Source organism: Lissotriton vulgaris, chromosome 5 (assembly GCF_964263255.1).
Source record: "Lissotriton vulgaris chromosome 5, aLisVul1.2, whole genome shotgun sequence".
Taxonomy (NCBI): domain Eukaryota; kingdom Metazoa; phylum Chordata; class Amphibia; order Caudata; family Salamandridae; genus Lissotriton; species Lissotriton vulgaris.
In genome coordinates this window covers 752,825,260-753,878,008 of record NC_141693.1, presented here as the reverse complement: position 1 = coordinate 753,878,008, position 1,052,749 = coordinate 752,825,260, and the positions used below count along the sequence as shown (strand labels likewise).

The 1,052,749-nt window shown below is 43.6% G+C and overlaps 1 protein-coding gene across 1 annotated transcript; it reads right to left on the bottom strand.

Moving 5' to 3' along the window:
• Window positions 1-363,853: 363,853 nt before the first annotated feature.
• On the bottom strand, window positions 363,854-954,817 carry LOC147711504 (phospholipase A2, membrane associated-like). Its single transcript, XM_086920199.1, has 4 exons — window positions 954,706-954,817; window positions 856,353-856,497; window positions 852,966-853,072; window positions 363,854-363,885 (listed from the first exon to the last, which is right to left on the bottom strand). Exons 1-4 carry the CDS (start codon window positions 954,743-954,745, stop codon window positions 363,860-363,862), a joined length of 318 nt encoding a protein of 105 aa, XP_086776325.1. The 5' UTR covers window positions 954,746-954,817; the 3' UTR covers window positions 363,854-363,859.
• Window positions 954,818-1,052,749: the final 97,932 nt, after the last annotated feature.

Below are 1,052,749 nucleotides of genomic sequence, written 5' to 3'. Positions count from 1 at the left end.
GTGGTAACCTTTTGATACACATTTCACTGTGGCTGACATTCAGGTGTGAACCTCTAGTTACTCCCATTGCCTGTGCTGGAAGGGTATTAGACCAAGAGTACTCCTGCTGGCACAGAATGCTTTTGGAGGAAGGGCAGTGGAGAAGGAACTTCAAAAGAAATCAGAACCCCAACACAAACTTCAAAGACTAAGGCCCAGATGTAGGTATCCAAATACCGGTCGGGAACGGACGAAAATACCGATTTTCGGCTGTTAGCGACCGGTATTTGGATACTGAGATGTAGGGCATCTTAAAATACAGATTTGGTAATTTTACCGAATCGGTATTTTGAGATGTAGGTGGCACTGTAAACAGTGCCATAGGACTTTAAGGATTCGTTATTTACCACCAACTATTAGTTGGTGGTAAATAACTAATACCTGTGTATATGCAAATCTGTGCATGTACACCTGTGCCATGTGTCACACATACATGCCCTTAGGGCATGTATGTGTGCCACATGGCACACAAGCCCTAATCAGGGGTGCAACAGTGTGTCAAAGTGACACCCTGCCACCCTTGAATTATTCTGTATTTACCGATTCAGTAATTGACATTCATTCTTATGGGCCTCCAGGCCCATAGGAATGAATGGCAATTACCGATTCGGTAATTACCGAATCTTACCGATTCGGTAAAAAATACTGAATATTTACCTACATCAGATTTACCGATTCTAAAATACCGAATCGGTAAAATTCTGTATTTTAGAATCTGTCAAAATGATTTACCTACCTCTAGCCCTAGGACCCTAAATCAAATTTGGTGTCTCGAAATGGACTTTAAAAAGGGGAGCTTTAGTCCCCCAAAATTGTCAATTGTGAAGCAGCCAGATAGGCTGTGCGGGGAGGGGAATCTCTGCAAGACTTTTGCCTGTGACCAGGGCCGGAGGCTAAGGCCTGCCTGTCTCCCAGATGGGTGAGGGGCATCACTCAAGGGAGAGAGAGGTCCAATGGGGAATTATTTGTGTCATTAATACATGTATTCATTTTCATCAAGAAACTTTGTAGAAAATCTTCTGTTTACTACACTGCAAGGAGATTGTAATAAGTATGAAACTAAAGAGCTCAAGTTGAGTTTGCCTACCTTCTAACTACTGTAGTACTATTAAAATCTAGTCTATTTGTAAAGTGCACATTCAAACTTTGGGGAATATTGGCACCGAATAAGTGATGTTTGTTGGGATTCAATGATAATCGTTATCTGGACCTGCAAATGATGAGTGGACCCACCAAATTTTGAACCCAAGAGCAGGAGGGCAAACATATTACTGAAGTGGATGCACTAGTTCACTGAGACACCTGCCCAAGCTTTTGACAGATTCATAGAATATTCTCTGGAAGGTGTGAACTCTAACCTCCCTGGCAAATTTCCCTTCTATCACCGGTGACTGATGCGCAAAGCCAAGTGACACTTCGAAAGCAAGTAGCCCCGCAACAAAAAACTTCAAAGACTCAGACCCTAAATCACAATTGGTGTCTGGAAATGAACTACAATAAGGGGAGCTTGAAGTCCTCTCAATTGATGATGTACCGGGCCCTTTTTGCACGGTTATTCCCAAACCTCTTGCCTTCCTCCTGTATTTTTTCTGACCTGTTTTTGTTGGCTTTAGGACTCTGAGCACTTTACCACTGCTATTCAATAATGAAATGACTGTTCTCTCTCCTTTAAACATGGTATGATTGATGTACACTTTTTTGCATATTTAATGTACTTGTAAGTCCCTTGTTCAGTGGTATCCCATTTACCCAGGGCCTGTAAATTAAATGCTACTAGTGGGCCTGCAGCGCTGCTTGTGCCACCCTCAGGAGTAGCCTTTCAAACCTGTGTCAGGCCTGCCACTGCAGGGCCTGCATGTGCAATTTACTGCCACAGTGACTTGGCATTTAAAGTTATTTGCTGAACCTGAAACTCCTCTTTTACTACATATAGGTCACTTCTAATGCAGGCCCTAGGTAGCCCTATTGACAAGGTGCTGTGTAGGTAAAAGGTAGGACATGGGACTTCATTGTGTGGCCTGTCCAGGTAATGACAAACAGCCTATGTGGTTTCTCCCTGCTGTGAGTACTGGTCCTCTTATAGGTTTGCATTGGGAATTCCCTGATATTTGTTTCTGTGGTAATTTCTGATCTGAAAGGAGTGGTGCTGCCATGTTGGTATGTATGGAATAGTTGTGCTAAATCCTGTGTATTGGTGTAGGTGGGGTTTTCATTACTATTGTAGGAATTCCACTTTTAGAAAGTGGGTATTCCTATGTGCTTATGACTCTTTGTGCTTTGCAGCCTGACTCCAATCCATGTCTGGGGCAGAGTGACAACTGGGCTTTGCACATACTTTCCAGACAGCCATAACACATGAAGGGGTGGGTGTAACAGGGTTGCATCTGCAATCATCTGCATACTGCATGGTATTCCTGGGCTGGGAGAGAGGGAGGTGGGCACAATTACATTTGAATAGACTGGGACTGTGCCCTCACTCAAACCACTCATTTATCGCCTACTGATGTCTGGAGCCAGGGCTGGGATTGAAGGGGGGGTGTTGTGCACTTCTAAGAAACTTTTGAAGTAACCTCCACATCAAAGGCATTTTGAGTATAAGTACAGGGGCCCCTGCATGGGACTTGCAACCAGATGCTGCCGGCTCTACATATTGCACATTGCCAAGGGACTGCTGTGCTGCCAGGAAGAACCACCATGAGGACTACTTGCTTTTTTGTGCTGGTCTGCTGACTACTGATTGCTGGGCTGCAGAAGGTGCTGCCACTTTGCATCTGCCCTGAAAGTGCTGGCCTGTCTACATTCTTTCCTGGTCCTTTGTGCCCCCAAGTGCTCTCCCAGGAGCTCTGCACGTGGTGAGCGCTGTAGCTGCTCCTGGCCTTTGGCTTGTGACTGATCTTTTGCCCCCAGAGGACAGTGTGTGGTGAGTGCTCCTATGTTTCATCAGTGTGGTGGGCACTGTGTGGTGGGCACTGTGTCAGGCTCCTGGTTTCTCACATTAGCGCAGGATGAGCGCCTCATTGTTAATTCCCCTTCAATGTGCCTCTGTTTGGAATAAATGTATTGGACGAAGCTTTTACTACTTAGTGCCCTCGGGGCATAAGTCGGCATCCACTTTAGCACTCCTGTTTCTGTTTCCCAGGAGACAGCACACAGCTACATGGCCCGGTAGCTGAGGACGCAGACAACCCCCAAACAGAATCTAGTCTGGTGCTAGTAAATAAGTCCACCCTCCACAAATGCGGGCCCTGTTTCACAGGCCCGCCTGCTTGCATTCTCCTTTGGTGTGTTCCTCCTGGATTCAGATTTCTGAGGCCTCTCCCCACTTGGTGAGCAGCGTGTGATTCAGGCCCTGCAGAGTTTGGTAGCCATCCCGCGCTCCCTCCCTGGTGGCTCTGCAGTTATCAAGAAAGGTGAGTGGGCCCGTGGAAATACGGAGGATTGCCCCCTCTCCACATCCCAGACTCCCGGTACTGAGCAATTACTTTGGTAATAGCTACAATGTCCATTCAGAGGTAGCTACATTTGATTAATTCAAATATGTGGAACTCAGCAAGGTCTCCCCACTGATCCTGCAGTGTGCATGGGGTCCCTGCCCTGTTAGGCTGTACTTGGGGGCACCTATTACTTGTTGGTTACATTACTTGGTGAGTTCTTGACGGAGGCCCCTGATAATAAACTTGCCACATATTAGGAAAACTGCTTAAATTACCGTATCCCATGTAGTAGGCATGCACTGCTCCTGCGACTTACGTGTTACATCAGCAGGCCATCTGTTTTTTTACAACCAGGCTCACAAGGATTACCGCTGTAACCCTGCTAAGAGGAGCACAGGGGTTCTGGCCTGTATGATGTTATCGTTGCTGATGTGTTTGTGGTGTTAACTAGAACTGATGGTGATACCATGTGATTCATGTGTTTTCTCCTAGGAACCTAACTGCTGCATATGTTGATTGATATTAAGATGTGTCGTTTGTACCTTGCAGTGTCTGTATATCGAGTATTATTTCAGGATTTGCATTTGTATGAGCAGTGAGGGTGTTTTCATGACGTGTGCAACATAAAAGTATTTATCTTGTTGCACTGACTGTGATGTTATGACAATTGCCTAGTTGGCAAAGAAATTATTGGTTCATGTTGTTTTGGTCTATGTTTATATGTAATACTGAAATGTATTTTTATATAATACTGTGTGGAGTCTCTTTTGTGATGTATTTATTGTGCTACTGGTGTGTGTGTGTGTTGCACAAATGCTTTACACATTGTCTTTGGCATAAGCCTGACTGCTCTCCCAAACTACCAAAGGGGTGAGCAAAGGTTATTTTAGCTGTGTAATCCCCTTACTCTAACTAGAATAAAGGTCCCTACTTGGACAGGGTGCGACCCACTGCCAACTAGAGTCCCCCTTTTCTAACAAATGTAAACTGTCAAGCAGACAGATGGGCTCTGCAAATAGGAGAACCTTTGCAAGACTTCTGCTTCTGACTAGGACTGGGGTCAAGACCTGCTAGTGTCCCAGCTGAGTGAGGTGAACCCACAAGCAGGAGGGCAAACAAATTCATGGAGCGGATGCATTAGTTCACTGAGACACCTCCCCCAGCTTCTGACAGATTCATAGAAGAATCTGTGGAAGGTGTGAACTCTACCCTCCTTGGCACATTTCTCTTCTATCACTGGTAACTGGTGCACCAAGAAAACTGACTCAAAACGAAAAGTGGAAGCAGAAAAACTAGTCTCAGCTATGACATAGAGACAGAACTTGACATACCAAAGTAACTTTCTGTAGATTCTTCTCATTTGGAAACTGGTCTTGGAATTCTAGGGTTGACTGAGCCCTGCAAAAGTACATGCCTTCATTCTTATCACAGCCCTGCTTTTGCAGACCTAATTTGACATCAGGTCAGAACCAAAGGTTGCAACTGATAGAGTTCATAAGTGAAAGATTGTAAGGTAATTGTCAAAAGTTACAAATATGTCCTTTTATAGGACTGGGAAGTAGAATATGACATCTTAATACGCAGGAACACCACTGGCACATATAAATACATAAATCAATTCCAGGCATTTTCTACATGGATTATTGGTTTATTTTACTCCTAATGGATGTTTAACACAGATATTTCATATAATATGCCAACTTGTGTTTGGTCCAAAAACCAATGGGCTTTTAAAGGTTGCATAGACATATTCATAAGTTAAGACTTTGGGCCTCATTCATAAACCCCTTTTGCAACTGCAAAGCCATCAAATGTGTCAATGCTTTGTGACCGCAATTGTCGGTGGTATCCCATCTGAGAGGGGCAGTTGTGGAAAAGGCTCAGCTTCCTCTTTGGGCAACATGCCGGACAACTAGGGACCAGTGACTTCACCGTTTGATGTGTTTCCAAGTGGGAACCTTATTTCTAAAAGAAGCAACTATTCCCTTAATGGACATGGGTGTTCTTAAAAAGATTTCCCATTTGGTAAAGTAAATGCAAGAATAGTGGTCCCCTGTCCTTTGCAGGCCACAATCCCAGCTTTGGCAGGCATTCACAGGTGGTCGTAAATTGCACCCTAAATATTATTCATTAAGCAAGTCATTTTGTGGCCCCCTGCAAACCTGCAATTTAAAAAGTGGCCTATTAATACATAAGTCATTGTACAAATTGCATACCTAATCACAAACCACTTGGGCCCTTATGTATCAACACATTTCCCCATAGATACAGAGTGGGTATGATTGCACATTCTTGTTTGCAAATGGCTTTATACAGCTAACTTTCTGTTCACAGCCCATATTGTCTTCATGCATTAACAAGTGTCTTGACTAAACAGCTATAACAAACTAGATGATAGCTGATAAACCAGGCACTAAAACAAGCAAAGTATTTCAAGGTGAGTATATGGGAGCCCTTTTAATCCCTGCAGTGAGTATAATTAGCAAGCATCATGGTAGACTGTCTCAGTTAATTAAAAAGTCATGCGGGAACATGATGATTAAATGGTTGTACCTATATTATAAATATAATTAGAGGACATTAACATAGCCTGAAGTGAGAGTAGCATATTTATCGCATGTGACACTCGGCCTGCAATAATTTCTCCTCTCCAGATAACAAGGTATCCGGTGAGCTCCGCCACATCAACAACATCTGTGAAGAGGAGAAACTTTAGGGCCAGCTGGGCAATACTCCGCACAAACCAACATTTCCGAGTTGTGTGATGGGTCCCAATAACAAAATACACTTTGGATCTGATAGTAGTTGGTGATGTAGTAAAGATCCATGGCTTGCGCCCAATGTTTTTCCCTGTGCTGCCGATGTCAAAGGCAACAACAGGGTCCACGGACTCTGCCAGTGGCATAGTCTGGTGAGTCATGGGCTCTAGTGCAAGCAAAGAAACGACCCCCAAGCTGGTATTAAAATAAGCCTATAAATGATGTGCAGCACACCCATCACACCCTTGGATCCTGTGTCACTGCACCTGCTACACTAATGTAATTAACGGGGTCACCAAGTTCCTCATTCTACTTGTCTTTCTTTCCTGCCTCCTTATCCCCACCTCGTTCTCCTCTCAAGTCCTTCATCCATTAAATGCTCTCCTCTCTATCCTGTTCCTCACCCTCTCTCTGCTCGCTCTTCTGTCTCTCACTCATCCTCATTGCCTCCCTCAATTCTCACCTTATTTATGGTTCCTTTCTGGTTTCTTTCCCTTACACTCTTTGCTCATCCTTATCTTGTTTCTCTTTCTTTCTCAACCTTATTTCCTTCTCCCGTTCTGTCACCATTTCCGGCTCTCCTCCATGTTCTATCACCCTCTGCTTTTCTTTCATTATTTTCACTGCTCTTCTTTATTGTTCAACTCTCCTCTGTTCCCTCTGTACCCCCCCACCCAAAAAGTAAACACAGTCACGCCCCCTGAAATGCACTTTGTCTAAAGATAAAAATGAGACCAGACAGCCTTAGAAATAACATCAGTTGGTGCAGGACAGATGGCCTTGAGACCCTCACGGGTAAGTAACGCACTCTACAATTACTCTGATTGATTGATTGATTGATTGATTGACTTCCTTCCCCCAGGCCCCGGTTCATTGCAGAGGATGAACAATTGGTTGGTTCGCTTCTGTTCCCTGCATCCACAAGAGGCACTGTTACAAGTGCTGTCTTAGCCTGGTATCATGATGCAGTCAATGTAGGAGCACCACAGTGCCCTCAGTGGTCACACAGTTTTTTGCATACAAAAAACAAATGCAAGGGCAAACACCAAAGCCTTTTTGAGTCGCACGTGTCTCCACTCCAATATTATTATAGGTCCTAACTCGGAACTGTCTTTAATAACATCCAAAAAACAACAGGGGAAAGAGATTAGGGCTACCCAAGATAATAGTCTCCATATTGTAAGTAGCAAAAACATATGATTACCTCTGGTGTCTAACATGTGACACAGAGGTTCTCTAGGACAATTAAATTGGTATAAGGACCATCAGAAAAAATTGTATAAGCCTGGTTAGTCATGACAAATTTAGAATAACCTACACACCAAACTAGGTGTCCTGCTTCATCACCTGACAGTTTTGTAGGGGGGGCATGGGTTTGGTCCACCTAATTGTCATTTTGTGTCTCACCTGTTGGTGAGGTCAGTATATACATAAAAACCCCTGAAATTATACCCGTTAATATGAATTTTATTCTGGCATCAAAAGCTGTGGGATATTAAAAATAATAATTTGCAATCTAAGGGATTATTATTGTTTCCACATACACCCAAGTCAACATGTTTCAGACATCTCAATGGGCCTTCTTTGTTACGCAGCCTTACTCAAGACTATGGGCCCCATTAGGATGTCGGGTGGATGGCGGTGGGGATCCGTCCGACATCCGTCCCCGCCTGCCACCCATTTCCCCCCGCCATAGTGAAGACCACTGCAGACGGAAAGACCTTCCGCCGCTTTTCCGCCCGGTCGACAAGTTGACCAAGCAGAAAAGAGTTTCATATGGTGGCAGTGTCTGCCAGACACCGCCAACCATACTATGATGGGGCAGACACATGCATTTCCGTGGCGGCATTGCTGCCACAGAAAGGCATGTGGGAATCTCTTGCGGGGGCCCTGTTACGTGCCCCCAGGGAGTCTGGGGCTGGGGGTGCACATGGGGGGAATGTACAATGTGGCAGGCACCACGTGGTGCCTGTCACATTGTGCATTGAAATGCATGACTTGCAAAAATGCGAGATGTGCCTGCCAGTGTGGTGGGCGCATCCTATTGGCCCCCACGGGACTGCCCATCATATATAGAGATCACTGCTTACCTGACATGGATCTCTAAATTCATCAAAGCAATGCAAATGAGGCAGTGGTTATGAAGGCAGAAGTGTTTGTAGGAGGTGCAATTGTAACTGTGACTGACAGCCCCGTGGCCAGTTTATGATGGCCGGCTTATGATGGTGGAGCCAGATAAGGCTCAACTGGGCTAAACCCAATGCTTTCATAGTTCTATAGAGAGCAGGAGAACCATACGTTTGGTTGGGAGTCTCGCTGATTTATGGCAGGGTGGGAGCCCCAACAATTTTATTGTCTCCTGGTCCAACAAACTGTAAATGATGCCCTATTTAGCAATGGCAATGAATATCATATTACAATCTGCGCATCTGCATACCTCAAAACAGATAGACTCACCAAGGGGCAAAGATATATTTCCACAACACCATTATGGCTTCTGCCTTCCACAGGTAGGTTTCAAGATATTTTGCTCAGAGGCTACACAACTGACACTGCTGGATTCTCAAAAAAGCATCATGAGTGATGATTCCATTTGGAATGTGGAATCAATGCAGTCCTGAGATCTCTGGAGATATGCAGTAATCAGGTGATGTTGTCAGCCATGCTCAGTCCATATAGATGCAATGATTCTAATCAGGACATCCAGATGTTTTGTCTGTGGTCCAGTTCTTATATATATATATCTATATATCTATATATCTATATCGATATCTATATATATATTCACTGAAAAACCCATAGGTTTCACACCAGTTATAGTTAGGAATTAGCATTTAAAAAACCTATTAAATTCACTGACAAAACCATAGATTTCACACCATTTATAGTTAGCTGGAAATTTTACTGACATAAAACCATTGAAATTCCCACGTTATAGTTAGTTGGACTCACTATAACTTGCGCGCCTGTAATGCACTGCTGATGACGTCACATATTACATCACTCATGACATGGTCAGTGACATCACTCATGACATCACTGATGACACCATCCAGTGAATGTGTGTCTTTCTGAAAAATAAATTTGTTTTATATATGTATTTGTAAAGGTCGATGGAAGAATAAATGTTTAAATAAGTGTGTAAATGGATGTTTTTATTAAAAAAAATTGGTTGGGTAACTGGCTTATTACGTGTATCTTAGTGAATACATATATTAGCGAGTATTGTTTAAATATTTAAATGTTTGTATCAGTGTTTCTCTTTGTGTATAAGTGGCTGCAGGGGTTGGTGACTGACTCACTGTTTGTATGTGTTTTGAAGACAGCATATGTGCAGGACTGTATGGGTGGATGAGTGTGTATATGTGTGTGTTAGTGAGTGAATGACTGTCTCACTAGTGTCTTCATTAGTAACGACATATGTTTTAATCTAGTATATGTGAGTATTGATGTATATAAGTGAGTATAGTATATATAGTGAGAGATTGTAGGAGTTCCTGTTTAAATAAGTATGTGTTTCTATAAGTGATTGTTTAAGAGAGTAAGTATGGGTAAGTTTCCTTAGAAGTAAGGTGGTAGTGTGTGTATAAATGTATATGCAAATAAATGGATGTTCAATAGTTTATTTGCATGTGTGAGTATGTGTGTGAGTAACTTTTGGATGACTGCTGATGTGTAACAGGATGTATAGGTGTATCACTACATATGATGAGTGAGTATATATATGAGTGACTTTATAGAACTGTTGGTGAATGAGTGGATGTGTATATAGATGGTGGAATTACTGAATTGGTTGTTGTTACTGGTTTGGGTATCTCCATTTTTTTGAAAATGTTTGTTTCTATTTTTGAATATGTGTTTCAAGCGTTACATTACACTGAAATTAGGTCTGTCACTCTGTCACAAGGATGGTGTCATCAGTGATGTCATGAGTGATGTAATATGTGACGTCATCAGCAGTGCATTACAGGCGCGCAAGTTATAGTGAGTCCAACTAACTATAACGTGGGAATTTCAATGGTTTTATGTCAGTAAAATTTCCAGCTAACTATAAATGGTGTGAAATCTATGGTTTTGTCAGTGAATTTAATAGGTTTTTTAAATGCTAATTCCTAACTATAACTGGTGTGAAACCTATGGTTTTTTCAGTGAATTTCAAAGGTTTTTTAAATGCTAATTCCTAACTATAACTGGTGTGAAACCTATGGTTTTTTCAGTGAATTTCAAAGGTTTTTTTAATGCTAATTCCTAACTATATAAGACCTGAAAGCCCACCAGGAATCTCCAGTATGCGCCAGGGGACTGCATTGCAGAGAGGTGTAATGAAGCCACAACCCTTTTTACACCTCTCTGCAACGCAGCCCCCGTGCATGTTTGAAGAGGGGGAACTAATTCCCCTTGCATACTGGGGGCACCTGGGGGCCAATTAGCCCACCTGGAACCTCCAGTATGCGCCAGGGGCTGCATTGCAGAGGTGTAATGAGACTATGCCCCTTGTTACACCTCTCTGCAACGCAGCCCACTGCCGCATTTGCAGAGGGGGAACTAATTCCCCTTGCATACTGGGGGTCCCTGGGGTCAACTGGTCCACCAGGAGCCTCCAGTATGCGCGAGGGAGCTGCATTGCAGAGAAGTGTAATGAGGCCACACCCTTGTTACACCTCTCTGCAATGCAGGCCACTGGCGCGTTTGTAGAGGGGGGACTAATTCCCCTTGCATACTGGGGGTCCCTGGATCATATCTGCCCAAACACCGATATTCCGAACGATTGTAAATTACTTTTACTACTCTCTACTACTCACTCTACTATTCACTCTACTACTCTCTACTACTCACTCTCTGCTACTCTCTCTACTGCTCTCTACTACTCTCTACTACTCACTCTCTACTCTCTATTACTCACTCTCTACTCTCTACCTCTCTACCTCTCTACCTCTCTCTTCTTCTCTCTCTACTAATCTCTACCTCTCTACCGCTACCTCTCTACCTCTCTACCTCTACACCTCTACCTCTCTACCTCTCTCTACACGCACACATATACACATATATGCATATATATATGCATATGCATTTATATATATGTATGTGTATGTATAAAAAAACAACAAAACATTTTTTTTTTTAAACAGCTACTTTTAAAACTGTCATTCTTTTTCCCCATGGTACGCTCCCCGGTACGCTTACCGGTGCGCGTACCGGTGCGCGTACCGGGCGCTCACCCCGCGAAAATCAAAATATGTTTTTATTTTTTTTTTGCTCCGCGAGGCCATTTTATGGCCCCCACATCAAACCTAGGGGGTCAAGGGGGGTCTACTCTGCCCCCTTATGGTCATTTCCCTCTTTGTTTTGGCCACCTCTCGTGTCTCGATCCTACCGAGACACAAGATGGCGGCCGCTCCGGACTGTTTAGAATGTTTACAGACACCCCAGAGCCAATCAGCTTTCTGCGCGCAAGTCGCGTGGCGCGCCCGGTGCGCGTACCGGTGCGCGTACCGGAGCGCGGCTATAGATATATATATTTTTTTGAACCTTAATTACTCAAAATCCACTGGAGCACATACCTTGAGACATAGCAAAGGCACATCGGGCTACCAGTCCCTACAATTTTGCCAAGTTTGGTGGAAATCCATTCAGCCGTTCGGGCTAAAAGTGAAATCGACCGCCCTATGGAAATTAACATGGGGAAAACGCGTTTTGGGACCCCCCTTTTATCTCGGCCCCCGCTTGACGAATCCCCCCCAAACTTTCAGGGAAGGACCGGAACGCCGCTAGGCCATTTTGAGGATATATTGAGGCAGATTCGTCAACCGGCGCCAAAGTTATTCCAAATAGAATTTTGAGATTTAACATTGAAAAAAATCCTAACTATAACTACCTACTGGCGACCGCCAGTAGGTAATATATATATATATATATATATATATATATATATATATATATATATATATATATATATATATATATATATATATATATATATATATATATATATATATATCTATTCACAGAAAAAACCATAGGTTATAGTGGATATATAGTTAGGAATTTGCACTTACAAAACCTTGAAAATTCAATGAAAAAACCATTGGTTTTAGGCCATATATAGTTAGGGATTTGCATTTACAAAACCTTATTTTACTCGCATAAAACCATTGAAATTCCATATATAGTTATAAGCGCTAACTATATATCGCGCACCCGCAATCCACTGCTGATGATGTCACATATTACATCATTCATGACATGGTTAGTGACATCACTGATGACATCACTGATGACATCTCAAATGACATCACTGATGACATCACTGATGACAACATCCAGTGACTGTATGTTTCTGTAAAGTTAAAATATGTCTTACATATTGAAGAATGAGTGGATGTATAAGTGTCTGGATGAAGGATTTAGTAGGTGCATGACTGACTGTATGAGTGAGTGATTAAATGTGTCTCACTGAGTGCATGGGTTAGTGACTAAACTGTTTTAATTTGTGCATCATTATGTCTGTTGTTCTGTAAACTGCTGCATGTGTTGATCAGTAGCTATATGAGTAACTGTATGGGTTATTCATTGGTTGTCCAAGTATTTGTATGGGAAACTGAGTGTGTGTGTATGGGTGGCTGGGAGGTGTGTGACTGTACATAGATGTGTGAGTAGTTGATTCACTATATGTATGGATTCAAAAGTGTATGTGGAAACAGCTGTATGGGCGGTTGACTGTGCATGAGTGTATTAGTGAGTGAATGGATATCTCAGTGCTACATGTCAAATTAAGTACATATGTAAAACACAGTACATGTGAGAGTTGACATCTATAAATAACTGTGCATAAGAGCCAGTGAATGTGTGAGTGGCTGTATGGATCATTGAGAACATGTATCAGAGATTGTATAAGAGAGTAAAGTAAATATGTGTTAGTATATGTTTGAATAAGTAAGGTGTGTATAACTGTATAGTTGAGAAAATGGAGGTGTGATTGATTTTTGGCATAACTGACTAGGTGTGTGAGTAACTCCATGGATGAGTGACAGTCTGTGACTGTCTGTTTACACTGATTGTATCTAAGGTTATATTAGAGTCTGAAGAGGTTCATGGTATTATCACATGAATGATATCATCAGTGATGTTATCAGTCATGTCAAATGAGATGTTTTCAGTGATGTCATCAGTGATGTCATTTGAGATGTCATCAGTGATGTCATCAGTGATGTCACTAACCATGTCATGAATGATGTAATATGTGACATCATCAGCAGTGGATTGCGGGTGCGCGATATATAGTTAGCGCTTATAACTATATATGGAATTTCAATGGTTTTATGCGAGTAAAATAAGGTTTTGTAAATGCAAATCCCTAACTATATATGGCCTAAAACCAATGTTTTTTTCATTGAATTTTCAAGGTTTTGTAAGTGCAAATTCCTAACTATATATCCACTATAACCTATGGTTTTTTCTGTGAATTTCATTGGTTTTTTAATAGCAAATATGAAAAGCTTTAAAATGTCAAGTACGTGATAGATAAAAACATTTTCGTATTTATGCACGCTGATGTGCTTTGAACGCTGCCCCCCCCTCCCCTCTTTTCTCTTAGTAGTACTCTCTCTTTGCAGATACTGAACAGTAGTTAACGCAGGCCTTTGCCCCCGTTGTAATCCGTCGTGCCTGCTTGTCTCTCCATTTGATTGATTGTTATCCAAGCATTTACTGTTTTACAATTGATTCTCTTTAGTTCATTCTCTATTTACAAACAAGCACAAACTCGCAATACTCTGTTTAGTCTTTGCAGATAGTGAAAAATCGTGTAAAAAAATAAAAGTAATCGAGCAAAATCAGTAGGCCACTAATTGGATCTCTTTTTGACCTCGCTAAAATAGAAATATTAGGAACAACCCTTCATGAGAAATACGAAAATAGTGAGATGAACTGAGCTCCACACCATGAGGGCTGCAAGACAGCTCGGCTCCATCACCCATCCCGCTCAAAATAACGACAAACCCTATGCAAATATTAAAAATATAGACAACACACCAGCAAAGAAACAGGGTAAAACATTTTATTAAATAACTATTTACATAACGTTGGTTTATAAGATGATGTCAGTAGTGGACCGATGTGTGAATAGGTCGGAAGTAGCACAAGGCGCCAAGATCCGGATGGAAAGTCCTGGATGTTGGGTGCCATAGTTCAGAGTTCTGAGTTTGAGCCTTTTTCAATGCCTGTGCTTTGTTGTTTCCCCTCCATCAAAAACAAAAAAATATATAAAACTGTGCAAAAATACAAAAAAATCAAAAAATGTTTACAAAAGCAGTGCTTGTAAGACTGTCTGAAGCTTATTTCCACCTACTGCAGCTTCACTATTCTCAAAGTAAGTGAGGGTCGTTTGTGGACCTGACTGCATTTGAAAACAATGTTATATGGTACCTCCCTAAACCGCTTGACGGAGGCCCCCGAGGGGCGGTGTGATGGCACGGACTCGGAGAAGACGCTTGGCTCCGACCCCCTCCCCAAGTCTTATAGCACTGGTGTAGCCTGAGATCGCCCCCGACATAGGCGGCCGGCTCCCGGGGTCCGGCGGAACTTTTTGCCTTTTGATGACTCTTCTATTCTGGACTTTGTCCCACAATCCGTTTGACCTGAAGACACGCTGTAGTGGGGCGCCCCTTTACCGTTTTAGTTGCCATTCCGCCCGCTTTTGCTACACTGTGCCTCTTCCGCCATTCAGCTGTTTACCGCCCGCTCTTGCGACTACAGCGTCTCGCTCACCATGTAGTTAAGTTGCTCCCGCTCTTGCGGTGCAGCGATAGGCGGCTGCCACAGGACTCTCAAAATGGCGGCCGGCTCTTCGGTTTTAGGCCTGGTCCACTAAAATGGCCCTGGGACACCTTGGAACTCGGACGCTTCCCTGATAGGGCTTGGGTCCCATTCTCGAAAGTGTCCCCTCAGCCTTGAAGATTCTACAAAAGTCTTGGGGGCCCCCGACTCCCGCAGGCTTCTGGTGGGGAGTGGCTGCCATGTCTGCTCGTGAAATGGCCACGACGGAGCTACGAGATGGTAGTGCTCTCATGCTGACGCCAGCTTTAGTCTGAAACATCCAGAAACACTGTAGTCTACCAATTCGATCAGTTCCGGTAGCGCCCCAACATGACCCGGAAGAGAAGAACTTGCCCTCCCCTCTTTGACTGATGGTTCTTGTTGCCTGTCCCCTCTGTTGTCATTTAACAGAACTTTTTGGACTGCTGAAAGGGGTTGTGTTCCGAACGCTGGTTGGTGGAGACATTTTGACTATATTCTTGACCTACGTTGTCGCGTAATGCGTTATATGACACGCCGCGTTAGCGCACCCGGAAGTGATCCGGGGCGCGGCGCGCAGCGCGTAACGTAAGCATAACAGGTCATGTAACTTGTTAATAAAACTTTTTATTGGTTCATTTTACTTTTGTTATTTTAATAATGAAAAGCTTGGTCATATGACCTAAAAAATACTCTTTTTATTGATTTCAAACTTTTTTTTTTAAACATATATGTTATAATATTCCAGGCTAATGTACTTTCCCGGAAAATTTACAACTGTCCTGCAAGTAAAATATATTCCTTTTTCGAGAAAAAGGGCGTTTCTTCGTTCCATGACGGAGCCGTTGAGTAAAAGAGACTCGGCCTGCTGTCTTAGTCGCCGATACGTCTGATTATCAGATTCTTATCGATCACTTTATGTTGCAGGAGTGGAAAACACAACTGCCCTTGACCATTTATCTTTACTGCGTTCCTACGTATTATACCTTTTATCCGTCATGTAATTGGACTGCTTTATTTCACTTGCCTTTTACTGATTTGAAAACAGTGACTAAAAGTAAAAACTTTACCAATCTAAATACTACTACCGTGTTTTGTTTTAAAAACCTTTATTGTGAAAATGTCAGTATACAAATACGGGCCTATAACCACGTGGGCCGGCCACGGAGCAAACTGAAATCGTATATGATGAGGAGACATTTACACTGTAGAGGAACGTAACGAGCGGGCCATTAGGTTACAAGAACTAAGGTGTCTAACAGTTGCGGAATCGGTGGACGTACATTTTGTAATTAAAATAACACAGGGCCACTTACAATAACATTTTCTAGATATACATTTGCGGGCAAGGAGTTACGAGTCCCATTTATACCGGCGCCATTTTGGGCGAGGCCGGGCAGGTCCAAGATAGTCAAAATGTCTCCACCAACAATCGGCCAGACCAGAACCCCTTTCGGCCCTTTATGCTACAAGATGGTGTCTTCCATTCAGAAAATATTGTTGGCAGCATTTTGAAAGGAAAGATAAACAGCCGTTCTCCTAGTGAGTCTCACATTGTTACATTTAGGAAGAATGTTGAAGAGTAATATGTGGAAAATCTGAAGCCATTTTTCTACAAACTCTCAATCAGCCTTGGATGGAAAAAAAAATCCTGAAGAATGTACAAACTGAAAACCAATTTTTGTCTGTATAGCATCAACAGCAACGCTTGAGTCAGCTTTGTGTCAAGTCGCCATTTTCATTCAATCAATAGCGTCCCCCTGCACACATTCAGGAACCTGGTCGTGTCTTCAGGTGAAACGGATTGTGGGACAAGCAGAAAGGAAAAGGAAAAAAGTTCCGCCGGACCTCGGGAGCCGGCCACCTATGTCATGGGCGATCTTTGGCCACACCAGGGCAATAGTGAAGCTGCAGCAGGTGCAAAAGAGCTTCAGACAGTCTTACAAGCACTGCTTTTCTAAACATTTCTTTGTATTTTTGCACAGTTTTATATTTTTTTGTTTGTTTTTGATGGAGGGGAAACAACAAAAAACAGGCATTGAAAAAAGCTCAACAGTGCAGGGCGCCTTGTGCTGGTTCCGACCTATTCACACATCGGTCCACTACTGACATCACCTCATAAGCCAACGGGGCACCCCACACTGACTTTCGGCGCAGCATTGTAGGATGGCCACACCAGTGCGGCAACTTGCTGGACAGGACCTCGGTGCCATCCGGATCTCGGCGCGTTCGAATCACTGTACCGCAAGAGTGACCGGAACTCAGCTGGTCACGCCGTCTTTCGGCGCAGCATTGTAGGATGGCCATACCAGTGCGGGAACTTGCTGGACACCACCTCGGTGCCATCCGGATCTCGGCACGTTCGAGTCACTGTACCGCAAGAGTGACCGGAATTCAGCTGAACACGCCGTCTTTCGGCGCAGCATTGTAGGATGGCCACACCAGTGCAGCAATTTGCTGGACACCACCTTGGGCAATAGTGAAGCTGCAAAAGGTGCAAATAAGCTTCAGACAGTCTTCAACTTAGTCTGATTCTTATAATAAACTTCAGATAGTCTTACAAGCACTGCTTAGAACTCTCAACTATGGCACTCAACATCCAGAACTTGCCATTCGGATCTTGGCGCCTTGTGCTGGTTCCGACCTATTTACACATCGGTCCACTACTGACATCACCTCATAAGCCAACGGGGCACCCCACGCCGACTTTTGGCGCAGCATTGTAGGATGGCCACACCAGTGCGGCAATTTGCTGGACACCACCTCGGTGCCATCCGGATCTCGGCGCGTTCGAGTCACTGTACCGCAAGAGTGACCGCAACTCAGCTGGACACGCCGTCTTTCGGCGCAGCATTGTAGGATGGCCACACCAGTGCGGCAATTTGCTGGACACCACCTCGGTGCCATCCGGATCTCGGCGCGTTCGATTCACTGTACCGCAAGAGTGACCGCAACTCAGCTGGACACGCCGTCTTTCGGCGCAGCATTGTAGGATGGCCACACCAGTGCGGCAATTTGCTGGACACCACCTCGGTGCCATCCGGATCTCGACGCGTTGTGCTGCCTTCGGCCTATTCGCACATCGGTCCGCTACTGACGCCGCCTCACGTGCCAACGGATTTTCTACGCTTTTTGTAGCCCTATGCCGCATAACAGGTCATGTGACTTGTTTATAAAACTTTTCATTGGTTCATTTTACTTTTGGTTTCCTAAAGATGGAAGGCTTGGTCATATGACCTAAAATAACACTTTTCATTGGTTTAGAATTTTTTTTTTTCCCAAACGATGAAAGCCCCACCTTGTTTCTGGATCATTCAGACTGAAGCTGGCGTCAGCATGAGAGCACCACCATCTCGTGGCTCCGTCGTGGTCATTCCGCGAGCAATCATGGCAGCCGCTCCCCACCGGAAGCCTGCGGGAGTCGAGGGCCCCCAAGACTTTTGTAGAATCTTCACGGCTGAGGGGACGCTTTTCGAGAATGGAGCCCAAGCCCTAGCAGGCAAGCGTCCGAGTTCCAAGGTGTCCCAGGGCCATTTCAGTGGACCAGGCCCAAAACCGAAGAGCCGGCCGCCATTTTAAGAGTCATGTGGCAGCCGCCTATCGCTGCACTGCAAGAGTGGGAGCAACTCAACAACATGGTGAGCGAGACGCTGTAGCCGCAAGAGCGGGCACGACTCAGCTGGATGGCCGCCACCTGGGGAGGCCCGTTCACGCCGCCTCCCCCACGCCCCCCCCGGGCCGCCCCACGCCAATTTTCGGAGCAGCATTGTAGGATACCAAAACCAGTACGGCAGTTTACTGGACATCACCTGGGTGCCATCAACATCTCAGCGCGTTCTGCTGCCTTGGGACTATTCGCACAACAGACCGCTACTGACGAGGCCTCCCCCCGCACCACCCGGGACGCCCCACACCAATTTTCGGAGCAGCATTGTAGGATCCCAAAACCAGTGCGGCACCCAGGCGACATCACCTGGGTGCCGTCCAGAACTCTGCACGTTGTGCTGCCTTGGGACTATTCGCACAAAAGACAGCTACTGACCATTGTTGCTTTTTTGGGTGAAAAATGTTTAAATGTTTTTACAGTTTTTGTTCCGTTCATTATATTTAAAAGTTAATAAAGTTTTATAATGTTACTTTGTTGGAGTGTTATACATTTTTTTAAAAACGGGTGAATGGGGCCTTGAATCGGGTTATTGTCATGTGTGGGCTTTGCAAGTGTACTGCTACAGGATCGGACATTTCAAACTCAAATGCACGTTCTTTTTCTTACCTTTCCGAAGCATGGAGCGCAATAGCAGGCAGAGAAAGGGTGATGCACGTGTTGAACACTACCTGACCTGGCAAGTTGCTGCCAGTGCCCCCCCGCCCGCTCCTGAAAGAGGGCACACACACACCGCCGCCCGAGTACTTCACAAATCTTTAAAAGACCATGCGCTTGTTCATGAGGCTTAAATGGTTTATCACCTCTTCTAGAACACCTGCATCGACCCTCTGACGTTTCCTGGAAAAATTACCACGTAACACAATACCAAGCCCTATCAGCTGAAACCCCCGAGGAATCGTGGGGCATATTATCAAGGGGGTTTATCTCCGCTTTTTTGGCTTTAAAAGCCATGAAAGCGGAGATAAAATGATCTCCCTATTACCAAGCTGTCGCTAACACCAGTTAGTGACAGCTAAAAGGAGATAGCGACCATCTTGGGCCCCGCTTTGCATGTCAGTGATACTTATCCCTAATGACATGCAAAGTGGGCGTGCCAAGATGTTAGCGACTGGAAACAGTCCCTAACATCGCTATCTCCTATTACCAACTTTTGGAGATATTCGCGCTAAACGCGAATATCTCCAAAAGCTAACACCTGCCCTGAGCAGTTCTTAGCCATGTTATCCAATGGGAGGTGGATAACATGGCTAAGAGCATTTGCTCGATAATACATGAATATCGCTGACTTTTCTGCGATAATAGCAAGGTTTATCTGCGATAAAAATCGCCGATGTGCGGCGAAAATTTTTGTCTCTAAACAAGTTAGAGACAAAAATTATCGCTAGTTGTTCGTAATATGCCCCCGGGTTTTTGCTTGCAGAAATCGGGAGGCGGGAGACTAGCACTGAAATCAGTAGTCTCACGCCTGAATCGGGAGGGTTGGCATGTCTGGATTCTCTTTAGCTGGGGCCATAAACTACATCCGCAGGGGTAGGTGATAGCCTGGGACCAGCCTGGCATCTAAAATGGCTGCCGTGCACGACAAAATTGTGGCATTGGAAAAAAGGCAAGATGGCGCAGACAATGTTTATCAATAAGGATTCATTTATAACAAAATATTTTATCGCAGTGACAAATTGGCGGTCAACACTTCCTGATTTCCATCGAATCGAACGTTAACAGACGTCACGCAGCAAAAAAAAAAAAAAGCTCACGCACAGCCGCTGGAAAAGATGTATCAACATATATGAGCCTCCTCAGCCACCCTCATGAAACATAGGGGATTAGGATACGTCTCCCGCACCCCCTTATACCTAGTAATTTAATTAAAACGAAGCACAAAATGGCGAATTCTCGTTTCGCTACCAGTTTGCGGCCCAGTTCGCGGCCCGTGAAGCGCTTCTACCGTGAAAAATCATTTTTTTTTATTTTCCCCACGGGACCCTTTAATAACCCCAACAACATTCCTAGGAGGTCAAGAGGGGTATACCTTGCCCCCTTTCATTAAATTCCCCCTTCGTTTTTCACCTCTTCTTCTCTCTCGATCCTACCGAGAGATAAGATGGCGGCCGCTCCGGACTGTCACGCAGCAAAAAAAATAAAAAGCTCACGCACAGCCGCTGGAAGAGATGTATCAACATATATGAGCCTCCTCAGCCACCCTCATGAAACATAGGGGATTAGGATACGTCTCCCGCACCCCCTTATACCTAGTAATTTAATTAACGAAGCACAAAATGGCGAATTCCCGTTTCGCTACCAACCAGTTTGCGGCCCAGTTCGCGGCCCGTGAAGCGCTTCTACCGTGAAAAATCATTTTTTTTTTATTTTCCCCACGGGACCCTTTAATAACCCCAACAACATTCCTAGGGGGTCAAGAGGGGTATACCTTGCCCCCTTTCATTAAATTCCCCCTTCGTTTTTCACCTCTTCTTCTCTCTCGATCCTACCGAGAGATAAGATGGCGGCCGCTCCGGACTGTTTAGAATGTTGACAGACACCGGAGAGCCAATCAGCTTTCTGCGCTCAAAGTTCCGTTTCGCGAAAAGTAAGCGAACCGGAGCGCAGCCTGGAGCGCTGTTACAGATATATATCTTGATTTAAACGTTAATTTCTCAAAAACTACTGGAGCACATATATTGAGACCTAGCAAAGGCACATCGGGCTAACAGTCCCTACAATTTTGCCAAGTTTCGTGCAAATCCATTCAGCCGTTCGAGCTAAAAGTGAGTCCAACCGCCCTATGGAAATTAACATGGGAAAAACGTGTTTTGGGACCCCCCTTTTTTCTCGGCCCCCTCTTGACAAAACCCCCCCAAATTTTCAAGGGCTGCTCAGAAACAAAATGTGCCATTTTCCTGAAAATTTCAGCCGATTCCGTCCACAAACGCCAAAGTTATTAGACATAGAATTTTCAAAAATGTCATAGGGAAAAAATCCTAACTATATATACCTACTGGCGATAGCCAGTAGGTAATATATATATATATATATATATATATATATATATATATATATATATATATATATATATTACCTACTGGCGGTCTCGCCAGTAGGTATATATAGTTAGGATTTTTTCTCTATGGGACTTTTGAAAATTCTATGTCTAATAACTTTGGCGTTTGTGGACGGAATCGGCTGCAATTTTCAGGAAAATGGCACATTTTTTGTTTCTGAGCACCCCTGAAAATTTGGGGGGGTTTCGTCAAGGGGGGGGCCGAGAAAAAAGGGGGGTCCCAAAACGCGTTTTTCCCATTCATTTTTCCATAGGGCGTTTGGCCTCACTTTTAGCTCGAACGGCTGAATGGATTTGCACAAAACTTGGCAAAATTGTAGGGACTGTTAGCCCGATGTGCCTTTGCTGGGTCTCAATATATGTGCTCCAGTGGATTTTGAGAAATTAACGTTTTAAAAAACAGATATATCTGTGACAGCGTCCCGGGTAGCGCTCCGGTTCGCGTACTTTTCGCGTTACGGAACTTTGCGAAGCGAAGCTGATTGGCTCTCCGGTGTCTGTCAACATTCTAAACAGTCCGGAATGGCCGCCATCTTGTCTCTCGGTAGGATCGAGAGACAAGAGGAGGAGAAAAACGAAGGGGGAATTTAATGAAAGGGGGCGAGGTAGACCCCTCTTGACCCCCTAGGAATGATGTTGGGGTTATTAAAGGGTCCCGTGGGGCAAATAAAAAAAAATTGATTTTTCGCGGTAGAAGCGCTTCCCGGTTCGCGAACCGGTAGCGAAACGGGAATTCGCCATTTTGTGTTTTGTTTTAATTAAATTACAAGATGGAGGAAAAACAATGTGGGAAATGGGTATAAGGGGGTACGGGAGACGTATCCTGACCCCCTATGTTTTCTGAGGGTGGCTGAGGATGCTCATATATGTTGATACATGTCTTCCAGCGGCTGCACGTGAGCAAAATTTTTTTTTTGCTGCGTGACGTCTGTTAACGTTCGATTGGAAGGAAATCAGGAAGTGTTGACCACCATTTTGTCACTGCGAGTAAATATATTGTTCATTTCAAAGCATTGGAACATGGAAAAGGGAGAAGGTAGAGATTGTCTTGCTGCGTAGTTTTTCTCAGGGTGTGCAGTAAGGCTGTATTAAATGAATCCACACTGGAACATGTATAGTAGTAGATATGCATATACAACAAAGGCCCCGGTTGTGCTTATACTCACGGTGGGGTCTTTGAACACTTTAGCAAATGATGATCCAAGCTGAGGCAAAGGAGGGTGTCAGTCGGAGGGGGGGGGGCAATGGTGCAGTTTTAACTTTCATGTCTAAGTGTTAAAATCTGGTTTGCGATGTCAACATAATCGGCGCCACGTTGTCCCCATTCAGGCATGTACGCTCTAGCAAGCAGCAGCCATTTAGAAAGCGCTATGGCCCCTCTACCCCTCGCCGGTCCCCAGCGCGTCTCCCTGGTGCTACGAACACCCGAACTCTCTGACCTCCCCCGTTCTCTCTGTGGAAAATTAATCCGTATTGATAAACATTGTCTGCGCCATCTTGCCTTTTTTCCAATGCCACACTTTTGTCGTGCACGGCAGCCATTTTAGATTGCTTGACCAGACCCACTCTCTGCACGCCGCCGATCCTCAGCATGGCTCCCCACGCTTGCAAACATCTCCCCCACGCACTGGTCACCCACGCTCTCTCTCTCATGCATGGGCCATAAACCTCCTCCCATCTGCGCTGCTCTTCCCTGAGAATCACACCCTGTGCCTGCCCAACACATCCCTTTCACCCTATTCACTACCGCACCCTCTGACACTCCTCTTCCTCTGTGTCTGATTGTCCAGGCCGGTCCCAGGCTATCACCTAGCCCTGCAGATGTAGTTTATGGCCCCAACTGTAAAGAATCACCCCTCTTCAAAGGAGTTACAGTAGATCAAGGCCCCCACCCCATGAGATCTGTCACACCACACGCGTTCCTACTATCTGATAACGATCCTGTATTGTGATTGGGGTGGGGATTCTCACTGTAAGGGTGTGTGGGACCGAGCCTGAAGCGCAAGATTTCAGGGATGCCTTTTTGTACATCAAAGTCTTCACAATTATGTGTCACATTAAAAATATATAGCACTCCAACAAAGTAGTAGGATTATAACACTTTAATAACTTATAAATATATACAACGCTCCAACAAAGTAAACACGTTAAAAAAAAACATTTTAAACAACTATTTACATGGCAGCCTGCTGCAACATCCATCTCAAAGCAACAATGGGCTGCTTTGGTCTGTCTTTTAGTCGGTAAAATCCGTCGGCCTGTGAGGTGGCGTCAGTAGCGGACCGTTGTGCGAATAGGCCGAAGAAAGCACAACGCGCCGAGATCAGGACGGCACCGATGTGGTGTCCAGCAAGTTGCTGCACTGGTCTGGCCATCCTACAATGCTGCGCCGAAAAATGGCATGGGGCGCCCCGGGGGGGGGGAGACGGCGCGAACGGGCCTCCCCCGCCTCCCCAGATGGAGGCTCCTCAGCTGCAGTGGGGCGCCCCTTGGCATCCAACTGAGTTGCGCCCGCTCTTCCGGAACAGTGCCTCCCTCGGCCAGCTGAATTGCGCCGGCTCCACACCTTGTCCCACAATCCGTTTGACCTGAAGACACGTCCTGCGGTGCCCTGGTCCGGCCATCACATATACCTGCGCCAGGAGACGGCGTGGGGTACACTAGAAGGGAGAGGCGGCGCAAACGAGCCTCCCCCACCTCCCCAGGCGGAGCTTTCTCAGCTACACCCCACCGCTTCACTCGACCAGCTGACTTGCGCCCGCTCTTGCGACACAGTGCCTCGCTCGGCCAGCTGAATTGCGCCTGCTCTTGCTATTACAGCGCCCGCCATCCAGCTGAGTTGCGCCCACTCTTGCGGTGCAGCGATAGGCGGTTGCCACAGGACTCTCAAAATGGCGGCCGGCTCTTCGGATTTGGGCCTGGTCCACTAAAATGGCCCTGGGACACATTTGAACTCGGACGTTTGCCTGCTAGGGCATGGGCCCCATTCCCGAAAGCGTCCCCTCAGCCTTGAAGATTCTACAAAAGTCATCGGGGCCCCTGAATCCCGCAGGCTTCCGGTGGGGAGCGGCTGCCATGATTGCTTGCGGTATGGCCATGACGGAGCCACGAGATGGTGGTGCTCTCATGCTGACGCCAGCTTCAGTCTGAAACATCCAGAAACACTGTAGACTACCAATTTGATGACTTCCGGTGGAGCCCCAACGTGACCCGGTAGGGAAGAACTTGCCATCCCCTCTTTTGACTGATGGTTCTTGTTGCCTGTCCCCTCTGTTGTCATCTAACGGAACCTTTTTGGACTGACGAGTGAGAAAAAAAAGGTGGGGCTTTCATCATTTGGGAAAAAAAAATGTTCTAAACCAATGAAAAGTTTTATTTTTAGGTTATATGACCAAGCCTTCCATCATTAGGAAACCAAAAGTAAAATGAACCAATGAAAAGTTTTATAAACAAGTCACATGACCTGTTATGCGGCTTTGGGCTATAAAAAGCCTACAAACTCCGTTGGCCAGTGAGGTGGCGTCAGTAGCGGACCGATGTGCGAATAGGCCGAAGGCAGCACAACGCGCGGGGATCCGGATGGCACAGAGGTGGTGTCCAGCAAGTTGCCGCACTGGTGTGGCCATCCTACAATGCTGCGCCGAAAGACGGCGTGGGGTGCCCCGGGGGGGAGAGGCGGCGCGAACGGGCCTCTCCCGCCTCCCCAGGTGGAGGCTCCTCAGCTGCAGTGGGGCGCCCCTTGGTATTTCACTCGCTATCCAGCTGACTTGCGTCTGCACTTGCGGCTTCAGTAGGCCGAAGGCAGCACAACGCGCCGAGATCCGGATGGCACCGAGGTGGTGTCCAGCAAGTTGCCACACTGGTGTGGCCATCCTACAATGCTGCGCTGAAAGACGGTGTGGGGTGCCCCGGGAGGGGGGAGAGGCGGCACGAACGGGCCTCTCCCGCCTCCCCAGGTGGAGGCTCCTCAGCTGCAGTGGGGCGCCCCTTGGCGTTTCACCCGCCATCCAGCTGAGTTCCGCCCGCTCTTGCGGCACAGTGCCTCACCCGCCATCCAGCTGAGTTCCGCCCGCTCTTGCGGCACAGTGCCTCACCCGCCATCCAGCTGAGTTTCGCCCACTCTTGCGGCACAGTGCCTCACCCACCATCCAGCTGAATTGCGCCCGCTCTTGCGGCACAGTGCCTCACCCGCCATCCAGCTGAGTTGGGCCCGCTCTTGCGGCTACAGCGTCTCGCCCACCATCCAGCTAAATTGCGGCCACTCTTGCGGTGCAGTGATAGGCGGCTGCAAAAGGACTCTCAAAATGGCGGCCGGCTCTTTGGATTTGGGCCTGGTCAACTAAAATGGCCCTGGGACACCTTGGAACTCGGACGCTTGCCTGCTAGGGCATGGGCCCCATTCCCGAAAGCGTCCCCTCTTTTGACTGATGTTTCTTGTTGCCTATCTCTTCTGTTGTCATTTAACAGAACCTTTTTTGACTGCAGAAAGGGGTTCTGGTCCGACCGCTGGTTGGTGGAGACATTTTGACTATATCCTGGACCTGCCCGGCTTCGCCCAAAATGGCGCCGGTATAAATGGGACTCGTAACTACTTGTTGTGTACTGGTTGCCCAGCCTTGATATCACGAGATACGTATGCAGTTTTGAAGCACATGGCGGGAGGGGACGAGTACTGATTGAACATTTGGACATTCCTATTGATATTAAGTTCTGATGTGTTATTGATTACTGTACTATTGAAATTTTGAATTAACGTCATCCATGGTACTTGCCCGCAAATGTATATCTAGATAATTTTATTGTAACTGGCCCTGTCGTACTTTAATTATAAAATGTACGTCCACCGGTTACCGCAACTGTTAGACACCTTAGTTCTTGCAACGTAATGGCCCGCCCGTTACGTTCTTCTACAGTGTAAATGTCCCCTCATCATATACGATTACAGTTTGCTCCCTGGCCAGCCCACGTGGTTATAGGCCCGTATTTGTATACTGACATTTTCACAATAAAGGTTTTTAAAACAAAACATGGTAGTAGTACCTAGATTGGTAAAGTTTTGAATAATAGCCACTGTTTTCGAATCAGTAAAAGGCAAGTGAAATAATGCAGCCCATTTACATGACAGTTAAAAGGTATAATGCGCAGGAAAGCAGTAAAGATAAATGGTCAAGGGCTGTTGTGTTTTTCACTCCTGCCACATAAAGTGATCGATAAGAATACGATATTCATACCTATCAGCGACTAAGACAGCAGGTCGAGCCTCTTTTGTTCAACTGCTCCCTCATGGGACGAAGAAACGCCCTTTTTCTCGAAATAGGAATATTTTACTTGTAGGACAGTTGTAAATTTCCCGGGAAAATACATTAGCCTGGAACATTGTTAGTGATAAACTGTAAATGCATCTGGGTCCTTTGCTTTACAAGTCAGAGTGAGAAAAATAAAGGTGGGGCTTTCATCATTTGGGAAAATAAAATGTTCTAAACCAATGAAAAGTGTTATTTTTAGGTCATATGACCAAGCCTTCCATCATAGGAAAAACAAAAGTAAAATGAACCAAAGAAAAGTTTTATTAACAAGTCACCTGACCTGTTATGCTTACATTACGCGCTGCGCGCCGCGCCCCGGATCGCTTCCGGGAAGCTGCGCCTCGCGCACCGGAGCACTTCCGGGTGCGCTAAGGCGGCGCGTCATGTGACGCATTACGCGACAACGCAGGTCCAGAATATAGTCAAAATGTCTCCACCAACCAGCGGTCGGAACAGAACCCCTTTCAGCAGTCAAAAAAGTTCTGTTAAATGACAACAGAAGGGACAGGCAACAAGAACCTTCAGTCAAAGAGGGTAGGGCAAGTTCTTCTCTACCGGGTCACGTTGGGGCTCCACCGGAACTGATCGAATTGGTAGTCTACAGTGTTTCTGGATGTTTCAGATTGAAGCTGGCGTCAGCATGAGAGCACCCCGAAGCTACGTCGTGGCCATTCCGCGAGCAATCATGGCAGTCGCTCCCCACCGGAAGTCTGCGGGAGTCGGGGGTCCCGGTGACTGTTGTAGAATCTTCAAGGCTGAGGGGACGTTTCTGGGAATGGGGCCCATGCCCTAGCAGGCAAACGTCCGAGTTCAAATGTGTCCCAGGGCCATCATGGTGTCGAGCTCAGTTCATCTCACTAGTTTGGTATTTCTCATGAGGGGTTGTTCCTAATGTTTCTATTTTAGCGAGGTCAAAACGAGATCCCATTAGTGGCCTACTGATTTTGTTTGATTCCTTTTGTTTTTTTAACGATTTTTCACTAGCTGCAAAGACTAAACAGAGTATTGCGACTCTTTGCTTGTTTGTAAATAGAGAATGATATCCTGACCCCCTATGTTTTCTGAGGGTGGCTGAGGAGGCTCATATATGTTGATACATGTCTTCCAGCGGCTGCGTGTCAGCGTTTTTTTTTTTTTTGCTGCGTGACGTCTGTTAACGTTCGATTCGATGGAAATCAGGAACTGTTGACCGCCATTTTGTCACTGCGAGTTAATATTTTGTTAAAAATAATTGTTATAAATTATTCCTTATTGATAAACATTGTTTGCGCCATCTTGCCTTTTTTGCAATGCCACACTTTTGTTGAGCACGGCAGCCATTTTAGATGCCTTGACCAGACCTACTCTCTGCACGCCGCCGATCCTCAGCATGGCTCCCCACCCTCGCAAGCATCTCCCCCACGCACTGGTCACCCCCGCTCTCTCTCTCATGCATGGGCCAGAAATCTCCTCCCATCTGCGCTGTTCGTGAGCGTTTTTTTTTTTTTGCTGCATGCACCTCCGCTCTCTCTCTCATGCATGGGCCAGAAACCTCCTCCCATCTGCGCTGTTCGTGAGCGTTTTTTTTTTTGCTGTGTGACGTCTGTTAACGTTCGATTCGATGGAAATCAGGAACTGTTGACCGCTACTTTGTCACTGCGATTAAATATTTTGTTAAAAATAATTGTTATAAATTAATCCTTATTGATAAACATTGTCTGCGCCATCTTGCCTTTTTTGCAATGCCACACTTTTGTTGAGCACGGCAGCCATTTTAGATGCCTTGACCAGACCCACTCTCTGCACGCCGCTGATCCTCAGCATGGCTTCCCTCCCTCGCAAGCATCTCCCCCACGCACTGGTCACCCCCGCTCTCTCTCTCATGCATGGCCCAGAAACCTCCTCCCATCTGCGTTGTTCTTCTCTGAGAATCACACCCTGTGCCCGCCCGACACCTCCCTTTCACCCTATTCACTACCGCACCCTCTGACACTCCTCTTCCTCTGTGTCCAATTGTCCAGGCCGGTCCCAGGCTATCACCTAGTCCTGCAGGTGTAGTTTATGGCCCCAGCTGTAGAGAATCACCCCTCTTCAAATGAGTTACAGTAGATCAAGGCCCCCACCTCATGAGATCCGTCACACCACATGTGTTCCTACTATCTGATAACCATCCTGTATTGTGATTGGGGAGGGGATTCTCACTGTAAGGGTGTGTGGGTCCGAGCCTGAAGCGGAAGATTCCAGGGATGCCTTTTTGTACATCAAAGTCTTCACAATTATGTGTCACATTAAAAATATATAGCACTCCAACAAAGTTGTAGGATTATATCACTTTAATAACTTATAAATATATACAACGCAACAAAAACAGTAAATACATTTAAACATTTCTTTTTAAAAAGAAGCAACAATGGTCAGTAGCTGTGTTTTGTGCGAATAGTCCCAAGGCAGCACAACGTGCTGAGTTCTGGACGGCACCCAGGTGATGTTACCTGGGTGCCGCACTGGTTTTTGGTATCCTGCAATGCAGCTCCGAAAAACGGCGTGGGGCGTCCCGGGTGGTGCGGGGGGAGGCCTCGTCAGTAGCGGTCTGTTGTGCGAATAGTCCCAAGGTAGCAGAACGCGCTGAGATGTGGATGGCAACCAGGTGAGGTCCAGTAAGTTGCCGCACTGGTTTTGGCATCCTACAATGCTGCTCGGAAAAACGGCGTGGGGCGTCCCGGGGGGGGGGGGGGGGCGGTGGCGGTGTGAATGGGCCTCCCCAGGTGGAGGCTCGTCTGCTGTACTGGGGTGCCCCTTTACCGTTTCAGTTGCCATTCCGCCAGCTTTTGCTACACTGTGCCTCATCCTCCATTCAGCTGGGTATCGCCCGCTCTTGCGGCTACAGCGTCTCGCTCACCATGTAGTTGAGTTGCGCCCACTCTTGCGGTGCAGCGATAGGCGGCTGCTACAGGACTCTTAAAATGGCGGACAGCTCTTCGGATTTGGGCCTGGCCCACTAAAATGGCCCTGGGACACCTTGGAACTCGGATGTCCCCTGAGCCTTGAAGATTTTACAAAAGTCTTGAGGGCCCCCGACTCCTGCAGGCTTCTGGTGGGGAGCGGCTGCCATGATTGCTCGCGGAATGACCACGACGGAGCCACGAGATGGTGGTGCTCTCATGCTGACGCCAGCTTCAGTCTGAAACATCCAGAAACAAGGTGGGGCTTTCATCGTTTGGGAAAAAAAAATGTTTTAATCCAATGAAAAGTGTTATTTTTAGGTCATATGATCAAGCCTTCTATCATTAGGAAACCAAAAGTAAAATGAACCAATGAAAAGTTTTATAAACAAGTCACATGACCTGTTATGCTTACGCGCTGGTATAAAAAGCGTTGAAAATCCGTTGGCACGTGAGGCGGCGTCAGTAGCGGACTGATGTGCGAATAGTCCGAAGGCAGCACAACGCGCCAAGATCTGGATCCTGACCCCCTATGTTTTCTGAGGGTGGCTGAGGAGGCTCATATATGTTGATACATGTCTTCCAGCGGCTGCGTGTGAGCGTTTTTTTTTTTTTTGCTGCGTGACGTCTGTTTACGTTTGATTCGATGGAAATCAGGAACTGTTGACCGCCATTTTGTCACTGCGAGTTAATATTTTGTTAAAAATAATTGTTATAAATTATTCCTTATTGATAAACATTGTTTGCGCCATCTTGCCTTTTTTGCAATGCCACACTTTTGTTGAGCACGGCAGCCATTTTAGATGCCTTGACCAGACCTACTCTCTGCACGCCACCGATCCTCAGCATGGCTCCCCACCCTCGCAAGCATCTCCCCCACGCACTGGTCACCCCCGCTCTCTCTCATGCATGGGCCAGAAATCTCCTCCCATCTGCGCTGTTCGTGAGCGTTTTTTATTTTTTTGCTGCATGCACCTCCGCTCTCTCTCTCATGCATGGGCCAGAAACCTCCTCCCATCTGCGCTGTTCGTGAGCGTTTTTTTTTTTTTGCTGTGTGACGTCTGTTAACGTTCGATTCGATGGAAATCAGGAACTGTTGACCGCTACTTTGTCACTGCGATTAAATATTTTGTTAAAAATAATTGTTATAAATTAATCCTTATTGATAAACATTGTCTGCGCCATCTTGCCTTTTTTGCAATGCCACACTTTTGTTGAGCACGGCAGCCATTTTAGATGCCTTGACCAGACCCACTCTCTGCACGCCGCTGATCCTCAGCATGGCTTCCCTCCCTCGCAAGCATCTCCCCCACGCACTGGTCACCCCCGCTCTCTCTCTCATGCATGGCCCAGAAACCTCCTCCCATCTGCGTTGTTCTTCTCTGAGAATCACACCCTGTGCCCGCCCGACACCTCCCTTTCACCCTATTCACTACCGCACCCTCTGACACTCCTCTTCCTCTGTGTCCGATTGTCCAGGCCGGTCCCAGGCTATCACCTAGTCCTGCAGGTGTAGTTTATGGCCCCAGCTGTAGAGAATCACCCCTCTTCAAATGAGTTACAGTAGATCAAGGCCCCCACCTCATGAGATCCGTCACACCACATGTGTTCCTACTATCTGATAACCATCCTGTATTGTGATTGGGGAGGGGATTCTCACTGTAAGGGTGTGTGGGTCCGAGCCTGAAGCGGAAGATTCCAGGGATGCCTTTTTGTACATCAAAGTCTTCACAATTATGTGTCACATTAAAAATATATAGCACTCCAACAAAGTTGTAGGATTATAACACTTTAATAACTTAAAAATATATACAACGCAACAAAAACAGTAAACACATTTAAACATTTCTTTTTAAAAAGAAGCAACAATGGTCAGTAGCTGTGTTTTGTGCGAATAGTCCCAAGGCAGCACAACGTGCTGAGTTCTGGACGGCACCCAGGTGATGTTACCTGGGTGCCGCACTGGTTTTTGGTATCCTACAATGCATCTCCGAAAAACGGCGTGGGGCGTCCCGGGTGGTGCGGGGGGAGGCCTCGTCAGTATCGGTCTGTTGTGCGAATAGTCCCAAGGTAGCAGAACGCGCTGAGATGTGGATGGCAACCAGGTGAGGTCCAGTAAGTTGCCGCACTGGTTTTGGCATCCTACAATGCTGCTCGGAAAAACGGCGTGGGGCGTCCCGGGGGGGGGGCGGTGGCGGCGTGAATGGGCCTCCCCAGGTGGAGGCTCGTCTGCTGTACTGGGGCGCCCCTTTACCGTTTCAGTTGCCATTCCGCCCGCTTTTGCTACACTGTGCCTCATCCTCCATTCAGCTGGGAATCGCCTGCTCTTGCGGCTACAGCGTCTCGCTCACCATGTAGTTGAGTTGCGCCCACTCTTGCGGTGCAGCGATAGGCGGCTGCTACAGGACTCTTAAAATGGCGGACAGCTCTCCGGATTTGGGCCTGGTCCACTAAAATGGCCCTGGGACACCTTGGAACTCGGATGTCCCCTGAGCCTTGAAGATTTTACAAAAGTCTTGAGGGCCCCCGACTCCTGCAGGCTTCTGGTGGGGAGCGGCTGCCATGATTGCTCGCGGAATGACCACAACGGAGCCACGAGATGGTGGTGCTCTCATGCTGACGCCAGCTTCAGTCTGAAACATCCAGAAACAAGGTGGGGCTTTCATCGTTTGGGAAAAAAAAAATGTTTTAATCCAATGAAAAGTGTTATTTTTAGGTCATATGATCAAGCCTTCTATCATTAGGAAACCAAAAGTAAAATGAACCAATGAAAAGTTTTATAAACAAGTCACATGACCTTTTATGCTTACGCGCTGGTATAAAAAGCGTCGAAAATCCGTTGGCACGTGAGGCGTTGTCAGTAGCGGACCGATGTGCGAATAGGCCGAAGGCAGCACAACGCGCCAAGATCCGGATGGCACCGAGGTGGTGTTCAGCAAGTTGCCGCACTGGTGTGGCCATCCTACAATGCTGCGCCGAAAGCCGGCGTGGGGCGCCCCGTTGGCCTGTGAGGTCGCGTCAGTCAGTGGGGGCTGTTTGAGAAAGCAATGTGATGCTGTGCGTCGCCCCCAAGATGAAGGCTCCTTGGCTGCAGTGGGGCGCCCCTTGGTGTTTCACTCGCTATCCAGCTGAGTTGCGTCCACACTTGCGACTACAGTAGACCGAAGGCAGCACAACGTGCCGAGATCTGGATGGCACCGAGGTGGTGTCTAGCAAGTTGCCGCACTGGTGTGGCCATCCTACAATGCTGCGCCGAAAGTCGGCGTGGGGTGCCCCGTTGGCTTATGAGGTGGTGTCAGTAGCGGACCGATGTGTGAATAGGTCGGAACCAGCACAAGGCGCCAAGATCCGGATGGCAAGTCCTGGATGTTGGGTGCCATAGTTGAGAGCCAAGATCCGGATGGCAAGTCCTGGATGTTGGGTGTCATAGTTGAGAGTTCTGAGCAGTGCTTGTAACACTGTCTGAAGCTTATTTGCACCTGCTGCAGCTTTACTATTGCCCTGGTGTGGCCAAAGATCGCCCATGACATAGCCAGCCGGCTCCCATGGTCCGGCGGAACTTTTTTCCTTTTCCTTTCTGCATCTTGTCCCACAATCCGTTTGACCTTTAGACACGACCAGGTCCCTGAATGTGTGCAGGGGGATGCTATTGATTGAATCACAATGGCGGCTTCACACAAAGCTGACTCAAGCGTTGCTGGTGATGCTATACAGACAAAAAATGGTTTTCAGTTTGTACATTCTTCAGGATTTTTCCATCCAAGTCTGCTTGAGAGTTTGTAGAATAATGGCTTTAGATCTTGCCCTCCCCTCTTTTGACTGTTGGTTCTTGTTGCCTATCTCTTCTGTTGTCATTTAACTGAACCTTTTTTGACTGCCGAAAGGGGTTCTGGTCTGACCGCTGGTTGGTGGAGACATTTCGACTATATCCTGGACCTGCCTGGCCTCGCCCAAAATGGCTCCGGTATAAATGGGACTCGTAACTCCTTGTTGTGTACTGGTTGAACAACCTTGATATCACGAGATACGTATGCAGTTTTGAAGCACATGGCTGGCGGGGACGAGTACTGATTGAACATTTGGACATCCTTATTGATATTAAGTTCTGATGTGTTATTGATTACTGTACTATTGTAAGTTCGAATTAACGTCACCCATAGTACTTGCCCGCAAATGTATATCTAGAAAATTTTATTGTAAGTGGCCCTGTCGTATTTTAATTACAAAATGTACGTCCACCGATTCCGCAACTGTTAGACACCTTAGTTCTTGCAACCTAATGGCCCGCTCGTTACGTTCCTCTACAGTGTAAATGTTTCCTCATCATATACGATTCCAGTTTGCTCCGTGGCCGGCCCACGTGGTTATAGGCCCGTATTTGTATACTGACATTTTCACAATAAAGGTTTTTAAAACAAAACATGGTAGTAGTATTTACATTGGTAAAGTTTTTAATTTTAGTCACTGTTTTTGAATTAGTAAAAGGCAAGTGAAATAAAGCAGTTCAATTATATGACGGATAAAAGGTATAATACGCAGGAACGCAGTTAAGATAAATGGTCAAGGGCTGGTGTGTTTTTTACTCCTGCAACATAAAGTGATCGATAAGAATCTGATATTCAGGCGTATCGGTGACTAAGACAGCAGGACGAGCATCTTTTGCTCAACGGCTCCGTCATGGGACGAAGAAACGCCCTTTTGCTAAAAAAGGAATATATTTTACTTGCAGGACAGTTGTAAATTTTCCGGGAAAGTACATTAGCCTGGAACATTATAACATATATGTTTAAGAAAAAATAATGTTCGAAAGCAATGAAAAGCGTAATTTTTAGGTCATATGACCAAGCCTTTCATCATTAGAATAACAAAAGTAAAATGAACCAATGAAAAGTTTTATAAACAAGTCACATGGCCTGTTATGCTTACGTTACGCGCCACGCCCCGGATCGCTTCCGGGAAGCTGCACTTCGCGCACCGGAGCACTTCCGGGTGCTCTAACGCGGCGTGTCATATAACGCATTACGCGACAACGTAGGTCCAGAATATAGTCAAAATGTCTCCACCAACCAGCAGTCGGAACACAACCCCTTTCAGTAGTCTAAAAAGTTCTGTTAAATGACAACAGAAGGGACAGGCAACAAGAACCATCAGTCAAAGAGGGGAGGGCAAGTTCTTCCCTACCGGGTCACGTTGGGGCACTACCGGAACTGATTGAATTGGTAGTCTACAGTGTTTCTGGATGTTTCAGACTGAAGCTGGCGTCAGCATGAGAGCACCACCATCTCGTAGCTCAGTCGTGGCCATTCCACGAGCAATCATGGCAGCCGCTCCCCACCAGAAGCCTGCGGGAGTCGGGGGCCCCCAAGACTTTTGTAGAATCTTCAAGGCTCAGGGGACGCTTTCGAGAATGGGGCCCAAGCCCTAGCAGACAAGCGTCCGAGTTCCAAGGTGTCCCAGGGCCATTTTAGTCGATCACGCCCAAATCTGAAGAGCCGGCCGCCATTTTGAGAGTCTTGTGGCAGCCGCCTATCGCTGCATCGCAAGAGCGAGAGCAACTCAACTACATGGTGAGCGAGACGCTGTAGTCGCAAGAGCGGGCGGTAAACAGCTGAATGGCGGAAGAGGCACAGTGTAGCAAAAGTGGGCGGAATGGCAACTGAAACGGTAAAGGGGCGCCCCACTACAGCGTGTCTTCAGGTCAAACGGATTGTGGGACAAGGTCCAGAATGGAAGAGTTATCAAAAGGCAAAAAGTTCCGCCGGACCCCGGGAGCCGGCCGCCTATGTCGGGGGCGATCTTAGGCCACACCAGGGCAACACGACTTGGGGAGGGGGCAGGAGCCAAGCGCCCCCTCCCAGTCCGCGCCACCACACCGTATGTTGAAAATCTGAAGCTATTGTTCTACAAACTCTCAACCAGCCTTGGATGGAAAAATCTTGATGAATGTACAAACTGAAAACCAGTTTTTGTCTGCATAGCATCAGCAGCAACGCTTGCTATCAGAGTTTATGAGTTTCATACTCGATCGATTGAGCTAGCCGGATCAGGCAACAAAAAGTATAAAATAGTTATGTAAATAGTTATTTAATAAAATGTTTTACCCTGTTACTTTGCTGGTGTGTTGTATATATTTATAATATTTGCATAGGGTTTGTCGTTGTTTTGGGTGGGGTGGGTGGCGGAGCCGAGCTGTCTTGCAGCCATCATCGTGTGGAGCTCAGTTCATCTCACTATTTTCGTATTTCTCAAGAAGGGTTGTTCCTAATGTTTCTATTTTAGCTAGGTCAAAAATAGATCCCATTAGTGGCCTACTGATTTTGCTCGATTCCTTTTGTTTTTTTACACAATTTTTCACTATCTGCAAAGACTAAACAGAGTATTGCGACTCTGTGCTTGTTTGTAAATAGAGAATGAACCAAAGAGAACCAATTCTCAAACAGTAAATGCTTGGATAACAATCAATCAAATGGAGATAGAAGCAGACACGATGGATTAGAACGGGGGCAAAGGCCTGCGTTAACTACCCTTCACTAACTGCAAAGAGAGAGTACTACTAAGAGAAAAGAGGGGAGGGGGGGCAGCTTTTAAAGCACATCAGCGTGCATAAACACGAAAAAGTTTTGACCTATCACATACTTGACATTTGACAGTTTTTGATATTTGCTATTAAAAAACCATTGAAATTCACAGAAAAAACCATAGGTTTTAGGCCATATATAGTTAGGGATTAGCATTTACAAAACCTTAATTTACTCGCACAAAACCATTGAAATTCGCATATATAGTTAGATGCAATAACTATATATCGCGCACCCGCAACCCACTGCTGATGATGTCACATATTACATCATTCATGACATGGTCAGTGACATCACTGATGACATCTCAAATGACATCATTCATGGCATGGTCAGTGACATCACTGATGACATCACTGATAATATTTCAAATGACATCACTTGTAAAATCACTGATAACATTTCATTTGTCATTATTGATCACATCACTGATGATATCATTCCTGTGATAATACGATCAACCTCTTCAGACTCTTATATAACCTTAGATACAATCAGTGTAAACAGACTCTCACAGACTGTCACTCATCCATGGAGTTACTCACACACCTAGTCAGTCATGCAAAGAATCAATCGCACCTCCATTTCCTCAACTATACAGTTATACACACCTTACTTAATCAAACATATACTAACACATATTTACTCTCTTATACAATCCCTGATACAAGTTCACAATGATCCATACAGCCACTCACACATTCACTGGCTCTTATGCACATTTATTTATATATGTCAACTCTTACATGTACTGTGTTTTACATATGTAGTTACTTTGTCATGTAGCACTGAGATATCCATTCACTCACCAATACACTCATGCACACAGTCAACCGCCCATACAGCTGTTTTCACATGCACTTTTGAACCCATACATCTACTGAATCAACTGCTCACACATCTATGCACAGAGTCACACACCTCCCAGCCACCCCCACTCACACACTCACTCTCCCATACAAATATTTGGGCAACCAATCAATAACCCATATAGTTACTCATATAGCTACTGATCAACACATGCAGCAGTTTACAGAACTACAGTAATAATGATGCACAAATTGAGACAGTTTAGTCACTAACCCATGCACTCAGTGAGACACATTTAATCACTCACTCATACAGTCAGTCATGCACCTACTAAATCCTTCATCCAAACACTTATACAGCCACTCATTCTTCAATATCTAAGACATATTTTAACTTTACAGAAACATACAGTCACTGGATGTTGTCATTTGAGATGTCATCAGTGATGTCATCAGTGATGTCACTGACCATGTCATGAATGATGTAATATGTGACATCATCAGCAGTGGGTTGCGGGTGCACGATATATAGTTATTTCATCTAACTATATATGCGAATTTCAATGGTTTTGTGCGAGTAAATTAAGGTTTTGTAAATGCTAATCCCTAACTATATATGGCCTAAAACCTATGGTTTTTTCTGTGAATATATATAGGTATAAAGATAGAATATCGACGGGAAAATATCGACTAGCATTAATATCGTGGTAAGAATATCGAAAGTAAAAAATATCGCCTTAGTAAATATCGTTGAAAAAAATATCGTTTTGTTAGAATGACTTAAATATCGTCAAACAAAAATATCGATGAATAGAATATCGTTGACTAAAAAGTCGTTGTATATAATATCGACAAAAAAATATAATGTGTTAAAAAAAAATAATAATATAAGTATTATGTTTTTTAAAAACTTAGAAAAATACAATTAGTAATAATAAGTTAAAAAAAAGGTTTTTTACAAAAGATTTGTTAAAATTCTAGTAGCGGGTTATTGGTATTATAGGGGATAAGGGTGGGTAGTAATTTAAAATTTATTATAAAAAAAATGTATAAAATATGAACAAATTAGAAATTTAATCAGAATTCGAAATTTAAAATTTCAAAATAGAATTTTTCACGAAATTTAATTTGTAATCATTAATTAAAATGTCATATTTAAATTTTAGTAGCGGGTAATTGGTATTTTAGGGGATAAGGGTGGGTAGTAATTTGAATTTTTTTTTAAAAAAAAAAATGTAAAATAATAACAAATTCGAAAATAATTCAGAAATAGAAATTTAACATTAAAATTTAGAAATTTTAACGAAATTTAATTTGTAATCATAATATAAAATTTCATATTAATATTTTAGTAGCGGGTTATTGGTATAATAGGGGATAAGGGTGGGTAGTAAATTAACAATTATTTATTAAAAAAATTGTAAAATAAGAACACATTAGAAATTTAATCAGAATTCGAAATTTAAAATTTCAATTTTGAAATTTTTACGAAATTTAATTTGTAATACGTATATGGTTTACTATTCTGCACATTCCCTGACTTATGTTGGATTGGAGTTAGAATAGTAATTTTTTAAAGTTTACTATCCAGCACTTTCCCTGACTTATGTTGGATTGGAGTTAGAATAGTAAATTATTATGGTTTACTATCCAGCACTTTCCCTGAGTTATGTTATGTTTGGAGTTAGAATAGTAATTTATGATGGTTTACTATCCAGCACTTTCCCTGAGTCATGTTATGTTTTGAGTTAGAATAGTAATTTATTATGGTTTACTATCCAGCACTTTCCCTGAGTTATGTTATGTTTGGAGTTAGAATAGTAATTTATGATGGTTTACTATCCAGCACTTTCCCTGACTTATGTTGGATTGGAGTTAGAATAGTAATTTATTATGGTTTACTATCCAGCACATTCCCTGAGTTAAGTTATGTTTGGAATTAGAATAGTAATTTATTATGGTTTACTATCCAGCACTTTCCCTGACTTATGTTGGATTGGAGTTAGAATAGTAATTTATTATGGTTTACTATCCAGCACATTCCCTGATTTAAGTTATGTTTGGAGTTAGAATAGTAATTTATTATGGTTTACTATCCAGCACTTTCCCTGACTTATGTTGGATTGGAGTTAGAATAGTAATTTATTATGGTTTACTATCCAGCACATTCCCTGAGTTAAGTTATGTTTGGAGTTAGAATAGTAATTTATGATGGTTTACTATCCAGCACTTTCCCTGACTTATGTTGGATTGGAGTTAGAATAGTAATTTATTATGGTTTACTATCCAGCACTTTCCCTGACTTATGTTGGATTGGAGTTAGAATAGTAATTTATTATGGTTTACTATCCAGCACATTCCCTGAGTTAAGTTATGTTTGGAGTTAGAATAGTAATTTATTATGGTTTACTATCCAGCACTTTCCCTGACTTATGTTGGATTGGAGTTAGAATAGTAATTTATTATGGTTTACTATCCAGCACATTCCCTGAGTTAAGTTATGTTTGGAGTTAGAATAGTAATTTAATATGGTTTACTATCCAGCACTTTCCCTGACTTATGTTGGATTGGAGTTAGAATAGTAATTTATTATGGTTTATTATCCAGCACTTTCCCTGAGTTAATTATTATTATTTATTATCCAGCAGTATCTATTTACTATTTTTAATAAGAATCATATATGTTATGTAGTAATATTCATTTCATAAATATACATTAAAAACATTTTTATAACATTTTTACATTCATATGACAAGTCTAAATTAAGAAACAATATTTTTTACAATTTTTTTTATTGAGAGTTTAATTTGGTACTGCAAAGATTTTACACTTTTTTATAAAACATTTTACATAATTTTTGGTAACAAATTATATAGCATTTTTTTACATAAATACAGTTTGTATTATACATAAATTATTATATTAAATTTTAATAATTTTTATTAAAATTTAATATATTACATATTTATTATGTCATTGTTTTTATCAAGATATGTACATAACATAAATTTACATTTTGTAACATCTGAGAAAAATATTTAACAATGAAATACATTTTTTTAATAATAAACAATTAATACATAATTCTTTTAAACATATTAATGTATCTTTTACAATATTCATATGTTTTTTAACAATAAAAAGTCATTTATTAATACATATTGAATATATTATGCTATTTAATACAATTTATTTTTGATTTAAAGGCTATTTTGTCCTATTTTAGTTTTTATTATGCAGCCATTTTGTTTTTGGAACTTCACTTTTTACTCTATCAGCATCGTTGTTTGGGTCATTTTAGAAAACGGAATCTCGCGGTTGGGAGCTGTTTCTTGTTGGTGAAGGTAAGTTTGTTTCACATTACTTTTAAAGATATTTAAGTTAAGTTTAGTGATAGTTGTAGTGTGTACGTGTCGACATGTGTAGTACTTTACATATTATGTGCGAATTACGTGTTATTTAGCGTCGTTATGGAGAACGTACTTTGTGAGGTAGTTCGAACACAAGTAACGTTTGCTGTTGTATTAATGGATGAATTCAGATTGTTTTTATGTTTTATATGCTATGTGTAGGCTATGCGTATTTCCTATGTTTTGAGGTTGTTTTTTATTTCGATAATTATGGACTGTGACGTTTTTTTTTTAAGCAGGTACATACTTTTTAAAATGTCCTGCATTTTCGGGGTCTCTACTTTTTTTACTCGTGAAGATTTATCACCTTTTTTATGGTTTCAATTTCGAGAGGATTGCAACAGGAGTATTATCAAACAGTTGTATTTTTAGCATTTTGTTGGGATTTTTCGACATTGGATATGGATAGCTTTTGGTATTATTCCTGTGGAAATCATCACCATGGAACATATTCTACAGCAGCAGAACCGTAAGTAAAAGTGATATTTACTTTTGGGTTGCATTGTGGTATAGTGTACTATTTAGTTAAATGTAATGTTATTATGTCTTGTAAAAATATATTATTGATAATTTTACATGACATAATATTACTAAATTTAACTACATAGTATCTTTTATTATGCTTTGCTCACTTTTTGGGAATTTATATTTAAAGGATTGATTTAGCTATTAGATCTAAGTATGCTAGACCTTCTATACTTGGGTACATTCTAGTTTTTTGCTGGAGATATTCGTACATGTTTAATGTTTGTTTACTTAGTTTAGGGCCAATTTTTGAAAGCGATTGTTCTATTCTGAGTTCTTGGTAGCTTTGCTCTTTTTTAATGCTTTGGATCAGTTTGTGAAGTGTTGGTTGACTTCTTCCTAAAGTGGCTTGGAAGGCATTATGCCATCCTTCAACTGCGTTATTAGTTTTAGCTTTCTGTGCTATTGTACTAGCATACACATTCCACCATGGAATTTGAAATTTAGGTTGTCTACGGTGGCCTGAACGATGTAATCTTCCAACCCAGGTATCTTCAAAGTAGTCTAAGAAGAGAGTTAGTTTTTTTTCATTGGTGCGGTAGAAAGGGCTGTCAATTAATAAATTGTAGTAGTTAGCTACTTCTGTTGTTGGTACATATGCTAATGCAATCAACTTTTTTATTTGATAAGCAAAGTTACTGTTTGTAGAATATTCAATGCTTAAAGTAGATTTTTGTAAGTGCCTCCATATGCTTTGGTTGTAGTGATAATAACAACCTTGTATGGAGGTATGGGGATATATTTTAAGGATAGCTTGAATCATGGCCATTTCAAAGTCAATTATAATTCTTTGAGGATAGTAATTATCAGTTAATTCTTTGATCGTTGTTAAAATTTCAACGTAGGTAGTATTTGTTTTGTTTGGCAGCAGAGTATAAATTAGAGGGATATTTGTAACTTGGTATTCCCCATGAATGGTGTAAAGTTGATAGAAAGGTTTGGGACAAACTTTAAAAGTCCCGTCCATCATCCATGTTTCACATGATTTAAGCTTTTGCAAATTACTATTAGTAGCAAAAAGTAAAATTCGTTTGTCATGACTGTTGTTGTCATACATTAAGAATTTATCCTCATTATGTGTAATGGTATATTCTGGATATATTTTTATATCCTGAAAACTTTCTGGTGTTGGTGGAGTTGGATCAGAAGCACGTTTAGTTTTTGCAATTAATCTCTTTAAGTTGGGAATAGAAGGTAGCTGTCCTGTCACATGTTCAGGCACTTTGCTTAAAACATTTTTCAAAATGCTAGTGCTTGTTTCTTGTGATCCTGTACTAGCATCTTTCAATGTTTCTAGTGCTTCTCTCACTTCCACTTCAGTTACATTTGGTGGGTGGTTATGCTCACGTACATTTACCACATTGTTATCAACAGTTGTTGCTCTACCATAGCATGCATTTGAGTAATATTTACTACATTTCCAATGGGTCTTATTCGCTTTCACTCTTTCTTGGGTGTAGGTGTAACCCATGTAGCTCAGCATTAGTTTCCCTTTTTGCGAAGTAATGAAAGTAGCTCCAGTTGCCATGTCTAAGGTAGATCTGTGGAAATATATATATGTATTTTTAAGAACATTGAACACCATTTATAGAGGTGTGTATAAGACTAGGCAAAAGCGTGAACATATACTTACTATGTGGCTTCACTGGTAAACCTTTTATTCTTATTTCTTTTTCAGAATTGTCTCCTTTTTAAGTTCTGTAGTAGTGTTAAAGAATAATAGAAAGAAATACTTTAGTGTAATAGGTGTTTCATTTTACTTTCTGAATTGTTATACATACAGTGACTATACTTACTTGATGTAGTAGAAGATGTTGGTAGTGTAGTTGTAGATAGGCAAATAATTTTGTAGAGTCTGTGGAAAAAATGATCATTGTGTTACTTGTAGTATTTGGATGATAGTAGTTGGATACATATGATTTACATTGTACATTTACTTAGCAAGTTTAAATAATTTTTATCAGCTATCTAAGTAGACATGGATAAGGTAGTTTATAAATGTTTTTACATCTAACTGTCTTGTCGTTGTTGATAAGTTCAACATGTTTAGTTTTCACTCTAAAGAACAACAGTTTTAAAATTAGGGAGTTTATCTACTTATAGTAACTTCGAATGAAAAATGGTATTTAACTTACTTGAAGTGTAGTGTGATGTATTGTAGTTGTAGTCGTTGGTTTGTATTCTCTTCTCTCAGCAAGGTAACCGTTTTTCTCCAAGTTTGGGCCAAAAATGGTAAATTACGTTAAGTGTGTAATTGTATTTATATTAGTGAGTTAATTAATGGTACTTTTTGATTGGTTCAATTAGTGAAAATTCAAATTCATTGGTTGAGAACGTTATTTGGCATGGGAAAACCGTTATTTTCGTAAGACTATGTTGCTTCACTATTTGTTTGTAAAAGTATATAGTAAAATGTTTTATAAGTTACATTTTTGTGTAATATTTAAATAGTTTATATTTCGAAAATAATGAAATGTTTTTCACATTTAGGCCATCGGAATGTAATATAGTATCAGTAAAAGTAAAAAATGTTTACCCATATAAATATTTTATGTTACAAATAAGTAATAGGAAAACCAAAAAATAATATGTGTTAATAGTTTTGTAAATAAAATAGTAAAAAAAAGTGAGTAAATTCAAAGAATAGTGCATTTCGAATTGTTGATAAAAAGACAATATTTTTTGTATTTTTTTAGAGCACATAGGTCGTCGATGTTAGTGTAGTCGATATATATGTCAAAGGTAATGTTATTTAAAATAAAGTCGATAATGTAGTAGTCGATATTTAAGTAGTCGATATTAGTGTGAACGATATTAGGGTTGTCGATAAAAAAATATCGATATTTGTGTGAATTCTAGTTTAAGTATAGGATGACGATATTTATGTAAGCGATGTTTTAGTGACGATATTTTTATCAGACGATATTTATGTTAACGATATTTCATCATGGAACCTATATATATATATATATATATATATATATATATATATATATATATATATATGTATATATATATATTTGCATATATATTTACACTGAAAAAACTGTAGGTTTTAGGGGTGTTATAGTTAGCTGGACATTTCACTAGCACAAAACCATTGAAATTCCTCTGATATAGTTAGTTGTACTAACTATATCTCGCGCGCCCGCAATCCACTGCTGATGATGTCACATATTACATCAATCATGACATGGTCAGTGACTGACATCACTGATGACATCTCAAATGACATCACTAATGACATCACTGATGACATCATCCAGTGAATGTGGTTTGCTTCGTTATTTAAATATGTATTATATATATATAGCAATTTGCATTGAAGAATTAGTGGATATATAAATATATATCTGGATGGAGGATTTAGTAGCAGTGTGATTGTTTACTTGACTAATTTAAAGTGTCTCATTAAATATATTGGATAGTGACTAAACCGTGTTAACATCTGTATCACTTTGTCAATTGTTGTAAAAACTTCTTCTCCAGTTGGTTACTAGCTAGTTGAAAGTCTATATTAGTTATTGATTAGTTAACTGAGTATTTGTATGGGAGAGTGAATGTGTATATGGTTCGGTGGGAGGTGTGTGACTGCCCAAAGATGTGTGAATAGTTGATTTAGTAGGTATATGACGTTAAGACTACATGTTATAACAGTTGTTTGGGTGAGTGAATATCTTTATGGGTGTGGTGATGAGCAGATATCTCTCTTAATGGTACATGTCCAACAAAGTAGAAAAATAAAAGGCAATGTATGTGTCAGTTGTTGTTTATAAATAAGTATACATAAGACTCAGTGATTGTATGCATGACTGTATGGATAACTGTATACTTATAATAGTGATTTTATAACACACTACGTATAATTTACTATCTATATGAATAGATAAAGTGGTGTTTGTATAAGTGTATAGCTAAGTAAATGTGAGCATGATCCATTGTTTGCATAAGTGAATAGGATGACCTTTATAAGTGAACAGGATGTGTGCTGGTGTATAATGTCGATATAGGTGTATGAGTATATTTGATAGTATGCTATTGATCATTGATAGCATGTATGAGTGAATCTGTAGCTAAGTGATTAGATGTGTGTATAGATCTAGGAATCACTGAGTGGGTTTTTAGAAACTTGTATTGGTGTGTCAATGGATTCAAATGTGGCACTCAGTATTTTACAGTGAGTGATGAAAGGTTATACTAGTGTATGATGAGGTGTATCGTCACGTGGATGATGTCATCAGTGATGTCACTGACCATGTCATGCAATATGTAACATCATCAGCAGTGAATTGCGGGCACGCAGGATATATCGGAGGAATTTCAATGGTTTTAAATGTAAATGTGAATGTTGTATTACTTGTATAGCGCCCGAATCACCCCACATTGAGTCTCTCCGGCTCTTGTACGAATACCGCTGTGGAACCCTTCCTGGCTTTTTCCCTGTGAGGCGCCAACTCCTGGCCACCCCCAAGGTGCAGCCAGGCATCCTAGCACTGTTGGGGCAGTTGTGGAGATTAAGCCAGCTATTGCCCAGATTTGCAGAGTGGGGCCCGTGATTAGAATAGGCACTGAGGCGAGAATTATCAGGTCCAAGGAAATTGAGCCCACACCCGACAAGGCGGGAATTGAACCCTTGTCCCAGGCCAGACCTCTGCATCAGGGTCTGCCGCTCTAACCATTGACCACACTTCTCCACGAGTTTTGAACAAGTGAAATGTCCACCTAACTATAACACCCCTAAAACCTACAGTTTTTTAAGTGAATTTGTAAGGTTTTTTAAATGCTAATTCCTAACTATATCAGGCCTGAAACCTATGGTTTTTTTCAGTGAATTTCAAAGGTTTTTTAAATGCTAATTCCTAACTATATCAGGCCTGAAACATTTGTTTTTTTCTGTGAATGTCGAAGGTTTTGTAAATGACAATTTTTAAATGTATTAATTGTTATATTTTTTTTATAATGATTTACTACTTTTTTAAACTACTTATTTTTAGATATTTTATTTTTTAAATTACATTGTAATTACATTAGACATTACATTACAAAATATACTTTCTCGGAATGATTTACTTTAGTTCAAATACTTTGCAAATAGGCAATAGACTTTTAAGTATAGTAGTTACAGTTGTTGCAATGGGCAACACAATTTCAAACACAAAGCAACATTGGTCTCAACGTGTTTTTGTAGTTAAATCCAATTAGTTACTTTATGGATTACTTTTCTAACCACAGGATTGGATCCTAGATTCAGTCCTTGGACCTCTCCTGTAAATGGTTGAGTAAAAGTGTTTTAGTTTCAGTAGTGATTTTTAAGGAATATTATTGTATTTTAAAAGTTGACAGAATTTCTTTCACATAGAATCACCAATGTTATCCTATGTGAGGAAATTCACTTCGCAGGTAAGTAGTGTTATCATTACTTTTTCTTACTCAGTGGTGGATCCTGGTTCCAGCACTGGTGCATCTCCTGTAAACAGTTGAAAGAATGTGTTTAAGTCATACAGGCGATTTTTTTAGGAATATTTTTAGTTTGTGAAAATGGACACAGAAACTTTACTGGTGAAAACCAGACAATGGATTCCTATAGAAAGAAATTCAATTTACTGGTAAGCATGGTTAGAATTACTTTTCAGGATCAGTACTGGGCTCAAAGATGCAGCACTGATGTCTCTCCTGATAACAGGTCAGTAAATCGGAATTCTTAGTTCGGCTGATTTTAGAGGAATTTTTTAAAGTTCTGAAAATCTCCACAATTTCCAAGTGAAACCAGTCAATGTTAGCTTATGGAAGGAAATTCAAGTTACTTCAAGTATGGTTAGAATTACTTTTCAGGATCAGTAGTGGGCTGAAAGATGCAGCACTGAGGTCTCTCCTGATAACAGGTGAGTAAATCGGAATCCTAGTTCGGCATATTTTTGAGTAATTCTTTAAAGTTCCAAAACTCCACACTTAGAAGAATTTCCAAGTGAAACAAGTCAATGTTAGCCTATGGAAGGAAATTCAAGTTACTGTAAGTATGGTTAGAATTACTTTTCAGGATCAGTAGTGGGCTGAAAGATGCAGCACTGAGGTCTCTCCTGATAACAGGTGAGTAAATCGGAATTCGTAGTTTGGCTGATTTTAGAGGAATAGTTGTACGTTTCAAAAATAGACACTTAGAAACTTTTCTGGTGAAAACCACACAATAGATTCCTATGGAAGGAAATACAAGTTACTGGTAAGTACGTTTAGATTTACTTTTCAGGGTCCGTACTGCGCTCAAAGATGCAGCACTGACGTCTCCCGTGATAACAGGTGAGTAAATCGGAATTCATAGTTCCGCTGATTTTATAGGAATATTGTGCTCAAAAGTGGAAGGAAGGAAGGGGGCGGGGCCTGAGGTGACATGTGTGCAAACACGCCCTGTGGTGTGTTTTAGATTGGGGAATTAATTCCTCTTCAATCCTGAGGTCCCCTGCGAGCCAACTAGCCCACCAGGTACCTCCAGTATGCGATAGGGAGCTGTGTTGCAGAGAGGTGTTCAGAAGGCATGCTGTAGGAAGGTGGACACCTGACTATGGTTAACCCAGATTTTTTGCCTTGTGTTTAGCTGGTTTTCGACTTAGTTGGCCTGCTTCCCTGCTAATCAGGGCCCCAGGCTATCTGCTCTCTCTGTAAAATGGACTCCATGCACCCTAGGTGCATAACCAATCTGGTACTGGACACCTTATCAGCCCCTGTACAGTGCAGTATAGGTGCCCAGGGCATAGGTGCATCCAAGTCCTACCATGGGCTGCAGCATATCTTTTGCCACCCCTGGCTGGTCCTTAAATTGACACAACTGGCTGATCACTCAGCTGGGGCAAGGTGGTGTAATCACCCCTTGCTTAGTTATAGTATACCTAAATCTAAACCTATATCTGGACACATAAATATCTATAAGTCACTCCTATGTCAGGCCTTATCAATCCTGGAGGAAGAGTGCTTGGTTTTATGTGAGATGGTGCTCTAGCATGAGCTGAGCCTGTCTGCAGCGGTCGGGATCAACTCCCTTAGCTGTTCCGGGATATTGCCATACCATATACTCTTAAGTGCATTATAATCCATCACGGTTATGTGCTAACTTTGGTTTGGCTTTATCAAAGCATGTCTTGTAAGGTGTCATACGATTTGGAATACTACCCCCTCGCCAGTCCTGGTGACGGGGGTAGCATTCCACCCCTCTAGAGGGAGACGACATGTTACTTTGCTAAAACGCGGTTAATTCTAACCAGAGCCTCAGCATCACAAAATGGATGCTGCTGCCACCAACACAAGTCTGACCTCCTGCTGCTGACCAAAACTTGGCAGAGGGGGCCTGGACAAAGGGTTTCCTGTCACAGGGAGGTGCTACACCTCCCCAGACAGGATATAGTGTATTGGGGCAGGGTGGGTTGAATGAAACCAGACACTGCCTGGGGAGCACAAGGCTTCCCCTTGCATAATCCGGTCAAACCGGTTCTGGGGCACTCCAGCCCCAGTCCCAGCACGACCCTGGACAAAGGGAAAGGGGTGTAACCACCCCTTCCTGGGTCCCACCCATAGGAGGGACCTAGCAGGTAATCCATCCCACTAGTTTGGTATAAGAGTGGGAGCAGTGCCAACGCACATCAGATTATCCTGACGGAAACTTATGAAATGAAACTCTGGACCCTTTGACATCCTTCTTAATGTAGAAGACTGAAGAATCTCCCTTGTGGTCAAGGAGTGACCACCCTGTGCAAACAGGCACCATCCTGGACATTTGCTTTGTTGCAGTTCCCGCTGGAACTCGGGCAACAGAGATTGACAAGACCCAGTGTGCCTGCCTTCAAACAGCCCGATCCACAGTCCCTGCAGAGCTGAGACCCGTGGAGGCGACCTGAAGCGTGGGGCCCGCCATCTTGGAAAGACCACGAGGCGCTGACCGTGCAGCTCCCGAGGCTCCCTTGAAGCTGTGCACTGGAGTTTGAGAAGCCCCAGCCCTGAGCCTCTCTTGCACGGAAGCTCACCCCTCTACACTCACCGAGTGCTGCGTGGGGCCCTTCTGCATCTTTTGGCTCAACACGTTGGTCCAGTCGCTTGCCCGTTGGCTAGCGACCCCAGTACAGACAAACCTTTAAATCTGACTTGTGAGTCTGGTTGCTCCAGACTTGCCCTCGCTCCCCTGAAAAGGAGCACCCGCTCTGACCCTCCTGGTCCGAGTAAGAAGCGATCTTCGAATCCTGCGTGGGTTGCGCTTGCCAAGGTTTGTTTGCTCCAATCCGGAAGCTGACACCGCCGACAGTGAGAGCCTTCGTGGGACAGCTCGTGATCGGATCCACTCCTGGACATCCTCGGTTCCCCAGAGTCTACGTGGCAGCGGAGACAAGCTTCATGACATCGACCTGATTGCGCCCGACATATCCTGGTTCCTTCCTGGTTCCACCCTGGTAACTGCTGAGTGACCCAGACTCTGTCCCCTCTGCTTTCAGGTAATCTACATCTTCAATCCACCCTTGGACCGCACCGGACACTTCTCTTCTGGCCGCCTGCAGCATCTTCATCTCCAGGCTCCATAGATCTACACGACGAAAGCAGACACTACTTTGCACCTGTGCACCCGCGTCCTGCGGGTGAGGTAACTCATGAACGCCAGTGCTCCTGTACTGGTATACACCTCTAGTGTCTAAGTCTAAAGTTTTGTCCTTCTAGGTCAGTCAGAAGACTCTTAAAACAGTAACTTTGTAACTTTACGCACCATTGACTTTGCATTGGTGCATGTGTGTGCTTTAAGCGCTGCACCCGATTCCCGTGGGCTTTTCCCGACTTCAGCATTGCTAGTCCCAATTGGCCCCAGCAATTCCCCAGGCCCTAGGCCTGACCACTGTTCGATTAGTGATACTTATATCACTATTTTAGTATATGGTTTGTGTGGCCCCTGGGCCTCATCCATAATTGTGCAACTTTTGTATGTTTAACTGTGCTTTTGTTTAAACGCTTGTGCTTCTAGACTCATAAAGAGTATAGAGGATTATTCTAGTAATAAATACATATATGTTTATAATATATAACTTGTGTGGTGTCCTTTCATTTGATATTACAGGATTGTGATTGGTAAAACAGCTTGCTTAACACGACCTCTTGAGTTAAGCTTTAAGGCTGCTTAGTCCATGCTACCCTTAGGATAGCTTGTCTATAAGGTTGACTTACAACCAGACACCATAAGGGATTGTTTGGACTGATACAAGGTGCCCCCAGAATTGGAGACATCATATATCAGGCTAGCTTCTCACATTGGTGCGCAGCGGTGGGGATTTGAGCTTGCTGTTGTTTTACCATTGCAATCTTTTTATCAAATTGAAAGATCACATCAAGTACCTTAGGTAAATATAAACAAAGCTTAGCATATTTATGTTCTACTGAACTTAGTAGTTGTAGATCAAAGGGCTTAGCACACCCTGCCTACAACTCACTAGCAAGGTACAGTAGGAAAACACTTAGTGTAGGTAAGTGCACCACTTGCACCTCACTAGCAGTCATGGCTGGCACAGAGGGAGCTTCAGGTTCTCAGCCTGTGATGGTTGACCTGACAAAGGCACCTTCCAGCTATGACAACCTCAGCCACAGAGACTTGAGTGCCTTGTGCACTTCAAGGGGGCTGGAAAAGGGTCACAACCCTACCATTCCCATCCTGACAGCCATCCTGGAAAAGGATGATCTTGAGAAGGCTAGTACAGCTCCCTTAGGATCAGGAGATGGAGTGAACCCCCCAGAGACTTAGAATAGCCCCCCAGATGTAGAGGAGGAACCTGAATCAGATACAAATGAAGATTCAGATCAGGATCAAGGGAACAACCAGGTACTAGTTGGGAGGCTTAACCAAACCAACTTGGACCTACATAGGAATGGAGAGGGCGAGCACCTCCCCAGGCCCTATAACATAATTCTCTCAGGTAATAGAAGATTGAGATCTCCCTCAAGGGATTCTCACATTTCTAGTGCCTCAAGGGAATCTCAAAGGGGAATGACTTCCCCCCAGAGAAAAGAGCATAGGGCCAGAATGAGGGCTGTCCAACTCCAGATAGAGAGGGAAGAGGTAGCCTTGGCCCAAGCTAAACTTGCTTTAGCAAGGGAGCAAAAATTGTGTGGATTAGATTGCACTGGTGGCAGCAACATAATTCCTAGAGAGAAAGACAGGTCCTATGATAGCAGAAAACTGAGCAAAATTGTGCCCCCCTACAGAGATGGGGATTACATCCACAAGTGGATAACTGCTCTTGAGAGAGCCTGCATGGTACAGCAGGTTCCTCAGGATCAGTGGGCTGTAATTTTATGGCTCTCCTTTTCTGAGAAAGGGAGAGATAAGCTCCTCACTGTCATACACGAGGATGCTAAAAACTACAATGTCCTGAAGAGTGCTCTAATAGATGGGGTTGGCTTAACCACTAAACAATACAGGTTAAGGTTCAGAGATACCCAGAAGACACAGACACAGGACTGGACTGATTTTGTAGATTGTGCTACTAAGGCTCTGGAAGGTTGGCTATATGGCAGCAAAGTACATGACTATACAGGATTGCATAATTTGATTATGAGGGAGCAGATCCTAAGTAATTGTCAGAACCAGCTTTTACACAAGCACCTGGTGGACTCAGATTTGACCTCTCCCCAAGAATTGGGAAAGAGGGCAGATAAATGGGTCAGAACCAGGATTAGGCCTAGAAATCAGGGCAATGACCAGAAGAAGGAGTCTACCAAGCCTCAAGAAAAGGGTGGGGATAAATCAAAAGAGAAGACTTCCCCAGGGCCCCAAAACTCCAAGGATGGGGGTGGGTCCCAAGACACTTCCTCTACAGTGAAAAAGCCATACTGCCATGCCTGTAAACAGAATGGCCATTGGAAATCAGACAGCTGTTGTCCAAAGAATGGCAATAAAGAAAATATTCCTCCAAAAACAGCTCCAACACCTCCTGTTACTGTTAACAGTAATCCCCCAGTAAGTGGGAGCACCCCCAGGAATCTGGGTGGGTTTACTTTTGGAGCGCAGGTGAACTCTGGCCTACCCAGGTCCCCAACCACTCTTGTCTGTGAAAATGGTATGGGGTTTGCCAACTTCACTGATTGCCCAAACACTTTGAGCAAGTATAGACATGAGTCCCTCATCAATGGTTTAAAAGTTGAGGCCTTTAGAGACACAGGGGCTAGCATCACCATGGTGGCTGAGGGTCTGGTCCCCTCAAGGCAACTTTTACCTGGTTGTAACAAGATGGGTAGCTAAACTGTTCCTGAAAGTGAGCTATGTGTATTTGGCGTGACCGGGGGTATACATGTGGCACCCTAGGGCATCCATTTTGTTGGATGTATTTGCCTCACACACCCGAATGGGTGTCATGCCTCATCATCGGCGTTGCTCCTCGTCGGGGAGGCGGTGCAATCCCCGACGGGCTCACCTCTAAGAGGGGCTCTTTATCGGAGATCTTTTAATCCAACTGCCTTATGGTGAAGTGTGGGTATGTGGGAGGATGGAATCAATAGCCTGTAAAGTGATTAAAATGTAGTAGGGAGTACCAAAAAGTACTACTTTATTCTGTGGGTCTCCCGCTACGGTTAAAAACGTGAATCCAACTCACTAGGTACCACCTGGTTAGGTATGATGGTACTAGATGAGGATGGATGAAGAACTGGTCAACATGTTTCTCGCCTAGGGAAATTATCCGCGATTCATCAGGACCTTTAAAGTGTAAAAAGTGTGCAATATGCAGTCATTTAATCTCATGCTAGTGTCATGTGTTAAATGCAAGCAAGATAGGTTATTAAATTACCTCAGTAGTCATATCCTATGCCTGAATAGGGGAATAAGAATGGTATAATGGTATATACAAGGTTATTCACATTGGATCATGGCATAAACACTGGTATCATCACGCCAAAATTACACACATTGTGTCATGCTAGTGGATATCTACTAGCTCTGGTGAACTGTGGCTGCATCTATGCAGCGTGCAGTGAGCACAACACACCAACCTACTGTGTTAGGAGAAGTGCTAATGATAGAACAAAAGGTAAAATACACATTAAGATACGAATAAAAGATAAAAACAGCAGTATAGTGAGGGACACCAACTCCTTGGTGCACATTTACTTTATAGAGTGCTCACTCAAACATTTATGGTGAACTATCTGAGTTACTTCTGTCTCACCTAAGGGTCAGGGGTTATGTACTCCATGAGTACTCGGTGGTAAGTAAACGTCAGGGGAGAGCCTTGGGATGTCGCTGTGGGAGGAGGAAGCATATGTTTTTGCAAATAACAAACACACGAAATATGGAGGTAAAGTGCGGTTCCTGTACCCACTTAAAGGTTAAGGATCGATGATTTTGCACTGGGGTTCAAACCACCCATGAGTCTGCCGGGGTCCGTCTTACCTCTAACTGCCTGCGTTCCTTTCAGGAGACCTACCCATCGCCGCCGAGCTCGGATAGATAGTGGAGCTCGGCGGCGCCTGCCACATCAAGTGGTGAGCATCACGGAACGGTGTAACACTTCGCCCCTCCGTGACTGTCACGTGATGCATGTGTCCGTGGCGGCCGTCATCTTTGAATGGGAATAAGGCCGTTTTCATAGTGTGTGGCCCGATAGTACCCAATACAGCAATGTTGTGCTCAGACTCGGACTGTGCAGTCATCGTCTTGGCAGACCGTAGCATAGATCATAATAAATGTGAACAAAGTGTATACCAACGGTGCCAGATGTCTCGATGTATTTTAGGCAGAAATTACGCTAGGTGAGTGGTCATAACAGCGTGGGGTATGTGAAACGGCAGTATCAATATGTTGCTCAAAAAATGGCAGGATTGTCTTGCACAGCTATGCAAACATAATAGTTAGCCAGGGAAGTAGTGATAGGCGTAATGGCTGTCGGAGTGTCCATGTGGTGTGGCTTAACAGGAAGACCTGTGGATCTAACCTAGAAGATAACCAAGGGTATGATTAGGGATCTAAACAGACCCATCCTGTATCGAAAGCTAGATTAGTGTTAGGTATAGCGGGAATCCAGGTCAGCAGATAGTAGCAAATTCACTCATGTACACAGTATCAGTCTCTAGTGTTGATGTGAATTGTGTAACGACAGATAGTACTGGAGAGTTTATCAGGAGTTGTCCTAAGTCGGGCATCAAATCCAAGAAAAGGGTTAGTGTAAAGGGTCATGGTCAATGCAGAGGGGCATGGTCAGTGCAGTGTTAGTATATTAGGTCAGAGCGCATGCCAAGGGATGTCCTCGTTCAGGCCTCTACAATCAGATGCTAAACGATGCACCCATTGTTGTTCTTTGCGAAACAAGGCTTGTTTGGGGCAATTGGGGCTGGATTCTAACACCATCCATTTGAGTGAGTCTGCAGTGTGATTTGATTCAACATAATGTTTGCACATTTTGGTGTTGGTCTGTTTGCAGCGAAAATTGCTGCGGTGTTCAATGATACGTGTTTTAATTGGGCGGGTCGTCATCCCAATGTATTGTAAGCCACATGGGCATGTCGGCATATAAATACAATGGGAGGTAAGGTATTGCAGTTAGTGTGACCCCTAATCTCCCAGACAAAGGTATCACTAAGTTGGATTGTCTTGTGTACGGTTGTTAACGCACAGACTCCACAGGAACCGCAGGGATAGTGACCTTTAACCGGAGGTAAGTTCCACAAAGTCTGTTGGGTCCCTTTCTTTTGTACTTTAGGTCTCGTGCTTATCAGGATGTCTTTGACATTCTGGGACCTTTTAAACGCAAACCTCGGTGTTTCGAGGCTGAGGTTGCCTGTGTTTAGAATGTCCCAGTGCCGCTTGATCACACTTTTGATTTTGTTGGAAACAGGGGTGAAAGTCATAACGCAGGTGATAGGTTGATTCTCAATTAGTACAGCCTCAAGTGGTTCAAGCAGGGCCTCACGATTGTTATTTCTTGCTCGTTTTTGGGCCCTGGTGACCTCTTTTTTTGGGTAGCCTCTGTCTAATAAATTCCTAGACAGGATTGCAGATTCCTGCTTATAATCCATGAGTTCACTGCAATTACGCCGGACCCTGAGAAATTGTCAAAGGGAAGATTAGTCCATAAAGCTTTAGGGTGGTGGCTAGAGTAGTGTAGCAGGCTGTTTCGGTCAGTGGATTTTCTATACATGGTACTACTGAGTATGCTATCCCTCAGTTTTATCGTGAGATCAAGAAAGGCAATTTCCGTGGTTGAGGCAGACATATTGAAGTGGAGGTAAGGGTTGAGAGTGTTCACCCAGTTGAAAAAGGCCTCATGTGAGGTCGGCGGTCCTGTCCATCGGATGAGGATGTCATCTATGAACCGTTTCCACAGCCTGATGTTATCAAGGAAGGGATTGGACTCATTGTGTATATGTCTCTTTTCAAATTCCGCCATGTAGAGACAGGCCACCGAAGGAGCAAAAGTACTGCCCATGGATATCCCTTGGGTTTGGTGGTAAAACTGGCCCTTAAATTTGAACTAATTTTCCATCAGTGCTAGAGTGGCACACTCCATTATGAATGTCTGTGGAGTGGTTGAACTCCAGCTTTCAAGTCCAAGTCTCTCCTCTATTACCTTGAGTGTGGCCCTCTGAGGAATGTTCGTATATAGGGCCTCAACGTTGAGGGTGATCAAGAGATTAATCTGCCCGTGTCTTGGACAGTGTCCACTATGCGCAGGACATCAGAAGTGTCCTGGATATATGAAGGGATGTGTCTCACTAGGGGTTGTAAAAAGTGGTCACAAAATCGTGAAAGTGGTTCCAAAATGGAATCAATCCCTGAGACGATGGGTCGCCCAGGCACCGGTCTTGACTCTTTGTGGATTTTGGGTAGAGTGTAGAAGTACGGGACCCTGGGGTCTTTTTTTATCAGAAAGTCAGCTTCTTTCTTGCTAATCCACTGTTCACATTCTGCATTCTCAATCAATCCTGAGATTATGGTGTGTAAACGTGGTGTCGGGTCACAGGGGATCGGTGTATAGTACCGTCTATCATTGAGTTGCCTGGTGCACTCACGGTCATAATCCACAGTGTTCATTAGTACTGTTGCACCACCCTTGTCCGCCTGCTTGATAGTAATCAGGGGGTCCTCAGCAAGTGATTTGAGGATATCCATCTCTTTCCGGGAGATATTGCAATGTTTTCTTTGCTGGTCTACAGTTTTCAGGTCTTTAAGTACAGCTTGTTCATAGGTGTGGACTTCATTAGGAACCATCCCATTATGGGGTGTGAAGGTTGAAGGGTTATGGAGGCCAGAATCTTCTGTCAGGTCACTGGACCTCTCATTAAAGAAGGCTTTTAATCTGATCTTGCGGAACAAAGATTGAATTTCCCGGGTTTGTTGAAAAAGGTCAGTTTTTCGGGTCGGTACAAAGCCCAGTCCCTTTTGTAAAACTTGCTCCTCTTCATCTGTCAAGGGATGGTCTGATAAGTTTACCACCAAACTCATCTCTGTCCTGACCGGTTCGTGTTCCGCGTGTCCATCCCCTCTGGGCGTTTGTCTTCCCACTGTACTGTTTTCTCTGGCGCGTTTCCTCGCTTTCGCCCTCGCCCTCTGCCCCAGCCTCTGCCTAAAAAAGGGGGCGTGTGTTGCCTTGAGGGGCATAGTAGGGTGGAAATTGCGGTGCAAAAGGTGGTTGGAAGTGAGGGAATTGTGGATATTGCCACATTTGTGCACCCAAGGGGGGTCCCTGTGGTGGGAAGTTTTGGAAAAAATGTTGTCCACGTCCCCTGCCTCGCTTCCCTCTTGGTTGCATCTGTGGGGGTCCGTAATCCCCACTGGTATCGGATCCACTACTGGAGCCCCTTCTAATTGTTGCCAGAGGGGACATAGCCTTCTTTTAGTTAAGGATAGACTTTTTCTTTTGAAAACCTCTTGATATCCTTTTGTAACTTTGTTACTTTTTGGTTCATGAGGTATTCTTTGTGTTCAGCCATTTCCTTATTGAGTTTAGCAAGTTTAGTTTTAAAGCCCGGATTAGGAGCTGCTGTTTTCAATGCAGCCTCAGCTGCTTGAATTCGGGTCAGTAATTCGTCTGCTAATCGTTTAGCGGTGTTAACGATCAAAATGAGGAGGTCATGGGTACACTTCCATGAGATCTGTGACCACTCTATTTTAAATTGTCCATCCTCCCAGAAAATTCTGGGGAAGTTCTTTACATTTAGACCATTTGGTGCTATTTTGGCTTTAAAATATTCAGCCATCATTGTCCCATGTATGGTGATCCTGATCCATTCTCGTTTGAGGTCTGATAAAGTTTGCCATTCTACCGTGTTACTCCCTGTGGCTGGTTCTATGTCTATGCCAAAAAGTGATGGGGTCCTCATTATAGCTGCTTCGTCTTCCTCCCCGAAACTTAACCCCTGGCCTTCCATCTTGTGGGGTCAGAGGGCTACTGTTCCTGAAAGAGGGGAAGAGAGAGTCCTCTATTGTAGGACTGCACTAGGAAAAAATAAGAAGAACACTGCCCAGTGAGGGGAGTGGGACGTGACTACCCTAATAGGGATTAAGGTATCACAGGGATAGAACCAGTCTTTACCCACCAAAAAGGATTACTCCCACGGGGGAAAGTACGAAAGTGCGAAAGTAGTTATCAACAGAGGGGAGGGTGATCAGTCGATCAGTGGGGCATTCTTTACCACTTAGCCAAGTGGAAGGTCCAGTATCAGCCAATGCCCCCAAGTCGTGGATGTAACAAGATGGGTAGCAAAACTGTTCCTGAAAGTGAGTTATGTGTATTTGGCGTGACCAGGGGTGTACATGTGGCACCCTAGGGCATCCATTTTGTTGGATGTATTTGCCTCACACACCCGAATGGGTGTCATGCTTCATCATCGGCGTTGCTCCTCGTCGGGGAGGCGGTGCAATCCCCGACGGGCTCACCTCTAAGAGGGGCTCTTTATCGGAGATCTTTCAATCCAACTGCCTTATGGTGAAGTGTGGGTATGTGGGAGGATGGAATCAATAGCCTGTAAAGTGATTAAAATGTAGTAGGGAGTACCAAAAAGTACTACTTTATTCTGTGGGTCTCCCGCTACGGTTAAAAACGTGAATCCAACTCACTAGGTACCACCTGGTTAGGTATGATGGTACTAGATGAGGATGGATGAAGAACTGGTGCCACATACCAGGTGACAAACATTGATGGAATACAAACCAATCATCCTATGGCCGTAGAAAGTCTCAGCTGGGGAGGTGTCACTGGCCCAAAGAGAGTGGCAGTGTCAGCAAACTTGCCTGTACATTGTCTACTTGGAAATGATTTGGAAATCTCAGCCTGGGCTGAATTTGAACAGGAAATCCATTCTAGAATGGTAAATGTCCATGGAAAGGTTAGTGGGGCTGTGTTGGCCACAGACCCAATCCAAGATGTCCTTCCTGAAAAGGTTGGTAGGGCTGTGCAAAACTCAGCCCCATCTTTAGCAGAAGCCCTTCCTGAACAAGTTAGCAGAGCTGTTATGATAACAGCCCATACCCAAACTGAGTCTCCTCCTGAAAAGGTTGGTGGGCTGTGATGGCCACAGCCCAAACTCAAACTGATTCATGCGTTGTGAAGCCTGAAATGATGGATCACTCCACACAAACAGAGAGCATTGAGGAGGAAGAGAAATCTCCCTCCCACCAGACATTAGGACAGGATCAGCCTCCTCAGGGAACTGATCTTACCCCTGATGAAGGAACTGTCCCAGAGGTTGTTAGGCCTAGCCTGACAGAGCCCCTGGTGGCAGTGGACCCTTCTCAGGTGGGACCCAGTCTGGAGCAGATAACCTGCCCCTCTCTACCTTGCCTTAGCCAGCCCAGGGCTGCAGAGGACAAGAAGTACAGTGAGCCCCAAAGTGCCCCCTGTCAAATAAAGCACCCCATCAGCAGATTAGGGCACCAAAGCTAGCAGCCCTAGCCAGGTGAAATCTTTAAAAACTCCTGAGGGATCCCCCTTAAAATTAGTTAGGGACCTCCCACAGATGGATTCTGTTGGGCACAGTCAAACCTGGGACCCAAAGGGCCCAAACCTGAACTGTCCATCCAGTAAGCCATCAAAAGGGACCCAGCCTCCAGCTTTAGGTAGCCAGAGGTTGACCCTGAGAGCACAGTGCAACTCAGTTGATGAAAGAAAGGCACACATGATGGAAGATAATTGGAGGAAGCTGAGCCCTAAATTAGTGGAGCCTCACTTCAGTACTCCATATCAACACCAGCCTTTTACTTTGCAAAAACACACCCAAGGTAGTGATTCCCTATGGTGGAGACCCTCTAATACCCCAAGGGTGAGGGATTGCTTATAAGTCACTCCTATGGCAGGCCTTATCAATCCTGGAGGCAGAGTGCTTAGTTTTATGTGCGATGGTGCTCTAGCATGAGCTGAGCCTGTCTGCAGCGGTCGCGACCAACTCCCTTAGCTGTTCCGGGATATTGCCATACCATGTACTCTTAAGTGCATTATAATCCATCGCGGTTAAGTGCTAACGTTGGTTTGGCTTTCTCAAAACATGTTGTGTAAGGTGTCATACGATTTGGAATACTACCCCCTCGCCAGTCCTGGCGACGGGGACAGCATTCCACCCCTCTAGAGGGAGACAACATGTTACTTTGCTAAAACGCGGTTAATTCTAACCAGAGCCTCAGCATCACAAAAATGGATGCTGCTGCCACGACACAAGTCTGACCTCCTGCTGCTGACCGAAACTTGACAGAGGAGGCCTGGACAAAGAGTTTCCTGTCGCAGGGAGGTGCTACACCTCCCTAGACAGGAGATAGTGTATTGGGGCAGGGTGGGTTGAATGAAACCAGACACTGCCTGGGGAGCACAAGGCTTCCCCTTGCATAATCCGGTCAAACCGGTTCTGGGGCACTCCAGCCCCAGTCCCAGCGCGACCCTGGACAAAGGGAAAGGGGTGTAACCACCCCCTTCCTGGGTCCCACCCATAGGAAGGACCTAGCAGGTAATCCAGCCCACTAGTTTGGTATAAGAGTGGGAGCAGTGCCAACGCACATCAGATTATCCTGACTGAAACGTATGAAATGAAACTCTGGACCCTTCGACATCCTACTCGACGTAGAAGACTGAATAATCTCCCTTGTGGTCAAGGAGTGACCACCCTGTGCAAACAGGCACCATCCAGCACCTCGACATTTGCTTTGTTGCAGTTCCCGCCGGAACTTGAGCAACAGAGATCGACAAGGGCCCAGCGTGCCTGCCTTCTAACAGCCCGATCCACAGTCCCTGCAGAGCTGAGACCCGTGGAGGTGACCTGAAGCGTGGGGCCTGCCATCTTGGAAAGACCACAAGGTGCTGACCATGCAGCTCCCGAGGCTTCCTTCGAAGCTGTGCATTGGGGTTTGAGAAGCCCCAGCCCTGAGCCTCTCTTGCACCGAAGCTCACCCCTCTACACTCACCGAGTGATGCATGGGGCCCTTCTGCATCTTTTGGCTCAATGCGTTGGTCCAGTCGCTTGCCCGTTGGCTAGCGGCCCCATTACCGACGAACCTTTAAATATGACTTATGAGTCTGGTTGCTCCAGACTTGCCCTCGCTCCCCTGAAAAGGAGCACCCGCTCTGACCCTCCTGGTCCGAGTAAGAAGCGATCTTTGAATCCTGCGTGGGTTGCGCTTACCAAGGTTTGTTTGCTCCAATCCGGAAGCCAACAGCAAGAGCCTTCGTGAGACAGTTTGTGATCCACTCCTGGACATCCTCGGTGCCCCAGAGTCCAAGTGGCAGTGGAGACAAGCTTCACGACATCGACCTGATTGCGCCCGACATTGCCTGGTTCCTTCCTGGTTCCATCCTGGTCACTGCTGAGTGACCCAGACTCTGTCCCCTCTGCTTTCAGGTCATCTACATCTTCGATCCACCCTTGGATCACACGGACACTTCTCTTCTGGCCGCCTGCAGCATTTTCATCTCCAGGCTCAATAGATCTACACAACGAAAGCCGACACTACTTTGCACCTGTGCACCCGCTTCCTGTGGGTGAGGTAACTCATGAATGCCAGTGCTCCTGCACTGGTATACACCTCTAGTGTCTAAGTCTAAAGTTTTGTCCTTCTAGGTCAGTCGGAAGACTCTTAAAACAGTAACTTTGTAACCTTTACGCACCATTGACTTTGCATTGGTGCATGTGTGCGCTTTAAGCGCTGCACCTGATTCCCGCGGGCTTTTACCGACTTCAGCATTGCTAGTCCCGATTGGCCCCAGCGATTCCCCAGGCCCTAGGCCTGACCACTGTTCAATTAGTGATACTTATACCACTATTTTAGTATATGGTTTGCGTGGCCCCTGGGCCTCATTCATAATTGTGCAACTTTTGTATGTTTAACTGTGCTTTTGTTTAAACGCTTGTGCTTCTAGACTCATAAAGAGTATAGAGGATTATTCTAGTAATAAATACATATATTTTTATAATATATAACTTGTGTGGTGTCCTTTCATTTGATATTACAGGATTGTGATTGGTAAAACAGCTTGCTTAACACGACCTCTTGAGTTAAGCCTTTAAGGCTGCTTAGTCCATGCTACCCTTAGGATAGCTTGTCTATAAGGTTGACTTACAACCAGACACCATAAGGGATTGTTTGGACTGATACAAGGTGCCCCCAGAATTGGAGACATCATATATCAGGCCAAGTTCTCACACTTGCCCACTTTTTACAACACTCTGCAACGCTTATTGGGCGTTTAATAGAGGTACCTGTTGGACTAGTTCGCCCCTAGGGGACCTCTGGATTGAAGAGGAATTAATTCCCCAACTTAAAACGCGCCACAGGGCATGTTTGCACACATATCACCTCAAGTCCTGCCCCCCACCTTCACCACTGTGCAAACATGCCCTGTAGTGTGTTCTAAGTTGGGGGATTAAGTCCGAATTGCATTCTGGGGGTCACTGGAGGCCAACTAGCCCACCAGGCACCTCCTGTATGCGCCAGGGGTCTGCGTTGCAGAGAGGTGTAAATAGGGGCATGGCCTCATTACACCTCTCTGCAACGCAGCCCCCTGGCATGTTTGTAGAGGGGTAACCAATTCTCCTTGCATACTGGGGGTCCCTTTGGGCCAACTAGCCCACCACGAACCTCCAGAATGCACCTGGGGGCTGCATTGAAGAGAGGTGTAATGAGGGCACGCCCCTTTTTACACCTCTCTGCCACACAGACCCCTGGTGCGTTTGCAGAGGGGGAACTAATTCCCCTTGCATACTGGGGGTCCCTGGGGGCCAACTAGCCCACCAGGAACCTCCAATATGTGCCAGGGAGTTGTGTTGCAGAGAGGTGTAATGAACTCTGCCCCTTTTTACAACTCTCTGCCACACAGCCCCTGGCGCGTTTGCAGAAGGGGAACTAATTCCCCTTACATATTGGTGGTGCCTGGGGGCCAACTAGCCCACCAGGAACCTCCAGTATGCACCAGGGGGCTGCGTTTTGGAGAGGTGTATTGAGTCCTGCCCCTTTTTACACCTCTTTGAAAGGCAGCCCCCTGGCAGGTTTGCAGAGGAGGAACTAATTCCCCTTGCATACTGGTGGTCCCTGGAGGTTAACTAGCCCAGCAGGAACCTCCAGTATGTGCCAGGGGCTGCGTTGCAGAGAGTTTACTGAGGCCACGCCATGCAGAGAGGTGTAAAAAGGTGTATGGCCTCTTTACACATCTCTGCAAAGCAGCCCCCTGGCATATACTGGAGGTTCCTGGTGGGCTAATTGGCCCCCAGGGACCCCCAGTATTCAAGGGGAAGTATTTTCCCCTCCGCAAATGCTCCAGGGGGCGCATTTGCAGAGTGGTGCCTTAATTTTTTGTGGGGGATCGGCAGGGTAAGCGTACCCTGCGCGTATCCCGTGATTTCTTCCCAAAAACAGGCCTAGGGGGTCAGGGTGTTTCTACCCTGCTCCCTTTGCATGTTTTGCACGTTTAGTTCACTGTTTTCGTGTGCCTCGGTTCTACCGAGGCACAAGATGGCTGCCAACACTTACTGGTTTGGAGTGTTGACAGACAGTTGACATCCAATCAGCATGCAGCTCATGCTTGGGAAGGTACAGAGTACAGTACAGAGTTCAGTACAGAGTACAGTACTTCGTCTCTAGATATCACTATGATTTTACTTTTGATTTTCTCAGGAACTACTCAACAGACTTACACCATTTAACAAAAAGCACATTCTGCGAACCGAACGCTACCTTTTTGCCAAATTTGGTGTAATTCTGTTCAGCCGTTTGGGCTGTAGCCCTGGCAAAAGGTCCTATGAAAAATTGCATGGGGAAAACAGGTTTTGGGACCCCCCTTTTTTCTCTGACCCCAATTGACGATTCACCCCCAAACTTTCAGGGATGGAGCGGAGCAGGCCATTTTCTTGGAGAATTTTGCGTGTATTCGTCCACTGGCGCCAAAGTTATTCCAAATAGAATGTTGCAGATTTCCTATGGAAACTAGGTCCTAACTACATCTACCTACTGGCGACCGCCAGAAGGTAGTATATACCCTTTGCTTGTTTTGCATATTTGTTTCACTGCTTTCTTGTACCTCGGTTCTACCAAGGAGCAAGATGACTGCCAACACTTCCTGGTTCAACAGACAGTTGACATCCAATCAGCATGCAGCTCGTGCTCGGGAAGGTACAGAATACAGTACAGAGTATGGTACTTTGTCTCTAGATATCACTATGATTTTACTTTTTGATTTTCTCAGGAACTACTGAACAAATTTATAATATTTATCAAAAAGCACAATCTGCAAACCGAACTCTACCTTTTTGCCATATTTGGTGTAATTCAATTCAGCCGTTCGGGCTGTAGCCCTGGCTAAAGGTCCTAAGGAAAATTGCATGGGGAAAACACGTTTTAGGACCCCCCTTTTTTCTCGGCCCCCACTTGACAAATCACCCCCAAACTTTCAGAGAAGGAACATAGCAGGCCATTTTATTGGAGAATTTAGAGTGTATTTGTCCACCGGCGCCAAAGTTATTCCAAATAGAATGTTGCGGAATTCCTATGGAAACTAGGTCCTAACTATATCTACCTACTGGCGACCACCAGTAGCTAATATATACCCTTTGCGTGTTTCACACGTGTGTTTCACTGCTTACCGAGGCACAAGATGGCTGATATCACTTCCTGGTTTGGAGTGTTGACAGACAGTTGACATCCAATCAGCATGCAGCTCATGCTCGGGAAGGTACAGAGTACAGTACAGAGTATGGTACTAGATATCACTATGATTTTACTTTTGATTTTCTCAGGAACTACTCAACAGATTTACACCATTTAAGAAAAAGCACAATCTGTGAACCGAACGCTACCTTTTTGCCAAATTTGGTGTAATCCTGTTCAGCCGTTCGGGCTGTAGCCCTGGCTAAAGGTCCTAAGTAAAATTGCATAGGGAAAACATGTTTTGGGACCCCCCTTTTTTCCCGGCCCCCACTTGACTCATCACCCCCAAACTTTCAGGAAAGGAGCGTAGCAGGCCATTTTATTGGAGAATGTAGCGTGTATTCGTCCACCGGCGCCAAAGTTATTCCAAATAGAATGTTGGGGAATTCCTATGGAAACTAGGTCCTAACTATATCTACCTACTGGCGACCACCAGTAGGTAATATATACCCTTTGCGTGTTTCGCAGGTGTGTTTCACTGCTTACCGAGGCACAAGATGGCTGCCAACACTTCCTGGTTTGGAGTGTTGACAGACAGTTGACTTCCAATCAGCATGCAGCTCGTGCTCGGGAAGGTACATAATACAGTACAGAGTATGGTACTTTGTCTCTAGATATCACTATGATTTTACTTTTTGATTTTCTGAAGAACTCCTGAACAAATTTACAATATTTAACAAAAAGCACAATCTGCAAACCGAACTCTACCTTTTTGCCATATTTGGTGTAATTCCGTTCAGCGGTTCGGGCTGTAGCCCTAGCTAAAGGTCCTAAGGAAATTTGCATGGGGAAAACAAGTTTTGGGACCCCCCTTTTTTCTCAGCCCCCACTTGACAAATCACCCCCAAACTTTCAGTGAAGGAATGTAGCAGGCCATTTTATTGGAGAATTTTACGTGTATTTGTCCACCGGCGCCAAAGTTGTTCCAAATAGAATGTTGCGGAATTCCTATGGAAACTAGGTCCTAACTATATCTACCTACTGGCAACCATCAGTAGGTAATATATACCCTTTGCGTGTTTCACACGTGTGTTTTACTGCTTACCGAGGCACAAGATGGCTGATATCACTTCCTGGTTTGGAATGTTTACAGACAGTTGACATCCAATCAGCATGCAGCTCATGCTCGGGAAGGTACAGAGTATAGTACAGAGTACAGTACAGAGTACTGTGCTAGATATCACTTTGATTTTACTTTTGATTTTCTCAGGAACTACTCAACAGATTTACACTATTTAACAAAAAGCACAATCTGCGAACCGAACGCTAGCTTTTTGCCAAATTTGGTGTAATTCTGTTCAGTCGTTCAGCTGGAGCCCTGGCTAAAGGTCCTATGGAAAATTGCATGGGGAAAACAGGTTTTGGGACCCCCTTTTTTTCTCGGCCCCCAATTGACAAATCACCCCCAAACTTTCAGGGGAGGAGCGGAGCAGGCCATTTTCTTGGAGAATTTTGCATGTATTCGTCCACCGGCTTCAAAGTTATTCCAAATAGAATGTTGCGGATTTCCTATGGAAACTAGGTACTAACTACATCTACCTACTGACAAACGCCAGTAGGTAGTATATACCCTTTCCATGTTTTGAACATTGGTTTCACTGCTTTCTTGTACCTCGGTTCTACCAAGGCGCAAGATGGCTGCCAACACTTCCTGGTTTGAAGTGTTGACAGACAGTTGACATCCAATCAGCAGGCAGCTCCTGCTCGGGAAGGTACAGAGTACAGTGCAGAGTACAGTACAGAGTATGGTACTTTGTCTCTAGACATCACTATGATTTTACTTTTAATTTTCTCAGGAACTACTGAACGGATTTACACCATTTAACCCCTTCCACCAGCTCGTCATGGTGTAGCCTCCTCGTACACTGATGACGAGCCCAGCTCGTCATAAAACAAGTAAAATAGCAATTCCCAGCACAGGAGGGAAATTGCGTTAGCAGCCATGGAGTTAAGAAAAAACACAATCTGCGAACCAAACTCTACTTTTTTTCCGAATCTATACTAATATAATAAAGAGAGAGCCCAAACCTTTGAGGTGGGTAATCTCAGGAACCACAGCACCAATCACAACACCCAATACAGCGTTGGAAAGGGCAATTGCAGCAGAAGGACATAGGGTATGCAGACGCCCACCATATACATTTAAAAGGTAAAAGAACCGTGCCAGCAAAGTAGTCCCTTGTGGGTGTGTCTGCGTTGTGCTGTGGGCGTGTGCTGAGGACGTGACAAACGCCCTTCATGCCATGTCTCATATTGTGTGCTGTGGGCGTGTGCTGGGGGCTTGGGCATGTGCAGGGCGCGGGATTATGGAAATAAAAACGAGCGTTGTGCCCAAAATTTCATTGTTTTTTCTTCCCAGGTTCTGTACATTCCAGCTCCGGGTGTCCACCCTGCTCCCTTTAAATACCCCTGCACCCCATAATCATAACCCACCCATACTCCTTAAAATACCCCAACACCCTTAAACACTAACCCATCTTAACCCTATAAATATACCCTGTACCCTAAAACCCAAACCTATCCCTAAACCCTAAAAATACCCCTGTACCCCAAACCCAAACCTAGCCCTGAACCCTATGAATACCCCTGTACCTCAAAACCCAAACCTACCCCTGAACCCTAAAAATACCCCTGTACCCCAAAACCCAAACCTAGCCCTGAACCCTAAAAATACCCCTGTACCCCAAAACCCAAACCAACCCCTGAACCCTAAAATACCCCTGTACCCCAAAACCCAAACCTAGCCCTGAACCCTTAAAGTACCCCTGTACCCCAAAACTCAAACCTACCCCTGAACCCTCAAAATACCCCTGTACCCCAAAACCCAAACCTAGCCCTGAACCATAAAAATAACCCTGTTCCCCAAAATCCAAACCTACCCCTGAACCCTAAAATACCCCTGTACCCCAAACCCCAAACCTAGCCCTGAACCCTAAAAATACCCCTGTACCCCAAAACCCAAACCTAGCCCTGAACCCTTAAACTACCCCTGTACCCCAAAACCCAAACCTACCCCTGAACCCTAAAAATACCCCTATACCCCAAAACCCAAACCTAGCCCTGAAGCCTAAAAATACCCCTGTACCCCAAAACCCATACCTATCCCTAAACCCTGAAACTACCCCTGTACCCCATAACCCAAGACTATATCTGAACCCTTAAAATACCCAAACACCCCAAAACAAATACCTCAGTACCCCAAAACATATACCCCTATACCCATACTTACCTTATCCAAACATAAAAAAAATCATGCTTTTACCATTCATGCATTTACAACGAATTTCGTTGTAAATGTATGCGTGGTAAAAGCATATAAAATGTAATGCCATGTGTTATAATGGCACTGCGGAGTCATGGTACTTTTGTAATGAAAGTATGCGGAGTGATGGTATGCGGAAAGAAAGTTGCGGAATAATGGGTGTTTATCCTCCCCCGGTAAATAGATTGGTGGCACGGTGACCCACATCTCCAGCAACATACTCATATTTTTTTGACCACCGATTTGAAAAATGCACAGGTCTCTCTCATTGATGGCCAGCACCGACATACACTTTTAGACACACCTCCCGCCACAAGTTCTAGAATTGCGAACTTTAGAGCTGGGGAGCTACGTTCGAATCTCTGCATCAGCTCAACATCCTGTGATTCCAAGCAAATCACTTTGTCTCCCCATTCCTACCACGAATGAATGTGTTCTTCTGTAATGTAAATTGTGCTCATGTCATGTTGTCGAGTTCGCGCTATATAATATTGCAAGGAAAAATAAAGTAGGAAAACTCGAGTTCACACACTACTGAACACGCACTCTTAAGTGCATCAGCAGTGCACTGTGAATCGGAGCGTTTCACAGGCCTGCCACAGATAAGAAATGCTATCAAAACGAAATCCTACAAAACAATATACTACTGGCCGGCAGCAATTCATACCCGGACAACGTCGGGACGGGCAGCTAGTTTGGTATAATTCCGTTCCGCCATTCGGGCTGTAGCCCTGGCTAAAGGTCCTACGAAAAATTACATGGGGAAAACATGTTTTGAGACCCCCCTTTTTTCTGGGCCCCCACATGACAAATCACCCCCAAACTTTCAGGGAAGGAGCGGAGCAGGCCATTTTCTTGGAGAATGTAGCATGTATTTGTCCACCGGTGCCAAAGTTATTCCAAATAGAATGTAGCGGGTTTCCTATGGAAACTAGGTCCTAACTATATCTACCTACTGGCGACCGCCAGGAGGTAATATATACCCTTTGCATGTTTTGAACGTTTGTTTCACTGCTTTCTTGAGCCTCTGTTGTGCAGAGGCACAAGAGGGCTGCCAACACTTCCTATTTGGAGTTTTGACAGACAGTTGACATCCAATCAGCATGCAGCTCGTGCTCAGGAAGGTACAGAGTACAGTACAGAGTACAGTACAGAGTACGGTAATTTGTCTCTAGATATCACTATGATTTTACTTTTGATTTTCTCAGGAACTACTGAATGGACTTACATCATTTAACAAAAAGCACAATCTGCGAACACTACTCTACCTTTTTGCCAAATTTGGTGTAATTCCATTCAGCTGTTCTGGCTAAAGGTCCTATTGAATATTGCATGGGAAAAACGCTTTCTGGGACCCCCCTTTTTTCTCGGCCCCCATTAGACAAATCACGACCAAACCTTCAGGGAAGGAGAGGAGCGGCCATTTTCTTAGAGAATTTAATTTGTATTCCTCCACCGGCGCCAAAGTTATCCCAAATAGAATGTTGCGGATATCCTATTGAAGCTAGGTCCTTACTATATCTACCTACTGGCGACTGCCAGTAGGCAATATATACCCTTTGCGTGTTTTGCACGTGTGTTTCACAGCATTCTTGTGCCTTGGTTCTACTGAGGCACAGGATGGCTGCCAGCACTTCCTGGTCTGGAGTGTTGACAGACAGTTGACATCCAATCAGCATGCAGCTCATGCTCGGGAATGTACAGAGTACAGTACAGAGTACGGTACTTCGTCTCTAGATATCACTATGATTTTACTTTTGATTTTCTCAGGAACTACACAACAGATTTACACCATTTAATGAAAAGCACACTTTGCGAACCGAACGCTACCTTTTTGCCAAATTTGGTGTAATTCTGTTCAGCCATTCGGGCTGTAGCCCTGGCTAAAGGTCCTATGGAAAATTGCATGGGGAAAACAGGTTTTGGGACCCCACTTTTTTCTCGGACCCCAATTGACGAATCACCCCCAAACTTTCAGGAAAGGAGCGGAGCAGGCCATTTTCTTGGAGAATTTCGCTTGTATTCGTCCACCGGCGCCAAAGTTATTCCAAATAGAATGTTGCGGATTTCCTATGGAAACTAGGTCCTAACTACATCTACCTGTAGTATATACCCTTTGCGTGTTTTGCACGTTTGTTTCACTGCTTTCTTGTACCTCGGTTCCACCAAGGCGCAAGATGGCTGCCAACACTTCCTAGTTTGGAGTGTTGACAGACAGTTGACTTCCAATCAGCATGTAGCTCGTGGTCGGGAAGGTACAGAGTACAGTACAGAGTACAGTACAGAGTATGGTACTTTGTCTCTAGACATCACTATGATTTCTCAGGAACTACTGAATGGACTTACATCATTTAACAAAAAGCACAATCTGCGGACCAAACTCTACCTTGTTGCCAAATTTGGTGTAATTCCATTTAGCTGTTTTGGCTAAAGGTCCTATTGAAAATTGCAGAATGTTGCGGATATCCTACAGACCCCCGGGACCACGCACACAATTCAGCGAAGCCATCACAGACTTCATCAGCCCGCACGCCCTCGCCTCCTCTGACTACATCCTCCTAGGGGACCTCAACTTCCACCTGGAGAACAACAACTACAGCAACACCACTACCCTGCTGGACAACCTCGCCAAGCTCGGACTCAAGCAACTGGTGAACACCCCCACCCACTACGCAGGCCACACGCTTGACCCTGTCTTCTTCTCCAGCTAGCACATCGCCTTCAGCCACTCCACCGGACTTCACTGGACCGATCACAGCTGCGTCCACTTCAGCTTCAAGAGAACCACGACCCACCACCACCCGCAACAAGTTCCCCGCAGGAGCTGGAGCAAGATCACCGCCGAGCAGTTCACCACCTCTCTCAGCCAGAACCCTCCCACAAACATGACGGACCCCAACGAAGCAGCCCGCATCTTCACACAGTGGCTCATCAACTGCGCCGACGACCTCGCACCACTGAAGAACCCTCCCAGCAGATACGGCAGCAAAAAAGCCTTGTGGTTCACCAACGAACTCAAAACATCCAAGAAAAACTGCTGCACCCTCGAAAAAGCCTGGCGCCACGACCAGACCACAGAAAACATGACCGCCCTCAAGAACACCACCCACACACACCACCAGCTGATCCGCACCACCAAAAGGACATCATTCAAAGAACGCCTGGACAACAACAGCCACAACAGCAAGGAACTCTTCAGCATCATCAAAGAGCTCTCCAACCCCAGCGCCGGAAACAACAACATCACACCCTCACAAGACCTCTGCGACACACTCGCCTCCTTCTTCCACCGCAAGATCGTCGACATACACAACAGCTTCTGAGGAAATAGAAATTTTTAGGTAATCAATGTGTCCCCCACTCGCACCCTATCCATGCACCCATGTTCCATGTATGTCGTGTAACTTCTTTTCCGTGCATGCCACAAAGACGCATATGCATTTGCGTCCAACCTTAACATGTCAGCTATCCAGTCCTACATGAAAATCACGTTAATTTGGCTTCTAGGCCTATGGTGCCAACGTCTTTACATGGTGCACTTTTAATGAAAAGCCTACGTTTTCCACGTTTTTCTGGCTCGGTCGAACTAGGCCCTTAATTGAGGCTCCGAGTCTCTTCCGTCTCTGAAAACTGTAGTTTAGGTATGCATCCCTGACCTCTGTCTTACTTCCTGCCCAGCGAAGCGGTGCCCGGCTCGGCCTGTCTGCCAAAACAGTATTTTGCCTACAGTTATCTGCTCAGCCTCCTCGAAAACACATTCCAGTCTAGTGAAATAGGTAAACATATTCCCGGCTGCAGAGCAAAGGGCCCGGCTTTCCTGTCCTCCTTGCAAGTGATTTACTGAACCCGTTACCATGGTAGGCCCATGGCCCCCGCATTGCACCAAGACACGTATGCACGCACTAGCATTCAGTATTGAACGGCCTCTGCCTGAAATACCTTTTACTTCAGACAATACATCCTACAAACATAATATACCAGATATGCTATAGGTACAGGTCGTTCTGACATCCCAGACACCAGACTCTTCTACTAGAACTAAAGTCAAGCTCCCCAGCTTTCCCCAGTTACACGTCATGTTCAGTTGCGCGTGCACCTAAGCCAAAGGTTTTTGCTGACTCTACAGAATTTCTATATGCATTCACCCACTTATGACATTTCTGTGACGTTTCCAGTACACACCTCCGTGTACGCCCATGTACACGCCTTCTTTTACGCCCATGTGTTCTTATCTCTCTCTTGTTCCACTTGTTACGCCTACTGTATTCATTTAAATTATACTGTTTTACTATATATAATGTGTGATGTTAATAAAATGTTGAATGTCCCTTCCTGAACTTTAGTGGTGATGGAACTCGACGTCCTGGCTCTCGAGAACCATAATTAAAGCCCGTATGACTCAGATACCACAGACTCTGCCTCTCATTTATTGAGCTATCCTTTAATGTCATCTAATGTATAGAAAAATAGTCCGGTAATTTTATTTACCACATAATCTGGCGCCCGAATAGGAACCCCTCCCCTTCATCACGCGCCGGCGATGTACGCAGGCCCCTGACCCTTCTACGGCTGCGACGGAATCCTGTGCACACCTGCGGGTTTTCCTGCTATCTCCCTCGGGCCCACGGAGGAGACGGAGACTTAGGTCCGGCATCCAGACGAGGCGGTGAGGAATGCGGAGAGTCCCGAGCAGAGCCCAAGCCGAGAGAGCAAGGTCCGAGGTATCCGGAGGCCCACCTGTTCCGAAGCGCATGCGTAACAGTAGTAGCAGCCAGATGCCGTAGCAGTCCAGTCCAGTCCAGTCCAGTTTCCGAGGCCTTCAGTTTTGCTTCCCAGTGAGTACCATTGTTGGGAACGCATCTAGACGGGTTCATTAATTTGTGCCCGGTCAAGACGGGTCTGGGTACACAGACCTGGTCCAGACGTGTTCACTTAGGTGAATGCGGTCAGACGTGTCTCTTTATGAGACCGGTATTGTCTGTACTGTTTTAGCAGTGCATCTAGTAATCCAGTATTCTAGTATTGTATCTCGAGATTTTCAGGATTTGTGTTTTTTGTACCAGGTAATATCAGTCTGAAATGTTACATGTGTTTAATGTCGTGGTATGAATGATTGTTTGCTATTCATTACTGTGTTTACTGTGTTCATGTTCGAATCAATCCAAAAAACCCCTGTTTTCGAAATTACGTCAGATAGGAACTAGGAAAGGGATACTCGAAGAAGCAGTTTCAGTCCCGCCTAGGGATACTCCAGGATATTTTATGTACCACAAACATGGCTTAGATGCCATACTGTACTTAGACTTGTGGGTTGATTACACTAGGGATCTGGAAGAGAAGTATAGATGGCCTGTCTCAGGGACATGGGATGCTGAATGCATCATGAGAGTAGAAGAAGCACTATGGAAAAAGAAAGCCAGACAATCCCAGAAAGATGCCATAGAATTGTGGCGTAAAGAAGCGCATAGAAGAACAGAGAAAGCAATAAGAAAAGCAGAGAAAAGTAGAGAAGAATCAGAAAAAGCCAAAGAAAGAGAGTTACTAGAAGAAGGTGAACGAGTTAGAGTAGAACAATTAGACAGACAAAGAAATGCTCTTGTTACAGGCATGTATCCTGTTCTTGCCGAGGGCCTGCCCAGGGCGACCCCGGAAGTATCCCGTAACCTACCGCCACCATTGGTCCCGACTAAATTACGTCATAAACTGACCGCCGCGGAAATTTTCCTTTCCTCTTATTTAGATGACACTGTCCTTGAATATGCGAACAGAAATCCCCCTCCACATGTTCAACCTCCCAATCCAGTTCAAATTCCCGCTGATGACACGACCCCTTCTCCCACTGTTACACCTGCCACTGTTCCAGTCACTGGTCCTACTAATCCTTTTAATGCGCCTGCAACTCAGGGCCCATCTGTATTACCTGCGCCTATATTACAGCCTACACCGCCACTAGTGACAGTACCGCCAGTATTAATTGATCATCTCGCCTCAGGAGGAGCAGTAGGAGGTATTCCTGTCACCCCGCCTCCACTACAACGACTTGCACTCAGAGAAGCAGCATTACAACGCACACCGAAAGCAGCTACATTTGCAACCCTTAGACAATGCCTTACAGATTGTAGATATGATCCAGTACCAGGCGAAGGAGAGATGATATTATATTCATTACGTCTGCGACGTGTTGCAAATTATTTGACTATTTTACCAGAAATGACTAAACACTTAGACAACATATATCACTTTATTAGAACGGGGGAGAAACCAGAAAGTATTCACGAGAGCATGGCACACCAAAAGGTGGAGACTCAGAGTATGATCTTACAGTTCCTGATAAATTGCTTGATTAGGGAACAAGACCGGCCAGGTAAAGACAAAGAAGAAATGAAACTTCTGATTAAATGGAGTGACAACATAGCTAATGGAAAACATGATAAACAAAGTTGTATAGAAGCCATGTACAGAAAGATACGTAAAGAAATTCTAGACATACACGAAAGGGACAAAGCAGCGAGAGAAGATGAGAAAGCAGATGATGACGTCTCAGAGGACGATGATATAGACACAGGAACTCAAGGCAGAATAGCGTACGTAGGAAGAGCGAGACTTCCAAAACAGAATCCTTTTGACAGACCCTTTGACAAACCCATACGTCTAGAAAACAGGCAACGTTTTCTCTCTCCCATACCAGAACAATGTTCTCTTGAACATTTATTCCAAGCCACCGATAAAGTACTGCAAGAACGAATAGGTTATAGTGAACTTCGTACCATGCCTGAACAAGAACTAGCCAGGTCAGCAGTCCAATGGGCTGGAAATACTAATATATATAAAGATGACATAGTAGCGCAAACGTTTTTGAGCCTTTCCCCAGACGAACAGCGACTAGCTGGTATGTACATGATCCAACACCTCATTACACTGTATGAAAGTCAGCATTCTGATCCAGGTCCCCTATATAATATATTGGAAGAATTACTACTAAAAAGATGGAGAGGCCTAGGTACCGATTTAATTAATATCATTCTAGAACAACGACACAAATACAGAACTTTCCTGACTCCTCATTTCGTTCCGGTTCCACCCCCAGTAAGACAACCTTTTTACATAGACAGACAGAATTCCTTACGAGAAGTTCATCCCGTCCGGAAGGAAGATGGTGAGCTAGAACGAGTATTCGTGTACACTCCGTTGACTAAAATGGAATTATTGGAAATGAAAAAATTAGTGCCATGTCATGATAAAGATCCAGCAGGGTTCCACCGTGAATTAAAGGACATGCTACTCATGGGGGATTATACGTATCCCGATATTATTAAAATGTTAAAAGTATTGTTGCCAGCAGGCATTTACGAAAAACTTAAAGAAAAAGAATGGGAGGTGGGAGATAAAAAGATTATTTGGGCAGAATTAGAAACTGAAGAAACTGGAAGAGTCCCAGGTACAGGTCTTGGGGACAAAGCTAAAGCATTACCAGGATTATTAGTACAGGTCTTGCCGAGGTTATTGACAGTTAAAAAGGAAGACTGGGATGCGATCTCAGCCTGCAAACAGAAACAAGACGAAGACACTAGTGATTTTTATTCCAGATTCGAGAAATGTTTCATTATTAATAGCGGCCTGAAAACAAGTAGTGAATCATATCCACATCTCTTTGTGACCAAACTAGTCGAGAATTCCCTACCACAGGTTAAAAACAGAGTATTGAAAGTTGAAAGTACCTGGCAAGCGAATACCCCTTCCCAAATGTTACAAATGTTACAGTACCATCAGAACCGAATCAGAGAGGAACATGAACATGAACAGAGACGTATGAAAGACACGAAAATGAAAGTGCTAGTTGCCCAGTCCGTTCCAGCAGATGGTCAGAAGAGGGGTACAACACAGATTAGTAACTCTGCAGCTCCTGTTAAAGGGAATTGCAACTACTGTAAACAGCCAGGACACTACATAAACGAATGTGCCGTTCTAAGACACAACATAGCCACAGGCAAAACGAAAGAAAGACCGCGTCCACCTAAACCAGAACATGTTCCACAGAATACTCCACAGAACACGCAACCTCCACAGAATGCACAACAGACAGTAGCAGTACCCCAGCCCCAACCCATTGCAGCCACGCAACATGTTACACAGCAAATGTATCAGTATGCACAGTCAGATTACCCCGATTATCAGCAGTATTCATGAAACAGCCTAGAGAGGGAGGTTAGCTTGCCTCTTATCGAGGTTCCTGTAGATCAAGAGGGTCCCTATGTACATAGTCAGGTATTAGGGAAAGACAGAAAATTTTTGATTGACACAGGGGCGAGCAGAACTACCATCAGTCATGACGAGGTTCCAGGGGCACCCCTCTCAGGCTCACAGAATGTTTCCCTTGGATTTTCAGGAAAGCCTATTGTTAACGTAGTGTCAAAGCCAGTTTCCTTAGGAGTTGGTCCATTGTCTCGTACTACAGACTTGTTACTTACGAAATCATGTCCTGAAAACTTGCTTGGTATAAAAACTTTGAAAGCATTAGGAGCAGTGATATGTTGTTCTCCGGAAGGAGTGAGATTGTTTTTACGTGATTTTAAAGGACATTATGTGTTGAGAGATTTTGATCCAAGATTGCAGAATGTACCACAGCATTTATGGGCACAAGGTCCAACTGATGTAGGTTGTATGCACATTACACCATATCGTGTCACTCTCAAACAAGGTGTTGTACTGCCCCGAATCCGCCAATACAAATTACCACCCGAGGCTGTAGCAGCCTTACTGAAAATGATTGACGAGCTCATTGCACAAGGAGTAGTTGTAGAAACTGACTCCAATGTATGTAATTCTCCAATCATTCCGATTCTTAAACGAACTGACCCGAATGCACCACCAGTCTACAGATTGGTGATCGACCTTCGAGAACTGAATAAATGCATAATACCGCAGTACCCAGTGGTCCCAGATATTTCCTCTCTATTGACTGCCATTGATTCCGAAGCTGCGTTCTTTACTGTAATAGATCTTAAGAACGCCTTCTTTAGTGTCCCCATTCATCCGTAAAGCCAGTACCTTTTCGGATTCTGTTTAGATGGCCGAAGCTTCAAATTTGCACGTGCACCTCAAGGGTTCACAGAGAGTCCTAGTATTTACAGCCAAGCATTAAAACGACAATTAGACTGTATTCACATGCCTACTGACACTGCCCTACTTCAATACGTTGATGATCTGTTAATCACAGCACGGACCGTGCGTGATTGCGAACGCGCATCACTGACAGTCTTGTATTTATCTGGCCGAAAAGGGGCATAAAGTGTCCCCTTCGAAGCTACAGTTCTGTGCCCAGCAAGTGGTATACCTTGGACACTTGCTGTCCAAGAGGGGTAGACAGTTGACACCTGACCGCATTCAGTTAATTGCACATCTGCCACAGCCCAAGACACAAAAGGAAGTACGGGCCTTCATTGGCCTCACTTCTTACTGCAGACAATGGATTCCCCAGTATGCATACCTAGCCAAGCCACTCATACAGTTGACAACACAGGAGGCAGCGACTTCGACTGTCCTCCCTTGGACTCAGGAACATACACAGGCTTTTGATGAATTGAAGAAAGCTCTATGTCAAGCACCTGTTTTAGCAACACCATGTTACAGCAAACCTTTTACACTTTTTGTTACTGAACGCGATGGCACAGCATTATCTGTTCTCACACAAGATCAAGCAGGAAAACACAAGCCTTGTGCTTATTTTTCTAGTACATTGGATCCAGTAGCCCAGGCTTTGCCTGCGTGCCTAAAATCAGTTGCAGCAACAGCTCTAGCTATCAGACAAAGCGACTCTATAGTGTTAGGTCATCCTCTGACAGTACAAGTTCCACACTCAGTGGAAGTCCTCCTAAACCGAACCCAGACTCAGCACTTGACCATAGCACGACTGACAGGTTATGAACTGACATTGTTCCAACCACACATAGAAATCAGACGTTGCAATATACTCAACCCTGCCACACTGTTACCCTCGATTACAGCAGACCCTACACCTCATGACTGTGTGGAAGTTATCACTACAGTGACAAAGCCCAGACAAGACTTGACAGACATTGCATTGCCCGACCCAGACCTGACACTTTATGTAGATGGTTCATGTATGAGAACAAGTACAGGAGAGTTAGTGGCCGCTTATGCCGTGACCACTGAAACTGAAGTCCTAGAAACACATTGTATTGACACACTGTCTGCTCAAGCAGCAGAGCTCATCGCTCTGACCCAAGCCTGCATACTAGCTAAGAACAAGAAAGTAAACATATATACAGACTCACAGTACGCATTCGGAGTCGTTCGCGACTTCGGCGTTCTCTGGCAAGAAAGAGGTTTTTTAACTTCTCACGGTGCCAAGATACAACACGGTCCCCTCATTCAAGCCCTGTTAGAAGCAATACATTTGCCTACAGCCATAACCATCATGAAGTGCAAGGCACATACTAAAGTCACCAACACCATTTCCCAGGGTAACGACCTGGCAGATCGAACAGCCAAACTTACAGCTCAGACTCAAACAGACATTCCGACTGATATGACAAAGACTGAAGTAACTACACCGACACATTGCATGACAGTTAAGGATCCCACACTAGATGTACTCGATATACAGACACATGCAACCCCAGATGAAATCAAGAAATGGACTGAACAAGGAGGGATCCAGACAGATCAGGGATGGATGACGAAGGGAAGAGCCACATGGTTCCTCCCTGACTCTATGGTTCAAGTTATCATCACTACAGCACATAGTCCAGCACACTTAGGAGAGAAAGCCATGTTAGACAGCATTCAGAACATCTGGTTCAATAAACATTTACGTGCAGCAGCAAAACAGAAAGTGCGTACCTGCATGATCTGTTGTCAGTTCAATCCAGGCAAAGGCATTCCCGTGGAACAAGGTGGATTTCATCCTCCTGACCATCCTTTTGAAGTCCTCCAGATGGATTATATCCAGATGGACAGATGCCGAGGATTTAAGTATGTCCTCGTAGTCGTATGTGCCCTTTCCCGATGGACAGAAGCATATCCAGTCCCAGATTACACTGCTGTAACCACGGCCACTTAGCTGGTCCGTGAATTTTAACCGCGATACGGCTTGCCCCGTGTCGTATACTCTGATAATGGTCAGCCATTCTCGTCCGAGCTCATGAAACAGGTATCACTCCTGTTAGGATACCAGTGGAAATTCCACTGCATACGACACCCCGAAGCCGCTGGTCTCGTCGAGAGACATAATCAAACCCTGAAAACACGGTTAGCGAAGGTCTGTGCAGAAAAAGGAGTAGATTGGATGGTAGCTTTGCCGGTTGCCCTCTTTTACATGCGAATGGTAGCCCATTCCAGGACCGGATTGTCCCCGTATGAAGTCATGTTTGGACGTCCCCCGAATATGTGGGGTATGCCTATGCCCCGAAAGATAACTGATGTTGAAAGTACTATGCTGACAGATTACTTGGCTTCCTTGATGTCTGCACTACTATCTTGTCGTTCACAGTTCGCGGCTGCCTTCCCGGACAATACCCAGGTGAAACCGCATGAAATCGTTCCAGGAGACCTGGTATTGGTCCGCAACTTTGACAGATCGAGCCCTCTCGAGCCCAGGTGGAAGGAGCCCAAATTGGTGTTGTTGACGACGAGGACCGCAGTGAAGATAGAAGGCCGGAAGGGGTGGTTGCACTCCAGTCACGTTAAACGCTTTCATGGACTGTGTCCAAAAACTATCCCCAAGGACTGCCCCGCTACAGACTCTAAACTCCCCCTGTTAGAGAGAACTCCCCAGCAGGAGTATTGTGCAAAATTGAGGTCTAGTAAGTCAGACAGCGTTTAATTGTTTAAGTCCCCCTCAGGTGAAGCGGTTAGACAGGTTTCTGACATGTATAAGATAGACCCAAGTAGTCAGAGAGATAGGCGAATCGAAAAAAGAGAAAAATATTGCAAGAATCTGCATAGCCGATGTGTCATTACCTTAATTTTTATGTTTCTTCTGAGTCTTACGGTTATATGCATAAGTTTAATGCTACATGTTTTCTTTCCTCTTGGTTCACATGTACATGCTTCCTCTAACAACACTGTAGAGCACACTTTCAGTGACCTGCCCCCTCACGAGCTGTCCTATCGATTAGCAATGCGTAATAATACTTTATCCGTATGTTACACCATTCTCACCAGACCAGCAATGCCACCAATTGTTGGGTATGTGGCCGACTCCCTCCCTATCAGAAATACAAGGGAGCTCTGCCCCTCTTTCCTTATCCGTTCACACATAATGGTTCGTGTGGTGCATGGTTTACTTTAATGTCCTCCCTAGACAGTAGGTCCACGGTTTCCCAAGGCAATTGGATATGGGGGAACCTTAATACAGTTATGGATAAAATATGTTTCCCAGACAAGGAAGGTCTTCCCCAAAGGACAGGGACCGATCTAGAAAATGAAGTGTACGGATTAGGTAATTTTACACTTAACCTCATGATTCTGAACGTTCAATCCGAGACTAATTCGGACTTGCCGTTTATTACCGTTTTACCAGTAAAAGGCGAATTATGCGTCAGAAAGAATGGTTCAGTACATCTAGGACACAGTGATTGTAATACTGTGGTCGAATTCAGTGATAAAGGCAAGTCTACTTTCAAAGCCTCCCGCCATTCTTATTTTATATGTGGTCAGACAGCTTATATACGTCTGCCATTAGATTGGGATGGAACGTGTTATATTGCGTTCCTATTGCCACCAGTTTTCCTAGCCCCACCTGATTATCATCGAAATTCACACCTTGTGCATAAAAGACATAAAAGAGATCTTCCTCCAGTTATCGATTATTCTGAGTCAGCATGGGACCAGTATAAGGATTATATCAAAGGATACTTCTGGTTCATAGGTCCCGTCCAAAATAGTAAGATAATACGAAGATTGACCAGAACTTTGGAAGCAGTAGTGAACGAAACTACTTTTGCTTTAGGTAACCTGACCGAAGAGCAGTCTGCTATGAGACTTGTTGTTCTTCAAAATCGCCTTGTCCTTGACATCATCCTGGCCGATAGGGGCGGGGCTTGTAGAGTCATCGGATCCAGTTGTTGCATTTTTATTCCTAATAATGCGCCATCAGTGTACAAAGCAATAACAAGGCTTCATAATATAGCTCACCAGATGCACCAGAATCCTTACACCTGGACTTGGTCCGGTTGGCTTTGGAGTGTGATATCAGCCTGGGGATGGAAATTACTGTTGTTTCTAGGAATAATACTGCTCATAGTATTCAGTTGTTGTCTCTGTCTGCAATGTGGGCCAGCGATTTGCGGCTTGTGCGCCACAGCTTGTATTCCCCGGCCAAGTCCACGTTCCCGTTCCCGAATGAAAAAAGATGAACAAATGATGCTATACGAACATATAGATAGTCTCATGAAGATAGACATATCCTAAAGGGTGTAGTAGGGGCCAAGGAGGGAATGAGGAAATAGAAATTTTTAGGTAATCAATGTGTCCCCCACTCGCACCCTATCCATGCACCCATGTTCCATGTATGTCGTGTAACTTCTTTTCCGTGCATGCCACAAAGACGCATATGCATTTGCGTCCAACCTTAACATGTCAGCTATCCAGTCCTACATGAAAATCACGTTAATTTGGCTTCTAGGCCTATGGTGCCAACGTCTTTACATGGTGCACTTTTAATGAAAAGCCCACGTTTTCCACGTTTTTCTGGCTTGGTCGAACTAGGCCCTTAATTGAGGGTCCGAGTCTCTTCCGTCTCTGAAAACTGTAGTTTAGGTATGCATCCCTGACCTCTGTCTTACTTCCTGCCCAGCGAAGCGGTGCCCGGATCGGCCTGGACTGTCTGCCAAAACAGTATTTTGCCTACAGTTATCTGCTCAGCCTCCTCGAAAACACATTCCAGTCTAGTGAAATAGGTAAACATATTCCCGGCTGCAGAGCAAAGGGCCCGGCTTTCCTGTCCTCCTTGCAAGTGATTTACTGAACCCGTTACCATGGTAGGCCCCCGCATTGCACCAAGACACGTATGCACGCACTAGCATTTAGTATTGAACGGCCTCTGCCCGAAAGACCTTTTACTTCAGACAATACATCCTCCAAACATAAGATACCAGATATGCTATAGGTACAGGCCGTTCTGACATCCCAGACACCAGACTCTTCTACTAGAACTAAAGTCAAGCCCCCCAGCTTTCCCCAGTTACACGTCATGTTCAGTTGCGCGCGCACCTAAGCCAAAGGTTTTTGCTGACTCTACAGAATTTCTATATGCATCCACCCACTTATGACATTTCTGTGATGTTTCCAGTACACACCTCCGTGTACGCCCATGTACACGCCTTCTTTTATGCCCATGTGTTCTTATGTCTCTCTTGTTCCACTTGTTACGCCTACTGTGTTCATTTCAATTATACTGTTTTACTATATATAATGTGTGATGTTAATAAAATGTTGAATGTCCCTTCCTGAACTTTAGTGGTGATGGAACTCGACATCCTGGCTCTCGAGAACCATAATTAAAGCCTGTATGACTCAGATACCACGGGCTCTGCCTCTCATTTATTGAGCTATCCTTTAATGTCATCTAATGTATAGAAAAATAGTCCGGTAATTTTATTTACCACACTTCGACGCACCAAGCACGCACCGAAACAACGCCCACACCAGCACCCTCTGCAACTGGACCCCAGACAGCACCGAAGACACCACCTGCACGATGAACACCATCCACTCCGGATCCCCTACCGACCCCTGCCCCCACCACATCTTCAACAAGGCCAGCTCCATAATCCCACCCCAACTCCGGAACATCATCAACATCTCCTTCAACACCGACACTTTCCCCGAGAGCTGGAAGCATGCTGAGCTCAGCGCCCTCCTGAAGAAACCGACAGCGGACCCCACCGACCTCAAGAACTTCCGCCCCATCTCGCTCCTCCCTTTTCCTGCTAAAGTCATCGAGAAGACGGTCAACATACAGCTCATCACCATCCTCAAGACAAATGGATCCCTCGACTCCTCACAGTCCAGTTTCCGAGCCAACCACAGCACCGAGACTGCCCTAATCGCAGCCACAGACGACATCAGATCCCTGCTCGACAATGAGGAAACAGCTGCCCTCATCCTCCTGGACCTCTCTGCAGCAATCAACACAGTCTATCCACCTCACCCTAATACAGCACCTCAGCAACATCGGAATCCAAGGGAAAGCAGTGGAGTGGATCACCTCGTTCCTCGCCGGAAGAACCCATAGAGTCCGCCTCCCCTGGTCCGATCAGTGGCCACCGAAGTCATCTGCGGCATACCTCAAGGATCCTCGCTCAGCCCCACCCTCTTCAATGTCTACATGAGCCCCCACGCAGCCATCACACTCCAACACAACCTTAACCTCATCTCATACGCTGACGACACCCAGTTGATCCTCTCTATCACCAACGACCCGGCCAACGCCAGAGCCAGCCTACACGAGGGAATGAAGGACGTCGCCGAATGGATGAAGAACAGCCACCTGAAGCTGAACTCAGACAAGATGGAGTCCTCATTCTGGGATCATCCTCCTCCACCTGGGACAACTCCTGATGGCCCCCTGCCCTGGGCACCACCCCCAAACAAACGGACCACGCACGAAACCTGGGCTTCATCCTGGACTCCGCCCTCGCAATTACCAGACAAGTCAACGCCGTATCGTCATCCTGCTTCAAAACCCTGCGCATGCTCCGTAAGATCTTCCGATGGATCCCCACCGAAACCAGGAAGACGGTTACCCAGGCACTCGTCACAACCGAATGGACTACGGGAACACCCACTACGCGGGAACCACTGCCAAACTATAGAAAAGACTTCAACGCATACAGAACGCCTCCGCATGACTCGTCCTAGACATCCCCCGCCACAACCACATGTCTGCCAACCTGAAAGACCTGCACTGGCTCCCCGTCAGCAAGAGGATCACGTTCAGACTCCTCACCCACGCACATAAAGCTTTCCACGACCTGGGCCCCAAATACCTCAACAACCATCTCACTTTCTACACGCCCACCCGCCAGCTGCGATCGACCAGCCTCACCCTCGCCACCGTACCACGCATCCGCAGAGCCACCGCCAGAGGAAGATCCTTCTCCTACCTGACGGCCAAGACATGGAACTCCCTCCCCATCCACCTACGGCTGACCCAGGACCATCTCTCCTTCAGAATGCAACTCAAGACCTGGCTTTTCGAGCAGTGACGGACCCCCCTCCCAGCCCCTTGAGACCCTTCCTTGTGAGTAGCGCGCTTTACAAATTGTTCTGATTGATTGATTGATTGAAGCTAGGTCCTAACTATATCTACCTACTGGCGACTTCCAGTAGGTAATATATACCCTTTGCGTGTTTTGCATGTGTGTTTCACTGCATTCTTGTGCCTCGGTTCTACTGAGGCACAGGATGGCTGCCAACACGTCCTGGTTTGGAGTGTTGACAGACAGTTGACATCCAATCAGCATGCAGCTCGTGTTTGGGAAGGTACAGAATACAGTACAGAGTACGGTACTTTGTCTCTAGATATCACTATGATTTTACTTTTGTTTTTCTCAGGAACTACTGAACTGATTTACACCATTTAACAAAAGGCACAATCTGCGAACCAAACTCTACCTGTTTGCCAAATTTGGTGTAATTCCGTTCTGCCGTTCGGGCTGTTGCCCTGGCTAAAGGTCCTAAGGAAAATTGCATGGGGAAAACACGTTTTGGGACCCCCCTTTTTTCTCTGCCCCCACTTGACGAATCACCCTCAAACTTTCAGGGAAGGAGCCTAGCAGGCCATTTTATTGGAGAATTTAGCATGTATTTGTCCACCGGCGCCAAAGTTATTCCAAATAGAATGTTGCGGAATTCCTATGGAAACTAGGTCCTAACTAATCTACCTACTGGCGACCACCAGTAGGAAATATGTACCCTTTGCATGTTTTGCACATGTGTTTCACTGCTTACCGAGGCACAAGATGGCTGCCAACACTTCCTGGTTTGGAGTGTTGACAGACAGTTGACATCCAATCAGCATGCAGCTCGTGTTCGGGAAGGTACAGAATACAGTACAGAGTACGGTACTTTGTCTCTAGATATCACTATGATTTTACTTTTGATTTTCTCAGGAACTACTGAACTGATTTACACCATTTAACAAAAGGCACAATCTGCAAACCAAACTCTACCTGTTTGCCAATATTGGTGTAATTCTGTTCTGCCGTTCGGGCTGTAGGCTCCCCTTTTTTCTCGGCCCCCAAATGACGAATCACCCCCAAACTTTCAGGGAAGGAACGGAGCAAGCCATTTTCTTGGAGAATTTTGCATGTATTCGTCCACCGGCGCCAAAGTTATTCCAAATAGAATGTTGCAGATTTCCTATGGAAACTAGGTCCTAACTATATCTACCTACTGGTGACCACCAGATATATATACCCTTTGCATGTTTTGCACATTTGTTTCACTGCTTTCTTGTGCCTCGGTTATACCGAGGCACAGGATGGCTGCCAACACTTCCTGGCTTGGAGTGATGACAGACAGTTGACATCCAATCAGCATGCAGCTCGTGTTCGGGAAGGTACAGAGTACAGTACAGAGTACGGTACTTTGTCTCGAGATATCACTATGAGTTGACTTTTGATTTTCTCAGGAACTACTGAACAGATTTACACCATTTAAAAAAAAGCCCAATCAGCGAACCAAACTCTAACTTTTTGCCAAATATGGTATAATTACGTTCAGCCGTTCGGGCTGCATTCCTGGCTAAAGGTCCTATGGAAAATTGCAAGGGGAAAACACGTTTTGGGATCCCCCTTTTTTCTCGGCCCCCACTTCACGAATCACCTCCAAACTTTCAGGGACGGAGCGGAGCAGGCCATTTTATTGGAGAATTTAGTGTGTATTCGTCCACCAGCGCCAAAGTTATTCCAAATAGAATGTTGCGGAATTACTATTGAAACTAGGTCCTAACTATATCTACCTATTGGGGACCACCAGTAGGTAATATATACCCTTTCTGTGTTTTGCACATGTGTTTCACTGCTTACTGAGGCACAAGATGGCTGCCAACACTTCCTGGTTGGGAGTGTTGACAGACAGTGCCATCCAATCAGCATGCAGCTCGTGCTCGGGAAGGTACAGAGTACAGAACAGAGTACGGTACTTCATCTATAGATATTACTTTGATTTTACTTTTGATTTTCATAGGAACTATTCAACAGATTTACACAATTTAACAAAAAGTTCAATCTGAGAACCGAACTCTACCTTTTTGCCATATTTGGTGTAATTCCGTTCAGCTGTTCGGGCTGTAGCTCTGGCTAAAAGTCCTATGGAAAATTACAAGGGGAAAACACGTTTTGGGACGCCCCTTTTTTCTCGGCCCCCGCATGACAAATCACCCCCAAACTTTCAGGGAAGGAGCAGAGTGGAACAGGCCATTTTCTTGGAGAATGTGGCATGCATTCGCCCACTGGCACCAAAGTTATTCCAAATAGAATGTAGCGGGTTTCCTCTGGAAACTAGGTCCTAACTATATCTACCTACTGGCGACCGCCAGTAGGTAATATCTACCCTTTGCATTTTTTGCACAATTGTTTCACTGCTTTCTTGAGCCTTGGTTGTGCCAAGGCACAAGATGGCTGCCAACACTTCCTGGTTTGGAGGTTTGACAGGCAGTTGACATCCAATCAGTATGCACCTCGTGCCCGGGAAGGTACAGAGTAAAGTACAGATTACAGTACAGAGTACAGTACTTTGTCTCTAGATATCACTATGATTTTACTTTTGATTTTCTCATAAACTACTGAACGTATTTATACCATTTAACAAAAAGCAGAATCTGTGAACCAAACTCTAACTTTTTGCCAAATTTGGTGTAATTCCGTTTATCCGTTCGGGCTGTAGGCCTGGCTAAAGGTCCTATGGAAAACTGCATGGGGAAAACACGTTTTGGGACCCCCCTTTTATCTCGACCCCCACTTGACGAATCACCTCCAAACTTTCAGGAAAGGAGCAGAGCAGAGCAGGCTATTTCCTTTAAGAATTCTGCGTGTATACATCCAGCGGCGCCAAAGTTATTCCAAATAGAATTTTGTGGATTTCTTATTGTGAATGTATCAGGGACCCTAATTAGATATTCTGATTCATGCCCTTATGTGGTTATAATAAATCATATCCTTATAAAGGCATAAGAATATTATCCATATTAAGTCATAGCCAATGCAGTCCAAATACGGCAAGGCTACTCCCATAGACTCCTAGAAAGTACAACGCGTACTTAAACAAACCAAGCCTCCAGCAGCCCGAGAATTTCCCCTGCTTCTGTTTTGATTTGTCCTACAACTCCTGAGAGTCCTGAAAGAACTGCCAGTTCTTAGCGACATCTTATGTCCAACCTTACGTCAAACTTGGCACCTTCCAGGTATAAATATACCAACATCTGCCTTAAGCAACACACGGTGGTTTGGAGCAGATCGGCTATCTACTTGCCCGACGCCCTGCTGATGCGAGTGCCGAAGGAAGCCGACCCTCCCCGCTGACGCACTGAGAGAGACGCTGTCTTTTCTCTTGCCGAGAAATCCAGCTCCAGTGTTTTCCGGTCACCCTCGCGGGTTGCTAGGAGATCGAGTCCTGAGAGAGAGATACAAGACCTCCTTCATTCTATACACAAGGTACGGAGCTGATTAGACCCACAGAGAATTCTTGATTCAGATTCTTGGCAACTCATCTACTCCTTCCCACGTACTAGGCTTCGGTTAGGTATACTGGGGTAGGTGTATCTTAGAAACATCACTTGAGTAAGGCTTTTACAGTATTATTTCATAATACTTCTTTTACTGTACGCACTTTACTTTATGACAAGTATTGCAATTGTGGCAATTCATTTCTCTTGTATGAGAAAAAAGACTGCTCAATAAAAAACGCCCATCTCTCTATTTCTCTGCATTTCTGGTGAAACAAAGCACGCACGATTGACTGAGTAAAATAGCTATCTATTGTTTCCGCGACTCTAGAGATATATTCCTTATTGCAGGGGCTAAAAAGTTGTCATGTGATATGGTTGTCAGAAGCTAATTCTTCCTTGTCTATTCAGGAAAGCTAAACACCTTCTTGTTTACTCGAGAAAGTTTCTAGTGACCTCTGAGCTAGCTGGCACACACAATTAAGTCTAACATATTCAATAGAGACCTAGTCGACCTCAGTCCTACGTCTAAGCTATTGTTTATGTTATTCCAATGCGCAGAGCCTATTGGGAATATAGGAACTACACTACATGGCGCCCAACGTTTGGTAAGGCGATAATTTAACGCTAGATACTAGAGTGCTTTTCACACAGACCCCTTTTCCCGTAAAAACTCCAATAGACGTCGGGAGTGGGTAAAAGGCTAATATCCGCAAAAACTTAGTAGGAAGAGATTCCTATGTATTAGTTTTTGATTTATTCAACGTTGAAGGATACAGTGTTCCAAAATATTGTGCACCTAATCTTTGTTTCCTTGAAACTTGTTCTGCAAACTTTCTGTCAGCAAAATGTCAGAGAGTGACGACGAAAGGGAGAGAGATAGACTAGCAGCTCAACTTTTGACGGAAGACACAAGTGTACAACAAGATCAACCGGATGCAATACTCATCATAGAAAATGGTGTATCATCAAGAGGTGGTGCAGTCATATTTGTTGTCGAGGCACATGAAAATTGACAGATAGAGGTATTCTATTCATGGATAACTTTTCCAGCAGCAAATGCTGTAACACACGAGTTCCACTACTACAAAGAAGGGGAACCTCCAGCGGAATACACTCCTTTCGAGGAAGTTGAAATTCCACTAACTTACCAAGAGCATGAGGTCTGGTTCAATGGCGCCCTAAAACATCAAAATCACATTACCAGGCTCGGTCCACTAGGTAGACCAGGAGCCACATGGCCGGTTCTAGCCAGCTATAAATCACATCCTGACATTGAAGAATTGTCAGACAGAGAACTTTTAGTTCAACTCAAACAATTAATTAAAATTCATAGACAATTGGTACAATATGTCATGCAGACCTTAACAGTCCGACCTTCTGTAAAAATTCCACAGCACACTCCTCACCAGGGGAACACTAATAAAATTACACCACAGACCATACAATCAGTCATTGGTAAATTACCCGCAAAACAGGAACAAATTCCGTTGTGGGTAGCTCAAAAAATTACTCAAATAGAGGCAGTATTTCCTGATACTACCCCTCACGAAAAACACAGAATTCTGACCATCTGCCTACCAATGGGAATTGCACCACATGTGGAGGACTGTGACACTTGGGGAACAGTCTTTGCTTCAATCTACACAAAAACACACAGTGTTCCGTCTATGGCGGTTATACCAGATGTACTAAGACAGATTCAAAATGAATACGGTCTAGAGCCTGTTTTAAATCTAGGTATGAAATTACTGAAAGACTTTAAGCAAGTCTCGGCTATACTACTAGCCAACATAAAGGGAGAAGCAGCATCCGTGGCAATCCGCCAGAAATTAAAAGAAACAGATATAGCAGACCAACCTTTTGAACTTGCCAGAATAATTGAAAAATCCTATAAAGAATTAGGTAGAGACAGTTTGGGTGGGAAACCACTAAAACCACAACTAACTGAAAATCCCGAAAAGACTTTCATTAAAAATAACTTAATAAATCCTAAAAAGAAGTGGGAGGGTAGTAAGCAAACCACTCCCAGGGAAAAACAGTCCCAGACCAGTGGAAGATCTCCCCAATGGAGAGATAGATCTCCAGAAAGGGGGGAAAGTCTCCCCAACGGGAGCCCTCTGAAAAAAGAAGAGGACGGTCAGAACATAAAGAAGAGCGCGTCAAGTCCAAAGACAAAGAACCTGCTCATCAAAGTAAAAAATAAAAATTTCCCAAAAATAAAGTACCCGTTATTAAAGTAAAACATGCAGAGAATCCTGAGGACACAACTCAAGAACGGAGAGTGGGCCCAAACAATGCTAAACAGCGCAGGAGAAGTGACAATAGCACACAAGATCCTGATGAATCTTCTGGAGACAGTGGACACGAATGAATACATTCAGGTGGAAACTGCAGACACCAGAGTTAGCGTGCCCCATAAACTATATGAAATAACATTACGTATAGAGGGGGACAAAACTAGGAAAATAAGAGGTCTCTTCTGGGAAAACTAAGGCTATGATATCCTTCTAGCAGAAAAAGACTGGCCACCAGAGTTTGTTAGGGAGTGCCCACATGGCGAAGAAATGATTATGCCTGCCTTCTCAAATCACATTCCAATTCATAAAAAATACACATATGCTACAAAATGGGCAGTGGCCCAAGCTCCTGCATTATATAAAAATCATGTAGGATGGGATGAGGTTTCTACTCACCATAAAATCCAGTTAAAAAATCAACATACTGCACAAGGGCAGTATCCTGTCAAGCAAGAAGCTAAAAAACAAGTCAGGGAGATCTTAGATCAACTTAAGTACCAGGGGGTGATTGAAACATGCACCTCACAAATAAACAATCCTTTGTTTCCTGTCTCCAAGCCAGACGATTCATATCATCTAGTTTTGTTGTAAAACATTTGCAGTACAAAACTCACACAGTGCAGCACTAATGAATAATATCGTGCACAAAAAATATAAAACAACATTAGATATTTCAAATGGTTTTTTCTGTCAAAACATTGCACCAGAAAGCAGGTATTTGACCGCTTTCTCCAGCATGGGGCCCATTAGAAATTTTGTCGTCTCCCACAGGGATTCAAGAATAGCCCAGGATTATTTTCAGCCAGGGTAACAGAGTTACTACAAATATATGATGATGAGGCATTATCCTATGTTGATGACATCTATCTTACAGACAATGACCTGGAGACACACTTGAAAAGAGTGAACACCATCATACTTGGGTTCGCATCTGAAGGGTACAAATTTAACTTTAAAAAATCATGAATTGCCCATCTCACAGTCCTATTTTTAGGATATGAGTTATCAAGTGAAGGCACACGACTAGCAGACAACTACTTAGAGAAGTGTGCAGTACTCCAAGCTCCAAAAACGCTGAAAAACTTACAATCAATTCTAGATTTCCTGAACTTCGGAAGAACTTACATTCTAAATTATGCAGAGAGGGTTAAACCACTTTACAAATTAATAAAACCTGATTTCAAACCAACTAATTGGACTCAGAAACACACAGAAATGTTACAATCATTACAAACAGACATGTTAACTAAAACAAAACTGCAAACATGCGCAAACGAACGCAACCTTGTAATCCGAGTCATCCCAGGAAGATGCGGATTTACATACCTGACCTCTAATGAGGGAGAAACAGCACCAATAGCTTACGAATCACACTTGTACACACCAGCTGAAATGAAATTCAGTTCTACTGAAAAAATTCTAACTGCGGTACAAACTGCTGTGGCAAAAGAAAGAGCCCTCGCACAAGGTAAACGTATAATAATCGTTACACCAGTACCTGCTTTTAGAAGCATTAACAAGAGTAAGCATTCCAAATGCTAAAGCATTACATCCGAGATGGGTACAATGGGTTAATTCTCTTGCTGCACCAGACGTAGTATACAAATTTGATCCTAACCTAAAAACACAAGAATTTCTAGAATATGAACAAGAATGTACTCTGTCAATCGAAATTCTGCCTATGGAACAGTACACCTGTGTAATATACGCAGATAGATTTGCACAACACTACGTTGTGTATAAAAAGGTTTACAATTCAGCGTGTGCGATTGTTAAAGGTTGCTGGTGCTTAGGTAAATTCAGACCGATGGTCACTAAAACTGAATCAATCAGAAAATGTACAGCTTAGCGAGCTGAACTACGAACTTTGAAGACGGCGCTTGAAAATGCAGATTTCGAATTCCCCACACTAATAGTGTGTGATTCGCATTACTGCGTCGAATCTTACAATATTTCCATGCAAACCTGGATTAAAAACGGTTACAAAGATGAGACAGGTGGCACAATAAAAAATAAAAAACTAAAAACTATGGGAACAGGTAGATCTTTTGCAGAAAGAACTACAAAAGACTCACGTGATACATACATTGAGTCATCAGCCTGATGGCGTTCACGTTGCAGGGAATTCATTGGCTGATGAAGCCACGAAGGCAGCTGTGCAAACGGCTTCTGTAGCTGCAATCACCCGGTCAAAAACAAAAATAGACAGCGATATATTGCTAGCTGTCAGTGCTTCAGTAAAAGACAGTTGTAAGACACTCCCGAAAGGCTTTCCAGTAAAGTACTCATACAAAACTGATACAAACAATGTTCCTTTTACTGTAATCCCTGGAGTGGGGGATAGGGCAATTCCAAACATGGAACACAGGTTAGGACTAATCTTAGCGGCACACAAAGGGTTCGCCTCTGCACATGCAGGTGTTTAACCCACAGTATCGTTATTAAAACAGAGATACTGGTGGCCATGCATGAGAAAACAGACTAGAAACTATATTTTAGAATGTGAAATATGCCAAAAAATGAAGGTATCAACAGTGAAATGACCTGCGCAGACACCCCTTCTAATCTCAGACAAACCATTAGCATGTGTTTACCTGGACCACTGTGGTCCCTTACAAAGGGATGGAAACTATAAATATATCATGGTCGCAGTGGATTCCTGCACGAGATTCATTTGGATGTGGCCCCAGTGCTCGGCTGAGGCCAGAACTGTTATAAAAGATTTGCGAGTCTTTATCGGCTCATACGCAATTGGCATGCTACATTCTGACCAGGGTCCTGTGTTTAGCTCTCGAGCTTACAAGGAGGCCATGGCCAGCATGGGCATTGCATTGCGGTACTCTAGTCCATTCCATCCTGGGGGAAATGCGGTAGTGGAGAGAAAACACGTGACATAAAGCAATCTATAACAGCGAGGGTATTAGGTTTGGGTGATGGGTGGGTCAAACATCTAATAAGTGTCCAACGTAGTCTTAACAATCTGCCAATAAATTCTCTGGGTGGAATCACTCTGTATGAACTTTTTTTGGTACAAGAATGATAATAGAAGATCTCGATTGTCAGACTTCAGTGGTGAAACTAAAAGCTTTTGATATCAAAGATCGTTTGGCTGTTTTACAGGACTTGAATGAAACAAGAAGAAGTCTAAGTAACACAAAGCTAAAGCCAATGGCCACTGAAGAGAAACCACCTGTCCCAGCAAGACCTGTCTGGATTCCAAAGATTGGGGATCTGGTCAGAGAAAAGATCGCGCTGAAGAAGGAATTTGGGCCTTCTTACAGAAAAGCAGTACCTGTCTTAGCTATCAGCGGAACAAGATCAGTAGTACTACCGCCCCTTGCTGGTAAAATGGAGAACCGAGTTGTATCAATCGACCTGGTAAAACCACAACCATGTGGCCAATAATAAGTAGTAGGCCCAGTGGACTCCCAAGAAGTAGCAGAAGACCAAACCTTGCTACAATCCAAGAGGTTCAAACTGAGAGACTAATCACATTTGATAAACCTGCAGTGAATAAAAAAGGACTATGCAACAAAGCCATGGAACTTGTGCCTCTTGAAACCCAAATTGCAACAGTTCGTCAAGAAATACCTGTCTACAATGATGTAGCCTCTGACTATTCTAATATGAAAAAGGAAGAAGCAACTGCAAAGATTAATAACAATCCTAATGCCATCCAAACAATTGACAGAACTGCATCTGGCTACTTTATCAATTTCGATGACTTTTCCGATGATCCAAGTGAACATGGAGACAAGCCAGCAAAGAAAACTTTCAAAGACAACATTACAGAACTCTTTCATCAACTTGGAGAAACATATCGGATTTCACTGTAGATTGAACTGTGGATTGTGTTAGGTGTACTTTTCCTCCTGGTCTGGCTCATCTTAGTTTTAAGCTTGGGAAGAATGATTGATGGAAAATACAGTACAATGGACACAGCAAGTCAGAACATCAACTTGGTTCTAAAACCTCACAGATCCTCTCACTTTGAAAAAAAAAACTATCATTAGTGAACATCACATCCATTCCGATACCTGGTGGTGAAGCATGGGACAATACTGATTACGAAATCTATGGCCCGGTTGAACTCTTGAAATATCCACACCAGTTCAAGATTTCTTTAAGTGACTTTGTATCACCTAGTACTTTCTCTGATGATTGGGACTTTGAAAATATAAATAATGTGATGTCAGATTTAGAAATGACAGCAAAATTTACAGAACATGATTATTTACAGGGTTCATCGAATTAAGAAGAAATGTATTGCTTCAATCATTTTGGGCATCAGTATTTGCATAAATCTGCTAATCCTAGAAATGTGTTCAGTTATAATCAATGGGAACATTGTCCAACTCAACCAAAAGGTAGTTTGAAAACATTTTATGAGAAGTTCCAATACTTCTCAAGGTTTAATATCACTGATCCAGAAATGTTTTATTTTAAAATTATGAATAAGACAGGAATGAAAAACATGTTGACAAACACTAAACTGATATATTTTGAAAAATGTTATGAAAAAATGTCTACATTTGGTTTTGAATTTTGGAAAAACAACATTGAGACAAAAACTGTCTGGGGTACAAAAGAATGGCATGTACAAGGTTTAGAATCATTATTCAGAGCCTGCATGATACCAGAACAAATAATGTTCCTGAATTACACCATTCAACAAACAACCTGTCTTGGTCTAGCCTAGATAAAAGATTTAAACAACCCGTCTATACCAAAGCCTATGCCTGATAGAAATACCACTACAGATGAGGGGTTAGACATGTCCTATATTTTAAAACAGAACAGAACAAATCCTAATTGGAACAAATGGTTGATCTGGCCCACTGTCAAGATAGATTCCTGAACGAAATACAGGGGTTCAAACAGAATAGTCCAGACCCAAGATATTCCTAGAGACAACATCCAGGGTTAATGACAACCCATAGTGTAGGAAACCTATGCCTCGAATGGCTACAGAAATCCACACTACCCGAAATTAAGCAACACTTAACTTTACCTAAAGAAGGTGCTGACTTGCGAGATTTCTTACAGGGACCTCGCAAACAGCGTCAAAAACGTTTCATATACGCCGGTATATACGCAGCTTACAATGAAGCTTGGAAAATCACACAAATTGAAACTGCAGAAAAAATAACAGAAATTGATCGTATTCATTTGGAAAAATCACTTTCTGTAGAGGACAATGGGTTAAGGACTCTGTCTTCCATAATTTATTCACTGGACAGCATTGTATCTTCTGCTATTGATATAATAGAACAGGATATGCTAATGTTACAACATGGCCAGTCCCAATTATGTTCTATTGTAGATAGATAGATAGAAAAAAGCTTTATTTGACTTTAAAATACATAAAATCATAAAAGCAACAAATTCATTACAGTAACAATATAATTTAAAATACATACATTTTAGCACAAAGATAAGCTTTTCCTTTTCTTTAAAATGCTTTTTAAAAAACCCAGCATAACAGCTACACATGTCACGTCATTTAAGGATAACAAGAATAGTAAGGCTGGGCGGCATTGCCTCCAGGTAACATGTTTTGTTAAGAATGGTTTGATCCATCTAGACCTTTCCATTGTGTAAAACTTACAAAAACATATTGCATGCAACGTAGATTGGGTAGACAGATTGTCACATGGGCATTTGCTCAGGTTTCTACCCCAGTCATTTACTTTAGGGAATGTAATTAAACGAAAGAAAACATCGAACCTGAATCTTGTTAACAGATAGCGGTGAAAAGCCTCTAGACACCAAATTAAGTAGGGCTGAATGGTATATGTGACTAGGGTGAGTTGGTGCTGTGTAACAAGCTTTTTATTCATTTCCACGCCTAGTGTCAGGGATTCGACATGGTACCAGCACAACTGCTTCAAGTCCTTTCTTGAGATCTTAAGCAGTGAGTCTGGTTGATGGTAGTACTCTGGTCTTCCTAGATCTCTGGTAAATTTAAGAATATAGCCAAGGTATCTTACTGGCCTTATTCAAGCTCATGCAGTCCTTAATAATGCTTCTGTTTAGCAAAAGGTCAGAAGTAGGTTGCAAACTAATCAGGTCAATAATGTATCGAATCCCCAACTCAGCATGACAATTGAATACAGGGGAGCTTACAGGGATAGCCAGGATAAACCTTAAAAACACATTCTCAACCTTTTGTATTTCATTACACTTTTTGATACCCCAGATACCTGCTCCATATATGGCAGTGCTAATGCACTTGGCCTGGTAAATTTTAAGCAAAATTTCTGGAGGTCTCTTCCCCATCTTTTTTGAAAATGACATAAGTGCCGCAGTAGCTCTCTTGAACATCAGAGTCCGATTTCTGATGGCAGACCCCCAGGACCCTGTTTCTTCAAGAACGATGCCCAAGTAAGAAAAAGATTTGGTGGTAGCAATTTTTTCCTTCGCGGCAAACTGACGACAATCTTTATTCCCAGATCTTCCGCACGTCATTACAAATGTTTTAGATACATTAAGTTTTAGGCCCCTACTATTCATAAAATTTAAGTAAGTGTCCAAGGCCGCTTGTAATCCTATTTGGGTCCGTGACATAATCACGGCGTCGTCCGCGTATAGGAGGGACACAATTTGTTGGTGGTAAACCTGGGGGAGTCGCGAACTTTAGCCACTAGTTCTTTTTCTAGGTCATTGGTGTACAGGTAAAAAAGAAATGGGGCGAGTGCGCACCCTTGCCTCACTCCCCTCTTTACTAGGAAGGGCTTGGTACATTCTCATTTTGTGCCGAACTTCACTTTAGCCCTGGCCCCGGCGTATAGTTGTGTTAGAAAGGAAATTATCACTTCTTCCACCTTCAGGTCCCTCAGGATCTCCCATAAGCGGTCATGGATGACACAATCAAACGCAGCGCTTAGATCGACAAACAATGCGTAAAGTTTGCCCTCCTTAGCCTGGTATGTTTTCCTAGGAGCATAGATACATTTAATAACTGTTCTACAGTGCCCCGACCCTCCCTAAACCCATACTGGACAGGGGATAACATGTTGGCGTCATCAGCCCATTGTTGTAAACGATTTAAAACTACCCTCCCAGTGACTTTCATAAAAGAATCCAGGAGGGATATAGGGAGGTAGCAAGCAGGATTTTCCCGGTCCCCTTTTTTAAATATTGGAACAAATATAGATTCCACCCAGGTATCAATAAATCCCAATTCACAGCTAGCATCAAGGACTCGCTTAAGTAACGGGGACCATAACTCAGTCTGATGTTTAAATAGGTCGATGGGGATACCGTCAGCTCCCGGTGCTTTATTACCCCTGCTCTGGGCAATGGCATCTTGGATTTCAGTTACGGATACCTCTAGGTCAATTGGGACAAAGTCGACCTCACCAAGCCCAAATGATTTTCTCCCCATAACGGCCAATTTATGCACTCCACCCGGGTCATAAACCTCCGCAAAAAAGTCTATCCAGGAATCTTCTGATATTGCCACTTCCAATCTAGCATTGTCTCCTGGATTAAAAAATGGGGCCTTGACTGCTGCCCAAAAGGCACAACCATCCCTTTTCAAAGAAGCCTCATGTAGATTTACCCAGGCTTCGTTCTTCGTTTCCGGGCTTTTCTTGCCAGATTATATTCGCGCCTACACTGGGTTATTTCTGCCTGGTTTCTTGGGTTTTTACTCAATGCCCTCTTGAGTTGTGCGTGAGTGTTCGTGCATGTTGAGTCAAACCACCCATTTTTGGCCAGTTTCCTGTCTCTGGCTGGGCGCTGAAGATTCATTTTGATAATCCTTGTAATATCAGAAAAGGAATCCAAAACCTCTGTGGGTAAGACCTCATCCTGAAGACAATTGGTGATAGGCACAAGTGCTTGTTTAATTATGTTACTATTTGTAACCTCTGGATTAGTCGAGGACCACCTAAGGGCATACCCGTTCTGTCTGTTTAAGATGCAATTATTTGTCCAGGTCAATCTTTCGATCATGGAACAGTCTTTGTTTACAGGGAGCTGTAATCCAAAGCAGAGAGGAAGATGGTCGCTCAAGCCTATAGTGTATGTATGGAAGTCAGTTAGACAATTTGAGTGGGAATTGGTGATGGTCACAAAATCTATCAGTGTACTGTGCCCTCTCCCCACATATGTGGGGCTAAATTCTACCGGAGGGATACATAGCAAATTTACAAAACCCAGATCAAATGAAGCCATCATATCATTAAAAGCATCTCCCCCATTATTGTGCTCAAAATGGGGTTGATTCTCCAACTTATACATTTCTTGATCCCCACATCCGCTCTGTTACTGCTTACAGAGATGGTGGTTAAAGTTGTCTCCCCATATCAGGATGGAATCCCTCACTGTATTGTCCATCAACATTCTAATTTCCTTGTTAAGGGTGTTTATCATGTTGTTTACCAGCCCCTTTTCGGTATTATTATACATGTTGATGATTATTACCTCTACCTTGTGGGTCACCTGTAATACAATAATTTGATACTCACTAGATGAGCCCGCTGATTTCAAAGAGGATACCTTCAACAAATTTGAAACATAGACAATCAATCCACCTTTACACCTCCCATGTCTAGAAGGGCTTGCTGGTACATAGAATGTTTTAAAGCCATTGATGTGTATTGCTTCGCGAGACCAAGTCTCCTGAAGGCAGAGAATGTCTATGTCCTTGATAAAATCAGACCAGTTTGGATTGGTTATCTTCGAGCGGAGTCCTGCAATATTCCAGAAGGCAACCCTAGTTCCTTTCTGTGGGAATGCTCCCGGTGGATCTTCAGACAGGTTTCCTGATGTGCAGTCGCCCTCAATATTTACCGCTAATGTACTGTCCTAATATGAAGAGGAACCTCCGAATTCTCCATTGAGGGTTTTTCCCTGTGTGGTTCGCTCTCACTCTGTACCTCATCTCGTTCTACCACTGTTTCTAGACCCAATCTTAAAACCTCCCTGTCTTCATCGGTTCATCGTCAGTCGACTCCCTCTAGTCCCCTCAAAGCTGAGTAGCGATTAAACCCTTCAAAGCTAGGGGGTTGCCCATCTACTCCTCTACGTTGTTGATTTGAATAGAATTTAGGATATTCCCAACCATGTCTAATTCGTTTTTGCGTATTCCTATTATAACTATGGTTATTTCCTCTGTTTGGGTTGGATCTGTTCAGCTCCCTATAAAAATACTCTATTGGGAGAATCTCGATCCCCTCCTTTGTAACTTTGCATTGAACAACACCTCACTCATGATACGTCTGACAGGGTCAGGTCAATACAGTCCCCTGCTTTGTTCTTTTTCGTTCTTCCTATCCAGGAAACTCTACGAACCATAATGATATCCTGCCAGATATTATTGCCCTCTGATGTGTTGTTTGTGATCCAGTGAACTGCCTTGTGTTCTAGTTGGCCAAAGTTCTCCCTCGTGCCCTCATTCAAAACAGGGACGTTCACTAGCACTAGAGCCAAGGGTGCTGATTCTGGCGGAAGATTAATTACTGGCAAGGAAGCCAGAACTCTTGTATTAGGTTTAGTTGTTCCCCCCCCCCTGTCCTTATTCTTGTCTGTATCAGATGGTTGTGTGGAGGGTGGACTACGTTCTGGAGGTTTACTTGCTGGTGGGAGCAGACTTTGGGCAATGTTTCTTTTACGGCCTGTATGGGCCTTGTTTGTGGAACTTGATGAGGGAACTTTGGAAACTAAGTTAGTACTTGACGTGGTTCCCCTATCAGGGGCAGACTTAGATAGTGTTAGTGTGTCAAGCCTGCGTGAGTTGTCATTAGCTAGTTCACTCAGGGCATCAATCTTCCTATCAAAAATTTTCAACCTTTTGATCAGGGGAAGAGTAAATTAACGCAACAAGTGCGTCAAGTTGTTAAAGGATAACACTAACTCTTCCTCCTCCTTGAAGGTTATGACTGTATTTTCCGTCTGTTTAGTATTGGCACTAGGAACTAGGGGGACATTAGTGGACTTTTTACATTTTTTGAATCTGTTACTAGGTTTCTTTAAAGAAATTATATTCGGACAGCTGGAAATCCTTGAAACCTTGGGTTTTCTACCCACATGGCATCCCCCTCTCTTCTTCCTTTTCCCATTTAGCTTTGAACACTGTGAGACATTTTCTGAGGCCGATGGTGTATCTAAAGGCTGAAGGCTTTTCCTTGGTTCAATCGGATAAAACCCCTCTGAGAAACATTACTACTAGAAGAAACGTTCAGAGGTGGAGCACCTTCCCCCCTGAGAGATAGTCAAATTGTAAATCAAGTTTATTCAAGTCAATGGGGCTACACGAGAGTAGGGTAGTAGGTGCGATGTTGGCCGGTGAGACAGCATTTATCAAACCACCTAGGGAAGAGCATTTGGCACGCAAAAGGTCCATAGACAAAAGCTTTTCTGTCAGAGCAATTTCTCTACCCACAACTCCGGCTGCTCTGGTGAAAAAGTCATCGAGGGTCCCAGTTGGTCTGCCCCCTGCAGGAGCAGGTGTAAGGCAACGCCGACCCACCATGGCCACAGAATGTATCAAGAACAATCAGGGACAGAATAGGTAGATCGTAGAAGGGCTTACCCGAGAGTGTAGAGTTTAGAGAGCTGGCCCAGCCCAGCTTGACCGGCCCTGGATGGCCGTAGACAGCCTGCCCTTTGCCCTGGCTTCGCCCGGTGTCCCGCGAGACGGGGCTGTCCCTGTATTTATGTGCCTCCTAGCGCGGTGATGAACATGCGCAGCAGCAAGCCACCTGGGATTCTGGGTATTGCAGTCCCGCACGCCATACAGCGGCCACACCGAAAGATCTTAGCGGTGCGGCGTCGGGCGGTGGGAACACAGTGGCCGTTCTGCGTGCAGCTCCTCTTAAGTTCAGGCACAATCGGCAGTTGGCAGTTTCCACCGGTAAGGTTCCCCACTCAACAGGGGCTGTCCCTGTATTTATGCACCTTCTAGCTAGGTGATGAACATGCGCAGCCTCAAGCCGCCTGGGATTCTGGGTATTGCAGTCCCGCACGCCACACAGCGGCCACACCGAAAGATCTTAGCGGTGTGGCGGCGGGTGGCAGGAACACAGCGGCCGTTCTGCGAGCAGCTCCTCTTAAGTTCAGGCACAATCGTCAGTTGGCAGTTTCCACCGGTAACGTTCTATTGTACAGTTAGGCTGGTCATTACAAAATTTGCGTTCAGGCAACGTGCCATAGCGTCTAATCAACACAACGATTTACAAAAAGGGGGTGGTGATGAACAGAGTGTCTGAGTTAAACAGACCACTCTTACCCAGTCCAAAGATCAGGGCTTGATCCATCACCGTTATTTATCTCACTGCCCCATCCCAGTTCAGAACCTGGCTATATGCAAATCAGTCTGTCCCTGGCCCAGTGCATCATGGGAACAGGGCAGACTAAACTACCAAGCCAATTCTTCACCAGAAAGGAGACAAGCTACCGGGGACCGGTTTCTGGCATTTCAGCCTTCTTCGGCCCGGCTTGCTTGAATCCTGATGGAGCAGTGAGAAAGGGACTCATGTCTGAGTATACCCTGCCACACCTATAGTGGCCAAAAACGATTTACAAAAAGGGGGTGGTGATGAACAGAGTGTCTGAGTTAAACAGACCACTCTTACCCAGTCCAAAGATCAGGGCTTGATCCATCACCGTTATTTATCTCACTGCCCCATCCCAGTTCAGAACCTGGCTATATGCAAATCAGTCTGTCCCTGGCCCAGTGCATCATGGGAACAGGGCAGACTAAACTACCAAGCCAATTCTTCACCAGAAAGGAGACAAGCTACCGGGGACCGGTTTCTGGCATTTCAGCCTTCTTCGGCCCGGCTTGCTTGAATCCTGATGGAGCAGTGAGAAAGGGACTCATGTCTGAGTATACCCTGCCACACCTATAGTGGCCAAAAACGATTTACAAAAAGGGGGTGGTGATGAACAGAGTGTCTGAGTTAAACAGACCACTCTTACCCAGTCCAAAGATCAGGGCTTGATCCATCACCGTTATTTATCTCACTGCCCCATCCCAGTTCAGAACCTGGCTATATGCAAATCAGTCTGTCCCTGGCCCAGTGCATCATGGGAACAGGGCAGACTAAACTACCAAGCCAATTCTTCACCAGAAAGGAGACAAGCTACCGGGGACCGGTTTCTGGCATTTCAGCCTTCTTCGGCCCGGCTTGCTTGAATCCTGATGGAGCAGTGAGAAAGGGACTCATGTCTGAGTATACCCTGCCACACCTATAGTGGCCAAAAACGATTTACAAAAAGGGGGTGGTGATGAACAGAGTGTCTGAGTTAAACAGACCACTCTTACCCAGTCCAAAGATCAGGGCTTGATCCATCACCGTTATTTATCTCACTGCCCCATCCCAGTTCAGAACCTGGCTATATGCAAATCAGTCTGTCCCTGGCCCAGTGCATCATGGGAACAGGGCAGACTAAACTACCAAGCCAATTCTTCACCAGAAAGGAGACAAGCTACCGGGGACCGGTTTCTGGCATTTCAGCCTTCTTCGGCCCGGCTTGCTTGAATCCTGATGGAGCAGTGAGAAAGGGACTCATGTCTGAGTATACCCTGCCACACCTATAGTGGCCAAAAACGATTTACAAAAAGGGGGTGGTGATGAACAGAGTGTCTGAGTTAAACAGACCACTCTTACCCAGTCCAAAGATCAGGGCTTGATCCATCACCGTTATTTATCTCACTGCCCCATCCCAGTTCAGAACCTGGCTATATGCAAATCAGTCTGTCCCTGGCCCAGTGCATCATGGGAACAGGGCAGACTAAACTACCAAGCCAATTCTTCACCAGAAAGGAGACAAGCTACCGGGGACCGGTTTCTGGCATTTCAGCCTTCTTCGGCCCGGCTTGCTTGAATCCTGATGGAGCAGTGAGAAAGGGACTCATGTCTGAGTATACCCTGCCACACCTATAGTGGCCAAAAACGATTTACAAAAAGGGGGTGGTGATGAACAGAGTGTCTGAGTTAAACCGGGAGCTTGTTTCCTTCCCAGTGTAAGAATTGGCTTTTGTAGTTTGGTTTGCCCTGTTCCCATCATGCACTGGGACAGGAACAGACTAATTTGCATACAGCCAGGTTCTGAAACTGGGATGGTGCAGTGAGCTAAAAAACGGTGTTGGATCTAGCCCTGATCTCTTGACTGGGTGAGAGCTTTCTGCTTAATTCAGAGACTCTGTCCCTCACCACCCCTTGTTGTAAATAATCAACACAACGTCATTATTTTCTATCTATAACCTTACTGATAGACAAACCTCTTTGGCAAAGAGAGGGGCAGACTATACGGTGCTGAGCATTGAAAAACTAGAAAAATTACCATTGACAATGTCAGAATGACCGGTCTTTGTATGGATAATACATGGAACCATTACAATCCTGATAACAACTTTTCAGTTTCAATACTGCCAAAAGTATATACCAGCAGGCCTGTATGAAAGGTTGGGTAAAGGATACATCAAGTCAACCTGGAATCTACCTTATACACATAGATGTTGGAGTGGGGGAAAGAAAGAAGTATGTCTTAGTGGTAACAACTGTAAAAAATGACTAAGCGGTACACTTCTGTGTCAAGGAATTAACTTGCATGGAGCCTGCGAAGGTTCTTCAAATAACCTTTCATGTCACCTGCACGGCACCCCTGCTACACAAATAGAGCCTTTTTTCAGACAGCTTTCCAACGGCAGCCACGTTCTAATAAGTGACCACAGCTGTTGTGGCATGGTGCCAGGAAAAGCATATCTCGTGAGCGTTACTTCCATGGTCACTTGTTGTATGCAAGTATTGTATCCAAACAGCAAGCCAGACATGGAGGCGGCATTATGGCCTTCTTTGAATATCTCTTCTATTCAAATTGATACTTTAAGCAGAAGGAAGTCTATTCTTTTACAAAAAAACTGTGCCTTTAACCTCGTCTAGAGAAAAGTATGATCTGCAAGTTGCAAGGACAGCAGCAGAGATACATGCATTATTATCAGGAAATTGCCCCGTACATTTCGTAGAAATGTTAAGTCAAATCTTAAACATGTCAGATACCAGTGGCATCGCACATGTATTTAAGACAATTTTTTCGGGACTGCTAACACCCTTCGCAGCAGTTCTTGGCATCTTCCCGAATTTTGTGCATTCTGTGTTCAACGGCCTGCCTCTCATCTTGGGACTCGTAGAAGGAATCTTATTTTTGTTCCTTCTGCTCCGATATGGCAAGTCAAGTCACAGACAAAACTCAGGCTACAATGAAAGACACGATCCTAGCAGTACAATACCGAGAGCGGATCACTAAAGTCCTCGGCTTGGCTCGGCTAAGAGATCTGAATACAACCTGGTTTCTTTCATTCAGACCAATCTGGCAAGATTGCATCCTACCTGTTCTACGATGCTTGCTTTGCGGGGAAGAATGTGCGTTAGACGTCTGTCTCACACTCCGATCAGCAGTACCTATGGATGTTGATACTTTGCTTGGTTCGGTAACGGCTCATGCAACGTGTTGTCCCCAGCGGCTACCCATTCTGATGACGGCATTCATTGAGACCTCACCATTACGATGAGGTGGCGGTGAGGTACAAGGTGAAAGCGGCACACAGGTACAACCTTCCGTGAACATTGGTGATCTAAACACCGATGATGGCAATGCATCGCACATATGCACTATTTCCACTTTTTCGGATTTAGCCTAACTTTCACCTACTGTTGTAGACAAATTTTTTACCAGCCTATCTGAGTTAATGTTCTCTCCTAACAACTAGAATAATTTTTGAAATAGCGAGCACACGGCGTTCCCTGTACTTTGAATTCGGCCATCAGTTTTGATAAACAGAACTTCTGAAAACATTGGAACTATTTTTTTTCCCGAAAATGAAATTATTTTTCTCCAGTTCCCAAAATATTTACATTTTGTGGCACATGATACTCTGCTTAAAGTAGAACTATTCTTAGAGAACAAGATTTCTATTTTTAAAATATCTAGAGACAATATTTTGACTTAGCCTCTAGCACATGTACAGTCTTGTATAAATATGTGATGAAATGGTCTCGACCTTCTCTTCTGTATAAAGAGCCATTTCATAAATGTAAATTTTGTGATTTATTCAGTCAACATTCTAAATGTACACTATATGCATTATCTGAATGATACCACTGCTTGAAAACGTACAGTATTATACTCATTTTTCGTGTATACACCATTTCAAATGCAAACTTTGTATTTTGGGGTGGGCTACAAAACACATGCATCGTTATATGTTTAGTATTGCTTAGTATTTAGTAATGATGGACATTATACGTGGAGTGGGTGTTGTGAATGTATCTAATTAGATATTCCCGATTTACGCCTTTATGTGGTTATAATAAATCATATCCTTATAAAGGCATACGAATCATGTGCATATTAAGTCATAGCCAATGCAGTCCAAATATGGCAATGCTACTCCCATTGACTCCTAGAAAGTACAACCCGTTCTTAAACAAACCAAGCCTCCAGCAGCCTGGGAATTTCCCCTGCTTCTGTTTTGATTTGTCCTAGAACTCCTGAGAGTCCTGAAAGAACTGCCAGTTCTTAGTGACGTCTTATGTCCAACCTTACGTCAAACTCGGCACCTTCTAGGTATAAATATACCAGCATCTGCCTTAAGCAACACACGGTGGTTTGGAGCAGATCGGCTATCTACTTGCCGACGCTCTGCTGCTGCGAGTGCCGACAAAAGCCGACCCTCCCTGCTGACACACTGAGAGAGACGCTGTCTTTTATCGTGCCGAGAAATCCAGCTCCAGTGATTTCCGGTCACCCTCGCGGGTTGCTCGGAGATTGAGTCCTGAGAGAGAGATACAAGACCTCCTTCATTCTATACCCAAGGTAGGGAGCTGATTAGACCCACAAAGAATTCTTGATTCATATTCTTGGCAAAAACTATAACTTATCTACTCCTTCCCACGTACTAGGCTTAGGTTAGGTACACTGGGGTAGGTGTATGTAACGACCGGATTCTCGAACCAGATGGGATCAGCTCCTCAGAGCACCTCCAACCCAGTCGGAACGTAATCACCTGCCTCCTTAGGACGTATTTACAATAGGTATATAGATATATATATATATATCTGGTTCTTAAGGATGGGGAAATAGCAATATACACGCATAGGTTTTCTACAATATCCCACTCATACCAGTTAGTCTCACGGCAACTTAGGCCCAGACTAGTCTACCCTAGGGCAGTTCTGATTATTTACCATTACACACTGACCACAGTCAGTGCTCGCTCGGCACCTATGCAATCCTGCGTGCCTACGCACCGGTCTGCAGCCCTAGTGCTCTCTTCTTCACAGCCCGGCCCACACTCCGGCAGACCTAAGCACTGGTGTCCCCCCAGTGTTCTCTAACTCACAGCCCAATCCGCAATCCGGCGGACCTAAGCACTGGTGCCCCCCCAGTGTTCTCATTAACGCCGCTTACCAACGACGATCACTCTCCTATGAATACCTTTCGAAGGAATCTCTCATCGGCTACTCGGGATATGATACTACAATAACAGGAATTATCATAACTTGCCAAATTGAAGCATGTATCCGGTATTCTATGCATTAAGGGGTCCCTCACTCCCTCATTACTCAGTCGCCTCTTACCTGACCGGGAATTACCTCCGTTCATGAAAACAATGCCTGACTAGAAGAACAGGTTACCCTGATTGAACAAGAATACGAGGCACATGTTGGTTCACTAAGAACTGGGGTATTTTATTACAATAATCATAAAAACACAATACTATACTATGACATATATATCCTGCAAACAAAAGTGAAAGGTTAGAATGTGCACACTATGAATCATGGGCGGACGTCACCTTATGGACACGAAGTCGGGGTTCGGCAGTCATCTAGGTTCCCTTCTCGTTTGTGCCTTGGCTCGTCTTAGAATCACACCTCAGCAGTCATGAGTACACGTCTGCACCGCTATGATCTATCTTCTCTGCTTTCCTCCAAGTCACTGGAACCTTCGTTTTATTGGCTGCAGTCTCTCTCTTTCTCTCTGGCCGGTCTGCACTATTTCTCTCCCCTCTTCAATCTTTCTAAGAGAGTATCAGCTTCATGATCTTTCTCGGACTTCAAAATGGCGACTGTCTGCCTGGAAATAATTAATGGCATTGATGCTAACGGCTAGCTGCCGCCTACAGACTGACTGACTCGCTGCCTCATACTTTCGCTAATATGGAAGCTTGTCCTTTCATGGAAAGTTACGGTCAGTAACCTGCCGCCCACCAAATTCTTGTACCTCCCCGTACCAAGGACACGTTCCCAGCCGGCCTGCCTGATGTTGTGTCTTCGGAATGGAGAAAAATACAGTCTTTCGATAAGGGCCAGCCTGAGCCGGTTCTCTCCAAGCGAACAACACTTCGAAACTAAAACATTACACTTGACCTAGAAGCCTCTCAAGCTGCCGGGGCAGAAAGCAAGATGGTTCTCTCCCGTTTGAGGCCTACAAGGCCCGAAATAAGCATAACTCCATAGAAGGGGTACTAGCACTCTTGCAAAAGGACGGATTATCACTAATACTAATGAATCTATCCCCTAACGTAAGTTTATAAGCCCTGATCTAAGGAAAAGGGTACGAAAGTGCATTACTGTGCCTGATGAATAGGCCCTGTCTGTGGTTGTAATCCCTGCACTAGAATGATAATAGACTAGAGTCATATCCAATCATCCTCCCTCAAAGGAGGGCCGAAAAAGTCGGTCAGAACAGTGTATCTTAGAAACACCAGTTGAGTAGTTTAGTCATTATTTTATCATTGTATGTATTTTATCCATTTTAAGTATCATATGGCTTAGAAACCATATAAATGCTTTTACAGTATTATTTCATAATACTCCTTTTACTGTACGCACTTTACTTTATGACAAGTATTGCAATTGTGGCAATTCATTTCTCTTGCATGAGAAAGAAGACTGCTGAATAAATAACCCTTTTATTGAAAACGCCCGTCTCTATTTCTCTGCATTTCTGGTGAAACAATGCATGCACGATTGACTGAGTAACATAGCTATCTATTGTTTCCGCGACTCCAGAGATATATTCCTTATTGCAGGGGGAACAAAGTTGTCATGTGGTATGGTTGTCAGAAGCTAATTCTTCCTTGTCTATTCAGGAAAGCTAAACACCTGCTTGTTTACTCGAGAAAGTTTCTAGTGACCTCTGAGCTAGCTGGCACACACAATTAGGTCTAACATATTCAATAGAGACCTAGTCGACCTCAGTCCTACGTCTAAGCTATTGTTTATGGTATTCCAATGTGCAGAGCCTATTGGGAATATAGGAACTACACTACATTCTTGTGGAAACTAGGTCCTAACTATATCTACCTACTGGCGGTCGCCAGTAGGTAATATATACCCTTTGCGTGTTTTGCACGTGTGTTTTACTGCTTACCGAGGCACAAGATGGCTGCCAACACTTCCTGGTTTGGAGTGTTGACAGACAGTTGCCGTCCAATCAGCATGCAGCTCGTGCTCGGGAAGGTACAGAGTACGGTACTTCATCTCTAGATATCACTATGATTTTATTTTTGATTTTCTAAGGAACTATTCAACAGATTTACACCATATAACAAAAAGCACACTCTGCAAACCGAACTCTACCTTTTTGCCAAATTTGGTGTAATTCCGTTCAGCCTTTCGGGCTGTAGCCCTGGCTAAAGGTCCTATAGAAAATTACAAGGGGAAACCATGTTTTGGGACACCCTTTTTTTCTCTGCCCCCACATGACAAATCACCCCCAAACTTTCAGGGAAGAAGCGCCAAAGTTATTCCAAATAGAATGCAGCGGGTTTCCTATGGAAACTAGGTCCTAACTTTATCTACCTACTGGCGACCGCCAGTAGGTAATATCTACCCTTTGCATGTTTTGCACATTTGTTTCACTGCTTTCTTGAGCCTCGGTTGTGCCGAGGCACAAGGTGGCTGCCAACACTTCCTGGTTTGGAGTTTTGACAGACAGTTGACATCCAATCAGCCTGCAGCTCGTGCCCGGGAAGGTACAGAGTAAAGTACAGAGTACAGTACAGAGTACAGTACTTTGTCTCTAGATATCACTATGATTTTACTTTTGATTTTTTCATAAACTACTAAACGGATTCAAACGGATTCACACCATTTAAAAACGCAAAATCTGCAAACCAAACTCTAACTTTTTGCCAAATTTGGTGTGAATCCGTTCATCCGTTCGGGCTGTAGCCCTGGCTAAAGGTTCAATGGAAAATTGCATGGGGAAAACACGTTTGGGACCCCCCTTTAATCTCGGCCCCCACTTGACGAATCAACTCCAAACTTTCGGGCGTGTATACATCCACCGGTGCCAAAGTTATTCCAAATAGAATGTTGTGGATTTCTTATGGAAACTAGGACCTAACTATATCTACTTACTGGCGGTCGCCAGTAAGTAATATATATACCCTTTGCATGTTTTGACATGTGTTTCACTGCTTACTGAGGCACAAGTTGGCTGCCAACACTTCCTGGTTTGGAGTGTTGACAGGCAGTTGACATCCAATCAGCATGCAGCTCATGCTCAGGAAGGTACAGAGTACAGTACAGAGTGAGTACAGTACTTTGTCTCTAGATATCACTATGAGTTTACTTTTGATTTTCTCAGGAACTACTGAACAGATTTACACCATTTAACAAAAAGTACAATATGCGAGCCGAACTCTACCTTTTTGCTAAATTTGGTATAATTCCGTTCAGCCATTCGGGCTGTAGCCCTGGCTAAAGGTCCTATGGAAAATTGCATGGGGAAAACACATTTTGGGATCCCACATTTTTCTCGGCCCCAACTTCACGAATCACCTCCAAACTTTCAGGGAAGGAGCGGAGCGAAGCAGGCCATTTTCTTGGAGAATTTTGCATGTATTTGTCCCCCGGCACCAAAGTTAATACAAATAGAATGTTACCGATTCCCTATGGAAACTAGGTCCTAACTATATCTACCTACTGGTGACCGCCAGTAATATATACCCTTTGCGTGTTTTGCACATTTGTTTCACTGCTTTCTTGTGCCTCGGTTATACCAAGGCACATGATGGCTACCAACACTTCCTGTTTGGAGTGTTGACAGACAGTTGACATCCAATCAGCATGCAGCTCGGGCTCGGGAAGGTACAGAGTACAGTACAGAGTACAGTACTTTGTTTCTAGATATCACTAAGATTTTACTTTTGATTTTCTCAGTAACTACTGAACAGATTTACACACTTCAACAAAAAGCACACTCTGCGAACTGAACGCTACCTTTTTGCTAAATTTGGTGTCATTCTGTTCAGCATTTCGGGCTGTAGCCCTGGCTAAAGGTCCTATGGAAAATTGCATTGGGAAAACACGTTTTGGAACCCCCCTTTTTTCTTGGACCCCAATTGACAAATCACCCCCAAACTTTCAGGGAAGGAGTGGAGCAGGCCATTTTCTTGAAGAATTTGGGGTGTATTCGTCCACCAGCGCCAAAGTTATTCCAAATAGAATGTTGCGGATTTCCTATGGAAACTAGGTCCTAACTATATCTACCTACAGGCGACCGCCAGTAGGTAATATATACCCTTTGCGTGATTTGCATGTTTGTTTCACCGCTTTCTTGTGCCTCAGTTCTACCGACGCACAAGATGGCTGCCAACACTTCCTGGTTTGGAGTGTTGACAGACAGTTGACATCCAATCAGCATGCAGCTCCTGCTCGGGGAGGTACAGAGTACATCACAGAGTACAGTACAGAGTACAGTACTTTGTCTGTAGATATCACTATGAGTTTACTTTTTATTTTCTCAGTTACTACTGAACAGATTTACACCATTTAACAAAAAGCACAATATGCGAACGGAACGCTACCTTTTTGCCAAATTTGGTATAATTCCGTTTAACCGTTCAGGCTGTAGCCCTGGCTAAAGGTCCTATGGAAAATTGCATGGGGAAAACACGTTTTGGGATCTCCCTTTTTTCTCCGCCCCACTTCATAAATCACCTCCAAACTTCCAGGAACAGAGCGGAGCGAAGCAGGCCATTTTCTTGTAGAATTTCGCGTGTATTCGTCCGCCGGTGCCAAAGTTATTCCAAATAGAATGTTGCTGATTTCCTATGGAAACTAGGTCCTAACTATATTTACCTACTGGCGACTGCCAGTAGGTAATATATACCCTTTGCGTGTTTTGCAAGTTTGTTTCACTGCTTTCTTGTGCCTCGGTTATACCGAGGCACAAGATGGCTGCCAACACTTCCTGGTTTGGATTGTTGACAGACAGTTGACATCCAATCAGCATGCAGCTCATTCTCGGGAAGGTACAGAGTACAGTACAGAGTACGGTACTTTATTTCTAGATATCACTATGATTTTACTTTTGATTTTCTCAGGAACTACTGAACAGATTTACACACTTTAACAAAAAACTCATTCTGCGACCCGAACGCTACCTTTTTGCCAAATTTGGTGTAATTCTGTTCAGCCGTTCAGGTTGTAGCCCTGGCTAAAGGTCCTATTGAAAATTGCATTGGAAAAACACTAATGGGACCCCCTTTTTTCTGGGCCCCCAATTGACAAATCACCCCAAACTTTCAGGGAAGGAGCGAAGCAGGCCCTTTTCTTGGAGAATTTTGCGTGTATTCCTCCACCGGCGCCAAAGTTTTTCCAAATAGAATGTTGCGGATTTCCTATGGAAACTAGGTCCTAACTATATCTACCTACTGGCGACCACCAGTAGGTAATATCTACCATTTGCGTGTTTTGAACTTTGCTTTCACTGCTTTCATTTGCCTCGGTTCTACCGAGGCACAAGATGGCTGCCAACACTTCCTGGTGTAAAGTGTTGACAGACAGTTGACATCCAATCAGCATGCAGCTCGTGCTCGTGAAGGTACAGAATACAGTACAGAGTACAGTACAGAGTACAGTACTTTGTCTCTAGATATCACTATGAGTTTAGTTTTGATTTTCTCAGGAACCACTGAACAGATTTACACCACTTAACAAAAAGCACAATCTGCGAACCAAACTCTACCTTTTTGCCAAATTTGGTATAATTCCATTCAGCCGTTCTGGCTGTAGCCCTGGCTAAAGGTCCTATGGAAAATTGCATTGGGAAAACACGTTTTGGGAGCCCCCTTTTTTCTCTGCCCCACTTCACGAATCACCTCCAAACTTTCAGGGAAGGAGCGGAGCAGGACATTTTCTTGGAGAATTTCGCGTTTATTCATCCACCGGTGCCAAAGTTATCTCAAATAGAATGTTGCGGATTTCCCATGGAAACTAGGTCCTAACTATATCTACCTACTGGCGACCGCCAGTAGGTAATATATACCCATTGCGTGATTTGCACATTTGTTTCACTGCTTTCTTATGCCTCGTTTCTACCGAGGCACAAGATGGCTGCCAACACTTCCTGGTTTGGAGTGTTGATAGACAGTTGACATCCAATCAGCATGCTGCTCGTGCTCGGGAAGGTACAGAGTACAGCACAGAGTACAGTACAGAGTACGGTACTTTGTCTCTAGATATCACTATGATTTTACTTTTGATTTTCTCATGAACTACTGAACAGATTTATACCATTTACCAAAAAGCACACTATGCAAACCGAACGCTACCTTTTTGCCAAACTTGGTGTAATTCTGTCCAGCCGTTCGGGCTGAAGCCCTTGCTAAAGGTCCAATGGAAAATTGCATGGGGAAAACACGTTTTGGGACCCCCTTTTTTCTTGGCCCCAATTGTCGAATCACCCTCAAACTTTCATGGAAGGAGCGGAGCAGGCCATTTTCTTGGAGAGTTTGCTTGTATTCGTCCACCGACGCCAAAGCTATTCCAAATAGAATGTTGCGTATTTCCTACGGAAACTAGGTCCTAACTACATCTACCTACTGGCGACCACCAGTAGGTAGTATATACCCTTTGCGTGTTTTGCACGTTTGCTTCATTGCTTTCTTGTACCTCGGTTCTACCAAGGCGCAAGATGGCTGCCAACAGTTTCTGGTTTGGAGTGTTGACACACAGTTGACATCCAATCAGCATGCAGCTCGTGCTCAGGAAGGTACAGAGTACAGTACAGAGTACAGTACAGAGTATGGTACTTTGTCTCTAGACATCACTATGATTTCACTTTTGATTTTCACAGGAACTACTGAACGGATTTACACCATTTATCAAAAAGCACAATCTGCGAACCGAACTCTACCTTTTTGCCAAATTTGGTGTAATTCCGTTCAGCTGTTTGGGCTGTAGCCCTGGCTAAAGGTCCTATGGAAAATTACAATGGGAAAACATGTTTTGGGACCCCCTTTTTTTCTCGGCCCCCACATGACTAATCACCTCCAATCTTTTAGGGAAGGAGCGGAACGGAGCAGGCCATTTTCTTGGAGAATTTGGCATGTATTCGTCTACCGGTGTCAAAGTTATTCCGAATAGAAAGGAGCGGAGCAGAGCAGGCTATTTTCTTTGAGAATTTCACTTGTACACGTCCACCAGCGCCAAAGTTATTCCAAATAGAATGTTGTGGATTTCCTATGGCAACTAGGTCCAAACTATATCTACCTACTGGCGGTCGCCAGTAGGTAATATATACCCTTTGCGTGTTTTGCACGTGTGTTTCACTGCTTACCGAGGCACAAGATGGCTGCCAACACTTTCTGGTTTGGAGTGTTGACAGACAGTTGACACCCAATCAGCATGCAGCTCGTGCTCGGGAAGGTACAGAGTACAGTACAGAGTACAATACTTTGTCTCTAGATATCACTATGAGTTGACTTTTGATTTTCTCAGGAACTACTGAACAGATTTACACCATTTAACAAAAAGCACAACCTAGAACCAAACTCTAACTTTTTGCCAAATGTGGTATAATTTTGTTCAGCCGTTCAGGCTGTAGCCCTGGCTAAAGGTCCTATGGAAAATTGCATGAGAAAAACACGTTTTGGGAGCCCCCTTTTTTCTCGGTCCCCACTTCACGAATCACCTCCAAACTTTCAGGAAGGAGCGGAGCAGGCCATTTTCTTGGAGAATTTCGCATGTATTCGTCCACCGGCGCCAAAATTATTCCAAATAGAATGTTGCCGATTTCCTGTGTAAACTAGGTCCTAACTATATCTACCTACTGGCGACTGCCAGTTAGTAATATATACCCTTTGCGTGATTTGCACATTTGTTTTGCTGCTTTCTTGTGCCTCGGTTCTACCGAGGCACAAGATGGCTGCCAACACTTCCTGGTTTGGAGTGTTGACAGACAGTTGACATCCAATCAGCATGCAGCTCATGCTCGGGAAGGTACAGAGTACAGCACAGAGTACAGTACAGAGTACAGTAGTTTGTCTCTAGATATCACTATGAATTTACTTTTGATTTTCTCAGGAACTACTGAACAGATTTACACCATTTAACAAAAAGCACACTACACGAACCGAACGCTACCTTTTTGTCAAATTTGGTGTTATTCTGTTCAGCCGTTCAGGCTGTAGCCCTGGCTAAAGGTCCTATGGAAAATTGCATGGGGAAAACACATTTTGGGACCCCCCTTTTTTCTTGGCCCCTAATTGATGAATCACCCCCAAACATTTACGGAAGGAGCGGAGCAGGCCATTTTCTTGGAGAATTTTGTGTGTATTCGTCCACTGGCGCCAAAGTTATTTCAAATAGATTTCCTATGGAAACTAGGTCCTAACTATATCTACCTACTGGCGACCGCCAGTAGCTGATATATATAGTGCCTATTGGCGGTCGCCAGTGGGTAGTTATAGTTAGGAACTAGTTACCATAGGAAAATCGCAACATTCTATTCCCAATAACTTTAGCGCCGTTGACGAATCTTCGCAAAATTTTCCAAACTCATAAGGCGCTCCGGTCCTCTCCTATTTTTGAAAGTTTCTGGGAGATTCCGTAAGCTGGGGCCGAGAAAAAAGTGGGGTCCCAACACGCGTTTTCCCCATGCAATTTTCCATAGGAAACTTTAGACACGGCTACAGCCCAAACTGTTGAACGGAATTACACCAAAAAGGTAGCCCTTGGTTCAGAAAGAACTCTTTTTGTTAAATGGTGTAAATCTGTTCAGTAGTTGCTGAAAAAATAAAAAAATAAAAATATCAATATATAGAGGCGCGCAGGATCCGCGCAACCTCCCAATCACAAGCTTCATGCTAATTGGCTGTCAACTCTCCAAACCAGGAAGTGTTGGCAGCATCTTGTGCCTCGGTAGAACTGAGGCACAAGAAATCAGTAAAAGAAACGCAAACAAAAGAAAAGGGGGCAAGGTAAAAACACCCTGAACCCCTAGGACTGCTTAGGGGGGTCTCACAAGGACCCCCAGGGCCAAAAAAAAAATATATTTTTTAAATCATGAGATGCGCCGAGGATCCATGGATCCAGCTGTGAAAAGAAAAAACAAAGCGCAGCCTCCTGCGTTTCCTTATTAATTAGCCCCTGGGTGGGCCAAGTCCAGGGCGCAATGTTTATATTATAATGGGGACCGCCACCCCAGGGCTTTTCAAAACTATTTGCGGGGGCTCATGGCCCCAACAACCCCAGAGACCGCCACCCCAGGGGCTTGTATAATAAATTGGTGGGGAGGCTCAGAGGCCTCCCAAGCCCCAGGGACCACCACCCCACAGGGCTTGTTTGATAACTAAATTAACTACATTTGTGGGGGGCTCGAACCCCACACACACCCCAGAAACCACCACCTCCCATCTACCTCTAGTAAGCGCCACAGAGCTACTTGGTGCATACTGGAGGTACCTGGTGGGCTAGTTGGCCCCCAGGGACCCTCAGGAATGAAGAGGAATTAATTCCCCAACTTAAAACGCGCCACAGGGCATGTTTGCAGACATGTCACCTCAGGCCCTGCCCCTTCCTTCACCATTGTGCAAACGCACCCCCTGGAGAATAATACATTTGGGAATGAATTCCCCTTCAATGCTGAGGGTCCCTGAGGGCCAACAGGCCCAACAGGTACCTCCAGTATGCGCCAGGGAGCTGCGTTGCAGAGAGGTGTTCAGAGACCATGCCCCTTTTTACACCTCTCTGCAGCGCAGCTCTGTGGGGCTTACTGGAGGTACCTAGTGGGCTAGTTGGACCCTAGGGACCCTCAGGGTTTAAGGGAACTTAATCTACCAACTTAAAACAGCCACAGGGCGTGTTTACACAGTGGTGAAGGGAGGGGATGGGGCCTGAGGTGACGTGTGCAAACACACCCTGTGGTGCTTTTTAAGTTGGGGAAATAATTCCTCTTCAATCCTTAGGGTCCCTCGGGGCCAACTAGCCCACCACTTGCTTCCAGTAAGGGCCACTGTGCTGCTTTGCAGAGAGGTTGTCCAGGCCATGCCCCTTTCTACACCTCTCTGCAACTTTGCCTACTGAAGGTATCTAGTGGGCTAGTTGGACCCTAGGGACCCTCAGGATTCAAGGGGAATTAATCCCCCAAATTAAAACGGCCACAGGGTATTTTTACACAGTGGGGAAGGGAGGGGACGGGGCCTGGGGTGACATGTGCAAACACGCCCTGTGGCGCATTTTAAGTTGGGGAAATAATTCCCCTTCAACCCTGAGGGTTATAAACATTAAAAATTATAAAATTAAAAATCACAGCGTAAATAGATAAGATGATTGTGACAAGAAAAGCACATTAGCATGAATATTTCAAAACATCATAGGAACTTGTTATCCTATAAGTTGGCCAGCTTTTTGGCCTATTTTTAATGATAAAAATGGTATCATTTTCTGTGAACCAATCTAATAAAATCCAGCACATTTTTTTTAACATTGCATTTATATTTTGACTTTCTGGCAACTGAAATACTGACCCTGTGTGTCTTGAGTGGGGCCTGTGCTGTGACTGTATGATTTGAATGCTAAGAGAATACCCCAAAGGGAGTTTTTTCTAGACCTTAACGTCTTTTGTGTGACCTGTACCTTTGGTGTGTTGGACCCCTCTCTATTTGTAAGAGAATCACAGGGGGACCCCAATGCATAGTTTCCCCCTAGTGTATGTAGGTGTTTTCACTGTATTCTCAGTGTCTTTTAACATAGCAGTGGCTCTAGGACTGGTTAGTCAGACTCAGTTACCACCAGTATCAGTTTGAAAAAGTTGAGGGGACAGGATGATTTTGCAACAAGGCTTCTTTCTGCTCCTCTGTTTGTTCTTTCTGCATGTTTTCCTTCTTACTGCACTTTTCTTCGTCTTGGAGGGTTTCTGTTGCTTCTTTCTGCATTTCATTTTTTTCTTTCTGTCCGTTTTTTCTTCTTTCTTCACATGTCCTACCTCTGTAGGCATAGTTAGAAACTAGCATTTAAAAAACCTTTGAGGGGGAGGAGCTACGCGCGGATCCAAGATGGACGCGTGAGCACAGGGCTCCCGAGACCCTTTCCACCTCCCGCATCTATCCTGCCACATATCCTGATTTTGACAACGGGTTTTATTAGCTGACGCCCTGCTGACATAATATCTCTTTTCAGAAATTGATTTGGACGCTGGGAACCGGACTCTCTGCATCTTGGAACTTTGTGGCCTACACCGACGAATCTCCGCGGCCTCGAGTCTCTGAAGTACCCAGGTGGCAATTGAATAACAACGGCCACTGAAATCCATCTGTTGCCCCTGAGGTACTTTCAGTTTCGTTTTTGGTCATCATCTACTGTGACTCGCTGTCTGTTGCGACTGTTGGCCTCGCTCTGCTGCTGGCCCTGCACCTCTTCTTTTCTCGCCCTCATCCCTGCCTTTACTGGTCGGTGCTGCAGGGAGCCATTCTCACCAGATCTTGAACGGCCCGACTGGGCTCGCTACCCAACATGGCGGGCAGGTCGGATAGTGAGAAGAGAGCCACCAGGGGTGCATTACGAGGGGGTGTCCCCCAATCCAATACTATTGATCGCTTCGCCCGCCCAAAGGGATCCCCTGGTGGAGTGGGTAAAGTCTCAGATGAGACTGGAGATGGCTCTCCTGTGGTGGAAGACTTGACATTGCGGGATGTCATGGGCGCCATTGCCGATGTGAAGACCTCGATGGGCCAGCAGTATTAGACCCTGGCTTCAAAGATAGACACGGTTGCAATTGAAGTCAACCTTATCAGAACGGACCTCTCAAAGACCAATGAGCGGGTCAAGTCGCTGGACATTAGGACTGCAAGCCTCACAACAGATGTCTCTGATCTACAGGCAGAGGTTCGTACTCTTCGATCATCAAATGACTTGTTTGCCCGTCGGCTGGACGACTTCGAAAGCCGGGCCAGGCGCAACAACGTCCGTATTATCGGCATTCCGGAAAGTTCCTCGGAGCTCCCCATGGATCTTTTGGTGGAGGATCTTGTGCTGCATCATCTCGGGCCTAAGGGACTCAGCAACTTTTTTACAGTGGAGCGTGCCCACAGAGTCCCAGGTGGTAGGCCTAAACCTGGCGCCGCACCAAGACCTATTATTGCCAGGATTTTAAATTTTCGAGATAGAGACGCTATCCTGCAAGCATCATGCACCAATGGACCCACTAAATTTGACAATGCGTCGGTCAGCTTTTATCCGTACTTTACGCGAGCGGTGCAAAAACAACGCATGAGCTTCACCAGTGTGAAAAGGCGCCTCAGAGACATGGGACTAAAGTACGCCATGCTGTTCCCGGCTTGCTTGAGGATCGAATACGAGGAGCGTGTGCTCTTCTTTGATCGCCCGGAGGTTGCCAGTGACTGGCTCGATACTTTGCCGGCACACCGTGATCGACAGGACAAATCGATGGGAGCTGAAGGTGGCCTGGAGGAACGGGTGGAGTGAGTCCCTACCGGCGTGCCACCTATACGGACTTGCAGCGGGGGTTTGACTATTACTATGTGCATGACCTGTTGATTGCCCGGGGGTGGGAGGGCTCGGGATTCTTCCTCCTCTAAGGGGTCTTTCTCTCTCTTTTCGTAGATTAGTTTAATGGGGCGACATGGACACTGCAAGTTGGGGCGGCTTTCGGGTCTAACGCAGGGGTGCAGGGTGGGGGTGTGTGTTCTACAGGTTTTCCGGGGGGTGGGGGGGGGGGCTTTTTGTTTCTTTGTTTATCCCGAGGTTCTATTTCGCTGCACACTTTGACCACTGTGTCTGTTTCTCTATGGGAGGAGTACAGTTCATGTTCTTGGAATGGGGGGTAGGGGGCTGCGGGTGCTGAGCTGGAATGTTAACGGTCTGGGTGATAGGATCAAACGGGGAATTGTTTTACAGTATCTGAAACATATTTCACCTGATATAGTGTTACTGCAGGAGACACATCTGATAGGAAATGCTTGCCAGGCACTGAACAGAAGGGGATACCGTTTGGTGTCACATTCAGGATTCACTACTGGGTCGAGGGGGCGGGTGTCCTGGTCAGGAGTTCCCTCCCCTTGGAGATAGATGACACTGTGTTAGATGATAGAGGCCGGTACGCCGCCATTACTGGTCGCTGGGAGGGAAAGACGATCTCTGTTCTTTCTGTGTATGTCCCACCGGGTTTACAGTCCGTCACATTTTCTGATCTGGGTAGAGTGGTGCTGAACTTCCCTCTGGGCATGTTGGTGGTTGGTGGGGATTTTAACTCAGTTGTTTGTGGTAGCGAGGATCGCCATCCACCCGGACTCTTTTGAGGTCACAGTTATGGATGAGCAACTTCCTGAATGCGCTGGGTTTAGTGGATTGCTGGAGGCACCTACACCCTGGGCAGGCGCAATATACCTTCTATTCGGGAGCGCATGGGAGTCTCTCGAGGCTCGACTATATCTTGGTGCCAGCGGTGCAAAATTCAACATCTTGCTCGGGGGATTTCGGATCACTCTCCTCTCTGGCTTACGATTGACATAAAACTGAAAGCCGGGGGCCGGGTTGCCCCAATTAACCCCTGGCACATACGCAATCCAAAAACCAGGGCTGAGGTGGTTAAATGTATAGACCATTATTTTGTGGAGAATGTTGGGTCTGTGCCCTCTTCGGTTTCCCTGTGGGAGGCATTTAAGACAGTTGTTCGGGGTCAACCCCTTTCCCTGATCGCTAGCGCGAGGAAAAGCAAGAATGAGGAAGTGGTTAGATTGGAGACAGAAATCACGTCTCTGGAAGAAGAGTTGGAATCTGGGGTCACACCCAAGAGTTTGCATGTTTTGGCCCTTAAGCAGGCCAATTACAGAGCGCTGGTTACGGATGCGGCGAGGATGGTGAGTCGTGAGCAGCAGGGGCGTTTGTATGATGCTGGTGATAAGGCCGGGAAGTTGATTGCGTGGCTGGATAAGAGAGAAAGGTTGAATCGTGTGGTGCCTGTTGTGGTAAGAAAGGACGTTGAGCGGGTTGTGGACCTGGATGGGATAGTTGCGGTGTTTGCTCAGCACTTTCAGAAGGTCTACGCGCCGGTCTTGGACAGGCCGGAGGAGGATTCACATTTGCTACTTAGGGATATCGCGCTGCCTAGCCTTTCGGAGTCAGATAGGGAGCTTATGGAGGTGGATTTTTGTACTGATGAAATAGCGCTTGCTATCCGCTCCCTTCACTCAGGGAAGGCCTCCAGCCCGAATGGTCTCCCGATAGAGCTGTACAAATTGTGTCCAGACTAGATGGTACCACACCTTCGCCAAATGTTTTTGGAATCGCGAGACCTCGGGGTTCTTCCCCGGGATCAGAGATTGGCGTCCATTGTAGCCATTCACAAAGATGGGAAGCCTTGTGATCAATGCTCTTCATATAGGCCGATCTTGCTTTTGAACGTCGAGCTCAAAATTTTGGTGAAACTTTTGGAGAACCGTTTGATCACGGTTATCGGTGATTTGATACACCCTGATCAGTCCGGGTTCATTCCTCATCGGAATACGGCTCTAAATTTACGCCGCCTTCATGGTGTACTGGCAAGGGCAGGGTCACTTCGTGAGTCGGCCATTTTGGTCTCATTGGATGCCTCGATGGCCTTCGACATGATTGAATGGGCGTATTTGTGGGCGGCTCGCAAAATTCGGTTTTGGTCCTCATTTTATCGGCTGGGTCAGACTCCTTTATGAACAACCAATGGCCCAAGTTGTTGTCAACGGTAGGGCCTCCGAGCCTTTTGTCCTAGGAAGAGGCACGCGACAGGGCTGTCCGTTCTCACCGCTCCTTTTCGCGCTTGCTCTTGAGCCCCTTGCCGCGTGGCTTAGGTGGGAGCCGTCGCTTAAGGGCATTAGTTGGTCCTCTGACTTCGATGACCGTATATCGTTGTACGCCAATGATATTCTGTTATACCTTAATTCCCCTTGTAAGTCACTAGGAGTGTTGTTTGACGTGTTACGTTCCTTTGGAAGGAACTCGGGTTTGGCCATCAATTGGTCTAAGTCCTGCATTTACCCGCTCACTGCAGACATGCCACTGTTGCCCCGTGTCTGTCCGATACCGGTATCGCGTGACGGCTTTAAATACTTAGGGATTTATATTTCCTTGGACACAGCCATACGGTATGAGAGGAATCTGCTTCCGCCGCTCCGTCGGCTTCGGTCCGACATCACAGCATGGTGCGGTTTGCCGCTGTCCCCGGTCGGGAGAGCGGCCTTGTTTAAGATGATGTCCCTCCCTCGATTTCTGTATGCCCTCCAAAACACGCTTGACTTGGTGCCTGCTAGTTATTTTCGGGAGATCGAGGGCCTCCAGAGAAAGCTGGTGTGGGGCGGGCGACCTTGCATTGCGCTGGCAAAATTGACTTTGCCCTGGTACGACGGTGGTATAGCATTGCCCGATATAAAACGGTACTATTGAGCATCACAATTGAGTGCTATCAATCACGCAATGTATGGTCCGGTCCCAAATCCGGCTTTCGAGATGGATAAATGGCAGCTGCCAGGAGGAAATCGTTATGGTGGTGTTGAGTTACCACCCAATCGCGCACTGTTCACGTGGCGCTGTAGCGCCTTGTATAGTCTTATAGATACAAACTGTATTTTAACCACTCTAGTGTTTTATTTCATTCTTTTATTTCATGTATATCTTCTCTAGCTCATATTATTTGCATATAAGTTTTGATTGCATTGTTTTACATACACATTACTTTTCATCACTGACATTTTTCACAGAACATTTTCATTTCATGTTTGTCAGCATATATCTGGCACATATTATATAATGCATTCAATCAACATTTTTGTGAATGAGCCCAATGCATTTCGGCACTCGTGTGTGCCTTCATCAGGGGCAGTATCTACAAAAGGAAATTGAAAAAACATGGTGTAAGTATCTGTTTGTGGTGGGGGGTTCTGTCAATGTATAACTGTGATGCGTGCATACCTGTTGGTTCTGGTGGTAAATGAACTGAATCCTGTCTCTCTGTCTCTGTACAAAAAATAAGTACAAGCCACTCTGTGATAAATACGTCTGCTCATATGTTGTAACTCACAACTTGCCATTAGTTGTCCTACATACCTGGTGTTACTATGTCTCGGATGTCTGGGAAAAAATAATAAGCGACCAAGTTTTAGCTATTTATATATGTGCACTCAAAAACATCTTCCTGCATTTCCAGTTCTCAACATACCTGATTAGAGTGTGCCTCAGGATTCTGAAAAATAGGAATCAGATCTACATCTTAGTTGCTATTAACGGTCAATGAACTGCTGAAAAACGGCTCGCGGTAGCTTGCCGTATTTACCTTGTCTTGATCTTTATCTTCCCAATCTAAAAAGCCGAGATACAACAAAGTAAGCACCCTCGCGGTAATGTCGAAGAATCTACCACTGCTCTAATGTAATCTCTGAGGCCATACCTGTATTCACAGTCACTGCCGCTCTGAACGATACCCGCGATCTGCTTCAAATGCCGATGGTACCGATGCCTGCTTGTTACTAACTCCGTTGTGCTCCGCGTCAGTTTCGCGGAGTTAACAACTGACGACGGACTCATCTACATGATCCAAGGGATTCCAGGTCTTCGTAGCGGCCATCTTAGGCTGGTTGCTTAAATGTGTGAGTTTAAAGCAATGGCTCACTAGTAGCTATTCTTAATGTTGCTATTTAGTGGAATCCTATACTCTAGGTGAACCCTATCTGGATTCATGGTCTATACTAATATTGTCAACATCATAACGAAATGAATGTTGTTGCTGTGTGGTTGTCCTGCAGTTGCAAACACGTGGTGTGAATAGGATACTATGTTTTGCTGGGTCTAGTGCGAGTAGTATTATGTGTTGGTTGAACAACTGGCTCATGATATGTGCACTTTAAATCTAGGGTGAATTGTTTATGTCACAGACTTTTGTGGAGCGTGCTTGTTCTGTCAGGTGAGATATCATTTAAAGACTATGTTGGAATTTTGTGTTTTGAGTGTCATATCATCATTATATACAATATATGGAGACTTAATATAAGTAACACTCCCCAATTACTGATAGGTTTCATTAAAATAGTATCACATTTGTGTCATAAAACAACCAGTTGCATCTCCCTGATATTCAAAACGTTATTTTTCTCTGTAAACGTGGAAGCCTCACTGGTGGATTATAATGAATATCTCTTTTTAAACATGAGATCTTATTAATACTAATGCCTACAGGAAACATGCTAAATCGTACTTGTCATTGAGACCAGTAGGTGTCATGGTGTTTAGATATTTTATCCAAAAGAGTTCGCGTTGTAATAGTTTCTGGTGATTGTTTATACCTTGTTTCAATGGTACTTGTTCTAGGATTTGAAATCTCAATTGGGATATGCTGTGTTTCTCTGCAATCCAATGTTGTACCAGTGGTGAGGTCAGGGTGTTGTTCCGAATTCGACTTTTATGTTCAGATATTCGTACTTTTATTTTTCTCTCGGTCTTCCCTATGTACATCCTTCCACATGGACATTTGATTCCATACACCACATTTTGCGTGTTGCAATCGCTTGTATGCCTTAAACGTATCTGTTTGCCTGTTGTAGGGTGAATACATGTATCCCCTATTATTGCATTGTTGCAGTTAATGCAATTGTGACATCGAATGGTTCCTCTTTTGGTGGAAATGTCTTCTGGTTCATATTTGAGTTTTAATTTTTCCTTAAGATTCAATCCTCGAGTGTACGCATGTAGTGGCAATTATTTGAACAAGCCTTTGAAATCAGGTTCCAGGGACAGTAATTCCCATCTCTTATTAATGATGTTTTTGATTTTGTGTGATTGGGTGGTGTATTTTGTGACAAATACCATCCTGTCCTGTTGTTTTTTTGGTCGCGATTGCAATAATGTCATTCTGTCCATTGTGGATACTTTTACTATCTGTTCTTGCAGTATATCGTTTGGATATCCTCTTTCCTCATATTTCCGTACTTGTCTTTCCAAGGTCTTGTCGCATGTCTGCATGTTTGAGCATATACGCTTGATTCGGATGAATTGGGATAGTGGTAAATTTTTAATCAAGCTTCTGGGATGAAAGCTCGTGTAATTGAGGGCACTGTTCCGATCCGTAGGTTTTGTATATAATTCAGTGTCAAATCCATTCGCACTTTTGGTGATTCTGACGTCCAGGAAGTCAATTGTCTCATTGCTTCTTTTATGAGTGAATTGTATTCTTGTTTCCACCTGGTTGAGTGCTCTTATTACTTCTTCTAGTCTTGCCTGTGTGTCGTCCCAGATTAGAAATATGTCGTCTATGAAGCGACAGTAGAACTTCACATGTGACCATTCCCTCCAACTCATCATGGTTTGTGACTCAAATTGAGCCATAAAAGTGTTAGCATATGCTGGGGCCCCAGCAAAGCCCATGGAAGTTCCAGTAAGTTGGGCAAAAAATGTATCTTTCCAAACAAAATAACTGTTATGTAGGCAAAATTTCAGTAGTTGCATCAACAGGATCTTTTTGTCGGTTGGTATGTCATCCAGTTTAAGTAATGCCCACTCTACTGCTTCAAGACCTGCTGCGTGTGGTATTGATGTATAGAGTGCAACCACATCTATTGTGCACAGTATCCAATGTTCCTGGTATCCTTCCTGTATCCAGGCTAGTTTATTCAAAAAGTCTGTTGTGTCTCTGATGTATGAACCCCATTGTTGGACAAATTCCTGTAAATGATGATCAATGTATTGTCCAATGGGATCAAATATAGATCCGCACCCTGATACTATTGGTCTAAAGGGTGGGTTAGTCGGATGTTTGTGAATCTTAGGGATCCTATATATCCGTGGTCTTCTCGGATTGTTGACTGTTAGAAATGCTGCTGTATTTTCATCCACTATGTCGTTAGTTCTGGCTGTTTGCAGTATGCCTTGTAACATCCTTTGGAGTCCTGGTGTTGGGTCTGAAGTCAACTGTAGATATGTGTCCTGGTTTAAAACATGTTCATTAACTATATATTCATAATACTGGGTATCCATTAGTACCAATGCTCCGCCCTTGTCAGCCGGTTGTATGGTTAATTTTACATCATTGGCCAAGTTGTTGATGATATGTTCTTCAACTTTTGTCAAATTGGTATGTCTTTTTCGCCTGTAGTCCAGTGTTTTTAAATCATTTTTCACCATAATCTCAAAGGTGTCAAGCATTTTGTGTGATATTGGTGCTTGAAATGTACTTTTTGGCTTGAATTGTTTTTCCGTATGTTCAATCTGGGCATCACTTGATTCAACAACGTTCCCAAAATAATGTTTTAATTTCAAAGATCTCATGAACCTGTAAAAAGCTCCTTCTGTTTCCAATTCATTTGCTGGGGTCGTAGGCACAAATGTTAGACCTTTGTTGAGTGTCATTATTTGTTGTTTTGACAGCGCTGTGGATGAGATATTTATAATTAGACCACTGTCCGTCCACTTCGTAGAGCTTTGCCTGCCACTTCCTCGCCTTGTCTTACGCTTGTTGTTGAGGATGTGGTTTGCATCGTTGGTGGTTGCCCTTGGTCCTGGTCCTGTAACAAAAAAGCCGTTTGTCTGCTTGTTGTGGCATGTTGGCTACTTTCCGCTGATAGTATAACCCCTTCTTGTGTTGCTCGGACTGGTCCTCTTTGTATAGATGTCTCCTTGTCAGTAACTAAACTCTCCTCAGAAGAATGTTGGGCCTGAGGTGTTCTTTTTGGAGGGACAAACTTACGACGGGCATAGATGTCTGCCCATGTATAAACCTCATTCAGTTTATAGTCTATGGTGTCGCGTTTAAACTTGCGTAGTTTCCCCTCTTGTAGTTCCTTTTCATATGAGTCTAATTTAAGATTAATTCCTTCTAGGCTTATTTTCCATGTGTCCGCTTCCATTCTGTTCTCCAGTTCTGTTTTTAAGGTGTATATTTCATCTTCTAACTCCCGTATGGTTTTGGCCAATTCCTCTATGATAAGTAGTATCAAGTCCAGTGAGCATTTGTCCGTCTTCCCGACCGGTACCGCTATCCCAGAGTCCTCTCCCTTGGAAGACAGGGTGCTTGACGGGTATGTCCCGGATAGTGCCATCTCCCTCATTTATAAAAAGCTAATCAATGAATGCTCGGATCTTCTTGTACAGCTTCGTGGGGCCTGGACTGGTGACGGGTTGGAGCTTGATGACGAAGATTGGCAGGCCGCGATATCATCCCCTAAGGAAGTCGTAATTCCGGCGCGTCTCCAGGTGGTGCAATTGAAGATTTTACACCGTATGTATGTCACGGGTCCACGCCTGATGAGAATGGGTTACTCTATGGATGGGTTCTGTAGGCGCAGCTGTGGTATGCTTGCTACTTTTCTTCATATTTTGTGGGAATGTCCGGACGTGTTCATGTATTGGAGACGAGTGCATGAGGTTATGGAAGAGGTTACGGGGGTTTCGTTATTGCCTGAGGCCAGAAGGTGCCTGTTGAATGTGTGGGAGCCGAATGATTATAGCATAGCGCAGACTCAATGGGCCACCCTCGGCAACATGATTGCGAACAGAGATATAGCCCAGCTGTGGGGGTCTCAACGGGCACCCCTGGTTTCCACCTGGGAGGAAAACATGGATTGGTGCATGTTCAGAGAAAAAACAGTGTACATCGCCCGTGGAAGACCTAAGAAATGGGGGAGGATAAGGGGTCAATGGAACTCATATCGTGGAGAGATTTGTACCCCCCCTTTGTAGAAACCAATGATATTCCTCTGTCCCCATGACCAGGCATCCCATGCGTCTATATCCTATTGTACTTTACTTGCTTGTCGGCTCCTGACCCCTTCATTCCCTCCTCGTGTTTCCATATCCTTTTTTACATCTGCCTTTAACTGGGTCACTCCCCCTGCTATCTGAGATAGTCACATACATTCTAAATGTCACCTCGGAATTATGTTGTTATGTTTGTTTTAAAAAAATATAAAATGTGAAACCTTTCATTAATCCTCCTATCATCACAAGAACATCATATGGGCATATTATATCGCTGCCGAACCCCCGGGTTGTCTGCTGATGAGCTGTGTACTATCTTTTGATTTCGATATCCACTGCTACTGGCCGGCCCCTGTGGTTGTAGGTCTGTATTTGTATTACTTTGTCGAATAAAGGTTTTTAAAAAAAAAACCTTTGAAATTCACTTAAAAACTATAGGTTTCAGTCATGTTAAAGTTAGAAATGATCATTTAAAAAACTTTTGAAATTCATTGAAACAACCATAGGTTTCAAGCACCTTATAGTTGGAAATTGGCATTTGAAAAACCTTAGAAATGCAATGAAAAAAACATCGGTTTTAGGGGGGTTATAGTTAGCTGGACATTTCACTCGTACAAAACCATTGAAATTCTTCTGTTATAGTTAGTTTAGCTAACTATAACTCAAGCGCCCGCAATGCTCTGCTGATGACGTCACATATTACATCACTGATGACATCACTGATGAAATCATACTTGTGATAAAGTGGCAGACCTCCTCTCACCCTAATATAACCTTTGATACACAAATACAAAAATAGAAACAATGGACATACCAATACCAGTAAAAACAACCTATTCAGTAATTCTAAGATCTACACACACATCTACTCATTCACCAACAGTCCTATATAGTCACTCATACATGTACTCACTCATCATATGTACTCCTACACCTATGCATCCTGTTACACACCGCCACTCATCCAAGAGTTAATCACACACATAGTCACTCATGCTAAGAAAGACTCAAACATCCATTTACTTGCATATACAGTTATACACACACCGCCACACTTACTTCTACAGAAACTTACACATGCGTACTCTTTTGAACAATCACTTATAGAAACACATACTTATTCATACAGGAACTCTTCCAATCTCTCATTCTCCCATATACTCACTTATATACACCAATACTCACATATACTAGTTTAAAATATATGTAGTTACTTATAAAGACACTATTGAGACACTCATTCACTCACTAACACACCCATACACACACTCATCCACCCATAAAGTCATGCACACATACTGTCTTCAACACATAAAAGCAGTGACTCACTCATTCATGCATGAATGCACTAAATAATACCCCGGCCGAACCATACAGATACTCAGAGACTCATACTGATACTCGAAAAACCAAGTAATAACGCATATGGACACTCATGTAGCTATTCACCAACCCATGCATGCACTTACACACAAAGTGAGAGACTAATACAGATATTTACATATTTAAACATTACTCACTTACTAACCCACGCACTAGTCACTAGCCGACTAGATTATGGAAACACCCTCTACGCCGGAACCACAGCCAAACTACAGAAAAAACTCCAACGCATCCAAAATGCCTCAGCCAGACTCATACTAGACATCCCCCGTCAAGCTCACATTTCCGGTCATCTGAAAATTCTCCACTGGCTTCCCGTCAACAAAAGAATAACGTTCCGTCTCCTCACCCACGCACACAAGGCCCTCTACAATTAGGACCCGAATGCCTCAACAAACGACTATCCTTCTACACACCCACCCGCCAACTTCGTTCATCCAATCAAGCCCTCGCCACAATCCCGCGCATCAATAGATCCACCATGGGAGGAAGATCTTTCTCCTACTTAGCGGCCAAAACCTGGAGCTCTCTCCCCACTCAAATCCGCCTCACACAGAACCACCTCTCCTTCAGAAAGCAACTAAAAACCTGGCTATTCGATAAATGATGCACCCACCCTCACCCAAGCTCCTTGAGACCCTCTGGGTGAGTAGTGCGCTATATAAATTACTGAACTTGAACTTGAACTTGAACTCATAAAGGGCTCTGCTGAGCTGAATGTTCTGAACATTTTTGTGCAAGTTGAAAGTTTAGGGGCCTCGGGATACACACTGAGGATTGCAGGGAAGGGCGCAGGGGATAAGGCATTAGCAAAGTATTGTGGCCCCCTCAAGATAAAAGATAAATGCCTACAGGACTCTAATCTAAAAAAATTGCAAAAAAAAGGAATTGCTCTAAACAGTCTAGTAAAGTAGGGAAGCACAATATCTTGGAACGTAAACTTAAGACAACTCCTTCTCTTAATTCTTTTTTTAAAACAATACCTAAGACTCTAATATTAAAACCTAACCCCGTTCAGTCTTCCAGGAGAATAAATTCTGAGGACGAGGGCAGAGGGTTGGCCCCGGGGGTAGAAGGCTTACTCGACTGGTCCTGCCATTTAAGTCCGAACCGCTACCAGGAACTAATGTCAGATATGGAAGGGCAAGGACAGGCCGAGTCCGAGAATGTGACAATGGGATTGGCAAACCAGCTGACAGTCAACATGGATCAACCTCAGGAAAGGTAACAAGCGGCTCAGAGGATGTTAATATCTGTGGTCCTGAGCAAACATTTTTAGAGGACAATGTAGTAGAGCTGGGAAATCCAGATATGCCAGTAATAGCACTACTAAAAAAACTAGATATGGACATGCACAAGGGGTTCGAGATTTCAAAAATGAACCAAGAAAGCATTTGAGCCTCCTGTAGCATACTAGATGCCAAATGTAATGCATTAAGCTCTAGTACATAAGAGCTAGAAGCTGAGGCAAACAAGCTCCTTGAGTCTGTTGCAGAAAACTGCAGGGAAATTGAAGACATTAAGTTTAGAGAAAGGGCGCAGAAAGATAGAGTGGAGAGGCTTGAGACATGCAAAGACGCAATAACCTAAAAATGTTAAAACTACCTGAAGGGAAAGAGGGCTTAGATATTAAGAAGTTTGTGGTACAACTACTTAAAAGTGAATTGGAATTGGAATGGGATGAAGAGGTGATACTAGCAGAAATCCAGAGGGCCCATCGAGACCCCTTCAGGTTGAATCCGAACCGTACTAAGCCAAGAAAGATTTTAGTGAATTTTCTGACATATAACTTAAAAGATTAAAGGGCATATTATCAAGGGGGTTTATCTCTGCTTCTTTGGCTTTAAAAGCCAAGAAAGCGGAGATAACTTTATCTCCCTATTACCTAGCTGTCGCTAACACCAGTTAGCAACAGCTAGTAGGAGAAAGCGACCATCTTGGGCCCCACTTTGCATTTCAGTGATATTTATCACTAATGACATGCAAAGTGGGCGTGCCAAGATGTTAGTGACTGAAAACAGTTGCTAACATCGCTATCTCCTATTACCAACTTTTGGAGATATTCAAGCTAAGCGCGAATATCTCCAAAAGCTAACACCTGTCCTGAGCAGTTCTTAGCCATGTTATCCAATGGGAGGTGGATAACATGGCTAAGAGCATTAGCTCGGTAATGCATGAATATCGCTGACTTTTCAGCGATATTCATGCATTGCGGCGATTTTTATCGCATTTGCGTTAAACCTTGGTAATACCGAGGTTTATTTGCGGTAAAAATCGCCGCAGCTTAGCGGTAAATTTTTGTCTCTAACTAAGCAATAGCGATAATTATCGCTATTGCTTGGTAATATGCCCCTAAATTCTATCAGCCGCCCTAAAGAGGAAAAGTATTTTAGTTGACGGGGTGAAAATTGAAGTAAGGTCTGACCTGTCACCCGTCACGACTAACAGACAGTGGGAGTTAGGTAAGCGGATTGAGCCACTCAGGAGCATGGGCGCCACGGTCCAACTTAAGTTTCCTGCGTTTTTTAAAGTAATGTGGCGAAATAAGATGCATACATTTCGAGAGATCGAAGATGTAGACATATTTATTTATTTATTTATTTATTTATTTATTGGACATAAGATTTATTGATCATAAGAAATAATACATGGCTGTGAGCCTACAACCCTGAGGCCGGCTGCGAATAATAAGACAATAATTGATGTAAAATAGTACACAGCCCTTCAGCCGACAACCATGGGTCTGGCGGCGTAGCTTAGGATGAGTTCTGAGTGTATCATTTCCATTCTAGTAGAATAAACTGACATCTTACTTTTGTTATCTTTTTTCAACAACCATAACAACAACTAAAAGACTCAATTGCATAGACTGTCGTCGAATCGTGTCTGTGGCAGTTTTGACTATGATCGACAAAGGTATCCAGTATATATACACACAAAGGTCACCTGGCGCAGACCCATCACACACACCAACCCTTATCACATTAGTGTTGGTAATCTAATATTGCTGTGTTAAAATCTCGTACATCAGTCTGGTTACGATACTTATCCCTCGTCTCCCTCATCGTCTGAGCTATCCTCACTCTCTTCCATCAGTGGGGCACATAAATCTCTGCGTTATCGGTTCCATGGAGACCACACTTTTTTCCATTTTTGAGGGTTCGCCCTTAGTTTGTACACTGCCCTTTCAGTCACCACAAGTGTATCCATGTTCTTACACCATTGCTCCAGCGCAGGTGAGTTTACTGCCCCCCATTTTTTAGCAATGTCTCTTTTCGCCACCATTATACCTGCAACGGCCCATAGTTGACCCTGACGTGTGAGATCATTGTGTTCCGTCTCGTCAATGTCTCCCAGTTCGCCCACCCATTTCTCTTGTAGTTTGGTCAAAGGGTCAGGTAGGTTATTTATGCGTGTACGATATGTAAGGGAAGTGGCACTGGATTGCATGAAGTCGGTAAGTAAGCGATCCTCCAATGGAGAGCCCTCTGGGACTTCGGTGTTTTCTGGTATGGCTGCCAATAGCGCATGTCTAGTTTGGATAAACCTATATGTTTCATTAGGGTTTAAGTCGAATTGCCGTTGAAGTTGGGAGAATGGAACCACCCTCCCGCCCTTCCACATATCGCCCACCGTGGAGATACCAATGTTGTCCCACTGCGTGAACCTTCTGCGGAGTCGCAGGTGACCCAGCGCCTTAGTGTCCCATAGAGGGGTGAGTTTTGTGATGACACCATTCCACTTTGGTTTCGCCTGTGCTCTATAGCACAACGCTACAGTGTGTTTCGTTGGTCCCAGTAGTTTCGCTGCCCACCCCCTGTTGTACAGTGAAGCCAGCAAGCTATGTGTGCCCAGCTGTATTCTATCTGCCTGGTAAGCTGGATCGTCTTGGGGAACATGTAGCCAATGATTTATAACTTTAAGCTGCGCTGCCCAATAGTATAGCTGGATGTTTGGTAAAGCTATCCCTCCCTCGTACCAACTCCTGTTGAGCTTCATGTGTGCTATTCGTGCTGGGTGGTCTCCCCACAGCAAACCAGTTATCCTAGCTGTTATTTGTTGGAAATAGTGCGGTGGCACTAGATATGGGGTACTTTCCAATACATACAAGAAGCGCGGCAACGTCATCATTTTGAATAATGCCGCTATTCCCAGCAGCGTAAGGGGCAGGGCCTTCCAGTGGAGTACATCGCTCCGTAGGCGAACAAGGGGAGGCTTCAAATCCAGCTCATAGAAGTCAGCGGCGTTCCGCGTGACCCGTAGACCTAGATATTTAAAAGCAGTGTCCGCTATCTCCAGTGGACAGCTGGGGGGGGAAGAGTGGTGCCGTGCCCTTAAGTACATAAATCACCGATTTCATCCAATTAATCGTATAGCCAGACACTTTGCCATGAGTATCACAGAGCGCCAGCAGTTCTGGAATTCCCGCCTCCGGGTCTTCCAAATAGACTAGTAGACATATTTATTGAACAGTGCCAAGAGATGGCTCAGCAGGCAGGCCTGTAAGAATACGGCGTGGAGATGTAAATTAGATGGTTAAAACTTAGTTTTTAGGCTGTAGCTTGCACACTTTTTTGTATAAAGATGTGATTAAGTTATTTGCACCACCATGGTATGCACCCTAAGGGCCGAGGCCAATGGGGAGGTCGGTTGGGTTTTCCAGGGGAGGGCGGTGAGGGGGAGAGTGCAGTAGGGGGGCAGGAGAGGTTTGGGGGGGAGGGGGGGTAGGGCATGGGAGAAAACAGCAAAAAAATCCTCAGAAGTTTTTTTGCCGCCAGGATCTATGGAGTTTTTTGTTTTGAAATCTGATGAGTGGGGCTAATATAATGGAATTGAAATTTTTGTCGTGGAATGTTAATGGGTTACGTGTAAAATCCAGGAGACGGGTAATATTAAAATACTTAGAGGATTCGCAGGCCCATATCATTATCCTACAAGAGACACATTTAACTGCCACTGAGTATAAGGAAGTTTGGTTGGCCCATAGGTGGGTTGTTCATTTGTTTTATACGCCCCAGAATATAGTTACAAAAGGGGTGGCAGTATTGGTTAGGCAAGGAGTACATTTTTGTGTAGAACATACAGTGGCAGATTCAAAAGGAAGATGGTTGATTTAGAATGCCAAGGTGGCTGGGAAGCATTAATTATAATTGGCTATTATGGTCCAAATGCGGATGATGATGGACCCCTGGACACTTTAGCTAGGGAGGTATTAGGATTAACGGGTAAAATAATTATGGTAGGGGATTTCAATACAGTATTGGATTATAAATTAGATCGGTCAGTAAAATCACGAGGGTTGATCAATCCTAGAATGTCTAATGGAGTTAGGTTGTTGATGACCCAGTTAGGGTTGTGTGCAAATTGGAGGCTAAAGCACGGTCAACAGCTAGGATATACGTTTTTTAATAAAAAATATAAGCATAGATCCCGAATTGACTACTTTTTGTTGGACTCTAGATTAAAGCATTTCCTGACAGCGGTGGGACATGTAGGCGCTCATTTTTCAGACCATTTGGCAATTACTCTGAGTATGAAGTTAAAAGCGAGTGGATCGGATTCAATTTGGAGGCTAGATCCAACAGTCCTCTTAGATCAAGTAAGCCTAAAAATAGTCAGTGAAGAGTTAGAGGTCTTTCCAGAAAAAAATATTGGTACGGCAAAGATTGAAACGGTGTGGGAGACCTGCAAGGCATTTTTAATAGGTAGATTGGGAGCCCTGGGAGCGAAAAAGCACAGATCTTACTATAGTAATGTTTCTGAGTTGGAGGGAAAGATTTGCCTGTGTGAAGATAGGATTATTAATACCGGGGACTCTGGAATTGAGGAGCAGGTCTTACATGACTTGGAAGAGCTGAAATTGGATCTAATGGCAGTGTTTACTCATAGAATTAAGGAAAAATGGGAGATGAGTCAATTGGCTCACTTTAGCTACGGTGAGGGTTGTGGTAAATTAGTAGCATGGAAGGCGAAGAAAGATCAGGTTCGTAATTTCATTAAAGAAGTAAAGCGGGCAGAGATGAAAACCACTATCACACATAGTAAAGGGATAGCAGATGCCTTTTTTGATTATTTTTCGAAAGTCTATAAGGTAGCCTTAAAGCCGGAGCGTCCAGCAATAAGGGGATGGTTACAGCTGGTGGATCCACTTCCGACTGAGTTCAAGCAGGGTTTGAATGGCGAAATATCTATTATTGAAGTGGAAAATGCTATTAAGTCGGGAAAGAGAGGCAAAGCTCCGGGGCCAGATGGTCTACCGGTCGAGGTGTATAAAGTTCTTAGTGGGACTATTGCTCCTATAATTTGCCAATTATTTAATAGTATTTTTTAGGGAAAGGCGGCACTGCCGGACTCATGGAATGAGGCGACCATCGTCCTAATCCCAAAACCAGGGAAATCACCTGAATATTTAGACTCTTACAGACCTATCTCGCTATTAAATTGCGATTATAAATATGCAAAAATATTGGCAGATAGGTTAAGCTTGGTCATTCCAAAACTGGTACATGAGGACCAAAAAGTGTTTATTAATGGTAGATTCCTAAAGGAGCTCACTTTCTCTCTGATAGGCGTAATAGATATGGCGATGTCCCACAAACTTCCCTTGGCGGTAATAGCACTTGATGCCGCCAAGGCTTTTGATCGAGTTAATTGGTCCTTTTTAAAAGCTCTTTTGGGGCATCTTGAATTAGGGACATGTTTCACCAATTCACTGTTAGCTCTACACATCTTTCCCACCTCCAAGGTATTGATTAATGGGATTTTAACTCAGTCCATTAAGGTGATGCGTGGTACACGATAGGGATGTCCACTGTTCCCTTTATTGTTTAACTTGTATATAGAGCCCCTTGCCTGTAGTATCAGGAATGCTGAAAATATTTCTCGTTTTGTGGTAGAAGGGTGGTCCAAGAAAATAGGATTATATGCAGACGACATAATTTTTTATACCTCTAATTTGCAACAATCACCGCAAGGCCTATTAGAATTAACCAAAGAGTTTGGCTGTGTCTCAGGTTATGAGATTATTGTAGACAAGACCGAGATTATGTCGTGGATCTGGATACAGTAGGGGTAAATTATAAAGCTGAGATGAGATATCTTGGGGTGAGGATCACACATAGTATTAGAGATCTAACAAAAGCAAATTTTGTAAAGATAAAATGAGAAATAGGTGCCATGATGCGCGGGTGGGGACACTTAACACTTAATCTGTATGGCCGAACGAACTTGGTTAAAATGGTGATGCTGCCCAAACTGACTTTTTTATTTGAAACTATTCCCCTAGCATTTAAAAAGGTTTGGTTCAAGAACTTGCAAAGTGAGATCTGTTCATTTATATGGGCCTCGAAAGGGTCTTGTTTATCCTGGATGAAGATAAGACGAAGGATGGTTAAAGGGGATTTGGCGGCCCCTGATCTTCAGTTATATTTTGGGGCTTTTCAGTTAAAAAAACTTTAGAATGCTGTTGAACACCCGACAGTTTCAGCGATTGGATTAATGTTTGCTGTAATGCTAAGGATTTGTAAATACAACGAGTATGGCTTTATGTGCAAATTTTCTGATCCAAGGTTTTTCAAGAAAGTAAGGCTCAAGACGCTGCAAGATGCGGCAGAACTTTGGTATAGGATAAGGAGAGCACTTGAGATTCCTTATTATGGATGTATGGCCCCAGTATGGGATCGCCCAGGGTCACCGCTTTGGTCTAGAGATGCACTCGCAGTTCCTTTGAGAGCGTCGGGTCTAGAGCGATGGGGCAACCTATTTCCAGATGGAAAGCTGATTGAATGGGGTCAATGTCAGGCTAGGTGGGGCCGGGGCTTCTCAAAATTTAAGTATTTGCAAATCAACAGCTGGGCAAGTGAAGCAGAAAATATTGTCGGACTCCAGAATGAGCTAGAAGAAAAACTGTTTTCAACCCAATTCTGCAAAACGAAAGTGGTCCTGTGGTATTGGTCGGTACTGGAGACGGAGGACGGCGCTTTTTTCACTTCCTGGTGTTCTATGGGGTGACTGCTTGCCGGGCTTCGCAACGGAAACACAATGGCAAGTAACTATGGCTATGCTGTATAAAATAGTCAAACCTGCAAACTTAAAGTGAAACCATTTGTGTACAATCCACAGGGCATACTGGTCTCCTCGTAGACTTTCAAAATTTAAAGCTGGCGGACTGGTGAAATGCCCTAAATGGAGGAGCCCCAACGAGGATGATCTGCATATGTTTGTGGACTGCCCAAACATCAGGGAGTTTTGGGAGGCCGTAAGTAACTGTCTATCACAAACTGCAGATCAGAAGATTGAGGTAAGGCCCGAACTAATTATAACAGGAAGACACACATTGCAGAGTAAGGATATGGATGATAAAGTGAAACTGGTCTTCTATGGGATTCTGTTGGCTCGGAGGGAGGTTTGTAAATTATGGGTGTCTCCCCTATCACCCACGATTTTGGATTGGCTACGAGCTATGAGATATACTGCTAAATTAGACACCTTGCATCAGACAAAGAAAAAGCGTAAATTTTGGCTACCATTTTTAAAACATTATGGGTGAGGGAGGGTAATTGTGGTTTGGAGTAGGCAACTTAAATAATGACAATCCGATGATTAAGGTCTTGGTCTATCTCGCTGGTGGCTTCTTTTTCCTCACTGTTAGGAAACTGAACTTGACAAGGTAGCAGTGTTTTAAGAGATGATTACTTAAAACTTGGGCCGGTTAGCAAAAGAGCTTCCATACTCGAAGTAGCATTGCAGGAACCCTTGTCTGTAAAGCTGGTATATGAGATAAAAAGCCCAGGGATGGGAACGTTTGTCTAGAAATGGGTGGCAAAAAGGTTAATGAGGATTAAGAAGAAAAAAAAAATCATGCACAATTCTCCCTTTTTGGAGGCTTCAACATTGAAGGCGTTTTTTCCTGATTGCTGTAGTTTACTCTTTGGTTACTCTTTTGTTAATTCTAATAGACCTTGCAGTGATTGTTGCAAATTAGAGGCATAAATAATTATGTGGTCCGCATATAATCCTATTTTCTTGGACCACCCTCCTACCACAAAAGGAGAAATATTTTCAGCATTCCTGATACTACAGGCAAGGGGCTCTATATACAAGTTTTTTAAGATCTCCTTTCCTTTCCCAATAAAATGCTCTGCACTTGTCTTACCTTCTACTCTTTCTTCATTTAATTTTATTCTTTCATTCAACTCATCTACAAATATAATTTATTCTTGGTTACCTTTGCAGGTCACATCATGCAAGCTATGATTAGGAGTGCTCATGTTAGTCACAGGAGTAAAGAATTTCATCACAAACTCACGCTGATCCCTTGATTTTGAGCCTTTGTGAGGGTGAGAAATGTGTTTAGTACTCCATAGTTATATTTTCTCCACTGACAATAGGTATATTCTTTAAAGAATCATCAAAAACAGAATAAAGCAGTTGAATTGTATATTAGTTGTAAAATAAATTTAGGAAGACAGAACCAGAGAAAGAGTAGGACAAAGGTAGATGAAAGTAATCTGCTGAAGCTGGAAGATAAGACCAAATGCAAACAATCCTCAACCTCCATGACCTTTACATACTTAGACAACATCAGATAGTACAAATTATAGCTGTATAGACTCTCATACTGTAGGAGGTGTGAAACCTTATTCTTGGGCAAAGGAGGCCTGGTTATAGGAGCAAGAGTGAAATTATTTGGACCATGAAAGTTATCCCCTCCCAGCAAGTGAACATTCAACAGCCATTCAAACATAGAAACTGAAACAGCAACTGCCAAACTTTCAATTATGAATTTTCAGTATGACTGCACCATATTCAACTTACACCAAATCAAGTAATCTTCAATAAAGATTTAGTCCTCTAGTTGCTATCCTATTGTCTCTAACCTATCTCGAAATCTACCAGGATTTGTATTCTAGTTGTTACCCTATCTCCCTATTTGTCCTTTTAATGTTTTGTCAGTTGTTGGCATACAGCATCTTTGTCATCCCAAGTCTTTTGATCTCAAGGAGGCTTGTCTGAATCTGTCAGGCAGTCATCTGAGTTTCTGTGAGGTACGTCGAGTCTGGACTTTAGTACTTTCGATTCACATTTCTTTCCCACTTAGGTTGCTTAGCATCAGTCAGCTCCAAGTCAAGATCGTGAATGTCAATCTGGTCCAATTGTTTATGATCTTCTAATTCACTATCTTCCATATTTGTCTCAGGACTCATCTTAGGTGTCAACAGTTGTTTTCTAGGAGAAGTTGCTCTTGGCCAACCTTCCTTCGTAGTGCTTGATTTTTTTTGGCTCGGATGGGGCTGATTCACTCCCTGAGGTGGAGTCTCCTAGTTCAGCTTCAGCTTCCTCTTTTTGGGAATATTGTTGCGGTAAGTTAGTCTCAGCCTTCTATGAATTCTTGGTGTATACGTAGTCTCAGTCCACTTGTCGGTTTCAAAGTGTTTGCTGGACTGACAGCATCCCCATCATTCTCTGGTTCTGCAGGCTGTTCATTTGATGGAGATGACGAATCTCCAGGCTGAGCTTCCTCATCCTCCTCCGAAGCTTCGGACACATAAAACCGGGGACGACTCAAGGAATTGTCAGATGTTGGCTCTGCTTCTTCCCTTTCATACCTTGCTCTCTTGATGTGGGAGACGTGTATCCAATTCTGCAGATCAGCACACTTGACAGCAGTGTCAGTGACCAGGATCACCTGATAGAGCCCAGCCAGAGCTCTTTCAAGCAAGGCTTGTGGATGTTTTTCTTGATGTGGATCCAGTCACCAGGGTTCAAGTCATACCCTGGGGATTCTTGGACTGCTGGAGTAGTGATGTTGACCTGATGGGAGATAGAACGCACCATGTCAGACAAGCCCTTACAGTACTCAAGGACTATGTCATCTGGTATATTCACAAGGGAAGCTGCCTGGACATAGGGTTTGTGCATACCTCCCCCCATTAACACTTCATCTGGTGATAATCCAGTTCTTTTACATGGGATACTGAGGATACTCATGAGCACTAAAAGAAGAGCATGAGGCCATTTAAGCGATGAAGAGGCACAAGCTTTAGTCAATTTAGATTTGATTTTTCTGTTCATTCTTTCTAAAATTCCTGATGCTTCTGGTCTGTAGCTACAGTGAAGTCTTTGGTCAATTGCTAGAGCTGTACATATCAACTGCATCACTTTGCTCTTGAAGTGTGTCTCTTGATCTGATTCAAGACTAACTGGCATCCCGAAATGTTGTACTAATTCCTGTAACAATAGTTTAGCAACTGTTAGACTGTCATATCTCTGAATAGGATAATTCTCGACCCATAGTAAAAACAAGCACACAAGGATGAGGATATACCTCAGCTGATTGCATCGTAGTATATCCACTAGGGGTGGGTGGAACTCATGGAGTTTTACTCAGTGTAATTCCACGGAGTTACATATAAACTCTGCGAGATTACGTGGACTCTTGCCCAAATCTTTTTACTTAAATCCTGTTGCTACCCTGCTCTTTCTCTTCTTTTAAAGACAGCACCATCTGGCTGTGATATCAGTATAATTTCCTCGGGCGCCAACTGTGATATCACAAGGTTGAGGTACCATTTCAAAAGGGTTCAGTCTCAGCAGGACATGGGTTTATAGCAACACTACCTTTTCACGCAAATGATTTCTCTTCATAATGCTTTAACGAGGAGAGGGTAAACAACACACACCTCCTTGATCAGATGTGGTAACTCTGTGCCAGCAGCACGAAGACAAATCGGTCCACATTTGATGGTGCCAGTTGGAGTTGTTTGAAACCCGTTTAGCTAGTCTCTGTGGGAGGCAGGCGCCGCTGATTCCATCTTGAAGTCAGTCGAATGCCCTGCGAGCGGCATGAACCGGTTTAAAGATGCTTTCATGCCAGGCATGCTTGGCAGAATACAGCTTTCGCTCACAATATAGCATGTTTTCCAGCTTCTTCCTTCATCCATCACGTGAGGCTTTTGGAAATTACTGTTCCGGATTGCTGTAGTTTACACAACCCAAAGATTAAAACCATCCAGTACACTGCTGCTATAATTGCTCACCTCTATTGCGACTTCTGTGGATGCCAAGGTTCTTTACAACGGGCCACTTATAGTTAAATTGCAAAAACCAAGGGGCCCTCTGTTTTAATCAACCTTGATCGGACTAGCAGTGGAAGGCAACTAGTGAAAAAGAACCTGCACTTATGAAGTTGTATGTCACGTCTGTGTGCTTGTGTGTGCATACCAGGCCCCAATCGGTAATGTGTAAAATATTCTACTCAGCTTTGAATCCTACACAAATGAAAAAAGAACAACATCAAAATTCGAAAGCAATATACCTTTCCGTGAAAATGATTAAACTACAAAAAAGATAAAAATCTTTAGTTCACGTAATTTAAAGCATGTGAAAACTACAAGTAAGAATATACATTTAATGGCCATTGTTCATTTTAAGAATAAAGACATTTTGTAGTTTGATATGGTGCACTGAGGAATAAATAGAAACTTTTGATAATACCAGGTAACAACAGAAAGGGAATAGAAATGCCATATTCATAGTCAGTCAGAATATCTTTATTCGACTTAATCAAAGTCATACAAAGAGAAAAAAGGCAATAAAAACATCACATAAAAGTATGCATTACAATCATAACGATTTCAAAAAAAAGGAAAAACATCAAAACTCGGTACGCATCATAAATACTATTTACACAGTTTAAAAGATAAATTTATATATAAGACAATGCCTAAGGTGTAATTTCATTACGTTTAGTAGTTCCTTAGGGCGGGGGTTGGCCAGCGGCTTTCGCCCTAGCTGCCGCGACTAAGAAATTTGCGAGGCTAAATGCTGTGCATGGATTGGTCATAAGCTGTAGATAGAGCAGTGCAGGGCGCACCTGTGTGAACCCCGCATTTTTCAGTAAGGGGAGCAAGTATTTTTTCCTCTGCTCTTGAAATAAACTACAAAACATGACGAAGTGCATTGTGTCCTGCACAGAAAAGTGGTCGCAGCTGCAAGGGGCGGCTAATTCTGGCTTCTGCCAACCCTTAAAAGAACCTAGGTAAAAATGAATAAGATTGAACCTTAATTTAGTTAATAAAAACCTGTGGTAAGGGATTGTTACGAAACGAAGGTAAGGAGCCAAATGAAGATCGCTGACTAGTAGAAGGTGAGCCCTTACTGCAGGTTTCTGCAGCTCGACTGCCTCGCGACTTGCTTCCTTCCTTTCTCTGAAGGCCTTTTTTGTTTGAGCTATGTCACGAGCCGTGACTTTCTCTGGGCAGCGGAAAAGTTCTGGGCGACCCAACTCTGAAAAAGATTTACTTAAGTAGGCCAGCCAAGGGATTTTACTCTGATTATCCAGTGATAGGACATCCCTCAGAATTTTATGATTCAGAGGTAGGTCAGCATTTAGCCATATTTTCAGCCATAAGATCAAGGGTGCAACGCTTAGTAGGTCCGACAAATATGGCAACCCAACTTCCTTGTGGATGGAATAGGTTGGGGTTGATTGGGGGACAGAGAGAAGGGATCTTATGAATCTATTTTCTGCTCTCTGAATGGGGTCGAGGTTTACATAACCCCACAGAGGAGATCCATATGATGCGATGGCGACAGGCTTACTGTTGTATATCTTCAGCATCGCTTCCATAGGCCTGGCTCCCAACTTGCCTGCAAAACCCAGAAGTGCGGTGGCAGATCTAGTTACTGCCAACCTTTTAGCATTTATTTGTGGGCCCCAGGTACATTTTTGGTCGAACAACACTCCCAAATAGGGAAATGTGGTTACCTCGGACACTGGAGTCCCGCTGCAGAAGAATGATTTATGTCTTCTCTTTGCACCCTCTAGGCCCATAACCATGGTGTGGGATTTGGATGCATTGACCTTTAAATCCAGATTATCCATGAAGGAACCAAAGGCATCAAGGAGAACCTGCAGACCAACACCCGTGCGGGCAATCAACACGGCATCGTCCGCATACAGGAGTGCCGGGATATGGGTATCTCCTGCGCGCGGGACGTCCGTGCCCATGCCCCTCAGGTGCGCCCCCAAGCCGTTAATATAGATGGTGAAAAGCGTAGGGGCCAGAATGCATCCTTGGCGCACCCCCTTAAGGGATTTAAATGGGGAGGTGCACCTACCGTTGTTGGACACTCGGACGGCTGCAAAGAGCTCCTGGTGCAACGAGGCCATATACATAACCAGGGCTTCATCGATCCCCAAGTCCAACAAAATCAGCCATAATTTGGACCTATTAACAAGGTCGAAGGCCGACGAGAGGTCCATAAAGGCCAGATAAACTGAGCCCTCTTTAGCCATTGTGTACTTAGAGATGAGTAGATACAAATTAGTGCATTGCTCGATCGTACCTTTCCTCTCTCTAAAGCCATATTGTAAATCACACAATCCGCCGCATCCCTCGACATTCTCCCTCAGCCTTAGTAAAAGAACTCTCCCCAGAATTTTTACGGTTGAGTCCAGCAGGGATATAGGCCTATAAAATGCTGGGTCATCCCGCTGACCTTTGTTTTTATAAATGGGGACGATAATGGAATTAGCCCACGAGGTAGGTGCTGCGTTGAAATTAACTGCATTGAACACATTGGACAACACTCTCGACCACATTTTAGGAGAATACATAAAGAAATCGGCCGGAACACCGTCCGGGCCAGGTGCCTTATGCTTGGTGGTTTCCATGAGCGCCTTTTCTACTTCTTGGGGATTGAAGAAAATAGGATTTGCAGACCCGCTAGGAGGTAAGCGACTATTAATGTCCTCATCAACTGCATTGCCCCATACACATTTTTAAAAAAGGACAACCATTTTTCCTCCGTGATCACACAGTCCATTGATAAATTTTTTTCTTCCGAGAAAAGCGGCTGCTTAATAATTTCCCAGAATCTTCTGCTGTCCTTCAGCACCGCCGCTGAGAGAAGATCCTCCCATGTTTCACGCTTAATAGAATCTTTGCGGCTCTTGACAGCGGACTTGTAAATTTTCCTTAGCCTCGCGATTTCCTCTTTTACTCTAGGGACAATTTTTAGAGCCACCAACAGATCTCTGTGGGCCTTCGAACAAGCAGAGTCAAACCAACGCTTGTGACCTTGAGTTCCCTGAAGAGGTTTGGCTATAAAATCTTTGGAGACCTGTGCACATATTTCCTCGTAGGCAGATACCATTAAACTCCCTTGAGTATCAGAGTTCTGACATAGCTCAGTCTGGGTTTTGATCTTAGGGAAGCATTTTGTGTAAAAGTTTTCTGGAATCACCTTCGCCCATTTTACTCTTCTGTCTTGATCTGTGGTTTTCAAAGAGAGTGCTCGGTTTGTTCTTGATGGAGCTGAGCCCATCTGGCTGCCCCAAGCCACTTCAAGTAACACTGGGTTATGGTCGCTGAAGTGGGTTACTACCGAGCTATATGCCATAGTAAGAGATAGAATGCCAAGAGATACAAACATGTAGTCTATCACAGACCCGTGCTGGCCGCCGGTGAAGGTTGGTATTCTTGGGCCAAAATTGGGTTCGTAAAGATTAAAATTAGCCAGTAGATCCTCAAGCTCCTGGCCCTCCGCGGAATGTTCAAAGTGGGGCGCGACTAAGGCAGCGTCATCATCGTCGCATAGAACTCTTCCCTTACAGGCTAAATTACATGTATGTATATTAAAATCACCTAGTAAAATTGACTCGGATGCAAATGAGATATTCTGTAGGACTGAGTTTAAAATGCTATCTAAATTAGCAATATTGCGACCATCGTAGGCACAGTTACCTGAATTATAGAAGTTAACATATAAGGTCCTGCTGGCTTTATTGATAGTCCTTTCAACAATCAATATATTGTCAGAATCGGACCTAATCTGATTATAACTTCCTTTTAGATCCACGGAGAATAAGAGCGCCAGACCACCTTTAGCTCTTCCCATTCTGCTAGGGACAGCGGGACTTATAAAGCTGGTATACCCGTCCCACCAGATATTATTAGAGGTGTCCCACGTTTCTTGCAACGCGATGATGTGGTACTTTGAGATAAAGCTGCACCATACTGGGTCCTGGCGTTTAGTATTTAGGCCTGCCACATTCCAACTTATGATCCTACATGACTCCCTACTGGTCGTAGACTCGCTGCCACTCTCAGAGTCACATTCCACTGATACTTGTGCTAATGGGGCCCAGGTGGAATTCGCGTGACAGCACTGCTCTGTCGTCACTCTAGTCGTTCGCGTGTTAGGACCAGCGTCTGTTCCGAATGAGAGAGATTGCTGACCTCGAATAATGGGTATTTGAGGCTCTGTGACTACATTAGACCTGTAAAAACTTTGGAGGCCATTGGAGTTATGACCCTCTTTACGTGAATTCAAGTCAATTGGTCCAAAAATGTTTGGGTCTGTACTTGATGCAAGTCAATCACACGTGTTGAGGTCCGATAGAGGGCCAAACCTGTTGCCTGTGGTGAAGCCCCAAGCAGATGGGGTGGCTAAATGGGTCTGACCGGTATGAGCTAGATTCCACTGGGGATGTGGGGTGATTGGGTGGGCCAGAGCCGGATCCATTCTCTGCCACCATGATGGCCTAGTACCCCGTGCACTATGATCATACCCTGGTACGCCATTCCCCCACCCGTTTGATCCCAGGACCTGCGGGTAAGCCGGGGGAATGTTCCGCTCATACGAGTAGATAGGTCTTCCTGACGCATGCTGCGGTACAGGCAAAAACCGATCGTTTGCATATCGGGAGCCCGTGGCCCCTCCCCAGCTGCTATTATACCTGTGCTTGGAATGCCTATAAGTGTTTGTTAAGGTACCAGATTGAGACTCATTGTTGAAAAATCTAAGAGTTAGCGGTACTATGGAGCCATTACGCCTCTGCGGTGGAAAGACATTATTCAGGATTTCAGGAAGGACCTCTGCTTTAGTAAAATTTATGATGACGCAATCGCCTTGGAACTTTTTCGGCTTACTGCCAATCCAGGGTACCCTTCTGGTCGAAACTATATCACCTGCCAGTTTATCGAACCCTTCTTGCGCCAAATGAATATTGTTTGAAAGCCAATGTAAGGCTTTGTCCTTGAGATCCTGATTTGACTCTGATTTATCTTGGGGCAGAACAGGAACATTGGCCAATACCAAGACTAGCGGTGAGGCTTCCTCTATAAATTGAACCGGGCTAGCCTCTTGATTACGTGCCACTGTTACATCAGTGGTGATGGCGTGAGTTACAGCATTCTGATTCAGGGCTGTTGATGTTGAGGATAGGGGTAAATGTGGCAAACCTGGTTGGGTGGACTGCACGTTACTGTCAGTAGAAGGAGCGTCCTCATCCGTGGATATTAAATCTGCAACGAGGGAAGATAGGTTCTCTAGCTCCTTGGCCAGGTTACTGTGAACCCCTCCCAGCTTCCTAACTTCGGCAGTTAATTTATCCACTTTCCCGATCAGGGGCTTTATGATTGTTTTGATTTTAATGTCCATCATGTCTTGAATCCTGTTGAAAAGCTCATCATCGGATATGCGTTTAGACTCGAGATCTACCTCATAGTCTGTGGATTTGCCCTGCCTTCTTGGGGGGGGGGGGTGGCAGGCTTCTTCCTCCCTGGTTGTTTCCCCCCTCGCTTTGCTGCTGTTTTCCTGCATGCTCTCACAACACGGTTGGGTGGAGACTGGAGCTGGGGGACCTCATCTATGTCATCTAACTGAATGCTTGTCTCAGTAGAGGCATCATCAGCTAAGTCAATGAGATCAGCTCTGTCCTTGGCTGGGGCAGATTCTTCGGTGTTTTCCATATGGTTGATTGAGGAGTTAGGGCCGGAATCTACAGGGATAGACTGTGCATTTCCTGTCAGGGAGTCCGACAAAGCTGTACTTGCATTGCTTGTAGACGGGCTATCTGCAAGCAATACCGGTGATTGGCTTAGACCCAAAGATTGTCTTCTCTTACTGTTAATGCTAGTTACCACTTGAACTAGGTATGAGTCGAGAGTATTCACTGGCTCGGTAGATGGGGGAGCCCGTTTTTTCACCATATTTTGAGATTAACGTTTGATTCGGTCACGGGACCCACACTATCGACTAGGCTTGAGCCGGGTAGCTAACTGATAGTGCCGAGTGGTGCTGTAGATGGTGGCCGGCTCGGATGTATTAGTTATTAACTATTTAATGGCCGATGTTAACTCTCTTAATGAGTAATCTAGCAAGCGTACCTCAGTCCCACGCAGTCGTCTTCAGGGGGGTGGCCTAGCCTGGCCTTTTCGTGCCTCTGAGGGCCACAGAGGGCCCGCCCTTTGCCCGGGCTTCGCCCGGCGCTCCCGCGCACTCCCGCGACGCGGGTGTAGAGCCTGTTTTGAATGCGCCGCCTGGCGCGCTGCTGAGGGCTCCGACTTCCGGTTTGTCCCAAGGGCTGCTGGGCAAGGTAGTTTTCCCACCTCTCGCTCTCCCCTTCTCGGCGGCTGTTGATGGCGTGCAGCGGCGAGGGGAGAGCGGAACACCAGCACCTGTCCTCCCTCGGCGAGATGCAAGCCAGCTGGCAGAAAATGGAGCGTCGGCAGGTCCTCTGGTAAGTGACGGCAGAGAAATGTGTCCCCCGCTCCGTCGGTGTAGAGCCTGTTTTGAATGCGCCGCCTGGCGCGCTGCTGAGGGCTCCGACTTCCGGTTTGTCCCAAGGGCTGCTGGGCAAGGTAGTTTTCCTACCTCTCGCTCTCCCCTTCTCGGCGGCTGTTGATGGCGTGCAGCGGCGAGGGGAGAGCGGAACACCAGCACCTGTCCTCCCTCGGCGAGATGCAAGCCAGCTGGCAGAAAATGGAGCGTCGGCAGGTCCTCTGGTAAGTGACGGCAGAGAAATGTATTCATAGTCATACCCACTGGGGCGTTTATGCCGATGGCTAAGATGGGAAAAGGTTTACCTAGGTCGGCATGCAGTCAGAAATGGGCAATGAGTCCCATGTTATTATGGCCACCTGAAAGCAATGTGTTCATGCGCATAGAATGGGTTGAGCACACGTAGTGCGAGTTCACACCAATATAGTGTAACAGCTTGAAATCAAAAACAAATATCACAGAATATCTTCATCAGAGTTCAAGAAATGTGTTCACGGGTTGAGGCGGCTGAGAGGCTCTCTTTCACCTCCATTAATCCATCCATTAGTATATAAACAAACTCTGCTCACGTTAGGTGAAATAGATAGCAGCACTCACCCTTTTTATCCTGAATTGCGCCCTGACTTCATATTCAGCATGGGGTTTCTGCTGGTAGTTGTAGTGTCCTGCAGGACACAGTATAGTTGTTCTACTGATGTAATCTACACTTTGCACCCAACCACCACTGGTGTCACGAGTCAGGTGACCCAGTCAATAAAGGAGGCGGAGCGCACGTGCTCTTGGCCCATTAACCAGCCCACTATCCTGGTGTCCGTCTCTCCCTGCTTTGCATAATGCGGGCCTAGGGCCCAACTTTACACTGGCGACGAGGTGGCTGTACCCCGCGTGCACCAGCTAAAGAAGAAAGGGGAGAGAATGATGCCCGCCTAAAGGCACCCACCCCTGCAATGATCGACGACGGTCGCCGAGAAGCCTGCGGAGGGAGTGCCTAGCCCCGAGCCTGCACGTCCATGAGAAGGTGACCGGGAGCCCACCCCGAACTCTCCAGCCCTGCCGAGTGCTGCCGTGCCTAGGAAGGGGCACAGGGACACAGTGGACCGACCGGAGCCCACCCGCGTTGGCCGCAATTTAGACCCCACCACGTGGAGACCGACTTGGTGCCCACCCACGTGGCAGAAAAGGCCCATAGGCCGGAGGTGAGCACGGGCACTGAGAATGCCCTCGGGGGTCGCGTAAGCCTGAAGCGACCCCCCCTCAAGACTGTGACGCTAAGCAGAGCCCACCCGCTGTGAAGCGACAAACGAGGCCCCACCAGCGCAACACAGACACCGCAGCCGGCCAACACTTGGCCCGAGGTGAAGCATAGCCAGCGGAGCCCACCCGCGGCCTGCCTGCAGCGTCCCCTGTCCCCGCCGCGTAGCTCGTGTGGTGTGAGGCTGCAGTGGCGGGGTGAATGTACTGAAGAGGAAAAGGAAGCATCCGCGGCGCGTGGAGAGCTGCCGGGAGGAATGACACTGCAAGCGGAGCCCACCCGCTGTGGCAAGAATTGAGCTCATGGCGGCCGCCAGCATGCGCCCCAAAGAACTCCCAGGCCAGCGAGAGCCCACCTCGCTGCACCCGGTCTGAGCCCGCACTGATCTCCCCCGCCCCACAGCGGGGCAGCTGTGAAACTGCGGCGGTGGGGTGAAAGTGGCAATGGCGGAAGGGCGCAGAGCCCAGGTACAATATAACAAGTGGTGCCCACCCCGCATGGGTACACACAGACTCAGCACCCCTGCCCGCGCGAGGACTGCCCCGTCTGAAACGGGAACAGCAATGCCAGGCAGCAGCAAGTAAGGCTGCGGGGCTGATACGGAGGGAATTGCCTCCCCCCTCCTCTTTCCCGTCAAAGCCCCGACACAACAATAGAGGAACTACCAGGCAGCCTCGAGGCCTGTCCCAGCACACCAGTGCAGCCAGAGTGGCTACAGCACCTCCTGCATCCAAGCAGCACCGACAGCTCTGTCCGGGGAACTGAAGAGAAGCACAGAATGACAAAACCACGGAGCTGTATCCAAGCAAGGCAGGGTTGTTATGAACAAAGTAACACTGCCATCTAGTGGGCATTCCCAAGTATTGCAACAGATCCAGAAAACAAGCCTATGACAATACAAGGAATACTACAGCAAAGCAAGGCAGCCACCCAGCACAGGACGACAGGCAGCGGAGCGTATTTTAAACAAGTCCTCTACACGACAGCACAGAGGCAGTGCAGGCAGCTGCTAGCCCCTTGAAAGCACAAGGCTGCATGCCATACCGGTGGTACCAAGACACCACAGAACATTGAAGGCATATAGAGACACTGATGAAGGAGGGCGCTGGAACTCGCCAGGAGTGCAAGAACTCCATGCACTGAGACGTGTAAACGAAAGTGCGATGCCAGGTCACTACGCAACCAGAAGAGGCGAAGAAACCATGCACGTTTAACGCCCCAAGAAGCACAAAAGCCTCACCGTCAGCTCGCAAGAGAGCGTGCCCAGCGAAGAGAAGGTCCAAGGAGCGGTGACGTAACCCCCCTGAGACAGCGAAGTACATGAAGAGCGCAGACAAAAGTGCGCCAACACAAAAGCACTGAAAATGGCAGAATGACCCACCTGGTACTGGGACTGTCACTACTGAACCAGAATGGTGGCAGAGGCCATCCTGAAACCCAAAGGACCCCTGCGCCCACAATCCTGCTACACCATTGTTCCTCTGACAAGATTTTCACTTGCACAGGACCGCCGCAGCGTGGACACGAGGTGCCTCCACTGTCCTTACACTACAGCGGCAGTTCCACCTATGACTGGTAACCTGCACAGACAGGAAAGGAACTCTCAGGCACGGTCCTATCACGCCACCGCAAGTGTCTCCACACCCAAGCAGTCACGCATGACCTGTGTGGCCCACCCTGGAACAAAGGAGCCTGCAATGCTCAGCATAACAAGATACTCACGCAGGAGCAGTCTCAGCACTTCGACGCCTCAGGACCCTGGCAGTAATAGAAGAGGCACTGCCTGACACCCCTTGCAAAACACAGGGAGAGACCGGCCAGACGGCAACGTCTCGAGGTAGCTATCCCCATCTAAAACACAAGAAAGATTGGTGCGGAGCGCGCACCACAAGTGGCTGCCCAACACCACAGCCAGAAGGGCACCACTTGCTCCTCGAGTATACAGCCATACAACATACCAGAGGAAGCATCCAATAAGAAAACCGAGCACGCAAAGCCGGGAGTGCGCAGAAAGCAGCGCCAGTGAACCTGACTGCACAGTCAGCACCCAGGAAACCTCTCCACACAGAAGCCCTGCTGAACACAGGTCAGAGAGCACACACATCTCCACCGCCACAGCGAAGCACTGCAGTAGGTCAAAAACCTCCCACAGTGTCCTCCCTCACCCTGCCTCCAGATAGAGTCAGCCGCGAGCCAGATCGGCGAGAAAGGAGTCATACACCCCACGTGGCAGGCCGCCTCAGCACCATGCGCTCCAACAGACAGTGTCACAAGGCCGGACGTCACGTCGCCCAGCAAGCAAGGAGCGCCTCACCAAGTGACTAGTCCAGACAAGCATGCCAGAGCAAAGGCAGAAGCCGGCACCATGACTGCACCGCCTCGAGGTCTAAACGCAACATCCTCGAGGTAAAGAAGAAGCGTGACAGCCCTGTCACCCCGAAGACCGGATGAGCACAGGTGGGCTGAACAAAGGGAGAAAACCGAGGACTCACAGCCAGCTAAGAAGCACACCCTGACACACCAGACAGCTACCAAAGCGGACCAATGTCCCTGGATACAGCCTCAAAGATGAACCCAACGTAAGCCGCAGCAAGCACCAACCGCGTCTCTTCCTAACGCTTCCCCAAGCGACCGCCCGTCTCTGATTGTCGGCAGTCTAAATCAAGTGCATCCCTGCTCCTGTCTGCAGATGCCACAGGTGAAGATCAACACTGAGTGCCCACCCTCACACCGCCTCAAGATGGAGCCGGCAGTGGCCCCACAACAGGCCAGAGATGATCCCCACACTCTACGTTTCAAGCCGCCACAGACACTTCACCTCAGCAAAGGCGACGCACATGGCTGCCAATTCTCTCCGGACATCCAACACTCCCAGCAATCACCGACACCTGTCATCCTGAGTCACTACATGGCTGGCAACCACCAACACCCCAGCCATCAGCACCTGCACCAAACAACACCACTGCCAGAGATCGGTGGAGTGGACTGGCAAGAGGTCCGAGAAGTTCAAATAAGACGTGGTCCGCGAACAGGAACCGACAAACTTTCAACATCATCAAAAACCAGAAGTTAAACCATCAACAGGAGAAGGTCGCGGCGACCTGTCCAGTCACAGAGTGAAAAAGAAGACAGTGTCCTGGAGCCAGGACAAGACCAGACGGAAACGGGTGGAGTGCACGCCGCTCGGAGAAACCTAGTCAGGAGGACAAGAGCAGCAAGATGACCGGACCGCGTCGCAAAGAAGAAAAGAAGATGGAGAACGAGTGTCACGACGCCACAAAGGAAAGAAAGGAGAAAAGAAATTGAAGGGCATGGTGCCACCAGAAACAACAATGTCCAGGAAAATGTGAAGAGGTGTGGCAAGCCAACACACACCAGAAGAGAAGGTGACACGTGCCACAACTTCGAGCACATTGACAGACAGGTCCAGCAGAACATCGGTGGCAAGAGGAGAAGAACAGGCATCTACTAACAAGTCCTCCGACAACCTGTCGACTGCAGGAATGAACAGGCTGGACCATTGGCAACACCCACCTTTGGGATTGAGCGGAAGTCTGGATGGGAGTGCGCTCAGACGTCCGGCAGAAGGAGAACTGACCACTTCACACCAGCCCGTGGACATCCAAGGGGCAAAGGCCTCAGGGACACTGGTGGCAGAGGGTCCCAACAAGAGAGATGGATCCACCGGCGTCCATCCTGAACGTCGCAGGTAGAAGAGGAACTTGTGCGCAAAGGCAAGAATCAACAGCCACACTCCAGGCGGAGCTACAGACTGCGAGGTAGTAATCTCATCGCCTCCTCCATTCACACCCAGAGTGTGGAGTTGGAACAACACTGCAGAGAACACCAAGCCCAGCGGAAACCTGAAGAAGAGGGCTTCCCGGGCATCTCGTGGCAGGAGAACACCCGCAAGAGGGGCGTCCCAGTGAGAGGGATGTCCTTCAACCACTCCCTCCTTTGCAATGTGAAGCCAAGCTGCCTACACTAAGGAAACCAGGACTGATTGGTAGAAAACAATATCCATCCAATCTACCATCTCTTCATCTGTTTGTCGCCACCACAAGAGCGAGGCTGCAAGCCCCGAAGAGCATGCCCACCGAGAATCAGGACGTCGAGCCAAAGAAAACTAAAATTTCAGCGTTAAGTTCCACCGGCGTCATCTAGCAAGCAGCTGAAGAGACTCCTTCTAAAGTTATGAGATTGCATATTTTGTGTTTTCCTCCCACAGGTTCGGACTTTGTTTTGTCTCAACTTTTATTAAAGTTTGGGAGGAATGTAGTGTCCTGCAGGACACGGTCTAGTTGCTCTACTGATGTAATCTACACTTTGCACCCACCCACCACTGGTGTCACGAGTCAGGTGACCCAGTCAATAAAGGAGGCGGAGCGCACGTGCTCTTGGCCCATTAACCAGACCACTATCCCGGTGTCCGTGTCTCCCTGCTTTGCATAATGCGGGCCTGGGGCCCAACTTTACAGTAGTCTCCTTGTTGTGATAGAAGTCTTTCTACTACACAAGCCAATCCCACAACTGAAAACTCCACAGAGCACCTGAAAAGTAAGAAAAACCCAGAGACGCACAGCTTATGTCTCTGAAAAAATGCAGCACACCAAACTGGAAACAAGCATTTGCAATGCAATCGGTCTCCCCTTTGGGACCTTATTTGTTTTTAGCTATGCAGCACATTAGCCTGGGTGCTGAAAAATCTACTGTTCTTTAACATGGAGGGAGAGTAAAAACCAAACTGCGTGACACGCCAGGTAACATAACATAACAGGTGTATTTGTAAAGCGCACGTTCACCCCAGCGACGGGGCATCTTGGCACTGAAATAACAGATGTATATTGTTACCCAGCTCAATGGTACTCACATGGTAACATATGGAGAGAAATATTGCCTTTCAGCATGAAATGGTACAGTTCAAAGCTCTGGTTTTAATGTAATATCAGGGACTTCCGTGGTCATGTCACTGAAAATTCAAGATTTGAAAAAAATATTGTCTACGGGTGCTCGTGGAAGACAACTTCTATGGACTGGAATCTAGAGAATGGTAAGGGGATTCTGGTATTTTACTGACCTCCGCAAGTCGTTTTCTACTATGAAAGTTAAATAGAGGCAGTTGCCATAAAAATTAAAAAAAGAAAGTCCCACAGCAGAAAGTAATTCTGGTATTTTACTGACTTCTACTGGTCTTTTTCTATTAAGATAGTTAAATACAGGCAGTTGAACAGCAAAAAGTCCCTAAGCAGAAGCAGACAAGTCCTAGGGCTGATCTCCAGAGCCACAAAGTGTATACACATATGAGTATATACTAAAGTATATACAAGAGGTATTGAATGCTCGACCTAAAAAACACTGGGGCCAGACAAAGATTAACGGTTTTCTTTTCAGTTGTTGATTGCTGGGTTCATGTGTTTTTTTGGCAGTAATGAGTCCATTTTTGCTTACACAGTAATGCTAGATATTAAAATGCCAAAATCGGAGGGTTGGGTGAAGCCTGTCAAGCTATTGGGTATATTCCCGTTCAGCTCCAGCATCTGGGATGATGCCACCAATGGTTTTCCTTATCACAAAACTGAAAGCCTGAGGGGTTCTTCACAATTGCTTAAAAAAAGACGCACTGACGAAGCCCTCAGCCACTGAATACACTTTTCAAGATAGTACCGCTCTTCAGTGGCACCCTTGCCATTCACCTCACCTGGACTTTACTGTCGAGTCTGGTGTGTAGGTGTTCACAGTGTCTAATTGTTTTTTTATATATATGTAAGTCATATTGCAAATGGTTTTAAGTAACTGTGCAACAAAAATAACATTCATTCATTCAGTGCCTGAGGTCCAACAGCTGTTCAGGGACGAATTCCAGAAAGCTGGTGGGAACTCTTTTGGGGGTTATGCCGTCCAAAGAGAAGGATTCCAGGAACAAAGGCGGGGAGTATATTCTTCAAACCTAGATGTGCTTCCATCTGCAGATGAGGAGAACAGCAACGGCAGTGGAGGTTTTCAGCTCTGCTGGTTTGACTCAGGTAGGACCCCTACTTAGGGAAATGTTAAAAAATAAAAAAAGAGGCTACGTGTATCTACAAAAAACAATACCCTACATGAAGAAGACTTGAAAGGAAGGGTGGAACCGAGTGAGGCCACAGCTCGAGGACTAGAGCAATGATGTCAGAGGCCGAAGGGTGTGATCACAACAAAGTTCTGTGGCATCAAATCAAATGTAAGACTTGTTTAATAGCGCTAGAACAGGCAATGAAGCAGCTGTATAATGCATTCAGAGCAGCAAAACCGAGGGCCCTCGGAATAACATTCATCATACAAAGATTCATAGGATGCCATGACCTTGGCGCAACAATCCATACAGAATGCGGTGTTGGGACTAGAGATGTAGGCTTTGCTATAGGTTCTAAAAGTACACTGGTGGCCGAAAGAGGAACCTGCAGCAGTAATATGGAAACGGGAACCCTCTGAAGTAGACCTTGGTTCTTCTTGACAGTGAGACGCAGTCCCTCCTGCAGCCTCTAAGATGAGAGAACTGACTTTTGGTGATGATAGAGCGAGATGTTGAATGAAATTTTGTTCAAACTCGCAAAGTTAAACTTCCATAATTAGTATAACAGTACTAATAGCATGTGTTGAAATAATTAACCATCTTAGTTTAAAAATTGCAGACATTACATGTGGGACTAACGTGCTTCTATGTTGCATTTGCAAGTGTGTGGAAAAATAATAAACTAACCTTGTCTATTGTCTTTGTCAGTATTGAATGCGGCTGTTTAATTAATGGCATGTGCTATATTATTTGTGTGCAATATGTTTTGTCGTGTCTTTTCTGTGGTAAAAGCTCGTGGAGGATCCTTGTGGCCTAAAAGAAGAAGGTTAATATAAATGCTGCTATTTGTGCTTTGGCTAGGTAACATATTTAACTCGGTTAATAATTAGAAGAGGGGGTGGGTAACAGAATGGGACTCAATTCTCTAATTAATTATTGTCTTGTGTTTGTCTAAATACTAGTTTCCATGAGAGGCCTTTTGGGCCTGCAAAAAGATGGCGTTTTTGAAACCTGTCCAGAGAAGAGCCTTGCACACACGAGAAGTGAAAAGTTTTACCACGTCGACAATTTTGTCAGAAATTACTGCTAAATAAGTTGTGCATAATGTGCTCATGGAGTTTGATTCAAGGACAGGAAGCGGCAGGATTGCCAAGGCAAGGAAGTCATGAACTGTAGCTCAAGAGAAATGATACATTTTCGAGGAAACAAAATGACACGAACAATAGGGCTAAAGAAGAGCCCGTTCTTGGTTTGAAAATGGTGATGACATGAGATGGTCTGACATAAGTAAGCCAATGGGAACTCTGGATGGCAAAAAATATGAACATTTTTTAGAAGATTAGCTAGTTAGAAAGGTATAAAATCTGGCCCTACAGGCAGGAGGGGGCTCTTGCTTCCCGATTCCAGATTGACGTGCTGATGGACTTTTGGCGCACGTAAGGACAGCAGTCTTTATTAAATATTATTTTAGGTGAAGAGAGTTTTAGACAGGGAAATAGAATTTGGGGAATGGAAACTTATATTTTGCTTTAAATTCATGCTAAATGATTTCCCTTTGAAATGTCAGATTAATAAGCCTTTTCTCGAATGATGCTTTCAATTTGCTAATAAAATAATGATTTTTGAATAAAAATGCTCTTTCTTTGGATAAAATAAAGTTAATAAAATTAGATTTTTGAAATGACAAGCTGGTCTTGTTTATTCCTGGTCTAGTTATCATTATTAGATCCATTCGCCTTAGTGACTTAATTAAATGTTGTATGATCAAAACCATGGCAAGAAATTATAAACTGCAGATGTATATATTTTTGTAAATAGCTTATGAAACGAGTATTTAATTAGGTCACATGATTCAGTCGCTCAAAATTGTCTCTTTAGTTTATGGGCCTTAGTAGTGATTCATGATTAATGGTGAGTATTGTGGAGATGAGTAGTGTTTTTGAGACAGTTTTTCATTAGGAGCGCTGGATCAATTATTTGGTAGCAGAGTTACAGTTACTATGGTAACTGACATGCTACATGGTAGATACATAGGATACATGTCTAAAACATGTTAAGTTTGTTCAGTTGTTATATGTAGTCGAAAGGTTTTTTCCAGCAGTGTGAAAATTCCTGGTTTGCCGGCAAAAAGTTAAGTGTGACAGGTGAAGTTACACAATGCATTTGTTCTGTTTCAAAGTAATGGTATTGTCATATATCACTAGTGTTGTGGACGTACAGCACAAGTCTAGGGATTTTAGGTGTGATAGGTTGAATGTATAGTGAGGATTGTCTATGAAATTGTAGCTTTTGAGTATAGGGATACCTGTCCTGTTTTAAAACTCACTGTGAAAAGAGTAGTAGAACGTATCCAAGCTTGAGTGAAGGGTAAGGAAGCGTCGTCTATTCTTACTGGCAAGTGAGGATTTTTATTGGCGGGTTAAAGTCCTACCAAAATTTCATGTATGAATGGTTAGGGATTCTTTCCGTATTATTGTGTGTGCTAGAAGGGTAGAACAAGACTACTTGTTTTTAACAACAAATTTAAATATTCTGTGAAAATAGCCTTGTCTATTTCACGCAAAAGGATACTTGAATGATTGAAAAAGCTATCTCTTTATTTTAGCGAAACAGACAAATGGTTTGTTTATGTGAAGTTACTAACTGAATTCAATTGAAAGATTTGTAAAAATATGGCGCTGTGAAAATATTTTGTAAGGGAGGGGTCAGTTCAGGGAGTGGAACGGAGATGGTGAAGTTGCAGCGGCAGCATACATCACTAGGTTCGCGCTGTGATTGGCTAGCATACGTCACAGTGTTTGCGCACTGATTGGCTCATGTGACTTGGCAGGCTTATTTTTATTTATTTATTTTGAAAGTTTTATATAGCGCGAACAGGATCTTTGCAGATATCAGAGCGCTTTACACGGCTGGGAATACCAGCAAGAGAGTGGGGTTACACATAGGTAGTACAGCAAATCAATAATACAAGTATAACAGTTAAATGTGTGCATAGATAGTCAGTAGCATCAATAATACAGGTAAGATACATATTCATAGAGTTCGAGCAGCGAGTTAAATGTGTGCGTAGATAGTTAGTAGCGACAATAATTCAGGTGAGATACATAGTCGCGGTGTTACTCCAACTCAAAATGGCTCAAGGTGAAATACATAGTCATAGAATTCGAACAAAGTAATACAGGTCAGAGTAGGGTCTTTACAAATCCAAGCTAATAGGTCAAGTGTATTTGGCCATAAAAATAGCTTTTACTTCTTTCTTAAAAAGTGTGAAGGAGGAGATGAGCCTGGTTTCAGGAGGGAGTGAGTTCCAGATCCTGGGTGCCATTCCTGAGAAAGAGCGTTTATAGGTTTTTACCTTCCGGAATCTTCGCGGTTTTAGCAGAAGATTGTCTGTGCCTCTAGTGTTTCTAGAGCCGCCAGAGATTGACAGCTTCTGAGTGAGGTATCTGGGAGAGCTCAGATGTAGAGCCTTGTGTGTCATGCATGCGATTTTCAAATGTATTCTGGATTCAAAAGGCAGCCAGTCCAGCGTTTTCAGATCAGGTGTGATGTGCGAGTGTTTTTTTGATCCAGTGATGAGTCTGGCTGCAGCGTTTAGAGAGGCTCTTAGGGGTGCAGTGCTGGTTAACGGGAGACCGCAGAGGGCGGTGCTGCCGTATTCAATTCGCGGGATTACTAAAGCTTGTACTGCAGTTTGGAAGTCTTTGGCTGGTAGGAAGGGTTTAAGTTTCCTCAGTGTATTGATTTGGAAGTTCGCTCCCTTAGTAGCCTTGCTGATATGCTGCTGCATGTTAAGGTTGGAGTCGAGGGTTATGCCTAAAGATTTCGCTGAGTCCACTATGATGGGTTGGACATTGAGTGCCGTTAACTGTTTAAGCCAGGTTTGCGTGATGGGGATCTTCGCGGGAGGTGCGATCAGCAGGAATTCTGTTTTCAGAGCATTGAGTTTGAGATGATTATCAGCAAGCCAGGATTGGGTGCTTCTAATCGTAGAGTTCAGTAGTAAAATGTTGTTGGGGGATTGTAATTTGAGATATAGTTGGGTGTCATCTGCGTACATGTGAAAAAGTACATTGGATGCTTGAAGCAAGGTGGTGAGAGGTTCCATAACTAGGTTGAACAGGGTTGGTGATAGGGAAGAACCTTGGGGGACGCCTAACGACACAGGTATTGGAGAGGACATCAGGTTGTTACTCTTGAATTTCTGCGACCTGTTGTGTAAAAAGGAGGTGAACCACTTGAGAACAGTCCCAGAAAGACCCATTCTTGTGCTCAGGAGATCGAGTAACTTCTCATGTTTGACAGTGTCGAATGCCGAAGAGAGATCAAGCAGGATGAGGAGGCAGGTATCACCTTGATCTAGGATTTGAAGGGCGTCGTCAATTATGTGAGTCATAGCAGTTTCAGTGCTGTGTCCTGCCCGGAAGCCTGATTGATGCGGGTTGAGGAGATCAAACAGGTCGATATGTTTAGTCAGTTGTAGTTGAACGCATTTTTCCAATAATTTGGCGAGAGTGGGAATATTGGTAATGGGACGGTAGTTGTTTAGGTCGGAAGGGTCGGCAGTAGGTTTCTTTAGCAAAGGTGTGACTTGTCCAACTTTGAGGGAGTCAGGGATGGTTCCTTCTTGGAGCGAGCTGTTGATGATTTTAGTCCAGAGAGGAAGGAGCAGTGGGATGAAATCTTTGACAGCGTTAGCAGGGAGGGGATCCGTGAGGTGATTGGAAGGTTTCAAGGTGTTGAGCAGTTTGCCTATTTCTTCATCGGAGTAGGTTTCAAAGGTTGACCATGTTGCATTGTTTTTAGGTTCGGTGGGTGTTGTGCAATTGAGTGTGTTGTGGAGTCTTGCGTCAGCGCGGAGATCATTCTTTATGTTGTCAGTTTTTTGGGTAAAGAAAGTGGCGAAGTCTTCACAGGAGGGTGCTTCGTGCAAGGTACTGAGAGGTTGGGGTTGTTCCTTGGCTTGTGTTCTGATTAACTCAAAGAGTTTTCTAGGGCGATTTTTTGCTTGGTCGAGCTGGAGGCTGAAGAAGTTTGCTTTTGAGCGCTTTATTTTCCTGAAGTAGGCGTTTCTCTTTTTCTTCAGGGTTTTCAGGTGTAGTGCAGAGGGATCTGTCCTCCAGGTGCGCTCTGCCAATCTCATGACTCGTCTATCTTCATTGAGACTCCCGTCGTACCATGGGTTGGAGATTTTAGCGGAGACTCTTTTTAGCTGCATGGGAGCAGCCTCATTAATTATTGAGGTCACGGCGCTAAGATAGTGGTCAGTCAGGGATTGGACATCTGTAACGCCAGTAGGGGGGAGTAGGAGGTCGCGACTGTTCGGGGGTAAGGATGATGGGTTGAGTTTTTTCAGGTCTCTTTTCCAGACTTTAGTTCTGGTGGGTTGAACCGAGTTGAGTTTGACTTTTTCATTGATGTGAAATGTAACAATATGGTGGTCTGACCAGTCACAGGGTTGAATAGTCTCAAGTTGAGTAGCGCCCTCTTTGGCGATGATAAGGTCGAGGATAGAGCCTTTCTCGTGGGTCGGGCTGTTACATAATTGTGTGAGGTCCAGTGCGCTAAGGAAGCTTTTAAGACTATTTACCACCGCATCGTTAAGATCGTTCCAATGGAGGTTGAAGTCGCCCAGGTATATTTGGGTGAGCTGTCGTCCTGCGTTGGTTGAAATCAGGTCCATCATTTGCTGGGCGAAGATGAGGTGGTCTCTGGGAGGGTGGTAAATGCTATGGAGAGAGCATATCGGTTTGCCATCACTGATGATATCGAGGCAGATGTATTCGTAGGAAGTTGGGGAGGGTAGGGACGGCACGGAAACTGTCAATACAGAAAGGCTGTTCCTGTATATGCATGCGATTCCGCCACCTATCTTGCCAGACCTGTCAAGCCTAATGATGTGGTAGTTAGGGGGAACCAGAATGTCCATTATAGGTGTAGAGGATTCGGTTAACCAGGTTTCAGTCAGGATGATAAGGTCAAGGTCCAATCTTAGGATGAGATCAGCGATGGCGGAGGAGTGTTTAGAAGCCGATCTGCAGTTTAGGAGAGTGCATTTGAGATGGGGTGTGTCTGTAGAGGATGAGGGTACTAGAGAGAGGGGAACTTTTCTAAGGTTATTTGGGACAGATGTTCTGTTGTTGAGAGTGGAGGATCTACGGGGATTTGAGTGTATTGTGGGGATGGGGAAGTGCGAGGCAGATGTGAGGTTTAGGGGAGCTTGGTCGTAGGAGCGGAGGAGGGAGAGGGTGTCGAGGTCCGAGAGAGGGTTGCATGTACGACGGGGGCGGTTGTTGCGATTGTGGGCGGGGATCGCGGTCCAGTGAGTGCGGCGGTTGTGCTTGTTGCGATTGTGGGCATGGATCGCGGTCCGGTGTGAGGGACGTGGCTTAGGAGCGTCGTCGGGACGGGAGGGTAGCAGGTCAAGAGGGGGGGTGGTGGTGCGTGCGGCGAGTCTAGGGGGTGTGGTGAGCAACTCTTTGATGGTGTGCATGTCTTCCTTGATGGTGTGAATTTCTTCTTTGAGTTGTAGGAGGAAGGACATAATCTTGTCTAGCGTGGGATGAGTATTAGTGCTGAGGGTGGAAGTCATGGTTGGGTGGATGACCTGGGACTTAGCGTGCGGGTGAGGGGGAGGGTTAGTGTTCATGCAGGGCTCCGTGTTGTCGTCGTGCGGGTTGGTGTTAGGGGGAGGGTTAGTGTTCATGCAGGGCTCCGCGTTGTCATCGTGCGGGTTGGTGTTAGGGAGAGAGGGTACGGGGTCGATGGGAGTGGATGAAGTATGGAGGAGGTTGGAGGCGTGGAGGCGAGGATTCATGGCAGGCGGAGAGAGCGGGGTGGAAGTGGAGTGTATGATGATGGTGAAAGGGGAGCCTGAAGGGAAGTGAGGGCTGAGAGTGGGGGGGGAGTTGAGGTTGGAGATGGTCCTGTTGTGGGGCGGGGGAGTTAAGATGGTAGATGTGGTGTGCTCTGCATGATTAGTTAGCGTGTGGAAGTGGGGGCTGAGAGAGGGGGGGGACAGGGTGTGGGATTTGTCGCTATGTGTGGCGATCTGGTGCTGAAGTAGGTTAGAGGGGTTGTGGGCGGGGTCTATGGTGTCAGGGGGGAGAGGATGGGTGTGAGTATTATGAGAGGGGGTCACCGGGGTAGGAGTGTGGGGTCGGCTAGTGTATGATGGGAGGTTATTTATGTCTGTGATTGCGGGGTGTGGGGTGGTTGCAGCAGGTGGGTGAGTGACTGGTGTGTTGGGGAGGAGGTGAGGTGCATGTCGTTCTGGTGCTGAGCTAAGTAACAAGAGTTGTCGGTGGGGGCTGTGAGGTCTGGGGTGATAATACTGGAGGGGATGTGAGTGGAGGTCCGATGGTTGGAGAGGTTCTCTTTGAAAGTGGGGAACAGGTTGTCTAGTAGTTCCAGGTTCCTGTCTGTGGATTGAATTAGGACAATCCCGTTATTGTAGATAGTAATAGTGGTTCTGCCTAGGAAGAGTTGAGAGGGTGTGATGGAGAGAGTTAAGCAGTGTGCGGATTTCCTGGTGGTGGAGACAGTGAGTAGGGTGAGGAACGTTTCTCTCCATTGAGCTCTGCGTGAGGTGTGGAAGATGATATCGATGTTAAGGGATCCATTGACTGGTGAGAAGTATGTGTCAACAAAGGGGATTTCAGGGTGAGACCTCAGGAAGTTGTGTTTAAAGCGTTTAGCGGCTTTTTTGGTGAGTGCGGATGGGTAGTTGATTTTATATGTGTGCTTGCCGATGGGCTCCATGCTGGGATGGCGGTATATGTGTAGGTGAGGGTGGCGGCAAAGGTGGGTGTGGGAGGGTAGATGATAGGGTGACACGTGCGCAAAGAACAGTGCAGACAGTAGGTTACATGGTACACAAGTGACCTTAGTGAGTAACAAAAATAGCCAACATATAGGGGTAACAATCTGAGTAAAGCCCTATGCCGACAGTAAATTGCGTGGTACACGAATGCCACTAGTGAGTAACAAGATAGTCAAAATAATCAAGATAAAGATAAAGAGGTAGCAATCTGTGCCAACCAAAAATAAACAGTGTGAATGGGTGTAGCTTACACAGTGTACACTAATGAATGAAGAAATGTGAGGTAGCATACGGTACAGCTTACACAATGTAACAAAATATACAAAAATATAAAAGTATAAATGGTGTCAAACGGTGCAAATAAACAGTGTGAATGGGTGTAGCTTACACAGTGTACACTAATGAATGAAGAAATGTGAGGTAGCAGACGGTACAGCTTACACAATGTAACGAAATATACAAAAATATAAAAGTATAAATGGTGTCAAACGGTGCAAATCGAGCAATATTAATACTAGTTATTCACCAGAACAGTTTGAGGTAGCGCTCGGTACATATAAAAAATATAAAAATATAAATGGTGTCAAACGGTGCATATCGAGCAATATTAATACTAGTTGTTCGCCAGGACAATTTGAGGTAGCGCTCGGTACATTGACAGTGAAGAAAAGTGAGAAATGTGCAAGTTTACAAAAACGAAAATGTACACAATACAGATAGAGGTATAATGTTGCACTAAATGCAGGCACTTAGTCACACGAGTGTTTAAATGCACAAGCTGATTGTAAGTAGCAAAGTACACAAGCTGATTGTAAGTAGCAAAGTACAAGATACAAGTTGAGGTAGAAGACTGCAAAAATAGGCAGGCCCTTATGAGATTAGCAGTCCGTAAATTACATGAGAGAAAAGTGATAAGTGGGTGTAGGTTGCAGCATTGTGCAAAGTAGTGCAGAGTATACTTGGAGGAGTAGTTTTGATAAAATATCGACCTACACTATATGGGGTAGCAGTCGGTGAATTACAGGAGATAAGAGTGAGAAATGGGTGCAGGTTGCAGAATTGTGTAGAGTAGTGCAGAGTACAATTAATGTAAAGTAATGTAATGTAAACATATAATATAAAATAAAATAACATAGTATAGTAACATATAATACCACTGTAGAAAGGCAGACACTCAGTCCTGAGGAATGACTAGTCCATGATGGTCGTAAATAAAATACCACTGTAAGCATATAATATCATAACAAATAGTATAGTAACATATAATACCACTGTAGAAAGGCAGACACTCAGTCCTGAGGAATGACTAGTCCATGGAGGTCGCCCAGGATAGACAGTCTACACTTCATCACACGAGTGTTTAAATACTCAATGTAAGTAAAAATGTACAGTATACAGGTAGAGGCATAGTACTGCAAAATTAGGCAGGCATTTAATCACACTTCGGATTGAAAACAGAGCTATGTAAAGTGCGCTGTCTAGAAAGGCCAGGTCTTAGGGAATGACCAGATAGTGAGAATGACTAGTCCATGATGGCCGCCACAGAGAGAGAGGAACCAGTCTAAAATGGCCGTCCAATAGGGAAGATGGAGACGGTAGTCCTCTGTCTGTTGTGGTGGTTTGAGAACAGGGAAGTACAGATCAGTTTCAATTTGAGTCGGCCCTGTTCCTGGGAGGGAGTCTTATCTCTGTACTGGAGGACTTGTGTGGGGGAGTTAGGTTGAGGAGCCTCGTGAGCACCCGAGGTAAAGGAGGGGATTTATTACTACAGTTTTATGACCCCGGCCATTTTGAACAAAGGAGGATTTTCAAGTATGTGGGGTGGGGTGAATAAATACCTTCCTTGTGTGCTCTGCTCATCAAGTGCACCGATGTTGATAGCGAGGTTATTCAAGCCAGTGAACACAGCTGCCTTGTGCATCTATAGGTTGCTGGACAATGTTTGTGTATGTGAATGGTTCGAGCATCAGCACTCCCCATCTCCTCAATGAATGCTGCAGTGTGCTATCCGATGACTGTCTTCCCCATCTTGCCATTCCCCTGTGCATCTCCTTCCACCCCAGAGCTCATCCAGGTATCCCCCCCCCGAGCGACGTCACCTCAGCTCCCGGCGTGGCAAGGGTCGGCTCCAGCCGACCTCCGACCCATTGATCCAGCCTGCCTCAGGGCTCCTTTCCGCTAGTACGGCGGACCTCCGACCCACTGCCTCAGGGCTCCTCTCCGCTAGCTCCTCGGGCGGCGGCGCCACTCCTCAGATCGCCTCCAGCACTCAGCCTCTCCCGGCCGTCCGATGACGCCGTGACTCCCTGCTGCGGGTCCGGCGGCTCTGCTCCTCTGATCACAGCAACCAGTGTACCCGCCCGAGTCCTGCCGTGGAACGGGCGGTGGGGGGGGGGCTCTCTCAGCCCCCGATGCCGCCGCAGATATTGTATTGATATTGTACCTGAAAATTGAAACGCGAGGTGAAAAATTACTTCATATGTACAAAACACCTGCACCCTATATGGAAGGTGAATATGGTTATCATACTTGCCTTTGGATGGAAAATTGGATGGAATATACCGAAAAAGATGGTGTATTGGCATGGTCAGAAGATGGGTCATTTAACATTAAGGTGTTGAAAAACTTGAGATAAAAAATGATGACTCTTGTACCAAAACTCAGACCTACACAATTTGAGGCTTTAGCTGAATGGGAGGTTGAGATGTTTGAATTAGAACGAGAAAACAGAGGTGTAACAAGAGGCACTAGATTAGACATTAATCGAGAAACCCATGAAGATAGAATGCATCGTTGGAGATGAGCAAATATGTGTGATGGTTTGTACCCAGCAAGATTTGGTGAAGAAATAGGTCAAAAGAGTTCTGCAAAGAAAAATAATATTGGTGAAGATAGTGAATTAGAAGATCCAGTTTAAGAAGAGATTTACATTACAAAATCAAAACAATCGCCACCTTATCAACCAGTTTGTTCATGGTCTACCCCGAGAATTCCTCAAGGAACTTCTCCAAGTGCTCCTCATAGAGAAATTAATGATGAGTTTCCACTTAGATTAAATCAGAATAATGCAAAAATTCCTGAATGAGTTGAGACAAGAACTAATTCTAGTACATCTGGAGAAAGTATAAATGATGCTGAAACTCCAGTTCAAAGAAATGAAATCCCAAGAAATGTAAAGAGAACAGGAAGACTTGAGGCTATTCCAGATATTTCAGAATACCTTCGATAAAATGAAGAGTTAATACAGCAGTTAACTAAAGGCATGGAAGCAGCAACGGTACCAGTAACAATTGGACCTGTTGTTCCAGTTTTTGATCAAAAAGAAATCAGACATTCAGCTCTGACTGTCCCTTTAAATGCAGAAATTCAGAAAGTGGCTGAAAAATTTTATTCAGATTTATCAGAAATTCACAGAGAGAAAAAGATGCCAGACTTAACTTTTAATCAACGTTTTTCAAATGATCAATCTCCAACTGTTGCAGGATCTGATTCTGGAACTCCAGAAAAGAGCATAAATAAAATAGATTTAACACAGACTCCACAGCCCCCAGAATTTAAATTAATTGATGTTGCAAAATTGAAGGCAGATTTAGAGAAATTGATTATTGGCACAATTGGACCTGACAGTTTAAAGCTATATCAGGATGATGAATTGTTGTTCATTTGCAAAAGCATACAATGGAAAACAAAAACCAAATATGATCAGTTAGAAGAAATGGCTGCTGAATTAGAAATAGATTTGAGTAGACAGAAACATTTGCAAAAACATTACAGAGTAGATTTCTCTGAAAAAGATATTGAAAACATGAACACCACAGGAAGGATAATTCATATAAAAGAATTAATAGTGTTTCTAAAAAGATTAGGTGAATTAAGCAAATGGAGAGTGAAATGGACAAAGAAAAGAGAGGAAGACAAAAGAGAAAGAGGGGAAATTGCAACTGAGTTTCCCATGACAGAAATAGCTGGTGGAGGGTATGTTCATGTTCCATGGACAAGACAGGACATTTTGCTGTTTACAAATGATTTTCCCAGACTGAGAGAAAAACCTGTGGAATGGTATCGCCAGGTAGAGAGATTTGTTAAGGTCTCAAAAGTTCTGTGGATTGATCTTGATGGATTCTTTGACATTGTTGTTCCTTCAGATCTTGGGACAGAATGTAAAATTTCTATAGATTGGCCCAAAGAAGAACCTGCCCGAGATAAAGAAACATGTGCACCTTCACCTGATGTTATAAATCTACATGATAAAGTGATTGTGTGGTTGAAAAACAAGATTCCCCCAAAAGAAGTAGATTGGGTTAAAATTGACAGGACAAATCAAGAGCCAAAAGAGTCAGTACATTCCTTCTATGAAAGACTACTGCTGGTATTTAAACAATACAGTGGTTATGAGAAGCTGAGTGAGAAGGATATGAGCCATTTTATATACAGATTTGTATATGGCTTGAAACCTGCAATTGGTGAGATGATCAGATCAGGAATAGTTGGTTGGCAATCACTCACAGTTGATGACATCCTGAGAAAAGCAAAATACTGCAGTGATGAGATAGATGCTAAACAAAAGAAGCTGAAAGAAAAAGCAATGTGGGCACAGGTGAAAGTAGCTGAACAACAAATTGCAACTTTAGAAAACAAAAATGTTCACCAGAATCAAGGGAAATTTAAGGGTAATATTAATAAGCCAAAATTAACAGGTAATATTGAAGAACTAAAGCAGAAACTACCATGTTTTAATTGCGGCGAAATTGGACACTGGAAGCGTGAGTGTAAGAATCCGCCCAGAAATTTCAAAAATACATAATTAAATCCACAGATGCAGAATGAAATAAATCAGCAGCAACACCTACAGCGACAGTTAAACAAAATAAATCAGCAGCACCAGCTAGAGCGACAGTTAGTGAATCAACAGAGCCAGATTCCACAACCGCCACTTCCAAATTGTTTTAATGTGCAGAGATACAATTCAGAAACAGGATTCTGCGGAGGTGAACAGGTAAACAGATCACCAAGAGTGAATGTGTTGAATGTTTCTCAACAATATTGGTTGAAAGAGAATGATGGAAGTGAGTCTGAGGATTACTTATGATGGTGCCTGAGAGAGGAGGAAGAGTGTGTGCTTGGAGCCACTCTTGAGGTAGATCAGCCTGGTCCATTTGTTAATGGTAAAGTGAATGATGTAGAAATCACTTTTCTAGTGGACACAGGTGCTACCCATTCTACTGTTAGATCAGTGGAAATAGAAAACCTGCCTCTCTCTGGTGACACCATCCAAGTAGTTGACGTAGCTAATCAACAAATTAAAACAGATCTAACAGAACCAATTAAAGTTGAAATTGGCAAATTTAAAGACAAATATAGATTTGTAGTCTGTGATAGCAGTCCTGTAAACTTGTTAGGAAGGGACATCCTTTGTAAAATGAACTGCAAAATATATTGCTCACCTGATGGTATTCAGCTTCAAACTCCAGAAGAAGAGGATGGCCTTTATAAATTAACAATGTTAATGGTTGAAGCAGAAGAAAGTAAATTATTTCCTGCTTTTGACAACAATGATTTACCTGAAGAATTAAAAGAGACAGTCAATACTAAAATTTGGGATTTATCTGGAGACGAAATAGGTTTAATGAAACATGTAGACCCAGTAAAAATAAGAGACAAGGAGCAAATTATCCAAACATTCCCCACTATAAAATGAAAGCAGAAGTTATTGAAGGTGTCATACCTGTAATTGAAAAATTCATAAAGCAAGGTGTTCTAAAAGAAATTGAAACAGTCCATGTAATTCACCAATTATGGGAATCAAAAAGCCAAACTGAACTTTCAGAATTGTTCAGGACCTGAGAAAGGTTAATCAAATAGTTGTCCCATGTTGCCCAGTTGTACCAAATCCAGCGGTAATTCTTTATCAGATTCCGCATGATGCAGAATGGTATACAGTTATAGATCTTTGCAATGCATTCTTTACTGTTCCTTTGCATCCAGAAAGCCAACAAATTTTTGGGTTCAGATTTCAAGGGCGTATCTTAGCATGGTGTCGTATCCCTCAAGGGTATACAGAGAGTCCATCTATTTTTAATCAGTTGCTAAAGAAATCTTTGGAAAATCTAGATTTGCCCGGTAAATCGACATTAGTGCAATACATTGGCGATCTCCTTGTAGCTGCAAAAACACGAGTCAACTGTGTGACAGATACCATTACCCTTTTGAATCATTTGACATATGAAGGACATGAAGTGTCTCCTGCAAAATTACAGTTTTGTAAACAGGAAATAAAATATCTTGGTCACAGGATTGCAAAAGGAATTAGACAAGTGACAATTGAAAGAATAAAAATGATCCAAGCAATGCAACCTCCAAAAACACAGAGACAAGTCAGAAAGTTTCTAGGAATGGTAGGTTATTGTCGTCAATGGATTAGTGGATTTTCGGTAATTGTGAAACCATTACAGAGACTGACAAAAGCAGACATAAAAGACCTGATTACCTTAACAGAAACTGATTTAGAGGCTTTTGAGCAGGTAAAAAGAAGTTTGTGCGAAGCACCAGCATTGGGAATGCCGGACTATGAAAAGGAATTTGAGCTGTATTGCAGTGAAAGGGAAGGATGTGCATTATCAGTTTTGATTCAGAGACATGGGAAACTGAGAAAGCCAATTGCTTACTTTAATTTGTGCATGTGAAAAAGCAACCGGATTGAAAATTACCATAGTGACTGATAGTAAGTATGGATATGGCGTAGTCCATGACTATGGCCAGCTCTGGTATCAAAGAGGTTATTTAACTTCTGCGGGAACACCTATCAGAAATGCAAAATAATTAAAAGGCTGATTGATGGCATCCAGTTGCCAGAAAAAATTGCTGTAGTGAAATGTACAGCTCACCGAAAGGGAAATGATTATATGACCAAGGGAAATGCATATGCTGATGAAATCGCCAAGATCTGCGCAAAAAACAATATGTCCATTAATCGGGAAAAAACAATGAACATGTTTTGAACTCACTTATGCCAACATCTTTAGTTGAGACACAGCAAGGAGTAAAAGATTTACAAGATGAGGTAGATGATGAGGAAAAAGACACATGGTTAAAAGCAGGTTGCAGACAGCGAGAAGAAGATGACATTTGGGTTTACAAAGATGACAGACCAGTTCTGCCAAACTGCATGATTGCTGACATGGCCCGAATGTATCATGGTCCAGGACATTTAGGCAGAGATTCAATGATTAGGGGCCAGATGTAGGTAATTCTATTTTACCAATTCATAAATACCGAATTTTACCGATTCGGTGTTTATGAATCGGTAAAATAGAAGGGGGGAGAATTAGGTAGAATCGGTAATTGAATTACCGAATCTGTAAGAATCGGTATTTACCGAATCGGTAAATACCGATTCGGTAATGCCCATTGATTCCCTTGGGCATTGAAGCCCATAGGAATCAATGGACATTACCGAATCGGTATTTACCGATTCTGTAAATACCGAATGTTGCAAGGGTGCAGGGGGTGTCACTTTGACACCCTCTAGCACCCCGAATTCAGGCACCTGTGACATGTGGCACACAGACATGCCCTAAGGGCATGTCTGTCTGTCCCATGGCATAGGAGTGCATGCACACATGTGCATGCACACCTGGATTCGGTATTTCACCACCCAATTGGATTGGGTGGTAAAATACCGATTCTGTAAGGCCTGTGGGACTCAGAAGAGTCCCACCTACATCTGCAAGTTACTGAATCGGTAAAAATACCGATTCAGTATTTTACCGATTCGGTAAATTTTCATTTTCGGTAAATTTACCGAATCGGTAAAATAGGGCCCCTACATGCCAAATACTAAATACTGGTCGGTAACGGCCGAAATCGGCCGTTACCGACCGGTATTTCGGCTCCTACATCTGGCCCTAGGTTGTTTAGGGAAACATGGTATAATCCAAAATTCAGGATTATTGCAGAGTCCTTTTGCCAGAGATGCTTGATCTGCCAGCAGATTATTCCAAACAGAAAAACAGTTGTAAGCTTAGGACCCATAGGACGGGAGGGTGGTCCTTTCACCAGGTTACAGATGGATTTCATTGATATGCCTCCACATAACAGATTAAGATATGTCTTGGTGATTATCTGTCTGTTTTCAAGATGGGTGGAAGCGTTTCCAACTCGCCATAATGATCCAGTTACTGTGGCAAAATTGCTTTTGAGAGAGATCATATCTAGGTATGGATCTCCAGTGACGGTCGAAACTGATCGCGGCACACATTTTGAAAACAGATTGTTACAGATGATTTGTGAAGCACTTGGTATAAAACAAAAGCTATGTTGTGCTTACAGACCAGAAGCATCAGGTGTTGATCAGCAATTCAATGTTACAATCAAGAATAGGCTTGCAAAAATGTGCTTGGCTACAGGAATGAAGTGGACTGATGCACTTCCACTTGTCTTGATGTCTTTGAGAAGTACTCCAGATAGAAAAACTGGTCTAAGCCCTCATGAGATATTGATGGGCAGAGTAATGAGACAGGCATTTGTTCCAGTAGAAAAAGTTCTAAGTATTAATGATAGTGCAATTATGGACTATTGTAAAAATTTGTCTGACGTAGTGACTTCTGTGTTCCATCAGGTAGGAACTGAAGTGCTTACAAGAGAAAAAGAACAGGCTCATGATCTTTTGCCAGGAGACTGGGTGAGGACAAAAGTTCATCGAAGGAGAAATTGTCTGGTACCCAGATGGCAGAGAGCAAGCCAGGTGATTCTTGTCACAACAAATACAGTAAAGTGTAGAGGTCTAAAAAGGTGGATTCATGCAAGTCATACCATTCGAGTACCACCACCTGAGAATCCTGATGAAGAAGGTGATACAACAACTGATTCAGATTCTGAAGAAGAACCTGAAAGAAATCCAGATCCTGAAGATCGACAAGAAAGTCGACATCTGGAAGATTCAAATGCGAATGAGGCATTGAATGAAAAAGATCTAGAAATCGTTGTAGTAGACTCTGAAAATGAAGAGGATCTGCTAGAGAAAGAAGCAGAAAAAAAGTCTGATCAAGAAGTAAATCAAGATCAGGAGAGTATTGAAAAGCGGATTGGAACCTCTGGAAGAAGGAACGAAAATTCTGAAACTGGTGGATTGGAAGTAATTCAAGAAGAAGAAGAAGACGAATTACCAAGTACCAGCTATAAGGATGATGTTCATAACAGAGTGAAGCTGCTGAGTAAAGAAGTGCCTGAATCTAAAGCTGATATCACTGAGAGTGAATCAGATGAAAGTGATGATGAATCCAATGTGAGAAGATCAAGAAAAAGAGCCTGGAGAGTTGAGTGCAATCAAACTGAGCCAAAGAAGAAACTTTCAAGAAAAGGAGATAATTGGCCAAATGAAAATGAAGGCCTGAAATTCAAATAAGTGAATAAATCAAAAGAACAGGTTGATTAAATTTCAAGTCAGAAAAGTGATTTAGACAAGAAAAATCAAGCAGGAGAGAAAATAGAAGTGATTAGCAGTAGGGCAAAGAGAGTGTTAAAGCCTAATCAGAAGTATAAGTCTCCTGAGTGGACGTACATTATTATTCCACCAGTAGTAGCCAAGAAGAGATAGATGACACAAGTGACATTGATTGAGTTTGTTTCTATATTAGGTTAAAGTTGTAGGTGACATAAGGTCGAAGAAAATGTGTTAGGTGACGCAAGGTCGAAGAAATTGTGTTAGCTGGAAAAAGCACATTAATGTAAGACGTAAGGTCGAAGAAAAGCTGTTAGAGGATTCTTTGTTTAAAAAAAAAAGTAAATAAGGGGGGTATATTTAGTGAGTTTTGATTTTTGTTTTTTTCTGTAAGGCTCTTGTCTCTAGTAAAAGATGCCTAATTCTAACAATAAATCGAGCTGCTCTATTTTAAGAATATGTTGCAAAATTTCTATTTGTGTGATTCTAATAATTTTGGTTTGGCTAATTTTAGCAATCATTTTTGCATTTGGAATTGACAAAGAAATGTACAAAGCTAATATGACTAGTAAAGTTGAGGCTAAACAAGTTATTCATGATGTAGTGAGTAAGACTAATAGAGTCATGGAGCATAAACCAGAGATCCAGCAAGATAGATCTGTTGGTGATTTTTCTAGTAATACATTTTCTAGACTTTTATCTGAATATGTTAAGGTAATGAATGTGAAAGACTGCTACATCTGTGTGAAACTTCCTGCTTCTGTTTCGGAAGGGGTGACGTATAATATGCTTCCCCTCACTTATGGAATTACTTGTAGTGTAATAGCTAGTTTATTTTATAAAACTGGACATTTGGAGTATTATTACTCTGATTATGATGAGATTTTTGCAAATTTAAAGATTGACAATAGCTTAAATAAACTATAACATGCTAAACAGGTGAGGGAATTTTTCATAGTGACTAATGAACTCACATACAAATACGTTTTTAGAAACAATTTAACATGTAAATTGAGAACGGAAGAAAAGTCTCTTTTAAACATGGTTGAGGAGAGAAGAGCGATTTATAAAAGAAACGAGATGCTGAAACAAACCAAATCTAAGTTTTGGCAGAGTGAGGATGAAAAGCTTAATGGTAGAAATGAAAATGTAGCAATACACATAGATAAACCTGTTAGTGGAAAATTGCGCATAAGGAGAGATAACACTCAATTCGATAACTATTTCGTGGGCGCTAGTCAATGTGAGGATACTTATCGTATCTTAGGAGGGTGGGGATTTAAAGGAGGAAAAGACCCAATTTTTCCTGGAATTTATTTTATTTGTGGGAATAAAGCTTACTTCAGTCTTCCCGACCACTGGTATGGGACATGTTACATTGGTTTTTCCAAAGATTTTTCACATAGATAGAAATTCAGAAAGTTCATTTGAAATTGGCAAACACCTGAATAGGTACAAGAAGGAAAGTTTTTCAGAAATCCTGGGAGATATATTTAGTGCAATTATACCTATAGTGGGAATAACCCTGAATGCAAATAAAATCAGAAAAGTGTCTACAATTGTGGACAGATTGTCAACAGATACTGCAAGTGGTTTTCAATTAGTAGATTATTGCCATGCGCTAAACGGTTATGCAGAACCGTCTTGCTCTAGACATTCTGCTTGCAAAAGAGGGAGGAGTTTGTGGAATTTTGCATGTCCAGCATTGCTGCACATATATTCCAGATAAGAGCCAGAAAATAGAGATGTTTATCAGAAATATTACAGAATTACACTCAGAGATAGAACCCTTGGAAGAAGATAATTTTTCAGAGTGCCTGAGCAAAAGATTTGCAGCAATCAGAAACTGGTTTCGTGAGATTGGTAGTTCAATCATTGGTAAAATACTTTATCCTGTAATAGTTATAGTTATAGTGACACTTTTGCTAAAAATCAGTTGCATGATACATAACAGAAAGAAATATGTGAAGGAAAAGAAAAGAATTTATAAGCTCAGAGAAGAACGAGAGAAGGAAATAGAACTGGAAGAGTTACGTAGAGCCCAACATGAGAGTTACAGACAAATTGCTGAATCAAAGGATTAGAAATACTAATACAGTGAATGTTCAAAACATGGTCAATATAGATACATTTTTGCTGAAAAGTTTTGGGTGTGGTTTGGTGATTATGAAATCACCAGATGAGGGAGTTGATGGAGCGAGATGTTGAATGAAATTTCGTTCAAACTTGCAAAGTTAAACTTCCATAATAAGTATAACAGTACTAATGGAAAGGGGCGACCACTCGGTCCCCCCGAACGTATGGCAGAGTACCTCGATCCCCCCGGGAAGCCATTTTGGGCGGGAGGCGCGTCTCGGCTGGTATGCCCGAAGCGGCGTAGCCGGGGCGCGCTCTTTCCCGCCCTAGAGTGGGCTGGCCTAGACACTGACGCGGCTGGCCACGCCCTCGGGGCAGGCACGGGCGGGTTTACGCCCGCCCTGAAGACGGATAAAAAGGGACGCAGGACCAGAAGGCATCCTCTTGTTCCTGTGCTCTGAAGCTGCACCTCCTCGCTGCACGTGAGCTCGAGACGGAACGAAGAGCCAATTTTTGAGCGTTGTAATTTTTCTTTTGTCTTACAGATACTCTGTCGGTGAAATGCCCAAGAAAGGCGGGAAGAGAATGACGACTGAACAGATGGTTCGGGTCCTCATGAAGGAGATGACTGAGCTGAAGAAGCGGGTGGCGGAGAGAGACGGGGAAGGGGGGCCGGAGCGTCCGTCGGCTGGAGCAGCTCCAGGAGGAAGAGCCAAGAGGCCAAGGAGGGGACCAGCTGGGGGAGACGCCCCGGTTCCCTGTACCCCGCTCGAAGCGCCAACCCCAGTACCGGCAGAGGGGAATCCGATTCCTGTGGTGGTCACCCCGGTGTCCAATGAGGATATGCCGCCCGAGCTGGCAGCACAACTTGCAGCGTGGTTGGGCGACAGTAGTGAGGGCGTGTTAAGGGTCAGAAAGATCTTATGCATCCGAGTGTTTGGCGCGCAAAAATGGCCGCCTTTAAAGTAAATGAGACTATCGCCAATTGGGGCAATGCATGGGGAATTTTTACGTCGATTTTGGGGGAACGTAGGCCCGAGTTGCTTGCCGAGTTGCCGACCTATCAGTCACGAATCATGGGGTACTCGACATCACACCAGGGTAACCATTGGTTCTGCTACGATAATCTTTTTAGAAAGGCTAAAGAGCATAATAAAAGCTTAACCTGGGATTGTTATGATTCTTTGACATGGGATAAAATGAAGGAGACAGGTATGTTGAAAATGCCATTGGTAGGAAGTAATGTTGGCGAATCCTCCCGCCAATATGGGGGGACGCCCTTTCGGTCAGGTACGAGTACCGACGATTACTCGAGACCTGCCGGCAATACAGGAAAAAGGGGGTTCTGCTTCAATTTCAACAGAGGTAAATGTACCAGGCCCCAGGGATCGTGTAAATTTAAACATGAATGTAGTGGGTGCGGGTCGTCCCATCCTGAGTCCACGTGCAGAGCCAAAACAGGTGATAACGGGGGGAGAGGAGGCGCCAAACAGGTCTAACGTAGTCCGAGGGGCGCCTTTACCTACCCCGATTGATACCTTGGCGATGATTCCCTGGCTCAGTGAATACCCGGATCGTACTTCTGCTGGGGTGCTGCGGAACGGATTTTCGTATGGTTTCCGCATCCCGGTAGGGGACTTTTAGGGTGTGGAGAAGTGTAAAAATCAACTTTCCGTCCTGCAGCATACGACCGTGGTGCAGGATAAGATCCGGAAAGAGGTTACTCGAGGTCGGGTCGCCGGCCCATTTAGTGTACCCCCGGTACAGAATTTTGTTTGTTCTCCTTTGGGGGTGGTCCCCAAGAAGGACCCAGGTGAGTTCCGACTGATTCATAATTTGTCAGCTCCACGTGGTCTTTCTGTAAACGATGCAATAGATCCAGAAGTGTGTTCGGTGCGGTACGCATCCTTCGATGAGGCCGTAGCCATTTTGAATCGCCTGGGGCCCGGGGCGCTGATGGCGAAGTCAGATATCGAGTCAGCGTTCCGGTTGCTCCCGGTACACCCAGACGACCAGCGTCTCCTGGGTTTCATGTTTCAGGGTTATTATTACATGGATAGGTGTATGCCGATGGGGTGCTCTATATCTTGTGCCTATTTCGAGAAATTTAGTAGTTTTCTACAATGGGTCTTCACAAAGAAGACGGGTTTCCAACATGTAATGCATTACCTTGATGATTTTCTGTTCCTTGGGGCAGCCGGGGATAGCGAATGTGGCCGGGCCTTGGCCGAATTTTGTGTATTAATGAAGCAGTTTGGTGTGCCATTGGCACCAGGTAAGACGGTGGGTCCTGCGACTTGCCTCGAGTTTCTGGGGATCGAGTTAGACTCCAGAGAGGGTTGTTTTCGTTTGCCAACTGACAAAGTGTGGAAGTTCAGGGCAGCCCTGCAAGTGTGTCTAAATGGATCTAAAGTTACGCTGCATCAATTACAGCAGTTGGTGGGACAGTTGAATTTTGCCCTGAGAGTTATACCGATGGCCCGCCCCTTTTCCCGTTCAGTTGCCCAAGCTATGGTCGGCCTAAAGGAGGGCCATCATCGCACGAGACTATCGGCTGAGGTCCGCCAGGACGTGCGTATTTGGTTAGCATTTCTGGCGGACTTTAATGGTCGAGTCATCTGGAACAAACCAGCCGTGTCCTCTGAGGAGCTGGGGCTATGGACAGATTCAGCAGGTAGCATAGGTTTTGGTGCCATCTTCGGCACAAAATGGTCGGCACAAAGGTGGCCGACATGGTGGCATGACAATGGTCTGACAAGTAATATTGCTTTCCTGGAACTTTTCCCCATTTTGGTGGCCCTAAGAACCTGGCCAGAAGGGTTCAAAGATCACTCTGTGATATTTTGGTCTGACAATATGACCGTGGTCGAGTGCATCAATAGTCAGGCAGCACGATGTAAACTGATTTTAAGACTGCTCAAAGAAATTGTTTTACTGTGTATGCAACTGAATGTGCTATTCAGAGCAAAACATGTCCCAGGGGTAATGAATCAGGCGGCTGATGCACTGTCTCGTTTTCATATGCAGGCTTTCTCGGGTTTCCTTCCCTCAGCGGACTCAGAGCCGGCACCCTTTCCCGAAGCTCTCTGGTCTCTCGGTGCCCCGAACTTCGTCACCTCGTGGGAGAGAGTCTAGCACCAAGGACGAAGAAGGCATATGAAGGGGCGTTTCGGTCCTATTTAGCCTTTTTGGGGACTGATAGAGAGAGGCTTTGGGGCCACGAGGAATGGGTAGTGAATTTTCTGATGTCCCTACGTAGGGCTGGGAAATCGGTGGCTACGGCCCAGAGGCATCGTGCTGCTATTTCCTTTGTTGCCAGGGCTCATAGTATCCAGGACCCGACAGCGTCTTTCGTTGTACAGAAAGCGCTGCGTGGGTGGCAACGCCTTGAGGGTCGCAGAGTAGATGAGAGGCGCCCGATAGGTTTGGATACGTTGGCCCAGTTGTTGGCTACACTCCCTGCCACATGTTCATCTCAGTTTGAGGCGGTGTTGTTCCGAGCCGCTTTTACGCTAGCATTTCACGGGGCGATGCGGGTAAGCGAACTGGTGGCAAGGAACAAACAAGATGTGGCAGGGGGTTTGTGCCAAGAGCACGTTCAGATCAGAGGAGAGGCAATGACTGTCTCCTTTGTCAGGTCCGAGACCGATCAAGACGGGATGGGTGACTGCATAATCATACGCAGGATTCCCGGGTCCTCCATGTGTCCGGTAAAGTGTTTAGAAGATTACCTAGCACGAAGGGTGGCATTATGGGGGGGGGACCTTGTTGAGACACGCGGACGCCACCCCACTGACGAAATTTCAGTTTCAGCGGGTGCTTGCGATGTCAATTGCTGCTGCGGGCTTGAACCCGGGCGAGTTTGGGACACATTCCTTTCGGATAGGGGCTGCTACGGAAGCTACAGCCAGGGGTCTTAATGTTGAACAAGTGAAACGAGTGGGGCGTTGGTCCTCCAATTGTTATAAGAGGTATGTGCGGTTGCACATGTTGTAAAGCTGTAATGATGTACTCACGCCTCTTGTTTTTGTTTGGTTTTCAGTTGCGCAAGCCTACGAGGCGGGGCGGACTATGCAGTCGACCCAACACCGGGCCAGCGGTCAGACATCACCGGCTTTGAAAAAGGAGGTGTGGGTCGTGGGCCACTCATACGTGAGGCGTGCCGCGGACGTATTCAAAGCAGGTGACATGATTCACGTAGCTGGGGAATACGGGTACAGGGTGTCCTTCTACGGAAGAGGCGGTCTCTGTATTGACCAGTTTCAAGCATTTTTTGAGGATTTGTTAGGGCGGACGAGGTCACCGCCGTATATAGTCATAGTACATTTAGGGGGCAATGATTTGGTCACCACCGGTAGACGACTTCTCCTGGAGGCAATGCTTTCCACTGTAAGTTGGTTGGCGAGGAGAGTTCCGGGGTGCACAATTGCGTGGTCCCATATGATCCCACGAAAGGTGTGGCGGGGGGCTATTTCTATTCCTGCTTTGAATCAGTCTGTTAGAAAGCTTAATAACAAAGTGAGTAGGTTGTTCCGTTCCGGGACATTGCATTCTATTCCGCATGGCTGTATTAATGATGACAGTATGTATTCGGGGGATGGTGTGCATTTGTCTCGGGTGGGGAATGAGTTACTCATAGGAGATTTCTTAGCATGGTTAAAAACGTTAGAGCATGACCTTTAGGTAGGAGCTTTTGGGGGGTCCGGATAGCCGGTCAACTATCCGGCCTGTGGCGGTAAGGTCATGATCGGTGAGCAGTAATTGGAAGATCCCTATGAGTGGGCGTCACCCAACACGGATGGGAGCGCTCGGGAGAGGTGGCCTTTGGCCCCTCAACGGGGAGGCGGTCCCTTCTAAGGATGGGTCGCCGAAAGAAAAGGAAAGGCGGTCAAGGCCCCTTCCTGTGTAGGAGGGGTTACAGCACCCTCCTGGGGAATTTCCCGGGGCCAGTGACGTCTGCGACGGCAGATGTGGTAAGTTGTGTGGGGTTTGGGGGGAGGTCTACGCTACCTTCTAGATAACTCACACGAGTCCTCGAACGACCTCTAAGTGGCGTCGAGTTTATTGGGGCCCCCGTCAAGTCAAGGGAAATTGGTAGTTGCACTTGAGGTACGCCTCAGTGCTGTCGCCCCTCCCAAGTGGGGGGGGGGTATTTCTGGTTAGGGATCTTGACACCGGTTACGACCTTGCCGTTGGCCCTTAAACGTTAGGATGTACAATTTCAAAATTTCAAGAAAATGTTTTGTAGGTTGTTAGTTCGGCTAGGAGAACCTCTGTATTAGAGAATCTGTTAAGGTTAGCCAAACATCGCAATGTGGTAATGAAATTGTACATTAATATGAAACTGTTTAATGTTTAATTTTTTGTTTTAATAAATACGGCCGGGGAGGGTCACTCCCTCCCTCTTCCAAAAACTTCAAGAACTGTTTCCGGTTTCCCTCCTTTGGGGATTGTGTTGAGAGGGGGTGGCGGGTATCTCAGCCATATGGAAAGGGGCGACCACTCGGTCCCCCCGAACGTATGGCAGAGTACCTCGATCCCCCCGGGAAGCCATTTTGGGCGGGAGGCGCGTCTCGGCTGGTATGCCCGAAGCGGCGTAGCCGGGGCGCGCTCTTTCCCGCCCTAGAGTGGGCTGGCCTAGACACTGACGCGGCTGGCCACGCCCTCGGGGCAGGCAGGGGCGGGTTTACGCCCGCCCTGAAGACGGATAAAAAGGGACGCAGGACCAGAAGGCATCCTCTTGTTCCTGTGCTCTGAAGCTGCACCTCCTCGCTGCACGTGAGCTCGAGACGGAACGAAGAGCCAATTTTTGACCCACCCACCAGCCCCTGAAGACAGCCAGTTGTTTGTAATAAAATGGATCGATAATTCTATTTCGTTTACAGGTTGTGGTATTATCGTGATGAGTGTGTAATAAAGTTGGTCGATTTTATGTATGTTTGTGATTAAAGAAATTCGGTTTTTAGTGTCCATTTATAAGCATGCTTATTCTGGTCATAGTGGCCAATGTATTGTTGGTTTAGTTAGCATTGTCGTATTTATTTTGGTCGGGCGGTAAGGTCATGATCGGTGAGCAGTAATTGGAAGATCCCTATGAGTGGGCGTCACCCAACATGGATGGGAGCGCTCGGGAGAGGTGGCCTTTGGCCCCTCAACGGGGAGGCGGTCCCTTCTAAGGATGGGTCGCCGAAAGAAAAGGAAAGGCGGTCAAGGCCCCTTCCTGTGTAGGAGGGGTTACAGCACCCTCCTGGGGAATTTCCCGGGGCCAGTGACGTCTGCGACGGCAGATGTGGTAAGTTGTGTGGGGTTTGGGGGGAGGTCTACGCTACCTTCTAGATAACTCACACGAGTCCTCGAACGACCTCTAAGTGGCGTCGAGTTTATTGGGGCCCCCGTCAAGTCAAGGGAAATTGGTAGTTGCACTTGAGGTACGCCTCAGTGCTGTCGCCCCTCCCAAGTGGGGGGGGGGTATTTCTGGTTAGGGATCTTGACACCGGTTACGACCTTGCCGTTGGCCCTTAAACGTTAGGATGTACAATTTCAAAATTTCAAGAAAATGTTTTGTAGGTTGTTAGTTCGGCTAGGAGAACCTCTGTATTAGAGAATCTGTTAAGGTTAGCCAAACATCGCAATGTGGTAATGAAATTGTACATTAATATGAAACTGTTTAATGTTTAATTTTTTGTTTTAATAAATACGGCCGGGGAGGGTCACTCCCTCCCTCTTCCAAAAACTTCAAGAACTGTTTCCGGTTTCCCTCCTTTGGGGATTGTGTTGAGAGGGGGTGGCGGGTATCTCAGCCATATAGCATGTGTTGAAATAATTAACCAACTTAGTTTAAAAATTGCAGACATTACATGTGGGACTAACGTTCTTCTATGTTGCATTTGCAAGTGCGTGGAAAAATAATAAACTAATCTTGTCTATTGTCTTTGTCAGTATTAAATGCGGCTGTTTAATTAATGGCATGTGCTATATTATTTGTGTGCAATATGTTTTGTCGTGTCTTTTCTGTGGCAAAAGCTCGTGGAGGATCCTTATGGCCTAAAAGAAGAAGGGTAATATAAATGCTGCTATTTGTGCTTTGGTTAGGTAACACATTTAACCCGGTTAATAATAAGAAGAGGGGGTGGGTAACAGAATGGGTCTCAATTCTCTAATTAATTACTGTCTTGTGTTTGTTTAAATACTAGTTTCCAAGAGAGGCCTTTTGGGCCTGCAAAAAGATGGTATTTTTGAAACCTGTCCAGAGAAGAGCCTTGCACACATGAGAAGTGGAAAGTTTTACCACATCGACAATTTTGTCTGAAATTACTGTTGAATAAGTTGTGCACAATGTGCTCATGGAGTTTGATTCAAGGACAGGAAGCGGCAGGATTGCCAAGGCAAGGAAGTCATGAACTGTAGCTCGAGAGAAATGATACATTTTCGAGGAAACGAGATGACACGAACAATAGGGCTAAAGAAGAGCCCGTTCTTGGTTTAAAAATGGTGATGACATGAGAATGGTCTGACATAAGTCAGCCAATGGGAACTCTGGATGGCAAAAAATATGAACATTTTTGAGAAGATTAGCTAGTTAGAAAGGTATAAAATCTGGCCCTACAGGCAGGAGGGGGCTCTTGCTTCCCGATTCCAGATTGACGTGCTGATGGACTTTTGGCGCACGTAAGGACAGCAGTCTTTATTAAATATTCTTTTAGGTGAAGAGAGTTTTAGACAGTGCAATAGAATTTAGGGAATGGAAACTTATATTTTGCTTTAAATTCATGCTAAATGATTTACCTTTGAAATGTCAGACTAATAAGCCTTTCCTTGAATTATGCTTTCAGTTGCTAATAAAATAATGATTTTTGAATAAAAATGCTCTTTCTTTGGATAAAATAAAGTTAATAAAATTAGATTTTTGAAATGACAAGCTGGTCTTGTTTATTCATGGTCTAGTTATCATTATTAGATCCATTCGCCTTAGTGACTTAAGTAAATGTTGTATGATCAAAACCATGGTAAGAAATGATAAACTGCAGATGTATATATTTTTGTAAATAGCTTTTGAATAGAGTGTTTAATTAGGTCACATGATTCAGTCGCTCAAAATTGTCTCTTTAGTTTATGGGCCTTAGTAGTGATGGTGAGTATTGTGGAGATGAGTTGTGTTTTTGAGACAGTTTTTCATTAGGAGCGCTGGATCAGTGACAACAAATTTCTGCCATTGCTAGACCCAACTACGTCCATCCAAACCAGGAGACAAGAAGGCCAACTTACTAAAATAAATAAATAAGAGACCCACGTATAAGGACACGCAATGGCTCTCATTCAGCTCCTATAAATGTCTATGAAGGACACAGATACAAGCGAAAGAATGAGTCTCAAGATGCTGTCACAGTAGACAGAGAATGGGACCTTCAACTGTAAATTATTTTTACCTATTAGAGCTAAAAATATATTCAGGGTGTTAAAGTTCACCTCTAGAACTAATGAGAGATTCCCTCAACACCTCCCATTCTGGAACAGATCTTGAGGTGGTGATGCAATGATGGTCAGATCTTGACACAAATTCAGAAAGGGCTTAGCAAGAGTGCACCAGGGCCCTACCCGATGTGGGCACTTTCCAGTTGCAAGCTGGGGTACTCTTCTTTCTCATTCCCTCCATTCAGCCGCTTCATTTCGGGCAGAGGGTTCTAACACATACAGCTGGATCAATCCCTGAATAAAGCCTGAGATAGGTAGGGCGCCACAGGACAAGAGATGGGACAGGGCACCTGCAGATTCCACACAGTATCACACAACACCAGATTTGAATGTATTCAGTCCATTGTGCTCCACAGGGCCAACCTCATCGCATATCGAATCAATTCAATGTTACCGGGCGTGAGTGCTGTCTGCCCCCACTGCCACTCTCCTGCAGCAGATATGCAACAAATGATGTGGAGCTCTGCCCATACAGCAAACCACTGGCACATAGTCACTACTACCCTTACTACCGCCACAGGCTGGAAGTCTGTGCTTTGGGTGTCTTTTAGCACATGAACAAGAACAAATTGGTGGCCCACCTCCAGGACCGAGCCCTACTGCAGGCCAACCATGTCATAACCTTGAAATGAAGGTGATTGCAGCCCCCCGACCCACATCCCATTGTAGCTTGGCAGTATGCCACTATGAAGTGGGCCAAAGCTGAGAGCGAAGACCTACAAAAGGAAGAGGCCGAAGGCTTCACGTAGGGATCCATTGCTAATGGATGAGATCATATAGTCCTCAACTTTAAAGGCACAGTGAAGGATAATGCATTTCCGATGTAGCATTCAGTGAAGCTGCTGATAGCATTCTTTATGACGACATGCCCGATTAGCCTTCTCCTCCAATGAATACTCCTTAAAGGGCTTCTAACATCATACGCCACTCATCAAGTAACCCCACCCAACCCACTTACATCTTACCCCTCAGTTGGGACACATGAAACAAGTGAAACGTTCCGCTGCCGCACCCAGGGGGTTTGGTCAACATTCGCACCATTAACATAAATTATATGCACACTTGTCCATTTGTCTATAAAAAACTTTTATGTAACCCCCATCACATATATATCCTAAAAACTTTTTCCACTCTGTCCATCTTTCTTTCTGGTGTGAATGTTGATTTGCTCACCACGTCAGACATTATCTAACACCATGGATCTATGTGCTAGACATTGTAAGGCTTTTGTTACACAAATAGGCACTTACGTGGAGAGCTGATTGGTTCACATATATAGATCTAGAGCTCGCACAGGTGGGACCACTTGTACATCACATATTAAGAATGGATCAATTGTGCCCATGTGTATAGGCTTACACTTTGTTTTTTATATATGTTTTCCAGCCCTGAGGAAGTCGCTGGTCCCTTGTCCCCATCGACGAAACACGTGTTGGTTGGAGCTCCAATGAGAAAACATTAAATCTACCTATATATGCCATGCTTGCTTCCTTGTTATAAGTTATTAACTTACAACACTGTCTGTATGCGTGCCAGGGCTTGATATAAATTGTTGTACAGATCCTTGGATCTGAATCGTGGGGTGTTGGGTGATTTCCCCCTCGCTGGGCACTATATACCAAAGAATAGTAGCAATATATATACCGTAAGAGTTACCGCCACTCCCACCCAGGACACAATCATCCCAATCAGTACTCTACAAATGACGACATGGCTGTCATAAGGAGGGGCTTACAACCTATAAACCAATCGGAATTTAGAACCTATAAACCAATCGGAATTTAGAAAAGACAACGACATAAGCCAATGAAAAAGATGGGCGGGGGAGTGGACAGAGCCTCCACTCCATACTCCATCACCTATAGCCTATAGCAGCAGCGCATGCGTGCTGCTGCTATAGGCTCAACCTAAAAAGAGCCCAGGTGAACAAAACTTTCAGCTTCAGTACAAGCAGTGATCAGAGAATGCGCACAGATATACAACTGTTACTTTATAATAATACAGATGGAGCCCCTCTTCAAACTGCCGGTCTAACCTATTGTGTTTTTTGTTATTTTTACTATTGTACAAAGTAGTGCTTAATGATTATTTCCACAGAGGGAGCAGAGTGGCTAGCTCATTAGTAATTCCATGTTACAAGAATAATGTGAATAACTAATTTCCTCCAAATACACCGGTGGAATTTAAAATTACGGCCACCCCTAATTTGCATGAAGCCAATCAGAAGGGGATTAAATAGACCATCAAATTTTTCCATGTGACCCATACTCACCACAACTCTCTTACCCACATTTTGCTTTTGACAGGTTATACATTTTAGGCAAAAATCTTACACCATAGCTCTGAACTATAGATTAAACCTGTGAGAATGAAAATCGGCACATTCCATGTATTTTCACATGATTTGGACCATGCATGTGTCTCATCATTGCTTGTAGTAGAGCATCTGGAAGAACTTGCTATCCTTGATTTGGCACCCTGGTGTTACTGGCATCCTTTGCGCATCCCACCATCTCCCACTAAACCTTTTCCATCTCAGAGGCAGCATTTTGTAATTCCATCAACCCATTGAATGTGTGTACAGTATTTAATAGCATACTGGTCACAGTCTTTTCCTCTGTTTTACACGGTTCGTCTAGGTTTAATGTACTAGATTCAAGAGCGCAGTATTGGGTGCCTTCATCAGCATAGCGGTTACCCCTGCTGACAAAATCATTGCCGCTCTTGTGTGCGGCACACTTCACAATGGCAACCTCTTTTGGCAATTGGAGGGCATTCAACAGAGTTGAAACATATGACCCATTGCGGTTTGGGATACGGGTTGAAGTCAAACATCCCTGCTGCAACCATAACTGACCAAAATCAAGCACAAGTGCAAACCCATATTGGCTGTCAGTGTAAATGATAACTCACGAGCCTTCAGAGGTACAGAATACTCTGTTAAGTGCTATCAATTCTGCAATTTCCGCCGAAGCTACGTAGCAAAAGTAAGATGCTTCCAGTGCCCCACTGAAAGTACATACAGCATAATCAGCCCTTAAGATATCACGTTGGTCTCTCAGACATGACACATCATCAGAAAGAGTATGATCAGGTTCAGTAAGGAGGACATCCAGTATATCAGGCCTTGTTTTTGTGTACAACTCAGTTACTCGGATGCAGTTATGGTCGAAGACATTCGCATCATCTTGATCTGGGGTTGGTAACAAGGAAGCTGGATTTAGTGTGTTATATCACTTAATGGAAACATTCTCGGCTGCCCAAATGATTCTCATAGTGGGTTAGTCGGCTATTCGTCAAATACTGAGCTCTGGTAAGAGTCATGAGGATGACAGTGAAGTGTGGCATCATCATAATTAAGCCTGGGCAAATTTTCCGAATCTGGCGTTCGCAAATTTGCGTATTTGCGAACTTGCAATCCGCAAAATCCGTGAATTCTCGCGAATTTGCGGATTTTTTGGTTTTTTTTGTGTTCGCAAGGGTTTCTGCCAGTTCGCGAGGGTTTTGTACCAGTTCGCAATTGCGAACCTACTTGTTGGCACGCAACGGTCACGACTATGTTGTTTCTACGTCTGGTTCATCATCACAGGTTCACAGCACCCTCTGTTTCAACGCTGCCACCCTCTGTTTCTCACATGCCACCCTCTGGTACATCAATGCCACCCTCTGGTTCATCATCATCACTGTAGATTATGGGGGGGAAAAGCAAGCACACCTGCCCCGCTTCAACTGACATGAATTAATTTGGGGTTGATTTATTAATGTGTCACTGTTTTAACCCCTTCGGGGCTGATGACGAGCTGGGCTCGTCATGGAGTAGGGCGCTCGCACGCTGAATGAGCCCCACCCTCGGGGAAGCACCAGCGCTCTCCCCGAGTCTGCCTGATTTCGTTCGTTTCTGCGGGGATGGCAGGGGAAGACCTTCCCCTGCCTCCCCCCGCCCTCCCCACCCGCGTCATCAATGACGTCAGCGCGCGAGGTGCGCTGACGTCACTGGGGGTTCCTTTTGTTTACCGACGCGCAGGGAAGCCATTTGCTTCCTGCGCGTCTTCGGTAAAAGAGGTTCGTTTCGTGGCTGGGGCGGGGGGGATTGATTTCAAACTTGCATCGAGGGAAAGGAAAGGCTTTTCCTTTCCCTAGATGCAACTTTAGAGCATTCCTGCTGCACGATCGTGCGATCGTGCAGCTGGAATGCTAGGGATTTATTTATTTTTTGCCAATTTCGTTGTTCGTGGAGCGGCCCCTTGGGGAAGGGTCGCTCTGCTTTTTATGTAAAGAGTAGAAAAGTGTTTTTGGGCATATTATGTGTGTTACTGGCCCATTTTATTAACAAAAAATGCTGATGGGGGTCATTTTCAAATCCTCATTACAGTGCTCAATTTTATTCAAGGATGCAAGTGCCTCTGTCCTTCTTTACTTTCAGTTTTTGTGTACCTGAAGTGGCTAATTATACACACCTGTCCTGCCTAGGCAAAGCTCACAAGTGTTTTTGGGCTGATGAATGTTTTTTTGTGTTTATGCTGCAATTTGAGCACATGCTTTGTCTGTAGTGACCATGTGTGTGTTACTATGCCATCGCAGCGATGTGCGCAGGGGTCCCTTGAGTGAGCTGTCCATCATAGTGGGAAGCTCACAAATATTTTTTGGCTGATGTTTGTTTTCTTGAATTTGTGCGGCAACTCGAGCGCCATCTTTGTCTCCAGTGACCATGTGTGCGTTATTATGCAATTGCACAGATGTGCGCAGTGGTCCCTTGTGTGAGCTGTCCATCGTAGTGGAAAGGTGACAAATGTTTTTGGGCTGATGAATGTGTTACTGAATTTGTGCTGCTACTTGAGCGCCATCTTTGTCTCCAGTGACCATGTGTGCGTAACTATGCAATCGCACAGATGTGCGCAGGGGTCCCTTGTGTGAGCTGACCATCATAGTGGGAAGCTCACAAATGTTTTTGGGATGATGATTTTGTTCCTGAGTTTGTGCTGCTACTCGAGCGCCATCTTTGTCTCCAGTGACCATGTGTGCGTAACTATGCACCGGTTCTGCGAAGGAGGCACAACAGGTCCAAGGCAGGCTCTGGCCAGAAATCCTGACCAACCCCTTGCCACTTCAATAACCTTGAGGAGAAAACTTTCTAAAACTAGCGTGGTCTTGAGAAGGGAATCCCCACTCTCACACATAGATACACTTTAGGGCATGTAGACACATAGTCTGTACCACACACCCACTAGTTTTAATTGCATACACTATTTTAATCTTGTCCTGAAGAAAGCCAGCATACTCATAAGGCACTGGCTGAAACATGTTGACTCACTAAAGGACGTGGGAGGTCGTAACTCACCTCTAACGTCCCTCTGCCTTATTTTTAACTGCTGACGGAGGCCCAGGTATTAAAGTTTCTTTACCCTCTGGGTACTGGGACCACCGCCAAGCCGTTTTAAATTCACTATCTATTCACCCTTCACCGCACACACAGTGACATACCTGCTCCGCTGTAACCAGGCGTCGTAGCACACCCGGGACACGCTAGGTGTCACTGGGTGGGCCCGATGATGAAGCATGCCACCAACTAGGTTGGTGGGTGAGGGCTTTATAAGGACACCCATCAGGTGCCACAACCCCTTGACAAAACAAGATTGAGTCACTAAGATTGCAAAACTGATCTTGTCAAACCCCCCATAAACATAGCTAGTCCCTTTTTGATTAAACTAACTATGCAATCGCACAGATGTGCGCAGGGGTCCCTTGAGTGAGCTGTCCATCATAGTGGGAAGCTCACAAATGTTTTTGGGCTGATGATTTTGTTCCTGAATTTGTGCTGCTACTCGAGCGCCATCTTTGTCTCCAGTGACCATGTGTGCGAAACTATGCAATCGCACAGATGTGCGCAGGGGTCCCTTGTGTGAGCTGACCATCATAGTGGAAAGGTCGCAAATGTTTTTGGGCGGAAGAATGTTTTCCTGAATTTGTGCTGCAACTCGAGTGCTTGCTTTGTCTCCAGTGACCGTGTGTGTTACTATGCCATCGCACCGATGGGTGCACAGGTCCCTTGAGTGATCTGTCCATCGTAGGGGGTAAATTTAGGAAAGATGTTGCACTCCGCTAGTTGGTGGGCGGGGCCAAACAGGGGTCTTCTGTGCGAGTTCACATGCCTCTTATGGTCACAGATTGATGAGAGCAGCAGATGGGGAGAAAGAAGCTCCTGGTGATAGGAACTGTTTTTGGATTTCACTTGTGAAAGTCAAGGATGCAAGTGCCTCTGTCCAGCATCACAGTTAACCACATTAATTCTGCTGCCCCCATCCCCATGAGAATCCCTGAGGACGTCAGTGTGCACAGCACGCGTCAACATCTTCAGGGATTCCCAGGCGGTCGGGAAGCCATTTGCTTCCTGCGCCTGGAGGTGTTAAGTTGTTTTTGAGAGTGTTGGGGGGGTGTGGGGCCGCAAAGAGGCATCAGGGGAGAGGCAAGTGATTTTCCTCTCTTCTGATGTTTTTTTCTGCCTCACGGTTGCGCACAGTATTGCGATTGTGCGGTGGAAATGCTCCCACTAGCACCAGGGATTTTATTTTAGATTGTAGGAAGTGACCCCTTTTGCAAGGGTCGCATCCTGGTGGGTTGGACTTTTAACGTAGATTTTCTGGCCCCTCGGTGGGCAAATAAACCTGTACTTTTGTCCGTTTTGCCCTTTTTGATGGCCCATCTGTGTGGATCTGATTTTGAGGGTACATTTGTGTGTTGTTTGTTCATTTGTTATGTTGTTTGTGTAATGTAGTATTAATTTTTTTACTTCGTCTTTGTTTTTGATCCAGGCTTTTGCTGTTTGTATTGGTGTAGGTTGTGGTTCAGTTACTGCTGGTTTTGCAGCTTGTGTAGTTGCATGTGCTTGGTAAGTAAATGTTTTTTGTACTACTTTCCTTAGATGAATGTGTTTTTAAGAAAAGTCTAGTCATTGCTGTTTGTGTGGCTTTGTGGTTCTTGTTTGTTTAGTTTTTTTTGTATTGCTGCTTGATGTGTACTTTGTCTAATCTATACTTTTTTTCTTTCTAGTGGGATTTCGTTTCTTTTTGCTGTGTTTCAGCAGAGTAGGTGCTGGTGAGTGTTCTTATATTTGGTTAGATTTGAATTGTCTTTAAAGTGTATTGATCTTTGTGTGAAGACTCTACCTTGTTTACTTCTTACTTTGCACAGTGTAGCTTGTTGTTCACTTGTGTGTGTAGCTTGCTTTGTAAGGATAATGGCTGCTCGCAGGATGACTGCTCAGCACGTTGTTAGTTTGCTTTTTGAGTCTTCCTCTGAGCATGGTCCAGACACTGACTCCGATTCGGAGCATGAGGAAGCTGTAGAAGATTCAGGCAGTGAGTTTTCTCTTCGCATGGTATCTTCATCATCGGATGATGATTCTTCTAGTGCTGATGAAGTGCCTGTGGTAGAGAGGGACATTGATGTGCCGGTAGAGAGGCAAGAGCCATCAGAGCGGCAGCCTAGGTCCTCAAGGTTTCCCTTTTTTTCTCGTCGGGAAGAGGCAAGTGTGGTAAAGGGTGTGCCCAAAAGGCTTCACATTGCTGTGGTTCGCCAAGGGTTATCTGGTGCTGCTAGTGTTCCTGTTGTAGAGCAGCATGAGGCATCTGGTGCTGCTAGTCTTTCTGTTGTTGTTGAGCAGCAAGTGGCATCTGGGGAGGTGAGTTCTTCTGTTGATGTTGAGATGCATGAGGCAGCTGGGGATGCAAGTGTTCCCGTTGATGTAGTGCAGCAAGAGGCATCTGGGCTGCAGGCTAGGGTGGCTACTTCTTCCGATGTTAGTGATGACGTCTGGGTTGCCCCTGGCATGGTACAGCCGGAATTGCCAGACTTCACTGGTGTTCCAGGGTGTAGAGTGAATACTGACAATTTTCTGCCAATTCAATTTTTTCAGTTGTTTTTTGACGATGAGTTTTTGCAAGAGATTGTGGAGCAAACTAATTTGTATGCAGAGCAGTATTTGAGGGACCACAGTGCCAGCCTTAAGCCCCATTCTAGAGCTACCCATTGGTCTCCCACATATGTTGAAGAGATGAAGAAGTTTTTGGGATTAATTTTTTTGACGGGCTTGCTAAGGAAGCCATCAATGTCTTCTTATTGGTCCACTAGTCCCTTGATGGCAACATCTATATTTCCAGCAGTTATGACTCGTGATCGGTATATGCTTCTTCTTCGCATGTTGCATTTTGTTGATAATGATTTAGCGTTGCCACGCGATCACCCTGATTGTGACCGTCTTTTTAAGATTCGGCCTGTCCTTGATCACTTTGTTGATTGTTTTGCTGAGATCTTTGCTCCTGGAAAAGAAATAGCTGTGGATGAGTCTTAGGTATTGTTCAAGGGCCGCTTGGTATTTAGGCAGTATATTCCTAGTAAGAGGGCACGCTATGGAATCAAACTGTATATGCTTTGTGACAGTGAGACTGGATATGTTTATAATTTCAGGGTGTACACCGGTAAGGATTCCAGCATTAACACTTCTGCTTGTCCGTCCACTTTTGGAGTGACTGAGAAAATTGTGTGGGAACTAGGTAGACGATTGTTTAACAGAGGCCACCATTTATATGTAGATAACTTCTACACTAGTGTGCGTTTGTTCAAGGAATTGGCCAAAGTGGGCACTGTTGCTTGTGGCACAATGCGCAGTAACCGGAAAGGTTTTCCAATTGAACTTGTTTGCAAAAGGCTTGTGCGGGGACAGTCTACTGCATTGCGATGTGGGAATCTTCTAGCTGTGAAGTTTTCAGACAGGAGAGATGTGTAAATGCTGACTACAATCCATGATGAAAGCACTGAAGCTCTGCCTGTTCGGGGTGAGCGTGCTGAAGTGCGTAAACCTGTGTGCATTTTACAGTACAATAAGTACATGGGTGGTGTTGACAGAGTAGATCAGAGGTTGGAACCTTATGCTGCTCTTCGAAAGTCTTACATTTGGTACAAGAAGTTGGCTATTCATCTTTTCCTCTTGGCATCCTTTAATGCTTTCGTTGTGTTTCAGAAATCTTGTCCTGAGGTAAAGATGCCTTTTGTTAAGTTTCAGGAGACTATAATAGGCAGCCTTGTACTAGTGGAACAGGCAAGTGTCCCAAGATTTGGAGTGGTGGAGGAAGTGGCTAGACTGAAAGATCGCCACTTTCCAGAATACATTCCTCCCACAACTGCAAAAGACAATCCCACTAAAAGATGTAGAGTCTGTTGGCGAAGAGAAGTGCGGAGGGAGTCTCGTTTGTACTGCCCTGACTGTCCTTCAAAACCTGGATTGTGTGTGCCAGCTTGTTTTAAATCGTACCACACACAAAAGAAGTTTTGGGAATTTCATTGAGCTTGTAAGTGTACTGTCTGGTCTGTATTCTGTAATATTTTTTAGTCTGCTTCAAGGTGTGCATTAGTGCACAGCATTTAGTTTTTGAATTTGTGTTAGCAGATTTGTAGGTTTCATCATTTGATTTCTGGTATATCTTAAAAAAAAGTCTAAATTTCAATGGTGGTGTGTGCAGCATTGTGCTTGGATTGTCGGTGTGCGTGGACTGGCGTTTGGCTGGTGGTGTGCGTAGTCTGGTGCTTGGCTGGCATAGTGCATGGATTGGAGTTGTGCTTGGGGGGGAGTGAATTCTTGCTTGGCTGGCAGAGTGCATGGTTAGGTGCTTGGCTGGTGGTGTGAGTGGATGGCGTTTGGCTGGTGGTGTGCGTGTTCTGGTGCTTGGCTGGCATAGTGCATGGATTGGAGTTGTGCTTGGGGGGTGTGTGGATTTTTGCTTGGCTGGCGGAGTGCATGGTTAAGTGCTTGTCTGGCGGTGTGAGTGGATGGCGCTTGGCTGGTGGTGTGCGTGAACTGGTGCTTGGCTGGCATAGTGCATGGATTGGAGTTGTGCTTTGGGGGTGCGTGGATTTTTGCTTGGCTGGCGGAGTGCATGGTTAGGTGCTTGTCTGGCGGTGTGAGTGGATGGCGCTTGGCTGGTGGTGTGCGTGTTCTGGTGCTTGGCTGGCATAGTGCATGGATTGGAGTTGTGCTTGGGGGGTGCGTGGATTTTTGCTTGGCTGGCGGAGTGCATGGTTAGGTGCTTGTCTGGCGGTGTGAGTGGATGGTGTTTTGCTGGTTGTGTGCAAGGATTGGTGCTCGGCTGGCGGTGTGAAAGGATGGTGCTTTGGTGTTTGTGTGCAAGGGTAGGTGCTTGGCTGGCGCTGTGTGTGGACAGGTGCTTGGTTGGTGGTGTTGGTGGACTTGCGCTTGGCTGGCGGTGTGTGAGTATTTACTTTCTGATGGTCACTACACACAGTGCTAGCTGAGTGCCACTCCACCCAGTCCATCAATTTGTGTATTTGTGGAGGAGTGTGGCTCAATGGTTAGAGCGGCAGACCTTGATGCAGAGTTCTGGCCAGGGACCAGGGTTCGATTCCCGCCTCGGCGGGTCTCTGGCTCATAAATTCCGCTGACTGGATATTCTCGCCTCAGTGCCTATTCTAATCATGGGTCCCACGCTGCAACTCTGGGCAATAGCTTGCCTAGCCTCCACAACGGCCCCCTACAGCGCTGGGGATGCCTGGTTGCACCCCGGGGATGCCCAGGAGTGGACATTTCACGGGGAAAAGCCAGGACGGGTTCCCTAGCGGTATGAGTACAGCGCCAGGACACACTGCTTGCCGGGGTATCAGTGCGCTTTACAAATACGTCTACATTTACATATTTGCTGTGTCTGGAATGTGGGCGTGTGAATGTGATGGGCCCTTGAATGGCGCTGTCTGTTGGTGTGAGTGTTTTGATGTGAAGGGCCTGCGGCTGGCGGTGTGAATGTTTTGTTTGTGTCAGATGTATGAAAGGTGTGTGAATGGCCTGTAAAGAGGTTGGTGCCTTGTCGTGGCTTTACAGCTCACGAGCTGTGAGTCAATGGTTCAGTTTCTCGTTCTCTCAATTATTAGCAGTGCATTTCATTATTTGTGAATTTGCTTGCTAATAGAACTGTATATGTTGAACCTTCACTCACCCTCATGCTAAATCCAACCAGTGTGTGTGTTTGAGGACTTGTTTGCTGTGTTTTTTTTTTTATATTTTTCAGGTAGGGTGCTCTGTGTTTTTTTGGGTAAATCTTGTGATGTGTTCCTTTTGTGCCTGGTGGTGTTATTGTTTTTCTTTGTTTCAGGTATGAATGGAGTGTGAATGGCCTGTAAAGCGGTTGGTGCCTTGACGCTGGCTTTACAGCTCACGAGCTGCAACCCCTCTAGCAAAAGCCGGTGGTACCACCGGCTTTTGCAAGAGGGGTTACCTGGGTTTTTGGCCCCGTGCTAGACGGCCATCTAGGGAAACCTACCAAACCCACACATTTCTGAAAAGTAGACACCCGGGGGCTTCCAAGGAGGTATGGCTTGCGTGGATCCTTCAACGTTCCTTTACCCAGAATCCCTTGCAAACCTCAATTTATGTTGAAAAAATCAGTTTTGTAACACTTTTTTTGTGTGGGAAAGCGTGGCGTCACTGGGCTCACACAAATTTCCGCCCACCCAGCGTTCCCCAAAGTCTCCCGATAAAAATGGTACCTCACTTGCATGGGTAGGCATAGTGGCTGCAACAGGAAACGGTTCAAATCGTACGGTGGTGCATTTACAATAGCAAATTGCAAAACAACCTTGATTTTGGGGGGGGGCACCTGAGTTTTTGGCCCGGGGCTCGGTGGTATTCTTTGGAAAGTACCAAACCCAAACAGTTCTGAAAACTAGACACCCGGGGGAGTCCAGGGAGGTATGGCATGCATAGGTCCCCCAATGTTTTCCTACCCAGAACTCCTTGCAAACCTTAAAATTAGGTAAAAATATCACTTTTCCAAACTTTTTTGCATGGGATCTCCGTGTCGGCAAAAATGTCCTACCAGCCAGCGTTCACCTTGTTCTCCCGAGTAAAAGGATACCTCACTTGTGTGGGTGCCCCAAAGCAGAACAGTCCGAAAATGACTTTTGAAAAAGTATTATTTATGTTTTACAAATTAAGCCCGACTGCCTTAGACACAGGCCTTGGGCCCACCCACACAAGTGAGGTATCATTTTACTCGAGAGAACAAGGGGAACGCTGGGTGGTAGGACATTTGTGTCGACACGGAGATCCCACGCAAAAATGTTTGGAAAACTGTTTTTTTTACCAAAATTTATGGTTTGCAGGGATTTCTGGGTAGGAAAACATTGGGGGACCCACGCATGCCATACCTCCCTGGACTCCCCCGGGTGTCTAGTTTTTAGAACTTTTTGGGTTTGGTACTTTCCAAAGATGCCCGCAGAGCCCCCGTCCAAAAACTCAGTCCCCCCCCTCAAAAAAAGGTAATGTTGCTATTGGTTATTGTAAATTCACCACCGTACGATTTGAACCGTTTCCTGTTGCAGCCACTATGCCTACCCACGCAAGTGAGGTACCATTTTTCCCGGGAGACATGGGGGAACGCTGGGTGGGTGGAAATTTGTTGATCCACGCAGATTCCAGAACTTTCCACCACAGAAATGTCAGGAAAATGTGTATTTTTTGTCAAAATCTTAGCTTTGCAGGGATTCTGGGTAACAAAACCTGGGGGTAGGCAGAGGAGTCACCCCATCTTAAATTTCCCTGGGTGTCTACTTTTCAAAAATGTATAGGTTTGCTAGGTTTCCCTAGGTGCTGGCAGAGCCAGGGCGCAAAAACTAAAGGTAGTCTTTTTGTCCAAGAAGCTCAAAATTTCACTGGAAAACTGAGGTGCGACCATGTTGCGTTTTGCGCTGTTTCCGGTCGCAGCCACTATGCCCACCCACGCAAGTGAGGTACCATTTTTCCTGGGAGACACGGGGGAACGCTGGGTGGGTGGAAATGTGTTGATCCACGCAGATTCCAGAACTTTCCACCACTGAAATTTCAGGAAAATGTGTTTTTTTTTCAAAATCTTAGCTTTGCAAGGGATTCTGGGTAACAAAACCTGGGGGTAGGCAGAGGAGTCACCCCATCCTGAATTCCCCTGGGTGTCTAGTTTTAAAAAATGTATAGGTTTGCTAGGTTTCCTTAGGTGCTGGCAGAGCCAGGGCGCAAAAACTAAAGGTAGTCTTTTTGTCCAAGAAGCTTAAAATTTCACTGGAAAATTGAGGTGCGACCATGTTGCGTTTTGCGCTGTTTCCGGTCGCAGCCACTATGCCTACCCATGCAAGTGAGGTACCATTTTTCCCGGGAGACATGGGGGAACGCGGGGTGGGTGGAAATTTGTTGATCCACGCAGATTCCAGAACTTTCCACCACTGAAATTTCAGGAAAATGTGTTTTTTTGTCAAAATCTTAGCTTTGCAAGGGATTCTGGGTAACAAAACCTGGGGGTAGGCAGAGGACTCACCCCATCCTGAATTTCCCTGGGTGTCTACTTTTTAAAAATGTATAGGTTTGCTAGGTTTCCCTAGGTGCTGGCAGAGCCAGGGCGCAAAAACTAAAGGTAGTCTTTTTGTCCAAAAAGCTCAAAATTTCACTGGAAAATTGAGGTGCGACCATGTTGCGTTTTGCTCTGTTTCCTGTCGCAGCCACTATGCCTACCCACGCAAGTGAGGTACCATTTTTCCCGGGAGACATGGGGGAACGCTGGGTGGGTGGAAATTTATTGATCCACGCAGATTCCAGAACTTTCCACCACAGAAATGTCAGGAAAATGTGTTTTTTTTTGTCAAAATCTTAGATTTGCAAGGGATTCTGGGTAACAAAACCTGGGGGTAGGCAGAGGAGTCACCCAATCCTGAATTCCACTGGGTGTCTAGTTTTCAAAAATGTATAGGTTTGCTAGGTTTCCTTAGGTGCTGGCAGAGCCAGGGCGCAAAAACTAAAGGTAGTCTTTTTGTCCAAGAAGCTCAAAATTTCACTGGAAAATTGAGGTGCGACCATGTTGCGTTTTGCGCTGTTTCCGGTCGCAGCCACTATGCCTACCCACGCAAGTGAGGTACCATTTTTCCCGGGAGACATGGGGGAATGCGGGGGGTGGAAATTTGTTGATTCACGCAGATTCCAGAACATTCCACCACTGAAATGTCAGGAAAATGTGTTTTTTTTGTCAAAATCTTAGATTTGCAATGGATTCTGGGTAACAAAACCTGGGGGTAGGCAGAGGAGTCACCCCATCCTGAATTCCCCTGGGTGTCTACTTTTCAAAAATGTATAGGTTTGCTAGGTTTCCCTAGGTGCTGGCAGAGCCAGGGCGCAAAAACTAAAGGTAGTCTTTTTGTCCAAAAAGCTCAAAATTTCACTGGAAAATTGAGGTGCGACCATTTTGCGTTTTGCTCTGTTTCCTGTCGCAGCCACTATGCCTACCCACGCAAGTGAGGTACCATTTTTCCCGGGAGACATGGGGGAATGCTGGGTGCATGGAAATTTGTTGATCCACGCAGATTCCAGAACTTTCCACCACAGAAATGTCAGGAAAATGTTTTTTTTTTGTCAAAATCTTAGTTTTGTAAGGGATTCTGGATAACAAAACCTGGGGGTAGGCAGAGGAGTCACCCCATCCTAAATTCCCCAGGGTGTCTAGTTTCCAAAAATGTATAGGTTTGCTAGGTTTCCTTAGGTGCTGGCAGAGCCAGGGCGCAAAAACTAAAGGTAGTCTTTTTGTCCAAGAAGCTCAAAATTTCACTGGAAAATTGAGGTGCGACCATGTTGCGTTTTGCGCTGTTTCCGGTCGCAGCCACTATGCCTACCCACGCAAGTGAGGTACCATTTTTCCCGGGAGATATGGGGAAACGCGGGGTGGGTGGAAATTTGTTGATCCATGCAGATTCCAGAACTTTCCACCACTGAAATGTCAGGAAAATGTGTTTTTTTTGTCAAAATCTTAGCTTTGCAAGGGATTCTGGGTAACAAAACCTGGGGGTAGGCAGAGGAGTCACCCCATCTTGAATTCCCCTGGGTGTCTAGTTTTCAAAAATGTTAAGGTTTGCTAGGTTTCCTTAGGTGCTGGCAGAGCCAGGGCGCAAAAACTAAAGGTAGTCTTTTTGTCCAAGAAGCTCAAAATTTCACTGGAAAATTGAGGTGAGACCATGTTGCGTTTTGCGCTGGTCCGGTCGCAGCCACTATGCCTACCCACGCAAGTGAGGTACCAGTTTTCCCGGGAGATATGGGGAAACGCGGGGTGGGTGGAAATTTGTTGATCCATGCAGATTCCAGAACTTTCCACCACTGAAATGTCAGGAAAATGTGTTTTTTTTGTCAAAATCTTAGCTTTGCAAGGGATTCTGGGTAACAAAACCTGGGGGTAGGCAGAGGAGTCACCCCATCCTGAATTCCCCTGGGTGTCTAGTATTTAAAAATGTATAGGTTTGCTAGGTTTCCCTAGGTGCTGGCAGAGCCAGGGCGCAAAACTAAAGGTAGTTTTTTTGTCCAAAAAGCTCAAAATTTCAATGGAAAATTGAGGTGCGACCATGTTGCGTTTTGCTCTGTTTCCTGTCGCAGCCAGTATGCCTACCCATGCAAGTGAGGTACCATTTTTCCAGGGAGACATGGGGGAACGCTGGGTGGGTGGAAATGTGTTGATCCACGTACATTCCAGAACTTTCCACCACAGAAATGTCAGGAAAATGTGTTTTTTTGGACAAAATCTTAGCTTTGCAAAGGATTCTGGGTAACAAAACCTGGGGGTAGGCAGAGGAGTCACCCCATCCTAAATTTCCCTGGGTGTCTACTTTTCAAAAATGTATAGGTTTGCAAGGTTTCCCTAGGTACAGGCAGAGCCAGGGTGCAAAAACTAAAGGTAGTTTTTTTGTCCAAAAAGCTCAAAATTTCACAGGAAAATTGAGGTGCGACCATGTTGCGTTTTGCTCTGTTTCCTGTCGCAGCCACTATGCCTACCCACGCAAGTGAGGTACCATTTTTCCCGGGAGACATGGGGGAATGCTGGGTGGGTAGAAATTTGTTGATCCACGCAGATTCCAGAACTTTCCACCACAGAAATGTCAGGAGAATGTGTGTTTTTTGTCAAAATCTTAGCTTTGCCAGGGATTCTGGGTAACAAAACCTGGGGGTAGGCAGAGGAGTCACCCCATCCTGAATTCCCCTGGGTGTCTACTTTTCAAAAATGTATAGGTTTGCTAGGTTTCCCTAGGTGCTGGTAGAGCCAGGGCGCAAAAACTAAAGGTAGTCTTTTTGTCCAAAGAGCTCAAAATTTCACAGGAAAATTGAGGTGCGACCATGTTGCATTTTGCGCTGTTTCCTGTTGCAGCCACTATGCCTACCCACGCAAGTGAGGTACTATTTTTCCCGGGAGACATGGGGGAACGCTGGGTGGGTGGAAATGTGTTGATCCACGCAGATTCCAGAACTTTTCACCACAGAAATGTCAGGAAAAAGTGTTTTTATTGTCAAAATCTTAGCTTTGCAAGGGATTCTGGGTAACAAAACCTGGGGGTAGGCAGAGGAGTCACCCCATCCTGAATTCCCCTGGGTGTCTACTTTTGAAAAATGTATAGGTTTGCTAGGTTTCCCTAGGTGCTGGCAGAGCCAGGGCGCAAAAACTAAAGGTAGTCTTTTTGTCCAAGAAGCTCAAAATTTCACTGGAAAATTGAGGTGCGATCATGTTGCGTTTTGCGCTATTTCCTGTCGCAGCCACTATGCCTACCCACGCAAGTGAGGTACCATTTTTTCCGGGAGACATGGGGAAACGCTGGGTGGGTGGAAATTTGTTGATCCACGCAGATTCCAGAACTTTCCTCCACAGAAATGTCAGGAAAATGTGTTTTTTTTGCCAAATTCTTAGCTTTGCAAGGGATTCTGGGTAACAAAACCTGCGGGTAGGCAGTCGAGTCACCCCATCCTGAATTTCCCTGGGTGTCTACTTTTCAAAAATGTATAGGTTTGCAAGGTTTCCCTAGGTGCCGGCAGAGCTAGGGTGCCAAAACTACAGGTACGCACTTTGCCAAAAAAGGGTCAATTTGTAACTGCAAAATTTAGTTGTGAGCACATTGCATTTTGCGCGTTTCCTGTCGCAGGCACAAGGCCAACCCACACAAGTGAGGTACCGTTTTTATCGGGAGAATTGGGGTAATTCAAATTTGTAAATTAACTGTTATTACCCATTGAGCTTTCATGCATTTCTCCCTTTCAATGAAACACATTGTGTTTAAAAAAACATATTTTTGAAAAATGACCAATAATTCTCATGCTAGTATGAGTATTCCCAATTTTGAAAATTAGCAATTATACACTGTTTCTGAACTCTATAATTTGTACCCAATTCAGAAATACATAGGTGACTTTCATGCAGATTTTTCCATGTATACATTTTCCAAAACAAAATGCTCTATACCCGGTAAATGAAAAAATACCATTGCAAGTTGCTGCTCAGTTTTTGGATCTGGGTTCGTCGGGTTCTTGGTGACACTACAAGTCCTATATATCCCCACAGCCAGGAAGGTCTAACGGACGTAACGGTATATTGCTTTCCAAGAGCTCTCAAAATTAGAAAAAGTTATAGGTGAAAATGTTGAGACAACAGGCTGTTTTTTTTAACAAATTTTCAATTTTTTCGAAATTTAACTGTTAGTTTCTATAAAGAAACCTTCATGGATTTAGACAAATGACCCCTTTCAGAATTCAGAATTATGTGTCCTTTTCGAAAATGTACAGCATTCCAGGATCTATTATTGCTTTCAAACTCTTTTCTACCATTAACTGGAAGGAGGTAGAAAGCTCTAAAAATAGCAAAAATAGGCTATGTCACAGAAAAATGCCAATACTGTGTGAAAAATGTCGGTTCTCTGACAAAAGACTGTCATTCCCTAAAAGCTATGAAAATGGAGATTTCAGCCTCACAAACCCTTTTTTGATAACTTTTTTAGGGAAAAACCCAGAGGCTTTCATTTGCAGCCCGTTTTTCCAATTTTTCTAAAAAAAACAAAAAAATCACTATATTTTGGTTACTTTCTGGGACCCCTCCAAGAGAATCCAGAAACCCTGGGCACCTTTGGATTCCACATGATGTTGGAAGAAAAGGACGCAAATTTGGCGTGGATACCTTATGTGGTCAAAAAGTTACAGGGGCCTAAGCGCGCACTACTCCAAATTGCCAAAAAAGGGCTCAGCACAGGAGGGGAAAAGGCCTAGCAGCGAAGGAGTTAAAATTCCAGTCTGGCACCTGCTTCCTTATCTGTAATTTGCTTTCTGTTGCAGTGCAATTTTTTTTCCAGGACCTTTGTGGCCTACTTGTGGCTATTCTATGAGCCTGCTGTGAGGGTCAGAGCAGGGTCATACAATTGTTGCAACTAGCAACTGAACTCTGGAGGGGCCCCAGTCAGGAAGCACTACAGGGAATGGTTACTAATGATGAGTTTGAACTTTTGCTCCTGCTGAGTGCTTTCAGTTTTGCAAAACTCGTTTTTATGCAATTTAGCGGGATTCACGGGGCGCAAAAGTGCGTGAGATCGAATTCGGAAGCCGCAAATTTGCGATTTGTTTTTTTGCGGGGTGTTAGTTCGCAAGGTTTTGTGCGTTTTAGCGAGCCACTTGTAGCGCAACGGCACGAAGTTACCCTCACGGTCGTTCACGGGCGCGGCCATCTTGTTTGCATGACGTATTTCCATTTCCGGGCGCGATGTGTAATCTCGCAAAGTGTGCGGCTCGCTAGTACAATTTCGCGTGTGTTCGCGAGGAAAATCTCGCGCGAACTTACCCACGCGGTCAAGAACGGGCGCGGCCATCTTGTTTCTCATTCATTGCTATGGTAATGGGCATGCTTTTTCTATCCTCACTGAATCTCTGCCATCCTTTGCTTGTTTGAAGTTTTTTTTAATCTATTTTACTTATTATCAATTACTCTATTTTTCTAGCTCTATATTTTAGAGTTTTCTGCTACTTTTGGTTAATTTTAAACTACTTTTTAAACTCTTTTCTTTTCTTCTTCCCTATTCTATTTTCTTTATTATTTAGCTTCCTTTCTGCCCAGACCATGGTAAAGGGAGCCGGGAAGCATCCTGAGAAGGGGAAGGGTCCCGCACCCCGTGCCCGGCTCCCGTGCGGGTGTTTGAGGGGGGAGCAGGTCGCACCCCGGGAGATCTTCAGCCCGGAGGAGGTGGCCGCACTAATTTTTTATGTTCAGCGCCACCTCCTCAGGTCCATCATGGCAGGCGGCAAAATCGCTCGCGGGTACGGGATCCAGGAGCACCGGAAGAGGTGGGAGAAGGTGTGCCGGGCCATGTACCAACACTCTCGGGTCCGGCGCACCTACAACCAGGCCACCCACCGTTGGACGGATCTCCTGGACCGGGAACGGGATCGGCTCGACCTGCTCGGCCTTGAAATCCCCGGGCTTGGTGAGTAGTAGTAGCTATTTCTTTACTACTCTGTTTTCTCCTGCTCTGTGTGTTATTATATTGCAAATTTTTCTTTTTTACCAAGAGCATTTTTGCTGCTGATTACATTGCAGGTAAATTATATTTCAAAATGTTCTGTGCATTTCAGGTGCACTGCTCTCCTTCTCAGTAGCGTTGCTACTATGCCTATTTGTTTTCGATTTTGTGTTCATTTCATTGGCCTGTGAAATTATGTATGAGTGTAGTTTAAAGAACTGCGTAATGCTAGACACTAAGGGTCAGATTTTTAATTACCGGCGCATCCCTGCAAAGTAGCAGGGATGCGCCAGTAATTGTGCGCCACACCACCACCACCCATGGTGCGCCGTATTTACAATGCGGTGCACCATGGGCCCAAAACATCACCAAAGCGTTACACATCTGTGACATAAAGGCGGCGCATTGCTGGAGTTGCGTCGCAACGATGGGGCAGCTCCACCAATGCTCTGGTGTGCCCTATCTCCCCAATGCTGCGTCAAGCTGTACGTCTGCTTCAAGCAGGCGCAGGGTTTGAGTCACGCATCATTGTCCTCAAAGTGACTGATTGAAATCTTGTAGATTTCTCTCAGCCACTTTTCGGATGCGTTCCTGCACAGGAACGCCCTCCCTTGCGCCGGAACACCCCCTGATGGCGCAGGGCTTTACAACGTGATGCATCTCCCATGTGCGTCACGTTGTTAATATACGCCGCACCATGGCGCCTCTTTTGTTCTGCCGCTGGGTCACAAAAGTCACGCAACAATGGAGCAAAAGAGCCGCAAGGAGCTTCTAAATCAGCCCCTACAGACTCAAGTCCAGTCTATCCTTTGTACACATGGCGATAAGAAGAATTAGTGGTGGTGGATTGATAGTTTGAGTATTTTAATGACTGGGTAATGTAGTATGAAACGTTTTAGTGTTGTCGCTGATCTGCAATCACGATGGACTTTGTCTGTCACTTTGCGTGCAAATCAAGCAATACTAATAACGTAGTAGACCACATGAGATCGGTCAATATATCCCGTGGAATAGTTGTCTATTTGCTATTTCGCCAAAATATTTTGTTATTGTTCTTTTGAAATGTTTGATTTGGATGACAAATATCATCCATGTTTTCTGGTCTTTCTTTCTTTCATGTTGCACATCAGCTCCCCCCAGGGGCAAGAGGACACAGGAGGAGGAGGAGGCTGCTGTTCAACAGGATGCAGGCCAGGATCGGGCAGGCGAGGGCTCCTTTGCTCCTCCCGGTAAGTTTTAATTTTAATATAGAGTACCTATTTTTTCCTAGCGTTCCTCAAACAATTTTTTCTGAATCGTCTTTGATCTTCTTGTAGACTGTATCTAAATTCTTATCCTGCCTCGACTATGACTCCCTGTGGTATTACTAGATTATTCTTATTAGTCTGTCTGTGTAGCTAACTAAGATTGCACATTTGGCAATTCCATTGGACTCCCATTCTAGTCAGCAACAGCTCTATGCACTGAGTGCAGTCCTCTGGGATTGTCCATAATATCTTTTCAAGTCTTCTAAATGTTTATGCTTTGACAATTGCCAACAATAAAAATGTGAATGACCACCAAGAAAGAATAGGATACTACTTTACTTTTGGTTTGGATAGGAGGACAATCCATTCTACTACTGTTGCAGGGACAAATCTGCACAAACAGAACTATGGACACTAAATAATGCATTGCTTAGCTTATCAATTATAATAGGCGCTGTTAGACTTTCCACATACCTCAGTGATAACAGACTTTGTAGTTGAACCCCCAATCTCCTTACTGACTAGATAGTGTGGCAGAGTCATTTAGCTCCCAAAGTCACCGATGATTGATCCCCAATGATGATTATCCAACGCAGGACAAGAGTACGGAGTCAGAGTCAAGAAGTGTCAGAGGCACGGACTCATGCTTGCAAAAATTGCAAAACCTTTAGCTCAGCCACTCTAGTCTGGAGGACCAAAAACCACAGAGTCTATTTAAGTTTAAAAGCTTTATTAAAAGTAAACACATTTATTAAAATCAAGTTTGTCATAAAACTAAACGTTTAACTGAAAATGGAAAAGTGCTTAGTGCTGACGATTAATTGAACATATTTCTTGTGGTTGAGCCGAGCTCTCACCTGGTTTGAACTTGATCTTGCTCGTGTTCTTAGAAGTCAAGCTTCTGTCTGTTAGGAGAAAAAGTGGTGCGTGTTAAAAATAAAAAGCAAGCATATATCAGTTGTGCCAAAAAGTGCAGCAAGACAACAGCCTTCCCTGGAAAAAGGGACATTTTTACTTTAGAGTAGACAGTCACAAATTATTACATTGTTTTCTCTTTTTTTCACATTTCTTTATTCCTAGACCAAATATTATATAGTAGTGAGTGAGTGGTGTGTTCTAACATTCTTAAATGTACTTTGTAGGTGGAACTTCTGGTGGCGGGGCCAGCGCGGAGGTGGTGGTGCTGGATGAGGAGAACACTTCTAGGGAGGAGGCGGTGAAAGTGCCGGACGACACCAATGTGCCTGTGAGGGTTCACACGGTGGTGGCGGGCAGAGGTAAGCTATATATTCCTTACTTTTTGAGATTGAAGGCTGCAGAGTGTGCTTTCTGCATGGGTGTATTATAAATCAACCAGGTAGTAGCCTCCTCTAAATGTACTTCGACTTAGCTGTGAAGTTTTTGGCGAGAAGAATCCCAATCAGATCTGAGATTAACTTGATGGATGGGATGAACGAAAAGCGAAAGAAGGGTGTAAGTAAGTGTGGAAGGACGAGAAATTTAATGATGACTGTCAAAGAAGAATGATATGTGTTTGCTTGGTCCCCGAGGTGGCTGGGAAGGAAAGAATATGGTATGGTGCATGGCTGGGTGAATGATGAAGCAAGGATGGGTGGAAGGAGAACAGCCTGGGTGGGTGAAACAGAAACTGTATGTGTGCATATACTTTGAATGGATGGATGCCTGGATCATGGTACTATCTGACTCTTAGATAGCCTATGTGTATCTAGAGAGAGTAGATGGTCACTGGCTGAACTAAGTGTTACTTTGAAAAGCATGTAACACTGCACCCGCACGTCCGTTCCAGTGTAGGAAAGGCAAGCAAAAGAAGTTGTAATTTTGTCCAAATACTACCATGAATAGTAGCAGTAGTTTGTATTGCAACTGCAAGCACAGCATATATCCGGTTATTACGGTGGACACTCCCTACCTCTCTTAATAAGTTTCGTTTAGTAGTAGTACGTCATTGATGTGTGGGTGTATCACTGTTCACTCAATAAAAAGCAAAGCACCTAAAGTCATCCCATATGTAATCAAATACATCCCATGTGAAGTGATAGATAATCAGATTATTTAGCTTCTTAATTTTCCTTTTCTAGTACTCATTTGCACTGTAGGGTGAAAGTTAAATCAATTAAGCAGTAGCCCTTTCAACAGAGTATTCTCAGTGCCACCCGTAATAGAAAAGTAAGAGCTTCACCACCTGCATGTACTGGACCGGTACAGTAACGCAAGTCTGTCTCACTCATCATGGTGTGCGTCTGTTTTTCTCTGGTGCAAGTTCACTGCGCTGGCATTATGCCGGCTTGCATAAGATAACGTACCAATTTTCCTAAACAAGAGAGAAGAAGAAGAATAAGACTGGTGTACTGTCATAGTCGACTGTAATGGAAGTCCATAGTGCTCGTAGAAATTGTTTCTTAAACTCCCACTAATGTTAGAGCAAGGATGAAGAAGTGGGAGGTTAGATAGATACTGGCCTCAATAGTTATGTACTGTGCTTTCAAGTTGCTAGTTGTACTGTGACACAACTTTCTGCTCAATCATTTTGTGTTAATCTTAAGGAGCATTGGTTATAGACTATGTCTTTCTTTCTTCATATAGTTGCTCCTTCCAAATCAACAAAACCAACAAGGAAGGAGCGGGCTCGAATGGCCCGGCAACGGAGGCTGGATGCCACTGTCGCCGAATATCGGCGGCTGGTGGCCCTGGAGGAGGAGGAAACACAGTCTACTGGTACAACACCCACTGGGACAGCTGCATCCTCCTCCGTGCCCCCACGGGCTGACAGCCAGCGCAGTGCTCCAGCGGTACGGAGCCGGGCTACCAAAGCCAACCGCCACTGCCGAGCAGCAAAGACAGCAGCTGCCCCCCACAGAAGTTGCAAGGCACGCCGGCACCGCTTATGCCTCAGAGTGTCCTACCTGGAGCAGGAGGTCCTAACATATCAGACTTTGGTGGAGGGCCTCCGCTCTGACCATGCCACCCTCTGCAAGGAGTATGATGCCCTGGCCGCTAAAGTGAACAGCATCCTGCCGCAGTGTCCCTTGCCCCTTTTTTAGAGACTTTTGGGGGTGGGAATTGGGAGTTGGGTTGTTTTTGGGACTTTTGAAGGACAATCGGGGTTAGGGAGGGTCTTGCGGGAGATTATTTTGTTAGGGCTACACAAATATACTTTTTGAAACTTTATCCGAGCATACCTGTTTTTTACTGCTTTTGAGTCTGGTGGGTGGGGGTTTAACAGTAAGTTTGTTTTCCTGAAACTTAAGTCTCTGTCACTCATTTTCTTCCTTTAAGTGTAAATGGCTAAATGTTTTCAACACTAAGTGCCTCTCACAGAGTAAGTGAATTCAAGAGTCCTAGGACTTTAGTAGTACTACCGTCAATCTCTCGTCTCTCCTAATACTCCATTATACTACCTCCCACCAAACGCTTATCTTACCTGTAATTTGTGTTTGAAAGTAGGGCTAGGCCCAGGGCTGGCTCCACGGGAAATGGCGATTAAGGTTGGCAATCCTGGGTGGATGAAATGTCCTCATTGCGGTGGTACTAGTGGTGTGACACAGTGACAGTTGCATGCCTATGGAAAAAAAGAAAATGAAACCTGGTTTGTCCTTACTGGAGCATTACAACGGTACGATAGAGAATATAGCAGGTGACAGTACACTAGAACAGTGTCACAATGTAGCCTAACAAATGGTTAAGTATTGAAAGTATAACTAGTACTTGCGTTGAATTTCTTTGACATTGGCTACTACTACAAGAAATAGTACTGAAGCTGAGTAAGTCTAGAATATATCCTCGGATTCCTTCACCAGCCTGTTGCTATGACCTTATCCTCCCCAGCAAGTGGGTGGAATTATTCCTGTCATTTAGTCACACATCAATCAAAACCACACAGCCCGGGGGAAGAGGGTTAGGGTTTGGAAAATGGATGGGAATGGGGGTTTCTTTTTGGGTAGGTTTTGTTGAGAGAAGAAATAAAAAGCACAGCATGGACAAACAATAATTGAAGATAAAAAAATCTTTGGGTACAAAGCTAACCATAAATATTTTAAGTGTCATAAAGGAAGTGCATGCACTACTGCATGCATTGTTACTGAAAAGTAAGTAGTACTTTCAACAACCGTGAATGACAGAATGCGACAGTACAGGGCTGCAGCGTTTTCACTTGCCTATCTCTGCACTCAGAGAAACACTTCTTACATTAAATTAGGTTTAAAAAATACCCAAGTAAAACCTATGGAATGGCTGTAGGGATCAATTTAGAAGCAGAGAGAGATCCAAGAAATGCAGTCACACTCATAGAAGAAAACAATGGATACTGTATCTGTATGTTGTTGTAGTTGTCCTGTTGAATTTGGTAAGTAAGTTGCACGCATCAAACTATTCCTCTTATTAGCGGCACTCCTCCATTCCAGCTGACGCTTCATCCATCAATGTTGGTGACCAGAAGACACCCTGTCCACTGCCTGCCTGGCGGATGCTGAATTGCGGCTCGCTAATGTGAAGCCTGACTTCATCCTTTTTTTCCCATTGCACAGACTGAAACCCGGCCTGTAATTATTGATGGAAAAACAGGAAGTGATTTTAGAACACCACTGACAAATAAATTTAAGGTATGTACGCTGTGTGGTGCAAAAAGTCACACATTGAGTTTCCTAATAGACAGTACAATATTTTTGAAAGTGCGTACTCTGTCTGAGTCTCCTTTTGAAGGATAAATAAGTATGGGCAAATTAATTTAGCAGATCTTTCCCCTCAAGCTAGGTGTACTGTAAACTGTGTTTTAGAACAAAATTAGACCTTCCCAGCAGTGCTCCCACCCAGACCCTTACTAAAGCCAGTCTCAAAAATGTAGAAGACCCCCAATGAGATCTCAAAAAACGAGGCCTAGTAGAAAACTGGTGACAAAACGTCCTTTGAAAGTAAAAGTAGGCCCAAATACCCCCTTACCCACTGTGGATTGTATTCAAACCACTTGCAAGCAAGCAAAAGTATTCATACCCAGCATCGCTCCAAGACTCGCAAACCCCCCCTCAAACAGCCCCCCACCCAAACACATGCAATACAAATACTGCTAACCCAAGAGCCCTAAGTTAAGAATAGTGGCAAACGCTTTCTTTAACTATGCCAAATCCCCCCTTTCCCATCATGGATTTTCTTCAAATCACTTGCAACCAAAATTACACATTCCCACGAGTGCTCTAAGACCCCAGAACTCAGTTGCAAAAATCTAGAACACCCCGAAACACATGCAATCCTGCTGCTAGGGCTAACCCTAATGAACCCTAAGTTACAAAATGTGTTAAAAGGCTTTTCCTTATGGATTTTATCCAAACCACTTCTATCCGGTATTAGACCTTCCCAGCAATGCCCCAAGACCCGCCAACCCACCCGCAAAAAAGCATAACACCCCCAAACAGCCAAAAAGGAAAATCTCATACTTACAATATTTATCGGCCTTCGGTCCAAACGCGCTGTGCAGCTAGGTCATAACTCCCGTTTTCCACCACGGATTTCCTGAAAAGGCAATGCAATCAAAATTAAACGGTCCCAGCAGTGCTCCCAGACCCCAAAACCCACCCACAAATACCCAGAACCCCCCAAGAGCAACTCAAAGGCAAGCAAGTCAGCAAAAACGGCAAAAAAATTTGCCTCCGATTTGGTCCAAGCCACTATTATCCAGTGTTAGAGCTTCCCAGCAATGCCCCAAGACCCGCCAACTCACCTGCAAAGAAGTAGAACACCCCCACAAGTGCAGAGTCTTTCTTCATTGGGCGTAATCCAGCCCTCTGCTTTGAGGTAAATAGGAGTCTGGAGGAGGAGGATAGAGGAGCATGTTCTTGTGAACTTGTGAACCTGAGGAATGCAGACTGTGGCACCTTCAAATCAATAAGCAAGCAAGTGAAGACAGTTCTGCTGATGGGCTTGTTTTTGTGATTAGGTGATTAAAGTTTTAATTATATTAACTGTTCAAAACAAAGAAAGACAGACACACAGGAATAAAAGTGAATAAGGACGAAAAATACATTTATTGATTCATTGTCTCATTTTCAGGGCTCGGTGTCAGGGAATAAGAATAAGAGTTCGTCCTCATAATCTGCGAATTCAGGCGGGAGTAGGTCAGTGTCACCTAACAGAGAAGAAATTCCCTCATCTACGTTGCTGTCCTCTTCGTCTTCATCTGGAGTGGGTTCTCGTACTTTGTAATCTGGTGGTATGAGGTGCAGATTCATCTTGATCATTGTTAACCTCTCCACATTTTTGGGCGAGAGGCGGCTCCATTTGGAAGTTACAATGCCACCAGCAGCCCTGAAAACACGTTCAGAAGACACGCTTGCGGGTGGGCAAGACAAGTAGTTTATAGCCAGGTTGCAAAGCTGTGCCCACAATTCTTTTTTTCCATGCCAATACGCCAATGGGTCAGCATTAACATAGCCCTCTGTTGAGTCATTCAGATAGTCCTGCATCATCGACTCAAGGTTCTCCAAGGTTCCTTCACTTTGCTTACTTTTTGCTGGGACCTTTTGAGAACCAAACCCAAGCCAAGTTAGCCAATCCTCTTCTTCACCCAATGTTACTGTTGTGTCTGGTGCAGATGATCCAGTTGCCGGTGTCTTTAACGGCTGAGAGGTCACTTGTGCCACAGCCATAGGTGCAAAAGTGGATTCTTTTGAATGGGGATGGCCTGCTGATGCTGATGTACTGCCTTTTCCTTCAATTTGCTGCCGTTCTCTTTCAAACCTCATGGCTGGGAAGGCTAGCCAACGTTTGTACTTTGTAACATCTTCATCATCAAAAGGAAAGAATGCTCGGCCTGCCAGCGCCTTTTTGTAGCGTGGATCCAGAATAGTAGCACAAATGTAATGCTGTTCTGAGTGAATCATTTTAAGACGTTCATCGCCAAGTAGGCGCTCTAATAATTTCTCCGCCTAAACAAAAGCGTCTTTCTTTTCGTCATCTTTTTGAAACATAGAAGACACCGCCTTCAGTCGGTGCTCCAGCATGCGCAACAATGGGATAGCTTTTCCCAAATTACAGTCCTCCATGCTGATTGCACGCGTGAAGACCTCAAAAGGACGAAGCATGTCTGTCAGGCTTTTAATTAGCTTCCATTGCGCCACATCTAGCCTCAGGTCCTTCTGAGCTGTACCCAGTGTTAAGAAATAGTGATCAAGTACCGTATACTGCTCATACAGACGCTCAAGCATGTAGAAGGTTGAGTTCCAACGTGTTGGCACCTCCTGGATGAGTGCTTTCACTGGCATTCGACGTTCATGAAACAGGCTCCTCAGATGCTTCCGGGCCTTAAAAGAATGGCTGAAATGGTTGCACATTCTTCAGCAGGTGGCCACTAACTCGCACTCTGGACTGTCTTCACTCAAGAATTTTTAAACAACCAGGTTTATACGGTGCACCAAACACGGCACTCTGAAATAGTGACCCAGATCTATGGCCTTAACTACATTGGCGCCATTATCCGTGGAAACATAACCAATCTGGTGTTTTTTTGGGGACAGCCAGTGAAAGACCTTTGTGTTAAACTCATTCAAAATGTTTTCTGCTGTATGACGTTTCTCCAAGCCAAACATGGCTAGTGTTGCATGTTTCCGAGCAGCTTTAAAAACTTGGTCCGGGTCAACACCTGCGTTTAGCTTTGCTTTAACCCCTGAAAAAGAGACCCAGTGTGCCGTGATGCACATGTAATCAGCACCTGCGCCACTGGCCCACATGTCTGTTGTCAGATGTATAGTGTGAACAGCACTCTTCTGCAAAGCTGCCCCAATCACCTCCAGCACATCTTCATGTAGTGCTGGAACCGCAACTCTGGCAAAATAGAACCGGCTAGGAACCTTCCATTTAGGGCAGAGCGCTGCCACTAATTCTAGAAAACCAACCCCTTCTACAAAAGAAAAAGGGAGAAGGTCCAGAGCTAGCATTTTATCCAGCTTAGTGTTATACAGACGCGTCAGTGGGTGGTTGCGATCATATGGCGCCTCTGAAAACAACATGGTTCGAATGTTGGCCTGGACCATGCTTTTACGGGATGATGATGATGCTGACTTCTTCGACCCAGTTACGCTCTCTGATGAACTTTTTCGCATTGGTGTCTCACTCTCTCCCACACTCTTAGTGAGGCTCACGGGGGGTGTGCTGCTGACAGGGGTACTGGGTGTAAGTGAAGTGTTTGACACTTCTTCCTCCTCGTCATCATCAGATGAAACATCAACGTTTTCTTGACTTGCAATTCAGGCTTCCTTGATCTCCTTTAGGTGCGCAAACCATTGGACAACGTGCTGTCTCTTAAGATGACCTCTCTGGCCTCCAGTACCATAGTTGGTACCAAACTTACCACGACTAACTGCATGCTTTCAAATGCTACAAATGGCGAACTTTTCCTTTTTTGGGGAAACACTAAAGAAGTCCCAAACGGCGGACTTGAAATGTCTGTAGGGGCCGGAGGAGGCGGCGATACTGGTGGTGGTGGTCATGCTGCTAATGCCACATGAAGTGGAGGATGTGGATTGCCGAACTTTACTACGTTGTGCACTTTCACCACCACTAATTGAGGTCGAGGTGGATGGAGGTCCCTTCTGGCGAGGAAGAAATATGGAAGCGGTACGTGTTGGTGTACTAGTTAACTCCAATGATTGTGGTGTTTCCATTGCCTCCTCGTCGACAACATCATCATCACGCTCAGCAGCTTCTCGGGCTAGGGTCAAAATGTCTGTTTGCTGCATGCCCGCTGAGGCTGGAGTGAAGCCTGTGATGACTGCGTCGTCGTCGTGAGAGTCTTCATCAGAAGGAGTATCCGCCACTTCTTGTTGAGCCTCATCACACTCCATAACTATGAGACTTTGGACGACCTTCCTTTTACGCTTAACTGCCTTTGTCAGATCATGGTGTGCCTCACTCTCAGACGGCAGTGTTGGTTCCCAAGTTTGATCCATATCATCAGAAGGAGGTGTGCTTGAAGAAGATGTAGACACCACCCTTGATCTTTTCCTTGCTGGGGATCTGGAAAACAATGAATCATCAGGAGGAGTGGCTTCCTCAAATGATACCTTGGCTTGATTGTCGATTTTCTGATGTGCCCGTACTTCGGGAGGAACAACAATTGTGGGCACTTGTGACCCTCCATGCACCTCTGCTTGCGCATCTCCTTGCGCTGCCTCTCCTTCCACAAGTACTTGGGCTTGTACTTGCACATGTGGTTGTTGTTGCGGCTGTGGTTGTTCGACACTCGTCAGATGAGTTACAACAACCTGTGTTGATTGAGGGACATTGCTGCTACTTTCTTGCGATGAGCCAACATCACTGGTCGATGGTGTTTGAACAACTAGACTAAGTGCCTCTGCAGCACTCAAGGGCTTGGACTTAAGTTGGCGTGGTAGTGGTGGCACTGAGCCCAATGGTGCGGGGGTGCTGCTCCCAGCTTGGTCCCCAGCAGATCCCGCTGCTGCTGCAGGCGTACTTCAAAAAATGTGGCGGGCGGCACACTAGTCTCCTTGGTAACTTGCTTCTTCTGCTCCTTACTGGCAACTTTCTTGATAGAGGAGCTACGGGGAACTTTTGTTGGGGCCATCTTCTTCAGAGGTCAGAACAGCAGGCCGCAGTTGAACGAGTTGCAGAGTTGTCTGTGGCCAGATGTGACGTCGCGTGACGTTATGCTGCACACACACACCACTGCAGGACTTCTTCCTGGCACTGGTGGTTCTCTTGAGTCTTGTGCACCTAAAAGCAATGGAAGACAGAGGAACATCAGTTCAGTTATACACCCCAAAAACTCGAAAACCACATAGTAAGTAAGTAAGTAAGTAAGTAAAAATCAACACAATCCCATGCCATCCATGCCCTCCATGATGTTTAAATTCAAGACACCCAACAGAAAGACTATGCCCATGCACCACTCACTACCCCTGGTCAAAAGGCCCCAACAACAGCCCAAAAATCTAAAAACACAGAAAAATCAGCACAATCCCATGCCATCCATGCCCTCCATGATGTTTAAATTCAAGACACCCCACAGAAAGACTAGGCCCCTGCACCACTCACTACCCCGGGTCAAAAGGCCACAACAACAGCCCAAAAAATCGAAAAACACAGAAAAATCAGCACAATCCCATGCCATCCATACCCTCCATGATGTTTAAATTCAAGACACCCCACAGAAAAAGTAGGCCCATGCACCACTCACTACCCCTGGTCAAAAGGCCCCAACAATAGTCCAAAAATCGAAAAACACAGAAAAATCAGCACAATCCCATGCCATCCATGCCCTCCATGATGTTTAAATTCAAGACACCCCACAGAAAGACTAGGCCCATGCACCACTCACTACCCCTGGTCAAAAGGCCACAACAACAGCCCAAAAAACGAAAAACGCAGAAAAATCAGCACAATCCCATGCCATCCATGCCCTCCATGATGTTTAATTTCAAGACACCCCACAGAAAGACTAGGCCCATGCACCACTCACTACCCCTGGGCATAATGGTTGTAAGCTAGGCAACATGGTTGCAGGCCTAAGAACACTGCCTGCATTCAAAATGGCCCCCTGCCTCCCAGCACATGGCCAGGGCCTGCCTCTACCAGCACTCAAAATGGCCCCCACCCACATGACCTGTCCCCATGAACACCCCAAAAAATAAAAAAACACAGAAAAATCGGCACAATCCCATGCCATCCATGCCCTCCATGATGATTAAATTCAAGACACCCCACAGAAAGACTAGGCCCACGCACCACTCACTACCCCTGGTCAAAAGGACCCAACAACAGCCCAAAAATCTAAAACACTGAAAAATCAGCACAATCCCATGCCATCCATGCCCTCCATGATGTTTAAATTCAAGACACCCCACAGAAAGACTAGGCCCATGCACCACTCACTACCCCTGGTCAAAAGGCCACAACAACAGCCCAAAAAATCGAAAAACACAGAAAAATCAGCACAATCCCAGGCCATCCATGCCCTCCATGATGTTTAAATTCAAGGCACCCCACAGAAAGACTAGGCCCATGCACCACTCACTACCCCTGGGCATAATGGTTGAAAGCTAGGCAAAATGGTTGCAGACCTAAGAACACTGCCTGCATTCAAAATGGCCCCCTGCCTCCCAGCACATGGCCAGGGCCTACCTGTACCAGCACTCAAAATTGCCCCCACCCACATGGCCTGTCCCCATGAACACCCCAAAAAATAAAAAAAACAGAAAAATCAACACAATCCCATGCCATCCATGCCCTCCATGATGTTTAAATTCAAGCCACCCCACAGAAAGACTAGGCCCATACACCACTCACTGCCCCTGGTCAAAAGGCCCCAACAACAGCCCAAAAATCAAAAAACACAGAAAAATCAGCACAATCCCATGCCATCCATGCCCTCCATGATGTTTAAATTCAAGACACCCCACAGAAAGACTAGGCCCATGCACCACTCACTACCCCTGGCCATAATGGTTGAAAGCTAGGCAAAATGGTTGCAGACCTAAGAGCACTGCCTGCATTCAAAATGGCCCCCTGCCTCCCAGCACATGGCCAGGGCCTGCCTGTACCAGCACTCAAAATGGACCCAGTCCACATGGCCTGTCCCCATGAACACCCCAAAAAATCGAAAAACACAGAAAAATCAGCACAATCCCATGCCATCCATGCCCTCCATGATGTTTAAATTCAAGACACCCCACAGAAACACTAGGCCCATGCACCACTCACTACCCCTGGGCATAATGGTTGAAAGCTAGGCAAAATGGTTGCAGACCTAAGAACACTGCCTGCATTCAAAATGGCCCCCTGCCTCCCAGCACATGGCCAGGGCCTGCCTGTACCAGCACTCAAAATGGCCCCCACCCATATGGCCTGTCCCCATGAACACCCCAAAAAATCGAAAAACACAGAAAAATCAGCACAATCCCATGCCATCCATGCCCTCCATGATGTTTAAATTCAAGACACCCCACAGAAAGACTAGGCCCATGCACCACTCACTACCCCTGGTCAAAAGGCCCCAACAACAGCCCAAAAATCGAAAAACACAGAAAAATCAGCACAATCCCATGCCATCCATGCCCTCCATGATGTTTAAATTCAAGACACCCCACAGAAAGACTAGGCCCATGCACCACTCACTACCCCTGGTCAAAAGGCCACAACAACAGCCCAAAAAATCGAAAAACACAGACAAATCAGCACAATCCCATGCCATCCATGCCCTCCATGATGTTTAACTTCAAGACACCCCACAGAAAGACTAGGCCCATGCACCACTCACTACCCCTGGTCAAAAGGCTACAACAGCCCAAAAAATCGAAAAACACAGACAAATCAGCACAATTCCATGCCATCTATGCCCTCCATGATGTTTAAATTCAAGACACCCCACAGAAAGACTAGGCCCATGCACCACTCACTATCCCTGGTCAAAAGGCCACAACAACAGCCCAAAAAATTGAAAAACACAGAAAAATCAGCACAATCCCATGCCATCCATGCCCTCCATGATGTTTAAATTCAAGACACCCCACAGAAAGACTAGGCTCATGCACCACTCACTACCCCTGGTCAAAAGGCCCTAACAACAGCCCAAAAATCAAAAATTCCAAAATTGTAGTTGCAGCAACTGTAATGCCCCAAACAAACTTACTTGTGAAATTTCTAATCCAAAAGTGATCCAAAGAAAGTCAAAAAGGCCTCAAATCCAAAAATCCAGCAGCATCCACAAAAAGTAATCCTTCCAGGTCAAGAATCCGAATGAAAGTGACCAGCACATGAAGAAAGCACTGGGAGGAGCCTGCTGGACAGGAACAGGAAGTTGGAGACTGTGGGGCACTTTCTTCCTCCCACCCCCCCCCCCAAAATGGGCTCCTTGCAAAAAAAGTGCAGGCAAATGTCAACCTGAGGAGTTATTCTGATAAAAATCATCATTTTCAGAAGGTTTATGCTGCTTGCTGGTGGATTTCTTGTGCAGAATTTCAAATTTTGTAATTTCGCACGTGCGAGATTGTTGCTGCTCGCCGCATCGACGTGTTCGCAATTGTGAGCTCTCGCGATGTGTGCTGTGCAAGGTGGCAAGCCGCGATTACGAAATCGCGGTCGCCAAACTCCCGCGGGATCCCGCAGCAAGATCCAAAATGGCGCAGCACTCGCAAAATATCGAGAAAAACAACTCGGCAAACGCTGAATGACGGTAAGTGAACACCACACGCCGCAAAATTGTATCACCAAGAAAAAAAAATCCGCTGCGTGCGAATTTGCGGATTTTCTGTAAATTCGCGAGCGTTTGCGGATTGTGAATTTACCGAAAATCCGCAAAATCCGTGAGCGGAACGGATTTTCCGCCCATGCTTAATCATAATCAAAGGATAGCAGATCAGATACCCCTCAGCTAGCTGAATACTAAGGCAAACCACTGGAACCACATTGAAACAACCAGGCAATGCTGCAGCCCCCGGATCAAGAGTTACTGAAAAATAGCAGATGGGGCACTAGGTGACTCCACAGGCTTGTGGTAGTACGGACAGTGCACACCCATCTCTTTCGTGAGAAAAGAGCACACAATCTTTCTATAGTCTGGCATTCCAAGAGCAGGTGCTCAGCAAAGTATATTTTTAAACTTCTGGAACGTTACCATGCTTTTGTCATCCTTTGGTACTGGTTCATTGACATCAGCGTGCATCAGCCTTATCAAAGGCTTTGTCACCAAAGACAAGTTTGGGATCCATTGTCAGCAGTAGCCAACCATGCCCAAAAATATATTCACTTCTCTTAGAATAGTTGGGAACTTAACTTTAAGATCTGTCTTTATACCTTCATGAGACACTCGCCTCACTCCCTTTGTTATTTGGTGTCCTGGATACATGACTTCCCTTTGACAGTATTGCAGCTTTTCAGGCAAGACCTCATGTCCTTTCTCAGTTAAAGGATTTAGTAAAGAAATGGTGCCCTGTTTGCAAGCTTCTTTAGTCATTGAGGCGATCAGGAGATTATCTATGTATTGGATTAGTGTTGAGCTGCATGGCAACTGCAAGGAGTCTGAGTTCTTTTTAAGAGGTACAAGGAGGCGTATATGTACATATCTTATGGTCTCAATCAAATCTTTTCCATTTTATCAATTCCCTTCCAAAGTTTAGAGAAAATCCTGATAAGTGATACAACCAGATGGAGCAGATTATGACCATTTCTAACGTATTATGGGAAGATTTGGATGTGCTGTTTAAGGTAGCAGTCCCAAATGATCTAGGGCGGAATGTAAGACAGCTGCTGAATGGCTCACATAGGAACCTCCACGGATGCCAGGGACTATTGCTCCCTCATCAATCATGAGGACCAAATATGAGGAAGTTATAGGACACCTAAAAACGAAAATTCCCCAAAGAGAGATTATTTGGCCTAAGATTTAGCAAACTTCTCAGGAGCCCAAGGAATGTGGGAATACATATTTTGAGAGATGTATGCAGGTGCATAGAGAACACAGTGGGATGAATGATCCCTTAGGCAAAAACATAGGAGGGTTTTTTGATTCTTTTGTTAATGGATTAAGGCAAAAAATCAGCAACCAAATTATTCAAGGCATCCTTGGTTGACATAGTAAATCAGTTGACAAGATCCTACAGTATGCACAGTATTGCAGTGAGACTTTAGAGGCATACCAAAATGGACTGCAGGAGAACTTTATGATTGCTCTAACCCAGATGGCACAGAACGTAGGAACTTTAGTGCCTGTCCCAAGGGTTCGAATTAGATCCTATTTCAGGATATTAATGCAAGGAGTTTCCCTGGATTAGAGCATGAATGTTACTGGAAAGGGGAGAGGTCGACACGGACTAACACAAATGCCCCAAAGAATGTAATACAGTGCCATATATAACAGAGTAGGGCACGGGAAGACAAACTGTAGAAGCAATCCAGATCGAATTGCAACAGAATCTCAGGGGGTGACTTTGATAGGCTAGGGAGGGTATCCCCCAGTACCTAAACCCCATATAGTTGTTCAGAAGGTCCGAATAACGGCCCAATAACCTTAACCCAATGCCAATGTACGGAGGTGTCCCACTCCTGCAGCCAAAACCCACGGTCCCCCAATATCCAATAATGCTGCACAGAAACCCTGTCCCCAGGTTGTTTGAAACTTTCATAGATCAGGGTCAATTACATTGCCTGAGGGAGGAGGAGGGGAGCCTACTTGGTGCAGTGCAGGAAGTGGATCAAAGTTGATCATATGTGGACGGAGAGGTAAATGGACATCCCACATCTTTCCTAATAGACACAGGAGCCACTCATTCAATGGTTAGACCAGTTGAGGTCCCTAAGCTACCCCTCTCTGGAAAAGAAGTCCAAGTTGTAGGCTTGATACATCAACAACTTACTAACCAAGTTACTGCCCCGGTATCAGTGAAAATAGGAAATATTAGTGAGAAGCACCAATTTGTAATCCTGTAAAAATTTTGGACAGAGACCTTCTCTGCAAGCTTAACTGCTTCATATATTGTATGTAGGATGGAGTACGAATTGTGACCCAATCGGCTGATGCTGATTTTAAATTACTGTCATCAGAACCCTTTGTTAGGTTTCACTTAGTCCTCACTACTGAGGACTTGTCAATAGATTTAAGGGAGACAGTCAAAGAAAAGGTTTGGGATTTTACTGGAAAAGAAAGTAGGCTAACCAAGGATGCCAAGCCCCTAAAGATTCCCTTGCAGCCTAATGCCATTTTTCCTCAGACTCGCCCACGCAAGGTGACCCCTAGGCCATTGAAGGGATTACCCCCTGTCATTGAGAACATGATAGAGTAAGGGATATTGAAGGAGATTATTGGAAGCCTTTACAACTCCCCAATTATCACCTTACAGAAGTCAAATAAAAAGTGGAGGTTTGTTCAAGACCTCCGAAAGATTAACCAAAGTGCTGTGCATAGCTATCCAAAGGTACCAAACCCTGCTGTGCTCCTATTCTGAATCCCCCCAGAAGTGGAGTGGTTCATGGTTATTGATCTTTGTCAGGCATTCTTCTTGGTCTCATTACATTAAGAGACCCAGTTGCTCCTTTGTGTTCTGATTCCAAAAGAAGATCCTTGTGTGGTGTTGCGCCTCACAAGGGTACACAGAGAGCCCATTCTAATTCAACCAGGCTCATTAGGGAAACTCCATTACATCTTCTCCAACTACCCTGCCTTCTACCTCTTTCCCCCTTTGCTTAACTTTAACCCTTTCCTTCTCTGACCACAATTCTCTGAGCTTCTTGGTGTCACTCCACTCTCAAAGGCTTTCAAAGAATTCTTTTACATGTGTTCTTAAACCTCTCAGTTTCAACATCTGCAATTTCTTTGCACTCATTTCCATCCTAGCATTCCTTCACAACATCTTTTGCTGTGATATATATAATGAAATGAAATTAAATGAAATGAAAAGGGGTTTTGTTGAGCGCGACTGCTGCCCTTAGGCGTCCAAGCGCTAAGAAAGAAGGATAGTGCCTCAAGAAGCAACAGCTTGGAGAAGAGTTCAGTTTGGGAAGAGGAAGGTTTTAAGCTGTTTGCGGAAGAATAGCAGATTGGAATTTGATCTTAGATGTACAGGGAGTGAATTCCACAATTTAGCAGGGTTGAACGTAAAGGATCAAGTCAAGTCAAGTCAATACAAGTTTTATTCGATTCGTTAAAATCATAAAAGCAGTTACATCACATATAAAATCAACAGTTCATGTATTAAAAAACATTTCTTATAAAAACAATTCATGTATTTACATTAAAATAGAGCATTTCGTAGTTAGACTAACAAGTGGAAAAAATTAACACATTTCAGGGACTGTTTGATTTCAATTTCCTAGACTTAACACGCATAGCAGCAACCAGAAAACTAGCGACCCCAAATATTACTCTGATGCTACACAGGAGTTGTAAATAGCGGAGAGGGGGACGAACTTGTGTAAACCCTGCTTCTCTCAAGATAGGTATTAAAAACAATCTCCTACGTTCATCATAATGGCCGCAAAACATAATAAAGTGCATCAGTGTCTGTTCAGAGAAATTATCACAGCTACAGGGGATAAATGTATCAGATTTTCCCCATACTGGGTAATTCCCCAAGGATTACTGGATGATGTTAAGTCTGAATCTCACAAGGAGATTACGATGGTAAGGTCGAGTTACAATGTTCAAATAGGGTTTCACTTTAGGGGTGGTGTGGAGTATGTAGTTAGCCCTAACCCCCGATTTTTGGACCTCAATTCCTCCCGTTCCATCATCACACGTTCTAGAAAATTATTCTTGATTCACAGTACATCACCCTTCTTGATGGTGCTTGGGGCAAGATATAGTTCTGGCCTCCCCAGTTTAAAAAAGGTGTTTTTAATGTAGGCCAACTATGGAATTTTATTGACTTTATCCAACGCCATACAGTCTTTTAAGGATAGAATGATTTAGACTGATGTCTGGATTCAACCAGGTCTTGGCCCAGCAGGTCAAAGGTGCCAGCTGTAGTTGGTCACTGATGTAGCCAAGACCTACCTCGGTATGGACTGATAAAACTGGGGTTGATTTGGGGACCACTAAGAGAGATCTAAGAAACTTATTTTCTGCCACCTGGACTTTATCTTGTGGTAGATATCCCCATATGGAGGCACCATACCTAGCTATTGATAGGCTTTTTGATTTATAAACTGCCAGCAGTGCTTCTATTGGACGTGAACCCAAACGTAAAGGATCTTCCTCCTGCTCTTGACTTTTGATCCGGGGGACTACAGCCAAAAAAGTGTGAGTAGAACGGAGTTGCTTGCTGTGGCAGTAAAGGGAGAGAAGGGAATGGTTGATCTTGGGACCGGTTCTCTAAAAGGCTTGGTGGGACACGCCCAGGGCTTTAAATGTTATTCTCTTCTCACAGGGAGCCAATGTAGGGTTCTCAGCGCAGATTCTATTGATGCTCTGTGTGGAATCTGAAGCAGCGGGCGTGCGGCACAGTTCTGGACCCGCTGGAGTTTTTGCAACACATATTCCGGTGCCCCCAAGTACAGGGCGTTGCTGAAGTCGAGTCGGGATTTTATTAGGCCCTGTACCACAATCTGCTTGGCTTCAAAAGGCAAGAGTGGAAGGATTTTTTGAGCATCCTGATGAGCCCAAAGCAGATTGCAGATGTTTTGGTTGCTTGGATGTTGAGAATTAGAGATTTGTCCAGCCAGACCCCTAGACTTTTTATATTGTCTTTCGGGGTAGGCGGTGTGCCCAAGCTGGTGGGCCATAGGTGATCGATAGTCAGTAACACTGGGGGACCGAGTAGCATAAGCTCGGTTTTGTCCCCGTTGAGCTTAAGAGAGGATGTCGTCATCCATTTCCTGACCTCCTCCATGCATGCTGCCAGATTGGTCTGTGTTGGCTCTGTTCTTCTGTGCAAGGGATACCACTAACTGAGTATCGTCCGCGTATGTGATGATCTTAATATCATATGGGCGGATGATCTCAGCGAGCGGTCCCATGTACACATTGAACAGCGTGGGGCTCAGCGACGAGCCCTGTGGTACCCCACAGTCCAGAGGCTTGCTAGTGTAGGTAGAGTCTCCCTCAAAGACTTGGAAAGTCCTTCCACTCAGAGAGGATCCCAGCCAGGCCAGAGCATCCCCGGACACTCATAAGTTGGAAAAATCCCATTCATCCGCGACCTTCTCCATTTTGGCATGGGCCTCTTTAGCCACTCTTGCTGCTTCCTTGCACAAATAAAGCAACTGATTTTCTCCATAGTACCCTAGGTAATCCCTTCCTAAATTTCCCTTAAGGCAGCTCCTTAAATTCTGTCTTTAACAGTGATGGGTTTATCCTCAGGTTGGTTTGACCTGCACCGGGTGAACTAACTGACAAGTCTGTGGTGGTCATCTGACCCAAAATGTCCCTGTCAATCACACTTCCCCCTGATAAGGAACTATAGTGATGTTTCCTGTGCTTGGTGTTTAATCTTGTGGTAAACTGGGCACAGGTTGTCTCTGTGATAAGCTAGAGGAGGTCTCAAATAGGTGCGCAGGAATCGTGCTCGTCAAGGGTACGGTACTCATTGCGATTGATACAAGGTCTTAGTAGAGGACGAAACAGATGTCCCTGTATAACTCAGGGGTGCATGGGACTCCAATGAGGATCCATGGGTTACTGCAAACTCAGGCAGCATTGGTGCAGCAGCACTTCCCAAGCCTACGGCTATGGCACGGCTATGGCACTGTATGGGGCCGGTCTAACACTGAGAAGCTCATCTACGAGCCTCGTCTTCTATATCTGATTCTTTGTCAGGTTTTTCCTTTTCTAAAGAAGGATATGCTTTTACAGTTTCAATGACCTTCTCCCTCCATCTTATCTGCCTTTTCTCATCCTCATTTCTCATCCACTGTATTCCTTAGTCTGTATGCTTACTACAACTCCCAGCATACTGTGCCTCTTACTTCATTCCCTCATTTAACATGCAGTCCCTATTGATACTCGTGCCACTGTTCTTCAGCCAGCCACCTCGCCTTTCTGGAACAAGGATCAGATTTGTTTATTTAATCTAAAGAGAACGATCCGGGCCATGAAGGTACTGTATCCGGTTCTACAGCCAATTAATTTCAAGTTAGAGGTTGGCTCCAAGCCAAACCAACACTTTTGCTACCAGATCTGTTGGCGTGGAAATCTATATCACTTTCTAACCTATAGGACGTGTCAACATCGAGGAATGGGAGTGGTGTAGTCCTGATTTAGACTTTGGTGCTCCCCGACTGGACCTGTATTTTTAGTTAGGAAAACATTCTCATAAGAATGACAGAACAAAATTCTCTTTTTAATACTTTATGTAAGAATGAATTGGCAAAATGCAGAAAAGGTGCATCAGCACGTTTAGCAGCAACGCATAAATCATGAGTACAACAAACTCTGTACAGTTCTAAAGAAAAATTGGCATAGGTTTGTGTAGTGGGCTCGTCTGCCTCGCGCGCCCTGTGCACGATGCCTGAAGTGTGTGTCTCGTGCTTCCCGTTAGGACTCGAGAGACAGTGACAGTTGTTGGCGCCACGGCCATTTTATGTGCATCTGGCCACTGATAAGACGTGCTTGTGGGAACTGTTAATAAAGCATTATCTTTTAAAATACTATGTTCCTGCGAGTTATTACACTTGAATATGGCGACGAGGACAGTTCCCATGAAGAACCCACAAATGAAGGAAAAGTTTACCTTGTAAACGAAGAGGTGAGGTATCAGGCTCCAATTCGGAACGGAGTGGAAGATCGGTTCAAGAATCACTCCGGAGTGCGAACTGAAAAGTGGCCAGCGACGAAATTGAAGAGGTGTGAACCGATCGGTGGCAACACGCAAGTGTGACTACGTGCCTGTCGGTTTGCTGCTGTTTCAGGAGGAAAGCTGAGGTGAGGAGACTTGGGACGTGCTTTGGTGGGTGTGTAGAAGACGTGATTTGTCCCGCCTTCCTCGTTGATCCTCTTAGGGCTTGCTCGTTCACAACATCACGCCCAGCCCTTAAAGGAGAAGCTACGAGCTTAAAGACATTTTAGTGTGCTGATTTAATTCATTATAACAAAGACTGTGGGTGAAAGGTTAGTTGGACAATGACATCTCTTGGGCACAAATTAAACCGCAAGTTGGCCGAAAGAAACAAAGCATGTCAGGAACAATATAAAAAATATATATATATAAATATATATTTCACTTTGTGTCTTCTCCGGATGCAGTGTGTGGAAAAAATATAAACCTTTCTAGCCTAGATTGGTGAATTAAAGTACTTGGAAAAAGTAAAAGAGTTACCTATCATTTTAATAGAAAATACAGGGAATTCACATTTATACCTATTTACAGTTGGTTGAAGGAAAAAAAAAGGAAAAAGGAGAACCATATATTGTCAGTCTCACTCATAGTATTACTCAAACCCGCAAAAACCATGATGCAGTCTATTCATCCTCCACCTCCTTTTCTGGATACACCAGGTGAACCACCAGTACCATGGAGGAAATGGTTTGATGCGTTTGAAAATTATTTGTGAGCAATTGGAGCACATAGGTTTAGAGCAGAAAGGAAAAGGTTCTTACTACTTCACTCACTGGGGTTTGAAGGAAGGGAAACTCTCAAACATTTACCTGATGTGGTAGGCGAAGTAGGTGAAGAAACGGATGAATACCAAGACACTGTGAGAAAATTGAAAGTGAGATATGACAAGCAACCCAGTGTTGTTGTATCAAGACATACATTCTTTAAAAGAGCGCAGAAGACAGAGGAAGATGTGGACATGTATATTACTGCCTTGAGGAAGATGGTGGCAGAGTGTGAGTTTGAAAACTTCAGTGAACAATTGATACGTGACCAGTTCATAAGCAAATGCCTTGATAAAACCAAAAGACAAAAGTTGTCCTTGGAAAATCCATCTCTAGATGAATCCATCCGTGTAGCTAAGAGCATTGAAACTTCACAATCCTCTATCAAAGAGTTAGAGAGTAAAAATGCAGAAGTGGTTACCCCTGTCGCATAAAAAATATTGTAAAAAGGAAAGATTACCAACAGAACAATTTTTTCTAAAGAACTGACATCTGCTTCAGGTGTGGATATCCTTCTCATGAAAAAAGGAGAAGACCATGTCCTGTGAGGAATGCTACATGTCGGAAATGTGGGAAAATAGGGCATTTTGACAAAATATGCCAAACTCATAAAAAAAAATACAAACCAAGTCGCATGTGTAAAGGACTCTAGTGATAGTGACTGTGATGACACTCTCAGTGAACTTAAAGACATAGTTTTAGTGGTCAATGAAGAAAACATAAAAAGTGGTGATCCTAATGACTGTGTAGATCCCTACGCAATCATTGGTGTAGGTAAAAAAAATCTGAGACTTTTGGTAGACTCTGGAGCTAGGATCACAATGATCAATGAATCATTATTCAGGGAAAAATGGGGAAATAGACCACTGCAACCACCAGATCGAGAGCCTGTATCCTATGAAGGGAGGAGTATAGACCTTCTAGGGTATTTTGAAGACGTCCTGATTTTCAAAAACAGACACATATATGGGAAAATATATTTGGCTGTGCATGGTGTAGGCATATTAGGATGGATCCATCAAGGTTTGTTCAGTATGTTTCTATGCCCGGGATCAAAAGAACAAATATTGGTTGTTCGTGACCAATCACATGTGGAAGAATTACTCTATAAATACCCGAGAGTATTTTCTGGAGAATTGGGAAAGATCAAAGGATTCAATCACAAAATAAAGATAAGGAGAGATGCCGTGCCTGTTAAACACAAAATAAGAAGTATTCCCTTCAGCATAAGAGACGATTTGGAAAAAGAACTCTTGTCCATGCAGAGAAGAGGAGTTATTGAACCCATTGAGTCGTCGGATTGGTCTTCGGCTTTGGTGGTAGCTTGGAAGAAAAACAATGAACTCAGAATCTGCATTGATCTGCGCAGCCTAAACAAGGTGATTTGGGTGGGTTCGCACCCTCTACCAAATATTTCGGAAATGTTGGGGGTAGTTGCAGGAGCCAAGGTTTTCACCAAACTGGATTTTGCCTCAGCATATCACCAAATCGAACTTGACAAGGATTCACGCCACTTCACTGCGTTCAACTCTCCGTCAGGATTATTCCAATTCTGTTGTATGCCTTTTGGCCTGGCTTTGGCAGCCTCTGTCTTTCAGAGAGTAATGGTCAATCTGATAAAGGGAATCAAAAACGTGGCCATATTCCAAGATGACGTCCTGTTATTTGCTAAGGATCAACAGGAACACAACATGGTGCTGAGCAAAATGTTGTCTATTTTCCAAGAACATGGTGTGGTACTGAAAAGGGACAAGTGTGTGTTCTCAAAAGACAGTGTAGAATATCTGGGTCACACCATCTCAAGCGAAGGAGTCACACCTAAGCCGAGCTTGGTTCAAGCCATTGTTGATGCCTCTGCTCCCAAAGACAAAGCTGGAGTAAAATCTCTGTTCTGCGCCCGCTTTATCCAGGGCTATGCTACAAAGATACGCCCCATATCGAGATTGCTGCAGGACAACAGTGAATTTGTGTGGGATGATGAATGCAAGCTTGCGTTCAATTGGATCAAAGAACAATTGAGTACTGTCAAAGCATTGAAACCATTTTTACAGGATGTCACTTGCACTCTGACTGTGGATGCTAGTAGCTATGGCTTAGGGGCTGTCCTGACACAGGTGGTTGGTCAAAATGAACACACTGTAGGATTTGCATCCAGGGTACTCAGAGAGGCAGAAACACATTACTCAGTTATCGAAAAAGAACTTCTAGCATGCTGGTGGGGCATTGAGAAATTCAAAAATTACCTGTGGGGGCGTAAGTTTACACTTCAAATGGACCACAAACCGTTGGTTGCAATTTTAGGTAACACCAACAGCCGCAGTGCTACACCCCGCATTGCACGTCTAGCATCAAAACTTCTACAATTCAATTTTGAGGTAGTACACATTGCTGGGGGTAAAAATGTGAGGGCTGACACACTGTCACGTTTGCCCGCAACTACCAGTCAGGCCTTGCAATGTATTGATGACTGTGGTTATGACGAAAAAGAGGATTATATCATCGCAAGTGTGGAATTGAATGTATGTACAGTAGGACTGGAAGGTTGGAGGGAGGCACTAGCAAGTGATGAGGTTTTAAAAGAGGTGATGAAGTATATTACCCAAGGGTGGCCTAGAGAAAAGAATGCGTAGGTGGTTTTTGCAACCCTATGTGAAAGTGGGTGAAGAGCTGTCTATTGAAGAAGGTCTGGTATTCAGGCTAGATAAACTTGTTCCACCAGAGAACATCAGATCCACTCTTCTAGCCAAAACTCATGAGGGGCACCTGGGAACCACACTTACCAAGCGTAGAGTAAGAGAGTACTTTTGGTGGCCACAGATGGACAGAGACATTGATGCCATGGTGCAGGAGTGCACTGTTTGTTCTTCCAGTGACAAATGTCTTCGCACAGCTTGTTCCCCTCTCACGCCCATTCCTCTTCCTGGTACTCCGTGGGAAAAACTCTGCATTGATTTATTAGGACCCTTCCATAGTCTACCTCAACAATGCAAATTTGCTATTGTGATGGTGGATTACTACACCAAGTGGCCAGAAGACAAGTTTGTATCAAAGGTTGACTCCAAAGAAATTGTTGACTTCATGAAAGAAATATTCATGAGAGAAGGGTTTCCCCAATCCATTATTTCCGACAATGGGGTGCAATTTGTGTCGGCTGCGGTGGAAGAGTTTCTTAAAGAATCAGTCATCGCTCATTACAGAAGCTCTCTCTACCACCCACAAACCAATGGTTTGGTGGAGAGACTCAATAGAGTTATAGGTGACTGTGTCAAATGGGCTATAGAACACAACAAGGTTGTCCCCCAATGTGTCAGGACGATGTTATGGTTCTATAGGACCACCCCCCATTCTTCCACGGGAGTGTCTCCTTTTGAACTTTTGAGAGGCAGGAAACTATGTACAGAATTTAGGCCCGCTTGTATGTCTAAGTGGTTTAAATCTAATTCCCCACCCCAAGAAATTGATGAAAAAGTAAGGAACATGAATGCAAAAGTCCAGTCCAAACAAAAAGAATACTTTGATGAAAGGAAGAGGGTTAAAAACAGAGAGTTTACGGTGGGTGATTGCGTCAGTATAAAGAAACAAGGTTTTGTAAAAAAAGGTGACTCCAAGTTTGGGGAAACCGTTGTGGTTGATAAAGTGTGTGGAAGTGCTGTTCGGGTCAAAGGACAAAATTGGTGGAATGTTAACAAGGTGGTGAAAGTCAATGATTTTCAAAATGATACTAAGAGTTCTATTGATGTAAAGGATGTTTCACATGTCATTCCTCAAAGTGATCTCAGTGTTCAGGGTTCCTCTCCTCTACCCTCTAATGTCAGGAGGAGCACCTGAACAATCAGAATTCCGGTTAGATACCGACGTTAGGTCCTTTTTCCCTACTGTTTACTTTTCTTGTTCTCTTCCTTTCCTTTTCTCTCGCTCTCTCTCTCTCACTCTCTCTCTCTCTCTCTCTCTCTCTCGTTCCCTCTCTCTCTCTCTCTCTCTCTCTCTCGCTTCCTCTTCTCCTTGTTTTAGGGAAAGGAGATATGTAGTGGGCTCGTCTGCCTCGCGCGCCCTGCATGCGATGCCTGAAGCGTGTGTCTCGTGCTGCCCGTTAGTACTCGAGAGACAGTGACAGTTGGTGGCACCACGTCCATTTTATGTGCATCTGGCCACTGATAAGACGTGCTTGTGGGAACTGTTAATAAAGCATTATCTTTTAAAATACTACTGTTCCTGCAAGTTATTACAGTTAGCCTTCTTAGATGGGGAATAGGGGGTCACTCTTGCAAGCAAACTCCACACTCTTATACAGTGCTTCAGAGAAAGAAGTTCAAACATTCTGTGGGAATACATGATTCTCCTTGTATTGGACCAATAGGATATGAGTTGTCAGGTTTCATTACGGGAAACAAAGGATTGTTCATTGGAGAGGTACAAGTCTCAATCACACCTTGGTATTTAAGTTAGTTTAAGATTTCTTTGACCTGTCTTTTTGCATCGTTTTAAATAGGGTACTGTCTTTGTGGATTTGGAGTAGATTTTAATTAGATTTCTTGGTGAGTAAATTCCACTTCCCACCCTAAATGGTTACGGTATAATGCCGGAGCTAGCGCTAGCACCCACTTCTGTGCATATGAATGTTTTAGAGAATCTGTAACAAGGTTAGCGAAAGCAGGCAAAATTACTCTTTCCCATTTTGGGCAATCCATCACAGTATCTGGTGGGCAATCTTTTTCTGCTAAAAGGATGTCATAGCCAACTGCCTCGTTCTCCCAAAAGAGACCTTCAACTTTTCTTGAGATGTCCCCCTCCATTTGAAGTGTAATTTCGTACAGTCCATGTAGGACACTATCTCTTGTATCAGGTTTTCCACAGTGAAATGTTCATTCAATACTGCTGTCACCAGAAAATCATTCAGCTTCTGGCGAGCTATTGTTACTTCTGCCGCGCTGTCTAGCATTGTCAGAGCTGATTCCCTGTTCAGAAGCTGAGTCCTCACTAACCTGGGCATGTCTAAATTTAAAACCAGGTACTTTCCTCTTTTTGAATTGAGGCTTTGCTTTAGGATGTTCTTCCTGCTTGATAATGTAATCTCAATTACGATGTGTTTCCCTTTTTTTCTTTGGTCGATCTTCTGTCTTTTATTCTGCTCGCCTGTCCCTCTCTAAGGTTTTTGATGAACCCTGAATGGAATGAAAGGAACATGTATCAATTTACTGATACCTGTCAGCTTTCCCAATGTTATCACAATTCCTAAGGTTATATCTCTTTTCAGAGGACTCCCGTTGGGGAGACCCACCTCTTGATTGTGAATTCTTTTCTGTATTGTTATTTTTGGATTGTTTGTTATCCCATTTCATTTTAGAAGAAGGGGTGCTGGCTTCGAGTTGTCCTTGTCGGGACTACCTTCCATTTATGGTTTCCCTGATTTGGCTCCCAAACTATCTTTACCTAATGCTGCATAGGTTTCTGCGATCATTTTTGGTAACTCTCGCTCCTTATTTAGAGGAGCTATTACCCTTAGGCAGTGCTGTTTAGCCACTGCTGCTGCCGCCCCTTTTATGTTGCTCAGCAGGATTGCAGAGAACTGGGCAAAATTACCCATCAGTTTCATCCCCAAGTCCAGTGCAGGTCCTGCCCCGTACTCATTCTGTATCTGTTTCAATACTTTTGGAATGACTGTTATGGAAGAGGTAACGTGTATTCTTATGTATTTGGCAGCAACGATTGTCCCCCAAGTGGTACAATCCACAATTGAGGGAACAATCTCCATTGGTAAGCAAATAGTTAGCATTCTATGTTTTTCCTGCAGACCCGTGTGGTGAAATATAGCTTCCAGCTGTGCATTTTTTTGTGCTATCCAGAACAGAATATGCTCCCGTTTGGAGGAGATTGTCCCTATTACTGATTTTAATGTCTGTGGGCTAATTGTAGGTGTGGTATGATGTGGACTGATTGGAGCATTTCTCGCAGGTTGGACTGTTAATGATTGGACGATGAACTAAACAGTGTGTCTGTATAGTCAGACTATTTCTTTGTATATTGTACAGACTTCATCTACTGGTAGTGTATCTATCTCAGCATGTGGAGTGTATGTCGCTAAGACCGGCCAAAACGCTTGTTCTTTGCCTTTAAACCAGTTTCTGTATTGCTGGTAAGTTAACAGGACTTCAATGTCTTCGTATGGAATGTATTCTGATGGTGGTTCGACTACAATGTATGTGTGTAACAATTTAGTCTGTGGATCTTCAGGCAAGACTTAACCCAAGATTGGAATACCTCTGATTGGAACACCTCGTGTGCCTGAATCACAAAGGTAAAAACCACAGTTGATGGACAGAATGCAGAACAATGTCATACATTCACCCCAGTACAGAGATCTGGGCCTAAATCCATCGTTTTTTTGCACTCCACACCACACCACCCCAGTTCAGACATGGCCATATGCAAATCAGTCTTACCCTGTGCCTCATGGGAACAGTTCAGCCCGAACTACCAAGCCATGCCTTCCCTGGACCGGAAACAAGCTTCCGAGGACCGGTTTCTGGCATTCCAGCTGTCTTCAGCCTGGCTTGCTTGAATCCAGTGGTGTGGAGAGCATGGGACTCACGTCTGAGCATACCCATCCCACTCGGGGTGACAAATGCAAAAAACACAGTTGATGGACAGAATGCAGAACAATGTCATACATTCACCCCAGTACAGAGATCTGGGCCTAAATCCATCGTTTTGTTGCACTCCACACCACCCCAGTTCAGACATGGCCATAACCAAATCAGTCTGACCCTGTGCCTCATGGGAACAGTCCAGCCCAAACTACTAAACCATGCCTTCCCTGGACCGGAAACAAGCTTCCGAGGACCAGTTTCTGGCATTCCAGCCATCTTCATCTTGCTTGAATCCAGGGGTGTGGAGAGCATGGGACTCACATCTGTGCATACCCATCCCACCGGGGTGAAAAATGCAAAAACCACAGTTGAAGGACAGAATGCAGAACAATGTCATACATTCACCCCAGTACAGAGATCTGGGCCTAAATCCATCGTTTTTTTTGCACTCCACACCACCCCAGTTCAGACATGGCCATATGCAAATCAGTCTGACCCTGTGCCTCATGGGAACGTCCAGCCTGAACTACCAAGACATGCCTTCCCTGGACCGGAAACAAGCTTCCATGGACCGGTTTCTGGCATTCCAGCCGTCTTCAGCCCAGCTTGCTTGAATCCAGTGGTGTGGAGAGCATGGGACTCACATTTGAGCATACCCATCCCACTCGGGGTGACAAATGCAAAAACCACAGTTGATGGACAGAATACAGAACAATGTCCTACATTCACCCCAGTACAGAGATCTGGGCCTAAATCCATCATTTTTTTGCACTCCACACCACCCCAGTTCAGACATGGCCATATGCAAATCAGTCTGACCCTGTGCCTCATGGGAACAGTCCAGCCCGAACTACCAAGCCATGCCTTCCCTGGACCGGCAACAAGCTTCCGAGGACCGGTTTCTGGCATTCCAGCTGTCTTCAGCCCGGCTTGCTTGAATCCAGTGGTGTGGAGAGCATGGGACTCACATCTGAGCATACCCATCCCACTCGGGGTGACAAATGCAAACAACACAGTTGATGGACAGAATGCAGAACAATGTCATACATTCACCCCAGTACAGAGATCTGGACCTAAATCCATCGTTTTGTTGCACTCCACACCACCCCAGTTCAGACATGGCCATAACCAAATCAGTCTGACCCTGAGCCTCATGGGAACAGTCAGCCCGAACTACTAAACCATGCCTTCCCTGGACCGGAAACAAGCTTCCGAGGACCGGTTTCTGGCATTCCAGCCATCTTCAGCCCGGCTTGCTTGAATCCAGGGGTGTGGAGAGCATGGGACTCACATCTGTGCATACCCATCCCACCCGGGGTGAAAAATGCAAAAACCACAGTTGATGGACAGAATGCAGAACAATGTCATACATTCACCCCAGTACAGAGATCTGGGCCTAAATCCATCATTTTTTTTGCACTCCACACCACCCCAGTTCAGACATGGCCATATGCAAATCAGTCTGACCCTGTGCCTCATGGGAACAGTCAAGCCCGAACTACCAAGACATGCCTTCTGTGGACCGGAAACAAGCTTCCGAGGACCGGTTTCTGGCATTCCAGCCGTCTTCAGCCCGGCTTGCTTGAATCCAGTGGTGTGGCGAGCATGGGACTCACGTCTGAGCATACCCATCTCACTCGGGGTGACAAATGCAAAAACCACAGTTGATGGACAGAATGCAGAACAATGTCATACATTCCCCCCAGTACAGAGATCTGGGCCTAAATCCATCGTTTTTTTGCACTCCACACCACCCCAGTTCAGACATGGCCATATGCAAATCAGTTTGACCCTGTGCCTCATGGGAACAGTCCAGCCCGAACTACCGTAGCATAGCCACCGTCTGCGGGTACGCCGTGTTCTAACAATTTTATAGTTACTGCATGTCTTCAGTTTTCTGTAATGTTGAGACAGTTTGAAAATGTGTCTTCCCCTGAACCCAAACCACTCACGTTGTCAGGCATTCTCAAAAGGAGAAGCATAAAAGTTTTAGTAATTAGGGGTTTTGCACAATGTGAGAACCTTTTATCCTTACAAGCTTGTTTAAAACTTCAGCCAATACACAGGGTATATCTGCTCAGCTGAGGCGGATCTTCCTTCCCACTTCAGACATCTCTGAAAAGTGTGAGCAGGGCTTTCTGAAAAAGCACGACTGAAATAATAAGATTGTAACTGTTAATATAAGAACCAAACCAATGTTGGGCACAATGTCGTGTAGGTCATAGTAATCCCCAGGACCTGCACATTTTGGATGGTCTAAACTGAGGACTTGGTATCCAAACCAGTTCCTGACACCCCCACAGGAAACGTCAGCCGTCAGACCAGCTAGCTCTACAGTGCCACTACCTCCCCCTGTATCTTACAATGGTGTAGGTAGTTTCTGGCAACCACTGGACATGAAAACCTTGATTCCTCAGGGATCGTGGAAAACAGTAGAGTACGTTTCGCTCAGTGACTCATGCTTACTCATTCTCAGAAAATTCACAGGATGGCGGTTAGGATGTTTCAATAAGTATTTATTGGTCCAGCACCAGTCTTGTGTAAAACATATTTGTTGCGACAATCAGGAGACAGAGCATACGAAAGAAATCGCAAGTACCAATATGGTAAAGTGTAGATACATTTCTACCATAGTGCTAAGAAGATGAATGAATATAGTTGAGAAAAGACAGTAGCACTTGCATACTCCTGCAATGCATACCCCTAAATGTACCTAGCCTAAATATGTAGGTGTAGCATGTTTATATGTATAGATATATATGTATATAGTCAAGGATCCCCTAGGGAAGAATCAACCCCCTCACCAGATTGTAGAGAATGAAGGACCCCATCTGTGCTCCAAGGATGACACCCGGCAAGGGATGTCAGACCGCTGTGTGTCGGAGATTCAGCATGCAGGAACCCGTGTCAGTGTGGAAGGAATTCTCTTCTAATTTGCAGGGGGGAAAAGGGGTATCATATACTAGAGTGGTCGCCACAGGGTTTCTTCTAGAATCGATATGTTTAGAAAACACAGAGAAATGCTTTGAAAACATTCATAATTGTTTTTCCAAACAATGTAATCATGCACAACAGGCCTGTTAGCCAAGGATTAAAAAAGGGGTGACCCATATACAGAAAAATTATACAGTGCATGACGACATGTTTATGTACGTCAGCCACAGGGATTATGATAAACTACTAAGAGCCTGGTGTCGAAGAGATTGGGGTAAACTACTAGGTAAAAGGTCACCCATTCCGAACCGTTATTATCATGTGGATGGGACAATGTATGTAGAAGGGGGCATACATGACAAGACTAGCCTAAAGGACATGACAATACAATGACAGAAACTGCCAAATACATTGTTTCACACCTAGGAAAGCAGTTACTAAATCACATAGGCCATACTATAGACAGGAAAGAGCATCATATCGCAAAAGGTGGGCTTGCACACCGCTCACTCATCAGCGGGATCGCCCCAAAGGATCATGGTAATTGTAGTTACCTTTGTTCAGAACGTTGTATCTTCTATTAAATTTAAATATCATCATTTTCGCCATCCCTGGACACGTGTTTCGTGGTATTTGCCACTCGTCAGCAGGGAGCAGGTCAGTTTCTGGGGTTGCCGATGGCTGCCGCATATCACCAGGTATAGTACCAATACAGAGGCGCGCAGGTGCAGAGTCCCATGCTCGTCAGCCAAGAACAGGATATCGCAAAAGGTGGGCTCGCACACAGCTCACTCATCAGCGGAATCGCTCCAAAGGATCATGGTAATTGTAGTTACCTCTGTTCAGAACGTCGTATCTTCTATTAAATTTAAATATCATCATCTTAGCCATCCCTGGACACGTGTTTCGTGGTATTTGCCGCTCGTCAGCAGGGAGCAGGTCAGTTTCTGGGGTTGCCGATGGCTGCCGCATATCACCAGGTATAGTACCAATACAGAGGCGCGCAGGAGCATCATCACTAAATATAAACTGGAAATATACTAAATATTAGTCTAATGCTTGTTAAGGAAATGCAACTACAATAGATTATGTTGTAATTCATGTAAGGGAGCACAACCACTCCTCAACTGTGACAAAAATGTAAGTAAGGGAGTTATTGCAGGAAATAAGAGAGGTAATCACTAGCTCCCGGGAGCCCCCAACCAAAGTCTTCAAAGATATATTACATAAAGTCCCTCAAAACATAACAGGGCAATTCCACCTATCCCCACTTTATTGTGGTGAATTGTATGAACTAAAAAAGCCAACAGTGATAACACACCTTAACCTAGAAGATACTGATGTCTACACATACCTGGAGATTCAACAATTACACATAATGAGGAGCTGTTCCTTTTACATGTCAATCTAAATAATGAGTGACGAATCCTAATATTTTCCACAGCAGATAACTTAGTAAGACTTAGCCAATGTCAAGCATGAATGATAGATGGAACCTACAAAATGTGTATACATCAAACATGTGAATATCAAAACACAAACATTCCTTTTATATATGCCCTACTACCAAATAATCAAAACAGAACTTTCTATGACCTCTTAAATCATCTAAAACATAAAACAAATCACTACTACCCCCAAAAACATAATTATAGGCTTTGAGCAAACCATGATTCAAACCATTCTAAAAAGATACCCCCATACAGCAATACAAGGCTTTTATTATCATTTAAAAAAAGGAGTATGGAAACACATCCAAAAATCTACACTTAAGGGCATCGCCGTGGCAGCTGTCGGAAGAAGATCACCACAGCAGTGATCTCCCACATACTGTATTAAGAGGTTTCCGATGGGCTGGCAATGGTCTTGCTGACGGCGGTGAATTTTTTTTTAATATTTGTTAATGCCCGTGTGTAGAGTTTGACTGCACATGTTACAAATATACACATATGCATGACACATGTTAAAAAACACCTATAACTTTTGCTGGAGTCTGGACCATATGCAGCCAGTCAATGATTATATGGTACTAAACTGAATTAACTGGATTTCAGCACCACCATGTCGTTTTCTTTGGGGTCAAGGTGCTGCTGTGAAAGGGGGACCTGCTGAAAGGGATTCACGTTGGAGTCTGAAGGGAAGAAAAATAAATGGGTGCGTATGCACCTCTAATCCTTTGATTCCGCTAACTCGAACCAGGCAGTCCCACCGCCAAGGTCGTTTTGTCCAACAACAACTCATAATACTGATGAAGGGGAACTTCTCTGTACTGCCCTATGGCAGTTGCTTTTCCCCGCACGCCACTGCAGTGATCTGGAAATGACTGGCGGTGTCAGCGGTCCTCTGGAGGTCTTTTCGACAGCAACCCAACATCCTAGTAATACAGCGGGCGGACCGCTGGGGAGGCGGCTTTCAGACCATCACCACAGATACGGCGGTCTTTAGATCGGCAAACTCATAATCAGGCCAAAGTGTTGACTATTCCACAAACAGCAAATCTGCCTTTGAAAGTAAAAATATTATATCATTAGCCTATGTTCCTGTCACAGAGGTAACCAACCACGACAATTTACTAATAGAAAGCCCTTTCTACCAACAAAATGAAGATAAACTTAGTCCTCTAATGGACTATTTTGAAGACACAAGTTGGCAGACTACATCGCTTTGGAAATAGATGCCTACCCAAATTTCAAATACCATGGTGAAATGTCTATGATAGCATCTTGGCACAGGATGCCAGAACAATGCAGTGGAAGGGTGGCACAATGCCTTCCAATCCACTCTATGCAGAACCCAACATACATTCTACAAATTTATAGAGGTATTACAAAAATAAAAGCTACCAAGAACTACGTATGGAAAAATCTGTCAGCCAAATTGGCCCTAAACTTAGAAAAAAAAACAACAAAAAAGAATGTATGAGATGTTGCAATGTAAAGTCAAACTCTTCAAAAATAGCAAAGTAGTAGATTACTTAGAAATCATATCTAAGTGCATAGTATAAAATAAATAGCAACCTTAAATCAAAGTCTTCAAAAACTATGACAAATTAAAAAATGACAAAGTTAATGAAGACTGATATAATACAATTATATAGAAATTTGTTTTTATAAAATGTAAAAGTCGACCAACCAACAAAGATAAAAACAAACTCAATCCATCACATAAAATAATTACAACAGATAAAACAAATAATTTCACATAACAATCACATCATGTTTACACAAACAATATAATATCAAATCTCCCACCCAAAGGAAAATAAATAAATAAAACACAATGGTTTGTAGCTGCAGATCTTTGTCTGTATCCATGTATACAAAAATAGAAATACAACTAAATTGGGGAAACATTGCCCAAAAGGGGCCCAAACAAATGCTAAAACAAAATGTATCCAGTAAAAATACCTCAAAGCAATCCAAAGTATCTCCGAACCATAAAAAAAAAGTGTTTGAAAAAAAGAAATGTTCCAGGAACCCCAAAAAAGGAAATCAAAGTAAAAAGCAGTGGTTTATTAAAAACCAAAAAGGATTTCCTTAAAAAGCAGTCAACTCCCAATTCCCATAGGACAAACTTGTATAAAAAAACCTGTATAGTAAATGAAAAAAGTGAAAACATATTGCAGTCACAGAAATACATATACATAACAGTTAATGATAAAAATATAACTAAAATAACACAATTTAACATAACAAAGCGGTATATTATTAAAATAGTGTGCGAAAAGTCAAAACGATAAACTAGTTAAAAAGAGTAACACTAATACATATAAAAATGCAAAAAAACAACACTATAACTAACTTGTAGACCTCCCCGCCAGACCCTTCCTACCCTCAAAACCTTTAAAAAGGGGGCATGGCCAAGATGGCTACCGAGTAGGATGTGCCTTCTCATCGCTCCATCCCATCGGCAGGACTCGTAGTTTCAGCCTTGCATAGCTGGCCCAGTGGAGTTCCTCGAGCTCTTGCTCCCTCCACAAATGTTCTGGGAGCCAACGGAGCTGATGCGAAGCAGAGACGCCCACCTGCAGAGCGAACTCAGCAACCGCCCATTCCACGTGGCGCAGCTCGGAGCAGCGCGGTCGCCTAATCCAGCCTACCGGTGCACTGCTGGACTTGAGTGAGGCCTGTTCCAGGCTCGGGCGGACCAGGCGCCCTCGGGGTCGCTCCAACCTGAGACCCCTTCCAGGCACTGGGAGATCTCAGCTAGAGGATCAGAGTGCTGGACTGGACCTGCAGCCGCCAGCGCTAGGGTCCAGAGAGGGAAAGGCCCAGAGACCAAGGAGGAGTGGGCCTGGCTCCCCCCAGCAGAGTCTTCCCGGAGTAAGGTCAATGGCACTGCTGTCGGGGGATGAGGGGGAGCTGGTGGAGCCTGTACCTAGCTGCATAAAGCAGAGCAGCCCCTGTGGGGGCGGCTGGAGGACTGAGTGATCCCCGAGGCAGGGGGCTGGAGGACCAGGCCCCAGGTGATGACAAGCGGAGCAAGAAGGAGGCGTGCCTTCTCATCACTCCGTCCCGCCGGCAGGACCCCGCAGTTTCAGCCTTGCATAGCTGGCCCGGTGTAGTTCCTGGGGATGTATGTCGTTACAACGCATACTTTTACAACGCATACCTTTACAACGCATTTTTACACCGCAACATCCCTTACAACGCATTCCATTACAACGCATGCCATTACAACAAATTCTTTGAAACTACCTTTACAATGCATTCCACTACAACGCATACTACATTTACAACGCATACCATTACAACGCATACCATTACATTGCATGTATGGAAAGTATTGGATAGTGTAGGGGTAAAAATTACTATTCTAACTCCAGGGGGTGCAGCAGTAGGGTAAGTATTGGATAGTGTAGGGGTAAAAATTACTATTCTAACTCCAGGAGGTGCAACAGTAGGGTAAGTGTTGGATAGTGTAGGAATGCGTTGTAATGGTATGCGTTGTAATGACTGCGTTGTAATGACATGCGTTGTAGTGGTATGCGTTGTAGTGACATGCGTTGTAATGGTTGCGTTGTAATGGTATGCGTTGTAATGGATGTTGTGTTGTAAAAGTTTTGTTGTAAAGGTAGTGCGTTGTAAAAGTTGCGTTGTAAGTGTTGTTTACCAGTTCCTGGAGCTCCTGCTCACTCCACAAATGTCTTGGGGAGCCAACAGAGCCGAGGCAAAGCAGAGACGCCCACCTGCAGAACAAATTCTGTAACCGCCATTCCACGATGCACAGCTCAGAGCAGCGCAGTCACCCATTCCAGCCCACCAGTGCACTGTTTGACTTGAGTGAGGCCTGTTCCGGGCTCGGGCGATTCAGGCGCAGTCGGGGTCGCTTGGAACTGAGACCCCTTCCAGGCACTGGGAGATCGCAGCTTGATGATCAGAGTGCTGGACTGGACCTGCGGCCACCGCTGCTAGGGTCCAGAGAGGGAAAGTCCCGGAGGCCAAGGAAGAGTGGGCCTGGATCCCCCCAGCAGAGTCTTCTTGGAGTAAGGTCAGTGGCACTGCCGCCGGGGGATGAGGGGGAGCTGGTGGAGCCTGTACCTAGCTACACGAAGCAGAGCGGCCTCTGTGAGGGCGGCTGAAGGACTGAGCAATCCCAGAGGCAGGGGGCTGGAGGACCAGGGCCCAGGTGACGGCAAGCAGAGCAAGAGGGAGGCAGGAGGAGGTGCCCCCAGGGGCCGTAAGGTGCAGGACTCGCCCCAAAGGATTGTCTGGAGCCAATGTGATTCTGTTCTTGATACGGAGCTGAGACTGCTACCACTAAAGGCAGCTCAACGTAGAGAGGGACCCCTAACATGACCGTGATGGCCACGGGCCACCAAGAGAGGTTTCCACAAGGACCCTGTATGCCAGAAAGCACTGGAGGGGCCATGTGGGTGCTCCTTTTCCCCTTCCGTGGTAGGAGACGTGGATGCCAGCTCAGGCATCATTTGCCGAGGCTGGAAGGTAAACTCCACACCCGGACAAAGCACATCTCTGAGGGGCCGGTGGAAGGAGAGAAGAAGCCTTTTGAATACTAACTCAGTGTAAAAGGGGCAAACGCCCCAGCCCAGAGAGCCTTTCACAGTAGGACGGCGGGCTACTGTTGTATTTGGGGGCCCAACCCGGAGGGGCACCTCGTGCCTAGAGCAGGGCATCAACTAAGGGGAAGAAGGAGCACTCAGTCAAATATCTCCTTATCAAGCTACCAACCCCCAGTGTGGATGCGCCACCCTCCTTGCCAGGAGGCCGAGCGGCACAGAGACACTGAAGCCTCCTTTACTCATTCCCTCTCACAGCCCATGTTTGCCTCACTAAAGGATGATTTACACAGTATGAAAAAGGAACTGGCTCAAGAAATCAGGGAGGTACGGAGGGACCTGGATTCGATGGGAAATATAGTGGACACATTAGAAACACAGGCCTCCACCAGTGACGAAGAGATAGACCAACTCCGCCTAAGGGATCAACATCTTTATCTCCAGGCGCAACTAAATTCGAATCCGAGGTGTCCCGCAGGGGGCTGAAGGACCAGACATTGCATTGCATGTAGAGGAGCTCCTTCGCTCCATCTTGGGTACCCGGTCATAGCAGGGTATCAAGTTAGACTGGACACACGGAGTGGGCCTGAGGAGACCACCACTGCCCTATCCAGCTGATATCCTTACCTGTGTAAATGACTTCCAGCTCAAATAAAGAATTTTCTGGCAGGCGAGATACAAGCATCCAATCGAATTTTGAGGCCACCTGCCCATTCTATATCAAGATCTAGCAGCCTCTACACTGCAAAAGAATAGGGAGTTTAGGCCAATCACGGCCTACCTGCGGTCCATTGAGGTCCCATAATCTTGGGGTCACCTCTTCCGGCTGATATTTTGATAGGATAGCAAGATACACCATCTCTGCTCACTGGGAGAGCCTAAACAATTGCTGAACTTAACAGAGGTCCCCCAGGGGGACCCCACCCAGGCTGAGATCAACGATAGACCCTCAAGAGGGTATAGCTGGCAGAAAGTGGGTCATTCAACGCAACGTCTTTGCCCTGACCCAGAGACAATCGCTAGAGAGATGCAGGCGTCATCGCCTCTCTTGTAGAAGATACTAACTCCCCAAAATGAGAGTTTCCATGCTGCAGCATGCCGTAACGGGGGAAGCCCTAGGACCCAAGGGTTTGATTTCTGATTTCCCAGTCCTCTTGGCTGGGAGGGGCACAGGCTTGGTGGGGGATAGAATGGGTCCTGCTGACATGTAACGCCCCTTCTCATGGGTTATATTACCCAAGACTATATGCAATGTTCCTCACTTTTTGTTAATTGTTTGTTGTAATGTTATGGGGTTATTCAGTCCTCCTCCTAGTCCAGACACGCTAGACACAGACTGTAGGGATTCTCATCATCCCCAAGCACTCACAGGGCACGACACAGATAGGCCCGTGGTTTTTATGACACAGTTTAGCCCCTCTCTACCACTCAGGAGTCAGACCAGATGACCCCATATCTTAAGATAATGAAAGGCCTCAACAACCTGGTCAAAAGACGGGCTATACGTTCATATCTTGAAAACACCAATGCACATATATGTCTCCTTCAAGAGACACATCTCTTGGCTGGGGACACACACAGATTGTGGTCTAAGGCATTTCCACAGCAGTTCTTTTCGTCCCATTCCACCAAGACAGCAGGAGAAGCTATTTTGGTCTCCTCCACGTGTACAGGCAGAGTGGGCCCTAAACAAGCAGAACTCAGGGGTAGGCTACTGGCCCATACATTTCTACTAGGACCCAACACCCTCACCATTGGCACAGTATACGCTCCGAATGAGGGGCAGGAAGGATTTTTACACAAGGTAGTATTAGAGATATTCAAATCAACTGACTGGTCATTGATATTGGGTGGAGACCTTAATCAAGCCTTTGACACCAAAGTGGACACGTCGGCGCAGCGACACGGACAGTCCGGAGCCCTCACGGAAGAAGGGAAGCAGTTGTTGGCAGAGACAGGACTAGTGGATGTATGAAGGGCCTACCACCCGACAGACATAGAGTATAACTTTTACTCTCACTCCCACAAGACCTATGCCAGGGTCAATTACTACCTGGCCACCAAAGCAGTTGTCCTTCAAGTTAAGCAGGTAGGCATACTTCCTCACTTGCTGTCCAATCACTCGGCAGTGTGCTTGGCTCTGGCCTTACGGGTTCTGGTCTCGCACACCGTATCTGGTGCCTAAACGAAACAATGCTTCAGCATCCTGAGGTAGTGCAACAAATCACAAAAGTGATAACTAATTACCTAGCGATGAATGACTCTCCCAAAACCCCCATTGCACTTCTCTTGGACACCATGAAGGCAGTAATTAGGGGAGAGCTTATCGCCATTGCCGCGTTCAACATTAAAACTCGGAGAGACAAGCAAGACCAACTCGCACAGTAAGTACAGGAGTTAGAACGGGAGCCCTCAGTGTTTGGAGGCAGATGGAATCCTCATGCACTCAATTAGCAGGCCTAGACTTAGATAGGGCAGAGTATGCAGTGCTGCGCCTTCGACACTATCCAATACTTACTCCATACTGGAGGGGACAGAAGTGGGAGATTGCTCCCCAACAGACTCAGAGTGCAAAGGCAGAACTCGAACATCTCCATGGTGGTCAATGCGACAGGTCAAGAGCTGGCCCCAGACCAAGCTATCGCTGAAACATTCCGCCACTATTATGCGGAAATATATGGAGCACAACACCTATCCCTGGGTGACCCTGTTCAGTATCTACACGATGTGAGCACTGCCAAACACCCGACCAGGCCGAACAGCTTGGATCTTTGATTACATTTGAGGCGGTGATTTCTGCCATCTCCAAGCAGAAATTGCTTAAATCCCCAGGCCCGGATGGCTTTTCCTCTCTTTTTTACAAAACCTTTAGCCCCATACTAGCTCCGAAACTCACAAGAGTTTACACTTCCATCGGAATCTATCCCCTAATTCCGTCAACGATGCTAGAGGCATTGGTCACAATAATTCCTAAGCCCGGTAAGGATAAGCGACAATGTGCATTCTGCCAGCCTTTCTCCTTCCTTAACGTGGATCTTAAATTATATACAGGAATTCTGGCGCAACGCCACCTCCATAATAACAAAAGAATTACGCTGTTCCCGGGGGAGTTAGATGAGGGCGTAACCAAGCCCAACAGAGAAAGGGCGGGAAAGGGGGACCCCCTTTCGGCACTAAAACCCTCACACACCCAGCAATATAGGTGTCATGCTTCATCATTTGGGTTCTGCTCCTCGGCAGACTGGTGCTGCAATGTCTGACAGGCTCCTATAAGTGGGCTCTTTACCGGAGATCTTCTGTTCCTGCTAGTTGGTGCTTGTGGGTATGAGGGTTTTAGGAAAAGTGTAGATGTATGTGAAAGTGGGAATTAAAAAAAGTTAGTAAATCCACAGCGGTTTTTAATGGTGTGGTTCACTACTTTACTAAAAACAGTGAGTAGATTGAACAAGCTATTGTTAGGATCCGGCAGTGTCTAATCTACCTGAAGGTCGACATGTTTCATGCTCAGAAGAGCAATTCGTCAGGACCTAAAAATTAAAAGTGGGTGCTACACAACAAGGGAAGGGGCGAATACTACCTTCCGCTCGGTTAAATGAAGGCAGGCCGGGTGGTCCTACTATATCTTAGTGGGACCTAAGAGAGGAAAACATAATAGGCACATGTTAATGCCCGCAGTACATATTTTCTTCAAAAATGGTCATCACCGATAGGTTACTTTCTCATTAATAAAAGGGGGGGGAGAAAGGAAGCAACGCCACTTCCCATTTTTACCTGGTTTGTTCGACCCAGACCAACTGGGCTTTGTGCCTGGCCGCCAATGCCGTGATAACACCATGTGCCTCTTACATCTCATTGACAATGCAGAGCGCTTTGGTACAGAGCACATGATTCTCTATCTACGCAGAAAAAACATTTGATAGGGTGCATTGGCCCTATTTAGAGGCGTCCACGCGGCACTTTGGTATACCGGAGAGATTCATGGCCTTGGTCTTAAGCAGCTACACTAAACCCACAGCTTCGGTCCAAAAGAATGGCTTCACCTCTACCTCATTTCCATTCAACAAGTAACAAGACAGGGATGCCCGCTCTCCCCACTCCTATTCACACTTTACATTGGAGCCCATGGCCTAAAGAGAACGTATTAAACCTCTGATATCCAGGGTGATCTTTGGAGGGGAGAAGCACAAGATGAATTTATATGCAGATGACGTAGTAACCACCCCGGAGAACCCCAAAGTCTCATTGTCTGCTCTTATGGCTGAATTGGAGCAGTTTGCGCAAGCGGCAGGCTTTAAAGTCAATGTCCACAAATCACAAGCCCTCAACCTATCTCTCACTCCACCCACAGCGAGAAACTGAAGCACGCTTACTAAATACAATGGGCCCAGGAAGGAATACCCTACTTAGGCATTCAACTTACAGCAAGCTTGCAACGCACCACTTCACTAAATTACACAGCGCTACTCCAGCACATTTGAAAATGCTTACGGAGATGGAGACCGCACATGCTGTCCTGGTTAGGGCGTATAGCAGCGATAAAAATGACAATCCTGCCGAAGATACTATTTCTTTTCCAGACCCTTCTATTAACCCCACCCTCAGGAGTGATACGCTCCATACAGCGTGATCTGGAGCACTTTATATGGCGAGATTGAAGACCCATATTGCGCAGAGAATTATGCTATAGACTTCCATAGAGGGGCCCTGGTAATCCCAAATCTGCAGGAGTACTACTTAGCAGTGCAGTTGAGAGCCCTGGTGGAGTGGTCATGCCCAGAATCTGAGAAACACTAGCATTTTATGGACAGAGCCCTAGCTAATCAACCCCTGTGGGGAATCTTCTTTTGTGCCAGAGAGGAGCGCAACCTCTATCTCTTGAAGATCAGAAAAGCCCCTCTGAGAGTATGAGACAAGGCAGCCACAACCTGCGCACTTACAGAATTACCCTCACCATTAACCCCCATAGTACACAATGCTGCAGTCACACCAGAACTCGAACCAGGGGCATATTCTCAATGGACCCGAGAAGGACGCAGGTCTATTGCATGCTTCTTCGATGTTGATGCCCCCCTGTCATTTGATGACTTACGTACACAACAGACTCCCCCAGATGGAGAGCGCTTCTGCTATCCCCAACTCAGACACTGGGACTGCAAACAGGAGTTTGGGATGGGGCACAGAGGCACCTCACCCCATTTGAGAAATGACTGGTGATGAAGCACTCAGACTCTCGCTTGATAACAGAACTTTATGGTTTGCTCAGGCACACCCCCAGGGCTGGTAAATCCCCAGGCCAGCTGAGGTGGGAGAGGAAGTTGTGGAGGATGCTGTCAGGAAAGGAGTTGCCAGGCATCTATTATAGAGACTGCTACTGTATTGTAGTTCCTATATATTCCCAATAGGCTCTGCACATTGGAATATTATATACTATAGGTTTGACATAGGACTTATGTCGACTAGGTCTTTATCGAATATATTAGACTTAATTGTGAGTGCCAGCTAGCTCAGAGATCACTAGAAACTTTCTTGAATACACAAGAAGGGATTCGTTTCTGACAACCGCATACACATGACAACTTTATTTCCCCAATAATAAAACTGATCTTCAGAGTCGTGGAAACAATAGTTAGATATTTTACTCAGTCAATCGTGCATGCTTTGTTTAATCAGAGGTGTGGAGAAATAGAGAGACAGGTGTTTTCAATAAAAGGGTTTTATTGAACAGTCTTCTTTTTCATGCAAGTAAAGTGAACTGCTACAATCGTAATACTGGTTGCAAAGTATAATGCGTACAGTAATAAGAGTATTATGAAATAACACTGTAAAAGCATTGTATGGTTTCTAGACCATAGATAAATATATACATAAATAACAAAGGCTAAAAACTACTCAACTGGTGCTTCTAAAATACGTCTACCCCAATGTACTTAACCTAAGTCTAGTACGTGGGAAGAAGTAGGTGAGGTGTAGCATAGGTTTAGTTTTTCTTTTCCAAAAATCTAAACAAGGTTTCTCTTAGGGTCTAATCAGCTCCGTACCTTGGTTTTAGAATGAAGGAGGTCTGGTATCTCTGTCTCAGACTCGATTTCCCAACACCCTGCGAGTGGAGCTTGGAAACACTGGAGCTTGATTCTCAGCGAGAGAAAGGACAGCTTCTCGATCAGTGCATCAGCTGGAGGGTCGGCTTCCTTCGGCACTTGCTGTAGCGAGCTGCGTCGGGCAAGTAGATAATCGAGCTGCTCCGAACCACTGTGTGTTTGCTAGGGCAAGTGTAGGCATATTTATACCTTGAAGGTGCCTAGTTTGACATAAAGTCGGACATAATAAGGTCATCAAAGAACCCCAAGGGAATGGTAGTTCTTTGAAAACTCCATGAATTCTTGGACAAATCAATATTCAAGCAAGGGGATGTCTCTGACTGCTGAAGCCGAGTTTTTCAAGAAATCGTTGTGGCGTTTTGGAACAGGTGGAAGTAGCCATGCCTGTATTTAGACTGGATGGGTTATGTCTAAACATGTTTATGATTTCTATGCCTATATAAGGGCAATGTGAATTGTACCTATATAAGGGCATGAATCAGTAAATTAAGCTTGAATCCTAAAATGCTACACAACACCCACTCCACTTTATTATGTTCGATATTACTAAATTCTAAGCATTTTAAACATATCTTAAGCATGATGTGTAAAAATCTCTACCAAAATACATAAAATACATTTGAAATGGTTGTACACGAAAGGTGAGCCTTGGTGCTCTACACATTTTTAAAAAGCAATATTTTCATTCAAAGCATGTAGTGTGAAATTGGAAAAATGCTTATCAGAATGAGTCATGAAATAACATTTATGAAATGTCTCTTAAATACAGAAGAAAGGTTGAGACCATTTCATGATAGAATATATAAACTGTTTAGGTTGTGTATAAGGTCAAATATTGTTTCTTGGAAGTGTTTCAAAGAATTCTTGTTCTCTAAGAATAGTTCTACTTTAAGCAGATTACTTTGGGCCAAAAAAAAAATGAGCCACGCCCAGAATCTGTATCAAAGTCAAGTCAAAAAGTTTTTATTTGCTTTGGTACTCAACTGAGGACCACAAATTTAAAAACAACAATTACAGAACATAAGCATAATCAATATAATTTAAAAAAGGATTTTAAAAATTTATGGAAATTGTATCAAACCCATTCGTCAGTCGGTTGTTTACATAATGCTAGTAAATTGTTTACTGTAGTAATATTGCATTTCTGGTATATCGGCTTAAGATATCTAGCTCGTGCTTTAACTACACTTTCGTGTGGACAAACAAATAAAATATGCACAATATCTTGATCACCACCAAAACAGAGTTTACAGATAGGGGAGTCTCCTGGTGACCATTTAGATGTAACAGTGGAGACTGGGAGAATGCCTAAGCGCAACATAATTATGGACCTTCTTGCTCCATGTGTAAGGCAAAGCCCCAAGTATGGACGTAATTGCTTATATTCCAACGACTCTATGTAAGTTTTATATGTAGATAACTTACTACAATGCATAAGGTCGAGATCATAACTTAGTCTTGGAGTAAAGCATTTCAGAAAAAGTTTTAACTGGGGTTTTGTCCGTGATAACAGAATATCTTCAGTCAGGTTCGCTGTTTTAAACGCTTCAAACATGTTTTTTGAGAAGTTGAGTTGTCGAGAATCTGTTTTAAATATCTCAGTCTTCAACAGGAATCTCAACGTTTCTTCCTTTGCGTGCAGAATGTTGTACGCCCATCGAATAACAATTGCTATTGCTGTCGCATATGAACTTGTCAGAGCGAGTTCCAATCTGAGGGCATGTACAGATGTTGATGTGGAAACCTTTAGTAATCTTTTCAAGATCTTTCCTTCGGTCATGTCCATGAAAGACCATTGTTTTGTAGGTAGGTGTTCAGTTGCATAGGACAAGACCGAGGGTATTTTTACTTTATACACCTTGAGTAATGAGGAAAAATGCCTACTTCCTGTGGCAGTATACATTCTAGAGAGTGCCCCGGCATGGATTTCAGATTTTTTCTTTAGATTATTTATATGTTTAAGATTTTGTAAGTTCTTGGTAAAGATCCTGCCGAGGTAAGTATATTCATCTACTTCCTCTACTCTTATCCCATCAAGGTTCCAGTGATATTTAGCGCTTTTCTTCCGACCAGAAAACGCCACTACTTTTGTTTTAGTTAGATTAGGGATTAGAAAATGTTCCTTCGAATAAACATTTAAAGAATCCAGTAAATTTTGGAGACCAAAAGGGGTGAGGTCTAACATAACTATATCGTCTGCGTAAAGTAGCGCGTGTATGCTCTGAAGAGCAATCTTTGGTGGCAGGCTCGAGCATTTTTGTAAGTAAGATGGTAGATCGCTCAGATATAGTGAAAAAAGAATTGGTGCAAGAAGACATCCTTGTTTAAGACCATTTGAAGTATTAATTGATTTCGTCAGACCTTTTTCACTTCCCATTTGTACCTGGGACCAGGTGTTCGTATGTAATGTGATTATAATCTGCAATAGATTTTCAGAAATCCCCAGTCTTCTCAGTTTTTTCCATAACGTTGGTCTATCTACGCGGTCAAACGCAGTGGAATAATCTATGAAGGCAGCATACACTGGTTGTGATTTCCTCCCAATGTATTTATCGAGAATAGTCTGAAGTGTTGAGATATTATCTGTTACTGAATGATTGGGGCGAAAGCCAGCTTGAAACTTAGGTATTATTCCATTCGAGAAGCACCAGGCTTTTAATCTGTCCAGTACCTCCGCTGCGAATATTTTACCAGTAGCGTCCATTAATGCAATTTGGCGGTAATTACTAGCAACATTTCGATTCCCTTTTTTATAAATAGGGATTATTGTACTTCCTTGCCATGATTTAGGTATTCTCCTGGTACAGAAGATAAGATTAAAAAGTGATGTTAACATCAGACTCCATTCCTTAGGATTTGACTGCAGAACTTTAATCGGTATCAGGTCAGGACCTGACGCTGAAGTGTTCCTGGCATTTCTTATGTGATTTTCAATAGAATGTGCTGTAATTTTTTCTGTTGGTGTTAGGTTGCTTTCCAGACTAATTTCAGAGGCATTATTGCCAGTCTCAGTTGGGTTCGCTTTATATAGGTCAGTTAAATAGGCTTCCCATTCCTGGGGTGGTACTGGTATAGCATATAACTTCTTTTTTGTTCCAGTTATTTTGGCTATCAGAGACCAATATTTTCTTTGATTGTATTGTTTCGCTGCCTCTTGAATGTCCACCCAGTTTTTGTCTTGTTGCATTCTTTTTTTGCTCGTCTTCTCCCTTCTAAGCTGATTTTTTAACTTATTTATCTCTTGCTGTATAACAGGTGAGTAATCTAAAAATTGTCCTCGTATAAGTTTATTTAATTTCCTCCTATGTATATTTTCATTAGCGTTCTTGTAGACTTTGTTTTTGCGTGGTTTCTCCCCGTTAAGAAGAAATCTTTTAAGAATTGTCATTATACATTCGAAGTTAATTATTTGGTCTTCCGAGTGTATTGTGGTTAAAATGTTGTTTTGTAGAATTTTTCCATTTATATAGTCTAGTGTCCCTGAATTCCAGAAGATTCGTCTCTGCTTTTTATCAATTTCAATATTCCCCTTATGGTACATAATCGGAATAGAAGAAGCAGTTTTTATCGACCAACCAGTGTGTAGGCATAAAAGCGCATGGTCGCTTTCTTCTGTAAAAATTACTTTCAAGTGATGGAATGTGTCCGAAATCTCTATACTACATATTAAGTAATCGATGATAGAAGAGGATCCATTTCCATGCCTTGTGTAGGATGCCGGTCTATCACCTTCTACGTTACCATTCAAGATTAGTCCGTTTATATTTGGTAGTGATGCTAGTAGCATTTTCCCTCTTTTTTCGGCTACTTTTCCTTTTGGGAATATTGGAATAGGTAGATCTATTGACTCATCTTCGTATATTTTTGCCCATTTGCCAATTTCATTATTAGAAAGTTTCCCGTTCACATCACCCACAATTAAATACGGCGTATTGACTCGTTCTTCAATTATCTTGGATATTAAATCTATGGTTTCTATAAAAGATGCATCCTGTGTTGTGCCTGGAGGATTGTACATGTTGAAAAACAAGAGGGCTTTTTTTTGGTCGGAAATATTTGTTTTTAGTATGATCTTGATACATTGAAAGTTGTCAGATTTCGAGTCAATTATTTCTTGTGACCATTGATGCTCCTCGCTTAAAAGAATAGCCAAACCTCCCTTGGCATGACCTCTGCTAGTTGTTGTAGCTGGGATAGCATAAACATAGTAACCTTTCTGTTTGAATGAATTTATTGCCCATGTTTCCTGTATAGCTAGAATATCAGGGTTATCTCTTAGTGCTGTAGTCATTTTGTTGGATAGTTTTCCGGCCATATTCCACGAGATAATCTTTAAGCAACTGTTAAACAGTGCATTGTGATCGATGTACTTGTTTGTTGCTGTTTAAGGCCTCTGATATCCAGGCCCAAGATTCTGTTGTTTTTCTGGCCTCTTTTTCCTCATGATATTGAGTCCATACATTCCTTTGACCATTATTGACCTGAATTTTTAGAATATCCTTCCTAGAGGTAGTTCGCCCCAGTTCAACATGATCAGAGATATTTGTGGTCCAATTGTTTGAGTAAGTATTGGTAATAAAGTTTTGGGGACAAGTCAATTTGGTTACAAAGTTCTTTGGTGGAAATATTTCAATAACATCATATCCATATTTATGCAATATTTCTTTTTCCCTTACAATGATCCCAGGAACAACAGTTGACCAAAAAGCTACTTTCGCGATTTTTTGATTTTCTTTTATAGGAAATGTGACTAAATCTATTTCTTTACTAGTGATGGATTGTAGCGTATAGATTTGTTGCAACAAATTGATTATCCTTTCTCGATTTAACGATAGATCATCAGTAGGAAAAAGTTCTTCAAATTGTAAGTATTTGGTTGAGGGTTGATCACCACCTTGGGGTTGCAACTTATTAGTTCTGCTTTCTCTATTTGTTTGATCTATACTGTTTCTAAGGGGAACATATTCAGGTGCTTTATGATTCAGATGTTTTGTGGGCAATATATTTGTGGTTTCATTTTGTTCCTCTACCATAGTTTGATTAGTTGTTACCTTTTCCAATCCTTCCTCAATATTTTGATCAATATTTTCGTTTTCAAATCTGATCTTTCTAGTTTTCTTTTTGTTAATTCTTCTTAGCGACCTCCTATTGCTCATTTTTCTTTTTGCCCTTCTGTTACATTTCTTTTGATAGGGTTTTCCATTTCCAGCCTCATCTAATACAGGTACTAGAGTAGTTAGTTCATTTCCTTCAACTGTATCTTTTATCATTTTGGTATTTTTAATCGAGAAGATCGGATATTCTTTGGCTATTGATGAAGGTTCCTCTCTGAACAATTTCTTTAGAGAGTATATTCAGTCCCCGTTAGGATTTTTCTGGGTCGTAGTGTTAGCTAAACATACTGATTTTTGATCGGTAGTTTGAGTACTGTTATCACATTTATTTTGAGATTTAGGAGTTGGAATTTTTGTTGAAAGGAACGATTCAGAGAGATCTTTTCTTTCCTCTTGAGTCTGTATATTTTTTGTTAATTGAATATGCTCTTTTTTCCTCTTTTCTTCTACCAAGAATTTCAGAATGCCAATTTGTACATCCAGAGTTTGATCTGAATTTTCTAAGATGTTACCTAAAAAAGAGAGGACCGATTCTAGTATTTCCTGTAAAGTATGTAGAGATTTTGAGATAGGTGTCGCCATGTTAGTAGAGTTCATATTATTTGGCAGAAATGTATCTATTGATGTATCCAAGTCTATTTTATGATCAAATATTTGATTGTGAGATTCAGTTTGTGGGTCAACTGAGTTAGGTGATATCTCAGAGATATTTTCTATCGGCTTTGTACCGTTTAAGTAGGGATCCTCGATGTCAGAAAGGTGATTTATTTGTTTTACCGGTGTGTTGGGGATTATTTTAGGAGAGTCAGGTATCAATGTTTCAGATTCCTGTGTTGAACAAAATATCTGAGGTTTTGATTGGGACCCTTGATCACTTGAGATTGAGATAGTCTGTGCATCCGTAGTAGGCAACTCAGAAGCCTCTTTAGCTGGGTTATTTTCCATTGTTATAGGCAATTCACGATCAGGTAGACAAGATTGATTTTTTGGAGTAGGAGCTAAGAAATAATTACTGATAGCTGGTGTACCAATTAACCGACCCTGTTTCACTGCTTTTACGGAGCTTTGCCTTACTGCTTCCTCTGTACCCATTCTCTTCATAAAAATGGTATGCGATCTTAGTTTTTTATATGCCATAAATAATTATCACGGTCAGATAAAGTATATTGTAAGTAGTTACCGTGATGTTATCAGATGTGTTGTTTATCAGCGTCGGGAGTCGGCGACAAGTACTTTTGGGTGAAGAAGCTTTTCCACGGTTCCGCAGATTTCTCTTGGTGGCAGGGACTATATGTCTATCAAACTTTTAAATCCAAGTATTAGTATCACAGCGAATAATCAGGAGATGAAAAAAAAGGGGGGTGGCCCGTCCCGTCCTTGGACGGCCTAAGACGGCCCGCCCTTTGTCCGGGCTTCGTCCCGCGCTTGGTCCCGCGCGCGTCCCGCGTCGCGGGAGGCAACTCGTTTTTCAATGTTTCGTCAGGGGCGTGTCCGTGGGCGTGTCGCCTGGGGGAAGAGGAACCAGCTGACCCCAGCTGGGAGTTCTGGTCCTCGCAGTCCCCCAGGTTAGGCGCTCTGTGTTTTTTTCCCTTGCCTCAACCCTTCAGACTCCAGCTGGGAGGCAACTCGTTTTTCAACGTTTCGTCAGGGGCGTGTCCGTGGGCGTGTCGCCTGGGGGAAGAGGAACCAGCTGACCACAGCTGGGAGCTCTGGTCCCCGCAGTCCCTCAGGTTAGGCGCTCTGTGTTTTTTTCCCTTGCCTCAACCCTTCAGACTCCAGCTGGGAGGCAACTCGTTTTTCAACGTTTCGTCAGGGGCGTGTCCGTGGGCGTGTCGCCTGGGGGAAGAGGAACCAGCTGACCCCAGCTGGGAGTTCTGGTCCTCGCAGTCCCCCAGGTTAGGCGCTCTGTGTTTTTTTCCCTTGCCTCAACCCTTCAGACTCCAGCTGGGAGGCAACTCGTTTTTCAACGTTTCGTCAGGGGCGTGTCCGTGGGCGTGTCGCCTGGGGGAAGAGGAACCAGCTGACCCCAGCTGGGAGTTCTGGTCCTCGCAGTCCCCCAGGTTAGGCGCTCTGTGTTTTTTCCCTTGCCTCAACCCTTCAGACTCCAGCTGGGAGCGGTGGACAGAGCATGCGGATTGCAGCTCACGCTCACACCAGCGAGTCGAGGGGAGGCACACCACGGAGAGATGATAAATAGAGCGTCAGCTCTGGCACAGCAAAAAACGGGATACAGTCAGCAACTTGGGATTAAGATCCCTCGCCAGGCACAGGTGAGCAACAGTTTTCAAATCCAGATAGCGGTGAGTGGATTGACACCTTTGCAGCTCCTGCCGCATCCAGGAAACACTTGTGGCTTTTACAGTGCACTAGACCTCACTCGCGGCTCCTGACGCATTTAGGAAACCCTCGCGGCTTCGGCCGCACACCAGGCTCCACAGTGTTCAGAAGCAAACTCTCGCCCGGAATGCACCAACGAACTCTCAGCTCAGCTTGTGTGTGCAGGACACTTCGAGCTGCTTCATGGGGCTTCTGCCTGCCACACTCACAGAGCAGCAACCATCAATGTGAAACAGGCAAAGAAAAATCAAATGTCTTTAAAGCTGCCAAAACCAGTCTGTGGTCAATCACTCAGCAGTCTTTTACTCCGGGCGGGTGGCGGGCAATACATAAACGCCGGCGGAACCAATCCTCAGGCCCCTGCTCATTACATCAAAGCAGAGAGGTGTCAGCAGCGGGGGGGCATGCAGATGTTGTTGGACAGTGAGACCTGTCGGGGCTTTCTCCCTTAAACCACCTCTCACCTCTTTTTACTGCTTAACAAGGTGGTCAGGACAACCGCCGCCGTCACCACAGGTTTAATTGAACAGCAGCGACCGCTGCTCGTAAGTCTCTGTCCCCGTCTCCCTCGCTGCAACCGCAACTCGATGCAGGTCCTTTCACCCGGCTGTGTTTTATCGGCAGGCCGGGGGTCCACGGTGGTTGCGAGGGCAGAAAAGCGGGAGCAGCTCTCTCCAAACGTCCTCCTCAAAACTCCGCCAGCAGAATCGCCAGCAAGAACCAGCGGGAGCCAAAACCAGGACCGGATTCAGGTACACTTCATTGGCAGGAGAGTGTTCTCTATGGCAATCTGGGTGTCGCTGCTGACCGGACTTGCCATATCGGAGCAGAAGGAACTAGAATAGTATTCCTGCTACGAGTCCCAAAATGAGAGGCAGCCCGCCGAACACAGAGTGGACGAAGTTTGGAAAAATGCAGAGGACTGCTTCAAATGGTGCTAACAGTCCTGAAAAAACAATACATGTATAATACCACTGGTATCAGACATGTTTAAGATATGACCTACCATTTCTAAGAAATGTATGGGGCAGTTTGTTGATAAAAGGGCATGTATCTCTGCAGAGGACTTTGCAACTTGTAGTTCATACGCTTCTTTGGACGAGTTCAGTGGCACAGTTTTTTGTAAAATAATGGCTTTCATTCTGTTTAAAGTATCAATTCGAATAGAAGAGATGTTCAGTGAAAGCCATAACGGTGACTCCCCGTCTGTCTTAGCTTTAGTAACAATACTTGCATGCAACAAGTGACCCTGGCTGACACAGTTTCGAGATAGGCTATTCCTGGCAACATTCCACAGCAGCTGTGATCATTCAACATAATATAGCTTCTGTTAGAAAGCTGCCTAAAACTTGGATCTATCACTGCAACTGGAGAACCTTGCAGGTGTCAGGATAAGTTGGTGGAAAAACCGTCACAGGCTCCCTGTAAATTAATACCCTGACATAAGAGTGTAGCGCTTAGTGCACTTTTACAATGTATACCACTAAGAAATATTTATTTACCCCCACTCCAACATCTGTGTGTGTATGGTAATTCCCAGGTTGACTTTGTGTATTCCATACCCAACCTTTCATACACAACAACTGGTGTATGTTTCAAACAGTATTGAAAATTGTGACAGGCAGAGTGATTATCCCGTGTATCAGCCATTCCGTTGCAAGGTTTTCTGAAACAATTAATGGTAATCTCTCCAGTTTTTCAATGCTCAGCACGGTATAGTCTGCTCCTCTTTGTGCCAGAGTGATTTGTTTATCTGTAAGGTTAAATACAGAAAACAATGACGTGGTGTTCATTAGACGCCATGGCAAATATCCAGAACGAAGATTTTGTAACGTCCAGCCTAAAAGCATTATAGAACGTAATTGCGACTGTCCATGCTGTAGCATGAGCATGTCCTGTTCCATTATGTCTATGGCAGATGATACTATGCTGTTCAAAGAATAAATTCTGGATGACAGAGTCGTTAACCCATTGTCAACTACAGAGAGAGCTTTCTCTAAATTAATACGATCAATTTCTCATATTCTTTCTGCAGTCTCTGCCTGTGTCGCTTTCCAAGCTTCATTATAAATGGCGTATATACCTGCGTATATGAAACGTTTATGATGCCATTTTGCAGGACCTTGTAAGAAGTCCATCAAATCAACGCCATCTTTCGGTAAAGATAAGTGTTGTTTAACCTCTGTAAGTGTGGATTTTTGTAGCCACTCAAGGCACAGTTTTCCTATACTGTATGTTGTTACTATCTCTGGATGTTGTCTCTGGATATATCTCGGATCTCGCCTAGTGAGTGTAAGCCCTTGTGTCTTATTCAGGAATCTATCTTGACAGTTGTTTGTGTCTGTGGGCCAGATTAACCATTTCTTCCAATCAGGATCAGTTCTGTTTTTAAGTAAAATAGTTTTTACCTCAACCCCCCCTCTGAAGTGTTTTCACTATCAGGTGTAGGTGTAGGTATGGACGGTTTGTTCAAATCTTTTATCTTGGCCAGGCCAGGGTAGGATGTCTGTTGAACAGTGTTGTTTAAAAACATTATTTGTTCAGGGATAATGCAGGCTCAAAATAAAGCTTCTATTCCCTGAAACTGCCAGTCTTTTGTGCCCCAGACAGTTTTTGTTTCAATGTTGTCACTCTAAAAGCCAAAACCTAATGAGGACAGCTGGGCATAAAAGGCTGCAGAATAAATTTGCTTAGTATTAGTCAACCTTCTTTTCATTCCTGTCTTATTAACATTTCTAAAGTAAAACATTTCCGGATTTGTGGTATTGAAACCTGAGAAGTATGGACTTTTTTCATAGAATGTTTTTGAGCTACCTTTTGGTGGCGTTGGACAATGTTCTCATTGATTAAAAGTATAAATATTCCTGGGGTTTGCAGATTTGTGCAAGTAATGATGACCATAGTGATTATAACAATACATTTGTGCATAATCTGATGAACCTTCTACGTTTTCATGTTTTGTCAATTTTGCAGACATCTCTAAGTCTGACATCATATTATTAACAGTCTCAAAGTCCCAATCATCAGAAAATGTGCTGGGTGAAAAAAGTCACTCAAGGAAACCTTGAATAGATGTGGAATCTTCAGCAGCTCTGCAGGACCAAAGATGTCATAATCAGTTCTGTCCCATGCTATAACACCAGGTATAGGAACGGCTGTGATGTTCACTCATGTCAAGTCTCTTTGTTTATGATGAGATGATTTGTGTGGCTTCAGGAGCAAGTTGATGTTCTTACTTACTGTGTCCATTTCACTATATCTTCCATTTATCAGCATTCCCAAACATAGTACAAGAATTAGCCAAATTAGGAGAAAAAATACGCCTAGCACAATCTAAAATTCAACCTATGGTGAAACCAGATAAGTTTTTTAAGTTGCAGAAAAATTTCTGTTACTTGTTCTTTAAAAGTTCTTTTTTCCGGCATCAATTCAGGCTCACTGGAATCCTTGGGATCCTCGGAAAACGTATTGAAGTTAATGAAATAGCCAGAAGCAGTTCTGTCAATTGTAGGTATTGCATCAGGATTACTTGAAATCACTGGGGCTACCGGATCCATTGTCAGATTAGTATAGTCAGATGCTACATCATTGTAGACAGGAGTGTCTTGATAAACTGTTATTTGGGTCTCAAGAGGCACAAGTTCCATAGCTTTATTGCTTAGACCTTGGTTTTGTGCTGCAGAATCTTCAAATGTTAACAGTCTCTCAGTCTGAACCTCTTGGGTAGTAGCAAGATTTGGTCTTCTGCTACATCTTTGGAGTACACTGGGCCTACTACTTATTATTATTATGGCCACATGATGTGGTTTTACCAGTTCGATAGATACGAACCTGTTCTCCTTTCTTCCAGCAAGGCGCGGCAGTAACACACTGTTCTCGATCCATGGATTGCTTTCACAGGTACTGGTTTTCTGTAAGAAGGCCCAAATTCCTTCTTATCCGTGATCTTTTCTCTGACTAGATCCCCAATCTTTGGAATTAAGACAGGCCGTGCTGGGACGGGTGGTTCTCCTTCAGTGGTCGTTGGCTTCTGTATTGTGTTGGTTTGACATCTCCTTGTTTCATTTAAGTCCTGCAAAATACCCAAACGGTCTTTGATATCAAAGGGTTTTTGTTCCACCACTGAAGTGTGTTGATCAAGATCCTGGACTAGCATTCTAGTACCAAAAAGGATTTCATATGGAGTGATTCCACCCAGAGAATTTCTTGGCAGATTCTTTAGACTACGTTGGACACTTATTAGATGTTTGACCCACCCATCCCCCGATCCTAATACCCTAGCTGGTATAGATTGCTTTATGTCCACTACAGAGTTTCCCACAGGATGGAATGTACTCGAATACCGCAATGCACTGCCCTGATTGGCCATGGCCTCCTTGCAAGCTTTGGAGCTAAATGCAGGACCCTGGTCAGAATGTAGCATGCCGACTGCGTATGTGCCAATAAAGACTCGCACATCTTTTATAACAGTTCGGGCGCCAGCCGAGCGCTGAGGCCACATCCAAATGAATCTTGAGCATGAATCCACTGCTACCATGATATATTTATATTTACCATCCCTCTGTAAGGGACCGCAGTGGTCCAGGTAAACGCATGCTAATGGTTTACCTGAAATTAAAAGGGGCATCTGCGCCGGGCGTTTCACTGTTGAAACTTTCATTTCCAGGCAGATTTCACATTCCAAAACATAGTTTCTGGTCTGTTTCCTCATGCACGGCCACCATTATCTTTGCTTTAATAATGATACTGTAGCAGAAACACCTGCATGTGCAGAGGCAAGCCCTTCATGTGCTGCTAAAATTAGTCCTAATCTATATTCCATGTTTGGAATTACTATATCCCCCACTCCAGGGATTTGAGCTAAAGAAACATTATTTACATCAGTAATAGCTGCAACAGCCTGCATTATTTTGCTGTCTATTTTCGTTTTTGAATGAGTGATTGCAACTACGGAAGCCGTTTGCACAGCTGCCTTCGCGGCTTCATCAGCCAATGAATTCCCTGCACTGTGAACGCCATCACACTGATGACTCAGTGTATGGATCACGTGAGTCTTTTGTAGTTTTTTCTGTAATTGGACTACTTGGTCCCAAAGCAAATTATGCTTGATTGTGCCACCTTTTGCATCTTTGAAACTGTTTTGAAGCCAGTTCTGCAAGTATTCGTTGTAAGATTGCACACTGTAATGCGAATCACACACGATGAGTGTGGGGAAATTGCGATCAGTATTCTCAAACACCATCTTGAAAGCCTGTAGTTCAGCTTGCTGACCTGTACAGTCTCCGAGAGATTGTGTTTTTATGACAATAGGTCAGAATTTACCATTGCTCCAGAAACCTTTAACAATTGCGCACACAGCACTATAAGCTTGTTTACTCCCAATTGCGGGCTGTGCTGATCCGTCTGTATAAATTATACATTCATACTGTTCTAGAGGCAAAATTTCAGTGGAGGACATTCTTGTTCGTATTGTAGAAATGTTTGTGTTTTCAAATAGGGGTCATAAACATATTCAACATCTGTTGCAGCAAGAGAGTTAACCCATTGTATCCATCTTGGATGTAAAGCCTTTGCATTCGGAATGCTTGCATTTGTCACTGCCTCTAAGGCAGGAACAGGAGTAACAACCATAATGCGTTTACCCTGTACAAGAGCTCTCTCTTTTGCTACTGCAGTTTGAACCGCTGTAAGAATTTTTTCTGTTGAACTGAATTTCATTTCAGCTTGTGTTTACAAGTGTGATTTGTAAGCAAGTGGTACTTTTTCACCTTCATTAAAAGTTAAGTACGTGATTAATTAACAAACCTCCGAAAATAATTTCAGACCACAACGCACTTGTTCTCTTGATCACATTTGGCACCTCATTTACACAACGCCGGCCCTGGTCGTTTGATCGGAAGGTTCTGTTCAATAACGAGTACATTACTTTTATTAAAAAATGAACGGAAGAATTTTTTAATATCAACCGTTTTAGTGCCTCAAGAAATATTGTGTGGGATTGCTTTAAATCCGCATTTAGGGGGGAAACCATTAGTTTTCAAAAAAAGGCCAGAAAGCAACTAAGAAATGAATATGAGGTAAAGGTTTCAGCCCTGGCTAAAGCCGAAGAAGAGCACACCCTAATGATCTCGCAGGGACACGATGCTAATCGCTTGATGTATCAAGTAGCAGTATTGAAGTCTGAATTAAATTCCAATCTCAGCCAAAAAGCCACCCAAACGAATAGAGCCCACAGGAAAAAAGTTTATGAGAGTGGTGAAAGGGTTGGCACTGCAGGCAGCTTGCACTCAGACCTGTCAGAAAAATGTAATAAACAACGTCCCCTCAATAACAGACAGCGGGCAGACTTATACCCAAGCGGCAGACATTATCTATCGGTTCCAACAATTCTACCAAAAATTGTATTCGGAGGAAATGATTGCAACTGAGAATGACATAGAAGGATATCTTGATAATCTTCTCAATAATCCCGAAGCTGTGAGGCTGTTAGATGACATCACCAGGGAAGAGCTAGAAAGTGAAATTACACTGGCTGAGGTGATAGCTGCATTATCTTCACTATCGCCCGCCAAAGCGGCGGGCCCAGATAAACTGCCAATTGACCTCTATAAAATTTTAGGTCATCAATTATGTCCCCTTCTTCATGATTTATTTCTAGGGGTACAGTGGAATGGGGTTTCCCCAGAGTCTTGGGATGAGGCTAATATAATTGTTTTTCTGAAGAAAGGGAAACCCCCCGAGCAACTAACCTTGTACCGCCCTATCTCTTTAATCAATTTGAACTCCAAATTGTATGCCAAGGTGATGGCTGTCAGGCTCAGTGGGGTCATTGAACACCTTGTCTCTCTGTGGCAGCATGGTTTCGTCCCGGGTAAAAGGACTACTGACAATATACACCGGGCTATAGCCCTGTTCGATGTCATGTCTGTCGCGGGGAGTCGGATGTCTATGATCCTACTGGACGCTGACAAAGCCTTCGATCACGTCTCATGGAACTTCCTGTGGACAACCATGTCTCGTAACAATATCGGCCCCAAATTCATGAAATAAATCAAGTCTATGTATTTACGCCCCAAAGCTAAACTCCAAATGTGAGGATTAGAATCTGGATACATCAACATTGCAAAAGGCACCAGGCAAGGGTGTCCATGTTCACCCCTGCTCTTTGCTTTGTATATTAATCCGTTAATTCTGAAATTTTTGGGGAGTAACATTATTACACCAGTGCTTAGTGGTCAATTTGAGACAAAAGTATTGGCTTATGCCGATGATATTGCGGTCATTACACCTGACCCGATTGAGGCTATCCGTGAAATCGAGAAGTTGACAATAGAATACGGTAATTGCTCGGGATACTCCCTTAATTGAGAAAAGACAGTTATTTTGTGTACCGACAACATTGTATGTTCGGATCAAAGGAGAGCCGAGAAGGCTACCTATCTTGGTGTAACCATTTGCTCTAACACTAAACAATTAGTGAAGCTTAATTTTGATCCTCTTCTTGTTAAGATAAAGAGGGAACTGGACAGGGTAAATAGTCTTCACTTTCGATTATAGGCAGAGCCAATTTCTTAAAAAGGAATGTGTTACCCAGATGTCTATATTTATTTCGAGCAATTCCTCTAGTTGTAGAGCATAAAATGTTAATACTGATCAATTCTCTCATGTCCAAATTTGTCTGGCAGCATGGCAAGATCTGGAGATCCCATAGCCTCATGTCGCTTCCACTCCATAGAGGTGGGCTTACAATACCCAATATCATTTTGTATCATTGGGCAGCATTTCTTAAACAACTCACCCCTTTAATTAACTTCCCAACCGAAGAAAGTATGATGGACATTGATTTAATACCTTCAATCTATGAGCTCCCTCTTGGCTGAGAAGCTAAAGGTTTATTTCTAAAACAAACTGAGGCAAAGTATTACAAGAAATGTAAGGGAGAAATCATAATTAGGGCCTGGAAAATTTGGGATAAAGTTACCCAGTACATGCACATTGGGAAAATTAATCAGTATACACCTCTGTGGCACTAAAGCTTAACACATGGTCTTGAGTTTGATCTTAATGCGAGGAAGTGGGAAAGGCTGGGTATTAGAACTGTTAATCATTTTTTATTAAATGACTTTGATACAACCTTTTCTGATTTGAAACTCAAATATGACCTGTCTAACTGAGATTTTCTCAAATTTGCGCAAGTATTTGCTAAACTTAAAGCTAAAGAGTCTATAATTTGTTTGTCAAGAATTGAACTTATTGATGTTATGTTTAGAGTAAATACCAGAATAGGAACATTTTACAATATTCTTTTGACTAAAACTCACGATGACCTTGAAAAAACCGAAACAAAATGGGCGGCTAAATTAAATATTCCTAATGTCGACGTAGATAGAGTTTTGGAGTTGAGCCGCAATCTTTTTATGGCAAGCAATCTGAAAGCACAGCTTTTTAAAACCTTAATTGACCTCTATTGTAATCCGGACAAATTGTTCGCCTGGGGCAAAAGAGAGAATGACCTGTGTCCCAGATGTTCACAAGGACACGTGACTCTTATCCACATGTTTAGCAATTGCTCTGAGCTGGTTTCAATTAAAAGTATGATCTCAGCCTATTGGGAAGAGCTATTTGGCCATAAATTACCCGAGTCAGAAACCCTTTTCTTATTGGGACATGATAACTCTTTAACCACATCTGCGCTAGTGGAATTCTCCTTCTATGCTGGGATTTTAAAAATCCCATGCTTCATGACGAGCTGGGCTCGTCATCAGTGTGCGAGGAGGCTACACCATGACGAGCCCAGCTCGTCATGAGCCTGGAAGGGGTTAAAACTATCGAAAACCGAAGAAAGACTGCTATTTATTGGCAAAGCTGTATTAGGGTCAATTCTATCAGCTCGCTGGAAAGAGCCCGACCCCCCGACCCCCCCAGCTTCCAGATGTGGCTAGCCCGCTTTTTAGTGGTTTACAGTTATGAAGTGGCCATCTATGATACTAGAGGATATAAATCAAAGAAACGGGGGGATGCAATTTGGCTGCAGTTCACTAACTGGAAAGCAGGCTTAACCCTTGCTTCTGGGAGTATTTGATTTGGCTGATCCCAATTAATATTGTTAATAATTCTGCTGGATGTTTTTGTTTTTGTCTCCTTTCATCTAGTTAAGTATTTCTCAAGTGTTTACGCTGTACTCATAATTATTGCTCCATGGTTTTTTTTGTGTGTTGCTATTCTGCGTTTCTTTTTTTTCTCTCATAAGGTCTCTTGCTGTTTCCTGATTCAAAATAAAAGTACAAAAAAAAAAAAGTTAAGTACGTGAATCTGCATCTTCCTGGGATTATTCTGATTACAAGATTGCGTATGTTTACGCGTGTCTGTAAATGTGATGTTGCTAACATGTCTGGTTGCACTGAACGCAAAATTTCTGTGTGTTTTTGAGTCCAATTTGTTGTTTTAAAATCAGGTTTGATTAATTTGTAGAGAGGTTTAACCCTTTCTGCGTAGTTTAGAATGTATGTTTTTCAGAAATTTAGGAAACCTAGAATTGACTGTAAATTTTTCAGCAAGTGCCTGGCCAAGTCATCGTCTGTTAGATAGATGTCATCAACATAAGATAATGCCTCATCATCATACGTTTGTAGTAACTCTGTTACTCTGGCTGAAAATAACCCTGAATTATTCTTGAATCCCTGGGGGAGATGACAGAAGTGACGCTGCGTCCCCCTGATTGAGAAAGTGGTCAAGTTCCTGCTTTCAGGTGCAATGTTTTGACAGAAGAAACTGTTAGAAATATCTAATGTTGTTTTATATTTTTTGCGCACGATGGTATTCATCAGTGCTGCACTGTGTGCATTTTGTACGGCAAACGTTTTGCAACAAGAGTTTAAATGTCTGTAGTCCAAAACTAGACTGTATGTATTGTCTGGTTTGGAGACAGGAAACAAAGGATTCTTCATTGACGAGGTGCATGTTTCAGCCACCCCTTGGTATTCAAGTTGATCTAAAATCTCCCTGACTTGCTTTTAAGCTTATAGTTTAACTGGATACTGCCTCTGTGCAGTTGGTTGAGTTTTTAGCTGGATTTTATGGTGAGGGGAATCCTCAGCCCTTCCTACATGATTTTTATATGATGCTGGAGCCTGGGCTACAGCCCATTTTCTCGCATAGGTATATTTTAAATGAATTGGAATATGATTAGAGAAGGCTGGCATAATGATGTCTTCGCCATGTGGGCACTTCTTGACGGATTTTGGTGGCCAGTTTTTTTTCAGCTAGAAGAATGTCATAACCCTTAGAGAGCTTTTCCCAAAAGAGTGCTCTTATTATTCTAGTTATATCCCCCTCCATCCGGAGCATTACTTCATATAACTTATGGGGTACACTAACCCTGGTATCAGCTGTTTCAACTTGAATGTACTCATTAAAGTCCACTGTCTTCAGATGATCCTTCAAGATCTTGCGAGCTATGGTGACTTCTGCTGCACTTCCAGCATTGTCTGGGCTCACTCCCCATTTTTGAGTTGTGTCCTCAAGATCCTTGGCATGTCTGATCTTTAACCGCATCGCTGCTGCAGTGATTTTTGTGCTGTGCTGCATTTTTCTAATTACCGCGATACATGACGAGCTCAGCTCGTCATCAGCACACGCCACCCGTGGCTGATGACGAGCTGAGCTCGTCATCAGCATCGAAGGGGTTAAACCTGCTACCTTCTTTTTGGTGTATTGGGTTTTCTTATTTTTTGGAACGTGTTGATTGTCTTTGGACTTCACACGTTCTTCCTTGTGTTCTGACCGTCCTCTTCTTTCTGATTTCTGTGAGGAAGTCTGAAAGGTACGAGAGGAACGTGTATCAGTATCTTGATATCTATCATGTTTTCTTAAATTATCCCTGTTTCTGAGGTTATACCTCTTTTCAGAGGGCTCCTTTTGAGGAGACCTTCCTCTGGACTGAGAACGCTTCTCATTAGAAGTTTGTTTAGTATTTTCCCACTTCTTTTTAGGAGTAGTGTTTTTAATGAAGACCTTTTCAGTTTTTTCTGTTAGTTGGGGCTTTACTGGTTTCCCACCCAAACTATCTCTACCTAGTTCTTCATAGGATCTTTCAATTATTCTGGCCAGTTCATTTGGTTAATCAGTTATATCAATTTCTATTATCTTTTGGTGAATCCCCACTGATGCTGCTTCATCTTTAATATTAGCTAACATTATAGCTGAGACCTGTTTGAAATCTTTCAGTAATTTCATGCCCAGATTTAAAGCAGGCTCTGCCCCGTATTCATTTTGAATCTGTTTCAGGATGTCTGGTATCCCAGCCATAGACAGAACACCATGTGTTTTTGTGTAGATTGCAGCAAAGACTGTACCCCAAGTGTTGCAGTACTCCAGGTGTGGTGCGATCCCCATTGGTAAACAGATTGTTAAAATTCTGTGTTTCTCACGAGGTGTTCTGTTACGAAATACTGCCTCGATTTGAGTACTTTTTTGAGCTATCCAGAATGGAATTTATTCCCTTTTCATGGGCAATTTACCAATGACTGATTGTATAGTCTATAATGTGATTTTATTTGTGTTCCCCTGGTGAGGGATTTATTGTGGAAGCCTTATAGGAGGTTGGACCACATGACATATTGAACCAATTGTCTATGCATTTTCATTAGTTGTTTTAGTTGAACTAATAGTTCTTCACTTGACATTTCTTCAATGTCAGGATGTGGTGTATAGCTGGTTAGTACTGGCCATGTTGCTCCTGGTCTACCTAGTGGACCGAGCCTGGTAATGTGATTTTGGTGTTATAGGGCGCCTTTAAACCAGAGCTGATGCTCTTGGTAAGTTAGTGGAATTTCAATGACCTCGAAAGTAACATATTCCATTGGATTATCCCTTACTTTGTAGAAGTGAAACACATGCGATACTGCATTTGCATCAGGGAAGACTATCCATAAATAGAATACCTCTGTCTGCCGATATTCATGTGCCGCAATGACAAAAATGACCCTACCACCACTTGATGATAGGCCATTTGTTATTAGCTTTATTGTGATGGTTTTCCTTAAGTTTTCCCGGATGATTATCCTATCCGGGTCGTTTTGTTGGAAACCTGTAACGTTTAAACCAGGTGGGGCTGTAGATGCTGCAGTTCCACTGGCCCCGGGATTATCCTCGTCAGCCATTTTGTTGACTGAAAGTTTGAACAGCAAGTTTCAAGGAAACAAAGATAAGGTGCACAATATTCTGGAACACTGTATCCTTCAACGTTGAACAAACCAAAAACGAATACATAGGATTTTCGTCCTACTCAGTTATGGCTGATATTTTATCCCTTTACCCACTCCAGACATCTATTGGAGTATTTTAAGGGAAAATGGGGGTCTCTGTGAAAAGCAAAACTGAGTTACTCTAGTATCTAGCGTTAGATTAATGCCTTACCAAACGTTGGGCGCCATGTAGTGTAGATCCTATATTCCCAATAGGCTCTGCGCATTGGAATAATATATCTTATAGATTTGACGTAGGATTTATGTCAACTAGGTCTCTGTTGAATATGTTAGACTTAATTGTGACTGCCAGCTAGCTCAGAGGTCACTAGAAACTTTCTCGAATACACAAGAAGGCATTAGTTTCTGAAACGGCATAAACATGACAACTTTGTTTCCCCAAGAATAAAACTGATCTTCAGAGTCATGAAAACAATAGATAGATATTCTACTCAGTCAATCGTGCATGCTTCGTTTCCTCAGAGGTGCGGAGAAATAGAAAGACAGGCGTTTTCAATAAAAGGGTTTTATTGAACAGTCTTCTTTCTCATGCAAGTAAAGTGAACTGCTACAATCGTAATACTGGTTGTAAAGTATAATGCGTACAGTAAGAAGAGAATTATGAAATAATACTGTAAAAGCATTTTATGGTGTCTAGACCATGAATAAATATATACATACATTATAAAGGCTAAAAAGTACTCAACTGGTGCTTCTAAAATACATCTACCCCAATGTACCTAACCTAAGTCTAGTACGTGGGAAGAAGTAAGTGAGGTGTAGCATAGGTTTGTTTTTCTTTTCCAAGAATTTAACCAAGATTTCTCTTAGTGTCTAATCAGCTCCGTACCTTGGATTTAGAATGAAGGAGGTCTGGTATCTCTGTCTCGGACTCGATTTCCCAACACCCCGCGAGTGGAGTTGGAAACACCGGAGCTGGATTCTCAGTGAGAGAAAGGACAGCTTCTCGATCAGTGCATCAGCAGGAGGGTCGGCTTCCTTCGGCACTTGCTGTAGCAAGCTGCGTCGGGCAAGTAGATAATCGAGCTGCTCTGAACCACTGTGCGTTTGCTAGGGGAAGTGTAGGCATATTTATACCTTGAAGGTGCCTAGTTTGACGTAAAGTTGGACATAATAACGTCATCAAAGAACCCCAAGAGAATGGTAGTTCTTTGAAAACTCCATGAATTCTTGGGCAAATCAATATTCAAGCAAGGGGATGTTTCTGACTGCTGAAGCCGAGTTTTCCAAGAAATTGTTGTGGCTTTTTGGAACAAGTGGAAATAGCCATGCCTGTATTTGGACTGAATGGGTTATGTCTAAATATGGTCATGATTTCTATGCCTATATAAGGGCAATGTGAATTATACCTATATAAGGGCATTAATCAGTAAATTACGCTTGGATCCTAAAATGCTACACAACAGTACAAAAGTTGTCACCTACTGGTACCTCACCCCTCAGAGACTCCACAAAGGCAACCCAGCCCAAGACCCTCTATGCTGGAGAGCACACGGTTTTTGGAGTTGAGCCGCAATCTTTTTATGGCAAGCAATCTGAAAGCACAGCTTTTTAAAACCTTAATTGACCTCTATTGTACTCCGGACAAATTGTTCGCCTGGGGCAAAAGAGAGAATGACCTGTGTCCCAGATGTTCACAAGGACCCGTGACTCTTATCCACATGTTTAGCAATTGCTCTGAGCTGGTTTCAATTAAAAGTATGATCTCAGCCTATTGGGAAGAGCTATTTGGCCATAAATTACCCGAGTCAGAAACCCTTTTCTTATTGGGACATGATAACTCTTTAAAACTATCGAAAACCGAAGAAAGACTGCTATTTATTGGCACAGCTGTATTAGGGTCAATTCTATCAGCTCGCTGGAAAGAGCCCGACCCCCCGACCCCCCCAGCTTCCAGATGTGGCTAGCCCGCTTTTTAGTCGTTTACAGTTATGAAGTGGCCATCTATGATACTAGAGGATATAAATCAAAGAAACGGGGGGATGCAATTTGGCTGCCGGTCACTAACTGGAAAGCAGGCTTAACCCCTGCTTCTGGGAGTATTTGATTTGGCTGATCCCAATTAATATTGTTAATAATTCTGCTGGATGTTTTTGTTTTTGTCTCCTTTCATCTAGTTAAGTATTTCTCAAGTTTTTACGCTGTACTCATAATCATTGCTCCATGGTTTTTTTGTGTGTTACTATTCTGTGTTTCTTTCTTTTTTTCTCTCATAAGGTCTCTTGCTGTTTCCTGATTCAAAATAAAAGTAAAAAAAAAAAAAGTTAAGTACGTGAATCTGCATCTTCCTGGGATTATTCTGATTACAAGATTGCGTATGTTTACGCGTGTCTGTAAATGTGATGTTGCTAGCATGTCTGTTTGCACTGAACGCAAAATTTCTGTGTGTTTTTGAGTCCAATTTGTTGTTTTAAAATCAGGGTTGATTAATTTGTAGAGAGGTTTAACCCTTTCTGCGTAGTTTAGAATGTATGTTTTTCAGAAATTTAGGAAACCTAGAATTGACTGTAAGTTTTTCAGCAAGTGCCTGGCCAAGTCATCGTCTGTTAGATAGATGTCATCGACATAAGGTAATGCCTCATCATCATACGTTTGTAGTAACTCTGTTACTCTGGCTGAAAATAACCCTGAACTATTCTTGAATCCCTGGGGGAGATGACAGAAGTGACGCTGCGTCCCCCTGATTGAGAAAGTGGTCAAGTTCCTGCTTTCAGGTGCAATGTTTTGACAGAAGAAACTGTTAGAAATATCTAATGTTGTTTTATATTTTTTGCACACGATGTTTTCATCAGTGCTGCACTGTGTGCATTTTGTACGGCAAACGTTTTGCAACAAGAGTTTAAATGTCTGTAGTCCAAAACTAGACAGTATGTATTGTCTGGTTTGGAGACAGGAAACAAAGGATTCTTCATTGACGAGGTGCATGTTTCAGCCACCCCTTGGTATTCAAGTTGATCTAATATCTCCCTGACTTGCTTTTAAGCTTATAGTTTAACTGGATACTGCCTCTGTGCAGTTGGTTGAGTTTTTAGCTGGATTTTATGGTGAGGGGAATCCTCAGCCCTTCCTACATGATTTTCATATGATGCTGGAGCCTGGGCTACAGCCCATTTTATCGCATAGGTATATTTTAAATGAATTGGAATATGATTAGAGAAGGCTGGCATAATGATGTCTTCGCCATGTGGGCACTTCTTGACGGATTTTGGTGGCCAGCTTTTTTCAGCTAGAAGAATGTCATAACCCTTAGAGAGCTTTTCCCAAAAGAGTGCTCTTATTATTCTAGTTATATCCCCCTCCATCCGGAGCATTACTTCATATAACTTATGGGGTACACTAACCCTGGTATCAGCTGTTTCAACTTGAATGTACTCATTAAAGTCCACTGTCTCCAGATGATCCTTCAAGATCTTGCAAGCTATGGTGACTTCTGCTGCACTTCCAGCATTGTCTGGGCTCACTCCCCGTTTTTGAGTTGTGTCCTCAAGAACCTTGGCATGTCTGATCTTCAACCGCATCGGTGCTGCAGTGATTTTTGTGCTGTGCTGCATTTTTCTAATTATCGCGATACATGACGAGCTCAGTTCGTCATCAGCACACGCCACCCGTGGCTGATGACGAGCTGAGCTCGTCATCAGCATCGAAGGGGTTAAACCTGCTACCTTCTTTTTGGTGTATTGGGTTTTCTTATTTTTTGGAACGTGTTGATTGTCTTTGGACTTCACACGTTCTTCCTTGTGTTCTGACCGTCCTCTTCTTTCTGATTTCTGTGAGGAAGTCTGAAAGGTACGAGAGGAACGTGTATCAGTATCTTGATATCTATCAGGTTTTCTCAAATTATCCCTGTTTCTGAGGTTATACCTCTTTTCAGAGGGCTTCTTTTGAGGAGACCTTCCTCTGGACTGAGAACGCTTCTCATTAGAAGTTTGTTTAGTATTTTCCCACTTCTTTTTAGGAGTAGTGTTTTTAATGAAGACCTTTTCAGTTTTTTCTGTTAGTTGGGGCTTTACTGGTTTCCCACCCAAACTATCTCTACCTAGTTCTTCATAGGATCTTTCAATTATTCTGGCCAGTTCATTTGGTTAATCAGTTATATCAATTTCTATTATCTTTTGGTGAATCCCCACTGATGCTGCTTCATCTTTAATATTAGCTAACATTATAGCTGAGACCTGTTTGAAATCTTTCAGTAATTTCATGCCCAGATTTAAAGCAGGCTCTGCCCCGTATTCATTTTGAATCTGTTTCAGGATGTCTGGTATCCCAGCCATAGACGGAACACCATGTGTTTTTGTGTAGATTGCAGCAAAGACTGTACCCCAAGTGTCGCAGTACTCCAGGTGTGGTGCGATCCCCATTGGTAAACAGATTGTTAAAATTCTGTGTTTCTCACGAGGTGTTCTGTTACGAAATACTGCCTCGATTTGAGTAATTTTTTGAGCTATCCAGAATGGAATTTATTCCCTTTTCATGGGCAATTTACCAATGACTGATTGTATAGTCTATAATGTGATTTTATTTGTGTTCCCCTGGTGAGGGATTTATTGTGGAATCCTTATAGGAGGTTGGACCACATGACATATTGAACCAATTGTCTATGTATTTTCATTAGTTGTTTTAGTTGAACTAATAGTTCTTCACTTGACATTTCTTCAATGTCAGGATGTGGTGTATAGCTGGTTAGTACCGGACATGTTGCTCCTGGTCTACCTAGTGGACCGAGCCTGGTAATGTGATTTTGGTGTTATAGGGTGCCTTTAAACCAGAGCTGATGCTCTTGGTAAGTTAGTGGAATTTCAATGACCTTGAAAGTAACATATTCCATTGGATTATCCTTTACTTTGTAGAAGTGAAACACATGCGATACTGCATTTGCATCAGGGAAGACTATCCATAAATAGAATACCTCTCTCTGCCGATATTCATGTGCCGCTATGACAAAAATGACCCTACCACCACTTGATGATAGGCCATTTGTTGTTAGCTTTATAGTGATGGTTTTCCTTAAGTTTTCCCGGATGATTATCCTATCCGGGTCGTTTTGTTGGAAACCTGTAACGTTTAAACCAGGTGGGGCTGTAGATGCTGCAGTTCCACTGGCCCCGGGATTATCCTCGTCAGCCATTTTGTTGACTGAAAGTTTGCACAGCAAGTTTCAAGGAAACAAAGATAAGGTGCACAATATTCTGGAACACTGTATCCTTCAACGTTGAACAAACCAAAAACGAATACATAGGATTTTCGTCCTACTCAGTTATGGCTGATATTTTATCCCTTTACCCACTCCAGACATCTATTGGAGTATTTTAAGGGAAAATGGGGGTCTCTGTGAAAAGCAAAACTGAGTTACTCTAGTATCTAGCGTTAGATTAATGCCTTACCAAACGTTGGGCGCCATGTAGTGTAGATCCTATATTCCCAATAGGCTCTGCGCATTGGAATAATATATCTTATAGATTTGACGTAGGATTTATGTCAACTAGGTCTCTGTTGAATATGTTAGACTTAATTGTGACTGCCAGCTAGCTCTGAGGTCACTAGAAACTTTCTCGAATACACAAGAAGGCATTAGTTTCTGAAACCGCATAAACATGACAACTTTGTTTCCCCAAGAATAAAACTGATCTTCAGAGTCATGAAAACAATAGATAGATATTCTACTCAGTCAATCGTGCATGCTTCGTTTCCTCAGAGGTGCGGAGAAATAGAAAGACAGGCGTTTTCAATAAAAGGGTTTTATTGAACAGTCTTCTTTCTCATGCAAGTAAAGTGAACTGCTACAATCGTAATACTGGTTGCAAAGTATAATGCGTACAGTAAGAAGAGAATTATGAAATAATACTGTAAAAGCATTTTATGGTGTCTAGACCATAGATAAATATATACATAAATTATAAAGGCTAAAAAGTACTCAACTGGTGCTTCTAAAATACATCTACCCCAATGTACCTAACCTAAGTCTAGTACGTGGGAAGAAGTAAGTGAGGTGTAGCATAGGTTTGTTTTTCTTTTCCAAGAATTTAACCAAGATTTCTCTTAGTGTCTAATCAGCTCCGTACCTTGGATTTAGAACGAAGGAGGTCTGGTATCTCTGTCTCGGACTCGATTTCCCAACACCCCGGGAGTGGAGCTTGGAAACACCGGAGCTGGATTCTCAGTGAGAGAAAGGACAGCTTCTCGATCAGTGCATCAGCAGGAGGGTCGGCTTCCTTCGGCACTTGCTGTAGCAAGCTGCGTCGGGCAAGTAGATAATTGAGCTGCTCTGAACCACTGTGCGTTTGCTAGGGGAAGTGTAGGCATATTTATACCTTGAAGGTGCCTAGTTTGACGTAAAGTTTGACATAATAACGTCATCAAAGAACCCCAAGAGAATGGTAGTTCTTTGAAAACTCCATGAATTCTTGGGCAAATCAATATTCAAGCAAGGGGATGTTTCTGACTGCTGAAGCCGAGTTTTCCAAGAAATTGTTGTGGCTTTTTGGAACAAGTGGAAATAGCCATGCCTGTATTTGGACTGGATGGGTTATGTCTAAATATGGTCATGATTTCTATGCCTATATAAGGGCAATGTGAATTATACCTATATAAGGGCATTAATCGGTAAATTACGCTTGGATCCTAAAATGCTACACAACAGTACAAAAGTTGTCACCTACTGGTACCTCACCCCTCAGAGACTCCACAAAGGCAACCCAGCCCAAGACCCTCTATGCTGGAGAGCACACGGTTTATTGGGTACACTGACTCACCTACTATGGGAGTGCCCCAGACTCCTGGGATATTGGACTCAAGTACTGGATGATAGTGATGGTCACTTCAACACACAGCTCCCCAGTTTCCTTGCATAAACCCTACTAGGCCGTCCCAATCCCCTTATCTTTCCGCCTAAATCACAGAGAGGCCGACAGATAGCACTGGCGCTTGGTGCCGCCCTCCAAAATATTTTAACGCCCTGGGGAACGGTTGCCACTCCTACTCATCTAGTATGACTCCATTGGTTGTTGTATATGCTCGGGATGGAGAGGATCTCTCACACTCTCTCCAATCAAGTAGCCTCATTCCAGGACCTCTGGACCCCTTTTTTACCACTTTTAACCTCAGAATTCAAAGAGCTCACATGCCCCAGATGCATGCAACCACTACGCCTAATGGAACTCCCACAGACAGCACTACGTGGAGAAGCTGAACCCCAGCAGGCACATAATCTATGTAGGGGGCACCATACTGGGAGCAGGATGGTGGAGGACCCCTTTGTGTTATTTCTTTTCTCTTGTTTTATGGGGAGGGGGTAGTTGGGGAGGTGTTGTTATGTGTACCTACAAGCCATCCCACGTCAGTGGGATCTCAGAGGCCCTTAAATGCACTGAAAGTATTGTTATGATATTTGATAACCATGCTGAAATCAATAAAGAAACGTAAACATAAAACCCTTAAAAGTCCTCAACAAAGGACTTACCTGTTCGAATGAACAGCAACTCCTTAACCCAACCTGGTTCTGGGAAATTGAGTAAAAATAACACAAATATTTTACAAAATAGAAAGCAGTGTTAATAAAAATGGGTACTAAATAAAACTCAAAAAAGACTATATTCCCATAGAAATGAATAGAAAATATTGCAAAATTGTGGAATAAATGTCTAATGTAAAAATATTATTAGTCATGGAAAACTTGTCAACAAATATTATGACAAAATGTAATAAATAGTGAACTATAAATTAAACAATAGCATAAAATATACATAATTATTTATTATATACTGAAAAAGTTGTGTGTTAAAATAGTGTTGAAAAAATGCATATAAAAAGGTTAAAAAATTAGGAAAATCTGCTAAACAATGGAAAATAAATAAGAAATTAGACAATAAAGAGGTCACTTGCGAAGGTAGCAAAGATGACTGCGATATAAGGATGGACATTTGGTACTCCTCTTAAATGGGCTCTTACCGTATTCTGTTTCGCCCCCGTGTAATGAAGGTCTAAGATGAAGTTGTGGATCTAATTTGCTTACTCCTTGCCAGCTGAGTCACCACCGGCTTTGAAAGTCCTGGCTTCGCTGGAGAAACCTACCAGAATATTGATTTCCTGAGTGGTCTGCTGGACGTTTCTCAAGGCAGGACGCCGGTGTGTGCACTGGGCTGTGGAGATGCCTAACAAGACAGTGAGAGGATCAAAAGCTCGCTGCCGTGGTCAACATACATTTAGAGAGCAGACAGGGTTCTGCCGTTTGGACCATACGGTTACAAGGAAATTCAATAATAACCAGAGTCCTGAAGCATTGGCGGCTGCAGGAGGCTTGAAATTGGTGACACTGGCAGGCTTTGTGGTGACGATCTTTGAAAAAACGCTCTTGCCCTTGGATACAGGTGTGGGATTGTCCAGCAATTCCCTGGATTCAGCTCTGAGTTTTGGAGCTTTGTTTACAAACACTGCAGCCTCTGAAACCCCTTGCGTGGAGAAGGATGTGAATACTAAGCACTTCCCGGAAGCAGAGAGAATCATAACAATGTCTGAGGGGGAACTGGCTGACTGTATCATGGACTCAGGTTTGGGTCTGGTGCTCCTGCCCCTCAGGTGTGTACAATGGTAGCACATAACTACAATAGCTTGGTGGGGGGTATGGCAGAGAAAGCTCCTGAAATTGAAGTTACGTCCCAGACTCCAATAGGGGAAACTGTCTTATATAAGAACCTTGCTGGGGATATACTACAGCTAAAATGAATGCCAGCTGGGCAGCACCTTGAGGCTTGTGCAGATGTGGATTTGGGGGATAATTTCTTTTCACTCTCTGACCATTAAAACTGGTCTGACGAGGAAGACTCAGATTCAACCGGACAACGTCCCAGGGTAAATTCACTGGGCACTGCGCTATGTTGAAGTAAATACTTTATTTCAGCCATAGGCCATTAAAGTAGCCTAAACCAATTTTAAAAGTATACAATGCATTGTTTTTGGGCAATACAATGAGCATACGTCAATTAGCATGTATGCGCCTCTAAGTCCAATTGCATAAAAGTGGCACAAATACACTTTTAAAGACAAAAGGCTAGGACAGTCCACCATGCCTGAAGGTGAGATTCATACATAAATGTTTAACTAAAATAAAATTAAATATGTGCATCAATTTACCGGTTATAACTGTATTATTTTAATTTAGCTAGCGGGGAGCAGCAATAGCTCATCTCTCATAATAAATTAGCATATCCATACCCAACAAAGTCCCATGAAAGACAGATGAATAAAGTGCACTGCACTGCACTAAGCGATGTGAGCAGCTTGGGGGTGAAACAAGCCCCCACTCAATTTCAAAATGTTCGGCTCTAACTGGCACAGTAATAAAAAAGGGGGCATCACAACCAGAGGGGGCTAAGTCAAGGGCAAAAGAACTGCTTTGGGATTGCTCTGTTCTCCCATGTCTTGAGGGTGGCCCCCCGGAAGAGGTGAGATCATTCAAAGAATCCCAGATATGATCTCATTGGAAACGATCTACCAAAGCATTATGGCACACCAGGATGAGACACCTACATAGTCGCAGAACACAATCAGCCTGTTACAAGATGCAGGGAGCCATCTGCCGAGTTGCCAAGATATGCTCTGAATTTTCTGAAAGGATGGAAGAAGCAGAAAACAGAATCTTAACATTGGGAAACGACTCAACAACTCAGAAGACAGCGACTGGAATGTTGGAGGCTCAAATGATCGACACCCAGTGGAAGCCGGAGGATTTTGAAAATAGACACAGGCAGAATAACCTTAGGGTCAAGAATATCCCCGAGGGGGCGAAAGGGTGGATGCCCTCAGATATATTGTTGAACTCTTCAAGGAAACTTTTCTGGAACTCTCCAACTGTAACTGGGATGTGGAAGTGCAGGGTGCTCATTCATTTCCCTTCAAACAAAACTCCCGGTTCGTGCAAGAGGGGTCAAAGCTCAAGGCAATTTTGATTTTCCTCCCAAAAAATTTGTTACAACAGGCCCTTCATGATCTGGCATGTTTGGATTTGAGGCGATTTGCTAAGGGGCGTGAGTTTTTTATTAGACAGGACTATTGCCACATAACAGTTGAAAGGAGATCGTGCCTCCAACAATTGATACCAACATTCCAGAATAAGGGAGCCCAAGATTTCTTAATGAACCCAGCAACTTAAAGATATTTTCCTGAATAAATCTCACTTCTTTACTTCGGCAGTCAAGGTAAAGGAGTTTTTAAAAAGCTTGACCCTTGGGTAAATTAACTCAGCCAGTCAAGTTTGCATAAATTTATTGATATAAGATAAGGATAAGCATTTATAATTATGTATGAATTTGTATATTTGCACTATAATGATTTTTCTTCTCCATTTTCTTCTCGGGGGGGGGTTCTTGGTAAGAGAGCATCTTTGAAAGAGTAAAATAGGGTTAAATGGAGCCCGGGTTTAGAGGGGGCACACCATCTTCAATAGACCCGTTCAGTCCAACCGCTTCTAGGGAGTAGTGGGGGGAGGTCACACGCCAGGGTGGAGAGCAGGTTTCAAGAGGGTTGGGGTCTGCACAGAAGGGGTGTGGGCAAGGGGGTGTTTGGGTGGCTGATGAGGCACACAGCTGGATATCCCATCAGCTATGACCAAGGCAGGAGAAAAATAGGGACCTCTTAAAAAAAGACAACTTTAAAGGCTTTTAAAAGAGAAAGACAGGTGTTGCCAACAACAAAAACAGGTTAAGCTGGGCTACCTCATCTTTAGGGCTTTTTTCTTCATATGAGCAGAGGTGGGTCATAGCATCATGTGGTTACATGAGATTTTTGAATTGTAACAAGATCATGCCAGGGAAGATGGGATTTTGAAGAATACAGAATGGCAGGACAAAAATTTCAAATTTGTACTATCAATATCGCTGGTCATAATGACAGGAAAAAAGAAGGTGGGCCCCTTTGTGATCAGGAGTTATGAAACCAGATTTACTTTGTATTCAAGAAACTCACATTCCTTTGGCTAAGCAGGCACTCCTAAATGACCAAGGCCTTAGAAATGTCAGAGAAAAGGTATCCTCTTTGTCTTTCCTAGTGGGGTAGGTTAAATACAGTAAAGCTGATGATGCTCCCCATCATTCATTTTTATCTAACCATGCTGCCAGCTAAAATCCCTTTGAAATGTTTCAAGTATCTTAATAGTTCCATTGGTAAATTTGTATGGAACAGAAGGAAAGCAAATAGTTCCCTATCCTTTTTGTGCAAACCTAAAGATAATGGTAGAGTCAATTTTCCTGACTTTCAACAGTATTATTCCTCCTTTTCAATTAAACAAGTTTTACCTCACATTCATTCAGCTACCGAGACACCTTTAAGGGTCTGGCGTCAGTTGGATGAGTCTTCAATTTTTCCTTTCCTTTTTAGTCTTTGGCTTATTTCCCCAATGTTTTTTTGTATCACCTACCATTATGCATCCTATATTCACCTTATTTCTGTTCCTTACCAGATCTTTCACATCTTCGCATGTTTTCCTAGAATGCTTAATAGGGCACAATAAATCTATTGAGATATGAAATCTCACAATGTTTTAGAAAGATTGTGTTGCTAAGCGAATAATTCAGGACAAACATCTATTTCAAGGGAAACTTTTCCTATCTTCATCTGAGGGTCAAACCAAAGTTACCTCTACGCTGCCTTCTCTCTCAAGTACGATTCACAAAATAAACCCATCACACATTTCTCTTTACTTTCGCAGGCTCCTCCCTCTACTCCCAATCCTTTCCCGGTGCAATCAACACTTTCCCCACCCTATAAGGCCTCGTACTTATGTAAATATCTCCACTAGAGTACACCTAATCATTCCAGATACAAAATAGTACTTTCATGGGAAGCTGAATTACAACTCTTTTTCCATACAAACCTGGAATTCCATTTGGGCAAACGTTCATCAGACCTTGTGCAATGCTAGCACTACACAAACCTTATATTACTTTTATCAAATAATGTTATCAACTGCAACATCTATTTGTAAGTGTATTTCAAGCTTGTCAAACTCATGTTAAACCTGTACAAATTTACCAGGAACATACTGACACTCATTTTTTATTGCCCTTACCTTGTCTCTTTTTGTAAGAGGATTTGCGGACCTATTTCAGTTATGCGTTCTATTACCTTTCCTTTTGAGATTAAGACTATTTTTTGGGGGCAGTTCCTCCTCTGCATGGATTGGTGCTTGTAAAATGGGCAAGTTTGTGGATTTGCTTATTGCTATTGCTTTTTAAATCATTAGGGAAAGGGGGCGTGGCCAACCAGCCAAACATGGCGGACGCAAGTTGTTAGAGCTCCATCCGTATACCTTCATTTATCCTTTCAATTGCTAGTATCCACCGCCATCTGAGCGCCCATAACCCGCACAGTTGTGCCTGAAGTATGTCGGATTGTGCACAGGGTCGGAGTAGATTGGGCGAGCTGCAGGGAACCTGCTGACAAGCTGCAAGTGAACGGTGAGGCACCGGGGCCAACGTGTGTGGCCCACGAGGCACTAGCCCATGCTGTCAGGCCGCCAGAAGACATCAAGCCCCTGGTGCAGACATAGCAGTTGCAAGGCGCGCAGGTTAACGGTCTTGACGAATAAAAGTGGCTACGTTAGTGGGAAACTGCGGGGGCACGCCCTGAAAATTTGCACTTTTGCCACTGAGGCTGCAGAAATCACATTGGGAGGCCACCGGCCCGGCGCCTCTCTGGGTCGTAGGGCAACATTACAACACAAGTGGTGAAGCGCTGCATTGCCAGCTGGAAACCCGGTCAAAGAGACGAGGTGAGCGACTTTTTCCCTGTTTCCACCCCTCACTCGCTCTTCATTGTGCCTGACACAGGAGGGGGTGCTGCACTGGACACGAGTGCCAGAGTGAGGCCACCCACACGCCCGGAATACTACTAGTACCACTGAGGTGCGTGGGGTGGCAACAGGGGGGTGAAGATCCGCCTCACCCAGGGTCCGGAAGCCAGCTCGGACCTTAACCTGAGGCATGCAAGGGCTTACGCAAACCGTCTGGGAAGTGCGGGCTCAAACTGCTAAAGGCCCCTAAAGCACCATGAGGCCCTGACATACACTCTGTGGGGTGCTGTGGGGGCCCCCCTGATCCCAAGAGTGTGGACCCCTGTTGAGGGGGAAAGGACATACACCCGTCACCAGTACATGCCCTGAGTACAAATATACCACTGAGAAGGCCGCAAAGTTTTGGATGAAGTGCCCTCCCTGCACCTTCATCCCAACCCGGCTGGTAACCCCACTGAGGAGACAAAGGGAGTGACTCTTCCCCTGCCCCCTCCCTCCCTCTTCATTGGACCAGACATGGGAGGGGAGCTGCGAGGAACACGAGAGTCATCCACCCTCCTGGAGTACAACTGGCACCGCCGCGATGCGTGGGGAGGCGGCAGGGAGGCGAAGAACTGCCCCATGCCAGGCCAGGAGGCAGGTTCGGGCCTAGACCAGAGGCTTGCAAGGGCTTATACAAACAGCCCAGGATGCACGAATACGTGCTGCCAAAGCCCCCTAAAAGTACCACAAGGCCCTGAGACACGTTGTAACGCACCGCAGGGGGCCCTCCCATCCCAAGAGTGTGCGTCAACCTCTAACGAGGGGGGGAAAGGTGTACACCCATCGCCAGTGCATGCACCGTACACTGGTTTGCCAGAGCTGGCAGAGATTGCGATGAAGCGCCCTGTCTATACTTTCAACCCAATACACCATAGCAACCGGGAGCCCACATGAACTCACAGTAAGTGTTAAACCACCTAGCCCTAGCCTTTGATCGCCATGTGAACAATGTCACCGCTGGGAGCACGGAGTCAGGGGAGGCCGCACACACATACTCTGACTGAAGATCTACACAGAGCCTGGCCCGGAGACTGAATTGGGCCCAGATCGACAATGTACAAAGGGGCGGGGTCAAGCGGAGGCCCTCTGGCAGACACACTGTAAATAACATCACCCTCTTGTTATTGGCCCCAGACAATACTATAAACCTATGCTGAAGCGCGACATTGTGCACAAGATGGTGCTGATCAGTGCATACAACAGAGCCAACTCTACACATCCGAGAAACCAGACTCACCAGACAGGAGCCCGCAACACCTGGTCACACGCAGACACATCCGTAATTGAGCCAAGTGATATACGGAGCCAGACACAACGAGCGCAAAAAGGAGTGCGCATCGACTCAGGGGTCTAGTTGCCTGCAACTTATGACCCCATAGAGAACCAACAAGAATGGGCTTACTGAGCCAGTGAAATCACGGTCAAAGCACCTGGCCCAGTCCACACAGCCTAACATCGACTGTGGACAGCACAGCAATTAGCAATGGGCCGCCTACGCACAAACACCCAGCAAGCCAGCACTCGCAGTGGCATCTCAGAACTGTCAACAACAGAAGCCACCAAACTGGACTCAGTACCGGCTGCGGTAGAAAAGATCAGGTCTACGTTAGACCAGACTCGCACATCGCTGGACTGCAAAATTGACAAAGTCATCTCTAACTTTACCTTACTACAGGCCGATCATCACAAACTTGGAGAAAAGGTGGGCTCACAAGAACAAGCGCACGGGGAGCTGAAGCCAGTCACGCAAAGCTGCGCGGCAGCCCTGCAAGATCTAATGGACTGCGTACATGATCTGGAAGACAAAAAGTGGAAGACACAGAAGGGTGCTCACGCCACAACAACATCCGCGCGGTGGGCGCACCGGAGGGCAAAGAAGGGCAACACCCATAAGAATATGCCAAACACTGGATCAAAGAACTACTCCTAGAAGGTGCCCTGTCCCCCCACTTCGTAATCGAGAGAGCGCATTGAGTCCCCGTGCAGAACCCACCACCAGGCGCCCGGCCACGACCATTCCTGTTCAAAGTCCTCACCTACAGGCACAGAGACACGATCCTTAGAGAAACCCGCAAGCTTGCAAACATAAAGTTGAGCAACATTCAAATAATGCTCTTCCCAGACTTTACAGCGCAAGTGCAGCACTGCAGAAGTTCAGAAGCAACTGCGCAATCTCAACCTCAACTACTCACTACTATTGCCTGCCAAGCTACGTGTGGTCACAAATGGGGCGACGTGCTTCTTTGATTCACCCGCAGAAACCTGGGACTGGTTGGAGGAATCCGGTACATGGACTGGTTCAAGACCACCTGCAGAAAATAAGTGAAGGCCATTTACCAGAAGAAGACGCCGCAGCGGTGGACAAAGTAGACCTCGGACAAAAGCTATCGCAACCTCCACTGTCCCCATCCTGGATCAGAGGCAAGCTTAGAGACAAGAGGCATTACACGTGGCTCCGGCTCTTTGAGCGCTGCGCACAATCCAGATCACCATCTTTGCCCGTTCAGGTCCTTGGACACTAGTGACTCCACGCCCTCTGTACCTGACAACTCCGAGGAGTGCCAAATGCCGGAAGTTACTCCACAAACTGCGGACGGCATTATATGACTTTCTATGAATTCCAGTGCCCTGTGCAAAGCAGCAAATGCAAGTACCTGCTGCGCTGGCAAAATATTACACAATGATTAACATTTTGATTAAACTTCCTGCCCTGCATGGACAGAAGCGCCACCTTACACACTGCAGCGAACAGCTCCCATCAAATGCCGTGTAGTAGGGCACACACAATGAACATGCTCCTCCCTGCCCTGCAGACTGACATGGGGGATCCACGTCCACAGCACAGCACTGAAGGGCGATGCAACTCTTGCCATATACATGCCACTCACACCCACACTACACGTCACTTGAAGGCACTTTTAACCTACAGTTGGGCAACAGAGTTTGGACGAACACCATTTCAGAATTCGACTTAATAGTTATGTACAGTTCAGTACACACTTACACCCTGTTGTTAATGTTACCGGGTTGGAATATGCTGGCATGTAAAAAGCATCATAGTGCCCTGCTCTCCCTACACCGACTTGACCTATGTAACGAGAAGAGATGGCACAGGTTAATGTAGCCACATGGAACGTGCACAGTATACATACACCAACACACAGATATTCCATCTATGCCAACCAGCGGCGAAGGGCTGACAACATCGCACTGCTTCAGGAGACACACTTGTTTCATACTGAGCTAGGACTCCTGCGCAGCAGATGGAGGAGACAAATACACGGCATGGGCTAATCGGCCCATGCACCAGGTGTTCTTTTCTGGGTAAGGGCCAGGGTCCCATTTACAAGTGAAGAAACACTAATTGACCCGGATGGTAGATAGGCATTTGTTAGCGGGCGAGTTAAGGGTCAACCGATTCTCCTCGGTTCCATTTACCCCCCTAATGTCAGCCAGCCCACCTTTTTAGATAGTCTAACAAAGAAGTTGGCAAGATGGAGTGGAGTCCCCTGGATCATTTCAGGGGACTTTAACTCTGTGCTTGACGTGGACTTGGACAGTTCATTCCTGCCACTGTCGAGGACCACAGCTGCGTCCAATGCAGAGGCCCTTATGGACTGGCTGGCACATTGGGAACTGTTAGATATATGGCGCATCACAAATCCTGATACCTGGATTTACTCATACTATTCGGTGTCACACAAACTACACGTGCGCCTAGACAGAATACTGGGATCCCCGCGCTGCTACCTCTGGTCTACCATGCAGACTATTTAGTCCGGACGCACTCTGATCACAACCCCCAGCTATTACAACTTACCTGGGAGCCTGAGTGCCCCTCTGCTCCTACCTGGAGACTACAAACTGCAGCCCAAGATGACCCAGCCTTTCACTCATCCTTGGGCACAGCAATCCTTGAATATTTTTAGATCAACGAGGACACAGCAGGGGACACACTGGTGGAGTGGGAGGCCTTTAAGGTCACAATAAGGGGGCACTGCATGGGCATGACCTGGAACATAGGTAAGACTCTACAATTCAATCTAAGTAGAATAGAAACACAACTGTTACAATATGAGGTGCAAGGTGAGGGAGAGGGAAGGGCCTAAAAACACTGCGTACAAAATATGCTGAACTGCTAGAGCGCCTCTGCTGCCACAACTACACAGCACACACAGCCCGTACTCATACCACTGCTGACCATGCGGGTCGGCTCTTGGCCTAGCTGATACGCCAAGAGTATACTCGGGCACCAAGAAGCGCGCTACGGGCTGACTCAAGACAACTAGTACACACACACACAACGTGATATTCATACAGCTTTGTCACAGCATTGTAAGCGCCTGTACCAATCCCACGTACACCACAAACCATATGCCCTTTCCGCCTTCCTAGACAGGATACAGCTCCCTGAGAGGACGCTGGCACATAACGAAACATTAGATGCACAGATATCGCAAGAGGAAATCAGAGGGGCAATATTATCCTTGGTCACACGCAAGACCCCCGGACCCGAAGGCCTCCTGGCAGAATACTATAAAGCATATCAGGTGTCATTAGTGCCCCGCCTGCATACTGTTTTTGCAGCAGCTGAGGAAGCGGAACGACTCCCCCCTTCACTATGCGAGACGCACCTGATATTGCTACCCAAACCAGATAGGAACCAAACAGACATGGGCTCGTACATGCCTCTCACCATGCTCAACTCTGACTATAAAGTGCTGGCCAAAGTCCTGGCATACAGCCTGGCACAGGAGGTCCCCGCTTTGGTAAATACGGACCAAAATGACTTTGTACCATCCCGTAACACCTCGCGCAACCTATGTAGTTTTTTTTTTAGATGCAACATACTCCACATGCGGATGGCCGCGAGCAGGCTGCCTTGTACTTGACCTTGAAAAGGCTTTTGATTCTCTTGAATGGAATTACATGTTTGTGACTCTTGAAAAATACGAGCTAGACCCCACCTTCTTGAAGTTGACCCGACTACTTTGCACAAACCCGGTGGTAAGAGTAAAAGTGGGTCCATATTTTTCAGATGTCATCCCAGTGCGGCGAGGAACAAGGCAGGGCTGTCTGCTGTCCCCTCTCCTCTTCGCGCTAGCGATGGAACCGTTGGCAGAATCACTAAGAACACAACTGCACGACGGCATCCCACTAGGTGATGATGTTCATGCACAAAGTATCATTATACACTGATGACCTGTTAAATTATCTCAAGGATATCAACCATGTACCAGACCATCTGGCCCACATCCTAAGCGAGTTCGCAGCCATATCGGGTTGAAAGTTAACTTTGCTAAATCCAAACTATACGCCTTTGGGGAGGGAAACAGTGACCCAGGCCTTTTGCTTAATGGAGTAAGAGTGCAGTGGAGCGCAGACACGTTCTGTTATTTTGGAATACGTATCTACCGTCAGCCATTGGACCTCTTCGACAGTAACTTAGGCAGATCACTAACGGCCATTCGATCCCAGGTGCAGTTCTAGAGCCCGCTCCCTCTGGCATTCATGGGTAGAGTGGCGTTGGTGAAAATGGTGGCCCTACCAAGGCTTCTGTATTTTTTTGCCAACCTATCTAACTTTGTCCCTGCATCTTTTTTGCTATGCAGGAATGGATGACCAGGGATTTCATATAGGGCCCCAGCCATCATAGGGTGGCGGTTAGGAAGATATACTTGCCCATGGACCAGGGTTGTCAGGTAGCACCTTGCTTTGAATGTTACTACCTGGCAGCCCAGCTCTAATGGATTGTCAGATGATTGGCAGATCGTCAATGCAGCGATACGGCGTCCACACGCCCACCGTATTCATTGCCCCAGATCCTTGCACTCTTCCACCCTGGCATGCAAACACATCCTCCAGAGTCCTTACTTGTGAATGTGGCATACAGATGCTTCCGGAGGAGCCTCTACATAACCCAGAGCACAGTACCCTATGCCCCTGCGCTTCCCTTGGAAGGCTCCCCCAGAGGTCAGACGTTATGCACGTCTGCCATGCTACAGCACTGGCATGAAGCTGGGATAGAGACCATGGGCGATCTCTATCATGAAGGCTCACTTGTCCCCTAAGCAACACATTCAGAAGACGAGGGTCTCCCCGCACTGCAATTCCTCCTACACCGTTTGATGGTAGCCACACTCTCAGAGAAATGGGGGGACCTTGCTACTGAACCGCAGACGCACCTCACTATGCAGTATTTACATGTCATAGGGCAGGGCAGGCACTTGATGCAGTGGTTTGCAGCTTCACTGCAACAGCACGCAGCGATTGGCTTAGACCCCCTTAGACACAAGTGGGAACACGACTTGGGCCTACAATTTTCAGACAATGAATGGGAACAGGCACTAGCTAACCCGGTTCGTATCCTTAGAAATATGAGATTTAGGCAAATACAATATTTCAACACACAAAGAGCATACTTAACGCCAGCTAGCATTAACAGATACTTTTCTCAAGCAGACTCCACCTGCCCTAGATATGCCGTCTTGGACGCAGAACTAGTACACGTGCTCTGGGGTTGTACCAGAATTAATATATATTGGAGCAGTGTGGCAGATGCTCTCCATGCTTGCACAGAGAGAGAGATTCCCTTTGATTGGTAGACATATCTACTGCACATCTTCTGCAGGACACGTAGCACTAAAGTCACCTCCAGGTTCCTGGATCTGGGCATAATCACGGCCAAGAGGTTAATCGCAAACAGGTGAAAGTCACCTGACCCCCTACACATAAAAGCCTGGAGGCACTCTACTCTTGCGTTGGCCAGGGCAGAAGGCATAGCGATCAATCGGAAAGAAATCACGGTTCTCAGAAAAGTACCCATATCCAATAGCTGGGAAGCAATCCTGGCAGCGCTACAACAAATTGCGGATCCGCCAGTCCAGTCCTCACAGACACCTGACTAGATTGACTAACACCGTGCACACAACTTGTACCCTTAAGATATATATAAACACCTGAACAGTTGTAAATGACTACGTGCCATTCACCCTAAACGTGAATTCTGGAAAACAACAGCCAAGGCAACAGGTGTAGGAGCATTAGACAGTACCCACATGAGAAAAGAAAATAAATAAAAGAAGGAGTCAAACCCATGTTTGACTCCCTATACCCACAGTTAATATTACATATACAGCCCACCACACCTATCTAAGTTGAACTGGCCTTTAAAAGCCATATATCCTGAGTAGAATATACAAGAAACCCAACTGTACTATATGACCGCTCAAGCACAACAAATGTAAATTGCCAGACAAATGTACTTACTGAATTAGCGGCTGTAATATAATAACTGCCATTTTAGGTGACGAATAACAACTCCTGTATGCACGAAAACATGACCTGAACTGGCCCCCGCACACAGCGGTGGTGGTGGAGGCATGCTGGAGGGTGGCAAATCGGGCATTGTGGTGGCAGAACAAACTAACAAGCAGGACACCTCAGTGGTCAGGCGATGGGTTAAAAGAGGTTGTTGCATTGCAAGGATTTGCAGGCTGGAAGAATATAGGACTAGTGCGGCTGGGAGATGTGTGGAGGTGAGGGGCTCCATTGCCGTTTGAAGATCTACAACAAGAGTTTGACCTGGCTGAAACCCAGAGGTTTCATTACTTGAGGCTTACGCATGCACTACAGACACACTTGCAATGCGGCACATCCCTTCCGGACCATTCTCCGTTAGAGGACAGATTACTGATTGACCCCATCCATGAGAAAGCAATCTCAACAATTTACCGGAAGCTTATGAATAACCTGCCAGATCGGTTGACAACTCTGAGGGCTGCTTGGACCAACAACCTGGGTAATTTAGAGGATGAGGAGTGGCTGGAGGTGCTCTAGGGCCCAAGAGAGATAGTGATAAGGGTACGGTTGTGACTGGTCCAGCTTAGGATATTACATCGCTCCTTCTGGAAGATTATCATCACCACAGTGCATTAGGGGTTGCAAGGGAGAGGGCACCTTCCTTCACATTCTGTGGGAATGTCCAAGGATTGCACAGTTTTGGTGCAGTGTAATGGCAATAATGGCCAAAGTAGTGGGAACTGAGGTGCCGCTAGATGCGAAATGGCTTCTGATTATAATTAAGGGTGAGGTAGACTGGCCCAGTTACACCAACATCTGGCTCACACTAGCAGCGGGAGTCACAAAGCAAAACATTGTTAAGGGATGGGGGGGCGCCACTCCCTCCTTCAGTCACGGAGTGAGAGAAGGACTTAGACTGGTATCAGAGGGCGGAGGAAACGGTCAATAAAAGCAGAGGGTGTGCCAAGAAATGGGTGAAACTGTGAACACAGTGGCATGCTTATAGGGGGATACTGGAGGGCCATGAAGAGGCTGAAGGGACTCTGGATGACCATTGTGAAGTGATCCCATAATTGTAATCCTTTTCCACAGGTGCTGGCCATTACCAGGAATGAGGCTAGGTACCCCTTTGTAAACAGCATCTCACACATTAGCAGATCCCCTGTTCTTCTAAACTACAATGTGTGAAAGTCATCATGACTCAGATATGCATGCCTTTGTAAAGATGAATGTATTGTCTATGGAGCTTGTTTAATAAAAAAGATTTTTAAAAAAGAATATCTGTAGGGAGATTTGAAAGAGTTAGAAGCAACATGGGATTGGGAAGCAATTCAAAAGGCATTTGCTGCAGTTGACAAATAGTTTGGGAACTTGGAGTGTAGAATATTGGGTTTCATTTTCGCAGGCGATATCACCATGGTATGGCCTGGAGATAAAAAAACTGAAAGTTATATGTAGGAAAGCTGAACGTGCATGGAGAACAGAGTATAGTAGAGATCATAAGACATCTGACAATATATCGCTACAACAAAATAAAGAAGCTATCATACAGCTAAAACTACTTATTACACCGTAAAAATAGAGGAGGCCAGCAACTCCGCATAGGAGCTTTTTAAAAATATCCAAGTGTTATCAAAATCACATCAGAACACGCAATTCAGCCCAGACTCTGCCTTCTGTAATAAAATGACAATTTATTTTCAGACTAAGATCCAAACAATTTATGATGACCTTCGGAATAACAGGCAGGTAAATGATAATGGTATAATTACCACAATGGAGGATAAGACGCTTCACTGTCATTTTAACATGTTCAGTACACTTTCTCCTATAGAAGTAAATAAAATCCTGCTATCCATCAAGTCAGGATCTCCAAAGGATCTGTGTCCACTGACTGTTATGCATGTGGTTTCCGGGTCTATTTCAAATCAAGTAATAGAATCGGGGAGTTATCCGTCAGTCTGGAAAAAACCCTGCATCAGACCAATCTTGAAAAAGCCAGCGCTTGATCCATTGGAGGTCAAGCACTATCGACCTATCTTGTGTCTGCCATTTGCAGCCAAAATTCTTGAAAGGTCGATAAACCAGGAGCTGACGACTTATTTAGGTGTTAACAACCTGTTGGATTCAAGTCAGCATGGCTTTCCGTCGTGTCACTCGACAGAGACTGCGCTTTTCATGGCAACAGAGGAGATTTGGAGACAGGTGAATGGAGGGAGAGCGATCCTCATCCTCCTGGTCCTATCAGAAGCATTTGACACCTTGAATTAAAAGGTGTTAGTGCGGGGACTGAAGGCGGTGGGGATTGGGGAGGCGGCTCTGTCCCTCCTCTCTTCATATTTAGAGGATAGGGAACAGACCATACATTGGGAAAATTTACAATCTAATCATTCCTTCTTCCATGTGGAGTTCCATAGGGATCAGCACTGTCACCGACTCTGTTTAACATATATGTCACCCCACTTGCCAGTTTCATCAGACAGCAGGGTTTCTCGTTTGTGTCTTACTCAGACGATTCAAAGATTATCATCTCTGTATCAAAACAGTCTGAGCCTGTTTCCATGTGTGTCTAACTCACATCATGAGCTGAATGAGCAACAACTATCTTAAAATCAATACAGATAAGACTGAGGTGATGGAGTTTGGTAACGGTCCGCCCCGGTGGATCTACACTTGGTGGCCGACAGAGGCTGGTGCATGTCCAGCAGCATCCTCTAAAGTTAAGAACTTGGGGATCATTTTTGATGACCAACTAGGCTTTTCAGCCCAGATTAACCATGTAACCTCCACTTGTTTTTACATACTGAAGCTTCTTAGGAAGGTGATTCCTTTTATTCTGCAGGAGCTAAGAAAAACAGGGGTAGTGCCCTTAGTCTTATCACGCCTAGATTATTGTAATGCACTATTCATAGGCATTGACAAGGTGCAGAAGACCAAATTGCAGTCTATACAAAATGCTGCTGCGCGAATGTTATTGAATATCCCAAAAGGCAACCCTACCTCTGCTGTCATTAAATTGTTGCATAGGCTTCCAATACAGTAGCGTCTTGAATTCAAGGCTTTATGCCTGGTTCATAAGACACTATATGGTGGAGGGGCCGCTGATCTTTGAAACAATTGTAATTGGTATATTCCCACCAGAAGTCTCAAATCAGCTAACTCTGGGACCATCTGTGCCACTAAGGTCTGTAGAGCCAGATTGGGTGGAAAGAGTCTATTGCTCTGTGCAGTTAGGCTAGGGAATCAACTGCCTATCACAGTGAGACTCCAACCAAGTAGGATAGTGTTCAGGAAGCAAATAAAAACATGGCTGTTCCCCAGGGCATAAATTGGCCGGCACTGCTGCTGTTTTACCTCTTTTCTTCTCACTTTAGCACCAAGACGCCCCGGCATTCAAGCTCTCTATACATTTTAATCCTATACTATCATTTTTAAGCCCCTTCTGATAATAACTCTTTGGGCAATATTTCTGGTTGTGCTCTTTAAGTGGTATAAGAATATGCAAGCAAGGAAGGGAGTGGAAATGAAGAAAGCGGATGTAGCATTAGAGGAGAGTCAGTATAGATACTGTAATGACATTAAAGGTTTGGAAGATTCCAGATGAAAATATAACAAACCCATGAGATTTTTATTGGTCGAAGGGATGAAATCTATATCCTGGTTATGACGCCTAGAATCGCTATCAGAGGGGTGATTGGAGCAGCCCAAGTTAGGCTTCACCCGTACACGTCACAGAATCTTTAGCACTATATACTCTGTGTGCCTCAACTTTATTTACGTGGAGTGAAACATTCAAAGATACTTCTGAATTGTATTCACTGTAGAAACTAGAGTCTTACAAACATGTGCATATTAATGTTTAGTTTATTAGGAAAACCTATAGTTCTGACCTATAGTTACGCTCATGTTTCAAATTGTATTACCTCTTTTTGAAAGTGCATTGAATATATAACCATGAACTCATTTATTTATGTTCGCACCTATTTTTGTTGCATTTATTTTGAAGTTAGAAAGACCCTTCTAACCATGTATTCGAAGTGCACATTTCGAGTGTGCAAGTTAAAGATAACATGACTAGGCCTTAATTTAGAAATGCTTGTTGTTGCTTTACGTGTTCTCTCCAATGTAGGCGCATTCTCACGGTTTCATAGTTAAAGAAAGGAGTGCCACTATATTAGTGATAGAGAGGCCTGAGAAGAGAAATTTTGTCAAGAACAGGATGATATAATGAGTGGAAAAAGCCTCCAATTCATTACGAATCAGGAATTTCAAGGTTGCCAAGGCTATCCAAGTTCTGTGGGATGGGAAAGTGTGGCGATGTTGCAACTGTACCTGTGGAGTTACACACCATTGATTCTTAAAGATGTGGCGCAAGATATGGCATATGAAGAGGTTTTTATGCGTTTTACTTAGTGTTCACACTGTTAGACTTTAAGAGAGATCCCTTGGACTTTGAGAGGTATAGAACTCTCAGCATCCCTTTATTCTTGGATGAGTGATGTGGCTTTATGCCAACACTTATTTTCCTGTTTAGAAGACGTATTCTGAAATTTTCACTATGTTGACACTTTCCTGCATTTAGATTTTCCCTGAGTCTTTTTATACTAAACTGTCCTCATCTGAGAATTAGAATTAGGTTACATGACTTTAGAATCTATTAATGTTTAGGAAAGAGAAGCAGAGTTTCAACAGGGCCGGGTTTTTAAGGACAAGGAGGCCCTTGGAGGAGCAGTGGTACTGATGTGCTGGGGAGACTGGCCCTCTGCCTGAAGTGAAAGGGTGCACAAGAAGTGTGGCAATGACCGCCGGGGGATCCTGGTGCTGTGACCCCTGAAGGAACCGGGACGCACTGTGTTGGCGGTCTGCAGGGGAAATGTGAGTCAACCCTGCAAAGAGCGTGATGGTTGGTGTAACTCCCTGACTCCTTATTGAAGCTGGGACGGCGGAGCTGCAAGACTGCCCCAGCGTTCGACAAGCTCCGGAATGACTAGAGAATCCTGGACTCAGACAAGACTGTTCTGCAAGGGTTTGTTGGGGCCTCTGTCATCTGTGTTGCCTTGGTGGTGCCTCCGTAAGGCCCCACTGGGGCTGCTCTCTGGACATTCCGGCCACTGGTGTAAACCCTCTGAGGCCTGCGTGGGTAAGTATGCAATGACTGAGGCAGTGGTATACTTCTGAGTGAACCTCCGCTACAGGGTGTGATCCCAACAAAGAAGATAGTGGTGAATATCCACCTAAAATACCCCGAAGTGTCTCTGATTTGTTTCTTCTGGTAGCCTGTTGCCTGATGGTTGGCTAGGATGGTGAAGGAGAAAGGAAACCGGGCAGCCCAGGCTAACACGATTCCTAATTATGTGCATCCACTGCCCCCGGGCCCCGAAGCCCAGGAGATGAACTCAGAAAAATGAGTTTCTGGACTGCCACTGGAGTGGGGAAGGCTCCCTTACTCGCAGCAGATGTTCTGGCTGCAATCCAGACTACATGGGATGAAATGGTTCATAAAATAGACTCTGTCACCATTGAGGTGAACTTGCTTCGTTGTGATCTGCACAAATTATTGGACTGTGTAACTACTAGTGAGCATAATGTAAGCCCCCTGCAGACGGAGGTTCGTATGCTCCATGACAAGCGGTGCACCTGGATGAATGGGTGGACTCTGAAGGGATGTCACGTAGAAACAATCTGTGTTTTTTATTTTTGTATTTATTTATTTGAAAGTTTTATATAGCGTGAACCAGACCATTGCGGGTATCAGAGAGCTTTACAGGGTAAGTGTCTTAGTTACAGAGTACGAGGTAAATAACATTTCAATGCAAGTCAATGATAGTATACACATTGTCTCATAGATACATAGGTATATGGTACATAACAAAACGTTCCCTGTATATCAAGCATAATGTAGATACACTATCTAGGATATCTGACTGGGCAGTAGACATTATAAAGTGCGATGTCGAGATACGTTGGAATGCATGATATCAGTAGTCCATGCTCAAGTGAATTTAGCCATGCGAAGCGATTTCACTTCTTTTTTGAAAGATGCAATAGAGGGATTAAGTCTAGTTTCTGGGGGTAGAGCATTCCAGATGCTGGGGGCCATCCCATAAAAGGTTCGGTTATATGTTTTCTTGTTGTTGAATCTTTGCAGTTTCAGTAGCAGGTTTTTTGCACTTCTTAAAGATCTGAACCCACATGAGGGCACCAGTTTCTGTGCAAGATAGTTGGGTGTGTTGTGATGAATGGCTTTATGAGTCATACATGCTATTTTCAAATGAATTCTGGCTTCGAAAAGGTAGCCAATTAAGGGATTTTAGGTCAGGTGATATGTGGGAGCTTCTTTTCGAGCCAGTGATAAATCTTGCTGCGGTGTTGATTGAGGCTCTTAGAGGGGCAGTTGCAACTCTGGGCAAGCCGCAGAGAGAGACACTCCCATAATCCACTTTTGGGATGACTAGAGCTTGTACTTCCAGTTTGAAGTCCTTTTCCGTCAGGAAAGGTTTCAGCTTTCTCAAATCATTTATCTGAAAGTTTGCTCCTTTTGTTGCGTTGCTGATGTGTTGTTGCATATTGAGGTTTTTGTCCACTGTAATTCCCAGCGATTTCGCTGAATCCACGATGAGAGGTTGGCAGTTAAGTGCAGTAAGGTGTTTGATCCAGCCTTGAATTATGGGCACTTGGGTGGGAGGAGCAACTAGGAGGAATTCGGTTTTGAGGGCATTCAGTTTCGGATGTTTTCTGCCAGCCAAGTCTGAGTTTTTCCGAGAGTTGTGTAGAGCGCGTTTATGTCTTCTAGGGTATGGATCTTAAGGTAAAGTTGTGTGTCATCAGCGTACATGTGATATTGTATGTTAGGCGAGTAGAGAACTTTGGTGAGTGGTTCCATGAATAATTTGAACAGTGTTGGAGATAGTGAAGACCCTTGCGGGACTTCTAAAGTGACTGGGACGGGTTTGGACAGGGAGTGGTTGACCTTGAATCGTTGTGATCTGTTTTGGAGGAAAGAAGTAAACCAATTTAAAACCGATCCCGATGATCCCATTCTGTGTTTCAGACGGTCTATCAGGTTATTGTGTTTGACGGTATCAAAGGCAGAGGAAAAGTCTAGCAAGATTAGTAAGCAGGCTCCGTTCTGATCTAGGATTTGTAGAGCATCGTCAATTGTATGGGTCATGGTTGATTCAGTACTGCAACCTGCACGGAAACCTGATTGGTATTTGTTGAGTAGGTTAAAATGTTCAATATGACTTATCAGCTGGATGTGTACACATTTTTCTAAGAGTTTGGCCAAAGTAGAGATGTTGGTTATAGGGCGGTAATTGTTTAAATCCGCCGGGTCAGCCGTAGGTTTCTTCAGAATGGGGGATACCTGCCCTGATTTCAGGGTGTCAGGGATGCAGCTTTTGCGTAAAGAGTTATTTATGATTTTGATCCAGAGAGGTAGCAGCAGCGGGGTGAAGTCTTTTACGAGGCTTGATGGGAGAGGGTCAGTGAAGTGATTGGCAGGGTTCAAGGCAGTAAACATTTTGAGAATAGAATCTTCATTGTAGGTATTAAAGGATGACCAAGATTTATTCTTTTTTAGGTCGAACTTTGATGAGATTCGGTGTGGTGCATTTAGAAGGGATGGTGAGGGCGTATGTGAGACAGAGTGTGTGAGTAGATCGTTGAGAAGGTCCTTCTTTATGCTATTGGTCTTCTGAGTGAAGAAGGAAGCAAATTCTTCGCAGTTGGGTCGTGGGCCTAATTTATCCTGGGGGCGGTGAGGTGCATCCTTAGATTGAGTTTTGATTAACTTAAAAAGTTTTTGGGGACGATTGTTTGCCTGGTCTAGTTGGTGGCAGAAGAAGCCTGCTTTGGTGTGCTTTGTGGGATTCCCGGAAACAGCAGAGGGACAATCAGCTGAATTATTTCTGGATGAACGGATCACAACTGTCCTGGTCTCCAAGAGGCTCTCTAAATTCTTCCCTATTGAAAGAGCACACAGGGCCCTTGTCCCTCCGTGTAAACCTGGTGCGCCACCGAGAGCTATTATAGCTCGGGTTTTTCAATATTAGAGACAGAGATGCAATCCAATTGACCATCTGCACCGAGAGCCCTTTCTGTTTGAGGTACATTCTATCTCAATCTATCCTAATTACACGTAAAGAGTACACGATCAATGGAAAACGTTTCTTGCTGTAAAAAGACGCCTATGGGACCTTAACCTTACATATAGCCTTGTCTTGCCCGCCAAACTGCGAGTTGAAAGCCAAGGGAATGTCTTCAATTTTTTCACAGCTGCAGAGGCAAAGGAATGGCTGGATTCCCAGGGAAACTGGGGTGCTTGTCCGTAATCAACCCGATCGTCAAAATTGGGCAGTTCTGCCCGAGATTATAGGTACCACAATCAATGAAGGTCCAGTGATAAGACTGGGTGTCCACAAAGAATTTGAGTTTGCTCTGATGGGACGCTGCAGGTCACAGATGTTATCCCTGATTCATATGTGGCCTCACAGGACCAGCCAGTAGACCAAGACCCGAATGAGTCCACTTCCATTTGAGATGGTGGATTGCCCAAGTGAAGACCTGACTTAAGTGACTAGGCCTGCTGAACAGAGTGACACATACATGTGGTGATGTAAGGGGGATTTGGTTTTCATATGTGGGGAAATGTCTCCCTGGAGTACTGATGATATTTGAGTGGTGTCGGTGGGAGGCTTACTCCCCAGAAGTGGGCACCCGTGTGGGTTGCTGGAGGACTTCTGCCTCGTACCCCACCGGCTGATCAACCTCTAGTGTAGCAAAAGTTTATGTGAAAGAGGGAAAAGATAATGGGGAATTTTGTCTTATGTGTATTTATTCTTCTTTGTTCTTGTTCCAATTGGGGTGTGGGGCAGCATTTGCAGATCCCTATCTTGTCTGATTTTGGACAGGGTGGGATGGTGGTACTGCCCAAGGGGAGGAGGGAGTTTTTGATCACGGTATGAATTGCTTGTTGTAGTGTGGTTGGGGTTGTTCACCCTGCTTCCGTGTCTGAGATCTATGTTTGGTATGCCAAGTGGGTTTCTTTGTGTTAGGTATTTGTGCAGTTATGGTACGCTGATGAAAGGAGATGGAAGATTACCATGCGTCCCATGGCCGCCTCCATGACTAAATGAATTACCTGGAATATCCATGGTATAGCTGCTTTTGAGAAGTGTAAACATGTGTTTGCATATTTGAAACATTATGGGGTGGCAGTGGCGTGCCTACAGGAGACGCATATTTGGAGTGACTCCCTCACCTGCTTGAGGAAACGATGGATAGGACAACTTTATGCCACCTCTTATTCAGGCTTCAAATGGGGAACCCTTATTTAGGTGGCTCGAGGGACACCCTTTAAATATCTGCACCATGTAGAGGACCTGAGGGGAGGTATGTTATTTTGCATGGGAAGTTGGAGGGAAGCAAGATATGTATTATTAATATTATGCCCCTTCATCTTGATTGTCCTGATTTCTTCCCTGCCACGATGACAGCAGCGAATCCCTACTTGGATGCCGCGATAATATTAGCAGGGTATTTTCGGAGTGTCCTTGATAGGACGCTGGATCACGAGCCTCCTCATGGCCACACTAAACCTCATTTAATAGGGGCACTTAGAGACATCTTAGCCGGCATGCAGCTGTGTGAAAATTGGATGGAGCATCACCGTACGAAGAGATTTTTCTATTACCACTCTACGGTATCTGGAACCGTCTCAGATGCTTGGATTATTGCTTTCTCTCAGTTGAATTCACACTCATGGTTGCGGAGATCACCTACTTACCTAAATACCTCTCTGATCATTCACTTGTCCTGTTGAGTCTTGGGGAAATTCATGATGGCCTGGCAATACCTTTGTGACACCTTCGAGAGGAAGCATTGATGGATCCCCCTTCATGGCAATGGTCACTGATGAACGGATTGGGGTCTACATTCAGCCGAGCACCTGACTGGGAGGCCACGAAGGTCGATCTTTGGGGATTGTGTCAGTCAGTCAAATTCTTTATTTGGTTTATAGAACCATAAAATTAAACACAAATCACATTAAAGTTACTAAAAATTAAAATGAAATTCTAGTTTGTAATCTAAAAGTACAATGTTAAGACCATCCTCACATTTGTATAGATCTCAATTAATATATCTAAATTAATGTATACAAATCCTAATTCATATAAATTACATTTTAAACTGCGTAAAATAGTCAGTGCAATATGAGAAGAAAAAATCCAAATATGCGAGGAGAATCACTTTACATTTTAAAAAGGTAAAATTAAAATGTGGATATGCAACCTAAAAGAACAATCTTAATAACCTCCTCAGAGAATTTCATCTTGCCAAATATATCTTACATCTAAACAATTTTAGAAGGCATTTTCGTAAGGGTCATTATCACAAGATGCAATGCAGTGTAATAATTTCCCTACTATATTCCGTATTCACACTGCAGTGCAAAAAAATGTGTATATCATTTAACATATATGTTCAGTTTTAAGAATCAGGAGATAATAAAGTGCCGGCCTGCATTTATTAATATTCAAAACCCTTAAATATGGAATAATAAATTACTACTATGCTTTAGAATATAACTGGAAAAAAGAGAAAATGCTGCATATTTTGGGGTGATTTAGAATCATATGGACAAGTATCAAGGTGGTAGTTGGAATATACTTTCTCGAGGTAGGAGACTAAGTAATGGGCAATGCTAATCCTAAATCTATAGAGATAAAACATATTGGAATGACAACAAGGAAGCAAGAGGTAGGGCTCTGCGCGTTCAGTGGTGACGAGGGGTCAATATTCAACCCCTCTCTTCTTGTTCAGCTCCATACGTTCCCTATGTTCCTGTAACACAGTCCTGCTGAGTTTTCAAGACAGTTGCAATAAGTTACAGGTTAAAAATAACAGTCAGCTCTCCCCATAAGGTCAAGCTGCTTTCTGACATGGTTAAGCCATGGTATTTTATGCATGTGGGTTTTGAATGAGAGTGTGTAGTTCCTTAGACGAAAATATAATCTGTAAGGTCAGTGGAATGCGCTCCAATAGGAGTAAGTGCCCTCTAACACCCCAAGAGGTGTCGTGCTTCATCATCTGGGCTTAGGCCTCTTCGGGCTAGGGCCTGCCTGACTTTGGCCGCTCCTCTTGGCCTGACTTCCTGTTTCCGTAGAACAGGCTAGGTAGGCGTAGTCAGCTCCGGCTTCAGCTTCGGCACTTCCAGGTTTGTGACAGCTGTATATATGACTTTGTCGGGCATTTTTTGATCCATGTATCAAAGAAAATAGGCAAAGGAAAATGATCACTAAATTCTTTTTTTAAATAGAAAAGCCCACTGCATTTGGTTTATAGTACTCTGAAAGAGCAATAAAATCAATGAGACTACCTTGACCTCTGCCTATATATGCAACCTGGTTCTGTGCCGATTGCATAATAAGATCCATTGTCAAGAAAAGGGAAAATTTTGATAAAATAGAATTAATTAAAATGTCATTGATCCTCAGTATTCTCTTCCATCAAGTTACAGGCTGACGTTTTGGATAGCAGACGTAATTTATAGTTGAAGTCCCCACCCAATAAGACAATATAGTCTGTATTAAGATCCATTGAGTGTTTTCTAAGGGAGTATTCTAGCCTCTCGGCTATATCATTGTTAGAAGAGACAAGATTTTTATGACAGGAATTAACGATGACCAGTGTAACATTGGGCTCATATATGATCGTAATAAATTAAAAATGTGTAGAGTCAAGATATACACTGCATATCTTGTCACCCAGAGTGGTTGGTATTAAAGTAAGCAAACCACCTCTATGATGCCCACCGAATGAGTTACCAGCTGGAGCATGGATTGATTCAAACCCATAAATATTTACAATTTCCGTACCAAGGTTTCTTGTATGCAAACAATATTTATAGCCCTTTATAAGGTCAAGCCAATCATCATTCTTCACATTTAAAAGACCTACCACATTCCAGAATAAACAACCAAATACATTATGCTCATTTTTAGAAGTCAGAGCATATATATCCGGAACACCATTATTTCCACAAACAACATCAAAATTAGAGATTAAATTTACATAAACGTCTGCCTCTGTTTCTTCCCCAAGTTCCATTGTAACATCAGTTTCCACATCATCATATACAGGGGCTAGAATTGCATTTTCCCAAGTATCTGTTCCCATATCCTTGCACAATATTTCTGAGGCAACAAATGATCTCTGAGGTTGCTGTCAATCAATTTGTTCAAGGGGGGAGAAGTGATTATAAGTCGGAACAGTGGATGAATGAGGTAGACAGTGATTGACGGGGAGAAACATAGGGGATTCTTGAACTCCTGGTTTATAAAAATAGCCCAAAGGTACCACCCAGAATACTATCTCTTGGAGGACTAAGCCTAAAGGGCCTTTCCATTAGCGAGCCCACCACTTGCTATTTCTAAAATTAAAAACAACACAGTCTCCAGAGTCATCCTTTGGTTGCGAGCCGACCCATGATACTCTCTGGACATTATTTATACTCCTAAATAGGACCTCACAACTATGCCAATTTTTCGCTCTTACTAGCCAGTGTACAACTTTGCTTTTTAGTTGCTGAATGTCATCTTCCCTCCCATGATATAGGACGAACATTCTTCAATACTATTACCAGCGGGGTTGCTTCTGTTTGGACCTGGAGGACTCTTTTAGAACTAGGTCTCTCTGCATGGTGCTCAATGCTACTAATGTTATCATTTCCTGAAGTATTAAGCCCACGTTTGTTCCTGGAGTGCCCTTTCTTTGATCTGTACTCAAATCCCTGGTGGCTCTATTTTAAAAAATCAAAATAGGAGGGTTGGCTTCAAGTTTTTATCCAATGGCTACTCTCTTGCAAGGAGTGTAATTTTTCCTGATTTTGAATGATAGATTGTTTTTGCGACTCTAAATTCGGCTTTGTAGATGTTATATACCGCTAATTAGACTTGACCCAATTAGAGCCTTTAATGAGATATCAATACTATTAAGAGTGCCCAGGAGTGGATCAAAATATGATTTTAGAGGTAATGGGTGGCATCAAAACATTCTCCAGAGCAGGAGTAACTTTTTGCTAGCTGGTGGCAACCACCGTCATATAGTAGGTTTATTGTAGCCTTTGGCCCTTTTTAAGGGCAGTGAACAAGAAATATCAGTATGGAAACCTTGAACCTTCCAGAGGGTTCTTATCATTTACTGCTGGGCAAGATGATTGTGAAACTTTAAGTCCTCAGCTAGAAGGGCTAACTTGCAGAGCTTTCTTCGTAACCCCTAAAATTTCCTCGACGCACTCAATTTTACTGTTAATTACCCCCCTGGCTGTAGTAAGAAAACTAGTAATTGTAGCAGTTAGAGGGCACTCATTAGAGGCAGACATTGCAGACCTCTTATTCTCCATTTTCTTACCTTAATCAAGTTTGAGGATAAATTATTACACAACAGTAATATCCCAAGCTGCGATCATCTAGCCAAGAGAGACGCAGAGCCCAGCCTCGTTCGGCTGTGGACGGGTGCAGAAGGGCCCGCTCTTTGCCCGGGTACACGCCCAGGCCCATTCCGCGGCACAGGGTACCAGGCAGCACTTTCTAGCATGATGTTAGAGGCCTACCCCTACCAGCAGATTGCGAGATGATGCAGTGAGTCCTGGGACAGGTAGTCCCACCAGGGCAAAACAAGCGAAGTGTCCGCGCCGCAGGATATGAGGCAGCCCTTTCTAGCATGATGTCAGATGCTTCCCCAAGCAGCAGCTTTGCGCAATAAGCACTCCACGCTGTTAGCTAGCATAAAAGGCCATTTATTAGGACAGGGTTGAACAACCAAACTTAAACATAACACCAATAACAATTAACAATCCCCAACCTCATGCCTTTCATCCATCATCACTCCCACACTCCAGTTACTCACACCCAAGTCACCCCACAACCTCTTCACTTATACCATTTGCTTCCTCACTTCTCTTTCAACCTCTTCCAGCATCTCCCGCCATCGGACTTCTGCCTGCCGCACCCCATCCTGCATCTGTATCCCCCTCCCCGGAAGGGTGAGTATGTCCGTCATGGACTCCCCCTCCCAAGTACTGCTAGCACCCGCTTCAACCCGTCCTAAACTGGTATGCTATTCAAAGCCAATACCCTTTCCCACTCCTAAAACAAGTAGGGTGGAAGGGTGGTCAAAACTTTTCCCTAACCTTCACCCTGAGGCGCTGGGGACAGGGAGAGGAAGTACTTCCGCTCCTGCCCCCTTTTAACCCTTTGCCTAAAACCCCACCCCTACACTGCCTAAACACCCTGTCCTATGTCTCGCGTGAATACCCCAGGAGAAGACTGGTCTTCCGACCTCACTTCCCCTGGGGGCCACACCGCGCAATAATCCACCACGCTGTTAGCTAGCGTAAAAGACCACTTATTAGGACAGGGTTGAACAACCAAGCTTAAACATAACACCAATAACAATTAACTATCCCCAACTTCATGTCTTTCATCAATCATTACTCCCACACTCCAGTTACTCACTCCCAATTCACCCAGAGACCTCTTTACTTATACCATTTGCTTCCTCACTTCTCTTTCAACCTATTCCAGCATCTCCCGCCATCGCACTCCTGCCTGCTGCACCCCCATCCTGCACCTGTATCCCCCTCCCCTGAAGGGTGAGTATGCCTGCCATGGACTCCCCCCAATCCCAAGTACTGCCAAAACTCCCGAAGGGTGGTTACCTGCCCTACCCAGAACAAGTGCACCTTTCGCCCTCAACTCCGTCGTTACCAGATAGACTCATTCCACAACTTACTGATGACATCCCTCATCTCCATCATATATTAGGCGTTACCCATGTGCGAAAGGTGCACGCCATCATCTCAAAAGAGTAGAGGCTCCTCGAGATGCAGCCCCACCTGGGCAATTACTTTGATACCGTTGTTACCACAAAAGACTCTAATAGCCCGATTCAACTTTCGCCTTGCCTTTTCCACAGCTGCAGGCTTTAGTTCCCCCGCCAAATTCATTGTGTTACAAATTCAGTCCAAACAATACAGGCACCAGCCATATTGCTCCTCATGGCCTCCAAAACCTGTTGCATCAGATGTAGTAGGGACACTCCAGATTTCCCGATCAAATCATTTACCCCCAAGTGGATAACAATCATGTCCGGGCAGCCCCTCCTGGCCACCTTCTTTGTCAGCCAGGGCAACAAGGCTCCCCAGCGCATACCGCTCTTACCCCATCAATGTACCTAGTGGTGGCTGCTTCTCAGGCCCAGGCCACGGCCGTACACCTGCCTGTGCGCATATTTTGATGCCCAGTGAACAAAAGAGTTTCCGACAGTCCAGGTAACTGTCTTGGCTCCCGGACCCCCAATGCAACCTACGAATGAAAAAGCGATTAGCACAGTCCAAACAAAACCACCACAGCTGAAGTCGCTCTAATGCCTACCCAACCAGCCACGCCCGCCTTCATCTGCACATATAGCGTTCACAACATCGAGACCTCCAACGCCCAATCTGCCTGATCTTGTCCCAGGACCCCCCCAGCCTGGCCGCCTCCATCGCTGAGCCAATCCGAAATGAGTGCGTCCCATACCTAGCAAGATCCTTATCCGCATGCCTCAGCGCCATCCGCACCTCCGCCAGCAGCTGAAAAGCCGACAACCGCTTCTGAGAGGCATGACAGAAAATTCCCCCCACTGACTTTTTTGACTTGAGACTAAACTCTCTCCAATCCAGCACCGGGCAAGCCCCCGCACAACTACTCTCACACAGCCACACCCACTTGCCCCTCCCCAACTGGTCCGTTTTGAACACCCCAACCAATTTCCTAAATGCGTCCCATCCAGCCGCACATCCTCAAACATTCTGCTGGCTTTGCCCCTCATCCCCACCAACTCTGAGACCCGGAAAGCCCCAAAAAACATCCAAATCATGCACAAATGGAATAAAGCCACCTTGTGTCATCGTAGCAACATTGGGGCAACTCTGCCAACAAGTTTAGCAACAAGTCAAAAGTGATCGCTTCCCGAAGCACCTCCTCCCTCCCTTAACCCCTCTCCCGACCCCAACCTCTCAACATTCTGCTCAGTAACTCGTTTCTGGCTGGATCAAAACTTAAATACAACAAACTATAAAAAGAGATCCCCGCCAGCTTCCCTGCAATTGTCGTCTGCGACAATCCTCTATCAATGCAGTCCAAGACATATTGAATAATTCCCTGCTCACAGCCTTGTCTGGACATTCGCCATGTCTCACTGGTCCAACGAAGAAAAGCGCCAAATTCAGACAACCCCAACCTGTAAGAGCTCCTCGTAGAGTCAGCTATGGACTTTTCCATCAGCCCCACTACACTCACTACCCCCAGGCCCAGATACCCTTCGGCACCTTGGTCTTGCAAGCTTCCGCTCCCAGCGCCAGCCTTCTGAAACGCTGCCACTGCGAATGAGACAATGCATCTGCAATGTCATTGCTTGCACCTGGAACATGTTGCGCGTGAAACAGCACATTAAAACGCAAACATAGCAGCACAAAACTTCGCAATTAGCGCCCACACCACCCTCCCATACCGGAGCAGGGATCATCAAAAAGATGAGAAAGTAGAAAAAACGGTATAAAGGGATAAATTTCACATTTAATGTTAGAAACCAAGAAAAGTTAAATTATCTTGTTCTTTACAACTTAATATAAACAAATCTCATTAAACAAAATTTATATGGACATATAAACGTATCACAAGAACAAGTGGCACACAGAATTGATCCAAGGAAAAACAGATCACAAAGTATACATATATACAACAATTATATACAACATATACAATATATCAATAAAATATAAACAACAGCATACCCTAAGAGAGGTAATTGAAACTTTCTCAAAATATATACACTCCCACTTATGAGTGATATAGATCTAAAAGGAAATCCTAATGGCGCCTGAGAAAAGAATTCTCTCACAAAACTAACTAAATACAAGGCGCAAGGAGTTGAAACAAATACAAATAATAATAGGGGGACTCCTTCAACACAGAAGTGTCGACGCAGTCGCGGTCGCGTTTCCGCCAGTAGACTCTTTATGGCTTGATCAGGACAGGGGTACTAAAACAATATTGTAAAGACAGTAATTATGTCACAAACAATGTACAAGTGCAAAACCCATCTCACCCTTTAGTGTTAAGGCAGCGTCCGCCGTGCTCAAAAAGCTAAAAACAGTCATATAAAAACACCGACAAAAGTGAAAATCCACCATCCCAGACTAAACCACAGTGTGTAAAGAACATATACCAACTTTGAAGTAGAATGAAACAATGATGAAATTATAAGGATAGATAAAAGTACAAAGGTCCACCAAAAAACCTTAAAACAAAAGTCGACTCCCACTCCTCCTTAGAATCCTCCTTGGCCTGTATCTCCCTGTGTAACAGTTTGAACGCATCAACGTATTCATGTTTCCATATTCTAGACCTCATCTTCTCAGATAAATGGGACCCCAATGGCATTGCCAAACCCATGCATGGCAATTTTTTGCGATGTTTGTCCCCTGTCTCGTCCTTCCCACCTTGTACCTCAGTCTTGTCAGTCTGAATGCTTGCCCCCACCAATTGATTTTCCCCCTCCGTGATCACCCCGTCACTTTGGCCGTCGCCCCTGCGTCCCTCACTGACCCATCCCCAACACCCACCGACCGGCAGGCCTTTTTACGCCCTCCTTTGGGGCCCTCATCCCAAGCATCCCACCAGACACCCTCACCTGATAGTTTCATGGGCACCTCCCGGTCCTTTCCTCTGGCGTCCACCATCTTCTGACTCGCCTTTCTGGTCCCACTGGTGCTGGCCTGTGGTGCCTGTAAAACACCAAGCCTCCCTGTTGCCGCCTTATCCCACACACCATCCACCTCATCATGCACCTCACCTTCTTCCAACTCCTCACTGTCAGCATCATAGTCCAACTGTTCCTCATCCACCACTTCCACAGGAGCCCTCTGCACTTCACTCACCACCCGTTTCGCTCCTTTCCCTTTCATACCAGGCAAAAACTCGCAATCCGGCGCCGTTGATGCTCACTCCTTTGGTGGAGGGCAGGCCGCCACGGACCTCCCTGCTGCTTCGCCCTGGCGTTTGGAGGCTGTCTTTTGCCCCGCCGGCCCACCCTTGCCTCTGCCAGCTTCCAACGCTGGCTTGCACCCCCCCAGACCGACTAAGCCTGAGGGGGCCCGAGCGCCACCAGGTCTCTGCAATGTCAAGGCAGTCCCTACCTCCGTCTCCCAGACCCACTTGCCTCGTGACCCTGAGGTCGCTGTAGAAGGTCCACACCCAGGCCCCACATCTAGATAGTGTGCTGGGTGCCCACTCCCCCCAGGTGTGTCCCCCCAACATACCTTCCTCACCATGCACAGTACATGCCATCTCATCTCTGTTTCCTCAATAATGTGACGCTTGTCGCGTATCCTTTCCTCATGGGACATGCCGTCCCATCTGTCCGACCACTTCCCTCTGCCTGGGTCATGCTCCCCTTCCCACGAGGTGCCCGGGGCACTGTCCCCTGTGACCACAGAAGAACCCTGTGGCCTGACCACTTTTAAAGGGCCTTTTCCTTTGCCCCCATGCGTCATGCCCCCCTTTCCCCTACTGGACAGATCCATAGGCTGCTCCCTCCCAGCCCCCCTCCTCCCCCAGCTGACTCACTCCCAGACAATTCCAGGATGAAATTCCCAGCTTCAGGATTCTCAGGTGCACTCTCCCCCTCCCCCCAACTGTTCTCACCAAAATGACCCTTCATGCCCTCTGCCCCACTGTTACCGTGGGCTGCAAACCCCCTGGTGCTAACCCCCCAGCCTCTGCTCCCAATGCCTCAAAATCGCTGCTATCAGCCCCACCCCAGCCGACCGCTGCAGGGCAGGTGCGCCAGATTGTAGGCACACGGGCAGGCTCTGCTGCCTGCCCCGTGGTTACTCCCCTCAGCTTGTTTCTTGCCCCGCCCCGCCCGACCTGCCGTACCTCTTCTGGGTGGTGGTGGCTCTTCTTATTTTTATTTTTAAAGTTTTATATAGCGCGGACTAGATCTTTGCAGATATTAGAGCGCTTTACAGAAACAGTAGGTAGGATACACAAACTGTTGAAAACAGTATAAAATTTGGTAGTGAGTGAGTTGCAAAATAGGGTAGCAATCGCACAAGAGTATGCACACTAATAACAATCAAGAAACAATAATATAGAAGCCGTCCAGTGTCGACTCGAGTGAGATTATAGCACCCCAGAGGGTGAGTAGCCACACTGTTGAAAACAGAATAGTAGGCAGTAGTGAGTGGATTGCAAGTTAGTAAAGCACTCAAGTCATAGTGTACAGCTCTAATAAACAATCTGGAAACCAATAATATAAATCAACACGGCGCGAACAGCCGCTGCACCTGGTTTGCTCATCTTGCGACGTCCGGTGTACCGCCACCAAGGACCGCACTCTTGCCGCGGAGGCCCCTTTGCCACAGGCAACACCGCCCTACTTTACAAAGCCCAAAGGGACACCAGTGGAAATGCTCCCGGCCCAGTCGGCAAACTGGGCAGACCCACTAACAAAACCTTGCACTAAAATTAACTACTCCCCTCAAAACTTTTCCTAACCTTCACCCTGAGGTGCTGGGGACAGGAAGAGTAAGAAATTCCTCCCCTGCCCTCTTTTAACCCTTTGCCTAAAACCCCACCCCTAAGCCTACACCTACACTGCCTAAACACCCTGTCCTATGTCTCGCTTGAATTCCCCAGGGGGAAGACTGTTCTGCCGACCTTACTTCCCCTGGGGGCCGCACTGTAAATGATGCAGTGAGCCCTGGGACAGGTTGCCCCACCAGGGCAAAACAAGCAAATCGGGGAGTGTGTATTAAAACATCTTACAGGGTTCAGCGTCAGTTAGACAAGATATTAAAACCCAGGAATCAAAACTGAGCGAATTGAAGGCAGCACTTCCCTCGGCCCCTCATACCATGTCAGAGTGGTGCGACTTGCGGGTGGCCTTGCTGTAGGATTGGTGCAGGTTGGAGAAGCACACACAGAGCATTTCGGCAGCGGCTACACATGGAGGGAGATGGAACAGGAGCTTTGCTGGACCGACTGGTTAATTATGAGACATCTGTAACACCTGTACTACAGCTCTGCGGCAATAACGGAGATCTGGTATATACGCATCACGCAATCAAGGAAGTATTTGCTGCACATCTTGGGGAAGTGTATGGGAAGCAAGTGTTTCCCCCCAGGAAGAAATACAGGACTTTCTCGCCTCTGTTGGGCGCCCAAGTCTAGATCCAGAGGTGGCCGAGACGGTAAATGCTTCGATTACCACAGAGGAAATTCACCTGGCAGACAGACATCTCAAACCTGCCAAAAGCTCCGTCAGTGATGGGCTGGCAATGGAATGTTATCATAGGTTTGCTCTACTTGATGATTTATCGGGAGGAATTCTGCCCGTACAGGCGAAGTGGGACAAGCTGGTTGGGGACCCCCTAACAGAGAGGGAACGGTTGTAGTCCATGAGGATGTTCACAATGTGAGTGTTCACAATGTGAGTTCTAATTCAAGTTTTAAACTCCTTCAATACAATTTTGTGCACCAGACTTACCTTACCCCACAAACACTGCATGTGATATACCCTGACCACCCAGGAACATGCCCATGATGCAGGTCATTGGAAGCTGATTTTATCAATATGACATGGGGTTGTGCATCCCTTACCGCCTACTGGGAAGACAGCTTGCTTGCCTGGGGGGATCCTCGGGATTGGTGGTTCCTATGGAGATCCAACAGGTTTTGCTTGGGCTACTTCCCTCCCCAAAAAACAAGAAACTAAGTAGGAAATTTGCTCTCTTGGGATCGGTACTGGTGAAAAAACGCATTGGTATTACTTGGATTTGGCCTACGCTCCATCCTTTCAGGCATGTTTGCGAGACGTGCAAATGGGCAACTGTGGAAGAGATGATAAGCTTGCAGACGACCTTCAAGCATGGTCATATATGCTGTATGAGTTGCAGGAGCCACGGACACTGACGATGTCTGGGGATGATAGCGGGGGGATATCGCTGACCCCCTTGGGGTGATCCTTTGATAGATGATGGATGAGAATGATTGATGGGAAAATAAGATGCCTAGGGTGCACTTATACCCGTCATTCTTTTCGTTGACACGCTTTTCCGACATGGAGGTAGGTTGGGAGGGGTAGGGGGGTAAACTTGTTATATGTTGGCATAGAGTTCCCCGGATAGTGTGGATTGGTTCTCTTGCTCCGAGCAATGAAACTGCAGTGGAACCTAGCTACCTGCCTTATTGTTCATAGCTGAGTGTTGGGCAGTTATCGATGTGAAAGTACTGCCACTTTACCCTCCCTCTCTCTCCTTCATGGATATCCCGGAAATTATTGCTAATACAACATGTTGTTGATCTTCATTTTTGTGGGGATGGTGAGAGAGGGTGGATGGATATTTCAAGATGGACTCCTATTGGAATGTGCTGTCTAAGTGATTCGCTAAATGCCAATAAAGTTATTTTTTTTAACTCCCTTTTCCTTCCTAGTCATCCAGAAAGATCTATCAGGTGAGAAATGTTAACCACTACCTGTGTGCTCCCAATTGTTTTTATTTTTTTTATTTTAAAAGTTTTTTATAGCGCTGGCAAGACCAAAAGGTATCAGAGCGCTTTACATGAGATTGCATAAGAACATTTTTACATAGTTACATCTGTTATAGCTCCAGTTAACAGTAAATGCTAGGGAGAAAAATGAGAGCTTAACAGAATAATAAGATATTAGAGCTTAGCATAACCAAGACAAGCGTCATAGGAGTGGTGGAGGGTAGAGTGGAAAAGGTAAGCAGGAGAGAGGCAAGCGGAGAGGGTCAGGTAGATCAGATGAGAGAAGGTGCTCCGGGGGAACTAGGCAGTAGAAGTATTTGAAGAGAAGAGACAGATAGAGCCGTGAAGAGCCATGAAAAGCAATGTCCGATGGCCGGCTGGGTAGGTGACGGCCAATGGGGTGAACCATAGCCTGACTCCGCTTTAGCTGCATATGACAGCTCCACCGGGCAGTGGCCAAGGGTACTCAGTCTTTGCGGTAAGTACACACAAATATAGTTACAGCCCGTGGGACATCATCGTCATAGTTCCATAGAGAGGAATGAGTCCCAGTGTAATTGGAGGCACAAACTGCCTTGTCCTCCATCTCACTCCCGTATCGCCGGATGTAGAGATCTGGGATCACCGAGTAGCCCTGGCTTAAGTGCCATTTTAGGTCAGGTACTGATTCCAGACCTCAGCCCAGATTAGGATTACTGCATCACAAAGTCCCGGGGTAGCCACATTGAAAAAGGGGGGCTCTAGGAAGCCAAGCATGAGATTCAGTTCCAGCCCTCTATCACTCTTTGGACAGTTCCTTCCTTGCTTATCCGATCCACATTTGGACACAGTGTCTCTGATTCGAGCTGACCCTACTCAGGCAGCCATTTTAGGGTCAGGCGCCTGCTTCCATGAGCTCACCGGGATCCTCCCCAGTTCCAAGGGGGGAAAGGGGACTAAGATACCACAGTTACTCAAGCTACGTAAGGGGTCAGATAGATACCAGCTCAGTGTGGAAGCACTTAGAAAGCAAAGAGCAGATATAGCGAGCAACTTCTCACCGGTGTGGGCGGAGCACTCACCTTTGCTCCCAGAGGCCTTTCATAATCGGCTCCCAGTCCGTCAAGATGATAATCCTCAGAGAGATTGGCCCTCAAAACGCGATGTAGTTAAAGTGTTAGGGGAGTTAATTTCTGGGTGCGAACGGCGGCCGGAGGTCTCACGGTGCACTTCTTTCAGCACCAGGTGCGTCCTCTCAGCTCTTCAGATGCCATCTTAATTTGTTCCAAGTCGGGAACGTTTTGGCTCATTTCTCCGCTATGCTATATCGGAGAGGGGGGAAAATGAGCTTCTGGTAACCAGCCTGTATTCCGGTGTGGGAATTGATGTTTTGGGCGGGAGAACAAGACATGGGAAAACCACTCAAGGAGTTGGAAAGAGGGTTCAGCACGGAGCATCAGCTCTGAGTGGCCCTGATGGGCTGACTCCTCCCACTGTTGGCATGTATGTTTTCCTGCTACTTTGATTTCAAGTCCCTCAAGATTTGGAAGTCCTTGGTAGACTTCAAATCTCAATGGCCACTATAAATACGTGCAATTCAGGTTTTTGATCTTTTGCATTGAGGGCCCGGAGGGGAGCGGAGGCAGAAGCAGGCCTTCCCTATTGTTGGCTCTAGTGTGCTATGGTTTCTAGGCCTAAGCATCATTTCCCAGCAATGAGCGACAGCTAAATTATACCCTTTATTCTTTCACTCTAAAGGATGGTAATCATTTCTGAAGATCAGTTATATAGCTTGTTTAATAGTGTGGCATGGATGTGCCAGATGTGCATTAGAGTGGTGATGACTCTTGGTGAACACAGTAATCCTGAAAACTAGTAACCAGTGATCACCTGGAAAGGCCAATCCAAGAGATTTAAAACTAACCCTGAGATTGTAGTGTGAAGTGAAAGCTGAACTAGCATGAAGGTATTAAGGGCCAGATGTAGGAAGCCTAATACCGGTCGGTAAAGCCGAAATTACCGAATTTCAGCCATTACCGACCGGTATTAGGCTTTTCAGATGTAGGGGCCTAATTTAAGGATTCGGTAATTTACTGAATCGGTAATTTAAGGAATCAGTATATTACCGAATTCTTAAATACAGTTTCTTTAAATTACCGAATCCTTAATGTAGGGAGCACTCAAATGAGTGCTTTCCCATTTTAGGATTCGTTATTTACCATCAACTACAAGATGGTGGTAAACATCGAAAACCCCAAAAGAAGCAATTTTTTTTAAATTATCACAGTGCCATGTGGCAGACATACTGTCGTGTTTATATCTAGGACCCTAATTCGATATTCCCGAATCATGCCCTTATGAGGTTATAATCAATAATATCCTGATAAAGGCATAAGAATCAGATCAATATTCAGTAAAAGCCTATGCAGTCCAGAGCACAGCACGGCTACTCCCATTGACTCCTAGAAAGCACAACGCGTTCTTTAAACAAACCAAGCCTCCAGCAGCCCGGGAAATCCCCCCCTGCTTTTGTTTTGATTTGAACAAGAACTACTGGAGTCCAGAAAGAACTGTTAGTTCTTAGTGACGTCTTATGTCCAACCTTACGTCAAACCCGGCACCTTTCAGGTATAAATACACTAACAGTTGCCTTAAGCAAACACAGGGAGGTTTGGAGCAGAGCGGCCATCTACTTGCCCGAGAGCCCAGCTGATGCGAGAGCCCACGGAAGCCGCCCCTCCCGTTTGACGCACTGAGAGACACGCTGTCTTTTTCTCCAGCCGAGAAAATCCAGCTCCGGTGTTTCCAGCCTACTCTTGCGGGTGGCTGGGATATCAAGTCCTGAGGAAAGAGATACCAGACCTCCCACATTCTATTACCAAGGTACGGAGCTGACTAAACCCTTGAGAGAATTCTTGATGCAGATTCTTGGCAAAATAATCTTAATCAACTTAACTTAAACTGCTACTTACTCATCCCCTCCCAAGTATTAGGCTTAGGTCAGGTACACCGGGGTAGGCTTAGTTAGAAGCAAAAGTTGAGTACGTTAGTCAATGTATTTATGTATGTATATATTTTATCCATTTTAAAGTGTCATATGGCTACAAAACCATATCAATGCTTTTACAGTATTATTTCATAATACTACTTTTACTGTACGCACTTTACTTTATGATAAGTATTGCAATTGTGGCAATTCACTTCTCTTGCAGGAGAAAGAAGACTGCTCAATAAATAACACCTTTTTATTGAAAACGCCCATCTCTCTATTTCTCTGCACTCTGGTGAAACTAAGTATGCACGGTTGACTGAGTGAAATAGCTGCCTATTGTTTTCACACGACTCTAGAGATACACTCTTATTCTGAGGGAGCAAAGTTGTCATGTTTATGCGGTTGTCAGAAACTGAATCCCTTCTTGTCTGAGTCAGGGAAGTTCACCCCTCCCTATTCATTCGAGAAAGTTTCTAGTGACCTCTGAGCTAGCTGGCCCAAACCTAAGTTAAGTTTAACATAGTCAGTAGAGACCTAGATGACCTCAGTCCTACGTCTACACTGCTGTTTATGTTATTCCAATGCGCAGAGCCTATTGGGAAAATGGGAACTACACTACAATACATGCCCTTAGGGCATGTATGTGTGCCACATGTGCACCCATACACAATTCAGGTGTGCAACAGGGTGTCAAAGTGACACCCTGCCATCCTTTAATGTGTTCCCCCTTTTACCGAATCAGTATTTACCGATTCGCTAATTCCCATTCATTCCTATGGGCCTCCAGGCCCATAGGAATGAATAGGAATTACCGAATCGGTAAATACCGATTCGGTACATACCAAATCTTACCAATTCAGTAATACTTACCGAATGAATACCTACATCCCATTTACCGATTCTAAAATACCGAATCGGTAAAATTCTGTACTTTAGAATCATTAAATTAGGATTACCTACATCTGGCCCTAAATTACGATAAAAACCTTATGAATTTGAGAGATGTAAAAGCAAAATATTGAGAATGATGGACTATTTTAGGGTAATTCTGAAAGGGCATGTCATTTTAAAGCTTTGTGTAAAGTAATGTAAAGTATTGTTGTAATATTTCTCTTCAACATGGAAGCCTTTGACGTGAAAAAACATCCGGGAAGAGTAAAGTCAGGAAATGCAAACAGCAAAGAGAATGAGAAATATGTTCATGGAAGTCACTTGCCATCTCCTTGGACGAATAGACATTCTCAGGGGGGAAAGGCTAAGAGAGTTATCAAAGGTAAGCCAAGTGATAATCTCTGGATATTGTTGTTTAAACAGGAGGTGATGTGGCAGAAATCCAAAGACTACAGGATGAAAGCTAGTACTCGGTCCTAGAATAACCCATTCCTAGGTAAGGAAAGAGTTAGCACAAGTAAATGAACAATAAACAATGACCCTCACTTTACCTATTCTTCTTCCACAGGGAGACGTGCAAAGTGTTTCCATTTTATTTTAATTTCCTATTTTAGTGTAATCTTTAGTCCTGACCCCATTCCCCTTGTGCTTATTCACTGTGTGTCTATGGTTCTGGAAAGGGTTGTATTGGCACACGGGATTGAGTGGTCTATGATGCTTCAGCAATCTTGGAGAACATAATGTATCTCCTGACGTGATCCTGACACCATCACACATAAATATATTTACAACTGTGTGATGTCCTGCATTGACTTAAATAATGTATTGTTTATACTTGTCTCAGGTCTTCATATATTTGATAACATATTCTAATTGGTCTGAGAGGTAGGAGTATTGGTCTGATAGGTAGGAGATTCCCTGGCTCGTCTGTCTTATATTGCCTTAACTTTCCCCCTCCCCTGCCTCTCCCCATTCCCATACCCCACCTCTTTGATATCCCCTCCCTCTCTCTCTAGCCTATTCTCTCCTGATTATTTCTAACCCTTTTTAGTAATTTGTTTGTTTTATTGTGTATTAGTTTTAAACTGCCTTCTACCGTGCTGTATTGGTTTCTGAATACTGCCTCTTTGTAAATGTTCTATACTGCTATGAAAACTCATGTAAAGCGCTCTGATGCCCCCGGGTCCAGCCAGCGCTGTATAAAACATGTTAAATAAATAAATAACACAACAGCAATACAGAAAACACACCCAATTCTTCTCAATAGGGTCGAACCAGCTAGTAAAAGTTGATTATGCACTACTTGTAAAATAGTGAGTGGGATTTTGGAGTGGGAAACATACCATTGATGACAAACTGCTACTGTGAGATCTGGGGGGAAGTGACTGGCACTTCATTATTCTCATGCAAGGAGGTTTGAGAGGACCATTACAATTTTGTTTTGTGCTAGTATATTCTCTAGTCCGTTATTTCATCGTTTCCTGACAATATGAGTCTGTTGGTGGAGTGAGGGAAGGAATATTCAATTTTTTATTGAAAAAGCTTTCTTGGGAGATATTGACGGTGGGTATATCCTTGTGTTTTATCAGCTGTTCGATTTTCTCATGTGATATTCTAGCTTATCCTTTTGTGGTTCATAATTGTCAGTGGGAATGCACCAGCCTGTGTTAACTTGGCCAGGATAGGAATTACACATTCAGATGCGGTTAGGAGTCACTAGGGAATGGCGAGGTGTGAGAGTGGGATGGATGCTCATATGGGTATAGAGACTTGTTTGAAGAAGTCTGGGATCCTCTATGAGAGGTGTAGGCTGACAGAAAGATGTTACAAGAGGTGTGGTAAAGGTAACATTCGATGTACTACTCAAGGCTTATATCCACTTTCTACTGCCTTGTGACCCACATCATACAGGAGGAAACATGCATACCTCTGACAAAGACTTAGAGAATAAAAAATCTGGTGGAGCTCTATGGTTGAATTCTTTTTATTTAGGTCCTAGGATTACTGTTGATTATCCTTGTTCATTACAATGTTGATTATTCAGAAAACTGGGAATTCAGCACCCAGGCCTGATCCCTCCGCATTCAGAATTTGGCTTGAATGTGTATTTCCAGTTATAGCTGTCCAAGTTTGCCTTGAAGCAAAGCGCTGCTGCCTGGTCACATTCACAAGCTAGTCGTCCACAATAAGTCGAGGAGCCTTCTGCAGCAAAGCAAAACAACATGAAGTTATTCCAGGACCTTGCAGTGAAGGTTCATGTCATTGCAAACATCAGCAAATAGGGCACTTTCCAGCTCCTAAGGAGACCTTTATACATGAGTTAAAACATACTCATAAAAGCAAGGGAAAAAGTGAGTGCTAGAATATATTTGCCACTTTCTTTGGGGGCATATTGGTGAAGTTGATGAAGACAGCTACACAAAGTATGGATAGTAGTTATACTGGCTTTAGATAGAAATACACTTTGAGAAGTAAAGAAGGTTTACTTAGAATTTGTCGGTTTAAAAAAACATAGATTTCTTATAACAATCCGAGTTCCTGGCAAAAGTTTTATCAGTTAAACTAGTTAGAATTATCTATAGAATGAAAAGCCAGGATGCGAAAGTGCTTCGGGACATATGTACTAAGGTTCGATTTGCACATAGCTGTCACATTTTGCGCACTGGCTTTTTGCAGATCGAATTACATTTTGCAAACCATATATGTACTAGTAGATCGGTTTAGATAATAAGAAATCACAGTAGGTTGCAGAATGACCTACACAACTAGTATTCTTGAGGCAATTTGCAATTTGCCAGCCCCTGTGACTGACTGCAATAACAAGGACAATGGGTTCTAAGAGACAATAGACTACCATCACTGTGATTACATTCCAAAACAGAAAACTTTAAAAGTAGCCATTGCTGCTTAAAGTCACTGGGGCTGTTTTAAAATAAAAAGATTTCCATTTTGGAAAATTTCAGGGGGAGCTGTCAGTGGTCCCCAGGACTACTGCCTACTGACACCCAGCTACCACCCGATCCACAAACGAGACGAGGTAAAACAAGGACCCCTTCCCCTTTTCGAATCAGTTACCACCCCAACTTTGGAATTTGTCCTTGATCAATAATTTGAGATTGGAACTGTGGTCGCAAACTATTGAGTAATACCATACCACGTCACAATTTGGAAGGAACGTCAATGTCATGCCCCCGTAGGTAGGAAAAACTTTCCATATGGCAAAATAGAGCAAATACTTAAGAAAAGCTGATTTTATGGTTGCAAGCCCTGTGAAATCCCATAGTAGAGATGTCTCTTTCTAATTAAGAGCTCACTAAGCTAAAATGTTATAATGAGGAATAGATGCAACACATGAATGGTGCAGAGTTGGCTTTATATATTTCAGACCCATTTAGCAGAAGTGGAATTGAGCTTCAGCTGCGCTTACATTTTTAATTGAGTCTGGACATGTTTTTCGATCAATGTACTTATTTTCATTTTGACTAGGATTTGTCTGTGTTAATGCTGTGTGTGCTTTCAATCGGGGAGCCTTCTAGTGTCAGCCAGAGTTGCAGAGAATATATAATGTCTTCAAGGAATGATGGGATGATTTAACTGAAAGGTGTGCATGCTCCACTGTTAGAGGTCAGTCAGAAGGAGAGTAATTTGAAGGAGCTGTTCCATCAGGTCTCATGAAGAGCCAACTATCATATAGTCCTGAGGTTGTTTTTATTTAAAAAACCTCCCAGAGAACCTTCTCATGAGAGGGATCATAAAGCCCAGGATTGTTTACTCAATTCGGTAGTACCTATGCGTATGCTCAAATGTGGCTGTGCGAAGAAAGCTGGACCCTTTAATCAAATTACTATAGAGTGAACCCACAGGATCATAAATTAGCCAGCATGAACAAAGGTTAACACCAGATGAAGACAGGTGATGCAGTAGGTAGGACGCAGTGAATGAGGGCATGTAATGCGAAGTGACTGTTTGCTCACTTAGAAAGTCAGAGTTACTTACAACATATTATAGTGACGCAAAGAGTATGATGCAGTGTCAGTAATACCCCTATAAATGGAAGATAATGGCCCTGATTTAGAGTTTGGCAGACAGGTTACTCCATTACAAACATGACAGATACCCCATCTTCTTATTACAAGTACCATAGGATATAATGTACTTAATAAGCTGGGCAGGAGATACGTCACATTTGTGACACAGTAATCTGTCCTTCAAAATCTTTATGATGCCTTATATGTTGGAGAGGTGTGGGCTGCGTTCAGTGCAGTGTTCTATCTAGAAAGAGAGAGTTTTCCTCAGACATACAGAAAAAGATGTATGTTATTTAAAATTTGCATTTATAATCAGTCAGATGGATACAGCGCATGGGTTATAGACGATGGCATGAGCAGCTGCGTTGGGGAGCTCCTGGAACTGAGCCACCATCATCCTACATCACAATTCCCCCACCTGCCCCCTCTCTTTGTAGAGAGGTACCATTTGGGTCTGATTTATGGGTACCGCATGTCGCTGAGAGTGAGTTACTTAGGCTGGACTTTGCCTATCAAAAGCGCCCGATCAAGACGGCGGGTCCTGCGGTGACCCCAGAAGCACTCAAAAGACTACCCGCTGCTATAGGGCTCCCTCTGACTCTGCGGTACCTAAGGGGGTGTCTCCCTTGGTTGACAATCCCTAGAGCTGCCTGTAGCTGGGGGTCTCCTCACACGCCGGTTCGCAGCTGACTGCTGTGAGGGTGACCTTGCTTGGAACCAGGCTGCTTGAAGGAGAGAGGAAGTGGCATTCTTGATGTTTACAGTGGAGTGAGCAGCAGTTGTGGGGAGGAGGCACGAGGAGGAGCAGTGTATGTCGAGATCCCCTTAGAGTGAACTGACGCGGGGAGTGGGTACACCACATTTGGAATGATTGGCCTGATGACTGAGCCTTGGGGGGGGCTCCTGGGCTGGATCTTCTTCTTGCCCCCCTGGGGGCTGCAGCAAGTGGCCCCTGGAGGGCATACTGGGGAGGTGCAGAAAGTAATGGCACACATTGCTTCCCTCACAGCAGATGACGTACATGCTCTAGGAGCTTAGTGTAGGAGCATTGCAAAAGTGCCAGCCTTGGGAGGACTGCTGTGCTGGACTGACCAGACAATGGGCACACCTGTACTGTTTTTGGCCCAGTAGAAGCTTGGAAATTCCTGGCTCAAGTGTTTGCTGAATGCAGTGACTGATGTATTGTCCCATGGCTATGGGCAAAAATACTAGACCGAGGGCGTGGAGGGGGGCAATCACCTACACTCTTGCCTGCTAACACTGCTCGGGAGTCCCCTACCACACTTGTTTGCATAATAACAATTAACCTCTTAAGTGCTGCGTCGGGGCGTTGGCCGACGGCAGCACTACCTCCCCAGTGCTGCGCACGACCATTGGACGTCCATTCAGCACTAGTTCCAATGGACAGCGCAGCACTGGGGAGGGATATTTGCGCCGCATCTAAGGTGTTAAAGACACCAGGGTCGCTCTAGAGCACAAGATAGACACTGTGGTGGCTGACCTGGATGACCGGCTTAAAATGGTGGTCCCCATTACAAGTTCTGGGCACAACATCACCGACATGCAGTCCAAAGTGGGCGGGGGCCTCACATGTCAAATGGTGGATGTCATAGAGAGACTGCATACCCTAGAATATAGTGCAGAGGATACAAAGGGTAGAGCAGGCAGGAATAATATCACTTAGTGGGCTTCCTGGAAAGTATTGAGAGGCAGTATTTGATCTCTTTCTTGGAGACCTAGATCAAGGGGGAAATAGCTCCTCATGATCTCTTCCCCTTCTCTTCATTGAAATGTGCCCATAGGGTGTCGGTGTGGCCTCCCTCTACAGGTGCCCTGCCGTGCCCGGTGGTGGCCCGACTGCTTCACTTCTGTGACAGGGACTATATCCTCCACAAAGCCTGTGGTAAGGGGGACATAGTACTGGAAAATTACAAAGTGATGCTGTGTCCGGATTTTTCGTTGGCATTTCAAAAACAACACTCCTACTTCCTGGCTGCCAAGGCGTGACTAAAGTAACCAGGGATCAAGCACACCATGCTGTTTCCAGCTAATCTGAGCCTCGCTACGGAATCTGTCACCAGATTCTTCACAGTCCCACTGGAGGTGTGGCACTGGATAGAGGCACATCTGAGAGACAAGACCTCCCCTTCAGATGCACCCTGACTCGGAACCGAACCTGCAACACCCAGCTTTCCCGCAAAGTAGCAGACTCAGAGAGACCGGCTGAGTGTGATTGCAGTGACGAAAAGCATTGGGGTTTCTGGAGTGAACACCTGGCCTGATGAAAGGTTTGAGCCATCCATTGTGATTGATTTGGAACTAGAATTTTCCTCTAACATGAACACTGCCTCTGATACTGAGCTGCTGCGGATCACACCAAAGACAGCTGATAAACTTGAGTGACAATCATCTTTGGCCTCTAAGTGATATGGTGGCGGTAACTGCATGGGGCTGATGGAATGTACTGTCTGTTTAACTTTGGCTGTAGGGCCCAGGTGGCGTGCCATGGTCCCAAGGCTTATGCCCGTCAGAGATGTTCTTCACCCCATAGTGGTTCTCTGTGTGAATTGAACATGGTTTCATAGTTTTTGTTTGTCATTGTTTGGATGGGGGTACTCTTGCTTTTCTGTCCTGGGGGATTTGATGCTTTGGTCTGAAGAAATTTCTGCATGCACTGACGGGAGGGTGCCTTTGAGGGGAGGCAGATACTTGAGGGCCCTATGTCATGGGGCTTTTCGCACTGATGCGTTTACACAACGACTGGTCAATAGTATAGATATAAGGTAATTTCCTGGAATATCAAGGGCCTTAACAGTGTGTCCAAACGCTTCAGGATTCTGGCATAGAGGAAGAAAAGGGGGATCAATGTAGACCTCTTACAGGGAATACATTTTACGGCGACGGTGGGGGGGGGTATTGATAATGCACAAGTGGCCACTTAACCTACACCACATATTTCATCTTTGCCAGAGGTGTTCTCATATGGGTCAGGCCGGGGACGTCATTTCAAATTTTAGAGGAAAAGGTTGATAAGGAAGAGTGGTCTGTGATGCTTAGTGGTAGACACCCGGAGAGCATGGCATCCTACTGAGCGAGACTACTCTTTTCATCCCCCCTTACATGACTCAATTGTGAGACTCAGTACATTTCTTTGCACCCCGTCAGTCCATACACAGTTAGTGTTTGGCTTGAAGATTGTCAGATCTTAACCCGATCCTCTCTACACTTTTTTGGGCATCAACTCAAACCTGCATTCCCAGTTCGAGGCTCAAGATTGAAAACCTGGAGGATCAAGCATTTCGAGATACAATAGGGGAGGAAATACAACATTATTTTGCTACAAGCATGGGGTCCACTGTGTTCTTTGTGATAGAATGAGAGGCTGTTAATACAGTAGTTAGAGGGCACTATATTGCACATTTGGGAGGAGTTCTGCACATACAGCCTATCTGCCATGCCTCTTTTCTTAAACCCCTTACCCCTGCTGACTCGCTTGCATTGGGCACAGACATATTGTTGGATGAGGTAACAGCAGCAATCAAGGACATGGCCAGAGGTAAGATGCATTGCTCGGACAGGCTCCCGGTGAAGTTTTGTGCCACCTATGCTAATCAACTTGCACCTTACCTGCTTGATGTCTACTGGACAATGCACACTGAGCATGTCCTACCCCTACCATGAAAGACATTTATAATCTCCTTCCTTAAATCAGACTGCCCCACTGGAGATGGCGTCATACCATCCACTGTCAATGTTAAACATCGAATATAAGATCGGGAGCAGGTTACTAGACACACTATTCCAGCCACATATGCTTCATCTCATGCATGCAGAACAAACTGATTTTATATCTGAGTGGAGCATGGCTGTGGGAAAGGGCCTCTTTTTGACATGGTCACCCAACTTATTGCCTGGTATATGAGACAATGTTGACAGAAGTGCACTGGCTTCCTGCTGTCTAGGTCCCCAGGGCCAGATCTCTTTTCATAAAAATATTCAATTGTTCTCCCAATTGGCAATAAGCAAAACACGGAAAATGAAAATGCAAAATCTGGTTTACTGAGTTGCTGCTCCCATGCCAGCTTGGCGCCGCAGCCTCTCAGGAAGAGGACCCTGTTCTCCTGAAGGTCAGATTTGTTCCCGCAGCAACTGAATACCAGGCCAACAGGATCCCCACAGGACCAAAACCCGGGCAACAGGACCCCTAGCAGCAAACAAAGTCCATGAGAGTCCAGCCTGGACTCCAATGACACCGAAACCGAGCAGCCATCGAGTGACATCAGCACCACAGAGACCACTTCCAGCTGTCCTGATTTTGCACCTTCAACTAGTGAGCCAGACAACTGCAAGACCCTAGGACATCCAAGTGCCCCATCCTTTGTGTCAATGAACCAGCTGTGCTTTCTTGTTATGGGACCCTTTTGAACTGAGGCCCCCCATTAGGAACTCATGGACTTGTCCCCAAGTCCCCCTTTGCAACCTGTTTCTAGGTCGCTCCCCTTCTTTCTGCTGGCGTAGCATGCACAGTTACCAACCCGACTAGTCCTGTTGCAGCCGAACACCCCAGGGCAGGTAACGAGTAAATGCTAGTGGTATTTTAGACCTTTACATGGTACAACTTAAGTCCCGAAGGAGAGCCCCAGAAACCGATTGCAAATACCTGTATGCAACAAACACCTTTTGTCCCATAGGGAAGCATTGCTGCATAAAGACGCATTTAAGTAAACAGTTTACTTACCTGTGAAAATTAATATAAACAAATTACTTACTTGTTAATAAAGTTCTTGATATCAAAATGTCTATAAAAACACAAGTTATTTTTGTAAATTTGTCTTGGATTTATTCTTGAGAGTGTGTCTCATTTACTGTGTCTGTGGGTAGAACAAATTCTTATAGCTACCCTCTGATAAGCCTAACTGCTCGCCCACACAACCACACAAGAGAACATTGAGTGTTATCATTTTATCTCTGTAAACCAGTTGGGGTTTGCCTGGACTCTTTACAAAATGCACCTCATTTTAGTCCACTATATAAAGAGTCAGCTTCCTTCAAAGGCAATGAATATTAGACAGGTGACGGCGATGTTGGTCAATGCGTAGTCGATAAATGAGTAAGCAGTGGTGATGTCCGCTGATATTAAAAAGGCCTTTGATAGACCTATCAAGGAGTATCTGCATGCAGTAATGCACACAATGGGCCTCAGTAGAGGATGTATTACCTGGACCAGGCTCCTGTATGCAGAACCCATTGTGAGAGTTAAAATAGGGGGGTTTTAACTCTCCTGGGTAGAGCCTACTGGGTAGAGTAAGGCATGCGGCAGAGATGGCCTTTGTCCCGTTGCTGTCTGTTATCACTTTGGAGCCTCTAGTGTGTAACGCAAACAAGGCAAAACACTTCTTATGAGGGTATCATACATATTCTATTTCCTAACTATAACCTATGACTCTTTTATTGAATTTCAAAGTTTTTTAAATTGTGTTTTCTATCTATAATGGCTCTATAATGTGTATTTTTATAATATTGTATTTTCTTCAGTGGATTAATAAGTGTTGTTTTTTTCTTTACATTTTTTATACTCGCGGTGACAAAGCAATACCCTATATTTAAACATAAATATAGACAGATTTGACTTAATAGAAGACACTAGGGGGTTGATTCCGATTTGGGAAAAACCACTACGAATAGCCGTTCGGAGCGTTTTTCCCGTACGAATCGTACGATGCAACGTCCCCCGTACATACGACGAAGTACGATTTGTACCAGGAGCTGGACTCCGTATGAATCGTAGAGAGACCGTACAAATCAAATCCCCATAGGAATCTCCCTCGGAACCCGCTGTACGCAACATCTGTACGGTTCGCGGCTGCTTTTTCTGACCCGGCAACTACGATTTGTGTCAGGTATGCACCGTATGACCCTTTTTCTACGAGAGCTGAAAACAGCCGTAAAAGCAGAGTTCGCCCCAAAACAGGTACGGAACGGCCCCCCGGGTACGCTGCGTATACCCCATGATTGCAGGGGTATTGTGCGTACCCCTGCGATCACGGGGTTTACGCACCATACCCCGCGATCTTGGGGTGTACGCACCATATGGAAAGGGGCGACCACTCGGTCCCCCCGAACGTATGGTGGAGTACCTCGATCCCCCCGGGAAGCCATTTTGGGGCGGGAGGCGCGTCTCGGCTGGTATGCCCGAAGCGGCGTAGCCGGGGCGCGCTTTTTCCCGCCCTAGAGTGGGCTGGCCTAGACACTGACGCGGCTGGCCACGCCCTCGGGGCAGGCAGGGGCGGGTTTACGCCCGCCCTGAAGACGGATAAAAAGGGACGCAAGACCAGAAGGCATCCTCTTGTTCCTGTGCTCTGAAGCTGCACCTCCTCGCTGCACGTGAGCTCGAGACGGAACAAAGAGCCAATTTTGAGCGTTGTAATCTTTCTTTTGTCTTACAGATACTTTGTCGGAGGAATGCCCAAGAAAGGCGGGAAAAGAATGACGACTGAACAGATGGTTCGGGTCCTCATGAAGGAGATGACTGAGCTGAAGAAGCGGGTGGCGGAGAGAGACGGGGAAGGGGGGCCGGAGCGTCCGTCGGCTGGAGCAGCTCCAGGAGGAAGAGCCAAGAGGCCAAGGAGGGGACCAGCTGGGGGAGACGTCCCGGTTCCCTGTACCCCGCTCGAAGCGCCAGCCCCAGTACCGGCGGAGGGGAATCTGATTCCTGTGGTGGTCACCCCGGTGTCCAATGAGGATATGCCGCCCGAGCTGGCAGCACAACTTGCAGCGTGGTTGGGCGACAGTAGTGAGGGCGCCACGGCTGCCGAGGCCCAGGCGCTGATGAAGCAATTGCGAGGGAAACGGGATGCAGCCAAGGTGCCGGCTGCAGTAGTTGACAAGTCACAAGGGACGATGGCGACCGCAGATGCAGCGTCCGGTGCAGGTAAGCGGCCATTGCCGATTGCGAGGCATGAGTCAGCACCCTCTCGTAGAGAAAGGTTGGGACAACATGTGCCTTTGGCAATTAAGGAGAAGATTTGGGCGGGGGAATATGTGAACATCTTCTCGTTGCTTGTTGATCATTACGAGGTGGAGCATGTTAAGGGTCAGAAAGATCTTATGCATCCGAGTGTTTGGCGCGCAAAAATGGCCGCCTTTAAAGTGAATGAGAATATTGGCAATTGGGGCAATGCATGGGGAATTTTTACGTCGATCTTGGGGGAACGTAGGCCCGAGTTGCTTTCCGAGTTGCCGACCTATCAGTCACGAATCATGGGGTACTCGACATCATACCAGGGTAACCATTGGTTTTGCTACGATAATCTTTTTAGAAAGGCTAAAGAGCATAATAAAAGCTTAACCTGGGATTGTTATGATTCTTTGACATGGGATAAAATGAAGGAGACAGGTATGTTAAAAATGCCGTTGGTAGGAAGTAATGTTGGCGAATCCTCCCGCCATTATGGGGGGACGCCCTTTCGTTCAGGTACGAGTACCGACGATTACTCGAGACCTGCCGGCAATACGGGTAAAAGGGGTTTCTGCTTCAATTTCAACAGAGGTAAATGTACCAGGCCCCAGGGATCGTGTAAATTTAAACATGAATGTAGTGGGTGCGGGTCGTCCCATCCTGAGTCCACGTGCAGAGCCAAAACGGGTGATAACGGGGGGAGGGGAGGCGCCAAACAGGTCTAACGTAGTCCGAGGGGCGCCTTTACCTACCCCGATTGATACCTTGGCGATGATTCCCTGGCTCAGTGAATACCCGGATCGTACTTCTGCTGGGGTGCTGCGGAACGGATTTTCGTATGGTTTCCGCATCCCGGTAGGGGACTTTCAGGGTGTGGAGATGTGTAAAAATCAACTTTCCGTCCTGCAACATACGACCGTGGTTCAGTATAAGATCCGGAAAGAGGTTACGCGAGGTCGGGTCGCCGGCCCGTTTAGTGTACCCCCAGTACGGAATTTTGTTTGTTCTCCTTTAGGGGTGGTCCCCAAGAAGGACCCAGGTGAGTTCCGACTGATCCATAATTTGTCAGCCCCACGTGGTCTTTCTGTAAACGATGCAATAGATCCAGAAGTGTGTTCGGTGCGGTACGCATCCTTCGATGAGGCCGTAGCCATCTTGAATCGCCTGGGGCCCGGGGCGCTGATGGCAAAGTCAGATATCGAGTCAGCATTCCGGTTGCTCCCGGTACACCCAGACGACCAGGGTCTCCTGGGTTTCATGTTTCAGGGTTATTATTACATGGATAGGTGTATGCCGATGGGGTGCTCGATATCTTGTGCCTATTTCGAGAAATTCAGTAGTTTTCTACAATGGGTCTTCACAAAGAAGACGGGTTTCCAACATGTAATGCATTACCTTGATGATTTTCTGTTCCTGGGGGCAGCCGGGGATCTCGAATGTGGCCAGGCCTTGGCCGAGTTTTGTGTATTAATGAAGCATTTTGGTGTGCCATTGGCACCAGGTAAGACGGTGGGTCCTACGACTTGCCTCGAGTTTCTGGGGATCGAGTTAGACTCCAGAGAGGGTTGTTTTCGTTTGCCAACTGACAAGGTGTGGAAGTTCAGGGCAGCCCTGCAAGTGTGTCTAAATGGATCTAAAGTTACGCTGCATCAATTACAGCAGTTGGTGGGACAGTTGAATTTTGCACTGAGAGTTATACCGATGGCCCGCCCCTTTTCCCGTTCAATTGCCCAAGCTATGGTCGGCCTAAAAGAGGGCCATCATCGCACAAGACTATCGGCTGAGGTCCGCCAGGACGTGCGTATTTGGTTAGCATTTCTGGCGGACTTTAATGGTCGGGTCATCTGGAACAAACCAGCCGTGTCCTCTGAAGAGCTGGGGCTATGGACAGATTCAGCAGGTAGCATAGGTTTTGGTGCCATCTTCGGCACAAAATGGTCGGCACAAAGGTGGCCGACATGGTGGCATGACAATGGTCTGACAAGTAATATTGCTTTCCTGGAACTCTTCCCCATTTTGGTGGCCCTGAGAACCTGGCCAGAAGGGTTCAAAGATCACTCTGTAATATTTTGGTCTGACAATATGACCGTGGTCGAGTGCATCAATAGTCAGGCAGCATGATGAAAACTGATTTTAAGACTGCTCAAAGAAATTGTTTTACTGTGTATGCAACTGAATGTGCTATTCAGAGCAAAACATGTCCCAGGGGTAATGAATCAGGCGGCTGATGCACTGTCTCGTTTTCATATGCAGGCTTTCTCGGGTTTCCTTCCCTCAGCGGACCCAGAGCCGGCGCCCTTTCCCGAAGCTCTCTGGTCTCTCGGTGCCCCGAACTTCGTCACCTCGTGGGAGAGAGTCTAGCACCAAGGACGAGGAAGGCATACGAAGGGGCGTTTCGGTCCTATTTAGCCTTTTTGGGGACTGATAGAGAGAGGCTTTGGGGCCACGAGGAATGGGTAGTGAATTTTCTGATGTCCTTACGTAGGGCTGGGAAATCGGTGGCTACGGCCCAGAGGCATCGTGCGGCTATTTCCTTTGTTGCCAGGGCTCATAGTATCCAGGACCCGACAGCGTCTTTCGTTGTACAGAAAGCGCTGCGTGGGTGGCAACGCCTTGAGGGTCGCAGAGTAGATGAGAGGCGCCCGATAGGTTTGGATAGGTTGGCCCAGTTGTTGGCTACACTCCCTGCCACATGTTCATCCCGGTTTGAGGCGGTGTTGTTCCGAGCCGCTTTTACGCTAGCATTTCACGGGGCGATGCGGGTAAGCGAACTGGTGGCAAGGAACAAACAGGATGTGGCGGGGGGTTTGTGCCAAGAACACGTTCAGATCAGAGGAGAGGCAATGACTGTCTCCTTTGTCAGGTCCAAGACCGATCAAGACGGGATGGGTGACTGCATAATCATACGCAGGATTCCCGGGTCTTCCATGTGTCCGGTAAAGTGTTTAGAAGATTACCTAGCACAAAGGGTGGCATTATGGGGGGGGACCTTGTTGAGACACGCGGACGCCACCCCACTGACAAAATTTCAGTTTCAGCGGGTGCTTGCGATGTCAATTGCCGCTGCGGGCTTGAACCCGGGCGAGTTTGGGACCCATTCCTTTCGGATAGGGGCTGCTACGGAAGCTACAGCCAGGGGTCTTAATGTTGAACAAGTGAAACGAGTGGGGGGTTGGTCCTCCAACTGTTATAAGAGGTATGTGCGGTTGCACATGTTGTGAAGCTGTAATGATGTACTCACGCCTCTTGTTTTTGTTTGGTTTTCAGTTGCGCAAGCCTACGAGGCGGGGCGGACTATGCAGTCGACCCAACACCGGGCCAGCGGTCAGACATCACCGGCTGTGAAAGAGGAGGTGTGGGTCGTGGGCCACTCATACGTGAGGCGTGCCGCGGACGTATTCAAAGCAGGTGACATGATTCACGTAGCTGGGGAATACGGGTACAGGGTGTCCTTCTACGGAAGAGGCGGTCTCTGTATTGACCAGTTTCAAACATTTTTCGAGGGTTTGTTAGGGCGGATGAGGTCACCGCCGTCTATAGTCATAGTACATTTAGGGGGCAATGATTTGGTCACCACCGGTAGACGACTTCTCCTGGAGGCTATGCTTTCCACCGTAAGTTGGTTGGTGAGGAGAGTTCCGGGGTGCACAATTGCGTGGTCCCATATGATCCCACGAAAGGTGTGGCGGGGGGCTATTTCTATTCCTGCTTTGAATCATTCTGTTAGAAAGCTTAATAACAAAGTGAGTAGGTTGTTCCGTTCCAGGACATTGCATTCTATTTCGCATGGCTGTATTAATGATGACAGTATGTATTTGGGGGATGGTGTGCATTTGTCTCATATGGGGAATGAGTTACTCATAGCAGACTTCTTAGCATGGTTAAAAACGTTAAAACATGACCTTTAGGTAGGAGCTTTGTGGGGGGTCCGGATAGCCGGTCAACTATCCGGCCTGTGGCGGTAAGGTCATGATCGGTGAGCACTAATTGGAAGATCCCTATGAGTGGGCGTCACCCAACACGGATGGGAGCGCTCGGGAGAGGTGGCCTTTGGCCCCTCAACGGGGAGGCGGTCCCTTCTAAGGATGGGTCGCCGAAAGAAAAGGAATGGCGGTCAAGGCCCCTTCCTGTGTAGGAGGGGTTACAGCCCCCTCCTGGGGAATTTCCCGGGGCCAGTGACGTCTGCGACGGCAGATGTGGTAAGTTGTGTGGGGTTTGGGGGGAGGTCTACGCTACCTTCTAGATACCTCACACGAGTCCTCGAACGACCTTTAAGTGGCGTCGAGTTTAGGGGTGCCCCCGTCAAGTCAAGGGAAATTGGTAGTTGCACTCGAGGTACGCCTCAGTGCTGTCGCCCCTCCCAAGTGGGGGGGGGGTATGTCTGGTTAGGGATCTTGACACCGGTTACGACCTTGCCGTTGGCCCTTAAACGTTAGGATGTACAATTTCAGAATTTCAAGAAAATGTTTTGTAGGTTGTTAGTTCGGCTAGGAGAACCTCTGTATTAGAGAATCTGTTAAGGTTAGCCAAACGTCGCAATGTGGTAATGAAATTGCACATTAATATAAAAATGTTTAATTTTTAATTTTGTTTTAATAAATACGGCCGGGGAGGGTCACTCCCTCCCTCATCCAAAAACTTCAAGAACTGTTTCCGGTTTCCCTCCTTTGGGGATTGTGTTGAGAGGGGGTGGCGGGTATCTCAGCCATATGGAAAGGGGCGACCACTCGGTCCCCCCGAACGTATGGTGGAGTACCTCGATCCCCCCGGGAAGCCATTTTGGGGCGGGAGGCGCGTCTCGGCTGGTATGCCCGAAGCGGCGTAGCCGGGGCGCGCTTTTTCCCGCCCTAGAGTGGGCTGGCCTAGACACTGACGCAGCTGGCCACGCCCTCGGGGCAGGCAGGGGCGGGTTTACGCCCGCCCTGAAGACGGATAAAAAGGGACGCAAGACCAGAAGGCATCCTCTTGTTCCTGTGCTCTGAAGCTGCACCTCCTCGCTGCACGTGAGCTCGAGACGGAACAAAGAGCCAATTTTGACCCACCCACCAGCCCCTGAAGACAGCTAGTTGTTTGTAATAAAAGTGATCGATGATCCTATTTCGTTTACAGGTTGTGGTATTATCGTGTTGATATTGAGTGAGTAATAAAGTTGGTCTACTTTATGTCTGACTGGTGATTAAAGAAATTCGGATTTAGGGTACATTTATAAGTATGCTTTTCGGTCATAGTGGCCAATGTATTGTTAGTTTTGTTAACATTGTCGTATTTATTTTGGTCGGGCGGTAAGGTCATGATCGGTGAGCACTAATTGGAAGATCCCTATGAGTGGGCGTCACCCAACACGGATGGGAGCGCTCGGGAGAGGTGGCCTTTGGCCCCTCAACGGGGAGGCGGTCCCTTCTAAGGATGGGTCGCCGAAAGAAAAGGAATGGCGGTCAAGGCCCCTTCCTGTGTAGGAGGGGTTACAGCCCCCTCCTGGGGAATTTCCCGGGGCCAGTGACGTCTGCGACGGCAGATGTGGTAAGTTGTGTGGGGTTTGGGGGGAGGTCTACGCTACCTTCTAGATACCTCACACGAGTCCTCGAACGACCTTTAAGTGGCGTCGAGTTTAGGGGTGCCCCCGTCAAGTCAAGGGAAATTGGTAGTTGCACTCGAGGTACGCCTCAGTGCTGTCGCCCCTCCCAAGTGGGGGGGGGGTATGTCTGGTTAGGGATCTTGACACCGGTTACGACCTTGCCGTTGGCCCTTAAACGTTAGGATGTACAATTTCAGAATTTCAAGAAAATGTTTTGTAGGTTGTTAGTTCGGCTAGGAGAACCTCTGTATTAGAGAATCTGTTAAGGTTAGCCAAACATCGCAATGTGGTAATGAAATTGTACATTAATATAAAAATGTTTAATTTTTAATTTTGTTTTAATAAATACGGCCGGGGAGGGTCACTCCCTCCCTCATCCAAAAACTTCAAGAACTGTTTCCGGTTTCCCTCCTTTGGGGATTGTGTTGAGAGGGGGTGGCGGGTATCTCAGCCATACACCATGTTCGCAGGGTGTACGGTGTGTACACCCTGCGATCGTTGGGTACGGTGCATACACCCCAAGATAGCAGGGGTATGCACCGTACCCCTGCGATCATGGGGTGTACCCACTGTGCGGTGTGTAAGTGATTGTGTGCTTTTCCATACAAATCGACCTTATCTGACGTGGACCATACGAATCACGTCCTCATACCCCGGTCCGGATCATACTTGTCCGGTCATACAGCATGTGTACGAGTCATACGGTTCACTGTTTCAGCCTTGCAATACGTACGGATTGTGACGATTCGGACGGATTGACGGAATACGGATCGTACTATGCGACTCGGACAGACGGGTGCGAATCGCACAGTGATGGCTCCGGATGAAAATCGTACGGACGTTTTTTTTCCATGATCGGAATCGGCCCCTAGTTGTTTAATAATGGAGAGTTTATATTTGAGTTTGTGTGATGGTTTTATGAGAAAAAACACTTCAATATGGTATATATATATGTTTACAGTGAATCTGTAGACTGCGGCGCCATCGGTAGTCGCATAGTGCCTGTTTTTTTAAAACTCCAGAACACATACTTACACATATTTTAATTAGTAAGTTGTTTAATTATATACTCTTCAAACCTAACTTTTGTAAGAATTTTTCAATTAAAAGCCATTTACTTTGTGTTCACGTTGATGATGGAAGTCGCAATTACATTGGTAAACGCGAACAACGTGTATTTGTGGTGAAGTGTTTAGTGTAAATAGAAGGACCCCCTGCTACTTATTACAGTTCCCAGGGCAGGGATAATACAATAATGAAGAAACAAATCCCTAGGCAACAGTAGGAATAAACATTATATAAGACCTTATTATAAAACAACATGATATTTAAGGACACACAGCTAGATTCATGAAGCATTTTTGCGGGCGCAAACGGTGCGAATCACAGAATTCAGCCGTTTGCGCCCGCAAAAATGGCATTTGGAATTCATCCATGGGTCATGAACTCGCAATTTAAAAAATCGCAAAAAATTGTGATTTTTCAAATTGCAATCGCATTTAAGGAATCTCAATTTGAGATTCCTTAAATGCTATTCATGAACCATTAATAAATTGCGATTTTGCTATGTTTTGCCGCTATTTACCGCGAAGTCTGACTTTGTGGTAAATAGCAAAAACTGAGAAAAATGCACTTTTGTGCATTTTTCTCAGTTGTATGTTACACACACACATGTCCTTTGGACATGTGTGTGCGCAACATAAGTCTAAATTTACATTTCAGGGGTGCTACAGGGTATCCTTTGGACACCCCTAGCACCCTTGAAATCGCATCCTTATTTGCGATTAGCAAATTGCTAATCGCAAATAAGGATTAACTCCCCATTCATTCCTATGGACCTTAAGGCCCATAGGAATGAATGGGGAGTTATTCCTTATTTGCGATTAGCAATTTGCTAATCGCAAATAAGGAATGTGTAGGAATCGCAATTTATTGAGCGATTCCTACATGAATCCCGTTTTGCAAGTCTTTAATAGCGATTCCTTAATAATCGCTATTAAGGACTCGCAAAACGGGACTTTGATGAATCTAGGGGACAGTGTACACTCATTATCGATACAAAAATATTTTCATTCATACAATATTTTTTTTTTAAGGACCATTATAGGTTCTGTGAGAATTCTTAAAGGGACAATAATGAAACTATGACATCACAATAATTAATTAATTAATTAATTAATGTTGGATTTATAGAGCGCGTGGTTACCCGGAAGCGTCCCAGCGCTGTACCACTGGGGAACCACTCCTGGCTTTCCCTGTGATATGGTCCCTTTACTGGGCATCCCCAAGGTGCAGCCAGGCATCCCCTGTGGTGATGGGGCCGGAGTGGAGATTAAGCAAGCTATTGCCCAGAGTTGCAGCGTGGGACCCCATGGTTAGAGTGGCACCAAGGCGAGATTTATAGGGCCCACTGACATTGGTCCTGCACCCGGCCGCGTCCGGAATTGAATCCTGGTCCTGGGCCGACCTCTGCCTCTGGTTCTGCCGCCTCTAACCGTTGAGCCACACTTCTCCACAATATAATCATAAATGCTGACAATAACAAAAATATACAATAAAAACACAAATATGAATCTGATATATGTAATATATAGGATATCATTTTTTTTTCTATACCATGGTCTTGACTATTATTATTTTTATCCTTGTCAGTTCTATCAGCTGATGGTCAAGATTTCCATCATCATATATTTGTGAGAAAACTTTTTGTGGACCACCATTATCTGTGGTCTTGGAAAATTACTTTGTTGCCCATCATTACTTATTTTATCCATCAAGGTATGAGAAGCATGTTTCAGGGGTTCGTTTACCTTTATCTTTATCTTCATATTTTTCCATGGGCTCCACCATTTCTTGGGAAAATAAGTCACTAAGCATGTCTATGACACATTCGGTTCGGCGATGGGCCTCTGGTGATCACACATTTTCCCTTTTTACCTTTCTTTTTTGCACAGCAGGAGGGTCTTTAACCATTGATTTGATGTCAGTTTTATTCTAAAACTCAGTGTGCAATGTTTGTGTATTTGTGTTTATTGTTGTTGCAATCTGTATTCACATATTTTAGGTTTAAGATTTATCGTGGCTTTCCTGATGAAGGCACCCGGTTCGCTGAAATGCACGTCGAAGATCTATCATCATATTTAAAGCCACCCTTTGTATTTTCTGTGTTTGTTGTATATTTTGTTTTTTACATGTTTTATTAATAGTTCATTAATTTCAGTCTATTCATTCATAATTTTTTATTGATTACATATATCAGATTCATATTTGTGTTTTTTGTATATTTTTGATATTGTCAACATTTATGATTATATTGTGGTGTCATGGTTTGATTATTGCCCCTTTAAAAATCACCACAGAACATACAACAGTCATTGTATAGATAATGAGTGTACACTGAGTCTTTAAATATGTTGTTTTATAATAAGGTCTTACATAATGTTTATACCTACTGTTGCCTAGGGATTTGTTTCTTCATTATTTTGGTGAAGTGTATAACACACATTTATTAATATTACATTGTATGATGCACATTTGGGTTTTAATATGAGTCGAATAACACTTATGTTTGAGTAGTTATTTTCGAATAAAATATTATTCTGATCAATTTCCTGTCTTTGTGAGGACATCGATCGTCTTGAAGATTATGTGACCGGGAAAGAAAGGAATATGAATAGATGGTACACTTTTCAACTATAAGAATAGGAAGAACATGCTCATTATTCTATTCTTTATGAGGAGTTCATTCTGAGCACATCACTAGCATTTATTAGAGTGGTTTTCTTTTGTATACTATTCCAAAATGGCAACTCAGCCACAAGAGGGAGATCAGGTGGAACTGCAGGTGGACCAGAAAGTCAAAGGGGTGGATTCTGGTGACTGGTGACTGGTGAGATGAGGGGCTCCACAGAAGAAAGCAAGCCTTGCCAGGGATTTCTTCAGGATTCCTTCAGGAGATTCGAAAACAGTTACCAAATTTGTACAATGCAAAATATGTGACAAGACATTGTCAAACGGTACAAATAAAAAATATTCTTGCAGTACTACGTCTATGCTTTACCATCTAAAACCATACCACAGCAATTGCCTAAAAGCAGAAAGAAGGCAACGTGAGGCTGAAGGACCCTAAACTTCAATAGCAGCCACAATATCACTGGGGCAGAGAGTTCCTTCAGAGGTCCAATCTCAAATTCAAGATTTGTCTCCAGAGTTGTATTGAGTGCTGGAAAAAAAGCCCATAACAGCCCTGCACAATGCTGCATAGAATCATAAATGTTGATTGTTTTTGGTCCTTCATAGTTTTTCCACATTTTTGAGTGCTTGTTGAAGTTTTTGCAATCCCAGCTGCCATTTTTGTTTCCGGCAAAAAAACAAAAAACACTTTAAAAATCTGAAAAAACTCCCCAAAACCCATCTTTTCAGTTAAAAAATGCAAGCTGAATGAATCAGTTTATGAGCATGTATATGTTGATATATATGGTGATTGAATGCATGCCTGAGTAGTGCATTGATGATTGAATGAGTGTATGAGTGGTGCATAATTTATTGGATGATTGTATGTGTAGTGCCTGGGTGACTGATGAGTGCATGGGTAGTACCTAGGTGATTGGATGAATGTATGGGTAGTGGCTGGGTGATTGGAGGAGTGCATGCGTAGTGCCTGGGTGAGTGGATGAGTGCATGGGCACTGTGTGAGTGATTGTATAAGTGCAAGTGCAGTGCCTGGATGATTGCATGAGTGTAAGTGCTGTGCTTGGATCATTGGATGAGTTTAAATGCAGTGCCTGGGTGAATAGATAAGTGCAAGTGTAGTGCCTGGGCAAATGGATTAGTGCAAGTGTAGTGCCTGAGTGACTGCATGAGTGCAAGTCAAGTTCCTGGGTGATTCATGACTACATGGGTAGTGCCAGGGTGAATGGATGAGTGCAGGTGCAGTGCCTTGGTGAATTAATGAGTTCAAGTTCACTGCTTGGGTGATTGCATGACTGCATGTGTAGTACCTAAGTGAATGTATACTTCCATGGGTATAATCTGGGTGATTAGATGACTGCAAGCATTGTGATTGGGTGAATGGATGAGTGCAAGGGCAGTGCCTGGATAAATAAAAGAGTGCAAGTGTAGTGCCTGTGTGATTCCATAACTGCATCACTAGTGCCTGAGTGAAGGCATGACTCTATGGGTACTGCCTGGGTGTTTTGATGCGTGCCTGAGTAGTGTCTGGGAGAGTGAATGAATGCAAGTGCAGTACCTGAGGGAATTGATGACTGCCTAGGTAGTGGCTGGGCGATTGAATGAGTGGAACTGTGGTGCCTGGGAGATGGGATGAATATATGAGTAATGACTCAATGAATTAATCACTAGATTAGTTATTTGACACAAGTAATATATCCCTATCTACAACCACTGTGAAAAAATATAAACAGAGACAAATGTATTAAGATTTCATTTTGAACATTAGGCAACCAAAACACCACACAATACTTTTTCTTCAAAGCTTTAATTCAACATAGTCAAATGTTTTACTGTTTTTTACTGTTTTCAGCTTTCAAACTTCTTCACTTTCAACAGTGATCTGTATGAAGCTTCATAATCAAACAGTGGGGAAAAATAATCAATGGATTGTAAAAAAAAAAACAAATGTGCATGTATATCATTACAAATATGTCCTACTGTGCAATCCACTCATTACAAGTTTGTTAATACTGGCTTGCTGGAAGGTTACTACCTTAATGAAAGCAACTATATGTTAGAACTGTTTCTGAAATGTTTATGTCTGGTACAAAATGTCCAACAATTATGAAGTAGTCTTAATTTTTGTATATCCTTTTGCAAACATGATCCCCATTAGGCCAAATGATTTCGAAAATGTTGTTGGTCCATGTACAAAGAACATAACACACAGCACTACAAAGAAGTTGCTGTAGCAGAAACAGAAGGGGCACTTTTTTAGTGGTGAAGATACTTCTTTGGGGCAGTTTAAGGCTGCTGGTATTATAGTACCTTCATCTAGCTTTTCTCTGTAGTAACATAATGCACTCCTCTAATGTGTTATAAATTCCTTTCCCACAGTTAAAAAGAGTCTTTCATTTCTAACTGCTTGCTGTAGACAATAACATAATAGGCCAAATAATGGCTCAGAAACACATAATCCATCTACATTTCAACACAATACCACATTTTGTTATCCTAAATTGTCCTTAGAACTTTGGTTCTAGAAATAGTAGATATGAGTTTGTTAACATTTTAGGTAGTCTTGATTTGAATGTCATGTGTATGTCATTGCACTCTGTCAATCCAGTTTGACAACTTAAATATATTGTGTAGTGTTCAGAGGTTATATCAACTCCTTCATGAAATATAATTGCTATAGTTGTGAAAGAACTTTTTGAAATGGAACTTTTTCCAGCTACAAAGTTTGTAATTTCAGTTCATAATTCGTTACCATCCATCTGCATTGTTGTAGCATGACTATGACACATTTTCCATCCCTTTGTAGTAAGAACGTAGACCTAAGTTCTGATCTATAGTTTCAACAGGTCATATCTTGATGGGTGTTTTTAGTTTTATTTTCAAAGGGGCTCAGCTTTACAATCTGGTAATGCCAAGTAGAGGAATCGTTCTGAATTGATTTCAATGCTAGATGTGAACTCACAATTGTTACAGTTATGGTTCCATGTATAAGTTAAAATAAATAGTTAATTGATATTCACATCTTCTTCCTCTAATAGTCCTAGCATTACCATTAAAAAGTTTTGAGCATCCTGCTGAAGATTTTCAGAAAACACTTCTTATCCAGTACAGGCATTTGTAAGTTTTCTTATTCCAGTAGCAGAATGTATAATACTTCTTCTTAATTCTTCAAGTAAACTACACTGTTGTGAAGACATTCTTTTATCTACTTTTTCTTTAATTAAACTTGTAAAATTAGGCAAATGGTACAGTCCATTTAACACTACATTTGCATAACAGTTCATTCCAGATTTATTATCAAAGTGATAGCCTTCCATTTCTTCATTGAGCTGTAGTTTTCTTTTCTTAGGTCCTTGTCATTTTTCTTTTTGTTCATCTTCCTGTTCAGCTCTGATAGTCTGCTGTGATATTTTTCACTTTGGAGACATTATCAGTTTTCAAACACAGGATACTGGCCTAGATGATGACCATGTTGACCTCTTAACCGATTATAATTCTGTACACAGTTCAGATCAGCACTCATTTTCTTCTCACCAAAGTGAATCAGAAATAAGCCAGATAATGTTCTAATTCGCAACAAAGCAACATATGATGTTCCTTCTTTGAATACACTACTATGAATATTAACAAGAACAGAGTATACATGCTCATGACGGCTACACGCCATCATGAGTCATGGGCGGCGTGTGCTCATGATGGCGCGGAGCCGCCATGCAACTGCTGCTCCACCCATGCGGCACTAATTCCCCGCCTGTGCGGGTGAATTAGTAAGAGGGCGGGCTCATGACGGCTGCACGCTGTCATGAGCAAACGCCGCCTGTGACTCATGACGGTGTGGAGTCGTCCTAAGTACGAGAGCACCAATCCCACCCCCTAGCCCCGCCCGCGCCGTTGCGGAATTCGCGCTGCGGCAAAAAGATTAAACCTTTGCGTTTTGTGTACAGTTTCTGCAGATGCTAAAGACACTGGGAACTGCTTTAGCTGTATATACAGGTCTTTCACGAGTAAGAAAAGTACAACTCATCTACAAATCTGCTTAACTTCACCAACATCATCAAACTTTATGGCTAAGTATTCCATGTAATTTCTATTTGGATAATTAATAAATGTCATAACTTCTATGACATAAGATTGCACTGCAACTTTACAGAAATGTAACTGTTTTTCTAATCCTGCAGTTTTCGACACAGACTTTTCTAAACTATCCAACTTTGATTGCAGTTTTTTTGTTACTAGCACTGTAACTCCTTGATGTTCCTTTTTATCATTTGCTCTAATTTCAATGATCTTTATTTCTCCAGTTGCAATATTTGTTCGTGGAATTTATTACACTCCTTAAGAGATGGCATCAAACAAACAATAGACTTCTCATCTTTAACAAAATTATACATTACTTCTTCAGTTGAAATATTACTTGGAAAAAAACTTTTGATGAAACAGGTTTCTAATACTCTCTTTCCTTCTTTTGTGAGGACTCCCATTTTTATGTCCTTTAGTAAATCTCGATAATGCATATCTGATGCTTGGCGCATATTTTTTTTTTTTTTTTTTTTTTTTTTTTAAAACCTTTATTTACAAATGCACAATACACAGCGTCTGCCTACAACCCCGCAGGGCCGGCCGCTATGACAAAAACAGGCTGAGCGAAAAGTGCAATACGAGGCAGTACGTTGCTGGAGCAATCTATCACATCGACATTATCGGCAAGAGCGTAATATCATACAATTAGGATAAGAAAGGTTTAATTTTATGTTTTTGTCGAAGAGAACACCAACAACAAACACATGGTATCATATTGGCAAGGGTTGCTGGAGGTGGGAGGGGGGGAACGGATGCTGGAGAAACAACGAGGGCATGGGGGGGTGGCGCGCACAAGAGAGCAAAGAATGTGGTGAGTAGAGGAAAGGAACGTAAATCACGGAGAGGAGGGGAGAGGGACTTCGTAGTCAAGTGGAGGGGAACAAATGTCTCCACGGTAAGTATTCCAGGGGGCCCAAACTCTGGACCACTTCCCCGGACGCCCCCGGGCCTCATATACCGTCTTCTCTCGGAACATGGACCAGTCCATGTTCTCTTTCCAGTCACTTAACACCGGCGGTCTAGGGGAGCCCCAGAGCTGCGCAATATCCCTCTTCGCAATCATATTGCCTAGGGTGACCCAAAGTGTCTGAGCAGCAGTGCAGTCAGTCGGTTCCCACACATTCAACAGACAACGACGAGCCTCAGGAAGCAATGGGACCCCCATGACACGACTCATAACGTCATGCACCCTAGACCAGTACGCTGCAATCATTGGACATTCCCACAGAACATGAAGAAAGGTACCATCCATCCCACACCCACGCTTGCAGCGTCCGTCAGTAACCAGACCCATTCGCACCAGACGCATTCCAGTGAGATACACGCGATGGAGAATTTTCAGTTGAACAAAGCGAAATCGTGCTGGGATAGCCACCTCCTTAGGGGAGGACACAGCGGACTGCCAGTCCTCGTCGTCCAATTCGAGTCCGTCAGCAGTCCAGGCAGCCCGGAGCTTCTCGAGCTGGTCAGCTCTGTTGTTGATAAGCTTCTTATAAATCAGGGAGATGGTACTATCTGGGACGTGGCCATCTAGAACTCGATCCTCCAAGGGGGAGGACTGCGGAACGTCCGTACCGGAGGGGAAGACAGAAGACAAGGCATGTCTCACTTGGATATATCGGAAGTGCTCCCTATCATCGAGCCGGAATTCCAGCTTCAATGATTCAAAGGACTTAACCGCGCCACGCGTCCAAAGGTCCCCCACAGTACTTATCCCAATCATGTCCCATTTCTCAAACCCTTTTGTCTTCCACAGGTTGCCCAGGCGTTCCGAGTCGTACAGTGGCGTCATCCGGGTCAGTCTACCACCCCAGCCTGTGGCCACCGTAGCGTCTCGCCACGCCCGCACTGCACATTTCGTCGGGCCCGTAAGGAGTCGGAAGGGGGCCTTAGAGTATAGCGCCCTATTAAAGTTACCACCGGGCAACAGCAGTTTGTCTAAAGCAAAGGCAGGGGCGGGCTCCGGCGAGTATGCCGCATGGTTGATGGCGCTCAGGTGCGAGGCCCAGTAGTATCGTCTAATATCCGGCAGCGCAATACCTCCGTCGTACCAGGAGAGAGTGAGCTTAGATAAGGCAATGCGGGCACGGCCATCCCAGATAAGTTGCCGCTGCAAACTCTCAACTTCATGGAAATAGCGGGCTGGAACGGGGTCGAAGAAATTCTGCAGGGCATAGAGGAAGCGGGGAAGCGACATCATTTTGAAAAGCGCCGCCCGGCCCAATGGAGATAAGGGCAGATCGCGCCATCGCCGAACATCCTGCTTCAGTCTGCGGAGCGGGGCATACAAGTTCCGCTCATAGCGGACCGAAGAGATCATGGATACATGGACCCCTAGATATTTAAAACCGTCAGTCGCTACCAAGATGGGAAATCTGCGCGGGAGAGGCGGTAGAGTACCAGCTATGGCATAGACACAGGACTTGGTCCAATTAATGACCAATCCCGAATTTTTACCGAAGGACGTGAGGACGTCGAATAGAACATTGAGTGACTTCTGAGGGGAAGTAAGATAAAGGAGGATGTCATCCGCATACAAGGAGACACGGTCCTCGAGGTCAGGGGACCATCGGATCCCTTTGATCGAGGGTTCCCACCGGAGCCACGCGGCAAGAGGTTCGAGTGCCAAAGCGAACAAAAGCGGAGAAAGGGGACATCCTTGACGCGTGCCGCGGCCCAAGGGGAAGGGGTCCGAGCACCTTCCATTCACCGCGACCTGAGCTAGCTGCTGTTCATAAAGAAGCTTGACCCATGCGATGAAGTTAGGGCCAAAGCCAAATTTGGCGAGGGCTGCCCATAGGTAGGGCCATTCAATGGTGTCAAATGCCATAGTGGCGTCAAGGGAGGCGATCACCGCTGGCTCGGCGAGAACCGAAGCTCTCGCGAGAACACTGTGGAGCCTACGCAAATTAAGAGCAGTGTTCCTGTGAGGGATGAAACCGGATTGATCCGGGTGGATCAGGTCACAAATCACAGCAAGCATCCGATTGGCCAACACCTTAGCGAGGATTTTGGGTTCCGCATTAAGGAGGGAGATGGGGCGGTACGAGGCACAGTGGTCACGAGGTTTGCCATCCTTATGAATGACCACTATGGTAGCGAGGCGCTGCTCAAGGGGGAGGCATCCAGCCTCAACCGCCTCGAGAAACATGTGACGCAGGTGGGCGGCCATCTTGTCGGGACAAAGTTTGTAAAGTTCAATGGGGAGTCCGTTAGGGCCCATTGCCTTACCCGAGCGAAGGGAACGAATTGCGAGGGCAATCTCGTCGACAGTAAAGGGGGCCTCTAGAGCGAGGCAATCCGCTTCAGACACAGTAGGCAAGGCTATGTCACGCAGGAGTAGCCTGGAGTCGGCCTCATCGCGATCACTAACAGGCGTATAAACCGTACGGAAGTGGTCAACAAAACACTCAACAACCTCACCCGGATCAGAGACATTCACACCAGAATCACGAACAATGGAGGGGACAACACGACTCGCACGCTCAGTCTTATCCAGCCACGCAAGAAGCTTACTAGCCTTGTCACCCACATCATACAGTCGACCAAGTTGATTGGACCGCATCAATTTAGCAGCGTCCGTGACACAGGCCTTATAGTCCGCTTGTTTCAATTCCAATTCGTGCAACAGTGCAGGCGTGTCATTCCCACCCAACTCACTTTCAAGCGCAGTGATTTCGGTTTCAAGAGCCACAACAGCCTCCCTCTTGACCCTACGCTCAGCAGCAATGAGTGACAAGGCGGAGCCCCGAATAACCGTCTTGAAGGCCTCCCAGAGAACAGTGGGGGAGGTGACTGAGCCCAGATTATCAGAAAAATAGCAATCTATTGCCTTAACCACATCGGAGCGGAGCCGGGGGTTTTTAAAATGCCAGGGCGGGATCGGGGGAACTCTATTGCCAGGCAGTCTACCCACAGAAATCATAATCAGCAGGGGAGAGTGGTCCGAGATACCCCGGGGAAGATGCCGAATCTCACGAACAGTGGACAAAGTGGAGGCTAACATAAGAAAATAATCGATACGGGAGAGGCTGCCGTGCGCTCCAGAGTGAAAGGTGTATTGTTGGAGAGCGGGATGCAGTGAGCGCCAGACATCGACTAGACCAAAAGTGTCAGCCATTTCACTGAGCCACATCTGGGACTGTGGCAATACTCTGGGGGGTAGTCGGTCGCAGTCGCCGGACATGACAGAATTAAAGTCCCCGCCCAGGACCAACAAGCCATCTGGCAGCCCAAGGAGAGTCCTGCCTAAATCAGCATAAGTGGTAGCCTGCAGTCCCGGGGGGATATAGACAACAACAAGCACTACCTGTTTACCCTCCCACCTCCCAGAGACAGCAGCATACCTCCCACGCCCATCAAGGACAACATCATCAATAGCAAGAGCAAGGGAAGACTTCACCATAATACCCACACCCCGGGAACCCGAGGTGAAACCCGCATGCGCAACCAGTCGATAACCCCGGCGGTCTAAGGCCTTGCAGGCATTGCCAATCAAGTGGGTCTCCTGAAGGAACACAACATTAGGGGCGTGGCGCCTCAAGAATTGCAGTACAATGCCCCGCTTAATCCTGTCGCCCAGACCATTTACGTTCCAAGAAAGAATCCGCATTTCACCCCCCCCATTACGACAAAAACATTCCACACCCACCCCCCAGCAGCACCCATTATGTACAGTAATTGCAAGACATGAAATACCATGAAACAGAGAACAGAACAAAAGAAACGAAACACAACCCAGTCCCCAAACACCAACCCCAGAACCCAAACCCGTTACAACACCCCCCTCCCTGCACCCCTGCTGACTAAAAAGCCACCCCCAACTGCAGTGTGCCTGTCGCCCCATACTTCTACACAAAGAACCCCCTGAGGAGGAAGGGAGAAATCACCCGTTACCGCACCGCCACGGGCAGAGTCATTCGAGAATAAGTCAATATGTACAATACGTTGCACAGTCTCAATCGAAACCTCCAGGGCATCTGTTACTCCTGGGCCGCTGCACCACCTTCCGCACCACCAGGGCCTCCGCTCCCAAAGTCCTCTGTCGGCAACGAGTCCAACCAGTCGGCTGCGCGTTCAGGTTGATCAAAGAAATAGGCACGTTCCCGATATTCGATCCGGAGCCGAGCTGGAAACAGCATGGCATATTTCAGACCCCGGTCCCTTAGGCGACGCTTCACTCCGAGGAAACCTGATCTTTGCCGCTGCACTTGAGGAGTGAAGTCAGGATATATTGAGACAGAGGCATTGTCATACTTTAGGGGACCATGTTTACGGGCGGCCTGGAGGATAGCATCTCTGTCTCGGTAGTGAAAGAGCCTGGCAATGATAGGTCTCGGCGAGTTCCCCGGCTTCACTTGGCCTCCGGGGAAACGATAGGCACGCTCTACGGCAAAGAACTTACTGAGTCCTGCCGGAGCCAGTTGGGCGACTATCAGTTCCTCGACCAAAAGGTCAGTCGCTACCGCACCATCGCCTTCCGGCACTCCGACAAGGCGTATGTTGTTTCGCCTGGCCCTGTTGTCATAGTCCTCCATCCGCCTGAGCAGTAGGTCGTGCGATGCACGCAGATTGCCAATTTCAGATTGCGCCTCAGCCATATCGTTCACCAGGCTCGACGTTTTAAGATCCAGTGCCTTCACCCGCTCATTCGTTTTGGCCAGGTCGGCCCGAATCAGAGTCACATCCACCGCCACCGTATCTATTTTGGTCACTACGGCTTCGAACTGTTGGCCCATGTCAGCCTTGAGTCCAGTAATGGCAGCCATAAGGTCTTGGAGCGACACTTCCGACATAGACGATGTGTCCGTTTGAAGTCCTTCAGCACCCAAGCATACGGTCCCGGGGGAGCCTCTCGGCTGGGTGTAGCGTTCAATCATGTTCGTCTGGATTGTTCCCCCCCGGGACGCAGCCTTCCGACGCCTTTCGGCCTCCGCTTTCGTCGCCATCTCGCAATCAGAGACTGCCGGTTAGCAAAGGAAATGGCTGGCAGGTAGAAAAGTCTCGAAACTCCGATGCGCCACTGAGACAGAGGTGTCGCGGCCTTTTTACCAGTCCAGCGGAGGAGCGTGCAGACTGAGAGGGCAGCAGGCAAGGCAGAATAGGAGGAGACAAGAACAAAGGGAAGGAAACCGAAAGTGAAAGCAATACACCTCCGGCGGGCCAGATGCCAGGCAGCCGTTGTTGTTCAACTACAGGTCGGCCACAGTGGGCAGCCGAGTCCCCGGTCGCGCCCGTGGGCAGGCCAGAAAGTTGCAAGTTGCAGAAAAGTGGTCCCCAAGGTCCGATTTCGACCCGAAAAGGATCAGTAGCATCAGCAAAGATAGCGCTGCAAAACCCGTCGATATGACCAGGATAGGTGAAGGATAGATAAAGGAGGACGGCGCGGGTCTCGGGAGCTCTCTGCTCACGCGACCATCTTGGATGCCCGCGTAGCTCCTCCCCTTGGCGCATATTTTTGATTAACTCTTTGTAATGAAAGTTTTCCAAAATGTTTACATTCCCAATACTTCCTAGTGAATTCCTTGTTTCATTATTTAGTAGTGTCTTGAATACAAGTTGTACTTTTACTGGGGTTTGTTGTAGCAGGTCTCAAAAGACGATGTGTTTTACTCCAAAAAGCAAGTTGTAGCCAGTTTTCAATATTTGCTGCATTCTTTAGTGTATGGAAGCTTGCATTTGGCTAGACACCATACTCACTTCATCAATAATTAATTTCCTTAATATTCTTGCGACCTCATGACAAGCATCACCAGGTAATTTGTGTATTCTAATTTGTTGTCATGTTCCACAGGCAGCATTAATAATCGATGAAGGGTAACTGGCTTAATATTATGTGCAGCTAAGCCTGTTGGTGAAGTAACTACACATGACACATTGGAATCTGTTGTCTTCTGTAAATGATTTGTCAGTACTTTAATCAAGAAACTTTTCCAGTTCCAGATTGACCACTTTTGTAAAATAGAACTGGTTTATATGTAGAACATGCACACTCTTTTTTCTCATGCAGAAATTGATGTTCTAGTTTACCCTTTACGACTTCAAAAATGTCTTTCTGATCAGTATTCAATTGCTGTATTACTTGTTCTAGAGCCACAGTTTCTTGTCTTTATTGTTGCATTGCATTCTCCACCTCATTCATGGCTATTGCAGCTTCATTTTGAATGATTGGCTGTCCAAGAGAATCTTAACTTCCAGGTGCTGAAGTTTGACTGCTCTGAGAACTCTCCCTTGCTATCTCAGCAGTAATTGTTCAATCTCATCTCTTAACATTTGAAGATACACTGGAAATACAGAGCACTCAATTCTATCTTCAGGAAAGTCTTCATGACAGTCAAATTCTACAATTTGCTCGCTTTCAGTTTGCCATGGCTTGAACAAATGTAACAAGGTTACATAGAAAAATGTCTTTTGTCTGGAGTTTGGCAACCTAGCTTTCAATGGTTGATTACATTTCCCTTGTTATGTCTGACCAGGCAGCCGTTACATCCAACTACAGCAAATTTTCCTTCTTCTATGTTTTCACTGACTTTATTTCTAAATGTATAATGTTGAAGTATTTCATAGAGACACATCCTTTCCAGATGAGGACTTCTTCTTGGATAGTACGTATCTAGCATATTACTCTTCAGAATATCTGTACTTTGTGGCTCAAATTCTGCAAGATATTGGATTTCAGGAAAATACTTCAGTACTCTGTTATGAGTATTAGCAAGCCATAAACTCACCCTTAAAACTCCTCTAGATTTAGAAAACAAACTAGCTGAGCTTAACCGATTATTGCAGGGATCTTGCACATACACAGAACTATGCACAGGATAACGGGCCCTCGGTGTATAGGGGATAAGCCTTCCTACGACCTCAGTACCCAAAATCCCAGGACCGACAAATTATAGTGTCTCACTCACTCTCCTACATAATACAAAGATGCAAATGATTAGACACCCCAGAACACAACACTCCCGACTCTCACAGAAATCACAGTAGCAAGATGTACCCTTTTGCTCACACACTTGTACCTGTCTACAACAAGAATGGTCAGAGTCACTGTTATAGTTCAAAATGTTTATTTTAACTATAGTGCTCTATAATGCAGTCTACGAGTAACTACCAGCAGCAGAACGCATAAACCTAAAACAGATAGCACTGTAGCAAGTCCATAGATTATGTAGGGGCATGTCATTGTATACAGACAGTGGATAAAGGACTATACGGCCTAACCATCCTCAACTTGGCCAGAAGAAGTTTTGTTATATAAAAGAAGATCTCTGGGCTTTGCCAGCAGACACCATACCTTAGTGCATAGATGTATTTTAACATCATAGGTACAGCATAGCTCTTCTACCTGAAGATGTCCTTCTTCAAGTGTGTGTTAAACCATTATACATCCCTATAATATCAAAGCACGAGTTTCCAGAAGCAGCAATTTTGTTAGCATGTTTGGCCTAGGTGCTAGGGACTGACCAGAACTGAATAACAAGGGGCATTGTTTATTGACCTTGCACATCGTGTTCAGACTAAACTCCAGGAACAGGCAGAGAACACAGAAAGGAGATGGTTTTGATGTGAAAGACACAAACAGAGTAGTACAGAATAAAATCATGTAGTAACGTGCACAAAAGCAGCATCATGGCAGCAGAGCTCATGCTAACCTAGCAATGTCGACAATGACCCTAATGGCCTTTTGATACCCTCCCCTTGGCCAGGTTGTAGCATATAGATAAAAGACCCAAATAGAGTTCAAAGGTAAACAGAGTCCAGAAGTGCCCAAAAAAAGCAAATTGGAAAAAAAAATGTTTGTCATTTAAAATGTTGTTGTCCATTGTGAACGTGATTAATGTTAAACTGGAAAATCCATCAAAGTATGTAAACTTAAGAATGCAAAATGTTCCAAAAGCTTATCCTTCTTGTTTGTAGCAAAAAGGGATGCCATCCAGTCTAGCATCATAATCTGATGCCTCCACAAGTATATTCGGGAAGCTTACGTGGTATTCGATGAAACTCAGTTGCAAGAGGTTCTGTGCAGCCGCACAGATATCCCACTCACCCAACACTCCAAGTGCAGCCATACACGTCATGCGGTTATAACGAGAACAGGCCTGGTCATAGGCCACTAAGGAACCCATTAACAGATCATAATCCGGAGCTGCAAATGACATATTGGAGAGGCATAAATCCAAGGCCCAACAGAAAGGGCACTGCTAGCAGTAGAACACAGGTTGCACACAAGTAAAGTAAGCAAAGGAAAAACATAGTTCATAACTCATGCTAAGCGTCGCTAACGGTAAGCATCCAAAATGTTGCATTCAGTCACGGTACAGTTGCAATTGGCTGACTCCAAAAATCATTTGAAAAGAAGTCACAAAGCCGGATCCCACAAGTTTAAAAACATGAGCAAGGCCTTCTGTGTCAGACACATTAAATATTTGATATATCATAGCCACTTTTTGTTGAAACAATAGCGGTTCGAGTCTGCTTACTTTATTGAAATCTGTTTTCAAAGTCAGAATTGAACGCCAACTGGAACTATCTACATTCCCACGTGGGGGGGGGGGGAGAAAGCACATTGCTGCAACAAATAACACATTCTGAAACTGTTACTATATACGGGATGCCTGCTCGTAAGCCACAGCAGTCGTGGTTATTCAAAATAAGATAACTGCCGTTAGAGAGCAACACGCATCATGAGAGTGGAAAGTATTGCCGGGACAGGCGTCCCTTTAAAACAACAAGCCAAATTAGATGCGGACACATTACTAGTGCCATGAAACTTAACCTGTTTGCAAACTAAGGAGTGTCCTACCGTGGAATCGCAGGCCTCCCCTGTTAGGAACACTTCCTTACCCTCCTGTCGACATCTGTGGGTGCAGGGTAGGTACCATAATTCATGGAGAAAGGCCCTGCCCAAGGACTCAAAGAGGCCAATTGGGAAATGTTTCATGTAAGATTTAAATTGAAACAGAGAAAATGGCAGAGAGATAATGCCATTGGTCTCCACTATCGAAAATGGCAAGTGTTCAAATTGTTTAATGTGTAACAGCGTGGATGTAGCGTATTTCATGGACATGAATTTCAGTTTATCCGATAGATTAAATATTAAAAGTAATCCAATGGTGCATTTCCCATTTTGAGAGTCTGTAACAGCCATGCAAAGTGCATCACGGTTCATAATTGATTTTGACCATGATATAACACATATACATCACTTTGAACAGTATTAAGAACAGATGAAACAATATTATCTAAAGTATAAGTGTGGGACGACGTGTATTTATGCTGTTGTTGACTACTGCAAGAACTTTCTCCAAATTTGCTTTGTCAATTTGGTGCAGACGGAATGCTGCCTTCATCTGCGATAGTTTCCATAATTCATTGTAAGCCACATAAATGAATCTCTTTGATCTGGGTGTTTTAGGACCCAAGATAAAATCAGCCAAATTAATTTCACTCGATAAGAGAGACAAGTGTTGTTTCACCAATGATAGAGTGGAGTGTTCCAACCATTGTTGACACAATTTTCCCACTGAATATGTAGTGACTGAATGCGAATGTGGGTAATGGGGATCAGGTCTAGTGTATGTGAAACGGGTCGTTTCATTATATAAATACAGTTGACAAGCATTAGAATTAGTTTGCCTTAACAACCATCCTGCGTGGTCAACATCAGAGATATTTAAAGTTTCCTTTCGAAATAGTGCTTTGAGTATATCGATTGTATGATTGGTGTGTTTACGCCAATTATCATATTCAGCCAATGAAGGAATGGATGGAATGTTCAGATTTTAGGCAGTAGCCAAGTCAAAACAAGTAGTTTGTTGAATCACGTTGTTTAAAAATAATATTTGAGCTGGAATTAGACATGCGCAGTGCAAACTTTGGTCCCCTGGACCTTCCAAGCTTCAGTGCCCCAAATCGATTTCAAATCAATGGTATCTTTCCATCGATCATAACCCTGGAAGGGAAATTCAGTTCTAAATTAATTTGAATGGGTCCGTTGATTCCTGATCTGCATGCTGCACGCTGCATTTTTAAAATTGAGATTGGGGAGACCGTGCTTTTAAGTGTCCCTGCCCCTGTATCCAGCACTACTGCACTTTAACATTCCACGTAGGGAAACAGCGGGACTACAGCGCCCACAGCGCCTTTCTGCAGGAGCCGCCCATGCCTGAGAACTCGTGTCAGGTGGTGCATATAGCGGGGCTGAACACCCACATCGCGGGATGCGCCAGGCAAAGCCCGGGCCAATCGCGGGCCCGTCTGAGCCAGTCAGACACTGAAAGAGGCTAGACCACATCTCTTAGTTACGCTGTACGGGGTATGAGAAAGAACTGAAACTTTTCTGTAAGCAACTTTATTAGATACTTGCTCTACATTCCGGATATTTATGATAGAGGGTTTATACTCTGTATTTAATCGATTTTTGCCGTAGTATGTATGTGTGGAAGAAGAGGGGAGTGATTATAGTAGATAGTGACACATTTTATTTACTGTGTTATAAGGGCTTGTGTATTCCGCAGATTTTATTTGCTGAGATATTTTGGATATGGGTAAGAGGAAGCTACGTAGTATGAATTCTGAGGAAACAGGGCAAACAGGTAATAAACCAGAAGATGCTAATATGACTGCTGAAATATCTTAAGGGCGGTTGAAGCCCTCGAAAAACAGATATGTACCGTAGAGACTTCCTTAACTAAGGATTCACACGGTTCCTTAATAAATAGCAAAGCTAAATATCCACAGTATAATGAGAGTACGGATGCTGGTATTTTAATTAATGTGGAGGAGGAAACTTTGAATGGCTGCATCCAGGTCAACAGAGATGAAATATCACTTAGCGACCCAGAGAGTTACTCCCACCGTCAAAAAGATCTTGTAACTCTAAAGCGAAGGAACCACCAGGAAATCTGTTGCCACTTATACACCAGGTACCCTCTGTGCCTGTTACAAACAAACCCACAGCCAACAAACAGCAGGGGAAAGGCATCCTGTTAGACCCTAAAGGTAAAGGTAAAGATTTGGCTTTACAAAATAAAAGCAAGGGTAATGCCCCCCCTACTAATGAAATATGGTTAGCAAGTTTGATAACTGATCTTACTCAGTATATTAGACAATCGATTAGTACTCTAGAGGCAAGATTAGACAAAATAGAAGCAGGGCTGGAAACTATAATAGAGAAACAACATCTGAATTGTGCAAAGGAAGTGTATATTAAACAGAAAGCTGACGATAGAGATTGTAGTGCTCTAAAGTCATCTAACCAGATCCCACCAGTTAGCTCTATGAGTTCCGGTATCCAGATTGTTGAGAGGACCAGAAAGTATAGTGCCTCAAGACCAAAGAGCTAAAATGAAACTCTGAGTGGTAGAACGCTGTCTAAAGAGGTGAATCCTAGAGACGCAGAAAAAGCAAGATCAGAAGAACAACAGGGTGGACCATTGTTGAGAGAGTTATGCCCTAGCTCAGGGCCTTCCAGTTCAAACATGTATCAATATTCATCTAAATTGAGATATTTAAAGCTGCCCCCTGCTGCCACTCCCTATACAGTCGTTCTGGCTAATGTTCCTTCACCGTCAGAGGGGGATAAAGAAACATGCATCACCCTTAGGAATAGTGCAATTCATTGCTTGGGACAAAGAGTAGGTTTAACAAGAGAGATGTGTTATGCCTTTAAGATGGTAAGATGTATCCCTTGGCAGGAAAGCAGGAAAGTTAACCAAGGGGACTCCTTTATTGGTTTAAGAAATTATTCGTAGAACCAACGATATTAATAACATGGTGGCAGGTATACAACTTCTCCCCTTGGGCTATATTTATCAGCCTAATACAACTAATAGGCATTTAAGCCTGCACCTTCGTACACAGTCCACCAACCACTCAACTTACAACTTAGAGGTGTCAAATAAATTTGGGCCCCTTCAATCTCTAGATTTAAATGATTGACTCCTTGATATTAATGATCAATGTACTGGCGAAGAAATATTGATACACCAAATTACCAGGGAGGAAACTCCAACATTTTATTCCGGGGAACTCAATATCAACCAGAGAGAGATAATGAGCAGCAGGGGACGCCCTTTCTTTTTACTTACACTGCTGCCTCATTGTTACAGCTGTCGTTTGTGGGTCTTGACACCGCAGCATTCCTCCCACTGCTGCCTCATTGTTTCTGCTGCAGCCAAGGGGGACCGGGGACAGGACACCGCAGCACCCCTTTCCTGCTCTTCAAAGCGGACTGCGCACTGCCCGGACTGCAACACCCAGAGGGCAGCGCAGTCTCGCGAGAGGAGTAGCCCCGGCTGCCACCGGGACTTTAAAGTTTGTCTGGGGCTCCCGCGGCACGGGACATGCGCGAGCTTGCCCAGGCCAAAGGCGGGCCCGTCCTGCGCCCATCAGCGACAGGAAGAGGCAGGGCCCTTTCCTTTGTGACTTGAATTGAGGAGTGGAAGTGATTCAGTTGAACTGGGTACTAAAGTAATTGTCACTCGGCTGCTCCATCACAAGCGGAACTATTTAAGACTTACTGGGCGTGTTTTTATCTTTCTTTTTTTACTACTGACTTTTGTGTAGCCAAACAAATATTGCTTTATAGTCTAACTCATTGCCGTTTTTTACCTTGATTATGGGTAAAAGGAAACACCCTAGTGGGGCTGCTAAATCTCAGAATAATGCACGTCTTCCTTCTTCAATCCTGAATTACATCACAGGAGCTATGGGGGTGTTGGAAAAACACATTTTAAGCTTAGAGGAGTCCTTATCTTGCTGTTCTAGAAATGTTTCAGGTTCAAACCCTTCTGGTACAGCCTCAGTTACTGGTGAGCGTCCGGCCATTAGCTCCAGTGCCGATGGTGTTGATAGTTTAGAAGCGACTGGGCAGAAGGAAGGAAGGAGGGACGATGAAAAATTGCCCAGTACAGTTCCCCAAGATATTCAGTCCACCAACCAACCCCCAAGCAAACGGTTCAAAACCCGGTCCATTGTACCATTAGCACCTCTATCCCAACCTAGTGAAAGATTGGGAAAAGTTGCTGGAAGTAGTCAGTGCACCAGGAATACTCACAAGCAACCCCTGGAAAAAAGCACAAGAAAACTGGAGGAGCACAGCAGAATGTAGATTATGCTGCTTTGGTTGCCTCAATTCGTTATTTAACAGAATCAGTAAGGGCTGCTTTTAGTTCAATCACGGAGTAATTAAAGAGGATAGAGAAGAACATCCACTCCAAATTAGACTTGCGGCCAATTAACCAGAATATGGTTAATTGGCCGCAATTTAATTAATTGACCAGAATATGCCGGCTAATTACCAGAACCCCCCACAGAGTAATGGTAATAGTGTCAGTGTGCAACCTTTTGCTTGTATTAACACTCAACTTATTATACAACGGTATCAAACAGTGGATGGTGGTTTGAGGGATCTGACAAAGATAGATCTAAGTACTAATGTGACCCAGGGTGGCCCCCCTTCGTCCCTTCAACACTCGTCTTCTCAACCTGGGTTGAATAGCGGTCCTCTTACTTCATTTGTTCCTCCACATATTTTTACTCACACTGATTTAATTACTGTGGCTGATAGGCGCAATTATCCGGTAACAAAATTAATCTGTTTAGAGCTTCCACCTGCTGTCACCCCTTACGTAGTAATTCTTGCATATGTCCCAGTTCTCACTAACTCTGCACATGAGTCATGGGAATCCCTCAGAAAGAAATGTCTAAACTGGCTTAATGCAAGGGTAGGCCTTGGGGGGGGGGGGGGCACTTTTTATGCCGATCAAATCAAATCAAAATATGCTTTATTCGGCTATACAAAGATAACCATAAAAGATGCATACTAACAATACACAAGAAAGATCGGGCATAAATAAAAGTACATAAAATACAATAAAAAAGCTGAGGGCCATTATCAGTATCATTTAAAAAGAACAAGACCAGGTTGTACAGTTCACTAGGAGTTCATAGCTCATCCCATCATAAAAATTACAAGATTTCCAAAAAAGTCATGGGGTCCCGCATCAATTGTCCATGCATAGTCTTGATTTCAATATTGACTTTAGGTACCCCACCACAAATGGTATACAATCATCCTTTAATAATTGCAGATATAAAAGTGCAGGTCGCACTTGCCTAAAGGTTATCTTTCTTAAAATTGGGACCAGAAAGTGTTTTCGTGGGACTGAGTACAATATTACAAAAGAACATAAAATGAGATATATCCTGCGGAGACAGGCCGTCGCAGCAGTAGGGTACTAGCTTGTGACTAGTATAGCTGCCCTTAGGTCTTGCTAACAAAAAATGTAAGGTGTGAGTCATAAATCGGGTTAAAAGAAACTTTTCATGGGTGGACATTGACCCTAAGAGATATGGGTCTGCAAATGGGGTTGTTTTGAGCATTATGTGTCTACGAACACTCTCTTTTTAAAATTCCTGCTCATCCCTATCTGATTTTTTTAATGCCAGATAAGAAAATTTGACAAGCTCCGCATCCATCCTAGTAATATTTTCAGGCTTATGGAATAATTCTGCACCCCTATCCCTTCAAGGCTATGTCTAATGTATCTGAGCCATGAAATACTGGAAGCCTTATCTCCAGGGACATACATTCACATATTACATTATGTGTAAGAGATAGCTCCAGGTTCATCCAGCGTTTTAACCACAATAGTTTGGAGCGCAATGCTAAGGTGTCACTCAGATACTGAACAGCCAGTTCCTCATGAGCCACCATATTAGAGAGTCTTTGAGGGGCCAAAAACAGACGCTTTAGAAATGTATTCTCTGCTATCTGTAAAGCGTTAACCTTGTTGTGGTCCAGACTTCACTCCCATAACTTGCAGTTGCCACACTTTTAGCATGATACAGCTTCAGCATTGCGCCTATTGGTCTTCTCCTTATCTTGGAGGAAAAGTTAAAAATTGCAGCATTGGCCCTCTCCATGGCTCCCCTATTTTTTCTAATTTGAGGTCCCCAATTTAACTTATCATCCAAAAGGATTCCTAAATATGAAAAAGCACTAGTGTGAGGAATAAGGGCAGATCCTACCCTAAACTGGAAAACCTTCTTTGGTATTGGGCCCACCTGCATGACAAAGGATTTATTATGATTAATGGCCAAATCCCGATCCGACATAAAACTGGAAAAAGCATCCAGAAGGGTCTGTAGGCCGAGTGCCGTTATTGCCAATAAGACGGCATCAGTCGTGTAGAGTAGCACGGGGAGACCAGGCCGCCCTACATAGGGAAAATCTACCTCCATGCTACTCAAAGCCTTATCCACATTGTTTATATAGAAGTTAAATAAAAAGAGGGCCATAATGCACCCCGGTCTTACCCCCTCTTAATATCCAAATCCCTGGTAACCCTAAGATCCTGGGAGAACCGTATATTAGCCCTAGATCACAGGTGTGGGTCTATTAAGAAGGTCATAAGGCCTTCGTACACCCCCCTTGCCCTTATGGACTGCCACAGCTTGGCTCTGTTGACACAGTCAAAAGCTGAAGACAAGTCCATGAAGGCAAGGTAAACAGTGCCCGAACAGGCAACAGTATATTTACTTAATATTAAGGAGAAATTGAGGCACTGCGACACAGTTGAGCTACCAGGTCGAAAACCATACTGGACGTCGAAGAAGATTTTATACTCCTCCGCCCAGCTTGACAGTCTATCCAGAATTATGTGCCCCACAACCTTAACCACTGACTCAAGAAGGGAGATCGGCCTGTAGCACTTGGTGCTACTCCGATTCACCTTCTTGAAAACAGGGACAATGGTCTAGGTCGCCCAGGACTCAGGACAACCGTGCCTAGCGGCTTCGTTAAACACAGCGACCAAGATGGTGGCCCAAAAAGAGGGGTCTGATTTAAAAAGATCCGGGGGAACACCGTCCGGGCCCGGCGCTTTATTACTTGTTAGGCCTAGAATACCTTCCATTACCTCACCAGTTTCAAACATCACCATAGGAGAATTGCTGATATGTCTAGCATTAAGGGGGGGCTCCATAGGGCATCCAAACATGGAGGTGAAGTGGAGTACCCGTTCCTCTTCTGTTATGTGGGAGTCGAGAGCTCTTGTCGTAATTTTATCAAAGAGTGGACCATTAACAATGCGCCAGAACTTTGAGCGACTCTTTAACATACAGGAGTCTATCAGTGCCTTCCAAGCCTCATCCTTGAGTTCTCCTTTCCTCTTTGTCAGGCAATCCCTATAGTCCTTTCTACAGGCTCGCACTAGGAAGATATTTAGGGGAATTACAGATAAAAACTCTCTAAGCTTTTTAGCGGCCTTGGAACAGGCAGCATCAAACCATCTTGGCTCATATGACCCTGATCTGCCTCCAGCGGTGCTTAAAAGTTTTCCAACTTTGTTTACGATGGAAGCATATGCCTTGATTACCTCACTAGGTAGGGAGCTAGCATCCAGACATAGTCCCACCTCAATGTTACACACTACTCTAGCTTTCTGATAGAAGGTATTTGGAGAAATCTGGGACCATTTTAGCTGGCGTCTATTATCACTAGCCCTTATTAATCCTAAAGGCTTCTCGCCTCCAACCCATACTGCCAGGGGGCCCTGCAGTTGCACATGTATGGGATTATGATCACTGTATGCACTATCTGCAATATGGAAGTTGCCAACAGACAACTGCACGGACGAGGAAATCAGAATGAAATCAATAAATTAACCCTTCCCTCTCCCTTTAAAGGTAGTTACAGAAACGTTGCGACTAGGATCAGAGCTGGACATGGTGCACAACAAGTCCAAGTCATTTGATAAGCTGTTCAGATCCTCTCCCATCCTTAAATGTTCAAAATGAAACCCATTACAACAGGGACACCCCATCTCCGAGACTTTGATAGACGTAAGATTAAAGATTACCACATAAATGACTATTAAAATCACCAGCATTCACAAGATTGTGGAAGATGGAACTATAGGAGTGATGAATAAAACTGCCCAGGGTAGCAATGTTGTTAGAATTCGAAGCGGATGACACTGCATTATAAAAATCAATTAAACCCCATCTTTTGTCTCCCTGCTTCAGTATCATAGGCAGTATGCATGGGCTAGATGATGGAATAACCTGACTCTGGCAGTCCACTGTGAAAGAGATATAATTTACTAGTCCCCCCATGGGTCTGCCCCGAGTTGATGGTGTGGCTGGTACAAAAAAGGCACTCCAAAAAAAGATCGCAGTCTGTCGACCAAGTTTCCTGCGGGTTGATAATAAGAAATTGTCTCACAAATTGAATCCATACCGGGTCTTTAAATTTGTTCGCCAAACCTGATATATTCCATGATATAAAGTTCTTGTTAAGAGTGCTATCAACCTCCTTTGTGTCAATCGCTAGAGTTTGGGATTGTGGGGGATGTGAACCAACTAAGCTGTCCTCACCTATATCATTACACGCATCTACACCTGAATTTCTCGTGGATTCAATCACCAACTTATGTGACTGCAGTGTGGTGGAAACAGCAACAGAACCCTCTCTTACTTCAGTGCTCTTGGGAGCCCCCAGTTAATCGCACCTCTCAATTCCTGATGACGGGGCAAATCTATTATGTAAGTTTAACCTGGGGCCATAATGGCCAATGGGTAGGACTAGGGGAGGGGCCTCACGTGAAGGCTGATGTATGTGCCTATGGGATGATTCATGATAAGTCCCACGTGGGTCAGTGGATTTTTGATCAGAACCTGGACGTGTTCCTGCATGGTCGGGTCTGTAAAAATGACCTAAAGGTAGAGCCCTAATCTTTGAGGCTAGTGTGCTCAGATCCCTGTGGGTATCTCCGAACAGGATCCTGCCTGCTAACTGTGGATCATCAAAATTGATGATTATACCATCACCCGTTCCTCTTTTGATACCTTTACCTATCCAGCTAACCATGCGGACCATGTTTGACGCATGATGATGTTTCTAGCACTCTAGCCCCCAATACTGTATTTAGTGAAATCCAATAAAGGGTTTTATTTTTAAGTAACCCTGGGCGAAGTTGGCGGAGTGGGGCTTCGCGGAGCTACGCGAACTGGGCGAGAAACTACGCCCACCTCCGCACTCCGCGTAGCCCCACTCCGCAAACACCACTGGCCGCCAGCCCCGCCACCTGCCTTTTTTCTCGTGAAAATGCGCATGCGCGGCCGCCCGCGCATGCGCATTAGTGAAGAAGACGGAAGACGGAAGATAGTGAGCCCCGGGGACGCGGCGGGCAGCGGCGGCAAGGTAAGTGCTTTATAAATTATTTGATTCCTTTATTTGAAAGTATTTAGGGAGGGCGGGAGGGAGGCGGGTGGCGGCCAGCTACGCTCCGTCTGCGGAGCGTGCGTAGTGCCGCCTGGCTACACCAGCTCCGCAAAATGCGGAGTAGGCGGCACTACGCACACTCCGTGCACGGAGCGTAGCTGGCCGCCCACCGTTATTTTTAAGTTGCTGATTATCTTCCCTGCCCCCCTGTGAGACAGATGGAATGTTCCTCAGCACCACCACATAGCGAGTAGATTCGAAGTGGGGGGGGGGGATCTATTACTGGTAGTGCGTCTTCCCATATTGGCTTAAGTTCATGGCTTCTAGACTTAGATTGAAGATAATTAAAGGAGGCACTATCAAACCCTCTCACACTGTTACAGTCAGGGGGAGGTCCTCTAGCATCTAATGTAGCAGTCCCCCCCTCCAACCTCGTTGAGGCTCCAGAGTGTAAGGGGGTGGGATGTGAGTGAAGTACTTTGGGGGGTATCTGGCTTATTTCTTTGGTTAATCGGTGCACTGTTGCACCAGTAATAGATTGACCAGGAGTCAAAACAGAATCTGATACAACAGAGGTTGGTAGCTTGCAAGTAGATGCAAATAAAAACTCCTCAATACTGGTCAGTCTCATGAAGATAGGGGCGAATTTCACATCTAATGTTAGCTAGGGAAGACTCTAGTGTAGCTAGTGCCTCATTAAGAGCCAAGTTGGGGTCCACGGCAGGGGGAGCTGCCGATAAACTTAGGGGAATCTCTCTTTTGGAAGTCCACCCGGGGTTAAGTTTTTCCTTTTAGTCCCGCCCCTCTTTGGTGGTAACTCGCTGTTGATCTGGGATGCAGTGGGTAGCACTTCGGTTGGGCGAGAGGTAATATTATTGTGTTCTAGAGGTTTCCTTCCCACCTCCAGGTTTTTTCTAACTATAATTGTGGGAGATAGAGTGACCACAGGGAGGGCTATGATAGCAGTGGCAGTGCTTGAATGAGAAATTCCAGCATCGCTAATATCCTTCAATGTAATAGTACTTTGCTGGGAGCAAGGATCTTGTTTGACGGGGTCAACAGAAACAACAGGTGGCTCAGAGGCAGGTTTCAGAGGGGAATGCGAAAGGCGCCTATGCATCTGCTAAATTTCTTTATCTAATGCAGAGGCAGCCTTTACCAAAAATGAATCCATCGTGGACACTGAAAGAGACATGCCCTGCTTCCCCTTTGCTAAACTAGCTGGGGCAGGCACACCCTTGCGTCTGCCCATAGCAACAGGTGGTATAATCTGCTGCACGTATAGCCCCCTGTATAAGAGGTAAATAAATGGGAAAGGGTAAAGAAGGAACACAAATGGTCACCTCATTTAAGAAATAAGGAATTGCAATGTTATTATGAATATGGCTCTCCAAACACTAAAATGAAGTCAGTTATTTGAGCCGCCAATAGTACCTTGTTTCTGGAGCTTTGAACTTGTTTTAATCCACAGTTCTAATATTCAGACCACTGTTCTTGGCTCCACAGCTAACCCGGTCAAGTCCATTACAAACACAGATATGCCAAATATATGGGACCTGGCCCAGCCCGCCCTCCTCCCGGCTCTGACGGGCGCAGACGCCCGGCACGCCCGCGCACGTCCCACGCTGCAGGAGTGCCGGAGATCTTTAAATGCGGTACCGGGAGGGTGACATCACCTCCCGCGCCGAGTGTACTCCGGGCCTGCTGGGGGACCGAGTCCCACCCCAGCATCACGAGACAGGCACTCCGGTCCTTCCTCCTGCCGCCACTGCTGAACACTGAGCCCTGGTGGGGCGAAAATAGGTAATTGTACTTGAAGGGCAGACCAGACCTAGAGTTGCTTCCCGCGCCGCAGGAGTGCCGGAGATCTTTATATGCGGCGCTGGGAGGGTGACGTCACCTCCCACGCCGAGTGTACTCCTCCTGGCCTGCTGGGGGACCGAGTCGCACCCCAGCGTCACGAGACAGGCACCCGGGTCCTTGCTCCTGCTGCCGCTGCTGAACACTGAGCCCCAGTGGGGCGAAAACAGGTAATTGTACTTGAAGCGCACACCAGCCCTAGAGTTGCTTCCCGCGCTGCGGGAGTGCCGAAGATCTTTAAATGCAGCGCCGGGATGGTGACGTCAACTCCTGCGCCGAGTGTACTCCGGGCCAGCTGGGGGACTGAGTCCCCCCCCCAGTGTCATGAGACAGGCACTCCGGTCCTTCCTCCTGCCGCCGCTGCTGAACACTGAGACCCGGTGGGGCGAAAACAGGTAATTGTACTTGAAGCGCACACCAGCCCTAGAGTTGCTTTTTGCCGATCTAAAAATGATTAGGAGAGTAAGTTGGGTGGGTACAGGAAGTAAAATGTTAGAGGGTGATTGTGTGGTGCTTTCCTTTACTTCCCCTATCTTGGTGAGTCTTATCATTGAGAAGGCTAGTCTCCCCTCTCTAGCACTGAAGCAGATATTGGTCATGCCCCTTGGTTTTTTCTATCACCCCCGGCTCATGTAGAACGGCTGCCATATGCAGCTGAACCATCTTATAAGGGGTTCCGGCCAAATAATTTGCATCCAGTTGAAACCCGTAACAGATTTGATTGTCTCTCCACTCTAAATGGGGTGGATTGACTAATGAAACCTGTGGAATCCAAGGGGAAGAATCAGTCTGGCACTGGGATCGTTACTTCGGATAAGAGGGGGTTATTGGTAGATCTAGACGAGGACTTGGTCCATTCTGTCAACTTGGAGGGTGGCTCTGTGGGACATCCACTGCCTCTGTTGTTAACAGAACTTAGGCCTGGTACCTTCGCCACATTCCTCAAAGTTCTTTATTGGAATGTGGCCGGTCTACGTCACAAACACACAATGGGTTGAATTCATTTCTAAATTTAATATTCTTTGTCTTCAGGAGACCTGGGCTGTTGAGCCCATCCACATAAATGGTTTTAAAACTTTCCACAGCCCAGCTATAGAGTCCAATCTTAGATGTGTTTTTATGTCTCTAATATGCTTGCCCCCTTGAGCTCTGAAGTGATTCTTACTGGAACTTTTTCATCAAATTCTCTCTTTGGAGACTTCTGCCATCTTACTTTAATTATTGTTAATTTCTATAATAATGCATGCTTATCAGAAATCACAACAGTCCTTCAATCACTAGATCAAGACTTAGAGAAGGTTCTTGACAGTAATTTTCGTGATCCCAATATTTTATGGGGCGGTGACTTTAATATACGCACATGTACTGTGACCACAAATAAGGCATGTGGTATGACATCCCCTGATTTTTGCGACACAACCCATTTCATTCATTCACTGTATGGGGATTTTTTGAATGAGTTAATTTTCAAATACAACTTAGGTTTTTGTAATGAATTAGCTGTTTTGCCAACCACAGTGAGGTGTACATACAGGGGCAGGGGGGACAATAGTGTGATAATTTCTTATAGTTTCCCCAGCGTCATTCAACATTGGTCCTGGAGTTTATTATCCATGATATTGCACTTAGTGATCATTATCCACAAAGAGCAACGTTGAAGCTTGATTTTACCGGGCAAGTATGTGGTAAATCTAAAGCCCTTGTACAAGACGAAACTGTGATCTCCCGCCGTTATGGGTGCGCGTTAAAGTGGTCCCTTGTGGATCCTTCAAACTTCCTTGAAAAATTGGTACAAAAGGAGAGGGAGGCTTTTAAAGTGTGCCTAGATGAAACCTCAGAGGCGCATAACTTTATCCTGGCATTTAACCAAATAAAAAAAGGGGGTTGCTGAGGGCCTTTTAGCAAAACAGAAAATAAAAAATGGGGGAGTGTGTGGGTGGTTTGACTCAACATGTACCAAAGACCACAAAAACTTGAAATTGGCCTTAGCTGAATAAACTAGATCTGTAGGGAAAGTCCTGGAATGCAGAGTGGCTTATAAAGCGGCCATTAACCACCGGAAAAGAGCTTTGGAAGAGGATTCCTGAAACAAGTTACTGGAGGCCAGCTTATCTAAAGATAATACCTCCTTTTGGCGTATTATTAATTCACATTCCCATTACGCTGTAGATTCTCCACGCGCAGAGATTGCAATCTCTGAGGATGTTTGGATAGCTCATTTTTCTCAATTATATTCCCCTAAGGAAGATCTGGTTGTCCCTATCGCTAGTGCCTTGTCACATAATGAAGTTTTATCTTTTGCTAACACTTGCAAAAATATTGGCCCTTTAATTTAAGTATGGGCTGAAAATCTGTTCCGTTCGTGGAATTTTCAGATTTTTGGCAAATTCGCAGTCCGCGAATCGGGCAAATTTGCCCAAAAATACTTAATCCTCAAGCTTGCGGATGTTTTTTGCTGGTCGTTCTTCAAAAATACAATATCGAGTGTGTGGCGTTGACTTACCGTGATTCTGAGTTCCCCGAGTTGTTTTACCTCCCAATTTGCGTGTGCTGCACCATTTTGGATCTTCCTGCATGATCACGCAAGAGTTTTTCAACCGCGAGTACGTCATTGCGGCCCGCCTTCTTGCACAGCGAGAGTTTGACAACGCGAGTACGTCATAAGGGCCCGCAACCACGTATTGCGGGAGTAAACAATTGCAAACACGTAGCTGCGGCGCGCAGCTGACTTCCGGCGTGAGATTTGAACAGCTCGCTTTCCCGAACTTGCAAAAATTGCAATTCTGCATAAGAAATCCACCGCAGGCAGCATAAACCTTCTGAAAATGATGATTTTGATCAGAATAACTCCTCAGATTGACATTTGGCTGCACTTTTTGGTGCAAGGAAACCATTTTTTTGGGGGGGGAGGAAGGAAGTTCCCCAGAGTCTCCAACTTCCTGTTCCTGTTCAGCAGGCTCTTCCCAGTGCTTTGTCCATGTCCTGGTCACTTTTCATTTGGATCTGGAGCTGGAAGGATTACTCTTTGTGGCTGCTGCTGGATATTTGTATTTGAGGACGTTTTGGACTTTGGATCACTTTCGGATTTGAGATTTTACAAGTAAGTTGGTGTTGTTTGTTTGCGGCATTGCAGTTGATGCAACTACAATTTTAAAACTTTTTCACAACATAAAAAAAATATATATTGTGGGTAGCCACAGTATCCAGTAGGCCCAGAGTTAGTCATGGGTGCATGATACAACTGTTTCTGTGAGTTTTGTTGAACTTAAATCTCATTTATCTCATTGAATTTTAGCTCACTATATGGAATTTTTTATTTATATTTTGGGGCTCCTGTAAAGCCACACTAGCCAGTTGGCCCAGGGGTAGTGAGTGGTGCATGGACCAAGTCTTTCTGTGGGGTGTCTTGAATTTAAACATCATTGAGGGCATGGATGGCATTGGATTGTGGCGATTTTTGTGTGTTTTTCGACTTCTTGTGGTGTTGTTGGGGCCTGGCCATGTGGGTGGGGGCCATTTTGAGGCCCTGGTCCAGGCAGGGCCTGGCCATGTGGCTGTGGGTCAATGGGCAATTTTGAAGCCATGCAGCGTGCTCAGGCCTGCACCCACTTTGACTTGTTTTCATCCATTAGGACCAGGGGTAGTGAGTGGTGCATGGACCAAGTCTTTCTGTGGGGTGTCTTGAATTCAAATATCATTGAGGTCATGGATGGCATTGGATTGTGGTGATTTTTGTGTGTTTTTCGACTTTTGGGGGTGGTGTTGGGGCCTGGCCATGTGGGTGGGGGTCATTTTGAGGCCTGGTCCAGGCAGGGCCTGGCCATATGGCTGGTGGTCAAGGGGCCATGTCAAAACCAGACAGTGTGCTCAGGCATGCACCCAGTTTGACTTGCTTTCATCCATTAGGCCCAGCGGTACTCAGTGGTGCATGGACCAAGTCTTTCTGTGGGTTGTCTTGAATTTAAACATCATTGAGGGCATGGATGGCATTGGATTGTGGTGATTCTTGTGTGTTTTTTTACTTTTTGGGGTGGTGTTGGGGCCTGGCCATGTGGGTGTGGGCTATTTTGAGGCATGGTCAAGTCAGGGCCCGGCCATGTGGCTGGGGGTCAAAGGGCCATTTTGAAGCCAGGCAGTGTGCTTATGTCTGCACCCAGTTTGACTTGCTTTCATCCATTGAGCCCAGGGGTACTCAGTGGTGCATGGACCAAGTCTTGCTGTGGGGTGTCTTGAATTTAAACATCATTGAGGGCATGGATGGCGTTGGATTGTGGTGATTTTTGTGTGTTTTTCGACTTTTTGGGGTGGTGTTGGGGCCTGGCCATGTGGGTGGGGGCCATTTTGAGGCCTGGTCATGTGGCTGGGGGTCAAGGGGCCAGTTTGAAGCCAGGCAGTGTGCTCAGTACTGCACCCAGTTTGCCTTGCTTTCATCCATTATGCCCAGGGGTACTCAGTGGTGCATGAAACAACTCTCTCTGTGTGGTCTCTCTTCTATTATTGTAAACATCCATTTTTGATTAGATTTGCAATTTTTATTTTGGGTCTTTGGGTGTGTTGTAATAAATGCCTAGTTACATATATAAATTGAAGCACGACATATGCAACATTTATTTAACTGATGATTTTTCTCTGGCTTCATTTGCTTTTAGGTGCACAAGAGAACCACAACAGTCATCGTTCATCATTCATTAGTGCCAGGAAGAAGTCCTGCAGAGGTGTGTGCAGCACAACGTCACGTGACGTCACATGTGGCCACAGACATCTCTGCAACTCGTGCTATTGCGGCCTGCTGTTCTGACATCTGAAGAAGATGGGCCCAAAGAAAGGTGGCCGTAGCTCCTCTACCAAGAAATTGCCAGTGCCACTGCCAGTAAGAAGAAGCATGTGGCACCACTTATCAAGGAGACTGGTGTGCCCACAGACACTTTTTTCAGGGAAAAAAAACTACGCCTGCAGCAGCAAGGTCCACCGGGGACCAAGCTGGGAGCAGCACCTCCGCTTCATTGGGCTCAGTGCCACCACGCCAAGTTAGGTCCAAGACCATGAGTGCTCCAGAGGCAGCCACTTTAATTGCTCAATCACCATCGACCAGTGATGTTGGCTCATCGCAAGAAAGTAGCATCCAATCAACGCAGGGTGTAACTCATCCTGACGAGTGTTCAACAACCACAGAGTGCAATGACAACCACAGGTGCAACTAGTACAAGCGCAAGTACATGCGCAAGGAGAGGCGCAAGGAGAGGTGCAAGGAGAGGTGACAGGGGAGGCGCAAGGAGAGGCGCATGGAGAGGCGCATGGAGAGGCGCAACTAAAGGCGCAACTAGAGGCTCATGGAGTGGCACAACTGCCCACGATGCTTGTTTCTCCAGAAGTAGGGGCACATCGGGAAATCGAGATTGAAGCGGAGGTATCATCCGAGGAAGCCACTCCTCCTGATGATGATCTATTGTCTTCTAGATCCCCAGCAAGAAAAAGGTCACGGAGGGCTACTACAAGTTCTTCTTCAAGCCCTCTTCCTTCTGATGATCTTGATGTTGATTGGAACCCACCAATGCAGTCTTAGAGTGAGGCACGCCATGAGCCGACAAAGGTAGCTAAGCCTGAAAGGAAGGTTCCCGCAAGGCTTCCACTTATGGGTGATGACGACAAACAAGAAGTGGTATATTCTGCTGCTGATGAACAGTCTGACGACGACCCAGTCATCACAGTCGTCACTCCAGTCCTAGTAGGCATGCAGCTGACAGACATTTTTACCCTATCCCGATTTGCTGCTGAGCGGGATGTGGGCGGCATGGCACTGGTACCACCACCAACGCAGTTAACTACTACACCAACAACACGAGCTACAGCTTCCATATTTTCTCGTCAGAAGGGACGGCAGGGACCTCCATCCATCTCCACCTCCATTACCTCAAGTAGTGGTGCTGTGAGTGCACAACAGAGTCAAATTCAGCCACGCCCATCCTCCACTTCATCTGGCATTGAAACTGAAAGTAGCATCTCCACTATCTCCAGACATCTCCAGTCCCCAGTTTGGGACTTCTTTATTGTTAGCAAAAAGGCGGAAAACATGGTCGTTTGTTCGATTTGTAAAAGTGTAGTTAGTAGGGGTAAACTTGGTACCAACTATGGTACCGGAGGCCAGAGAGGTCATCTCCAAAAACACCACACTATCATTTTGGAGGCGCACCTAAGGAAGATCCGGGAATACATAAGTACAACAAATCCAAATGTACCCATTCATATTGCATCTGATGATGACGAGGGGTGATCGTGCAGGGGGGAAGTGAAGAAGTGACAGACATTTTTTCTGGTACACCCAGTACCCCTGGCAGCAGCCCTGCAGTGGTAGCGCCCACACCCTCTACCCCAGCAACATGTATGAGCCACACTAAGAGTCTGGGAGAGACTCCAATGCGAAAAAGTACATCAATGATCCTAACTGGGTTGAAGAAGTCTGCATCATCATCATCATCACGTAAAACTGTCCAGACCACCATTAAAAGCATGTTATGGTCGGAGGCACCAACTGAATGCAACCACCCAACATCACATCTATATAACGCAAAGCTGGCTAAAATGCTAGCGCTGGACCTTCTCCCTTTTTCTTTAGTGGAAGGGGTGGGTTTTCTAGAATTTGTGGCAACAGTCTGCCCTAAATGGAAGGTTCCAAGCCGGTCCTATTTTGCCAGAGTTGAGGTTCCAGCACTACATGAAGATGTGCTGGAAGTGATTGGGTCAGCTTTGCAGAAGAGTACTGTTTACACTATCCACCTGACAACAGACATGTGGACCAGTTGCCAAGCTGTGGATTACATGTGCATCACTGCACACTGGGTCTCTTTTGCAGGGGTTATAGATAGGATATCTGCAGGTGTTGACAGTGGCACAATTTTTCAAGCTACTGGGAAACATGCAACAGTAGCCATGTTTGCCATGGAGAAATCTCATACTGCAGTACACATTTTGGATGAGTTTAAGAGTAAGATCTCTAAATGGCTGGTGCCAAGAAGTCGCATGATTGGTTATGTTTCCACGGATAATAGCAGTAATATAGTTACGCACTTTGGAAAAAAGGGGACCCCTATATACTAATAGTAAAACACTTGCTATACATAGGGAAACTAATCAGATTAAGAAAGGTCTATAGTCAAGTGAAAGTACAAAAATTGTAAACCACTGTGTGTGGTAACCACCATTAATAACTAATAAGTAAACTCACCACCCAAAAGAACAATTATATTAAATTATTCACTTTATTTAATCAAGAAAAAATCTTTTTTTGTTTTTTAGAGGTCTTTCATCTTTGTATACATATATATCTTTTTTTCATTTTATGTATTCATTCATAATGTGACTGATTTGCAGTTCATAAGATTATAAATTTAAAACCATTTACAAACAAACATTAGACATAGGACAAGACAAATGATATATGCAATACGGCAAGGTAATTCACAACGCGCGTTTCGACCAGTTAGCCTTTCTCTGGTGGCCGTGTATTGTACTAGAAACATTAAAAACAATGTGAGTGAGAGTTAGACAGTGATAAATACTATATCCATAAAACACATTTAATTATATACAATAACAAACAACACTTTGTGTGAGATATTAAAAAAAAAATCATTATCTTCAGTCAATAGATATAATACATTTAGTTATGGTAGACATATGCGAGACAATTTCCTATGTACAGCATAATGTAACATTATATCCAGTTATATATTGATACATTTTTTCAGATCCTCAAATACTGTACTTATACAACATATTTCAAGTTAAGTCCATATACTAAAAGAGATCTGTATCGCATGTAAACATTTTAGTCTGCACATTACGGGTGATCTTAAACCTAGTTGGCCCCATTACATACATGCATATATAGCAATAGTATAGGCTCAACAGTAGATGATTGTATAAGTAAGCCATTTTCGTTCACATTTCAAAAAGAATAAACAATAATATAGGTTCAACAGTGGATGATTATATAAGTTAGCCATTTTCATTCACATTTCAAAAGAATAGGGTCTCTCTATGCTTTAAGACTAACAAATTGTTCGAATATGTACCGGGATATATACTTACGGGGACAAAAATATCCAACCTATATGCTAACAGAGAAAGTTGCTAGATGTCACCATTCATTGCTTGAAGATAAAACTAACAGAAGAAAAAGAAAAGAAAATAGAAACGAAGAAAAAGATATAAATGGCTAACAGAAAGGCTTATACTTAGTCATTTTATCCAGACTCTATTTTTAGAAAAATTACATGTGAATCATGTGCCACAACCAGTTATTTTCAGCAGGTTGAGTGTTGCCAGATAAAAGATGTTGGCGGTCAAAGAATCGTGCCCGCTTGTATGCCTCTCGAATAACTCGATGAGGATATCCTCGATTTTTAAATTTGATTTTCATGTCTTCACTTCGGCGGTCATAATCAGTAATTTTGGTACAATTACGACGTAATCGTAGAAATTGACCAAATGGAATGGCATTTTTCTGTTTCAATGGATGGAAGCTACTGTGATGTAGGATTGTTTTACGAGCTGTAGGCTTAATATATAGATCAACATAGAGTGCACTATTTTCATGCTTCAAAATGATGTCTAAGAATTCAATTTCTTTGTTGCTATAGTGTGAAGTAAATAGCAAATTATCAGTGGCTTAATCTATGTGATTGTACCAAAATTACTGAGCGGGCACGATTCTTTGACCGCCAACATCTTTTATCTGGCAACACTCAACCTGCTGAAAATAACTTGTTTTTTGTCACAAGACATTCTGTTCTTAATGAACAAATTCGGCAAATCATCAGTTCCCACTGGTATTTGTTAAATATAAATAAGACACAATCAGATCAATTGCAAACGCCAATGTTGGCTTACAGAAAAAATAAAAACATTAAGGACCTAGTGGTGCGATCTAGGGTGCCCCTCCCAAAACCAGCACTACAAAGTAGTATAATTGACTCCCGCCCTATCCACGGAAACTTTAAATGTGGTGGTTGCAAGTCATGTACTCAATGCATTGAAGGCAATTCAATATCTTGCATGGCATAACTGTGGAAAGTAAGGGTATCAGTAACTGTAAAACAAAAAATCTGATATACCTTCTGCTGTGCCCTTGTAAAAAGGCATATGTCTGAGAATCTTCTAGATCTACGAACACCCATTTAACAGAACATAGATCTGCAATACGCACTCAAAAGCTTACAGCACCATTGGTATCTCACTTTGTGGAAAACCATCATTCCCCTGATGATGTTCGGTGGTTCATATTAGAAAAAATCATACCCACAGCAGGGCTCTGCTGTGAAAAAGTAAGGAAAAAGCGTGAGGTTTACCATATGTTTATGTTTAATACTGTCAATAATGGTCTCAACTCAGAAATCTTATGGGACCACGCTATCATGTAATTAGCCTCCTTGCTGGATATTGAAAGAACCCTATGTTGGAATTTTTGTAAATACTATATGTATGTTGAAAGAATCTTATATTGGAATGTTTTGTAAATATTGAGCTAATATATATGTACATTATCTGTTATTGTAAATAACTAGGTAATCATGAATACATCTTAAATATATATATTGATATTGCCATAGATGTTCATTCGCACTTACAATAATAGGCATATCCATCCATTGCGGTTTCTGCTCTATCTATTGTATTGTTTCTTCTTCATAGATTCTCTTCTATCTATGCTTTTAGAGTCACCACAGCTGTACAACCGATTTATTAAATTCAGGAGTGGGAATAAATACATACTCCCCCCCTTAATTTATCCGTTTAGTAAGAACTTGAAAACAGCCTGTATCACCTCAGAGCGGTTGCATTATTAATATGAGTATGCACGTCTGACGTGTGATATACACAGTTATTTGGTCACAATAAGGTATTGATACCAACTATGAACATATAATGTTGGATTCCCTGAATTTTATTTCATAATAAATCCCTCTTTTTGAATCCGCTGTCCTATGTCTATATCTGATCTTTTAATACTCCATCTATGGTCCTTTCTTTATGGCTGAAAATGATTGCCATTGATGTACATAGTCACCAGGACACAAAAAGGTTTTTTACATCCGCCTTGAAAAATTCCTAGACTTGATACATATAATAATTCTCTGATTGGCCGGTTTGCAGTTAATGACAGATTCAATGGGCAGTAAATCATAATAAGATCCCTTTTGTAAAATCGTTGTCCTGTTTCTATGCTTGGTGCTCCAGCGCTACAATTGTAGTCCTCTTTTTATGGCTAACACATAATGTTTGAAAATCCGTTTTTGCCCGGTGTTTTAACGCTCCAATTGTAGTCCTCTCTTTATGGCAAATACGTTTTGCGCTCTGAATTTGCCTACATATAAATGGCGAAAGAGAACTGATATCTGTTTACACCCGACCTGTCATTATCTGGGGATCCGTCGTAATGCTCTATTGATATCGAGAGTCATAGCTGGCTAACATCGTCCAGTGTTATGGTAAGCGCATCGTCGTGACGCCCTGTTGATTCATTATGGGGGTAGGGCATATAATACAAAAGACTTCATCCACGTTTTTATTGTATATTTTTTAGAATAAGGAGATGTAATAAAACCCTGGAACCCTGACTCTCGGCGGCCTGATCATTGCACACTTAGGTAAAATTAGTAGCTGTATTTTGTTTTATAATTTTAGTCTTTAAATACCTATTAGTGACAACGTTTTTTCTTCTTTTACTTGTATGTTACAGGACTATATTTAAATAATTGTCGCATATCAGTTTTCTGAACCCGTTCCAAACCTGTCGTAAACCAAATCTTCAACATATCCGGAAGTCAATTGTATCCATACGGGATAAGCATCAAGCCCGTATGTTAGGTAAATTATGGCTTATCCGATTGTCTCATCTAGTATATGTTGGCATCTTTATATATTTCCTTACTTATAGCTATTTTCCGTTATGTTTCAGCTTACACGTAAAAGATCCTTAAGCGAGTCACCGAGACCACTACTGAGAATGTTATCACGCTTCACTAGAATTCATCTTTTATGGTATATATTATCTGCTGTGTATATCTCTCCTTTTTTCCATATAGTAGCAGTATGCGAGAACTAATTTATACTACCTTATTATTTCACTGTCTAACTAGATATCACAATTAAAAAACCGTCAAAGGATGGCTCTGATCATCACGTCTTTTTCCAGCTCAAACTAGGTAAGCGGTTTCACCACCCCGTATGGTCTGTCGGAATCATGACAGTATAGGTGTGTATCAAAATATATTTAGTCTTACCACTTATACTGCCCCTTTTAGGATACTATACTGTGGCACATGATTCACATGTAATTTTTCTAAAAATAGCATCTGGATAAAATGACTAAGTATAAGCCTTTCTGTTAACCATTTATATCTTTTTCTTCGTTTCTATTTTCTTTTCTTTTTCTTCTGTTAGTTTTATCCTCAAGCAATGAATGGTGACATCTAGCAACTTTCTAGGTTAGCATATGGGTTGGATATTTTTGTCCCCGTAAGTATATATCCTGGTACATATTCGAACAATTTGTTAGTCTTAAAGCATAGAGAGACCCTATTCTTTTGAAATGTGAATGAAAATGGCTAACTTATATAATCATCCACTGTTGAACCTATATTATTGTTTATTCTTTTTGAAATGTGAACGAGAATGGCTTACTTATACAATCATCTACTGTTGAGCCTATAATATTGCTATATGTATGCATGTATGTAATGGGGCCAACTAGGTTTAAGATCTCCCGTAATGTGTAGACTAAAATGTTTACATGCGATGCAGATCTCTTTTAGTATATGGACTTATCTTGAAATATGTTGTACAAGAACAGTATTTGAGGATCTGAAAATATTTATCAATATATAACTGGATATGATGTTACATTATGCTGTACATAGGAAATTGTCTCGCATATGTTTACCATAACTACATGTATTATATCTATTGACTGTAGATAATGAATTGTTTTTAATATCTCACACAAAGTGTTGTTTGTTATTGTATATAATTAAATGTGTTATATGGATATAGTATTTATGACTGTCTAACTCTCACTCACATTGTTTTTAATATTTCTAGTGCAATACACGGCCACCTGAGGAAGGCTAACTGGCCGAAACGCGCGTTGTGAATTACCTTGCCGTATTGCATATATCACTTGTCTTGTCCTATGTCTAATGTTTGTTTGTAAATGGTTTTAAATTTATAATCTTATGAACTGCAAATCAGTCACATTATGGATAAATATATAAAATGAAAAACAGATATATATGTATACAAAGATGAAACACCTCTAAAAAACAAACAAACATTTTTTTCTTGATTAAATAAAGTGAACAATTTAATATAATTGTTCTTTTGGGTGGTGAGTTTACTTATTAGTTATTAATGGTGGTTACCACACACAGTGGTTTACAATTTTTGTACTTTCACTTGACTATAGACCTTTCTTAAACTGAGTAATATAGTTAAGGCCATGAATGATGGTGGCTACTTCAGAGTGCTGTGTTTGGTGCACAAAGAAAAACCAAAGGGGATGATGGACGGAGCATTGACAATACAAACACTCACCCCCAGTCAACTGATCTGGGTTTAATCCATCACCGTTCTTTAGCTCACTCCGCCACCCCAGTTCAGACATGGCCATATGCAAATCAGTCTGACCCTGTGCCTCATGGGAACAGTCCAGCCCGAACTGCCAAGCCATGTCTTCCCTGGACTGGAATCAAGCTTCCCAGGACCGGTTTTTGGCATTACAGCCGTCTTCAGCCGGGCTTGCTTGAATCCAGTGGCAAAGTGAGCAAGGGACTCACGTCTGAGCATACCCAGCCAACGTAGGGCGAACAAAGAAAAACCAAAGGGGATGATGGACGGAGCGTTGACAATACAAACACTCACCCCCAGTCAACTGATCCGGGTTTAATCCATCACCGTTCTTTAGTTCACTCCGCCACCACAGTTCAGACATGGCCATATGCAAATCAGTCTGACCCTGTGCCTCATGGGAACAGTCCAGCCTGAACTGCCAAACCATGTCTTCCCTGGACCGGAATCAAGCTTCCCAGGACCGGTTTTTGGCATTACAGCCATCTTCAGCCGGGCTTGCTTGAATCCAGTGGCAAAGTGAGCAAGGGACTCACGTCTGAGCATACCCTGCCAACGTAGGGCGAACAAAGAAAAACCAAAGGGGATGATGGACGGAGCGTTGACAATACAAACACTCACCCCCAGTCAACTGATCCAGGAATAATCCATCACCGTTCTTTAATTCACTCCGCCACCACAGTTCAGACATGGCCATATGCAAGTCAGTCTGACCCTGTGCCTCATGGGAACAGTCCAGCCCGAACTGCCAAGCCATGTCTTCCCTGGACCGTAATCAAGCTTCCCAGGACCGGTTTCTGGCATTACAGCCATCTTCAGCCGGGCTTGCTTGAATCCAGTGGCAAAGTGAGCAAGGGACTCACGTCTGAGCATACCCTGCCAATTTAGGGCGAGCAAAGAAAAACCAAAGGGGATGATGGACGGAGCATTGACAATACAAACACTCACCCCCAGTCAACTTATCTGGGTTTAATCCATCACTGTATCACCGTTCTTTAGCTGACTCCGCCACCACAGTTCAGACATGGCCATATGCAAATCAGTCTGACCCTGTGCCTCATGGGAACATTCCAGCCCGAACTTCCAAGCCATGTTTTCCCTGGACCGGAATCAAGCTTCCCAGGACCGGTTTCTGGCATTACAGCCGTCTTCAGCCGGGCTTGCTTGAATCCAGTGGCAAAGTGAGCAAGGGACTCACGTCTGAGCTTACCCTGCCAACTTAGGGAGGGCGAACAAAGAAAAATCAAAGGTGATGATGGACGGAGCATTGACAATACAAACATTCCCCCCAGTCAACTGATCTGGGTTTAATCCATCACCGTTCTTTAGCTCACTCCGCCACCCCAGTTCAGACATGGCCATATGCAAATCAGTCTGACCCAGTGCCTCATGGGACCAGTCCAGCCCGAACTGCCAAGCCATGTCTTCCCTGGACCGGAATCAAGCTTCCCAGGACCAGTTTCTGGCATTACAGCCATCTTCAGCCGGGCTTGCTTGAATCCAGTGGCAAAGTGAGCAAGGGACTTACGTCTGAGCATACCCTGCCAACTTAGGGTGCACTACATTAACATTATTGTTCAAGATTTCTTGAAAAGAGAAAACACAGTCAACAAGTTACTGACCACCTGCCGAAGAATCTGCACACATTTCAGCCATTCTTTTAAGGCCCTGAAGAAGATGAGGATCATTAAACGTAGCTGTGGAGTGCCTGGTAGCTGTGGAGTGCCTGTCAAAGGACTCATCCAGGAGTTGGCAACACGTTGGAACTCAACCTTCTACATGCTTGAACGTCTGTTTGAGCAGTACTTGGTAATCAATGAGTATGTCAATAGCATTAACATACGGTCTGCTGCTATGAAAGACATGAGGCTTGAGCCATAGGAATGGGACCTAGTTAAAAGCCTGACAGACATGCTTCGTCCTTTTGAGGTCTTCACCCATGAAGTCAGCAGGGAGGACTGTAGTTTGGGCAAAGCTATCCCATTGTTGTTCATGCTAGAGCAACAACTGAAGGCGGTGTCTTCAACGTTCCGAGCTGATGTTCACAAACAAGACGCATATCGGTTGGCGGAGACCTTATTAAGCTGCCTACTTGTCAATGAAATGTTACAGTAGAAGGGTATACCCATGACAGTCACTGGGACCTAGGTGCTATATGGTACAGAAAAAGGGGGTCCCAGTAGCTAGTGTTTATGAAACATGCAAAATATTTATGTATAAAGCACTCGTGACCAATTAAGTAAAAGAGAAATTTGTAATAAACACACTGTTATTTAATCACACTGTGTTTCATTATACATATTGCTTTTCAGATACAGTTCAAATGATGCCCCAAGGGAGTGAGAGAGTGAAGTATAAAATATGTACAGTATTGTTGCATTGTAAACAAGGAGAATGTTCATTAACATCACAACTATAATTGCTTTCTTGACATCAAAAGGAGCCAAATGATATGAGAACCAACAATGTTCAACAAACTTTAAGCTTAAACCATGCTACATGCGCCACAAGCAATGTTCAATATTTGGAAGGCGTAAGCTGGTTAAGTAGAAGACAGTTTTCGACTTTTCCACCACTAGATCATGTGGCAGGTATCAATGCAACCTTAAAGCGGGGTCTTCATCAGGACAGTGATCGTGTGGGGAAGTGGAGGGGCATGAGAGACCTAAAACAATAGAGACGGCGATAGTGATTAATTAAAAACAACCACAAAAGGAATTACATTCTATTCAGGGTTACAACAGGGTAAATACTGTGTTAGTGATGTTTGGGCCATCCGGCTTCTAGTTAGGTGGAAGAGAGCAACGTCTGTAATAAATTACAAAAAGGCGGGCCATTTAGGCTCAAGAACATACAAAACTAGGTAGAGTTACCAAAAAAGGGCCTCGAAAGCTCGAATGACTTACAATGTGGGGATCAAGGCGGTCCTATCAATGTGACTCTGCCTTCCGAACTGCCTTGTGGGTCAGAAGGATTCTAAAAAACATTTAAAAAGAGAGGAGGAGGCAGCATTATTATCCGTGTTACGGATAGCTGCACACCGTATGTGAATCTGCTAATACCATCTATACTTACATGTAGTTGGGCTGCTGACCTTGTGGTCATGGACGGGATCGGGGCAGCAATTGATACCGCAGCCGCAGTATGGAATGCCTGAAATGACATGAGGGTACGCGGTGATGAAAGACTAGTACGTATGAGGACAGGAGTACCCCACCGCACCAATCTATTCTATTGTTACCTTGGGGAGAGAGCCGCCTTCAGTCATTGGAGGGGTCCGGCTGGAATGCTGAGTGAATCTGCAAACGCATCACTCAGGGCCCGCCATGTTAATACCGAAGAGCCGCGTGCACGTAACCCAACGCGTGATGCGTTGGAGTTACCATAGTGGAACGACTTGGTAGGTGCATATGCTCCATGGGTATGGTAAGTGTTGAAAGACTATTGCCAGTTGCTGAACCTTCAAAACATGTACTTATATTAAGCTAATATTAACAATGGAGGAGCCATTTGTCAAAATGTTGTTGTTAGCTCATGGTTTAACGGGAGCGCATCATTTATATGACATATAACCAAAGCAGTACTATTCAGACATCGCCTTCAATATTACGGTTGTACAAGGCGTGCACCTCTCAAATATGAGGGTGAGACTACCAAAATCTGTTGTTATCTTTAAATACATGCACGCACCTCTCAAACATGAGGGTGAAGTGGAACAGATTATGGTACACAATGCTGGTAATCACTGATTAATTCAAAGACAGTTACCTCTCTGACATGAGGGTACAACTGTCTGGCATCCTATGTATACAGGTATAGGTCACATGATAGGGAGGTTTAGAGAAAGTGTGTATGATCTATGTAGTTATCTGAACAGGGGCGCTAATTGGGCATGACTACTGTCTAGCTCGTTCAGGCCGTTATTGATGGAGTCGAAGAAAGACATCCATTTCGACTCCCGGATGTTCAAGATCATGCTTATGTCCCCACCTCTGGGTCCCAATGATACTTTCTCCAGGACAGTCCATCTGAGGGTGTCAGGGGTATGTCCAAATTTCTTACAATGGTCTACCATCGGGGCTCCTATGACTTTGCAGTGGATCCGGCTCCCATGTTGTAGGATTCTTGCCTTAACTTTTTACTGAGTCTGGCCAATATATACCAATTGGCATGGGCACTGGATCACATATATTATGCTTGTGCTATTGCAATTGGTATAGGATTTCAGAACAATTTTGCATTGATTGTGTTCAAAAGTCTTGCATTGTATCGTTGATGCACAGGCTTAACATTTTTTTTTTTATTTTTTTTTATTGTTGCATCATAACACCTGGGTGCATAGTGGATCAACTGCCGGCGTGGCTTCAACATTCAGCCACGGTCAGCCGTGTGCGCAACATTTCTGTGTACAAACTTGTGGAATTTGATATTTCTTCCATTAAACAGTACCGATCAATCAGATATGTTCTCAGGCTGGGATCCTATAATCGTGCTCCGTAAGGGAGAAAGGAGGATACTAATGGGTACATGAATTCCCGCCTTGGTGGCATAGGATCGGGGTCTGTACAGTTCTTATAACTGTATTACCAGTAAATTGGGGGACATAACTGTGGCGGGGAGCAATAAGGCGTTGGCAAGAGCACGGTAGAAGAAAAGCAGTTGTCGGATGTCGGGAGACAAGGGGTTCCCTCAGAGTGCACTCATATCAGGGTAGAGCAGTCAGAGAGTGGGGGCATTCCATGTTAGTGCGTAGTGGGACGGTCAGTGTGGGGACAGGGTCTTGACCAGGACCTATGTGCTCACTCAAGTGGGGGGGGAGGGGGGCGTAGGTGGGTCTTCTGTGCGCAGGGACTGCCGGAAGCTATGTAGGAGCATGGCCCATTCCATTGAAATGGGATGCTTACGCGCACCCCTGGCTTCTTCTTCCCTAAGGGCATCCTCCTCCGCCGCCGCCCACTTACAAACCGCTCCCGTCCAAGCTGCTATGGGGGGACCTTCCGAGGATCGCCAATGCATAGCTATGCATCTGTTTGCCAGCAGTAGCGCCAAGGACACAAACCGCCTGTGTACTGGTTCTTGTTTAGGGACATGAAAGATGCCTAGTGCACTGGATGCACAGGCTTTACATGATCCACATCTGTGGTGTCCAAGTATGGGCGGAAGGTTCCATTTGTAAAGTATATTCACTGGTTCTGGTGGGTCCAGAAAAGAGTGAACTACCTGGTCTCTGATGTTCTTTGCTCTTCTATATGAATGTAGGGGAAGAGCGTTCTGCTTGATTTCATCTGAGACGAGACCCCAATATTTATTCACAATCTTTTTGATGGCATTACTCTTGGTAGAGAAGGTAGTAACACAGATCATCCTTTCGCACGTAGGGTCGCTTCTTTCCTTTGGTTGTAATAGATCTTCCCTGGGGCTATACCATGCCAGTTTGAGTGCCTGCTTGATCAATCTTGCTGGGTAGCCCTGTGTTAAAAGGCGGTCGGCCAGCTCCTCCGATTCCATCATGTAGTGCGATTTCAAGGAACAATTCCTGCGAACCCGCAGGAACTGTCCCACTGGGAGGTAATCCCTCAGCCCTCTGGGGTGGTGGCTGTCGTATTGTAGAAGAGAGTTCCTTTCTGCGGGTTTCCTGAAAAGAGTTGTTTGTAGTACATCATTTTCATTGAAGATAGTTATGTCCAGGAAATCGATACTTTGGGTGTTCGACTGTAAATTGAATGTCAGATTCCTGATTGTTCAGCCAAGTGTGGAAACTACTTAGGTTTGATGTGGTTCCAGTCCAAATCAGAAGGACATCATCAATATAACAGACCCATAGGTCCACATTAGCGCATATGGGTTCTGGTCACTGAATATATGCCTCTTCTCATAGTCATCCATATATATGATCACCAGATCCGGGGCGAATGAGGCCCCCATGGCGACTCCCTTGGTCTGTAGGAAGAAATCATTTTGAAAAATAAAGAAACTCTTCATCATGGCAATTTGGAGGAGATTGATAATGAAATCAGTCGGGACTGGTACAGGTGCCGTATTTTGATTGAGTACCCTCTCAGCCACTTCCAAGGCTCGCAGTTGGAGAATGCTTGTATATAAGGACACAATGTCCATAGTTACTAGGAGTTGATTAGAAGGGTCAAAATGGCATCCATCCACTATATTTATCATTTGCATAGTGTCCCGTAAATATACCCTGGTGTTTTCGGCAATAGGTTTCAAGAAATGATTTACACAGAGGTTCGAACATGGACCCACATCCGGATATAATCGGCCGACCTGGTGGGTTGGTCATGCTTTTGTGGATCTTGGGTAAAGTGTACATCATGGGAAGTCTGGGGTGTCGTTGATTAAGAAATTGGAATTCCTGCTCTGTAATGAAACCTTGATCCCTCCCTCTTTGGGTGACTTGTAAAATCTGCATTGTCATGGTTTTTGAAGGATCCAAAGGTAATTTTTTGTAACTGACTCCGTCCGTAAGTTGTCTGTAGATTTTTTTCTTACATGATTTTTCATCCAGCACGACAATAGCTCCGCCCATATCAGCCGGCTTAATCACCAAATCCTTGTTGTCTTTGAGTGATGATAGTGCCGTCTTTTTGGCTTTGCTGATGTTAAATCTTGTGTACTTGTCAATGAAAGGCTGAAAAAAATACATTCAGAACAACATTACATTTGTGCCACTATTCTGGATCCATGGTACAAAAAGGCACTGACCAGCAAAGTATTCATTCCTTTTGATGAAGAAGATGTTTCAAAGTACAAACATTGGCTAGCTGTGTCAGCCACTCGATTCGAAAAAGAATGGCAGGAAATTGAAGGAAACACCACAAGTACCACTGAAGCAGCAGGCCATCCTGCGTCAAGGTCCACTTCTGTGGCCAAAGGCAGTCACTTTCCCTCACAGCCGTTACCAACAGCAGCAACAGTATCCTCGTCATCATCACCTGCACCAGGCCCAGCCATAATATTGTCGGAAGAGGATTGGATAACTCAGCAAGGGTTTGCTTGCTCTAGTGTTGATGCCAAGGCAACACATGGTACGCAAAGTGGAGCACCACCCAGGGAGGCCCTTGGGTGGATGTTGCAGGCCTATCTGGATGACCCAACAGAAGTCTGCATTGATCGTGACCCATTGGTGTATTGGTATTGGAAAAGGCCTCACTGGCACTGCTCAGCAGGCTGGCTATAAATTATTTATCTTGCCCACTCGCAAGCGTGTCTTCAGAACGTGTTTTCAGTGCTGCTGGTGCCATTGTCACTTCAAAAAGGTCCCGCCTCTCGCACATAAATGTGGAGAGGTTAACAAGGATCAAGATGAATCAGCACTTCATACCACCAGATTACAAAATATGTGAATCCACACAGGAAGAAGAGGACACCGACTTAGATGACTGAAGCTCTTCTCTGTTAGCTGACCTACTCCATGTTCAATTCACAGAGTTTGAGGACGAGCTCTAATTCCCTAACAACTTGGCTTGAAAATTTACTTTTTGTTTTATTCCGTCCTTTTTGACTTTTATTTCTGTGTGTCTTTCTTTGATTTGCATCTTTTAGCACAACACAACTTTAATCACAACAAATCCATCAGCAGCACTGTCTTCATCTTATTTTCCATATTGAAGGTGCCGCTGTCTGCATTCCTAAAGTTCACAACTCAGTCATGCTCCTCGATCCTCCTCCTCCAGACTCCCCCTATCCATTTCCCTCAAGGCAGATGGCCGGATTATGCAGAATCTAGAAACTGGCGCTTCAGTCCGTACACGAGTCCCTTCAAAAGAAGTGGGACTGGAATGACTCACTATGCTGACTGCACCTTCTGAAATTGACACGAGAGGCTGCCCTGTGGCCCTTCACTTAAGAATAAGATGATGACAAGTGGAACAGGTAATGAATGATGAGATGGCATGCAGTGGTGGACCACACTGGCTGTCTGGCTCTGATGAAAGCAATTACTGTTTGTTTGTTGTGCATGAAGTGAATTGTATCTATGTGTTCTGTTATTATTATTTCATCTTTTACACACCAAATGTAACTCAAGTGTACTCTGTTACCTTGTTTAATACAAATTGTACTTCTACTGCAGGGGCCAGCCACTATATTGCATTTTTCAATATGGAAAATGTCCTTGGACTCAGAGTGTTGACAACATTGAGTTTGCCAATAACATACCATGATGATGATTAAAGTTACATATTATCTTTATTCTTTACAGAGTCACTCACTGAGATGGATGGATCATCATCATTGTCGGTTTACGGAAGAAATATGGCCGTTTCGTGAGTGGTGGCAAACAACAGGTAAACAAGTCAACAACAACCACAGCAGACCTACATGTCTGTCTAGTCTTGGTATGGGAGTGGTCGAGACAGTGTAGTGTATGCCCGAGACCAGACAGCAGTTCATGTAAAATTGTGGCTATGTGGCTTGCTGCATAACATTAGATATGCTTTGTCTGTCTGTCTCAAAGAGGTATGCTACATCATCACGTTGGTTCCCTCAGTGGTGCCTGCCTTGACCGTCTGCATGGCCCTGGCCTCCTGTGTGCAATTACTATCCTTGAAAAGGAGACTCAGAGTACGCACTTTAGAAATGATGCCTGTATGTTATACTGTCACCTCTGAAACTGTTATTTTTGCACTACACACCACACCTTATATTTTTTTTTCAGTGCTGTTTTAATATCACTTCCTGTTTTTCCATCAACAATTGCAGGACAGCTTTTACCTTGTGCCATGGGAACAACATCAATCCGCAATTCTGCATCTGCCAGGCAGGCAGTGGACAGTGTGTCTGGTCATCAAGATTGATCGACGGAGCATCAGGTGGAATCAATGGAGGAGTACCGCGAATAAGAGGAATGGCTGGATGCATGCAACTTCCCAAATGGAACAGGACAACAACAAAATACAGTTACAGTATCCTCTTTACTTCTCCTTATCTTTTAAATAACTTATTGTTGTGAACTTCTACGAGTGCGACTCTCTGCTTCAAATTCATCCCTACAGCTATTTCATAACTTTCTTTGCTATTTTTAAAAACTAATGTAATGTACTACTAAGTCATTCTCTCTCTGAGTGAAATTGCGTAATTACAGCAGCCCTGTACTGTCTAATAGTTTAGTACTACTTAGTAAATTGTAGTTAGTACTACTTTTCAGTAACCGAACCATCCATTTAGCAAACAACTTCATGGATACACTTCCTTTATGTCCCTTAAAAGATTTATGAATATCTTTGTATCCAAATATTTGTTTTTCTTCATTTGTTGTTTGTCCATGCTGTGTTTTTTTGTCCTCTCTCCACAAAACGTTCCCAAAAACCCCGATTCCCATCCAATTTTCAAACCCTAACCCTCTTCCCCGGGTTGTGTGGTTTTCATTGAGGTGTGACTAAATGACAGCAATAATTTCACACACTTGCTGGGGAGGATAAGGTGCAAGCAACCTCCTCAAATCAATTTTAAGGCAGCTAGATGAATCCTAAGATATTGTAATTCTGCTTAAAAAAAACAATTAGTTTTTTCAAATGAATTCTGAATTTCATGCCCACCATCGATTGGATCCATTGTCAACATCCTCCTCCTACATGTCAAGACTTGTTACGCTGCTGTGTCACTGTTCTTGTTGTAGCCATAATCATACATGCAAAAAAAAATTTCCCATACTTATCTTCAGCATTGCTTAGGCTACAAATATACTGTTCCTTCTAATACTCCTCTCAGGCCACTCAATGATTCTTTTTTCCCCTTTGTTTTTCATATGCTCCTACTGCTAGTGTGGTACCACTCCTACTACCACCACAACAATGGAATTTCTGTCCTGGATGGATTTCATGGGCAACCGTAATCACCATTTGCCATGCTGCCAGCGCTGTACCTAGCTCTATTCTCAAACACGAATCACAGGTAAGATAAGCATTTTGGGGAGGTAGAATAATGGGCTAGGACTCAGAGGAGAGGAGAGACTGACAGTAGTACTAGTAAAGTACTAGTAGGCCAATTGAATTCACTAATTCATGCTGGCAAGTTTGAGGAAACCAAATGTGCAGTAACCCCCGCTCACCACCCCACAAAGTAATATGAACGCTTACACTATGTTGAAGTATGTAAAGTATGTAAAATAAATAATTACATATTTACCCTAACAAAAATAAACTAGTCCAAAGATCCAAACCACCCCCCTCCCTAACCCCAACAAATGTCCATTTCAATGTCCCCCAAAAAGTCCCTCAGAATCCCGAACTCCCTTCCCCCCACCAGTCTTTAAAAAAAGGGGCAAGGGACACATTCACTTCCGGCAGTGTCCTGTGGACAGGTGGTCCCGCGGCTCTCTGCGGAGGTCCTGGAGCTGGTATTTCTGCTTCTCCACTGTGCGCTCCAGGTAGTCCACTCAGCGGCGTAGCCAGCGCAGGCATGCCATCCAGGCTCTGGGGGGAGGCATCTGCTAGTTTTGTTGCAGCTCAGCAGCGGGAGGCTGTTGGACCACGGCGCTGTAATGGAGGCTGCTGGCTGGTGGACCCGGGGGCACTGGAGGAGGATGCAGCTGTTGCCGCCTCCTCCTCCTGTTCCTGAGACCACAGCCGGCGATATTCCGCACAAATGGCCTTCAGCTTCCAGGCCCTGGCCCGGACAGCCATCTCCTTTCTGGTGAGCTTTTGTGGAGAATCTATATGAAGAAATAAAGAAAAATACAGCAGCACTATGGACTCACTACATAGTCAGAGAGTACACCAGTCTTCTTATTTTTTTCTCTAGTTTTGCGAAAGAAATTACTTGTACGTGAACTTGTGGTAGTCGGCATAATGCCAGCTCAGTCAGCTTGCACCCAAGAAAAACAGACACAAGCCATGATGACGCAGACTCGCATTACTTTAAGCAGTATATGCAGGTGGGGATAGGGAAGCTCTTACTTTTCTATAGGGGTGGCACTGGCCATACTTGGTTACATCAAGGGATACTGCTCAATGTTATTTATATTTCGCACTGCCCCCCCCGGGCCTTCAGTACTACAAAGGAACATGAAGATTATTCATTTCTGATCATGTATCCAGCCGATCACATGATCTTTGCTTGTATGATGGATGACTTTAGGTGCTTTGATGTGGTAGATTGAGTGAACAACAGCGATAGTCCACCCATGATTGACACAGCTGAAAGAAAATTTATAACATAGGGAGTGAGTGTGGCACCCATAATTGCCGGAGGAAGGGACTACTTGACTTGATATAATATCAACTATACAAATCATGCACAATATATGCTGTGCTTGCAAAGTAAACTACTGTACTGTTAGTCAAGGGAGAATTTCTGAACAATCACAACTTCTAGTATTTGGATATCCTCTGCTTCACTACTCTGGCACGGACATGCTGTTTAAACAAAGTAACACTCTTCATCCACTGAGCGTTTGCTCTACATACACCTCTGCTATCTATGAGGAAGAAGATACCATCCATGCTTCCAAAGTAAACGTCTATCATTCTTCTTAATGTCTCAACTGTACCAACTTTACTTTTTCGCAATAACCAACTAACACCCTTTTCATTTTATTTGGTAAACCACCGTCTTGATTTGCATTTCAGTTTCACCCAAATGATATATTGCAATGCACACCACACATGCATTTTCTGATTCACCCACACAGGCAGACATCTTCTTTTTCTCCTCCAACCATCCTTGCTTCAAGCAGCCATGCATCTGATTTCTTCTTATCAGCCACCTCTGCATGCATTCAAAAACATGTATCATTCTTTACAGTCATACATATTACGACTCGCTCGTTCTTCCTTACGCCCTTCTTTCCCTTTTAGTTCATCACATCCCTCACGTTCATCTGATCTGACTTGGCTTCACGATAAAAGTTTCACAGCTCAGTTGAAGTCAAATAGAGGGGGCTATTGCTTACTCGAGAACTACCGCCGCTAATGCTATGGCTAAGTCAAGGGTGACTGTCTTCTCCGTGATTGGTAAAAATGTAGTTCTAAATTAGTAACTGTTCATAACAGTACAGTAAACTTCTACTAGTGTACTGTCTACTGTACAGTACATCATACACCCCTTTGCGAGCCTACTCTAAAATGTCAATAAGTAAGGATTATAATAACTTACTACCGTCCGCCTTTGCTGAGCCATCCCCTGCAGCAGCTCCTCCTGGGGGCACTTGTGGCGCGGCCGCATCCGCCCCTGGAGTGGACCCCTCTGCGCTGCTGGCCCTGGCACTGGTGGTGGGAAGTGCTGCATCCGATGTTGTGATGATGCCTAGAAAAAACATCACAGTACAAAAGGGGGTGGTGATGGACGGAGCATCTGAATCAATCAAACACTCACACCCAGTCAAAAGATCTGGGTTTAATCCATCAACGTTCTTTAGCCCACTCTGCCACCCCAGTTCAGACATGGCTATATGCAAATTAGTCTGACCCTGTGCCTCATGGGAACAGTCCAACCCGAACTGCCAAGCCATGTCTTCCCTGGACCAGAAACAAGCTTCCGAGGACCGGTTTCTGGCATTCCAGCCGTCTTCAGCCCGGCTTGCTTGAATCCAGTGGCAAAGGGAGCAAGGGACTCATGACTGAGTATACCCTGCCACACTTATGGCGGCCAAAAGCGGTACAAAAGGGGGTGATGATGGACAGAGCATCTGAATTAATCAAACACTCACACCCAGTCAAAAGATCTGGGTTTAATCCACGACCCCCTTATGTACCACCTAGAAAAAACATGTCATATTTTTAGATGCCATACACCATCCCCTATTTCGTCTCGTAATGGAAGAGAAAATGTTAAACAATTTTTAATTATTCGGACTGAAAAAAAGTCACGGTTTTGGAGACGGTGTCAACTTATATGCTTAGCCATAACATGCAACTCTTTTTGGTACAACTGATGAATGCTTGCTTTTTAACGTGCAACATGTTTCTAATTACAGACAGAACCACCTACTCCTCATCACCACCAGGAGGACTTGAAGTTCCAACAAGGTGAGGGCTCCCGAGTCCCGCACAGTTACTATTAATAATTAGATGTGTTGAAGTATATACTAGGGAAGGGTGTTTAAACTTTGACGTCATCTATCACCACTGCTCGCTGGGAATACTGCGCTATTAAAACTAAAGAAATAGTTTTTTTATTTCTTGTTTGAAAATAAAACTTTAAAACTAAAAAACACTGTGGTTTTTGTTCACGAGTGAGTGAGCAGAAGGGTAGTTGCACTACTGCACTTTGCAAGCATGCTTCCGTGACTCTGATAGGTCGGGACTCGGTAGTCTTCTTCTGTTCTTCAGGGTCGTATAATCATTGGTCAGACACACTAGATAGTCGATCAAGGGATTGGGGGTTCAACTTCTGTTCTGACTGAGGTATGTGGAAAGTGGAACTGCACCTATCATCAACAATGTCCTATGTCTCTTGTCTATACTTCTGTATGTGCAGAATAGTCCCTGAAACACTAGCGGTATGGTATGTGCTACTATCAAATCAAAAAGCCAACTACTAGCTTATTCTTGGTGGACATTGACATTTTGCTGTTGGAAATTGTCAGAGCACTAACAGAATAGACAGCAAGGGCAACCCAGAGGACTGCACTCAGTGCCTCTAGAGCTATTGCTGGATCAGAGTTTTGTTTAACACCGTTTGGGCAAGCTTAGCTACCTACACAGACCGACTCATAATAATAGTAAATAGTATTAGCACAGAGAGTGATGGTAGAGGCAGGATAAGAATGTAGAAACAGTCTACAGAAGATCAAAGACTATTTTGTAAAAAATAAAATTAGGAAACAGTTTGGAATGAATAGGAGCTGTAAAAGTTAGGGAAGTATAAATACTAATATTGACAACAGAACAACTTACTGGGGCCAGCAGAAGATCCTGCCCACCTTGTTCCGCCGGAGTCTCAGTTATGGTCTTCTTGCCCCTGGGAGGTTCTAATGATCATGAAATAAACACAAACATGGATGATTGTTTTTTTTTAAATATTTTATTTCTTTGACCACAATCTAAAATTATCTCAGGAAAAAAAATTACCAACAATTGCACTACATGTATTGACTTATCTGATCTGGTCAACTAGGAGGATAGTACAGTATTGCTAGATTCGCAGATCGTCTACTTGGAAAGTTATGTAAATCACTAACTAAACCAACAACAAAAAGGTTCTACTACAACTGCCAGCACTCAGCAGACACAGTCAGTCATCATGATTGCAGACCACTAAAAATGTCCTACTACTAAATCACAAGTCATAATATACTCAACCTATCAATTCACCACTATCTCTTCTTAGTGGCAGCAGGAGTACAAAGGGAGGACTAGACTTGAGTCTCTAGTCTCTCTAGCATTACGCAGTTCTGCTCAAATGCGCACAAAGTTGCAAACAAGTAAGCAAAGTAGCAACGCCACTGAGGGGGCGAGCAGTAGCACCTGCAATCACAGAAGCTATTTAAACATTAATTTACCTGCAATGTAATCGAATCGGCAGCATTCTTGCTCTTCGGGAAAAACATATATTAGCAATATAACACAGAGAAGAAGAAAACAAAGTAGTTATTAAATAGCTACTCACCATGGCCAGGGATCCCTATGCCTAGCAGGTGGAGCAGGTCCTGCTCCCGGTCAAGGAGGCCAGCCCACCAGTGCGTCACCTGATGGTAGGTGCGCCAGTCCCCCGACTCCCTACGCATGGCCTGGCACACCTTATCCCAGAGCTGGCGACGCTCCTGGAGGCCATACCCTGCACCGGGCCTGCTCCCTGCTGCCACGGTCTTCGGGAGGTGGCGCTGAACATAAAAGATAAGTGCAGCCACCTCCACCGCGCTGAAAATCTCCCGGCCCACTACATCCTCCCCCCTTAATTACCCGCAAAGGAGCCTTCCCCTTGGTGTTTCTCCCGGCTCCCTTTGCTATGGTCCTGGACAGGAAAGTTAAATAAAAAATAGGAAAGAATAGGGAAAAAGTAAATAAAATAAAAGAGTTAAAAAAAGTAGTTTTTAAAGTAACGAAAAGTTGAAAAAACACAAAATATAGATTAGAAAAATAGAGGGATAGATAATGAGTAAAAAAGATCAAAAAAAGTTCAAAGAAACAAAGGTTTGCAAAGATTAGGGCAGGATTGAAAAAGCATGCCCAGAACCATAGCAATGAATGAAAAAAAAGATGGCAGCGCCCATTGAGGACCGCATGGGTACGTTTGTGCGATATTTCCCCCGCGAGCACACAAAAACGCACGCGACCACGTAATCGCGCCCCACGCACAACGAGAGAATGCAACTGGCGGCCGGAAACGGAAATACGCAACGCAAACAAGATGGCCGCGCCCATGTACAAACGCATGGGTAACTTCGCGGTCGGCGCGCTGAAAGTGGCCTGCGAACATGCAAAGCACCCCGCGAACACGGAAAAAAAAAATCCGCAAGTTCGCACAAATTTGCAGATTATGCGGTTGGCAAATTCGCTTTGGCACGAATTTGTGTACCGCGAATTCCCAAATTTCACCCATGCATATTTTAAATGAGTGTAACTATCCAGACTTCACCCTGGACGAAGTTAGATTAGCGCTGAAAGAGAGCAAGGGGGGGAAGGTCCCGAGGCCCGACAGGATCTGGGGTCCTATCCTCACTTTGCTCTTTAAAGTCTCCCAAAGTCAGGGTTATTTTACCCACCTGGCCTGAGTCACCTATCGTCCCTATTTTCAAGAAGGGCGACCGTAACAACCCAGCACAATACAGGCCAATTTCCCTTTTGGATTTCCTGGTAAAGGTTGCTGGTCGCATGCTTTTGGGACGCTTACAGGAGAGGGCAGAATTCAATAACATCCTCTCAGACCTAGAGTATTGATTCAGGGCAAGGATGGGTACTGTAAAGCAGGCTGTTAACCTAGACTTGTTAATTGGCAAGTATGTACACATGAAAGGAGGAAATCTTTTTTTAGTTTTTATTGATTTGTCTTCAGCTTTTGATTTGGTAGCTCACGATAAGTTATGGGCAATAATGACCGATATGGGTGTGGAAGTTAAAATTGTGAACTTCCTAAGAGACTTGTACGCCCAAGGGAGAGGCAGAGTAAGGCACGATCTTAAAGGCACCTGTACCGAGTCATTTAATATAGGAAGAGGATTGCGGCAGGGATGCGTGATGGCCCCCTTCCTATTTAACCTCTATATAAACAGCATAGAAACATACTGGCAAGAAAATGCGTAGATCTACCGCAGTTGGGACGAAGGCCTCTTCCAGCATTTTTTTATGCTGAGGATGCGGTGCTAATGGCCCGCACTCCCATTGCTCTGCAGCGCCTGGTGGACGAATTTGCTCAGTATATGTCGAATTTGGGGGTAAAAATTAACATAAGTGAAACCTTCGCTATGAAGATTGCGAAGAAGGCTACCCGTTGTCGCTACATTATTATTGAGGGTTCACCCATCCAGTTTACAGATTATTTTTCGTATTTGGGCATTGTTTTTACTTAATCATGGCATTGGCAAGGGGCTATTAAATCAAGGCGACAACATTTCATGAGAACAAAAATGGCCCTATTGAGCTTTGCAAGTCAGTGTGGCTTTAATCACCCAAAGGAGATGATGACTATTTATAATGCAAAGTCCACATCGTCAGCCATGTATGGGGCTGAACCTTGGGGTCATGGAAAAATAGATATATTGCAGCTTGAAGATTTTTTTTTTCAGGTCTCTCCTTGCACTCCCGAAAAGGAACTCAACGTTTGTATGCCACTCTGAATTGGGTGCCCCCCACTTAGCAGACTTAATTAGGATCCAACCTGTGCTATTATGGCACAAAATATGGTCATCTGAACACACTGTTTTAAATCGAGCGATAATCGCCAACTGTCAAAAAACACCTAAGGTTTTTAAAATCCCAGAATTTTTGGGTAAACCTTGGTCATTATGAATATTTTACTCTCCCAGAGTGTTTGGAGACCGTTCAGAGGAAAACTTTGAAGCTCAAATGCATCTCTTTTTTAGGAGAAATTAGATTAGCATCTGAAATATGTAAACCCACGGTGTTGAGGAACCAACTGATTTTGACTAGTGTTTACATGCAAGCATACTTAGTCAATATTTATAATTCTCGTCATCGGTTTGTGCTCACATGTTTTCGGCTGGATATTTTTCATCATTTAATCAGTTTTCCCATTGCTAATAATTGGTCAGCCGATATTTCACCTCAGAATACAATGCACACCGTATTCTTTTGTAAACACTTCTCATGTCTGAGACAGAAATTTATAAAAACCCTTGTTATTAAAGCCGGGCTTCAGATACGGTCGTCCGGGGTATATATACTTGCAAATGTTACCAGACATTTTTACGTGCTTTGTAATGTCGCGTTTTTTGTTGACTGTCATAAGCCATATGAAACAGTTGTAAATCGTAATTATATCATTGTGATGCCATGTCAGATCTTTTAATAATTTAAGCTTTCATTTTTAAATAAGGATGCATTTTGTATAAATCTTTTTAACTTGCATTTTTGGTACTTCTTAAACCATTGTAGTGATGCATTTTTGTAGCTTTTATGACTCACTTTGTGATCTTGAATAAAGCTTATTTTGATGATGAGTAGCAGGGGGAACTGGATGGATCGCTGTTCAGTGGAACTAGCGATGAAAGTATGATCAGTGATCCAAGGAGGACGGAGGTTATGGGTCAGGTTTTGAAATGTCTGGTCAACACTATTTGTTGGACTTGGACCTTTCGGCAGGTTCACCACGAAACTTTGTGCGTTCTCCTAGCCTTTTTCTGTAACCTGGTGTTGGTGATTTTAGACCTCTGCGAACTTTAGCACTGTTGCCCAATGTAAAGTGTGTGCGCTCTCTGTGTATGTGTGGTGAGAGGGGCCTGTCCTTCCATAGGAATGCATGGGGGATATGTGTGTCCATGGTAATTCCTGATATGAGAGGCGTGCAGGGGCAAGTTGGGTATGTGCGAACTCGTGAGAATAAATGCTGTGCAATGGTGTGCGCAGATTTATTGTGACTAGTGTAAACTGCCACTTTTAGAAGTTGGCATTTCTGTGTGCAGTGTGTCTGCCTGCCTGATGTGAATTGCATGTCTGGCTTGTGATTGACAGGTGCTGGATGATGTGGGAGGCTCCAGGAGCCAGAATGGGTCTGCCCGGTGGTGAATAGGGAGATCTACATGTAGATAGGAGGGAGGAGTTGCACCTGGGACCTGAATAGGGCTGTGCCTTCCCTCAACACTCCTGGCTCCACCCCCTGTGGTGTGTCTGATGTCCCTGGCCTGTCCTGTTAAAGGGAGAAAGGAGCTGAGCAAAACAAAGTGCTCAACAGCTCCCTTGAACCAGTTGTATCTGGTTTTCCCATTGCCTACACTTTAAAAACAAAGGATTTGCTGGTATAAATATAGGGGCTGTGACCACATGAAAGGGAAGAGTTCTGATGTGCTGATCCTTCTGGGGGCGTGCTGCTTCTGGGTCCAGGGGGGCTGTCAGGAGGGCTTGCCTCCCTGGGCCCTGCATTGCCCCTTGATCCCTAGAGAACATTTGCTGGACTTCTTGTTACTGCAGGACTGTTTGTGAGCATAGCGCCTCCTGAGCGCTAGATTCTGATTTTGCCAAGGATGGAAGGAACTAGTGTCGGCAGAAGCGAGGGAGGGAATTCCCTGGTGTGGGGATTTCTTCTAGTTGCAGCGAGTAGTAGGTGCCCCCCTGCATTTATGCTGGATTTGCGGGTGCCCACCCCACTCTTGGCACAGATGAATAGCGGGTGCCCACCCTGCCCTATGATGGTGATTGCAGGTGCCCACCCCGCTTGTTGATAATTAGGATAGTGGGTGCCCACCCCGCAATGGTCTGTGTTTTCTGCAGGTGCCCATCCTACTTAGGTGGAATTTTGCGACGTGCCTACCCCTTGTCTCCGCTGTGTGAGGTATGCGGGTGCCCACCCTTCCTTGATTATTTGAATGACGAGCAGGTGCCCACCCCTCATCGCCGCCAAGCCCTAAATAATGATCACCGATGTAGCCCAGGGAAAAGAGGAAGTCAGGCCAAGTTGCCTGGTATTGGGCGGGACACGCACAGGAAGTCCCGGCCGCCACCAGAAAAGCCGCCTGGAGCCTCGCTGGCTCCACAGAAAAGTCCCGGGTCCCAGGAGGGGGCTCGGGTGAGTAAGTGAGGCCGGTATGCAGGGCTCTCTTGATGGAGAGAGAGCCCCGCGTTGTGAGGGCACAAGAGGAGCCCGAGAGAAGAGCCCAACTGGAGCATCGAGAGCTCCCCAGGCCGAGTTCCCCCAGCGTGAAGAGAGGAGGCTGTGGGCGCCGAGGCGAGGCTCCCATGAGCTTAGGAGAGCCCGCAGTGCCAACCAGAGGAGATGGAGTCACTGCCTGGAATAAGACACCCCACCGAGAGCCAGTAAGAAGGGGCTTGAGGGTGTCTCCTTTTGTTTGCTTACTGAGCGGACCCGCTGTTGCGGGCCGCTGCAACGAGGGGGGCAGTTTTTTTTGTCAGCCCCCGAGGGCCAAGTGACTTGGGGGTGATACCGAGGTACATTATCGGTGCCTAGGCGGTCCCGCCAGAGAGTGGGCTGCCCCAACGATGGGGACGTGTGTTTCAGTGCCACTTGGAGGCCCGGAGGGCACAGAGGTGCCGAACCCCCTCTATGAAGAGTGTCCTTAGAGCCCAGGTGGCTCCAACGGTGGCACATGAAATCAGAGGGCCTCTTTGGTTATTCCCCAGCTGCGCCGCCATAGCGGGCAACTGCAACGTTTGGGCCAATTGTTCAGAGGGCACAATGGGTGCCTGGCCTCATTTTTGAGAGACACAGCTTCCCAGCAAGTAGTGGGCAGCTGCACCGTTTAGGTGCACGGTTCTTTGGGGGTATGCCTGAGTTAGGAGTGAGTTGCACTCCTTTGCCCCTGACATTCACAGCTGCACAGCACTTAGTGCCAGCTGCACCGTTTAGCTTTGCGCAGTGGCGCAATTGGATTCCGCTGCTAGGCAGCGTGCCATGACTTTGGGGACACAGGGCATTTGAGCACCTTTTCTGTGATGGCCAGTTGGCCAGGGGGACTGGGAGGTAAATAGGGCGCCAGGCCCTACTGTGATTTTGGTGCTAGAAAATGTAGTATTTTTACGCACCCTGTGTTATACCTCTAAATGTGCTATTTTATGATTATGAGGTTGGCTTGCATATTATGGTTTATACTACTGAGATTATGTCCTCTGTGATTTATGCCCTAATGTGAATTATGCTTAGGAGGTTAGGGTCTAATTCATTTAGACTTGTGAGAGGATTGCATAATGTGTTTATGCTGGTGAGGTTGGCTCAGAATGTAATTCGCGCCTGATGTGATTCTGTGCATAATGTAGTTTCTGTTGCAGGCTGATGCTAAGAACAGTGATTACCAGTGTTTACTGGTTGCACATTTATGATCTGCTTTAGTTTTTACTAAGTTCGCTTTGTGATGGTTCTCACAGTGGTCAATGTGGCCCTGTTTTATGTATCTAATCCCTTATAAATATTGTACAGTGCCAGTTGGCACAGTGTATATTGTGTGATTACTATTCTAACTGTGTCGTGAGAATACAAAGGCTATTTTTGATATAACCTTGTGTGGAGTTCCTTTTGTAGTGTGCCTGGGATGTTGTTGCTGTGTGCGTGCGCAAATGCTTTACACATGGCCTCCAGGATATGCCTGACTGCTCGTGCCAAGCTACCAAGGGGGTGAGCAGGGGTTATCTTTGACGTGTAACTCCCTCGCCCTGAATAGAGTGGTGGTTTCTGCCTGGCTTTGGCGCAAGCCTTAGCCAACCAGAAATCCCATTTTTAACACTATTTCTAATGTGTGTTCATCTCCGGGTATTAATGTGCTCTTTTGGAACATTATTGGCTTGCAATCTAAGGTGAATAACTCCATCTGGATAGAATGTATCCGCATTTTTGATATTCTATGTTTACAGAAGACCTGGCTGCTGGATTAAGTAAATATTGATGGGTATAAGACCTATCATATGCCAGCAATACTGTCAACCCATGGGAGACACAAAGGAGGGATATGTGTCTATATCTCAAATCTGCTGGGGGTTTTAATAATTGAAATGATTAAATCAAAAATATTTTATCAAATTGTTACTATTTACCTGAACTGTAATATAGCTGTGTCTGTAGACAATTTTTATAATAACATGGAGAAGAGACAATTGGGTGATATTTTAAAGTCACTCAGTGAGGAAATGGACTACATAGGGGTTTAAAAAGGTTTTGATATGATCACGATTTGGGGAGGTGATTTTAATGTAAACAGTTGCTCTCAGGCTGGATCTGGGCAGTGTGGTGTAGTAAATGAAGAGAATTAACCTATGACTCATTTTTTTCATACTGATAGGGGAGAGAAGCTTAATGATTTAATTGCCTCACATGATTTGGGTTTTGCGAATTTGCTGTGCTCTCCGCCGGTGGATTTTGATTATACATTTATTGGCAGAGTTTGTGAATCTATAATTTATTTTATAATTGTTCCAAATTGCTATGCTACTTGGTTTGATAAATTTAAAACTCATCCCAATGTGCTTAGCGACCATTTGCCCATAAGTATAAATATAATTCTCCTCAAGCGGGGCGTTTATTCTAATAACAATAGTTTGGCATGGACCCAAAATATTGCATTAGTCTGCCAAAATGGTTACTCCCTGTGATGGGGTAGGAAAGACCCAGAGGTGCTCAATAAACAGATTATTACTAAAGCATGCGATTATATAGAAGTGTGTTTACAAGAAAATACTGCTTTTGATGACATTCTGAGGGCATTTGCTCAAATCACTACTGTGGTCCAAAATTTGCTTACAGCTCAGATAAAGGGAGCTCATATTAAGGAAAAAGGTTGGTTTGATTCTAATTGCACCAAGGCTTATGCTAGTTTGAAAAATGCACTACATAGAACTGTGATAGATCAGGGGGAAATTAGAGAAAGTAGGAGGGCATATAATCTTGCCAGAAAAGTACGAAAGAAAGAACTTAAAGATCAAGCTTGGGACATTCTTTGTAAAGCACCCCTACGTAAGGACTGCACCTCTTTCTGGCAGGCAGCAAGTGCCCCGTTTTTTTCTAATAATGATGGACCAAAGATTGAGGTTGCAATAGACGAAAAATCATGGATTGACTTATTTTCAAATGTATACAGCAGTTAGGGGAAGGAGGAAAATTACTTAGATCCTGAACTTCACCATTGGGAAGGTTCTGTTGGTTTTTTGCCTGTTGAGTTGCAAATAACACATAAGGAGGTGATAGCGGCTATCAATGCAAGTAAAGGAGGTAAGGCATAGGTACCCGATAGTGTCCCAATGTTTTTTTTAAATCCATCCCATCATTATGGTCCCCTTTGTTAACTTGGGTTTTAGAAGCTTGCTGTGCAAGGGGTTTTATTAGGTCTTGGTCAGAATGGGTGATCATTCGGATTTGTAAAAAAGGGGATCGGGACAATCCAGCCTGCTATCGACCAATATCTCTTTTAGATGCTTTGGTGAAGGTAGCAGGCAAGATTATTTTGAATAGACTACAAATATGGGCTGAGGATAATAATATTCTGAGTGCGGTCCAATATGGTTTTTAAAAGGGGCTGGGGACTAACAAGCAGGTTTTAAATATCAGTATTTTAATGGGGAAGTATATACAAGCTAAGGCGGGCAATCTCTATGTAGCCTTTGTAGACCTCACAGCCGCATTTGACTGTGTTATTCACAATAGACTGTGGAAAATCATGATGGATCTAAAGGTCGATCCAGCCCTGGTGCAACTTTTAAGACAACCATATTCAGGGGCCAGTGCAAAGGTGAGGTATGGGGTAAAGGAAGAATGTACTGCGTAATTCCGTGTGGAGAAGGGGGTGAGACAAGGCTGCGTCCTGGCCTGTTCCTCCTCACTTTATACACTAATGCTTTAGAGGAGGAACTGGTGACTGGGGCGAGAGACCCCCCAATGGGTCAACAATATGCCAATAGTTTCTCTTCTCTACGCGGATGACGCGGTGCTTATGGCCAGAGCTCAGTTGGGTCTACAGAGAGCCCTCGCCACATACATTAACTTTATGGATAGCAGAGGTTTAAAACTTAATGTAAAAAAAATTGTAATAACATGTGGGAAGGGGAGAAGCAAATGTAGAAGTTTATCAGTCAGGAAAGACAAGATAGACTTAACAAGTACATTTTCTTACCTGGGTGTTTTGTTTGACCGCACCGGTTCTTGGGGAGCGGCGATTAAGAGCAGGAGTCTCCTGTTTAGGAGATCAATAGCGGCAGTGATTAATTTAGCAAATAAAATAGGCAAAAGGCCCCCAGAGATTCTCCTCAAAATCTATCAAGCTTGGGGCAGGAATTTGGGGTTTTCATGACGTCTCCCCAATTCAATTAGTTGAAAATACTTTTTTAAGATTCATTTTAGCGGTCCCACAGAGTTCCCCAGTTTTTAATTGTCATAGTGAATTGGGGATTCCCTATATTTCAGATATGTTCAGAATGCAACCTCTAATATTATGGCATCGAGTTTGGACATCTACTAGAACAGGATTGAATAGAGATATTATTAAGGATACAATGAATTTGGATTATACATGTAGGATTAACTGGTTGAATTAAATAAGAACATCTTTACTGGATATTTATCGTTATCATTTTTATGATTCTCCAGAAACCATGTGTTCTATTTCAAGGAAAGATTTTAAACTACTTTGCATGACGCATTTAGAGTCTCTAAAAGCTGCACAGGAGATGAATAAACCCATGGTGATTCAGCATCAATTTACTTTGGTAACCTATCGTACACAACCCTAATTGGTTTGGTGCATTGGAGGGTACGACAGATATGTCCTTACAAGGTTTAGGTTTGATTGTTTTCACCGTTTGGTCAGTTTTCCCTTCGCCAATGATTGGTCCAGAAATGTATTTCACTGCCCTTGTGATAATATCTCAACTCAATCAACTATTCACGTGATTCTTTTCTGTAAAACATATTCAAATGAAAGAGCTAGATGGATTCAGTCATTTTTATAACATAGGGATTGGAGGCAATGTTGTCCTGCCTTTTTATATTTGCAATTATTGGAAAATGTTTATTCTGTGACAATCATGATTGGCTTCATGAAAAGTATAATGAGATGAAGAAAGAGTATGACTAGGTAATGGTTTTTTCTTTATAAATGTATAAAGCGTATTCATGGTCCGAAATGCTTAGGTTGACTGATATAATAATTGATGGAAATTTTCTTAGAGTGAAGCTGTTTAGACAATTTTGTACAATGTATCCTCAATTTTTATGAATGTTTTAATTGTGGCTTTTATGATTTTAGTATGTCTTGAAATCAAAGTAGGTATATTCTGATTCTGAATATATTAATTTTGTGTGTGCCAAAATTTATTTAGATTGAGACATCAATTTCAATTTAAAAAATAGGATTCTGGGATGGGCATGTTGCACTCAGTAAAATAGGTTAACTTATTTTTAAGAGTTTGTGAACGTCCATGTAATGGAGTTGGACAATGTTCGCACTGCATGTAATTAAAAACAGGTCTTAATATATTTGTTTCGTGCAAGAAATGATGGCCAAAATGCTGATAACAGAATAAATCAGCATAATAGCAGCATTTACATACAAATCCTCAGCATCAAATGCAGCATAATACTTCAAATAAGAAAACAATGAATGTACTGCTTGTGCATCCCGATCATCAGAATGTATGTCCTGTGTTACCACATCTCCTAAGGAAATGCAAAACAGGTATGGTATCTTGCAGACTTACGTCCGACCATGGATTTTGAATGCAACTTTATCCTAAAGGATGCCATCAGCAACAGGGAAAACCATTGACGAGCAAGAAGAAGGCTGTCATAAACCCAATCGACATGAAACGGAAAATCAGTATACACACCAACCAGATGTAGGTCCAGGGTGGGACCAGGTAAGTCTTTTTGAACCAAGAGAAGAAAATACTCGTTTTTGTCGGTGGAGGGGCTGCAGTGGAGAACAAACAGGAAGAGTCATGAGAGAAGGTTGTATGGTCCCCAAAATGACCGCTTGCTCCCACGTTCATTAACGGAGGCAGTGCAGTATCAGTACTTCAGTGTGGGACTCATCTCCAGGATAAGCATGCTCAACATTTGTGTTGGAGGAAGAAGAAGGCAACGCAGGCAAAAGGTCAATGGTAGTCTCCATATCACCCTCAATTACACAGGCATCAGTCAAAGAGGCTGAAGGCATCGTATTCAGGGAAATAGTGGTACTTGAAACATTGGGAGTTACACTATTCAGAATCGGCCAGATGGTGTAGTTTGACATTGTCCAGCAAAATATATCTGTTTTCTTTGCGACCGGGTGAAGTTGGTAGTATCACTGTATGAATACCCTTCAATCCAAGAACTGGAACGGTGCACGATAAGAGGGACCTACGTCAAATTTTGCAGCTGCCGCCACAACGTCTAGACCATCAAGGTCTGCACAAACATTCTAATGCCAAAGAGCATTTCATATGGGATCCGCCCACCCAGAGATCTTCTTGGGAGATTCTTAAGTGCACGTTGAACTCCATACAAATGAGACAGCCAGTTCCTACAAGTACCTAAGACTCTAGCTGTCAAATATTGCTTTAAGTCATGGTTCATTCGCTCAACTAATGAATTGCCCTTAGGCCTGTGTGGAGACGGGAACTGCACCAACACCCCCAAAGACTTCATCACATCCTTTTACGCCTTAGAGGCGAAAACTGGACCCTGGTCAGAATGGAAGGTGCCACAGGCAAACGTCCCGACAAAGACATGCAAATCTCTAATGACATTTTGGGCATCAGCGCTGCGTTGTGGCCAAACCCTTAGGAATCTAGTGCAAGAATCAACTGCAACAAAAATATACTTATGTGCAATATCAGAAGTCAATGTACCACATTGATTAAGATGTATACAGCCAACGGCTAATTTTATATACATAGCTGTGTTTGTGGTGGTCGTGTAACCATAGACGGTATGATTTGTTGACAAATGTCACAAGAAACCACATATTTATGGGTTTGTTTATAATTAATAATGTTGCTGTAAAATAGAGACGGTTGCAGACACTCCGGCATGTGCAGAAACCATGCCTTCATGTGCGGCTATGATCAACGGAAGTCAGCGGTCCATGTTGGGAATTAGCCAATCCCCAACTGACAGGATTTTAGCGTAAGGAACTTTTTCAGGAGATAAATTATAAGAATACTTTGAAGGGAAGCCCTGCGGGTAAGCAGTTTAATCCTTCGAAGCAGCAATAGCTGCCAGAATGTAATTATCCATCTTAGTCATGGATCTTGTAACTGCTACAATGGAGCAAGTGGCTACTGCAGATTTGGCTGCCTCGTCAGCCAAAGAGTTACCAAAAGCATGTACTCCAACACACTGATGCCAAGAGTATGAATAACATGTGTGAGTGGCAGATGTTCTCTACGCTCCACCACTCGAACCTAAAGCATTTTATGCGTTATTGCGCGGCCCTTAGAATCTCGATAATCATTCTGAGATCAAAAGAACAAGTTGTCATTAAAAGACTGGACACAGTAGTAAAAATCACACACAATAAGAGTATTCACATTAGGATCTGCAAACTCGATAGCTAGAGTGAGAGCAAGCAGCTCATCCAATTGCGCAATACAGTCCCCAAGTGGCTGTGTATGAACAGTGGAGTACTTAAATTCACCATTTACAATTGAACCAGCCACAATAGCGCAAGCTGCTTAATAAGCATGTTTAGACCAGATGGCCGGTTGAGCGGAGCTGTCAGTATAAATGATACATTTGTATTGATCCAAAGGAAGCAGCGACAACGGAGGAGGATGAACATGTTCATACTTCAAAAACTCATGTGCCTGAAGAGCAGGATCAAAGATCAACGTGACATCAGCCAATGTCAAAGAGGATGTAAAGCTTTAGAGTTTGGTACACTTGCCTTAGTCACTGCTTCCAAAGCAGGTATAGGTGAAACCATAAAATGTGTTTCCCCAGCACCAATGAGCATTCTTTCAGAATCGCCATTTGGACCGCAGTCAAAATCTTTTTATTGTTCGAAAATCGCATTTCTGTTGCTGTGTACAAATGTGATTTGTATGCAATAGGTACTGTTTCCCCTATGTTGAACGTTAAGTAAGTGAAACCCACCATCCCCGGTACATTACGTATGGCCAGGTTCATAGAATTATCACGTCTCAACAAGAAGTCAGTTGATAGCAGATCTGACTGCAAAGATTGAAGAATAGAGGCATGTTCCAAAAGCCGGCTGGCAGAAGAATATGTAGATTGTATCAACGTATAGAGCGCCTTGATACGCTGGGCATAATCGTGGATGTATGTTCTCCCAAAGTTAAAAAATCCCAGCAAAGACCGAAGTTTCTTCAGTGTAGAGGGAGGTTGCAACTGTCCAGATTTCTCGAGAGAGTGGGGGCTAGTCCCCTACCTTCATTATTGAGCTTGTAGGCCAAAAAGAGAACCACAAAACAAGAGATGTGTAATTTTGCAAAGTTAAATTTATATCATTAGTCGGCAAATGATAAAATAATACGGTCGACTTGGACAAGATGCGGTATCAGTTCATCATCCATCAGATAAATATAATCTACTTATGAGAACGCATCAGGGTCTATGCTGTGTAACAAAGACACAACAAGTGCAGCAAAAGCCCTGGGGCTTTTCTCATACCCCATAGGGAAAAGCATATATTTTTTCTGATTTCCGATGGCAGGAAATGCAGTCAAGTCACGGCTCTCAGGAGCCAAGTTGTGACTGTAGAAACCATTGGATAGATCCAGTGTTGTCTTATATTTTTTACGAACAATGCTGTTCACTAGCGCAGAGCGGTGAGTGTTCTCTACCGCAAACCTACACCAATGAATATTCAAATTTTGTTAATCTAATACAATGCGATATGAACAGTCCGGCTTCGATAACAAAAAAAGAGGATTGTTCATCGATGATACACAGGATTCAATTACACCTTGATATTCTCGTCTGATTGGATATTGCATTTGTGGCTGTGGCATAGACCGTAATGGTATCTCATGCACTGGTGGATCCCTATCCCAGCACACTTGATTAAGGTACACCGCTGGGGCAAGGGCGAATGCCTATTCAGAAGCGTAAGTCTGTTTAGCTTCCAAAGGGATGTAAGGTAAAAAAACTAGGAAGTATCACGTCCTACCCTCTAGAAGCAGCCAAAATAAATGGTGGAGGCCAATCTGCCTCTGCCAACAAAATGTCATACGAGGAGGTGAGATTTTCCCAGAAAACAGCAGTAATTGTATGCTGTATATCACCCTCAATTTGGAAGACAATGTCATAGAGGCTCTCCAGGAGTGCAACTTGAGTGCCTGCTTTTTCTACTATAATAACTGAATAAGTTGCTCTCGCCTCCAGACAGGGACGCAGTGCCTCCCACACTATGGTAACCTCCGCTGCACTGTCGAGCAGAGCCACGGCCCATGTCCAAAGTGGCAACTTTCTTCTTTTGATATGGGGGTCGAAAGCAAGGCAGTCCCTCTTATGTGGCCTTTTTCGTAAAACTGCAGAGGTTGATCCCGTCCCTGTTGAATGGTGGCACCTTTGCCACAATCCTAGCACTCCCCACCACCGACTTGAGAGTCCAATGTGTCCTGCAAAGAACGATGAGAGCGCTGATCAGGGACTTGGATTCTATCAAGAGTCTTATTTTTTGTGTGATCGCGCAAATCATGAATAAGCTCAGAAGAATCAGGTGTAGGTGAACCAGCACGCAAACCTTGCGTCTGTTGTTGCTGCACCTGTTTTTTATTTCTCCAGTTTCTTTTAGGAAAGAATGGGCGCCCATCCTTATCAGTTTAGGCTTGTTGTTGAGCTTGAGCTTAAGCAAAAGGCTTAATTCCCAGACTAGTGCGCCCTAAGGTTTTGTAAGCTTTAGCAATAATCTTCGGCAATTCACGCTATTTGTCTGTGTCAGCAACAGCCTCTAAGCGTTGTGCCACTTGTAAGCTAACAGCTTCACCCTTCACATTAGGTAGGATCATATCATAACAATGTCGAACACTCCCACCAGTCTTATTCCCAACTCCAGGGCCTCCTCGGCCCAATGTTCATCCTGAGCATGTTTTATCATGGGGATGCCAAAACAGATTGAATATACCGCTGCAAACACTCCCCTCAAGTGTTACAATCAGTTAACTTGGGAACAAGGCCTTTAGGTAAGCTCATTGTCAGAATCCTGTGTTTCTCCACAGGTGTGGTATTTGGAAAAACAGATTTGAGTTGCCCTCATTTTTCAGCAAGCCAATAAGTAAGCTTGTCCCTATTTGGCGGACGATTGCCCATAACCAAATTAATCATGACAGGAGTAATATCTACACCACCGGGTCCCGGTGGCAGTGCAGCAACTCCAGGTGGTCCCACCTGTATGTTGCACGACATGAACTGTATAACAGCTCTATGTACACGTATTAACGAAGTATGCAATATGCATAGCTCTGCGACTGGAACATTAAGATAATTCGGGTGGGGGGACACCCAGCCAAAACAGGCCATGTGTCCCCATCAATCAATAAAGGGCCTAAACGGACCGCTATCAGAGGGTGTTGAAAGGCACCATTAAACCATGTGGTGTGTTGCCAAGCTGTTAACGGAACTTCCATAGATCAATAAGTCGATAATCCCGCTGAAGTCCAGTGGCAGTATATTCAGGAAAGAAATTATCATTTCCATTCACTTCCAGAAAGGTGACCCAAGAATAAAATACTTCGAAGCGGTGAGATGCATTTGCCTCAACAACAAAATTATAAGATCAGCACCAGCATTAAGGACTCCATGTTTATTCAAGTAAGCGGTAACCAGTGCACGTTTAGGACCCACAATGGACACTGCCATAATCAAAACAAGAGGACAACAACCTACGAGTGGCAGCGTAACAATGGGTAAAAGAAAGAAAAAGACATTTTAAAATTCAAGCTTGAAAAACCTATAATATCTCAATATAGAAGGCTACACGATCACAACTGTCTCAGGAAACATAAGTGAGGGGATTGTGGACGAGCACAAGCACTACTCAGGAGTTTCACAGATAAGAACCAGACCAAACGTTGGCAGCGTCATGTTGCAGGGATTCTGCAAATACACAGAACTATGCACAGGAGTACGGGACCTTGGTGTATAGGGGCTAAGCCTTCCTACCAACTCAGTACCAAAAATCTCAGGACAGACTCACTGTCCTACATAATCACGAAGATGCAAATGATTAGACACCCCGGAACACAAAACTCCTGACTCTCTTAGGAATCGCGGGAGCAGGATGTACCCTTTCACTCACTCGCTCGTACCTGTCCACAAGAAGAATTGACAGAGTCACTGTTATGGTTCAAAATGTTTATTTTAACTATAGTGCTCTATACTGCAGTACACAAGCTACTACTAGCAGCAAAACGCATAAACCTAAAACAGTTAACATTGTAGCAAGTCTATGGATTAGGAAGGGGGATGTCTTCGTATACTGACAATGGATAAAGGACTATAAGGCTTAATTACCCTCCCCTTGGCCAGAAGAAGTTTAATTATATAAAAGAAGATCTCTGGACTTTGTCAGCAGACCCCATACCTTAGTGCCTATATGGATTGTTACATCATAGGAACAGCATAGCTCTTTTCCCTGGAAAGGCCCCTCTCCAAGTGTGTGTTAAACCAACATACATCTCAATAATATCAAAGCATGAGTTTCCAGCAGCCGCAGCTGTATTAGCACATTTTGTCTAGGTGCTAGGGACTGACCCGAACAGAATAACAAGGGGCATTGTTTGTCGACCTTGAACCTTGTGTTCAAACTAAACTCCAGGAACAGGCAGAGAATGCAGAATGCAGACGGTTCTCGTGTGACAGGCACAGAGTCGTGCAAAATAAAGTCATGTAGTAGCGTGCACAAAAGAAGCATCATGGCAGCAGAGCTCATGCTAACTTAGCAATGTCGACAATGAACCTAACGGCCATATGACACAGTCTACCTATTCATAACAGCCTATCTCTCTGTGAGAAAGCATTTTTAAACTGAAACTGTACAATTTCTTTACAAGGCTAATTTCTGCTGAAATCTCCTTCCACATCTCTTTCATCTCAGTTTTCTCTGACTTTTTAATATGAGACGTAATTTACAGAGCAACAGCAATTGAGTTGTCTGCAACAAACTGTACATCCATGTTTGCATTCCACATCTTCAGAATCACTGGGTTGTATTCATTAATGTATTTGGTGGCCTCTGTTATTCTTAGGTTGTATGTATTTTATGGTAATTTCCATGTAAGAGTATGTCTGACTACAGACAAGAAACTGTCAACTCTTCCTTATGAGATGTGAGATCGTGGGAATCCAAAATGACATCTTGTATAAAATTTCCCCTTTCTTCTGTATTTTCGCGGACAGTATTTTCCGCATCTATGATTCTGGAATCACGCAGAACTTGTTATACTAATATGTTGTCACCACTCTCCTTTGGATAGGGCAAGTTACATACTGTTCAATAAAAGACAAAGACTCATCACTCTCTGTTCCAAACTTTAAGGCATCTTTTATCCACAACAGCATGTGAATATGGGGAGCACCGCTGTCTTGGTACTCTTTGAGACAAAAGAAATCAGCCACATCACCATGAGGAGTTTTTTTTGGTCAAGATGAAAGCCATCATTGCTTGAAATCTGCGATTAAAATATCTGCAAACTTTTTCAGGGTCTAGTGAGCACTGTTCTACAGGCGTCTTCAGATGAATGTCTTTTATATTTTTGAATTTTACTCCTGCAAGAATTCTAGCAGGTCATCCCATGTATACTCAGCACAACTGAGAGTCAGAAACTAAATAGGTGCTCCAAGGTTCCTCAACATATAATAGTAAATTCTTTGGCCTGTGATAAAGGATTATTAAAACCTTGGTTAGCTTATGTTAAAAAGAACTGGAGGGAATCGATATTGGGCATGTCATTTCAGATCCCTCTCTATGTCTAGACCAGGACAATATATGGGTACGTTAAGTATACTGGCAAAGCGTGAGAAGGCCACGATTAAGGTTGAATCCTTAAAACCAATAGTTGCAACCTATTCAAGGCTAAGGGATGAATCAGGGGCTGTGACATCCTATATTTGGGAGCCCAGAAGCAATAGGGACCGCTTTATGTCTGATACATTGAAATATTTATTATGCTTCCCAGTTGGTTATCAAAACAATCTTGAGTCAAGTATATGCCCTTGGAATGGCACCTCAAAACAAACATGGATTTTTTATTCTTTTGCAGCTTATATCATCTTTTTACTAAAACGTTTTTAGTTGCTCTATCGAAGGCAAGCGATTTTAGATACTGTGGCAGAACCTATAACTTCCTAAGACAACTTATGGTTGAAGTCTCTCGCCTGTGCATGGGGCATTTGCTTCACGCAGCTGTCCCCACAAAGGAGTCAATGCTCTGTAAAGAAATTAGATTTTATAATGAGGTATGTGGTTACATTAGTCCTTTTGTTCCTTTCGTATTTTAATCATGCCAGACAAATGTTAGTGTATTTCATAATATTTTTTTGCATTTTTCTGATAGATTTTGCTGTTTTTGTGCTTTATAGTTTTTTACAGTTGAAAAAAGAAAGAAAGAAAGAATGCCTTTTATATTTCAATTTGCCTCCTGCAGGAATTATAGCAGGTAATCCCATGCATACTTAGCAAAACTGAGCATCAGAAACAAAGTAGGTGCTCCAGGGTTCCTCAACATGCACTTGAGTTCTCCATGACGCCTAAAACAATATTCATTATTCCCATGTTGACATGCCATTAGATTTATGAAATTGTTTTCCAAGTGATTATCTTTTTCATGAACCTTCTCCAGAAATTAATTGTCTTGCTGATATATTCTGCAAATTAATTCCTCTTTTTAAAATGTGATTCACAGCATGTGAAAGGCCAGACAAGTCACACTCAAAAAGTCGGTGAAATATATACGGAATGCACTGATGAAATCTAGGGTCATCTGAATAAATTCTAGTAGATCTATATTCAGCTGCAGGTATTTGCAGAGGCGGGTTGTCATACGTGTCACCTACTCCAGCAGGAAAAAGATATAGGAAACACCGAGCTTCTAAACTTGTCTCCCACACACTTAGTGGAGCTCTTTTTGTCTAATTCCTTTGAAACAGATCAATGGCATCACCAATAACCTCAGTAGAATGCAAAGGTAGATACTATAATGTTCATACATTTCTTCTGTTCTAATCTGATTCACCTTCTAAATCGGACCTGCTTATGGAAATGTCTGATGTTCCATATGTGGGATATCTTGCAGGATTTCTACATTTCTATGGTAAACATTATTTTGTACCAGATATAAAGTTGCTTTTTTAACCTTGGCAACATCTACTCCTGCCATATCTTTTTGTTCTTAGTAGGTACACCATTTACAAGAATTACAAGTCCTTCTTCTAAAGCTCTATCTACCCCTACAGTTTCAATATTTTTCATGACATCTAATGGCAAATACACAACTTCACCTTTTAGACCTTTCTGCAGCTCTGTTGGTGGTAACTTGACTGTCTTTGGTTCCATACGGACTATTGCTTGAAATAGCTGTATACTTTGGATGAGAATAGACTCATAAATATTTAAACCTCAAATGGCTTCTGGAATAGAAACCAGTTCTAACTAGTTATGCATAGCTTTAGCAGGCATTTTATTAACTTCTAATTTATTGTAACAATACTTACATATAGCTTGCCGTATGGACAAGTCTAAGCATTCCACTACAAGTAAGTACACAGCTAACTTTTGCCAGTTATCATTATTTTCTTTTTCACTTTATAAATATAAGTCAACAGTCGTTTTTTGAATTTTGTAGTAAGTTGACAACATATACAAACATACTCTGGTTTATCTGAGCACACTGTGTTAAAATGTTTAATTCCTTCTTCAAAACTATAAACTGTAATACCTGTGTACTGTTCTACAACTCCTCCTGTTAACTCTTCATTCTTCCTAGGGTTCGGCTCAGGACCAAAGAAACAAAACAGCACAAACCTTTTCTGCGTCTGCCACAGTACCAGTACAATACAAAACAAAACCAGTACAATACAAAAGTGCTCTATTAATTTCTTCTAAACATAAACCAGAAGCTTCCACATAGTACAGTCTCCTAACTATAGTTTGCATTGTTAAGTGGTGTACAGCTAACATCTTGAAATGATGAAAGGTGCATTGCCACACTTTCTTTGATAAACAAGCTAGTGAGTGTCCCTGCAAATGTGCTTTCTAACCTTGCAAGGATCCAATTCTTTTAAATTACTTATTTTGTGTTTTAAACTTCACCTTGGAAAGATACATAGTAATTTCCTTAATATATCAAAGGATTGCTGTTGAATACTACAAACAATACTTCAAATCCATTTGTATACAGGTGCCTGACTATGCCTTCCTTGAGCCTCTTCTGCAATAACTTGTTCTTCTTTCTAGGTGTCATCACCTCTTTCGCTATAAGATTGCCATTCTTTATTTATTTTTTGTAACTTTATTTTTATATTTTAGTACCACGAAAGGAGTGCTATTCTCATTTCATAACACCGACCTCTTTTATCAATAGCATGAACTAACCTATAATCCTTGAGATAGCTTTCTTCATTCAAGAAAGGCTCAATACTAGAAGTATGTATCCATTCTCCACTAAAAACTGTGAAAAAGTTACTTCTATTCACTAATTGCTTTCTGGTTTTGTCTCCTCATGCACAACACACTTTTTTCAAGAGTCTTCATTCTATTTATAATCAAAATAGAAAGCTTCCTCTTCAAAGCAGAGGCCTTATGAACTACTCTCTCAACTTTCTGTTTCAGTGCCTCTCTCCTTCTTCTATACTTCCTAATAGTTCTCTGTAAATTCATATCTACTCCTTGTAATAAAAAAAAAAGTTTATTGGCATTTCGAAAGATCACATGCACATTCACATGTACAAGTGCTGTGAGATATGTCAATATGATCCCGGGGTGAAGTAGGTCACAAGTATAGGGGGAGACTATGAATATGATACAGATTAACTGCCGCTCCTTAAGGAAGCATAGGTTGGAAATCTATGATCTCCTTACAGACCACCAACCAGAGGTACTCTTTATTACTGAGACCTGGTTAGATGAGGAGTCGGCACCCGATATTCTGGAGGCACTCCCCAATGAATATGGAATGATTAGTCTGGACCGCAGTAAGCAACGGGGTGGTGGGATTGCGATGGTGCACAAATTAGAGCTCAAGTGCACCCTAGAAGCAGCCAGTATTAAAGACAGTGAAGCAGGCACATTCTCATTTAAATGGGGACCGAAGCTGACTATAAATGGCTACCTGATATACCGCCCACCAGGGGTACCCTCGAGATTTGCGGAGAGCCTGATTGAGGCGATCACGCAGCCGGCGTTACAATATAGCAGGTTCCTCCTTTTAGGTAATCTCAACCTTCATTTAGAGGAAGTAGATAATAGGGAAGCCCTAGGAGTAATCACCTCCTTATAACTACTCAAGCTAAAATTACAATCATGGCTGTCAACCCATCAGGCGGGCCATCTTCTAGACCCTATTTTTGCAAACTGGGAGGGAATAGAGGTTCGACCCCCTTGCCAGGTAACCTGGTCAGACGACTATCTGGTCCAGTTCACGATAACAGGTCTGGCTAAAAAGCGCCCACTCAATAAGCCTACAACATATAAGCGTAGGCAATGGGGGAAACTTAAGCAAGCTGATCTAGAACTTGCCTTAAGGACAAGCAGTCCACCTATGAGGGACAATCTGGACAAGGCTTGGGAGGACTATGAAAGCTGGCTGACAGGAGCTCTAGACTTAACAGCACCTTGGACAACTAAGGCCCTGCTTAGGGGCGCTAAGTCGGCAGAGTAGTTTAACGCTGAGTTAAAAGTTGCCAAATCTGTGTGTAAAGGCTTAGAACGCTCCTGGTGGAAAAATTATGAGGATACTGCTAAAATGGAATACAAGAACGGCTTAAAAGAATATCATTGCTTGCTTAGGAAAACCAAGAGGGAATTTCTGAATAATAGAATTACGGCAGCAGAGTGCTCGACTAAGGAGCTCTTTGGTATTTACAAGGAATTAACCTCTCTGGGGAGGACCCTTGCCCCAGAAATCCATTCGAGAGAGACCTGTGAGGCGATTGCAGACTTTTTGGTCCAAAAGGTTGAAACTATATACAATTCCTTCACTACAAGAGCAACAGGATTTTCCACAGAACATACTAGGGAAGAGAGATGGGCAGGGAATCCGGGCCTCTGCCAGTTCACAGTACTGAGCAACCCTGAGCTGTTGAAAATAGTCCAGAGTATTAAGTCTGGCTCTCCTAAAGATGCGGCTCAACCAAAGATTTTTAGGAATCAGGCTGAACTTCTCATAAACCATATTAGTCATATGGCAGAGCTGTCTTTTAAGGCCTGCTATGTGCCACAAGATTGGAAAACAGCACAGGTCATCCCCATTAGAAAAAAAGCTAATCTTGGCATAGCCCACTTGGACAATTTCCGCCCCATTTCTCTCCTCCCCTTCGGTTCGAAATTAGTGGAGAAAATCGTAAACGCACAATTGGTGAAACACATGGAAGAGTGCCAACTCCTGCACCCCTCTCAATCGGGCTTCAGAGCCAACCACTCAACTGAATCAGCTTTGCTTTACTCGACCGAAATGTTGCGCGGGAGAGTGAATGAGGGGCGTACGGCCGCGCTGCTGCTATTAGATCTTAATTAAACAACAGGGGGTGGTGATGGACAGAGTTTCTGAATTAAGCAGAATACTCTCACCCAGTCAAGAGATCAGGGCTTAATCCAACACCGTTTTTTAGCTCACTGCACCATCCCAGCTCAGAACATGGCTATATGCAAATTAGTCTGTCCCTGGCCCAGTGTGTCATGGGAACAGGGCAAACCAAACTACCAAGCCAATTCTTTCACTGGGAAGGAAACAAGCTACCGGGGACCGGTTTCTGGCATTTCAGCCGTCTTAGGCCCGGCTTGCTTGAATCCTGATGGTGCAATGAGCTAGGGACTCACGTCTGAGTATACCCTTCCACGCTTATGGTGGACAAAATAATTAAACAACAGGGGGTGGTGATGGACAGAGTTTCTGAATTAAGCAGAATACTCTCACCCAGTCAAGAGATCAGGGCTTAATCCAACACCGTTTTTTAGCTCACTGCACCATCCCAGCTCAGAACCTGGCTATATGCAAATTAGTCTGTCCCTGGCCCAGTGTATCATGGGAACAGGGCAAACCAAACTACCAAGCCAATTCTTTCACTGGGAAGGAAACAAGCTACCGGGGACCGGTTTCTTGCATTTCAGCCGTCTTCGGCCCGGCTTGCTTGAATCCTGATGGTGCAATGAGCTAGAGACTCACGTCTGAGTGTACCCTTCCACGCTTATGGTGGACAAAATAATTAAACAACAGGGGGTGGTGATGGACAGAGTTTCTGAATTAAGCTATTAGATCTTAGCGCGGCATTAGACACCGTCTCGCACCCGATGCTGCTAGCCCGACTCAGGGAGGCAGGGATTGAGGGTTTGGCCTATGAATGGGTGAAGGCGTTCCTCACTGACAGAAAATTTCAGGTCTGGTGCCCTCCCTATAAATCGGAGGTACGGGCACTAAGACAAGGGGTTCCTCAGGGCTCTATTTTGAGCCCTACCCTATTCAATTTGTACATGGAACCCTTGGCAAAGCTAGTGGAAGCCTTTGGGGTGGAGATAGTGTCCTACGCTGACGACACCCAACTAGTGGTGACACTGTCACAGCCCCCCGAAGAGGCGGACACTAATTTTTCGATGTGTTTGGGAAGATTAGTGGAATGGATGAACAACAATTGCTTGCGCTTGAACGCAAGTAAAACGGAGCTCCTCGTGGTAGGGAAAGCTCCCTCCATTTGGTCCTCTGCATGGTGGCCTCCCGAATTAGGGCCTTCCCCTTGCCCCTTGGAACAGGTGAAGAACCTGGGGTTCAGATTAGATACTAATCTGTCCTTCGAACATCACACCAGAGGGGTAGCAGGCAAATGCTACGGCATTTTAAAATGCATGCACAAGACTCTGGATCTACTCCCCGCAACCAGTAGGAGAATCCTGATTCACACTCTGGTCACGCCTCACCTTGACTATGGCAACTCATTGTATGTGGGCCTAAGTCAAAAAGGAGTTCACCGACTGCAATGTGTGCAGAATGTGGCTGCCAGGCTGGCATTCAATCTCTCTAGAAAGTCTTCAGGTAGCCGCGCGCTGACCATACTGCACTGGCTTCCGGTCCGTGAGCGCATTAAGTTCAAGATATTGTGTCTGGCCTACTGCATTGCTCAGGGTAAGGGTCCAGTCTATCTTCAAAGCTTACTAACCGTGTACCGGCCCAATGGACAGTTAAGATCCCTGGGAAGTATGCTTTTCCACGTTCCCCGTATCCATCGAGCTAAGATGGGTGGCCGTTCTTTCAGGTACCTGGCCAGTAAGCACTGGAATGCGCTTCCATTAGAACTCCGGTGGGAACTGTTGGAGTTGAGATTCAGGCTGAAACTAAAAACGCATCTTTTTCCGACTTAGGCGGGAGTTCCCCGCGACTTTTGGCGCTACCGGAACAGTCTGGGGCCGCGCCTGACCCTCTAGTCTACACAGCGCGGGGGGACACTGTTTCTAGTGTAACCAGGCGCTTTACAAACTTGGTATTATTATTATAATTAAGTAGTAAAAAAGCATGCAACACAATACCAATAATAAACATAACCCATAAGAACAGATAAAGCAAAAAAATAAGAAAAAAACAAAAGGATAAAAACAGTCAGGAAATAGAGCAGCATCATCCAGTCAGATTACAGTCAGTTGGGCATCTCGCTTTATCATTCGACCAATTGAGTGCGACTACGGTCAATAAATATATACATATTCTAACCTCAGTGCTAACCTGACATTGACTCACCCCTGACTAGTCATGACCAACACACCCTGCTTGAAAATCCTGTCCCTTAATGTGAAGTGGCTTAACTCACCTAATAAACAGCAGCAGATATGGCGCTATCTCCTGCACCTGAACCCTGATGTAATCTTCCTTCAGGAGACTCATCTGGTCAAGGCAGATGTAGCCTGCATGGCTCACCCTTTATACCCGCTCCAAATCTAGGCGTCGGCCACATCCAAAGTCACTGGAGTGGCAATACTCTGTAGGGCTGGCATTCAACAGGGAGACTCCAAAGTAATTTGCAGCCGTGATGGCAGACCTCTTAAAGTGGTGGTCAGAATTGGTCACAGGACCATCACTCTTTGTAACATTTACGCTTCCATTCAGGCACAGAACCTTTACCTACCGGAGACTTTATGAGAACAAGTGTCGTGCACAGAATCCTCTCTCATCATAGGGGGTGATTTTAACTTGGTGTGGGACGCTAGCATGGACCGTAGTGACAGCTCAATTCATGGGGTGGTGGCCATGTCCTCCACTTTGAAAAAACAATTGATGGACTTAGGCTTAATAGATGCTTGGCGCTAACACTCAGCCAACTTACGCGATTATTCATATTACTCACATGTCCATCGTTCTTTCGCACGCATCGACTATTTTTTTATCTCACACTCCCTAATATGTGGAACACTCTCAGCCCCTATGTCGGACATCTCGGTCTCTGACCATGCACATGTAGAACTTCTTTTGCAAGACCTGTCCACTCATGCAAGCTGCCCGCCGTGCTGGTGGCTCCCTCCTCATGTCCTCCGAGACCCAATAGATGTTGCAGAACTTCGAGCCGCCATTGCCTTTTACTTTGATACGAATTACTTACCTGAGACCCCTTTCCCGTTGTATGGGACGTCTTTGAAGCCACCATTCATGGGCATATTACGTCCATAGCAATTGCTCGGGCGCGAGAGTCACGTCTTCTCGAAAACACTTTCTCCTGAGATATAAAGGCGCTTGAGAAGCTCGATCAGGAACATCCACAGGATATTCACAAACGGCGTGTGGCAATGCTTAGAGGTCAGTTTCTTGCACACCGTACCAACAAGGCCAAGCGAGCTCTTCTGGCCCTAAAGTAGAGTTATTATGAAGGAGGGGGCAAAGTGGGCACTGTTCTCACCTGGCGATTACGGACGCGAGCCGCCAAAGCTCAGATAGCCAATGTTTAATGCACTGATGATACTTGAGCCACTAATGAGGCAGCCAAAATTAAAGCTTTCCATGCATACTACTCACTTCTCTACGCCAAGGAGACGTCCCTATCGGATCAGATCCAGGCAGTCCTAGATAATTGCACCTGGTCCCCGATAGCCCAGTATCATGTGCAGCTGCTCGAAGAACCTCTCTCCCAGGACGAGCTTACGGGTGCTCTGAAAGATCTTCCTCTTCGAAAGTCTCCCGGATTGGTTGCCACTTTCTTTCTACTGCATCTTTCTCCTGCAGCTACAGTCCTATCTTCTCCGACTTTTTAATTCCTTCACGGACACCGTAGGCCCATCCTCCTCCATGGGTTTGGCCAAAATAGCTCTAATTCCTAAACCGGGCAAAGACCCCACACTCTGCTCCTCCTTCCGCCTTATTGCACTTTTCAACACAGATCTTAAAATCCTCACTTAAATTCTAGCCAAGTGCCTTTACCCACACCTTCCAGGCCTTATAGACCCCGAGCAGGTCAGCTTTATTTGTCATCGACAGGGAGCAGACAATGTGAGACGAATTGCACACCTTGTTGGGAAGGCCCATCATTGGAACATACCTGCTTGCTTACTGTCACTTGACGCGGAGAAGGCGTTCAAGAGGGTGGATTGGACCTTTCCCCGGGCAGTCTAATGCAAAATAGGGCTAGACCCCCTGCTGATAACCCGCATCATGGCCCCCTACCTTTCCCCAACGACTCAGGTCCGGGTCAATGGCCAACTTACAAGCTCCATCTCGATATACAGATGCACACAACAGGGATGTCCCCTCTCTCCCCTCTTGTTTGCCCTTGTAGTGAAACCCCTCGCCATTATGATTCATCAAGCGCCCAACATCCATGTCATTCCCCTTGGAGGCCAAGAACATAAAGTAACCCTGTTTGCAGACAACCTCCTGCTCACGTTAACTCACCCGCACACGTCCCTGCTCGCCCTCTTTCATCTTTTACAAATTACTCATTTTTGTAAGCTAGAACATGCTTGTCTTCAATCCCTGAAACTCCGGGCCTTATGCCTTCTTGACGACGTCACATGCCCTCCTGACTCCGACACATCCCCCTGGCATCAACATCAACACTCTGTACATTGCCATTTGCTTACCCAATTGAATGGAACTACCATTCCACAGTCCTCACCCTCCTCCCCTAGCCTTCCTAGCCACGCTCTTTGAAGTAATCGTATACCGTACTCTACCCTCCCTTTCTCTTCTCAACCTCTTACTCGCTCCTCCTTCTTGACTATCAAATCTCTACCCTTTCTTCTTCTAAGAATATTGGGGGCTCTTCCCCCATATTTCTTCTCTTTTCTCTTGTTCATCTTTCCACGTTTGAGTTCACTTGATCTATACTGACCTTATCATTTGAAGGAGTTCTAAACTTGCACCTACTACGTATGATTACCACGCTATGCGGCCAGCCCTGTCTGGGTTGTAGGCGACTTGCTGTGTAACCTAATGTATTTACATTGTTTCATAATGTTACACTCTTGCATTCCGATTCTTAGTTCAATCACACGGCCGGCCCGCCAAAGGGTTGTAGGCAACTTGCTGAGTACATGATGAGTCTTCTTCTCTTCTTTAATAAAAAAAATTTCAACCTAAGTTCCGAGGGCATTCTGAGATTTCTCTGGCTCTGCAGCCAATCACATCACAGCATGTCTTCAACCATGTGAGAAGATTGTTAACTGTTGGTTGACCTTGGACCTTTTTCCTACTTTCCACCATATGATCTTGGAAGACTCTCATTGGATAATAAAATACCTTGTGGCAGGCCCAGTAAATTTCCATGCAGGTCTTGCATTATGTTTGCAGAATCATAAAACACGTAATGGCAGGCTCAGCAATTTTCCATGCGGGTCTAGTGAGAAGCTCGCAGGATCGAACTAACCTCATGCAGCAAGCTTCACTCCCCGAAGCTTGCCTCCTACTCTCACAAGACTCTCTCTGGATCGCAACCGTATTGTAGGGAAATAGTGGTATTTAGATGGGATTAGCCTCTCTACTGAAAACCCTCTCTTGTATAACTTCTATCTCGGATTAAAAGAATGCATTATAGGGTATGTGGAGGGACTGGCCTCTCTTCTGAGATGCCTCTCTTGCATGATAGGTATACACAGTAGGGTGTGGAGAGGGATTACTCTCTCCTGTCAGGCCTCTTTGTTGATGTTTGTGCATATTAGAGGGTATGGATGGACTGGCCTCTGCTTTCAGACGTCTCTCTCAAATGACATATGTATATAGTAGAGTATGTGAATTACTGGCATCTCCTTTGAGACCTCTCTTTCAGATAATAGGTGTGCATAGTAGGTTCAATAGGGAGGGACTAGTTTCTCCTTTTAGGCATTTCTCTTAGATGACAAGTGTGTGTAGTAGAGTATGGGGAAGGCATGGTCTCTCCTTTCAGATCCTTCTCTCAGATGATCTGTTTCTGTAGTAGGGTGTGTGGTCGGACTGGCATCCCTAGTCAGCCCTCTTTCTCAGATGATGGGTGTGCATAGCAGAGTGTGTAGATGGACTGGGCTCTTCTTTCAGCCTTCTCTATCAGAAGGTAGGTGTGTGTAGTTGTGTGTGGAGAGGGACTGACCACTCCTGTCAAACCTTTTTCTCAGATGATGGGTGTGCCTAGTAGGGTGTATAGATGGACAGGTCTCTCCTGTCAGACCTCTCTCTCAAGTGATGGATTAGCGTAGTAGGGTGTGGGGAATGACAAGCCTCTCCTTCCAGCAATTTCTCTCTGATGACAGGTGTACAAAGTAGGCTGTGTGGATGGAATGGCTTCTCCTGTCAGACCTTCCTCTCTCAGATGATGGGTGTGTATAGTAGGGTGTGTGGATATACTGGCCTTTACTTTCAGACCTCTCTCCTAGGTGACAGGTGTGCCTAGTAGTATCTGACATATCCTTTCAGAACTCTCTCTCGGATGAAAGGTCTGCGTAGTATAGGGTGTAGATGGACAGGTTTCTCCTTTCATACCTCTCTCTCAGTTAACAGGTGTGCGTAACAGGATGTGTGGCTGGACTGCCCCCTCCTGTCAGTCCTCTTTCTCAAATGATGGGTGTGCATAGTAGGGTATGTGGATAGACTGGTCTCTCCTGTCAGACCTCTTTCTCTCTCTCAAGTAAATGGTTTGCGTAGTAGAGTTTGGGGAGTGACAGGCCTCTCCTTCCAGACCTCTTTCTTAGATGACGTGTGTGCATAGTACGTTTTTTAGATGGACTGGTCTCTCCTTTCAGACCTCTTTCTCAGATGACAGGTGTGCATTGTAGAGTTTGTGGATGGACTGGTCTCTCCTGCTAGACCTCTCTGTCAGATGATGGGTGTGCATAGTAGGGTCTGTGAATTGCCATGTCTGGCCTCTCCTGTCAGACCTCTCTCTCCTTCCTTTCAGATTTCTCTATCAGATGATGGATGTGTGTTGTAGTGTGTGGGGAGGGACTGTGCTCTTCTTTCAGATGTCTCTCTCAGATGACAGGTGTGCATAGTAGGGTTTGGGAAATGACAGACCTCTCCTTCCCGCCATTTGTCTCAGATTACAGGATTGCATAGTAGGCTTTGTGGATGGACTAGCCTCTCCTGTCAGAACTCTTTCTCTCTCTCAGATGATTGGTGTTTGTAGTAGGGAGTATGGATGGACTGGCCTTTACTTTCAGACCTCTCTCTCAGATGACAGGTGTGCGTAGTAGGGCTTAGAGAAGGACTGGCATCTCCTTTCAGACCACTGTCTCAGATGTAAGGTTCCCACAGTAGAGGGTGTATATGGACAGGCTACTCCTTTCAGACCTCTCTCTCAGTTAACAGGTGTGCATAGTAGGGTGTGTGGATGGACTGGCCTCTCCTGTCAGACCTCTCTCTCTCAAATAACGGGTTTGCATTGTAGGGTGTGGGAAGTGACAGACCTCTCCTTCCAGACCTCTTTTTTAGATGACCGGTGTGCATAATACGGTTTGTAGATGGACTGGCCTATCCTTTCATACCTCTCTCTCAGATGGCAGGTGTGCATAGTAGAGTGTGTAGATGGACTAGTCTCTCCTTCCAGACCTCTCTGTCAGATGATCAGTGTGCATAGAAGGGTACGTGGCTGGCCTGGCGTCTCCTTTCAGACCTCTCTATCAGATGAAAGATGTGCATTGTAGTGTGTAGGGAGGGACTGCCCTTTTCTGTTAGATGTCTCTCTCAGATGACGGGTGTACATAGTAGGGTGTGTGGATGGACTGTCTCTCCTCTTAGACCTCTTCTCAGATAACGGGTGTCCATAGTAGGGTGTAGAAAGAGCCTTAACTCTATTCACAACTCTTCCAAAGCCAATAGATGTAAATAGTAGACTCTGATAAACACCATCTCCAGTAAGACTCCTTCCCACAGTAACTAGTGTGTGTACCAGACTGTATTGAAAGATCACCTACACCTTCCTACTTTTAAGATCCCATGAGAGTCTTGCAAGATCATTTTTAAAAAAACTAACCTTATACTCATCACAGTACTAATCTTTTACACAGTTCGTATCAAAAACAAGGACCACAATATGCATTCCTACTAGTACAGTGTATTGAGAACTCATCTACTCTTTTATACTATTCACAGTCCCGCAAGAATCCTGCAAGAGTCCCGCAAGATCGTAAAAATTTGTTAAAAACAATATACATTTCTTTCTTTCTCAGCTGTTATTCTTTAGACACCTTCCTCTATAAATCTAGGGGATAGCACGTCTTGTTGCTGCACCTTTATATAGCTTTTTTACCTCAATCCCAACAGCACCTCCAATTTTTACCATTAAATAGTTATGGCACCAATTTAATTTCTAAAATTCCAAAATCAATCAAATCAGAGTGCTTGTGGGACTCACAGGAGCCTCTCGCCTCGGAGCGTGAAGGCTTTCAGGAAAAACTGGTCTCTCAACTGATCACAGGGCTCCATTTTTGTTACTCACTCTCGCGTTAGGCTTGCGAGACTCTCGCAAGCCCAACTCCAAAATATACAATTCTTTTTTACCCTTAATTTTTCAAAAACGACTGAACAAAAAGCACAATCTGTGGACAAAGATCTAGCTTTCTGCCACATTTTCAGTAATTCTGTTCTGACATTTTTGCTGTAACCTGTCTGAAAGAAGTCTTTGGAAAATGCACGGAGATTTTTCTTTTTGGGACCCGTCCTTTTTTCTTGGGCCTCGCTTGATGGAGCATACTGAAACTTTCCAGGTAGGAGCTGAGGTGGATTAACTCTTATTTTCTATAAGTTTTGACTGCTGCTGCACTGGTGGTTGCTAGTAGTTAGTTATAGTTAGGACCTAGTTTCAATAGGAAAAGCATTTTTTGAATTGCCTATAATTTTGACTAATCTGTATTACGTTTTCCCAAAAAAGTGTTGAGGTAGGTTCTGTGTATCATGAAAAATTGGGGGTGATGTGTGCAGTGGGGACCGAGAAATAGGGGTGCAAAATAAGGGTGCATTTGTAATGTTAATTTCCATAGGAACCTATAGACACACCTACAGCTCGATCCACTGAACAGACTTACACTAAATTTGGCAAGGAGGTAGATGTTGCTTTAAGGAAGTGCCTTTTGGTTATTTGGTGTAAATCTGTTCAGTAGTTTTCAAGAAATTTAAGTTGAAAATGATAGTGATACCTTTGGTCGTGGATATTTTGCGACGATTTTGCGATTAATCGCAACTGCACGCACCAACAGGATTGCTGTGATTGGCTGGACGCTACCAGAACAGAAAGTTGCGGCTGCCATTGAATCTATCGGGAACGATTACCGGGTCTAAGGTTTCCAGCGAAAGGGTAGAAGTAATCTGACCCCATGTTCCCAAAAATGTGGGTGTTAGTGACACAACTTATGAGTCCAAAATGGATTTTTTTAATCATGCGCGATATTCGTGACTACGACGCAATTGCTAGTGCAGCCCCCTCATGTTACATTGTGGGGATGTCATGACTATTGTGCCAACATCCTTTATATTGGTGGAAATAAAATATATATATCAGTGAATCATTAATACACACTGTTATAGAGATATTGAGATTCTGATAAAAAATTTTATAGAGTGATTTAGACAGTGATTTATCGAATGTGATGGTTAGAATTAATTATGAAGTTATCATTTTTGGATTTTCACTTATACCACGTATCTGTGGGGATCGCGATTATCGGCGTCATCGTGATTCCCGGCCTCACAACAAAAACAGAAAATAGGTTTTAGAGATGGTTGTTCCCGAAAACACACTAGAAAAGCATGAGTTTGAAATGTACAGTAATAAACCCCTAGTGTGTAAAATACTGTAATATGTGCGCATATATGTGTTTTTCATTTTATGGGAAAGGCACGATCATTGCGATTAATGGCGTCATTGAAACTTCCCAAATAACCAAACTGAAAACAGGTCTTAAAGATGGATTTTAAATAAACTTAGTACAAAATAGGAGTTTAAACATGTTTTTAATGAAGCATTTGTATAGTAATATGTGTAGCAAAATGTTTATAATGGACTTTTTTGTTAATATTTTTGGGTGTGCTGATGGCAGTTGAATGTCTGCTTTTGTTTTGCAATTTTGTGATGTATTTGTGACTATTGCGACATCATCTCGAATATTAAATAAAAAAGCATCTTTATAAAGAAAATTATCATGATTTCGGGAACTAGGGTAGCCCTGGCAAGAGACTTTGGGCCAGATGAACGATGCTTGGATTTTGCGACACGCAAATTACATCGCTTTGCGACTTGAAATTTGCGAGTTGCATAATGCAATGTACAAAAGTGTCACAGACACTGTTAGTGATTCTCAATGGGGTCGCAAATTGCATGCCTCAGCAATAGTCATGAGGCAATCGTAATTTGCGACCCCATTGGGAATGGCTAACACTCCCAGGGATGGTGGTCTGCCGGGGCCAGCAGACCCCCATGTCTGGGATTGCTTTTTAAATAAAGCAGTTTTTTTTTAATGCAGCCCATTTTCCTTAAAGGAAAACAGGATGCATTTAAAAAAGAAAAATTAAACTTTTCAGTCTCATTTTTTAAGGGCAGGTAGTGGTCCCTGGGGACTCCTTCCCATTTGAGAGGGTTTTACCACCTACTTGAAGTAGGTAGTAAACTGCAAGTGTTTTGCGGCCGCAAATGCGGTCGCAAAACAATAGTACATGACAGTTAGTCTCGCTATTATGAAGGGACGCCCCTTACTAATAGCGAGAGTTACAAACTCTATTTTGCAAGTCAGTGACTCACAAAATAGCATTTGTTAATGCAATTACCCTTTTTTGTGGTTGCAAATGGGTTGATCTTCAATTTGAGAGGGCAAAAAAGGGTCATGTATCTGGCCCCTTGTGTTAATTGTGTGTATATGATAGCTATGCATAAGATCGAATACAGAGTTTCAGGTTACTTAGAAACTCTGTGTTGCCATCGTCTGCAAAGTGCACTCCATAATTTCTATAAATTCCTTGCATGTCAAAGCGAAAATTGTTGTTATAGATACATCCCATGCAATGGTGTCTGAGGAATGCAGAAACCTTTTTATTAACATGTTTCCTGGCTTTGTCAATCTGTTGACAGAATTGATTTGACCACTTGCATTTCTGTCTTTGGCATACATTAGAGTACACCAAGACACTGTTAGTGAAAAGCAAAATTAGTTATGCAAAGGTATCTTTCATTAGGATTTCCAGCTCTACCCAAGTCAATGTGCCTAGGTCATTGCCACCATAGTGCACAATCATGAGGTGAGGAGCTAGGCAATTCCACAAAGGATTTGAACAAAGCCAGCAACTGATTAAACTGTAATCCTGTCTGGCCAAAACAAGTAATCTCAACATTTGCCAAACGCAAGTCACTATCAATACCGCTCTTCTTTACAGACTTTTTAGCCCAACAATCCACACTCAAATGATTTAGCAGTTAGGAGAAGACTGGAGCTAAATGAGGGAGTTTTCCAAATGAAAAGCAGTTCAAATTGAGTTTTTTCTTAAAGATATATTTCTTAGGATACTGTCAATATGTAAGTGAATAAAATTAGGTAGTACGTTGGATGCATGAGTAAGAAGTCCTATTATTGGCTGTTGCTTAAAGAAATAAATGTAATACAGACATGGATATGCTATGCTGCATCTCATTTGGAAGTAGCATAGTTCTTCTAGAATTTCCTTTGAACCTATGACCTACTGATTCCAGTAGGTTGCTACATACAGCCAGCTATGAGTGTACTGGGGATAAGGGTGTTAAAAAGGTAGAACATTTTTTTTAAAGTACAGGAGTTATGATAACATTTAACTAAGGTTACATTTTAATTTCAAAATCAGGACTATGTAGTTAACTGTTCTGTAGTATTTACATTTAAAAAAACTAAAGGTACATATAGGTTTGGACTCCCATTTCTTTCGCCATTCCTCCGTGATGATTGATAATACATCACTATCATACATAGACAATAATCTCTTTTTGAAAGATAGGGAAAGGGTTAACACATACTAACTATTCACATGTGGAGATAGAGTACTCGAAAATGAAAGACATGATTTCATTTGCTCCCTTTTGCATGATTACAGATTGGAAAGTTGAAGAGGTTGCCATTTTATGGTTGTTTTATGTGAGAGTTGTGTACTATTCCTGTGCTTAGTTTTTTCAAATCCTGTGTCAAAACTATTAAAAAAGAGCTAAAACAACAATATATTCCACCAATTCAATTCATTAGTATGTACATAACCTTTTAGTTATTTAAAATAAATTAAATTAGAAATGAAGATGTATAGGGGAGTTTGATAAAAAAAAGAGAATCACAATGACATGAAAAAAATATATGAGATGATCTGTATCTATCAGAGGGTATGTGTTTACGATGCTAGTACGAAATGTTTTGAGAAGTAGGAGAAAAATGAATTAGTGCCCCTTTATTCCATTGTGTAGTTTATAGAAAAATAACAGTATAGTATTATTCAAAGTTGCAATGAGGAATGTAATTAAAAGTAAGAGTGTTTTGAATGTCTAAGCATCATTTGCACATTAGATACATCAATGGTATTTGCATTCTGGGAGTTGTAGTACTTTAAGTCAAATTATTAAAAAAGGAGTAGTGTAGTCACACGTAAAAGATAAGAAAATGTTCTGCGCCTGTATATATATTATAAAGTAGTAATATTTGTTAGGCATGAATTAGGAAGTGTTTGTCAATGTGGTTTTTTACTTACATGACCGAATCGCTCATGCTTAGATGGTGAGATATTTGTTGTGTGGTTTCAGATGGTTATATGTACGGTGGTTTATTAAAAGTTTATTTAAAGATACAGAGAACTATATATTTTTGGAAATATGGCTTGAAGAAGTATATCTATTATGGAATAACATGTTTACATGGTGATCAATGTTCGTTAAGTCTAACGAAAATTTAATGTATAAGTTGAGTATGGTGTATTTCTTTAAAAATGCTCTTTTTATTATTGAGGAGAGTTTATAATGCAGAATGTCTGTTGAGAGTTCGTGTTCCACCTTCATTTGTCTTGTAACTTTTATTTGGGAAATGCTAAATATATGTTTTAAACACACAAGAAAAATTTGAGAAATTATGTAGGTATGCCATTAAGAAAAGCTTTTGTGCTTTGAAAAAGTGAGATTTGTTGTCTTCAGTTTTAGAAACTTACTGATGCGTGTGTATGCTGAGTAATAGAGCAATGTATGCTCGTAGAGAGGCATGTATCCAATTATAAATGAATAGTGAGATCTAGGCTTTCTGACACATAGCTCATTAGAAAAGGATAGATACACTAAAATGGATAGTTTGATACTGACAGAAGGAGTTAAATAATGAGTTACAGATACAGTCACAACTGTTATGTACCTACCAGCAATGGAGATACTTTACTGTCACCCAGGCACTAGTCAGGCAGTTATCAAATCACTCATACCCAATTTACAGACTTATTCCATCATCCAGGTACTACACATACACTCTTCCAATCACGCAGGCACTAATTATGTTCTAATTGAACTATGCAGGCAACCCCATACATTCATCCAATCACCCAGGCACTAACCATTCACATATACAGTCACCAAAGCTGTGCAGTTAATGAACACCCTGCACAACCCATGCACTCATCCAAACACCCACTTATAACTCATGCACTCATCTAAATACTAAGGCACAACCCATGCACTCATCCGAACACTCAGGCTCTAGTCATGCACTCATCCAATTATGCAAGAAGTACTATTGCAGTGAACCTATCACCAATCCAGTATCCATACTCTCATCCAAATACTGAGGCAATACTCTTGCAATAATATAATCACCACAGCAGTACAGTACACTTGCTTTCTTCCAATCATTCAAGCTTTAACAATGGATTTATACAATTACTCAGAATTTAGTCATGCACTCATCTAATTAAACAGGCACTACTGATGCACTCATTCAGTTATACAGGCAATACCTATGTAGTTATGTAATCTCCCAGGCACTACCTGTTCAATTGACCAAAAACACATAGGCAGCAGTCATGTACTCATTCAATCACTGAAACACTAGTCAGTCACTCATACAATATGCCAGGTGCTATGTATGCACTTAAACAATCACGTCTGCACCATTGATGCACTCAATAAATCATTTATATACTACACACGTAGTCCTGTTATCACCCAGGAATTAAAGTAGCACTCATGTAATCATCCAACCACTATCTATGCATGTATTGAATTATTGAGGCATTAGTTATGCACTTATCGAACCATTCAGGCACTACCCGTACACTCTTCCAAAAGCCCCGATAGTAGCAATATAGTCATGCAAACACACAGGCAGTAACTATGCAGATATGGAACCACTGATGTAGTTCCTACATACTAATGGAATCATCCAGGCACTACCTATATTCTCAGGGAATCACCTAGGCACTACCTATGCACTCATCCAATCATCCAGGAAGAACTGTTGTACTCAACCATACACACATGTATTACAAGTTTTAGTCAGAAATATGTACTCTTTTAAAATCATCTAGTGAATTATATATGTACCTAGAGGTCAAAGCAGATCTGTCACTCAACTGTGGATACAAACCCCAACACCATACAAATAACACAGTGGGAACAAACAGTGCAACCTAAGTGTGATAATTAATGAGTTAAGACTCAAGGGCATAGGGAAAAATTCCCATCAGAAGCCACACTGTACCGCCCTCTTTTACATCATTTGGGTACTCCTTGCCCAGGAGGCATAACAAAACAAACCGGCTGGCCAGATGTTACCATGACCGTTTGTAAATGTGAATGAAATGTGTCAATAGAGGGAGGTTATTAGAAATTTTCAATGTTGATGTGGCTACTGAAAAAGCAGTGTGAAAACAAGTGAGGAGTGAGTGGAGAAAAACTTAAAATTGGATAGGCAGGGTAGATGTTCGTGATTTATTGTTATCTCCCAGTCTCCCAAGTTTAAAAGCCAAGTGCAAACACAGATTTAACATAATATCTGTGATCAGTAGTGGTCAACATGTTTCAGCATATCAATGAAATATTTTCATGCCTTCTTCAGGACCCGTTGTGAATTAATTACTTCTTTTGTAAGTGAAAAAATAAAAAGATATCACATGCAATGTTCAGGTTGTATGTTCAACCACATACTATTACCGCATCATGTTGGAGACACGACATCCACAGGAGCAACATGTAGAACAAACAACAAATGACAACAATATGTCACATTCTAAAAAGGTGTTCCACATGTCATAATAGAGATGACAATTGTGGCTTCTTATTTGTGTCAGAAAGTTTGCGCCGGGAAACTGTGTTGTTATATCCAGTTTCCATGCGCACCTCTATAAACCAAATCCGTGCTCTTAAAAGTACAGATTATAGTTATAATGTCCTTGTGTTTATATTCTCAAAGGACAGTATTCTTTGAGAATATAAACACAAGGACTTTTTTGATTTAGAGCGGTGCTCCTCTAAACCTGAGCTGCAGCCAGGTGGGGTGAAGCGCAACAACCACAACTAATGGGTGAGTGGTTTTAAATAAATATAAACCCACGAATCATGTGATCTAGACACATTGGGAAATGAAAGGATGTAATACATCAATATGGAACACCTTTTTTGAATGTGACATAATGTTGTCATTTGTTGTTTGTTCTACATGTTGCTCCTGTGGATGTCGTGTATCCAACATGATGTGGTAATAGTATGTGGTTCAACATACAACCTGAACATTGCAGGTGATATCTTTTTATTTTTTCACTTACAAAAGCAGTAGTTAATTCACAACGGGTCCTGAAAAAGGCATGAAAATATTTCATTGATATGCTGAAACATGTTGACCACTACTGATCACAGATATTATGTTAAATCTGTGTTTGCACTTGGTTTTTAAACTTGGGAGACTGGGAGATAACAATAAATCACTAACATCTACCCAGCCTATCCAATTTTAAGTTTTTCTCCACTCACTCCTCACTTATTTTCACACTGCTTTTTCAGTAGCTACATAAACATTGAAAATTTCTAATAACCTCCCTCTATTGACACATTTCATTCACATTTACAAACGGTCATGGTAACATCTGACGGGCCGGTTTGTTTTGTTATGCCTCCTGGGCAAGGAGTACCCAAATGATGTAAAAGATGGCGGTACAGTGTGGCTTCTAATGGGAATGTTTCCCTATGCCCTTGAGTCTTAACTCATTAATTATAACACTCAGTTTGCACTGTTTGTTCCCACTGTGTTATTTGTATGGTGTTGGGGTTTGTATCCACAGTTGAGTGACAGATCTGATTTGACCTCTAGGTACTCTTTGCGTGATGAGTTATATGGTTTTGGGGCATGTACCTAGTGTGGGTCATTAAACTCGCCCTTGGACCCTCCGATTAATTGGTTTGGTTTTTGAAATATATCTGTAACCTGTCACACACTGTTTGCATGTACTTGGAAGAATTAGTGAGCTATATACTGTGAGACAGAATAATGTGCAGATTTCTATATAAAGAGTTTCCGAAAATTTGAGTCAGACGCATCTTAGTAAAAAAGTACTGAAACACAAAATCTACCAGTGACACAGTAGTAGAAAGGCACAGAAATAGCTCTTATGTTTAACTCATGGCGGAAGCAACGTGTACTTTTTTTCATAAACGTGTATATTAACCCAAGCACACGTGCAAAAAAGCACACCTGTCACGTCTAACCGAAATTAATGAGTGACCTAGCCGCGGAACATCCCAATTCAGATTGTATTGTCACTGGGGATTTTAACACCAACCTATTCCAAGGAAAACTAGCAGAAACTGAAGGGCCTTTCCTATTTTTCATCGCTGAGGCTGTGACACAAACCAAACCTGCCAACCAACCTCACTGCAGACTGGGTGAACTCTGCGTGATCCGATTTTACAGTGCAGGCTACCTGTATGTATAGGCATTTATATAGCGCACTACTTACCCGGAGGGTCCCAAGGCGCTTCAACCGCTGCCAAACCCTTCCTGGCTTCCCTGAGAGATGGTCCCTTAATGGGTATCTCCAGGGTGAGACCAGGCATCCCCGGCGGTCTGGTGGGGCCGTTAGTGAAGATGAGGCAAGCTAATGCCCAGAGTTGCCGAGTGTGATCGCTGATCAGAGTGGGCACCGAGGCGAGAGAATTATCGAGTCCGCTGACCCTGGTCCAGAAACCTGCCGCGCCGGGAATCGAACACTGGTCCCAGGCCGTCCTCTGCTCTCGGGTCTGCCGCCTCTAACCAGTGAGCCACACTACTTCACCTGGTAGTGAATGGAAGGTCTGTGGGTGATACTCCTCCCAACTGGTCCTGGTCAAATGGCAATAAAAATCCTATTTGGATTACACCATCTGCAATTCAGCTTTGCTCCACTGTCTGGCCAGCTTTTGCATCCATCCACATACGGAAAGCGACCACAGGCCCCAAGTTATATCTTTCAACACAAATCCAGTGAACCATAAATCTGCACCCCCAACCTGCAGGGGAATTTACACTGAAAACCTAAAGCGCCTTAGATGGAGTGAAAACATCACCCCGAATATTCTACATGTAAACATGGACCTTATAAGAGGTGGAATCGATCAAGATGCCTCTCCTACTGCGACATGGACGACGCTTTGCTCTCACCTGACCAACCTCTTTCCAGCAAAACAGCAGGCCCAAAGGACATTCCAGCTTCGCAAGTTTACGCTTTCAATACAGACAAAGTCACTTAAGAAAGCCAGAAACAACGCTTTGCGGCTACTTGCAAAATCTCCGGGGAATAGTGAATGCTTAAAACTCTACCAAGCAGCCCAAAAGTCATTCAGGCTGGCGACCATCAAAGATAAACTGATGCACGAAAATCAATTCTGGTGCAAACTGGTGTGGGAAAGCAAGAGCAGAAACTCAAGAAAATTTTGGGCCCTAATCAACCACTCCAACCGGACTACATCGAGCTTCGGATCGGAAAATATTCAAGAATCAGACTGGGCAACATTCCTTATCAATCACTTTAGGTCCCCAGAACATCTAGGAGCCACAGAATGCTGCCCCCCAAGAGAGACTGACACAGACCTCAGCAATAGGCGGAGTACACTCCCTGAGTGCACACACTCCGTCAGCGATGATTTTCAGGTGCCACAAGAAAGGGTTGCTACAGCAGTGTCAAAAGCGAGATCAGACGGAGCACCGGGCCCAAATGGCCTGCCACAGAGCCTGTTTAAATCTGACATAGCTTTCTGGTCAGGAACGCTAACAAATCTTTTATTTTATGCTCTGAGAACTGCAACAAACCCAGACTCGTGGCGGGGTGCAATAATCCACTCAATTTATAAATCAGTACTTGCACCTCCCCAGTTATTATAGACTCATTGCTCTTTAAGACATTGAGGCTAAGCATTATGCAGGTCTCCTCCTGGAGGAGCTGAGTCTATGGGCAAAGGAACACAAGCTGATTCCGATGAACCAAACAGAGTTTGTTGCTAACTCTGGGACTATGACCAATCTATTAGCAGTGTCAACTATTGTCGACAAAGCACTCTCAACATCCAGGTCAGTCCTCTGCTGCTTTGTCGACTTCAAAGCTGTGTTTGACAGTGTCCCAAGGGCGGCTTTATGGGAAAAACTAAGGAAATGGGGTATTCCTGACAAATTACTGGAGGCAATCATTCAACTTCATTCATGTACTTGGGTCCGGGTGAAGTTGGGGTCCGGCACGCATCTCTCGCGGAAAATTATGATAACTAGAGGTGTGAAACAGGGATGCGTGCTGGCCCCGCTTTTGTTTAATTTGTTCATAGCCGATCTGTCGATGACTCTGGATGAAACAAATAGTCATTCCCCAAAGGTGGGAGGCACGGCATTAGGTAACCTTCTATATGCCGATGACCTGGTTCTTTTTAGCCTCACTAGGGTCGGGCTGCAATGGGTCCATGACAAACTGCTTAGTTACACGACTACGAACCAACTGGAGGTTAACTTAAAAAAAACTAAAGTTGTCCCCTTTGGAAGGAAACGCTACGGCGGCGGTGGGTGGTTATACAACAACACAAGCTTTGCTATAGGTCACTCGAACAAATATCTAGGTGTCCACCTGGACTCCAGGGGTAATCTCATTAAACAGCGCAACGAGATCGCAGTTAAAGCTACGACCCTCGTGTTGTCGCTTGCCAAGTCTCGAAAAATCTCTCAGGTCCAACTCTCTCGCATCTTCTGGAAGTCCTAAGAGCGAAAATTGGCCCTATCCAATCTTATGGCATAGAGATATTCAGGGGCAAAATGAACTCTGCTTTAAACCAACACACGACTAAAATCTACAAAAAGGTCCTTCAGCTGCCAAATTTAGCATCGGCAGCACAGATAAGGTTAGAGCTGGGGCTATTAAATTATGAGGCTTCCAACATCGGCGCATACCTAAACCTCTGTCACAAATTGAGACAAGCAGATTTAGGCACACTAGAATCCATAGTCTGGCTAGAAATCACACAGAAAAATCCAGGAGGTGACTTTGGTTGCCTTTTCAAGGACCCCATTCAACAAATGTCGGCGAGTGACCTATGGCCCCTAAACCCCAGTCAAACAGATTTTAAAACCGGCATTAAAAAATGTGTGAGAATGCGCTCACTCATCATAGACAAAGCACTCTTTTCGAAACGTAGTCATGCCTGGGCTCTCGTAAATTCTTATAGACGGTTAGCCCCGTCACTTACCTGTCTTGCACATATTCACTGTATTTAAAACGCAGCCTTATAGCTATTAGAATGGGTGACTGGCGATTCCTGCAAGATCTGCCCCCCTGGCGATGCACGGCAGAAAACCTTACTTGCAGAGGGTGCGGCTAATCACCTGAAACCCTGTTGCATGTGGTCTGCCTCTGCCCAGCCCTCAACTCTCAACGCAGGCGTAAACTTAAAGTTGAGTGGAACAGGCTGGGTGTTCGGACCTGCAGGCAAGCCATTATTGTGGCTCTGAACCCTGAAAACACAGGCTTAAACATAGGACTAATACATTTTATTCAGGAAGCATACTGTAATTTTAAGCAAAAGAGGTCCTGGTAATGCTTCACCTCTTTCTCTTTTAACCACCTAATATACTTTACCCCACACCCCAAAACTCTAAGGAGGATGATATGAAAAGAACATGAGTCGTAGCCCTAAGAATACTGGTCTATCTACTATATGTATGATGCCGCTCACTGCGAGAGTAACAAAAAACGGGGTGACCATTTTTGAATATCACGTTTTAAATTTCTTTTAACAGTTTGTACACAATGTGAATATTGTAATCTGCTTTTAAAGATATCTGTGTCATATCTAAATAAAGAATTTGATTTGATTTGAGCTCTTATGTTGTGTTTTAGGATTTATACTATTGAGACACTGCATGTACCTTTACACTTTGGTTGATGTTTATTTAAAACATTACTACAAAAGGGATAAAGTGGTATTTTGCCATGTATAAGTGGGAACTGGGATATGGTGCAGCTGTGTTGTAGGAGAAGGTGCTATAATGTTAAAAGGTAACCAACAAATCACGTTTTGTGTTTTGTTTTGGGGTTGGTACATTGAAGCAAGGGCCTGTAGTTATGTAGCTGGGTTGATCTGTAGATTTAAAACTGTAACATAACATACAAAACTGTTTTTGTATTATGTGTAAGCCAGTACTAATGTAGTTGGTACATTGGCTAGAATAAAAATTGAAATGTACTTATTTATTTAAAGAACAATATCTACATAACTACAGACAGTTACAATGCCTACAAAAGCTTGGAGTAAGAAGCAACAGAAGCAACTACAGTACCTATGCAGAACTGAGACAGAAAAGGGGCAAATGCAGAAAAAGTATTGAAAGAAAAAGTGCTACTGGTAAGAGGACAAAGTATTTCTAAAAATATGTGTGGGCATGTGCAAAGATTACAAAATAATGAAAATAAAATTAAAACTATGAGAAAGAATTAGAGTGTACAAAATCTATATAGAGAACCAGGAAAGAATGTAAAGAAGATGGACATACCTTAACCAGGAGACAGAAGCAATTTAAGGAAATCAGAGCCAGGATGTTTTGTATTAGAGTAGTTATAAATGTGGGGGCGTGGTCTCGCCGAGCAGCAAGATGGCCGCTCGTTGAGAGGGCTCTGCCGGTCTAGGCGAAATCTGATATTAATCCTGTCTGTGAAATTGCAGGCAAATCTACTCTGCATCGTATGACCTACTTTCTGAACCTGACAAGCGCCAAATCTGTTCACGGAGTGCAGGCGAGGCTGGGCCTAGCCATAGGCCATTGACCGACACTATGCGGCCCTGGTGCTTGGGGGGGTCACCGGAGGCCCTAAAGACTAACATTGCTGATGTGGCTGGTGGTGGGGGTGGCACCTGAGACGCCCGGTGGGTGAGCAGCAGAGATATTGTGACCAAGACATAGCTGTGGGAGGCGATGTGGCCCCCTCCCTACTGGAACTTGCTAGGCACTCCAGGCAGAGCCGCCCATGTGGGGTCCGACTTCTGCTAAAGTTTGGACCCGTCTGGGGTGCCGGATGCCATTGTGGAATCACTCTATCCGGCATTGGAGAGGAGAGCATCACGACCCTCCTGTTCCTGTTGAATCTGGCTGTGACTGCCTCAGGACCTTGGAATGGCTGAGTGGATGGCTGGGAGAGGCTGCCGTGGGTCCCACTGGACACCACCTGGGCCTAGTGTATCCTGTATCACTGAAAGGAGCTACAGATTGAAGACAGTGCTGTGGTGCTCTGGAGCAAGGTGAGAGCTGCCCCCCGAACGTGCAAAGGGCATACTCGGGTAGGGCCTTGGAGGATCAGTGCTGTGTGTACGACAAGGGAGGCCGGGCTGGCTTGAGTTGCAGGAACAGCTATTGCCAATTTGCGGATTTGAAGATATCCCAGGGAGGGGCATTGTAGATTGTGTGGGCTAACAAAAGCGGCAGGCGAGGAATTCGCACCCTCTCTCATGGAGTTCCAGCGGCATTTGCTGCAGCTCTTGAGCTGAGGAGACTGTTGTGCGTGATTGAGGCCTGACCAAAGTGCTGGTAGCAGTGGGGCCTTCTGCCATCATAGTCAAGGGAGTTCCTGCTCACCCTGGTCTCTGGCAGCAAGCGTATGTGTCTGCATTGAGCCCCGGACTGAGTCTGCCGCTAAAAATATACGGAAGCAGACACAAGTCTGGCAGTGCCTGGAGGGGTGGACATCATTCTGCTGACTTGGGGTACTTAGGTGTGCAAGTTCCAGCCCGACTAGACACATTGGTGGATTCTTTGATCCGGGGGCTTGTTCTGTGGGTCCGGGTCGAGCCTTGTGCATCTGTGACCTGCGTGGGCCTGGTGTGGAGCCACACACAGCAAAAGCGATGTAAGCAGCAACTGGGGTCTATTGAGCTGTACGTGCTGGTAGGTGTCCCAGCAAGATTGTAGGCACCCCCACACTGTGTAGAACTAAACCCTGGTCATTGAGCATAAATATAAGAGAAGTGGAGAAACTACCAAACAACATCATTCAAGGAGTGCTGATTCCCTGTGGCTGACGCTGCATGGGTCGGTTTGGCGGTATGTTTGCACTAGCTATTCTAACTAAGTGGGCCGAGCAGCCAATCTAGCAGCCAGTATGAGGAAGCCTGACGCCAAACAATCCAAGCTACCCTTTGATACTAAAAGGCTCATGCACAAGGTCGACACCGAGGCCGACACCGAGGCCAAAGCGTACATTGATCATGGAGCGAGAAAAGAACCAGATGGGCCAAACGAGGATCTATGGTCCCTTATGCTAGAAATAAAGTCCAGCCTCAAAACAATTGACAGCTAATTGGACATACTTACTTCTCAGTTAGACCAAGTTAAGAAGCAAGTGGACACTCATGAAACCCATCTAGATCAGTTGGAAAACCACGCCACTGAGGCTCATGAATTCCAAGTAGAATCTAAAGAACATCTGCTGCAGATGGAGAAAGTGGTGATTGTAATAAAAGCTAAAAATGAGGACCTTGATAGCCGGTCCCAAAGAAACAATCTTTGAATCATGGGCATCCCGGAAACATTGCAATATCCAAAATGGAAATATTCATCAAGGATGTGTTTTTACACAGATCTATACAAGGTGTTTATCGTTAAGCATGCCCATTGCGCTCTGGGCCCAAAGCCACTGGTGGGAGCTGAATCTAGACCAATCCTGGCTAGATCACTTAACTACCGTGATCGCAACATGATCCTACATGTAGCCATGGAAAGAGGTACCATCAACCATAAAGAGAACAATAGCTCAGTTTATCCAGATTTCACTCAGGCGGTGCAGGCAGCCAGACATGAATTTGCACCGGTAATACACATTTTGCAACAGTCTGAGGTCACTTACGCACTAATATACACTGCTAAGCTAAAAGTCACATATGACGGCACTGCTCATTACTTCACCGATGCCAAAGTGACCTTAAGGTTTGCCAAGCTTGCTGGAGGCCAAAAACGTTCCACTAAAACTACCGGGCACAGGATCGTCGCGCAAGCCTCAGCGACAATGACTGGTCTTCACCACAGGCCCACGCTCAGATGCTGGCCTATATCTGATAATCAGAGGACATGATCTCCAGGTTCACCTCACTGCAGAGGTCGCCCATAGTGTTAAATCAATTCCAGGATGTTGTCTGCAAAACGGATATTGGGAACTGCTTGACTTTCCTCCCCTGTCTCTTCATATATACCTCAGCAACTCCACTGCATGGCAGGATTGTATGCCAGAGGCGCCATGCCCCGGGTAGTTCTCCCTTATTCAATCTAGTTCCTTGTTGTTGGGGCGTTAAGTGGGGTAGTTGTGAGGGGGAGGGGATATACGCTCAACCTAATTGGGAGGTTGGTGTGGGTGGTGGGTGGGATGGGGAAGTTGGAGAAGTTGTTCAGGACAGAGCATTACTGGAGCATCAATCACAAATCCTTGACCAGGCTTGTGGGCGGTATGTTACATTGCCGTTCATAACATGCCCACTTTTCCCTACGCTTATGCTAAACATTGAGTGCAATATGGCAAATAGACAATCACAGAGGCTAGACATTCATCTTATTATACACTTCTACACACTAAACATACATGCAACATATAATTAACTCACTTGGAAAATACAAGGGCTAAATGACTGCAGAAAAATTCGACTCATTCAGTCCTACCTGTCTAGGCATAATATCAATGTCTGTTTCAGGAGGCACCCCAGAACAGCACTTCTTCTACCAAATTATGCCGCAAACGCTGGTGTGATATTTACTCGTCTATATATTTCAATTACGCAAGAGGGGTAACCATATTGATACGCAGGGGACTGGAGTGGACTTTGACTCATTCACAAACTGACCCAAAGGGTAGATATGTAATTCTGAGGGGTACACTGGAGAATATCAAGACCCTCTTGGTGGCTCTCTTATGGCCCAAACACAGATGAGCGGAGTTCTTCAAAAGTGTTTGGGCAGAAATCACACTGCCAGGGTGTGATGCAGCCATATGGGGGGGGTGAATTTAACACTATATTAGACAATGCCATTGATAGGATGGGTGCCCCTGGCAGGCTACACCACCCAAAGCCCCCGAGTCTCTGAATGCGATCATGAGCGACAGGGGGCTGGTAGACATATGGAAACAATGGCATCCTGGGAAAGAGGAAGACACATGCATAAGAATACAACATAATGCCTGGTCCAGAATATACTTTTGGCTGGTGTCCAGGGATGTGGCAACATGGACAACAAATGTTAGACATCTGCCCAGAACCCTGTATGACCATGGCCCCTGCCTGCTACAATTGACAATCCCATTGACACCGCCACGGGCATTCAATAGGCATCTCCCACCTCATGCCTTGTTAGACTCAGCTTTTAGGGAAGAAATCTGGGGTGATGTAACAGAGCATTTCTCGGTCAATTTCAAAAGACAATATTACAGTACAAATTACCCGAACTACTTAATACGGCTTCAAGAACACATTTCCGAATTTGAGGCAGAGGCGCAATGTGAGGTAAAATTCCAGGGCAAATACACCTCAGCTAGAAGATATGGGGAGGGTATCAGACCAGGCAAATCCCTTGCTACCATTCTCAGAACACCTCACAGAACCTCATATATTACAGAGCAGTTAGATGATAACCAGGAACCAGTTAGAGGCTCCCAAGATATAATAGAACACTTAACACAGTTCTACTCTACGCTATAGCGCTCTGTGTCCCACAACATCTCTGAGGATTTACAAATGCATTTAGACTCCTTAGAATTGATTTGTTTGGGGAGGGTGCACAGATCATACCTGGATGAGCCCTTCACAATGAATGATATCCTGCAGGTTATAAATGGCTTGTCAAATGATAAAGATCCCGGGTTGGATGGCCTCACCACCTCTTTCTATGAAAGCTCCTCATCAATACTAACTCCCCATCTTTTGGCGGAATAGCAGGAGTCACAAACTTCAGTAATCCCCCCACTAACCATGCGAGAAGCAGTCATTAACATTTCTGAAATCAGGCAAGGCCACCAATCACCGGGATTCCTATCGCCCGCTGATAAATATAGACACTTAAATGTATGCCAAATTGCTAGCAAACAGGCTACAACCACTTCTCTCCATTACGGCAAGACCTGACCAATCAGGCTTTATACCTGACAGGTCAACTGCACACAACCTCCGCACATTCTTTGCAGTGCTGCATTATCTGGCCCCTTAAACGTCCGCATTAGCCGACTTTTTAGATGCTACTAAAGTCTTCGACTTTTGGAATTGCCATACCTCTTCACCATATTGGCAAGACTAGGTATTAGCTCACTTTTTCTAAATCAGATCAAGTTGCTTTACTCTACACCCATAGCCCGGTTGTGCATGAATGGTCTGATTTCTAATGCCTTCCTCATTACCTGTGGAACGAGACAGGGATGCTCCCTGTCCCCCCTTTTATTCACCATTGCTATGGAGCCATTGGCGGCTCACATCAGACAAAACCATGAATCCAGGGAGTTGGGCTTCTCATCCAGGGGCTTACTCATTTCGCTGTATGCAGACAACATCACTTTGTATGTAAACACCCAGAAGGAAAATATCCATCCTGTTCTCTGAGAACTCACTAAATTTGGTGGACTGTGCGGAATCCATATTGGTCTAAATCAACATTATTTCCCCTAACTGATACTACAAAACCTTTTCAACTAGACTATACCATTAAATGGGCAGTGGGGCATTTCAAGTATCTAGGGATCTGGCTGAGTTGTGATAACCAAGAGCTATGGGTATGAACTATGGACGTGTTGTCAATTGGCTAGAAGGAAAAGTGAGCACTTGATCCAAACTGCTGTTGTCTCTGGTGGGAAGAATAGTGACAGTCAAGAGGGTCATTCTTCCCAAGCTATTGTACAGTTTTGTAAATCTCCTTCTTCCACTAACCCATTCATTTTTTCAGACACTATGCTCCATACTTCTCTCCTTGGTCTGGGTGGGTAAACAGGCTAGGGTGTCTTGGGAGCTACTCACACTCCAACTTGCTGGGTGCACCAGACATACCTTTGTATGTCCATTGCCCACATTCCCAATTCCTTCATTACAGGCTGTGTCCTACCCCATTTCAACCTCACATGGGAATGGAGACAGATAGGGTGGCACAGGGCTAACATTGAGATACTCTATGCTCCATCGATCCCCTTACCCACAGCCCACAAAGGCCCCTCTAACTGACAAGGGTAATGCTTCACGGGCACTTCAATGGGGGATGGACATGTATGAGGACTTATACCCCGGCAACACATTTACTGACCCTCCATCTGCACGTGGGGAGTCTCCACACAATTTTTCTGACCTGCACTATACTACTGCATCCATGCGATTTGCCATCAGCTACATAATACTTTTCCGAGCCCCCCCTTCCACTCTGCTAGATCTGGAACATATGTTAACTGATCCTTCACCAGGCAAGCTTATCACAAGGCTTTATAAAACCATACAGCGCACCACCCAAGTTACTAAGCCGCAAACGCTAGATGGCTGGAATGCTGAGCTACACCCGCCCGTAACTCAAGAGCAATGGCATTTTTGCTGTAGCCAATTAGAATCATTGTCCCCTAAGTACAAACTAAGGCTCATCCACTTTTACTTCATCCACCGCTTTTACAGGACACCCATACAACTTCACCGAATGGGTATCCAGGATGCCAGCTGTTGGAGATGCCATGCCACACAAGCTTCATTTCTGCACTTAGCCTGGAGCTGCCCCTCTATTTCAAAATTCTGGTCAGATGTGTTCTGTAGAATTGATGAAATATTAGAGATACAAGCTGAACCTACACCACTACTGGGGCTGTTGGGGTATATGAAAGACGCCCAGCCAACATTCGTTGACTACCAGCTATACTTTTATTATTAGAGAAACGCAGAGTGGCCATGCAATGGGGCAAATCACATGCATGATCAGTGAAAGCCTGGATACTGGATAGCATCTTCTGCCAGGAGCAACTAACCACCTTTTGGGGACTGCTGCCTGCTGCTTTGAGGCCCAGAGAAATGTGGGGCCCTTTCCTATCATGGCAACGCACTTTGAATTCAGAGAACCCTAGAACACCTACCCTGACTGAGTGTTCACCAAATTATATGTCTAGGCCCGAGAATATGGCATCCGCTCAAACACAATCATAACATTCCTTGGGCTTTTGATGTCCACGTTTTGTAAACCTAGGTCTAAGTCAATGGGTCTCTGTTCTGCATGCCTTTTGCACCAGAAAACATTGCTATGTCCTACGATCCACACTAGATTTTCAAGGTATGCCTGGGAGGTGTGGATAGATGTCTGTAGCTCATGTGGTCCGGTTGTAGAATAAGACATATATTTAAAGATGGGGAACTTCTTTTTTTCCCCATACAAAATGATAACTGATTGGTTTTGTGGAAAAGCTTTTATTATTATGTGTTTTAAATGTATGTTTGTGCTTTTATGAGTATATTCCTTGAATAAAGCCTTGAAATCGTAATCGGAAAAGCATCTTTATGATTGGTTAGGAAATAGAAGTTTAAACATCGAGTAAATATCATAGGATAAAATTTGCTCAACTCAACCATATTTATACTTGTATTTGGACGGCACTGTTCGAACTTAAAACAATCGTGAACTTCTAACCTGCGCGTGCTGTTAAATGTTCGAGAAAATGTTGCAAAACAATATTGTTAGGCTTAAAAAAATTGATGAACTATTAATCTGCACGTGTTGTAGAATGTTCTAGAAAGTGTGTTGATAGAATACGTTGCACTTCTGACTTCTACGTGTCCTTGAATATTAAAAAAAGTGTTTATATGGAAAATGTAAAAAAAACCAATAGAGAGAGGTTTTGCAATCTAAAAGAATCAAGGAACTATTCTAATTTATTTTTTACATGTATTTCTGTGTGAAGGAACAAAATTACAGACACAACAGCACCAGGAAGAGGAACCAGCAGGGAGTGGGGGGACGAGGGGGGATGGGCACAGTGGCACACATGCACAATTAAGTACAGCACAACTACTGACAAACCATGGCCAAAATGAAACACACCAACAAGGAGCACAAGTCACGCAACCCGCCAACAGCACACCACTGAACAAGGATAGAAGTGTGAATCACACTGCCTGAAAGGGAGAAGGATGAACAAAACTTCACATGAAGGGACATCTTGCACACAATGCAGCACACACACATAGGATGCAGAGTACACCAACATCTAACACAATGTTGTCCAAACACAAACATTTGCACAATCGAACACAGGACACAAATGCTCGCAAGATAGCTCAGACAAAGAACCTTTCATCCCTACAGTAACTTCTCTAATTGCATTCTTACAGGATGTGTACAAAGGCCGGTCCTGGGTGATGTGGGATGTCTGCGACCCTGATCATCATGGATGAGATGCCCGCATGCGGCACATGGGTGGGTTCACTGTGTGTTACATTGCCGAACAGCTGCTTCTCCTTCCCACGAGCCACCACACTTTTGTGCGGTACACTGTTGTAACCGGGTCACTCCAACGGCACACCATTGTAATGCCTATTTATTTGCGCATGTCCTGCGGCATTCCAACCACACTATGACACTGCCGTTTGGAGGTGGTGCATGCCACTTTACAACATCGACTGCTACGGCCCTTGTGGTGGCCACACCAAAACACAGAAAAACACTTATTGCACTTCCTGCACACGGACATATCCGAGACACCCCACTCCCCTTGCTGGATAGGCTTACCCCTGCGCTGACCTGTTTATGCCGGACCAGCACCTTCCGCTTATGCATGCAGGAGGATGTGTGCGTATATACATGTCCAGGCTCGCTGCCAACGCTGAGGTGACGTGGTAACGTCTTCTGAAGACAACACACTGTGATGTTGCAGGGCCCGTGCCCATCTTACTAACACAATGACCACATGGACACACTTGCTCAAATGCGGGTTCGGGGGACATTGGCAGTCCTGGGGTTGCTGCTATTAGCATTGTTGCCCTCATGGGTATCCGTGTATCATGCTCATTTACTCTATGGCACCTGTGGGTGTTCCAGTGTGGCTCTTGGCTGTGTTCCCTTTCATGTTGGAGGTAGTCGTCCTGCTTAACACCAGCAGAAAGCAGGTGTAAAATCCCTTGTGCTAACGCGGCTTATCGCCGGAATTTATTTTGCATCACAGTTTTTGCCTTTTGTTGTAAACATTGTGATGTGGTTTTTTTGTGTACAGAAAAATAAACAAACTGGGCAGTGTATCCCATCAAGATCCAGCACCTGAGTCACTATTCCTAATCAATATAAATACAATGAGATTTCTTCATTGATTTTGTGTGTACACTGTAAATGCACCCACTACCACAGTGCAATTCAATACAAATTTTTAGTATTTAGAATAAATCGTAAAGGTGTTTTTGCATGGGAACGCCTAGTCTGCATCTCATTATCAGCACTTTAATGCAACTAACGTTGAGATAAATCTAACACACTATTCAGAAGCTGGTGCAATCTGGAGACCTCACCAGTATTCCCACGTTAACTGCCCCAAAATTTAACACCATGGTGGACACCATGAAATAACAGTAATAAGAACGAGAAAGAGTCACACAGCACTTAAGTAACAACCAAAACCTTCATTGAATTTATTTTTCTTCTTTTTTCAAACTTTATTTTTCTGTAAACTTATATATAATGGGTAAACTAAATTTAACAAACTGAACACAAAACAACAGGGTGAAAAACTCCTGCCGGGAGCATGAATGTCGACAACACAGCCTGGAAAATAAAGTATAAAATAAGTAGGGGTGGGCGGAATTTGCGTAATCGCGTTACGCAAATCTCTGCGAAAAGGTAAAAATCTCCGCGAACACGCAGAAATTCTGCGAACACGGGAAATTGCTTGTTTGAGATGCTTTTTTACTGTTCGCAATCGCTGTTTTGGTGCTCGGGGGGGGGGGAATATCTTGCGAACACGCATTTGAGAACGCGAACAAGCAAAACATTTTGCAAAGTCGCGGAACAAAGGATTTTGGGCAATTTTGCGTTCTCCGCGGAATGTGAAATTACCCAAATTCCGCGAACGGAACGGAATTTACCACCCAGGCCTAAAAATAAGGACGTGTGTAATGCACATATCAAAGGAGTGAGACACAGAGAAAGAGAGAAGGAAAAAAAATCCAGAGAGAAACAGAGAGGGAAGGAAAGAAAGAGAGTGAGAAAGGGAGAAGGCAGATAGAGTGAGAGTGAAGTGAGGGAAGTGAGAGAAAGAGAGAGAGAGAGAGACACTGCCGCCCCTGCGCATTCATGACCAAATAATTACCTGCTGCCACCGGAGTTTCTATCAGTGGGCACTCCACATGCCCATCAATGCTCCGCGGCCCGGCAGATCTCTCAGATGTCACTGAGTCCTGAGTCATGAATGGCGGAGACCACATCAGCTTCTCAGCAGCCCGGCAGATCTCACACATGTCGCTGAGTCCTGAGTCATCAATGGCTGAGACCACATCAGCTTTTGGTGCCGCTAACTCTGTGCAACGCAAGTGAGCGCCACATGGTGGTAGGCCGCTGATGGCAATACAACTTAGGGTGCAACTAACCCTGTGAAACTCAAGTCCATGCCACATGGTGGTAGGCCCCTGACGGCCACATCAGCTTCGGGTGGCACTAACCTGTGCAATTTTTTATTGTGCAACTCAACTCTGCGCTTGTAGGCCCCTGAGGGCTACATCATCCTTGGGTGACACTAACCCTGTGCAACTTGAGTCCGCGGCACATGGTGGTAGGCCCCTGACGGCCACATCAGCTTCGGATGGCACTAACTGTGTGCAACTCAAGTCCGTGCCACATGGTAGTAGGCCCCTGACGGCCATACAGCTTAGGGTGCGACTAACCCTCTGCACAACTTTTCATGGACTCTTTATGATTCAGACCCATGGAGTGTCCACCATCCAGTCACCACCTGCAATAAAGGATGTGACATTGTCGATCCATTATATTTGCGTGGTCACATGGCCTGTGATGTATGTGCCGGATGGGTGTGGTGTGTGTGCAAACCTGCCCTCAGGGAATGGCAGTGACATGTTGACAACTAGACCACTGACCTGCACACCAACATCGAGTATGCCTGCAACATGTAGAGCTATGTGTGGCTAATGTCGGAACGTAATCGGAGTGGCATGGTGTGGTGTACGACGGAACAGGGCAGGTATAGCCCCAATGACGCGGAGGGCTCATAGTATTGCATCTGTGAGTCGAGCGGACTGGCATTAGTTGTCCGTCTGTGAGCCTGAGTGTGAACTGTTCATAAGTCACACTACATAAGTATTAAAAAGCCATTTTGTGAGTCTGTCAGCTGGCATCTGTCCGAGGCATTTCTGAAAACATACAGGAGTTCTTTTTGTGAGAGATACCCTTTCACGCTGCATCTCCCCACATCAGCAGGTAACGCACCCTCTTCCCACATTACCAACATACTCCCAACAACATTTTTGGGCCCGGAAGTGTCCCTGTGCAGTGGACAAACAAGTATCTTAGTCATGTATAGATTTACATATAAAACATTTTATTTAAAAAAACAACAACAAATAAAACTGAAGGGAGTCTGGTGCTGTGGTCCCTGCCACGAATTTGGGGTCGCTGCCATTCGGGACTCAGGACACAGTTCCACATGTGGGATCAGCTTGTGTTGTACAGAGTTAGTGGCACCACGTGTCCCCGGTCTTGCATATGGAAATATGCCTCACTGAGCGTTGGAAGTCTGGTGCTGTGGTTGCTGCCACGGACTTGGGGTCACTTCCATTCAGGACTCAGGACACAGTTACACATGGAGGATTGGCTTGTGTTGTACAGGGTTAGTGGCACCTACTGTGGCCGGCCTTCCATATGAATATATGCCTCACTGATCGAAGGGAGTCTGGTGCTGTGGTCGCTGCCACGGATTTGGGGTCACTACCATTCAGGACTCAGGACACAGTTCCACATGTGCGATCGGCTTGAGTTGTACAGGGTTAGTGGCACCACGTGTCGCCGGCCTTACAAATGGAAATATGCCTCACTGAGCATAGGGAGTCTGGTGCTGTGGTTGCTTCCACGAACTTGGGGTCACTTCCATTCAGGACTCAGGACTCAGGACACAGTTGCACATGTAGGATCTACCTTGCCGATGATGTGTCACCCGGGCAGGCCGTACTGGTAACAATGTGTTTTGCCTACAGGACTGCGCCATCTGCAATCGTGACACGATCTGAATTTTGAGCCCTACTCACCGCAGTGGAGACAGGAGGCAGCGGTGAGGAAGAGCCCACAGGCACGTGGTGTTGACTTGAGCAATGTCTGTTGCTTACTGGACTGTGTAATTTTCAATTGTGACTCGATCTGTATTGTGAGCCCTACTCACTGCAGTGTAGGCTGGAGGCAGCGGTCAGGAAGAGCACACAGGCACATCATATTGACTTAAGCATTGTCTGTTGCCTACTGGACTGCGTCATCTGTAATCTAGACTCGATGTGAATTGTGAGCCCTACTCACCGCAGTGTAGGCCGGAGGCAGCGGTGAGGAAGGGCCCACAGCCACGTGTTGTTGACTTGAGCAATGTCTGTTGCCTACTGGACTTCGTCATCTGCAATCACGACTCAATGTGAATTGTGAGCCCTACTCACTGCAGTGTAGGCCAGAGGCAGCGGTGAGGAAGGGCCCACAGCCACGTGTTGTTGACTTGAGCAATGTCTGTAGCCTACTGGACTGTGTCATCTACAATCGCGACTAAATGTGAATTGTGAGCCTTGGTGTTCGCAGTGTATATCAAAGGCAGAAGTTTGTACAGACATAAGTCCGCGGTGCTGTGCCGCTCGGGGCCTGTGTGGCGGAAGCCAGCGATCTGCTGAGAAGGCTGGTGGTCACGACAGCGGCCTTGTGGCAGGGTGAGGGGAGCTGCCCTGGCAGGCGCTTTGGCTTTCCGACAAGTGAACCACGCCCAGAGATCTAACCTATTTATTCACACTCCTACGCTGAAGTGGTGTACGTCAGACCAGCCCACTCTGGTTACGCTTATGCTTACAGGGGGGACGACCAAGCTACATGACTGAGATCTTCCCTAATGTTTGACGTAACATGGTTGGGTCCACTGTCCACAACACAACAAGCACCAGTAGTATTGCTGCACATGGAGAGATGTATGTTGTGCATGCTGAGATTTGTCCAGCACATCAACGCTACACTTTGCATTGTGTGCAATGTTATTCATGGGTGAATTGCTTCCTTCACATATAGTTTGTTCACATCTGTCCCAATATTCAGCTATTGTGTGGCTGAGGGGCCATGTTGTTTTCAGAACGTTTGCTGTCTTGTTCTGCCCTGCCTCAGTGGTAGAGGGGGTCCCGGGGGTAGTGGCGGGTGTTGTGGCGTTCTTGGGTGTTTGAGCTGCTTGATCAGTAGGTCTATGACATGTGTTGGTCTTCAGATGTGGCTCTGGGCAGGGCTCCCTTTCATACTGTATGTAGTTGTTTAATATTTTAAAAACAAGACATCATATAGTTTAAATAATAAAAAAAGTTACAAAAACTATTTTTAGGATATTAAAGTTACAAAATATGTATATATTTTTTCAAAATTACTGAGAAAAGCATAGGTTTTTAAAACTTTATAATTAGAAGTTAGTATTTAAATAACCTTTGAAATTCACAAAAACTAGGTCTCAGGAACATTAAAGTTAGAAATTAGAAATTTTTAAAAAATTCAAATTTACTGAAAAAATTATTGCCACATTTCCCAAAATTGAGCTATTGAATGGGTGAAGTACCATGCCATTTTTAGAGGGTTTGCTGTCCTGTTCTGCATTGCCTTGGTGGTAGTAGGGAGAGGGGTTGTACGGGGGGAGGTCCTGGGGGTTGTGGCAGTGGGTGTTATGTCCTTCTTGGGTGTCGGAAAGAACTATAGGTTAAATGAACATTATAATTAGAAGTTAGCGTTAAAAAAACATTGAAATTCACTGAAAAAAACATAGGTTTGATGCATGTTGTAGTTAGAAATTAACATTTAAAAACCTTAGAAATTCACAGAAAATAACATAGTTTTCAGACATGTTATAGTTAGTTGGACATTTTACTCATACAAAACCATAGACATTCCCCTGTTATAGTTAGTTTAGCAAACTACAACTTGCACCCCCGCAATGCACTGCTGATGATGTCACATATTACATCATTCATGACACGGTCAGTAACATCACTGGTGACATCATTAAATGCTAATTTTTAACTATAACTGGCTGAAACCTATGTTTTTTTCAGTATATTTATATATATATATATATATATATATATATATATATATATATATATATATATATATATATATATATATATATATATATTCACTGAAAAAACCCATAGGTTTCACACCGGTTATAGTTAGGAATTAGCATTTAAAAACCTATTAAATTCACTGAAAAAACCATAGGTTTCACACCAGTTATAGTTAGCTGGAAATTTTACTGATATAAAACCATTGAAATTCCCACGTTATAGTTAGTCGGACTCACTATAGCTTGCGCGTACAATGCACTGCTGATGACGTCACATATTACATCACTCATGACATGGTCAGTGACATCACTCATGACATCACTGATGACACCATCCAGTGAATGTGTGTTTCTGAAAAATAAATTTGTTTTATATATGTATTTGTAAAGGTCGATGAAAGAATACATGTTTAAATAAGTGTGTAAATGGATGTTTTAAAAAAAAGAAATTGGTTGGTTAACTGGCTTATTAAGTGTATCCTAGTGAATACATATATTAGCGAGTATTGTTTAAATATTTAAATGTTTGTATCAGTGTTTCTCTTTGTGTATAAGTGGCTGCAGGGGTTGGTGACTGACTCACTGTTTGTATGTGTTTTGAAGACAGCATATGTGCAGGACTGTATGGGTGGATGAGTGTGTATATGTGTGTGTTAGTGAGTGAATGACTGTCTCACTAGTGTCTTCATTAGTAACAACATATCTTTTAATCTAGTATATGTGAGTATTGATGTATATAAGTGAGTATAGTATATATAGTGAGAGATTGTAGGAGTTCCTGTTTAAATAAGTATGTGTTTCTATAAGTGATTGTTTAAGAGAGTAAGTATGTGTAAGTTTCCTTAGAAGTAAGGTGGTAGTGTGTGTATAAATGTATATGCAAATAAATGGATGTTCAATAGTTTATTTGCATGTGTGAGTATGTGTGTGAGTAACTTTTGGATGACTGCTGATGTGTACCAGGATGTATAGGTGTATCACTACATATGATGAGTGAGTATATATATGAGTGACTATATAGAACTGTGGGTGAATGAGTGGATGTGTATATAGATGGTGGAATTACTGAATTGGTTGTTGTTACTGGTTTGGGTATCTCCATTTTTTTGAAAATGTTTGTTTCTATTTTTGAATATGTGTTTCAAGGGTTACATTACACTGAAAGGAGTTCTGTCACTCTGTCACAAGGATGGTGTCATCAGTGATGTCATGAGTGATGTCACTGACCATGTCATGAGTGATGTAATATGTGACGTCATCAGCAGTGCATTGTACGCGCAAGTTATAGTGAGTCCGACTAACTATAACGTGGGAATTTCAATGGTTTTATATCAGTAAAATTTCCAGCTAACTATAACTGGTGTGAAACCTATGGTTTTTTCAGTGAATTTAATAGGTTTTTTAAATGCTAATTCCTAACTATAACCGGTGTGAAACCTATGGTTTTTTCAGTGAATTTCATAGGTTTTTTTAATACTAATTCCTAACTTTTTATACAGACTCATACCTATGTGTTTTTTAGTGAATTGCTAAAGTATGTTTTTCTAAAAATGAACACTATAATGTATATTGAGATAATATTTTTAATTTAAAATAGTTTTTTTTTATATTTCACCCTGGTGCGCTTTCGGTACGCGCACCGGTGCGCGTACCGTCAGCGCACTAACAAAAAAAAAGAAAAAAAAATAATGAAGGAGTAACCATAAGGAATGGTAACAGAAAGAGTGGTGTTAAGAGAAAGAGAGCTAAAGGGAGGAACACAGAGAGACTGAGTAATAGATAGTAAGACAGAGAAAAAATGTAAGAGGAAGTAACTGAGAAAAAGAAAAATGAATAAGGGAGCAAAAGAAAGAAGAAATAGGAAGAAGACTAAAGCAGAGGTTAAGGGAGAATGTAAATGGATGTTGAAAGTAAAAAGAAGGACAGTTAAGTATGGGAATGACAGGTAGTGACGGAATCAGAGGAAAAGAATAGCAGTGATGGAGGGAAAGTAAATAGCAGTGAATATAAGTAAAGAGGGGTGAAAGAGGGTACATGTAAGTGAATAAGGGTAACACATGGGGAGTAATAGAGAGAAAGAAGAGAGAGAGTAAAAGAAGGACTGTCACAAAGGGACTAAGTGAACCAGTAAAAAAGGTAAGTGAAGGAGTGTGCATAGGCAGAAGTACTGAAAGAAATTGAATGTGGTAGGAAGTAAACATGGAAGAAAAGAATAAGTGAGGGAAGCAAAGTAAGGAAATAGGTGTGCGGTAGGGTGACAGAAAAATAGTGAAAATAAAACAAAAGGTGATAACAAAAAACATTTTACAAACACACTTACCATATAATCTATGCAAATTTGTATCTGTGAAAGATAAAGGAAAAAACATGTTATAATTACATAAAAATGTATAATAAAATAGAAGAAACAGTTCATGAGGTTTAAAAATCTACAAAAGTTTACTAAGAAATGAAGCAATAGTGAAGGATACAAAAACAGAAAGAAAGTAATGTAGAAAGAAAAAAAAAAGGAAAAAGAAATAGTTAGAGAACAAATTCCTAAAGGTAAATAAGATACTAAAAGAATGTAAAATATCAAAACAAAATGAGTAAAGATAAGAAAGTAAAAGAAAAATGAGTGAAAAGGAGAGAAGTCAGATTGATAAACTATAAATAAAATACAGGAATAGAAGATGATTGAGAGTGAGTGAAGTGAAGTCACAGAGTGAAGGGATGAAAGAAATGAAGTTATTATAGAACGATGGATAAAACAGGAGTGAGAGAGTAAGTACAAAGAAAGACAAAATGAAGAACTAACTGAACTACAGTACAATGAGTGTGAAAGAAAAAAAAATGGAGAAAGAGAAAGAGGGTTAGGAAACTAAAGCAGTGGTACTAAGAGAATATGAAAAAGATACAAAGTGGTGGAAGGAACAGAGGAAATGCAGATAGTTCCTATTAGATTAAGAAGTTGTGAATGAAGTGCAGTAAAGAAACAGCAATGAAAAAAGAGTGTAAATTAGTAAAGAGAGGTAAATAAGGGTGAAAAAGAAAATGAGTGTATAACAATGTGAACACAATATAAATTACACAATGCAAACTACACAATAACTTCTACAATATGTTACATTATTTATTTTTGCTGTTCTCAGAATATATTGAATTCCACTTAAATTAGTGAGTTCAAAGTCTTCATCATATAACAGCGGGAAAAAAAAAACACAATCTAAAAGATTGTGTTTAAAAAAACCCATTCAAACATACATCTCATATATGTACACTAATCTTTGATTCACTTACTTTTCCATGAGGCCAAATAGAAGATAGTGAAGGTCCTTTTCGTGGAAAAAAGTCTGCTGTGCCTTATAAGTTCCATTTCATCAACTTCCTATGAAAAAAGATCTAAAAACATCATACCATACACAATCCTCACGGCCAATTTGTGTCTGATATATCAGTATTTTTTACTTTGAGATCCACTTAAAGTATCTACATGAGATAAATAATTTAAAATATTAGATTAACTAACTAACTAACTAACTTTTATTAACTATTCCCGTCTTCAAAGGCCAATTCCCTTTACTAAAACTTTGGTTTTAAAAACACTAGATAAGAATTTGTAGAGTCATAAGGCAAACGTTGTTTATAAGTTAAATGAGAATCATTGCAGTAACTCCATCCATTTTCAGATTTTAAGTAGCATGTATAATGTCCTGAGGTGGTCGAAGATCCATCATGATAAATAATAGCTTCAGTAGTAAAGGTCCTTCCAGAAATTGATAACTGAGAAGCCACAAAATTTTTGATAGAAGTTGTCAATTTAGTTCCATCAGGTCTACATCGTTGGAAAACTAAAATGATATACTGCCCATACCTTTGTATAAATAATGTGGACAGCATTGTACAGTTACATTGGGTACACACCATATTATGATCTGCTGCTTTAACTAGATTTTTAAAAGACACTGATTTACAGTCTGGTAAAGTCAAATATATAAATCTTTCAGTGTCTATTCTAGTAGTACTTGATAAACTACAATTGTGGCAGTCATGCTGCCATTGATAAGAAAGACTGAAAAGATTATCTACATCTACACCTTCATCTTCCAAAACACCAAACATATACATTAAAAATTCCTGACAATCCTGCTGAATGTTCTGTGAAAATTTATCTTGACCAGAACACAAATCTAAAATATTTCGAATTTCTGTTACACTTTCTATTTGTGCTGTACCACTGCTACATTTCTGAAACACAGAATTCAATAAACCACACAATCTTTGATCCCGATTTTCAACAATCTGTTCTTGTAAACTTTTAAGAAAAAAAACAACATTAACCACTACATTAGCATAGCAGTTGGCACCAGAACTATTTTCAAACTGAAATCCAACAACATTTTCTCCACAATTCTTTTTCTTCCTGTTTTCAATTACAGTTTTCTCTACTTTTTGTCTTTTTGGAACTACCTCACTACAATTATCCTCATTTCTTCTTTTTCGGCCTACCACACGTTTTTCAAACAGAGGATATTGAGGCAAATGTGGAGCATACTCTCTTCTTAACCTATTGTATTCTTTAACACAATCTAGATCTGCAGAAATCTTTGTCTCATCACACGCAATCAAGTACAATCCTGATAAAGTTCTGACTCGAGATAATGCCACATATGCCATACCCTCTTTAAACACAGATCTTCCAATGTTCACCAAAGCACTATCTACACTTAAACCTTGAGATTTATGAATTGTCACCGCATACGCCAAACAAACAGGAAACTGTTTTCGGCGAACATATAAGTCTTTTACAAGTAAAAATCTAGCAGAACAACGACTTATTTGTTGTACTTGTTCAATGCCATCAAATTTTATTTTTAAAAATTCAATTCCATCTCTATTTCTGTAATTCACAAAATCAACAACATAACCCATTGCTCCATTTACCAGACCGCTTTCAACATTTAAATTCCTTCTCAAAATGATACGACAATTTAAACACACATTCAGAGTCTTTTCAAAACCAGCTGTTTTTTAAATACTTTTCTCCAATGAATCCAATTTAGTTTTCAAATTTTCTGACAAAACAATTGTTGCACCCATATGCTCTATTTTATCTATTGCTTCAAGTTTCACAATCTCTTCATTTTCTAAATCTAACATTTTTTGGTTGAAGATGGAACATTCTTGCAGAGTTGGCATCAAACATATCCCAGATTTCTTCTCAGTCATTTTTTTAAAAATATTCTCTGGAAGAATGTTTTCATTTGGATACAAATTTGAAATTAATCGACTATGCAAAGCTTTTTTCCCTTTCTCAGTCACTTTTCCAATTCTTACATCTTGTAGAATATTTTTATAATCTTCATCCTTGGCCTGTCGCATATTTTGAAGCAGTTCAGCATATTTAAAATTTAGCCATATATTAACATTTCCAATGCTTCCAAGGGACTTCCTGGTATCTTCATGCGTGAGCATTTTAAACACTGGTTGTCCTTTTACTGGAGTCAACTGCAATAGATCTCCAAAAACAATAATGTGTTTTCCTCCAAATAACACATCATAGTCTGTTTAAGAATTTCTTGCATTCTCAAATGCACAAAAGCAAGCATTAGATTTGAGACCATGCTTACTTCATCTATGATAAGAAGTTTCATTTTCTTCAAGACTCTTGAAACTTCAGAACACGCATCTCCAGATAGCTTGTTGTAATGCAATTTATTATCATGTTCAACTGGCAGCATCAATAAACGATGTAGAGTAATCCCTTTAATGTTATGTGCTGCCAGACCAGTTGGAGCAGTTACAACACAAGACAGTGGTGAATCAGTCCTTTTCTGCAGATAACTTGCAACGGCTTTAATTAGAAAACTTTTTCCTGTCCCCGCTTCTCCACTTACGTACAATCGGACAGGGTCAAATAATATACATGAGCACTCTTTTTTCTCATGTCTGAATCCATGTTCAATCTGCTCTGTGACTTCATCATATATCTTTTTCTGCTCAATGTTTAGTTGCTTTACCAAATCTTCTAAGTTAACTCCATCCTCTTGAGCCTGTTCCATAGCTCTTTCCACCTCATCCATTGCAGTGGCAGCTTCATTTTGGATAATTGGTCCTCCTAGTGGATCCTGGCTCAATGAAGTAGAACTCTGACTATCTTGAGAACTGTTTCTAGCTATCTCTTCAGCAATTGTAGTTTCTTGCTCCATTTCTTCATTCAACATTTGCAGATAATTTAGAAAAATAGGACATTCTATGGTATCCTTAGTTGCATTAAAAGAGTCTTCATAACAGAGAAAATCTCCAAGTAGTTCCTCTTCTGTACGCCATGGCTTAAAGAGTTGCAAAAGAGCTAAATAGTAAAATTCTCTTTTGTCTGGAACTTCACAACTCAATTTTCGATGATAAATCAAATGGCCTTTTTTCTGCTTCACTAGACATCCTTCATAGCCAATGAGTGCATATTTTTCATTATTGATATCTTCTGTGATGTTCCTCTTATAACTGTAGTTTTGAAGAACTTCATACAAACATGTGTTCTCAAGGTGAGTACTTCTATTTGGATAGTATGTATCCAACATATTTGTCTTCAAAATATCTGTACTGTTCGGTTCTTTTTCCGCCAAATATTCAATTTCTTGTACAGATTTCAAAACTCGATTTCGTGTTGCAGCAAGACCAAGACTCACCCAAATGATTGTTCTTGATTTGGCATAGAGACTTGCTGATGATAACCGATCAGAACATTCATATGCTCCAATTTCTCGATGCGACAACATCTTCAGACTGAAACTGTATAATTTCTTGCTTAGACTCTTTTCATGTGAAATGTCCTCCCACATTTCCTTCAATTCTGTCTTTTCTTTTTTCGTGATGTAAGATGTCACATATCGAGCCACAGCAATAGAGTTGTCAGCAACGAACTGAATATCCATGTTAGCATTCCACATGGACAAAATCACTGGGTTGTAATCATTGATGTACTTAGATTCTTCATTTCTTTTCAAATTATATGTATTTTTGGGAGATTTCCTCATCACAGTATGTCGTAGAGATGACATCAAATTATTTACTCTTCCCTTAGAAATCACTGGTCGAGGAAATGCAAAACGACATTTCGTGTAGAACTTTTCCTTGTTTTTAAATTTTCGACGACAGTACTTTCCACAACGATGAGATTGAAAACGTAAAACTTGTTGCCTTAAATTGTTTTCTTCAGTAGATTTTGGAACAGCACATGTTGAATACTCTTCAATGAAACTCATCACTGTTTCATCTGAATCTGATCCAAATTTGGGTGCATCTTTAATCCACAACAACATATGTATATGAGGAGCACCTCTCGCTTGATATTCCTTCCTCCAAAAGAAATCCAAAACCTCTCCAAGGGGAGGATTTTTTTTGTTGGTAATAAAAGACATCATAGCTTCAAATCTATGATTAAAATATCTGCAAACATTCACTGGATCTAAAGAACACAGTTCTCCTGGTGTTTTCAATTCTATATTTGGTATGTTTTCATTTGCCTCTCGTAGAAATTGAAGTAAATCGTCCCATGCATACTCAGCACAGCTAAGAGTGAGGAACCATGTAGGAGTTCCTAAGTTTCTTAGCATACATTTCAATTCTCCATGACGACGAAACCAATACTCGTTGGTTCCACGTTGACATGCCATGAGATTGATTAGCTGAGATTCCAAAATACTGTCTTGCAGATTAACTTTCTCCATAAAGTCCCTTGCACAAACATTCTGCAAATGAGGTCCACTTTTTAATATATGATTAACTGCATAAGAAAGCCCAGACAAATCACTTTCAAACAGTAGATGAAATAAATATGGAATGCATTGACGAAACCTTGGATCTTCTGCATATAATCTTAGAGTCCGGTATTCAGCTGCAGGAATTTGAACTGGTCGATCATCATATTGTCCACCACAACCTGTTGGAAATAATTGTGGAAAACAACGAGCTTCCAAACTTTCTTCCCATACACTAATGGGACTTCCTTTTGCTGCTTTCATTTGAAACAAGTCAATTGCATTTCCCATTACTTCTTTGGAATGCAAAGGATGAACAGTATAATGTTCATATATTTCTTCAGTTCTAGACACATCAACTTTTTCAATTTGACCAACTGAAGAATCACTATCTTCTTCTATAGCTGTTTCCTCTGCTCCAACACTTACATCTTTGTAGTACTCATTGTTTTTGACCAAATACAACGTTGCCTTCTTGACTTTTTTAACATCCACTAAATCTTGCCAAATTTTCTTACTCTTTGTTGGAACCCCATTAACTAGAATAACTAAAGGATCTTCTTCTACTCTTTCTACACCAATTGTATTAATATTTTTCTTTACATCTAGAGGCAAATAAACAACTCTTCCCTTTAATCCTCTCAGTAAATCTGATGGAGGCAATTTCCCTGTCTTAGGCTCCATGCGTACAATAGCCTGAAAAGGATGGACACATTGAATCAAAATAGATTCATAAGTATTTAGATCCATCAATTCAGAAGGAATATCTATCAACTGAAGATTATTATAAACTGCTCTAGCAGGCATTCTATTTTCATTTAATTTTTTCAAACAATAATTACAAATACGCTGATCCAAACTTAAATCAAAAGAATTCTCCACCAACAAATAACTTACAAAATCCTCCCATTCACTATTATTTTCCAATTCACTTTTTGCATATAAATCAACTAACCTAGTCTGAATTTTATAATGAGTCCGTCGACAACACACACAAGTTAAATTAGGCCTCTCACTTGATTTCACCTTAAACTTGATAATTTCCTGATCAAACTTTTCAATACTTGAAATTTGTCCATTATCTTCTGCATTACCATCCATTACTATATCTATTTCTACACTGTCCTCTTTGTTCCCAAAATAACAAAACTCAATTTCTTCACAAATAGTCTTCACATCCACTTCAGATCCATGCAAAAGAGCACTATTTAACTGTGTAAGCTTAAGTGCAGGACTTTTTGCATAATACAACTTTCTCACTAATTTCCTTACGTTATTATGATGCACTGCTAACATCCTAAAATGATGAAAAACACTCCGACAAACTTTTCTAGAAAGACAAGCTATTGAATGCCCTTGCAAACCTGTGCTTTCTCTCATATGGCTGAGATACCCGCCACCCCCTCTCAACACAATCCCCAAAGGAGGGAAACCGGAAACAGTTCTTGAAGTTTTTGGAAGAGGGAGGGAGTGACCCTCCCCGGCCGTATTTATTAAAACAAAAAATTTAAACGTTAAACAGTTTCATATTAATGTACAATTTCATAACCACATTGCGATGTTTGGCTAACCTTAACAGATTCTCTAATACAGAGGTTCTCCTAGCCGAACTAACAACCTACAAAACATTTTCTTGAAATAATGAAATTGTACATCCTAATGTTTAAGGGCCAACGGCAAGGTCGTAACCGGTGTCAAGATCCCTAACCAGAAATACCCCCCCCACTTGGGAGGGGCGACAGCACTGAGGCGTACCCCAAGTGCAACTACCAATTTCCCTTGACTTGACGGGGGCCCCAATAAACTCGACGCCACTTAAAGGTCGTTCGAGGACTCGTGTGAGTATCTAGAAGGTAGCGTAGACCTCCCCCAAACCCCACACAACTTACCACATCTGCCGTCGCAGACGTCACTGGCCCCGGGAAATTCCCCAGGAGGGGGCTGTAACCCCTCCTACACAGGAAGGGGCCTTGACCGCCTTTCCTTTCCTTCCGGCGGCCTCTCCTTAGACAGGACCGCCTCACCGTTGAGGGGCCAAAGGCCACCTCTCCCGAGCGCTCCCATCCGTGTTGGGTGACGCCCACTCATAGGGATCTTCCAATTACTGCTCACCGATCATGACCTTACCGCCACAGGTCCGGATAGTTGACCGGCTATCCGGACCCCCCACAAAGCTCCTACCTAAAGGTCATGCTTTAACGTTTTTAACCATGCTAAGAAGTCTCCTATGAGTAACTCATTCCCCACCCGAGACAAATGCACACCATCCCCCGAATACATACTGTCATCATTAATACAGCCATGCGAAATAGAATGCAATGTCCCGGAACGGAACAACCTACTCACTTTGTTGTTAAGCTTTCTAACAGACTGATTCAAAGCAGGAATAGAAATAGCCCCCCGCCACACCTTTCGTGGGATCATATGGGACCACGCAATTGTGCACCCCGGAACTCTCCTCGCCAACCAACTTACTGTGGAAAGCATTGCCTCGAGGAGAAGTCGTCTACCGGTGGTGACCAAATCATTGCCCCCTAAATGCACTATGACTATAGACGGCGGTGACCTCGTCCGCCCTAACAAATCCTCAAAATATGCTTGAAACTGGTCAATACAGAGACCGCCTCTTCCGTAGAAGGACACCCTGTACCCGTATTCCCCAGCTACGTGAATCATGTCACCTGCTTTGAATACGTCCGCGGCACGCCTCACGTATGAGTGGCCCACGACCCACACCTCCTTTTTCACAGCCGGTGATGTCTGACCGCTGGCCCGGTGTTGGGTCGACTGCGTAGTCCGCCCCGCCTCGTAGGCTTGCGCAACTGAAAACCAAACAAAAACAAGAGGCGTGAGTACGTCATTACAGCTTTACAACATGTGCAACCGCACATACCTCTTATAACAATTGGAGGACCAACGCCCCACACGTTTCACTTGTTCAACGTTAAGACCCCTGGCTGTAGCTTCCGTAGCAGCCCCTATCCGAAAGGAATGGGTCCCAAACTCGCCCGGGTTCAAGCCCGCAGCGGCAATTGACATCGCAAGCACCCGCTGAAACTGAAACTTCGTCAGTGGGGTGGCGTCCGCGTGTCTCAACAAGGTCCCCCCCCATAATGCCACCCTTCGTGCTAGGTAATCTTCTAAACACTTTACCGGGCATATGGAGGACCCGGGAATCCTGCGTATGATTATGCAGTCACCCATCCCGTCTTGATCGGTCTTGGACCTGACAAAGGAGACCGTCATTGCCTCTCCTCTGATCTGAACGTGTTCTTGGCACAAACCCCCCGCCACATCCTGTTTGTTCCTTGCCACCAGTTCGCTTACTCGCATCGCCCCGTGAAATGCTAGCGTAAAAGCGGCTCGGAACAACACCGCCTCAAACTGAGATGAACATGTGGCAGGGAGTGTAGCCAACAACTGGGCCAACCTATCCAAACCTATCGGGCGCCTCTCATCTACTCTGCGACCCTCAAGGCGTTGCCACCCACGCAGCGCTTTCTGTACAACGAAAGACGCTGTCGGGTCCTGGATACTATGAGCCCTGGCAACAAAGGAAATAGCAGCACGATGCCTCTGGGCCGTAGCCACAGATTTCCCAGCCCTACGTAAGGACATCAGAAAATTCACTACCCATTCCTCGTGGCCCCAAAGCCTCTCTCTATCAGTCCCCAAAAAGGCTAAATAGGACCTAAACGCCCCTTCATAGGCTTTCCTCGTCCGTGGTGCTAGACTCTCTCCCACGAGGTGACGAAGTTCGGGGCACCGAGAGACCAGAGAGCTTCGGGGAAGGGTGCCGGCTCTGGGTCCGCTGAGGGAAGGAAACCCGAGAAAGCCTGCATATGAAAACGAGACAGTGCATCAGCCGCCTGATTCAATACCCCTGGGACATGTTTTGCTCTGAACAGCACATTTAGTTGCATACACAGTAAAACAATTTCTTTGAGCAGTCTTAAAATCAGTTTACATCGTGCTGCCTGACTATTGATGCACTCGACCACGGTCATATTGTCAGACCAAAATATCACAGAGTGATCTTTGAACCCTTCTGGCCAGGTTCTCAGGGCCACCAAAATGGGAAAAAGTTCCAGGAAAGCAATATTACTTGTCAGACCATTGTCATGCCACCATGTCGGCCACCTTTGTGCCGACCATTTTGTGCCGAAGATGGCACCAAAACCTATGCTACCTGCAGAATCTGTCCATAGCCCCAGCTCTTCAGAGGATACGGCTGGTTTGTTCCAGATGACTCGACCATTAAAGTCCGCCAGAAATGCTAACCAAATACGCACGTCCTGGCGGACCTCAGCCGATAGTCTCGTGCGATGATGGCCCTCCTTTAGGCCAACCATAGCTTGGGCAATTGAACGAGAAAAGGGGCGGGCCATCGGTATAACTCTCAGGGCAAAATTCAACTGTCCCACCAACTGCTGTAACTGATGCAGCGTAACTTTAGATCCATTTAGACACACTTGCAGGGCTGCCCTGAACTTCCACACTTTGTCAGTTGGCAAACGAAAACAACCTTCTCTGGAGTCTAACTCGATCCCCAGAAACTCGAGGCAAGTCGCAGGACCCACCGTCTTACCTGGTGCCAATGGCACACCAAACTGCTTCATTAATACACAAAATTCGGCCAAGGCCCGGCCACATTCGAGATCCCCGGCTGCCCCAAGGAACAGAAAATCATCAAGGTAATGCATTACATGTTGGAAACCCGTCTTCTTTGTGAAGACCCATTGTAGAAAACTACTGAATTTCTCGAAATAAGCACAAGATATAGAGCACCCCATCGGCATGCACTTATCCATGTAATAATAACCCTGAAACATAAAACCTAGGAGACGCTGATCGTCCGGGTGTACCGGGAGCAACCGGAACGCTGACTCGATATCTGACTTCGCCAACAGCGCCCCGGGCCCCAGGCGATTCAAAATGGCTACGGCCTCATCGAAGGATGCGTACCGCACCGAACACACTTCTGGGTCTATTGCATCATTTACAGAAAGACCACGTGGAGCTGACAAATTATGAATCAGTCGAAACTCACCCGGGTCCTTCTTGGGGACCACCCCTAGAGGAGAACAAACAAAATTCTGTACCGGGGGTACACAAAATGGGCCGGCGACCCGACCTCGAGTAACCTCTTTCCGGATCTTTTCCTGAACCACGGTCGTATGTTGCAGGACGGACAGTTGATTTTTACACTTCTCCACGCCCTGAAAATCCCCTACCGGGATGCGGAAACCATTCGAAAATCCGTTCCGCAGCACCCCAGCAGAAGCACGATCCGGGTATTCACTGAGCCAGGGAATCATCGCCAAGGTATCAATCGGGGTAGGTAAAGGCGCCCCTCGGACTACGTTAGACCTGTTTGGCGCCTCTTCTCCCCCCGTTATCACCTGTTTTGGCTCTGCACGTGGACTCAGGATGGGACGACCCGCACCCACTACATTCATGTTTAAATTTACACGATCCCTGGGGCCTGGTACATTTACCTTTGTTGAAATTGAAGCAGAACCCCCTTTTTCCTGTATTGCCGGCAGGTCTCGAGTAATCGTCGGTACTCGTACCTGACCGAAAGGGCGTCCCCCCATAATGGCGGGAGGATTCGCCAACATTACTTCCTACCAATGGCATTTTCAACATACCTGTCTCCTTCATTTTATCCCATGTCAAAGAATCATAACAATCCCAGGTTAAGCTTTTATTATGCTCTTTTGCCTTTCTAAAAAGATTATCGTAACAGAACCAATGGTTACCCTGGTGCGATGTCGAGTACCCCATGATTCTTGACTGATAGGTCGGCAACTCGGAAAGCAACTCGGGCCTACGTTCCCCCAAGATTGACGTAAAAATACCCCATGCATTGCCCCAATTGCCGATAGTCTCATTTACTTTAAAGGCGGCCATTTTTGCGCGCCAAACACTCGGATGCATAAGATCTTTCTGACCCTTAACATGCTCCACCTCATAATGATCAACAAGCAACGAGAAGATGTTCACGTACTCCCCCGCCCAAATCTTCTCCTTAATTGCCAAAGGCACATGTTGACCCAACCTTTCTCTACGAGAGGGTGCTGACTCATCCCTCGCGATCGGCAATGGCCGCTTACCTGCACCGGACGCTGCATCTGCGGTCACAATCGTCCCTTGTGGCTTGTCAACTACTGCAGCCGGCGCGGACGCCTTGGCTGCATCCCGTTTCTCGCGCAATTGTTTCATCAGCGCTTGGGCCTCGGCAGCCGTGGCGCCCTCACTACTGTCGCCCAACCACGCTGCAAGTTGTGCTGCCAGCTCGGGCGGCATATCCTCTTTGGACACCGGGGTGACCACCACAGGAATCGGATTCCCCTCCACTGGTACTGGGGTTGGCGCTTCGAGCGGGGTACAGAGAACCGGGGCGTCTCCCCCAGCTGGTCCCCTCCTTGGCCTCTTGGCTCTTCCTCCCGGAGCTGCTCCAGCCGACGGACGCTCCGGCCCCCCTTCCCCGTCTCTCTCCGCCACCCGCTTCTTCAGCTCAGTCATCTCCTTCATGAGGACCCGAACCATCTGTTCGGTCGTCATTCTCTTCCCGCCTTTCTTGGGCATTTCTCCGACAGAGTATCTGTAAGACAAAAGAAAGATTACAACGCTCAAAATTGGCTCTTCGTTCCGTCTCGAGCTCACGTGCAGCGAGGAGGTGCAGCTTCAGAGCACAGGAACAAGAGGATGTCTTCCGGTCTTGCGTCCCTTTTTATCCGTCTTCAGGGCGGGCGTAAACCCGCCCCTGCCTGCCCCGAGGGCGTGGCCAGCGCGTCAGTGTCTAGGCCAGCCCACTCTAGGGCGGGAAAGAGCGCGCCCCGGCTACGCCGCTTCGGGCATACCAGCCGAGACGCGCCTCCCGCCCAAAATGGCTTCCCGGGGGGATCGTGGTACTCTGCCATACGTTCGGGGGGACCGAGTGGTCGCCCCTTTCCACTCTGCAAGGATCTAACTCTTGCAGGATCTTCATTTTTTGTTTGAGACTTTTTTTACTATATGTACGTAAGAAATTTCGAAGCAAATCGATTGATTCCTGTCGCACACTACAAATACTACTGCATTTCCATGTGTACACTGGACCCTTAGTACGTCTCCCTAAAACTTCATCAGCTAACACCTCTTCTGCATCTCTAGATACAAGTTTCTCTTTTTCCATCACACAACTATCTTTCACCTCATATGCACGACCACTGGTGTCAACTGCATGCACCAAATCATTTTCCTGAAAGTAACTCTCCTCATTGAAAAAAGGCTCAGAACTTGAACTATGCATCCATTCACCAGAAAATACTTCACAAAAATTACTCTGATTAATAATTCTTTTCCATCTACTGTTCGATTTGAAAACATCAATTGCCTTATTAAGTATCCTAATTCTATTGATTATTAAAATAAATAATTTTTTCTTAACTTCAAAAGCCTGATCAACAATCTTTTCTACACTTTTCTTTTTCTTGTAAAAAGCAGCTTTTAGTTTACTTTTCTTATCATTTTTTAGCAAATTTAAAACTACCCTATTGCGAAACATTCGCCTACGAATGTCCCTAAAAACATTTACCCTTCTATTGCTATCCATTCTCTTCTCTCCTGCTCCAATGGAAACATTTTTTGTGGGCTTCTCTTTCCTTTTTAGATTTGTTGACTTTTTCTGTATATTCACATTAGCAATATCATTTTTTTTTCTACGACATATGTTGCGAAGAAAAGACTTAATTGGCTTACCAGAAGCTTTTCTGGTGTTTTTTGAAGTACTTGTTGAAGAGGATTCCATAAACTCTGTTGTTGATGTTCTCCTTTTCCGTATGTTATTTTTGATATTTCTTTGCTTTGAAGGCATTTTTGCTTCCTTTTCAGAAGTTGATTTGAATCTGTTGTTCTGTTAAAAAAACAAATGAAAGACCACTATTAGCAAACAACAAAGTAATGTTAAAAAGCAAACAATATATACAATAAATTGCAACATATTTAAGTTTATACAATAGCAACTCATGGCTTTATTTATAAAGGCCTTGCGCCACCAGTGCGTCACTTATTACCCATGTTTAAAGTAATGCACCAGCTGCACATGGCAATCATAAATAAGGGCCAAATGCAAATACCAATCAATTGCACCCAAAAATCGATTTTTGAATAACATGTAAGAAACACTGCGCAGAACATATGTACAACCACTCAATATCATCAAACAAAGTCAGGGCCTGATTTATAAAGGCCTTGCACCACCAGTGCATCACTTATTACCCATGTTTAAAGTGATGCATCAGCTGCACATGGCAATCATAAATAAGGGCCAAATGCAAATACCAATCAATTGCACCCAAAAATCGATTTTTGAATAACATGTAAGAAACACTGCGCAGAACCTAAGTACAACCACTCAATATCATCAAACAAAGTCAGGGCCTGATTTATAAAGGCCTTGCGCCACCAGTGCGTCACTTATTACCCATGTTTAAAGTGATGCACTAGCTGCACAAGGCAATCATAAAAAAGGGCCAAATGCAAATACCAATCAATTGCACCCAAAAATCGATTTTTGAATAACATGTAAGAAACACTGCGCAGAACCTAAGTACAACCACTCAATATCATCAAACAAAGTCACTGCCTGATTTATAAAGGCCTTGCACCACCAGTGCATCACTTATTACCCATGTTTAAAGTGATGCATCAGCTGCACATGGCAATCATAAATAAGGGCCAAATGCAAATACCAATCAATTGCACCCAAAAATCGATTTTTGAATAACATGTAAGAAACACTGCGCAGAACCTAAGTACAACCACTCAATATCATCAAACAAAGTCAGGGCCTGATTTATAAAGGCCTTGCACCACCAGTGCGTCACTTATTACCCATGTTTAAAGTAATGCACTAGCTGCACAAGGCAATCATAAAAAAGGGCCAAATGCAAATACCAATCAATTGCACCCAAAAATCGATTTTTGAATAACATGTAAGAAACACTGCGCAGAACCTAAGTACAACCACTCAATATCATCAAACAAAGTCAGGGCCTGATTTATAAAGGCCTTGCGCCACCAGTGCATCACTTATTACCCATGTTTAAAGTGATGCACTAGCTGCACATGGCAATCATAAATAAGGGCCAAATGCAAATACCAATCAATTGCACCCAAAAATCGATTTTTGAATAACATGTAAGAAACACTGCGCAGAACCTAAGTACAACCACTCAATATCATCAAACAAAGTCAGGGCCTTATTTATAAAGGCCTTGCGCCACCAGTGCATCACTTATTACCCATGTTTAAAGTGATGCATCAGCTGCACATGGCAATCATAAATAAGGGCCAAATGCAAATACCAATCAATTGCACCCAAAAATCGCTTTTTGAATAACGTGTAAGAAACACTGCGCAGAACCTATGTACAACCACTCAATATCATCAAACAAAGTCAGGGCCTTATTTATAAAGGCCTTGCGCCACCAGTGCATCACTTATTACCCATGTTTAAAGTAATGCACTAGCTGCACAAGGCAATCATAAAAAAGGGCCAAATGCAAATACCAATCAATTGCACCCAAAAATCGATTTTTGAATAACATGTAAGAAACACTGCGCAGAACCTAAGTACAACCACTCAATATCATCAAACAAAGTCAGGGCCTGATTTATAAAGGCCTTGCGCCACCAGTGCATCACTTATTACCCATGTTTAAAGTGATGCACTAGCTGCACATGGCAATCATAAATAAGGGCCAAATGCAAATACCAATCAATTGCACCCAAAAATCGATTTTTGAATAACATGTAAGAAACACTGCGCAGAACCTAAGTACAACCACTCAATATCATCAAACAAAGTCAGGGCCTTATTTATAAAGGCCTTGCGCCACCAGTGCATCACTTATTACCCATGTTTAAAGTGATGCATCAGCTGCACATGGCAATCATAAATAAGGGCCAAATGCAAATACCAATCAATTGCACCCAAAAATCGCTTTTTGAATAACGTGTAAGAAACACTGCGCAGAACCTATGTACAACCACTCAATATCATCAAACAAAGTCAGGGCCTTATTTATGAAAGCCTTGCGCCACCAGTGCGTCACTTATTACCCATGTTTAAAGTCATGCATCAGCTGCACATGGCAATCATAAATAAGGGCCAAATACATATACCAATCAATTGCACCCAAAAATCGATTTTTGAATAACATGTAAGAAACACTGCGCAGAACTTATGTACAACCACTCAATATCATCAAACAAAGTCAGGGCCTGATTTATAAAGGCCTTGCGCCACCAGTGCGTCACTTATTACCCATGTTTAAAGTGATGCATCAGCTGCACATGGCAATCATAAATAAGGGCCAAATGCAAATACCAATCAATTGCACCCAAAAATCGATTTTTGAATAACATGTAAGAAACACTGCGCAGAACCTAAGTACAACCACTCAATATCATCAAACAAAGTCAGGGCCTGATTTATAAAGGCCTTGCACCACCAGTGCATCACTTATTACCCATGTTTAAAGTGATGCATCAGCTGCACATGGCAATCATAAATAAGGGCCAAATGCAAATACCAATCAATTGCACCCAAAAATCGAATTTAAAATAACATGTAAGAAACACTGCGCAGAACCTAAGTACAACCACTCAATATCATCAAACAAAGTCAGGGCCTGATTTATAAAGGCCTTGCGCCACCAGTGCGTCACTTATTACCCATGTTTAAAGTGATGCATCAGCTGCACATGGCAATCATAAATAAGGGCCAAATGCAAATACCAATCAATTGCACCCAAAAATCGATTTTTGAATAACATGTAAGAAACACTGCGCAGAACCTAAGTACAACCACTCAATATCATCAAACAAAGTCAGGGCCTGATTTATAAAGGCCTTGCACCACCAGTGCATCACTTATTACCCATGTTTAAAGTGATGCACTAGCTGCACATGGCAATCATAAATAAGGGCCAAATGCAAATACCAATCAATTGCACCCAAAAATCGATTTTTGAATAACATGTAAGAAACACTGCGCAGAACCTAAGTACAACCACTCAATATCATCAAACAAAGTCAGGGCCTCATTTATAAAGGCCTTGCGCCACCAGTGCACCACTTATTACCCATGTTTAAAGTGATGCATCAGCTGCACATGGCAATCATAAATAAGGGCCAAATGCAAATACCAATCAATTGCACCCAAAAATCGATTTTTGAATAACATGTAAGAAACACTGCGCCGAACCTAAGTACAACCACTCAATATCATCAAACAAAGTCAGGGCCTCATTTATAAAGGCCTTGCGCCACCAGTACATCACTTATTACCCATGTTTAAAGTGATGCATCAGCTGCACATGGCAATCATAAATAAGGGCCAAATGCAAATACCAATCAATTGCACCCAAAAATCGTTTTTTGAATAACATGTAAGAAACACTGCGCAGAACCTATGTACAACCACTCAATATCATCAAACAAAGTCAGGGCCTGATTTATAAAGGCCTTGCGCCACCAGTGCGTCACTTATTACCCATGTTTAAAGTGATGCATCAGCTGCACATGGCAATCATAAATAAGGGACAAATGCAAATACCAATCAATTGCACCCAAAAATCGATTTTTGAATAACATGTAAGAAACACTGCGCAGAACCTAAGTACAACCACTCAATATCATCAAACAAAGTCAGGGCCTGATTTATAAAGGCCTTGCACCACCAGTGCATCACTTATTACCCATGTTTAAAGTGATGCACTAGCTGCACATGGCAATCATAAATAAGGGCCAAATGCAAATACCAATCAATTGCACCCAAAAATCGATTTTTGAATAACATGTAAGAAACACTGCGCAGAACCTAAGTACAACCACTCAATATCATCAAACAAAGTCAGGGCCTCATTTATAAAGGCCTTGCGCCACCAGTGCATCACTTATTACCCATGTTTAAAGTGATGCATCAGCTGCACATGGCAATCATAAATAAGGGCCAAATGCAAATACCAATCAATTGCACCCAAAAATCGATTTTTGAATAACATGTAAGAAACACTGCGCAGAACCTATGTACAACCACTCAATATCATCAAACAAAGTCAGGGCCTGATTTATAAAGGCCTTGCGCCACCAGTGCATCACTTATTACCCATGTTTAAAGTGATGCATCAGCTGCACATGGCATTCATAAATAAGGGCCAAATGCAAATACCAATCAATTGCACCCAAAAATCGATTTTTGAATAACATGTAAGAAACACTGCGCAGAACCTAAGTACAACCACTCAATATCATCAAACAAAGTCAGGGCCTGATTTATAAAGGCCTTGCACCACCAGTGCATCACTTATTACCCATGTTTAAAGTGATGCACTAGCTGCACATGGCAATCATAAATAAGGGCCAAATGCAAATACCAATCAATTGCACCCAAAAATCGATTTTTGAATAACATGTAAGAAACACTGCGCAGAACCTAAGTACAACCACTCAATATCATCAAACAAAGTCAGGGCCTGATTTATAAAGGCCTTGCGCCCCAGTGCGTCACTTATTACCCATGTTTAAAGTGATGCACTAGCTACACATGGCAATCCTAAATAAGGGCCAAATGCAAATACCAATCAATTGCACCCAAAAATCGATTTTTGAATAACATGTAAGAAACACTGCGCAGAACCTATGTACAACCACTCAATATCATAAAACAAAGTCAGAGCTTTATTTATGAAAGCCTTGCGCCACCACTGCATCACTTATTACCCATGTTTAAAGTGATGCATCAGCTGCACATGGCAATCATAAAAAAAGGCAAATAAAAATACCATTCATTTACACCCAAAATCGATTTTTGAATAACATGTAAGAAACACTGCGCAGGACTTATATACTGACATACAATTTCACTTCTAAAACATAACTATCTGCTTCCAAATATTCTCCATAGAGCAAATAAGTCTCTATCTAAATTAAATAAATCATTACTTACCTTTACAAATGCTTTTGGAGATTGAGAACAGTGTCAGACACACACACCAATTTTTCTTTAGCAGAGCAAAAGGTGTGCTCTCAATACACTGAAACCAAGACTGGCATAGAAAATCTCTATCTTTGTACACATATGCCTTAATTCAACCAATCAAAAGTCTTCCCTCACTATTTTCAAACCAACACCCATCCCCCTCTCAGACCTTTCTATCTGTTACCATAGCAACTCCCTCCTAACTGACCTCTAAGGTTCAAAAGTTTATCTTACAATGTTGCAAATTAACTCAGCAAGGATGTTTGACCTCTCAATACAGCAGCCTATACAGGGTATTTTTGCTTTTGGTGACTTTTTTTAAACCATTCAAATTGCTTCTTTCACACAACATAACCATGCACCCTAACTTTCAGTTTTCAACTATCTGAATCCACCAATCACAGCTTGTGATTCAAGAGCAGAGAAACTCCACAATTATTTTTTTGTAAACTCCTACTGTTCCAACTGCCATTTCATTCCCACACTTCATCTGACTGGACCAGAACCTTCTCACATCATGTACTCTGTTTGGATTATTGGACATAGCTACATCCACTGGGCTCAAAGGTATGCAGCTAGCAGAAATTTTCATAACCTTGATTTATCAAATGTGGAAATCAAGTGGATTGGCCACAGAGGATTAAAATGTCACCAATTGATACCATTGGTGAAAACCTTTTTGCATCTGCCAGAACCTGACCTTATAATTGTGCACTGTGGTGGAAACGATCTAGGCACATTGACTGGGGTAGGTCTGGAAATGCTTTTAAAGGACACCTTTCATCAATTGATGATACTTTTTCCCCACACTGCCTTGGTATATTCCAATACATGCCAAAGACAGAAATGGAACTGGTCCAACCAATTTTGTCCACAATTTGAGAAAGCACGGAAACATGTGAATAAATCTGTTTCTGCTTACATGAGAGACTATGGAATGGGTTCAATATACAATAATAACTTGCGTTACAACATGCAAGACATCTACAGAGGAGATGGAGTGCACTTCTCAGATGAGGGGAATAGAATATTCCTCCTGAATTTAAGAATGTGTATTGGAACCTACTTGTAGGTACCTAAATCAACCACAGAACCCAAAAGCTCTTTTCAGAGCTACCCTACCTCTGATCATTCAAAGCGTTTATTTTTTTCTAACTTTTTTCACTATTTTTCACCAAAGTACGCTTTCGGGTACGCTTAAAGGTGCGCGCACCAGGCGCTTCCCCCGTGGAAAATTAAAGATTTTTTTTTTTTTTTACGTTTATGAGCCTCCTAAGCCCCCCTCAGAAAACCTAGAGGGTCAAGAAGTCTCTACCGTGCCCCCTTCTACCCATACCGAACATTGTTTACCCTCCATCTTGTGTCTCGATTGTACCGAAACACAAAATAGAGGACTCCCGTAACCCTGCCGGTGCGCGTAAAGGAGCGCGCACCAGTAAGCGCTCGATAAAAAAAGGTGGGAAAGCAATTTACAAAAAAAACACTAGAGACACTTTCATCAAATATAGAATAAGCCCTACTACATAGCAGTCCCTACCATTTACCCAAATTTGATGGAATTCCATTGAGAAAATTATGCTGTAGGCCTGACTAAATATCCTGAGGTAAATTACATGACAAAAACAAACTTGTAATGTTAGAATTTACAACCAATTAAAAAGTATCTTTCATTTTCTACGATTATTTCCTGACGTTTGATTGGTTAAGTACAAGAATATATATAAAAGAAGAGAGGGAAACACAGCCATTTTGACTACTGCTTCCAGAAGTACATTTGAAAACAAATATCACTGACAACTTCAACTGATTTCTCTAAGGTAAGTTCTAATTATGGAAGTATATTGTACACTTTAAGTTAATTTCTTAAAAAATATTCTGTTAGTTATATGCTATCCCTCTTTAATAGTTAGAGATAGAGATAGACTTCTCTGTAATAGTTATGGATTGAGTTAGGCTTCTCTGGTATACAGTACCCTAGCTCTACTAATATAGTTAATTTGTATGCAATTTTCAGAAAGAAAATGGAAGGAGAAAATCAGGCAAATGATACTTCTATCAAAGTAAAGGTGGAAAAACCAGAAGATCAAAAAAAAGAAGTTGATTTCATGGATGACTCTTTGGATGAACAGTTTATAGAATGTTTGGAACAAATGGAATCATGTACTAATAATTATGAGGAAATTCCGGACAATATTATGTTAGAAATTTTATTAAATTATGAAAAAGAATCAGAGGAATAAATTTATATTTAATAATTTCAAATTGTTTGAGACAATATTCATTTTTATATGTAATTCATAAAGTATTACCAAAAATGTTTAAAATATAAAGTGAGACTTATAGTATACTGTTCAACTATTTTTCTGTTACATAGTAAGTTTACTCATAGTTACTACCTTTCTCACACTATATTATCTCCTATGTATATTTTACACCTCTTTTTCATAAGGGAGCAGGATAGACTACTCATGATCCCCTAGAAATTCGCAGGGAGTGCTTATAAGATCTGTTTCTCCTTTCCAGACAGACTATGTTATGAATTCCATATACCACAAAAAATACAATAACAACATGCAAGATATCTACAGAGGAGATGGTGTACATTAAATTAAAGTCTCTGCATTGGTACCTACATGTAGGTACTTACAAAAAATAAAAAAAACAATTAATAAACATACAATTTTTTAAAGTGATTATTTTTCCAAAGTACCCTCCTTAGAGCGCTCCCCGGTGCGCCCCCCGGTGCGCGTACCGGGCGCTTTCCCCGCAAAAAACGCAAAAAAAAAATTTTTTGAAGGCCCCGCGGGGCCCTTTAATGGCCCCCATATCAAACCTAGGGGGTCAGGGGGGGTCTACCCTACCCCCTTATGGTCAATTCCCCCCTTTGTTTTTGCCACCTCTTATGACTAGATTTTACCGATAGACAAGATGGCGGCCGCTCCGGACTGTTTAGAATGTTTACAGACAACTGAGAGCCAATCAGCTTTCTGCGCGCAAGTCGCGTGTCGCGCCTGGAGCGCTCACTGGTGCGCGTACCGGAGCGCGGCTACAGATATATATATTTATTTGAACGTTAATTTCTCAAAATCCACTGCAGCACATATCTTGAGACATAGCAAAGGCACATCGGGCTACCAGTCCCTACAATTTTGCCAAGTTTGGTGGAAATCCATTCAGCCGTTCGGGCTAAAAGTGAAATCGACCGCCCTATGGAAATTAACATGGGGAAAACGCGTTTTGGGACCCCCCTTTTATCTCGGCCCCCGCTTAACGTATCCCCCCCAAACTTTCAGGGAAGGACCGGAACCCCGCGAGGCCATTTTCAGGAAATTTTCAGGCAGATTCGTCAACCGGCGCCAAAGTTATTCCAAATAGAATTTTGAGATTTAACATTGAAAAAAATCCTAACTATAACTACCTACTGGCGACCGCCAGTAGGTAATATATATATATATATATATATATATATATATATATATATATATATATATATGTATATATATTTATTAACGCTCAATATTCTCCCAGTCCAGGAAAGAAGTATGCAGCACTCGCGGGGTTGGTTACAGCAGTAGCGGTTTTTATTTCACAGACGCGTTTCGGTAGATTACCTTCGTCAGTGTGTTTACAGTGAAAGTGTCACAGAACGCCATTTATTCAAAAGAACATTCACTGGAAATGAAAGAAGGACTGGCGCCCCAGTGTCAGTCAAAAACACGCGCCATCTTGGAATGGTCCTAATTTTGACCATTCTAAGATGGCGTGTGTTTTTGACTGACACTGGGCTGTAACCAACCCCGCGAGTGCTGCATATTTCTTTCCTAGACTGGGAGAATATTGAGCGATAATATTTCAAACGGAGCATCACTGTAAGCGGCACCCGTCTGTTTGTGCCCCGTCTGCTGATGCAACTAGGAGCGTGATATATATATATTTATATATATATATATATATATATATCAAATCCAAAGTTACCCTCAGTGAGGAAGCCCACATGGTAACGTAGCCCATACAGAAAGGTCCCACTCTAAACGCACCACAGTTGAGAAGCCACACACGGTCGTGTATGATACCTTTTAATTGGCAGGGCAGCAGGGGAACAGGTTCACCATTGCAGCTGAAGTTAAAGCCAAAAATGTTTCGGGGCTTCCTTGTCCATTGATCGCTGGCATCGAAATGGAGAAAGCAGCTACAGGAGTTTTTCACCGCACTCGCGGCGGCTCAATTTAAAGTCCCGCCCTTGTGGGCATGTCGAACTGACTGCATTCTGTAGTTGTCATTCTAAAGTTTTAAAAACATTGTGCTTTCTTCATTTCGATAGCTTCTTTGAGATTAGATCAATAAAGGTCATTGGAAAGATACAAAAATTTATTTTCATTATGAAGTAATATTTAGAGTTAATTGTTGGTGACTTATATGTATTGCTGCTATATGAATGAATTGTGTCAGTACATTTCAAATGTAGGAGCAGGCATTAAGGTTTTAATCAATAGTGCTATTTTAACTATTTGATTGTAAATGTGGTCTCAGCTATGGAGAGTGATGGTACTTGTAACCATATAGTATTTCTTCCTTATCCATTGTGAAATGGTCATGTGACCGACACCCTCTGTTTAAATTTTTTTAATTTTGTGAGACTGCCCATTGTGAAAAAAGGCAGGTGTGCCAATACGCGTCAAGCAGAGAAAATAAACTAAGCTGAAATGGCAAAGCTCATTCCTGTGTCGGAATCTGATTTTTGAGAAGGATAGGGAGTGGTTAAAGTATCAAGCCGCTAAAAGCCGGGACAGCGGCGGAACCCAACTCAACCTCGATCCAGCGCTTCCTTGATATCTTGGTAAAATTGGTGTGTGTGTTTTGAAAACACTATGAGGAAGCCCCCCGTGCATAAGGAATAACACTGACCTGGTTGCCGAGTGACGACACTGCTGGTCGTAAGCTTCAACGGAGCGAACACCAAAAGACCTTGAATGGAAGGTGAGGGTCTGACATCCATAGGCAGCTGGTTGAGGAATCCGGGAAAGCAAAAGCCCAGTGAAGTGAGCAGGGCGAGGTTATCAGTTTATTAAGCTAAGTGTGATGTGGGAAGCAGTCGCTACTGAGAACGAAAGAGATTGAAATGGAATTGGTAATGAAGACTCGTGAAGAAGCCGCAGACTCGGTTTTTAGTGAACAAAACAAGAGAGCGGAAGACCCAAAACGTGGAATGGACTCTGCTGTAAAGGAATCTGAAAATCGCATGCAAATGTTGAAAAAGAAACTTGAAAAGCTGCGCGGCAGCGAGATCTCAAAGTGGTGGGAGGTCAAGTCCTTAAGCATATATCTCGAGGTGGGGAGAATCCCCCGAGGTCTCCGAGTGATGACAGCCCAGACATATAAAAATCCCGACCAGGAGATGTTGGGTGAATGGGTGATGAATAATGCCTCCACGTCAGAGAATATGATGAGAATACTAATTAAGTATACATCCAGAGATCGAGAAAAACTACTGGCAGAAATAAGTGTGATAGAAGCTGATTTGAACAAATGTATACGGGATAAAGCAATGAAAAATTTCCAATCGGAGTTACAGGTTCATCTGGTGAAACATGAGCAGGCAAATACTGAAAGAAGAGCCACAAAATATCTGCGGGATCGCCAGGATTATTTGCGGGGCCAAATATATACTTTCGCTTGACGCTTTGACAACATTAGAAAACAGAGGTTATCCAAAGCCAGTACCACTAGTGGGAAACATACAATCGCTACAGTGGCACAAGCAGAACGAGGAGACGGATGTATGACGTTACAACGCATACTTTCACAACGCCTACCTTTACAACGCGGTTTTTACAACGCATACCATTACAACGCATAATGCTTTTAGGCGCTGGATAGTGAATAGTTTAATTTACTATTCCAACTCCAGTCCCCGTGGATAGTAGGGAAGGTTATTGGATAGTAAATTAACCTATTCCCTATCCTAGAGCGCCCCCCAGCGCAATGCATTGTAATAGTTTGCGTTGTAAAAGTTGCGTTGTAATGGTAGGTCGTTGTAAAAGTTGCGTTGTAACGGTTGTATACCCGAGGAGACACATCAGAAGCAAGCTCAATAGAAAGCTCTGATATTGAAAATGTATCGGAAGATGGAGCCCCGGATGGAGAGAGTGATATGAATCCACCATCCATTATTGAAGAGTTCATTTTTTTATATCAGGACCGGACTCATGGGATAAGGTTGAACCCTCAAAATAAAAAAAAAGAAAATTACGGAATCGGAAAAACAGACGGGCTGGGCATTGAATTAAGGTCAGGCAAGAAAAAGGAATTCTACCAGCGCAAAGGTTGGAAGAAACAGCCAAACCAATAACTGTGATTAACTTAACAGACCTGACCCTAACACAAGATTAAGTAAGACTTTTAGCTTTGGGATTTTCTTTTTGTAAATGTACCAATTTCAATTACACGCAAACTTGTATAGATTTTTTAAAATTTATAAGGAAGTTGAAAGTTAAGAAGTTCTTCAGCAGTAAGAATACTACTTGTAAAGATGATATGATGTTGATGAGTGCAAATCCAGGAAATTTGGTAGTGGGAGAAATGGAATTGCAATTTGAGTGCAAACAGTTAATGAGAGAAGCAAAGGGGTTGGATATAATGGGGTCTATCAGTCAAGCTGATGAATTATTTTGTTTGGATGTATTTGACAGGCCAGCAACTGTATTTAGACCGAAAGCAACTTTTACACCTAATACCCCAAAGGATGAGATTGATATGATTTCAGAATTGGTAATCAAAGATTTGAAGCAGTTATCAGTAATTTCAAGTAAGGAATTTCTTTTTAAATGAAAGTATGTTTGAGAAAAAATATCAGGATGTGATTACAAAAATACAGAAGAGAGAGACATTTGTTGTGAGGAAAGCGGACAAGGGTGGGACCCTTGTCCTCTGGTCCTTGGAAGCCTATAACTGTGAAGCAGTGACACAACTTAAAGATAAGGAATGTTATCTAAAGGTTCCTCAGAGTGTTCTGTTAGAAGTAAAACATAAGTGTGTAAAAGATCTAACAAGATGGCCTGAAAAAGGCTTAATTAGCCAACCTGAATATTCTTTTCTAAAAGTGGGCAATCCAGTACTGCAAATCTTATATTTAATACCTAAGATTCACAAACAAAAACACAAGCCTCTGGGGCGTCCCATTATCTCCGCTATTGGGAGTCTGTTTGAACATACCTCTAGGTATTTAGACTCATTTTTGCAAACACATGTAAGAAAGCTACCTGCTTATATTCAGGACACAAGAGATTTTTTGAACCAGATAGCCAATGTAAAATGGGAAGATTCATATCTTCTAATTACATTAGATGTTGTAAGCCTAGACATCAGTATTGCCCATGAATATGGTATACGGGCAATCAGGTATTTTTTAAGCAAAAGACCTATCAACATACAAATATGTTGATTGAGATGTGTAGGCTGTGTATTAGCAACAACTACTTCCTATTTGGAGGAGAAACCTACAAGCAACTGCAAGGGTCGGCGATGGGCATCTGCTAGGCCCCCAGCTATGCTAATTTGCATATGGGCTGGTGGGAGGAGCAGGTGCTCAAAGCTGAATATGGCAGGGAATGGAGTGACCACATAGTCAAGTGGACCAGGTTTATCAACAATCTATTTATTGTGTGGAATAGCTCCAATGAATCAGCACAGGAATTCATTAACAATATAAACGTTAACAACCTTAATATGTAAATTCACTGACAACATTAGCAGAATAAGATTACATATTTGGATTTCGAGGTATATATTGCACAGGGAGAAATTCAGACACGCACTTATAGAAAACCAACTGCAGGCAACACAATCTTGCATGCTGCGATCTTCCATCCGTCAAGATTAAAGATGAGCATTCCCTACGCTGAGAATTTGGGAATGAAGAGGAATTGCAGCGAAAGTGGAGCTCTAGGGGAGGCTCAGATTGCTCTAAACGCGAGGTTCTTGCAGAGAGGATATACGCAGAAGACACTAAATCAAGCAAAGAAAAAAGTAGACAACATACAAAGAGAAACACTTCTGAAACCTGATGTAGATGAAATCAGAGAAAAGAAAAAACATACACAGGGTCAAATTTGTATAATTACTGGGTACAATGCCTACCAGGATAAAGTGAGAGATTGCCTGTGTAGGCATTGGTACCTGGTAAAACAAGATCCAATACTGCAAAGCAAAGTATCTAGAAGATCAATGATAACCTTTAATAAAGCAAAATTAATGAAGGAAGAATTGTTCAAAACAAATCTAGAAATTAAGAAGGGCGGGGATGGTGGAAGATCTCTCCGGGCTTTCATAAATGTTATAAATGTAAGGCCTGCAGGTATGGTACTAATGAGCAACAGGTTATATCACCTCTATTAAATAATCCACGGAAAATAAGAGCTCCACTTGGATGTAGAAGTGAATTTATTGTTTACATTTTGAGATGCTCATGTTCAAAGATGTATATTGGAAGCACTATCCATATGTTTCCTGTCCGTATCCTACAACACCTAAGAGCGATAAAAAATAATGATAAGAATTATGTGGTAGCTCGCCATATCAATGCAGAATATAATGGAAATATGAATGGTCTTGTCTATTTTGCAATAGATCAAGTTCCTAAAAACCTGAGAGGTGGTGACAGGGAGAAGAAGCTCCGTAAATTTGAATCAAAGTACATACTCTTATTCAATACCAAGAGTCCCAATGGATTGAATAGAGAGGAAGACTTACATGTACACTTAGTATAATTCAGAGTTCAGTTTCAAAGATTTTAAAGAATAAGTCATATTTTAACGAAAAAATAAACAGGGGAAGGAAGAAAACTATGTATCCAATAAGCAAGGATTGAAGTCAAGGTCAAGAATAATCTAAGAGATGTGAGGGGAGTATAGACATATGTTTATTGTAGTAAAGGAAGAAAAAGGATTAACTGTAGAAAGGATAATAAGTATTGTGTTTTAATGTATTTTTGATATGTTGCATAAAATATGAACAGTATTGTAAGCACTTGCACTTTATTAATTAGAAATTGGTGCTATTTGCACATGAGTATTTATCAAATATACTGTGAATAAGCACTAGCACTTTATTGATTCATTTGAAAATATGAACCAAAATGCATAACATATGCATGTGATTTGCAAATTTTTGCACATGGTCTTGTATGTACTGAAAGCACTTGCACTTTATTTATAATGTTTCCGTTTACAGTTCCTATAAGAATACTCCTGTTTCCATGTGTTTATACTAAAAAGGAAATTTTTAATTTATTGGCAGAAATTGAGATAAAGTTTGACTCCAATTAAGGGCACTGGCCCAACATCGTTGTTGCAAAAAGAGTACTGAGACCCAAGCACAAATAAAAAAATTAACAAGATGTGGTGATTTGGAAGAATGTCAAAGGATACTGGCAAGAAATGGCGTCCTTATTGAGCTTCTTTGAGATCAGAACGATGAAGAGCATTGGAAAAATCCAAAAATGAATTTTAATTATGAAGTAATATTTAGAGTTAATTGTTGGTGACTTATATGTGTTGCTGCTATATGAATGAATTGTGTCAGTACATTTCAAATGTAGGAGCAGGCATTAAGGTTTTAATCAATGGTGCTATTTTAACTTTTTGATTGTAAATGTGGTCTAAGCTATGGAGAGTGATGGTATTTGTAACTATATAATCTTTCTTCCTTATCCATTGTGAAATGGTCCTGTGACCGACACTCTCTGTTTAAAAACTTTCTATTTTGTGAGACTGCCTATTGCGAAAAAGGCAGGTGTGCTGAAACGCGTCAAGCAGAGAAAATAAGCTACGCTGAAATGGCAAAGCTCATTCCTGTGTCGGAGTCCAATTTTTGAGAAGGATCGGGAATGGTTAAAGAATATATATATATGTATATATATGTATGTATATATATATATATATATATATATATATATATATATATATATATATATATATATATATATATATATATATATATATATATATATATATATATATATATATTACCTACTGGCAGTCGCCAGTAGGTATATATAGTTAGGATTTTTTCCCTATGGGATTTCTGAAAATTCTATGTCTAATAACTTTGGCGTTTGTGGACGGAATCGGCTGAAATTTTCAGGAAAATGGCACATTTTGTTTCTGAGCAGCTCCTGGAAATTTGGGGGGGTTTCGTCAAGGGGGGGCTGAGAAAAAAGGGGGGTCCCAAAACGCGTTTTTAACATTGAGTTTTCCATAGGGCGGTTGGACTCACTTTTAGCTCGAACGGCTGAATGGATTTGCACGAAACTTGGCAAAATTGTAGGGACTGTTAGCCCGATGTGCCTTTGCTAGGTCTCAATATATGTGCTTCAGTGGATTTTGAGAAATTAACGTTTAAATCAAGATATATATCTGTAACAGCGCTCCGGGCAACGATCCCGTTTGCGTACTTTTCGCGTTTCGGAACTTTGCGCACGGAAAGCTGATTGGCTTTTAGGTGTGTGTCAACATTCTAAACAGTCCGGTGCGGCCGCCATCTTGTCTCTCGGTAGGATCGAGAGACAAGAGGAGGCCAAAACAAAGGGGGAAATTTCGATAAGGGGGCATAGTAGATCCTCCCTGACCCCCTAGGTTTTATGTGGAGGTTGTAAAAGGTCCCTGCAGGGCAAAAAAAAAAATATATATATATATATTTTTGCGTGGTGAGCGCCTAGTACGCGAACCGGGCAGCGTACTATAAGGATAAAAGAATGATAGACTTTTGTAATACTGTATGTTAATTATTTGTTGTTTTTGTTGTTTTTTTTGTTTTCTTTATTTTTTTTTTATTTTTTTTTATGATTGTGTTTCATACTTTATTAAACTATCTAACATTTCATTGTCAGAAATGTCAAAATTGAATATAGGGTGTAACTTTTTTTCATTTTGAAGCAGGTTGTCCACTGCTTCAACACATTGTAGAAGTTCGTGGTCTCTACTTTCATCCATAAAGTCATCAATTTTGTCTTGGCTGCTCTCCTTCAGTTCAATTGAAAATGTAACTTGTTGTTCGCCTTCCATTTTGCCTGAAATTTTGGATAAAAAAATATATATTAGTAGAGATTGGGCACTGTTGGGATTAATTTTAGATAGGCAGTTTTTATCAGTGAATTTTTCTTTTGGCAGTGTATAGTATCAGAGTGGAAATATGACTATAAAAAAGTGTATGTAATTTAACGAAGAGAAGTCTAACTCCATTCATAACTATAACAGAGAAGTCTATCTAAATCCATAACTACTACAGAGGGATAGTGTATATCTATCAGAAAAAGTCTACCATATCAAGTTATAGTGCACAATATACTTCAGTTTTAAAAATAACAACTTACCTTCAGAAACAAGTTGAAGTCTTAGGTAAGTATTGAAATGTGATGTACAACAAGAAGTAGTAGTCAAAATGGCTGTGTTTTCTTCTCTTCCTTTATATATATTCAGGTATATAACCAATCAAATATCAGGTAATAAAAGTAGAAAATGAAAGTAACATTTTCATTGGTTGTCAATTCCAACACTTCAGATGTGTTTTGTGAAGTAATTTACCTCAAGGTATTTAGAGAGGTCTACAGGCTTAATGGCTAAATGGAATTTCAATCAAATTTGTGAAAATGAAAGGGATTGTTATGTAGTATAAGCTAATCTATATTTGGTGAGAGTGTCTCCAGTCCTTTTTCTGTGAATTACTTTCCCACCTTTTTTTGGACCGCTTCCCGGGAAGCGGTTTAGTCCGCGAACTAGAAGCGTAACGGGAGTCCACCATTTTGTGTTTCGGTCGAATTAAGATATAAAATGGAGGTTAAATAATGTTCAGAAAGGGTAGAAGGGGACACGGTACAAGTATTTTGACCCCCCAGGTTTTCTGAGGGTGGCTGAGGAGGTCCATATGTGCCGAGAAAAAACATTTTTTAAATAATTTTGGGCGGTTAGCTTCCAGTTCGCGTACCGGGTAGCGCTCTTTGAGCGTAGTTTGTTGAAAATTACAGAAATAAGTTAGAGAAAAGTATTAATTGTGAGTGATCAGATGAAGGGTAGCTCTGAGAAGAGCTTTTGGGTTTATGGTACATTTAGGTACCTATAAGTAGGTACCAATGCACAGTCTTAAATTCAGAATGAAAATTCTGTTGCCCTCATCTGAGAAGTGAACTCCATCTCCTCTGTAGATATCTTGCATGTAGTAACGCAAGTTATTATTGTACAGGGAGCCCATTCCATGGTCTCTCATGAAAGCTGAAACAGATTTGTTTACATGCTTCCTCGCTTTCTCAATTTGTGGACCAAATTGGTTGGACCACCTCCATTTCGGTCTTTGGCATATATTGGAATATACCAAGGCAGTTTGAGGAAAAAGTGCCATTAATTGCTCAAAGGTGTCCTTTAAAAGCATTTCCAGACCTACTCCTGTTAAAGTGCCCAAATCATTACCTCCACAATGCACTATTAACAGGTCAGGTTTTGGCAAATGCATAAAGGTTTTCACCAATGGTATCAATTGGTGACATTTTAATCCTCTTTGGCCCAACCATTTAATTTCCACATCTTGTAAATTGAGGTTGTGTAAATTTCTGTTGTCAGCATACCTTTGAGCCCAGTGGATGTAACTATGTCCAACAATCCAGACGTTAAACATGGTGGGAGAAGGTTGGGCTGCAGTCAGTTGAAGTGTGGTAATGAAAGGGCAGTTGAAACAGTAGGAGTTTGTAAAGAAAAAAAACTGTGGATTTCCAATGCTAATGATTCATTAGCAGTGATTGGTGCATTTCCATTTCTGAAAACAGAAAGTTAGGGTGCATGGATGTGTTCTTGAAAGATGTAATTTCAATGGTCAAGGAAAAAACTTTTAATGAAAGATTGCACTGGATACGCAGGTGCACTGAGAGTTCAGAGTTCAATTGAAACATTGTTGTGTGAATTTGCAAACATGAGAGGTCTTCCAGGAGGTCGTTGCTATGGAAAAAAGGCAGAGAGGGCAGAGGGGGGAAGGGTTTTGATTTGAAAAAAGTGAGGGAAGAGTTATCATTGGCTAATATGAGAGATATGTGAAATGAACATCTGTATTTCTGTGCTTTCAATAGCTGCAGCCTCTGGAGTGCATCCTTTTTCTTCTGCTGAAGACAATTTGGTGTATTTCTGAGACTGTTTTCAAAACTCAAAAAGTATTTGCTAAGGTGAGAAAAGATTTATTTATTTTAGATAGAGAATAGTATGATTTAAGGAGAAAATGATGAAGAAAGCTGTGTTTTAAAACTGTGGCTTTGTCTGTAGTGATATAGAAATAGATTTTGTTACTTTGAGAAATTGTAATTGCATATTCGGTGTAGGATTCTGGCATGCAGTAACTCAAGTTATTGTTGTATATGAAGCGCATTCCATGGTCTCTTATGTAAGCTGAAACAGATATGTTGTTTTTAAAAAACATTTTTGAAATCAATTACATTTCTGGATATGTACTGCTAGAGCTTCATAGGTTGTTTTGGGTCATATTTATAGAGCATTTGAGTGTCTTTGATGTTATTTTTTCATTTTTAAATGGAAAGCATTCCTCATGGGGCAAGTGTCTTGTAAATACGCTCTCACCTGCGCTTGGCAAATTTAGATTTTGATTATGGGAGTTACATAGCCATGTTAATAATGTTGGAAAAATGGTGCTAGGGCATTCTAGAAAACGCTTTCATGTGTCTCAAGGACATTTTCAGTCATTTCCTCTTGAATGCAGGTATACAATTGATTTATATGCTGTGTTTAAAAACGATTCTTTTCTATGATGTTATTTTTTCTCTATTAAATGGAAAGCGTTCCTCATGGGGCCCTGAGCAGTTCTTAGTCATGTTATCCAATGGGAGGTGGATAACATGGCTAAGAGCATTTGCTGAATAATGCATGAATATCGTTGACTTTTCAGCGATATTCATGCATTGCGGCCGTTTTTTTTCGCATTTGCGAGCAGTTCTTAGCCATGTTATCCAATGGGACGTGGATAACATGGCTAAGAGCATTTGCAGGATAATGCATGAATATCGCTGACTTTTCAGCGTGATATTCATGCATTGCTGCCGCTTTTTATCGCTAAGGAGAAAATGATGAAGAAAGCTGTGTTTTTAAACTGTGGCTTTGTCTGTAGTGATATAGAAATAGATTTTGTTACTTTGCGAAATTGTAATTGCATATTCGGTGTAGCATTCTGGCATGCAGTAACACAAGTGTGCTTGGCAAATTTAAATTTTGATTATGGGAGTTACATAGCCATGTTAATAATGTCCAAACAATGGTGCTGAGCAGTTTTTAGCCATGTTATCCAACATGGGCTTCGATTGGATTTCCACAGAGCATAATATGAAGCCCATTATCGCCGCTTTATCAGCCGTTTTCGGCCGATAATGCGACGATAATTTTAGTGCACAGGTTTGATAATATTTCCCTACATTCGCAGGGCTAGGTGATAGGCTGAGACCAGCCTGGCATGTAAAATGGCTGCCGTGCACGACAAAATTGTGGCATTGTAAAAAAGGCAAGTTGGCGCAGACATTGTTTCTCAATAAGGATTCATTTATAACAATGTGGCATTTTATCAAGCCTGTGCGCTAAAATTATCGCCGCTTTATCGGCCGAAAACGGCCGATAAAGCGGCGATAATGGGCTTGATAATATGCTCTATGGATTTCCAATCGAAGCACATGCTAGATGTGAAGACATCTAAAATGGGCTTCGATTGGAATTCCACAGAGCATATTATCAAGCCCATTATCGCCGCTTTATCGGCGATAATTTTAGCGCACAGGCTTGATAATATGCCCCAAAATATTTTATCGCACTGAGAAATTGGTGGTCAACACTTCCTGATTTCCTTCGAATCGAACGTTAACAGACGTCACGCAGCAAAAAAAATAAAAAAAGCTCACGCACAGCCGCTGGAACACATGTATCAACATATATGAGACTCCTCAGCCACCCTCAGAAAATATAAGGGATTAGGATACGTCTCCCGCACCTCCTTATACCTAGTAATTTAATTAAAACGAAGCACAAAATGGCATATTCCCGTGCAGTTTGCGGCCCAGTTCGGTGTTTGGGAAGCGCTTCTATCGTGAAAAATATATTTTTTTTATTTTCCCCAGGGGACCCTTTAAAAATCCCAACAACATTCCTAGGGGGTCAACAGGGGTATACCTTGCCCCCTTTCATTAAATTTCCCCTTCGTTTTTCACCTCTTCTTCTCTCTCGATCTTACCGAGAGATAAGATGGCGGCCGCTCCGGACTGTTCAGAATGTTGACAGACACCGGGGACCCAATCAGCTTCGCATTGCAAAGTTCCGTTTCGCAGGTGGGAGCGTATTTACAAGAAACTTGCACCATGAAGAACGCTTTCCATTTAAAAAAGAAAAATAACATCATACACAGTCATATGCCTTATAAATATGACCAAAAACAACCTAAGAAGTTTTAGCAGTACATATCCAGAAATGTAATTGATTTCAAATAATGACTTACTTCATTGGTAGGCCTTCACATGTATTATTTCCTTTGTTTTCTTAAGTGAAAATCTTATCTGCAACCATGTGTTGGCCTTACCTCAAATAAACAAAACAGGCGATGGACTGAATGAGGATCAATGATACACTTTCACCCCAGTCAAAAGATCTGGGCCTAAATAAACCTGTAGATAGGCCACACTTTATCGTTATTCTGAATTAATCATTTAAAATATTAGGGAGAGATTTATGACTGTTGTATGCCTGTTTTGTAGCACTGTGTGTCATTTTTGTGATGCAGTGCTGGTGCAAAAGATTTGCTATGTTAAATAATAAGTAGGGCATTAAGTTTTTGATGACTGTTATTCATTTACTGTTTGGTAATAGTGGTTATTAACATTTTTTATTATATTTTTCAACAGATTCAACTGCAGATTCTTTCATAGTTTGGAAAATGCCTACAAAAAATAGAATTAGAAAGGCTAGAAAACGTCAAAGACAGCACGGTGATGTTTTATTGCAGCAGTCCTCTTCCCTAAATACTTATCAAAACACCAAGAAAGCTCCGGGTAAGAGCACAAAATCTTTCTTAAAAAATATTTGTAGTAAAAAAAGTATTTATCGCCAAAATGTTTCAGTTCAGAAAAAGAAGAGTAATTTAAATGGAAAGGAAAGACCCATGAAAAATGTTACTGGTAGAGGAAGAGATAACTCTGTGCATGATAGTAGAAGGAAAGAACAGTTTAGGGATATTCAAAAACGAATGTTCCGTAATAGGAAAATAGTTAATTTAATAAAAAATATTAAGAAATGCAAACAGAAAGCGGCATTTTATAAGAAGAAGAAAAATGTAGAGAAAATTATTGATCATGCTTTTGAAATTAAGCGAAAGTTGTTTATTTTGGTAATCAATAGAATTAGGAAACTAAGCAAGGTAATTTCTGATTTCAAAACAAACAGTAGATGGAAGAGAGTAGTAAATCGTAGCAACTTTTGTGAAGTTTTTTCCGGAGAATGGATGCATAGTTCAAGTTCTGAGGCATTTTTTAATGAGGAGAGTTATTTTCAGGATAATGATTTGGTGCATGCAGTTGACACCAGTGGTCGAGCTTATGAAGTGAAGGATGGTTGTCCAGTTGAAAAAGAAAAACTTGTGACAACAGAGACAGAAGAGGCGCTAAGTGATGAGGTTTTAGGAAGACGTCCTAAGGGTCCTGTGTACATTTGGAAGTGTAGTTCTATTTGCAGTGTGCGACAGGTTTCCATCAATTTGCTTTGTGATTTTATACGGACATTTAATAAGAAAAGTTTGAAGCAGAAAATGAAGTTGTTGCAAGATTTAGATCCTTGCAGAGTGAGACAAATGACAGGTTTGCGTGGTCATTCACTGGCTTGTCTTTCCAGGAGAGTATGCCAGAGTGTTTTTCATCATTTCAGGATGCTAGCAGTGCATCATAATAAAGTGAGAAAATTAGTGAGAATGTTGTATTATGCAAAGAGTCCAGCAATTATGCTTAAACAATTATGTGCTGCTCTTTTGCATGGTTCTGAAATAGATGTGAAGAATATTTGTGAAGAAATTGAGTTTTGTTACTTTAGTAGTAAAGATGAGAATGTTCAAATTGACCCTGAAGTAGAGAGTAATGTGGAAGATAATGTACAGGTTTACAGTACAGATAATTTTCAGAAAGAAATTGCCACGTTTCAGATGAAATCAAGTGAGAGGCCTAATTTCACTTGTGTTTGTTGTCGACGCACTTATTATAAGAATCAGACTAAGGTAGTGGATGTATATGCAAAAAGTGAAAGGGAAAATAATAGTGAATGGAAGGATTTTGCCACATACTTGATGGTAGAAAGTTATTTTGATTTGGGATCGGATCAACGTGTGTGTACTTATTGTTGTAATAAATTAAACCAAAACCAGATGCCTGCTAGGGCAGTTCATAATAATCTTGAATTGGTTGAGATTCCTTCTGAATTTAAGGATTTAAATACTTATGAATCTATTTTGATTCAAAGTATCCATCCCTTTCAGGCTATTGTAAGAATGGAGCCAAAGACAGGGAAGTTGCCTCCAGCAGATTTACAGAGAGGATTAAAGGGAAGAGTTGTTTATTTGCCTTTAGATTTGAATAAAAACATTAACACAATTGGAGTAGAAGAAGTGGAAGAGGAACCTCTGGTTATCTTGGTTAATGGGGTTCCGACAAAGAATAAGAAAATATGGCAAGATTTAGTGGATGTTAGGAAAGTCAAAAAGGCAACAGTGTATTTGAAGAAAAATAACAAGTATTATAAGAATGTGTATGTTGCAGAAGAGGAAGTAAGTGATGAAGAGGATAGCGATTTGTGTGCTGGCCAAATTGAGAAAGTAGAGGCCTCTAAAAGTGAAGAAATATATGAACATTATAGTGTTCATCCTTTGCATTCCAAGGAAGTCATGGGGAATGCTATTGAGTTGTTTCAAATGAAACAAGCCAAAGGGAGTCCCATTAGTGTTTGGGAGGAAAGTTTGGAAGCTCGGTGTTTCCCACAGCTATTTCCCACAGGTCGAGGAGGAAGATATGATGAGCGATCTCATCAAATTCCTGCGTCTGAATACCGGACTTTACGATTGTATGGAGAAGATCCTAGGTTTCGTCAATGCATTCCCTATTTGTTTCATCTCCTGTTTGAAAGCGATCTGTCTGGACTGTCATATGCAGTGAACCACATCTTAAAAAGTGGTATACAGATGCGAAATATCTCGGCAAGAGACTTTATGCATAAAGTCAATGTCCAAGATAGTATTTTGGATTCTCACTTAATTAATCTCATGGCGTGTCAGCGTGGTACTAATGAGTACTGGTACCGTCGTCATGGTGATTTAAAATGTATGCTGAGGAACTTAGGAACTCCGACATGGTTCCTCACTCTGAGCTGTGCCGAGTATGGCTGGGAAGACTTACTTGAATTTCTACGAGAAGCAAATGGAAATATTGAAAACATTGAATTCAAGACACCTGGAGAACTGTGTTCTTTGGATCCTGTGAATGTATGCAGGTACTTCAATCATAAATTTGAAGCTATGATGTCTTTCATCACAAATAAGAAGAATCCACCTCTTGGAGAGGTGTTGGATTTCTTCTGGAGAAAGGAGTACCAAGCAAGAGATGCTCCTCATATACATATGTTGTTGTGGATCAAGGATGCACCTAAATTTGGAACAGATCCGGATCACTTAGTGATGAATTTCATAGAACAGTATTCTACGTGTGCTGTTCCAAACGCAACGGAGAAGAAAAGCCTAAGAGAACAAGTTCTACGTTTCCAAAGCCATCGTTGTGGAAAGTACTGTCGTCGTAAATTCAGAAACAAGGACAAGTTCTACACCAAATGTCGTTTCAACTTCCCACGACCGGTGATTTCTAAAGGAAAAGTGAACAGTTTGATGTCTTCACTACGACATAATGTGACGAGGAAATCACCCAAAAATACATACAATTTGAAAAGGAACGAAGAGTCCAAGTACATCAACGACTACAACCCAGTGATTTTGTCCATGTGGAATGCTAACATGGATATACAGTTTGTGGGTGACAACTGTATGGCTGTGGCTCGGTATGTGACATCTTACATCACCAAAAAAGAAAAGACAGACCTGAAGGATATGTGGGAGGACATTTCCCATGAAAAGAGCCTCAGCAAGAAGTTGTACAGTTTCAGTCTGAAGATGTTGTCGCATCGAGAAATCGGAGCTTACGAATGTTCAGATCGATTGTCTTCAGCAAGTCTCTATGCCAAATCCAGGAGTATTGTTTGGGCGAGTCTTGGTCTTGCTGCAACGCGAAATCGGGTTCTAAAACCTGTCCGGGAAATTGAATATTTGGCAGAAAAGGAACCAAACAGTACCGACATTTTGAAGACCAACATGTTGGATACATATTATCCAAATCGAAGCAGTCACCTTGAGAATGTTTGTCTATATGAGGTTCTACAAAATTATATATTCAAGAGGAACATCAAAGAAGATATTGAGAAAGGAGTGTATGCTGTAATTGGAAGTGAGGGATGCCTGGTCAAGCAAAGAAAATGCCAATTAGTAAACCATCGAAAATTGAGTGGCGAATCTCCAGAAAAAAAGGAGTTTTTCTATTTAGCACTTTTGCAACTTTTCAAGCCTTGGCGTGCAGAAGAGGAACTGCTTGGAGATTTCCTCTGTTACGAAGACTCTTTCACTGCTGCTAAGGAGACCATAGAATGTCCTGCTTTTCACAAATATCAAGAAATGCTAACTTTGGAAATTGAGCAGGAAGCAACGATTGCAGCCGAGATTGCCAGAGACAGTTCTCAGGACAGTCAGAGTTCTGTTTCATTGAGTCAAGATCCACTGGGAGGACCTATTATCGAAAATGAAGCTGCCACTGCTATGAATGAAGTGGAAAGAGCCATGGCACATGCTCAGGAGGATTCAGTTAACTTAGAAGACTTGGAAAAACAACTCAACGTTGAGCAGAGGAAAATATATGATGAAGTTACCAAGCAAATTGAGCATGGATTAAGTCATGAGAAGAAAGAGTGCTCATGTACATCGTTGAAGCCTGTCCGACTGTATGTGAGTGGAGAAGCGGGAACTGGAAAAAGTTTCCTCATTAAAGCAATTTCATGCTATCTGCAGGAAAGGACTGAGTCATCGCTATCTTGTGTTGTCACCGCTCCTACTGGACTTGCAGCACATAACATTAAAGGTATTACTTTGCATCGTCTACTGATGCTGCCGGTGGAGCATGACAACAAATTACATTACAACAAATTATCTGGGGATGCTTGCTGTGAAGTTTCAAGAGTCTTGAGGAAAATGAAGCTACTTATCATTGACGAAGTAAGCATGGTTTCCAATGTCATGCTTGCCTTTGTGCATTTAAGAATGCAAGAAGTACTTAAAACTGAATATGATGTGTTATTTGGTGGCAAACACATCATTGTTTTCGGAGATCTGCTGCAGCTGACACCAGTAAAAGGACAACCTGTGTTCAAAATACTCACACATGAAGATACCAGGAAATGCTTAGGGAGCATTGGCAACGTCAATATATGGTTAAACTTCAATTATGCTGAACTGCATGAAAATATGCGTCAGGCAAAAGATGAAGATTACAAGAATATTCTACAAGATATTAGAATTGGAAAAGTGACCGAGCATGGAAAAGAAGCTTTAAATGCACGATTACTTTCAAATTTATATCCCGGACAAGAGATTGTGGCAGAGAATATTTTTCAGAAAATTACTGAGAAGAAATCCGGAATATGTTTGATGCCAACTCTTGCAGAATGTGCCATCTTCAACAACAAAATGTTGAATTTAGAAAAGCAAGAGATTGTGAAACTTGAAGTTATTGACAAAATAGAGCATATGGGATCAACAATTATTTTGTCAGAGAATTTGAAATCAAAATTGGATTCATTAGAGAAGACTATATCTAAAACAGCGGGTTTTGAAAAGACTCTGAATGTGTGTTTAAATTGCCGAATCATTTTGAGAAGGAATTTACATGTTGAAAGAGGTCTGGTAAATGGATCAATGGGTAATGTTGTTGATTTTGAGAAATACAAAAGTAGAGATGGAATTGAATTTTTAAAAATTAAATTTGATGGCATTGAGGAAGTACAGGTAATTGGTCGTTGCTCTGCTAGGTTTTTGCTTGTTAAAGACTTATATGTTCGCCGTAAACAGTTTCCTGTTTGCTTGGCATATGCGGTAACAATCCATAAATCGCAAGGTTTAAGTGTAGACAGTGCATTGGTGAATATTGGCAGTTCTGTTTTTAAGGAGGGTATGGCATATGTGGCATTGTCATGAGTAATAACTTTATCGGGATTGTACTTGATTGACTGTGATGTCACAAACATTTGTGCGGATCTAGATTGTGTTAAGGAATACAATAGGTTAAGAAGAGAGTATGCGCCACATTTGCCTCAATATCCTTTGTTTGAGAAACGTGTGGTAGGCCGGAAACGTAGAAATATCAGTAATAGTAGGAAGGTTGTAGCAAAAAGACCAAAAGTCGATGAACCGAAAATTGTTAGCAGAAAGAAAGTGGATTCTGTTGAAGATGTTGTCGGTTTTCAATTTGAAAACAGTTCTGGTGTCAACTGCTATGCAAATGTAGTGGTTAATGTTCTCTTTTCACTAGAGAGTTTAAAAGAACAGATTCTGTTGAATTCAGAACAAATTTTATGCTCTTTGTTGAATTCTGTTTTCGAGAAATGTAGCACTGATCGTACAAAAGTAGAAAGTGTGTCTGAAGTTCGTTATCTGTTAGATGAATGTTCAGGTCAAACAGACTTCTCTGAAAATAATCAGCAAGATTGTCAGGAGTTTTTAATGTATATGCTTGATGTATTGCAAGATGAGGGTGTAGAGGTAGATCACCTGTTTGGGCTTTCTTATCAATGGCAGCATGACTGCGAGAACTGTATGGTATCAAGTACAACTAGTGTAGACTCAGAAAGATTTATTTATTTAACTTTGCCAGACAGTAAATCAGTCTCCTTTAATAAGCTAGTAAATGCAGCGGATCACAACATGGAGTGTAGCCAATGTAAATCTGAAATGATGTCAACATTATTTATACGTAGATATGGACAGTATGTTATTTTAATGATCCAAAGATGTAGGCCTGATGGATCGAAATTGTCAACTTTAATAAAAAAATTTGTGGCTTCTCAGCTTTCAATATCAGGAAGGACTTTTGTAACTCTAGCAATTATCTATCACGATGGTCCTTCAACAACATCAGGACATTATACAGCTTATTTAAAGGCTCGAAACGGCTGGTCATTCTGCAATGATTCCGTTGTAACTTTCAAAAAAAAATTGCCGTTTGACCTTAAAAATTCTTACCTGCTGTTTTTAAAACCAAAATTTTAATGAAAGAATCTCGGAATTTCCTGTGAAGAATTGCAAAAGATTCATGAAGTAGAGGGAATGTAAGTCTGCAATGCTGTCATGATTATTGGTCCAAAAGTTTTAATTATAATGTCAATTTAAAAATCCAACTATATAAACCTGATGCAAGTAAGTCTGCTTCATAGTAAGTAGTATCAGTGTCATAGGAAAAGGAGAACATGAGTGACAAAGAAGGGTAAGATATTAGTAGTCCAGGATTGTGAAAATATTCTTAAATGTTTTCTTTTTGAAAGTTGCGAAAACAGAAAATGTCAGGATTTGATTGGAAGAATTACAAGACTTGCGAATCGCGGCAACATGATTTGGCCTAATGGAAACATGTGATAGAATGAGAGAAGTCTTTTCTTGTATGTAACATATTTTTCGAATCGATCGAGGTTTTCTTTCAGAAAGTGGCGGGCTGAAAATATTTATAGCACAACAGAGTGGAAGCTGTTCATAGGAGATCCTTCGACGTCATTGAAAGTAAGTTAATTTTAAGGAGTTTTGAATTCAGATTTTTTAGGTTGTATGGGTTTTTTAAACACAATCATTTTGATTGTGTTTTTTTTTTCCCGCTGTTACATGATGAATACCTTGAAGTCACTGATTTAAGTGAAATTTCATACATTCTGAGAACAGCAAAAATAAACCATTTAACATGTATAATTAATATTCTGCTTTTTGTACTTATGAAATACATTTAGAAATGTGAGGTAGATATGGAGAAACTGAGTCTTCTGTAAGTGTCAATTTTAATGCTTACAGGCCTGTACTTCTGTGTACTGTTTTTTTTTAAAACTGAATAGGCCTCACCTTAAAGAAACCTCTTGAAAGGACACATCTTATTTGCATTCTTAAACAATCATTTAAAATGTTAGACACAATTTTATGATAGCTTTACATCTCTTTTGTGCTGCTATTGTATCACTATTGTGAGACATCAGCAATGCAAAAGAAGCACCATGTTCCAAAATAGGCCTCATTTCTTCAGCATGAAGATATTGTTACTTTAAAATATATATCTTTAGGATTGTGTATGGGGCGTAGAGAAGCAGAGGCTTCTGTCAGTGTCAAAGTTCTTTAAAAACTGTTACTTATTGATCCTTTTCCCTTCTTTTTTCTAATTTTTAAATACATGTTCTAATATTTTTGCAAATGTTTGTTCTCTCTTTTACAGATTGAAAGTATGAAAAATTTTCTTTCACAGTTAACAAGAATTATAAGGTAAATGTTTAGTACTTTTTTAACCCGCATTCCACTGCTGATGATGTCACTGACTATGTTATGAATGATGTAGGAAGTGGGCATGTTTTACTACAATGGTAGGTCTTGACATCTATTATCTCCTCTGTATTCTTCAACAAGCATTAATTTTCATATGCAACCCTGAGTACGGTTCACTTTAAACAAACTTTTAGAGAGGACACACCTTATCGTGACTCTCAATCAATCATTTAGTCTATCACATTTCACATCTATCAGTTCTCCTGCTTTATTTCTTTAATCTTTACTTTCCTGTGTTTGCTACTTCTCTCATTCCTTTCTCTATTACTTAATTATTCTACTCCTTCCAATATTTTTTTCACTGCCTCTCTTTTCATACTTTTTCATTATTATTCACTAATTCTGTCTCTATTAATGTTACTGTTTCTGAATGATTTCCAAAAATTTTTAAAACAAGAACAGTAAGTATGAGGATAGGAAATAGACATTTATGTTACAAGAAAGACAGCTATAGGAAGTAAACAAAAGATACTGTTACTCGCAATCCACTGCTGATGATGTCACTGACTATGTCAAAAATTATGTAATATATGACATGATTAGAAGTGAATTGCGGGTAACAGTATGTTTTCTTTACTCCCTATAGCTGTCTTTTTTGTAACATAACTGTCTGTTTCCTTTCCTAATACTTACTGTTCTTTTTTTAAAAAAATGTTTTTGGTTCGCTCATAGTTCGCGTACCGGAGTGCGAACTAGGAGCGAACTAAAAGAAATAGAGCTTGGCAGAGTTCAAAGACTTCTACCAATTTTTTTTTATAATGGGAAGGTAGTTCTGAAAAGAACTTTTTTTTGGCTTTTTGTTATTTTAAATTTTTTTTATTATTTTTCTGAACATTTATTATATTTTTTTGATTTTTTCTGAACATTTTTTTTTTTTTTATTTTTTGGGGGGAGGGGGGAAACAAAAATGATTCATCGAAGAGGGCTCAACAGGAGCAACAAAAAAAAGAAGAATTTATTTTTGGGGGCGTTTTGGACATGCATGATTTTTGATTGCTCTCATTATGAGAGTTATGCTACTTTCTCGGTAGCATAATATTTGAATGCACCACACGCACATTTGTTTCACTTCCCCCATGTCCATTTGAATATTCGGGATCAACTCCCTTGCTTCTGGTCCCGAAACTTCTGGCACGACCGATCTTCTGGCTATTGCTGGGGAATTTTGTTGTTCATCCCGAAGCTGAGCAGCACTATAATTATTTGGGTGCCACCTACTCATGTGCCTGTGCATTGTAAAATTCCCAAAACTATATTTTTTGTCCGTCCCTCTCGAAAGGCGATCATCACAGATACGGCAGTAGACATATCTGGCGTTCACTTTCTTTTGTCCTGGTGGAATTTTAAAAAATTGCCAGATGAAATTTTCCTTCCTGTTGTACCTCCTGGGCTCCTCTGGCAAATATTCAGGTTCTTCCTCCTCTTCCTGATCTTCCTCTTCTGGAAAGATTGGTTGAGTAGGTGGTCCTTTTTTTCCATGAGGAGGTGGAGGTGGTGGTGGAGGAACACTACCAGAAGCAATAACTGAAGCCATTTCTCTGGAATGTAAAACGGTCTTTCTCTCACCAAGATGAAAGTCAGAGTGAGGAAAGAAGGAGGGGTTTTCATCATTTGGGAAAAGCCAAAGTTCTAAACCAATGAAAAGTGTTAATTTTAGATCACATGACCTAGTATTACATCATTAGGAAACCAAAAGTGAAATGAACTAATGAAAAGTGTTATTATCGAGTCACATGACCTGCTGTCTTTACGTTTCGCGCTTTGCGCCGCTATCCAATCCGCTTCCGGGTCCGCTAACTTGGCGCGTCGGATAACGTATTACGCGACAACGCAAAACGTCATGATAACGTAACAGTTACGCTTAAGGAACGATTACCGGCTCGCGCACCAAGTCGCGGCTTTGAATTCAGCTAACGGGAAGCTGACCGGTTCGCGGACTAGGAGCGGAACAACATTTTTTTTTTTAAAAATGTATAAAAAACATGTACAATATATTTTATGATTTAAAGAAGAATACATTTTACAGATACAAATATTAGCTTTCAAAAAACCATTGAAATTCAATGAAAAAACCATAGGTTATAGTCCATATATAGTTAGGAATTAGCATTTACAAAACCTTATTTTACTCGCATAAAACCATTGAAATTCCATATATAGTTAGATGCGCTAACTATATATCGCGCACCCGCAATCCACTGCTGATGATGTCACATATTACATCATTCATGACATGGTTAGTGACATCACTGATGACATCACTGATGACATCTCAAATGACATCACTGATGACAACATCCAGTGACTGTATGTTTCTGTAAAGTTAAAATGTGTCTTACATATTGAAGAATGAGTGGATGTATAAGTGTCTGGAAAAAGGATTTAGTAGTTGCATGACTGACTGTATGAGAGAATGATTAAATGTGTCTTAATGAGTGCATGGGTTAGTGACTAAACTATCTTAATTTGTGCATCATTATATCTGTTGTTCTACAAACTGCTGCATGTGTTGATCAGTAGCTATATGAATAACTGTATGGGTTATTGATTGGTTCTCCAAGTATTTGTATGGGACACTGAGTGTGTGTGTATGGGTAGCTGGGAGGTGTGTGACTCTGTACATAGATGTGTGAGTAATTGATTCACTATATGTATGGGTTCAAAACTGCATGTGGAAACAGCTGTATGGGCGGATGACTGTGTGCATTAGTGTATTAGTGAGTGAATGGATATCTCAGTGCTACATGTCAAAGTAAGTACATATGTAAAACACAGTACATGTGAGAGTTGACATATATAAATAAGTGTGCATAAGAGCCAGTGAATGTGTGAGTGGCTGTATGGATCATTGTGAACTTGTATCAGGGATTGTATAACAGAGTAAATATGTGTTAGTATATGTTTGAATAAATAAGGTGTGTATAACTGTATAGTTGAGGAAATGGAAGTGTGATTGATTGTTTGCATGACTGACTAGGTGTGTGAGTAACTCCAGGGATGAGTGACAGTCTGTGACTGTCTGTTTACACTGATTGTATCTAAGGTGATATTAGAGTCTGAAGAGGTTCATGGTATTGTCACATGAATGATATCATCAGTGATGTGATCAGTAATGTCAAATGAGATGTTATCAGTGATGTCATCAGTGATGTCATTTGAGATGTCATCAGTGATGTCATCAGTGATGTCACTAACCATGTCATGAATGATGTAATATGTGACATCATCAGCAGTGGATTGCGGGTGCGCGATATATAGTTAGCGCATCTAACTATATATGGAATTTCAATGGTTTTATGCGAGTAAAATAAGGTTTTGTAAATGCTAATTCCTAACTATATATGGACTATAACCTATGGTTTTTTCATTGAATATATATATATATCAAGCAGTACTCCACGAACCTCCAGCAAGCAAGCAAGCTTGCAACGTCAGCGAGAAAGGAGACGGACCACAGGATCAGGTGCAACGATGGTTTAATCACAGCAGGAACAGCTACGTGTTTCAGGCTACACGAGCCCTTGTTCACACTGCAGGTCAATAAAGTTAAGTTGCTTTTTTATATGCAAGTCAAGTCAATAGCACTTTATTTCGATTACTAAAAATCATAAAAGCGGTCACACAGTTATATTACACACAAGAATATTAAAAACATTAAAATATATACATGTAACATGTAAAAAAGACATAAAATCAGGTATTGGTAATGGGCTCATTCAAAAGTTAAAAAATCTCAAAATTCGTTTGCAGAGGGGTATAATCAGTTCATTGAGAAAGGAATATAATCAGTTCTCCAGTTGCATAAGTACCACCCTCTTATTCTTATTACGAACAGCAGCCACCAGGAAGCTGGCAACCCCGAACATCACCTTTGGGGTGCTTAACATTTGTAAAAACATCAGTGCTGGTTTGACCTGGGTGAATCCCGCTTCTCTTAGTATTGGCACTAGGTATTGCTTCCTGATATCCGAGAAATGTTGGCAAAACATAATAAAGTGCAAAAGGCTTTGGGGAGAGACACTATCACAGCTACAAGGAGGTGTAAGGTCCGGTTTCCCCCACACACATGAAATACTCAGAGTATATTGAACAATACTTAATCTGAATCTAATCAGAAGATGTCGATGCTGTGGAATAGATACAATTCTGAGGTATGGTTCTATATGTGGAGTAGTTTTTAAAACATAATTAGATCTAACAAGGGGTTTATACATCTCCACATATTCCCGCTCTTGCTCTACCATCCTCATGAAGTTCGTTTTTATCCACTTCAAATCATTTTTATGCAACAAGTGCGGAGAGTGAAAAAGCTCTGGGCATCCCAGTTTAGCAAAGACATCTCTAATGTAGCATAGCCAGGGTATTTTGTGTGCTTTATCAAGTGCCATTACATCTTTAAGGATAGCATGATTCAATGAGATCTCCTTGTTAGTCCAAGTTTTAACCCAGCACGTTATAGGGGCTAAACGAATAAGATCGGAAATATAGCTCAGTCCCAACTCAGTGTGAGTTAAGTTGCTTTTTTTATATGCATTAAGGTGCTCGCCCTCACCAGTGACATCATACATCACATGATTATGGAGGGAGACAAAATACTATACTTTGTCATCCCACATTTTGAGATACATTTATATATGAATATATTTATTTTATAAAAACATGTAACATTATCCTATGTATATGGTAAGAAGGGAAAAAAAGAGAAAACGTGTATCCTGTGCAAACATGGTCCTCACTATAACTATCCTTACCGGCTCCAATATATATACAATATACCTTGTGGAAACACAGGCCATGAGAGGTAGAATAGATTAGAAATGAAGTTTTTAGGATGAAAGGGTAGCAATGTTTTGATAAGGACTTCATGACAAACCATCAATATGAATGAATGGAGTTAATAAACACGGACACCAGTTAGAGTTATGGAAAATGTATTTATTAGGTAGTTATGTCGTGAAAAGGTTTTAGAAAGTTTAAAAACATTTTTTTTGATAAACTCTGTCTCATTAATAATGTGGTTCATATAATATTGTTTTATGGAACTTTTTAATGGAAAAATTTGACCCGTTGAAAATATTTAGGCCCCTATTAGGATGTCTGCCCGCCACCCTAGCGGAGTTGGGACTGTCTGCCAGTAGTGCGGCGATCCAGCCTTGCAAATTAGGATGCAACCGCCCCCGTGGCAGTCGCAGTCCGTATCTTTGACATTGTGGCGGGTGTTGCTGTAAGCAGCACCCGCCGCAATGCCAAAGAGGCACCTTGTGCATTGACATGCACAACGTGGCAGGCCCCATGCAGTGCCTGCACCTTGGGCATGACAATACCCCCCATGTGCAGGCCCCCACCCCTCCACGCCCCCGGGGGCCTGCAATGGGCCCGATAAAAATCTCTGTATGCCTTTCCATGGTGGCATCGCCGCCATGGAAAGGACGGTTTTGGCATGCATCCTAATATGGTAGATCGGGCCTGCTAGGCACCGCCACCATTTTAGGCCCCCTGCACCGTCCGTCAGGCAATCGGTACGATTGGTGGCGGCGGACATGTTTGCGTCCGCTGGAGATACTGTCATGTTCCCACCGCCATCATAATCTGACAGTGGGAAAATTTCGTTTGATGGTGGAAGGACGCAATGGTACAATGTCTACATTTATGTCCTGAGAAGCATACAGGTCTTTGATGCATGTGTTGAATTATGATTGCATGCGGAGACTATCAGATATGTTGATAATTGGAGGTGGTCGGACACTCATGGAAGGAAAGACTATGTGGTAGTCTTTCTGCATGATTTATCTGCACGTCTGGGAGTATTTAAATAGAGAAAAAATGGCATATTGCCATTAGTGATCAAGGCAAGTGAGTAGCCAAAACGCGTTTGATTTAGAGGCCGCAATAAAGAAAAGATAAAGATCTTGCCCATGTGTGTCGTCACCTTTCCTAGATGTGCTCAGGGAGGAAGGGGAACATGCTGGGTCTGAACAGACGACACGCCTTTTGGTCAGGAGCACAGTGTCAGACAGAAAGCTGTGCTCGGAAATTGTTTTCAAGCTGCTGAACCCCCCTACATGCTTGGCATGTGTGTGTGTGCATAAGTCCTGGGAGTGGTACGGCAAAGACTGGAGAGTTGGACAACCCTCGAGAGCCAGAATATCAGCCAAGGGAAGAGAGCACTGAAGAAGTAAAAGCAGAAGAAGGGAGATCCTCTGTGGATTGGGTCAGGCCCGGAATGAGTTTCACAGAGCCGGGTGGAGAGGGTAGGAGCATGGATAGTGCTGAATGAGGATTGAAAAATACTTACAATGGCGATCAAAGAGATGCAGTAGAGGGAGGAGACCACTCTTTGTATGTTTAATGATGAAAGCAGTAGAGGAAGGGTAATAGGTGCTGGCAACGGGACAATGTCAGTGGAAGCTGATCTCAAAATCAAATTGAAGCACTTTGAAAACTTAAAATGCACAGAGCTTTCTAAATGATGGGAGTTGTGTTCATTACAGAGGTATTTGGAGGAGTGCAGGATCCATGAGGCCTCAGGATTCAGTAGCACCCAGTTATGAAACCCCGAACCCAGAAATGTGTGTGAAAGGGCAAATAATAATGAATCGTCAAGAACGATGCTAGCTAGGCATTTTGAATAAATATGCTGATATAGACAGAGCTTAGGCTCTAGAAGAAATGGGGAGTATACATGAATCATTCACAAAGAGGGCAATCAAGAGATGATTAAAAGATTTCTGGAGGTTATGAAGGAGCGATTAGTGAAACTTGAAGGAACAATAAAAAAATAGAAAAGTGCAAAAGTCAAACATTGGGGGAAGGGAGACCCATTCCAAAGCAGGCAGAAGTGTCGCGTGGAATGGTGCAGAGACAACATTCCATGCCACACGAGGTCCCGGCTGACGGTGGCAGTACGAGGGACTAAACAGTGAGAGTGACTTATGCACATACCCATATGAGCATACAGGTATAGGTATGCCTGTCGAGTGCCTAATTACGGCACCCATATGAAATCTGGTGCAGGGTGGAGTGATAGACCCATGCCCTGAAGAAATTGCCGTAAGTTTTCTAGGGGCAACAAAACATGTCGGCTTTTTAAAGTGAGCAGACACACAGCACAGAATAAAGACTATTTGGCCACTGTGGTCTAGCTCGGTTTTATAACACAGGACTAATGCGCCATACGGATTGGCACATTATTTCCTCTTTTGGGTCCAGGCCTGCAGTACACCAGGTTTGTTGTACAGGCGGGAATTGACATCCTAGCATCACACAATTTTTTTTTTTCATTCTTTTGTGCACTATCACACTTCTTTTATTTGGAGTGGTGGATGCTGATGATGAGAACCTAGGCAGCAGGCGAGTACCATCCTGCCAGCCTCCATGGTGTTACTCTCGTGAGGCTCCACCATTCCCCTTTCACACTTTTTCTTTCCACTTTTCCTCTCCACTCACTTAAGGTAACCCTTTGAGGGACGGGAGGGTTGAGAAGAGGAGGAATCATATTGGAAAACAACGCAACCGTTTTTTATTGAATCTCTTTTGTAAAATGGTGACCCAGATCAAGTAAAGCGAGACCGCAAATTGATAGCCGCTGCTCCATCTACATATTGTTATTAGTTGGCCAGGATTAGGAGGAGTACATTCACCGCAGAAACAGGTCCCATGATCCTCATATTTACCAGATAAGCGTTGTCAGGGGGTGTGTCTCGCTCAGCCCGGTCTGCCCTCCACTCAAACAGCCTCAGCTGCGGAGGACCGGGATCGGAGCGGGAGGCGTGCGGCGCAAGTTATAGTGCAGGTAAAATACTTTCCCACCGAAAATGACAAGATCAAAAATGTTCAGCAGCAAACATACAAACACAAGGGTACAGCCCAACAAGTATGACTCACATCTGTTTCTATCGCGCGTTGAACGGCTACTGGCCTTATGTGCAGGTTTCTGGTAGGCGATGTCAGGGGGGTGTGTCTCGCTCAGCCCGGTCAGCCCTCCACTCAAACAGCCTCAGCTGCGCTGGACCGGGGTCGGAGAGGGAGGCGTGCGGCGCAAGTTATAGTGCAGGTAAAATACTTTCCAACGGAAAATGACAAGATTAAAAATGTTCAACAGCAAACATACAAACACAAGTATACAGCCCAACAAGCATGACTCACGTCTGTTTCTATTGTGCGTTGAACGGCTACTGGCCTTATGTGCAGGTTTCTGGTAGGCGATGTCCGGGGGGTGTGTCTCGCTCCGCCTGGTCCGCCCTCCACTCAAACAGCCTCAGCTGCGGTGGACTGGGGTCGGAGCGGGAGGGGTGTGGCGCAAGTTATAGTGCAGGTAAAATACTTTCCCACCGAAAGTCCATTTAAACCAAAGTCAAAGTTTATATGTGTGATGGCAATAGATTCGATTGATATTTTTAGTGACCTGATTGTCAATAAATTGAGAATTCTGTGCTGTGAAAGCAGTAAAAGATCAAACGCTGGCCAAAAAGAAAAAGAATATTACAATTTAGTGAATAAACTGCAAACAAAGACTAAGGGCCAGATGTACGACCCTTTTTTGCAGTCGCAAACGGGAGAACCTCCCATTTGCGGCCGCAAAAAAGGGTAATAGCATGTACAAATGCTATTAGGAAGGGGCATCCCTTCCTAATAGCACTAATCCCACTAGTGTTCGACAACCGCATTTGCGGCCGCAAAATACTCGCAGTTTACCACCTACTTCAATTTGGTGTAAAAAACAATACGCAAAGGGGAAGGGATTACCAGGGGACCCCTTCCCCTTTGTGAGTATGTTGGAAAATATTTGTTAATCGAAGGCAGTAGTCCCAGAGACCTCTGCCTGCCCTTAAAAAATAAAACTGAAAAGTTTCCTTTTTATTTTTTGAATGCATCCCGTTCTCCTTTAAGGGCTGCATTTTTTTTTTTAAAAAGCTGATTTATTAAAAAGCAGTCCCAGACATGGTGGTCTGCTGAGCCCAGTAAGCGACCATCCATGGGAGGACTGTCTTTCCCAATGGGCTCGCAAATTGCAAGAATCTCATTATTATTAATGAACCTCACAATTTGCGACCCAATTGGGAATTGCAAACAGCGACTCGCAAAAGAGTAACAATTTGCCATGCGCAATTTTCTTGGTTGCACCTCTGGCCCTAATTGTATCGTAATGAAATCTAACAAGGGAGGGAATATTGTGTTATGGTGTAAAAAGACGTACGTGGAAGATGCTTATGTGCAATTGAATGATGTAGAGTGTTATTGTAGGGTGTCAAGAAAGAAGATGGAGAGTTAATGGTCAAAGATACGTAACAATTTGAGACAATGGAGAGATCAGGGTCTCCTTAGTTATGGGGAGTATCAGTTCTCAAGGAAAGATCACCAAGTAACACCTGTGTTTTATTTAATTCCAAAAACCCATACAAATATGGTAAATCCCCCGGGACACCCAATCATTTCCTCGATTGGGAGCTGAATGGAAATAGTGAGTAAATATGCAGACCAGTTTTTATAGGAGCCGGTGATCAATTTACTATAGAATGTAAAAGATACAGTAGATGATTTGCCCTTGGAGAAAGATTTAATTCACCTCACAATTGATGTTACATCACTGTACAAAAGTATCAGGCACAAAAACAATATGCATGCAGTAAGTCACTTCCTGGGTTCCAGACCCCTGAATTCATGGCAGCACACAAAGATGTTTTTAGCAAAGATTGAGATGGCATTGAGAAGTATCTTCTTTCTGTTCAATGGGGAAGACTTCCAGCAGTTGTGCAGGACAATAATGGGCACCTGCTTCTCCCAGCTATGCAAATTTACATGTGAACTGGTGAAAGGAGCAGGTTTTCCAGGTAGAATATCAGGTGGAATGGGAAGAGCATGTAGTCCAATAGAGTCTCTTTTCATAGATGCTTTGTTTATTGTGTGGAAGGGTTCAGAGGAGAGTGCAAGATTACTCGCAGAGAAACTGAGGGCAAATTAATTTAATCTGAAGTTTACCAACAATATCAGTAGAGTAGAGGTAAACTTTGTTGACCTTACAGTATGGAAGAGGAGCGGCTGAAATCAAAACTATTCAGAAAACATACGGCCGGCAGCACCCTGTTGCACTCAAAAGCTTTCACCCGTAAACCTGATTGAGAATGTCCCTTATGGAGAGTGCCTAAGGATAAGGTGAAACTTTAGATCCAGCGAGAGGAAGACAAGGCCATTGGAGAGTTGAAAGAAAGATTTAGAGCTCGGGGGTACACAAAAGATTGTATTGGCAAAGCTATTGTGAAAACAAAATCAAAACCAAGAGAAAGGATCCTTTTTGAGTGGAAAAGTGAAAAAAAACAAAAGAAGTTTGATCCCTATTTCAGATTAGTTGTTACATACAGTACGCAATAAGCAGCTATAAGGACAATTTTGAACAAATATTGACACCTTATAAGAAATGACACCGTTCTCAAGGAGGTCGCACCACGAAGGCAGGGTACCACTTTCAGTAGAGCAAAATCTATGAGACAAGCCCTAGTGGTAAGTAGTCCTGAGAGTAGAAAAGAAGTGAAGAAAATCTGGTTGACAGTAAGAAAAGGATTTCAGAAGTGTGGGAAGGGTAAAGCACGTCAACATGGGAAAAATACCACTCAACTTGCATCCTCAGTGACTTCTCAATTTAAAGTAATTAAGGGTCAGTACAACTGTAAGACGGAGGTTCCTCTGTGCATGTTGAAATGCCAGTGCCAGCTACATTGGTAGTATGATCTTGCCAGTTCACAAGAGAATTTTTCAACATTTGAGAGCAATAAAACATTATGATCATAGTCACTCTGTGGCCAGGCACTTTGAAGAGGTGCATGGGAGAAGCAAGGATGATCTTACATATTGTGTGATAGACCCAGTCCCCCAAAATGCATGTGGAGGTGACAGGAAATGCAAGACAAGGCAATTGAGTCCAGATATATTATTGAATTCAACCTATTTACACATCTATGAGAGTAGTCGAAAAGAGTGATGAAGTATTTTCCCAATGTTTTAAGGAGAAGAGACAACAATTTGAATAGTGTTGACTATGTAAGAATAATAGGCTAAGGAAATGGTAAATGAGTGATGCTGTTCAGGGCACTTTTGTTTTTAGTTGGTATAAGAAGTATGGAAAAATGCCTGACCGAGGAGGTTTATCGGTATTGGCTCAGCATTCAACCATTAGACCCATGAGATGTGGGGCTGATTTGTGGAAATGCCGGCCATTAGTGGTAGAATATCTAGAAATTAAATATTTAGTCTGAAAGGGCAGCAATGTTATGATAAGAACTTCCACGAGAAACCATCTATATGAATGATTGGATTTAGTAAACCTGAACAAAAATTAGAGTTGTGGAAAATGTATTTATTAGGTGGTTATGTCGTGGAAAGGTTTTAGGAAGATTTATCAAAAGATTTTGATAAACTCTGTCTTAATAATGATGTGGTTTGAATAACATTGTTTTAAGAAACTTTTTAAAGCTAAAATTTGACCCATTGAATATATTTACTGTATTGAAAATATTGAAGAAATGTGCAATGTTTATATTTCTGGCCTGTGAAGAATACAGGTCTATGATGCATTGGTTACATTATGGTTGCATGCTGAAGAGATCAAATACAAAGTCGCAAGTATGATAAGAAGTTTAAAAAAATGGTCAATGAATCCAAAACCAATGAGAACATTGCTGGCACAGAGGAAGCAGGTATGTTGACAGGCAATGACATAGGGCCAAATGTATGTAGATAGCATTTTGCTGTTCCCTAATTGCGAATCACAGGATTCGCAATTAGGAAATCGCAAAATGCAATGCACGAAGGTGTATAGTATACCTTTTGCGATTCCTAGTGGGTCACAAATTACTTACTTCATGAATATTATTGAGGTAGGTAGCAATTTGCGACCTGCTAGGAATCACAAAAATCACGGAGATGGTGACCTGCTGAGATCAGCAGACCACTATGTCCATGATTGTTTATCAATAAAGCAATTTGTTTTTGTATAGCATCCCGGTTTCCTTAAAGCAAAACATTATGCTTTACAAAACGAAAAATGAAAAGTATTCTTTTCTTTTTTTAAGAGCAGGCAGTGGTCATTGGGACTACTGCCTGCTCTTAAAAATGGTTTTACAAACATTCACAAAGGGGTAGGGGTCCCTTGGGGACCACATCCCATTTGAAATGGGTTACCACCTACTTGAAGTAGGTGGTAAAATGTGAAGTTTTGTGCCCACTGATTGTAGTCACAAAACATTCATACATACTGATGTGATTAGGTATTAGGAAGGGACGTCCTCAACACGCCCCTTCCTAATATTGAATCGCAAACCCATTTTGTGATTCGATAACAGGTTATCGAATCATAAAATTAGGTTTGCTGCATTGGAAAAGCAATTTTTGTGTTCGCAAATGGGCAGATTTACAGAATCTGCCCTTTTGCGAATACAAAAATGCATGATACATCTGCCCCATAGACACATCAACCGGCAGTAATGCAACTGGAAGTGAAAAGAGTGTGAAATCAGTACATTATTTAGACCAATACATACTTTTGAGGAGAGGGAGGCAAATATCAAGAGACCAGGTGACTAACCCTCAGTTGAGTTCACGGAGAATGGCAAAAAAACTCTGCCATGCTATGCAGAGCTCCACAATCGGTGGAGTTCAATGGAAAAATGCCATTTGTAGTGATTGCAAAGTGCGGATGCTTGTCCGCACTGAGAAATTATCGCGAACGGCACATAGCAAAGCGCGAGTGGTCCCTTCTGTCCCTTTTCTGCCGCTTGAGTAGATTTTTACTCGAGCGGCAGCTTTCTCAATGTGAACAAGCTGTTTCTCATTGCAAGCGGTCGCAAGCATACGCGACCACTCGCAATGACAAACCTGACCACCCTGCTTTGAGAAATCTTGCCGGGATGTTCATTTTCCACACTCGCGCTCGCCAACTTAATGTTGATAATCACAAACGAGAAAAAATCTCCAGGAAGTTGATTTTCCTCACTTGCAGTCACCAAATTGACATTGACAAATGCAAGCGAGGAAAAAAACTCCGGAACTACACGAGCTCCGCGCAACGCGGAGTGCGGGAAACTCCACAAACTTCACAAGCGGAGCCGAGTTCACCGCCCAGGCTTACAGATAACCCCCAAACAGAGAGGCTGAGGGACACCAGGGAGAGACAGAGGAAGAGGTCAGGGAGGAGCTGCCAAAAGCTCAGACAAAGCAGACACAAGAATGGCTACAAGAGGGCATATGGGAAGTCATTTACAAAGCCCGACTGTCAAGCCATAATGGATGAGTCCATAGTAAATAAAACTATTGTTAATCTTTTTGGTAGAGCTTTGAATCTTAGAGAGAAACAACTACTATGCTTGGGTTTATCCTTCCCCCCGTCACAGGGGTACAACTATGTGGGCACCAGAATTGAGGTTGTCAAATACATCAGAATGCTGAAACTTAAGTGCCATCAAATAAAACCCAGAACAGTTGACATGAGTCCTGCAACTTTGCCTGAAGGTTCACCAGCAAGTAATCTCACTGTTGGTGATGCAGAAATCCTTAACTCCTTTGACGCTCATGACGAGCTCAGCTCGTCATGATGTACACCTCCATACACTCATGACGAGCTGAGCTCGTCATGAACAATGGGAACTATCAAAGATCAGCACAGGAGGAAAATAACACTAGCATCGATGGTGTTAATGTATTACAGGAACTCTCTCTGGGAGACAAGAATGAGAATAACATTTTTGATGTAACTAGCAATGAGCAGGGTGCCACTTTTCCTAGTGTTTTAAAACACTGTCCACTTTTTATCCCAACTTGCAGCACAACAACTTAGATACTTTTCATGACATGGTGATTCTCGATCTTAAGAAATTTAGAAAAAATTCCAGATGTGACCAAAGATATAACCTTACTTTACAGTATTTGCAGGTCATAGATTCACTCTCTAAGGATGGGGGTAATGAAAGTATTGTGAATGGTCCCTCAGACACAGAGGTAATATTGACCTGATGAATGGAGACAACTACATTGCTGAAGCCATAAATCAATTGAATGATAAATCGTTTTAACATAAGATTGACAAAGATGTATATGCCCAAAGTATTGTTACCACCTGGGAGAAACTCACTATGTGGCATAGGACAGGCATCATTGATTGGGATGAATAAATTTTTTTAACGAAGGAATACCACAAATTAAATACCTTATACCTATTGCCCAAAATACACAAAATCACGAGTAACCCTCCTGGGGGAACCATAGTCTCCTCCTGTAGGAGTGCGCTGGTGAATGTATCTAGGTACGTTGAATTCATACTCAGGGAGTTCATTATGACATTGCCATCACAAGTACCAGACACAAACGTTTTTCTAGGCAAAGCCATGGGGTCAGCATGGGATCCTGGCTACATGCTCATGACCCTTGATGTAAACTCCTTGTACACTTTCATTGACCATGAGCAGGGTATAGCCGCTTGTGAACATTTCAGGTGAGCTAGACCTGTGAAGTTTTTTGCACACACCCAAATGATCTTAGAAATGATACGCCATTGCCTGAAAAACAACATCTTCTTATTCAATAGCTCCCTCTATCACCAAGTCCTTGGGACTGCCATGGGGGGCTTGTTTTGCCCTCAGCCTGGCAAATCCCTTCCTGGGATGGTGGGAAGAGGAATGAGTTATGATAGCAACCTTACCAATGGGTGGGAGAAGGTCATCTTTTGGCTGAGGTACATTGATGACTTATTCCTCATATTGAACAGATCAAGGACTTCAGCCACAAACTAAACTCTTTAGGAAATCCGTGCTGGCAACTGCCTCCTCCATGCCCTGAGTGCACATCCTGAAAATCTCAAATACAGCGTTCTGTATGGAAAGCTTCGATAAGTCAGAAGGAACTGCAGTACTGATGAGGGAACATAAGATTATGTTAGAGAGATTCAAAGACAGGAGCTACTCTGGGTGGGTTCTGAGAAAAGCTATCAAGTGTGCCAACCTTCTGAAGTAAGAAGATCTTCTGTTTATAAAAAAAACATTACTGATACCACTGGGTCCACCACCCCTAGACTTCTACTCACATTCAACAATAGTTCCAAGTAGGTCAGACAGATTCTAGGGAAAAACTGGCCCATCATTAGGGGTGATGCTGTCATTGGCAAGAAAGTAGGCTTACATCCCAGCATCACCTTTCACAGGAACAAATCACTCAGGAACACACTGGTGAAGAAGGACATCACTTTTACTAGTGGCAGCATCATCAACCATCTGAAAGACTTTTACCCATGTGGGCGCTGGAAGGCATGCAGTGACAGCAGGATTGTGAACACGTACACTATACACAATGAATCCACACGTAACATCAATCAGTTCATAACATACAGTACCAACCATGTCATTTATGCTCTTGTTTGTCCATGCAATTTAAGATACATAGATAGTATGATTTCTGCTGCTAAAAGGAGAGTCCTGGAACATTGGAGGGCCATTGATCGCACAGACAGAAAATACCCTGTTGCCACACATTTCTTTGACTGACATTTTAGCGACAGAAATTTACTGATCTTCTTTTGATAGAGCAAACTAGGGTGTCCCCTCCTGGGATGGAGGTGAATGGAGAAAATTAAGATTCCTTCATCCCTCCTTTACTGCAAAAGTGTCGACATTTTTCTTCCTTTAAAGGCGTTCCCATAGAGAGGGATTCAGTTGGCATTCACCAGGACCCTTCGGGACCCAAAAAGGGAGATCCCCTCTGATCCAACCTCCGGTATCTGTGGTGAGTGCTCCTAGAAATGCAGAGATACCTTAATCAACATACAAGTTGTGTTCAAGTTTCATATATAAAGTCTCTAGAACTTGTGAGGTATTGGGGTGACCCCTTGTAGTCAAACTTACATCCAGGTGGGTACACCACGCATCGCCTACCAGGACTTCTAGTGGTATTAGCGCGGTCTACTGGTAGTAGTCACCTACCGTTTCTAACCCTACTGCGGTTCATTTTGACACTTGCTCCGCAGTAAATATTTTTTTAGGATTACCGTATGGCAAACTGATCAGGGGCAGGGCTATCCCCGGTTGTTTCATTACACATTATCTCCAGCACCGAAAAGCAATGCTCTGCAACAAAGATTGATGCGCAATCACCACCGTAGGGTGAAGCATTTTGGCCTAACAATGGGGGAGTGGGATCCCCGGTTTCATAACATTCATTCCAAACACATTCATGCCCTCCAGACCCTGTGCAAGCCACTGTAGCTGGGAGGCTAAGTAGTAATATTCAAAATTCAGTACCCCCAGCCCCCCCTCCACCATTGGGCGCTGTAATGTGCTATGGGAAACCCTTTGCCACCCCTTTTCCCAGATAGGGTCACGGAGCAAAGTATCAAGCTGCCGGAACCAAGCCGCGGGTATTCCCAATGGGAGAGTCACAAAAAAATATAAAAGGCGTGGTAACATGACCATCTTTGACAATGAGATACAGACCATAATCGGAAGACGCAGTGAGCACCAGAATGGGACACAGGCTTTAAGATATCAAGATGCCCGCCCAAGTTTTCCATCCCTCAGTTCCTCCAAAGAATGGAAGATATGGATCCCTAGGTACTTAAAGGAGGAGGCAGCCCAATTGAGGTCCAACGGTAGGTCCATAGGGCGAGGAGCAGCCAATACCACTGGGAATACATATGGTTTACATCTATTAACCCGCAAGCCAGACACATATTCAAATTGCGATAGGAATTTTAGTGCCGTCACGGCACCTATTATGGCATCATTAAGTTAAATTAGGAGATCATCAGCGTATAGGGAGATGATGTGCTCCTGACCTCCCACTGACAATCCCAGTCCTGCGCCCCCTTGGCAAAACAGTGCGCCAGTGGCTCTATCGACAGCGCAAATAGGAGCGGTGACAATGAGCACCCCTGTCATGTATCACAAAATATTTGTCATTGTGTTGAGACCATTTTGCCAGTTTTGACCCTGGCAGTAGGATTATCATAAAGCAGACACACCCACATAATCCAGTCGTCTCTCAGACCCATATGTGTCATTGTTTCGAATAAAAAGCCCACCTGACAGTATCGAAGGCTTTTTCCAGGTCTATCGACAGGAGGGCTGTGCCGGGTAGTAGTTGCACATCAGGATTATAGAGTACTGAATATAATCTGCGCAGGTTATTAGAAGTATTGTGGGACAGAACAGAACCATTTTGATCAATATTAATTAGTCCAGGCGTGAGTGGCAAAAGACGAAGTGCTAGCGCCTTACTCAGGATTTTTGAAATCCATATTAAGCATGGATAAAGGCCTAAAGTCAGATACGTGAGCCCCTCTAAGACTGTCTTCAGGAGGGGGATCACCAATGCATCCCTCACCGAGGCAGGAAGTCTCCCTTTCTATCACTAAAATTCATAAGAAAAATCAAGTTTTTTCTCATGGAAACCAGCCTCAAAACAGTGGTAATGGCCCTTATAATGTCATGTCTTGAGTATTGTAATAGTTTATATCTCAATGCCCAAAAGCAGCATATCTATCGGCTTCAACTCACCCAAAACGCAGTGGCCAGATTGCTGTTAGGGACCCCAAAATGTGTCTCAGTAAAGGAGGAACTCAGGCAACTTCATTGGCTCCCAGTCAAACAAAGAGTACGCTTCAAGGCACTCTGCACGGTCTTTAAGGCCATCAATGGTGTAGGCCCCGATTTCCTGAGTCGTAATTTTCAATGGTACATCCCGGGAAAAATGCTAAGATCAACAGGAGCTGAGAAAGTTCCAGTCCCCACATTTAAAAAAGTCAACTGGGGAGGAAGGAGCTTCATCACTTTTGCTTCTAGAACATGGAATGATCTTCCATTCCATCTCAGGAATACCTCAGATCTCATCTCCTTTAGAAAAGGGCTGAAGACATGCCTCTTTTCTCAGTAGCATTTACCTTCATGCCTCCCAGCAGACAGTGCTTAGCACCAGGACACTCTAGGGTAACCGTGTGCTCTACAAGTTCAACTAACATAACATAACATAACAACTTCACCACCATTGGGCGCAGCAGCCTCCCTGGTGCCGGTGGGCGAGCCGGAACCCTATAGGCTCGCTCCAGGGTATAGAAAGTGGAGCAAGCCTCTGGGCCCACCAAACTGTGGAGCCAGTCTTACATGAAAGCCAGCATATCAGCTCCTTACATGCCTTCCTGCAAACCCACCACTCAGATATTGTTTGGTCTATTACAGTCTTCAGCATCTTCTGCCAGTCTCTCTAGAGTATTTACACGACTGTGAGGTCTTTGACTGATTGTGCTAGTGATTGTTGTGTGGGTTGGAGCTCAGCCACCATGGCTTCCACAGTTCCAACTTTCTCCACCAGCTTGCGATGCTCTGCATGCAGCAGCCCCAGGCCCACCAAGGCAAGACTGATGTCCTGATGAAGAGTACACTTGGTGTCTGCTATGGCCTCCAGTATCTTGGCGAGCTCCTGCTACACTGGGTCAGAGCCACCAGGAATCTCCTTGTGGCGGCCCGGGTCTTCCGCCTCTCATTCCGTCAGTGCCCGGTCCCCTTTCCTCTTGTTTTTTTTTCTTACAGACTTTTAAATATCGCGAACTTGACCCGAATCAGGTATCAGAGCGCTGTACACAGCACCAGTTACATTACATGAGGAAAAACATTAATTTTTGTTAGGCACGGGGAGATTAAGTGATTTGCCCAGGATCACAGGATGTTCAGCATTTTTGCTAAGACTCAAACCCAGTTCCCCAGATTCGAGGTCGACCGCTGTGAGAAGTTGGCCTGATATATGATGTTTCCAATTCTGGAACCACCTTGTATCAGTCCAAACAATCCCTTATGGTGTCTGGTTGTAAGTCAACCTTATAGACAAGCTATCTTAATGGTAGCATAGACTAAGCAGCCTTAACGCCTAAACTCAAGAGGTCGTGTTAAGCGAGCTGTTTTACCAATCACAATCCTGTAATATCAAATGAAAGGACACCACACAAGTATATATTATAAAAATTATATGTGTTTATTTCTAAAATAATCCCCAGTACTCTTTATGAGCAAAGGGGCACAAGCGTTAAATCAAAAGCACAGTATAACATACAAAGTTGCACAATTATGGATGAGGGCGGGTGGCCACTCAAACCATATATTAAGAAAGTAGTATAAGAGATACCAATCGAACAGTGGTTAGGCCTAGGGCCTAGGGAATCGCTGTGAGCAGTCGGGACAAGCAATGCTGAGGTCGGGAAAAGCCCGCGGGATACGGGTGCAGCGCTTAAAGCACACGCATGCACCAATGCAAAGTCAATGGTGCGTAAAAGTTACACAGATAGAGTTTAAGGATACTTCCGCTGAACCTAGATGGACAAAACATTAGACACAGACCCTAGAGGTGTGTACCAGTGTTGGAACACCGGCGTTGCAAAATTACATCACCCACAGGAAGCAGGTGCATAGGGTCGAAGTGGTGTCGGGTTTCGTCACGGAGGTTGTTGGTGCTTGAAGCTGAAGATGCTGCAGGCGATGTGAAGGAGAAGTGTTCGGTGTGATCCAAGGGTGGATCAGTGTAGAAAAGTACCTGAAAGCAGAGGGGACAGAGTCTGGGTCACTCAGCATTGACCAGGGTGGAACCAGGACGGAACCAGGCAATGTCGGGCGCAATCAGGTGGTTGTCGAGGAGCTTCTCTCCGCTGCCACGGGGGCTCGGGGGCATCTGGGACGTCCAGGAGCGGGTCACGAGCTGTCCCATGCAGGCTCTCACCGTCGGTGCTGTCAGCTTCAAGATCAGAGCAAACAACACACTTGGCAAGAGCAATGCATGCAGGACTGGAAGATTGCTTTTCACTCGGACCAGGAGGGTCAGAGCGGGTGCTCCTTTTCAGAGGAGCTGGTGCAAGTCTGGAGTAACCAGAATCACAAGTTGGTTTTAGGTTTTTGTTGGCACAGGGGCCACAAGCCAGCTGGCAAGTGACCGGGCCAACGCGTCGAGCCAAAGAAAGCAGAAGGGCCCCACGCAGCACTCGTCGAGTGTAGAGGGGTGAGCTTCAGTGCAAGAGTGGCTCAGGGTCGGGGCTTTTCAAACCCCGGTGTACAGCTTCGAGGGTCACTCGTGGGCTGCACAGTCAGCGTCTCATGGTCTTTTCAAGATGGCGTGCTCCACGCTTCCGGTCACCTCCACGGGTCTCAGCTCTGCAGGGACTGTGGATCGGGCTGTAAGAAGGCAGGCAAGCTTGATCTCGTTGATCTCTGTTGCTCGAGTTCCGGCGGTAACTGCAACAAAGTAGACGTCGAGGTGCTGGATGGTGCCTGTTTGCACAGGGTGGTCACTCCTTGACCACAAGGGAGATTCTTCAGTCTTCTACGTTGAGTAGGATGTCGAAGGGTCCAGAGTTTCATTTCAAATGTTTCATCAGGATAATCTGAGTGAGTTGGCACTGCTCCCATTCTTATACCAATCTAGGGGGCTGGATTACCTGCTAAGTCCCCTCCTATGGTTGGGACCCAGGAAGGGGGTGGATACACCCCTTTCCTTTGATCCAGGCCGCTCTGGGACTGGGGCTGGTCTGCCCCAGAACCGGTTTGGCCGGATTATGCAAGGGGAAGCCTTGTGCTCCCCAGGCAGTGTCTGGTTTCTTTCAAACCTCCCTGCTACAATCCACTATCTCCTGTCTGGGGTGGTGTAACACCACCCTGCGACAGGAAAGCCTTTGTCCAGGCCTCCTCTGCTGAGTTTCGGTCATCAGCAGGAGGTCAGACTTGTTTCTGTGGCAGAAGCATCCATTTTGTGGATCTGAGGCTCTTTTAAAAATCAACCGCGTTTCAGTAAAGTAACATGTCTTCTCCCTCTAGAGGGGTGGAATGCTATCCCCATCGACAGAACTGTCGAGGGGATAGTATTCCAAATCGTATGACACCTTACACGACATGTTTTGATAAAGCCAAACCAAAGTTGCTATATAACCGCGAGGATTATAATGCACTTAATAGTATATGGTTTGGCATTATCCCGGAACAGCTTAGGGAGTTGTTCCCGACAGCTGCAGACAGGCTCAGCTCATGCCAGAGCTCCATCTCACATTAAACCACGCACTCTGCCTCCAGGATTGATGAGGCCTTCCATAGGCGTGGCTCACAGGTTTATATGTGTCCAGATATAAATTTAGATATTGGTATACTAAATCTAAGCAATTGGTGATTACACCAATTTGCCCCAGCTGAGTGATCAGCCAGTTGTGTCAATTTAAGAACCAGCCACTCTTTTCACTCTTCATCTGATTTAGCCACAAGAGGGGCTTATGGTCTGTCTGAATTAGTAAGTGAGTTCCAAACAAGCATGGCCTCAACTTCTTCAGGGCCCAAACCACAGAAAAGGCCTCCCTCTCAATAGCTGACCAACATTTCTGTTTGGAGTAGTCAGGACTCTTCAGGATAGGTGCAGAGCACATGGCCTTCTTCAGGTCATCAAATGCCTTTTGACAGCTAACTGTCCACGGAACCTTTTTGGGCATCTTCTTGGATGTCAAATTTTCTGTAATACCCAGTCAGGCCCAAGAAGGCTCTGACTTGTGTCTGGGTAGTTGGAGGAGCCCAGTCCTGAATGGTCTGGATCTTGCTCTCCAGTGGTTGAACCTGACCCCCACCTACTAGGTGGCCCAGGTACACAACCTTGCTCTGACCTATCTGGCACTTGGTAGCCTTGATAGTCAGGCGTGCCTTTTGCTCCCAGGTGGAGCTAAAGACAGCAATATCATCTAAATATGCTGCACAAAAGTCATCCAACCCAGCAAGGACTTGATTCATCAACCTTTGGAAGATGGCAGGTGCATTCTTCAAACCAAAGGGCATTACCACAAACTGATAATGTCCACTAGGGGTAGAGAATGCTGTCTTGGCTTTTGACTCTTCAGCTAGTCTGATCTGCCAGTAGCCAGCTGTCAAATCAAATGTGCTCAGAAACTTGGCAGAAGCCAATTTATCAATGAGCTCATCGGCTCTCGGAATGGGATGTGCATCTGTCCTAGTGACAACATTGAGACCTCTGTAGTCCACACAAAACCTCATTTCTCTCTTTCCATCTTTGGTATGAGGTTTTGGCACAAGGACCACTGGGCTAGCCCATGGGCTCTCTGATGGCTCAATCACTCCAAGCTCCAACATCTTTTGCACCTCAGCCTTTATACAATCCCTGACATGGTCAGGTTGCCTGTAGATCTTATTCTTCACAGGCAGACTTTCACCAGTGTCCACCTCATGGGTGCACCAGTTAGTTTGACTGGGTGTGAGTGAAAACATATGTCTGTGGGCCTGCAACACCTGTCTGCAGTCCACCTGTTGCTGCTCAGTGAGGCTGCCTGCCAAGGCTACTCCATCAACTGAACCATCATCAGGGTTCTGGTAAAGCAGGTCTGGGAGAGGGTCACTCTCTTCCTCCTGATCCCCATCTGTGGCCATGAGGAGACTCATGTCCTCCCTGTCAACAAATGCCTTCAAACGATTTACATGGAGCAACTTGTGGGGGCTCCTAGGGGTTCCAAAGTCAACCACATAGGTGACTTCTCCCTTCTTTTCAACAATTGTGTCGGGCCCAGTCCATTTGTCCTGGAGAGCTGCTGGGGCCACTGGCTCCAACACCCACACCATCTGCCCTGGTTTGTACTCCACCAGAACAGCCTTTTGGTCATGCCAAGCTTTCTGTAATTCTTGATTGGACTACAAGTTTTTGGATGCTCTTTCCATATACTCAGCCATCCTGGAGCGGAGACCAAGTACATAGTCCACAACATCTAGCTTAGGCTTTTTGAGAGGTAACTCCCATCCTTCCTTCACCAAACATAGTGGACCCCTCACAGGGTGGCCAAACAAAAGTTCAAAAGGGCTGTAGCCAACCCCCTTCTGTGGGACCTCTCTGTAAGCAAAGAGCAAGCAGGGTAAAAGGGTATCCCATTTCCGCCTAAGCTTCTCTGGTAATCCTTTGATCATTCCCTTGAGGGTCTTGTTGAATCTCTCCACAAGCCCATTGCACTGTGGGTGATAGGGTGTGGTAAACTTGTAGTTTACTCCACACTCCTTCCACATTGCCTTTAAGTATCCAGACATGAAGTTGGTACCTCTGTCTGAAAGAACCTCCTTTGGAAAACCCACTCTTGAGAAAACTGCAAGAAGGGCCTTTGCCACAACAGGTGCTGTTGTGGTCCTCAGGGGAATTGCCTCTGGATACCTGGTGGCATGATCCACTACCACCAGTATAAATCTGTACCCAGATGCTGTTTGAGGATCCATGGGAACCACAATGTCTATTGCAACTCTTTCAAAGGGTACCCCCACCACAGGTAGTGGTATCAGGGGGGCCTTTGTGGTGCCACCTGACTTACCACTGGCTTGGCAAGTGACACAGGAGCAACAAAACTCCTTGACATTTTCTGAACTATGAGGCTAGTGAAAGTGAGGGAGCCTGTCCCAAGTCTTGTTCTGGCCTAAGTGTCCTGCAATGGGAATATCATGGGACAAGGTAAGAAGGAAGCCCCTGAACTTCAAAGGTATGACCAACCTCCTGGTGGTACCAGGCTTGGGGTCTCTAGCCTCTGAGTTAAGGAGTCCATCATCCCAATATACTTTATTGGCACCTTCAGCATTCCCTGCAGCCTCAGCAGGAGCTTGCTGTCTGGGGGTTCAAGTGAAGGGCAATCTAATTGGGCCTGCCCCAGGTCTGCCCTTGAGGGTCCCCCTGTTCCCAGAAACTCAACCTGACCAGGCTCCAGTTCCTCTGAGACAGTCTCCTCTTGGACTGCAGAATCAGCTTCCTGTGAAATCTGATCCTCAACCTGGGGCAAGTGGGAAGGCACAGCCTTTGCCCTCTTGCTCCTTCTCTTGGGTTGTGGTTGGTCTAATGTTTGGGGGCAGCTAAAGAACAAGAATATACCTTGGTTGGTTCATGTTAAGACTCTCCTTTACCAAATTGGTCTTCCCCAACTCTGGGACACACCGGAGGACAGCTGTATGAGGATGCAAAGGACTGTATTGGTGGCAGCCGTAAAATCGCATAACCTCAAACTGCTACAGTGTTCTACTTCCCTGGGCAGATTGTCCACTGAGTTCCTCATAACAAAAGTTGAATACAGGATGGTGGCGTTTTTGGACATGGTGCAGCGTCCACTGGCAAGAAAACTATATATTTAATTGAGGCACGGCTCTTTACCGGTTGGGGCATTCACATCCAGATGGGCAAAAACGATGAAGGCTAACTGCCCTGCCTGTAATCACCCCAAGGAAGACATTATACACATCCTCTTTTTTTGCCCAGCATACAGTGAAATTCGGAAGTGCTGGATTATCCCATTATGTAAAAATTAGGGTTTTAGACACTGTGTACATGCTTGTAGAGCCCTAACTTACGACACTGCCCCTCTGATTGTTTTTGCTGTTTCCAGGTTTCTATTCGGCATGTGGCGGAGAAGAACTGTATTTATCCACAAGGAATAATGGACTACTGCTTTTATGCTTTACTATTCCTTTGATAACCAACATTTAAAAACTTTTTTAATTCTGAAGTATTTATGTTTTATTATTGTGCTTGTACATATTTTATTGCACTTTTATGGTCTGTGACCGAAATAAAGTTATCAAAGTGAAAAGTGAAGTTTCAAGATCCACCACTGGTTTAGGAAGGCACTTCTTAGCCTGAGACCTTGTCACTGCAAGGACATGAGCTGAAATTCCTAGCATTTCTGCATGAGTCCTGTACTCCACTTCTGACCAAACTGAGCTTTCAAGATCATTGCCTAACAGACAGTCTACTGGGAGGTCTGCACTTACCACAACTTTCTTTAGGCCATTTACCCCTTCCCAGGAGAAGTTCACAACAGCCACACTATGTGTAGTAGTGGTGTTGCTTGCATTGGTCACTAGGTAATTCTCACCTAGTACAATCTGACCAGGGTCCACAAAGTCAGGTGTCACCATAGTGACACTGGCACAAGTGTCCCTCTAGGCCTGAGCCAGTTTCTCATTGATTAAAGGCATCTGCCTATATTTGCCCAGGTTACTGGGATTCACTGTAGTGGACAAAGATAAGTCCACATCATATAGGAGAACTGCCTGAGTGGGGACTCTGACTAGGCCAGATTCCACCTCAGTACCCAGTGTTAACCCTACTATACCCTTTGGCTGTGTACTACCACTGTTAACTGTACTAGGGGGTGCAGGTGCTTTAGGAGCAGCAGTGGTGGGGACTGGATTTTTCCTGGTGTCATCACTGCCCCAGTGTGAAACTGATTTGCAGGTATTACATCAAGGTTTCTTTGGGCCATCATTCTTCTTTTTCTTGTTGCCATTTTGGGAACCACCCTCCTTATTACTAGTTTGGGAGCCTGAAGACTTCTGGTCCTTTTCTTTATCTTTCTGATTCCCACCCTTCTGGTCTGTTTTCTTCTGGTCACCACCATGGTTCTGGGGTCTCAGCTTAATTCTTGTTCTGACCCATTTGTCTGCCTTCTTTCCCAATTCTTGGGGAGAGGTCAGATCAGAGTCAATAAGGTATTTATGCAACAGCTGGTTCTGACAGTTATTAAGGATCTGCTCTCTCATTATAAGATTGTACATTCCTGTATAGTCTGAGACTTTACTTCCCTGCAGCCAACTCTCCAGAGCCGCCTTAGTGGCACAATCAACAACATCAGTCCAGTCCTGAGTCTGTGCTTTTTGGGTGTCTCTGAACAACAACCTGTATTGCTCAGTGGTTAGGCCAAACCCTTCAATAAGAGCACTCTTCAGGACAGAGTAGTTTTTGGCATCCTCAGATCTAACTGTGAGGAGCCTATCCCTCCCTTTCTCAGAAAAGGAGTACCATAAAATTGCAGCCCACAGATCCTGAGGAACCTGCTGTACCATACAGGCTCTCTCAAGAGCAGTCATCCATTTGTGGATGTCATCCCCTTCCTTGTAGGGGGGCACAATGTTTGTCAGGTTTCTATTGTCATAGCCCCTGTCTTTCTCTCTAGGATTTTTGCTGCCACCAGTGGCATCTAAGCCACACAACTTCTGTTCTCTTGCTAAAGCAAGTTTAGCTTGAGCCAAGGCTACCTCTTCCCTCTCTATTTGGAGTTGGACAGACCTCATCCTGGCCCTATGCTCTTTCCTCTGGGGGGAAGTCATTCCCCTTTGAGATTCTCTTGAGACACTAGAAATGTGAGAGACCCCTGATGGAGATCTCACCCTTCTGTTGCCTGGGAGAGTTATGTTATGGGATCTGGGGAGGTGCTGGCCCTCTCCATTCCCATGTAGGTCTAAGTTGGCCTGGTTAAGCCTGGCAACTACAACCTGGTTACCCATCTGATCCTGATCCTCAGGCTCATCTACTTCTGAGCCTTCCTCCTCCTCTTCCTCCTATTCTTCTTCCTCTTCTGGAGTTGTCTCATTCTCAGGGGTGTTCACTCCATCTCCTAAATCTAAGGGAGCTGCACTCGCCTTATCTAAGTCATCCTTTTCCAGGATGGCTATCGGGGAAGGAATGGTGGGGTTTCTGCCCCTTTTTAGCCCCCTTGCAATGCACAAGGCACCCAAGTCTTTGTGGCTAAGTTTGTAATAGCTGGAAGTTGCCTTGGTAAGGTCAACTGTCACAGGGGCAGAGCCTGAAGCTCTTCCTATGTCAGACATGACTGCTAGTGACGTGCAAGTGGTGCACTTACCTATACTAAGTGTTTTCCTACTGTACCTTGCTAGTGAGTTGTAGTCAGGGTGTGCTAATCCCTTTAATCTACAACTACTAAGTTCAGTAGAACTTAAATATGCTAAGCTTTTGATTTATATGTACCTAAGGTACTTGATGTGATCTTTCAATTTGATAAAAAGATTGCAATGGTAAAACAACAGCAAGCTCAAATCCGCACCGCTGCCACCAATGTGAGAAGTTGGCCTGATATATGATGTTTCCAATTCTGGAACCACCTTGTATCAGTCCAAACAATCCCTTATGGTGTCTGGTTGTACGTCAACCTTATAGACAAGCTATCTTAATGGTAGCATAGACTAAGCAGCCTTAAAGGCTAAACTCAAGAGGTCCTGTTAAGCGAGCTGTTTTACCAATCACAATCCTGTAATATCAAATGAAAGGACACCACACAAGTATATATTATAAAAATATATGTGTTTATTTCTAAAATAATCCCCAGTACTCTTTATGAGCAAAGGGGCACAAGCGTTAAATCAAAAGCACAATATAACATACAAAGATGCACAATTATGGATGAGGGGGGGTGGCCACTCAAACCATACATTAAGAAAGTGGTATAAGAGATACCAATCGAACAGTGGTTAGGCCTAGGGCCTAGGGGATTTCTGGGAGCAGTCGGGACAAGCAATGCTGAGGTCGGGAAAAGCCCGCGGGATTCGGGTGCAGCGCTTAAAGCACACGCATGCACCAATGCAAAGTCAATGGTGCGTAAAAGTTACACAGATAGAGTTTAAGGATACTTCCGCTGAACCTAGATGGACAAAACTTTAGACACAGACCCTAGAGGTGTGTACCAGTGTGGGAACACCGGTGTTGCAAAGTTACCTCACCCACAGGAAGCTGGTGCATAGGGTCGAAGTGGCGTCGGGTTTCGTCACGCAGGTTGTTGGTGCTTGAAGCTGAAGATGCTGCAGGCGATGTGAAGAAGAAATGTCCGGTCTGATCCAAGGGTGGATCAGTGTTTAAAAGTACCTGAAAGCAGAGGGGACAGAGTCTGGGTCACGCAGCAGTGACCAGGGTGGAACCAGGACGGAACCAGGCAATGTCGGGCGCAATCAGGTGGTTGTCGAGGAGCTTCTCTCCGCTGCCACGTGGGCTCGGGGGCATCTGCGACATCCAGGAGTAGGGTCACGAGCTGTCCAATGCAGGCTCTCACCGTCGGCGCTGTTGGCTTCAAGATCGGAGCAAACAACACTTGGCAAGAGCAATCCACGCAGGACTGGAAGATTGCTTTTCACTCGGACCAGGAGGGTCAGAGCGGGTGCTCCTTTTCAGAGGAGCTGGTGCAAGTCTGGAGCAACCAGAATCACAAGTTGGTTTTAGGTTTTCAACGGCACAGGGGCCACAAGCCAGCTGGCAAGTGACCGGGCCAACGTGTTGAGCCAAAGAAAGCAGAAGGGCCCCACGCAGCACTCGTCAAGTGTAGAGGGGTGAGCTTCGGTGCAAGAGTGGCTCAGAGTTGGGGCTTTTCAAACCCCGGTGTACAGGCTCGAGGGTCACTCGTGGGCTGCACGGCCAGCATCTTGTGGTCTTTTCAAGATGGCGTGTACCACACTTCTGGTCGCCTCCACGGGTCTCAGCTCTGCAGGGACTGTGGATCGGGCTGTAAGAAGGCAGGCAAGCTTGATCTCGTTGATCTCTGTTGCTCGAGTTCCGGCGGGAACTGCAACAAAACAGACATCGAGGTGCTGGTTGGTGCCTGTTTGCACAGGGTGGTCACTCCTTGACCACAAGGGAGATTCTTCAGTCTTCTACATTGAGTAGGATGTCGAAGGGTCCAGAGTTTCATTTCAAATGTTTCATCAGGATAATCTGAGTGCGTTGGCACTGCTCCCATTCTTATACCAATCTAGGGAGCTGGATTACCTGCTAGGTCCCCTCCTATGGGTGGGACCCAGAAGGGGGAGGATACACCCCTTTCCTTTGATCCAGGCCGCGCTGGGACTGGGGCTGGTCTACCCCAGAACTGGTTTGGCCGGATTATGCAAGGGGAAGCCTTGTGCTCCTCAGGCAGTGTCTGGTTTATTTCAAACCTCCCGGCTACAATCCACTATCTCCTGTCTGGGGTGGTGTAACACCCCCCTGCGACAGGAAAGCCTTTGTCCAGGCCTCCTCTGCTGAGTTTCGGTCAGCAGCAGGAGGTCAGACTTGTGTCTGTGGCAGAAGCATCCATTTTGTGGATCTGAGGCTCTTTTAAAAATCAACCGCGTTTCAGTAAAGTAACATGTCTTCTCCCTCTAGAGGGGTGGAATGCTATCCCTGTTGACAGAACTGTCGAGGGGATAGTATTCCAAATCGTATGACACCTTACACGACATGTTTTGATAAAGCCAAACCAAAGTTGCGATATAACCGCGAGGATTATAATGCACTTAATAGTATATGGTTTGGCATTATCCCGGAACAGCTTAGGGAGTTGTTACCGACAGCTGCAGACAGGCTCAGCTCATGCCAGAGCTCCATCTCACATTAAACCACACGCTCTGCCTCCAGGATTGATGAGGCCTTCCATAGGAGTGGCTCACAGGTTTATATGTGTCCAGATATTGGTATAGATATAGGTGTATTATATCTAAGCATGGGGTGATTACACCAACTTGCCCCAGCTGAGTGATCAGCCAGTTGTGTAAATTTAAGAACCAGCCAGGGGTGGCAAAAGCTATGCTTCAACCCCTGGTAGGCCTTGGTGGCACCTATGCCCTGAGCACCTATAGTGCATGGTACAGGGGCTGACAAGGAGCCCATTTTCCAATTGGGTTATGTACCTATAGTACATGTATGTGAATTTAGAGAGAGAACAGCAGGCAGAGGGGCTGATTAGCAGGCCCACAGCCTCAGTAAGTCGAAAATCAGTGAAGCAAAAAGCAAACATTGGGGTGACCATAGGATAGCAGACCCTACTCTCCTACAACCGCCCTAGCCATTAGTCCAACTCCTTGGTTACCCCATTATAGAAGTAAGAGTTTGTAACCGCTAAGTTGTAGGGGTAGGGTCGAGTCGCACTCATAGAAGGGGCCCTCTTGAATAGAACTCCGCACCTAAAGGTTGAGCAAACCACCACAATGGTACTGTTCCAACATCAACACAGCTTTAATGTGATAAAGGGGGGGCACACCCGCCGTGGCTACAGCGAAGTCCTTGTCGCCTTGACGAGGGTCTCTGCTTCCTGCTGAGAAACAGGGATTCTGCAATCTTAATTTTGCCACTGGACCTTAAGACGTTTATTTGGCAATCTCCCCGGATATGAAATTTCTGTGGCACATCACACAATTCAGTCTTGGCCATCAGTGGTTGTGGTAGAGCCTGGACATGGGAGAATTGTCTTGGGTGTGCCCCCACTCCTTGCAGTCCCCGCGGCTTATCAATTAAAACTTTGAGCACCCACCTCAAGGACGTACTCCAAGGCCCCAGTGCAGGCAGCTGTTAACAATGTCCACTAAGGAGGAGCCTAATGTAGCTTCCAAGCTCCCGCAGAATAACAGGGGAGGGGTCCGCCTCATGCATTTTCTCCCCGTACCTAATGTCCCAATCTGCCACTTCCACAGTATAGTTAATGCAGCCATAAAATGCACTTCTCCAACCCGGCCTGCCACAGATAGGGCTAGGTGTCCACCCCACCGGGGTATCACAGATCGCCTTCAACGCAGGCACCGCTCACCAGTCCACAGCACCTGCATGCAGCAACGCAGGGCATACACAGGAGCGACGATTCACTAACCACCCAGCAACTCATCTGTGGCCTTTCAATGCAGACTCACCGCTCGAGGCAGCCGGGTCTTCCTTATCTCTTCCACTGCTCCAGGCATACTCTAGGGCACGGCCACTCTGCTTGTCTTCACCTGCGATCACTGACCTCCTCGGTACCAGGGTTGGTTGAACTCAGGTCTGTCTCTCCTGTCGATCACTCTCAGCAGGTTCCGGTCATTCTGGGATACGGCAATCCTGATTTACCCACTGCCATCTTGCTTCCCAGCTCATTCTCGCATTGCCACTCGTCGTCGTCAGTCCTGCGGTCATCAAGATCAGGCAGGGCAGCCCAGATCTGCTCCTGTTGTTGGTAAAATAGTGCACACTGCTTTTAACTCATTACAACTCGGTATCCGGGCAGAATTTAACAGGATACATGATGGGTCAGTGCAGAGCTGCATACTCAAGAGTCCGCCATTGCTGGCTACCAAACTACGCCCCCCCCCCCCATATTTATGAGCGTTAAATATATATCCCAAGGTGTATTGGTGAATCAGTGTGTGTATGAGTGACTGTATGAATGATTCAGTGGGTGCGTGACTGACTGTATCAGTGAGTGATTAGGTGTCCCAGTGAATGTATGGGTGAGTGACTTGTTGTGTGAATGTCTGTATCTGTCTGTCAGTTGGTGTCTAAGTGGTTACATTGGTGTGTGAGTGGGTACATGAGTTTCTGTATAGGTGAGTGACTGGTTGTCTGAGTATGTGTATGGGTGTCTCAATGTTTGGGTGGGTGAGGGGGAATGTAACTGCCTTTATGGATGAGTGAGTGGGTAAGTCAGTGGCTCTTCGGGTTAGTGAGTGCTTTTTCAGTGAATTTCTAAGGGTTTTTAATTTTATTTCTTGACTATAATGTCCCTGTAACTTTATTTTTTTCAGTGAATTTCTAAGGTTTTTTAAAATTCTATGTCTTAATTGTAACTTCCATTTTTTTTAACTGAGCCTCTAAGATTTTTATATTTTCTTATTATTATTCGATATTGTATATTATATGTATATTATATACACTCTTTTTTTAATTTGGTATTTGTTTATCAGAAAGTAAATGAATTACTTGTTTCATGTTTAACAATTTTTGACACAACATTTTTGCATTTACTGTGAATAATCTGTGATCAGCATATGTATTTCACATACTGGAAACAATCTTAAAGACATTTTAAAAAAAAAGTTTAAGTGTTAATATTAAGAAAAGTATTGTTTCAACTTTTCTTTCTCTGATCAATTTAGGAGAAATACACCTTTACAAAACAAAATCATATTCACGACTACTGACGTCATCACGGTGAAGTAAGTAGCCGCAAAGTGGGTGTGTTTTATACAAAAAGTAAAACATATATATAGACATAGTCTACAGTATATTTAACAGTAGAGCTTTATTAGTGCACTTTTCAAACTCATATTTTTGTATTGAGTTTCCAGAAAAATTTTCTTTAAACACTATTTCCGTTTTCGTGAAGAGAGCGGAAGTCGCAAGGACGTCAGTCATTGCGGATAGGGCATGTTTTTCAACAACTATCTATATCTATACTACTATTATAAAGAGAGAACACAAACCTTTGAGCCAGGTAAACTACAAAAGTAATGCACCAATCACTACACCCAATACACCGTTTGAAAGGGGAGATGTGGCAGAAGGACATAGGCTATAGATATGTACACCATATACATTAAAAAAGCAAAAACGCCAAAAGTGGTAAAGTAGTCCCTTGGGGGCGTGGTCGTGGGCTTCTCAAACAACAAATGTGGGCGTTTACAGGGCCGTGCCAAGTGCAAATAACAAACATAGGCCAAGCGACTTCACAACACACTTACATATGCACATATAGAGCGGAAATGCGCTTTCACTGAATTTAGAACGCACAATATGCAGACATAGAGCGGAAATGTGCTTTCAATGAATTTCTAACAAACATTTGCAAATCCCAACACATACAGGGGAAATGCGCTTTCAATGAATTTAAATTCACACATACAGCGCGGTAGCACCAATATACAAAAACAGCAGAAGCGCGCTATAAGAAATATACACACATTTGTTGCAGTTACCCAGACAACATTGACGCCTTCGCATTAAAAACCGGGCAGGCCTTCCATCGGCGAGGAGTGTCAAATGACGCCACACAGGGTGCAGGATTAATCGCATACTACACCAATCACAACGCACTAAAGAAAACACACCAACGACATCACAGGGGGGTAAACACGAACAAAAAAAAAAGCCGACATTTCTTAATGGAGAGACGCAATCGACTGCGCATTCACAAGACTTTCCTCACATCTTCTGGACAAGATAAAATGCTTACAATTTAGACATATGAATAACGAAAATAACACAACTGCCCATAATCACTCGAGCACTGCCAGGACTTCACCACACAATTGACAAAACGAAAGGGAAACTTCTTTGGAGGGATACAAAAACGAACACACAGAAAGAGCCTTCGAAAGAAAAAAAAAACATTAAACAGGTGACACAACACTTTCCTCTCATCTTGCGGACAACATAAAACGCGGAAAACAATACATACAAATTAAAAAAATAACACAAGTGGGCCAAATCAGTTGAACAGGGCCAGGACTTGCACAGACAACTCTTCTGCGGGGCGGGCGGGGGCCCTGAAGCAGCCTTTTGCTCCCAGACAACGTCGGGACGGGCTGTTAGTGTATTTATATATAGAGATATTGTGAACAAGTTTTAGTATAGCTGTTCACTATTATAGTACTGAAAATGTTGCTTTTCTTTCCATTTTTTAAGAAAACTAATTTAAACTTGTATTTTTAATTTCTGCTTTTGTCTGCTAATCATGAATATGTCAATTACTGCAAACTGGCACATGGCTAGGAAAGCAAGGAATATCATTGGATAATATACTTTTCAGCAAAATCAATACGAAGTACACACCCTCTCCTCCTTCTCAAATCTTCTTTCATATTTCTTTATTCTAAGTAGGTGGACCTATCTTGCTGTGGAGAGTGTGTGCTCTTTTTTATCATAAAAAATGGCAACACAGGAAGGAGATGAGTGTCAGCAGCAACAACAACAGGACCAGGATGTGGAGAAGGTGGAGCCTGAAGAGTTAGAAAAAGAGGAGCCTACACTAAAACAAGCCAGTGTAGCATGGGATTTTAACAAAATCCCATCTGGGGAATCAAAACCTGCTGCAAAACTACTGCAATACACAATCTGTGACAAGACCCTCTCTATAGGGACGAACAAAAAATATTCATGTGGGACAACGTCCATGTTATATCATCTTAAAACCTATCATAGAAATCATCTCCAACTGGCGATCAAGCAGAGGAAAACTGAATGACTATCTACATCAGTGGCAGCAGCAACAATTCCCAGCCAGAAATAATCCTGTATTTGTAAAGCGCACAGCTACCCATAGGTTTTCCGGTGATGGGGGCCATTGGGAAGATTAAGCAAGCTATTGCCCAGAGTCACATGGTGCTGGGCAGACCCCTCCCGCAGGTGCCGGGGATCGAATCGTGATTCCCAGTGTCTGGTGTCAGTTTCCCTGGCCGCTGCACCACACCTTCAGAGGTACAGACTACTATAAGAGAAATGGCTCCAGATTTTTCAAGAATGGCCACGCACTGCATGGAATGTTCGGTTGCTATAAGTGCTGGTGAGCAGTGTGTTACAGCTATTTGCAAAGCTGCAAAACATCATGCATGCAAATATATATCCCCCTTTTATATTCTTTGGAAATTTTTCAGTGCCCGTTTTTTTATTCCTCCTGTCCCAATTGCTATTTTTATCATACAAAAACAAAGAAAAAAATGTAAAACTTTACAAAAGAATGAAAAAAAGAAATCAAAAACAAAAACAATGTTCCTGTCGGAAGCGCCATTTACAGTTAAAAAAAGATAAAGTATGTATATATGTTGGAATGAGTGTATGGCTGGTGTATGGATGATTGAATGATTGCATAACTGGTGCATGAATGTTGCAATAAGTGCAGCAGTGGTGCCTGACTGAATCTATGAGTGCAAAGGTAGGGATTGGCTGATTACATCTGACCATGGGTAGTGCATGGGTGAATACATGAGTGCATAGGTAATGCCTGAGAGAATGGATGAGTGCATGGGTAGTGCGTGAATAATTGGATGAGTGCCAGAGCACTGCTTGGGTGATTAGGTGAGGGCATGCATAGTGCATGGGTGATTGGATGAGTGCATAGGTAGTGCCTGCATGAATGCAAAGGTAGTGCCTGAGTGAATGGATGAGTGCATGGATAATGGCTGGGTGAATAAATGAGTGCATGGATATTGCCTGGGTGATTGGAAGAGTGACTGTGTTGTGCCTGGGTGAATAGATGAGTGCATGGGAAGTGCCTTGGTGAATGGATAAGTGCTAGAGTAATGCCTGGGTGATTGGTTGTGTGAATGGGTAGTGCCTGAGTAAATGGATGAATGCATGCATAGTGACTGAGTGAATGGATGAGTGCAAGGGTAGAGCCTTGGTGTTTGGGTGTGTGCATGGGTAGACCCTGGGTAAATGGATGAGTACATGGGTAGTGCATGAGTGAATGGATGAGTTCCAGGCTATTACCTGAATGAATGGATGAGTGTAAGGATAGTGCCTGAGTGATTGGATGAGTGCATGGGTAGTGTCTGGGTAATTGGATGAGTGCAAGGGTAGTGCCTGGTTGATATGGTGAGTGCATGAGTAGTTAGTGCCTGAGTTATTGCGTGAGTGCATCAATAGTGGCTGGGTGATTGGATGAGTGCATTGGTAGTTCCTGGGTGACTGGATGAGTGCATGGGTAGTGCCTCAGTGAATATATGAGTGCATGGGTAGTACCTGGGTGATTCAGTGAGTGTATTGATAGTGCATGGGTGATTGGATGAGTGCATGGGTAGTGACTGAGTGATTGGATGGGTGCAGGCACTGCATGGGTACTGGATACGTGCATGGGTAGGGCTTGGGTTACTGGATGAGTGCATGGGTAGTACCTGAGTGAATGGATGGGTGCATGGGTAGTGCTTGGGGGATTGGCTGAGTGCATGGGTAGTGACTGAGTGATTGGATGGGTGCAAGGGTAGTGCCTGGGTGATTAGGTGGGTGCATGGATAGTGTCTGGGCGATCAGATGAGTGCATGAGTAGTGCCCGAGTGAATGGATGAGTGCATGGGTACTGCATGGGTGATTGGATGTGTGCATGGGTAGTGCCTCCGTGAACGCATGAGTCTAAGGGTTGTTCCTGGATGATTGGATGAGTGTATGGGTGGTACCTGGATAATTGGATGAGTGCATGGGTAGTGCCTGAGTGATTGGATGAGTGCAAGGGTAGTGTTTGACTGAATGGATGAGTGCCAGGATACTGCCTGGATGATTGGATGAGTGCAAGGATAGTGTCTGAGTGACTGGATGTATCCATGGGTAGCGCGTAGGTGATTGGATAAGTGCATGGATAGTGCCTGTGTGAATGTATGAGTGCATGGGTAGTGCATGAGTAGATGAATGAGTGCAAGGGTAGTGCCTAGGTCATTCCATGAGTGCATGGTTAGTGCCTGGGTGATTAGATGAGTACATAGGTAGTGCCTGGGTAATTGGATGAGTGCATTTGTAGTACATGAGCAAATTGATGAGTGCAAGGGTAGTGCCTGGCTGATTGGATGAGTGCATGGGTAGTACCTGAGTGAATGCATGAGTGTAAGGGTAGTGCCTTAGTCATTGGATGTGTATATGGGTAGTACCTGAGTGAATGGATGACTGCACGGGTAGTGTCTGAGCGAATGGATTTATGCAAGGGTAGAACCTGGGAGATTGGATGAGTGCAAAGGAAGTGATTGGGTGATTGCATTTGTGCATGGGTATCACCTGGGAGAATACATGGGTGCATAGGCAGTGCCTGGGTGAATAAATTAGTGTATAGGTAGTGCATGAAGGAGTGGTACATGGGTAGTGTCTCAATGAATGCATGAGTGCAACAGCAGTGCCTGAGTAAATGGTTGTATGCACGGGTAGTGTGTAAGTAATTGGATGAGTGCAAGAGTACTGTCTGGATTGAGTGCATGGGTAGTGCCTGAGTGAATGCATGAGTGCAAGGGTAGAGCCTTAGTGAGAGGATAAATACATGGGTAGTACCTGAGTGAATCGATGAATGCATGAGTAGTGCCTGAGTGAATGGATGTATGCAAGGGTAGTGTCTGAGTGATTGGATGACATTACAAAGGGGGGTTTTACCCATGCAGTCGCGGGGACCTGGGCGATATATGGTACATAGGAAGGGGATCCCCGCTGAAAAGGGAGTTGTGTTAACAAACCATCAAATTATAATTTATACACTTTCATAAAGAATGATTTCAAGAGGAGGAAAGGTTCAGTCTAGGTACCGTTATTTATTAGCAATACCTGAATAGTAACATAATCAGAACGATTTTGTAAAAGGTCCCAAAATGGAAGGGGGAAGGGGAGGGGGAGTGCTTTCGGGAGTGTGAAAGAGGAATAAACACAGTTGAAAAAGCAGGTGACAGGTACAGTAATTTCCAACAATTTCAAATTAAATACAAATACATAAGCCCGGGAGTCAGGGCACACAATGATGACTAAATGACCAAAAAAACTTTCAACGGACACACAGTCAATCTGAGGCTGTAAAGGGCTTGTGCCGGAAGTTTCAAGGGATTGGATGAGCACAAAGGTGTTGATTTGCTGATAGCATGTGTGCATGAGTAGCACTTGGGTGTAAACATGAGTGCATAGGTAGTGCCTGGTTGAATAAATAAGTGCATAGGTAGTGCCTGAGTGAATGGAGGAGTGCATGGGTACTGTCTCAGTGAAAGCATGAGTGCAACAGTAGTGCCTAAGTAAATGGTTGTGTGCATGGGTAGTGTGTGAGTAATTGGATGAGTGCAGAAGTACTGCCTGGGTCATTGGTTGAGTGCATGGATAGTGCTTGGGTGATTAGTTGAGTGCATGCATAGTACCAGGGTAACAGAATGAGTACATGGATAGTGCCTGGGAGACTGGGTGAGTGAATGATTGTGCCTGGAGGATTGGATGAGTGCATGCATAGTGCCTGAGTGAATGGATGAGTGCATAGGTACTACTTGAGTGCGTGGATGAGTACAAGGGTAGTGCCTGTGTCATTGGATGAGTGGATGGGTTGTGCCTGAGTAAATAGATGGCAAAACACACAAGATAATGGACGGAATGTTGCACAATGGCAAAACATTCACCCCCAGTCACAGATCTGAGTTTAATCCATCGTTATTTTGCTCACCAAGCCACCCCAGTTCAGACATGGCCATATGCAAATCAGTCTTGACCCTGTGCCTCATGGGAACAGTCCAGACCGAACTGCCAAGCCATGTCTTCTATGGACCAGAATCAAGCCTCCTAGAACCAGTTTCTGGCTATCAGCCTTCATCAGCCAGGATAGCTTGACTCCAGTGGCCTAGTGAGCAGGGGACCCACGTCTGGGCATACCCTTCCCACATAGGGTGAACAGCAAAACACACAAGATGATGGACGGAATGTTGCAAAATGGCAAAACATTCACCCCCAGTGACAGATCTAAGTTTAATCCATCGTTATTTTGCTCACCAAGCCACCCCAGTTCAGACATGGCCATATGCAAATCAGTCTTGACCATGTGCCTCATGGAAACAGTCCAGACTGAACTGCCAAGCCATGTCTTCCCTGGACCGGAATCAAGCATCCTAGGGCCAGTTTCTGGCTATTAGCCATCATCAGCCAGGATATCTTGACTCCAGTGAAAACATGGCTTGGCAGTTCGGTCTGTTCCCATGAGGCACAGGATCACGGCTGATCTGCATAGGGCCAAGACTGAACTGGGGTGGGGTGGAGTGCAAAAAAAACAATGGATTTAGGCAAAGATCTCTGTACTGGGATGAATGTATGACATTGTTCTGCATTCTGGCCATCAACTGTTGTTTTTGCATTTGTCACCCCGAGTGGGACGGGTATGCTCAGACGTGAGTCCCGTGCTCTCCACACCACTGGAGTCAATCTATCCTGGCTGTTTTAGGTATTTTTGAATACATGTGTGAATAATTGATAGTAAAGAGTTCGCTAGTAAAACTTCAGTGTGATATCACCTAGAAAGGGTGACACTGGAGGAGTAGCAGGTTCTTCTGAGCTTGATTGACAGCAAAGGGGTTCATTGGTGAAACTTTGGCCTTACATGACCTAGATAGGGTAAGCTCGAGGGAGTAACAGATTCTCTGATGCTTGTATGAAAGGTAGATGGAAGGGATCTACTTGTAGTGTGTAAAGAGTAAACGGAAGGGAGTTACTCACAGTGAATTAAAATTCATTTTTTCCTTTTGAATTAGTTACTCAGACACAGTGGCGAATATTTTTACGCTGTTAATTAATAAAAATGAGCATTAAAGTGAATCGAAATAAACTCTCCTATTACCTTGCAAAGGAGGGAGACAGTTGCGGAGCTGCGCTGACGTCACTCAGAGCCGCGCTGGTATTGGTTGATACAGCGGGTGTGTAGCTGAGGTAATTTTGTAAAGGAGGGGTGAGTACAGGAGCGTGAAAAATCATCTCACGGGAAAGCCGCGCAACCATTGGTTGAACTTGTTTGTATTCTTTCTAATCATTGATTGGTCATTGTAAATAAGGAACATTTTTTCATTGGAAGTTTTTTGTAAACAAACTGAATATCATCACAAAGTAAAGCGGCATAATATATATGTGGCATTTAGATTCAGGATTTATAGGAAATCGACCAGATAGAAAATATCTAGGTTTTGTTAAAGAACAGATGATAAGAGGAAGACCTTATATCATGTACGGAGATAAAAGAAAAATGTCATTTGCCAAGAAAGTTAAACATTTCTTTAAAAAGGATAAGTCAATAAAAAACAGAGAAGAGATTATTTTTCCACCACCGAACACGCCCGCATCATAAATGATGGTCGAAAGGGGCTACCATACTTGTATATGGTTTGAAAACTGGATAGAATATACAAAAGATGATGGAATTTTGGCATTTCCAGAAAATGGTACCTTTAATGGTAGAGTTTTGCATAATTTACGAACACGCAAGAATGAATTAGATCCAAGACCTAGATTAACCCAATATGAGGCATTGGTTGAATGGGAAATAGAGTTTTTTGAGCGAGACAGATTCAGAAGTGATAAAAGTATTAGTAAATGTTATCCTAAATTTCCTAAAGAGACAAGAGATAAGCAGATGAAACAATGGAGACAGTCCATGTTAGTGGAAGGATTATATCCTGTCCGAGCTCTAGAAAAACAAACAGGGAGTAAAGGTACTGAGGAAACCAAAAATGTAATGGCAAGTTCTGTTCCAGAAGTTGATTACTTGGAGGATTTATTAATGAAAAATCAGCCACCTTATAATGAAGAGCAGAATCAGACAAATGCTAGTGCCCCGTTCTTAAAGCCACCTTTAGTTCAGGAGTATTACATGAGGCATCATTAGAAAAAACATTACAGGAAAAAGAACTAGAAGCAATAATTAAGCAAAGGAATGAATGAATTCAGAAAATTACACAGTTAAATGTCAGTCCTGAAGCCTTGACAATTCCAGTAACTATAGGTCCGGTTGTTACAATATCTGGAGAAAAACAGACTAGTTCCAGTCCCAGACCTCCTGTTCTAACTACACCTGTAGTACAACCAAGGAAAGAAACATTAATAGTGGATGACCAAGCAAGTGAATGTGGGTCAGAAATATATTTTATGGATTTACCTATAAGAGAACCAGTAAGCAGTTCAGTTAGGAAAACCACACCTGTAAATACTAAAGAAGTACAAATAGAAAGCTCTTAAGGTACAAGAAGTGCAACTGTAGTTGGTCAGAAGAAATTGAAAGATGGTCTCAAGAAATAGAAAAACCAAAATCACAGCCAAAGACATTGGATATTTTTAAATTAAGAGTTGAACTAGAAGAAATGATTGCTGGAAATGTGTAATTAGATCGATTAAATGTATCAAATGAACATGAATTGTTGTTTATATGTAGGAGTATCACCCAGATTCCAAAAACATTTCATGACAAATTTACGAGTTTGGCAAGTGAAATGGGAATTGACATTGGTAAATCAAAAGTGTTACAGAAACCATATTGAGCTGCATTTTCTGATAAAGATTTAGAAAATATGAATGTGTCAGGTCGTAAATTGCAAATTAAAGAATTACTAACATTGTTGCAAAAATGGGGTGACATAGACAGATGGAAAGCTAGGTGGTTAAAGAAAAAGGAAGAAGCTCAAGGAAAAAGCACTGTATCAGAATATATGATGAAGGAAACAGAAAAAGTGGAAAGATTGTGTCCAATGAGAGAAGTACCAGGATGAGTTTATGTGCATGTTCCTTGGTCCCAACAAGATATATTGTCATTTAAGAATGACTTTCCAAAACTAAGAGAGAAACCTATAGATTGTTACAGACAGGTCGAGAGATTTGTAAAGGTTTCAAAAGTGCTAATAAAGGATCTAGATGGATTATTCGACATTGTTGTTCCTGTCGCTTTATGGACAGAATGTAAAATTTCTGTAAATTGGCCAAATGAAGAATATCCTAGAGACCTAAAAACAGGAGCACTGTCAGATGAGGTGATGAGAAAGTATAATCAGGTTATACTGTATTTGAAAGGGAAAGTACCACCAAAAGCAACAGACTGGACTAGAATAGACAGAACTACCCAGAACAAAGCTGAATCTGTACATGTATATTATGAACATTTTTTCATAGGTTTTTAAACAGTATAGTGGTTTGGAGAATATTGACACCAAAGATATGACACATTTTATCGATCGGTTTGTAACTGGATTAATACCAGAAATTTCACAATGGATTAAAGATAATAAAATCTGTTGGCAGGCCAAACCTGTAGATGAAATACTAAAATATGCAAAATATTTTGATGATGAATTGGAGAATAAACAAAAGAATTTGGAAGAAAAAGTAATGTGGGCACAGGTAAAATTAGTAGAACAACAAGAACAACAATTAAAAAATATGCAGACTCAAGGAGATGGAAATGGTAATAAACCTAGAGCTTAATTTAATCAAGAAGAAGGTAAGAAAAAATGTCCTTGTCATGTGTGCGGCAAGTTGGGGCATTGGAAGAACGAGTGTAAGGCTGTGCTAAATATTAATAATAATTTGAATCCACAGATGCAGAATGAGGTTTCGAAAAAGTAGCAAAAAGAGGTAATACAAAATCAGTTACCATTAGCGCCTATGCCAAACCCTGGGAGTCAACCAGCATACAGTGTAGATACCACAAGCTGGGAAGGAAGTGGTAAAAGGGACACAGTGAAACCCCAATTTCTTTTGAATGATTTGTACTTTGATGAAGACAGTTTATGACGGTGCCTGAGGGGGGAGGACGAGGTGTGTGTACTTGGCGCATCCTTGCAGGTAGATCAGTCAGGTTCATACATTGAGGGAAAGGTTGAAGGAAATGATGTTACTTTCCTGTTGTATGCTGGCGCTACATGTTCTTTTGTGAGAACAGCAGACGTTCCAAACTTACCCCTCTCGGGAGAAGCGATCCAAGTAGTGGGCGTTTCTGATAAACAAATTAGTAACCTAGTAACGGAACTAATGGAAGTCAAAATAGGCAATTTTAAAGAAATGCATACATTTGTTATATGTGACTCTAGTCCTGTAAATCTGTTAGGTAGGGACTTGCTGTGCAAAATGAATTGCACTATATTTTGTACACTAAATGGTGTTGAAATTCAAACCCCAGATGAAGATGGAACTTATAAAATCATGTTAACGAAACAAGAAACAAATGAAAAAACAAAGTTTACCATTGAAGACTTGCCAAAAGAATTACAGAATACGGTAGATCCTGTAGTATGGGATTTCACAGGAAAAGATCTATTATTATTGGCAAACGTTGACCCAGTAAAAGTGACAGTAAAAGAAGGTGCAGTTTATCCAAATATTCGTCAGTAAAAATTTAGCCCTGAAATAAATGCAGGAGTTTTATAAGAAATAAAGTGTCTGGTTGAAGCAGGAATTCTAGAAGAAATACTGAGCAGTCCATGTAATTCACCCGTGATTGGCATCAAGAAACCAAGCGGCAAATACAGGGTAGTACAAGACCTCCGCAAAATAAATAAAATTGTTGTACCATGTTGTCCAGTAGTACCAAACCCTGCTGTGATTTTGTATCAAATACCATGGGCAGCAGGCTGGGTCACCGTAATTGACCTTTGCCATGCATTTTTCTCAATACGGCTGCACCCGGATAGTAAGTATCTTTTCTCGTTCAAATGCGATGATCATATCTATGTTTGGAATCGCATCCCTCAGGGGTACACAGAAAGTCCATCAATCTTTAATCGGTGTGTAGTAATCTGCTTCTTATGTAATGCATCTCCCTGGCCCTGGTTCTCTGCCTGATGCTCTCTGTATGATGTCATTTGGAATGTTATTGATGTTTGTACTTGAAGGTGGAGCTGTTGGAGAAGATGGACTGAGCAGCCAGGAAGCTGCTTCTGGTGGGGCTTATATTAAGACTTACATAGGAATTTACCAAGATGTAACTTGAAGAATAAACTTCAACTAAAAGAGCTGTCTACCTGACTTTATTGATTTCTACATTGGCGATGATTTAATGGGAAAGAACTTACGTGTGGAGAAAAGAAGGCTATTTGATGGCTACTGGAACTTAAGGTACTAATATTACTACAGATATTGAACTATTTAAGCTTCCTGGCACCCGCCCCACCAGTGACCCTGACAACGGTCGCCGTAAATAATTTCAGGTGCCAGATCCACCTGTGTATGAAACTGTAAAGTGTATCTGCAGTCCTGTTTTAAAACTGTGAAGCCCAATGAAGAAGTATGTGCTAAATCAACCTCAAATTGTCACTAATGCTGAATGGTATGGAGCGCTGTGTTGAAATGGACTGTGATGTAGTGATGTCGGGGGCACACATCGAGCCCCGGTAGGGGTGAAGGTCATGCCCTGGTGATGAATGCTGACAAGGCTCCGGTGTGCCCTGATGAGAAGTGGCTGCACATGGTAGGGTCCGGATCGAGGGAGAAGCTAGGTTCCACACGGGTGCCAAGCTTTGAAGGCGGTGTGCCGAGTAAGCCTCCACCCCCCTCCTGAGACCCATGGTGCACGTAGCATCATAGAAAAAGTACGGTAATCCTCCTAAACAAGGAGTCATTGTGAAAGAGCAGTTGCTCTTTCCTTTTTGCACTTTTTCACTTTAAAAAATATATATTTTTTTCACTTTCACGTCCCTAGGTCAGGGTGAGCCTTAGGGTGCTCATACCGCCAGGGTTTATCACATTATACTAGTCCTGAAGAATGCCTGGTAAACTTACACCGTTTCGTAGGCTGAAACATGTCGACTGATATTACAAATTAATCTGGAATTAACCAAACAATTAACTTTTGGCCAAAATCCCAAACACATAGCTTTTTATCCGTGTGTTAGTGTTCTACTAATAATTTTTTTTTTCTTTTGATACTCATAAGACACTCTTAATTTATTCTCACTGCACGCCTCTTTCACTAAACCAGCTCCGCAGTAGTCTGGCGTTGCAGTACACCAAAAAGGCACTCGGCCTTTTTGGTGGGGCCCGATGATGAAGCATGACACCGACAAGGTTGGTGTGTGAGGACCTTCTTACCTACCCAAGTCGGGCCAGGTAGTGTTCTTTCTTGTTTTGCTCCTTTAGTGTGGTTTCCCAAAACACCACTGACCTCTCTTTTTTTGTTGATACATTCATAACCGGGGACTAAGAGGGTGTCCCTACTCTCCCTACCTCTCTTTGTGTTAATACGTACATCGTAGAAAACAATCAGGGGCAGATTTTGATCTCATGCTTTTAACCCCTTCAATGCTCATGACGAGCTGAGATCGTCATGAGGCACGGTTGAGCTGTGCTGCTGATGAGCTGAGCTCGTCATGAACAATGGTAAATCAGGGAATGCAGCACCGGGGGGGAAAACCTCTAGCAGCCAAGGTGTTAAAGAATCATCAAGCCCCGCTGTTAAAAATGTGACAGAGAACAAATTTGGAGAAAACTGCAGTCAACAACAATTTACAGTTTCAACTGTGAGCAATGATTGCAGATTTTGATCACATGCCTTTAAAGAATCATCAAGCCCGCTGTTAAAAATGTGACAGAGAACAAATGTGGAGAAAACTTTGGATTGTAGTCTACAGGCCTTTGCACAGTCTATTGTAACTGTGCAGTGTTTGCCAACCATGACTCGTGTCTCCATGGTATTGAAATGGAATTGCAAGAAGGCCCCAGTTTGTTGTTGTGTCTCTGTACTCTGTAGCTGACCTGGATTGCCATCAGAGTTAATTTTCTGAGTCAAGTACAGGTGATAAAGATGATTTTAATGTGAGGGTTGCCATGAGCATTGCTGCCTGAAGATCGTCACAGGTACTGTCATTTACACTAATTTAAAACGACATATTACTGAGAATGTCGCTTTGGAAAACTTAGAACTAGTGCAACTTCGCCATCTTCTGGCTATGGAGCGCAATGGCACCAAGAAAAGGAATTAACTGGTTCACTCTGAGAGAAAGGAGGATTCATAACTAGAACAGTAATGAAATATTGCTGGAAGGAGTTAGAGTGTGGGTCAAAGGAAATAGGAAACCCAGAACTGTACTGTGTGAGATGATTGTTAATTATTAAGTCACTCACTTGTTTGTTGTGGTGCATGTGATGACGGCTAAGTCACTTAGTGACACTGCATTGAATTTGGTGATATATGCCAATGTAATGTACATCTACTTTTGATTTGCAACTTGTCATATTCTAAATTGATACTCGATGTGTATTTTCATTTTACAGTATTATAATAGGGGGGTGGAATCCCCCCTTTACAATTATTTGGGAGGTTACTGCAAGTGTGTGGTTTATAGGGAGGTGGATTCCCCCTTTACAATTATTTGATAGGTTACTGCGAGTGTGTGGTTTTGTGTGGTTTATAGGGAGGTGAATTCCCCCTTTACAATTATTTGGGAGGTTATTGTGTGTGGTGATGTATTGGGAGGTGGATTCCCCCTTGGGAGATTACTGTGTGTGGTGGTTTAATGGGAGGTGGATTCCCCTTTTGGTTACTGTGTATGGTAGTTTATAGGGAGGTGGATTCCCCCTTTGCAACTATTTTGGAGGTTACTGCGAGTGTGTGGTTTATAGGAAGGTGGATTCTCCCTTTACAACTATTTGGGAGGTTACTGCGAGTGTGTGGTTTATAGGGAGGTGAATTCCCCTTTACAAGTATTTGGGCGGTTACTGCGAGTGTGTAGCAATAGGGAGGTGGATTCCCCCTTGGGAGGTTACTCTGTGTGGTGGTTTATAGGGAGGTGGGTTCCCCCTTGGGTTACTGTGTGTGGTGGTTTATAGGTAGGTGGATTCCCCCTTGGGTTACTGTGTGTGGTGGTTTATAGGGAGGTGGATTCCCCCTTTACGAGAAGGTATGTGTTCTCTTATTGGGAGGCTACTGTGTATTAATGTGTGTGTGGTCCTGCAATTGTATGGAGACGGAACATTATAATATGTGCATTAGAGGATATGTAAATTTCCCCGGTCCTGCAATAGTATGCAGTAGAGGGTGTTCTTGGTAATTGGATGGTATATTATAATGTGTGCAGTAGAGGGCATATGGTATTCCCTAGTCCGGCCATTTGTTTAAGTTTACGACTTCTATTTTACCACGTTATTACTTACATTACTATTACTACATTTACTACGTAATTATTATTATCATTATTACATAGAGAAAGCTGTCTTACTGTTTAATACCTACATTATTACTATTGCATCATTATTATTATTATTACATAGGGAAGCCTATTTTATTACTTACATTACTATTGTCTCATTATTGCATTGCTTTTACATTACTATTATTATTACATAAGGAGAGTTTGGCTCATGTTATTATGGTGTTCTTTTACGTTTACTTATCTAATGTTTATCTTCTCTTCCTATGTTTATATATGTGTATACTATTTCATTTTGTTAAATATTATAAAGGGGAAGATGTGTAGTAATCTGCTTCGTATGTAATGCATCTCCCTGGTCCTGGTTCTCTGCCTGATGCTCCAGCTATATGTTGTCATTTGGAATGTTATGGATGTTTGTACTTGAAGGTGGAGCTGTTGGAGAAGATGAGCTGAGCAGCCAGGAGGCTGTTCCTGGTGGGGCTTATATATTAAGACTTACATTGGAATTTACCAAGATGTAACTTGAAGAATAAACTACGACTACAAGAGCTGTCTACCTGGCTTTATTGATTTCTACACATATCTTGAAAAAATGTCTTGAATCTTTGATATTGCCCGGACAGTCAGTTTTGGTGCAGTATATAGATGACCTACTAGTGGCATCTAAGAACCAAAAAGACTGTGTTACTGATACAACTGCTTTGCTGAATCACTTAGGTAAAGGTGGAAACAAAGTATCACCTGAGAAATTGCAGTATTGTACCACTTCAGTGATATATCTTGGGCACCAGATAGAGAGAGGTGTCAGAAGGGTTACCTCTGAAAGAATCAGAATATTTCAAAACATGAATCTACCTCAAACACAGAAGGAAATCAGAATGTTTCTTGGAGTTGTAGGTTACTGCAGGCAATGGATTGTGGGATTTGCAGTTCTAGCAAAACCATTATTACAAATGACAAGGAAAAGAACGAAAGACACAGTAGAATGGGATGATGAAAGTATGTCATCTTTTCTAAAATTACGAGATTGTTTGTGTTCAGCTCCAGCATTAGGGATGCCTGACTATACAAAAGATGTTGCATTATTTTGCGATACACAATACAAATGTGCACTTTCAGTTTTGACTCAGACTCATGGTCTGATGAGACGCCCTGTTGCATATTTTTCCTCTACTTTGGATCCAGTGGCAGCAGCATTGCCAAGATGTCTGAAAGCAGTAGCAGCAACTCGTGCGAGTCTTGAGCAAAGTGAGTCTATTATCATGGGACATCCAGTAAGGGTGTATGTTCCACATGCAGTTGTAATTTTATTGACAAGGACAAAAACTTAGTACCTAACACCTAGTTGGCTGACTAAGTATGAAAGATTATTGTAGGTGCAGAAAATGTGACAATTGCGAGGTGTAATATTCTGAACCCAGCAACCTTATTACCTGAATTGCACTTTGCAGAGGTCAAGAATTAAATTGAACATAATTGTATTGATCTTACAGAATACTGTACTAAACCACGCTCAGACATAAGAGAAGAGTCATTAATAAATTCAGAATATGAGCTATTTGTAGATGGTTCATGCATGCGACATGAAGAAGGAGGTTTGACTGCTGCTTATGCAGTTTGCACTCTATGGGGTCCAGTTGAAGCATCATATTTACCAGGAGTAAAATCTGCACAGGGAGCAGAACTAATTGCATTGACAAAAGCTTGTAAATTTGGGAAAAATCTGAAAGTGACTATTTTTACTGATAGCCAATATGGCTAATGAGTTTTGCATGATTTTGGGCAACTTTGGATGCAAAGAGAGTTTCTGACTTCATCAGGTACTCCTATCAAAAATGGAAAATTTGTGAAAGATTTTCTAAAAGCAATCCGATTACCAGAAACTGTAGCTGTGGTCAAGTGTGTTGCTCACCAATCTGGCAATGACAAAGTGACAGCAGGTAATCAATATGCTGACCAACTAGCTCAATATTGTGCCAAAAATAAAATGGCAATAAACACAAAAATTGAACCAAACAGAAACAGCTGTCAACTTATGTTGCTTGAGAGAGTGAAAACATGGGAAGAAGTGTGAGATTTGCAAAATGATGCCGAACAGGAAGAGAAGGAAGAGTGGGCATAAATAGGATGTCAGAGAAGGGCTAAAGATGGTGTCATTGTTTACTTTGATGGGAGGCCTGTGTTGCCAAACTGTATGATTGCTCCTATGGCTAGGATGTATCATGGTGATTCTCATCTAGGGTGAGATGCTATGGTAAGACTATTCAGACAAACCTGGTTCAAGGCAAAGTTCAGAAAGGTTGCAGAGAGTCTTTGCCATAGGTGTTTGGTATGTCAACAAATGAATTCTGGGAAAAGAACTGTAGTATTGTCAGGAAAGATTGGAAAGGCAGAAGGTCCTTTTATTCAACTTCAGATTGATTTAATTCAGTTAACCCCTTGCAGAGGAATGAAGTACTTTCTTGTCATTGTCTGCCTATTTTCAAAATGGGTGGAAGCTTACCCTACACGTAGGAATGATAGCATCACAGTAGAAAATTACTACTTAGAAAGCTCATACCACGTTTTGGTTTTCCAGTAACGATTGAGTCAGAACGAGGGAGACATTTCAATAATGAAATAATTGGTCTAATTTGTGAAGCATTTAAAATTGAGCAAAAGCTTTACTGTGCATACCGACCAGAGGCTTCTAGAGTGGTAGAACAACTGAATGGCACAATCAAGTCAAGACTGGGAAAGATTTATGAATCAACTCGATTAGAGTGGCCAGATGCTTTACCTCTTGTTCTGATGGGACTCAGAAGCATTCCAGATAGAAAAACAGGCTTGAGTCCCCATGAAATACTCATAGGAAGAGCAATGAGGCAGGCATGGGTGCCAGGACATAAGTTGATAAATATATCTGATGACTTAGTACTAGAGTACTGCAAAGAACTGGCTGACCAAGTGCGTTCTATCTCTCACCAGATTGGAGAAGACGTTGTCACCAGGCAAACAACTCCAGCACACGATCTGATTCCATGTGACTGGGATGTAATGAAAAAACATACATGTGAATCTTGTTTAGCTCCGAGGTGGGAAAAACCAACACAAGCGATATTGGTTACCACTACAGCAGTAAAGTGTAAAGGAGTTCCGAATTGGATCCATGCGAGCCATACAAAAATAGTTGCTGCGCCTGATGAAACTGAAGTAGAAGGTTGTGCAGCTGAGGAGTCTTGAGAAAGTGATTCCGAAGTAGTTGATGATGAACAACTGAGCACCAGTCAGGATGAATGGATTCCAGTGATTGACATTCCTGCAGATGTTGTGAGAACCAGAAGCCAGACCTACTTAGATAGACAGAGTGATAGTGAGGATGAGACAGGAAAAGAAGAACACACTCAGATTACAAAAATCAAAGCCAAATGTAATTCTGAGGAGGAACAGATAAGGAAAGATCAATATACTCAGACATTCCAAATACCTGTCACAGTTCCAGAGTCTGAGAAGGGACAGATAGGTAAAAGGGCAAAGGCTCAGGAAGAAGAAGAGCAAGAGATCGAGATACGTGAGCAGGATCAGATATATGTAGACAAATGTGTTCAGGAAGAAGAAAACAAACCAATTCAAAGTCAATTGCAGCACATACTTGAACAAGGCCAGATTAGTAACCAGGCATAAGAAACAGAAGAAAGACCTGGACCAAGTCAGATAGAGAGGGATACAGATGACGAAGATACACAAATTGTGCCACAACTGAATGAAAACAAAGGAACAATTGAAGAAAAACAAAGCATAGTGCCAGCTAAAAGACTTAGAAAATGAGATAATTGGCCTGGTTTTGTCAAGAAACTGAAATTTCGTCTCAAATCAATAAATGAAGAACCACATCAAGTAAACGAAATATCAAGTCAAACTGGGTTTTCCACAGATCAACCAAAGAGAAGAAGTCTGCGTTTGAAAAGACTGAATAATAAGTTTAGAGGTCCTGAATGGACTTATGTCATTCTTGAAAATCTTGAAAAACTAGAATCGCGTGATGAAAAAAATGATGAACGAATTGATGAACTAACAGACGAAGAAGTAAAAATAACTTGGAAACTTCACAGGTTGAAATTCTGTGAAAAAGTCTCAAAGAGGGGCTAAGTCTCACTAATTGAAAAATGGCTGATTATACTGTTAATGGTAAACCAAAAAGAAATTGCTTAAAAACATGCTGTAGAATATGCACATGTAGTGTAGTAACAATACTCATAGTTTGGTTAGGATTGACAGTAGCTGTTCCAGATCTAATGGGTAAAAGTTAGAAGAATGATAACATTCAAGAGAAGGTAGATGCACCTGAAAAATTAGGCACACATGGAAATATAGACAATGTTAGGCAGCAAAGAATAGAAGTAGAAGCATCAGATGAGGAAGGATTGAATCTATTTGCAAATGTATTAGTACATTATGTAGAGGCAATGGAAATAAGAGATTGCTATGTGTGTATGAAGCTACCATTGTCTGTAGCAGAAGGCGTCACTTATCACCATTTGCCCCTGACATATGGTATTTCATGTAGTATTTAGTTAGTTTATTTTACAAGAAAGGACACTTACTATATTATTATTATAATTTAGATGTGATTTTTTCTGAACTTCCTATTCATAGTAGCCTACATCCTGTACATAGTAAAGGTAACATAGCTCGTTATATGGGAAAATATTTTCTAACAATAGGTACAATAGATATAGCTGAGGCACCCAAGAATAATTTAACATGCATTTTACATGAAGAAGAGAAAATATTTTTGAATTTAGTTGAGAAAAGGAGAGAGGATTTCCAAAGAAAAACTACAGAAAAGAAACAAGAAATTCCTAAATGGGCAGAAAATAAAGAATACACCTTTAATGGCAAGACTCATGCTGCTATGTTACTGGACTTTGAAAAGAAAGGGAAACTCTGTCTACCCAGGAAGAAAACAAGTTATCATAACAATATATTCATTGGTTCTAGAGAATGTGAAAACAATTATAAAGTAATTGGGGGTTGAGGTTTTCAAAGATGGAACTGAACCGGTATTTCCTGGAATTTATTATATTTGTGGGAACAAAGCATATTACAAATTGCCTTATCGTTGGTATGGGAGTTGCTATTTTGGAATAGTATTCCCAAAGGTATACCATATAAATAGAATCACTTGAAGCAATGAAGATACTAATTCTATTCTATTCTATTCTATAGTTTTGGTAGAGCGCAAACAGCTGCCCCAGCAATGAGGCGTCCCGGCGCTAAGAACCAAGACCTTGGCCTGGGCGGAAGGGGAAGGGAATTACGGGAATAGGTACGTTTTTATTGCCTTCCGGAACGCCGGTAGGCTTTCTATGGAGCGAATATGTTGCGGCAAAACGTTCCAAAGTTTGGCTCCAAGAAACCTAAAGGAGCGGCCGCCCATGCGGCAAAGTTTTATGCGTGGGACGCATAGTAGGTTTTGGTTGGAAGAGCGCAGGTTACGTGGCGGCGCATAGGGGGTAAGAAGAGGTTGAAGCAGTGGAGGGGTATCGAGTTTAATGATTTTGAAGGTCATAATGAGGGTCTTAAATTTGATTCTGGAGTCGACGGGTAGCCAGTGTAGTTTTTGGATGGTCGCTCTAGCTGAACATCTGCGGGGGAGGCCCACTAGAGTTCTAGCCGCGGAATTTTGCACGCGTTGGAGTCGTGATACCTCACTTTTGTTAGCGCCAAGAAGGAGAACATTGGCGTAGTCAAGACGCGAGAGAATGGTGGCTTGAATAATAAGTTGGCGAGTTTTGGCATTGAAGAAGCCTAGTATGTGGCTAAGACTCCTCAGCAGGCCGATGCAAGTGCCAGCAACTTTTTTAGTGTGGGCCTGAAAGTTAAGTGAGGCATCCATCCAAACTCCTAGATTTTTCACTAGGGGTTTGGGAGATGGGATGGTGCCTAGGGAGGACGGCCACCAATGCTCATTCCATAGGCAGGTGTTTTTGCCAAGAAGTAGCACCTCTGTTTTACCAGCATTGAGCTGTAGACAGTTTGTTGTCATCCATTGGGCAACCGCAGATAGACCGTTTTTAAAACTGGAGGATGAAATGGAAGGACCTTCTGTAAGGGCGATGGCCAGCTGTGTATCGTCGGCGTACGATACTAATGTAAGGCCCCACTCTTTGGCCAACGCCGCCAGGGGCTGAACGTAAAGATTAAAAAGGGATGGGCTCAACGCAGAGCCCTGCGGAACTCCCTGTGCAATGGGGTGGGATTTGGATAGAAAGGGGGGGGCAGAGACCCGAAAGGATCTTTCTTTGAGAAAGGATCGGAACCAGTCCAAAGCATGGCCGGATACTCCAAATGTCTCTAAACGATTGAGAAGGATGTCGTGGGATACCGTGTCAAAGGCCGCGCTGAGGTCAAGAAGAATCAGCGCAGCACTTTGACCGGCATCTAAAATCGTTCGGAGATGCTCTGTGGTGGCCAAAAGAGCAGACTCAGTACTATGGCCTGGTCTGAACCCGTTTTGAGATGGGTCCAGGATGTTATTATTGACCATGTGCTGGGATAGAGTAGTGTTCACATGTGCTTCAGCGAGTTTGGAAAGCCATGGGAGCAAGGAGATAGGTCGATAGTTCTCCGGTTTAGATGGGTCTAGAGTGGGCTTCTTGATGATGGGTGAAACCCATGCTTGCTTCCAGGCAGATGGCACACTCGCTGAGGTAAAGGAGAGGTTCAAAATAGAGGTGAGTGAAGGAAGAAAGAAGTTGAGTGACTCTAAAAATTGTGCCGGGCGCATGGGGTCAGCCGGTGAACCAGTTTTAACTTTTTGGCATAGTATGATGAGGTTATCATGAACTAATACGCAGTAAAAGAGCTGGTATATCAGAAATTGTAGGTGACATATTTAGTGCATTGATACCTTCAGTGGGTGTGGTTTTAAATACTGAAAGAATTTGCAAATTGTCAACAGTAGTAGATCGTTTATCAACTGACACTGCTGGAGGTTTTTTGATGATCAATACTGAATTAGTTGCAGTAAGATCAATGGTTTTACAAAATCGACTTGCTCTTGATACATTGTTGGCAAAAGAGGGCAGAGTCTGCAGAATGATAAGGGTGCAACATTGTTGCACTTACATACCTGACAAAAGTGCAGAACTGAAAAGGTATGTAAGGAATATTACATATTTAGAAAAAGAAGTTAAACCTCTGGAGGTTGATAGTGCATGGAAGAGATTAACAGATGGTCTCTTCTCTATAGGTAGTTGGTTTCTAATATAGGGAGAACTTTTGTAGGTAAAATACTGATGCCAATGGTGGGAGCAACACAAAAAATAAAGACAAGGATAAGCCAGCATCGGAGCCGCATCAGATGTGGGACCCTAAATGCCCCCCTGGTAGAACACTATGCCAGTATGAACCACACAGCAGACGACCTGAAATGGACTATCTTGAAATCCGTCAAACTGCCACAGAGAGGTGGTAATCTGCAGCAACTCCTGAACCAGGAAGAACTGAAATCCATCATACAATTTAATACTATTCATACAGGTCTCAACCGGAGTGAGGATTGGACCACACTACTGTGAATGAACTATATCGCCACAGAACTGATACTCCCACCCAGGAGAGGGAGATGTCTTTTTGAACAATATTTTTTCAAATACTTTTAAGAGACGATTTCCCCAAATGAATGAAAACAGCTAAGAAGACTATTACAGCTGTATAAGTAGATAAAGATGCTGTAACCAACATATGGGGCTAATTTAATTATAATGTTAATATGTATTGTGTCACCAGTCACTTTTCACTTATTTAAGCATGCTATCACCGCCGACATATTCACGACCCCTACACCTTCCCCAAAAGTGTACGAGCAGAGTGACAGGGTGGCTGGACACTTCGTAGATACCCACTCCAAAATGGTGGCCATTGCTGCTTAACCCACCCCGGCTCTTTCTTAATCACCTTTCAAAGATGGCGCCCGGAGTTTGAACCACGTGACTTGCAAGCCTGTCTACAAACAACTCCCCCGAGCTCGCAAGAGGGAACCGGCATTGTGACCGAGGATCCCCGGCAGACGCAAGTCGTATCTCTGATTTGGTAAGCTAGCCCAACTTAGAAACCCTGCGTGTGCTTGGCCTGACTCTGAGCCGCACACTGATCCGCTTTTATTAAATAATTACAGCGCCCCAGCCCCACATCGATGGAGCGACGCATGCATGGCCATTGAAGCCCTACTGCAGCAGTCCCGTTTACTATTCACCGAATAGAGGTATTAAGGTAGGTCTCTCACCGCACTTTAACTATTACGGTAGACCAAAACCCATTTGAGCAAATTACTTAATATGGCTTCATTGTTAATCACTTTTAGTGCGCGAAGCCAGAAGCAACGGGTTACCGGTTTTTCCAATAAAGTTAAATCCCTCATTGTTCTCGGATCCCCACATGGACCACTAGGTTTTCTAACCCTGGGTATGAAGGTACTTATTTATTTTTCTACACAACTGAGTGCTTATTACATCACCGGGCCCATGACTGATGGCGTGTCTGATTATATCTTAGCTTGACCTCACGCCAGAAACGATTTCCCAGAAGGTCTGCAAAATTCAGACGTGCAACAAACCTCTCAACTGAGAGGCTCTACTGAGATTCTTTGCACGCATCAAACCTCAACAACAGAGGTAAGAACATTATCCACCCTCTTACCCTTTCCAACGCTCAGGTCCCCCGAGCAATAGAGAACTATTCACGTAAACATTACTCACCATCACGGTCACCATGAGCTTCAGTTATGGTTATTGTCTAAACCCTGTTACACCATCACGATCTAGCATGAGCCAAGTCATTCACTGTCATCACACAGTCCATATCGCGACATACCACGCATGGCACTGTGATTTCGAATGTGGTAAAAGAAGTACTTGTTGTGTTATTACGTGGCACTTTCACCCTGCACAAATCACACACTGCGATTCCGGATGGGGTACAAAGACGACAGACATGCGATAATTATTCTTGAGTTGTACTCTTTTTTAAAAGCTTTTGTTTTCTTTTGTTTCTCCTAACAGGCTTTTACTTTCAGGCATATTTATTCTAAGTCCTGATGATGATCCCATTTAATTAACTGAGCAATAGGGATCGAAACGTCGACACTCATGAGTGGGCATACATTTACGATATTAGCAATAAGATTGTGTATGTTCCACTCCAGGGGATACTGCTATCACCTGTAGAATTTCCTTACAGTGCCCTGTTTTGCTCCTTTCCTTTGCCTGGAAAAACACCCCTTTCACTCTACTCTCATTCCTTCTTTCCTTCTTGGTACGGCACAGGTTTGTGTCATGCTATTTTTGTAAATAATATAATGTGTATTTGACATTGTTTCTTTGGAATAAATTCCTTGCCCGGCTGGGCAAGGAGACCATAACGTATAGTTTTCCATTGTGTTCTATACTGTATTGAGATGACTTTGAATGAGCTAGGAACCTCTGTTCCCTATAAAATGGTGGGAATAACACTAAAGATTTTAGGAATAATAATTTGTTGTAAATGTCGTAAACATAAGAAGACATATGCAGTAAATAAAAAAGAAAAGAAAAGAGAAATCAATGAAACAGAATTAGAAGAATATAATAGATATTTATACAAAAAGGTGAAAGACCTCCATATGAAGAATGAAAGGAATAATAACAGAAAGTTTGAAGAAATTGAAATGGGTGAAGTGTAAAGTTGGCATCTGTTTCATCAATTAGTGATGATATAAAATATTATCAATGAGGGGATTGATGGAGCAAGGTTTCACAAGTCAGTTGACTTGCTCACACTCAACTTTCTCGTAATACCATTAATGTACTAATTAACATGTAATGTCTTATTAATATTGCATTACACGACATAATAGGTATCTAAGGGAAGCTTGTCAATGTGCTTTTACTAACAATAATCCACTTGCACTAAAATGGCTGCTGCTACGCAGGATTTTCTATTGCACATGTGTCTGTCATGCCCACTTGAGATGCTTGGAGGGAAAACTCGTGCTTCAGCGCAATAGAACTAAGATGGCTTTTATGTGTCCTAACGTGCAAGAAGCTTGGACCTATAGCCTTGCTAAGCTGTCTGTTTCGCATAATCTCTAACGCAATAGTATAAAATAAAATAATGGGAGTAGAGTAGAAAGAAGTGATATACAGTGTATTCATTTATTCTGTGTCTCTAAAACTGTTCTTTTCTATGTTTACATGATAAACTGAATGGTCCTAAATGCTTTTCTGAACTCTATCTTTGGAGAAACTGCGCCTGTGCGACAAATGTCCTGAAGTTACTGAAGATGTAGCCTTGAACTCAAGCCAAGACGGACATGGAAGGTGTAGAAGAATGCACTTCTTGCCTTGACAGAGGAAGCTGAATTGATAAAACTGTTTAATAAAATAAAACAATTTGATACATTTCATTACCAGGAGGAATAAAAAGAACATGGGTTGATAAAGTATGGGAGGGAATGTCATGAATACATGATTGACAAGTTGTCTCTAAAAAATATGGTGTGATGGCTACTCCTCGTTCTTGTCCAATAAAATTGTGTGATTGACACATTTGCAACATATGGGTGTGGTACACTGACCTGAAAAATAGCATAACTAGGGTAGGCTTAGCTAGTTAGATTGTCCGACTTGTCCGAATAGCTAACCTGTCACTGACCCACGCACTCAATAGGTGAACGAGAGCAGAGTTGCTGGTGGAGCACTCTGTCAGACGATTCGATAATCCAATCAGGGTTATTGGGAAGGAGATCGATGACCCAATCGGGGTTCAACTCTTATCTGCAGAGAGGGTTTTTAACTCTGGCGTTTTGAACTTTAACTCTAGTGAGAGTCTTAACCTGTGGTGGTCCTGTCCTGATCCAAATTGGTCCGTATCCTGTCCTTGTTCTGATTCTGGCTTGCACCTGTTCTTTTCTGCTGGCACCTGTATTTTAGGATCTAATTTCTTTGTCTCAGCCTATGACCAGGATTGGTCATCTCACCGGAAGAGGTAACTATTAAGTGTGGGTTTGTCATTGTACTGTTTCCCTTTTCTCTTACCCACCCTCTGTTCTAATGCTTAACGACAATTTCTCTCCAAATTATTGCAAATGTTTGTTTTTAAATCTGCATTGGTCTAAAACAAATAAGAAATTAATTTACGTTTTCATGTTTATACATTTTCATAGATTTTTACTTAGATAAAGATTTTAAACCTTTCCGAGTTTGTGGTTATTTATGAAATGCTAAATGTTATTATTGCTATCTATTTCTCTCTAACTCCCTTGATCCTTTAGGACATAGGTATCAGTGACTTGGATTGGTAAGATAAATGGTGTAAAACCCAAATGGTAAAAACCCCAATTGAGTAGAGTGTGTAGATTTACCTGTTTAATATATACATAGATATATGGGTCCAGGTGAGTATGTTGAGCAGGTGAGCCCGCTCTCTATCAGTTTGGCATTCTGTCCATCAACTGTTGTTTTTGCATTTGTCACCCCGAGTGGGACGGGTATGCTCAGATGTGAGTCCCATGCTCTCCACACCACTGGAGTCAAGCTATCCTGGCTGATGACGGCAGATAGCCAGAAGCCAGTCCTAGTATGCTTGATTCCGGTCCAGGGAAGACATGGCTTGGCAGTTGGGGCTGGATTGTTCCCATGAGGCACAGGATCAAGGCTGATTTGCATATGGCCATGTCTAAACTGGGGTGGTGTGGAGTGCAAATAAATATGGATTCAGGCCCAGATCTCTGTGCTGGGGTGAATGTATCACATTGTTCGGAATTATGTCCATCAACTGTTTTTTTGCATTTGTCACCCCGAGTGGGACGGGTATGCTCAGACGTGAGTCCCGAGCTCTCCACACCACTGGAGTCAAGCTATCCTGGTTGATGACGGCTGATAGCCAGAAACCGGTCCTAGGATGCTTGATTGCGGTCCAGGGAAGACATAACTTGGCAGTTCAGGCTGGACTGTTCCCATGAGGCACAGTGTCAAGACTGATTTGCATATGGCCATGTCTGAACTAAGGTGGTGTGGAGTGCAAAAAAAGATGGATTGAGGCCCAGATCTCTGTACTGGGGTGAATATATCACATTGTTCTGCATTATGTCCATCAACTGTTGTTTTTGCCTTTGTCACCCCGAGTGAGACGGGTAGGCTCAGACATGAGTCCCGTGCTCTCCACACCACTGGAGTCAAGCTATCCTGGCTGATGACGGCTGATAGCCTGAAACCGGTCCTAGGATGCTTGATTCCAGTCCAGGGAAGACATGGCTTGGCAGTTCGGGCTGGACTGTTCCCATGAGGCACAGGGTCATGGCTGATTTGCATATGGCCATGTCTGAACTGGGGTGGTGTGGAGTGCAAAAAAACGATGGATTTAGGCCCAGATCTGTGCACTGGGGTGAATGTATGACATTGTTCTGCATTCTGTCCATCAAATGTTGTTTTTGCATTTGTCACACTGAATGGGAAGGGTATGCTCAGACGTAAATCCCGTGCTCCACACCACTGGAGTCAAGCTATCCTAGGATGCTTGATTCCGGTCCAGGGAAGCGCATGGCTTGGCAGTTTGTGCTGGACTGTTCCCATAAGGCACAGGGTCAAGGCTGATTTGCATATGGCCATGTCTGAACTGGGGTGGTGTGGAGTGCAAAAAAACGATGGATTTAGGCAAAGATCTCTGTACTGGGGTGAATGTAGGACATTGTTCTGTATTCTGTCCATCAGCTGTTGTTTTTGCATTTGTCACCCCAAGTGGGATGGGTATGCTCAGACGTGAGTCCCGTGCTCCATATTACTGGAGTCAAGCTATCCTGGCTGATGATAGCTGATAGCCAGAAACCGATCCTAGGATGCTTGATTCCGGTCCAGGGAAGACATGGCTTGGCAGTTCGGGCTGGACGGTTCCCATGAGACACAGGGTCAAGGCTGATCTGCATATGGCCATGTCTGAACTGGGGTGGTGTGGAGTGCAAAAAACACTGGATTTAGGCCCAGATCTCTGTACTGGGGTGAATGTATGACATTGTTCTGCATTCTGTCCATCAACTGTTGTTTTTGCATTTGTCACGCCGAGTGGGATGGGTATGCTCAGACGTGAGTCCCATGCTCTCCACATCACTGGAGTCAAGCTATCCTGGCTGAAGACGGCTGATAGCCAGAAACTGATCCTAGGATGCTTGATTACGGTCCAGTAAAGACATGGCTTGGCAGTTCGGGCTGGACTGTTCCCATGAGGCACAGGGTCAAGGGTGATTTGCATATGGCCATGTCTGAACTGGGGTGGTGTGGAGTGCAAAAAAAATGATGGATTTAGGCCCAGATCTCTGTACTGGGGTGAATGTATAACATTGTTCTGCATTCTGCCAATCAACTGTTGTTTTTTGCATAATTATGTGGCCCTGGTTTAAGGCACAATAGTGAATGCGGTAACTGAGTGTGAGGTTTCACTTTGTCTACCTGTGGAATACAGGCAGAAATTAACAAAGTACAACCAACCACAAATCAAGAGAACCAGATAATGAGTAAATGAGTTAATTGGTTCTTATAAGTAAATCATGAGCACACTGTATTGTGGTACAACTTACACATGTTAGAATAAACATATTCTCATTTAAAATACATTTTGTGTAATGTTTTTGCCAATTTTCAAATGTAAAAGCTGATCTCAGTCCATATGTCAAGAATTGGACCTGTCCAAAGTGCACAAGGACAATAGTCAGCATATGCTATCACAATGTATGGGCATACTGATGGAGTAGAAGCTTTAATAATGTGAGAGTGCGCTCCGAAGACATGGCTCTAGTGTTATAGGCGCATATGATAACGTATATGCGTGCCCTCCAGCAGTATCATTAAGAGCTAAAACAGTCCACAAAGTTCTTATGAGGGTGGTCGTTCTAACTGTGCTGTTACTCTGCTAAGTGTGTAGTGTACATGGCAGGTGTGCTATTTAAAACACACAAGAAACCAGTCCTAGGATGCTTGATTCCGGTCCAGGGAAGACATGGCTTGGCAGTTCGGTCTGGACTGTTCCCATGAGGCACAGGGTCAACACTGATTTGCATATGGCCATGTCTGAACTGGGATGGCTTGGTGAGCAAAATAACAATGGATTAAACCCAGATCTGGGACTGGGGGTGAATGTTTTGCCATTGTGCAACATTCCGCCCATCATCTTGTGTGTTTTTTTAGGTGTGCTATTTAAGACAAAAGTGTGGTAACAAAACCCCTCCACTCTTCCGTAGTGTTCAGGCCTTGTAGTATTGAATTGTTTTTCTTAATCCAACGACATTCTAGTTGCTGTAGAACTTGGGTCATATCTCCACCTCTGGCAGGCACAGTAGCCTTGTGAATGACTTGCCACTTGATGTCATCTGGTGTGTGGTTATGTTCTGCATAGTGTGCCACCAAGGGTGCATTGGGTACTGATCGTCAAATGCGGCTTCTGTGTTGGCCCACTCTGGACTTGATGGGCTGCTGGGTCTGGCCGATATATGGCAGGCCACACGGACACCAGATACAGTATTCCACATTGTGTGTGTTACAATTAGAAAATAACTGTAGTGAATGTCATATAGCACATGTTCAAATACTTTGGTGTTTTTAGTCATAGGGCAAACCACACAGATTCCCATTCCTTAAGGATTTGAAGGGCATTTGTTCTGTGTTCATAACCTCTGTTATCATGTCTTCTCCAGAAGACCATTTTTACTCCTCCTACCTGGAAGTGAAGGAGGAATGGCCCCCCAACTTCTCCCTCCAGCAGTGGACCAAGCTCTCTCTCTGGCTATTTCTAGTGTGCTGGCTCCTCTCAGGGATCAGGTTGATAAGCTGGCCAAAAGCATCCCTGGGGTGTTCAGTCACCCAGATCTGGTGGTGGAGGGTCCCAGTAGCTCCCAGATGGGGATTAAAAGGTCTGATAAGCACAATTTGGGCAATTCGGAAGGATTTGATAAATTTACAGAGACATTCCTCAAGAGTACCCAAATGCTGAAACATGCACCCTGCAGGAGGAGGAGTCTGGAGAAAATTGGGACACTGTCCCCACTATTGTAAACTATTGTAAACCCCGACGGCGGGTTTCCCTTAGAGGGAGAGGGTGTATCGTAAGACGATTTCTCGTCCGATGAGGATAAGGACACGGGCGTCCCTGGCATCCAGAATCCCACTCCTCTCAGTCCCAGGTTGGGGAAGGAGTCCACTTGGACATGTTTGAGCCTACCCAAATTTACCATTCTAGGTCAGCGGAGTGGACCCCTGACACCAAAGAGTATGTGGTGGGGAAAATCCATCAACCCCTTGAAAGGGAGGTAAGGAATAGGATGACAGGAGAATGCCCCAGGCCCTCACTGAAGGGGAAGGTGGCACACACGCCTGAAATTGATGAGAAACTATGTACTTTTTTCTCCTAGTATATGAGGGATCCCAAGAAAGGAATTGATAGGTCTTGGACGTGGTAGGGCCCCTGACCCAAATTATTCAATTGGAGGAGCGTTCAAAAGAGTCAGGATCCCCTTTGTCCATGGATATTGTGGTGGTTGGGTGCACTACCCTAAACCCTAAAACACTACCCACTCCACTACCCAAACACCACTGCACTACCCTAAAACACTACCCCCAGCAAGACAACCTACACTACCCAAACATAACTGCCCTACCCTAAAACCCTAAAACACTACCTCCAGTACAACTCCCTACACTACCCAAACACCACTGCACTACCTAAAACACTACCCCAGTATGACCCCCTACACCACACAAACGCCACTGCACTACCCTAAACACTAAATCTACCCCCAGCATCACCCCCTGCATGGAAAATGACCATGCGTTCTAAAGAAATGTGTAGTAATGACTTTGCGATGTACAACGCATGCGTGGTGATGCATGCGTTGTAATGGTATCGCAAAGTAAAAAAGTCATTGTAACGCTGTTTACCAATTGAAGCTGGCCCCTGTTCTTCCGTGAGACGTTTATTTGATTAATTAGGAGGAAGGAATGTGTTTTTTTACTGAAAAGTGCATTCTCAGTTGTTGTATTGTGAAATTGTCCGTGTGGTCTGGTTTCACTTCCGGTGAGAAAGTGGAAGAGTCTGTTTGGATCTAAAGGAGTTCTGTTGTTGGACGGGGCCGGCACGACACGTCATCAGAAAACATAGCTAATGGAAAGCATCCTCCCTGAAGCGTGCAGCAGTGCCATGAGAGGTCAAGGAGCGTGCGTCCCATCGCAGTATGACCGTACCGTGTGACCCATGTTTCGCCTCCAGGGTATGGGAGCAGAAGCAGCATCGCAGGTCCTCTTGAAGACCGCTGTAGCACTAATTCTACATTTTGGTACTAGGGCATTTTAACTTTGTTGCTCCTGCCAGATACAAAGAGAAGATCCTGTGTTGTTCAGTCCCCTTGTTACCTTTTTTGTGGGTCGTGGTGCTTGTCACTTTGCTGCCCCGCTGGTGCACACGACTGGGCACCCCACTTCGTGTGCCATCTGCAGGTCCTCTGCCCTCGGATCACTGGTTTCAGTTTCTGGAGTGGCAACTTAAACAGTTGCTCCCAAAGGACTAGCCTGAACACATTAAGTGAATATCCCCTGCACCAGCATTCCACAGAAATTCTTTCCTAGCTCTCCCATGTCGACGAGGACGTCATAATAGCACGGCTCCACTCGCGACACCATATGACGTAATCGGAGCCATAAGAGGACCTTGTCGGCATGCTGACATCGGTTCCACCCATTTTTTCTGTGCCACCGAGGCAAACAGGCGGACCGAGACATTTTCACATGTATACATAGTATAATAAATATATATATATTCACTGAAAAAACCATAGGTTTCAGGCACGTTATTGTTAGAAATCAGCATTTAAAAAACCTTGGCAATTCACTGAAAAAACCATGTTTCAGTGGGGTTATAGTTAGTTGGATATTTCACTCGTACAAAGCAATAGAAATTCCCCCGTTATAGTTAGTTCAGCTAACTATAACTCGTGGGCCCGCAATGCACTGCTAATCACATCACATATTACATCACTCATGACATCACTGATGACATCTCAAATGACATCACTGATGACATTATCCAGTGAATGTGTTTTTCTGAAAATTAAATACGTTTTATATATGTATATCTCAAGGTCGATGGAAAAATAATGGGTATATAAGTGTCTAAATGGATGATTTTGTCTCAAATTGATTTTTTAACTGACTGATTAAGTGTATTTTAGTGAATACATGGGTTAGTTTTTAATGTTTAAATATGTAAATATCTATATCAGTCTCTCACTTTGTGTATAAGTGGCTGCATGGGTTGGTGTATAGTTACATGAGTGTCTATATAAGATATTAGTTGTTTTTTTAGTATCAGTATTTGTCTGTATGGTTCGGTGGGGGGTATTACTTAGTGCATAGATGCATGAATGAGTGACTCACTGTTTGTATGTGTTGAAGACAGCATGTGTGCAGTATAGGTGGATGAGTGTGTGTATGGGTGTATTAGTGAGTGAATGACTGTCTCAATAGTGTCTTTATGAGTAACTTCGTATGTTTTAAGCTAGTATATGTGAGTATTGGTGTATATAAGTGAGTATATGTGAGAGTGAGAGATTGGAAGAGTTCCTGTACAAATAAGTAGGTGTTTCTATTAGTGATTGTTTAAGAGAGTAAGTATGTGTAAGTTTATGTAGAAGTAAGTGTGGTAGTGTGTTTATAACTGTGTATGCAAGTAAATGAATGTTTGATACTTTGTTTTGCATGTGTGACTGTGTGTGAGTAACTCTATGGATGAGTGGTGGTGTGTAACAGGATGTATAGGTGTATGAGCACACATGATGAGTGAGTACATGTATGAGTGACTGTATAGGGACTGTTGGTGAATGAGTGTATGTATGTGTAGATCTTGCAATTACTGAATAGGTGTGTTGTAACTGGTATTGGTATGTCCAATGTTTTGAAAATGTTAGTTTGTATTTTTGAGTGTGTGTATCAAAGGTTATATTAGAGTGAGAGGCGGTCTGCCAATCTATCACAAGGATGATGTCATCAGTGATGTCATTTGAGATGTCATTAGTGATGCCATGAGTGATGTCACTGACCATGTCATGAGTGATGTAATATGTGACGTCATCAGCAGTGCATTGCGGGCGCGCGAGTTATAGTTAGCTGAACTAACTATAATGGGGGAATTTCTATGGTTTTGTACGAGTGAAATGTCCAACTAACTATAACGCCCCTGAAATCCATTTTTTTCAGGATATATATATATATATATATATATTGAGGCTCCAGCTTGAGTCCATAGTACTAGGAATCACTCAAACTACATCGAAGGCTCCAAGCAACAGCCTTTATTCAAAAGGTAGGGAAAACATACTTCAGCAGAATCCTTTTAGCAGTCACACGCCTGCCTGACGCGTTTCGATAATTCTCCTCAGAGGCTTCTGGCGGATGAGATGCATTGCCGCACTTCCCGTTTTTCTCCAATGTTAATGCGCACCTGTTTTGGTTGCTTTTATAAGACTGCGCTGCGGATTATGGGAATTGTAGTGCCGGTTTAAGGTGCAATGTTCTGCCGGCTTCTTTTCAAGACCCGCGATGGGCCCCCGCCTTAGATATTTTCCTCAATCCTGTGCGATGTAGCTCCAATGGGCTGGCAGGATGACAGTCCACACGGCTCCCAAGTTAACAGGGTGGTGCATTCCTTTCGGCACGGCCGCTGTTTAAACATTGAGGCTCCAGCTTGAGTCCGTAGTACTAGGAATCACTCGAACTACATTGAAGGCTCCAAGCAACAGCCTTTATTCAAAAGGTAGGGAAAACATACTTCAGCAGAATGCTTTTAGCAGTCACACGCCTGCCTGACGCGTTTCGCGGGACTGTTGGTGAATGAGTATATGTATGTGTAGATCTCGGAATTACTGAATAGGTGTGTTGTAACTGGTATTGGTATGTCCAATGTTTGAAAATGTTAGTTTGTATTTTTGAGTGTGTGTATCAAAGGTTATATTAGAGTGAGAGGAGGTCTGCCAATCTATCACAAGGATGATGTCATCAGTGATGTAATTTGAGATGTCATTAGTGATGCCATGAGTGATGTCACTGACCATGTCATGAGTGATGTAATATGTGACGTCATCAGCAGTGCATTGCGGGCGCGCGAGTTATAGTTTGCTGAACTAACTATAACGGGGGAATTTCTATGGTTTTGTACGAGTGAAATGTCCAACTAACTATAACGCCCCTGAAATCTATTTTTTCAGTATATATATATATATATATATATATATATATATATATATATATATATATATATATATATATATACATATATTCTGCAATTATCCAAGCATTAACCGCCTCCACCAGATCGAGAGTTGCGTCGTTACAATAAGACTCCTTGGATCGAGTCTCTCTCATTCCATCATGCAAACGACCACGCCATGTGAGATTTATCAAAATTTCTTTATTTCTGCCGCTGCCAAACGCGTTTCGACTACACAGTAGTCTTGGTCACTGGTTACGGTTAGGAAAGCGCGCGGCCATTTTAAAGAAAAAAAATTATAACAGTTCACAATACGTCATTAACTGCCTGTCAGCCGACAGGAAAGACAGACTTTCTTTTAACATACTGTTGCATTTTCAATCGTTTGCGCGTTGGTTTCAACATGATTTAATACACAAATGTATTAAATCATGTTGAAACCAACGCGCAAACGATTGAAAATGCAACAGAATGTTAAAAGAAAGTCTGTCTTTCCTGTCGGCTGACAGGCAGTTAATGACATATTGTGAACTGTTATAATTTTTTTTCTTTAAAATGGCCGCGCGCTTTCCTAACCGTAACCAGTGACCAAGACTACTGTGTAGTCGAAACGCGTTTGGCAGCGGCAGAAATAAAGAAATTTTGATAAATCTCACATGGCGTGGTCGTTTGCATGATATATATATTTATATATATATATATATATCTGCGCAAACTCCAAAGACAGCCACTGCTGGTTCTAGCAAACATCAGAACCCTTTAGGCAAAGAGGAGACGGACCACAAACTGGATACACAGATGAATTTATTTATCCATGGGTTGAAAAGTAGCGAGGGCAAGACACGTTTCGGGCTTACAAAGCCCTTGTTATATATTCACTGAAAAAACCATAGGTTATAGACCATATATAGTTAGGAATTAGCATTTACAAAACCTTGAAAATTCACTGAAAAAACCATGGGTTATAGACCATATATAGTTAGGAATTAGCATTTACAAAACCTTATTTTACTCACACAAAACCATTGAAATTTCATATATAGTTAGTTGCACTAACTATATATCGCGCACCCGCAATCCACTGCTGATCATGTCACATATTACATCATTCATGACATGATCAGTGACATCACTGATGACATCACTGATGACATCTCAAATGACATCACTGATGACATCACTGATGACAACATCCAGTGACTGTGTGTTTCTGTAAAGTCAAAATATGTCTTACATATTGAAGAATGAGTGGATGTATAAGTGTCTGGATGACGGATTTAGTAGGTGCATGACTGACTGTATGAGTGAGTGATTAAATGTGTCTCACTGAGTGCATGGGTTAGTGACTAAACTGTCTTAATTTGTGCATCATTATGTCTGTTGTACTGTAAACTGCTGCATGTGTTGATCAGTAGCTTTATGATTAAGTATATGGGTTATTGATTGGTTGCCCAAGTATTTGTATGGGAGACTGAGTGTGTGTGTGGGTGGCTGGGAGGTGTATGACTCTGTGCATAGATGTGTGAGCAGTTGATTCACTAGATGTATGGGTTCAAAAGTGCATGTGGAAACAGCTGTATGGGCGGTTGACTGTGTGCATGAGTGTATTGGTGAGTGAATGGATATCTCAGTGCTACATGTCAAAGTAAGTACATATGTAAAACACAGTACATGTGAGAGTTGACATATATAAATAACTGTGCATAAGAGCCAGTGAATTTGTGAGTGGCTGTATGGATCATTGTGAACTTGTATCAGGGATTGTTCAGGAGAGTAAATATGTGTTAGTATATGTTTGAATAAGTAAGGTGTGTATAACTGTATAGTTGAGGAAATGGAAGTGTGATTGATTCTTTGCATGACTGACTAGGTGTGTGAGTAACTCCATGGATGAGTGACAGTCTGTGAGTGTCTATTTACTCTGAGTGTATCTAAGATTATATTAGAGTCTGAAGAGGTTCACCGTATTATCACATTAATGATGTCATCAGTGATGTGATCAGTAATGTCAAATGAGATGTCATCAGTGATGTCATCAGTGATGTCATTTGAGATGTCATCAGTGATGTCATCAGTGATGTCATCAGTGATGTCACTGATCATGTCATGAATGATGTAATATGTGACATGATCAGCAGTGGATTGCGGGTGCGCGATATATGGTTAGTGCAACTAACTATATATGAAATTTCAATGGTTTTGTGTGAGTAAAATAAGGTTTTGTAAATGCTAATTCCTAACTATATATGGTCTATAACCCATGGTTTTTTCAGTGAATTTTCAAGGTTTTGTAAATGCTAATTCCTAACTATATATGGTCTACAACCTATGGTTTTTTCAGTGAATTTCAATGGTTTTTTAATAGCAAATATCAAAAGCTGTAAAATGTCAAGTACGTGGTAGGTAAAAACATTTTCGTGTTTATGCACGCTGATGTGCTTTGAACGCTGCCCCCCCCCTCTTTTCTTTTAGAAGTATTCTCTCTTTGCAGATAGTGAAGGGTAGGTAACACAGGCCTTTGCCCCCGTTGTAATCCGTCGTGCCTGCTTCCCGCTCCATTTGATTGATTGTTATCCTAGCATTTATTGTTTTGGAATTGGTTCTCTTTGGTTCATTCTCTATTTACAAACAAGCACTGAGTCGCAATACTCTGTTTAGTCTTTGCAGATAGTGAAAAATCGTTAAAAAAACAAAAGGAATCAAGCAAAATCAATAGGCCACTAATGGGATCTCTTTTTGACCTCGCTAAAATAGAAACATTATGAACAACCCCTCATGAGAAATACGAAACTAGTGAGAGGAACTGAGCTTGACACCATGATGGCTGCAAGACAGCTCGGCTCAGCCGCCCACCCCACCCAAAATATTGACAAACCCTATGCAAATATTATAAATATATACAACAATCCAGCAAAGTAACAGGGTAAAACGTTTTATTAAATAACTATTTACATGGCAGCCTGCTGCAACATCGATCCAAACAAGCCTTTGTATTTGGGACTCAAAATCAACAAGTAACAGGGTAAAACGTTTTATTAAATATCTATTTACATGGCAGTCTGCTGCAACATCGATCCCAACAAGCCTTTGTATTTGGAGCTCAAAATCAACCATCAATAGTAAGATTTTCATTGGTGAGTGTAGGTTCATGGTTTTCCATCCACAGACTAAAAGCCTGGAGTGGGAGTGAAAGAACAATAACTAGGTAAGAAGGAAGGCAGAGGTTGTGGTAAGGACTCTGGATATAGTATGTTGCTTGGTCCCTGAGATGCTTTGATGTCACTGCCTTGCACAAATGGCATAAGTCCTGGATGTTGGGTGCCATAGTTGAGGGTTCCGAGCAGCGCTTGTAACACTGTCTGAAGCTTATTTGCACCTGCTGCAGCTTCACTATTCTCAAAGTAAGTGGGGGCTATTTGTGGACCTGACTGCATTGGAAAACAATGTGATGCGGTGCCTCCCTGAACCGCTTGACGGAGGCCCCCGAGATAATTGCGCCTGCTCCACACCTTGTCCCACAATCCGTTTGACCTGAAGACACGTCCTGCGGTGCCCTGGTCCGACCATCACATATACCTGCGCCAGGAGACGGCGTGGGGTGCACTAGAAGGGAGAGGCAGCGCGAACGAGCCTCCCCCACCTCCCCAGGTGGAGGTTTCTCAGCTACACCCCAGCGCTTCACTTGACCAGCTGACTTGCGCCCGCTCTTGCGACACAGTGCCTCGCTCGGCCAGCTAAATTGCACCTGCTCTTGCTATTACAACATCTCACCCGCCATCCAACGGAATTGCACTCAATCTTGCGGTACAGCGACAGGCGGCTGCTACGGAGTTCACAAAATGGCGGTCGGCTCCACAGACTTGGGCCTGGCCTGCAAAGATGGCTCTGGGCAACCGTGGAAGTCGGACACTTGACTGCTAGGGCATGGGCCCCATTCCCAAAAGAGTCCCCTCAGCCTTGAAGATTCTACAACAGTCACCGGGACCCCGACTCCCGTAGACTTCCGGTGGGGAGCGACTGCCATGATTGCTCGCGGAATGGCCACGACGTAGCCACGAGATGGTGGTGCTCTCATGCTGACGCCAGCGTCAGTCTGAAACATCCAGAAACACTGTAGACTACCAATTCGATCACTTCCAGTGGAGCCCCAACGTGACCCGGTAGAGAAGAACTTGCCCTCCCCTCTTTGACTGATGGTTCTTGTTGCCTGTCCCTTCTGTTGTCATTTAACAGAACTTTTTTAACTACTGAAAGGGGTTGCGTTCCAACCGCTGGTTGGTGGAGACATTTTGACTATATTCTGGACCTGCATTGTCGCGTAATGCGTCATATGACGTGCCGCGTTAGCGCACCCGGAAGTGCTCCGGTGCACGAGGCGCAGCTTCCCAGAAGCGATCCAGAGCGCGGCGCGCGCAGCGCGTAACGTAAGCAGAACAGGTCATGTGACTTGTTAATAAAACTTTTCATTGGTTCATTTTACTTTTGTTATTCTAATGATGGAAGGCTTGGTCATATGACCTAAAAATAACACTTTTCATTGCTTTCAAAAAATTTTTTTCCCAAATGATGAAAGCCCCACCTTTTTTTTTCTCACTCTGACTTGTAAAGCAAAGGACCCAGATGCATTTACATTTTATCACTAACAATGTTCCAGGCTAATGTATTTTCCCAGGAAATTTACAACTGTCCTGCAAGTAAAATATTCCTATTTCGAGAAAAAGGGCGTTTCTTCGTCCCATAAGGGAGCCGTTGAACAAAAGAGGCTCGGCTTGCTGTCTTAGTCACTGATAGGCATGAATATCGGATTCTTATTGATCACTTTATGTTGCAGGAGTAGAAAACACAACAGCCCTTGACCATTTATCTTTACGGTGTTCCTGCGTAGTTTACCTTTTAACCGTCATGAAATCGGGCTGCTTTATTTCACTTGCCTTTTACGAAAACAGTGGCTATTATTCAGAACTTTACCAATCTAGGTACTACTACCATGTTTTGTTTTAAAAACCTTTATTGTGAAAATGTCAGTATGCAAATACGGGCCTATAACCACGTGGGCCGGCCACGGAGCAAACTGGAGAACTTTCAATAGTACAGTAATCAATAACACATCAGAACTTAATATCAATAGGGATGTCCAAATGTTCAATCAGTACTCGTCCCCGCCCACCATGTGCTTAAAAACTGCATACGTATCTCGTGATATCAAGGTTGGGCAACAAGTACACAACAAGGAGTTACGAGTCCCATTTATACCGGTGCCATTTTGGGCGAGGCCGGGCAGGTCCAGGATATAGTCAAAATGTCTCCACCAACCAGCGGTCGGACCAGACCCCCTTTCGGCAGTCCAAAAAGGTTCCGTTAAATGACAACAGAAGAGATAGGCAACAAGAACAATCAGTCAAAAGAGGGGACGCTTTCGTGAATGGGGCCCATGCCCTAGCAGGCAAGCGTCCGAGTTCCAAGGTGTCCCAGGGCCATTTTAGTGGACCAGGCCCAAATCCAAAGAGCCGGCCGCCATTTTGAGAGTCCTGTTGCAGCCAGCTATCGCTGCACCGCAAGAGTGGGCGCAATTCTGCTGGATAGTGGGCGAGACGCTGTAGCCGCAAGAGCGGGCGCAACTCAGCTGGATGGCGGGTGAGGCACTGTACCGCAAGAGCGGGCGGAACTCAGCTGGATGGGGGTGAGGCACTGTGCCGCAAGAGCGGGAGGTACTCAGCTGGAAGGCGAGTGAAACGCTAAGAGGCGCCCCACTGCAGCAGAGGACCCTCCACCTGGGGAGGCGGGGGAGGCCCGTTTGCGCTGCCTCCCCCCCCCCCCCCGGGCACCCCAAGCTGTTTTTCGGCGCAGCATTGTAGGATGCCAAGACCAGTGCGGCAACTTACTGGACATCACCTGGGTGCCGTGCGGATCTCGGCGCGTTGTGCTGCCTTCGGCCTATTCGCACAACGGACCGCTACTGATGCCACCTCACAGGCAGCAGGATTTTGCCGACTAAAAGACAGACCAATGCAGCCCATTGTTGCTTTGTTTAAAAAAAAGATTTTTAACGTGTTTACTTTGTTGGAGCGTTGTATATATTTATAAGTTATTAAAGTGTTATAATCCTACGACTTTGTTGGAGTGCTATATATTTTTAATGTGACACATAATTGTGAAGACTTTGATGTACAAAAAGGCATCCCTGGAATCTTCCGCTTCAGGCTCGGTCCCACACAGCCTCACAGTGAGAATCCCCTCCCCAATCACAATACAGGATCGTTATCAGATAGTAGGAAGGCGTGTGGTGTGACGGATCTCATGGGGTGGGGGCCTTGATCTACTGTAACTCCTTTGAAGAGGGGTGATTCTTTACAATTGGGGCCATAAACTACATCCACAGGGCTAGGTGATAGCCTGGGACGGGCCTGGACAATCAGACACAGAGTAAGAGGAGTGTCAGAGGGTGCGGTAGTGAATAGGGTGAAAGGGAGGTGTCGGGCGGGCACAGGGTGTGATTCTCAGGGAAGAGCAGCACAGATGGGGGGAGGTTTATGGCCCATGCATGAGAGAGAGAGCGGGGGTGACCAGTGCGTGGGGGAGATGCTTGCGAGGGTGGGGAGCCATGCTGAGGATCGGCGGCGTGCAGAGAGTGGGTCTGGTCAAGGCATCTAAAATGGCTGCCGTGCACGACAAAAGTGTGGCATTGGAAAAAAGGCAAGATGGCGCAGACAATGTTTATCAATACGGATTAATTTATAACAATTATTTTTAACAATATATTTACTCGCAGTGTCAAAATGGCGGTCAACACTTCCTGATTTCCTTCAAATCGAACGTTAACAGACGTCACGCAGCAAAAAAAAAAAAAAACGCTGACGCGCAGCTGCTGGAAGACATGTATCAACATATATGAGCATCCTCAGCCACCCTCAGAAAACATAGGGGGTCAGGATACGTCTCCCGTACCCCCTTATACCCATTTCCCACATTGTTTTTCCTCCATCTTGGCGAATTCCCGTTTCGCTACCGGTTCGCAACCCGGTTCACGAACCGGAAAGCGCTTCTACCGCGAAAAATCAAATTTTTTTTATTTGCCCCACGGGACCCTTTAATAACCCCAACATCATTCCTAGGGGGTCAAGAAGGGTCTACCTTGCCCCCTTTCATTAAATTCCCCCTTCGTTTTTCTCCTCCTCTTGTCTCTCGATCCTACCGAGAGACAAGATGGTGGCCATTCCGGACTGTTTAGAATGATGACAGACACCGGAGAGCCAATCAGCTTCGTTTCGCTAAGTTCCGTAACGCGAAAAGTACGCGAACCAGAGCGCTAATCGGGACGCTGTCACAGATATATCTGTTTTTTAAAACGTTAATTTCTAAAAATCCACTGGAGCACATATATTGAGACCTAGCAAAGGCACATCGGGCTAACAGTCCCTACAATTTTGCCAAGTTTCGTGCAAATCCATTCAGCCGTTCGAGCTAAAAGTGAGGCCAAACTCCCTATGGAAAAATGAATGGGAAAAACGCGTTTTGGGACCCCCCTTTTTTCTCGCCCCCCCTTGACGAAACCCCCCCAAATTTTCAGGGGCTGCTCAGAAACAAAATGTGCCATTTTCCTGAAAATTTCAGCCGATTCCGTCCACAAACGCCAATGTTATTAGACATAGAATTTTCAAAAGTTCCATAGAGAAAAAATCCTAACTATATATTACCTACTGGGGGTCGCCAGTAGGTAGTTATAGTTAGGATTATTTTCAATACAAAATCTCAACATTCTATTGTGAATAACTTTGGCGCCGGTTGAGGAATCTGCCTGAAAATGTCCTCAAATTTGCCTCGCGGCGCTTCCCTGAATGTTTAGGGGGGAATTGTCAAGCGGGGGCCGAGATAAAAGGGGGGTCCCAAAACGTGTTTTCCCCATGTTAATTTCCATAGGGCGGTCGACCTCACTTTTAGCCCGAACGGCTGAATGGATTTCCACCAAACTTGGCAAAATTGTAGGGACTGGTAGCCCGATGTGCCTTTGCTATGTCTCAAGATATGTGCTCCAGTGGTCAGTCAGTCAAATTAACTTTATTCGATTTGTTAAAATCATACAAAGTACATAAAAACAGTATTATTTACAATTAAAAAAGAATTAAACAATTTCATTTATGAGCAAGTTAATGAGACGAAAATCGGTACGTTAAAATATATAAGAAACACATTATGTACATCAAATTTCCAAATTCATGCCCCTTCTGGCTCTGGTTGCTGCCACAAGGAAGTTGGCCATGGCGAAAGTGATACAGATGTTACCCAGTGATTTTAAATATAACATGGCTGGTCTCACCTGGGAGAAGCCCGCTTCTCTTAGGACTGGTAGCAGGTATTTTTTCCTTTGGTCGGAGAAGAAATCGCAAAACATAACAAAATGTAAACTGTCCTGAACAGAAAAATTGTCACAAGTGCAGGGGGGAGCTAACTCAGGTTTCATCCAGGTATTAAAATGGCCCAAATGAAAATGAATAGTGTTAAATCTGAATTTTGTTAGCAAAAATCTATGGAACGGATTAGTGACAAAACATAAATAGGGTTCAATTGCAAGTGACTGGAGTGACAAATAATGCATTCGAACAGATGGTTTTGATAATTCGACTTCTTCTCGCAACATGTGTGCCCTAGACATAAACTGTTTTTTTATAAAACTCACATCCTGCTTTGTGATACACGAGGGGGAGGTGAATAAATCTGGACGTCCTAATTCATTAAAAGATTTGTGCAAATACGCCATCCATGGTATCTTGTGACTATACTCTAAACTCATCACATCCCTCATGATCGTGTGGTTTAACAGTAGTTCAGGGTTTAACCAGGTCTTAAGCCAATATATTAATGGGGCCAGTCTCAGTTTGTCCTGGATGTAATCCAAACCAAGTTCTGTATGAATGGAGAAAACCGGGGAAGATTGGGGGAGGGACAGGACTGCACGTAAAAAACTATTTTCGGCTACCTGGATTTCTTCTAGTCGTGCGTAACCCCATAGGGAGGCGCCATACAAAGCCACGGGAAGGGATTTGCTGTTGTAAACCTGGATGATGGCCTTCATGGGTCTATGTCCCAGCCTTTTAGCAAAACTTAAGATGGCCCTAGATGTTCTTGTAACCGCTAGGCTTTTTGCACGTATTTGTGGGCCCCAGGTACCCCTGCTGTCGAAAAGCACTCCCAAGTATGGAAACACGGGAACTCCCGACACAATCTCCCCTTTACAAAAGAAGGTTTTAATTCCTCTCTTGACACTTTTCCCTTGTGTCCCTACAACCATGGTGTGCGATTTGGCGGCATTAACCTTCAGGTCCAACCGGTCCATAAAAGTCCCAAAAGCATCTAACAATTTTTGGAGACATACCCCTGTGCGTGCAATGAGTACAGCATCGTCCGCGTATAGGAGAGCAGGGATCTTAACTTCTCCTACACGCGGTACGTCACATGCTGCCTCGAGCAAGTGCTTGCCTAGGTCATTTATATAAATAGTAAACAACAGGGGGGCCAATATGCATCCCTGCCTAACACCCCGTAGAGATCTAAAACTTGATGTGCATCTCCCCTCTTTAGTTACTCTTACAGCAGCGAATAAATCCTGATGCATAGAAGCTATAAAAGCCACCAAGTCGGCGTCGATTCCCATATTAGTTAGGATTTCCCAAAGTTTCGATCTGTTGACCAAGTCGAAGGCCGAGGAGAGGTCCATAAATGCTAAATACAAGGTCCCCTCCTTGGCCACCGTATACTTAGAAATCAGAAGGTGCAGGTTTGAGCACTGTTCTAGCGTGCCCCTTTTTTCCCTAAAGCCATACTGTATATCGGCCAGGCCGCCGCAATCCTCCAGGCTATCTCTTAATCTCACTAAAAGGACTCTGCCCAAGATCTTAATGGCAGAGTCCAGGAGAGAAATGGGCCGGTAGCACCCTGGGTCATCCCTTCTGCCCTTTTTAAATATTGGCACTATGGTGGACGTAGCCCATGTATTTGGGGGGGGCGTGGTGTTTGCGGCTATAAACACATTGGCCAGGATACCAGCCCAGAATTTGGGGGAGTGTAAATAAAAGTCAGCTGGTACCCCGTCTGGGCCGGGGGCTTTATTCTTTGTTGTGGCACAGATTGCTTTTTCCACTTCCCCGCTGTTGAATTGTATCGGTGTGGCCACCAAACTTGCACAGTTTTGTGACAGCGAACAGGCGCCAGACTCACCATAAACAGAACTGAAGTGGGCCAACCACTTCTCGTCCGGTATTACACAATCGGTATCTAGATTTGGAGAATCTGAAAAATAAGGGTGATTTACTACTGCCCAGAATTGGATTTTGAGTAATTTAGGTTAAAACAAATATATAAATAAAAACTATAAGCGCTCCCCGGTACGCGCACCGGGGCGCTAACCAGCGCTCTACGCAAGTTCGCGCGCGGAAAGCTGATTGGCTCTCGGGTGTCTGTCAACATTCCAAACAGTCCAGAGCAGCCGCCATCTTGTGTCTCGGTAGGATTGAGACACAAGAGGTGGCAAAAACAAAGGGGGAAATGACCATAAGGGGGCAGAGTAGACCCCCCTGACCCCCTAGGTTTGATGTGGGGGCTATGAAAGGGCCCCGCGGGGCAAAAAAAAATTTATAATTTATAATTTGGAGGTAGTTCTGAAAAGAACAGTTTTTTTTCTTCTTTTTGTTGTTTTATATATTTTTAATGTTTTTTGAACATTTTGTACTTTTTTTGGCTTTTATGAACTATTTTATATTTTTTTTGGTTATTTTTATGGGGAGAAACAAAAAACAGAGAATTGAAAATGGCTCAACTGGAGCAAAACAAAATCAGGAAAAACTTGGTTTTTTTGGGTCAATTGTGGTTGTCACCAGCAAGGAGGATGAGCTTTATGCTCTGCTCACCATAGGAGATGGTCTTACCACAAAAAATACATGTGATCCTGAATTCACCAAACCGTGGTTGTATGCAAGGGATCGTCTCCCTTGTCTCTGGTCCCGATGGAGTGGGTTGCTTTCTTTTGGAGGTGCTGGTTGAAGATTGGGGAGGGTTACTGGCCAGTTCTCTCACCTCTGCGGCAGCATAGTTGTTGGGTTGCTTGCGCTGCATGTGCCTAATCATGGTGTTATTACCAAATTAATATTTTTTGTTAGGGTTCCCCCTTGAAAGTTCAATGCCACAGATTTGGCAACTCACCTTTGGCGCATTGACTTTCTTCTTGCCCTCTGGGATAGAAAAAAAACTCCCATACAATGTGCTGTCTTGGCCTGTATGGGGTATTGTCTTCTGGCAGCCACCTTCTCCCCTCCTCCTCCTCCTCCTCCTCCTCTTCTTCTTGACCACCAATGTGATGTTGTGGTGGTCCTCTTGGTGGTGGTGGTGGTGGTGGTGGTGGTGCAGATGCTCCAGCTGCTGCTGCTACTGTAGCCATTTTAAAGTACAAAATATTTCTCTTATATCTCCAAACAGGTCTTCCTCAGTCAAAGGACAAAGTCAGAATAAGGAAAAAAGGTGGGGGCTTTCATCATTTGGAAAACAAAACTGTCCTGAACCAATGAAAAGTGTTATTTTCAGGTCACATGACCCGGGCTTTTATCATTTGGAAACCAAAACTGTTCTGCACCAATAAAAAGTGTTATTTTCAGGTCACATGACCCGACCCGCTTACGCGACGCGCCCCCGGGCGCGTCGCGTAAGCGCGTCATAGGCTTACGCTGCGCGATCGTATTCGCTCAAGTACTTCTGGGTGCGCTGACGCCGTGCGTATCACTCGGACGCGGCTACGCGATACGTCACAATGTTTTCGTTCGCGGCAATAGCGCTAACGGGACGCTCACCGGTGAGAGACCCGGGGTGCTCCAGAAAACTGCGCTTTCCAGTGCGCACACCGGAGCGCGCACCGGGAGCGCACCAGGGCAAAAAATAATAATATTATATAAATATACAATATAGGATTCATTATAAAAAAGTTTACATTTCATAGGTTTGAGGCCTTATATATAGTTAGGAATTAGCATTTAAAAAACCTATGAAATTGACTGAAAAAACCATAGGTTTCACACCAGTTATAGTTAGGAATTAGCATTTTAAAAACCTATTAAATTCACTGAAAAAAACATAGGTTTCACACCAGTTATAGTTAGCTGGAAATGCTACTGAGAAAAACCATAGAAATTCCAACGTTACAGTTAGTTGGACTCACTATAACAAGCGTGCCTGCAATGCACTGCTGATGACGTCACATATTACATCACTCATGACATCGTCAGTGACATCACTCATGACATCACTTATGACACCATCCTTGTGACAGAGTGACAGACCTCCTTTTAGTGTAATGTAACCCTTGAAATAGATATTCAAAAATAGAAACTAACATTTTCAAAAAAATGGAGATACCCATACCAGTTACAACAACCATTTCAGTAATTCCACCATCTATATACACATCCACTCATTTACCAACAGTTCTATATAGTCACTCATACATATACTCACTCATCATATGTAGTGATACATCTATACATCCTGTTATACACCGACAGTCATCCAAAAGTTACTCACACACATACTCACACATGCAAATAAATTATTGAACATCAATTTATTTGCATGTAAAACTATACACACACTACCTCTTTACTTCTAAGGAAACGTACACATACTTACTCTCTTAAACAATCATTTATATAAACATATACTTATTTAAACAGGAACTCCTACAATCTCTTACTCTCACATATACTCACTTATATACATCAAAACTCTGATACACTAGAATAAAATATATGTCGTTACCAAAAAACACACTAGTGAGACAGTCATTCACTCACTAACACACACATATACACACTCATCCACCCATACAGTCCTGCACATATTCTGTCTTCAAAACACATACAAACAGTGAGTCAGTCACCAAACCATGCAGCTACTTATACACAAAGTGATACACTGATACATATATTTCAATATTTAAAAGTTACTCGCTAATATATGTATTCAATAAAATACACTTAATAAAGCAGTTAACCAATCATTTAAAAAAAAAAAATCCATTTACACACTTATTTAACCATTTATTCTTCCATCAACCTTTACAAATACAAATATTAAACATATTAATTTTAAAGAAAGACACACATTCACTGGCTGGTGTCATCAGTGATGTCATGAGTGATGTCACTGACGATGTCATGAGTGATGTAATATGCGACGTCATCAGCAGTGCATTGCAGGCGCGCTTGTTATAGTGAGTCCATCTAACTATAACGTTGGAATTTTTATGGTTTTATGTCAGTAGAATTTCCAGCTAACTACAACTGGTGTGAAACCTATGGTTTTTTCAGTGAATTTAATAGGTTTTTTAAATGCTAAATCCTAACTATAACTGGTGTGAAACCTAGGTTTTTTTAGTGAATATATATATATATATATATATATTACCTACTGGCGGTCGCCAGTAGGTATATATAGTTAGGATTTTTTCTCTATGGAACTTTTGAAAATTCTATGTCTAATAACTTTGGCGTTTGTGGACGGAATCGGCTGAAATTTTCAGGAAAATGGCACATTTTGTTTCTGATCAGCCCCAGAAAATTTGGGGGGGGGTTCGTCAAGGGGGGGTGCGAGAAAAAAGGGGGGTCCCAAAACACGTTTTTCCCATTCATTTTTCCATAGGGCGTTTGGCCTCACTTTTAGCTCGAACGGCTGAATGGATTTACACGAAACTTGGCAAAATTGTAGGGACTGTTAGCCCGATGTGCCTTTGCTGGGTCTCAATATATGTGCTCCAGTGGATTTTGAGAAATTAACGTTTTAAAAAACAGATATATCTGTGACAGCGTCCCGGATAGCGCTCCAGTTCGCGTACTTTTCACGTAACGGAGCTTTGCGAAGCGAAGCTGATTGGCTCTCCGGCGTCTGTCAACATTCTAAACAGTCCGGCGCGGCCGCCATTTTGTCTCTCGGTAGGATCGAGAGACAAGAAGAGGAGAAAAACGAAGGGCGAATTTAATGAAAGGGGGCAAGGTAGACCCTTCTTGACCCCCTAGGAATGATGTTGGGGTAATTAAAGGGTCCCGTGGGGCAAATAAAATTTTTTTTATTTTTCGCGGTAGAAGCGCTTTCCGGTTCGTGAACCGGGTTGCGAACCGGTAGCGAAACGGGAATTCGCCATTTTGTGTTTCGTTTCAATTAAATTACAAGATGGAGGAAAAACAATGTGAGAAATGGGTATAAGGGGGTACGGGACACGTATCCGGACCCCCTATGTTTCTGAGGGTGGCTGAGGTTGCTCATATATGTTGATACTTGTCTTCCAGCGGCTGCGCGTGAGCGTTTTTTTTTTTTTTTTTGCTGCGTGACGTCTGTTAACGTTCGATTTGAAGGAAATCAGGAAGTGTTGACCGCAATTTTGACACTGCGAGTAAATATATTGTTAAAAATAATTGTTATAAATTAATCTGTATTGATAAACATTGTCTGCTCCATCTTGCTTTTTTTCCAATGCCACACTTTTGTCATGCACGGCAGCCATTTTAGATGCCTTGACCAGACCCACTCTCTGCACGACGCCGATCGTGACGTCTGTTAACGTTCGATTCGACGGAAATCAGGAAGTGTTGACCGCCGTTTTGACACTGCGAGTAAATATTTTGTTAAAAATAATTGTTATAAATTAATCCGTATTGATAAACATTGTCTGCGCCATCTTGCCTTTTTTCCAATGCCACACTTTTGTCGTGCACGGCAGCCATTTTAGATGCCTTGAGCAGACCCACTCTCTGCACGCCGCCGATCCTCAGCATGGCTCCCCACCCTCGCAAGCATCTCCCCCACGCACTGGTCACCCCCGCTCTCTCTCTCATGCATGGGCCATAAACCTCCCCCCATCTGCGCTGCTCTTCCCTGAGAATCACACCCTGTGCCCGCCCGACACCACCCTTTCACCCTATTCACTACCGCACCCTCTGACACTCCTCTTCCTCTGTGTCCGATTGTCCAGGCCGGTCCCAGGCTATCACCTAGCCCTGCGGATGTAGTTTATGGCCCCAACTGTAAAGAATCACCCCTCTTCAAAGGAGTTACAGTAGATCAAGGCCCCCACCCGATGAGATCCGTCACACCACACACGTTCCTACTATCTGATAACGATCCTGTATTGTGATTGGGGAGGGGATTCTCACTGTAAGGGTGTGTGGGACCGAGCCTGAAGCGTAAGATTCCAGGGATGCCATTTTGTACATCAAAGTCTTCACAATTATGTGTCACATTAAAAATATATAGCACTCCAACAAAGTAGTAGGATTATAACACTTTAATAACTAATAAATACATACATCACAACAAAAACAGTAAACACCTTAATTTTTTTTTATTAAAACAGAAGCAACAATGGTCAGTAGCGGTCTGTTGTGCGAATAGTTCCAAGGCAGCACAACGTGCTGAGTTGTGGACGGCACCCAGGTGAAGAACCATCCCTTCTTTAAACCCCATGGTGACCAACTATAGTTTATTCTCTATTTCGTTCCCTTGCCATAACAAAATAAAAGTCTTGGGTTATTTATGGAAGGGAAGACTTTTTGTTTCTTCCAATTTTTTTTTAAAAACAAAGTTTTAAGGAAAGGCAACCCTTAATGTGCATGTTTTCCACAGAAATTTGCCTTTGAAAACTAGAGGCAATAAATAAGGCCGAAATCTGTATTTTGTTTTTGGATACACATGTTATTTGTGTCTGTGTATTCATTTTTATGCATGACTTTATATGGAATGGTTAAAATAACTTATGATGAAACTTAACAGGAAAGATCACAAACATTCCAATGAGTGCTATGTCCCAGGTTTTACATAAAGTAGTGTTTACCTAGAGTGGTGCTGTGTAGGACACTCTGAATGGAAATTAACCAGAACTATAACCATCTACTTCCAATAATATAACTTTTATGCCCAAATTACGCAAAGATTTAGCTAATCTGCTAAAGGGGGGAGTCGCCATTTCTTTTGATAATTTATTCACCCATCCGTAGCCTCTCTAATCTCCATTACGATGTGTTTGTTGCTGTCGCTAGCTGATGAAAAAACTAAAGTGACAACTTCCTCATCCTTAATTTGTCTTTCTTTGTTCCTTAAGATGTCATCTGTGTCAACCTCTTCCGAGAATGCTGATGCGTTAGGGATTTCGTTGTGTTTCTTAATAGCATTGGTGTCTGCACACTTCTTTGTCAATTCTGTGAACATGGCAGCTGCTTCATAGACAGACGATATCTTTGTTAAGTCATTAGTGTTAAGTGTGTCTGAAACTACAGTGCCCTTCTGTTTTACTTTCCTCAGACACTACAGAGTTTTGTGTGTTGTTCTTCTGAGCGACAATTATTCCAGAGGTTTCAGGTTCACTTGTTTTGTCCTGCAGTGAGTTAACAGCTTCAGAGACTTCATGTTTATTTGCTATGTCCTGCTGTGCGTCAACTGCTTCAGAGACGTCAGCCTCATTTGTTATGTTTGACTATATCCTGGACCTGCCCGGCCGCGCCCAAAATGGCGCCGGGATAAATGGGACTCGTAACTCCTTGTTGTGTACTGGTTGCCCAACCTTGATATCACGAGATACGTATGCACCGTATGCGCCCCTGGGTGCCGCACTGGTTTTGGTATCCTACAATGCTGCTCCAAAAAACGGCGTGGGGCGCCCCGGGGGGCTGGGGGGGGAGGCAGCGTGAACGGGCCTCCCCAGGAGGAGGCTCGTCTGTTGTAGTGGGGCGCCCCTTTAGCGTTTCACTTGCCATTCAGCGGTTTTCCGCCCGCTTTTGCTGCACTGTGCCTCGTCAGTAGCGGTCTGTTGTGCGAATAGTCCCAAGGCAGCAGAACGCGCTGAGATCTGGACGGCACCCAGGTGATGTCGAGTAAGTTGCCGCACTGGTTTTGGTATCCTACAATGCTGCTCCGAAAAACGGCGTGGGGCGCCCCGGGGGGGGGGGGCGGCGTGAATGGGCCTCCCCAGGTGGAGGCTCGTCTGCTGTAGTGGGGCGCCCCTTTACCTTTTCAGTTGCCATTCCGCCTGCTTTTGCTACACTGTGCCTCTTCCGCCATTCAGCTGTTTACCGCCCGCTCTTGCGGCTACAGCGTCTCGCTCACCATGTAGTTGAGTTGCTCCCACTCTTGCGGTGCAGCGATAGGCGGCTGCCACAGGACTCTTAAAATGGCGGCCGGCTCTTCGGATTTGGGCCTGGTCCACTAAAATGGCCCTGGGACACCTTGGAACTCGGACGCTTGTCTGCTAGGGCTTGGGCTCCATTCTTAAAAAGCGTCCCCTCAGCCTTGAAGATTCTACAAAAGTCTTGGGGGCCCCCGACTCCCGCAGGCTTCCGGTGGGGAGTGGCTGCCATGATTGCTTGCGGAATGGCCACGACGGAGCTACAAGATGGTGGTGCTCTCATGCTGACGCCAGCTTTAGTCTGAAACATCCAGAAACACCGTAGACTATCAATTCGATGAGTTCCGGTGGAGCCCCAACGTGACCCGATAGGGAAGAACTTGCCCTCCCCTTTTTTGAGTGATGGTTCTTGTTGCCTGTCCCCTCTGTTGTCATCTAACAGAACCTTTTTTGATTGCCGAGTGAGAAAAAAAAAGGTGGGTCTTTCATCGTTTGGGAAAAAAAATGTTTTAATCCAATGAAAAGTGTTATTTTTAGGTCATATGATCAAGCCTTCCATCATTAGGAAACCAAAAGTAAAATGAACCAATGAAAAGTTTTATAAACAAGTCACATGATCTGTTATGCGGCTTTGGGTTATAAAAAGCATACAAAACCCGTTAGCCCATGAGGCGGCGTCAGTAGCGAACTTTTATGCCCAAATTACGCAAAGATTTAGCTAATCTGCTAAAGGGGGGAGTCGCCATTTCTTTTGATAATTTATTCACCCATCTGTAGCCTCTCTAATCTCCATTACAATGTGTTTGTTGCTGTCGCTAGCTGATGAAAAAACTAAAGTGACAACTTCCTCATCCTTAATTTGTCTTTCTTTGTTCCTTAAGATGTCATCTGTGTCAACCTCTTCCGAGAATGCTGATGCGTTAGGGTTTTCCTTGTGTTTCTTAATAGCATTGGTGTCTGCACACTTCTTTGTCAATTCTGTGAACATGACAGACGATATCTTTGTTAAGTCATTAGTGTTAAGTGTGTCTGAAACTACAGTGCCCTTCTGTTTTACTTTCCTCAGACACTACAGAGTTTTGTGTGTTCTTCTGAGCGACAATTATTCCAGAGGTTTCAGGTTCACTTGTTTTGTCCTGCAGTGACTTAACAGCTTCAGAGACTTCATGTTTATTTGCTATGTCCTGCTGTGCGTCAACTGCGCCTTGCGCATCGGAGCACTTCCGGGTGCGCTAACGCGGCGCTTCATATGACGCATTACGCGACAACGTAAAATGTTTTTACCTACCACGTACTTGACATTTTACAGCTTTTGATATTTGCTATTAAAAAACCATTGAAATTCACTGAAAAAACCATAGGTTATAGACCATATATAGTTAGGAATTAGCATTTACAAAACCTTATTTTACTCGCACAAAACCATAGAAATTCGCATATATAGTTAGTTGCAATACCTATATATCGCGCACCCGCAATCCACTGCTGATGATGTCACATATTACATCATTCATGACATGGTCAGTGACATCACTGATGACATCACTTATGACATCATCCAGTGTTTGTATGTTTCTGTAAAGTTAAAATATGTCTTACATATTGAAGAATGAGTGGATGTATAAGTGTCTGGATGAAGGATTTAGTAGGTGCATGACTGACTGTATGAGAGAGTGATTAAATGTGTTTCACTGAGTGCATGGGTTAGTGACTAAACTGTCTTAATTTGTGCATCATTATGTCTGTTGTTCTGTAAACTGCTGCATGTGTTAATCAGTAGCTATATGAGTAACTATATGGGTTATTGATTGGTTGCCCAAGTATTTGTATGGGAGACTGAGTATGTGTGTGGGTGGCTGGGAGGTGTATGACTCTGTGCATAGATGTGTGAGCAGTTGATTCACTAGATGTATGGGTTCAAATGTGCATGTGGAAACAGCTGTATGGGCAGTTGACTGTGTGCATGAGTGTATTGGTGAGTGAATGGATATCTCAGTGCTACATGTCAAAGTAAGTACATATGTAAAACACAGTACATGTGAGAGTTGACATATATAAATAACTGAGCATAAGAGCCAGTGAATGTGAGAGTGGCTTTATGAATCATTGTGAACTTGTATCAGAGATTGTATAAGAGAATAAATATGTGTTAGAATATGTTTGAATTAGTAAAGTGTGTATAACTGTATAGTTGAGGAAATGGAGGAGTGATTGATTCTTTTCATGACTAACTAGATGTGTGAGTAACTCCATGGATGAATGACAATCTGTGAGTGTCTGTTTACACTGATTGTATCTAAGGTTATATTAGAGTCTGAAGAGGTTCATCGTATTATCACATGAATCATATTATCAGTGATGTGATCAGTAATGTCAAATGAGATGTCACCAGTGATGCCATCAGTGATGTCATTTGAGATGTCATCTGTGATGTCATCAGTGATGTCATTTGAGATGTCATCAGTGATGTCACTGACCATGTCATGAATGATGTAATATGTGACATCATCAGCAGTGGATTGCGGGTGCGCGATATATAGTTATTGTAACTAACTATATATGCGAATTTCTATGGTTTTGTGCGAGTAAAATAAGGTTTTGTAAATGCTAATTCCTAACTATATATGGTCTATAACCTATGTTTTTTTCAGTGAATATATATATATATATATATATATATATATATATATATATATATATATATATATATATATATATATATATATATATATATATATATATATATCGCATCACACTTCCTTTGGTTAGAAAGGATATCGGGCGCACTCCTTTTGATTTTCCACAATTCGTTTTATTTTAAGTTTGTTAAGGCAATTGAAAGCATTCGATCAACGCGTTTAGATGCTCCTGGCATCTTGCTCACGATCAACTTCCTGCTATTTTTTTACAATATTTAAGGCATTCACTTGGATATTACATCATTTCCTGTGCCTGAGTGGTAAGCATTGTGGTTACCGTAGTTTTTATATAAAATCATCTTTAAGTAACACATGTTATCAAGTTATACATTGGAAAATAATGAAACCTTATTTTCAATGTCTTTAACGGAGTCCTATTCTGCCTCCTTTTAGTCTTTTTGGTATCTTTACCCAGGTTGTCATTTGTTCCTCCGAGGTTTTGCATTTTGCACCTTCATTTTGTTCCCTCCAGTGGGATTTGTTATTCAGTGCAAATCTAGTTCCAATCCCTCCAGTGGGAATCGTTATATTTTCGTTGTTTTTAGATCCTAATCATTCTCATCAGGGTTACCTCAGTTTATTACAGTGCCCATTATCCAATGTTGTTCGATATTTCTACTACATTCATTAAAAATAGTTCATCATATTGTTTTTCAGAGATGAATATATAACTCTTCTGATTGATTAAGGCCGTACGGGCTTAAGGTTCTGAAGTTTATTATATGTCGTGATTCTTTTTGTCTTAGGGTCTTTTCTCGGTCCCCTCCTCGTATGCGTTTTGGTATTGTCTCAATTCCAAAGAATTTCAATTTCAGCCAGTCTCCATTATGTGCCTGTTCCATATGTTTTGCGACTGCATTTGCTCGGTCTTTATGTGTGGTCGCTCTGGCGTGTTCCATGATGCGTTTCTTTAGCTCACCCTTCGTGCTAACCACGTACATTAGTGGGCATGGGCATTCTATGCCATAGATGGTAAACTCCGTCTTGCAGGTGATTAACTGGCGTATTTGCCATGTCTTTTTAAACCACGGGTTTTATCAAATGTCACGGATGTAAAATGTGCCAAATCGCCAAGCAAACCAAAGAAGTCAAGATGCCAAACAACAAGACATGGCGTCACATATTGCATCACTAATGACATGGTCAGTGACATAACTCATGACATCACTGATGACATCTCAAATGACATCAATCATGACATCACTGAGGACATCATTATTGTGAAAGAGTGGCAGACCTCCTCTCAGCGTAATATAACCCTTGATACAAACATTCAAAAATAGAAACTAAAATTTTCCAAAAAATGGAGATACCAATACCAGTTTGAACAACCTATTCAGTAATTCCAAAATCTACATACACATCAAGTCATTCACTAACAGTTCTATATAGGCACTCATACATGTACTCACTCATCATATGTACTCATACACCTATACATCTTATAACACACCAACATTCATCCATAGAGTTACTCACAAAATAACTGACATTTACTTGTATATACAGCTATACACCCACCACTACAATTACTACTACAGATTCATACACATACTTACACTCTTAAACAATCACTTATAGAAACACATTCTTATTTAAACAGGAACTCTTACAATCTCACGCTCTCACATATACTCACTTATATACATCACTTTTATACATCAATACTCACATATACTAGTTTAAAACATATGTAGCTACTCATAAAGATACTATTGAGACAGTGATTCATTCACTAACACACCCATACACACACCCATACAGTCCTGCACACATGCTGTCTTCAAAACACATACAAACAGTGAGTTACCTATTCATGTATCTATGCGGTAAGTAATACCCCCCAGCAAACCATACAGACACTCATACTGATACTCTAAAAACCAACTAATAACCCATATCTACACTCATGTAGCTAGTCACAACCCATGCAGCCACTTATACACAAAGTGAGACACTGATACAGATATTTACATATTTAAACATTACTCGCTAATACATGTATTCACTAAGATACACTTAATAAGTCAGTTTCAATCATTTTTACAAAAAAAGACATCCATTTAGACACTTATTTACACATTTTTTCTTCCATCGACCTTTAGATATACATATATAAAACATATTTATTTTTCAGAAAGACACAAATTCATAGGATAATGTCATCAGTGATGTCATCAGTGATGTCATTTGAGATGTCATCAGTGATGTCATGAGTGATGTAATATGTGGCATCATCAGCAATGCATTGCGGGCGCGCGAGTTACAGTTAGCTGAACTAACTATAACAGAGGAATTTCAATGGTTTTGTATGAGAGAAATGTCCAGCTAACTATAACATGAATGAAACCTATGGTTTTTTCAGTGAATTTCTAAGGTTTTTTAAATGCTAATTCCTAATTATAACGTGGCTGAAACCTATGGTGTTTTCAGTGAATATATATATGTGTGTATATATATATATGTCAGCACCCGCATCACTTGATACAAAGCATCCCCTTTGGGGAGATGCTTCGCATCAAGAGAATTTGCAGTGATGAGAGGGAGTGCACTAGAGCTAAGGATGAAAGTCGTTTGCGTTTTTTGGCACGTGGGTATTCAGCCAATACGGTCACTAGGGCCATGAAACGAGCCAATAATCTGGACAGGGCAGAGATTCTAGTGCCCAAATCCAAGAATGATACTGAGTCAGATGCAGTACCCAAAGATAGCTCTAGAGTCGTGGTCACTTACAACCAGCAGCATAGGGAAATCAGGCGGATTTTTAGCCGCAACTGGAACCTAGTGACGGGGGATCCCGTCATTGGGGGTTCAGTGGGCAGAAGGCCAGAGTTTTCCTTTAGGAAATCTACCTCCATGGCAGACAGGCTAGTGAAAAATCATTTGGAACTCCCAATATCTAAGACCTTTATGAATTTGAGGAAAGGTTTTCTGAAATGTTCCAGCTGCAAAGCCTGTAAAAACGGATGCAATACAACACGCTATCTCATTCCTTTCAAGGAAGATCCTGTTCTGATAACTAAACAGTTATCTTGAAAAACGGAGTTTGCCGTTTATGTGCTGCAGTGCCCCTGTGAACTTAGGTATGTAGGGAGTACCCGGCTGCCGGTTCACAGGAGAATACTGCAGCACTTGAGGGCAATCACCAATAATGAACAAGCCTACCCTGTGGCACGCCATTTTCAGGCGGTACACGGGAGTGATCCCAAACATCTTGTCTATTTTGTTATAGATTGTGTGCCACCCCTGAAGAGAGGGGGCAATAGGGATGGGCTGCTCAGGGTACTTGAAACCAGGTACATCTTAGAACTTAACAGTCGTGCCCCTAGAGGTCTTAACGCCAGTGAGGACCTATATACTTGTTTGTAGTTCTTTTCAGAAAATAAGGTGTACCTATACCAGAGCTGGACTTAACCATATAGTTTAGTTATTAGAGTAGACTGTTCTCAATCCATAAATTGTAAAATTTGCAGTTAATAGAATTGTTTTGCATTTTTTGCTGCCGTGTAATAACATCTGTCAGATTGATGAATATGAAATAGGGAGGGTCTCTTCCCTTTTTTTTAAAATAACTGAGATACTTGCACTCAATCACTTTCGATATATTCTTTATTTGCAATTTTTGCGATGATGGCTGCTCCTTGTTACAAGATGGGAATTGGATACTTCCAAAAATATGTGTTTACATATGGTCTTTGTTTACATATAGCACATGGCACTTTACTGGAAATTCCCACTTGGGATATATTCTTTGAACATTTTTTCGAAAAGGGTTTGTTAAACATTGTCCTCTTGTAAATCATGAAATTTAACAATGGTTTTAAATGAATTATATATATTTATATGTATATATGTATGAAGTTTTTTGTACATGCTATTTATTTGCGTATTTGCACATGTATATACTTCAGTTTATTTACCCACTATGGGTTATATTCAAGATGGAACTGGACTATATAAAATAACGGTAGTCCCTTTATTGTTTCCATGTACCCTTTTGAAAGAATGCTTGGTTTTAAATGTGGTGGTTATAATTTAGTCCACCTTTAGTGTCTATGACCATATGGATAAAATCCCATGTAACTTTGCGATCACATCATGTGATCAAGACAGTGGATACTGTCGAAACGCGTAATGGCGGGCATGCTGAGCGAGATTGAGCTGAAATAAAATCACACTTGTTTGGCACCATTCCTGGGTTCCTCTCTTCGTTTGTCCAGAGCTGTACAGGATTTTTGCAGCCTTGTGGATTTGGGACGAGTTTTTCTTGAATATATATATGTGTTTATATATATATATATATATATATATATATATATATATATATATATTCACTGAAAAAACCATAGGTTATAGACCATATATAGTTAGGAATTAGCATTTACAAAACCTTGAAAATTCGCTGAAAAAACCATAGGTTATAGACCATATATAGTTAGGGATTAGCATTTACAAAACCTTAATTTACTCGCACAAAACCATTGAAATTCGCATATATAGTTAGTTGCACTAACTATATATCGCGCACCCGCAATCCACTGCTGATCATGTCACATATTACATCATTCATGACATGGTCAGTGACATCACTGATGACATCACTGATGACATCTCAAATGACATCACTGATGACATCACTGATGACAACACCCAGTGACTGTATGTTTCTGTAAAGTTAAACTATGTCTTACATATTGAAGAATGAGTGGATGTATAAATGTCTGGATGAAGGATTTAGTAGGTGCATGACTGACTGTATGAGTGAGTGATTTAATGTGTCTCACTGAGTGCATGGGTTAGTGACTAAACTGTCTTAATTTGTGCATCATTATGTCTGTTGTTCTGTAAACTGCTGCATGTGTTGATCAGTAGCTATATGAGTAACTATATGGGTTATTGATTGGTTGCCCAAATATTTGTATGGGAGACTGAGTGTGTGTGTGGGTGGCTGGGAGGTGTGTGACTCTGTGCATAGATGTGTGAGTAGTTGATTCACTATATGTATGGGTTCAAAAGTGCATTTGGAAACAGCTGTATGGGCGGTTGACTGTCTGCATGAGTGTATTGGTGATTGAATGGATTCTCAGTGCTATATGTCAAAGTAAGTACATATGTAAAACACAGTACATGTGAGAGTTGACATATATAAATAACTGTGCATAAGAGCCAGTGAATGTGTGAGTGGCTGTATGGATCATTGAGAACTTGTATCAGGGATTGTATAAGAGAGTAAGTATGTGTTAGTATATGTTTGAATAAGTAAGGTGTGTATAACTGTATAGTTGAGGAAATGGAGTTGTGATTGATTCTTTGCATGACTGACTAGGTGTGTGAGTAACTCCATGGATGAGTGACAGTCTGTGAGTGTCTGTTTACACTGATTGTATCTAAGGTTATATTAGAGTCTGAAGAGGTTCATTGTTTTATCACATAAATGATATCATCAGTGATGTGATCAGTAATGTCAAATGAGATGTCATCAGTGATGTCATCAGTGATGTCATTTGAGATGTCATCAGTGATGTCATCAGTGATGTCACTGACCATGTCATGAATGATGTAATATGTGACATCATCAGCAGTGGATTGCAGGTGCGCGATATATAGTTATTGCAACTAACTATATATGCGAATTTCTATGGTTTTGTGTGAGTAAAATAAGGTTTTGTAAATGCTAATTCCTAACTATATATGGTCTATAACCTATTGTTTTTTCAGTGGATATATATATATATATATATATATATATATATATATATATATATATATATATATATATATATATATATATATATATATATATATATATATATATATATATATATATCGCGTCACACTTCCTTCGGTTAGAAAGGATATCTGGCGCACTCCTTTTGATTTTCCACAATTCGTTTTATTTTAAGTTTGTTAAGGCAATTGAAAGCATTCGATCAACGCGTTTAGATGCTCCTGGCATCTTGCTCACGATCAACTTCCTGCTATTTTTTTACAATATTTAAGGCATTCACTTGGATATTACATCATTTCCTGTGCCTGAGTGGTAAGCATTGTGGTTACCGTAGTTTTTATATAAAATCATCTTTAAGTAACACATGTTATCAAGTTATACATTGGAAAATAATGACACCTTATTTTCAATGTCTTTAACGGAGTCCTATTCTGCCTCCTTTTAGTCTTTTTGGTATCTTTACCCAGGTTGTCATTTGTTCCTCCGAGGTTTTGCATTTTGCACCTTCATTTTGTTCCCTCTAGTGGGATTTGTTATTCAGTGCAAATCTAGTTCCAATCCCTCCAGTGGGAATCGTTATATTTTCGTTGTTTTTAGATCCTAATCATTTTCATCAGGGTTACCTCAGTTTATTACAGTGGCCATTATCCAATGTTGTTCAATATTTCTACTACATTCATTAAAAATAGTTCATCATATTGTTTTTCAGAGATGAATATATAACTCTTCTGATTGATTAAGGCCGTACGGGCTTAAGGTTCTGAAGTTTATTATATGTCGTGATTCTTTTTGTCTTAGGGTCTTTTCTCAGTCCCCTCCTCGTATGCGTTTTGGTATTGTCTCAATTCCAAAGAATTTCAATTTCAGCCAGTCTCCATTATGTGCCTGTTCCATATGTTTTGCAACCGCATTTGCTCGGTCTTTATGTGTGGTCGCTCTGGCGTGTTCCATGATGCGTTTCTTTAGCTCACCCTTCGTGCTACCCACGTACATTAGTGGGCATGGGCATTCTATGCCATAGATGGTAAACTCCGTCTTGCAGGTGATTAACTGGCGTATTTTCCATGTCTTTTTAAACCACGGGTTTTATCAAATGTCTTGGATGTAAAATGTGCCAAATCGCCAAGCAAACCAAAGAAGTCAAGATGCCAAACAACAAGACATGGCGTCACATATTGCATCACTAATGACATGGTCAGTGACATCACTCATGACATCACTGATGACATCTCAAATGACATCAATCATGACATCACTGAGGACATCATTCTTGTGAAAGAGTGGCAGACCTCCTCTCAGCGTAATATAACCCTTGATACAAACATTCAAAAATAGAAACTAAAATTTTCCAAAAAATGGAGATACCAATACCAGTTTGAACAACCTATTCAGTAATTCCAAAATCTACATACACATCAAGTCATTCACTAACAGTTCTATATAGGCACTCATACATGTACTCACTCATCATATGTACTCATACACCTATACATCTTATAACACAACAACACTCATCTATAGAGTTACTCACACAATAACTGACATTTACTTGTATATACAGCTATACACCCACCACTACAATTACTACTACAGATTCATACACATACTTACACTCTTAAACAATCACTTATGGAAAGGGGCGACCAATCGGTCCCCCCGAACGTATGGCAGAGTACCACGATCCCTCCGGGAAGCCATCTTGGGCGGGAGGCGAGTCTCGGCTGGTATGCCCGAAGCGGCGTAGCCGGGGCGCGCCTTTTCCCGCCCTCGAGTGGGTTGGCCTAGACACTGACGCGGCTGGCCACGCCCTTGGGGCAGGCAGGGGCGGGTTTACGCCCGCCCTGAAGACGGATAAAAGGAGAAACAAGACCGGAAGGCATCCTCTTGTTCCTGTGCTCTGAAGCTGCACCTCCTCGCTGCACGTGAGCTCGAGACGGAACGAAGAGCCAATTTTGAGCGTTGTAATCGTTTTGTTTGTTTTTCAGATACTCTGTTGAAGAATGCCGAGGAAGGCGGGAAAGCGAATGACTACCGACCAGATGCTGCGTGTTCTCATGAAAGAGGTGACCGACCTAAAGAGGCGAATGGATAAAGGCGAGGAAGGGGGGCCGAAACGTCCTTTGGCGGGAGCAGCCCCGGAAGGAAAAGGCAAGAGGCCCAGGAGGGGAGCAGCTGGGGGAGACATCCCGAGTCCCAGTGTCCCGCTCGAAGCACCTACTCCCGTGCCGGAGAAAGGGAATCCGATTCCCGTTTTGGTCACCCTCGCGTCCGGGGATGATATGCCGCCCGAGCTGGCGGCACAATTAGCAGCGTGGTTGGGTAAAGGTAGCGAGGGCGCCACGGCTGTCGACGCGCAGGTGTTGATGAAGCAACTGCGTGAAACTCGGGAAGCAGCGACGGTATCCACGCCGGCTGCGGCCGCAGAAAAGCCACAGGGGACGGTTTTAGTCGCAGAGACAGCGTCCGGTGCAGGTAAGCGGTCATTGCCGATTGCGAGGGAGGAGTCGGCACCATCTCGAAGGGAGAAGTTGGGCCAGCATGTCCCTTTAGCTATTAAAGAAAAGATATGGGCGGGGGAGTATGTAAACATCTTCTCGTTGCTTACTGATCATTATGAGATGGAGCATGTTAAGGGTCAGAAGGACCTCATGCATCCGAGTGTTTGGCGCGCAAAGATGGCCGCCTTTAAGGTGAATGAGAACATTGGCAATTGGGGCAAGGCGTGGGGGGTTTTCACATCGATCTTGGGAGAGCGAAGGCCCGAATTGCTACCCGAATTGCCGATTTATCAGTCACGAATCATGGGGTATTCTGTATCACACGAGGGTAATCATTGGTTCTGCTATGATAATATTTTCAGAAAAGCAAAAGAGCATGATAAAAACTTAACTTGGGATTGTTATGATTCTGTGTCCTGGTCCAAAATGAAGGATACCGGTATGTTGAAATTGCCATTGGTAGGGAGTAACGTGGGCGAGTCCTCCCGTCAGTATGCGGGGACGCCCTTTCGCTCAGGTACGGGTACCGACAATCACTCGAGGCCTACCGGCAATGCAGGAAAAAAGGGGGTGTGTTGGAACTTTAACAGGGGCAAATGTACTAGGCCCCAGGGGTCGTGCAAATTTAGACACGAATGTAGTGGGTGTGGGCAATCATCCCATCCTGAGTCCACGTGCAGAGCCAAAACGGGTGATAACGGGGGTAGAGGAGGCGCCAAACAGGTCTAACATAGTCCGAGGGGCGCCTTTACCTACCCCGATTGATACCTTGGCAATGATTCCCTGGCTCAGCGAATACCCGGATCGTGCTTCCGCTGGGGTGGTACGGAACAGGTTTTCATATGGTTTCCGCATCCCAGTGGGGGACTTTCAGGGTGTGGAAAAATGCAAAAATCAGATATCGGTCTTGCAGCATACGACCGTGGTACAGGAAAAGATCCGGAAGGAGGTTACTCGAGGTCGAGTCGCCGGTCCGTTTAGTGTACCACCGGTTGCTAACTTTGTTTGTTCTCCTTTAGGGGTGGTTCCCAAGAAGGACCCGGGTGAGTTTCGGCTGATACATAATTTGTCAGCCCCACGTGGTCTTTCCGTAAACGAAGCGATAGACCCGGAAATGTGTTCGGTGCGGTACGCATCCTTCGATGAGGCCGTAGCCATTTTGAATCGCCTGGGGCCCGGTGCGCTGATGGCAAAATCTGATATCGAGTCAGCGTTCCGGTTGCTCCCGGTACATCCAGACGATCAGCGTCTCCTGGGATTCATGTTTCAGGGTCAATATTACATGGATAGGTGTATGCCGATGGGATGCTCTATATCTTGTGCCTATTTCGAGAAATTCAGTAGTTTCCTACAATGGGTCTTCACAAAGAAGACGGGTTTCCAACATGTGATGCATTATCTAGATGATTTTTTGTTCCTGGGGGCAGCCGGGGATCCGGAATGTGGGCAGGCTTTGGCCGCATTTTGTGTTTTAATGAATCAGTTTGGCGTGCCACTGGCACCAGGTAAGACTGTGGGTCCTTCGACCTGCCTCGAGTTTCTGGGGATCGAGTTAGACTCCGGAGAAGGTTGTTTCTGTTTACCAGGTGATAAAGTGTTAAAGGTCAGGGCCTCCCTGCAAATGTGTATGAGCGAATCTAAGGTTAAGCTGCATCAATTACAGCAGTTGGTGGGACAGTTGAATTTTGCCCTAAGAGTTATACCAATGGCCCGCCCTTTTTCCCAGTCGATCGCTCAAGCCATGGTTGGACTGAAGGAGGGCCATCATCGCACAAGGCTCTCGGCAGAGGTCCGCCAGGACATGCGCATTTGGTTGGCATTTCTGGCGGATTTCAATGGTCGAGTCGTCTGGAACAAACCGGCAGTGTCCTCTGAGGAGCTGGGACTGTGGACAGATTCGGCAGGGAGCATGGGTTTTGGTGCCATTTTCGGCACTCGATGGTCTGCACAAAAATGGCCTGCATGGTGGCATGACAGTGGACTGACAAGTAACATTGCTTTCCTGGAACTTTTCCCCATTTTGGTGGCCCTGAGAACGTGGCCCGAAGGGTTCAGAGATCACTCTGTGGTATTTTGGTCTGACAATATGACCGTGGTTGAGTGTATCAATAGCCAGGCAGCACGATGCAAATGGATTTTGAGACTGCTTAAAGAAATCGTATTACTGTGTATGCAATTGAATGTGCTATTCAAAGCAAGACATGTCCCGGGGGTAATGAACCAGGCGGCTGATGCCCTTTCTCGTTTTCGTATGCAGGCCTTCTTGGGTTTTCTTCCCACAGCGGACCCGGAGCCGGCACCCTTTCCCGAAGCTCTCTGGTCTCTCGGTGCCCCGAACTTCGTAACCTCGTTGGAGAGAGTTTAGCACCCAGGACGAGGAAGGCATATGAAGGGGCGTTCCGGTCCTATTTAGCCTTTTTGGGGACTGCTAGTGAGGAGCTTTGGGGCCAGGAGGAATGGGTAGTGAACTTTCTGATGTCTTTACATCTGGCAGGGAAATCGGTGGCCACGGCCCAGAGGCATCGGGCTGCCATTTCCTTTGTTGCTAGGGCTCATGGGATCCAGGACCCGACAGCGTCTTTCGTTGTGCAGAAAGCGCTACGTGGGTGGCAACGCCTTGAGGGTCGCAGAGTAGATGAGAGGCGCCCGATAGGTTTGGATAGGTTGGCCCAGTTATTATCCGGACTCCCTACAACATGTTCATCTCACTTTGAGACAGTGTTATTCCGAGCCGCTTTTACGCTGGCATTCCATGGGGCTATGCGGGTAAGCGAATTAGTGGCGAGGAACAAGCAGGATGTTACGGGAGGGCTGTGCGCAGAGCACGTTCAAATCAGAGGGGAGACAATGACTGTCTCGTTTGTAAAGTCCAAGACCAATCAGAGCGGGATGGGCGACTGCATAATTATTCGCAGGATTCCCGGGTCGTCCATGTGCCCAGTGAAGTGTTTAGAGGATTATTTAACACGCAGGGTGGCATCATGGGGGGGGACCTTGTTGAGACACGCGGACGCCACCCCACTGACGAGGTTTCAGTTTCAGCGGGTGCTTGCGATGTCGATTACAGCTGCGGGCTTGAACCCGGGCGAGTTTGGGACCCATTCCTTTCGGATTGGGGCTGCTACAGAGGCTACAGCCAGGGGTCTGAATGTAGAACAAGTTAAACGTGTGGGGCGTTGGTCCTCCAATTGTTATAAAAGGTATGTGCGTTTGCACATGTTGTGAAGCTGTAATGATGTACTCACGCTTCTTGTTTTGTTTGGTTTTCAGTTACGCAAGCCTACGAGGCGGGGCGGACTATACAGTCGACCCGACACCGGGCAGCGGTCAGACATCACCGGCTGTGAAAAAGGAGGTGTGGGTCGTGGGCCACTCATACGTGAGGCGTGCCGCGGACGTATTCAAAGCAGGTGACATGGTGCACGTGGCTGGGGAATACGGGTACAGTGTGTCCTTCTACGGAAAGGGCGGTCTCTGTATTGACCAGTTTCAATCATTTTTCGAGGGTTTGCTAGGGCGGACGAGGTCACCGCCGTCTGTAGTCATAGTACATCTTGGGGGCAATGATTTGGTCACCACTGGTAGACGACTTCTCCTGGAGGTGATGCTTTCCACTGTAAGTTGGTTAGCGAGGAGAGTTCCAGGGTGCACAATTGCGTGGTCCCATATGATCCCACGAAAAGTGTGGCGGGGGGCTTTTTCTGTTTCTGCTTTAAATCACTCTGTGAGAAAAATTAATAACAAAGTGAGTAGGTTGTTCCGGTCCAATGCACTGCATTCTATTTCGCATGGGTGTATTAATGATGACAGTATGTATTTGGGGGATGGTGTTCATTTGTCTCGGGTGGGGAATGAGTTACTCATAGGAGACTTCATAGCTTGGCTAAAGACGTTAAAACATGACCTTTAGGTAGGAGTGTGGTGGGGGGGTCCGGATAGCCGGTCAACTATCCGGACCTGTGGCGGTAAGGTCATGATCGGTGAGCACTAATTGGAAGATCTCTATGAGTGGGCGTTACCCATTACGGATGGGGGCGCTCGGGGGAGGTGGCCATTGGCCCCTCAACGGGGAGGCGGTCCCTTCTAAGGATGGGTCGCCGAAAGGAAAGGGAAGGCGGTCAAGGCCCCTTCATGGGTAGGAGGGGTTACAGCCCCCTCCTGGTGAATTTCCCGGGGCCAGGACGTCTGCGACGGCAGATGTGGTAAGTTGTGTGGGGTGTGGGGGGGGGTCTACGCTACCTTCTAGATACCTCACACGAGCCTCGTACGACCTTTAAGTGGCGTCGAGTTTTATTGGGGCCCCCGTCAAGTCAAGGGAAATTGGTATTTGCACTTGAGGTATGCCTCCGTGCCGCCCCTCACAAGGGAGGGGGATATGTCTGGGTTAGGGATCTTGACACCGGTTACGACCTTGCCGTTGGCCCTTAAACGTTAGGATGTACAATTTCAAAATTTCAAGTAAATGTTTTGTAGGATGTTAGTTCGGCTAGGAGAACCTTTGTATTAGAGGTTATGTTAAGGTTAGCCAAACATCGCAATGTGGTAATGAAATTGTACATAATATGAAACTGTTGATTTAATGTTTTAATTTTGTTTCATATTTTAATAAATACGGCCGGGAGGGTCACTCCCTCCCGTCTTCCAAAAACTCCAGAACGGTTTCCGGTTTCCCATCCTTGGGGATTGTGTTGAGAGGGGGTGGCGGGTATCTCAGCCATATGGAAAGGGGCGACCAATCGGTCCCCCCGAACGTATGGCAGAGTACCACGATCCCCCCGGGAAGCCATCTTGGGCGGGAGGCGAGTCTCGGCTGGTATGCCCGAAGCGGCGTAGCCGGGGCGCGCCTTTTCCCGCCCTCGAGTGGGTTGGCCTAGACACTGACGCGGCTGGCCACGCCCTTGGGGCAGGCAGGGGCGGGTTTACGCCCGCCCTGAAGACGGATAAAAGGAGAAACAAGACCGGAAGGCATCCTCTTGTTCCTGTGCTCTGAAGCTGCACCTCCTCGCTGCACGTGAGCTCGAGACGGAACGAAGAGCCAATTTTGACCCACCCACCAGCCCCTGAAGACAGCGAGTGGTTTTAATAAAATTTGATGGATAGCTCTGATTTTCGTTTACAGGTTGTGGTATTATCGTGAAGATTTTGAGTATGCAATAAAGAATGGTCGATTTGTGTTATGTTTTGCAAATAAAGTAATTTTGCTTTAGTGTTCATCAGTACGCATGCTTCGAATAAAGTTGTTGTTGTTACTGTTGGTTAGATGTAGTCATTAGTTATTTAGTTAGCATTGTCGTATTTATTTTGGTCGGGCGGTAAGGTCATGATCGGTGAGCACTAATTGGAAGATCTCTATGAGTGGGCGTTACCCATTACGGATGGGGGCGCTCGGGGGAGGTGGCCATTGGCCCCTCAACGGGGAGGCGGTCCCTTCTAAGGATGGGTCGCCGAAAGGAAAGGGAAGGCGGTCAAGGCCCCTTCATGGGTAGGAGGGGTTACAGCCCCCTCCTGGTGAATTTCCCGGGGCCAGGACGTCTGCGACGGCAGATGTGGTAAGTTGTGTGGGGTGTGGGGGGGGTCTACGCTACCTTCTAGATACCTCACACGAGCCTCGTACGACCTTTAAGTGGCGTCGAGTTTTATTGGGGCCCCCGTCAAGTCAAGGGAAATTGGTATTTGCACTTGAGGTATGCCTCCGTGCCGCCCCTCACAAGGGAGGGGGATATGTCTGGGTTAGGGATCTTGACACCGGTTACGACCTTGCCGTTGGCCCTTAAACGTTAGGATGTACAATTTCAAAATTTCAAGTAAATGTTTTGTAGGATGTTAGTTCGGCTAGGAGAACCTTTGTATTAGAGGTTATGTTAAGGTTAGCCAAACATCGCAATGTGGTAATGAAATTGTACATAATATGAAACTGTTGATTTAATGTTTTAATTTTGTTTCATATTTTAATAAATACGGCCGGGAGGGTCACTCCCTCCCGTCTTCCAAAAACTCCAGAACGGTTTCCGGTTTCCCATCCTTGGGGATTGTGTTGAGAGGGGGTGGCGGGTATCTCAGCCATATAGAAACACATTCTTATTTAAACAGGAACTCTTACAATCTCTCGCTCTCACATATACTCACTTATATACATCACTTTTATACATCAATACTTACATATACTAGTTTAAAACATATGTAGCTACTCATAAAGATACTATTGAGACAGTGATTCATTCACTAACACACCCATACACACACCCATACAGTCCTGCACACATGCTGTCTTCAAAACAAATACAAACAGTGAGTTACCCATTCCTGTATCTATGCGGTAAGTAATACCCCCCAGCAAACCATACAGACACTCATACTGATACTCTAAAAACCAACTAATAACCCATATCAACACTCATGTAGCTAGTCACAACCCATGCAGCCACTTATACACAAAGTGAGACACTGATACAGATATTTACATATTTAAACATTACTCGCTAATACATGTATTCACTAAGATACACTTAATAAGTCAGTTATACAATCATTTTTACAAAAAATACATCCATTTAGACACTTATTTACACATTTTTTCTTCCATTGACCTTTAGATATACATATATAAAACATATTTATTTTTCAGAAAGACACACATTTATAGGATGATGTCATCAGTGATGTCATCAGTGATGTCATTTGAGATGTCATCAGTGATGTCATGAGTGATGTAATATGTGAGGTCATCAGCAATGCATGGAAAGGGGCGACCACTCGGTCCCCCCGAACGTATGGTAGGGGGCCCGGATCCCCCCGGGAAGCCATTTTGGGCGGGGGCGTGTCTCGGCTGGTATTCCCGAAGCGGCGTAGCCGGGGCGCACCTTTTCCCGCCCAAGAAGGGTTGTCCTAGACACCTACACCGTTGGCCATGCCCCGTAGGCGTACCGGAGGAGGGTACACGCCCTCCCGAAGAGGAATAAAAGGAGCAGCAATCCGAAGAAGCATCCTCTTGTTCCTGTGCTTGGAAGCTGCACCCTCTCGTTGCACGCGAGCCCTCGACGGAACAAGGAGCAATTTTTGAGAACTTGTAATTTTTGTGTTTATCTTTCAGCGACTTCGAACCTTCGAATCCAGGACCGCGTTGAGCAACAAGGATCGAGCATCCGACAACAATGCCTGGCAAGAAGGCCGGAAAGAAGTCAGGGACTGACCAGATGCTTCGCATGCTGATAAAAGATATGGCGAGCATGAAGAAGCAGATGGCAGCAATGAACAATACTGGTAGACCGAAGAAGGTCATAGGACCGGCATTGCCCGGAGTCGTCCCCGCAGGGAGAGGTAAAAGGGTCAGGGGTAGGGCGGCAGGGGGGGGAAGTCCCGGTTCCCGATTTGCCCCCGGCGACCCCGGTCATTCCAGTCGAAGCCCCGTTACCGATCCCGGACGCGGGCCAACCGATTCCGGTTGTTGTTACGCCCGCCAGGGAGGAGGATATGCCTCCGGAGTTAGCCGCCTAGTTGGCCGCATGGCTCGGCAGAAACACAGGGGGTGCTACGGCACCGGGAGACACGGCCAAAGAGGCCAAATTACTAATGCAGCAGTTGCGGCAGTTGCGAGATGCCGCGAAGGCGAATCTCCCTCTTGTCCCCCTACAGGTGACCTCGGAAGGACCAGCAGCCGGCGTCGAAAAGACGACGGGACCAGCAATGGAGCCGGGTAAGCAGGCATTGCCAATGGCAAGGGAGGGGTCTTTGCCCTCGAGAAGGGAAAAGGTGGTCCAACATATACCGCTGGCCACGAAAGAATTGATTTGGGCTGATAAGTATGTGAATTTGTTTTCTCTCCTGACTGACCATCGCGAGATGGAGTATGTTAAGACTCAGAAGGATTTGTGGCACCCGAGTGTGTGGCGAGCCAAAATGGCGGGATTCAGGGTTGATGAGACAATCTCAAATTGGGCCAAGGCCTTTGCGATGTTTACTGCAATTATTGGGGAACGTAAGCCCGAGGTTTTGACCGAATTGTCCTGCTATCAGGCATGTATAATGGATTTTTATGAAACGTATGAGGGCGATGAATGGATGGGTTATGATATGAACTTTCGTAAAGCCAAGGAGTACGATTCATCTCTGACGTGGGATTGTCTCGACTCGATCTCTTGGCAGAAGCAGCTCCTGCCGGGTGCGATGAAGTCGTCCTCGCTTGGCGGGAATGGGTCGGGGCCTTCCCGCCACCAGCCGGCGGCGCCCTTTCGAGCGGGCCCCGCTGGTGACCACCAACCAAGGAGTGGTGGGAACGGGGGTAGAAAAGGGGTCTGTTGGAATTTTAACAGGGGCAAGTGTACTAGGCCACAAGGGACATGTAAGTTCAGACATGAATGTGCAGGTTGCGGAAATTCTTCACACCCCAAGAGTTCGTGCAGAGCCAAGAATGGTGATACAGGGGGTAGAGGAGGGGCCAAACAGGTCTGATGTGGACCATGGAGTTCCGCTACCAACCCCCGTAGATATCATGGCAATGATCCCCTGGCTAAACGAATACCCGGATCATGTCTCCGCTGGGGTGTTGAGAAACGGCTTCTCGTATGGTTTCCACATCCCGGCGGGGGATTTTCGTGAGGAATCACTGTGTAGAAACCAACTGTCGGCTCAGCATAATCCAGCGGTGGTAGAAAGAAAGATTGCAAAAGAGGTTGCCCTGGGCCGGGTCGCTGGCCCATATAGGCACCCGCCAGTCACTAATTTCATCTGTTACCCGTTGGGAGTAGTCCCCAAGAGGGACCCGGGGGAGTTTAGGTTGATCCACAACTTGTCAGCTCCTAGGGGTCTTTCGGTGAACGATGCGATTGACCTGGGAGTTTGTTCGGTGCGGTACGCATCCTTCGATGATGCTGTCGCCATGTTGAATCGCCTGGGGCCCGGGGCGCTGATGGCAAAGTCGGATATCGAGTCAGCATTCCGGTTGCTCCCGGTACACCCACGGGATCAGCGTCTGTTAGGTTTTGTGTTCCAAGGACGTTACTACATGGATAGATGTATGCCAATGGGTTGCTCCATCTCTTGTGCTTATTTTGAGAAATTCAGTTGTTTTCTGCAATGGGCGTTCACCAAAGCCACTGGCCATACCCAGGTTATGCATTACCTAGATGATTTTTTGTTCTTGGGGGGCAGCCGGCGACACGCAATGTGCGCAGGCATTACGGGAATTTTGCACTCTCATGGAGCGGTTTGGGGTGCCATTGGCACCAGGTAAGACGGTTGGGCCATCTACTTCACTCGAGTTTCTGGGCATTGAGCTCGATTCTGTGGGGGGTTGTTTCCGATTGCCATTGGACAAAGTAGCGAAGTTCAGGGCTTCTCTGGAACTGTGCATTAGCAAAGAGAAGTTACTCTCCATCAGTTACAACAGGCAGTGGGCCAGCTCAACTTTGCCCTTAGAGTGATACCAATGGCCCGCCCATTTTCCCGCTCTATTGCACAAGCCATGGTTGGTCTCAAGGAAGGGCACCATCGCACGAGACTGTCTGCAGAGGTTCGCCAGGATATGCGCATATGGTTGGCATTTCTGGCGGATTTCAACGGTCGAGTAGTGTGGGTCAAGCCACCAGCGTCCTCGGACGAGCTGGGTTTGTGGACCGACTCGGCAGGGAGCGTGGGATTTGGCGCCATCTTTGGTAATCGATGGTCGGCGCAAACATGGCCGACGTGGTGGCACACCAGCGGTCTCACAGGTAACATTGGGTTTCTCGAGGTGTTCCCCATTTTTGTGGCTCTGAAGGCATGGCCGGATGAGTTCCGAGATCGCTCAGTGGTGTTCTGGTCCGACAACATGACTGTGGTCGAATGTATAAATAATCAGGCAGCACGCTGCAAGTGGATATTGAGATTACTGAAGGAAATTGTACTACTGTGCATGAGAATGAACGTACAATTTAGGGCGAAGCATGTGCCGGGTGTACTGAACCAGGCGGCTGATGCACTCTCTCGTTCACACATGCAGGCCTTCAGGGGTTATCTACCTTCCGCGGACATAGCGGCGGCACCATTTCCCGAAGCACTCTGGTTACTCGGTGCCCCGGATTAGAAGACCTCGTGGGAGCAAGCCAAGCCCCCAGGACAAGGAAGGCATACGAAGGAGCGTTTCGTTCCTATTGTGCATTTTTGGGTCCAGCAGGAGGGGACAATTGGGGGCAGGAGGAGTATGTCCTAAAGTTTTTAGTAGCACTACACAGGGCAGGCCGATCAGCAGCAACGGCGAATAGGCACCGGGCCGCCATTGCACAATACGGGAGTTTGTCAACTTACCACCCGTCACAGGACACAAAAAGTGCGGCACATGCCTATACTGCAATTCGACAATTGAAGGGAATGTTTTTCAACATGAAGGAATCTCATGGAAGCATAATGCTTTCACAAATTGTAAATCCAAGAATTTGATCTACGCCATTCTATGCCCATGTGTAAAATTATACATAGGTAAAACTAATCAGGAAATCAGACAGAGAATCTCCCAACACAAATCAAGAATAAAGAGAAAAATCATTACGGCACCCCTTGTACAACATTGGATCGATGAGTCGCATGGCGACCTTGATTTTAAATGGACTGTCATCTCGAAATTAGAGCATGATCAGAGGGGCGGAGATTTAGAGGCCAAACTCAAACAGCGAGAAGCCTTGTTGATCCTGAAATTCAACTCAGCCACTCGTGGCTTAAATGAAATGTCGGAACTTTATAACCTATAAACAGGAAGGTCGGTCCTCCCATGAAACTAGTATATTTACATACTTTCTGCACTTCCTGACACCTTTCAAATGATCCCTCACTTGGCTGATTCAAATATGTGACAGTGTCACCGAAATAGCATATCAATTCCTTAAGACACTGAGCAATCAATCCACTTGAAATGCGTCACGCTTAACATGCTATGAACAAAGCACAATTTACAATTAACACTGCTTCCTCGGTCTACAAACTACAAATTCCACCAAAAAAACTCCAAATCCCATCAACCCTAGCGGTGGATCCATTTTAATATCCGGGTCAACCGGAACCATTACTCACGTGCCTCAGTAATTGACAAGGATGCGTATGGAGGAGACTCGAATTACAAACACCGGTAAGATTCCCCAATGCGTAACGATACTTTATAAAACCGGGCTCACTAGGATACCAAAACTTTGCTTACCGCCGATGCAGCGGAGCTCTGAGGTGGATTACTTTCAGTTATTGAATTTTAAAATGCCCCCATTAAACTCTTTGCACCCCCATTCCCTCCGTGACACGATTTTGGAACGTAATTTACAAATGCTCATCATCGGGCTTCTTGGATGCCATAAGTGTTCAACACGCGTACATGCGCATTGACTGTGCTAAAAATCAAGCTCTAAACGGAACCCGTTTTTTTTAAAACCGGACTAACTGGGAAAGTGAAACTTTGCATCCCGCCATTGAATGCGGACCCCGGAAGTGTTTATATATTTTTTAGCTATTCAGCCCCAAACGTTTACTGATACGATCTTGGCACGATATTTGAAAATACTCATCATCGAGCGCCCTAAACGCCATAAATGTAATAAATGCTTGCAGACGCATTCACACTGCCAAAATAAAGCTCTGCATGCCCCTTCTCCACGCGCATCTTAAAATCGATTCCCCATTTCTTCCGTGACACGATCCTTGCATGCTGCAAATAAACGCTCACCAATGAGCACCCCAATGCCCACACGCGTAATTTCAATGCTCAACACGCATCTACAGTACTTAAGCTTAAAGAGACTTTGTCCTTTGCTTTTAGAATCGCCAGAAGAAAGTGAATACAAGCTGATCACGCGGCCAAATTGCCGATTTATGTAAGTACACATATTGGTGTCCTCCACCAATTTGATTGACCTCTTTGGCTCAATTATCCTAATCATGCTCATTTACATTACAGCTGTATGAGCATTCCACCTCTTGGGAGACTGACCGCTATAATCTAATATACAGGTACGATCTGAGATAATGCATGACTGTTCAGAAGTTGAGTGCCACCCAGTAAGACTGACAGAATGTTTATTGATTTATTTTTAGATTGAGTCCACATGGTCCTGATGAGAATCCCTGCCACATAAGGGATTCGAAACGCGTCGACCGCTGCCCCTTTGAAAACTCATCGTCCTCCCATAGACCAATCTTTTCATGACTAGAACTGATAAAACTGAATTATTAGATGGTCTATTGTATAAAACAAGTCTAAAAAGAATTCGTACTAAACACCAGTATCCGCACCTCTTTCAACGGAAACTTTATTGAAAACAGGGCGTTTACATTTTTCTTTAGGAACGGTGAATCCTTGTCATACCATTGTCAAAAGTGTCTTGTCTTGTGTGTCTATGTCTTTAAGTGTACTAAGTGGAGTCCTTTTGAATGTTTATTGTCTCCTCTAAATGCGTTGCAAAACAATATATATAGGATTAGAGTTGAGATTAACTGTTTTTGTTGGTATTGTACATAATTGAAGGTTTTTTGTATGCACTTCATGAGTCTTTTTCTTTTGTAAAACTGTTCGTTCAAAAGCACTTTGCTCAAACTCAAGAAAACAAAACACATAAAAGAAATTCTAAAATAAAAAGAATTAATCATAAGTTTACAGACGGATTTATTGGTCTTATTGAATTGAGGATTGTTACTCAATTTATCAAAACATTAACTCAATTGCAGTACTGGCATTTCTTTGTTGATTGCCATTGCATTCATGGCGCAGGCGCATGGCATCAAGGACCCCACATCATCCTTTTTGGTAAAGAAGGCTCTGGGTGGTTGGCAACGCCTTGAGGGTCGTAGAGTAGACAAAAGGCGCCCGATTGGGTTAGAAAGGTTGTCCCTGCTGGTGTCGGTACTCCCCACGACATGTTCCTCCCAGTTCGAGGCAGTGCTGTTCCGGGCCGCTTTCGAATTAGCGTTCCATGGGGCTATGCGGGTGAGCGAGCTGGTCGCAAAAAATAAGAAGGAAGTGGAGGGAGGTCTGTGTCGGGAACACATTCTGATTAAGGGTGATTCAATGGTGGTCACAATAGCCAGGTCCAAGACCGATCAGGGTACCATGGGAGACAGTATTGTTGTCCAGCGCATGCGAGGGTCCCCCATGTGCCCGGTGAAGTGCGTTGAGGGATATTTAGCGCAAAGGGCAGAAGCATGGGGGGGAAGCTTGCTGAGACACATCGACGCCACCCCACTGACAAGGTTTCAGTTTCAGCGGGTGCTAACAATGGCAATCGCAGCAGCGGGCTTGGACCCGGGCGATTTCAGGACCCATTCCTTTAGGATAGGGGCTGCTACAGAGGCTACAGCCAGGGGTCAGAGTGTTGAGGAGGTGAAACAACTGGGACGATGGTCCTCGAACTGTTATAAAAGGTATGTGCGGTTGCACATGTTGTTAAGCCAATGTCATGAACTCACGCTTCTTGTCTTCTGTTTGATTTACAGTTTCGCGAGCATGCTATGCGGGGCGGACTGTGCAGTCGACCCGGCACCTGGGGACCAGCGGTCAGAGATCACCGGCTGAGGAAAGAGTGGTGTGGGTCGTGGGCCACTCATACGTGAGGCGGGCCGGGGACGTATTCAAAGCAGGTGACATGATTCACGTGGCTGGGGAATATGGGTACAGGGTGACCTTCCACGGAAGGGGGCGGGCTCTGTATTGACCAGTTTCAATGTTTTGTCGAGGGACTGTTAGGGCGGACAAGGTCACAGCCGTCTGTAATCATAGTACACCTGGGAGGCAATGATTTGGTGACACTCGGTCGGCGAGTACTACTCGAGCGAGTTATATCTACTGTTAGCTGGTTGGCGAGAAGGATCCCGGGGTGCACGATAGCATGGTCCCACATGATTCCCAGGAAGATGTGGCGGGGGGGCCTCTCTGTATCAGCACTGAACCATTCAGTAAAGAAGGTCAATAACAAGCTTGGTAGGTTGTTTCGCTCGGCGCAGTTGCACTGTATTCCGCATGGTTGTATTCGGGGGGATCACATGTATCTCGAAGATGGGGTCCATTTGTCCCGGGAGGGGAATGTCTTACTCATAGGAGACTTCATAACATGGTTAAGGGGTTTGTAAAAACATGACCTTTGGTAGGAGTTGTGGGGGGGCCGGATAGCCGGTCAACTATCCGGCCTGTGGCGGTAAGGTCATGATCGGTGAGCAGTAATTTCAAGGTCCCTAGAGGGGGGGCGGCACCCATTATGGATGGGAGCGCCCGGGGGGAGGCGGCCATTGGCCCCTCACACGGGGAGGCGGCACCCACTAAGTATGGGGTCGCCTAAGGGAAGGCGGTCATAGGCCCCTTTCAGGGGAGGAGGCGGCTAGATGCCCCTCCTACGAATTTCCCGGGGCCCGGATATCCGCGACGGCGGATGTGATAAACAGTGTGGGGTGGGAGGGGGTCCACGCTACCTTCTAGACACCTCACACGAGTCCTCGGACGACCATTAAGATGGCGTCGAGTTAAATAGGGGGCCCCCGCAAAGACAAGGGAAATTGGAGTTGGCCCAGAGGTACAGTCCTCTGTGCGCCCGCCCCTCACACCGTGAGGGGGGAGTTCTGGTAGTAGGGATCTGACACCGGTTGCGACCTTGCCGTTGGCCCGTAATGCTAGGATGTACAATTTTTATTTAGAAAGTATGCATTTGCAGGATGTTTAGACTCGGCTAGGAAAACCTTTGTATTAGAGATTTGTTAAGGTTAGCCAATGAACGTGTCTGCATCGTAATGTAATAAATGAAAAATTGTACATGATATGAAACTGTTAATTTAATGTTTTCATTTTGTTTCATATTTTAATAAATACGGCCGGGAGGGTAACTCCCTCCCGCCTTCCAAAAGTTCAGATCTGCGTCCGTCTTCCCATCCTTGGGGATTGTGTTGGGAGGCCGTGAAAGGCATCCCGGCCATATGGAAAGGGGCGACCACTCGGTCCCCCCGAACGTATGGTAGGGGGCCCGGATCCCCCCGGGAAGCCATTTTGGGCGGGGGGCGTGTCTCGGCTGGTATGCCCGAAGCGGCGTAGCCGGGGCGCGCCTTTTCCCGCCCAAGAAGGGTTGTCCTAGACACCTACACCGTTGGCCACGCCCCGTAGGCGTACCGGAGGAGGGTACACGCCCTCCCGAAGAGGAATAAAAGGAGCAGCAATCCGAAGAAGCATCCTCTTGTTCCTGTGCTTGGAAGCTGCACCCTCTCGTTGCACGTGAGCCCTCGACGGAACAAGGAGCAATTTTTGACCCACCCCCCAGCCCCTTATGGCAATGTTAGTACTGCAATAAAATTGATTTGCTTTGATAATATCTTTCTCCTGGTTTAGTGGTTAATAAAAATGTCAATGTTGGTACTGCAATAAAATGATTTGCTTCATAACATTTTCTTCCTTAGTGGAGCGGGGTATAACAGTCTAGTTGAAGGATGTGTTGAATGTTTAAATATTAGGATAAATATTGCACTGTACAGTTAATTTTCTTTCTTAAATAGGTAAACAAAACGTCGTATTTATTTTTGGTCGGGCGGTAAGGTCATGATCGGTGAGCAGTAATTTCAAGGTCCCTAGAGGGGGGCGCCACCCATTATGGATGGGAGCGCCCGGGGGAGGCGGCCATTGGCCCCTCACACGGGGAGGCGGCACCCACTAAGTATGGGGTCGCCTAAGGGAAGGCAGTCATAGGCCCCTTCCAGGGGAGGAGGCGGCTAGATGCCCCTCCTACGAATTTCCCGGGGCCCGGATATCCGCGACGGCGGATGTGATAAACAGTGTGGGGTGGGAGGGGGGTCCACGCTACCTTCTAGACACCTCACACGAGTCCTCGGACGACCATTAAGATGGCGTCAAGTTAAATAGGGGGCCCCCGCAAAGACAAGGGAAATTGGAGTTGGCACAGAGGTACAGTCCTCTGTGCGCCCGCCCCTCACACCGTGAGGGGGAAGTTCTGGTAGTAGGGATCTGACACCGGTTGCGACCTTGCCGTTGGCCCGTAATGCTAGGATGTACAATTTTTATTTAGAAAGTATGCATTTGCAGGATGTTTAGACTCGGCTAGGAAAACCTTTGTATTAGAGATTTGTTAAGGTTAGCCAATGAACGTGTCTGCATCGTAATGTAATAAATGAAAAATTGTACATGATATGAAACTGTTAATTTAATGTTTTCATTTTGTTTCATATTTTAATAAATACGGCCGGGAGGGTAACTCCCTCCCGCCTTCCAAAAGTTCAGAACTGCGTCCGTCTTCCCATCCTTGGGGATTGTGTTGGGAGGGGGTGACAGGCATCCCGGCCATATTGCGGGTGCGCGAGTTACAGTTAGCTGAACTAACTATAACGGAGGAATTTCAATGGTTTTGTATGAGAGAAATGTCCAGCTAACTATAACATGAATGAAACCTATGGTTTTTTCAGTGAATTTCTAAGGTTTTTTAAATGCTAATTCCTAATTATAACGTGGCTGAAACCTATGTTTTTTTCAGTGAATATATATATGTGTGTATATATATATATATTCACTGAAAAAACCATAGGTTTCACACCAGTTATAGTTAGGAATTAGCATTTAAAAAACCTATGAAATTCACTGAAAAAACCATAGGTTTCACACCGGTTATAGTTAGGAATTAGCATTTAAAAAACCTATTAAATTCACTGAAAAAAACATAGGTTTCACACCAGTTATAGTTAGCTGGAAATTTTACTGATATAAAACCATTGAAATTCCAACGTTATAGTTAGTTGGACTCACTATAACTTGTGCGTGCAATGCACTGCTGATGACATCACATATTACATCACTCATGACATGGTCAGTGACATCACTCATGACATCACTGATGACATCTCAAATGACATCACTGATGACATCATCCAGTGAATGTGTGTCTTTCTGAAAAATAAATATATTTTATATATGTATATATTAAGATCGATGGAAGAATAAATGTTTAAATAAGTGTCTAAATGGATGTTTTTAAAAAAAAATTGATTGGTTAAGTGGCTTATTAAGTGTATCTTAGTGAATACATATATCAGCGAGTAATGTTTAAATATTTAAATATATGTATCAGTGTTTTACTTTGTGTATAAGTGGCTGCATGGGTTGGTGAGTAGCTACATGTGTGTGTATATGGGTTATTAGATGTTTTTTTAGTATCAGTATGAGTGTCTGTATTGTTTGGTGGGGCTGTTACTCAGCACATAGATGCATCAATGACTGACTCACTGTTTGTATGTGTTTTGAAGACAGCATTTGTGTAGGATTGTATGGGTGGATGAGTGTGTATATGTGTGTGTTAGAGAGTGAATGCCTCTCTCACTAGTGTCTTTATGAGTAACTACATATGTTTTAATCTTGTATATATGAGAATTGATGTATATAAGTAAGTATATGTGAGAGTGAGAGATTGAAAGAGTTCCTGTTTAAATAAGTATGTGTTTCTATAAGTGATTGTTTAAGAGAGTAAGTATGTGTAAGTTTCCTTAGAAGTAATGTGCTAATGTGTGTATAGTTGTATATGCAAATAAATGGATGTTTATTAGTTTATTTGCATGTGTGAGTATATGTATGAGTAAGTTTTTGATGACTGTCAGTGTGTAACAGAATGAATAGGGGTATCACTACATATGATGAGTGAGTATATGTATGAGTGAATACATAAAACTGTTGGTGAATGTGTGAATTTGTATATAGATGGTGAAATTACTGAATTGGTTGTTGTAACTGGTATGGGTATATCCACTTTTTTGTTAATGTTAGTTTCTATTTTTGAATATGTGTTTCAAAGGTTACTTTACAGTGAAAGGAGGTCTGTCACTGTGTTACAAGGATGGTGTCATCAGTGATGTCATGAGTGATGTCACTGACCATGTCATGAGTGATGTAATATGTGATGTCATCAGCAGTGCATTGCACGCGCAAGTTATAGTGAGTCCAACTAACTATAACGTTGGAATTTCAATGGTTTTATATCAGTAAAATTTCCAGCTAACTATAACTGGTGTGAAACCTATGTTTTTTTCAGTGAATTTAATAGGTTTTTTAAATGCTAATTCCTAACTATAACCGGTGTGAAACCTATGGTTTTTTCAGTGAATTTCATAGGTTTTTTAAATGCTAATTCCTAACTATAACTGGTGTGAAACCTATGGTTTTTTCAGTGAATTTCATAGGTTTTTTTAATGCTAATTCCTAACTATAAGTCTCACTTTATAAATAAGACTGTTAGCACTCTAGTTGTTCTTTAGAACACTCTGGTACATTCTGTCATTGGGCTACAGTTGGGCTACATCTAGTTGCAATTTGGGCTACATTTACATGTTTTGGTCTCTGGTGGCCATCTTTGGGCTACATTGGGCTACATTGGACTACATTTGAGTTACATTTTGGCATTTTGGCATATATATATAGCCCAATGTAGCACAATATATATTTTATCAAAGTAAATTTTTGTAAAAACCACTTAAGAATAGGGCTACCAGTCCCTACAATTTTTCCCATTTTTTTATTTTTTATTTTTTGCTTTGGAGCGCTCCCGGTGCGCTTCCCGGGGAGCGCCCCGAAAAGCGTACTTTTATAAAGCGCCCCCGGGCGCGCTCCGAGGAGCGTCCCGTAAGCGCCAATATCGCGAACGAAAACATGATCATGACGTATCGCGTAGCCGCGTCCGCGTGATACGCACGGCGTAAGCGCACCCGGAAGTACTCGAGCGAATACGATCGCGCAACGTAAACATCCGACGCGCTTACGCTACGCGACCCGAAGCGCCCCCGGGCGCGCCCCGGGGCGTGTAGCGTAAGCGCGTCGGGTCATGTGACCTGAAAATAACACTTTTCATTGGTTCATAACAGTTTTAGTTTCATAATGATGAAGCCCCTGGTCTTGTGACCTGAAAATAACACTTCTCATTGGTTCAGGACAGTTTTTTTTCTAAATGATGAAAGACCCCACCTTTTTTCCTTATTCTGACTTTGTCCTTTGACTGAGGAAGACCTGTTTGTACATCTCTGTACCTTTTTGATATTAATAATGGCTTCAGTAGCAGCAGCAGCTGGTGCATCTGCCCCACCACCACCACCACAACCACCAAGAGGACCACCTCAAGATTATATTGGTGGTCAAGAACAGGAGGAGGAGGAAGAGGAAGAGGAGGAGGGGAGGAGAAGATGGCTGCCTGAAGAAAATACTCCATACAAACCCAAGCCACACATTATATGGGAGTTTTTTTCAATCCCAGAGGGCAAGAAAAAAGTTAATGCGCCCAAGGTAACTTGCCTAATCTGCAATGATGAACTTTCACGGGGCAACCCAAACAAAAAATATTCATTTGGTAACTATACCATGATTCGTCATATGACCAGAAAGCACCCAAACAACTACTCTCGTGCTGAGTTCAGGGAACTGGCCAGTAACCTCCCCAAGTCGTCAAGGACCACCTCCCAAACAAACCAACCCACTTCATCAGGACCAGAAACATCCGAGATGATGCCTTGCATTCAGCCAAGATTTGCTGATTTTCAAATCACTTGTTCTACATGTGGCAAGCTTATCGCCTATGGTGAAAAAAGCGTTAAGCTCATCGTCCTTGCAGGTGATAATCACAAGTGCCCCAAAAAGAAGTAATTTTTTGGGTTTTTTATTTTTTTGCTCCAGTTGAGCCAGTTTCAATTCCCTTTTTTTGTTTCTCCCCCTAAAAAAATACAAAAAAAATATAAAACTGTTTTGAAAAGCCAAAAAAAGTTCAAAAAGTTCAAAAAACAAAAAAAAAATATAAAACAACAAAAAGAAGAAAAAAAAAAGTTCTTTTTAGAACTACCTCCAATTTCTAAATAAAGGCTTCTTTTTTTTATAATCTGTCATCTTTTTCCCTCATTTTACGCTCCCCGGTGCGCTACCTGGTGCGCGTACCGGGCGCTTCCCCCGCGCAAAACGAAAAAAAAAAATATTTTAAATGCCCCGCGGGGCCCTTTTATAGCCCCCACATCAAACCTAGGGGGTCAAGGGGGGGTCTACCCTGCCCCCTTATGGTCATTTCCCTCTTTGTTTTGCCCACCTCTTGTGTCTCGATCCTACCGAGACACAAGATGGCGGCCGCTCCGGACTGTTTAGAATGTTTACAGACACCCGAGAGCCAATCAGCTTTCCGTACGCACCTCACGTGACGCTCCCGGAGCGCTCCCCGGTGCGCGTACCGGGGCGCGGCTATAGATATATATATTTTTTTGAACCTAAATTACTCAAAATCCACTGGAGCACATATCTTGAGACATAGCAAAGGCACATCGGGCTACCAGTCCCTACAATTTTGCCAAGTTTGGTGGAAATCCATTTAGCCGTTCGGGCTAAAAGTGAAATCGACCGCCCTATGGAAATTAACATGGGGAAAACGCGTTTTGTGACCCCCCTTTTATCTCGGCCCCCGCTTGACGTATCCCACCCAAACTTTCAAGGGAGAACCGGAGCTCGACGAGGCCATTTTCAGGAAATTTTCAGGCAGATTCGTCAACCGGTGACAAAGTTATTCCAAATAGAATTTTGAGATTTAACATTGAAAAAAATCCTAACTATAACTACCTACTGGTGACCGCCAGTAGGTAATGTGTGTATATATATATATATATATATTCACTGAAAAAACCATAGGTTATAGACCATATATAGTTAGGAATTAGCATTTACAAAACCTTGATAATTCACAGAAAAAACCATAGGTTATAGACCATATATAGTTAGGGATTAGCATTTACAAAACCTTAATTTACTCGCACAAAACCATTGAAATTCGCATATATAGTTAGTTGCACTAACTATATATCGCGCTCCCGCAATCCACTGCTGATCATGTCACATATTACATCATTCATGACATGGTCAGTGACATCACTGATGACATCACTGATGACATCTCAAATGACATCACTGATGACATCACTGATGACAACATCCAGTGACTGTATGTTTCTGTAAAGTTAAAATATGTCTTACATATTGAAGAATGAGTGGATGTATAAGTGTCTGAATGAAAGATTTAGTAGGTGCATGACTGACTGTATGAGTGAGTGATTTAATGTGTCTCACTGAGTGCATGGGTTAGTGACTAAACTGTCTTAATTTGTGCATCATTATTTCTGTTGTTCTGTAAACTGCTGCATGTGTTGATCAGTAGCTATATGAGTAACTATATGGGTTATTAATTGGTTGCCCAAATATTTGTATGGGAGACTGAGTGTGTGTGTGTGGGTGGCTGGGAGGTGTGTGACTCTGTGCATAGATGTGTGAGTAGTTGATTCACTATATGTATGGGTTCAAAAGTGCATGTGGAAACAGCTGTATGGGCGGTTGACTGTCTGCATGAGTGTATTGGTGATTGAATGGATTCTCAGTGCTATATGTCAAAGTAAGTACATATGTAAAACACAGTACATGTGAGAGTTGACATATATAAATAACTGTGCATAAGAGCCAGTGAATGTGTGAGTGGCTGTATGGATCATTGAGAACTTGTATCAGGGATTGTATAAGAGAGTAAATATGTGTTAGTATATGTTTGAAAAAGTAAGGTGTGTATAACTGTATAGCTGAGGAAATGGAGGTGTGATTGATTCTTTGCATGACTGACTAGGTGTGTGAGTAACTCCATGGATGAGTGACAGCCTGTGAGTGTCTGTTTACACTGATTGTATCTAAGGTTATATTAGAGTCTGAAGAGGTTCATTGTATTATCACATAAATGATATCATCAGTGATGTGATCAGTAATGTCAAATGAGATGTCATCAGTGATGTCATCAGTGATGTCATTTGAGATGTCATCAGTGATGTCATCAGTGATGTCATTTGAGATGTCATCAGTGATTTAATCAGTGATGTCACTGACCATGAACATGTTTTGTAAATGCTAATCCCTAACTATATATGGTCTATAACCTATGGTTTTTTCAGTGAATTTTCAAGGTTTTGTAAATGCTAATTCCTAACTATATATGGTCTATAACCTATGTGTTTTTCAGTGAATTTCAATGGTTTTTTAATAGCAAATATCAAAAGCTGTAAAATGTATTCTTATTCTAATTCAAAAATATATTTTATATATTTTTGTATTATATTTTTTTAATTTAATTTATATTATAATTTAAATTATGTTTTATTGTTTTGCTGCCGGTACGCGAACCGGTAAACATTCAGTTAGTGCAAGTACCGCGTTAGAAAGCCACATCGTGATGCGTCGTGTAATTGCAATGTATGGCGTTACTGCGTAATGCGCCTTACGATGCGCCACGTTGACGCACCCGGAAGCGTTCTGGAATGCGAACCAAGGTGCGAAACGCAGAGCCCTGGAAACGATCCGAGGCGCGGAGCGCGTAACGTAAGCATAACAGGTCATGTGACTAGTTAATAGAACTTTTCATTGGTTCATTTTACTTTTAGTTTCCTAATGATGAAACGCTTGATCATATGACGTAAAATAAACACTTTTCATTGGTTTAGAACATATTTTTTTCCCAAATGATGAAAGTCCCGCCTTTTTTCCTCACTCTGACTTTCATTTTTATGAGAGAAAGACCTGTTTCTGCTTGTTCAGTCATGGCATCTGTAGTAGCTGCAGCTGGTGGATCCCCACCACCACCACCACCTCCAAGGAAGAGAGGACCAACTCCACAGGTCATCCTCCAACAAGAGGAGGAAGAAGAGGAAGATGAGGAACAGGAGCAAGGGACAAGGGGGTTTTTAAAAGAACAGCCATGGAGGTCCCATATTAAAGAAAATTTTATCTGGCAATTTTTTCATTTCCTCCACATGAAAAAAAAGTAAATGCCAGGTACGTTACCTGCCTCATCTGCCACGATGTACTCTCCAGAGGAACCGAAAAAAAATATAGTTATGGTAATCATACCATGCATCGCCATATGGAGAGGTGGCACCCGATTAATTACAGTGCTGCCCAAATTCGAGATTTGGTGGATAACCCCCGACCTGCCAGTACATCCACCAATGAAGTGGCAGTGACAGAATCAGAGGCAAGGGAAATGGTCCAGAATCTTCAGAAGAACTTTGGACAAATGGAAATGACATGTTTAACTTGCGGCAAATTAATTTCATGTGGAGAGAGGAGTGTTACTCTAATCAATAGAGCTTATGAACATCATCAATGTTCAAAACGTCCCAGAAACTACATTTTCTTTTTTTTTTGTTGCTCCTGTTGAGCCCTTTGTAATGAATAATTTTTGTTTCCCCCCTCCAAAAAACACAAAAAAATATAAAACAAAAATATTAAAAAAAAGTTATTTTCAGAACTACCTTCCCTTTAAGAAAAATTGCTAGAATGTTTAGCACTCTAGCATCCTCTATTTCTTTTGATTCGCTTCCCAGTTCGCGCACCGGTACGCGAACCGGAAGCGAACTAAAACAATTTTTTTTTTTTTAAAAAGACGAGTAAGTAAACAGAGAGTAATGTGAAAAGAAAGACAAATAGAGGGAGTAACACACAGTTACTGTTGAAAGAGGGACTGAGAAAAGGAGTGAAAAGAGTAGTATAAATAAGTAATAGAAAAAGAAATGAAGGAAGTAGCAAAGGCAGGAAACTAAGGGTTAAAGAAATGAAGCAGTGGAACTAATAAAAGTTAAATGTGATAGAGATGTAACGTAAAGAGTACTAAACACTTACCTTATAATTGTCATTAACGTTGCCAATTGTCATTTTTATACTTTTAATCTGTGTAAGAAAGAACAAAAAATTTTAAATTAATAGAAGGTAGTAAAAAAAGAGTGAGCATGAGACAAGATGAATAGATATTATAAATCACAATTCAAAGTACAAAATTAATTATACATATTTAATGGTTTATTTTTGCTGTTCTCAGAATATATCAAATTTCACTGAAAACAGTGAGTTGAAGGTATTCATCATATAACAGCGGGGGAAAAAAACACAATCAAAATGATTGTGTTTAAAAAACCCAAATAATATAACTAATCAGTAATCAGAACTCCTCAAAAGTAACTTACTTTCTATGACGTCAAAGGATGTCCTATGAACAGCTTATACTCTGTTGTGCTGTTACTATTTCCTGCCCGCCACTTTCTGAAAGATAAACTCCATCGATTTAAGAAAAATGAGACATACAAAGCAATTTAAAACAGCACACTAAATTACAGCAACACCTCGAATCATTATAATCCAGTTACATACCCAAAATTATCACTTCAGAAAACAAGTCAAAAGGCAACATTGCTTCATACTAAAATGATAACCATTGCCGAAAGACTAGCCTTTTTTATATTTCAAATAAGCTGTGTAATATCCTGATGTTGTCAAAGGAACATCATAATATATAATAGCTGCAGTTGCAAATGTTCTTCCTGAAATCAATGACTGTGTAGCCAAAACATTTTTAATTAGACTTGACAACTTTTTTTCATCCAGTTTATGTAGTTGAAATTGTAAAATGACATTTCACCCATAAGTTTCCATAAATAATATGGACAGCATTGCAGACTTACATTTCCTCTACTCCTTATTGTGATCTGCTGCTTGACTTAGCTTATAAACACAAACAGTTTTCGCTCTGTACTACAATTATCCACAAGGCCATATAGAGTAGGAGCCATTAGAACCTCTGGAAATTCCTCTGAACAAATCCCAAGATTCCTTTCCTAAAATTTTGGTTGTAAGAACACCAGGTAAGAATTTTGAAGGTGGAAAGGCAATCTTTCTTTGAAAGTTAAAACAGAATCATTGCAGAATGACCAGCCGTTTCCAGATTTTAAATAAGCTGTGTATTGTCCTGAAGTAGTTGAAGGACCGTCATGATATATAATTGCTGTACTTACAAAAGTCCTTCCTGATATTGACAACTGCGAAGCCACAAAATTATTAATTAAAGTTGTCAATTTAGTTCCATCAGGCCTACATCGTTGGAACATTAAAATGACATACTGGCCATAACTTCGTAAAATTAACGTGGACAGCATTGCAGACTTACATTGGCTACACTCCATGTTTTGATCGGCTGCCTTTACTAGCTTATTGAAGGATACTGATTTACTTTCAGGCAAAGTTAAATATATGAATCTTTCTGAGTCTACACTAGTAGTACTTGATAGCCTACAGTTCTCGCAATCATGCTGCCATAGATAAGAAAGGCCAAACAGATAATCTACATCTACACCTTCATCTTGCAATACATCAAGCACATACATTAAAAACTCCTGACAATCCTGCTGAATATTTTCAGAGAATTGTGTTTGACCTGAACATTCGTCTAACAGATAACGAATTTCAGACACACTTTCTACTCTTGTTCTATCAGCGCTACATTTCTCTAACACAGAATTCAACAAACAGCATAAACTTTGTTCCGAATTGATCACAATCTGTTCTTTTAAAGTCTCTAGTGAAAAGAGAACATTAACAACTACATTAGCATAGCAGTTGACACCAGAACTATTTTCAAATTTAAAACCAACAACATTTTCAACAGAATTCATTTTATTCCTGCTTACAATTTTTGGTTCATCGACTTTTGGTCTTTTTGCTTCAACCTCCCTACTATTACTGATATTTCTTCATTTCCGGCCTACCACACATTTCTCAAACAAAGGATATTGAGGCAAATGTGGCGCATACTCTCTTCTTAACCTATTGTATTCCTTAACACAATCTAGATCCGCACAAATGTTTGTGACATCACAGTCAATCAAGTACAATCCCGATAAAGTTCTGACTCGTGACAATGCTACATAAGCCATACCCTCTTTGAACACAGAACTGCCAATATTCACTAAAGCAGTGTCTACACTTAAACCTTGCGATTTATGAACTGTCACCGCATATGCCAAGCAAACAGGAAACTGCTTACGGCGAACATATAGGTCTTTTACAAACACAAACCTAGCTGTGCAATGACCAATTAGCTGTACTTCCTCAATGCCATCAAATTTAATTTTTAAAAATTCAATTCCATCTCTACTTCGGTATTTCTCAAAATCAACAACATTACCCATTGATCCATTTACCAGACCTCTTTCAACATGTAAATTCCTTCTCAAAATGATACGGCAATTTAAGCACACATTCAGAGTCTTTTCAAAACCCGCAGTTTTAGATATAGTCTTCTCTAATGAATCCAATTAGATTTCAAATTCTCAGACAAAATAATTGCTGCTCCCATATGCTCTATTCTGTCAATAGCTTCCAGTTTCACAATCTCTTGTTTTTCTAAATTCAACATTTTGTTGTTGAAGATGAAACATTCTGCAAGAGTTGGCATCAAACATATTCCAGATTTCTTCTCACTAATTTTATGAAAAATATCCTCTGGCAGAACGTCATCTTCTGGATACAAATTTGACAGTAATCGTGCATGTAAAGCTTCTTTCCCACACTCAGTCACTTTTCCGATTCTAACATCTTGTAGAATATTCTTGTAATCTTCGTCCTTCGCCTGACGCATATTTTCACGCAGCTCAGCATAATTGAAGTTTAACCATATGTTAACGTTGCCAATGCTCCCTAGGCACTTCTTGGTATCTTCATGTGTAAGCAGTTTAAACACTGGTTGTCCTTTCACTGGTGTCAGCTGCAGAAGATCACCAAAAACAATGATGTGTTTGCCACCGAATAACACATCATACTCAGTTTTAAGAACTTCCTGCATTCTCAAATGCACAAAGGCAAGCATGACATTGGAAACCATGCTTACTTCGTCAATGATAAGAAGTTTCATCTTCTTCAACACTCTAGATACTTCACAACAAGCATCCCCAGATAACTTGTGGTATTGTAATTTGTTATCATGCTCCACTGGCAGCATCAGTAGCCGATGCAAAGTAATCCCTTTAATGTTATGAGCTGCCAGTCCAGTTGGAGCGGTCACAACACAAGACAGCGATGACTCAGTCCTTTTCGGCAGATAACATGAAATTGCTTTAATGAGGAAACTTTTTCCAGTTCCTGCTTCTCCACTCACGTATAGTCGGACAGGCTTCAACGACGTACATGAGCACTTTTTCTTCTCATGACTTAATCCATGCTCAATTTGGTTGGTAACTTCGTCATATATTTTCTTCTGCTCAACGTTGAGTTGTCTTTCCAAATCCTCTAAGTTAACCGCATCCACCTGAGCATGTGCCATGGCTCTTTCCACTTCAATCATGTCTGTAGCAGCTTCATTTTCGATAACTGGTCCTCCTAGTGGATCCTGCCTCAATGAAACAGAACTCTGACTGTCCTGAGAACTGTCTCTAGCAATCTCAGCTGCAATTGTTGCTTCCGGCTCAATTTCTGCATTCAACATTTCTAGATATTTTGGAAAAACAGGACATTCTATGGACTCCTTGGCTGCATTGAAAGAGTCTTCGTAACAGAGGAAATCCCCAAGCAGTTCCTTTTCTGCACGCCAAGGCTTGAAAAGTTTCAAAAGAGCTAAATAGAAAAACTCTTTTCTTTCTGGAGATTCGCAATCCAATTTTCGATGATTTACCAATTGACATTTTCTTTGCTTGACCAGACATCCCTCACTTCCAATTACAGCATACACTCCTTTATCAATATCTTCTTTGATGTTCCTCTTGAAAACATAATTTTGTAAAACATCATACAGACAAACATTCTCCAGGTGACTGCTTCTATTTGGATAATATGTATCCAACATGTTGGTCTTCATAATATCTGTACTGTTTGGCTCCTTCTCCGCCAAATACTCAATTTCCCGTACAGGTTTCAGAACTCGATTACGCGTTGCAGCAAGACCAAGACTCGCCCAAATGATACTCCTAGATTTGGCATAGAGACTTGCTGAAGATAACCGGTCAGAACATTCGTAAGCTCCGATTTCTCGATGCGACCACATCTTCAGACTGAAACTGTACAACTTCTTACTGAGGCTCTTTTCATGGGAAATATCCTCCCACATATCCTTCAGTTCTGTCTTTTCTTTTTTGGTGATGTAAGACGTCACATACCGAGCCACAGCCATACAGTTGTCAGCCACAAACTGTATATCCATGTTAGCATTCCACATGGACAAAATCACTGGGTTGTAGTCGTTATTGTACTTGGACTCTTCGTTTCTTTTCAAATTGTATGTGTTTTTGGGTGATTTCCTCATCACATTATGTCGCAGCGAAGACATCAAATTGTTAACTCTTCCTTTTGATATCACCGACCGTGGAAATGCAAAACGACATTTGGTGTAGTACTTGTCCTTGTTTCTGAATTTACGACGACAGTACTTTCCACAACTATGGCTTTGAAACCGTAAAACTTATTCTCTCAGACTTTTGTCTTTGTTTGTCTTTGGAACAGCACATGTAGCATACTGTTCTATGAAACTCATCACTAAGTCATCCGGATCTGTTCCAAATTTGGGTGCATCTTTGATCCATAGCAGCATATGTATATGAGGAGCTCCTCTTGCTTGATACTCCTTTCTCCAGAAGAAATCCAACACCTCTCCAAGAGGTGGATTTTTCTTGTTCATGATGAAAGACATCATAGCTTCAAATCTATGATTGAAGTACCTGCATACATTCACTGGATCCAAAGAGCACAGTTCTCCGGGTGTCTTGAATTCGATATTTTCAATGTTTCCATTTGCCTCTCGTAGAAACTCAAGTAAGTCTTCCCATCCATACTCAGCACAGCTGAGAGTGAGGAACCATGTGGGTGTTCCTAAGTTCCTCAGCATACATTTTAAGTCACCATGACGACGGTACCAATACTCATTAGTACCACGCTGACATGCCATCAGATTAATCAGGTGAGAATCCAAAATACTGTCTTGCACATTGACTTTATCCATAAAGTCCCTTGCCGAGATATTTCACAGTTGTACACCACTTTTCAAGATGTGGTTCACTGCATAAGACAATCCAGAGAGATCACTTTCAAACAGTAGATGAAATAAATAGGTAATGCATTGACGAAACCTAGGATCTTCTGCATACAATCGTAAAGTCCGGTTTTCTGAAGCAGGAATTTGAACAGGTCGCTCATCATATCGTCCTCCTCGACCTGTGGGAAATAACTGTGGGAATCATCGAGCTTCCAAACTTTCCTCCCAAACACTAATGGGACTCCCTTTGGCTTGTTTCATTTGAAACAACTCAATAGCATTACCCATGACTTCTTTGGAATGCAAAGGATGAACACTATAATGTTCATATATTTCTTCCTTTTTAGAGGCTTCTACTTTCTCAATTTGTCCAGGACACAAATTGCTGTCCTCTTCTTCACTTACTTCCTCTTCTGCAACACATACATTCTTGTAGTACTCATTATTTTTTATCAAATACAATGTTGCCTTTTTGACTTTCCTAACATCCACTAAATCTTGCCAGATTTTCTTACTCTTTGTCGGAACACCATTAACTATGATAACCAGAGGTTCCTCTTCCACTTTCTCTACTCCAATTGTATTAATGTTGTTCTTCAAATCCAAAGGCAAATAAACAACCCTTCCCTTTAATCCTCTCTGTAAATCTGATGGAGGCAACTTCCCTGTCTTTGGCTCCATTCGTACAATAGCCTGAAAGGGATGGACACTTTGAATCAAAATAGATTCATAAGTATTTAAATCCTTCAATTCAGAAGGAATGTCAACTAATTCCAGATTATTATAAACCGCTCTAGCAGGCATCTGGTTTTGGTTTAATTTGTTATAGCAATAAGTACACATACGTTGGTCCGCTCCCAAATCAAAACAATTTTCTACCATCAAGTATGTGACAAAATCCTTCCATTCACTATTTTTTTCCATATCACTTTTTGCATATACATTCACAAACTTAGTCTGATTCTTATAATAAGTCCGTCGACAACACACACAAGTGAAATTAGGCCTCTCACATGTTATTACCATAAACGTGGAAATTTCCTTGTGAAACTTATGTGTACTGAAAATCTGTACACTGTCTTCCACATTACCTTCTTCTAGTGATTCAATATCAACATTGTTCTCTTGACCAGCAAAGTAACAGAACTCAATTTCTTGACAAATATTCTTCACATCTACTTCAGAACCATGCAAAAGAGCTCTGCTTAATTGTTTAAGCATAATTGCTGGACTCTTAGCATAATACAACATTCTAACTAATTTCCTCACTTTATTATGATGCACTGCTAGCATCCTGAAATGATGAAAAACACTCTGGCATACTCTCCTAGAAAGACAAGCCAGTGAATGACCATGCAAACCTGTCACTTGTCTCACTCTGCAAGGATCTAATTCTTGCAACAACTTTATTTATTTTTTTAAACTTTTCTTATTAAATGTCCGTATAAAATCACAAAGCAAATTGATGGAATCCTGTCGCACACTGCAAATAGAACTACACTTCCAGGTGTACACTGGTCCCTTAGGACGTCTCCCTAAAACCTCATCACTTAACACCTCTTCTGCATCTGCAGACACAAGTATTTCTTTTTCAACCGGTTGACCATCTTTTACCTCATATGCTCGACCACTGCTATCAACTGCATGCACCAAATCATTGTCCTGAAAATAACTCTCCTCATTAAAAAATGCCTCACTATTTGAACTATGCATCCATTCTCCTAAGAAAACTTCACAAAAATTATTTCGATTAACTTCTCTCTTCCATCTACTATTTGATTTGAAAACATAGATTACCTTGTGTAGTTTCCTAATTCTATTAATTACCAAAATAAATAACTTTCGCTTAATTTCGAAAGCCTGATCAATAATTTTCTCTACATTTTTCTTTTTCTTATAAAATGCCACTTTCTGTTGGCCTTTCTTAAATTGTTTTAGCAAATTAACAATTACCCTGTCGCCTACGAATGTCCCTGAATGTATTTTCCCTTCTACTGCCATGCACAGAGTTATCTCCTGCTCTAGCAGAAACTTTTTTGACAGGCCTTTCCTTTCCATTTAAATTGGCTCTCTTTTTCTGGACTAAAACTTGTTCAGTAGTTATACTTTTGTTTCTACAAATGTTTCTAAGAAATGATTTCGTTCTCTTACCCGGAGCTTTCTTCGTGCGTTGAGGTGATTTTAATGTAGAGGACTGCTGCAAGCATTTAGTAATCTGCTGTCTTTGACGTTTCGTAGCCTTTCGGATTCTATCCTTAGACGGCATTGTCTAATTTCTAAATAATCTGCAGTTGAATCTGTGGTAAAATATAATAAAAAATGTTATTAACCACTATTACCAAACAGTAAATTAATAACAGTAAGAATTTGATTCAGCAATGCTATAAAGATGATTCAGTGAAAGGTTCTTAATTTTACTGCGATAGTGATAGTATTATAGGGCTTTCATGCAAATGACTGCCCACCCTGCAACAAAAAGCCCACATGAAACTTTACGCACATTAAATTGTGTACTTACCTGCAATATTACATATGCCAGTGTTTAGGTCCCACCACCCTGCCCCTCCCCCTCCCCGCCTCCCTGCCCCACCGTAACTCCCTCCACGACCCGCAGCTACTATCTTGCAACATGGTGCATCTTGTAAATCACTTTTAACATAGCTATGTAACTCAAACAATCAAAATCAAAATTTTTCAAGCACACATGGGGGCGTTTTTACAAGGACCTTGCACCACGGGGAAAGTGACTACAAATGACCAGACACACATGGGGACGTATTTACAAGGCCCTTGAACCAGGGGGAAGTGACTTGAAATGGCTAAGCACACATAGGAGAGTATTTACAATGCCCGTGCAACACTTATGCATCATTTTTTACATGTACACTGTAGAGCAGCATGGGGCAATAACAACACAGATGCATCATGCATCTGTTCCCCAAAAACGACGCATTGCAGGAGTCACATCAAAAGTAAATAAATTCTCATAATTTTTTAAAGCATTCCTTTTCCTTAAAAACGATTTTCTGATCATAATTTGAAAACACAGCACAGCTCCTATGTACAACCACACCTTGTCAGTACTAATACTTTACATTATCTGCAATTACAATTGGTAAAAGAATGCAAAATCTTCTTTGAAAGCATAATGCAAACACTTGACTCAAAACATCATTTTAAATACACAGCTGGCTTTCTTATTTACGCAAAAAAGCATACTAGTCTTTATCTAAAATATAGAAACGATAACTCACCTTTACAAATGCTTTTTGAATTTCAAAACAGTCTCAGAAACACACCAATTTTTCTTGAGCAGAATGAAAGGTATGCACTCCGGAGGCTGGAACCAACAAAGGCACTGAAATGCTGATATTCATCACACATATCTCTCATGTCAGCCAATCAAAACTCTTCCCTCACTATTTTCAAATCAACACCCTTCCCCCCTCTGCCCTTTCTGCCCTTTTTCCATAGCAACTACCGCCTGCCAGACCTCTCATGTTTACAAGCTCACACAACAATGTTTCAAATGAACTCTGAACTCTCAGTACACCTGCTAATCCACTGCAATCTTTCATAACATCATTTTTAATTAACCATTCAAATTACATCTTTCAAAGAACACATCCATGCACCCTAACTTTCTGTTTTCAGCAATGGAAATACACCAATCACTACTAATGAATCATTTGCACTCAAACTCCACAGTTTTTTTTCATTACAACCTTCACTATTTCAACTGCCATTTCATTCCCACACTTCAACTGACTGCAGCAAAAACTCCTCTAGCCATGTTTTCAGTCTGGATTCTTGGACATAGCTACATCCACTGGGCTCACAGGTATGCTGATAACAGAAATTTACACAACCTCAATTTACAAAATGTGGAAATCAAATGGATTGGCCGAAGAGGATTGAAATGTCACCAATTGATACCATTGGTGAAAACCTTTTTGCATTTGCCAAACCCTGACCTCATAATAGTGCACTGTGGAGGAAATGATTTGGGCACTTTGACTGGGGTAGGTCTGGAAATGCTCTTAAAAGACACCTTTGACCAATTGATGACACTTTTTCCTCAAACTGCCTTGGTATATTCCAATATATGCCAAAGACAGAAATGGAGGTGGTCCAATCAATTTTGTCCACAAATTGAGAAATCGAGAAAGCATTTAAATAAGTCTGTTTCTGCTTACATGAGAGACCATGGAATGGGCTCGATCTACAACAATAACTTGCGTTATTACATGCAAGATATCTACAGAGAAGATGGCGTGCACTTCTCAGATGAGGGGAACAGAGTTTTCATACAAAATTTAAGACTGTGTATTGGTACCTACTTATAAGTACCTAGAACTTACACAGAACCCAAAAGCTCTTTTCAGAGCTACCTTAACTTTAATTACTCTTTTTAAATTTTGAATGTACCTTTTTTCACTAATTTTCACTTATGTTCGCTTCCCGGTTCGCTACCCGGTTCGCGTACCGGCAGCTAACAGCGCGAAAAATTCAAATTTTTTTTCCGACATATATGAGCCTCCTCAGCCACCCTCAGAAAACATAGGGGGTCAGGATACGTCTAAAGTGCCCCCTTCTACCCATTCTGAACATTATTTACCCTCCATCTTGTATCTCATTTCTACCGAAACACAAAATGGAGGACTCCCGTAATGCTGCAGGTTCGCGTACCGGGACACGCACTGACAAGCACTCGCTCAAAAAAGGTGGGAAAGTAATTTACAGAAAAACCACTGGAGACACTTTCACCAATTAAACATTAGCTCATACTACATACCAATCCCTACCATTTTCACAAATTTGGTTGGAATTCCATTTAGCCATTTAGCATGTAGAACTCTCTAAATTCCCTGAGGTAAATTACTTCACAAAACACATTTGAAGTGTTGGAATTGACAACCAAATAAAATGTTACTTTCAATTTCTACTATTATATCATGACATTTGATTGGTTATGCACCTGAACATATATAAAGAAAGAGAGAGAAACACAGCCATTTTGACTACTACTTCTTGAAGTACATATCAAGTACATTTCAACTGATAACTTGAAGTTCTATTTGAAAGGTAAGATGTTATTTTAAAAACTGAAGTATGTTCTGTACTGTAAGCTAATTAGGAAAACATTTTCAGAAAGTTATATACTATCCCTCTGTAATACTTATAGAATAAAATAGACTTCTCTGTTTTAGTTATGGATGGAGTTAGACTTGTCTTGTATAATTAAGAATTGACTTAGAGTTTATTTCATAAATTTTTTCATATTTCTACTTCCAGTTTGATGCCATACACTGCCCAACAAAAAATCACTGTTTAAAAAACCAAACTACCTGTCTGTACTTAAACCCAACAGTGCCCTATCTGTACTGATATATTTTTTTTAAATTCATTTTACAGCACAAAAATGGAAGGAGAGAACAAAACTAACTTGGAAATTGTTACAGGAAGCAAAACAGATACAGAAATTGACTCTGAATTCTATGATGATTCAAGGGACTTTGAACTTCTGCAATGTGTGGAAGCAGTAGATTTCCTACTTGAAAATGAAAAAAAAAACTGCCAATGAATTATTAGAATTTCTTTTTAATTTTGAAAAAGAATCAGAAAAATAAATTTTTATTTAATAATTCAAAAATTGTTTGAGACATTATTCATTTTTATATGTATTTTGTAAACTATTAGCAAATTGATTATAATGTAAAGTCAGACTTTAAATATACTGTGCAAATTTTTTGTGTTACATAGTAAGTTTGCTCATAGTTACTTCCTTTCTTCCACTATATTATCTCCAATGTGTATTTAACATCTCTTTATCATCTCCTGCCTCCATATTGTTTCGGCTTTCCAGACAGACTATGGTATGAATTCCATATACCACAAAAACTTCAAAAACAACCTGCAAGATATCTACAAAGGAGATGGTGTATATTTATTTTTATACTCTGCATTGGTACCTATATGGTGCTACGTAAATAAAAATAAACAAAAAAAAACGAACAAAACGAACAATCAATAAACATACAATATTTTGAAAGTCAATCATTCTTGTTTCCTTATAGTACGCTCCCCGGACCGATTTCCGGTGCGCGTACCGGGCGCACCCCACGAAAAAAACTGGTTTTTTTGGGGGGTTTTTTTGCCCCGCGGGGCCCTTTTAAAGCCTCCACATCAAACCTAGGGGGTCAGGGAGGATCTACTATGCCCCCTTATGGTCATTTGCCCCTCGTTTTGGCCTCCTCTTGACTCTCGATCCTACCGAGAGACAAGATGGCGGCCGCTCCGGACTGTTTAGAATGTTGACAGACACCGGAGAGCCAATCAGCTTCGCTTCGCAAAGCACCGTCACGCGACAAGTACGCGAACCGGAGCGCTACGCTGTCACAGATATATCTGTTTTTTAAAACGTTAATTTCTCAAAATCCACTGGAGCACATGTATTGAGACCCAGCAAAGGCACATCGGGCTAACAGTCCCTACAATTTTGCCAAGTTTCGTGCAAATCCATTCAGCCGTTCGAGCTAAAAGTGAGGCCAAAAGCCCTATGGAAAACTCAATGTTAAACACGCGTTTTGGGACCCCCCTTTTTTCTGGGCCCCCCCTTGAGGAAACCCCCCAAATTTTCAGGGGCTACTCAGAAACAAAATGTGCCATTTTCCTGAAAATTTCAGCCGATTCTGTCCACAAACGCCAAAGTTATTAGACATAGAATTTTCAAAAGTCCCATAGAGAAAAAATCCTAACTATATATACCTACTGGCGACCGGGAGTGGATGAGCTACTCGCACAAGGGCTGGTAAACTGCGCGAGCTACGGTCGTTGGCTTGGGACCATGTGACCGGACCGGCACTACAAATCACAGGGTGTAATTTGACCATGTCATGTGATCAAGGGCTCCAGGGCCCGAAACGCGTCATGGCAATCATGAGGGTGCACAGTGTGAAATAAAGACGCTTTAAAATAACCTCAATGGGTCCGTCTTCGTTATTTGGCCTCTACTGAATATCGAAGTTCCAGTCATATATATATATATATATATATATATATATATATATATATATATATATATATATATATATATACATATATATATATATATATATATCCACACGCTGGTTCACCTCTCCCCGATTTTGTGGCGCTCTTCGTGGGTGCGTTCACCTACGGCGGAACCACGCCGTTAAACCTCGTCACACTTCCTTTGGTTAGAAAGGATATCGGGCGCACTCCTTATATTTATTTTATTTTTTAGATTATATTTCATATTCTTATTATAAAATACTAACAAAACTAAATTGCAAAATATTTTTGGGATTAATTATTGCTTAACTTCGGTTGCAAGCATAACACAACTCCAACAATGCTCTCGGGCCGTATGCTCACAATGCTGTATCAATCCTTACACTTGCTTCAACCATATGCAAGGTTTTGACGCAGCATAAGCTCAAAAGTAACTGAATGAAATGTTATACATTTCACTCAGTAACTTTTAGGAGGCGTTGCTGCACCCCCTCCTGCACAGGAAAGCCTCCTTCTGGCACAGGGCTTTACAATGTAATGCACCCTCCAGATGCATCACATTCTTAATATAACACACAATGGCACATCTTTTGCAACACCGCTGTGTCACAAAAGTGATGCAACGGCTGTGTAAAAGAGGCACAGGGGGATTGTAAATCCGCCCCTCACACATACAAATTCACCCAGACAGTTTCACCAGCAGGGCAAATTGAAGCACAGACTTGTAACATATTTATGTACATATGTTACATTCAAGTGCTTCGATTATACTACAGTATACTATAGGTAAACACCTTATAGATTTATGCTGTAGCACTTCCTTATAGTTCTGCACTTTCACATTCTCCATACACTAGTGATATATTCATTCATTCATTTATAAACACATTCATTCTGTCAAATTTATAGACACTAACATAGAAATATTGTTCTTTCTTTGACCAGTGAAGGTAGTTCTAAAAAGAACTGGTTTTTTTCTGTTTTTACTTTTCAATTTTTTTTGTGTTTTGTCCACATGTTTTTTTTTTTTTAAACTAAAAAAAATTGAACTGGAACCCAAAAAGTATCAAACTGCGTTTCATCAGATCAATAGACTGCTCCCTTTAACACAAAAGTCTATCACAATGAATGCATACAATTTTAATGTCAGCAAAATCAGGATCAATTTGTGGGTGTGGACTGCTTGCTGAAAATTCTGCTGCAGTAGTTGATGTGCTTGGTGCAGAAGCAGGTGGGTCCTCCTGCAACTTCCGTCTTGCAGCTCGGGCAGTTATTGGGGTGCAAGTTCTTCACATGTCGCACCATATTTGCTGTGCCAAAGGAGTATGCTTTAGATGGATCACCCCTTGAAAGAGTTGTTTGGCAAATTTTACAGGTTACTTTTGGAGCATTAACCTTTTTTTGCCCTTCTGGAAAAGTAAAAAATTGCCAAATTAGAGTTATTTTCCTATTCTTTGGAGGTTCTTCACGAATGAAACCTCCCTCTGAAGAACTGCTGGAAGATGAGTCCATTGCTCTTATATTGATCTCCCTTCTATTTGAAAAAATTCTCAGAAGAAATGATTCTTCTTAGAAAGTCAAAGTCCAATGATTATAATGGGACAGAACTTTCAACAGTTGCAATAGGAAATGTTATGAACCAATCAAATCTCTCCTTTTAAAGTTACATGACTTTACGAGCCGTGCTCGAGTCGTTCTCTCCTCTGGATTGGTTTGCACAAGGGATTTGGCCACAGGTGCAAGGAAAGGTGATTAGCTAGTTGGATCAGAAGGGAAAAGGGATAAATAGAGGTAGAAAGGGTGGGAAATTTAACTGTGCCTGGGGAGGCGGGTGGGCGGGTTGTTTTTGCCCCACCCACCCTCTCTCTTTCTCTTTCAGGTCTGTTTGTTTGTAATTTTATTGTGCTTTGGGTACTGCCGAAGCTGTTTATTCCTGGTTGGCACGCTAAGACAGGTCTAGGTGCAATTTTAGTTGGTAGGCGCTTTTTCTGGGGGGAGGGCAGCCTGGAGCGGGTTGGTCCATCCTCAAAGGGCACTTGAAGGAAAGGAGGGGGGTATCAACAAGAGTCAGTTGCTCCTGGGTTTGTTTGGGTTAACTTGGTAGGGGTTTCATCTTTCATAAGGATGCTAAGATAAGTAGAAGGAACGTTTGGTTTATTAAATAATGAATAGCAAGATGTTTGATTAGAAGTTAATTTGCACCTGTCTTAATAAAGTGGCCTTTCTTGCTAACCAAGAAGTTGTGGACAGTGAGTTATTGCGTGAATGTTTCCTTCTATCCATCACATGGCACTCCCAGCTCTGCTTTGCTTTATTTTTCTGAAATATATGCTTTCTGGTTCATTGTATTTGCTCCCTCCTAATTCTCCCATTAGTTTTAATACTTATTACTGCGTCACATGACACTCCCAAGCCTGTATTCGTTTTCGAATACTTGTAAGTCTAAATGAATGTAATTGGCAGCCACGGCTCGTGCAGGACATTTCAACGGGCGGTGACGTCAGCAGCCATGGCTCATGCAGGGCGTTACGCTGGGCGGTGACATCAGGCAGAGGAGGGGCAGGGTGGGGGGTTGTAAAATGCGGGATATGGACGATGTCAGGTAAGCACCGAAAAAAAAATGAATTTCGTTGCCCGCGCTGCATCACATTTGGCAATGCAGCGCGGGTAAAAAAATTCGGTTTTTTTTGGGGTACTTACCTGACATCGTCCATATCCTGCATTTTACAACCCCAACCCTGCCCTCCTCTGCCTGATGTCACCACCCGGCGTAACGCCCTGCACGAGCCGTGGCTGCTTAAATGCAATCGCAATTTAAGGAATCTCAATTTAGAGATTCCTTAATTGCGATTTTTGCATTTGGGATGATGCATCCCAAATGTAAAAATACCGGTCACAAATTGAAAGATTCTGAGAATCTGTCCGTTTGCAACCGTTTTTTTGCTTGAACCAACTTCTTTAAAATACTCGTAAATACCAAAGATGGTTTTCAAGGATAACATTTATTTTGCAAACTACCTTTTTAATAGTTAGCATTGCTATTATGATTCCCTAATATACATCTTTTTACATTTACAGTTTATTGAAAAGTACTGTTGTGTCTGCAACCAAAAAGCTTCAGCAACTTATACAGAAAACTTTATGGTAAGAATCTTTTCTGAGTTGCGTACACCATATTTGAAAGCTGACTATGCACCGTCAAGGATGTGTATTTCCTATAGCCCGACACACAGCACATATTGTTTGAGGTCAAGGGTAACAGGTTTTCATGTGTATTGTGTCCTTGGCACAAGTAGGCCCAACTCCCACCAGCACAAACCCTATGGCTGACAGTTAGCAGTACCACTTAATGGGTCAGAGAAGGGCACTGTCTGTAGTTAACATAATATGTTTGCCCATATGTTAATACTGTTCAAACCTGTATTTATGGTTCATTAATTGAATGCATTTATTACTCGGGCGCACACTCTAAGTAAATGTTGTAACCTCTGAGTGCACAACTATCCAGTATACAAAAGCGTGCAGCTCTGAAACACGCCTGACCCACGTATGCTTATCAGACATGTCTATTGACGAGTTAATATTTGTGTCCATATGTTAAAGACCTTCAAACTTGTATGACATTGATGCAGTCATTATTATTAGTTAGAGTGACTTTTCCAAATAAATGTTGTAAACTCAGACTGCACTACTGACAGTTTCTGTAGTAAAAAAAAGTGTACACACACTTCCAAAGTTTAGCACTATGAGGCTATGCATACTGCCCCCAGAATACTCTGCAATTTGACGCAAATAATTGCAGAAGCTTAAAAGCAAGTTTGATAATCCTTTGCTTTCAAAATAAAATGTTCATAAAAAAGAGAAAGCAGGAAAAAACATTTTGCCAAACTACTATAAAATTTCTGTTACCATTTTTTGCAGCATCATTTAATAACGTGCTCATCCATGCTAGTATTTCCCAAAAATATTCATAATTAAAATCTCTGTAACTACTTTCAATAAGATTATGAGAAACAAAATTTAACAAGCATTGGCAAACACAGTAGGTCTGAAATTGATGGTCACCTTTTTACTTTTGTCATTGTGTGACTCGTTTTGGCAAAAGTGTTTGTAAAACGTTATTGCCATGTAAGCTGCTGCGCCCTCACTATTATAACAAAGTTTGGCAAAAGCAAAAAATATTTTTGGTTTTAAAAAGCACAAACTTCCACAGTAGTTACTGGCACTGAAAAAAACTACTTGTCACTGCAGTGCAACAGAGAGCAGAAACGCCAAATGCCAAACCCCATAGCGAGCAGCAGTAGCCACCACGCCACGCGTCCAGCGAGGAGGAGATCAGCGGGAAAGCTGCGGGAAAGCTAATGAGGCATCCCGTCTGACCCTCAGCGGCTCCAGTTGTGGCTCCGGTTGCGGTGTGTGAGCAGGTATGGTCCGGCATCTGAACTTGCACCTGAACTTGCCCCCGGTGCTCAGGGAGAGCCGCGGCTGAGCTTGGACCGGCGGGCAGTCCGGCGAGGTGAAGCACCCCTGTGAAGGACCAGCGGGGGAGATTAAGAGTACAGGAATCGGCCGAGAATCGGCCAGCGGCAGAGGCAGCAGTTGAACGACAGGGAGCCACAGGAACCACAGCAAGCACCAACTAGATGCCATCCGTAGGAAGGGCATGACCTTTCAACTATCAATAAGGCCCTTGCAGAAAGTCCTTCCCGACAGGACACTAGCGCCACTTCTACAGGTAATAAAAGCTCGCCTACTGCCAATGCTCTCCTATGGCAGCGAATCAATGCGGGGTAAAGATGCAAGCACTTTGGACAAAACTATCAGCCGTGCATACAGGGCAATTTTCCATCTCCCTAAAAACTCCTTGCCTGCTCAAATTCGTCTTGAATTCGGACTATTGAAACAATCTGTGGAGAGGAAAGGACAATATGTAAAAAGTTGGCGCAAAATCAAAGAATCGGAGCAAGGATCGTTAAATGCGAACTTATGGACTGAGCTTCATGCCAAAGAAATCTCCCCAGCAAGGGCCTACCTAACAAATTCATTGGAGAGCCTAGGATTAAACATGCTCTGGGAAACAAGGACGGACTTTGGGACTTTCAAGAAAACAGTGACAAAGGTCACTAAACTGGTCTCTTCACTCAAGGACAGAGCCACCCTGACCAGGAGAGCACACGGATGGGTAGTGCTCGAAGGGTATGGAGCCATAAAGCCACAAGAATACCTATCAAGGGGCCTTACACAAAAAATAAAAAGCAAGTTCTTAAATATGCGCTTAGGCAACATACCCATAGCACATCACCTGGAACCTGGGAAAAGGCCTGATCCATCAAACGCATGTCGCCTTTGTCAATCTGCAAAGGAGGATCTTATAGATATTATATGCATCTGTAAAGCTTTAGTGGATGTAAGGCGGTCAATGCTCCGGCCCCTATGGAACCAGAAGGGTGTAAGATCATGCAGGCAAGCAGTAATGCTCTGCTTCAACCCCAACGAGACCCAGTTAAACTGTAGAACAGTTAAATATTTTGAAATAGTGGCCAAAAAATTAAATGAAACAGTATAAGGATGCAAAAAACCAACCGCACTGGGATAAAGGCAGTCTTCTCAAACAACCCTTAAGAAAACTATACAGATTGCTGAGCGAAAATTAATTAAATCAGGGGAATAGAGATCCTGCAACTGCCTTATAACTACAAGAACTTCAAATAAAAATAGCAGTGATCAATAGGAAGACCCACTACCTGACTATAGACTCTTTGAGATTTTATTAAAGTGTAACATCTTTTTGCCAGGAAAAGTTTTACATAGTCAAAAGACTTTTAATTTTTATTTTAATTTTTGTGTAAAATTGTGAGTTTTTATTAACTGTGCAATAAACAAATTCAATTCAATTCAATTCACAGCGAGCCACGGGAACCGCGAGTTGCCGCGAATCGCCGCGAGCAGCACGGATTTCAGACGCACTCAGCTGACGAGGAAGGAGCACAGGAGCAGCGCGGCGTGGTAGCCGCTGTAACCACTGAAGCTCCAAAACTACGAGGCGGCGTTTCACGGCGGCGTTTCACCGCAGTAGTCCCGCACCAGTCCCGCGATCCACCATAGCAGAGGGACAGTGGTTTCAAAGCGGCTCTGGCTTCGGCACCAAAGCACCCACACCCGTGATAGCCAGCGGCCACGCCCACAGGGGGGCCGTGGGAGCTTCTTTTTTTTTCAGCAGGGAGAGTGCTCCTTTTTCAGCCCACGCTTTCCCGCATCTCCGGCGGCATCCCCGGCGGTGGACCCCCCCCCCCTCCAGCCAACGAGGAGAGGTGAAGAGAGGGGAGGGGAGGAGAGTACAGCTGCCCAGTTGCAGCTGCCCCAGAGAGCAGAGTGGAGATCGGAGAGGACCACGGGAGCACAGTAAGCAGGTCGGTGTGCCTCCTTCTCCCACCTTCCCGCAGCCCTGTCGCCCTGGTCCCTGACCCCAGGCCTCTAGCCCCTGTCTCTCAAGTTAAGGCAGCAAGTGAGCACGAGGGCCCAGTCAGGGCCGCTTGGCAAGGATTTTAAATGGGGCACTAATTATTCAGCACAAGTCCCAGAGCACAGAGTATAGAGCACAGAGCACAGACCACATAGCCCCACATATAGCCCTGCACGTTTAACCACAACTACAACCACAACCACAAACTGCTAAAATCTCTGCACAACGTGCAAAGTAAGGGGGAGCTCCTTTGGTCTTTCTCTGGGCTGGACCTCGGACATTGGTACACTGCTCAAGGCGAAGCACCCAGCAACATCAAGCCGTCAAGCAGCAAGCAGAAATCAGTCAAGCAGTAAGCATAATAGCGGAGAACACAACACATAGACTGGACCAAGCTAACCCTGCCATAGGAACAAGAGTGGCCACCGTGAACCATCGTGTGCAAAGCAAGCTCGCCCTCTAAACCAGTAAACTGTCTACAGCTCTAGTCTTTTACCACCAACGCGACTCGCATTAACAGGTCTCAGCACGACAAAGGATTGCATTCCCACTAGCGTCCCAAACTGAGACTCCACCATCTTTGCCTTGGTCACGTCTTCGCCTTGATCATGTAGCGTCCTATCATGAGATCAGGGAAAATCAGAACAGAACCTATAGCGAAAATTACCAAGAACAAACAACCCCTACGTCGGAAAATGAGTGAAGAACTAACCCTATCATCCGACGAGGACCTAACAGCGGACAGGTTGGAGGTGAAAGAGGTGAAAGAGGTAAAAGATATTACGGCCGGCGTCTTTACTGACAAAACACCAATGAAGACCTCAGCCCTCAGGAATGCCAAGATCACAGACTTTCTAATCTCAACCACTCCGTTAGCTCAGCCAGTACAACAGCCACCAAACTTAACGACCGCATCCAACACCAAAAATGATCCCAATCGGCGACCTGAACAATAAAATCCTTGCAGATTCAAAATAACATCCTGAGAAACAACTCCCATGAAACTGCATATCATCTCTGGGACTATTCAGGAAAGAAACCGATCAAAAGGAAGAATCAATTGAAGCTGAAAGCCCAAATAAACACAAGGGAGGAAGATGGCGACCTCTACCCTAACGTTGCGCCTAGCAACGATCATACCGAGGGCTCAAAAGATACACTAACGGCGACCACCGGTATAGAGACGCAGCGTTCTCTCAGCCTAGGCTCATATTTCACCCCAAGGGACCAAGACAACCATAGGGTTGATTTGCACTTCGCCCTGAGAAAGGACAATAAGGGTCCATCAGACACACTGGACATGTCTGATACCGCCACTAAGGACCAGCCTCCCCCCGACATAATGAATTGGGACGATCAAACACTGCCAAAAGATGGTTCGCCAGACACCCCCGACAACATCTTTATCGATACCGCCATCATGGCCCAACCCTCGCATGACAGGACGACCTTAAACGATCGCACACAGTCTAAAGACGGTTCACCAGGCATCGAGGCTCAAGTAAACCATAACAACACAATTACCCCTGGAGTTTGGGTAGAACCGCAGGAGACACACAACCCGACCTACGCTCATTCCGCAAATGCCGGCCAGACGACCAGCAGGACAACAACAAACCATCTGTCAGGGCTGTTCCCGCTCCACTATAACCTTTCTACAACAAGCACCATAACTCTCCTCAAGGACTCCGAGTTAAGGATCAAAATGGCAAACAAACACCAACCCCGGACACGGGGATGGGCGGAGACCAACGAGACCTACTAGACTTTTGTGAAGTCCGAGCCTTGGCCGCAGCAAGGAATAAATCAAGGGATAAATCCCGGAGTAGCCCCAAAGATCATAATCATTTAGTAGATAATAGCCTACCAGTGTATGCACCATTGTGGCCGCCGTTCATCAACATGATGGAAACCATCTCAACAGCCCTACTACAACACTCTGAAAAGTTGGATGTGCAGATAGACATCTTGCAAATTCTATCCAACCACGTTGCGGGCATAGACAAAAAGATCCTTGAGCTGAACTCCCTCATTGAACGGGTACAGAAAGATCCGCACACAATGTACCATGAATGTCAGTGCCATGAAACAATGAACCATCTCAAAGCTTTACCTGCAATTCTAACTGACATTCTGGAAGAGGTTCAAAATAAACCAAATAACGCTCATCATACCTCCGAATATTTTGAGACTGGAGCCTCCCCAGAAAGAACGCTAATCTCAACCTTTAGCGCTCCATCAGATAACGAGGATATAAGGGTGGACAAAACAGAAGGCTGCCCACCGCCTCGCCCCATGGCCATCGAGGAAATAACCACCGAAGCATTAAGCGAGCATCAAAAAGGTACTACAAACCAACCCGGCATATGCACAGAAGCTTCCGGGTCACCTCTAAAAAAAGGCATCCATCTCCACAGAAGTACGGCAGAGTCTAAAAGAGAGAAGAACCGGAAACAACATATAACAGGGAAACAAACAAAATCAATACATTGACAAAGCGCGAGCGTAAAAGACTGAGAAAATCAAGACAAAATAAGCATCAAGGAAATAAAGATGCAAGAAGGTTCCCAACACCCAGTACTATCACGGGCAAGACATTGCAAAGTCCACACCCTACAGACTGGGCGGACCAGGAAGAGCAAGTAGTCCGGAGTTCGAAATGTTCGCAAGCGACTCAGCCCCCCGAAGCTTCATCAACAGTCGCTGATAAGAACCAAAGTACCCAATCCGCTAACCATGAAGAGTCACCCAAGGCGGACCAGGAAGAACAAATGGACCGTGGGCTTTCACGCATTTCAGTGACCCAGCCCCCGGACGTAACAACATTCGTTGCCATTGGCAATCCAAGCATTCCAACTGCAAAACAACCTCAACCAACAACGCAATCGGCGGTTGGCTCTCCCGCGCCAAAACATCACACAGAACAGAAAACTATCTCACACTATTTCTCGAAAACGGTATCGGGTCTCAAAGTGAACCAATCTGCAACCAAGCATTACCAACCAAAACCCCATACCCTAGCCCCAACGGACCCAATAGAGCAGCAGGATATCGAGAGGGTAAAGCACCCTCTTTGCTTAAATCAGAGCAGCCCAGACAGACTACCCACGCGAAACACCCAATTCCTCTCCGCATACCAGAATGGGAGGTCAGAAACTACCTATTCGGTGGGCTTAACAAAACACGAACTTATACCGCATTGCAGTTCAAGGGGGAACCATGACATCTTAAATCGGAGTGCAATTCTAAAACTCACCACCTCGTTCGAGACGCTAAAACATGTGGATACAACTCACATACACAGCATCGAATTTAAAGCAATTCCCAACACAAACAGGAAAGAAATGACAGTGGTAACATGGCAGGACCCCAAAATTGCCAATGAAGTGTGGCGATATAGAGAAGAGTTTGCCAACTGGGGAATTGAATTAAAATCAGTGCCGCCGGAACGATACCCTGGCCCACTAGCAGCCTTTGTGGAAAAAAGATCTAAACCAGAAGGCGGAATTCTCCGGGGGGCCGTTGGCGGTATGGCCACCAAAAAAGAGGGATGGGCCAATCTACGAATCATCCACTACGGCCAGACAGGGGGACCTAATGAATGTCGGGAAATTCTACCTCCAACACAAAATTAATTGGTGGCAGGGAGGAAAGAGGCATGAAAACCGACTTTAAAAGCCTGTTCTTGGAATGTAAATGGCCTGGGGGGCAAAACAAACGAAGCTGAACTAATGTCATTTCTAAAAACTTTCGACATCCTATCATTACAAGAAACATGGCTAATGGCTTCGCAGCAAATAGATGGCTTCAATGAAACCCAAGTATTAGCAAGCAAAAAGTGGCCGATCGGGTAGGGCCGTGGGAGGTCTATCAATCTACCTGTCTACCAGCATCGCCTGGTCATTTGTTAATATCAACACAGGCCAACAATGGATACAGTGCATTAAAATCGATCTGCCACAAGACCCCGACAAAGGCACACAGAGGGCTCAAGATCTCTCGCCAATGATAATTTTCAACATCTATATACATCCAGACTCCAAAAACAAAGTGGAGAAAATCCTGACCTTTAAAGCCCTCATCAAATCCATGCAATCCATCGTCCCGCAGGCCGGGATAGTTGTGTCAGGTGACTTGAATATGTTCTTGCTACAAAAAGACAATATTCTAACCAGGTCTCAAAATAAATGGAAAGGCGGAACAATCCCAAGCCTTGTCACTAACCACCGAAAAAAGGATAAAATCGGCAATCAGTGCGCCTTGATGTTCGCAGAGGTGGGAATGATCGCTTTGAATGGGCGCTTCCCACAAGACCAACCAGCAGCCTCAACTAGAATTGCAAAACAAGCTGACTCAGTCCTGGACTATACCATTGTGGAATTATCGGTCCTGCAATCCATCGCAAATTAAAAAATTATCCACAGAACGGAGAGCGACCATAGTGTAAAAGCATTTGAATTCGCCCTCCAACATAGGAGGGCCGCAGCATACGAAGTCTTGACCGAGCCCCCAAGCCTATACAATCTAAAGAGACTTGTGTGGAACGGCAATAACGCAAAGGAGATAATGATGCACATTTATAACGCCCAAACCAATGCGACCGGAGACGACCCACCATCACCCGTGGACAACTGGGAAAGCCTGATTACAACATTAATAGAAAGATTTGGTAACAAACCCCGCAGTAATCAATTGACCTTGGGCAAAGCCCCTCAAGTGTCCCTGCGACGCATAGCATACAACAAAAGGACTCTAAACCAAGAAATCAGAAAAATACAAGCGACAGCTAGGATAACGGGTGAAGACATGACCAATCAAATATCCAAATTAAGGCCAATTTACAAAAAAGAAGTATGGCTAGAAAAATCAAAACACCAAACTGGCATCTGGCAATCACTATTAGCACACAGCAAATCCAACAATAATGCAAAATTTTGGGCAGAAATAAACAAAATCGTTAATGGAGCTGCTAAGGACTCCAATGCCAACATACTTGAGGATGATTGGATACAGTATCATTGAACACACACAATGCAATAACACGCTTGCATGGAGTCCAACCCCCCAGACCCCACACCAAAAAAACAACCAAGATGTGGATCCACATTTCGATGTAAACTGGATAACGCCATCACAGGTAGAAATAGTACTAAAAAACTTAAGATCAAAAGGCGCACCTGGACCGAACGGCTTACCGAACGCTTTGTTTACTCAAGATCGTCAGTTCTGGGCGGAACATCTCACCCCTCTATATAACATTGTTTTTCAGTCAGAAAGCATTCCTAAATCATGGAGAGGCAGCATCCTCCACCCAATCTTTAAGGCAGGCTCAAGATCTGACCCAGTTAATTATCGCCTCATAGCGCTCATAGATGTCGAGGCCAAAATCTATGCCTCGAATCTGCTGACGGCCTCAAAAGACTGGGTACGTACGAAAAAAATCCTCCCAATCACGCAGACAGGTTTTAGGCCTGGAACCAACACCCTATGTAACCTGCTGGCGTTAAACCTCTTGGTCGACAAAGCAAGGGAGAAAACTACCAAACTGTACACGTGTTTTGTCAAATTAAAAGCAGCATTCGACACAGTCCCGAGGGAGGCCCTATGGCAAAAAATGGCCACCTGGGAAATACCACCAAAGCTGTTGCGGGCAAATATTACCCTATACTCATCAACCTGGGTAAGAATAAAACTAGGGAACGGAGGAAGAATAACCAGAAAAATACCCACCCATGTTGGCCTCAAGCAGGGTTGCGTATTGGCACCAACGCTGTTTAACATCTTCACAGCGGACCTGGACAAGAGCATCGCGGAGACAGAAAGCGACCCACCAAAGCTAGCCCAGCATAAAATTAGGAGCATACAGTACGCAGATGACATTGCACTGTGCAGTCAGACCCCGATGGGCCTCCAACGCTCCATCACAAAGCTCCATGATTACATCAGCGCACAGGGCCTGCAAATTAATTTCAAGAAAACAAAGATCGTCTGTTTTGCCTCGCGATCAGGAAAGAAACGCTTCAAATGGCACATTGCAAGCAACACCATAGAGCAATCTGCCTCGTACAAATATCTGGGCATAGTGGTCGACTCCAGATGGACTCTGAATGACCACCAATTGTACAGAAAGGCTCAGGCAAACAAATTACGTTTTGCACTAAACCTACTGAAAACAAAATTGAATTGCCCCTCCAACTCGCACCTGTTGAAGGTAATAGCTGCCAAGCTTCTACCATCTCTAACGTACAGGTCGGAATTGTACAGGTGTAAGGATACAAACTTCTTGAACACGCAACAGTCAGAGCTGTTCAAACATATTTTCCACATCCCGAGGTTTGTATCCCAATCGCAGATCCGCCTGGAATTCGGCCTAACAAATCAGCACCAAATCAGATAAGCGGCTATTTTAAAAACGTGTTGGAAACTAAGAGCAGCTCAAGAAGACACGCTCATGGGTTTGTGTTGGACGGAGATGAATCACCAGAGAAAATCAAAAAATGTCTGGAACACAGTATGCGTGAACACCCTGTCAGAACTCAATCTGGAAAAGGCATGGAATACAAACCAAACCTTCGCGGCTTTTAAAAAAGTGACCAATGGAGCCGCAAAACAAAGATCATGGCTATTAGATAAAGCAGCAACAGCGAACAAAAAACACGGGTAGACGGTGTTGGCCACGTATGGGAAAATGGAGCCTCAACCTTACTTAGTCAACCATATATCCATGGCCGCCGAAAAGACTCTTCTAAATCTATGGGGGGGCACCTCCACCTTAAAAGAACATACACCAGCATGGAAGCAAACATGGTCAACCACTGACTGCAGATTATGTGGACAAAAGGAAGAATCATTGTTGTACATACTATGCATCTGCCCCTCTCTGAAAAATCTGAGACGCTACTTTCTCCTTCACTCATTCCTTTTTTTTTAAATCAGATCATGCCGCTCGGCTGTCATGCTAGCACTGAACAGCCAACAATTGCAGACAGCTTGTAGAGCCGCAAGATTCTGTCAAAAGTCACTGCAGCTAATACAAATTACTGAGAAACACGATACTAAAGCTCTGAAGCCGGATGCGTGAAGTATAATGAACTGATCCACTCAACCCCCTCTCTCCTCTCACAAACACTCCAATTATATGGATTCTTAGAAAGTTTTCCTTTTAACCATTTGAAACTTTGAATTCTTTTTAAATCATGTGTTTTATGTTACAACATTGTAAAGGTTTTAATTAACTAAATACAATAAAAAAAAATCATCTCTACTTTGTGTGCTGACATACTCCTTGTGAAACAGCATAATGGTGTGACTCATAGTGAAGCCATCCAATACAAATACATAGAGAGAGAGAGAGAAAGAGAGAGAGAGACAGGAGAGAGAGCAGAGTGGATCAGAGTGGAGGGAATAGAGAGAGAGAGAGAGAGAGAGAGATGTAATAAAAGCAAAAGGTCACGGTTAATGCCAGACCAATTTAGGATCCCAAATATTCAACCAAGTCTCAACTGTGCATCCATGGAATATGTCCTAGCATTAAGTGCAGCTATACAGCTTTTGTGAATTCCCAAAAATGTACACAAGTAGGACAAGAAATAGTACTCCTACAAAATATTTGTGAACCACATTTTAACATGAGCAAATTTGCATCTGTAGATTTGCTCATGCGAAAATCTGAATGTTTACAAATTCACTTTTCCTCCAACACCTTTTTTCCCAACTCATGAAGAAGGTTGATGTCTGCCATTGTCGGGAAGAAATGTACAACATTCTTCACTATGACAAAAGATAAGAGAAGAGTTGTTAAAACACATAAAACATGGAAGTTAGTGGGTTTGCACAGACTCAAAAGTCCATTCTGACCCTGGAACTATGTTTTCCATGTAAATACATGTAAAGTTTTTATTTCAAAAAGCTTTCACCTTTAAACAATGCAATATTAATTACAAAGTACTTTTCACTTTATTCTCAACAGGCCCAATGTTTTGAATGCAGCAGATGACGGAACCTTCAATTCACAGAAGCAAATGTAAATCATACTTGCCTTTTTCTGACTGTATATGAAAAAATGTATTAATTTTCTTGAGTCTAAACACAGCTTTTGGATTAGGACTATGGAATAGTGGTATAAAAATATAATTCATTCTATTGTCAGATATCTACCTTGGTGATAGTGGAATTACCACTACTTTTTAGACAACAATAATGTAGAGGAGTAATGTTGCTTTTTCACTTTCAAAGAGGAAGATTTAAATTTATATTTTAACAGATAAACAAAATAATTATTCAATTTCGAAAAATAATAAGTAGAATGTTAGACGAAGTCTGCTCCAACTCCAAAATCATTGTGCAAATCGTAACAGGTGAAAAAAAGTGTCTCTCAACATTACTTTTTAAGATTAGTTGGACACAAGACTAGACTGCAGGAGTGTCCAAATACTTGTGCACTTTTTATGCTGGACAGTATTGCTTCTAAACACCCTTTCACTGCTTTCTTCCAAACCTTCAAAAAAAGATTTCATGAATTTACATAAATAGTCTATCAGGTCTGTATATCTCTAATGTAAAATAATCATACTTGTTTTCTCTTTTGTAAACTGACATATGTAAACTCATCAGTCACTCCTATGGTAAGCCTTTACAATCCTGAATGCTGACTGCTGAGTTTTGTATGAGAGCATGCCCATACATAACCAAGCTAACTTTTCTTTAGCTACATAGAAACATGTAGTGTAACCTGTCAAACACTTTGAAATACTACCCTCCCACTAGTCCTAGAGGTGGATGTATAATTCAACAGTTCTTCATAAAATAGAATTGGATGTCACTAAGTAAAAAGTATTTCTGTATTATGGAATCCCTAATGCGTCCCTTAAACATTCAAGTGAAGTCTGAACACATACTAACTGAAACACACCGACCAATAGTAACCTATAAAATTTGCCAAACAACTCTTCCAAGGTGTGATCAATCCAAAAAATACTCCTTTGGCACATCAAATATAGTACAAAACACATAAACTACTTGCATCCCAACAACTTTGCTTGAGCTGCAATACAGAGATTGCAGGACAACCACTTGCTGCTACACCAAGCACATCAACAGCTGCAACACCATCTTTAGCAAACAGTCCATACTCGCATATTGATCATGAGTTTCATAAACTTAAATTTCTATGCATTTATTGTGATGACCTTTTGTGTTATGCAAACACTATATCAACCTCATCAAAAACAAGAAACAGGAGCAGCGCTGTCCTCAACATTAGGTATTAGACATTTATCAAGCTTTTTTGTTGTAAAAATGACCCCGTCCGAAGGCAGTTGCAAATGTGCACACTTGCTGCCTTTCTTGGCCGGGGTTATTAATTACTCTTGAATTTCATATTCTGATTCTAACTTGTGGCCCTTTATTGAGCCTTTTTGTTGTACCTACTAACCCAGCCAATGGCAGTGGTAAATTTGGACACTTACTGCTTTTCTTGGCTGGGGTTATCAATTATTCTTGAATTTGATATTCTGATTCAAACTCGTGACCCTTTATCGTGCCTTTTTATTGTACCTACTACCCCGGCCGAAAGCAGTTGGAAATTTGCACACTTGCTGCCTTTCTTGGCAGGGGTTGTCAATTGTCCTTCTTTTAATACAAATTCAAAGTGCAGGCCCTTTATTGAGCCTTCTTAATAACTATCACTCGTGAATGGCAGTGGGTAATTTGCGCGCTTCCTACCATTCCTGTCCTAAAAAAAAGGTTAACAAAAGTCTACCAATATTAAAAAAGAGCCAGTATAGTATTTGGCTATCAAATCTTCTGTTTGTTATTGTAATTCAAAGTACAGGCCCTTTATTAAGCCTTCTTGGTAACTACTACCCGTGAATGGCGCTAGGTAATTTGCACACTTGCAGCCTTTCTTATTTTTCACATTATCCATCTAACACATCATCTACACGTTCACACACCTACTTGCTGCCTTTCTTGGCTGCGGTTATCAATTATCCTTCTTCTAATACAAATTCAAAGTGCAGGCCCTTTATTCAGCCTTCTTGGTAACTATTACTCGAAAATGGCAGTGGGTAATTTGCACACTTGCGTCCTTTCTACCGCACAATGTGTGTACTTTGTGCACTTGCTTTACTCCTTAGATGAAATACCTGTTTATCAGGCTCCCACTGCGGAATCTGACTCACAGTCTGTAATGGACTGGAAAACCAAACACCCATTTCATTTACAAGGCAGTGGGGTTGTTTCCACATCTGATACCTTTCTTCCTTTTCACCTTATTGTGCATCCACTACCTAAAAACACATACCTCCTAACTTTCTTGCAGCCTTTGCCAAGTATTATTCTAATTCAAAGTAGAGTCCCGGAAATGAGACTGGTGTTGTAATTTTTCAGCCCTACCCCCCACAACGGTAACTTAATGCACTTACATTGCTTCCTTCAATGTTGCAGCCATTTCTTATGCTCTCACTGCAAAATTCGATGCCCTATCCGTATAATGACTTGGAAATCCAATGATCCACTTCCCTGACAACGCAGTGGATAGTTTGCGCGTCTGCACCCTTTCTAATTTTTCACCTTTTTTATCTTCCACTCAATCAACACATCATCCACACATAACACAGACCAACTTGCTACCTTTTTTGGCTGCAGTTATCAATTCTTTTTCAATTTCATATTCTGATTCAAACTCGTGACCCTTTATTGAGCCTTTTTGTTGTAGCTACTACCCCAGTCCAAGGCAGTGGCAAATTTGGACACTTACTGCCTTTCTTGACTGGGATTCTAAATTATTATAGATACTGCACTGGCAGAAGGCAGTGGGAAATTTGTACACTTGCTGCATTTCATCGCAGGGGTTATGAACTATTGTTCAATTTCATATTCCTATTCAAACTGCAGTCCCTTTATCAAGCCCTTTTTATTCTATCAACTACCCTGGCCGAAGACAGTAGGACATTTGAACTCTTGCTGCCTTTCTTGGCTGGGGTTATCAATTATCCTTCTTGTAATACAAATTGAAAGTGCAGGCCCTTTATTGAGCCTTCTTGGTAACTATTACCCATGAATGGGTAATTTGCACACTTCCTGCCGTTCATGTATAAACAAAAGCTCAAAAGTCTAACGATATTAAAAAAGAGCCAGTATAGTCTATGGTTATCAAATCTTCTGTTTGTTATTGAAATTCAAAGTACACGCCCTTTATTGAGCCTTCCTGGTAACTACTACCCGTAAATGGCAGTGGGTAATTTGCGCACTTCCTACCGTTCATGTATAAACAAAAGCTTAAAAGTCTAACAATATTAAATAAGAGTCAGTATAGTCTATGGTTATCAAATCTACTATTTGTTATTGTAATTCAAAGTACAGGCCCTTTATTGAGCCTTCTTCCTAACTACTACCCGTGAATGGTAGTGGGTAATTTGGACACTTTCAGCCTTTCATATTTTTTACATTATTCATCTACCACTCAATCAACACATCATCTACACGTACACACACCTACTAGCTGCCTATCTTGGCTATGGTTATCAACTATTCTTCTATTTCATATCTGTGTTCAAAGTGCGGGCCCTTTATCAAGCCTTTTTTCATGTAGATACTGCACTGCCAGAAGGAAGTGGGAAATTTGCGCACTTACTGCATTTCTTCACAGGGTTTATGAACTATTGTTAAATTTCATATTCCTATTCAAAATGCAGTCCCTTTATCAAGCCCTTTTTATTCTATCAACTACCCCGGCCAAAGGCAGTAGGAAATTTGAACTCTTGCTGCCTTTTTTGGCTGGGGTTATCAATTATCCTTCTTGTAATACAAATTCAAAGTGCAGGCCCTTTATTGAGCCTTCTTGGTAACTATTACTCGTGAATGGCAGTGGGTAATTTGCGCACTTCCTGCCCTTCATGTATGAAAAAAAGCTTAAGAAAAGTCTACCAATATTAAAAAAGAGCCAGTATAGTCTATGGTTATCAAATCTTCTCTTTGTTATTCTAGATCAAAGTGCAGGCCCTTTATTGAGCCTTCTTGTTCTTGCAAACTACTACCCGTGAATAGCAGTGGCTAATTTGCACACTTAAAGCCTTTCTTAGTTTTTACATTATTCATGTTCCACTCAATCAACACATTATCTACACGTACACACACCTGCTTGCTGCCTTTCTTGACTATGGTTATCAACTATTCTATTTCATATTCGTATTCAAACTGCAAGCCCTTCATCGAGCCTTTTTGTTGTAACAAGTACCCCAGCCGAAGGCAGTAAAAAAATGCACACTTGCTGCCTTTCTTGGCTGGGGTTATCAATTGTTTGTGAATTTCATATTCTGATTAACCCTGGGCGTAGTAGGTGTAGTGGGGCTACGCGAAGCTACGCGATGTGGGACAGAAACTACGTCCACCCATGCACTTCGCGTAGCCCCACTACGCGCCACCCGCATCCCTCCCGCTCTCGCTAAATACTACCCGCCTCCCTCCCGCCCTCCCTACCGCCCTCCCTAAATACTTAAATAATGTTTTTAAAAAGAATAAACACCACTTACCTTGTCGGCTGCGTCTCCGGGGCTCTCTCTGGTAACCGCGCCGCCATCTTGGATACTAATGCGCATGCGCAGCCGAACGCGCATGCGCATTTCTCGTGAGAAATGTGCATGCGCATTAGTATCCAAGATGGCAGCACCGTTACCAGAGGGAGCCCCGGAGACCAGGCCGGCAAGGTAAGTGGTGTTTATTCTTTTTAAAAACAATATTTAAGTATTTAGGGAGGGCGGGAGGGAGGCGGGTGGCGGGCAACTTCGCTACGCCCACGGAGTGGGCGTAGTGTTGCCTGCTACGCCTACTTCACAAATGGCGAAGTAGGCAACACTACGTCCACTCCGTGGGCGTAGCGAAGTACTACGCCCAGGGTTAATTCTGATACAAACTCATGGCCTTTTATTGAGGCTTTTTGTTGTACCTACGACTCCGGCCGAAGACAATGAAAATTTACACACTAACTGCCTATTTTGGCTAAGGGTTATCAATTGTTCGTGAATATCATATTCTGATACAAACTCGTGCCCTTTAACGCTTTTTGTTGTACCTACAACTCCGGCCGAAGGCAGTGAAAATTTGCACACTAACTGCCTTTCTTGGTTAGGGGTTATCAATTATTGTTCAATTTCATTTTCTGATTCAAAGTCAAAGACCTTTATTGAATCTTTTTATTGTAGCTAATACCCCGGCCGAACAAAGTAGGATATTTTCACACTTGCTGCTTTTCTTCATTGGGTTGTCAATTATTTTAAAAGTACCTACTAGCTTAGCAACAATATTTTCTTTTGGAAACAAATTTCAAACTAATCGTCTCTGTAAAACTTCTTTGATAGTTCAGTCATTTCTCCAATTCTTATTTCTTGTAGAATAGTTCCATATTCAGCATCATTTCCGTATTGCATATTTGTAATAACTTCCTTATATTAAAAATATAACGACATGTTAATATTACCAATGCTACATTACATCATTTACTTATACTACCTATACTAACAACAAATTACAATACCACAAGATATCTGGAGAAGCTTGTTGTGAAGACTCTTGAAGAAAATTAAACTTCTCATTATTGATGACATAAGCATGGTATCAAACTTAATGCTTGCCTTTGTGCATTTAAGAATGCTGCAAAGTTAACCCGGGAGGGACGCCTTAGATATGGTGAATTACAGACATTTATCGATGCTCTCCACAGAATACAAAATACTCAGCAAAGCGATAGCTCTGAGATTACAGACGCACATCCCTGCCCTGATCCACAGGGACCAATGCGGGTTTCTTCCAGGTAGGAGCACCTCCATGAACACGAGACGACTACACGCACTCATGGCGTCCACTCCACCGGCCCTCCCTAGAGCGGGTTGTATAGCCTTAGACCTCCGACAGGCTTTCGACTCACTGGTCTGGTTGTAGATGTTTCCGGCCCTGGAGAGATTTGGGCTTCCTGCCCCCCTCTTGGCGTAGATCAGATTGCTTTATACTGCTCCGTTAGCAAGGGCACGTACCGGGAGACATATCTCTGACGCGTACGATATCCATCGCGGCACTAGGCAAGGCTGTCCCTTGTCCCCACTGCTCTTTGTCCTGGCCCTGGAGCCCCTGGCCGTGGCCCTGCGGACCAGGATGGAACGGAGGGGTATTCCAAGCAGTGGAGTCCAACACTTGATATCGATCTATGCGGACGATATATTGTTGTTCCTCCGCGACCTGGAGACAGACCATACGGACATATACGAGATCTTTGAGAACTTCTCCGCAATCTCTGGCCTGGCCATTAATCCTGATAAGTCAATTGGTTTCTACTTCCGAGACACTCTGAATCCCGGCTCTATATCATTTGGGGCTCACCTCATCCCGGGGGCTCCTGTCACATTTAAATACCTGGGGATTCAGGTTTATAGGCAACAGGAGGATCAGATAGAGGGAAATATTAAAAAAGCTATACCCCGTCTCCGCGCCTCGGTGGGATTTTGGACGCTACCACTTTCGACCATGGGTAGAATCGCAATTTTTAAAATGATCATGCTCTACTTCTTTGTTAACCTACTGGTAATTCTGCCACAGTCTATCTTTGACACCCTCAATTTGCTCCAAACCGCTCTGAACTGGGGGACGGGAAGACGACGGATTAGACTCCGTAAGCTACAGCTGGGAACCAGGGCCGGGGTAAGCATGAGCGTGAAATCCGTTACGCTCGCGGATTTTGCGGATTTCCCGCAAAATCCGCAAAAAAATATCCGTGAACGTAACGGGTTCAAAAGTTGAACCCACACTCATTTAACTATTTTACAATGGCGCCAGCAAGCGGCCAGCGCCGTTGTAAAATAGTTACAAAGTTAGCTTGCACAGGAACCACTAGATAAAACGAAGCAGGTGCTTCCTGTGCAAGCTAACTTTGTAACTTTTTTACAACGGCACTGGCAGCTTGCTGGCGCCATTGTAAAATAGTTACAGGGCAGCACAGCCTTACAGGTCACTCAAGGGACCCCTGCGCCCTTCAGGGCGATTGCATAGTAACACACACATGGTTGCTCGAACTAGTTAATGCTCAAATTCAGTGACTCATTCATTAGCCCAAAAACAATCATGTGCCTTTTCCCAAATGTACCGCGGAAAATCAGCTGTGATGCTGGATAGAGGCCTTTGCATCCTTGACTTTCACGAGCGCAATACCCGTGCTGTTCCTGTGACCAGGAGCTTCTTTTTCTTCATCTGCTGAACCGATCTTTCTCTGACCTTTTATACATACAAGAGTCATGTGAACTCGCATGGAAGCACCCCCCCCACCACAAAATCTGCAAATCATGGTCGCTCGAACTAGTTAATGCTCAAATTCAGTGACTCATTCATTAGCCCAAAAACAATCATCAGCGTCTTCGAGGCTGGACAGGTGTGCCTCTTCCCAAATCTACTGTGGAAAATCAGCTGTGATGCTGGGTAGAGGCCTTTGCATCCTTGACTTTCATGAGCGCAATCCCCGTGCTGTTCCTGTGACCAGGAGCTTCTTTCTCTTCGTGTTCACACGGGTTGCTGCAAGTTTGCACGCGTTTTGTACAATTTCGCAATTTGCGAAATTGTACAAAACCCTCGCAAACTTGCAGAAACCCGTGCGGACATAAAAAAAAAAATCCACAAATTCGCGAGAATTCGCAGATTTTGCGGATTGCGAGTTCGCAAATCCGCAAAATCCGCGAACGCGAGATCCGCAAAATTCGCCCATGCTTAGGCCGGGGGGCTGGGGGCCCCAGACTTTAGAGGCTACTACTATGCCAGCCAACTTCAATGGCTATCCTACTGGACGGCAGGATGGAACCTGCACAAAATAAATTTTACGACTGACAGACTGGGGCGGGGAGAGCTGCATGCCCTGCTACTCCCAAAGAACCGCATACCTGCGGAGTGCCACCTGCTCCTGCGCACAGCTCTGAGTTACTGGCGGAAAGCTTTAGCATATACGTCCTCGGCTGAGGCGTATGCAGCTAACATTCCCCTGCTGGGTGTTTTAACGCCACAAGGCAGGCTCACGGACAGACCGCTTCGACCATGGCGTGAGGCGGGCGTGGAAAGGGTTGGGGACTTTTTCGGGGATGACCACCTTCTTACTCATGAGGCCTTTGTACAGGCCACTGGTTCCCCCCCCAGACTATACCTATTACATGCCGCTGTCACACACTACACACAACACAGATGGGCACCCCAATGCCTACAACCCCCACAACATGACCTAGTACACTTATTGTACTACATGGGACCGGGAGGACACCTAGTGAGATGGTTGTACACGGGGGTCAGGGCGCATGCAGCAGTCTCACTCACCGCACTTCTGCATACATGGGCACATGACACGGGCCAAGAGCTGTCTGACAAGGATTGGGCCACGATACTAGAACATCCCAGGCGGGAATCTCGCAATATCCAATTTAGATTTATACAAGGGATGATTTTAGACAGGGCATACCTGACCCCTATGAGGATCCATAAAATGTTCCAGAATTCTCCCCATAATTGTCCGCGCTGTGGCGAGGACCAGGCCGGGTTCCTAAATATGTGGTGGTTATGCCCACGTCTTTGAGAGTACTGGTTGGGGGTGTGCCAGACAATACGGACAGTTACGAACCTGCCGGTACCAGAGGAGGCACTGTACTGTCTGTTGAGACTGCGCAGAAGGCCTAAGGCACTGAGGGCCCAATTGAAACTATGAGATGGAAGTCCCCTAGATCGCCTGGGATAAACCTCTGGCAGACGGAAGTACTTAAATGGGGAAGGGCGGAGGGGACAACACATAGGAGGGAGGAAACGAGTGGTCTCCGGTAATTCCCCATCTCCCAGGAGTGGGAGGCTATGCTCATTACTTTGGAGCGTGAGGAACTGACTCAGGGTGCGGGTGCCGGGTCGGGGACCTAGACGGGAAGAGTCACACGGAACATAGCGAGTGAAGGTGTGCCCCAGTTTTTCTCACAACATAACTATACTACCCCAAGATGCAACATACACTGCCGCATACATCAGCCAAAGGCGTCTGATCACCCTTTAGATGGAGAATTGACCTACCGCCGGGAAATGGGAAGTTCAGGTATGCCAGAGAGTGGGGGGAGGTGGGTGGGTGAAGGGATGATTGGACAATACCTCTGTATAACCTCATGATACTGATATCTGACAGTACAGTATTTTGCTAATGTTGATGTCTCTTATTAGTTAAAATGTACCGACAAGTTGGGGAACTGCACGGGGTTAAAATATAAAACACCAGCTGATATGTTGATACAGTGTTATGTAAGGTGTAATGTCAGATCCTGCAGCTGTGAATAAAGTTAAAAAAAAAAGAATGCTGCAAAGTCTCAAAACAGAGTATGACAAATTAGTCTAAATTTATTTAAGGCACAGACAATTGTACTATGTGCTCAGATTCTGTTACCTGCACTGTAGTGTAGTTCCTATTTTCCCAATAGGCCCTGCACATTGGAATAACATAAACAGTAGTATCGACGTAGAAGTGCGGATCTTCCAGGCCTCCACTGACTATGTTAAACCTAATTGGGTTTGTTACCAACTAGCTCAGAGGTCACTGGAAACTTTCTTGACTGAAATAGGAAGTGATCAGCTTCCCTGGCACAGCCAAGAAGGGATTCAGTTTTCCAACAACCGTGCAACATGACAACTTTGCTCCTCAGATCAAGAGTCAATCTCTAGGGTCGTGTGAACAATAGACAGTTATTTTACTCAGTCAGTGGTTGTGCAGTTTACTTTCACAATATGTAGAGAATAGAGAGACGGGCGTTTTCAATAAAGGGTAACATTTATTGAACAGTCTTTCTTCTCGTACAAGAGAAATGAATTGCCACAATTGCAAGACTTGTTATTATAAAAAGTACGTACAGTAAGATGAGTATTGCGAAATATTACTGTAAAAGCATTGATATGGTTTCTTAGCCATACAATGGTTTAAAATGAATAAAACATATATACATTCATATATACATTAGGCTAAAATACTCAACTGGTGCTTCTAACTACGCCTACCCCAGTGTACCTGACCTAAGCCTAATACTTGGGAGGGGAGTAAGTAAGTAGCTTTAAGTTAAGTTGGTTTTGCCAAGGTTTGCTTCAAGAATTCTCTCTAAGGGTTTAGTCAACACCATACCTCTGGAATAGAATGATGGAGGTCTGGTATCTCCTTCAGGGGGTCGATATCCCAGTCACTCGCAAGAGTGGCTTGGAAACGCCGGAGCTGGATTTCTCTGCAGGAGAAAAGACAGCGTCTCTCTCAGCGCGTCGAGGAGGAGGAGGAGCAGCGTCCGCGGGCAGCTTGCATCTGCTGGGCTCTTTGCAGGGGGATGGCTGTTCAGCCCCTAAGTTCACCACACCATCGTTTGCTAGTTAACAGCGATAGCAGTAGCGATAGCAGCTATGGTATCATCAGCATAACAGCAGCTTCATCAGCAGCGAGACAGCTTCAGCGAAAACGGCAGCAGCATCAGAGTTTGCTTAAGGCAACGTTGGTAATATTTATACCTGAAAGGTGCCTTGTTTGACGTACGTTTTTGGACATAAGACGTCAATAAAGATGTCACGAGGAAGTGATCGTCTATCAGTGCTCATTAGAGTTCTATTACTAATCAAAACACAGCAAGCGGGGATTTCCAGGTTGCTGAGTTTTTATCTTGTTGAAGAACTCGGAGTGTTAATCTAGGAATCTTATATAGTAACTTCTGCTATGTCATTGCACTAATTGGTTACAAAGGAAGTGGCAGAGAAAGCGATTCTGAAATGTGGCTCTGTTCGTGTGAGGCCAGAGACGGGTTTCTGAATATTGCACTTGAACGGTTATGCCAATATAGGGAATAAATGGATTTATAGCCGAATAGGGGCATAAGGTCACAGTATCGATCAGGGTCCTAGATTAGAACGCGACACCCACTCCACGACTTCATGTCCATCAAATTACTAAAACTAGAGAAATAAGATGCATGTGTAACATTGCCCACCTCAAAATACATATATGCATTTGAAATAGGCGTATTTGTAATACGTGAAAATTTAGGTACTGTACGTTTTGAAGCATAGAAATCATTCAAGAAATATAGCATATGGAATCAATGAACGAATATGAAAAAAAGAATTACACATGAAATATCTCTGAATACAGAAGAAGGGCAAGATAATTTCATCACATATAAATGCATTGCAGGAAAATGTGCTAGAGGCTGGTGTAAAGTTATTATGTCTCTAGATGTGTATAGAAATAGAAGTAGAAGCTTCTGTTCTCTATGAATAGTTTTACTTTAAGCAAAGAATTTTTCGTGCCAGAAAAAAGGTGAATATTAAAAAGTGTTCAATTCAAAAGAATTATTGCTTGAACGGGGAAAATAGAGTTCCAACACTTTTAGCAGTTTTTGTTGTTCAAAACTGAAGGCCGAATTCAGAGTTCATGGGAACGCTGTGTGTTGGAATGCTTCTCTAAAGTTATTGTTTCTGTTTGGGTGAGAACATCATATCAGACAGGCTCTCAAAAAATTGGTCTACAAAATCAGGTGACAGTTCGACCAAATTCGATAGTGCTGTAACTTGGCAGGTGTGAGAATGATTGCTGTCATTAAAGGCTGGATCAGCAATGCTCACAGAAGGTCGTACCTGGGTGATGTTGCTTTTGTCACTTGCTCCACTGTTACCACCTAGTCGTAGCACAGGAGTCTCAACGAATGCCGTCATCAGGATTGGTAGCCGCTGGGGACAACACAATGCGTGAGCCGTTATCGGACTTAGCAAAGTATCGATATCCATTGGTACTGCTGATGGAAGTGAAAGACAGATGTCCAACACGCACTCATCTCCGCATAGCATACATCGTATGTCAGGTAAGATGCAATTTTGCCATATCGGTCTGAATGAAAGGAACCAGGTCATGTTTAGATCTCTCAGCCTGGCCAATCCAAGGACTCTAGTTATTCTGTCCCGGTAGCGCACTGCTAGGATTGTTTCTTCCATTCCCATAGGAGTCATGTCTGAGCTGTGGCTTGCCATAACGAAGCAGGAGGGTCAAAAATAAAATCCCTGCTACAAGTCCCAAAAATAGGGGTATGCCGCCAAAAACAGAGTGGACAAAATTTGGAACGATTCCCAGAATTGCTTGAAATGGTGTAAGCAGTCTGGTAAAAATCGTCTTAAATATGCCTGGGATGCCTGTGGCACTAGACATGTTAAGGAGTTGGCTCAACATTTCTACGAAATGCACGGGGCAATTTGTTGATAAAAGGTCATGAACCTCCGTAGCTGTCCTTGCAACTAGTAGATCATACGTCTCTTTTGATGACGTTATGGGCACTGTTGTCTGCAAAAGCACAGACTTCATTTTGCTTAAAGTATCAATTCGTATAGAATAGAAATGCAGACGAAGCCAGATGGGAGTCTCTATGTCTCCAGGCCCGCTCGGGAACAATGCTTGCATACAGCATTTGACCATGGAAGTTACGCTTACGAGATAACTTTTCCCTGGAACAAGGCCACAACATCTGTGATCCGTTCTTAGAATGTAACTCCCATTCGCGAGTTGCATAAAGAAGGGCTCTATCTGCGTTGCAGGTGTGACAAGCTGGTGGCATGAAAGGTTGTTAGAATTACCTTCACAGGCTCCATGTAAATTAATACCCTGGCACAAAAGTATACCGCTTAGTGAACGTTTACAGTTTTCACCACTAAGAAATACATTTTTGTCGCGGTCACTGTAGCATGAATGTGTGTATGGTAATTTCCATGCTGACTCAACATATCCTTTACCCAATCGTTCATACTGGCCAGTAGGTATGTATTTAAGGCACTTTTTAAATCGGAAAGTTGTTATCGGAATAGTGATAATTCCGTGTATTATCCATTCAATGACAGGACTTTCTGACATTGTCAATGGTAATCTCTCAAGTTTTTTGATGCTCAGGATTGTATAGTCTGCTCCTTTCTGTGCCAAGCTGATTTGTTTATCAGTAAGGTTAAAAATGGAAAATAATGACATTGTGTTGATTAAACGCCAAGGCACATAGCCTGAACGAAGATTTTGCAGCGTCCAGCCTAATTGTCAATAGAACGTAATTGCGACTGGCCATGCTGTAACATTAGCAAGTCTCTGTCTATTATATAAAAGGCAGAGGATACAATAATGTCCAACGAATATATTCTGGAGGACAGAGTCATTAACCCATTGCCCACTACAGAAAGTGATTTTTCCAAATTAATACGATCAATTTCTCGTATTTTTTCTGCTGTTTCAATTTGTGTGACTTTCCAAGCCTCGTTGTACGCAGAATAGATGCTGGCCGCTATGAAACGCTTTTGACGCTGTTTGCGTGGTCCAAGAATGAAATCACGCAAATCAGCACCCTCTTTAAGTAAAGACAAGTGTTGCTTAATTTCAGCCAGTGTAGATGATCCTAGCCATTTGAGGCAGAGTTTCCCTACACTGTATGTTGTTACTATCCCTGGATGTTGTCTCTGGGAGTATCTAGGGTCTTGTCTGGTCATTTCTAACCCCTGTGTTTTATTCAGGAATCTATCTTGACAGTTGTTTGTGTCAGTAGGCCAGATTAACCACTTTTTCCAATCAGGATGTGTTCTGTTAAAATGTAAACTTTTTGTTACGTCTATCTCAATATCTGTTGTTACATTTTCAGGTATTGGCTTCGGAATAGACGGTTTGTTTAAGTCTTTAATCTTAGCTAGGCCAAAACAGGATGTTTGGTGAATTGTGTCATTTAAAAACATCATTTGTTCTGGTATCATGCAGGTTCTGAATAGTGCTTCTAGGCCTTGTACCTGCCAATCTTTCGTACCCCAAATGGTTTTTGTTTCAATGTTATTTTTCCAATAATCAAAACCAAATGTCATCATTTTTTCATAAAATGCTTCTGAATATTTTAATTTAGTGTTTGTCAGCATTGTTTTCATTCCTGTTTTATCTAACAGTTTGTAATAAAACGTTTCTGCATCACTGGTGTTAAACCCTGAGAAGTACTTGAATTTCTCAAAAAATGTTTTAGAACTGCTTTTAGGTAGTGTAGCACAATGTTCCCATTGATTATACTTAAAAACATTTCTAGGCTGTGCAGATTTATGCAAATAATTATCGCCATAATGTGTATAACAGAACAACTGTTCATAACTAGACGAACCTTGTAAATAATCATGTTCTGTGAATCTAGCTGACATTACTAAATCAGACATCATGCCATTAATACTGTTAAAGTCCCAATCATCAGAGAATGTACTAGGTTTTACAAAGTCACTTAAGGAAACCTTCAGTTGATGAGGATACTTCAGGATCTCGACCGGACCATAGATCTCATAGTCAGTTTTCTCCCATACTACCCCACCGGGTATTGGAATGGCTGTGACATTTACTGTTGACAGTTCTCTTTTCGTCACGTGGGATGATCTGTGTGGTTTGAGGACTAGGTTGATGTTCTCACTTGCTGTGTCCATTGGACTATATTTTCCCTCAATGTATTTTACCAAACAAATTACCATGATGAGCCAAAGCAGGAGGAAAAATACACCTAGACCGAACCAGAACTCTAACCATGGGTAAATAAGGTAGATTTCCTTCAGTTGATGAAAGAGTTCAGTTGCTTTTTCTTTAAAAGTCTTTTTTGTTTCTGGCATCACTTCGGGGTTACTTTGATCCTCGGAAAAGTTGTCGAAGTCGATGAAATAGCCAGAGGCAGTTCTGTCAATTGTTGGGATTGTTCTTTCAATTTGTCTTTCGGTAGCACTTTCTGATTCCACATTATTGTAGACTGGTGTTTCTTGACGAACTGTTTCAATCTGTGTCTCAAGAGGCACGAGTTCCATGGCATTATTGCATAGTCCTTCTCTGTGTACTGCAGGCTGATCGAATGTGATTAGTCTTTCAGTTTGAACCTCTTAGATTGTTGCAAGCTTGGGTATTCTGTTGTTTCTCGGGAGTCCACTGGGCCTACTGTTGATTATAAGCCACATGCTTGTGGTTTTACCAGGTCGATTGATACAACTCTGTTCTCCTTTTTACCAGCAAGGGGCGGTAGTACTACTGATCTTGTTCCGGTGACTGCCAAGACAGGTACTGCTTTTCTGTAAGAAGGCCCAAATTCCTTCTTCACCGCTATTTTTTCTCTGACTAGATCCCCAATCTTTGGAATCCAGACAGGCCTTGCTGGGGCTGTTGCTTGTGGTGCCTCGTCAGTGGTATCTGGCTGTTGCTTTAACTTTATGTTGCTTAAGGATTTTCTTGTTTCATTCAAGTCCTGTAAAACAGCCAAACGATCTTTGATGTCAAAGTCTGTTTTTTTATCTTGTACCACTGATACTTGACTATCTAAGTCCTGAACTCTCATTCTAATTCCGAACAATAGTTTGTATGGGCTGAAACCTTTTAGAGAATGTCTTGGCAAGTTATTAAGACTGGTCTGGACACTTATTAGATGTTTGACCCACCCAGCGCCTGAACCTAATACCTTCGCTGTTATAGATCGCTTTATGTCCCGGTTTTTTCTTTCTACCACACTATTCCCTTCGGGGTGTGACGGACAAGAATACCGCAACCCAATTCCCATGCTGGCCATGGCCTCCTTATAAGCTCGAGAGCTAAAAGCAGGACCTTGGTCAGAATGGAACGTGGCAATTGCGTATGTGCCGATAAAGACTCGCAGATCTTTGTCATAACCGTTCTGGCGTCAGCCGAGTGCTGGAGGCCACATTTTTTAGTGTATTTAGCCTTAATGATTAATAGGACGCAGGATGGGGTGTAGACAGCGTTACGCTGTTTCTGATTGGTAGCCGGTAGCATGGTTCACTACTGCGATCCCTGTTGCAGTTTTCACAGTTGTTTGCAAATATTTGGTGTTGTACACTCATTACCGGCCACCAGTATACTGATTGTAATTCAGTCATGGATTCCTTGATCTTTCTGTGCCTAGGACCCAAACCCATGTGTGCGTCTGCTATTAAAAATAATCTCCTGTTCATGTTTGGAATTACCCTATCCCCCACTCCAGGGATTCGAGCAAAAGGAACGGAGTTTGCATCGATTACGTATGCATAATTGAGTGGATAGTTCACGGGTAGTGCTGCACAGTCGCCTTTTACGGTCGTTTTTACTGCCAGCATGGTTTCCCCGTCTATGTATTTTTCTGCGCGCTTTTTTTGTGGCTACGGAAGCCGGTTTAGTTGCTTCCGCTATGGCTGTGTTAGCCAATGAATTCCCTGCAACGTGAATGCCATCACGTTGAAGACTCTGTGCGTGTATCACGTGAGTCTTTTGTAGTTCTTTCTGTAAAAGAGCTACCTGTTTCCAGAGCAATTTATGCTTTATTGTGGCACCTGTGTCATCTTTGTAATCATTTTCAATCCAGCTCTGCAGTTTATTATTGTAAGAGTTGACGCAAAAATGAGAATCGCACACGATTAGTGTCGGGAATTCACGTTCTGCATTTTCGAGCGCCATCTTTAAACATCTGATTTCATTTCTCTGAGCCGAACAGTTTCTAACTGATTCAGTTTTTGTTACTTTTGGTCTGAATTTACCGCACAGCCAACGACCTTTAACACTCGCACAGGCTGCATCATAGGATTTGCTCTCTACGTTGTAATGCTGTACAAATCTATCTGTATAGATTATACAGGCGTACTGTGGGAGAGGCAGAAGTTCGATTGGCAGAGGATATTCTTCTTCATATTCTAAATCATTCAGTTCTTCGAATTGCGGGCGAAATAGTATTTCACATCTTCTGCTCCTAGAGAATCTACACACTGTATCCATTTTGGATCCAGTGACACTGTCGGCAGGTTTACTGGGCTGAATAGCGCCTCGAAGGCGAATTCCGCTGTGAGGATATTAATCCTTTTGCCGTGTGCTAGTTCTCGTTCATTGGCTAATGCAATTTGCACTGCTTTCACAGTTATTTCTGTGTGACTGAATGTTTTTTCTGCTTGTGTGTACAAGTGAGATTTAATTGAAATTGGTACCTTTTCTCCCTCATTAGAGGTCAGGTACGTGAATCCGCAATCTCCTGGGATGACTCGGATTACAAGATCGCGTGTGTTGTCACGTGTATCTAATTTTGTTTTTGCTAACATGTCTGTTTGCAGTGATCTCAAAATTTCTGTGTGTTTTTGAGTCCAATTGATTTGTTTAAAATCAGGTTTTATTAGTTCGTAGAGAGATTTAACCATCTCTGCGTAATTTAGAATGTATGTTCTTCCGAAATTCAGAAAACCTAGTATGGATTGTAAATTCTTCAGCGTTTTTGGGGCTTGGAGTACAGCGCACTTCTCTAAGAAGTTGTCCGCTAGGCTTTTTCCTTCACTTGATAATTCGTATCCCAAAAATAATACTGTCAGATGGGCAATTCGAGACTTTTTTAAGTTGAATTTGTAACCCTCTGCTGCGAACCCAAGTATAATGGTGTTCACTCTTTTCAAGTGAGTATTCAAGTCGTCGTCTGTGAGATAGATATCATCTACGTAAGATAATGCCTCATCATCATATATTTGTAGTAACTCTGTTACTCTAGCTGAGAATAGTCCTGGGCTGTTCTTGAACCCCTGTGGGAGTTGACATAAATTTTTCTGAGACCCCATTATGCGAGTTTTGTACTGCAAATGTTTTACAACATGCATTAAGGTGTCTGTAGTCCAAAACTAGACGATATGAATTGTCTGGCTTGGATACAGGAAACAAAGGATTGTTCATTTGAGAGGTGCATGTTTCAATCACCCCCTGGTATTCAAGTTGATCTAAAATCTCCCTGACTTGTTTTTTAGCTTCTTGCTTAATGGGATACTGCCGTTGGGCAGTTGGTTCACTTTTTAACTGGATTTTGTGAGGAGGTGAGTCCTCATCCCATCCTACATGATTTTTTTATAATGCCAGTGCCTGGGCTACTGCCCATTTCCTTGCATAAGTATATTTTTTGTGAATCGGAATGTGATTCAAGAAGGCAGGCATAATCATTTCTTCGCCACGAGGGCACTCCCTGATAAACTCTGGGGGCCAATCTTTTTCAGCTAACAGAATATCATAGCCTTTTGAGAGTTTATCCCAAAATAGACCCTTTATATTCCTAGTCTTATCACCCTCTATACGCAAAGTTATTTTGTATATTTTATGGGGCTCGCTAAGTCTGGTGTCGGCAGTTTCAACCTGAATGTATTCATTCGTGTCCACTGTCTCCAGATGACTCATCAAGATCTTGCGGGCTATAGTGATTTCTGCTGCACTGTCCAACATTGTCTGTGCCCACTCCCCGTTTTTCAACTGTGTCCTCAGTATTCTCGGCATGGTTGATTACTCTAATACTGGCTACCTTCTTTTTTGGAAATTGAGATTTTTTACTCTGAGCAGGTTCCTTGTCTTTGGACTTGGTGTGCTCTCCTGGGTCTGACCGTCCTCTTCTTTCCGATTTCTGCGAAAAAGATCGAGAGGGACGTGTATCAATACTTTGATATCTATCAGGTTTTTTCAAATTATCCCTATTTCTAAGGTTGTATCTTTTCTCAGAGGACTCCCTCTGGGGAAACTGGTGTTCTCGAGTCGGAGTTCTTTCCCTCCGTCGAGGAGACCTTCCTCTGGGCTGGAAAACTTTTCCCTTGGGAGTGGATTGTTTATTTCCATCCCAGCTCTTTTTAGGAGTATTTGAATTATTTTTAATAAATAATTTTTCAGGATTTTTGAGCAGTTGGGGCTTTACTGGTTTCCCACCCAAGCTGTCTCTACCTAATTCTTCATAGCATTTCTCTATGATTCTGGCAAGCTCAACTGGCTGATCTGTTATATCTGTTTCCTTCAACTTCTGGCGGATCGCCATAGATGCTGCTTCTCCTTTTATATTGGCTAATAATATAGCCGAGACCTGCTTGAAGTCTTTCAGTAATTTCATACCCAGAGTTAAAGCAGGTTCTGGACCGTATTCATTTTGAATCTGTCTTAGTACATCTGGTATTACCGCCATAGACGGAACACCATGTGTTTTTGTGTAAATGGAAGCAAAGACTGTACCCCAAGTGTCACAGTCCTCCACGTGTGGTGCGATTCCCATAGGAAGGCAGATGTTCAAGATTCTGTGTTTCTCGATAGGGGTAGTATCCGGAAATACTGCCTCTATTTGAGTGATTTTTTGGGCTAACCAGAATGGAATTTGTTTCCGTTTTACGATTGTTTTACCAAGACATGACTGTATGTTCTGTGGTGTAATTTTATTAGTGTTCCCCTGATGAGGGGTCAGCTGTGGTACATTAACAGCTGGTTGGACTGTTGCAGTCCGCATTACATATTGGACTATTTGCCTATGTAGTTTAATTAATGTTTTTAGCTGTACTAACAGCTCTTCTCTAGACATTTTTGCAATGTCCGGATGTGGTGTGTAGCTGGCTAGAACCGGCCACGTTGCTCCTGGTCTACCTAGTGGACCAAGCCTGGTAATATGATCATTATTTTTAGGGCACCATTAAACCAGAGCAGGTGCTCTTGGAATTTTAGTGGGATTTCAGTCTCCTCGAAAGGAGCGTACTCATCCGGAGGTTTCTCTATTTTGTAATAGTGAAACTCTTTTGTTCTAGCGTTTGCCGCTGGAAAGTTTATCCATGAATAGAATGCCTCTGTCTGCCGATATTCGTGCGCCTCTATCACGAAAATTACTGTACCACCTTGTGGTGTCAGTCCGTTTTCTATAAGTTTTAACGTTATAGATTTTCTTAAATGTGCCGGGATGATTATTGCATCCGGTTCAGTCTGTAGGAGACTCGTGTCTTCCTCTATTAGTAGGGTTGCCAGTCTAGCTGCTTCCCTTTCTTCTTCACTGACTGACATTTTGTTGTCAGGAAGGTTTTGCAGAGTAGGTCTCCAAGGAGACAAAGATTAGGTGCACAATATTTTGGAACACTGTATCCTTCAACGTTGAATAAACCAGAGCTTTACATAGGAATCTCTTCCTACTGAGTTCGGGCGGATTTTAACCTTTCACCCAGGTTACGGGAGAAAGGGGTCTGTGTGAAAAATGCACGACTGAGTTACTCTAACGTCTTGCGTTAGTTTATCGCCTTACCAAACGTTTGGGCGCCATGTTGTGTAGTTCCTATTTTCCCAATAGGCCCTGCGCATTGGAATAACATAAACAGTAGTATCGACGTAGAAGTGCGGATCTTCCAGGCCTCCACTGACTATGCTAAACCATTGGGTTTGTTACCAACTAGATCAGAGGTCACTGGAAACTTTCTTGACTGAAATCGGAAGTGATCAGCTTCCCTGGCACAGCCATGAAGGGATTCAGTTTTCCAACAACCGTGCAACATGACAACTTTGCTCCTCAGATCAAGAGTCAATCTCTAGGGTCATGTGAACAATAGACAGTTATTTTACTCAGTCAGTGGTTGTGCAGTTTACTTTCACAATATGTAGAGAATAGAGAGACGGGCGTTTTCAATAAAGGGTGACATTTATTGAACAGTCTTTCTTCTCGTACAAGAGAAATGAATTGCCACAATTGCAAGACTTGTTATTATAAAAAGTACGTACAGTAAGATGAGTGTTGCGAAATAATACTGTAAAAGCATTGATATGGTTTCTTAGCCATACAATGGTTTAAAATGAATAAAACATATATACATTCATATATACATTAGGCTAAAATACTCAACTGGTGCTTCTAACTACACCTACCCCAGCTTACCTGACCTAAGCCTAATAATTGGGAGGGGAGTAAGTAAGTAGCTTTAAGTTAAGTTGGTTTTGCCAAGGTTTGCTTCAAAATTCTCTCTAAGGGTTTAGTCAACACCATACCTCTGGAATAGAATGATGGAGGTCTGGTATCTCCTTCAGGGGGTCGAGATCCCAGTCACTCGCAAGAGTGGCTTGGAAACGCCGGAGCTGGATTTCTCTGCAGGAGAAAAGACAGCGTCTCTCTCAGCGCGTCGAGGAGGAGGAGGAGCAGCGCCCGCGGGCAGCTTGCATCTGCTGGGCTCTTTGCAGGGGGACGGCTGTTCAGCTCCTAAGTTCACCACACCATTGTTCGCTAGTTAGCAGCGATAGCAGTAGTGATAGCAGCTATGGTATCATCAGCATAACAGCAGCTTCATCAGCAGCGAGACAGCTTCAGCGAAAACGGCAGCAGCATCAGCGTTTGCTTAAGGCAACGTTGGTAATATTTATACCTGAAAGGTGCCTTGTTTGACGTAGGTTTTTGGACATAAGACGTCAATAAAGATGTCACTAGGAAGTGATCGTCTATCAGTGCTCATTAGAGTTCTATTACTAATCAAAACACAGCAAGCGGGGATTTCCAGGTTGCTGAGTTTTTATCTTGTTGAAGAACTCGGAGTGTTAATCTAGGAATCTTAGATAGTAACTTCTGCTATGTCATTGCACTAATTGGTTGCAAAGGAAGTGGCAGAGAAAGCGATTCTGAAATGTGGCTCTGTTCGTGTGAGGCCAGAGACGAGTTTCCGAATATTGCACTTGAACGGTTATGCCAATATAGGGAATAAATGGATTTATAGCCGAATAGGGTCATAAGGTCACAGTATCGATCAGGGTCCTAGATTAGAACGCAACAGTACAAAATACCATTTATCAATGTTTGTGTTGAGTAGCGCCTTCAATACACATTGCAAACATCAGGGTTCACAACTTCACTTCAGCTTTCCTTCTACATTGAGGACAGCATTGTATTCTTGCTTGCTTTCCTTAAGGCAGAGACAATTATACTGTATCCTGAGATTCTATTATCTGTGATAAAATGGCATTCATCAACCTTTGTGTCAACAACTACCTTCAATCTACACTGAGGACAGAAGGGTTCACAACTTCAACTCAACTTTAGAACCAAAATTATCTTCAATATCTGTCCTTACAACAACCTTCAATATATTCTGCGGTCAGTAAAAATTAATACTTCATAGCAAGAGCTCCACTACTACATAAAACGTTGAATTCAGCCTTGCTTTATTTAAGGTAGAGACTAATGGATTTTATGTCTTCCGATTTTGTAAAAGAATGTCACAAATAGTATTCAGCTATAACTGCTCACACGAGCTTTCAATCTACACTACGGACAGTCAGTTTACAACTTCAATTCAGCTTTCCTTCTACATTAAAGACAGCATTGTATTCAGCTTTACTTTCCTTAAGACAGACACAATTATAATGCGTCCACAGATACTGTTAACTTTCAGAACTTGCCTTGACAGATATTTCTGTCAACAACTACCTTCAATCTACACTGCGGACAGCTGGTTTCACAACTTCAATTCAGCTTTCCTTCTACATTGAGGATAGCATTGTATTCTTGCTTGCTTTCCTTAAGGCAGAGACAATTATACTGTATCCTGAGATTCTATTATCTGTGATAAAATGGCATTCATCAACCTTTGTGTCAACAACTACCTTCAATCTACACTGCGGACAGAAGGGTTCACAACTTCAACTCAACTTTAGAACTAAAATTATCTTCAATATCTGTCCTTACAACAACCTTCAATATATTCTGGGGGCAGTAAAAATTAATACTTCATAGCAAGAGCTCCACTACTACATAAAACGTTGAAGTCAGCCTTGCTTTATTTAAGGTAGAGACTAATGTATTTTATGACTTCCGATTATGTAAAAGAATGTCACAAATAGTATTCAGCTATAACTTCTCACAAGAGCTTTCAATCTACACTACGGACAGCTCAGTTTACAACTTCAATTCAGTTTTCCTTCTACATTAAAGACACCATTGTACTGAGCTTTACTTTCCTTAAGACAGACACAATTATACTGCATCCACAGATACTGTTCACTTTCACAACTTGCCTTGACAGATCTTTCTGTCAACAACTACCTTCAATCTACACTGCGGACAGCTGGGTTCACAACTTCAATTCAGCTTTCCTTCTACATTGAGAACATCATTGTATTCTTGCTTGCTTTCATTATGGCAGAGACAATTATACTGTGTCGTTAGATTCTGTTATCAGTGACTAAATGCATTTTTTGATCTTTGTCTCAACAACTGCCTTCAATCTACACTGCGGACAGCCGGGTTCACAACTTCAATTCAGCTTTCCTTCTACATTGAGGACAGCATTGTATTCTTGCTTGCTTTCCTTAAGGCAGAGACAATTATACTGTATCCTGAGATTCTATTATCTGTGATTAAATGGCATTCCTTGACCTTTGTGTCAACAACTGCCTTCAATCTACACTACGGACAGAAGGGTTCACAACTTCAACTCAGCTTTAGAACTAAAATTATCTTCAATATCTTCCTTATAACAACATTCAATATATTCTGCGGTCAGTAAAAATTAAAACTTCATAGCAAGGGCTCCACTACTACAGAAAGCAGTGAATTTAGCCTCGCTTTATTTAAGGTAGAGACTAATGGATTTTATGTCTTCCGATTTTGTAAAAGAATGTCACAAATAGTATTCATCTATAACTGCTCACAAGAGCTTTCAATCTACACTACGGACAGCTCAGTTCACAACTTCAATTCAGCTTTACTTTCCTTAAGACAGACACAATTATACTGCATCCACAGATACTGTTAACTTTCAGAACTTGCCTTGACAGATCTTTCTGTCAACAACTACCTTCAATCTACACTGCGGACAGCGGGTTTCACAACTTCAATTCAGCTTTCCTTCTACATTAAGGACAGCACTGTATTTAGCCTTGCTTTCTTTAAGACAGAGACAATTATACTGTGTCCTCAGGTTATGCAAACAGTGACAAAATAGCTTTCATCGATCTTTGTGTCAACAACTGCCTTCAATCTACACTGCAGACAGCTGGGTTCAAAACTTGAATTCAGCTTTCCTTCTACATTAAGGACACCATTGTAGTGAGCTTTACTTTCCTTAAGACAGACACAAATATACTGCATCCACAGATACTGTTAACTTGTACAACTTGCATTGACAGATCTTTCTGTCAACAACTACCTTTAATCTACACTGCGGACAGCTGGGTTCACAACTTCAATTCAGCTTTCCTTCTACATTAAGGACAGCATTGTATTTAGCCATGCTTTCCTTTAGGCAGAGACAATTATACTGTGTCCTCAGGTTATTCAAACAGTGACAAAATAGATTTCATCGATCTTCGTGTCAACAACTTCCTTCAATCTACACTGCAGACAGCTGGGTTCACAACTTGAATTCAGCTTTCCTTCTACATTAAGGACACCATTGTATTGAGCTTTACTTTCCTTAACAAACACAATAATACTGCATCCACAGATACTGTTAACTTTCAGAACTTGCCTTGACAGATGTTTCTGTCAACAACTACCTTCAATCTACACTGCAGACAGCTGGGTTCACAACTTCAATTCGGCTTTCCTTCTACAATAAGGACAGCATTGTATTCAGCCTTGCTTTTCTTAAGGCAGAGACAATTATACTGTGTCCTCAGATTATGCAAACAGTGACAAAATAGCTTTCATAGATCTTTGTGTCAACAACTGCCTTCAATCTACACTGCAGACAGCTGGGTTCACAACTTGAATTCAGCTTTCCTTCTACATTAGGGACACCATTGTATTGAGCTTTACTTTCCTCAAGACAAACACAATTATACTGCGTTTAAAGATACTGTTAAATTTCAGAACTTGCCTTGACAGAGCTTTCTGTCAACAACTACCTTCAATCTACACTGCGGACAGCTGGTTTCACAACTTCAATTCAGCTTTCCTTCTACATTAAGCACAGCATTGTATTCAGCCTTGCTTTCCTTAAGGCAGAGACAATTATACTGTGTCCTCAGGTTATGCAAACAGTGACAAAATAGCTTTCATTGATCTTCATGTCAACACCTGCCTTCAATCTACACTGCAGACAGCTGGGTTCACAACTTGAATTCAGCTTTCCTTCTACATTAGGGACACCATTGTATTGAGCTTTACTTTCCTTAAGACAGACACAATAATACTGCGTCCATAGATACTGTTAACTTGTAATACTTGCATTGACACATCTTTCTGTCAACAATTACCTTTAATCTACACTGCGGACAGCTGGGTTCACAACTTCAATTCAGCTCTCCTTCTACATTAAGGACGGCATTGTATTCAGCCTTGCTTTCCTTAAGGCAGAGACAATTATACTGTGTCCTCAGGTTATGCAAACAGTGACAAAATAGCTTTCATCGATCTTTGTGTCAACATCTGCCTTCAATCTTCACCATACACAGCTGGGATCACAACTTGAATTCAGCTTTTCTTCTACATACATTAAGGACACCATTGTATTGAGCTTTACTTTCCTTAAGACAAACACAATTATACTGCGTCCACAGATACTGTTAACTTTCAGAACTTGCCATGACAGATCTCTCTGTCAACAAGTACCTTCAATCTACACTGCGGACAGCATGTTCACAACTTCAATTCAGCTTTCCTTCTACATTAAGGACAGCATTGTATTCAGCCTTGCTTTCCTTAAGGCAGAGACAATTATACTGTGTCCTCAGGTTATGCAAACAGTGACAAAATAGCTTTCATCAATCTTTGTGTCAACAACTGACTTCAATCTACACTGCAGACAGCTGGGTTCACAACTTGAATTCAGATATCCTTCTACATTAAGGACATCATTGTATTGAGCTTTACTTTCATTAAGACAGACACAATTATACTACGTCCACAGATACTGTTAACAAGTACAACTTGCATTGACAGATCTTTCTGTCAACAATTTACTTCAATCTACACTGCAGACAGCTGGGTTCACAACTTCAATTCAGCTTTCCTTTTACATTAAGGACAGCATTGTATTCAGCCCTGTTTTCCTTAAGGCAGAGACAATTATACTATGTCCTCAGGTTATGCAAACAGTGACAAAATAGCTTTCATCGATCTTTGTGTCAACAACTGCCTTCAATATACACTGCAGACAGCTGGGTTCACAACTTGAAATCAGATTTCCTTCTACATTAAGGCACCATTGTATTGAGCTTTACTTTCCTTAAGACAGACACAATTACACTGCGTCCACAGATACTGTTATCTTGTACAACTTGTATTGACAGATCTTTCTGTCAACAACTACCTTCAATCTACACTGCGGATAGCTGTGTTCACAACTTCAATTCAGCTTTCCTTCTACATTAAGGACGGCATTGTATTCAGCCTTGCTTTGTTTAAGGCAGAGACAATTATCCTGTGTCCTCAGGTTATGCAAACAGTGACAAAATAGTTTTCATCGATCTTTGTGTCAACAACTGCCTTCAATCTTCACCACAGACAGCTGGGATCACAACTTGAATTCAGCTTTCCTTCTACATACATTAAGGACATCCTTGTATTGAGCTTTACTTTCCTTAAGACATACACAATTATACTGCGTCCACAGATACTGTTAACTTTTAGAACTTTCCTTGACAGATCTCTCTGTCAACAACTACCTTCAATCTACACTGTGGACAGCTGGTTTCACAACTTCAATTCAGCTTTCCTTCTACATTAAGGACAGCATTGTATTCAGCCTTGCTTTCATTAAGGCAGAGACAATTATACTGTGTCCTCAGGTTATGCAAACAGTGACAAAATAGCTTCCATCAATCTTTGTGTCAACAACTGCCTTCAATCTACACTGCAGACAGCTAGGTTCACAACTTGAATTCAGATTTTCTTCTACATTAAGGACATCATTGTATTGAGCTTTACTTTCCTTAAGACAGACACAATTATACTGCATCCACAGATACTGTTAACTTGTACAACTTGCATTGACAGATCTTTCTGTCAACAATTATCTATAATCTACACTGCAGACAGCTGGGTTCACAACTTCAATTCAGCTTTCCTTTTACATTAAGGACAGCATTGTATTCAGCCCTGCTTTCCTTAAGGCAGAGACAATTATACTATGTCCTGAGGTTATGCAAACAGTGACAAAATAGTTTTCATTGATCTTTGTGTCAACAACTGCCTTCAATCTACACTGCAGACAGCTGGGTTCACAACTTGAATTCAGCTTTCCTTCTAAATTAAGGCACCATTGTATTGAGCTTTACTTTCCTTAAGACAGACACAATTATACTGCGTCCACAGATACTGTTATCTTGTACAACTTGTATTGACAGATCTTTCTGTCAACAACAACCTTCAATCTACACTGCGGACAGCTGGGTTCACAGCTTCAATTCAGCTTTCCTTCTACTTTAAGGACGGCATTGTATTCAGCCTTGCTTTCCTTAAGGCAGAGACAATTATACTGTGTCCTCAGGTTATGCAAACAGTGACAAAATAGCTTTCATCGATCTTTGTGTCAACAACTGCCTTCAATCTTCACCACAGACAGCTGGGATCACAACTTGAATTCAGCTTTCCTTCTACATACATTAAGGGCACCATTGTATTGAGCTTTACTTTCCTTAAGACATACACAATTATACTGCGTCCACAGATACTGTTAACTTTCAGAACTTGCCTTGACAGATCTCTCTGTCAACAACTAGCTTCAATCTACACTGCGGACAGCTGGTTTCACAACTTCAATTCAGCTTTCCTTCTACATTAAGGACAACATTGTATTCAGCCTTCCTTTCCTTAAGGCAGAGACAATTATACTGTGTCCTCAGGTTATGCAAACAGTGACAAAATAGCTTTCATCGATCTTTGTGTCAACAACTGCCTTCAATCTACACTGTAGACAGCTGGGTTCACAACTTGAATTCAGCTTTCCTTCAACATTAAGGACACCATTGTATTGAGCTTTACTTTCCTTAATACAGACACAATTATACTGCGTCCACTGAAACTGTTATCTTGTACAACTTGCATTGACAGAACTTTCTATCAACAACTACCTTCAATCTACACTCCAGACAGCTGGGTTCACAACTTCAAATCAGTTTTCCTTCTAGATTAAGAACAACATTATATTCAGCCTTCCTTTCCTTAACGCACAGACAATTATACTGTGTCCTCACTACAGACTCTGTTAACTAAGATAAATTAGCATTCATCGATCTTTGTGCCAACAACTGCCTTCAATCTACACTGGGGACACCTGTATTCACAACTTCAGTTCAGCTTTCCTTCTACATTAAGGAGCGCATAGCATTCAGCCTTTTTTCCTTAAGGCAAATACAATTATACTGTCTCCTCAGATTCTGTTATCTGGCACTAAATACCATTCTTCAATCTGTGTGTGAACAACTGCCTTCAATCCACACTTCGGACAGCTGGGTTCACAACTTGAATTCAGCTTTCCTTCTACATAAAGGACAACATTGCATTCAGCCTTCTTTTCCTTAAGGAAGAGACAATTATACTGTGTCCTCACATTCTGTTAACTGTACAAAATAGCATTTATCGATCTTTGTGTTAACAACTGCCTTCAATCTACACTGCGGACAGCTGCGTTAAGACCTTCAATGTAGCTTTCCTTCTACATTAAGGACAGCATTACATTCAACATTGTTTTCCTTAAAGCAGATACAATTCTACTCTGTCCTAAGATTCTGTTAACTGTACAAAATACCATTCATCAATGTTTCTATCGATTAGTACCTTCGATCTACATTACAGACAGCAGGGTTCACAACTTCAGATTACTTTTCCATGTAAATTTCTCTACACTATATGTGCTGAGAACTGCCTTCAATCAATTCTGCGCTCAGTAGAGTTCACAACTAGATACCAACAGCGCCAGAACTACAGAAAATATTCAATACAATCTTGATTTACTTAAAACACAGACCATTGCACAATATCCTCACATTTTCTTAAACTTTGAACACTAGGAAATTCAGCCTTCATTGATTTAATGCAGACAAAATTCTACTATATGTGTTTCACATTTTGTTTAAATAAGTGACAAAAAACATTCATCTATGTCTGTTAACAACTGCCTTCAATCCACACTGCACAGGGAACATACAAGCTCACCGCCAAAGATACTACTTACTCAGCGCACCATAAATAATCACAAACAAGAGTGAACACTTTTATGTCACCATGAGACATACTGTCCCGTTTAAATGGAACTGATGCAGAATTCAATCAACAAAAGACATTACTTCAATTACTGTACCTCGCCCCGACCACACATCATCACAGGGTACATTCAAGATCAGCCCCAAAAGTAATACTAACTCAGTGCACCACAAATCATCACCATGTCACCATCTTGAATGAGATGACTTACTTAGAAAAAAATACATCATACTTTTTGAAAATATACTTCAACTTCCTTCTGTGAATGGACAACCAATATTTATTAGAAAAATGGATTTTAAAGATTTTCCTACCAAGCCGTGCTGCTTGCACCACACATCATCACACACTCCACAGAACTTTGTTGCTTTAGATGCACACTTGCTTCCTTTCTTGGCTGGGATTATCAATTATTCCTCAATTTCATATTCTGATTGAACGTCAAGGCCCTTTATCGAGCCTTTTTGTTGGACGTACTACCCCGGTCGAAAGCAATGGGACATTTGCACACTTGCTGCCTTTCTTGGCTGGGGTTGTCAATTGTCCTTCTTATAATACAAATTCAAAGTGCAGGCCCTTTATTGAGCCTTCTTGGTAACTATTACTCGTGAATGGCAGTGGGTAATTTGCGCACTTCCTGCCGTTCATGTATAAACAAAAGCTTAAAAGTCTAACGACATTAAAAAAGAGCCTGTATAGTCTATGGTTATCAAATCTTCTGTTTGTTATTGAAATTCAAACCACAGGCCCTTTATTGAGCCTTCTTGGTAACTACTACCCGTGAATGGCAGTGGGTAATTTGCGCACTTCCTACCATTCATGTATAAAAAAAAGCTTAAAAGTCTAACAATATTAAAAAAGAGCCAGTACACTCTCTGCTTATCAAATTTCTGTGTGTTATTAGTAATTCAAAGTATAGGCACTTTATTGAGCCTTCTTGCTAACTACTACCCGTGAATGGCAGTAGGTAATTTGGACACCTTCATATTTTTTACATTATTCATCTACCACTCAATAAACACATCATCATCATCTACGCGTACACACACCTACTTGCTGCTTTCTTGGCTATTGTAAACAACTATTCTTCTGTTTCATATTCATATTCAAAGTGCAGGCCCTTTATCAAGCCTTTTTGTTGTAGCTACTACCCTGTCCGAAGCCTTTTTCATATAGATACTGCACAGTTTTAAATTATGTTGAAATTTTAGTACAAATTAAATCAGAAACTCCTAACGAGGAAATTAATCTGAATGACATATCTGATGAAGTTGCATTGGAATGTCAGTTAAATTAATAGAATAAATGTATTGTTGAAAAATATTAAAGCTTTGAGCACTATCAACTATTGTATTTATTGTACTAAAAGTGAACACTTGCTGCCTTTCTTAACTGGGATTATCAATTACAATTCAATTTCATATTCTGATTCAAAGTCAAGGCCCTTTATTAAGCCTTTTTGTTGCAGAAGTTTCCATATTGGCAGCCTTTCTTCGCTAGCGTTATCGGTTACTCTTCTTGACATTGAAATTCAAACTACAGGCCCTTCATTGACCCTTCTTGTTAACTACTACCCATGAATAGCAGTGGGTAATTTGCACACTTACGTCCTTTCTTGCGTGCTTTCTCCCGCACAGTGTATACTTTCTGCACTAGTTTGCCTCCTTATATATGGTACCCATTTCTCAGGCTCCCACTGCAGAATACAACATCCCGTTGGTGTAATGGACTGGAAAACCAAACACCCACTTCCCTTACAAGGAAATGGGTAGCTTGCACATCTTCAGCATTTCTTATTTTTCACCTTATTCTTCTTCCACTCAATCAACATATCATCCACACATACACAAACCTACTTGCTGCCTTTCTTCACTGTGGTTATCAACTATTCTTCAATTTCATATTCTGACTCAAACTCGAGGCCCTTTATCAAGCCTTTTTTATGTAGCTACTACCCCACCCAAACATAGTTAAAAATTTGAACACTTGCTACCTTACTTGGCTAAGGTTAATAATTATTCTTGCATTTCATTAACTTGATTTATATCAGTTATAGGTTTAGTTCAATAACAAAATTCATCTTAAAAATCCAAAAGAACACTGAATGACAGTCTACACTACATACATTTGTCCCAATTTGAACTATCATGTCCCTGAAACATACATATTTTGACAATGCATTCCATACATGTTCTATCTTTCGATTCAATCGTGATTACAGATGACACACTCCACCATTAAATGTACACTGTGGACAGTGGGATTCACAAATTCAATTCACCTTTCCTTCTACATTAAAGACACCATTGGATCTACCCTTGCTTTCCTTAACATAGAGACAATTGTACTCTGTCCTCAGATTCTGTTAACTATACAAAATAACATTTATCAATATTTGTATCAATTAGTACCTTGGATCTACATTACAGACATCGGGGTCCACAACTTCAATTCAGCTTTCAATGTAAATTTCTCTTCACTATGTGTCCTGAGAAGTGCTTTCAATCAATTCTCTGCTCACTCAAGGCCCTTTATCAAGCCTTTTTGATGTAGGTACTAGCTCACCCAAAAGCAGCTAGAATTTGCACACTTGCTACCTTACTTTGCTAGGTAGATAGGTAGGTTGCTAAGGAAAAACAAAATCAAGAACCAACCGAAATAAAATCTTCAGAGAAAAAAAAATGCTCCTGGTAAGCAAACTAAAACTTTTCTCAGGAACTTATTGAAATGTCAAGAAAAAAAAGTTTTTTGTAAACAAGAATGAAACATCTGTAATTAGAAACAAAACAGGATGTCCTTCTAAAAATGTTAGACCTGTACAAGGAGATTATATTTTGTATAACAAAAGAATGAGCAACCAATTTACTGACATTCATAGACGAATGTTTTATAACAGAATAGTATCAAATTTATTTAAAAAATTTAAAGAGGTATCAAAAAAAGACTGCTTTTTACAAGAAAAAAAACATAGTTAAGCTTGTGGATGAAGCATTTAAAGTGAAAAATAAATTGTTTAGTTTAGTAATGAATAGAATTCGTACACTTGATAAGGTAATCAATGTGTTCAAATCAAAATGTAAGTGGAGGAGAGAAATGAATCGGACTAATTTCTGTGATTTTTTTTCTGAAGAATGGAAGCATAGTTCAAGTTGTGAGCCATTTTTTAATGAAGGAAGTTACTTTCAGGATAATGATTTGGTGCAGGCAGTTGACACCAGTGGTCGAGCATATGAGGTGAAGGACGGTTGTCCGGTTGAAAAAGAAGATTTTTGTGCCTAGAAATACAGAAGAGGTGTTAGCTGATGAAGTTTTAGGGAGATGTCCTAAGGCTCCAGTGTATACATGGAATTGTAGTAGTATTTGTAGTGTGCGACAGGAATCAATTGATTTGTTTCGCACTTTCTTACGGACATATACTAAGAAAAGTGTGAAACAAAAAAGTGAAAATTTTACAAGAGTTAGATCCTTGTAGAGTGAGAGAAAAAACAGGTTTGCAAGGGCATTCACTGGCTTGTCCTTCAAGAAAAGTATGTCAGAGTGTTTTTCACCATTTTAAGATGTTAGCAGTGCATCATAATAAAGTGAGGAAATTAGTGAGAAGGTTGTATTATGCAAAAAGTCCAGCACTTACACTAAAACAGTTAAACAGTGCTCTTTTGCATGGAACTGAATTAGATGTCAAAAACATTTGTGAGTTTTGTTACTTTGGTGAAAAAGAGGTCAGTGCAGAAATTGATACAGTAATAGAAGGTAATGTAGAAGAGAATGTAGAGATTTGATTTTAAGTACAGAAAATTTTGAAAATGAAATTACAAAGTTTAAGGTCAACTGAAGTGAAAGGCCTAATTTTTCTTGTGTTTGTTGTCGACGAACTCATTATAAGCATCAGACTAGATTAGTTGATTTATATGTAAAAAGCAAAAAGATAAATAATAATGAGTGGAAGGATTTTGTAACTTATTTGTTGGTTGAAAATTTTTTGATTTGGGCTCTGATCAACGTATTTGTAAATATTGTTATAATAAATTAAATCAAAACAGAATACCTGCTAGAGCTGTTCATAATAATCTGGAGTTGGTAGACATTCCTTCTAAATTGATGGATTTAAATACCTATGAATGTATTCTGATTCAATGTGTACATCCCTTTCAGGCTATTGCTCACATGGAGCCTAAGACAGGTACATTTCCTCCTTCAGATTTACAGAGAGGATTAAAGAGAAGAGTTGTTCATTTGCCTCTAGATTTTAAGAAAAATAGTGATACAATTGGTGTCGAAAAAGTAGGAGAGGAACCTCTGGTTATTCTAGTTAATGGCGTTCCGACAAAAAGTAAGAAAATCTGGCAAGAATTAGTGGATGTTAGGAAAGTCAAAAAGGCAACGTTGTATTTGGTAAAAAATAAACATTACTATAGAAATGTGTATGTTGGAGAAGAAGAAACAACTGTAGAAGAGGACACTTATTTCTCAGCTGGGCAAATAGAAAAAGTTGATATCTCTAGAAGTGAAGAAATTTATGAACATTATAGTGTTTATCCATTGCATTCCAAAGAAGTAATGGGGAATGCTATTGACTTGTTTCAGATGAAAAAAAAGCCAAAGGAAGTCCCATTAGTGTAAGGGAAGAAAGTTTGGAAGCTCGTCATTTTCCACAGTAATTTCCAATAGGTGAAGGTGGACGATATGACGACTGACCTGTTCAAATTCCTGCATCTGAATACCGGACTTCAAGATTATATGCAGAAGATCCAAGGTTTCGTCAATGCATTCCATATGTGTTCCATCTACTGTTTGACAGTATGCAGTAAACCATATACTGAAAAGTGGAACACATCTACAAAATGTTTCGGCAAGGGATTTTATGGATAAAGTGAAACTGCAAGACAGTGTTTTGGAATCTCAGCTAATTAATCTCATGGCATGTCAGCGTGGTACTAACGAGTATTGGTACCATCGTCATGGGGAATTGAAATGTATGCTAAGAAACTTAGGAACTCCTACATGGTTCCTCACTCTTAGCTGTGCTAAGTATGCTTAGGAAGACTTACTTGAATTTCTACGAGAGGCAAATAAAACATTGAAAATATTGAATACAAGACACCTGGAGAACTGTGCTCTTTGGATCCAGTTAATGTATGCAGGTATTTCAATCATAGGTTTGAAGCTATGATGTCTTTTATTACAAACAAAAAAATCCTCCGCTTGGAGAGGTGTTGGATTTCTTTTGGAGAAAAGAGTATCAAGCAAGAGGTGCTCCTCATATACGTATGCTGCTATGGATTAAAGATGCACCAAAATTTGGAACAGATTCAGATGAGAAAGTGATGAGTTTCATTGAGCAGTATTCTACATGTGCTGTTCCGTAAAGTACAGAAGAAAACAATTTAAGACATCAAGTTTTACGCTTTCAAAGCCATCGTTGTGGGAAATACTGTCATCGAAAATGCAAATCCAAGGACAAGTTCTACACTTAATGTTGTTTTGCATTTCCACGTCTAGTAACATCGAAAGGAAGAGTCAACAATTTTATGTCTTCTGTGCGACATACTGGGACAAGAAAATCACCCAAAAATACATACAACCTAAGAAGAAATGAGGAATCCATATTCATAAATGACTACAACCCAGTCATTTTGTCCATGTGGAATGCTAACATGGATATTCAATATGGCCGAGATACCCGCCACCCCCTCTCAACACACTCCCCAAGGATGGGAAACCGGAAACAGTTCTGAACTTTTGGAAGACGGGAGGGAGTGACCCTCCCGGCCGTATTTATTAAAATATGAAACAAAATTAAAACATTAAAATAACAGTTTCATATTATGTACAATTTCATTACCACATTGCGATGTTTGGCTCACCTTAACATATTCTCTAATACAAAGGTTCTCCTAGCCGAACTAACATCCTACAAAACATTACTTGACATTTTGAAATTGTACATCCTAACGTTTAAGGGCCAACGGCAAGGTCGTAACCGGTGTCAAGATCCCTAAACCAGAAATATCCCCCTCACTTGTGAGGGGCGACCGCACAGAGGTGTACCTCAAGTGCAACTACCAATTTCCCTTGACTTGACGGGGGCCCCAATAAACTCGACGCCACTTAAAGGTCGTCCGAGGACTTGTGTGAGGTATCTAGAAGGTAGTGTAGACCCCCTCCCAAACCCCACACAACTTACCACATCTGCCGTCGCAGATATCCTGGCCCCGGGAAATTCCCCAGGAGGGGGCTGTAGCCCCTCCTACCCAGGAAGGGGCCTTGACCGCCTTTCCTTTCCTTTCGGCGTCCCATCCTTAGAAGGGACCGCCTACCCGTTGAGGGGCCAATGGCCACCTCCCTCGAGCGCTCCCATCCGTAATGGGTGACGCCCACTCATAGGGATCTACCAATTAGTGCTCACCGATCATGACCTTACCGCCCGACCAAAAATAAATACGACAATTTAGCTAAAATCACTCAATTACAAAACACCATAACCATTTCATATGTGATTACTGATCAAATATTAGTGCAGAATAACTTTATTTGAAAAACATATTGTAGCTGACCATTCTTTATTGCATATTCAAAATAACACGACCATCACCACAACCTGCCAAAAAATAGAATTACCACATCAAAGCTTTATTCAAAACAACTGGCTGTCCTCAGGGGCCGGTGGGTGGGTCAAAATTGGCTCTTCGTTCCGTCTCGAGCTCACGTGCAGCGAGGGGGTGCAGCTTCAGAGCACAGGAACAAGAGGATGCGTTCTTGGCTTGTTGCTCCTTTTATCCGTCTTCAGGGCGGGCGTAAACCCGCCCCTGCCTGCCCCTAGGGTGAGGCCGGCCGCGTCAGTGTCTAGGCCAGCCCACTCTAGGGCGGGAAAAAGCGCGCCCCGGCTACGCCGCTTCGGGCATACCAGCCGAGGCTCGCCTCCCGCCCAAAAAATGGCTTCCCGGGGGGCTCGTGGTACTCAACCATACGTTCGGGGGGACCGAATGGTCGCCCCTTTCCATATGGCCGAGATACCCGCCACCCCCTCTCAACACACTCCCCAAGGATGGGAAACCGGAAACAGTTCTGAACTTTTGGAAGACGGGAGGGAGTGACCCTCCCGGCCGTATTTATTAAAATATGAAACAAAATTAAAACATTAAAATAACAGTTTCATATTATGTACAATTTCATTACCACATTGCGATGTTTGGCTCACCTTAACATATTCTCTAATACAAAGGTTCTCCTAGCCGAACTAACATCCTACAAAACATTACTTGACATTTTGAAATTGTACATCCTAACGTTTAAGGGCCAACGGCAAGGTCGTAACCGGTGTCAAGATCCCTAAACCAGAAATATCCCCCTCACTTGTGAGGGGCGACCGCACAGAGGTGTACCTCAAGTGCAACTACCAATTTCCCTTGACTTGACGGGGGCCCCAATAAACTCGACGCCACTTAAAGGTCGTCCGAGGACTTGTGTGAGGTATCTAGAAGGTAGTGTAGACCCCCTCCCAAACCCCACACAACTTACCACATCTGCCGTCGCAGATATCCTGGCCCCGGGAAATTCCCCAGGAGGGGGCTGTAGCCCCTCCTACCCAGGAAGGGGCCTTGACCGCCTTTCCTTTCCTTTCGGCGTCCCATCCTTAGAAGGGACCGCCTACCCGTTGAGGGGCCAATGGCCACCTCCCTCGAGCGCTCCCATCCGTAATGGGTGACGCCCACTCATAGGGATCTACCAATTAGTGCTCACCGATCATGACCTTACCGCCCGACCAAAAATAAATACGACAATTTAGCTAAAATCACTCAATTACAAAACACCATAACCATTTCATATGTGATTACTGATCAAATATTAGTGCAGAATAACTTTATTTGAAAAACATATTGTAGCTGACCATTCTTTATTGCATATTCAAAATAACACGACCATCACCACAACCTGCCAAAAAATAGAATTACCACATCAAAGCTTTATTCAAAACAACTGGCTGTCCTCAGGGGCCGGTGGGTGGGTCAAAATTGGCTCTTCGTTCCGTCTCGAGCTCACGTGCAGCGAGGGGGTGCAGCTTCAGAGCACAGGAACAAGAGGATGCGTTCTTGGCTTGTTGCTCCTTTTATCCGTCTTCAGGGCGGGCGTAAACCCGCCCCTGCCTGCCCCTAGGGCGAGGCCGGCCGCGTCAGTGTCTAGGCCAGCCCACTCTAGGGCGGGAAAAAGCGCGCCCCGGCTACGCCGCTTCGGGCATACCAGCCGAGGCTCGCCTCCCGCCCAAAAAATGGCTTCCCGGGGGGTTCGTGGTACTCAACCATACGTTCGGGGGGACCGAATGGTCGCCCCTTTCCATATGGCCGAGATACCCGCCACCCCCTCTCAACACACTCCCCAAGGATGGGAAACCGGAAACAGTTCTGAACTTTTGGAAGACGGGAGGGAGTGACCCTCCCGGCCGTATTTATTAAAATATGAAACAAAATTAAAACATTAAAATAACAGTTTCATATTATGTACAATTTCATTACCACATTGCGATGTTTGGCTCACCTTAACATATTCTCTAATACAAAGGTTCTCCTAGCCGAACTAACATCCTACAAAACATTACTTGACATTTTGAAATTGTACATCCTAACGTTTAAGGGCCAACGGCAAGGTCGTAACCGGTGTCAAGATCCCTAAACCAGAAATATCCCCCTCACTTGTGAGGGGCGACCGCACAGAGGTGTACCTCAAGTGCAACTACCAATTTCCCTTGACTTGACGGGGGCCCCAATAAACTCGACGCCACTTAAAGGTCGTCCGAGGACTCGTGTGAGGTATCTAGAAGGTAGCGTAGACCCCCTCCCAAACCCCACACAACTTACCACATCTGCCGTCGCAGATATCCTGGCCCCGGGAAATTCCCCAGGAGGGGGCTGTAGCCCCTCCTACCCAGGAAGGGGCCTTGACCGCCTTTCCTTTCCTTTCGGCGTCCCATACTTAGAAGGGACCGCCTACCCGTTGAGGGGCCAATGGCCACCTCCCTCGAGCGCTCCCATCCGTAATGTGTGACGCCCATTCATAGGGATCTACCAATTAGTGCTCACCGATCATGACCTTACCGCCACAGGCCGGATAGTTGACCGGCTATCCGGACCCCCCACACACTTCTACCTAAAGGTCATGTCTTAAAGTCCCCAGCCAAGCTAACAGGTCTCCTATGAGTAACTCGTTCCCAACCCGGGACAAATGAACACCATCACCCAAATACATACTGTCCCCTATAATACAACCATGCGAAATAGAATGCAGTGTACCTGAACGGAACAATCGACTCACTTTATTATTAATCTTCCTTACTGAATGATTCAGAGCAGAAACTGAAAGAGCCCCCCGCCACACTTTTCGCGGGATCAAATGGGACCATGCGATTGTGCACCCTGGAACTCTTCTCGCTATCCAACTTACAGTGGAAAGCATTGCCTCAAGAAGTAGTCGTCTACCAGTGGACACCAAATCGTTGCCCCCGAGATGTACTATGACTATAGCCGGCGGTGACCTCGTCCGCCCTAACAAACCCTCAAAAAATGATTGAAATTGGTCAATACAGAGCCCGCCCTTTCCGTAGAAGGACACACTGTACCCGTATTCCCCAGCCACGTGAATCATGTCACCTGCTTTGAATACGTCTGCGGCCCGCCTCACGTATGAGTGGCCCACGACCCACACCTCCTTTTTCACAGCCGGTGATGTCTGACCGCTGACCCGGTGTTGGGTCGACTGCACAGTCCGCCCCACCTCGTAGGCTTGCGCAACTGAAAACCAAACAAAAACAAGAAGCGTGAGTACGTCATTACAGCTTCATAACATGTGCAACCGCACATACCTTTTATAACAGTTCGAGGACCAACGCCCCACACGTTTAACTTGTTCGACATTCAGACCCCTGGCTGTAGCCTCAGTAGCAGCCCCTATCCGAAAGGAATGGGTCCCAAACTCGCCGGGGTTCAAGCCCGCAGCGGAAATTGACATCGCAAGCACCCGCTGAAACTGAAACCTCGTCAATGGGGTGGTGTCAGCGTGTCTCAACAAGGTCCCCCCCCATGATGCCACCCTTTGCGCTAAATATTCCTCTACGCAACTTACTGGGCACATGGAGGACCCGGGAATCCTTTGTATGATTATGCAGTCCCCCACCGCACCCTGGTCGGACTTGGACCTGACAAATGAGATGGACATTGTCTCCCCTCTGACCTGAACGTGCTCTCGGCACAGTCCCCCCGTCACATCCCGCTTGTTCCTCGCCACTAGTTCGCTTACCCGCATAGCCCCATGGAATGCCAGCGCAAAAGCGGCTCGGAATAACACTGTTTCATACTGGATGAACACGTTGAAGGGAGTACAGATAATAACAGGGCCAACCTATCCAGACCTATCGGGCGCCTTTCATCTACTCTGCGACCCTCAAGGCGTTGCCACCCACGTAGCGCTTTTTGTACAACGAAAGACGCTGTCGGGTCCTGGATCCCATAAGCCCTTGCCACAAAGGAAATGGCTGCCCGATGCCTCTGGGCCGTAGCCACAGATTTGCCTGCCTGATGTAAAGACAGCAAAAAATTTACCACCCACTCCTCCTGGCCCCAAAGCTCCTCTCCAGTAGTCCCCAAAAAGGCCAAATAGGAACGGAACGCCCCTTCATATGCCTTCCTTGTCCTGGGTGCTAAACTCTCTCCCACGAGGTTTCGTAGTTCGGGGCACCGAGAGACCAGAGAGCTTCGGGAAAGGGTGCCGCCACCGGGTCTGCTGTGGGCAGAAAACCCCAGAAGGCCTGCATACGGAAACGAGAAAGCGCATCAGCCGCTTGGTTCATCACCCCCGGCACGTGTCTTGCTTTAAATAGGACATTCAATTGCATACATGACAAGACAATTTCTTTGAGCAGCCTCAGGATCCATTTGCATCGTGCCGCCTGGCTATTGATACACTCAACCACGGTCATGTTATCAGACCAGAATACCACAGAGTGATCTCTCAACCCCTCCGGCCAAGTTTTCAGGGCCACCAGAATGGGGAACAGTTCAAGAAAAGCTATGTTACTCGTCAGCCCACCCTCATGCCACCATGACGGCCATTTTTGAGCTGACCATTGTGTGCCAAATATGGCGCCAAAACCAATGCTCCCTGCCGAGTCTGTCCACAGGCCCAGCTCCTCAGAGGATACCGCCGGTTTGTTCCAGACAACTCGACCATTGAAATCCGCCAGAAATGCTAACCAAATGCGCATGTCCTGGCGAACCTCGGCCGAAAGCCTAGCGCGATGGTGACCCTCCTTCAGGCCGACCATGGCCTGAGCGATCGAGCGGGAAAAGGGGCGGGCCATCGGCATTACTCTCAGGGCAAAATTCAGCTGTCCCACCAATTGTTGTAATTGCTGCAACTTAACCTTAGACTGACTAATACACGTCTCCAAGGATGCCCTGAACCTGAGCACTTTTTCTCTTGGTAAACGAAAACAACCCTCCTCCGAGTCGAGCTCGATCCCCAGAAACTCCAGGCAAGTCGAAGGACCCACTGTCTTACCGGGTGCCAATGGCACACCAAAATGATTCATTAAGGCACAGAATTCATTCAAGGCCTGACCACATTCCGGATCCCCGGCTGCCCCTAGAAACAAAAAGTCATCGAGATAATGCATAACCTGATGGAACCCCGTCTTCCTTGTGAAGACCCATTGCAGGAAACAACTGAACTGCTCAAAATAAGAACAAGATATAGAGCACCCCATTGGCATACATCTATCCATGTAATAGTGTCCCTGAAACATGAAACCAAGAAGACGCTGATCGTCTGGATGTACCGGGAGCAACCGGAACGCTGACTCGATATCAGATTTTGCCATCAGCGCACCGGGCCCTAGGCGATTCAATATGGCTACGGCCTCATCGAAAGATGCATACCGTACTGAACACACTGCCGGGTCTATCGCATCATTTACGGAAAGACCACGTGGGGCCGACAAATTACGTATCAGCCGAAACTCACCCGGGTCCTTCTTGGGGACCACCCCTAAAGGGGAACAAACAAAGTTAGCGACCGGTGGAACGTGAAACGGACCGGCGACTCGACCTCGAGCCACCTCTTTCCCAATCTTCTCTTGTACCACGGTCGTGTGCTGCAAGACTGATATTTGGTTTTTACATTTCGCTAAACCCTGAAACTCCCCCACTGGGATGCGGAAACCATATGAAAACCCGTTTCGCAACACCCCAGCGGAAGCCTGATCCGGGTATTCGCTGAGCCAAGGAATCATTGCCATGGTATCAATCGGAGTAGGTAAAGGCGCCCCTCGGACTATTTCAGACCTGTTTGGCGCCTCCTCTACCCCCGTTATCACCCGTTTTGGCTCTGCACATGGACTCAGGATGGGACGCTTGCCCACACCCACTACATTCGTGCCTAAATTTGCATGACCCCTGGGGCCTCGTACATTTTCCCCTGTTAAAATTCCAACAACTCCCCTTTTTACCTGTGGTGCCGTTCGGCCTGGAGTGGTATTCGTTACTCGCGCCTGATCGAAAGGGGGTCCCAGAATATTGGCGGGAGGACTCCCCCCCATTACTCCCCACCAATGGCAAATTCAACATACCAGTATCCGCCATTTTTGACCAAGACACAGAATCGTAACAATCCCAAGTTAAGTTTTTATCATGCTCTTTCGCTTTTCTGAAAATATTATCGTAACAGAACCACTGATTGCCCCCATGCGACACAGAATACCCCATGATCCGTGACTGATAAATCGGCAATTCAGACAGCAATTCGGGCCTACGTTCGCCCAGGATGGATGTAAAAATCCCCCATGCTTTGCCCCAATTGCCAATGTTTTCATTTACCTTGAAGGCGGCCATCTTTGCGCGCCAAACACCCGGATGCATGAGCTCCTTTTGGCTCTTAACATATTCCATCTCATAATGATCGGTAAGCAACGAGAAGATGTTTACATACTCATCTGCCCATATCTTCTCCTTAATAGCTAGAGGGACATGTTGACCCAACTTTTCCCTTCGTGACGGGGCAGACTCATCCCTCGCAATCGGCAATGGCCGCTTACCTGAACCGGAAGCTGTATCTGCTGCTGAGCCTATCCCAGGTGGCTTTCCTCCTGCCGCGGCCGGCGCGATAACTGGCGGTGCTGCCTTCGCGGCCTCCCTTGTTTCACGCAGTTGCCTCATCAAAACCCTTGCGTCATCAGCCGTGGCGCCCTCGTTATTTTTTCCCAACCACGCTGCTAATTGTGCTGCCAGCTCGGGCGGCATATCCTCGCCGGACACAGGGGTGACCACCACGGGAATCGGATTCCCCTCCGCCGGCACCGGAGTTGGCTCTTGGAGTGGGGTGCAGGGAACCGGGATGTCCCCTCCAGCTGCTCCCCTTCTGGGCCTCTTGCCTTTTCCTCCCGGAGCGGTTCCAGCCAACGGACGTTTCGGTCCCTCTGCGCCATCTTTCTCCGCCATTCGTTTCTTTAGGTCAGTCACCTCCTTCATAAGAACACGCAGCATCTGGTCGGTAGTCATTCGCTTTCCGACCTTCTTAGGCATTCTCCAACAGAGTATCTGTAAAACAAACAAGAAAGATTACCACACTCAAAATTGGCTCTTCGTTCCGTCTCGAGCTCACGTGCAGCGAGGGGGTGCAGCTTCAGAGCACAGGAACAAGAGGATGCGTTCTTGGCTTGTTGCTCCTTTTATCCGTCTTCAGGGCGGGCGTAAACCCGCCCCTGCCTGCCCCTAGGGCGTGGCCGGCCGCGTCAGTGTCTAGGCCAGCCCACTCTAGGGCGGGAAAAAGCGCGCCCCGGCTACGCCGCTTCGGGCATACCAGCCGAGGCTCGCCTCCCGCCCAAAAAATGGCTTCCCGGGGGGCTCGTGGTACTCAACCATACGTTCGGGGGGACCGAATGGTCGCCCCTTTCCATATGTGGCTGACAACTCTATTGCTGTGGCTCGATATGTGACATCACAAAATCATCAGAAAAGACGGAACTGAAAGAAATGTGGGAGGAAATTTCACATGAAAAGAGTCTAAGCAAGAAATTATACAGTTATAGTCTGAAGATGTTGTCGCATCGAGAAATTGGAGCATATGAATGTTCTGATTGGTTGTCATCAGCAAGTCTATATGCCAAATCTAGAACCATCATTTGGGTGAGTCTAAGTCTTGCTGCAACACGAAACCGAGTTTTGAAATCTGTAAAAGAAATAGAGTATTTGGCGGAGAAAGAACCGGACAGTACAGATATTTTGAGGACAAACATGTTGGATTCATACTATCCAAATAGAAGTACTCACCTTGAGAATGTTTGTCTCTATGAAGTTCTGCAAACCTATATTTTTAAAAAGAACATCACAGAAGACATCAATAAAGGTGTATATGCTGTAATTGCATGTGAAGGCTGTCTAGTGAAACAAAGAAAAGGCCATTTGATTAATCATCGAAAATTAAGTTGTGATTCTCCAGACAAAAGGGAATTTTATTACTTAGCTCTTTTGCAACTCTTTAAGCCTTGGCGTACAGAAGAGGAACTACTTGGAGATTTTCTTACTTATGAAGATTCATTCAATGCAACCAAGGATACGATAGAATGTTCTGTTTTTTCAAAGTATCTGTAAATGTTGAACAAGGAAATACAGCAAGAAGCTACAATTGCAGCAGAGATTGCTAGAGAAAGTTCTCAAGATAGTCAGAGTTCTGCATCATTGAGTCAGGATCCACTAGGAGGACCAATTATACAAAATGAAGCTGCTACTGCCATGGATGAAGTTGAAAGAGCCATGGAACAAGCGCAGGAGAATGGAATAAACTTAGAAGATTTGGAAAAAGAACTAAACGTTGAGCAGAGACAAATATATGACAAAGTCACAGAACACATTGAGCATGGTTTATCTCATGAGAAAAAAGAGTGCTCATGTACATCATTTGTACCTGTCCGACTATATGTGAGTGGAAAAGCAGGAACTGGGAAAAGTTTCCTGATTAAAGCGATTGCAACATATTTGCAGAAAACAACGGAGTCATCGCTCTCTTGTGTTGTTACTGCTCCAACTGGGTTGGCAACACACAACATTAAAGGGATTACTTTACATCACTTATTGATGCTGCCAATGGAGCATGATAACAAATTACAATACTACAAGCTATCTGGAGAAGCTTGTTGTGAAGTTTCAAGAGTCCTAAAGAAAATGAAACGTCTTATCATTGATGAAGTAAGCATGGTATCAAATGTAATGCTTGCTTTTGTGCATTTAAGAATGCAAGAAATTCTTAAAACAGGCTATGATGTGTTATTTGGAGGCAAACTCGTCATTATTTTTTTAGATTTACTGCAACTAACTCCAGTGAAAGGACAGCCAGTGTTTAAAATGCTTACGCATGAAGATACCAGGAAGTGCTTAGGAAGCATTGGAAATGTGAATATCTGGTTATATTTCAAATATGCAGAACTGCTTCAAAATATGCGACAGGCAAAGGATGAAGATTACAAATATATTCTACAAGATGTAAGAATTGGAAAACTAACTGAGCATGGCAAAGAAGCTTTACATGGACGATTAATTTCAAATTTGTTTCCAAATGAAAATATTCTCCCAGAGAATATTTTTAAGAAAATTCCAGAAAACAAATATGTCATATGCTTGATGCCAACTTTGCAAGAATATTCAATCTTCAACAACAAAATGTTAAAGTTAGAAAATCAAGAGATTTTGAAACTGGAAGCTATTGATAAAATTGAACATGAAGGAGCAACTATTATTTTGTCAGAAAAGTTGAAATCAAAATTGGATTCTTTAGAGAACACAATATCTAAAACTGCTGGTATAGAAAAGACTCTGAATGCATCTTTAAATTGTCGTATAATTTTATGACGTAATTTACATGTGGAAAGAGGTTTAGTAAATGGAGCAATTGGTCATGTTGTGGATTTTGTGAATTACTGAAATAGAGATGGAATTGAATTTATAAATATTATATTTGATGTTATTGAAGAAGTAGAACAAATCAGTCGTTGTTCTGCACGATTTTTGCTTGTGAAAGATTTATATGTCCGCTGAAAACAGTTTCTTGTTTCTTTGGCATATGCAGTAACTATTCATAAATCTCAAGGTTTATGTGTTGATACTGCTCTGGTGAATATTGGAAATTCTGTGTTCAAGGAGGGTATGGCATATGTTGCTTTATCTCAAGTCAGAACTTTATCAGATTTTTACTTGATTGATTTTGATGAGACAAAGATTAATGCAGATCTAAATTGTGTAAAAGAATATAATAGGTTAAGAAGAGAGTATGCTCCAAATTTACCTCAATATCCTCTGTTTGAAAAGCGTGTGGTAGGCCGAAAAAGAAGAAATGACAAAAATGGTAGTGAAGTTGTAGCAAAAAGAAAAAAGGTAGATGAACCAGTAATTGTAAGCAGAAAGGAAAAGGATTCAGGTAAAGATGTTGTTGGATTTCAGTTTGAAAACAGTTCTGGTGTCAACTGCTATGCTAATGTAGTGGTTAATGTTGTTTTTTTCTCCAAACTGTAGAAGAACAGATTGCTGAAAATCGTTATCAAACATTTTGTTGTTTATTAAATTCTGTGTTTGACAAATGTAGCAGTGATAGAACAAAAATACAAAGTGTTTCTGAAATTCTAAATGTTTTAGACATATGTTCTGGTCAAACACAATTTTCACAGAATATTCAGCAAGATTGTCAGGAATGTCTAACGTATATGCTTGTTGTATTGCAAAATGAAGGTGTAGATGTAGAAAATCTTTTTGTCCTTTCTTATAAATGGCAACATGACTGTGACAATTGCTCCTTTTCAAGTAGTACTACAGTAGACAGTGAAAGATTTATATATTTGACTTTACCAGACTGCAAATCAGTGTCTTTTAATAATCTAGTTAGAGAAGCAAATCACAACATGGTCTGTACTCAATGTAAATCTGCAATGCTATCAACTTTATTTTTTACGAAGATATGGACAGTATGTTATTTTAATGTTCCAACGATGTAGACCTGATGGAACTAAATTGACAACATTAATTAAAAATGTTGTGGCTTCTCAATTATCAATTTCAGGAAGAACCTTTACAACTGCAGCAATTATTTACCATGATGGTCCTTCAACAACATCAGGACATTACACAGCCTATTTAAAATGTGAAAAAGGCTGGAAGCACTGTAATGATACTCAATTGACTTTCAAACAACGTTTGCCTTCTGACTTACTAAAATTCTTACCTAGTGTTCTTACAACCGAAATTTTAGGGAAGGTAATTGGCCTATGAAGATTGCAGCAGTTAATATAACTTAGTTTGCTGTTCAAAATTACTTTCTAAATGAGAGTGATGAAGATAATAAAAACATGGAGTTGTCAAAGAGATAGTATATGTATATCATATAGTGTGTGCTGTGAGTATTATACAAATTATTCATCAAAAGTAAGCTAGAGGTGGAAATAAAACTCTTATTTCATAATGTAAAAGACGTTGCAGCTTTTCTTTCAGAAAGTCGGGTAAATGAGAAATTAAGAATACTGTGGACTAATTTGCAAAGAAAAGGACTTTCCATATACTATTTTGCCTAGTGGAAAAGTGGATGGATCAAAAGTGAGTTTAGATATGTTTTTTCAAAATTTTACATTATTTAGGAAAAGATTTTATGGGTTTTTTAAACACAATCATTTTGATTGGGTTTTTTTTGCCCGCTGTTATATGATGAGTACTATTGAAGTCACTGTTTTTAGTGAAATTCAATATATTTTGAGAACAGCGAAAATAAACCATATAACATGTTGTTGAAATTATTTTGTATTTTTAATTATTAAATACATATTATTTTCCCATTCTCTTTTGCTCACTTACCTATTTCCACCCTTTATTACTCCTCTTAACTCACCCTCACTGGCCTTTTTACACTCTCTCTCACCTCTCTTCCCTTATTCCACTTTCCTCACTTATTCTCATTAACCACTCCTTCACTGCCCTTTCCCTCTCTCCCATCCACTACTTTCCAGCTGTCAGCCACTCTACTTCACTCCCCTACCCCTTGCTTTCTTTTTTTGTCCCTTCAATAATTCCCCTTCTCTCACTCACCTTATTACACTTCACTCACTCCTTCTCTCACTTCCTCTGTCTTCTCAGATTCTCATTCCGTTTCCCTCACTCTCTGTCTCTTAGCTTCAGTCTCTAGATCCTCTTACTCTCTCACTCTTCTTCCGTCATCCTTACTCCCTAAAACTCACCCACACTCCCTTACTTATCTTTCTTTGCTCTGTTACTCAGTTTCTTTCTGCCAGTCTTTCCTTCACTACCTCTATGTTCTCACTCTTTCACTTCCTTTGTCTCAAGCTCATTTGCTTTTATCCTCTTTTTATTTTCCTTTTTTATCAACCTCACTCTCCTGCACTCACCCTCCCTCACCCTTGTTTCCTTACTTCAGTTCCTTCAGTTATCCTCAATCATCATCTTTATCTACCCTATTTCTTTCTTTCGTCACCTACTCACCTTTTCCCGTTCCGTTTGCTTCACTTTTTTTCCCTTTCTTCCCTTCCTTTGCTCAGTCATTCTCCTTCCTTTACTCAACTTACTGACCTTTACTCACTGCTTGTCTTACTCCCTATATTTTCTCATATTCTCACTTGTCTTCCCTAACTCCCTCTCTGTTACCTTCACTCTCATTGTGTCCTCATTGTCTTACAAGCCTACATTCACCCTAACTCAAATTCCATGCCTCATTGTCATTAATCCATTGTTATTCACTCTTCCTTCTTTGTTACTCATCCCCTTTCTTTACTCCCCTTTCTGCTTTTAGTTTTCGTAATGCATATTCCTTTAGGATTTTACACACCTTCAGTTTATTTATCTCTCCTGCTCTTGTTCACTGTCACTGAATGTATCTATGTCATTATCCTTTTAGCAATTTGCTCTCTCTCTATTTCTTTTTAACTCTCTCTGACCTTTACCATTCCTTGGTTTTTCGTTCTGATTACTTCACTTCTACTTTATCGCTTACTAACCTTTTATGACTTTTAATGTCCTACTTTGTCTCTTGTATTGTAAAATATATATTATAAGTATTCTAACTTTTTTTTGTCTTTCACAGATATAAATTTTAATGGAAATATGAAATTAAGTTTACATTACTTATAAGGTAAGTTTGATGTACAACATTTATTTTCCCTATACTCTTTTACTTAACCTCACTACTCTTCTTTTTGCTCCCACACCTCTGTTCCCTTATTGCCCTTGCCTCACTTATTCTGAATACCCACGTTTACTCCCCTTTTTCACACTCCTCTCTTACACTCACCTTCTTTCCTTCTCCTTTACTTTCTTTCCTCTCTCTTCTCTTACTTCATTGTTTTACTCTTTTCCCTTCCCTTACTCTCCTTACTCTACTTTACTTACTCCTTCTCTTTCTTCCTCTGTCCTTTTAGTTCTACACTCCCCTTCCCTCATTCTCTCTATGTTAGCCTCATTCTCTCTGTCCCTTTAGTCTCTCACTCATCTTCTGTCACGCTCACTCCCTATAACTCTGCCATACCCCCACACTCACCCTAAAATAGGACCGTAACCTTTACTTTCCTTCCTGTCTCTTCCCATCCTTCGCTCCTTCACTCTTTTCCCTTCCCTTACTCCCCTTACTCCACTTCAGTAACTCCTTCTCTCAATCCCTCTGTCCTCTAACTTACTCACTCCCCTTCTCTCACTCTCTCTCTGTTACTCCCTTTCTCTCCGTCCTCTTAGTCTCTCACTCCTATTCTATCACGGTCACTCCCTATAACTGAACCATACTCCCACACTCACCTTCTTTCAGACCTTCTCCTTTACTTCCCTTCCTCTCACTAGCCTTCCTTTACTCCTTCACTGTTTTCCCTTCCCTTGTTCTCCTTACTCCACTTCACTAATTCATTCTCTTACTCCCTCTGTCCTCTTACTTCTACACTCCCCTTTCCTCATTCTTTCTCTGTTAGCCTCATTCTACCGTCCCTTTAGTCTCTCACTCCTCTTCTGTCACGCTCACTCCCTATAACTCTGCCATACTCCCACACAGATGTATGACGTTACAACGCATGCTATTACAACGCATGCTTTTACAACGCATTTTTTACAACGCAGAAGATATTACAACACAATATTTTACAACGAATACTGTTACAACGCAATATAGAGTTATTAATGAAAAAGTACCATAACAACGAAATCCTTTAACACGCATACCTTTACAACGCATTTAAATAATATATTTATTTTTTTTGTAATTTAAAATCTGGCACGGGATGCAGGGAAATTAGGGGTTTTTGGGTGGGGAAGTGTATTAAAATGTGGTGATAAAACTGCACGGAAAAGCTCCGAATTTCTTAAAAATATTTACCATATCAAAGGAATATTTATTTAATTAAATAAATAAAAAAATATTTTAATTTTATAGTAAAATAAATCCTGGCACAGGATGCAGATAATTAGGGGTTTTTGGGTGGGGAAGTGTATTAAAATGTGGTGATAAACTGCACGGAAATGTCCCGAAATCACAGAGATTTTAAAATTAATGCTGGAGTAACAAAATTAATACTCGAGTAACAAAATGAATACTCATATTTAAGAAAATTCACATATTTCACAGAGAGAACGATTTACTTATCAAAACAACGTGAAAACGAATATTAAATAAATGAAAAACAAACTTTTTTCAGAAACAGAAATATTTAACATACCGAGAACCGCCATTTTAAGCACTGTAGTTTAAAATGAAGTCCATCTACCATTTCCATGACATTAAAGAACAACAAAACTTTCAAAATGGATGCCAAAACGGAACGAAACTGTCAAAACATCACTTCAAAACACAACATTTTAAATTATACGTTTCTCATTATATTAATGAAAATAAAATTATAAAACTAACGGTGTAAATTAAAGAAATAATGATGCTACTGACGAAAAGTTATAAATACGTTGAAGTCACCATTTTTAAGTCAGTTGATTATCAACTCCCAGAGTGACCAGATGTCAAAAGCTGACCCTCTGACCTCTTCTACGAAATATCAGCCATAGCGAACTTTGAAGCATTTTTTCAATCATATTCAAGTAAGTTAAGAAAACGAAATAATGTAATGTTTGATTATAGCATTTGAGCAGCAATAAGTTAGAAATATATATTTTTTAAATACAATAAATAATACAACATTAACCTTTAGCTAAGGAAATACCTGAATATATTTACAAACATCTCTAAAGATTCCGAAAAATAAATTACCGTTACTAATATTAAAATGTTGTAATTTTTTAAAAAGAAAGTATTCTATTCAGAAATATACTATAAATTTTTTAAAACAACAAAAAATATTTATTACTTTTAGAAACAGTTCTCCAACCAAGTGAGACGAATAAACCAGCTTTTCCAAAAAAAGCTTTTTTTCTAAACAGCAAAACTGCTTACCACGATTTAAAATAAGGTACTTTTTTCCTATTTACCAAAACACATAAGTAAATAGTTTACACACCTTCGATGTAATAATCTATACCTTTAAATTAATCTTTTCTCACAGAAAAATGAACTTGGTTTAAGAAAAAACCCATTCATTTTTGAAATACAATCGTCGTGATTTTAAGAAGGTAATTTTTATTTTATTAAATAAAAGTATAAATAATAAATGAAATCATCACCGAAAAAACGGATTTAAATATTGTTCTTACTACTTGAAAATGCAACAGTACAGAAAGTGTGATATGATGTAGAATTTTCAAATCCAAATCCAACATCTAAAAACTGCAGCTGTTAAAAAATGTTGGACGATTTAGAATAAACAATAACTAAAGCAATTTCAAAGCAATGCAATTCTAGAGAAAACAAGAGCTAAATTTGTAAAATTAATTAAATTTCCAACACAAAAAAATGCAGCACTAAGAAAGTATGTGATGTTTAGAACATAACAATTATTTATCATTTAAAACATGTCAGTTATCACTAAACACAAACAATAGAAATCAAATTTTCATGAAATGTTTTGAATACATTTTAGATACTTAAATTTATCTTCTGAAGTCCTCCAATCAAGAACAAAAACTGGGAATAGCAGTCGAAAAGAAAGCCAAACAAAAACATATTAAAAAACTAGGATTATCAGGAAGGTAAGTGCTGGATAGTGTAAAGGAGCCACTTACTATTCTAACTCCAGGAAAGTGCATCAGTGGGATAAGTGCTGGATAGTATAGGGATATTTCTTACTATTCTACCCCCAGAAAAGTGCATCAGTAGGGTAAGTGCAGGATAGTGTAGGAGTGCCTCTTACTATTCTAACTCCAGGAAAGTGCATCAGTAGGGAAAGTGCTGGATAGTTTAGGGGTGCCACTTACTATTCTAAATCCAGGAAAGTGCATCAGTAGGGTAAGTGCAGGATAGTATAGGGGTGCAAATTACTATCTTAACTCCAGGAAAGTGCAATAGTAAGGTAAGTGCTGGATAGTGTAGGGGTGTCACTTACTATTCTAACTCCAGGAAAGTGCATCAGTAGAGTAAGTGCTGGCTAGTGTAGGGGTGCAACTGAGTATTCTAATTCCAGGAAGATGGGGCAGTTAGAAAAAATTGAAACAGTGATAATATAATGTTTAAAATCATATAAAACATTCTCCAATTGTTTTTCTAGAGCCAAACCAGAAAAGCAAAACTCGAAAGAGCAATCAACTAAGAAGCCCATACAAAAACAAGTCAGAAGAACAGGAAGAAGACAAAGAAGCAAACTCCAAAAACCAAAGGAAATTTATAAATATAAACACATCTAAACTGCAAAATAAATAGCAAAAGTAGAATTTAAAAATTTGTAAAAAGCAAATAAAGAGCCTCAGTAGAGTAAGTGATGAAGTTTTTAGAGGTATCACTTACTATTGTAACTCCAGGAAGGTGCATAAGTAGGGTAAGTGCTGTAAAGTGTAGGGGTGCCACTTACTATTCTAACTCCAGGAAAGTGCATCAGTAGGGTAAGTGCTGGATAGTGTAGAAGTGCCACTTACTATTCTATCTCCAGGAAAGTGCATCAGTAAGGTAAGTGCTGGATAGTGTAGGGGTGTCACTTACTATTCTAACTCCAGGAAAGTGCATCAGTAGGGTAAGTGCAGGATAGTATAGGGGTGCCAATTACTATCCTAACTCCAGGAAAGTGCATCAGTAGGGTAAGTGCTGGATAGTGTAGGGGTGCCACTTACTATTCTAAACCCAGGAAAGTGCATCAGTAGGTTAAGTGCTGGATAGTGTAGAAGTGCCACTTACTATTCTAACTACAGGAAAGTGCATCAGTAAGGTAAGTGCTGGATAGTGTAGGGGTGCCACTTACTATTCTAACTCCAGGAAAGTGCATCAGTAGGGTAAGTGCTGGATAGTGTAGGGGTGCCACTTACTATTCTAAACCCAGGAAAGTGCATCAGTAGGTTAAGTGCTGGATAGTGTAGAAGTGCCACTTACTATCCTAACTCCAGGAAAGTGCATCAGTAAGATAAGTGTTGGATAGTGTGGAAGTGCCACTAACTATTCTAACTCCAAAAAAGTGCATCAGTAGATTAATTGCCGGCTAGTGTAGGGGTGCAACTGAGTATTCTAATTCCAAGAAGATGAGGCAGTTAGCAAAAAATTGAAACAGTGATAATACAGTGTTTAAAATCATATAAAACATTCTCCAATTGTTTTTCTAAAGCCAAACCAGAAAAGCAAAACTCGAAAGAGCAATCAACTAGGAAGCCCATACAAAAACAAGTCACAAGAACAGGAAGAAGACAAAGAAGCAAACTCCAAAAACCAAAGGAAATTTATAAATATATACACATCTAAACTGCAAAATAAATAGCAAAAGTAGAATTTAAAAATTTGTAAAAAGCAAATAAAGAGCCTCAGTAGAGTAAGTGATGAAATTTTTAGAGGTATCACTTACTATTCTAACTCCAGGAAGGTGCATAAGTAGGGTAAGTGCTGTAAAGTGTAGGGGTGCCACTTACTATTCTTACTCCAGGAAAGTGCATCAGTAGGGTAAGTGCAGGATAGTATAGGGGTGCCAATTACTATGCTAACTCCAGGAAAGTGCATCAGTAGGGTAAGTGCTGGATAGTGTAGGGGTGCCACTTACTATTCTAAACCCAGGAAAGTGCATCAGTAGGTTAAGTGCTGGATAGTGTAGAAGTGCCTCTTACTATTCTAACTCCAAAAAAGTGCATCAGTAGATTAATTGCTGGCTAGTGTAGGGGTGCAACTGAGTATTCTAATTCCAAGAAGATGAGGCAGTTAGCAAAAAATTGAAACAGTGATAATACAGTGTTTAAAATCATATAAAACATTCTCCAATTGTTTTTCTAGAGCCAAACCAGAAAAGCAAAACTCGAAAGAGCAATCAACTAGGAAGCCCAAACGAAAACAAACAGGAAACCAGGAAGAAGACAAAGAAGCAAACTCCAAAAACCAAAGGTAATTTATAAATATCAACACTTCTAAACCGCAAAATAAATAGCAAAAGTAGATTTGAAAAATTTGTAAAAAACAAATAAAGAGCCTCAGTAGATTAAGTGATGAAACTTTGAGAGGTATCACTTACTATTCTAACTCCAGGAAGGTGCATCAGTAGGGTAAGTGCTGGAAGGAGTAGGGGTGCAACTTACTATTTTAATTCCAGGAAAGTGCATCAGTTGGGTAAGTGCTGTATAGTGTAGGGGTGCCACTAACTATTCTAACTCCATGAAAGTGCATCAGCAAGGTAAGTGCTGGATAGTGTAGGGATGCCACTTACTATTCTAACTCCAGGAAAGTGCATCAGTAGGGTAAGTGCTGGATAGTGTAGAAGTGCCACTTACTATTCTAACTCCAGGAAAGTGCATCTGTAATGTAAGTGCTGGATAGTGTAGGGGTGCCACTTACTATTCTAACTCCAGGAAAGTGCATCAGTAGGGTAAGTGCTGGATAGTGTAGACGTGCCACTTACTATTATAACTCCAGGAAAGTGCATCAGTAGGGTAAGTGCTGGATAGTGTAGGGGTGTCACTTACTATTCTAACTCCAGGAAAGTGCATCAGTAGGGTAAGTGCAGGATAGTATAGGAGTGCCAATTACTATCCTAACTCCAGGAAAGTGCATCAGTAGGGTAAGTGCTGGATAGTGTAGAAGTGCCACTTACTATTATAACTCCAGGAAAGTGCATCAGTAGGGTAAGTGCTGGATAGTGTAGGGGTGCCACTTACTATTCTAAACCCAGGAAAGTGCATCAGTAGGTTAAGTGCTGGATAGTGTAGAAGTGCCACTTACTATCCTAACTCCAGGAAAGTGCATCAGTAAGATAAGTGTTGGATAGTGTAGAAGTGCCACTAACTATTCTAACTCCAAAAAAGTGCATCAGTAGATTAATTGCTGGCTAGTGTAGGGGTGCAACTGAGTATTCTAATTCCAAGAAGATGAGGCAGTTAGCAAAAAACTGAAACAGTGATAATACAGTGTTTAAAATCATATAAAACATTCTCCAATTGTTTTTCTAGAGCCAAACCAGAAAAGCAAAACTCGAAAGAGCAATCAACTAGGAAGCCCATACAAAAACAAGTCAGAAAACCAGGAAGAAGACAAAGAAGCAAACTCCAAAAACCAAAGGTAATTTATAAATATCAATACTTCTAAACCGCAAAATAAATAGCAAAAGTAGATTTGAAAAATTTGTAAAAAACAAATAAAGAGCCTCAATAGATTAAGTGATGAAACTTTTAGAGGTATCACTTACTATTCTAACTCCAGGAAGGTGCATCAGTAGGGTAAGTGCTGGAAAGAGTAGGGGTGCAACTTACTATTTTAATTCCAGGAAAGTGCATCAGTAGGGTAAGTGCTGTATAGTGTAGGGGTGCCACTTACTATTCTAACTCCAGGAAAGTGCATCAGTAGGGTAAGTGCAGGATAGTATAGGGGTGCCAATTACTATCCTAACTCCAGGAAAGTGCATCAGTAGGGTAAGTGCTGGAAAGAGTAGGGGTGCAACTTACTATTTTAATTCCAGGAAAGTGCATCAGTAGGGTAAGTGCTGTATAGTGTAGGGGTGCCACTAACTATTCTAACTCCATGAAAGTGCATCAGTAAGGTAAGTGCTGGATAGTGTAGGGGTGCCACTTACTATTCTAACTCCAGGAAAGTGCATCAGTAGGGTAAGTGCTGGATAGTGTAGAAGTGCCACTTACTATTCTAACTCCAGGAAAGTGCATCTGTAATGTAAGTGCTGGATAGTGTAGGGGTGCCACTTACTATTCTAACTCCAGGAAAGTGCATCAGTAGGGTAAGTGCTGGATAGTGTAGACGTGCCACTTACTATTATAACTCCAGGAAAGTACATCAGTAGGGTAAGTGCTGGATAGTGTAGAAGTGCCACTTACTATTCTATCTCCAGGAAAGTGCATCAGTAAGGTAAGTGCTGGATAGTGTAGGGGTGTCACTTACTATTCTAACTCCAGGAAAGTGCATCAGTAGGGTAAGTGCAGGATAGTATAGGGGTGCCAATTACTATCCTAACTCCAGGAAAGTGCATCAGTAGGGTAAGTGCTGGATAGTGTAGGGGTGCCACTTACTATTCTAAGCCCAAGAAAGTGCATCAGTAGGTTAAGTGCTGGATAGTGTAGAAGTGCCACTTACTATCCTAACTCCAGGAAAGTGCATCAGTAAGATAAGTGTTGGATAGTGTAGAAGTGCCACTAACTATTCTAACTCCAAAAAAGTGCATCAGTAGATTAATTGCTGGCTAGTGTAGGGGTGCAACTGAGTATTCTAATTCCAAGAAGATGAGGCAGTTAGCAAAAAATTGAAACTGTGATAATACAGTATTTAAAATCATATAAAACATTCTCCCATTGTTTTTCTAGAGCCAAACCAGAAAAGCAAAACTCGAAAGAGCAATCAACTAGGAAGCCCAAACAAAAACAAGTCAGAAAACCAGGAAGAAGACCAAGAAGCAAACTCCAAAAACCAAAGGTAATTTATAAATATCAACACTTCTAAACCGCAAAATAAATAGCAAAAGTAGATTTGAAAAATTTGTAAAAAACAAATAAAGAGCCTCAGTAGATTAAGTGATGAAACTTTTAGAGGTATCACTTACTATTCTAACTCCAGGAAGGTGCATCAGTAGGGTAAGTGCTGGAAAGAGTAGGGGTGCAACTTACTATTTTAATTCCAGGAAAGTGCATCAGTAGGGTAGGTGCTGTATAGTGTAGGGGTGCCACTAACTATTCTAACTCCATGAAAGTGCATCAGTAAGGTAAGTGCTGGATAGTGTAGGGGTGCCACTTACTATTCTAACTCCAGGAAAGTGCATCAGTAGGGTAAGTGCTGGATAGTGTAGAAGTGCCACTTACTATTCTAACTCCAGGAAAGTGCATCTGTAATGTAAGTGCTGGATAGTGTAGGGGTGCCACTTACTATTCTAACTCCAGGAAAGTGCATCAGTCGGGTAAGTGCTGGATAGTGTAGACGTGCCACTTACTATTATAACTCCAGGAAAGTGCATCAGTAGGGTAAGTGCTGGATAGTGTAGGGGTGTCACTTACTATTCTAACTCCAGGAAAGTGCATCAGTAGGGTAAGTGCAGGATAGTATAGGGGTGCCAATTACTATCCTAACTCCAGGAAAGTGCATCAGTAGGGTAAGTGCTGGATAGTGTAGAAGTGCCACTTACTATTATAACTCCAGGAAAGTGCATCAGTAGGGTAAGTGCTGGATAGTGTAGAAGTGCCACTTACTATTCTAACTCCAGGAAAGTGCATCAGTAAGGTAAGTGCTGGATAGTGTAGGGGTGCCACTTACTATTCTAACTCCAGGAAAGTGCATCAGTAGGGTAAGTGCTGGATAGTGTAGGGGTGCCACTTACTATTCTAAACCCAGGAAAGTGCATCAGTAGGTTAAGTGCTGGATAGTGTAGAAGTGCCACTTACTATCCTAACTCCAGGAAAGTGCATCAGTAAGATAAGTGTTGGATAGTGTAGAAGTGCCACTAACTATTCTAACTCCCAAAACGTGCATCAGTAGATTAATTGCTGGCTAGTGTAGGGGTGCAACTGAGTATTCTAATTCCAAGAAGATGAGGCAGTTAGCAAAAAATTGAAACAGTGATAATACAGTGTTTAAAATCATATAAAACATTCTCCAATTGTTTTTCTAGAGCCAAACCAGAAAAGCAAAACTCGAAAGAGCAATCAACTAGGAAGCCCATACAAAAACAAGTCAGAAAACCAGGAAGAAGACAAAGAAGCAAACTCCAAAAACCAAAGGTAATTTATAAATATCAACACTTCTAAACCTCAAAATAAATAGCAAAAGTAGATTTGAAAAATTTGTAAAAAACAAATAAAGAGCCTCAGTAGATTAAGTGATGAAACTTTTAGAGGTATCACTTACTATTCTAACTCCAGGAAGGTGCATCAGTAGGGTAAGTGCTGGAAAGAGTAGGGGTGCAACTTACTAATTTAATTCCAGGAAAGTGCATCAGTAGGGTAAGTGCTGTATAGTGTAGGGGTGCCACTAACTATTCTAACTCCATGAAAGTGCATCAGTAAGGTAAGTGCTGGATAGTGTAGGGGTGCCACTTACTATTCTAACTCCCGGAAAGTGCATCAGTAGGGTAAGTGCTGAATATTGTAGAAGTGCCACTTACTATTCTAACTCCAGGAAAGTGCATCTGTAATGTAAGTGCTGGATAGTGTAGGGGTGCCACTTACTATTCTAACTCCAGGAAAGTGCATCAGTAGGGTAAGTGCTGGATAGTGTAGAAGTGCCACTTACTATTATAACTCCAGGAAAGTGCATCAGTAGGGTAAGTGCTGGATAGTGTAGAAGTGCCACTTACTATTCTAACTCCAGGAAAGTGCATCAGTAAGGTAAGTGCTGGATAGTGTAGGGGTGTCACTTACTATTCTAACTCCAGGAAAGTGCATCAGTAGCGTAAGTGCTGGATATTGTAGGGGTGCCACTTACTATTCTAAACCCAGGAAAGTGCATCAGTAGGTTAAGTGCTGGGTAGTGTAGAAGTGCCACTTACTATCCTAACTCCAGGAAAGTGCATCAGTAAGATAAGTGTTGGATAGTGTAGAAGTGCCACTAACTATTCTAACTCCAAAAAAGTGCATCAGTAGATTAATTGCTGGCTAGTGTAGGGGTGCAACTGAGTATTCTAATTCCAAGAAGATGAGGCAGTTAGCAAAAAATTGAAACAGTGATAATACAGTGTTTAAAATCATATAAAACATTCTCCAATTGTTTTTCTAGAGCCAAACCAGAAAAGCAAAACTCGAAAGAGCAATCAACTAAGAAGCCCATACAAAAACAAGTCAGAAAACCAGGAAGAAGACAAAGAAGCAAACTCCAAAAACCAAAGGTAATTTATAAATATCACCACTTCTAAACCGCAAAATAAATATCAAAAGTAGATTTGAAAAATTTGGAAAAAACAAATAAAGAGCCTCAGTAGATTAAGTGATGAAATTTTTAGAGGTATCACTTCCTATTCTAACTCCAGGAAGGTGCATCAGTAGGGTAAGTGCTTGAAAGAGTAGGGGTGCCACTTACTATTTTAATTCCAGGAAAGTGCATCAGTAGGGTAAGTGCTGGATAGTGTAGGGGTGCCACTAACTATTCTAACTCCATGAAAGTGCATCAGTAAGGTAAGTGCTGGATAGTGTTGGGTGCCACTTACTATTCTAACTCCAGGAAAGTGCATCAGTAGGGTAAGTGCTGGATAGTGTAGAAGTGCCACTTACTATTCTAACTCCAGGAAAGTGCATCTGTAATGTAAGTGCTGGATAGTGTAGGGGTGCCACTTACTATTCGAACTCCAGGAAAGTGCATCAGTAGGGTAAGTGCTGGATAGTGTAGACGTGCCACTTACTATTCTAACTCCAGAAAAGTGCATCAGTAAGGTAAGTGCTGGATAGTGTAGGGGTGCCACTTACTATTCTAACTCCAGGAAAGTGCATCAGTAGAGTAATTGCTGGCTAGTGTAGGGGTGCAACTGAGTATTCTAATTCCAGGAAGATGAGACAGTTAGAAAAAATTGAAACAGTGATAATACAGTGTTTAAAATCATATAAAACATTCTCCAATTGTTTTTCTAGAGCCAAACCAGAAAAGCAAAACTCGAAAGAGCAATCAACTAAGAAGCCCATACAAAAACAAGTCAGAAGACCAGGATAAAGACAAAGAAGCAAACTCCAAAAACCAAAGGTAATTTATAAATATCGACACTTCTAAACCGCAAAATAAATAGCAAAAGTAGATTTGAAAAATTTGGAAAAAACAAATAAAGAGCCTCAGTAGATTAAGTGATGAAACTTTTAGAGGTATCACTTACTATTCTAACTCCAGGAAGGTGCATCAGTAGGGTAAGTGCTGGAAAGAGTAGGGGTGCCACTTACTATTTTAATTCCAGGAAAGTGCATCAGTAGGGTAAGTGCTGGATAGTGTAGGGATGCCACTAACTATTCTAACTCCATGAAAGTGCATCAGTAAGGTAAGTGCTGGATAGTGTTGGGGTGCCACTTACTATTCTAACTCCAGGAAAGTGCATCAGTAGGGTAAGTGCTGGATAGTGTTGACGTGCCACTTACTATTCTAACTCCAGAAAAGTGCATCACTAAGGTAAGTGCTGGATAGTGTAGGGGTGCCACTTACTATTCTAACTCCAGGAAAGTGCATCAGTAGAGTAAGTGCTGGCTAGTGTAGGGGTGCAACTGAGTATTCTAATTCCAGGAAGATGAGACAGTTAGAAAAAATTGAAACAGTGATAATACAGTGTTTAAAATCATATAAAACATTCTCCAATTGTTTTTCTAGAGCCAAACCAGAAAAGCAAAACTCGAAAGAGCAATCAACTAAGAAGCCCATACAAAAACAAGTCAGAAGACCAGGAAGAAGACAAAGAAGCAAACTCCAAAAACCAAAGGTAATTTATAAATATCAACACTTCTAAACCGCAAAATAAATAGCAAAAGTAGATTTGAAAAATTTGGAAAAAACAAATAAAGAGCCTCAGTAGATTAAGTGATGAAACTTTTAGAGGTATCACTTACTATTCTAACTCCAGGAAGGTGCATCAGTAGGGTAAGTGCTGGAAAGAGTAGGGGTGCCACTTACTATTTTAATTCCAGGAAAGTGCATCAGTAGGGTAAGTGCTGGATAGTGTAGGGGTGCCACTAACTATTCTAACTCCATGAAAGTGCATCAGTAAGGTAAGTGCTGGATAGTGTAGGGGTGCCACTTACTATTCTAACTCCAGGAAAGTGCATCAGTAGGGTAAGTGCTGGATAGTGTAGAAGTGCCACTTACTATTCTAACTCCAGGAAAGTGCATCTGTAATGTAAGTGCTGGATAGTTTAGGGGTGCCACTTACTATTCTAACTCCAGGAAAGTGCATCAGTAGGGTAAGTGCTGGATAGTGTAGACGTGCCACTTACTATTCTAACTCCAGGAAAGTGCATCAGTAAGGTAAGTGCTGGATAGTGTAGGGGTGCCACTTACTATTCTAACTCCAGGAAAGTGCATCAGTAGAGTAAGTGCTGGCTAGTGTAGGGGTGCAACTGAGTATTCTAATTCCAGGAAGATGAGACAGTTAGAAAAAATTGAAACAGTGATAATACAGTGTTTAAAATCATATAAAACATTCGCCAATTGTTTTTCTAGAGCCAAACCAGAAAAGCAAAACTCGAAAGAGCAATCAACTAAGAAGCCCATACAAAAACAAGTCAGAAGACCAGGAAGAAGACAAAGAAGCAAACTCCAAAAACAAAGGTAATTAATAAATATCAACACATCTAAACCGCAAAATAAATAGCAAAAGTAGATATGAAAAAATTTGAAAAAAGCAAATAAAGAGCCTCAGTAGATTAAGTGATGAAATTTTTAGAGGTATCACTTACTATTCTAACCCCAGGACGGTGCATAAGTAGGGTAAGTGCTGGATAGTGTAGGGGTGCCACTTACTATTCTAACTCCAGGAAAGTGCATCAGTAAGGTAAGTGCTGGATAGTGTAGGGGTGCGACTTACTATTCTAAGTCCAGGAAAGTGCATAAGTTGGGTAAGTGCTGGATAGTGTAGGGGTGCCACTTACTATCCTAACTCCAGGAAAGTGCATCAGTAGAGTAATTGCTAGATAGTGTAAGGGTGCAACTTACAATTCTAACTCCAGGAAAGTGCATAAGTAGGGTAAGTGCTGGATAGTGTAGTGTAGAAGTGCCACTTACTATTCTAACTCCAGTGATGTGCATCAGTAAGGTAAGTGCTGTATAGTGTAGGGGTGCCAGTTACTATTCTAACTCCAGGAAAGTGCATAAGTAGGGTAAGTGCTGGATAGTGTAGGGGTGCCACTTACTATTCTAACTCCAGGAAAGTGCATCAGTAAGGTAAGTGCTGGATAGTGTAGGGGTGCCACTTACTATTCTAAGTCCAGGAAAGTGCATAAGTTGGGTAAGTGCTGGATAGTGTAGGGGTGCCACTTACTATCCTAACTCCAGGAAAGTGCATCAGTAGAGTAATTGCTAGATAGTGTAAGGGTGCAACTTACAATTCTAACTCCAGGAACGTGCATAAGTAGGGTAAGTGCTGGATAGTGTAGTGTAGAAGTGCCACTTACTATTCTAACTCCAGGGATGTGCATCAGTAAGGTAAGTGCTGGATAGTGTAGAAGTGCCACTTACTATTCTAACTCCAGGAAAGTGCATCTGTAATGTAAGTGCTGGATAGTTTAGGGGTGCCACTTACTATTCTAACTCCAGGAAAGTGCATCAGTAGGGTAAGTGCTGGATAGTGTAGACGTGCCACTTACTATTCTAACTCCAGGAAAGTGCATCAGTAAGGTAAGTGCTGGATAGTGTAGGGGTGCCACTTACTATTCTAACTCCAGGAAAGTGCATCAGTAGAGTAAGTGCTGGCTAGTGTAGGGGTGCAACTGAGTATTCTAATTCCAGGAAGATGAGACAGTTAGAAAAAACTTGAAACAGTGATAATACAGTGTTTAAAATCATATAAAACATTTGCCAATTGATTTTCTAGAGCCAAACCAGAAAAGCAAAACTCGAAAGAGCAATCAACTAAGAAGCCCATACAAAAACAAGTCAGAAGACCAGGAAGAAGACAAAGAAGCAAACTCCAAAAACCAAAGGTAATTTATAAATATCAACACTTCTAAACCGCAAAATAAATAGCAAAAGTAGATTTGAAAAATTTGGAAAAAACAAATAAAGAGCCTCAGTAGATTAAGTGATGAAACTTTTAGAGGTATCACTTACTATTCTAACTCCAGGAAGGTGCATCAGTAGGGTAAGTGCTGGAAAGAGTAGGGGTGCCACTTACTATTTTAATTCCAGGAAAGTGCATCAGTAGGGTAAGTGCTGGATAGTGTAGGGGTGCCACTAACTATTCTAACTCCATGAAAGTGCATCAGTAAGGTAAGTGCTGGATAGTGTAGGGGTGCCACTTACTATTCTAACTCCAGGAAAGTGCATCAGTAGGGTAAGTGCTGGATAGTGTAGAAGTGCCACTTACTATTCTAACTCCAGGAAAGTGCATCTGTAATGTAAGTGCTGGATAGTTTAGGGGTGCCACTTACTATTCTAACTCCAGGAAAGTGCATCAGTAGGGTAAGTGCTGGATAGTGTAGACGTGCCACTTACTATTCTAACTCCAGGAAAGTGCATCAGTAAGGTAAGTGCTGGATAGTGTAGGGGTGCCACTTACTATTCTAACTCCAGGAAAGTGCATCAGTAGAGTAAGTGCTGGCTAGTGTAGGGGTGCAACTGAGTATTCTAATTCCAGGAAGATGAGACAGTTAGAAAAAATTGAAACAGTGATAATACAGTGTTTAAAATCATATAAAACATTCGCCAATTGTTTTTCTAGAGCCAAACCAGAAAAGCAAAACTCGAAAGAGCAATCAACTAAGAAGCCCATACAAAAACAAGTCAGAAGACCAGGAAGAAGACAAAGAAGCAAACTCCAAAAACAAAGGTAATTAATAAATATCAACACATCTAAACCGCAAAATAAATAGCAAAAGTAGATATGAAAAAATTTGAAAAAAGCAAATAAAGAGCCTCAGTAGATTAAGTGATGAAATTTTTAGAGGTATCACTTACTATTCTAACCCCAGGACGGTGCATAAGTAGGGTAAGTGCTGGATAGTGTAGGGGTGCCACTTACTATTCTAACTCCAGGAAAGTGCATCAGTAAGGTAAGTGCTGGATAGTGTAGGGGTGCGACTTACTATTCTAAGTCCAGGAAAGTGCATAAGTTGGGTAAGTGCTGGATAGTGTAGGGGTGCCACTTACTATCCTAACTCCAGGAAAGTGCATCAGTAGAGTAATTGCTAGATAGTGTAAGGGTGCAACTTACAATTCTAACTCCAGGAAAGTGCATAAGTAGGGTAAGTGCTGGATAGTGTAGTGTAGAAGTGCCACTTACTATTCTAACTCCAGTGATGTGCATCAGTAAGGTAAGTGCTGTATAGTGTAGGGGTGCCAGTTACTATTCTAACTCCAGGAAAGTGCATAAGTAGGGTAAGTGCTGGATAGTGTAGGGGTGCCACTTACTATTCTAACTCCAGGAAAGTGCATCAGTAAGGTAAGTGCTGGATAGTGTAGGGGTGCCACTTACTATTCTAAGTCCAGGAAAGTGCATAAGTTGGGTAAGTGCTGGATAGTGTAGGGGTGCCACTTACTATCCTAACTCCAGGAAAGTGCATCAGTAGAGTAATTGCTAGATAGTGTAAGGGTGCAACTTACAATTCTAACTCCAGGAAAGTGCATAAGTAGGGTAAGTGCTGGATAGTGTAGTGTAGAAGTGCCACTTACTATTCTAACTCCAGGGATGTGCATCAGTAAGGTAAGTGCTGGATAGTGTAGAAGTGCCACTTACTATTCTAACTCCAGGAAAGTGCATCTGTAATGTAAGTGCTGGATAGTTTAGGGGTGCCACTTACTATTCTAACTCCAGGAAAGTGCATCAGTAGGGTAAGTGCTGGATAGTGTAGACGTGCCACTTACTATTCTAACTCCAGGAAAGTGCATCAGTAAGGTAAGTGCTGGATAGTGTAGGGGTGCCACTTACTATTCTAACTCCAGGAAAGTGCATCAGTAGAGTAAGTGCTGGCTAGTGTAGGGGTGCAACTGAGTATTCTAATTCCAGGAAGATGAGACAGTTAGAAAAAACTTGAAACAGTGATAATACAGTGTTTAAAATCATATAAAACATTTGCCAATTGTTTTTCTAGAGCCAAACCAGAAAAGCAAAACTCGAAAGAGCAATCAACTAAGAAGCCCATACAAAAACAAGTCAGAAGACCAGGAAGAAGACAAAGAAGCAAACTCCAAAAACAAAGGTAATTAATAAATATCAACACATCTAAACCGCAAAATAAATAGCAAAAGTAGATATGAAAAAATTTGAAAAAAGCAAATAAAGAGCCTCAGTAGATTAAGTGATGAAATTTTTAGAGGTATCACTTACTATTCTAACCCCAGGACGGTGCATAAGTAGGGTAAGTGCTGGATAGTGTAGGGGTGCCACTTACTATTCTAACTCCAGGAAAGTGCATCAGTAAGGTAAGTGCTGGATAGTGTAGGGGTGCCACTTACTATTCTAAGTCCAGGAAAGTGCATAAGTTGGGTAAGTGCTGGATAGTGTAGGGGTGCCACTTACTATCCTAACTCCAGGAAAGTGCATCGGTAGAGTAATTGCTAGATAGAGTAAGGGTGCAACTTACAATTCTAACTCCAGGAAAGTGCATAAGTAGGGTAAGTGCTGGATAGTGTAGTGTAGAAGTGCCACTTACTATTCTAACTCCAGTGATGTGCATCAGTAAGGTAAGTGCTGGATAGTGTAGGGGTGCCAGTTACTATTCTAACTCCAGGAAAGTGCATAAGTAGGGTAAGTGCTGGATAGTGTAGGGGTGCCACTTACTGTCCTAACTCCAGGAAAGTGCATCAGTAAGGTAAGTGCTAGATAGTGTAGGGGAGCCACTTACTATTCTAACTCCAGGAAAGTGCATAAGTAGGGTAAGTGCTGGATAGTGTAGGTGTGCCACTTACTATCCTAACTCCAGGAAAGTGCATCAGTAGGGTAATTGCTGGATAGTATAGGGGTGCCAATTACTATCCTAACTCCAGGAAGGTGCATCAGTAATATAAGTGCTGGATAGTGTAGAAGTGCCACTTACTATTCTAACTCCAGGAAAGTGCATCAGTAAGGTAAGTGCTGGATAGTGTAGGGGTGCCACTTACTATTCTAACTCCAGGAAAGTGCATAAGTAGGGTAAGTGCTGGATAGTATAGGGGTGCCACTTCCTATTCTAACTCCAGGAAAGTGCAACAGTAGGGTAAGTGCAGGATAGTATAGGGGTGCCAATTACTATCCCAACTCCAGGAAGGTGCATCAGTAAGGTAAGCGCTGGATAGTGTAGAAGTGCCACTTACTATTCTAATTCCAGGAAAGTGCATCAGTAAGGTAAGTGCTGGATAGTGTAGGGGTGCCATTTACTATTCTGACTCCAGGAAAGTGCATCAGTAGGGTAAGTTCTGGCTAGTGTAGGGGTGCAACTGAGTATTCTAATTCCAAGAAGATGAGGCAGTTAGCAAAAAATTGAAACAGTGATAATACAGTGTTTAAAATCATATAAAACATTCTCCAATTGTTTTTCTAGAGCCAAACCAGAAAAGCAAAACTCGAAAGAGCAATCAACTAAGAAGCCCATACAAAAACAAGTCAGAAAACCAGGAAGAAGACAAAGAAGCAAACTCCAAAAACCAAAGGTAATTTATAAATATCACCACTTCTAAACCGCAAAATAAATATCAAAAGTAGATTTGAAAAATTTGGAAAAAACAAATAAAGAGCCTCAGTAGATTAAGTGATGACATTTTTAGAGGTATCACTTCCTATTCTAACTCCAGGAAGGTGCATCAGTAGGGTAAGTGCTTGAAAGAGTAGGGGTGCCACTTACTATTTTAATTCCAGGAAAGTGCATCAGTAGGGTAAGTGCTGGATAGTGTAGGGGTGCCACTAACTATTCTAACTCCATGAAAGTGCATCAGTAAGGTAAGTGCTGGATAGTGTTGGGTGCCACTTACTATTCTAACTCCAGGAAAGTGCATCAGTAGGGTAAGTGCTGGATAGTGTAGAAGTGCCACTTACTATTCTAACTCCAGGAAAGTGCATCTGTAATGTAAGTGCTGGATAGTGTAGGGGTGCCACTTACTATTCGAACTCCAGGAAAGTGCATCAGTAGGGTAAGTGCTGGATAGTGTAGACGTGCCACTTACTATTCTAACTCCAGAAAAGTGCATCAGTAAGGTAAGTGCTGGATAGTGTAGGGGTGCCACTTACTATTCTAACTCCAGGAAAGTGCATCAGTAGAGTAATTGCTGGCTAGTGTAGGGGTGCAACTGAGTATTCTAATTCCAGGAAGATGAGACAGTTAGAAAAAATTGAAACAGTGATAATACAGTGTTTAAAATCATATAAAACATTCTCCAATTGTTTTTCTAGAGCCAAACCAGAAAAGCAAAACTCGAAAGAGCAATCAACTAAGAAGCCCATACAAAAACAAGTCAGAAGACCAGGATAAAGACAAAGAAGCAAACTCCAAAAACCAAAGGTAATTTATAAATATCGACACTTCTAAACCGCAAAATAAATAGCAAAAGTAGATTTGAAAAATTTGGAAAAAACAAATAAAGAGCCTCAGTAGATTAAGTGATGAAACTTTTAGAGGTATCACTTACTATTCTAACTCCAGGAAGGTGCATCAGTAGGGTAAGTGCTGGAAAGAGTAGGGGTGCCACTTACTATTTTAATTCCAGGAAAGTGCATCAGTAGGGTAAGTGCTGGATAGTGTAGGGGTGCCACTAACTATTCTAACTCCATGAAAGTGCATCAGTAAGGTAAGTGCTGGATAGTGTTGGGGTGCCACTTACTATTCTAACTCTAGGAAAGTGCATCAGTAGGGTAAGTGCTGGATAGTGTAGACGTGCCACTTACTATTCTAACTCCAGAAAAGTGCATCACTAAGGTAAGTGCTGGATAGTGTAGGGGTGCCACTTACTATTCTAACTCCAGGAAAGTGCATCAGTAGAGTAAGTGCTGGCTAGTGTAGGGGTGCAACTGAGTATTCTAATTCCAGGAAGATGAGACAGTTAGAAAAAATTGAAACAGTGATAATACAGTGTTTAAAATCATATAAAACATTCTCCAATTGTTTTTCTAGAGCCAAACCAGAAAAGCAAAACTCGAAAGAGCAATCAACTAAGAAGCCCATACAAAAACAAGTCAGAAGACCAGGAAGAAGACAAAGAAGCAAACTCCAAAAACCAAAGGTAATTTATAAATATCAACACTTCTAAACCGCAAAATAAATAGCAAAAGTAGATTTGAAAAATTTGGAAAAAACAAATAAAGAGCCTCAGTAGATTAAGTGATGAAACTTTTAGAGGTATCACTTACTATTCTAACTCCAGGAAGGTGCATCAGTAGGGTAAGTGCTGGAAAGAGTAGGGGTGCCACTTACTATTTTAATTCCAGGAAAGTGCATCAGTAGGGTAAGTGCTGGATAGTGTAGGGGTGCCACTAACTATTCTAACTCCATGAAAGTGCATCAGTAAGGTAAGTGCTGGATAGTGTAGGGGTGCCACTTACTATTCTAACTCCAGGAAAGTGCATCAGTAGGGTAAGTGCTGGATAGTGTAGAAGTGCCACTTACTATTCTAACTCCAGGAAAGTGCATCTGTAATGTAAGTGCTGGATAGTTTAGGGGTGCCACTTACTATTCTAACTCCAGGAAAGTGCATCAGTAGGGTAAGTGCTGGATAGTGTAGACGTGCCACTTACTATTCTAACTCCAGGAAAGTGCATCAGTAAGGTAAGTGCTGGATAGTGTAGGGGTGCCACTTACTATTCTAACTCCAGGAAAGTGCATCAGTAGAGTAAGTGCTGGCTAGTGTAGGGGTGCAACTGAGTATTCTAATTCCAGGAAGATGAGACAGTTAGAAAAAATTGAAACAGTGATAATACAGTGTTTAAAATCATATAAAACATTCGCCAATTGTTTTTCTAGAGCCAAACCAGAAAAACAAAACTCGAAAGAGCAATCAACTAAGAAGCCCATACAAAAACAAGTCAGAAGACCAGGAAGAAGACAAAGAAGCAAACTCCAAAAACAAAGGTAATTAATAAATATCAACACATCTAAACCGCAAAATAAATAGCAAAAGTAGATATGAAAAAATTTGAAAAAAGCAAATAAAGAGCCTCAGTAGATTAAGTGATGAAATTTTTAGAGGTATCACTTACTATTCTAACTCCAGGACGGTGCATAAGTAGGGTAAGTGCTGGATAGTGTAGGGGTGCCACTTACTATTCTAACTCCAGGAAAGTGCATCAGTAAGGTAAGTGCTGGATAGTGTAGGGGTGCCACTTACTATTCTAAGTCCAGGAAAGTGCATAAGTTGGGTAAGTGCTGGATAGTGTAGGGGTGCCACTTACTATCCTAACTCCAGGAAAGTGCATCAGTAGAGTAATTGCTAGATAGTGTAAGGGTGCAACTTACAATTCTAACTCCAGGAAAGTGCATAAGTAGGGTAAGTGCTGGATAGTGTAGTGTAGAAGTGCCACTTACTATTCTAACTCCAGGGATGTGCATCAGTAAGGTAAGTGCTGGATAGTGTAGAAGTGCCACTTACTATTCTAACTCCAGGAAAGTGCATCTGTAATGTAAGTGCTGGATAGTTTAGGGGTGCCACTTACTATTCTAACTCCAGGAAAGTGCATCAGTAGGGTAAGTGCTGGATAGTGTAGACGTGCCACTTACTATTCTAACTCCAGGAAAGTGCATCAGTAAGGTAAGTGCTGGATAGTGTAGGGGTGCCACTTACTATTCTAACTCCAGGAAAGTGCATCAGTAGAGTAAGTGCTGGCTAGTGTAGGGGTGCAACTGAGTATTCTAATTCCAGGAAGATGAGACAGTTAGAAAAAATTGAAACAGTGATAATACAGTGTTTAAAATCATATAAAACATTCGCCAATTGTTTTTCTAGAGCCAAACCAGAAAAACAAAACTCGAAAGAGCAATCAACTAAGAAGCCCATACAAAAACAAGTCAGAAGACCAGGAAGAAGACAAAGAAGCAAACTCCAAAAACAAAGGTAATTAATAAATATCAACACATCTAAACCGCAAAATAAATAGCAAAAGTAGATATGAAAAAATTTGAAAAAAGCAAATAAAGAGCCTCAGTAGATTAAGTGATGAAATTTTTAGAGGTATCACTTACTATTCTAATTCCAGGACGGTGCATAAGTAGGGTAAGTGCTGGATAGTGTAGGGGTGCCACTTACTATTCTAACTCCAGGAAAGTGCATCAGTAAGGTAAGTGCTGGATAGTGTAGGGGTGCCACTTACTATTCTAAGTCCAGGAAAGTGCATAAGTTGGGTAAGTGCTGGATAGTGTAGGGGTGCCACTTACTATCCTAACTCCAGGAAAGTGCATCAGTAGAGTAATTGCTAGATAGTGTAAGGGTGCAACTTACAATTCTAACTCCAGGAAAGTGCATAAGTAGGGTAAGTGCTGGATAGTGTAGTGTAGAAGTGCCACTTACTATTCTAACTCCAGGGATGTGCATCAGTAAGGTAAGTGCTGGATAGTGTAGAAGTGCCACTTACTATTCTAACTCCAGGAAAGTGCATCTGTAATGTAAGTGCTGGATAGTTTAGGGGTGCCACTTACTATTCTAACTCCAGGAAAGTGCATCAGTAGGGTAAGTGCTGGATAGTGTAGACGTGCCACTTACTATTCTAACTCCAGGAAAGTGCATCAGTAAGGTAAGTGCTGGATAGTGTATGGGTGCCACTTACTATTCTAACTCCAGGAAAGTGCATCAGTAGAGTAAGTGCTGGCTAGTGTAGGGGTGCAACTGAGTATTCTAATTCCAGGAAGATGAGACAGTTAGAAAAAACTTGAAACAGTGATAATACAGTGTTTAAAATCATATAAAACATTTGCCAATTGTTTTTCTAGAGCCAAACCAGAAAAGCAAAACTCGAAAGAGCAATCAACTAAGAAGCCCATACAAAAACAAGTCAGAAGACCAGGAAGAAGACAAAGAAGCAAACTCCAAAAACAAAGGTAATTAATAAATATCAACACATCTAAACCGCAAAATAAATAGCAAAAGTAGATATGAAAAAATTTGAAAAAAGCAAATAAAGAGCCTCAGTAGATTAAGTGATGAAATTTTTAGAGGTATCACTTACTATTCTAACCCCAGGACGGTGCATAAGTAGGGTAAGTGCTGGATAGTGTAGGGGTGCCACTTACTATTCTAACTCCAGGAAAGTGCATCAGTAAGGTAAGTGCTGGATAGTGTAGGGGTGCCACTTACTATTCTAAGTCCAGGAGAGTGCATAAGTTGGGTAAGTGCTGGATAGTGTAGGGGTGCCACTTACTATCCTAACTCCAGGAAAGTGCATCAGTAGAGTAATTGCTAGATAGTGTAAGGGTGCAACTTACAATTCTAACTCCAGGAAAGTGCATAAGTAGGGTAAGTGCTGGATAGTGTAGTGTAGAAGTGCCACTTACTATTCTAACTCCAGTGATGTGCATCAGTAAGGTAAGTGCTGGATAGTGTAGGGGTGCCAGTTACTATTCTAACTCCAGGAAAGTGCATAAGTAGGGTAAGTGCTGGATAGTGTAGGGGTGCCACTTACTGTCCTAACTCCAGGAAAGTGCATCAGTAGAGTAATTGCTAGATAGTGTAAGGGTGCAACTTACAATTCTAACTCCAGGAAAGTGCATAAGTAGGGTAAGTGCTGGATAGTGTAGTGTAGAAGTGCCACTTACTATTCTAACTCCAGTGATGTGCATCAGTAAGGTAAGTGCTGGATAGTGTAGGGGTGCCAGTTACTATTCTAACTCCAGGAAAGTGCATAAGTAGGGTAAGTGCTGGATAGTGTAGACGTGCCACTTACTATTCTAACTCCAGGAAAGTGCATCAGTAAGGTAAGTGCTGGATAGTGTATGGGTGCCACTTACTATTCTAACTCCAGGAAAGTGCATCAGTAGAGTAAGTGCTGGCTAGTGTAGGGGTGCAACTGAGTATTCTAATTCCAGGAAGATGAGACAGTTAGAAAAAACTTGAAACAGTGATAATACAGTGTTTAAAATCATATAAAACATTTGCCAATTGTTTTTCTAGAGCCAAACCAGAAAAGCAAAACTCGAAAGAGCAATCAACTAAGAAGCCCATACAAAAACAAGTCAGAAGACCAGGAAGAAGACAAAGAAGCAAACTCCAAAAACAAAGGTAATTAATAAATATCAACACATCTAAACCGCAAAATAAATAGCAAAAGTAGATATGAAAAAATTTGAAAAAAGCAAATAAAGAGCCTCAGTAGATTAAGTGATGAAATTTTTAGAGGTATCACTTACTATTCTAACCCCAGGACGGTGCATAAGTAGGGTAAGTGCTGGATAGTGTAGGGGTGCCACTTACTATTCTAACTCCAGGAAAGTGCATCAGTAAGGTAAGTGCTGGATAGTGTAGGGGTGCCACTTACTATTCTAAGTCCAGGAGAGTGCATAAGTTGGGTAAGTGCTGGATAGTGTAGGGGTGCCACTTACTATCCTAACTCCAGGAAAGTGCATCAGTAGAGTAATTGCTAGATAGTGTAAGGGTGCAACTTACAATTCTAACTCCAGGAAAGTGCATAAGTAGGGTAAGTGCTGGATAGTGTAGTGTAGAAGTGCCACTTACTATTCTAACTCCAGTGATGTGCATCAGTAAGGTAAGTGCTGGATAGTGTAGGGGTGCCAGTTACTATTCTAACTCCAGGAAAGTGCATAAGTAGGGTAAGTGCTGGATAGTGTAGGGGTGCCACTTACTGTCCTAACTCCAGGAAAGTGCATCAGTAAGGTAAGTGCTAGATAGTGTAGGGGAGCCACTTACTATTCTAACTCCAGGAAAGTGCATAAGTAGGGTAAGTGCTGGATAGTGTAGGTGTGCCACTTACTATCCTAACTCCAGGAAAGTGCATCAGTAGGGTAATTGCTGGATAGTATAGGGGTGCCAATTACTATCCTAACTCCAGGAAGGTGCATCAGTAATATAAGTGCTGGATAGTGTAGAAGTGCCACTTACTATTCTAACTCCAGGAAAGTGCATCAGTAAGGTAAGTGCTGGATAGTGTAGGGGTGCCACTTACTATTCTAACTCCAGGAAAGTGCATAAGTAGGGTAAGTGCTGGATAGTATAGGGGTGCCACTTCCTATTCTAACTCCAGGAAAGTGCAACAGTAGGGTAAGTGCAGGATAGTATAGGGGTGCCAATTACTATCCTAACTCCAGGAAGGTGCATCAGTAAGGTAAGCGCTGGATAGTGTAGAAGTGCCACTTACTATTCTAATTCCAGGAAAGTGCATCAGTAAGGTAAGTGCTGGATAGTGTAGGGGTGCCATTTACTATTCTGACTCCAGGAAAGTGCATCAGTAGGGTAGGTTCTGGATAGTGTAGGGGTGCCACTTACTATTCTAAATCCAGGAAAGTACATCAGTAGGGTAAAGGCTGGATAGTGTAGAAGTGCCACTCACTATTCTAACTCCAGGAAAGTGCATCAGTAAGGTAAGTGCTGGATAGTGTAGGGGTGCCACTTACTATTCTAACTCCAGGAAAGTGCATAAGTAGGGTCGGTGCTGGATAGTGTAGGGGTGCCACTTACTATCCTAACTCCAGGAAAGTGCATCGGTAGGGTAATTACTGGATAGTGTAGGGGTGCCACTTACTATTCTAACTCCGGGAAAGTGCATAAGTAGGATAAGTGCTGGATAATGTAGAAGTGCCACTTACTATTCTAACTCCAGGAAAGTGCATCATTAAGGTAAGTGCTGGATAGTGTGGGGGTGCCACTTACTGTTCTAACTCAAGGAAAGTGCATAAGTAGAGTAAGTGCTGGATAGTGTAGGTGTGCCACTTACTATTCTAAATCAAGGAAAGTGCATCAGTAGGGTAAGTGCTGGATAGTTTAGAAGTGCCACTTACTATTGTAACTCCAGGAAAGTGCATCAGTAGGGTAAGTGATGGATAGTGTAGGGGTGCCACTTACTATCCTAACTCCAGGAAAGTGCATCAGTAAGATAAGTGTTGGATAGTGTAGAAGTGCCACTAACTATTCTAACTCCAAAAAAGTGCATCAGTAGATTAATTGCTGGCTAGTGTAGGGGTGCAACTGAGTATTCTAATTCCAAGAAGATGAGGCAGTTAGCAAAAAATTGAAACAGTGATAATACAGTGTTTAAAATCATATAAAACATTCTCCAATTGTTTTTCTAGAGCCAAACCAGAAAAGCAAAACTCGAAAGAGCAATCAACTAGGAAGCCCAAACAAAAACAAGTCAGAAAACCAGGAAGAAGACAAAGAAGCAAACTCCAAAAACCAAAGGTAATTTATAAATATCAACACTTCTAAACCGCAAAATAAATAGCAAAAGTAGATTTGAAAAATTTGTAAAAAACAAATAAAGAGCCTCAGTAGATTAAGTGATGAAACTTTTAGAGGTATCACTTACTATTCTAACTCCAGGAAGGTGCATCAGTAGGGTAAGTGCTGGAAAGAGTAGGGGTGCCACTTACTATTTTAATTCCAGGAAAGTGCATCAGTAGGGTAAGTGCTGGATAGTGTAGGGGTGCCACTAACTATTCTAACTCCATGAAAGTGAATCAGTAAGGTAAGTGCTGGATAGTTTAGGGGTGCCACTTACTATTCTAACTCCAGGAAAGTGCATCAGTAGGGTAAGTGCTGGATAGTGTAGACGTGCCACTTACTATTCGAACTCCAGGAAAGTGCATCAGTAAGGTAAGTGCTGGATAGTGTAGGGGTGCCACTTACTATTCTAACTCCAGGAAAGTGCATCAGTAGAGTAAGTGCTGGCTAGTGTAGGGGTGCAACTGAGTATTCTAATTCCAGGAAGATGAGACAGTTAGAAAAAATTGAAACAGTGATAATACAGTATTTAAAATCATATAAAACATTCGCCAATTGTTTTTCTAGAGCCAAACCAGAAAAGCAAAACTCGAAAGAGCAATCAATTAAGAAGCCCATACAAAAACAAGTCAGAAGACCAGGAAGAAGACAAAGAAGCAAACTCCAAAAACAAAGGTAATTAATAAATATCAACGCATCTAAACCGCAAAATAAATAGCAAAAGTTGATATGAAAAAATTTGAAAAAAGAAAATAAAGAGCCTCAGTAGATTAAGTGATGAAATTTTTAGAGGTATCACTTACTATTCTAACTCCAGGACGGTGCATAAGTAGGGTAAGTGCTGGATAGTGTAGGGGTGCCACTTACTATTCTAACTCCAGGAAAGTGCATCAGTAAGGTAAGTGCTGGATAGTGTAGGGGTGCCACTTACTATTCTAAGTCCAGGAAAGTGCATAAGTTGGGTAAGTGCTGGATAGTGTAGGGGTGCCACTTACTATCCTAACTCCAGGAAAGTGCATCAGTAGAGTAATTGCTAGATAGTGTAAGGGTGCAACTTACAATTCTAACTCCAGGAAAGTGCATAAGTAGGGTAAGTGCTGGATAGTGTAGTGTAGAAGTGCCACATACTATTCTAACTCCAGGGATGTGCATCAGTAAGGTAAGTGCTGGATAGTGTAGGGGTGGCAGTTACTATTCTAACTCCAGGAAAGTGCATAAGTAGGGTAAGTGCTGGATAGTGTAGGGGTGCCACTTACTGTCCTAACTCCATGAAAAAGTGCATCAGTAAGGTAAGTGCTAGATAGTGTAGGGGAGCCACTTACTATTCTAACTCCAGGAAAGTGCATAAGTAGGGTAAGTGCTGGATAGTGTAGGTGTGCCACTTACTATCCTAACTCCAGGAAAGTGCATCAGTAGGGTAATTGCTGGATAGTATAGGGGTGCCAATTACTATCCTAACTCCAGGAAGGTGCATCAGTAATATAAGTGCTGGATAGTGTAGAAGTGCCACTTACTATTCTAACTCCAGGAAAGTGCATCAGTAAGGTAGGTGCTGGATAGTGTAGGGGTGCCACTTACTATTCTAACTCCAGGAAAGTGCATAAGTAGGGTAAGTGCTGGATAGTATAGGGGTGCCACTTCCTATTCTAACTCCAGGAAAGTGCATCAGTAGGGTAAGTGCAGGATAGTATAGGGGTGCCAATTACTATCCTAACTCCAGGAAGGTGCATCAGTAAGGTAAGCGCTGGATAGTGTAGAAGTGCCACTTACTATTCTAATTCCAGGAAAGTGCATCAGTAAGGTAAGTGCTGGATAGTGTAGGGGTGCCATTTACTATTTTAACTCCAGGAAAGTGCATCAGTAGGGTAAGTTCTGGATAGTGTAGGGGTGCCACTTACTATTCTAAATCCGGGAAAGTGCATCAGTAGGGTAAATGCTGGATAGTGTAGAAGTGCCACTCACTATTCTAACTCCAGGAAAGTGCATCAGTAAGGTAAGTGCTGGATAGTGTAGGGGTGCCACTTACTATTCTAACTCCAGGAAAGTCCATAAGTAGGGTCGGTGCTGGATAGTGTAGGGGTGCCACTTACTATCCTAACTCCAGGAAAGTGCATCGGTAGGGTAATTACTGGATAGTGTAGGGGTGCCACTTACTATTCTAACTCCGGGAAAGTGCATAAGTAGGATAAGTGCTGGATAATTTAGAAGTGCCACTTACTATTCTAACTCCAGGAAAGTGCATCATTAAGGTAAGTGCTGGATAGTGTGGGGGTGCCACTTACTATTCTAACTCAAGGAAAGTGCATAAGTAGAGTAAGTGCTGGATAGTGTAGGTGTGCCACTTACTATTCTAAATCAAGGAAAGTGCATCAGTAGGGTAAGTGCTGGATAGTTTAGAAGTGCCACTTACTATTGTAACTCCAGGAAAGTGCATCAGTAGGGTAAGTGATGGATAGTGTAGGGGTGCCACTTACTATCCTAACTCTAGGAAAGTGCATCAGTAAGATAAGTGTTGGATAGTGTAGAAGTGCCACTAACTATTCTAACTCCAAAAAAGTGCATCAGTAGATTAATTGCTGGCTAGTGTAGGGGTGCAACTGAGTATTCTAATTCCAAGAAGATGAGGCAGTTAGCAAAAAATTGAAACAGTGATAATACAGTGTTTAAAATCATATAAAACATTCTCCAATTGTTTTTCTAGAGCCAAACCAGAAAAGCAAAACTCGAAAGAGCAATCAACTAGGAAGCCCAAACAAAAACAAGTCAGAAAACCAGGAAGAAGACAAAGAAGCAAACTCCAAAAACCAAAGGTAATTTATAAATATCAACACTTCTAAACCGCAAAATAAATAGCAAAAGTAGATTTGAAAAATTTGTAAAAAACAAATAAAGAGCCTCAGTAGATTAAGTGATGAAACTTTTAGAGGTATCACTTACTATTCTAACTCCAGGAAGGTGCATCAGTAGGGTAAGTGCTGGAAAGAGTAGGGGTGCAACTTACTATTTTAATTCCAGGAAAGTGCATCAGTAGGGTAAGTGCTGTATAGTGTAGGGGTGCCACTAACTATTCTAACTCCATGAAAGTGCATCAGTAAGGTAAGTGCTGGATAGTGTAGAAGTGCCACTTACTATTCTAACTCCAGGAAAGTGCATCTGTAATGTAAGTGCTGGATAGTGTAGGGGTGCCACTTACTATTCTAACTCCAGGAAAGTGCATCAGTAGGGTAAGTGCTGGATAGTGTAGACGTGCCACTTACTATTATAACTCCAGGAAAGTGCATCAGTAGGGTAAGTGCTGGATAGTGTAGGGGTGTCACTTACTATTCTAACTCCAGGAAAGTGCATCAGTAGGGTAAGTGCAGGATAGTATAGGGGTGCCAATTACTATCCTAACTCCAGGAAAGTGCATCAGTAGGGTAAGTGCTGGATAGTGTAGAAGTGCCACTTACTATTATAACTCCAGGAAAGTGCATCAGTAGGGTAAGTGCTGGATAGTGTAGAAGTGCCACTTACTATTCTAACTCCAGGAAAGTGCATCAGTAAGGTAAGTGCTGGATAGTGTAGGGGTGCCACTTACTATTCTAACTCCAGGAAAGTGCATCAGTAGGGTAAGTGCTGGATAGTGTAGGGGTGCAACTTACTATTCTAAACCCAGGAAAGTGCATCAGTAGGTTAAGTGCTGGATAGTGTAGAAGTGCCACTTACTATCCTAACTCCAGGAAAGTGCATCAGTAAGATAAGTGTTGGATAGTGTAGAAGTGCCACTAACTATTCTAACTCCAAAAAAGTGCATCAGTAGATTAATTGCTGGCTAGTGTAGGGGTGCAACTGAGTATTCTAATTCCAAGAAGATGAGGCAGTAAGCAAAAAATTGAAACAGTGATAATACAGTGTTTAAAATCATATAAAACATTCTCCAATTGTTTTTCCAGAGCCAAACCAGAAAAGCAAAATTCGAAAGAGCAATCAACTAGGAAGCCCATACAAAAACAAGTCAGAAAACCAGGAAGAAGACAAAGAAGCAAACTCCAAAAACCAAAGGTAATTCATAAATATCAACACTTCTAAACCTCAAAATAAATAGCAAAAGTAGATTTGAAAAATTTGTAAAAAACAAATAAAGAGCCTCAGTAGATTAAGTGATGAAACTTTTAGAGGTATCACTTACTATTCTAACTCCAGGAAGGTGAATCAGTAGGGTAAGTGCTGGAAAGAGTAGGGGTGCAACTTACTATTTTAATTCCAGGAAAGTGCATCAGTAGGGTAAGTGCTGTATAGTGTAGGGGTGCCACTAACTATTCTAACTCCATGAAAGTGCATCAGTAAGGTAAGTGCTGGATAGTGTAGGGGTGCCACTTACTATTCTAACTCCAGGAAAGTGCATCAGTAGGGTAAGTGCTGGATAGTGTAGAAGTGCCACTTACTATTCTAACTCCAGGAAAGTGCATCTGTAATGTAAGTGCTGGATAGTGTAGGGGTGCCACTTACTATTCTAACTCCAGGAAAGTGCATCAGTAGGGTAAGTGCTGGATAGTGTAGACGTGCCACTTACTATTCTAAATCCAGAAAAGTGCATCAGTAAGGTAAGTGCTGGATAGTGTAGGGGTGCCACTTACTATTCTAACTCCAGGAAAGTGCATCAGTAGAGTAATTGCTGGCTAGTGTAGGGGTGCAACTGAGTATTCTAATTCCAGGAAGATGAGACAGTTAGAAAAAATTGAAACAGTGATAATACAGTGTTTAAAATCATATAAAACATTCTCCAATTGTTTTTCTAGAGCCAAACCAGAAAAGCAAAACTCGAAAGAGCAATCAACTAAGAAGCCCATACAAAAACAAGTCAGAAGACCAGGAAGAAGACAAAGAAGCAAACTCCAAAAACCAAAGGTAATTTATAAATATCAACACTTCTAAACAGCAAAATAAATAGCAAAAGTAGATTTGAAAAATTTGGAAAAAACAAATAAAGAGCCTCACTAGATTAAGTGATGAAACTTTTAGAGGTATCACTTACTATTCTAACTCCAGGAAGGTGCATCAGTAGGGTAAGTGCTGGAAAGAGTAGGGGTGCCACTTACTATTTTAATTCCAGGAAAGTGCATCAGTAGGGTAAGTGCTGGATAGTGTAGGGGTGCCACTAACTATTCTAACTCCATGAAAGTGCATCAGTAAGGTAAGTGCTGGATAGTGTAGGGGTGCCACTTACTATTCTAACTCCAGGAAAGTGCATCAGTAGGGTAAGTGCTGGATAGTGTAGAAGTGCCACTTACTATTCTAACTCCAGGAAAGTGCATATGTAATGTAAGTGCTGGATAGTTTAGGGGTGCCACTTACTATTCTAACTCCAGGAAAGTGCATCAGTAGGGTAAGTGCTGGATAGTGTAGACGTGCCACTTACTATTCTAACTCCAGGAAAGTGCATCAGTAAGGTAAGTGCTGGATAGTGTAGGGGTGCCACTTACTATTCTAACTCCAGGAAAGTGCATCAGTAGAGTAAGTGCTGGCTAGTGTAGGGGTGCAACTGAGTATTCTAATTCCAGGAAGATGAGACAGTTAGAAAAAACTTGAAACAGTGATAATACAGTGTTTAAAATCATATAAAACATTCGCCAATTGTTTTTCTAGAGCCAAACCAGAAAAGCAAAACTCGAAAGAGCAATCAACTAAGAAGCCCATACAAAAACAAGTCAGAAGACCAGGAAGAAGACAAAGAAGCAAACTCCAAAAACAAAGGTAATTAATAAATATCAACACATCTAAACCGCAAATTAAATAGCAAAAGTAGACATGAAAAAATTTGAAAAAAGCAAATAAAGAGCCTCAGTAGATTAAGTGATGAAATTTTTAGAGGTATCACTTACTATTCTAACCCCAGGACGGTGCATAAGTAGGGTAAGTGCTGGATAGTGTAGGGACATCCTTGCTGCCTACCTGCCACGGGGAGAAAGTCTTGCCACTGGACAGCCTCGGGGACACGCTGAGAGACCGTCTTGCCATCTTGCCGCTCGGACGCCATACCGCACCTGGGGCCCTGACGCTGTGGTCTCGCCGCTCCACGCCATCGCGGCGGCTTGAGACTACAGCTCCCAGAGGGCAGTGCGGTGACTTCCGGCTGGCCACTTCCTGACGCTGCGCGCCCGGAGGCGCTACTTAATCGGGGAGCCACCTCCGCGTCGCGGACGCGCGCGGACGGCGCCGGGCGAAGCCCGGGCCAAGGGCGGGCCCGTTTTAGCCCGTTCTAGACTGTGAGAGACTGGACTGGGCAATCCCTCTTACTTCCACCTTCGAATACGGACAGTGACAAGGTAAAACACCTCCACATCTATAGTGTAATTGGACCAATTTTGCCACTTCTTGCAAGGGCTCTGTTGCCAACAATTGTGTTTGACCACTATGTCTAAACAAAAAACCCCTGTCACCCCGGCAAACACTATGCACAACTACCTGGTCCAGGTAGTAACAAAAATTAACAACAACCGTAGGTCCTCCCTAGGTATGGGGGATTCACCACCTTGTGCACAAATTAACCAATCAGTAGTTTCCCATTCTGTAACTGATGAGCTCTTTGATACCGACATTTGTGAAGTCCCAATTGAACAGCTAGCAACTAATGTTTCCATGTCCTCTACGGACCAACAACTTGATCTCCTTTCAGATTTAATTAATTTAGAAGACCAAGACAAATCTGTTATAATAGAGGAGGCAGTTGTCGATAGCATTACCCCCCCAACTCCGGTCCCGGCCCCAAGAGCAAAAAAAGGGATCACCAAGGCGCCCCCTAGAAGAGGCGGCCTACGCTCTTGTAAAAATAAACCTGTAACCCCACTTAGACGGGCCAAGAGAAAGAAAGAGGACGGGATAAGGGAGGGGGAGGACGAAAATGAAGATGGGGAGGATGCTCTCTTAGTGAGGTTCATGGGCTCATTAGAATCTAAACTGTTAAGTCTAATGAAACCTCTTATATCAAAGGTCGACCAATTAGCCACCAAGGTTAACAAGCTTGAGGCCCTGCTGAAGAAAACTAATGAGGGGGTAGGGGAAATACCAAATCTTGTTGCACGTAAAGTTGAGCAAATGTTGATTGCGGGAAAATCACTTGGGGTGAATACAAATACTGACACACATGCGAGTCTAGATCAAGCCCAACAAGTTAACCTTAGGAGTGATAATACCTCTGACTTGGCTCTAGCTGATGCAGCACAGTTAGTGGGTAGTACCATTCCGGAGATTCTAAACCCAGAAACTGCTCCAGTTGAACTAATTGTTGAAGCCTCGCCCCTTATCTTGGTATTAGCAAACACACCTATGTTGAAAACTGGTCAGATCGAGTCTCCTGATTCCTTAAGAAACAAAGCCCTTCAGTGGCTTAGTAGCAACATGCACATATCTCCCTGGGGCAAGGAAAAACTTTCAGACGATCTGCTTACCGCAAGAAGGGTTAGGTGGATAGGTACCAAGGTAAAGAAATTTCAAGGGGATTGTGTGGTATTGAATTTCAAGGGCCCTGAGGTCCTGCCTGATGTCCTACGGAACATTCTTCCCCCACAACGAAGGACAGCTGAAATAGTTCCATTGACACTGGATTTCTTCTATAGTAGAAGAGGTCTAGTTGCCAAGCCGAGCATATTAAGAACAAAATGGACAGTAGTGGGTAACAGAAGGGCAAGAACAAATCCAGTATGTGAGTGGGGGCTAAATCTGGACAACCAATACTCTGTGCTAACGGACCTAAATGAGTGTGATTGACTCGCATGTGCCTCTCCATTCACACTGAATATGCAGCCAGGTAAAGAAAATGTCAAAATCTCTATGAAAGTCGATTCCTTGCCAGTCCCTGTTGTACCTTGTTCTTTCTCTGTGGCAAAGCAAATTAGAGGTCAGGAGGAGCAGGAAAGTGAAATGGAGGAAGCTGAGCCGTCACCGAGATTGAATAAAGAAGCAACAATAGGAGTGGTCCCTGTAGGAGCATTACATATCCCTGATACTGCCCAAATACATTCCCAACAGGCTAAACCGCAATTGCTAATCATGTCATGGAACATAGCTGGAATCATTAATAAGTTAAATATCCCAGATTGGGTTGACTTTATTAACCAGTACGACATCATCATGTTCCAAGAAACATGGTCGCTTACACCAATTTTTAGGCAAGGGTACCTGAATTTTTTTGTTCCTGCATTAAGTAACCGTGTAGGACGTCCCTCAGGGGGACTGCTAATATGGGTACGCCAATCTTTGAATTGTGTGGTCAAGCAGAGGTCTATACCTTCTAGTGATATTCTGGCACTAGACCTTACCTGGCAAGATGGCCATCAGCTAGCCCTGTTTAACCTATATTCAAGGGGAGTTGCCAGGGGTAAACCATCAGGGACTCTATCGTGCCTTGAGAATTGTATTGAACAGCTACCTGACCCCTCCTATGTAATAATAGGTGGGGATTTTAATACCACCTTCGAACCTTTGGGGGAGGAGGATAAAGTTCTGGCTGAGGATGAGGATACCAAGTGGGGAATTCCCCAGTTGGATATCCCCATTATCAGGAAATGGAGTACGGTAGCAATACAATTGAAAAGTTTTTGTCTTTCAAGGGGACTTAGAGCAGCTAATGGTAGGACTGTGTCAGACTCCTTGGGGAAAAATACTTTTGACAATGGTAGATCGTCCAGCAGGATAGATTATATACTCCTGGATGTAAGGCTATGGGAAAAATTGGTAGATATGGAAGTGAAGGCGAAGATCGAAAGTGATCATAATCCATTGTGCCTGACACTACAAACCTACCATAATAATGCTGAGGATCCTAGAGAGGACCACATGGTCACACAGGATTTAGTAAGCTCAAATAATTCCCGATATCTGAAGTGGAGTATGCTCCTAGAAGATCTCACTAAATTAGAGACCCTAAAAGAAGTAGTAGCGAACGAAGTTGCCGAGATTAAGTCTAACTTAGGACAGACTGATTTTGTTGACTATATGATGGCTGCCCATAAGATCCTTTTTACTAAAATCCAAAGTTTCTTTTGTAAAAAAACCTCCACAAACAAATCAAAGAATATACAAGAATCAGGAGGGTGGTTCGATAAGAGCTGCAGGGCAGCACGAGACAATCTCAGTAAGGAATTAAGATTAGGGAGGCCAGAAGCAGTAAGGCTGGCGAGGAACCATTATAGACAGGTCCAAAAATTAGCTAAGAAGCGTTGGGATGAGGAGTGTTGGCAAGAATTAAAGGAGGTATGCGCCTCCAAAGACTTAAAACGTTTCTGGGCCACAGTAAAATGGGCAAAGGGTGGCATAGCACCCCAGCCTGCCAATAATGTCGCAAAGGACAGTTGGATAGAATATTTTCAACCACAGTATGCTCGTAATCCTAGATTTGACAATGTTTGCCTTCCTCCACAAGTTTATTATAAAATTCCATTATTTGTTGAGAGGGATGTGAGTGTTGTACTGGATTGTGTTGCAGGGGGGAAAGCCCCAGGCATGGATGGAATTCCGGCTGATATCTTCTTATCTGACCGGAAGTCCTGGTGCACCTATTTCACAATGTTGGCCAATGCAGTGGCTATGGGTGGGGAAGTGCCTGCCTCTTGGAAGGGGGCCGAAATAATCCCAATATATAAAAAAGGTGACCGATCCCTGGCTAAAAACTACAGACCCATTAGTCTGATTGATACAGCCCAAAAGCTAATGGGCAGACTAGTGCAAAATAAACTGCAGCAATGGATCGACGAAAACAACATCTTGTCTTCTTATCAAGCTGGGTTTAGACCCCTAACTAGTAGCGTCGACCAAGTTCTCCACTTTTTAACAATTTATTGGAGAAATGTCACCTTGAAGAAGGGGACATTATTTGCAGTTTTTGTAGATTTAAAAGCCGCGTTTGATCTGGTCCCCAGGGAAAAATTGTGGCAGACCCTAGCGGAGGCAGGCATATCACAGGAATTGCTCACTCTTCTTGTCCGCCTTCACGAAAACAATTTCGCCAAGATACGATGGGGCAAACAGGGTGATGTAACCGATTCTTTCCCGGTTGAACGTGGGGTGAGGCAAGGGTGTGTCCTAGCACCTACTCTCTTCTCTATTTATATAAATGGCATCGTCAAACATCTAGAGAAGATTCCTAGTGACGCCCCTGTAATAGCTGGTTCTCATGCACCAGTTCTCATGTTTGCGGATGATACACTATTACTTTCCCGCACCCCTAGTGGGCTACAAAAAATAGTGGATGCCTTTGGGGTGTACTGTGATGATAGGGGCCTTGAACTAAACACCACTAAAACTAAATTTATGTGCCTCAACCAACAGTCCTCTTTCAAGGGTGTAATAAAATATAAAGGAACACCTCTAGAAAGAGTAGACTCTTTTTCATACTTAGGTATCACTCTGCAAGAAAATATGAGCTGGAAGCATCACATATCCATAACCCTACTAAAATTTAGGCAGTTAGCGGGTGCCATCTCACTAAAACACCGAACCTCACTAACTAAGCCTGTGAATTGTGTCATGGAAATTTATTCTATGAAAGTCCTGGGGGCTTGCCTATACGGCTCTGAATTATGGGGCTTCTCAAACTTGAGCGAACTTGACTGTGCTGAAAATAGGTTTCTAAGAGGGGTTGTAATGGTCCCCCAAAGTACCCCAAAAACCCCGTTAAAACTGGACCTGGGTAGGAAATCAATTGTGGACATAGCGAGGCTTCGGCCCCTCCTATATTGGAGGCGAATTATGGTGACCCCAGAGCTAGGCCATTATGCAGCAGCTCTGAGGGATGTAATCAAATTCGACCGCTTCCACACCATCCCATGGCTAAGGGAGTTGCGGGGTTTGTTAATGCAATTGAAATTGGACCATCTATGGGACAACAATGACTTATCTTGCTTTCCTTCAAAGGAAAAGCTTAAAGATCTTTATTGGGAAATGATATATGTTGCAATGTTTAGGAACAATGTAAGTGCTAATTTACCATCTCGCTTTTTAAATTTAAAAATGTACCCCTCATACGAATCTTTTTGGGACCTTATTGAAAAACCTCACGACAGAAAACTGTATTTTCAATTCCGCATTGGCACACTACCTTTAAATGCGTTTAAGAAACGTTGGTCCCAAAATTGGGTTGAACATTGTCACCATTGCAAAGAGGAAATTGAGCACATCTCCCATTTTTTGTTCTGTTGCCCACTGTATTCGTCCCCTAGACGTAAATGGCTAAAGCCAGTTTGCCTAAAGTTGGGAACCCGTAGCCAATCAGAAGCCCTTAGGATACTTGAAACAGACTGTACAACAATATATGTGGTTGGTGTAGCAAAATATTTGTCGTGGTCATGGCTAATCCGTACCCGATCACTAATGGCTACTGTATTATAATTGATATTATGTATATCCTCAAAATTGTACTTGCGACAGAGATCATGGTTCTCATTTTTAAATCCTTGGAATGTACTTTTTTAAGCGTAATAATGTATTCTAAATGTATGAATTTTTATTATGTATTATCCGACATTTAACTGTTTAATGTATTTTTAGAAAGTCTTTTTTAATAGTAGTATTTATTGTATAGGGCTAGGCGAATGCTTTTATGACAAATGTCGAATAAAGCTTATAAATTGGTATTGGATAGTGTAGGGGTGCCACTTACTATTCTAACTCCAGGAAAGTGCATCAGTAAGGTAAGTGCTGGATAGTGTAGGGGTGCCACTTACTATTCTAAGTCCAGGAAAGTGCATAAGTTGGGTAAGTGCTGGATAGTGTAGGGGTGCCACTTACTATCCTAACTCCAGGAAAGTGCATCAGTAGAGTAATTGATAGATAGTGTAAGGGTGCAACTTACAATTCTAACTCCAGGAAAGTGCATAAGTAGGGTAAGTGCTGGATAGTGTAGTGTAGAAGTGCCACTTACTATTCTAACTCCAGTGATGTGCATCAGTAAGGTAAGTGCTGGATAGTGTAGGGGTGCCAGTTACTATTCTAACTCCAGGAAAGTGCATAAGTAGGGTAAGTGCTGGATAGTGTAGGGGTGCCACTTACTGTCCTAACTCCAGGAAAGTGCATCAGTAAGGTAAGTGCTAGATAGTGTAGGGGAGCCACTTACTATTCTAACTCCAGGAAAGTGCATAAGTAGGGTAAGTGCTGGATAGTGTAGGTGTGCCACTTACTATCCTAACTCCAGGAAAGTGCATCAGTAGGGTAATTGCTGGATAGTATAGGGGTGCCAATTACTATCCTAACTCCAGGAAGGTGCATCAGTAATATAAGTGCTGGATAGTGTAGAAGTGCCACTTACTATTCTAACTCCAGGAAAGTGCATCAGTAAGGTAAGTGCTGGATAGTGTAGGGGTGCCACTTACTATTCTAACTCCAGGAAAGTGCATAAGTAGGGTAAGTGCTGGATAGTATAGGGGTGCCACTTCCTATTCTAACTCCAGGAAAGTGCATCAGTAGGGTAAGTGCAGGATAGTATAGGGGTGCCAATTACTATCCTAACTCCAGGAAGGTGCATCAGTAAGGTAAGCGCTGGATAGTGTAGAAGTGCCACTTACTATTCTAATTCCAGGAAAGTGCATCAGTAAGGTAAGTGCTGGATAGTGTAGGGGTGCCATTTACTATTCTGACTCCAGGAAAGTGCATCAGTAGGGTAAGTTCTGGATAGTGTAGGGGTGCCACTTACTATTCTAAATCCAGGAAAGTACATCAGTAGGGTAAATGCTGGATAGTGTAGAAGTGCCACTCACTATTCTAACTCCAGGAAAGTGCATCAGTAAGGTAAGTGCTGGATAGTGTAGGGGTGCCACTTACTATTCTAACTCCAGGAAAGTGCATAAGTAGGGTCGGTGCTGGATAGTGTAGGGGTGCCACTTACTATCCTAACTCCAGGAAAGTGCATCGGTAGGGTAATTACTGGATAGTGTAGGGGTGCCACTTACTATTCTAACTCCGGGAAAGTGCATAAGTAGGATAAGTGCTGGATAATGTAGAAGTGCCACTTACTATTCTAACTCCAGGAAAGTGCATCATTAAGGTAAGTGCTGGATAGTGTGGGGGTGCCACTTACTATTCTAACTCAAGGAAAGTGCATAAGTAGAGTAAGTGCTGGATAGTGTAGGTGTGCCACTTACTATTCTAAATCAAGGAAAGTGCATCAGTAGGGTAAGTGCTGGATAGTTTAGAAGTGCCACTTACTATTGTAACTCCAGGAAAGTGCATCAGTAGGGTAAGTGGTGGATAGTGTAGGGGTGCCACTTACTATCCTAACTCCAGGAAAGTGCATCAGTAAGATAAGTGTTGGATAGTGTAGAAGTGCCACTAACTATTCTAACTCCAAAAAAGTGCATCAGTAGATTAATTGCTGGCTAGTGTAGGGGTGCAACTGAGTATTCTAATTCCAAGAAGATGAGGCAGTTAGCAAAAAATTGAAACAGTGATAATACAGTGTTTAAAATCATATAAAACATTCTCCAATTGTTTTTCTAGAGCCAAACCAGAAAAGCAAAACTCGAAAGAGCAATCAACTAGGAAGCCCAAACAAAAACAAGTCAGAAAACCAGGAAGAAGACAAAGAAGCAAACTCCAAAAACCAAAGGTAATTTATAAATATCAACACTTCTAAACCGCAAAATAAATAGCAAAAGTAGATTTGAAAAATTTGTAAAAAACAAATAAAGAGCCTCAGTAGATTAAGTGATGAAACTTTTAGAGGTATCACTTACTATTCTAACTCCAGGAAGGTGCATCAGTAGGGTAAGTGCTGGAAAGAGTAGGGGTGCCACTTACTATTTTAATTCCAGGAAAGTGCATCAGTAGGGTAAATGCTGGATAGTGTAGGGGTGCCACTAACTATTCTAACTCCATGAAAGTGCATCAGTAAGGTAAGTGCTGGTTAGTGTTGGGGTGCCACTTACTATTCTAACTCCAGGAAAGTGCATCAGTAGGGTAAGTGCTGGATAGTGTAGACGTGCCACTTACTATTCTAACTCCAGAAAAGTGCATCAGTAAGGTAAGTGCTGGATAGTGTAGGGGTGCCACTTACTATTCTAACTCCAGGAAAGTGCATCAGTAGAGTAAGTGCTGGCTAGTGTAGGGGTGCAACTGAGTATTCTAATTCCAGGAAGATGAGACAGTTAGAAAAAATTGAAACAGTGATAATACAGTGTTTAAAATCATATAAAACATTCTCCAATTGTTTTTCTAGAGCCAAACCAGAAAAGCAAAACTCGAAAGAGCAATCAACTAAGAAGCCCATACAAAAACAAGTCAGAAGACCAGGAAGAAGACAAAGAAGCAAACTCCAAAAACAAAGGTAATAATAAATATCAACACATCTAAACCGCAAAATAAATAGCAAAAGTAGATATGAAAAAATTTGAAAAAAGCAAATAAAGAGCCTCAGTAGATTAAGTGATGAAATTTTTAGAGGTATCACTTACTATTCTAACTCCAGGACGGTGCATAAGTAGGGTAAGTGCTGGATAGTGTAGGGGTGCCACTTACTATTCTAACTCCAGGAAAGTGCATCAGTAAGGTAAGTGCTGGATAGTGTAGGGGTGCCACTTACTATTCTAAGTCCAGGAAAGTGCATAAGTTGGGTAAGTGCTGGATAGTGTAGGGGTGCCACTTACTATCCTAACTCCAGGAAAGTGCATCAGTAGAGTAATTGCTAGATAGTGTAAGGGTGCAACTTACAATTCTAACTCCAGGAAAGTGCATAAGTAGGGTAAGTGCTGGATAGTGTAGTGTAGAAGTGCCACTTACTATTCTAACTCCAGGGATGTGCATCAGTAAGGTAAGTGCTGGATAGTGTAGGGGTGCCAGTTACTATTCTAACTCCAGGAAAGTGCATAAGTAGGGTAAGTGCTGGATAGTGTAGGGGTGCCACTTACTGTCCTAACTCCAGGAAAGTGCATCAGTAAGGTAAGTGCTAGATAGTGTAGGGGAGCCACTTACTATTCTAACTCCAGGAAAGTGCATAAGTAGGGTAAGTGCTGGATAGTGTAGGTGTGCCACTTACTATCCTAACTCCAGGAAAGTGCATCAGTAGGGTAATTGCTGGATAGTATAGGGGTGCCAATTACTATCCTAACTCCAGGAAGGTGCATCAGTAATATAAGTGCTGGATAGTGTAGAAGTGCCACTTACTATTCTAACTCCAGGAAAGTGCATCAGTAAGGTAAGTGCTGGATAGTGTAGGGGTGCCACTTACTATTCTAACTCCAGGAAAGTGCATAAGTAGGGTAAGTGCTGGATAGTATAGGGGTGCCACTTCCTATTCTAACTCCAGGAAAGTGCATCAGTAGGGTAAGTGCAGGATAGTATAGGGGTGCCAATTACTATCCTAAATCCAGGAAGGTGCATCAGTAAGGTAAGCGCTGGATAGTGTAGAAGTGCCACTTACTATTCTAATTCCAGGAAAGTGCATCAGTAAGGTAAGTGCTGGATAGTGTAGGGGTGCCATTTACTATTCTAACTCCAGGAAAGTGCATCAGTAGGGTAAGTTCTGGATAGTGTAGGGGTGCCACTTACTATTCTAAATCCAGGAAAGTGCATCAGTAGGGTGAATGCTGGATAGTATAGAAGTGCCACTCACTATTCTAACTCCAGGAAAGTGCATCAGTAAGGTAAGTGCTGGATAGTGTAGGGGTGCCACTTACTATTCTAACTCCAGGAAAGTGCATAAGTAGGGTCGGTGCTGGATAGTGTAGGGGTGCCACTTACTATCCTAACTCCAGGAAAGTGCATCGGTAGGGTAATTACTGGATAGTGTAGGGGTGCCACTTACTATTCTAACTCCGGGAAAGTGCATAAGTAGGATAAGTGCTGGATAATGTAGAAGTGCCTCTTACTATTCTAACTCCAGGAAAGTGCATCATTAAGGTAAGTGCTGGATAGTGTGGGGGTGCCACTTACTATTCTAACTCAAGGAAAGTGCATAAGTAGAGTAAGTGCTGGATAGTGTAGGTGTGCCACTTACTATTCTAAATCAAGGAAAGTGCATCAGTAGGGTGAGTGCTGGATAGTTTAGAAGTGCCACTTACTATTGTAACTCCAGGAAAGTGCATCAGTAGGGTAAGTGATGGGTAGTGTAGGGGTGCCACTTACTATCCTAACTCCAGGAAAGTGCATCAGTAAGATAAGTGTTGGATAGTGTAGAAGTGCCACTAACTATTCTAACTCCAAAAAAGTGCATCAGTAGATTAATTGCTGGCTAGTGTAGGGGTGCAACTGAGTATTCTAATTCCAAGAAGATGAGGCAGTTAGCAAAAAATTGAAACAGTGATAATACAGTGTTTAAAATCATATAAAACATTCTCCAATTGTTTTTCTAGAGCCAAACCAGAAAAGCAAAACTCGAAAGAGCAATCAACTAGGAAGCCCAAACAAAAACAAGTCAGAAAACCAGGAAGAAGACAAAGAAGCAAACTCCAAAAACCAAAGGTAATTTATAAATATCAACACTTCTAAACCGCAAAATAAATAGCAAAAGTAGATTTGAAAAATTTGTAAAAAACAAATAAAGAGCCTCAGTAGATTAAGTGATGAAACTTTTAGAGGTATCACTTACTATTCTAACTCCAGGAAGGTGCATCAGTAGGGTAAGTGCTGGAAAGAGTAGGGGTGCAACTTACTATTTTAATTCCAGGAAAGTGCATCAGTAGGGTAAGTGCTGTATAGTGTAGGGGTGCCACTAACTATTCTAACTCCATGAAAGTGCATCAGTAAGGTAAGTGCTGGATAGTGTAGGGGTGCCACTTACTATTCTAACTCCAGGAAAGTGCATCAGTAGGGTAAGTGCTGGATAGTGTAGACGTGCCACTTACTATTATAACTCCAGGAAAGTGCATCAGTAGGGTAAGTGCTGGATAGTGTAGGGGTGTCACTTACTATTCTAACTCCAGGAAAGTGCATCAGTAGGGTAAGTGCAGGATAGCATAGGGGTGCCAATTACTATCCTAACTCCAGGAAAGTGCATCAGTAGGGTAAGTGCTGGATAGTGTAGAAGTGCCACTTACTATTATAACTCCAGGAAAGTGCATCAGTAGAGTAAGTGCTGGATAGTGTAGAAGTGCCACTTACTATTCTAACTCCAGGAAAGTGCATCAGTAAGGTAAGTGCTGGATAGTGTAGGGGTGCCACTTACTATTCTAACTCCAGGAAAGTGCATCAGTAGGGTAAGTGCTGGATAGTGTAGGGGTGCCACTTACTATTCTAAACCCAGGAAAGTGTATCAGTAGGTTAAGTGCTGGATAGTGTAGAAGTGCCACTTACTATCCGTAACTCCAGGAAAGTGCATCAGTAAGATAAGTGTTGGATAGTGTAGAAGTGCCGCTAACTATTCTAACTCCAAAAAAGTGCATCAGTAGATTAATTGCTGGCTAGTGTAGGGGTGCAACTGAGTATTCTAATTCCAAGAAGATGAGGCAGTTAGCAAAAAATTGAAACAGTGATAATACAGTGTTTAAAATCATATAAAACATTCTCCAATTGTTTTTCTAGAGCCAAACCAGAAAAGCAAAACTCGAAAGAGCAATCAACTAGGAAGCCCATACAAAAACAAGTCAGAAAACCAGGAAGAAGACAAAGAAGCAAACTCCAAAAACCAAAGGTAATTTATAAATATCAACACTTCTAAACCTCAAAATAAATAGCAAAAGTAGATTTGAAAAATTTGTAAAAAACAAATAAAGAGCCTCAGTAGATTAAGTGATGAAACTTTTAGAGGTATCACTTACTATTCTAACTCCAGGAAGGTGCATCAGTAGGGTAAGTGCTGGAAAGAGTAGGGGTGCAACTTACTATTTTAATTCCAGGAAAGTGCATCAGTAGGGTAAGTGCTGTATAGTGTAGGGGTGCCACTAACTATTCTAACTCCATGAAAGTGCATCAGTAAGGTAAGTGCTGGATAGTGTAGGGGTGCCACTTACTATTCTAACTCCAGGAAAGTGCATCAGTAGGGTAAGTGCTGGATAGTGTAGAAGTGCCACTTCCTATTCTAACTCCAGGAAAGTGCATCAGTAGAGTAAGTGCTGGCTAGTGTAGGGGTGAAACTGAGTATTCTAATTCCAGGAAGATGAGACAGTTAGAAAAAATTGAAACAGTGATAATACAGTGTTTAAAATCATATAAAACATTTGCCAATTGTTTTTCTAGAGCCAAACCAGAAAAGCAAAACTCGAAAGAGCAATCAACTAAGAAGCCCATACAAAAACAAGTCAGAAGACCAGGAAGAAGACAAAGATGCAAACTCCAAAAACAAAGGTAATTAATAAATATCAACACATGTAAACCGCAAAATAAATAGCAAAAGTAGATATGAAAAAATTTGAAAAAAGCAAATAAAGAGCCTCAGTAGATTAAGTGATGAAATTTTTAGAGGTATCACTTACTATTCTAACTCCAGGACGGTGCATAAGTAGGGTAAGTGCTGGATAGTGTAGGGGTGCCACCTACTATTCTAACTCCAGGAAAGTGCATCAGTAAGGTAAGTGCTGGATAGTGTAGGGGTGCCACTTACTATTCTAAGTCCAGGAAAGTGCATAAGTTGGGTAAGTGCTGGATAGTGTAGGGGTGCCACTTACTATCCTAACTCCAGGAAAGTGCATCAGTAGAGTAATTGCTAGATAGTGTAAGGGTGCAACTTACAATTCTAACTCCAGGAAAGTGCATAAGTAGGGTAAGTGCTGGATAGTGTAGTGTAGAAGTGCCACTTACTATTCTAACTCCAGGGATGTGCATCAGTAAGGTAAGTGCTGGATAGTGTAGGGGTGCCAGTTACTATTCTAACTCCAGGAAAGTGCATAAGTAGGGTAAGTGCTGGATAGTGTAGGGGTGCCACTTACTGTCCTAACTCCAGGAAAGTGCATCAGTAAGGTAAGTGCTAGATAGTGTAGGGGAGCCACTTCCTATTCTAACTCCAGGAAAGTGCATAAGTAGGGTAAGTGCTGGATAGTGTAGGTGTGCCACTTACTATCCTAACTCCAGGAAAGTGCATCAGTAGGGTAATTGCTGGATAGTATAGGGGTGCCAATTACTATCCTAACTCCAGGAAGGTGCATCAGTAATATAAGTGCTGGATAGTGTAGAAGTGCCACTTACTATTCTAACTCCAGGAAAGTGCATCAGTAAGGTAAGTGCTGGATAGTGTAGGGGTGCCACTTACTATTCTAACTCCAGGAAAGTGCATAAGTAGGGTAAGTGCTGGATAGTAGAGGGGTGCCACTTCCTATTCTAACTCCAGGAAAGTGCATCAGTAGGGTAAGTGCAGGATAGTATAGGGGTGCCAATTACTATCCTAACTCCAGGAAGGTGCATCAGTAAGGTAAGCGCTGGATAGTGTAGAAGTGCCACTTACTATTCTAATTCCAGGAAAGTGCATCAGTAAGGTAAGTGCTGGATAGTGTAGGGGTGCCATTTACTATTCTAACTCCAGGAAAGTGCATCAGTAGGGTAAGTTCTGGATAGTGTAGGGGTGCCACTTACTATTCTAAATCCAGGAAAGTGCATCAGTAGGGTAAATGCTGGATAGTGTAGAAGTCCCACTCACTATTCTAACTCCAGGAAAGTGCATCAGTAAGGTAAGTGCTGGATAGTGTAGGGGTGCCACTTACTATTCTAACTCCAGGAAAGTGCATAAGTAGGGTCGGTGCTGGATAGTGTAGGGGTGCCACTTACTATCCTAACTCCAGGAAAGTGCATCGGTAGGGTAATTACTGGATAGTGTAGGGGTGGCACTTACTATTCTAACTCCGGGAAAGTGCATAAGTAGGATAAGTGCTGGATAATGTAGAAGTGCCACTTACTATTCTAACTCCAGGAAAGTGCATCAGTAAGGTAAGTGCTAGATAGTGTAGGGGAGCCACTTACTATTCTAACTCCAGGAAAGTGCATAAGTAGGGTAAGTGCTGGATAGTGTAGGTGTGCCACTTACTATCCTAACTCCAGGAAAGTGCATCAGTAGGGTAATTGCTGGATAGTATAGGGGTGCCAATTACTATCCTAACTCCAGGAAGGTGCATCAGTAATATAAGTGCTGGATAGTGTAGAAGTGCCACTTACTATTCTAACTCCAGGAAAGTGCATCAGTAAGGTAAGTGCTGGATAGTGTAGGGGTGCCACTTACTATTCTAACTCCAGGAAAGTGCATAAGTAGGGTAAGTGCTGGATAGTATAGGGGTGCCACTTCCTATTCTAACTCCAGGAAAGTGCATCAGTAGGGTAAGTGCAGGATAGTATAGGGGTGCCAATTACTATCCTAACTCCAGGAAGGTGCATCAGTAAGGTAAGCGCTGGATAGTGTAGAAGTGCCACTTACTATTCTAATTCCAGGAAAGTGCATCAGTAAGGTAAGTGCTGGATAGTGTAGGGGTGCCATTTACTATTCTAACTCCAGGAAAGTGCATCAGTAGGGTAAGTTCTGGATAGTGTAGGGGTGCCACTTACTATTCTAAATCCAGGAAAGTGCATCAGTAGGGTAAATGCTGGATAGTGTAGAAGTGCCACTCACTATTCTAACTCCAGGAAAGTGCATCAGTAAGGTAAGTGCTGGATAGTGTAGGGGTGCCACTTACTATTCTAACTCCAGGAAAGTGCATAAGTAGGGTCGGTGCTGGATAGTGTAGGGGTGCCACTTACTATCCTAACTCCAGGAAAGTGCATCGGTAGGGTAATTACTGGATAGTGTAGGGGTGCCACTTACTATTCTAACTCCGGGAAAGTGCATAAGTAGGATAAGTGCTGGATAATGTAGAAGTGCCACTTACTATTCTAACTCCAGGAAAGTGCATCATTAAGGTAAGTGCTGGATAGTGTGGGGGTGCCACTTACTATTCTAACTCAAGGAAAGTGCATAAGTAGAGTAAGTGCTGGATAGTGTAGGTGTGCCACTTACTATTCTAAATCAAGGAAAGTGCATCAGTAGGGTAAGTGCTGGATAGTTTAGAAGTGCCACTTACTATTGTAACTCCAGGGAAGTGCATCAGTAGGGTAAGTGATGGATAGTGTAGGGGTGCCACTTACTATCCTAACTCCAGGAAAGTGCATCAGTAAGATAAGTGTTGGATAGTGTAGAAGTGCCACTAACTATTCTAACTCCAAAAAAGTGCATCAGTAGATTACTTGCTGGCTAGTGTAGGGGTGCAACTGAGTATTCTAATTCCAAGAAGATGAGGCAGTTAGCAAAAAATTGAAACAGTGATAATACAGTGTTTAAAATCATATGAAACATTCTCCAATTGTTTTTCTAGAGCCAAACCAGAAAAGCAAAACTCGAAAGAGCAATCAACTAGGAAGCCCAAACAAAAACAAGTCAGAAAACCAGGAAGAAGACAAAGAAGCAAACTCCAAAAACCAAAGGTAATTTATAAATATCAACACTTCTAAACCGCAAAATAAATAGCAAAAGTAGATTTGAAAAATTTGTAAAAAACAAATAAAGAGCCTCAGTAGATTAAGTGATGAAACTTTTAGAGGTATCACTTACTATTGTACTTACAGTAGTGTGGCTCACTGGTTAGAGGCGGCAGACCCGAGAGCAGAGGACGGCCCGGGACCAGGGTTCGATTCCCGGCGCGGCAGGTTTCTGGACCAGGGTCAGCGGACTCGATAATTCTCTCGCCTCGGTGCCCACTTTGATCAGCGATCACACTCGGCAACTCTGGGCATCAGCTTGCCTCATCTTCACTAACGGCCCCACCAGACCGCCGGGGATGCCTGGTCTCACCCTGGAGATACCCATTAAGGGACCATCTCTCAGGGAAGCCAGGAAGGGTTTCGCAGCGGTCGAAGCGCCTTGGGACCCTACGGGTAAGTAGTGCGCTATATAAATGCCAATACATTTACATTTACATTTACATTTACATTTACTATTCTAACTCCAGGAAGGTGCATCAGTAGGGTAAGTGCTGGAAAGAGTAGGGGTGCAACTTACTATTTTAATTCCAGGAAAGTGCATCAGTAGGGTAAGTGCTGTATAGTATAGGGGTGCCACTAACTATTCTAACTCCATGAAAGTGCATCAGTAAGGTAAGTGCTGGATAGTGTAGGGGTGCCACTTACTATTCTAACTCCAGGAAAGTGCATCAGTAGGGTAAGTGCTGGATAGTGTAGAAGTGCCACTTACTATTCTAACTCCAGGAAAGTGCATCTGTAATGTAAGTGCTGGATAGTGTAGGGGTGCCACTTACTATTCTAACTCCAGGAAAGTGCATCAGTAGGGTAAGTGCTGGATAGTGTAGACGTGCCACTTACTATTATAACTCCAGGAAAGTGCATCAGTAGGGTAAGTGCTGGATAGTGTAGGGGTGTCACTTACTATTCTAACTCCAGGAAAGTGCATCAGTAGGGTAAGTGCAGGATAGTATAGGGGTGCCAATTACTATCCTAACTCCAGGAAAGTGCATCAGTAGGGTAAGTGCTGGATAGTGTAGAAGTGCCACTTACTATTCTAACTCCAGGAAAGTGCATCAGTAGGGTAAGTGCTGGATAGTGTAGAAGTGCCACTTACTATTCTAACTCCAGGAAAGTGCATCAGTAAGGTAAGTGCTGGATAGTGTAGGGGTGCCACTTACTATTCTAACTCCAGGAAAGTGCATCAGTAGGGTAAGTGCTGGATAGTGTAGGGGTGCCACTTACTATTCTAAACCCAGGAAAGTGCATCAGTAGGTTAAGTGCTGGATAGTGTAGAAGTGCCACTTACTATCCTAACTCCAGGAAAGTGCATCAGTAAGATAAGTGTTGGATAGTGTAGAAGTGCCACTAACTATTCTAACTCCAAAAAAGTGCATCAGTAGATTAATTGCTGGCTAGTGTAGGGGTGCAACTGAGTATTCTAATTCCAAGAAGATGAGGCAGTTAGCAAAAAATTGAAACAGTGATAATACAGTGTTTAAAATCATATAAAACATTCTCCAATTGTTTTTCTAGAGCCAAACCAGAAAAGCAAAACTCGAAAGAGCAATCAACTAGGAAGCCCATACAAAAACAAGTCAGAAAACCAGGAAGAAGACAAAGAAGCAAACTCCAAAAACCAAAGGTAATTTATAAATATCAACACTTCTAAACCTCAAAATAAATAGCAAAAGTAGATTTGAAAAATTTGTAAAAAACAAATAAAGAGCCTCAGTAGATTAAGTGATGAAACTTTTAGAGGTATCACTTACTATTCTAACTCCAGGAAGGTGCATCAGTAGGGTAAGTGCTGGAAAGAGTAGGGGTGCAACTTACTATTTTAATTCCAGGAAAGTGCATCAGTAGGGTAAGTGCTGTATAGTGTAGGGGGGCCACTAACTATTCTAACTCCATGAAAGTGCATCAGTAAGGTAAGTGCTGGATAGTGTAGGGGTGCCACTTACTATTCTAACTCCAGGAAAGTGCATCAGTAGGGTAAGTGCTGGATAGTGTAGAAGTGCCACTTACTATTCTAACTCCAGGAAAGTGCATCTGTAATGTAAGTGCTGGATAGTGTAGGGGTGCCACTTACTATTCTAACTCCAGGAAAGTGCATCAGTAGGGTAAGTGCTGGATAGTGTAGACGTGCCACTTACTATTATAACTCCAGGAAAGTGCATCAGTAGGGTAAGTGCTGGATAGTGTAGAAGTGCCACTTACTATTCTAACTCCAGGAAAGTGCAGCAGTAAGGTAAGTGCTGGATAGTGTAGGGGTGTCACTTACTATTCTAACTCCAGGAAAGTGCATCAGTAGCGTAAGTGCTGGATAGTGTAGGGGTGCCACTTACTATTCTAAACCCAGGAAAGTGCATCAGTAGGTTAAGTGCTGGGTAGTGTAGAAGTGCCACTTACTATCCTAACTCCAGGAAAGTGCATCAGTAAGATAAGTGTTGGATAGTGTAGAAGTGCCACTAACTATTCTAACTCCAGGAAAGTGCATCAGTAGAGTAAGTGCTGGCTAGTGTAGGGGTGCAACTGAGTATTCTAATTCCAGGAAGATGAGACAGTTAGAAAAAATTGAAACAGTGATAATACAGTGTTTAAAATCATATAAAACATTTGCCAATTGTTTTTCTAGAGCCAAACCAGAAAAGCAAAACTCGAAAGAGCAATCAACTAAGAAGCCCATACAAAAACAAGTCAGAAGACCAGGAAGAAGACAAAGAAGCAAACTCCAAAAACAAAGGTAATTAATAAATATCAACACATCTAAACCGCAAAATAAATAGCAAAAGTAGATATGAAAAAATTTGAAAAAAGCAAATAAAGAGCCTCAGTAGATTAAGTGATGAAATTTTTAGAGGTATCACTTACTATTCTAACTCCAGGACGGTGCATAAGTAGGGTAAGTGCTGGATAGTGTAGGGGTGCCACTTACTATTCTAACTCCAGGAAAGTGCATCAGTAAGGTAAGTGCTGGATAGTGTAGGGGTGCCACTTACTATTCTAAGTCCAGGAAAGTGCATAAGTTGGGTAAGTGCTGGATAGTGTAGGGGTGCCACTTACTATCCTAACTCCAGGAAAGTGCATCAGTAGAGTAATTGCTAGATAGTGTAAGGGTGCAACTTACAATTCTAACTCCAGGAAAGTGCATAAGTAGGGTAAGTGCTGGATAGTGTAGTGTAGAAGTGCCACTTACTATTCTAACTCCAGGGATGTGCATCAGTAAGGTAAGTGCTGGATAGTGTAGGGGTGCCAGTTACTATTCTAACTCCAGGAAAGTGCATAAGTAGGGTAAGTGCTGGATAGTGTAGGGGTGCCACTTACTGTCCTAACTCCAGGAAAGTGCATCAGTAAGGTAAGTGCTAGATAGTGTAGGGGAGCCACTTACTATTCTAACTCCAGGAAAGTGCATAAGTAGGGTAAGTGCTGGATAGTGTAGGTGTGCCACTTACTATCCCAACTCCAGGAAAGTGCATCAGTAGGGTAATTGCTGGATAGTATAGGGGTGCCAATTACTATCCTAACTCCAGGAAGGTGCATCAGTAATATAAGTGCTGGATAGTGTAGAAGTGCCACTTACTATTCTAACTCCAGGAAAGTGCATCAGTAAGGTAAGTGCTGGATAGTGTAGGGGTGCCACTTACTATTCTAACTCCAGGAAAGTGCATAAGTAGGGTAAGTGCTGGATAGTATAGGGGTGCCACTTCCTATTCTAACTCCAGGAAAGTGCATCAGTAGGGTAAGTGCAGGATAGTATAGGAGTGCCAATTACTATCCTAACTCCAGGAAGGTGCATCAGTAAGGTAAGCGCTGGATAGTGTAGAAGTGCCACTTACTATTCTAATTCCAGGAAAGTGCATCAGTAAGGTAAGTGCTGGATAGTGTAGGGGTGCCATTTACTATTCTAACTCCAGGAAAGTGCATCAGTAGGGTAAGTTCTGGATAGTGTAGGGGTGCCACTTACTATTCTAAATCCAGGAAAGTGCATCAGTAGGGTAAATGCTGGATAGTGTAGAAGTGCCACTCACTATTCTAACTCCAGGAAAGTGCATCAGTAAGGTAAGTGCTGGATAGTATAGGGGTGCCACTTACTATTCTAACTCCAGGAAAGTGCATAAGTAGGGTCGGTGCTGGATAGTGTAGGGGTGCCACTTACTATCCTAACTCCAGGAAAGTGCATCGGTAGGGTAATTACTGGATAGTGTAGGGGTGCCACTTACTATTCTAACTCCGGGAAAGTGCATAAGTAGGATAAGTGCTGGATAATGTAGAAGTGCCACTTACTATTCTAACTCCAGGAAAGTGCATCAGTAAGGTAAGTGCTAGATAGTGTAGGGGAGCCACTTACTATTCTAACTCCAGGAAAGTGCATAAGTAGGGTAAGTGCTGGATAGTGTAGGTGTGCCACTTACTATCCTAACTCCAGGAAAGTGCATCAGTAGGGTAATTGCTGGATAGTATAGGGGTGCCAATTACTATCCTAACTCCAGGAAGGTGCATCAGTAATATAAGTGCTGGATAGTGTAGAAGTGCCACTTACTATTCTAACTCCAGGAAAGTGCATCAGTAAGGTAAGTGCTGGATAGTGTAGGGGTGCCACTTACTATTCTAACTCCAGGAAAGTGCATAAGTAGGGTAAGTGCTGGATAGTATAGGGGTGCCACTTCCTATTCTAACTCCAGGAAAGTGCATCAGTAGGGTAAGTGCAGGATAGTATAGGGGTGCCAATTACTATCCTAACTCCAGGAAGGTGCATCAGTAAGGTAAGCGCTGGATAGTGTAGAAGTGCCACTTACTATTCTAATTCCAGGAAAGTGCATCAGTAAGGTAAGTGCTGGATAGTTGTCGGGTGCCATTTACTATTCTAACTCCAGGAAAGTGCATCAGTAGGGTAAGTTCTGGATAGTGTAGGGGTGCCACTTACTATTCTAAATCCAGGAAAGTGCATCAGTAGGGTAAATGCTGGATAGTGTAGAAGTGCCACTCACTATTCTAACTCCAGGAAAGTGCATCAGTAAGGTAAGTGCTGGATAGTGTAGGGGTGCCACTTACTATTCTAACTCCAGGAAAGTGCATAAGTAGGGTCGGTGCTGGATAGTGTAGGGGTGCCACTTACTATCCTAACTCCAGGAAAGTGCATCGGTAGGGTAATTACTGGATAGTGTAGGGGTGCCACTTACTATTCTAACTCCGGGAAAGTGCATAAGTAGGATAAGTGCTGGATAATGTAGAAGTGCCACTTACTATTCTAACTCCAGGAAAGTGCATCATTAAGGTAAGTGCTGGATAGTGTGGGGGTGCCACTTACTATTCTAACTCAAGGAAAGTGCATAAGTAGAGTAAGTGCTGGATAGTGTAGGTGTGCCACTTACTATTCTAAATCAAGGAAAGTGCATCAGTAGGGTAAGTGCTGGATAGTTTAGAAGTGCCACTTACTATTGTAACTCCAGGGAAGTGCATCAGTAGGGTAAGTGATGGATAGTGTAGGGGTGCCACTTACTATCCTAACTCCAGGAAAGTGCATCAGTAAGATAAGTGTTGGATAGTGTAGAAGTGCCACTAACTATTCTAACTCCAAAAAAGTGCATCAGTAGATTACTTGCTGGCTAGTGTAGGGGTGCAACTGAGTATTCTAATTCCAAGAAGATGAGGCAGTTAGCAAAAAATTGAAACAGTGATAATACAGTGTTTAAAATCATATAAAACATTCTCAGAATTGTTTTTCTAGAGCCAAACCAGAAAAGCAAAACTCGAAAGAGCAATCAACTAGGAAGCCCAAACAAAAACAAGTCAGAAAACCAGGAAGAAGACAAAGAAGCAAACTCCAAAAACCAAAAGGTAATTTATAAATATCAACACTTCTAAACCGCAAAATAAATAGCAAAAGTAGATTTGAAAAATTTGGAAAAAACAAATAAAGAGCCTCAGTAGATTAAGTGATGAAACTTTTAGAGGTATCACTTACTATTCTAACTCCAGGAAGGTGCATCAGTAGGGTAAGTGCTGGAAAGAGTAGGGGTGCAACTTACTATTTTAATTCCAGGAAAGTGCATCAGTAGGGTAAGTGCTGTATAGTGTAGGGGTGCCACTAACTATTCTAACTCCATGAAAGTGCATCAGTAAGGTAAGTGCTGGATAGTGTAGGGGTGCCACTTACTATTCTAACTCCAGGAAAGTGCATCAGTAGGGTAAGTGCTGGATAGTGTAGAAGTGCCACTTACTATTCTAACTCCAGGAAAGTGCATCTGTAATGTAAGTGCTGGATAGTGTAGGGGTGCCACTTACTATTCTAACTCCAGGAAAGTGCATCAGTAGGGTAAGTGCTGGATAGTGTAGACGTGCCACTTACTATTATAACTCCAGGAAAGTGCATCAGTAGGGTAAGTGCTGGATAGTGTAGGGGTGTCACTTACTATTCTAACTCCAGGAAAGTGCATCAGTAGGGTAAGTGCAGGATAGTATAGGGGTGCCAATTACTATCCTAACTCCAGGAAAGTGCATCAGTAGGGTAAGTGCTGGATAGTGTAGAAGTGCCACTTACTATTATAACTCCAGGAAAGTGCATCAGTAGGGTAAGTGCTGGATAGTGTAGAAGTGCCACTTACTATTCTAACTCCAGGAAAGTGCATCAGTAAGGTAAGTGCTGGATAGTGTAGGGGTGCCACTTACTATTCTAACTCCAGGAAAGTGCATCAGTAGGGTAAGTGCTGGATAGTGTAGGGGTGCCACTTACTATTCTAAACCCAGGAAAGTGCATCAGTAGGTTAAGTGCTGGATAGTGTAGAAGTGCCACTTACTATCCTAACTCCAGGAAAGTGCATCAGTAAGATAAGTGTTGGATAGTGTAGAAGTGCCACTAACTATTCTAACTCCAAAAAAGTGCATCAGTAGATTAATTGCTGGCTAGTGTAGGGGTGCAACTGAGTATTCTAATTCCAAGAAGATGAGGCAGTTAGCAAAAAATTGAAACAGTGATAATACAGTGTTTAAAATCATATAAAACATTCTCCAATTGTTTTTCTAGAGCCAAACCAGAAAAGCAAAACTCGAAAGAGCAATCAACTAGGAAGCCCATACAAAAACAAGTCAGAAAACCTGGAAGAAGACAAAGAAGCAAACTCCAAAAACCAAAGGTAATTTATAAATATCAACACTTCTAAACCTCAAAATAAATAGCAAAAGTAGATTTGAAAAATTTGTAAAAAAACAAATAAAGAGCCTCAGTAGATTAAGTGATGAAACTTTTAGAGGTATCACTTACTATTCTAACTCCAGGAAGGTGCATCAGTAGGGTAAGTGCTGGAAAGAGTAGGGGTGCAACTTACTATTTTAATTCCAGGAAAGTGCATCAGTAGGGTAAGTGCTGTATAGTGTAGGGGTGCCACTAACTATTCTAACTCCATGAAAGTGCATCAGTAAGGTAAGTGCTGGATAGTGTAGGGGTGCCACTTACTATTCTAACTCCAGGAAAGTGCATCAGTAGGGTAAGTGCTGGATAGTGTAGAAGTGCCACTTACTATTCTAACTCCAGGAAAGTGCATCTGTAATGTAAGTGCTGGATAGTGTAGGGGTGCCACTTACTATTCTAACTCCAGGAAAGTGCATCAGTAGGGTAAGTGCTGGATAGTGTAGACGTGCCACTTACTATTATAACTCCAGGAAAGTGCATCAGTAGGGTAAGTGCTGGATAGTGTAGAAGTGCCACTTACTATTCTAACTCCAGGAAAGTGCATCAGTAAGGTAAGTGCTGGATAGTGTAGGGGTGTCACTTACTATTCTAACTCCAGGAAAGTGCATCAGTAGCGTAAGTGCTGGATAGTGTAGGGGTGCCACTTACTATTCTAAACCCAGGAAAGTGCATCAGTAGGTTAAGTGCTGGGTAGTGTAGAAGTGCCACTTACTATCCTAACTCCAGGAAAGTGCATCAGTAAGATAAGTGTTGGATAGTGTAGAAGTGCCACTAACTATTCTAACTCCAAAAACGTGCATCAGTAGATTCATTGCTGGCTAGTGTAGGGGTGCAACTGAGTATTCTAATTCCAAGAAGATGAGGCAGTTAGCAAAAAATTGAAACAGTGATAATACAGTGTTTAAAATCATATAAAACATTCTCCAATTGTTTTTCTAGAGCCAAACCAGAAAAGCAAAACTCGAAAGAGCAATCAGCTAAGAAGCCCATACAAAAACAAGTCAGAAAACCAGGAAGAAGACAAAGAAGCAAACTCCAAAAACCAAAGGTAATTTATAAATATCAACACTTCTAAACCGCAAAATAAATAGCAAAAGTAGATTTGAAAAATTTGGAAAAAACAAATAAAGAGCCTCAGTAGATTAAGTGATGAAACTTTTAGAGGTATCACTTACTATTCTAACTCCAGGAAGGTGCATCAGTAGGGTAAGTGCTGGAAAGAGTAGGGGTGCCACTTACTATTTTAATTCCAGGAAAGTGCATCAGTAGGGTAAGTGCTGGATAGTGTAGGGGTGCCACTAACTATTCTAACTCCATGAAAGTGCATCAGTAAGGTAAGTGCTGGATAGTGTTGGGGTGCCACTAACTATTCTAACTCCAGGAAAGTGCACCAGTAGGGTAAGTGCTGGATAGTGTAGAAGTGCCACTTACTATTCTAACTCCAGGAAAGTGCATCTGTAATGTAAGTGCTGGATAGTGTAGGGGTGCCACTTACTATTCTAACTCCAGGAAAGTGCATCAGTAGGTTAAGTGCTGGATAGTGTAGACGTGCCACTTACTATTCTAACTCCAGGAAAGTGCATCAGTAAGGTAAGTGCTGGATAGTGTAGGGGTGCCACTTACTATTCTAACTCCAGGAAAGTGCATCAGTAGAGTAAGTGCTGGCTAGTGTAGGGGTGCAACTGAGTATTCTAATTCCAGGAAGATGAGACAGTTAGAAAAAATTGAAACAGTGATAATACAGTGTTTAAAATCATATAAAACATTCTCCAATTGTTTTTCTAGAGCCAAACCAGAAAAGCAAAACTTGAAAGAGCAATCAACTAAGAAGCCCATACAAAAACAAGTCAGAAGACCAGGAAGAAGACAAAGAAGCAAACTCCAAAAACCAAAGGTAATTTATAAATATCAACACTTCTAAACCGCAAAATAAATAGCAAAAGTAGATTTGAAAAATTTGGAAAAAACAAATAAAGAGCCTCAGTAGATTAAGTGATGAAACTTTTAGAGGTATCACTTACTATTCTAACTCCAGGAAGGTGCATCAGTTGGGTAAGTGCTGGAAAGAGTAGGGGTGCAACTTACTATTTTAATTCCAGGAAAGTGCATCAGTAGGGTAAGTGCTGGATAGTGTAGGGGTGCCACTAACTATTCTAACTCCATGAAAGTGCATCAGTAAGGTAAGTGCTGGATAGTGTAGGGGTGCCACTTACTATTCTAACTCCAGGAAAGTTCATCAGTAGGGTAAGTGCTGGATAGTGTAGAAGTGCCACTTACTATTCTAACTCCAGGAAAGTGCATCTGTAATGTAAGTGCTGGATAGTGTAGGGGTGTCACTTACTATTCTAACTCCAGGAAAGTGCATCAGTAGGGTAAGTGCAGGATAGTATAGGGGTGCCAATTACTATCCTAACTCCAGGAAAGTGCATCAGTAGGGTAAGTGCTGGATAGTGTAGAAGTGCCACTTACTATTATAACTCCAGGAAAGTGCATCAGTAGGGTAAGTGCTGGATAGTGTAGAAGTGCCACTTACTATTCTAACTCCAGGAAAGTGCATCAGTAAGGTAAGTTCTGGATAGTGTAGGGGTGCCACTTACTATTCTAACTCCAGGAAAGTGCATCAGTAGAGTAAGTGCTGGCTAGTGTAGGGGTGCAACTGAGTATTCTAATTCCAGGAAGATGAGACAGTTAGAAAAAATTGAAACAGTGATAATACAGTGTTTGAAAATCATGTAAAACATTTGCCAATTGTTTTTCTAGAGCCAAACCAGAAAAGCAAAACTCGAAAGAGCAATCAACTAAGAAGCCCATACAAAAACAAGTCAGAAGACCAGGAAGAAGACAAAGAAGCAAACTCCAAAAACAAAGGTAATTAATAAATATCAACACATCTAAACCGCAAAATAAATAGCAAAAGTAGATATGAAAAAATTTGAAAAAAACAAATAAAGAGCCTCAGTAGATTAAGTGATGAAATTGTTAGAGGTATCACTTACTATTCTAACTCCAGGACGGTGCATAAGTAGGGTAAGTGCTGGATAGTGTAGGGGTGCCACTTACTATTCTAACTCCAGGAAAGTGCATCAGTAGGGTAAGTGCAAGATAGCATAGGGGTGCCAATTACTATCCTAACTCCAGGAAGGTGCATCAGTAGAGTAAGTGCAGGATAGTGTAGAAGTGCCACTTACTATTCTAACTCCAGGAAAGTGCATCAGTAGGATAAGTGATGGATAGTGTAGGGGTGCCACTTACTATTCTACCTCCAGGAAAGTGCATAAGTAGGGTAAGTGCTGGATAGTGTAGGGGTGCCACTTGCTATTCTAAATCCAGGAAAGTGCATCAGTAGAGTAAGTGATGGATAGTGTAGGGGTGCCACTTACTATTCTAACTCCAGGAAAGTGCATCAGTAAGGTAAGTGCTGGATAGTGTAGGGGTGCCACTTACTATTCTAAGTCCAGGAAAGTGCATAAGTTGGGTAAGTGCTGGATAGTGTAGGGGTGCCACTTACTATCCTAACTCCAGGAAAGTGCATCAGTAGAGTAATTGCTAGATAGTGTAAGGGTGCAACTTACTATTCTAACTCCAGGAAAGTGCATAAGTAGGGTAAGTGCTGGATAGTGTAGTGTAGAAGTGCCACTTACTATTCTAACTCCAGGGATGTGCATCAGTAAGGTAAGTGCTGGATAGTGTAGGGGTGCCAGTTACTATTCTAACTCCAGGAAAGTGCATAAGTAGGGTAAGTGCTGGATAGTGTAGGGGTGCCACTTACTGTCCTAACTCCAGGAAAGTGCATCAGTAAGGTAAGTGCTAGATAGTGTAGGGGAGCCACTTACTATTCTAACTCCAGGAAAGTGCATAAGTAGGGTAAGTGCTGGATAGTGTAGGTGTGCCACTTACTATCCTAACTCCAGGAAAGTGCATCAGTAGGGTAATTGCTGGATAGTATAGGGGTGCCAATTACTATCCTAACTCCAGGAAGGTGCATCAGTAATATAAGTGCTGGATAGTGTAGAAGTGCCACTTACTATTCTAACTCCAGGAAAGTGCATCAGTAAGGTAAGTGCTGGATAGTGTAGGGGTGCCACTTACTATTCTAACTCCAGGAAAGTGCATAAGTAGGGTAAGTGCTGGATAGTATAGGGGTGCCACTTCCTATTCTAACTCCAGGAAAGTGCATCAGTAGGGTAAGTGCAGGATAGTATAGGGGTGCCAATTACTATCCTAACTCCAGGAAGGTGCATCAGTAAGGTAAGCGCTGGATAGTGTAGAAGTGCCACTTACTATTCTAATTCCAGGAAAGTGCATCAGTAAGGTAAGTGCTGGATAGTGTAGGGGTGCCATTTACTATTCTAACTCCAGGAAAGTGCATCAGTAGGGTAAGTTCTGGATAGTGTAGGGGTGCCACTTACTATTCTAAATCCAGGAAAGTGCATCAGTAGGGTAAATGCTGGATAGTGTAGAAGTGCCACTCACTATTCTAACTCCAGGAAAGTGCATCAGTAAGGTAAGTGCTGGATAGTGTAGGGGTGCCACTTACTATTCTAACTCCAGGAAATTGCATAAGTAGGTTCGGTGCTGGATAGTGTAGGGGTGCCACTTACTATTCTAACTCCAGGGATGTGCATCGGTAGGGTAATTACTGGATAGTGTAGGGGTGCCACTTACTATTCTAACTCCGGGAAAGTGCATAAGTAGGATAAGTGCTGGATAATGTAGAAGTGCCACTTACTATTCTAACTCCAGGAAAGTGCATCATTAAGGTAAGTGCTGGATAGTGTGGGGGTGCCACTTACTATTCTAACTCAAGGAAAGTGCATAAGTAGAGTAAGTGCTGGATAGTGTAGGTGTGCCACTTACTATTCTAAATCAAGGAAAGTGCATCAGTAGGGTAAGTGCTGGATAGTTTAGAAGTGCCACTTACTATTGTAACTCCAGGAACGTGCATCAGTAGGGTAAGTGCTGGATAGTGTAGGGGTGCCACTTACTATTCTAACTCCATAAACTTGTATAAATAAAAAAAATATACATATCAAAAAGATAAAACAAAGACATAGAAAAACATAGTAATTTTTTTTCCCCATTTCATTTTTTCAACAGATAATGTCAAGCCAGGCCACAGCATCTTACACTAAATCAAGGAAAGGAAACAGACTTCTCAAGCATTGTGGATATATATATTGTAATGAAAGGATAAGTAAACCAAGGAGACATTGGAGGTGTGTGCAATATTATTCTTCCCGTTGCAGCGGCAGAGCGGTTACTGTTGGTGACAATGTAATTAAAACACCTGAACATAACCACTCTGCCTCTGCAATGGAGATAGAAATACGTGAAACAATAAACAAAATGAGATATTCCATCCACCTCCAATGAAACTCCTGGTAGAATTTTAAGAGAGGTTGCACAACATGTCTCTGGACATATTGCTTGTAATATGCCTACTATACCCAATTTGCGTAGAATTATTCAACGTAAAAAGCAGGCAAGTAACACTCACACAGTTACCCCTCAAACTTTTCCAGACATAATTATTCCTCATGAACTTACTCTATCTTTCTCTAATGAACCTTTCTTACTCTATGACAACCAAAACCCTCTTAAAAGTATTCTAATATTTAGCACTCCCCGCAACCTTTTTAAATTAGAGAATATTGAAATTTGGATGATGGATGGGGCGTTTAAATGTACGCCCCATCCTTTCACACAAATTTACAGCATTCATGCACAGATTAACAAAAATGTAGTTCCCTTAGTGTATAGTTTGCTACCAGATAAGCAATCTGCAACCTACACTGAATTTTTGACAGTGATTAAAGAGAAAACATCCGGGAAAAGTCCTAGGAAAATCATTATAGATTTCGAATTGACTATGATCAATGTGATCAACAAAATGTACGTGGATACCCAAATTCAGGGATGTTTTTTTCATTTTTCCCAGGCATATTGGCATAAATTACAAAAAACATCCCTGGTTACAGATTACTGCTCAGATCGCAAACTACAAGTAGAATTAAAGAAATTAACAGCACTTTGTTTTGTACCTCCTGAAAGTGTAGACGAGTACTACACTGCAATTTCTGAATCAGAATATTATGTCCAAAATGAAAAAAAATTGGCACCCTTGTTAAATTACTTTGAGGACACATGGATTGGGCGTCTAAGCAGATCGGGTCGCAGGAGGAAGCCACGTTTCCATGTGGAGTGGTGGAACTGCTACTCAACCTGCTTGGAAGGAGGTGCTAAAACAAACAATGCCATAGAGGGATGGCACAACTCCTTCAGTCATACAATTGGGAAACATCATCCAAATTTCTACTCTTTTTTGAAAACTTTGAAGAAGGAGCAAAGTTTTCAAGAAATGAGACTTGCACAAGCATTAACAGGTAGCCTAAATCCATGACCTTCTAAACAAACAAAGGAGATGTCCGAGAGACTATTGACAGTACTTTAACAATTTTCGTTGATTGTGGCATTAGACTACCTGGAAAATGTTGCTAACATATTACATTTCTAATCAATTCTCACAAACTTACTTTCCTGCTTTGCCCTTAAATTATTTTTTTCACATTTAAATCAATTGGCATTTTTTAAAAACATTTTTTAAATTAATTTTTGTCGGGTTCCCTTACCTTAAGAAGTCTTCTTTTTTTCTGTTCCACCATTTTCAACTGTAAAAAATCCAATAGTAATTTTTTCCAAAAAAAAACCCTTACAATCCAAAGATAAGTCACTCTTCTCCTTCTTTTATTGTTAAATAACATTTTTTTATCCATTGCATTTAAAATGGAATATATTTAAATTTGAAAACATTTTGAACGTTCCTTTAAAAATATCCTTTCCTTCCTCACCACTTATTTTTTCCAAAGTGATGCTTGCTTGAAATTTATTTTTTTTAAAAACTAGTTTTTTGAAAAAGGTTATTATTTAAGTTTTTGGCATATTTTTTCCAAATGTGAAAAAAAGAACAATGTTCTAATCTCTTACATTTATACCTCCAAAATTCAGCAAAACTTATCAGAATATTTTTCAATTACTGTTTATCAAATCGATACTTTTTCAATTTTTAATTTTTATATCAATAATATAATGCATTTTCTGAGTAAAGCATTCTTCTTTACAAGTAAAAAAAATGTAAGTGCCATAAAATACATCCATATTCATAACATAATTGTTTCTATTTTTTTCATTTTTCTGTACTTTTTCAAACAGAAACATTACGTTCTTGAAAACAAATCCGTCTTCGTTACCCGAATCCTTTTGCATATTTTTTTTTCCAAAAATCCCTTACAGCAAAATGTGACGTTCCCAACCTGTAAATTAATTTTTAAGGTTATGTAACATCACATCCTTACTGGATTTTTTCTTGCTAACTAAATCATATTGTATCACATTCGAATTTTACCAAAAAACAACACGCAAAATAATTCCTTTAAATTGCTGGCCTAATAAATTTCAAACCAATGCAACCAATCAAACCTCAAAAACGAAAAGTACAACAATTTAATCTAAATGCATCTCCCTTCTTTTTTCCCACTTGCAATTCAAAAAAACAGTTTTCTTTATTACCAACCAAGCCAAAAGCAATCATTTTGCCAAAATAACTAAACTATCCTATTTCTCTTCTACAAAATGTCAATCCCAAAACATTTCTATCTCTACACAACACATTAAACGTTCAAAATGTTTTCTATTAACTAAACACTTAATTATTTTTCCATGTTTACCCATTACTTTAATCGTAACATGACCCGACGAAGGCATATACAAGTAAAATGTTCGGCGACATGCTGAAAACAAACACTATACAACTTTTTTTTTCATCCGCAACCTCTCCTTATCCTTTCATTACAATATATATACATTTTTATCTTTTTTTTCCTTTAAATAAAGTTATTTAACTTTCCTACCTTTAGCGCAGATCAGCTTCCAGCTGCTTCCAGCAATCAATGCTTTCCAAGATGGCCGCTTACGTCGACGTTAACGTAACGACGTGAAGAAAATCAACCAAGATAAAAAGAGGACTATTTACTAAACATTTACTTTACTTAAATTATTTTTTTTAAATATTATTTCTAAACATAAAATGTTACAAAAATATGGAGAATGTTAATAAAAATGTATATTTATTTTTAACATTTTTTTAATAAAATAAAGCAAACTAAAACAATATCGTCATGGTCTTTCTACTTTTATTTTTAATTAATGTTACTTTAAAAATTATATTTTGACTACTATAAATTATGTTTATTATCACTTACCAGTATGCTAGTCTTGTTTCCATCTTCTCCCTCCTTCTTCTATTGTTTTTCAACCTTGCTATTCAGTTCCGCGGGTTAATATAGAGTAGTCATTGAAATAAATGAAGGACTAAACTGTCCATTGGAATCAATGTAAAACCATGGGAAATTAAAAAAAAATGCTTCTTAAAATATTCCTAACCTTTTTTTAAATTCCCAAAAAATTAAAATATTTATAAAATGTTGATACTTAATTTATATTAACCTTATTTTCCTTCAGAAAATTATTAATAATTGTAAAATTAATAAAATCCCTATTTTCTATTAAAAAATTTCCCAGAGTATTATTTATTAAAATATTTAACAAAACAAATATTAATTCCGAAGTATTATTTTATTTTAATATAAATTAAATTTCTAATATTAAACATTACATTTTAATATTTTGTAAATTAAAAAAATTAAATAATAATTAGAAATTAAATATAGTTAAAACAAATATATTTTCTTAAAGGATACCTGAGTATTAATACTTCTAATTAAATTCATTTTTCCAACATTTTTTCAAAATATTTAAAAAGATTTAAAAATGTAAATACTTAATTTATATTAACCGTATTTTCCTTCTGAAAATTAATAACAATTGTAAAATTGATAAAATTTCTATTTTCTACTTAAAAAATTACCAGAGTATTAATTATTAAAATATTTTTCAAAAATAAATATAAATACCTAAGTATAATTTTATTTTAATATAAATTATAATTAATATTATTAAACAATACATATTAATATTTTGAAAAATAAAAATTAAATAATAATTAGAAATTAAATATAGTTAAAACAAAAATATTTTCTTAAAGGATACCTGAGTATTAATACTTCTAATTAAATTCATTTTTCCAACATTTAATAATATTTAATAATTTAATATTTTAATATTTTCTAAAAAAATTCCTGAGTATTAATTCTTGTAATTAAATTCATTTTTTAAACATTTATCCAACATTAATTAATATTATAAATATTAAATTTTACTTTCAAAAAGGCCTCTGTAATTTTACATAGAAATTAAATCAATTAAAAAAAACATTTTATTAAATATATTTACGATGTAAAAGCATGCATTGTAATAGCACTCGCGCTGTAAAAGCATGCGTTGTAAAAACATGCGTTGTAATAGAACTTGTATTGTAATAGTTGCGTTGTAATACCACTGCATTGTAATAGTTGCATTGTAATGGCTGTTCCCCCTCCCACACTCACCTTCATTCAGACCTTAACCTTTACTTTCCTTCCTCTCTCTTCCCATTCTTCGCTCCTTCACTCTTTTCCCTTCCCTTACTCACGTTACTCCACTTCAGTAACTCCTTCTCTCAATCCCTCTGTCCTCTAACTTACTCACTCCCCTCTTCTCACTCACTCTCTGTTACTCCCATTCTCTCCATCCTCTTAGTCTCTCACTCCTATTCTATCACGCTCACTCCCTATACTGAGCCATACTTCCACACTCACCTTCTTTCAGACCTTCTCCTTTACTTCCCTTCCTCTTACTTCCCTTCCTTTACTCCTTCACTGTTTTCCCTTCCCTTACTCTCCTTACTCCACTTCACTAATTCCTTCTCTTACTCCCTCTGTCCTCTTACTTCTACACTCCCCTTCACTCATTCTCTTTCTGTTAGCCTCATTCTCACCGTCCCTTTAGTCTCTCACTCCTCTTCTGTCACTCTCACTCCCTATAACTCTGCCATACGCCTACACTCACCTTCAATCAGACCTTAACCTTTACATTCCTTCCTCTCTCTTCCCATCCTTCGCTCCTTCACTCTTTTCCCTTCCTTTACTCCCGTTACTCCACTTCAGTAACTCCTTCTCTCAATCCCTCTGTCCTCGAACTTACTCACTCCCCTTTTCTCACTCTCTCTCTGTTACTCCCATTCTCTCCATCCTCTTAGTCTGTTACTCCAATTCTATGATGCTCACTCCCTATAACTGAGCCATACTCCCACACTCACCTTCTTTCAGACCTTCTCCTTTACTTCCCTTCCTCTCACTTTCCTTCCTTTACTCCTTCACTGTTTTCCCTTCCCTTACTCTCCTTACTCCACTTCACTAATTCCTTCTCTTACTCCCTCTGTCCTCTTACTTCTACACTCCCCTTCCCTCATTCTCCCTCTGTTAGCCTCATTCTCACCATCCCTTTAGTCTCTCACTCCTCTTCTGTCACGCTCACTTCCTATAACTCTGCCATACTCCCACACTCATCTTCTTTCAGACCTTTTCCTTTACTTCCCTTCCTCTCTCTTCCCATCCCTCGTTCCTTCACTCTTTTCCCTTCCCTTACTCCCTTAACTCCACTTCAGTAACTCCTTCTCTCAATCCATCTGTTCTCTAACTTACTCACTCCTCTTTTCTCACTCTCTCTCTGTTACTCCCATTCTCTCCGTTCTCTTAGTCTCTCACTCCTTTTCTATCACGCTCACTCCCTATAACTGAGCCATACTCCCACACTCACCTTCTTTCAGACCTTCTCCTTTACTTCCCTTCCTCTCACTTCCCTTCCTTTACTCCTTCACTGTTTTCCCTTCCCTTACTCTCCTTACTCCACTTCACTAATTCCTTCTCTTACTCCCTCTGTCCTCTTACTTCTACACTCCCCTTCCCTCATTCTCTCTCTGTTAGCCTCATTCTGACCGTCCCTTTAGTCTCTCACTCCTCTTCTGTCACGCTCACTTCCTATAACTCTGCCATACTCCCACACTCATCTTCTTTTAGACCTTCTCCTTTACTTCCCTTCCTCTCTCTTCCCATCCTTCGCTCCTTCACTCTTTTCCCTTCCCTTACTCCCGTTACTCCACTTCAGTAACTCAATCCCTCTGTCCTCTAACTTACTCACTCCTCTTTTCTCACTCTCTCTCTGTTACTCCCATTCACTCCGTTCTCTTAGTCTCTCACTCCTTTTCTATCACGCTCACTCCCTATAACTGAGCCATACTCCCACACTCACCTTCTTTCAGACCTTCTCCTTTACTTCCCTTCCTCTCACTTCCCTTCCTTTACTCCTTCACTGTTTTCCCTTCCCTTACTCTCCTTACTCCACTTAACTAATTCCTTCTCTTACTCCCTCTGTCCTCTTACTTCTACACTCCCCTTCCCTCATTCTCTCTCTGTCTCGCCATCCCTTTAGTCTCTCACTCCTCTTTTGTCATGCTCACTCCCTATAACACATCCACACTCCCTCACTTATGTTTCTTTCCTCCCTCACTCAGTCCTCCACTCTCACTTTTTCTTTCACTTTCTCTGTCTCTTTACTCCCTTACTCACCTTGTCTCACACTCACTTGCCTTTATCCAGTCTGTATCTCCACTCTTTCCTAAACATCACTGCTCTTTTCTTACCCTTCTACACCCCGTTCCTGTACTACATTTTCTTCACTTATCCTCATTCCCCATGTTCACTCTCCTTCTCTTCACTCACCTCCCACACTCACCTTCTTTCATTCCCCATACTTCACTTCCCTCTCGTCCCTTTCTTTGCTTTCTCACTCATTTTCCTCTCCTCTCTCACTGCACTCCACTTCAGTTACTCTTTTTGATTTTTTAAGAATACAGCTCTTTTTTGAGAATTGGAGGTAGTTCTAAAAAGAACTTTTTTTTCTTCTTTTTTCTTTTTTTTCTCAACAAAAACAAAAACAGGGAATGCAAAACTGCTCAACAGGAGCCAAAAAAAAGAATCAAAATTAGGGCTGGGGACGGCAGCGGAGATTTTCTCTGGCTCAGACAATGTTCATAATACTTTGTTCACCATAACAAAGTAATTCATCACAATCTTTGCATTTGATTGTGATTCCGTCGAAAACTGGCTGAATGTTTGGAATCGCCCCCTCACCGATGATGAAGTTGCTCCTCCAGTCGAAGTAGAAGCACCACCCCTTGGAGCAACTTGTGTCAGAGCCCTGACACTCTCCCGGGCATAGTTCTGGGGGTGCCTCCTCTCAACGTGCTGAATCATGGTTGAATTACTAAAAGAGTATTTCCTGTTAGGGTCACCCTGCGACAGGACAGTATTACAAATTCGGCACTCCACCTTTGGAGCATTTACTTTTTTTGATCTTTTGGTATTGAGAAAAACTTACAAATGAAGTGTTCCTTTACCTTGCGCTGAGGAACCTCTTCATCTATAAAGTCATTCAAGTCATCACTGCTACCGGAGGATCTAGCAGCCAATATAATTCCAAAAAGGATGAGCAGCAAAAAACAGGTCTTTCAGTCACAAAAGTGAAAAAAGAAGTGAAGGAAATGGTTGTGGGTTTCATTCTTTGAAAAAAAACTGTTAGCAACCAATGAAAAGTGTTAATGTAAGGTCACATGACTTGACGCGCATACGCTGCGCGCAACTGAGCTCTTCCGGGGTCGGCGCCAACGTAGGCACTTCTGGGGGCGCTTACGCGGCACGATCGTGGGGGCTTACGTGGGCGCTTACGCGGTGCGTCTAAGTGACGTTTTGATAGCTTTAAGGAAATGCAAAATCATATCTATTCTGAAAATCAAAAATACTACATTTATAAGTCTAGTACTGATTGTCTTGCATTATTATTTAGTTTTCATACATATTTTTTTTAGGAACGCAGAAATAGCGCTCTCGGGAGAGCTTACCGGTGCGCGCACCCGGAGCGCTTCACGGCAAGATGATACGGGTAAGCTCACCGGTGCGCGCACCCTGAACGCACCAGGAAAAAATGATTAAAAAAAAAAACATTGAAAAATATTTTTCAAAAATACAATAAAATAATAATTAATACTTACACAAAACAGCAAATAAAAAAACACAAAAAATCGTACGTTGCAAACTCGATATAAAAAGGAATTCGCTTTTAAAAAACCTTTAAAATTCAGTGAAAAAAACGAGGTTTCACAATCGTTATAGTTAGGAATTAGCATTTAAAAAACATTTGAAATTCACTGAAAAAACCATAGGTTACACATTTGTTATAGTTAGGAATTAGCATTTAAAAAACCTTTGAAATTCACTGAAAAAACCATAGGTTTCACACCAGTTATAGTTAGCTGAACATTTTACTCATACAAAACCATTGAAATTCCCACGTTATAGTTAGTTGGACTCACTATAACTTGCGCGTCCGCAATCCACTGCTGATGATGTCACATAATACATCATTTATGACATGGTCAGTGACATCCCAGTATGCGCCAGAGAGCTGCTTTGCAGGGAGGTGTTCAGAGGCCACTCCCTTTTTAAAACACTCTTTAACACAGCTCCGTGGAGCTTACTGAAGTTACCTGGTGGGCTTGAAAGGAATTAATGACCCAACTTAAAACGGACCACAGGGCATGTTTGCACACATATCAACTCAGTCCCCGCCCCCTCTCTTCACCACTGTGCAAACGAGCCTCGTGCCACATTTTAAGTTGAGGTATTAAGTCATCTTGAATCCTAAGGGTCCCTGGGGTCCAACTAGTCCACCAGGTACCTCCAGTGAGCGCCACAAGGCTGTGTTGCAGAGAGGTGTAAAAAGGGGCATTACTGGAGGTACCTGGTGGGCTAGTTAGCCCCCAGGGACCCCCAGTATTGAGGGGGTATTAATTCCCCAATTTAAAACGTGCCACAGGGCGCGTTTGCAGAGTGTTTTGTGAGGGGGAGGGCCTAGGGACTATTGAGTGTCTTTTTTTAAAAACAAAAAAAACGTTGAAAGGGGGCTGTGTGGCCCCCCTTCCTTTTACTTTTTTGGTGCCCTAGGGACCCCATCCACCTGGACCTGACCCCCAATGTTAAAAAAATATATATTATCGGGAATGGGGCCACGTGGGCCCCCCTCCCTTGCCCAATTCCGGGCCCAGGAGACCCCATTCCCCATGGCATGGGCATTTTTTTTGTTTTATTCTTTTGGAGGGGGGCTGCATGTCCCCCCTCCTAATGCCTTTTTTGGCCCCGGGGACCCCATCCCCCGGGGCCCACCTTTCCATTTAAAAAAATACATAATTATTATTGGGGAGGGGGCCCTCCTCCCTGGCTACTTCTGGCCCCGGGGACTCCATCCCTCTGGGCCTAGTCACTTCGTTGGGGACTGTGGGGGGTCCCCAATCCCCCCATGGTCCCAGCCAGCTCTGCACCTCCTGCGGGAGCCGGCATTGCTTTTCCAAATAGGGAGCAGCTAACATGCATCTCCCCATGTGGAAATGCAATCTTCTATGCTTCATTGAAGCAAGAGCAGGTTTCCCTGCTCTCGCTTCAATGAAGCAAAGCAATTTGCAATGACAGGGCGGGAGCTGCGAGGCTCCTGCCCTGTCATTGCAAATTACAGTGTCCCGGGGTGGGCACCCCAGGACACTGCAGGAGCTGGCTCGGGGGGCTGGCAGTTCCCAGTGCCATCAATGGCTCCAGGAGGGGGGCCACGCAGCCCCCCTCCCACCACTTACAAAGCCCCGGGGTGGTGGTCCCCAGGGCTGGGGGGTCCATCACAGACCCCCCAATTTGCATCTTTAGTGCCCCGGGGAGGTGGCGGTCCCCTGGGTATGTGGGGGGGCTTGAGCCCCCCCACACAGGGTATTTATTTATTTTTTAAAAAGCCCCAGGTTGGAGGTCCCCGGAGCTGAGGGGGGTCGCTCTGTGCCCCCCACCGCAATGTCAATAGAGTACAGCCCTGGGGGTGGTGGTCCCCAGGGCTCGGGGCCTTAGAGTCCCCCCACATTAAACTATTAGGCCCCGGGGGTGGCAGTCCCCAGGGCTGCGGGGGGGCCATGAGCCATGAGCTTCCCGCAATTATTCATAATTTGCCCTGGGGCTGACGGTCCCCGGGGCAGTGTGGGGGGGATTGGGCCCCCCCACACTTTCTTTTTATAAACATGCCCCCGGGATTTTCTCCCACCGGGTGCTAATTATCATCAAAGTGCGGGAGCCCGCACTCCGTTTTTTTTATCAGCAAGATCCGTTCATCCTGCGTGGGTTTTGCCGATTTAAAAAATAAAATATTAATTTTGGGGGTGGCCTTGGGGGTCCTTATGGGACCCCCTGAGCAGGCCTAGGGGTCAGAGTGTTTCTACCTTGCCCCCTTTTCACTTTTTTTACATTTGTTTATTAGGTTTCTTGTGCCTGGGTTCTGCCTAGGCACAAGATGGCTGCCAACACTTCTCGATTTGGAGTGTTGACAGCCAATTATCATGCAGCTCATGCACGGCAGGGGCACGGATCTTGCGGGGCCATAGATATATATGTACTTTTAATTGTGATTTTCTCAGGAACTACTGAATGAATTTACACCATTTAAGCAAAAGGCACAAGTCTGAACCAAGGACTACCTCTTTGCCTAATTTGGTGTAATTCCGTTCAGCAGTTCGGGCTGTAGCCGCGATGAACGGTTCCTATAGAAAATTGCATAGGGAAAACAGGTTTTGGGACCCCCTTTTTTCTCAGCCCCCACTTCACGAATCATCCCAAGACTTTCAGGATAGGAGCGGACCGGAGCGCCGCACCAGTTTTGACAATTTTGCGACAATTCGTCAACCGGCGCCAAAGTTAATCCAAATAGAATGTTGCGGATTTCCTATGGAAAAAAGGTCCTAACTTTAACTACCTGCTGACGACCGCCAATAGGTAATATATATTTATATATATATATATATATATATATATATATATATATATATATATATATATATATATATATATATATTCACTGAAAAAACCATAGGTTTCAGACAAGTTATAGTTAGAAATTAGCATTTAAAAAACCTTAGAAATTCACTGAAAAAACCATAGGTTTCAGACATGTTATAATTAATTGGACATTTCACTCCTACAAAACCATAGAAATTCCCCTGTTATAGTTAGTTCAGCGAACTATAACTCATGCACCCGCAATGCACTGATGACATCACTGACGACATCTCGAATGACATCACTGATGACATCACTGATGAAATCATTCAGGCACTGTATGTTTCTGTAACATTTAAAATTGTTTTATATATATGCCTAGCTGTACTGAAGAATGAGTGGGTGTATAAGTGTCTGTATAAAGGGTTTAGTAGGTATGTGACTGACTGTATAAGTGAGTGATTAAATGTGTCTTACTGAATGCATGGGTTAGTGACTAAACTGTTTGAATGTCTGTATCAGTCTGTCTGTTGTTGTGTAACCTTCTGCATGGGTTGCTCAGTAGCTACGTAAGTGCCTCTATGGGTTATTGATTGGTTGCCTGAGTATTTGTAGGGGAGAGTGAGTGAGTATGTGGGTGGGTGAGAGGTGTCTGACTGTGCATAGATGTGTGAGTGGTTGATTTACTGGGTGTATGGGTTCAAAAGTGCACGTGGAAACAGCTGTATGGGTGTGTGAGTGTGTGTATGAGTCTGTTGGTAACTGAATGGATGTCTCAGTGGTACATGAGCAAGTAACTACATATGTAAAATACAGTGTATTTGAGAGTTGAAGTATATAAATAACTATACATAAGAGTCAATGATTGTGAGAGTGGCTGTATGGATGAGTGTGTACTTGTATCAGTGTTTATATAAGAGACTAAGTATGTGTTAGTATCTGTATAAAAATTTAAGGTTGTGTTTGTATAACTGTATAGGTGAGTACATGGGAGTGTGATTGATTCTTTGCATGACTGTCTAGGTGTGTGAATAACTCCATGGGTGAGTGGCAGTGTGTGAGTGTCTGTATAGATGTAGGAGTGCATATGATAGTTTTGTATTCATGAGTGACTGCATGTATGAGGGACTGCATGTGTGAATGAGTGGATGTGTGTCTAGATCTAGGAATCAGTGAGTGAGTATGTAGTAACTAGTATTGGTGTGTCGATGGTTTTGAAAATGATACTCTATATTTTAGAGTGGATGTATCAAAGGTTATATTAGAGTGTGAGGAGGTGCATCAGATTTTCACGTGGATGATGTCATCAGTGATGTCATTTGAGATGCCATCAATGATGTCATCAGTGATGTCACTGAACATGTCATGAATGATGTACTATGTGACGTCATCAGCAGTGCATTGCGGGTGCGTGAGTTATAGTTAGCTGAACTAACTATAACAGGGGAATTTCTATGATTTTGTACAAGTAAAATATCCAACTAACTATAACATGTCTGAAACCTTTGTTTTTTTCAGTGAATTTCTAAGGTTTTTAAATGCTAATTTCTAACTATAACGTGTCTGAAACCTATAGTTTTTTCAGTGAATTTCTAAGGTTTTGTTAAAAGCTAATTTCTAGCTATAATGCGTCTGAAACCTATGTTTTTTTCAGTGAATTTCAAACTTTTTTTAAATGCCATAACCAGTCAAAAATGCAGAGGCTCATTGAGGACATGCTGTGGATGGAGGCGTGAAGGATGGCACCCACCGCTGATCATGAAATGTAGCTGGGATCTACCATGCCCTTCAGATCCTCATCATGGCATTGCTGCCACAAGGCATGGCGCAGATGAATACTGCTGTCCCGACACCCTTCACATCTCTGCCCCCTGGTGTGTTACTGCCTCACTGTGCTGCAGGCGTATCCACTGCACCCCCTAAAGTGTCAGTGGTACACAGTACGGAAGGCAGTCCATCTCCGTCCACTGATGTGTCAGTGGCACACAGTGGGGAAAACAATCCACCTTTGTCCACTCATGTATCAGTGCCACACAGTCAGTCCCACAGCTGGTACAGAAAAACCCACAGGTGGGGCAGTGCACACATACGAGGATGAGGATGTGGATAGGTTTGAGATTAGAAGAAGGCATTATCATTAATTTCCACCACCTAGCCTGTTTATCCTTGGTTCCATACATGGCACCACAATCTTCCATTGTTCCACGTTACACTCACCTTGGTCCGCGACATGGCCTGCCATATCCTCTTCAATGACCAATGACAACATGATCTCACTGGGGACTATACTCTTCCAGTTCCACAGTACCTGTCATCCCCAGATGGACTCTGGTTCACCCTCCATGAGCCTATATTGTGAAGTGTGCTTGTCCTGTCCCTCTACAGCTCCAGCTACTAAACTCCACTGGATGTGCAATAAACATGCAGTGATGCACTGGTGTGTTATGTCTTACCTAATTTATGTATGAATATGTGGAAGAATGTAGATACAGTGATTCACCTTACGTCAATGATGCTCATCTAATGGGATACCAGTCACAGTATGCTACATAGCCTATTGTGTTTCTGGTGCCGTAAACACTAAAATGGCACACACGCATTAGTCACTTCCTTGTCCAGACATGTACTGAACCACGTCCAGAGCTCCAGAGTCATTGTGGCTATCCCTGCCCTGTTCTGTCATACGCCACGCCACGCCATTCCGATTACATTCCGATGTAGGCCCCACATAGCTACCTGTCGCAGGTGTACTCGCTGTTGGTGTGCAGGTCAGTGGTCTAGTTGTCAACATGTCACGGCCACTCCCTGAGGGGAGGTTTGCACACACACCACACCCATCCAGCACATGCGTCACAGGCCATGTGACCACGTAAAACTAATGGACCAACAACGTCACATCCTTTATTGCCAGTGGTGACTGGATAGCGTATGCTTCACAGGTCTGAATCATGAAGAGTCCATGAAAAGTTGCGAGGAGGGTTAGTCGCAGCCTGAGCTGTATGGCCATCACAGGCCTACCACCACATGGCGCGGACTTGAGTTGCACAGGGTTAGTGCCACCCGAAAATAATGTGGGCGTCAGGGGCCTATTACCACGTGATGCGGACTTGAGTTGCACAGGGTTAGTGCCACCCGAAGCTGATGTGGCCATCAGAGGCCTACCACCACATGGCGCATACTTGAGTTGCACAGGGTTAGTCGCCCCCTAAGTTATATGGCAGTCAGCGGCCTACCACCACGTGGCACTGACTTGCATTGCACAAGGTTAGCAGCACCAGAAGCTGATGTGGTCTCCGCCATTTATGACTCAGGACTCAGCGACATGTGTGGGATCTGCTGGTCCGCGGAGTGGGTCCACATAATGTACACTAAGCCATGGTGGCGGAGCCGGGCCCTGGAGCTTTCACGGGCATGTGGAGTGCCCACTGATAGATACTCCAGTGGCAGCATGTAATTATTTGGTCATGGATGTGCAGGGGCGGCGGTGTCTCTCTCTCTCTCTCTCTCTCTCTCTCTCTCGCTCTCTCTCTCTCTCGCTTCCCTCTCTTCACTGTCTCTCTCACTCTTTTCCTTCCTTTCCTTCTATCTCTCTCACTCTCTCTTCCTTTTTCCTTTCTCACTCCCTTCCTTTCCTTCCCTCTCTTTTTCTCTCTGGCTTTTTTTTCCTTCTCTCTTTCTCTGTGTCTAACTCCTTTGATATGCACATTACAATCGTCCTTATTTTGTCCTTTATTTTCCAGATTGTGTCATAGACATTGATGGACCCGACAAGAGTCTTCTGCCTTGTTATTTAGTGTTGAGTTTTTTAAATTTCAATAAGGTTTTTGGTTGTTACCTAAGTGCTGTGGGACTCTCTCTCGTTCTTATTACTGTTATTTGGCGGTGTCCACCATGGTGTTACATTTTGGGGCAGTTATCGCGGGAATACTGCTGAGTCTGCAGTTTGCACCAGCTTCTGAATAGTGTGTTAGATTTAGCTCAACTGGAGTTGCATTAAAGTGCTGATAATGAGATGCAGAGCGGTAGTGGGTGCATTTACAGTGTACAAACAAAATCAATGAGGGAATCTTATTGTATTTATATTTATTGGGAATAGTGGGTCAGATGCTGGATCTTGACTGGATACACTGCCCAGTTTGTTTATTTTTCTGCACATGAAAAAACCATATCACAACTTTCACAACGAAAGGCAAAAACTGAGATGCAAAACAAATTCCGGCAATAAGCCGCATTAGCACAAGGGATTTTACACCTGCTTTCTGCTGGTGTTAAGCAGGACGACTACCTGCAGCATGAAACGGAACACAGCCTAGAGCCACACCTGAACACCCACAGGTGCCATAGAGTCAATGAGCATGATACACAGATATCCATGAGGGCCACCACACCCATCGCAGCAACCCCAGGACCGCCAACGGCCCCCGAACTTGCATCTGAGCAAGTGTGTCCTTGTGGTCATTGAGTTAGCATGATGGGCATGGGCCCTGCAACATCACAGTGTGCTGTCTTCAGCGGACGTTACCATGTCACCTCAGCGTTGGCAGTGAGCCTGGACATGTAGCTATGCACGCATCCTCCTGCATGCACAAGTGGTGTGTGCTGGTCCGGCGTACACAGGTCAGCGCAGGGGTGTGCCTATCCTTGTGTTTGTGGGCAGGAAGTGCGGTAAGTGTGTCTCTGTGTTCTGGTGTGGCCACCACAAGGGCCGCAGCAATCAATAATGTAAAGTGGCATGCACCACCTCCAAAGGGCAGTGTCACGGTGTGGTTAGAATACCGCAGGACATGCGCGAATAGGCATTACAATGGTGTGCTGTAGGAGTGCACGGGATACAACAGCGCAGCTCACAAAAGTGTGGAGGCTCGTGGGAGGGAGGAGTAGCTGTTTGGCAATGTAACACACAGTGGACCCGCCCATGTGCCATGTGCTGGGCATCTCATCCATGATAACCAGGGTCACAGACATCCCACAACTCCCACAACCGGCCTCTGTACACATCCTGTATGAATGCAGCTGGAGAAGTTACTGTAGGGATGAAAGGTTCTTTGGCTGATTTATCTTGCGCTAGCACATCTGCTGCTCCGAGAAAGAGCTTGTAAGTGGCCAGCCCTCCCTGACAGATACAATAATATTTGCATCCATCTCCCACACCATGCACTGCCTGATTTGAGAACAACAAGTACACATCCCACACTCAAAAGTCCTTTGTCGTAGTTAGCATGCATGAAATGGCCTTCACATGTACTCCCACCACACCCCTGCCTTGCACCCATTGCACACAGACCCGGCTCATTGCACCAAGCTGTGCCATTTCACCCACAAGACTGGCACACGGCAAGCCAGTGAAGCTACAAGCAGAGCCACTGATGCAATGGCAGGGCATCCCAAACACATGGACAACTCCATTCACGTCCAGTGTAAGTGGCCTAACCCCAAGAGATGGCGGTTAGGGCTGATGGATGTGATGTTGGTCTAAGAATATCGGAGTTGAATACGTAAACCGGAGTTGTGTCATAACTAGAGTACACCTAGTTGGATAGTGTCTTGAAAAGTGCAGTTCTTTGAATAGTCAAATTAGTTAAGTAATTTTGTGCATGGTTCCAGTTTTTTCTGTTGAATGAACTTGCACAGGCATCGGATAAATAGTTTCCTCTTTCTTACAGGAACCCCTGATGAAGGGACCCTGTGTCCCGAAATGCATTGGGTACTCAAAGTCTGTGGTTGCTTTTGTAACAGTTACATAAAAAGTTCTTGAAATGTAATATACACATATTGATGTATTCGTGAAAATTGTAATTCACTTTGTGAAAAATGTGAAAATGTCATGATGAATATGAATTAAATATTACTGAATGATATAAAATATCACAGTTTTTGCGTGCTGTAGCCCTAACCGCCATCTCTTGGGGTTAGGCCACTTACACCAAGACAACAGGGTACATGGCTGCATTGGCGTCGACTCGTGTCCGAAGCGCAGACAACCAATGCTGCTTGACACTGACGTGTGTTGGTGATGGACTAACCCGAGGTGAACATGGACGTTTTCCTACATTTCTTATTCAGGCATGCTGCTGCATTTGTCTGCATATCGCTGCACTACTCTTGGCCATACAGACACACTTTTTTTATAAAGTTTCCAAATTTTCACTTGTCTCCAAATGTGTTGTGTCTTCATTTGTATGCCAATCTGTTTTTCACGGACTCTCTGGCTGCCTGCCATACGTGAATTGCTACCCCATCCGGACTGTGGGTTTGTACTTATACGTTCTCATTTGCCTGTTCCGTACTGATGCTTTTGGACGTTTATCAACCACAGGCGAGTGCATTTGTGTCCTGTGTTCGATTGTGCGAATGTTTGTGTTTGGACAACATTGTGTTGGATGTTGGTGTGCTCTGCTTTCTATGTGCTTTTGTGAGATGTCCCTTCATGTGGCGTTTTGTTCACCCTTCTCCCATTCAGGAAGTGTGGTTTTCACTTCTGTGCTTGTTCAGTGATGTGATGTTGTTGGGTTGTGTGACTTGTGCTCCTTGTTGGTGTGTTTCATTTTTGCCATGGTTTGTCTGTAGTTGTGCTGTACTTAATTGTGCATGTGTGCCATTGTGCCCATTGTGCCCATCTCCCCCTCCCCCCACTCCCTGCTTGTTCATCTTCCTGGTGCTTTTGTGTCTAATTGTGTTGCTCCAAACATAAATACATGTAAAGAACAAATTAGAATAGTTCCTTGATTCTTTTAGATTGCAAAACTTCTCTTTATTGGTTATTTTTGAATTTTCCACATAAACAGATTTTTTTAATATTCAAGGACACATAGAAATCAGAAGTGCAACGTATTCTATCAACACAGTTTTAGAACAGTCTACAACATGTGCAAGTTAAAAGTTCATCAATTTGTATAAACTTGACAATATTGTTTTGCAACATTTTCTCAAACATTTAACGGCACGTGCAGGTTAAAAGTTCAAGATTGTTTTAAATTCAAACAGTAGCAGGTGTGGTTGAGTTGAGCAAATATTATCCTATGATATGTGCTCCACGTTTAAACTGCTTTTTCTTAACCAATCACAAAGTTGCGTTTCCACAAAACAAATGAGCACCCTACTTTTAAAAAACAATGCTTTTCATTTCCCAATCAGTTATCGTTTTGTATGTTTGTAGTTCCCCGTCTTTAAACATATCTCTTATTCTACGAACGGACTGTATGAGCTCCAGACATCTATCCATACCTTCAAAATTCTGGTGTGGATCGTAGGACATAGTTATGTTTTCTGGTGCAAGAGGTATGCAGAACAGAGACGTATTGACTTAGACCTAGGTTTAAAAAATGTGGACATTTAATGGTTTGCACAGAGAGTATTGAAGTGGCATCAATTGTTGCCTTTGTTTAAAACCTATTTGCATCTCCAACACCCTGACCTCATGATTGTGCACTGTGGTGGAAAATACCTAGGTACATTGACTGGCATAGGTTTGGAAATGCTTATGAAAGACACCTTTAGACAACTGATGTTGCTTTTCCCTCAAACTGTCTTTGTATATTCCACTATATGCCAAAGACAGAAGTGGAAATGGGCAAACTAATTTCGTTGTCAGATCGAAAAATCTAGGAAGAATGTTAACAAAGCTGTATCTGCATACCTCAGGGACCATAGAATCGGGTCCAAATACAACAACAACATACGTTTTGATATGGCTCATATCTACAGAAGTGCTGGAGTACACTTCAGAGATCAGGGAAATTGAGTTTGCCTGAATAACCTAAAGCTGTGCATCTGCAATTATATGTAGCTCCAACTAATAAACACAAGGGCTCTTTTTAGAGCCGCCTTATAATCCCAATATCGGTTCACAGACCTAGAGCTGCGATCTGGCTACAAAAGGGAGACCTGCGGGCTGTCGGGCAGGCTCGCAGAGGGAGAGCTGTGGCCCGTGGGCATACCTCGCACAAGGAGAGATACGGACCGTCCGCTCGCAAATCTACAGCAGCATGCTGGCTCACAGAGGAAGAGCTCGGGTCTAACTAGCAAAGGGACAGCAACGAGCCAACTGCCCTGCTAGCAGAGACACACCTATAACCTAACGGACTGGCTCGCACATGTACAGCTGTGGACCCGACGGCTCGCAGACGCACAGCTGCGAGCCGACGGACTGGTACTGTTTTATGGTGTAGGGTAGTACAGTGATGTTTGTGTACTGTAGTGGAATGTGCTGCGGGTAGTGTTTTAGGATTTAGAGTAGTGCAGAGTGTTTGTGTAGTGTTTGAAGGTTTGTGCTGGAAATAGTGTTTTAGGATTTAGGGTAGTGCAGTGGTGTTTCGGTAGTGTAGCGGTTCATGCCGACAGACTGAATCACAGAGCTCCGAGCCGACGCACTGGCTTTTAAAAAGGCATAACCGTGACCGTCTGATGTAGGGAGAGGCAGCGTGAAAAGGGTATCTCACACAGACACAAATACCAGTGTCGCCTTGCAGAGGTAAAACTACGAACCCACTTGCTTCTACACGGACAAATGCAAGCTGACAGTCTGAAACACAAAATGGCTGCCAACACTTCCTAGTTTCAACAGTTCACAGCCAATCAGCCGCAAGCTTGAACTCGTACTCCTCAGCAATCAGATGTCAGAATTCTCAAATGTCAATATCTGTAAAATTTGATATTTCCCAAAAACTACTGAACGGATTTACACCATTTAAACAAAAGTGTGCTTTCTGAACCATAACCTTTCTCCCTGCTAAATTTGGTGAATTATGTTCTGCAGTTTCACCTGTAGTCTTCTCTAAAGTTTCGTATGGAAATTGCATGGAGAAAACACATTTTGCGACACCCTTTTTTCTCAACCCCCCCAGACCAATAACCCCCAAACTTTCAATATAAGAGCTGATCAAAAAAGATATTTTTTTGGGATAATTTCGTAAACCTACGTCAAACGATGCCAAAGTTATAAGCACATGCAGGGCTCCAAGAGGGGGGTCGCGCAACACCCCTCACAACATGACTGAAGCCCCAGAGCTGCGTGAACCACAGTGGGGCCCCGCAGCCCCAGCAAGCCCCGCTATTATTTTTAAACAAATGCCCCCGGGACCTACCCATCCGCGGACCTCATTAAAATAAAACGTGGGAACCCGCGACCCCAGCGCAAATTGTGCCGATTTTTTTTTTTTAATTAAAAATGCTTTTTTTGGCCCTGGGGGTCCTGGGACCCCCTCAGCACACCTAGGGTGTAGACACACTGCCCCTTCTCTTGTTTTATATCTTTGTTTCTCTGTTTTCTGGAGACTCGCTTCTACCGAGACACAAGATGGCTGCCAACACTTCCTGGTTTGGATTGTTGGCAGTCAATCACAGTGAAGCTCGTGCACGGCCCTTAGGCTCCACCCAGATATCAAAACTTTTATTTTTCTAATTTCTCAGCAACCACTGAACAGATTTACACCATTTAAAAAATGTCGCCTTCTGACCCACGCACTACCTTTGTGCCATATTTGGGGTATTTGCGTTCAGTAGTTTCAGATGAAACCTTGCACAAAGATTCCTATGGGAAATTGCGTTTTTTTACTCTTATTTTTTGAATTTCTCTAAAACTACTGAACGGATTTAGACCATTTGAAAAAAAAGTTCACTTTGTGAACCAAGCTCTACATTTATGCCAAATTTGGGGTAATTCTGTTCAGCAGTTCGGGCTGTAGCTCGTCGCAAAATTTCCCATGGAAATTAACATGGGGAAAACGCTTTTTTTCACCCCCTTTTTTCTCAGCCCCCACTTGACGAATTTTCCCCAAACTTTAGGGATAGGAGCTGACCTCGATAGACTTTCTTTTGAGAGAATTTCACAACAACTCATAAAACAATGCCAAAGTTATTAGCAAATCAATAAATGCTTTTACTATTAAAACTAGGTTCTAACTATAACTACCTACTGGCGACTGCCAGTAGGTAAAATATATATATATATATATATATATATATATATATATATATATATATATATATATATATATATATATATATATATATATATATATATATATATATATTCACTGAAAAAACCATAGGTTATAGACCATATATAGTTAGGAATTTGCATTTACAAAACCTTGAAAATTCACTGAAAAAACCATAGGTTAGAGACCATATATAGTTAGCTGGACATTTTATTGACATAAAACCAATGAAATTCCATATATAGTTAGTTGCACTAACTATATATCGCGCACCCGCAATCCACTGCTGATGATGTCACATATTACATCATTCATGACATGGTCAGTGACATCACTGATGACATCACTGATGACATCTCAAATGACATCACTGATGACATCACTGATGACATCTCATCTTTTTTAAAAGCTAATATCTATAGCTGTAAAATATATTCTTTATTACGTGACGTACCACGTAGCCACGTGAGACGCCTCATGACGCGTCGCATAACCGTGACGTATCGGTTCTGCAGCGCAAACAAAACCCGTAACGTAAGCGTGCCGGAGCACGCTTACAGATATATATATTTTTTTTAACCTTAATTAGACAAAATCCACACGTGCACATATCTTGAGGCCTTGCAAAGGCACATCAAACAAACAGTCCCTACAATTTTGTCAAGTTTGCTGGAAATCTATTCCCTTAATTTTTTTTTTACTGTTTCTCTTGGTTTTCTCCTTGTTACGCTTACCGGGACGCTACCCGGTACGCGAACCGGACGCTTCAAAAACACAAGATGGCGGACTCCCGTTACGCTGCCGGTTAGCTGCCCAGTTCGCGTACCGGGAAGCGCCTCTACCGCAAAAAATCGCGGGGGACTTTAATATCCCCCTCATCAATCCTAGGGGGTCAGGAGGGGTTTACCTTGCCCCCTTTCCTTCATTTCCCCCTTCTTTTTTCACCACATCTTGTCTCTCGAACCTACCGAGAGACAAGATGGCGGCCGCTCCGGACTGTTTACAATGTTGACAGCTACGCTGCCGGTTAGCTGCTCGGTTAGCTGCCCGGTGAGCTGCCTGGTTCGCGTATCGGGACGCGCCTCTACGGCGTAAAATCGCAAAAAAATTTTTATTTTTATTTTTGCCCCGCGGGGCACTTTAATATCCCCCTCATCAATCCTAGGGGGTCAAGAGTGGTCTACCTTGCCCCCTTTCCTTCATTTCCCCCTTCGTTTTTCACCACATCTTGTCTCTCGATCGTACCGAGAGACAAGATGGCGGCCGCTCCGGACTGTTTAGAATGTTGACAGACACCGGAGAGCCAATCAGCTTCGCTTCGCGAAGTTCCGTTACGTGTCAGGTACGCAAACCGGGGCGCTAACCGGAGCGCTGTCACAGATATATATTTTTTTTAAACGTTAATTTCTCAAAATCCACTGGAGCACATATATTGAGACATAGCAAAGGCACGTCGGGCAAACCATATCTACAATTTTGCCAAGTTTCATGTAAATCTAATCAGCTAAAAGTGAGTCCAACCGCCCTATGGAAAAATGAATGGGAAAAACGTGTTTTGGGACCCCCCTTGTTTCTCGCCCCCCCCTTGACGAAACCCCCCCAAATTTTCAGGGGCTGCTCAGAAACTAAATGTGCCATTTTCCTGAAAGCCAATTCCGTACACAAACGCCAAAGTTATTAGACATAGAATTTTCAGAAATCCCATAGAGAAAAAATCCTAACTATATATACCCACTGGCTATCGCCAGTAGGTAATATACATATATAAACATATATAATCTGCATATCTATATAAATATAAATGCATGCATACATATACATATATGCATACATATGCATGTTATTTACATGAAAGTTTTAAAAACACTAATAAAAGCAAAGCTAAAAAGCCACCTCATTACAAACAGAATGGCTTTAACTTAAACGAGGGCGAGATCTATTGCATTTTCAATGCTTGTTTACTTTGGTTCTATCAAGAAGGCATTCAGATGTTTCACACATTTGCCATACATTCTGAATGTTAGCACTCTAGTTGCTCATTAGATCACTGTAGTAAAGCTAGTGCTCACCAGGGAAGTCTGCTGCTAATCATGGTTTGCAGCCATTTTCCCGCATTTTTTATCCCGCAGACTTTCAGTCTGCATACCATTATCCCGCAAGGTCATTGACCTCGCATACCATTATCCCGCATTTTTTCAAAACGCATGTGCATTTATCGCGCATGCCTTTACAAAGAATTACGTTTTAAAGGCATGTATGGTAAATGCATTTGCGTTGTGAAAACCACGATGACGAGAGAGGTAAGTGGGTTTGTGTTAATTTTTTCGTGGGTTAGTGATTGTGTAGTGTAGTGTAGTGTTGTGTAGTGTAGTGTTGTGTTAGTGTAGTGTAGAGTTGTGGTGGTTGTTTAGTGTAGGGTCATGCTGGGGGTAGTGTTTTAGGGTTTAGGGTTGTGTTGTAGTGTTTGCGTAGTGTAGGGTCATGCTGGGGGTAGTGTTTTAGGGTTTAGGGTAGTGTTGTAGTGTTTGCGTAGTGTAGGGTCATGCTGGGGGTAGTGTTTTAGGGTTTAGGGTTGTGTTGTAGTGTTTGCGTAGTGTAGGGTCATGCTGGGGCTAGTGTTTTAGGGTAGGGTCATGCTGGGGGTAGTGTTTTAGGGTTTTGGGTAGTGTTGTAGTGTTTGCGTAGTGTAGGGTCATGCTGGGGTGTAGTATTTTAGGGTTTAGGGTAGTGTTGTAGTGTTTGCGTAGTGTAGGGTCATGCTGGGGGTAGTGTTTTAGGGTTTTGGGTAGTGTTGTAGTGTTTGTGTAGTGTAGGGTCATGCTGGGGGTAGTGTTTTAGGGTTTTGGGTAGTGTTGTAGTGTTTGCGTAGTGTAGGGTCATGCTGGGGTAGTGTTTTAGGGTTTTCGGTAGTGTTGTAGTGTTTGCGTAGTGTAGGGTCATGCTGGGGTGTAGTGTTTTAGGGTTTTGGGTAGTGTTGTAGTGTTGGCGTAGTGAAGGGTCATGCTGGGGGTAGTGTTTTAGGGTTTTGGGTAGTGTTGTAGTGTTTGCGTAGTGTAGGGTCGTGCTGGGGGTAGTGTTTTAGGGTTTTGGGTAGTGTTGTAGTGTTTGCGTAGTGTAGGGTCATGCTGGGGGTAGTGTTTTAGGGTTTTGGGTAGTGTTGTAGTGTTTGCGTAGTGTAGGGTCATGCTGGGGGTAGTGTTTTAGGGTTTAGGGTAGTGTTGTAGTGTTTGCGTAGTGTAGGGTCATGTTGGGGGTAGTGTTTTAGGGTTTAGGGTAGTGTTGTAGTGTTTGCGTAGTGTAGGGTCATGCTCGGGGTAGTGTTTTAGGGTTTAGGGTAGTGTTGTAGTGTTTGCGTAGTGTAGGGTCATGCTGGGGGTAGTGTTTTAGGGTTTAGGGTAGTGTTGCAGTGTTTGCGTAGTGTAGGGTCATGCTGGGGTGTAGTGTTTTAGGGTTTTGGGTAGTGTTGTAGTGTTTGCGTAGTGTAGGGTCATGCTGGGGGTGGTGTTTTAGGGTTTAGGGTAGTGTTGTAGTGTTTGCGTAGTGTAGGGTCATGCTGGGGTGTAGTGTTTTAGGGTTTTGGGTAGTGTTGTAGTGTTTGCGTAGTGTAGGGTCATGCTGGGGTGTAGTGTTTTAGGGTTTTGGGTAGTGTTGTAGTGTTTGCGTAGTGTAGGGTCATGCTGGGGGTAGTGTTTTAGGGTTTAGGGTAGTGTTGTAGTGTTTGCGTAGTGTTGGGTCATGCTGGGGGTAGTGTTTTAGGGTTTAGGGTTGTGTTGTAGTGTTTGCGTAGTGTAGGGTCATGCTGGGGGTAGTGTTTTAGGGTTTAGGGTAGTGTTGTAGTGTTTGCGTAGTGTAGGGTCATGCTGGGGTGTAGTGTTTTAGGGTTTTGGGTAGTGTTGTAGTGTTTGCGTAGTGTAGGGTCATGCTGGGGGTAGTGTTTTAGGGTTTAGGGTAGTGTTGTACTGTTTGTGTAGTGTAGGGTCATGCTGGGGGTAGTGTTTTAGGGTTTAGGATAGTGTTGTAGTGTTTGCGTAGTGTAGGGTCATGCTGGGGGTAGTGTTTTAGGGTTTTGGGTAGTGTTGTAGTGTTTGCGTAGTGTAGGGTCATGCTGGGGTGTAGTATTTTAGGGTTTAGGGTAGTGTTGTAGTGTTTGTGTAGTGTAGGGTCATGCTGGGGGTAGTGTTTTAGGGTTTTGGGTAGTGTTGTAGTGTTTGCGTAGTGTAGGGTCATGCTGGGGTAGTGTTTTAGGGTTTTGGGTAGTGTTGTAGTGTTTGCGTAGTGTAGGGTCATGCTGGGGGTAGTGTTTTAGGGTTTTGGGTAGTGTTGTAGTGTTTGCGTAGTGTAGGGTCATGCTGGGGGGTAGTGTTTTAGGGTTTTGGGTAGTGTTGTAGTGTTTGCGTAGTGTAGGGTCATGCTGGGGGTAGTGTTTTAGGGTTTAGGGTAGTGTTGTAGTGTTTGCGTAGTGTAGGGTCATGCTGGGGGTAGTGTTTTAGGGTTTAGGGTAGTGTTGTAGTGTTTGCGTAGTGTAGGGTCATGCTGGGGGTAGTGTTTTAGGGTTTAGGGTAGTGTTGTAGTGTTTGCGTAGTGTAGGGTCATGCTGGGGGTAGTGTTTTAGGGTTTAGGGTAGTGTTGCAGTGTTTGCGTAGTGTAGGGTCATGCTGGCGTGTAGTGTTTTAGGATTTTGGGTAGTGTTGTAGTGTTTGCGTAGTGTAGGGTCATGCTGGGGGTAGTGTTTTAGGGTTTAGGGTAGTGTTGCAGTGTTTGCGTAGTGTAGGGTCATGCTGGGGTGTAGTGTTTTAGGGTTTTGGGTAGTGTTGTAGTGTTTGCGTAGTGTAGGGTCATGCTGGGGGTAGTGTTTTAGGGTTTATGGTAGTGTTGTAGTGTTTGCGTAGTGTAGGGTCATGCTGGGGGTAGTGTTTTAGGGTTTAGGGTTGTGTTGTAGTTTTTGTGTAGTGTAGGGTCATGCTGGGGGTAGTGTTTTAGGGTTTAGGGTAGTGTTGTAGTGTTTGCGTAGTGTAGGGTCATGCTGGGGTGTAGTGTTTTAGGGTTTTGGGTAGTGTTGTAGTGTTTGCGTAGTGTAGGGTCATGCTGGGGGTAGTGTTTTAGGGTTTAGGGTAGTGTTGTACTGTTTGTGTAGTGTAGGGTCATGCTGGGGGTAGTGTTTTAGGGTTTAGGGTAGTTTAGTTGTTTAGTGTATGCTAAAGGCATATTCGTTCTAACAGTTTTCGTTATTTTAATTTGCGGCCTAATAGTACATGCAGGATTTTTTTTGCGGACTGATGGTATGCGGGATTTCGTCATATATTCGCTAATCATACTTTCTATGGCAAAATGAACCCCCTCATTTTGTTCCTTTTTAATTTAAATGTTTTAAGAGTTACCACTTTATTCCAATCAAGATGGCTTCAGGTGTGCCATACCTTTGTAATAAGTAGGACTGTTAGCACTCTAGTTGTTCTTTAGAACACTCTGGGACATTCTGTCATTGGGCTATAGTTGGGCTACATCTGGCTGATATTTGGGCTACATTTGTTTTTTTGTCTCTGGTGGCCATCTTTGGGCTACATTGGGCTACATTGGGCTACATTGGGCTACATTTGGGCTCCAACATATATATAGCCCAAAGTAGCCCAATATATATTTTTCAAAGTTAATTTTCGTAAAAACCACTGGAGCCTATATCTTGAGACATAGCAAAGGCACATCGGGCTACCAGTCCCTACAATTTTGCCAAGTTTGGTGTAAATCCATTCAGCCGTTCAGGCTAAAAGTGAGGCCAACCGCCCTATGGAAAATTGCATGGGAAAAACACGTTTTGGGACCCCCCTTTTTTCTCGGCCCCCCCTTGACCAAACCCCCCCAAATTTTCAGGGGCTGCTCAGAAACAAAATGTTCCATTTTCCTGAAAATGTCAGCCAATTCTGTCCTCAAACGCCAAAGTTATTCGACATAGAATTTTCAAAAATCCCATAGGAAAAAAATCCTAACTATATATACCTACTGGCTATCGCCAGTAGGTAATATATATATATATATATATATATATATATATATATATATATATATATATATATATATATATATATATATATATATATATGTATATATATATATATATATATATATATATATATATATATATATATATATATATATATATATATTTTTTTTTTAAATTTTTTATTTTGGTGCAATGTGGTCTCCTCACAGGATTGCTCACTAGCGAGTGCTGGCGTTGGGCCAGACCAGCGGCCAAAAACTATTTTTGTGACAAAAGACGCCGCTCTCAGCAACTCCAATTCGTAAGTTTTATTCAGTGCCCAGTCTAACACCAACGCGTTTCATCCTAGCGGCCCTTTCTAGATACACTCATATTTATTAAGGATGAACAAATACAATCTACGCTATACAGAAAAGAGAAAGCGACTAATAGCATCTTACATGGGACCAGCTTCCACCCTAAACCCCTCCTGAACAGCATTCCGAATGGGGAATGTAATTTTGTGCATGGTTCCAGTTTTTTCTGTTGAATGAACTTGCACAGGCATCGGATAAATAGTTTCCTCTTTCTTACAGGAACCCCTGATGAAGGGACCCTGTGTCCCGAAATGCATTGGGTACTCAAAGTCTGTGGTTGCTTTTGTAACAGTTACATAAAAAGTTCTTGAAATGTAATATACACATATTGATGTATTCGTGAAAATTGTAATTCACTTTGTGAAAAATGTGAAAATATCATGATGAATATGAATTAAATATTACTGAATGATATAAAATATCACTGTTTTTGCGTGCTGTAGCCCTAACCGCCATCTCTTGGGGTTAGGCCACTTACACCAAGACAACAGGGTACATGGCTGCATTGGCGTCGACTCGTGTCCGAAGCGCAGACAACCAATGCTGCTTGACACTGACGTGTGTTGGTGATGGACTAACCCGAGGTGAACATGGACGTTTTCCTACATTTCTTATTCAGGCATGCTGCTGCATTTGTCTGCATATCACTGCACTACTCTTGGCCATACAGACACACTTTTTTTTATAAAGTTTCCACATTTTCACTTGTCTCCAAATGTGTTGTGTCTTCATTTGTATGCCAATCTGTTTTTCACGGACTCTCTGGCTGCCTGCCATACGTGAATTGCTACCCCATCCAGACTGTGGGTTTGTACTTATACGTTCTCATGTACCTGTTTCGTACTGATGCTTTTGGACGTTTATCAACCACAGGCGAGTGCATTTGTGTCCTGTGTTCGATTGTGCGAATGTTTGTGTTTGGACAACATTGTGTTGGATGTTGGTGTGCTCTGCTTTCTATGTGTGTGTGCTGCATTGTTTGTGAGATGTCCCTTCATGTGACGTTTTGTTCACCCTTCTCCCATTCAGGAAGTGTGGTTTTTACTTCTGTGCTTGTTCAGTGATGTGATGTTGTTGGGTTGTGTGACTTGTGCTCCTTGTTGGTGTGTTTCATTTTTGCCATGGTTTGTCTGTAGTTGTGCTGTACTTAATTGTGCATGTGTGCCATTGTGCCCATTGTGCCCATCTCCCCCTCCCCCCACTCCCTGCTTGTTCCTCTTCCTAGTGCTTTTGTGTCTAATTGTGTTGCTCCAAACATAAATACATGTAAAGAACAAATTAGAATAGTTCCTTGATTCTTTTAGATTGCAAAACTTCTCTTTATTGGTTATTTTTGAATTTTCCACATAAACAGATTTTTTTAATATTCAAGGACACATAGAAATCAGAAGTGCAACGTATTCTATCAACACACTTTTAGAACAGTCTACAACATGTGCAAGTTAAAAGTTCATCAATTTTTATAAACTTGACAATATTGTTTTGCAACATTTTCTCAAACATTTAACAGCACGTGCAGGTTAAAAGTTCAAGATTGTTTTAAATTCAAACAGTAGCAGGTGTGGTTGAGTTGAGCAAATATTATCCTATGATATGTGCTCCACGTTTAAACTGCTTTTTCTTAACCAATCACAAAGTTGCGTTTCCACAAAACAAATGAGCACCCTACTTTTAAAAAACAATGCTTTTCATTTCCCAATCAGTTATCGTTTTGTATTTTTGTAGTTCCCCGTCTTTAAACATATCTCTTATTCTATCAACGGACTGCATGAGCTCCAGACATCTATCCATACCTCCCTGCCATACCTTCAAAATTCTGGTGTGGATCGTAGGACATAGTTATGTTTTCTGGTGCAAGAGGTATGCAGAACAGAGACGTATTGACTTAGACCTAGGTTTAAAAAATGTGGACATTAAATGGTTTGCACAGAGAGTATTGAAGTGGCATCAATTGTTGCCTTTGTTTAAAACCTATTTGCATCTCCAACACCCTGACCTCATGATTGTGCACTGTGGTGGAAACGACCTAGGCACATTGACTGGCATAGGTTTGGAAATGCTTATGAAGGACACCTTTAGACAACTGATGTTGCTTTTCCCTCAAACTGTCTTTGTATATTCCACTATATGCCAAAGACAGAAGTGGAAATGGGCAAACTAATTTCGTCGTCAGATCGAAAAATCTAGGAAGAATGTTAACAAAGCTGTATCTGCATACCTCAGGGACCATAGAATCGGGTCCAAATACAACAACAACATACGTTTTGATATGGCTCATATCTACAGAAGTGCTGGAGTACACTTCACAGATCAGGGAAATTGAGTTTGTCTGAATAACCTAAAGCTGTGCATCTGCACTTATATGTAGCTCCAACTAATAAACACAAGGGCTCTTTTTAGAGCCGCCTTATAATCCCAATATCGGTTCACAGACCTAGAGCTGCGATCTGGCTACAAAAGGGAGACCTGCGGGCTGTCGGGCAGGCTTGCAGAGGGAGAGCTGTGGCCCGTGGGCATACCTCGCACAAGGAGAGATACGGACCGTCCGCTCGCAAATCTACAGCAGCATGCTGGCTCACAGAGGAAGAGCTCGGGTCTAACTAACAAAGGGACAGCAACGAGCCAACTGCCCTGCTAGCAGAGACACACCTATAACCTAACGGACTGGCTCGCACATGTACAGCTGTGGACCCGACGGCTCGCAGATGCACAGCTGCGAGCCGACGGACTGGTACTGTTTTATGGTGTAGGGTAGTACAGTGATGTTTGTGTACTGTAGTGGAATGTGCTGCGGGTAGTGTTTTAGGATTTAGAGTAGTGCAGAGTGTTTGTGTAGTGTTTGAAGGTTTGTGCTGGAAATAGTGTTTTAGGATTTAGGGTAGTGCAGTGGTGTTTCGGTAGTGTAGCGGTTCATGCTGACAGACTGAATCACAGAGCTCCGAGCCGACGCACTGGCTTTTAAAAAGGCATAACCGTGACCGTCTGATGTAGGGAGAGGCAGCGTGAAAAGGGTATCTCACACAGACACAAATACCAGTGTCGCCTTGCAGAGGTAAAACTACGAACCCACTTGCTTCTACACGGACAAATGCAAGCTGACAGTCTGAAACACAAAATGGCTGCCAACACTTCCTAGTTTCAACAGTTCACAGCCAATCAGCCGCAAGCTTGAACTCGTACTCCTCAGCAATCAGATGTCAGAATTCTCAAATGTCAATATCTGTAAAATTTGATATTTCCCAAAAACTACTGAACGGATTTACACCATTTAAACAAAAGTGTGCTTTCTGAACCATAACCTTTCTCCCTGCTAAATTTGGTGAATTATGTTCTGCAGTTTCACCTGTAGTCTTCTCTAAAGTTTCGTATGGAAATTGCATGGAGAAAACACATTTTGCGACACCCTTTTTTCTCAACCCCCCCAGACCAATAACCCCCAAACTTTCAATATAAGAGCTGATCAAAAAAGATATTTTTTTGGGATAATTTCGTAAACCTACGTCAAACGATGCCAAAGTTATAAGCACATGCAGGGCTCCAAGAGGGGGGCCGCGCAACACCCCTCACAACATGACTGAAGCCCCAGAGCTGCGTGAACCACAGTGGGGCCCAGCAGCCCCAGCAAGCCCCGCTATTATTTTTAAACAAATGCCCCCGGGACCTACCCATGCGCGGACCTCATTAAAATAAAACATGGGAACCCGCGACCCCAGCGCAAATTGTGCCAATTTTCCTGGGACCCCCTCAGCACACCTAGGGTGTAGAAACACTGCCCCTTCTCTTGTTTTATATCTTTGTTTCTCTGTTTTCTGGAGACTCGCTTCTACCGAGACACAAGATGGCTGCCAACACTTCCTGGTTTGGATTGTTGGCAGTCAATCACAGTGAAGCTCGTGCACGGCCCTTAGGCTCCACCCAGATATCAAAACTTTTATTTTTCTAATTTCTCAGCAACTACTGAACAGATTTACACCATTTAAAAAATGTCACCTTCTGACCCACGCACTACCTTTGTGCCATATTTGGGGTATTTGCGTTCAGTAGTTTCAGATGAAACCTTGCACAAAGTTTCCTATGGGAAATTGCGTTTTTTTACTCTTATTTTTTGAATTTCTCTAAAACTACTGAACGGATTTACACCATTTGAAAAAAAAGTTCACTTTGTGAACCAAGCTCTACATTTATGCCAAATTTGGGGTAATTCTGTTCAGCAGTTCGGGCTGTAGCTCGTCGCAAAATTTCCCATGGAAATTAACATGGGGAAAACGCTTTTTTTCACCCCCTTTTTTCTCAGCCCCCACTTGACGAATTTTCCCCAAACTTTAGGGATAGGAGCTGACCTAGATAGACTTTCTTTTGAGAGAATTTCACAACAACTCATAAAACGATGCTAAAGTTATTAGCAAATCAATAAATGCTTTTACTATTAAAACTAGGTTCTAACTATAACTACCTACTGGCGACCGCCAGTAGGTAAAATATATATATATATATATTTTTTTTTTATTTTGGTGCAATGTGGTCTCCTCACAGGATTGCTCACTAGCGAGCGCTGGCGTTGGGCCAGACCAGAGGCCAAAAACTATTTTTGTGACAAAAGACGCCGCTCTCAGCAACTCCAATTCGTAAGTTTTATTCAGTGCCCAGTCTAACACCAACGCCTTTCATCCTAGCGGCCCTTTCTAGATACACTCATATTTATTAAGGATGAACAAATACAATCTACGCTATACAGAAAAGAGAAAGCGACTAATAGCATCTTACATGGGACCAGCTTCCACCCTAAACCCCTCCTGAACAGCTTTCCGAATGGGGAATTCATGCGGATGAAACTTAATTGCTCACAAACAGATGACGCAGAGAGAAATATCCAGGAGACCATGACAAGACTGAAACAAAGAGGATATAGAGACAATATTCTCCAGAAAAACAAAAGAAGAATTGATAATGTAACAAGAGCGGAGACGCTGACACCCAAGGCCAAACGAAATCTGAACGAGGAACAACCAATTCCATGTGAACAACATAAGATTCTGGAAAAGGTACATAGATGATGTCCTTGCCATTTGGCAAGGACCACTTGACACCCTGCAATAATTCATCACTTGGATTATCACATGCGACCCAAATCTAAGATTCACAAATTGCTTTGACAAAGAAAAAATGTTTTTTCTTGACATCGCGATCAACAAGGCAAATGATCGCCTGGCGACAAAAACACACTTTAAACCAACCGCTAAGAACAATCTTCTGAGATTCTAGAGATTTCACCCGCGCCCTCTAAGGGAAAATCTCCCCTATGGCCAGTACCTTAGACTTCACAGAAATTGCAGTCAACTCACAGACTTTAAAGAGCAAGCCATGGTTACCCATCAAAAATTGTCCATAAATGTCAGAAACCGGCTAGACACCAACCAAGAGAAGCACTCCTTGAAAACAAAACATCCACCAACGAAACAATTCCACTGACATGTGTCACAACATATAACGCAATCTCAAACCAAATGAGCAGAAGTGTCAATTAACATTGGACCATACTCAACACAGGCAACCTACATTGGGAGAAACCACTGTTCTCTTTTAAAAAATCTTATTGCTTGAAAGACACATTGGGCAACACCAGACCAAAAGAAGATAAATCAAACAACACCCAAAGTATCACAAAGGCCTGGGGACTTCCAGAAATCACAGGACACTTTTGATGTGGGAACTGCAGTGTGTGCCATTTAACAGACAACACCAAGACACTTGCCCTGGAAGAAGGAAAGATTTGGAAACAACTATTGCACACATATTGCAACAGTAGCAATGTTATATACCTAATTAAATGTACCTGCGTAAAACCCTATATGGGTATGACAACCAGAAAAGTCAAGCTGCGTATCAGTGAACACCGTATCACAATCCGCTGCAGAAAAAGTGCAACTAGACTGACGGACCATTTCCTTGAAGCACAGCACAGTCCAAATGACATGAGATGGACAATAATCAAACAGGTGAAACCAGGCCCAAACCTGCAAAGCCGCCTGTTCGAGAAGGAGCAGCGCTGGATTTATAGATTGTCCACGCACCTAACAGGGCTAAATGACAACATCCCCCGGGCATCTATACTGTAAATCCTTGACAGCCAGGTCTCTGGAAACTGATAGTCTCTGCCTCTGGGTCTAGTACAACCTAGAATTCACTGCTGGCCCCCATCCAGCATCTAATAATGGTCTCCCTAAGTATTTATCATATGGCCCAGTAACACCCAGCACTCAACTGATACACACACACCCGTTCTTACTATCACTGTAAACCAACATTGATGACACAATGTCTACCTGAGCACCCCCAGTACACCCATTATGAATGACATGACCCTGAAGGTACACACCGATTTGCCCAAGGATTTCCCTTATGGCATATCAAGTTCCTGACAGCTCAAGTCAAGCTGCTGACAACACACCCACCACCCTTGTGTTACCAAAGTGGTATTCACTTCGCCATATGCGAAAGTCAACACTTCACCCCTGTAACTCACCACCCTGGAATCACCACAGAGGCATTCACTTCGCCATATACAAGCGCTAACACTTCCTGTGACCGTGCGAGGATATCACCTGTAATTTTCCTTATAGTGCCAGCAATCTGGTTCACTGGATTCTTTACTTCTATCATGTGTCACTACTGGGGAAGTCATACACGAGCGCTATGACTCCTTGTGACCTTACGGGGGCATTACCCGTAATTTATCTTACAGTGCAAGTCATCTGGTTTTACAGGATTTGATACTTCTACCCCGCCCGCCTATAATAGGTGTACCAATGTATTATTTCTACGTTGCATTTCCACTAGCATTCCGAGTGGTACTGACCTAGTTTGTCCATTGAGGGCCGCCATGTTAGGCAACCACGCCGTTTCCACAGCAACGAGCATATGCCCGCTCCCTAAGCCCCGCGCAACCCGGCAGCAACGACGCTCATATCAAGCACCGGTACAAAAGGGGGTGGTGATGGACGGAGCATCTGAATCAATCAAACACTCACACCCAGTCAAAAGATCTGGGTTTAATCCATCACCGTTCTTTAGCCCACTCTGCCACCCCAGTTCAGACATGGCTATATGCAATTTAGTCTGACCCAGTGCCTCATGGGAACAGTCCAGCCCGAACTGCCAAGCCATGTCTTCCCTGGACCGGAAACAAGCTTCAGAGGACCGGTTTCTGGCATTCCAGCCGTCTTCAGCCCGGCTTGCTTGAATCCAGTGGCAAAGTGAGCAAGGGACTCACGTCTGAGCATACCCTGCCACACTTATGGTGGCCAAAAGCGGTACAAAAGGGGGTGGTGATGGACGGAGCATCTGAATCAATCAAACACTCATACCCAGTCAAAGGATCTGGGTTGAATACATCACCGTTCTTTAGCCCACTCTGCCACCCGAGTTCAGACATGGCTATATGCAAATCAGTCTGACCCTGTGCCTCATGGGAACAGTCCAGCCCGATCTGCCAAGCCATGTCTTCCCTGGACCGGAAACAAGCTTCCGAGGACCGGTTTCTGGCATTCCAGCTGTCTTCAGCCCGGCTTGCTTGAATCCAGTGGCAAAGTGAGCAAGGGACTCACGTCTGAGCATACCCTGCCACACCTATGGCGGCCAAAAGCGGTACAAAAGGGGGTGGTGATGGACGGAGCATCTGAATCAATCAAACACTCACACCCAGTCAAAAGATCTGGGTTTAATCCATCACCGTTCTTTAGCCCACTCTGCCACCCCAGTTCAGACATGGCTATATGCAAATCAGTCTGACCCTGTGCCTCATGGGGACAGTCCAGCCCGAACTGCCAAGCCATGTCTTCCCTGGACCGGAAACAAGCTTCCGAGGACCGGTTTCTGGCATTCCAGCCATCTTCAGCCCGGCTTGCTTGAATCCAGTGGCAAAGTGAGCAAGGGACTCACGTCTGAGCATACCCTGCCACACCTATGGCGGCCAAAAGCGGTACAAAAGGGGGTGGTGATAGACGGAGCATCTGAATCAATCAAACACTCACACCCAGTCAAAAGATCTGGGTTTAATCCATCACCGTTCTTTAGCCCAGTCTGCCACCCCAGTTCAGACATGGCTATATGCAAATCAGTCTGACCCTGTGCCTCATGGGAACAGTCCAGCCCGAACTGCCAAGGCTTGTCTTCCCTGGACCGGAAACAAGCTTCTGAGGACTGGTTTCTGGCATTCCAGCAGTCTTCAGCCCGGCTTGCTTGAATCCAGTGACAAAGTGAGCAAGGGACTCACGTCTGAGCATACCCTGCCACACTTATGGTACCAAAAGCGGTACAAAAGGGGGTGGTGATGGACGGAGCATCTGAATCAATCAAACACTCACACCCAGTCAAAAGATCTGGGTTTAATCCATCACCGTTCTTTAGCCCACTCTGCCACCCGAGTTCAGATATGGCTATATGCAAATCAGTCTGACCCTGTGCCTCATGGGAACAGTCCAGCCCGAACTGCCAAGCCATGTCTTCCCTGGACCGGAAACAAGCTTCCGAGGACCGGTTTCTGGCATTCCAGCCATCTTCAGCCCGGCTTGCTTGAATCCAGTGGCAAAGTGAGCAAGGGACTCACGTCTAAGCATACCCTGCCACACTTATGGCGGCCAAAAGCGGTACAAAAGGGGTGGTGATGGACGGAGCATCTGAATCAATCAAACACTCACAGCCAGTCAAAAGATCTGGATTTAATCCATCACCGTTCTTTAGCCCACTCTGCCACCCCAGTTCAGACATGGCTATATGCAAATCAGTCTGACCCTGTGCCTCATGGGAACAGTCCAGCCTGAACTAATCGACCAATTTGAGCTCAGCAAAACTGTAAGTAGACTAATTCCTTATCTTCACAGCCTCGATCGACTCCACTACCACGGAGCACGGATCTCGTGCTAGAGCAAATATCTAAGGCCACGCTAGAACGCTGATTTCCTAACTAACGCTCAGCGAACCTTTCATCCCATTACCCATTACAGAATACGTTTATCGCTGAGATAGTCCTACCCTCTGCCCCACGATGTCTTAAAGGCACCGATCAGGAGTAAGCCTTACTAGTATAACTATGTGTATTATATGTTTTTGTGTCTGTGTATGTCGGTACGGTCAACTGGAAATAATGCACGCAGTCAATTCCCATCTCACGTTCCTAAATGTGAGTATGGAGAGTCACCCCACCATAAGTATGGATGCGCGTGTGACTTACAGAATGATGTAATCTGCCACACCACACACACCTATTGATCTGTGTGCCTGAATGAGCAAATAGCTCAAACCGAGACACTAGTATATGATTATATATACAATGAACTAGCACTCCAAATAACTAGACGTGACATTGCTTACGCCTTTCTGACAAATCACCATGTCGGGTGTGCTAATAGAAGGGGATTCGCATGAAGCATGCAGACACATGAGAGTCAACACTACGTTACAGGCACGTAATTTAGTTTTTATTGTGACTGCCTTTTCGTTATTTCCTCCCACAGGTCTTTTTCCTTTTTTCTCGCCTACATAGGTTTGAGCACATACCGATTGCAGATTTTTGCAATTCTGTTACCAAGAATCTAGGATTGGATACACTTTTAGGGAGTGTAGACCGTCCATTTTCTTGCACCTTGGTCCTGAAGAAAACCTGGAAACTACCACACAAAGGTTGAAACATGTAGACCACCCACATAGATACTCTTGGTCATAATCACATACTAAGTATCTCATCACTGTTTTAACATTGTCCAGTAGCTTGCGAATAAAGTTTTTTTCATACAAGTCATACAAGGACAATTTTTAAAAAAAATTCTGCACTTATCACTCACAATAACCAGCTCCACTTTAGTTCAGGTGTCGCAGCACACCCTGATGACATTCAGTCATCAGGGTGGACCCCAATGATTAAGCATGTCACCACTAGGCTGGTGAGTGAGGGTTTTTTTACAAAAGGAAAAAAAATCCTTTTCTCAAAGATACATCCCATTCAGAATCTATGATTCTCCGTGGTGATACTCCCTTTTTTTGTTACATACATACCTAGCGAAGGGGAATAGGAGTATACTCCCTTCACATACCGTGATCAAATCCCTCACTCTCCCCATTTGGTATCATACAAAACCAACTGTAACATATAGAAAAATGAAGTCCCTGAAGGACATGCTAGTAGATAGCCATTTCAAAGACAAGAGGAAACTAACTGGCTAGTGGAGCAACAGAATGGTTTCACAAAATGTAATTCATGTAAGGCCTGGAAGATTGGCAGAAATGTAAAGACAATCACAGAACCAAATGGGAATACAATAACAGTGAAAAAAGAATTACTTGCACCACACAGTACGTAATTTATATCATCAAATGTAATTGTGGCCAAAAGTACATTGGAAGTACCATCTGCCTCTTGAAAAAGAGGATCCTAGAGCACAGTCGGGCTGTTAAGAACAAGGATACTGCATATGCAACCGCCAAACATATTATCTTATGCCAAAATGGAGATTGGTGGGCCATGTGCTACTATGGGATTGGTACCATCTTGCCTGATGAATGAGGGGGCAATAGAATCAAGAAATTACGCCACTTGGAATCCCAGTACATTATCAGGTTGAAAACTAAGACCCAGAGGGGGATGAATTTTGATGAAGAACTGTCAGTACACCTGGAATTAGAATTATCTCGAACTAATTAATGATCAGGATTTTTCGGCTTTACAACTAGCATGATATATCAGCTTGTGTATTAACTTTGTGATACAGCAGAGTTTCTCATATTTTATTTTACTACTCTTCCTACCTAGTCACCTCATCCCCCCTCTTTTCCTCTTCTCTCTTCTCTCCTCTCTTCTCTCTTTTTTCGACCCTTCTTCTATTTCTCTTTATTATCTTTCTTTTTCCTATTTTTCCTTCCTCACTTCCCCCTTTTTAATTATTTTTTTCTCTGTCCCTAAAACGGAATGTTGTATCATCCTATGGAAAAACTTTCGACCCATCTCCCAGTTGCCTTTCCTGGCTAAGGTGATCGAGCAGCATGTGTTAGCATTACTCTCAGGTCATCTAGAGAGCAACAACCTGCTAGAGTCCAATCAGGCAGGGTTCCGTGCTAACCATAGCACGGAATTAGTCATGCTATCAATCCTGGATGAACTGAGAACTCGGGCTGATGTAAAAACACCGAGCGCCCTGATACTACTGGATCTCTCCGCGGCTTTTGATACCGTGTGTCATGAACAGCTTTTGTCGCGGTTGAGATCTTTTGGTATCAGGGGTACAGCACATGCATGGCTTACATCATTCCTGCAGGGTAGGACACAAAGAGTACAGTTGGGAGACTTACTTTCCACCTCTGCTCCCATCACCTGTGGGGTTCCACAGGGATCTGCCTTGTCACCCCTACTCTTTAATATCTACCTGCAGCCATTAATCGCACTCCTGAATAGGATGGATTGCCTAGTGTACAACTACGCCGATGATACCCAGATAATCATCCGGCTGGATGATGGCCCGGGAGCGTCCACCAGGTTGCAGGACATACTTAAAGCCACGGTTAACTGGATGTCCGAGAACTCCTTAAAAATCAACCCGGACAAGACGGAAGTGTTGCCCATTTCCAACTCGGGCAACCCCTGGAGCGAGAAATTTTGGCCTGTGGAGCTGGGTGTGCCACCGAAACCGGCAACTGCAGTCAAAAGTCTAGGCCTATATGTGGATGATAAACTATCCATGAAAAAGCAAGTCACTACGGTAGTGGGTACTTGTATAGCCCTGATACGACAATTAAGGAAGATCTCTGCATCACTTTCATTCTCTACCTTGAGACACGTGGTCTCAGCCACAATCCTGGCTAGGCTGGACTACGGGAACTCCCTGTATATAGGTTTACCCCAGCGGTTGCTGGATAAACTACAGGGGGTTATGAATGATGCAGCCAGGTTGATCTATAAGAAACCCAGGACTGCCCACTCTTCCCCCCTGATGCAGGAGCTACATTGGCTCCCGATTCGGCAGAGGGTTGTATTTAAAGGATTGTGCATCGTACACAAGGCGCTGTATGGTAAAGCACCAAGATATTTGAAATCCCGCCTATTCCCATATATACCGGGCAGGACTTTGCGCTCGTCGGACGCTACCCTTTTGTCCCAATCCCGTTTTAAACTGCCACGGTGGGGGGACGTGCTTTCTCCAACACACTCCCAGCTTTGTGGAACAAACTGTCCCCAGAACTTAGGAAGGAAAGCAATTTGCTATCCTTCAGGAAAAAATTAAAAACTGTACTTTTCAAGCAAGCACGGAGCAGACCCTAGGCGCACTACTGGGATCAAGTGAATGCCACACCTCACTATGTAATCTGGACAAAACAGCGCTTAGAGACCCCGGTGGTTATAACGCGCTATATAAGTTAAATAAAAAAAATAAATAAACAAAAAAAAAGATCAAATAGGAGATATTATGATGAAGAATTGATAACACATTGAGCAATTGTATGGAGAAAATTGATGTTGAATATTTCTTACGACTGTAGATCTCTTAAGCTTAATGTACAGAAGGGTACTGGTCCCAAATACGCAGTTGCACATCTCTCTACCGTCTGATTGTATACCTGTCTAGTGTACTTATATTTCTCCTTCTCTACTCTTTTAACAATAACTCTCTTTTTATTTTCTTCTCTCCTCTTCCTTTTCATCTCTTTCTTGACAATGCGATTTGAGCCGTAACGTTCTATAAATTGAATGTACACATTTTGATACTAATCAACAATTGAATGATAATTAGATCCGTACATAGGGGAAAACTCCTGCTTATGTACTAAATGAAGCGTTGTCTTAAGAACAATAGGCATAATAATATTATCCCTCTCTTCTCTGTTCTTTTCTCCCCCTACTCTCTTTCCACCCCATCTTTCCCTCCTCCCCCTTTCCCTTCTATCCATTTATCCTTGTGCTTTCTCCTCCCCCTACACGTGCTGTGTCCTCAAGTTACCCCTTCTCTCATTTTGACTACTGGTGCCAATACTCTTTGTGTACTATACATTTTAGGAGAATTTTGGAAAAAGAATATTGTAAATAGAATTCACAATTACTCTTTTTGCCTGATACTAGACATTACCAGTTAAACGATATAACTCTTGTGTTAAAATATGTTCATTTCATGCACATGTTATATATGTTATTTTAAATTGCACTACATTACCCATAATGCTGCATTAAGGCCATATGGGAATACATAAAAGTGCAATAGAGAAAGGACTCACCGACCGTGAGCAAGGCCGTGGAGGCTCAAACGCATTGGTTGAGCTTCAGCAAATAAATATTTCTTTGAAAATTAAATCCCTTATGAATGCCGCGTCTTTGGTGAATATATATATATATATATATATATATATATATATATATATATATATATATATATATATATATATATCTGCAAATACCTCGCAGCAGCACTTCCTCAGTGAAACACGAGGCAAGGACCAACTTTTTTCAGCATCTTGTTTATTTAGCCATTAGCCAGGTAGTCATAGCGCGTTTCGGCCGTCCCAGCGGCCTTGGTCACATGGCGTTACAGATTGCTTTTGCCCTTTTTAAAGTGATATCGTGCAGTCACATGTTCCAATGATGGACATAAACAAAATACTACATGTACAAATACATTTGCTGTTTGTTTCTCATCAATGCCAGTACAGAGGATGATATATATATATATATATATATATATATATTTATTACCTACTGGCGGTCGCCAGTAGTTAGTTATAGTTAGCATTTTTTTCAATGCAAAATCTCAAAATTCTATTGTGAATAACTTTGGCGCCGGTTCACGAATCTGCCTGACAATTTCCTCAAATTTGCCTCGCGGAGCTGCGGGCCTTCCCTGAAAGTTTCGGGGGGATTCGTCAAGCGGGGGCCGAGATAAAAGGGGGGTCCCAAAACTTGTTTTCCCCATGTTAAGTTCCATAGGGCGGTCGACCTCACTTTTAGCCCGAATGGCTGAATGGATTTCCACCAAACTTGGCAAAATTGTAGGGACTGGTAGCCCGATGTGCCTTTGCTATGTCTCAAGATATGTGCTCCAGTGGTTTTTACGAAAATTAACTTTGAAAAAATATATATTGGGCTACATTGGGCTATATATATGTTAGAGTCCAAATGTAGCCCAATGTAGCCCAATGTAGCCCAAAGATGGCCACCAGAGACAAAAAAAAACAAATGTAGCCCAAATATCAGCCAGATGTAGCCCAAATATAGCCCAATGACAGAATGTTCCAGAGTGTCTTACTTATGACAAAAGTATGGCACACCTGAAGTCATCTTGATTTGAATAAAGTGTTAACACTTAAAACATTTAATTTGCAAAGGAACAAAATGAGGGGGTTCATTTTGCCATAGAAATTATTATTAGTGCTGAAGAAAGAAAAATTAGGGCACATTTTGAGTGACTTCTGAAATCCTCTTATATTTCATTAAAAAAATTCTGATATGCAGTCTCCCAAGATGGCCACCAGAGACAAAAGAGCCCAAATGTAGCCCAAATATCAGCCAGATGTAGCCCAACCATAGTCCAATGACAGAATGTCCCAGAGTGTTCTAAAGAACGACTAGAACGCTAACAGTCTTACTTATGACAAAAGTATGGCACACCTGAAGTCATCTTGATTGGAAGAAAGTGGTAACACTTAATACATTTAATTTGAAAAGGAACAAAATGAGGGGTTTCATTTTGCCATAGAAATTTTATATATATATATAAATTCACTGAAAAAACCATAGGTTTCACACCAGTTATAGTTAGGAATTAGCATTTAAAAAACCTATTAAATTCACTGAAAAAACCATAGGTTTCACACCAGTTATAGTTAGCAGGAAGTTTTACTCGCATAAAACCATTGAAATTCCCACGTTATAGTTAGTTGGACTCACTATAACTTGCACCTGCAATGCACTGCTGATGACGTCACATATTACATCACTCATGACATGGTCAGTGGCATCACTCATGACATCACCGATGACATCATCCAGTAAATGTGTGTCTTTTTGAAAAATACATTTGTTTTATATACGTATATGTAAAAGTTGATGGAAGAATAAATGTTTAAATAAGTGTCTAAATGGATGTTTTTTTTTAAATAAAAATTGATTAGTTAACTGGCTTATTAAGTGTTTCTTAGTGAATACATATATTAGTGATTAATGTTTAAATATTTATATATATGTATTAGTGTTTCATTTTGTGTCTAAGTGGCTGCATGGGTTGGTGAGTAGGTACATGTGTAGGTATATGGGTTATTAGATGTTTTTTTAGTATCAGTATGAGTGTTTGTATGGTTTCGTGGGGGTATTACTTATCACATAGATGCATGAATGACTAACTCTCTCTTTGTATGTTCTTTGAAGACAGCATATGTGCAGGACTGTATGGGTGGATGAGTGTGTATATGTGTGTGTTAGTGAGTGAATGACTGTCTCACTAGTGACTTTCTCAGTAACTACATATGTTTTAATCTAGTATATGTGAGTATTGATGTATATAAGTGAGTATATGTGAGAGTGAAAGATAAAGAGTTCCTGTTTAAATATTTATGTGTTTCTATAAGTGATTGTTTAAGGGAGTAAGTGTGTGTAAGTTTCCTTCGAAGTAAGATGGTAGTGTGTGTATAGCTGTATATGCAAATAAATGGATGTTCAATAGTTTACTTGCATGTGTGAGTATGTGTGAGAGTAACTTTTGGATGACTGTCGGTGTGTAACAGGATGTATAGGTGAATCACTACATATGATGAGTGATTATATGTATGAGTGACTATATAGAACTATTGGTGAATGAGTGGATGTGTATATAGATGGTGGAATTATTGAATTGGTTGTTGTAACTGGTATGGGTATCTCCATTTTTAAAAACAACATTTATTTAAATTTTTCAATATGTGTTTCATGGGTTACATTACAGTGAAAGGAGGTCTGTCACTCTGTCACAAGGATGGTGTCATCAGTGATGTCATGAGTGATGTCACTGACCATGTCATGAGTGATGTAATATGTGACGTCATCAGCAGTGCATTGCACGCGTAAATTATAGTGAGTCCAACTAACTATAACGTGGGAATTTCAATGGTTTTATGCGAGTAAAACTTCCTGCTAACTATAACTGGTGTGAAACGTATGTTTTTTTCAGTGAATATATATATATATATATATATTCACTGAAAAAACCATAGGTTATAGACCATATATAGTTAGGAATTAGCATTTACAAAACCTTATTTTACTCACACAAAACCATTGAAATTCGCATATATAGTTAGTTGCACTAACTATATATCGCGCACCCGCAATCCACTGCTGATCATGTCACATATTACATCATTCATGACATGGTCAGTGACATCACTGATGACATCACTGATGACATCTCAAATGACATCACTGATGACATCACTGATGACAACATCCAGTGACTGTATGTTTCTGTAAAGTTAAAATATGTCTTACATATTGAAGAATGAGTGGATGTATACGTGTCTGGATGAAGGATTTAGTAGGTGCATGACTGACTGTATGAGTGAGTGATTAAATGTGTCTCACTGAGTGCATGGGTTAGTGACTAAACTGTCTTAATTTGTGCATCATTATGTCTGTTGTTCTGTAAACTGTTGCATGTGTTGATCAGTAGCTATATGAGTAACTATATGGGTTATTGATTGGTTGCCCAAGTATTTGTATGGGAGACTGAGTGTGTGTGTGTGGGTGGCTGGGAGGTATATGACTCTGTGCATAGATGTGTGAGCAGTTGATTCACTAGATGTATGGGTTCAAAAGTGCATGTGGAAACAGCTGTATGGGCGATTGACTGTGTGCATGAGTGTATTGGTGAGTGAATGGATATCTGAGTGCTACATGTCAAAGTAAGTACATATGTAAAACACAGTACATGTGAGAGTTGACATATATAAATAACTGTGCATAAGAGCCAGTGAATGTGTGAGTGGCTGCATGGGTCATTGTGAACTTGTATCAGGGATTGTATAAGAGAGTAAATATGTGTTAGTGTATGTTTGAATAAGTAAGGTGTGTATAACTGTATAGTTGAGGAAATGGAGGTGTGATTGATTCTTTGCATGACTGACTAGGTGTGTGTGAGTAACTCCATGGATGAGTGACAGTCTGTGAGTGTCTGTTTACACTGAGTGTATCTAAGGTTATATTAGAGTCTGAAGAGGTTCATCGTATTATCACATGAATGATGTCATCAGTGATGTGACCAGTAATGTCAAATGAGATGTCATCAGTGATGTCATCAGTGATGTCATTTGAGATGTCATCAGTGATGTCATTTGAGATGTCATCAGTGATGTCATTTGAGATGTCATCAGTGATGTCATCATTGATGTCACTGACCATGACATGAATGATGTAATATGTGACATGATCAGCAGTGGATTGCGGGTGCGCGATATATAGTTAGTGCAACTAACTATATATGCGAATTTCAATGGTTTTGTGTGAGTAAAATAAGGTTTTGTAAATGCTAATTCCTAACTATATATGGTCTATAACCTATGGTTTTTTCAGTGAATTTTCAAGGTTTTGTAAATGCTAATTCCTAACTATATATGGTCTATAACCTATGTTTTTTTCAGTGAATATATATATATATATAACATTTCTATGGCAAAATGAAACCCCTCATTTTGTTCCTTTGCAAATTAAATGTTTTAAGTGTTAACACTTTATTCCAATCAAGATGACTTCAGGTGTGCCATACTTTTGTCATAAGTAAGACTGTTAGCGCTCTAGTTGTTCTTTAGAACACTCTGGGACATTCTGTCACTGGGCTATAGTTGGGCTACATCTGGCTGATATTTGGGCTACATTTGTTTTTTTTTGTATCTGGTGGCCATCTTTGGGCTACATTGGGCTACATTGGGCTACATTTGGGCTCTAACATATATATAGCCCAATGTAGCCCAATATATATTTTTCAAAGTTAATTTTCGTAAAAACCACTGCAGCATATATCTCGAACATAGCAAAGGCACATCGGGCTACCAGTCCCTACAATTTTGTCAAGTTTTGTGGAAATCCATTCAGCCGTTCGAGCTAAAAGTGAGTCCAACCGCCCTATGGAAAACTCAATGTTAAAAACACGTTTTGGGACCCCCCCTTTTTTCTCGGCCCTTGCTTGACGAAACCCCCCCAAACTTTCAGGGGATGCTCAGAAACAAAATGTGCCATTTTCCTTAAAATTTCAGCCAATTCCGTCCATCAACGCCAAAGTTATTCAACATAGAATTTTCAGAAATCCCTATTCAAAAAAATCCTAACTATATATACCTACTGGCGACCGCCAGTAGGTAACATATAACATTTCTATGGCAAAATGAAACCTCTCATTTTGTTCCTTTGCAAATTAAATGTTTTAAGTGTTAACACTTTATTCCAATCAAGATGACTTCAGGTGTGCCATACTTTTGTCATAAGTAAGACTGTTAGCGCTCTAGTTGTTCTTTAGAACACTCTGGGACATTCTGTCACTGGGCTATAGTTGGGCTACATCTGGCTGATATTTGGGCTACATTTGTTTTTTTTTGTCTCTGGTGGCCATCTTTGGGCTACATTGGGCTACATTGGGCTACATTTGGGCTACATTTGGGCTCCAACATATATATAGCCCAATGTAGCCCAATACATATTTTTCAAAGTTAATTTTCGTAAAAACCACTGGAGCATATATCTTGAGACATAGCAAAGGCACATCGGGCTACCAGTCCCTACAATTTTGCCAAGTTTTGTGGAAATTCATTCAGCCGTTCGAGCTAAAAGTGAGTCCAACCGCCCTATGGAAAACTCAATGTTAAAAACATGTTTTGGGACCCCCCTTTTTTCTCAGCCTCCGCTTGACAAAACCCCCCCAAATTTTAAGGGGCTGCTCAGAAACAAAATGTGCCATTTTCCTGAAAATTTCAGCCAATTCCGTCCACAAACGGCAAAGTTATTCGACATAGAATTTTCAGAAATCCCATAGGAAAAAAATCCTAACTATATATACCTACTGGCTATCGCCAGTAGGTAATATATATATATATATATATATATATATATATATATATATTTATATTTATATATGTGTATATATATAAGCTGTGATTAAAACAGCGAAACACGTTGGGCACCCGTTGCATAAATAAATAAAAGCGTTTGAAGAACTGAGGCCGCGGCATCAGTGTGAATTCTTTTCATAATACTGGATTTGTTGGATATATATATATGTATATGTATATAATATGTATATATATTTTTCAGATTTGTTTATTCACAACAGAAAACAGACGGGTTTCGGGTTACCTTCATCAGTGTTTACCGTCGACACTGCGAGGGGCCGTTTTAACTATCTTTTGTCATAATTCAACATTCTCTTCAGTATATAGTCACATATTTACAAATTTATATTTTTCTTGTAGGCGTATCACACAATTTCATACGCATAGTGTGGGTGAGCCTTTCTCATACCGCCACTAATAATAAAGCTGTGTATCGGCACTACCGCTGTTTCCCCATTGCTAGTGTGCCTAATAATCACATATCAAAAGTAACAGCGGAACCATTCATGCTTATTTTACTGCAACTATCTAACATTACCATTTACATATTTACATAGTTACGATTTTACATGGTGGCCATTCTACCAAAGGCAACAAAATTCATTAAGCTATGTATCAGCAACCGTCACTGTTCAAGTGTCTCCAATATCTTGACAAATCTCAAGTTATTTACAATTTATTTACAATTCATTATCAACATTCAAAATTCTAGAAGTTATTGACTGGATCATTTCTCTATTTACCGAAGTGTACTGCCAGTTCTTCTCCCTTGTTTAATCCATAGTGTCCCTTTGATTGTAGATCTAAAATAATGCGGGACTCCAGTCTCCGCAACTTGAGTACCCTCTCCCCTCCTTTGGGATCTAATGGTACATGACCTGTAGCAAAATATTGCAACAGCTCCCTGTTGCTATCATGTTTAATGGCAAAATGCCTGGCTACCGGGTAATTAAAATCTTTATTTACAAGTGCATGCTGATGTTCTAAAATACAGATTTTAACACTATTTACAGTAATGCCTATGTATCGCAGCCCACATGGGATGTGTTCTGTGACAGGTTAGAAATTTGTTGATGGTCTTTTTTTGTTTTAGGCCTGATATGTCATAAGATAACACCTTTCTACTCATAGTACAGGCTTTACACTTCCCACAGGGATAAAAGCGTCTCATGTCCTTTATTCTACATGTTTTTTCAAGAATTTTCTGCAGATGACTATGGACCAGCCGGTCCCGTAGTGATCTTGCTTTCCTAAATGTAATAAGTGGGGCCTGTGGAATGTCATTTCCAATGATGACATCTGTTTTCAAGATGTGTCAGCTCTTTTTCAGTATGTTTCTTAAGGAAAGGCTTACCCACGCTATGCGTATGAAATGATGTGATAAGCCTAAAAGAAAAATGTAAATATGTAAATATGTGAATATATCCCAAAGAGAATGTTGTACATGTTTACAAATGGCTTTACTGTCACTAATGGCAGAAAGTCTCCTTTCAATGTCCATGACAGTCCGGAGCGGCCGCCATCTTGTGTCTCGGTAGGATCGAGACACAAAAGGTGGCAAAAGCAAAGGGGGAAATGACCATAAGGGGGCAGAGTAGACCCCCCCTGACCCCCTAGGTTTGATGTGGGGGCTATAAAAGGGCCCCGCGGGGCAAAAAAAATAATTTTTGTTTTGATTTGCGCGGGGGAGCGCCCGGTACGTGCACAGCGGAGCGCACCGGGGAGCGTTCCATGGGGAAAAAAGAATGATAGAGTTTTTAAAAAATGTAGCCTTTTTTTATAATTTGGAGGTAGTTCTGAAAAGAACTGTTTTTTTTCTTCTTTTTGTTGTTTTATATTTTTTTAATGTTTTTTAAACATTTTGTACTTTTTTTGGCTTTTATGAACTATTTTATATTTTTTTTGTTATTTTTATGGGGAGAAACAAAAAACAGGGAATTGAAAATGGCTCAACTGGAGCAAAAAAAATTAGGGTTTTTTGGGGCAATTGTGGTTGTCACCAGCAAGGAGGATGAGCTTTATGCTCTGCTCACCATAGGAGATGGTCTTACCACAAAAAATACATGTGATCCTGAATTCACCAAACCGTGGTTGTATGCAAGTGATCGTCTCCCTTGTCTCTGGTCCCGATGGAGTGAATGCTTTCTTTTGGAGGTGCTGGTTGAAGATTGGGGAGGGTTACTGGCCAGTTCTCTCACATCTGCGGCAGCATAGTTGTTCGGATGCTTGCGCTGCATGTGCCTAATCATGGTGTTATTACCAAATGAATATTTTTTGTTAGTGTTCCCCCTTGAAAGTTCAATGCCACAGATTTGGCAAGTCACCTTTGGCGCATTGACTTTCTTCTTGCCCTCTGGGATAGAAACAAATTCCCATACAATGTGCTGCCTTGGCCTGTATGGGGTATTGTCTTCTGGCAGCCACCTTCTCCCCTCCTCCTCCTCCTCCTCCTCCTCTTCTTCTTGACCACCAATGTGATGTTGTGGTGGTCCTCTTGGTGGTGGTGGTGGTGCAGATGCTCCAGCTGCTGCTGCTACTGTAGCAATTTTAAAGTACAAAATATTTCTCTTATATCTCCAAACAGGTCTTCCTCAGTCAAAGGACAACGTCAGAATAAGGAAAAAAGGTGGGGGCTTTCATCATTTGGAAAAAAAAACTGTATTGGACCAATGAAAAGTGTTATTTTCAGGTCACATGACCCGGGCTTTCATCATTTGGAAACCAAAACTGTTCTGCACCAATAAAAAGTGTTATTTTCAGGTCACATGACCCGACGCGCTTACGCGACGCGCCCCCGGGCGCGACCGGCGGCGTGCGATGGGGCGCGCCGCATAAGCGTGTCAGATGCTTACGTTGCGCGATCGTATTCGCTCGAGTACTTCCGGGTACGCTTACGCCGTGCGTATCACACGGACGCGGCTACGCGATACGTCACAATGTTTTCGTTCGCGGCAATAGCGCTAACGGGACGCTCACCGGTGCGCTCCAGAAAACTGCGCTTTCCAGTGCGCACACCGTGGCACGCACCGGGAGCGCACCAGGGGATTTTTTTTTTTTTTTAAGTAGTATATAAATATACAATGCAGGATTCATTATAAAAAATATTACATTTCATAGGTTTGAGGGCTTATATATAGTTAGGAATTAGCATTTAAAAAACCTATGAAATTCACTGAAAAAGCCATAGGTTTCACACCAGTTATAGTTAGAAATTAGCATTTAAAAAACCTATTAAATTCACTGAAAAAACCATAGGTTTCACACCAGTTAGCTGGAAATTTTACTGACATAAAACCATAGAAATTACAACGTTATAGTTAGTTGGACTCACTATAACAAGCACGCCTGCAATGCACTGCTGATGACGTCACATATTACATCACTCATGAATTTAATTTAATGAAAGGGGGCAAGGTATACCCCTCTTGACCCCCTCGGAATGTTGTTGGGGTTATTAAAGGGTCCCGTGGGGAAAATAAAAAAATATATATTTTTCACGGTAGAAGCGCTTCCCGGGCCGCGAACTGGGCCGCAAACTGGTAGCGAAACGGGAATTCGCCATTTTGTGCTTCGTTTTAATTAAATTACTAGTTATAAGGGGGTGCGGGAGACCATTTTGTGCTTCGTTTTAATTAAATTACTACCGTATTTTCCGGCGTATAGGACGACCCGGCGTATAAGACGACCCCCTACTTTTCATGATGAAATGTAGGTTTCGTCCTATACTCGCCGTATAAGACGACCCCCACTTCCGCCGGCTGGAACCTTCTGAAGTCCCCTTTCCATGTCCATGAACTGAGCGCTAGTGACGCTCCTCTACTTCCGATGAACGTGAAACGTGAGGATTATGGCGCCAGATCAGCGCATACACCGCTGTGTCTCTAGGATGAAGACGCAGTAAGAATACTGAAATGCCCCGTGGACCCTCTCCCATCGGCACTACAGCACTGCGGGACTGTACCGGTGAGTAACTGTGCACTAAATCATGTGCAATTTTAGATTAATGTAACCGGTAAACGTGGGAGTGGAGCGCGCGAGTAGAGCCCAGGTCATATTGGAGGGTTCCACGTCGGTGGAGCGTTGCTTCCACTCATCAAAATTTAGTGTCCGGCGTATAAGACGACCCCCGACTTTTGAAAACATTTGAAGGGGTTAAAAAGTCGTCTTATACGCCGGAAAATACGGTAGGTATAAGGGGGTGCGGGAGACGTATCCTAATCCCTTATGTTTTCTGAGGGTGGCTGAGGAGGCTCATATATGTTGATACATGTCTTCCAGCGGCTGTGCGTGAGCTTTTTTTTTTTTTTGCTGCATGACGTCTGTTAACGTTCGATTCGATGGAAATCAGGAAGTGTTGACCACCAATTTGTCAGTGCGATAAAATATTTTGTTATAAATGAATCCTTATTGATAAACATTGTCTGCGCCATCTTGCCTTTTTTCCAATGCCACAATTTTGTTGTGCACGGCAGCCATTTTAGATGCTAGGCCGGTCCCAGGCTATCACCTAGCCCTGCGGATGTAGTTTATGGCCCCAGCTGTAGAGAATCCAGACATGCCAACCCTCCCGATTCAGGCGTGAGACTACTGATTTCAGTGCTAGTCTCCCGCCTCCCGATTCCTGCAAGCAAAAACCCGGGGGCATATTACCAACAACTAGCGATAATTTTTGTCTCTAACTTGTTTAGAGACAAAAATTATCGCCGCACATCGGCGATTTTTATCGCAGATAAACCTTGCTATTAGCAAGGTTTATCGCAAATGCGATAAAAAACGGCCGCAATGCATGAATATCGCTGAAAAGTCAGCGATATTCATGCATTATCCAGCAAATGCTCTTAGCCATGTTATCCACCTCCCATTGGATAACATGGCTAAAAACTGCTCAGGGCAGGTGTTAGCTTTTGGAGATATTCGCGCTTAGCGCGAATATCTCCAAAATTTGGTAATAGGAGATAGCGATGTTAGGGACTGTTTCCAGTCGCTAACATCTTGGCACGCCCACTTTGCATGTCATTAGTGATAGATATCACTGACATGCAAAGCGGGCCCAAGATGGTCGCTATCTCCTTTTAGCTGTCACTAACTGGTGTTAGCGACAGCTTGGTAATAGGGAGATAATTTTATCTCCGCTTTCTTGGCTTTTAAAGCCAAAAAAGCGGAAATAAACCCCCTTGATAATATGCCCCACGATTCCTCGGGGGTTTCAGCTGACAGGGCTTGGTATTGTGTTACGTGCTAATTCTTCCAGGAAACGTCAGAGGGTCGATGCAGGGGTTCTAGAAGGGGTGATAAACCATTTAAGCCTCATGAACAAGCGCATGGTCTTTTAAAGATCTGTGAAGTACTCGGGGCGGCGGTGTGTGTGTGCCCTCTTTCAGGAGCGGGCGGGGGGGGGGCACTGCCAGCAACTTGCCAGGCCAGGCAGTGTTCAACACTTGCATCACCCTTTCTCTGCCTGCTATTGCGCTCCATGCTTCGGAAAGGTAAGAAAAAGAACGTGCATTTGAGTTTGAAATGTCCGATCCTGTAGCAGTACACTTGCAAAGCCCACACATGACAATAACCTGATTCAAGGCCCCATTCACCCGATTTTTTAATAATATATAGTACTCCAAAAAAGTAGGATTATAAAACTTTATTAACTTTTAAATATAACGAACGCAACAAAAACTGTAAATATATTTAAACATTTCTTGACAAAAAAAACCAACAATGGTCCGAAGCTGTCTTTTGTGCGAATAGTCCCAAGGCAGCACAACGTGCTGAGTTGTGGACGGCACCCAGGTGAAGAACCATCCCTTCTTTAAACCCCATGGTGACCAACTAAGTGCAGGTTTTACATAAAGTAGTGTTTACCTAGAGTGGTGCTGTGTAGGACACTCTGAATGGAAATTAACCAGAACTATAACGATAACAACAACAACAATAATATAACTTTTATGCCCAAATTAGGCAAACATTTAGCTAATCTGCTAAAGGGGGGAGTCGCCATTTCTTTTGATAATTTATTCACCCATCCGTAGCCTCTCTATTCTCCATTATAATGTGCTTCTTGCTGAAATTAACCAGAACTATAACCATAACAACAACAACAACAATAATATAACTTTAATGTCCAAATTAAGCAAAGATTTAGCTAATCTGCTAAAGGGGGGAGTCGCCATTTCTTTTGATAATTTATTTATCCATCCGTAGCCTCTCTAATCTCCATTACAATGTGTTTCTTGCTGTCGCTAGCTGATGAAAAAACTAAAGTGATAACTTCCTCATCCTTATTTTGTCTTTCTTTGTTCCTTAAGATGTTATCTGTGTCAACCTCTTCCGAGAATGCTGATGCGTTAGGGATTTCCTTGTGTTTCTTAATAGCATTGGTGTCTGCACACTTCTTTGTCAATTCTGTGAACATGATAACTGCTTCATAAACAGACAATATCTTTGTTTAGTCATTAGTGTTAAGTGTGTCTGAAACTACAGTGCCCTTCTGTTTTTCTTTCTTCAGGCTCTACAGAGTTTTGTGTGTTGTTCTTTTGAGCGACAATTATTCCAGAGGTTTCAGGTTCACTTGTTTTGTCCTGCAGTGAGTTAACAGCTTTAGAGACTTCATGTTTATTTGCTATGTCCTGCTGTGCGTCAACTGCTTCAGAGACGTCAGCCTCATTTGTTATGTTTGACTAGATCCTGGACCTGCCCGGCCGCGCCCAAAATGGCTCCGGTGTAAATGGGACTCGTAACTGCTTGTTGTGTACTGGTTGCCCAACCTTGATATCACGAGATACGTATGCAGTTGTGAAGCACATGGCGGAGGCTCGTCTGCTGTAGTGGGGCGCCCCTTTATCGTTTCAGTTGCCATTCCGCCCGCTTTTGCTACACTGTGCCTTTTCCGCCATTCAGCTGTTTACCGCCCGCTCTTACGGCTACAGCGTCTCGCTCACCATGTAGTTGAGTTGCTCCCACTCTTGCGGTGCAGCGATAGGCGGCTGCCACAGGACTCTTAAAATGGCGGCCGGCTCTTCGGATTTGGGCCTGGTCCAGTAAAATGGCCCTGGGACACCTTGGAACTCGGACGCTTGTCTGCCAGGGCTTGGGTCCCATTCTCGAAAGCGTCCCCTCAGCCTTGAAGATTCTACAAAAGTCTTGGGGGACCTCGACTCCCGCAGGCTTCCGGTGGGGAGCGGCTGCCATGATTGCTTGCGGAATGGCCACGACGGAGCTACGAGATGGTGGTGCTCTCATGGTGACGCCAGCTTCAGTCTGAAACATCCAGAAACAAGGTGGGGCTTTCATCGTTTGGGAAAAAAAATGTTTTAATCCAATGAAAAGTGTTATTTTTAGGTCACATGACCTAGTCTTACATCATTAGGAAAACAAAAGTAAAATGAACCAATGAAAAGTTTTATTAACAAGTCACATGACCTGTTATGCTTACGTTATGCGCTGCGCGGCGCGCTCTGGATCGTTTCCGGGAAGCTGCGCCTTGCGCACCGGAGCACTTCCGGGTGCGCTAACGCGGCGCGTCATATGACGCATTACGCGACAACGCAGGTCCAGAATATAGTCAAAATGTCTCCACCAACCAGCGGTCGGAATACAACCGCTTTCAGCAGTCCAAAAAGTTCTGTTAAATCGCAAGAGCGGGAGCAACTCAACTACATGGTGAGCGAGACGCTGTAGTCGCAAGAGCGGGCGGTAAACAGCTGAATGGCGGAAGAGGCACAGAGTAGCAAAAGCGGGAGAAATGGCAACTAAAACGGTAAAGGGGCGCCCCACTACAGCGTGTCTTCAGGTTAAACGGATTGTGGGACAAGGTCCAGAATGGAAGAGTCATCAAAAGGCAAAAAAATCCGCCGGACCCCGGGAGCCGGCCGCCTATGTCGGGGGCGATCTCAGGCCACACCAGGGCAACACGACTTGGGGAGGGGGCAGGAGCCAAGCGCCCCCTCCCAGTCCGCGCCATCTCACCGCCCCTCACGGGCCTCCGTCAAGCGGTTTAGGGAGGCACCGTATCACATTGTTTTCTAATGCAGTCAGGTCCACAAACGGACCCCACTTACTTTGAATAGTGAAGCTGCAGCAGGTGCAAATAAGGTTTAGACAGTGTTACAAGCGCTGCTTAGAACTCTGAAGTATGGCACTCAACATCCAGGACTTATGCCATTTGTGTAAGGCAGTGACATCGAAGCAACTCAGGGACCAAAAGCATGAACGAACACTCACGTATGAAAATCTTATTTGGGGAAGGGGCAGGATCCAAACGCCCCCTCCCAGTCCGCGCCACCACACCGTATGTAGAAAATCTGAAGCCATCGTTCTACAAACTCTCAACCAGCCTTGGATGGAAAAATCTTAAAGAATGTACAAACTGAAAACCAGTTTTTGTCTGCATAGCAGCAACACTTGCTATCAGTGCATGAGTTTCATGCTCGATCAATTGAGCTAGCCGGATCGGGCAACAAAAAGTATAAAATAGTTATGTAAATAGTTATTTAATAAAATGTTTTACCCTGTTACTTTGCTGGTGTGTTGTATCTATTTATAATATTTGCATAGGGTTTGTTGTTATTTTGGGCGGGGTGGGTGGCGGAGTCGAGCTGTCTTGCAGCCATCATGGTGTGGAGCTCAGTTCATCTCACTATTTTCGTATTTCTCATGAAGGGTTGTTCCTAATGTTTGTATTTTAGCGAGGTCAAAAAGAGATCCAATTAGTGGTCTACTGATTTTGCTCGATTACTTTTATTTTTTTACACGATTTTTCACTATCTGCAAAGACTAAACAGAGTATTGCGACTTTGTGCTTGTTTGTAAATAGAGAATGATCCAAAGAGAACCAATTCTAAAACAGTAAATGCTTGGATAACAATCAATCAAATGGAGAGACAAGCAGGTACGACGGATTACAACGGGGGTAAAGGTCTGCGTTAACTACCCTTCACTATCTGCAAAGAGAGAGTACTACTAAGAGAAAAGAGGGGAGGGGGGGCAGCGTTCAAAGCACATCAGCGTGCATAAACAGGAAAACGTTTTTACCTATCACGTACTTGACATTTGACAGCTTTTGATATTTGCTATTAAAAAACCATTGAAATTCACAGAAAAAACCATAGGTTATAGTCCATATATAGTTAGGAATTTGCATTTACAAAACCTTGAAAATTCACTGAAAAAACCATAGGTTATAGACCATATATAGTTAGGAATTTGCATTTACAAAACCTTATTTTACTCGCATAAAACCATTGAAATTCCATATATAGTTAGATGCGCTAACTATATATCGCGCACCCGCAATCCACTGCTGATGATGTCACATATTACATCATTCATGACATGGTTAGTGACATCACTGATGACATCACTGATGACATCTCAAATGACATCACTGATAACATCTCATTTGACATTACTGATCACATCACTGATGATATCATTCATGTGATAATACCATGAACCTCTTCAGACTCTAATATAACCTTAGATACAATCAGTGTAAACAGACAGTCACAGACTGTCACTCATCCATGGAGTTACTCACACACCTAGTCAGTCATGCAAACAATCAATCACACTTCCATTTCCTCAACTATACAGTTATACACACCTTATTTATTCAAACATATACTAACACATATTTACTCTGTTATACAATCCCTGATACAAGTTCACAATGATCCATACAGCCACTCACACATTCACTGGCTCTTATGCACACTTATTTATATATGTCAACTCTCACATGTACTGTGTTTTACATATGTACTTACTTTGACATGTAGCACTGAGATATCCATTCACTCACTAATACACTAATGCACACAGTCATCCGCCCATACAGCTGTTTCCACATGCAGTTTTGAACCCATACATATAGTGAATCAACTACTCACACATCTATGTACAGAGTCACACACCTCCCAGCTACCCATACACACACACTCAGTGTCCCATACAAATACTTGGACAACCAATCAATAACCCATACAGTTATTCATATAGCTACTGATCAACACATGCAGCAGTTTGTAGAACAACAGATATAATGATGCACAAATTAAGATAGTTTAGTCACTAACCCATGCACTCATTAAGACACATTTAATCATTCTCTCATACAGTCAGTCATGCACCTACTAAATCCTTTTTCCAGACACTTATACATCCACTCATTCTTCAATATGTAAGACACATTTTAACTTTACAGAAACATACAGTCACTGGATGTTGTCATCAGTGATGTCATTTGAGATGTCATCAGTGATGTCATCAGTGATGTCATTTGAGATGTCATCAGTGATGTCATCAGTGATGTCACTAACCATGTCATGAATGATGTAATATGTGACATCATCAGCAGTGGATTGCGGGTGCGCGATATATAGTTAACGCATCTAACTATATATGGAATTTCAATGGTTTTATGTGAGTAAAACAAGGTTTTGTAAATGCAAATTCCTAACTATATATGGTCTATAACCTATGGTTTTTTCAGTGAATATATATATACACACATCAAGGTGTATTGTATTGTATTGACAAAATTAGTGTCTGAATGGATGATTTAGTGGGTGCGTGACTGACTGTATAAGTGAGTGATTAAACATGTCTTAGTGAATGCATGGGTGAATGACTAATCTGTGTGAATGTCTGTATCCAGTCTGTCAGCTGGTGTGTAAGTAGCTGCATAGGTTCGTGAGTAGCTACATGAGTGTCTACATGGGTCAATGATTGGTTGTCTGAGTACCTGTATGGGTGCCTGAGTGTCTGTGGGTGGGTGGGGGTGTATGACTGCCTGCATGGATGTATGAGTGGGTGATTCACTGGGTGTATTGGTTAATGTGTGCATCAGTGAGTGACTGTATAGGTGAGTGATTGTGTATATGGCTGTGTAGGTGAGAGAATGGATCTATCAGTGGTATATGTATAAGTAACTACATATGTAGGCTGTCCGGAATTTGGTTTAAACCGACTGTCCCCAAAAGTACACTACCGGATGAAAAACAGCTGACCTAGTTTAAACTGAGTGTCACTGATTTTCATAGTTAATGCTTCACTTGGCCACTTGATGGAGCTAAAGCATTACTAACATTGGCCTGCCTGTGGGCGCCTGGCGCGGAGGTGTCAGGGGAAAACACTGCTTCACTGCTTCTCCACATGGGGAGCCGAGGTGAGAATGGCCCAAGGGCCAGAGCAACACCAGGCCCCCTGCTTGGCTCATGAGGGGGGAGAGGAGCTGTTGTGGTCTACAGTCTAACTGCGGCCTGCACGCGAGTACTTCACAGGTCTTTAAAAAGACCATTTACTTAATAAGGCGTTAATAAATGGGTGGGCTCCGGGGGACGGGCACAGGAGAAAGAGGCGGCACCCACGGCACCCACGTTTCTTGCTTGTTTTTTTAACGTTGTATTTATTTATTTTATTTTATGCGTTTTTATATAGTGCGGACATCACCCGAAGGTGTCAGAGCGCTTCACAATAGGAACGTTAATGATACATGAGGAGAAAATTACAAGTGAACAAAGTACAAAGGCAAACGTTAAGTTACATGAGGTAAAAGTGACAATTGTGAGCTGCTGTGTGTGTGCTATTATCTCCAAATTTCGAGCTTCTAGCCTCTTTCATCATATGCGGGATCTGACATGGGGTGGCAGACCTCCAAAGTGTTTAGGGGTGGGTGCCCACACGCCTAGGCTATCCGCTGCCACCACACCCGGGGTATTTAAGGCTGGAGTAGTGGCTTCAGTAGGGGCAGGGGAGAGTGTGAGCGTTGGATTGGGGGAATCAGACAGAGTGCCCCCACCACACCCCAACCTGCTCCGACACCCCCTCTCCCAAGCCCCTGAGCCTGCGGGAGGGGAAGGAGGAGGAAAGCTGAGTCCTGGAAGCACCTAGCGGCTCCTGGAATGGGAGGGGGCGCAAGGTTTCTCAGCTGTGAGATGGCGCAAGGCCTCTCAGCTGGGAGTTAGAGAAGGAATGGGAGCTTTGCCTGGCCTCTCAGCTGGGAGTTAGAGCTGAACTGGGAGAGGGTGCACGGCCTTTCAGCTTGATGTTAGAGCTGGAATGGGAGGGGGCGCAAGGTCTCTCAGCTGTGAGGTGGCGCAGAGCCTCGCAGCTGGAAGTTAGAGAAGGAATGGGAAGTTTGCCTGGCCTCTCAGCAGGAAGTTAGAGCTGGAATGGAAGAGGGTGCACGGCCTTTCAGCTGGATGTTAGAGCTGGAATAGGGAGGGGGCGCAAGGTCTCCCAGCTGCTAGGTGGCGCAGGAGCTCTCAGCTGGGAGTTAAAGAAGGAATGGGAGGTTTGCCTGGCCTCTCAGCTGGGAGTTAGAGCGAGAATGGAGGAGCGTGCACAGCCTTTCAGCTGGATGTTAGAGCTGGAATGGGAGGGGGCGCAAGGTCTCTCAGCTGTGAGGTGGCGCAGAGCCTCTCAGCTGGAAGTTAGAGAGGGAATGGGAGGTTTGCCTGGCCTCTCAGCAGGAAGTTAGAGCTGGAATGGAAGAGGGTGCACAGCCTTTCAGCTGGATGTTAGAGCTGGAATGGGAGGGAGCGCAAGGTCTCTCGGCTGTGACGTGGTGCAAGGCCTTTCAGCTGGGTGTTAGGGAAGAAATGGGGGTTTGCCTTGCCTCTCAGCTGGGAGTTAGAGCTAGAATGGAAGAGGGTGCATGGCCTTTCAGCTGGATGTTAGAGCTGGAATGAGAGGGTTTGCAAGGTCTCTCAGCTGTGAGATGGTGCAGGGCATCTCAGCTGGGAGTTAGAGACGGAATGGGAAGTTTGCCTGGCCTCTCAGCTGGGAGTTAGAGCTCAAATGGAAAAGGGTGCACAGCCTTTCAGCTGGATGTTAGAGCTGGAATTGGGGGGGGGGCGCAAGGTCTTTCAGCTGTTAGGTGGCACAGGGCCTCTCAGCTGGTAGTTAAAGAAGGAATGGGAGGTTTGCCTGGCCTCTCAGCTGGAAGTTAGAGCTGGAATGGAAGAGGGTGCACAGCCTTTCAGCAGGATGTTAGAGCTGGAATGGGAGGGGGCACAAGGTCTCTCAGCTGTGAGGTTGTGCAGGGCCTCCCAGCTTGGAGTTAGAGAAGGAATCGGAGGTTTGCCTGGCCTCTCAGCTGGAAGTTAGAGCTGGAATGGAAGAGGGTGCACAGCCTTTCAGCTGCATGTTAGAGCTGGAATGGGAGGGGATGCAAGGTCTCCCAGCTGTGAGGTGGAGCAGGGCCTCTCAGCTGGGAGTTAAAGAATGAATAGGAAGTTTGCCTGGCCTCTCAGCCGGGAGTTAGACCTGTAATGAAAGAGGGTGCACAGCCTTTCAGCTGGATGTTAGAGCTGGAATTGGATGGGGCACAAGGTCTCTCAGCTGTGAGGTGGAGCAGGGCCTCTCAGCTGGGAGTTAGAGAAGGAATGGGAGGTTTGCCTGGCCTCTCAACTGAGAGTTAGAACTGGAATGGAAGAGGGTGCACAGCCTTTCAGCTGGATGCTGGAGCTGGAATGGGAGGGGGGGCAAGGTCTCCCAGCTGTGAGTTGGTGCAGGAGTGGGAGGTTTGCCTGGCCTCTCAGCTGGGAGTTAGAGTTGGAATGAAAGAGGGTGCACGGCCTTTCAGCTGGATGTTAGAGCTGGAATGTGAGGGGCGCAAGGTCTCTCAGCTGTGAGGTGGCACAGCGCCTCTCAGCGGGAGTTAGAGAAGGAATGGGAGGTTTGCCTGGCCTCTCAGCTGGGAGTTAGAGCTGAAGTGGAAGAGGGTGCACGGCCTTTCAGCTGAATGAGCTGGAGTGGTAGGGGGCGCAAGGTCTCTGAGCTGTGAGGTGGCGCAGAGCCTCTCAGCTGGGAGTTAGAGAAGGAATGGGAGGTTTGCCTGGCCTCTTAGCTGGGAGTTAGAGCTGGAATGGAAGAGGGTGCACAGCCTTTCAGCTGGATGTTAGAGCTGGAATGGGATGGGCGCAAGGTCTCCCAGATGCGAGGTGGTGCAGAGCCTCTCAGCTGGGAGTTAGAGAAGGAATGGGAGGTTTGCCTGCCTCCCAGCTGGGAGTTAGAGCTGGAATGGAAGAGGGTGCACAGCCTTTCAGTTGGATGTTAGAGCTAGAATGGGAGGGGGCGCAAGGTGTCCCAGCTGTGAGTTGGTGCAGGGCCTCTCAGCTGGGAGGTAGAGTAGGAATAGGATGTTTGCCTGGACTCTCAGCTGGGAGTTAGAGCTGGAATGGAAGAGGGTGCACGGCCTTTCAGCTGGATGTTAGAGCTGGAATGTGAGGTAGAGCAAGGTCTCTCAGGTGTGAGGTGGCACAGGGTCACTCAGCGGAATTTAGAGAAGGAATGGGAGGTTTGCCTGGCTTCTCAGCTGGGAGATAGAGCTGGAATGGAAGAGGGTGCATAGACTTTCAGCTGGATGTTAGAGCTGGAATGGGAGGGGGCGCAAGGTCTCCCAGCTGTGAGTTGGTGCAGGGCCTCTCAGCTGGGAGTCGGAGAAGGAATGGGAGGTTTGCCTGGCCTCTCAGCTGGGAGTTAGAGCTGAAGTGGAAGAGGGTGCACGGCCTTTCAGCTGGATGAGCTGGAATGGGAGGGGTCGCAAGGTCTCTGAGCTGTGAGGTGGCGCAGGGCCTCTCAGCTGGGAGTTAGAGAAGGAATGGGAGGTTTGCCTGGCCTCTCAGCTGGGAGTTAGAGCTGGAATGGAAGAGGGTGCACAGCCTTTCAGCTGGATGTTAGAGCTGGAGTGGGACAGGGCGCAAGGTCTCCCAGATGTGAGGTGGCGCAGAGCCTCTCAGCTGGGAGTTAGAGAAGAAATGGGAGGTTTGCCTGGCCTCTCAGCTGGGAGTTAGAGCTGGAATGGAAGAGGGTGCACGGCCTTTCAGCTGGATGTTAGAGCTGGAATGGGAGAGGGCACACGGTCTCTCAGCTGTGAGGTGGCGCAGGGCCTCTTAGCTGGGAGTAAGAGAAGGAAGGGGAGGTTTGCCTGGCCTCTCAGCTGGGAGTTAGAGCTGGAATGGAAGAGGATGCACAGCCTTTCAGCTGGATGTTAGAGCTGGAATGGGAGGGGCGCAAGGTCTCTCAGCTGCTAGGTGGCGCAGGGCCTCTCAGCTGGGAGTTAGAGAAGGAATGTGAGGTTTGCCTGGCCTCTCAGCTGGGAGTTAGAGCTGGAATGGAAAAGGGTGCACAGCCTTTCAGCTGGATGTTAGAGCTGGAATGGGAGGGGGCGCAAGGTCTCTCAGCTGTGAGGTGGCGCAGGGCCTCTCAGCGGGAGTTAGAGAAGGAATGGGAGGTTTACCTGGCCTCTCGGCTGGGAGTTAGAGCTGGAATGGAAAAGGGTGCACGGCCTTTCAGCTGGATGTTAGAGCTGGAATGTGGGGGGGCGCAAGGTCTCTCAGCTGTGAGGTGGCGCAGGGCCTCTCAGCGGGAGTTAGAGAAGGAATGGGAGGTTTGCATGGCTTCTCAGCTGGGAGATAGAGCTGGAATGGAAGAGGGTGCACAGACTTTCAGCTGGATATTAGAGCTGGAATGGGAGGGGGGCAAGGTCTCCCAGCTGTGAGTTGGTGCAGGGCCTCTCAGCTGGGATTTAGAGAAGGAATGGGAGGTTTGCCTGGCCTCTCAGCTGGGAGTTAGAGCTGAAGTGGAAGAGGGTGCACGGTCTTTCAGCTGGATGAGCTGGAATGGGAGGGGGCGCAAGGTCTCCGAGCTGTGAGGTGGTGTCGGGCCTCTCAGCTGGGAGTTAGAGAAGGAATGGGAGGTTTGCCTGGCCTCTCAGCTGGGAGTTAGAGCTGGAATGGAAGAGGGTGCACAGCCTTTCAGCTGGATGTTAGAGCTGGAATGGGAGGGGGCGCAAGGTCTCACAGATATGAGTTGGAGCAGAGCCTCTCAGCTCTCAGCTGGGAGTTAAAGAAGGAATGGGAGGTTTACCTGGCCGTTCAGCTGGGAGTTAGAGCTGGCATGGAACAGGGTGCACGGCCTTTCTGCTGGGAGTTAGAGCTGGAATGGGAGAGGGTGAACAGCTTTCAGCTGGATGTTAGAGCTGGAATGGGAGGGGCGCAAGGTCTCTCAGCTGTGAGGTGGTGCAGGGCCTCTCAGCTGGGAGTTAGAGAAGGAATTAGAGGTTTGCCTGGCCTCTCAGCTGGGAGTTAGAGCTGGAATGGAAGAGGGTGCACAGCCTTTCAGCTGGATGTTAGAGCTGGAGTGGGACAGGGCGCAAGGTCTCTCAGCTGTGAGGTGGCGCAGAGCCTCTCAGCTGGAAATTAGAGAAGGAATGGGAGGTTTGCCTGGCCTCTCAGCAGGAAGTTAGAGCTGGAATGGAAGAGGGTGCTTCGTCTTTCAGCTGGATGTTAGAGCTGGAATGGGAGGGAGCGCAAGGTCTTCCAGCTGTGACGTGGCGCAGGGCCTCACAGCTGGGAGTTAGAGATGGAATGGGAGGTTTGCCTGGCCTCTCAGCTGGGAGTTAGAGCTGGAATGGAAGAGGGTGCACAGCCTTTCAGCAGAATGTTAGAGCTGAAATGGGAGGGGCGCAAGGTCTCTCAGCTGTAAGGTGGCGCAGGGCCTCTCAGCTGGGAGTTAGAGAAAGAATGGGAGGTTTGCCTGGCTTCTCAGCTGGGAGTTAGAGCTGGAATGGAAGAGGGTGCACAGCCTTTCAGCTGGATGTTAAAGCTGGAACAGAAGGGGACGCAAGGTCTCTCAGCTGGGAGGTGGCACAGGGCATCTCAGCTGGGAGGTAGAGAAGGAATGGGATGTTTGCCTGGCCTCTCAGCTGGGAGTTAGACCTGGAATGGAAGAGGGTACACGGCCTTTCAGATGGATGAGCTGGAACGGGAGGGGGCGCAAGGTCTCTCATCGTTGAGGTGGCGCAGGTCCTCTCAGCTGGGAGTTAGAGCTGGAATGGGAGAGGGTGCACAGCTTTCAGCTGGATGTTGGAGCTGGAATGGGATGGGACGCAAGGTCTCTCAGCTGTGAGGTGGTGCAGGGCCTCTCAGCTGGGAGTTAGAGAAGGAATAGGAGGTTTGCCTGGCCTCTCAGCAGGGAGTTAAAGCTGGAATTGAAGAGGGTGCACAGCCTTTCAGCTAGATATTAGAGCTGGAATGGGAGGGGGCGCAAGGTCTCTCAGCTGTGAGGTGGCGCAGGGCCTCTCAGCTGGGAGTTAGAGAAGGAATGGGAGGTTGGCCTGGCCGCTCAGGTGGGAGTTAGAGCTGGAATGGAAGAGGGTGCACGGCCTTTCAGCTAGATGTTAGAGCTGGAATGGGAGGGGGCACACGGTCTCTCAGCTGTGAGGTGGCGCAGGGCCTCTCAGCTGGGAGTTAGAGAAGGAATGGGAGGTTGGTCTGGCCGCTCAGCTGGGAGTTAGAGCTGGAACGGAAGAGGGTGCACAGCCTTTCAGCTGGAATGTTAGAGATGGAATGGGAGGGGCTGCACTGTCTCCCAGCTGTGAGGTGGCGCAGGGCCTCTCAGCTGGGATTTAGAGAAGGAATGGGAGGTTTTGCCTGGCTTCTCAGCTGGGAGCCAGAGCTGGAATGGAAGAGGGTGCACAGCCTTTCAGCTGGATGCTAAAACTGGAGCGGAAGGGGGCGCAAGGTCTCTCAGCTGTGAGGTGGCGCAGGGCCTTACAGCTGGGAGTTAGAGAAGAAATGGGAGGTTTGCCTGGCCTCTCAGTTGGGAGTTAGAACTGGAATGGAAGAGGGTGCATGGCCTTTCAGCTAGATGTTAGAGCTGGAATGGGAGGGGGCGCAAGGTCTATCACATGTGAGGTGGCACAGAGCCTCTCAGCTGGGAGTTAAAGACGGAATGGGAGGTTTGCCTGGCCTCTCAGCTGGGAGTTAGAGCTGGAATGGAAGAGGGTGCATGGCCTTTCAGCTGAATGTTAGAGCTTGAATGGGAGGGGGCACACGGTCTCTCAGCTGTGAGGTGGCGCAGGGCCTCTCAGCTGGGAGTTTCAGAAGGAATGGGAGGTTTGTCTGGCCTCTCAGCTAGGAGTTAGAATGGGAATGGAAGAGGGTGCACGGCCTTTCAGCTGGATGTTAGAGCTGGAATGGGAGGGGCGCAAGGTCTCTCAGCTGTGAGGTGGCGCAGGGCCTCTCAGCTGGGAGTTAGAGAAGGAATGGGAGGTTTGCCTGGCCTCTCAGCTGGGAGTTAGAGCTGGAATGGAAGAGGGTGCACGGACTTTCAGCTGGATGTTAGAGCTGGAATGGGAGGGGGCACAAGGTCTCTCAGCTGTGAGGTGGCGCAGAGCCTCTCAGCTGGAAATTAGAGAAGGAATGGGAGGTTTGCCTGGCCTCTCAGCAGGAAGTTAGAGCTGGAATGGAAGAGGGTGCTTCGTCTTTCAGCTGGATGTTAGAGCTGGAATGGGAGGGAGCGCAAGGTCTTCCAGCTGTAACTTGGCGCAGGGCCTCACAGCTGGGAGTTAGAGATGGAATGGGAGGCTTGCCTGGCCTCTCAGCTGGGAGTTAGAGCTGGAATGGAAGAGGGTGCACAGACTTTCAGCTGGATGTTAGAGCTGAAATGGGAGGGGCGCAAGGTCTCTCAGCTGTAAGGTGGCACAGGGCCTCTCAGATGGGAGTTAGAGAAGGAATGGGAGGTTTGCCTGGCTTCTCAGCTGGGAGTTAGAGCTGGAATGGAAGAGGGTGCACAGCCTTTCAGCTGGATGTTAAAGCTGGAACAGAAGGGGGCGCAAGGTCTCTCAGCTGGGAGGTGGCGCAGGGCATCTCAGCTGGGAGGTAGAGAAGGAATGGGATGTTTGCCTGGCCTCTCAGCTGGGAGTTAGAGCTGGAATGGAAGAGGGTACACGGCCTTTCAGATGGATGAGCTGGAACGGGAGGGGGCGCAAGGTCTCTCATCGTTGAGGTGGCGCAGGTCCTCTCAGCTGGGAGTTAGAGTAGGAATGAGAGGTTTGCCAGGCCTCTCAGCTGGGAGTTAGAGCTGGAATGGGAGAGGGTGCACAGCTTTCAGCTGGATGTTGGAGCTGGAATGGGATGGGGCGCAAGGTCTCTCAGCTGTGAGGTGGTGCAGGGCCTCTCAGCTGGGAGTTAGAGCTGGAATGGAAGAGGATGCACGGCCTTTCAGCTGGATGTTAGAGCTGGAATGGGAGGGAGCGCAAGGTCTTCCAGCTGTGACTTGGCGCAGGGCCTCTCAGCTGGAAGTTAGAGATGGAATGGGAGGTTTGCCTGGCCTCTCAGCTGGGAGTTAGAGCTGGAATGGAAGAGGGTGCACAGCCTTTCAGCAGGATGTTAGAGCTGAAATGGGAGGGGCGCAAGGTCTCTCAGCTGTAAGGTGGCGCAGGGCCTCTCAGCTGGGAGTTAGAGAAGAAATGGGAGGTTTGCCTGGCTTCTCAGCTGGGAGTTAGAGCTGGAATGGAAGAGGGTGCACAGCCTTTCAGCTGGATGTTAAAGCTGGAACAGAAGGGGGCGCAAGGTCTCTCATCGTTGAGGTGGCGCAGGGCCTCTCAGCTGGGAGTTAGAGTGGGAATGAGAGGTTTGCCAGGCCTCTCAGCTGGGAGTTAGAGCTGGAATGGGAGAGGTTGCACAGCTTTCAGCTGGATGTTGGAGCTGGAATGGGATGGGGCGCAAGGTCTCTCAGCTGTGAGGTGGTGCAGGGCCTCTCAGCTGGGAGTTAGAGAAGGAATAGGAGGTTTGCCTGGCCTCTCAGCTGGGAGTTAAAGCTGGAATTGAAGAGGGTGCACAGCCTTTCAGCTAGATGTTAGAGCTGGAATGGGAGGGGGCGCAAGGTCTCTCAGCTGTGAGGTGGCACAGAGCCTAACAGCTGGGAGTTAGCGAAGAAATGGGAGGTTTGACTGGCCTCTCAGCTGGGAGTTAGAGCTGGAATGGAAGAGGGTGCACGGCCTTTCAGCTAGATGTTAGAGCTGGAATGGGAGGGGGCACACAGTCTCTCAGCTGTGAGGTGGCGCAGGGCCTCTCAGCTGGGAGTTAGAGAAGGAATGGGAGGTTTGCCTGGCCGCTCAGCTGGGAGTTAGAGCTGGAATGGAAGAGGGTGCACAGCCTTTCAGCTGGATGTTAGAGATGGAATGGGAGGGGTGCAAGGTTTCTCAGCTGTGAGGTGGCGCAGGGCCTCTCAGCTGGGAGTTAGGGAAGGAATGGGAGGTTTGCCTGGCCTCTCAGCTGGGAGTTGGAGCTGGAATGGAAAAGGGTGCACGGCCTTTCAGCTGGATGCTAGAGCTGGAATGGGAGGGGCTGCACTGTCTCCCAGCTGTGAGGTGGCGCAGGACCTCTCAGCTGGGATTTAGAGAAGGAATGGGAGGTTGCCTGGCCTTCCAGCTGGAAGTTAGAGCTGGAATGGTAGATGGTGCACAGCATTTCAGCTGGATGTTAGAGCTAGAATGGGAGGGGGTGAAGGTCTCTCAGCTGTGAGGTGGGGCAGGGCCTCTCAGCTGGGAGTTAGAGAAGGTATGGGAGGTTTTGCCTGGCTTCTCAGCTGGGAGCCAGAGCTGGAATGGAAGAGGGTGCACAGCCTTTCAGCTGGATGTTAAAGCTGGAGCGGAAGGGGGCGCAAGGTCTCTCAGTTGTGAGGTGGCGCAGGGCCTTACAGCTGGGAGTTAGAGAAGAAATGGGAGGTTTGCCTGGCCTCTCAGCTGGGAGTTAGAACTGGAATGGAAGAGGGTGCACGGCCTTTCAGCTAGATGTTAGAGCTGGAATGGGAGGGGGCGCAAGGTCTATCACATGTGAGGTGGCGCAGAGCCTCTCAGCTGGGAGTTAAAGACAGAATGGGAGGTTTGCCTGGCCTCTCAGCTGGGAGTTAGAGCTGGAATGGAAGAGGGTGCATGGCCTTTCAGCTGAATGTTAGAGCTTGAATGGGAGGGGGCACATGGTCTCTCAGCTGTGAGGTGGCGCAGGGCCTCTCAGCTGGGAGTTAGAGAAGGAATGGGAGGTTTGTCTGGCCTCTCAGCTAGGAGTTAGAATGGGAATGGAAGAGGGTGCACGGCCTTTCAGCTGGATGTTAGAGCTGGAATGGGAGGGGCGCAAGGTCTCTCAGCTGTGAGGTGGCGCAGGGCCTCTCAGCTGGGAGTTAGAGAAGGAATGGGAGGTTTGCCTGGCCTCTCAGCTGGGAGTTAGAGCTGGAATGGAAGAGGGTGCACAGCCTTTCAGCTGGATGTTAAAGCTGGAACAGAAGGGGGCGCAAGGTCTCTCAGCTGGGAGGTGGCGCAGGGCATCTCAGCTGGGAGGTAGAGAAGGAATGGGATGTTTGCCTGGCCTCTCAGCTGGGAGTTAGAGCTGGAATGGAAGAGGGTACACGGCCTTTCAGATGGATGAGCTGGAACGGGAGGGGGCGCAAGGTCTCTCATCGTTGAGGTGGCGCAGGTCCTCTCTGCTGGGAGTTAGAGTAGGAATGAGAGGTTTGCCAGGCCTCTCAGCTGGGAGTTAGAGCTGGAATGGGAGAGGGTGCACAGCTTTCAGCTGGATGTTGGAGCTGGAATGGGATGGGGCGCAAGGTCTCTCAGCTGTGAGGTGGTGCAGGGCCTCTCAGCTGGGAGTTAGAGAAGGAATAGGAGGTTTGCCTGGCCTCTCAGCTGGGAGTTAAAGCTGGAATTGAAGAGGGTGCACAGCCTTTCAGCTAGATGTTAGAGCTGGAATGGGAGGGGGCGCAAGGTCTCTCAGCTGTGAGGTGGCGCAGAGCCTAACAGCTGGGAGTTAGAGAAGGAATGGGAGGTTTGCCTGGCCTCTCAGCTGGGAGTTAGAGCTGGAATGGAAGAGGGTGCACGGCCTTTCAGCTAGATGTTAGAGCTGGAATGGGAGGGGGCTTACGGTCTCTCAGCTGTGAGGTGGCGCAGGGCCTCTCAGCTGGGAGTTAGAGAAGGAATGGGAGGTTTGCCTGGCCTCTCAGCTGGGAGTTAGAGCTGGAATGGAAGAGGGCGCACGGCCTTTCAGCTGGATGCTAGAGCTGGAATGGGAGGGGCTGCACTGTCTCCCAGCTGTGAGGTGGCGCAGGACCTCTCAGCTGGGATTTAGAGAAGGAATGGGAGGTTGCCTGGCCTTCTAGCTGGGAGTTAGAGCTGGAATGGTAGATGGTGCACAGCATTTCAGCTGGATGTTAGAGCTGGAATGGGAGGGGGTGAAGGTCTCTCAGCTGTGAGGTGGGGCAGGGCCTCTCAGCTGGGAGTTAGAGAAGGTATGGGAGGTTTTGCCTGGCTTCTCAGCTGGGAGCCAGAGCTGGAATGGAAGAGGGTGCACAGCCTTTCAGCCGGATGTTAAAGCTAGTGCGGAAGGGGGCGCAAGGTCTCTCAGTTGTGAGGTGGCGCAGGGCCTTACAGCTGGGAGTTAGAGAAGAAATGGGAGGTTTGCCTGGCCTCTCAGCTGGGAGTTAGAACTGGAATGGAAGAGGGTGCACGGCCTTTCAGCTAGATGTTAGAGCTGGAATGGGAGGGGGCACAAGGTCTATCACATGTGAGGTGGCGCAGAGCCTCTCAGCTGGGAGTTAAAGACGGAATGGGAGTTTTGCCTGGCCTCTCAGCTGGGAGTTAGAGCTGGAATGGAAGAGGGTGCATGGCCTTTCAGCTGAATGTTAGAGCTTGAATGGGAGGGGGCACATGGTCTCTCAGCTGTGAGGTGGCGCAGGGCCTCTCAGCTGGTAGTTAAAGAAGGAATGGGAGGTTTGCCTGGCCTCTCAGCTGGAAGTTAGAGCTGGAATGGAAGAGGGTGCACAGCCTTTCAGCAGGATGTTAGAGCTGGAATGGGAGGGGGCACAAGGTCTCTCAGCTGTGAGGTTGTGCAGGGCCTCCCAGCTTGGAGTTAGAGAAGGAATCGGAGGTTTGCCTGGCCTCTCAGCTGGAAGTTAGAGCTGGAATGGAAGAGGGTGCACAGCCTTTCAGCTGCATGTTAGAGCTGGAATGGGAGGGGATGCAAGGTCTCCCAGCTGTGAGGTGGAGCAGGGCCTCTCAGCTGGGAGTTAAAGAATGAATAGGAAGTTTGCCTGGCCTCTCAGCCGGGAGTTAGACCTGTAATGAAAGAGGGTGCACAGCCTTTCAGCTGGATGTTAGAGCTGGAATTGGATGGGGCACAAGGTCTCTCAGCTGTGAGGTGGAGCAGGGCCTCTCAGCTGGGAGTTAGAGAAGGAATGGGAGGTTTGCCTGGCCTCTCAACTGAGAGTTAGAACTGGAATGGAAGAGGGTGCACAGCCTTTCAGCTGGATGCTGGAGCTGGAATGGGAGGGGGGGCAAGGTCTCCCAGCTGTGAGTTGGTGCAGGAGTGGGAGGTTTGCCTGGCCTCTCAGCTGGGAGTTAGAGTTGGAATGAAAGAGGGTGCACGGCCTTTCAGCTGGATGTTAGAGCTGGAATGTGAGGGGCGCAAGGTCTCTCAGCTGTGAGGTGGCACAGCGCCTCTCAGCGGGAGTTAGAGAAGGAATGGGAGGTTTGCCTGGCCTCTCAGCTGGGAGTTAGAGCTGAAGTGGAAGAGGGTGCACGGCCTTTCAGCTGAATGAGCTGGAGTGGTAGGGGGCGCAAGGTCTCTGAGCTGTGAGGTGGCGCAGAGCCTCTCAGCTGGGAGTTAGAGAAGGAATGGGAGGTTTGCCTGGCCTCTTAGCTGGGAGTTAGAGCTGGAATGGAAGAGGGTGCACAGCCTTTCAGCTGGATGTTAGAGCTGGAATGGGATGGGCGCAAGGTCTCCCAGATGCGAGGTGGTGCAGAGCCTCTCAGCTGGGAGTTAGAGAAGGAATGGGAGGTTTGCCTGCCTCCCAGCTGGGAGTTAGAGCTGGAATGGAAGAGGGTGCACAGCCTTTCAGTTGGATGTTAGAGCTAGAATGGGAGGGGGCGCAAGGTGTCCCAGCTGTGAGTTGGTGCAGGGCCTCTCAGCTGGGAGGTAGAGTAGGAATAGGATGTTTGCCTGGACTCTCAGCTGGGAGTTAGAGCTGGAATGGAAGAGGGTGCACGGCCTTTCAGCTGGATGTTAGAGCTGGAATGTGAGGTAGAGCAAGGTCTCTCAGCTGTGAGGTGGCACAGGGTCACTCAGCGGAATTTAGAGAAGGAATGGGAGGTTTGCCTGGCTTCTCAGCTGGGAGATAGAGCTGGAATGGAAGAGGGTGCATAGACTTTCAGCTGGATGTTAGAGCTGGAATGGGAGGGGGCGCAAGGTCTCCCAGCTGTGAGTTGGTGCAGGGCCTCTCAGCTGGGAGTCGGAGAAGGAATGGGAGGTTTGCCTGGCCTCTCAGCTGGGAGTTAGAGCTGAAGTGGAAGAGGGTGCACGGCCTTTCAGCTGGATGAGCTGGAATGGGAGGGGTCGCAAGGTCTCTGAGCTGTGAGGTGGCGCAGGGCCTCTCAGCTGGGAGTTAGAGAAGGAATGGGAGGTTTGCCTGGCCTCTCAGCTGGGAGTTAGAGCTGGAATGGAAGAGGGTGCACAGCCTTTCAGCTGGATGTTAGAGCTGGAGTGGGACAGGGCGCAAGGTCTCCCAGATGTGAGGTGGCGCAGAGCCTCTCAGCTGGGAGTTAGAGAAGAAATGGGAGGTTTGCCTGGCCTCTCAGCTGGGAGTTAGAGCTGGAATGGAAGAGGGTGCACGGCCTTTCAGCTGGATGTTAGAGCTGGAATGGGAGAGGGCACACGGTCTCTCAGCTGTGAGGTGGCGCAGGGCCTCTTAGCTGGGAGTAAGAGAAGGAAGGGGAGGTTTGCCTGGCCTCTCAGCTGGGAGTTAGAGCTGGAATGGAAGAGGATGCACAGCCTTTCAGCTGGATGTTAGAGCTGGAATGGGAGGGGCGCAAGGTCTCTCAGCTGCTAGGTGGCGCAGGGCCTCTCAGCTGGGAGTTAGAGAAGGAATGTGAGGTTTGCCTGGCCTCTCAGCTGGGAGTTAGAGCTGGAATGGAAAAGGGTGCACAGCCTTTCAGCTGGATGTTAGAGCTGGAATGGGAGGGGGCGCAAGGTCTCTCAGCTGTGAGGTGGCGCAGGGCCTCTCAGCGGGAGTTAGAGAAGGAATGGGAGGTTTACCTGGCCTCTCGGCTGGGAGTTAGAGCTGGAATGGAAAAGGGTGCACGGCCTTTCAGCTGGATGTTAGAGCTGGAATGTGGGGGGGCGCAAGGTCTCTCAGCTGTGAGGTGGCGCAGGGCCTCTCAGCGGGAGTTAGAGAAGGAATGGGAGGTTTGCATGGCTTCTCAGCTGGGAGATAGAGCTGGAATGGAAGAGGGTGCACAGACTTTCAGCTGGATATTAGAGCTGGAATGGGAGGGGGGCAAGGTCTCCCAGCTGTGAGTTGGTGCAGGGCCTCTCAGCTGGGATTTAGAGAAGGAATGGGAGGTTTGCCTGGCCTCTCAGCTGGGAGTTAGAGCTGAAGTGGAAGAGGGTGCACGGTCTTTCAGCTGGATGAGCTGGAATGGGAGGGGGCGCAAGGTCTCCGAGCTGTGAGGTGGTGTCGGGCCTCTCAGCTGGGAGTTAGAGAAGGAATGGGAGGTTTGCCTGGCCTCTCAGCTGGGAGTTAGAGCTGGAATGGAAGAGGGTGCACAGCCTTTCAGCTGGATGTTAGAGCTGGAATGGGAGGGGGCGCAAGGTCTCACAGATATGAGTTGGAGCAGAGCCTCTCAGCTGGGAGTTAAAGAAGGAATGGGAGGTTTACCTGGCCGTTCAGCTGGGAGTTAGAGCTGGCATGGAACAGGGTGCACGGCCTTTCTGCTGGGAGTTAGAGCTGGAATGGGAGAGGGTGAACAGCTTTCAGCTGGATGTTAGAGCTGGAATGGGAGGGGCGCAAGGTCTCTCAGCTGTGAGGTGGTGCAGGGCCTCTCAGCTGGGAGTTAGAGAAGGAATTAGAGGTTTGCCTGGCCTCTCAGCTGGGAGTTAGAGCTGGAATGGAAGAGGGTGCACAGCCTTTCAGCTGGATGTTAGAGCTGGAGTGGGACAGGGCGCAAGGTCTCTCAGCTGTGAGGTGGCGCAGAGCCTCTCAGCTGGAAATTAGAGAAGGAATGGGAGGTTTGCCTGGCCTCTCAGCAGGAAGTTAGAGCTGGAATGGAAGAGGGTGCTTCGTCTTTCAGCTGGATGTTAGAGCTGGAATGGGAGGGAGCGCAAGGTCTTCCAGCTGTGACGTGGCGCAGGGCCTCACAGCTGGGAGTTAGAGATGGAATGGGAGGTTTGCCTGGCCTCTCAGCTGGGAGTTAGAGCTGGAATGGAAGAGGGTGCACAGCCTTTCAGCAGAATGTTAGAGCTGAAATGGGAGGGGCGCAAGGTCTCTCAGCTGTAAGGTGGCGCAGGGCCTCTCAGCTGGGAGTTAGAGAAAGAATGGGAGGTTTGCCTGGCTTCTCAGCTGGGAGTTAGAGCTGGAATGGAAGAGGGTGCACAGCCTTTCAGCTGGATGTTAAAGCTGGAACAGAAGGGGACGCAAGGTCTCTCAGCTGGGAGGTGGCGCAGGGCATCTCAGCTGGGAGGTAGAGAAGGAATGGGATGTTTGCCTGGCCTCTCAGCTGGGAGTTAGACCTGGAATGGAAGAGGGTACACGGCCTTTCAGATGGATGAGCTGGAACGGGAGGGGGCGCAAGGTCTCTCATCGTTGAGGTGGCGCAGGTCCTCTCAGCTGGGAGTTAGAGCTGGAATGGGAGAGGGTGCACAGCTTTCAGCTGGATGTTGGAGCTGGAATGGGATGGGACGCAAGGTCTCTCAGCTGTGAGGTGGTGCAGGGCCTCTCAGCTGGGAGTTAGAGAAGGAATAGGAAGTTTGCCTGGCCTCTCAGCAGGGAGTTAAAGCTGGAATTGAAGAGGGTGCACAGCCTTTCAGCTAGATATTAGAGCTGGAATGGGAGGGGGCGCAAGGTCTCTCAGCTGTGAGGTGGCGCAGGGCCTCTCAGCTGGGAGTTAGAGAAGGAATGGGAGGTTGGCCTGGCCGCTCAGGTGGGAGTTAGAGCTGGAATGGAAGAGGGTGCACGGTCTTTCAGCTAGATGTTAGAGCTGGAATGGGAGGGGGCACACGGTCTCTCAGCTGTGAGGTGGCGCAGGGCCTCTCAGCTGGGAGTTAGAGAAGGAATGGGAGGTTGGTCTGGCCGCTCAGCTGGGAGTTAGAGCTGGAACGGAAGAGGGTGCACAGCCTTTCAGCTGGATGTTAGAGATGGAATGGGAGGGGCTGCACTGTCTCCCAGCTGTGAGGTGGCGCAGGGCCTCTCAGCTGGGATTTAGAGAAGGAATGGGAGGTTTTGCCTGGCTTCTCAGCTGGGAGCCAGAGCTGGAATGGAAGAGGGTGCACAGCCTTTCAGCTGGATGCTAAAACTGGAGCGGAAGGGGGCGCAAGGTCTCTCAGCTGTGAGGTGGCGCAGGGCCTTACAGCTGGGAGTTAGAGAAGAAATGGGAGGTTTGCCTGGCCTCTCAGTTGGGAGTTAGAACTGGAATGGAAGAGGGTGCATGGCCTTTCAGCTAGATGTTAGAGCTGGAATGGGAGGGGGCGCAAGGTCTATCACATGTGAGGTGGCACAGAGCCTCTCAGCTGGGAGTTAAAGACGGAATGGGAGGTTTGCCTGGCCTCTCAGCTGGGAGTTAGAGCTGGAATGGAAGAGGGTGCATGGCCTTTCAGCTGAATGTTAGAGCTTGAATGGGAGGGGGCACACGGTCTCTCAGCTGTGAGGTGGCGCAGGGCCTCTCAGCTGGGAGTTTGAGAAGGAATGGGAGGTTTGTCTGGCCTCTCAGCTAGGAGTTAGAATGGGAATGGAAGAGGGTGCACGGCCTTTCAGCTGGATGTTAGAGCTGGAATGGGAGGGGCGCAAGGTCTCTCAGCTGTGAGGTGGCGCAGGGCCTCTCAGCTGGGAGTTAGAGAAGGAATGGGAGGTTTGCCTGGCCTCTCAGCTGGGAGTTAGAGCTGGAATGGAAGAGGGTGCACGGACTTTCAGCTGGATGTTAGAGCTGGAATGGGAGGGGGCACAAGGTCTCTCAGCTGTGAGGTGGCGCAGAGCCTCTCAGCTGGAAATTAGAGAAGGAATGGGAGGTTTGCCTGGCCTCTCAGCAGGAAGTTAGAGCTGGAATGGAAGAGGGTGCTTCGTCTTTCAGCTGGATGTTAGAGCTGGAATGGGAGGGAGCGCAAGGTCTTCCAGCTGTGACTTGGCGCAGGGCCTCACAGCTGGGAGTTAGAGATGGAATGGGAGGCTTGCCTGGCCTCTCAGCTGGGAGTTAGAGCTGGAATGGAAGAGGGTGCACAGACTTTCAGCTGGATGTTAGAGCTGAAATGGGAGGGGCGCAAGGTCTCTCAGCTGTAAGGTGGCACAGGGCCTCTCAGATGGGAGTTAGAGAAGGAATGGGAGGTTTGCCTGGCTTCTCAGCTGGGAGTTAGAGCTGGAATGGAAGAGGGTGCACAGCCTTTCAGCTGGATGTTAAAGCTGGAACAGAAGGGGGCGCAAGGTCTCTCAGCTGGGAGGTGGCGCAGGGCATCTCAGCTGGGAGGTAGAGAAGGAATGGGATGTTTGCCTGGCCTCTCAGCTGGGAGTTAGAGCTGGAATGGAAGAGGGTACACGGCCTTTCAGATGGATGAGCTGGAACGGGAGGGGGCGCAAGGTCTCTCATCGTTGAGGTGGCGCAGGTCCTCTCAGCTGGGAGTTAGAGTAGGAATGAGAGGTTTGCCAGGCCTCTCAGCTGGGAGTTAGAGCTGGAATGGGAGAGGGTGCACAGCTTTCAGCTGGATGTTGGAGCTGGAATGGGATGGGGCGCAAGGTCTCTCAGCTGTGAGGTGGTGCAGGGCCTCTCAGCTGGGAGTTAGAGCTGGAATGGAAGAGGATGCACGGCCTTTCAGCTGGATGTTAGAGCTGGAATGGGAGGGAGCGCAAGGTCTTCCAGCTGTGAATTGGCGCAGGGCCTCTCAGCTGGAAGTTAGAGATGGAATGGGAGGTTTGCCTGGCCTCTCAGCTGGGAGTTAGAGCTGGAATGGAAGAGGGTGCACAGCCTTTCAGCAGGATGTTAGAGCTGAAATGGGAGGGGCGCAAGGTCTCTCAGCTGTAAGGTGGCGCAGGGCCTCTCAGCTGGGAGTTAGAGAAGGAATGGGAGGTTTGCCTGGCTTCTCAGCTGGGAGTTAGAGCTGGAATGGAAGAGGGTGCACAGCCTTTCAGCTGGATGTTAAAGCTGGAACAGAAGGGGGCGCAAGGTCTCTCATCGTTGAGGTGGCGCAGGGCCTCTCAGCTGGGAGTTAGAGTGGGAATGAGAGGTTTGCCAGGCCTCTCAGCTGGGAGTTAGAGCTGGAATGGGAGAGGTTGCACAGCTTTCAGCTGGATGTTGGAGCTGGAATGGGATGGGGCGCAAGGTCTCTCAGCTGTGAGGTGGTGCAGGGCCTCTCAGCTGGGAGTTAGAGAAGGAATAGGAGGTTTGCCTGGCCTCTCAGCTGGGAGTTAAAGCTGGAATTGAAGAGGGTGCACAGCCTTTCAGCTAGATGTTAGAGCTGGAATGGGAGGGGGCGCAAGGTCTCTCAGCTGTGAGGTGGCACAGAGCCTAACAGCTGGGAGTTAGCGAAGAAATGGGAGGTTTGACTGGCCTCTCAGCTGGGAGTTAGAGCTGGAATGGAAGAGGGTGCACGGCCTTTCAGCTAGATGTTAGAGCTGGAATGGGAGGGGGCACACAGTCTCTCAGCTGTGAGGTGGCGCAGGGCCTCTCAGCTGGGAGTTAGAGAAGGAATGGGAGGTTTGCCTGGCCGCTCAGCTGGGAGTTAGAGCTGGAATGGAAGAGGGTGCACAGCCTTTCAGCTGGATGTTAGAGATGGAATGGGAGGGGCGCAAGGTTTCTCAGCTGTGAGGTGGCGCAGGGCCTCTCAGCTGGGAGTTAGGGAAGGAATGGGAGGTTTGCCTGGCCTCTCAGCTGGGAGTTGGAGCTGGAATGGAAAAGGGTGCACGGCCTTTCAGCTGGATGCTAGAGCTGGAATGGGAGGGGCTGCACTGTCTCCCAGCTGTGAGGTGGCGCAGGACCTCTCAGCTGGGATTTAGAGAAGGAATGGGAGGTTGCCTGGCCTTCCAGCTGGAAGTTAGAGCTGGAATGGTAGATGGTGCACAGCATTTCAGCTGGATGTTAGAGCTAGAATGGGAGGGGGTGAAGGTCTCTCAGCTGTGAGGTGGGGCAGGGCCTCTCAGCTGGGAGTTAGAGAAGGTATGGGAGGTTTTGCCTGGCTTCTCAGCTGGGAGCCAGAGCTGGAATGGAAGAGGGTGCACAGCCTTTCAGCTGGATGTTAAAGCTGGAGCGGAAGGGGGCGCAAGGTCTCTCAGTTGTGAGGTGGCGCAGGGCCTTACAGCTGGGAGTTAGAGAAGAAATGGGAGGTTTGCCTGGCCTCTCAGCTGGGAGTTAGAACTGGAATGGAAGAGGGTGCACGGCCTTTCAGCTAGATGTTAGAGCTGGAATGGGAGGGGGCGCAAGGTCTATCACATGTGAGGTGGCGCAGAGCCTCTCAGCTGGGAGTTAAAGACAGAATGGGAGGTTTGCCTGGCCTCTCAGCTGGGAGTTAGAGCTGGAATGGAAGAGGGTGCATGGCCTTTCAGCTGAATGTTAGAGCTTGAATGGGAGGGGGCACATGGTCTCTCAGCTGTGAGGTGGCGCAGGGCCTCTCAGCTGGGAGTTAGAGAAGGAATGGGAGGTTTGTCTGGCCTCTCAGCTAGGAGTTAGAATGGGAATGGAAGAGGGTGCACGGCCTTTCAGCTGGATGTTAGAGCTGGAATGGGAGGGGCGCAAGGTCTCTCAGCTGTGAGGTGGCGCAGGGCCTCTCAGCTGGGAGTTAGAGAAGGAATGGGAGGTTTGCCTGGCCTCTCAGCTGGGAGTTAGAGCTGGAATGGAAGAGGGTGCACAGCCTTTCAGCTGGATGTTAAAGCTGGAACAGAAGGGGGCGCAAGGTCTCTCAGCTGGGAGGTGGCGCAGGGCATCTCAGCTGGGAGGTAGAGAAGGAATGGGATGTTTGCCTGGCCTCTCAGCTGGGAGTTAGAGCTGGAATGGAAGAGGGTACACGGCCTTTCAGATGGATGAGCTGGAACGGGAGGCGGCGCAAGGTCTCTCATCGTTGAGGTGGCGCAGGTCCTCTCTGCTGGGAGTTAGAGTAGGAATGAGAGGTTTGCCAGGCCTCTCAGCTGGGAGTTAGAGCTGGAATGGGAGAGGGTGCACAGCTTTCAGCTGGATGTTGGAGCTGGAATGGGATGGGGCGCAAGGTCTCTCAGCTGTGAGGTGGTGCAGGGCCTCTCAGCTGGGAGTTAGAGAAGGAATAGGAGGTTTGCCTGGCCTCTCAGCTGGGAGTTAAAGCTGGAATTGAAGAGGGTGCACAGCCTTTCAGCTAGATGTTAGAGCTGGAATGGGAGGGGGCGCAAGGTCTCTCAGCTGTGAGGTGGCGCAGAGCCTAACAGCTGGGAGTTAGAGAAGGAATGGGAGGTTTGCCTGGCCTCTCAGCTGGGAGTTAGAGCTGGAATGGAAGAGGGTGCACGGCCTTTCAGCTAGATGTTAGAGCTGGAATGGGAGGGGGCTTACGGTCTCTCAGCTGTGAGGTGGCGCAGGGCCTCTCAGCTGGGAGTTAGAGAAGGAATGGGAGGTTTGCCTGGCCTCTCAGCTGGGAGTTAGAGCTGGAATGGAAGAGGGCGCACGGCCTTTCAGCTGGATGCTAGAGCTGGAATGGGAGGGGCTGCACTGTCTCCCAGCTGTGAGGTGGCGCAGGACCTCTCAGCTGGGATTTAGAGAAGGAATGGGAGGTTGCCTGGCCTTCTAGCTGGGAGTTAGAGCTGGAATGGTAGATGGTGCACAGCATTTCAGCTGGATGTTAGAGCTGGAATGGGAGGGGGTGAAGGTCTCTCAGCTGTGAGGTGGGGCAGGGCCTCTCAGCTGGGAGTTAGAGAAGGTATGGGAGGTTTTGCCTGGCTTCTCAGCTGGGAGCCAGAGCTGGAATGGAAGAGGGTGCACAGCCTTTCAGCCGGATGTTAAAGCTAGTGCGGAAGGGGGCGCAAGGTCTCTCAGTTGTGAGGTGGCGCAGGGCCTTACAGCTGGGAGTTAGAGAAGAAATGGGAGGTTTGCCTGGCCTCTCAGCTGGGAGTTAGAACTGGAATGGAAGAGGGTGCACGGCCTTTCAGCTAGATGTTAGAGCTGGAATGGGAGGGGGCACAAGGTCTATCACATGTGAGGTGGCGCAGAGCCTCTCAGCTGGGAGTTAAAGACGGAATGGGAGTTTTGCCTGGCCTCTCAGCTGGGAGTTAGAGCTGGAATGGAAGAGGGTGCATGGCCTTTCAGCTGAATGTTAGAGCTTGAATGGGAGGGGGCACATGGTCTCTCAGCTGTGAGGTGGCGCAGGGCCTCTCAGCTGGGAGTTAGAGAAGGAATGGGAGGTTTGTCTGGCCTCTCAGCTAGGAGTTAGAATGGGAATGGAAGAGGGTGCACGGCCTTTCAGCTGGATGTTAGAGCTGGAATGGGAGGGGCGCAAGGTCTCTCAGCTGTGAGGTGGCGCAGGGCCTCTCAGCTGGGAGTTAGAGAAGGAATGGGAGGTTTGCCTGGCCTCTCAGCTGGGAGTTAGAGCTGGAATGGAAGAGGGTGCAAGGACTTTCAGCTGAATGTTAGAGCTGGAATGGGAGCGGGTACACGGTCTCTCAGCTGTGAGGTGGCGCAGTGACTCTCAGCTGGGAGTTAGAGAAGGAATGGGAGGTTTGCCTGGCCTCTCATCTGGGAGTTAGAGCTGGAATGAAAGAGGGTGCAAAGCCTTTCAGCTGGATGTTAGAGCTGGAATGGGAGAGGTACAAGGTCTCTCAGCTGTGAGGTGGTGTAGGGCCTCTCAGCTGGGAGTTAGAGAAGGATTGGGAGGTTTGCCTGGCTTCTCAGCTGAGAGTTACAGCTGGAATGAAAGAGGGTGCACAGCCTTTCAGCTGGATGTTAGAGCTGGAATGGGAGGGGCGCAAGGTCTCCCACCTGTGAGGGGGTGCAGGGCCTCTCAGCTGGAAGTTAGAGAAGGAATGGGAGGTTTGCCTGGCCTCTCAGCTGGGAGTTAGAGCTGGAATGGAAGAGGGTACACACCTTTTGAGCTGGATGAGCTGGAATGGGAGGGGTCTTAAGGTCTCTCACCGTTGAGGTGGCGCAGGGCCTCTCAGCTGGAAGTTAGAGAAGGAATTGGAGGTTTGCCTGGCCTCTCAGCTGGGAGTTAGTGCTGGAATGGAAGAGGGAGCACAGCTTTTCAGCTGGATGCTGGAGGTGAAATGGGAGGGGACGCAAGGTCTCAGCTGTGAGGTGGCGCAGGGCCTCTTAGCTGGGAGTTAGAGAAGGAATGGGAGGTTTGCCTGGCCTCTCAGCTGGGAGTTAGAGCTGGAATTGAAGAGGGTGCAGAGCCTTTCAGCTGGATGGTAGAGCTGGAATGTGAGGGGTGCAAGGTCTCCCAGCTGTGAGGTGGTGCAGGGCCTCCCAGCTGGGAGTTGAAGAAGGAATGGGAGGTTTGCCTGGCCTCTCAGCTGGGAGTTAGAGCTGGAATGAAGAGGGTACACAGCCTTTCAGCTGGATGTTAGAGCTGGAATTGGAGTGGGCGCAAGGTCTCCCAGCTGTGAGGTGGCGCAGGGCCTCTCAGCTGGGAGTTAAAAAAGGAATGGGAGGTTTGCCTGGCCTCTCAGGTGGGAGTTAGAGCTGGAATGGAAGAGGATGCACAGCCTTTCAGCTGGATGTTAGAGCTTGAAAGGGAGGGGGCGCAAGGTCTCCCAGAAGTGAGGTGGCGCAGAGCCTCTCAGCTGGAGGTTAGAGAAGGAATGGGAGGTTTGCCTGGACTCTCAGCAGTAAGTTAGAGCTGGAATGGAAGAGGGTGCATCGTCTTTCAGCTGGATGTTAGAGCTGGAAAGGGAGGGAGCGCAAGGTCTTCCAGCTGTGACGTGGCGCAGGGCCTCACAGCTGGGAGTTAGAGAAGGAATGGGAGGTTTGCCTGGCCTCCCAGCTGGGAGTTAGAGCTAGAATGGAAGAGGGTGCATGGCCTTTCAGCTGGATGTTAGAGCTGGAATGGGAGGGGGCACAAGGTCTCCCAGATGTGAGGTGGGCGCAGAGCCTCTCAGCTGGGAGTTAAAGAAGGAATGGGAGGTTTGCCTGGCCTTCCAGCTGGGAGTTAGAGCTGGAATGGAAGAGGGTGCACGGCCTTTCAGCTGGATGTTAGAGCTGGAATAGGAGGGGGTGCAAGGTCTCTCAGCCGTGAGGTGGTGCAGGGCCTCTCAGCTGGGAGTTAGAGAAGGATTGGGAAGTTTGCCTGGCCTCTCAGCTGGGAGTTAGAGCTGGAATGCAAAAGGGTGCACAGCTTTTGAGCTGGATGTTAGAGCTGGAATGGGAAGGGGTGCAAGGTCTCTCAGTCGTGAGGTGGTGCAGGGCCTCTCAGCAGGGAGTTAGAGAAGGAATAGGAAGTTTGCCTGGCCTCTCAGCTGGGTGTTAGAGCTAGATTGGAAGGCGGGACTAGGACTGTCAGCTGGGCATCTATCTCCAGTTGTGATGACGTCTCAGCGCCCTGTGCTCTCTTAGCCTGCCCTCTGTAGCAGACGGGCTCTCAGTGCAGAGCTCAGATCCTTCGGGTGACAGCCCCAGCTGCACACAGCCTTCTCCCTGGTCTTAGAGGGTGTCGCTGCCAGCTCTGGTGGCACTCAGGGCTTGGCGCAGCTCCCAGACAATGCTACTGCTGCCAAGCAGAGAGTCAAGCCCCAGAGCAGAATGTTGTTGTGGCAAGTATGAAATAAACTCACTGCTCCTCTGTCGGCCCTCTCTCCCGGATCCGGACAGGGATGTGGAGACAAAAAAATGCGAATAAAGAGCATACCATCAACCCTCTGCCCTCGTTCCCTCTGATTTTCTCTCTGTTCTGCCTTCCTGTTCAGACTTTATGATTTCATATTTTGTGTTCTTCTATTTTCGGGTATTGTATCCTTTCCTTGTTTCCATTCCATTTCTTTCCCTGCTCTCTCATGTGCTCTCGTGCCATGATTAGCTTTATTGCCCGCCTGTAAGGAGCTCGGGCCCTCTAGTTTGCATTATCACTGACTCTTGTGACAACAGAGCCGTGTCCTGGTCTGGAAGCTCTGTGTCATGTATGGGCAGGATGTTTCTATTCACAAGCGAATGCCTTCTGACCAATATTTCTTCATACCTTTGTGTTTCTTTTTCTTCTCTTCTTCCATGATCCAAATCACTTGGCCCTTTCCACCCTAATATCCTTTGCCCATTCTCCCCTTTCCCACCCTTTATTTTCTTACTTCCTTTCTTCTCCTCTACACACTCATCCTTTTATTATTCACCTGCCTTTGTTCTTCCCTTTCACATTCCTGTTATTACCCCCAGGTTTTACATAATAAAAGGGTAAACATGCCTGAATGCAGCCTTTTCAGCTGCAGTCTCCTTTACCTCATGTCAAAATATAAACAATAATAAATAATCCACATTTGTAAAGTGCGAACAAACACCCGTAAGGGTCTCTAGACGCTGGGGGCCGTCAGGAAGATTAAGTAAGCTATTGCCCAGAGTCACATGGTGCTGGGCTAATATTCCGCCGGCGCACGGGATCGAAACGTGACCCCCAGATTCCAGAGTCAGTCGCCCTGGCGCCACACCTCTCCCGATAACCACAGCGGATAAACTGAAAGAGAATATATGTTAAGCTCTATAAACAAACACACACGGTGCGGCCTCCAATCTCTCTCTCACAGTGCTCTGCTTTAATGAGGTACCTCCTGCACCAGAGCACACCAGAGCACACCAGGCACGCGCAGTTACGAGGGTCTGCGTCAAGGGAGATCTTGAGGCTGAGGTGGGCCAGGACTGCAAGAGTTCACTGCACAAAGCTTGAGATGAAGTCTGCCAACATACATGGCGCGCTGCGCCTCCAGCAAAACGCACACTCTTCAAATTTCCAGATTGCAAACTCCACACAAAGTGGCCTGCAAACTGGAGAGCGTGGGGCGTGCTTGAGTTTATTGTCCCGAGGCCTGGATATGCTCTCTAAGGGTTAGGTGTCAGAATATAATTAGCAAAAACATTGCCTCAGCCAAGTATCGTGTCATAAATTTCCTTTAAATAATCTTGTCACATTTGGTGCAGGTTTACTATTATTAACCACAGTCGGGGGTATTTTTGTATGATATTTAGGGCACCATGTTTCTGTTAGCTGTTTTATGGGTTACAATATCCTGTTGCCATAGTGTCAATAAAAACATGAAAAAACTGAATTTTGTGCCATTTGGCAGACTGGTTGAACATGTAACATTGCCCTTTGAACCACCCAGTGCTTGAAATGGAAAAATAGAAGTGCTGGTACCCTGTACCAAAGTATCTGCTTGCTTCTGAGAAGTGCTGGTACTCTCCAATTAAACGTATTATGTCACTCTTGAGATCAGGTACTCTTCCTCTCAACAAAAAAGTGTAAGAAACTCAGTCCATTTAAAGTACTGGAGCCACCCCACCACTCCCGGAGAGTCACCCAACATCCCCTCATTGCTTTGGCGCAGGTGGAATGCCTTACGATAGGGGTGCATGCAAGTTTCTTTATCACCCTAGCGCAGGCTTATGAAGTTTCTAACTGTTGGTCTACCTGTAGTTTGTAGTTCCTCTGCCTACACCAGTGCCTAATTTGAGCTGGTGGTTGCCAGTGGGGAAACTTATTCTTGGGGAACTCACACCTATTTTTCCACACTATTTATGCACCTATTACACAGAGAAAAAAGACGGCGGAAGAAGGCAGAAGACAGCAAAACCGTCACAAAATTAAAATTCAGGAACCTCAAGGAGTGAGATAAAGGGGAGGGGAGTGTCTGGTAGTGGATTAAAAAGGTATGAGGTGTCATTAAAACTACCAGCCTTAGTATTCCTCACGCCGGTTTCACTGCACCGGCCGCAGGCTTCTGAGCAGAGTTTCAGGCCCTGACACTCTCTTTCACAAATGAAGCACTGGCCTACACACTTATATATTGCTTGCTCTTATGCTTCTTAGAAGGTGCTACTAACTCACAGGTGTTTTGTTTGCAAGTGCATGCCTTGCGTAGTGTTTTATCATGAGTACTTTGAAACTGTTGCATCAGTATTACTTGTGAGTAGTTTGAACTTTTGCAGTACCATCCTTAGATCTTTCTAAGGAGTACTCTAACAGAGCCAGCAATATACCTGTATTTCATACTCTTGTGTACATCCCTTCTTAGCTTTTCCTCATGAGTGACTCATGACCACTTACACTACCATACAATATGCAGAAGAAAAATTGAAAAAGCAATCATAAAAGCAAAGCGTTCCATAAACACCTCCAAAACACCGTTCTCAGTTGTTTTTATGGCGCGAAAATGAGTAAACACTGAAAAGCAAAGTTTTTTTGAAGTAATGAAATCACTGGAAAACACTGAAAAAACACCACCAGAATTTACCAAAAATAGAAACTGAAAGCAGGAAAGCCTTTACATATGTGAAAGGCAGTGTACGTGAGTGTTGCAGTATATAAGTGACTGTTTGTGAGAGTGAGTGATTGTGAGAGTGGCTGTATGGATGAGTATGTGCTTATGTCAGTGATGGTAGGAGAGAGTAAGTGTGTTTTAGTATCTGTATGAATAAGTGAGGTGGTGTGTGTATAACTGTATAGGTGAGTGAATGGCATTGTGATTGATTCTTGGGGTGACTGACTAGGTGTGTGAGTAACTCTATGAGTGAGTGGCAGAGTATGAGTAGCTGTATGAGTGTATGAGTGCATATATCAGTAACTGTATTGATGAGTGACTGTGTGTATGAGTGACTGTATGGGTGAGTGAATGTCTGTGTGTATAGACCTATGATTCAGTGAGTGGGTATGTACTAAATGGTATTGGTGTGTCTATGGTTTAGAAAATGATAGTTTATTTTAGAGTAAGCATGGGTGGAAAATTTGTTCCGCTTGCGGAATTTGTGGATTTTTAGCAATTTCGCGGTCCGCGAATCGCGCGAATTTGCCAAAATATCCGCAATTCGCTAATTGGCGAATTTGTTTTGCTTGGTCGCGCTTCAAAAATACAATCTCGCGTGTGCGGCGTTGACTTACCGTGATTCTGAGTTCGCCGAGTTGTTTTCCTCCCGGTTTGCGTGCGCTGCCCCATTTTGGATCTGGCTGCGTGATCGTGCAAGACTTTTCGACCGCGAGTACGTCATGGAGTCCCGCCATCTTGCACTGCGAGACTTTGAGAACGCGAATACTTCATAAAGGCCCGCGATCACTTATCGTGAGAGTAAACAATTGCGAATACGTAGATGCGACGCGCAGCTGACATCCGGCCGGAGATCTGAACAGCTCGCTTTCTCGAAGTCGCAAAAATTGCAATTCTGCGCAAGAAATCTATCGCTGGCAGCATAAACCTTCTGAAAATGATGATTTGGATCAGAATAACTCATCAGATTGACATTTGGCTGTACTTTTTTGTGCAAGGAGTACATTTTTGGGGGGGTGGGAGGAAGGAAGTGCCCCAGAGTCTCCAACTTCCTGTTCCTGTCCAGCAGGCTCCTCCCAGTGCTTTGTCCATGTCCTGGTCACTTTTCATTTGGATCTGTAGCTGGAAGGATTACTCTTTGTGGCTGCTGCTGGATATTTGTATTTGAGGACTATTTGTTTGGATCACTTTGGATTTGAGATTTTACAAGTAAGTTGGTGTTGTTTGTTTGGGGCATTGCAGTTGCTGCAACTACAATTTATAAACTTTTTCACAACTTAAAAAAATATATATTGTGGGTAGCCACAGTATCCAGTAGACCCAGGGTTTGTCATGGGTGCATGATACAACTGTTTATTTGAGTTTTGTTGAACTTAAATATCATTTACTGCATCAAATTGAATAGTTCACTGTTATATGTGGAAGTTTTTTTTAATTTTGGGGTGCGTGTTAAAGCCACACTAGCCAGTAGGCCCAGGGGTAGTCAGTGGTGCATGGACCAAGTCTTTCTGTGGGGTCTCTTGAATGTAACCATCATTTAGGGCATGGATGGCATTGGATTGAGGTGAATTTTGTGTGTATTTCGATTTTTTCGGTGTTGTTGGGGCCGGGTCCAGGGCCTGGCCATGTGGGTGGAGGCCATTTTGATGTCTGGTCCAGGGCCTGGCCGTGTGGGTGGGGTCTAGGGGCCATTTTGAAGCCAGGCAGTGTGCTTTGTGCCATAGGCCTGCACCCAGTCTACCTTGCTTTTATCCATTATGCCCAGGGGTACTCAGTGGTGCATGGACCAAGTCTTTCTGTGGGGTCTCTTGAATTTAAACATAATTTAGGGCATGGATGGCATTGGATTGGGGTGATTTGTGTGTGTATTTCAATTTTTTGGGTGTTGTTGGGGCCTGGCCCAGGGCCTGCCCATGTGGGTGGGAGGGGTCATATTGAGGCCAGGCAGTTTTTGCCACAGGCCGGCAAGCTTGCAGTTGCGGGCCAGTAGGCCTAGTGTTATTTGATGAATGGGTGCATGAAACAACTCTCTTTGTGTGGTCTCTATTCTATTAATTTAAACATCCATTTTTGATTAAAATTGCAATTTTTATTTTGGGTCTTCCCGTTTTTGGGTGTGTTGTGTTAATAATAATAAATGCCTAGTTGCAATAGTATTAATTGAAGCACGACATATGCAACATTTATTTAACTGTTCCTCTGGCTTCTTTGCTTTTAGGTGCACAAAGACTGAGAACCAGGAATCATCCTCATCATCATCACTTGTTGTAGTGCCAGGAAGAAGTCCTGCTGCGGTGTGTTCACAACATCACGTGACGTCACGTGTGGCCACAGACAACTTTGCAACTCGTGCAACTGTGTCCTGCTGTTCTGACATCTGAAGAAGATGGGCCCAAAGAAAGGTGGCCGTAGCTCCTCTACCAAGAAAGTTGCCAGTGCCACTGCCGGTAAGAAGGAGCAGAAGAAGCAAGTGGCGCCACTTACCAAGGAGACTGGTGTGCCAACCAACAATTATTTTGGGAGAAAAAAAATTACGCCTGCAGCAGCGGTGTCCACTGGGGGCCAAGCTGGGAGCAGCACCTCCACTTCATTAGTCTCAGTGCCACCACGCCAAGTTAAGCCCAAGCCCATGAGTGCCGCAGAGGCAGCCACTTTAATTGCTCTTTCACCATCGACCAGTGATGTTGGCATTGACTCATCGCAAAGTAGCATCAAATCAACGCAGGGTGTAACTCATCTGACGAGTGTTCAACCACAGCCGCAACAACAATAACAGGTGCAACAAGGAGAGGGGCAAGGAGAGGTGCAAGGAGAGGTGCAAGGCGAGGCGCAAGGCGAGGCGCAAGGAGAGGCGTAAGGAGTGGCGCGTGAAGAGGCGCAAGTAGAGGCACAAGGAGAGGCGCAAGGAGAGGTGCAAGGACAGGCGCAAGTCGAGGCATAAGGAGAGGCACAAGGAGAGGCACAAGGAGGGGCACAAGGAGAGGCACAACTTCCCGCAATGCTTGTTCCTCCAGAAGTAGCGGCACATGAGGAAATCTAGATTCATGCGGAGGTATCAGCCGAGCAAGCCACTCCTGATGATCCATTGTCTTCCAGATCCCCAGCAAGGAAAAGGAGGGCTTCTAGTACAACTTCTTCTTCAAGCCCCCTTCCTTCTGATGATCTAGATCTTGATTGGCATCCACCAATTCAGTCTGAGAGGGAGGCACGCCATGAGCCGACAAAACTAGGTAAAAGGAAAGTTCCTGCAAGGCTTTCAGTTATGGGTGATGACGAAGAAGAAGTATAAGTGGTATATTCTGCTGCTGATGAAGAGTCTGACGACGACGACCCAGTCATCACAGTCGTTACTCCAGCCCCAGCGGGCATGCAGCAGACAGACATTTTTACCCTATCACGAAATACTGCGCTGGATGTGGGCGGCGTGGCACTGGTACCACCACCAACACAGGTAACTACTACATCAACACGACCTATAGCTTCCATATTTTCTCTTCAGAAGGGCCGGCAGGGACCTCCATCCAGGTCGACCTCCATTACCTCAAGTAGTGGTGCTGTAAATGCACAACAGAGACAAATTCCGCCACGTCCATCCTCCACTTAATCTGGCATTAAAAGTGGCACCTCCACCACCACCACCACCAGAAATCTCAACTTCCAAGTTTGGGACTTCTTTAGTATTAGCAAAAAGGCGGAAAACCACGCTATTTGTTCAATTTGTAAACAAGTAGTTAGTCGGGGTAACCTTGGTACCAACTATGGTACCGGAGGCCAGAGAGGTCATCTCCAAAAACACCACAGCATCCAGTGGGAATGCATCTAAGTAACATCCGGAAAACCAAAAGTACAAATCCAAATGTAGCCATTTATATTGCATCTGGTGATGATGAGGAGCTGATTGTGCAAGGGGGAGGTGAAGAAGCGAGAGACATTTTTTCTGGTACACACAGAACCCCTGGCAGCAGCACTGCAGTGGTAGCGCCCACACCCTCTACCCCAGCAACATTTAGGAGGCACAGTAACAGTCTGGTAGAGACACCAATGCTAAAAAGTACATCAATGAGTCTAACTGGGTTGAAGAAGTCTGGATCATCATCACATATGAAAACGGTCCAGACCACCATTAAAAGCATGTTTTGGTCGGAGGCGCCATTTGAACACAACCACCCAATGGCATGTCTGTATAATGCAATGCTGGCTAAAATGTTAGTACTAGACCTTCTCCCTTTTTCTTTCGTGGAAGGGGTGGGTTTTCTAGAATTTGTGGCAACAGTCTGCCCTAAATGGAAGGTTCCTAGCCGGTCCTATTTTGCCAGAGTTGCAGTTCCAAAAGGGGGTGGTGATGAACTGAGCATCTGAATCAATCACACACTCACACCCAGTCAAAAGATCTGGGTTTAATCCATCACCGTTCTTTAGCCCACTCTGCCACCCCAGTTCAGACATGGCTATATGCAAATCAGTCTGACCCTGTGCCTCATGGGAACAGTCCAGCCCGAACTGCCAAGCCATGTCTTCCCTGGACCGGAAACAAGCTTCTGAGGACCGGTTTCTGGCATTCGAGCCGTCTTCATCCGGGCTTGCTTGAATCCAGTGGCAAAGTGAGCAAGGGACTCACGTCTGAGCATACCCTGCCACACTTATGGCGGCCAAAAGCGGTACAAAAGGGGGTGGTGATGGACGGAGCATCTGAATCAATCAAACACTCACACCCAGTCAAAAGATCTAGGTTTAATCCATCACTGTTCTTTAGCCCACTCTGCCACCCCAGTTCAGACATGGCTATGTGCAAATCAGTCTGACCTTGTGCCTCATGGGAACAGTCGAGCCCGAACTGCCAAGCCATGTCTTCCCTGGACCAGAAACAAGCTTCCGAGGACCGGTTTCTGGCATTCCAGCCGTCTTCAGCTCGGCTTGCTTGAATCCAGTGGCAAAGTGAGCAAGGGACTCACGTCTGAGCCTACCCTGCCACACTTATGGGGGCCAAAAGCGGTACAAAAGGGGGTGGTGATGGACGGAGCATCTGAATCAATCAAACACTCACACCCAGTAAAAAGATCTGGGTTTAATCCATCACCGTTCTTTAGCCCACTCTGCCACCCCAGTTCAGACATGGCTATATGCAAATAAGGCTGACCCTGTGCCTCATGGGAACAGTCGAGCCCGAACTGCCAAGCCATGTCTTCCCTGGATCGGAAACAAGCTTCCGAGGACCGGTTTCTGACATTCCAGCCGTGGCGTCCATCAACTGTGTTTTTTGCAATTTTCACCCCGAGTGGGCTGGGTATGCTCAGACGTGAGTCCCAGGCTCTCCAAATCACTGGCGTCAAGCTATCCAGGCTGAAGAAGGCTGATAGTCAGAAACCGGTCCTTGGATGCTTGATTCCAGTCTAGGAAAGAAATGGCTTGGTAGTTCAGGCTGGACTGTTCCCATGAGGCATATGGTCAAGGCTGATTTGCATATAGCCATTGTCTGACCTAGGGTGATGTGGAGTGCAAAAAAACGATGGATTTAGACCCAGATCTTTGTAATGGGGTGAATGTAAGACATTGTTCTGCATTCTGTCCATCAACTGTGTTTTTGCAAGAGTTGCGGTTCCAGCACTACATCAAGATGTGCTGGAAGTGATTGGGGCAACTTTGCAGAAGAGTGCTGTTCACACTATCCACCTGACAACAGATATATGGACCTGTTGCCAAGCCCTCAACTTCATGTGCATCACTGCACACTGGGTCTCTTTTGCAGGGGTTAGAGAGAAGATAGCTACAGGTGTTGAAAGTGTCACATTTTTTCAAGCTACTCGGAAACATGCAAACTTAGCCATGTTTGCCATGGAGAAATCTCATACTGCAGTAAACATTTTGGAGGAGTTTAACAGTAAAGTCTTTGAATGGCTGCATCCAAGAAAGTGCATGATTGGTTGTTTCCACGGATAATGAATCCACGCAGGAAGAAGAGGACACCGACTTAGGTGACGGAAGTTCTTCTCTGTTAGCTGACCTACTCCTGTTTAAATTCACAGAGTTTGAGGACGAGCTCAACTTCCCTGACACCTAGGCTTTAAATACTTACTTTTTTTCCTTATTCACTTTTATTTCTGTGTGTCTTTCTTTGTTTTGCAACTTTTAGCACAACAAAACTCGAACACAACAAATCTATCAACAGCACTGTCTTCGTCCTATTCCCATATTGAAGAAAGATGTCGCTGTCTGCATTCTTGAAGTTCACAAGTTCACAACTCTGTCATGCTCCTCTATCCTCCTCCTCCAAACTCCCCCTATCCATTTCCCTCAAGAAACTGTCACTTCGTAGACGAGTCCCCTCAAAAGAAGTGGGACTGGAATGACTGACTATACTGACTGTTACTTCTGAAATTGACACCAGAGGCTGCCCTGTGGCCCTTCACTTAAGTATAAGATGCTGACAAAAAACGGAACAGGTAATGAATGATGAGATGGCATGCAGTGGACAACACTGGCTGTCTGGCTCTGATTAAAGTAATTGCTGTTTGTTTGTTGTGCATGAAATGCATCCTATGTTTCTGTTATTATTTAATCTTTTACACACTAAATGTAACTCAAGTCTACTCTGTTATGTTTAATGCAAATTTTACTTCTACTGCAGGGGCCACTACATTGCATTTTTTAATATGGAAAATGTCCTTGGACTCACTGTGTGTAGAGTAGACTGTGACTGCATGAACAACATTGAGTTTGCCAACACCATGATGATGATGAGTCATGATGACCAAAGTTACATAATATCTTCACAGTCACTCACTGGGATGGATGGATCATCATCGGCGATTTACGGAAGAAATATGGCCATTTCGTGAGTGGTAAGCAGGTAAACAAGTAAACAACAACCACAGCAGAACTACATCATGGTATGGAGTGATCGATCCAGTGTAGTGTTATGCCAGAGTCCAGACAGCGGTTCATGTTAAATTGCGGCTATGTGGCATGCTGTATAAAATTAGATCTGCTTTGTCTGTCTGTGTCAAAGAGGTATGCTGAATGGAGGTTGGTTCACTCAGTGGTGCCTGCCTTGACTGTCTGCATGGCCCTGGCCTACTGTGTGCTAATTATTATCCTGGAAACAGAGACTCAGAGTAGGCACTTTAGAAATGATGCATGTATGTAATACTGTCGCCTCTGAAAGTGAAAGTGTTATTTTTGCACTAAACACTGTACCTTATATTTTTCCTCCGGGGTGTTTTAATATGCCTTTCTGTTTTTCCATCGACAATTACAGGTCATCATTTACCCTGTGCGATGGGAAAAACATTAACTCAGGCTCACCATAGCATTCCGCAGTTCTGCTTTCGCTAGGCAGGCAGTGGACAGTGTGGTCATCAAGATTGATCGACAGAGCGCCCGATGGAATGGAGGAGTACGGCGAATAAGAGAAATGGCTGGATGCATGCAACTTCCCAATTTGACCAGGACAACTACAACATACAGTTACAGTATCCACTTCACTTGTCCTTATCTCTTAAATAATGTTATTGTTGTGAACTTCTATGAGTGCGACTCTGTGCATTGCTCTCTACTTCAAATTCATCCCTATAGCTATTTGATATGTTTCTTTGCTTTTTTTAAAAGTAATGTAATGTACTACTAAGTGTTTATTCTCTCTGAGGGCAGATAGGCAAGTAACATTGCATAATTACTGTAGCCCTGTATTGTCTAGTTGTTTAGTACTAGTTAGAAAGTTGTAGTAATAGTACTTCTTTTCAGTAACCTAACCATTCTTTTACCAAACAACTTCTTGCATGCACTTCCTTTATGTCCCTTAAACGATTTATGGATATGTTCGTATCCAAAGATCTTCCCCCGGGGTGTGTGGTTTTCATTGAGGTGTGACTAAATGACACACATAATTCCACACGCTTGCTGGGGAGGATAAGGTCAAAAGCAACAGAAACTTAATTTCAAGGCAGTTCAAGGAATCCGAGGATATACTATTATTCTGCTTGACACACACCCATGAGTATTTGCAAATCAATTCAGAATTTCATGTCCGCCATTTAGTGGATTCATCATCAACAACATCCTGCTACACGTGACGAAAGCTTACGCTGCTGTGTCCTTAAGTACTAGTTCTTGTAGTAGCCATAATCCACGCAACTAGTAGTTAATTTTTGATTGAATACTTTAGCATTGCTTAGGCTACAATTTATGGCACTGTTCTTGTGTACTATACTATGTACTATTGTACTGTTCTAATGCCCCTCAGGCCACTCAATGTCTCATTTCCTTTTTTTTCATATGCTGCTACTGCCAGTGTGTACCACTACTACTACCACCACAACGATGCCATTTCATCCGTACCGGAATCCATAGCCAACCCTAATCGCCATTTGCCATGCAGCCAGCCCTGTGCCTAACCCTATTCTCAAACACAAATCACAGGTAATATAAGCATTTTTGGGGAGGAAGAATAATGGAGTAGGAGGAGAGGAGAGACTGACGGTAGTACTAGTAAAGTGGTAGGACAATTAAATTCGCTAACTCTGTCAGTGGCACTTTTGTACAAATTTGGGCGATTGCTTAAACAATTTGAATCAACCAGCCAGCTAAGTTTCAGGAAAACAAACGTACAGTTACCCTCCCCTGCCTCCCCCACAAAACAGTAAAATCTCGTATGCTATGTTTAAGTGGAAAATAAATAATTATTTTGACCCTAACAAAAGTAAACTATCCCACAAGACCCGACCCACCCCCCTCCCTAACCACAACCTATGTCCATGAAATGTCCCAAAGAAAAGTTCCAAAACCCCAACGCCCAATTCCCACCCCCCCAAAAGTCTTTAAAAAAGGGGCAAGGGACAGTCAGTCTCTACTTTGGCCGGCGGTGTCCTGTGGCCAGGTGGTCACGCAGCTCTCTCCCGAGGGCCTTGAGCAGGGCTTTCTGCCTCTCCATCTCCTGTTCAAGGTAGGCCACTCGCAGGGTTAGTCAGTGCACACGAGCCTTGCAAGTACTGTGGGGGGCAGCTGTTGGTGTCGCTGCTCAGTGGTGGTGGGTGGCTGCCGGACCACGGCGCAGTACAAGTGGAGGATTACACTGGCTGTATGACCCAGGGGCAGTGGAGGTGGATGCAGCTGTTGTTGTCGATGTTGACTAAGAGTCATCCTCCTCCTCCTGAGCCACCAGCCGCTGATATTCGGCAACAATTGCCTCCAGCTTCCGTTGCTTGGCCCGGATAGCCAGAAGGAGTATCTATATGAAGAAAGAAAAAAATACTGTAACCAATACTCTTTAAGATTAACAAAAAATAATTCAACAGAAAGTTGTGTCACAGTAGCACTAGCAACTTGCAAGCACAGTACATAACATTTGTGGCATATATCTATCCAACCTCCCACTTCGTCGGCCTCTGCTCTAACATTAGTGGGAGTTTCAGGAATTCTACTAGCACTATATGGACTCACTACATTAGACTCAGACAGTACACCAGTCTTCTTCTTCTCTCTTGTTTAGCGAAATTAGTACCTAAACTTGTGCCCTACGCACTCACTGTGGCGCCAGGACCAAGCCAGCCTTTATTGATCATCCCACGGCCAGCTTCTGTAGTCCTACATCCCTCGAGCCCAAGACATCTCTCTGCCATCACAGCGGGGTCCTCCTGGGCCCGCCCTTATGCCGCCAAAGAAGACAACCAGCAAATCACCCAACAATGTCTTGAACTTTCTCGCACCGGCGGAAAAGCGCCCCTCGCCGAACCCTGCGGAGGTAGCGGACAACATGGACTTTAAGAGAAAACTTCGGAAGGCCCTCAGCCAAGACATCCAGTTTCTGTTTATAATCATGTAACTCTTACTGAACTACCTACCCAATACCCCTCCCCGCTCTACTCCTCTCCACTTTCCTGCTACTGATTTCTGCCCTTACCTGTCCTGCCCCTAGTCCCCACCCTGTTTACCTGTGAATTTTCCCGCATCATTTGAGAGCTAGCTATTCTGTTTGATGCCCGATGGAGCTTCTTGGTTTAGCTATAGGGGAGACAGGTTGGGGATTCCCTCTTTGGATGTCACCTACCCAGTCGGTCTTTAGCCAGACTTTCTTGCGTCTCTCCTGTCGTCTCTTCCTGCTTCCTCCCTCTATTTATTATCCCTACTTCTCTCCTCTCTCAATGTATTGAGACTGAACTTTTCTGTCTGATGCCCGATGGAGCTACTTGGTTTAGCTATAGGGGAGATGGGCCTCCCTAAAGCACCTAAAGTCATCCCTTATATAAGCATCCCTCTTTGGTCATCACCTACCCAGTCGGCCTTTAGACTGTTTTCATTTCGTCTCTCCATGTTGTCTCTTCCCTATCCTCCCTTTCTCACCTTCCCTTTCCCCTCCCCTCTACGCTCCATTTATTTTGCCATCCATGTTCCTTAAATTGCTTCTAATTGAGACCTAGCTAATTGGCCAAAGCCTGATGGAGCTACCTGATAGCTATAGAGGAGATGGGTTTTGGGACTCCCCTTCGACCGTCACCTACCCAGCCGGTCTTTGGGCAGACTTGCCTTCGTCTTTCTGCCGTATCCCCCTCCCATCCTGTTTTTCTGTGAACCTCTTCCCTCGACACCTGAGACCGAACTACTTTGTCTGATGCCCGATGGAGCTACCTGGTTTAGCTATAGGGGAGACGGACCGTGGATTCCCTCCTTGGTCGTCACCTACCCAGTCGGTTTTTAGACCGACTTTCTCTCGTCTCTACGGTTGTCTCTTCCCATATCCTCACTTTCTCACCTCACCTACCCCCACTTCTTTTCTCTCTCCTTTCTCTCCTCTCCTAACGTATTGCTGACTGTTCGTTGTAAGGTATAATTGTTGATCTTGTTCTGTTAAACCACATTGTTGCACTCCCTTTCGTACCTCCTGCTGTCTCCTCCGCATCCTCCCTCTATTTTTATGTCTCTCCTTCTTCCCTTCTCTCAATATATTGAGACTAAACGTTTTTTGTCTGATACCTGATGGAGCTACCTGGTTTAGCTATAGGTGCGATGGGCCGTGGATTTTCTCCTTGGTCTTCACCTTACCCTGTCGGTCCTTAGACAGATCTCTTTTCATCTCTCCATATTGTCTCTTCCCTTATCCTCTCTTTCTCACCTCCCCTGCCCCCTCCACTACCTCTCTCACTCCATCTCCCCTCTCCTCATTTTATTGCCTATTCTTTTTTGGGGATTTATTGTGTAATTGTTGAACTTTTTCTGTTACATTGTTTATTCTCATGTAAAGCGCTCTGATACCTCTGGGTCTAGCCAGTGCTACATAAAACTCTTTAAATAAATAAAAAATAAACAAATATATTTGCTTATATAAGGGATGACTTTAGGTGTTTTGTTTTTATTGATTGAGTGAACACCGATAGGCCACACATGAATTACACAGGTGAAAAAAAATTATTAACATAAGTAGTGAGTGGTTCCCTTAATCGCCGGAAGAAGGGACTTGTGACTTGACTTGATAATGTGAACTATACAATATAGATACACAATATATGGTGTGCTTGCAAACTACTCTTATTCAAGGGAGTATTCTAAAAAATTACAACTTCAACTTTCCTCAGCTTTGCTACTCTGACACGGAAGTGCGGTGTTACATGCTCTTCAAAGTAACACTCCTCATCCAATGACCGTCTACTCTGTCTACTCTACATACACCTATGCGATCTATGAGGAAGATACCATCCAGGCATCCATCCATTCAAACTAAATGTCAATCATTCTTCTTAATGTCTCAACTGGACAGATCTTACTTTTTCCAACCGAAAAACACCCTTTTAATTTTATTTTGTAAACTACCACCCATGCATCCGTGCTTGACTTGCATTTGAATTTGACCCAAAGGATATATTACGCACACATACAGTTTCTATTTCACCCACCCAGGCAGTCCTCTTTTCTTTCTCCTTCCAACCATCCTTGCTTCAGCCTTCAACTGGCCATGCATCAGATTCCCAGCCACCTCTGGCAGCATTCAAACGCACGTATCATTCTTTGCCAGTCATTAACTTAACTCGCTCGTCCTTCACAGATGAGTTGAAGTCAAATTTAGAGGAGGCCAATGGTTACTCGTCAACTCCCGCCACTAATGCTACTGCTAATGCGAAGTCAAGGGTGACTGTCTTTTACCTGGTTGACAAAAACTTAGGGGGTCATTATGATGGCGGATTCCCCGCATACTCCGGGCCGGCGGAAGCCACCGCCGGCCCGGAGTATGCGGGGAATCCGCCGAGGAGGCCTGAAAGACCCACCGCCAAATTAGGATGGCTGGTGGGTCTCACAATCTGTCCTCCACTTTTCCGCCGTGGTCGGAAGGCGACCACGGCGGAAAAGCACTAACATGGCTGGCGGTGTCTATCAGACACCGCCAGCCATATTAGGATGTAGGGAAAGTAATGCTTTTCCACGGCGGCTTTTCCGCCGTGGAAAAGCATACGGACATTCACTTTGGGGGCCCGTTGTGGACCCCCTGGGTGAAGGTTGCGTGGGGGGTGCACATGGGGGGTACCTATGGTACCCCCCTGCCTTTGCGTGCACGAAGCGGCAGGCACCACGGGGTCCCTGCTGCTTTGTGCATGCAAATGCACTGCTTTCATTTTTTACATTGCGGCGGGTGCTGCTTCAAGCAGCACCCGCCGCAATGTAAAACATACAGGATGTGACCGCCAGGGTGGCGGTCACATCCTAATTGCCATGGAGGGACCGCCGCTGCCCATGCGGACGGTCCCTCCTACTCAGGGGTGGCGGACAGACGCAAGTCCATCCGCCATCCTAATCGACCCCTTAGTTCTAAATTTGTATGTCTTCTTAACAGTAAAGTGTACTTGTACTGTACAACATATACACCCCTGCAGCGAGCCTACTCTGCAATCTCAATAAGTAAGGAATATAATAGCTTACCACTGCCCGCCACTACCAAGGCATCCCCCACAGCAGTTCCTGCTGGCACCGCATCAGCCCCTGGAGTGAACACCTCCTCGCTGGCCCGGCACTGGTGGTGGGCTGTGCCAATGGTGTTCCGCCTAGAAAATACATTTCATATTTTTAGATGCCATACACACCATTCCCTATTTTTTCTAGGAATGAAAACAATTTTTACTACATAAAGAAATTTTATTATTTGTGACTTTCTAGTCTAAACTAAAAATTCCCCTTTCGGAAGGGAAGGGTGTTTATTTGTTTATGCTTAGCCATAACATGCTACACTTTTTGGCACAACTGATGAATGCTTACTTTTTAAAAGCACCCCTTTTTTCTCATAACAGACAGAAGATTACCTTCTACGAACAAGAGCAATATGTTACTCATCATCATCACCACCAGTACTTTAAGTTCCAACCAGGTGAGGGGTCTCCCACAATTAATGTGTAAATCAGCCACTGTTCAGTTTTCATGAGTTCACCGTTTCTCTTCTAGTATGAAGTTGATTTTATTCAATGTTTTTATATAATGCACAATTGAAAATTAATATACAGAGTACACACAGAGCTAGTTGTTTTACTTTTACTAAAGCTGTAAAACTTACATAGACTCTGTGGTTTTTGGTCATGAGTGAGTGAGCGAAAGGGTTTGCAATTTGCAAGCATGATTCCGTGACTCTGAGAGGTCGGGACTCTGACTCTGTAGTCTTATGTTCTGGGTTGTATAATCATTGGGGATCATCGCTGCATTCGGGAGCTAAATTATGACTCTGACACACTAGCTAGTCAGTAACGAGATTGGGGGTTCAACTTCTGTTATGACTGAGGTATGTGGAAAGTCTAACTGTGCCTATTATCACCAATGCCCTATTTCTTGTCCATAGTTCTGTATGTGCAGAATAGTCCCTGCAACAGCAGTAGTATGTCCTCCTATCCAATCAAAAAGTAAACTAGTATCTTATTCTTGGTGGCCATTGACATTTTATTGTTGGGAATTGTCAAAGCATAAACATTAAAAAGACTTCAATAGACATTATGGACAACCCAGAGGACTGCACTCAGTGCCTAGAGCTATTGCTGAATAGGAGTTTTGTTTAACTCCTTTTGCCAACTGTGCAAGCTTAGCTAGCTATACAGACAGACTAATAATAATAAATAGTAGGAGCAAAGAGAGTCAAAGTAGAGGCAGGATAAGAATTTAGAAATAGTCTACAAGAAGATCGAAGACGATTTAGGAAAAAATTGAATTATGATGAACGTTTGGAATAAATAGGTGCTGTAAAAGTTAGGGAAGTATAATTATTATTATTAACGGGAAAACTTACTGGGGCCAGCAGAAGAGCCCTCAGCAGACCGATCCTGGCTTTCCTGCTCCGCCGGCGCCGCCACCGCCACCGCTACCTCTGTCTTCTTGCCCCTGGGAGGAGCTGATGGACATGAAAGAAAGACACAAACATATATGATTGTTGTCAACAAAATCAAACATTTCAAAAAATCAATAACAAATTATTTCGGGGAAAAAAACACCAATTGCACTAACTTTATTGACCTATCTGATGTGGTCTACTAAGATATTAGTATTGTTGGATTCGCAGAGAGTCTACTTGGAAAGTTATGTAACTCACTAAACCAACTACAAACAATTTCTACTAGGACTGGCAGCACTCAGCAGCATGCGAAGTGACAGACACATTCCATCATGATTGCAGACCACTAAAAAATGTCCTACTACATAACAAGTTGTGATATACTCAACCTATCAATCCACCACCACTATCTCTTCTTAGTGGCAGGAGTACAAAGGAAGGACTGGACTTGAGTCTCTAGTCTCTCTAGCATTATGCAGTTCCGTTAAGTGCACTCATACATAATCACTCAGGCCAATTGAGCACAAAATTGAAAACAAGTAAGCATAGTAGAACCGCCACTGACTGAGCAGGCGAGCACCTGCAATCACAAAAGCTTTTGAAACATAATTTACCTGCAATGTAATCTGCAGAATTCTTGCTCTTTGGAAAAAAACATATATTTGCAATATAATACAGAGCAGAAGAAAACAAAGTAGTTAATAAATAGCTACTAGTACTCACCAAGCCCAGGGATCTCGACACCAAGCAGGTCAAGCAGGTCTTGTTCCTGGTCCAGGATGTCGTACCACCGGTGCGTCACCTGGTTGTAGGTGCGCCGGACCACAGACTCCCGATACATGGCCCGGTACACCTTACCCCATAGCTGGCGACGCTCCTGGAGGCCATACCAGGTACCGGGCCTGCCACCTGCCGCGATGGTCTTGGGGAGGTGCGCTGCACAAAGAAGACCGGTGCGGCCACATCCACCACGCTGAAGATCTCCCTGGGACTTACTGACTCCCCCCTTAATCGCCCGCAAGGGAGCCGGCTACAGGGTGCGGGACTCTTACCCTTCGACTTGCCGGCTCCCTTTGCCATGGTCCTGGGTCAAAGAAGAAAAGAAAAATAGGAAAGAATAGGGAAAAAAGTAAATAAAAGAAAAGAGAGAGCTAAAAAAAAGTAGTTATTAAAGTAACAAAAAGTTGAAAAAAACACAAAATATAGATGTACAAAAATAGAGAGATAGATAATGAGTAAAAAAGATTAAAAAAAAGTTCAAAAAAACAAAGGATTACAAAGATTGAAACAGGATAGAAAAGGCATGACCAGAACCATAGCAATGAATGAAAAACAAGATGGCCATGCCCATTGCAACCACGTGGGTAAGTTTGCGTGATATTTTCCCCATGAGCACGCAAAAATGGACGCGAACACGCAATTGCGCCCTGGGGACAGGAAATGCACAACGCGAGCATGCAACAAGCGCCCGGAAACACGCAACCCGAACAGTGAAAAAAAATCCAACAAGCACGCAAAAATAAAAAAATCCGCAATCTCACGAAAGTTTGCGTATTTTGGGGACCACGAGTACGCTTTCGCGCGAATTCGCGTACTGTGAATTCGCAAAATTTGCCCATACTTATTTTAGAATGGGTATATGAAAGGTTATAATAGGGTGTGAGGAGGTACACAGATATTAAGCAGATGATGTCATCAGTGAGGTCACTGACCACATCATGGGTGATGTAATATGTGACATCATCAGCAGTGCATTGTGGGTGCGCAAGTTATAGTTAGCTCAGTTAACTATAACAGCTGAATTTCTCTGGTTTTATACGAGTGAAATGTCAGCCAAACTATAATGTCCCTGAAACCTGTGTTTTTTTTAGTGAATATCTAAGGGTTTTTAAATGCTAATTTCTAACTGTGTCTACATATGTAGGACATATACAGAAAGAGGGAGAAAGGCACAGAAAGAATGAAGAGTAGTGCAGAAAGAGGCAAGAGAGGTGCAGAAAGATGAAGAAAGGTACAGGAAGAAGCAAGAGAAATGCTGAAAGAGGCAAGAGAAGTAGAAAGAGGAAAGAAGGTGCAGACAGAAGCAAGAGAAGTGCAGAAGGAATCAACAGAGGTGCAGAAAGAGGCCTACTTTGACTGTACCTTTCTACAGACTCATACAAAGTAGCCTAATCACTAATCCTTCTCCCAAGATGTCTTAAACGTCAGTTTTCTCTTGAAATTGATCGACTGCTCAGAATGTTAGGCCTACCACATGTAAAACAGCAATCCTAACCATATAGCTGTTGAAAGTCTGACCAAGTTTGTGAAGGTATGCATTTGTGTGTCTCTGCTTTTACCTAGTGACATGTTACATAAAAATAAACATACAAATACTTGAATACCTGTGTTTCAAACAGCATGCTCTGTAAATGTGTGTACAAAAAGGTGTACGTACTTCTTTCTGCTCATAATACAGGGCACATGGGTATTAAATAGTATTTTTGAGGGGTTCTATAACACCTAAATACTCAAGACATGTCTGCCTGTGCAACTGAATGACAGAGCAGCACTGAGAAAATGTGACCACCTATAGGATAAGTTACCCACTTTTTAAGCTACTATCTTCAGATGCATAACACATGTAAGAATACATGTACAAATAGATATATACCTCATTCAGGAGAGCACACAGACCTTTAAACTTGACACAGTGCACTTCTGATTTGAATACTGGAAGAGGTGAGAGAAGTACAGAAAGAAGCAAGAGAAGTGTAGAAAAACACAAGAGAGGTGCAGAAAGAGTAAGAATTACACAGAAAGAGACAGGAGACGTACAGAAAAAAAGCAAGAGAAGTACAGAAAGAGGTCAGAGAGGAGCAGAAAGAGCCAAGAGGGGTACATAAATAAGGAAAATGGGTACAGAAAGAGGCTAGAGGGGTGTAGAAAGAAGAAAGAAAAGTGCAGAAAGAAGCAAGATATGTGTAGAAAGAAGCAAACGAGATGCAGAAAGAGCCAAGAGGTTTGTGGAAAGAAGCAAGAGAGGTGCTCAAAAAAGCAGGTTAAGTGCAGAAAGAAGAAACAGATGTGCAGAAAGATGCAAGAGAACTGCAAAAAGCGGCAAGAGAGTTGCAGAAATAGGGAAGAGGAGTACAGAAAGAGGCAAGAGAGGTACAGAAAGAGGCAAGAGAGGTGCAGAAAGAGGGAAGAGGGCTGGAGTGAGAGCCATGAGGGTTGCAGAAAGAAGCAAGAAAGGTGCAGAAAGAAGCAAGAGAAGTGCAGTATGAAGGGAAAGAGGTTCAAAACAGGCAAAAGAGGTGCAGAAAGAGGGAAAAGAGGTGCAGTAAGAGGGAAGAAGAGTGCAGAAAGAGGCTAGAGGGGTGTAGATAGAAGCAAGAGAGGAGCAGAAAAAAAAGAAGCAACAGAGGTGCAGAAGGACGCAAGAGGGGTGCAGAAAGAGGGAGATAAGTATAGAAAGAAGTAACAGAGGTACAGAAAGAGGCAAGAGAGTTTCAGAAACATAGGAGAGGTGTAAAAAGAGAGAACAGGGGTGCAGAAAGAGACATGAGAGGTCAGAAAGAGGGAAGAGAAGAGAGGTGCTAAAAGAGGTAAGAGGGGTGCAGAAACAGTCAAGAGAAGTACAGAAACAGGCAAGAGAAGTACAGAAACAGGCAAGAGAAGTGCAGAAATAGGACAATGAGGTGCAGAAACAGGCAGGAGGGGTGCAGAAAGAGGCAACAGAAGTACAGAAAGAAGCAACAGAGGTGCAGAAAGGGGCAAGAGAACTAGAGAAAGAGGCAAGAGAGTTGCAGAAACAAGCAAGAGAGGTGCAGAAAGAGGAAAGAAAGGTACAGAAAAAGGCAAGAGGGGTGCAGAAACAAGCAAGGGAGTTGAGGTCAAAAGCAAGAGAAATGCAGAAACAAGAAACAGAGGTACAGAAAGAGGCAAGAGAACAGCAGAAAGAGGCAAGAGAACGACAGAAAGAGGCAAGAGAAGTGCTGAAAGTGTCAAGAGAGGTGCAGAAAGAGGCATGATGGATGCAGAAAGAGGCAAGAGAAGTACAGAAAGAAGAAACAGAGGTGCAGAAAGAGGCAAGAGAACTACAGAAAGAGGCAAGAGAGTTGCAGAAACAAGCAAGTGAGATGCAGAAAGAGGCAAGAGAAGTGCAGAAAGAGGCAAGAGAAGTATATAAAGAAGCAACAGAGGTGCAGAAAGAGGCAAGAGGGGTGCAGAAAGAGGCAAGAGAAGTACATAAAGAATCAACAGAGGTGCAGAAAGAGGCAAGAGAACTACAGAAAGAGGCAAGAGAGTTGCAGAAACAAGCAAGCGAGGTGCAGTAAGAGGAATGAAAGGTTTGGAAATAGGCAAGAAGGGTGCAGAAACAAGCAAATGATCTGCAGAAAAAAGCAAGAGAAATGCAGAAACAAGCAACAGAGGTGCAGAAAGAGGCAAGAGGACAGCAGAAAGAGGCAGGAGAAGTGCTGAAAGTGTCAAGAGAGGTACAAAAAGAAGCAACAGAGGTGCAGAAAGAGGCAAGAGTGGTGCAGAAAGAGGCAAGAGAAGTACAGAAAGATCAACAGAGGTGCAGGAAGAGGCAAGCGAGCTAAGGAAAGAGGCAAGAGAGTTGCAGAATCAAGCAAAAGAGGTGCAGAAAGAGGAAAGAAAGGTACATAAATAGGAAAGAGGGGCGCAGAAACAAGCAAGAGAGCTATGTAAAAAGCAAGAGAAATGCAGAAACAAGCAAAAGAGGTGCAGAAAAGGCAAAAGAACAGCAGAAAGAGGCAAGAGAAGTGCTGAAAGTATCAAAAGAGGTGCAGAAAGAGGGAGGAGGGGTACAGAAAGAAGCAAGAGGGATGCAGAAAGAAGAAAGAGAGGTAAGAAAGAAGCAGCAGAGGTACAGAAAGAAGCAACAGATGTCCGGTAAGAGGGAAGAGGGGTACAGAAAGAAGCAAGAGGGATGCAGAAAGAAGCAAAAGAGGTGCAGAAAGAAGCAATAGCTGTGTAGAAAGAAGCAACAGAGGTACAGAAAGAGACAAGAGGGGTTCAGAATGAAGGAAGAGAGGTGCAGAAAGAAGCAATAGAGATACAGAAAGAGGCAAGAGCAGTGCAGAAAGAGGTAAGAAAAGTGCAGAAAAAGCAACAGAGATGCAGAAAGAGTCAAGAGAACTGCAGAAAAGAGGCTCGAGAAGTACAGAAAGAGGCAAGAGAGATACAGAAACAGGCACCAGAGGTACAGAAAGAGGGAAGAGAGGTGCAAAAAGAGGGAAGAGGGGTGCAGAAAGAAGCAAGAGAGGTATAGAAAACAGCTAGAGAAGTACAGAAAGAAGCAACAGAGCTGTAGAAAGAAGCAAAAAGGGGGCAGAAATAAGCAAGAGAGGTGCAGAAAGAAGCATGGGAAATGCAGAAAGAAGCAAGTAAGGTGCAAAAAGAGGCAAGATAGTGCAAAAACAGGCAAACGAGGTGCAGAAAGAGGTAAGAGGTGGCAGAAAGAGGCAAGAGAAGTGCAGAAAGAAGGCAACAGAGGTGCAGAAAGAGGCAAGAGAGGTGTAGAAGACAAAAGCAAGAAAGGTACAGAAAATAGCAAGAGAGATGCAGAAAGAAGGGAGCTGCAGAAAGCAGAAGAGATGTGCAGAATGAGGCAAGAGAAGTGCAGCAAAAGGAAGAAAGATGCAGAAAGAAGGAAGGGAAATGCAGAAAGAGGCAAGACATGCAGAAAGAAGCGAGAGTGGTTTAAACACCATTAGTACCAATTTAACACCCACATTTAGCAATAAGTAACAGGTGATCCTTCCAGGTTTACAAAGGGTCTTCCACCACACTGTAACACTTGTCACTGCATTTTTGGTAACGTTTGAGCAGTTTGAGCTAGAAACAACGTTTTTTTTCTCAAAACTGTAGATTATGCAGCAGATGGTGGATTATGGATGATGGAATGCAGCCAAAAGTGATTGCGAGTGGCTATAACTTAATCAAGTATTCCATCCATAACTTTGTTTTAGAAACCATAATTGCTTGTCACCATAATAGTTTTTTAATGTTTTTGTTACTTTTTGCAGATTAACAAACATATTTACTTTGTACAATCAGTTAATCATTGTGTTGCTTATTAGTTGGTTATATAGGAATTACTGTACTTTTTATGGAACATAATGTCTCTTATGTTGCGGTTAATTCATGTTTTTCCCTTGTGTTGATTGTTTTATGTAGAATCGACGCGCTTGGTCCCTTATTTTCGAATTCACGGCTTGCGTGTGTTATGATGTGGGTCATCCGCTGTGGATGGGGCGTGCCTTGTGTGTCTTCATTTCTACTTATATTTGAATGTGTGCAGCTAAACTGTGGAGGCAGATTGTAACTAAACCAGGACAACATAATACATAATAGGTGTGAAACATGGGACTGGCTCCTGTGCATCCCGGTCATCTCCTCCCCAATGATGATATGAGTAACTGCATTCAGGAGGCGATTGGTAGTGTGGTGTGAGGCGCATGTATGGGCATGATTTTCCCCACTAGTTTCCGGCAGAAGCCTGTGCGGGTTGAGTCCCTGCTTCCTCGGGGGTCTGAGGCAGAGTATTAGCACTTTGCACGGGTGTCATACCGGTCAAGTTTGAGTCCCAGTTAGTGGCGATGGGGACTTTGCGAAGTCCCAAGGTGTCCTCAGGGTGGAGTGTGACGCCCTCTGCCCTGGCCCAGGTAAGCATCAAATTTCTCCACATTCCTATGTTTGGGGAGTCACTGTGTTTCCAGCGTTTAGTGATCAAGCATTTTGCTATTGCCATTCCAAGGTCAAGAAACCTGGAGGTGACTCTATTATTGAGGTTCCTGCTGTATAAGTGTAAAAGGTAAGTATGCCACTCGAGTGGGAGGGTGCTGCTGGTGCATTGTGTCAGTGCGTCTGCCACTGCTGACTAATATCCCGCTAGATTGGGGCATCCCCATAGCATGTGCAGTAGGTCTGCGTCCTCATGTGAACATCTAGGACACACCGAGTCTTCGAGTTTAAGGTATTGATTTATTTTGCGTGTGTTAAACATGCCCTGTTTGTCATGTAAAATTGATTTTGGTTTGCTCGTGCATTTCTACGGACTTGCGCTGGGCTCGCTAGTACCAAGGTCCACACTGAGTCTGTGAGCTGCCGGCCCATGTCTGTCTCCCAGTGTTGGCAGAGGGGCAATAGTTTGACTGCTGTGTGGTGACTGAGTGATGCAGAAAACCATTTAGTCAGGTGTCCCCCCTGCCCCATGACGTGCAGGTATTGTATTGTGAGGCTCGACTGTTAAGTCACCCCATTTGGTGGTAAGTGCAACCAGTAGGGAGTGGTGGAGTAGGAACCTGCCACTGGGCAAGTCTGCTTCTGCCACCAGTGTTGTGTATGGGATTAGTGCGCCTTCGCAGTATAGGTCACCTATGCCTTGCACCCCAGCCTCATGCCAGTCCTTCAGCTCTGTTGCGGTGGTGATTGTGGCACCTCTGGATGTGCCCTCCAGTCGTAGGGCTGGTGCATAAGCAACAACTTTGCAGGTGATGTAAAGTGCTCTGCTGTAGCACCTGTGCGCTACTTTCAGTAGCAGTGAGTCTGGTGGTTTGGTTTTTGAGCAGGAGTGGAATAGTGCTGTTAGTTCTGTGGTACGTAGGGGCAAATGTGTTGTTGCTGTGCCTTCATTATGGTGTCCCACCAGCCACCTGGATATCCATTGTAGCTGAGCCACTAAATAGTACTGTTCTAAGTGTGGGACTGCTGAGCCTCCCTGATCTTCAGGCAGGTAAATCTTGTGAATTGCCAACTGGTGCCTGGAGTAGCCCCATATGAAATTGTTGATTAATCTCTCCAGGGGACGGAAGAAGGATGGTGGAATGTAGTGAAGGAGGTTGATGAAATAATATAATAGTGAGTGCATATCATCATTTTTGCTAATGCTACTACCCCTGTCACCGACAGTGGGAGTGTGCTCCAAAATGAAGATTGTGACCAAATTGCAGTCAGTGCCCTGCCTAACTTTCCGTCTTGTAGATCCGCTGGGTTCTGGTATATCCAGATTCCGAGATGTTGGAATGTATCTGCGTACCAACTGACTTGTGTCCCGTTCAGTACGTAGCCGGGGTCTTCGCATTGACTACTGAAGGGGTATAGGCTGAACATTGAAACGTTAACGTACAGCCCCAATATGGAGGTGAAGTTTTCTAAAATCATTGCCAGGCTCTGGGGAATGTGGTGGATGTCTCATATATACCAAGAGGTCATCAGTGTACAATGAAATTCAATTCAGACTGCCTCCCAGATGGATGCCAACATTTACCCGAGAACATAAACCCTCTGCCAGTGGCTCAATCGCCAGTGGGAAAAGTAGAGGGGAAAGGGTACATCCCTGTCTCGTCCCTCTCCTGATGTTCAGCGGGTTCGACATCTAGGGGCCTATTTTGACTCTCACGGTGAGGGCGCTGTATAGAAGCTGTACCATACCTAGGAAGGAGTTTCCTAGTATATACTTGTCTAGTGTGGCAAATAGGAACTCCCATTCTAAGATGTCTAATGCTTTTTCGAGGTCCAATACGAGGCAGCCCGCTGTTGGTCATTGGGTGGTCATGTAGGTGGTGACCCTGAAAAACCACCTGAGATTTAGGGATGTGCTTCTTTAGGGCAAAAACCAGTTCTGGTCTGGGTGAACCAGAGTGGGGACCACCTGCGCAAGCCGGTCTGCCAGTTATTTACTAGCATGTTGTCGACATTGAGGAGTGCCAGTGGCCTGTACGAGCCCAGGTTCATAGGGTCGTTTTCAGGTTTGGGCAATGAGATCAAATTGGCTTCATTTATTGAAGGAGGGAAGGAGGGAAACAGCGTTTATTTGTGTCCGTCTTATATAACTCATGTAGGTAAGGAGTGAACGTGGTAGCATAGGCCTTGTAGAACTCTGCTGGGAATACATCTGGGCCCGCGGTTTTACTGTTTGCCAGCACAATTATCGCACTGCTAATTTCCTAGGTTGTGATAGGCTCGTTCAGGTGTTCTCTCTGTTCCAAAGTGTTCTCTGGTAGGTGTATTGATGGAAGAAACAGGGCGCGTTGATGAACTGTTCTAGTATGGATGGTGGGTTCATTGTCGACATTGCTAAGTTATCATGAGCTTCGCTGCCATAAGGCTGCTTTTGTGCACGGCACTACACACATATATTTTGCAAGACTTTGTTTGTGCTCTATTTCACATGAGAGCTGTCTGCTTTTCACGTTCTCTGCTGTTCTCTGAGGTTTAGTCTGCACAAGATGTACAAGGTCGATCAACAATGCCCCTTGTTATTCTGTTTTGGTCAGTCCCTTGCACCTATACATAACATGACACACAGCTGCACTCAGTGGCAGCTGGTCCATAGGGGCGCCAGGGCAGCGCCCCACAAAAGAATCGGGCAACAGATTAACAGGAATGTAAGCAGTTCAAGTTTCACCCGTGAAGCACAGGCCGGCCTGTGCTTCACGGGTGAAACTTGAACTGCACATGTTAAGGCACAGCGCACGCACGCGAGAGGAGAGCAGAAGTCCGGTAGATGGTCTGCGCATGTGAGTGAGGAGTGTTGCCCCTCACTCACATTCACAAACCATTAGGCATGCTGCGCATGCCCAGTGTAGTCCAGGCGTTTGCAGATAGGCTCCTGCTCGGGCGGTGACGCATTATTCATAAAGTTGCCCCATGCCCTATCAAATGCCAGCCGCCCGGCCCCCCGACGCATTTAGTCTCCTGATTGGCAGCTAGTATTTCCTGTTGCGGCAAACAAAAAGAGTGGGGGGAAGTTACTTCCACCACCAAGTTGTAGAGGAAACATGATGCGACGTAGGACCGGAGGAGATGCCTGGTAAGTTTTATTTATTCATTAAATTAACTGCCCCCCACACACCCTCCCCGCGTGCACCCTCCCAGAGTCATGCTGGCCGCGCCTAAGTGTCTTCTCTGCTGGTCACCGTCACGAGTGTGGAAGCCTGATAGGGTCTGGCTCGGTGTTATCTATGATGTGGTCTAGACTGTCCGGCCTCATCGTGCATCTAAACATCTCTTTTCTTGATTAACAACTTCCGTTTCCAGACAACTCACTGCAAGTTTGTCAGAACACATCAGCTGCGGGGCTGCGGGGCTTATTTTATATTTTTTTTCCTCTTAACCCCCTACCGCCTCCCACTTATCCCCTCCACGGCGTGACAACCCCATTCTCCAACCCGTGAAAGGAATGGACGAGGGACTTTGTGAATTCAGGAGTGAATGTTTACATAAAAGGATGGAATGGTGACAATGTGTGGATAGAAGAATCGAAGAAAGGGAGCACTTGAATAAATGGTTGAATACACTAAGACAGGACATAGACTACAGGAGGACACGAGTGCAAACGTCTCCTGCTTACAGAACAGGCAGAGCATGGGGCCTCATTACTGTGACCTTCCAGCCCTCACACAATGATTTTTATTACGGGGACGGGAGAAAGAGCAGTGCCAGGCACTCGGGCAACGCAGCACAGGACACAAGGTGGCGCAGCAGCACACACAGAAGTGCACAGTGCAGGGTCAAAAGAGAAGGGGAGCAGAGCACTCTCCATGGATAGGTGGGGAGGCAGGGGCGAGCACAAGTTTGGGGCTCAGCTTAGGTTTCCTGTGGTGCGCAGTCCAGGGTTTAAGATGGCGGAGGTTGTTCAGGATCCAAGACAGTGACACATGAGCAACTTTATCAGCGCAGCTGCGTATGTGAACCGGAAATGAGCACTGACAAATTATTAATCAAGTATCTTCATACATACTAGACAACTGTACTAACACTGTTATCTAAGGAGTTTCTTTTTACTTAATTATTTTATCTGCGAATATTGTTGATTGATTTACAGCTGCTTATATTTTCTGTGGAACACTCACCCCAACTTTTACGCCTCACTACTTTCAAAAGTCACCAGCCGCCACTGGCTGCACTACTGAAAATCGTATTTCATATTGCAAACTAAGCATATTGTCAGGCACTTGGAGAGAAACCTTTCCGGAGAGAAGAGCTGTGCTTGTCTTGAAATGTAAAACTCTCATCTATGCCTTGAGGTATGGGTCTGCTGACAAAGCCCAGAGGTCTTCTTTTTTATAATAAACTATATTTTAGCACGGGGAGGGTGGTTAGGCACTGTAGCCCTTTTATATCCCCTTTCATATTCTATAGAATTGTGACAATGCTGACAATATTTTTTATGCATTTTGCTGCTTGTAATGGCATGTGTACTGTACCATAGAGTATATTAGTTAAAATAAACATTTTAAACTACACCATGACTCTGAATACTCTTATTGTGGACAAGTATGAGTGAGTGAACAAAAGAATTGTCTTGCTCCTGTGATTCCTGAGAGAGTCGGGAGTGTCGTGTTCTGGGTTGTCTAATCATTGGTAGCTTTGCTGTTAGTCGGACACCGAATGAGACACTATTGCTAGTCGGTTTTGGGGATTTTAGGTACTGAGGGGATAGGTTGGTACCCTCCTATCTACCGAGGCCCTGTTTTCCTATGCATAGGTCTGTATATGTGCAGAATCCCTGCAACACTGTCTGCGGGCACCTGGACTGTTATAGTGCGGCGGCGTGTTTCATCAGTGCCTCGTGTATTCCATGTTGTGTGTACACAGTCAGTCCAGTGTCAGTTATGAAGGCAACTATTGGGTGGCATGCCTGCTCTTGGCGTACTAACCATGCTAGCATTTTGCCCACATGTTCTGTCGTGGTGTGAGTGCACGCTGAGTGTGCTGCATAGTGTTGGCATCGGAGCTGCTTCAATAGATCTGCATGTTCTGCCCATAGTTTGTCTAGTTTCCTACCATTCCCACTCCCCTCTGACTGCCTAACTTTTAGGTCCAGTAGATGCCTTTCAACTCTGCTGAGTGCCGTGTTTAGTTGTTTACTTATGCTCCAGGTGACCCCTAAGCAGTGCCCTCTCAGGGTTTCTTGAAGGCGCCCACTCAAGGAGGTGGTCATTAGTGGAGTGGTTGTTGATCTCAAATTATTCTAGTATTGCTGTTCCTAGTGATGTGTGGAACACTGGGTCTTCCAGTGCTGTTGGCTGCAGGCGCCATGTAGGGATCAGGGGGTGTCCTGCATCCCATGTGAGCTGCATTATTTGGGGGTCATGGTCTGAGTGTGTGCAAGTACTCGGTTTGTTTGATAAGTGGGAGAAGAGTGGTTCACCCTACAAAGCAGTCCAGCCGAACATGCAAATTGTGTACAATAGAGTGAAAGGAGTAGATGTGTAGTGTCGGATTCAGGGTACGCCAGATATGCATCAGGGCCCAGTCCGCGGGCCAGTCCGACAGGGCTTGTGCATTGGAAGTCACTAGGGGTGGGTACGATCTGTCTAGCTCTATGTTCAGAATGGCGTTGAAGTCCCTCCCCATCAACCAGGGGAATCCACTCCATTTGAGGGAAGGGTTTTGAGCAGGTGTTCCTCCTTTCCAAGGAAATATTATTATTAGAGTAGAATTCCTTGTTCAAATAGCACACAATGTTCCAAAATTGTTTCTGTGAAGTTGGTTCTTTTTATTCACCACATTTTGATGATCATTTCACTTGTTTTTTTGTTTTTCATGAAGAGAGTATTTTTTTAACAAGAAAGAACAGCAGACACGTTTTTCCCCCTAGTTGGCTGATCGAACCAGGGCTTTCTCAAGGCTAGTCTTATCATTCTATCATCATGATGTCAGTGATGAGTCTGTACATTTTCATAGAAGGACATTGTGGTGGAAAATCAATTCTTGGTGATCATGAGAGGAGATATCTCTTGTCAGGTCCTAGGCTAAATCCTCATATAAATTTGCTCTACACTCTTTTATCTTTCTTTCTGTGTGAATAAAGGCTTCATACTTGATTACATCTAGATCTTAGTTTATCTTTGCTAAGTTAAGAGGAAAAGCAAATGTGAATTTGAAAGAACTCAGAGAGGTACAGACAGATAATCTTCTCTGCGGCTTCATTTTATGCGTGCTCTCTATTCAATAGTTGTTTCTGAAAAACTCAAGCCCTCCTTCAGTTTTCTGGGGAAATCATTATGTTATAAATATGTATTACAAGCTCATTTACATACACCTGGAACTAAAATGTGGGCTAAAGTGCCACAACAATTTTATCCAGTGCTTAAAATGAGGCGGTGTCTTCAGGTGCAGTGACGTCACGTAACACAGGCCCTGCGGCCCCCGCAGTGCGCGAGGCCTCCACGCTCCAGGGGGGCCACCTAAGCACTGTACTCTGGCCCAGGAGATCCCTATTGAGTCTGGAGGGCCTCCACATACCTGCAGGAGGGGGCCTCCTCAAGTTTTGTTATGCCAGTGTTCAGGTACACGACACCAGACCTTAATTATCAACACTGCCACTTATGACAGCTGCCACATGGTGGCCCTTTTAGTATAACTTAAAGATGAGCAGAAGAACAGCTGTTTATGAATTCAATATACATCAAAAACAACTAGTACCTGCAGCCCAAGCCATTCTTATAGATTTGGGAGTCTCAAACATTCAGAATTGTCACACTTGTAGCAGTGTGATGGTTAGTAATTTGTTTTAGATAAGAGAAGTAGTCCAGGTAAGTTTCCAAGTAGATTTATTGTAAGTTAGATGTTACAAGGATGAGAGCCCCACCAGAAGCAGTCTCACTGCTGCTCAGCCCATCTCCAACTGACACTCACACACTTGAACATTCCATTCACCAACATTCTCTCACAGATACTCAGGCTGAGCAGCAGCAGTATAACACATACCCCTTCTTTGCAGCGGAAAAGAAGAAAAACTCAAAAGGCATTATGAACAAAGCAAGAAATAAATAAGAAGAGTACTTTATAGAACAGCAGGGCAGGCAGGTATCAGGACAAGGAGGCGGTGAAAAAAAACTGGACGCTCTCCTGGGAAATTGCACTTCTAGAAACACTGTCCCAAAGTGGCAAGGAGGGGACAACTGTCTCTAAAAAACAGGAGAGGGAGCAGAAAAGTACAACAGGCACTGGCACAGAGTAGTGGTGGGCGACCGTTGTAGTGGTCACTGGTGGGGCTCACTCAGGGGTACCAGTATGCTTTAAGTCTGTAACCTGTAGCTTTAAGGAGTTCTTTACCTTAAAATTTCTTCAGGATGCAAGTTTCAGTATTTCATCAGGTGGAACACGCAAGTACTTTTCTAGATCGTCGCCAAAATATATTGTAGATACGAGAAGTAGTCCAGGTAAGTTTCCAAGTAGATTTATTGTAAGTTAGATGTAACAAGGATGAGAGCCCCACCAGGAGCTGCCTCACTGCTGCTCAGCTCATCTCCAACTGATACTCACACACACAAATATTTCTTTCACCAACATTCTCTCACACAGACACTCGCGTTGAGCAGCAGCAGTATAACATATTTGTGCAGGTACTGTCATTGACAGCTCTGGCAGGGGCAATGGGTGGTGCAAGCTGCGGTGGAACAGGCACTTATTTCTTTACAAATCAAGCACTGATTTGTATCACAGATTGGTGTGAATTATTTCACAATGCTAACATAACGTTTTACTGATAGTAATGGGACACAGATGTTCTGTCTCATGTAGTGGCACTAGTTTTTCACCAATACATCACTAGCCCACCAAACAAGCAATCTTATGCTTTACTCTGAATTTATGTTCATATGATAAATGTGTGATAATAAATTCAAGTCCCCATGGTGACAGCTGGATCTAGAAATGGATAGCATCAATAAATGGATAGTGACTAATTAGGACAGGAAATACAAAATCATGTTCTAAACTGCAAGATGAGGGATTGCAGTGGACATCTTTGTAATCTGTCAGTCATGTGCTTAAATGCGGGCAGGGTCAACTAAGTAAAAAGGTAAAAATGAAAGCCCCACCTTCTCCTTTATAGTATGGCTCCAGAACATCAGTTAAGCACTTTCTTCAATGTTTGTAGGACTTGACGTACATTTAATAAATATATCCCTGCCTCAAAGTTTAAGCATTTTCTCCAACGTTTCTAGGACTGGAGTTAGTCTAGTAAATGTGACTTCCCCCAATTACCTACATTTTCCCCAGTGTTTGAGGCACTAGAGTTAGAATGCTCAAATCTGATAACAACAAACACATACACTTACTTAATTTTTTGCAGGATTTGTAATAGAATAGTACATTTGGCACCCACAAATATAAACACTTCCCCTAAGGTTTGTAGAATAGGCATTAGAATAGTACATTTGGCTTGCCTCAAATATATGACCTTTCTAAACATTAGTGATTTTAATAATAAAACTTGTTCCCTCAGATGTATGTGCTTTCCCCAATGTGTGTTACAACTGGTGTTACAATAATAAATGTAACCCCACTATTGAAGTATATTTTATTTTAAAAATGCTCAAGATTGTAATATATATATTTAAAAATTCAGATATTGTTTAAACTTTATGTTGGCTTCTTTTATTGATCCTTGACTGCTTAATATACTTGTAAAACATGTGTTATGTATTAAATAATATACAACAGTAATATCTAGTGAAAGTATTATTTAATTGTTGAATATTGTATACATGTTTTGAGATATATTCATTTTTTTATAAAATTGGTATGTGATTGAATTAAATATTTGCATATTTATTCTGAATTATTTAACAGGTTATCATTATCTTATTAAAAATGTACTTTATTTGAAAATATAATGAACTCTATTTCTGTTGTTAGATGACTAAACATGTTAAGAAATTACATTAATTTTACATAATTGATCATTGTTCTTAATATAGTTTTGGAAATGTCAAATATTTCTATTATGTTTCATTGTTTCCAAAATATTAAAATATATTAATTTATTTTGTTTGAGTAGAAACATATTGGAGATTTAGATCTATTTTTAAATGATAAGAAATTTGTGATAATTATAATATGGTTTAATTTTAAATATATTTGTTTGCTATATAAATTAGGGTACACATTATTTTTGTAGTTAAAATCTTGGTTAATTGGAAAATTCATTTTGATTGTCTATATTGATGTATTCAGTATTTTTGTAATATATATTTTTAAGTCTATATTTTTGACTGTTAATATCTTGGTAGTATATATCACTGAGATTTGAATTATCAGTATTGAAAATCGATATTTTAGCAGTAGACGTTTTCACCTCAGCATGTTTTTAGGTTAATATTTTTGTAGTCAACATGTAGGACTACAACCATATGTGTTACCTCCTGGAAAGCCCTCTCTGTGAACCAGTCAATCATTTCTATATCAGGTTTCTCCTGTCTCTCACTCACTCAATCAAACAATCGATTTGTAAAGCACAGTTAATCACCCATTAAGGTATCCAGGAGCTGGGGTCTTGCTGCTTTACATGGGTTCAGTTTAACAGCCATGTCTTGAATGCTTGTACCATTTTAACTCTAAACATGCTCTTGCTCAGCATCCCAAAATCCCTCATGTTAGAGAGATATAAATACCCAGTTGTGTGCTCTTTTGAAAAATAAATTTGATGCTATTTCCCACACAAACACACTTTGAGCACACTGAGCAGGGCAACATTTTAGAGGAGTTATTGGCGGCCAATAATTTGATTTGTCTGCAATAGAATGGGTCAGGTGATGTTATACCTTCATTTACTGGATGGGACTGTTTTTTCTACCATTGATTTTATTATCCTTTCTGTCACTTGATCCCAGACACAAGATCTAGGAGTGTATCTTGGAAGAACTCTGGTGATCACAACCAGATAACATTGGTTTTAGACTGGGAATTCAATCAGGAACCCTGGGACAAAAAAGCCCAGAGATTGAAATGGGACAGGATAATTCCAGGGGATTTCCTAGGTAATCTCTACAAAACAAGCACAGGTGATTTAGAACTCTGTTTACATAGTGGCTCGCAGGATGATGAGGTCCTCGATACCTTTGACAGTCTCTGCGAGCAGATCGCAGCTAACCTCTCAGGTCATGGTACGCACAGACTATTAGGAAAGCTAAGTGGTTTGAAGGTAGATGCTCTAAAACCCAGAGAAATTTAATAGAAGCCCTGAAATAGCAGCCCAGGGATGAAGCAAGGGTAAGGGAGTGCAGGAAAGCTTATCAATTAGCAAGCCTACACAGGAAAAAAAGAAATTAGGGAGCAGGCCTAGGAGGATTTATTGCATACTTGTGTGGTCTCCAATAGTTCCAAAATCTGGGAGATTGTGACCAGACCTTATTTTGTGGGGAGAGCTAACCCTGTGTGGTTTGTACCATATCTCCCGATATATGGATTTCTCACTTCAAGGAAAGGTATAGTGGGCATCCTATGAAGTGAACAGATAGGCCATGGGTACCGGTTAAGAACATCCCGCTGCTGATTTTTAACGTAGACAAAGTAAGTAAGGCCATCAATGAATGCCACTGCAGGGGGAAAAGAGCCCGGCCTGGATGGGGTCCCGCCCCCTAGACCTTTATAAGGCTGACCCTATAACCTGGGCAAAGGTGCTAACCTGCATATTTAATGTGGCCTGTAACCATGACCCTCCACTCACATGGTCCAAAGCCATTATACTGCCCATCTTTAAAAAAGGGGCAAGGGATAGCCTACTTTGCTATTGCCAATTTCACTTCTAGACTCTGCTGTAACAATTATGGGGAAGGTTGTCCTAGGGCGTTTAACATATAGGCTGGGTAAAGCCGATATAATATCAGAGTTGCAATATGGCTTTAGGAAGGGGAGAGGGACCCTGGACCATTGCATTAACTTAGAGTTGATCATAGGTAAATACACTGTAGTTAAGGAGAGGATGTCGGCACCTTGCCTTTATAAATCTTACATCGGCCTTTGACTGAGTAAATAGATCTAAACTGTGGGCATTTCTCCTGGATATGGGTATTTAACTTGAGATAGTGGTCTTCCTATACAGATAACATTCAAACCTATTGGCTTCAGTAAGATATGATGAGAATGGCAGCCTGTTAGAATCATTGGAGGTCCAGATAGGGGTAAAGGTAGGGGTGTATTTTAGCTCCCCTGCTATTAACACTACGTATTATTAAATTAATAACAAGCCCTTTTGTATGCAGACGATGCGATCCTGATCTTGCTGACTGCTAAGGGGTTACAATGTCTTCCGAACACCAACTATTCAAAATCCCATACAATGACGATCGGATGTCGGAAGGCTGCCAGACCCAAATTTTATAGAAATGGATTGAACTCACAAAAGTATCATCATTCCCGTATCTCGGAGTACTCTTCAATGATGAAGGGTCATGGCTAGTGCAGAGATCCTGAAAAAGAACACCCTGTCTAGAACTGTCGGGGTGACCACTGATTTTGCTAAGAGGCCAAACCAGTGCATGTTACGACCAAAGTATATTGGGCTACAAAGAGGTTGGGGAGTTTCAAGTGATTGAGAACAAATACTTACGTAACATCACTGTTTCCCCTTCTACACCATCTTTCGCTATAATGAGGAGGCGAAACTTAGTTACATCACCGATACCATTGCCTTGGCACCGATTTTGCGATGACTAAGAATCTGGTCCAGCCCCGCTCTAGAATTAAATAAGCTTGTGATCATGGATTGTATCTCACTCGCTGGTGCACTTAGCATACCATGGTTAAGGGGTGTCAAGCGAATGCTGATGGTGTGGGTTGCACGGATCTGTTTATAAATCCCAGACAGCTACGAGGAGGGGAGCTTAGGGTCATAAAAAACTTATTTTTTATCTAGGTGGCAAAGTGATAGAGAGGGTAAGGTGTTAATCAAACCCACTGTGTCCTTTTGCACCAACGCCCACCATTGTTTTTATGAACAAGGTTTAGGCTAAATCAAATTCACTGGTCCTTAGCTGTTCCCAGTGGTTTCCACAAACATGGTGATTTAAAACCCTGCCCCTGTGATACATTTTCAGACCAAGACATTTTGCACTTTATGCTCTTTTGTCAGTTTTTTCAGGCTTTGAGATCCAGATATATCTTGCCGTTGGTGAGAAACAGCCACTTTGCACAAGTAAAACCAGCCCTGATGTTTTTACAATTTGCTGTGTCGTGGGACGTCGAGGATGAGTCTGGCTGAGGCGTTCTGGATCCGTTGGAGTCTCTTCTGGAGCTTGGCGGTGGTTACACCCTCTACGCCGGAACCACCTCCGAGCTCCAGAAGAGACTCCAACGGATCCAGAACGCCTCAGCCAGACTCATACTCGACGTCCCACGACACAGCCACATCTCCGGACACCTAAGAGACCTGCACTGGCTCCCGGTCAACAAGAGAATCACCTTCCGTCTCCTTACCCACGCACACAAAGCCCTTCACGATCAAGGCCCGAGCTACCTCAACAACCACATCAACTTCTACGCTCCCAAACGACACCTCCGATCAGCCAGTCAGGCCCTCGCCGCCGTCCCCCGCATCCGAAGAACGACAACAGGAGGAAGGTCCTTCTCCTACCTGGCCGCCAAGACCTGGAACTCCCTCCCGACCGACCTGCACCTGACCCAAGACCACCTCGCCTTCAGGAAGAAGCTCAAGACCTGGCTGTTCGGGTAGTAGCCGCACCCCCCTCCTAGCGCCTTGAGACCCTCCGGGTAAGTAGAGCGCTCTATAAATGTCTATGATTGATTGATTGATTGATTACAATTGGAGTCTTTCCTTTCAATTTGCTATGGCGTAGTATGTTTTCTTGCAGGGGCAATCAAGCATAGGAAAAACTGTTTCCATTTGATTCGTGGCTATCCACTACTTTACTTGGTGTCATTGTAGGGAATATAAAGGGTTTGACTCTTTGTTTGCACTTTTTTAATTTGGTATATTAAAATTGCACTTACACCTTTTCGAATGACTGACATTACACTCACTCTGGATTTCTGTTGACAAAGCCAGAGATAATTCCACGAGCTGTCTTGATCTTTTCCCTGTCTACATAACGGACCCTAAGATAGAGGTTTTTGTTGTCAGGTCTTAGGCTGAGTGTTCACCCAGATCCCATATTGACATTTTGTTATGTCTTAGACAGATTTTAATGATTGCTACTAATTCTTTTAATGAATGTTCAATTGTACTGTGTATTTTATCCTTCTCATGTATAATCACAATTGTATTTGTCTGTGGCTGTTTTTATTTGTAAGTCTGTTTTTCTGCTTTTATGGCCTACATAGGTAGAATAAAGAAACATTGATTGATTGATAGAATAAACACAAGTTCTCACCACATGCTGCGTCCCCGTCTTTCATGTCGACTCTGTACCACTTAAACTTTGCGTTGCATCCTCTTTTCTTTAGTTTTATATAGCAGCAGTCGTGAACGTGACAGCACCTTAGAAAAGAAAACCCAAAAGAACACTTTACTTTTATTAACATATAATTACACACATTATTTTTATCTCAAACAAATGGTAAATTAATTTGCAGAATTTAATATTCATGTAAAATGGATTGAAAATGCATGACAAAGTGTTAAGGTGAGTGATTGTTGTTTTCCACCACCCCAAGTACTCTTTGATACTGTCTTTGTTAAATAAGTTATTCAGGCCCTAATGCATGGACATTTCCAGTCTGAAGAACCACAGAAAACAGTGAACTTGGAGTGGTGAAACAGAGAAATATTAAGATCTCACTACACATAATAATCTTAATTTTAAACACAACTGCGCTGAATTGTAGAGTTGAATCAAAAGTGTTTTTAGAGGATTAAATAGACTTAACAGAATGTACAGTGGAAACATATTCTGACTCTTAAAGTCTCTAGAGACATAATGTGCTCAACTCTGGTGGCCATATGAAAATTAATCTTGATCAATTCCGGTATGTAAAGAGGCTCCGGGTCTTTGTAATTCAATGCCTATTCAAGAACTAGACCTAGAGTTAGTAATGTAATGGATGACCAATCCATACTACTAAATTGATATCATAAAAGGGTTCGCTACAGAACTCATGCATAAATCAATGGTGCTTTATATGGATAGCTGGGTTATGAACTTTTGAATCGCATGTGTATGGATTCCGCAGTGAAGGTTTGGCAATAATGTCCGAGGAATGTGAAATGACTGCACTGCTTAAACAATTTCAAGTCAGGAAAGCAAAGAGCAGAATTAGCCACCTATTTAAATAAAAAGGAGAGGCATGGCTTTTCAATCTTCTTGGGGGCTCTACACCCACGTACATTCCATAAAGCAGCTAAAGAAATCAAAGGTACAGTCCTTAAATGGTCTGCCTCTCATATTTTGAAATGAAGACTATTACGTCCACATCAACAGATCGACATCCTTTGTGTGTCAACATCACATGGAGCCTTAAAAGCCTCCATCCTCTGCACAATGCTTTTTTAGGCCTCGCGTTGTGCTGTCTCTTTGACACATGTAGGTATGGACTTTAAGCTCTATCCAATTTCTGCCCATCTTTTCACTTGGCTCCTCTTACTGTCCATTGTAAATAATGGCTTTTGATTCACGAATAGGCTTAATAGTCCCTCCTTAGTACCTCCCACTCTTCTGTTGTTACCTCCCATGAGGACAGCTCCTCTTACATGTTCTTACTCTCTAGGTTGCATTACCAGTTAGTGAGCACAACTTAGTTAATTAATGTCTTGCTGAAGCAGTCACAACATGCTGCACGGGGGTACTGCAATTCTTTTCAATTTCTTTAAGCACGCCGTGCTTAACTTTAAACATCTGAATCTAGAGGGCAGCATGCCGCCATTGCTACAGAAGTCAATAAATAGAAAAAAACATTGGGTGGACCCTGCATTCATTTTCGAAGTATTTACTTTTGTAGCAATAGCGCCATGCCGCGCTTTAAACATTTCAAGCTAAAGCGGGGCATGCCGTGATTGCTGCAAAAGTAAACACATACAAAAAAAGGCTGCATTTCTTTTCCATTTATTTACTTTTGTACCAGTTGTGGCACGCTGTGCTGTGCTTTAGCCTTAAAAATGTGAAGTGAAAGTGCGGCATGCCGCCATTGCTACAAAAGTCAATAAATAGGAAAAAAAGGCAGGTGGACGCCACATTTGTTTCCCAGTAATTTACTTTTTTAACAATGGTGGCACGCCATGCTTTAGTTTTGAACATCTTAAGCTAAAGCACGGCGTGCCACAATTGCTACAAAAGTAAATACATAGAAAAAAAATACAGCGGCTGCACAACTTTTTTTCTATTTATTCACTTTTGTAGCAATCGCACTTTAGCTTTAAACATCGGAATCTAAAGCATGTTGTGGCGCAATTGATACAAAAGTAAATAAACAGAAAAAAAGAGTCAGACAGCCACTGCATTTCTTTTCCCTTTCTTTATTTTTGTACCAATCGCGGCACGCTGCGCTTTACGTTTAAACATCTGCACCTAAAGCGAGGCATGTTGCCATTGCTACAAAAGTGAATAAATACAAAAAAAGGCGTGTGGACCACACATTTTTTTCCATTCATTTACTTTTGTATCAATAGTGGCACAGCATGCTTTAGTTTTAAACATCTTAAGCTAAAGTACAGCGTGCCACAATTGCTACAAAAGTAAATAAATAGAAAAAAAAGAGTCGGACAGCCACCACATTTCTTTTCCACTTCTTTACTTTTATACCAATCGCTGCATGCCGCGCTTTAGCTTTAAACAGCTGAAGCTAAAGAGCAGCATTCCACCATTGCTACAAAAGTGTATAAGTAGAACAAAAAGGCGGGTGGACGCCACATTTGTTTTCCATTTATTTTCTTTTGTAGCAATGGCGGCACACTGCACTTCAGTTTTAAAGATCTTAAGAAAAAGCACGATGTGCAGCAATTTCTACAAAAGTAAAAAAACTGAAAATAAAGGTGGCCATAAAACCTTTAAACATCTGAAGCTAAAGCGCAGCATGCCGCGATTGTTACAAAAGGTAATAAACAGAAAAAAAGGCGGATGGCCATCGCATTTCTTTTACATTTATTTACTTTTGTACAAATTGCAACATGCTGCGCTTTAGCTTTAAACATCTGAAGTGTTATGCGAATGGCTTTCCGTAGTCTTTTCCTGCGCAGTGTTACATCTTCCTCCGTCCTGTGCACCGAAATGTCAGTTTGTGCATCATGGATTTGAGATAGTTTGAGCAAGACAACTGCCGCAGCAACAAGCTAAGCTCTACCATGCTTCCTGTGTGTGTCAGAGCCCTGTTGCTTGGGAATAAATATGGCAGGCCTGGACCCGGTCCTGGGGATGAATTGTAGTTTCCAATATTGCAGGTTACAGTACATTATATGGCTAATAGAGGTTCACAAGGACACCTAGTAACAGGCAAAGGTATTGCACCCTTTTCTTGCTTCATGGATTTTTTATTTATATGTTATGCTACTGCTAGGATATTTTTTGAGAAAAAAACAATTCTAACAAACATACTTATTTGCAATGTAAATCGCTTTAAATGTAACTAATGCAAGACCTATTGCAATGCAAATGCTTGTTATGACTTTGGGAGCATCAGGCTTAAACCAGAATCGCACACCCAATTACAAGAAATGTGGTATCTGATGATCTTCAAAGGATTTGACAAAGTGGCCTTCTTATGGAGTAAACGTAGGTTGTTTTCAGTTCAGAAATATTTCTTAAATTAAGGGTGCTGTGGTTACTCACCAGTCGGTGGCATCCACCGGTTGTCCAGTTCTTCCCCAGCCACAGTGGCACCCATAGGTAGTGTAATCAGGGAATGCATTCTTCCCAGAAACCTTTTTAATCATTTCACCAAAGTTCACAACATTTCCGTGAGCCACAAGACAAACTGCAAAGAAACGAAGATAACACAGTCACTGTCTGAAAGCAGGCCGAGGTGAATTATTTGTTAAGCAAAATTGCCGAATTTAGGGTTTTGTTATTTTTGGGAACATTTTACTTTTTTTTAGCAATTATGCTGTATTGCATAATTTTCTCCTAAGGAGACTGGTTCGAATAGAAAATATCTCACATGAATCGGAATCTGTTGAGTGTGGGGCAGTAAGACGTTTTCTACTAGAACGATCCATGCACCGGTATATCTCACGTCATCTTTCGTAGAATTACGTACAACTGTCTAACAATAGGCTGGCCAACGGCATTTCTCATAGTTTGCTCATAATTTTTGTTCAAAATTATCTGTGTCACAGAAGGGAAGCATTTCCTAATTTTACTACCCTGACTGACGGTCAGAGAGGAAATAGCTCGGGCCTGAGTGGGTGGAGAGACATCAGGCGTGTTTGAGGGAAGATGAACTTGTAAGGGAAGAGCTCGGCCTGAATGGACGCAGGTGAGTCTGCAGATAGAAATTCCTAACTGGGATGAAGAGAGTGTTTCTCTATTGGGACGACGTTGGCTGGGGAAGGTCTGAGAGGCAGTGCTTGGACCTGTGTATATGGAAAAGGGTAGCCAAAATGTCTGGAAGTGGGGTCTATGTATGATGATCTCTTGCTTGGAAGACACAGTGAGGTGGCAGAGGAGGAGCCTGAAGGGATAGTGAAGGTCAATAGAGGGAGATTTTTGGCGTGGATTGAGGCAGAGAGAGGAGTGTTGTAGAGTTCAATGATAGAAGAAGGAACAAGATTCTGCGGAAGGAGACCTCAGGCCTGGCTAAATGGAGAGGGAAAACATATGTCTGGATGAAGGAATAAAGGTCTGCAGTGGGGAGACAGCATATGGTCAATGATGGCCTGGAGGGAGGTACAGAAGACATATTCTCCTCTCTGCTGGTGGTTAGTGCAGCATTTTGGAAAACCTTTTGAGGAGGAGCGAGTGGCTCCCAGAAGAGTCTAGGTGTATTCGAAGTATTCATGAGACATTCATGTGCCAGGGAATGGAAGTGAGAGCAGAGAGCGACAGCACAGAACATAGAAAAGTGGTGCTGTAGATGTCTTTGAAGGTTAGGAGGTGAGCAGTGAGTGCAAAGGAGAGAGGTCACTCAGAAAAGTAAAAGAAATGAGAGGCTAAGCATGACAATGTGGCAAGTTGTAGATGTGTTTCAGACGCCTGTAGAGTATGGTACTACTCAAGGCAAAGGAAAGTATAAAGTGACATGTCCTATGTGACCTGCATGATCACAACTTTCATCAGAGAATGTTGTGATGTTTCTGACAGGTATGTTGGAGACTGGGTGTAGGAGGATTGGGAACACATTTCACAAAATTTGAATGGTAGCTAGTGAGAATGTCATAAGGAAGAGAGAGATTATGATAGGCCATGGAGAATGTTGATATGGAGGGGGAGATCAGAGACACGAGGGGTGGGGCAGGTAGTAGGTGACACTAGGGTGTAGGGTGGACAGTGAGAGCTTTGGTGATTTGCAGGTGGCACAAATGATCTAGGTGGCAGAGGACAAGGGACAAGGTTCTAAATAGTTACTTTTGCTGACAAGGGTGATGAGCAAGAAACCATGGAAGTGAATGTTTAAGTGGAGAGCCAGTATGGATGGCTGTCAGCAAGAAGGGTGGAGCTGCATGGACAGTGCAGGGTTAAGTTGTAGACAGTTAAAGGCAGATACTGGGTTGCATGTGAAGGTGCAGCAGGAAGCAATAGTTCAGGGTATAAGTGAACAAGGAGAGTATGGATGGGAGTTAAGAGTGCTTAATTGTATGTGAATATGGGCTTAAAGGTATATGACAAAACCACCCCCTTTAATAATTTACTTATTTATAACTGCATATTTTTACTGGCACTAATAGAGTGCAATCCTAGCCAAATGTGCAGTAAGTTGTTTTACAGAAAACACGTTGCACACAGTAGAACAACATATATTAGACAAACATAACACATTTGTTATTCGCTATCATCAACCCTCATTCTTCTGCATTTTCATTGGCTCTGCTTGCTGGCCTGCACCATCTTCAAAATCAGCTAAATTATTTACTAAGCCGAATCCCTGACAGAATATCGACATCCAAAATATCGACCTATAGAAATATCGAAGCAGGAATATCAAAGGCAAGAATATCGACATCCTATCTACAACATGGTAAGTACAAAAATATCGAAAAAAAATAATGATGTTAAAAATATCGTAATTAAAAATATTGGTTTTTTTCTGTTAAAAAATGTGTAATATAAAGTAAATAATACCTATAAATAAAATAAACATAGTTAAAAATATTTAATAATGTTTAAAATTAATAAATAATACATATATAATAATACAACAATAATTAACCATATATATAACATACATAATATATACTTACTTAATAATACGTTTTAATAATTATTTTAATAACATATACATTATTAAAAAATATTATAAGTTACAAATACATCTACACACATAAAACAATAACATAAATAAAAAGTAAATAATTATGTTTAATGCATTAAAAAATATATATACTTTCAATATTTTTTAAATTAATTATATACTACATTATCTAAAATAATACATAAAATATTAAATAGCTAAAGAAATAAAACTACTATTCAAAGTCCAAAAAAACAACAGTAATGAAAATTTTGGATAGCGTAGGGCTTAAAATTACTATCCCTACTCCAGAAAATGCACCAGTAGGGAAAGCATTGGATAGCGTAGGGGTAAAATTACTATTCCAACTCCAGAGAGTGAAACAGTAGGGAAAGCGTTGGATAGCGTATGGGTAAAAATTATTATTCCAACTCCAGAGAGTGCAACAGTGGAAAAAGCATTGGATAGTGTAGGGGTAAAAATTATTATTCCAACTCCAGAGAGTGCAACAGTAGGGAAAGAGTTGGAAAGCGTAGGAGTAAAAATTACTATTCCCACTCCAGAGAGTGCAACAGTAGGGAAAGTGTTGGATAGCGTAGGGGTAAAAATGGCTATTCCAACTCCAGAGAGTGCAACAGTAGGGTAAGCATTTGATAGGGTAGGGGTAAAAATTACTATTCCAACTCGAGAGAGTGCAGCAGTAGGGAAAGCGTTGGATAGCGTAGAGGTAAAAATTACAATTCCAACTCCAGAGAGTTATGTTACTTTATGGGTGGTTTTGTAGTGCGCTCAATTACTCTGGAGTATCCTGGCGCAAAGAAAGAGATGTGGAGAGGCAGGGACTGCAGATAGTAGAGAGAGAATTAAAGCGTCATTTCAAAGAGATGGGTCTTCAGTGCTTTTCTAAAGAGATTAAAATTCTGAATAGCGCGAAGAGCCAGAGGTAAAGAATTCCAGGTAACCGCTGCTTTCACGGCAATAGAGTGTCCACCAAGGCGGATTCGTTTAAAACGTGGAACAATCAGCCGATATTGAGTGGCAGATCGGAGTGGACGGGTGGGAAGATACAGAGAAAAGCGTTTCCTCAGGTAAAGTGGACCCTGATCGTAAATGGCTCTGTGGGCAAAAGTGAGGGTTTTAAACATAATCCGTTGTGTAACTGGAAGCCAGTGCAGACTGCGCAGATGGTGGCGGAGGCTAGTCTTCCTTGAGATGTTAAAAAGGAGTCTGGCAGCCGCATTTTGTATTATCTGAAGGCGGTTAGTCAGGTATGCCGGGATGCCAATGAACAAGGCGTTAGCGTAGTCAAAGCGGGAGAGAATGAGGGGTCTCATCACTGTTTCTCTGGCCGTTCTGGGTAGTAAAGGAAAAAATTTGCGTAGAGCCTTAAGAGTACCAAAGCAGCCGCAGGTAAGTTTCTTAATATGCTCCTCAAATTTTAGATCTTCCCCGAACCACACCCACAGGTTTTTAGCGGGCTTTCCCAAAGAGCTGGAAGGTGGAAAGTCCCAAGACCAAAGGGATTCTCTGAAATTTGGGGGGAACTGCCCATAGAGTAAAATTTCAGATTTGTCTTTGTTGCACTTTAGCTGGGCACATGCAAGCCAGTTGAAGACTGAAGAGAGACAGGTCCGGGCAGATGAAGTGTCCAATCCTTGGCCGACCAAGTAAACAGCAGCTGCGTGTCATCCGCATAGGCTATTATTTTAGCGCCCAATTGTTCGGCCAGGAAAATCAGAGGGGTCAAATAGATATTAAATAATAATGGACTTAAAGTAGACCCCTGAGGCACCCTGGTGGAAAGAAGCTTGGCCAAGGATGAGAAGGGGGCAGTAGTCAAAAAACAACAATGTCCCAACTAGGTGGACAATAGAGGATTGTCCTATTTTAGTGTTAGTAGTAGGGGTATAGTGATTAAACAGGCATGCCGTGAAATCGGCGGGAAAGGCAAAGATACAATGAGATGTATTTTCTTTATCGATACACATCAGTTTCGCACTATAGCATTCAGGACAATCATAGGTTATAACAGATTCTATATAACTATTTGTAATACTGTCAAAAGGCTAGGAATTTAATTATTGAGACTTGTCACGATGTATGTTTGGTAAAACTATGTTTTAGATTTATTCACTTAATCAGTTTACAGTTCATAATTCATATTAAAACATTGTTAAAACATATCACAATAGACATTTTAATAATACAAAAATACATGAAATACATGATAAAAACAAGAAGAATCAAAAAGGTCGACGCGACGTTTCGGCTTTCTTTTAGTACACCTTCCTCAGGACTGATTCTTATTCCAAATGGAGTTTGTTGCCCATATGGAGAATGCTGGTTTAGCGAAAGGTCCTTTATAATTTTTGACGATTATATCATCACAGGATGCTATTCTCAATTTGCAAAGTGTGCTGTTTCTCATAGGAGAGGAGTAAATTCAATGTTCCTTTGATATCGTCTACATATGTTTATATATTTCCATTAGTGGACATGGCGTCCGCTTTGTTCGTATCTGTGAATAGAGTATGATCTTGCCGGATTTAGCTGCCAGGAGGAGCGACAGTTTTTATAAAAGTTGTCAACGATATTCTTCCATAGGAGCTGGGCGATCAATCGCTGCAGTCGGGAACCTCTTTCAATTAGGTCAGCCTTTGGTGGAAAAACTATCAAAACAATACGGGTTGGCCTCACGAGTTTGTCGTTCTCTTCGTTGCTTAATCCGGCCTCCCTGCTCCTGTGTCCTGGCAGCCTGTTCTCGTATAGTTCAATCGGCATACAAAAAAGGAAAGAAGGGGGCAGCCATACCTGCTGAGTCCGGGTGTGTAGAAATGAAGTCAGCCACTCTCAGGCTGAACCAGTGACGCCAATGGATGACAGCCGGGTGAGAAGAAGCTGATGAGGAACAGTGTCGAAAGCGGCAGAGAGATCTAACAATATCAGAGCCGCTCTGCCGCCCACGTCCAGACACTCCCTAATGGCCTCAGACATTTCCACCAGTGCAGATTCCTTGCTGTAAGCAGCACGGAACCCAGATTGAGCAGGGTGAAGGGCATGAGAAGTTTCAACAAAAGCATTCAGTTGGCAAAATGTGATCTTCTTGCATACCTCGGCCAATTCTGGCAGCAGGGAGATGGGCTGATAATTAGCTGGTGCTGCCGGATTCAAACCCAACTTCTTCAGCAGTGGCAGAAGTTTAGCCTGCTTCCAGCAATCGGGGACTGTGGCTGTCCTAAAGGAGAGACTAATGATTTCAGTGTCCTCATGGCAGAGCACCTCCGCCACCCCTCCAAGAACACGCGCGGGACAGGGGACCCAGATTTCATGGATTTTAGAACTGCTAGGGTATCGGCTTCAGATGGTGGAGAGAGTTCCCTGAAGACGTGAATAGTGGAGGGGGAAGGTGGGGAGTGTACCAAGACTGAAAAACTCTGACTGAGACAGGCGGTGCGCAAACTAGCCTGGATCCCTGCTATTTTATCTTCAAAAAATGACGTCCGCCAACGCCTTAAGGAACGGTCCAGTGCGGCCGGGGGACGGTAAACTAGTGTACCTCCCAGCGAATGATGAGGTTAGAGGGGGAGAGAAAAGTGAAGAACTTCCCCATTGCCTAACTCATCGGAGGAGTCGCTATGAAAGGACCAAATGTCTTTAAATACAATTGCAACAGCAGGGAAAGCGTTGGATAGAGTAGGGGTAAAAATTACTATTCCCACTCCAGAGAGTACAACAGTAGGGAAAGTGTTGAATAGCGTAGGGGTAAAAATTACTATTCCCACTCCAGAGAGTGCAACAGTAGGGAAAGCGTTGGATAGTGTAGGGGTAAAAATTACAATACCCACTCCAGAGAGTGCAAAAGTAGGGAAAGCGTTGGATAGCGTAGGGGTAAAAATTACTATTCCCACTCTAGAGAGTGCAACAGTAGGGAAAGTGTTGGATAGCGTAGGGGTAAAAATTACTATTCCAACTCCAGAGCGTGCAACAGTAGGGAAAGTGTTGGATAGCGTAGGGGTAAAAATTACTATTCCCACTCCAGAGAGTGCAACAGTAGGGAAAGCGTTGGGTAGCATAGGGGTAAGAATTACTATTCCAACTCCAGAGAGTGCAACAGTAGAGAAAGTGTTGGATAGCGTAGAAGTTAAATATAACATACTTATACATCATTTTTGTATTTAAAATAATTAATCATTTAATTTTTAAATAACTCTACAGCATTTAAAAATACCCATGAATAATTATTTAAAAAATAATTAAAATTGAATAATTAATTAACAATAACTTAACAATAAATACCAATAAATGTTAGTTATTAAATATTCATTACCAAATAATAAATATTGAATAATAAAATATTTTTATCAAAAAAAATATTACTTATTAAAATGTGATTAACAATTAACAAATATGAAACAATAAAATGATTTTTTATACCAAAAAATACTTTTTATGGAACATTAATTGCCATTTAAAAAAATTGATTACCAATTAAAAAATAATTACCAATTAAAAAAATTAATTGTCAAATAAAATCATTAATTACCAATTCAAAAATGAATTACTAATAAAAAAAATGTATTACCAATTAATAATGAATTAAAAATAAAATAATTATCAATACCAATAAATAAAAATAAATCATTACCTAATTACAAATAAATTACTTCGCACCCAATTCCCCTATAAAGCTACAACCAGCTACAGAACTTAAATGCAAAAATTTATTAAAATGAATTTATAATTCCTAAAAATTAATAATTATTTAGTATTATTAAATTACTTCCCACCCTATTCCCCTACAAAACCCACAACCCGCTCCTGTACTAAAACAAAAAATTTACTTAAAAATAACATTATTAACATATAAAAATAGTATACATTTAATTTAAACCCAGTAGAATACTTAACAAAAAACATATAACACATACATATTAAATACATAATAACATACATAACAATAATACAAATATCAATATTAGAAACATCGAGATTAGTAACATCAATATATTTGATATCGATATTACTAACTTCGATATTACATACATCGATATAAAAAAATGGATATTACTTACCTTAGGCTCGATATTCTGTCCAACGATATTCTTGACCTCGATATTCTGTACCTTCGATATTTCCAACTCTATATTTCTGTGGGTCGATATTTCGGAATCAATATTTAGACTGTGCACCTACTAAGCCATCACCACCAGCACCCGACATATCTGGACCACAAGCCCACCATCTACAGTGGCTGTTGACACCTTCACAGCCAAGACACCATAAAAATGGAGGCACAGAAGTGGACTAAGGAAGAAACAAGTGAACAGATATCCACGTGTCCATCGGGGCTGCCACAACCATGTTCCAATTTAGAGAAGAATAAATGAGACACCTTTTTAAAGAACAGTACATCACAATGTAGTCCTGGTTTTGGCAGAACTCAAATACCTTTTCCTTCAGTTGCTGGTGGTATATTTGCCTTTGAGCTTGTACAGCACTTCGTGGCATTTTGGCTAGGTTTGAATTCGATATCTACAGATCCCACAGGCATGCATACATTCAATGATGTGGTTCTAAAGCCACAAGTGAATTTTGTTAGTTTGCTTGGGTGCAGTAAGAAGAGGACTTTTGTGCTAGAATGGTTTAGTATCATTAGGTGAACTGGGTACAACACGAAACTAAACTCAGCCTTGCCAAAAAATAAAACTCCTCCCTCTGTAGGAGGCTGTGCATGCATGGAGTAAGGGGTCTTTCATCGCTGAGTTATGGCAATCCTTCGATTTCTGAAAGCATCCTCCTAGCCTTCAGCCAGCCTATAACATTGCATAATTGCCAATCCATCCACGTGTGTCTCAAATGAATGGTGCTAACTTGCATGGCACCAGTGACAAAGATGTAGGATGGACCTCCAGTTCCATTTCAGCGTTTTCAGGGCCATGCCAAACAATCTGGAATGTGGGGGCCACAAGAGGAACGATGGGTGGGGTATGCTCAGTACATAACCAAGTGTTTGCAACAGAGCAGTGTGCAAATTCAGTAACAAATGTGTAAAGTTGAGTGTGAGGAGCTTGGTTGTTCAATGTTCTGGCCGATGGGGAGGATGGGTCACCTGAAAGCAGAGCAGGAGTACTGAGAACCTAGGAGTTATGAGTAATGATTTGTAATCCAGTTAGGGTGAGACATTGGAGTGTTGGTTGGAATTTTACTCATACAGAGAGGCAGCAGCTCTAGAGGAGTGTTACAGATGCAGGTTTAGGCAGCAATCCAAAGAAACTACAGAAACATGCATAGCAGAGAGGTTGAATACATTGGCCCAACTGGATATGAGTAGCGAGAGGCAGAAGGAGAGAGGGTGGTGGAACTGTCAGATGTATGACGATTGGCAAATTCAGTTGGATTCCAAGAATTCTGATGTGCATTATAGAATATCTTGTCCTTGCCAGAGGACAAGTGAATTAAAGAAGTTGTTCCTAAGCAAGACCACAGAGTTTACTATGCAAATGATGCCATTAAGTTTAAGAACTGGTTGTGGTGCAGAGGTGGAAATGGAAAAGTGCAACATTAGGGCATTATTTTGTCTTCTGTCTGTTTACCTACAAGATTTTTCTTTGTTAGACATGGTGACTGAAGGTTACATTCATGTGGACAAGCTCTTGCTAATGTCTTTCTACGTGTCATGCATATTGTTTTTGGCACATACATTGTTTCTAACAATGAATTTTCTATATTGTAGCAGGCCCAGAGAATGTACCGCATTACCTGGATGCCTTCTTTCCTTCAGAAAAAGGAGGTGGAACTGCATTTGGGAAAACAAGAGGGAAAGTTTCTGGGCCTGATGGAAGAATAAGGCATGCCTTTGACAAGTGAGAAGCAAAGGTGGCGACGACCAGGCTTACATTTTTGGGCACTCAACTGGATTTTGAGAACTCAAGGCAATGGCTCCCCCGAAATAAAGTTCTGGTTCTTCTTATGCAGATTGTGGAGCTGCTGAGCTGAAGAAAGTTCAGAGTCCTCTGGGACATTTTAAATTTACCTTTGCAATGTTAATAGAATTAACATTTCACATGAGACTGCGCTTTCTGATGCTAGTGCTGCTATATTGAAGGGTTGAAATAAGAATGCTTGTGAAGCAGGAATTTAAAGTGTGACAGCAATTGTGACGAGTTTTGAGGAATTGATTATATGGTTCTCTGAAGATGAAACTTAATATTGAGTCTAGTTACTTTCAGATGCAGTAGGTGCAGTCGGTTTTGCACTAGACTGGGAATGGTAGGTGTTTGCTGAAGTATTGCTAGAGACTGACTTGTGCTTAAAGGGGCGTATCACCTTGTTGGATTTTTTTCTACTTGTGGTGACTTTGATATTGTTGAGGATTTTAGCAAACAAGAAACCAAGAAGGTTGCTTACACTGATGATGAGGAGGTGGTGTCAGTGGGTAGCAGGGAGGCATCAATCAATGTAAATGGTTTGCAGAATCCACATTTATGCATGTTGGGATGTGTGATACACAGCATTGCTGTGTTCGTGAGGAATGACGCCAGCGTGCAAAAATTGCGTCAGGGAGGAATTGTCTTACTCAATGTGGCAGAGATTCTGTGAGCTGGACCCAGAAGCAAATGCTATCATCATGAAGACGATGCTGATGCTTTAGGGGTTAGGAGGGTGAAGATATTACAGTTCATTGAAGGACCATTCAGTTTGAAAAAGGAAGCCACACCATCAAGTGTTAATTTTGGAGAAGTGTGGCTCAATGGTTAGAGCGGCAGACCCTGATGCATAGGTCTAGCCCGGGACCAGGGTTCAATTCCCCGCCACGGCGGGTCTTGGGCTCAAAATTTCACGGACCTGATCATTGTCGCCTCGGTGCCTATTCCAATCATGGAGTCCTACTCTGCAACTCTGGGCAATAGCTTGCTTAATCTCCACAACGGCCCCCACAACGCTAAGGATGCCTGGCCTTCACCCTGGGGGTGCCCAGGAGTGGACGCCTCACAGGGAAAGCCAGGATGTGTTCCACAGCGGTATTCGTACAAGCGCCTTGAGACCCTTGCGGGTGAGTAGTACGCTATACAAGTATCAATTTACATTTTATGGTAAGTATTGATTGGATTATTTGACTTTGTCAGGTGAAATGGGATGGTAGAAGTTAAAAGGTTGGAACAGGGAGAGAGAGGATCAAGGGGAGGGTTGGGGAGACTAATGATGCTAGAATCTTGGAAACTGGTGCTAGGACTGCTCTGGATGTTTTTCGCTGAGAGTGCGCGTTTGCTTTTCAGATTTTGCATGCATTATTGTTTTTGGGCCTTTTAAATTTTCTGAGCTGAAAGGAGCCAAAAAGGGTGAGGGCATAAACGAAGACGAATTGGGTTGGTGAGCCAAAACGCTATTGAGGAGGTTGAATAAAGACCAGGTTTTTTTATGCTAGGATGTAGTCCTCAGGAGCATGGGTGACAGAAATATTTGCCAGCATCAAACATTTGAGGATTTTAACAGAGCTTGGAGAGAGTGCGAGGAATTTTTATTTTTGAGGGTTGAAAAGATTTCAATTGATAAAGGTTTTTGGATGAGGTTTGATGGAGTTGGGATAAACTGAGTGGCCATATGGGAATCATTTGTTTAGGATTTTGTTGTCAAATAAAGGTTGTAAGCTAGTATTTTCCCACGCACAGGTGAGGGTTTTAGGTGCTACTAGAGATCTGTTTGGCTGGTTGGTGGACTTGAATAATGAGGCGTTCACACTTCAAATTACATGATATAAGCAGATCCCATGCTGGAACCGGAGGAGTTTAAATAAAGACTATGGATCAATGGTTGTTCTTTCAGGAAGATGTCGACCAAGAAGGAAGTGAGAACATTATTTTGGAGGCAGTTGGGTTTTAGGATGGGCAGAACACAGGTGAAGCGGTGGGAAATGGAGGGCTGCATTGGAGGCAGTTTTCTGCAGTTATGGCAAAACTGGATAAGGCTAGATGCTGCCTTGATGTGCTGATGATTCATTGTTATAAAAATGAGCTGGTGTGGTGGTTGATGATGCTATTGAAACAAGAATGCAGGATATGAGGGAGATGTATTGGAAGTAAAAAGGTGTGTTGTTTGGAATGATCTGGTGATATGGCAAATAGGGGGAGGGAGGCAGAAGCCACCATCAGATTAAAGAGAATGCTTAACAGAGAGGAGTGCATTTTCGATGTTGGAAAAGTTAAATAGCATTAGGCTCAGGGACTTTAAGCTTAAGGAGTTTTGATTGCTAGGGGAAGATGATGTATACTTGTCTTTCATAATGAATGAGTATTATAATCTGCAAGTCAGGGATATTGTGTCAAAACTGTTGCAGGGTTAGGAAAAAATAGAAGATATTCTAAGGTGGAAACAGCAGGAAACATCTCAGGGGAGGAGCTGCCCTGGATGTGGATTATTTGGAAGTTGGGGGGGTCAAAGAAGGTCTAACTTGGACCGGGAATGAATACGCTACTTTTAGAAGCAGCGCCATGAATTTGAACAGTGATGCTATCTTGAGGAAGTATTTCTGAAGATGAGGGTAACGTTTTCAGACAAAGGACAAGGACATACTAGAGAAAAATGACGGTAGGGCCATTATCAGGACAGCAGTTGTGATAAGAGTGTCTTATAACATGATAAATATGCTTACATTTGGTGGTTTGTGTGTATTATAAATATTTAGGATTTGTAGAGCTCATAGCTACCCTTTGGCATCCCAGCCCTAGCAGCTAGACAGTAGGACATGTGAAAGGATTATAGGGAAGAGTTTTGAAATACCAGATTTTAAGAAGTTTTCGTAAGGGGAGAAAGCGGGATTCTGAGCGAAGGTGTAAGGGCAGTGTGTTTCAGAGTCTGCTTACATTATAGAAAAAATATCTTCCTCCCCTCCTTACCCTCCTGATTTTGAGGATGACTGCAAAGTTAAGATCGACTGATCAAAGGCATTTTCCGGAGTGATAGTAGGTCCTGAGGGAGCTGTTGATAGCAGGGCCATTTCCCCACTGGTTCTTAAGGTCTATGCAGAGCGCCTTGAATTTTACTCTTTCCAGAATTGGTAGCTACAGTAGGGTATTCAGGGCCGGCTTGGCAACTGAGTTTACGGGAACCCAAGCAACAGCCTAGCAGCGCAATTCTGTTTGACTTGGAGCTTCCTTATCAGTGCTTTAGGTGCTCCTAAGTAAAGACAATTTCCATAGTCCCGGTGTGATAGGAACAAGGCCTCTATCAGGGTCCTCCTAGCACCCATTGGAAGGAAATGAGAACTTTCAGAAGTAGTCTGAGGGTGCCAAAGCAAGCCCCTGTTACTCTCACTGCTTGGTGGTCAAACTTAAGAGAGTTATCCAACCAAATGTCCAGGCTTTTGATCCTAGACTTGGGGGGTGGGGCAGGGCCCATGCAGGTGGGCCATATCTATTTAAGATCCATGCTAGAGGTGTTGCCTAGGAGCATCCAGGGTGCCACTTTCTCCAAACAGGTTTCAAAGTCTGAAGGAACGTTTCAGTGCCCATTGAGGGTAATTACCAGCTGCGTGTCATCCTCATAGGTGACGATTTTGATCTAGTGAGGCAAGATGATATCAGTGAGTGGCCGCATATACTGATTGAATAATGTGGGGCTCAATGAAGATCCCTGTGGGACTCCGCAGCTGAGCGCTAGGCTCCTACATGTTGACTCCCCTGAGAAGACCTGGAAAGTTCTACTGTCTAGGTAAGATTCGACCCAAGTGACTGCCTCACCTAAGACACACAATCTCCTGAGTCTCTCTAACAGGATGTTAAAATTAACTGTGTCCAAAGCTAAACTTAGACCAAGGAGGATAATGGCTACTGCTCCTCCTTGATCAAGGATCAGCTTAGATTCCACGACCACTGCAAGAAGGGCTGTTTCAGTTTAATGTTGAGGACAGAAACCAGACTGGGTGGAGTGCAGGACGTCATGGGTTTCTAGATAGTCAGATAGAGTTGAGTTCACGTGCTTTTCCAGGATCTTAACGATCGCTGGAAGCAGCAAGATAGGAGGGTAGTTGCCTAAGTCATCTGGGCCTAAGCTCGTTTTTTTGAGCAAGGCCTTTACCAAGCATTCTTCTATGGTGAGGAAACTATTCGAGTGGAGATGGACAACTTTACAGTTTCCAAAACAGTAGAGAGTATCACGTTTCCGTCTTTACATAGGAAGTGGGGGGATGGATCTAGGGGGTAGCCTGATTTTATTTGAGAAAACATTTCTGACAGCTTATCCAGATTTAAGTGTTTTGGATGAAGTGGGGGCCTGTCCATTAGTAGGAGGTCACTAGGGTGGGGCGAACTGGGAAATGCAGTGTATATATTTTACATTTTTCCTTGAAATAAATCTGACAATTCATTACACCACTCTGCGAAGGCCTCGGGAGATAATCCTTTTCTCGGGAGCTCTAGGAGATCATTGCAGTGTGAAAAATGTCCCTGGGAGTGTTAGCTGCAGAGTTGATAATACCTTTATAATAGGTTGCCTGTGCTATTTTTATTTCCGTTTGGTAGCGTTTTATAGATTCTCTACATGTCTGTTAACCCAAGATGTTGTAGTATTTTCTCCATTTCCTCTCCAGTCTTTTGCACGCCTGTTTAAGTAATCATAGCTTTGGGGAGTCCCATGGTAACATTTTCACTCTCACTTTATGGGTGGGTTTAGCCGGGACAACCATGTCCAATGAGGCCTCCATCCAGAGAGTGATTTTTTGCAAGGCTAAGGTAAGATTTTGAACGATTTTAGGCTTGAGGTTTTCAAGAGCTGAAATCCAAGAGTCTACTGGGAGTTTAGCCCAGGGACAGACTCTCCTGTCAATTACTTTAGTGTCCGAGGGTTTGAATGAGGGACTCATATGGATGGGGATCAGGAAGTGGTGCGACCAGGGCATGGGGTGGGATCGCCCACCGACAATTCAAAGTTGTTAGTAAAGACTGGTTCTAATGTTTGACCTTGTTTATGTGTAGGGCCTGTGGCTTTTTGGAAAAGTGAGAGTTGTTCAAGACTGGATTGGTTGTTACATTTTCAGTTTTACTAGCAGACCTTTGGTTTAGACAGTAGGGCGTTGTTAGGTGATGGTTATTATTAGCTCAGACCTTTCTCATTAAAGCAGCCTTCTCCACACAATCAGAGTCGTGATTGTTCTGATACTCCTGTGTAAACTTTCAGCACTAGAAATCAGAGGATGAAGCATTCTTTGGGCTGAAAACTGAGCACTGCATTCTGCTGGATCAGCAAACACGAAGTTAAAGGGTCAAAAAGCCCATCAAATAATAGCTCCTGGGGAAGACTCTGTTCCTGGAGCAGTCACAATCATGGAATTAAACATTTGGTTGAATTAAAGAAACCAAACTACTCCTTCAAGCCATTTCAGTTGTTACTCAAAACCATCACCAGCCAAACCTTCATAGGAATCTATTACCCCCACTTTGCTGCTCCACAGTGATTTATGCACTCACTATATGTGGCTGCTTTGACCACTACCTTGACTCTGTTCTTTGTCACCCACACTCTTTGATGCACAGTGGACTATGTTTCTGCTGCTACCTGTGCCTGCAGGAGCAGGCAGGACTCCTCCTTATTAGTTGTGCAGAGGAAGGAGAGCATGGAAGTAAGGCTAAGGAGCCGTCCTGCTTCTGTGAGCTCTGATATTTGGTCATACTATGATTTATCTCTCCCTGAGGCCCTGGAGCTGGAGGGAAAACTTGATGTATGGGACTTGGGGCCATATGTAGGTAGCTTAATACCGGTCGGTAACGGCCGAAAATCGGTAAATTTTCCGTTACTGACCGGTATTTAGCTTTTTCCAATGTAGGTGGCTGGATTTAAGAATTCAGTAATTTACCGATTCAGTAATTTAAGGAATCGGTAAATTACCGAATCCTTAAAATACCGAATCGGTAAATTACCAAATCCTTAAATCCTATATAGGGAGCCCTCAAGTGAGTGCATTTTTAAGGATTCGTTATTTACCACCAACTACAAGTTGGTGGTAAATATCAAACAACTTTAAAAAAGCAATTTTGTGCTTTTTTGAAAGTGCCATGTTGCAGACATTCATGCCCTTAGGGCATGTATATGTGCCACATGTGCTGAAGACGGCTGGAATGCCAGAAACCGGTCCTCGGAAGCTTGTTTCCGGTCCAGGGAAGACATGGCTTAGCAGTTCGGGCTGGACTGTACCCATGAGGCACAAGGTCAGACTGATTTGCATATAGCCATGTCTGAACTGGGGTGGCAGAGTGGGCTAAAGAACGGTGATGGATTAAACCCAGATCTTTTGACTGGGCGTGAGTGTTTGATTGATTCAGATGCTCCGTCCATCACCACACCCTTTTGTACCGCTTTTGGCCGCCATAAGTGTGGCAGGGTATGCTCAGACGTGAGTCCCTTGCTCACTTTGCCACTGGATTCAAGCAAGCCGGGCTGAAGACGGCTGGAATGCCAGAAACCGGTCCTCGGAAGCTTGTTTCCGGTCCAGGGAAGACATGGCTTGGCAGTTCGGGCTGGACTGTCCCCATGAGGCACAGGGTCAGACTGATTTGCATATAGCCATGTCTGAACTGGGGTGGCAGAGTGGGCTAAAGAACGGTGATGGATTAAACCCAGATCTTTTGACTGGGTGTGAGTGTTTGATTGATTCAGATGCTCCGTCCATCACCACCCCCTTTTGTACCGCTTTTGGCTGCCATAAGTGTGGCAGGGTATGCTCAGACGTGAGTCCCTTGCTCACTTTGCCACTGGATTCAAGCAAGCCGGGCTGAAGACGGCTGGAATGCCAGAAACTGGTCCTCGGAAGCTTGTTTCCGGTCCAGGGAAGACATGGCTTGGCAGTTCGGGCTGGACTGTACCCATGAGGCACTGGGTCAGACTGATTTGCATATAGCCATGTCTGAACTGGGGTGGCAGAGTGGGCTAAAGAACGGTGATGGATTAAACCCAGATCTTTTGACTGGGTGTGAGTGTTTGATTTATTCAGATGCTACATCCATCACCACCCCCTTTTGTACCGCTTTTGGCCGCCATAAGTGTGGCAGGGTATGCTCAGACGTGAGTCCCTTGCTCACTGTGCCACTGGATTCAAGCAAGCCGGGCTGAAGACGGCTGGAATGCCAGAAACCGGTCCTCTGAAGCTTGTTTCCGGTCCAGGAAAGACATGGCTTGGCAGTTCGGGCTGGACTGTACCCATGAGGCACAGGGTCAGACTGATTTGCATATAGCCATGTCTGAACTGGGGTGGCAGAGTGGGCTAAGGAACAGTGATGGATTAAACCCAGATCTTTTGACTGGGTGTGAGTGTTTGATTGATTCAGATGCTCCGTCCATCACCACCCCCTTTTGTACCGCTTTTGGCCGCCATAAGTGTGGCAGGGTTTGCTCAGACGTGAGTCCCTTGATCACTTTGCCACTGGATTCAAGCAAGCCGGGCTGAAGACGGCTGGAATGCCAGAAACCGGTCCTCGGAAGCTTGTTTCCGGTCCACGGAAGACATGGCTTGGCAGTTCGGGCTGGACTGTACCCATGAGGCACAGGGTCAGACTGATTTGCATATAGCCATGTCTGAACTGGGGTGGAAGCGTGGGCTAAAGAACGGTGATGGATTAAACCCAGATCTTTTGACTGGGTGTGAGTGTTTGATTGATTCAGATGCTCCGTCCATCACCACCCCCTTTTGTACCACTTTTTTTTTTTTTTGTTTTTTATTTTTATTTAAAAAATTTTATGGCACATCATACAACAATTTGTCATTTACATACACAGAGATCTCGATACACAGTATAACCCAAATAATTACAATGTTGATAAAAAATTATAAATCATCAACACTTTCAGGTGGAAAACAAGCCTTATAAATTATTGACCAAGGGGTATCCTTACTCTCTCTTTCCACCGATATATAGGATTCCAAATTTTTAATCCCAATTTTCTAGTTCTTTTACCCTTCCTGGCGTATATACCTTTTTCAAGATTAAATATCCCTAATAACAGAGCAATCCATTGTTGTATTGTAGGGGGGGTAGGATCCCGCCATGCTCTTGCAATTAATAGTCTGTACACTGCCATCGCTAGGAATATAAATTCAGTATTATCGTCCCTATAACCCCTAACCCCTAGCATGATAACCATTGGTGTTAAAGTCTCATTTACACCCAAAGTAAACCTCATAAAATCTTCAATCTTCTTTCGTAGATTCTCTAATTGGGGACACAGTGCGAAAATGTGAATACTATCTGCTACTGGAGCATTACATCGAAAACAAGTTGTCCCTGTGGTCGCCCCCCACTGTGCAATGCGGTCCGGTGTATGATAGAGTTGAAATACAGTTTTAAAATGCTGCGATTGAAGAGGAGCAGAGCACAGCACAGAGCATCCTAACTCTAGTGAATCCAGAAAGAATTGACTCTGTACACCTAGTTTCCCTGCCCATTTATCTCCAAATTTCTCAGTATCGTCTTTTTTTAGGCCTGCTAGACTGGCATAAAAGAATCGTATAGAACACCCTCCCCCTTGAGCTAGAGATTCCATAAGGTTATTTTTCCGAAATCCAGATTCTCCCCCCTTTTTCTTACCCAAAAAGCTCCTGATTTGCAAATACTTAAAAAAACTATTTCTTGTAATACCAAATTTACCCAACAGATCTGAAAATTGTAATATATTCCCATCCGTTCCCATCAAATCCCCTATACTTTTTACGCCTTGCATATCCCATTCCGCCATTATAGAATCTGAAAATATCAAGGGGGGTAATGTTCTATTCCTGTACAATCTAGTATACCTATTGTATCTTCCTAGTCCGCATTTCTTTGCTACTGCTATCCAGATATTATATGCAGCTTTAACTGTTTTAAATCGTGTATGCTTATAGTAAAGAAAATCTGCGTGATTTAGAAAAGCATTTGCGGCATCTGCCCCCAGTACAATAGAATATACCATTGTCGAGCAAGATCTAACATTCACCTCACGGTTATCAGCCCCCAGCAAACCCTGGGTGTATTGTAGTACAGATGCCCAGTAATATAGCCTGAAATCTGGGACCCCCCACCCTCCTCTAACCCTTGGTAGCGTCATAAACTTATAGGCCCTTCTCGTTTTGCCATAAGACCATATAAATTTATTAAGTATTGATTCTAGTTTACTAAACCAGATTGTTTCAAAAAAAAGAGGAATAGTGCGAAAAAGATAAAGGAATTTGGGAAGAATAATCATTTTAATTACATTTGTGCGTCCTACTAGCGAAAGTTTAAGCTTATCAATTCTGGCCAAATCTGTGCTTACATCTTTAATTAACGGAGAGATATTCCGTCCTACCACTGTGTCCAGATTGGGTGATATCTCGACTCCCAAATATGTTGCTGCGGGAACCACTCGAGCATCATTATATAAGACCACCGTGTTTTGGATGATTTGTGTCTTTGCGCTGTTTAGTTTATACCCGGATATTCTTCCAAATTTACTAGCCTCCCGCTCCACCTCCTCCACTGCTTTGGCTGGATCTGGAGTGATTATAGCAACATCGTCTGCATATGCTAGAACGTTAACCTCCACTCCATTCGAGATGAGCGGTGGAATATTCGGGTTAGCTTTTAAATAACGCAAATATGGATCCATATATAATGCGAAAAGAAGGGGGGAACTGGGACAACCTTGCCTGGTACCTCTTTTAATTTCTACAGGTGCCGTTAAGTCTCGATTAATTTTAATTCTAGCTGTAGGTGCCTTGTATAGAACCTGAATTGCCCTTATGAATTTATCGCCAAAACCATATACTTTCATTATTTCCCATAAGTATAACCAAGCCACCCTATCAAAAGCCTTCTCGGCGTCGAGGAACATGGCTGCCATCGGGCCACCAATAACCTCCATAGCATCGAAACAAGTGATTACTGTTCGAACATGTGTAGTGGTACCTTTTCCTGGAATGAATCCATGCTGCTCTGATGCAACTAATTTTTCAATAATGGTAGACAGCCTTGTTGCCAAAATTTTAGAATATAATTTCACATCCGCGTTCATAAGGGCAATTGGTCTATACGATCCTGGTGTTGTAGGAGGCTTGCCCTTTTTAAGAATAACAATGATCTCCGTGCCTCCCCATGAATCTGGAACTGAGACTTCTCTCTGTGCTTGTAGGAGAGTATCTAAAAGCTCCGCACTTATAGAGGAAAAAAATGTTTTATAAAATTCTATTGGAATGAGATCCGGACCTGAGGCTTTAGAAGATGGGAGTTCCGATTTATTCAGATGCTACATCCATCACCACCCCCTTTTGTACCACTTTTGGCTGCCATAAGTGTGGCAGGGTATGCTCAGACGTGAGTCCCTTGCTCACTGTGCCACTGGATTCAAGCAAGCCGGGCTGAAGACGGCTGGAATGCCAGTAACCGGTGCTCGGAAGCTTGTTTCCGGTCCTGGAAAGACATGGCTTGGCAGTTCTGGCTGAACTGTACCCATGAGGCACAGGGTCAGACTGATTTGAATATAGCCATGTCTGAACTGGGGTGGCAGAGTGGGCTAAAGAACGGTGATGGATTAAACCCATATCCTTTGACTGGGTGTGAGTGTATGATTGATTCAGATGCTCCGTCCATCACCACCCCCTTTTGTACCACATGTGCACACATGCATGATTCAGGGGTGCAACAGGGTGTCAATGTGACACCCTGCCACCCTTGACTATGTTTCCCCTATTACTGATTCGGTATTTACCGTATCGGTAATAGTGAATGGCTTCCCAGGCCCATAGGAATGAATGGGAATTACAGAATTGGTAAATACTGAAACGGTAATACCAAATATTACCGAATCGGTAAGATTTACTGAATTTTTACCTACATACTATTTACCGATTCTGAAATACCGAATCGGTAAAATTCGGTATTTCAGAATCGATAAATAGAGATTACCTACATTTGGCCCTTAGACTCTAATGGAACAGATGTTGCTGTGAGTGACAGAAGATGACCACTATGACAAACACTGCCAATCATGGAAGGTGAGGGAGGCTGCCGTGCATTAATGCAGTTACATAATTACACCAAAAGGGGCATGCAGGCAGTTGCAACATGATACAGGAACACTTTCAGTTTAATACCATTGACATAATGACATGGTGTACCATTGAGGTATGGAATATAACTAGTGAGAGCCATGTGGCACATTATGTCACTATGACCTATTGTATTGGTGCTAGCTGTCTCTTGATTCAACTTGCTGAGCACTTTTGAATCAAGAGCCGGCTAGCACCATTCGGGGTCGTCGGACCCTTGTGCTGATCTAAGCATCTCTGTCCTGATCCAGTAACTAATGTACCTTTGCCGGGTAAGGCAGAATTAGCAGCCCACTGGACAGCAATTGATCCACTTGCTCGAAATAGTGGCCTTAAGCAGATTGATTACTGAATTTGAAGGGACCCATTATTCAGTCTACCAGCACCAGGATAGGTGGCCAGCCATTGGCTGGGATGCATTATATCATCACCCAGCACAGTCCTTCTTTCTTTGGTCCTGAAGAGCCCTTAATTACGAAACGCGTCAACACTTCTTTTAAGAAGTCTCTATTTATGAGGGGTCGTCGCGTACACTGCAACCTAAGATGGCCGCTTGACGTCAGAGCTCCCCGCTTCCCTGGACCTCTCACACACCTCGGAACAGATTCAGCACCTTTCCTCATACAATGATGCCGGATTCTTAAATTGGAATATCGGCGCCTCTAGAGGGTGTAATTTTTGCATTTAAATTCAGTAAGGAAGAAGGAGAATTATGCAGGTGAACCTTCCAGCTTCTTTAGACTTCCATTGTGTCTCTCTTCCTACTGGTTTTTCCTCAGATTTCCTTATGTGTTTTCCCAAACTAGCATTTTTCTTCGCTTCTGGCATGTTCACGACATTCACTTCAAAGGACTACTATTTTTAGGTTGGAAGTCCCTATACTTCGTTATGTTTGTCACTCAGTGTTGGACACTCTGCCCATCCTCCTGTGTAATGCCTGTGCTTCCCTCTGCTCCTCACTCTTTCCTTATGGTAGGAGTGAACGCGTTTTCCTGAATTGGATTAACATTGCTTTTGTGGGGCAGTCTGGAAAATCTTCTTTGTTAGGAAGTAAGTGAAGCTTGCTGGTGATTCTATTTGCTGCCTGACAGCCGCCATTTTGTGTTTTTTTCTGCCGACTTCTTCCTCCCAATTTTTTCATACGATATTACTGCCTTTCAATATCTCATGCTTGTTTCCTGCATTTTCTCGCAAGGTCTTCTATTTTAATGCTGGTGGTCCTCACTTTTTCTCACTCTTGCTGTTTTTGTTGTGGAGCATTCTGCCTTTACTCTCAATGATGTCAATGCCTCCCTGTATTCGTCTTAAGATATTTCTTGGGTAGGAGCAATCATATACTGTGCCATACCCAGAGATCAAAGCTGAATACTCCTACTACTTCTGGATCCAGCATCATTATCTCGAACAGATTTTCCTGCTTATCTGAGACTTCATCTCAAAGGGATAGTTCTGACACTGCAGAGTCCTACACAACGATGGCATCTAAATCACCATTGCCTTCGACCACCGGCAAGAGGCTCAAGCAAGATCCTCCATCTCCACCTAAGTCTCTCTCTCCGGTTTCCTTAGACATGGTTCTGGAATAGATTCGTGCTCTCCGACCCTTTATTGAGGAAACTAATGTCTGTCTACAAGCAATGGATAATAAATGGGCTTCCATGGTGGAACAACAGCTCAGCTTTGTAAAGGTTTCATCTTCTAAAATCTCTCTGCTGGATAAGGAAGTCTTGCAGCTGTGAAGAGACCGACTGAGGATTTGGAAAATAGAAATCGTCGTAATAACTTACTCATTTATGGTCTTCCTAAGTGCCTTGAAGGTGATGACCCTGTCACTTTTTTCACCTCCTTTTTGCCACAGTTTCTGGGTCTCCCTTCTACTACCAAGCTCAATCTACAATGGGTGGACAGACTGGGTCCTCGTCTTTCTTGCTCATCTGCACCAACTAATTCACTAACCTTCTCCTAGTACTGAATGCTGCTAAATCCAAAAAGAATCTATCTTGGCATGGCACCAAAGTTTTCATTTCACATGATGTTTTTTCGACGACTGGCAAGAAACGTAAAGAGCTTCTTAGTCTCTGTCCGCCAGTTCACTTCTTGGGTGGCAGATATGTTTTGTTTCATCCCTGCATCTTTAAAGTTACTTTCCTCAACAAGACCTCCACCCTTGAGGAGCCAGCTGACCTTAGAAGATGTATTCATTCTTATTCGACTACCTCAATGGAGACAGCTCCTTCTCCCTCTGGATCTTGACTCTTGTGCACCCTCTTTGCCTTTATTGCATTGAAGTTACTGTTATAGTTCATATTTGTTGATCTATATTGTTTTTTCTTGCCTCATTTTGCATAACTTTATTTCCTTTTACAGGCTCATTGAGGTTACATTCCTCCTCTTCATGTTCCCGTTCCTGCTATTGTTTATTACTTGATGTTCTGGTGTGGTGTGTTGCCCCTTGTCAGGTGTGCTGTTTTTGTTGTTTGTTAACACCTCATCCTTTCCTTTGTTCCCTGTAAGGTATGTATTACCGTCATCTTTTGACATTAACTGTCTCCTCTTGTCTATGTTCTTTCTTTTCTCCTTCTCTTCCCCTTTCCACATCTTTCCCTTCTCTTCTTCTAATTGACTTCCTTTTTTCCTTCCTTTGTGTTCCTTCCCTTATTCCCATTTGTTTCTTGTTTCACTCTTTTACTACTGCATATTTTGTTCTTTATGTTTTCTTAATAGTTTTACATTCAGGGTTTTTTCTTGGAATATGAAAGGTTTTGTTAACCCAATTAAAAGACAGAGAATACATTCCCATCTTTCCTCTTATAACTCTGATTTGGTTCTCTTACAAGAGACCCAACTTACAGAAATTGAGGCGTTAAGATTAAAAAGAGGCTTGGTTGGTTCAGTTTTATTCTCTCCTTCTACCAATAAGAAAAATGGTGTTATAATTTTATGCCATAAGAAATTAAATTGTAAAGTTATATCGCAAGAAATTGACACAGAAGGTAGATGGTTGTTAGCTAAGTTGTTAATTAATAATGTTTCTTTAACTGTTTTCAATATTTATGGACCTACACATTACTGATTATGCAGAAATGTATTCAATTCAGGGATGATCTCTTTATATTAGGAGGTGATTGTAATCAAGTTGTAGACCCATTTCTTTATTGGCAATCTCAAGTTCACTTCATTCCTCACAGAACTCATAAACATTTCCTCAACGCTATCTCAAACACACCTTGTAGACTCTTGGAGACTTTCTCACCCGATGCTCTTGACTTTTCTGTCTTCTCTCCTCCTCACAACTCCCTATCCTGTCTAGATTATATTTTTCTCTCTCAGTCTTTATCTCAAAATCTACTATCCTCCTCTATTGAGCCTATCGTCATCTCTGATCATGCCCCAATTGTAACAGATCTTTATTTGCTCCCTCCGCATCCCAGGTCCTCCTGCTGGCGTTTTAATAACTCTGTTCTTTAGGACCCTCTTGTTTCTTCCTCTTTTCGCACTTTTGCAAATTATTTTTTTTACCTTAACAGTGACCCCCATTTCCTCTGTCCATATTTTATGGGATTCCTTTAAAGCTACTGCGAGAGTCTTTATTATAGATAAGGCTCCCGGTTTGCGTTTTTTACGGATTTATACATATAAATACAGACAGGAAACAAGTTTTCCTTTGTCTGTACTTATATATATAAATGGCAAAATATGAGTAAATTTGGCGCGCTTGGCGCACTGCAGTGTTTCTTTTTTTCCGTGCCACACCGCTGTTCTGATACTGGAAATTCCTTCCAGTGACGTGCTGTGGTGTGGACCTATTGGCTCAGGGTCTTCTAGTGACCCCGGTGACCCTGAGCCAATTCCTGGTCCTAGCAAAGCGTCACTTTATGGGGGTGCTAACACCTTCAGCCCCGGCCTGGGAACTTTAGCCCTTTATTTTAGACGCCTTCCTGTTCGGCATCTCCTGGACTCCGCCGCTCGGATTTGGTCTGCGCCAGCCCGCCGCCATTAAAAACTACCAATGTACATGGGCTGCACTTTCTACACTGGGAAGCAGAAAGTCCCTCCAAAATACATTTTAACGTAATGAGGTTCCATCTGTATATTCCATTGTGAAAGAACAGCAGCACACTGATTCCAAAAATAACCAACAGCGTGCCTTCAAACGTTAAATATAATAGTGAAATATGACTTAAAAGTACCCCAATCGGCCATGAATCAATTTACATTCTTCAAAACCTGACACTGGGACATATTTCTTGCAGCACTAGTATTTGCTTAAGGTTTTTTTTCTTCATATGAGCACATCACTAACCTTCTGGTGTATGTACAAGAAATCATTTCCAATGTATTACTTGAATTATTAGCCCTGAAGCTCATTCATATTTACCGTCATACCATTATATCATCAATTAGCAAAACATTTTAAATATTTTACCACCTCTTTACCACACCATTAGCAAAACATACTTTTGCCATGTACATTTTTCTTAAAAATTGAATAATGATCCACTCAGCGGACAGGAGCTACTGACACACCCAGAGCTAAAATTCATGTTGAGAACAAAATATAAAAGTCAAGACATGCATTTGGGGGTCTTTATTTTGCTTTCCTTTTTAGTACCGCAGGATTTTTCCGGCAGTTGCAAACAGGAAAAATATACATTAGAATGCCCATCCCCATAGGCAGTGGGGTAACACCCCCCACTCAGACCCTGGGAAGTGGGGGGCCCAGAGCTCCATGGGCCCCCCCTCATGCCCTGTGCACGTGTGGCAGTTGAGTACTTATGACTCGTTCCGGAGTATGGGGGCCCCCTTCAAGCACTTTGCAGGGGGGCAGGGGCTCGAGTTTGGCTGACACACTCTAAATAGGGCGAGCGGTCTCTACGATAAATTTAGACCAGCAGCCCGATTTCCTTAGGGCCATCGATCTAAGGCTTCTACCAGCTCCACCATCACAAACATCATTGTGACAAATTCCAAATAAGCAGAATAGCAATATTTAATGGACATAAAAAACAGTCACAAACTGAGTACTGACTTTTTGCGTCCACTATTTTATTTTGTGAATCTACCTATGCACAGATCAGTCAGTTCACAAAATAATTGCAGAGGGTGGCAGAATGACCTGCCAGATTAATATTATGCCGGTTGAAATCTGCGATCCCCTCTGGTTGGTTATAAAGACATGGATTATGGTCTCGGGTCCCGGCCATCTCAGGTAAGAGAGTAGGTTGACTTCCCCGACCCCCACCCCACCACCACAATCACTGTCTGACCGAGTAGTTAGATGTGTTTCTGATTTCCTTTTTATGGGGTGGTCTTCATTTCATTAACAAACCAGAAAGAGCCTCAATGTGCTTGTACTACAATGGGAAAGTTTTCAGATGAATGTATTGTGTTGACCAATAACAACCGGGCGCTGGTGTGCAATGTAAATTTAAATAAATGCAAAAAAATACTAGCTGTAGCAGCGTCTTTTGCTTGCGGCAAAAATAAATGTGGATAAATACAAAAAAATGCCCAAAATACAGACGGAAATGGCAAAAAAATAAATTACATAAAACCGGGAGCCCTAATTATAGACTTTGTCTAAAAAAAAGTAAATGTTTCCTGCAACAACGAAAAGCTGCATTGGCACATATTAAGATTTTAGAACATAAATTCTATACTTCTTCGATGGACTCAGTCTCACCAGAATTGAAACGTGCTAAATTAGCGTTCAATAAAACTACTACTGATAATACATCCTCAATACTTCTCCGTACTAGCGCTCGATACTACGGTGGCCGTAGTAAAGCAGGTACACTCTTAGCAAAGTACAGCAAAGCACATAAAGACCGTACTCTAAATAACTCTATTTATTTTACAAATGACTCTCTCATGCACAAAGATCAGAATATTCTCAATGAATTTAAGATTTTTTATAAGGATCTTTATGCCCCAGAATCTCCTCCTTCCTCTTCTCTTATCCAAATGTATCTCAATAAACTTCCAACTCCAAGCAATTCTCATCCTAATCTTTCTGATCTTGAAACAGATCTATCCCTCCCTTTCCACATCTTTAGTGGCCATTTAAAACTTTCTACTTATGCGGATGATATCCTACTTTTTATTTCTGCGCCCAAAACTTCTATTCGCCTTTTATTACATGAATTTGCTTCCTTTTCCCTTGTGTCCGGTTATAAAATCAATTCAGACAAAACAGAAAATCTCCCCCTCACTAAATTATGTCTTCCTCATTCTTTTTCTTCCACTGGCTTTGCCTGGAATAGTTCAAAAATCAAATATTTAGGTATGTGGTTTTCCAACTCCATCGCTTCTTCTATTAAATTAAATATGTCTGCAGTCTTATCCCGAATTGACAAACTACTTTCCTCTTGGAGCTCTCTTTTTCTTTATTGGTGGGGCCGGTTAGACTCAATCAAAATGATGATTACCCCTATTTTGATTTATACATTCTTCATGCTCCCCATTCATATTCCTGCTTAATTTTTTAAGCGTATTAACTCTTGTCTTTCTAAGTTTCTTTGGAAGAACAAGAAAGCCAGGATCTCCTTATCTTCTCTTCGCAAGACAAAGTCTAATGGAGGTGTGAACTTTCCTGACTTTCGGCTCTATCATAAGTCTTTTTCCCTTCATCAGGCCTCAAAATGGCTGCTTTCTGAACCATTCCCCTTCACTCCCCTTTGGCTATCCATTGAACAATCCTTATTATTACTCTTCTCATTAACGGAAGTTATAGCTTTTTCTGCCAAAGCCCCTTATACCTCTCTTCTCTTGTTTAAGCACACGTGTTCCCTTTTGAAACCTTTGATGCAACCTAATTTCATCTCTAGAGTATCCTTTTTAGAATCTCCAATTTGGCATTATTCCCTTATTCTCATTAATACCAGAACCATTTTTTGGAAAGCTTAGAGGTTAAAGGGCATAATTTGGGTCAAAAACCTTTTTGATGGATTATCTCCATGTTCCTTTCCCCAATTGCAAGCCTTATTCCATTGATCCCTGTCCTTTTTACAGAAATTCACTACTCTCAAGGCAGTTATCCTCGATACTTACTACTCTCTTCCCTCTTCACCTCTTCCTATTGTGTAAAATTCTCTTCTTAAGATACTTCTTTCTCTACCTAAAGCTTCTCTCATCTATAAATATTTCTCAGCTCCTAATCCAGAATGTGCAAAATCCAAATTGGAACTCTCTTGGGAGTCTGACCTGGGATGTGAATGGACTATCATCTTCTGGGACAAACTTTGGTCCCGTTATCTAAATATTTCTCGCTCTGCTTCTCTTACCCAATCTAGGTTTTTCCTTTACCATAAACTCTATCTCACCCCTGCTTCTATAGATCGATTTTCCCATTCTACTGATTTTAATTGTTGGACGTGTGGTTCTTCTAATGCAAATCTTATACATCTTCTCTTCCTTTGCCCTTCAGTTTCTAATTTTTGGGGGAATGTCTGGTCCTATATTTCTCTAATACACTTACAAAACTCTCTGTTCAACACTGGTGGAATAGCCACTGCCATTTTCATCGACTTGACATTGCTTTTGCCTCCTCCTGTAAGCCAATGGCTAATAGAGATCTTTTTTGGTTACCTCTTACTACTTATTTAGACCAGCTAGTTTTAACAGATAAATCTTTTTTACATTCGGTAAACTTTAAACCTCCTTGAATGTTTACTTTATCTGTTCTTCGCTTTTTTACCGTTGTTGGCTTATTGTACATATTAATTATTTCGGTGTTCATTCACATTCCTTTGTAATATGCATTATTCTATTATACCAATGAGTAAGGAATTTTTCCTTTCTTACCTCCCCTTCCCTCCCCCTTCCCATCTTCCTTCCTTATTCCCTGTAAAATTTAAAGCAGCTTTCACTTTTTCTCAGTGCACTAGCCAATTCTTCAGTTATACTTCTATTTGAATAAACTTAACTATGTATTGCTGGTCTTTTTTATATATTGTTATTTTTAAATGAAAACCTTTTTAACTAAAAAATAAGAACCCTCTACATATATAACAACTATATATTCAACATCAAAAACACATCATTAAGAAACTGAAGAAAACAACTATACTTCCAATATGTGTACCATTATAAGAGACTCTCTTAGAATGAGATTGTGCGTAAAATTTACAGCAGAGCCTCTATTGTATATTTAAGGAAAGAAGAGGATGTATGTACACTTCTGTGTGTTTTGTCTGATGAACTGTTGTATAGTCTTTGTTTAATATTTAGTTTTAATGTTTAAGCATGTGACAATATACAGCAACATGTATTTTTGTACAGAAGAATTGATGAGTACAACCAGACATGATTGAATAAAATAAGGTATGAATTTAGTCTATTGATCAATGATTAATTTACGTAATCATCTTGATAAAACTTGCAGTGCATGTATTTTTCCCCACATCTCAGTTTGTTGTTGTAAATTGCCCTGTATTACAGAAAGGGCTGCCCTAGTGTCTGCAGCCCTCTATGTAATACCAACGTGTCACAGGGATGCGCAAAGCAGGTGCACATGCCTGTGCGGTTCCAGGGCACTTCCGTAATAACCCGCCCCCCACCTCCCCCCTGGTAGGTTTACTTTCTTTGTGGCTTGGCACCACAAGGCGAGCGGGTCCGACTCTCTCTTCTAAGAAAAACTACAAAGGAAAGTGCTCTTATTAGGTTGGGACAGGAAAAGAAGAGAAGACTCTACCTTGGACAATCACTTATTGTGGTTTTTCCCCATGTTTGTAGGATTTCTTAAAGCAGCTGTTCCTTGCTAAATAGGAAAGGGTAGCTGGTCAGTTCTCACCTGGAAGTTCACATGTTCGTCACCTCCTGTGTACTATTAAATGGAATGGTTATATGATTCCATTAAACAAAGGGATATATATATTTTTATTCAGTCAATTTATTCACCGCATTCAAATCGCTATTCATGTCTGGTCAAGTACTTCTCAAGAACAAATCTTGTAGTGCATGGCATAACCCAAGGTCTTAGTAAAGTTTGTGAATACCCCCCAATGCCTATGTTAGAGGAATCCAGGTAGTCCCTAGTAATGCTACACTGAAGTAGGAGGGAGAAAAAGAGATGGAATTCACAAAATTGTACTCTTTACTTTTAGGAGGAAATTGGGGTGAGATGAGGACCGTAATAGTGACTCCGTGCACATTTGTTGTGTAAGTGATTAAATAATGAAACTGAAGCAAAAAAAGTTTTGGGGGTATTTAGATCAGTGGTGGGTATGCATGTAACACACCGAAAATACACAAAGCTAGTTCACAAACCCCAAGTTTCTTGAGCAAGATTCTGGTTTATAAAAAGTAACTGTTGATGATTCTGTAAACAGAAAGAATCACCATGCATTCTTCACTGTGTAACTAAATTCTGTCTGCAGACAGGCTGCAGATGTTGAGGTCTATCTGTAGTAGGTTTCACAATATTTTGGTGTGGTGGTTGATCTAGATGCCTTATTTGTGTCACTTGGTAGGGAGCTATTTTTCTCCACATCCCAGTGATTGTCAGAACCACCAAGCAATATCAAGCGTGAGCCTGCTGAAGATGGATATGTCATCTGGGATGGAAAGTAAAGCCCCTTAAGCCTTCATGGTTGGAAGATTGGTCAAGCAAAGTCTATCTACAAAGAGTGTAGACTTAAAGCTTGAGACAATGTACAGAATAACACAACGGGTCTTCAGAGACAGAAAGACGCAATGTGCAGTCAGAGAAACAATCAAGACAAATGAAATGATTATGCAAATAAAATCTCAGAATAAAAGGGAAGTAAAAGTTAGGAAGAACAATGAACATTTCACCTCTCTACCATAAGTGTCTTAATGATATTCAGGTAAAAAACCTTAAGGTTTGAGTGTGAAAGAGCCTAAACATGTGCTTTCTTTACTAATGGAAAATCTGCCTTTGCTTCAGAAATGAAAAACTGCATTTGAAAAGTGACACGCAGATTTTGTGCCACAAAGTGAAAACAAGAGCTCTGAAATTCACAGACTTTAGCCAGACACTTTCATTTAGCAATTTATGTAACCTACGTGCAAGTAATGCAGAGTTTGATTTAAATGTGTTTAGGAAGATGTTGTTCTCACTATGAAAATGTGATTCTAACTTGTGAAAGTGTTAAAATGTGCATTAGTAGAAATAACTTGTATTTGAATTAGCATGTCATTTTAAAATGTAGAAACAGAACCAGCTAGTAATTCAGCTCTTTCTCTCTGAGGGGCATATATAATCAAGGATGGCGTTAAAATTATTGCCAGTTTAGCAGCAGAAAACTGCAGCTAAAGCGTTGATAATGGGTTTGATAATATGCCCTGGAGAATTCCAATATAAGTCCATGTTCTGGTGTGAACATGGCTTCTATTGGAATTCTCCAGCGCATATTATCAAGCCCATTATCGCTGCTTTAGCTGCAGTTTTCTGCCGCTAAACCATCGATCATTTGTAACGCCCTCCTTGATAATATGTCCCTGACTTTCTGTTGACCTTCACGATAAGCAAAGGAATCTTTTTCTCTCCCTGTGAAGAGAATAGTGGTATAATTTACAGCTGTGACCTCGGTCTGAGCTTCATCTCTGTAGTTGCTGGAAATGTTGAACAAAGCCTCATTTAATTCTTTGCTTTACTGAGAACAGAAAAAACGTATTTTAAGTGCATTACCTTGTTTAATGTTTCTTCCTTGATTAAAAGAAGGTTATTTTACAGCTCATGTTATGTGTGTAGTTAAAAATACAATGTCTTCTTTAAAAGGAAGGTTAGGAGATGAAATTATATTAAATAAGATGCAGAATGTACCGTGGGAAGGATCTTTGCCCGTCTGAGAGATGACATATGAATCTGCCGATGGGTGGAGGCATCCTTTTGGAGAATGCTGGATTCCAGTTGGAGGAAGAGAAAGTCACGCTGCATGCTTTGTAACATTATTAGTTGATAAATGCGTTCCTAGTTAGGAGTTTCAGAGAGAGAGAGGACACTTTTCAGAACACAGGCAGGAAGACTTTGGGAGCCCTTTGAGAGAGACAGACAGAGAGAGATTTAGAGACGTGAGGCTGCAGAGTAGTTTCAGACTCTGACACAGAAATGAAGGGAGGTGAGCAGAAGTGATTTGCAGATACAGTGAAGGAGAAGGCAGACCCTGATGGAGAACAGAACGGAGAGTAGACATAGGTAGATTAAACATAGGTTTAGTTCCATTCTGACTTGTGCTTTGACTATTTGGCTTTGCCAAGGATTATTTGCTCTATGCTTTGTTTCACTTCATGGGAGATTCGGCAATTATGAATTATTGATATAGCTTCATGCTAACTCACTCTTGCTTATAGAACCCTTCAGAAGTTCTGACTGACATCCCTTTGTGGCCCATTGTCTTAGAATAGAATTTCTTTTGTGCTAACTTAATTTTTCTGTTATCAATGGTGTAACCTGATTGATACATGACTACTGAATGAAGAGTCAGAGGGCCCGATCCGCAGAACTAACTTAAGATAAAATCCTAAACTTACTACCATTTTTGTATTCACAGAAGGCACTTACTCATTTTGGCATTCACTGAAGGCACTTACTCATTTCGGTATTCACAGAAGTTGGGAGTCCTAACTTTAGGACTCCTAAATGCCTTCTGTGAATACCGAAAGTCTTAAAATTAGGATTTTTCTCAGTTTAGTAGTAGTAAAGTTGAGAAAAATCCTAATTTTAAGATTTTCTGTATTCACAGCAGGCATTTAGGAGTCCGAAAGTTAGGAGCCTTACTTTACTACTACTAAATTGAGAAAAATCCTAATTTTAAGACTTTCTGTATTCACAGAAGGCATTTAGGAGTCCGAAAGTTAGGAGTCCTAACTTTACTACTACTAAATTGAGAAAAATCCAAATTTTAGAACTTTCTGTATTCACAGTAGGCATTTCGGAGTCCGAAAGTTAGGAGTTCTAACTTTACTACTACTAAATTGAGAAAAATCCTAACTTGAAGAATTTCGGTAATTCACAGAAGGCATTTAGGAGTCCTAAAGGGCGGAGTCCTAACTTTACTACTACTAAATTGAGAAAAATCCTAATTTTAAGACTTTCGGTATTCACAGAAGGCATTTAGGTGTCCTAAAGTTAGGAGTCCTAACTTCACTACTACTAAATTGAGAAAAATCCTAACTTTAAGACTTACGGTATTCAAAGAAGGCATTTAGGAGTCCTAAAGTTAGGACTCCTAACTTCTGTGAATAACGAAATGAGTAAGTGCCTTCTGTGAATACCAAAATGAGTAAGCGCCTTCTGTGAATACCAAAATGGTAGTAAGTTTAAGATTTTGTCTTAAGTTAGTTCTGTGAATTGGGCCCAGAGATTCTTAAATTTAGATTGGAAATTAAATCTCTATAAAACTGCTCACAACTCTCATTATTAACTAAAATGTTTATTTGCATTTTATTATTTGTTCATGTTTATGTAGAAGCTCCCTGGTCATAAACTGTGGCAAAGATCCATCAACCATTAGCGGAAATTAAAGTAACGATAATCAGAGGTAATGATGGCATATTTCCTAGATTTTCCGAACCAAGATTACTGTGGGATTTCTGCTGCAACAGGATGGTAGCAGAGGTAAGGTTAAACACCTTGACCAGAAGGAGCAGAGTTTAGGTTAATGCCCTGGAAGGAGCTACAACAAATTTTTTTTTGCCCAAGTTAGAATAAAACACAAGCCCCAAAAAGTCCTGATTCCTGATTCCAATGCCCAGAACTTGAAGATTGGCAAAGTGGTATTAGAAGGTGGTCCAAGAAGGCAGTTACTGAAGAAGATGGGAGTATTAATAGGGAGCAGCATATTTACGGTAATTTCTGATTGCTGTAAATTTTGGTTGCGGTAATTGCATTTGCAGTAATTGCATTTGATTAGATCATGGCATGCAGTAATGGCATTTGAGGTAATTGCATTGGATTAGATTGTGATATGCTGTAATTCCAGTTGTGGTAAATGCAGTTGCGGTAACGGCAGTTGCGGTAATTGCATGGAATGTGTTAAATTGTGGTGATGATTTGATTTGTGGTGTCTTGCGGAGTTGAAATGAGAGTAGAGTGATTGTGGTTTCGGATTGTGAGCATACGCGGTCCATGTAACTTTTGATTTCAGGCTTGATGAGTAGCCTAAAATCCCGGAATAGATAGATTGTGATGTAGAAGAAACCCAGAGCCATAATTGTTGACCATTGATTGTGGGAGTTGTGAAGCGATATCGATGAACCCACAGGTGATAGGGACACATGTGTGGGAGAGCTTGATAGAGTCATGCGGTTAGCTAGTGCACAAGGGCGGACCACAATGATTTGAGTGGATGACGCAGCTCGTGGGTCAATGTGTGCGAATGATTTTGAGCGATTGGATCCTATCGACTATTTATGTGATCGTCCGGCTGTTCGTGGGCGGATGGTCGAGGGCAGTTGTCTGGTCGTTTCGTGGACAGACCATATCTCAGATTGAGGTAGACAATTACGAGTGAATGTCCAGTCATATGGTAGACAGACAGTCGATCAAGTGATTGTCCGGTCGTTTCGTGGACAGACATTTACGTGTTTTATGAGTGAGACATGTGAGAGTATTCAAAGAGATTTTTAAGGAGGGTGAACCGCTGTGAGGGGGAAAAATTACATCAGAGTGTGCAGCGCTGTGATAGGTTCGTTGTATGATTACCATATTGAGATTGGTTGAAAGTCTTCAAAAATGTAAACTGTAACAGGATGGGTGGGAAAAATTTGACATTTACAGAATTGAGTCAAAACATTGGTTGAATTCTTGCAGAAATGAAATTGTTTAAATGTTTTAGGACACTTCTGAGAGGTAAATCGACAAATTCGATTTGGGTCAGTGACGAGACCCCACTTGATGGAACGCCTGCACATTTTATGTTAACGAATTTGGGATTGCTTTCACGTTTGTGGAAACGCCAATGGTGCAAGGTTACTGAGAAAGACAGTCCTTTGAGTTTTTCAAAATATGGTACTTTTGAACTGCAAATTATTGACAGATTAAGAGAAATGTTATCTGAAATAAAGTCACCAATCTAGAGTCGCACAATTTGAAGCCTTAAGCTTGTGGGAAAAGACAGCAAGAGACAAGGAAAGAGAGGATAAAAGGGAAAAGAATCAGATACAGGAAGAAGAAATTATACATGACAAAGAGCCTCAAACCGATAGTGATTTATGGGATGGAATATTGGATGCATTATTAACTGTCCTCCACCTTATGTGGTCCCCAGTACAAATTCTGATAATAGTGTAAAAGCAAGTACAACAGTGGCTACTGCTTCTGTTGAACCAAAGGAAATGCAGATTGAGGGAACTCTACAGACTTTCCGGATTGCCCCACCACCTGTTGATTCGATACTGACAGTTATACCTCCAGGTGTTAATGCTCCAATTGTTGCTGATTTGGTACAAATATTATACTTTCTAGATGCACAAACAATAAGTAGACAAATGTTGACTGTCCAAATTAAAATGGCCCCAACTCAAGAAGCACAGAGAACTGTAGGAGGAGTAATTACATCAGGCTTTATCTCGACATCTCAGAATTCACAGATTATAAAACAGAAACTGCCCCAGAAGGCTCAGGCATTGAAACTTAGAGGAAAATGTACATTTACAGCACCAATAGCAAAGGGAGAAAAAAATTCATTGAAGATGGGATTTTTCTACCATGGTTTGAAGAAGCAGCAGGGATTAAAAGGATAGAGAACATGGTAGAACAAATTGACCCAGAACCTGAAAAAAAGAGACCACTTAATATTTCAAATTTAAAAATGTAACTCGTCAGGGAAGGTTTAGATCTTGGGACTTTGAACCAGTATCAAGAAAAGGACTTCATTTAACTGAGTAAGGAAATTACAAAATGTGCAGAAACTACATGTGACAGACTAACTGATTTGGCCCAAAAAAATTACATTGATGTTTCAGGAATTTTTAAATTTCAGAAAAGCTTCAGGGAACAGATGGATGATGAAGCAATTGAGACAACGTGCTCTTCACAAATGCGATTACACATTACGTAATGGGTAAAATACATTTGTCAATGGAAGGGTTTTGAGAAATTAGGAGACAAGTGGGCATGGAAACATGTTAAGGAAAAGAAACCACAAGACCTAGCAAGGAAATGTGAGAAGAAAAAGAAACCACCAGACGTAGTTGAGGAAAACAATGAACAAGGGGAGAGAGAAGCATCAGCTTATCTATTGAGAGAAATAGTGGGAGAAGTGCGTGTTCATGTACCACGGGACAAAGGTGAACTTGCTTCATTTGCGAACACCTTCCCAAAGTTGAGAGACAAACCTAAAACCTGTGCGTACCACACAAGTTGATGGATTTGTTGAAATCTCATATGTGTTGTGGATTGGTTTGATTTCAAAATGATCTTTGACACTGCAGAGCCAATTGCATTGTGGTCTGAATGTTAAGTTGATTTGCAAGGGCCAAGTGAGGAGACAATGAGAGAGTCTTGCCCTAATGTACCTTTTTCTGTTGTTATGGAGAAAAATGAAGCAGTGATTACTTTTCTGAAGGTCCGAGTGCCACCAAAAGGTCTTAATTGGTTAAAGATCAAAAGAACCTCGTAAGAACTAAAATAATTGATTAATGAATTTTGTGAAAGTGTGTGTCAGGAGTTTCAACAGAGAGAGTGTACTGATGTTAGTGACACAAGATTCTTTGTGTCTCAATTTGTTATTGGATCAATGATCTTTGGTCAGATCAGTGTGTACATTCAGCAAAGTGTGGTTGGTTAGCAAAGAAAGTTGAGAAATGGGATTGTGAAGGATGAAGGTGAGATACAAGGTGTGGTTCCACAAGCAGGAGTACAAGGTGCTGAAGGAGGTTTTGGTGTTTTACAGGACAGATATAGAGGAGTTTTGGTTGGTCTAAATTTGAGGATGGACGTCGCAATGCTAAAGAAAGTGACCTTTTGCCTTCTTTGTAACAAATTTGAGCATTGGAAAAGGAAGTGTAGACTTCAATCTGATGTCGTAAATGGAAATGCACAATTACAGGGAGAAATGCAGATGTAGTTCTGCAAACACAAATGTTAATTTAGAAACAGGTACCAACACAAGTTCTCCAAGCTTAGATGATGCCACAAAATATAGGAAACCCTAAAATTAGCTTAAATCAGTTGATCAAAGCAAATTTGAATTCTTTTCAGAACCAAAATCAGAACACGTTTCAACAGTCGGCTGTATTTGAAATCGACAATTTTGGCCACAACATTTCTGAGATCACCAGATTAATTGTGAGAAAAGTGGAAGTTCCAGACCTACCTTACTTTTGGAAAAGGGCCCAAGTTGTAGGAGTTCTAAACAGACAGATTGCAAACTCAGTTTTAGAGCAGGTTGTAGCAAATACAGGTTCATTTAAGGAAAGTTATCAAATTGTTATTTGTGACTCAAGCAATGTAGGTTAAAGTAACAATAATGGGTTTTGATTAAAACAGGAAGAAATGGCGCTCAGCGTGTGCGATTTAGAGTTGAAGATCACAGTTTTGGGAGTGCACAGTGCAAACAGGTCAGGGGGAACAAACTCAGACAAGAAACAACCCCTGCAAATGGTGTGGTTCAAGACCCACACTATACATATCAGTCCAAGTCCTCTGCACACGTATAAGGATAATGGGTTTTGAAGTCGAAACCAAATCAATGTAACAATCTTTGAGGAAGAAATAACAAAGTTTGATTTCCAGGGTCATATAAAGAATAGATTTATATTTCAATTTTGCGATACCCCGACCCTTTCTACAAACACACAGCCATGAAGAGTCATATCTTTACCACGGTGTGACGAAACACGTGTCGGCTGGTTTGTTTCTTTTGTACTGACCAAAATTGAAATATAAATCTATTCTTTATACTACCCTTATACGTGTGCAGAGGACTTGGAATTATACTCATGCAATGTAGGCCTGCTAGGAAAACATTTGTGGTGCAAGTTAAACTGCACAGTTTACTGCACACTGGATGGTATTGAATATCAGACTCCTGATGAGGGTGTTCTGTTTAAAATGGCCCAACAAGAGACAGCTGAAGTATTGGTTTCAGAAATGACAGTTGAAAAATTTCCCTCTGATTTGGAAGAAACAGTGAACCCAGTAATATGTAAACTCCCAATGGAAGATGTTGTAATAATAAAAAGTGCAGAACCAGGCTTAGTCAAATTAGAATCAGATGTGCATGTATACAGCAACACCATCATACAATTCAACACGAGAGACAGTTGCAGGAATTTCACCGTTAATGTTAATTGAAGATCAACTGGTCGAGGGACTTTTGGAGGAATTGATTGGAAGTTCATGTAACTCTCTTATCACAGGTTTACAGAAACCCAATGAGAAGTAGAGAATTGTGCAGAAGATTAGCAGCATAGTTGATCTGTGTTGTCCTATGGAACCAAATCTAGCCATTATACCTTTTCAAATTGCAGGTACTGAAGAATAGCTTATCGTTATTGTTTTTTGTCAGGTTTATATCATAGTGAGATTACTTGAGGATATTCAGGAGTACTGCCAGAAAGGAGATCAATATCTAAGACACATTACTGAAAAAGGAGGTAGAAAGGTGTCACCAGATAGAGTGGAGGCAATTCACCAGATGAATCCACCTCAAATTCAGAAAGAAGTCAGAATGCTGTTGGGGATGGTTGGCTGCTATAGACAGTCAATACCACACCTTTCTCTAGTGGCTAAGCCTTTACTGAAGCTGTCACACAAGGATGTGTCTGATCCGCTTCATTGGACAACGATTGCACAAAAGCATGCCTAGAGTCGAAAGAGAAAATGTGTTGTGCCCCCTCACTAGGGATGCAAGTTTATTTAACCCCTTCCATGCTCATGACGAGCTGAGCTCGTCATGAGGCACGGTTGAGCTGTGCTGATGACGAGCTGAGCTCGTCATAGTGCAATGATAATCAAAAAAAGTCAGCACAGGAGGGGAAAACACCTAGCAGCCAAGGTGTTAAAAGAATATACACCAATTTGCAATGAGAGGGAGGGCTGCGCTCTCTCAGTGCTTGTTCAAAAACATGAAGATGTTCAAACATCTGTGACGTGTTTCCCAATGACCCTTGACCCCATTGTCACAGAAATGCCCACCTGCCTTAACTTAGTAGCTGGGGTTGATGTCAGTCACAAAACGAGTGAGAATATAATGAAGAAATGTCCAGTAATTGTAATGGTTTCTTGTTTTGGGGAATTGTTACTGAAAAATCTTGTGATTGAAGCAGGTCTAAATTTAAATGTATTGAGTCTACTGCTAGTAAACAAGCATGGATTGAACATAAAAATCAAACGGTTCAGGGAATAACCAAGTCAAAAAAGTTCTAAGAATGCATTGTTTTATTCACCATGCATCCATGTTGTCACAGTCACGTGATTTTTCAAAATATCAGAATGCACATTTAATAATGAGTTTATGTGCCCATAGAGAGAAGGAAAGGGAAAGGAGGGAAGTAAAGTTAGCAAAGAATTGTGACTCTCTTTACATTTAATAGAAACACAAATACATTGAAAATCATGTATCAATTTTGAATGATCCCCATCCACAACAGGGTCATATGTAATATCCACAATGTCTGGTACTTATTCAGAAAAAAGTTCCAAGCTCCTATGAAGCTGTATATATCATGCTGGTCCTAGGAGTTGGAGGGGGGTAGATGAACAGTCTACGTTTCGACCCAGGAATCGATGTAGGATAGTTGGTCCTTACAGGGAGGGTCTTCTTCAGGACATGCGGGGTGAGGGAATGGGCAAACCTCCTAGGGTTAGAGGAGAATGAAGACAAACTTTACAATATGTAGGGCAAACCTGTCCCTAAAATGACCGTAGCGGGGAAATGTCCAACCGCCCGGGAACAACGTTAAAAACCTATACTGAGGACTGTAAAGCACCGTTACCTGCTTTTTATTGCAGGTCAGAATATGACCAGCACGGTCATAAACGGGTCTTGGGGTTACGGTTTTAGAATATCAGGATTAAATCCATGAAGTGAGATCCATTATCTGGGGAGAAACATAAGAATTTTAAGGATTAAATTGATCACCACTAGGGGCCACACACTCTTCACTCTGATCCAAGAAAAAAGAAGAAAGAAACAGCTATTCAATCGTGTACTATCTGATCATACCTTAATTAGAGGTGGAACAATCTCTATTTATCAGAAAAACGGCTCGATTAATTTTCTTATCCAAAGGACACACGATCGTATCTAAGAAGGAAAATATGGGGTACACTAGTGAATTAATACGACTCACCCACCGCGGTACTCTGCATCAGAGGGAGGGGGTCTTACCCATGAGAAACTGTCCTCGGCTTGGGACGTCTGTTTCTGCAGAGTGTCTCCAGTATGCTCGTGGCTGGAGGGGGCGGGGTCGAGGCGAGCTCCGCCGTATTCTCTGATTTAAAGAAGTAGAGTGGTGGTGACTTATGGTGAATATCGGAGCAGTTTAATCAAGAGTGTGTGCGCGGCGGTCAATTACCTTTGTGCGTCTCCCGTGATAAAGCCTGGAAGGGACAGGGAAGTGCCGATTTCGATCTCCTTCGCCGTGTATCTAGATCGGTGAAGGGAAACGGCGGTTAGAGATGCGTAAGTCTGGGAGCTCCTCATGGAGGCATGGAAGTTAAAAACAAGTGCAGGTACCTTCCAGTTCGATTCTTGCTGCCGTGACCAGGTTAACTCGTGGGCAGGCACCGCTCCGTAACCAGGAAGTGTCCTGGCGGGGGGCGTGGCGACTTGCTTTAAACCAAGTGGGAAAAATAAAAGAAGGACTTAAAAACAGTAACCTAGTAACCTGCTCGATGTAAACAAATAGCGGACAAACGTATTGGACATTCTACCTACACTGATAAATGTGTGTTTTCAACCAAGTGTAGATAAACAAGATTCATATGAACAAAATCTACGATTGTAGTATTGATCTCTAGTGTGGTCATGATATACATTATACTCGATAAGAACGGATATGATACATGATTAAATCAGCATGGACCTGCTAACAAAGCGGTCAAATGCAACATTAAGTCCGTCTATTGAGTTCAATAGTAAAGTCAAACAAACCATGATAGTGCACTGATGGTGGCATATATAGAAGTTTTCACTCTTGAACAATCCGATAGTTGTACAGTTGAATTGGTCAATTACGCATGAACCTGCCCACATGGCGGTTAGATGCTTAGGATCAGATTTAGAATCAGTGACAGTATCATACGCTGTTGGCGGTGCATGTACCTACGCACATGGTGGTAAAAATGCACCGAGGTATCATAAATTAGCCAGTTGGGCAAAGGTATTCTCAGATTCATTTAACCCATTATTTACAGAGTTGAAAAAGGTGATCCATTTCAATTCCCTAACGTTAAGGATCGGGGTTATGTTCCCTCCCCTGGGGCCCAATTTGACCTGTTCTAAGATGACCCATCTCAGACTTTCTGGTAAGTGGTTCATTGTAGTGCAGTGTTCTACCATCGGGGCCCCCTGTACCTTGCATTTGATTCTGCTGCAGTGTTGGAGAAACCTGACTTTTGCACGTTGTTGTGTCTGTCCCACATAGGGTAAATCACATGGACATATGATGCAGTATATCACATTAGTTGTATTGCAGTTAGTGTGGGATTTGAGAGTTACTCGTAGCTGTTTATGAATGAATTCTTTAGTCTGGATGGTAGCGGGGCAAGCTTTACAGGAACCACATCTGAAGTGTCCTATGATTGGAGCAAGATTCCACATAGCAGTAATGGTGGGTAGACTGTTCATCTACCCCCCTCCAACTCCTAGGACCAGCATGATATATACAGCTTCATAGGAGCTTGGAACTTTTTTCTGAATAAGTACCAGACATTGTGGATATTACATATGACCCTGTTGTGGATGGGGATCATTCAAAATTGATACATGATTTTCAATGTATTTGTGTTTCTATTAAATGTAAAGAGAGTCACAATTCTTTGCTAACTTTACTTCCCTCCTTTCCCTTTCCTTCTCTCTATGGGCACATAAACTCATTATTAAATGTGCATTCTGATATTTTGAAAAATCACGTGACTGTGACAACATGGATGCATGGTGAATAAAACAATGCATTCTTAGAACTTTTTTGACTTGGTTATTCCCTGAACCGTTTGATTTTTATGTTCATTTCCCCTTTTTCTTTCTTTATCAACTCCTATAAGTGGGGGACCCCTCTGTCCATAACAATTAACTACCCAGGTCCCTTTGACTTCTGGGTTCAACCCTGTTTTATAATACACAGTAAACAAGCATGGGCAGAAAATCCGTTCCGCTCGCTCGCGGATTTTGCGGATTTTCGGTAAATTCGCAATCCGCGAACTCTCGCGAATTTACCAAAAATCCGCAAATTCGCACGCAGTGGATTTTTTTGCTTGGTGATACAATATTGCGGCGTGCGGCGTTCACTTACCGTCATTCAGCGTTTGCCGAGTTGTTTTTCTCGATATTTTGCGAGTGCTGCGCCATTTTGGATCTTGCTGCGGGATCCCGCGGGAGTTTGGCGACGCATCGCGAGAGTTCGCAATTGCGAACATGTAGATGCGGCAGGCAGCAACAATCTCGCACTCGCGAAATCACAAAATTTGCAATTCTGCACAAGAAATCGACCAGCAAGCAGCATAAACCTTCGGAAAATGATGATTTGCTTGCACTTTTTTGGATTTTAGGCCTTTTTGACTTTCTTTGGATCACTTTTGGATTAGAAATCAACTTTCACAAGTAAGTTTGTTTGGGGCATTACAGTTGCTGTTCTGCAGAAAAAAGAGTTTTGCAAAACTGAAAGCACTCAGCAGGTGCAAAAGTTCACTCATCATTAGTAACCATTCCCTGTAGTGCTTACTGAGGGCCCCCTCCAGAGTTCAGTTGCCTACGTTTGTTTGGGGCATTACAGTTGCTGTTCTGCAGAAAAATGAGTTTTGCAAAACTGAAAGCACTCAGCAGGTGCAAAAGTTCAAAGTCATCATTAGTAACCATTCCCTGTAGTGCTTCCTGAGGGGCCCCTCCAGAGTTAAGTTGCCTACTTGCAACTATTCTATGACCCTGCTCTGACCCTCACAGCAGGCTCATAGAATAGCTACAAGTAGGCCACAAAGGTCCTGGGAAAAAAAATTGCACTGCAACAGAAAGCAAATTACAGATAAGGAAGCAGGTGCCAGACAGGAAGTTTAAATTCAGTGACACATTAATCAACCCCAAATTAATTCATGTCAGTTGAAGCAGGGCAGGTGTGCTTGCTTCCCCCCCCATAATCTACAGTGATGAATCAGAGGGTGGCAGTGATGTACCAGAGGGTGGCATGGGTGAATCAGAGGGTGGCAGTGGTGAAACAGAGGGTGCTGTGAACCTGTGATGATGAACCAGACGTAGAAACAACAAAGTCCCGACCGTTGCGAGCCAACAAGTAAGTTCGCAATTGCGAACTGGTACAAAACCCTTGCGAACTGGCAGAAACCCTTGCGAACACAAAAAAAAAATCCGCAAATTCGCGAGAGTTCGCAGATTTTGCGGATTGCGAGTCGCAAATACGCAAATTCGCGAATGCCAGATTCGCAAAATTTGCCCATGCTTACTAGTAAAGGAAAATGTTTGTAATGATGTTGAACCTGAATGCCTAGGTGTCATTAATCAATGCCTGAAGCCATGGTTAGGCGCTAATGATGAACCCCTGATGGAGCCCAATCATGTCTATTTTGTAGATGGCCAATGTTTACAAGAATTTACCTCTGCACAAGATACAAAATTGAATGCTCTTACCATAGCATGCAGTCTAACCTCCAAATGGGAGTAACAATTGTAATGGGAAAGATAGATGCTAATTCAGTTGCCCAATATAGTGTCCTGCTGACTTACACATTTAAGGGAAATTTCACATGTGAATCTGAAAAGGACACTGTCTATCCAATGTTGATATCAATATCTAACACTTGTAAAAAGTTGAAGGGTGTACAAGAAACCGTTTCAGAGGAAGAACAACAAGGATGGATCAGAACAGATTTTGAGAAAATCATAAATTACAACCAAGTATCAGCTGATGGGAGATCAATGTTGCCAGACAGTTTGTCGTTGCCAAAGACACGATACGTGCATGGACGTACACACTTATAGAGGGATTCTATGAAACGTCTCTTTAGAAAATATAGATACCAGCAAATGTTTAGGAAGCTTGCAGAAGAAGAATGTCATTGAGATGTGACATGTAAACTAGAGGTGGGTGGAATTTGCATAGTCGGCCTACGCAAAGCTCAGCAAAACTGTAAAAAAGCTCTGCGAGCATGCAAAGGTTCCGCGAACACATGGAATTGCTTGTTCCGCCCGTTCGCGATGCTTTTTTCCTGTTCGCGAACGCTATTTGTGTGCTCGCAGAGAAATATCTCACAAACACGCATTTTGAAAGCGCGAACATGCAAAAAATTCTGCGAAGCCATGGATTGCAGAATTTTTGGCAATTCTGCATTCTCCGTTGAACGCAAAATTACCCTAATTCCGCAAATTCCGGGAGTGGAACAGAATTTACCACCCAGGCCTAATGTAAACCAATGAATGCAGGGAAAAGAACACATGCTACATTTAGTCACATAGGAAGATCAGAAGGTCCCTTCAAAAGAATGCAAAAGGACACTGTCATTAAAAAGCCTGATTCCTACACAACCAGCAGAGATGACAACCACATGGTAGCAAATGTGTTATTTCAAAAATCGATCTCCAGGTATAGATTACCAGTTTCTCTGAAATGAGATCAAAAGACCCACTCTTTCAATGAGGTCCTGAAATGGTGTGTAGAACTACAGACTGAACAAGTGTTGCGCTTTAGCCATCGACCTGAAGTTTCAAACATAATCGAGCAACACAAAGACATCAGAGAGTTTCTCTTGGCAAAAGACTGTGTCTCAACATCACTGGAGTGGCTTGATGATGTACCTGTAAAAGCACTTGTGACAAATGCAGATGAGAAGATGAGCCATTGCTGTGAAGGATTGGCTGATGTGGCGCTTACAGTTTCTCGCCAAGATGCAGTTACTACACGAGATCTGCATAGTGAACGGTGCGACAACCTCGATCTGAGAGATGATGTTGTGATCGAGAAGGACATTCGTAAGACTTGGTTGAAACCAAGATGGGAAAGAATGTTCCAAATGATCCTGGTCACAATGATTGCCGTGAAGTGTGGTGGCCTTCCGAACTGGGTGCATGTATTCCATGCTCATAGGGTCCCGTGTCCCCTTGATGAAACAGCCCCTCTTCCAGAAGAAATGGCAGCAGTGGTTGAAAGGCCATGGGAGAGGTTCAGTCAAGCTGTAGGGGAACACACTGAGTCTGAAGCAGCACTACAGCACACCGAGACGGGACTAGAAAAGCAAGAACTGGAAATTGACGTGGATGAAACTGGTATCGAAGTGGTGAAAGAGCCAGGTCCAGCCTCTGATGAAAGAACCAGTGCTGTGGTGGTGGAAGAAAGCTTGCTAAAGAGGTACAGGAAAAGTCTGCAGCTGTCTCCTGAAAAACATTTGCACTCATAGCTGAAACGTCTGAAACAGAACAAAGTGAAGGCGATGGTGGAAGGCTTGTATTGAGAAAGTCCAAAAGATCGATGGTGCTCTGTCAGAGATATTCAGCACCTGAATGGTCATGTTGCATGGACAAAGTACTGAATATCACAATGGATAAACTGTGCAGGATTTGAACTGTATAAGTCACCCTGATTTCAAGTTTGAGAACTGAGAAAAGCTGAAACAATGACTGAGAACTGTCAAAAGCTGAAAATAAACCAATTATTGATGAAGAGAAAAAAGGAACTGTTCTGTTAGACTTTATTCTTTTAGTTAATTATTTTACAGAAGACTAACTTAGGTATGAGAAAAAGCTACAAGAAGAGTGAGGGAGAACATTCTGAGAAGAACAAGGAGTAGGTTTATGAATTGTCTGTTTAGAAATTTGAACTGTTAAAAACTAACCATTCTAAGAAGCTACTTACAGATCTCTGCACTGAACTTTTGAGTTTGGCTATATATGATCTGATTGGGTTTAGTTAGATGTTGTTCTCACTATAAAAATGTGATTCTAACTTGTGAAAGTGTTAAAATGTGCATTAGTAGAAATAACTTGTATTTGAATTAGCATGACATTTTAAAATGTAGAAACAGAACCAGCTCATAATTCAGCTCTTGCCCTCAGAGTTTCTGTTGACCTTAGAGATAAGCAAAGGAATCTTTTTCTCTCCCTGTGAAGAGAACAGTGGCATAATTTACAGCTGTGACCTCAGTCTGAGCTTTATCTTTGTAGTTGCTGGAAATGTTGAACAAAGCCTCATTTAATCATTTGCTTTAGTGAGAACAGAAAACCACATATTTTAAAAGTGCATTACCATGTTTAATTTTTCTTGCTCAATTAAAATAAGGTTATTTTGCAGCTCATGTTATGTGTGCAGTTAGAAATGAAATGTATTTTTTAAAAGGAAGGTAGGAGATGAAATCGTATTAAATAAGATGCATAATGTACCATGGGAAGGATCTTTGCCTGTCTGAGAGATGACGTATGAAACTGCTGATGGGTGGAGGCATCCTTTTGGAAAATGCTGGATTCTAGTTGTAGGAAGAGAAATCCACGCTGCATGTTTTGTAACATTATTTGATAAATGTGTTCCTAGTTAGGAATTTCAGAAAGAGAGAGGGAGTGAGGGAGGACACTTGTCACAACACAGACAGGAAGACTTTAAGAGCCCTTTGAGAGATACAGACAGAGAGATATTTAGAGACAGGAGGCTGCAGAGGAGTTTCAGACTCCGACGCAGAAATGAAGGGAGGAGAGCAGGAGGGATTTGCAGATACAGTGAAGGAGAGGGCAGACCTTGATGGAGAGCAGAACGGAGAGCAGACGTAGGCACATTAAACGTAGGTTTAGTTCCCTTCTGATCTGTGCTTTGTCTAATTGACTTTGCCAAGGCCTATTTGCTCTATGCTTTGTTTCCTTTCATGGGAGATTCTGCAATTATTAATGATTGATGTAGGTTTACGCTAACTCGCTCTTGCTTCTAGAACTCTTCAGGAGTTCTGACTGACATCACTTTGTGCCCCATTGTCTTAGAATAGAATTTGTTTTCCTTTAAGGAACACGCTTTTTTCAAATTATGATGCTTTGTGCTAACTTAATATTTCTGTTATCAATTCTGTAACCTGAATGATACCTGACTACTGAATGAAGAGTCAGAGATTCTAACATTTTGATTGGAAAATAAATCACTGTAAAGCTGCTCACAACTCTTATTATTGGCTCAAATGTTTTTTTTTTGCATTTTATTAACTGCTCATGTTTTGTAGGAGGTCCCTGGTCATAAACAGTGGAAAAGATCCATCGAAATCAAGTTAACGGTAATCAGAGGTAATGGTGCCAGATTTTCTAGATTTTCCAAAGTGAGATTACCGTGGGATTTCCGCTGCAACAAGTGCCTTGTTCACTCTCATCTTATCACGGATCTTGTTTGTTCTGAGCTTCTCAGGCCAACGTGATCCTTAAGTAGCAGCATCATGGCCAGTGCTGGAGGTGTACTTTGCGAAAAGAACAATTGATGGACAGAATGCAGAACAATGTTATACATTCAGCCTTGTACAGAGATCTGGGCTGAAATCCATAGTTTTATTTGCTCACCATGCCATTCCAGTTAGGACCCAGCCATATGCAAATCAGTCTTGAATCTGCGCCCAATGGGAACAGTCCAGCCCGAACTGCCAGGCCAGGTCCTTCCTGGACTGGAACCAAGCATCCTAGGACCGGTTTCGGGCTTTCAGCCCTCATCAGCCAGGATAGCTTGACTCCAGTAGCATGGAGAGCACGGGACCCACCTCTGGGCATACCCGTACCACTCGCAGGTATACTTTCTGCAGACTTCTTCGACATGTGAGTCCATTAGCGTCACTAGTGATTCACAGGTATACTTCCCAGGGAGCCAGTCCTGATGGCCTAGTCTTTGGAGGATTGTTTATGATTCCCCTGTGACTTGTGCTTTTTTTCCTGGAAAAATAACCTGAAGTCCCCTATAATATGTTGAAATGTTTTTTAAATCTGCTGCCTGTACTTCAAGATTTTAACCTGCATTTCTTCTTTCATTAGACATATAAAAACATTGAGGAGTCCCTAAACTTACCATAATACAGTCAACAAGGCATAATTTACTCATCTAGAAAAATATGCTGATTGAAAACATAGGCTATTGAAGACTACAGGTTACGGGGCCCATTGCCAGTTGTATTGAGCAATATCCCATGGGAGCAAATACAAATTTTCTGATGTTTTTTAGCGCAACATTATCAGTTCTTCAAACTCCGTTCTCGGTAATTCTAGCGTTGGAGGAACCAGACCCAGAGCCATCTGGGGAGTTGCAGGGGCTTCAGGCAGCTGTTGTGCCTGCCCCGTCTTACTCCATCTTTCACCATGCAGAGCTGGAGAAACTCCCCCAGCTGAACACAAAAAGCATATTTTCCTTCTATCCACAGCATGCCCCGCTGAGCCCCATGATACACAATAAAGAAAAGCCCCATAACATTTACCACGTGCTCCACCCAGCTGGGAAGTGCTTTCAGCTTTCAGCCTATTATTTTACCTGAATGGGGAAAACATAAAAAAATTGACCCCCATTACTACTGGGTCCAGATGCTACTCCTCATTCCAGGGTAAATAGCTTGTAATCCACATTATCTCATTGTGCGAGTTAGTGTACAATAATATTTATTCCTGCCTAATTATTTTCCTGTGGAGATAACCGGAAACTCGTAATGGAGCTCTATGTGGGATACTTCCAAATGTTCATCATAGTGAAGGGATAAGAACCCACAATAATTAAAACTTGCAAATACTGCATAATATTTTAAGACAAATAGTTAAATATTCGGAATACATGGGCATACCATGACTTACGTCTTCTGTCTCACAGGGAGACATAAAGCTGGAGCACTCAGGCCCGGCTGGACATGGAGTCTGCAAGCACGTGCAGGGTGAAAGATTGGAAGCTTTACAGAGAATGGAGGAGGGGTAAGCTTTTATTTCCAGGACAGCCATGCCCTCTGTCTCTGTGCCATCACAGTTACATGCACCCTAAGCCTGGCTCTGCGGACTCTCCTTTGTGGTCTTTGCAGAAGACCAGAGTGATCATGAACAGGCCATTACCTCCTCGTCAGACCTCCCCATCACAGTCATTAACACATGAGCAATAGCTCCTCCCACAGAACTTCCAAGCAAGACTCCTTTAGCCCATCCCTGCTCTCCAGGCCACTCCCACATCCGGTGGCTCATAACCCCTGACCCACTGCAGCCCATCCTGTTGTTTTTTTTGTGCAGACGTATCCGTGCAAGACTCTCTGCTGGAGGTGACTGCTGCCTCCAGTTCTGGTTCAGGTTAGTGCGGCAGCCTGGTGTAGCGGCTGTGGTGTGGGGTTATGCTTCAAGTCCCTGCTATAGCGGGACTATGCTTTCATTGTCGTGCTGCCTGTTTGCCCTTATTTTGATAGCCTAAAGCTGCCCCTGTTCTCATATTGGGATTTTCCTTGCCGAGTGTCGTCCCTGCATCAGCTGGACCGCCTGGGGGGGGGGTTTTGTTGTGTACTGCAGGTGCCGTGCTTTGCCGGCACGCCTGGGGTGTGGCGGGGAGGTCCCTCCTCTGGGTATGGGGGGATGCTCTGCATTGACGGATAATTTTTTCAGGCACTGTTCTCGTCGGTGCAGGATCACATTGCATGCTTTGAGGTGTGATATCTCGACAGCAGTTGCGCCTGGAAGCTGCGAGCTCCATTTTGGTCTGTCTGCCTCAGTTATATGCAGCCGGTCTCTTGGGGCTGGTCCGCGTGCGATGGTTCAGCTCTCTCTGACCTATGGGATGGCTCTGGCCTGCGTTTTCCACTAGGCCTGATTACTGGTTTTTGGTTTCCGTGGGGTCCGGATTATACAGGGAGTCTCTTGTCTGAGCTATTTGCTTACTTGTACCTCCCAATGTGGAGGGGTTCGTCTGGTGCTCTGCATTGGGCACGTGGGGCCTGGGCCTGGTACGGTCCGCAGTTGTTAGTATGGTTAGGTCTCTCTGATTGACTGCTGTGAGGGTTGACTTCCTGTCATGTGGGGATTGGATGGTTTCTATATTTGGTTCCTCTGATTGGCCATTGCAAGTTTTGTGGTTGATTGATTGGCCTATATTGTTTGTGGGAGTTCCTCTGACCATAGCTTGTCATGGATAGGAAAGGGTTAGAGTAGATTAAGCACCTGGATGAGGAGATGCTGATTGCTGTGCCCCCTCTGCTCCTTCCTTTGCTGAGGTGCAGGACATGATTGAAGCCATGGTGGCTGTAGCAGTTCGGGCTAGGGAGTCCAATTGGCCTAAGCAGCAGAAGGTGGATGACCCGACAGTCCCTTATCCTGATGAAGACTCAGATGAGGAAGTGAAGGGTTGGTTTGTCCAAGGGTCAGACCATCACAGTATCCTGGAACATGTGTTGGACAATTTAGTGTGCCCTGATCCCTCATAGGGTGATGAGTTGGAGGACTTTTTTGCCAATTATCAGAGGAGGTAGCCTGAGAGCCTTCCTGTTCATAAGTTAGTATGGAAGGGGAATGGAAGGATTTGACAAGCATACTTTTCCCTGGTGTCTGGCTAAAAGATATCCTTTACAGGGGTTCACAGAGGAATTTCCTTCTGTGGTGAAGGTGGATTCACTGCTGGCTGGACTGCCATCTTGGAGCCTAGTGATTTCCGAGTATGCGGTTCCTTCTGTCCCTGGGGACATGCGGGTTGAAGGGGCTCTGAAGGAGTCTTTTGCGGCTTCCAAACTTGAGGTTCGTTCTGCACTAGCTATCTGGTGCAATCTCTACTGAAGGACTGTCAGGGTATTTCTGAGCAACTGTTGCAGGAGGAGGATCCATCTGAATCTTTGACAATGTTGATGCAGCAGTTGCTTTTCCTGGCTGACTTCTCCTTTAATTCCCCTTAGTGCTGTGGTGGCTGGTGCCTCGGTGACAGCTAGGACACAGTTGTGTCTTAGGCCTTGGAAAGCTGAGGCAGCTCAGAAGACTACTCTCATGAAGATTCCTTTCACGGGCTCCAAACTTTTTGGGGAACCTGTTGGAGGTTTTAAATGGGTCCTACGGATTATTAGGCTGGGATATAAGATAGAAATTGTGGAGCCACCGGGGGAGGTGTCCCAGGCTACCCCTGTACCCAGATCTCCAGTCAAGTATTGGGCTCTTTTGGAGGCGGTTCAGGACCTGGTTTCCAAAGGGGCTGTGGTGAGGGTGCCTGTGAGTCAGCATAAACATCCACTGCCAGGAGCCACAAAGGTGTACCTGGGTATGCTCATTAATGTGCGGTCCATACTTAAACACAGTACCGAATTTATGGAGATGGTGGGCACTTATAAGCTCGACTTGGCATTTGTCACTGAAACCTGGGCGAATGATTCCGCTGGCCCAGAATTGAGTTTCTCAATACCGGCAGGTTAGTCAATCCTTAGAGCAGATTGAGCATACAAGCGGGGAGGGAGGCTAGCAGTCATCTTCAGAGATGACTTGCTGGCCTCAGGGTCCGCAGCAGGACGCTCCCAAGATTGTAAAGTGCTATCCTTTCGGATCATGCTAAGTAAAAACTATACATTTAAGGGCATTCTCCAATACAGACCACCTAGATCAAAGACCACTTTTTTGAATGCCATTAGCCTGTTTGTAGATTCCAGTATTGATGCAGCTGATTTTACAGTGTTACGCGATTTCAATTAGCATCTTGAAAAACAGGAGGACCATGATACATCCTCATTAGTCAAAGCCATGGCTAGCTTCTCCCTGAGACAGATCATCGAACATGCTACCCACGACGAAGGGGACACCTTAGATGGCATTTTCACCTCAAACCCATACCTGGAGGTCATTAAAGTGTTGCCAGTCCCATGGTCAGACCATAAAGCCAAAAGGTTCTCACTAAGCATTGATCCGCACTCCTCGAGACCACACAAACACCATGTCCCTTCCAAAGGTAGCAAATGGGGGAACATCGATCCATGCACTCTACAAGCATACCTTTCCTGCTCAAAGTCAGACCTTAACACTGATGTAAATACTGCTGCTTACAGGCTCTCTACCTGGATTAAAACTGCAGGTGACCCACTAGTACCGACTAAGACCTTTCTCTTCAGGTGGAAAAATAGCTCTGAACCATGGTTCTTTGATAAATTAAGAGCTCAGAAACAAGTCTGTAGAAGGATAGAGAGGCAATGCAGAGCTAATTACGACCCCACATTAAAAACACAATATGCAGTCACTGACGGATTACAAGAAACTGAAAAGAGTAGAAAAATGTAAATACTTCTCAACAAAAATCCTACAAGTAAATAACTGTAGCAGAGAGCTCTTTGCTATAGTTAAAAGCCTAACCAAACTTCCTGAGCCACCATGGCAGGAAAGCAGTGCCGAATTTTGTAACGCACGGGCTCCGTTTTTTCAAGACAAAGTAGAGACTGTGTAAAGATCCTTCACTGATTATGATGAAACAACATCTGGGAACTCTCTAGCAGTCATAGCTCCTCTCTCACCCTATTTGGTTATGCCGTTTTCACCTCCTTCCACAGAACAGATCATCCAGATGGCAGTAACGTCTAAATCAGGAGCTCCTACCGACCCCTGTCTTCCCAAGATACTGCACCTGGTGACTGATGTCATCAGTGAACAACTAATCATGGTTTACAAGAAGGTAATTCACTCAGGTACCTTCCCTGATGCTAGTAAAATCACATTGATTCTTCCACTCCTAAATATAACCAATCTTGATCCAGCAGATCCCAGCAGCTACAGACCTATTGCCAGACTACCCTTCCCTGCCAAGGTACTGGAAAAATGATTAAATACACAGCTTATGGTATTGATCTCGGCCACAGACCTTCTAGATCCCTCAATACGAATTTCAGGAGTGGCACAGCACTGAGACTGCCCTGGTAATGGCAGCAGAAGAATTAAGAGTTATACTAGATGCCGGGGATAAGGCCACCCTGATCTTGTTAGATCTATCACGGCCTTTGACACAGTGAAGCATCAAATATTAGCCAAAGACTCTCCGGTCTGGGAATGAGAGGCTCAGCCCTTAAGTTGCTGACATCCTTTCTCTCCGACAGGGTTCAATCAGTAGAGTCTCGAGTATTCGCGTCCGAGTAATTTAAACTCCCCTGCGGGATGCCACAGGGTTCATCCTTGAGCCCTACGCTGTTTAATCTCTATGTGTCTCCGATAGCCACAATCATCAGACACCACAGCTTCTCAGTGGTCCAGCTAGTGGTCTCAGTGTCAAGCAATGTCGAAGAAACAGCAGATCGCTTTAACAGCTGCATGACACAGCTAAACCAGTGGATAAGGTCTTATGGTCTAAAACTTACCGGCGGTAAAACAGAGGTCCCACTGTTGGGTACTAATGCATCCTTCTGGTCACCTAGATGGTGGCCCTATAGTTTGGGATGTTGTAACGTATTTATAGGGCTCTAGTGTAATTTTCCTGATTCATGTCCTTATATAGGTATAACTTATCATATCCTTATAAAGGCATAAGAATCATAACCATATTTAGGCACATCCAATGCAGTCCAAATACGGCATGGCTACTTCCACTAAGCTCCTAGAGTACAACGAGTTCTTGAAGACAGACAGCCTTCAGCAGAACGGGAATTCCCCCTGCTTCAGTATTGATTTGTCCCAGAACTCCTGGGGCGTGTAAAGAACTTCGAGTTCTTAGTGACGTTATTATGTCCACCCTTACGTCAAACTCGGCACCTTCCAGATATAAATATGCCAGCATCTGCCCTAGCAAACACACAGTGGTTTTGGAGCAGATCGACTATCTACTTGCCCGACGCCCTGCTGAATGCGAGTGCCGAAGGAAGCCGACCCTCCCGCTGACGCATTGAGAGAGACGCTGTCTTTCTCCTACAGAGAAATCCAGCTCCAGTGTTTCCCTGCTACCCTTGCGGATTACTGGGAGATCGAGTCCTGAGAAAGAGATACAAGACCTCCTTCATTCTATAACCAAGGTACGGAGCTGATTAGACCCTTAGAGAATTCTTGGATAGATTCTTGGCAGAAACTATTTAACTCAAGCTACACCTCACTTACTTCTTCCCTTGTACTAGGCTTAGGTTAGGTACACTAAGCATGGGCGCAAAATCCTTTCCGCTCGTGGATTTTGCGGATATCCGGCAAATTCGCGATCCACGAATTTGTCGAAAATTCGCCAATCCGCGAGCGGAACGGATCCGGGAGGCAAAAGTTCAAGCTCAGTGTTTGTAACTATTTTAGAATGGCGCCGGCAAGCTGCCAGCACCATTCTAAAATAGTTACTAAGTTAGCTTCAACAGGAAGCACTAATAGATAAAATGAAGCAGGTGCTCGAGTTTAACTGAATTTGAGCTCCAACTAGAGCACCTGCTTTATTTTATCTATTGGTGCTTCCTGATGAAGCTAACTTAGTAACTATTTTAGAATGGCGCTGGCAGCTTGCCGGTGCCATTCTAAAATAAAAGGCAAGGAGTGGGGCAGAGGGCAGAAGGGCACAACAATGAGTGTGGCAGAGGGCAGAAGGGCTCAACAAAGAGTGGGGCAGAGGGCAGAAGGGCACAACAACGAGTGGGGCAGAGGGCAGAATGGCACAAAATCGAGTGGGGCAGAGGGCAGAAGGGCACAAACACGAGTGAGGCAGAGGGCAGAATGGCACAACAACGAGTGGGGCAGAGGGCAGAAGGTCACAACAACGAGTGGGGCAGAGGGCAAAATGGCACAACAACGAGTGGGGCAGAGGGCAGAAGGTCACAACAACGAGTGGGGCAGAGGGCAAAATGGCACAACAACGAGTGGGGCAGGGGGCAGAAGGGCACAACAACGAATGGGGCAGAGGGCAGAATGGCACAACAACAAGTGGGGCAGAGGCCAGAAGGGCACACAAACGAGTGGGGCAGAAGGGCACAACAACGAGTGGGGCAGAAGCCAGAAGGGCACACAAACGAGTGGGGCAGAGGGCAGAAGGGCACAACAACGAGTGGGGCAGAGGGCAGAATGGCACAAAAACGAGTGGGGCAGAGGGCAGTAGGGCACAACAACGAGTGGGGCAGAGGGCAGAAGGGCACAAAAACGAGTGGGGCAGAGGGCAGAAGGGCACAACAACGAGTGGGACAGAGGGCAGAATGGCACAAAATCGAGTGGGGCAGAGGGCAGAAGGGCACAAACACGAGTGAGGCAGAGGGCAGAATGGCACAACAACGAGTGGGGCAGAGGGCAGAAGGTCACAACAACGAGTGGGGCAGAGGGCAAAATGGCACAACAACGAGTGGGGCAGAGGGCAGAAGGTCACAACAACGAGTGGGGCAGAGGGCAAAATGGCACAACAACGAGTGGGGCAGAGGGCAGAAGGGCACAACAACGAATGGGGCAGAGGGCAGAATGGCACAACAACAAGTGGGGCAGAGGCCAGAAGGGCACACAACCGAGTGGGGCAGAGGGCAGAAGGGCACAACAACGAGTGGGGCAGAGGGCAGAATGGCACAAAAACGAGTGGGGCAGAGGGCAGTAGGGCACAACAACGAGTGGGGCAGAGGGCAGAAGGGCACAAAAACGAGTGGGGCAGAGGGCAGAAGAGCACAACAACGAATGGGGCAGAGGGCAGAAGGGCACAAACACGAGTGGGGCAGAGGGCAGAATGGCACAAAAACGAGTGGAGCAAGGGGCAGAAGGGCATAACAACGACTGGGGCAGAGGGCAGAAGGGCACAACAATGAGTGGGGCAGAGGGCAGAATGGCACAAAAACAAGTGGGGCACAGGGCAGAAGGGCACAAACATGAGTGGGACAGAGGGCAGAATGGCACAAAAATGAGTAGGGCAAGGGGCAGAATGGCACAACAACGAGTGGGGCAGAGGGCAGAAGGGCACAACAATGAGTGTGGCAGAGGGCAGAAGGGCTCAACAAAGAGTGGGGCAGAGGGCAGAAGGGCACAACAACGAGTGGGGCAGAGGGCAGAATGGCACAAAATCGAGTGGGGCAGAGGGCAGAAGGGCACAAACACGAGTGAGGCAGAGGGCAGAATGGCACAACAACGAGTGGGGCAGAGGGCAGAAGGTCACAACAACGAGTGGGGCAGAGGGCAAAATGGCACAACAACGAGTGGGGCAGAGGGCAGAAGGGCACAAACACGAGTGAGGCAGAGGGCAGAATGGCACAACAACGAGTGGGGCAGAGGGCAGAAGGTCACAACAACGAGTGGGGCAGAGGGCAAAATGGCACAACAACGAGTGGGGCAGAGGGCAGAAGGTCACAACAACGAGTGGGGCAGAGGGCAAAATGGCACAACAACGAGTGGGGCAGGGGGCAGAAGGGCACAACAACGAATGGGGCAGAGGGCAGAATGGCACAACAACAAGTGGGGCAGAGGCCAGAAGGGCACACAAACGAGTGGGGCAGAAGGGCACAACAACGAATGGGGCAGAAGCCAGAAGGGCACACAAACGAGTGGGGCAGAGGGCAGAAGGGCACAACAACGAGTGGGGCAGAGGGCAGAATGGCACAAAAACGAGTGGGGCAGAGGGCAGTAGGGCACAACAACGAGTGGGGCAGAGGGCAGAAGGGCACAAAAACGAGTGGGGCAGAGGGCAGAAGGGCACAACAACGAGTGGGACAGAGGGCAGAATGGCACAAAATCGAGTGGGGCAGAGGGCAGAAGGGCACAAACACGAGTGAGGCAGAGGGCAGAATGCACAACAACGAGTGGGGCAGAGGGCAGAAGGTCACAACAACGAGTGGGGCAGAGGGCAAAATGGCACAACAACGAGTGGGGCAGAGGGCAGAAGGTCACAACAACGAGTGGGGCAGAGGGCAAAATGGCACAACAACGAGTGGGGCAGAGGGCAGAAGGGCACAACAACGAATGGGGCAGAGGGCAGAATGGCACAACAACAAGTGGGGCAGAGGCCAGAAGGGCACACAACCGAGTGGGGCAGAGGGCAGAAGGGCACAACAACGAGTGGGGCAGAGGGCAGAATGGCACAAGAACGAGTGGGGCAGAGGGCAGTAGGGCACAACAACGAGTGGGGCAGAGGGCAGAAGGGCACAAAAACGAGTGGGGCAGAGGGCAGAAGAGCACAACAACGAATGGGGCAGAGGGCAGAAGGGCACAAACACGAGTGGGGCAGAGGGCAGAATGGCACAAAAACGAGTGGGGCAAGGGGCAGAAGGGCATAACAACGACTGGGGCAGAGGGCAGAAGGGCACAACAATGAGTGGGGCAGAGGGCAGAATGGCACAAAAACAAGTGGGGCACAGGGCAGAAGGGCACAAACATGAGTGGGACAGAGGGCAGAATGGCACAAAAATGAGTAGGGCAAGGGGCAGAATGGCACAACAACGAGTGGGGCAGAGGGCAGAAGACCACAAAAACGAGTTGGGCACAGGGCAGAAGAGCACAAAAACGAGTGCGGCAGAGGGCAAAAGGGCAAAAACACGAGTGAGGCAGAGGTCAGAAAGGCACAAAAACGAGTGGTACAGAGGGCAGAAGGGCAAAAAAACCGAGAGGGTGGCAGTGATGAACCAGAGGGCGCATCGCGGTCTTGCACAAAAAAACTCCTGCGAACACGCAAAGCGCCCTGCGAACACGCAAATCCCCCTGCAAACACGCAAAGCGCCCCACGAACACGCAAAAATAAAAAAATCCACAAATTCGCAAATTTTGCGGATCGCGAATCCGCAAATTCGCGGTTCGCGAATTCGCAAATTTTGCCCATGCTTTAGGTACACCCGGGGTAGGCGTATTTTAGATGCACCAGTTAGGTACTTTTAGCCATTATTTATCATTGTATGTATTTTATCTATTTTATGTATCTTATGGCTTAGAAACCATATAAATGCTTTTACAGTATTATTTCATAATACTCCTTTTACTGTACGCACTTTACTTCATAGCAAGCATTACAATTGTAGAAATTCACTTCTCTTTCATGAGAAAGAAGACTGCTTAATAAATACCCTTTTTATTGAAAACGCTCGTCTCTTTAGTTCTCTGCACTTCTGGTGAAACGAAGCATGCACGATTGACTGAGTGAAATAGCCATCTATTCATTCCGCGACTCTGGAGATATATTGCTTATTCTTGGGGAACAAAGTTGTCATGTTATATGGTTGTCAGAAACGAATCCCTTATTGTGTATTCGAGAAAGTTTCTAGTGACCTCTGAGCTAGCTGGCATTCACAATTAAGTCTAACATATTCAATAGAGACCTAGTCGACTTCAGTCCTACGTCTAAACTATCGTTTATGTTATTCCAATGCGCAGAGCATATTGGGAATATAGGAACTACACTACATGGCGCCCAATGTTTGGTAAGGCAATAATTTAATGCTAGATACTAAAGTAACTCAGTAGTTCTTTTCACACAGACCCCTTTTTCTGTAAAAACTCCAATAGATGTCTGGAGTGGGTAAAAGGTTAGTATCCGCGAGAACTAAAGTAGGACGAGAATCATATGTATTATTTTTTTGGTTTATTCAATGTTGAAGGATACATTGTTCCAAAATATTGTGCACCTAATCTTTGTTTCCTTGAACTTTGCTCTGCAAACTTTCATTATACAATGTCAACTAACGGCGACAACAACGCAACCCGAGGAGCTGCAGTAGATGCAAATCAGCCGGGTTTAGATGTTACAGGTTTTAATGAAAATTACCTGGATGCAATAATCATCCCGATAAATTAAGAAAGAGTGTAACGTACAAACTATTAAATAGTGGAGTATCATCGAGAGGTGGTACAGTCATATTTGTGATAGAGGCACATGAGTATCGGCACACAAAGGTATTCTATTCATGGATAACTTTTCCACCAGCAAATGCTGTAACACACGAGTTCCACTACTACAAAGCAGGGGAAACTCCAGCAGAATACGTTCCTTTCGAGGACGTTGAAATTCCACTAACTTACCAGGAGCATCAGCTCTAGTTTAATGGCACCCTAAAACATAAAAATCACATTACCAGGCTCGGTCCACTAGGTAGACCAGGAGCCAAATGGCCAGTTCTAGCCAGTTATATACCACATCCTGACAATCAAGAAATGTCTGACAGAGAACTGTTAGTTAATTTAAAACAATTAATTAAAAGACATAGACAATTAGTCCAATATGTCATGCGGACTTTAACTGTCCAACCAGCAATAAAAATTCCACAGCACACCTCTCACCAGGGGAACACAAATAAAATTACACCACAGACTATACAATCAGTCATTGGTAAATTACCTGCAAAACGGGAACAAATTCCGTTCTGGCTGGCTCAAAAGATTACTCAAAAAGAGGCAGTATTCCCTGATAGTACACCTCATGAAAAACACAGAAATCTGACAATCTGTTTACCAATGGGGATCACACCACATGTAGGGGACTGTGACACTTGGGGAACAGTCTTTGCTGCAATCTACATAAAAACGCATGGTGTTCTGTCAATGGCGGTTATACCAGACATACTAAGACAGATTCAAAATGAATACGGTCCAGAGCCTGCTTTAAATCTAGGTATGAAATTACTGAAAGACTTTAAGTAAGTCTATACTAATAGCCAACATAAGAGGAGAAGCAGCATCTGTGGCGATCCGCCAAAAATTAAAAGAAACAGAAATAGCAGACCAGCCTTTTGAACTTGCCAGAATAATTGAAAAATCTTATGAAGAATTAGGTAGAAATAGTTTGGGTGGGAAACCACTAAAACCAAAACTAACAGAAAATCCTGAAAAGACTTTCATTAAAAAAATTTAATGACTCCTGAAAAGAGGTGGGAGGGTAATAAACAGGCCACTCCCAGAGAACATTGCAAAAAACACAGTTGATGGACAGAATGCAGAACAATGTCTTACATTCACCCCAGTACAAAGATCTGGGCCTAAATCCATCGTTTGTTTGCACTCCACACCACCCTAGGTCAGACAATGGCTATATGCAAATCAGCCTTGACTCTGTGCCTCATGGGAACAGTTCAGCCCGAACTACCAAGCCATGTCTTTCCTAGACCGGAAATCCAAGCATCCAAGGACCGGTTTCTGGCAATCAGCCTTCTTCAGCCTGGATAGCTTGACTCCAGTGATGTGGAGAGCCTGGGACTCACGTCTGAGCATACCCAGCCCACTCGGGGTGAAAATTGCAAAAAACACAGTTGATTGACAGAATACAGAACAATGTCTTACATTCCCATGAGGCACAGGGTCAAGGCTGATTTGCATATGGCCATGTCTGAACTGGTTTGGTGTGGTGAGCAAAAAAAACAATGGATTTAGGCCCATATCTCTGTACTGGGGTGAATGTATGATATTGTTCTGCATTCTGTCCATCAACTGTTGTTTTTGCATTTGCCACCCCGAGTGGGACGGGTATGCTCAGACGTGAGTCCCGTGCTCTCCACACCACTGGAGTCAAGCTTTCCTGGCTGATGATGGCTGATAGCCAGAAACCGGTCCTAGGATGCTTGATTCTGGTCTAGGAAAGACATGGCTTGGTAGTTCAGGCTGGACTGTTCCCATGAGGCACAGGGTCAAGGCTGATTTTAATATAGCCAGTGTCTGACCTAGGGTGGTGTGGAGTGCAAATAAACAATGGATTTAGGCCCAGATCTTTGTACTGAGGTGAATGTAAGATATTGTTCTGCATTCTGTCCATCAACTGTGTTTTTTGCCACTCCCAGAGAAAAACAGTTTCAGTCCAGAGGAAGGTCTCCCCAGAGGAGAGATAGATCTCCAGAACGGGGGGTAGGTCTCCACAACGGGAGCCCTCTGAGAAAAGATATAACCTTAGAAATAGGGATAATTTGAAAAAACCAGACAGATATCACGATATTGATACACTTCCCTCTCGATCTTTTCAGACTTCATCGCAGAAATCGGAAAGAAGAGAACGGTCAGAATATAAAGAAGAGCGCGTCAAGTCCATAGACAAGGAACCCGCACACCAAAGTAAAAAATCCCAATTTCCCAAAAAGAAGGTAGCAAGCATAAAGATAAAACATGCCGAGGATCCTGAGGACACAACTCAAGAACGGGCAGTGGGCCCAAACAATGCTAGACAGTGCAGCAGAAGTGACCATAGCTCGCAAGATCCTGATGAATCTTCTGGAAACAGTGGACACGAATGAGTACATTCAGGTGGAAACTGCAGACACCAGAGTTAGTGTACCCCATAAATTATATAAAATAACATTGCATATAGAAGGGGACATAACTAGGAAAATAAGAACTCTATTTTGGGAGAAGCTATCTAAAGTTTATGATGTTCTTCTAGCTGAGAAAGACTGGCCACCAGAATTTGTTAGGGAGAGCCCACATGGCAAATAAATTATTGTGCCTGCGTTCTCAAATCATATTCCAATTCATAAAAAATACACATATGCAAGAAAATGGGCAGTGGCCCAGGCCCCTGCATTATATAAAAATCATGTAGGATGGGATGAGGAATCCCCTCACCATAAAATTCAGTTAAAAAATCAACCTACTGCACAAAGGCAGTATCCTGTTAAGCAAGAAGCTAAAAAACAAGTCAGGGAGATCTTAGATCAACTTGAGTACCAGGGGGTGATTGAAACATGCACCTCACAAATGAACAATCCTTTGTTTCCTGTCGCCAAACCAGACAATTCATATTGTCTAGTATTGGACTACAGACACTTAAACTCTTGTTACAAAACATTTGCAGTACAAAATTCACACAGTGCAGCACTGATGAAAAACATTGTGCGCAAAAAATTCAAAACAACATTAGATATTTCAAATGGTTTCTTCTGTCAAAACGTAGCACCAGAAAGCAGGTATTTGACCGCTTTCCCAATTATGGGGGCCCAGGGGCAATTTTGGCGTCTCCCCCAGGGATTCAAGAATAGCCCAGGATTATTTTCAGCCAGAGTAACAGAGTTACTACAAATGTATGATGATGAGGCATTACCTTATGTGGATGACATCTATCTAACAGACGATGATTTGGACCGGCACTTGAAAACAGTGAGCACCATTATACTTGGGTTCGCATCTGAAGGGTACAAATTCAACATTAAAAAATCACGGATTGCCCACCTCACTGTCCTATTTCTAGGATATGTGTCATCAAGTGAAGGGAAAAGCCTGGCAGCCAATTTCTTAGAGAAATGTGCGCTGCTCCAAGCTCTAAAAACGCTGAAAAACTTACAATCAATTCTAGGTTTCCTGAAGTTTGGAAGAACTTACGTTCTGAATTACGCAGAGGGTTAAACCTCTCTACGAATTAATAAAACCTGATTTCAAACAAACTAATTGCACTCAAACACACACAGAAATTTTACGTTCAGTACGAACAGACATGTTAGCAAAAACAAAGCTACAAACACCCGTAAACGTACGCAACGTTGTAATCCGAGTCATCCCAGGAAGATGCAGATTCACGTACCTGACCTATAACAAAGGTGAAACGGTACCAATAGCTTACAAATCACACTTGTACATACAAACTGAAATAAAATTCATGTCAACTGAGAAAATTCTGACAGCTGTTCAAACTGCTATACCAAAAGAAAGAGCCCTGGCACAGGGAAAACGTATATCAGTCGTTACACCTATACGTGCCCTAGAGGCAGTGACAAGAGCGAGCATTCCAAATGCTAAAGCTTTACATCAAAGATGGATACAATGGGTTAATTCTCTTGCTGCAACAGACGTTGAACACGCTTTTGATCTCAATATGAAAAAACTAGAATATCTAGAATATGAACACAAATTTCCTCCGCCGACCGAAATTCTGCCTCTCGGACAGTACGTCTGTGTAATTTACACAGACGGATCTGCGCAACATTGGATTGTGGAAAAACAAGTATACAATGCGGCATGTGCGATTGTTAAAGGTCGTTGGCGCAGAGGTAAATTCAGACCAATGGTCACTAAAACTCAATCACTCAGAAACTGTACAGATCAGCGAGCATTAAAGATGGCACTTGAAAATGCTGATCGCGAATTCCCCACACTCATAGTGTGCGATTTGTATTACTGCGTCCAGTCTTACAATGAAAACTTGCAGAACTGGGTTCAAAACGGTTTCATAGATGCAAAAGGTGACACAATCAAGCATAAAAAGCTATGGGAACAAGTAGTTCTTTTACAGAAAGAACTACAAAAGATTCATGTGATTCATACACTGAGTCATCAATGTGATGGCGTTCATGTTGCAGGGAATTCATTGGCTGATGAAGCCGGAAAGGCAGCTGTCCACACGGCTTCCGTAGCTATTAAGCGTTCTAAAAAAAGAATAGACGGTGAAACGCTACTAGCAGTAAAAGCCTCAATGGAAGGCAACTATGCGGCGTTACCTCTAAATTAACCACTCGGAAAAACATACATAATTGATGCAAACTCCGTTCCTTTTGCTCAAATCCCAGGAGTGAGGGACAGAGTAATTCCAAACAGGAAGCGGAGAATTTTCTTGATTCAAGAAGCACACATGGGAGTGGGTCTGAGGCACCAAGGGTTTTAACTTCCCTAATAGAATTGCAACTGAAGTACTGGTGGCCGGGAATGAGGGTGCAAATGTATAACTTTGCAATGGATTGTCAAAACTGCAACAGAGATTGCAGTCATGAACCGGACCAGGGGACTGATAATAGCACAGTCAGTCCAGCCCAGACACCTCTCTTAGATAGCATTAGACTGTCTACACGCAGGCGTCCCTAAAGACGAATGCGACCCCACAACTTCTAAGACAAGAGTAATTTGGATGTGGCCCCAGCGCTTGGCTGACACCATAACTGTTATAAAAGATTTGCGAGTCTTTATCGGCACATATGCAATCGGCATTCTACATTCTGACCAGGGTCCTGCGTTTAGCTCTCGAGCTTTCAAGGAGGCCATGGTCAGCTTGGGCGTTGCATTGCGGTACTCTAGTCCGTTCCATCCTGAGGGTAATGGGGTAGTGGAAAGAAAAAAACGTGACATAAAGTAATCTATAACAGCAAGGGTATTAGGTTCGGTTGATGGGTGGGTCAAACATCTAATAAGTGTCCAACGTAGTCTAAATAATCTGCCAAGAAATTCTTTGGGTGGAATCACTCCATATGAACTTTTGTTTGGTACTAGAATGATAATCGAAGACCTTGATAGTTCAACGTCTTTATTTCGATATATTTAATCATAAAAGACATCATAAAACACTGTGTTCTAACTAGTTACAGCATATACCATAAAAAAGTACATAAAAACGTAGTTAACCATCAATTCCAGAACACATCTCCTCCCAGAATAAATTACACCAAAAAGTACAAGAAAATTGATTGATTAAAATACATAAAACAGAATTAAATTGACGATTAAAGACGTTCCAGACAATACATTACTAAAAAACAATCTATTAATTGACTAACAGATGTCAAATGGGTACTTAGCTCTAATAACCCATGTCCAACCCAAGAATTTTGCTACAGCTATGACCTCGATAGTCAAACTTCAGTGGTGGAAGAAAAAACCTTTGATATCAAAGATCGTTTGGCTGTTTTACAGTACTTAAATGAAACAAGACGAAGTCTGAGTAACACAAAGCAAAAGCCAACGGCCACTGAAGAAAAACCACCTGTCCCAGCAAGACCTGTCTGGATTCCAAAGATTAGGGATCTGGTCAGAGAAAAGATCGCGGTGAAGAAGGAATTTGGTACTTCTTACAGAAAAGCAGTACCTGTCTAGGCAATCAACGGAACAAGATCAGTGGTACTACCGCCCCTTGCTGGTAAAAAGGAGAACAGAGTTGTATCAATCGACCTGGTAAAACCACAACCATGTGGCCAATAATAAGTAGTAGGCCCACTGGACTCCCAAGATGTAGCAGAAGACCAAACCTTGCTACAATTCAAGAGGTTCAAACTGAGAGACTGATCACATTTGATAAACCTGCAGTGAATAAAAAAGGACTATGCAACAAAGCCATGGAACGTGTGCCTCTTGAAACCCAAATTGCAACAGTTTGTCAAGAAACACCCATCTACAATGGGGTAGCCTCTGACTATACTAATATGACAAAGGAAGAAGCAACTATAAAGATTAATAACAATCCTGATGCGATACCAACAATTGACAGAACCGCCTCTGGCTATTTCATCAATTTTGATGACTTTCCTGAAGATCCTAGTGAACATGAAGAAAACCCAGCAAACAAGACACGCAAAGAAAAAATTACAGAACTCAGTCATCGATTTGGAGAGATATATCTGATTTCACCATGGATTGAATTGTGGATTGTGTTAGGTGTACTTTTCCTCCTGCTCTAGCTCATTTTAGTTTTAAGCTTGGGAAGAATGATTGATGGAAAATACAGTACAATGGACACAGCAAGTCAGAACATCAACTTGGTCCTAAAGCCTCACAAGTCATCTCATGTTGAAAAAAGAGACCTGTCATCAGTAAACATCACAGCAATTCCTATACCTGGTGGTGTAGCATGGGACGCTACTAATTACGACATCTATGGCCCGTTTGAACTCTTGAAGTATCCACATCAGTTCAAGGTTTCAATAAGTAACTTTGACTCACCGAGCAGTTTCTCTAATGATTGGGACTTTGAGTCTATTAATAATATGATGTCTGATTTAGAAATGTCAGCAAAGTTTACAAATCATGATTATTTAGAAGGTTCATTTGATTATGAAGAAATGTATTACTTTAATCATTTTGGGCACCACTATTTGCATAAATCTGCAAAACCTAGAAATGTTTTAAATTATAATCAATGGGAACATTGTCCAACACCACCAAAAGGCAGCCCAAAAACATTTTATGAGAAATTTCCAGAATTTTCACGGTTTAATGTCACAGATCCAGAAACGTTTTATTTCAAAAATGTGAATAAGACAGGAATGAAAAATATGTTGACCAATACAAAACAGATATATTCTGCAAAATTGTATGAACAATTGTCTACATTTGGTTTTGAATTCTGGAAAAATAACATTGAAACAAAAACAATCTGGGTAAGCATGGGCGAATTTTGCGAATCTCGCGTTCGCGAATTTTGCGGATTTGCGAACTCGCAATCCGCAAAATCCGCGAATTCTTGCGAATTTGCGTATTTTTTTTTTTGTGTTCGCAAGGATTTCTGCCAGTTCGCGAGGGTTTCGTACCAGTTCGCAATTGAGAACTTACATTTCGTCGCTCAACGGTCGCGAATTATGTTGTTTCTACGTCTGGTTCATCATCACAGGTTCCCAGCACCCTCTGTTTCACCACTGCAACCCTCTGTTACATCAATGCCACCCTCTGGTTCATCATTACTGTAGATTATGGGGGGGAAAAGCAAGCACACCAGCCCTGCTTCAACTGAGATGAATTAATTTGGGGTTAGTTTATTAATGTGTCACTGTTTTAAAATTCCAGTCTGGCACCTGCTTCCTTATCTGTAATTTTGCTTTCTGTTGCAGTGCATTTTTTTTCCCCAGGACCTTCTTTGTGGCCTACTTGTAGCTATTGTATGAGCCTGCTGTGAGGGTCAGAGCAGGGTCATACAATTGTTGCAACTAGCAACTGAATTCTGGAGGGGCCCCAGTCAGGAAGCACTACCGGGAATTGTTACTAATGATGAGTTTGAACTCTTGCCCCTGCCGAGTGCTTTCAGTTTTGAAAAACTCGTTTTTCTGCAATTTCGCGGGGTTCGCGGGGTGCGAACACGCGCGAGATCGGATTCGGAAGCCGCAAATTCGTGCGAATATGCAATTTGTTTTTTTTGCGGCGTGTTAGTTGGCAAGGTTTTGTGCGTTTTTGCGAGCCGCTCGTAGCGCAAGACGCGAAGTTACCCTCGCGGTCATTCAAGGGCGCAGCCATCTTGTTTGCCTGACGTATTTCCGTTTCCGGGCGCGAAGTGTAATCTCGCAAAGTCCGCGGCTTGCCAGTACAGTCTCGCGCGTGTTCGCAAGGAAAATCTCGCGCGAACTTACCCGCGCGGTCGTGAACGGGCGCGGCCATCTTGTTTCTCATTCATTGCTATGGTTCTGGGCATGGTCTTTGTATCCTCTTTCAATCTCTGCCATCCTTTGCTTGTTTGAAGTTTTTTTTGATCTATTTTACTTATTATCTATCCCTCTATTTTTCTAGCCCTATATTTTTGTGTTTACTGCTACTTTTGGTTAATTTTAAACTACTTTTGTAAACTCTTTTCTTTTCTTCTCTTCCCTATTCTATTTTCTTTATTCCTTTCCGCCCAGACCATGGTGAAGGGAGCCGGGAAGCATCCCGAGAAGGGGAAGGGTCCCGCACCCCGTGTCCGGCTCCCGTGCGGGCGTTTGAGGGGGGAGCTAGTGATGCCACGGGAGATCTTTACCCCGGAGGAGGTGGCCCAACTCATTTTTTATGTTCAGCGCCGCCTCCCCAGGACCATCATGGGAGGCGGCAAGATCAGTGCCGGGTACGGGGCCCGGGAGCGCCGGAAGCGGTGGGAGAAGGTGTGCCAGGCCATTTACCACCACTCTCGGGTCTGGCGCACCTACAACCAGGCCACCCACCGCTGGACGGATGTCCTGACCCGTGAGCGAGATCTGCTCGACCTCCTTGGCCTTGAGATCCCCGGGCTTGGTGAGTAGTAGTAGCTATATCTTTACTACTATGTTTTCTCCTGCTGTGTTATTATATTGCAAATTTTTGTTTTTTACCAAGAGCAATAATGCTGCTCATCACATTGTAGGTAAATTTTATTTCAAAATCTTCTGTGCATTTCAGGTACACTGCTCTCCTTCTCAGTAGTGTTGCTACTATGCTTATTTGTTTTAGATTTTGTGTTCATTTCATTGGCCTGTGAAATTATGTATGAGTGTAGTTGAAAGAACTGCGTAATGCTACACACTAAGGTTCAGATTTTTAATTACCGGCGCATCCCTGCAAAGTTGCAGGGATGCGCCAGTAATTGTGCGTCACGCCACCATCACCCATGGTGCGCCGTATTTACAATGCGGCGCGCCATGGGCCCAAAACGTCACCAAAGCGTTATGCATCTGTGCCGTAAAGGCGGCGCATTGCTGGAGTTGCGTCGCAACGATGGTGCAGCTCCATCAATGCTCTGGGGTGCCCTATCTCCCCAATGCTGCGTCAAGCCGTACGTCTGCTTCAAGCAGGCGCAGGGTTTGAGTCACGCATCATTGTCCTCAAAGTGACTGATTGAAATCTTGTAGATTTCCCTCAGCCACTTTTAGGATGCGTTCCTGCGCAGGAACGCCCTCCCTTGCGCCGGAACACCCCTATTGGCGCAGGGCTTTACAACGTGATGCATCTCCCAGATGCGTCACGTTGTTAATATATGCCGCACCATTGCGCCTCTTTTGTGCTGTCGCTGCGTCACAAAAGTCACGCAACAATGGAGCAAAAGAGCCGCAAGGGCCTTCTAAATCAGCCCCTACAGACTCAAGTCCAGTCCTTCCTTTATACACATGGCGATAAGAAGAAATAGTGGTGGTGGATTAATAGTTTGAGTATTTTAATGACTGGTGAATGTAGTAGGAAACTTTAGTGTTGTCGCTGATCTTCAATCCCAATGGACTTTGGCTGTCACTTTGCGTGCTGCGGACTGCTGCCTGCCAATCCTAGGCAAACCTTTTTAGTACTTTGTTTAGTGAGTTACATAGGGTAGTTTCCAATTCGACGGTCCGCAAATCAAGCAATACTAAAGTAATGACGTAGTCGACCACATGAGATTGGTCAATAATATATCCCGTGGAGTCGTTCCCTATTTGCTATTTCGCAAAAATATTTTGTTACTTTGTTAGTTCTTTTTTAAATGTTTGATTTGGTTGAGAAATATCATCCATGTTTTCTGTTTTTCTTTCTTTCATGTTGTACATCAGCTTCCCCCAGGGGCAAGAGGAGGACACAGGAGGAGGAGGAGGAGGGTGCTGTTGTCGATGCAGGCCAGGACCGGGCAGTCGAGGGCTCCTTTGCTGGCCCCAGTAAGTTTTAGTTTTGATATAGAGTACTTATTTTTTCCTAGCGTTCCTCATTCAATTTTTTCTAAATCGTCTTTGATCTTCTTGTAGACAGGATCTAAATTCTTATCCTGCCTCGACTATGACTCTGTGTGGTATTACTATATTATTCTTATTAGTCTGTCTGTGTAGCTAACTAAGATTGCACATTTGGCATTTCCATTGGACTCCCATTCTAGTCAGCAATAGCTCTATGCACTCAGTGTAGTCCTCTGGGATTGTCCATAATGTCTTTTCAAGTATTCTAAATGTTTATGCTTTGACCATTGCCAACAATAAAAAGGTGAATGACCACCACCAAGAAAGAATAAGATACTACTTTACTTTTGGTTTGGATAGGAGGACAATCCATTCTACTACTGTTGCAGGGACAAATCTGCACAAACAGAACTATGGACACTAAATAATGCATCGCTTAGCTTATCAATTATAATAGGTGCTGTAACTGTTAGACTTTCCACATACCTCAGTGATAACAGACTTTGTAGTTGAACCCCCAATCTCCTTACTGACTAGATAGTGTGGCAGAGTCATTTAGCTCCCAAAGTCACCGATGGCAGAGGCACGGACTCATGCTTGCAAAAATTCGAAAACCTTTAGCTCATCCACTCTAGTCTGGAGGACCAAAAACCACAGAGTCTATTTAAGTTTAAAAGCTTTATTAAAAGTAAACACATTTATTAAATTCAAGTTTGTCATAAAAGTGAACGTGTAACTGAAAATGGAAAAGTGCTTTAGTGCTGACGATTAATTGGACACATTTCTTGTGGTCGAGCCGAGCTCTCACCTGGTTTGAACTTGATCCTGCTCGTGTTCTTAGAAGTCAAGGTTCTGTCTGTTAGGAGAAAAAGTGGTGCGTGTTAAAAAGTAAAAAGCAAACATTCATCAGTTGTGCCAAAAAGTGCAGCAAGACAACAGCCTTCCCTGGAAAAAGAGACATTTTTACTCTAGAGTACACAGTCAAAAATTATTAAATTGTACACTTTTTTTCACATTTCTTTCTTCCTCCTAGACCAAATATTATATAGTAGTGAGTGGTGTATTCTAACATTATTAAATGTACTTTGTAGGTGGAACATCTGGAGACGGGGCCAGCGCGGAGGTGGTGGTGGCATTGGACGAGGAGGACAACTCTGGGGAGGAGGCGGTGCAAGTGCCCGACAAGGACATGCCTGTGAGGGTTCACACGGTGGTGGGGGGCAGAGGTAAGCTATACATTCCTTAGTCATTGAGATTGAAGACTGCAGAGTGTGCTTTCTGCACGGGTGTATTATAAAAAAAGCAGGTAGTAGCCTCCTCTAAATGTACTTCGACTTAGCTGTGAAGTTTTTGGCGAGAAGAATCCCAATCAGATCTGAGGTGAACTTGATGGATGGGATGAACGAAAAGCGAAAGAAGGGTGTAAGTAAGTGTGGAAGCACGAGAAATGTAATGATGACTGGCAAAGAAGAATGATATGTGTTTGCTTGGTCCCCGAGGTGGCTGGGAAGGTAAGAAAATGGTATGGTGCATGGCTGGGTGAATGATGAAGCAAGGATGGGTGGAAGGAGAACAGCCTGGGTGGGTGAGACAGAAACTGTATGTGTGCAATATACTTTGAATGGATGGATGCCTGGATCATTCATGGTACTATCTGACTCTTAGATAGCATATGTGAATCTAGAGAGAATAGACGGTCACTGGATGAACTAAGTGTTACTTTGAAGAGCATGTAACACCGCACCCGCACGTCCGTTCCAGTGTAGGAAAGGCAAGGAAAAGAAGTTGTAACGTTGTCCAAAGACTACCATGAATAGTAGAAGTAGTTTGTATTGCAACTGCAAGCACAGCATATATCCAGTTATTACGGTGGACACTCCCTACCTCCCTTAATAACTTTAGTTTAGTAGTAGTACGTCATTCATGTGTGGGGGTATCACTGTTCACTCAATAATAAGCAAAGCACCTAAAGTCATCCCATATGTCATCAAATACATCCCATGTGAAGTGATAGATAATCAGATAATTTAGCTTCTTCATTTTCCTTTTCTAATACTCATTTGCACTGTAGGGTGAAAGCTAAATTAATTAAGCAGTAGCCCTTTTAACAGAGTATTCTCAGTGCCACCCGTAATAGAAAAGTAAGAGCTTCACCACCTGCATGTACTGGACCGGTACAGTAACGCAAGTCTGTCTCACTCACCATGGTGTGCGTCTGTTTTTCTCGGGTGCAAGTTCACTGCGCTGTCATTATGCCGGCTTGCATAAGATAACGTACCAATTTTCCTAAACAAGAGAGAAGAAGAAGAATAAGAGTGGTGTACTGTCATAGTCGACTGTAATAGAAGTCCATAGTGCTCGTAGAATTTGTTCCTTAAACTCCCACTAATGTTAGAGCAAGGATGAAGAAGTCGGAGGTTACATAGATACTGTCCTCAATAGTTATGCACTGTGCTTTCAATTTGCTACTTGTACTGTGACAACTTTCTGCTCAATCATTTTGTGTTAATCTTAAGGAGCATTGGTTACAGACTATGTCTTTCTTTTTTCATGTAGTTGCTCCTTCCAAATCCAAGACACCATCAAGGAGGAAGGAGCTGGCTCGAATGGCCCGGCAACGGAGGCTGGATGCCACTGTTGCTGAATATCGGTGGCTGGTGGCCCTGGAGGAGGAGGAGACGCAGTCTGGTACAACAACAACGTCCACTGGGACAGCTGCATCCTCCTCCGTGCGGGCTGCCAGCCAGCGCAGTGCTCCAGCGGTACGGAGCCGGGCTACCAAAGCCAAACGCCACCGCCCAGCAGCAAAGAAAGCAGCTGCCCCTCACAGGATTTGCAAGGCACACCGGCGCCGCTTATCCCTCAGACTGTCCTACCTGGAGCAGGAGGTCCATAACTATAAGAACGTGGTGGAGGGCCTCCGCTTCGAACTTGCCACCCTCCGCAAGGAGCATGATGCCCTGGCTGCTAATTCCAACAGCACCCTGCCATAGTGTCCCTTGCCCCTTTTTTAGGGACTTTTGGGGGGTGGGAATTGGGAGTTGTGATTTTTGGGGACTTTTGAAGGACAATCGTTGGGGTTAGGGAGGGTCTTGCGGGAGATTCTTTTGTTAGGGCTATAAAAATATACTTTTTGAAACTTTATCTGACCTGTTTTTTACTGCTTTTGAGTCTGGTGGGTGGGGGTTTAACATAACAGTAAGTTTGTTTTCCTGAATAGTCCTAGGACTTTAGTAGTACTACCGTCAATCAAATCTCTCGTCTCTCCTAATACTCCATTATACTACCTCCAACCAAATGCCTATCTTACCTGTAATTTCTGTTTGCAAGTAGGGCTAGGCCCAGGGCTGGCTCCACGGGAAACAGCAAATAAGGTTGGCAATCCTGGGCGGATAAAATTTCCTCATAGCGGTGGTACTAGTGGTGTGACACAGTGGCAGTTGCTTGCCTATGAAAAAAAAGAAAATGAAATCTGGTTTGTCCTCCTGAGCAATACAAAGGTACAATACAGAATATAGCAGGTGACAGAAGTACACTAGAACAGTGCCACATTGTAGCCTAACAAATGTTAAAGTATAACTAATTCGGTTGAAGTTCTTTGACATTAGCCATGGGTCTTTGTCAAGCAGAGTAAGAATATATCCTCGGATTTCTTCACCAGCCTGTTGCTATCACCTTATCCTCCCCAGCAAGTGTGTGGATTTATTGCTGTAATTTAGTCACACATCAATCAAAACCACACAGCCCGGGGGAAGAGGGTTAGGGTTTGAAAAATGGATGGGTACGGGGGTTTTTGGGAAAGGTTTTGGGAGACAAGAAAAAGTAGCACAGCATGGACAAACAATTGTGAACATAAACAAATCTTTGGGTACAAACCTATCCATCAATCTTTGAAAGTGCATACACTACTGCATACATGTCAGTTAAAAGTAAGTAGTACTTTCGACAACTGTGGAAGAAAGAATGCGACAGTACAGGGCGTGGGTGGAAATATTGATAACTATATTCAACATAAGGTCTCTGTAGCCAGATACCTGAGAGCCTTGCTGGTCACTATAAATCCATTCACAACAACACTCAATGGGGTTGGTCTGGAAGGTATAGTAGATAGAAAAGGAGAAATTGCTTTTTTTCTAGGTGTCCCCTCACTCACCAGGGTTGCCCCTTGGTGACATGCTTCATCATTGGGGCCATCCCAGTCCTCTACGGGCTGGGGCGTGCTGCGACTTGCGAATTACGTAGGAGCACTTACAAATGACTATGTGTGGTGCAGATGTGATAGTGGAGTGGACTAAGTGATGTGTTAAGGGATCAGTTTAGAAGCAGAGATAGATCCAAGAAATGCAGTCACAGTCAGAGAAAAAGGCAAGGGATACTGTATCTATGTGGTTGTAGTGGTCCTGTTGGAAGTGGTAAGTAAGTTGCCTGCAGAAAAAAAATCCTCCTTTTAGCGGCACTCCTCCATTGCAGCCGACGCTTCGTCCATCGATGTTGGTCACCAGAAGACACCCTGTAAAAAAAAGCACAGCATAGACAAACAATGGAACATAAACAATTCTTTGGGTACAAACCTATCCATCAATCTTTGAAAGTGCATGCACTACTGCATGCATGTCAGTGAAAAGTAAGTAGTACATTCGACAACTGTGGAAGAAAGAATGCGACAGTACAGGGCCTGTGTGGAATTATTGATAACGATATTCAACATAAGGTCTCTGTACTTAGCCAGATACCCGAGAGCCTTGCTGGTCACTATAAATCCATTCACAACAACACTCAGTGGGGTTGGTCTGGAAGGTATAGTAGATAGAAAAGGAGAAATTGCTTGTTTTCTAGGTGTCCCCTCACTCACCAGGGTTGCCCCTTGGTGACATGCTTCATCATTGGGGCCATCCCAGTCCTCTACGGCCTGGGGCGTGCTGCGACTTGCGAATTACGTAGGAGCACTTACAAATGACTATGTGTGGTGCAGATGTGATAGTGGAGTGGACTAAGTGATGTGTTAAGGGATCAATTTAGAAGCAGAGAGAGATCCAAGAAATGCAGTCACAGTCAGAGAAAAAGGCAAGGGATACTGTATCTATGTGGTTGTAGTGGTCCTGTTGGAAGTGGTAAGTAAGTTGCCTGCAGAAAAAAAATCCTCCTTTTAGCGGCACTCCTCCATTGCAGCCGACGCTTCGTCCATCGATGTTGGTCACCAGAAGACACCCTGTAAAAAAAAGCACAGCATAGACAAACTATGGAACATAAACAATTCTTTGGGTACAAACCTATCCATCAATCTTTGAAAGTGCATGCACTACTGCATGCATGTCAGTGAAAAGTAAGTAGTACATTCGACAACTGTGGAAGAAAGAATGCGACAGTACAGGGCCTGTGTGGAATTATTGATAACGATATTCAACATAAGGTCTCTGTACTTAGCCAGATACCCGAGAGCCTTGCTGGTCACTATAAATCCATTCACAACAACACTCAGTGGGGTTGGTCTGGAAGGTATAGTAGATAGAAAAGGAGAAATTGCTTGTTTTCTAGGTGTCCCCTCACTCACCAGGGTTGCCCCTTGGTGACATGCTTCATCATTGGGGCCATCCCAGTCCTCTACGGCCTGGGGCGTGCTGCGACTTGCGAATTACGTAGGAGCACTTACAAATGACTATGTGTGGTGCAGATGTGATAGTGGAGTGGACTAAGTGATGTGTTAAGGGATCAATTTAGAAGCAGAGAGAGATCCAAGAAATGCAGTCACAGTCAGAGAAAAAGGCAAGGGATACTGTATCTATGTGGTTGTAGTGGTCCTGTTGGAAGTGGTAAGTAAGTTGCCTGCAGAAAAAAAATCCTCCTTTTAGCGGCACTCCTCCATTGCAGCCGACGCTTCGTCCATCGATGTTGGTCACCAGAAGACACCCTGTCCACTGCCTGCCTGATGCTGAATTGTGGCTCGCTACTGTGAAGCCTGACTCCATCCTTTTTTCCCCATTGCAGAGACTGAAACCCGGCCTGTAATTATTCAACGAAAAACAGGAAGTGATATAATATTACAACACCACTAATAAATAAATATAAGGTATGTAGGCTGTGGAGTGCAAAAAGTCACAATTTGATTTTCCTAGTAGACAGTACAATATTTTTGAAAGTGCGTACTTTGAGTCACCTTTTGAAGGATAAATAAGTATGGGCAAATTAATGTAGCGGATCTTGCCCCTCAAGCTAGGTGTACTGTAAACTGTGTTTTAGAACAAAATTAGATCTTCCTAGCAGTGCTCCCACCCAGACCCTTACTAAAGCCAGTCGCAAAAATGTAGAAGACCCCCAATCAAATCTCAAAAAACGAGGCCTAGCAGAAAACTGGTGACAAAACTTACTTTGAAAGTAAAAGTAGGCCGAAGTACCCCCTTCCTAATTACCCCTTACCCACCGTGGATTGCATTCAAACCACTTGCAAGCAACCAAGCAAAAGTAGCCATAGCCAGCATCGCTCCAAGACTCAAAATCCCCCCCACTCAAACACATGCAATAGAAATACTGCTAACCCTAACGAACCCTAAGTTAAGAATAGTGGCAAAGGCTTTCTTTAACTATGCCAAATTCCCCCTTTCCCACCATGGATTTTCTTCAAATGACTTGCAACCAAAATTACACATTCTCACGAGTGCTCTAAGACCCCAGAACTCAGTTGCAAAAATCTAGAACACCCCGAAACACATGCAATCCTGCTGCTAGGGCTAACCCTAACGAACTCTAAGTTACAAAAAGTGCCTATAGGCTTTTCCGCGAGGATTTTGTCCCAACCACTTCTACCCGGTATTAGACCTTCCCAGGAATGCCCCAAGACACGCCAACCCACCCGCCAAGAAGCATAACACCCCCAAACAGGCCAAAAGCATAATCTTACTTGCAATATTTCTCGGCCTTCGGTCCAAACGCGCTGCGTAGCTAGGCCATAAGTCGGGGTTGCCACGACGGATTTCCTGAAAAGCAAATGCAATCAAGATTAGAGTGTCCCAGCAGTGCTCCCAGACCACGAAAGTCACCCACAAACACCAGGAAGCCCCCCAAACAGGCCCCCGAAAACGCTACATTGAGCAAAATGTCAGAAATAGCCCAAAAAAAATTGGCCTGGATTTTGTCCCAACCACTTCTACCCGGTATTAGACCTTCCCAGGAATGCCCCAAGACACGCCAACCCACCCGCCAAGAAGCATAACACCCCCAAACAGGCCAAAAGCAAAATCTCATACTTGCAATATTTCTCGGCCTTCGGTCCAAACGCACTGCGTAGCTAGGCCATAAGTCGGGGTTGCCACGACGGATTTCCTGAAAAGCAAATGCAATCAAGATTAGAGTGTCCCAGCAGTGCTCCCAGACCACGAAACTCACCCACAAACAGACGGAACCCCCCCTAAGAGCACCTCAAAGGCAAGCAAGTCATCAAAAACACAAAAAAATTTCCGCCTGGGATTTGGTCCAAAACACTTTTATCCGGTATTAGAGCTTCCCAACAATGGTCCCAGAGCCGTCAACTCACCTGCAAAGAGGTACAACAACACCCCCACAAGTGCTGAGTCTTTCTTCATTGGGCGTAAACCAGCCCTCTGGTTTGATGGAAATAGGAGTCTGGAGGAGGATGATAGAGGAGCATGTTTTTCTGAACTTGTGAACCTGAGGAATGCAGACTGGGGCAACTTCAAATCAATTAGCAAACCAGCGAAGACAGTTCTGCTGATGGGCTTGATTTTGTGATTATCTGATTAAAGTTTGAAATATATTACTGTGCACAACAAAGAAAGACAGACACACAGGAATAAAAGTGAATAGGGACGAAAAAGAAAGTTATTGATTCGTTGTCTCATTTTCAGGGATCGGTATCACGGTCCAGGAATGAGAATAAGGCTTTGTCATCATACTCTGCGAATTCAGGCAGGGTGAGCTCAGTGTCACCTGACAGAGTATAAATTCCCTCATCTATGTTGCAGGCCACCTCCTCTTCATCCGGCACGCTCTCTCGTACTCTGAAATCTGGTGGTATGAGGTGCTGATTCATCTTGATCATTGTTAACCTCTCCACATTTTTGGGTGAGAGGCGGCTCCGTTTGGGAGTTACAATGCCACCAGCAGCACTGAAAACCCGTTCAGAAGACACGCTTGCGAGTGGGCAAGACAAGTAGTTTAAAGCCAGGTTGGTGAGCTGTGGCCACAATTCTTTTTTCCCATGCCAATACGCCAATGGGTCGGAATTAACATAGACCTCTGTTGAGTCATTCAGATAGTCCTTCACCATCGACTCAAGGTCCTCATCCAAGGTTCCTCCTCTTTGCTTAGCTCTTGCTGTGCCTCTGACCTTTTGAGAACCAAACCCACGCAGAGTTAGCCAATCCTCTTCAGCCTCCAATGTTTCTGTTGTGTTTCGTGCAGATGATCCGGTTGCCGGTGTCTTTAACGGCTGAGAGGTCACTTGTGCCACAGCCACAGGTGCAGAAGTGGATTGTTTTGACTGGGGATGGCCTGCTGATGTACTGCCATTTCCTTCAATTTCCAGCCGTTCTGTTTCAAACCTCTTGGCTGACAAGGCTAGCCAACGTTTGTACTTTGGAACATGTTCATCATCAAAAGGAAAGAATGCTTGGCCTGCCAGCGCCTTTTTGTAGCGTGGATCCAGAATAGTAGCACAAATGTAATGCTGTTCTGAGTGGATCTTTTTAAGACGTTCATCACCTTGTAGGAGCTCTAATAATTGCTCAGCCAGAAGCAAAGAGTCTTGGTTTTTGTCATCTTTTTCAAACACAGAACACACCTCCTTCAGTTGGTCCTCCAGCATGTACAACAATGGGATAGCTTTTCCCAAATTAGAGTCCTCCTTGCTGACTGCACGCGTGAAGAACTCAAAAGGACGAAGCATGCGTGTCAGGCCTTGAACTATGTTCCATTGCGGCCCACCCATCCTCAGCTCCTCTGTACCCTCTGTAAGGAAATATTGATCGAGTTCCGTATACTGCTCATACAGACGCTCAAGCATGTAGAAGGTTGAGTTCCAACGTGTTACCACCTCCTGGATGAGTGCTTTCACTGGCATTTTACGTTGATATAGCAGGATCCTCAGCTGCTTCCGGGCCTTAAAAGAATGGCGGAAATGCTTGCACATTTTTCGGCAGTTGTCCAATACACTGTACGCTGCACTGGCTTTATTAGCCAAGAATTTTTGGACAACCAGGTTTATACAGTGCGCCAAACACGGCACTCTGAAATAGTAACCGTCCCTCATGGCCTTAACTATATTGGCGCCATTGTCCGTGGAAACATAACCAACCCGGCGTTTTAGTGGGGACAGCCAGTTAAGGACCTTTGTGTTAAAGACATCCAAAATGTTTTCTGCTGTGTGACGTTTCTCCAAACCAAACATGGCTAGTGTTGCATGTTTCCGAGCAGCTTTAAAAACAATGTTCGTGTCAACACCTGTGTTTAGCTTTGCTTTAGCCCCTGAAAAAGAGACCCAGTGTGCAGTGATGCACATGTAATCCGCGCCTGCGCCACTGGTCCACATGTCTGTTGTCAGATGTATAGTGTGAACAGCACTCTTCTGCAAAGCTGCTCCAATCACCTTCAGAACATCTTCATGTAGTGCTGGAACCGCAACTCGGGCAAAATAGAACCGGCTAGGAACCTTCCATTTAGCGCAGAGCGCTGCCACTAATTCTAGAAAACCAACCCCTTCTACAAAAGAAAAAGGGAGAAGGTCCAGAGCTAGCATTTTAGCCAGCTTAGTGTTATACAGACGCGTCATTGGGTGGTTGCGTTCATATTGCGCTTCTGTAAACAACATCTTTTTAATGTTGCCCTGGACCAAGGATTTACGGGATGATGATGATATCTTCGACCCATTTACGCTCGCTGATGAACTTTTCCGCATTGATGTCTCACTCTCTCCCACACTCTTAGTGTGGCTCACATGGGGTGTGCTGCTGACAGGGGTACTGGGTGTAAGTGAAGTGTTTGAATCGTCTTCTTCCTCCTCGTCATCATCAGATGAAAAATCAACGTTTTCATTGCGTGCAATTCGGGCTTCCTTGATCGCGTGTAGGTGCGCAAACCATTGGACATCGTGCGTTCTCCTAAGATGACCTCTCTGGCCTCCGGTACCATAGTTGGTACCAAACTTACCACGACTAACTCGAAGCTTACAAATGCTACAAATGGCTACGTTTTCCTTTTTTGGGCAAACACTAAAGAAGTCCCAAACTGGAGACTTGAAATGTCTTTGGGGGCCGGAGGAGGCGGCGATACTGGTGGTGGTGGTCCTGCTGCTAATGCCAGATGAAGTGGAGGATGTGGATTGCCGAACTTCAGTACGTTTTGCACTTTCACCACCACGAATTGAGGTCGAGGACGAGGTGGGTACCTTCTTGCGAGGAAGAAATATGGAAGCGGTAGGTTTTGGTGTACTACTTAACTCCAAATCTAATGATTCCATTTCCATTGCCTCCTAGCCGACATCATCATCACGCTCAGCAGCTTCTCGGGATAGGGTCAAAATGTCTCTTTGCTGCATGCCCGGTGGGGCTGCAGTGACCTTTGTGATGACTGGCTCGTCGTCATCGTGAGAGGCTTCATCGCCAGCAGTATCTGTCACTTCTTGTTGAGCCTCATCACACTCCATAGGTTTGAGTTTTTGGACGACCTTCCTTTTACGCTTAGGTACCGGTGTCAGATCATGGTGTGCCTCACTGTCAGACCGCAGTTGTGGTTCCCAAGACAGATCACTTGCATCAGAACGAGGTGGGCTTGAAGAAGATGTAGACACCCCCCTTGATCTTTTCCTTGCTAGGGATGTGGAAGACAATGAATGATCATAAGGGGATTGGCTTCCATTGATACCTCGGCTTCATTGTCGATTTCCTGATGTGCCCCTACTTCGGGAGGAACAACTATTGTGGCCACTTGTGAACCTCCATGCACCTTTGCTTGCGCATCTCCTTTTGCTGCCTCTCCTTCCATGTGTACTTGGGCGTGTACTTGCACATGGTGTTGTTGTTGCGGCTGTGGTTGTTCAACACTTGTCAGATGAGTTACAACAACCTGTGTTGATTCAGGGACATTGCTGCTACTTTCTTGCGATGAGCCAACATCACTGGTCGATGGTGATTGGAGAAGTACACTGACTGCCTCTGAAGCACTCAAGGGCTTTGACTTAAGTTGGCGTGGTGGTGGAGGCACTGAACCCAATGGAGCAGGGGTGCTGCTCCCAGCTTGGTCCTCAGCAGATCCTGCTGCTGCAGGCGTACTTTTTTTTTTCTCCCAAAAAACGTGGCGGGTGGCACACCAGCCTCCTTGGTAACTTGCTTCTTCTGCTCCTTACTAGCAACTTTCTTGCTAGAGGAGCTACGGAGACCTTTCTTTGGGGCCATCTTCTTCAGAGCAGGTCAGACAGCAGGCCGCAGTTGCACGAATTGTAGAGTTGTCTGAGGCCAGACGTGACGTCGCGTGACGTTATGCTGCACACACACACCGCTGCAGGACTTCTTCCTGGCACTGGTGGTTCTCTTGAGTCTTGTGCACCTAAAAAAAATGGAAGACAGAGGGACATCAGTTCAGTTATACAGCACAAAAAAATCGAAAAACACTGCAAAATCAGCACAATCCCAATCCATCCATGCCCTCCATAATGTTTAAATTCAAGACAACCCACAGAAAGACTAGGCCCATGCAAGACTCACTACCCCTGGCATAAATAAAGGTTGAAAAGTAGGCAAAATGGTTGGAGGCCTAACAACAAAGCCTGCATTAAAAATGGCCACTTGCCCGCCAGCACATGGCCAGTGCCTGTAGCTGCACTCAAAATGGCCACCAGCCACATGGCCTGTCCCTCCCCATGAACACCCCCAAAAATCGAAAAACACTGCAAAATCAGCACAATCCCATTCCATCCATGCCCTCCATGATGTTTAAGTTCAAGACAGCCCACAGAAAGACTAGGCCCATGCTAGACTCACTACCCCTGGGCATAAATAAAGGTTGAAAAGTAGGCAAAATGGTTGGAGGCCTAACAACAAAGCCTGCATTCAAAATGGCCACTTGCCTGCCAGCACATGGCCAGTGCCTGTAGCTGCACTCAAAATGGCCACCAGCCACATGGCCTGTCCCTCCCCATGAACACCCCCAAAAATCGAAAAACACTGCAAAATCAGCACAATCCCATTCCATCCATGCCCTCCATGATGTTTAAGTTCAAGACAGCCCACAGAAAGACTAGGCCCATGCTAGACTCAAATACCCCTGGTGAAAAGGCCACAAGTACAGGCCCAAAAAACGAAAATCACTGAAAAATCAGCACAATCCCATTCCATCCATGGCCTCCATGATGTTTAAATTCAAGACAACCCACAGAAAGACTAGGCCCATGCAAGACTCACTACCCCTGGGCATAAATAAAGGTTGAAAAGTAGGCAAAATGGTTGGAGGCCTAACAACAAAGCCTGCATTCAAAATGGCCACTTGCCTGCCAGCACATGGCCAGTGCCTGTAGCTGCACTCAAAATGGCCACCAGCCACATGGCCTGTCCCTCCCCATGAACACCCCCAAAAATCGAAAAACACTGCAAAATCAGCACAATCCCATTCCATCCATGCCCTCCATGATGTTTAAGTTCAAGACAGCCCACAGAAAGACTAGGCCCATGCTAGACTCAAATACCCCTGGTGAAAAGGCCACAAGTACAGGCCCAAAAAACGAAAATCACTGAAAAATCAGCACAATCCCATTCCATCCATGGCCTCCATGATGTTTAAATTCAAGACAACCCACAGAAAGACTAGGCCCATGCAAGACTCACTACCCCTGGGCATAAATAAAGGTTGAAAAGTAGGCAAAATGGTTGGAGGCCTAACAACAAAGCCTGCATTCAAAATGGCCACTTGCCTGCCAGCACATGGCCAGTGCCTGTAGCTGCACTCAAAATGGCCACCAGCCACATGGCCTGTCCCTCCCCATGAACACCCCCAAAAATCGAAAAACACTGCAAAATCAGCACAATCCCATTCCATCCATGGCCTCCATGATGTTTAAATTCAAGACAACCCACAGAAAGACTAGGCCCATGCAAGACTCACTACCCCTGGGCATAAATAAAGGTTGAAAAGTAGGCAAAATGGTTGGAGGCCTAACAACAAATCCTGCATTCAAAATGGCCACTTGCCTGCCAGCACATGGCCAGTGCCTGTAGCTGCACTCAAAATGGCCACCAGCCACATGGCCTGTCCCTCCCCATGAACACCCCCAAAAATCGAAAAACACTGCAAAATCAGCACAATCCCATTCCATCCATGGCCTCCATGATGTTTAAATTCAAGACAACCCACAGAAAGACTAGGCCCATGCAAGACTCACTACCCCTGGGCATAAATAAAGGTTGAAAAGTAGGCAAAATGGTTGGAGGCCTAACAACAAAGCCTGCATTCAAAATGGCCACTTGCCTGCCAGCACATGGCCAGTGCCTGTAGCTGCACTCAAAATGGCCACCAGCCACATGGCCTGTCCCTCCCCATGAACACCCCCAAAAATCGAAAAACACTGCAAAATCAGCACAATCCCATTCCATCCATGCCCTCCATGATGTTTAAGTTCAAGACAGCCCACAGAAAGACTAGGGCCATGCTAGACTCAAATACCCCTGGTGAAAAGGCCACAAGTACAGGCCCAAAAAACGAAAATCACTGAAAAATCAGCACAATCCCATTCCATCCGTGCCCTCCATGATGTTTAAATTCAAGACAACCTACAGAAAGACTAGGCCCATGCTAGACTCAAATACCCCTGGTGAAAAGGCCACAAGTACAGCCCCAAAAAACGAAAATCACTGAAAAATCAGCACAATCCCAATCCATCCATGGCCTCCATGATGTTTAAGTTCAAGACAACCCACAGAAAGACTCAGTCCACCCACCACTGAGTACCCCTGGGCAAAAGGCCCCAAAACAGCCCAAAAATCGAAAATTCCAAAATTTTAATTGCAGCAACTGTAATGCCCCAAACAAACTTACTTGTAAAATTTCTAATCCAACAGTGATCCAAAGAAAGTCAAAAAGGCCTCAAATCCAAATATCCAGCAGCATCCACAAAAAGTAATCCTTCCAGCTCCAGACCCAAATGAAAAGTGACCAGGAGATGGACAAAGCACTGGGAGGAGCCTGCTGAACAGGAACAGGAAGTTGAAGACTGTGGGGCACTTCCTTCCTCCCACCCCCCTGCCCCCCTCCCCAAAATGGACTCCTCTCTAAAAAAGTGCAGGCAAATGTCAAACTAAGGAGTTATTCAGATAAAAATCATCATTTCTAGAAGGTTTATGCTGCTTGCTGGTGGATTTCTTGTGCAGAATTGCAAATTTTATATTTTCGCTCGCCGCATCTCAAATCTCGCAATTGCGAAGTACCGCAAGACGTGATCTCGCCGTACTCGCGTTGACAAACTATCGCTGGCAAGCCGCGATGACGTAATCGCGCTCGCCAATTCCCGCGGGATCACACAGCAAGATCCAAAATGGCGCAGCACTCGCAAACTATCGAGAAAAACAACTCGGCAAACGATGATAAACGCCGCGCGCCGCAAAAATTGTATCACCAACGCCGCGCGCCGCCAAAAAAATCCGCTGCGTGCGAATTTGCGGATTTTGCGGGAAATTCACAAATCTCGTGGATTGCGAATTTCCCAAAAATCCGCAAAATCCGCGAGCGTAACAGATTTTCCGCCCATGCTTAAATCTGGGGTTCAAAAGATTGGCAAATACTGGGATTAGAATCATTACTCAGAGCCTGCATGATCCCAGAACAAATAATGTTAATGAATGACACCATTCAACAAACAACCTGTCTTGGCCAGGCTAAGATAAAAGATTTAAACAAGCCGTCTATACCAAAGCCTATGCCTGATAGAAATAGTACTACAGATGAGGGGTTAGAGGTGTCCCATATTTTACACCAAAACAGAACTAATCCTGATTCGAAAAAATGGTTGATCTGGCCCACAGACACTAATAACTGTCAAGATAGATTCCTGCACAAAACACAGAGGTTCATACAGAACAAGCCAGACCCAAGATATTCCCAGAGACAACATCCAGGGATAATAACAACATACAGTGTAGGAAAACTATGCCTCGAATGGCTACAGAAATCCACACTACCTGAAATTAAGCAACACTTGACTTTACTTAAAGAAGGTGCTGACTTGCGAGATTTCTTATTGGGACCTCTCAAACAGCGTCAAAAACGCCGGTATATATGCTGCTTACAACGAAGCTTGGAAAATAACGCAAATTGAAACTGCTGAAAAAATACAAGAAATTGATCGTATTAATTTGGAAAAATCACTGTCTGTAGTGGACTATGGGTTAACGACTCTGTCCTCCAGAATTTATTATTTGGACAGCATCGTATCATCTGCTATTGATATAATAGAACAGGATATGCTAATGTTACAAAATGGCCTGTCCCAATTACGTTCTATTGTACAGTTAGGCTGGGTGTTACAAAATCTGCGTTCAGGATACATGCCTTGGCGTCTAATCAACATAACGTCATTATTTTCTATCTTTAACCTTACTGATAAACAAATCTCTTTGGCACAAAAAGGAGCAGACTATACAGTGCTGAGCATTGAAGAACTAGAAAGATTACCATTAACAGTTTCCGAGAAACCTGTCATTGAATGGATAATACACGTTACCATAACAATACCAATAACGAGATTCCAGTTTCAATACTGCCTCCAGCATATACCAGTGGGCCTGTATGAAAGGTTGGGTAAAGGATACATTAAGTCGACCTGGAATTTACCTTACACACATAGATGTTGGAGTGGGGATAACAAAGAGGTATTTCTTAGTGGAAAAAATTGTGAAAAGTCACTAAGTGGTACACTTCTGTGTCAAGAAATTAATTTACATGGAGCCTGTGAGGGTTCATCTAATGATCTTTCTTGCCACTTGCACGGCACTCCAGCAACACAAATAGAACCTGTTTTCAGGCAGCTTTCCAACGATAGCTACATTATGTTAAGTGACCACAGCTGTTGTGGCATGTTGCCAGGAACGCCCTATCCCGTCAGTGTTACATCCAGGGTCACTTGTTGTATGCAAGTATTGGATCCAAACAGCAAGCCAGACAAGGGGGCAACAATTTGGCCTTCATTGAACATCTCTTCTATTTGAATTGATACATTAAGCAGAATGAAAGCCATTCTTTTACAAAAAACTGTGCATTTGACCTCGTCTAGAGAAACGAATGATATGCAAGTTGCAAGGACCTCAGCAGAGATACATACATTATTATCAACAAACTGTCTTGTACATTTCGTAATTTTAAACATGTCAGATACCAGTGGCATCTCACATGTATTTAAGACAATTTTTGGGGGACCGTTAGCACCCTTTGAAGCAGTCCTGAGCATTTTCCCGAATTTCGTGCACCCTGTGTTCGGCGGTCTGCCTCTCATTTTGGGACTTGTAGCAGGAATTCTATTTTTGTCTATTTTTGTTCCTTCTGCTCCGATATGGCAAGTCCAGCCACCAGTGATACCCAGGTTACCATGGAACAAGCGATCCAGACACTGCGGCTTGGCTCGTCTAAGAGATCTGAATACCACATGGTTTCTATCATTCAGACCAATCTGGCAAGATTGCATCTTACCTGTTCTACGATGCCTGCTCTGCGGAGAAGAATGCGTGTTAGACATCTGTCTCTCACTCCCATCAGCAGTACCTATGGATGGCGATACTTTGCTTGGTTCGGTAACAGCTCATGCAACGTGTCTCCAGCGGCTACCAATTCTGATGACGGCATTCGTTGAGACCTGAGACCTCACCATTACGACTAGGTGGCGGTGAGGTATGAGATAAAAGTGGTACACAGGTACAACCTTCTGTGAACATTGCTGATCCAGATAACGCTGATGGTAATGCATCTCACATATGCACTACTTCTACTTTTTCGGAAATGGCCCAACTTTCACCTACTGTGGTAGACGAATTCTCTGCCAGCCTATCTGAGTTAATGTTTTCCCCTAACAACGAGAATATCTCTTGAGAAACAAGAACGCAGCGTTCCCTGAACTTTGATTTCGGCCTTCAGTTTTGAGAAACAGAACTTCTAAAAATGTGGAACTATTTTTTACTACAACAAAATTATTTTTCTCATCACCAAAATATTTACCTTTTTTTTGGCACAGAATAATCTGCTTATGAAGAAACTGAAAATCTTCTTTCTCAGGGGTCTCACTAATAGAAAGAAGAACTTGACACAGAAGCTGGAATATAAAAGGAACATTTTTATTAAACTCAAATGAGTGAGGCTACGTCACACAGAAGCCTTAGCAACGGAATGAGGCAGTCTGAGGAGTACAGAGAACAGATGCCTTATATATGCTTAGGGTTACAAACTCAGCATAAAAGTAAGGGGCAGTCCTAGCTTTTGCAAGCATGCAAAATGCCTAACATGGACATGCAAGATCTGCCAAATATTAGCCAATAGGAAAACATTCAAAACAAGGCATCATGTAACCAGAACATCCCCATTGAGTCGTGTCTTTGCCCGATCCCATAAGTCAATCAATGACAGCACCTATAGGTCAATCAGTAATGGCAGAACATGTTTGCGTGCTTCAAAGGAAAGGTTTGTGGAATAGGAAAACACAGGGAGAGAATAGCGAAGGCCAAAAGATAAGATACAGCACGAAAAGAATACTAAAGGCTAACAGATAGTTGATACAGGGATTAGGTGGTCCAGACAAGAATTAGTTTAGGCCGGCTGGTGTCTGAGATGGGTTTCAAGACAAGGACGGAGGGGGTTTTCAACACGTTGCAGTCAAGTCAAAAGTTTATTTGTATAGGTACTCTACAGAGGACCACAAATTTACATTTTACAAAAATTTTAAAAATAGTTACACATTTTAATCAGTACAATGGTAAAAAAGATTTAAGAAATTTATAAAAGTTATAGCAGACAAATTCATTTGGAGGCTGTTTGCATAAATCTATTAGTTCATTCACTCGGGTGATTCTACAGAATCGGTAAATCGGGGCGAGAAATCTTGTCCGTGCAATAATTACCTTCAAGTTGGGACACACGTACAACAGGTGCTCTAGGGTTTGGTCTCCCCCTTCACACAGGGGGCAAATCGAAGATCCCTCTGGCTGCCATTTTACTGTGTAAGTTAGTATGGGTAAGGTGCCCAGTCTTAACAAGGTGATTGTCCTCCTTGCACCATGAGTCAATGAAAACCCAATATATGGTTGTTTTTGTTTATATTCCAATGGATCTACGAAAGATTTGTATGTTGACAATTTTTTACAGTGTTGGTGATCTAATTCGTAGCTTAACTTCAGAGTGAAGCATTTTTGGAAAAGTTTCATTTGGGCGTTTGTCCAACCTTTTAGCATTTCCGGGGTGATCTCTGCCATTTGAAAGATATTCGTCATATTTTTTAAAAACGTCTGATTTTTAAATGCACCCTCGAAAATTTCTTGTCTCAGCAGATGTCTTAATGTGCCCTCTGACGTTGCAGTCCAAAAGGGCAGAGACACTTCGTGAATCATACAGCCTGTGTAAAGGCAACACAAAATGGAGTTGAATGTAAAATGGAGTCAAAATTAAAGAACCTCACTTAATGTAGAACTATTCTTAGAGAACAAGATTTCTATTTTTTGATACCTAGAGACAATATTTAAACTTAGCATCTAGCACATGTACAGTATTATATAAATCTGTGATGAAATGGTCTCGACCTTCTCTTCTGTATTAAGAGCCATTTCATGAATGTAATTTTGTGAATCATTCAGCCAGCATTTCAAATAAAAAACTATATGCATTGTTTGAATGATACCACTTCTTAGAAAATGTACAGTACAATACTCATTTTTTTGTGTACAAACCATTTCAAATGAATTTTATGTATTTTTGGGGTGGGATTGTAAACACATGCTTAGAAATGTTATAACTGCTTAGTATTTAGTAAAGATGGACATTCTACGTGGAGTGGGTGTTGTAACGTTTCTAGGGCTATAGTGTAATTTTCCCGATTCATGCCCTTATATAGGTATAACTTATCATACCCTTATATAGGCATAGGAATCATAACCATATTTAGGCACAGCCAATGCAGTCCAAATACGGCATGGCTACTTCCACTAAGCTCCTAGAGTACAACAAGTTCTTGAATACAGCCAGCCTTCAGCAGTACAGGAATTCCCCCTGCTTCAGTATTGATTTGTCCCAAATCAATAGTGGGGGGGGGCACACTGAACTCACCTGAGAGTCCCGGAGGGTGGTAGGAGCGCCTCAGCCTTTCCGTGCTGCTTCTGTGGGGGACCACCAGCCTTACTGACTACAATTCCCAGCGCACCAAGCGACTGGAAGTCGTGCACGACCTGTCCCGCCCCCGGAGGTGCTCATAAGTCCATCCAGAGCCCCGGGGGAGCGGGGGGCACACTGAACTCACATGAGAGTCCCGGAGGTTGGTAGGAGTGCTGCAGCCTTTCCGCGCTGCTTCTGTGGGGGACCACCAGCCTTCCTGACTACGATTCCCAGTGCACCAAGCGACCGGAAGTCGCGCACACCCTGTCCCGCCCCCGGGGGTGCTCATAAGTCCAGCCAGAGCCCCGGGGGAGCGGGGGGCACACTGAACTCACCTGAGAGTCCCGGAGGGTGGTAGGAGTGCCACAGCCTTTCTGCGCTGCTTCTGTGGGGGACCACCAGCCTTCCTGACTACAATTCACAGCGCACCAAGCGACCGGAATTCGCGCACGCCCTGTCCTGCCCCCGGAGGTGCTCATAAGTCCAGCCAGAGCCCAGGGGAGTGGGGGGCACACTGAACTCACCTGAGAGTCCCGGAGGGTGGTAGGAGCGCCGCAGCCTTTCCGCGCTGCTTCTGTGGGGGACCACCAGCCTTACTGACTACAATTCCCAGCGCACCAAGCGACCGGAAGTTGAGCACACCCTGACCGGCCCCCGGAGGTGCTCATAAGTCCAGCCAGAGCCCTGGGGGAGCGGGGGGCACAATGAACTCACCTGAGAGTCCTGGAGGGTGGTAGGAGCGCCACAGCCTTTCCGCGCTGCTTCTGTGGGGGACCACCAGCCTTCCTGACTACAATTCCCAGCGCACCAAGCGACCGGAAGTCGCGCACGCCCTGTCCCGCCCCCGGAGGTGCTCATAAGTCCAACCAGAGCCCCGGTGGAGCGGGGGGCACACTGATCTCACCTGAGAGTCCCAGAGGGTGGTAGGAGCACCGCAGCCTTTCCGTGCTGCTTCTGTAGGGGACCACCAGCCTTACTGACTACAATTCCCAGCGCACCAAGCGACCGAAAGTCGCGCACGCCCTGTCCCGCCCCCGGAGGTGCTCATAAGTCTAGCCAAAGCCCCCGCATCACAGGACGTGCATGGGCGGCGCTGGGCTAAGCCCGGGTAAAGGGCGGGCCCCATGTGGCCCTCAGAGGCCTGAGGAGGATGGGACGGAACACCCCCCTTGGCCTTCCCGCAAGAGGAGGTAAAGAGACTTGTACTCCATACTTTGTGGTTTACCCAATATTTGACTTTATTAATGGACTTTATCTTTCGTATTTTAATTTTTCTGACTGTGTCACGGCTTAGTATTACCCATATACATCTCATCCATAACCAAGCCACATTATGACTCGTAAGGGGATTAACAGAAAAGCCATCCCTCAGAGGGGTCCGTGCCATGGGACACAAGTCCGCCACCCACATGGGATAATACTGCCCATTCCTAGTGAAACAGGTGAAAGCAATTCTCGCCAGTCCGTAGATAGCACACTCAGCCTAGATTTTCCATCACTAACAGCCGGTATTGCGCAAAGCCTCTCACTGGAAGAGGAATTAAATATTCTGTGTAAAACTAGGTATGTTCCAGTGGATCCGAGATTCGAACAACATAGTGCCCGACCTTGTCCTGCAAATAGTATCAATACATTATCCCCTAACGACTGCCCGCTGGAACCCCCCTATTACCTCAAAAAGTTAATACCCAAAGTATATCACTCCCCCAGGTCTCATCCGTTGAAAGGAATCACGACGGTGAGAAATACAATGGGAATCACCCAAAGCTACAAAAACTGTCTGTAAGCCCCTCATTGTCTACCACTAATTCCCCCTTAACCTCAGAGGCTGCAGAAGGATTAGACCACCTAGTACCTCCCTCCCAGTTGGCTTTACTGTCCCAGATTGAACTATTGGTTAAATCTATTACATCGCCATTGGTGGAAACATTAAACACTCTAGGGGACAGGCTGACGGGACTAGAAGAAATGATCAAGGCCAACTTGCCACCCATTAAAAACTTTGTAACATCTAACCGTTCCCAGCCACCTGCTGCCTCCGAAGTACCTACGCCAACTACACAAAGCATTAATGTCCCAATTCAGCCACTAGCCCTTAATACATCAGCCCCAAATGCTCCTAAGATCCCTTCTAAACCCGTATTAGCAAAGTATACTGCTCCTAGAGCAGAGCTTAATAAAGCACCTTATATACACCTACCACCAGAGGCTGCCCCGTTTGTGTATGTCCTTTCGGGAGTACCAGCACTCACTTATGGAAAAGTCGAAAGACAAGAAGATCTACTAAACAAGGTTATGTTTTGGTTAACAAAAAATAGACCCCTGCCAACCGACCTTAATGGAAGAATAGTGAGTGTCAGAAGGGTGGGCTGGCTAGGTTCTCTCCCAAAAGACATTCCCGGTGATCTAGTGCTAGTTAAATTTAGGAACAGACATATTGTCCCGTACCTGAAAACCTGGCAGCCACAAGAAGGAGACGGCCTATATCCGCCTGGGATTTACATGACTTTTACCCAAGTGCGTCATACCCTCCCTCTATCAAGACCAAAGACATGGTATAATTATTCGATGGGTAGAAGCGCCTATGTACTGAATGGTAGTAGCTTTTCCGCTTCTAATCGATTCGAACCAATGTACAATAGCTATAAGCATGAAAAGTTCTATTAATTTGCTTCTAGTAAGTAAAAATCTGATGTAATGATAGATCTGTGAATGCTAAGCCTGTGAAAAGCACGTAAACATTAATGGCATTATTCCCACAGGCTGGGCCTAAGTTTTTTTAACTTGTGCATACTTTGTGCTACTGCATGTTTTGTTTTATGAATGTTTTTAACTGTACGCTTTTATGATTTTAAACCAAAGTTGAATAAAGCAAAACTGAAGCAGATCCACTAACTACTTGCCCGACGCCCTGCTGTATGCGAGTGCTGAAGGAAGCCGACCCTCCCGCTGACGCACTGAGAGAGACGCTGTCTTTTCTCCTACCGAGAAATCCAGCTCCAGTGTTTCCCTGCTACCCTTGCGGGTTACTAGGAGATCGAGTCCTGAGAGAGAGATACAAGACCTCCTTCATTCTATAACCAAGGTACGTAGCTGATTAGACCCTTAGAGAATTCTTAGATAGATTCTTGGCAGAAACTATTTAACTCAAGCTACACCTCACTTACTTCTTCCCTTGTACTAGGCTTAGGTTAGGTACACCCGGGTAGGCGTATTTTAGATGCACCCTTTAAGTACTTTTATTCATTATTTATCATTGTATATATTTTATCTATTTTATGTATCTTATGGCTTAGAAACCATATAAATGCTTTTACAGTATTATTTCATAATACTCCTTTTACTGTACGCACTTTACTTCACAGCAAGTATTACGATTGTAGCATTTCACTTCTCTTGCATGAGAAAGAAGACTGCTCAATAAATAACCTTTTTATTGAAAACGCCTGTCTCTCTATTTCTCTGCACTTCTGGTGAAACGAAGCATGCACGATTGACTGAGTGAAATAGCCATCTATTGTTTCCCCGACTCTGGCGATATATTCCTTATTCTTGGGGAACAAAGTTGTCATGTTATATGGTTGTCAGAAACTAATCCCTTCTTGTGTATTCGAAAAAGTTTCTAGTGACCTCTGAGCTAGCTGGCATTCACAATTAAGTCTAACATATTCAATAGAGACCTATTCGACTTCAGTCCTACGTCTTAACTATCGATTAGGTTATTCCAATGCGCAGAGCCTATTAGGAATATAGGAAATACACTACAGGGAGACTTTCCTGTTCCAATGCAGAAGGTGAAAAGCTTAGGTTTCATCTTCGATGACAAACTGCATTTTAAGATTCAGATCAATACACTCACCTCTTCTATCCAATTTATCCTAAAAGTGATCCGGAAAGTCCACCCTTTTATCCAGCCCACCTCCCTGAAAACACTGGTAAAAGCCCTAGTCCTGTTCAGAATATATTACGGTAATGCCCATACAATGTTCAAGGGTATTTAAAAACAATTTCTGCATAAACTACAGCGCCTCCAAAATGCGGCAGCCCAACTACTGCTGGAAATTCCCAGGTCCCAGCCAGTTTCCAACTGTCTCAGAACTCTGCACTGGCTCCCAGTGGACAAGAGGTTCAAGTTTAAATCATAAAGCCTAGAGTTTAAGACCCTGCATGGTCCCCAATTTATTTTAGAAATTCCAGATCTGGTATGCACCTTCCAGAAATCTAAGATCCGCTACGCAATAAACTCTTACACACCCCCCTGGATCATGAGATCCCGATGGGGTGGAAGAAGCTTTCTGGTAGGGACGGTCAAAACATGGAACTCACTTTCAGCCAGCATAAATAACAGCCCCGCGCTGTTAGCATTTAGGAAATCATTAAAAACCTGGCTCTTCGCCAATTAACTAGGTCTTACACACTTCCTTCTGCACCTCACTGATCTTGCTGGTATAAGCGCCTAGACGCCCTAGGGGATTCAACCGCTGTTAAAACTGGCTATTTCTGGTTGGTTAAGGCTGAGGCCAAAGCTAGGCAGAAACCACCATTCTAGTCAGGGCAAGGGAGTCACACGCCAAGATAACCCCTGCTCACCCCCTTGGTAGCTTGGCACGAGCAGACAGGCTTATCCCGGAGGCAATGTGTAAAGCATTTGCGCCAGCACACAACAGCAAAAACATCCTAGGCACACCACAAAAGGAACTCCACACAAGGTTATATAAAAATAACTTTTGTATTGTCAAAACACATCAGATAGTAATCACACATGTACATTGTGCCAACTGGCACGGACAATATTCACAAGGGATTATTTACAGGACAGGGCCACATGGGCCACTGTCAGAATCAGCACTTAGTAGAAATAGCACTTCTAGAACATAGAATATAGGATATAAAATCACTGTAGTACAAATTAGCAAGTATAGCACACAACCAGTAACTACTGGTAACAGGTAAGTACCACCTACGCAACCCTAAACACCTTAGGAGAATGTCATGCAGTGAACCAGGACCTTACTAGGACCACCTGTACTAGAAAGAACAACCACCTAAGTATCACAATACAATTAGGGGTATAAGCAAGAACACATTACACATGATGCATCACAAACATTCAGAGGTGTAGGGACGGAAAACACCTGATGCATAAAACATACATTCAGCGGTGTAAGAACAAGGCACATGATGCATCAAAACACATTCAGAGGTACAGGAGAAAACACATGATGCCTAAAACATTCAGTGGTGTAAGGAAGGAAAAACACATGATGCATAAACCAACACATTCAGAGGTGTAAGAACAAGGAAGACACATGATGCATAAGAACATTCAGAGGTGCCAGACCACAACTCAATAGCGCGCAAACACATGATGCCTAAAAACATTCAGAGGTGTAAGATCAAGGTGCGTAATCATATTAAATGCATTACATTTCCTAGCACCACCTCACATCGCGCAAAACTTACATAAACCACTACCTGTGGCAGTCCCTAGGCCAACTGGCCTCGTTGGGGCTAGGATGCCCTGTGTCCAAAAGTCAGGGGCCTAAACGGTGCAGCTGCCCACTAATTGCTGGGCTGCTGTGAATCAACAAAACTGCGCCAGGGCCCTCCCTGGCCCTAGAACAAAAGTGGCGCCCAGCTGGAACCACACAGGCTCTGTTAATAACTTTGCCCCCCCAAGAGCCCTCTCTGGGCTCGCAAAACAACAATGTGGGCAGGGAGCCTCTCGGGGCTCTAAAGCAACCATGTGGGCAGGGAGCCTCGGGGCTCTATAATAAAGAATGCCCCCAGAGCCTCTCGTGGCTCTAAACAAAGGAACTGCCCCCTCGAGCCTCTCTGAAGAGCCTTGCGGGCTCTATGTAAACATTTGCCACCTTGGGGAGCCTCGGGCTCGTAGACCAATTTTGCCCCGTCGTTGGAGTCCCCCACTGGGGACTCTGAATATACCAAGGCCCGTGGAGCAAAGATTGCGCCAGTGGGGGGGGGGCGACACCGGCAATGTGTCCCGACGCCCCCCTCTCCTTACAGCAACACCCCGACTCACCGGCTCTGCTGCGGGGAGGCTCCATCGTCACGCCGTCTCTCTGCGGCGTCCTCCCTGCTGCCCGCACTCCTCCGCACTCGGGCCGCGGGCCGGGGCTCTGCCCACACACAGGGCTCTTCACTCGAGCCCCGGCCATGCTACCTCTCGGCTCCTCTTGCTGCAGGGCTCCCTCAGCTCACGGGAGCCTGTCGACCGGCCGCCATGATTCTTCTCTTCTCCCGCGGGCCTCCACCAGCGCTGGGTCAATCCCAGCGCATCTCTGCCGACGAGCCCCCTCTGACACGGCACTGCTCCCGACCAATCGGAGCGCTGCTCACTGAGACGAGCCTCCCGCAGCCAACCAATGGCGGCGCGGCTCTTCCGGGAAACCTCTCCCGGTAGTTCTTTGTCCTGGGCTGCGGCAGTGAAGGCACGGGGCAATGCCGGGTGGGCACCGGCGTTAAGCAAATAATAAATTGAGGTGTGCACTCGATCGGGCACAAAAATAGTAGCAAGGTCCCTGCCAGGGGACTTTAAAATAGGCAATCTGAGCGCTTCCAGCACTAGCAGCAAGATTACAGCACTATTAAGCTCTAGGGGCATGAATCAAGCGCTCACAGCGCTATGGACACAAAATAAAGCGCTCTTAAGCACTTACGGGCAAATACAGCGCTCCCAGGCGCTCCAAGCCAAGATAAAGCTCTCCCAGCGCTATAAATCCAGTTCAGGGACAAGAGAGGTGGAGCACAGCAGCTCCCAACAAGGAAAAGTCCTGCCAGCTCCCCCAGGAAAGTCCATCAGGTGTCCAGGGGCTGGGCAGGGCTCAGGGAGGCAAGCCTTCTCCTGAGCCCAAGCAGCAACACGCCCCTGGCAGGATTCAAGTCAGAAACAAGAACATTTTGGAAGGGGACACAGCCCCTTTTTATACAGAGAAATCCTTTGTCTAGCAGGGTGCAGGCAGTGTGAGAACCAGCTAGAACTGGTTATAAGGAATTCCTTTCACTGGCCAGGCTAGGGACATCAGACGCACCCAGGGGGTGGAGCCAGCATTGTGTGGGGAAAACCCAGCCTCATTCAGGACCCGCAAACCAGACGGTCAATCCACAAGCAGGCCCAGGGTCACTCCTCCCCTCACATCAGCATGCTAAACACTCCATTCACCACCGGGGCAGACCCTCCCAGACTCTTGGAGCCAGGCTCACCAGCCAGGCTCAGCCAATCACACGCCGGACACAAATTACACAAATATGCCAACTTCTAGAAGTGGCACTTCTACACAAGATACAATCATGCCACATATATCACTACGCAGCATTCAATCTCACGAGTTCGCACATACCAAACTCGACCCTGCACTCTCCACACATCAGGAACTACCATGGTCACACATATTCCCCATGCATTCCTATGGGAGGGCAGGTCATTCTTACTACACACACAGAGAGCTCACGCACTTTACACTGTACCACAGTGAAAAAGTGCGCAGAGGCCTAAGAATTACCAACACCAGGTCACAGAAACAGACTAGGAAAAAGCAAAAAGTCTTGGGGTGAACCTGCCAAAAGGGCCGGGTCCAACAACCGCTATATAAATGCTCAAATCAAATCAAATCAAATCTCATGCGTTAATGACTGTGAAGGAATCTCTACGACTCAGAGTAATGAATATTACTGGTAAATAACCAGTCATTAGCTCTCTGATTAAGGGTGCGCTCTGCAGAGTTTAGTAATGCCCATGGATGGTTTGAACATGGATTCTGCTATCAAGTTCCCTGGAGCCAGCTCAAAAACAACTAGATTTTTAGGTTTTGCCTGCACCGTGCTTGTGAAATCTATTGTATTTAATATTTAATATATCTAAAAAAAGGGGCTCTTAACAGTTCCTGGGCCAAATTACTGTGTTCATCCACTTTTGAGTGAAACTTTTTTTTAGCTTGTGGCTGCTTGTTTTTCCCTCTCCTTCACCTCCGCGCTCCTCTTGCTGTTCCTAATACTGTGAGCACTGCTGTAGTTTTCACGGGGTTGAAGACTTCTCGTTTAACTACCTACTGCTTCTGACAGAAACGTGTTCAACTAGCAGCATTTAGCACTGTCAACAGAAGCGGAAGAAAGCCAGAGCATTTCTAACGCTGTGCTGTATACGTTCATCTCTTTTTCGCAATGCCAGGCCATGCCAGCTCCGTTGTTCATTCAAATATTCCAAATCAATTGTTTCAGCCATATAAAGCAGAATTATTTACCTCATAAGCACATAAACTCCTGAATGGCCCATAAATACATTCTCTATGCATCTCCTGGTCTACTTCCAGAGTGAAGCAGAGACAGTCTATCTAGGCAGCTGAAACCATAGCCCACGGGGGGGGGGTGGAATAGACACAGCTGCTTGCATGAAAGTAGTCGCATGGCAATCTCGTAGTTGAGCATACACCTTTTGCATATTCCAGATAAACACACACCTTGCCTTATGTTCGTTCTGCCACACACGAACTGTGTTGTTTTCATTAGAAGGCTATCGAATCTGTTTGCGTCTCCATCACGGCCCTGTTCTTTAAAGTATCGCCTGTGTAGTCAAGCCTACTTATTTTCTTTCAATACTTCAAAGTTCCACATATCTTCTTGTGCTAGCAAAAATGTGCATTACCTCTGTATACTGCAAACCAAATAACCACAAGTTTGAACCCCTGAAAGTAGCATGCATTAACATTTAATACCTGACAGCAAAATTATAGTCTGGGAGGAAGGATATATAAATGCACATCGACATTTAAATTGTGTAGTAGAGATGAGAGTGTCTCAAGATAATCACCAAATATTGTGATTTTTTACTAGTAAACAGGCAGTCACAAGTACAGTTACCTTTCAGACAATAGGATCATGATTTGAATGGTGCAGCTGGTGCAGTGGCAGCAGGGCCGAAATTTTCATAACTCTTCTAAACACCAAATATTGCTATATTTTACTACTGACCAGGAAGTCTCATATGCAGTTATCTTGCAGGCACTAGAGGCATGATTTGAATGGTGCAGCGGCACTGGGTTGGAAAAGTTGTCAGGACTCCTACAAACACATAATATTGTATTACATCAATTAATTCTATTATTTGCCCTCTTTCATTTAATTTTTCAAAATGTTGCTATTACTAATCCGCACTATTTCTTTTTTACTTAGCATTTCTATAGCGCGTAGCTACCCAGAGGTATCCCAGCGCTGGCGGAATAGAAGTAAAACCCCTAGTAAAAACACAATATATTGTATTTTTGCACATAAACAAGTCATAATACTTTACACTTTCTGGGACATATTGTACAAATACTCAGCAAGCTACAACTTACAATAAAAAACAGCATATTATTAATCACATAGGCGTAACCTAATGCATTTACCCATGCTTTTTTAATTGACGGTCACTGTTTGAGAGTCAACAGAGCCTAGTGATCATCACAGGAGGTGCAAAGGCCATGGGTCCTTAGCTGTCAAGTGGCACCGTGTCATGTGTGTCATTTTCTGTTAGTACAGACTTTTAAGTCAACAGCAACTACTGTGCCAGTTTTGCGTTTTTGCAGCCAAGTGTTAGCTGCAAAGCCAGGGTTAGTGGAAGGTATTACACTTGACATGGGTCCTCTTGGTGGGTGTGCACGGGAGATACAGAAAGAGATAGATGTTGAAAAGTGTAAGTCTTATTTACTGTATTCCAATGTAATAATTTTTTTGAAAATGTTTAAAAAAATATCAAAATATGATTGTCTGCTGATGAATTCACCTTTCAGGAATACAAACTTAGAGAAAAGCATGCGCTAATAAATAGGGAGTATTAGGTTGATTATATATTTAATAAGTTTAAAATACCCGGCCATTTCGAGATGTGAAGAGCAGTCAGAGCGCCACAGGTAATCTGACGAAGAGTCTCTCTAGAGATAGATCCTTGTGTTCCGGCACCCTGCTGAGGCATGCTGCACAGACCTCTGTTTTCTACCGTTTGAGAGCCATGCTGTCCTGCAGAGGCCCCTTCCCTTCTGCACAGAGACGAGACCTGCCCTCCTAATTCGATTAGCCCTTGCCTTCCAGGTGAGATCAGTGACCTCCTGTGAAGCCCTGCAGTCCACCAGACCCAGTCCTCAGGGCCGTGCGCTTGTTTACAGAGCCCGGATGCTCTACTGAGAGCTATCGACACTTGCACCGGCACGTACACGTCACACAACCAGGCCTGCCGCATCAGAGTGGGACTTTACAGGATATTGGTTTCCGACACAGAGGCCTAACCTTCTGCAAACACTGCTTTCTCTGGAGGGGCCTGTATTTCTTCAGAACCGTCACAGAAGTGCTGCTCTATTAGGGCTGTTGGTGCGTTTTCCTGGCAGCTCTAGCGCAGCCTTCCCACAATCCTCCCCGCCTGCACTGTACTCACGGCAGCTTGTGAACACAGCCAAGAGGAAGACAGCCTTCATCTTGAGACACTCTGGCAGGCCCGGGGTAGACGGAGACAGCAGCAAGTTCTCTGGTCGCCGGTGAAGAGACAGACCGCCTGCATCCTAACCAGGGGAGGCTGCTGTGGTTTAAATACAGTCTGGTGGCGGCGTCATCTAATAAAGTTATCAGAAACTCTGATCAAACAGGCACCGAGCAGGAACATAAGGTAGAGTGACCATGCGTCCCGGATTTGCCGGGACAGTCCTGACGTTCGCCAGCTTTCTAGACAGATTTCAGCAATTTTGGCTCATGGCCTGTTTTTAGAGGGGGTCAGCTGTGAACAGAGAGAGGCCCCTTTTAGGTGTTCTAAAGCCTGGCTAGTTAGTAGCTGTTGTAAGTAAGCAATGTAATGAACAAATAGGATTCTGGTTTTAGAAATTACATTTTATTTACTTTCTTAGTGCCTCTTCTGTGTTCCTTTGTTGACCAGAGCGGTCATTTTGCGCCCCCGCCCATGTAAAATTGTAGTCCTTCTTCTTTTTTTGCTATTTGTCCCAGGGCAGATTTACAAGCCCTTTGTGATACTTTTGCATCATTTGATTTTTCCCATGTTAAAATGACGCAAAAGTGGTGCAAGGGGCTTGTAAATCTGCCCCCCGGTTTTTAGTTCTCAAGATCTGATCACTCTAACATAAGGTCATCGGGCGCTGCATGACTGTGTGCTGATGATGCAAAAGACCGGAATGCTGCTCACCCCCTCACGTGATTGGGACAAAATAAACGTTGTGCTTTGTGTATTGTACCAGGATGGCTTTGTTGACACTGATGGGCGACATATAGCACTGATGGGCGACATATAGCCGCCTCCCAGGGCTCTAGGTGGCCCAGGTCTAACCGGTGCTGAGCACCAGCAGTTTTTTAAAGTGGGCCTCAAAACGGGTCCCTATCTGGTTCTGTTTTGTGCCCTGGCACAGGCGGACTGCAGTGACAGCAGGAACATAGATGTGTGCATGCTCACACTGCTCACTTCTCACTAGTGAATAAGTTACGGCATGACATCTTGCCAGGGGAGCATTGCAGGGGAAGGGAAATCCTTTAAAGAGGGTAATTTTATCTATGGATTTCCTTTCTCTTTTTGAAACTCAGGAGCAGCAACATCGTCATGGTGTCACCAGGGATTTAAGCTGAAGCTTTTTCAATATTATATACAAGCCATAGTTGCTACTTATTCATCTTATTCAACTAACAAACATTGACAAACCCAATAGGCCTGACTTGTTGTAGGTATGATGTTACTTGTTGTATCAAATATCTGGATGCAATGACAGAAACAGCAAAATACAAGTCAAGCGGCACACCATGCTGAGTGCGGATTTTTACCTTACCGTTTTTAAGTCACACCCTTAATTACATTGGCCACGCCCCTTTGAGAGACCCCCAGTTTTTTTCCATCTCACTTAAAGCCCTGCCGCCTCCAGTGCCACTTGCTGAAGGTAACAGATGGGTCAGATGAGCACTTAAAATACTTTTGTTAAGTGGAGTTGATACTTCACATACTTGAAGGCCTGGGTAGAGATTTTCCCAGTGCCTGTTTCCATTCTTTGCGCCAATAGGGTGTTTACCACACCCACTGCTAATCAACTTCAAAGACATTCCTATCATGATTTATTACATTTCAAACGAGTCTGATGCGTCAATCTAATCAACCTTATCTATTGTACATGTGTGCATAGCCAGAAGTAGTGTTGCTATTAGAACAAGCATTTTTTTATTGCTCTGATATCCCTCTGAAAGTGCCACGAGTACCAAAAGCGCCTTTGATATCCCGCTCGAGTTCTACCACAGAGTTCAATCCCCTGAGCTCCACTAATTCATTGCAAATGTTCTCATCTCCACCAAATGTATATTTCATGGGGTACAGGTATAATCATTGGACCCAATTAGCTGGTTCCGTAACGTTTAACCATCTCTCAAAGGGCACCCACCACTTGTGAGACCTGCCTGCATCCCCTGCCTCCTTCAAAGCATACACACCTTTAACCGCTCTAAGACAGTGAGTCATCCATGGAGGGTCCGCTTGTGACCACTTCCTACAGATTTCCTTCCTAGACAGCAACATCATGTAAAAGAGCATCCTGATCAAATCCGCATTCACCACATTCCCCTCCATTGTGTTACCGTTTCCAGTGCCAAAAAGAAGCAAGATGGGGTTCACCTGGATGTCAGAATTTAGCACAGTTGACAGCACCTTACTCACATCTTGCCAGAAGGGCCACAAAGCAGGGCAGTCCAAGAACATATGTATCTCATTCATGTCACGTGGACCTCACCTTCTACACATGCTTCTCTCAGTTTTCATCACCTTTGCCATCATTAAAGGGGTCCAATAACACGTGTGGGTGGTAGAAAAGTGGTTCCATTTCAGTGTGCAGATTACACAGTGGTGTACAAAAGATTCAAAGAAGCTTGCCATAATGCTTTGATCCCTACACGCGGCAAGTTTGTCACCCAGGTTGTACAAATCGGCTGCAACTTCTCATCCATGGCTGTGATAAGATGCCAGTACCAGGAAAATACTTCCTTTTTTCTAGGTCCACGATTCTGCCTTGATATTAGAACAAGCATTAGCAAAGCCAGTAGTTCTCTCTATTTAAGAAAGCCCACAAAATATAAATTATTATACCAGAACTAGCATTACATCAATGGTAGATTTCAATGTTTTCCTTATGAATAATATAGTGGTCTGATAGTAGATCAGTACATGATGTTTTTGTTAATATCTGAATTTACATTGCGCTGTTGTATCAATATTGGAATGCATATACGTCATCTTGAAATTTGCTTACTCATTCAAAAACTTGGACACGTTTATGTAAGTCTTTCTCATTCTTGTTAAAGATGCAGCCCCTGGGCTTGTCAATTATTCACATTGGCTTAGCAAAGATATTATAAACAACCACTGCCAAATCCAATAGGCCTCGACATATCACAAAAAATGCTTGCCGTTTCCATCCATACCATCACTGATCCGGCCATTCATGCACTCAATAACTCATTATCCACTCACTGGGTTCTTTACCTGTCACCGAATGCCATCTATAAACATACCCTTCCAGGGAAGATATGTGTCTGAGCTATCATGGGGGTGATGCAGCGGAAGAATTGCCAATTTCATTACTCCAAATATACTTATATTTATCATCACTAAATGGCCCCCAAAAACCTTACAATTCATCCACCATCCAAAGGATTTTTGGTTTCAGCTAACAGGGACATGGGGGGATATTAGCGACAACTTGTGATAATTATCTCAAAGCACGCTTAGTGTACTTTATCACCACCTATCGCTGGATATTTTTGCGGAGATACCATGCTATTAGCAACGTTTATCTCCATTGTGATAAAATATACAGCGATAGCGGTGAAATGCCTGAATGTCACTGGAAATCCAGTGATATTCACGCATTAACGCCGTGGTGGACTTAGCCTGACAATCCACCTCCCATTGTAGGAACATGTAAGTCATGTTTTCAGCACTAGCGAAAATCGCGCTTATGCAACTTTTTCTATCACTTCACCTGCGATGCTAATAGGGGGTAGCTGTGTTTGCAACTGTTTTCAGTCGCTTTTAGTTGGGAACGCCTACCTTGCATGTCATTAGCGATAATTATTGCTGGGATGCAAGGCGATGGGTAAATCGTCCGCTATCGCCAGAAAGCTGTCGCTAACGCCAGTTAGCGGCAGCTTGCTGAGAGGGCAATAAAAAAATCGCTGCTTTAGGGCAAAAAGTGCAGCTAAAGCAGCGATAAAGCCCTTGCTAATATGCCCCTTGAATATTTAGAGAACGTGAGGCAGTTTTCTTATGTGGCCCTGGAATAAAGAAATGCCAACTACATGTCTATTTCATCACTTTTCTCAGAGACATCAAAACCTCCTATCTTGAGACAAGAAAGTTACGACCCAAAGAATTGACACATATATAAGAATATTTTCTCATGGAAAGCATTTTTCTAAAGCCTCAATTTGGATGGATAGAACATGAAATCACATTTCATATCAGATGTATTAACAGTCAATTAGTGCAAATAACACACATTATAAATCAGATTCAATAATTGGACATTTGCTGGTTGACTAGAGAGAAAAAAGAAAGAGAGAGAGAGCGAGAGAGAGAGAGAATAAAATATTTGAGATTCAGTTATCATATCATACAAACCAAAATATGGTTGAGATATAGTCCGTCTTCGATAGGGGTCTGACCAAATTAGAACTGCAGCACAGCACTCACGGTTAGATACTCATGGTGTGATCAATACCTCACTAAGAAATCGGGAAGTATAAGCAATCCTTTTGCAAATTCATTGAGTTCCAAATGTTCATCTTTTCCACAGAAGTAAGAAATTTCCCTTTATTCACAATCTATCCGTTCCCAGGCGCTTTCCCTGGGTTTGCAATCATATTTATAGATTTTTGTCAAAAGTGTTGCTAAATCAAAAGCGAACCCATTGTTGTTGAATACAGAAAAGAAACTTCACGGAAAGTTCTCACAGCGTCTAAAGGGACTACTTCAACTCAATTCTGCCTTTGAAGCAAAAAAGGAAAAGCGTCTGAGGCTTACATGAAATTCTGCTGAATCATTACCACGTTAAGTTTATTAAAAATCACACATTAATAATTGTATTTCTACTTCTTTTGATTAAATCAATCACTATTCTTCTTAAGCGGTTACATGTCAGTATTAGGCACTACTAAAAGAAATGTTGTAACATCTTTTACATGGCCATCATTTTTCAAAATAAATATCAATGTGACACTCTGAAATTCAAGTTTTATCACATAACATAACAGAAAGTTGAAATTTTGTCATACTATTGATTGTAATTGAATTAAGCGTTTAAATAATTTCAGGAGCTTTAATATGAAATATCATTTTATTTTGATGCGTATTAGAAGTTATCGTCACCACAATCTCTATGTTAACTAAGGTTTATTTAATAAAACTCATGTTTACATGCATGGTACTTATCATTGCTTCTTCTCTCTCCTTGCTTATATTTTGACATCATCATGTTTCCAACACTTCTGCATGCTTTTTTTATGCAGTATAAAATCTACTGTTTTCCAGCTAAACCAGTTTTTATCAAGAATTAATTATCGTTATCTATTTTGAAAAGGAGAATCCATTCCGCCTTTGATGGTGAATCAAGCCATCACACAATATTATCTGATCATATTCTGATGTTACCTTAGAATGCAGTTGTCTTCATTTGTTTCAGTCTAATCTGTTCCAGATTTTTCATAACATCAAAAAACATTTTCTATCTTCTAATTCAACTTCTGCTCTATTTCTTTTTCGTACTCTATTTTCTTCATCATTTTGTCTACATTTACAATATCAATATATTATTATTATTATAATATTATTATATTAGTACTATTTTCAAACCAATAGCAATTGTCAATAATGGTGTTAGTATTTTTCCCACTAGACTTTATCCCAGTGCTGCAAACCAATTTCCCTTAGATGAAAATCCTTTCGTATTTGTCTGCCAAGCACCATCTACTTTTAGTTTAGTTAGTTCTTTTCCTAGATTAGTTATGTTACTGATATATCCCTTCAAATCCTTACTTTTATCAGGGATATAAGTGCAACATTGTTGAACTTTCAGCATGCAACACTCCACCTACTTTGGCTAATAGTACATCTAAAGCAAGTTGATTTTGTAAAACGATAGTTCTGATAGCAACCATTTCCGTATCAAGTACTAAAAATCCACCAGCACTATCCGTCGATAATTGATCTACTACTGTTGTAAGTTCTCAAATTCTGTGTGAATTTAATATTACGCTAACTGTGGGTTTTATAGCTCCAAAAATTATCCCAAATAATTTCGGCAGCACCTATTGCTGCCTTAAAGTGTGTAAGTTTTCTTTCTTTGGTTCCACTGTTTTCATTTACATGATAAACATTTGGAAACACTAATCTCATATAAACACCTTCCATACCAATGTCAAGGTAATTTATAATAGGATTTTTTTCTACAAACAAAATATACTCCTGGAAATAAAGGCTCTAGTCCTGCTAAATACAGTCCCCAAACTCCCATAAGTAGGAAGGTATGTTCACATTCATTGGAACCAATGAATTTATTGTTTTGCTCGGTTTTGTGTCTAAATATGCGAAGCTTTTTTTAGGTTGCCAAGCTAGAGTCATTGCGGTCTCCTTTTTTAGGTCGAGACCTGCGTAGGCTGCGTTTGTGCAGTCTCGCAGGGAGAGATCTTATGTTTACAGTATGGGGGCTTGAACCCGCCCCTCTTCTCCATTGGCTGGCTTCCTAAACGGAGGCCAGCCATTGGAGGAGAGGGGCTTCACTCCATTGAAGACGGGATTCGGGTGCGTGTTTTTTACTTTCTTTCTGTTTTCTTTCTCTCCTCTTCCCATTGGCTGGAATTTTACATTCCAGCCAATGGGAAGAGGAGAGAAAGAAAACACGCCCCCGAATCCAAAAATGATGCTGCGTTTCTCCGAGGCATTCCTGCCTCGCCTCGGAGAAACATGGTCTTGTGGAGCGCTCCTCTCTTGTTGTTTACATGGGGCGGGGTGGAGAGCCTGAACCGTTCAAAGTGACTGGCTGTGCACCAATTGCAACTACACGTGTGTTTCTACTTTCCTAGTAGGAGGACGCACAGTTCTGAAGAAGTGAAGTACCTGTTACGTGCAGCCGCGATGTGCTTTGTCATTTTGGCTGGCTCCCTCTGTCTATAGCGCACACGTGAAAGTCCCTCTGGTCTCCCTCTCTCAGCGTGCTGCGAGAGTGAAACCCACGGCACCAGCCAGTGTTTTCCTCTAGAAGGAGCCCCAGAGCATGGTGAAAAGTGACACGCACGGTGTTGCGCTTCAGCTCCCACTGACAGGCCAAGGGGAAGGGGCGGCGGCTGCCGTCGGAGCTCTTAGGAATGTTCTGAGAGCTTTTTTCCCCATTTCCCTCCAGTCCTGCTCGTCTTGAAGCCCGAGCAGCAGGGCGATCCCCACCCACAGTGGTGACCAGTGTCAGCGTGCTGCCGCTGGAGCCCAGAGCCGGGGCACGGGGGCAGCGGGTGCCTTCCCTCGCACAATCTCACAGAATCAGAGAGGCGAGAAATGGGAGGAGGCTTGGGCGGCTGCCACTGCCGATCCCTGCAAAAACAACAATTGATGGACAGAATGCAGAACAATGTCATACATTCACCCCAGTACAGAGATATAGGCCTAAATCCATCGTTTTTTTGCACTCCACACCACCCCAGTTCAGACATGGCCATATGCAAATCAGCCTTGACCCTGTGACTCATGGGAACAGTCCAGCCCGAACTGCCAAGCCATGTCTTTACTGGACCAGAATCAAGCATCCTAGGACCAGTTTCTGGCTATCAGCCGTCTTCAGCCAGGATAGCTTGACTCCAGTGGTGTGGAGAGCATGGAACTCACGTCTGAGCATACCCATCCCACTCGGGTGACAAATGCAAAAACAACAATTGATGGACAGAATGGCGAACAATGTCATACATTCACCCCAGTACAGAGATCTGGGCTTAAATCCATCATTTTTTTGCACTCCACACCAACCCAGTTCAGACATGGCCATATGCAAATCAGCCTTGACCCAGTACCTCATGGGAACAGTCCAGTCCGAACTGCCAAGCCATGTCTTTACTGGACATAATCAAGCATCCTAGGACCGGTTTCTGGCTATCAGCCGTCTTCAGCCAGGATAGCTTGACTCCAGTGGTGTGGAGTGCATGGGACTCACGTTTGAGCATACCCATCCCACTCTGGGTGACAAATGCAAAAACAACAATTGATGGACAGAATGCAGAGCAATGTCATACATTCACCCCAGTACAGAGATCTGGGCCTAAATACATTGTTTTTTTGCACTCCACACCACCCCAGTTCAGACATGGCCATATGCAAATCAGCCTTGACCCTGTGCCTAATGGGAAAAGTCCAGCCCAAACTGCCAAGTTATGTCTTTACTGGACTGGAATCGAGCATCCTAGGACCGGTTTCTGGCTATCAGCCGTTTTCAGCCAGGATAGCTTGACTCCAGTGGTGTGGAGAGCATGGGACTCACGTCTGAGCATACCCATTCCACTCAGGGTGACAAATGCAAAAACAACAATTGATGGACAGAATGCAGAACAATGTCATACATTCACCCCAGTACAGCGATCTGGGCCTTAATCCATTGTTTTTTGCACTCCACACCACCCCAGTTCAGACATAGCCGTATACAAATCAGCCTTGACCCTGTGCCTCATGGGAACAGTCCAGCCCGAACTGCCAAGCCATGTCTTTACTGGACCGGAATCAAGCATCCTAGGACTGGTTTCTGGCTATCAGCCGTCTTCAACCAGGATAGCTTGACTCCAGTGGTGTGGAGAGCATGGGACTCACATCTGAGCATACCCATCCCACTCTGAGTGACAAATGCAAAAACAACAATTGGTGGACAGAATGTAGAACAATGTCATACACTCACCCCAGTACTGAGATCTGGGCCTAAATCAATTGTTTTTTTGCACTCCACACCACCCCAGTTCAGCTGCTGATCCCTGGCCAGAATCGCCCGGAGCGAAGGATTACCGCGGCTGGAAGGGAGCTCGCCGCTCCTCTGGGATTACAAAGTATCTCACTCGTGCGGGAAAAGGTCGCTTTCAAGGTACCTTTTGCATGGCACTTTGATTTCCATGTGCATGCATGACCCTGGGCTGTGCTCTCCAACCTCCAAGTTCCTCAACATGTTTATCACTGGTGGGTCGTATAATCTGATCTCTTCGCAAGTGTGCGTGTGTTTTGTACCAATGTGAAGGGGAGGCAGAGGAAGCCAGCGAGGGCAGCCCAAAGCGGAAAACTTAGACACTATTCTGAGTTTGTGTTTTTCCCAGTCAGAAAAAGCTTATAAACTTTCACTGGCTAACTGTACCGCGTGGCATACACGCTATTTAAGTTTTTGTGGATTTGTGCCTGTAGAGTTTGGCAGGAGAGGCGCTTTTCGGAATGCCGCCCTGGCAGACAGCGGTAAGAGAGGTGGCAGAATGAAAAGAAGTAGTTAGCTACATAGTTTAATTGCTAAGAGCCCAGACTGTTTGGATATGGTTTAATTAATAATCTGTGCAGCCTTAGGCGCGTTAAGAGATGAGCAATCTCGTTTCACAGAAGCGCCGTTAAGACATCAGTAAACGTCTCCATAAAGCGCTGTTTCCCATGCAGTCGTAGGTGCTTTAAACGTGTTCGGGCTTAAAGTCATTGTGCTTATCCTTGCATTTGTGTATTGTTCTCCCTCCAGCCTCGTGGTTTAGTGGCAGGCTTCTGGACACTGTTACATAACTTCTGGGAGGGTTCTGCTGCTCTGTGTGTGTGTGGCTCTGTGTGTGTGTGTGTGGCTCTGTGTGTGGCTCTGTGTGTGTGTGTGGCCCTGTGTGTGTGTGCGTGTGTGGCTCCGGGTGTGTGTGTGTGTGTGTGTAGCTCTGTGTGTGTATGTGTGGCTCTGTGTGTGTGTGGCTCGGTCTGTGTGTTGCTCGGTCTGTGTGTGGCTCGGTTTGTGTGTGGCTCGGTGTGTGTGTGGCTCTGTGTGTGTGTGTGGCTCTGTGTGTGTGTGTGTGGCTCTGTCTGTGTGTGTGGCTCTGTGTGGCTTTCTGTGTGGCTCTGTGTGTGTGTGGCTGTGACTCTGTGTGTGTGGCTGTGGCTCTGTGTGTGTGTCTCTGTGGGGGTGCTAATGCAATAGGTCTCGCATTTGCGAGAGAATAAGCTATTGGCATTGTAAATGACAATGCCATTAATTTATGTTTTCAAAACCAACACATAAATAACAATTTTGTTATTTACAATGCCAATAGCTCTAACTTTTGCAAAGGCGAGACCGTTGCATTGTAAATGCTTGTTATATTCACCGTCCCAATTTGCCCATGGAGGTGTTTTCATTTGCTTTTCAGATTTTGTCTTTATGTCCCCCCTCCAATCTTCTACTGGATTTACAAATTCCTTTTCTACACTATGCAAAGCACAAGTCTGGCTATGTCAATGCGCATATGCAATATTTATAGGCGATGTTGGATGGAAAAATTTCCCATAATTTCAGTATCAGTGCATCTGGTACTACATATAAATTGTTCTTAACTGGAACTTCTGGAAAAATCCAATCCCAAATTGAATATTAAAATTGAAATTACCCATTACAATAGAACAAACTTGTTAGTACACTACAAGATATGCCCTATGTTAAACGTAGGTGATGATAACTTACCCCTTCAGATAAAGAACTAGGTAAATGCATGCACACATACAAATCTCTTGCATCCATAGTGTTGACATACTCATACAACAAATTAGTAAACACATTTAGTGAGAAATCCATAATTGAATGATCATGGTGTAAGTCAGTACTTGTTAAATCATTAGTTATCACAACTCCTTCTTACATTTTTGTCATCTCGATCATTGTGGTCATGTAAATTAGTATGCTTATTAGGATAAACATGTTGAGGTAGATTTTGTATTATCAATTACAAGAGAAGGGTTGGTATGAAACTGGTTAAAAAACAAGCACATATACTATTACCCCCTTAGTGAAGATTGATTTCGATTTTCCATCTCGGATCTAGAGGTACTATTTTTTTTAATAGAATACTCTGTATTATAAGGCTTTGTGCGGTAACTTTAGAACAGTGCCTTGTCGCTTCATATTTATGCCTTCTCCTTTCTTTTGGCCTTTATTTCTGCAGCATCTTTTCACAACAGTTCTTTCATGGTGGTTTCTGTGAGATGCAATCTTTGAAGCAAAATGCGTAATACTCTTTCTCCCAGTCATTTAGAGCAGCTAAATACTTCCACTCTGGAGCTGCATATTTTTAGCTTGGTATTCATGCTCTCTTTGTTCTGCTTACTGTAGATTCTTCTCCGTCTGTATCACTTTGCTTATACTGACTGGAGACTTCAATCACAGTAGAAGGTATTTTTCTCAATCTTTCATATTTTCCAGGCCATCGGTCTCCTTTTCGCAGTCGTTTTTCTGGTATACTGTTCACATCATTTGAGTCAATACTTCTCTTAGTTGAGTCCCCTTCACTTTGATTCTCGTTACCAACCGGGATCAACTCTCCTTGACTCTCATTTGAACCAATGTTTAGAGACCTAGTAGCTTGCACCCTCTCCACTCTGTGCTTGGTCTGGATGGGACGTCTCTCTGTTACCACCTGTTCATCCACTAGAGACCCTGCACTTTCAAGAAAACATGGGACTCAACGAGTGTGGGCTGCATCCACCCAATTATGTAGACCACCACATTTCACAGCAGTTGTGGTTACAAGTATCACTTGATAAGGCCCACATCAAGGAGGTTCGAAACAGGATTTTCCTACATGCTTCTTTACTAGCACCCAGACACTGCTCCTGTTGAACTGTAGTTGTGACTTTTCCAACCGGATGAGACACGGAACGCATCACATCAGCCAATCCTTTACAATAATCGAGTACCAAGTCATCAGAAATATTCACAAGCTGATTTGCTGGGACTGTAGGTTGCCTCATAACCCTCAAAATTATTATCTCATGAGGGGACAGTCTAGTTATTTTCTCTGGGATGCTTCGCAAACTCATCAGCACCAGAGGCAGTGCAGCAGGCCATTTCTGGGATATGGATGCACACGCTTATGCCAATCATGACTTTATAGTTTCATTAACCATAAAATCCAGACTGAATCTGGGATGAGGGAACCAGAGGCTCGAGGTGCTAGGAGCCGGCAGCCTCCAACAGAAACTGTTAAATGCAATGAAGCCGCTCCCAGTAGCGTGTCGTTCGTGCTAGTGCAGATTAATCTGTGAGTGCAGGCATCTCACAATAAGTGAAGGACTGGTCTCACAGACCACCTGGTGTCATGCTTCATCATTGACCCGTCCTCACCCTCTAAAAACGTGGTTTGATAGAGGGAGGGCATACACCTGATGACAGGGATGCACTTCGAAACTAAGTGGGGGCCAATGTTGAACATCGAGTAGCGGAGGAGCATATATATAGGCGCAGAGGTGGAGATCACATCAAGTTTTAAGTTTGATCTAAGGGGTCTCCTGCCCTCACACTCCTATGGGGCATGGTGTCCCAACTATAGGGCTTTAGATATAAGCCATATTACGCTGGAGTGTGATCCACATCACCCCACTGAGTGGAAATCCTCTCACCACAGTCTGGTTAGAGTGGAGTCCGCAGTTTATTTGTTTGTCTCGGTCCTGATGAATGCCATGGACCCAACTGGGCCATTTGGCAGAAACATGTTGACCCCATTGATAGCGGTGGGGGGACAATATTATCCCCACTACACCGATCTCTTTGTTTTAACTACCATATAGATGTCAGCAATATTAAAATTTAATTTGACATCTATAATGACTTTTTAACCTCACTATCTTTTTCCATGGGCCCCCACTTAGTTTAGAACTGCATCCCTGTAGTCACGTATCTGCCTGCTCTCTATCAAACCAAGTTTTTAGAGGGCGAGGACTGGTGAATGATGAAGCATGACACCAGGTGGTAAGTGAGGCCAGTCCTTCAATTGAGGCCTGCACTCGCAGATTAATCTGCACTAGCACTAGCGACACCATACTGGGAGAGGCTTTATTGTGGTTAACAACAACACCAGGAGCCTCTGTCCAAAAGGCACAGTGTAGCCTTTGTTCAATTTTCAATGCATCACAAAGCATTCGTACCACTTCATTGTTAAATTGTGTACCTCTATCAAATTCCAACAAGACTGGAAATCCAAACCTAGGGATGAGCTCTCTAAGAAGCAGTTTAGCTACATTTAGGCTATCATTGCATCTTGTGGAGTAAGCCTCTACCCAATGAGAAAACAGACCAAAAATCACAAGGACATATTTCAATCCATTGCAAGGGGGCATCTCAAGGAAATTGAGCTACATGCGGGTAGAAGGACCTCCCAATTTCCCAATGTGAATTGTATTGACCACTGTTTTTCTTCCTGCACTTTATTGTTGATATATCACACACCTCTGACACAGACTCTCTGCAATGGCTCTAAATTGTGATTGTACCAGATCTGATGAAAGAGACGTCGCATAGCCTCTCTTCACACATGTGCAGGCTCATGGCAATTTCTTGCCATCAGAGATAACAGGCTATCTGTCAACACAGGTCTCCCATCCATGTATACCCACACTTCATCTTCCTGTCTATGATTAAATCCTGTCTTAATTCACCCATTTCTCTCTGCTTGTGGGACTGTATCTTGTAATTCTTTGATCTCTTCCCAAGTTTCCACAACTGAAAACATAAATCTGCATTCTGTGTCATCAGACTGTTCCTTCAAAGATTCTCCATTAAATGCAAAAGAATTTAGGGCGCAATAACATGCAGTCTCATCAGCGTAGCGATTGGCAACGGTCACATAATCATGACCAGTCTAGTGAGCGGAACATTTGACTACTGCAAACTGAGCCGGCTTTTGCAGTGCCATCAGTAGGTTTTTTACACACTCTCTGTTTCGTATTGGTGAACTCGAAGAGGATCCTGAACCCAAGTTGAGACCACAACTGCCAGAAATCATGTACCACCTGAAAACCATATTAACTGTCAGTAAATACAGTTACTCTCATTTGCTCAGTAATGCTGCAAGCCCTGGTAAGTGCAATCAATTCAGCCACCTGTGCTGAATACACTTCTTTCAACCACGGCATTTCAACTACACCCACCACAGTACAGATTGTTTACTCAGCTAGCAAGGTACCACCTGAATCTCTCAAGCATGAGCCATTCACAAACAAAACATGATCTGACTCAGGCAACGGAGCATCATGGATGTCAGGTCATGGTTTGGTACACAATTCGGTCACATCAAGACAATCATGATCAGCTTCAGGGGGGTGTGGCTTGGCACTTGCCAAGATGGCCACGTAGCATAGGAGCTCTGAGGTGGCCCTCCTGTGATACGTCAATCTGACCATTATCCGTCTGACTCTATGGACAAAGGGCACCGGAGCATTCATGCGATGAGCAATTTGTGCCTGGGGCAGAAATAGAATGTTCCTGGTTGCCCATCAGAGGAGAGAGTAGCAGACCTGGGAGCAACCCTGCCGAAGACAGCAAGTGCGGCCTTCCAGTGGTAGATCGCATCCTGCCCGGAGGTGAGGCCCTGCAGACACCTGGGCTCAGATGATGGGCTTGGAAGCAGATGTGGGAAGACCTCTGCGGGGGGGGCAAAAACAACCAAGCAGCTCGCCACCCCTCCCTCCACATTCCCCCACCCCCAGCACGGGGAAGGGGCGACTACAATATAGATCTCCCAGCTTGGGATGAGAGGAGGCTATGCCTTTGCCTTGCTCTGCTGCCGGAAATCTACTTGTGGCTGAAGAACACATGCAACCCTGTAAATGTTGGCTACCTTTGGGGTGATTCAGATGTAGTGTATGTTACATCTGGGGGACATGTGTTAGATTTAGTGGTGCATATGAATATACTTGTGCCTCTGAAATGTAGCTTTGTAGTTGTGTTGGACAGTACATAGCAGTGTAATGTTCTACATTTGTTTGTACTTACCAGCCTCCACTCCCCCAGCTATTCCTGTGAGACTCTCTGGATGCAGTATGGCAAGCACCTTCTCCTTCCATGCAGTGAATGTTCTTGGCTGAATGGGAGGGCCAGCACCAGTCCCCTGAGGCAGCTCACGGTTCTTGCTCCTCTTCTTTTTGACAACACTCTTCAGGTCATGTGACCGCTTCATGATTTCATGTCTGTTGCACGGGGTGGTCCCTACTGCATTGACCTTGTCAACTATCCTTACCCACATTTTATTTCTGGTGGCCCATGGTGTCTGTATGACCAGATTACCAAACAGTTGTGGTTCTACTCTGATTATCTCGTCTACCATGTCTGTCAACTCACTCTCTGGGAATTTGACCATTTTCTGTGGTGCCATGGTGTGTGATGTGCAAAGGGTTAGAGGTGCAAGTGTGTAAGGGGGTGATGTGTATGGTATGTGAGGTGCTGAGGGGTTAGAGGTGCAGGTGTTGAGGTGGTGGTGGTGGTGCTGTGTGGGGTGTGAAAAGTGATGGTGTGTTGATTTACCTCTCCTTTGTGCTCTGGGGTTGGGCCCTTCCGTTGTGTAGTATTTCAAAGGATTGTGGTCAGAGTAGGGGCTGGTTTTATGCTCAGCTATGTGGGTGTGTCCAAATGGGGTATTTCTGTCAGGTGTGTTGTGCGGGTTGTCCTGGGATTTGTATTTTTGTAGTTGCCATGTGGTTGTGTCATTGGGGTGTGGTCTGTGTTTTTGAAGGCATGGCCAGTTTGCTGTTTGCACTTTGTGGGATTGTTGTGATTTTTTTTCTGTTGACTGCCATATTTGTCATGGAGCGCCCGCAGAGGTGGCTATGCTACAGCTCTTCCTCCGGCTCTCCCATTCATCACTATTTGCGACCGCGGCAGTCAGAAACAGCGGAAAGTACCGCGGCCACATCAGGGATATCATAATTTTCAGTACAGTGTCTCCGCTGGTATGGCGATGGGTTGGTGATTTTCCTCCACAAATCCGACCGCCGCAGACGGATTTTAGCCTTCTCTTCCCACTATGGGCTTTTTTTCGTTGTCTCGTACCACCGCAGTCGGAATTTTTGGACGGTAGATCCTAATTATACTGCCGATTTTTTTGTGGTACAGGCGGGCGGTTGATTTCTGCTACCCTGGTGGTCGGGGTTGTTTTCTGATTGCCATCCTAATGGGCCCCTAAGCTCCTGGAGGCCTTTATTCCTGGCCCGTCAACTCTGCCGGTCCCACTAGGCCCTGCCAAGCACCCGCCAGGGCTCATTTGAAGCACAAAGGCTCGGGATGATGAAAGAGTCTCCTCAGTGGGCCGAGTGCATACAGGCTCACTGGGGGTCTCCGGCTGACCTCATATATGGTTAGGGGCTGTGTGGAACCCATAATACAATCCTCCCACCCTGCTAATCATTTGACAGAAGTGCTTTTAATAAAGAAGTAGAAATAATTCCCAACCGGCAGGACATGGAGCAATCACAGAACAATGATATTAGTGAAAAAGATTAGTGACGGGCGGGAGATGGCCACAGGGAGATTAAGTGAAATGGAAGGAGAACCATGCACTTAAGCTAACACCTACTGATGACACGAGCAGCGACGGGTGCCGAAGCTCAACAAGCACCAAAGACACAAGCAGGAAACCATAAGAAAAACTAGCGAGCGGTGAGGAGAGAGTAAAAAGAAACAGTAGTGCGCCGAAACTAAACACATGGCTGATAGTGGAAGGATCCATTTATCAGGGGCAGTCTCCAGGGCAGGAATAAAACAACCAAAAGGCGGGACTAGTGTAAACTATTCACCAACAAAAGGTAGCCAAAACAACTAATGACAAGCACTAGGCATGTTCGAAGCCCAGAGGGTGAATACTGCATGTCGCGAAGAAAGCACAAGCACGCTGCCAAGGCTTTACTTAAAAAGGGGGCTTAGAAAGGAAGGACAGATTATAAAGGACATTGTGGACTGTGATTGGTTACAGTTGTTTTCTGTTTACGTTTCCCTCTGTATCAGGAGAACGATAATTGTTAATGTTAATTTGAAGGCAGCTGTAATGACTAAAGTGAAGAAAGTAAAATCCTCGCATCGAGCCCTTGTGCAGCTGCCTGAAAATAAACAGTCCTGGTGTATTTGAATGACCCTAATGTTTAAACAACAACACAGGCACAGTGAGCACATTTATTTATTTTTTGCGTAGAACACAATACTGAAAGCAAGGCATTTTGGGAAACAGCATCCTGTTATATGATTGCAGCATCTTGATGTGTAGCAGGAGTTATTCTTATGTTATTTTTATTTATGGAACAAAATTTGGGATGACAGCTTATTACTGAACAGGTTCTGTGATGAGCCCACTATATACGGAGTGGAGAAGTGAGGCTCACTGGTTAGAGGAGGCAGACCTGGAAGCAGAGGTCAGCCAGGGACCAGGGTTCAATTCCCGGCTCGGCGGGGTCTTGAGTCCTAAAAATGTCCATGGACTCGACAATTCTCTCTCCGGTGCCTACTGGATTCACTGGTTCACACTCTGCGACTCTGGGCAATAGCTTGCTTAATCTCCACAACGGCCCCTCAAGCACCTTGGTATGTTGGCTAAAATTAAGTACTGGAATACAGGACTAGTTCCCCTCAGAACTGCTTGGAAGCAACAGATGGGTGTTTGGCCCTCAATAAATGTATACATTTCGACTGTAAAAAGCACGGTTCCGATTCATGAAAGCAAATGTAAATATAGACTGAGATTAACAAGTCCAGCTGAAATGCTTTTACAGAAAGTATTACAACTTGCTCCAAATGTACGGTCTAGGGGCTTCATTTATGAAAAGTGACGCATCTCTACGTGAAAACAGCGATGCGTCACTTTTCATTGTGCCCTCCTTGCGACACCAATGATGCGTCATATTTACATTATGACGCATCATTGCGCAAGGAGTTACGGATACGTCAGTATTTCTGACATATCTGTAAGAGCAAAAGTGACACATTGCTGGACTGTGTCACAAAAGTGACGCAACTCCAGCAATGCGTCCTTTCACATGGGGAAAGCCCCATGTGAAAGGGCCTGCGTCAGTCTTACGCCTGCTGTGGGGCAGGCGCAAGAGTTTGACGCAACCGCGTCCTAGAAGTGACGCAGTGAAATCTCATAGATTTCACTTTGTCACTTCTACAACCCTTTCTTGAGTTAATACGCCCTCTTGCATACATTATACCTGGCGCAGGTATAATGTGGCGCAGGGGTTTACAAAGTGACACATCTACCTAGATGCGTCATTTTGTAAATATTGTGCAACAAGGCGCATTTTTTACGCCACTGGTGCGTCACAAAAAGCGACGCACCAGCTGCGTAAAAGTGATGCAAGGCCTAATAAATGAGGCCCCTTGCTTGTAACATTAAAGGTGGACAAGGCTAAAGCCAAACGAATGCCTTGGCTCTTCGCCCACAAAGGTGGTTTCTAAGACACAGCCAGGGCCAGCATCCCAGGCTCTGCCACAATCTCTCTCTAATGTCCTTGTTGAAAGCAAAGACTGTTAGCAGGACATGGAATCTCATTTTCTGTATGAACTAAAATGAGAACAAATAAAGCAGACTTAGAATCCCCCTCCACACCCCCGGGAGATCGAGTCTATTTGTTTTGCTAATCTATTTATCAGGCGGCAACAAACCCCTTACCCCCTAAAATCAGTCTGTTTTTGTAAGATCTGGGGACTAGCGATATTAACGTAAAATAAGGTGAGATGTCTTCTGATCTGCTTGACTTTGCACTTTTGTTGAGAAACACTTGTTTACAGATATAGTGGTTTCACATGCTACTTATATTTATTGGACAGTTTACCCGATTAGCTTGTGAAAGAGGTAAATGTGTTAATGATAAATGGGAGACTGTGTGAGAGATTCATCCAGAGAACTAAATAAAAATGTGTTACCACAAAAAGTGGATTCAAGTCCCATTCTCCGCGCTTGGCCAAATTGTGCGATCTTCACGCAAATCTTTTTACTTTGCAGCGACTCACTTTTCTGGAGAGACCAATTTGAGAGACCTGCGAAATGTATATAAAGCTGCCACTGCATTCGCTGGTTTGTGGTTTGTAAAAGTAAAAGGCAACATCAAGAGGTAGGCATTTACACCCCAGATGGGACTTGAACCTACAGTCTTTGGCATAGGAGGCAAGTACCTTCTCCATTAGTCCCCTGGGGATACACTTTTTATTTTATTACAGTGGTCATAACACATCAGCCACTCAGTAGCCTGTAGTCACAATTTGTGTTCAGATGTGTGGAATAAGTTATACAATACAATCAGAGACAGCAATATCTGAATAACCCCCGTTTCAAATGTCCTTATAACAGTCGATTTGTGATGTCTCCAGTCACCTGTAATAACTACAAGGTGCAGCTGCTAAACTCTAGGAACTACAGATGTGTTGTGGCTTCATAATGTCATGGAACTCGGAGGTGACGTGCAATACCCTTTTAATGTACAACAGGTGGCATATTATTTCTCATTATACATTTCTATGCCATCACCCTTCAGACAAAGCATTTAAATCCTTAATGTCTTGCTGTTTCATATGAAAGTCTATGGTTGCAGTCATGAAGCATAAAAACAGAAGATGTGGTGCAGAATAATACATTCTCACAAAACATTTAATAATTTGCTGCAAACATGTATCAGTTTTATGTTAGTTACACTTCAAATTGCAGAGGAGCCATCACTGGTTATGATAGCAGCAAGGAGATTGTCCTGAGCAGGTTGGTGTGATGCTCCGCTCAGGACGGGGAGTCTGTTCTGTTTTTCCAACCCGGCTGTTCGATACAGCCGGGTTGAAGAAACCTAACTGCGCATGTCTGCTTGGCCGGCCTAAAGCAGCTGGCCAAACAAACATGCACAGTTAGTAGTGCACATCAATCAGCCACCCTCCGAGGGTCCGGCCCCGCCCATACCCACACACGCTGGCTATGCCAGCAGCCAAAACATAAAATTATATCTTTTTAGTTTTTTAAGCTAAAGCCCGCCCGCCATCCGTATGGGCACCTTAATTTTGATTTAATGGCTGCTGTGATGACTAAACTGAAGAAAGTGGACCATAATTCTAGCCTTTCTTCCTGACAGAATTTCATTGACTATGGGATTCCACACTATCTGCGAGTAACAGCAGTTATTCTTTTTTTTTTTTTTTTTTTTTAAATTCTTTTTATTGACAGATTTTTAGATATTTTCCACCCTCTGGAACCCAGAGGGGGCGTGGAACAAATAATAAAGGAAACAGTAATACATAATCATAAGATATTTGCGCAATACAACTCATTATGCCATAAACAGAAAACTTCTTCTTCATACCAAAATATTACATCAATCCCTATTAAGATGGAATCACTCTCCTTATAATTACATATTGGTGTCACTTATATACATTATATACATTATACACTATATACCAATTATATACAGAATATATACATTTCCTATACAAGTCATCCTTCTTCCTTCCATTTCGTTATTGCCTCCCATATTTTCAAACCTAATTTCCTTGAGTTTTTCCCCCTTCTTGAGTAGATTGCTCTTTCTAAATTATATATACTCAACAACCTAGCTAACCATTGCTGGAATGATGGTGCCATTTGTTCTAACCATGCAGAAGCGACACATAGTCTATACACCGCCATGGCAATAAAAAAACAGTATTTCCCTGCCTCATCTTCATTACTTCCATCTACCCCTAGCAAAATAATCACAGGTGTTAAATTAGCAGCTAATTTTAATGCCCTTTGTAAGAACATTTCTATCTCCTTAAGTATTGTAACTAAACATGGACATGTTGCAAACATATGAATAGCATCTGCATTTACACTCATGCACCTAGGGCAGTTTATACCAGTTGTCGCCCCCCATTGTGCTAATTTAGCCGGGGTGTAATATAGCCAGTACATGGTCTTGTAGTGCTGTGCCTGTAATGACGCAGAGCATAGAATATGTATCCCTAATTCTAATGATACATTAAAACATTCTTGTTCTTGACCAAGTTTCCCCCCATTTAGCCATGTCGTCTGGTCTATGTTCATTTAACTCGGCGTAAAACCTTTTAATTGTACAGTCTACTCCAGACTCTATTATTTCTAATATGTTATTTTTTTCAAATCCTCTTGTCCCCCCTCTTTTATTTTGTAAAAAACTTCTTACTTGTAAGTATTTGAAGAAGTGACTTGTTGGCAAATTAAATTTTTTCTGTATTATTGCAAATTGTTTCACCCCTTGTGTCCCCATAACATCCCCCAGTTTTGTTACCCCTTTCCGATACCACTCTGCATATACTGAGTCAGAGAATATATCTCCCGGAAATGCCATATTTTCATATATCCTCGTGTATCTATTGAATTTTCCCAAACCAAACTTTTTCATAAAAGCCTTCCATATATTGTATGCTCCCAACATAGTCTTGAAGCGTGTTCTTTTAAAGTATGCCGTGTCAAAGTTTTTCAAAAAAATATTTTTGGTTTCTTCACCCATTAATATGCCATATATTGCCAATGACCTCAGATGGTCTTCTCCTTCTGCTTCAGCTACACCTATTAATCCCATCATATACTGCAGAGCAGCAGCCCAGTGATAAAGCTTAAAGTCTGGTAATGCCCATCCTCCTCTTTCTCGTGGGAGTGCCAAGAATCTCGCCGCCCTCCTTGTTTTGCCTTTGGACCAAATAAATGTATTAGTCATATTCTCAATCTTTTTAAACCACACATTATCAAACCATAAGGGAATTGTTCGAAAAAGGTACAAAAATTTCGGCATAATTAACATTTTTACAATGTTTACTCTTCCAACCAAAGTAAGATGGAGGTTGTTCAATCTATCTAGCTCTCCCCCTACTTTCCGTACAATAGGATCAATATTTAGTTCGACTATCTTTTCTAAATCTGAGGTTATGGTTATTCCCAGATAAGTTCCCGTCTGCGCCACCCGAGAATCCTGACATAGAGCCTTATTATTTTTTATAATTTGTGTTTTTCCGGTGTTCAAGGAATACCCAGACACCTTCCCAATTTCTTTTGCCTCTTGTTCCACATATCTTATAGCCTCTGTGGGTGATGATGTTATAACCGCCACGTCATCAGCATATGCCAAAATCTTACACTCCCCCCTAAGTGTAACGATTGGGGGAATATTCCTATTTAACTCCAGTCTTCGGATTAGCGGATCTAGATATATTGCAAACAGTAGCGGGGAGCATGGGCAACCCTGCCTTGTGCCCCTATCAATTTTTACTTTATCCGTTAACCCCGCATTAATTCTAATTGCCGCAATCGGATCTCTATACAATGTCTTTATCGCTGTCAAAAAGCCATTACCAAATCCCAATTTTTCCAAAAGACTCCACAAATATACCCATGATACACGGTCGAAAGCTTTTTCAGCATCCAGTAATAATACCGCAAATGGGTCCCCACTAGCCTCTGTCTTGTCCATAAGGGTAATTAACTTCCTTACGTGGTGCGTAGTCCCCCGTCCTGGTATAAAACCATGTTGGGTGGTAGTAACTATAGGTGTTATTACACTGGCGAATCTAGTTGCCAGTGCCTTTGAGTAGATCTTTGTATCTGTGTTCATGAGAGTAATTGGTCTGTATGACCCCGGATCTGTTGGTATTTTTCCTTTCTTAAGGATGACCACAATTTCAGCCTCAGACCAGGTATTCGGTATTGAGCATCCCTTCTGTGCCTGTTTCATAGTATAAAGCATATCTCCTCCTAACTCCTCCCAGAACACCTTATAGAACTCTAACGGGATTTTATCTGGACCGGCAGCCTTTCCTGATGGTAAACTCTTCATAGCTGCTTTTGCTTCCTCTAGGTCTAACAAGTTATCGATCCTCTGCTTCTCTGTTTCATCCAACTGCCTCCCCTCATAGTAATTCAAATACTCCATTATGTCTTCAGGATTTTTTATTTCACTTTCAGAGTATAACTTCGTATAAAAGTTCCTGAAGACTTCCCTTATTTGTTGTACATTGGTTACCATCACCCCTGAGCTATCTTTTATTGATTTTATCTCACCAAGAGATGCCTTCTGTCTAGTTCTAGCTGCTAACATTTTGCCAACTCTTTCATTCATCTCATAACAGTTCTCTCTATTCACTGTATATTGTTTAGCTGCCCTCTCTGCTATATATTCTTCTGCTTCCATTCTTATTTTTACAAGTTTCATGTATGCAGAATCCGTTGGAGCTCCATTATCAGTTTGCTCTGTCCTATTGTTTAATTCCTCCTCTGCCAACAATAACTCCCTCTTTACCCGATCGCTTCTTTCTTTCTCCTGTTTCCTTTTTCTAGCCTCAAAGCTGATGGTCTCACCCCTTACTCCAGCCTTAAAACAATCCCACACTATCCCTACGGGTGCTGTATGTCTATTTATATTCAAAAATTCAGTTATCCATCTCTTCATATGTTGAATGTATGCATCCTCCACTAGCAGTGCCTTTTCAAATGTCCACTCCGATACCTTCCTTACCGCTGTCATGCCCTTTAAAGTGGCAATAAGAGGATTATGGTCCGATAAAAGCCTTGGTATTCTTTCAATCTCTGCCCCATCGATGCATTGACTACTAATTAAAAAATAATCTAGTCTCACGCTTGTTCTATGGGGTGCTGAGTAGTATGTAAAACCATCTTGTCCTGGGTTAAGAGTATCCCATACATCAAGTAATCCATTATTTCTGGCTAAATTATAGATTGCTTTAAAAACTCTTTTCTTCCTTCCCTTATATTTGACTGGGGGTCCTAGCCCCAACCCCAATCCCCCTGCACCATTGATATTAAAATCTCCTCCTATCAATATAAAGGGAGCCCAGGTTGCCAACTCGATATCGATTTCTTCAAAAATCTCCGGATCATCTCCTGTAGATCCATAAATAGACCCAAGGGTAACCCATGTTTCTCCAACCATACACTCTACTAAGGCCCATCTACCACAAACATCCTCCCATTTTTTTTCCAGTGGTGATATCTCTTTGCTTTGCCATCACAGCAACCCCCCTATTCCTGGTTCCCTGCCTAGAGTGTGCTATAACAGTGAGGCCTAACTGGTCTAGGAGCCTAATTTCAGACACCTGTATGTGGGTCTCTTGGAGTATTAAAAAATCTAATCTTAGGTTTTTAATCAAGACTGCTGCCTTCTGTCTTTTTGCCTTATCGTTAAGACCACATACGTTCCATGTCATTATTCGGATACTCATCCTGGGTTTTTGACAAATATAACCATAGTTTTAATCATTTCACAAAAAAATGTAACACACTTTGTTGCCACGGCTTTATACAACACAAATATCTCTTCCATTTTGTTAATCCTCTTATTCCATAATGTTTCCTGTGTTCTAGATTTCCAATTTACTCTGTGTTCCTTGCCCCCCCTGTGTCCCCCACCCTGGTCCCCCACCCCAACTAACCCACCCCCCCTACAGGCAAATAGGTCCAAGGGACCTATGTGTGACAGCTGTGTCTGCTTGGGCCCCGCATCCCCCCGCCCCCCCATTCCTATTGTCTTCCTGCCCATTGGCAAAGAAGGTGCACACTTATTGATACCTATCTACAAAATTACATAACAGTACAATACTATACAATTCTACATTCTTGTGCTTCTTCTTCTGCTTCCAGAATCCACACCCTATATCCTGCTGTCTTTAGCTAATAAATCTACCACCAGTTCCCTATCGGCGTGTGCCTGAGAGTGTGTGTGATTCTGCGAGTTCCTTTCTTTGAGCCATGCCAAAAATTCAGCCGCTCTGATCTCAGAATAGAAAATTTTAAATTGACCATCTTTTACCACCTTCAGCCTACTGGAAAACAATAAATATGCCTCACAACCAATTCTCTGAAACGGAGCTATTAGTTCCCGCAGTCTCCACCTACGCTCTACCGTTGTGTGGCAGAAGTCTGGTCTAGCAAAAAACTCTACCTCCTGATATCTACATTTTGCCTGTGGCCTTGCTTTGGCCATTATCTCTTCTCTCAATAAATAGTTGCCCACATAGATTAAAATTGCTCTAGGCTTGTTTGAACCGTCCCCCTTCCTCTGTATGAATGGAAATCTGTGAGCACGTTGAATCTCTGATTCCCAGTCCCAGCCTTTTATGTCTGGGAGTGCTCCCTTAAGAAGTTCTATTGTGTAGGCTCTAACGTCCTTTCCCTCTCTTCCTTCCGGAATGCCTAGGAGTCTGACATTATTTCTCCGCTGCCTATTCTCGAAATCTTCGAGCTTCCATAATACATCACTGTTAGTCTTCTCTTGATCTTGTCTAAATTCTTTCCAACCTTTCATTTCATCTTCCAGGGTCCCAGTTCTTCCTTCAACCTCCGTAAGTCTCCCTGCCAATTCTGTGCATGCTTTATTTACTTTTCGAAGGGAACTTTGTATTTTTTTGCTTTCCTGTCTGGCTCTCTGGCTCTCTACCCTTGCCTCAGTTTGAATTTGTTTAAGCATTGAAAAAATCATTTCAAACCCCATAGGTGAATTTTGACGTTGAGGTTGTCCCTGACTATGGGTCTGGGTTTCAGGTTGGCCTTGCCTAACTCTCTCCTCATTCATCCGTAAGGAGCCCATGGTTTCATCTAGGGCCCCAGCACCCTCTTTATACATCTGAGATGTAGCTGCATAGTCCCAATCAAGCCTCTTTGCAACATTAATAGCTGCTGGGCTTATAGATCCTTTTGCTCTTCTCCTTTTTTTAGTCAAGACTTTGGATTTGCAGCTAGATCTTGGTCAGAGACCTCTCCAGAACCCGATGTAGATGTAGACCCTGTTTCTAGCCCTGACAGTGTCTGATCACTCCCCAAGTCTGCAGTAGAAGAATCCTCCGACTCACCTCCCCCGACCGCCCCCACCTCTTCTCCTTCCTCCTCGCCTTCATTAACAGAGAAAAAACATTCATCATTAGGGGAACCAGTTAGAGCTATCAGAACCTTAGGGTCACTGTTAATCATGTCATTCATATTATTATCACCATTACCATTTCCTTTTCCATCCCTCCCCACATCAGAGTGTTTACTCATATTAGTCTCGTTATTATCCCCCCCTGTAACAAACAGATTAGGAGCGTTAAGACTACTTTGTTCCTCCCTTAGTGCCTCTGTTAATGCCTCTGTTAAAACCAGAATGTTATCTGATCCCTGGTTTGGAGGTAAAGTACTCTCCTCAGCATGATATACAGTACTGCCATTCTCTATAATGCCAACGTCGACATCTATATTGTTTGGTACACTATTAACATTGCCATTGTCAGTTGCCATTTCACCCTCCTTTGTATGCCTCTGTTTGTCCTGCACAGAAGAGTTCTCTTCTTTCTCCTGTAATGAGCCTCCTTGTGGTGGTTCAATATCTCTGTAAGCCTTCTTATTCAGAATTTTCACATTATCAGTCTCTGTTGAAAAGCTAGATACCAACAGGTTACTGTCTACCTCTTTCACGAGGGAGCCGCGGTCAGGGTCAGGGTCTAAACTCACGATTTCCACAGATTCTGGTTGAGCTATAGCGGTACCAGACGCCAGGGAGTTAGTTGCAGAAACAGGAAAAAAAGTCTCTGAAACTAGCGGCTGCCTCAAATTCCCTTGTTCTGTTGGTTTTCCTTTATTTCCTTTGTTTGTCAAAGCTGCCTTACTTTTGTCTTTTTTCTTAGGTTTCTCCCCCACGCCGCTACCAGCCTCCTTACTTCGTACTGTGCTCCTTCCTTGGTCGGCAGGCTGTAGATCCTCGCCCTCCTCCTGGGTCCGTGTCAGTTTCTTTGTACGGAGGTTAGCCGCCGGAGCGTCAGACTCGCTCCAAGCAGCTTTTCCTCCCTCAAAACTTTTGAAATCTTCGGCGCCATTGAGCGCCAAGTTGTGGACATACATTAAGAGGACAACTTATTACTGAACATGTACTATGATGAGCCCAATATATATATGCGCAGTTGCACCCATAGCACAAAAATATATCAGCTGTTCATCAATGTTTCTGTCACAGGCTGCACATTTGTTTAGATAGGCGGACAGATCTTTTGTCGTTGGCCAGCTGCTAAGAAATCAAGCCCTTTGGTATGGTGGCTAAACAGAAGTATAGGAATACAGGACCAGTTCCCCTCAGAACTGCTTGGAAGCAACATATGGATGCTAGGCCCTCAATAAATCTATAAGTTCTTAAAAAGCACAGGCCCGATTCATATAAACCAATTTAAAAATGTTGACGGAGATTAACATGTCCAGCGGATATGTTTTACTTTTTTTTCAATTCGCAAACATTCCCAGAAGTATATGGGGAAATCTGCCCTAGAAGCAGATTTCCCGGAATGTCTTGTTGCATTTTCTTTAGACCCCTATTCTTCCTGTGCAGAAATCTTCATAGCGTAGATTGTTTCACATGGGGAATGTAATAAGCTGAGCAAATTAGTAGTTTGTTAAAATTCTTTCTTTTCCTCCATGAAAAAAACGTTTTCTCCTTGGCAAAACCCCTTCACCGAAACCACCACCAAATGTGTTATTCTCCAATTCTGGATTCTCGGTCCCACACAAGAATGAGGGTTAGTCCAGCTCCTGCCTGAAGTAACTTTTCAGCTATTTCTGGGTGCGGAGGGGTTGGTCCGGAGTTTATGACTGCCCTTTAATATAAAGTTATGGTTGTTGATTTACAGAGTGAAGCACACCCTGTAACAACCATTTCTCATCCCATGTGGTAAATTTACCACTGTGGATTTCTTTGCACTTGTGGTAGGACATTTTTGGCCATAAACATACATTTACAACAGAAAATGCCTTCGTGATAGTGGCAAAGTGTTTGGCACCACGTTTAAAATATTTGTCTTGGTGAGCGAACACCAACCAACCGGGTAGGGAGGCTTAGCTCACAACAACACAGGGCTGGTGTTAGTGGTGTTACTCCTCAATCGTCACAAATTCAGCAGTCCCACCTGGTTTCAGTCCATATCTTGATTAACTTTTCAAAACTGTATACACGTAAAATGAGACTAAGGTAGGTTTTTAGGAGAAAGCTCTTATTTTGTGCCAGTGGTTACTTTTGATTCAGAACACAAATAAGAAATGGAAAAAAAGGAGAAAAGTGGAAGAATATAAAAATAGGAAAACAGCTGCAAAGTAGGTAGTAAAAACAACCTACAAACGTTAGCTAAAGCAAGCAGATGTAGAGGGTAGCAGAAGAAAGAAGCTTGAGTTGGTATGGAGACTTGACAGCTTTGCTACTTGGTAATGCCAGCATGTGAATTGCTGGTGTGGCAGGTTCCTAAGAACATTATGTGCCCTGTTAAGAGAACAACAAGCAGTACTAAGAAAGTATTACAATTTGCTCCAAATGTGCAGTCTAGGTTTGGAACATTAGAGTAGGACAAGGCTAAAGCCATACGTATCCCTTGGCCCTTCACCCCCAAGGTGGTTTCCAAGGCACAGCCAGGGCAAGCAACCCAGGCTCTGCCCCATTCTCTCTCTAATGCCCTTGTTGAAACCAAACACTGGTAAACAGGACATGAAATCTGCTTTTCAGTATGAACTAAATGGAGAACAAATAAAGCTGCATTTCACATGTGTCTCATGTACTCCTCTGTCTTAGAACTCAACTCCCCACTCCACATCCTCGGAAATCAAGGCTATTTTGCTTTGCTAATCTAACTGGCGGCAATAAACCCGTCTGACCCCTAAAATCTCTAAAATCAATCTGCTTTTGTAAGATCAGGGGGACCAGCGACCTTATTGTAAAATAAGGTACACTGTCCTGCGATCTGCTTGACTTTGCACTTTTTTTTTAGAAATACCTCTTTACCGACATAGTGGTTTCGCATGCTGCCTATATTTTTACATCATAGACACCCCTGACGAAGGTTGTTACCGAAATGCATTGGGTGTGATGTTGTCATTGCATAATTTGGAAGACTCGAGTTTCGGAAAATGCTCATGTTTAGGCCTGGATGGGCAATCATGAAGCAATTAAATGCAAACGTTTAAGGAATTTTGTTGCTTTGGCGTGATAATGAAACTTGGATAAAATGTGGAATAAAATGAACAAGATTTGGAGTAATCATGGTTAAAGTGTATTATTGGAATACTGAAGTTCATGCAGCTGTGCAACTCGCTCGATGTACTGCAAGGTGCGGGCCATCATTTTTCATGAATTCACATATGGTGTGCAAATGGAACGGAGCACACACCAGTGCTGCACGCTAAACCTGATAAAAAGTAACAAGGAACCATAGGCATTAAAGATGGGTCTGCTGTATTTTACTGAACCGTTCCAACCTGTTCAGCACCCCGAAGATAAGATTGATAACACAAACAGACTACATGAAGATCACGCCAAAGACTGTTCACCAAGTCATCGGCATTGCGGATTGTTGGATTAAGAACGAGTCACTTTATTAAACAACTATCGGAACATCAGTATATGAGTTTCAAGTTTCACAACACGCATACATTTTCACATGGAAGGGGTGAATGTTTATCTCGTGGATATATTTTATGTAAAGAATTGTTTGAATGCTTTAACTGTTTAGATGGAATCGAGCACTGGGTTTTAGTGGGGAGGGGCTATGAAGACACGTGTCGGATTGCACCAGGGAGTAACAGGTGGGTGGATTACGTAGCTTTAAAAAGAGCGGGTTTAAGCTGGTTGGAGAAATGGATGCTTGACACAGAGATGGAGGTCATTATGCGGCAGGTTTACATCGGGCACGAACGTAAGTGTGATAGGGTTGACTTGAACAACGATCAGGTTGGGTATATGAAGCCAGGGGGCTTGTAAGAATGTTGTTTGAGATTGAAAGAGGGGGTGATACGTGGAGGCAGTAAAGTTACGAGATTGGAGAGGTTACAGGGTGTGGGTGGTTTAGTAGGATGTAGGTTCACGGTTTTAAGGTGCACAAAAGATTTGTTTGATGATACACGTTTATATGATGGGTTTAATTGTGTTACGATACCAGGGTATAATTAGCATTGGTATATGTTTCATGGGGGGACTGCAGATTATTTGTCACTGGTTTTTTTTTCTAATTAAAAGCGGGTTGTTTATCATGTCCAGTGTGAATTAATTGAAAAAGTGATTGACACATGCATATTTTTACATCATAGATACCCCTGACGAAGGTTGTTACCGAAATGCATTGGGTGTGATGTTGTCATTGCATAATTTGGAGGACTCGAGATTCGGAAAATGCTCATGTTTAGGCCTGGATGGGCAATCATGAAGCAATTAAATGCATGAGTTTAAGGAATTTAGTTGCTTTGGCACGTTAATGAAACTTGGATAAAATATGGAATAAAATGGACAAAATTTGGAGTAATCTTTTAAAGTGTATTATTGGAATACTGAAGTTCATGCAGCTGTGCAACTCCCTCGATGTCCTGCAAGGTGCGGGCCATCATTTTTCATGAAAGCCTATATTTATTGGACAGTTTACCCAATTCGCTTGTGAAAGAGTTAAATATCCAGACCTCCCACCCGCTTTCATAGCCCTATCTATACCGTGCAGAGGAACCCAGTGGCCCGAGAACCAAGGAAAACCCCCGGAGGTGCGGGGAAGCGGGACCGCTAACACAGGAGCACTCGCGGAGGAGGGAGACTACAGCTCCCATCACCCCTAGCGCTCAGGTGGCGCTGAAAAGCGAAGAGCTGACCCACTGCGTGGTGTATCCAGACCTCCCACCTGCTTGCATAGCCCTATCCATACCGGTGCAGAGGTCCCCGGTGGCCAGAGAACCGAGGAGGACCTCCAGAGGTGCGAGAAGCGGGACCGCCAACACAGGAGCACTCCTGGAGAAGGGAGACTACAGCTCCCATCACTCCTAGCACGCAGGTCGCACTGAAAAGTGAATCGCTGACCTGCGGCACGGGACGAGCACACAGACGCACCCGGGCAGCGCCCGGGCCAAGGGCAGGCCCGTCCATGCCCGTCGCAGCCCAGACAGGCTGGGCTGGGTCCCCCTCTGACGTTCAAGGACACTTAAGGTACTGTGTTCTTTGCCCTGTATCTCACTTGTCATCATTATTATCATTGGGTCCACGCTATTGATATTACCCTCCGGCACCACAGACTGTACCAAGGTCCATCAACAGGATGAGCAAACGAGAGGGCCTGACTTCCCAGGTGGGCGGAAGTATCACGGGGACACTTGACTCTTTTTTAACTAGGGAAACATCAGTTCTGGCGCATGAGATTGAACTGACAGATTACCGCCTATCATTGGAGACTTTTCACCATAAAAGAGCTTCCTTAGGGGAATGTCGTCCCACAGCACCCTTGATGAACCCTTGTTAATTGAAACAGCCAAGGAAACAGACCCATCTATGAGAGCTATACCCCATGAGCCGTATTGATTGGCTCCTCACAAAGAGCTTCCACTAGGGTGGCAGCCATGAAAAAACTACAGGGTAATAGTATTGACACCGCGGTAAAGAGAAAGAGGGTTGGGGGCCCACAGAGAACAAAATCAGCGAAAATCCGGAGATCAAATAAAAATGAGGTGGAGGTAATAATAGAACCAGCACAATGTGACCCAAGTGGCATGGAAGCATCTAACCCTGCCCCTTGTCCTCTGATGAATGAGGCTATGTGGCAGAGATTAGAAACACTGGTTTTCACTATGCTTAACCCCATCTCATTAGGATTAAGTCAGATAGAGTAAAAACTAACTGGTCTTGAATCCAAGGCTAAAGACAATCTTGTGCATTAGAGGCATTACTAACAAAGATAGGCCCAATGGTGGCCCCAAGCCTCAAATCCACCAGGAGAGACCCAGACCAGATCCGACTATAATGGCCCCAAAGACGTTTCCTGCTTCCTCCAATATGGTCCATCATCCAAACAATAACTGTGAGGGAACGACCCCCAATGTAATACTAGATTTACCTAGAACCCCAGTTTATAGTAACCTAAGGTATCCCACCTCCAATAATTTAAATGAAATGAAGGATAAAACAAGTCAAGAAATGGCTAACTCTGATATAGCATTTAAAGGTCAAGAAAGAATCTGGATAGGAAGGGGCAGTCATGATGAATTTCAGAGGGAAGTAAGATCAGTCTTGGGTATTCCGATGAATGGAGCCCGGACTTTACATCTCCCCCCAGCAGCTGCCCCTCTGGTTCTGGTGTTGTGTAATGTACCACCATTGCGGGAGGGACACGCAGACTCCAAACCCCTATTAATGTCTAAAGCTCTCCATTGGCTAACCCAAAATCTGAATAAGGTGGGGGCTACAGGCAGGAATATCTCAAGTCAAATGATCATGGCCGTAATAATATTATTATGGGTGGGACTAGTAGCGAGGAAACAAATGCCGCTTTCACGTTTTAAAAGTGAATTTGTTGTTGTTTTTCTCCTGGCACAATTAGGTAATGCTTCTCTCAGAGATGCATATAATACCGTCCTATCATTGGGTTTCCTTTATAGACCTCCCGAGCCATTGATAACAGAGGGCTACCCACAGGAGTGACAGACAGGAGGACCATCTCGGGGTAACTCTTGGCTATCTGATCGGAGGCTCAAGAACAGATTTGCGGCTCTGTCCGACCTTGAAGCTTGCAACTGACTACTGCCAGTGCAAACAAGCCCTCAAGTGAACTGTGAAAGGCACCCACCCTGACTATGGCTATTAGTGAGAATGCCCAGTCACCCCTAATACACCAGGAGGCCCAATATACGGTATTAAAAATAGCCTCATGGAATGTTGCTGGTATTCCCCCCAAATTGATCAACATTAATTGATTAAAGACATGGCAAGAGCATGAAATAGTATGTTTTCAGGAAACATGGGCTGTAAAAGTAAAGATGAATGCCCAATCAAATTTAAACTTTCTCATACTGACGCTGGAGGTACAACAGGAAGGGACATGGTTACTAATATATTTTATAATAACAGATTTGTTTCAAATATGCACTCAATTATGGGGGAAGCTGATAAAGCAATTGCCAATATTGTACGTAACATTAAGAATGTGAGCTTAAATGTCATATGATCAGGAGATTTTAACATACACCCCTGTAATTTTTAACATGTTGCCTATCTGAGGATATGGGGGGCGAAGCCAATACATCCTTTAATACACAATGAGTATGGCAACGACTTAAACAAGTTAATAGCCTCCCTAAATATGGAAAAAATTGTGGCCCAGACCTGGGAACAGATATTTTGCAGAGAACTTTTCAACGAAATGAGTCGGAGTCAACGATTGACTACATACTTTTAACAGTGTAAGGGTGGTAAAGTTAGAAAATTCCTTTACGACATTTAGTGACCATGCTATATTATCAATGGAGCTGAAGGTACCAACACGGGAGACACAAAAGTATAGCAATGTTGGTACATCAATTGTGGCAAGGAAAAATGAGGTTCAGTCGAAATGGCCACATATAGATACAATTAAGTTGATTCCAGAAATCATACACAATACACAAGATAATATACAATTGTGTTTAGACCCAGAAGCTGATGCTGGGGAAGTTGTGCTAGCTTTCAGTGACATCTTAGGAAATATTAAATCGGTCCTTACAAGAACAAAAGCGGCAAATAAAGCAAAAGGCATTCAGCTGGTTTAATTCACCATGCACAAAAGCGAGGAAGACTCTGCTGTATGCCCTGTTCCCATGATGCACTGGGCCAGGGTCAGACTAATTTGCATATAGCCAAGTTCTGAGCTGGGATGGTGCAGTGAGCTAAAAAACTGTGATGGACCAAGCCCTGATCCTTGGACTGGGTAAGAGTGGTCTGCTTAATTCAGACACTCTGTTCATCACCACCCCCTTTTCTGAATCACGTATGCCCTAAAAGTCAGGCCTGGAAGCCCAGAACAAACAAAAACACTGCGGGCCTCATATAAATTGCCACAGAAAAACAGAGAAAAAGCAATTAGGGACGACTTATGGGCTGACCTCGATAAGGCACCTATTTCGGAAAACAGCTGTGATTTCTGGAAGTTGGTAAATGCACCATATTTTAAAAATACTAGTGACCCAACAATAGACACAAATGTCGATGATGAGGCATAGGTGTGCCACTTTGAGAAAATGTTTGCCCTAAATCCTGATACCCCATCCCGCAATGTGTCAGCGGAGGAAATGTGCCATGTGCCTTTAGCCTTTTCCCTCACCGAAGTTAAAGTAGGGCTGGATTCATGCAGCTTGGGAAAGGCCCCAGGACCGGATGATATCCCAATTGATTTTTTCCAAGATAACCAAGATCTATGGATACTCCTAACGAACCTCCTGAATAATATAGCTTTGGTAGCCCCCCCTTCATGGTATTCAGGGGCCCTTGTACCCATTTACAAGATGGTGCTGGAGCGGGGCATTACTGCTGTAAAATCTTTTGCTAGAAAACTGGGTGCCAAAGCCTTGTTACCGATATAAAATATTTATTAGGCAAGAGTAAAATCAGCAGCGACTTATGGTGCCAGGGTCTGGGATGTGGTGGCGCCAACTCTACTGCAAACCACTGAGAATACATTTTTTAAATATGTATTGGGTCTTCCTCCCTCCTTTACAAACTGCATCCTACACACGGAATTGGGCTTGCCCTATATTTCAGATTATATACAACTAGCCCCACTCCTTCTTTGGCATTCAATTTGGCAGAGAGATACAGTGCCACTCACTCAATTAATAATAAAAACTATCTTAACCATGGCTAAGTGGAAGAGGTCTAGGTGGCTTAGCTATGTGGAGTCAGTATCAAGGGAGATTGGTCTCCCCGAACCTTTTAAAGATCCACTGGCCTGCAAGAAGGTCTCTAAACAAAAGGTCACCAATATGTTCATGCTGATGTCTGAGTAGAAGTGTAAGGAACATTATTAAGAGAAACATTCTGTCTGTACATACCACTGTAACCTACCATTATTAGAAGGGGGGTTCTCTTATCTAGTGAATATAAATAGGTCACAACACAGATATATATTACTGAGGTTTTGTACTAATCTGATCCCCCTCATGTTAGGCTATCTGGAAAAAACATATTATCATTCGGATTTAATTGTGTGCCCATGCAATAATTTATCACTTCAAACTGAATTGCACATAGTCTTATTCTGCAGGTTATACGACAATGAAAGGAATGAACACCTCAAACCAATTTTAAAGAAAGGGAATTTTAATCAGTGCCGTGCGACACTACATTAAAAAAAATATTTATCTGACCCTTTGGTTTGCTATTCAGGAGCACCATTCTTATGGGCCTGCATGAGGAAGAGAAAGGGGAATTTGCGTAGACCAGTGAGGTTGTTAAATAATAATACAGAGACTTAGTATATGAAATGATTTTTTACAATTTTAATGTATTAATGTCTTTATTCTAGAATCATCGCTGAAATATTTGTTACCTTAAAAAAAGTCTATCATTTTATGATGATGTATTTATTTCTGCTTTTATGATCATTTTTAACGTGATCGAATAAAAAATGAAATAAAATTGAGTTAAATATGTTATTGCTAAATGGGAGACTGTGTGGGAGATCTATCCAGAGGTTTAAATAAAAATGTGTAACCACAAAAAGTGGGTTTAAATCCCATTTTCTGCCCTTGACCAAATTGTGTGATCTTCGTCCATATCTTTTTACTTCTCAGCGCCGCACTTTTCCAGAGAGATTAATTTGAGAGACCTGCGAAATGTATATAAAGCAGCCACTGCATTCGCTGGTTTGTGCTTTATAAAAATAAAAGCCATCATCAAAAAGTGGGCATCTGCACCCCAGATGGGACTCGAACCCACAGTCCCTGGTTTAGAAGGCCAGTGCCTTATCTATTAAGCCACTGGGGTTACAATGACCTTGCAGTAACCCGGAGACATCAACCAGTCTGCAGCCTGTAGTCACGATTCCATTTATGATATTTGGAATACATTTTATAATACAATCAGAGACAGCAATCTCTGCATAAACCCCCATCTCGAATGTCCTTAGAACAGTTCAATTGTGAAGTATCCAGTTACTTGTATTAACCATATGATGCAGCTGTCAAACCCTAGTAACTAAAGTTGTGTGGTGACGTCATAATGCCTCCTGCTATAGCCAGCAGAAAAGATGAAGGCAGGTCAAGTAGCATAACTGCTGCTGGAGTTCAAACAACAAAACCGAGAACTGGCTTGTTCTTCTTCTGATGTGTTTTTCAAAAATAATCAGTACTTAGCAGAAAGGAGATACTTATGGTTTCGTTTTTGAATGCTGTATATCGTTACTGGAAAGATAGACTCTATCTGCCTGTTTACAAAGCATTTCTTTTAGTAAAACTGATAACTTTTTTGCAACAAATTATTAAATGGTTTATGGGCAGAACCAGACTGGCTGTAGTGTGCGCCGGGCATTCCCCATTGGGCCGCCAGGTTGGGGGCCGGTTTCGTACCCCTGGGGGGCAGGTTTTGGTACCAGTGTTGTAAATTGGCAGCAATGGGTTAGCATTAGCAGAAGCCATCCTGTATTTAGAAGTTATCTTATCCACTTTGTGAAAGCCATTTTGTATTTCTGGCAGCCATTTTGTTTGCCATGTGCTCGCCATCTGCTCTGTCCTACCTTTCTATTAACTGATCTTGAAATCTGCCTAGAGACAAACTATATTTAGCATCTTTCACCTTCGCACATGCCCAGAAGGGCCTAGCCAGTAGAATGCACCTGCTTCTCTAGTATAACTATCAGGCAATTTTTGCTGCTGTATGGAGAAGTAACTCTCCTCCCACTTTGTTGAGCAAGCAGATCTTGTATGCCCATCTTAGTCATTTTGCTTGCTTACATGCGCCAGGACTGCCCCTTGGTTTTATGCTTACTATGTAAACCTATTTACAACAAGGGGTGGTGAGGGATAGAGTCTCTGAATTAAGCAGAATACTCTCACCCAGTCAAGAGATCAGGGCTAGATCCAACACCGTTTTTTAGCTCACTGCACCATCCCAGTTTCAGAACCTGGCTGTATGCAAATTAGTCTGTTCCTGTCCCAGTGCATGATGGGAACAGGGCAAACCAAACTACAAAAGCCAATTCTTACACTGGGAAGGAAACAAGCTACCGGGGACCGGTTTCTGGCATTTCAGCCGTCTTCGGCCCGGCTTGCTTGAATCCTGATGGTGCAATGAGCAAGGGACTCACATCTGAGTATACCCTTCCACGCTTAGGGTGGACAAAAATATTTACAACAAGGGGTGGTGAGGGACAGAGTCTCTGAATTAAGCAGAATACTCTCACCCAGTCAAGAGATCAGGGCTAGATCCAACACCGTTTTTTAGCTCACTGCACCATCCCAGTTTCAGAACCTGGCTGTATGCAAATTAGTCTGTTCCTGTCCCAGTGCATGATGGGAACAGGGCAAACCAAACTACAAAAGCCAATTCTTACACTGGGAAGGAAACAAGCTACCGGGGACCGGTTTCTGGCATTTCAGCCGTCTTCGGCCCGGCTTGCTTGAATCCTGATGGTGCAATGAGCAAGGGACTCACATCTGAGTATACCCTTCCACGCTTAGGGTGGACAAAAATATTTACAACAAGGGGTGGTGAGGGACAGAGTCTCTGAATTAAGCAGAATACTCTCACCCAGTCAAGAGATCAGGGCTAGATCCAACAACGTTTTTTAGCTCACTGCACCATCCCAGTTTCAGAACCTGGCTGTATGCAAATTAGTCTGTTCCTGTCCCAGTGCATGATGAGAACAGGGCAAACCAAACTACAAAAGCCAATTCTTACACTGGGAAGGAAACAAGCTACCGGGGACCGGTTTCTGGCATTTCAGCCGTCTTCGGCCCGGCTTGCTTGAATCCTGATGGTGCAATGAGCAAGGGACTCACATCTGAGTATACCCTTCCACGCTTAGGGTGGACAAAAATATTTACAACAAGGGGTGGTGAGGGACAGAGTCTCTGAATTAAGCAGAATACTCTCACCCAGTCAAGAGATCAGGGCTAGATCCAACACCGTTTTTTAGCTCACTGCACCATCCCAGTTTCAGAACCTGGCTGTATGCAAATTAGTCTGTTCCTGTCCCAGTGCATGATGGGAACAGGGCAAACCAAACTACAAAAGCCAATTCTTACACTGGGAAGGAAACAAGCTACCGGGGACCGGTTTCTGGCATTTCAGCCGTCTTCGGCCCGGCTTGCTTGAATCCTGATGGTGCAATGAGCAAGGGACTCACATCTGAGTATACCCTTCCACGCTTAGGGTGGACAAAAATATTTACAACAAGGGGTGGTGAGGGACAGAGTCTCTGAATTAAGCAGAATACTCTCACCCAGTCAAGAGATCAGGGCTAGATCCAACACCGTTTTTTAGCTCACTGCACCATCCCAGTTTCAGAACCTGGCTGTATGCAAATTAGTCTGTTCCTGTCCCAGTGCATGATGGGAACAGGGCAAACCAAACTACAAAAGCCAATTCTTACACTGGGAAGGAAACAAGCTACCGGGGACCGGTTTCTGGCATTTCAGCCGTCTTCGGCCCGGCTTGCTTGAATCCTGATGGTGCAATGAGCAAGGGACTCACATCTGAGTATACCCTTCCACGCTTAGGGTGGACAAAAATATTTACAACAAGGGGTGGTGAGGGACAGAGTCTCTGAATTAAGCAGAATACTCTCACCCAGTCAAGAGATCAGGGCTAGATCCAACACCGTTTTTTAGCTCACTGCACCATCCCAGTTTCAGAACCTGGCTGTATGCAAATTAGTCTGTTCCTGTCCCAGTGCATGATGGGAACAGGGCAAACCAAACTACAAAAGCCAATTCTTACACTGGGAAGGAAACAAGCTACCGGGGACCGGTTTCTGGCATTTCAGCCGTCTTCGGCCCGGCTTGCTTGAATCCTGATGGTGCAATGAGCAAGGGACTCACATCTGAGTATACCCTTCCACGCTTAGGGTGGACAAAAATATTTACAACAAGGGGTGGTGAGGGGCAGAGTCTCTGAATTAAGCAGAACACTCTCACCCAGTCAAGAGATCAGGGCTAGATCCAACACCGTTTTTTAGCTCACTGCACCATCCCAGTTTCAGAACCTGGCTGTATGCAAATTAGTCTGTTCCTGTCCCAGTGCATGATGGGAACAGGGCAAACCAAACTACAAAAGCCAATTCTTACACTGGGAAGGAAACAAGCTACCGGGGACCGGTTTCTGGCATTTCAGCCGTCTTCGGCCCGGCTTGCTTGAATCCTGATGGTGCAATGAGCAAGGGACTCACATCTGAGTATACCCTTCCACGCTTAGGGTGGACAAAAATATTTACAACAAGGGGTGGTGAGGGACAGAGTCTCTGAATTAAGCAGAATACTCTCACCCAGTCAAGAGATCAGGGCTAGATCCAACACCGTTTTTTAGCTCACTGCACCATCCCAGTTTCAGAACCTGGCTGTATGCAAATTAGTCTGTTCCTGTCCCAGTGCATGATGGGAACAGGGCAAACCAAACTACAAAAGCCAATTCTTACACTGGGAAGGAAACAAGCTACCGGGGACCGGTTTCTGGCATTTCAGCCGTCTTCGGCCCGGCTTGCTTGAATCCTGATGGTGCAATGAGCAAGGGACTCACATCTGAGTATACCCTTCCACGCTTAGGGTGGACAAAAATATTTACAACAAGGGGTGGTGAGGGACAGAGTCTCTGAATTAAGCAGAATACTCTCACCCAGTCAAGAGATCAGGGCTAGATCCAACACCGTTTTTTAGCTCACTGCACCATCCCAGTTTCAGAACCTGGCTGTATGCAAATTAGTCTGTTCCTGTCCCAGTGCATGATGGGAACAGGGCAAACCAAACTACAAAAGCCAATTCTTACACTGGGAAGGAAACAAGCTACCGGGGACCGGTTTCTGGCATTTCAGCCGTCTTCGGCCCGGCTTGCTTGAATCCTGATGGTGCAATGAGCAAGGGACTCACATCTGAGTATACCCTTCCACGCTTAGGGTGGACAAAAATATTTACAACAAGGGGTGGTGAGGGACAGAGTCTCTGAATTAAGCAGAATACTCTCACCCAGTCAAGAGATCAGGGCTAGATCCAACACCGTTTTTTAGCTCACTGCACCATCCCAGTTTCAGAACCTGGCTGTATGCAAATTAGTCTGTTCCTGTCCCAGTGCATGATGGGAACAGGGCAAACCAAACTACAAAAGCCAATTCTTACACTGGGAAGGAAACAAGCTACCGGGGACCGGTTTCTGGCATTTCAGCCGTCTTCGGCCCGGCTTGCTTGAATCCTGATGGTGCAATGAGCAAGGGACTCACATCTGAGTATACCCTTCCACGCTTAGGGTGGACAAAAATATTTACAACAAGGGGTGGTGAGGGACAGAGTCTCTGAATTAAGCAGAACACTCTCACCCAGTCAAGAGATCAGGGCTAGATCCAACACCGTTTTTTAGCTCACTGCACCATCCCAGTTTCAGAACCTGGCTGTATGCAAATTAGTCTGTTCCTGTCCCAGTGCATGATGGGAACAGGGCAAACCAAACTACAAAAGCCAATTCTTACACTGGGAAGGAAACAAGCTACCGGGGACCGGTTTCTGGCATTTCAGCCGTCTTCGGCCCGGCTTGCTTGAATCCTGATGGTGCAATGAGCAAGGGACTCACATCTGAGTATACCCTTCCACGCTTAGGGTGGACAAAAATATTTACAACAAGGGGTGGTGAGGGACAGAGTCTCTGAATTAAGCAGAATACTCTCACCCAGTCGAGAGATCAGGGCTAGATCCAACACCGTTTTTTAGCTCACTGCACCATCCCAGTTTCAGAACCTGGCTGTATGCAAATTAGTCTGTTCCTGTCCCAGTGCATGATGGGAACAGGGCAAACCAAACTACAAAAGCCAATTCTTACACTGGGAAGGAAACAAGCTACCGGGGACCGGTTTCTGGCATTTCAGCCGTCTTCGGCCCGGCTTGCTTGAATCCTGATGGTGCAATGAGCAAGGGACTCACATCTGAGTATACCCTTCCACGCTTAGGGTGGACAAAAATATTTACAACAAGGGGTGGTGAGGGACAGAGTCTCTGAATTAAGCAGAATACTCTCACCCAGTCAAGAGATCAGGGCTAGATCCAACACCGTTTTTTAGCTCACTGCACCATCCCAGTTTCAGAACCTGGCTGTATGCAAATTAGTCTGTTCCTGTCCCAGTGCATGATGGGAACAGGGCAAACCAAACTACAAAAGCCAATTCTTACACTGGGAAGGAAACAAGCTACCGGGGACCGGTTTCTGGCATTTCAGCCGTCTTCGGCCCGGCTTGCTTGAATCCTGATGGTGCAATGAGCAAGGGACTCACATCTGAGTATACCCTTCCACGCTTAGGGTGGACAAAAATATTTACAACAAGGGGTGGTGAGGGACAGAGTCTCTGAATTAAGCAGAATACTCTCACCCAGTCAAGAGATCAGGGCTAGATCCAACACCGTTTTTTAGCTCACTGCACCATCCCAGTTTCAGAACCTGGCTGTATGCAAATTAGTCTGTTCCTGTCCCAGTGCATGATGGGAACAGGGCAAACCAAACTACAAAAGCCAAGTCTTACACTGGGAAGGAAACAAGCTACCGGGGACCGGTTTCTGGCATTTCAGCCGTCTTCGGCCCGGCTTGCTTGAATCCTGATGGTGCAATGAGCAAGGGACTCACATCTGAGTATACCCTTCCACGCTTAGGGTGGACAAAAATATTTACAACAAGGGGTGGTGAGGGACAGAGTCTCTGAATTAAGCAGAATACTCTCACCCACTCAAGAGATCAGGGCTAGATCCAACACCGTTTTTTAGCTCACTGCACCATCCCAGTTTCAGAACCTGGCTGTATGCAAATTAGTCTGTTCCTGTCCCAGTGCATGATGGGAACAGGGCAAACCAAACTACAAAAGCCAATTCTTACACTGGGAAGGAAACAAGCTACCGGGGACCGGTTTCTGGCATTTCAGCCGTCTTCGGCCCGGCTTGCTTGAATCCTGATGGTGCAATGAGCAAGGGACTCACATCTGAGTATACCCTTCCACGCTTAGGGTGGACAAAAATATTTACAACAAGGGGTGGTGAGGGACAGAGTCTCTGAATTAAGCAGAATACTCTCACCCAGTCGAAAGATCAGGGCTAGATCCAACACCGTTTTTTAGCTCACTGCACCATCCCAGTTTCAGAACCTGGCTGTATGCAAATTAGTCTGTTCCTGTCCCAGTGCATGATGGGAACAGGGCAAACCAAACTACAAAAGCCAATTCTTACACTGGGAAGGAAACAAGCTACCGGGGATGAATCAAGCCCTGATCTTTGGACTGGGTAAGAGTGGTCTGCTCAATTCAGACACTCTGTTCATCATCACCCCCTTTTCTGAATCGTTTTTGGCCACTATAGGTGTGGCAGGGTATACTCAGACATGAGTCCCTTTCTCACTGCTCCATCAGGATTCAAGCAAGCCGGGCCGAAGACGGCTGAAATGCCAGAAACCGGTCCCCGGTAGCTTGTCTCCTTTCTGGTGAAGAATTGGCTTGGTAGTTTAGTCTGCCCTGTTCCCATGATGCACTGGGCCAGGGACAGACTGATTTGCATATAGCCAGGTTCAGAGCTGGGATGGGGCAGTGAGATAAATACCGGTGATGGATCAAGCCCTGATCTTTGGACTGGGTAAGAGTGGTCTGCTCAATTCAGACACTCTGTTCATCATCACCCCCTTTTCTGAATCGTTTTTGGCCACTATAGGTGTGGCAGGGTATACTCAGACATGAGTCCCTTTCTCACTGCTCCATCAGGATTCAAGCAAGCCGGGCCGAAGACGGCTGAAATGCCAGAAACCGGTCCCCGGTAGCTTGTCTCCTTTCTGGTGAAGAATTGGCTTGGTAGTTTAGTCTGCCCTGTTCCCATGATGCACTGGGCCAGGGACAGACTGATTTGCATATAGCCAGGTTCTGAGCTGGGATGGGGCAGTGAGATAAATAACGGTGATGGATCAAGCCCTGATCTTTGGACTGGGTAAGAGTGGTTTGCTCAATTCAGACACTCTGTTCATCATCACCCCCTTTTCTGAATCGTTTTTGGCCACTATAGGTGTGGCAGGGTATACTCAGACATGAGTCCCTTTCTCACTGCTCCATCAGGATTCAAGCAAGCCGGGCCGAAGACGGCTGAAATGCCAGAAACCGGTCCCCGGTAGCTTGTCTCCTTTCTAGTGAAGAATTGGCTTGGTAGTTTAGTCTGCCCTGTTCCCATGATGCACTGGGCCAGGGACAGACTGATTTGCATATAGCCAGGTTCTGAGCTGGGATGGGGCAGTGAGATAAATAACGGTGATGGATCAAGCCCTGATCTTTGGACTTGGTAAGAGTGGTCTGCTCAATTCAGACACTCTGTTCATCATCACCCCCTTTTCTGAATCGTTTTTGGCCACTATAGGTGTGGCAGGGTATACTCAGACATGAGTCCCTTTCTCACTGCTCCATCAGGATTCAAGCAAGCCGGGCCGAAGACGGCTGAAATGCCAAAAACCGGTCCCCGGTAGCTTGTCTCCTTTCTGGTGAAGAATTGGCTTGGTAGTTTAGTCTGCCCTGTTCCCATGATGCACTGGGCCAGGGACAGACTGATTTGCATATAGCCAGGTTCTGAGCTGGGATGGGGCAGTGAGATAAATAACGGTGATGGATCAAGCCCTGATCTTTGGACTGGGTATGAGTGGTCTGCTCAATTCAGACACTCTGTTCATCATCACCCCCTTTTCTGAATCGTTTTTGGCCACTATAGGTGTGGCAGGGTATACTCAGACATGAGTCCCTTTCTCACTGCTCCATCAGGATTCAAGCAAGCCGGGCCGAAGACGGCTGAAATGCCAGAAACCGGTCCCCGGTAGCTTGTCTCCTTTCTGGTGAAGAATTGGCTTTGTAGTTTAGTCTGCCCTGTTCCCATGATGCATTGGGCCAGGGACAGACTGATTTGCATGTAGCCAGGTTCTGAGCTGGGATGGGGCAGTGAGATAAATAACGGTGATGGATCAAGCCCTGATCTTTGGACTGGGTAAGAGTGGTCTGCTCAATTCAGACACTCTGTTCATCATCACCCCCTTTTCTGAATCGTTTTTGGCCACTATAGGTGTGGCAGGGTATACTCAGACATGAGTCCCTTTCTCACTGCTCCATCAGGATTCAAGCAAGCCGGGCCGAAGACGGCTGAAATGCCAGAAACCGGTCCCCGGTAGCTTGTCTCCTTTCTGGTGAAGAATTGGCTTGGTAGTTTAGTCTGCCCTGTTCCCATGATGCACTGGGCCAGGGACAGACTGATTTGCATATAGCCAGGTTCTGAGCTGGGATGGGGCAGTGAGATAAATAACGGTGATGGATCAAGCCCTGATCTTTGGACTGGGTAAGAGTGGTCTGCTCAATTCAGACACTCTGTTCATCATCACCCCCTTTTCTGAATCGTTTTTGGCCACTATAGGTGTGGCAGGGTATACTCAGACATGAGTCCCTTTCTCACTGCTCCATCAGGATTCAAGCAAGCCGGGCCGAAGACGGCTGAAATGCCAGAAACCAGTCCCCGGTAGCTTGTCTCCTTTCTGATGAAGAATTGGCTTGGTAGTTTAGTCTGCCCTGTTCCCATGATGCACTGGGCCAGGGACAGACTGATTTGCATATAGCCAGGTTCTGAGCTGGGATGGGGCAGTGAGATAAATAACGGTGATGGATCAAGCCCTGATCTTTGGACTGGGTAAGAGTGGTCTGCTCAATTCATACACTCTGTTCATCATCACCCCCTTTTCTGAATCGTTTTTGGCCACTATAGGTGTGGCAGGGTATACTCAGACATGAGTCCCTTTCTCACTGCTCCATCAGGATTCAAGCAAGCCGGGCCGAAGACGGCTGAAATGCCAGAAACCAGTCCCCGGTAGCTTGTCTCCTTTCTGGTGAAGAATTGGCTTGGTAGTTTAGTCTGCCCTGTTCCCATGATGCACTGGGCCAGGGACAGACTGATTTGCATATAGCCAGGTTCTGAGCTGGGATGGGGCAGTGAGATAAATAACGGTGATGGATCAAGCCCTGATCTTTGGACTTGGTAAGAGTGGTCTGCTCAATTCAGACACTCTGTTCATCATCACCCCCTTTTCTGAATCGTTTTTGGCCACTATAGGTGTGGCAGGGTATACTCAGACATGAGTCCCTTTCTCACTGCTCAATCAGGATTCAAGCAAGCCGGGCCGAAGACGGCTGAAATGCCAGAAACCGGTCCCCGGTAGCTTGTCTCCTTTCTGGTGAAGAATTGGCTTGGTAGTTTAGTCTGCCCTGTTCCCATGATGCACTGGGCCAGGGACAGACTGATTTGCATATAGCCAGGTTCTGAGCTGGGATGGGGCAGTGAGATAAATAACGGTGATGGATCAAGCCCTGATCTTTGGACTGGGTAAGAGTGGTCTGCTCAATTCAGACACTCTGTTCATCATCACCCCCTTTTCTGAATCGTTACTATGTAAACCTAAGCATGTATAAGGCCTCTGTTTTCTGCACTCCTCAGACTGCCTCATTCAGTTGCTAAGGCTTCTGTGTGACGTAGTCTCACTCATTTGAGGTTTATAAAGATGCTCTTTTATATTTCAGCTTATGTGCCAATTTCTTCTTTGTTGGTTTAAAAGGACCAAGTATCAGTGGGACCCCTGAGAAAGTTTCTTTGTTCTACAGAATGGCGCTCCAACGTGGACCTCATCACAGAAGTGGCTATCTGAGGGAGGGATCTTGTCAAGAGACAGAAATCTACTGTGGAGGACAGGATAGGACCCTACTAAGGAGGTACTCTTTGCACGGAGATTCTGGGTATTCTCTGTCTCTGCAGTCCAGTATATTTCTGGTCTTCCTGATTGTGATCCTCCATATGATGTCACCTCTGACTGAGAACATTGTTTGCGTGAGTATTTAAAAAAAAAGACCGTTAGTCATTCAGAACTTGGCAGTTAGAATTTGGACAACTATTTGTTTGGTAAGAGTCGGTTTGATGCCTTTGATTGGTAAGGTAGTTTAGTAACACTTACTATGGCTTAGATTTGTGTTGCCCAACTTTAGATTTGTGTGGGATAGATATACAAATTGCAATTTTTGTAGGCAGGTAATGAGATTTTTCTCTGTTTGACTTTGTTTGAACAGCACAAAGTACGAAGAGTACCTTAAGCGCTAGTTTGATTATATAATATTTGCATATTTTGCAATATTTTTCGCATGCCTGTTTCAAGCACACATCGAAGAATGTGTCGCTTTTTGGAGGTACCATAGTGAATGTGAATTAAATTAGCCGGCTCCCTTGAGGGAAAAGCTAGATAGGTTTAGGTATAAACACATATTTCTTCCTTGGTGATTCTATATCACCATGGAATTCAAATATGGACAGAATAGAAACAAGGATCCTTTGTTCTGCGCAATTTGATGAATGGAGATATGTAGAGTGATTTTTTTGTATTCTGCCAGCCAAAGCTAGTGAATTGAGTGTATTTTGGCTTCTTGGAAATAAAACAGTTTGTTGGGCTGTTTTTGCAGTGTTTTGGAATACTATTGAGAAGAGCTTCTTCTAAATATGACTTACAACTAGTATTTACAAATGGTTTGGTTTAAGTACAATCTGTGGGCTGCCCTTTGTTTCTGTCTTAAGTGTTGATCTGTGGGTTAAATGTGTATTTGAATGTCTATGTGGTTCGTGGTTTCACATTAGTGATACTTCTGTAAGTAAATAGCGATTGCGCTATTTATGAAATAATGGCTATTAAGCGCGCTGTATTATGTGTCCTGAGTGTTTGACCCTTTCTGCACATGTCTGGAATGAGCTCCATGTGTGTGTTTGTGGTTTTTCTTGTTGTCTTCAGTCTGTTATGCAAAATATCATTTAATTAATATTAAATAAAAATTAAATAAAAATCCAGAAATGAACCATATGATATGCTTAATAAATTATATGTTACTATTTAAATTATAGAGTAAGTAACTATGCACATGTACAAACTGCCAATGCTTAAAAGATAAAATTAGAATTCAGATTCAATAGGAATAAGAAAAGGACTCAAAAACGAAATTGTGTGTTTTGCAATAAATTAACTTACAGCATTTTCCTTAGATACATTGTATTAGATATTAACAGGCAAACACATCATCTGAGTGAATTGGATGTTGCTGAACTGCACACACATTTTAGAACTAGAAATGTCTCAGTTTTAAATAGACTGCCACCGTCCTTACGTTTCAACACTAAAAAGGCTTTCCAACAGCTGGGTGTTTTATTGCCCCTTAGCAACAGCTGTTGTTTTTATTGTAGGCCACGGAGAAACAGGAAAGTTGGCTCAGCCAAGACTTTGTCAGTTAAACACAGGGTAAAATTCTGCATTTCAGACTGCTGTTTTAAAAGTTACAAAAATTAGGTTAATTATTTTAGATACCAGGAAAACATTTCAATTAAGGATTTCCTTTCTTAAAGTCTTTTACATAAGCACATTCTTGGTTCTGATGTTAAATAATTGTCCTTTTAAAAAAGTGGTGCAAAAATTTGTCATGTTTCAAGTTAGGCTTATGTGCTTAGGCTTGTGAATGAATGCATCTAAATATGATAGGCAAAGGATGCAGCTTGCTTTTCCTATGTGGAATTATCAAAAATGATTGGTTTAATTAAAAATCTTTTTATTAATTATAAAAAATATTTAAAAAAATATGTGCTTTTAAATTCGTTTTTTAATATTTATAAAGCTTAATTCTCATACTGTGACTTCCTAGCATTAAAATTAAATGTAAGTTTTGTTGTACTGCATAATGAGGACATTTGCATATGGAATTCCACTCTGCGCAGGTATAAAAAACTAATTTTTATAAAGGTATATATGATTATTTTCAATTTCTAACTCCTGGGCTGTGTAATGAACATTCTGATAATTAATATTATGCAAAGAAATTATAGGATATTCATTTTTAAGTGCCCCAAATATCAAATTCGAAATTGGGTGAAATTCACTGATTTTAAAAAAAACGAATTGTGCAGTTTTAAAGTGCCTTATGTTTCAATAAATGAATACATTTAGGTATAATACAAATAGCTGACTTCTATATTATTAGACAAGTATATTGCACACTGCTTATAATTGAAAAAATGAATACAAAAGCAGCAGAAGTTATTCTTTTAACTACAAACAGGGGGATAAGCGCTTTCCAGCTTTCTGTCTCTAGGCGAATTGGGACAGCCCCATGGACACCCTTGAATACAGAATAGGATAGCTGGGAAGAGTTAAATGTCAGTTCTATATTTAGAAGCCTGGCAGGGCTCCCAGAGAAGGTCTGCGTTGACATTTTGTTGTTGGCAAAGCAAGTTTTTATGCACCCATATGAATATACCACGATGCAATTGCATATGTAAGCTTTGCCTTATTTATACAGCACTAATGCTTAATAGGGCTGAGCCAATGGGATTTAGTTTGAATTAATTCGCCCTCATGTTACATTTGTACATTTGATAAAAGGATTGGGGTTTAGGTATTCATATATTTTTAACCTCCTCAAAAGTGCTATGTACCTCCTATAACTTTGTTTATGGCCAGTTGCTACAAATTGGGGTTGATAGTGTTGACAGAAGTAAAACCTGTTTCAGGTTTCCAACTGTCAAAATGGGGGAACGAGGCTTGCTCCTCTATAAATTAAGGCTAGGTAATATGTATGTTGCTCTCTCCTTTTCTCAATTTTTTTTTAACCTGTCTAAACTGTCTGTGAAATAGCAATGAGACATTTAATTGGCTATGCAGTAATACTGTTTTAAACATTGTTAGCATTAATAAAATGAATTAGTATATGTTTTATTACTGCCCATCCTGTTTGAGGAAATTATGACAGGATCAGTAGTCTAGATTGTTGTTCATTTATTTTGATCTTTAAGGGGAATTAGATGTGGGTAATTTTGATCTACAAGTCTTAGGTGATAACACCATTATTGTAGTTATGTAAGGGCATTGCTAGTTTTTTTTATTAGCTAGTCTGTGTAAATAAACTGACAGTCCTTATTAGAGCTGATGTTGCATAGTCTGGATCATGAAAAGTAGAACGTAGGGAAGATGCCCATGTGATCCTTAACAAAAAAATGTTTTGAAGGAAATATTGTTTTATAGATAAGAAACCCTGTTAAATTAGCAGTTTTAGATTTTCCTGCTGCTCCTATAACATGAGAGCATGGTCCTAAAGCGTACAATATAGGTATAGACCACAAATCTGTCACACCTATCTCAGTTCTGAGCACTGAAGCTGACTATGATTGTAATCCTTTATATGTAGGAGTAAGGGTAAGATGTGTTAGTATTTCTCTGCATTTTATGTTGGTTTGTAGAACTTGTATACCCTGTAAAGCACTCTGATACCCTCACGGGTCAAGTTTGCGCTCTATAAGACACTAAAATAAATAAATAAATAAGAAAAATCATTTTAGAAGTGTCTGCAGTCCTGTAGAACTAATGTAAAGTTTATGAGCAAAAGTGTAGAACATTTCCTTTTTGGGGGGCGGGGGGGGGTTCAGATTAGAACACAGGAATACACCAATGTAAGGATTTAGAGTATGTCTGTGTTGTTTTTCTCTTTTTCCTCTGAATTTAGAAAATGAATATAGACTTCCTTGGATCCTTGGGTTTCAGTGATGTATTACTCTTGTTCATTAAAGAGTTCCTTTTATACTTGCCAATAGGTCCAGGCTGTTTTTTTTACTCTCTCATAGATAAGATGAAAGTTGGTCTTGGGTGCCTTGCTAATATATGGGGTGTCCCAAGACTAGGAATTATTTTGACACTATCCTCTCTGTTGATAGACTGTTTCTGTGCCTTGTCTAAAGACCTTTGGTTCTGTCCACCAATAGATATTTGCTGCTGTACTAACCACTACCAGAGGGGCCCGGACATCAGATTCAGCATGGGGAGTCAGCGTCAGCACCAGTCTAGCTTGAAGCCAAAGTAAAGCTGACAAGCACAGGCATTGCTGGCAACTAGGACCTCAGTGAATGCGGAAGCCCTGTGATCAAGTATGTACCCCTGCCACTGTCTTGGGCGAAAGACGGGGTCACAGATCAGAAAGGAGAAATTGTATTTGATGCCCAGCTGAGAGTCACAGACCGACCAGAATGGCGAGCAAGCTTTACTTGAGGTGACCCCTTTTGAAACAAGGTTTGTTTCAGAGATCCTAGCATCGGGCCTCTAAATCCTGGTCCCAAAGTGAATGCAAGTTTGCTCCTTTGTTTGTTGGTCAAGAGATACCTGGGTACACAGGATGCAATGTGTAGCCCCAACGAATGAGCAGTGCGCCAGCAGAGCAATACAGGAGTTGGGAAGGACTTGAGATTAGGGTACAGGTGCTGTGTCTCTGATGCCTGTTAGATTGAAGTGAAGTAAACTGGTGCACTGCCTAAGACAATGGACAGGATCGCTAAGAACATTTGCCTGTTGGGTGACTGCCCTATCCTGAAAGAAGAAACTTTTTCCTTGAAACTGAACTGTGATTTTTGAGTTGCGAGTTGTGCAGCTCCACCGTGGAAACAACAAGAGCCTGCCTGTGAGGCTCAAATGGACACAGGGAGAAGACTCCCCTCTGGCTTGGTTGTACAGCAGTTTCAATCTCCCTAAGGACTTCTTCTTTTTCTTGTCAATAATGTACCCCTTTAGTGGTCCCATTTTTGAGGAGGAGCAGCCCTTTGCAGCTCTTTGTTCTAATTCCTATGGCACTGTGTGTTCCTCCCGGGCCCTTGGAGCCAGGATTGTTTTTGTAATAATCTGGTTAGTAGCTTTAATATTTGCATTAGTTATACTTATTATGCACGAAAAACATTTTTCTGAGCAACTGAAAAATGTTACTTTTCCCTTTCCTTGAATGTATTAAATTGATGTTCTAGCCTTCATAAAAGGAAAATGTAACAGTCAATTGGAAAATGTTTTTATTAGATATGTGTTGTTGGCTATTCTGAAATTTAAAATGAATAGTCACTAAAATGTATATGTGCCCTGAAAATGTTTACTAGATGATTTTAGGATTTGCTTTTGCTTAGGACTAGGAAAAATGATAATTTTGTTTGTGATAGTGGTCATTACTTTCGCCTGCTATCTGTATTTTAATTATGACCCAATGCTCAGTTCTCTTTGTATTCCTGCCTATAGCTCACATATACCTGTTTAATTAAATGTTTAGAATGGAAAATGTCCACCTAGCAATGAATTAGGATATTGATATTGATACATTTATAAAAAATGAATGTGCAAATATTTTCTATGTTCCTACTGGATCATAGGAATGTCTTCAGCTAATGCTAAAATGGTCATCTGTTGTCAATTGGCAGCACTGGGTTAGCATTAGCAGAAGCCATCCTGTATTTAGAAGTTATCTTATCCGCTTTGTGTAAGCCATTTTGCATTTTTGGCCGCCATTTTGTTTGCCATGTGCTCGCCATGTGCTCTGTCCTACGTTTCTGTTAACTGCTCTTGAAATCTGCCTAGAGACAAACTATATTTAGCATCTTCCACCTTCGCACATGCCCTGAAGGGCCTAGCCAGTAGAATGCACCTGCTTCTCTAGTATAACTGTCAGGCTATTTTTGCTGCTGTATGGAGAAGTAACTCTCCTTCCACTTTGTTAAACAAGCAGATCTTGTATGCCCATCTTAGTCATTTTGCATGCTTACATGAGCCAGGACTGCCCCTTGGTTTTATGCTTACTATGTAACCCTAAACAACAACACTACTGCCAGTACTGATAGTGATTGAATGTTTTTTAGAATGGTCCCTATGGATAAGACATAAAGACCCGTTTTTTTATTTACGTCACTAGTTTATTTATTTATTTTCACACTAGTGAATCAGAAATGTATTTTCAACAAGTGGAACAATATTCATGTGTATAAGCAAACAACTTGAAATAAGCATTATAATGAAAACATACTATACAAAACAATTTATACAATATTTACAATACATCCACACTTTCACTTTGGCCAAACCATTCATCCATCTACATTCATACTACAAAGCAAAAAATACTTAGAGCCTAGTGTCAAACAACATAAGTACATATAAATTAATAAACAATGGATACAGATGGAAATCAATGTACTAAACTCAATCACATTGGTATTAGTCCTATTTAATAAACACTAGTTATATGCTAATTTTGATTTGACAGAAGAACCCTAAAACAAAAGTCGACGCTTTTCGAACTCCCCAATACGGAGTTCTCCTCAGGACCAACAATCTACAAAAACAAACACGGATTCATTAGGGATTTCTAACCTAAAAGCTCTTACTAACAGTAACACCTCCAATACAACACCTCTGTCCATACCTTTTTGTAAGACAAAAAAACAACAATCTTCCTCGTAGATGGCGTGCAGCCAAACAGCCACTGTAAGTGAGGAGAATATAACAAAACAATTTGAAGTTAGTCCACACCACACACGTATTACACAAAGCGTATTTAATGTACACAGGGTTCAAAAGGACTTCTTACCTCATTAGAGGCTCATGTGTTATTTCTGGGGAGAGAGAAAAATATCTATATCAGATGCGGGGGGCCAAATGCGTTCTACGTCATGGTATGATTCACATTGCAACAGACAGGCGTACTATATCGAGACTGACGATCGACTTACCGAATGCTGGAATTGTGTGTGCCACAATGGTAAATTGTGGGGCGGCCGTTTATTAATAATGTCCTGTTCAGGTTCTGTGAGGGGCAAACAAAAGTCGTCTGATTACTCTGGTAAAAAGAGCCGTTTAGCTAAATTTGGCGGCGAAAGCTGTTAAGATCCTCACCAACACCACTTCCTATACTCGTCCGTAGTCGTCTTGTCGGAAACCGCGTTCGAAAGCCCCACGTTGGTACAAGGTTTTAAATTGGAAGTTCAGCCTCCCATATGATCGCAAAATGCCGGTTTGTTTATTGAGGTTTTAAAGGGGCAGGGCCGGTATTAGTTGTCTAAATGCAACTTTATTGAAAATACCAAAATTGTAGTATATTCTCGGATGAACGCATGTTTTCGGCCATGCGGATTTAACCCACACAGTGGCGGTAGGGCGATAATGGGAACGGGATGGTCCCGCTTACTCTCATTTGGCGGAAAGCATACTACAGCTGAATATCTGTACTCGGGGGGGCCCCATTACCAAAAGAACCTTCAGTCGACTGTTAAGTAGACGAAATCGCCTAATTAAAGCTCCGGCTTCAAGCAACCCATATTGTTCCTTCCTTGTTAAGTCATAATCGGAATCAAGCTGGCTAGAACAATTCCCATGTTAAAAATTCTCTGAAGGTTTGACAATGTCTGACGTGGTGATAGTTTTTAAAGCTCCATTCTCACGATCTCTGAGATTTCATTCAAACCTGTGCTTGCAGTGTTAAATTTCATTATGAGGAGAGCCTCACGTTGGTTAAGTCTGCCCTCGATATCTCCTCCGCGAGCATCATTCTCAATTTTTGAGATGACGGTTCATCGTAGATCTTCCTCCTTATGCTGATTGACTATCCAATGGTGTAACAAGGGTGCATTCGGTGTCTCCTTCCTAATCCTGGACTTATGTTGTGTAATCCGGTGTCGGATTTCTTGAGTAGTTTTCCCTATATACAGTTTTGGGCATGGGCATGTGACCCCATAGATCACATTTTTAGTCAAGCAGTTGGTGAATTTATTATGTTTCCAATATATACCATTGAATACAAATACAGATCCTTCGTGCGTTTGCGCACAACAAGAACAATTTCCACACTTGTGGTGTCCCTGGATGGGAGGGAGGCCTAACATGCCTCTGAGTGATGTTTTTGTATCTTGAGGCAGTGATGCTCTAATGATGTGTTGTGTGATACTTTTTTCTTTCCTAAATGCGAAAAGTGGGGGTTCGTTAAGCTCAATGTTTAGGTCTTTAACCAAGTGCCAATTTTGAGTCACCAGCTTTCGCAATACATTTGCATGAGGACTGAATGTAGACACACAAACAATTCTTTTTTGTTCTGGATTTACTTTTTTTTGGAGTAAAGTTTCACGCGGTATCCACCATACGCGTTTAAGTGTGTGCTTCAAGAGTTTTTTGGGGTATCCCCTAGCTGATAGTCTCAGTAGTAATTCATTAGCATGAAAGAAATATTAATCCTTGTTTGAGCAGTTTCTCCTTATGTGGAGAAACTGCCCAAATGGGAGGTTTTCCTTCAGGCTTCTCGGGTGGTGACTACTGAAATGTAAAGCCTTATTACGATCAGTGGCTTTCCTAAATAACGTAGTACTTAATGCGCCATCTGAGGCATACACCTTCACGTCTAAGAATGTAATGGCTTTATTGGATGAACAATGTCTAAACTTTATGTCTTCCATCCTATGGTTGATCCAAATCATGAATTCTTCCAGTTTCTCTTGTGTGCCTGTCCAAACAATAAATACATCATCAATGTATCAAAGATACTTTGTGATGTACTCAGCGTATGGGTTATCATTGTAAATGAATTTGTTTTCATACAATCCCATAAACAATACGGCTAAATCCGGAGCAAAGGGGCAGCCCATGGCCACCCCCTTGATCTGGAAATAAAAGTCCTTTTCAAACATAAAGTAATTCCTTTGCAGAGCAAATTTTGCTAGCTGAACAATGAAGGATGTAGGGACACGTGTGGGTTGCTCCCTTTGTTCCAAAAAGTAAGTAAATGTAAATGTACAGGAATTTATATAGTGCAAATCACCGAGCGGTTTCTAAGCGCTTGCTTAGGGAACCCGTCCTGGTATTCCCCTGTGAGATAACCCCGGCAGGGTATCCACAAGGTGAAAGCCAGGCATCCTGCCGCGAGGGGCCATTGTGGAGATTAAGCAAGCTATTGCCCAGAGTCGCAGAGTGTGATCCCGTGAATCGAGTAGGCACCGGAGCGAGAATTGTCGAGTCCATGGACATTTTAGGACTCAAGACCCCCCGAGCCGGGAATTGAACCCTGGTCCCGGGCTGACCTCTGCTTCCAGGTCTGCCTCCTCTAACCAGTGAGCCACACTTCTCCACAGGGTTTCCAAGGCTTGCTCTTGCAGTATTTGGGTATAAAACGCGGTAACATTCATGGTTACCAATAATTGCCTTGACTCGTCAAAGGAAACAGATGTTATTTTGTTTAAAAAGTCTGTGGTATCCCGTAGATGTGCCGGAACCTTTGTAACAAGTGGTTTTAGGAAAAAGTCAATATATTGCGAGACTGGCTCAATCAACGATGCACAACCCGAAATAATCGGGCTGCCTGGGGGGTTACTTTGGTCCTTATGTAATTTACGGAGGACATAAAACAAAGGTGTTCTCGGGTGTTTATTTTGCAGGAATGAAAATTCTTTAGGGCCAAGGATGCCCATGTCAAAACCTCCTGGAGGATCGAAAAGAGTTCCTTTTGGAGGTCATCAGTAGGGTTTTTGTTGAGTACCCTATAGCATCTTGGATCATCCAATTGGCGTTTAACTTCCTCTTTATATTTGTTTATGTCCCAAAGGACTATAGCGCCACCTTTATCTGCCTCCTTTATTACTAGAGACCGGTCATTCTTTAAGGAAAAAATAGCGTTTTTTGCTGCTCTTGATATATTGTAGTTCCCATAATGTTTTGTGTTCTCTAAGGCTGTTATCCCAGATAGTAATGTTTTTTCGAACGCAATTACTTCTCGGGGGATTTTTGAACCAGGTGGATTAAAAGAGGGTTTATTGCGAAGGCCTGTTACTTCTGGGGATGTTTGAATCGTTGCATCAGAAAAAAATGTTTTTAGCCGGATTTTTCTGCAAAATTCCAAGGATTCAAGTTTCATATTGGTGAAATCAGTGGGTCGCACTGGAACGTAGGATAATCCCTTCTTAGGATAGATGTTTCAGTTGTTGTTAAAATCCGGTCTGATAAATTGAATACAGGTGATTGGTCTAACTCCTGTAGTACTGATGCCGTGTCCGCATCTCCCATGGTTGGTAGTTTGGGTGGGTGCGGCCCCTGCCTCTCCGTTGGCCTCTGGATAAAAAAGGCTGTGGTTGATTTTATTGATTTCCCCTAGAGTTTTTATTTTGGTTTCCTCTATTATCGTTAGTTTCCGACTCTCCTCCAGATGAAGACGAAGATGTGTCGGAGAAGGTCAAAAATTTGTTGCGGGATCTGCCTTGATTTTCCTGAAAAAAACGACGTTGGTTTGGTTGTGTGTAGAAGTCCGGTAACAAATATGGGTAAACAGTTTCTAGTGAAATTTTTTTTGGGTCTTGATCAAATTTGCTTCCCTGTTGAGTCACTGTATAGTCCTTAAACTCCAATAGTTCTTTTTCTATTTTTTCTAACAAACCCTTTGCGTCAGTAATTAGTTGATTGTTTTGAATTGTTGCTTCCAACGCTGAAATTAATGGAAAGCCTATGTGCAGTTTCAATGGTTAACACCATTAAGTTCCTGCTACATTTAGTCTCGATTCCACTGAAACCCTTCTTATCTTCTGGGTCATCCGTAAAAACCATCGGAGTGTTTCTAATTTGTAGTCCGGAAGGTATTGTTCCTGCTTGTAAATGTAAGAGTAAAAAGTGACCATGGAGGTCTGTCCTAACTTGTTTTTTCCTCAATCTGATCAGTTTATCTGATTCATTTTGTGTCTTTGCTGTCACATTTAACGTGACGGAGGCGAAAATTGGAGGTGCACTAATAAGCTTCTGGATGTGATCCTCACTATAAGAAAATGTATCTTTTTCGGACATCACTCCAACACAATGGGACTGACACCAAATAACACAACACTTAGGACAATATTAGTCAACATACACAAAAAACACAATAAATGACCTATTATAAGATGCCTTATAATAAGAAATGGGGTCCCTTCAACCCCCAACGACCTCGCGAACCAGCGTCCGCACTACAATCTGAAAACGACACAGGGTCGTGACTCTGAACCAGTAAGGCTGAGCCCAAGAAACCTAACAACAACACAACTGCCAGTACTGATTGTTATTGAATGTTTTTTAGAATGGTCCCTATGGATAAGACATAAAGACCCGGTTTTTTATTTACGTCACTAGTTTATTTATTTATTTTCACACTAGTAGATCAGAAATTTATTTGTTTTTGTAGATTGTTGGTCCTGAGGAGAACTCCGTATTGGGGAGTTCGAAACGCGTCGACTTTTGTTTTAGGGTTCTTCTGTCAAATCAAAATTAGCATATAACTAGTGTCTATTAAATAGGACTAATACCAATGTGAATGAGTTTAGTACATTGATTTCCATCTGTATCCATTGTTTATTCATTTATATGTACTTACGTTGTTTGACACTAGGCCCTAAGTATTTTTTGTTTTGTAGTATGAATGTAGATGGATGAATGGTTTGGCCAAAGTGAAAGTGTGGATGTATTGTAAATATTGTATACATTGTTTTGTATAGTATGTTTTCATTATACTGCTTTTTTCAAGTTGTTTGCTTATACACATGAATATTTTTCCACTTGTTGAAAATAAATTTCTGATTCACTAGTGTGAAAATAAATAAATAAACTAGTGACGTAAATAAAAAAACGGGTCTTTATGTCTTATCCATAGGGACCACTCTAAAAAACATTCAATCACAATCAGTACTGGCAGTAGTGTTGTTGTTTAGGTTTCTTGGGCTCAGCCTTACTGGTTCAGAGTCACGACCCTGTTTCGTTTTCAGATACTATGTAACCCTATGCATATATAAGGCCTCTACTTTCTGCACTCCTCAGACTGCCTCATTCAGTTGCTAAGGCTTCTGTGTGACGTAGTCTCACTCATTTGAGGTTAATAAAGTTGCTCTTTTATATTTCAGCTTCTGTGACAATTTCTTCTTTGTTGGTTTAAAAGGACCAAGTATCAGTGGGACCCCTGAGAAAGTTTCTTTGTTCTACACCAGGGCTCGTTTTGCAACATATCATCCCCTGTAACAAAAGCAGCTGCAGTGCACCCCCAAGCCCCTCCCTGTGGGAATGTATAATTCTGCACTACAGATTCTGTTTTTGTTCTTCATGCCTGTAACCATAAATGCCTGCAACCATAGTCTTTCATATGAAAAAGCAAGACACTAAGGGCCCAATTGTGATGCGATTAGGAAAGCATTCCCACCTAGGGCCCGATTACTATGCGACTAGGAAGGCCTTATAACAGCATTTGCTCCTTCCTAATCGGATTGGGATCATGTCTTCCCAACCGAGGGCCAGATTACGATGCTGTTAGAAGCATAGGCTCCCAAAGAAGTCCAACCAAATCGTATCATGCCGTATCTGGATTCATCAAACTCGGTCGGCTGGACTCTCCTGCTCCGAGTTGGTCGGAAACCATTCCCAAATCGATTAGATCAGAAAGATTTCCTAACCGCATCAGAATCAGGCCCTAGGAGTTTAAACGCTTTGGGGTCTATTAGGATGGCGGTCGGAAAATCACCCTGACCGCCATAGTTGCGGGAAAACACCGCCCACTGGGACCGCGGGTAAACCACTGGTCCAATTAGTATGCTCCGCAGTCGAAATCAGACCGCGGCGGTCGGATGGCGGCAGTTAACATTGCGGCAGTGTGGTTCTGAAAATTATGGACCCTGCTATAATGTGGTACCAAAGCCTAACACTAGTGTCACAAAATAACATCGAATCATGACGAATTTGGTATCGGCAGACCGGTAATGATTAGGACATTATACTCGTGCATTTGCGTCACGTTTGAGTGACGCAATCACCCTTAAACCATAGTTTTCGTCTTGAACCCTCGGGTTTCATTTTGTGAGCGGCATCCATCTTGTGGTTGCCCTTACATAGTCAATTGATCAAGGCCGAATTCGATCTGAAAGGACACGTTCACCTTAGCTGACTCCCCGATGACCTGGCCGAGCTGACTCCACTGCCTCCAGCCAAACCTGTTCGCGCGGTTCCTCGCCCAGTGGCCGAGTTAGATAGCATCAAGGCACAACATGTCATAAACCATTCATCACATACAAACCATGTTTTTTCACACACACACACCTGTCCCCGTTTCTTGTTTATGACTAGTTTTACGTTGAGGAGGTGCCCGATTTTATTGGGGTTCTGGGCCTGGCTGGGTAATCTATCATGAACTGGACATACGAAAATGTGGGCTTGCCATCATGACTCTGCTTTTTCTATTGTTGTGGAAATATGTATATGGTTGTACCGTAAAACCAAGAAATCTTGTCTGAAGCTGATATTTTTGTATAAAAGGAGAAGGCTGGTTCTGTAAAAACGAACAGTCTCCTGGGAATATACACACCGTGCTGTTGTACTTCTAGGACGCTTGTTACTTGGTTGCAGCCAATAAAACTCGATCCTTGACATCACCTAGAAGACTCTGTGTTGCTGTGGTCCAGAACAGGAAGAACTCAAAGAGGTCTCTGGGTGTTCCCCCTGGCCCCACCGGGTTCCTAAAAACCCGGCACCTCAGTTGGCGCCCAACTCGGGCGGTATCAAGCGGTATCGGTCCAAGCCAGATGTTCACGAGGAGCTTCGTGTGAAAATTCCAGAGGACGGCTAGCCACTTCAGCGACCCCTGTATGTCGACGTGGTTCCGAAGGTCTTTGCTGCGAGGTTCCCCACGTCCCGACGGCTACGAAGGACTGCTGCCCTGACTATCGCTCTGTTTTGGACCCATTGATGCTTGGTAGAGCTTAACGATAGACGAGTCTTCTAGTGACGTCATCGATCTTCAAACTTCAGTTAAGTATAAGTGGAGCGTCTCCCAGTCCTTAGTTTGATTCTTAGTTTTTGGTATCCTTGAGATACGCTTTGTTTGGAACTTGCAAGCGCCAAAACCAAGGGATTCGTGTATTCACGAAAATATCGTATTCGATAATCCTTTGAAGTTTGAAGCTAGACTAGTGAGCGAAGATGCCTGGTCTTAGCAGACTTGGAAACTTGTTTTGTCTTGGTTGTAGTAAGGACTCCCGATTAGAGGATTCGTGTCCGGTTCCTCCGATTGGAACTCCAACATATGAGCTCTATGTGAAGCACGGAGTAGGCCCTATCACATATAATGAAGTGTGGATAAAATACATCAGAAAAAATGGTGTTTTAAAATGGCCCCAATATGGTAGCTTTGATACAGAGATTTTAGATAATCTAGAGGTTAAACTTTTCAAGAAGAAAGCCCGGCCGGCGATGTTTGACTCCTTTTGCCTATGGCGCAAGGAAGCCAAACAGAAAGAAATGAGATTAGCAAAGAAAAATAAACGAGGTATGTCAATGGTACAAGCTGCCGTTGCATACAGGGATAATGAGGAAGAGCAAGAGAGTGAACAAATGCACAGAAGCAAGAAGTTAGCAGTAGATAAATGCTACCCAGTGTTGCCACGTGAAGGACAAGGATCAAAAGGGACATCTGAGAAGGATCCTTTAATGTCCCACTTACTGAGTTCACCACCTCCATATGCACAAAATGCTACTGCATCCCCGCAACGCTTTATTATACCGCGCCCGCCGCGCAAACACCAGTTCTTCCACATGCACCAGCTCCTCTTCAGCTGGTTTCTACTCCTCCGGCGCAGCCCCCTCAAGGGCCACCGCCTTTGCTACATACTCCATCTGCTTTTTCTACGACTTCGCCTACTGCTCCAACTATTTATCCTAATACTCCTTCTGCTACTGCCTCGACTTCTACTTTACATCAGCCTGTCTTTTCTGGCGCATCTGCCTTTCCGCCAGTTTCTCCTTCTGTTCGACAGAGAGTGGCAAATACTGTCACTGGTCTTTTCTCACCTTTCTTTGGGTCGCCTAAGACGACCCCTAACACAGGACGTAGACAGTTGCGGAGTCAACTGCCTGATTATCAGGAAAGAGAAGTGCTGAATGAGTTAGCACGCAAATGGGTTACTGATACAGTAAAGTATGACATTCAGTTCGTTATGGAAGTCTTCCGTCAGTGGGAAGCATCTACACAGAGATACGTTTTTGAACAAATGTGTGTATTTCTTTGTGAGGATTTGAAAGGCAATGATCCAGAATATAACATGCAAGAATTATTCCGTGTGCGCTTCAAGTTCTCAGAAGGCATGATTGTAGGTGCCGATGTTGAACAAGCAATAGAAATGTTGTTGTCGTATAGGAGTAAGGGAAGCAACTCTAGATTACTATCTGAGTATGACATGCCAGGTAGGAAAAAAGCGCGACAGTAATCCCATGAGAGAGGTTCCTCCAGTTTGGAGGGAAGGTGACGCAAATGCGAATCCAGCAATTCCGCCACATTTCCAGCGTGTATGGGTACATGTTCCCTGGAAAAGATCAGAAGTTTTGGCTCTAAAGCAGACATTACCTGATCCTCGCAAAAATCCTGCAGGGTATTATAAGGAGTTATCACAGACTGCCAGCTCATGTATAATGAATTTAGCGGATGTAGACATGTTGTTTGGAAATGTTGTTCCACAGCCTTTATGGAGTAAGATTCGTCATGCAGATCATGACCAAGAGTTAGGTGATACATGGGTCAATATTGCTGCTGCTGATGCTAGACAAGTTGGTGGCTCTAAGCCCGAGCCTTTGGTAACAGAACTTCCTGGTAGAATTATCACGTATATGAAGACTTTAATGCCTGAATTGTGTGTGAATTGGGACAAATTGTTTGCGTGCAAGCAGAAGAAAGATGAGAATGTGTCTGACTTTTTCACGAGGTTTGAAGAGACTTTCGTTGATCATAGTTGTCAGGATATGGCTACCGAGGGTGGCCAAAGATTGTTTGTTGACAAGTTTGTGCATAATCTGCTTCCTGAACTATGTAATAAGTTGAAAGATTCAGAAAGTGCTTGGGCTGTTTCCACGTCAGCGCAGATTTTAGCCACAGCCCAGTACTATGAGAATAGACCCAAAGACGAGTTAGAGAAGGCAGACAAAAAGACTAAAGAATTGAAAACTAAAGTCCTTCTCCAGCAAGCTTATCCGCCTCGTACTTCTAGTCAGCAAGATTATCAGTAACCACAGCAGTATTCGAGAAACTCGCAAAGAAACGAGTCTTCTCAACAGCGTTTACTGTATGGTCCCAATCAGTGTGCGTATTGCAAGGAAGAGGGTCATTTCAAGAATAGTTGTCCAGCTTTATTCCGACGTTTGAATGGTGTTTCAGGTGCAAGAGGTAGAGGTGTTCAACAGGCTCCTAGAGGTAGGGGCCGTGGAAATGTCACCCAGAATGCTCCTTCTTTTCCGCCTCAGAAATCTATGAATAGCTTTGATCAGCAGAATAATGCGTTTTCTAGGACAGCTCAGTACTATGCTGATGACTATTATGCAGAAAACGAGAATGAGGGTAATGATTGCTAGGACAGCCATGGACAAAGAGAGGGAGTTGTTTCAGTTCCAGTAGATCAGAATGGACCTTATGTTGAGGTGATTACATCAGGTGTGTCAGAACCTTTTCTGCTGGATACTGGTGCTACAAAGAGTTCTATTATGCACTCAAAACTTCCTGGCGCACCTTTGTCTGGCGAAATGAATGTTTCAGTAGGTTTTTCTGGCGCCCCGGTTAGAAACCAGATTTCTAGTCCTATGTACCTTTCTGTTGGGCCATGTGAATTAGAAGCACCCCTCATTCTTACAACAGGTTGTGGTGAAAACTTGTTGGGATTGGATCTGTTAAAGAGATTATATGCGACTTTGCACTGTTCTCCTTCGGGAGTACAACTTACCCTAGGTAAGAAAGTGGTTTCTCCAATGTATTTGTCAAGGGAAAATATTCCAACACAATTGTCTTCTCTTCCAGACATACTTTGGGCTACTGGTTCTAATGATGTGGGTCTTTTGGAAATAGCGCCATATGTCATAACATTGAAAGCCAATGTTAGGTTGCCACGTATTCCCCAATACAAGATTTCTAGCGAAGGCGAAAAAGCGTTGTTAGCTATCATTTACGATCTGGTACAAAGAAAAATTTACAATCCATCCCGGTTCCCCCGAATGACTGGGAACTATACCTCTCAGATCTTTACAAAGCAAACCCAATAAAACCTGAAGTAAGCAGTAAAGATATGAAACACGAAAATGCTGAGAGTTCTCTAATACGAACTACAGTCATTTCGGTTGATCTCAATATACGCAAAGCAAGACCTACAGGCGCCTCTGGACCAGATGAAATTCCGATTAAGGCGTTACAAGTTGCACCGAAAGAATGGAGCAAACTATTATGCCCTCTCTTTAATCACATCCTTGAGAGTGGACAAATTCCACATTCTTGGCAGGGCAGCATAATTATCCCTATCCATAAGAAGGGAAGTAAAACCCAAGCTGGAAATTACCGACAGATCGCACTCATGGATGCAGTAGGCAAAGTGTTCGCGGCAGAGGTGCTAGATCGCCTGAAAGAATGGGCCTTTTCGTCAGGTCTGATACCCATGTGTCAAGCAGGCTTTAGGCCTAAGCACTCGGTCACAGATAACATAGCAGTAATTCAGGTTATCTTCGACAAATACATTACTCAAAAAGCCCAGGTAGTTTATGCCGCATTCATTGATTACTCAACGGCATTTGATCGGGTTGATCGACCTACCCTATGGAAAAAACTTAGGAGGCTTGGAATCCAAGAACAATTGCTGCAAGCAATAATAAACCTCATACCACTACCTGGTGCCAAGTCCAGATGGGGGGAGAAAAAGGACTCACAAAAAAAATCCAAACGGAGAATGGACTAAAGCAAGGGTGCCTTCTAGCCCCGCTCCTCTTTTCCCTCTACTTAAGTGACTTGCCTCACCAATTGCAAATTGGTTCTAATCTACCGCCGAAGATCGCCCAGCAAAGCATAATTTCATTACTGTACGCTGACGATATAGTATTATTAGATCTAACCCCCTTCGGACTGCAGGCATCACTGGACATTCTGTTTCAATATTCGAAGGAAAATTATCTCATACCAAATATAAAGAAAACTAAAGTGATAGCTTTTTCAGGAAGAAAACAAAGCGCCAAGTATACCTGGAAGATTGGTGAAGAAAAAATAGAAGAGGTAGATAATTATCCCTATCTCGGGAGGATTCTCTCCAAAAATTTAACAAATTCAACTCAGGTATCGAACTTACAAAGGAAAGCTGATATACATGCCTCTGCTCTCTTGAAACTATACAGTGCAACAGGGAATAGACACTTCTCTGCACTGTTAGGCACATACAGAGTAAAAATACCACCTGTATTATCATATGCGACGGAATACATTCCCATAAAGCAATGGGTTTTCATGGATCAAAAAGAGGGGAAAATTTTAAGAAGGATCATGAAAGTTTCCGATGCTGTACCTGTACAGGTACTGAGACTAGAACTATTAGTCATAAGTTCATACGCTATAGCTATCGCCAATGTAATAAGATGGGCCTACAACCTGATTCATGCGAAGGAGAACACTCTAAGGTCTGTGTTGAAAAAAGAGTCTTTTGGGACAGAGCCTAAAAAGCAAGTCTTTCTGGAAAATTTGGCTGTAGCATTTCGGCTGGCACACATTAATATTGAAATGTTGAGTACTTGGTCTCCTGCGCAACTAAAATTGTTCTTAAAAACTTTTACCCCTAAATTGAGCTACGAATTGGACGGTTTACACTGCAATAAATTAACCATCTACAAGCCATTTGTGGAAAAACTTGAATATAAGCAAACTCGACCTTATATTGGGTTTACCCTGACACATGGTGTAAGGAGAGCGATCACTATGTACCGGTTGGGCATCTTACCACTATTAGCATTTACCTCCAGATGGCTTCCAGGAGGATCTCCTCTGTGTACTTTGTGCGCAGGGGGTGATCAAACTATAGAACATTTATTGCTTGTGTGTCCCAATCATAAAGTAACCCTAGCTCGTACAAGATACCTTAATCCTATATTACGCTTCTGCAGAATTACTAGGGGGAGAGAACTTTTAGATATGTGTGGTCTACCTTTGAATGAATTTATTTGTTACAATTTGTATAAATTTTTAAAACAATTCTTATCTCTGTATTAATACTGTTGCATTTTTGTTTATACAATGTAAATAATTTCTTTTGTGGTCCTCTGTTGAGTACCAACACAAATAAAAATTTTGACTTTGACTTTGACTTTGACTTTGAGAAAGATGTCATTGAAGAGACAGCAGGTAACATGTGTAACAGTCCCGTTCTGCCGGTTTTAAAGCGTACTAATCCTTCCCAGCCACCTGTCTACAGATTTGTGATTGATCTCAGAGAAGTGAACAAGATTGTTGTGCCACAGTTTCCAGTTGTTCCTGATATTACTGCCCTATTGACTATTGTTCCAGCTTCAGCCACTTGGTTCTCGGTGATTGACTTGAAGAATGCCTTCTTCAGCATCCCGATTGCTGAGGAGAGCAGAGATATTTTTGGCTTCAATTTAGGAGGCCGAAGCTTCCGCTTCAAACGCGCTCCTCAGGGCTACTGTGAAAGTCGATCTATATTTAGTCAGGCTCTGAAATCACAACTTGACACGATTGTTCTACCTGATGGTGCGACTCTTATTCAGTACGTAGACGATCTGCTAGTCGCTGCAGATACTGAGGAGATTTGCAAGCATGCCACATTGTCATTGCTGCGTCGTTTATGTGATATGAAGCACAAAGTCTCTCTTTCGAAATTGCAATTTTGTCGACAAGAAGTGACCTACTTAGGTCACATCTTATCGAACGAGGGAAGGAAGCTGACCCCAGAGAGAATACAGGCAATTGCAAAATTGAGTGTCCCAAGGACACAGAGAGAAGTGCGTGCTTTCTTGGGCATTACATCATATTGCAGACAATGGATACCAAATTTCTCATTGTTGGCCAAACCTTTGGTGGCATTAACCTGCAAGGATACACCAAAACCCATTCCGTGGTCTGAAGATTGTCAGAAAAGCTTGTACGAGTTGCGTGATGCATTGTGTTCGGCTCCTGTGTTGGGTAACCCCGACTACAGTAAGCCTTTTACATTATACGTCCATGAGAAGGAAGGTTGCGCATTATCAGTCCTGACACAGTCTTTTGAGGGCAAACAACGTCCATGCGCGTACTTTTCAGCGACTCTAGATCCCGTAGCTAAGGCATTGTCAAGTTGCCTGAGGGCCACTGCGGCAGCAGCTGTCTGTATTCGACAGTCTGCTGGGTTAGTAATGAATAACACTCTGATCGTTATGGTCCCACATGCAGTAGACATTTTGCTAAACAGAACAAGGACACAGCACTTAACTAGTGCTCGACTGTCAAGTTATGAGCTGACACTGTTAGCGAGTCACATACACGTAAAGAGGTGTGATACACTCAACCCAGCCACGTTATTGCCCATTCCAGTAGAGACAGATGAGATCGAAAAACATGACTGCTGCTTTAGGACAGAAGAAGAGACAAAAGGGAGAGTAGACTTACAGGATACTCCCCTTCCTGAATGTAATGATGCTTTATGGGTTGATGGTTCATGCTTCAAGTTGCCAAATGGTGATACGACTGCAGCATATGCTGCGCCGACGTCGCACAAGATTGTTGAAACTGCACGTATCCCACACAATTCTGCGCAAGCAGCAGAGTTGATTGCATTTACAAGAGCATGTGTGTTGGCAAAAGGAAAACGAGTGAATGTGTACACAGACAGCCAGTACGCCTTTGGCGTAGCTCACAGTTTTGGACGATTGTGGCGTGAACATGGGTTCCTGACATCGCATGGTGCAAAGATCCAGCATGGTCAGCTAGTAAATACGCTTCTCGAGTCACTGACCTTGCCACTACAAGTTGCGATTGTGAAATGCAGTGCACACAGAAAGATTCAAGATGATGTTGGTCGTGGGAATGCATTTGCAGATGAAGTTGATAAAGAGACTGCAAAGAACGTGAAGAGTCGAATGTATGTTGCAGGTCTTGCGAGATGGATTGGTGATGTGGGTATGTGTGAAGACACGATTGAGAGTGTGAAGTCTATCCAATCCGAAGCCACAGAGAAAGAGGTGAATGAATGGAGAGAAAGCAAGGGTAGATTGGATGCGAATGGTTGTTGGGTCGAATTGTCAGAGCATCAGAGATGGCTGTTACCCGATGCATATGTGCTTGCAGTGGTGACAATGGCTCATGGGATGGCTCACATCAGTGTGAAAGGGATCTGTACGTTGTTAGCTCCAGTATGGCAGAATAGTGGAATACCTAAATGTGCAGAGAATGTGGTCAAGAACTGTATGGTGTGTCTGAAGTACAATCCTGGTAGGGGAACCCCAACTCCAGCTGGTCATTTTGCACCTCCAACGTATCCGTTCGAGGTTTTTCAGCTAGATTTCATCCACATGGAGAGGTGCAACAATCTGAAATACATACTCGTTGTTGTTTGTGCCTTTTCCAGGTGGGTGGAAGCGTATCCCCTTAAGGACAATACTGCCTTGTCCACAGCCAAAACCCTGGTCAAAGAATTCTTCCCTAGGTTTGGAATGCCGAGAATGGTCTGGAGTGATAATGGGAGTGAATTCGTGGGACGAGTGATAAAGAGAGTGTGTGAGAGCCTAGGCATCCACCAGAAGTTCCACGCTGCAAATCACCTCCAATCAGCTGGATTAGTAGAGTGCTATAACGGCACTCTAAAGTTGAAACTGGCCAAGATCCAAGCCAGCACAGGTCTTAAATGGCCTGACGCCCTGCCTTTGGCACTCCTATCTACCAGAATGACTGTCCACTCTAGAGTGGGACTTAGTCCGCATGAGATTTTGTTTGGCCGCCCGGCCAACATATGGGGAGTGCCAAGGCCCACCAAGCTCAGTGAGATAGAGCATCCTGTACTGCTTGACTATTTGTACAAATTGACGGCTAAATTGCGTGTTTTACACCAACAGGTCCATGACTCTCTGCCTCCGGTCTCTGAAGCTCCAGGACATCAAATCGATCCTGGATCCTGGGTGTTGGTGAAAAACTTTCAGCGAACAAAGAACGAACAGCCCAGGTGGACCGGCCCACACCTCGTCCTTCTTTCCACAAGATCAGCCGTTCGTGTGGAAGTAAAGAAGAACTGGATCCACGGTATCCACTGCAAACGGGTCCCTCTGCCTCTGCCCTATGACCAGTGGGTCCAGGAGGGTATACAACCGTTACAACGCAACTTTTACAACGACCTACCATTACAACGCAACTTTTACAACGCAAACTATTACAACGCATTGCGCTGGGGGGCGCTCTAGGATAGGGAATAGGTTAATTTACTATCCAATAACCTTCCCTACTATCCACGGGGACTGGAGTTGGAATAGTAAATTAAACTATTCACTATCCAGCGCCTAAAAGCATTATGCGTTGTAATGGTATGCGTTGTAAAAACCGTGTTGTAAAGGTAGGCGTTGTAAAAGTATGCGTTGTAACGTCATACATCCGTCCAAGAGGGAATTGCTGACTCTGAGACTGAGACTGTGCCTCGCTTCGTACCCTTCAGTGATGCACGTTTGAAAGGAACTGCTACTGAAAAGGAGAGCGATAACATTCTGCAAGGATCTGTGCCACCGTCAATGCAATTGGACACTGCTGAACCTGAACTCCTATTTATCGACCATACAGCACCTGGTCGAGACCGCTATAACTTAAGGCCAAGACCTATGACTATGGACTAATAAAAACATTTTTTCCTTTTGATTTTCCAGCTCTCATCCAGGAAACTTGCTCATTTTTGATTTTCGAACCGCCATCCGGTTCTGCTGCTAGGGTCGAGGTTGCCACAGTCTTTAGAGTGCAGCTGGAGACGGTTAGGTCGACAGTTCTGTTGATTCTAGGGAGTTACCCTGGATTGACAGAAGCACTCCTTAGCAGAATCAATCTCCCACCGCGGGCAGCAACTTAGAGGATGGAGTTTCCCAAGATGGAGAGACCTGCCAAATCAGCGAACTTTGAAAAGAGAATATGCACTGTGATGGCAAGAAAACAATTTTTAATAATATGCATTTTAATGTTGTGTAGCATAATGATGTTTTTGATTGGCTATGCTCTATTCACCTTTCGAGTTTCATTTACACACGACATTCAGCCCACACCTCCTCCTACTGTTTCCCCGCACTCCTTTCACCCTCTACCTGAACACGAGTCTGCCAGAAGATTAGAATTTGTAAATAACTCATTCGTCCAGCTCCTACACCAGCACCAGTCTGTAATGAACACAACTAATTGTTGGGTATGTGGACTTATGCCACACACGACAGATAAGGGTATCCCATACTTTGTCCTGCCATTTAGCTACTATGGTTCTCTGTGGGCCTTCCAGACAATGTTCCTGTTTGCCATAGAACCGTATCTCCCACGTCCCACAGGAAGAAATTCAAGCAACAAGGCATTAGTGGCAGGAATCAGAAATATGAGCAGGGATATCAACACATATCGAACGATTCCCAAAGATGAATTTAAGGCATACAGTAGGTGGAATATAACTAAGTATGGGATTTCCTTGAGTGAGAGCCAGAAAGCAAAGAAATCCTCCCCAATCTGGATAGTACCCTATCAAGGTCACCTATGTCTGCAGGGAAATGCCAAAAACACTAGAGCTCAGTTAGGGAAGAGTGTCTGTACTGAGACTTACGTTTTCTCGTCTCAGACCTCTCCTTCATTCCTAGCAGCTAAGGGTACCTACTTCATCTGCCACGATAGAGCGTATACATGGTTGCCCCCTAACTTCTCGGGCACATGTTTTGTCTCGTTTCTGCTGCCACCCACCTACACGGCCGAGGCAGACTACCATCGGACAAGGACAGTTAGGGGTGTCGTGAGTAAAGATGACACTGCAGAACAGGAGTTTGGAGATTTCGCTAAAGGTTTTCTACCGTTTTGGGGGCCTATGGTGAACAGCAGGAACATTCGCCAATTGACGAGGGTAGTTGAATCCGCCGTGATTGAAACGGCTGGTGCCCTTAGTAACTTGACTGCGGAGCTCCAGTCGGACCGCCTTATGACTCTTCAGAACAGGGTTGCCCTAGATGCCATACTTGCAGACCGTGGTGGGGTATGTAAAGTGATCCAATCCAGTTGCTGCATTTTCATCCCTGACAATGCTCCGACAGTATACCAGGCCAACTCCAAACTGCACAAGATCTCCGATTCCATTCACGTGGATAAAGGAGACTGGTCATTGCTAGGGTGGTTCTGGGAATTGATATCTGCCTGGGGATGGAAACTCTGATATTCATTGGAATGATCTTAGCCATTCTGTTCCTGTTCTGCCTGTGTGTGCAGTGCGCTCCTGCAATATGTCCTCTGTGCTACATCATGTGTAAGGAAGCCTGTGTCAAGGGACGAACTAAGCAACAGGATGATGCTACAGCAGCATCTCAATGACTTCATGAATACAGATTTGGACTCAGATTAGCATGAGTTATTGCCTATATAAGGGCAAAAGGAGGGTCTGTGGTTCTTAAAATTATGGACCCTGCTATAATGTGGTACCAAAGCCTAACACTCGTCTCACAAAATATCATCGAATCATGACGAATTTGGTATCGGCAGACTGGTAATGATTAGGACATTATACTCGTGCATTTGCGTCACGTTTGAGTGACGCAATCACCATTAAACCATAGTTTTCGTCTTGAACCCCCGGGTTCCATTTTGTGAGCGGCATCCATCTTGTGGTTGCCCTTACATAGTCAATTGATCAAGGCCTAATTCGATCTGAAAGGACACGTTCACCTTAGCTGACTCCCCCATGACCTGGCCGAGCTGACTCCACTGCCTCCAGCCAAACCTGTTCGGGCGGTTCCTCGCCCAGTGGCCGAGTGAGATAGCATCAAGGCACAACATGTCATAAACCATTCATCACATACAAACCATGTTTTTTCACACACAAACACCTGTCCCCGTTTCTTGTTCATGACTAGTTTTACGATGAGGAGGTGCCCAATTTTATTGGGGTTCATCGATATCTGATGGAAGTTCTGGGCCTGGCTGGGTAATCTATCACGAACTGGACATACGAAAATGTGGGCTTGCCATCATGACTCTGCTTTTTCTATTGTTGTGAAAATATGTATATGGTTGTACCGTAAAACCAAGAATTCTTGCCTGAAGCTGATATTTTTGTATAAAAGGAGAAGGCTGGTTCTGTAAAAACTAACAGTCTCCTGAGAATATACACACCATGCTGTTGTACTTCTAGGACGCTTGTTACTTGGTTGCAGCCAATAAAACTCGATCCTTGACATCACCTAGAAGACTCTGTGTTTCTGTGGTCCAGAACAGGAAGAACTCAAAGAGGTCTCTGGGTGTTCCCCCTGGCACCACCGGGTTCCTAAAAACCCGGCACCTCAGCAGTTGCTGCTGCCAGCAGCACCGCCGCGATGTCCACAAAAGCATTTCCTGCATGTCCCTGCACTGCGTGGCAGGCACTGCGCAGTGCCTGCCTCCTGGTACAGGGACATGGGGGGTACCATGGGTACCCTCAGTGTACCCACATACCCCCAACTCATTGGGGGCCCTCAATGGGCCCCCAGAGATATTCTCTGCATGCCTTTCTTTGGTGGTTTCACCTCCGTGGAAAGGCTGGCTACCGCCAGCATGATTATTATCATGCCGGTGGAGCCTGGTCCTGCACCAGCACCATTGTAACAGTCCAGTTCCGCCCGCTAGGCAGGCGTGCGGACTGCTACCAGCGAAAAAGTGGCAGGCGGAAAATCTCATTGCCACGGTCATCACCGCCATGCTAATGGGACCTGCAATTTTCCAGGTTGTGATCGCGGGTGGATGTCCGCCACCGGTCCGGCGTATGCTACAGCCGGCCTGGCGGCAGCCATCCTTCTCCCATCCTAATAGACTCCTTTGTGTGAAGGGTGAAGGCATACAAATGTATAATAAGAAAGAAAGTACCATCTGTTGTACATTACAGGCCCTGGGGCATGGGGTACCCAGGGCCCAAAAAATAGCAAAGGAAGGGGGGGCCACACAGCCCCCTTCTACAAATATTTAAAAAAAGAAAAGCCTGCATCTCGCCAGTGTACCCCACCCCCTCCCTGCACCACTTCTAAGTTGGGGAATTAAGTCCCCTTGAATACTGAGGATCTCTGGGGGCCAACTAGCCCACCAGGTACCTCTAGTAAGTGCCACTCATCTGGACTGCAGAGAGGTGGTCTGAGGCCATGCCCCTTTTTACGCCACTCTGCAAGCACACCTCTTGGTGCACTGCTGGTGGGGTGATGAGGTCCTCTTGTGTCCTGAGGACCTCAGGACACAAGTGGACTTTATCCCCTGAGCAGCAGTCTGCCAGGCGGCGCATTTGCAGAGTGGTGTAAAAAGGGGGCGTGTCATCGGACCACTCTCAGCAATCCAGCTGTGTGGGGCTTACTGGAGTTACCTGGTGGGCTAGCTGGCCACCATGGACCCTCAGGAGGCAAGGGGACTTCATCCCCCAACAAAGAGCACACCAGGAGGTGCATTTGCAGAGTGGTGGAGAAAGGGGGGCGTGGCTTCTGTCCACCTCTCAACAACCACACTGTGTGGGGCTTACTTGGAGGTAAGAGGTAGGCTAATTGGCCCCTACGGACCCCCAGCAGTGAAGGGGACTTCAATCCTCATCCAAGAGCACGCCAGGGAGCACGTTTACAGAGTGGTGGACAAAGGGGGCGTGGCCAGTTGAGAATTTAGCAATCCTGCTGTGAGGTACTTACTGGAGGTAATAGGAGGGGTAGTTGCCCCAATAATGTCCTTGGGGCTGACTACCCCTCCTGTTAACTCCAGTAAGTTCTACACAATATGATTGCTAAGACATCTTCGGAGGCCATGCCCCCATTCTCCCCACTCTGCAAACATGCCTGATTGCAAACTATGGGATGGGGGATGAAGTCCACTTTACTCCTGAGGGACTTTGGGGGCCAGGATGCCCTCCTGGAACCTCCTGTAAGTCCTACGCAGCAGAATTCTCAAGCGCTGGCTGGAGGCCCAGCACCCTTTCTCTACCACTCTGCAAACATGACTACTACTTAAAGTAGCATCTTTATGCACCTCTGACTTAAAGGTAGTTTTAATTCCCCTACCCTATTATGTACTAGGGCTTTACAGAGGAGGTCATGCAAAGCACAAGAGTACCCCAACAAATAGTGTTCCCTAATGTATGTAGGTATTTTCAATGTATTCTAAGTGTCTTTTAGCAAAGCACTGGCTCAAGGCCTGGTTAGTCAGAGTCAGTTACCACCAATACGTATCGGCAAAAAGTTGGGGGCATGGGATGCCTTTGAAACAAGGCTTCTTTCTGCACCTCTGTGGGTTCTTTCTGCATATCTCTTGCTTCTTTCTGTACTTTTCTTCGTCTTTCTGGACTTTCTGGACTTCTGTTGCTTCTTTCTACATATATCTCTTGCTTTTTTCTGCACCTTTCTTCCTCTTTCTGCACATGTCCTACTTCTGTAGCCATAGTTGGAAAATAGCATAGACATTCACTGAAAAAAACCTTAGATTTCAGGCACGTTATAGAAGTCCAGAAAGAGGAAAAAAGGTGCAGAAAGAAGCAAGAGATAATACAGCAAGAACCAACAGAGGTACAGAAAGAGGCCTTGATGCAAAGTCATTCTGTTTCCTGGGCACCCCCCAACTTTTTGCTGACTTGTACTCGTGGTAATTGACTCTGACTGACACTGGGCTCTGCCTAACCATACCCAGAGCCAGTGCTATGCTGAAATACACTTAAAACACAGTAAAACACCTACATATACTAGGGTATACTATGGGTTGGCGTAACCCTGTGATTGGCATGACCTCCCCTGTAAGGTCCTAGTACATAATAGGCCAGAGGGATTAAAACTACCTCTAAGTCCCTAGCATTTAATAGGACATGGCAGTTTAGAGGCCAGCAGCCCTTTTCTGCACTTGCATGTGTGCACTGCTGAGACTGAGGTCAGTTTAAAAGTAGCCCTGTGTGTGCAGAAAAAGGCAAGAGAGGTGCAGAAAGAGGGAAGAAGGGTGCAGAAAGAGGCAAGAGAGGTACAGAATGATACAAGAGAGGTGCAGAAAGAAGCAAGAGAAGTACAGAAAGAAGCAACAGAGGTGCAGAAAGAGGGAAGAGGGGTACAGCAATAGGCAAGAGGAGTGCAGAAAGAAGCAACAGAGGTGCAGAAACAGCCAGAAGAGGTGCAGAAAGAGGGAATAGGGGTACAGAAAGAGAGAAGAGGAGTGCCGAAAGAGGCAAGAGGGGTGCAGAAGTTTGCAAGAGAGGTGCAGAAAGAAGAAAGAGCAGTGCAGTATGAAACAACAAAGGTGCAGAAGGAAGCATGAGGGGTACATAAAGAGGCAAAGGTAGAGCAGAAACAAGCAAACGAGAAGCAGAAAGGGGCTAGAGGGGTGCAAGAAAAAAGCAAGAGCAGTGCAATAGAACCAACAGAAGTACAGGAAGAGGCATGAGAGGTGAAGAAAAAGGCAAGAGACGTGCAGAAAGAGGCAGGAGGGGTGCAGAAAGAAGCAACAGAGGTGAAGAAAGAAGCAAGAGAAGTATAGAAAGAAGCAACAGAGGTGCAGAAATAGGTAAGAGATGTTCAGATAGAGGTAGATGAGGTGAAGAAACTGGTAGAAGAGGTACAGGAAGAGGGAACAGAGGTACAGAAAGTGAGCATAGGGGTGCCGATACATAAATAGATAAAAGAAGAGCAGAAACAAGCAAACGAGATGTGGAAAGAGGCTAGAGGGGTGCAAGAAAGAGGCAGGAGTGATACAGAAAGATGCAAGAGACGTTCACAAAGAGGGAAGAAGGGTACAGAAAGAGGCATGTTGTGTGCAGAAAGAAGCAAGAGAGGTACAGAAAGAAACAACAGATGTGCAGAAAGTATCAAGAAAAGTGCAGAAAAAACCAACGGAGATGCAGAAAGAGGCATGAGGGGTACAGAAAGAGACAATAGAAGTGCAGAAAGAAGCAAAAGAGGTGCAGAAAGAGGCAAGAGGGTGCAAAAAGAGACGAGAGGAGTGCAGAAAGAACCAAGAGACGTGCAGGAAAAAGGGAAGAAGGGTGCAGAAAGAGACATGAGTTGTGCAGAAAGAAGCAACAGAGGTAAAGAAAGAGGCAATAAGGGGTACAAAAAGAGGCAAGAGAAGTGCAGAAGGAAGCAATAGAGGTGCAAAAAGAGGCAAGAGAGTTACAGAAACAGGCAAAAGAGGTTCACAAAGAGGGAACAGGGTGTACAAAGAGTCAAGAGAGGTACAGAAAGAACCAACAGAGGTGCAGAAAGAGGCAAGAGGGGTACAGAAATGTACAAGAGAGTAGCAGATAGGAGCAAGTCCAGTGCAGAAAGAACTAACAGAGGTGCAGAAAGAGGCAAAAGGGTTGAAGAAAGAGGCAAGAGAAGTGCAGAAAAAAGCAACCGAGGTGCAGAAAGAGGCAAGCGGGGTGCAGAAACAGGCAGGGAAGGTGCAGAAAGAGGGAACAGGTGTGCAGAAAGAGCGGTGCAGAAAGAAGCAAGTGAGGTGTAGAGAGAGACAACAGAGGTGCAGAAAGATGCAAGAGAGGTACAGAAACAAGCAAGAGAAGTATATAAAGAGGCAAGAGATTTGCTGAAAGAAGCAACAGAGGTGTAAACTGAAGCAAGAGAAGTGCAGAAAGAGGCAAGTGAGATGCAGAAGCAGGAGAGGTGCAAAAAATGACAAGAGAACTGCAGAAAGAGGCAAGAGGCAAACAAAAAAAGGGAAGCAAGGATCAGAAAGAAGCAAGAGAGGCGCAGAAAGAGGGGAGACGAGTGCAGAAAGAGACAACAGGGGTACAGAAAGAAGCAAAAAAGGTACAGAATCAAGCAAGAGTAGTGCAGAAAGAGGGAAGAGATTTGCTCAAAGAAGCAACAGAGGTGTAGAAGAAGCAAGAGAAGTGCAGAAAGAGGCAATTGAGGTGTAGAAAGAGGCAAGAGAGGTGCAGAAAATGACAAGAGAAATGTAGAGTGAGGCAAGAGGGATGCAAAAATGGAAGAAGGGTACAGAAAGAAGCAAGAGAGAGGAAGAAAGAGGGAAGACAAGAACAGAAAGAGACAACATGGGTACAGAAGGAAGCAAGAGAGGTACAGAAATAGGCAAGAGAAGTGCAGAAAGAAGCATCAGAGGTGCAGGAGGAGGAAAGAGAACTGCAGAAAGAGGCAAGAAAGTTGCAGAAACAAGCTCAAATGAACTTAAGAAAGAGGGAACGGGTGCAGACAGAAGCAAGAAATGTGCAGAAAGTAGAAAGAGGGATACAGAAAAAAAGCAAGAGGGGTGCAGAAACTTTCAAGAGAGGTGCATAAAGAAGCAAGAGATGTGCAAAAGAACCAACAGAAATACAGAAAGAGGCATGAGAGGTGCAGAAAGAGGCAAGAGACGTGCAGAAAGAGGCAGGAGGGGTGCAGAAAGAAGCAAGAGAGGTGAAAAAAGAAGCAAGAGAAGTATAGAAAGAAGCTACAGAGGTGCAGAAAGAGGCAAGAGAGGTGTAGAAAGAGTGAACGGAAGTGAAGAAAGAAGCAACAGAGGTACAGATAGAGGCAAGAGATGTTCAGATAGAGGTAGATGAGGTACAGAAACAGGCAGAAGAGGTACAGGAAGAGAGAACAGAGGTGCAGAAAGAGAGAATAGGGGTGCCTATAGAGGCAAGAGGTGTGCAGCAATTTGCAACAAAAGAGGTACAGAAGGAGGTAAGAGGGGTACATAAAGAGGCAAAAGAAGAGCAGAAAAAAGCAAAATAGGTGAGGAAAAAGGCTAGAGGGGAGCAGAAAAAGGCAGGAGAGGCAGAGAAAGAGGCAAGATAGGTTCACAAAGAGGAAGGAAGGGTACAGAAAGAGGCCAGTGGTGTTCAGGAAGAAGCAAGAGAGTTAAAGAAAGAAGCAAGAGTTGCAGAAAGATGCAACAAAGGTGCAGAAAGTAGCAAGAACAGTGCAGAAAGAACCAACAGAGGTTCAGAAAGAGGCATGAGGGGTACAGTAAGAGGCAAGAGAAGTACTTAAAAAAGCAAAAGCGGTGCAGAAAGAGGTAAGAGGGGTACAGAAAGAGGCAAGAGCAGCGCAGACAGAACTAAGAGACGTGCAGGAAAGGGGAAAAAGAGTGCAGAAGGAGGTACGAAGGGTGCAGAAAGAAGCAAGAGAAATATAGAAAGAAGGGAGAGAAGTGCAGAAAGAAGCAACAGAGGTACAGAAAGAGGCATTAGGTGTACAGAAAGAGGCAAGTGAAGTGCATAAAGAAGCAAAAGAGGTGGAGAAAGAGGCAAGAGGGGTGAAAAAAGAGGTAAGACCAGCGCAGACAGAACCAAGAGATGTGCAGGAAAAGGGAAGAAGGGTGCAGAAAGAAGCACGAGGGGTGTAGAAAGAAGCAAGAGAAGTATAGAAAGAAGGAAGAGAAGTGCAGAAAGAAGCAACAGAGGTGCAACAAGAGGCAATAGGGGTGCAGAAAGAGGCAATAGAAGTGCAGAAGGAAGCAACAATGGTGCAGAAAGAGGCAATAAAAGTGCAGAAAGAGGCAAGACAGTTGCAGAAACAGGCAAACTAGGGTCACAAAGAAGGAGCAGGGGTGCACAAAGAGGCAAGAGGGGTACAGAACAAACCAACAGACGTGCAGAAAGAGGCAAGAGGGGTGCAGAAAGTGGCAAGAGAAGAGCAGACAGAGGCAATAGAGGTGCCCACGGAGGCACGAGGGGTGCAGAAATCTGCAAGGGAGGTACAGAAAGAAGCAAGAGAAGCGCAGAAAGAAGAAACAGGTGCAAAAAGATACAAGAGAGGTGTAAAAATAAGCAAGAGAAGTACAGATCGAGGCAAGAGAATTGCAGAAATAGGGAAGAGGGTTTCAGAAAGAACCAAGAGATTTGCAGAAAGAGGCAAGAGAGGTGCAGAGAGAAGCAAAAGATGTGCAAAAAAAGGGAAGAATGGTGCAGAAAGAAGCAAGAGAAGTGCAGAAAGAGGCATAGGCAGTGCAGAAAGAAGCAACAGCGTTTCAGAAAGAGGCAAGAGGGATGCAGAAAGATGAGAGAGAAATGCATAAAGAACCAAAAGTGGTGCAGAAAAAGGCAAGAGGGGTGCAGAAAGAGGCAAGAGGGGTACGGAAAGAAACCAGAGAGATGCAGAAATTTGCAACAGAGGTGCAGAAAGAAGCAAGAGTAGTGCAGAAAGAACCAACAGAGGTGCAAAAGGAGGCAAGAGGGGTACAGAAAGAGGCAAAAAAAAGTGAGGAAAGAAGCAAAAGAGGTACAGAGAGAGGGAAGAGGGGTACAGAATTATGCAAGAGAAGTGCAGAAAGAAGCAACAGAGGTGCAGAAACAGGCATAAGAGGTGCAGAAGTGTAGTGTAGTTCCTATTTTCCCAATAGGCCCTGCGCATTGGAATAACATAAACAGTAGTATAGACGTAGAAGTGCGGATCTTCCAGGTCTCCACTGACTATGCTAAACTTAATTGGGTTTGTTACCAACTAGCTCAGAGGTCACTGGAAACGTTCTTGACTGAATAGGAAGTGATCAGCTTCCCTGGTACAGACAAGAAGGGATTCAGTTTTCCAACAACCGCATAAACTTTGCTCCTTAGAATAAGAGTCAATCTCTAGAGTCGTGTGAAACAATAGACAGTTATTTTACTCAGTCAGTTTTGTGCAGATTACTTTCACCAATATGCAGAGAATAGAGGGACGGGCGTTTTCAATAAAAGGTATTATTTATTGAACAGTCTTTCTTCTCATACAAGAGAAATGAATTGCCACAAGTGCAAGACTAGTTATTATAAAAAGTGCGTACAGTAAAATGAGGATTGCGAAATAATACTGTAAAAGCATTGATATGGTTTCTTAGCCATAAAATTGTTTTAAAATAAAAATGAATAAAACATATATACATTCATATATATATGTAGCTAACGTACTCAACTGGTGCTTCTAACTACGCCTACACCAGTGTACCTGACCTAAGCCTAATACTTGGGAGGGAGTAAGTAAGTAGCAGTTTTAGTTAAGTTGGTTTTGCCAAGGTTTGCTTCAAGAATTCTCTCTAAGGGTTTAGTCAACACCATACCTCTGGAATAGAATGTTGGAGGTCTTGTATCTCCTTCCAGGACTCGATATCCCAGTCACTCGCAAGAGTAGGCTGGAAACGCCGGAGCTGGATTTTCTCGGCAGGAGAAAAGACAGCGTCTCTCTCAGCGTGTCGAGGAAGAGGAGGGGCAGCGTCCGTGGGAAGCTTGCATCTGCTGGGCTCTGAAGGGGACAGCTGTTCTGCTCCTATGTTCACCACTCCATCACTATCATCGATGTCGTTGAGACAGCAGTAGCGGCAGTAGTAACAGCGTTTGCTTAAGGCAACGTTGGTAATATTTATACCTGAAAGGTGCCTGGTTTGGCTTAAGTTTTTGGACATAAGACGTCAATAAAGATGTCACTAGGAAGTGATCGTCTCTCAGTGCTCATTAGAGTTCTATTACTAATCAAAACATAGCAAGCGGGGTTTTCCCAGGTTGCTGAGTTTTATCTTGTTGAAGAACTCGGAGTGTAATCTAGGAATCTTAGATAGTGGCTTCTGCTGTGTCATTTGCTCTAATGAGCTGCAGAGGAAGCTGCAGAGGAAGAGATTCTGAAATGTGGCTCTGATCGTGTTAGGCCAGAGACGAGTTTCTGAAATATCACTCTTGATCGTTTATGCCATTATAGGGGAATAAATGGATTATAGCGTATAGGGGCATAAGGTCACAGTATTGATCGGGGTCCTAGATTAGAACACGACACTCACTCCACGAATATATGTCCATCAATTTACTAAAAACTATAGCAAAAGATGCATTTGTAACATTACTCACCCCAAAATACATATCTGCATTTGAAAATGGAGTATTTGAAATACATGGAATGTACTGTACGTCTTTAAGCATAGAAATCATTCAAAATTATAGCATATGTAATCAATGAACGATTTTGCGAAAAAATTACACATGAAATATCTCTTAATACAGAAAAGAAGGGCGAGATAATTTCATCACATATAAATGCATTCATTATAAAATGTGCTAGAGGCTGATGTAAAGTTATTATGTCTCTAGATTTACCTAAAAATAGAAGCTTCTGTTCTTTATGAATAGGTCTACTTTAAGCAAAGAATGTTTGTGCCAGAAAAAGGTAAATCTTTTTAAAAAGTGTTCAATTCAAAAAAATTCTTGTTGAACGGGGGAATAGAGTTCCAACGCTTTTCAGCAGTTTTTGTTGATCAAAACTGAAGGCCGAATTCAGAGTTCATGGGAACGCTGTGTGTCGGAATGCCTTTCTAAATTATTGTTTCTGTTCGGGGGAGAACATCATATCAGACAGGCTCTCAAAAAATTCGTCTACAAAATCAGGTGACAGTTCGACCAAGTTCGATAACGCTGTAACTTGGCAGGTGTGAGAATGATTGCTATCATCAAAGTCTGGATCAGCAATGCTCACAGAAGGTCGTACCTGGGTGATGTTGCTTTTATTTTTCGCTCCACTGTCACCACCTAGTCGTAGCACAGGAGTCTCAACGAATGCCGTCATCAGGATTGGTAGCCGCTGGGGACAACACAATGCGTGAGACGGTATAGGACTTAGCAAAGTATCGATATCCATTGGTACTGCTGATGGAAGTGCAAGACAGATGTCCAACACGCACTCATCTCCGCATAGCATACATCGAAGCACAGGTAAGATGCAGGTCTGCCATATAGGTCTGAATGAAAGAAACCAGGTCATGTTCAGATCTCTCAGCCTGGCCAATCCAAGGACTCTAGTTATGCGGTCCCGGTAGCGTATTGCTAGGATCGTTTCTTCCATCCTTGTTGGAGTCATGTCTGAGTTTTGGCTTGCCATATCGGAGCAGGAGGGTCAAAAATAAAATGCCTGCTACAAGTCCCAAAAATAGGGGTATGCCGCCAAAGACTGAATGGACAAAATTAGGAATGATTCCCAGAATTGCTTGAAATGGTGTTAGCAGTCCCGTAAAAATCGTCTTAAATATGCCTGGGATGCCTGTGGCACTAGACATGTTAAGGAGTTGGCTAAGCATTTCTGTGAAATGCACGGGGCAATTTGTTGATAAAAGTCATGAATCTCTGATGTTGTCCTTGCAACTTGGAGTTCATACCTCTCTTTTGATGACGTGATGGGCACTGTTGTCTGCAAAAGCACAGACTTCATTCTGCTTAAAGTATCAATTTGCATGGAAGAGAAATTCAAACGAGGCCATATGGGAGTCTCAGTGTCTCCAGGGCCGTTTGGAAACAATGCTTGCATACAGCATTTGACCATGGAAGTTATGTGTACGAGATATGCTTTCCCTGGCAAAAGGCCACAACAGCTGCGATCCATTCTTAGAATGTAACTCCCATTCGAGAGTTGCTTACAGAAAGGCTCTATCAGTGTTGCAGGTGTGACATGTTGGTGGCATGAAAGGTTGTTTGAATTACCTTCACAGGCTCAGTGTAAATTAATACCCTGGCACAAAAGTATACCGGTTAGTGAATGTTTACAGTTTTCACCACTAAGAAATACATTACTATAGCATGTGTGTGTGTATGGTAATTTCCATGTTGACTTAATGTATCCTTTACCTAATCGTTCATACTGGCCAGTAGGTATGTATTCAAGGCAATTTTTAAATCGGAAAGTTGTTATCGGAATTGTGATAATCCCGTGTATTATCCATTCAATGATAGGACTTTCTGACATTGTCAAAGGTAATCTCTCAAGTTTTTCGATGCTCAGGATTGTATAGTCTACTCCTTTCTGTGACAAGCTGATTTGTTTATCAGTAAGGTTAAAGATGGAAAACAATGACTTTGTGTTGATTAAACGCCAAGGCACATAGCCTGAACGAAGATTTTGCAGCGTCCAGCCTAACTGTACAATAGAACGCAATTGTGACTGGCCATGCTGTAACATTAGCAAGTCTTTGTCTATTATATCTATGGCAGATGATACAATATTGTCCAACGAATATATTCTGGAGGACAGAGTCATTAACCCATTGTTCACTACAGAAAGTGAATTTTCCAAGATAATACGATCAATTTCTTGTATTTTTTCAGCTGTTTCAATTTGTGTGACTTTCCAAGCCTCGTTGTATGTCGCATATATACTGGTCGCTATGAAACACTTTAGACGCTGTTTGCGTGGTCCCATAATAAAATCGCGCAAATCAGCACCATCTTTAAGTAAAGATAAGTGTTGCTTAATTTCAGCCAGTGTGGATGATTCTAGCCATTCAAGGCACAGCTTCCCTACACTGTATGCTTATACTGTCCCTGGATGTTGTCTCTCGGAGTATCTAGGGTCTTGTCTGGTCATTGTTAACCCCTGTGTTTTGTTCAGGAATTTATCTTGACAGTTGTTTGTGTCAGTAGGCCAGATTAACCACTTTTTCCAATCAGGATGTGTTTAGTTTAAATGTAAAATTTTAGATACGTCTATTTCAATATCTGTTGTTGCATTATCAGGTATTGGCTTTGGAATAGACGGTTTGTTAAGGTCTTTGATCTTAGCTAGGCCAAGAAAGGTTGTTTGTTGAATTGTTTCATTTAAGAACATTATTTGCTCGGGGATCATGCAGGCTCGAAATAATGCTTCTATGCCTTGCACCTGCCATCTTTTGTACCCCAGATTGTTTTTGTTTCAATGTTATTTTTCCAATAATCAAAACCAAATGTCATAATTTTTTCATAAAATGCTTCTGAATATATCAATTTAGTATTTGTCAGCATTGTTTTCAATCCCGTTTTATGTAACAGTTTATAATAAAACGTTTCTGCATCACCGGTGTTAAACCCTGAGAAGTACTGGAATTTCTCATAGAATGTTTTAGAACTGCTTTTAGGTGGTGTAGCACAATGTTCCCATTGGTTATACTTAAAAACATTTCTAGGCTGTGCAGATCTATGCAAGTAATGATCACCATAGTGTGTGTAGCAGAACATCTGTTCATAACTAGACGAACCTTGTAAATAATCATGTTCTGTGAATCTTGCTGACATTACTAAATCAGACATCATATTATTAATACTTTCAAAGTCCCAATCATCAGAGAATGTACTAGGTTTTACAAAGTCACTTAATGAAACCTTGAATTGATGAGGATACTTCAGGATTTCGACCGGACCATATATTTCATAGTCAGTTTTGTCCCATACTACCCCGCCGGGTATTGGAATGGCTGTGACATTTACTGTTGACAGTTCTCTTTTCTTCACGTGGGATGATCTGTGTGGTTTGAGGACTAAGTTGATGTTCTGACTTGCTGTGTCCATTGAACTGTATTTTCCCTCAATGAATTTTCCCAAACAAAGTACCATGATGAGCCAAAGCAGGAGGAAAAATACACCTAGTCCAAACCAGAACTCTAACCATGGTGAAATAAGGTAAATTTCCTTGAGTTGATGAAAGAGTTCTGTTGCTTTTCTGTAAAAATCTTTTTTGTTTCTGGCATCACTTCTGGGTTGCTTTGATCCTCAGAAAAGTTGTCGAAGTTGATGAAGTAGCCAGAGGCAGTTTTGTCAATTGTTGGGATTGTTTTTTCAATTTGTCTTTCGGTAGCACACTCTGATAGCACACTCTGATGCCACATCATTGTAGACTAGTGTTTCTTGACGAACTGTTTCAATCTGTGTCTCAAGAGGCACGAGTTCCATGGCATTATTGCATGGTCCCTCTCTGTGCACTGCAGGCTTATCGAATGTGATTAGTCTTTCAGTTTGAACCTCTTGGATTGTTGCAAGTTTGGGTATTCTGTTGTTTCTCGGGAGTCCACTGGGCTTACTGTTGCCGTATCCGTTCGAGGTTTTTCAGCTAGATTTCATCCACATGGAGAGGTGCAACAATCTGAAATACATACTCGTTGTTGTTTGTGCCTTTTCCAGGTGGGTGGAAGCGTATCCCCTTAAGGACAATACTGCCTTGTCCACAGCCAAAACCCTGGTCAAAGAATTCTTCCCTAGGTTTGGAATGCCGAGAATGGTCTGGAGTGATAATGGGAGTGAATTTGTGGGACGAGTGATAAAGAGAGTGTGTGAGAGCCTAGGCATCCACCAGAAGTTCCACGCTGCAAATCACCCCCAATCAACTGGATTAGTAGAGTGCTATAACGGCACTCTAAAGTTGAAACTGGCCAAGATCCAAGCCAGCACAGGTCTTAAATGGCCTGACGCCCTGCCTTTGGCACTCCTATCTACCAGAATGACTGTCCACTCTAGAGTGGGACTTAGTCCGCATGAGATTTTGTTTGGCCGCCCGGCCAACATATGGGGAGTGCCAAGGCCCACCAAGCTCAGTGAGATAGAGCATCCTGTACTGCTTGACTATTTGTACAAATTGACGGCTAAATTGCGTGTTTTACACCAACAGGTCCATGACTCTCTGCCTCCGGTCTCTGAAGCTCCAGGACATCAAATCGATCCTGGATCCCGGGTGTTGGTGAAAAACTTTCAGCGAACAAAGAACGAGCAGCCCAGGTGGACCGGCCCACACCTCGTCCTTCTTTCCACAAGATCAGCCGTTCGTGTGGAAGGAAAGAAGAACTGGATCCACGGTATCCACTGCAAACGGGTCCCTCTGCCTCTGCCCTATGACCAGTGGGTCCAGGAGGGTATACAAACGTTACAACGCAACTTTTACAACGACCTACCATTACAACGCAACTTTTACAACGCAAACTATTACAACGCATTGCGCTGGGGGGCGCTCTAGGATAGGGAATAGGTTAATTTACTATCCAATAACCTTCCCTACTATCCACGGGGACTGGAGTTGGAATAGTAAATTAAACTATTCACTATCCAGCGCCTAAAAGCAATATGCGTTGTAATGGTATGCGTTGTAAAAACCGCGTTGTAAAGGTAGGCGTTGTAAAAGTATGCGTTGTAACGTCATACATCCGTCCAAGAGGGAATTGCTGACTCTGAGACTGCGACTGTGCCTCGCTTCGTACCCTTCAGTGATGCACGTTTGAAAGGAACTGCTACTGAAAAGGAGAGCGATAACATTCTGCAAGGATCTGTGCCACTGTCAATGCAATTGGACACTGCTGAACCTGAACTCCTATTTATCGACCATACAGCACCTGGTCGAGACCGCTATAACTTAAGGCCAAGACCTATGACTATGGACTAATAAAAACATTTTTTCCTTTTGATTGTCCAGCTCTCATCCAGGAAACTTGCTCATTTTTGGTTTTCGAACCGCCATCCGGTTCTGCTGCTAGGGTCGAGGTTGCCACAGTCTTTGGAGTGCAGCTGGAGACGGTTAGGTCGACAGTTCTGTTGGTTCTAGGGAGTTACCCTGGATTGACAGAAGCACTCCTTAGCAGAATCAATCTCCCACCGCGGGCAGCAACTTAGAGGATGGAGTTTCCCAAGATGGAGAGACCTGCCAAATCAGCGAACTTTGAAAAGAGAATATGCACTGTGATGGCAAGAAAACAATTTTTAATAATATGCATTTTAATGTTGTGTAGCATAATGATGTTTTTGATTGGCTATGCTCTATTCACCTTTCGAGTTTCATTTACACACGACATTCAGCCCACACCTCCTCCTACTGTTTCCCCGCACTCCTTTCACCCTCTACCTGAACACGAGTCTGCCAGAAGATTAGAATTTGTAAATAACTCATTCGTCCAGCTCCTACACCAGCACCAGTCTGTAATGAACACAACGAATTGTTGGGTATGTGGACTTATGCCACACACGACAGATAAGGGTATCCCATACTTTGTCCTGCCATTTAGCTACTATGGTTCTCTGTGGGCTTTCCAGACAATGTTCCTGTTTGCCATAGAACCGTATCTCCCACGTCCCACAGGAAGAAATTCAAGCAACAAGGCATTAGTGGCAGGAATCAGAAATATGAGCAGGGATATCAACACATATCGAACGATTCCCAAAGATGAATTTAAGGCATACAGTAGGTGGAATATAACTAAGTATGGGATTTCCTTGAGTGAGAGCCAGAAAGCAAAGAAATCCTCCCCAATCTGGATAGTACCCCATCAAGGTCACCTATGTCTGCAGGGAAATGCCAAAAACACTAGAGCTCAGTTAGGGAAGAGTGTCTGTACTGAGACTTACGTTTTCTCGTCTCAGACCTCTCCTTCATTCCTAGCAGCTAAGGGTACCTACTTCGTCTGCCACGATAGAGCGTATACATGGTTGCCCCCTAACTTCTCGGGCACATGTTTTGTCTCGTTTCTGCTGCCACCCACCTACACGGCCGAGGCAGACTACCATCGGACAAGGACAGTTAGGGGTGTCATGAGTAAAGACGACACTGCAGAACAGGAGTTTGGAGATTTTGCTAAAGGTTTTCTACCGTTTTGGGGGCCTATGGTGAACAGCAGGAACATTCGCCAATTGACGAGGGTAGTTGAATCCGCCGTGATTGAAACGGCTGGTGCCCTTAGTAACTTGACTGTGGAGCTCCAGTCGGACCGCCTTATGACTCTTCAGAACAGGGTTGCCCTAGATGCCATACTTGCAGACCGTGGTGGGGTATGTAAAGTGATCCAATCCAGTTGCTGCATTTTCATCCCTGACAATGCTCCGACAGTATACCAGGCCATCTCCAAACTGCACAAGATCTCCGATTCCATTCACGTGGATAAAGGAGACTGGTCATTGCTAGGGTGGTTCTGGGAATTGATATCTGCCTGGGGATGGAAACTCTGATATTCATTGGAATGATCTTAGCCATTCTGTTCCTGTTCTGCCTGTGTGTGCAGTGCGCTCCTGCAATATGTCCTCTGTGCTACATCATGTGTAAGGAAGCCTGTGTCAAGGGACGAACTAAGCAACAGGATGATGCTACAGCAGCATCTCAATGACTTCATGAATACAGATTTGGACTCAGATTAGCATGAGTTATTGCCTATATAAGGGCAAAAGGAGGGTCTGTGGTTCTTAAAATTATGGACCCTGCTATAATGTGGTACCAAAGCCTCGTCTCACAAAATATCATCGAATCATGACGAATTTGGTATCGGCAGACTGGTAATGATAAGGACATTATACTCGTGCATTTGCGTCACGTTTGAGTGACGCAATCACCATTAAACCATAGTTTTCGTCTTGAACCCTCGGGTTCCATTTTGTGAGCGGCATCCATCTTGTGGTTGCCCTTACATAGTCAATTGATCAAGGCCTAATTCGATCTGAAAGGACACGTTCACCTTAGCTGACTCCCCCATGACCTGGCCGAGCTGACTCCACTGCCTCCAGCCAAACCTGTTCGGGCGGTTCCTCGCCCAGTGGCCGAGTGAGATAGCATCAAGGCACAACATGTCATAAACCATTCATCACATACAAACCATGTTTTTTCACACACAAACACCTGTCCCCGTTTCTTGTTCATGACTAGTTTTACGATGAGGAGGTGCCCGATTTTATTGGGGTTCATCGATATCTGATGGAAGTTCTGGGCCTGGCTGGGTAATCTATCACGAACTGGACATACGAAAATGTGGGCTTGCCATCATGACTCTGCTTTTTCTATTGTTGTGAAAATATGTATATGGTTGTACCGTAAAACCAAGAATTCTTGCCTGAAGCTGATATTTTTGTATAAAAGGAGAAGGCTGGTTCTGTAAAAACTAACAGTCTCCTGAGAATATACACACCATGCTGTTGTACTTCTAGGACGCTTGTTACTTGGTTGCAGCCAATAAAACTCGATCCTTGACATCACCTAGAAGACTCTGTGTTTCTGTGGTCCAGAACAGGAAGAACTCAAAGAGGTCTCTGGGTGTTCCCCCTGGCACCACCGGGTTCCTAAAAACCCGGCACCTCAGCAGTTGCTGCTGCCAGCAGCACCGCCGCGATGTCCACAAAAGCATTTCCTGCATGTCCCTGCACTGCGTGGCAGGCACTGCGCAGTGCCTGCCTCCTGGTACAGGGACATGGGGGGTACCATGGGTACCCTCAGTGTACCCACATACCCCCAACTCATTGGGGGCCCTCAATGGGCCCCCAGAGATATTCTCTGCATGCCTTTCTTTGGTGGTTTCACCTCCGTGGAAAGGCTGGCTACCGCCAGCATGATTATTATCATGCCGGTGGAGCCTGGTCCTGCACCAGCACCATTGTAACAGTCCAGTTCCGCCCGCTAGGCAGGCGTGCGGACTGCTACCAGCGAAAAAGTGGCAGGCGGAAAATCTCATTGCCACGGTCGTCACCGCCATGCTAATGGGACCTGCAATTTTCCAGGTTGTGATCGCGGGTGGATGTCCGCCACCGGTCCGGCGTATGCTACAGCCGGCCTGGCGGCAGCCATCCTTCTCCCATCCTAATAGACTCCTTTGTGTGAAGGGTGAAGGCATACAAATGTATAATAAGAAAGAAAGTACCATCTGTTGTACATTACAGGCCCTGGGGCATGGGGTACCCAGGGCCCAAAAATAGCAAAGGAAGGGGGGGGCCACACAGCCCCCTTCTACAAATATTTAAAAAAAGAAAAGCCTGCATCTCGCCAGTGTACCCCACCCCCTCCCTGCACCACTTCTAAGTTGGGGAATTAAGTCCCCTTGAATACTGAGGATCTCTGGGGGCCAACTAGCCCACCAGGTACCTCTAGTAAGTGCCACTCATCTGGACTGCAGAGAGGTGGTCTGAGGCCATGCCCCTTTTTACGCCACTCTGCAAGCACACCTCTTGGTGCACTGCTGGTGGGGTGATGAGGTCCTCTTGTGTCCTGAGGACCTCAGGACACAAGTGGACTTTATCCCCTGAGCAGCAGTCTGCCAGGCGGCGCATTTGCAGAGTGGTGTAAAAAGGGGGCGTGTCATCGGACCACTCTCAGCAATCCAGCTGTGTGGGGCTTACTGGAGTTACCTGGTGGGCTAGCTGGCCACCATGGACCCTCAGGAGGCAAGGGGACTTCATCCCCCAACAAAGAGCACACCAGGAGGTGCATTTGCAGAGTGGTGGAGAAAGGGGGGCGTGGCTTCTGTCCACCTCTCAACAACCACACTGTGTGGGGCTTACTTGGAGGTAAGAGGTAGGCTAATTGGCCCCTACGGACCCCCAGCAGTGAAGGGGACTTCAATCCTCATCCAAGAGCACGCCAGGGAGCACGTTTACAGAGTGGTGGACAAAGGGGGCGTGGCCAGTTGAGAATTTAGCAATCCTGCTGTGAGGTACTTACTGGAGGTAATAGGAGGGGTAGTTGCCCCAATAATGTCCTTGGGGCTGACTACCCCTCCTGTTAACTCCAGTAAGTTCTACACAATATGATTGCTAAGACATCTTCGGAGGCCATGCCCCCATTCTCCCCACTCTGCAAACATGCCTGATTGCAAACTATGGGAGGGGGATGAAGTCCACTTTACTCCTGAGGGACTTTGGGGGCCAGGATGCCCTCCTGGAACCTCCTGTAAGTCCTACGCAGCAGAATTCTCAAGCGCTGGCTGGAGGCCCAGCACCCTTTCTCTACCACTCTGCAAACATGACTACTACTTAAAGTAGCATCTTTATGCACCTCTGACTTAAAGGTAGTTTTAATTCCCCTACCCTATTATGTACTAGGGCTTTACAGAGGAGGTCATGCAAAGCACAAGAGTACCCCAACAAATAGTGTTCCCTAATGTATGTAGGTATTTTCAATGTATTCTAAGTGTCTTTTAGCAAAGCACTGGCTCAAGGCCTGGTTAGTCAGAGTCAGTTACCACCAATACGTATCGGCAAAAAGTTGGGGGCATGGGATGACTTTGAAACAAGGCTTCTTTCTGCACCTCTGTGGGTTCTTTCTGCATATCTCTTGCTTCTTTCTGTACTTTTCTTCGTCTTTCTGGACTTTCTGGACTTCTGTTGCTTCTTTCTACATATATCTCTTGCTTTTTTCTGCACATTTCTTCCTCTTTCTGCACATGTCCTACTTCTGTAGCCATAGTTGGAAAATAGCATAGACATTCACTGAAAAAAACCTTAGATTTCAGGCACGTTATAGAAGTCCAGAAAGAGGAAAAAAGGTGCAGAAAGAAGCAAGAGATAATACAGCAAGAACCAACAGAGGTACAGAAAGAGGCCTTGATGCAAAGTCATTCTGTTCCCTGGGCACCCCCCAACTTTTTGCTGACTTGTACTCGTGGTAATTGACTCTGACTGACACTGGGCTCTGCCTAACCATACCCAGAGCTATGCTGAAATACACTTAGAACACAGTAAAACACCTACATATACTAGGGTATACTATGGGTTGGCGTAACCCTGTGATTGGCATGACCTCCCCTGTAAGGTCCTAGTACATAATAGGCCAGAGGGATTAAAACTACCTCTAAGTCCCTAGCATTTAATAGGACATGGCAGTTTAGAGGCCAGCAGCCCTTTTCTGCACTTGCATGTGTGCACTGCTGAGACTGAGGTCAGTTTAAAAGTAGCCCTGTGTGTGCAGAAAAAGGCAAGAGAGGTGCAGAAAGAGGGAAGAAGGGCGCAGAAAGAGGCAAGAGAGATACAGAATGATACAAGAGAGGTGCAGAAAGAAGCAAGAGAAGTACAGAAAGAAGCAACAGAGGTGCAGAAAGAGGGAAGAGGGGTACAGCAATAGGCAAGAGGAGTGCAGAAAGAAGCAACAGAGGTGCAGAAACAGCCAGAAGAGGTGCAGAAAGAGGGAATAGGGGTACAGAAAGAGAGAAGAGGAGTGCCGAAAGAGGCAAGAGGGGTGCAGAAGTTTGCAAGAGAGGTGCAGAAAGAAGAAAGAGCAGTGCAGTATGAAACAACAAAGGTGCAGAAGGAAGCATGAGGGGTACATAAAGAGGCAAAGGTAGAGCAGAAACAAGCAAACGAGAAGCAGAAAGGGGCTAGAGGGGTGCAAGAAAAAAGCAAGAGCAGTGCAATAGAACCAACAGAAGTACAGGAAGAGGCATGAGAGGTGAAGAAAGAGGCAAGAGACGTGCAGAAAGAGGCAGGAGGGGTGCAGAAAGAAGCAACAGAGGTGAAGAAAGAGGTAAGAGATGTTCAGATAGAGGTAGATGAGGTGAAGAAACTGGTAGAAGAGGTACAGGAAGAGGGAACAGAGGTACAGAAAGTGAGCATAGGGGTGCCGATACATAAATAGATAAAAGAAGAGCAGAAACAAGCAAACAAGATGTGGAAAGAGGCTAGAGGGGTGCAAGAAAGAGGCAGGAGTGATACAGAAAGATGCAAGAGACGTTCACAAAGAGGGAAGAAGGGTACAGAAAGAGGCATGTCGTGTGCAGAAAGAAGCAAGAGAGGTAAAGAAGGAAGCAAGAGAGGTACAGAAAGAAACAACAGATGTGCAGAAAGTATCAAGAAAAGTGCAGAAAAAACCAACGGAGATGCAGAAAGAGGCATGAGGGGTACAGAAAGAGACAATAGAAGTGCAGAAAGAAGCAAAAGAGGTGCAGAAAGAGGCAAGAGGGTGCAAAAAGAGACGAGAGGAGTGCAGAAAGAACCAAGAGATGTGCAGGAAAAAGGGAAGAAGGGTGCAGAAAGAGACATGAGTTGTGCAGAAAGAAGCAACAGAGGTAAAGAAAGAGGCAATAAGGGGTACAAAAAGAGGCAAGAGAAGTGCAGAAGGAAGCAATAGAGGTGCAAAAAGAGGCAAGAGAGTTACAGAAACAGGCAAAAGAGGTTCACAAAGAGGGAACAGGGTGTACAAAGAGTCAAGAGAGGTACAGAAAGAACCAACAGAGGTGCAGAAAGAGGCAAGAGGGGTACAGAAATGTACAAGAGAGTAGCAGATAGGAGCAAGTCCAGTGCAGAAAGAACTAACAGAGGTGCAGGAAGAGGCAAAAGGGTTGAAGAAAGAGGCAAGAGAAGTGCAGAAAAAAGCAACCGAGGTGCAGAAAGAGGCAAGCGGGGTGCAGAAACAGGCAGGAAAGGTGCAGAAAGAGGGAACAGGTGTGCAGAAAGAGCGGTGCAGAAAGAAGCAAGTGAGGTGTAGAGAGAGACAACAGAGGTGCAGAAAGATGCAAGAGAGGTACAGAAACAAGCAAGAGAAGTATATAAAGAGGCAAGAGAATTGCTGAAAGAAGCAACAGAGGTGTAAACTGAAGCAAGAGAAGTGCAGAAAGAGGCAAGTGAGATGCAGAAGCAGGAGAGGTGCAAAAAATGACAAGAGAACTGCAGAAAGAGGCAAGAGGCAAACAAAAAAAGGGAAGCAAGGATCAGAAAGAAGCAAGAGAGGCGCAGAAAGAGGGGAGACGAGTGCAGAAAGAGACAACAGGGGTACAGAAAGAAGCAAAAAAGGTACAGAATCAAGCAAGAGTAGTGCAGAAAGAGGGAAGAGATTTGCTCAAAGAAGCAACAGAGGTGTAGAAGAAGCAAGAGAAGTGCAGAAAGAGGCAATTGAGGTGTAGAAAGAGGCAAGAGAGGTGCAGAAAATGACAAGAGAAATGTAGAGTGAGGCAAGAGGGATGCAAAAATGGAAGAAGGGTACAGAAAGAAGCAAGAGAGAGGAAGAAAGAGGGAAGACAAGAACAGAAAGAGACAACATGGGTACAGAAGGAAGCAAGAGAGGTACAGAAATAGGCAAGAGAAGTGCAGAAAGAAGCATCAGAGGTGCAGGAGGAGGAAAGAGAACTGCAGAAAGAGGCAAGAAAGTTGCAGAAACAAGCTCAAATGAACTTAAGAAAGAGGGAACGGGTGCAGACAGAAGCAAGAAATGTGCAGAAAGTAGAAAGAGGGGTACAGAAAAAAAGCAAGAGGGGTGCAGAAACTTTCAAGAGAGGTGCATAAAGAAGCAAGAGATGTGCAAAAGAACCAACAGAAATACAGAAAGAGGCATGAGAGGTGCAGAAAGAGGTAAGAGACGTGCAGAAAGAGGCAGGAGGGGTGCAGAAAGAAGCAAGAGAGGTGAAAAAAGAAGCAAGAGAAGTATAGAAAGAAGCTACAGAGGTGCAGAAAGAGGCAAGAGAGGTGTAGAAAGAGTGAACGGAAGTGAAGAAAGAAGCAACAGAGGTACAGATAGAGGCAAGAGATGTTCAGATAGAGGTAGATGAGGTGCAGAAACAGGCAGAAGAGGTACAGGAAGAGAGAACAGAGGTGCAGAAAGAGAGAATAGGGGTGCCTATAGAGGCAAGAGGTGTGCAGCAATTTGCAACAAAAGAGGTACAGAAGGAGGTAAGAGGGGTACATAAAGAGGCAAAAGAAGAGCAGAAAAAAGCAAAATAGGTGAGGAAAAAGGCTAGAGGGGAGCAGAAAAAGGCAGGAGAGGCAGAGAAAGAGGCAAGATAGGTTCACAAAGAGGAAGGAAGGGTACAGAAAGAGGCCAGTGGTGTTCAGGAAGAAGCAAGAGAGTTAAAGAAAGAAGCAAGAGTTGCAGAAAGATGCAACAAAGGTGCAGAAAGTAGCAAGAACAGTGCAGAAAGAACCAACAGAGGTTCAGAAAGAGGCATGAGGGGTACAGTAAGAGGCAAGAGAAGTACTTAAAAAAGCAAAAGCGGTGCAGAAAGAGGTAAGAGGGGTACAGAAAGAGGCAAGAGCAGCGCAGACAGAACTAAGAGACGTGCAGGAAAGGGGAAAAAGAGTGCAGAAGGAGGTACGAAGGGTGCAGAAAGAAGCAAGAGAAATATAGAAAGAAGGGAGAGAAGTGCAGAAAGAAGCAACAGAGGTACAGAAAGAGGCATTAGGTGTACAGAAAGAGGCAAGTGAAGTGCATAAAGAAGCAAAAGAGGTGGAGAAAGAGGCAAGAGGGGTGAAAAAAGAGGTAAGACCAGCGCAGACAGAACCAAGAGATGTGCAGGAAAAGGGAAGAAGGGTGCAGAAAGAAGCACGAGGGGTGTAGAAAGAAGCAAGAGAAGTATAGAAAGAAGGAAGAGAAGTGCAGAAAGAAGCAACAGAGGTGCAACAAGAGGCAATAGGGGTGCAGAAAGAGGCAATAGAAGTGCAGAAGGAAGCAACAATGGTGCAGAAAGAGGCAATAAAAGTGCAGAAAGAGGCAAGACAGTTGCAGAAACAGGCAAACTAGGGTCACAAAGAAGGAGCAGGGGTGCACAAAGAGGCAAGAGTGGTACAGAACAAACCAACAGACGTGCAGAAAGAGGCAAGAGGGGTGCAGAAAGTGGCAAGAGAAGAGCAGACAGAGGCAATAGAGGTGCCCACAGAGGCACGAGGGGTGCAGAAATCTGCAAGGGAGGTACAGAAAGAAGCAAGAGAAGCGCAGAAAGAAGAAACAGGTGCAAAAAGATACAAGAGAGGTGTAAAAATAAGCAAGGGAAGTACAGATCGAGGCAAGAGAATTGCAGAAATAGGGAAGAGGGGTTCAGAAAGAACCAAGAGATTTGCAGAAAGAGGCAAGAGAGGTGCAGAGAGAAGCAAAAGATGTGCAAAAAAAAGGGAAGAATGGTGCAGAAAGAAGCAAGAGAAGTGCAGATAGAGGCATACGCAGTGCAGAAAGAAGCAACAGTGTTTCAGAAAGAGGCAAGAGGGATGCAGAAAGATGAGAGAGAAATGCATAAAGAACCAAAAGTGGTGCAGAAAAAGGCAAGAGGGGTGCAGAAAGAGGCAAGAGGGGTACGGAAAGAAACCAGAGAGATGCAGAAATTTGCAACAGAGGTGCAGAAAGAAGCAAGAGTAGTGCAGAAAGAACCAACAGAGGTGCAAAAGGAGGCAAGAGGGGTACAGAAAGAGGCAAAAAAAGTGAGGAAAGAAGCAAAAGAGGTACAGAGAGAGGGAAGAGGGGTACAGAATTATGCAAGAGAAGTGCAGAAAGAAGCAACAGAGGTGCAGAAACAGGCATAAGAGGTGCAGAAGTGTAGTGTAGTTCCTATTTTCCCAATAGGCCCTGCGCATTGGAATAACATAAACAATAGTATAGACGTAGAAGTGCGGATCTTCCAGGTCTCCACTGACTATGCTAAACTTAATTGGGTTTGTTACCAACTAGCTCAGAGGTCACTGGAAACTTTCTTGACTGAATAGGAAGTGATCAGCTTCCCTGGTACAGACAAGAAGGGATTCAGTTTTCCAACAACCGCATAAACTTTGCTCCTTAGAACAAGAGTCAATCTCTAGAGTCGTGTGAAACAATAGACAGTTATTTTACTCAGTCAGTTTTGTGCAGATTACTTTCACCAATATGCAGAGAATAGAGGGACGGGCGTTTTCAATAAAAGGTATTATTTATTGAACAGTCTTTCTTCTCATACAAGAGAAATGAATTGCCACAAGTGCAAGACTAGTTATTATAAAAAGTGCGTACAGTAAAATGAGGATTGCGAAATAATACTGTAAAAGCATTGATATGGTTTCTTAGCCATAAAATTGTTTTAAAATAAAAATGAATAAAACATATATACATTCATATATATATGTAGCTAACGTACTCAACTGGTGCTTCTAACTACGCCTACACCAGTGTACCTGACCTAAGCCTAATACTTGGGAGGGAGTAAGTAAGTAGCAGTTTTAGTTAAGTTGGTTTTGCCAAGGTTTGCTTCAAGAATTCTCTCTAAGGGTTTAGTTAACACCATACCTCTGGAATAGAATGTTGGAGGTCTTGTATCTCCTTCCAGGACTCAATATCCCAGTCACTCGCAAGAGTAGGCTGGAAACGCCGGAGCTGGATTTTCTCGGCAGGAGAAAAGACAGCCTCTCTCTCAGCGCGTCGAGGAAGAGGAGGGGCAGCGTCCGTGGGCAGCTTGCATCTGCTGGGCTCTGAAGGGGACAGCTGTTCTGCTCCTATGTTCACCACTCCATCACTATCATCGATGTCGTTGAGACAGCAGTAGCGGCAGTAGTAACAGCGTTTGCTTAAGGCAACGTTGGTAATATTTATACCTGAAAGGTGCCTGGTTTGGCTTAAGTTTTTGGACATAAGACGTCAATAAAGATGTCACTAGGAAGTGATCGTCTCTCAGTGCTCATTAGAGTTCTATTACTAATCAAAACATAGCAAGCGGGGTTTTCCCAGGTTGCTGAGTTTTATCTTGTTGAAGAACTCGGAGTGTAATCTAGGAATCTTAGATAGTGGCTTCTGCTGTGTCATTTGCTCTAATGAGCTGCAGAGGAAGCTGCAGAGGAAGAGATTCTGAAATGTGGCTCTGATCGTGTTAGGCCAGAGACGAGTTTCTGAAATATCACTCTTGATCGTTTATGCCATTATAGGGGAATAAATGGATTATAGCGTATAGGGGCATAAGGTCACAGTATTGATCGGGGTCCTAGATTAGAACACGACACTCACTCCACGAATATATGTCCATCAATTTACTAAAAACTATAGCAAAAGATGCATTTGTAACATTACTCACCCCAAAATACATATATGCATTTGAAAATGGAGTATTTGAAATACATGGAATGTACTGTACGTCTTTAAGCATAGAAATCATTCAAAATTATAGCATATCTAATCAATGAACGATTTTGCGAAAAAATTACACATGAAATATCTCTTAATACAGAAAAGAAGGGCGAGATAATTTCATCACATATAAATGCATTCGTTATAAAATGTGCTAGAGGCTGATGTAAAGTTATTATGTCTCTAGATTTACCTAAAAATAGAAGCTTCTGTTCTTTATGAATAGGTCTACTTTAAGCAAAGAATGTTTGTGCCAGAAAAAGGTAAATATTTTTAAAAAAATTCTTGTTGAACGGGGGAATAGAGTTCCAACGCTTTTCAGCAGTTTTTGTTGATCAAAACTGAAGGCCGAATTCAGAGTTCATGGGAACGCTGTGTGTCGGAATGCCTTTCTAAATTATTGTTTCTGTTCGGGGGAGAACATCATATCAGACAGGCTCTCAAAAAATTCATCTACAAAATCAGGTGACAGTTCGACCAAGTTCGATAACGCTGTAACTTGGCAGGTGTGAGAATGATTGCTATCATCAAAGTCTGGATCAGCAATGCTCACAGAAGGTCGTACCTGGGTGATGTTGCTTTTATTTTTCGCTCCACTGTCACCACCTAGTCGTAGCACAGAAGTCTCAACGAATGCCGTCATCAGGATTGGTAGCCGCTGGGGACAACACAATGCGTGAGACGGTATAGGACTTAGCAAAGTATCGATATCCATTGGTACTGCTGATGGAAGTGCAAGACAGATGTCCAACACGCACTCATCTCCGCATAGCATACATCGAAGCACAGGTAAGATGCAGGTCTGCCATATAGGTCTGAATGAAAGAAACCAGGTCATGTTCAGATCTCTCAGCCTGGCCAATCCAAGGACTCTAGTTATGCGGTCCCGGTAGCGTATTGCTAGGATCGTTTCTTCCATCCTTGTTGGAGTCATGTCTGAGTTTTGGCTTGCCATATCGGAGCAGGAGGGTCAAAAATAAAATGCCTGCTACAAGTCCCAAAAATAGGGGTATGCCACCAAAGACTGAATGGACAAAATTAGGAATGATTCCCAGAATTGCTTGAAATGGTGTTAGCAGTCCCGTAAAAATCGTCTTAAATATGCCTGGGATGCCTGTGGCACTAGACATGTTAAGGAGTTGGCTAAGCATTTCTGTGAAATGCAGGGGGCAATTTGTTGATAAAAGTCATGAATCTCTGATGTTGTCCTTGCAACTTGGAGTTCATACCTCTCTTTTGATGACGTGATGGGCACTGTTGTCTGCAAAAGCACAGACTTCATTCTGCTTAAAGTATCAATTTGCATGGAAGAGAAATTCAAACGAGGCCATATGGGAGTCTCAGTGTCTCCAGGGCCGTTTGGAAACAATGCTTGCATACAGCATTTGACCATGGAAATTACGTGTATGAGATATGCTTTCCCTGGCAAAAGGCCACAACAGCTGCGATCCATTCTTAGAATGTAACTCCCATTCGAGAGTTGCTTACAGAAAGGCTCTATCAGTGTTGCAGGTGTGACATGTTGGTGGCATGAAAGGTTGTTTGAATTACCTTCACAGGCTCAGTGTAAATTAATACCCTGGCACAAAAGTATACCGGTTAGTGAATGTTTACAGTTTTCACCACTAAGAAATACATTACTATAGCATGTGTGTGTGTATGGTAATTTCCATGTTGACTTAATGTATCCTTTACCTAATCGTTCATACTGGCCAGTAGGTATGTATTCAAGGCAATTTTTAAATCGGAAAGTTGTTATCGGAATTGTGATAATCCCGTGTATTATCCATTCAATGATAGGACTTTCTGACATTGTCAAAGGTAATCTCTCAAGTTTTTCGATGCTCAGGATTGTATAGTCTGCTCCTTTCTGTGACAAGCTGATTTGTTTATCAGTAAGGTTAAAGATGGAAAACAATGACTTTGTGTTGATTAAACGCCAAGGCACATAGCCTGAACGAAGATTTTGCAGCGTCCAGCCTAACTGTACAATAGAACGCAATTGTGACTGGCCATGCTGTAACATTAGCAAGTCTTTGTCTATTATATCTATGGCAGATGATACAATATTGTCCAACGAATATATTCTGGAGGACAGAGTCATTAACCCATTGTCCACTACAGAAAGTGATTTTTCCAAGATAATACGATCAATTTCTTGTATTTTTTCAGCTGTTTCAATTTGTGTGACTTTCCAAGCCTCGTTGTATGTCGCATATATACTGGTCGCTATGAAACGCTTTAGACGCTGTTTGCGTGGTCCCATAATAAAATCGCGCAAATCAGCACCATCTTTAAGTAAAGATAAGTGTTGCTTAATTTCAGCCAGTGTGGATGATTCTAGCCATTCAAGGCACAGCTTCCCTACACTGTATGCTTATACTGTCCCTGGATGTTGTCTCTG

Excerpts from the sequence above, each read along its gene's own strand:
- LOC147711504 (XM_086920199.1), bottom strand. The coding sequence starts at position 954,745 with ATGAAGGCTGTCTTCCTCTTGGCTGTGTTCACAAGCTGCC. Across the intron at positions 856,498-954,705 it reads GGCTGTGTTCACAAGCTGCC|TTTGTCTTGTGGCTCACGGA; the intron begins GTGAGTACAGTG and ends GTTTCTTTGCAG. Across the intron at positions 363,886-852,965 it reads AGACGGGGACGCAGCATGTG|TTTTATCTTCAAGCAATGAA; the intron begins GTGAGAACTTGT and ends TTCTTCTGTTAG.